The sequence below is a fragment of the Leucopleurus acutus genome (assembly GCF_964270905.1).
Source record: "Leucopleurus acutus genome assembly, chromosome: X".
Lineage (NCBI taxonomy): Eukaryota > Metazoa > Chordata > Mammalia > Artiodactyla > Delphinidae > Leucopleurus > Leucopleurus acutus.
The window spans coordinates 57,485,817-58,639,249 of NC_139148.1; the positions used below are offsets into that span (position 1 = coordinate 57,485,817).

The window sequence follows — 1,153,433 nt, forward strand, 5'->3', positions numbered from 1 at the left end:
CCAGATGGAGGAGGTGGGCTTTGAGAGCAAGATATATTATTTTTTCCACTTTTCCTCTTTCTGTGAGTGTGCATGCTTCTATGTGAGATATTGTCTTTATAGCTTTGCTTTCACGATTTGTCCTAGGGTTCTGTCCATCCGTTGTTTTTTCTTTTTTTTTTTTTTTTTACTTAAAAATTTTTATTTTCTTAATAATTATTTTTTATTTTTATTTTAATAAAGTTATTTTATTTTATCCTCTTTCTTTCTTCTTTCAACTATTTCTCCCTTTTATTCTGAGCCATGTGGATGAAAGGCTCATGGTGCTCCAGCCAGCAGTGAGTGCTGTACCTCTGAGGGGGGAGAACCAACTTCAGAACACTGGTCCACAAGAGACTTCCCAGCTCCATGTGATATCAAATGGCGAAAATCTACCAGAGATCTGCATCTCAACACCAAGACCCACCTTCACTCAACGACCAGCAAGCTACAGTGCTGGACACCCTATGCCAAACAACTAGCAAGACAGGAACACAACACCACCCATTACCAGAGAGGCTGCCTAAAATCATAATAAGTCCACAGACACCACAAAACACACCACCAGACGTGGAACTGCCCACCAGAAAGACAAGATGCAGCCTCATCCACCAGAACACAGGCACAAGTCCCCTCCACCAGGAAGCCTACACAACCCACTGAACCAACTCTAGCCACTGGGGAAAGACACAAAAGACAATGGGAACTATGAACCTGCAGCATGCAAAAAGGAGACCGCAAACAAAGTAAGATAAGCAAAATGAGAAGATACGAAAAAACACAGCAGATGAAGGACCAAGGTAAAAACACACCAGACCTAACAAATGAAGAGGAAATAGGCAGTCTACCTGAAAAAGAATTCAGAAAAATGATAGTAAAGATGAACCAAAATCTTGGAAATAGAATAGAGAAAATGCAAGAAACATTTAACAAGTACATAGAAGAACTAAAGAGGTAACGAACAATGATGAACAACACACTAAATGAATTAAAAATACTCTAGAAGGGATCAATAGCAGAATAACTGAGGCAGAAAAATGGATAAGTGACCTGGAAGACAAAATACTGGAAATAACTCCTGCAGAGCAGAAGAAAGAAAAAAGAATGAAAAGAAATGACAGTCTCAGAGACTTCTGGGACAGCATTAAATGCACCAACATTTGAATTATAGGGGTCTCAGAAGAAGAAGAGAGAAAGAAAGGGACTGAGAAAATATTTGAAGAGATTATAGTGCAAAACTTCCCTAATATGGGAAGGAAATAGTTAATCAAGTCCAGGAAGCACAGAGAGTCCCATACAGGATAATTCCAAGGAGAAACACACCAAGACACATATTAATGAAATTATCAAAAGTTAAATACAAAGAACAAATATTAAAAGGAGCAAGCGAAAAACAACAAAAAACACACAAGGGAATCCCCATAAAGTTAACAGCTGACCTATCATCAGAAACTCTGAAAGCCAGAAGGGAATGACCGGACATATTTAAAGTGATCAAGGAGAAAAAACTACAAGCAAGATTACGCTACCCATCAAGGATATCATTCAGATTTGATGAAGAAATTAAAACCTTTACAGACAAGCAAAAGCTGAGAGAGTTCAGCATCACCAAACCAGCTTTACAACAAATGCTAAAGGAAATCCTCTAGGCAAGAAACACAAGAGAAGTAAAAGACCCACAATAACAAGCCCAAAACAATAAAGAAAATGGGAATAGAAACATACATATCGATAATTAACTTAAATGTAAATGCTCCCACCAAAAGACAGAGACTGGCTAAATGGATACAAAAACAAGAGCCATATATATGCTGTCTACAAGAGACCCACTTCAGACCTAGAGACACATACAGACTGACAGTGAGAGGATGGAAAAACATATTCCATGCAAATGGAAACCAAAATTAAGCTGGAGTAGCAATTCTCATATCAGACAAAATAGACTTTAAAATAAAGACTATTAGAAGAGACAAAGAAGGGCACTACATAATGATCAAGGGATTGATCCAAGAAGAAGATATAACAATTGTAAATATTTATGCACCCAACATAGGAGCACCTCAATACATAAGGCAAATACTAACAGCCAAAGAAGGGGAAATTGACAGTAACACAATCATAGTAGGGGACATTAACACACCACTTTCACCAATGGACAGATCATCCAAAATGAAAATAAATAAGGAAATACAAGCTTTAAAGGATACATTAAAAAATTGGACTTAATTGCGATTTATAGGACATTCCATCCAAAAACAGCAGAATACACATTTCTCTCAAGTGCTCATGGAACATTCTCCAGAAGAGATAATATCTTGGGTCACAAATCAAGCCTTGGCAAATTTAGGAAAATTGAAATTGTATCAAGTATCTTTTCCGACCACAACACTATGAGACTAGATATCAATTACAGGAAAAGATCTGTAAAAAATACAACCACATGGAGGCTAAACAATACACTACTTAATAATGAAGTGATCACTAAAGAAATCAAAGAGGAAATCAAAAAGTACCTACAAACAAAAGAAAATGGAGACACGACCATCCAAAACCTATGGGATGCAGGAAAACAGTTCTAACAGGGAAGTTTATAGCAATAAAATCCTACTTTAAGAAACAGGGAACATCTCAAATAAACAACCTAATCTTGCACCTAAAGCAATTAGAGAAAGAAGACAAAAAAAAAAACCCAAAGTTAGCAGCAGGAAAGAAATCATAAAGATCAGATAAGAAATAAATAAAAAAGAAATGAAGGAAATGATAGCAGAGATCAATAAAACTAAAAGCTGGTTCTTTGAGAAGATAAACAAAATGGATAAACCATTAGCCAGACTCATCAAGAAAAAAAAGAAGACTCAAATCAATAGAATTAGAAATGAAAAAGGAGAAGTAACAAATGACACTGCAGAAATACAAAAGATCATGAGAGATTACTACAAGCAACTCTATGCCAATAAAATGGACAACCTGGAAGAAATGGACAAACTCTTAGAAATGCACTACCTGCTAAGACTAAACCAGGAAGAAATAGAAAATATGAATAGAAAAATCACAAGCAATGAAATTGAAATTGTGATTAAAACTCTTCCAAAAAGCAAAAGCCCAGGACCAGATGGGTTCACAAGTGATTTCTATCAAACATTTGGAGAAGAGCTAACACCTATCCTTCTAAAACTCTTCCAAAATATAGCAGAGGGAGGAACACTCCCAAACTCATTCTATGAGGCCACGATCACCCTGATACCAAAACCAGAAAAAGATGTCACAAAGAAAGAAAACTACAGGCCAAATCACTGATGAATATAGATGCAAAAATCCTCAACAAAATAGTAGCAAACAGAATCCAAGAGCACATTAAAAGGATGATACACCATGGTCAAGTAGGGTTTATTCCAGCAATGCAAGGATTCTTCAATATACGCAAATCAATCAACATGATATACCATATTAACAAATTGAAGGAGAAAAATCATATGATCATCTCAAAAGATGCAGAGAAGCTTTCGACAAAATTGAACACCCATTTATGATAAAAACCCTGCAGAAAGTAGGCATAGAGGGGACTTTCCTCAACATAATAAAGGCCATATATGACAACCCCACAGCCAACATCTTCCTCAATGTTGGAAAAATGAAAACATTTCCACTAACATCAGGAACAAGAGAAGGTTGCCCACTCTCACCACTATTATTCAACATAGTTTTGGAAGTTTTAGTCACAGCAATCCGAGAAGAAAAAGAAATAAAATGAATCCATATCAGAAAAGAAGAAGTAAAGCTGACCCCATTTGCAGATGACATGATACTGTACATAGAGAATCCAAAAGATGCTACCAGAAAAGTACTAGAGCTAATCAATTAATTTGGCACAGTAGCAGGACACAAAATTTATGCACAGAAATCTCTGGCATTCCTATACACTAATGAGGAAAAATCTGAAAGTTAAATAAAGAAAACACTCCAATTTACCATTGCAACAAAAAGAATAAAATATCTAGGAATAAGGATACAAAAGATCTGTATGCAGAAAATTATAAGACACTGATGAAAGAAATTAAAGATGATACAAATAGATGGAGAGATATACCATGTTCTTGGATTGGAAGAATCCACATTATGAAAATGACTCTACTACCCAAAGCAATCTACAGATTCAATGCAATCCATATCAAACTACCACTGGCATTTTCCACAGAGCTAGAGCAAAACATCTTAAAATTTGTATGGAGACAAAAAAGACCCCGAATAGCCAAACCAATCTTGAGTATGAAAAACGGAGCTGAAGGAAGCAGGCTCCCTGAATTCAGACTATACTACAAATCTACAGTAATCAAGACAGTATGGTACTGGCACAAAAACAGAAATAATGATCAATGGAACAGGATAGAAGGTCCAGAGATAAACCCACGCACATATGGTCACCTTATCTTTGATAAAGGAGGCAAGAATATACAGTGGAGAAAAGACAGCCTCTTCAGAAGTGGTGCCGGGAAAACTGGACAGGTACATGTAAAAGTATGAGATTAGAACACTCCCTAACACCATACACAAAAGTAAGCTCAAAATGGATTAAAGACTTAATGTAAGGCCAGAAACTATCAAACTCTTAGAGGAAAACATAGGCAGAACACTCTATGACATAAATCACAGCAAGATCCTTTTTGATCTACCTGCTAGAGAAATGGAAATAAAAACAAAAATAAACAAATAGGCCCTAATGAAACTTCAAAGCTTTTGCACAGCAAAGGAAACCATAAGCAAGACCAAAAGACAACCCTCAGAATGGGAGAAAATATTTGCCAATGAAGCAACTGACAAAGGATTAATCTCCAAAATTTACAACCAACTCACGAAGCTCAATATGAAAAAAACAAATAACTCAATCCAAAAAACGGCAGAAGACCTAAATAGACACTTCTCCAAAGAAGATATACACATTGCCAACAAACATATGAAAGAATGCTCAACATCATGAATCATTAGAGAAATGCAAATCAAAACTACAATGAGAGATCATCTCACACCTGTCAGAATCGTCATCATCAAAAAATCTGCAAACAATCAATGCTAGAGAGGGAGTGCACAAAAGGGAACACTTGCACTGTTGGAGAATGTAAATTGATACAGCCACTATGGAGAACAGTATGTAGGTTCCTTAAAAACTACAAATAGAACTACCATACGACCCAACAGTCCCACTACTGGGCATATACCCTGAGTAAACTATAAATCAAAAAGTGTCATGTACCAATATATTCATTGTAGGTCTATTTACAATAGCCAGGATATGGAAGCAACCTAAGGATCCATCAACAGATTAATGGATAAAAGAGATGTGGCACATATATACAATGGAATATTACTCAGCCATAAAAAGAAACAAAATTGAGTTATTTGTAGCGAGGTGGATGGACTTAGAGTCTGTCATACAGAATGAAGTATGTCAGAAAGAGAAAAATAAATACCGTATGCTACAACAGATATATGGAATCTAAGGGAAAAAATGGTTATGAAGAAGCTAGGGGTAAGACCGGAAGAAAGACACAGACCTAAAAAAAAAACAAAAAAACTACAGTGAGGTAATTTGGAGTGGCCATCATCAAGAAATCTATAAACAATACATTCTGGGGAGGGTGTGGAGAAAAAGAACCCTCCTACACTGTTGGTGAAAATGTAAACTGGTACAGCCACTATGGAGAACAGTATGGAATTTCCTTAAAAAACTAAAAATAGGACTACTGTATGACCCAGCAATCCCACTCCTGGGCATATACACAGAGAAAACCATAATTTGAAAAGATACATGCACTCCAATGCTCATTGCAGCAGTATTTACAATAAACAGGACATGGAAGCAACCAAATGTCCATCGACCAAGGAATGGATAAAGAAGATGTGGTACATGTATACACTGGAATATTACTCAGCCATAAAAAGAACGAAATAATGCCATTTGTAGCAACATGGATGGATTGTCATTCTGAGTGAAGTAAGTCAGACACAGAAAGACAAGTATCATATTATATCACTTATATGTGGAATTTTAAATAAAAGGGTACAAATGCACTTATTTACAAAACAGAAGTAGAGTTACAGATGTAGAAAGCAAACTTATGGTTACCAGGGTGTAAGGGAGAGGAGGGATAAATTGGGAGATTGGGCCTGACATATACACACTACTGTATATAAAATAGATAACTAATAAGAACCTGCTGTATAGCACACGGAACTCTACTCAATACTCTGTAATGGCCTATATGGGAAAATAAGCTTAAAAGAAAAGAGTGGATATATGTATATGTATAACTGATTCCGTTTGTTGTACAGCTGAAACTAATACAACATTGTAAATCAATTATACTCCAATAAAAATTTTAAAAAGTGAAGAAAAAGAAAAAATATTTTTAATAAAATATATTAATGAGTATTGGTTTATTATTATTATTTTTAAATGAAGTAATCAAAAATTTAAACATTCCCCATTTTTAATTTGCAATATGGTAAACATCAATAGATATCAACCACAATATCAAAGCCTCTTTGAAGTCTTCAGTAATTTTTAAGAGTATAAAGTGGTCCTGAGACCAAAATATTTGAGAACAATTCCTCTATACTACCCATGTCATCCCCTTGGTTCTTAAGCTTCAATGGCCTTCAAGCATTCAAAGTCCCTCATAGATAGGCCTAAAGCTTCCTTTTAAGTCTCGTTTTATGTCACTCCCCTCCATGCACTCCCCTCCACACATCAGCTGCATCTGCATCAGGTAGCTTGCTAGTCCTTCAACCTGCCATGCTCATTCTCACCTCCATGCCTAGCACATGTAGCCCAATTCAAAGATCACATTTTCTGTGGATCCTCCTTTCCTGCTTGGCAGATTTATTGATCTCTTCTTACTTTCTCCAATGTACTTTATGAGGTTGATTTCGGAACTGCCATTTTCCTCATTTTTGCAAATAAAGAAACTGAAATCCAGAAAAAGAAGGGGACTTGACTAAGTTCCACAGCAAGTGAGTGGCGGAGTTACAGCCTAAATTCCCAGCATTCTTTTCACACTTCTCTTCATGGAAGCTGCTACAGAGATCAGAAAGTATTGAAGGCTCTGGAAGGAAGGGGAATTAGTTAAGCTGAGCTTAAAAAAAGTTCTGGGTTGGAACATTCTTAAAGGAAGTAACCCTTGACTTTGGCCTGGTCTAAGAGCAGTCAATCAGTCTTTACCCATGTTGACAGCAGATGAAAAGCAACTCATGGGAAATATCCTTGTCCTTTTTAGCTTCTTCAGTTCTATCCAAACCATCACATCAGTCATTGTCCTTAAATGGAATGTCTGAGGGGCTTGCAGGCACTCTGGAGGCCACCTGAAGAATACTGCTCCCATCTGAAGAAGAGTATTTGAGTTGATGTTGTTCTGTCACCACTTCCTGCTACACCAACTGCCCTTATTTGGCTCCCTAGGCTTGGATAAAAACACTAGGTGAGGCCTAATGCAACATTCAGGATTTGGTGGAAAATGTAATTGCCTGTTTCAGAGAACTTTGCTTTTCCTATAATTTGTCAAATGGCAGGTATTGGGAATATTCTCTTTGGAAAAAATTAGTTTTAAAAGCTTTTGGTAACTGTCAAGAGATAGTTTCTGTGAGGCCTCCAAATGAAGCTAACCCTAAGGGATACTGCTTGTTCTACAGCATCTGGCTGGTTAGGAAAGGCTACCCCCAGTGACAGGGGTCTAGAGAAGGTTAATGAAAATTAACTTGGTGTCTGATGTCTTGAAAACACTGTCCTATGGTAAAGTTTTTAGGGTGGAGTTGATCCATTCAGTTTAACCCACATTATTGGGGTACATTTGAGCCAAGGTGCTGTGCTAAGAGCTTGGAATACAGAGTTGAATAAAACTAAGCCCCTGCCCCGGAAAAGTTCATATTCTCTTCAGGAAGTCAGGCAAAAATACACATAGTTACAACATAGTATTATCAGTATGACTGGAGGAGTGACTATAATGAAATGGAGAAGGCTTTCTTAGGGAGGTGATATGTGAACATGGCCTTAAGATGAACAGGTATTCATTTGATCACAAAAGATCATTACAGTTTTAGGGAACCAAATGTGAAAGGCATGGAGGTAGGAAGGCTGAACTTAGTTGTTACTTTTTGGCTATCATCTGCCACCTCCAGACCCATTCTCTGCCCTTTCTCTTCCCTCCACTTGTGTCCCAAGAGGCTGACCTCGTGAATTGCATCAACTTGTCTGCTGGCTTCTGGCTGGGTTTGGCATTGACAGATCCAGAGTGGGAGAAGAAGAAGGTCTTGTTATTTCTTCCTCACTCTTTCTCTGCTTTAGGTCTCATTTCTGACACTGACTGGAATTTTCCCCGATTACAGTTCCTACTAGGGACTTCTCCACAGCTCCAGCTCTCACTAGGTGCTGGTAACAATTTTCCATTGATTTACCCCTCCAGTTCAAGGGTGTAATGGCTTCCTGTTATTCTGAGACCCTGTATGCTTCACCATCTCTTGTTGATACCACTAACCTTGCCCACATTTTTGAAAGTTGTCAGTTTCATTTCCTGAGGACCCTTGCAAATACAGCTGAGAACATCCACAGGTCTAGTTTTCACAGAATGTAAAGTTGTGGGTGAGGTGAGGGAGGACGGGAAGAAGATGAGACAGAGTCTACATGGCAGATCTTGTATGATCCTTTTTAATGAAAGACCTTGTGTGAGTAGGTCATGAAGAACCTTTACAAACCAATTTTGTTCTCAGTTGGGAACTCCTGAAGTTTGTTGATCTGTTACACAGATGATGCCAGAATTAATAGTTACCATTTATTGAATATTTTCTGTGTCAGACACTTAATCTTCATTATCTCATTGAATCCTCACAACCCCTAAATGTGAACACTTATTGATCTCAATTTTACAAGTGAAAAAACTAAGTCTCAGAGAAGAGAAGTAACTTGCCTACTAGATTGCTAATGAGTAGAAGAGGAAGGATTTGAACCTATGCCTGCCTGAGTCTAGAGTTCGGGTTCTTCACTAGACCCAGTTGGATGATGAATTGGTCTATATAACTTTTAGGGTGTCTTTCAGCCCTAGGACTTCATACTCTATGGGGTAAGCAGGCATCTCCAACTAAGCTCATTGGCCCATGCATTGACTAAAGGTTCTGGTGGCACCTTGTGGGGTACATGCAGCGGTGTGAATGAGACTTCTTTGTTGGGCACAATGCTTTCATTGCCTGCAAATGTCCCTCATGCTGGCCATGTCTTCCCCATGTCTTGGCAGAAACAGAACCATATAGCTAATTAATTCTGACAGAATTCCATTTTTAGAAATGCTAGTTATATCAGCTCCTCTGGTGGAAATCTGGCACTCCAGCAGGAGTGAATGCTACCTGTAGTGCCAACCAGTGCTTGCTTAATTTAGTGCTGGCACAGTCTAAGTTGATGTGGCTATTGCGTTTGGATATCAAATCATAGTTTGGTATCAAGCTTTAGGAAAATGAAAAGAGGAAACAAATTTGAATACCTACTCCAGGCTGGGCACTTTCCATTGATTCCTCACTACAACTCTGAGAGGCATGTGTCATGACCCACATGTTACAGGTGAGGAAACTAAGGCTTAAAGAGGGGAAGTAACTTGCCAGGGTGTAAGGTAGCTGACAAGTGTCAGAATAGGCATCAGAATCCAGACTCTACTTGACGTCTAAAGCTAATATTCTTTGCTACTGTATCATGTGACCAGCACAATATACTGGTTAAAACCTCAGAATTGAGGGACTTCCCTGGTGGTCCAATGGTTAAGAATCCACCTTCCAATGCAGAGGATGTGGGTTCGATCCCTTGTCGGGGAACTAATATCCCACATGCTGCAGGGCAACTAAGCTCGCGCACCTCAACTACAGAGCCCACGTACTCTGGAGCCTGCATGCCACAACTAGAGAGAAGCCCGCCCGCCACAACAAAAGATCCCTTAGAGCCACAACTAAGACCTGATGCAGCCAAAATAAATAAATAAATAGGAAGAAAAAAAACCCCTCAGAATTGAGAACTTGGTTTTGAATCCTAGCTCCACCACTTCTTAGCTGTATGATCATGGGTAAGTCACTTAATCTTTCTGTGTCTCAGCTTCTTCATCTTTAAATTAGGAATAATAGTATCTACCTCATAGTGTTGTTGTGAGGATTAAATGCATTCATATTTGTAAAGCACTGAGAAGAGTGTCTGATACAGAGTCAATGTCATATATTTTTTAAATAAATATAGAACCATTTCTATCCCCTTAAAATCTCTTATTTCTTCCATTCTTAGGCCTGGAGAAGAAAAGAAAGGAACTAGATCAGGAGGCAGACTCTCCTAGAAGGAAATCAGATTTTCTCCTAAAGCTGGAGAAAGGCTAAGGCTATTGATTGAACTGGAGAGACCCAACCTGCAAAACTTGAGAGAAAGTATACGGTGTCCATGTCTTGTGGTGAATTTCTGTGCCCACCCTCCCTTGTTCCCTCACTGCAGCTGGATTTTGCTTGGCCAGCTCTCTCTGACCTCCCTTTTACCTTTAGATCTGGAAATGGCTGCTGAGATGATAGCAAGAATGGACAGATAGTCATCTGGAGGACTGGAACCTTGACTATAGGTTATGTAAGCTGGGCTTGAGGATCATAACACTATCTGGCTCAAAAAAAAAACCTACATATGTTTCAGATTCCTTCACACTACTGTCAAGTTAGCAAGGGCAAGGAGGTGGTTCCATGGCCATACCTTCCTGACCCAGAATTGATAAAGATATATATCAGGTATAGATGTGTATATGTCGATGGATGCCTTAGGGTTTCCTGGAAGTGTGGGGTGGGAGGGGAGGAAAATATGATCTCCACTTACCACTGAAGACCCTTGTGTGAGTGGGGTAAAGTTGATGATAACCATGGAGACCCTAGCTGCCCTGTATAGGTATGCCCTTCATCATCATGGTCTGGGTATTGGTTATTACCCTTTGCTCAGCCAGGGATCATGGGCCCTTTAACATGATTTCTGCAACTTCTTTATTCTCTAAGGCTGCCACCAGCCTAATGCTTCTCGCTGATTGAACACACACCCAAATGCCCAATAGTTACATTGTGAAGGGAGAAATGTACTATTTCTTGTGTTAGACACACCCAGGGACAAATCCTAATACCACCAATTAATATCTGTGTGATCTAAGGTAAGTTATTTAACCTTAGAGCTTCAGTTTTCTCATATCTAAAATTAGGACAACACTATCTCTCCCATGGCTGTTGTGAGGAATATATGAGAAATTCAGTGTAAAAATGCCTTGCAGAGGGCTTTTCCCTCCTCCATTGCCCAATTCTTTCTCTCAGCTACCAGTCAGCATCCTAAAACTTTCAGGGCTTTGAAAATGTAAGTTAATACTATAAATTCAAAGCCCTTCCTTCCCACTAACTAAGCTCCATAATTCCTTCTCACTTAGAATTGCTTAGGCCATGATCTTTAGAATGACCTTCTAGTCTTTACATGGATCTGAGGCACACCCATTAATGCTTCAGTTAGTCCCAAGGTTATTTCACCTCCTTTGCACTTCTGGGCACCTCCCCAGGACCATCAAATGCAGTTGAGATGGCCACATCTAGAGATGCCTCTCACATTTTAATCAGAGATTTATGTATTTATTACAATTTTCTGGCAGATGGTCATAAGGTATCTTGACCAAGGGGTGCTTTCTCTAATTCACACAAAGGCTCCATATAAGCTAGAAGTAGTCCTTCAACGTTCCTATCCCAACTTGCTTCAGACACTGACCACACCCTTATTTACTCTCCCCTTGCTCCACCTCCAGCATCACAGCAAAAACAATGAGAAGTTTCTTTCCCAAAAGCTGGTTCAGGGCTTCCCTCATGGTGCCATGGTTAAGAATCCGCCTGCCAATGCAGGGGACACAGTTTCGAGCCCTGGTCCAGGAAGATCCCATATGCCATGGGGCAACTAAGCCCGTGTGCCACAACTACTTAGCCTGCTCTCTAGAGCCCACGAGCCACAACTACTGAAGCCCGCGTGCCTAGAGCCAGTGCTCTGCAACAAAAGAAGCCACAGCAATAAGAAGCCCATGCATCGCAACGAGGAGTAGCCCCCACTCGCGGCAACTAGAGAAAAACCCACGCGCAGCAACAAAGACCCAACGCAGCCAAAAATAAATAAATTTATCAAAAAAAATGAGAAAACTGGTTCAGCACTGGGTATTGGGGTCTTCTGTGTTAGAGAATGTTTCAGTAATGAAAATATGCTATGCTTGTACATTCTTGGGAGTCCATTCCTATCTATGCTTTCACCATTTACTCTCTATGTAACTTTGCGCAAGTAACAATCTTTCTGAATTTCAAGTCTTGATCTGTAAAATGGGACTAAAATGAGGTGGTTAAGAGGCTCAGATGAGACGATGTATATAAAACGTATGCAATGTGCCTGCCAGGTGGTAGTACTTTTTTTTTTTTTTTTACCAAGTTACCACCCCAACTCTTATGCCAGATCTGCTGGGAAAGCTCAAGGATTCAGGTCTCTCCCACTTTATGCTTGACACACAATAGATGCTCAACAATATTTATTTCCTTCCCTTGGTCCCAGGGGAACCCCAATTCCATTGTGGGGCTTGTTTCAACTTCCAAGGCCCTGAATTCTAGAAACACAAATTATGCAAAGGCTCTGGATATGATTCTTATAAATTGTTCACTTTTGGTCAGGGCTGAGTCCCTTTCCCCCTTTGTCACAGTGGGACCAGTATGGCTACTTAGCTGCCTATGTTTCTTTCCCAGAGCTCTTCAAATTCATTTAAAGGATATTTAGACCCATTTCCAAAGGTATTTTGTGATGTCTTATTCACTTCAGGGAAAGTAATGTGATTTCTTAATGGATATAAATATACCCTGGACAGCCAAGAGCCAAGGTTAATTTCTAGTTAAGTGTGAAATCAGCCAGCATCAGAATAGTGCTTCTCTCCTATATCCCCTTCAGGACCTATGTACTCCCTCACGAAATACCTTTGAGGAAACACAATAAGCACTATTGTAATGACAGTAGGAGTGAAAAATGTAGGAGGAAGGGAGAGTAAGGGAGTGTGGGAAAGAGAGCTGCTTCCCAGAATAGTATAAAAGGTTCCCATGAGGGTGAATGTACCTAAGCGACATCACCAGGAGCTTAACTGTCATAGGAGGAAGGAGCCCCTATTCCTCAAGTCATAGGAATGTTGGAAAGTGCACAGGGCAGAGTAGCTGGGTCTGGGTTATTGGCATGAAACTCCTGCATGAGAGACTAAGTATGGGGGGGACTGAGCCATGCATGAGGACAGCTTCCATAGGGTGTTGGGGTTCAGGGTGGCTAGTTACAGGGCCAAGGAACATGACAGTTTCCAGATAATCAGTTCACTGTATTGAGGAATCCAAGAATCAGGTGGTAGATAGATAACATCTGGGAAGATTTTGAATGTCAGAGCATGATCCACTAGCCCTGAATGGATAGAGAAGATTCCATTCCTGGATATTAACTGAGGCAGCCACTACTACTACTACTACTACTACTACTACCACCACCACCACTGGTTAATATCAATCGAGCACTTACTTATTAAGGGCCAACCATGGTTATTTGGGTGAAGTAACTTGCCTATGGTGATTGAGGCATGAATATGGATAATGGTGTTTGAGTTCTTTTCTGAGGGGTTAGAGGCCAGGGCTAGCAAAGGAGATATGGAGAACAGAGGAACTCAGCCTCTACTGAGTCCCTCTAGATCTCAACCTCAGAAGGGAGACAGAATTCTGAGTCCTGCAGGATGGTAGCAGGGGTGGAGAAGAGGCAAGTGACAGTTAGGACTGAGCTTGTCCACACCCCACCTACCTCACATCCTGATGGCTCTGGAAATTACAGTAGGATGGCACCTGCCAGCATCATGGTACCTAGATGAGAATAGCTGAGGAAGCAGAAATAAGAGGAATAAATCCAGGGCTGACAACACTAGTGGAAACTTAGTTCCCACAGGCTTGCCGAAGGCTGGGAAATGTAAGGCATAATAAAGGCTATTGCCTAGCCCTGTTCTCCCAAACCAGGAAAACCCTCTTTTGCAGCCTTAATTTTAGGCACTATTTTTGTATATGCTCAGGGCCTGGGTCTTCAAGAAATGGACTTCATAGAGGTTCATAGGAAATGATACAACTTGAATGCAAACCAAAATAGGGAGGCCCGCCTGCTCTGCAGAGGGCATTCCTGGGGCCGACCAATGTTGACCCCACCTACCTGGACTGACAATCTCCTTCTCTTCCAGCCACTGAGTAAATGTTGGGCACCTTCACTTTGCACTCCATTGGCCCCATAAAACCCAGCAAGTCTCTAAATTTGATTCCTTCAGGATGCTCAGCTGTCCTGACTTGGGTTATCAGAATGCCAGGACTCTGAGGGCAAGCTTAGAGGATCAAAGGTGCAAGGGACTTTTACTTGGCCTCCATCTCCCCTCTAGGAGAATTTTCCCCATCTGATAGAAGCCACAGGGGATTAGTTTAGGAATTTGTCTGGGTATGAATCCTGAATTCACCATTTCCTGGATGTGGGAATGTGAGCAAATGATGTAACTATTCTGTGCCTGAATTTTCTCATCTGTAAAATGAGGCTAATACCAGTACTTACCTCATAGAAATATTATGTTGACAAATTCAGTAGACCCATGCAAAGCACTTAGGCAAACATCTGGCATGTACTAGATGCTGTAAGTGTCAGCTCTTCTGGTCAGGTGATATGGGGAATACATGTCTTATCTTGGGCCTTTGTGAAAACTACTTCTGCCCCCTCCTCATCTTAGGTAGAATGTTACTAGTTAAAGGACTGGTCACCAGCATTAATGTGCCATCTAGGAATACCATCAGCTTCCAAATAGTCCCCCTTGCACTCCAGCTACCACTCTTTTGGTGTGCTGCCTGATTGTGTCTGTGTGTGTTTGAGAAATGGGTGAAGTTGAACAACACGAATTTTTAACTTCCCATGTAGGTGGCATGTAAATGGTAATTTTTTTCTTCCCCAGGATTAAGTGGGGGACAACCATGTGTCTTTATGCTGAAAAGGGGTGCTTCTGTAGGGAGCTGCTCCATGCCTGTTGTATGCAGCATTATGGTCCCCCAAGAAGATCCCATATCCTAATCTCCAGGACTGTGATTACATGGCAAAAGAGATGTTGAAGATGTGATTAAGGTTACTACTGACTTTAAAATAGGGAGACTATCCTGGATTATCTGTGCAGGCCCAATGAAATCACCCCAATGAAAGGTCGAGACTTGAAGAACAGAGGCAGAAGAGAAAGTTAGATACAGAAAAGGAAGCAGAAGTATTTAGCCTGAAGACAGAGGGGGCCATATGTTGAAAAAATGGGGACCTCAGTCCTACAACAAGGAACTGATTTCTGCCAACAACCAGTGAGCTTGGAAGATGATCCTGAGCCCCAGATAACAACTACGTCCCTGACTGATATCTTGATTTTAGTTAAGTGAGACCCTGAGAATCCAGCCACACTATGCCAAACTTCTGACCTATAGAAACTGTAAGAGAATAAATGGAGGTTGTTTTAAGCCACTCAATTTGTAGTCATTTGTTACAGCAGCAATATAAAACTAATACAGTGTTTGTGGGCCTCACTTTGTACATGTCAAATGAGGGCAAAATACCTTGTCTTACCTACCTTATGGGTCTGTTATGAGAACAAAATGATGGACGTAAGTGTGCTCTGCAGAGTTTTAAGTTATAAAACTGTTAGGATATTCTCCAATAGGGAAAAAAATCGATCTGTTTTGAAACTATTGGATTGAAGCAATTAAGAGCTTAGAGCGCCTGACATTTCCCAGGAGAAATGCTGAGGGTTGGAGGGCTGATTCTTCTCTCCTGGAGAAGTAGTGCAGCATAGTTGAAATCAGAAAACCTAGGTACAAGTCTATTTCTTTTCTGTGTGACCTTGGGCAAGTTAGGCCATCTCTCTGAGCTTCAATAAAATGTGGGTAATCATCCCTGCTCTGCCTAGGTGATATGGCTGTATGATGCTCAACTGAAGAAATGAGTGTGAACATGTGATGGAAACAAAGTACTCAGATGGAAGGCCTATTCATCCTCCCTAGTGTGTGCCTTACTGCTGGAAGCAGATATCTTGATTCTGGTAAACTAGTCACCCAAAGAAAGTAGAGTTGAAAGACCCTTGGGGTGGTACTCTGAGCACCTGTTTTCTGCCATTGGCTTTCGTGTGTGACTTTAGGCCAAGTCCCTTCTCCTCTCTGAGTCTGTTTCTTCATTTTAAAAGTTTAGATTATAGCCAGTTGTCTTCAGCTAATGGGCATCAGAATCACCTGGAGAGATGGCAGATGGAGGATGAGCAAAATTTTCTCTTTTTTACAAGTCTCTCCTACCCCCAATAAACTATCTCCCACAAAGCCCAAATCAGAGGAGTTTTATTAAAGTATGTAGGAGTTTCACGTAAAGTATGCCTTATTCAGGATATAGGAGTTGATTTCCAAGTATGTGGTTTGAAGCAGCTGGCTCTCAAAGGAGTCTGGATGCCTTGTTATACTTTAATTAAAATACCGGCCAATTTCAAACCTGTTAACTAGTCATGCTCCTCCCAGTTCCTTGCAATTCCCATTAATGTTGCTTTGTTATGACTGATATTTCCTCCCAGAATACTCCTTCTTGTGTGAACTAAAGATACTAATCTCTGGCCAGACAAAACCCGGTAGAATTGTCCATGTTTTCATTACAATGTTGACTGTAGTAAAAGCCATAGCTGAAAATAACTGAATGTCAAAGCTGAAAAGGCCCTTTGGTTTAAAGACAGACAACTTGGGAGGGACTTGATCAGCATTACAGAGAGGCAATGACAGAGGTGAGTGTGGACTCCAAATGCTCCTGAAGGGAGCTCTTTCCAATGCTCCATGTTGCCTTTCTATTGCCTTTGATGCTCAGAGGTTTGAAAGTCAAGTAACTTTCAGTCTTATTTCCTAGGCTGGTTTCACTATTCTTTGAAGTAGAAAAACTTAATTTATATGTCATCAAAGTATAATGCCATGTACAAAGCAATGTAAGAAGCAGGCAGCTATGGACACAATCTTTGTAAACACTTCCAACATACCAGATTGGCCTTATCTGCCATTTTTGGTCTTTGCCTCACAAAGAGGTCTCCTTCCTCAACCTGCTTTGTTGGCTTAAATGCCTTACAATCAGTGCTTCTCAGACTTTAATGTGCATATCTATCTCCTGGAGACCTTATTAAAATACAAATTCTGATTCCAGATGTCTGGGATGGGGCCCAGGAATCTGCATTTCTCATAAGCTCCCAGGTAATGCTGATGCTGAGGCTGTTTATAGACCATATTTGGAGTAGCAAGACTTGCAGATGTTGTTAATCTCATTTCTAAACATCTTCTCCATTTATTGTCAACATTCCTTTACCACTGGAGGTAGTGTGGTGTATTAGAAACAGGAACGGCCCTGTAGCTTCTAGTCCTGGGTTTCTATCAATCCCTAACTGTGTGACATTGGGCAAATCATTTCTCATCTTCCTGAGCCTCAAGTTTCCTTATCTGTAGAATGGGGCTCTCACCTGTCACACAATGATGTTGTGAGGCCTGAAGGAATAACTGGGCTTGGTACAAAATAGACTGTAGATGGAGATGCCTAGGTACAAAAAGATTCTGGGCCTACATTTCCTTAGAATTGCAAAAGACAACATGAGCAGTGGATCATGCAAAATATGCTCAAAGATTGTTTCCATGACAAAACTGTAGATGGAGGCCATTAATACTAGACAGTCTGCATACTTTATTAAAAGTCACATGAATGGACCCCAGGATCTAATTCTTTTTTCTTCTGATGTTACATATGTATTTCACAAATGTGTCTTTCTAGCATCTATTAATGTCCTTGGTATCAAGTGATTATTTTCCCTATGAAAATGAAGGTTTTTCTTCATCAAAAACATCTCTTCAAGGTATCTTGCTTTTCTCTGAAATTTTTCAATGCTTCTGAAGCTTTTTCTGGGCTTGTAATGTGTCAAGGCCATTTGTCTGTAGCCACATTAAAAATAGTATAATTGATCTACATTCTCTCAAAAGCAATTTTTTCTAGTCACAGAAATACTTCTATTACTTTATTTGTTCTAGCTATTACAGAATTAAGGGACTTCTTGAAAAGGGAAGGATTCTTTCCCACAATTGCAACTTATTTTAGAAATACTCTACATGACACCACTTTATTATTCAATTTGGACGCTGAGTTTTGCCCCTCAGTGGCTGGGCAACACACTCCATCTTTTTTTAAACAAAAACTTCAATAATATTTATTATTCTAAATCATCTCTTAACTTTTGCTATCCCCACAAAAAACCCTTAATAGGGGTTTGATCCCAAGGCATCAAGTCCTGCATAAGCACCAAGACCAATTCTATTCCTCAAACCATGTATGGATGTCACCAGTCTCTTGGGGTGAAACTGCACGTGCTAGAACCTTGGTGAATTAACAGACATATACAAGGACCTTTTTTTCTTTGAAAAACAGCTAAGCCAAGGACTTGAAAACTACCAACTAAAAAATAAATCCTTCATGTCACAAGGTAAAAGTAAATGATCCGTTTTAAGACGGATTATCAAATGGGCATTCTGAAGGTGAGGAGAAAACATAACTCAGAAATCTCTTTCAGCCCAGTTTTTATTCCCCTGTAAACTGGACCTTCATCCCCTCCTTACCCTCAAATACTTGCCTTTTAACATTTTGTTAAGTATGCCAGCTCCAGTAATATGGCTTTTATATGGCAAAGGGAAAACAACATGGGGTGCAGAGTCATAGAGAGCTGGATTAGAATAACAATTCTGTTATTTACTTTCTGTGTGAACTTGAGCCAGTTAATTTTAGCCTGCTGGGTCATAAATCCTTTATCTGTAGAATGAGGAGGATAGCATCCACTTGCATGATTATTGTAGAGACTAAATTATATAATGTATATGAAGCATCTAGCACTTAGTAGGTGCTTAATAAATGTTAACACTGTCAGCTCAACATTTACAGTTCATCCATTGACAGTTTCTCCTACCTGTTGGCCGAGGTATGCAGATAGTTTCCTACAATTGACACGCTTCAATTATCACCCCCTTCCCATAGCCTCTTCTGAATGCCTATCCATCCATCAAGCCTAAGCCAAGCCATTCTCATTCCACAGAAGCTTTTGCTCTTTAAATCAGAGAACAAAGGGTAGGTGCTGAGGTTCATTCTTTGGGTATAGCCCAGGGCAGGGGTAGAGCCAGCCAGGCACTGCTCCTTGGCTTCCAGTCGGACTGGTGATCCCAACTCTTTAGGCCAGGCTTTTGATCTGTGTCCCAGGAAACATAGCAATCTCACAGCCACATTTCTGGGACACATATTCTACTGGAATTGTGGTGGCTTTCTCTGGTTCTCAATAATCTCTCAATATTTGTAGTGGTGACTGTGGAATTTCCCCCCAAGGAAACCAGAGTGAAATCATGTCTCTAATATCTTCAAAGGTACTGAGGCCCCATTGGCCACTGCTTCTGTGGCTAAAATCTGCACACCTGCTTTGTTTAGTTAGTCATCTAATGGGACAGAGCAGAGAGGCCACAGCTCAGACTGGGGCTCAATGAGTACTTCCTGAGTGAGGCCATTAGGCCTCACAGAGATTCCCTTTTAGGGAGAGCAGCAGGTAGAATGGTGCCCACTTGGCTTACTTTATCCTGGTTTCTTAGCAACTTGGCCTTTGAGACTGGGTAGAGCTGAGAGTTCAATATGGCCACCTGGGTACATCGTCATTAAGAATGTTATCAAATTGCTATTCAATTACTTCCACAAAGGCTCTCAGTGTGTTTAGCTTACATGTTACTAACTCATCAATAAGCCATATTTAGAATTCAATCTTGAAAGTAGCTATTGCCTTTCAGTAACACTGTTCCCAAGGCATCTCAGAGTTGGTTTGGGCATGGGTGCATTCTCTTTCTCATCTCCCTCTCTCTTACCCTCTCTCTCGCCTCCCCTCTCCCCATGTCTATGCTTCTTTCTCAGTACTATAGTCAGTGCACTAGTGGGGCCTGGCTAGAAGAGTCCAATAGGAAAGTCCTTTCTCTCACACTGGACCACATTATAATTACACAGACCCTAAAGACAGGCTATCTTAAAGCCCACCCTAAAGCCAAGGCACCTGTGTGGAAACAAGCGATGACACTTTCTCCAGCAGCTTCTCTTCAACAAACAGGAATCAGAAATGTCTACTCGTCAGATTTCTGACTCACTACACTGTGTTTTAATTCCTTTCCAATGATTGAAATAGCAAATGAGGAAGACCAGGAGCTCATGTCTGGAAGTTCCATATGGTGGCAAATATGTGTGGCTCAAGAAAGAGGGTAAAAGCCAGATCCTCAAAATGATGGCCATTAAAGCGACCAATCATAAGCCCCCTTGCTAGATAAGCATGGTGTAATGGAAAGAACCTTGTGTAGGTGCCCAGGGATGTGGTATCTTGTTTACACATGGCTGCTAACTTGCTCTGCCTCAGTTTCCCCAATGGTAAACTAAGGAGTTAGACTAAATAATTCTGAAAGGCCTTTCTAATCAAATATTTTATAGGTCATAAAAAGAGTCTTTTATCTCAAATGCTGTGGTTCTTAACCTTTATTGTGTCACAGGCCCAATCTGAAATTCACTAGAATGTTATGGACCATTTCCTCAGAAAAGGCATATTGAAAAGGCATACCATTTCAGAGGCTTTATGAAGTTCCTGAATCCATAGATAATGGGTTAAGAACTGTTTCTTTCAAGTGATAAAACAGCTTATCTGCAGAAGGCAGACATGAAGCAACAGTGACAACTGCCTGGCCTCAATCATCTTAACAATTCTCCCCAGCATTTGACCCAAAAATGGAACTCCTGCAGAACAAACACAGTCTGCCTTTTTTAAAAGAACTGTCTTCAGCTTTTGTTTCTTTCTTGATTGCTTGGAAAGGAAGCTGTCAGGAGAAAACAGGAGGAAGAATAATTCAAACAGACCTAGGCTTTGACATGTAAAACATGCTTTGCAGATTTGTCTTAAGCAGCTGTATGCAAAAGCAGGAAGGCCACCTTCCTGAGTCCACTTGGAGGGATTGTGGGGGCATCACTCATTCTGTCTGGTCCCATAAGAGCAGACACATTCTTGGCAATATATTACAGTGCCAAAGCTCCAAACTGGCACCAGGGTCCATATCCTCAGTAAGAGATATTAAGATTCTCTAAAGTTCAGCAAACATTCCTACTCCCCTACTTCCAAGGTAAGCAATGGCCCCAACTCAAGTAACTTCTAGTTCAGGGTAAGACTTCTGAGATCAATCTTTAGCCCCAAATCTTTCAGAGCTAGATGGCCTTTTGAGGAGGCAGGAAGTTCAGAGAGGAGTTGAAAACTGAGCTCCTCTCTTCGACTTGGGACGGTGGATAGCTGGGTTTCTGCAGTCTGCCTTGAGGGAGTTCAGCCATTCACAGTCTTATAGGAGCTCAAGATAGACCTTCTGAGGGAATGAAGACAGAATACAAAGGAGAAATAAACTTGTATCTAGGATGTGTGTCCCTTATTTTATAGCATCCCAGAGCCTGAAGGTGCAGGGCCAGGAAAGATCTGCTCTTCAGCACACAAGGGTTTGAAGAAGACTCTTCTAGAACCTGGAAAGTGTCCCCTGAGGCCAAGGTTTTTGAAACCTGAAAGGGAAAGAAGAGAGTAAGGAATTAGCTAGGACTGGTTAAACACTTAACAGCCACTGAGCAGTAGGCCCTCTCTTGGTAGGTAGCTAATCTTCTGAGCAATAGCGGCTGGGTAGAAAAAGGCCCTTATAACTCAGATCCCATGAAACTGTCCTAATACGGTGCTAAAATCAGGGCTGGAAACTGTGTGCCTTAAGCCTGAACTCTAATCCCCAAAAAGTCCACAGGAGATACAGATGCCTGATACCTCTGAGATTACTCACCTTGCTGAATGGCCACTGCCTTTATGGCCCTACAATAACTCCAAACTTCCTTCTACTGAGACTTCACCTTCATGAGAGCTGATAAGAAAACTCTTATCTACCCATAGACCTCTGAGGACTGGCAGTGATATGAAGAAAAGGAAGGCTGAGGAGTACATGGAAAGCTCTGCTCCAGATACCTGGATCTGATTTATGTGTGTATTGGTTCATGTCATGCCAGCAATCTGATTGTCAATCAGAACTCCTAGTAGAGAAAGAAATTTCCATGATCTCCATGGTTCTGGTGATCTTAGTAAGTTACTTATCCCCTTTGAACCTCAGTTCCTTTATTTGTTGAGTGAAAATACATATTAACTTCCCTATTTCTGGCATTTGATATGGACTAAATGATATAATGGACGTGAAAATGCTTTGCATTAGACAAATATAAAGAACTAAGGATGAAGGTTCAAGGGGTAAGACTGAAATTGTGATTTGATCTGAAGGAATGAAGTTCCCCTACAAATACTAAGGTAGACTCTTGGGACCTGCTATAATATCAAATGAGAGGTTACTGATATTCTTATAGACCCAAAGGATGTCGTAGTTAAAAGGTTCCAAACATTTCATCTTACATGTTGGGAAATTGAGGCCCAGAGAAGGAAATGTAATTGCCCAAAATGTCACAATTTAGGATTCCTAATGACCTTGATTCAAAGGCAATTTGTAAAACTATACTGTAGTTTGGCTGAGCAAGAAAGAAATGAAACTTAAAAACACAGAGAACCTCAGAATTAAAAGGCAGTAAGTTTAAGGGTCATGTAATTACAGGGTAGTGAACTGAGGCATGGAGGTGAATTCCCACCCTCTGGACCCACATGGCACTCCAGTCCTCAAAAACTCAGATCTCATAAAGAAGGTATATGTGTAACAAGGTTTTGTAATCAGGGATGGATACTACATACCTGAGGCCTCAACTCTCATCTCCAGGAAGTCTGCCTTGAGAACTGTGGGTAAAGGAAGAAAGACATTTCACTAAGACTCTAGAAATCAGAACTGGAAAGGAAAGCAAGTGGATGGGTGACCCTTCCAGGATGGTGGCAATTAGGCCATTTGAAAAATGAGGAAGTGATTCCATCCAGATGTTTCAAAACATCTCACTCCATGCTTATAGGTTGGCATACCTCTCTGCCAGATTTAGAGAGCCCAGTATCCCAGACACAAAGACATCTTTCAGGTGCCAGCACAATCCTTCGAGTGCCATACTATGGGAGGCAAGGGAAGACCAGAGGAATTGGCCAAAGACCAAAGACTACATTCTGTGATTATCTCCAGTGGGAAAAAGGCAAAGATGGAAGGCAAGTGCCTTGTGAAACATGAATCTTTCTTTGCCTTGAAGACCAAACCAGCCTCTTGATGTGCTTAGATTGGTCCTAAAGTAGACTTGTCTGGGGATGGTTGGAGGCAAGAGACAATCCTGGAGAATCAAGGTCCATATAATTTGGCCAGAAAATCCCAGACAACAGCTTGTCCCAGGGCTATATCCTGAACATTGTTTTTCTCTTCTCTCTTAAGTCTATTAATACCTACTCCCTGAGTGATCTTATTCCCATCCATGATTTCAATTCCCATCAAATACTGAGACCACCCCCAAAAGGTTACTATTCACATTGTAGTATATGTGAATGCCCCTATAAATTTGTACAGTGGCTGTACTTAACAGTTCTACCTCTAAACCTACGTAGATCCAGCCCCAATTACTAGTCTAAGTTGCAGTTACCCACTGGACATCTCTATCTGGATGTCCCACAGAGTCTTCATACAAACTGTGTCCAAAATTGAGCAGAGAAACTTTCCCACAAAACCTATTCCTCCATGATTAATTATTGTTACCATCTACCTAACTGCCCAAGTTAGACTTTCTTCTCTCTTAATCTTTCTCCAATGCTCCATGTTTGAAAAGTCAGTAAGGTCTTACTGAGTCTACCTCAAATCTGTCCTTTCATTCCATTCCTATTGACAATGCCATACATCAGGACCTCATCAACTCTTGCCAGGATGATTAGCCTCCTAACTGGTCTCCCTGCCTCCAGGTTTTACTGTCCCAACTATCTTCCTCATTAACAGCAGAATGTGTGTGTGTGTGTTTTTTTAAAATAACTCAGGCAGCTTAGAATATGCATTGTCATGCTGAAAAGTTTTCCATGACACCCCATGGACTACAGAATAAAGACCAAACTCCTTAGTATGTCATATAAGGCGTTTACAATCTGGCCCCAATCCATCTTCTTGGCCTCAACTCTAGCTAAGCTTCCTTCTTCTCACCCCCACATTCTAGCCAAAGTGGAACACTAATCACTTTGTGAACCTGCCTTGCATAAGCTATTCTGCCTTACTGAAATGTCTTCCCCTCCCTTCTCTTCTTGATGAGCCACTTCTCATTTTATTTCAAGTTTTTAATTTTTTTTAATTGTTGTATTGTAGAAGGGAGATGAATGAGAAGTGAGGTCATTCAAATGTCAGGTTACATAGAGTCAGGTGTACAAACTGGAAGCAAAAAGGGGCAGAGAAAAGGTTAAACAGATCATTTTCATTAGAGATGAGATGGGATTGACTGGCTAGTCTAAGAATCTTGACCAGTAGCCATCATGTAGGTGCACTGATGCAAGTGGTGGTTACAAAACTGGGGCCTAGACAGAAGGGGTGCTTTCCTTATATGGATGCTGAGTGGGAGGAACCTGTGGGTACCTAGGAAGGTGGCTTATTACATATTGGAGGACTGGTGTACCCACCTTGGCCTTACCCACAATCCTGCCAAGATGGAATCTGGGAATAAGGAACAGGATTAAATTTAGGTTCCAGAGGCCTGGACATAGGATTGGTTAGGTTGTCCTCCAGCCTGAAGTGCCTGCTTTGACCACAGTGCCCTATGTTGCAGTTGGTCCAAGACCTCCCTGAGCACTAAATGACAAAGCCCAGGTAGTGGTTACCAGTCTTTCCACACTTTCAACACCAGGTTGGCTACAGTTTCCCTATTAAAAGTCAGGCTGACTTAAAGATTCTGTTGGACTTTGTTCATGCCTAGTACGTATCCCTCTCAATGCCTTGGTTCCCTGTCCAAAGCTACAGATCAATCCCTCACATTTTCAGTGTATTCTATCCATCTTTAAAGCCCCATCTCAGATATCACTTCCTCTAAAAAGCTTTCCTTTAGATATGCCTAGTTCATTCTGTTAATTCTAGTTTGCTTCATTCTATTTCCCTGGTATTTATTTCTCATATGGTTTATCCTAGGGAAGTTGGAAGGACCACCAGGAAGTAGGAAGTAGTCCTGCTCATAGGCAGATACTTTATTAAGAATATAAAGTATTCTCTCTCTTTCTGTTTTTCTTTTTATCCCTCAAGCCTATCTGATTAAGCCTGCTTTAAAAATGTCCTAGGTGAAAACTTTATCTTCATTCTATCAGTAAGAGAAATCTGGGGCTTTGACCTCACTTTCATTTGTTATGGTAGAATAAATGGTAAATTATTGTCTAAGGAGAATTTGGCCTAGTCTATAGTTCCTTGTGGCTGACTGCCAAGCAGAACTAGGGTGACCTGCTGTTCAGAATCATGTCCTGGTGAGTCGGGTCCCACAGTTTTAACTAGATGATGTCAAACCTATCCCAGCTCCAGCGCTGGTAAAGGCACATTGTTCTGCTTTTAACTGAATACCTGGAAGAGTTACACTCCTGTCACCCATCAGGAAGCACAATTTTGAACTCTCTGATAAGCAACATTGAATAAACTCACAGAAGAGTGCCTGAAGGCCAAGCAATCATTTCTCCAGGTGTTTTAGTCTAAAGGGTGCCAAATGATAGGCTTTGGAGAGACAACAGATACAGAGATAGACAAAGAAAGAGAGACATGGAGAGAGACAGAAAAAGAGTCAAAGAGATAGGGAAACAGAGACATAAGTAGAAAAACACAAGGAGAGACATAAAGAGACTGAGAATTACAGAGACAGAGAAACAGTGTGCGAGAGACAAATGGACAAGAGTGACAAAGGCAGAGAGACATACAGTTATAGAGACAAAGACAGAGACACAGGGAGACAGAGAGACAGTGTTGGGGGAGAGAAAGGAACAAACACAGACAGAGAGAAAGAGACAGAGCTACAGAGAAACAAAAATACAATGTTAAGAGAGCAAATGACATGCTCATGACACATTTATTAAAAAGTTATTTGGTTTCATTTCTGTCACCTGCATCTCTTACCTTCCTGTTTTCCGGGAAGCTATTTCAAAGAACCTGGTCCTGGAAGCCACCCTGCAAAGAGAAGCCAACCAAGTCCCATGAGTTGCTCTGGAATATGTGTGGGAACCAATGGCCAATGGAAAGGAAAAGAAAATATGAACCAGATAGGCCACCAATGCCAGGCTCTGCCTTAGCTTGCAAAGGATCTGGGTCTGAGGAAAAACCCAAGTATCAGAATGTGAAATGGCTCAGAGACCATAGGCACCCCCAAGGCTATGGCTGATACTCTTTGCTTCCCCTTGGCTCAGAATGATCTAAGTATGTTGCCCATTCAGATTACTCTTGGGAGAAATAAGTGAAACAAGTTCTTGGTTTCAGAGTATAATTTTTGACATTTTGCAAATACACTTAGCTAATTAGTCCAAACAGTAGAGGCTCTGTTTTTCTTATTTCCTCAATTTTGCAATTATGGAAAACAAAAGACACAAGAAAAAGGAACACTAGGAGGCAGGATACTGAGAGGGGTCCCAGGCACTGGCTGAGGAGAGGCCTGCCAGGCTAGTTTTGTGGCCAAGAAAAGCTGGTCCCTGAGAGTTGCTGTGGCCCCACCTTAGCTGCTCTATCCCTGATTCCTTGGCTTACAGGCCAGACTCAGGAAGGCTGGTTGGATAATAGCTCTGCTACTACCCTGTAAGAGGCTTTCTGGAGAATCTGAGTCATTCTGGAAGATTTTTAAAAATCATACCTTCTCTTAAAAAAAAAAAAGCTTCAAAGCACACGTAAAATGACCAAATCTGTTCATTAAATTACTTTTAAAACCAGTAGTAATAATAAGAAAAAAAATTTACAGAGGCAAAGAAGCATAAAAGCAGCCGGTAATCTTATCACCCTAGAGAGATCAGGGAGACTAAGAAAAATGGGTCTCCTATCGGGTACCAAGATTTAAACACCTCACCTTTAGGAAAAATCTCCCAGCTTTAAGTGTTGAGTAGAACACTCCAAACAGAGCTGGTCTGTGACAGTCCCCTACACTATGAAGTGAACGATACCCTGGAGTTGTGCATTGTACACCCTTCACAACCATAATGGTGATCCTGAAAGCATTCTTAGTGGTCTAAGGTGGACTTTAGGTCAAGGTTGAAAAACAACTCTACTTACACAGACGATGGGATTTCCCCTGCATTGCCAGTCACTATATCTGGCTTTGGTTCGGGTTTCTGGGTAGTAGTTGCCCGGCAGGGAGGATCTGGAGGCCTCACTGGGGGTCGGATGATGGTTGGCTTTTCTCCTGGAGGCCGAACTGTGCTGAAACTGTCAGAGTCTCCTGGAAAAGAGAACAACAAGAACTTGGACAGTGAGCCAAATGGAACACCACTCCTCAGCAGGTACCCAATATTGCAGCTATCATGGCCACCTCCCTTGGTCCCCATTTCTTTTTGGTAACTAACAACTCTGGATTAAAAAATATATTCTTCCAGAAGCTGTCCCTTCAGAAAGTCTATGTTTGGACCTCAGCTCTGGAGCTTCACATTTGTGTGACCTAGGGTATGTCACATCAATTTGCTCAGTCTCAGTTTCCTCAACCATATAATCAAGACTAAAAATATATTATCTTACAGAGACATTGAGAGGATTTACTTGGGTAGTAATATGTTTAGTACTGTCACTGGCACATAGCAGGTGCTTAGTCAATGTTTGATGATAAATTTGTTACATTCATCATCACCAAAAATGAGTCTATTTTCACTTAAGCCTTGACTATTGTGGCAGTCTCCTAACTCACCTTTCTGCCTCTATGTCTCTAGTTTCCAGGTCACTCAGTACAAAATAAATACACATAATTTTTTAATAAAATGATTCTGGCAGGAATATAGTGAAACATATGCATGCACACACTGCTGGGGGTACTGTACACTGGGCTTATTCTAACTAGATAGCCATCAATAATTCTGGAACAGAGTATCATCCACCAGAGGGCAGACAGCAGAAGCAAGAAGAACTACAGTCCTGCAGACTGTGGAACAAAAAACACATTCACAGAAAGATGGACAAGATGAAAAGGCAGAGGGCTATATACCAGATGAAGGACCAAGATTAAACCCCAGAAAAACAACTAAACTAAGTGGAGATAGGCAACCTTCCAGAAAAAGAATTCAGAATAATGATAGTGAAGATGATCCAGGACCACAGAAAAAGAATGGAGGCAAAGATCAAGAAGATGCAAGAAATGTTTAACAAAGACCTAGAAAAATTAAAGAACAAACAAACAGAGATGAACAATACAATAACCAAAATGAAAACTACACAAGAAGGAATCAATAGCAGAATAACTGAGGCAGGAGAACGGATAAGTGACCTGGAAGACAGAATGGAGGAATTCACTGCTACAGAACAGACTAAAGAAAAAAGAATGAAAAGAAATGAAGACAGCCTAAGAGACCTCAGGGACAACATTAAATGCAACAACATTCGCATTATAGGGATTCCAGAAGCAGAAGAGAGAGAGAAAGGACCAGAGAATATATTTGAAGAGATTATAGTCGAAAACTTCCCTAACATGGGAAAGGAAATAGCCACTCAAGTCCAGGAAGAGCAGCGAGTCCCATACAGGATAAACCCAATGAGAAACACGCCGAAACTCATAGTAATCAAATTGGCAAAAATTAAAGACAAAGAAAAATTATTGAAAGCAGCAAGGGAAAAACGACAAATAACACAAGAAACTCCCATAAGGTTAACAGCTGATTTCTCAGCAGAAACTCTACAAGCCAGAAGGGAATGGCATGACATATTTAAAGTGATGAAAGGGAAGAACCTACAATCAAGATTACTCTACACGGCAAGGATCTCATTCAGATTCGACGGAGAAATCAAAAGCTTTACAGACAAGCAAAAGCTAAGAGAATTTAGCACCAGCAAACCAGCTCTGCAACAAATGCTAAAGGAACTTCTCTAAGTGGGAAACACAAGAGAAGAAAAGAACCTACAAAAACAAACCCAAAACAATTAAGAAAATGGTCATAGGAACATACATATTGATAATTACCTTAAACGTGGATGGATTAAAAGCTCCAACCAATAGACACGTGCTTGCTGAATGGATACAAAAACAAGACCCATATATATGATGTCTACAAGAGACCCACTTCAGACCTAGGGACACATACAGACTGAAAGTGAGGGGATGGAAAAAGATATTCCATGCAAATGGCAATCAAAAGAAAGCTGGAGTAGCTGTACTCATATCAGATAAAATAGACTTGAAAATAAAGAATGTTACAAGAGAAAAGGAAGGACACTATATAATGATCAAGGGATCAATCCAAGAAGAAGATATAACAATTATAAATATATATGCACCCAACATAGGAGCACCTCAATACATAAGGCAAATGCTAACAGCTATAAAAGAGGAAATTGACAGTAACACAATAATAGTGGTGGACTTTAACACCTCACTTACAACAATGGACAGATCATCCAAAATGAAAATAAATAAGGAAACAGAAGCTTTAAATGACACAACAGACCAGATCGATTTAATTGATATTTATAGGATATTCCATCCAAAAACAGCAGATTACACTTTCTTCTCAAGTGTGCACAGAACATTCTCCAGGATAGATCACACCTTGGGTCACAAATGAAGCCTCAGTAAAATTACGAAAATTGAAATCACATCAATCATCTTTTCTGAACCACAATGCTATGAGATTAGAAATGAATTACAGGGAAAAAAACGTAAAAAACACAAACACATGGAGGCTAAACAATATGTTACTAAACAACCAAGAGATCACTGAAGAAATCAAAGAGGAAATCAAAAAATACCTAGAGACAAATGATAATGAAAACACGATGATCCAAAACCTATGGGATGCAGCAAAAGCAGTTCTAAGAGGGAAGTTTATAGCTATACAAGCCTACCTCAAGACACAAGAAAAATCTCAAGTAAACAATCTAACATTACACCTAAAGCAACTAGAGGAAGAAGAACAAACAAAGCCCAAAGATAGCAAAAGGAAAGAAATCATAAAGATCAGAGCAGAAATAAATGAAATAGGAACAAAGTAAACAACAGCAAAGATCAATAAAACTAAAAGCTGGTTCATTGAGAAAATAAACAAAATTGATAAACCATTAGCCAGACTTATCAAGAAAAAGAGGGAGAGGACTCAAATCAATAAAATTAGAAATGAAAAAGGAGAAGTTACAACAGACACCTCAGAAATACAAAGCATCCTAAGAGACTACTACAAGCAAATCTCTGCCAATAAAATGGACAACCTGAAAGAAATGGACAAATTCTTAGAAAGGTATAACCTTCCAGACTGAACCAGGAAGAAACAGAAAATATGAACAGACTAATCACAAGTAATGAAATTGAAACTGTGATTAAAAATCTTCCAATATGGACTTCCGTGGTGGTGCAGTGGTTGAGAGTCCACCTGCCGATGCAGGGGACGTGGGTTCATGCCCCGGTCCGGGAGGATCCCACATGCTGTGGAGCAGCTGGGCCGGTGGGCCATGGCCGCTGGGCCTGCGCATCCGGAGCCTCTGCTCTGCAGAGGGAGGGGCCACAGCAATGCATACCTGCACAGCCTGCATACCGCAAAAAAAAAAATCTTCCAACAAACAAAAGTCCAGGACCAGATGGCTTCAGAGGTGAATTCTATCAAACATTTAGAGAAGAGATAACACCCATTCTTCTCAAACTCTTCCAAAAAATTGCAGAGGAAGGAACACTCCCAAACTCATTCTATGAGGCCACCATCACCCTGAAACCAAAATCGGACAAAAATACTACAAAAAAAAGAAAATTACAGACCAATATCACTGATGAATATAGATGCAATAATCCTCAACAAAATACTAGCAAACAGAATCCAACAACACATTAAAAGGTTCATAAACAATGATCAAGTGGGATTTATCCCAGGGATGCAAGGATTCTTCAATATACGCAAATCAATCAATGTGAAAAACCATATTAACAAACTGAAGAATAAAAACCATATGATCATCCCAATAGATGCAGAAAAAGCTTTTGACAAAATTCAAACCCATTTATGATAAAAACTCTCCAGAAAGTAGGCATAGAGGGAACCTACCTCAACATAATAAAGGCCATATATGACAAACCCACAGCCAACATCATTCTCAATGGTGAAAAATTGAAAGCATTTCCTCTAAGATCAGGAATGAGACAAGGATGTCTACTCTCACTACTATTATTCAACATAGTTTTGGAAGTCCTAGCCATGGCAATAAGAGAAGTAAAAGAAATAAAAGGAATACAAATTGGAAAAGAAGAAGTATAACTGTCACTGTTTGCAGATGACATGATAGTATACATAGAGAATCTTAAAGATGCCACCAGAAGACTACTAGGGCTAATTAATGAATTTGGTAAAGTTGCAGGGTACAAAATTAATGCACAGAAATCTCTTGCATTCCTATACACTAATGATGAAAAATCTGAAAGAGAAATTATGGAAACACTCCCATTTACCATTGCAACAAAAAGAATAAAATACCTCGGAATAAACCTACCTAGGGAGATAAAAGACCTGTATGCAGAAAACTATAAAACACTGATGAAAGAAATTAAAGATGATACCAAGAGATGGAGTGATATACCATGTTCTTGGATTAGAAGAAACAATATTGTGAAAATGACTATACTGCCCAAAGCAACCTAGAGATTCACTGCAATCCCTATCAAATTACCAATGGCATTTATTATGGAACTAGAACAAATCATCTTAAAATTTGTATGGAGACACAAAAGACCCCGAATAGCCAAAGCATTCTTGAGGGAAAAAAACGCAGCTGGAGGAATCAGACTCCCTGACTTCAGGCTATACTACAAAACTACAGTAATCAAGACAATATGGTACTGGCACAAAAACAGAAACATAGATCAATGGAACAAGATAGAAAGCCCAGAGATAAACCCATGCACCTATGGTCAACTAATCTATGACAAAGGAGGCAAAGATATACAATGGAGAAAAGACAGTCTCTTCAGTAAATGTTGTTGGGAAAACTGGACAGCTACACGTAAAAGAATGAAATTAGAACACTCCCTAACACCATACAGAAAAATAAACTCAAAATGGATTAGACACCTAAATGTAAGATGGGACACTATAAAACTCTTAGAGGAAAACATAGGAAGAACAGTCTTTGACAAATAACAGCAAGATCTTTTTTGATCCACCTCCTAGAGTAGTGGAAATAAAACCAAAAATAAACAAATGGGACCTAATGAAACTTCAAAGCTTTTATACAGCAAAGGAAACCATAAACAAGATGAAAAGACAACCCTCAGAATGGGAGAATATATTGCAAACGAATCAACGGACAAAGGATTAATCTCCAAAATATATATACAGCTCATGCAGCTCAATATTAAAGAAACAAACAACCCAATCCAAAAATGGGGAGAAGACCTTAAATAGACATTTCTCTAAAGAAGACATACAGATGGCCAAGAAGCACATGAGGAGCTGCTCAACATTACTAATTATTAGAGAAATGCAAATCAAAACTACGCTGAGGTATCACCTCACACCATTTAGAATGGGCATCATCAGAAAATCTACAAACAACAAATGTTGGAGAGGGTGTGGAGAAAAGGGAACCCTCCTGCACTGCTGGCGGGAATGTAAATTGATGCAGCCACTATGGAGAACAGTATGGAGGTTCCTTAAAAAACTACAAATAGATTTACCATATGATCCAGCAGTCCCACTACTGGGCATATGCCCAGAGAAAACCATAATTCAAAAAGACACATGCACCCAATGTTCATTGCAGCACTATTTACAATAGCCAGGTCATGGAAGCAACCTAAATGCCCATCGACAGACGAATGGATAAAGAAGATGTGGTACATATATACAATGGAATATTACTCAGCCATAAAAAGGAACGAATTTGAATCATTTGTTGAGACGTGGACGGATCTAGAGAGTGTCATACAGAGTGAAGTAAGTCAGAAAGAGATAAACAAATATCGTATATTAACACATGTATGTGGAACCTAGAAAAGTTGTACAGATGAGCCGGTTTGCAGGGCAGAAGTTGACACACAGATGTAGAGAACAGACGTATGGACACCAAGTGGGGAAAACTGTGGTGGGGTGGGGATGGTGGTGTGCTGAATTGGGCGATTGGGATTGACATGTATATACTGATGTGTATAAAATTGATGACTAAGAAGAACCTGAAGTATAAAAAAATAACAAAAACAAAACAAAACAAAAGGAATTCTGGAACAATGTGAATGAAATGCAAAATAATATATATGAGACAGTTCATACTCATTAATCCAGTTGATCCACTTTGGGGAACAGGCCCAAAGAAATTAACTCTAAAGAAAAAAATAAGGAAAACAAGTAGCACATAAACATGCTTCTTAACAGCAAAAATTCAGACCCAACCACAAAGGCTGATAAACAAACAATTCAATTCTTACAAGTATTTAACCAATACATATTATGCATGAAATGACAAGGATTTAGGCTAGGTCAAAAAATGTATTCATATAAAATAATATTAAGTGAAAAAAAGTCCACAAAAAATGTTCATGGCCTGATGAACACCATCTGGAAATAGACACGTTTGCAACTATGCAAGGGTGTTAGTAGATCTTGATATTCATTCAATTTTTGTCAGTAAACCTTGATATTCATTGTTTTCTTCTACAAAACTTTTTAAGGTAAATGTAAAAAATATTAACTTTAATCCATATAATACTGTTGTAAGATTTACCTTAAGTATTTCCACACTGTATTTCTTCTCCTTAAAGATTTTCTCAGTGACTATAAAATGTACAGGATAAGTTCAAACTCCTTAACATAAATTCAAGGCCCTCTATGAGCTGGTCCCAAATTATTAAACCAGGTACTAGTGCTAGATTTTAAATACCAGCTCTACTTTTGTTAAACTGGTCTCCTCACTGGCCCTATCAAAGCAGCAAGCCCTTGACTCTTCTAGATGAGACAGTATGGTACAGTGTGGAAAGTAAGTCTGGAGTTGGGCAGACCCTGCTTTCAGGCCTTGTTCTGCGACTTCCAAACTGTGGAACCCTGTGCAGTTATTTCAACTCTTTGACTATCAAGGTATTCATCTGGGAAATGGATATAATAACCCGTCCTCACAAGCTGGTTGTAAGGACTAAATTAGATGGCTGTTAGAGAATACCTAGCATGTAGCAGGGATAAGTAAGTGTTAGACTCTGTCCTGCTTCTTTCCCGATATATGTCCCTGTTCTCATGTCTTATCTGTACTGTAACTACCCCTAAACAGTCAGCTCAAATCTCAATCCTCTGAACACTTGAGCTGACATTGGTAATTTCCATCCATGTAAGCACTCATGAAGTACTTATATATTGCTCCATGGGGTTTTTTAATTCCTCCAGCTAGTCATTCTGGTGAGGCAGACAGATATGAAGAAAGATAATGATAATACAGTGTGATTGGTGTTCTAATGGAGGTATGAACCAAGTACTATTCATTTATACACTAGGCTGTATCTTACATTTCTGGACATGCCATTCCCCTTAGCACCAGGTCGGGTACACAGAATTGCAGCTAAAGAGTGACCAAAATAATAATAATAATCCAATTTTTCTAACACATTATAATATTCAAAGCACTCTCCCAATTAATTATTTGATGTTCACAATAAGCTTGGGAGGAAAGAATAGCAGATGGGTCTTATCTTTCCCATTTTATAGAGAAGGAAACTAAGGTTCGGAAAGGTGAACTCACTCACCCGCAATCATATAGTTAGGTAAGTGGTAGAGTGAGGACTAAAACTCATATCTCCTGTTTTTGCATCCACTTTTCTTCCCAGTGTCTGCTGTTTTGTTGTTATTAGTAGTAATATAAAAAGTTATAAATGACAATAATAATGGTAATGGTAATAAAATAACTGGTAAAAAACTTTAGCTACCTTTTTTATTGAACACCTGCTCTGTTCCAGGTACTATGATAATATACTCAGTACTTTATGCATATATTCTCATTTAACATTGGCCCTAACCCTGAAAGACAAGAAGCATTATGCCTGTTCTACAGTTGAGGAAACAGAAACACAGAGATGAGAAATATAACCCCATAGTTAATTGACAATAGACTCAGGTCCATCTGCTTTCCAAAGCCCAAGTGGTCAGAAGTACCAGTGATTTTCAACCTTGGCTATACATTGGGAACATTGAAATTATACAGTACTGGGGACCCATCCCCAGAGAGCCTAGCTTAATTGATTGGGGTAGCACCTTGGTATGGGTATTTTTAAAAGCTCCCCAGGTGATGCTATGTATAGCCAGAGTTGAGAACCACTAGGCCACATGATGCTGCTTGCTCACTGCAGATCAGATTATAACAGCTGACAATGCTGTTCCATTTCTACTGGTCACTGGAGGAGGTATTGGATAGGAAGCATATGCTACAGTCAGAGCCAGAAAACATTTCTACCTGAAGCTGTATCCACCCTAAGGCTACTGTTTCCTTTGGTGAGAGAACCAGATGACTCCCCCTGAAATATGAAACCCATTCATTTCCCAGTTGCAGCCACATCCAAATAGACATCAACCCAAGGCCTCAGAAAACAAATGTCATCAGCCTTGCATCCTCCTAGGCTCTTTATTGGGTGCTGCAAATTGATGATTCATTTTAAGTCAAACTTTGAAGTAGTAGCAATGGGCTTTCTTGTTTGAAAGACCCCAATGTTGTTCTCTCTTGCCTCTAATTTGCGACAGTATAGCCACAGTGTCAAACTGAGGAGGCAGGGATGGAAGAGTAATAATAACTGGGAGTCAAAAGACCTAGATTCCAGTCTTAATACTAAAACTAACTTGCTGTGTGAGCTTGAGCAGATCACTTCCCTACCTGTACAATGTGAACTTGGAATATTTTCCAGATCAGTAGGTCCATGATATGTCTATAGGCCTATATCTCTCCCCGCTGACTTTTATATGCTACAGTGGAATACTCTAGAAGTCAGTTCTGATCATGTACCTAACCAGCTTGAAAAAAATCTCCAGATAGAAAGATAGATAGATACTAGATTTAGATTTCACAGCTCCCTGTTGCCTGCAGAATAAACGCAAACATTTTTTAACCTGGAATTCACTACCTTCTTCCACCTGGCCTCAACTGATGTTTCTGGTCTAACTTTCCACCCTTCTTCTTTACATATCCCATAGTCCACAGAAACAGTATTATTTCTTGTTCCACGTACACATCCTACAATTAATCATTTCTTTCCTAGATGCCCTTTACCCCTTCTAATATGCCCAAATTTGCATCATCTATTAAGATTCAGCTTAAGTGCCACATCTCTTAGAAGCCTAATATGTTCCAAGTTCCTTTCTCTTACTCTTACAGCACCAACCACCTTGTACTTTGAATCAGGGCTCTTTGTTTTGGTGGCTCTATCTCCCCTATTAAAATGGAGCAACCTGAGAGCTAGATCTAAGTGGGATTCCTCTCTGTATTCACCAGGGGCCCAAGTAAATTGCTTTGCATGTAACTGGTATTCAATAAATACTCATTGAGAAAAGAAAAACACAGTTCAGTCCATTAGAAGGACAACGGAAAAAGCTTTCCCTTTTGAAGTCCCCATTTGTGCCATCTGTGACAAACACAAACATGATATACCCAAATTTCAGGGCTATTCTAAAATCTAAATTGAAAGGTGTTCAATAGACTGAGTGTTCCTTGAGGGCTTTTGTGCCTGGCCTTATGCTCTCACAACATATGCAGACAAATGATTTGACATTGACTTTGCCATCTAGGGGCTTAAAACTGAGTTGGAAAATGAAGTCATACTCATGGGAAATAAGCATGAATACAGTAACTCAGCATCCACAATTAAAGGGTCAAACTTGGGTGCCAAAAGAAGTGAGGTAAGGGAGAGTTCCCTGGGGCAGAATTGTCAAAAGGCTTCATGGAGGTAATAGGACTTTAGCTGGACTTTGAGGGATGGCTAAGAATCCTTCCTTGCCCCTTCCCCTTATCAACAGTCCTCCTATTTCTGAGTGTTTGGAATTGTCAGAGATAGGTTGAGGGTGGAAAGAGTAGTTCTGAGCTCTTTTATGACACCTACATTTGAAGCTTGAGGCTTCTCATAGGCTCTAGAATATAGAAGAGTAAATATCTACCATCTTCCATGCCTGCCATTTCCTGAGAGGTTGTTACCCAACCACTACCATTATCATTTTTTGAACTTCTTTTATATTACCAGATGTTTTGTATACCTAATCTTACTTAATCCCCACAAAAACCTTACCTGCAATATAGGCATTGTCCCCACTTACAGTTGAGAAAACTGGCTCAGAGAAGTGAAGTTCACCTAATTAAGATTGTGTAGTTAGTAATTAGCCTCCTGTAAAAGCAAAAGAACTGCTACCTTTTACTTAGTACTCATTATGTGCCAAGTACATTGGTATCTCATTTCATCATTACAGCAATCCTATAGTCACAAATATCTTCATTTTACAAATTAGAAAACTAAGGCTCAGAGAGGTTGTGACTTGCCCAAGGTCCCACAACTGGGATGAAGCAGAGCCAGGATTCAAACTCACATCTCAGTGACTCTGGAGCCTAAGTCATATCTGAGACTCCACTAAGCCTTTTGAGCTTATTGGTATTTTTACCAAATTGTACTTCCTTTTAATTTATTTTTAACTTCGGTCCACAACTTGACTCTTTGGACCTCCCTCTCCAGCCCAACCTATTCCCTCCCTCCCCATTCTCTATCAAATGACCATAACTAAAGAATTTTAGCATTTATAGATTTCTTAGGACTTGATGAACATCAATATTCAACCTTAAGCCAATTTCTTCCACCTTTTTTTACATCCATCTACACCTTACCCGAGAGCACAGAGTAAAGGGAGGCTGTTTTGACTTGTAGATTCCCTCAAACTTCTAGAATCATCTATCTCTTTCTACGACATTCCCCCATGATCACCTTAAAGCCTCTGACCCCTGTGAATCAACTTGGAGTTAGGCTCCAGGAAAGCCAGAGAATGAAAACTAAACACAGTACATTATTAAAAGCATAATGAGTCCAAACAAGAAAATGTGGATAATGGCCATAAAGCTCATTACTGCAAGAGCAAGTCTGTGCCTAATACTTTTAGAGCAAATGCAAATGCTACTCATAGCATTAGTCACCCCAGTGGAGCATTGATGGCCCTGTGGCTGAGCAGGGCCTTACAAGCACCCTTTCCCCAAGCCCAAAAGCATGCTACCAGAATGCAGTCTTCTCTCTCCAGTCAAGACAGAGGCTCCTAAGCCCATATGTCATAGGGTCTCAGTGTGGATGTATTCTCCATTTTTATCTCAGAACCTCTGGCACAGTGAAGGGCTCTTTACCCCATGCTCCTACTGGAATGTATTCTAACTCCCACTAGAACATGGATGACACTGGACTGGGACTGGTTGCTTACATGCCAGCCTCGCCATGAACCTTTGGAGGGCAGGGAACATGGCCATTCATCTTTGTCTTTCTAATTGCACAGCACTGTGCCTGAATAAATGAACAAATACATGTAAGTAGATGTCCTTCCTCTCCGTTCCCCAAAGGAAAGTCCTAAGTCCCTTTGTAGAAGCTACAAAAATGCCCTTTCCAAAGCCAGGCCTGGTAAGAGGCAGCAACATCAAAGGAAGGCAGGAAATTTGGCTTGTATAATTTTGTTCCTCCAAAAGTGAATGCTTCTTAGAAAACAGAAAGGGGAAGGTAGCTGAAGCCACTTAAGAAATAAGAATGTGATACCCAGGGAGCCAAGGTTCAATCCCCATCTCCACATCTTACAATGTGGGTGACTCTGGGCAAGCTGTTTCACTTCTCTGAGCCTCAGTTTCTCCATCTGTGAAATTGGGAAAATAAAACCTATCTCAAAGGCCTATCAGAATGATTAGATGCAATAGATGAAGAGACGTGTCCAGTTCCATGTGTGGAACAGAAAAGGACCCTTGACAAAATTACATCAGCAAACAATATTGGTTACATTATCAAGTTGAGTGTCATGGAACAAAGCAATTTAACATGCACCTTGTTTTTGCTATCTTTAATTACTAAGAAAATATGTGGAGCACATCCAGTCTATTCAAATGTTGGATCAATGCAAGGAGTGAAGATGGTGGATAGGACAGTGGCACAGTTGTATCACTAAAGCAAAGAGACCTATGCATTGACCCTCAGGATGGCAGGCAAAGCTCTGAAGAAGGAGCTGAATTGAAGTGACAACAACAAGATGCAGAGTGGGTCAGCTAAGGTGACAGCTCTCTCCCTCTGACATTGCCATTTCAGGCTGTGGGCTAGAACCTGTGGCTAACAACTATTAGTTATAGCTTGGGGTCAGAGTTGTTTGCAGTTTTTGCTTAGTTGATATTTGTTCTGTTGCCCAATATCTGTCACTGGAGTGACAGCCAAAATGGGGAGGAAGGGAGGGAATAAGATGTGAGGAGGTGGGAGTAGGGAAAGTTCCAAGAGGCAACTACACCAGAGGTTTGGCTAATTCTTCACCAAGGGCAGGAGTACTACCTCAGTTCTACTTCCTGTAGCCAAGGCTAGAGGCATGGGTCTTTGAGAAAACCTGCATCACACTGGCCTGTTGTTAACTGATTTAAGGCAGAAAACAAAGCCAGGGAGTGCTGTGGCCCAGATTTAGATAGTCTGGCTGATACTGGACAGTCAAATGAGTACTCGCATTAGCTGAAACCCTTAGATCAGAGCAGCTGCCGCCAGCAGCCTGAGGCAGGACTAAGGAGGAAGGGGAAGAGTGGAATGTCGTTGGGATTTAACTTTGCAGCAGAAGATGGTGAAAGCTGAACTGATAGGGAGGGCTAAGTTACTGTGTGGGCTGAGCTGATAAGATCTGACTGACCCCAAGGCTTGGCGACAGGCAAGACAAACTTTACTGTGATGAATATAAGTTGAGTTATCCAGTTATCCACCAGATTGATGTGAAGGTCAACATATGACTTATAAATTGAAGCAGTTGTGTACATAGAAGTCTGGCTTAACTTGTTACTTCCGAGAAGAGGCAAATCTTATGAAGAGGAGGAAAAGGGGAAGGAATTAATAACATATTCTGCATATTGATTATATAGCAGATACTTTATTTGTTATTCCTTTTAACCTTAGCAATAATTCTGAGGGATGAACTGTTTCTCCCATTTACAGATAAGGAAACCAAGGTACAAAGAGGTTAAATAACTTAACTGTAATCATACAGATGCATCAGTGTCAAGCTAGAGAATTCATAGTCAGTTACTTAGTAGAAATCTTATCAGAGCCCCATAGAATAGCTTTTACTGATTTGTGCTCTGAGACAATGCCATCAACCCATATTGAGGTTGTTACATGCAACAACCCACATCATGAAAGCAGCTCCAGACAATATGTAAACGAAGGAGCATGTTTCTGTTTACGGACATGGAAAATTGAATTTCATATAATTTTCGTGTCATGTCATATTTTTCTTTTGACTTTTTTTCAACAAATTAAGGCTTAGGTTTGCTAAGTCCTTATAAAAGCTTAAAGACAGTAGGGACCCTGTATGTCTTATTCACTCTTATGTCTTCAACACCTAGAAAGGGGCCAGTTACACAGCAATTATTCTTACTATTTTTTAAGTTCTTATATTTTTCTATATTGTGAAATGCCTTAAATATTTTTTGGAACAGGACATGATATAAAACATAAGGCACATTTTTAAAAGGCTATCTAGCTAGAAAATAAAAGAGTCAGGATGTGGATCTAAGCCTTTGTGATATCAAAGTCTCTTTTTTCATAGAATTATATTCCCCCTAGTCCCCTCTAGATTAGTCACAACCTCCCAACATGAGTCTCCCCATCTAGTAGCCAATTAAATTTGCAGAAGTCAGCCACATTTTGAATTTGTAATTTGTAACTTAAAAAGCCCATAGTTTTGCTGCAGTTGTGCCCTCTTGTCCCTATTTCTACTATACTGGAAAGTAAGAATGAGAAAACAATAGTTCACAGGTTCAAAGCTTCTTATAGGAAGGTAAAGTGATAGTTCTGCCTTACTGGAAAGAACACAGACTTTGATGCCTGCCAGACTTGCTAAGACTTAGACCCCAGATCTGCCAGTTACTCACTATGAACCTTTGGCAATTAACAGTTTTGGGAGCCTCAGTTTTCTAGTAGAAAAAAAATGTATTCTTCACAATAAGTTTGTGAGGATAAGAAATATTATGCTAGTACCTAGTACAGTGCCAGGAACATAGCAGATACTTAATAAATGGTAAATATAATGCACCTAATGTAGAAGCACCAAAATATATAAGGCAATTATTAACAGACTTAAAGGAAGAAATTGATAGCAACACAATAATAGTAGGGGACTTTAACACTCAACTTACATCAATGGATAGATCATCCATACAGAAAGTCAACAAGGAAATAGCAGTCTTAAATGAAACATTAGACCAGATGGATTTGATAGATTTGTATAGAGCATTCCACCCAAAAGTAGCAAAATACATATTCTCCTCAAGTGCACATGGAACATTCTCAAGGATAGACCATATGTTGGGACACAAAACAAGTCTCAATAAATTTAAGAAGATTGAAATAATATCAGGCAACTTTTCCAATCACAATGGAATGAAACTAGTAATCAACTACAAGAATCTACAAGAATTACAAATACGTGGAGAATGAACAACATACTACTGAAAAACTATTGGGACAACAAAGAAATCAAAGGAGAAATTGAAAATTACCTGAAGACAAATGAAAATGAAAATACGACATACTTAAATTTATGGAATGCAACAAAAGTGGTACTAAGAGGGAAGTTTATAGCAACACAGGCCTACCTCAAGAAACAAGAAACAAATCTGAAAGAAACAATCTAAACTTACACCTAAATGAACTAGAAAAAAAAGGAAAAAAATGAAGCTCAAAGTCAGTACAAGAAAGGAAATAATAAAGATCAGAGTGGAAATAAATGAAATAGAGACCAAAAAGACAATACAAAAGATCAATGAAGCTAAGAGCTGTTTCTTTGAAAAGATAAACAAAATTAACAAACCTTTAGCTAGACACTAAGAAAAAAGAGAAAAGTCTCTGATAAGTAAAATCAGAAATGAAAGAACAGACATAATAACAGATACCACAGAAATACAAATAATTATAAAAAAAAAGTTATGAATAGCTATATGCCAACAAATCAGCCAACCTAGAAGAAATGGACAAATTCTTGAATCCCAACCTTCCAAGACTAAGTCATGAAGAAAGAAAATCTGAATAGACCGATCACTAACAAAGAAGTTAAAACAGTAAACAAAAACCTCTACCAAACAAAAGTCCAGGACGATACGGCTTTGCAGGTGAATTCTACCAAACATTCAAAGAAGATTTAATACCTATCCTTCTCAAACTTTTCTAAAAACTTAAAGAGGAGGAAAAACTTCCTAACTGATTTCACAAGGCCAACATTACCCTGATACCAAAACCAGACAAGGACAACACACACACACACACACACACACACACACACACAGAGTTACAGGCCAATATCTCTGATGAACATGGATGAAAAAACCCTCAACAAAATATTAGCACATCCAATACAATACATTAAAAGGATCATACATTGTGATCAAGTGAGATTTACTCCAGGGATGCAAGGATGGTTCAATATGTACAAATCAATCAATGTATACACCACACATTAACAAAATGAAAACTAAAAAATGTATCATCTCAATAGATGTAGAAAAAGCATTTGACAAGATTCAATATCCACATATGATAAAAATTCTCAATAAAATGGGTATAGAAGGAAGTACCTCAACATAATAAAGGCCATATATTACAAATTCACAGGCAACATCATACTCAATGGTGAAAAACTGAAAGCTATCCCTCTAAGATCAGGAACAAGACAAGGGTGCCCACTCTCACCACTCTTATTAAACATAGAATTGGAAGTCCTAGCCAGAGCAATTAGACAATAAGAAGAAATAAAATGCATCTATATTGAAAGGAAGAAGTAAAACTGTCACTATTTGCAGATGATATTATTTTATACATAGAAAACATAATAAAGAAAAAAGAATGAAAAGAAATGAAGACAACTTAAGAGACCTCTGGTACAACCGTAAACACAACAACATTTGCATTACAGGGGTGCCAGAAGGAGAAGAAGCAGTGAAAGGAACCAAGAAAATATTTGAAGAGATTATAGTTGAAAACTTCCCTAACATGGGAAAAGAAATAGTTACCCAAGTCCAGGAAGTGCAGAGAGTCCCATACAGGATAAACCCAAGGAGAAACACCCCAAGACACACAGTAATCAAATTGACAAAAAATAAAGACAAAGAAAAATTATTAAAAGCAACAAGGGAAAAATGACAAATAACATGCAAGGGAACTTGCATAAGGTTAACAGCTGATTTCTTAACAGAAATTCTACAAGCCAGAAGTAAGTGGCATGATATACTTAAAGTGATGAAAGGGGAGAACCTACAATCAAGAATATTCTACCTGGCAAGGATCCCATTCAGATTTGACAGAGAAATCAAAAGCTTTAAAGAAAAGCAAAAGCTAAGAGAATTTAGCACACCAAACCAGCTCTACAACAAATGCTAAAGGAACTTCTCTAAGTGGGAAACACAAAAGAAGAAAAGAACCTACAAAAACAAACACAAAACAATTAAGAAAATGGTAATAGGAACATACATATCAATAATTACCTTAAATATGAATGGATTAAATGCTCCAACCAAAAGACACAGGCTCACTGAATGGATACAAAAACAAGACCCATATATATGCTGTCTACAAGAGACCCACATCAGACCTAGGGACACATACAGACTGAAAGTGAGGGGATGGAAAAAGATATTCCATGAAAATGGAAATCAAAAGAAAGCTGGAGTACCAATACTCATATCAGAAAAAAATAGACTAAAATAAAGAATGTTACAAGAGACATGGAAGGACACTACATAATGATCAGGGGATCAGTCCAAGAAAAAGAGATAACAATTATAAATATATACACACCCAATATAGCAGGACGTCAATACATAAGGCAAATGCTAACAGCTATAAAAGAGGAAATCAACAGTAACACAATACTAGTGGGGGAATTTAACACCTCACTTACACCAATGGACAGATCAACCAGACAGAAAATTAATAAGGAAACACAAGCTTTAAATGGCAAAATAGACCAGATAGATATAACTGATATTTATAGGACATTCCATCTGAAAACAGCAGATTACACTTTCTTCTCAAGTGCACATGGAACATTCTCCAGGATAGATCACATCTTTGGTCACAAATCAAGCCTTGGTAAATTTAAGAAAATTGAAATCTTATCAAGCATCTTTTCCGACCACAAGGCTATGAGATTAGAAATAAATTACAGGGGGAAAAGACGTAAAAAAACCCCACACACATGGAAGCTAAACAATACATTACTAAATATCCAAGAGACCACTGGAGAAATCAAAGAGGAAATCAAAAAATACCTAGAGACAAATGACAATAAAAACATGATGATCCAAAACATACGGATGCAGCAAAAGCAGTTCTAAGAGGGAAGTTTATAGCAATACAATCCTACCTCAAGAAACAAGAAAACTCTCAAATAAACAATCTAACCTTACACCTAAAGTAACTAGAGCAAGAAGAACAAAAAAGAACCAAAGATAGTAGAAGGAAAGAAATGATAAATATCAGAGCAGAAATATATGAAATAGAAACAAAGAAAACAATAACAAAGATCAATAAAACTAAAAGCTGGTTCTTTGAGAAGATAAACAAAATTGATTAACCTTTAGCCAGACTCATCAAGAAAAAGAGGGAGAGGACTCAAATCAATAAACTTAGAAATGAAACAGGAGAAGTTAGAACGGACACCATAGAAATATAAAGCATCATAAGAGAGACTACTACAAGCAACTGTATGCCAATAAAATGGACAACCTGGAAGAAATGGACCAATTCTTAGAAAGTATAACCTTCCAAGTCTGAACCAAGAATAAATAGAAACTATGAACAGATAAAACACAAGTAATGAAATTGAAACTGTGATTTAAAATCTTCCAACACACAAAAGTTAAGGACCAGATGGCTTCACAGGTGAATTCTATCAAACATTTAGAGAAGAGCTAATACACATCCTTTTCAAATTCTTCCAAAAATTTGCAGAGGAAGGAACACACCCAAACTCATTCTACGAGGCCACCATCACCCTGATACCAAAACCAAAGATGCTACAAAAAAAGAAAATTACAGACCTATATTACTGATGAAGATAGATGCCAAAATGCTTCACAAAATACTAGCAAACAGAATCCAGTAACACATTAAAAGGATCATACACCATGATCAAGTGGGATTTATCCCAGGGATGCAAGGATTCTTCAATATATGCAAATAAATCAATGTGAAACACCACATTACTAAATTGAAGAATAAAAACCATATGATCACTTCAATAGATACTGAAAGAACTTTTGACAATATTCAACACCTATTTATGATAAAATACTCACCAGAGAGTGGGCATAGAGGGAACCTACCTCAGCATAATAAAGCCATGTACAACAAACCCACAGCAAACACCATTCTCAATGGTGAAAAACTGAAAGCATTTCTGCTAAGGTCAGGAACAATACAAGGATGTTTACTCTTGCCACTATTATTCAACATAGCTTTGGAAGTCATAGCCATGGCAATCAGAGAAGAAAAAGAAATAAAAGGAATACAAATTGGAAAAGAAGAAGTAAAACTGTCACTGTTTGCAGATGACATGGTAATATACATAGATAATCTAAAGATGCCACCAGAAAACTACTAGAGCTCATCAGTAAATTTGGTAAAGTTGCAGGATACAAAATTAAGGGAAAGAAATCTCTTGCATTCCTATACACTAATAATGAAACATCAGAGAGAGAAATTAAGGAAACACTCCCATTCACCATTGCAACAAAAATAATAAAATACTTAGGAATAAACTTGCCTAAGGAGGTAAAAGACCTGTACTCAGAAAACTATAAGACATTGATGAAAGGAATCAAAGATGACGCAAACAGATGGAGAGATATACCATGTTCTTGGATTGGAAGAATCAATATTATGAAAGTGACTATACTACACAAAGCAATCTACAGATTCAATGCAATCCCTATCAAACTACCAATGGCATTTTTTACAGAACTAGAACAAAAATTTTTTAAATTTGTATGGAGACACAAAAAACCCCAAATAACCAAAGCAATATTTAGGGGAAAAAAATGGAGCTGGAGGAATGAGACTGACCTCAGACTATACTACAAAGCTACGGTAATCAAGACAATATGGTATTGGCACGAAAGCAGAAATATAGATAAAAGGAACAGGATAGAAAGCCCAGAGATAAACCCATGCACTTATAGTCAACTAATCTATGACAAAAGAGGCAAGGATATACAATGGAGAAAAGGTAGTCTCTTCAGTAAAGTGGTACTGGGAAAACTGGACAGCTAAATGTAAAAGAATGAATTAGAAAACTCCCTAACACCATACAGAAAAATAAAATGGATTAAATACCTTAATGTAAAACTGGACACTGTAAGACTCTTAGAGGAAAACATAGGAAGAACTATGTAAAGAACTCTTTGACATACATCACAGCAATTTCTTTTTTGACCCACCTCCTAGAGTAATGGACATAAAAGCAAAAATAAAGAAATGGGACCTAATGAAACTTAAAAGCTTTTGCACAGCAAAGGAAGCCATAAACAAGACGAAAAGACAATCCTCAGAATGGAAGAAAATATTTGCAAATGAATCAACAAACAAAGGATTAATCTCCAAAACATGTAAACAGCTCCTGCAGCTCAGTATTAAAAAAAAACCAACCCAATCAAAAAACAGGCAGAAGACCTAAATAGACATTTCTCCAAAGAAGACATACAGATGACCAAGAGGCACATGAAAAGCTGCTCAACATCACTAATTATTAGAGAAATGCAAATCAAAACTACAATGAGGCATCACGTCTCACTGGTTAGAATGGGCATCATCAAAAAATCTACAAACAACAAATGCTGGAGAGGGTGTGGAGAAAAGGGAACCCTCTTGCACTGTTGGTGGGAAAGTAAATTGGTACAGCCACTATGGAGAACAGTATGGAGGTTTGTTTAAAAACTAAAAGTAGAGGGCTTCCCTGGTGGCGCAGTGGTTGGGAGTCCGCCTGCCGGTGCAGGGGACGCGGGTTCGTGCCCCGGTCCGGGAGGATCCCACGTGCCACGGAGCGGCTGGGCCCGTGAGCCATGGCCGCTGGGCCTGTGAGTCCGGAGCCTGTGCTCCGCAACGGGAGAGGCCACAACAGTGAGAGGCCCGCATATCACAAAAAAAAAAAACAAAAAAAAAAAAAACTAAAAGTAGAACTACCATAAGACCCAGCAATCCCACTACTGGGCATATACCCAGAGAAAACCATAATTCAGAAATACACATGCACCCCAATGTTCATTGCATCACTGTTTACAATAGCCAGGTCATGGAAGCAACCTAAATGCCTACTGACTGACGAATAGATAAAGAAGATTTGGTCCATATATACAATGGAATATTACTCAGCCATAAATAGGGATGAAATTGGGTCATTTGTAGAGACGTGGATGGACCTAGAGAGTGTCATACAGAGTGAAGTAAGTCAGAAAGAGAAAAACAAATATCGTACATTAACGCATATATGTGGAATCTAGAAAAATGGTACAGATGATCCAGTTTGCAAGGCAGAAGTTGAGACACAGATGTAGAGAACAAACGTATGGACACCAAGGGGGGAAAGCGAGTGGCGGGGTGGTGGTGGGATAAAAAAAAAAAAAGAAAGAAACCTAAGTAAGAGATTATAAAATCCATTCAATGGAGAATATTTTTAATTGGTAAGATCCTATGCATAATTCTATGTTATTTTAATGAAATTATTAAAGTGAACAATTTCTAGGGAAATATAAAAAAAAATAGTTGAGGTAATTTCTCTTCCCCGTGGGATTCCCAAGCACTTACCTTCCTTGTGGTGAGCCAGGGGCCGAGGAGCTGGTCTCTTTACATGGAAAGAGGAGGTCTTAGTGGGCCCATGACCTGGCACAGGTCCATTGGTGGCCTTTGGTATGGCCTTGGTCCCTCCATCCTGCAGCCTAGATACCAACTTCCCCACATCCACCTCGAGGCAGGACTCCAACTTGCCATCTGAAACAGGCCTGCTTGGGGATTTCCTCCCATGATCTGCTTCCCCACTTCTCTGCATAGGCATTTTGGGGTGTTGTGGCATCTTGGTTGGTTCTATACTGCTGATGATAGTACCATTCGGTGTTCTGTGTTGGATTTCATCTAGGAAAAGATGGTGCAAAGAGGAAACATTAATGATAACCTTTGTATATATAATATTGCAAAGTTATACACATATTCAAAGGAGCTATTGTCATGGAACAAATCAATGATATCCCACAAAATCAGTCTCTACCCATTCCAGTTCATGTGGAGTCACAAGTCTCATAAAACAGGGAATTCAGTTTAAGCTCTGAGTATTATTTTCATGACCACAATTCAGCAAAACCACAATATGCCAAGATACTTTATTTAAAGGGATATGTTAAAAAGGGACTTAAGAGACCCCAATCACTTGTGCATTATATTACTTTTAAATAAGGTACCATTTAATCCCTATTTCTATTTCTCTCAAAAGTAATTTATAAAGATCTCTTAAATTTCAAGGTAATACACTTAACAGAATTTAACTTCTTTCTCCATCCTCATAAAGACATCCTCAACTCACCACTTTATGGCTTTCCCTTAGCTTTTGTGGTTTACAATTTCCTGTGACAATAGTATATGCTTTTCAGTTGCCCTGTTTCTTAATTAAAGCTTTGAGTCGCTAATGAGAGCCAAGGATATTCTCCCTAGAAAAATTAACCTACACAAATACATGTAAAATTTTGAAAACTAATTTTAAGAGATTCATGGAACCCCCTGAAGCTGTTAATGAACCCCCGATTGAGAACTCCTGCTCTAAGGAAATTATCACCTTCCTTGGTAATAGAAAACCTAGATCAGAGTGTAGTGGTTAAGAACAGAGGTTCTGGTCAGCTAAATGAGACCTGAGAGATATGTCAACCAGTTGTAATATATGCGTCTTATTTGGATCCTGGTTTTTTTCAAAAAAAATGTAAAAATAGGAGAATCTGAATACTGACTAGACAGTGATCTTAAGGAATTACTATGTTGTTCAGTGTTCTTTTCTTTTATGTATGACGATGGTATTGAGATTTTGGTTAAAATAGTGTTCTTATCTTTTACAGGTACATACTGAAACATTTATGGATGAAATGACATGATGTCTGAGTTGGGGCAATTGATAGGGGTACAGATGAAACAAGATTGGGCATGTGGCAAGGATTCTTCAAAAAATGCAAATCAATCAATGTGATACACCATATTAACAAATGGAAAGAGAAAAACCATATGATCATCTCAATAGATGCAGAAAAAGCATGAAGAAGATTGTTCTGGAATTAGATGTTTGCACAAGCTTGTGAATATACTAAAAACCACTGACCTACACTTGAAAAGGGTGAATTTTATTTCATATGAATTATATCTCAGTTTAAAAAAAAGTTAGAAAATTGTCTAGAGTGGGTGATCCCATTGGTGATCTTCTGGCACAAAGAACTCCTCACACAGAGGGGCAAATTAAGACCCAGAATAAGGAAGTGACTAGCCCAAGTTATTCAGTAAGCTAGTGGCCAAGGTTAAATTATATCTCAGGTCTACTATCACCCAGTTCATTCATTTATTACACACATTTATTGAGGATTTATGATATTCTAGATACTATGCTGGCACTAGGGATACAGAGTGAAAAATTTCTGCTGGCATAGAGATTATATTTTCTGGTGTGTATTTGGGGAGATTGTAAATAGACAAATAAATGAGTTTATCCAATTAAAATGGGAGTATGGAACAACAGAGTAGGCATTCAGTGTTCCCTTCTACTTTCTCCTAAATGCCAGATCACCTCCTAAGGAGGTGATCCCTTAAACTGGGTGATCTCTTTCCCTTCATTATTCCCTATACGCCCAGCCATTTATTCTACAAGTATTTAATGAACACATGGGATATATAGGAATTGTTCTAGAGGCTGGTGATAAAAGTGGATCTGACATTCTAATGGGAAAGACAGATAATAAACATGTGAACAAAGTAGCAAGTGATAGGAATAAAATAAAGCAGTGTAAAAGGATAGAGAGTAATGGAGAAGGAGAAAGATCTATTTAAATAGAGTATTCAGAGAAGGTCTCTATGAAGAGACGTCATTTAGCTGAGATTTGAATGAAGAAGTAAAGTTTGCAAAGTTCTGGAGGAAGAATGTTTAGAACCAAGAGAACAGCAAATATAAAGGCCCTTGGGTAAGTTTGGCATGTATAAGGAATGGCAAAACCAATGAGATTAGAGCAGAGAGAACAAAGGGTACAGAGAGACAGTGAAGTTCAGAAATGAGATCAGAAAGGTAAGTGAGGATCATATAATGCAGAATAAAATGTAAATTTTCTTCTAAAAATGAAGAGAAGTCACTGGAAATTTGGACCAGAGGGAATGATATGATCTGATTTACATGTTTAAAAGAATACACATCTTACTGGCTGCTGTGGAGAACAAATTATAGTCAGGCAAGAAGAAAAGCAAGGATAAGAGTTTGGAAGCTCCTGTAGCCACCCAAGTAAGAGATGATGGTGGCTCTACCAGGAAGGTAGCAGTAGGAATTAGTAGGTTCAACATACAATGTGCACGGAGAGCTAAGAGGAATTGCTGATGGATTAGGTGTAAGGTAAAAGGAAAAGAGAGTAATCAAGGATCATCCCAAAGTTCTTGACCTTAGCCATTGGGTGACTGGTACTGCCAATTACTTAAATGAGGGAGACCAGAGTAAGAGTAGATTGAGGAGGAATAGGAAATCAAGAGTATTTGTACATTTTGAATTGGAAATGTCCATGAGTCATCTAAAGAGAGATGTTGAACAGGGAGTTTGAGATGGGAAGAGGGGAGATAGTACTCCTTGATATATAAATTTGAAAATCATCCTCATATTTTAAAGATATTTAAAACCATGAGACTGAATGAGATCACGCAGAAAACAAATATAAACAGAGAAGTGGACTGAGAAAAATAGAACAGAACAAAACAAAATAAAACTCTGGGACCTTCCAACATGTAGAAATTGAGAAGAAAAGGAAAACCAAGAGGAGACTGAAATGGAATGTCTAGTGAGGTAGAAGGAGAGTTTGGTGTCCTGAAAGCCAAGTGAATAAGTGTTTCAAGAAGGAAGAGTAACTAAAATGAAATGCTTCTCACAGGCTGAGTATGATAATAGTGGAGTGGCACATGGAGATTGTTGGTAATCTTGACAAAAAAGGTCTCAACAGACTAGTGAGGAGAGAGGCCCATTTAAAATGGGTGCAGAATCCATACTAAGCAATTATTCAACTAAATGGCATTTATTTGTTTATCTATCTGTATCTATCTATCTATCTATCTATCTATCTATCTATCTATCTATCTATCATCTATCTATCTCCATTTAGCCTATAAACTCCTTGAGGCCAGGGACTGTCTTAATTCCACCTAGCATAGTACTTAATCCATGTGAGCTGATTTTCTCCCCAGCTTTATTGGGATATAATTGACAAATAAACATTGTATATATGTAAGGTATACAATGTGATGTTTTGATATATGAATACATTGTAAAATGAGTACCACAATCAATCTAATTAACATATCCATCACCTCATATAGTTTCAAATTTTGTGTGTGGTAAGAATATTTAAGATCTACTCTTTTCACAAACTTCAAGTATACAATATAGTATTATTAACTACAGTCACAATGCTGTATCATATCTCCAGAACATATTCATCCTGAATAACTGAACCTTGTACCCTTTGATCAAACACCTCCCCATTTCACTCTCCCCTAAGTCCCTGGCAGCCACCATCCTACTTTATGCTTCTATGAGTTTGACTTTTTTAGATTCCACATATAAGTGAAATCATGCAGCATTTATCTCTCTGCCCTTATCTCATCTCACTTAGCATTAGGTCCTTCAGGTTCATCCATGTTGTCACAAATTACAAGTTTTCCTTCTTTTGTACCTAAGGCTGAATAATATTCCATTTTGTATGTGTGTGTGTGCACCTGTGTGTGTTTCTGGGTGTGTGTCTATGTATCTCTCACATTTTCTTTATCCATTCATCTGTTGATGAACATTTTGCTACTTCCATATGCAGCTATTGTAAATAATGCTGCAATGAACATGAGAGTGCAGATATCTTTTCGAGATACTAATTTCATTCCCTTTGGATATATTCCCAGAAGTGGAATTACTGGATCATATGGTAGTTTATATTTTTTCATTGACACAGTTGGTAACTTTTGTTCTGTGGGCAACCAAAAAGAAGTAACAAGAGGGCTTCCCTGGTGGCGCAGTGGTTGAGAGTCTGCCTGCCAATGCAGGGGACACGGGTTCGAGCCCTGGTCTGGGAAGATCCCACATGCCGGGGAGCAACTAGGCCCGTGAGCCACAACTACTGAGCCTGCGCGTCTGGAGCCTGTGCTCCACAAGAAGAGAGGCCGCGACAGTGAGAGGCCCGCGCACCGCGATGAAGAGTGGCCCCCGCTTGCCACACTGGAGAAAGCCCTCACGCAGAAATGAGGACCCAACACAGCCAAAGATAAATAAATAAATAAATTTAAAAAAAAAAAAAAGAAGTAACAAGATCACAAAATATGAAGAACTGTTAATAAGTGGTATGAGTGAAACAAACTAGGGACAGAGGCAAACAACCAAGGAGAGCCACTTTGGTGGTTGAAGAGGGCCTTTTGGAGGAGGTGGCACTTATCTTGAGACCTGAAGCATAAGAATGACCCAGCCATGCGAAAGTGCCGAGGGAGAGTGTCCAGCAAAGGGGATAGCAGGTGCAAAGGCCTGGATTATGAGGGCATGCTTGAGGTCCTGAAAGAACCTGATATACCTGGAGGATGGGGATGATACATGTATCAGTAGTTCATTCCTATGTGTTGTTGAGTAGTACTCCATTGTATGCATATACCACAGTTTGTTTGTTCATTCATCAGTTGATGAACATTTAGGTTGCTCACAGTTTTTGGCTGATATGAAAAAAGCTGCTATAAATATTCAAATGTAAGTCTTTGTGAAGCTGTGTTTTCATTTCTCTTGGGTACATACTTAAGAGTGGAGTTGCTGGGTTATGTGGTAGCAATTATTTGATTGCTTTTTGTTTTTGTTCCTGTGTATGGGTCATGCTTTCTTGTTTCTTTAGATATATCATAATTTTTTATTGAAAACTGGACAGTTTAAGTAATATAGCAACTCTGAAATTCAGATTATCTCTTCTCCCCAAGGTTTGTTGTTGTTTATTTTAGTTATTATTGTTAGTTTACTGACTTTTTTCACCCATTTATGTTAAATCTGTATTCTTTGTTGAGTGTGGCCACTAAAGACACGGCTTAGTTAGTTTTGTGGTCAGCTAATGATTAGACAGAGATTGCCTTAAAACACTAAGAACCAATATGACTCCCAGTGTTTGCAAAGGGGCTCTGTATCAATGTTTGAGTATGCCTTGAACACTCAGCCAGGCAGTCGACAACTCTATATGGTAGTTTATTTTTAATTTTTTGAGAAACCTACACACAGCTTTCCATAATGGCTGTACTAATTTACATTACCACCAACAATGTACAAGGGTTCCCTTTTCTCCACATTCTTGTCAACACTTGTTATCTTTTGTCATTTTTTTGTAATAACTATAATAGGTGTGAGATGATATCTTGTAGTTTTGATTTGCATTTCCCTGATGATCAGTGATGTTGAGTAACTTTCCATATACCTGTTGGACATTTATTTGTCTTGTTCTGAGAAATGTCTATTTAGGTCCTTTGACCTTTAAAAATTGGGTTATTTCTTTTCTTATTATTGAGTAGTATGGGTTCCTTATGTATTTTGGAATATTAACCCCTTATCAGACATATGATTTGCAAATATCTTCTCCTATTCTGTAGGTTGTCTCCTCACTTTCTTGATTGTTTCCCTTGCTGTGCAGGAGCTCTTTAGCATGATGCAATCACATTTGTCCATTCTGCTTTTGTTGCCTATACTTTGGGGGTCATATCCAAAAAAATCACTGCCCAGATCAGACAATGCCAAGTAGCTTTCCCTCCACATTTTCTTCTTGTAGTTTTACAGCTATGGGTATTACATTTATGTCTTTAATCCATTTTGAGTTGATCTTTGTACATTGTGTGAGATAAGGATCCAATTTCTCTGCATGTGGATATCCATTTTTCCCAACACCATGTACTGAAAAGACTATACTTTCCCATTGTGTATTCTTGACACCTTTATCAAAGGTCAATTGATCATAAATGTGTGTACTTTTTCAGGGCTCATTATTCTGTTTCATTTGTATATATGTCTATTTTTATGCCAGTACTATACTCTTTTGGTTACTATTGCTTTGTAGTATATTTTGAAATCATAAAGTCTTCAACTTTGCTTTTCTTTCTCAAGATTGCTTTGGGGTCTTTTATCATGAAGTTTACATAAAACATAGTTATAGCAGTCTGTTTAAAGCTAACAAAGTAACATTGACTACATATAATAACTCTACATTTTAACGACTGCTACCCCTACATTTTATGTTATTGATGTCATAATTTATAACTTTTTAGATTGTGTATCCATTAACAAATTATTGTAGCTATAGTTATTTTTAATACTTTTGTAATTTCACTTTCATACTAGAATTAAAAGTGGTTTACACATCACTATTACAGTATTAGAATATTCTGAATTAGGCTATATTATGTTTACCAATTTGTTTTATACTTTCATATGTTTTCATGTTGTTACTGTCCATTTATTTCAACTTGAATACCCTCTTTTAGCATGTCTTATTTATTTATTTAATTGAAGTACAGTTGATTTACAACGTCCTGTTATTTTCAGGAGTACAGCACAGTGATTCAGTTATATATACAGTACAGTGATTCAGTTTATATATATATATATATATACACTCTTTTTCAGATTCTTTTCCCTTATAGGTTATTAAAAATATTGAGTATATTTCCCTGTGTTATACAGTAGGTCCTTATTGGCTATCTATTTTATATATAGTAGTGTATATGTGCTAATTCCAACCTCCTAATTTATCCCTCACCCACTTTCCCCTTTGGTAACCATAAGTTTGTTTTCTATGTCTGTGTGTCTATTTCAGTTTTGTATATAGATTCATTTGTATCTTTTTTTGTTAGATGCCACATATAAGCAATTTCATATGATATTTGTCTTTCACTGTCTGGCTTACTTCACTTAGTATGATATGTTTTAACATTTCTTTTAAACCAAGTCTGGTGGTAGTCAACTCCTTCGTTTTATCTCTCCTTCATTTCTGAAGGACTGCTTTGCCCAGTATAGTATTCCTGGTTGGCAGTTTTTTTCCTTTCAGTATTTTGAATATATCAACCCATTCTCTCCTGGCCTGCAAGGTTTCTGCTGGGAAATCTGCTTACAGTATTATGGGGGTTTCCTTTTATTTGATGATTTGCTTTTTTCTTGCTGCATTCAAAATTCTCTTTGTCTTGGAATTTTGAGAATTTTATAACAATGTGTCTTGGTTAAATCCTCTTTAGGTTTAACTTATTTGGGTTTCTTTGGGCTTCATGGATCCAGATGTTCATTTCCTTCTCCAGATTTAGGAATTTTTCTGTCATTATTTCTTTAAATAATCTTTGTGCCCCTTTCTCTTTCTGTGCTCCTTCTGAGACTTCCATATGTGTATATTGGTTTGTATATGGTGTCCCATAGGTCTCTTAGGTTTTCTTCACTTTTACAATCTTTTTTTCTTTTTGTTCCTCTGACTGGATAATTTTAAGTGACTTTTCTGACTGCACTGATTCTTTCTTCTGCTTGTTCGAGTTTGATGTTGAAGCTCTCTACTGAGTTTTTCAATGCAGTCATTGTGTTCTTCAGCTCCAGAATTTCTTTTTGGTTCTCTTTTTTTATGATTTCTATAACTTTCTTGAACTTCTCATGTATTATTTTCCTGATTTTGTTTAGTTGTCTGAGTTCTCTTGTAGCTCACTGAGCTTCTTTAAGATGATTATTTGGAATTCCTTTTCAGACAGTTCATAGATCTCCATTTCATTAGGATGAGTTCATTGTGCTTTATTTTGTTCCTTTGGTGGTGTTAAGTTTCCCTGATTATTCCTGATCCTTGTGACCTTGAGTGGGTGTTTACCTATTTGAAGAAACAGGCACATCTTCCTGGCTTTGGCAAGGAAAGCCTTTGGTCAGGCAGCACAACCAGAGATTCTGGTTAGGCCACCTGGCAGGCTCCAGAAGTGGGCTTGCTGCTGGAGTCCTTGGGTAGGCTGGTCTGGTGCCAGGGTCAGTGGATGGGCAAGTTTTCATCCTGGATCTACAGGGGAGAGCTTGAAGCCTGGGTCCAGGGGGCTAGCCTGGCATTGAGGCAGACCTGGAGGCTGGGTCCGCAGGAGGCTGGACTGTATGCTGAACTATGGTTACGTCCTGGAGACTAGAGCCACAGGGGCCAGCTTGGCATGTAATGGGTCTGGATTCTGGGTCTTCAGGGGCAGGCCTGGTGCCTGGGGCTGCAGAGAATGGCCTAGTGCTGGGGCAGGTCTGGAGCTTGGGTTGGTGGAGGCTGGCCTAGAGTCTGGAAAAATGGGGGATGGGTTGGTGCTCGGGTTTACTGGGGTGGGCCTGTTGCTGGGGTCCAAGGTAAAGTTGGGTGCTCATCTCACTCTCCTTCCTCCATGTGGAGGGGATTTCTCCCTGAACTACACTGTGTAAGCTTGGGGGAAGGGTGACATGGGTAATATGAAAATGTCCTTTCTAGCATCTGCAATGTACCTTTTCTTATTTCTGTACTCAACCCAGGTTCTCTGAACTCTCATCTGGATTCCATAGATTTCATGAAGGGGTTTTCATGCATGGATGGTTGTTTGAATTCACATTACTGTGAAGGGACAAGCACTAGAAACTCCTATTCAGCCATCAGTTCTCTATGTTAACTGAATTTGTATTTAAAAACTCAGAACATTCAGAAAACACATTGCTCACTCATTTCAATGTACTGAGGTACAGATCTAAGAGCACCTTGTATCCTTCACTGGTCTGCTAAGGGAAAATGGTAGCTGATTTTACAGGTTCATCTCTGTCCTATCCACTGCCAAAAGAATAATTCACTCTCTGGGCACAAATTTTACAAACCTTGGCTTGCCTGGCCCAGGACCCAGAAAACGTCTAACTTTTCAGAAAAGATGGTTATGCCTCCATGTCTTCCTTTCAATATTCTCTTTGTCTCCAATCAATATTAAGAAGCTAAGGGTAAACTTTAGTACTGACCTTCACTTTCATCCAGGGAAGAAGTATAGAAAACTGTCCTTTCCCTCAGCAAGCGCTTCGAAATTGTGATTGGTTTGTGCCTTCTTGCTGTCACTCGAGGTGGAGGCACTGGGGGTGCAGTACTTTCCTCAGGTGGACCTGAATAAATCTGTAGAGGGGAAATATTTCCAGAAAACAATTAGAAAGATCAACTTTTTGTATCCTTAATGCTAACTACCAGTTGATGCCCATCAGCATTACACCTAAAGTCTGCCATAGCAATTCTAATATGATTAAAGGAATTGTGGGGATTTTCTTAATCACTCTAGCTACCAGCAAGTGTTTAGAGATCTCCTATCATGTTTGAGGTGCAGGATCTGGTACTTCTCAGTGTGGAGGAAAGAATGCAGACAAAAACTGCAACATCAGGAGAGCACCCTTCTATTTATTAGATGGGATGCTGCCCAATACATGGATCATTTAATAAAACCAATTAGATCATTACTTTAAAAACCTGCAACATCAGTCCTGGATTTTCCACTTACTGCCTGGGAAACTGTAAAAAAGTCACTACTTCTGCCAACAAAACCCAGAAAAAGGTCATCTCACATCTCTGAGCCTTAGCTTCCTCATCTGTAAATTGGTGGGAACACCACCTATCACAGGGTGTGGTGAGTGAGAATCAAGTGAAAAGGGTAGTCAAGGTACATTGTATGGGTAAGGGTGGTGTGTGAAGAATGATTAAAAACACCCACATGCATTCAATATTTCTGAAAAGATACAACCCCAAAAAAAACACACCTGGTTACATTGTTTGCCCCAAGACAGGACTAATGAGTGGCTAAGGGAAGTATGGAGGAAACTTATTTTTCACCCCTATATCACTTTGATCTTTAAAAATTTCATACCATGTATGCATTACTTATTCAAAAAAGATAGGACAAACACAAAGTGCCTTGGAAGATGTAAAAAGTGCTGGGTAAGTGAGGGAGGAGCTGTGATTAGAATTTGTATATAATGTCTCATATGCACTTAAGATCTTCCTGTCCCTGGGGAGAATGACTTTTGGGAAGAGTGAAAATATTTTGGGAAGACACACATATGTGGTGATGGAGGAAGGGGACCAGTGTCCATTGCAATAATGAAATCAACCCCAATGATTAATGCAAAGAGAAATGTCACAGCCCAACATTCTATCAGGCAAGAGTCAACATAGATTGTAGTCACAAAACTTACATGAATGGGAACACAAGGCAAGCCTGTGTAAAAGCTGCACAATGATAGAGAACAAGGTAAGAAGAATCATAAGGCCGTATATGTCTCAATGTCTCACGGTATACGGAAAAGAGAATATGACATAGTAGCAAGCAGATGAGCTTTGAGGTCATATACATTTAGGTCATATTTCTGGTTCCACCACCATTAGTAATAATATTCTAAATAGCTACCATTTTGTGAGCATCTGCTTAGGCACTATAGTAGCTATTACAAATATTCCTTGCTATTCATCAAACACACCAGGGACTTTGCACTGAGTGTTTTTTCTACCTGGAGTGCTCTTCCTCCAGATATCCATATAGCTTGCTCTCTTGATTCCAGTAGGATTAACGATCAAATATACCCTTCTCAGTGAGTCCTTCCAGGCAAATGTATCAGAACTTTGACATGCTTCCTCTACCAAGTGCTTCCCATCCCCCATCCCTATTTAACATTTTTTCTTATCACTTTCTAACATAGTATATTGTATTCAATACTTATTTAGTTTTTTGTTGTCTGTCTCTCCACTCGATTGTATACAATACTGAAGTATATCATTGTGTTCATGCTGTAACTCCAGCAACTAGAAGAGTGACTAGAATTGCTGGGCCAAAAAACAAACACATTTAAAATTCTGTTATAAAAGGCCAAATTATCCTCTGAAAAGACCATAACAGCTACTTTCGCCTCAAGCCAAAATACGGCAAAAGAAATTAGATTTACAACTTCAGCATGAAACAATTAAAAAACTAGAAAAAATGTAACAATGATTCTGAAGGCATTTGAAATCTGGCAATTAAGGACAGTGATCCATGAGAGACAGGAAAAATAAATGAGGTGAGGTGAGCCCCATGACTGTACCATGTTACAGCCTGGAAAGATTCTTCGGGCCATAATACAGGAAGAAAAACCCAGAGAAGCCCAGCAGTCTCCATTAGCTGAAGACACTGAGTTGCAAGTAGGAGGAGGGCAAGGAAGAGAGAGTTTTGAGGGCAGGGTACCAGAAAGGAGATAGCTGCACAGAGAGCTCTGAAGATTTGCAGGGGTACTATTTAAGAATTTAGCTGCGTAAAATCAATCAATGTGATAAACCATATTTGCAAACTGAAGGAGAAAAACCATATGATCATCTCAAAAGATGCAGAAAAAGCTTTCAACAAAAATTCAACACCCATTTATGATAAAAACCCTCCAAAAAGTAGGCATAGAGGGAACTTACCTCAACATAATAACGGCCATATATGACAAACCCACAGCCAACATCGTCCTCAGTGGTGAAAAACAAATCATTTCCGCTAAGGTCAAGAACAAGGCAACATTGCCCACTCTCACCACTATTATTCAAAATAGTTTTGGAAGTTTTAGCCACAGCAATCAGACAAGAAAAAGAAATAAAAGGAATCCAAATCGGAAAAGAAGACGTGAAGCCGCCACTATTTGCAGATGACATGATAACTATACATAGAGAATCCTAAAGATGCTACCAGAAACTACTGGAGCTAATCAATGAATTTGGTAAAGTAGCAGGATACAAAATTAATGCACAGAAATCTCTTGCATTCCTATACACTAAAGATGAAAAATCTGAAAGAGAAATTAAGGAAATACTCCCATTTACCATTGCAACAAAAACAATAAAATACCTAGGAATAAACCTACCTAAGGAGACAGAAGACCTGTATGAAGAAAACTATAAGACATTGATGAAATAAATTAAAGATGATACAAACAGATGGAGAGATATACCATGTTCTTAGACTGGAAGAATCAACATTGTGAAAATGACTATATTACCAAAAGCAATCTAGAGATTCAATGCAATCCCTATCAAAATACCAATGGCATTTTTTACAGAACTAGAACAAAAAAATTCACAATTTGTATGGAAACACAATAGCCAAAGCAATCTTGAGAAAGGAAAACGAAACTGGAGGAATCAAGCTCCCAGACTTCAGACTACACTACAAAGCTACAGTAATCAAGACAATATAGTACTGGCACAAAAACAGAAATATAGATCAGTGGAAAAGGATAGAAAGTCCAGAGGTAAACCCACGTACCTATGGTCACCTTATTTTTGATAAAGGGGGCAAGAATATACAATGGAGAAAAGACAGCCTCTTCAGTAAGTGGTACTGGGAAAACTGGACAGCTACATGTAGAAGAATGAAATTAGAACACTTCCTAACACCATACACAAAAATAAACTCAAAATGGGTTAAAGACCTAAATGTAAGGTCAGACAGTATCAAACTCTTAGAGGAAAACATAGGCAGAACACTCTATGATATAAATCACAGCAAGATCCTTTTTGACCCACCTCCTAGGGAAATGGAAATAAAAACAAAAATAAGCAAATGGGACCTAATGAAACTTAAAAGCTTTTGCACAGCAAAGGAAACCATAAACAAGACCAAAAGACAAACCTCATAATGGGAGAAAATATTTGCAAATGAAGCAACTGACAAAGGATCAATCTCCAAAATTTACAAACAGCTCATGCAGCTCAATATCAAAAACACAAACAACCCAATCCAAAAATGGGCGGAAGACCTAAATAGACATTTCTCCAAAGATATACAGATTGCCAACAAACACATGAAATGATGCTCAACATCACTAATCATTAGAGAAATGCAAATCAAAACTACAATGAGGCATCACCTCTCACCAGTCAGAATGGCCATCATCAAAAAATCTATAAACAATAAATGCTGGAGAGGGTGTGGAGAAAAGGGAACCCTCCTGCACTGTTGGTGGGAATGTTAATTGATACAGCCACTATGGAGAACAGTATGGAGGTTCCTTAAAAAACTGCAAATTGAACTACCATATGACCCAGCAATCCCACTACTGGGCATATACCGAGAAAACCATAATTCAAAAAGAGTCATGTACCACAATGTTCATTGCAGCTCTATTTACAATAGCCAGGACATGGAAGCAACCTAAGTGTCCATCAACAGATGAATGGATAAAGAAGATGTGGCACATATATACAATAGAATATTACTCAGCCATAAAAAGAAATGAAATTGAGTTATTTGTAGTGAGGTGGATGGACCTAGAGTCTGTTATACAGAGTGAAGTAAGTCAGAAAGAGAAAAACAAATACCATATGCTAACACGTATATATGGAATCCAAAAAAAAAAAAGGTTCTGAAGAACCTAGGGGCAGGACAGGAATAAAGATTCAGATGTAGAGAATGGATTTGAGGACACGGGGAGGGGGAAGGGTAACCTGGGACGAAATGAGATAGTGGCATGGACCTATATACACTACCAAATGTAAAATAGATAGCTAGTGGGAAGCAGCTGCATAGGACAGGGTGATCAGCTCGGTGCTTTGTGACCACCTAGAGGGGTGGGATAGGGAGGGTGGGAGGGAGACACAAGAGGGAGGAGATACGGTGATATATGTATATGTATAGCTGATTCACTTTGTTATACAGCAGAAACTAACACACCATTGTAAATCAATTATACTCCAATAAAGATGTTAAAAAAACCGAATTTAGCTGCCTACTAATCAATACCTACGTGTGATGCAAGAACCACATGAAAGAATTAGAGGAAGCAATTACCTAAGATCACACAGTGGCTGGAAGAATTCCTGTCTTCACCAGCCACAGTGGATTATTAAATAATTCATAGGGTACTGAGTACAGTACACAGACAAATTTTGCCCCATTAATGAAGAAAAATTAACCCTAGACTAAATCGTATTCATTTTCTGCCTAAAAAAGCCTAAGGGAAATACTTGAAAGCATCAAGCTGTTCTTGGGTAATTTACCTGCACCCCAGAAACAAGCTCAAGAACATTATTTATAGCAATAAAAAATGGCCATCATACAAGAAGGTAAAATTAACAATGTCTTGCATCCAATAAAGAATTATCAGAAATTCATAGCCCTGTCTAATTTTAATGTATTTTATTTCTGTTTCTTGCTCAATTGCTCTGGCTAGGATTCCAGTACTGTGTTGAATAGGAGTGGTCACAATGAGTATCCTTATCTTGTTCCTGATCTTAGAGGGACAGTTGTCCACCTTTGTCCATCGAGTATGATGTTAGCTGTGGGCTTTTCCTATATGTTCTTGGTAATGTTCAAGTTTGTTCTTTCCATACCCAATTTGCTGAGAGTGTTTATCATGAAAGGATGCTGAATTTTGGCAAATGAATTTTCTGCATATATTGAGATTTTTATTTTCCATTCTATTAATGTAGTGTATCACATTTTTTGATTTGCATATGTTGAACCATCCTTGCATCCCAGAAGTAAATTCCACTTGATTATGGTCTATGACTCTTTTAAAGTGCTGTTCAATTAAGTATGCTAGTATTTTGTGGAGAATTTATGCTTCTATATTCATCAGGTATATTGGCCTATGGCTTACAGTTTTCTTTCTTTCCTCCTCCTCCTCCTTTTTTTTTGTAGAGTCCTTATCTGGCTTTGGCATGAGGGTAATGTTGGCCTCATAAAATGAGTTTGGGAGTGTTTTTTCCTTTCAAATTTTTAAATTGAGAATAATTGGCATTAATTCTTCTTTTAATGTTTGGTAGAATTCACCAATGAAACAATCTGGACCTGAGCTTTTCTTTTTTGGCAGACTTCTGAATACTGATTCAATCTCCTCACTCACTATTAGTCTGTTCAGATTTTCTATTTCTTCATAATTCAGTCTTGGTACCTTGTATATTTCTAGGAATTTATCCATTTTTCTAGGTTTTCCAATTTGTTGACATATGATTATTCATAGTAGTCTCTTATTATCCTTTGTATTTCTGTTGTGTATCTCTTTTCATTTTTGATTTTATATATTTGCATCTTCTCTCTTTATTTATTAGTCCAGCTAAAGGTTTTCAGTTTTACTTATCTTTTAAAAAACTCAACTTAGGGCTTCCCTGGTGGCGCAGTGGTTGAGAGTCCGCCTGCCGATGCAGGGGACACGGGTTCGTGCCCCGGTCCGGGAAGATCCCACATGCCGCGGAGCGGCTGGGCTCGTGAGCCATGGCCGCTGAGCCTGCGCGTCCGGAGCCTGTGCTCCGCAACAGGAGAGGCCACAACAGTGAGAGGCCCACGTACCACCAAAAAAAAAAAAAAAAACTCAACTTAGTTTCATTCCTCTTTCTATGGTTTACCTGGTCTCTATTTCACTTATTTCTGCTCTGATCTTTTTTATGTCCTTCCCTCTGCAAACGTTGGGCTGAGTTTGTTCTTTTTCCAGTTTCTTGAGGTGTTAAATTAGAACGTTTATTTGTGATCTTTCTTTTGTCTAATGTAAATGTTATTACTGTAAAATTCCCCTCTTAGAACTGCCTTTTCTGCATCCATAAGTTTTGATTGGTTGTTTTTCTATTGTCATGCCTTTCAAGATAGTTTTTGACCTCCCTTTTGATTTCTTGCTTGACCCATTGGTTGTTCAGAAGTGTGTTGTTTCCCACATATTTGTAAATTTTCCAGTTTACTTCCTGTAATTAATTTCTAGTTTCATACCATTGTGATCAGAAAAATACTTGGTACGATTTCAAGCTTCTTACATTTGCTTACATTTATTTTATGACCTAACTTATTATCTATCCTAGAGAATGTTCCATGTGCACTTGAGAAGAATGAGTTTATATTAGAGTTACATAATTAACACACCAACATATTGCAGTATTAAAGTATTCTGAATTTCACTATATACTTACCTCTACCAGTAGGTTTTATATTTTTATATATTTTTGCATTACTAGTGTCCTTTCATTTCAGCTTGAACAACTCCTTTCAGTATTCTTGAAAGGCAGGTCTAGTGTTGATAAACTCCCTCAGCTTTTGTTTGTTTGGTAAAGTCTTTATCTCTCCTTCATTTCTGAAAGATGACTTTGCTGTGTAAAATATTCATGGTTGGAAGGTTTTTTTTTTCTTTCAGCATTTTGCATATATCATCCAACTCTTTCCTGACCTGCAAGGTGTCTGCTGAGGAATCTGCTGATAGCCTTATAATGGTTCCTTCATATGTGAGGGTTTTTTTCCTTCTGTCTGCTTTTAAAATTCTCTGTCTTTGATTTTAGACTGTTTCATCATAATGTGTCTTGGAGAAGACTGTTTTGGGTTGACATTTTGAGATAGTTAGCTTCATAAGTGTATCCCTAGATTTAAGAAGTTCTCAGCCATTATTTCTTTAAATAAGCTTTCTCCCATTCTTCTCCTTCTCGGACTTCTGGGACTCCAATAATGCATAGATTCTTTCTTTTAATGGACCCCATAATTCACATAGACTCTCTCCACTCTTTTTCATTCTCTTTTCTTTTTGCTCCTCTGAATGGATGGTCTCAAATGACTCTTCTAATTCACTGATTCTTTCTTCTATTTGGTAGAGTGTGATATTGAAGCTCTCTATTGAATTCTTCAGTCTAGTCATTGATTTTTGAACTCTAGGATTTCTTTTTTTTTTTAATGGTTTCTGTTCATTTGTTGAACTTCTAATTTTGTTCATGCATTGCTTTCCTAATTTCGTCTACTTGTTTATCTTGTTTTCTTATAGTCCATTGAATTTCTTTTTTTAATGAAAGTATAATTGATTTACAATATTATATTATTTTCGGGTATACAACATAGTGATTCAATATTTTTACATATTATACTCCATTTAAAGTTATTATAAAATATTGGCTATATTCCATGTGCTATACAATATATTCTTGTAGCTTATTTATTTTATATATAGTATACACACATGCCTCTTAATCACCTACCACTATATTGCTCCTCCCCGTTTCCCTCACCCCACTGATAACCATTAGTTTGTTCTCTATATCTGTGAGTGTTTCTGTTTTGTTATATTTTATTCAATTGTTTTATTTTTTAGATTCCACATATAAGTGATAACATATACCATTTGTCTTTGTCTGACTTATTTCACTTAGCATAATACCCTCTAAATCTATCCATGTTGTTGCAAATGGAAAAATTTCAGTCTTTTTATGGCTAATAGTCCATTGTGTGTATATATATATATATATATATATATATATATACAGCCACTTTATTCATTCATTTATTGATGGACACTTAGGTTGCTTCCATATCTTGGTTATTGTAAATAATGCTGTGAAGAACATTGGGGTGCATGTATCTTTTCAAATTAATGTCTTCATTTTCTTCAGATATATACCCAGGAGTGGAATTGCTGGATCATATTGTAGTCCTATTTTTAGTTTTATAAGAAACATCCATACTGCCTTCTATATTGGCTGCACCAGTTTACATTCCCACCAACAATGTACTAGGGTTCCCTTTTCTCCACATTCTCATACTGAGATTCTGGATGGGCCATATGGTGGTGTCCAGAAGGAGACTTACTGCTTGAGTTCTTGGGCAGGCAGGTCTGGCACCTTGGTCAGCAGGCAGGCAGGCCTGGTGTTTGGATCCAAGCGTATGGACGTGCGGCTTGGATTCACTGAGGTAGGCCTGACACTTGAGTCTGCAGTGATGGGCCTGTGATCTGGGTTCATGTGGATGAATCTGGATCTGGGTCCATGGGGGCTGACTAGGCTCAGGGGATCACTGGGGTGGCCCTACCATCTGGGTCCATGGGGACTATTCTGGTGCCAGATGGGTCAAGGAGGCTGATTTCATAGGGACTGGACTAAAACCTAGGGTGATGGGGGCTGGTCTGCCCTTTGGGCAAACCTGGAGCCTAGCGCCATAGAAGATGGACTGTAATCTGGGGTCTCAAGGGTCAGCCTGGAGATTAAGTCTATGGAGGTCAGCCTGTTGCTAGTTCAGGCCAGGAGTCTGGTTCTCTGGGAGCCAGACTATAAGCTGAGGCCACAGGTGCTTGCCTGGCACTGAGGTGGGCCAGAAGCCTGGGTTGACAGGAGCCTGCCTGGACCCTGAGCCATAGGGGCAATCCTGGCATTGAGTTAGGCTGGGAGCCTTGGTCTATGTGAGCTGGTCTAGAGGCTAGGTCTATGGGGGCTGACCCATTCTGGAATGGATCAGGAAACTGCATTCATAGGAACTCACCAGTAGCCTGGTGACATGAGAGCTGGCTGACAATGGGGTGGGCCAGGAGCCTGGGTTTGTGGGAGCCCACTTGTTGCCTCATGCCTTGGGAGCTGCCTGGGGTTATAGGTGCTCGGTGATGTTGGGTGTTTTGGGAGTTTGGGTTTGCAGGAAGCTGCTGGGAGCCTGGTGCTACAGGAGCTGTCTGAGACTGTGGGAACTGTCTGGGGCCACAGAAGCTGGTGGATAACTGGGTGGGCTAGGGGCCTGGGTTTGCAGGAGCCCACTGGGAGCCTGGGGCCATGGGAGACACCTAAGTCTGCAGTAGTAGGTCTGATGCTGGGGCCAGCCAGTACTGGGGTTAACAGTGAAATCAGATGCTCATTTCACTCTCCTCTCCCATGAGGAGTGTGTCTCTCCACAATGGGCTGCTGGAGCTTGGGAGAGGGGTGAAAGACAGGTGACTCTATCTTTCTTCCTCATTGTTTTTCTTATTTCTGTGATTCACCAGGTATTGTAATCCCTCACCTGGATTCCTTAGCTATTGTGAAGATATTTTTGTGTGCAGATAGTTGTTCAAATTGTTATTTTGCAAAAGAGAGCCGTGCTAGAAATTCCTACACTGCCATCTTGTTGGTGTTATTCCACAATCCCCCAGCCTCCACTTCTTTGTATCCCATTTGCTGTTCAACCTGGTCTCTGTCCACACCGCTCTTCTGTAACCGTTTTCGTAACAATCACCACTAACCTCCTAATTCCCAAATCTTATGGGCACGTTTCAATCCTTACTTTTACTTTGCTGCAGCACTTGATACAAGCTGACATTCCTGATCTAAGAATGCTTTATTGTTTACCTTTCTTTTTTTTTTTTTAGGGAGAACTGAGTGATTTTATTTTTAAATACTTGTCATTTGGAAAAAATACAGGAATAATAAAATTTTCGAGCTAATGTTCATGCTGTGTCTAAATCATATCTGAAAAAAATGATGTGTTAAATTGTGTTAGTTAGTTCTCCCTTCTCCCAGGTGAGAAGGGAGAACTAACTGGGTGATTTTATTTTTATTTATTTATTTTTAAAACATCTTTATTGGAGTATAATTGCTTTACAAGGGTGTGTTAATTTCTGCTGTATAACAAAGTGAATCAGCTACACATATACATACATCCCCACATCTCCTCCCTCTAGTGTCTCCCTCCCACCCTCCCTATCCCACCCCTCTAGGTGGACACAAAGCAACAAGTTGATCTCCCTGTACTATGCGGCTGCTTCCCACTAGCTATCTATTTTACATTTGGTAGTGTATATATGTCCATGCCACTCTCTCACTTCGTCCCAGCTTACCCTTCCCCTTCCCTGTGTCCTCAAGTCCATTCTTTATGTCTGTGTCTTTATTCCTGTCCTGCCCCTAGGTTCTTCAGAACCTTTTGTTTTCTTTTTTTTAGATTCCATATATATGTGTTAGCATATGGTATTTGTTTTTCTCTTTCTGACTTACTTCACTCTGTATGACAGTCTGTAGTTTCATCCACCTTGCTACAAATAACTCAATTCATTTCTTTTTATGGCTGAGTAATATTCCATTGTATATATGTACCACATCTTCTTTATCCTTGTTTACCTTTCTGAATAACTATATTTCTACATCTCTGAACACTGCCCAGTCTCTTTTACTGGCTCTTCCTAAATGCTGATCTTCCCCAGTATTGTATTCTCAGTCCTCTAATGATCTCACTAATCTAGACTCATTCTCTCTCTCAACAATTTCATGTACTCTCATGGCTTACACTATCAGTTTTCTCTAATAGTTTCTATACCAATATATATAATTGCCTACTCAATACTGCCATCTGGATATCCCAGAGGTATCTCAACCTCAACATTTCTAAAATTAAACATATTTAACTCTTTTCTTGTAACGGTTTATTTCTTAAAATAATGCTAATGTCCAAGCCAGAAATCTGGGCATTATTACCCTAGCATCCTCCCTCTCTCTCACATCCCATATCCATTAAGTCAATAAGATCCATCAATTATACTTCCTTAATATCTCTCTAATTTGTCCTCTCTGTTCCCTGACACTGCCTCAGTTCAAAGTCTCATTATGTCTCTCTAATATTACTACAGTGGTCTTCTAACTGTTCTCTGTGCCTCATGTCACTCTTTTTTTAACCTACCAAAGTATCAATAACTAAACTCAAAATATAATTGTCTTATTCCTCTGCTTATAATATTTTAGTGACTCCACAATATTGTTGAGACAAAGTCCAAACTCTGTAGTTAGTACACAAGGTGCTCTATAATCTGGCCACTGCCTACAATCTCCAGTCTCATCTTCCATTTATTCCTACCTTCACCCTATACTACGGTATCCATTTGCCCTTCTTCCTTTTAATAATAGAACTCACTGAGTTTTAGCTGAATACCCATACCTACATTTCCCAGCTTCCCTTATAGCTAAGTAAGGCCATGCACTTTAGTTTTAAACAATAAAATATAAGTGGAAGTGATGTATGCAAACTTCTGGATCATCTTTTTATAAAGAAATTGTCTGCATTCCATTGTCTCTCTTCCCCTTCTCTTTGATGAAGACCAATGGAACAGGTATGTAGGGCCCAAACATTAAGGCCAGGTGGTAAGGACAGCAGAGCTACTCCACCGATTTTCGACTGTTCACCTCTGGACTTTTATATGAAAGCAAAATGAACTTCTCTCTTATTTAAGCCACTGAATTTGCTGTGCTCTTTGTTACAGGAAGTTAGCCTGTACCTTAATTAATTCATTCCCTTTTAACTTTGGGGTCTCAACTCATTCATTAACACTGTGTGAAGCTTTAGCTGACTCCCATGACAGAGATATGTTCCACTTCCATTTGCTCCCATAGCATCTGATGTACATCTTCATCACAGTAGTTATTACACTGTACCCTGAGTGTTAGTTGCTCCAAATTCCCTGCCAGTAACATGAGCTTCCTGCCACTAGAGATTTTTATCTCATTCATATCTACAAGCTAGGCCCTTACTAGGACACCAGGCAAGAGGAAGCAGCTCAATGATATTTTTTAGAATGAATGGATGGATCTTGGCTGCCAGGCCCCTCAAGGCCTATTAAACAATAGAGATTTTTCTCACTTGCTTCTTCTCCAACTGGAATTGGGGAAATAGAGTATAAAATAGAGATTAAAGAGGTAGCTTTGAGTCAGAATCAGCTGTGTAGAGGCTTTGCCACTTACTACCTATGCAACCTTGGGCAAAGTACTTAAACTATATGAGCCTCAAACTTGAGGCTCAGTTTGCATTTTGCAAACCTCAGTTGCAAAATAGTGATAATAATACCATCTACCTCATAGGGTTGTTGTGATGATTGAATGAGATGACGTATGTAAAGAGCCTAGTCTGGAACATATTAAACATTCTATAAATGGTAACTATTGCAACCCTAAAAAGGACTTAAACTCACATTTCCTTGGAGAGAAGCAGGGAGAGAGGGAGGGAGAGGTGAGATGGAAGGGGAAGGAATTGGGGGACAGAGGGAGGTTGAGATTAAAGCAATAAGGGATGAAGTGGTTATGTGCTATGCAAATCAAAAGTTGTGGACGTGCTCTTCAAGGTCTCTGCCAGATTAAATTATTTTATTTCTCTCCTCTAGTTACACCAATTATTTGCTTCTCATCGACAAACTCCTTCCTTGCAGCCTGCTCATCTTCAAGGAGCTACCCAGGCCCCAAGAAGGATAAGGGGTCACTAACTTTGGGGGTTTGTAATGAGAGCTACCAAATGGACCTGAACAGGGTACCATCTCTACAGGCTCTGTTTCCTCCAGGTAGACTGAGACATTGGTTGAGAACATTTTGAGGCCAGTTCTGCCGATGTGCCCATAGGCAGTGTTCAGAGAAGATGCTCAGTAGGCTTAAAACCACAGTTTCTCTAAATGAGAAAAGACTAGAAAAACAGAGGGGATACTTCCTGTTGTGTGTCCTTCTAAAATTAAAACATGGCCTGGATAACCCTACAGTCAAAATGGGTTGCAACATCCTCCCCAAAGCTGACCTAAAGATGTAAACCTTGGAGCCAAGATTTAATGTGAAAATACTGGCAATTACTATAGTAGGAAGAATACACTTACCTCCCTCTCTGTTCTGTGGGCCCTCCAAATGCCCCACATCAGATCTCTTTTTAACCTATGTATTACTGCTATTCCCTTCGGGAAAAGAAATGGAGTAAATATGTCCTCCTTGCTCATTCAACCTTAGCCACTTTGGCCTCTTTGCTGTTCAACATGCCAAGCACACTTCTGCCTCATGATCTTTGCACTCATTGTTTACTATTCTTGGAATTGCTCTTCCCCAAGATATCCACCATGGCTAATACCCTTACTTTATTCAGTTTTCTGCCTAAGTATCATATTAACACCACCTTCTATAAGATATCCATCCCTTACCTTGTTTTTTCTGCAGAGCACTTATCACCACCTGACAAATATATTGACTTGTCTATCATTTGTCCCTCCCCGATAGAATATAAGATCCATGAAATAAGGCCTTTGTTTTATTTACAAGTGTATCCCCAGTGCCTAGAACTTTGCCTGGTATGTGATAAGAATTTAGTATTTATGAAACTTAATTTGTATCATCAATTCTTTGAAAAGAGGACTACAAACTAAGATATAACTAGTGGCTTGGGAATGAAAACCTGGCAAAATATCTATGGCTTCTCTTAAGAGAGGAAGAATAGATGATGGGCCCAAGATCTCTGGACTTAATTTTGACAACCTAATTTTAATGAGGGGGAAACTTTTAGAGATGAAAAAGTGTTAAGAGAGGCCCAAGAAAATAAACTCTGTCTGTTTTACTTAATTTTCTTTTGACTTCTTGAGTATCCATGAAAAGCATGTTCTGAGAAATGAACAACTATATACCCTCTGAATATAGAAGAAATAAATCCTAAAGGAATAGGACAGTCATAATGTGTGGGGTAGATGGAGCCAAATACCAGGTGGCACAGGATACAAAACTAGCTCCTCTGTATCTCATGCAATCATTGTAAAGGGGAAGTGATAGCAGTAGCAGGAGAAGGCATAAGTGGCAGGGCTATGGTATGAACTCAGATTTGTCTGATTTCAAGATTAACACTCTTTCCACTATATAACATAGAAGGAAACATTTTAAATTTAAAAAGTAATTCCTTGGGTGGAAACAGTATCAAGTCAAACTTATTTTCCCACTTTCCAAAACTCCAGAAAGAGGGCAGACTGATTTGGCTTTCTGTAGACTGGTTAAGAACACGTAGAATTTTGTGGTCTTTGATAGTGACTTCAGGAAAAATCACAGAGGGTAGCCAGTGCAGAGTCTGAGGGCAAACCAATGATATTTTTTTCTGGGAACATGGTTAGCCCTGAGTGGATATTAGCTGAGTTGAATTCTAAAGGCCTGGGCTAAGAGAACTCAATATCCAAGGGATACTATTTCACTCGTTGGGCCTTGGCTATTGTCTGGGGTGGTCAGGAGTCCAACTCCTGGAAATCCTTCTTCTGAAGGTTCCTGAGGACTAAAGCTGGATGACAACATTTGTTGTGCTTTGAGGCACAGACAGAAGAAGTATCACCTTCACTGGGAAGGCGGTTCATGAAACTCTTTCCTGAGTTTGATCATATATTAACCCCCTCCCAGTTTCTTCTGTCAAGTTTTTAGGTGTGAAAAATAGAAGAAATTTAACACAACACAATCATTTTTCAATTGCCAAAAGCCATGAGATCCACAGTCATCCAAACTCTTGGAAATTTTGGCAGAACTGAGTAACCATCCAGATTCTCCCCAGATGCCTCTTCAAGGCTGCAAATATCAGATTGTACAAAAAGCATCTCGCCTTTCTATAAATCAAAGATTTAAGACTTGGCCCCGATGAATCTCAGCTTTCCACTGAGTCTCCATTTACACTCTGGCTGAGTCTGTGTTGCACTTTCTGAGGCCTGGTTATATCAGAAAAACTATTCTCTGAACTTCATTAGAAACAAAGGTGGTGATGGGGTCAAAAATAATCTCTTAGCATTTGGCAGAGACCACTTTAAACATCAAATGTGTCACCAAGTTATCTTAGAGTATGCACAGAACTTTGAAAATGTCATGTCTGTTGTTACTAAAAGCCAACATTTTTTTAAAGAGGGCTGTCACCAGGCCTGTCTTTGGCCTCTGCAACACGTAGACTTTAAGGTTCTTCTACAGGACACATTCTAGAATCCTATCTAGTCCTACACATACAGTATATAAGGGAAAACTAATGTCCAAAGAGAGGAAGCGATTTGCCCAAGGCTCCAAAGCTAGTAGGTGGTAGAACTTAGACTAGAACCCAAGAATTCTAACCCCCAATCTGGTGCCCTATCCCCTTAAAACACAGTACCTCTTATATGAAACTCTTTTATACTCCCACTGATTATATCTAATATGTCTATAATCCATGCTCTGTCAGTCCATTCCTCTGGCCAGTTGCCTTGGGAAGAGGATACTGAGGAAAGAATGAAGTCAGATCCTGCTAAGGACACCTCCATCCGCTTGGCATGGATTTATGCTTTCTACTAAGAGTGGAAGGACAGGTTTCAAGTGGAGTTTTACTTTTATACCTATTTAGGACACTTTAAGGCTGGAGAAGTGAAGAGTTCTGCATCATCTAACAACCATGAATTAACAATGATCTAAGGACCTCTAGAAAACACCACATTGACTACAAAGACTTAATATATACCAGGGATTATGGAAGAATGTCACCACTAAGATAAAGTTAATCTCCTGTCAATATAATAAAGGGGTGGGAAGGCATTAGAATTTGGTGGGCAATACTATGTACAAAGTACTTGATATATTTATCTCGTTGAACGCTCCCAACAACTGAGGTAAGCCTAATTATTAGCCCCATTTTTGAAATGAAGGAAACAAGGCTCAGGGAGGTAGACTGGCTTGTTGAAGACTACTCGGCTAGCAAAGGACGGAGGTGGGATTCACCCTGAGGGTCATCTGCTTCCAAAGCTATTTTTCCATTCTTTCTATAATATTCTCACCTGTAGGGATACTTGGAAAACCTACAGAGGAGGCCTAGGCATTTTCAGGGATATTTTTAAAAGTCTTAATCCAAAAAAGTAGCAGTGACTCAGCCATCAGTCCCAAAATCTCAGAGCAAAGAAAAAGTTCACCCAATCTCAATGCTCCTCCACTGATTCCTGGTTCCCAAAATCCCTATAGGCAGTATCACCAGACTGAGGAACTCAGTCTACTTCAAAGTACACATACCTGACCCACTAGCACAGTGGCCCCAGTCTTAACTGTATTATCCAGACTCTGATGTTCAAAGCTGAGACTCAGAACACCCAAAGGAGAATAGCAAAGGCAAAAGTATACGGTATGAGAAAATCATTGGCCATTGAGGGGAATGGGCTATATGATTTTGGAAAGCTTTTAAAATTCTCAAAAAACTCTGATTCTATATTCATTCTCTCATTCTCATTCTCTCTCTCTCAAGCAAATCAGAAGCCTCAAAAATACAATAAAATCAGGTATTTGACTTCGATATCCATAACAAATCTAATCTCTCTAGACCTCAGTTACCTCTAAGTAAAATGAGGAAATACCTCGTAAAAGTTATGAGGACTCAAAGAGATGTTGAAGATGTTGAATGTCAAACATTTAGCACAGTCTGTGGCACATAGCAAGCTCTAGATAAATTGTTCATTTATCTAACTATTGTTAGATAAACTATTGTTCATTGTATTGTAATTTTTGTTTCAGTGCCAGCTGGAAAGAGGAAAAGGACGGGAGAGGGTATTCCCGCCTTTTGCTGAGTCTTGAGAATAATTCTTAGGTTGACAAGCATCAAAAGGGTGACTCATGGGGAATGTTTCAGCTCTCTGAACATTGAGGGGTAAACCCCAGCTCACAGCTGTATCCTACACTTATCACACTATCTCATCAGGCTTGGACATGCTTATTCACTTCAAACAGGTCCTGACCTCACTTCAAAATGAAGAGAACTAGTCTTTCGGGAAATGTGTGAAGATCTTGATTTAGCTACAATTGAAAACTTAAAGCTTAAATCTATGTTTTCAAAGATTCACGATGACTAATGAACATATCTGAAGTTTCTCAATCTGATAATTATCTGCACAAAGACATTTGTCTTCAGGTTACACTTTGCTTTTAATATTCACTACTTAAAGATATTTTTTTCTGAAGATTCATTTGAAATGCTTGTCAAATCCCCAGTTAACTGCATATTATACTCTGAAAGTATCCTCACATGTACAGGCTAATACAAATATTATTTTTAATAACTTTTAGCTTAACTCTATCATTTCAGAATTTAAAGGCAATGACGTATAAACCTGGCTTAATTAGATTCTCTCTCTCCGTGTGTGTGTGCGCATGTGTGTGTGTACTTATATGTATATATGTAGATAGATACATATATTTTTTTAAATATATAAAATATAAATCTGTTAAGTATAAATCTATATTTATATTTACTTATATTTTAAAATATCTATCATCTACCTATTCTACCTATCTATCTATCTATCTACCCACCTACCTATCATTCCAGAAAGCAGAGGTAGAGGGAAACATTTATCTATTCCTTTGCTGCCCTCTGGTGGCAGTCCAAAATTCACAGAAGCCACATTTCAGAGAAAACAGGAGGCATAGACCAGGACTAGAAGTTTCTGTTTCCTCTGGGTTGCTAAACTAGGTGTCTGAAAAATACATAAATCAGAGTTGGTCCTTAAAAGGGACTCTTGTTTGCCTCCCCAAATCCATTACATTGCTACAATGTAATGGACAAGATCCAGTACATTGTTTTTCCTGGACAAGATCCCATTTGGATATTTGGGAACATAGGCAGCATTTGAGTTCCCACAAACTCTGCATTGAGAACAACCTAGCTTTCTCTGGCCAACTTACAGGCATAACTTTCCTTAAGCATCTACATCTTCAACAAAGACTGCACCATTCAGTTCCCTCAACCATGGTTTCCAACCATACATCTTTAAAGATAAGAATAAAATCCCTTTTCACATACACTGATAATAGATTTTCCAATTATTATGAAAATAATTATTCACCCAGCAAACTGTACTTAAGGCAGTAAAGCAAGATCCTGTAGGATTCAAAAGCAGCTTACCACCCAGTAGAAGGGAAAGACTGTCAATAATGAAGGAACTCAGGAGAGGTTAGAAGAGCTAAGTCAACATCAGTGATGTAAAGACAAGTACAACTTGCTGTTGTCTTTAACATCTCACATAAAACAGGTCCCCATTCCCTGAGGTGCAGACTTAACCCAACAGACCTAGATTTAAGTGTCAGCTTGGTCACTTACCACATTCTGTGCCTGTTTCCTAATCCAAAAAAAAAATGGAACAATAATATCCATCATTCACAGAGTTAGAATAATGACTGAATGAGATAAAAGTACATTGCCCCATACTGGCACATAGCCTGATTCCATGTTCCCTGAATACAGATCTAAATTTAAGAGGCAGACCTGCTTTTTTCTAGCCCCAATACAATGATCTCAGCAGTAATAAAGGAGGGAAATGGCCAATGCCAGATTGTATAACTAAGAAGATGAGTTTGCAAAGCACAAGTGAGATAAGAAGAACTGTGGGGATAGGTTGGTGGTGGCGGACGAAAGTTCCAAAGAGAAGATGAGTGGGAATGGAGTTAGAGAAATGCAAATTTGTTACCACTACTGAAGTATGCACAAAAGGACTTTATGTAAAATGAAGAGCCTTGACCAGAAGGTCTTCAGGGTCCCTTTATAGTCCTAATATTCAAATGGATCTATCCCACATTTTGTCCCCTTAACTTTAAAATAAAGCACTGTCCTTAAAACAAAATTGCTAAGAACTGCCTTCAGACCTGTTCTCTTTCCTCCCCTGTAATTCACCACAGTTCTCCAAAACAAAATGTTCAGAAAACAGAAGTCAACTTTCCTCTGTCAGTCCAAATGGCCTCTGTGTCTCAAGGCAGCAGCTTAGGTTCAGGCACCCTGGATAGATACTGCTCGGTGAGACGGGAAGAGAGAGAACTTAAGAATCATTGACACTGTCTAGGGATCAGTGTATAGGTAGATCTTCTTGTTCCATAATTTACCTACGTACCAACTTAGAAAATAAATAATTTAGAAATGATGATTCAAATTGTTTTAGAATACTCTTTTTGAAAGACTTAGGAATGGAATCCTTTAAGTATCAATACTTCTGATGCACTTAAATTTTATTTACAGACCCTGGATGTTCTTAAAAAGAGAGGCCAAAGGAAGAGAATGACAGAAACTCAAAATCAATCTGTTTAAGCCCTTTTCTACTAAAGAGCAAGTGTAAATGGAAAAAAACTCACATTACTGAAATTATAATATATGTCAACTGAAAAATCATATCCCATTAACTGAACAACTTGGCAGGAACATATAATCCCTGATATTTGTAAAGCAGCATCAGTTCTCATATATATTATCTCTTTTAATCCCCACAACCATCCTATGAGGTTACACCTACATAAGGTCCAGAATTTCTGGAACAATCTCATCCACATTTCATTTTGCTCTTTTTCAAAACACACAATTTGATAAATGTATAATAAATTGGTACTTCTTTTTATATCTCCATCTAAGATGTTTCATATGAATAAATTAATAAATCAGAAAAGATCCTTGGTTACCATGTCTTTGGAAAACATGATCAGAGTACATCTCTAGTATCATACAGAGGTCAGGACTTCAATCACTTAACACATATTTATAGGTTACAAGGGTATAACAACTTCACTCAAAAGCTGACCACAGGTTAGCAGAAGTAACCTCCTATTGGATCAGAGGAATAACATATAACTAGCACTTTAATTGCTCTTCAAATTACCCAACAGAATACACTATTGATATCCTGGCCAAAGTCACACTTTTATGAACTCAGTAGGGATTGAGGTCATTCATTGAGAAATGGATTTTTTGATAAAATTGAAGTTGGCAGTTCCCCTAAAAGCTGTAAAGAATAACAACAAAGACATTTTTTGGGTTTTCGGGGGCATGAGCCAAACTTCTCCTTACAAGGCTCTTTCTCTGCTCCAAACTCAGATGTTTAAGTATTGTTTGGCTGAGGCTGTGGTCACAGTGGGTGCCCCCACCCCATCCAGGACATGCTTCCAGGACCCTCCTTGGGGCAAGGTGGCATACTGCACTCCTGGCAGCTCCCTCCATGGCACCCCCACCTCCCTCCCCAAGTGATTAAGGGCCAAGCAGCCCAGCCCTGCTGCCGGGCTTGGAGTCTGGGTCCCTGAAGAGCTGGAACCCCTGGCTCAGCGTCATTTCCCTCCACCATTACTGAGATGCATCAGAGCCTGAGGGGAGAGCAGTGCAATTCCCGACCCTGCCCACAACCACACCTCTGCCATACTTGGGAGGGAAATCACAAGCTGAAACCCCATTGGCCCCTGGGGCTGCCTGCCAGTTTTAAGAGGAAGCAGTCAAGGTGGCGGAATAGGAAGACCTGGCATTCACTTCTCCCCACAAGTACATAAAGAATACATCTGCAGGCTTCCCTGGTGGTGCAGTGCTTGAGAGTCCACCTGCCAATGCAGGGGACATGGGTTCGTGCCCCGGTCCGGGAAGATCCCACATGCCATGGAGCGGCTGGGCCCGTGAGCCATGGCTGCTGGGCCTGCACGTCCAGAGGCTGTGCTCTGCAATGGGAGAGGCCACAACACTGAGAGGCCCACGTACCACAAAAAAAAAAAAGAAAGAAAGAAAAGAATACATCTGCAAGTGGAACAATTTGCACAGAGCGCCTACTGAACACTAGTAGAGGACCCTGAACACCTAAAATGACAAGAAATGATCCCCACATAACCAGTTTTGTTTTTATTGTTTGTCTTGGTGTTTGTCTATCTGTTTTCTTTTCCTTTTATTTGTTTTTGTTTTGTTGTCATTTTTGTGTGTTTATTTTTTGCTTTCTTTGCGTTTTTGTTGTTTTAGTTTTGTTTTTTTGGTTTTTGTTGTTAGTTTTTTTTTTATTATTGTATGTTTTGGTTTTGAGGCTTTTTTGTTTGGTTGTTTTCTTCATTTTTATTTTCTTTGGGTAGTTTTGTTTATGTTATTGTTTTTATTGTTTGTCTTGGTTTCTCTTTCTCTGTTTGTTTTCTTTTCCTTTTTTTTTTTCATTGGCTGCACAGCACACCTTGCAGAGTCTTGGCTCCTCGGCCGGGGGTCAAACCTGAGCCCCTGTAGTGGAAGTGCTGAGTCCTGGCGGCTGGACGACCAGAAAATTCCCAGCCCCAGGGAATATTAACCGATGAGAGTTCTCCCAGAGGTCCTCATCTCACCACCAGGACCCAGGTCCATCCAGCTGCCTGCAAGCTCCAGTGCTGGACGCTTCATGCCAAATAACCAGCAAGACAGGAAAACAGCCCCACCCATCAGCCGACAGGCTGCCTAAAGCCCTACTAAGCTCACAGACACCCTAAAACACACCCCTTGATAAAGCTCTGCACACCAGAGGGATAAGACGCAGCTCCACCCACCACAGCGCAGACACTAGTCCCTCTCACCAGAAAGCCTACACAAGCCCCTGGACCAATGTCACCCACCAGGAGGCAGACACCAGAAGCAAGAAGAACTATGAATTTTAAGTCCGCAGAAAGGAGACCACAAACACAGTAAGTTAGACAAAATGAGATGACAGAGAAATATGTTGCAGATGAAGGAGCAAGGTAAAAACCTAACAGACGAACTAAACGAAGAGGACATAGGCAATCTACCTGAAAAAGAATTCAGAGCAATGATAGTAAAGATGATTCAAGATCTTGGAGATAGAATGGAGGTACAGATCGAGAAGATACAAGAAATGTTTAACGAGGATGTAGAAGAACTAAATAAGAAACAAACAGTGATAAACAACACAATAATTCCAAAGAAAAATGCACTACAAGGAATCAATAGCAGAATAACTGAGACAGAAGGACAAATAAGTGAGCTGGAAGACAGAATGGTGGAAATCACTGTCATGGAACAGAATAAAGAAAAAAGACTGAAAAGAAATGAGGACAGTCTCAGAGAACTCTGGGACAACATTAAACAACAATATTTGAATTATAGGAGGCACAGAAGAAGAGAAAGAGAAAGGGTCTGAGAAAATGTTTGAAGAAATTATAGTGGAAAACTTCCCTAATATGGGAAAGGAAATATTCACCCAAGTCCAAGAAGCACAGAGAGTCCCATACAGGATAAACACAAGGAGAAACATGACAAGACACATATTAATCAACCTATCAAAAATTAAATACAAAGAAAAATATTAAAAGCAGCAGGGGAAAAGCAACAAATAAAATACAAGGGGACTCCAATAAGATTATCAGCTGATTGTGCAGCAGAAACCCTGCAGGCCAGAAGGGAGTGGCAGGATATATTTAAAGTGATGAAAGAGAAAAACCTAAAACCAAGAATACTCTACCCAGCAAGGATCTCATTCAGATTTGACGGAGAAATCAAAAGCTTTACAGACAAGCAAAAGCTAAGAGAATTCAGCACCACCAAACCAGTTTTACAGCAAATGCTAAAGGAATTTCTCTAGGCAGGAAACACAAGAGAAGAAAAAGAACTACAACAACAGACCCAAAAGAAACAACAAAATGGCAATAGTAACAAACATATTGATAATTACCTTAAATGCAAATGGATTAAATATTCCAACCAAAAGACCCAGACTGGATGAACGGATACAAAAACAAGACCTGTATATATACTGTCTACAAGAGACCCACTTCAGACCTAGGGACACATACAGACTGAAAGTGAGGGGATGGAAAAATATGTTCCATGCAAATGGAAATCAAAAGAAAGCTGGAGTAGCAATACCCATATCAGACAAAATAGACTTTAAATAAAGACTATTACAAGAGACAAGGAAGGACACTACATAACAATCAAGGAATCAATCAAAGAAGATATAACAATTGTAAATATTTATGCACCCAACATAGGAGCACCTCAGCATATAAGGCAAATGCTAACAGCCATAAAAGGGTAAATCAAAAGTAACACAACAATAGTGGAGGACTTCGATATCCACATACACCAATTTATAATCATCCAGACAGAAAATTAATAAGGAAACACAAGTCTTAAATGACACATTAGGACAGATAGACTTAATTGATATTTATAGGACATTCCATCTGAAAGCAGCAGAATCTACTTTCTTCTTAAGGGCACATGGAACTTTCTCCAGGATACATCACATCTTGGGTCACAAATGAAGCTTCAGTAAATTGAAGAAAATTGAAATCATATAGACCATCTTTCCTGACAACAACGCTATGAGATTATAAATCAATTAGAGGGAAAAAAGCTGTAAAAACACAAACACATGGAGGCTAAACAATATGGTAGTAAACAATCAATGGATCACTGAAGAAGTAAAAGAGGAAATCAAAAAATACCTAGAGACAATTTACAACGCAAACACGATGATCCAAAACCTACGGGATGCAGCAAAGGCAGTTCTAAGAGGGAAGTTTACAGCAATACAACTGTAAATACAGTTGTACAATAGTGGTGTACTATAGTGGCGTACAATCCCACCACTATTATTGAACATAATTTTTAGAAGTTTTAGCCACAGCAATCACAGAAGAAAAAGAAATAAAAGGAATCCAAAGCAGAAAAGAAGTAAAGCTGTCACTGTGTGCAGATGACATGATACTATACATAGAGAATCCTAAAGATGCTACAAGAAAACTACTAGAGCTAATCAATGAATCTGGCTAAGTAGCAGGATACAAAATTAATCCACAGAAATATCATGCATTCCTATACACTAATGATGAAAAATCTCAAAGAGAAATTAAGGAAACACTCCAACTTACCATTGCAACAAAAAGAATAAAATACCAAGGAACAAACCTACCTAAGGAGACAAAAGATCTGTATGTAGAAAACTATGAGACACTGATTAAAGAAATAAAAGATGATACCAACAGATGGAGAGATATGCCATGTTCTTGGATTGGAAGAAACAATATTGTGAAAATGACTATACTGCCCAAAGCAATATAGAGATTCAATGCAACCCCTACCAAACTGGGAATGGCATTTTTCACAGAACTAAAACAAGAAATTTTATAATTTTTAGGGAAACACAAAAGAACCCAAATAGACAAAGCAATCTTGAAAAAGAAAAATGGAGCTGGAGGAATCAGGCTCCCTGACTTTATACTACAAAGCTACAGTAATCAAGATAGTATGGTACTGGAACAAAAAGAGAAATATTGATCAATGGAACAGGATAGAAAGCCCAGAGGTTTAAACCCATGCACGGATGGTCACCTTGTCTTTTATAAAGGAGGCAAGAATATACAATGGAGAAAAGACAGAGTCTTCAATAAGTGGTGCTGGGAAAACTGGACAGCTACATATGAAGAATGAAATTAGAACACTCCCTAACACCATACACAAAAATAAGATCAAATGGGTTAAAGACCTAAATGTAAGGCCAGACACTATAAAACTCTTAGAGGAAAACATAGGAAGAACACTCTTTGACATAAATCACAGCAACATCCTTTTTGACCCACCTCCTAGAGAAATGGAAATGAAAACAAAAATAAACAAATGGGACCTAATGAAACTTAAAAGCTTTTGCACAGCAAAGAAAACCATAAACAAGATGAAAAGGCAACCCTCGGGCTTCCCTGGTGGCGCAGTGGTAGAGAGTCCACCGCCGATGCAGGGGACAAGGGTTTGTGCCCCAGTCTGGGAGGATCCCAACATGCTGTGGAGCAACTGGGCCCGTGAGTCATGGCCACTAAGCCTGCACGTCCAGAGCCTGTGCTCCAGAGCGGGAGAGGCCACAACAGTGAGAGGCCCATGTACCACACACACAAAAAAGACAACCCTCAGAATGGGAGAAAGTATTTGTAACTGAAGGAACTGACAGAGGATTAATCTCAAAAATATACAAGCAGCTCATACAGCTCAATATCAAAAAAACAAACAACCCAATCCAAAAATGGGCAGAAGACCTAAATAGACATTTCTCCAAAGAAGATATACACATTGCCAACAAACACATGTAAGGATGCTCAACATCACTAATCATTAGAGAAATGCAAATCAAAACTACAATGAGGTATCACCTCACACCAGTCAGAATAGCCATCATCAAAAAATCTATAAACAATAAATGCTGGAGAGGGTGTGGAGAAAAGGGAACCCTCTTGCACTGTTTGTGGGAATGTAAATTGATACAGCCACTATGGATAACAGTATGGAGGCTCCTTAAAAAACTAAAACTAGAACTTCCATATGACCCAGCAATCCCACTACTGGGCATATACCCTGAGAAAACCATAATTCATAAAGAGTCATGTACCACAATGTTCATTACAGCACTATTTACAGTAGCCCGGAGATGGAAGCAACCTAAGTGTCCATCAACAGATGAATGGATAAAGAAGATGTGGCACATATATACAATGGAATATTATTCAGCCATAAAAAGAAATGAAATTGAGTTATTTGTAGTGAGGTGGATGGACCTAGAGTTTGTCATACAGAGTGAAGTAATTCAGAAAGAGAAAAACAAATAACGTATGTTAACACATACATATGGAATCTAAAAAAAATATATGGTTCTGATAAACCCTGGAGCAGGACAGGAATAAAGATGCAGATGTAGAGAATGGACTTGTGGACACAAGGAGGGGGAACGGCAAGCTGGGATGAAGTAAGAGAGTAACGTTGACATACATAAACTACCAAATGTAAAATAAATAGCTAGTGGGAAGCAGCTGCATCACACAGGGAGATCAGCTCAGTGCTTTGTGACCACCTAGAGGGGTGGGATATGGAGGGTGGGAGGGAGATGTAAGAGGGAAGGTATATGGGGATATATGTATACATATAGCTGATTCACTTTGTTATACAGCAGAAACTAACACAACATTGTAAACAATTATACTCCAATAAAGATGTTTAAACAAATAAATTTTAAAAATAAAATAAAATAGCTTATTGCCAAACAATAATAAAAGTAAAATTTACTATACTACCCAAAGCAATCTACAGATTTAATGCAATCCCTATCAAATTACCAATGGAATTTTTCACAGAACTAGAACAAAAAATTTTACAATTTGTATGGAAACACAAAAGATCCCAAATATCCAAAGCAATCCTGAGAAAGAAAAACAGAGCTGCACCAATCAGGCTCCCTGACTTTAGACTATACAACAAAGCTACAGTCATCAAAGCAGTATGGTCCTGGCACAAAAACAGAAATATAGATCAGTGGAAGAGGACAGAAAGTCCAGAGATAAACCCACGCATCTTTTGTCCCCTAATCTATGACAAAGGAGGCAAGAATATTCAATGGAAAAAAGACAGCCTCTTCAATAAATGGTGCTGGAAAACTGGACAGCTACATGTAAAAGAATGAAATTAGAACACACCCTAACACCGTACACAAAAGTAAACTCAAAATGGATTAAAAACCTAAATGTAAGCCTGGATAGTATAAAACCATTAGAGGAAAACAGAGAGAGAACACTCTCTGACAGAAATTGCAGCAGAATCTTTTCTGATCCACTTCCTGTAGCAATAAAAATGAAAACAAAAATAAACAATGGGACCTAATTAAACTTAAATGCTTCTGAACAGCAAAGGAAACCATAAACAAAATAAAAATACATCCCAGAGAATGGGGGAAAATATTTACACACTGGGTTTTGAGCAGTGTTTGGGGGGAGGCGTGAAGCCCATCAGGGATGGTACCACTCTAGATTTATGGTGTGCATTGTTCTTTAATAACAGCCCTTTAGCATGGCCTTGGTCACCTCCCTCTCCATTCCCTTCATAGACTGTTCTAAACCTTCTCTTACTCTCCTCAAGCTTCCAGCTTTACACATATTTTCCTTTATTCTCATCAGATAAGATAAACTTACATTGTATTTGAGAAAATGGAGTGCAGCAATCATTATCCTCCTCAATTTTCACAGACATTGCTTCCTCATGCCCACAGATTGCAATCTTATATGCATCTATTCTTATTTTCCTCTTTCCCTAAAAGGTCATAAAATAATCTGAAGGCCATCTGCTCAAAGCTCCTCAGGGACCTTCCTCCATCAGTTATTTTCTGTCTCACTTGGATCTTCAATCTCTTCCTCCATATGAGCTCCACTGTCCCTGGTTTATGAACATGCACATGTTTCCCAGCCCTAAAACGATTCTCTCTTGAATCAATGCCTCTAAAGCCATTGCCTCCAATTTTTCTTTCCTTTACAACCAAACTACTTGATGTTCATTTCCTCACTTCGCACTAAATATTTTAAATGATATATTATAAAATATTCCATATAGATAAGAAGATTAAAATATTCTGTGTAACTACCACTCACTTTAAGATCAACAATGTTCACCAATTGTACTCCCTTTCCTCTCACAGATGTATCCACTATCCTAAAGTGGAGTTTTCAGCGATTGAAGGTTAAATGGGTACATCAGAGGGATAGGCATACATTCAAATGTCAAACCAATAAAAAAAGTGTGCCACCCCATCTCTCAACTGAAATGGACAGCTGTTAAGGACTGAAATGTATCCCCTCAAAATTCATATTTTAAAGACTTTACCCTTAATGTGACTGTATTTGGAGATAGGGGCTCCAAATTACCTTTAAAAGGTAATCAGGGTTCAATGAGGTCACAAAGATGGAGCCCTAGTCCCATATGACTGGTGTCCTTATAAGATAAGGGAGAGAGAGTAGGGAGGCACACACACAGGGGAAGTCTTCATGAGGACATAGTGAGAAATCAATCAAGGAGAGAGGCCTGAAGAGAAACCAACCCTTCCAGTATTTTGACTTTGGACTTCCAGCATCTAGAACTGTGAAAAACTAGATTTCTGTTGTTTAAGCTATCTAATATATGGCATTTTGTTACTGCAGCCCTAGCAAACTAATACAACAACCAATAAATGTATGAAAAGATACCCAATCTCATTCATAATTTAAAAAATTATTTGAAAAAAGTGAAATATAATTATTCACTTACGAGCTGAATGACATTAAAATATTTGGGAATATGGAACTTATTGACTATGTGAGGAAACATGCCAAATATTGATGGTGTCAGTATACATCGATAAAACTTTTTTAATGTTTTAGTTTTAAATGATTTAGACTTACAGAAAAATTGTAAAAATAATACGACTTTCTGTATAACCTTCATCCAAATTCCCTTAATGTTAACATCTTATATAACCAGAGTGCAATTATCAAAACCAAGAAATTAACATTAGCACAATAATATTAACTAATCCATAGGTTTTATTTGAATTTTATCAGTTTTCACATTAATGTCCTTCTTTTCTTGTCTAGTATACAATCCAGGATCCCATGTCATGTCATTAAATTGTCATGTTACCTTTGTCTTTTCCAGTGTGCAATAGTTCCTCAATCACTATCTTTCATGATTTTAAGACTTCTGAAGAGTACTGGTGTGGTACACAGACTAATGATACTCAAGATGTCCATGTGCTAATCCCAAGAACCTGTTATTATCTTACTTTACATGGAAAAAGAGACTTTGCAGATATGATTAAGGTAAGGATTTTGAGATTGGAAGATTATCCTGGATTATCTGGGTATGCTCAACATAATAAAAAGGTTCCTTATAAGAGGGAGGCAGGAGGTTCAGAGAGAAAAGACAATGTGATGACAGAGGCAAAGGCAAGTAAGTGAGTGAGACAGTGAGAGTAATAGTGCGAATAAGAATAAGGGGGGCAGAGACGAGGGGAAGATGGTGGAAGAGTAAGACGCAGAGACAACCTTCCTTCCCACAGATACACCAGAAATACATCTACACGTGGAACAACGCCTACAGAACACCTACTGAACGCTGGCAGAAGACCTCATACCTCCCAAAAGGAAAGAAACTCCCCACGTACCTGGGTAGGGCAAAAGAAAAAAGAATAAATGGAGACAAAAGGATAGGGATGGGCCCTGCACCAGTGGGAGGGAGCTGTGGAGGAAAGGTTTCCACACACTAGGAAGCCCCTTTGTGGGCGGAGACTGTGGGTGGCAGAGGGGGGAAGCTTCAGAGCCACGGAGGAGAGCAGAGCAACAGGGGTGCGGAGGGCAAAGCTGAGAGATTCCCGCACAGAGGATCTGTGGCGACCAGCACTCAGCAGCCTGAGAGGCTTGTGTGCTCACCCACTGGGGCGGGCGGGGCTGGGAGCTGAGGCTCGGGCTTCAGTTGGAGCGCAGGGAGAGGACTGGGGCTGGCGGCGTGAACAGAGCCTGCAGGGGGTTAGTGCGCCACGGCTAGCCGGGAAGGAGTCCGGGAAAATTCTGGACCTGCCAAAGAGGCAAGGGACTTTTTCTTCCCTCTTTGTTTCCTGGTGCATGAGGAGAGGGGATTAAGAGCGCTGCTTAAAGGAGCTCCAGAGACTAGCGTGAGCCGCGGCTAAAAGCGCAGACCCCAGAGACGGGCATGAGACACTAAGGCAGCTGCTGCCACCACCAAGAAGCCTGTGTGCAAGCACAGGTCACTATCCACAGCCCCCTTCCGGGGACCCTGTGCAGTCCGCAACTGCCAGGGTCCCGGGATCCAGGGACAACTTCCCCAGGAGAACGCACGGTGCGCCTCAGGCTGGTGCAACGTCATGCCGGCCTGTGCCGCCGCAGGCTCACCCTGCACTCTGTGCCCCTCCCTCCCCCCTGGCCTGAGGGAGCCAGAGTCTCTGAAGCAGCTGTTCCTTTAACCCCATCCTGTCTGAGTGAAGAACAGACGCTCTATGGCGACCTACACACAGAGGCTGGGCCAAATCCAAAGCTGAGCCCCTGGGAGCTGTGAGAACAGAGAAAGGGAAATTTCTCCCAGCAGCCTCAGAAGCAGCGGATTAAAACTCCACAATGAACTTGATGTACCCTGCATCTGTGGAATACATAAATAGACAACGAATTATCCCAAATTGAGGAGGTGGACTTTGAGAGCAAGATTTATGATTTTTTCCCCTTTTCCTCTTTTTGAGAGTGTGTATGTGTATGCTTCTGTGTGAGATTTTGTCTGTATAGCTTTGCTTCTACCATTTGTCCTAGGGTTCTATCCATCAGTTTCTTTTAAATTTTTTTTTAATATTTATTTTAATAACTTTATTTTATTTTACTTTATCTTCTTCCTTCCTTTCTTCCTTCCTTCCTTTCTTACTTTCCTTCCTTCCTTCCTTCCTTCCTTCCTTCCTTCCTTCCTCCCTCCCTCCATCCCTCCCTCCCTCTCTGCCTTCCTTCCTTCCTTCTTTCCTTCCCTCCTTTAGACAACGAATCATCCCAAATTAAGGAGGTGCACTTTGAGACCAAGATTTATGATTTTTTCCCCTTTTCTTTGAGACCAATATTTATGATTTTCCCCCCTTTTCTACTTTTTGTGTGTGTATGTGTATGCTTCTGTGTGAGATTTTGTCTGTATAGCTTTGCTTCCACCATTTGACCTAGGGTTCTATCCACCCCTTTTTTTAAAATTTATTTTCTTAATAATTATTTTTTTATTTTAATAACTTTATTATAATTTGTCTTACTTTATATTATTTTACTTTATCTTCTTTCTTTCATTATTTCCTTCCTTCCCTCCTTCCTCCCTCCCTCCCACCCACCCTCCTTTCTTTCTTTCTTTCCTTCTTTCTTTTTTTCTTTCTTCTTCTACTAATTCTTTCTTACTACATTTTCTCCCTTTTATTCTGAGCCATGTGGATGAAAGGTTCTTGGTGCTACAGCCAGGAGTCAGTGCTGTGCCTCTGAGGTGGGACAGCCAACTTCAGGAATATGGTGCAAAAGAGACCTGCCAGCTCCACATAATATCAAATGGTGAAAATCGCCCAGAGATCTCAATCTCAACACCAGCACCCAGCTTCATTCAACGACCAGCAAGCTACAGTGCTGGACACACAATGCCAAACAACTAGCAAGACAGGAACACAACCCCACCCATTAGAAGAGAGGCTGCCGAAAATCATAATAAGTCCACAGACACCCCAAAACACACCACTAGATGTGGACCTGCCCAGGAGAAACACAAGATCCAGCCTCATCCACCAGAACACAGGCACGAGTCCCCTCCACCAGGAAGCCTACACAACCCACTGAACCAACCTTAGCCACTGGGGACAGACACCAAAAACAATGGGAATGACGAACCTGCAGCCTGCAAAAAGGAGACCCCAAACACAGTAAGATAAGCAAAATGAGAAGACAGAAAAACACACAGCAGATGAAGGAGCAAGATAAAAGTGCACCAGACCTAACAAATGAAGAGAAAATAGGCAGTCTACCTGAAAAAGAACTCAGAAAAATGATAGTAAAGATAACCCAAAATCTTGGATATAGAATAGACAAAATGCAAGAAACATTTAACAAGAAACTAGAAGAACTACAGATGAAACAAACAACGATGAACAACACAATAAGTGAAATTAAAAATACTCTAGATGGGATCAGTAGCAGAATAACTGAGGCAGAAGAACGGATAACTGACCTGGAAGATAAAATAGAGGAAATAATTACTGCAGAGCAGAATAAAGAAACAAGAATGAAAAGAACTGAGGACAGTCTCAGAGACCTCTGGGACAACATTAAACACACCAACATTTGAATTATAGGGGTTCCAGAAGCAGAAGAGAAAAAGAAAGGGACTGAGAAAATATTTGAAGAGATTATAGTGGAAAACTGCCCTAATATCGGGATGGAAATAGTTAATCAGGTCCAGGAAGCACAGAGAGTCCCATACAGGATAAATCCAAGGAGAAATACGCCAAGACACATATTAATCAAACTGTCAAAAATTAAATATAAAGAAAACATATTAAAAGCAGCAAGAGAAAAACAACAAATAACACACAAGGGAATCCCAAAAAGGTTAACAGCTGATCTTTCAGCAGAAACACTGCAAGCCAGAAGGGACAGTCAGGACATATTTAAAGTGATGAAGGAGAAAAACCTGCAACCAAGACTAGTCTACACAGCAAGGATCTCATTCAGATTTGATGGAGAAATTAAAACGTTTACAGACAAGCAAAAGCTGAGAGTTCAGCACCACCAAACCAGCTTTACAACAAACACTAAAGGAACTTCTCTTGGCAAGAAACACAAGAGAAGGAAAAGACCTACAATAACGAACCCAAAACAATTAAGAAAATGGGAATAGGAACATACATATCGATAATTACCTTAAATGTAAATGGACTAAATGCTCCCACCAAAAGACACAGATTGGCTGAATGGATACAAAAACAAGACCCATATATATGCTGTCGACAAGAGACCCATTTCAAACCTAGAGACACATACAGACTGAAAGTAAGGGGATGGAAAAAGATACTCCATGCAAAAGGAAACCAAAAGAAAGCTGGAGTAGCAATTCTCATATCAGACAAAATAGACTTTAAAATAAAGACTATTAGAAGATAAAAAGAAGGACACTACACAATGATCAAGGGATCGATCCAAGAAGAAATTATAACAATTGTAAATATCTATGCACCCAACATAGTAGCACCTCAATACATAAGGCAAATACTAACAGCAATAAAAAGGGAAATCGACAGTAACATATTAATAGTACGGGACTTTAACACCACACTTTCCCCAATGGAAAGATCATCCAAAATGAAAATAAACAGGGAAACACAAGCTTTAAATGATACATTAAACAAGATGGACGTAATTGATATTTATAGGCATTCCATTCTTAAACAACAGAATACACATTTTTCTCAAGAGCTCATGGAACATTCTCCAGGATAGATCATATCTTGGGTCACAAATCAAGTCTTGGTAAATTTAAGAAAATTGAAATTGTATCAAGTATCTTTTCCGAACACAATGCTATGAAACTAGATATCAATTAGAGGAAAATATCTGTAAAAAATACAAACACATGGAGGCTAAACAATACACTACTTAATAACCAAGTGATCACTGAAGAACTCAAAGAGGAAATTAAATAATACCTAGAAAAAATAACAATGGAGACATGACGACTCAAAACCTGTGGGATGCAGCAAAAGCAGTTCTAAGAGGGAAGTTTATAGCAATACAATCCGACCTTAAGAAACAGGAAACATCTTGAATAAACAACCTAACCTTTCATCTAAATCAATTAGAGAAAGAAGAACAAAAAACTCTAAAGTTAGCAGAAGGAAAGAAATCATAAAGATCAGATCAGAAATAAATAAAAAAGAAATGAAGGAAACGATAGCAAAGATTAATAAAACTAAAAGCTGGTTCTTTGAGAAGATAAACAAAATTGATAAACCATTAGCCAAACTCATCAAGGAAAAAGGGAGAAGACTCAAATCAATAGGATTAGAAATGAAAAAGGAGAAGTGACAACTGACACTGCAGAAATACAAAAGATCATGAGAGATTACTACAAGCAACTTTATGCCAATAAAATGGACAACCTGGAAGAAATGGACAAATTCTGAGAAATGTACAACTGCCAATACTGAGTCGGGAAGAAACAGAAAATATGAACAGACCAATCACAGGCACTGAAATTGAAACTGTGATTAAAAATCTTCCAACAAACCAAAGCCCAGGAACAGATGGCTTCACAGGCGAATTCTACCAAACATTTAGAGAAGAGCTAACACCAATCCTTCTCAAACTCTTCCAAAATAGAGCAGAGGGAGGAAAACTCCCAAACTCATTCTACGAGGGCACCATTACCCTGATACCAAAACCAGGCAAGGATGTCACAAAGAAAGAAAACTTCAGGCCAATATCACTGATGAACATAGATGCAAAAATCCTCAAGAAAATACTAGCAAACAAAGTCCAACAGCACATTAAAAGGATCATACACCATGATCAAGTGGGGTTTATTCCAGGAATGCAAGGATTCTTCAATATATGCAAATCAATCAACATGATACACCATATTACCAAATTGAAGGAGAAAATCCATATGATCATCTGAATAGATGCAGAGAAAGCTTTTGACAAAATTCAACACCCATTTATGATAAAAATCTCTGCAGAAAGTAGGCATAGAGGAAACTTTTCTCAACATAATAAAGGCCATATATGAAAAATCCACAGCCAACATCATCCTCAATGGTGAAAAACTGAAAGCATTTCCACTAAGATCAGGAACAAGACAAGGTTGCCCACTCTCACCACTCTGATTCAACATAGTTTTGGAAGTTTTAGCTACAGCAATCAGAGAAGAAAAGGAAATAAAAGGAATCCAAATTGGAAAAGAAGTAAAGCTGTCACTGTTTGCAGATGACATGATACTATACATAAAGAATACTAAAGATGCTACCAGAAAGCTAATAGAGCTAATTAATGAATTTGGTAAAGTAGCAGGATACAAAATTAATGCACAGAAATCTCTGGCATTCCTATACAGTAAGGATGAAAACTTTGAAAATGAAACCAAGAAAACACTCCCATTTACCACTGCAACAAAAAGAATAAAATATCTAGGAATAAACCTACCTAAGGAGACAGAAGTCCTCTATGCAGAAAATTATAAGACACTGATGAAAGAAATTAAAAATGATACAAATAGATGGAGAGATATACCATGTTCTTGGATTGGAAGAATCAACATTGTGAAAATGACTCTACTACCCAAAGCAATCTACAGATTCAATGCAATCCCTATCAAACTACCACTGGCATTTTTCATAGAACTAGAACAAAAAATTTCACAATTTGTATGGAAATGCAAAAGACCCCGAATAGCCAAAGCAATCTTGAGAACGAAAAATGGAGCTGGAGGAATCATGCTCCCTGACCTCAAACTATACTACAAAGCTACAGTAATCAAGACAGTATGGTAGTGGCACAAAAACAGAAATGTAGATCAATGGAACAGGATAGAAAGCCCAGAGATAAACCCACGCACATATGGTCACCTTATCTTTGATAAAGGAGGCAGGAATATACAGTGGACAAAGGACAGCCTCTTCAATAACTGGTGCTGGGAAAACTGGACAGGTACATGTAAAAGTATGAGATTCAATCACTCCCTAACACCATACACAAAAATAAGCTCAAAATGGATTAAAGACCTAAATGTGGGTGTGGGGTCGAGCCAGTTGTGAGACCCAGAGCTGCAGACGGGCAGGTGGTCCAGTGAGCTGGTGACAGAGCGGCGGGCATTGGGTTCGTGAGCTGAGCGCTGGCCCCGTATCAAGTTGGGCCAAGCCACGCTGCAGCCGCTGCCGCCACCACCCCCCACCCACAGCCAGCGACCCGCCATTGGCGCACTCCCACTCTGCGCTGTCTCTGATGGCGCCCATCTCTGGGGCCATGGTAAAGCACGAGCAGATCCTGGTCCTCGACCCGCCCACAGACCTCAAATTTAAAGTAATACTGCAGCCTTTTGACTATTACCCCAATGAGAAGAGTAAACACAAGTTTATGGTACAGACCATCTTTGCTCCACCAAACATTCCAGATATGGAAGCCGTGTGGAAAGAGGCAAAACCCGATGAATTGATGGATTCTAAATTGAGATGTGTATTTGAAATGTCCAATGAAAATGATAAATTGAATGACATGGAACCCAGCAAAGTCGTTCCCCTGAACGCTGCAAAGCAGGACGGGCCCGTGTCAAAGCCACACAGTGTTTCCCTCAATGATACTGAGACGAGGAAGGTCACGGAAGAGTGCAAGAGGCTCCAGGGAGAGATGATGAAGCTATTGGAAGAAAACCGACACCTGAGAGATGAAGGCTTAAGGCTCATAATGGTGGCACATTCGGATAAACCTGGATACACCTCAGCTGCATTCTTCAGAGATAATGTCACCAGTCCTCTTCCTTCACTTCTTGTTGTAATTGCAGCCATTTTCATTGGATTCTTTCTAGGGAAATTCATCTTGTAGAGTGAAGCATGCAGAGTGCTATTTGTTCTTTTTTCCCTTGACCAGAAAAAGATTTGTTAACCTACCATCTCACTGGTAGTGTGGCCCACAGTGACCATTCTTTGTGTGTACAGCATCATATAGGCCTCGCCTGCAACAGTTTCATGGTTAGAAACACAGTAAGAGCTGACTGTTGGGCTCCCGGACAGCATGAACATCACCAGACCATCCCTAACAGGTGTCATTGCACATTCAGGCCTTTATGAAATTCATAAATAAAGAATTGTTCTTTCTTTGTGGTTTTAATAAGAGTTCAAGAATCGTTCAGAGTCTTGTAAATGTTATTTTAATAATCCCCTTAAATTTTATCTGTTGCTGTTACCTCTTGAAATACGATTTATTTAGATTGCTAATCCCATTCACTCAGGAAATGTCAAGAGGTATTCTGTGGGGAAATGGTGTCTCTTACAGTGTAATTTTTCCCCTTTACCTTTGCTAATATCATGGCAGAATTTTTCTTATCCCTTGTGAGGCAGTTAACTGAGTTTTTCATCCTTCCAACCCTGTCCCATGGTATTTAACACAAAAATAATAAAACTGTTAACAGATTCTTGCTCAGAAAAAAAAAAACCTAAATGTAAGGCCAGAAACTATCAAACTCTTAGAGGAAAACATAGGCAGAACACTCTATGACATAATTCACAGCAAGATCCTTTTTGACCCATCTCCTAGAGTAATGGAAATAAAAACAAAAATAAACAAATGGGACCTAATGAAACTTAAAAGCTTTTGTACAGCAAAGGAAACCATAAACAAGACCAAAAGACAACCCTAAGAATGGCAGAAAATATTTGCATATGAAGCAACTGACAAAGGATTAATCTCCAAAATTTATAAGCAGCTCATGCAGCTCAGTAACAAAAAAAATAAACAACCCAATCCAAAAATGGGCAGAAGACCTAAATAGACATTTCTCCAAAGAAGATATGCACATTGCCAAAAAACACATGAAAGAATGCTCAATATCATTAACCATTAGAGAAATGCAAATCAAAACTACAATGAGATATCATCTCACATCAGTTAGAATGGCCATCATCAAAAATCTAGAAACAATAAATGCTGGAGAGGGTTTGGGGAAAAGGGAACACTCTTGCACTGCTGGTGGGAATGTGAATTGGTACAGCCACTATGGAGAACAGTATGGAGGTTCCTTAAAAAACTACAAATAGAACTACCATATGGCCCAGCAATCCCACAACTGGGCATATACCCTGAGAAAACCAAAATTCAAAAAGAGTCATGTACCAAAATGTTCATTGCAGCTCTATTTACAATAGCCTGGAGATGAGCACAACCTAAGCGCCCATCAGTGGATGAATGGATAAAGAAGATGTGGCACATATATACAATGGAATATTGCTCAGCCATAAAAAGAAACGAAATTGAGCTATTTGTAATGAGGTGGATAGACCTAGAGTCTGTCATTCAGAGTGAAGTAAGTCAGAAAGAGAAAGACAAATACCGTATGCTAACACATATATATGGAATTTAAGAAAAAAAATGTCATGAAGAACCTAGGGGTAAGACAGGAATAAAGACACAGACCTATTAGAGAATGTACTTGAGGATATGGGGAGGGGAAGGGTAAGCTGTGACAAAGCGAGAGAGAGGCATGGACATATATACACTACCAAACTTAAGGTAGATAGCTAGTGGGAAGCAGCCTCATCACACAGAGATATCAGCTCGGTGCTTTGTGACCGCCTGGAGGGGTGGGATAGGGAGGGTGGGAGGGAGGGAGATGCAAGAGGGAAGAGATATGGGAACATATGTATATGTATAACTGATTCACTTTGTTATAAAGCAGAAACTAACACACCATCATAAAGCAATTATACTCCAATAAAGATGTAAAAAAAAAGATAAAAAAGGGAATAAGGGAGTACACAGGGGAAGATGGCGGAAGAGTAAGATGCGGAGATCACCTTCCTCCCCACAGATGCACCAGAAATACATCTACACGTGGAACAACTCCTACAGAACACCTACTGAATGCTGGCAGAAGACCTCAGACCTCCCAAAAGGCAAGAAATTCCCCACGTACCTGGGTAGGGCAAAAGAAAAAACAGAGACAAAAGAATAGGGACGGCACCTGCACCAGTGGGAGGGAGCTGTGAAGGAGGAAAGGTTTCCACACACTAGGAAGCCCCTTCTCAGGCAGAGGCTGCGGGAGGTGGAGGGGGGAGCTTCAGAGCCGCAGAGGAGAGCACAGCAACAGGGGTGCGGAGGGCAAAGTGGGGAGATTCCCGCACAGAGGATAGGTGCCGACCGGCACTCCCCAGCCCGAGAGGCTTGTCTGCTCACCTGCTGGGGTGGGCAGGGCTGTGAGCTGAGGCTCGGGCTTAGGTCGGAGCGCAGGGAGAGGACTGGGGTTGGCGGCTTGAACACAGCCTGAAGGGGTTAGTGCACCATGGCTACCCGGGAGGGAGTCCGGGGAAAAGACTGCACCTGCCGAAGAGGCAAGAGGCTTTTTCTTCCCTCTTTGTTTCCTGGTGCGCGAGGAGAGGGGTTTAAGAGGGCTGCTAAAAGGAACTCCAGAGACGGGCGTGAGCCTCGGATAAAAGTGTGATCCCCAGAGACAGGCGTGAGCTGCAGCTAAAAGCGTGGACCCCAGGGACAGGCGCGAGCCGCGGCTAAAAGCATGGATCCCAGAGAAGGGCGCAAGCTGCGGCTAAAAGCACGGACCCCAGAGACGGGTGGGAGACGCTAAGGCTGCTGCTGCCGCCACCAAGGGGCCTCTGTGCGAGCACAGGTCACTATCCACACCCCTCTTCCGGGGAGCCAGTGCAGCCCGCCACTGCCATGGTCCCGGGATCCAGGGACAACTTCCCTGGGAGAACGCACGGCGGGCCCCAGGGTGGTGCAACGTCATGCCGGCCTCTGCCGCCGCAGGCCCGCCCCGCACGCCATGCCCCTCCCTCCCCCTGGCCTGCGTGCGCCAGAGTCCCCGAATCAACGGCTCCTTTAACCCTGTCCTATCTGAGCAAAAAACAGACGTCCTCCAGCAACGTACAGGCAGAGGCAGGGTCAAATCCAAAGCTGAGCCCCTGAGAGCTGTGAGAACAAAGAAGAGAAAGGGAAATCTCTCCCAGCAGCCTCAGAAACAGCAGATTAAAGCTCCACAATCAACTTGATGTACCCTGCATCTGTGGAATACATGAATAGACAACGAATCATCTCAAATTGAGGAGGTGGACTTCAAGAGCAAGATCTAGGATTTTTTCCCCTTTTCCTCTTTTTGTGAATGTGTATGTGTATGCTTCTGTGAGAGATCTTGTCTGTATAGCTTTGCTTCCACCATTTCTCCTAGGGTTCTATCCATCCATTTAAAAAAATTTTTTTTTTCTTAATAATTAATTTTAATAAATCTATTATACTTTCCTTCCTTCCTTCCTTCCTTCCTTCCTTCCTTCCTTCCTTCCTTCCTTCCTTCCTTCCTTCCTTCCTTCCTTCCTTCCTTCCTTCCTTCCTTCCTTCCTTCCTTCCTTCCTTCCTTCCTTCCTTCCTTCCTTCCTTCCTTCCCTCCTTCCCTCCTTTAGACAATGATCATCCCAAATTGAGGAGGTGGACTTTGAGAGCAAGATTTATGATTTTTTCCCCTTTACCACTTTTTGTGAGGGTATATGTGTATGCTTCTGTGTAAGATTTTGTCTGTATAGCTTTGCTCCCACCATTTGTCCTAAGATTCTATCCGCCCTCTTTTTTTTCTAAATAATTATTTTTAATTCAATAATTTTATTATACTTTACTTTATTTTATTTTACTGTATCTTCTTTCTTTCTGTCATTTTTCCTTCCTTCCCTCCTTCCTTCCTTCCTCCCTCCCTGCCTCCCTCCCTCCTTTCTTTCCTTCTTTCCTTCTTTTCTTTCTTCCTTCCTTCCTTCCCTCCTTTCTTTCTTTCTTCCTACGTCTACTAATTCTCTCTACTTTTTCTCCCTTTTATTCTGAGCCGTGTGGATGAAAGGCTCTTGGTGCTCCAGCCAAGAGTCAGGGCTCTGCCTCTGAGGTGGGACAGCCAACTTCAGGACACTGGTCAACAAGTGACCTCCCAGCTCCACATAATATCAAATGGCGAAAATCTCCCAGAGACCTCCATCTTAACACCAGCACCCAGCTTCACTCAACGACTACCAAGCTACAGTGCTTGATAACCTATGCCAAACAACTAGCAAAACAGCAACACAACCCCACCCATTAGCATAGAGGCTGCCTAAAATCATAATAAGTCCACAGACACCCCAAAACACACCACCAGATGGGGACCTGCCCACTAGAGACACTAGATCCAGCCTCATCCACCACAACACAGGAACTAGTCCCCTCCACCAGGAAGCCTACACAACCCACTGAACCAACCTTAGCCACTGGAGACAGACTTCAAAAACAACGTGAACTACGAACCTGCAGCCTGCAAAAAGGAGACCCCAAACACAGTAAGATAAGCAAAATGAGAAGACAGAAAAACACACAGCAGATGAAGGAGCAAGATAAAAGTGCACCAGACCTAACAAATGAAGAGAAAATAGGCAGTCTACCTGAAAAAGAACTCAGAAAAATGATAGTAAAGATGACCCAAAATCTTGGAAATAGAATGGACAAAATGCAAGAAACATTTAACAAGGACCTCAAAGAAACAAAGATGAAACAAACAATGATGAACAACACAATAAGTGAAATTAAAAATACTCTAGATGGGATCAATAGCAGAATAACTGAGGGAGAAGAATGGATAAGTGACCTGTAAGATAAAATAGTGGAAATAACTACTGCAGAGCAGAATAAAGAAAAAAGAATGAAAAGAACTGAGGACAGTCTCAGAGACCTCTGGGACAACATTAAACACACCAACATTCGAATTATAGGGGTTCCAGAAGAAAAAGAGAAAAAGAAAGGGACTGAGAAAGTATTTGAAGAGATTATAGTGGAAAACTGCCCTAATATGGCAAAGGAAATAGTTAATCAAGTCCAGAAAGCACAGAGAGTCCCATACAGGATAAATCCAAGGAGAAATACGCCAAGACACATATTAATCAAACTGTCCAAAATTAAATACAAAGAAAGCATATTAAAAGCAGCAAGGGAAAAACAACAAATAACACAGAAGGGTATCCCCATAAGGTTAACAGCTGATTTCTCAGCAGAAACTCTGCAAGCCAGAAGGGAGTGGCAGGACATACTGAAAGTGATGAAGGAGAAAAAACCTGCAACCAAGAATACTCTACCCAGCAAGGATCTCATTCAGATTTGATGGAGAAATTAAAACCTTTAAAGACAAGCAAAAGCTGAGAGAGTTCAGCACCACCATACCACCTTTACAACAAATGCTAAAGGAAATTCTCTAGACAAAAAACACAAGAGAAGGAAAAGACCTATAATAATGAACCCAAAACAATTTAGAAAATGGGAATAGGAACATACATATCGATAATTACCTTAAATGTAAATGGACTAAATGCTCCCACCAAAAGACACAGATTGGCTGAATGGATACAAAAACAAGACCCTTATATATGCTGTCTACAAGAGACCCACTTCAGACCTAGAGACACATACAGACTGAAAGTAAGGGGATGGAAAAAGATTTTCCATGCAAATGGAAACCAGAAGAAAGCTGGAGTAGCAATTTTCATATCAGACAAAATAGACTTTAAAATAAAGACTATTAGAAGAGAGAAAGAGGGACACTACATAATGGTCAAGGGATCGGTCCAAGAAGAAGATATAACAATTGTAAATATTTATGCACCCAACATAGGAGCACCTCAATACATAAGGCAAAAACTAACAGCCATAAAACGGGAAATTGACAGTAACACATTCATAGTAGGGGACTTTAACACCCCACTTTCACCAATGGACCGATCATCCAAAATGAAAATAAAGAAGGAAACACAAGCTTTAAATGATACATTGAACAAGATGGACTTAATTGATATTTGTAGGACACTCCATCCAAAAACAACAGAATACACATTTTTCTCAAGTGCTCATGGAACATTCTCCAGGATAGATCATATCCTGGGTCACTGATCAAGCCTTGGTAAATTTAAGAAAATTGAAATTGTATCAAGTATCTTTTCCGAACACAACGCCATGAGACTAGATATCAATTACAGGAAAAGATCTGTAAAAAATACAAACTCATGGAGACTAAACAATACACTACTTAATAATGAAGTGATCACTGAAGAAGTCAAAGAGGAAATTAAAAAATATCTAGAAACAAATGACAATGGAGACCTGACGACCCAAAACCTATGGGATGCAGCAAAAGCAGTTCTAAGAGGGAAGATGATAGCAATACAAGCCCACCTTAAGAAGCAGGAAACATCTCGAATAAACAACCTAACCTTGCACCTCAAGCAATTAGAGAAAGAAGAACAAAAAAACCCCAAATGTAGCAGAAGGAAAGAAATCATAAAAATCAAATCAGAAATAAATGAAAAATAAATGAAGGAAACAATAGCAAAGATAAATAAAACCAAAAGCTGGTTCTTTGAGAAGATAAACAAAAAAGATAAAACATTAGCCAGACTCATCAAGTAAAAAGGGAGAAGACTCAAATCAATAGAATTAGAGATGAAAAAGGAGAAGTAACAACTGACACTGCAGAAATAAAAAAGATCACGAGAGATTACTACAAGCAACTCTATGTCAATAAAATGGACAATCTGGAAGAAAACAACAAATTCTTAGAAATGCACAACCTGCCAAGACTGAATCAGGAAGAAATAGAAAATATGAACAGACCAATCACAAGCAATGAAATTGAAACTGTGATTAAAAATCTTCCAACAAACAAAAGCCCAAGACCAGATGGCTTCACAGGCAAATTTTATCAAACATTTAGAGAAGAGCTAACACCTATCCTTCTCAAACTCTTCCAAAATATAGCAGAGGGAGGAACACTCCCAAATTCCTTCTACGAGGCCACCATCACCTTGATACCAAAAACAGACAAGGATGTCACAAAGAAAGAAAACTATAGGCCAATATCACTGATGAACACAGATGCAAAAATCCTCAACAAAATACTAGCAAACAGAATCCAACAGCGCATTAAAAGGATTATACACCATGATCAAGTGGGGTTTATTCCAGGAATGCAAGGATTCTTCAATATATGCAAATCTATCAATGTGATAAACCATATTAACAAATTGAAGGAGAAAAACCATATGATCTTCTCAATAGATGCAGAGAAAGCTTTTGACAAAATTCAACACCTATTTATGATAAAAACCCTGCGGAAAGTAGGCATAGAGGGAACTTTCCTCAACATAATAAAGGCCATATACGACAAGCCCACAGCCAACATCATCCTCAATGGAGAAAAACTGAAAGCATTTCCACTAAGATCAGGAACAAGACAAGGTTGCCCACTCTCACCACTCTGATTCAACATAGTTTTGGAAGTTTTAGCTACAGCAATCAGAGAAGAAAAGGAAATAAAAGGAATCCAAATTGGAAAAGAAGAAGTAAAGCTGTCACTGTTTGCAGATGACATGATACTATACATAAAGAATACTAAAGATGCTACCAGAAAGCTAATAGAGCTAATTAATGAATTTGGTAAAGTAGCAGGATACAAAATTAATGCACAGAAATCTCTGGCATTCCTATACAGTAAGGATGAAAACTTTGAAAATGAAACCAAGAAAACACTCCCATTTACCACTGCAACAAAAAGAATAAAATATCTAGGAATAAACCTACCTAAGGAGACAGAAGTCCTCTATGCAGAAAATTATAAGACACTGATGAAAGAAATTAAAAATGATACCAACAGATGGAGAGATATGCCATGTTCTTGGATTGGAAGAATCAACATTGTGAAAATGACTCTACTACCCAAAGCAATCTATAGATTCAATGCAATCCCTATCAAACTACCACTGGCATTTTTCACAGAACTAGAACAAAAAAATTCGCAATTTGTATGGAAACACAAAAGACCCTGAATAGCCAAAGCAATCTTGAGAACGAAAAAAGGAGCTGGAGGAATCAGGCTCCCTGATTTCAGACTATACTACAAAGCTACAGTAATCAAGACAGTATGGTACTGGCACAAAAACAAAAAGATAGATAAATGGAACAGGATAGAAAGCCCAGAGATAAACCCATGCACATATGGACACCTTATCTTTGATGAAGGTGGCAGGAAAGTACAGTGGAGAAAGGACAGCCTCTTCAATAATTGGTGCTGGGAAAACTGGACACATACATGTAAAAGTATGAGATTAGATCACTCCCTAACACCATACACAAAAATAAGCTCAAAATGGATTAAAGACCTAAATGTAAGGCCAGAAACTCTTAGAGGAAAACATAGGCAGAACACTCTATGACATAAATCACAGCAAGATCCTTTCTGAACCATCTCCTAGAGTAATGGAAATAAAAACAAAAAGAAACAAATGGGGCCAAATGAAACTTCAAAGCTTTTGCACAGCAAAGGAAACCATAAAGAAGACCAAAAGACAACCCTCAGAATGGGAGAAAATATTTGCAAATGAAGCAACTGACAAAGGATTAATCTCCAAAATTTACAAGCAGCTCCTGGAGCTAAATAACAAAAAAACGAACAACCCAATCCAAAAATGGGCAAAAGACCTAAATAGACATTTCTCCAAAGAAGATATACAGACTGCCAACAAACACATGAAAGAATGCTCAACATCATTAATCATTAGAGAAATGCAAATCAAAACTACAATGAGATATCATCTCACACCAGTCAGAATGGCCATCATCAAAAAATCTAGAAACAATAAATGCTGGAGAGGGTGTGGAGAAAAGGGAACACTCTTGCACTGCTGGTGGGAATGTCAATTGGTTCAGCCACTATGGAGAGCAATATGGAGGTTCCTTAGAAAACTACAAATAGAACTACCATATGACCCAGCAATCCCACTATTGTGCATATACCCTGAGAAAACCAAAATTCAAAAAGAGTCATGTACCAAAATGTTCATTGCAGCTCTATTTACAATAGCCCGGAGATGGAAACAACCTAAGTGCCCATCATCGGATGAATGGATAAAGAAGATGTGGCACATACATACAATGGAATATTACTCAGCCATAAAAATAAACGAAATTGAGCTATTTGTAATGAGGTGGATAGACCTAGAGTCTGTCATACAGAGTGAAGTAAGTCAGAAAGAAAAAGACAAATACCGTATGCTAACACATATATATGGAATTTAAGGGAAAAAAATGTTATGAAGAACCTAGGCGTAAGACAGGAATAAAGACGCAGACCTACTGGAGAACAGACTTGAGGATATGGGGAGGGTGAAGGGTGAGCTGTGACAGGGCGAGAGAGAGTCATGGACATATACACACTAACAAACGTAAGGTAGATAGCTAGTGGGAAGCAGCCGCATGGCACAGGGATATCAGCTCCGTGCTTTGTGACCGCCTGGAGGGGTGGGATAGGGAGGGTGGGAGGGAGGGAGACGCAAGAGGGAAGACATATGGGAACATATGTATATGTATAACTGATTCACTTTGTTATAAAGCAGAAACTAAAACACCATTGTAAAGCAATTATACCCCAATAAATATGTTAAAAGAAAAAAAATCTAGAAACAATAAATGCTGGAGAGGGGGTGGAGAGAAGGGAACACTCTTGCACTGCTGGTGGGAATGTGAATTGGTTCAGCCACTATGGAGAACAGTATGGAGGCTCCTTAAAAAACTACAGATAGAACTACCATAGGACCCAGCAATCCCAATACTGGGCATATACCCTGAGAAAACCATAATTCAAAAAGAGTCATGTACCAAAATGTTCATTGCAGCTCTATTTACAATAGCCCGGAGATGGAAACAACCTAAGTGCCCATCATCGGATGAATGGATAAAGAAGATGTGGCACATATATACAATGGAATATTACTCAGCCATAAAAAGAAACGAAATTGAGCTATTTGTAATGAGGTGGATAGACCTAGAGTGTGTCATACAGAGTGAAGTAAGTCAGAAAGAGAAAGACAAATACCGTATGCTAACACATATATATGGAGTTTAAGAAAAAAAAATGTCATGAAGAACCTAGGGGCAAGACAGGAATAAAGACACAGACCTACTGGAGAACGGACTTGAGGATATGGGGAGGGGGAAGGGTGAGCTGTGACAGGGCGAGAGAGAGAGGCATGGGTATATATACACTAACAAACGTATTGTAGATAGCTAGTGGGAAGCAGCCGCATGGCACAGGGATATCAGCTCCGTGCTTTGTGACCGCCTGGAGGGGTGGGATAGGGAGGGTGGGAGGGAGGGAGACGCAAGAGGGAAGACATATGGGAACATATGTATATGTACAACTGATTCACTTTGTTATAAAGCAGAAACTAACACACCATTGTAAAGCAATTATACCCCAATAAAGATCTTAAAAAAAAGAATAAGGGGGGCAGATTATATGCTTTGAATATGGAGGAATGGTCCACAATCCAAGGAATGCAGGAGGCTTTTAGAAGATGGAAAGGACTAGGAAAGAGAGATGCAGCACCACCAACAAATTTTATACTTCTGACCTCCAGAACTATTAAGATAATTCATTTGTTTTAAGCCACAGAGTTTGTACTAGTTTGTTACAACAACAATAGGAAATTAATATAAATTGTGATGCCTGGAAGTAGTGTGCTGCTGTAAGAAATACTTAAAAATTATGCAAGTCAAAACTTAAAAACAATTGTGGAAGTTGCTTTGTAATAGGCAGTGAGAAGATGCTGGAAAAATTTAGAGGAATGTGATAGATACAGCCTTGACTGCTTTGAACATACTGTTAGTAAAAATGTGCATAATAACAATTCCGCTAGTGAGGGCTCAGAAGGAAGTGAGGAGCACAGCAGAGAAAACGTATAGTGCCTTAGGGAACACTTAAATCATTATAACAGACTGTTGGTAGAAATATGGATACTAAAGGTGCTGCTGATGAAGACTCAAAAGGAAATAATGAACATGTTATTAGAAACTGGAGGAAAGGGGATCCTTGTTATATAGTGGCAGAAAGTGTATCTGAATTGTGTTATACAGTTAGGTGGGAAGCAGAACTTGTAAGCAATTAACTTGGTTATTTTGCTGAGATTTCCAAGCAAAGTAGTAAAGGTATTGAGTTGTTTCTTCTTGGTGCTTATAATAAAATGTGAGAGGAAAGAGATAAATTGATGAAAGAACTGTTGAGCAAAAAGGAACTAGGACTTCTCGAACTATATAATTTAGGAAATTCTCAACCTATGCAGATTGCAAAAATTGCTAAAATTAGGAGATTCACTGTCAGGAAGGCATGCTCTGAAGAGAAATCCAAGGGTGTGGCTGGACAGCCTTTTGCTAGTGGTTCAGAACGATCAGGAGATCACAGTATTCAGTTATACAGGGGGATCTTTAAAGAGATTAGGTATGTGACTCATGGATCCCCTTATCTGTCTCAGTAGAAGCCAGAATTAGAGAGGGGATGTTTAAGGCAATTATTTAGGAATGACTTGTGGAGGATCTTCTTGCCTAATGGAATTAATCTTAGTGATATACCTGGGAGACCCACAGAATTTTGAGGATGTTATACCAATATAAACACTGCCAGCTTGGCCTAAAAGGAACAGAGAGAAGAGGAAATAAAAGAAGGCTGTCAGACCCCCACAATTCTACAAGCAGGAAACAGGCTGATGAAACTACTCAACTTCAAACACATGCTACTTTTCACAAAAAAGGGAGGATGATTCAGATGGTGGAGCTGCAAGCCCAAAGGATTGTTTTCTAGATTCACAGGTGAATAGGTAGTAAGGAATTTTACCCTACAATGAATTATAGCAAGAGTCTCATCCATACCTAACTTAGCTGATTTAGATGATGAGATTTGGGACTTTTGAGCAGATGATAATTAGATGAGATTTTGGACGTGGATTGATGCTATAATCGGTTGAGACTTTTGGAGAACTTGAAATAGGATGGATGTATTTTGCATGTGGGATAGATGTAAATCTTTTGGGGCCAGAGAGTTAACTGTGGTAGACAGAATAATGACCCTGAAGATGTCCATGTCCTAATCTCCCAAACCTGTAAACATGTTAAACTACAAGGCAAAAGTACATACAACTTTGTCAGTTATTTTGTAGGATTCAGTCAGCTTGGGTTTTTCTGATGTCTTCTCATGATTATATTTAGGTTAAACATTTTTAGGAAGAAGTGATGCTGTACCCCTCTCAGTGCATCATACTAGTGATACAAGATGTTGCTATATCTTATTACTGGTGATGCCAGACTTTTCCACCGTAAAGATATTATTTTCCCCTTATCATTAATAAATATCTTGTGGTAAGATATTTGAGGCTATGCAGACATCCTGATTTTCGCCATATTTTTTCACCCACTAATTTTAGTATTTGTTAATTCCTGCCTGCAAAGTACTGTAGTAATTTTCTATTTTGCTCACTTCTTTTACATTTGTTAATTAAAATTCTACTGTAAGAAAGAGCTATTCCTTCTCCATTGTGTGTGTGCATTTGTTGGTTTATATCAGTCTGGAATCATAGATATTTATTTTATTCTATGGGTTATAATCCAATAATATCATTATTTAATTTGTTGCTCAAATGTTCCCATTTTGACCACTGGGATCAGTTTCATGTTTGCTCCCACGTTCTTTCATCACATTCCTATAATATTTTTTAGCCCTTCCTTACTTTTTGGCACCATAAGATATTCCAGTTTCATCTTGTATTTTCCCTGTCCCAGCCCTGGAATCAGCTATTTCTCCAAGAAGCCCTGGTTATTTTATAGGAGAATGGTATTTAGAAACCAAGGCCTGGGTGCTAAGTGTGCTCATTGTTACTAGAGTGGCACTGCTTCTAGGTATTCTATGGATACACAAACACATCTATATTTACTTCTGTATCTATCTGTATATTTTTAAAATATGAGTTCTAAAAATTTTACTGTTTCCATTCCAATCTAATACCACAGTGATCATTTTAGCCTTACTCCTTTGCTTATTTGTAATGTTCTTCTTCAATAGCAAGAAATCTAGTTTTAATTATTCAAAATATATTTACTTATTTATTTAATCCTACAATATAAGTATATTAATTTCAGAGTTGCTAACCCATACCCCTGTAAGCAATACATTTACCAAAGAGAGTAGTGTTTGTATAAAGTTCTTTTTCAACTTTAGTCCTAAAATATACAGTAGAAATACTGTTTTCCAAAATTACTTTTGTTAATTCTTTTCTTCCTATCCTCTTCTATATGGCTATGTTCCTCATTTGTAATACAATTAGGTTCATTTTTTACTCTTTGTATTTCACTTTGGGTTCTTCCATCAGGTTGATTTTACTTATATATTTATTTAGTTTTGAGAACATGAAACAATACTATGATTCTATAAGTCAGACCTATGACAAAAAAAAAGTATATTCAAAGAGTTGCTCCTCTCTCATCCCTGCTACACCATTGTCATTATCCCATCCTTACCAGTCCACACCTGCCAAACACCTATAGGTAACCAATTCATTAGGTTCTGGATTACCTGTCCTGTATATCTTTTTCACAATAAGCAGATCCATTTCTATTTCCTTATATCCCCTTCTTCCTTAGATAAGGGTAGCATAGTATAGATACACTTCTGCTCTCTGCCGTTTTAACTTGAGAGTATACAATAGAAAGCATTCCATATGAGATCTTCATTTAAAAAAATTTATAATATACTTTATTTGACCCAATATATCCAAAACATTATCATTCCCACATGTAATAAATATGAAAATTTTGAGTTGGTTTACACTTTCCAAATTTTTATTTTGAAATAAAATAGATTCACAGGAAATTGCAGAGATAGCACAGAGAGGTTGCACATACCTCTCACCCAGTTTCTCCCGAAAGGGGATATCTTACGTAACTATAGTTCAATATCTAAACTAGGAAAATAACATTAGTACAATGTATATGAACAGTGCTATGCCATTTTATCACACGTGTAGGTTCACGTAACCACCACTACAGTCAAGATACTATTCCACCATTCAAATTATCTCTCATGCTACCCCTTTATAGTCATACCCACCACCCTCCACCCCTATCATCACCTAAACACTTGCAACCATTAATCTGTTCAAAAAAAACAGATTAGTGTTTAAAATTACTATTTAAAAATCTCTGTAATTTTTTTCATTTTGAGAATGTTATATGAATGGAATAAACAGTATGTAACTTTTTGAGATAGGCTTTTTCACTCAGTATAATACCCATGAGACCAATCCAAGTTGTGTGCATCAATAATTCATTCTTTTTTACTACTGAATAGTATTACACAATATGAGTTACTATAATTTGTTAACCATTCACCCACTGAAGGACATCTGGGCTGTATCCAGTTTTTGGCTATTACAAATAAAAATGCTATGTACATACCTGTAGAGGTTTTGTGTGAACATGTTCTCATATCTCAGGGATAAATGCCCAGGAGTGTAAATGATAGGTTGTATAATAAGTACATAGTTACATTTTTTTTTCTTAAGAAACTGCCAAACTTTTCAAGAGTAACTGTATCATTTTATGTTCTTACCAGAAATGTAGGAGAGCTCCAATTTCTGTGTACCCTGGTCAGCATTTGGTGTTATCACTTTTTTTTAATTGTTTTAATGGATATGCAGTGATATCTCATTGAGGCCTTAATTTGCATTTCCCTAATGGCCAGTGATCTTGGACATCTTTTCATGTGTTTATTTGTCATACATACATCCTTTTCATGTCTTTTGTTCATTTTATAATTGAATCGTCTGATTTTTTTACGGTTCAGTTTTGAGAGTTCTTTGTATATTCTAGATATGAGTCCTGTATCAGATACATAGTTTGCAAATATTTTCTCCATGTTGGTAGCTTGTTTCTTCATCTTTTTAATAGGGTCATTTACAGAGCAAATGTTTTTAATTTTGATGAAGTTCAATTTATTAATTTACTTCTTTAATGGTTTGTGCTTTGGGTGTAATGTCTAAAAACTGCTCAGTAAGGTTCTTCAGTAGGTCCACATATTTTCTCTTATGTTATCTTCTAAAAGTTTTATAGTTTACATTTATATGTATGATGATTTTATGTTAATTTTTGTATAAGATGTGAGGTTTAGGTCAATGTTCAATTTTGTTGCCTATAGACATGCAATTTCTCCACCATCATTTGTTGAAAAGATTATCCTTCATCCCTTGAAATGCTTTTGTGCTTTTATCAAAAGCAATTTGGCCATACTTTGCAAGGCTATTTATAGACTATTCTCTTCCATTGATCTATGTGTCTATCCATCTGCCAGTATCACACTGTTTGACTACTGAAGCAATATAGTAAGCGTTAACAATATCTCCCCACTTATTCTTCATTTTAAAAATTGTGTTAGCTCTTCTAGTTCTTTTGTGTATGTGTATGTATGTGTGTGTATTATACACACACACACACACACAAATATATATATATATATACACATATATATGTGTATATATGTATATATACACCTACGTCAGTATAATCTTGTCCCTATCTACAAAAAATCTTGCTGGGGTTTTGATATTAATTATCTGAAGCTTATATATATATAGATTTGGAAAGAAATTACAATCTTTACTATGTTGAGTTTTCTACTCCATGAGTACAATATGTCTCTTAGTGTATATTTTCTTTGAGTTTTTAAAGCAGCATTCTGTAATTTTCAGCATATAAATCCTCTAAATGTTTTATTAGACATATACCTAAGCATTTCAGTTGTTTTGAGAGATTGTAGATGGTATTGTACTTTTAATTTCATTTTCCATACCTTCATTGCTAATATAAAATTGCAACTGATTTTTGAATGTTGGCCTTGTATTCTGTAATCTTGATAAACTCCCTTATTATTTCTGGAAAATTTTTTTTTTATATCCACCTTAGGATTTTCTATGCAGACGAACATGTCATCGGCAAATAGGGAAAGTTAGATTTCCGCCTATCGGAACTATATGTGTTTTATTTCCTTTTTTTTAAACTTTCTAAAGTTACTTTATTTTTTGATTAAAGTATATAGTTGATTTATTTATGTTGTGTTAGTTTCAGGCATATATCAAAGTGATTCAGTTTCATATATATATATATGAAGTAATATATATGAAATATATATATATATATATATATATATATATATATATATATATATAAACTCTTTTCAGATTCTTTTCCCTTATAGGTTACTACAAAATATTGAGTATAGTTCTCTGTGCTATACAGTAGGTCCTTGTTATTTATCTTTTTATATATAGTAGTGTGTATATGTTAGTCCCAAACTCCTAATTTATCCCTCCCCCACCCTTTCCCCTAAATTCCATTACTATGTTGAATAGCAGTGGCAAGAGCAAGCATTCTTGTGTTATTCTCAATCTTAAAGGAAAAGCATTCAGCATTTAGCCATTAAGTATGATGTTAGCTACAGGGTATTTTTTTAAAGATGTTCTTTACCAAGCTGAGGTGATTATTCCCTATTCCTAGTTTGTTGAGTTTTGTTTATTTTTCTAAATGTGTGTTGATCTTTTCAAATACTTATTCTGCATAAATTGATAAGTTTATGTAATTTTGTTTCTTCAGCCTGTTAATATGGAAAAAAATTTTTTAACATCTTTATTGGAGTATAACTGCTTTACAATGGTGTGTTAGTTTCTGCTTTATAACAAAGTGAATCAGCTATACATATACATATATCCCCATATCTCTTGCCTCTTGCGTCTCCCTCCCTCTCACCCTCCCTATCCCACCCCTCTAGGTGGTCACAGAGCACCGCTGATCTCCCTGTGCTATGCAGTTGCTTCCCACTAGCTATCTATTTTACATTTGGTAGTGTATACATGTCCATGCCACTCTCTCACTGATTTTAAAATCAACTGAACCACCTTGCATTCCAGGAATAAATCCCATCTGATCATGGTATATAGTGTTTTTTTTTTAATTTTTCTGAATTCTATCCTCAAACTTTTTGTTAGTGATATTTGCACTTATATTTATGAGGGATATTGGTCTATAATTTTCTTTTTTTGTATTATCTTCTTTGCCTGGTTTTTGTGTCAGGCAATTACTGCCTTCATACAATGTGTTGGGAAGTGTTTTCTCCTATTCTGTTTTCTAGGAGAGATTTTATAAATTGATGTTAATTTTTCTTTAAACACTTGGTATAATTCTCCAGTAAAACTATCTGGGCCTAAACATTTCTTTTTCAGAGAGTATTCAAATATGAATTCAATACCCTTAATAGTTTCAGGGCTATTCAAATGATCAATTTCATATTGGGTGAGTTTTAGTAGTTTGTACTTTTTAAGGAACTCATTCATTTCAACTAAGTTATCAAATTTATGCACATAGAATTGTTCATATTATTCCCTTATTATCCTTTCCAGATCCACATGATTAGTATGATATCCTCCATTTTGTTCCTGATATTGGTAATTTGTGTCTACTCTCTTCCTTTGCTTCGTTAGCCTTCTAAAAGATTGTTAATTTTATTGAGTTTTGGATACTGGTTCTCTGTAACCAACTCTTTCATTGATTTTCTCTTTTGTCTTTATGGCTTCAATTCCAGGGATTTTTATGTTATCTTCATTATTTATATTTATTATTTCCTTCTTTCTACTTGCTTTGGATTTATATTGCTCTTATTTTTCTAAGTTCCTGAAGTGACATTTTGGTATATCGACTTCAGACCTTTCCTCTTTTCTAAGGCAAGCATTCAATCCTACGAGTTTCCCTCTCAAACAAACTGATTTAGCTGTTTTCCATAAATTTTGATATATTTATACTGTCACTCAGTTCAATGTAATTTCTTATTTCTCATGAGACTACTTATCTACTCACAGATTATTGAGAAGTGTGTTTAATATTTAAGTCTTTGGAGATTTTTCACATTGCCCTTCTTTTTTTCCAGCTTTATAAGTTATGATTGACATATAACATTGTGTAAGTTTAAGGTGTACAGTGTGCTGATTTGATACATTTGTATACTGCAAATGATTACCCCCATAGCATTAGCTAGCACCTCTATCCCATCACATAGTTACCATTTCTTTTTTGTGGTTAGAACATATAAGATCCACTGTCTTAACAACTTTCCAGTATATAATAAAGTATTATTAGCTATAATCACCATACTGTACACTAGATCCCCAGAACGTATTAATCTTATAACAGGAAGTTTGTACCCCTTAACAGTATTTCCCCATTTCCCTTACCTCCCAGTTCCTGGTAATCACCACTCTACTCTCTATTTCTCTGAGTTTGGCTTTTTTAGATTCCACAAATAAGTGATATCATATGGTATTTGTTTTTCTCTGTCTTATTTATTTCACTTAGCATAATGCCCTGAAGGTCCACCCAGTTATTGCATAGCAGCAGAATATCCTTCTTTCTCATGGCTGAATATATATTTAATCTCACAACTTCTTCATTCACTCAGATTATGTAAAATCTCACAACTTCTTTATTCATTCATCTGTGATGGACACTTAGGTTGTTTTTATATCTTGGCTATTGTGAATTATGTTGCAATGAACATGTGGGTGTGGCTATCCCTTCAAAATCAGTTTTTATTTACTTTGGATATATACCCAGGAGTGAGATTGATAGATCATATGGTAGTTTTATTTTTAATTTTTTGATGAATCGCCATACTATTTTCCATAGTGGCTGAACCAATTTACACTCCCACTAACAGTGTACAAGGGTTCCCTTTTCTCCACACCTTTGCTAACACTTGTTATCTCTTGTCTTTTTGATAATAACCATTCTAACTGTTGTGAGGTGATATCTTATAGTAGTTTTGATCTGCATTTCACTGATGATTAGTGATGTTGAATATCTTTTCATGTACCTCTTGGCCAATTGTATATCTTCTTTGGAAAACTGTCTATTCAGTTCCTCTGCCCATTTTTCAATAGGGTTGTTTGTTTTTTTACTAATGAGTTGTATGAGTTCTTTATATATTTTGGTTAGGGACTCCCCTGGTGGTGCAGTAGTTAAGAATCCGTCTGCCAATGCAGGGCACAGTGGTTCAATCCCTGGTCCGAGAAGATCCCATATGCTGTGGAGCAACTAAGCCCGTGAGCCACAACTACTGAGCCTGCGCTCTAGAGCCCGCGAGCCACAACTACTGAAGTCTGCATGCCTAGAGCCCGTGCTCCACAACAAGAGAAGCCACCGCAATGAGAAGCCCGCACACTGCAATGAAGTGTAGTCCCCCTTGCCACAACTAGAGAAAGCCCGTGCACAGCAACAAAGAGCCAATGCAGCCAAAAATAAATGAATAAATAAATTTATCAAACAAAACAAAACAAAGAAGAAAAAACCCACTGAACTGTACACTTATATATTTTGGTTATTAACCCCTTACCCAATATATGGTTTGCAAACAATCGCTCCTATTCCATATGTTGCCTTTTCATTTCATTGTCTATTTCTTTTGCTGTGCAGAAGCTTTTTAGTTTGATGTAGTTCCACTTAGTTTTTCTTTTGTTGCTTATGCTTTTGGTGTCATATACAGGAAATCACTACAAAGATCAATGTCAAAGAGTATTTTCCTTATGTTTTCTTCTAGGAGTTTTACAGTTTCAGATCTCATGTTTAAGTCTTTATTCCATTTTGAGTTAAGTGTAAGATAGGGTTCCAATTTCACTCTTCTGCATGTGGTAATCCAGTTTTTCAACACCATTTATGGAAGAAACTATCCTATCCCCAATGAGTATTCTTGTCAAGTACTAGTTGGCTATATGTGCATATGGGTATTTCTGGGCTCTTGATTCAGTTCCATTTGTCTATGTGTCTATTTTTAAGCCAGTAACATAGTTTTGATTACTATAGCTTTAAAATAGTATAGTTTGAAATTAAATAGTATGATGCCATCAGCTTTGCTCTTCTTTCTCAGGATTGAAAATGGATCCAGTAATTCCACTCCTGGGTATATATCCAAACAAAACAAAAAACACTAATTTGAAAAGATATACACATCCCAACGTTCATAGCAGAATTATTTACAATAGCCAAGATATGGAAACAAAATAAGGGTCCATCAACAGAGGAAAGGATAAAGAAGATGTGATATATATACACATACACACACACACACACACACACACACAACAGAATACTACTCAGCCATAAAAAGAATGAAATTTTGCCATTTGCAGCAACACAAATGGACTTGGAAGGTAGTATGCTGAGTGAAATAAGTCAGACAAAGAAAGACAAATACTGTATGCTATCACTTATATGTGGAATCCAAAAAATACAACAAACTAGCAAATATAACAGAAAAGAGGCAGACTCACAGATATAGAGAACAAACTAGTGGTAACCAGTGGGAGAGGGAAGGGGGAGGGGGAGGTGATTAAGATGTACAAACTATTATGTATAAGTTACAAAGACATATTGTACAGGACGGAATATAGCCAAGATTTTATCATAACTATAAATGGAGTATAGCTTTCTATAATTATGAACCACTATATTGTACATCTGTAGCTAATATAATATTGTACATCAACCATACTTCAATACAAATTAAATATAAAAAATAATAATAATTAAAAAAAGAAAGTGAAACAGGCTTATTGCTGATATGGAGAAAGTTTTAATGGTTTAAGTAAAAGATCAAACCAGCCACAAAATTCCCTTTAGCCAAAGCCTAATCCAAAGCAAAGTCCAAACTCTTCAATTCTGAGAAGGCTAAGAGAGGTGAGGAAGCTCTAGAAGAAAAGTTTGAAGCTATCAGAGGTTGGTTTGTGAGGTTTAAGAAAAGGAACTGTTTCCATAACATAAAAGGGCAAGGTGAAACATCAAGTTTCAAGGGCTGATGTAGAAGCTGCAGTGAGTTATCCAGAAGATATAGCTGAGAGAATGAAGGTGGTTACACTAAACAACAGATTTTCAATATACACAAAACAGTCATGTTGGAAGATGATGCCATCTAGGACTTTCACAGCTAGAGAGGAGAAGTCAATGCCTGGCTTTGAAGCTTCAAAGGACAGGCCGAGTCTCTTGTTAGGGGTGAATGCAGCTGGTGACTTTAAGTTGAAGCCAATGTTCATTTACCATTCTGAAAATCCTAGGGCTCTTAAGAATTATGCTAAATCTACTCTCTGTTTACAACATAGTTTACTGAATATTTTAAGCCTACTGTTGAGACCTACTGCTCAGAATAAAAGATCCCTTTCAAAATATGACTGCTCATTAACAATGCACCTGGTTACCCAAGAGCTCTGATGGAGATGTATAATGACATTAATGTTTTCATGCCTGCTAACACAACCTTCATTCTGAAGCCCATGGATTAAAGAGTAACTTCAACTTTCAAGTCTCATGATTTAAGAAATAGATTTCATGAGGCTATAGTTGACATAGATAGGGATTCCTCTGACGGATCCAGGCAAAGTAAATGAAAACCTTCTGGAAATAATTCACCACTCTAGATGCCATTAAGAACATTTGTGATTCATGAGAAGAGGTCAAAATATCAACGTTAACAGGAGTTTGAAAGAAGTCCATTCCAACCCTCATGGATGACTTTGAGGGGTTCAACACTTCATTGGAGGAGGAACTGCAGATTTGATAGAAATAGCAAGAGAACTAAAATTAGAACTGCAGCCTGAAGATATGACTGAATAGCTGCATTCTCATGATAAAACTTTAATGGATGGGAGTTGCTTGTGATGGATGAACAAAGAAAGTAGTTTCTGAAGATGGAATCTACTCCTGGTGAAGATGCTGTGAATATTCTTGAAATGACCACAAAGGATTTAGAATATTACAAATAAGCTTACTTGATGAAGCAGTGGCTGGTTTTGAGAGGATTGACTCCAATTTTGAAAGAAGTTCTAAGGTGGGTAAAGTGCTATCAAGCAGCACTTCATGCTACAGAGAAATCGTTTGTGAAAGGAAGAGTCAATTGATGTGGCAAACTCCACTGTTGTCGTAATGTTAAGGAATTGCCATAGCCACCCCAGTCTTCAGCAACCAACACCCTGATCAGTCATCAGCCACCAACATCGAGGCAAGATCTTCCACTAGCCAAAAGATTACAACTTGCTGAAGGCTCAGATGATGGTTAGTATTTGTTAGCAATAAATAATTTTTAAATTAAGGTATGTACATTTTTTAGACATAATTTTATCGCACACTTAATGGACTACAGTATAGTGTAAACATAACTTACATGCACTGGGAAACAAAAAGTTTGTGTGACTCACTCTATTGCAATATTCACTTTATTGCAGTGGTCTGTAACTGAACCCACAATACCTCCAGGGAATGCCTATATATATCTGTTAGTTCCATTTGGCCTAAAGTATGGTTCAAGCTCAACATTTCCTTGTTTATATTCTGCCTGGATGATATATCCATTGTTGAAAGTGAGGTAAAGTCCTCTACTATTGTATTTTTCTCTGTTTCTCTCTTTAGATTTGTCAGTGTTTGCTTAATATATTTAGGTGCTCCACTCTTGGGTGCAAATTTGTTCATAATTGTTATATATTCTTGATGAATTGACTCCCTTATGATTATATAATGACCATCTTTGCCTTTTTTTTTAACATTTCTGGTTGAAAGTCTATTTTGTCTAATATAAGTATAAGATATTCATGCTCTCTTTTGGTTCCTATTTGCGTGGAATATCTTTTATCCTCCTTTCACTTTGAGCTTGTGTGTGTCTGTAAAGCTGAAGTGAATCTCCTTTAGTCAGCATAGTGGGGTCTTATTTTTTTTTAATCCATCCAGCCACTCTATGCCTTTTGATTGAAGAATTCTATTATCATTTAGAGTAATTACTGAGAGGTAAGGACTTAACTAATGCCATCTTATTGTTTTTTGGCTGTTTTCTAGTTCTAATTTTCTTTCTTCCTTTCTTTGTGGCCCTCCTTTGTACACTGATGATTTTCCACAGTGGTATGTTTTGATTCCCTTCTCTCTTTTTTTTTCATCTTTATTGGAGTACAATTGCTTTACAATGGTGTCTTAGTTTCTGCTTTATAACAAAGTGAATCAGTTATACATATACATATGTTCCCATATCTCTTCCCTCTTGCGTCTCCCTCCCTCCCACCCTCTCTATCCCACCACTCCAGGTGGTCACAAGGCACCGAGCTGATCTCCCTGTGCATTGTGGCTACTTCCCACTAGCTATCTATTTTACGTTTAGTAGTGTATATATGTCCATGCCACTCTCACCTTGTCACAGCTTACCCTTCCCCCTCACCATATCCTCAGGTCCATTCTCTAGTACGTCTGTGTCTTTTTTTTTTTAAACATCTTTATTGGGGTATAATTGCTTTACAATGGTGTGTTAGTTTCTGCTTTATAACAAAGTGAATCAGTTATACATATACATATGTTCCCATATCTCTTCCCTCTTGCATCTCCCTCCCTCCCACCCTCCCTATCCCACCCCTCCAGGTGGTCACAAAGCACCGAGCCGATATCCCTGTGTCATGTGGCTGCTTCACACTAGCTATCTACCTTACGTTTAGTAGTGTATATATGTCCATGCTTCTCTCTCGCCCTGTCACAGCTCACACTTCCCCCTCCCCATATCCTCAAGTCCGTTCTCCAGTAGGTCTGTGTCTTTATTCCTGTCTTACCCCTAGGTTCTTCATGACATTTTTTTCCCTGTAAATTCCATATATATGTGTTAGCATATGGTATTAGTCTTTCTCTTTCTGACTTACTTCACTCTGTATGACTGACTCTAGGTCCATCCATCAAACTACAAATAACTCAATTTTGTTTCTTTTTATCTCTGAGTAATATTCCATTGTATATATGTGCCACATTTTCTTTATCCATTCATCCGATGATGGACACTTAGGTTGCTTCCATCTCCTGGCTATTGTAAATAGAGCTGCAATGAACATTTTGGTACATGACTCTTTTTGAATTACGGTTTTCTCAGGGTATATGCTCAGTAGTGGGATTGTTGGGTCATATGGTAGTTCTATTTGTAGTTTTTTAAGGAAGCTCCATACAGTTCTCCATAGTGGCTGTACCAACACATTCCCACCAGCAGTGCAAGAGTGCTCCCTTTTCTCCACACCCTCTCCAGCATTTATTGTTTCTAGATTTTTGATGATGGCCATTCTGACTGGTGTGAGATGATATCTCGTTGTTTTGATTTGCATTTCTCTAATGATTAATGATGGTGAGAATTCTTTCATGTGTTTCTTGGCAATCTGCATATCTTCTTTGGAGAAATGTCTATATAGGTCTCTGCCCATTTTTAGATTGGGTTTTTTGTTTTTTTGTTATTGAGCTGCATGTGCTGCTTATAAATTTTGGAGATTAATCCTTTGTCAGTTGCTTCATTTGCAAATATTTTCTCCCATTCTGAGGGTTGTCTTTTGGTCTTCTTTATGGTTTCCTTTGCTGTGAAAAAGCTCTGAAGTTTCATTAGGGTGCATTTGTTTATTTTTGTTTATATTTCTGTTTCTCTAGGAGGCGGGTCAAAAAAGGATCTTGCTGTGATTTATATCATAGAGTGTTCTGCCTATGTTTTCCTCTAACAGTTTGATAGTTTCTGGCCTTACATTTAGGTCTTTAATCCATTTTGAGCTTATTTTTGTGTATGGTGTTAGGGACTGTTCTAATCTCATACTTTTACATGTACCTGTCCAGCTTTCCCAGCACCATTTATTGAAGAGGCTGTCCTTTCTCCACTGTACATTCCTGCCTCCTTTATCAAAGATAAGGTGACCATATGTGTGTGGGTTTATCTCTGGGCTTTCTATCCTGTTCCATTGATCTACATTTCTGTTTTGGTGTCAGTACCATACTGGCTTGATTACTGTAGCTTTGTAGTATAGTCTGAAGTCACAGAGTATGATTCCTCCAGCTCCGTTTTTCGTTCTCAAGATTGCTTTGGCTATTCAGGGGCATTTGTGTTTCCATACAAATTGTGAAATTATTTGTTCTACTTCTGTGAAAAATGCCAGTGGTAGTTTGATAGGGATTGCATTGAATCTACAGATTGCTTTGGGTAGTAGATTCACTTTCACAATGTTGATTCTTCCAATCCAAGAACATGGTATATCTCTCCATCTATTTGTATCATTTTAATTTCTTTCATCAGTGTCTTATAATATTCTGCACACAGGTCTTTTGTCTTCTTAGGTAGGTTTATTCCTAAATATTTTATTCTTTGTGTTGCAATGGTAAATGGGAGTGTTTTCTTGCTTTCACTTTCAGATTTCTCATCATTAGTGTATAGGAATGCCAGAGATTTCTGTGCATTAATTTTGTATCCTGCTACTTTACCAGATTCATTGATTAGCTCTAGTAGTTTTCTGGTAGCATCTTTAGGATTCTCTATGTATAGTACCACATCATCTACAAACAGTGACAGCTTTACTTCTTCTTTTCCATTTGGATTCCTTTTATTTCCTTTTCTTCTCTCATTGCTGTGGCTAAAATTTCCAAAACTACGGTGAATAAGAGTGGTGAGAGTGTGCAACCTTGTCTTTTTCCTGATCTTAGTGGAAATGCTTTCAGTTTTTCACCATGGAGGATGATGTTGGCTGTGGGTCTGTCATATATGGCCTTTATTATGTTGAGGAAAGTTCCCTCTATGCCTACTTTTGGGAGGATTTTTACCGTAAATGGGTGTTGAATTTTGACAAAAGCTTTTTCTGCATCTGTTGAGATGATCATATGGTTTTTCTCCTTCAATTTGTTAATATGCTTTATCATGTTGATTGATTTGTGTATACTGAAGAATCCTTGCATTCCTGGAATAAACCCCACTTGATCATGGTGTATGATCACTTTAATGTGCTGTTGGATTCTGTTTGCTTGTATTTTTCTGAGGATTTTTAAATCTATGTTCATCAGTGATATTGGCCTGTAGTTTTCTTACTTTCTGAAATACTTGTCTGGCATCAGGGTGATGGTGGCCTCATAGAATGAATTTGGGAGTGTTCCTCCTTCTGCTATATTTTGGAAGAATTTGAGAATTATAGGTGTTAGCTCTTCTCTAAATGCTTGATAGAATTCGCCTGTGAAGCCATCTAGTCCTGGGCTTTTGTTTGTTGGAAGACTTTAAATCACAGCTTCAATTTCAATGCTTGTGATTGGTCTGTTCATATTTTCTATTTCTTCCTGATTCAGTCTTGGCAGGTTGTGCATTTCTAAGAATTTGTCCATTTCTTCTGGGTTGTCCATTTTACTGACATAGAGTTGCTTGTAGTAATCTCTCGCGATCTTTTTATTTCTGCAGTGTCAGTTGTTACTTCTCCTTTTTCATTTCTAATTCTATTGATTTGAGTCTTCTCCCTTTTTTTCTTGATGAGTCTGGCTAATGGTTTATCAATTTTGTTTATCTTCTCAAAGAACCAGCTTTTAGTTTTATTGAGTTTGCTATTGATTCCTTCATTTCTTTTTCATTTATTTCTGATCTGATCTTTATGATTACTTTCCTTCTGCTAACTTGGGGCTGTTTCTGTTCTTCTTTCTCTAATTGCTTTAGGTGCAAGGTTAGGTTGTTTATTCGAGATGTTTCTTGTTTCTTAAGGTAGGATTGTATTGCTATAAACTTCCCTCTTAGAACTGCTTTTGCTGCATCCCATAGGTTTTGAGTCGTTGTGTCTCTATTGTCACTTGTTTCTAGGTGTCTTTTGACTTCCTCTTTGATTTCTTCAGTGATCACTTCATTATTAAGTACTGTATTGTTTAGCCTCCACGTATTTTTATTTTTTACAGATCTTTTCCTGTAATTGATATCTAGTCTCATAGTGTGGTGGTCGGAAAAGATACTTGATAAAATTTCAATTTTCTTAAATTTACCAAGGCTTGATTTGTGACCCAATATATGATCTATCCTGTAGAATGTTCCACGAGCACTTGAGAAAAATGTGTATCCTGTTGTTTTGGGATGGAATGTCCTATAAATATAAATTAAATCCATCTTGTTTAATGTATCATTTAAAGCTTGTGTTTCCTTATGTATTTTCATTTTGGATGATCTGTCCTTCGTGAAAGTGGGGTGTTAAAATCCCCTACTATGAATGCATTACTGCCAATTTCCCCTTTTAGGGCCATTAGTATTTGTCTTATATATTGAGGTGCTCCTATTTTGCATGCATAAATATTTACAATTGTTATATCTTCTTCTTGGATCGATCCCTTGGTCATTATGTAGTGTCCTTTTTTGTCTCTTGTAATAGTCTGTATTTTACAGTCTATTTTTTCAGATATGAGAATTGCTACTCCAGCTTTCTTTTGGTTTCCATTTGAATGGAATATCTTTTTCCATCCCCTCACTCTCAGTCTGTATGTGTCCCTATGTCTGAAGTGGGTCTCTTGTAGATGGCATATATATGGGTCTTGTTTTTGTATCCATTCAGCCAGTCTCTGTCTTTTGGTGGAAACATTTAATCCCTTACATTTAAGGTATTATCGATATGTATGTTCCTATTCCCATTTTCTTAATTGTTTTGGGTTCGTTTTTGTAGGTCTTTCCTTCCCTTGTGTTTCTTGCCTAGAGAAGTTCCTTTAGCATTTGTTGTTAAGCTGGTTTGGTGGTGCTAAACTCTCTCAGCTCTTGCTTGTCTGTAAAGGTTTTAATTTCTCCATCTAATCTGAATGGGATTCTTGCTGGGTAATCTTGATTGTAGATTTTCCTCCTTCATCACCTTAAATATGTCCTGCCAGTCCCTTCTGGCTTGCAGAGTTTCTGCTGAAAGATCAGCTGTTAACCTTATGGGCATTCCCTTGTGTATTATTTTTCTCTTGCTGCTTTTAATATGTTTTATTTGTATTTAATTTTTGTCAGTTTGATTAACATTTGTCTTGGTGTGTTTCTCCTTGGATTTATGCTTTACGGGACTCTCTGTGCTTCCTGGATTTGATTAACTATTTCCTTTCACATTTTAGGGAAGTTTTCAACTATAATCTCTTCAAATATTTTCTCAGTCCCTTTCTTTCACTCTTCTTCTTCTGGGACCCGTATAATTCGAATGTCTTTTCGTTTAATTTTGTCCCAGAGGTCTCTGAGACTGTCCTCAGTTATTTTCATTCTTTTTGCTTTATTCTGCTCTGCAGTAGTTATTTCCACTATTTTATCTTACAGGTCACTTATCCATTCTTCTGCCTCAGTTATTCTGCTATTGATCCCTTCTAGAGTACTTTTCATTTCATTTATTGTGTTGTTCTTCGTTACTTGTTTCATCTTTAGTTCTTCTAGTTCCTTGTTTAATGTTTCTTGCATTTTCTCTATTCTATTTTCAAGATTTTGGATCATCTTTGCTATTATTATTCTGAATTATTTTTCAGGTACACTGCCTATTTCCTCTTCATTTGGTAGGTCTGGTGGGTTTTTATCTTGCTCCTTCATCTGTTGTGTGTTTTTGTGTCTTCTCATTTTGCTTATCTTACTGTGCTTGGGGTCTCCTTTTTGCAGGCTGCAGCTTCATAGTTCCTGTTGTTTTTGGTGTCTGTCACCAGTGGCTGAAGTTGGTTCAGTGGGTTGTGTAGGCTTCGTGGTGGAGGGGACTCGTGCCTGTGTTCTGGTGGATAAGGCTGGATCTCGTTTTTCTGGTGCACAGGTCCATGTCTGGTGGTGTGTTTTGTGGTGTCTGTGGCCTTATTATGATGCTAGGCAGCCTCTCTGCTAATGGGTGGTATTGTGTTCCTGTCTTGCTAGTTGTTTGGCATAGGGTGTCCAGCACTGTAGCTTGCTGGTCGTTGAGTGAACCTGGGTGTTGGTGTTGAGATGGAGATCTCTGGGAGATTTTCACCATTTGATATTACATGGAGCTGGGAGCTCTTTTGTGGACCAGTGTCCTGAAGTTGGCTCGCCCCCCTCAGAGGCACAGCACTGACTCCTGGCTGAAGCACCAAGAGCCTTTCATTCACATTGCTCAGAATAAAAGGGAGAAAAAGTAGGAAGAAAGAGAGAGGATGAAATAAAATAAAATGAAGTTATTAAAATAAAAAATTATTATTAAGAAAATAATTTTTTTAAAGTAAAAAAAAATCGTATAGACAGAATCCCAGGACAAATGGTGAAAGCAAAGCTGTACAGACAAAATATGACACAGAAGCATGCACATACACACTCACAGAAAGAGGAAAAGGGGATAAAATAATATATCTTGCACTCAAAGTCCACCTCCTCAATTTGGGATGATTTGCTGCCTATTCATGTATTCCGCCTATGCAGAGTACATCAAGTTGATTGTGGAGCTTTAATCTGCTGCTCCTGTGGCTGCATGGAAAAATTTCCCTTTCTCTTCTTTCTTCAGACAGCTCCCGGGACTCAGCTTTAGATTTGGCCTTGCCTCTCCATATAGTTCGCCTGAGGGCGTCTGTTCTTCACTCAGACAGGACAGGGTTAAAGGAGCAGCTGCTTCTGGGGCTCTGGCTCACTCAGGCCGTGGGGAGGGAGTGGCACAGAGTACAGGGTGAGCCTGCAGCAGCAGAGGCCGGCAGGACGTTGCAGCAGCCTGAGGCATGCCATGTGTTCTCCTGGGGAAGTTGTCCCTGGATCACGGGACCCTCTCAGTGGTGGGCTGCACAGGCTCCCGGGAGGGGAGGTGTGGATAGTGACCTGTGCTCGCTCACAGGCTTCTTGGTGGTGGCAGCAGCAGCCTTAGCGCCTCATGCCTGTCTCTGTGGTCTGCGCTGTTAACAACAGCTCACGCCTGCCTCTGGAGCTCCTTTTAAGCAGCACTCTTAATCCCCTCTCCTTGCGCAGCAGGAGACAAAGAGGGAAGAAAAAGTCTTGTCTCTTTGGCAGGTCCAGACTTTTCCCCGGACTCCCTCCTGGCTAGCTGTGGTGCACTAACCCCTTCAGGCTGTGTTCACGCAACCAGTCCTCTCCCTGCGATCCGACTGAAACCCAAGCCTCAGCTCCCAGCCCCTGCCCGCTGCAGCGGGTGAGCAGACAAGCCTCTCGGGCTGTGAGTGCCAGTCGGCACCGATCCTCTGTGCAGGAATCTCTCCGCTTTGTCCTCCTCACCGTGTTGCTGCGCTCTCCTCCGTGGCTCTGAAGCTCCCCGCCCCCCCACCACCCAGAGTCTCCGCCCATGAAGGTGCTTCCTAGTGTGTGGAAACAGTTTATTTTAACTAACAATTTAAGTTTGATCTCATGGAAATACTTTTTACTCTACTCCCCCTTTTATGTTTTTGATGTCACCATTTACAGCTCTTTATATTGTTATCCATTAACAAATGGTTGAAGCTATAGCTATTTTTAGTACTTTTGTCCTTTACCCTTTGTACTAGAATTAAGTAGTTCACACATCACCATATTACAGTGTTAGGGTATTACAAATCTGACTATATGCTCACCTTTACCAGTCCATTGTATATTTTCATATAAATGTCTTTATGTTATCAATTAGCATCCTTTGTTTTCAGCCTGAATAAATCTTTTCAGCATTTAAGGCATGCTTAGTGATGAAGAATTCCCTCAGCTTTGGTTTATTAGGAAAAATCTTTACTTTGCCTTCAATTCTGAAGGACAACTTTCTTGAGTGAAGTATTTTTGGTTGGCAGTTTCTTTCTTTTAGCACTGTGAATATATCATCCCATTATCTTTTGGCCTCTGCTGAGAAATCCACTGACAGCCTTATGGGCATTTCCTTGTATGAGAGAATTTCTTTTCTTTTGCTGCTTTTAAAATCCTTTATCTTAGGTTTTAGACAGTTTTTTTTATTATGTGTCTTGGAGAATACTGTCGTGGATTGAAATTTCAAGGTGATCTATTACCTTCATGAACATGGACGTCCAAATCTCTCCCCAGGTGTAAGAAGTTCTCAGCCATTATTTCTTTAAATAAACTTTAAATCCATTTCTCCCTCTTTGCTCCTTCTGGGACTCCAATCATTAGTACATTATTTTTCTTGATATTGCTTCATAAGTCCTGTAGGCTTTCTTCATTACTTTTCATACTTTAAAAAAATTTTGCTCCTCTCATTGGATAAGTTCAATTGGTCTGTCTTCTAGCTCATTAATTCTCTCTTCTGCATGTTCAAGTCTGCTGTTGAAGCTCTCGATTGAATTCTTCAATTCAGTCATTATATTCTTCAGTCCCCAAATTTGTTTCTTTTTTATGTTTCTATCTCTTCATTGAACTTCGCATTTTGTTCTCATATTGTTTCCCTGATTTGTTAAATTATTTGACTGTTTTCTCTTGTAGCTCTCTGGGAACTATAGAACATTTTGAATTCTTTGTCAGGCAATTCCTGATCTCCACTTCTTTGGGGCCAACTCTTGGAGGTTTACCATATTCCTTTGGTGGAGACATGTTTCTCAGATTCTTCAGGATTCTGTGTAGCCTTTCATACATGTCTGCTCATTTGAAGAAGCAGTCACAACTTCCAGACTTTATGGATTGACTTCGGTAAGGGAAGCCTTTCTCCTGTGAGTGGGGGCATGCTGAGTTGTGCTACAACCCTCAGTCTGGTAGTACAGGGTGCTAAGTTTTGAAGCATGTGTCAGGCACCATGGGGGCATGATTTTTCTTTGGCTCAGCCTACTGGGGTCCACAGTATCATCAACTGCATGGTCCTTGGTGGGTACTGTGGGGGTTCAACATAGTTGCAAGGGCTGTTGGGGTCCTAAGTGGCACCTCCAGGTCCAAAAGCTAGGGACCAGTGCAGGCAGCTGTGGTGGCTGGAGCTGGTGGTGTACAGACACTCCGCTATAGGGGCCAACTGCAGGTGCCTGTTTATAAGTAAGGGCTAGTTGCAGACAGACATATAGTGATGGGAACTAGGGCAGGTAGCAAAGGTCAGGGCCAACTATGAGCACACTGGCAGCTGCAGAGGCCCTGGATGTCAGAATGACCTTCTATGGCTGCACACTCTCTCCCCAGGTATGCAGACTTCAAAGGAGGCTGGTGACAGAGTTGTTAGAGGTGTGCAGGTGCAGAGATGGAATGGTGAGTGCTGTTGTGTTCACCAGTGACAGAATGCGTGGCCTGATCTGGGCCCATATGCAGCTGTGGGGTCCCTGGCTGTTAGTGTACACTCCTGCAGCTGCATAATCTCCTCCTGGGCATTCACACCGCAGTGGTGGCTGGTGGTGGGAGTTGGGCTGGGAGCACGCAGGCACACAGCTGGAGGGGCTAGTTATGGGTGGGCAGTGGTGCTGGCCAGTGACAGAAGGCAGAGCCTGAGCCAGGTGCACAAGTGGTTGTCATCCATGGCTGCACGCTCTCCCCCCAGGATGTGTGTGCTGTGGTAGAGGTCAAAGATGGTTGTAAGGCCAGTGGTGTGCAGGTGCACAGCTGGGTAGGCTAGCCCACTACTAGCGGAGTAGTGGTGGTGAGCCTAGTGTCTGTAGGTTGGTGTCCTAAACCAGCCTTACTCACACAGCTGCAGAGGCCCACACTGCCTGCAGGCATGGGTCGTGGGCTCCAGTGGGGGTGGGGAGGGTCTTGGGCAGCTTGTCTTTTACACTTGTGCAGCTGCAGAGATTTTGGATGGCTGCCAGGGTGGTTCCTAGGCACCATCAGGGGTGAGTGGGTGGAGAGAGTGGAGATGGACTCAGTTGGCTGCCATTAGGGAACATGAATACCTGTGGGGAAAAAGCTGGTCAAGACCTACAGTGGGTTCATAGCAGCTGTGCTGGCCACTGGCTTCATCAGTGGTGAAATCTGCTGAGTTTGTCTGCAGAGCAGGTCTCTGTGGACTTTAATCAGTCCCACTGCATGTCTGCTAATAATAGCCACTGCTTTTCATCTTTGTTCTTAGCCAGCTGTACACATCTCAGCTTTGCTGGTCTGGGTGGTGCGAAACTGAAGTGGGACATTTACATACTGCCCTGAGAGGCTGGAGAAGTTGGTCATTCACTCCCTTCTTCCCTTCCAGGCAAGAGGAACTTTTCCTAGCTGGGAAGTTCCTTCTTGGCACTAAACAATGTTGACTTGAAGGATGGGGATGATGTAAACAAAATGCAATTTCTTCCTTCTCTCCTGTTTTTGTTGTTGTTGTTGTTGCTCCAGTGTGTTTCTAAAACTTCTGAAGGAGACTATAGAAGCCTCCTAGAGGTGTTTTTGTTCATGGATAGCTATCCAATCATTGTTCTTGTGGGGGGACAGAGAAGCTGGACTCTCTAACACCACCATTTTTTCTGCCAAGCTTCATGTTGCCTTTCTGTTATTGATTTCTTGTTTGATTCCATTGCAGTCAGGGAAAACACATGCATGATTTCAATTTGTAAACATTTTTGAAGTTCATTTTATAGACTAGAATATTGACTATCTTGGTATGTGCCCCATGGCCCCTTAAAAATCATGTATATTTTACTGCTGTTGGGTGTAGTATTATATCAATGTTGATCAGATCCTGTTGGTTGATGGTGCTTTTGATTTCTTATATTTCTTTTCTTTTTCTTTTTTTTTTTGCGGTATGTGGGCCTCTCACTGTTGTGGCCTCTCCTGTTGCAGAGCACAGGCTCTGGACGTGCAGGCTCAGCGGCCATGGCCCACAGGCCTAGCTGCTCTGTGGCATGTGGGATCTTCCAGAACTGGGGCACGAACCCGTGTCCCCTGCATCAGCAGGCGGACTTTCAACCACTGCGCCACCAGGGAAGCCCTTGATTTCTTGTATTTCTGATTTTCTGTCTAGTTGCATTTTCAGTTCTTGAGAGAGAAGGTTGCTAAAGTCTCCAAGTACAATTATGAATTTTGTATTTCTCCTATCAGTTCCACAAGTTTTTGCATCATCTAATTTAAAGTATATACATTGTTTGGTTTAGTGCATAGACATTTAGGATAGCTATGATTTCTTAAACATTTCTTAGAATTCCAATTTGATTTATCTGTTCTGAGTGCATCACTTTTTAAAGGTTTTTAGTGGTTGTTTTACGTATTACACTGTAAATACATAACTTATCATAGGCTACTAGTGTCAACATTTCATGTCATTGGTGAAATGTATTTAAATCTCTCTTCATTTGAAGTTTTTTATGCTCCATTAATACCACTGTCTTAAGCATTTTCTTCACATACACTGAGAACCACATCAGATCATACCGTAATTTTTGCTTCATCTCAATAAAGTTGGAAAAGTTTATTTTTTGCTCTAAGCATCAAACGTAATGGAGACAAGGGAAAAGCAGCAAATAATATACAGGGGAATCCACATAATGTTAACAGCTGATCTTTCAGCAGAAACTCTGCAAGCCAGAATGGAGTGGCAGGACATATTGAAAGTGATGAAGGAGAAAAACCTACAACCAAGATTACTCTACCCAGCAAGGATCTCATTCAAATTTGATGGAGAAATTAAAAGCTTTACAGACAGGCAAAAGTAAGAGAACTCAGCACCACCAAACCAGCTTTACAACAAATGAGAAGGGAACTTCTCTAGGCAGAAAAAATAAGAGAAGCAAATAACCTACAATAACAAACCCAAAACAATTAAGAAAATGGTAATAGGAATATACATATGAATAACTACCTTAAATGTAAATGGACTAAATGTTCCAACCAAAAGACACAGACTGGCTGAATGGATACAAAAACAAGACCCATATATATACTGTCTAAGAGAGACCCACTTCAGACCCAGGGATATATACAGACTGAAAGCGAGGGGATGGAAAAATATATTCATGCAAATGGAAATCAAAAGAAAGTTGGAGTAGCAATTCTCACATCAGACAAAATAGACTTTAGACTAAAGACTAATACAAGAGACAAAGAAAGACACTACATAATGATCAAGGGATCAATCCAAGAAGAAGATATAACAATTGTAATCATTTATGCACCCAACATAGGAACACCTCCAGACATAAGGCAAATGCTAACAGCCATAAAAGGGGAAGTCAACAGTAACACAATAATATTAGGGAACTTTAACACCCCACTTTTACCAGTGGACAGATCATTCAAAATGAAAATGAATAAGGAAACACAAGATTTAATTGATACATTAAACAAGATGGACTTAATTGATATTTATAGGACATTCCATCCAAAACCAATAGAATACATATTCTTCTCAAGTGCTTGTGGAACATTCTCCATGATAGATCATATCTTGGGTCACAAATCAAGACCCAGTAAATTAAAGAAAATTGAAATCATATCAAGTATCTTTTCCCACCACAATAATATGAGACTAGATATCAATTCCAGGAAAAAAATCTGTAAAAAATACAAACACATGGAGGCTAAACAATACACTACTAGATAACCAAGAGATCAGGGAAGAAATCAAAGAGGAAATCAAAAACTACCTAGAAACAAATGACAATGAAAACACGATGACCCAAAACCTATGGGATGCAGCAAAAGCAGTCCTAACAGGGAAGTTTATAGCAATACAAGCCTACCTCAAGAAACAAGAAATATCTCAAATAAAAAACCTAACCTTACACTTAAAGCAATTAGAGGAAGAAGAACAAAAAAAAATCCAAAGTTAGCAGAAGGAAAGATATCAAAAACATCAGATGAGAAATAAATGAAAAAGAACTGAAGGAAATGATAGCAAAGGTCAATAAAACTAAAAGCTGGTTCTTTGAGGAGATAAGCAAAATTGATAAACCATTAGCCAGCCTCATCAAGAAAAGAAGGGAGAAGACTCAAATCAATAGAATTAGAAATGAAAAAGGAGAAGTAACAACTGACATTGCAGAAATACAAAGGATCATGATGGATTACTACAAGCACCTGTGTGCCAATAAAATGGACAACCTGGAAGAAATGGACAAATTCTTAGAAAAGCACAACCTTCTGAGACTGCAGCAGGAAGAAATATAAAATATAAACAGATGAATCACAAGCATTGAAATTGAGACTGTGATTAAAAATCTTCCAGCAAACAAAAACCCAGGACCGATGGCTTCACTGGTGAATTCTCCCAAACATTTAGAGAAGGGCTAACACCTATACTTCTCAAACTCTTCCAAAATATAGCAGAGGGAGTAACACTCCCAAACTCATTCTACGAGGCCACCATCACGCTGATACCAAAGCCAGATAAATGTGTCACAAAGAAAGAAAACTACAGGCCAATATCACTGATGAACATACATGCAAAAATCCTCAACCAAATACCAGCCAACAGAATCCAAAAGCACATTAAAAGGATCATACCCCATAATCAAGTGGGGTTCATCCCAGGAATGCAAGGATTCTTCAATATATGCAAATTAATCAATGTGATACACCATATTAAACAACTGAAGGAGAAAAACCATATGATAATCTCAATAGATGCAGAAAAAGCTTTTGACAAAATACAACACCCATTTATGACAAAAACCCTCCAGAAAGTAGCCATAGAGGGAACTTACCTCAACATAATAAAGGCCATATATGACAAACCCACAGCCAACATCATTGTCAATGGTGAAAAACTGAAAACATTTCCATTATGATCAGGAAGAAGACAAGTTTGCCCACTCTCACCACTAGTAGTTTTGGAAGTTTAAGCCACAGCAATCAGAGAAGAAAAAGAAATAAAAGGAATCCAAATTGGAAAAGAAGAAGTAAAGCTGTCACTGTTTGTAGATGACATGGTACTATACATAGAATATCCTAAAGATGCTACCAGAAAACTACTGGAGCTGACCAATGAATTTGGTAAAGTAGCAGGACACACAATTAAGGCACAGATATCTCTTGAATTCCTATACACTCATGATGAAAAATCTGAAAGAGAAGTTAAGGAAACACTCCCATTTACCACTGCAACAAAAAGAATAAGATACCTAGGCATAAACCTACCTAAAGAGACCAAAGACCTGTATGCAGAAAACTATAATACACTGATGAAAGAAATTAAAGATGATACAAACAGTTTGAGAGATATACCATGTTCTTGGATTGGAAGAATCAACATTGTGAAAATGACTATACTACCCACAGCAATCTACAGATTCAATGCAATCTCTATCAATCTACCAATGGCGTTTTTCACAGAAGTAGAACAAATAATTGTACAACTTGTATGGAAACACAAAAGTCCCCGAATAGCCAAAGGAATCTTGAGAAAGAAAAACAGAGCTGGGGGAATCAGGCTCCCTGAGTTCAGACTAAATGTTACAAAGCTACAGTAATCAAGACAGTATGGTACTGGCACGAAAAGAAATATGGATGAATGGAGCAGGATAGAAAGCCCAGATATAAACCCACGCACATGTGGTCACCTAATCTTTTTAAAGGAGGCAAGAAAATACAGTGGAGAAAAGACAGTCTCTTCAATAAATGGTGCTGGGAAAACTGGACAGCTACATGGAAAAGAGTGAAATTAGAACAGTCCCAAACATCATACACAAAAATAAACTCAAAATGGATTAAAGACCTAAATGTAAAGTCAGACACCATCAAACTCTTAGAGGAAAGCATAGGCAGAACACTCTATGACATAAATCACAGCAAGATCCTTTTTGAACCACCTCCTAGAGAAATGGAAATAAAAATAAAAATAAACAAATGGGACCTAATGAAACTTAAAAGCTGTTGCACAGCAAAGGAAACCATAAACAAGACCAAAAGACAACCCTTAGAATGGGAGAAAATATTTGCAAACGAAGCAACTAACAAAGGATTAATATCCAAGATATATAAGCAGCTCAATATCAAAGAAACAACTCAATCCAAAAATGGGCAGAAGACCTAAATAGACATTTCTCCAAAGAATTTATACAGATTGCCAACAAACACATGAAAGAATGCTCAACATCATTAATTATTAGAGAAATGCAAATCAAAACTACAATGAGATAGTATCTCACACCAGTCAGAATGGCCATCATCAAAAAATCTACAAACAGTAAATGCTGGAGCGGGTCTGGAGAAAAGGGAAACCTCTTGCACTGTTGTTGGGAATGTAAATTGATACAGCCACTATGGAGAACAGTATGGAGGTTCCTTAAAAAACTAAAAATAGAAATTCCATACGACCCAGCAATCTCACTACTGGGCATATACCCTGAGAAAAGCATAATTCAGAAAGAGTCATGTACTACAATATTCACTGCAGCTCTATTTACAATAGTCAGGGCATGGAAGCAACCTAAGGGCCCATCGACAGATGAATGGATAAAGAAGATGTGGCACATATATATATACAATGGAATATTACTCAGCCATAAAAAGAAACAAAATTGAGTTATTCGTAGTGAGGTGGATGGACCTAGAGACTGTCATACACAGTGAAGTCAGAAAGAGAAAAATAAATACCATATGCTAACACATATATATGGAATCCTAAAAAAATGTATATGGTTCTGATGAACCTAGGGGCAGGACAGGAATAAAGATGCAGAGGTAGAAAATGGACTTGAGGACATGGGGAGGGGGAAGGGTAAGCTGGGATGAAGTGAGAGAGTGGCATGGACATATATACACTACCAAGTGTAAAACAGCTAGTAGTGGGAAGCAGCCACATAGCACAGGGATATCAGCTCAGTGCTTTGTGTCCACCTAGAGTGGTGGGATATGGAGTGTGGGAGGGAGATGCAAGAGGGAGGAGATATGGGGATATATGCATACATATAGCTGATCCACTTTGTTATAGAGCAGCAACTCACACAACATTATAAAGCAATTATACTCCAATAAAGATGTTAAAAAAAAAAGAAATGTAATTGAGGAATCTAAATGGGAGAATAAAAGTCTATGATGTTTATTCATAATTTTGGTCTTTCTGTTGTTCTTTCTTCTGTCCTGCTATTCCAAGATCCCTTCTTTAATTGTGCCCTTTTTGTTTAAAGAACTTCCTTTAGCCATTATTTTAGGATAGGTCTACTGTAACAAATTCTCTTAGTAGTCTGTTGCTTGGATTGCATAATTTGTGTTATTCTATAAGTTCACTGTTTCTTTCTCCTGTTCTCTCTATTGTATTGTTGAGTACATCCACTGAATTTTAAAATTTCACTTACAGCATTTTTCAGTTCTATATTTTTCACTTGTTTCTTCTTTATATCTTCTATTTCTTTGCCGAGTCTGTGTATTTCTCTGCAGAAATTTTCTATAACTTTGCTGAAATTTTTCCATCTGTTTCAAATGTATTCCTAATCGTGCATTGTAGCATTTTTATTATGGCATCTTTAAAATTCTTGTCAGATAATTAACATCTGTGTCATCTGGATGTTGATGTCTTTTGATGGTCTTTTCTCATTCATGTTGAGATATTCCTTGTTCTTGGTATGACAAATAATTTTCAACTAAAGCCTGTACATTTTGGGTATTATGAGAATCTTGTTCTTACTTATACCTTCTGTTAGAGCAGACCTCTTTTGACAGTGCCACTGCAGGGGAGGAGTGCACTACCTTATTACTGCGAGGATGGAGTGGAAGTCCAGATTTTCCCCTTGGCCTCCACTGACATCCCAAAGGGAAGGAAAGACTCCTTGTTAGGAGTAGGTAGGGAAGGAAACACTACCTTGTTAGTGCTAGGCAAATGTAGGAGTTTAGGCTCCTCACTAGGCCCTGCTGATACCACTCTGGCTGGAGAAGAAGCAAGTCTCATTATGGTTCCCCACATGGTCTCCTCTCAACTGATACCACAGTGTAGTAGACTTGCTACCACAGAGTAATGGTAAAGTCCTGTATTTCTGCCAGGCCTCCTCTGACACTACTCCAGTGCTAAATGGTCATGGGAGTCCAGGTGCTTTATGTGGTCTCCACTGACACCATAGGGAGTGGGGGAAGGTATCTCATTACCTCAGGTGAGGATGAAAGTCTGGTTCCCCACTTGGCCTCCTTGACACAACCACATGGGGCAGGAAGAGGTTGGTTGAGGTGCCTTGTTACAGACTGGCAAAGACAGAAGTCTAGTCTTTCCACTCAGCATTTTCTGAGGGTGGGGGTGAGGCCTCAAGTTTTTGGTGGCATTTTGTGGTGAAGGGGTTATTATCTAAATTTTTTTGTCATTAGGCTGTTCCTTTCCAGTTCCTTTGGACAGAGAGAGCAGGCTTTTGCTGGGACCTCTTTTGACCGCACCCGTTGGTGTTCTTAGGTTGTCAGCTTCTACACTACCCAATATGGAAGACATGAGGCAAAATCAAAACCCTGATGACTTGTGGCCATGTCATTCCTCAGGTCCCAAGGTCCGTACATGGTCTGGTGTGCCTTGTTCCCTTCATGTTACAGAGTCTTCATTTTTTGTTTGTTTTTTAAGTTTTCTTTTTTATATTTTTATCTTATATCAGAGCATACTTGATTAATAATGTTGCATTAGTTTCAGGTGTATAGCAAAGTGATTCAGTTATACATATACACATAATCTATTCTTTTCCAAATTCTTCTCCCATTTAGGTTATTACAGAATATTGAGCAGCATTCCCTGTGCTATACAGTAGGCCCTTGTTGGTTATCTATTTTAAATATAGCAGTGTGTACATGTCAATCTTAAACTCCCAATCTGCAGGCTTCCCTGGTGGCGCAGTGGTTGAGAGTCCGCCTGCTGATGCAGGGGACATGGGTTCGTGCCCCGGTCTGGGAAGATCCCACATGCCGCGGAGCAGCTGTGCCCATGAGCCATGGCCGCTGAGCCTCCGTGTCCAGAGCCTGTGCTCCGCAACGGGAGAGGCCCCAACAGTGAGAGGCCCACGTACCACAAAAAAAAAAAACCCAAAACTCTCAATCTATCCCTCCCCCCCCTCCCCCCGGTAACCATAAGTTTGTTCTCTAAGTCTGTGAGGCTTTTTCTGTTTTGTGTTGCTTTTACATATAATGTCTAGGGTTTTTAGGCTTTCTCAGTAGAGAAATAAAATATGCATATTAAAATCTATCAAATATATTAATGCATGTGTATGTATATATATGTATTGTTTTTCTTTGCCGGAATGCCAAAGAAGAAATTATTGAAATGACGTTTGGAACTAGGAGTTGAGAATAAGTAAAGGGTGGAATTATTTTTCATTCTATACTTTCTTCATGGTTGGAAATTTTTACCATGTATATGTATTGCTTATATTTAAAAATTAAAAAAAAACACTTAAAGCAGTAAATACTTTTCAGTTCCTGTCCTAGATGACTTGTCTTGGGAAACGGAAACCACTGTCCACTCTTTCTTCCAAAAACTATCTCCTCTCCAGGAGTCTATGGCTCCCCTATCTCCTCATTCTCATGCTACTGAACATTCTTTTTGATCTGTTTTGTGGTCTTTTCTAATGGCCCTTAAAACATTGGCACTCCCTAGATTTCAATCTTTGGTCTAACATTTATTGTCTTGCTACAAGCATCCCTAGGCAAGACTTGCATGGTTTTAACCACTGCCTCTATGCTATGGAAGGCCAACTTTATTTCCCTAATCCTGTTTTATTCTCTGACCTCAGATGTCTCATAGGCATATCTATCTTAACTTGTCCCAAACTGAACTCCTGCTCTTTTTTTCAAATCTTCTTCTCCCTCAGCCTATCCATCACAGTAAATGGAAACTTCATCCTTCTAGTTGCTCTGATATAAAACCTTGAAGTTATCCATGGCTCCTCTCTCTCTCCCACATTCCACATGATTTGTTAGCAAGTCCTGTCAGCTCTGCCTTCAAAATTATTTAGAATCTGACCACTTTCTCACCATATCCACTGTTACCACCGCCATCCAAGGTACAAACCATTTCTTGATTGCATTATTGAAACAGGCTCTTAATTAGACTCTTTGTGTCTACCCTTGTCCCCCTACAGCTATTATCCACACAGCATCCAGAATAGTCTTATTAAATATAAGTCAAATCATGTCATTTCTCTAGTCAAAAACCTCATTCTACGCAGATAGTAAAGTCAAAATCCTTCCAATGGGTCTAAGGCCCTATAGGATCTATTTAGCTTTCCCTCTCCATTTCCTCCCTGAACCATCTTCTTCTGTTTCCTCTTTTGATTAATCCTTCTGGCCTCCTTTTTGTACCATGAACATGATATACACATTTCTGCCTCAGGGATTTTCCACTTACCATTTCTTCAGCCTAGAATGATTTCCCCCCAGATATCTGAATGAACAATTCCTTTATTTCCTATGGGTCTCTGCTCAAAAGTCCTTCTCAATGAGGTCTTCCTGGCCACTGTATTTAAAATGTGAAAACCACTTCTCAACCCTCCCTATTCCCCTTTTCTGCTTTACTGTTCATCTTAATGCTCATTACCATTTAATATATTATATATTTTAGTTATATTGATACTGTTTTTCTAAATTACATGAGGGCTGTATCCCCATGCCTAAAACAGTACCTGGCAAATGTGGATACTCAAAACATATTTTCTGAATGAATGAACTAATCAGTTAATCAATAAATGATATCTGGGCTATAGACCAAGAGTCAGAAAATTACAGCCCACAGGTCTGCTGCCAGTTTTGTCAATAAAGTTTTATTAGAACATTCATTTGTTTATGTTATCTATGACTGCTTTCCCAATACAAAGGTGGAGTTGAGTAGTTGTGACACACATCTATGACCTGCAAAGCCTAGAATATTTATTATATGGTTCTTCAATAAAAAGTTCGCCGATCCCTGCTTTGGATTCATAGTCAACTACTTCCTAGATATTGCTCTCTCGATATATTCCAGAAATCTCAAATCCAATCTGCCCCAAACTGAGCTTTTGCTCCATCTTTCTAAAATTTTCCCATTCTGTATTTCTTATATGTATGAAGTAGAGCCCCATCCACACAGTCACCCAAATTTAACTCTATTCATCATACTACTCTAATTTGAAGCAAGGCTTTCCCAAGCCTGCAAGAACAATTTCAAACATTCCAAACTCCTTAATTAGACAAAGCCTAGTCCTTTTAGAACATGGCCACCGTCTGCCTCCAGTCACATCTCTTGCCACTCCTATTTCCATTTCATGTTCCAACAATATAAAATGGTTTGGGGTTTTAGGTCCTTGGGCCTTTGTTCATGCTGAACCATCTCCTTGAAATTTCTTTTCCCTATTTCCCTTTCTTTCCCACTTTAAGTATTGACATAGGTTGTACTTCTCTGCAAGTACCCATCCTTGATAATCCCAAAGTGTCCTGTATATACCCAATAATATCATTGTACCAAAATGATTGGTAAGGCAGCACTGTATAGTGATTAAGTACTTCAACTCTGAGCCACGTACATGGATTTAAATTCTAGCTCTCTCACTAGCTAAATGGCCTTGGGCATGTAACTCTCACATAGCATGTGTTTATTATCATCTTCACATTTCAGCTGAAACACAATGACTATCAGAGAAGTTACAGTGCTCAATGTAACACAGATAATACGGCAGAGAATGTCAATTGTTCTCCAATATCCATTCTCTCCTTCTTTTAGTAAAAGAACTAAAGTCTTAGCTAGGCACATGGCTGCCCCAAACAAAAACTAAATTTCCCTGCTTTTCTTATAGCTAGATCTGACCATGAGATTAAATTCTGATAAATGGTATGTAAATAAAAGTGATATGTGTGACTTCCAGGTCATTGCCTTAAAGGAAAGGGTTATATCCTCAGCTTTCTTTCTTTCATACTTCCCAATTGATATAATGTAGAAGATATTTGGTCATGCAGATGAAGCAGCACCTTAAGGATGATGGAACAACAACAAAGAAGTAAGCTGGGTTCTAGCCTTTGTCAAGTCACTGTATCAGGCCTGGACCACCTTGCTGAACTGTTCCAAACCAAGAAATAAATGTCTCTTGTGTTGGAGCCACTGTGGTATCTTAGCAGCCTAACCTGTATCTTACCTAATACAGCTAGTAAGTGGAAGAGCTTGGATTTGAACTGTGCATACCACCTGGACTATATCACCAGTCCCCTCCCCCTGAAGAAAAGTTTGTATTGAATTATGTTCTGCTAGGATGGCATTGGCTGCTAGAAAGCCTAGAGTCAAATGTAGGACCATCCGTAGCAAGTGTATAGGACTTGTCATTAAATATTTCTTGTCTAGCCTCATTCCTGGGTTCATTTTCTATCTGTATCATGATTTTTCATTTGATCTAATTACAATGTACACTACCTCATATTTTACATACCATATAAATATAACACCTTAAATTCTTTAGAATGTTATGGGGTTTTAATAAGTATTGCTTTCCTTATGGTTTAATTGTACATATACCACTTTTATACCTATCATTTTCCTTTGTTTACATGGTTGTCTCCATATTATATTATTAACTCCTTAAAGGCATGTACAATGATATTTTTCTTCTATACCATCTTGCATGGGGTCTGATAATAAAATAGTTGCATGCTCAAGCAATGTTTGCTGAAAGAATGAATTTCACAGGGTCAGAAATGCTATTAAATGTCATTGTGTCATATGGATTTTCCTTCCATTATAACTTGAGCCAGAGAGAAGACACAACTCTAAAAATTGGCTAGAGGAAAGTGTCACATGGTTGGAGGAGTGATGGTAAAGATAGGAAATACATACCTTGACAAAGTGCTCAATTAGGATTTCCACCACAATGTTCTGGAATTTGATGTTCATCATGGCAGCCACAGTGTCCTCCTGAGCTCTCATGAGAGTGGGCCCAAAGATCACCCCCATGTTAGAGGGGGTCATAAGATTCTCTTTGCTGTGCTCACACACACTGCCAGAAGAGAAAGAAAATGATTAACAAGATTTTCTCCAAGACCCCATTGTAACCAAGACTGTGTTAGATGCTTTAGGGGGTAAGAGAAACTAAAAAGTAGAAGAAGAGGAGAGGCCCAAAATATATATGGGAAGAAAAGATTACAAAGGAAGCAACTAGCAAAGAATACAAGATAGCATATAATTAGGGGCCAAACTGAGCCATGGCTAACTTAGTTTGTAGCACTGTAGAAGTCATGAGAAGAGGGGCGGATGGCTATAGTATTTGGAAAGACAGGAGGGAAGCAAGAAGGTATTCCAGGGCAAGAGGTACAGCATGTATAAAGCATATATAAAGAACAAAGCACATAGAGAAAGTGCCTACCAGTCTCACCAGTCAGGAATCTAGTCTCTTCCCCAGCCCTAGCTAGAGAGGCAAAAAACTCAAAGAGCCAAAAGAGATCCTTAAGATTAGCACTTTATCATTGTCCTCACATTACAGATGAGAAAACAGAGGTCCAAAGAAGGAAAGAGATTTGGCTGAAGCCACAGTCAGTTAGCCTGATTAGAGAAGGGCCTCTAATCCCAAATTTTCTGGTCCCTAGTCACTTTCTTTACTTAAATTACCTTAAGTGGCTTCCTATCACTTATAGGACACTGCCAATTCTCTTCAAAGTAGCAATTAAAGTCTTCAGTAACTTGACACATATTTCCAATCCCAATGCACAGCTTGGGCTCTGAAGCTGACCTGGGTTTGAATCCCAACTCTGCCACCCATTAGCCGTGCAACAGTGAATGTTGCTGACCTAACTTCTCTGGGCTTCAGTTTTCCCACTTGCAAAAATAGTATCCACCTCAGACGGTTGTGAAATAAATAGAGCTAAATTGCTTTAGCATGGTATCCTGGAAATATTCCATTAGAAGTATCTGCTGTTATAATGACCTCTCCAGGAGCCTCCATCTAGGCACTGCTGATGTCTGACACTCTTATATACTACACTGCTTAGATGAAGTTTTCTGGCTATATCATGCTGTTTCAGATCTCCGTATCTTTGCTCATGCCATTCCCTCTGTTTAGAATGTCTCCATCCTCCTAGATCCAAAGAATGTCTATCCTTTGAGATTCACTTTAGGTGACATCTCCTTCAGGGCTCTCACAGCCCACTGTCCTCATCTTGATTGACACCATTGGCAAGTCGAATATATTGCAATTTTCTGTTTCTTATCTGCCTTTCCTACTAGGTGGTAAACAACTTCCAAGTGTGTGTGCCTCACACAGAGTAGATACTAATTAATTATTTTTAATAGAACTGAGAGCCTCTAGCACTCTTTCATATAGTACTGGAGGCAGCTAAGTAAAAGGTGTACAGCGCTTTGGTCAGTTTGGCTGTGGGAGTGGGGAGATAAGGGAATGGAACAGCCCGCCACAAACACTAATTTTCAAAACCTGCCCAGGTCAAGTCCCTTGAGAGACTGACCCCATTAATAGGCAGGCTCCTGTCACTAACAAGGTAATTGACAGGGACAGAATCCTTAGACAAATTCTAATGAAGTCTGTTAAGCCCATGACAAAGGCTGGGTGCCATTCAGATGATAATGAACAGCAACTATTCACAGGCCTTTGGTATTGCTAGACTGGTGATGGATCCCTTTTAACAGTTTAAATACTTCTGCAATTAACCCTTATTCTTTAGTGACAGAATATTTCAGATGTTAAAATGGAAAAGCAACTCCATGCTGCCACCGAGATCCAGAATGGCTAAACCACTAGTAACAAGGCAAGGACACTTGTGAGACAACAGCCTCCAGCATGTGTAAATGCTTATCTCCTTTTTTGAGCTTTGAAAGAAAGTGACTTTGGTTGAATATGCCAGAGCTCACTTAATCCGCATAACTCCAAAAGGCAGAGTATATTATCTCTGAAGCCTAGTTTCACAGAGGGTAAAGAACTTAGTTAAAGTCAAACAGTTTGTGAATACATGGCAATACAGGGATTCAAACCCATATCTGTTGGGCTCCAAGTCTTACAGTCATCCCATTGCATCCCACTGCCTGCTTGTCTAGTTCCTGTCAAGAAATCAGCCCCTATGGGGGCCCCTTTAGGCAAAAGCCACCTTCTGTTTCTCTGATGGAGGTTCAAGGTATTCCATTTAGGACACTCTTTTCATTCTTAGTCTTCTTATGAGATTTGAAAGGTAATCTATTCTTTGGGGAGGTTTCTTTCCATTTGACATCTCTCCTTTTTTATTATACATTTTGAAAATCGTTAAGAGGCATAATTGTGGGTTAATAAGATGAATGAAACCAAAAATAAGGGCATCATGAGTAGTTAATTAGGTGGGAGTTTGTAATATGATTTGGAAGCAAAGAAATCTTAAATTCTTTAGTCCACTTAGACTAAAGAAAATAGATACAACTTCTTTTTTTAACATCTTTATTGGAATATAATTGCTTTACAATGGTGTGTTAGTTTCTGCTTTATAACAAAGTGAATCAGCTACACATATACATATATCCCCATATCCCCTCCCTCTTGCATCTCCCTCCCACCTTCCCTATCCCACCCCTCTAGATGGTCACAAAGCACTGAGCTGATCTCCCTGTGCTATGCATCTGCTTCCCACTAGCTACCTATTTTATATTTGGTAGTATATATAAGTCCATGCCACTCTCTCACTTCATCCCAGTTTACCCTTCCCCCTCCCCATGTCCTCAATGGATACAACTTCTTGAACATCAAAATTTAAACCAGAGTAGAGAGAGGTTATAAAAAGCCTCCAGTTTAGGAAAAAATAATTTTGATTAGATGGTTTAGATCAGAGGTCATAAATTAAAATGCCTATAAAAACAGAACTACCTTATGATCCAGCAATCCCAATTCTAGGTATATATTCAAAGGAAATGAAATCAGTATCTCAAAGAGAATATCTGTACTCCCATATTCATTGCAGCATTAGTCACAATAGCCTAAGTGTCCTTAGATGGACAAACAGATAAACATATACACACAATGGAATATCAATAAGCTTTAAAAAAGAAGGAAATCCTGCCTTTTGCAACAACATGGATGAACTTGGAGGACATTATGTTAAGTGAAATAAGCCAGACACAGAGTAGAATGGTAGTTGCCAGGGGCTGGGGGAGGGGAAAATGGGGGAGATGTTGGTCAAGAGGTACACATTTTCAGTTATATAAGATGAGTAAGTTTTAGAGATCTAATATATAGCAATATGAATATAGTTAACAATACTGTATTTTGTGCTTGAAATTTGCTAAGAGGGTAGATCTTAAGTGTTCTTCATAGAAAGAAAGAAAGAAGGAAGGAAGGAAGGAAAGAAAGAAAGAAAGAATGAATGAATGAAAGAAAGAAAGAAAGAAAGAAGGGAAGGAGGGAGGGAGGGGAGAAGGAAGGAAGGAAGGAAGGGAGAAAACGGTAACTATATGAGGTGATAGATATAGTAATTAACTATATTGTGGCAATTATTTCACAACATATACATATACTAAACATCATTATGGTATATAAGTAATATACCATAAATATATACAATTTTTATTTGTCAATTATACCTCAACAAATATGAACAAATAAAAATAAAAACTGAATAAGTTCATTAAACTGGTTCCATCACTAACACGTTGTATGATTTGGGGCCTATCTTTTTCCATCCCTGGATATCTGTTCCCTCACCTATAAAATGAGGTGGTTATTGGGTAATCTAAAGAGTCTTTCAGCTCTGCCATTCAGTGACTCTAAGAAAGTCCTTCCCTTGAAAATAATGGAAAAAAGAAACAGTCACACATTACACGTCTACTGTTGGAAGAACATAGAACCATTTATTAAGTATGTCTGCCCTCCCCACTGTAAAGACCACGCCCCCAATACCCAAAATAACCAAAAAAACCCACCCCAAATCCCCAAAAAACAAATTAAAAAAAAAGAACTTGAATCAGAGCAAGCCTCTTGATTCAAAATATGGGAAACTTTAAAGGACAAATGACCTGTTTTCTTTAACAAATAAATTATAAGAAACAAGAAAGAGATGAAGAAGAAACTTACAGATTGGGAACATGGTAAAAACACAGAGGCCCTATCCTATCAAACTTTGGCCTCTGTGTTCTTTATTAGCCCTCCAAGTGATTCTGATACACACAAAAGATTGAGAACTACTGCTATAGATAAGGGATCACCAAACTATGGCCCTTGGGCCAAATCCAACCTGTTTTTGTAGATAAAGTTTTATTGGAGTATTGTTATGCTTATTCATTCACATATTATCAATGGCTGTTTTTGTATTATAAAGGTAGAACTAAGTAGCTGCAACAGAGTCCATATAGCTCACAAAGCCTTCAATATGTATTATCTAATCCTTTCTGGAAAACATTTGCTGACCTCTGCTAGAGATTAAAAGAGACTTAAAAAACATCTGAAAAGATTCCTATGTGTGGACGTTATTTGGATCCTTATTAAAAAATATATATATATATATATATATGACATATTTGAGACTACTGGAAAATTGAACACAGAATATTTAATGATATTAAGTAATTATTAACAGTTTGTTTTCAGATGTGATAATTATATTGTGTTTATATGTACAAAGAATTTTCATTTTTCAATATACATACTGAAATATTTATGGATAAAATAATGTCTTAGATTTGCTTCACAATAATATAGGAGGAGGGGAAATGAATAGGGATATAGATGAAACAAGGTTTGCTACGTGTTGAAAATTGTTGAAGCTGGGTGATAGGCACATGAGAGTTCCTTACAGGCATATGAGAGTTCCTTATACTATTCCTTCAGACTCAGGATGCCACAAGGATTTAAAAAGTCCCCCACCCTCCTCCACAAGATTTTGGTTAAAGATTTAAGAGGATTATACCTGGATCAAGGTTGAGTAGAGGCCTTTCCAGCCAGAACGGAAAAAAGCATCTGATGTGACAAAAACCCTTCTTAAGGACATTATTCCTAGGTACGGCCTTCCCTCTACTATTCAGAGCAACAATGGATCTGCTTTCATCACAGAAATAATGCAAACAGAAAATAAAGGTTTAGGTATAAAATGGAAACTTCACTCAGCATGGACACCGCAATCTACAGAAAGGGTAAGAAGATGAACCACACTCTGAAGAAAATGCTCGCCAAACGATGCCAGGAAACTCATCTAAAATGGAAAAAGGTCTTGCTGATTGCTCTCCTTTGTACACTGGTGGCCCCTAGAAGCGGGCTAGGTATACAGGATACCACTCTTACCTCCTAAGAGTAAAGAAAGAGAAACATTTCTAACACAGGAGGCAAAAATTAAACAGTATGTACAACAGATTGGTCAATTGTTAACCACTGCATGAGTTTGTATTCCACAGGTCTCCCCCTCACCTGGAAGCTCCCTTGCATTCCTTTAAAGCAGGAGACCCAGTGCTGCTGAAAGTGTGCAAAAGAGCAAGGGCGCTTCCCTGATGGCACAGTGGTTAAGAATCTGCCTGCCAATGCAGGGGACATGGGTTTGAGCCCTTCTCCAGGAAAATCCCATATACCGCGGAGCAACTAAGCCCGTGCACCACAACTACCGAGCCTGCACTCTAAAGCCCAAGAGCCACAACAATTGACTCCACGTGCTGCATTTATGGAAGCCCACGTGCTCTAGAGCCTGTGCTCCACAATAAGAGAAGCCTGCGCACCACAACAAAGAGTAGTCCCTGCTCACCGCAACTAGAGAAAGCCTGCATGCAGCAACAAAGACCCAACACAGCCAAAAATAATAAATAAATTTTAAAAAAAGAGCAAGGATCTGAGCAGCAGCTTGAAGAAAAATGGAAGGGATCCTATGACATTCTTCTTACTACTCAGAAACTTTAAGTATTTGTTCCGACAAGCAGAATGAAAGTTCTGTTTTCTTATTCTTTCTCATACCTTTTATGTACAAAGTTATACATCCATATGCTGATCCTTTTGATAATTCTAACTGCCAGATATGTGGTCAGCTTCCTATTTCTGGGTCTTCAGGATTGCCTTAATGGGTTTTCCCCATACAGGAAATGGTTTGGAAACAACTGGCTACAACAAGTCTCTCTGAAGTACCAGTTCCACACTAGGCTTCAGACTTATTCCCTTGAATTCCTAAGGAAATGAGATCTTTTCTGTCTACTAAAGCTCCAGTTGTCATTCCTCTTACCTCTAACTGGGCCTGTTGCACCAAAATGGCAGACCAAGGGATTGAGATCTTAATCACATAAGACTCGGATCCAGGACTTGGAGCTCAAATATTGTAAATTTTCTATCTACTCCCCAAAATTTAGACACCCCATCTCAGCAGGAAGTAGAATGGTCATCACCCAGTTCCCTGAAAGATTTGGGGAAAGATAAAACCAAAGTGGGGATTAAAACCGAGTTCCCCTAAAACCAAGATCCTCTGCTGAGTTTATGATTAACATCTCTATCCAAAATGATTGTTCCCTTTCTAATCTAATATCTGTTCTCCTCAAGATTGAGGAGGATCAAGTAAAAAGCGGGGAGTGAGACCAAGCAGGGCCCTGTGGGGCTCCCAGGCCTCCCCGTTTCTTGTAGGCAAGACTCCAGCCTGCATGACTTTCCCTGTGTTCCAAAGAGAGGGTTTGAACAGCTGCTAATCAAGGGAGAAGCAGCCAGGAAACCACCTGAGGAAAGACTAAAGGAACCAGAGAAGCTCATCAAGATGATTACCTGAGACCAGATTAGAGGAGTGCAGGCCCTACACATAACCTAATCTTGTCAGAGACCCCACCCTTGAACCACTGTTATAAAACCCTTCATCAAATCCTCTGGGGTTGTGACACATAGTTTTTCAGGCACGCACCAGCTGTGTCCCCCTTTGCCTAGCAAAATAATAAAGCTATCCTTTTCTATTCACCCAAAACTCGGTCTCCAAGGTTTGATTCGGCACTGGTATACAGAGAAGCTGAGCTTTTGGTAACATCCCAATCCCTGAAGATGATGCCCTTAAGGGCAGACAGCTTTGGTTTCAACCATTGGTGTTATATTATTCATAATTTACTTTAAATACTGCAACATAGCCAGTACAATGTCCTAAATTTCATCAATGTCATCAATTGCAATCACACCATTATTTTAGTATGTACCACTGAGAAAGAAGAAACTTTCACTGTCAAATCATTATGTAATATTTTTGAAGACATTTTAAATAGAAAATAAACTCAACAATGAACATAATTTAACTAAAATGACTACAACATGAGCAGCTATGATCATGTTCATGCATGTAGACGTTATGATAATTAGATAAAAACTGCTATCTGACAACAGTGATTTTAAGAAACAATTGATTCTAAGATGCATCCAGAATTCAGGTTACAATTTGAAAAAGAAAAGTGCCCTTTAGAATGGATGAAATTTGATATATGTGTTTGTTAGTTTTCATGCACACCCTAGGACAGGTCAGTTATGGTTGTAGTATTCTAATTTTAAATGCATATTTACATACTCTAGGGCTGACTAATAAGTATTTAAAAGACTCTAATCAGAAGCCAGAGGGGCTACTATAAGCTTCAGCTAACCTCATCTCCAATCAACACCAATGGCTCTGTTAATTAGCATGGTTGGTGGCAAACTGACTTCTCATTGCTTAGATGTGTCAAGATAAATGGATTGTGGATTGGCTAGAAATATTGTATAGACATTCTCAAGCTTTCATTGACAGGTTAGAATAGAGCAATGATCAATCTTAACATCAGTAAGGTGGGTCAACTAATATTATGAATCTTCAGATGTGATGCAGCGTAAGGTACACAAAATCACCTATGATGTGTTCTATCCCCAAAATAGTTAACTTGAATCCATCTAGCCTTAAAATACAACCTCTACTTTATAAGAAATAAAGAAGATAGGGGAACAAGCTGAAAGATACAATGACGAAAGTAGACAAAACTAGTGAGAGAATGGTGTGGACATATATACACTACCAAACGTAAAATAGATAGCTAGTGGGAAGCAGCCGCATAGCACAGGGAGATCAGCTCGGTGGTTTGTGACCACCTACAGGGGTGGGATAGGGAGGATGGGAGGGAGGGAGATGCAAGAGGGAAGAGATATGGGAACATATGTATATGTATAACTGATTCACTTTGTTATAAAGCAGAAGCTAACACACCATTGTAAAGCAATTATACTCCAATAAAGATGTTAAAAAAAAACCAAAAAAGACTCTACAGAAAAACAAATATTTGGGTCAACTAAGGAAATGTTAATATGCTCTGGAGAGGTAGAACTTGTTGAACTGAAAAAAGGTGGAAATTGTTGAACTGAAAAAAGTTTGGTGTTACTGAACAGCATAACCTCAATTTGGTAAAAAATGTAAATGTGTTTGTGTGGGGTGTGTGTGTATACATAAACACACACCCACACCCACAGGAAGATCCAGAAAAAAAAGCACGAATATATTAATAGTAGTGACTTTTGGATGCTGAAAATAGAAAGCTTTTATTTTTGTTTATTGACTTGTTTTGTTCTTCTATATTTTCCAATCTCTACAATGCAATGGTATTGCTTCAGAAATAACAAGTGCTATTATTACAAAAGTAAGAAGATTCTAATAAGCCTAAGAGCTCACACCCTATAGAATGGTAGCCAAAGCCTAGGATTGCAAAGGGGTCTTGGTCTTGTATTTGGGCATTAGATCATGGGATTTTATTGCCTGAACTACAATTGCGTTGCTGTATTATTATCTCATCTGTTTCAATTTAAACTTTAATGCATGATGCAGTCAGAGCAACTGAAAGGAAAGAGAGCTGAGACTTCACTGAGTTTACAGAACAGGTTGTACAACTGTTTTGAATCTGCTTCGAGATAAATACCTGCGTGAGTGGCAGAATTAGGCCTGAGGCTTGCTTGCATTGTATATGCCACTGGTCATGAGATTGTGGGGGAGGTAACCTGTACCGTTCTCCTACTTCAGATTAATGGAAGCAATAGGTAAAAAGCAAAAAGAATGGAATAATTGGGAATCTCAATTGGCTGATGTCAATTTGTGTTTGCCAGTAATTAGCCTAGAAAATGGGCCAGCAGTGGGAACACACTAAGAAGGCATAAGTTATGATTATCATATAGCTTATGAAAGCAGTGGTTGGCAGGCAGAAAAATTATGTGAATTTTGAAAGCACACAGATTTTCTTCTCCTGTGTAAATTTCCCTGTTGGAACTCAGCCTATTTTATTTGCATTTTCCCTATAACTCTTGGTTATAAAGATACAAAAAAGTTGAAAGAATGGTACTATGAAAATTAATACTGTCTATACCTAAATTCAGGAATTAACATTTTCCTACATTTGCTTGTTCTCTCTGTATATTTTTTTTCTGAGCCCTTTAGAAGTAAATTGTTTCAACCCTAAATATTGTAGTATTCATCTCCAAATAATAAGCATGCTGTCCTACAAAACCACAATAACATTTTTATACCGAGGAAAATTTATAATAATTCCATATCACCTGATATCCGGTCCATATTCAAATTTTCTCAAATATCATGAAAAAATTATTTTATAGGTGGGTGTTTCAAATCTAGATCCAAAGTTCATACACTGCATTTGTTTCTGTTTCTTTAGCCTCTTAATACAAAACAGTACCACTACCTTTTTTCCCCAGGGCATTGACTTTTATAAAAATTCCAAGCCAGTTGTCTAAAAGAATGTCAAACATTCTGCATTTTTCTATACCCTGTATTTCCTGTAAACTTAAAAGGCTAAATTTGATTGGGGTTAAACATTCTTGGCAAAAATATTTGTTTATGTTGTATACTTCTTACTGTATCCCATCAGAAGGTAGATAAGGTCAGTTTGTATCATTATTAGTGATGCTAAATTTGATCAATTAATTAAGGTGGTATTTGCCAGATAACTTCATTGTAAAGATATAGTTTCCATTTGTAATTAGTAAGTAATCTGTGGGTAATACTTTGAAACTATATGAATATCTTGTTCCTGAAAATTCTTTTACTCAGTGGTTTTGATCCATGCCTGAAACAGGGTGCTGAGGTTGCAAACTCGAAGTTTTTCTTTTTGCTTTCTTTCTTAAGTGTAGTTGATTTACAATATTAGTTTTAGGTGTACAACATAGTGATTCAATATCTTCATAGATTATACTCCATCCAAAGTTATAAAATATTGGCTATATTCCTTGTGCTGTACAATATATTCTTGTAGCTTATTTATTTTATAAATAGTACTTTGTACCTTAGTCCTCTACCACTATCTTACCCCTCTCCACTTCCCTCTCCCCACTGGTAACCACTAGTTTGTTCTCTACACCTGTGAGCCTGTTTCTGTTTTATTATGTACATTCGTTTGTTTTACTTTTTAGATTCCACATATAAGTGACAACATACAGTACTTGTCTTTCTCTGCCTGACTTATTTCCTTAGCATAATACCCTCCAAGTCTATGCATGTTGTTGCAAATGGCAAAATTTCATTCCTTTTATGGCTGAGTAATATTCCATTGTATGTATATATACCAGCTGCTTTATCAATTCATCTGTTGATGGACACTTAGGCTTCCACATCTTGGCTTTTGTAAATAATGCTGCTATGAACACTGGGGTGCACGTATATTTTTGAATTAGTGTTTTGTTTTCTTTGTATATATACCCAGGAGTGGATTATATGGTAATTCTAGTTTTTGTTTTTTGAGGAACCTCCAAATATTTTCCATAGTGGCTGCACCAATTTACATTCTCACCAGCAGCATACTAGGATTCCTTTTTGATGACAGTCATTCTTTTTGTTTGTTTGTTTGTTTAGCAAGAAGAAAAGAGTTTTATTTATCACTATGGATGATAAATGAAACAATGAGTAAATAAAATTATACTTTTAATATTGATTTACAGTATTTCAAATATCTCTGGGTGTTTATATTTAATCTACGTATCCATTCAGACTTCTTAAAATTATTTTCATGAGCTAATGATCCACACAGAATTTAAAAATTCACAGTATCCTTCAATTTTGTTTATTTTATTAAAATCCAGTCCTCGATCTAATTGCATTTCTTTTCTTCTTTAAAATATAAATAGTGGCACTTAAAATAACACTAACAATTGCAACAGATCCAACCACTGACAATACCAAGGTAGAAATGTTAACTCTGGGATTTGGATGACTTTCACCACGACTGGTGATCTGCTTGAGAAATAAACAAAGCTACTTGTGTAAAGTTGGATACTTTTGATGTCAAATTGCTTTAATCCACATTTTGAATGGCAATGAATATGTGGGTTGCATTTTCTTCTGAGATATTTCCTGGTTTGAATGCAAAGGTTTCCTTGGAGTTGGCCTCATTTGGTAGCAGATCAGTAGTGTTTACTTGCAGAGCATGGTCAAAATTATCCCTTAGCTCCAAAATTAGCTCCAGAATGTTTCCACTTATTCTTATGATATACTGTTGAACTTAGGGGAAAAAGTTACAAATTAAGTAGGAACTGGAGCATCCATTTAAAATTCCTTTTTATTAATTTTTCTCAAAAATATTTAGTTATGTCAAGCTTATACTCATATCCAAAGCCTTATTTATTTTTCTATAAAAGCTGAATTCTGATTTTTAAACTCTGCCAAATGCTACCTTCTCTGTATGAAAAGTGGTAGCAGGTTATAATGTGTCACATTTGATTGATTCAAAACATGAGATTATAAAATTAATACTTTTCTGAGCTATCAATTAAAAATTATTTTCCTCTTACTCATCCTTACACCCTTGCTTTTACAATGAGTACCTTTCACTTAATCAACGCTGCATGACACTTTGTCCTTACCGTTTACAACATCAAAATCATCTGGTGCTGTCCATGTTTTTTTAATAATTTTAATTGTAGTATAGTTGCTTTACAGTGTTGTGTTAGTTTCTGCTGTGCATCAAACTGAATCAGCTATACGTATACATAGATCCCCTCTTTTTTGGATTTCCTTCCCATTTGGTCACCACAGAGCAGTGAGTGGAGTTCCCTGTTCTATATAGTAGGTTCTCATTAGTTAATCTACTTTATACATAGTAGTGTATATATGTCAGTCCCAATCTCCCAATTCATCCCACCCCCCCCATGACAGGTGTGAGGTAATATCTCAATGTGGTTTTGTTTGCTTTCTCTGATTATTAGCAATGTTGAGCATCTTCTCATGTGTCTGGTGATCTGTATGCCTTTGTTGGAAAAATATCTATTCACGTCTTCCCATTTTTTAATCGAGTTGTTTTTTCAATATTGAGTTACATGAGCTGATCATATATTTTAGATATTAACCCCTCATTGGTCATATCTTTTACAAATATTTTCTCCAATTTGGTAGAATGTCTTTTTATTTTGTCAATGGTTTCCTTCGCTGTGTGAAAGGTTATATGTTTAATCAGGTCCCATTTTTTTTGTTGTTCTTTTTTTTTTTGCTTTTGTTTACTTTGCCTTAGGAAACAGATCAAAAAAACCATTGCTACAATTTATGTCAAAGAGTGTCTTGCCTATGTTTCACTCTAAGAATTTTACAGTATCTGCTCTTACATTTAGGTCTTTGATCCATTTTGAGTTTATTTTTGTGTATGGTGTTAGAGAATGTCCTAATTTCATTCTCTTACATGTTGCTGTCCAGTTTTCCCAGCACCATTTATTGAAGAGACTGTCTTTTCTCCATTGTATATTCTTGCCTCCTTTGTCATAGATTAACTGACCATAGGTGTGTGGGTTTATTTCTGGGCTGTCTATTCTGTTCCATTGATCCATGTGTCTGTTTTTGTGCCAAGAACACACTGTTTTGATTACTGTAGCTTTTTGAAAACTAGTTTTTCTAATTCTATCATTCCTCCCACACTTATTAGCTGGTATTCTTCAGTAATAAAGGGCTTTCCTTACTCTAACTACCTCCCATGGATTTTTATTTATTCAAAATGTTATTATCAAATACAGCACTCATTGTTTTTGATGTTTTGGTTGCTCCAGATGTAATCAGTGTCAGCCTTTTCAAGCAGATTCCTGAATCTTTGTGACATGACCCTATTAGTGCATGAGCTCTTCTTTGCTTACAAAGGTATACTTGATCCAAGACTCACCTTGTATTTTCCTTGCCCCAGACCTGGAATCAGCCAGTTCTCTAAGAAGACTTGGCACTTTTGAGAAGGGAATGTTATTTAGAGACAAAAGATCTGGGCACTACATGTGTTTATTGCTTTCTTGGGTAGAATCATCTCAAGACTCATTAAGTGAATAGAAGATTTTGTTGTTTTGTTTTTAAATCATGAGTTCATATTGGCATTCTCAATTCAACTTTACCATTAGAGAATTTTTTTTTCTTTACATCTTGAATTTTGTATCCACATCTCTTTTTCTTACACCATAAACCTTGGCTTCTGATAATATTAATATATTTACTATTTTTTACTTTATCCTTATGAGATACATATACATAAAATAATTTCAAGTTATAATTATAATATTACTAGTACTAATAAACCTACTGGCTGATGCTTACAACTTTTTTTGCAGTTTTTCCTGTTTTTAGAATATATTTCATTAGCATGAATCAGAGGCTGTGTTGACAAGTTAGATGAAATAACTGTTTTCTCTGTATGACTATGCTATGAATTTGATAAACATTTAGATTCATTTGATTTTTTGCATTCCATTTTAGGGTTTGTAATGTTTTCCTTTTCATTTAATTTTACTTTTTGGATACCTAAAATATTAATATGGCTCAAAAGTCAAAACCATAGAAGGAGGACTCAGAGGAATCTAGCTCTCATCCTTGTCCCTTCCACCCTAGTCACCACCTATCCCCTGTAGAAAAGAAAAAAAAAAGAGAAGCCTCAATTAAATATAGTCAGGAGACCAGAAGGAGGAGCTCTTATACCCTGCCATGATAGCAGAGCCCAACAGGAAGAAAACAGATTTTTCTTTCCTGCCAAGGACCCAAGCCAATGAAAAGCTATGGACTCTTTGTTTACTATAGCCCTCCCAACTTCCTTTTCCCCTCTATAAAAGCGTTGTCCTTCCCTTGTCAGGTGAGGACTTGCCCATTGTTTGGCATGGTTGCAGATTCCAAATTACAAATCTCTGCTCATCCCAAATAAACCCACCTTTGCTGAAGAAATATCTGGTAGTCTATTTCAGGTCAACACCTCCATAGTAACCATTTTCATTAGTTTGTTTTTATAACAGCTTTATTGAGATATATTTCATGTACCATAAAATTTACCCTTGTAAAAGGTACAATTCAGTGGTTTTTAATATATTCACAGAGTTGTCCAACAATCATCACTATCTAATTCCAGAACACTTTCACCACTCCAAAAAGAAACCCTGTAACCATTAGCTGTTACTTCCAATGTCTCAGTCCTAGGCAACTATTAACCTACATTCTGCCTCTATAGATTTGTCTTTTCTGGTCATTTCATAAAAATGGAGTAATGTAATATGTAGCCTTTTGTGTCTGGCTTCTTTCACATAGCATAATATTTTCAAGGTTCATCCATATACTTGATTCCTTTTATGGCTGAATAATTTTACATTGTATGTTTATACCATATTTTATTTTTTCCATTCAGCATTTGATGGTCATATGGGCTGTTTCCACCTTTGGACAACTATGGATAATGCTGCTATGAATATTTGTGTACAAGTTTTTGTACAGAAATTTGTAATGCATCTGGAAATCACTTCAAAAACAAAATTCATATTTTCCTCATTCTTTTTAATGACTATATAATACCACATTGCTTGAATATACCATGATTTACAAAACTAGTCACTTATTGTTGGATATTTATGTTGCTTCCAATATTTTGTTACTAAAAATTACACTGCACTGACACAAACTTGTGCATATGTTGTTTTGTATTTGTGGAGGTATATCTTCAGAGTAGATGCCTAAAAGTGGAGTTGCTGGGTTAAAGGATAATTGAAAATGCAGATTTGTTAGATATTGCCAAATTCCCGTCCTGTACGTCTGTGTTTGTATTGCATTAACACCAGCAATGTGTTGGACTCCCTGTGCCCCAAAGTCTCATAAACAGAATGTGGTCAAGCTTTAGGGTTTGCCAATAAATGGTATCTCAATGTAGGTTTAATTTGCATTTTTCTTATTACAAGTTAACTTGCACAGTTTTTCACATATTTAAGGTTATTTGTCATTCTAGTTCTGTGTTTTGTGTGTCTGTGTCTATTGTTCCTTTTGTTCTAAGGATTTTGAGGAGCAAGATTCTTCAAGTAAGGTAGATGGCCAGCCTTTTGGTGGAGGGAGGTAGGTGTCTCTCACTAACTGCTAGTAGGAGAATCTTCAATTGAATCCTTGGCTCATGTCACATATTAAGACTCTTAGAAAGTAAGAGCTGGAAGAACACTTTGAGATTAGCTATTCCAGTCCCCTCATATTATAGATGACCAAACTGAGGCCCAGAGAGTAGGATGGACTTTCTTTAGGTTCATAGCAAATTAGCAATAAAGCTGAAATTTGAACCCAAAGTCCCTTTTCCCCGGGCAACTTCAAATTAACAACATGTGCTGATTTTTGTACTTTACGGAGATTATCATAAACAATTTTTTGGAAAGAAAATGCTTTTTAATGTTTGCTATTAGCCCAAATTACAAACATTGGCAATAAATATAAAAGCTATTGTCTTGTTAATTCTGCCTATTTGTCTGCAATATTGGCTATAGACGTATTAAAAAAAAACTCCAAAACAAAAACTTAGAATGTCAGAGTTGGTCAGATCTTGGAGAGATATTATCATATCACAGGGGAACCTGAGGTCCAGAGGTACAGAGTGATCAGGATTTATTACAGCAGGAGGCAAAGAGGGCCATTTAACCTTCACTAAGGGCCTCAATTTTAGGTGTTTTGAGATATTCTCCAAATGAGGTTAAAATATCTCATCAATGCATTTATGAGTGTGCTGATAGCTTTATTTTGTTAAACACAAACACTTAAAAGGCATCACAATTTTTCTAAGCTTGTTGTCTCACTTATTTACTTTTTAATACACCAGGAGTGGTCTTAAGAGAGACCTGCCCGTGGTCATCAAGAAAGCTAGTAGCAGAACTGACACTAGAACCCAGGTTTGCTGACTCCTGGACAGAGTATTTTCTGCTGTACCATACTGTTTCCTTAGAGCAGCTAGCCTTTTATGAGTCAAGTAAATTCATCTTTATTCACAACATTGAACCTTCATGCCAGGAAGCACCACAGTGGGGCACACATGCCCTTACACCCACCCATCTTAGAGCCCATCACCAGACCTACTCTCTGGAATGCTGCTATCTGTTCCTACATGCCACACCCAAGCAAAGAAGGTGACCATAATCATAACTCCCATGTCTTGAGAACTTCCTATGTGCCACGTACTTCACCTGTGTTCATTCAAATCCACACAACAGTCTTATGTGGTAGGGAATACTACTCTCATTTTATAGATGATCAAACAGGTTAAGAGAGGTTTTCCTAAGATTACACAGCTGGGATTTGAACCCACGTTTATCTGACAGCAAAGCCTGTGCTCAGCCACCATTCTACCTGGTGTTACCATTCAACTGAGACAACCCCTCAACTAAGATGCATGATGACCCTGAGAGGATATATATAAGGGTAAAGGGAAAACTGACTTTCTCACAGAGCACTCAGACTGCCCAGGATGAAGCAGTTGGGGGCTGAGACTTAATGAGCTGACAGACAGTTAATCTGCAGTGCTACCATGTGGGCCAGCCCTCTAATAGGAACTCTTCCTGAAAACCTAGAAGTTACTTACTTGACCAAGTGTCTTATAAGAAGTTCCAGCATCTCTCTGTTCTTTTCCGGTAGCTTATATACCAAGGAATGAATAGCTCCCAGCCGATAATCCAGGTTGTCAGACTCTGACAGAGAACAGAGAGATAGTTTTGCCTTCTGGGCAACTGGATCAAGCAAACTCTCATACATATACACACAGGCACACACACACATGTGCACATGTGCACACAGACACAATCAGAGACACATAGAGTCAAATAGATGGAAAGAGAGAGATATATAGACACAGGGACACAATGACAAAGAGAGACCAAGAAACAGACACTGAAAGAAAGAGAGGGAGGGAGAGAGACTGACTAAAAGATAAAAACATAGATTGAAAACAAAGAAATAGGCCTAGAAAGATGAAGAATTAGAAGAGAGAAGAGAAAAGAAATATGAGTAGAGAAGACAAGACTGTCTCAGAGCAAGTCAGAATTCTGGATACAGCAGGTTGCTCCTAAAGTTCCACATGTAAACTTCCAGCTGGAATCCCTTGCCCACCCACTTTCCTTGTGGAACTAGGAGGTATGCTTCTGCCTCTGGGTTCCTATGAAAATCACTGAGAGACCTCAGAGTAAAGATCAAAGCTCTCTTGCCTCAACAAATATTCATTATGAAGACAAATCCCCTGAATCATTTTCCTGAATACCATACAAGGCATAATGCAGAAGAGTCACATCAAGGTAGGGAGGGATACTCATACAGTGGCCTCAGTCAAAACTTTTAATGCTTCTTCAACTGCCAACTTTTTAAGTGATTCCATATGCCTTATTTCCTGTGTACCCTTCCACCCTCACCATTGGTCTTATCATCTAAAAAAATGTGATGCTAGCACTAAAAGATTAGGAATAATAATTCACAACACAATTGAAAAGCATTTGAAAAGGCAAAGTGCTGAAAACATGCTGAAATAGTAACTGTAATGGAAACATCTTGCTGTCCCCTGGCAATGTGAGCCATCTTGTTCTGATGTAAGAGGCAAAATCAATCAATAAAATCCTCAGACCTGTCATATCCCTCGTTAGCCAGTTTTCTCCAATTCACTCAACTAACATTGATTTATGAAAAATAATACAACACTTGAGTTAGCAAGTAAGAATACTCTCATTTGACAGTGGACAAAATCTGTGTATATGTTTGTTTTTTCCCTCACTTTCCCTCAAGCAGTCTTCTAGGCTTGTTGCTGTAAATATTACTTAGAAGCGAGGACAACACAATTAACTAAGTAACATAAATACTTACTGGCAGCAGAGACCAGCTCTTTGTGAAGTCTATAGGTCATGACAGGTTCAGAAAGATTCCTGAAATTAATGAAGACTGTAAGTTCCTTTGGGGAGGGAGTAGCAAGGCCTTAGATGCGCAGTTCTGTGAGCAGCAAGGCTGAAGTTTCTGAGCTCCACAGATTAATGACTACATACATTTCTCTCTTCATCTGAAACTTTGTCAGAGGAATCCTAGTTGCTAGTAATTTGACAGAAGACCTATAAAAGTATGAGCTGAGACCTTGTGCAGGGTCTCCAATTAGTTCCCCAAAGTGAAAAGAGGCACAAATCAGTCCTGCAAAATTCCAAAGTGGACCCACTATGAATGCTACTATGAAGTCCTTACAGTTGGATAGTTCCTCAGTTTCCAAAGTGCTTTTTTTTTTTTTTTGCAGTACACGGGCCTCTCACTGTTGTGGCTTCTCCCGTTGTGGAGCACAGGCTCCAGATGCGCAGGCTTAGCGGCCATGGCTCGCGGGACTAGCCGCTCCTCGGCATGTGGGATCTTCCCAGACCGGGGCACGAACCCGCGTCCCCTGCATCGGCAGGCGGACTCTCAACCACTGCGCCACCAGGGAAGCCCCCAAAGTGCTTTTATATCTGTCCTCCCATTTGATCCTTCCAAAGATCCTGTGAGGTGAAGCAGTAATTCAAATACCCATTTAATGGAGAAGGAAATTGAGCCTCAAATAGGTTTCTTTATTTAGTCAAAAAATATTGGCTGAGGGACTTCCCTGGCGGTCCAGTGGTTAACACTCCATACTTCCACTGCAGGGGGAATGGGTTCAACCCCTGGTTGGGGAACTAAGATCCCGCTTGCTGTGTGGTGCAGCCAAAAAAAAAAAAATGTTGGCTGAGCACCTACTTGTGACTGGCATTGTGCCAGGTATTGGGGATCCAGATGAATTAGACATAGTCTAAGCCTCCAAGGAGCTAATAGTCTAGTTGAGGAGAGTTCCATATACAAAATGTAGGTGATGCATGGCTCAGAGGAAGGAAGTAATACACTAATAATAATAATAACAAACTATCCACTGTTCTAAGTGGTTTATATATATTTACTCACTTAATTCTCATGACAACCCTGTAAGGTAGATATTGTTATTATCTCCACTTTATAGATAAGGAAACTGAGCTTCAGAAAAGTTAAATAGTTCATCCTAGACCACACAATTAGTAAGTGGCAGAATTTAGCAGTCTGTCTCAAGTCCATGTTCTTAATCACTACTTTATACTGCTTGCCACTGCTATTATTGTAGTAATCTAGGTGAGAAATAATAAAGGCCTAAACGAAAATAGTGCCATTAGGGATAGAAAGAAAATGTGAGAAGAGTCATTTGAAAGACATTAAAGACAGAGCTTCAATAATTGCATATGCTGGTGATGGAGAGAGTAATCTGGTTTGGGTGACTGAATAGATTAGAAATTGATTGAGAGGGAAGTGGAGATGCTATGTCAGAAGGGTTTCTGGGATAGCCAAAGGCAGATGTTTATTAGGAAGATGGATGGAGTGCCTTTCTAGATCTGAGAAGTAGATGTGGAAATCATGAGCCTAGGAGGGTGATTAGAACCATGAGAACAGATACCACTGCTCAAGGAAAGATGACAAACTGGCAGCCAACAGCTACATGAGACCTTTCAACAATTCTTCCCTGTCCAGAGTAGTGTGTAAAAAAGAAATGGAATTGAATGAGTCATCAGAATACGAAAAAATTGTATATTACACATAAAAGTCAATATTGTCTGCCTCTATTGAAAAACTGAAAGATCTGTCTATATTGGGTCCATATGGTTATTTGTGGAAGTAAAGAATATTGCTGTTTATATATAAACAAAGGGATTGCTATGCAAGTAAAGGTTTTATATGCAACATGTTTAACATAAAAGCAGTCTACTTCAGTCATTTTCATGTCCTGGCTCTTGTGGATATTTGAATTTTCCATCCCCTCAGTGTAGTAAAAAGAGAGGAAAGCCCTAGGAAATACCAAGTAGAAAGTCCATAAAAGGGACTTCTAAAAATTGTCAGAGGTGAGAGAAAATCCAAAAGCAATGGATTAGCAGAATCAAAAAGAAGAAAGTTTCAAGGAGGGCTTGTTAACAGCTTCAAATGCTACAAAGAGGTCAAATAAGGTAAAGGCTGACAATTGTCCATTGTGTTTAGAATTGAGGGAATCACTGGTGACCTTGGCAAGAGCAGCTTCAGTAGAGCAGAGGGGGCGGGAGTCAGACTGCAGTGGGTTAAGGAGTAAACTGGGACATTAAGAAGCAGAGACAGGGAGTGTATATTACTTCATACACTGAAGCTAGATTGGGAAGGGGTGAAATATCTCACTAGGCAATCTCATCTAAGCTCCTGACTCCAATTATCATCTACACTGTTGATGATTCTCAATTTTTTAGCTCGAGCCCAGAATTCTTGAGTTTCATTCCTATATATTTCCTATATATCAAATTGCCTACTTAAAATTCTTCTCCTGATTTCTTCAAAGACACCCAAATTTGACATATCCAAAACCTAACTTGTCATATCCCTCAAATTTAGTCATTTTCTTATGTTTCCCAAATCAGTAAATGTATGACCATCATTTGGTTGTATGGGCGGGAAATGTGGAAGCCATTCTTTTATCTCCCTCTCCTCCATCTTCATATCCAAGTTTACTCCCTAAATCTCTTGAATATGCTTATTTCTATCTATCCCCACCGCTACTCCCTAGTCCACACAGAAGCATCATCTCTTTCCGGGACCACAGCAATAGCTTGCTAATTGGTTTCCACCTCTACTTATTTTGCCTCTCTCTAATCTCATCTCTCTATGTTTTTCTCAAAATGCAAATCTCATCATATAACCTCCTGCTTAAAAATCTTTCAATATATTCTCATTCCTTTTAATACAAATTCATACCCCAATTCTTAAAATGTCCTAAAAGCCCTTGTATGATCTGGCCCCTACATATCTCTCCCTCCCTGTCTACACTCAATACTCCACGTAAACTGGTACATGTAGTTTCTTAAAAGGGTCTTCCTCTTGCTTCAAAGTCTTTGCATATGAAGTTATTTCTGTCTGGAAATGCCTCCCTCCATCCCCAGTTGACTCCAAGTTATAATTCAAACATCATTCCAAACTAAAAACCAGAATAAGTTAGGCCTTCCTATTATATGACTGCATAGCACCTTGCACTTTTCCTTCAGAGAACTTATCATAGCACATTATATTTGTATAATTATTTGTCTTTTGTCCACTTCACTGGACTATAACCTTTTTAAGGTCATATCTACTCACAACTGTATGGCTACTGCCAGACACCATGCTAGGCATAGAGTAGGTCAGGAAATGTTTACTGAATGGTTTAGTGAACGGTAGAATAAATGAATGCAAAGAAATGTGTAATGTTGGAGCATATTTACATGCTGAGAGGAAAAAGCCTGTTGAATGAGAGAGGGTAAAGATACAGAAGAGAGAAGGGATGTTTTTTACAGTAATTTTCTAGAAGTGTTGGAGACAAGGGGTGAGTTAGGTGCCTAGAACACAGATGGAGGAAGTCCACTATGAAAATACTGACACATTTAAGAAATCTAAAGGGTGTTGACTGGCTAGTACATATTAAATGTTCATGGATAAGACACTTAAGAACAAATATCTCTTATTGGGGGTACAGGCCACTCAAACTTTCAGGCTCGATCTTCTCATCTTTCAAAAGAGCTACACTGCTTGTTATGGGATAAGCTGGGAAAGACGTAATGTGGGAGGGACTTACTCTATATAAATCTCTGAAAAAAACTAACTCCTTTTAAGGAGGCTAGAGACACAGAGTTATTTACTTGCATTATTCTCATCATCACGAGTCTCCTGAAAGTATGCATAGCAGATTGCTCTGTCTTTCTTAAATTACCCAAGCAACTCCAAGAAGGCCACAGCCCCTGGGCAGTGGGGAATAGGGGAATAAGGTGCTCCAATACCAGTGGCCTTATAAGTCAGAGATACTTAGGTTCAAATAATATGAGCCACGATCATGAATATCACTTAATGGGGGAGGGATATGATTTAATTTCTTCATCTGTAAAATGAGTATGGTAACACCTACCTTATAAGATTATTGTGAGAAAAAAAACAATGACATTGTCAACGTAAGCAACTAGAACACAGCCTAGCACAGAATAAACCCTCCAACACCAGTGCTTTTCTTCTTCGGCATATGCAGGAGAAATACCCCTGGAAAGAGCATTCATGTTTACTTAAAGTTCTAAGATGATGCTACAGCAGAAGGTCATTTAATAGCAATATCTGGGACCCAATCTATTTTGGATTAATGACATTTCCCATAGCTAAAGTACCTATCTTAATGTCTAAAGAGTACAGTAATTGAAAAGAAGACATTTTACCACATAAAGTATGGTGCATACATGGGACATAGAAAATGGTAAGAAATGAATGACTTTAAAAAGTGCATATGTCACAAATATTTTTACGTAATATAAATCTATGCCAATAAACTGAATGATATATTCATCATCATTGTGCATCCCCAAATTTTGCTTGTAAGTTAATTTTTTTCCCGACTGCCATCACTTCATTCAGTTCTAACATTTTTATGGTTGTAGTTTTTTGGTTTTTATTGCCATTTTAACAAAAGACATACAAATACACAAATTATGTTTGTGTAAATGCAATTTAATGTTTCAAAATGGTTATTATCCACCAAAACATGTTAACAACCTTGAAATGTCACAACTCTTGATTTTACTAGTGAGTCCATTTGTGACATCACCCTATCTGTGCACAATGGCAAAACTTCAATTATTTTAAGGGCGTGATTTTTAAATAATCTTTTTTAAAGCCAATTTTCTTCAAAAAAGCCATATTTCAATAACTATTCTATTATTTTAATGCTTCCCTCGCTTAAATTCCCAAATTTTAAAAAGTCTCCTAATGCACATTCTTCTTTGACAGAAATTTTTTTCACTATTTTTTTCTTTAGCAATCCTATCCAACCTCCCAAAATTGGGACCACATTAACTCCAATCTCCATCCAGAAATATTTCATCAACTCTGAAAAGGAATGTTCCAAATCATATCAGATATACCTGAGGTAGAATTTCAAGGAGCTGGTGATTGTCTTAATGTCCCAGTCACTATTATGAAAATCAACATCTCCTGGACATTTAGGATCTATTTGAGAAGAAAAAAATGAGAAATAAGTTAACATTCCACAAGATCTTACATTTTATCTTACATTTAAAGTGCATTAATTAAAAGATGGTTACTCTAACCAGTTTTCAAAAGATGAAACTTTACAACAAACATGTTTTTGAGGTCTCAAAAATTCCCTTATATTCCAGCTAGGGATGTAAGGAGCTTGGAAGCCACCTCTTTCATTCACACAATAAGAAAAAAAAATGGAACAAACTGAAAGTCAACTCCTCTTAGTTCCATCAGAGAACTGAGGTCATAGGGCAAACTGAATAAACAGACAGGCACATACAGAGAATCAAAACTTATAGAGCAGAAGCCCAAGGTTAGAAAACTCCTTGGGAAACAGTACAGGGCTAGGAAAACCCAATCTGTAATTGGCAAATTGCTAGTGGCTCAGTGTGGACAAGATTGAGAGTTAAAAATTTTAAGCAGGCCCAGTCCTAGGGGACTCCCAAGTTTTTGTGAGTTTTACCTCCAGGAGCCCTATCAGGTTCTCACAGTGAAGATCTGAGAAAAATTCCCTCATGTTACTGTAATTCTGAGAAGGGGATAAGAAAATTAGCCATTTAAAAATATGCACAGAGCATTTCATTCTTCTTAATAAGGCCTACCCTCAAGAGAAACTACTTTAACAGAGCTTAACTGACCTGGGAAGGGGGAAATTTCCCAATTCCAGATATGAAATCCCTTCCTGTCTCTTCCAAGGGAGAAAACTGAAACAGAACTGAGAAATGCTTGTGAAAGTCACAGGCCAGAAGTACAGGTTCACTAAAATACTGACACATAACTGTAGAATTGTAGAACACTACCCCTGCCCTCACACCTTACCACCATATCAACAGGCTTCCTGGATAATAACAAGGGAATATGACTAAAAGAATTATTCTTCTCAGACAATATTTAAGAAGTCTCTAGGGAAAACAAAAGACAAGAGAGGAAATAAAAACAAGGACACCAGAGGTAAGTTTAGCCCCTGAGACCTACAGTTACAGCAACCAAAAAACACAAGCTAAACTCTAGTCAGATAAATAAAACCTCATGCTAAAGACCCATTTACCTCAGTTCCTTTTACCCATAATGTCTGGCTTGCAACAAAAATCACAAGAAAACACTAAAAGACAAAAAAAGTTTCAAGAAACACAGAAAGCATCATAATAAGACTCAGATATGGCAGATACTTTATAATTATCAAACTAGGAATTTAAAACAACTATGATTAATATACGAAGGACCATAATGGGTAAAGTGGACAACATTAAAAAAAGGAGTTGGATTAATGTAAGCAGAGAGATAGAAGCCTTAAGAAAGAATCAAAAGGAAATTTTAGAAATCAGAAACACCATAACAGAATGAAGAATTCCTTTGATGGGTACAGGTGAGAAAATAATCAGTGAACTTGAAGATATGTCAGTATAAACTTCCAAAAATAAAATGCAATGAGGAAAAAAAAGAAAGAAAGAAAAAGACAGAAGAGAATATCCAAAAACTGTGGGACAATAACAAAAGGTGTAACATACATGCAATGGGAATACTAGAAGGAGAAGAAAGAGAAAAAGGAACAGCAGAAATATCTTAAGCAATGATGACTGAGAATTTCTGAAAACTAATAATAAACACAAAACCACAAATCCAGGAATCTTGGAAAACACCAATCAGGATACATATCAAAAGAATCTACACCTAGGTATACCACAATCAAACTGAATAAAACCAAAGACAAAGAAAAAATCTTGATAGAGCCAGAAGAAAAAAACACCTTACTGAAGGAAGAGCACAATAAGAATTATTCCAACTTTTCTCAAGAAACCATGTAAACAAGAAGAGAGTGGAATGAAATATTTAAAGTGTTAAAAGGAAAAAAAAGACCAGCCTGAAAGAAAGAAATTACCTTTCAAAGATGAATGAGAAATAAATACTTTCTCAGATAAACAAAAGACAATAGAGGAAATAAAAACAAGGACAATTGTTTGATCTACAAATCTACAATTTGAGAAAATTTGTCACCAGTAGATCTCCCTTGCAAGGGATGTTAAAAGAAGTTCTTCACAGAGAAACCTATAGGTCAATAATTCATATTTACATAAAGAAATGAAGAGTATTAGAGGAGGAATAAATGAAGGTAAACAAAACACTATTACTCTTATTATTAACTGGTCTAAGAGATAAAAGTTTAAAATAATAGCAACAATGTATTCAGTGATTATAGCTTATGGAAAGTGAAATGAATGACAAAAATGTTATAAGGGATTAAAGAGAGGAATTAGAAACATTCTGTTATAAAGTACTGGCACTAACAGTGTAGTGGTATGGTATTATTTGAAAGAGGACTTGGATAAATTGTAAATGTATGTTGCAAATGCAAGGGCAACCACTAAAAATGAGTTTTAAAAAAGTATAATTTATACGTTAACAGAATAGAAAAAATAGAATCATAAAAAATACTCAGTTAAACCCAGAGAAAGCAGAAAAAGAGTGGAAAATGAAAAGAGAAATGAAGAACAAGGACCATGACCAGAAAAATGTAGCAAGTATGGTAGGTATTAATCCAACTATATCAAAAATCACTTTAAATGTCAACGGTATAAATACACCAATGAAAATACACAGACTGTCAGAGTGTATTATAAAATAAGACTTAATTATATATTATCTACAAGAAACCGACTTCAAATATAAAGAGACATATAGATTAAAAAAGGGACGGAGAACGATATACCACGCTAACATTAATCAAAAACAAAGCTGAGGTAGCTCTATTCATTTCAAACAAAGCAGACTTCAGATCAAGGAAATTATCAGGGATAAAGAGGGCCATTAAATAGAAGGATTAATTCTCCAACGATACATACCTAGCCTTAAAAGATATGCATCCAACAAAAACGCACTGAAACATGTGCTTTTCAACACCCCTTTATTGGTAATTGACAGATACAATGGTTAAAAAATCAGTAAGTAATTGAACTGAACAGCATCATCAATCAGCTGGATTTAATTGACATTTATAGACTACTTCATCCAACAAAAGCGAATACACATTCTTCTAAAGTTCATATAGAACATTCATTAAGATAGACCACATTCTGGGCCATAAAACAGACCTTAATAAATTCAAAAGAATAAAACCTTACACCAATATGAAATTAAACTAGAAAGAAATAACAGTAATATAATATTCAATGAAATCCCTATCAAAATACAAATGGCATTTTCCACAAAAGTAGAACAAATAATTCTAAAATTTGTATGGAAACACAAGACCCCAAAGAGCCAAAACAAACTTGAGAAAGAAGTACAGAAGTAGACATATCATATGTCCTGAATTCAAACTATACTACAAAGCTACAGTAATAAAAATAGTATGGTACTGGCACAAAAACAGTCCCATAGATCAATGAAACAGCATAGAGCATCCAGAAATAAACCCATGCTTATATGGTAAATTAACCTATGACAAAGGAGGCAAGAATATACCATGGAGAGAAGACCCTCTTTCCAATAAATGGTTTGGGAAAACTGGACAGCTAGTTACATGCAGAAGAATCAAACTGGACTACTTTCTCATGCCACATACAAAAATAAACTCAAAATGAATTAAACGCTTAAATACAAGACCTGAAACCATAAAACATCTAGAAGAAAACATAAGTGGTAGGCTCTTTGATATCAGTCTTAGTAATATTTTTTGGAATATGTCTCCTCAGGCAAGGAAAATAAAAGCAAAAAAAAAGTGAGACTACATCAACTTACAAAGCTTTTACACAGAAAAGGAAACTATCAACAAAATGAAAAGCCACCTTACTGAATGCAAGAAGATATTTGCAAATGATATATCCAACAAGAATATATATATATATATATATATGTATACACACATATACAACACACACACACACAACAAGGATATATACAAGGATAATATATATATATATATAATATTCAAAATATAAAAAAGAAATCATATAATTCCACTTCAAAGAAACCAACAACACAATTTTAAAAATGACAGAGGACATGAATAGAGATTTTTCCAAAGAAGATATACAGATAGCCACAGGCGCATGAAAAGATGTTCAAAATCATTAGGGAAATGCAAATCAAAACTACAATGAGCTAACACCTCACATCTGTCAGAATGGCTATTATCAAAAAGACAAGAAATAGTAAGTGTTGGTGAAGATGTGGAGAAAAGAACACTCATTCACTGTTGGTAGGAATGTACACTGGTGCAGCCCCTATGGAAAGCAATATGAAGATTCCTTAAAAAATTGAAAATAAAACTACCATAAAATCCAGAAACTCCACTCTGGGTATTTATGCGAAGAAAATGAAAACACTAATTTGAAAAGATATATGCACCCATATGTTAGGTTCAACCTAAGTGTCCATCGACAAATGAATGGATAAGGAGTATATGTTATATATACATAGTGGAATATTACTCAGCCATAAAAAAGAATGAAATCTTGCTACTTGTCACAGCATGGGTGGACCTAGGGGGTATTATGCTAAGTGAAATAAGTCAGACAGAGTAAGACAAATACTGTATGATTTCACTTACATGTGGAATCTAAAAAAAACAAAACAAACATGAAAACATAACCAAACAGAGTCACAGATAAAGAGAATAAACAGGTGGTTGTCAGTGGAGTAGTGGTTGAGGGGAGGAGAGAAATAGGTTAGGGAAATTAAACTTCTAGTTACATTATGAAATGTACAGTGTGGGGAATATAGTCAATAATTATGTAATATCTTTGTAAGGTGACAGATGACAACTATACTTATCATGGTGATCATTTTTAAATGTACAGAAATATTGAATCACTATCTTGTGTACCAGGAACTAACACACTGCTGTAGGTCAATTATACTTCAAAAACCAACAAACAAATTCAGAGAAAAAGAGATCAGCTTTGTGGTTATCAGAGACAGGGCATGGGGGAAGGGGGAATTAGATGAAGGTAGTCAAAAGGTACAAGCTTCTAGTTATAAGATCAGTAAGTACTAGATATGTAATTTACAACATGACAAAGATAATTAACACTGCTCTATGTTGTATATGAAAGTTGTTAAAACAGTAAATCTTATTTTCTATTTCTTTTATGCTATATTTATATGAGACTATGGATTTTTAGTAAGCTTATTGTGGTAATCATTTCATGATGTATGTAAGTCAAATCATTATTTTGTACACCTTAAACATATATATGTCAATTATATCTCAATAAAAATGGAAGGAAAAATAGCGGTTAGTTGGAGTTGAGATATTCTGTAAGTATAAAATAGACACCACATTTTGAAGAATTAGTACAAAAAGGAATGTAAAATATCTCATTAATAATTTGTTATATTTCATATTAAATTGGTAATATTCTTAATATATAGGGTTAAATAAAGTTTATGATTTAAAAAAAAGTCTAAGTTCAATGTCTTATCTAAATATCATCTAAATCAGATACTGGTGAGATAATTCATCCTGAAGCAAACTGCTCTCCAGCTGGCAACCTGCGAAATCAAGCATGTTAGGTGCTTCCAAAATACAAACATGGGACAGGCATAGAACAAACACTCCCATTCCAAAAGGAAGAAATAAGAAAATAGAAAGGGGTACTGGTACTGAGCAAGTCCCAAAACTTAAGGCCAGTTTGCATGGGGATCCTGCCTTCTAGACACACTGGGGTAGTGGTCCTGTCCCCAAGGCTTTGGGTGGCCCTGCTCCCATGGCTTGGTCGGCACAGCACATTCTGCAGCTCTCCTGGGTCAGAGTTCAGTGCGGGTGACTCCCAGGCTGAAACTGCATACATGTGGTTCTACTAGTCCGGGGTAATGGAGGCAGCCCCATTCCCACAGCTCCATTTGGCATTGCACCAGTGGGGACTCTCTGTGGTGGCCATGGCTTACAACAGCCTTTGCCTCCACCCATCAAAATACATGTGGAAGTAGTCACACCTCCATAGCTCTTGCACTCTGCATGCTGGCAGAGAAGGTGCTGCAGTGATGCCCACAAGGTTTAGTGCCTATGCCCTCCAGAGGGGCAACCACTTTAAGCTTGTGCCTGTGCTTCCCCTTATATAATCCTTTTCTCTCAGAAGAGTGTCTGGCATATAGTAGGTAAGCTTCATCCTTTTGCACTAAGTAAAGGCAAAAGATTCCCAGCTATAGAATCAACACTTCAATTGCTTGAATGAGAATAATATCCTCCTATATAAATTGGTAATTGGTATATTCTGAAGATTACTGCAGCCTTATTTGTGTAAAATCTTGGCCCTGCCCAAGGCCTGTCCATTCTCAGTGAAAGTAAAGTGGCCATAAATTTAGCCATGTGTCGCATTTAGGCTTCTTAATCTTCAAAAGAACCTATCTACCCAAATTTCAGCTCATTTGATTGTAAAACATATGGGTCTGCATGTAACTGACATGACTATGATTTCTGAATTCCAATTACTTCTCAGAGAATGCCAATTTCAGCTTTATATTGCCTAATTCTTATGCACATCTTTGTGACAAGATAGTATTTATAGAGAATTATTGGAGAAACATGCAGTCAAGATATTCCTCTAAGTTAGTGACTGAGATTTTCTTTTCCACCCAAACGAACTACCCTCTGAATCTGAGGTTTACCACAGCAGTGATCGTTGGAGTAATGTTTCGCTTTTCTACTCATTTGGACCTGAAAGTTTGAGCAAGAACTCAAACCAATATCTTACAAACCCAAATTTGACTCCTCCTTGTCTATAATGTAATAGAAACAACAAACTGAAAAGTTATTAGGGCCAGGAAAAGTCAATGTAGCTCAAAATAAGGGAAACACTCTGAAGAATCAGAATACAGGCATCCATCTGAAAAAAAAAATACTGCAAGAAATAGAAAGTTTTAAAACTTTGGTGATAAGTTGTCAATATGATGAAAGGTGGCTTCAATAAAACTCAAATAGTAATGAAGATAAAAATTACCCTTAGATTAGGAATAGAAGGAAATATTTACAATAGTATGCTGGGAGAGGAGGGGAGCCTTGATTTGCAGCATTTGCCAAATTCTGTGGAGTGGGGCCAATTCCAAGCTACCACGATGTCAATAAACTTGAAGTTTGGAAAAGATGTGCAAAGTCAGGTCTCATGAGCCAGTATGAGCACATCCAGTACACCACTGAATCTGTCTCAAATGATCAGTTGATATCATAGTTAAAGCTTAAGATCAGAAGCCAGAAAGGAATCCTTCTTTCACCACTACTACTTATCATTGGATCAGAGTGTTTTGAACAATGATTCTCAAACCTAACTTCTAGAAATCTCTGAGAAACTTTGAAAATAACAATGTCCAGGCTCCTCTCCATGTAAAGTAAATCAGAACCTCTGGAGGTGAGTCTTGGTTGTTTTTTAAATTCTCCAGATGATTTTAATGAATGGCAAAGGCAGTGAACAGCTAGGACATTTAATGTAATTAAACAAGGAATAGGAAACTTAGAGCTGTTGGAAAGGAGATAGAGTAAGAATTATTTATCAATGACGTAACTGTCCACCTGAAAAACCCAAAATAAACAATTAAAAAATTGTTAAAACTCACAGGAAATCTTGTTAAAATCCTTGGTCAGAAAATAAAGATACAAAAATCATAAGCATCTTATACACTAGCAATAACCAGTTCAAAAATTTATTGATAATAGGAAAAATGGTACTCTGTGCATGTGTGTGTGTGTATATGTTATTTTTATAATCAAACCTAGGAATAAATATATGCAAACATTTAGGACTTATCTAGAAAAAAGTATAAAATATAAAAAGAAAACTGCATAAATGAAAACATATACTGTGATTCTGTACAGAAAGACTAAATATTGAAAAGTTATCAACTTGACTCCAATTAAGTTTTAGATTTAATAGGATTCAAATAAAAATGTCAAAAAGCTTATGTTTTCTGGAACATGATAAAAAGTTTACATGGGACAATGAGTTGGCAAAAATGTTTTAAACATTTTTTTAAAGAAGAATAATTGGGGAGAATTTGTGCTACTTGATAGGAAAATGATTAAAGATGCTACAACAATAACAAGGTCATACTAGTACAAGAATAACAAATGGAAAAAGTGAAGAGCTCATGAAAAGATCATCATGTAAATATAAGAACTTAATATACAATAAAAGCAGCATTATAAATTAGTGAAAAAAGAAGACATTCAATAAATGGAGCATAAAAAATTAATAATTTGGAAAAAATTCAGTTAGATCCCTATTTCACAACCAAACATATTCAATTTCAAATTAACAGAAGAATTAACATGTAAAAAAAACCATTCAATTCACAGAAAACCAAATGAATTTTTATAGGCTCTTGGTTTGGGAATGACATTCTGAGCATATTAGAAAATGAAGTTTTGTATGCACCCTGGAGCACATCATGAATATACAGCAAGGTTAACAAGTTCTAGAAACTGGAACAGAGATGACCATTTGACAGCTATACTGGGGTCATCATTTGATGTAGAATATGCACTGAAACTATGCATCCCCAAAATGAGCCTATAGTCAGGTGACAAATGGCACCAGAGACATTAGGGAAGCTTTGTGAAATACAGATTCCTGGATCCCAAGACAAGAGACTGTTTCATTGGGTCCAGGGTTAGGCCTGGGAAGTTTTGTTTTGTTTTGTTTTGTTTTTGAATAACAACTTCTCAAATGTGATTCTAGGGTGAGGCTGTTTTCCTGTTGTGTTTTGTTATGTGATAGATAATAAGATTGGGAGTAAAAATAATCATAGAATATCTTGGTCAAAGTTCTAACCACCACTCCAAATGAGGGCACAATGTTTATTTCCCTCACATTTAGAGGCAGAAAAACAAAAAAAAAAACACAACAACAAAAATACCCCCACAATAGCAAGGTCATAGTGGCTCCTCTAAAACACACGAGTCATGTCAGAGTGTACCAACTAATGAAGAAAACATGAGTAATATGATATTACTGTGAAAATTCTGGTTGCATTAATAGTAAGATAAGCTTTGATTACTTGCAGTTGATAAAACTGATCGACTGAGAGGAAGAAAGAGAAGTCACTAACAGAAAGTGGAGGAAAAATGAGACTATCAGTCTCTGACACAAGTCATGAAGGCAGTAATGATTAATGTGAGGATTGATCAGGTTCACCAAGTTACAGCCTTGCCAGCTCAGTCTCTTGCTTATCTCCCTTCTTCACTTATAAAACCCAGGGATGGCAGACTAAAGGAGAGCTGAAATAAAGGTCACTTGTCCTTTTGTTGTTGCTGTATATGTATGTGTCCCAAGTAGAGTGATAAAAGACAATACACTCATAGGAAAACAAATATTATAAACTACGGCTGCAGGAGATCTTCAAATATTTAATAACCAATAATGGCACATGGTTCCATCAATAAGCAGAGATACTGGTTGTAAACACCAGAAATAGCCACACTGATGCCTCCCAGCTATTTCAGACCTGGTTCCTGCTATATATGTAGAAGACAGGGGTGCTACCTGAAAAAAAGATGGAAGCAACCTTAGTTAGCTGATTAAAATAAATCCATATGTGATCTACTGGTTCTCCCTGGATTCAAATTATATCAAAATTATTAATAATATTTATAACCTTAAGAAAATAATTCTACTTCAGCAAATCTATGCAAAGTAAACATTAGAACGACTTCATCCACAAATTATGTAATCACAAAAAAGGAGACAAATAAAATGCTCAATAAGAAGGAAATGATCTGATAAATTTTGGTTCTTTTGTCTATCATAATATTATGCAGCCATTAAAATATTTGGAAAGCATTTTTAATCATATAGGAAATGCTTATGTTGAGGTAATTGTGGCCATGAAAAATCTAAATCTCCCTACACATCCTCCATAAATCAACACAGAACCACTAGAAACACATAAAAGTACACAAAGCCATGCCCTCCACATGAAAACACAGAGAACACCCAAATTCCAAATTAATTGTAAGTAGGAAAATAAACACCAAATCCCAGTGAGGTATCACTCATAGTCCCCCTCCACAAACCTTTGTAGAAAACAAGGGCAATGCTGGGCAAAGTTCATTCATGAGAAATAAAGAGGACTAGAGGTCTAAGATTAATCTAAAGCTAGCACCAGAAAGACAAAGTCTACAGAAAGTGTAAAAATACTGAAAGACAGTCAGGGTAGATCAGAGCACTTAGGGAAAGGTGTTCTAAGCAGTCTTCAAAAAGCAGTCTTGAGAGAGACCTTCAAGGTGGATGGAGGAGTAAGACGTAAAGATCACCTTCCTCCCCACAAATACATCAGAAATACATCTACATGTGGAACAACTCCTACAGAACACCTACTGAACGCTGGCAGAAGACCTCAGACTTCCCAAAAGGCAAGAAACTCCCCACATACCTGGGTAGGGCAAAAAAAAAAAAAAGAAAAAACAGAGACAAAAGAATAGGGACAGGACCTGCACCTATTGGAGGGAGCTGTGAAGGAGGAAAAGTTTCCACACACTAGGAAGCCCCTTCACTGGCGGTGACAGAGGGGTGGTGGTGGGGAAGCTTTGGAGCCACGGAGGAGAGCACAAAAAGGCACGCAGAGGGCAAAGCAGACAGATTCCTGTGCAGAGGATCAGTGCCGACCAGCATTCACCAGCTTGAGAGGCTTGTCTCCTCACCCGACAGGGCGGGTGGAGGCTGGGAGCTGAGGCTTGGGCTTCAGAGGTCAGATCCCAGGGAGAGGACTGGGGTTGCCTATGTGAACACAGCCTGAAGTGGGCTAGTGTGCCACAGCTAGCCGGGAGGGAGTCCAGGAAAGTGTCTGGAACTGCCTAAGAGGCAAGAGACCATTGTGTCAGGGTGCGCAAGGAGAGGGGATTCAGAGCACCGCCTAAATGAGCATCCAGAGTCAGGCGCAATCCGCGGCTACCAGCGCAGACACCAGAGACGGGCGTGACATGTTAAGGCTGCTGCTGTAGCCACCAAGAAGCCTGTGTGCAAGCACAAGTCACTAGCCACACCTGCCCTCCCGGGAGCCTGTGCAGCCTGCCACTGCCAGGGTTCCATGATCCAGGGACAACTTCCCTGGGAGAACACACAGCATGCTTCAGGCTGTTGCAACATCACACCGACCTCTGCCACTGCAGGCTCACCCCGTATTTTGTACCCCTCCCTTCCCCTGGTCTGAGTGAGCCAGAGACCCCTAATCAGCTGCTACTTTAACCCTGTCCTGCATGGGCAGGGAACAGATGCCCTCAGGCGACCTACAGGCAGAGGCAGTGTCAAATCCAAAGCTGAACCCCAGGAGCTCTGTGAACAAAGAAGAGAAAGGGAATTTTTTCCCAGAAGCCTCAGGAGCAGCAGATTAAACCTCCACAATCAACTTCATTCACCTTGCAACTCTGGAAGAACTGAATAGACAATGAATCATCCCAAAATGGAGGCAGTGGACGTTGGGAGTGACTGTAGACTTCAGGTTTGCTTTCTCCATCTAATTTGTGTCTGGTCTTATGTTTATCTCAGTTTAGAATTTAGAGTTTATTATTATTGGAAGATTTGTTTATTGATATGGTTAATCTCTTCCTTTTTGTATAGATATAGATATATACATTTTTATCCTTTTTCTCTTTTTGTGAGTGGGTATGTGTACGCTTTTTTGTGTAATTTTGTCTGTATAGCTTTGCTTTTACCATTTGTCCTAGGTCTGTCTGTCTGTCCGTTTTTTTTGTTGTTTGTTTGGGGTTTTTTTGTATAGTTTTTAGTGCTTGTTATCATTAGTGGATTTGTTTTTTCATTTGGTTGCTCTCTTCTTTCTTTCTTTTCTTTCTTTACTACTATTTAATATTTTTAACTTTTAATAATTAAAAAAATATTTTAATAACTTTATTTTATTTCTTTCTTTCTCTCTTCTTCCCTTTTCTTCTGAGCCGTGTGGCTGACAGGGTGTTGGTGCTGTGGCCAGCTGTCAGACCTGTACCTCTTAGGTGAGAGACCCGAGCTCAGGCCACTAGCCCACCAGAGACCACCCAGCTCCAAGTAATATCAACTGGAAAAAGATCTCCCAGAGATCTCCATCTCAATGCGACGACCCAGATCCACTCAATGACCAGCAAGCTACAGTGCTGGACACACTATGCCAAACAACAAGCAAGACAGGAACAAAACCCCACCCATTAGCACAGAGGCTACCTAATATCATAATAAGGTCACAGACACCCCAAAACACACCACGAGATGCAGTCCTGCCATCAGAAAGACAAGACTGAGCCTCATCCACCAGAACACAGGCACCAGTCCCCTCCACAAGGAAACCTACACAACCCACTGAACCAACTTTAGCCACTAGGGGCAGAGACCAAAAACAATGGGAACTACAAACATGCAGCCTGCGAAAAGGAGATACCAAACACAGTAAGTGAAGCAAAAGGAGAAGAAAGAGAAGCAAACAGTAGATGAAGGAGCAAGGTAAAAACCCACCAGACCAAACAAATTAAGAGGAAACAGGCAGTCTACCTGAAAAATAATTCAGAGTAATGACAGTAAAGATGATCTAAAATCTTGGAAATTCAACAGAGAAAATACAAGAAATGTTTAACAAGCACCTAGAATAACTAAAAAGAAAACAAACAATGAAGAACAACACAATAAATGATATTAAAAATTCTCTAGAAGGAAACAATAGCAGAATAACTGAGGCAGAAGAACAGAAAAGTGACCTCAAAGATAAAATAGTGGAAATAACTACCACAGAGCAGAATAAAGAAAAAAGAATGAAAAGAATTGAGGACAGTCTCAGAGATCTCTGGGAACAATGAATGCACCAATATTCGAACTATAGGTTCCCAGAAGAAAAAGAGAAAAACAAAGGGACTGAGAAAATATTTGAAGAGATTATAGTTGAAAACTTCCCTAATATGGGAAAGGAAATAGTCAATCAAATCCAGGAAGCACACAGAGTCCCATACAGGATACATCCAAGGAGCAACACACCAAGACACATAGTAATCAAACTATCAAAAACTAGATACAAAGAAAAAATAGTAAAAGCAGCAAGGGAAAAACAACAAATACCTTACAAGGGAATCTCCATAAGGTTAACCACTGATTTTTCAGCAGAAACTCTGCAAGTCAGAAGGGAGTGGCAGAACATTTTTTAAGTGATGAAAGGAAAAAACATACAACCAAGATTACTCTACCCAGCAAGGATCTCACTCATATTTGAGGGAGAAATTAATACATTACAGACAAACAAAAGCTAAGAGAATTAAGCAATAGCAAACCAGCTTTATAAAAAATGCTAAAGGAACTTCTCTAGGGAGGAAACACAAGAGAAGGAAAAACCCTACAATAGAAAACTCAAAACAATTAAGAAAATGGTAATAGGAATATACATATCCATAACTACCTTAAATGTAAATGAATTAAATGCTCCAACCAAAAGACATAGACTGGCTAAATGGACAGCAAAACAAGACCAGTATATATGCTGTCTACAAGAGACCCATTTCAGACCTAGGGAAATATACAGACTGGAAGTGAGGGGATGGAAAAAGATATTCCGTGCAAATGGAAATCAAAAGAAAGCTGGAGTAGCAATTCTCACATCAGACAAAATAGACTTTAAAATAAAGCCTATTATGAGAGACAAAGAAGGACACTACGTAATGATCAAGGGACCATTCCAAGAAGAAGATATAACAATTGTAAATATTGATGAACCCAACATAGGAAAACCTCAATACATAAGGCAAATTCTAACAGCAAACGGGAAACCAGCAGTAACACAATCATAGTAGGGGACTTTAACACCCCACTTCCACCAATGGACAGATGATCGAAAATGAAAAGAAATCAGGAAACAGAAGCTTTAAATGATATATTAAACAAGACGTACTTGATTAATATTTATAGGACATTTCATCCACAAACAACAGACTATACTTTCTTCTCAAGTGCTCATGGAACATTCTCCAGGATAGATCATATCTTGGGTCACAAATCAAGCCTTGGTAATTTTCAAAAAGTTGAAATTGTATCAAGTAACTTTTCTCACCAGAACGCTATGAGACTTGATATCAATTACAGGAAAAACTCTGTAAAAACTACAAACACATGGAAGCTAAACAATACACTACTAAATACCCAAGAGATCACTGAAGAATTCAAAGAGGAAATAAAAAAATACATTGAAACAAATGACATTGAAAACATGATGACCCAAAACCTATGGGATGCAACAAAAGCAGTTCTAAGAGGGAAGTTTAGAGAAATACAATACTACCTCAAGAAACAAGAAACATCTCATATAAACAAACTTTACACCTAAAGCAACTAAAGAAAGAAGAATAGAAAAACCCCAAAGTGAGCAGAAGGAAAGAAATCATAAAGATCAGATCAGAAATAAATGAAAAAGAAATGAAGGAAATAATAGCAAAGACCAACAAAACTAAAAGCTGGTTCTTTGAGAAGATACACAAAATTGATAAACCATTACACAGACTCATTGGGAAAAAAAGGGAGAAGACTCAAATCAATAGAATTAGAAATGAAAAAGGAGCAGTAACAATGGACACTGCAGAAATACAAAGGATAATAAGAAATCACTACAAGCAACTCTATGCCAATAAAAGGGACAAGCTGGAAGAAATTCTTAGAAAAGCACAAACTTCTGAGACTAAACCAGGAAGAAATTGAAAATATATACAGACCAATCACAAGCACTTAAATTGAGACTGTGATTAAAAATTTTTGAAAAAACAAAAACCCAGGATCAGATGCCTTCAAAGGAGAATTGTATCAAACATTTAGAGAAGAGCTAACACCTATCCTTCTCAAACTCTTCCAAAATATAGCAGAGGGAAGAATACTCCCAAACTCATTCTAAGAGGCCACCATCACCCTGATACCAAAACCAGGCAAAGATGTCACAAAGAAAGAAAACTACAGGTCAATATCACTGATGAACATAGATGAAAAAATCCACAACAAAATACTAGCAAACAGAATCCAACAGCACATTAAAAAGTTCATACACAATGATCAAGTGGGGTTTACCCCAGGAATGCAAGGATTCTTCAATATATGCATATCAATCAATGTGATAAACCATATTAACAAATTGAGGGAGAAAAACCATATGATTATCATAATAGATGCATAAAAAGTATTCTACAAAATTCAACACCCATTTATGATAAAAACCCTGCAGAAAGTAGGCATAGAGGGAACTTACCTGAACATAATAAAGGCCATGTATGACAAATGCACAGCTAACATCATTCTCAATGGTGAAAAATTAAAGCATTTCCACTAAGATCAGGAACAAGTCAAGTTTGACCACTCTCACCACTATTATTCACCACAGTTTAGGAAGTTTTAGCCACAGCAATCAGAGAAGAAAAAGAAATAAAAGGAATCGAAATTGGTAAAGAAGAAGTAAAGCTGTTACTGTTTGCAGAGGACATGATACTATACACAGAGAATCCTAAAGATGCTACCAGAAAACTATTAGAGCTCATCAATGAATTTGGTAAAGTAGCAGGACACAAAATTAACGCACAGAAATCTCTTGCTTTCTTATACACTAATGATGAAAAATATGAAAGAGAAATTAAGGAAACACACTCATTTAATATCACAACAAAAAGAATAAAATACCAGGAATAAACCTACCTAAGGAGACAAAAGACCTGTATGCAGAAAACTATTAGACACTGATGAAAGAAATTAAAGATGATACAAACAGATGGAGAGATATACCGTGTTCTTGGATTGGAAGAATCAACATTGTGAAAATGTCTATACTACTCAAAGCCATCTACAGATTCAATGCAATCCCTACCAAACTATCAATGGCATTATTCACAGAACAAGAACAAAAAAATTCACAATTTGTATGGAATGACAGAAGAACCCGAATAGCCAAAGCAATCTGGAGAAAGAAAAATGGAGGTAACAGAGTCAGGTTACCGGACTTCAGACTATACTACAAAGCTACAGTAATCAAGACAGTATGGTACTGGCACAAAAACAGAAAGATAGATCAATGGAACAGGATAGAAAGCCCAGAGATAAACCTACACAAATATTGTCACCTTATTTTTCATAAAACAGGCAATAATATACAATGGAGAAAAGAGAGCCTCTTCAATGAATGATGCTGGGAAAAGTGGATAGGTACATGGAAAAGAATGAAAGGAGAACACTCCCTAACACCATACACAAAAATACACTCAAAATGGATTAAAGACCTAAATGTAAGACCAGACACTATGAAACTCTTAGCGGAAAATATGGGCAGAACACTCTATGACATAAATCACAGCAAGATTCTTTTTGACCCACCTCCTAGAGAAATGGAAATAAAGATGAAAATAAACAATGGGGACCTAATGAGACTTAAAAGCTTTTGCACAGCAAAGTAAACCATAAACGAGACAAAAAGACAGCTCTCAGAATGGGGGAAAATATTTCCAAATGAAGCAACTGACAAGGAATTAACCTGCAAAATTTACAAGCAGCTCATGCAGGTCAATATAAAAAAAAACAAACAGCCGAATCCAAAAATGGGCAGAAGACCTAAATAGACGTTTCTCCAAAGAAGACATACAGATTGCCAACAAACACATGAAAGGATGCTCAACATCACTGATCATTAGAGAAATGCAAATCAAAACTACAATGAGGTATCAACTCACACGGGTCAGAATGGCCATCATCAAAAAATCTACAAACAATAAATGCTAGAGAGGGTGTGGGGAAAGGGAACCCTGTTGCACTGTTGGTGGGAATGTAAGTGTATATATGAATGTATGTATCACCACTATGGAGAACAGTATGGAGTTTTCTTAAAAAACTAAAAATAGTACTACCATACGACCCAGCAATCCCACTACTGGGCATATACACTGAGAAAACCATAATTCAAAAAGAGCCATGTACTACAATGTTCACTGAAGCTCTATTTACAATAGCCAGGACATGGAAGCAACCTAAGTGTCCATTGACAGATGAATGGATAAAGACGATGTGGCACATATATACATTGGAATATTACTCAGCCATAAAAAGAAATGAAATTGAGTTATTTGTAGTGAGTTGGATGGACCTAGACTCTGTCATTCAGAGTGAAGTAAGTCAGAAGAAAACCCCAAATACCATGTCCTAACACATATATATGGAATCTAAAAAAAAAAAAAAGGTAATGAAGAACCTAGGGACAAGACAGGAATAAAGATGCAGATGTAGAGAATGGACTTGAGGACACGGGGTGGGAGGAAGTGTAAGCTGGGACGAAGTGAGAGAGTGGCATCAACTAATATATACTACCAAATCTAAAATAGATAGCTGGTGGGAAGCAGCCCCATAGCAAAGGGAGATCAGCTCAGTGTTTTGTGACCACCTAGAGGGCTGGGATACGGAGCGGTGGAGGGAGACACAAGAGGGAGGGGATATGGGGATATATGTATATGTATAGCTGATTCACTTTGTTATAAAGCAGAAACTAACCCACCATTGTGAAGCAATTATACTCCAATAAGGATGCTTAAAAAATAAAAATAAAAACATGTCAAAAGACATGAACAGACAATTTTCATACATAGTATGTATACATCTGTGTATATGTGTGTGTACCATTAAGCATATGAAAAGAAGACCAATCTCTCTCATAGTAAGGAAATGCAATTTAAAACTGCAAGACTGGGCTTCCCTGGTGGCGTAGTGTTTGAAAATCTGCCTGCCAATGCAGGGGACACGGGTTCGAGCCCTGGTCTGGGTAGATCCCACATGCCACGGAGCAACTGGGCCCGTGAGCCACAACTACTGAGCCTGCGCATCTGGAGCCTGTGCTCCGCAACAAGAGAGGCCGCGACAGTGAGAGGTCTGCACACCGTGATGAAGAGTGGCCCCCGCTCTCTGCAACTAGAGAAAGCCCTCGCACAGAAACGAAGACCCAACACAGCCAAAAGTAAATAAATAAATAAATAAATTTTAAAAAGCCCTGCAAGGCCTAAATGTAAGACCAGATACTATAAAACTTAGAGGAAAACATAGGCATAGCATTCTTTGACACAAATCGCAGCAATATGTTTTTCAATGTGTCTCCCAGAGTAATTGAAATAAAAACAAAAATAAACAAATGGGACCTAATTAAATTCAAAAACTTTTGCACAGCAAATGAAAGCACAAACAAAACGAAAAGAAAACCAACAGAATGGGAGAAAATACTTGGAAATGATGTGACCGAAAAGGGATTCATATCCAAAATTTACAAAGAGCTCATGTGGCTCAATATCAAAAAACAAAGAACCCAATCAAAAAATGGGCAGAAGACTTAATAGCCATTTCTCCAAAGAAGCCATACAGATGGCCAAGAGGCCCAAGAAAAGATGCTCAAAAATCACTAATTATCATAGAAATGCAAATCAAAAATACAAGATATTACCTCACACCAGTCAGAATGGCCATCAGCAAATAATCTACAAACAATAAATGCTGGAGAGGGTGTGGAGAAAAGGGAACTCTCTTGCATTATTGGTGGGAATGTAAATTGATACAGCCACTATGGAGAACAAACAGTATGGAGGTTCTTTAAAAAACTAAAAATAGAGCTACCATATGACCCAGCAATCCCACTACTGGGCATATACCCTGAGGAAACCATAATTCAAAAAGATACATGTACCCCAATGTTCCTTGCAGCAGTATTTACAATAGTCAGGACATGGAAGCAACTTAAATGGCCATTGACAGATGAATGGAAAAAGATGTGGTACAATTTTACAATGGAATATTATTCAGCCATAGAAAAGAATGAAATAATGCCATTTGCAGCAACATGGATGGACCTGGAGATTATCATACTAAGTGAAGTAAGTCAGACAGAGAAAGACAAATATCATATATTGCTTATATGCAGAGTCTTAAAAAATGATACAAATGAACTTATTTACAAAAAAGAAACAGACTCAGACTTAGAAGACGAACTTATGGTTACTAGGGAAAAAAAGGGGGCAGGGATAGATTGGGAATTTGGGATTGACAGGTACACACTGCTATATTTAAAATAGATAACCAACAAGGACCTACTGTATATCATAGGGAATGCTGCTCAACATACTATAATAACCTAAATAGGAAAATAATTTGAAAAAGAATAACTACATGTATATATATAACTAAATCACTTTGCTGTACACCTGAAACTAACACAGCATTGTTAATCAACTGTGCTCCAATATAAAATAAAAATTTTTAAAAAAACATATAGATTTAGAGGAGACCAAGATGGTGACATAGGAGTCTACTAAACGTCCCTCCTCCCACAGACACACACAGCAATTCCCTCTGAGAGAAATCCAGAAACTAGCTGAGTGACTCCTATATATTGGGCAAATGAGAAAATATCCACATGGAGTTTGGCAGGAAAGATGGAGATATACTCTCACTGTAAACCAGTCACTCCACCCAGCATAATACCGTATAGTCAGGAGGGAACCCTGAACTCTGGTATGAACCTTCTCCTGAAGAGTGAAGGCTTCGGATCACACATCTAGCATCCCAACTTTTATTCCTTCCCTTCCTTGTTACAAAAAGGATTTAAGATAGTGTACCATTTAACTGTGGATATAAAGGGAGATAAGCAAAAGGATTAAATTATCTAGTTTAATGCATGATTGAAGGCAATCTGCTGATGTTCTTTTAATATCAATGTGAGCAGTGATTTTAATCTAATGTAGGTTTGAGTCTGTTAACTCCATAAATAAGATTACAATTACTAATCTAAAAATAATTAAATGCAAACCTATACAACGAGTATGAACAAACTATTGCAATTCAGACAACATGGCTAAATCTCAGAAACATAATACTGAGAAAAAGAAGCCAGACATAAAAGAATACATACTGTAATTCCATTTATTTAAAAATTTTAAAAGAGTCTAAACTAGTCTAGAGTTCAGGTTAGTGATTACCTTTGGAGAGAATGAATGGGAATAATGATTGGGGGAGGCCCCAAAGAGTGGTTTTCCAAGAACTGTTCTATTTCTTCACCTGGGTGGTGGTTATAGAGGTGTGATCAATTTTAAAAATTCATTGCATGTTACACATAAGATTTGTACACTTTTCTGTACGTTTGTTATACTGAAATAAAAAGTGTAATTTAAAAAGTTAAAAAAATTTAAAAAATGTTTACTACAAAAAAGTAATGTGACAATCAAAGGCAACAGATGAACCAAGATTCCCTTTCAGTTAGCTGAATTAATAATAAGATCTGTACATTAGATAATAGTATCATATCAATGTTAATCTCATTGTTTTAAGAATTATACTGTGGTTATGCAAGATCATTTCCTTGTTTTTAGAAAACTCTCAAATTCTTCAGAAAAAAAGTGCATATATAGTATGTCCCAAAAGTCTTAGTATACTTTTTAGCTTCAGTATCATCAGAAGTTTAAATGTTACAAATGTACAAAAAGCATTTGAAAGCTTATATAAATTCCTTTAATATTTATTCATGTGAATTTTAATTTTTGTTTCAGTTCCTCTGATTCAAGATAGCAAATGCTGAGGCATGGGAAATCCCAGGCAAATAAACCTAGCCTGTTCTGAATATCTTGGCACCCTTTGGAATCATAACCATGAATACTCACATATATGAGTATGTACGGATATATGTATATATGGGAATTTGGGCATATAGGTATGTGTATGTGACTGCCAAAGTGGTTGAAACTGGCTGAGGTAGCGACTGGAATCTCCCAGGATTCTCTGACCAATAATCTAATCATCATTTTAAACAAGTTTCTAAAAGAATGACTATATATCATGGCATCAAAATTGTCTGGAGAACATTAAAAAATAAAGATTCTCAGACTCTGCCTCAGAGAGACTGAATCAGAATCTCTAGGGATGGGACCAGTGAATCTGTATTTTTACAGGACTCTCTAATTTATTTTAACACACAGTCAGCAAACACTGATTTTCAACACCTTCCACTTGCTTGTCATTCCTTAGGTGGCAATAAGTTTACTGAGAGATGAGAGGGGAAAAATGGTGGACATCCAGTCTACCAAAAGATAGGAATTAAAACCAGAACTCCATTCTAGAGTATGTGGATCTCTACATTAATTCCAAGAAGACAGATATGGTGGAAACATCGCAAAACCAGATTACATAAAATGTCAAGGAAGGGAGAACTTCCTTAAGGAAGGCAAAAGAAATGGTAACTCCAAGAGAAGATGAAGCAACTAAGAGGCTTCATTTCCCCATGCATAGAGTTGTCCATCAATCCATACACACCGCCTCTAGATGATAATATCTGAGGGAATGTGGGTAACATTCAAAAAAGCATTCATAGTTAAAAGGGGTCAATAAAGGTTTGTATTATTATCTTAGTGAAATTTGACAGTTACTATATGCCAGACTGATCAAAATATTTTACTTGCATTATCGCATTTAATCTTCACCACAGTCCTATTTCCTATTTATTACCTTCCTCATTTTGAAAATGGGCAAAGGCCCAGAGAGGTTAAGAAAAATGCCCAAAGAGGCACCACTAATAAGTAATGGGGTCAGGATTTAAAGACAAGCAGTATGTCACCAGAATGTGAACACTCTACTCCATATTCTGCCTCACTCAAAAAAAATATATATATCTGAGAGGGGAGCCTGAAAAAAAAAGGAGTGAACTGGAATAAGCTGTGCTGTCTAAAGAAGAGAAAACATTGTCTGTAATAATCTTTCTTTTCCTTTTTCTGATTAATGCCTTTTGATAGATAGTCCCTTCCATTGAGATGAGGTTAGTCGGTGGCATTTTACATTCTATCTTTTATTTTAATATTTATTGGAGTATAGTTGATATACAATGTTGTGTTACCTTCTGCCATACAGCAAAGGGAGTCCGTTATACATATACATATATCCACTATTTTTTAGATTCTTTTCCCATATACGTCATTACAGAGTATTGAGTAGAGTGCCCTGTGCTATACAATAGGTCCTTATTAGTTATCTATTTTATATATAGTAGTGTGTATATGTCGATCCCAATCTCCAATTTTCCCTCCCCTTATTCACCCCTGGTAACCACAAGATTATTTTCTACATCTATAAATCTATTACTGTGTTATAAATAAGTTCATTTATGATGTTTTAGATTCCACATGAGTGATATCATATGATATTTGTCCTTCTCTGTATGACTTACTTAGTATGAAAATCTCTAGGTCCATCCATGTTGCTGCAAATGGCATTATTTCATTCTTTTTTATGGCTGAATACTAATCCATTGTATATATGTATCTACTGTTTTTTATACATTCATCTGTCAATGGACATTTAGGTTGTTTCCCTGTCCTGGCTAGTGTAAATAGTGCTGCAATGAATATAGGGGTGCATTTATCTTTTGAACTATGGTTTTCTCTGTGTATATAACCAGGAGTGGGATTCCTGGGTCATATGTTAGCTCTATTTTCAGTTGTCTCCATACTGTTCCCCACAGTGGCTGTACCAATTTCACTCCCACCAACAATGTAGGAGGGTTCCCTTTTCACCACACCCTCTCCAGCATTTATTGTTTGCAGATTTTTTTGATGATGGCCATTCTGACATGTGTCAGGTGATACCTCATTGTAGTTTTGATTTACATTTATCTGATAATTAATGATGTTAAGCATTTTCTTGTACTTTGAATATGTGCAGTTTATTGTATGTTTATTGTACCCAATTAATATATTAAATAATTTTGAAACCAAAAATGCATTATAAAATTTAAGAATGATCAATAAAACAAAAGGAATAAAATGTATACCTTCCAAACTGGTGGAGGGAAAGGAGTTAATTCTTTTATTTTTAAAAAAATTTTATTGGAGTATGATTGCTTTACAATGTGTTAGCCTCCACTGCACAATAAAATTAATCAGCCACACACATACAGATATCCCTTGCTTTTTGGACTTCCCTCCCATTTAGGTTATCACAGTGCATTAGGTAGAGCTCCCTGGTTTTACAGTACGTTCCTATCAGTTGTCAGTTTTATACATAGTATCAATAATGTATATGTGTCAATCCCAGTCCCCCAATTCCTCCCTCCACACCCTCTTCCCCCTTGGTATCCAAACATTTGTTCTCTACATCTATCTCTCTATTTCTCCTTTGCAAATAAGATCATCTATACCATTTTTCTGGATTCCACATATATGCATTATTATATGATATTTGCTTTTCCCTTTCTGACATACTTCACTCAGTATGACACTCTCTAGGTCCATGCACATCTCTACAAAAGACCTAATTTCGTTCCTCTTTATGGCTGACTAATATTGCATTGTATATATGTACCATATCTTCTTTATTCATTTCTCTTTTGATGGACATTTAAGTTACTTCCATGTCCTGGCTATTGTATATAGTGCTTCTTTGAACACTGGGGTACATGTGTTTTTTGAATTATGGTTTTCTCGGGGTATATGCCCAGTAGTGGGATTGTTGGGTCATACGGTAACTTTATTTTTAGTTTTTTAAGAAACCTCCATATTGTTTTCCATAGTGGCTGTATCAATTTACATTGCCACGAACAGTGTATGAGGGTCCCCTTTTCTCCACACCCACTCCAGCATTTATTGTTTGCAGATTTTTTGATGATGGCCATTCCAACCGGTAGGTGGTGATACCTCATTGTAGTTTTGATTTGCACTTCTCTAATAATCAGTGATGTTGAGCATCTTTTCATGTGTTTGTTGGCCATCTATATATCTTCTTTGGAAAAATGTTTATTTAGGTCTTCCAGCCATTTCTTGATTGGGTTGTTGGTTCTTTTGTTATTGAGTTGCATGAGCTGTTTGTATATTTTGGAGATAAATCCCTTGCCAGATGCTTCATTTGCAAATATTTCCTCCAATTCTGAGGGTTCACTTTTTGCTTTCTCTATGGTTTTCTTTGCAGTGCAAAAGCTTTTGAGTTCAATTAGGTCCCATTTTTTTCTTTTTGTTTTTGTTTCCATTACTCTATGAGGTGGGTCAAAAAAGATCTTGCAGTGATTTATGTCAGAAAGTGTTCTGCCTGTATTTTCCTCTATCAGTTTTATAGTATCCAGCCTCACATTTAGGTTTTTAATCCACTTCGAGTTTACTTTCCTGTATGTGCTAGGGAGTGGTCTAATTTCATTTTTAACATTTAGCTGTCCAATTTCCCCAGCACCAGTTACTGAAGAGACACTTTTACCTACTGTATATTCTTGCCTTCTTTGTCATAGGTTAGTTGAGCATAGGTGCGTGGGTTTATCCCTGGACTTTCTCTCCTATTCTATTGATCTATATTTGTATTTTGGGGCCAGGACCATACTGTTTTGATTACTATAGCTTTGTAGTATACTCTGAAGCCAGGAAGGCTGATTCCTCCAGCTCAATCTTTCATTCACAAGATTGCTTCAGTTATTCGGGGTCTTTTGTGTTTCCATAGAAATTGTAAATGTTTTTGCTCTAATCCTGTGAAAATCACCATTGGCGATTTGATAAGGGATTGCATTGAATCTGTAGACAGCTTTGGGTAGTATGTTTATTTTAATAATATTGATTCTTCCAATCCAAGCACATGGTATATCTCTCCATCTGTTTGTGTCACCTTTGATTTCTTTAATCAGTATCTTACAGTCAAGTACAGGTATTTTCCGTCCTTAGGCAGATTTATCCTGGGTATTTTATTCTATTTTTTATAAACATACTTATTGGAGTATAATTGCTTCACAATGCTGTGTTAGCTTCTGCTTCATAACAAAGTGAATCAGCTATACATATACATATATCCCAATATCCCCTCCCTCATGAGTTTCCCTCCCACCCTCCCTATCCCACCCCTCTAGGTGGTCACAAAGCACCGAGCTGATCACCCTGTCCTATGCAGCTGCTTCCCACTAGCTATCTATTTCACATTTGGTAGTGTATATATATCAATGCCATGCTCAAGCTTCATCCCAGCTTACTCTTCCCCTCCCTGTGTCCTCAAGTCCATTCTCAATGCCTGTGTCTTAATTCCTGTCCTGTCCCTGGGTTCTTCAAAACAATATATACATATTTTAGATTCCATATATATGTGTTAGCATACAGTATTTGTTTTACTCTAAGTTACTTCACTCTGTATGACAGACTCTAGGCCCATCCACCTCACTACAAATAACTCAATTTCATTTCGTTTTATGGCTGAGTAATATTCAATTGTATACATGTGCCACATCTTCTTTATCCACTAACCTGGTAATGGATACTTAGCTTGCTTCCATGTCCTGGCTCTTGTAAATACTGCTGCAATGTATACTGTGGTATGTGACTCTTTTTGAATTATGGTTTTCTCAAGGTATATGCCCAGTAGTGGGATTGCTAGGACGTATGGTAGTTTTATTTTTAGTTTTTTAAGGAACCTCCATACTGGTCTCCATAGTGGCTGTATCAAATTATATTCCCACCAACAGTGCAAGAGGGTTCCCTTTTCTCTTCACCCTCTCCAGAATTTACTGTTTGTAGATTGTTTGATGATGGCCATTCTGACCGGTGTGAGGTGATACCTCATTGTGGTTTTGATTTGCATTTCTCTAATGATTAGAGGTGTTGAGCCTCCTTTCATGTGTTTGTTGTTAATATGTATATTTTCTTTGGAGAAATATCTATTTAGGTCTTCTGCCCAATTTTGGATTCAATTGTTTTTTGATATTGACCTGCATGAGCTGCTTGTATATTTTGGAGATTAATCCTTTGTCAGTTGTTTTGTTTGCAAAAAGTTTCTCCCATTCTGAGGGTTGCCTTTTCATCTTGTGTATGGTTTCCTTTGCTGTGCAAAAGCCTTTAAGTTTCATTAGATCCAAGTTGTTTATTTTTGGTTTTATTTCCATTTCTCTAGGAGGCGAGTCAAAAAGGATCTTGCTGTGATTTATGTCATAGAGTGTTCTGCCTACGCTTTCCTCTAAGAGTTTTATAGTGGCTGGCCTTACATTTATATCTTTAATCCATTCTGAGTTTATCTTTGTATACAGTCTTAGGAAGTATTCTGATTTCATTCTTTTATATATAGTTGTCTAGTTTTCCAAGCACCACTTAATGAAGAGGCTTTCTTTTCTCCATTGTACATTCTTGCCTCCTTTACCAACGATAAAGTGACCATATGTGCGTGGGCTTATATCTGGGCTTTATATCCTTTTATATTGATCCGTATTCTTGTTTTTGTGCCAGTACCATACTGTGTTGATTACTGTAGCTTTGTAGTATAGTCTGAAGTCAAGGAGCCCGATTCCTCCAGCTCCATTTTTCTGTTTCAAGATTTCTTTGGCAATTCGGGGTCTGCTGTCATTACATACAACTTGTGCAATTTTTTGTTGTAGATCTGTGAAAAACGCCATTGGTAGTTTGATAGGGATTGCACTGAATCTGTCGATTGCTTTGGGTAATATAGTCATTTTCTCAGTGTTGAGTCTTCCAATCCAAGAACATTGTATATCTCTCCATCTGTTTGTAACATTTTTAATTTCTTTCATCAGTGTCTTATAGTTTTCTGCATACACCTCATTTGTCTCCTTAGGAAGGTTTATTACTAGGTATTTTATTATTTTTGTTGCAGTGGTAAATGGGAGTGTTTCCTTAATTTCCCTTTCAGATTTTTCATCATTAGTGTATAGGAATGCAAGAGATTTCTGTGCATTTATTTTGTGTCCTGCTACTTTACCAGATACATTGCTGAGCTCTAGTAGTTTTCTGGTAGCATCTTTACCATTCTCTATGTATAGTATCACGTCACGTGCTAACAGTGACAATTTTACTCCTTCTTTTCTGAACTGGATTCCTTTTATTTATTTTTCTTTTCTGATTGCTGTGGCTAAAACTTCCAAAATCAAGTTAAATTTGTGGTGAGAGTGGGCAACCTTGTCTTTCTCCCGATCTTAGTGGAAATGGTTTCATTTTTCACCACTGAGAATGATGTTGCCTGTGGGTTTCTCATATATGGCCTTTATTATGCTTAGGTAAGTTCCCTCTATGCCTGCTTTCTGGAGGGTTTTTTTAATCATAAATGGATGTTGAATTTTGTCAAAAGCTTTTTCTGCATCTATTGAGATGACCATATGGTTTTTCTCCTTCAATTGGCTAATATGGTGCATCATATTGTTTAATTTTCATATATTGAAGAATCCTTGCATTTCTGGGATAAACCCCACTTGATCATGGTGTATGATCCTTTTAATGTGTTGCTGGATAATGTTTGCTAGTATTTTGTGAGGATTTTTGCATCTATGTTCATCCGTGATATTGGCCTGTAGTTTTCGTGTGACATCCTTGTCTGGGTTTGGTATCAGGGTCATGGTGGCCACCTAAAATGAGTTTGGGAGTGTTCCACCGTCTGCTACATTTTGGAAGAGTTGGAGAAGTATAGGTGTTAGCTCTTCTCTTTATGTTTGATACAATTCAACTGTGAAGCCCTCTGGTCCGTGGCTTTTGTTTGTTCAAAGATTTTTAATCACAGTTTCAATTTCAGGGCTTGTGATTGGTCTGTTTATATTTTCTGTTTCTTCCTGGTTCAGGCTCGGAAGGTTATTCTTTTCTAAGAATTTGTCCATTTCTTCCAGGTTGTCCATTTTATTGGCATATACTCGCTTGTAGTAATCTTTCATGATCCTTTGTAATTCTCCAGTGTCAGTTGTTACTTCTTTTTCATTTCTAATTCTAATGATTTGAGTCTTCTTCCTTTGTTTCTTGATGAGACTGGCTTTTGGTTTATTAATTTTGTTTATCTTCTCAAAGAACCAGCTTTTAGTTTTATTGATCTTTGCTATCATTTCCTTCATTTATTTTTCATTTTTTTCTCATATGAATTTTATAATTTCTTTCCTTCTGCTAACATTGGGTTTTCTTTGTTCTTCTTTCTCTAATTGCTTTTCGTGTAAATTTAGGTTGTTTATTTGTGGTTTTTCTTATTTCTTGATGTAGGATTTTATTGCTATATGGTTCCATTTTAGAACTGCTTTTGCTGAATCTCATAGGTTTTGCGTCGTCATGTTTTCATTGTCATTTGTTTCTAGGTATTTTTTTTTCTAGGTATTTTTTGATTTCCTCTTTGATTTCTTCAGAGGTCTCTTGGTTATTTAGTAGTGTATTGTTTAGACTCCATGTGTTTGTATTTTTTACAGTTATTTCCCTTCAATTGATATCTAGGCTCATAGCATAGTGGTTGGAAAAGATACTTGAAATGATTTCAATTTTCTTAAATTTACCAAGGCTTGATTTGTGGACTAAGAAATGATCTATCCTGGAGAACATTCCATGAGCACTTGAGAAGAAAATGTAGTCTGTTTTTTTGGATGGAATATCCTATAAATATTAATTAATTCCATCTTTTTTAATGTAATATTTAAAGCTTGTGTTTCCATATTTATTTTCAGTTTGGATGATCTTTCCAGTGGTGAAAGTCAGGTTTAAAGTGCCCAACTATTATTGTATTACTGTCGATTTTCCTTTTTATGGCTGTTAGCATTTGCATTATGTATTGAGGTGCTCCTATGTTGGGTGCATCAATATTTACAATTGTTATATCTTCTTCTTGGACTGATCCCTTGATTGTTATGTAGTGCCCTTCTTTGTCTGTTGTAATAGTCTTTATTTTAAAGTCTATTTTTTTGATATTAGAATTGCTACTCCAGCTTTCTTTTGATTTCCATTTTCATAGAATATCTTTTTCCATCCCCTTACTTTCAGTCGGTATGTGTCCCTAGGTCTGAAGCAGGTCTCTTATAGACAGCATATATACGGGCCTTGTTTTTGTATCCATTTAGCCAGTCTATGTCTTTTGGTTGGAGCATTTCATCCATTTACATTTAAGGTAGTTATGGATATGTATGTTCCTATTACCATTTTCTTTACTGTTTTGCGTTTGGTATTGCAGATCTTTTCCTTCTCTTGTGTTTCCTGCCTAGAGAAGTTCCTTTAGCTTGTGTTGTAAAGTTGGTTTGGTGGTGCTGAATTGTCTTAACTTTTGCTTCTCTGTAAAGATTTTAATTTCTCTGTCTAATCTGAATGAGATCCTTACTGCGTAGAGTAATCTTGTTTGTAGGCTGTTCCCTATCAAAAGTGTAAATATGTCCTGCCTCTCCGTTCTGGCTTGCAGAGTTTCTGCTGAAACATCAGCGGTTAACCTTATGGGGATTCCCTTGTATGTTATTTGTTGTATTTCCCTTGCTGCTTTTACTATTTTTTCTTTGTATTTAATTTTTGATAGTTTGATTAATACGTCTCTTGGCATGTTTCTCCTTGGATTTATCCCATATGGGACTCTCTGAACTTCCTGGAGTTGACTATTTCCTTTCCCATATTAGGGAAGTTTTCAGCTATAATCTCCTCAAATATTTTCTCACTCCCTTTCTTTTCCATTTTTTCTTCTAGGACCCATATAATTCGAATGTTGGTGTATTTAATGTTGTCCCAGAAGTCTCTGACACTGTCCTCAGTTATTTTCATTCTTTTTTCTTTATTCTGCTCTGTGGTAGTTATTTCCACTATTTTATCTTCCAGGTCACTTATCTGCTCTTCTGTCTCAGTTATTCTCCTATTGATTCCTTCTAGTGAATTTTTAACTTCATTTATGTGTTGTTCATCATTGTTTGTTTGTTCTTTAGTTCTTCTAGTTCCTTGTTAAAGTTTTCTTGTATTTTCTCCATTCTGTTCCCACGATTTTGGATCATCTTTACTATTATTACTCTGAATTCTTTTTCAGGTAGACTGCCTATTTCTTCTTCATTTGTTTGGTCTGGTGGATTTTTAGGTTGCTCCTTCTTCTGCTGTGTATTTCTCTGTCTTCTCATTTTGCTTAACTTACTCTGTTTGGGGTCTCCTTTTCACAGGTGTTAGTTCATCTTTCCCTTTGTTTTTGGTGTCTGCCCCCAGTGGGTAAAGTTGTTTCAGTTGCTTGTGTAGGCTTCCTCGTGGAAGAGACTGGTGCCTGTGTTCTGGTGGATGAGGCTGGATCTTGACTTTCTGGTGGGCAGGACCACATCTGGTGATGTGTCTTGGGGTGTCTGTGAACTTATTATGGTTTTAGGCAGCTTTTTGCTTATGGGCAGGGTGGTGTTCCTGTCTTGATAATTGTTTGGCATGGAGTTCCAGCACTGGAGCTTGCTGGTCGTTGAGTGGAGCTGGGTTTTAGCATTGAGATGCAGATCTCTGGGAGAGCTCTTACCAATTGATATTACATGGGGCCAGGGGATCTCTGGTGGTCCAGCGTCCTGATCTCGGATCTCCCACCTCAGAGGCTCAGGCCTGACACCTGGCTGGAACACCAAGACCCTGTCAGCCATACAGCAGCAGCTCTATCCCTCACTTTGCCTCCTAGATCATGGCCTGTTGGCTGCTTCTGAGCCCATCTCCTGCTTCCACCCATGGTTAATCAAGAGGAGCAAGGGCAAGTATACAATCTTGAGATGGTCTGGTGCTGAATGGTGGCCAGCCTCATTCTCATCCCTCAGCCTTGCAGCAATACAGCAGTTGCAGTTGGGTCTTCTTTCTAACAAATCCTAAAGGCCTGCCATCTTGCTTCCTTTCTATTTTATTCTTTTTGATACAATCATAAATGGGACTGTTCCCTTAATTTTCTAATCTTTCATTGCTAGTGTATGCGAATGCAAGAGATTTCTGTTTATTAATTTTGTATCCTGCAACTTCACCAAATTAATTGATAAGCTCTAGTAGTTTCCTTTAGGTAGCCATCTTTAGGATTTTCTATGTATAATGTCATGTCATCTGCAAACAGTGACAGTTTCACTTCTTTTCCAATTTGGATTTCTCTTCTCTAATTGCTGTGGCTAGGACTTCCAAAACTATGTTGAATAAAAGTGGTGAAAGTGGACATCCTTCTTTTTTTCCTGATCTTAGAGGAAATGCTTTCAGTTTTTCATCATTGAGAATGATGTTTGCTGTGAGTTTGTCATATAGGTATGGCCCTTATTATGTTGAGGTAGGCTGCCTCTATGTCCACTTTCTGGAGAATTTTTATCATAAATGGATGTTGAATTTTGTCAAAAGCTTTTTCTTCATCTACTGAGATAATCAAATAGATGTTTGATTATCTCAATATGTTCGTCATTGATATTAGCCTGTAATTTTCTTTTTTTGTGATATATTTGTTTGGTTTTGTTATCAGGGTGATGGTGGCCTCGTTGAGTGAGCTTGGGAGTGATCCTTCCTCTGCATTTTTTTTGGAAGAGTTTCAGAAGGGTAGTTGTTACCTCTTCTCTAAATGTTTGATAGAATTCGCCTGTGAAACCATCTGGCCCTGGACTTTTGTATGTCAGAAGATTTTTAATCACAGTTTCACTTTCAGTACATGTGATTGGTCTGTTCATATCTTGTTTATTCATGGTTCAGTCATGGAAGGTTGTACCTTTCTAAGAATTTGTCCATTTCTTCTCGGTTGTCCATTTCTCTGGCATACGGTTGCTTGTAGTATTCTTTTATGATCCTTTAAATTTCTGTGGTGTCAGTTGTAACTTCTCCTTTTCCATTTCTATTTTTATTGATTTGAGTCCTCTCACTTTTTTTCTTGATGAGTTTGGCTAAAACTTTATCAATGTTGTTTATCTTCTCAGAGAACCAGCTTTCAGCTTCATTGATTTTTGCTATTGTTTTTCCATCTATATTTCATTTATTTTTGCTCTGATGTTTGTGATTTCTTTCCTTCAACTAACTTTGGGTTTTGTTTCTTCTTGTTCCTCTAGTTGCTTTAGGTGCAAGGTTAGGTTGTTTAATTGAGATTTTTATTGTTTCCTGAGTTAAGAGTGTATTATTATAAACTTCCATTTTAGCACTGCTTTTGTTGTGTCCCATACGTTTTGGACTATTGTGTTTTCATTGTCATCTTCCTCTAGGTATTTTTTCATTGCCGCTTTGATTTCTGCAGTGATCCACTGATCGTTTAGTAACATATTTAGCCTCCATGCACTTGTGTTTTTTACAGTTTTTTTTCTTGTAATTGATTTTTCATGTCATAGTGTTGTGATCAGAAAAGATGCTTGATATGATTTCAATTTTCTTAAGTTTACCAAGGCTTGATTTTTGGACCAAAATGTGATCTATGATGGAGAATGTTCTGTGTGCACTTGAGAAGTGTTTTCTATTGCTTTCAAATGGAATGTCCTATACATATCAATTAACTCTCTCTTTTCTAATGTGTCATTTTAAGGCTTGTGTTTCCTTATTGATTTTCTTTCTGGATGATCTGTCCCTTGGTGTAACTGGGGTGTTAATGTCCACCACAATATTATTGTGTTACTGTCAATTTCCTGTTTTATTACTCTTAGCATTTGCCTTATATACTGAGGTGCTCCATGTTGGGTTCATATATATTTATAATTGTTACATCTTCTTCTTGGGTTGATCCCTTGATCATTATGTGGTGTCCTTTCTTGTCTCTTGTAACAGTCTTTATTTTGACATCTATTTTGTCTGACGTGAGTATTGCTACTCAAGCTTTCATTTGGTTTCCATTTGCATGGAATAAATTTTTCCATCCCCACACTTTCAGTCTGTATCTGTCCCTAGATATGAAGTGTGTCTCTTGTAGACAGCATATATATGTATCTTGTTTTTGTATCCATTCAGCCAGTCCATGTCTTTTGGTTGGAGCATTTAATCCATTTACATTTAAGGTAATTATCAATATATATGTTCCTACTGACATTTCCTTAATTGTTTTGCGTTTGTCTTTGCAGGTCTTTTTTCTTCCTTTCCTCTTTTGTTCTCTTCTTTTGTGATTTCATAACTATCTTTGGTTTTCTGTCTGGGCTGCTTTTTCTTTTTTGTATGTGTATCCATTGAGTTCTTTGGTTTGCTTTTCCCATGAGGTTTTGATATAGCAGTTTGTATATGTACAAGGTTGTTTTCAGTTGCTGCTCTCTTTCCCACCTAGAGAAGTTCTGTTAGCATTTGTTGTAAAACTGGTTTGCTGGTGCTGAATTCTCTTAGATTTTGCTTGTCTGTAAAGCTTTTGATATCTCCATCAAATCTGTATGAGAGTCTTGCTGGGTAGAGTATTCTGGGTTGTAGGCTTTTCCCTTTCATCACTTTAAATATATCATGTCACTACATTTTTCCCTGCAGATTTTCTGCTAAAAAAATCAGCTGATAACTTTATGGGGATTCTCTTGTATATTATTTGTTGCTTTTCCCTTGTTGCTTTTAATATTTTTTCTTTGTCTTTAATTTTTGTTGGTTTGACTAATATGTGTCTTGGCGTGTTCCTCCTTGGGTTTATTCTGTATAGGATTCTCTGTGCTTCCTGGACTTCAGTGTTTCCTTTCTCATGTTAGGGAATTTTTTGGCTATAATATCTTCAAATATTTTCTGAGCCTCTTTTTTTCCCTCATCTTCTTCTGGGACCCGTATAATGTGAATGTTGGTGTGTGTAATGTTGTATCAGAGGTCTCTTAGCCTGTCCTCATTTCTTTTCATTCTTGTTTTCTTTACTCTGTTCTGTGGCAGTGATTTCCACAACTCTGTCTTCTAGCTCGCTTATTCGTTCCTCTACCTCAGTTATTCTGCTATTGATTCCCTTTAGTGTATTTTTCATTTCTGTTACTGTATTGTTTATTTCTGTTTGCTTGTTCTTTAAATCTTCTAGCTGCTGGTTAAAAATTTCTTGTATCTTCTCCATTCATGCCTCTATTCTTTTTCTGAGATTTTGGGTCATCTTTACTATCATTACTCTGAATTCTTTTCAGGTAGATTGCCTATCTCCTCTTCATTTAGTTGTTCTTGTGAGTTTTTATCTTGTTCCTTCGTTTCCAACATATTTCTCTGTCATCTCATTTTGTGTCACTTTCTTTGTTTGTGGTCTCCTTTCCACAGGCTGCAGTATTGTAGTTCCTCTTACTTCTGGTGTCTGGCCCCTGTTGGGTGAGGTTGGTCATGTGGCTTTTGCAGGCTTCCTGATGGGAGGGACTGGTGCCTTCCCTCTGGTGGGTGGAGCTGGGTCTTGTCCCTCTCATGGGCAGGGCTGTGTCAAGATGTGTTTTGCAGAAATTGTGAGCTCAGTATGACTTTAGGCAGCCTTCCTGCTGTTGGGTGGAGATGTGTTTCTATCATGCTGGTTGTTTGGCCTGAGGCGTTCCAACTCTGAAGCCTGTAGGCTATTGGGTGGGGCTTGGTCTTGGTGTCAAAATAGGGGCCTCTGGGAGAGCTTATGCTAATCAGTATTCTCTGGGGCTTCTGCCACCAGTGTCCTTGCCTCCACAGTGAGCTACAGTCTACCCCCACTTCCCCAGGGACCCTCCTAGGCCCCCAGTTAGGTTTACTCCTGGATCCTACAGAGGTAATTCTTTGTGCTGGGTCCTAATGCATGTGAGGTTTTATGTGCCCCTTCCAAGACTGGAGTCTCTGTTTATCCCAGCCCTTTGGAGCTCCTACACTCAGGCCCTGCTGACCTTCAAAGCATATGCTCTGGGGTTCTTTCTCCCCATGCCTGACCCTCAGACTGTCTTAGAGGGATATCTTTATGTGGGAACATCCCTATGTAGTCCTTGTGTGTTTTATATTTTTGGTACAAGGGTGGTTTTTAGTATGGATGTCTGACCCTCTTTCTTCAGTGTATGCTGGGTGTTATACCCTTGATTGGAGGTGCGACTGATGATGTGGTGACCTAAGCCTGCCCTGGATATTGAGCAGGACCTCCCCTTTGTTATGTGATTGTTACAGCCCTGTCAGGGCAGGGTCTGTTCCCTAGTTGCTGGTGTAGAGGCTCCCAGATCTGTTTCAGAGCTGTGTTTCTGCTCTGTGGTGTGAGGTAGGTGGGACTGGAGCACTCCCACTGAGAGAAGCCACTGAGTTTTCCTCCTCTGGAGCTGTTCACCTGTGACTGTGCTCTCTTGTGTCACTTTTCACCCATTATGCTGGCTCACAAATTACACTGTTGTTGGAACTGCTCTCAGCTCCACCTTAGCTGTGGGTATGCTGGTAATTGGCCCTGGTGTCTCTACCAAAGTCAGGTCCCAGGACTGCAGTAATTGTGTACCTGAACTCCCTGTGTGAGATATGGAGGCAGCTCGATTCTGACCTAGTTCAATCCCCACCTGTGCGTGCCCACAAAGCCCACAGCTGTTAAAGCTAGACCCATGTCAGCTGTGGGAGCACTCAGCCATTCAGATATTCTGCAGGTGCTGATTTTACAAAGCCAGCATTTGGGGTGTGAATCCATGGTTCACTGGGGAGTCATGAGTCATGACTGGGGAGTCATGAGGAGAGATTTCAGCTCTTCTTCCTTATTTGCATGACCCTCTGCTGTGGTTTCATCCCCACCTTTCCATGTGTTCCTCCCACTCATGTCTGCTCCAGAGCACAGGCGCCCACCCAGGCTGGCAGGGGTAAGGGTGGTGATGGGTGTGGTGTGTGGGCACCTCCAGGGCCAGCGTGGCTAGAGGAGGCTTTGGCAAGGAGTGCTGCATGGGCACCTCAGCCAGCCTGGGTGGAGGAGGCTTTGGAGGGGCAGGTGAGCCTGCCGAGGCGGGTGCCCCTCCTACTGCCCATGGAGTCAAGGGCTGGCACATAGGGAAGGGGGCTGCAATGGTGGCCCTGAGCCTTTTGTGCCACTCCACAATGTCACCCTGCTTCTATTGTGGCCTGGGCTTCTTCCACAATCTTTCCCAGTTGTGGAGCTTCTTAGTCTCATCCCTTCAGGCTGTCTCTTTGCAGCCAACAGCTGTCCCCTCCCTGGATCCATGATCCAAACTCCACATTCCAGCACCCAGACTCCCTCTGCAACAGGAGACACATGACTCAGCCTGGGGTGCACAGGGGTGTGGCACAGACCATCCACGTAGGTCTTACTCTGTCCTGCCTGACACTGGGCAGTTGCTGCACTCTCCTCCAATGCCCTGAACGTCCCTCTCTATCCCAGCCAATCTTCCAGTTGGTGAGGGGGTTTCCTTGAGTGCAGGAACCTCTCCTCTCCCTTCAGCTCCCCCCACCAGGGGTATGGGTCCTGTCCCGTTTCCTCTTTTCTTTTTTTCTTTCTTTCATCCTACTTGGTTCAAGGGAATTTTTCTTGTCCTTTTAGGTGTCCGAGGTCCTCTGCTAGTGTTCAGCAGGTGCTCTGTGGGAACTGTTCCATTTGTAGATGTATTCTTGATGTATTCGTGTGGAGAGGCAAACACCATGTCCTCCTATTCTGCCATCTTGACCTTATATTCTGTCTTGCCTTAGCATATCTTTTCAGGCTCCTCATTTGATTCTACTTATATAGTTAGACCTAGTTAGATCTTTCACTAATTTCTCAGAAGAATTCCTGTCACTTGGCACTCTTCATTCTGATATCTGCATGCAGGACAGATATGAATCTAAGTAACATCCTTAGGAACTTAGATTGAGAAGCATTCAGTTCCGTCTGTTAGTATTAACTGCAGATGACTTACATCACAAGATAGAAGAAGTCTATAAGATAAGAGGAATCTCAAGAAAGATGTCGGTCTCTCTCCATCACCATATATTTTGCTACCCTTATTATGCCAGATGGGGTTGAATTGGGAGAGAATTGAAAAAGTTATTGTAATAAACACAGAGGTATAAGCTCTATAAACCTTTCTGTAAGACATGCAGGAAGTCAGTAATTTTTTCTAAGAAACTAAAAAGCAGACTAGTCTTGTCTACATTGCCCAGGACCCTAGGGAGGTTATCAGAGTTAGTACTGGAGTTAGCAACAGAATGTTAACATTTCAAAATTTATATTACATTCTGGATCACTAGAATGAATCAGAGGATAAAGAAACTCAAAATATTTAAGAGACATGTCTATAACCTAAAACAGAAAGAAAAGGTAAGTGAGTCTCTAAGAAAAGAAAATTAAAAAAAAAAAGAAAAAGTATACCTGTTCTGGGAAAGGAAAGATTATAAACAAGCCAGAGAAGATCAGGAGGGAGTTACAATATTCATTATAATCCAAATCATAATGCTAATAACCAATTATTTTTAATAGCTAACAGGTATTGAGAGTTTAACTATAAGATAGAAAATTTGCTGAGTATTTTACATATGTTACCTTATTAAATCCTTGAAACTCTATGAAACAAGTAATCTTAAGTGTCCCATTTTACTCATAAAGAAACCAGGGCTCTGAGAAATTATGTTACTTGTTATGAACACACAACTAGTAAGTAGAGGAAATATGATTTGAAAATATCTGCACCCTCAATCATTATGGTATACTGCTGATTTAAGGGATACCTATTAGAAAAGTAAAAGAAAAAACATATCTCCATGTAACCAAGGAGCCAACAGCTCACAGGTGAAGTTTACTGACTCCTTAGGAAGAAGTTAATTTTTAAACATGAGCAATTGAGTAATTTAGATAAAAGGACTTAATATTCTTTGAAACCTATCAAAAATATAAGTTTAAGTAAGTGGGTTAAGAATATATGAGTACCACCCCCAATATAATAATTGATTCAGGCAAGCCAGGATCATGAGTGGATAGTAAGGCTATTGGGAATAAGGTTGTTGGGAAGCAGACTATTCATATGATGCCAGAGTATCACCTGATAAATTAATTACCAACTAGAAAAGAGAAATGCACTTTTACAGTGGAGATATCTGGCAATCACTACCTCATGCAGGAGATCAAACTGCATCACTAATACAGGTAAAAGAAGGTTTCTCTTAATATGATACAATGAGAAGTATACAGTCTCACCCATTAAGCATTCCTGCCAAAAATGTTCATGCTGATATATTCAGTCTTTTAGACCTGACTTCCAATTTGCAGGAAACATGGGTGATATAAGAACAAGTTATATAAAATGATGAAGTAATCAGAAAAATCTAGAACATGGGACATTCTCCAAGAAAACTGGCTAGGACTCTGCCAAAAGTCAATGTCATAGAAAAAAAGGTAAAGGGACTGTTCTAGATTAAAAGAGATACAGATGTAACAAAATTTTTTGTGCAACTGGGTAAATCTGATTATGAACTTGATATCGGATTATCTTCTGGAAATAATTTTTTCAGTTAATGATATTATGGTTATGTAAGCAAATTATTCTTAGGAGTTCCATGCTGAAGTATTTGAGAGTGAAGTGTGTGTGTGTGTATGCATATATGTTCTCTCTCCCTCTAATATAAAATAAGATATAGATGTATAAATATATAAATAATATAGATAGATAGCATGACAGAAATAGAGACAGCACTTGCAAATGTGGCAAAATATCAACCAATATAATAAAAATTGGGAAAAATATAAGGGTTCCCACTAACGGAATTGAATATTATGTAAATTTTTCAAACCTTTAGTGGAAAAAATAATGGAACACAGAAGACAATGAAACCATCAGAAGGTGAGAAAAAGAATACAAGAAAGTAATTTATTGAAAAAATAAAATGGTAGAACTTTTCAGTAATCACAATACATGTGAATGGAATGAATTCACCTACTGAAGAATACTATGCTTATTATTCAAAATTAAGCCCAATATTTTAAGCATCTATATATCGGGTAGAAATTACTTAATCAATTAAGGTTATTAAATTGACAATTCCTTTAAAACACATAAAAGAATCATGTATCAATTTTCAGGAAAAAATGTAGGTTGTTTTTGAAATCTATACTTTTTCAAGATTGAAAAAAATGTAAATATATTTTTAAGTAAAAAAGTGACTATTAAACTGAAAAAAATTAAGAAAACAATTCCATTTATAATAGCATCAAAAATAATATAATCCTTAGGAATGAATTTAATATAAAAAAGTACCAAACTTATTTCTGAAAACTGCAAAGCGTTGTCAGAAGAGAATATCCAAACGAATGGAAAGACAGGCCATGTTCATCAATTGGAAAACTTAATATTGTTAATATGACATCACTTCACAAATTGATCTACAGATTCAATGTGATCCCTTTCGAACTCACAGCAGGCTTCATAGCAGCACTGTTCACAATAGCTAAAATGTGGAAACAAACCAGATGTCCCTCAACTGATGAGTAGATAAGCAAAATGTGGGTATATGATGGAATATTATTCAGCCATACAAAAGTGGAGGTGCTTAGAAGTGGTAAGATTTTGAAGTAAGAGCTGCAGAATTTGTTCATGGATTAGACGTGAGAAGAAGAAAAAGAGAAGTCAAAGACAACTCTAAAGATTTTAGCTTGAGCGAGTCAAGAAATTGAAATGGAGAAAACTGTGGAAAGAATAGATTTGGAGGGGTAAATCTGTAGTTAACTTTAGACATGATAAGCTTGGAAGTGTTTAATAGAAACTCAGGGAAGATGCCAAATAGGAAATTGGATACATGAGTATGAACTTCAGGGGAGAGATCTGGGCTGGAGAAATAAATCTGGGAGTCATTCCTTCATTCAACAAATGCTTATTGCATGTCATCTGTATGCCAGGTATTGTGCTAAAACCTGTGCTGTCCAATATGGTCACCACTAGCCACATGTGGCATGTTAAATGTTCAGTTCCTTATTCTCACCAGCCATATTTCAAATGCTCTATAGCATCATGTGCCTAGTGGATTCCATATTGGACAGAACAGATAAAAAACATTTCCATCTGCATAGAAAGTTCTTTTGGACCATGCTGTACTAGATCCTATTGTCCAAGATGTAATAGAAAGAAATAAAGGCAAGCCTAACAAGTCACAATTTTAGAAGTAAAAGCGGCAGTATATTATATAAGGTAGTGTTAAAAGCATGTACACTAGACTCAGAAAGGCTGGGTTCAAATTCTGGTTCTAACTTCTGGAACCTGCTTAAACTTTGTGGCTTAGTTACTTCATCTACAAAATGGGATAATAAAATCTGATTCGTTGACATGATGTGAGGCTTAAATGAGTTTACATATACAAAATGCTTAGCACAGATCATTGCATATAGTAAGTGTTAAAGCAGTGTTATTTCTTTGTGTTGTTAAATCACAGTGGCAAATTGGTTGATTATATTTTGAATATGTCACTAGATGCCAACAACTGAACCTGAATCAGGGAAAAGAGTATGAATAAATAAAAAGACATAAATGTTTTACAAAAAGTTTCTGAGAACCATGTGTTTGGAAGATTTCAAGCCAATGTCTTGAAGAAGGCTCAGAATTTTTCAGTATATTGTCTATGTGTGTACCAGTGCCACTGCTATGATGGATGAGTAAATATGTATAAAAACTTTATGCTGTATAAAACTTCTTGAATAATAATATATCTACTATGAATATGAGGTGTGTTATTGGGAGGAGGGTGATATAATATGAGGCAGGATGGGCCAAGACATTACAGTGATTTCTATATTTGCCAGGGCTAACTCTGTCAATTTCCATTGTATTGACAAAGCACAACAGCAAATCTTTGGTAGATTGAATGGTTATAGGTAATATACAATACTAACTAAGCCTATATCACTAAAAAATGAATTAAATCATGGGAAAGGAAGACAAGAGGGGCTGATTTATAAAGAGCATCTTAGAATTTGAATTTGCATTTGTTTACCTGGATAAGCTTGGGTAAAGAGTTGATTGGTTCATGACCCACGAGCAGACCTCAGTCAACAGTATGGTGACCTTAGAGAATACAGATTAACAAATACAACCCCTACTTCAAGATCAAGCATATTTTGGTCCAATCTGACACTGATTGATGGTTAATGTTAATTAGACAGAATAGGATAATTAAATTACCAGAGGTTTCTTGGGTTCTTCCTAAAGGCTCTGTGTAATCGGACCTTTCTAGGCACATTCCATCTAAACCACCCCATAAGCTAAATCTTCTATTAGCTCAACTAAGACCACAGCTGACTTTCTTTTAATTGGGGTATAGTTGCTTTACAATGCTGTGTCAGTTTCCGCTGTACAATGAAGCAAATCACCTATATGTATACATATACCCCCTCTGTCTTGGACCTCCCTCCCAACCAGCCCCCATCCCACCCACCTAGGTCATCACAGAGCACCGAGCTGAGCTCCCTGTGCTATACAGCAGATTCCCACTAGCTATCTATTTTACACATGGTAGTGTATATATGTCAATCCCAATCTCCTAATTCATCCTCCCCTTCCCCCACTGTGTCCACACGTCCGTTTTCTACATCTGCGTTTCTATTCCTGCCCTGAAAATTGGTTCATCTGTACTATTTATGAAAGGATTATTGTAACTATGTATTATTTGGGTAGTTGGGCATGTATGTGTTTGTACATAAGGAATTAGTTGTGAATTAGAAAACTTCAAAAATCAGGATCCTGTATTCCTTAATTCTTTGGTGTCACATCTATGGAAATTATATTGCCTTTTTATTAAATTAGAAAGGATATGACTAACATTTTATTAGTGAATAATTCCTTCTCCCCTCTCACCCGCCCTCTTGAGAGCAATCTAGAAAGATATACTTTTCCATTCATGGCTTCCATGCCAGATCTGAGGAAAAACAAAAAAGGAAATTGTTCCCAGAGAAACAATTAAGCTTGGCAACAATTTAGAAGTCCAGATTTTTATAGGCCACTCCACAGGGTCTTCATTCTGAAGGCATCTATCTTGTATTGTTTAAAATATGAGCACCCTTGGCCAGATTCCAAGGACAGATACAGAAACAAATCATGAGATTGCTGAACATGCCTACATGGCCCCCAGGAATACAGCTACTTGATTGACTTCTGGTTTGTGGGTATCTGACTAAGATCCTCAACTCCCCATGGATGTGTACTATGGAGTGGTAAGTGGCATACACCAAAAGACATTTGATCTTAAAATCACTAGACTTTTAGAGAGTTTGTATGAGGACTACTGTTTAGCTCTGACTTTAAAGGTATATGTGATATGTATCTGTGGGTGCATACACATGCACATTTCAGGGAAGAGGAGGATAGAAACAAAAAGGTAGTTGATATACATGCTTGCTAACAGGAAATCCAGATGGAGACTAAATCCTGTTTACAAAATCTTGCTACCAAAAAACATAAAATAGCTGAAAGATGTGATGCTACACCTAGGGCTGCCACATATGGCCACACAGACTGTGCAATGTACTCCACCAGGATGACCATCATTCACAATGCCCAAGACATAAATGGTGATTCCTGGAGTGTGGCAATATGGAAGTCCTGGCTATACCATATCAGATGATACCGAAATAAAAATATAATAACGTAATAGTTAATATGCATTAAACACCTATCCTGTGGCAAGGCACTATTCTAAATGCAGTACACATATTTAACTTCATTATTCCTCACAATAACACTATGAATTAGGTACTATTACTATCCCCAATCTACAAATGAGGAAACGTGCAATGAGAGGTGGAATTACTTGCCCAAGATTATACAGTCACTAAGCTGTGGCACTGGGATACAAACCCAGGCAGTTTGGTCACAGAACCCATGTATTTAACCAATATGTTATAAAAAATAAATAAATAAAAATAAAACAGAAACAGGGAATTTTCCTGGTTTATCTATAATATTAAAACTGAATACAGACACCTATAAAGCATATGTCATAAATTGAACCTACCACACTGATCAAAGCTCTAAATCAAAATACCAGTTTATAGAACACAGGTTGTATTTGGTTATAGACACACTGTATTTGGTGATGAAGTTTGAAGAATATGGAATATTCTACAGGATAAACGACCCAGTTATTTCCACAATAAATGGAAAGAAAGAAAAAAGAGCTGGGGTGGGGGAGCTATGGGTTAAAAGAGACGAGTTTTAACCAAATGCAATGATGCAATATGTGGATCTGATTTGGATCCTGATTCAAACAATCAAACTGTAAAAAAGAAAATGGGACCAACAGGGAAATTTTTGAATGTGATGATATTAAGAAATTATTGTTGCTTTTTAAGTGTGAAATTGGTATTGTGGCTATGTTAAAATTCCTTATCTTTTAGTGATACAGACATATTTATGGATCAAATAATAGGACATCTAAAATCTGTTTCAAAATAATCCAGTGGGTGGAAGAGAAAGTGGGTGAGGATATAGCTGAAACAAGGCTGGCCACTTGGTGATACTTGTTGAAGCAAGGTGCTGGATACAGGGAGGTTCAATATACTGTACTTTTTACTTCCATATATGTTTGAAATTTTCCATACTGTTTAAAAAGAACTGAGAGGTAGAGAAATCAGTAACTGTACTTGCTTCCTGGGATGGAAATTAGGTGGCTGGAGGCTGGAGTGAAACTTCCTTTACACAGTTCACCTTTTGTAGTTTTTAAAAGAAAAACATATTCAGTGTTTTTAGATTCTGCATATAAGTGATATACAGTATTTGTCCTTCTCTGTCTGACTTATCTCACTTAGCATAATGCTTTCAAGTTCCATCCATGTTGTCACAAATGACAGGATTTCCTTCTTTCTCATGACTGAATTATACATATCTCACATCTTCTTTATCCATTCACCTGTTGACGACACTTAGGTTGTTTCCATGTCTCAGCTATACTGAATAATGCTGCAGTGAACATGGGTGTGCAGATATCCCTTCAGGATACTGATTTCAATTTCTTTGATATATACACAGGAGTGGGAGAGCTGGATCATATAGTCGTTCAATTTTTAATTTTTTGAGGAACTGCCATACTGTTTTTCCATAATACCTATACAAATTTACATTCCCATCAACAGTGTATAAGAGTTCCACTTTCTCCATATCCTCACTAGAATTTACCTCTTGCCTTTTGATAAAAGCCATCCTAACAGGAATCTAAAAAAACGGAACCTATAAAAACAGAGTAGAATGACAGTTACCAGGGGCTGGTGGGTGGAGGAACCGGGGAGATGTTTAAGGGTACAAATTTACAACTAGTAGATAAATACGTTTTGTAGCTCTAATGCACAACATAGTGATTATAATCAACAATATAGTATTATAAACTTCAGTGTTGCTAAGAGACTAAATCTTAACTGTTCTCAACAACAACAAAAAGAAATGATAAATATGTGACACGATAAAGCTGTTAGCTAATGTTACTGTAGTAATCATATTGTGATACATAAATGTATCAAAACAATGAATGTACACCTTAAACTTAACACAATGTTATATGTTAATTATATCTCAATTAAAAAGGTGAAAAAGAAAAGACAAAACCTCATTGAGGGTAAGGCCATAGCAAGATAGTGCATATTGGCTACTTGCTGTCTCAAGAGGAGGCGGTTATATTAATAAATTCAAGCATAGAAGTCTAAGAAAACAGGTAGGGCACTGAGGTATATCTATACAGACACCAACCTCTTGAGGACAACTTAACTACAAAGGAGGAAGTAACAGGTTCCCTGTAGGACAGAGCAAGTGCCAGCTGACACATTCTCAGTGCAATCTTCCTTGGGACTATTTAAATTAATTATTATGCATAAACAGAAAAATTAAACCCTGAGCAAATTCCATTTGAACTCGTTATATTCCTTTGGAAGTTTAACAAAGACAGATGAAACAGATTGTATCTGCACACTAGGAAGAAAACCTTAGAGATGTAACTGATGATGCCACAGAAGAGATAAATCAGCTTGAAGTGGTCAACCCAAACTGCTGACGTACCTTTACAGGTTCGTTGGACACAAGTCCAAAATGATCACCCAGAATAGTTCCTTCCTTATGAAAGATGGAAAGGTTGAGGAATCTAGACACCACAGGAACAACTGAATGATCTGGCCTATGATCAGACCAATTTATAATGCTAATGGTTAACACTATCTTAAAAGACTCTATAATCAAAAAAGCAAAAACTATGTCTGATTTTTCTCATCTTTCTCTCCCTAGCACTTACCACCATGCTTGGCATGTAGTAGATATGCAATAAACATTAAACTGGCGGACTCAAGAGAGACCTATATAACAGGGAACACTCAGAGGCCAGCATGAAGGCTATTTGTCATTCTGATTTAACAGGCCAGCATGAAGCAATGTGGTGAGGTCAGGGAAGAAAACAGAAACCACATGCAAACAAAATTTGTGTGTGTAGGTTACCAGTGTGACTTTGTATACTTTTAAATCACTGCTACTTCAAATCTAAGATGCCTCTAATTGAATTTCCACCATCATTTTTATACTATTAAGAAAAAAAAACTCTGCCAGTTATACTGTGACATACATCAAATTATGAGATGAATCCAAATTTAAAATGTGAAAAAAGTGTGATTCTTAGACTCAATGAAATATGATGTTTATGTTTGTTTGGACTGATTCTTTCCCACTGGGGATATAGTATCTCATAAAGAGGGTCAGAGGCTGAGACTTCTGGACAAGAAAGTCCATAGAAGAAACCAGAAGAACATTCTGGCCAGGAAAGGAAAAGCCAAAAGAGGGAGAGAAGATGAAGTTGGTGACAATTTAATAGCAGAAAACATGGTGCTGCTCAGAAAAAAAGGAATTAGAAAGGCAAGCTCGGAAGAGTTAAAAATGGCAGAGAGTTGCCTGTGAGTATGGACAGTCCTGGAGACGACGCCCACAACTTGGCCCGTGGCAAACAGGACCTCAAGTCCTGACATTGTCCGCTGCCCCTAGTTCTCTATCATGGTTTTTCAAATGTTGATTAAACATCTATTCAGCTGACTGAAGTCTAAGTGTGCCTAGTCCATGTCTTAGATGGTGCTAACACAGGATTTAGGACAAAACCAGCAATCTTCCAGGTCACAAATACCCTGGGAAATTCTTGTAAAGGCATGCTGACTTTTGCACAGGTGTTTAGGTGTTACACAAATGAAAATGAGAAAGGATTATTCAAAACTTCATTCAAAAACTTGGATGAAGAGTTAGGCCCTGTTCTTGGTACACATTCTCCTGTAAGGATCTTTCTGTCTTGCCAGATTTCAATTGCTTAGTTTCCCCATATTATTTGATGGACATGGTTTGAGGCCTGCTATCCTCTATATTAAGACCCCTATAGAACAAGCCTTCTTTGTAAGTTCCTTTATCTTGGATTCAAACTTGAAAAACCTCTTTTGCTCAGGAAATCTGGGCTATCAATGAAGATTCTGGAAGCCCCAAGAGTACCTACAGAAAACAAGATATGTTAATATTTTTGGGAATTGTACCCTATCTCTGGTACATAACCAGAGTGCAGAGAGAAACTGCTCAGTGCTTGGCCTCAGTGGAAACTTTCTAAATAACATATTGTATATGTAATGATGTACTAAATATAAAACCAACAAGTTGCATTCTGGGACAGGAGGTAGGAAAAAGAATCTTCACATTAGTTAAAGAGAGAAGCTCATTAGAGGAAGTTTGAAGTTATGCTTAGGAGTAAAGGTATAGAGCTGAAGCTATCCAGGCGGGGAGGGGGGGAAGGAAAAGACACTATGTGACAACAAAATGAAATTGGATTTCTTCATCTTTGGGAAACTGGTGCTTGGTGATGACAAGGGCCCATCTGCAGCTGAGAAAGGTCAGGAAATGTACCATTGCTGGGATCATACTGACAGCACCAAAATGGGAGAATCAGTGTAGTCTAAATTAAAGCATACCTACATCTTCAGCCACTGGAAGCTGACAGATAATCACCACTTCTGAAATTTTATTTATTTTTAAAATGAAAGTTCCTGGAGTGCACCTCAACTCTGTATTTTCAAAGTCTTTATTGAATTTGTTACAATACTGCTTCTGTTTAATGTTTTGGTTATTTGGCCATGAGGGATGTGGGATCTTACACCCCCTGCATTGGAAGGTGAAGTCTTAACCACTGGACCACCAGGGAAGTCCCTGAAATTTTAAAACACGGGAAAAAGGGCCTGGATAGATTCATAAACCGACAAACCAATCAATGTTATTTAATATTCATTTACCTTACAAACATTTTTGTGTGTTATGAATTTCTATCTTCTCCCTTTCACTTATCGTCCCAAGAATGCTGGGGTAGGCAGTATGCCAAAATAGCCTTATTCTATTATACTAGTCACCTAGGGAAACCCATATAGAATTGTATTCATATGGTGTCCAGAAAGAAGTTAACATAGCAGGCCTGAGACTTCTATCCTTAGAAAGACCTGCTCGCAAGGTGTGACCTTGGCTGGTGTCTGGGAACATGGAATTTTGGAAGTGTTCCCATCACTTCCAGAACAGATAAAAGTGGCTCATTGTGCCCAGACTGCCGGTACAACCACTGTGCTTTAAGCTGAACACCTGCTTTCCTCTGGGAATCTAGAATTCTGGTACATGCTGGGCAGAAGTTGCCTTCATGATCAGCCACCAATAAAAACCTTAGGCACTCAGTCTCTAATGAGCTACTGTGGTAGACAACACTTTATATGTATTGTCACAATTCAATACTGGAGGAATTAAGTGCACACTGTGTGACTACACTGGGAGAGAACTCTTGGAACCTTGTGCCAAGTTTCCTCCAGACTTTAACCTATGTGCCTTTTCCCTTTGCTAATTTTGCTTTATATCCTTTGGCTATAATAAATCATAGCTATGAGTATGACTATATGCTGAATTCTTATAGCAAATGACCAAACCGGGGTTAGTTTTTGAGACCCCCAATGCATATAGGTGGTACATTTTCAGGACTTGTTCAGGGAGAGATATAATTTCCTTTTTAGACTTTAGGTAACTCAACTGACACTGACTAGGTGCACTGTACCATAATGGGTGGCAATTATAGAAAGTAATGTACTAAAATGATACTGAAATGACAATATCACAGATATAAGCATTAAGTATAAAGAAAGTTCGCGTAGTCACACAAGCAAGTTTCAGTTAAGTAAAGAAACCACAAGTTGGCATTTACATGTTAAGGTTTATAAAACATATTCAATACATGAAATTGGGTGAAGTAAAACATAGCATACTATATATAATCTGATATATGTATGTTGTATATGAAAAAAAGTAAAAAGGAAACATTGGAATCTTAGAAATAAAACTATACTAAAATAAGAAGTAAAAAGCTAGGGAACTGGGGTGAAACTGAAGTTAATCAATCACAAATTCAGGACTTTGAAAGGTTCCCTCTTCCACTGTGGTATCTAAAGCTGCCTTTGGAATAACCCCACATCCCACCAGAACCCATGTGGAACTATATCCTCTGAAAGGAATAACATCATTAATTTTTTTCATTCAACACATGTTTATTGAATAGCTATTCTGTGCCAAATACTGTTTCAAAGTGCTAAGAAGATAGCAGGAAATAAAGCAAAATCTCTGCCTTCATAGAGCTCAAAATATGGATCATTTCATGACTCTTTACTTAACGAGTTCAAGGTCAACAAAAAAGCATGCCAGCCTTGATCTTGGAACAAGAAAAAGAAAGGTTATAGAACATCATATTGTTAAAAAGGCACAGTGCTTTCCAAGTTTTCTAGGATAGTGCTGGGATGTCTAGAGGCAAGTCTGAAGAAAGGCTTCCATGATGAGGAGAGTTGGTCAATTGGATTATGAAATAATTAGTTCTAACTGGAACAAGCTGAGTCTAAGAGTCCACAAAATGACACAGGAAATGGAAAGCTAATAAGAATTATCCTAGAGAACAAGATGATAAAAAAGGAATTATGGTATATATATATATATATATATATATATATATATATATATATATATGGTCAAGAAGTTATGCAACGATTTTGTAAAGAAAGAGAAAGGTTATATTGATGTTGAGGAAAAGCAGCTTACATGCTGGTTAATATCCAGATCACCTATCATGAACTGCTATTGCATTAAAAGCCTCCAGATATATATGGAATAGATTCCAAGTTGTTAACATAAAGACTCATCATTTTCTACCATGTTGATATTCTTTAGAATGCTCGGATGCATAAATAGCAGAGGTGGTAAAGTGATGGAATCTCAGTCAAATTCAGCCTGAAAACATGTTTTGATTGGCTTTGCCAGTGTTGTTTTATAATTGTAAAATATTTCAAACATGAAGACACAAAGAAAAAATAAAGCAAACACCCATGTACTAATCATATTTTAATATTATACTATATTTCCATCAGATAGCTTTTATAAAGAAATTAATTAAATTGACTCACTCTATTTACTAAATAACAGCTATCATGAATACAATGGTCATCATCCCCATGCACATGCACATGCGTGCACACACAAGTGCATGCATACATGCAGTCACACACACATCCATAAACATAATATTTTGAAGGTCTTTAAACTTTATCCAAATGGCAATAAAATATATGAATCCTACAACTTACTTCGTTTACTCAAATTACAGTTCTGATATTTATACATGTTGATATATCCTGCTTTAGTTTAAGGGTCAGCAAATTATTATCCTTGGGCCAAAACCAGCCTGCTGCTTGTTTTTGTAAATAACGTTTTATTGGAACACAGCCACTTTCATTAGCTGACATATTGTTTACAGCTGCTTTCTAACTACAGCAGCACAGTGGAGTAGTTGAGACAGAGATGATATGGCTGTAAATAACTAAACTATTACTCTCCGGCCCTTTATAGAGTTTGCCAACTCTTATAACAGTTCATTCACTGTAATCACTGCATAGTATTTCATTGTGTGAATTTATAACATGCTGATAGACATTTTTATTTCTTCCATTTTTTCACTATTTTAAAAAATCTTGTGTGAATTTATAACATGCTGATAGACATTTTTATTTCTTCCATTTTTTCACTATTTTAAAAAATCTTGTGTGATTTTTTTCTTTTCCAGACTGTGTTGTCATGTCTCCTCAGTGCTGCCAGTGGACATTAAATGAACACTGAACTTAATCCTTTGAAAAATATTTAACCAAAAAGTAATATGCTAACCCAAAGGCCTGATCTGAGAAGGTCTTCCCAACATCTGAGACCTCAAATGGTGACAAGCAGGGTATTAAATAGAAAATGAAAATGAAATGGAACAAGCTGAGACTGTAAAATAGTTTTGAGTCCATGATGAAACTGATGAAAAAAGGCAAGTTTAATATGACCTATATAAGGTAGACAATTCAAAGTAGTTGTAAAGAATATTATTACGAGGAACTCATCACTGTAACTGTTAAGATTCATAAGTCAATGACAATAAAACTCTGAAAGGGCTATAAAATATCCTGAGGAATGTGTCCAAATACCCAGGGCTGACATTGACTACACACAGTAAGCATTATGTCTAGGGCTCATGATACTTTTGGAGGCTTATGAAATATTTTAATTTCTTTTAAAATGAAAATAAAACATTAATATAATCCAGTCTGTATAATATTTGTCTTGATACTAAAACAGTCATAAAATATAACTTTTAATATTGGTATGGAAGAAGTGGCTTATTAAAGCAAAAGTACATATGGCCATTGGAAACCATAATTTGGCCCTGCAGATACTTTGTGAAAATTCCCAAATTTAGGAATATTATTATGAAGACTAACAAAACCACATTTGAGATTGATGATTAAGACACTGCCAGACTCACGCCACTAAATAATTCCTTGCTCCTACAGCTTCAGCCTTGGAACCCATACAATTGAAATAATTGATTCAGCCAAATGAAAAATCACCACATATGCTTACCTTTCCAAATCCCTTGCAAATAGTCAAAATAATTATTATTATATCCTTGAGTGGTAGGCTCTAATGAATGTAGAAGAAACCAACTTATGAGAAGCTATACCAAAATTGTAGCCAACATGCATGAAATTAACCTCCAGGCATATCGTTCATGGCAGGTATGAAGCCAGTGACCTGAAGGCTCAGAATTTTCGACCAGTATAATTTTTCTTATAATCTCTCTATGTGAATGTACCTTGCTCCCTTCAGTTGTGATGGACATGGAACTTATCCTTGGGATGCAAGGATGGTTCAATATACACAAATCAATAAATGTGATACACCATGTTAACAAAATAAAAGATGAAAATCATACGATCATTTCAATACATGCAGAGAAAAAGCACTGGACAAAATTCAACACACTTTCATGATTAAAAACTCTCAACAGGGCTTCCCAGGTGGCACAGTGGTTGAGAGTCCGTCTGCTGATGCAGGGGACACGGGTTCATGCCCCGGTCCGGGAAGATTCCACATGCCACTGAGCGGCTGGGCCCATGAGCCATGGCCGCTGAGCCTGCGTGTCCGGAGCCTGTGCTCCGCAACGGGAGAGGCCACAACAGTGAGAGGCCCGCGTACCGCAAAAAAAACAAAACAAAACAAACAAACAAACAAACAAAAAACAAACTCTCAACAAACTAGGTATAGAAATTAACTCAACATAATAAAGGCCATATAGGAAAATCCCACAGCTAACATCATACTCAATGCTGAAAATCTGAAAGTTTTTTCTCTAAGATCTGGAAAAAGACAAGGATGCCAACTCTTACCACTTCTATTCAAAATAGTACTCTAAGTCCTAGATGAGCAATTAGGCAAGAAAAAGAAATTCATAGCATCCAAAACAGATAGGAAGTAGAAAAACTGTCTCTGCAGATGACATCTTCTTATGTGCGGAAAACCTAAAGACTCCACCAAAAAACTGTTAGAACTGACAAACGAATTCAGCGAAGTTGCAGGATACAAAATCAACATACAAATAAACATACCAGCTGAATTTCTCTACACTAACAAGGAACTATCTGAAAAGGAAATTAATAAAATGATCTCCTTTAATCCAAATTGAAAAGCAAGAAGTAAAACTGTCACTGTTTACAGTGACATGACACTATACATAGAAAATCCTAAAGATGCTGCCAGAAAACTACTAGAGCTCATCAATGAATTCAGTAAGGTTGCAGGATGCAAAATTAATATACAGAAATCTGTTGCATTCCTATACACTGTCAATGAAAGATCAGAAAGAGAAATTAAAGAAACAATCTCATTTACCATCACATCAAAATGAATAAAATACCTAGGAATAAACCTATCTAAGGAGGCAAAAAACCCAAACAGATGGAAAGATATACCATGTTCTTAGATTGGAAGAATCAGTATTGTTAAAATGAGTATACTGCCCAAGGAAATCTATAGATTCAATGAAATCCCTATCAGAATACAAATGGTATTTTTCACAGAACTAGAACAAATAATTTAAAATTTGTATGGAAACACAAAAGAACCTGAATAGCCAAAAAAATACAAAAAACTTGAGAAAGAAGAACAGAGCTGGAGGAATCATGCTCCCAGACTTCAGACTATACTACAATGCTACACTAATCAAGACAGTACGGAACTGACACAAAAACAGAAATATAGATCAATGGAACAGGATAGAAAGTCCAGAGATAAACCCATGGAATTCTGGTCAATTAATCTAAGATGAAGGAGGCAAGAATACACAATGCAGAAAACACAGTCTCTTCAATAAGTGGTGCTAGGAAAATTGGACAGCTACATGTAAAAGGATGAAATTAGAACATTCTCTAACACTACATACAAAAATAAACTCAAAATGGATTAAGGACCTAAATATAAGACTGGATACTATAAAACTCCAAGAGGAAAACAGGCAGAACACTCTACGACATAAATCACAGCACTATTTTTTTTGGACCTATCTCCTAAAGTAAAGGAAATTAAAGCAAAAATAAACAAATGGGACCAAAATAAACTTAAAAGCTTTTGCACAACAAAAGAATCCATTGAAAAAATGAAACGATAACCTACTGAATGGGAGAAAATATTTGCAAATGATATGACTGATAAGGGATTAATATCCAACATATATAAACAGCTCATAGAACTCAACATCAAAAAAACCCCACACAACCCAATTAAAAAATGGACAGAAAAAACTAAGTAGACATTTGTCCAAAGAGGAAATGCAGATGGCTGACAGGCACATGAAAAGATGCTCAACATCACTAATCATCAGGAAAATGCAAATCCAAACCACAATGAGGTATCACCTCCCACCTGTCAGAAAGGCTGTCACCAAAAAGAACACAAATAATAAATGTTGGTGAGAATGTGGTGAACAGGGAATCCTGGTACACTGTTGGTGGAAATGTAAATTGGTCTGCAGCCACTGTGCAAAACAATATGGAGGTTTCTCAAAAAGCTAAAAATAGAACTACCATATTACCCAGCAATTCTACTCCTCAGTATATAAACAAAAAACAACACCCACTAATTTGAAAACTTACATGTACCCTAATGTTCATAGCAGCATTGTTTACAATTGCCAGGATATGGAAGCAACCTTAGTGTCCATCAACAGATGAATAGATAAAGAAGATGTGAGATACACACACAGACACACACACACACAATAAAATGCTACACATCCATAAAAAATGAAATTTTGCCATTTGCAGCAACATGGATGGAATTGGAGGGCATTATGCTAAGTGAAATAAGTCAGACAAAGAAAGACAAATACTGTATGATATCACTTATATGTGGAATCTAAAAAATACAACAAACTAGTGAATATAACAAAAAAGAAGCTGACTCACAGATATAGAGAACAAACTAGTGGTTACCAGTGAGGAGAGGGAAGTGGGAGGGGCAATACAGTGGTAGAGGAGTAAGAGGTACAAACTATTAGGTATAAAATAAATAAGCTACAAGAGGATATTGTATAACATGGGGAATATAGCCAATATTTTATAATAACTATAAATGGAGCATAACCTTTAAAAATTGTGAGTCACTATATTGTGCATCTCTAACTTATATAATATTGTACAGATACTATACTTCAAAAAATAAAGAAAACAATCTCCTTTACTATACCACCAAAAAGAATAAAGTATTTAAAGTACTTAGGAGTAAATTTAACAAAAGAGGTAAAAGACTTGAACACGGAAAATTACAAAACAGTAATGAAAAAAATTAAAGCCACAAATATGTGGAAAGACATTTTTTTCATGGATTTGAAGACTTAATATTTTTAAAATGTCCATAATACCCAAAGTGATCTACAGATTCAATGTTATCCTCATCAAAGCCCCAGTGGCAGTTTTTAAAGAAACAGAAAAAACAATCTTAAAATTCAAATGTAACCATAAAAGGCTCCAAATAGCCAAGGCAATCTTGAGAAAGAACAAAGCTGGAGGCACTACACTTCCTGATTTCAAAATATATTATAAATCTACAGTAATTAAAACAGTATGGTGCTTACATAAAGATAGACATACAGACTAATGGAACAGAATAGAGAGCTCAGAAATAAGCCCACATATATATAGTCAACTGATGTTCAACGAATGAGCCAAGAATACACAACAGGCAAAGAATTGTCTCCACATAGCACAGGGAGATCAGCTTGGTGCTTTGTGACCACCTAGAGGGGTGGGATAGGGAGGGTGGGAGGGAGATGCAAGAGGAAGGAGATATGGGGATATATGTATATGTAAGGCTGATTCACTTTGTTGTAAAGCAGAAACTAACACACCATTGTAAAGCAATTATACTCCAATGAAGATGTTAAAAAATAAAATAAAATACACAGATAATTTCAAATTTGAAAAAAAAATGCAATAGAGACTTAAACCAAAGACATGAAATTTTAAAACTTCTAGAAGAACACATAAGGGAAAAGCTTCTTGACATTAGTATTGGCAATGATTGTATGAATATAACACCAGAAGCACAAGTAACGAAAAAAGAAATAGATAAGTGGGACTACATCAAACTAAAATGCTTTTGCACAGCAAAGGTAAAAAGAATCAACAAAATGAAAAGGGAACCTATGAAATGGGAGAAAATATTTGCAAACCCTATATCTGATAAGGGGTTAATATCCAAAATAATAAGGAAGTCCTCTGAGTCCATAGCAAAAAACATATAACCTAATTAAAAAATGGGCAACAGGCTTGACTGGACATTTTTCCAAAGAATATATACAAATGGCCAACAAGTATATAAAAGGTGCTCAACATGATTCATTCTCAGGAAAATGCAAATCAAAACCATGAGTTATCACTTCACATGTGTTGAGATGACTATTACAAAAAAAAAGATTACAAATGTTGGTAAGGATGTGGAGAAATTGTAACACTTATATAGTATTGGTGAGAATATAAAATCATTAAGCCACTATGGAAGACAATATGGAGGTTCCACAAAAAAATTAAAAATAGAACTTCCATAGGATCCAGCAATCCAACTTATAGATATATATCCCAAAGATTTGAATCAGGAGCTCAAAGAGATTTTGTGTGTGTGTGTGTGGCTGCACTGATCTCAGTTCCCCAACCAGGGATTGAACCTGGGCCATGGCAGTGAAAGACCGGAATCCTAACCACGAGACCACCAGGGAACTCTCAAAGAGATATTTTTATTTCCATTTTCGTTGCTGTATTATTCACAGTATCCAAGATATGGAAACAGCCTAAATGTACATTAACAGATGAATGAATTAAGAAAATGTGGTATATACTCACAATGGGATATTATTTGGCCTTTAAAAAAAGAAGGAAATTCCACCATAAGTGACAACATGGATGAACCTAGAGCACATTTTGCAAAATGAAATAAGCTATACACAGAAAAACAAACACTGCATGATCCTTCTTATATAAGGTATCTAAAATAATCAAACTTATAGAAGCAGAAAGTAGAATGGTGGTTGCCTGGGGCTAGGAAGAAGTGGAAATGGGGAGTTATTGTTCAATGGCTATAGAGTTTCAACTTTACATGATGAATATGTGTTCAAAATCTGCTTGTACAGCACAGTACTTAAAATTAACAATACTGCACTGTACGCCTAAAAATTTAAGTCGATGGATCACATGTGAAGTGTTTATACCACAATAAAAAGTTAATTAAAAAATGATTTGATCTCAGGATAGTATTGTAAATTATGACAAAATGTTTCACTATTCCCAGTTTTACTTTTTACTTAATTTTATTATTTCATTGTGCTAGCTAGTAGTCAAGCTCACTGTTCCTTCCAGGGCACAATCCTCCATTACCTAATGTGCTTTGTCATCTCTAACTTCATACAGATAATTGGAGATAATAGGGTTTATATCCTTACTAGCTAATATCTAATGTTATAACTAAAATGTGTTATGAAGTGAGTGTTTATTCACACACCACAGGTTTATTCATTAAACCTAGTGTCAAGCTATAATAATGTTTAAAAGAACAGGATTTTCGAGGAGTTACCAAGATGGCAAAGTAGGAAGATGTTGAGTTCACTTTGTCCCACGGGCACATCAAAATTACAGCTATTTACAGAGCAACTATTGATGGTGAGAAAGATAGGAATAGCAGAAAATATTTTTCTACAACTAAAGATATGAAGAAGGAACCACAACAAGATGGGTAGGCAGGATAGAGATGTGGCAGAGTCAAGACCCATACCCCTGGGTGGGGAACCCACTAACGGGAGAATAATTACAGTTGAAGATGTTCTTCCCCAAAAGCAAGGAATCTGAAGCCCACACTTGGCTCCACGGCTTGGATATCCTGTACTGGAAAGATAAACCCCCAGAACATTTGGCTTTGAAGGTCAACGGGGCTTACTTTCAGGGGAACCAGAGGGCTCTGGGAAATAGAGACTCCACTCTTAAAGGGTGCACACAAAATCCCACGTGCTCCAGAACATAGGGCAGAAGCAGTAATTTGATAGGAACCTGGGTCAGACTCACCTGAGAATACTGAAGAGCCTCCTAGAGAGGCAAGAGGCAACTGGACCTCACCCTAGGGACATGGACAATGCCAGCAGCCGTTTGGAGACCTCATACCAGGAGAAGACTGGTGCTGACAAGCTTCATTTTGGTATCCTCACTCTAGCTTATTAGTGCTGCAACCCAGCCCCACCCAACAGACTGTTGGCACTAGTACTGGGATGCCTCAGGCCAAGCAGCTACCCTTAAGATGCCCTGAGCCCACAGCTTCCCTGGTACAAGCCTGTCCACCAGAGGGCCCAGAACTTGGCTCTGAAAACCAGTGCACTAACACTAGCCCCAGGACATCCTGGGGTACTGCAGCCAGACATTGTTACCCAACCCTGCCCACCAGTGGGCTGACACCAACTCCATGAACCCCAGGGCCCTGCAGCCAGAGACCCCAGGACACGTATCTTCCCACCAGCGAGCAGGCACTAGCGCCAGAACCAATGGGAAATTAATCTATGACAAAGGAGGTGAGAATATACAGTGGAGAAAAATCAGCCTTTTTTCATAACTGGTGTTGGAAAGACTGGACAGTTACATGCAATAGAATCAAACTGGACCACTCTCTAACATCATGCAGAAAAATAAATTCAAAATGAATTAAAGGCTTAAATTTAAGATCTGAAACCACAAAACTTCTAGCAGAAAACTGAGTCAGTATATTCTTTCACATCAGTCTTAGTAATATATGTGTTTTAATATGTCTCCTCAAGCAAAAGAAACAAAGAAAAGCAAACATAAACAAATGGGAATACGTCAAACTAAAAATCTTTTACACAGTGAAGGAAACTATCAACAAAATGAAAGGGCCATCTATTGAATGGGAGAAAATATTTGCAAACAATGTATCTGATAAGGTGTTAATATCCAAAATATACAAAGGACTCATACAACTCAACATCAAAAGAACAAACAACCTGATTAAAAATGGACAGAGGATCTGAATAGACATTTCCCCAAGAAGACACACACAGATGGCTAAGAGGCATATGAAAAGATGCTCAACATTCTTAATTATTAGAGAAATGCAAGTCAAAACCACAATGAGATATCACCTCACACCTGTCAGAATGGCTATCATCAAAAAGTCTACAAATAACAAATGTTGGCAAGGATGCCAAGAAAAGAGAACCCTTGTACACTGTTGGTGCAAATCTAAATTGGTTCAGCCACTGTGTAAAACAATGAGGATTCCTCAAAACAACTAAAAGTAGACCTATCATATGATCCAGCAATTCCACTCCTGGTTACTATCCTAAGAAACCAGAAATACTAAGTAAAAGAGGTATATGCAATCTTATGTTCATTGCAGCTTAAGTATTGATACAATAGCCAAGATATGGAAGCAACATAAGTTCCCATCAATAATTGAATGAATAAAGAAGATGGGATGTATATATATGTATACACACACAATGGAATATTACTCAGCCATAAAAGATGAAATCTTCACATATGCAACAACATGAATGGACCTAGAGGGTATTATGATAAGTGAAGTAAGTCAGACAGAGAAAAACAATACTACATGATTTCACTTATATGTGGAATCCAGAAAACAAATAAACAAACATAAAAAAATTTTTAGAAAGAGTCATAGATACAGATAACAGTAGATGGCCTGAGGGGAGGGATGGGGGTGGAAGAGAAATAGGTGAGGGAGTTTAAGAGGTGCAAGCTTCAAGTTACAAAATAAATACTTCATGGGTATGAAAAATACAGTGTGAGGAATATAGTCAGTATTTATGTATTATCTTTGTATGGTGACGTATGTTAACTGACTTACCATGGTGATCATTTTAAAATGTACAGAAATATCAAATAATTATGTTGTACCAGTAACTAACATAGTGTTATAGGTTATTATACTCCAAAAACATATAAACAAACAAAGAAACTCATGGTAAAAGAGATTACACTTTCGGTTACCAGAGGTGGGAGGTTGGGGGAGAGGGAATTGGATGAAGGCAGTCAAAAGGTACAAACTTCCAGTTATGGAATAAATAAGTACTAGGGATGTAATATACAACATGATAAATGTAATTAACATGCTGTATTTTATAGATGAAAGATGTCAAGAAAATAAACCCTAAAAGTTCTCATCAGAAGGAAAATATTTTTTCTATTTCTTAAATTTTGTATCTGTATGAGATGATGGATGTTCAGCAAACTTATTGTGATAATCACTTCATGATGTACTTAAGTCAAATCATTACACTACACACCTTAAAATTTTACAGTGCTGTATGTCAATTATATCTCAATAAAACTGGAAAAAGAAAACAGCACAGGATTTTCTTTAAGGCAAACCAGGTGCCTGATGTCTGCACTGCCACTTACTACCTATTAATCTTTGTCAAGTTATGTAATCATTCTGAAGCTTGGCGTCCTTGTCTAGAAAATTGATATGATTAATGAATTTCTGATGATTAAATGAGATGCTATATGTTAAGTGATTATAAAAGCCCTTCACTCATAGAATTACTTCATAAATGATTATTATTATTTTAATAACAATAAATAAAAATAGCATCCAAATAAATATAACAACTAAAGGACAGTATACCATTGTTAGGAGCAATAAACAGTTATATTAGTATACTCTACTGGTTAAAATTATGTCAACTCTTTTTCATCTCTTTTAGGGCAATTTTCTCATATTTAACATTTGATAGAGAATGCACATAGTATGCCCATAATTATGAAGCTTAGCTTTTCAGAGTGTACATTTTGTAATCAGTCTATTACAATTCTTATTTTGAAATCACAGCTCTTAGTCACTGCTTTACTAATGCAATAAAAAGTCCCATACCTTTTCAGATTCCTGGGAATTGTCAGAATTCATAGCAATTTAGATATGTTCAAGTCAGTATTACTATAACTTGCACATAGTATATGAAAGACCAGATATTAAAGATTCTTACAATTCTAATATTGCTATCCCTATAGTTTTAGGGCTTTCCAGGAACAACCAAAGATGAGTAGAAATTTAGCAGCAACAATAGTGTACACAAACACACACACACACACACACACACACACACACACACACTATAGAATTTTTGTCCATAGAACAAGATGAATTACATACTGACCAAATTAATCAGTGTGGAAATCAGGGCAAAGAAGTGGGAAGGACCAAAAGCATAGCTAGACAGTGCAAAGTACATTTTTTATTAAAACAGAAAGATCAAGTCGAAACAAAACAACCAGGACTTTCAAGTGTGGAAGCAAAATTCTAACCTTCCCAGGAATAACAAATATAATAAATAATATAAGAAAAATTAGAAGAAATTTAAAACTCTTCTCAAGTTGTATATTAGAAAATTCAAAGACAAAGATCACTACCTAAGTCAGTGGTTCTCAAACTTTAGTATGCATAATATTCATCCAGATTCTTAGGCTCCACATTCAGAGACTCTGAAGCTTGGGACTCCGGAAGTTTAACAAACATTCTAGATGATTCAGACACAGGTTATCTACCACCACATGTAGACATACACTGGCCTATGTAGGCTATCTTTCAAATATCTCACTAGATAAGCCAACCAACCATTTGAGATGCATATCATGAAATAGGAAGAGTAGGATAATGTAGAGAAAGAGGTTTTACAATTACTTTGAAACCTATGGCAGAGGGAATACTATGGAAAATACCAATTCTCTTTTTGAAAAAAAATGCAAAAAAAAATTCAACTGAGAAGATAAAGCCATCTGAGTACCCCACTGCAACTGTCATAATCTGCCTAAAGTAGCAATGGCCTGTCATACAAAGAAAATGTGTCAACATTACCCAGATCTGAAAATTTTAGCTCAAAATATAACCATGGTATAAAGGAGGGCAAGGTATTAGCATATACCTAGGATAAAGATACGCATCCTCCGTACTTCATCACAAATTTCTTGAAGAAAGTAAAATAAGGAATACAATCTTGCCTAAGACAGTGTCTCTCAAATAATATTTTGTGGCCAACTGCATTAGAATCGAATTGGTTCCTTGTTTAAAATGCAGACTCCCATCTTAGGTCCTACTAAATCAGAATATCTGAGGGAAGAAGCCAAGAAAAAAACATAACAGAAGTACTTGCATGCACACACATATATAAATATTTAACTGTACAATTCAGTGGCTTTTAGTCAATTCACAAAGTTCTACAACCATCACCACAATTAATTATGCAATATTTTTACTATTCGTAGAAGAAACCCCATACACTTTAGTACTCACTACCCAATTCCCTCTTTCCCCTTCCCCCCACCACCATAGGCAAATGCTAATCTACTTTCTTTCTCTAAGGATTGGGTTATTACAGAAATTCTATATAAAATCAATCATATAACATATGGTATTTTATTACTATCTTCTTTAAATTAGTATTTTTTAACATCTTTATTGGAGTATAATTGCTTTACAATGGTGTGTTAGTTTCTGCTTTACAACAAAGTGAATCAGTTATACATATACAAATATCCTCATAACTCCTCCTTCCTGCGTCTGCCTCCCACCCACCCTATCCCACCCACTTAGATGGTCACAAAGCACCAAGCTGATCTCCCTGTTCTATGTGGTTGATTCCCACCAGCCATCCATTCTACACTTGGTAGTGTATATATGCCCATGCCACACTCTCACCTCATCCCAGCCCACCCCTCCACCTCCCCATGTCCTCAAGTCCACTCTCCACATCTATGTCTTTATTCCTGTCCTGCCCCTAGGTTCTCAGAACTTTTTTTTTAGATGCCATATATATATGTTAGCAATGGTATTTCTTTTTCTCTTTCTTAATTCACACTGTATGACAGACTCTAGGTCCATCCACCTCACTACAAAAAACTCAATTTCGTTTCTTTTTATGGCTGAGTAATATTCCATTGTATATATGTCCCACATCTTCTTTATCCATTCATCTCTCCATGGAAACAGGTTGCTTCCATGTCCTGGCTACTGTTAGAGCTGCAATGAACATTGTGGTACATGACTCTTTTTAAATTATGGTTTTCTCAGGGTATAAGCCCAGTAGTGGGATCACTGGGTCGTATGGTAGTTCTATTTTTAGATTTTAAGGAAGCTCCATACTGTTCTCCATAGTGGCTGTATCAATTTACATTCCCACAAACAGTGCAAGACGGTTCCCTTTCCTCCACACTGTCTACAGCATTTATTGTTTGTAGATTTTTTGAGGATGGCCATTCTGACAGATGTGAGGTGATACTTCATTATAGTGTTGATTTGCATCTTTCTAATGATTAGGGATGTTGAGCATTCCTTCATGTGTTTGTTGGAAAACTGTGTATCTTCTTTGCAGAAATGTCTATTTAGGTCTTCTGCCCATTTATGAATTGGGTTGTTTGTTTTCTTGATATTGAGTTACATGAGTTGCTTGTAAATTTTGGAGATTAATCCCTTGGCAGTTGCTTCATTTGCAAATATTTTCTCCCATTCTGAGGGTTGTCTTTTCGTCTTGTTTATGGTTTGCTTTGCTGTGCAAAAGATTTTAAGTTTCATTAGGTCTCATTTCTTTATTTTTGTTTTTATTTCCATTTCTCTAGGAGGTGGGTCAAAAGGATCTTGTTGTGATTTATCTCACAGATATTCTGCCTATGTTTTCCACCAAGAGTTTTAATGTCTGGCCCTACATGTAGGTCTTTAACCCATTTTGAGTTTAGCTTTGTGTATGGTGCTAGGGAGTGTTCTAATTTCATTCTTTTACATGTAGCTGTTCACTTTTCCCACAACCACTTATTGAAGAGGCTGTCTTATCTCCATTGTATATTCTTGCCTCCTTTATCAAAGATAAGGTGACCATATGTGTGTGGGTTTATCTCTGGGCTTTCTACCCTGTTCCATTGATCTATATTTCTGTTTTTGTGTCAGTACGATACTGTCTTGATTACTGTAGCTTTGTAGTATAGTCTGAAGTCTGGGAGCTTTATTCCTCCAGTTCCGTATTTCTTTCTCAATATTGCTTTGGCTATTGGGGGTCTTTTGTGTTTCCATACAAATTGTGAAATTTTTGGTTCTACTCCTGTGAAAAATGCCATTTAGTAAAAATGCCATTTAGCAGTCTGATAGGGATTGCACTGAATCTGTAGATTGCTTTGGGTAGTATAGTTATTTTCACAATGTTGATTCTTCCAATTCAAGAACATGGTATATCTTTCCATCTGTTTGTATCACCTTTAATTTCTTTCATCAGTGTCTTATAGTTTTCTGCATACAGGTCTTTGGTCTCCTTAGGTAGGTTTACTACTAGGTATTTTACTCTTTTTGTTGCGGTGGTAAATGGGAGAGTTTCCTTAATTTATCTTTCAGATTTTTCATCATTAGTGTATAGGAATGCAAGAGATTACTATGCATTAATTTTGTGTCCTGCTACTTTACCTAATTCATTCATGAGCTCTAGTAGTTTTCTGGTACCATCTTTAGGATTCTCTATGTATAGAATCATGTCATCTGCAAAGAGTGACAGCTTTGTTTCTTCTTCTGATTTGGATTACTTTTATTTCTTTTTCTTCTCTGATTGCTGTGGTTAAAACTTTCAAAACTATGTTGAATAATAGTGGTGAGAGTGGACAACCTTCTCTCGTTCCTGATCTTAGTGGGAATGGTTTCAATTTTTCACCATCGAGAATGTTGTTGGCTGTGGGTTTGTTATATATGGCCTTTATTATGCTGAGGTAAGTTCCCTTTATGTCTACTTTCTGGAGGGTTTTTATCATAAATGGGTGCTGAATTTTGTCAAAAGATTTTTCTGCATCTATTGAAATGATCATAAGGTTTTTATCCTTCAATTTGTTAATATGGTGTTTCACGTTGATTGATTTGTGTATACTGAAGAATCCTTGCATTCCTGGAATAAACCCCTCTTGATCACGCTGTATGATCCTTTTAATGTGCTGTTGCATTGTGTTTGCTAGTATTTTGTTGAGGATGTTTGCATCTATGTTCATCAGTGATACTAACCTGTAGTTTTCTTTCTTTGTGACATCTTTGTCTGGTTTTGGTATCAGGGTGATGGTGGCATCATAGAAGGAGTTTGGGAGTGTTCCTCCCTCTGCTATATTTTGGAAGCTTTTGAGAAGGATAGCTGTAACCTCTTCTCTAAATGTTTGATACAATTCGCCAGTGAAGACATCTGGTCCTGGGCTTTTCTTTGTTGGAAGATACTTAATCACAGTCTAAATTTCAGTGCTTGTGATTGGTTTGTTTATATTTTCTATTTCTTCCTGGTTCAGATTTGGAAGGTTGTGCTTTTCTAAGAACTTGTCCTTTTCTTCCAGGTTGTGCATTTTACTGGCATATACCTGCTTGTGCTAATCTCTCATAATCCTTTTTATTTCTGCAGTGTCAGTTTTTACTCCTTTTTCATTTCTAGTTCTATTGATTTGAGTCTTCTTACTTTTTTCCTGATGAGTCTGGCTAATGCTTTATCAATTTTGCTTATCTTCTCAAAGAACCAGCTTATAGTTTTACTGATCTTTGCTATTGTTTCCTTCATTTCTTTTTCATTTATTACTGATCTGATCATTTTAATTACTTTTCTTCTGCTAACTTTGGGGTTTTTTTGTTCTTCTTTCTTTAATTGCTTTAGGTGTAATGTGAGCTTGTTTACTTGAGATGTTTCTTGTTTCTTGAGTTAGGATTGTATTCCTATAAACTTCCCTCTGAGAACTGCTTTTGCTGCCTCCTATACCTTTTGGGTCATCGTGCTTTCATTGTCATTCCTTTCTAGGCATTTTCTGATTTCCTCTTTGATTTCTTCATTGATCTCTTGGTTATTAAGTAGTGTATTGTTTAGCCTCCATGTGATTGTAATTTTTACAGAATTTTTTCTTGTAACTGATATCTATTCTCATAGAGCTGTGGTCTATCCAAGCCTACCTCAAGAAACAAGAAGAATCTCAAATAAACAATCTAACCTTACACCTAAAGGAACTAGAGAAAGAAGAACAAACAAAACCCAAAGTTAGCAGAAGGAAAGAAATCATAAAGATCAGAGCAGAAATAAATGAAATAGAAACAAAGAAAACAAGAGCAAAGATCAATAAAACTAAAAGCTGGTTCTTTGAGAAGATAAACAAAACCGATTAACCATTAGCCAGACTCATCAAAAAAAAGAGGGAAAGGACTCAAATTAATAAAATTAGATATGAAAAAGGAGAAGTTACAACAGACACCACAGAAATACAAAGCATCCTGAGACTACTATAAGCACCTCTATGCCAATAAAATGGACAACCTGGAAGAAATGGACAAATTCTTAGAAAGGTGTAACCTTCCAAGACTGAACCAGGAAGAAACAGAAAATATGAACAGACCAATCACAAGTAATAAAATTGAAACTGTGATTAAAAATCTTCCAACAGGAGAGGGGGAAGATGGCAGAAGAGTAAGACATGGAGATCAGCTTCCTCCCCACAGATACATCAGAAATACATCTACACGTGGAACAATTCCTATAGAACATCCACTAAATGCTGACAGAAGACCTCAGACCTCCCAAAAGGCAAGAAACTCCCCACATACCTGGGTAGGGCAAAAGAAAAAATAATAAACAGAGACAAAAGAATAGGGATGGGACCTGCACCAGAGGAAGGGAGCTGTGAAGGAGGAAAAGTTTCCACACACTAGGAAGCCCCTTCGTGGGCGGAGACTGCAGGACTCGGAGGGCGGAAGCTTCGGAGCAGCAGAGGAGAGCACAGCAACAGGGGTGCAGAGGGCAAAGCGGAGAGATTCGCACACAGAGGATAGGAGCCTACCAGCACTTACCAGCCCGAGAGGCTGTCTGATCACCCGCCGGGGTGGGCGGGGGCTGGGAGGTGAGGCTCCGGCTTCGGTTGGATCACAGGGAGAGGGCTGGTAGCGTGAACACAGCCGGAAGGGGTTACTGCACCACGGCTAGCCGGGAGGGAGTCCGGGAAAAATTCTGGACCTGCCAAAGAGGCAAGAGACTTTTTCTTCCCTCTTTGTTTCCTGGTGCATGAGGAGAGGGGATTAAGAGCGCTGCTTAAAGGAGCTCCAGAGATGGGCGCGAGCTGCAGATATTCAGCCCGGACCACAGAGACGGGCATGAGAGACTAAGGCTGCTGCTGCCACCACCAAGAAGACTGTGTGTGAGCACAGGTCACAATGCACACCTCCCCTGCCGGGAGCCTGTGCAGCCCACCACTGCCAGGGTCCCGTGATCCAGGGAAAAGTTCCCCGGGAGAATGCACGGCACACCTCAGGCTGGTGCAGTGTCACGCGGGCCTCTGCCACCGCAGGCTCGCCCCGCATCTGTACCCCTCTCTCCCCCGGGCCTGAGTGAGCCAGGGTCCCTGAATCAGCTGCTTCTTTAACCTTGTTCTGTCTGAGCGAAGAACAGATGCCCTCCAGCGGCCTACACACAGAGGCAGGGCCAAATCCAAAGCTGAACCCTGGGAGCTGTGTGAGCAAAGAAGAGAAAGGGAAATTTCTCCCAGCAGCCTCAGGAGGAGCAGATTAAATTTCCACAGTCAACTTGATGTACCCTGCATCTGTGGAATACCTGAAGAGACAACGAATCATCCCAAATAGAGGAGGTGGACTTTGAGAGAAAGATATATTATTTTTTCCCCTTTTCCTGTTTTTGTGAGTGTGTATGTGTATGTTTCTGTGTGAGCTTTTGCTCTGTATAGCTTTGCTTTCTCCAATAGTCCTAGGGTTCTGTCCCTCTGTTTTTTCTTTTTTTAATTGCTTTTCTTAATAATTATTTTTCATTTTTTATATTTCTATATTCATCATCGGATGAATGGATAAAGAAGATATGGCACATATATACAATGGGATATTACTCAGCCATAAAAAGAAATGAAATTGAGCTATTTGTAATGAGGTGGATGGACCTAGAGTCTGTCATACAGAGTGAAGTAAGTCAGAAAGAGAAAGACAAATACCGTATGCTAACACATATATATGGAATTTAAGAAAAAAAATGTCATGAACCTAGGGGTAAGATAGGAATAAAGACACAGTCCTACTAGAGAATGCACTTGAGGATATGCGGAGAGGGAATGGTAAGCTGTGACAAAGTGAGAGAGTGGCATGGACATATATACACTATGCAACGTAAAATAGATAGCTAGTCGGAAGCAGCCGCATAGCACAGGGAGATCAGCTCGGTGCTTTGTGACCACTTAGAGGGGTGGGATAGGGAGGGTGTGAGGGAGGGAGACACAAGAGGGAAGAGATATGGGAACATATGTTTATGTATAATCATATATATATGATTCACTTTGTTATAAAGCAGAAACTAACACACCATTGTAAAGGAATTATACTCCAATAAAGATTTAAAAACAAACAAAAAAACTTGACAACTAGTAACAGAAAGTAGTGACATAATCTTCAAATAAAGGTCTCATGAAGAAAAAAAAAAGAGAATTATAGATATAAATTGTACCTTACCAGTAATTACATTAAATGTAAATAAATTAAATACCAATGACAAAAACTGGCAGGATGAAGTACAAAAATATATCATCTAATGATATGCTGTCTACAGGAGACACACTTTAGATGCAAATGTTCAAACAGGTTAAAAGGAAAAGGATGGGAATAATACGATATAAATAGCAAACATATAGAGCCATAATGTTTATAATAATATCAGACAAAAGAGATTTAAAACAAAAATTGTCATTAGAGACAAAAAGGGACATTTTACAATGATAATTAGATCAATTTAACAGGAAGAGAGAACAATTGTAAACATAGGTGCATCTAAGCTCAGAGCCTCAAAATACAAGAAACATTTTAAAAATTCATGACTGATGTACAGGGTGAAATAGACAGCATAATAATAATAATTAGACACTTTAATACCCCACTTCAATAATTGATAGATTAACTAGACAGAAAATCAATGAGTATATCAATGAGTATATAGAAGACTTGAACAAAACTATCAAGCAACTTGACCTACCAGACATTTGTATAAAAACCCAATCACAGTAGATTACCTATTCTTTTTAAGAGCACACAGACTATTTTCCAAGATGGACCATATACTAGACCATAAAACCAGTATTAATAAATTTAATAAAATTTAAATCGTAAAGGTATATTATATGACTACAATGGAGTTACATTATCAAAATAAAGATAGAAATTTAGGAAATCCACAAGTATTTGGAAATTATATACTATATCCCTAAGTAATTTGTAGATCAAAAAATAATTAAAAGAAAATAGAAATTACTTATATCTGAATGAAAATAAAAATACAACATATCAACATTTATTGAACATTGTTAAACTGATGCTTAGAGGGATATTTATAATCTTGAATGCTTATGTTAGAAAATAATAAAAATCTCAGATTATTAATCTAAGCATTTATCCTAGAAATCTAGAAAAAAATACAAAATCAAACAATCAAGCCAAGGCAATAAAACAATAAAAATTAGAGCATAAATTAAAGAACTAGAAAAAGCAGAACAATCATAGAGAAAATTCATGAAACTGAAAGTTTATTCTTGAAAATATCAACAAATCCTTAGCTAGATTATGTAAGAAACAGAGAAGACACATATCACAAAAATAAGAAATTAAAGAGGAAACAATACCACTGACCCCTAAGAAGTTAAAGAGATTATAAAATTTAATTAGTAATTCAAAATTTTGCTATAAAGAAAAGCCCAGGTCCAGATGGTTTCACTGGTGAATTTTATCAAACATATAAAGAAGAATTAATGCCAATACTACAAAAGTTCTTCCAGAAAATGGAACACTTCCCAACTCTTTCTATAAGGACAGTATCATAGCAAAGCCAGAAAAAAGATATCAGAAGAAAGAACAAAATTATATACCAATATATCTTATAAATATGGATGCAAATATCTTCATCAAAATATTAGGAAAAGAAATCTAAAACATTTTAAAAGATTACACATTGTGACCAAGTGGGATTTATTCAAGGAATGCAAGATTTATCATTTGAAAATGGATTAATGTAACAAACCACATTCATAGGATAAAAGACAAAAAATATATGACCATCTGTACTTGACACAAACCAACATCCATTTATAATAAAAGCTATTAACAAACGTAGATTAGAAGGAAACTTCCTCAACCTAATAAAGGACATAATGGTGAAAGAGTAAATGCTTTCCTCCTCAGACTGGGAACAAGATGAGGATATCTACTCTTGTCTCTTCTATTTACCATAGGATAGAAGGGTCTAGCCAGTACTATGCAGCAAGAAATACAAATAAAAATCATCTACATTGGAAAGGAAGAAGTAAACCATTTTTTTTTCACCAATTGCATGGTCCCTGGTTACACAGAAGAAAATTCCAAGAAAACTATTAGAGCTAACACATGAGTTCAGTACAAAGTCACAGGAAACAAGATCAATATCCAGAAACCAGCTGTATTTCTATATATGAATAATGAACAATATGAAAATAAAATGAATAATGCAACTGCATTTACAACAGTATCAAAAAGAATGAAATATTTGGAAACAAATTTAACAAAAGGAGTGCAAGACTAACACACTGAAAATTACAAAACTTTGTTAAAAACATTAAGAAGATCTAAATAAATGGAGAAACATTCCATTTTCATGGACTGGAAGACTGTTATGCACTGAAGGTTTGTGTTCCTCTGAAAATTTACATGTTTAACTCCTAAACCTCAATGTGATAGTATTAGGAGGTGGGGCCTTTGGGATGCATTTAAGTCATGAGGGTGGAGCTCTCATGAATGGGATTAGTGCCCTTATTAAAGAAACCCCAGAGAACGCTTTCATTTCACCATGTGAAGATACAGTTAGAAGACAGCTATCTATGAACCAGGAACTGGGTCCTCACCAGACATCCCATCTACCAGCACCTTGATCATGGACATCCTAGCCTCCAGAACTGTTAGAAATAAATGTTTGCTGTTTTAGTCACCCAGTATATGATATTTTCATTATAGGAGCCCAAACTAACTATGACAGGAATTGGTAAAGAAGAATGGGGTGCTGCTGTAACAAATATCAAAAAAATATGGAACTGGCTATGGAACTGGGTAATGGGCAGAGGCTGGAAGAGTTTCTCAAAAAGTTAAATAGAAATTTACTAATTTACTGTATGATGTAGCAATTCCTCTCCTAGTTACCTACCGAAGAGAACGGAAAATGTATGTCCACACAAATAATTGGACACAAATATTCATAGCAGCATTATTTATAATATTCAAAAACTAGAAACAACTCAAATGTTCATCAACTTAAGAATGGAAAGATGTAGTGTATTCATACAAAGGAATACTGTTCAGCAATAAAAACGAATGAACTACTGATGCATAGGTATATTACAGATGAATTTCAAAAACATTATCTTAAGTGAAAGAAAACAGACACGACAGAAAACATATCATATGATTTCATTTTTATGAAATGCCCAGAAAAGGCCAATTTATAGAGACAGAAAGAAGTTTATTGGTTGCCTAGGGCTGAGGTTAGGAACAGGAATCAACTATAAATGCATCTGTGGGATCTTACTGGAGGGATAAAAATGTTCTATAACTGATTTATGGTATGGCTGCACCACTGGCTAAAGTTAGTAAAAACCATTGAATTGTATACTTGAAATCAGTGATTTTATGATATGAAAAAAAATCCTGAATGAGTTTAAAAAACTGAACATATACACACCCTGTGAACCAGCAATTTCATTCCCAGATATATCTGTAACAATATGCATGTGTATATTCACCTAAAGGCATGTACAAGAATAATCAGAGTAGTGCTAACCACAAACTGGAAACAACCCTAATGTCTATCAACACAGAATGGATAAATATAATATGTTAATACCTTGTAATGCTATACAACATTGAGAAAGAGCAAACTACAACCACAAACAATGATAGAGATGAATCACTCAAACTTAATGTTGAATGAAAGAAGCCAGGCACAAAAGAGTATATAATGTATTATTCTATTTATATAAAAACAATAATAAAGAATATTAGTCTATACTGTTGGAAGTCATAATAATGGTTAACCTCTGTTATGGGGTTGTGACTACAAAAGGTCAGAAGGGGACTTCTGTATGCAGGTAATGTTCTATTGTCTTGATCTCAGTACTAGTGACACAGGTTTGTTCACTTTGTGAAAATTTATTGAGATTTCTGCACTTTAGTGCATGAATGGATATTTTTAAAAGTGTCCATTAAAATGTACATTTAAGATCTGTGTATATCTCTGTCCATTAATTGTACCTCAATTTAAAAATGGGTGAATAAGAGCCCAAAGCCTATTCTTGAATCACTGAAACCACATTCTTACTATCAGAAGTGGCGGACTCTTTTTTTCCTATTAAAGACACACTTTCTAACTATGCAGTTATATTCTTTTGTTATAGCCCTGTAATTTAAATTAAATTGTTATTGGACTTTGCCTTATGTGTTATGAAGATTACCTTTGGACTTATTCTAAAAATAGAACTTTAATATTTAGGATGAGAAAAAATTAAGCTCTGTCTTGCTAGGAATGATTCATCTAAAACCCCAGAAACTATAAACTATTCAGAATCACGTGAAAAAATTAGAAATTCTGCCCTGAATAATGTAGATATAAGCATCACTATGTGTGAGATTGGTTCAACAATTAAAATGGAGAGTTTTAAAACAAACTTTATACTGTAAGCCTACTAATTATGTCACCTAAGTACATAAAAAAACCCAAACTGTCTTCTGAGTCACACACAAACTATTATTTTGCAAGGCAGTTATTTCAGTACATAATTGGTTATATGTTTAATGTATTTGGTTGGAAAAAAATTATAGCATGATTAAGAAAGAAATGTAACTATTTAAGCCAAAGCAGGGTTTTTCCTATTTAAATATCTAAATAAATATCTTTAAAAACTGAAACATTTTCTGTTCAAAATCCAGGATAGTAACTTAACCCAAATTCTGGCATAGAAAAAGGAGTTAAGTACAGTGACAATGTTGAACTTTACCTGAACCCTGTGATCCAAGGAAACAGGGATGTTTAAGAAATCACCCTCATCAATTTTGTGTCCAGAAGAACAACTAATTTCAAAGGACCACCCTGCCCTTGCATATAAGACACACCCCTGTCCTTCTGCAGAATTCACACAAAACTCATGCTGACTCCATTGCTTACCTACTTCTACAAAAACCCAAATTTCTTTCCTATTCTATGACATGTATTTGAGATATTCCTCATTAATAAAGGTTCTGGCTATTGCAAAAGCCTGAATAAAACCATCCCCTTAATTGTTTGGTGCATCTTGTCTTGGACAAAGCCACAGTAATCAAAACAGTGTGGTACTAAGAGAGTCGATTTTAGAACTTCTCATCACAAGAAAAAAAAATAACTCTGGGGAAAAAAACAGTGTGGTACCTGAAAAAAGACAGACATAGACTAATGGAAAAAACCAGAGAACCCAGAAATAAATCCTCCTATATGTAGTGAAATGGTTTTTGACAAGCGTATCAAGACCATTCATGGGGAAAGGACAGTCTTTTCAACAAATGATGCTAGGAAAACTGGATATCCACATAATATGAGATTCTTTATGGAAAGTTCCAGCAAAGCAAACTTTAAAAGGCCTATATAGTCAATTATCATTCTTGCTGCACTTATGTAAATAATCAAGCAAAATCTAATGAGACTACACTTATTTTCTAAACAAGAATCAAAAAGGGGGATGACTCTACAGAGGCATTTTATGTTTCAATGGAAAATTATTGCACACCCATATGAGTCATTAGATTCTAGTCCTGTTCATTATCTTTGAGCTATTTTTTCACCTCTTGGTAAACGACATTTTCCTTTCTATTTCATCAGGCTATAACTTGGACTGGATTCTGCCATCATGCATATTTTGTCAGTACATACCAAATTCTCAATTCTTCTAGCTTCCTTCAATATCTGGCTAACAACTCTGTAAATTAACATTTCCAATTTTTCCCACCCTCCTGACTTGGCATCACTTAGGACTAAAACTGCTCTCTTCCCAAAGTCCTGCAAGCTGAAGGTGGGCGGCTTGATAAAACCCTCAAAGAAATCACCACAACAGGTCATGTATAGGCAATCTTCACATATTGAGTTGCTGCTGTGTATCCCATACAGAATGCTTTGAGCTCAACACCTAGGAATCTTCTAAACTAGCTGGCCTACTGCTAAATCACAACAGATGGTTCAGCTGCTCCTTAATGAATGAAAGGTGACCAAATGGGAAATGGACTTGTATTGTTCAAAGGAGAAAAGAATGCCTATTCCACACAGGGAACTATACTCAAAGTCCTGTGATAAACCATAATGGAAAAGAATACGAAAAAGAATGTGTGTGTATATATATATATATATATATATATATATATATATATATATATATATATATATATATATATATATAACTGAATCACTTTGCTATGTAGCAGAAATTAACACAACATTGTAAATCAACACTTCAATAAAATAAATTTTTAAAATAAAATAAAAGAATGTCTATTATTTCCTTGATCAACAGAAGGGACTGACAAAGACTCTTTCTTTAAATCTTTTTTTCTTTTGGCTGTGCTGTGTGGCATGTGAGATCTTAGTACCCCAACTAGGGAACGAACCCGTGACTTCTGCAGTGGAAGCATGGAGTCTTAACCACTGGACCACCAGGGAAGTCCGTGGACTCTCTCTTTGAGAAAACTTTAGTAAGGATCTTCTGAGACCTCTTCTCAAATAAGCTTCAGCTTTGGGCTTCAGTGTCTGTCCTTGCAGAATTCAGTTTTAACAAGAATCCCGTTAAGTATGCTTAGAGAGAATCTTCACACCCTTAATACCTGAAAATGTTCACCAATGTTCACTGCAGCACAATTTACAATAGCCAGGACACGGAAGCAACCTAAATGTCCATTGATAGATGACTGGATAAAGAAGATGTGACATATATATACAATGGGATATTACTCAGCCATAAAAAAATGAAACTGAGTTATTTGTAGCGAGGTGGATGGACATAAAGTCTGTCATACAGAGTGAAATAAGTCAGGAAGAGAAAAGCAAATACCATATGTTGACACATATATATGGAATGTAAAAAAAAAAGTAATAACGAACTAGTAGCAGGGCAGGTGTAACGAGACAGACATAGAAAATGGACTTGAGGACATGGGGTGGGAGGGCAAAGCTGGGGTGAAGCATCAACATACATACACTACCGAACGTAAAACAGTTGGCTGCTGGGAAGCAGCAGCATAGCACAGGGAGATTGGCTCGCTGTTTTGCGATGACGTAGTGGAGTGGAATAGGGAGGATGGGAGGGAGGGTCAATATGGAGGGGATATGGGTACATGTGTATGCATATGGCTGATTCATTGTGTTCTGCAACAGAAACTAATACAATATTGTGAAGTAATTATACGCCAATAATGATCTACTAAAAAAATCTAGATAAGAACAAGAAAATAATAAATAAAGAAATAATAACAAAAAAACCCCAAAAGTTAGCAGAAGGAAAGAAATCATACAGATCAGATCAGAAATAACTGAAAAAGAAATGAAGAACACAATAGAAAAGATCAATAAAACTAAAAGCTGGTTCATTGAGAAGATAAACAAAATTGATAAACCATTAGCCAGACACATCAAGGAAAAATAAAGAGTAGACTCAAATCAACAGAATTATAAATGAAAAAGGAGAAGTAACAAATGACACTGCCGAAATACAAAGGAGCATGAGAGATCACTACAAGTAACTATATGCCAATAAAATGGACAACCTGGAAGAAATGGACAAATTCTTAGAAAAGCACAACTTTCCGAAACTGAACCAGGAAGAAACAGAAAATAGAAACAGACCAATAATAAGCACTGAAATTGAGACTGTGATTAAAAATCTTCCAACAAACAAAAGCCCAGGACCAGATGGCTTCACAGGTGAATTCTATCAAACATTTAGAGAAGAGCTAACACCTATCCTTCTCAAACTCTTCCAAAATATAGTAGACGGAAGAACACTCCCAAACTCACTCTACAAGGCTACCATCACCCTGATACCAAAACCAGAAAAAGAGGTCACAAAGAAAGCAAACTACAGGCCAATATCACTGATGAACATAGATGCAAAAATCCTCAACAAAATACTAGCAAACAGAATCCAACAGAACATTAAAATGATCATACACCATGAGCAAGTGAGGTTCATCCCAGGAATGCAAGGATTCTTCAATATACACAAATCAAACAATGTGATACACCATATTAACAAATTGAAGAATAAAAACCATATGATCATCTCAATAGATGCAGAAAATCCTTTCGACAAAATTCAACATGGATTTATGATAAAAACCCTGCAGAAAGTAGGCAGAGAGGGAACTTTCCTCAACATAATAAAGGCCATATATGACACACCAACAGCCAGCATTGTTCTCAATGGTGAAAAACTGAAAGCATTTCCTCTAAGATCAGGAACAAGACAAGGTTGCCCACTCTCACCACTATTATTCAACGTAGTTTTGGAAGTTTTAGCCATGGCAATCAGAGACGAAAAAGAAATAAAAGGAATCCAAATTGTAAAAGAAGAAGTAAAATTGTCACTGTCTGCAGACGACATGATACTATACATAGAGAATCCTAAAGATCCTACCAGAAAACTACTAGAGCTCATAAATGAATTTGGTAAAGTAGCAGGATACAAAATTAATGCAGAGAAATCTCTTGCATTACTTTACACTAATGACGAAAAATCTGAAAGAGAAATTAAGGAAACACTCCCATTTACCACTGCAACAAAAAGAATAAAATACCTAGGAATAAACCTACCTAAGGAGACAAAAGACCTGTATGAGAAAAACTATAAGACACTCATGAAAGAAATTAAAGATGATACAAACAGATGGAGAGATATACCATGTTCTTGGTTTGGAAGATCAACATTGTGAAAATGACTATGCTACCCAAAGCAATCTACAGATTCAGTGCAATCCATATCAAACTACCAATAGCATTTTTCACAGAACTATAAAAAGAAAAATCCACAATTTGTATGGAAACAAAAAAGACCCCGAAGAGCCAAAGCAATCTTGAAAAACAAAAATGGAGCTGGGGGAATCAGGCTCTCTGACTTCAGAGTATACTACAGAGCTACAGTAATCAAGACACTATGGTACTGGCAGAAAAAAAGAAATATAGATCAATGGAACGGGATAGAAAGCCCAGAGATAAACCCACGCACATATGGTCACCTTATCTTTGACAATAGAGGCAAGATTACACAATGGAGAAAAGACAGCCTCTTCAATAAGTAGAGCTGGAGAAAGTGGACAGCTACATGTAAAAGAATGAAATTAGAACACTTGCTAACATCATACACAGCAATGAACTCAAAATTGATTCAAGACCTAAATGTAAGGCCAGACACTATCAAACTCATCGAGGAATACATAGGCAGAACACTCTATGACACAAAGCACAGCAAGGTCCTTTTTGACCTATATCCTAGAGAAATGGAAATAAAAACAAAAATTAATAAATGGGACCTAATGAAACTTAAATACTTTTGTACAGTAAGTGGAACCCATAAAGAAGACGAAAAGACAATGCTCAGAATGGGAGAAAATATTTGCAAACAAAGCAACTGACAAAGGATTACTCTCCAAAATATACAAGCAGCTCAATATCAAAAAAGCAAACAACCCTATCCAAAAATGGGCAGAAGACCTAAATAGACATTTGTCCAAAGAAGATATACAAATTGCCAACAAACACATGAAAGGATGCTCAACATCGCTAATCATTTGAGAAATGAAAATTGAAACTACAATGAGGTATCACCTCACACCAGTCAGAATGGCCATCATCAAAAAATCTACAAACAGTAAATGCTGGAAATGGTGTGTAGAAAAGGGAACCCTCTTGCACTGCTGGTGAGAATGTAAATTGATAGAGCCACTATGGAGAACAGTATGGAGGTTCCTTAAGAAACTAAAAATAGAATTACCATATGACCAAACAATCCCACTACTTGGCATATATTTTGAGAAAACCATAATTCCAAAAGAGACATGTACCACAATGTTCATTGCAGCACTATTTACAATAGCCAGGACATGGAAGCAACCTAAGTGTCCATCAAGAGATGAATGGATAAAGAAGATGTGGCACACATATGCAATGGAATATTACTAAGCCATAAAAAGAAACAAAATTGAAGTATTTGTAGTAAGGTGGGTGGACTTGGAGTCTGTCATACAGAGTGAAGTAAGTCAAAAAGAGAAGAACAAATACCATATGCTAACACGTATATATGGAATCAGAAAAAAAAACAGTTCTGATGAACCTAGGCGCAGGACAGGAATAAAGACACAGATGTAGAGAATGCACTTGAGGAGATGGGGAGAGGGAAGGGTAAGCTGGGAAGAAGTGAGAGAGTAGCATGGACATATATACACTACCATATGTAAAACAGATAGGTAGTGGGAAGCAGCTACATAGCACAGGGAGATCAGTTTGGTGCTTTGTGACCACCTAGAGGGGTAGGATAGGGAGTTTGGGAGGGGGAAACAAGAGGGAGGGGATATGTTGATACATATATACATATAGCTGATTCACTTTGTTATACAGCAGAAAATAACACAACATTGTAAAGCATTTATACTCCAATAAAGATGCTTAAAAAAAAGAAAAAAGAAAAAAACATGAATGGGATGGGGAGAAGAATCAAAACTGAACTAACTACCGAGGTAAGAAGACCCTTCAGGAAAGCTGGATGTGATTATCTGGACAGCAAAGGAACAGCAGTGAGGGAGTGATGAGGGCAACAGGAAGAACAAATAAAAGATGTCCTCAAATAGAGAAAAGGAGCTACAGTTCCCCTTTGCCCATTATCATCTACATGGTTTAAATGAAGAATTGCCTCTGATTGGGATTTAGGCATCTTTGAGAATTCTGGCCTCCATACGAAAAAAATAAATAATGACTTGCTAATTACTATCTGTTATGCCCAAATATTAATTACATGTCAGTTCAAATAACTTAATGGTACTAATGCTCTTTGTAGAGATTCATAGAAGCTATATTTTGTGAAACTATATAAGGTAGGAATTTTGTGCAATAGTGTGAAGTAAGCCATATATGGAATAGTACCTGTTTCTGAGAAAAAGGAATTATTATGGGAGAGACATGCATGAAGAAATAATTTCAATAGAATGTGATAGGCGATAGGTACAAAAAATGTGTTCAACATTGGAAATTAGTATAAAAGAGTGAAACATTTATTGTTTTACTTTAATTCTGAGGTATAAAAAAATCCTTATTGCTAAATTTGTCCATTATTGATGGGTTTTATGCTTTCATTCATGACTTATTTGTTCTGTTCTCAATATTGTACAGCATTTTGTACAATTAAAAAACAACAGATCCAAAATGGAGTCTTTTATGCTAAGCCTCATGTCACCAAACTAAGACATAATTACAATTTCTGCTCTCCCAGAAATGCAATCTTAATCTGGTCAGTCAGGAATCACATGATCAACACTAGTTAAGGAATCTACCTGATAGATCCCTGTTACCCCCTAAAGGAAATTAACCTTGTAATAACCAACCCACTATTTTACCAGTAATATTTCCTTATTCCTGCTCCCCATTCCCTATAAAAGGCTTCATTTTGTACAGCTCCTTGGAGCTCCTTTCTATCTGCTAGATGGGTGCTGCCTGATTCAAATCAATTTTTGCTCAAATAAACTTTTAGAAACTTTAATATGCCTCAGTTTATCTTTTAACAGTAGATATATCCACCATGGAATGCAAAATTGTGAGTGCAAGTATAGACTGATCAACTCATGAAATCAATTTAGAACATGTATTCACATGATAGTGGGACTCGCTGAGGATTCTTATTCTACAAATGTGTTGGTTTCTAATTTTTGCTTTGTTTTTAATTGAAAAAGTATGTGGAACTTTGCTCAAAGTAACTGGCAATCAATTTCTTGTACCATTATTAGGGACACATGGGGAATATACAAATATGGAATTACAGCTGGATTTTGCTGTGGTCTACATTATGTTATTAGTTTGGGGATATTATTAGTTAATTCACTACAGCACTCATTCATTCCACAAATATTTCCTGTGTCAGCCACTGTGCTGCATACTAGATTCCTAGAGATTCAGGCATCTGGTGAAGAAACATAGATAGAAAAATGCTAGGGCATGTACTGTCTACCTGAGCATTCAGTAAATGCAATTTTCCCAGATGATGGCTAGGTTTGATCTAGGGAAGACTAATCTTTCATTTCTGATTATTTTGCTACTTGTATCTGGAAGCGTTTCCAATATGAGCTAATGGGAGAGATTTTATGGAAGCGAATCAATAGTCATAGTACATTAGAATAGAAAGCAAGGGAGAAAAGTGAACCCTCTTGCACTGTTGGTGGGAATGTAAATTGATACAGCCACTATGGAGAACAGTATGGAGCTTCCTTAAAAAACTAAAAATAGAATTACCATATGACCCAGCAATCCCACTACTGGGCATATACCCAGAGAAAAACACAATTCAAAAAGACACATGCACCCCAATGTTCATTGCAGCACTATTTACAATAGCCAGGTCATGGAAGCAACCTAAATGCCCATCGACAGACGAATGGATAAAGAAGATGTGGTCCATATATACAGTGGAATATTACTCAGCCATAAAAAGGAATGAAATTGGGTCATTTGCAGAGATGTGGATGGATCTAGAGAGTGTCATACAGAGTGAAGTAAGTCAGAAAGAGAAAAACAAATATCGTATATTAACACATATATGTGGAACCTAGAAAAATGGTACAGATGAACCAGTTTGCAGGGCAGAAATAGAGAGACAGATGTAGAGAACAAATATATGGACACCAAAGGAGGAAAGCAGCAAGGGTGTGGTGGTGGTGGGATGAATTGGGAGATTGGGATTGACATATATACACTAATATGTATAAAATAGATAACTAACAAGAATGTGCTGTATAAAAAAATAAAATAAAATTTAAAAATTAAAAAAAAATAAAAGCATTGCTTAAAAAAGAAAAGAATAGAAAGCAAGGGATATGGGAAGAATGGGATAAAAGAACAAATAAAGAGAGATAAACAGTAGCCATAAACACCAGTGTCTATCACATACTAGGCACTCAATAAACACTGGGTGAATCAATGAATGAGATGGAGAGAATTGTAAGACTGGTCTAAAGAAAAGGAGGGTTTCCCTGGTGGTGCAGTGGTTGAGAGTCTGCCTGCCGATGCAGGGGAAATGGGTTCGTGCCCTGGTCCGGGAAAATCCCACATGCCGCGGAGCGGCTGGTCCCGTGAGGCATGGCCACTGAGCCTGCGTGTCCGGAGCCTGTGCTCCGCAACGGGAGAGGCCACAACAGTGAGAGGCCCGCTTATCGCAAAAAAAAAAAAAAAAAAAAAAAAAAAAAAGAAAGAAAGAAAAGGAGAAAAGTGTTGATAAGTCAAGACAGAAGGAGGCAGAAGACAATAAGACCTGTAAGAAAATGAAAAAAAATGGAGTTTAGACAGAGGAAATGAGGTATATACTCCACATCAGGAAAAGGAATAGCTTTACATTATCCCTAAGTTAATATATTTTCCTTACATGCATCGTAGAAATATATGAAAGATCTTGGTTCAAGAAACAGGCTATTTTATTCCAAGGGGAATACTGTGATTTCTCTTTTATACTGTTTTATGTCCTTGTGCTGCCAGCAGACATCAACAGGACCCTGTATCTGGGATATTCCAGAGGTTACTCTGAGAGGAAAATGTATGACTATGTCCATGAACTAAAGCTGCTGCAAGACTCTAAGCTCTGCGAGGAAAGGAATTTTTGTCTGCCTTGTTCTCTGCTGTGTACTGACCACCTAATACAGTGCTTAGCACATAGGAGACAAGGAAAATGTGCATCCTCTAGAAGCTGGAAAAGGCAAGGAAACAGATTATCTTCCAGAGCCTCCAGACGGAATCCAACCCTGCCAATATCTTGTTTTAGCTCCATAAGACTGATTTTAGACCTCTGACCTCTTAAACTATAAGAGAACAAATTTGTGTTGTTTTAAGCCACTATGTTTGTGGCAATTTGTTACAGCAGCAATAGGACACTAATGTGAACCATTCCCTGGTTCCTTACTCATGGTGAGATAACTGAAAGACTGTCCATATATCAGAAACCCAGCAGCATGGAGCAAGTTGGATGAGGGTGTTGCCAGATTCATATGTCAGCTTTAATTTATTTTCTGTACATTAAAATACCCCTGAAACAAAAATTCTTATCCCACCTTTCATATATTGAAAGAAATGCTAAGAAAGGGTAATATGTTCGTTGGGATCTAAAGATGAATTTGACCTCAGATATTCAGATCTTGAGAAAACAATAGAAAAAATATTCAGTCTACAAACTTTATTTCTAAAAGTTTTTGAAGTCAGCTTCAAAACTAAAGAAAAATAAGAAATAATTTTTAAAGGACAACATTACATATAGATGGTAAATTCTTTTGGCCTCCAGCAGTACTGGTTCAAAGGAAGCATAATCTGAGAATAATCAAAGTATCTAGGTTAGTAAGTATAGTCATGATTAATGTATAGAACCTACATGAATTTTTAAAATATATGTACACACACAGATCTGGACTTAGGAATAAAAGCATTTTGATATGTATTGAAAGTTAAAGATCCCCACTATTCTAGAGTATAATAAAAATTATTAACATATAGAATTGCTTTAAAGATTAATGCATAGAGTTCAAGTTCGGGGACTACTGAAGTGGAGTGTAACATGCTTTTGTTTTATTTGCTAATGAACTTCTTTCTCCTTCAGCCAAAGAGCTCATATAATTTGAAGTTGCTTCTGTTTAATATATACTTATTATCTTTTTGTCTAAATATATGTGAGTTTAATACTAAAGTTAAGTTTTCAGGTGCTGAATACTTTGCATTAAGTATGGCAATAAAAAATGTCTACTATCATCCATGTGTGCACGTTTCTACTCTATTTAACTCTCTACATATGATTATATTAGGTGATATTCCACTGGTTTCTGAAAATAAAATGTATTTTCTTCTAATAGCATGAATGTGAAAGGAGAAATTTAAATAACTAAATAACATCTTAGTGATTAGTTACTTCACTCACCATGCCAACTTCTCCTCTGTTTGGCTCAGTAGGCCTCTGTCATGGTAATAGTATTGTAGGAACAATGCTTTTCTGTGTATGGTTTCCTAGCTAGGTTCAACTTCATCAAGGACTTCTGTTAATATATCCAGTCTCTTTGCTCTCCATGCCCCATCTCACCCCTCTGCTCCAGTCATTGTAAAACACTTAGTCTCTGAAGCACAACATGATCTCAGAGTTCCATTGAAGGAACAGTTACTGAGTTACCACAATGTGCTAGGTACATTGGCATTATCATGAGCATAATTATGATTATCAAGATTACAATGATAACAGTAGGCATTATCATTAATGAAATGCCTATGACTTGGTAAAGGGTGAAGAAGCAGAACTCTTAGATGTGGTACCAAACTGCCTCTGAGGTAATCAAATTAGTTTCTCTGTGACCAAGGTAGTTTTTGATGGATCCAGCACAAGTGAAGACTATTCCTCACAGTTGGTAGGATCTATTAACATAGGGCATCATGCAACAATCGAGGGTAGGGGAGAACTGTGACTAACCAACCAACAGACTGATTGAAAAATAATTATTAATTGTGGATATATCCCCTTTGACTTAGTGTTATATTATATTTGCCAAAAAGACAGATTTTCAGGTAGGGGAAGTATGGAAGGCTCTAGTAAACAACAGAAGAAAGTCCACAGTCAAGTGTTATGGGAGATGCCATAGAGAAAGTAGTCTGCAGTCCGCAGATTGTTTGGGTTAAAAAAGTGGCTGGAAGTGTCTTTTTGACTAGCAAAGAGCATGAGACCTAAGGAAAGAAGTAAGGAAAAGATATCATGCTGGCAAAAGGAAATGAATGCTCTTTCTCCTGGATAAATCATGGTGAGCCTACATGAAGCCAAGGCAGCCAATTCGTAGTGGTATGGGAAAAGATCAGGATAGGTCAAAAGAAGCAGGGCAATTTTGAGTATCTCAGTGAGAATCTCCAGAAGACGTAACACGAAAGAAGCTTAGAAGGGAGGTCTCTTTACATATTTATAGATTATACGCTAGTTGACAGACAGTCTTCTCCATAGAATGTAAGTCCCACAAAGGTAGGAAATATAAGTGGTGTGTTCAGTGTTTAATCTATAGCCCTGAGCGTAATGTCTGGCCCTTTGTAGATACTCAAATATTTGTTAATGAATAAATAAATGAATGAGGATCATCACCAGATTTAGAATTTATTAGATCTGGGACAGGGATCAGTGTTTACCAGTTTTATGCATACATAAGTAAATTAACACTGTTTTATAAAATACTTATAAATATTTTTATTCAGAATATAAATATTCTGAATGTAATAGACTATTGTCTATTTTTCAGATATTCTTATGAGTACTGATATTTGGAGACTGATGTTGAACACATGCACTACACCAGCCCAGCCACTTTCCATGATACTTTAACTGAATTGTATTGTCATGTGTGATTTGAATGAACCATTTCAGTCCTATTCAGTCCTGTAACAGAATCAGTAGAATGCCCAGCATGGTGGTTCTTTTAGCTTATTATACATCAGGTAGAAGAATGTAGTGATACTGGAAACAGAATTCTAAATAGTTCAATAATTTTTTAGAGACTAAATATCCTGGGCCATGCTGTTAACTGTTTTATATATGAAAAGTGTCCTTTAGCTTATAAAATGCAATGTAAATTGGCCAGGAATAACACAGCTTAAACTTTTAAAAGTCAACAGTGTAAAATGATAAAGAGAAACAGATATTGAGGTACCAATGATGTAATCCACAATGCAAAATCTCCATAACTGTTCTTACTGGATGCTGCAGCACCCTCAAGTGTTAATAGATTAGGATGTCAGGCCTGCAGGTTTGCGGAAGGTAAGGTATGCACCACAGAAAAGACCAAAAATATATGCTTTATCCAAACTGCAGCTTTCCACACTCAATTTGTTCTCTGACACTTTATGAGAACTGAGCTTACCAGATAGTTCACCATCATTCACAAAAGGAAGAAGAACAAGTTTTCAGGAAGAGATAAACAATGAGTTTAGTTTTGGACATGTAAAACATAGGTACCTGTGGAACATCTATGTACAGAGATCTTGTGCAAAAATTCCAATACTGACTTCCTCAGCCTTTGGAGCTTACTGCCTCAGCCATGATCAGTTTTGTCCACTTATCAGAGTGTGCTACACAGATATGATCATTCCAATGTGTGCCATGACCTAAGTATGTTTCAGAAGCACAGGTCCAGTGGGAAACTGAATCCATGATTTTAGAACTCGTGAGATGATGTCTTGGACTAGTGATTTTTGAGTGCCGAAAGAAAAGAGGTGCTAGTAAAAACCACAAAGAGGAACTTCCACTCCTGGCCATGTTGGAGTAACTGGGACCAGACTTCCCTCCTGTTATAACAATTAGAACACAGGACAAAATATATGAAATAGCTGTTTGTAGTCATTGAACAACATACAGTATAAGACTATGACTCTGAAAGAGGGGAAAAAACAAGAATAAGCCCTACTATCGCCATAGCTTGCTGCCTGAAAACACTTTCTGGATGGTAGCATGGGGAGTGAGAGCTCAAGCTGAGCATGCAAGTCTTGCTCAGTTGAAGAGACAGAGATCAAAGTTCAGAGTTCAGAGAGGTTGAGGAAACTAGAATTTGCAGGGCAGAGTACCAGAGAAGAGGGAGCTATGTAAAAAAAGAACTGAAAACCCCCTAGCTATGGGTCCCCTTGAGTCTGTTATTGAATATAAATCCTAGTGCCTAGGATGGAAATCCATTAGTCTAGGCAAAGAAATAGCAAGAAGCTTTAAGCTGAAGAATACCCAGAACTCACACAAAGCTGGGAAATGTTTAAGTTCCAATAACTAAGAATGAAGAGACAAAAGAAGTCAGACCTTAGATGTAAGGCTAAACTAGCTAGGAAAGGATACTTTATATCTATCCTAACAAGCTTAAAAATAATCCTCAAATGGATAAAGCTGCTCCACAAATAACTGCCTGCAATACAAAATTCAACACTCTTAAAAAGAAGTCAACAAAATTGAAACACTCAAGTCACGATGTCCAGTGTCCAACAAAAATTACTAGACATATGTATAAAAGAAAAATGTGATCCATAGTCAGGATAAAAATCAATCATTAAGAAAACATGTAGAGGAAGAAATGAAGCGGGGCAAAGACAGCATGCTGGGAAATACTCAGACAAGATTTAAAAGGTAAGAAAAAGAAAAAGGACCTGACAAGAGTCACTTGAAAGGAATAATACAAGATGTTAGAAGAATCAAGAGACCATTGAGTCACAGAAGTCATGTAGGGAGAAAGTTTAGAAAAAGAGAGAGCGGTCAACAAGGATATCAAGCAAAATAGAGACTGAAAAGAGTCCACTGGATTTCACAAGAAGGTGCCTTCTAAGCCTGGCCAGAGTAGTTCCAATAGAGAGGTTAGGGTAGAATCCAGATTGCAAAGGGTTTGAGGAGTGAATAAGATGTTTCAAGGCAAGATGGTCTCTGACGCAGGATAGGCAAATAAATGTACATTTTTGTATGTTTGAAAATATTTTAAAAAATATATTCTACAACCTTCTTTAGCAATGTCTCCTTTCTCTTATAGCCACATTTCTTCCTAATACACAGACAACTCCCAAAAAGAATTATGAAATAAAAATTGTTACCAAAAAAGGCATTCAGCAACTTCTGAACCTGAATATTGCTGCCCACGGTACGGTACAATCCCTCTGTCTTGATCCCTAGGGAAAGAAAACCAAGTCAGTTTTATTTATATAACTAGAGCTTTCATCTCCCTCAGGGTAGAGAAAGTAGGTACTTACACAATGGAGTCAGTTCAAACAGGAAAGGGTCTCCCTACTCTCTCCAATCTCTCCAGCCCTCCCCTGCAATAGGGGAACAGTCCTGAAACATCTCTGCAAATTATTCTTTTCATACTTTCATTTGGATTGTACCAAGCCCTTATTAACCTGAACAGAAAAGAACACACTCTATAGTAAATAGAAGAAAATGCTCAGGTGAGTAGCAGCGGATGGCTGAGAATGGTGTTACCATCTCGTCACGGAACTAGGGTTTAGTTGATAAAGGAGGAAATATGAACCTTCAAATTGCCCCTGAGCAGTGGTATGAAGTAAGAGAGGCCTAGAGTGTGGCAGATATGAAGCAAACAGCCATTTTTTGCATGGAGAAAGATTGAAGCAACTTAAAAAGAGGCCTGGCTCATAAACTACACTTGCCTACATTCAAAATATTCTCAGAGAGAAACAAGAGAGTATCGTCAACCTGGAAGAATGCTGATGCCACATTTGCCTGAATTTAACTTTGCCCCCCCCAAAATTTTAAATCAATATGTGTTGTGGCAGAAATTGAACTCTTGTTTATTTAGGATGGAACTATCATAACACTATTTGAAGAGTGCCAGATAGTATTTGAGAATATTTTATAAGTCATTTGAAGCTCTTTATCTTTAAAGGCAGGAAACCACAAATTATCCAAACATGGTTAAATACCACTGATTTGAAATTTGAGGAAATTTTAAACATTGTGTCTAGTGCTCAAGGTTTATAAACAGTCTCCTTTCCTAAAACGGGTCCTGACTAATAGATGATATCATTGTTCCTTTAGAAAAATTGCCCAGGAAAAATTCAGAATGACCAGATTTTGCCATTTGCAGCAACGTGGATGGACCTGGAGGGTATTATGCTAAGTGAAATAAATCAGACAAAGACAAATACTGTATAATATCACTTACAGGTAGAATCTAAAAGATAAAATAAAACTGGTGAACATAACAAAAAAGAAACAGACTCACAGATATAGAGAACAAACTAGTGGTTACCAGTGGGGTTGGGGGGAGGGGAGGGGCGAAATAGGGATGGGAATTAAGAGGTACAAACTATTATGTATAAAATAAATAAGCTATAAGAATATGTTGTACAACACAGGGAATACAGCCAATATTTTATAATAGCTATAAATGGAGTATAACCTTTAAAAATTGTGAATCACTATGTTGTATACCTGTAACATATAATATTGTACATCAACTGTACGTCAATAAAACTTAAATAAATAAATAATAAAACTATGTTTAAAAAAAAAGAATGACCAGATTCAAACACTGCTAAGGCTATGGTTCATATCTTACCTTTGGTTTCAATGACATTGATGCACTTCCTAACAAACTTGAACCCCACTTCGTTCAGCTCCACTGTTTCAAGCAAAAAAAGCAGAGTTAGATTCTGCTGTAATAAGCCTCACCTACCAAGCATTCAATGATCTTGCTAAGAGACTGCAGTGAGAGAACTAGGGGTTTGGTTGCTCTTCTTCAATCAGCCTTAGGTGGAAAGATTCCTCATTCAGGGGAGAGGGTGGTTAGAGATGTTACTCTTATAACACAAAATTCTTTTACTTGACCCTCTGCATTATGTCTGCTTTAGGCATGAGCTACATCAAATGTGAAATGTGAGGCTGGAAATGCACACAATTTCTATCATGTGTCTAGAAAAAGAAGGATATAACGTGTTTCTTTATATTACTACTACTATCCCACCCATAAGCTAAGATAAAGTGACTTCCTTAATTCAATCAATAAACACCTTTTAAAAAAATAGGCCTGAATTTCATTCCATACAGAGGTATCCACAAATACACTTGCATCAATATTACATATCATTGATGATAACATTTACTGTGATTAGGACAGCTAACAGTTCATAATATCAGTAGATCAGAAATTTGACTCACTTTCTTCCTGTTTCGTTATAGGGCTGTGATAGATCTACAAAAAAAGAGAGAGAAAGAGCAATGGTTATTGTGAATCACTATAGGTAAGTACAGCAAATACTAAATAGCTTTCCCCAAATAAGCCATCAAAACCATTAGTGACTTTAAGGCTTTAACAAGAAAGAAAGTGGGCTAAACAGAATCATCTTTGCCTAGGGCCCTAGGAACAGTTGGATTAACAATCCCTGAAGATTACACTGGATTTCATACAGTTCACTGCAGTTTTAGCCTACTCATCTTAGACATTTACTTATGTAAAGCTTAGAGAATTTTTCTGATGGAGCAAGAGAGCATGAGAGAAAGAAAGTGATTTTCTCATGGATACCTGGGTAATTGGCATTGATGGTAAAATTTAAATATTCCTAATACCAACCTCCCCACCCAGAGACATTAATGGGTGTTTCCCTGTAGAAAGGCAAGTGCCCATCTGAAAGAGATCCATGCATTCACCAAGATTTCTCTGAGTCATCTTGAAGTATGCATTGTGATAGCTATGTGAGAGACCAAAGAAGAGATCCTTGACTCTTGAAGTCTAATCTTGGCTCTACCTCTACCTCATTATGAAACTTAGGCGTGTCCTTTTCATTCTCTAGACTTCAAAATTCGTATCCCTAAAACGATCAGGGTTGGAGTAGATGTTCCTTCAAGTCCTGATCTTCTTTGACACTTTAAGCAAAGGCAAGCATACTATGTATAAGATCAGTGAATTGGGGGGGTTAATAAAGCAGTGACAACATTAGTAATGTGAGGCTGCAGGAAATAAGTCCTCTATATGCCATCTGTATAGTTTGCTTTAACAAGCTCTCCTTTTAAAAGAAAAGTTTCTCCCTATGTGTGTATGCCAATGGATATTTCAGTGAGAGAGGTTTCTGTGCTTGGCCAGCCCCTTTTCACCACTGCTATAAAAAAGATATTTGTGAAACGTCTCTCATAATCAAGTTGGTAAGGATCCACATGCAGTGGGCCCATGTTCTAACATCATTCTCCACGAAAAGCCATCTGTATCCTTTGATTTTTAAAACCCTAAAGGGAGAGCAATTTCAGGAGAGGGAATTAAAAGTAAAATGCCTTACAATATTGTAAATTAACTATACTTCAATTTTAAAAAGTAAGAAGAAAGAAATATGAACAAAAACAAAGAATAAAATGCCTTGTGGAGCTTCCTACTATCCTCCTAAAGAAATATCACAGGCATGTAATAGTTAAGCTCCAGGTTTCTGGGAGGGGAGGAAGGGGAGAAAGGCCCTGGCCTATTTTCTGGATGACAGTCCTCACAACACCACTTCTCTCCTGCTACCATCTTGGTTGCTATTAATGCAATCTGGCATCTGGGCACTCCTCTTTAGTCTCCAAGGCACTGAAAACACACAGAAAGAAAGCCCTGTAATATATTTCCCCTCTTAGCAAGTTTTTGCCTTGCATAAAGCAAGAAGATTGGACTGTATCCAAACACTGTTGAATTTCAGTAGGTTTGTACCCAAACTTCAGACCAGTCAGAAGCACCTCAAACTAATACAGTATATTATGGTTGACAAACTAGCTTTCAATTGATTTTTCAAATCAACTCTGTGAGGTAGGTAGAACAGATATTATTAAAGCCATTTTACTTAAGAGAAGAGAACAGTCTCAGAGAGTAAATAACTATCTCAAGGTCACAGAATCATTGAATGGCAGAACCAGATCCAAATCTAAACTTTTGGGATTCCAACACTAGGAAGCTGATGTTATTTCATACGCCACGAGAAGAAACCTACGCAGAAGATACTGAAGAGAGAAAATGCTTTTCAGTGACCTCTGACTGTTCATATTGATCTTTCTATGATAATCACTAGCCTTTAAAAGTATTACTTGTCATCATATGTAACAGTGTTCTAAATGGAGTGGTGCATCCTGAGATATAGGATGGCAATACCATCTCCTGCCCTTAAAGAGAACAAGCTGACTTGGGGATGTAAGGGAGGGGCAGCAAAACCATTTTGAATAAAATCTTAATAAATGGCTTGTTCACAACCATGGAAATTATTTTCCATCCTTATATATGAACACATATTAATATTATAAACTGCAAAAAGGCTTAATTTTCTTTCTTAAGAAGATTTTGTGGGCATGGCTGCATAATCTAAGACCAGAGCAGGGAGCTGAGAGACCTGGATTCTAGGCCCATTGTGATGCCTTTCTGAGAGTGATCCTAGAGAAGTCTTTCACCCTCTCTGGAACTCAAGTTGCCTAACTTGTTAAACAAGAAATGTCAACTCAACAATTCCTTCTACCTCTAAAATTTTGAGTATCAAAGATCTATCACCATTTAATTATCCTGGACCCACTGCTACCACTAGAGCGACTCATATACTGGATTATGTTGCTGAGGTTTCCCTAGGATAACTTACAGGTTCTTTCCCATCCATGGCCTCCATCCATAGTCTTCTATTAGCTTCTGAAAGGGCTTGCAGAGTGATGGTTCCTGGCCTAAGGAAAAAAATGACAAGTTGAGAGCAGAAAAGTCACCTGAGAGAATGGAGTCTTGTGATCTAGGGTCCTCCTCAGCCCTGGGAGATATCAGACTGAGCAGGCACAGGCATATAGATTTCCAACTTCTCATAATCTTTTTTACTCAGAAAAACAATGGAACTTAGAGAACAGTAACTTTGGAGACACTGGTGGAGGTGGTATCTTGGTGGCCTCATGCCAGAGTTGGACAAGGAAATAGGAAGGCAGATACTGACACCTCACCATAATACACACTTAAACTGGCCTCACTGTGCTTGAGCCAAACTGAGGCTCGCCCTACCTCTCTCTCTTGGAAGCCAGCCATTTGGTCTGGGCTCTAGGGTTTCTGAGCATGTTCATTATGGGCACGTTCATCTATCAGGAAAATGGCTTGCTACTTTTACCACCCAGGATGTCCAAGGAGCATTTCAGTTGGAAATAAGTCAACAACATGCACAATGGCTCAGCCACATGGAGGAGGCCTTTTGGCTGATTTAAGCAATCTTATGAATAACAATGACAACTAATAGTTATTGAATGCTCACCAGATGCCAGGTTCTTTTCTAAGTACTTTATAGGTATTAATTCATTTAATCTACACAGGAAGGCTATAAAGCAGGAACTATAGTAATCCCTATTTTATAGAAGGGGAAACTGAGGCACAGAGAGGTTACCTAAGTTCACACAGTGGGTAAATATAGAGCCAGGATTTGAATTTAGGAATTTTGGTCCAGCAGCCATGTTCTTTCTTAACTAATACACTATAAGGCCTCTTCTGCATGGCAGATGACTTCAAATCCAATTTTATTTTATTTACTTGCAGTAACTATAACTACATACACAGAGATACTCCAATTTGGTATACTATGTTCTTTTTAGACCTTCAAAGCCAAACTGGAATTTGGGGATTGACCACATTATTGCAGGTATAAGGTCTCTTCCATTCTCTGTGTAGTTGTGCCATTATGAGATGCTTGTTACTCTCACTCCTTCTATGTTAAGATGAGACCTCTCTCAGAGTCATGAAATGATAAGAGCAATTACAAGAGAGTTCAGTGGAAAAGTCACTGTGCCTCAGTTTCTTTATCCATAAAAATGTTGGAGCAGACAAGCTGTGAGGTCCTTTACAGTTCCGATATCGAGACTCCTGTTCTACCTGTCCTTCTGTCTCTTATTCCATTAAAGTACTCCTTAAAAAAGGAAAGAAAAAAAAAAGAAAAAGCAATTCATTAACTAGAATGAATCGTTCTTTTTTCTGCTCTTTAGCTGTTTGGGCACAATTACACTTTACAGGATTTGCTACTGAACTAGGGATATTAGCTAACATCGTCATCAGTTAATGAAAAGGAATTCTGAATTCTAGGTGTCCTCAGGAGCTTATAAGCATTGTGACCACCTATCGACCCCATGCCAATTTTTTCCTCACAGACTCAAATTATAATATTCAAATAAGACTAAACCCTTAAATAAAAAAAAAGCCCCCAAATGATCTTTAAGCCAGAATCAATTGAAAACCAGGACTTGGCTTTGGGCACTGGATTCTTTCAAGTTTACCATTTTCTAAGAAACATCCAACCATTTGGATATAACTTATGGGGCTAGAAAGTCCAGAAATCTTTGTAAAAACAGCTACACAGCTGAATCCTGAAGCCAGAAGGAAGGAGAGCAAGCAAATGGGCAACAAACATAAAAGCACATGCTGTAGACTAGATAAGATGTTAAGCCCATTCTAGACTCAGTTTCCCTACATGGGAAACCAATAAGCTGGTATGTGTCCTCTCTTGACCATACGGAGAAACTGAAAGAATAAATAAGTGACTATTCAATAAGCATTTGGAGATTCTTGGGTGCTACCGAAAGTCAAATTCAAAGAAAAATATTGCTAAGAACAAGATGACAAAGTAGAGAGTACAGGCTTTTCCATTATGACTTTAGACAAATCCTTTGCCCACCCTGAGGTCTGAGTCACGCATCTAAAACAAAAAGGCATATACAGCATATTTGCAGTAGAGTCCAGTGGTTAAGAGTATGACTTGGAAACCAGTATTCCTGGATTTGGATCCTAGCTCTAATATTAAATAACTGTATAACCTAAGTGCTTAACTACTTTCTGTCTCCTTGTCTTTGTGAAATTGAGATAGTAACACTCCCTACTTCATGTGACTGATGAAGACTAAAGGAAAATATACACTTAAAAGGCTGAGAATGGTGCCTGGCACATAGAGGTACTCAGAGAATGTTAGCAGTTGTCGTTGTCATCATCATCGTCACTGTTGTCATTATTACTATTATTATTGCCCTTCAAGTTCTGATGGCCTATGAGCCTATGGCTTCAAATATTGGTAGGAACACTAATAAAAAAGTTATCCTCTATTCTGGAAATAGAAAAAGGGACTCAAACAGTCCTTTGTTCTATCCCACAGAGAACATGAGTAAAGGTGCCTGATGTCTACTGGGAGGCCTGCCTCTGCCCCTTATATCTGACTGACAAGCAAGGAAAGCAAATGCGGAGGTCACATGACTCAGAAAACTCCACATACATAGAGGTACCTCAGCATCTGTTAATATATTTGACCCTCTATTTCAGAACATATTTATTCTCCTTATAATAGACAATGGAATAAAATTAAAAAGAACGTGGGGTGTGGAGGCCTACAGACCAGGGATTGAGCACAGCCTTGCTACTATGTGACTTTGATTAGGGAAGGCAGTTAAATATATACAAGTCTTAATCTCTTCACTGTTAAATGAGGGAATGTTTTTTAAAGTGCCCAATATTTTGTAATTATGTTCATCAGGGATATTGGCCTGTAGTTTTCTTTCTCTGTGACATCTTTGTCTGGTTTTGGTATCAGGGTGATGGTGGCCTCATAGAATGAGTTTGGGAGTGTTCCTACCTCTGCTATATTTTGGAAGAGTTTGAGAAGGATAGGTGTTAGCTCTTCTCTAAATGTTTAATAGAATTCGCCTGTGAAGCCATCTGGTCCTGGGCTTTTGTTTGTTGGAAGATTTTCAATCACAGTTTCAATTTCAGTGCTTCTGATTGGTCTGTTCATATTTTCTCTTTCGTCCTGGCACAGTCACAGCAGGTTGTGCATTTCTAAGAATTTGTCCATTTCTTCCAGGTTGCCCATTTTATTGGCATAGAGTTGCATGTAGTAATCTCTCATGATCCTTTCTATTTCTGCAGTGTCAGTTGTTACTTCTCCTTTTTCATTTCTAATTCTATTGATTTCAGTCTTCTCCTTTTTCTTCTTGATGAGTCTGGCTAATGCTTTATCAATTTTGTTTATCTTCTCAAAAAAACAGCTTTTAGTTTTATTGATCTTTGCTACCGTTTCCTTCATTTCTTTTTCATTTATTTCTGATCTGATCTTTATGATTTCTTTCCTTCTGCTAACTTTGGGGATTTTTTTTGTTCTTCTTCTCTAATTGCTTTAGGAGCAAGGTTAGGTTGTTTATTTGAGATGTTTCCGGTTTCTTAAGGTAGGATGTATTGCTATAAACTTCCCTCTTTGAACTGCTTTTGCTGCGTCCCATAGGTTTGGGGTCGTCGTGTCTCCGTTGTCATTTGTTTCTAGGTATTTTGCGATTTCCTCTTTGATTTCTTCAGTGATCACTTGGTTATTAAGTAGTGTATTGTTTAGCCTCCATGTGTTTGTATTTTTTACAGATCTTTTCCTGTAATTGATATCTAGTCTGATAGCATTGTGGTCAGAAAAGATACTTGATAGGACTTCAATTTTCTTAAATTTACCAAGGCTTGATTTGTGACCCAAGATATGATCTCTCCTGGAGAATATTCCATGAGTACTTGAGAAAAATGTGTATTCTGTTGTTTTCGGATGGAATGTCCTATAAATATCAATTAAGCCCATCTTGTTTAATGTATCATTTAAAGCTTGTGTTTCCTTATTTATTTTAATTTTGGATGATCTGTCCATTAGTGAAAGTGGGGTGTTAAAGTCCCCTACCATGATTGTGTTACTGTCAATTTCCCCTTTTATGTCAGTTAGTATTTGCCTTATGTATTGAGGTGCTCCTATGTTGGGTTCATAAATATTTACAATTGTTATATCTTCTTCTTGGACTGATCCATTAAAAGGATCAGAAACCATGATCAAGTAGGGTTTATTCCAGGAAAACAAGGATTCTTCAATATACGCAAATCAATCAACGTGATACACCATATTAACAAACTAAAGGAGAAAAACCATATGATCATCTCAATAGATGCAGAAAAAGCTTTTGACAAAATTCAACACCCATTTATGATAAAAAAAAAACACTGCAGAAAGTAGGCATAGAAGGAACTTTCATCAACAAAATAAAGGCCATATATGACAAACCCACAGGCAACATCGTCCTCAATGGTAAAAAACTGAAAGCATTTCCACTAAGATCAGGAACAAGACAAGGTTGCCCACTCTCACCACTATTATTCAACATAGTTTTGGAAGTTTTAGCCACAGCAATCAGAGAAGAAAAAGAAATAAAAGGAATCCAAATGGGAAAAGAAGAAGTAAACTTTTCACTGTTTACAGATGACATAATACAATACGTAGAGAATCCTAAAGATGCTACCAGAAAACTACTAGAGCTAATCAATGAATCTGGCAAAGTAGCAGGGTACAACATTAATGCACAGAAATCTCTGGCAATCCTATACACTAATGAAGACAAATCTGAAAATGAAATTAAGAAAACACTCCCATTTACCATTGTAACAAAAAGAATAATATATCTAGGAATAAACCTGCCTAAGGAGAAAAAAGACCTGTATGCAGAAAATTATAAGATGCTGATGAAAGAAAGTAAAGATGATACAAATAGATGGAGAGATATACCATGTTCTTGGATTGGAAGAATCAACATTGTGAAAATGACTCTACTACCCAAAGCAATCTTCTACAGATTCAATGAAATCCCAATCAAACTACCACTGGCATTTTTCACAGAACTGGAACAAAGAATTTCACAATTTGTATGAAAACACAAATAACCCCGAGTAGCCATAGCAATCTTGAGAAAGAAAAATTGAGATGGAGGAATCAGGCTCCCTGACTTCAGACTATACTACAAAGCTACAGTAATCAAGACAGTATGGTACTTGCACAAAAACAGAAATATAGATCAATGGAACAGGATAGAAAGCCCAGAGATAAACCCCACACATATGGTCACCTCATGTTTAAAGGAAGCAAGAATATACAGTGGAGAAAAGACAGCCTCTTCAATAAGTGGTGCAGGAAAACTGGACAGGTACATGTAAAAGTATGAAATTAGAAGACTCCTTAACACCATACACAAAAATAAACTCAAATGGATTAAAGACCTAAATGTAAGGCCATGCACTGTCAAACTCTTAGAGGAAAACATAGGCAGAACACTCTATGACATAAATCACAGCAAGATCTTTTTGACCCACCTCCTAGAGAAATGGAAATAAAAACAAACATAAACAAATGGGACCTAATGAAACTTAAAAGCTGTTGCACAGCAAAGGAAATCATAAACCAGACCAAAAGACAGTCCTCAGAATGGGAGAAAATATTTGCAAATGAAGCAACTGACAAAGGATTAATTTCCAACATTTACAAGCAGCACATGCAGCTCAATAACAAAAATAGAAACAACCCAATCCAAAAATGGGCAGAAGACCTAAATAGACATTTCCCCAAAGAAGATATACAGATTGGCAACAAACACATGAAAGAATGCTCAACATCATTAATCATTAGAGAAATGCAAATCAAAAGTACAATTAGATATCATCTCACACCAGTCAGGATGGCCATCATTAAAAAATCTAGAAACAATAAATGCTGGAGAGGGTGTGGAGAAAAGGGACCACTCTTGCACTGCTGGTGGGAATGTGAATTGGTACAGCCACTATGGAGAACAGTATGGAAGTTCCTTAAAAAACTAAAAATAGAACTAGCATACGACCCAGCAATCCCATTACTGGGCATATACCCTGAGCAAACCATAATTCAAAACTTTATGTACCAAAATGTTCATTGTAGGTCTATTTACTATAGCCAGGACATGGAAGCAACCTAAGTGTCCATCACTGGATGAATGTATAAAGACGATGTGGCACATACATACAATGGAATATTACTCAGCCATAAAAAGAAACAAAATTGAGATATTTGTAGTGAGGTGGATGGACCTAGAGTCTGTCATACAGAGTGAAGTAAGTCAGAAAGAGAAAAACAAATACTTTATGCTAACTCATATATATGGAATCTAAGAAAAAAATGGTCATGAAGAACCTAGGGGTAAGATGGGAATAAAGACACAGACCTACTATAGAATGGACTTGAGGATATGGGGAGGGGGAAGGGTAAGTTGTGACAAAGTGAGAGAGTGGCATGGACATATATACACTACCAAACATAAAATAGATAGCTACTGGGAAGCAGCCGCATAGCACAGGGAGATCAAGTCGGTGGTTTGTGACCACCTAGAGGGGTGGGGTAGGGAGGGTGGGAGGGAGGTGGACGCGAGAGGGAAAAGATATGGGAACATATGTATATGTGTATCTGAATCACTGTGTTATAAAGCAGAAACTAGCACACCATTGTAAAGCAATTATACTCCAATAAAGATGTTAAGAAAAAAAATAAAATAACATTTAAAATAAATAAATAAATAAAAATAAAATGCCCTAGATGTGGCAAGTAAAATCATAGATACATTGAAACTTTAATTCCTGGGTTCTATTCTCAGAATTCCTCAGCATTTTTGGTTAGGGAAAAACACATTTAAAAATGAATACCAAATTCAGTATCTAACATGAGCTATACACAGGAATAGATGCAAGATATATAAAGATGAGTTGGTCTTAGTCCGTAACCTTAGTGCCAAACTGTTTGCAAATGCTTTGAGTCTATGGCAATATTACTTGCAAGTGGCTGGCAAATTTAAGCTGAAAAGTGAAACAGAATGGAACTAGACACAGAAAATTTTTATTTCGTTTATGTACATTGATGCTGCAGAGCCAAAGACACTAAATGTTCATGAAAAGAAGACAGTCAACAGTCACTTTCCCCTTCCTACTGGGCCTGAAGCTGTGGGGGAAATGAGTGACAGCCTTTTGGTTATCAGTAACAATGTTTACAATTACAGCCATCTTTGATTGACACCATCCATTCTTTTTTTTTTTTTTTTTGGCTGTGTTGGGTCTTTGTTGCTGCGCGTGGGCTTTCTCTAGTTGCGGTGAGCGGGGGCTATGCTTTGTTGCAGTGCGTGGGCTTCTCATTGTGGTGGCTTCTATTGTTGTGGAACAGGGGCTCTAGGAACACGGGCTTCAGTAGCTGTGGTACGCAGGTTGAGGAGTTGTAGCACACGGGCTTAGTTGTTCCGTGGCATGTGGGCTTTTCCTGGACCGGGGCTTGAACCTGTGTTCCCTGCATTGGCAGGTAGATTCTTAACCACTGTGCCACCAGGGAAGTCCAGGACCATCCATGCTTAACAAAGAATGCATATAGATTCACAAACAGAATTTTTTTTAACATCTTTATTGGAGTATAGTTGCTTTACAATGTTGTGTTAGTTTCTGCTGTGTAACAAAGTGAATCTGATATACGTATGCATATATTCCCATATCCCCTCCCTCTTGCGTCTCCCTCCCACCCTCCCTATCCCACCCCTCTAGGTGGTCACAAAGCACTGAGCTGATCTCCCTGTGCTATATGGCTGCTTCCCACTAACTATCTATTTTACATTTGGTAGTGTATATATGTCCATGCCACTCTCTCAACTTCTCCCCAGCTTACCCTTCCACAAACAGAAATTTAAAATGGGGAAATGGACTAATAGTTACTTATTCCCAGACAAAAAAAAATGCCTTATTTTCTTAATCTGATCTGTATGACTCCAGTCACTAATAGTTTTGTTCATATGATATTGTAATTCAACCTTCCAGTTCCTTTCTAGCAATCTGATCATTTTGTTAAATTCTACTGTATTACTTAGTGCCTAATACATGGAAATAATGGACTGAAATAAAATCAACACATTTACTCACTGAATTTTGGATCAACCTCCCAACTATATAACATGCCTTTTTCCAAAATAACTCCAAATATTCTCATTTTAAAATTTAACAGTTAAATTTCCCTCTGATAAAATTGCCCAGGTTGAAAAAACAAAAAAGAGGGCACTGGAGAGAAACAAATGCAACGAAGTCCAAAGTTTGCAAGCTTTTGCTGAAACCAGAAAGTTGATAATCAAACTATTTCCACTTTACATAAATATCTGCAAAGTAGGAAAATCTGTATCATATTTGTACCAAATGGGGAAAAAAGACTCCCCAGTACCACTACCACCCTCCATCCAATCTACCTCCCCTTAAATATGTGTTCCAATTCATTTGTTCTTGTATATTAAGAAATAAAAAAGAATGAGTTTTTTTACCCTGTCCTTTTGTAGCATCACCAAATGTTGACCTTTTGCATATATAATAGCAAATTAAATCCTAGGAGTAACTTCTGCCTAAAGCAAGTGAGGCAAAGCTGACTGAACCTTGAATAGAGAGAACTAGCTCTGGGCCAGCTCTAACAGGGATCCCTGAAAGGGCAGCCAGAAGAGCCAAGACAATGATGTCATGAATAATTTTGCTCATTTTTATCAACGAGAGATGACAGAGGAAAATAAAATACCTACCCAGGCTCAGCATCTGGCACATGGGGACATTGTCAATTCATATCAGCACAGCTTACCTTTCATTAGTTTCTATATCAAAACAGAATCTCTTGTCGATAGACTCCGTCTTCCTTCTCACGCAGTACTTCAGGGTTAAGTCCAAGGGTCCCTGATATAAGAAAAGGATTAATAGCCAGCTTGAAAAAAAATACATAGAAGCTTCTTCTGCCTACTGCAGCGTTCTCAGTGTCACTTGGAAGGCATCTCTCAGGGCAGCGGGAACAATGTTTAGCCTCACTGAGAAGCTTGTCCCCTCAAATGGTAGTTGCAGCAAGGTGGCAGATGGTTTCTCTCTGCTCCAAAAATCAATGGCTGAGTTCAGGAGAAAATGCTCAGGATAAGCCCTTGCTCTTTTCCAAGCATGATATATTAAATAGGAAGCTCATTATACAACATGTAAAGGGGAATTCAGGAGAAATGCACTGCCCAAAGTGTACAAAATAAATGTACAAAATAAAATTTCGTGAGGCTTCTAGGTAGGGAGTTTGCAATGAGTAAGTGGCTTTCTGCATCTTCCTTGCATTAAAGTGGCAGATAGAAGAGGGGAAGAAAAATATTTTTGGTTCCCCACTTCCAGAGTCTTTAAGATGATGGGAATTACAAAAGCAATATCTCCAAAGATAGGGCAGGAGTAGGGAAAATAGGCATATTTGTGTAATAGTCAAGGTGTCATTTGGTATTTCATATGTGCAGGATAGTGTGACCCATCTGTCTTGTGGTCATGTAACAAGGCCATAGAAATCCACTGTGTCCACAGATTAAAATTCCCCAAATCCCAACATAGTTCAGTTCCCTTCTATTATCTCAACAGAGACAGTGGGGTATAGGAAAGAGAAGTAATGTTTATGGATCACCTACTATGTGCCACATATTATGCTAGGTATTTTTAAACCACTTTTCTTCAATAACAACATTCAGAGGGAAGTGAACCGCAGAGAGGTAAAATGGCTTACCCGAAGTCACCCAAGTCGATATAGCAGAAATAGCAATAAACTAAGAAGTTTAAAACCTTGGGTCTTGTCTCAGTTATGCAATTTACTAGCTATGTGGCCCAGAGTAAATATTCTTCCTCTCTGAATATAAACTGCACAACCTATTAAATAGGAGTAATACTACCCACCTTGCTGTCTCGAATTCAGAAATACTGCCTAAGCACTATACCATCCAAACTGGTCCATACAGCTGATCATCCAGTACTTCCCTCTCATTGTCACACTCAAGCCCTTTGCAGGTCTATCCTTTTACTTGTTCCTGCACTATAGAAACAAAACTCTATATTTACCTTTCAATCTGCCTTCCCAACCCCAACACTTAGGATATCAAGCACTGTTAGCCTTGCAAGATGAGAGTAATTAACAGTATCGTGTACTCACCCTCCTTCTTTAAACTCTCAACTCCTTCAGATTTGGTGAGGTGATGTCAAAGCTTGGGGGACAACACCCTGCCCCCCACTCCAGGTTCACCTCCAGACACCGTCATCTAGTTTATGTCCCATCAGTGCAAAAGTACTCTTATTTCACACATGTATCATGCTCTTTCATGACTCCAACTTTGCATATACTGTTTCCTCCACCCAAATTGACTTTATCTATATTCTTTGACTGGCTAAACTCTTAACTTGTTCTGCAACTTGTAGTTCAGCTTTCATTTCCTCAAAAATCCTTCCCCAATACCATATACTGTCTGCTATGTGTTTTCTGCATTGTATTAAAGCTTTTTTTTTCATGTCTGATTTCCCCACTTGACTGAGATCTCCTCAAGGATGTGGGCAGTGTCTTATTTATCTTTATATCTCTAGTACCTAGTAAAGAGTTAGTGCTCAATAAATATAAACTACATTATCATCCTTGCCATTTTTTCTGAGAAAAATGATACTGAGCAACATTAAGTAATTTACTCAAGATCACAATTTACTAGGCCACAGAACTAGGACTTAAGACTAGTTCTTGAGACAAGAGTGTCCAAGAGGTGGAGTAGGATGACCCTTAGCTCACTTCCTCCCATGTGCACACCAATATTACAACTATTTACAGAGCGATGATCAATGATGAGAATCACCTGAAGACTAGCAGAAAAGATCTTCTACAGCTAAAGGTATAAGGAAGGAACCACAACTAGACAAGTAGGAGGGGCACAGACATGGTATAGTCAAGGCGCACACCCCTGGGTACATGATCCACAAACAGGAAGATAATTACAATCGCAGAGTTTATCCCTAAGGGGCAAGGGATAAACTGACCCCCATATGGGATTCCTAGTCAGGGGGTCCTGACCTGGGAAGACAAGGCCTCAGAACATCTGGCTTTGAAAGCCAGGGCTTCCTTTCAGGAGGGCCAGAGGGCTATAGGAAATAGACACTCTATTCTTATAGGGTGCACACAAAATCTCACCTGCTCTGAGAACCAGGACAAAAGCAGTAATTTGAAAGGGGCCTGGGTCAAATCAACCTGCTGGTATTACAGACCCACCCAGAGAGACAGGAGACAACTGGAACTCACCCTAGGGACATAGACACTGGTGGCAGCCATTTTGAGGAGCACCATTTTGGAGTTCCCCTTGTAGCTTATTAATGTCAGACCTGGCCCCACCCACCAGCTAGTTGGAAAAAGTCCTAGGACATGCTAGTCCAGCCACAGAGGGAAACAGCCCCATCCACCATCAGGCTAGCAGCAGCAATAGGTCCCCCTGGACTACCCAGCCATTCCAGGACCCAGTGTCATCTAACAGAGAGCACAGGGCTCAGCCCTGCTCACCAGTAAGTGGGCAAAAGCTCCAGGCACTGGCCTTACTCTGGAGCAGGCAGGCAACAGCCCCAGGATACAATGGGATCCAACACTGCCCAGCTGTGTGCTGAAACCAGCTTTGAGACATACTGTGCCCCACAGCCAGCTTACCCAGGATCCAGCCCCACCAAACAGCAGGCTGACACCAGTCCTTAGACCCCTGCTTGACCCAGCAGCAGCTTGACACCTGCTCTGGGACCCTTCCTTTGGGCTTCACAAGAAGCCAACCAGTGACCTGGCCAAGCCCACCAGTGGGTAAGGACCAGGACACAGCCTAAACTACCATGGGGAAATAACCAGTTCCAGGACTCCCTGGGCCCCACAGCCAACTGCAATGGAATGCAGACCAGCCCACCAGCAGGTGGTAGCTTCAGCAGTAGGCAGGGCCTGGCAACCAACCACGGGGGGTTGCCCACCAGTTTGCCCATAATAGTAGGCCCCACCAAAAGAGGGGCCTCTTTTTATATATAAGACATTCTATTCAAAAGCTAGCTGCAGAATATACATTCTTTTCAAGTGCACATAACACTCTCCAGGATAGATCACAAGCTAGGATGCAAAACAAGTGTCGGTAAATTTAAGGAGATAGAAATCATATCAAGTATCTTTTCTAACCACAACACTATGACTAGAAATCAACTACAAGAAGAAAACTGCAAAAAAACCTACAAACATGTAGAGGATAAACACTGTGTTACCAAACAACCGAAGGATCACTGAAGAAATCAAAGAGGAAATCAAAAATACTTGGAGACAAATGAAAATGAAAACAAAACAATCCAAAATTTGTGGACTGCAACAAAAGCAATTCTAAAAGTGAATGTTACACCAATACAAGCCTATCTCAGGAAACAAGAAAAATCTCAAATAAACAACGTGACCTTACACATAAAGTAACTAGAAGAACAAACAAAAGCCAGTGTCACTACAAGAAAAGAAATCATAAGATCAGAGCAGAAATAAATGAAATAGAGACTAAAAAACAAAAAATAGATAAGATAGATTAAATTAAGAGATGGTTGAAAACATAAACAAAATTGATAAATCTTTACCCAGAGTCATCGAGAAAAAAGAGAGAGGGCCCAAATCAATAAAATCAGAAATAAAAAAGAAGTTACAACCAACAACACAGAAATACCAAGGATCATAAGCGATTACTATGATCAATCAAACACCAATAAAATGGACAACCTAAGAGAAATTCCTAGAGATAAATGTACAACCTTCCAAAACTGAATCAAGAAGAAATAGAAAATACAAACAGACCAATTACCAGTAATGAAACTGAATGAGTAATTAAAAGAAATACTCCCAACACACAAAAGTACAGAACCAGATGGCTTCACAGGTGAATTCTACCAAACATTTAAAGAAGACTAACACCTATTCCTCTCAAACTATTTCAAAAAATTATAGTGGCAATACACTTCTGAATTTATTCTGTGAGGCCTGCATCACCTTGATATCAAAATCAGACAAAGACACCACAAAAACAGAAAATTACAGGCCAATATCACTGATGAACATACATGAAAAAAATCCTCAACAAAACTTTAGGAAAGCCAATTCAACAGTACATTAAAAGGATCATATACCATAATCAACTGGGATTTACCCCAGGGATGCAAGGATGGTTCAATATCCACAAATCAATGTGATACACCACTTAATAAACTGAAGACTAAAAAATCATATGATCATCTCAAGAGATGCAGAAAGAGCTCTTGACAAAATGCAACATCCATTATGATAAAAAAAATTCTTAACAAAATTGATATACAGGGAACATGCCTCCACGTAATAAAGGTCAAATATGATGAGCCCACAGCTAACATCATAGTCAATGGTGCAAAGCTGAAAGCATTTCCTCTACGACCAGAAACAAAACAAGGATACCCACTCTTACCAGTTTTAATGAACATAGTATTGGCATTGCAGGCCACAGCAATCAGACAAAGAAAAAAGAAAACAAATCCTAATTGGAAAGGAAGAAGTAAAAGTGTCAATGTTTGCAGATGACATGATACCACATATACAAAATCCTAAAGATGCTACCAAAAAAACTATTAGAACTCATTGAAGAATTCAGTAAAGTTGCAGGATACAAAATTAATATACAGAAATCTGTGGCATTTGTACACACTGACAACAAACTATCGGAAAGAGAAATTAATAAAATAATCCCATTTATAATCTCATAAAAAAATAAAATACCTAGGAATAATCTAAGGAGGTAAAATGCCTGTACTCAGAAAACTATAAGATGCTAATGAAAGAAACTGAAGATGATACAAACAAATGTAAAGATACTCCATGCTTGTGGATTAGAAGAATTAATATTGTTAAAATGACTGTACTACCCAAGGTAATCTACAGATTCTATGTAATCATTATAAAACTAGCAATGGCATTTTTCACAGAACTAGAACACGTAATTCTAATATCTGTATGTAAATGCATAAACCCTGAGTAGCCAAAACAATCTTGAGAAGGATGAACAAAGCTGAAGTTAACATGCTCCCTGATTTCAAACTATACTACAAAGATACAGTAATCAAAACATTATTGTTCTGGCACAAAAACAGACACATAAATCAATGCAACAGAACAGAGAGACCAATAATGAACCCACACTTATGTAGTCCATTAAGCTATGACAAAGGATGCAAGACTATACAATGGGGAAAAGACAGTCTCTTCAATAAATGATGTTGGGAAACTAGACAGCTACATGCAAAAGAATCAAACTGGACTACTTTCTCACATCATATACAAAAATAAACTCAAAATGAATTAAAGACTTAAGTGTAGGATTTGAAAGCATAAAACTCCTAGAAGAAAACATAGGCAGTTCTCTCTGTGACATCAGGCTTAGCAATATTTTATTGGATCTGTCTTCTCAGGCAAGGGCAACAACAGCAAAAATAAACAAATGGGATTTCTTCAACCTAAAAAGCTTTTGCACAGCGAAGGAAACTGTAAACAAAATGAAAAGGCCACCTACTGAATGGGAGACAATATTTGTAAATGATATATCTGATACAGGGTTAATATCCAAAATATACAGAGAACTCATAAAACTCAAAATTAAAAAAAAAAACTATTTAAAGAATAGACAGAGGGCCTGAATTTTTTGAAAGAAGACAAACAAATGGCCAACAGGAACATTAAAAGATGCTTAGCATCGCTGATCATTGGGGAAATGCAAATCAAAACCACAATGAGATGTCACCTCACATCTGACTGAATGGCTATCATCAAAAAGACCACAAATAACAAATATTGGTGAGGATGTAGAGGAAAGGAAACCCTAGTACACTCTTGGTGGGAATTTAAATTGGTGCAGCGACTGTGGGAAACAGTATGGAGATTCCTCAAAAATTTAAACATAAAGCTTCCATATGATCCAGCAATTCCACTCCTGGGTATTTGTCAGAAGAAAACAAACACACTAATTAGAAAAGATATATGCACCCCTATGTTGAGCATTACTTACAATAGCCAAGATACGGAAGCAATCTAAGTGCACACGAGTAGATAAATGGATTAAAAAACATGTGGTATATAAAAACCATGGAATATTACTCAGCCATACAAGGGAATGAAATCTTGCCATTTGCGTCAACATGGATGGACCTCGAGAGTATTATGATAAGTGAAACAAGTCAGACAAAGACAAATACCATATGATTTCACTTATATGTTAAATCCAAAAAACAAAACAAATGAACCAACGTAATGAAACAGAAATAGAATCATAGGTACAGAGAACAAACAGGTGGCTGCCAGAGGGAAAGGGGGGGCAGGATGTGAAAAATAGGTGAGAAAGGTTAAGAGGTATAAATTTCCAGTTACAAAATAAATGAATCACAGGTATGAAATGTACAGTGTGGAGAATATAATCAATAATTATGTACTATCTTTATATGGTGACAGATCATAACTAGACTTATCATGGTGATCCTTTTATAATACATAGAAATCCCGAATCACTATGTTGTTCATCAGGAACTAACATTGTGTTACAGGTCAATTATACTTGATAAACAAACAAATAAACAAAGTAACTCATAGAAAACAGAGATTGGATTTGTGCTTACCAGAGGTGGAATCTGGGGGAATAGGGAATTGGACGAAGGCATCTAAAGGTACTAATTTCCCATCGTAAGATAAGTAAATACTAGGGATGTTATGTATAACATGATTAATATAATTAACACTTCTGTATGTTATATATGAAAATTGTAAAGAGAGTAAATCCTAAGAGTACTCATTACAAGAAAAAAAAATTTTCTTTAATTTTGTACCTGTATAAGACAATGGGTGTTCACTAAACTTATTGTGATAATACTTTCATATTGTATGTAAGTCAGATCATTATGCTGTACACCTTAAACTTATACAGTGCTGTATGTCAGTTATATCTCAGTATAACTGGAAGGGAAAAATATTTGATATGAAGAATGAATGAAGGAATAAGTAAATGAATAAATAGGTAAAACTAGTTATTGTGATTCAAAATGTAGCTCTCTTGCCTCTTACAACTACCTGAAAGGGAAGGGATGAGAATCTTATAAAACAGTATTTGGGATTGTGCTCTGTAAAGTAAGCAGTACAACCCAAATGGAAGTTGATAGGCTGAACTACTAGAGTACACTTGTAAGTACCACAGTCAGAAAGAGAGCTAATTCTTCCAACTCCAAATTGGGCTAATGATACTTCACAGTGCTGCTGAGAAAGTAAATGGCCCATGGCAGCAAATGTCTAGCTCAGAGCCTGGTGAACAGCAAACATTGAATAAATAGTGGCTTTTATGGTGTTATCATTATTATAGTCTCACTTATTTGTATTATTTACCTTTCTAAAACACAAACTAGTAAAAGGAACTGAGAGAAATGATAAGAAGAAACCATTTCCAATTCAGTTTATGGAAATTAAAGTAACTACTTCCACCTCCCCTTTGCTGTAAATGGTCAAGCATGTTCCTCTTTCCATTCCATAAAGAGTCCCATATTTAAATTGTTTAGGCTGACACTTACTGCAGTTTTGCAAGTAGCCACTCAATTAAAAGGGCAGGGGGAAAGAATAACTAAAAGAAGGGCTTGCTCTCATCTGCTAAGAACCTATGAACGTGGTATCTGCTGCCTCTGGCCTCAGCTTTGCAGTAGGACCTGCCTAAGAAAGGAACTTTGAAGTCCAAAGTTTGGAAAGTAATGTGTGTAGAAAAAGAAAAGAAAGAGACTACAGGACAGTGTTACTTAAAAGCACTTGCCAGTCAGATACATAAGCTAAGTTCTGACAGAAATGGGACAAATTCTGTGCTACAGCACAATTTATTGGAACCACGTTGAAAGGTTCTTTGGCAATTGGCAGACTGGAAACTAAGGAGAGTTTTGGATTCATGGATGAATAACTGGCCCGCATAGAAACATGGATGAGGGTTGTGGAGACCCAATATGGTATGCTCTGTTAGAGGTGCATCCCATGTCTAATCCACATTCAAAGCAGAGTGGCAAAACTTGTGGTTAATGACAAAAAAGAAAAGCAGTTTTTCAACAGTCTGCCACCAAATCTCAATCATCACTAATTTCCTATGAATAAGCCACATAAGAGAGATCTTCCATGGAAAGCACCAGCAACGGAGAAAAAGTCTCCAAATTTCTGCCTATCGAAATTGGGTCTTCATGCACCACAACTTTCAATGCTAACAAGTAAACCTTTTTTTCACTTTATAAACAATTTGTAAATAAGGGAAATTCTTAAAAATATGCCCTAAGACCCTGTCTGAGAAACAGTTAAAGGGACACACTTAACTACTTTTAGAATATGAAGAGTCAGTCTATCAGGTTTTATCTTAAGAAACCTTCAGGTGTGTGTACATGTGTGCGTGTGAGTGTATGTGTGTGTGTGTGTGTGTGTGTGTGTGCATGTGTTCCCAAAGCCCCTACCAAGATAGGCAAAAGTGAGATAACAGAATAATTTTTTTAGCTGGGTGGTCATACATAAAAAATAATATATAATGTATAACATAATATAACATATATATATAAGATCAGGTTCCTCCAGGTTAGTGAACTATCTTCTCAGTGTGTTAAACTCATCTTGCCATTTTGGAGAGTAGGGGAAAGTTTGGAGGGCAGAAGAAGATGCATTAACTGTTTAAAGATATTTGAGCATTACATACAATGTGGGGTATAGATTATTCCAACTTTAGGCAACAGAATACTCCTTGAAAAAAGGAATTTTGGAAAATGTTTTGTATTTTAAAGTCTTAACTATTTAAAGGAATCCTATAGTAGAGCCTTCTTAAAAGCAAGTAATACTCTCCTCCAAATTAACCATATTTTTTTGCAAATTTTCTTTGTACAATGTGATAGACTCTTGTAATAATGATCTAAAAGAGTACAGGCACTTTCAGAAGGCCTAGAATCATTAACACAGATTTTTCACTCAACTGAGTAGTATCTGGCCCAATGCAAACTTAGGCCACAAAGAACATATGAAGTCATGGCTTCACACAACAGTGGTGGACTTGATTCTTTGACACAAAGTCAACATATACTCTTTTCTGAGATGCAGTCACAGATGTATTTCAAAAAAATGTGGCCCATAAAAGAACTGACCTGCTGCTTAGCACCTGGCTTCTGCTCCATAGGTGTCATGGTGAGCGTTTTGGTCTCTTTCTCATATTGGCAGTAGTATTTCACCCAGGATATTCCCAAAGCCCCTACAAAGATAGGCAACAGTGAGCTGATAGAATAAGTATTTTGTCTTCATGGTCAGTCCACCCCTAAGACAGAAGCTGTGTACAGATTATTCTTCATGGTCATGATCCAGATCTAGTGCTACTTTTCCCCTGAGCTCTAGCCGTGCAGTACCACCTGCCCACTACACAGATGGATAACCTAATCATCATCAACTGCTTTCCACATCTGCTCTGGCTTGCTCCAAACCACTCTCCTTGCCATGTTCCCTGTGAATGCTCCCATTATATATCCTATTGTATGATCTGGAAACATCTGTAATCTTCTGCTCCTCCTTCCCTGTAACCTGCCCTTCAATCCCCTACATGTCTCTCCTTTCACCCCTTTCAGAACTGAATTCATTCAGGACCCTATTTCTGACTTTTTAAAAAAATGTTTTATGAGCTATTTCAAACAAAACAAAAATTCACTATTTCTCCAATTAATTCTTTCAGTGGCCTTCTCTTTGGTTTCCCCTATCTGTGATCACTCCTTTCTAGCCCATTCTCTACTCTTTTGTTAGAGAAATATTTTTTTAATTATAGGTTTATTTATATCATTCTTTTTATTATAAACCACCCATGGCTTTCCCACTCTGTCCAAACTCCTTAGGTTGGCTCACAAAGCCTTTTATAATGTGATCGTATTTACCTTTCCAACTTTGTCTTTTGCCACCCTCACCTCTATGCTCTTGTCTCATGGAATTATATTCAGTTACCAAAAAAATAGGTAGCAATATAATATATAGACCAAGTTCAAGACATATTTAAGAGTGAATAAGGCACTATCACTAATTATATCAGGACAACAAGTATAAACCAGGACTGTCCTTGTAAAACCAAGACCCTACAAACAAACTATAACCTCACACACCTCTGTGACTTTATTCATGCAGTGGTATACACCTGGAATTTTCTTTGCCATTTTCTTTACCTGTCAAACTCCCAGTCATAATTCAAGTTTCAGTTCATATATCACTTCCTCAGTGAAGCCCTTAGATATATGCCCCAAATGCAGTGTTCAACACATTTCATTATAGTTCTTGATATACTTGTGTCTTAATCAGACTGTGAACTTCTTGAGGGCAAAAACCAAGCTTGATCCATTTTTTGTACCCCCAATGCATTGCATATTGTCTGGCAAAAAGGATTCTTAGTAAGCGTACATTCAACTGAGTAGGAATGTCATATCCATTTAACAAATTAGAAAACTGGGGCATAGAAGGATCACATAGTTAGTTGATATTAGAGCCAAGATTACATACTCATTACTCTGTGCCTCTCTTATAATATAACAGTGGTTCTCAAGTAGGGGCAATTTTGCCTCCCAGGGGACATTTGGCAATGTCTAGAGACATTTTTGGTTATCACACCTGGGAAGTGCTATTAGAATAAAGTGGGGAGAGGCTATAGATGCTTCTAAACACCTTATAATGCATAGGATAACTGCTCGAAACAAAGAATTAGCCAGCCTGAAATGTCAATACCACTGAGACTGAGAGATCCTGCAATGGAGAGTTGAAGAGATGAACCTGACAAATAGAAGAACACATCTTTGAAAACGATCAAAGTGAGTTGCTCTAAGGGATGAAAAGCATGATAATATCACTGCTGAAATACCATGTTTTGTGGATTTCAGTGGGTTTTGCCACTGGTAACCTCTGGGTAGTCTCATTTGCCTACTCACCAGGTAGAATAATTCTGGTCAGGGAATGAAATCACAGGCTTTGGGGACATTGGGTCATAGTTCAAAAGGAAAATCAAATAGCACATACAGGTTTACATAATGTTATTTAGGAGGTAGAAAAGCTTGAACCCTCTGCGATATTCAGTGACCAGATAAGTTAACCCATTTTCCTTGGTTAGCAATGAACAACTGTGTTGCTCACTGAAATCGCAATGGTTGTGTAGTGCTTTAAGGGCAAGTTTATGATCCTAAGGCAGTGGAAGGTATAGGGTATAGCTGTAGGAGCATAGGTTTTGGCATTTCCCAAACCTGAATTTACACTTAGCCCTGATATATGATAGTTGGGTGACTTTCAACTAGTGATCTCTCTAAGCCTCAGTGGCTTCATGTGTAAAATGGGTATGATAAGGTGGTTTCAAAGATTACATGAGGTAGTATATTTAAAGCACTTAACACCATGCCTGGAATATAGTAGGTATAATAAGTATTATTTTATGTCTCCTTTCTCCTACCTCCCTTTTAGCCCCAAAGAGTCATTGAAAGGATTAAGCAATTAACAATCCCCATTTTGAATCTCAGAGAAAACCTTAGGTCTTATCATCCCACAGCCTTTGTAAGACAAATCCTTAACCTCCTCCTCCAATTTCTCCTTCCTTTTTGTTTTCTCTGTTCCCACACTACTCTCCAAATAGGTATAGCTGGCAGGGGTCTATGAACTATATGGGTGCCTGGAGTTTGGAGAAGCCAAGTGGCAGCTGGTGTCAGCCTACTGAAACCCAGTAGCTATCCCTGTATTCCCACATACATTTCTCTTGTGTATAGAGATAGCCTTCGATGGTTGGCTGTCCTGGAAGTTTGCATGTCTGTGGAGCTTCTTTCATCCTTTTCTTAAGTTCTTCCATCTCTTCTCGGGTACTGGAGAAATGATTTCTTGTCTGTAAGACATTATCATCATAGTCATTATCATCATCACCATCATGATGAATAAGCATTCACTGGTCAGAGACCCAGTGCAGAGTTTTCTTGGCTTTCACCATGTGCTACAACATAGCAAAAAAACAAATGTTGAATGGCATAGTAATTAGAAAACAGTTTAGTGGAGTTTAACAGTACTAAAGTCTAAATGGGAGAGGGAAACATAAATACCAATGTACCCATAAAACCACATCTGGGAGACATTTTCTAATGGAAATGACAAAAGTCTCCAATAAATAAAGGCTCTAAGAATTCTGAGCATCAGACTGACCCCTGCCTTACGAAAAGGGAGGCTATAAAGAAGGTTCCCAAAGATAATATTATCACGGCAACTTCTACATTCTGCCTCAAGTAAAGCTACTGCCTACTTGACTCTGAATCAAATCCAGGCCATTAGAATAAAGGATATGACAGGGTGCTCTCTTTGAACATAGGTTAATGGAAAACCTATGTTTTCATGCCCATGAATAGCAAAAGCTAATGTTAAGAAGTAATATATTTAAAAGTACACAACTAAATATTCCTGGTTATAGGAATATTTTGTAAATCAGCAGAAGAGAGGGGTGCTCACATTCTGGTGAAAGACAGTACCCAGAAAGAAAAACAACAATTAAAAACAATACCTGTAAATCAGCATTCTCCTAAACAACCAAGTAAAGTTTATTTCCACTGCAACTTACCGTTTCCATCTAAAAATACAACTATAAATTTTATGCAATGTAACAAGTCCAAAGTCACTACCTCAGTGATGCCTTCTTTTACTGTACCAGATAGTCAATTATTCCACTCTCTATGCTTTAACTTTTTTGGTCTTAACTGTATTTTAGCACTTTTCGTAAGTAATCATAATATATCTCTGTTTATATCTCTCGGCTCCAAGAGACTATATATTCCTTGAAGGCAAAAACTAACATGCCTCATTATGGTATGTCCAGTGCATTTTACAATGTCTGGCACAGAGTATATGTTCATTACATACCTAAGTATTTGTTAAATATGGGTTAAATAAGTAAATGAGAAAAATAATATATGTGACAAGGAAGGGAAGGGTGTGCCTATGCCCATCTATAAGAAACAGCATGGGATGGGCTTCCCTGGTGGCGCAGTGGTTGAGAGTCTGCCTGCTGATGCAGGGGACACGGGTTCGTGCCCCGGTCTGGGAAGATCCCACGTGCCGCGGAGCAGCTAGGCTCGTGAGCCATGGCCACTGAGCCTGCGCGTCCGGAGCCTGTGCTCCGCAATGGGAGAGGCCACAACAGTGAGAGGCCCGCGTACCGCAAAAAAAAAAAAAAAAAAAAAAAAAAAAGAAACAGCATGGGAAAGAAGGTGGAAGGTGGAGACAACCTTTAAAAATAATTTATTCAACTCTAGTAATGTAATGAGAAAAGTAGTGAGAAAAGGAAAAGAGGGGAAAATGGGCATTTGTGGTAATAAAACCTACAAAGAGAGTTCCTGACTAACTAGCAGGGAAGGAGCATAAGACCTGTGCTTTAAAAAGCGCATAGGTGGTTTCTGATCTGGGAGAGATATAACAAACTAGCAACATTTAATAAATATTGGATAGATAGACACGTCAGTGGGTAGAAGGGTGGGTTTGAACAACGGTCAGCCTCAAACACAGGGAAGAGCTGAAACTGGAAGAGTAAGAACAATCTAGTACACTAAAACATTTGTGATCCATACCAGTCTGTCCTGACAAATTATCTGGGATGTAATAACCTAGAACTCCAAGGTCAAGATATTAGAGCTGAAATCCAATTGGAATGCAGAGACAGGTGAAGAAACCCACATGTAAACTCACATTCTGTAAACTGAGCTGGAGTTGCTGTTTATATGGGAGGAAATCCTGTGTGAGCTCCACGGTCAAGCTGTTGGAAATGAAGAGGCTATGAAGAAAGGCCAAGACCTAGGGAAAAATGTATAAAAATAACTTTATCACCAGCACCTTCTCATTAATCAAATAAAGGAAATAGATGCACAAAAAGAAACTCCACACAGTGGAGTATAGTGTTAAAAGCAGTAACACAAACACAAACAGGTCTACACATAGCTATTCTTTTATTAGGTTAAACATTAACACTGGACTCAGATCTACAAAATAAGAACTATTACCAAATTTATTCATCAATACCCTTTTCAGATAGCATATAAAACCATTCATAATGTGGACAATATGGACATAATGTGGGAATAGACTGTGTCTTTATATCCTCAGGAATGGCACAGAATAGGTACTCAATAAATTAAAATGGCTAAATGGCATAATGAAGACTGTCATAATGCTAAAAGATCCAAGGATATTTTTTTTGGAAAACCAATTTTCAAGTTAGAAATGTTTCAGGGAAGGGTTGGGACATTGCAGAAGAAGACGTAGAAATGATCAATAAAATATATTTTTAATGTTTAAAATGTTCAACCCCAATAAAAATCAAATATACACAAATAAAAACAAAAGAAAATACAATTTTCATCTATCAAATACAAACATTTTAAAAGCAATGCTCAATGCTGGTAATAGTAGAGTGTAATAGGAAGTAGTAAAAACTGCTCTGTTCTTTTTAGAAAGTAAACAGGTGAGTACATATAAATATGCACACACATATATACATACAAACACATAAATATGTGTGTATATATGTACATAAACACAAACTATATATATGTATATATACATAAACATATAAAAACTATGTACACATTTATGTACTATACACATATGTATATATACATATATAGTTATATATATGTACATATATATGTACACACATATATAAATGCATATGAGTGTGTGTACCACACACACAGTTATATAGACATTCTTCCTGTTTCTCTCCAAGGTTTCCCATCTCAGGAAATGACACCACCACCCACTCAGTCAATCAAGCCAGAAAGTAAAGAATTCTGATTTCTTTCACTCACATCTCAATCTAATCAATCAGTAATTCCTGTCAGTTTTGCTTCTAAAATATATCTCTAATCCAATCATTCTTTTCTGTTTCTACTACCACCATCTGAACCCAAAGCAACATTTTTGCTTGCCTAGACCACTGCAGTAGCCTCCTAACTGGTTTCCTCAATCTCACTGTTGCCCACTTCCAAGTCCTTCTCCACACAACAAAATCAGCATGTCATATCCTATTTAATACCCGTCAGTGATTTTTCTACTATACTTAGACTAAAACCTAACCCCTTCACCATGCTTACAGATCCTATGCCTTCCTGTCAGATATTGTTTCCTGCCACTCTCACCAGTATCTAAAGGCACTAATCTTTTCATTCCTTGAGCACATCATTCTTTTCTAACTTACGGACTTTGCACATGTGTTTTTCTGTGCCTGGAATGTTCTTTCCCCATTATTCACATTGCCTCATCTTCTCTTTCTTTAGATCTCATCTTAAATGACACTTTCAGAGGTGCCCCTTGACCACTTGATCTAAAGTAGCTGTCTGTTCTTGTTCTTTGTTTTAGTCCTTATCACAACTTATAGTTATTTTATTTATGTGTATCCTTCTTTCCCTTCTGTCTACCCCATGAAAGTATAGTCTTCATAAAGACAGAAACTGAGTCTGTCTTTTTCACTATAGGATACCCAGTGTTTAGCACTGTGCCTGGCACATAACAGAAGCTCAATAAATGCTTATTGGATAAATTAATAAATACTTGTTTGCACATATACATATGCAGATATATACAACTGTGAGCACAGATACACATGTACACAGATATATACATATTCATGTGTAACATGTGTAAACACACATGCACATGTGTACACACCTCTACAAGTACACATGCACAATAGAGAGAAAAGGAATATAACAGATACACAGGGAATTTAGGAGGAAAAATGCCACAATATTAACAGTGATCATCTCTGTATGGGAGATTTGTTGTATTTGTTTTGTTCTACATATAAGTTTTATAGCTTTTCTGCAATTGTTTTTTACATTGTTTTCTACATTATTTTATAATAAAAAAGAAAGTTGTTAAAATTCAACATAGTTGTCAAACCACAGCCCGTCATCTTTTATAATAAATTAAGGCTATTTAATTAGAAAAATTTTCAAAAGATGGAAGTAAAAATAGTAGAATGGGAAGTCACTGAATGCAAGGAACATGAGTTCCTAGAACAGTGTCTGGGATATGATGAGTACATTCAGAAACCTTATGAAAGTATGAGAGGAAGGAAGGGAGGAGAACAAGGTAAAATGAAAGGTGACAGAGAAATCAAGGAAGGGAAGGAAGGAGAGGAGGAAAAGAAAGATAAAGAAAAAATCATAGGGCTTCCCTGGTGGCGCAGTGGTTGAGAGTCCGACTGCCGATGCAGGGGACGCGGGTTTGTGCCCCGGTCCGGGAAGATCCCACATGCCGCGGAATGGCTGGGCCCGTGAGCCATGGCCACTGAGCCTGCGCGTCCGGAGCCTGTGCTCCGTAACGGGAGAGGCCACAACAGTGAGAGGCCCGTGTACCACAAAAAAAAAAAAAATCATAGCTATAGAGAGAAATGGGGGAAGAAGGAGTGTGGGGGAGGGAAAGGAAGAGTGAGAGAGAGAATATTAGTGAGAGAGCAAGAGTAACATAAGCCAGTGTGTCTACTTCTGTGACATTCATTACTAAGCACTGACTATCCTTCATATTCTTGGAGACTCCAAGTTTATAATCAAAGTTCTCCACATTTACCTGAGATTTGGTAAATATTTTTAGACCATTCATCAACAGATAGAACTTACTGGCTCCACAATATTGAACTTCTTAGACTCCTGAACTTCCTGGATTTGATAAACATAATCAAGGGATGACTCAAAGAAATTGTGTCTCTCCTTGTCCACCTGGAGGTCTGCCTGTAGAAGAAGGGTAACAAATGTCACATAACAGCATAGTCATTCATGCAAGTCAGTGCTTACGGATTCAATAGAATGTTAGGGCTGGAGGAGAATTATGCCACCAAGCAGTGATCTTATCCCTTTATTTTACAGATAGGGAACATAAAGCCAAGATAGAAAAAGTGACTGATGCAAGATTTCCAGTTTCTGGCCTAACAAGTAAGAAGCTTGGAAGTTATTGTGACCATCCTCATACAAGGAAAAGCTAAGCTGAGAATCAACAACTCTTCTTAGAACCAACAGAGCATTGAAGTCAGAGGAAAAACCACTGCCTCAAAAATTGGATAGACAGTTGAATATGGAGAATCCAAGCTTGCCAGAGCAGAAGCCCAGAAGCAGAAGCCTGTTGCTGTAACCAGTATCAAACCTTATTTAAGAATATCTCTCTGAAGAAATCCAAAGACAATAGGGAAGACAAAAAACAAAGATACCAGAGGAAATTTTGGCCTCTGACAAGAACAGCTATAGCAAACTAAGCACAGCCTAAATCCTAGTCAGATAAGCATAAAACCTCATAATAATGGCCTTTTTACCTCAGTTCCTTTTACCCAGGGCATCATGTTCAGCTTTCAACAAAATATTACAAGGCATGCAAAAAGGAAAAACAAACCAACAAACACAGTCTGAAGAATAAGCATCAAAATCAGACTCAAAGAAGGCAGAGATGGTGGATGGTGAAATCATAGAACCAGGGATTACAGCTAAAGGCTGTTATGGAAAAGAGGACAATACACAAGAACAGATGGATAATATAAGCAGACATGAAAATTTGAAGAAATAATCAAAGGGAAATGATAGCAATCAAAAACACTAGCAAAAATAAAGAATGCCTTTAATGGGCTCACCAACAGACTGGGCAAGGCTAAGGAAAGAATCAGTGAACTGAATATATGCCAATAGAAATTTCAAAAACGGAAATGCAGACAAAATGGAATAAAGAAGATAGAGTAGATTATTCAAGAAATGTTGGACAATTATAAAAGGTGTAAGATATGCATACTAGGAATGCCAGAAGGAAATGAAGGAGAGAAACAAGAAATATTTAAAGTAATGATGACTGAAAACCTTCTAAAGTTAAACACAGTTACAAACAACAGATTGAGGAAGCTCAGAGAATAATAGCAGGATAAATACCAAAAAATCTACATGCAGGCATGTCATATTGAAAGTACAGAAAGTAAAAGGCACAGAGTAAATCTTGAAAGAAGCAAGAGAAAAAAAACACCTTACTCAAAGAGGAGTAAGGATAAGACTTCTCTTTTTTTAAAAAAAATGCAAAAAGAGGAGAGTAGAGTAAAATGTTTAAGGCATTGAAATTTTTAAAAATCACAAACTTAGAATTCTGTATCCAGTGACATTATCTTCCAAAAGTGAAGGAAAATTAAACAATTTCAAAAAAAACACAAAAACTGTAGGATTTGGTTGCCAGTAGACTCTGAGTCCAAGAAGTGTTACAGTTCTTAAGAAAGAAAATGATATAGGTCAGAAATGTGTACCAACATAAAGAAGAGCACTAGAGAAGCAATGAATGAAGGTAAAATAAAATCTTATATTTTTCTTATTCTTAACTGATCTTACAAATAAGAGTTTGTCCAAAATAATAATTGTAACAATGTATTTTGTGATTAGAGATTATGAAAAAGTGAAATGAATGACAGCAATATTATCAGGGACTCAAGGGAGAAATTGGAAATACTCTGTTATAAAGTTCCTGTACTACCAATGAAGTAGAATAATGTTATTTGAAAGTAGACATGGCTTAACTGTAAATGCATATTGAAAACACTAGGATAACCTCGAAGAAAGTTTTTTTTTTTAAAAAGTACAATTGATATGCTAAGAAAGGACAAAAAATGGAATCATATTACAATTTCCAATTTAAAAAAAGAGAATGCAGAACAAGAATGGAAGACAAAAAAAGGAACAAAGAACAGAGGCAATGAATAGAAAACAGTAACAAACATGGTAGATATCTATCCAACTATATCAATAATCACTTTAAATACACCAATTAAAAAGCTGAGACTGTGAGGACACATAAAAAATAAGAGTTAATTATATGTTATGTATAGGACATCACTTTAAATATAAAAGACAAAGATAGATTAAAAGTAAAGTTATGAAGAGACTTGAATCAAGATGGCACAGTAGGAGTATGTTCATCCCACCATAAACACATCAAAAATATATCTATAATTCTCACTGAAAACTAACTGGAGACTAGCATAAAAACTCCTGTACAACTAAGGCTATAAGAAAGACACACACACAACTTGGTAGATAGGGAAAAGAAGCAATCAGGTCAGGACTCATGCCCCTGGGAGGGGACTCGGAGGAAAAGGGAGATTACACTGGTGGGGATTCTCTTTGGGGAGTGAGTGGTTCAAGCCACATATTGGGCTCCACAGCCCTGGGGCTCAACAAAGGGAAAACGAGCCCCCTTAGCTGGTCAGAGGACCAGTGGGACTATCAGAAAGGCTACAGAAAGACTGGATTCTGCTCCTGAGGAGCACATGAATGCTTGCTTGCTCCTAAAGCAAGGCAGAAAGGGCCGACTGAAACTGTGTGTCTCACTGACTAGTTTCCTGTGACTACCTAGGTACACACACCAGCCTGAACCAAGAGAAGACTCCAGCATCATTTGCCTGAAGTCACAGCTCCACACTGGACCGAAGGCTGCCACTACAATATAATCCAGCAATTCTATTGCAGGGTATATACCTAACGAAAACAAAAACACTAATTCAAAAAGATACATCTGGGGGACCTTGAAGATGGCGGAAGAGTAAGACGCGGAGATCACCTTCCTCCCACAGATACAGCAGAAATACATCTACACGTGGAACAACTCCTACAGAACACCTACTGAAGGCTGGCAGAAGAACTCAGACCTCCCAAAAGGCAAGAAACTCCCCACGTACCTGGGTAGGACAAAAGAACAAAGAATAAACACAGACAAAAGAATAGGGATGGGACCTGCACCAGTGGGAGGGAGCCGTGAAGGAGGAAAGGTTTCCACACACTAGGAAGCCCCTTCATGGGCGGAGACTGTGGGTAGTGGAGGGGGTAAGCTTTGGAGCCACGGAAGAGGGCGCAGCAACAGGGGTGCGGAGGGCAAAGCAGAGAGATTACCGCACAGAGGATCGGTGCTGACCAGCACTCACCAGGCTGAGAGGCTTGTCTGCTCACCCGCCGGGACGGGCGGGGGATGGGAGCTGAGGCTCCGGCTTCAGTCGGATCCCAGGGGGAGGAATGGGGTTGACTGCATGAACACAGCCTGAAGGGGGCTACCGCACCACGGCTAGCCGGGTATCAAGTATCTTTTATGACCAAAATGCTATGAGACTAGATATCAATTACAGGAAAAAATCTGTAAAAAACACAAAGACATGGAGGCTAAACAATACACTACTAAATAACCAAGAGATCACTGAAGAAATCAAAGAGGAAATAAAAAAATACCTAGAAACAAATGACAATGGAGACGCAACGACCCAAAACCTGTGGGATGCAGCAAAAGCAGTTCTAAGGGGGAAGTTTATAGCAATACAAGCCCACCTTAAGAAGCAGGAAACATCTCGAATAAACAACCTAACCTTGCACCTCAAGCAATTAGAGAAAGAAGAACAAAAAAACCCAAAGCTAGCAGAAGGAAAGAAATCATAAAAATCAGATCAGAAATAAATGAAAAAGAAATGAAGGAAACAATAGCAAAGATCAATAAAACTAAAAGCTGGTTCTTTGAGAAGATAAACAAAATAGATAAACCACTAGCCAGACTCATCAAGAAAAAAAGGGAGAAGACTCAAATCAATAGAATTAGAAATGAAAAAGGAGAGGTAACAACTGACACTGCAGAAATAAAAGAGATCATGAGAGATTACTACAAGCAACTCTATGCCAATAAAATGGACAATCTGGAAGAAATGGACAAATTCTTAGAAATGCACAACCTGCCAAGACTGAATCAGGAAGAAATAGAAAATATGAACAGACCAATCACAAGCACTGAAATTGAAACTGTGATTAAAAATCTTCCAACAAAGAAAAGCCCAGGACCAGATGGCTTCACAGGCGAATTCTATCAAACATTTAGAGAAGAGCTAACACCTATCCTTCTCAAACTCTTCGAAAATATAGCAGAGGGAGGAACCCTCCCAAACTCCTTCTACGAGACCACCATCACCTTGATACGAAAACCAGACAAGAAGGTCACAAAGAAAGAAAACTACAGGCCAATATCCCTGATGAACATAGATGCAAAAATCCTCAACAAAATACTAGCAAACAGAATCCAACAGCACATTAAAAGGATCATGCACCATGATCAAGTGGGGTTTATTCCAGGAATGCAAGGATTCTTCAGTATACGCAAATCTATCAATGTGATAAACCATATTAACAAATTGAAGGAGAAAAAGCACATGATCATCTCAATAGATGCAGAGAAAGCTTTTGACAAAATTCAACACCAATTTATGATAAAAACCCTGCAGAAAGTAGGCATAGAGGGAACTTTCCTCAACATAATAAAGGCCATATATGACAAGCCCACAGCAAAAATCATCCTCAATGCTGAAAAACTGAAAGCATTTCCACTAAGATCAGGAAAAAGACAAGGTTGCCCACTCTCACCACTCTTATTCAACATAGTTTTGGAAGTTTTAGCCACAGCAATCAGAAGAAAAGGAAATAAAATGAATCCAAATCGGAAAAGAAGAAGTAAATCTGTCACTGTTTGCAGATGACATGATCCTATACATAGAGAATCCTAAAGATGCTACCAGAAAACTACTAGAGCTAATCAATGAATTTGGTAAAGTGGCAGGATACAAAATTAATGCACAGAAATCTCTGGCATTCCTATATACTAATGATGAAAAATCTGAAAGTGAAATGAAGAAAACACTCCCATTTACCATTGCAACAAAAAGAATAAAATATCTAGGAATAAACCTACCTAAGGAGACAAAAGACCTGTATGCAGAAAATTATAAGACACTGATGAAAGAAATTAAAGATGATACAAACAGATGGAGAGATATACCATGTTCTTGGATTGGAAGAATCAACATTGTGAAAATGACTCTACTACCCAAAGCCATCTACAGATTCAATGCAATCCCTATCAAACTACCACTGGCATTTTTCACAGAACTAGAACAAAAAATTTTGCAATTTGTATGGAAACACAAAAGACCCCAAATAGCCAAAGCAATCTTGAGAACAAAAGAAGGAACTGGAGGAATCAGGTTCCCTGACTTCAGACTATACTACAAAGCTTTAGTTATCAAGACGGTATGATACTGGCACAAAAACAGAAAGATAGATCAATGGAACAGGATAGAAAGCCCAGAGATAAACCCATGCACATATGGACACCTTATCTTTGATAAAGGTGGCAGGAATGTACAGTGGAGAAAGGACAGCCTCTTCAATAAGTGGTGCTGGGAAAACTGGACAGGTACATGTAAAAGTATGAGATTAGATCACTCCCTAACACCATACACAAAAATACGCTCAAAATGGATTAAAGACCTAAATGTAAGGCCAGAAACTATCAAACTCTTAGAGGAAAACATAGGCAGAACACTCTATGACATAAATCACAGCAAGATCCTTTCTGACCCACCTCCTAGAGTAATGGAAATAAAAACAAAAATAAACAAATGGGACCTAATGAAACTTCAAAGCTTTTGCACAGCAAAGGAAACCATAAACAAGACCAAAAGACAACCCTCAGAATGGGAGAAAATATTTGCAAATGAAGCAACCGACAAAGGATTAATCTCCAAAATTTACAAGCAGCTCATGCAGCTCAATAACAAAAAGACAAACAACCCAATCCAAAAATGGGCAGAAGACCTAAATAGACATTTCTCCAAAGAAGATATACAGACTGCCAACAAACACATGAAAGAATGCTCAACATCATTAATCATTAGAGAAATGCAAATCAAAACTACAATGAGATATCATCTCACACCAGTCAGAATGGCCATCATCAAAAAATCTAGAAACGATAAATGCTGGAGAGGGTGTGGAGAAAAGGGAACACTCTTGCACTGCTGGTGGGAAAGTGAATTGGTTCAGCCACTATGGAGAACAGTATGGAGGTTCCTTAAAAAACTACAAATAGAACTACCATATGACCCAGCAATCCCACTACTGGGCATATACCCTGAGAAAACCAAAATTCAAAAAGAGTCATGTACCAAAATGTTCATTGCAGCTCTATTTACAATAGCCCGGAGATGGAAACAACCTAAGTGCCCATCATTGGATGAATGGATAAAGAAGATGTGGCACATATATACAATGGAATATTACTCAGCCATAAAAAGAAACAAAATTGAACTATTTGAAATGAGGTGGATAGACCTAGAGTCTGTCATACAGAGTGAAGTAAGTCAGAAAGAAAAAGACAAATACCGTATGCTAACACATATATATGGAATTTAAGAAAAAAAATGTCATGAAGAACCTAGGGGTAAGGCAGGAATAAAGACGCAGACCTCCTAGAGAATGGACTTGAGGTTATGGGGAGGGCGAAGGGTGAGCTGTGACATGGCGAGAGAGTCATGGGCATATACACACTAAAAATCATAGTAAGGTAGATAGCTAGTGGGAAGCAGCCGCATGGCACAGGGATATTGGCTCGGTGCTTTGTGACAGCCTGGAGGGGTGGGATAGGGAGGGTGGGCGGGAGGGAGACGCAAGAGGGAAGACATATGGGAACATATGTTTATGTATGACTGATTCACTTTGTTATAAAGCAGAAACTATGAAAAAAATAAAAAGCAGAAACTAACACACCATTGTAAAGCAATTATACCCCAATAAAGATGTTTAAAAAAAAAAGAAGAAAAAGAAAGATACATCTACCACAACATTGATAACAACATTATTTACAACTATCAAGATATGGAAGCAAACTGAGTGTCCATCAACAGAAGAAGAAAGAATAAATAAGATGTGATACACACACACACACACACACACACGCACACACACACAATGGAATATTACTCAGCCATAAAAAAGAATGAAATTCTGCCATTTGCCACAACATGGATGGACCTAGACAGTTTTATGCTTAGTGAAATAAGTCAGAGAAAGACAAATACTCTATGTTATCACTTATATGTGGAATCTAAAAAATAAAATAAACAGATGTATATAACAATACAGAAACAAACTCACTAATATAGAGAACAAACTAGTGGTTACCAGTGGGGAGCAGGAAAGGGGGAGGGGCAATATAGGGGTATGGAATTAAGAGACACAAACTGCTATGTATAAAATAAATAAGCAACAAGGATATACTGTACATCACAGGGAAATATAGCCATTATTTTGTAATGACTTTAAATGGAGTAGAACTTTAAACATTCTGAATCATTATGTTGTACACCAGAAACTAATATAATATTGTAAATCAACCATACTTCAATTAAAAAATAATTTAAAAAATTTAAACATTTTTCAGAGTAAAGGTATGAAGAAATATTCCATGCCAACAAAAATCAAAAGAAAGCTGGAGTAGCTATATTAATTTCCAAAAAAGGAGACTTCAGAGAATTGAAAGCTATCAGGAAAAAAAAGGGGCATAACATAATAATAAATAGGTCAATTCTGAAATAATATATATCAACCCTTATTATGTATAACAGAACATCAAAACACGTGAGGCAAGATCTGATAGAAATGCAAGGAGAAATAGATGAGTCTACTATTAAGAGTTGGAGACTTCACCATTCCTTTACCAATAGTTGACAGATCGAAGAAGCAGAAAATCAGTACAGGTATACCTCATTTTATTGTGCTTCATTTTACTGTGCTTTGCAAATATTGTGTTTTTTACAAATTGAAGGTTTATGGCAACACTGCATTGACTGATGATAGTTAGCAATTTTTAGCAATAAAATATTTTTAAATTAAGGTATGTACATTTTAAAAAATATAATGCTATTGCTCACTCAACAGTCTACAGGATAATGTAAAGATAACTTTTACATGCATTGGGAAACAAAAAAATCATGTGACTCATTATATTGCAATATTCACTTTATTGCAGTGGTCTGTAGCCAAACCCACAATATTTCTGAGGTATGCTTATGAAGACATAATTGAACTGAACACCCCATCAGCAAGTAGATGTAATCAACATCTATAGAACACTTCATCCAACAACAGCTTATTTTCAAGCTAACACAAAAGAATCGCCAAGATCAATCACATTCTGGGACATACATCTGAACAAATTTAAAAGAACAGGAATCATACAAAGTATGCTCTCAGATCACAGTTAAATTACACAGAAATCAAAAACCAGAAATAGCTGGAATGCACCAAAATACTTGGAGATTAATCAGCACATTTCTAAATGACACATGGGTCAAGGAGGAGTCCTTAAGAAAAATTAAAAAATATTTTCAAATGAAAATGAAAAGACAATTTAATATTTGTGGGATTCAGTGAAAGCAGCACATAGGAACTGAATCAATAATTAATAGCCTTCCAAAAAACAAAGCACTAGGCCCAGCTGGGTTCACTGGTGAATTCTACCTGACATTTTAAGGAAGAAATGATACTAAATTCTACACTCTCTTCCAGAAAATAGAAGCAGAGGGAATATTTCCTAACTCATTCTCTAAGGCCAACATGACCCTGTTATCAAAACCAGACAGAGATATTACAATACAGAAGAAGTACAACCAATCTCTCTCATGAACATCGAGGCAAATATTCTCAACAAAATATTAGCAAATCAAATGCAACAAGGTGTAAAATAATTATAGACCAGGACCACGTGGGATTTATTCCAGGAATGCAAGGCTGGTTCAACATTCAAAAATCAGTTGATATAATTAATCACATCAAGAGGTTAAAGAAGAAAAATAATATGATCTAAGAGATGTAGAAAAAGCATCTGACAAAATCCAACACACATTCATTCATGATAAAAACTCTCAGCAAACTAGGAATATATGGGAATTTCCTCAACTTGGTAAAGAACATCTGCAATAATCCTGCAGCTAACATCATACCTAATGGTGAGACACTAGATGCTTTGCCTCTAAGATTAGGAATAACTATGAAAATCATATTGGAATTCCAAGCTATTGCAATAAGACAAGAAAATGAAATAAAAGGTATATACATTGGGAAGGAAGAACTAACACTGTCCTTTTTTGCACATGACACAATTATGTATGTAGACAACCCTAAAGAATATAGAAAAATCTCTTGGAACTATTAATGAACTATAGCACAATTTCAGGATACAAGGTTAATATACAATAGTCAATTGTTTTCTTATATGCTAACACTGAACATTCAGAATTTGAAATTTAAAACACAGTATCATTTACATTAGAAGAAAAAAATGAAGTATTTAGGTATAAATCAAAAAATATGTACAAGATACATTGATGAATACTACAAAACTCTAATGAAATAAGTCAAAGATCTAAATAAATGGAGAGATATTCCACGTATAAATATAGGAAGACAATATTATCAACATGTCTGTTCTTCACAACTTGATCTATAGATTCAATGTAGTCCAATTCAAAATCCCTGCAGGCTATTTTCTAGATATCAACAAAGTGATTCTAAAATTTATATGGAGAGGCAAAAATATCCAGAATAGCCAACACAATACTGAGGGAGAAAAACAAATCAAAATATTGACACTATCTGACTTCAAATTACTGGTAAGTTATAGTAATCAGAACAGTATGGTATTGGTGAAAGAAAAAAACAAATAGATCAATGGAATGGAATTGAGAGCCTAAAATAAATCCACATAAACATATTCAACTGATCTTTGACAAAGGATCTAGGAAAATTCAATAGAGAAATGATAGTCTTTTCAAAAAATGGTGCTGGAACAACTGTATATCCCCATGCCAAAAAAAAAAAGAATCTAGAGATAGACCTTACACCTTGCATAATAATTAACTCAAAATGGATTATAGAAGTAAATGTAAAACACAAAACTATAAAACTCCTAGAAAATAACATAAGAGATATTTTAGGTGACCTTGGATTTGGTGATGACGATTTAGATATAACACCAAAAGCATGATCCATGAAAGAGAGTATTGATAAGTTTAATTTCATTAAAATTAAAAACTTCTGCTCTGTGAAAAATTCTGTTGAGTGAAAAGATAAGCCACAGACTGGAAAAAAATCTTTGTAAAACATATCTGATAAAGGACAGGTATCTAAAATATACAAATAGCTTTTAAGATACAATAATATGAAAACAAACACAATTGAAAACGGGCAAAAGATTTGAACAGACACCTCACCAAAGAAGATCTACAGATGGCATATAAAAAGATATTCTGCAACACACGGCATTAAGAAAATGCAAATTATAAAAGTAATGAGGTATCACTACACACCTACTAGAATGGCTAAAATCCAAAACATAGACAACATCAAAGGCTGGCTATAGTGTGGAGCGAGAAGAACTCTCATTCACTGATGGCAGAAATAAAAAAATAGTACAGCCACCTTGGAAGATAATTTGGCAGTTTCTTAAAAAGCAAAATATACTTTTACCATGCAGTTCAGTAATTGTGGTCTTTGATATTTAACTGAATTATTTGAAAAGTTATATACACAAAACCTGCACACAAATGTTTATAGCAGCTTTAATAGTAGTTGACAAAATTTGGAGGATTCCAAGATGTCCTTTGATAGGTGAATAGGTAAACAAATTGTAATACATCCACACAATGAAATATTAGTCAGTGCTAAAAAGAAATGAGCTATCAAGCTGTGAAAAGACACAGAAGAACCTTAAATGCACATTTCTAAGTGAAAGGAGCCAACCTGAAAAGGCTACATGCTATATAATTCCAACTATATGACATTCTGGAATAAGCAATAATATGGAAACCATAAAGAGATCACTGGCTACCAGGGGTCAGCCGGGGTATGGAACGAGGAAGTGATGAACAGGTGGTGCCTAGGGATCTTTAGGGCAGTGAAACTATGTTGTATGATAGTGTAATGATGGATTCATGTCATTATACACTTATCAAAATCTATAGAATGTGCAATGCATTGGCTCATCAACTGTATCAAATGTATCTCGCAAATGTTAATAATAGGGGTAACTGTATGCAGGGGATTAAGAATATATGAGAACTCTCTGTACTTATCATTCAATTTTTCTTTAAATCTAAAACTGCTCTAAAAATAGTCTCAATATTAAAAAAGAAGTGAGTGATCCAAGGTCCCCAGCTTTGTTTTGATTAGACAAACACAAAGGCTGCATTCTTGCTCATTAGGAAAGCCACCAGGGACATCTAGATACAGCACCAAACTGCTAGGACACGCTAGAAGCTTTCATTGCAAAAGGCTCTAAAAGAATAAAGTTTGGACTGTGTCTGGGCTTCTAAAACCCACAGGTTCAGTAATTCTCTAGGAGGACTCAAAGGACTCCACATATAGTCATACACATGGTTAAGATTTATTTCTGTGAAAGGATACAAAGCAAAATCAGCAAAGAGAAAAGATGCATGGGATGAAGTCCAGCGAAAGCTAGGTTCAAGCTTCCAAGAGTTCTCTCTTAGTGCAGTCACACAGGAAATACTTAATTCCTCCAGCAACAAGTTATGACAACACATGAAATGCTGTGTACCAGAGAAGCTCATTAGATACTAAGTGCCCTAGGTATTAAATTGATTGCTGTACACAGGCTCCCTCTGCTGAGCATGTACCAAACTTCTCGACTCCCAGAAGAAAATAAGGTGTTTAGTATAAACCACATTGTTTGTACAGGCAGTCTAGGCACAAGGAGTCACTCTTACCACTTAGGGAAACTTTTATATCAGTGTAGGGTACTGTTTACCAGCCAAGTTCCCAGAGACCAGCCAAGATGGGAACATATGTATATGTATAACTGATTCACTTTGTTATAAAGCAGAAACTAACACACCATTGTAAAGCAATTATACTCCAATAAAGATGTTAAAAAAAAAGAGCTAATCTTGTAAGCAGACTTTTCTAAGCATAGAAGTCTTGGGCCAGTTATGTTAACTCTTTTCTGCATAGGAACCCTGGCACAGAATAGAAGGAAAAGGAAGAAAGCAAAATTGTGCAAGAGGAAAATGGCAGATGACCCCAGACTAGTACTTCATTCCAGTTTATGGAAGAGAAGCAGTCCTTCAACCTTTCAACACTAACTCCATCTACCACTGAGTCTCTTGACTCATCACCTTCAAGTACCTCACATTCTGTGATGGATACTCACTAAATCAGGTGTCATGAGATGAGTTTCAGCTTTGCCACAGTCTGTGTGACCATGGACAAGATGATTTCTAAGCTCGTGTCTATGACTTCATTCAGTTGGGTATCTCTTTTTATACTTGAACATTCAATATCTCTATCTCTTACTGGATCTTTTATCCAAAACATAGATCCATTCTACCAGCAAATAAGTCTTAATCAGTTAATTCCTGTTTTTCCCTTCCCCAGTGCCACTTTTTCTGACTCAGAACTTCTCCCCTAGATCATTGCAATAGTTTCCTAAACTGGTTTTCTTGCTTCCCGTCTCTCCCGGATTTAATTCATCCTACAACTTCAACCAGTTTAAGATTCCTAAAATAGAATTGTACTCATATTGCTTGCACAACCAAAGGCCTTCAATAATTCTTCCAGGGTCAACAGAATTAAAGCAAACTCCTGAGCCTACTACACCACAGTATCTCTACAACTTTCCTGATCCTTTCCTGTCTTTCACTATCCTCCAATAGTAATGCAAATTCTGGTCAAACCTTTAGCCAAACATTGTTTTCCATCCTTGGGGCCACTGCCCTCCACTTGAAAGGTCCATTTCTATATTTCTATCTGTCAAACACTTTACATATAATCATATTACCACCTCAAATTTAGAAGGGCAACATTCTTCCACAAAGGCAATTCTCCACGTCCAAATGTAAGTTTTTTATTCTCCAAATACCTTCATATCCCTACAAGGACACCACATACACATTACATTATGTAAAAAAAATTCTACTTGTATAAGAGTCATGTGTGTTCTCATTTTAGCATCCTAACTGTAAGCTACAGAAGAGCAGGAAGTACATCTTACTGTCTTTGTAGTCCTGTTGCAACCAGCATAGTGCCTGGCATGTGGTAGGCACTCACTGAGTAGTGGCTTCTTTGAACTGAAGTCAGTGGAAGTGCCATATAAGCTGTAGTCCCAGTGTAGGACCAAAAAGAAAAAAAAAAAAAACCCTACCGTTGGAACACCTCATGGGAAAAATGTAGATCTACTCCTGATCTATCAAATACAGCGCTAGTTTAACTCTATCCTAATATGTAATCTAGAATCAGAAACTTAGAACTGAAAAGGACTCTAGAGATCTTTGAGTACCACTCTTCCTTTGATAGATAGAGAAACTGAGGACAAAAAAGAAATATCCAAACTGTGAGTTTGTGGAGAAGGTGGCTTGAGAACTCAGGGCTCCTGAGTCATTGTCCATGGTTTTATCTGCAAGCACAACTATTATACATGGTTCTCTGCTGAGGCAGGGTATGAGGAAAGCCTTGCAATAGGAAGCTGCCATGTATCAAGGCACAGCTGGCAATAGAAGGCAGGGCAGGCTGTTTGAGCATACCTCTTGTAACTGAGATTCTTTCTTTTTGGAAGACAAATGTAAGTGCCGATCCAGCAAGGAATAAAACCTCTCTCCATCCTTCTCAAATTTCTTTTTCCGCTCCTAGAGGTGGGAGAGAAGGCACAGATTAACATGTCTACAATTTTAGTTCAGTCTGCTCAGAAATGAGAATGCATAACACAGTGTCAGGTTTCATGTGGTCAATCTCTCTAGTTCCCAGTAAGGAAAAAAAAAAGGCAAGAGAGAATTAATTTCTGCATTGGTCTCAGTAATTTCGGCTTCCTCAAACATAACCTTGAAAAATTCCAACTACACAAAGGGTAGTTCCTATTGGTATAGCTAAAGGCTCTGGGAGCTGCTGCTCAGAGAATGGCACTTAAAACGCACTTGTGTGCAGGTTACTTTCTCTTCTCAATATTTTTCACATGCATTAACTACATTAATTTTTTAAAGGACAAAGAAGGAACATGATAGTGAACAGTGAATATACCTTTTAAATGTTAATCTACAATGCATTTAGACAGCCAAATACTAAGTAAAATATCTCCAAGGCAATTGGAACCTAAGACTGCCTCTGTGAATGATGAGTTCTTTGATATTGTTCAAGCATTTGAGTATTGCATATTAAAAGATGATGTTAAAGATGAGGAAAAAATCCCAGAAGGTTTAACTGAAAATAAAGAGTTGAAAAGCCTTATGAAGGATGGAGTACTCAGTCGTTACTCTCTTCAAGTATGAAATTTAATTAAGCTCTCTGCCTCTCAGCACAATAAGAAATCACACAGTCTCCAAAAGAGCACTAAGAATACTAGTTTGTCACAGATTAAGGCTGACATTCGGCAATCCTCTCAGCACCACGTTGAGAAATTCATGTAAAAGGCTTGTGTTGTCACATACGAAATCTAAACTCACTGAGCCCCTACAGTGTGCCAGGTATTCGAAGAAGCAGCACGGGGAACACATAGACAGAAAGAAAAAAATACCTCACCCATGGTTTATTTCTACAGGCAATCTGCTGCTGGGCAAGAAGCCAGCACAGAACTGAGGGACCTCTGATCTGTAAGGAATGTGCTTTTCACCAGAGGGAAAAAAGTAAAAAAGGAAGCTAACATTAACTGAGGCATACATCAGGCCAGGCAGGACATTAGGTACTTACTATTGTTTTTTGAATTTTTGAATCTTATATATTTAATTTTTCTACAGCAGGTTCTTATTAGTTATCCATTTTATACATATTACTGGATATATGTCAATCCCAATCTCCCAATTCACCACACCAACACCCTCCCGTCACTTTCTCCGCTTGGTGTCCATAAGTTTGTTGTCTACATCTGTGCCTCTATTTATGCCCCCTGCAAACCAGCTCATCTGTACAATTTTTCTAGGTTCCACAAATATGGGTTAATACACGATATTTGTTTTTCTCTCTCTTACTTAACACTGTATGACAGTCTCTAGATCCATCCACGTCTCTACAAATGACACAATATTGTTCCTTTTTATGGCTGAGTAATATTCCATTGTATATATGTACCACATCTTCTATATCCATCTTCTATAGTCTGTCAATGGGCATTTAGGTTGCTCTCATGACCTGGCTATTGCAAATGGTGCTGCAATGAACATTGGGTGCATGTGTCTCTTTGAATTATGGTTTTCTCTGGGTATATGACCAGTAGTGGGATTGCTGGGTCATAAGGTAATTCTATTTTTAGTTTTTTTAAGGAAACTCCATACTGTTCTCCATAGTGGCTGTATCAATTTACATTCCCACCAACAATGCAAGAGGGTACCCTTTTCTCCACACCCTCTCCAGCATTTGTTGTTTGTAGATATTCTGATGATTCCCATTCTAACTGGTGTGAGGTGATATCTCATTGTAGTTTTGATTTGCATTTCTCTAATAATTAGTGATGTTGAGCAGCTTTTCATGTGCTACTTGGCAATCTGTATGTCTTCTTTGGAGAAATGTCTATTTAGGTCTGCTGCCCATTTTTGGATTTGTTTTTTGTTTTTTTAATATTGAGCTCCATGAGTTGTTTATATATTTGGGAGATTAATCCTTTGTCCATTAATTTGGTGGCAAATATTTTCTCCCAATCTGAGGGTTGTCTTTTCATCTTGTTTATGGTTTCCTTTGCTCTGAAAAAGCTCTGAAGTTTCATTAGGTCCCATTTCTTTATTTATATTTTTATTTCCATTACTCTACGAGGTGGATCAAAAAAGATCTTGCTGTTATTTATGTCAAAGAGTGTTCTTCCTATGTTTTCCTCTAAGAGTTTTATAGTGTCCGATCTTACATTTAGGTCTCTAAGCCATTTTGAGTTTATTTTTGTGTATGGTGTTAGGGAGTGTTCTAATTTTTTTTTTTTTTTTTTTTTTTTTTTTGTGGTACACAGGCCTCTCACTGTTGTGGCCTCTCCCGTTGTGGAGCTCAGGCTCCATACGCGCAGGCTCAGCGGCCATGGCTCACGGGCCCAGCTGCTCCGTGGCATGCGGGATCTTCCCGGACCGGGGCAGGAACCCACATCCCCTGCATCGGCAGGCAGACTCTCAACCACTACGCCACCAGGGAAGCCCCTACCTTAATTCTTTTCCATGTAGCTGTCCATTTTCCCAGCACTGCTTAGTGAAGACACTGTCTTTTCTCCATTGTATATCCTTGCCTCCTTTGTCATAGATTAGTCGACCATAGGTGCGTGGGTTTATGGGTTTATCTCTGGGCTTTCTATCCTGTTCCATTGATCTATATTTCTGTGTTTGTGCCAGCACCATATTGTCTTGATTACTGTAGCTCTGTAGTATAGTCTGAAGTCACAGAGTATGATTCCTCCAGCTCCGTTTTTTCCCCTCAAGACTGATATGGCTATTTGGGGTCGTTTGTGTGTCTCCATACAAATTTTAATATTTTTGATCTAGTTCTCTAAAAAATGCCATTGGTAATTTGATAGGGATTGAATTGAATCTGTAGATAGCTTTGGGTAGTATAGTCATTTTCACAATATTGCTTCTTCCAATCCAAGAACATGGAATATCTCTCCATCTGATTGTATCATCTTTAATTTCTTTCATCAGTGTCTTATAGTTTTCTGCATACAGGTCTTTTGTCTCCCTAGGTAGGTTTACTCCTAGGTATTTTACTCTTTTTGTTGCAATGGTAAATGGGGGTGTTTCCTTAATTTCCCTTTCAGGTTTTTCATCATTAGTGTATAGGAATGCAAGAAATTCCTGTGCATTAATTTTGTATCCTGCAACATTACAAAATTCATTGATTAGCTCTAGTAGTTTTCTGGTGGCATCTTTAGGAATCTCTATGTATACTATCATGTCATCTGCAAACAGTATCAGTTTTACTTCTTCTTTTACAATTTGAATACCTTTATTTCTTTTTCTCCTCTAATTGCCATGGCTAGGACTTCCAAAACTATGTGAATGATAGTGGTGAGAGTGGACATCCTTGTATTCTTCCTCATCTTAGAGGAAACACTTTCAGTTTCTCACCACTGAGAATGATGTTTGCTGTGGGTTTTCTGTATATGGCCTTTATTATGTTGAGGTAGGTTCCCTCTATGCAAACTTTCCGGAGACTTTTTATCATAAATAGGTGTTGAATTTTGTCAAAAGCTTTTTCTGCATCTATTGAGATGATCATATGGTTTTTATTCTTCAGTTTGTTAATATGGTGTATCACACTGATTGATTTGCATATATTGAAGAATCCCTGAATCCCTGGGATAAATCCGACTTGATAATGGTGTATGATCCTTTAAATATGTTGTTGGATTCTGATTGCTAAGGATTTTTGGATCCATATTCATCAGTGATATTGGTCTGTAATTTTATTTTTTTGTAGTATCCTTGTCTGGTTTTGGTATCAGGGTGATGGTGGCCTCATAGAATGAGTTTGGGAGTGTCCCTTCCTGTGCAATTTTTTCAAAGAATTTGAGAAGGATGGGTGTTATCTCTTCCCTAATGTTTCACAGAAATCACCTGTGAAGCTGTCTGGTCCTGGACTTCTGTTTGTTGGAAGATTTGTTTTTCCTGCGGTACGCGGGCCTCTCACTGTTGTGGTCTCTCCTGTTGCAGAGCACAGGCTCTGGACGTGCAGGCTCAGTGGCCATGGCTCATGGGCCCAGCCGCTCCGCGGCATGTGGGATCTTCCCAGACCGGGGCACAAACCCGTGTCCCCTGCATCGGCAGGCAGACTCTCAACGACTGCACCACCAGGGAAGACTTGTTGGAATATTTTTAATTACAGTTTCAATTTCATTACTTGTGATTGGTCTGTTCAAATTTTCTATTTTTTCCTGGTTCTGTCATGGAAGGTTATACCTTTCTAAGAATTGGCCCACCATTTCTTCCAGGTTGTCCATTTTATTGGCATAGAGTTGCTTTTAGTAGTCTCTTAGGATGGTTTGTATTTCTGTGGTGTCTGTTGTAATTTCTGTTTTTTCATTTCTAATTTTATTGATTTGAGTCCTCTCCCTCTTTTTCTTGATGAGTCTGGCTAATGCTTTACCAATTTTGTTTATCTTCTCAAAGTACCAGCTACTAGTTCTATTGATCTTTGCTATTGTTCTCTTTGTCTCTATTTCATTTATTTCTCCTCTGATCTTCATGGTTTCTTTCCTTCTACTATCTTTGGGTTTTGTTTTTTCTTCTTTGTCTAGTTACTTTAGGTGTAAGGTTATACTGTTTACTTGAGATGCTTCTTGTTTCATGAGGTAGGCTTGTACTGCTATAAACTTCCCTCTTAGAACTGCTTTTGCTGCATCCCATATGTTTTGGATCATCGTGTTTTTGTTGTAATTTGTTTCTAGGTATTTTTTGGTTTCCTCTTTGATTTCTCAGTCATCTCTTGGTAATTTATTAACGTGTTGTTTAGCCTCCATATATTTGTGTTTTTTACATTATTTTCATTGTAACTGATTTCTAATCTCATAGCGTTGTGATCAGAAAAGATGCTTGATATGATTTCAATTTTCTTAAATTTACCGAGGCTTGATTTGTGACCCAAGATATGATCTATCCTGGAGAATGTTCCGTGTGCACTTGAGAAGAATGTGTAATCTGCTGTTTCTGGATGGAATGTCCTATAAATATCAATTAAATCTATGTGATCTATTGTGTCATTTAAAGCTTATGATTCCTTATTAATTTTCTGTTTGGATGATCTGTCCATTGGTGTAAGTGAGGTGTTAAAGTCCCCCACTATTACTGTGTTACTGTCGATTTCCTCTTTTATAGATGTTAGCAGTTGCCTTATGTATTGAGGTGCTCCTATGTTGGGTGCATATGTTTATAATTGTTATATCTACTTCATGGATTCATCTGTTGATCGTTATGTAGTGTCCTTCCTTGCCTCTCATAACATTCTTTATTTTAAAGACTACTTTATCTGATATGAGTATTTCTACTTCAGCTTTCTTTTGGTTTCCATTTGCATGGAATATCTTTTTCCATCCTCCCACTTTCAGTCTGTATGTGTTCCTAGGTCTGAAGTGGATCTCTTGTAGACAACATATATATGGGTCTTGCTGTGTATCCATTCAGCAAGCCTGTGTCTTTTGATTGGAGCATTTAATACATTCACGTTAAAGGCAATTATTGACATGTATGCTCCTATTACCATTTTCTTAATTGTTATGTGTTTGTTTTTGTAGGTCATTTATTTCTCTTGTGTTTCCCACTTAGAAGTTCCTTTAGCATTTGCTGTAGAGCTGGTTTGGTGGTGCTGAATTCTCTTAGCTTTTACTTGTCTGTAAAGCTGTTGATTTCTCCATCGAATCTGAATGAGATCCTTGCGGGGTAGATTAATCTTGGTTGTAGTTTCTTCCCTTTCATCACTTTAAATAGATCATGCCACTCCCTTCTGGCTTGTAGAGTTTCTGCTGATAAATGAGCTGTTAACATTATGCGAGTTCCACTGTATATTATTTGTCATTTTTCCCTTGTTACTTTCAGTAATTTTTCTTTGCCTTTAATTTTTGTCACTTTGATTACTATGTGTCTCAGTGTGTTTCCTCTTCGGTTTATCCTGCCTGGGACTCTCTGTGCTTCCTGGACTTCATTGACTATTTCCGATCCCATGTTAGGGAAGTTATTGACTATAATCTCTTCAAATATATTCTCGGGTCCTTTCTCTCTCTATTCTCCTTCTGGTACCCCTATTATGTGAATGTTGTTGCATTTAATCTTGTCCCAGAGGTATCTTAGGCTTTCTTCATTTCTTTTCATTCTTCTTTCTTTATTCTTTTCTGCAGCAGTGAATTCCACCATTCTGTCTTCCAGATCAGTTATCCGTTCCTCTGCCTCAGTTATTCTGCTACTGATTCCTTCTAGTGTATTTTTCATTTCAGTTATTGTATTGTTCATCTCTGTTTCTTTGTTCTTTTATTCTTCTAGGTCTTTGTTAAACATCTCTTGCATCTTCCCGATCTTTGCCTCCATTCTTTATCCGAGGTCCTGGATCATCTTCACTATCATTATTCTAAATTCTTCTTCTGGAAAGTTTCCTGTCTCCACTTCAGTTAGTTGTTTTTCTGGGGTTTTATCTTGTTCCTTCTTCTGGTACATAGCCCTCCGCCTTTTCCTCCTATCTTTCTTTAATGTGTTTTTTGTTCCACTGCAGATTGTATTTCTTCTTGCTTCTGCTGTCTGCTCTGTGGTGTATGAGGCTTCTGCTGTCTGCTCTGTGGTGTATGAGGCTTCTGCTGTCTGCTCTGTGGTGTATGAGGCTATCTAAGAGGCTTGTGCAAGTTTCCTGATTGGATAGACTGGTGGTGGGTAGAGTTGGGTGTTGCTCTGGTGGGCAGAGCTCAGTAACACTTTAATCCACTTGTCTGCTGATGGGTGGTGCTGGGTTTCCTCCCAGTTGATTGTTTGGACTCAGGCGACCCAACAAGGTAATATACCCAGCTCTTTGGTGGGGCTAGTGGCGGAGTCTGGGTGGGCTCACACCAAGGAGTACTTCCCGAAACTCTGTTGCCAATGTCCTTGTCCTCATGGTGAGACACAGCAACTCCTCACCTCTGCAGGAAACCCTCCAACACCAACAGGTAGGTCTGGTTCAGTCTCCAATGGGGTCACTGCTCCTTACCCTGGGTCCCAATGCACACACTACTTTGTGTGTGCCCTCCAAGAGTGGAGTCTCTGTTTCCCCCATTCCTGTTGAAGTCCTGCAATCAAATCCTGCTAGCCTTCGAAGTTTGATCCTCTAGGAATTCCCCCTCCTGTTGCCAGACCCCCAGGTTGGGAAGCCTGATGTGGGGCTCAGAACCTTCACTCCAGTGGGTGCACTTCTGTGGTATAAGTGTTCTGCATTTTGTGAGTCACCCAGCCAGGCATTATGGGATTTGATATTATTGTGGTTGCACCCCTCCTACTGTCTTATTGTGGCTTCTCCTTTTCTTTGGATGTGGAGTATATTTTTTGGTGAGTTCCAGTGTCTTCCTATAAATGACTGTTCAGCAGTTAGCTGTGATTCTGGTGCTTTCTCAACAGGGAGTGAGCACACACCCTTCTACTCCGCCATCTTGAACCAATCTCCCATGTTCATTACTTAAAATCTATATCTCATTTAGTATTCACAACCCTGAAAAGTACATACTGTAAAGGAAATTAAGGTTCTAAAATGGTGAACTAACTTGCTGTAGGTCATATAGCATACAAGTCTGATTTATTCTACATAGTCAAATAGGGCCCAGCTGATCATGCAAGGAATTACACTCAGGAGGCTTATGAATAATCAGGGAGCCTTGTCTATAGTCTTAGCCCTAACTAAGATACCAAAACAATTGAGATACAAAATTTCACACAAAAGATAGTAGGGGAAATGGTTCCTTCAGGTACTGAATTTATTTAAAGTAGCAACTGTTTGAAGAAAGCATGGGAGACAGAAAATGTCAGGGACTTCTCTAGGAATAAAGCTCTGTGGGTCACTTTCTCTTCCACTTCCATTTTTAAAATAAAAACTATGAGATAGAATTCATGTATCATAAAATTCACCATTTTAAAGTGGATAATTCAGTTTTTAGTATATTAATTAAGTTGCACAACCATCACTGATATCTAATTCCAAAATATTTCCATCACCTCAAAAAAAAAAACATACCTATTAGTAATCATTCCCTGTTCCTCCGTCCTTCCCCTCAATAACCACAATTTACTTTGCGTCTCTGTGAATTTGCCTACACTAGACATTTACTATAACTGGAATCATATAATATGTGGCCTTTGGTGACTCTCTTTTTACACTTAAAATAATGTTTTCAACGTTTATCCCTGTTGATTGACCCTTTGCATTTACAGTTGACTGTTGAACAACATGGGGGTTAGGGATCCCAAATCTCCGTATAATTGAAAATCTGCATATAACTTATAGTCCACTGTCCGTACACATGGATCCACCATATCCACAGATCTGCATCTGCAGATTCAACCAACCACAGACTGCATACTACTATAATATTAACTATTGAAAAAATCCACATATAAGTGGACCCATGGAGTTCAAACCAATGTTGTTCAACGGTCAACTGTATATTCTATGGAGAAATGTTTATTGAATTATTTTGCCCATTTTTAAATTTGGTTTTATCTCTGTATTTCTCCAAAGAAGAAATGCAGATGGACAAAAGCACATGAAAAGATTTTTTGGGTTGCCTTGGCACTTTCTTAGTAGTGCCCTTTGAAGCATAAATATTTCTAATTTGTGAAGTCTATCTAGCTGGAAAATTTTTTTCTTTGCTTACTTGTGTTTTGGTGTCATATCTCAGAAACATGGCTGATCTAAGGTCATGAAGGTTTACACCTATATTTTCTTCTATGAGTTTTATAATTTTCAGGGTTTTTTTTAACATCTTCATTGGACTATAATTGCTTTACAATGGTGGGTTAGTTTCTGGTTTGTAACACAGTGAATCAGTAATACATATACATATGTTCCCATATCTGTTCCCTCTTGCATCTCCCTCCCTCCCACCCTCCCTATCCAACCCCTCTATGTGGTCACAAAGCACAGAGCTGATCACCCTGTGCTATTCAGTGGCTTCCAACTAGCTATTTTACATTTGGTAGTGTATATATGGCCATGTCACTGTCTCACTTTGTCACAGCTTACCCTTCCCCCTCTCCATATCCACAAGTCCATTCTCTAGTACATCTGTGTCTTCATTCCTGTCTTACCCCTAGGTTCTTCATGACCTTTTTTCTTCTTAGATTCCATATATATGTGTTAGCAAATGGTATTTGTTTTTCTCTTTCTGACTTACTTCACTCTGTATGACAGATTCTAAGTCTATCCACCTCACTACAAATAACTCAATTTTGTTTCTTTTTATGGCTGAGTAATATTCCACTGTATATGTGTGCCACATCTTCTATATCCATTCATCTTTTGATGGACACGTAGGTTGCTTCCATATCCTGGCTATTGTAAATACAGCTGCAAAGAACATTTTGATACATGATTCTTTTTTTGTGTGTGTGTAGTACATGGGCCTCTCACTGTTGTGGCCTCTCCCATTGCGGAGCACAGGCTCTGGGTGCACAGGCTCAGCGGCCATGGTTCATGGGCCAAGCCACACCATGGCACGTGGGATCCTCCTGGACCGGGGCACAAACCTGCGTCCCCTGCATCGCCAGGCGGACTCTCAACTACTGCGCCACCAGGGAAGCCCCATGACTCTTTTTGAATTATGGTTTCCTAAGGGTACTTGCCCAGTAGTGGGATTTCTGGATCGTATGGTAGTTCTATTTTTAGTTTTTTAAGGAACCTCCATACTGTTCTCCATCGGGGCTGTATCAGGTTACATTCCCACCAACAGTGCAAGAGTGTTCCCTTTTCTCCACAACCTCTCCAGCATTTATTGTTTCTAGATTTTTTAATGACGGCCATTCTGACAGGTGTGAGATGATATCTCTTTGTAGTTTTGATCTGCATTTCTCTAATGATTAATGATGTTGAGTGAATCTTACATGTGTTTGTTAGCAATCTGTATATCTTCTTTGGAGAAATATCTGTTTAGGTCTTCTGCCCAATTTTGGACTGGGTTGTTTCTTATTTTGACATTGAGCTGCATGAGCTGCTTGTAATTTTGGAGATTAATCCTTTCTCAGTTGCTTCATTTGCAAATATTTTCTTCCATTCTGAGGGTTGACATTTGGTCTTGTTCATGGTTTCCTTTGCTGCCCAAAAGCTTTTAAGTTTCATTAGGCCCCATTTGTTTATTTTTATTTCCATTTCTCTAGGAAATAAAATAATGGGTCAGAAAGGGTCTTGCTGTGATTTATGTCATAGAGTGTTCTGCCTATGTTTTCCTCTAAGAGTTTGATAGTGTTTGGCCTTACATTTAGTTCTTTAATCCATTTTGAGTTTATTTTTGTATATTCTGTTAGGCAGTTTTTTAATTTCATACTTTCACATATACCAGTCCAGTTTTCCCAGCACCACTTATTGAAGAGGCTGTCCTTTCTCCACTGTATATCCTTGCCTCCTTTCTCAAACATAAGGTGACCATATGTGCGTGGGTTTAAATCTGGGCTTCCTGTCCTGTTCCGTTGATCTATATTTCTGTTTTTCTGACCGTACCATATCGTCTTGATGACTGTAGATTTGTAGTATAGTCTGAAGTCAGGGAGCCTGATTCCTCCAGCTCCATTCTTCATTCTCAAGATTGCTGTGGCTACTCGGGGTCTTTTGTGTTTCCATACAAATTGTGAGATTTTTAGTTCTAGTTCTGTGAACAATGCCAGTGGTAGTTTGATAGGGATTGCATTGAATCTGTAGATTGCTTTGGGTAGTAGAGTCATTTTCACAATGTTGATTCTTCCAATCCAATAACATGGTATATCTCTCCATCTATTTGTATCATCTTTAACTTCCTTCATCAGTGTCTTATGATTCTCTGCATACAGGTCTTTTTTCTCCTTAGGCAGGTTTATTCCTAGATATTTTATTCTTTTTGTTGCAATAGTAAATGGGAGTGTTTTCTTAATTTCACTCTCAGATTTTTCATCATTAGTGTGTAGGAATGCCAAAGATTTCTGTGCATTAATTTTGTATCCTGCTACTTTACCAAATTCATTGATTAGCTCTGGTAGTTTTCTGTTTGCATCTTTAGGATTCTCTATGTACAGTATCAGGTCATCTGCAAACAGTGACAGTTTTACTTCTTCATTTCCAATTTGGATTCTTCTTATTTCCTTTTGTTCTATGATTGCTGTGGCTATAACTTCCAAAACTATGTTGAATAAGAGTGGTGAGAGTGGGCAACCTTGTCTTGTTCCTGATCTTAGTGAGAACGATTTCAGTTTTTCACCATTGAGGATGATGTTGGCTCTGGGTTTGTCATATATGGCCTTTATTATGTTGAGGAACGTTCCCTCTATGCCTACTTTCTGCAGGGTTTTTATCATAAATGGGTGTTGAATTTTGTCAAAAGCTTTCTCTGCATCGATTGAGATGATAACATGGTTTTTCTCCGTCAATTTGTTAATATGCTGTATCACATTGATTGATTTGCATATATTGAGGAATCCTTGCATTCCTGGAATAAACCCCACATGATCATGGTGTATTATCCTTTTAATATGCTGTTGGATTCTGTTTGTTACTATTTTGTTGAGGATATTTGCATCTATGTTTATCAGTGATATTGGCCTGTAGTTTTCTTTCTTTGTGACATCTTTGTCTGGTTTTGGTATCAGGGTGATGGTGGCTTCATGGAATGAGTTTGGGAGTATTCCTCCGTTTGCTGTATTTTGGAAGAGTTTGAGAAGGATAGGTGTTAGCTCTTCTCTAAATGTTTGATAGAATTCACCTGTGAAGACATCTGGTCCTGCGTTTTTGCCTGTTGGAAGATTTTTAATCACAATTTCAATTTCAGTGCTTGAGATTGGGGTGTTCATATTTTCTATGTCTTCCTGGTGCAGTCCTGGCAGGTTGTGCATTTCTAAGAATTTGTCCATTTCTTGCAGGTTGCCCTATTGGCATAGAGCTGCTTGTAGTAATCTCTCAAGATCCTTTTAATTTCTGCACTGTCAGTTGTTACTTCTCCTTTTTCATTTCTAATTCTATTGATTTGAGTCATCTCCCTTTCTTTCCTGAAGAGTCTGGCTAATGCTTTATCAATTTTGTTTATCTTCTCAAAGAACCAGCTTTTAGTTTTATTGATCTTTGCTATCGTTTCCTACATTTCTTTTTCATTTATTTCTGATTTCATCTTTATGATTTATTTCCTTCTGCTAACTTTGGGTTTTTTTTGTTCTTCTTTCACTAATTGCTTTAGCTGCAAGGTTAGGTTGTTTATTTGAGATGTTTCCTGTTTCTTAAGGTAGGATTATATTGCTATAAACTTCCCTCTTAGAACTGCTTATTCTGCATCCCATAGGTTTTGGTCGTCGTTTCTCCATTGTCATTTCTTCCTAGGTATTTTTTGATTTCCTCTTGGATTTTTTCAGTGATCACTTGGATATTAAGTAGTGTGCTGTTTAGCCTCTATGTGTTTGTACTTCTTACAGATCTTTTCCTGTAGTTGATATCCAGTGTCATAATGCTGTTATCGGAAAAGATACTTGATACAATTTCAATTTTCTTAAATTTACCAAGGCTTGATTTGTGACCCAAGATATGATCTATCCTGGAGAATGTTCCATGAGCACTTGAGAACAGTGTGTATTCTGTTGTTTTAGGATGGAATGTCCTATAAATATCAATTAAGTCCATCTTGTTTTATGTATCTTTTAAAGCTTGTGTTTCCTTATTTGTTTTCATTTTGGATGATCAGTCCATTGGGGAAAGTGGGGAGATAACGTTCCCTAATATGATTGTGTTACTCTCCATTTCCCATTTTATGGCTGTTAGTATTTTCCTTACGTATTGAGGTGCTCCTATGTTGGGTGCATAAATATTTACAATTGTTACATCTTCTTCTTGAATTGATCCCTTGATCATTATGCACTGTCCTTCTTTGACTCTTGTAATCGTCTTTATTTTAAAGTCTATTTTGTCTGATATGAGAATTGCTACTGCAGCTTTCTTTTGATTTCCACTTGCATGGAATATCTTTTTCCATCCCTTCTCTTTCAGTATTTATGTGTCCCTAGATCTGAAATGGGTCTCTTGTAGGCAGCATATATTCGTGTCTTGATTATGTATCCATTCAATGAGTCTGTGACTTTTGGTGGGAGCATTTAATCCATTTACATTTAAGGTAATTATCGATATGTATGTTCCTGTTCCCATTTTCTTAATTGTTTGGGGTTTGTTATTGTAGTTCTTTTACTTCTCTTGTATTTCCTGCCTAGAGAAGTTCCTTTAGCATTTGTTGTAAATCTGGTTTGGTGGCGCTGAACTATCTCAGCTTTTGCTTGTCTGTAAAGGTTTTAATTTCTCCATCAAACCTGAATGAGATCCTTGCTGGGTAGACTAATCTACGTTGCAGTTTTTTCACCTTCATCACCTTAAGTATGTCCTGCCACTCCCTTCTGGTTTGGAGAGTTTCTGCTGAAAGTTCAGCTGTTAACCTTATGGCGATTCCCTTGTGTGTTATTTGTTGTTTTTCCCTTGCTGCTTTTAACATGTTTTCTTTGTATTTAATTTTTGATAGTTTGATTAATATGTGTCATGTCATGTTTCTCCTTGGATTTATCCTGTATGGGACTCTCTGTTCTTCCTGGATTGATTAATTATTTCCTATCCCATATTTGGGAAATTTGCAACTATAATCTTTTCAAATATTTTCTCAGTCCCTTTGTTTTTCTCTTCTTCTGGGACCCCTATAATTCGAATGTTGGTGTGTTTAATGTTGTCCCAGAAGTCTCTGAGACTGTCCTCAGTTCTTCTCATTCTTTTTTCTTTATTCTGCTCTGCAGTAGTTATGTCCACTATTTTATCTTCCAGGTCACGTATCTGTTCTTCTGCCTCAGTTATTCTGCTATTGATTCCCTCTAGATAATTTTTAGTGCCATTTCTTGTGTTGTTCATCATTGTTTGCTCTTTAGTTCTTCTAGGTCTTTGTTAAACGTTTCTTGAATTTTCTGTATTCTATTTCCAAGATTTTGGATCATCTTTACTATCATTATTCTGAATTCTTTTCCAGGTAGACTACCTATTTCCTCTTCATTTATTAGGTTTGGTGGGTTTTTACTTTGCTCCTTCATCTGCTGTGTGTTTTTCTGTCTTCTCATTGTGCTGAACTTACAGTGTTTGCAGTCTCTTTTTCGCAGGCTGCAGGTTCATAGTTCCTGTTTTTGGTGTCTGTCCCCATTGTCTAAGCTTTGTTCATTGGGTTGTGTAGGTTTCCTGGTGGAGGGGACTAGTACCTGTGTTCTGGTGGATGAGGCTGGAACTTGTCTTTCTGGTGGGCAGATCCATGTATGGTGGCGTGTTTTGGGGTGTCTGTGGCCATATTATGATTTTAGGCAGTCTCTCTGCTAATGGACTGGGTTGTGTTCCTGTCTTGCTAGTTGTTTGGTATAGGGTGTCCAGCACTGTAGCTTGCTGGTCATTGAGTGAAGCTGGGTCTTGGCGTTGAGATGGAGATCTGTGGGAGATTTTCGTCGTTTGATATTATGTGGAGCTGGGAGTTCCCTTGTGGACCAGTGTCCTGAAGTTGGCTCTCCCACCTCAGAGGCACAGCACTGACTCTGGGCTAGAGCACCAAGAGCCTTTCATTCACACAGCTCAGAATAAAAGGGAGAAAAAATAGAAAGAAAGAAAGAAAGTAAGAAAGAAAGAAAGAAAGAGAGAGAGAGAGAGAGAGAAAGGAAGGAAGAAAGAAAGAAAGAAAGAAGAAAGAAGAAAGAAAGAGGAAAAAATAAACTGAAGTAAAATAAAGTTATTAAAATAAAAAATATTATTAAGAAAACAATTTTAAAATTAAAAAAAAAAACGGATGGACAGATCCCTAGGACAAATGATGAAAGCAAAGCCATACAGACAAAATCACACACAGAAGCATACACATACACACTCACAAAAAGATAAAAGGGGAAAAAATAATATATCTTTGTTCCCAAATTCCACCTCCTCTATTTGGGATGATTCATTGTCTATTCAGGTATTCCACAGATGCTGAGTGCATCAAGTTGATTGTGGAGATTTAATCTGCTGCTCCTGAGGCTCCTGGGAGAAATTTCGCTTTCTCTTCTTTGTTTGCACAGCTCCCAGTGTTCAGCTTTGGATTTGGACCCACCTCTGTGTGTAGGTCGCCTGAGGGCATCTGTCCTTCGCTCAGACAGGACAGGGTTAAAGGAACAGCTGATTCTGGGGCTCTGGCTCACTCCAACTGGGGGGAGGGAGGGGAAAGCCTGGAGTAGCAGAAGCCAGCATGACATTGCCCCAGCCTGAGGTGCCCAGTGCGTTCTCCTGGGAAAGTTGTCCCTGGATCACAGGACCCTGGCAGTGGCGGGCTGCACAGGCTCCCAGGAGGGGCAGGGTGGATTTTGACCTGTGTTTGCTCACAGGCTTCTTGGTGGCTGCAGCAGCAGCCTTAGCGTCTCATGCCCATCTCTAGGGTCCGTGTTGATAGCCGCGACTCACGCCCGCTTCCGGAACTCTTTTAAGCAGCGCTCTTAATACCCTCTCCTCGCACACCAGGAAACAAAGAGACAAGAAAAAGTGTCTTGCCTCTTTGGCAACTCCATACTTTTTCCCGGATTCCCTCCCGGCTAGCCATGGCGCACTAGCCCCCTTCAGGCTGTGTTCATGCAGCCAAACCCAGTCCTCTCCCTGGGATCTGACTGAAGCCCAAGCCTCACCTCCCAGCCCCCACCCACCCCGGCAGGGGAGCAGACAAGCCTCTTGGGCTGGTGAGTGCTGGCTGGCACTGATCCTCTGTGTGGGTATTCTCCGCTTTGCCCTCCGCACCCCTATTGCTGGCTCTTCTCCGTGTCTCCGAAGCTCCCCCCTCCGCCACCTGCAGTCTCTGGCCGCGAGGAGCCTTCCTAGTGTGTGGAAACCTTTCCTCCTTCACGGCTCCCTCCCACTGGTGCAGGTCCTGTCCCTATTCTTTGTCTCTGTTTCTTCTTCATTCTTTTGCCTTACCCGGGTACGTGAGGAGTTTCTTGCCTTTTGGGAGGTCTGAGGTCTTCTGCCAGCATTCAGTAGGTGTTCTATAGGAGCAGTTCCACATGTAGATGTATTTCTGATATATCTGTGGGGAGCAAGGTGATCTCCGCATCTTAGTCTTCCACCATCTTGAAGCTCTAATCCAATTTTCAGTTTTAATTTTTTTAACACAGTATGATCTAGGGCCCCATCTTCATTCTTTTGCATGTGAATATCCAGTAGACTTAGCATCATTTGTTCAAAAGATCATTCTTTCCCATTCAATTGTTTTGGTAACCTCTTAAAATATCAATTAGCCATAAACATATATGTTTATTTCTGGACTCTCAGTTCTATTCTATTGATCTATAAGTGTATCTTTATGTCAGCACCACACTGTGTTGATTACTATAGGTTTGTGGTAAGTTTTAAAATTAAAAATTGTGAATTTTTTCAAAATTTCTTTTTCCATTTGGTTCTTTCTATTTGGATTTTAAGGTCACCATATCAATTTTTACAAAATGGTCAGCTGATATTTTACTAGATATTTGCATTGAATCTATATATATTTTGTATTACCATCTTAACAATATTGTCTTCTGATTCATGAACATGGAACTTCTTTCTATTTATTGAGGTCCTCCTTAATTTCTTCCAATGATGTTTTGTACTTTTTAGTGTACAAGTCTTGGACTTATTTTGTTAAATTTATGCCTCAGTACTTTACTCTTTTTGATACTACTGTAAATGGGATTGTTTTCTTAATTTAGTTTTCAAGTTATTCATTAATAGTGTATAGAATTTCAATGTACTTTTGTATACTGATCTTGTATCCTGCAACCTTGTTGTACCCCTTTATTAGTTCTAACTGTGTGTGTGTGTGTGCACATGTGTGTGTATGTCTGTGTATTCCTTAGGATTTCCTATATACAAGATAAAGTAATCTGCAAATAGATATAGTATTCCCTCTTCAGACAGAGAACGACAAATACTGTATGATACTCCTTATACATGGAATGTAAAAAATAAAACAAAGTAGTGAATATAACAAAAAGGAAATAGACTCACAGATACAGAGAACAAACTAGTTATTAGCAGTGGGGAGAGGGGAGTGGGAGGGGTAATATAGAGGTATTAGGTTAAGAAGTACAAACTATTATGGATAAGCTACTCAGATATATTGTACAACACTGGAAATATAGCCAATTTTTATAATAACTATAAATGACACATAACCTTTAAAAATTGTGAATAACTATATTGTATACCTGTAACATATAATATTGTAATTCAAATATACTTCAATTAAGTAAAGAAGAACTTTCATTTCAGGGTCAATTTGATTGCAAGTGCCAAATGTAACAGAGGTTCTAATCAAGAATCACTTCCATACTCAGGTCAAAATGCTGCATTAAGACAGTTCTGGACTGATGAATAAGGGAAAGAACTACTATGTTGAAAAGACACATTTTCCAAGCAGTATGTGATGCTCTTCAATATATGTTATTTAATTGAAATATTCATATCAACCCTGAATGCTAGGTTTAATTTCTTAAATTCTAATATTGAATAGAAATTTATACAGAATCACAGACAGAAGAGAGGAAACAGAGCCTAGGAATTTGATTGCATCATTACACGCATAATGCTCACATAACCACATAAGTAGCATTCAAGGATAAGACATTTTTTAAAACTCTTTTCTTATTCAAATAATCATCTAGTTCCATGTAGTAAGTTAAGACAAGCAGCAATCCCCAGTCCTCCTTCTCCTATTTCTTCTTTCCCAGAAGCAACCACTTTCATCTCTTTAAGCCAATTATTCTAGAATTTCCATCCAAATCTCTAGTATCTCAAAATAAATGTTTATATTGCTGTTACTAACTTTTAAGTTTTATGCATTATCTATTAGCATATGTATCAGTAAAGAAGATGAGAATTTAGCTCCATTTCCTCTCACCATCTCATTACTACCACCACCGCCTTTGCTCCCCTACCCAAACACACTTCCCCATATTTCCAATATACTCTTATTATAATTTTGGTTTGATTCATATTAAGTATCTATATTCATTATTATGACTATCTAAATACAACTTATAACGGATATATATAATGGAATACGAGTAATCTTACTTTCCTGTACAATTTTTATATTATGTAAAGGTGCCTATTATCTTTTCTGTTTTGCTTTATTTGGTTGGTAATTTTGAATGCACGTAGAATTAAATCTCTAACGCTACTCCAGTTCTCTAAATCTCCTCTCAAAACATCCATTCATATCATTTCAATACGACCTGGAACCTTCTGGTAGCTCTAATCTGAAATTTTTTGCCTTTTATGCATAGTTCCTGGTTGTCATTTTGGAACATTCTTCCACATTCATCCTGGGGTATTCCATTTGAAACTCTAATATGTTGGTATACTTTTCCCCCAGTATTACCTGTTTTCATTTTTCTTTCATTGCTCACTTTTTATGATGAACCCATTCACCTGTAGCTTTCTAGAAAAGGGTACATATGTCAGTTTTTGAGACCTTCAATATGCAAAATTTTCTTTATCCTCCTATTTGATTGGTATTTTGGCTAAATACAGAATGATAGATTGGCAGGATTGAGTTTTGGTTCCAGATATTTTGATGGTGTCAGATTTCCTGAAGATGTCCTTAAGTAAAGTCTAGCTCCATCCATTTTGGTGGGTACTTGGAGGACCCTTTCAATCCTCAGATTCAGCTCTTTCAGTTCTGAGAAAAACCTTTCAGTTGTTTAATGTATAACTTCCTCCCCACTATTTTATCTTTACACACTTCCTTTTATTTTGATCTCCTAAGACAGGACTATTACTTTTCTATTTTCTTCTTAATCCTCCATAACTTCCACTTTTTGTCCTACTTTAAATTTTTTTCTTAACGTTGCCTTCCAAACTTTCTACTCAGTTATTCAACTTCGCTATCATATTTTTTTTTAATTTTGAAACTTTCTTACTCATTCTCTGTTACACACATGAAGTTCTTGATTAAGATGCAGTCATCTACTTGAAAATATTAAAATATTGAATTTATATATTTGATTTATTCTACATTGAAATATAGTTGACTAACAATGTTATGTTACTTTCTTTTTTTTCTTTTCTAAACATCTTTATTGGAGTATAATTGCTCTATAATGGTGTGTTAATTTCTGCATTATAAGAGGGTGAATCAGCTATACATATAATATATGCACATAAATCTTCCTTCTTCCATCTCCCTCCCTCCCACACTGCCTATCCCACCCAACTAGGTGGTCACAAAGAACCGAGCTCATCTCCCTCTGCTATGGGGCTGCTTCCCACTAGCTGTCGGTTTTATATTTGGTAGTCTATATATGTCCATGCCACTCTCTCACTTTGCCCCAGCTTACCCCTCCCCCTCCTCGTGTCCTCAAGTCCATTCTCTAGTAGGTCTTCATCTTAATTCCTGTCCTGCTCTGGTTCTTCATGACCATTTTCTCTTTTGATTTTTTTAGACTTCATATATATGTGTTAGCATACAGTATTTGTTTATCTCTTTCTAACTTACTTCACTCTGTATGACAGACTCGAGGTCCATCCATCTCACTACAAATAACTCAGTTTCATTTTTTTATGTCTGAGTAATATTCCATTGTATATATGTGCCACTTCTTTATCCACTCATCTGTTGATGGACACTTAGGTTGTTTTCATGTCCTGGATATTGTAAAAAGAGCTACAATGAACATTGTGGTACATGACTCTTCTTGAATTATGGTTTTCTTAGGGTATATGCCCAGTAGTGGGATTGCTGGTTCATATGGTAGTTCTACTTTTAATTTTTAAGGAACCTCCATACTGTTCTCCATACTGGCTGTATCAATTTACATTCTGACCAACAGTGCAAGAGGGTTCCCTTTTCTCCACACCCTCTCCAGCATTTATTGTTTCTAGATTCTTTGATGATGACCATTCTCACAGTTGTGAGGTGATACCTCATTGTAGTTTTGATTTACATTTCTGTAATGATTAGTGATGTTGAGCGTTCTTTCATGTGTTTGTTGGCAGTCTGTGTATCTTCTTTGGAGAAATGTCTATTTAGATCTGCCCATTTTTGGATTGGGTTGGTTGTTTTTTTGATATTGAGCTGCATGAGCTGTTTGTATATTTTTTATAATAATCCTTTTCTGTTGATTCATTTGCAAATATTTTCTCCCATTTTAAGGGTTGTCTTTTTGTCTTCTTTATGGTTTCCTTTGCTGAGCAAAAGCTTTTAACTTTCACTAGGTCCCATTTCTTTATTTTTGTTTTTACTTCCATGTCTCTAGAAGGTGGTTCAAAAAGGATCTTGCTGTGATTTATGTCATAGAGGGTTCTGCCTATGCTTTCCTCTAAGAGTTTGACAGAGTCTGGCCTTATATTTAGGGCTTTAATCCATTTTGAGGTTATTTTTCTGTATGGTGTTACAGAGTGTTCTAGTTTCATTATTTTACATGTAGCTGTTCAGTTTTCCCAGCACCATTTATTGAAGAGGGTGTCTTTTCTTCACTCTATATTCTTGCCTCCTTTATCAAAGATAAGGTGACCATAGGTGCATGGGTTTATCTACGGGCTTTCTATCCTGTTCCATTGATCTATATTTCTGTTCTTGTGCCAGTACCATACTGTCTTGATTACTGTAGCTTTGTAGTATAGTCTGAAGTCAGGGAGCCTGATTCTTCAAGCTCTGTTTTTCGTTCTCAAGATTGCTTTGGCTATTTGGGGTCTTTTGTTTTTCCATACAATTTGTGAAAATTTTTGCTCTCGTTCTGTGAAAAATGACAGTGGTTGTTTGATAGTGATTGCAATGAAACTGGAGATTGCTTTGGGTAGTAATTTTCACAAATTTGATCTTGCAATACAAGAAAGTGGTATATCTCTCCATCTATTCGTATCATCTTACTTTCATCAGTGTCTTATAATTTTCTGCATACAGGTCTTTGGTCTCCTTATGTAGGTTTATTCCTAGATATTCTTTTTGTTGAAATGGTAAATGGGAGTGTTTTCTTAATTTCACTTTCAGATTTTTCATCATTGGTGTATAGGATTGCAAGAGATTTCTGTGCATTAATTTTATTTCCTGCTACTTAACCAAATTCATTGATTAGTTCTATTGGTTTTCTGGTAGCACTTTTAGGATTCTGTATGTATAGTATCATGTCATCTGCAAACAGTGACAGCTTTACTTCTTCTTTTCCAATTTGGATTCCTTTTATTTCTTTTTCTTCTCTGATTCTTTTGGCTAAAACTTCCAAAACTACGTTGAATAATAATGGTGAGAGTGGGCAGTCTTGTCTTCTTCCTGATCATAATGGAAATGGTTTCAGTTTTTCAACACTGACAATGATGTTGGCTGTGGCTTTGTCGTATATGGCCTTTATTATTTTGAGGAACGTTCCCTCTATGCCTACTTTCTGCAGGGTTTTTATCATAAATGGGTGTTGAGATGTGTCGAAAGCTTTCTCTGCATCTATTGGGATGATCATATAGATTTTCCCTTTGAATTTGCTAATATGGTGTATCACGTTGATTGATTTGCATATATTGAAGAAACCTTGCATTCCTGGGTTAAACCCCACTTGATTATATTTTATGATCGTTTAATGTGCTGTTGGACTCTGTTAGTATTTTGTTGAGGATTTTTGCATCTGTATTCATCAGTGATATTGGCCTGTAGTATTCTTTCTTTGTGACATCTTTGCCTCCTTTTGGTATTAGGGTGATGGTGGCCTTGTAGAATGAGTTTGGGAGTGTTCCTCCCACTGCTGTATTTTGGAAGAAATTCAGAAGGATGGGTGTTTGCTATTCTCTAAATGTTCGATGGAATTCGCCTGAGAAGCCATCTGGTCCTGGGCTTTGTCTTTTGGAAGATTTTTAATCACAGTTTCAATTTCAGTCATTGTGACTGGTCTGTTTATATTTTCTATTTCATCCTGGTTCAGTCAGGAGGTTGTGCTTTTCTAAGAATTTGTCCATTTCTTCCAATTTGCCCATTTTTTTTTGCATACAGTTGCTTCTACTAATCCCTCATTATCCTTTGTATTTCTGCAGTGTCAGCTGTTAATTCTTTTTCATTTCTAGTTTTATTGACTTCAGTCTTCTCCCTTTTTTCCTTGATGAGTTTGGCTAATGGTTTATCAATTTCGTTTATCTTCTCAAAGAACTAGCTTTTAGTTTTATTGATATTTGCTATTATTTCCTTCATTTCTTTTTCATTTATTTCTAATCTGATTTTTATGCTTTCTTTCCTTCTACTAACTTTGGGGGGATTTTTTTCTTATTTCTATAATTGCTTTAGGTGTAAGGTTAGGTTCTTTATTTGAGATGTTTCTTGTTGCTTAAGGTAGGATTTTATTGCTATAAACTTCCCTCTTAAAACTGCTTTTGCTGCATCCCTTAGGTTTTGGGTCATCATATTTTCATTGTCATTTGTTTCTAGGTACTTTTTGATTTCCTCTTTGATTTCTTCAGTGATCTCTTAGCTATTAAGCAGTCTATTGTTTAGCCTCCATGTGTTTGTATTTTATAGAATTTTTCCTGTAATTGATTTCTAGTCTCATAGCGCTCTGGTTGGAAAAGGTCCTTGATACGATTTCAATTTTCTGAAAATTTCCAAGGCTTCATTTGTGACCTCAGATATGATCTGTCCTAGAGAATGTTCCATGAGCACTTGAGAAGAAAGTGTATTCTGTTGTTTTGGGATCAAATGGAATATCCTACAAATATCAATTAGGTCCATCTTGTTTAATGTATCATTTAAAGCTTCTGTTTACTTATTCATTTTCATTTCAGATGATCTGTGCATTGGAGAAAGTGGGGTGTTAAAGTCTCCTGCTATTATTGTGTTCCTGTTGATTTCGGATTTTATGTCTGTTAGTATTTTCCTTATGTATTGAGGTGTTCCTATGTTGGGTGCAAAAAATATTACAATTTTTTTATCTTCTTCGTGGATTGATCCCTTGATCATTATGTATTGTCCCTCTTTGTCTCTTGTAATAGTTTTTTGTTTTTTTTTTTTTTTTTTTTTTTTTTGCTGTACACGAGTCTCTCACTGTTTTGGCCTCTCCTGCTGCGGAGCACAGGCTCCGGACGCGCAGGCTCAGCGGCCATGGCTCATGGGCCCAGCTGCTCCATGGCACGTGGGATCTTCCCGGACTGGGGCATGAACCCATGTCCCCTGCATCAGCAGGCGGACTCTCAACCACTGCACCACCAGGGAAGCCCCATAGTCTTTGTTTTAACATCTGTTTTGTCTGATATAAGAATTGCTACTCCAGCTTTCTTTTTCTTTCCATTTGCATGGAATATCTTTTTCCATCCCCTCACTTTCAGTCCGTATGTGTCCCTGGCTCTGAAGTGGGTCTCTTGTAGACAGCATATATATGGGTCTTGTTTTTTTATCCATTCAGCCAGTCTATGTCTTTTAGTTGGAGCATTTCATCCATTTACATTTAACGTAATTATCAATATGTATGTTCCTGTTCACATTTTCTCAATTGTTTAGGGTTTGTTATTGTAGGTCTTTTCCTTCTGTTGTTTTGCCTGCCTAGAGAAGGTTCTTTAGCATTTGTTGTAAAGCTGGTTTGGTGGTGCTGAACTCTCTCAGCTTTTGCTTGTCTGCAAAGCTTTTAATTTCCCCGTCAAATCTGAATGAGATCCTTGCCTGGTAGAGTAATCTCGGTTGTAGGTTTTTCCCTTTTATCACTTTAAATATGTCCTGCCATTCACTTCTGGCTTGCAAAGTTTCTGCTGAAACATCAGCTGTTAACATTATGGGATTTCCCTTGTATGTTATTTGTTTTTATTACCTTGCTGCTTTTAATTTTTTTCTTTGTATTTAATTTTTGATAGTTTGGGTAATATGTGTCTTTGCATGTTTCCCCTTGAATTTATCCTGTATGGGACTCTCTGCACTTCCTGGACTTGATTGAATATATCCTTTCCCATATTGGGGAAGTTTTCAACTATAATCTCTTCAAATATTTCTCAGACCCTTTCTTTTTCACTTCTTCTTCTGGGACCCCTATAATTCAAATGCTGGTGTGTTTAATGTTGTCCCAGACGTGTTTGAGACCATTCTCATTTCTTTTCATTCTTTTTTCTTTATTCTGCTCTGCAATAGTTATTTTCACTACTTAATCTTCCAGGTCACTTATCTGTTCTTCTGCCTCAGTTATTCTGCTATTGATTCCCTCTAGAGAATGTTTCATGCCATTTCTTGTGTTGTTCATCATTGTTTGTTTGCTCTTAATTCTTCTAGGTCCTTGTTAAATGTTTCTTGTATTTTCTTCATTCTATTTCCAAGATTTTGGATCTCCTTTATTACCATTACTCTGAATTCTTTTTCAGGTAGACTGCCTATTTCCTCTTCATCTGTTTGGTCTGGTGGGTATTTTACCTTGCTCCTTCATCTGCTGTGTGTTTCATTTTCTTCTCATTTTGCTTAACTCACTGTGTTTGGGGTCTCCTTTTCACAGGCTGCAGGATTGTAGTTTCTGTTGTTTTCAGTGTCTGCCCCCAGTGGCTAATGTTGCTTCAGTGTGTTGCCTAGGCTTCCTGTTGGAGGGGACTAATGCCTGTGTTCTGGTGGATGAGGCTAGATCTTGTCTTTCTGGTGGGCAGGTCTGTGTCTGGTGGTGTTTTTGCGTGTCTCTGACTTTACTATGATTTCAGGCAAACTCTCTGCTAATGGGTGGGGTTGTGTTCCTCTCTTGCTAATTGTTTGGCATAGCGTTTCCTGCACTGTAGCTTGCTGGTCATTGAGTAGAGCTGTGTCTTGCTGTTGAGATGGAGAGCTCTGGGAGATTTTTGCTGTTTGATATTATGTGGAGCTGGGAGGTCCCTTGTGGGCCAAAGTCCTGAGCTCGTCTCTCCCACCTCAGAGGCACAGGTCTGATGCCTGGCCAGAGCACCAAGACCCTGTCATCCACATGGCTCAGAATAAAAGGGAGAGAAGAAAGAAAAGAAAGAAAGAAAGGAAGGAAGGAACAAATGAAGGAAGAAAGGAAGGGAGGAAGGAAAAGAAAATAAACTTATTAAAACAAAAAATAATTATTAAAAACAAAAAAAATTAAGTAATAAAAAAAGAAAGAAAGAAGAGAGCAACAAAACCAAAAACCAAATCCACGAATGTTAAGAAGCCCTAAAAACTATACTAAAAAAAAACAAAACAAAAAAACCATACAGGCAGAACCCTAGGACAAATGGTGAAAGCAAAGTTATACAGACAAAATCACAGACAGAAGCATACACACTCACTCACAAAAAGAGAAAAAGGGGAAAAAAATATATATATCATTGCTCCCAAAGTCCAGTGCCTCAATTTGGGATAATTCTTTGTCTATTCAGGTATTCCACAGATGCAGGTACATCAAGTTGATTGTGGAGATTTAATCCACTGCTCCTGAGGCTGCTGGGAAAGATCTCCCTTTCTCTTCTTTGTTCACACAGCTCCTGGGGTTCAGCTTTGGATTTGACCCCGCCTCTGCAAGTAGGTCATCTGAGGGCATCTGTCCTTCGCTCAGACAGGAGGAGGTTATGGTAGCAGCTGATTAGGGGGCTCTTCCTCACTCAGGCAGTGGGAGGGATGTGCACAGAATGCGGAGCGAGCCTGCAGAGGCAAAGGCTGATGTGATGTTGCACGAGTCTGAGGCACACCGTGTGTTCTCCATGGGAAGTTGTCCCTAGATCACGGGACCCTGGTAGTGGCAGGCTTCACAGGCTCCCAGTTGAGGAGGGGTGGACAGTGACCTGTGCTTGCACACAGGCTTCTTGGTGGCTGCAGCAGCAGCCTTAGCATCTCATGCCCCTATCTCTGGTGTCTGCACTGATAGCCACAGCTTGCTCCCGTCTCTGGAGCTCATTTAGGTGTCAATCTTAATCCCCTCTCCTCATACACTGTGAAACAAACAGGCAAGAAAAAGTCCCTTGCCTCTTTGGCAGCTCCAGACCTTCTCCAAGACACACTCCCAGCTAGCTGTGGTGCACTAGCCCCCTTCAGGCTGTGTTCACGCAGTCAACCCCAGTCTCTCCCTGGGATCCGAGCTCCGAAGCCAGAGCGTCACCTCCCAGCCCCACACGCCTCACAGGTGAGCAGACAAGCTTCTCGGTCTGATGAGTCCTAGCCAGCACTGATCCTCTGTGCAGGAAACTCTCCACTTTGCCCACTGCACCCCTGTTGCTGTGCTGTCCTCCGTGGCTCTGAACCTTCCTCTCTCCACCACCCACAGTCTCTGCCAGTGAAGGGGCTTCCTAGTGTGTGGTAACATTTCCTCCTTCACAGCTCCCTCCCACTGGTGCAGGTCCCATCCCTGTTCTTTTGTCTCTGTTTTCTCTTTTTTCTTTTGCCCTACCCAGGTACGTGGGGAGTTTCTTGACTTTTGGGAGGTCTGAGTTCTTCTGCCAGAGTTCAGTAGGTGTTTTGTAGCGTTTGTTCCACATATAGATGTATTTCTGATGTATCTGTGGGGATGAAGGTGATCTCCATGTCTTACTCTTCCACCATCTTGAAGCTCCCCATTGAGTTAGCTTCAAGTGCACAGCAAAGTGATTCAGTTACACATATACATGTATCTATTCTCTTCCAAATTATTTTCCTATTTAGGTTGTTGCAGATTATTGAGCAGAGTTCCCTGCGCTATACAGTAGGTTCTTGTTAATTACCTATTTTAAATATAGTACTGTGTATATGTCAATCCCAAACTCCTAATTTATCCTACTCTACCTTTCACCTTTGGTAACCCAAGTTCATCTTCTAACTGTCAGTCTGTTTCTGTTGTGTATGTAAGTTCATTTTTATTTTTATTTTTTAGATTCTGCATATAAGCAGTATCATATGATATTTGTCTTTCTCTGTCTGACATATAAAGTTATATATTTTGAGCAAAGATATAGATTTTAAGTATTTCTCTCCTGCTATTGCCTTCTACTTGCCTTGGATCTGTTTTAGCCTCTTTCTTTCATGTTCAGGAATTTGCTTGACTGCGAGGGACTTCCCATGATGACTGAAGAGTGGGGAGCTAGATAGCTAAATGAAAGTTCAAGTTGCATATATGGGGATTGTTACCTCTGTGCTTCATTTCACTGATCCATTTTTAAGGAAAATTGGAATATTTACACTTTTTTTTCCTTAGTCCTACCTACCCCTACTCCAATCTCCAGAGGTTTCTGTTGCTGCCAATTCTTCAGTATTGAGGATTCTCCACTATGGGCATACCTTGTTTTACTGTGCTTTGCTTTATTGTGCTTCACAGATATTATGTTTTTTACTAATTGAAGTTTTGTTGCAACCCTGTGTTAAGCAAATCTATCGGCACCAACCAATATTTGAAGAGATTATAGTTGAAAACTTCCCTAACATTGGAAAGACAATAGCCACACAACTCCAGGAAGTGCAGAGTGCCCCTCATAGGATAAACCCAAGGAGAAACACACAAAGACACATATTAATCAAACTATCAAAAATTAAATACAAAAAAATTAAAAGCAGCAAGGGAAAAGCAACAAATAACATACAAGGGAATCCCCATAAGGTTATCAGCTGATTTTTCAGCAGAAACTCTGCAGCCCACAAGGCAGTGGCAGGATATATTTAACGTGATGAAAGGGCAAAAACTACAACTAAGATTTCTCTACCCAGCAAGGGTGTCATTCAGATTTGAAGGAGAAATCAAAAGCTTTACAGACAAGCAAAAGCTAAGAGAATTCAGCACCACCAAAAAAGCTTTACAACAAATGCTAAAGGAACTTCTCTTGGTGAGAAACACAAGAGAAGAAAAAGACCCACAAAAACAAACCCAAAACAATTAAGAAAATGGCAATACGAACACACATATCGATAATTACCTTGAATGTAATTGGATCAAATGCTCCAAGCAAAAGACACAAAATGGCTAAATGGATACAAAAACAAGACCCATATATATGCTGTCTACAAGAGATCCACATCAGACCTAGGGACACATACACACTGAAAGTGAGGGGAAGAAAAAAGATGTTCCAAGCAAATGGAAATCAAAAGAAAGCTGGAGGAGCAATACTCATATCAGATAAAATAGACTTTAAAATAAAGAATGTTACAAAAGACAAGGAAGGACAATGCATAATGATCCAGGGATCAATCAAAGAAGAAGATATAATAATTATAAATATTTATGCACGCAATACAGGAGCACCTCAATACATAAGGCAAGTGCTAACAGTCATAAAGTGGAAATTGGCATGAAAACACGATGACCCAAAACCTATGGAATGCAGCAAAATTCATTCTAAGAGGGAAGTTTTTAGCAATACTATCCTACCTCAAGAAACAAGAAAGAACTTAAACAAACAACCTAACCTTACACCTAAAGCAAATAGAGAAACAAGGGCAAAGAAAACCCCCAAAACCAAAGTTAGTAGAAGGAAGGAAATCATAAAAATCAGAGTAGAAATAAATGAAATAGAAATGAAGAAAACAACAGCAAAGACCAATGAAACTAAAAGCTGTTTTTGAGAAGCCAAAAACAATGATAAAACTTAAGCCAGACACATCAAGAAAAAAAGGGAGAGGACTCAAATCAATAAAATTAAAAATGAAAAAGGAGAAGTTACAACTGACAACACAAAAATTCAAAGGATGATAAAAGACAACCACACGTAACTATATGATAATAAAATGGACAACCTGGAAGAAATGGACAAATTCTTAAAAATGTACAACCTTCCAAGACTGAACCATGAAGAAATAGAAAATATAAACAGACCAATCATGAGAAATGAAATTGAAAGTGTAATTAAAAATCTTCCAACAGAAAGGTGTGGGCAGCTTCGAGACTGGTGGACTCACCAGCCTGAGGGAGCATGCTGCTGGCCGGACTTGGCCTCACTCCCGGAGATGGGCGGCATTCGCGGCAGCACAGCTTGGCTGGAGGTGCAGGGCCCGCTCGAGTGGCAGCAGTGGCAGTGATCAGACCAGCGCGATAGGAGTGGCAGCGGGGAGTGGCCTCCAGGGCATGGCACAGTGGGGAAGATGACCGTGCATTGCAGCATGCTCCTCGTGCTGCTCTTGCTCTCTGGCATGTTCCAGGCCCACAATGGGGATCATACAGCCCGGAAGACAGACCTGCAAGGCTGAATGCTCTGAAGAAGATTACAGAGCATTAATCCCCCAAAATATTCTGGAAGGAGAGAAGGTCCTCAAAGACAGGTAACACTTGCCACGGTGGAAGTCATGGCTAGATGCATGGATCAAACGGTGAGTAAGTCTGATGGCACACCTATCACACAGTGTCATGCCTGCCTTGTGAGGTGGTGGGTATTCAACCAGCGTTGTCAAATGAAGCCATGAATGAGCCAGAAAACACAGACACCCCAGTGTTTCCGTGTCCCCTCCATCAACTCACAGACAAGCAGGAGCTGCTCTGAATGTTCAAATAAATGGCACACATGATAAACCAAAACAAAAAAATAAATCTTCCAACAAAAAAAAAGTACAGAACCAGATGGCTTCACAGGCAAATTTTATCAACCATTAAGAGAAGAGTTAACACCTATCCTTCTCAAACTGTTCCAAACACTTGCAGAGGGAGGAACATTCCCAAACATGTTCTATGAGGACACCATCACCCTGATACCAAAACCAAAGATGTCACACACAAAAAAAATTACACACCAGTATCACTCATGATCATAGACACAAAAATCCTCAACAAAATACTAGCAAACATAATCCCACAACACATTAAAAGGATCATACACCATGATCAAGTGGGACGTACCAGACAGATGCAAGTATTCTTCAATAAATGCAAATCAACCAATGTGATACACCATGTTAACAAATTGAAGAATAAAAAACATATAATAATATCACTAGATACAGAAAAAGCTTTTGACAAAATTCAACATCCATTTATGATAAAGACTCTCCAGAAAGTGGGCATAGAGGGAACCTACATTAATATAATAAAGGCCATATATGACAAACCCACAGCAAACATCATTCTCAGTGGTGAAAAACTGAAACCATTTCCATTAAGATCATGAACAAGACAAGGATGTCCAATCTTACCGATAGTAACTCAACATAGTTCTGGAAGTCCTGGACATGGCAATCAGAGAAGAAAAAGAAATAAAGGAATCCAAATTGGAAAGGAAGTAAAACTGTCACTGTTTGTAGATGACATGATACTATACATAGAAAATCCAAAAGATGCCACCAGAAACTACTCGAGCTAATCAATGAGTTTGGTAAAGTTGAAGGATACAAATTTAATGCACAGAAATCTCTTGCATTCCTATATACTAACAACAAAAATCAGAAAGAGAAATTAAGGAGACAATCCCATTTACCATAGCAACTAAAGGAATAAAATACCTAGGAATAAACATACCTAAGTAGGAAAAGACCAGTACTCAGAAAACTATAAAATACTGATGAAAGTGATTAAAGATAACACAGAAAGATGGAGAGATATACCATGTTCTTCGTTGGAAGAATCAGTATTGTGAAAATGACTATACTACCCAAAGTAATCTACAGATTCAATGCAATACCTATCAAATTACCAATTGCATTTTTCATAGAATTAGAAAAAAAATACGATTTTCATGGAAACACAAAAGACCATAAATAGCCAAAGCAATCATGAGAAAGAATAACACAGCTGGAGGAATCAGGCTCCCTGACTTCAGACTATACGATAAAGTTACAGTAATCAAGACAGTATGGTACTGGCACAAAAACAGAAATATAGATCAATGGTAGAGGATAGAAAGCCCAGAGGTAAACTCACACACCTATGGTCACCTAATCTATGACAAAGGAGGCAAGGATATACAATGGAGAAAGGACAGTCACTTCAATAAGTGGTGCTAGGGAAACTAGACAGCTACATGTAAAAGAATGAAATTAGAACAACTCCCTAACACCATACACAAAATTAAACTCAAAATGGATTAAAGACCATAATGTAAGACCAGACACTATAAAACTCTTAGAGGAAAACATAGGAAAAATACTCTTTGATGTAGATCACATCAAGTTCTATTTTGACAGACCTCCTAGAGTAATGAAAATAAAAACAAAAATAAATAACTGGGACCTACTGAAACTTAAAAGCTTTTGCACAGCAAAGGAAACCACAAACAAGACCAAAAGACAAACCACAGAATGGGAGCAAATATTTCTAAATGAAGCGTCTGACAAGGGATTAATCTGCAAAATATGCAAGCAGCTTATGCAGCAAAATATCAAAAAAGCAAATAACACAATCCAAAAATGGGCAGCAGACCTAAATAGACATTTCTCCAAAGAAGACACACAGATGGCCGAGAGGCACATGAAAAGATGATCAACATCACTAATTATTAGAGAAATGCAAATCAAAACTATAATGAAGTATCACCTCACACTACTCAGAATGGCAATCATCAAAAAATCTACAAACAATAAATGCTGAAGAGGGTGTGCAGAAAAGGGAACCCTCTTACACTGTTGGTGGGAATGTAAATTGAAACAGCCCGTATGGAGAACAGTATGGAGGTTCCTCAAAAACTAAAAATGTAGCTACCTTATGACGAAGTACTCCTACTACTGGGCATATACCCTGAATAAACCATAATTCAAAAAGACACATGCACCCCAATGTTCATTGCAGTACTATTTACAATAGCCAGGACATGGAAGAAACCTAAATATCCATCAACAGAAGAATGGATAAAGAAGATGTGGTCCATATATACAATGGAATATTACTCAGCCATAAAAGGAACCAAATTGTGGGAGATGTGGATGGACCTAGAGACTACCATACAGAGTGAGGTAAGTCAGAAATAGAAAAATAAATATCATATATTAATGCATATATCTGGAATCTAGATAAATAATAAAAATGATCTTATTTGCAAAGCAGAATTAGAGATACTGATGTAGAGAACAAAGGTATCAATACCATGGTGGATAGGGGAGGTGTGATGAATTGGGAAATTGGGATTGACATATATACACTACTATGTATAAAATAGATAACCATTGTGAACCTACTGTATAGCACAGGGAACTGTACTCGGTGTGGACCAAATGGGAAGGAAATCCGAAAAAAGGGGATCTATGTATACGTATTGCTGACTCACTTTGCTGTACAGCAGAAACTGATACAACCGTGTAAAGCAACTATACTCCAATAAAAGTAAAATAAAATAAAAATAAAATAAAATAAAATAAATATAAAATAAAATGTATTAGTCTACTGAGTATCTTTTTTTCTTATGCCATTTTTGGTCTTTTGTTTTTTCGAGGAATTTAATTCTTCAAATGTATTAGCATATAGCTGTTTATAATTCTTTTGTCTTTAAAAAAATCTCTGTTGTGTCTGTAACTTTACACTTATTTTATTCTATATTCTGTATTTTGCTTCTTTGCATCTTCTCTTTCCTGCATCAGTCCTACCAGTGGTTTATTTGGTTAACCTTTTCAGTCTTTCATGTTTTGGTTTTGTTAATATTCTCTACCATTTTTATCGTTGTTACAGTTATTCTTTAATTTATTTAATTTCCACCCTTAATTCTTATATGTTAAGAGCCTGTCTTGTTACATTGTGTATGCTCTGCTCTTTCCAATTTCTTGAATTAAATCCTCATCACGTTTGTTTTCTGTCTTTGATGACCAATATATTTCAAGGAATAAATAGTTTTCCATAAATGCTGATGTATAGTGACTTCATTATTCCATCCTCAAATGTATTTTTTAACTAAAGAATTTTAAACATGATGCTATAGTTCCCAAACATGGAATGTTTTAATATTTATTATTAATTTTCAGTTTTATTGTCATGGTTGGAGAACACAGTTTACATAATATTGATCCTTTGGAATTTTAGAGGATTCCTTTATAGCCTAATTCGTAATCTATTTTTGTAAATGTTCCCTGTATACTCGTAAAGAATATATATCTTCTCTTTATCCTCTATGTATATCCAATATCTCAACATTACTGTATTATTAAGACTTTGGTATTGTTGCTTATTTTTCTCTATTACAATTGATTTCTGAGAGGCACATGTAAAATTTTCCAATGCAGTTGCTGTCTTATCTATTTCACTAATTTAATTTATCATGAGGATGTCTGTTATTGCATTATTAATAAGAAAAATAAAACAAAACCTGAAAACAGCTTGTTTCTAAATTATAATTTATTTATAAAATAGAATAACATGAGCAATTAAAAATTATGTTATTTATATTTATTAACATACACCCATGTCCATGAGATTGGTAAGTAGAATAAAAACTTACAAAGCAGCATGGCATATGATCTTATTTATGTAAAATTATACATAATTATGCACATATGCCAGCATTTGTGTGTATGGGCATTCATATATACTTTATGTTAACATTTAGTTATCAGGTAGATAGTAGAAACAAGCAAAGGCAACTGAGGAGTGGCCACTGAAAGAAAGGGGGTCGGGGCAGCAGGCCTAAATGGAGGTTCACCAAAATGTCAACCTGTTTAGCTCTTGATAATAGGATTTCAGGTAAAAGGTTTTTTCCTGATTTATATTTTCTAGTATACTATATGTCTTTTTAAAAAAATAGTGAGTACATATAATTTCATTAAAAAACAGAAATTTCTTTAAAAGGAAATAGAGAAATAATTTTAAAAATATTTTGTGCCTATACCTCTCAACATTGCAGTTTGATTATACGATATAAAAATTCTAGGGGGCTACCCTGGTGGCGCAGTGGTTGAGGGTCCGCCTGCAGATGTAGGGGATGCGGGTTTGTGCCTCGGTCCGGGAGGATCCCACATGCTGCAGGGCAGCTGGGCCCGTGAGCCATGGCCGCTGAACCTGCGCGCCCGGAGCCTGTGTGTCCAGAGTCCGTGCTCCGCAACGGGAGAGGCCACAGCAGTGAGAGGCCTGCGTACCTCAAAAAAAAAAAAATTCTAGCAATAGTTACTTTTTTCAGTATAGCAAGGGATAGTTGCTTCATACTAAAAGTTTTGAAGAAAAGCGGGTGGGATTGAGCAGGTAGACTTCTAAATCACTAAGTTGTTGTAGGCATTATAGATTCACTTCCCATCTACAGTGATAGAAAGACATGATTATCACCATCTCTACTGCTACCACTCAAGCCAAGACTGCCATCATCTTTCACCTATATTACTGCAGTAGCTTCCTAAATAGGATAGCTGATAGCACTTTAGCCCTCCTACTACATTGTCCACACAGCAGCTAGTTAGCTTGATGGCCATCTTGAAGATGGCAGACCACATTGCCACTGTTGGACCCTGGTCCCTGGTTTGGAGAGGAGCAGAGCAGACCTCATTCACAAATAATTATGTATGTCTATTCTAAACTGTCTGGGGACTACCTGAAGGACTAATGAAAGCATACATTTCTGTGTCACTTAATGTGGAATTCAGGGTAAAAAAACTTCCTGAATTTGATGAAAGACATGAATCTATGCATCCAGGAATCTCAACAAACTCCAATAGGATAAATTCAAAGATATATACCCTGAGACACACTTTAAAAGTTTTTTCAAAAGCCAAAAACAGAGACATTCTTGAAAGCAGCAGGAAGGAAGCAATTTGTCATGTAAAAAAAATCATCAATAAGATTAACAGCCAATTTCTCATCAGAAACCATGGTGGTCAGAAAACAGAGGAATGACATATTAAAGTGCTGACAACAAAACAAAACAAAAAGCTGTCAACCAAGAATTCGATATATGGCAAAAATCCCCTTTGAAAACTATGGAAAATTCAAACATTCCCAATCAAACAAAAGCTGAGAAAGTTCATTATCAGTAGAATTACCTTACAATAAATAATAAAGGGAACCATTCAAGTTGAAATGGAATGGCACTAGTCAATAATTCTAAGCCATATGAAAATATAAAGTTACCCAGTAAAAGTAACTATGAATGCATATAAAAGCCAGGATTATTGTGTTTTTGTTTTGTAACTCCAATTATTCATTTACTATATCACTTAAAAGACAAATGCATAAAGTAATTATAAATCTATGTTACTGGACACAAAATGTAAAAAATGTAATTTTTTAAAAATACAAATAGAAGGGGTAAAGTATTTGTATGCTACTGAAGTTAAGTGGGTAAAGATTCAAGCTCAACTGTTATAAATTTACTATGTTAAAGGTAATCCCCATGGTAACAACAATAAGATATCTAAAATACAAGTATACCTCATTTTATGGCACTTGGCTTTATCACTCTTCACAGATATTGCATTTTTTTTTTTACAAATTGAAGGCTTGTGGCAACCCTGCATTGAAGAAGTCTATCAGTGCCATTTTTCCAGCAGCATTTGCTCACTTAAGTGTCTCTGTGTCACACTTTGGTAATTCTCACTGTATTTCAAACTTTTTCACTATATTATATTTGTTATAGTGATCTGTGGTCAGTGATCATTGATGCTATTATTGCAAAAAAAATTATGGCTTGCTGAAAGCTCAAGATGATTAGCATTTTTTAGTAATAAAGTATTTTTAATTTAAAGTGTGTACATTAATTTTTTAGACATAATGCTATTGTACACATAATAGACTACAGTATAGTGTAAACATAACTTTAATATGAACTGGAACACCAAAAATTTGTGTGACTCATTTTATTGTGATATTCACTTTATTGTGGTGGTCTGGAATTGAACCTGCAATATCTCTGAGATATGCCTGTATAAACACAAAAGGGAATGACAAGAGAATCAAAATGGTTCACGGCAAAATTCAAATACAGATAAAATAATACAGTAATGAGGAACTAAGGAACAAAAGACATAAGATGCAAAGAAAACAATAGCAAAATGACAGAAGTAAGTCCTTACATGTCATTAATTACTTTAAATGTAAATTGACTACAATATCCAATCAAAAGGTACGGATTGGCTGAATTACCTTGAAAAACATGATCCCCTATATGCTGTCTACCAGAGACTCTACTTCAGCTCCAAAGACACAAATAGGTTGGAAGTGAACAAATGGAAAAACATACTCCATGCAAATAGAAACCAAAAAAGAGCTGAGGTCACTTTATTGGGTAAAATGCCAGATAAAATAAACTTTAAGTCAAAAAGTGTTATGAGACAAATAAGGACATTATATATTAATAAAATGGACATTCATAAAGAATATATATAAATTACTAAGAAATATGCACCAAAGAAAAGAGCCCTCAAGTGTATAAAGCAAATATTGACAGAAATGAAGGAAGAAATACACAATTCTACAATAGTAGCTGAAGATTTGAATACCCACTTTCAATAATGGATAAATCATCTAGACAGAAGATCAATAAGGAAGCAGAAGACGTGAACAACATTATAAACCATCTACATCTAACAGACATATGAAACACCCTAGATAGCAACAGCAGAAAACACATTCTTCTCAAGTATACACAGAACATTTTCCAGGATAGACAATATGTCAGGACACAAAATAAGTCTAAATAAACAACCACAATGGAATGAAGCTCAAAATCAGTAACAGAAGGGAAAACTGTAAAATTCACAAATATGTGGAAATTAACACTCAAACAATCAATGGGACAAAAACGGAATCACAAGGGGAATTAGAAAATACTTAGAGATAAATAAAAATGAAAATGAAACATACAGAAACTTATGGGATGCAACAAAGGCCAGGTTCAGAGTGAAATTTAAGTTGTAAATGCATATATTAAAAAAGAAGAAAGATGTAAAATCAATAGCTGTCAAAGATATGGCCAAGAATGTGAAGTAAGAGACCCTGAGCTCACCTGTTCGTATGGGCACAGCAAAATTACAACCATTCACAGAGCAACTATTGATGAGAAGGACTGGAAGACTAGCAGTTAAATTTTCTACAACTAAAGATATAAAGAAGTGACCACAATGAAACTGGTAGGAGGGGTGGAGGGAAGAGATGCAGTATAGTCAATACCCGTACTCCTGGTGACCCACAGACAGGAAGATAATTAAAATTGCATTAAAGTTGTATGGTTATCCCCAAGGAGTGAGGAGTCCAAGCCCCAGACTGGGTTCCCAAGCCTGGGGGTCCTGTACTGGAAGAACAAGTCCTCAAAATGTTTGGCTTTGAAGGCCAGTGGGGTTTACTTTTGGGAGAGCCAGAGGGCTACGGGAAATAAAGACTCCACTCTTAAAGGGCAAACAATATCTCACATGCTCTGAAACCCAGGCAGAAGCAACAGTTTGAAAGGAGCCTGGGTCAGCCCCACATTCTAATCTGAGAATGCCTCCCAGAAAGGTAGGAGGCAATTGGACTTTATCCTGAGGACACATACACTGGTGGCAACCATTTTAGGGAGCTTGTTCTACCACAAGGAAAATGGTATTGGCAAGCACCATTTTGGAATCCTCCATCTAGCTTATTAGCACCAGGAAACAAACCTGCCCATCAGCCTTTAGGCACCAGTACTGAGATGGCTCAGGCCAAGCAACTAGCAGTGTGGGTAAACAGCCCTGACCCACCAGCAGGCTGGCTGCCACAGAATCCCTGAGCTCACAGACACTCTAGAACCCAGCCCTGCCCATCAGAGGGCCCAGGACACAGCCCCACATACCAGTGTGCTGGCACTAGCACCTGGGCCAGTCTCACCCACCAGTGGGCAGGCACCATTGACAGAACCCCCTGAGACCTGCCCCCACCAAACAGCGAGCAGAAATACCAACTCCAGGATACCCATGCCATACAGACAAAGTCCCCAACACTGAGCACTGCCCACCAGTGAGTGGGTAACCAGTCCCGAAATCTCCTGGGCCCCAGCCCCATACAACAGCAGGCAGACACCAGCCCCAGGACCACCCCAGACACATAGCCTGTGATGTCAGGACCCAGATAACCCACCAATAGGCATCATCAGCCCTAGGTCGCCTTGGGACACAGGCCTACACAGCATCAGGGCAACACCAGCTCTGAGACTCTTTGGGCCCCTCAGCCAGCTGCCTTGGGAACTGGCCCCATCTACCAGGAGGACAACACTATATATATCAGGAAGAAGACAAGAATGCTCACACTCGCCACTTTTATTCAACACAGGATTGGAAGTCCTAGACACCACAATCAGACCAGAAAAAGAAATAAAAGGAATCCAAAGTGGAAGGAAAGAAATTAGTAAAACTGTCATTGTTTGCAAATGACATGATACTATACACAGAAATCATAAAAATTTCACCAAAAAACTATTAGAACTCATCAATGAATTTGGTGAAGTTGTAGGATACAAAATTAATATACAGAAACCCATTGCATTTCTATACACTAACAACTAACTATCAGAAAGATAAATTAAGAAAGCAATCCCATTTAAAATTGCATCAAAAAGAAAAAAGTACATAGGAATAAATCTAAGGAGTTAAAACATGGAAAGATATACTGTGTTCATAGAGTGGAAGAATTAATATTGTTAAAAAGAACATACTACCTAAGCTACTCTACAGAGTCAATGCAATCACTATTAAAATATCAATGGCATTTTTCACAGAATTAGAACAAATTATTTGCAAATTTATATGGAAACACAAATTACCCCAAAAAGCCAAGCCAGTCTTAAGAAAGAAGAACAAAACTGAAGGTTTAATGCTCCCTGATTTCAAACTATCCTGTACCAAGCTACAGTAATAAAAATATGGTAATGGAAAAAAAAAAACACCAGTTATGTAAGATCAATGGAATTGAACAGACAGTCAAGAAATGACACCACAATTATATGGGCAATTAATCTACAACAAAGGAGGCAAGAATATACAACGTGGATAAGACAGCCTCTTCAATAAATGGTGCAGGGAAAACTGGACAGTTAAGTTCAACAGAATCAAACTGGAGTGCTCTCTCACAATGCGCACAAAAATAAATTCAAAATGGATTAAAAACTTAAATGTCAGACCTGCAACCATACAACTTCTAGAAGACATAGATAGTAAGTTCTTTGACATTGGTCTTAGTAATACTTTTTGGATATGTTTCCTCAGGTAAGGGAGACAAAAACAAAAATAGCCAAATGGAACTACATCAAACTAAAAAGGATTTGCACAGCAAAGGAAACTATCAACGAAATGAAAAGCTACCTGCTTTCAAGGGAAAAGATATTTGCAAACAATATATCCAATAAATGGTTAATATCCTAAATATACATAAAGCTCATAAAACTGAACATCAAAAAAACAAACAATACAATTAAAAAATGGGCTGGGGGTCTGAAAAGACATTTTTCCAAAGGAGACATACAGTGACTTCCCTGGCAGTCGAGTGGTTAAGATTTCGCCTTCCGATGCAGTGGGTGGGGGTTTGATCCCTGGTCAGGGGAGCTATGATCCCACATGCATTGCGGACAAAAAAACAAAATGTAACACAGAAGTAATATTGTAAAAAATTCAATAAAGACTTAAAAAAAAAGAAGAAGACATACAGATGGCCTACAGGCACATAAAACGATGCTCAACATCACTAAACATCAGGAAAATACAAATCAAAACTGTAATGAAATATTGCCTCACACCTGTCAGAATGGCTATTATCAAAAAGACAACAAACAACAAGTGTTTGTAAGGCTGTGGAGAAAAGTGAACCCTTGTACACTTTTGGTGGGAATGTACATTGGTGCAGCAAATACGGACAACAGTATGGACATTCCTAAAAAATTTAAGAATAGTGCTTCCATACGATCCAGCAATTCCACTCCTGGGTATTTGTCAGAAGAAAACGAAAACACTAGTTAAAAAATATATATATGCACCCCTATGTTCATAGCAGCATTATTTACAATACCCAATATATGAAAGCAACTTAAGTGCCTAGAAATAGATTAATGGATAAAGATGTTGTATATATATATATACACACACGATAGACGATTCCTCAGCCATAAAAAAAAATTTTGCCATTCGTGAAAATATGGATGGACCTAGAGGGTATGATGTTAAGTGAAATAAGACAAAGACAAACACTCTATGATTTTGCTTATATGTGGAATCTAACTAACAAAACAAATGAAAAAACATAACTAAACAGAAACAGAGTCATTACAAACAGGTGGTTGCCAGAGGGCACGGGAGTGGAGTGTGGAAAGTAATAGGCGATGAGATTAAGAAATACAAACCTCCTTGCAAAATAAATGAGTCACAGGTATAAAAAAAACAATGTGAGAAATACAGGCAATAACTAGGTAATGTCTTCTTTTTTATTTATTTATTTTTCTAATTATTTTAACATCTTTATTGGAGTATAATTGCTTTACAATGGTGTGTTAGTTTCTGCTTTATAACAAAGTGAATCAGTTATACATATACATATGTTTCCATATCTCTTCCCTCTTGCGTCTCACTCCCTCCCACCCTCCCTATCCCACACCTCTAGGTGGTCACAAAGCACCAAGCTGATCTCCCTGTGCTATGTGGCTGCTTCCCACTAGCTATCTATTTTATGTTTGGTAGTGTATATATGTCCATGCCACTCTCCCACATTGGCACAGCTTACCCTTCCCCCTCCCATACCCTCAAGTCCATTCTCTAGTAGGTCTGTGTCTTTACTCCCGGCTTGCCCCTAGGTTCTTCATGACACTTTTTTTCTTAGATGCCATATATATGTGTTAGCATACGGTATTTTTTTTTCTCTTTCTGACTTACTTCACTCTGTATGAGAGACTCTAGGTCCATCCACCTCACTACAAATAGCTCAATTTCATTTCTTTTTATGGCTGAGTAATATTCCATTGTATATATGTGCCACATCTTCTTTATCTATTCATCTCTTGATGGACACTCAGGCTGCTTCCATGTCCTGGCTATTGTAAATAGAGCAGCAATGAAGATTTTGCTACATGACTCTTTTTGAATTATGGTTTTCTCAGGGTATATGCCCAGTAGTGGGATTGCTGGGTCGTATGGTACTTCCATTTTTAGTTTTTTAAGGAACCTCAATACTGTTCTCCATAGTGGCTGTATCAATTTATGTTCTCACCAACAGTGCAAGAGTGTTCCCTTTTGTCCACACCCTCTCCAGCATTTATTGTTTGTAGATTTTTTGATGATGGCCATTCTGAACGGTATGAGAATATATCTCATTGTAGTTTTGATTTGCATTTCTCTAATGATTAATCATGTTGAGCATTCTTTCATGTGTTTGTTGGCAATCTGTATATCTTCTTTGGAGAAATGTCTATTTAGGTCTTCTGCCCATTTTTGGATTGGGTTGTTTGTCTTTTTGATATTGAGTTGCATGAGCTGCTTGTATATTTTGGAGATTAATCCTTTTTCAGTTGTTTCACTTGCAAATATTTTCTGCCATTCTGAGGGTTGTCCTTTGCTCTTGTTTATGGTTTCCTTTGCTATGCAAACGCTTTTATGTTTCATTAGGCCCCATTTGTTTATTTTTGTTTTTATTTCCATTTCTCTAGGAGGTGGGTCAAAAAGGATCTTGCTGTGATTTGTATCATAGAGTGTTCTGCCTATGTTTTTCTCTAAGAGTTTGATAGTTTCTGGCCTTACATTTAGGTCTTTAATCCATTTTGAGTTTATTTTTGTGTATGGTGTTAAGGAGTGTTCTAATTTCATACTTTTACATGTACCTGTCCAGTTTTCCCAGCACCACTTATTGAAGAGGCTGTCTTTTCTCCACTCCATATTCTTGCCCCCTTTATCAAAGATAAGGTGGCTATATGGGCATGGGTGTACCTCTGGGATTTCTATCCTGTTCCATTGATCTATATTTCTGTTCTTGTGCCAGTAGCATACTGTCTTGATTACTGTAGCTTTGTAGTGTATTCTGAAGTTAGGGAGCCTGATTCCTCCAGCTCTGTTTTTCTCTCTCAAGATTGCTTTGGTTATTTGGGGTCTTTTGTGTTTCCATACAAATTGTGAAATTTTTGTTCTAGTTTTGTGAAAAATGCCAGTGGTAGATTGATAGGGATTGCATTGAATCTGTACATTGCTTTGGGTAGTAGAGTCATTTTCACAATGTTCATTCTTCCAATCAAAAAACATGGTATATCTCTCCATATATTTGTATCATCTTTAATTTCTTTCATAAGTGTCTTATAATTTTCTGCATACAGGTCTTTTGTCACCTTAGGTAGGTTTATTCCTAGATATTTTATTCTTTTTATTGCAATGGTACATGGGAGTGTGTTCTTAATTTCACTTTCAGATTTTTCATCATTAGTGTATAGGAATGCTAGGGATTTCTGTGAATTAATTTTGTATCCTGCTACTTTACCAAAATCATTGATTAGCTCTAGTAGTTTTCTGGTAGCATCTTTAGGATTCTCTATGTATAGTACCATGTCATCTGCAAACAGTTACAGCTTTACTTCTTCCTTTCCGATTTGGATTCCTTCTATTTCTTTTTCTTCTCTGATTGCTTTGGCTAAAACTTCCAACACTATGTTGAATAATAGTGGTGAGAGTGGGCAACCTTGCCTTGTTCCTGATCTTAGTGGAAATCGTTTCACTTTTTCAGCATTAAGGACGATGTTGGCTGTGGATTTGTCATATATGGCCTTTAATATGTTGAGGAATGTTCCCTCCATGCCTATTTTCTGCAGAGTTTTTAATAATAATTGGATGTTGAATTTTGTCAAAAGCTTTCTCTGTATGTAATGTATTTGTATGGTAATATATCATAACTAGACCTATGGTGGTGATTATTTTGTACGCTATAAAAATGTGGAATCACTATGTTGCTCACTAGTAACTAACATAGTGTTGTAGGTCAATTATACATCACAAACAAAGTCATAGGAAAAGATATCTCATTTGTGGTTACCAGAGACATGGGGTGAGGGGAGGGGGAACTGAATGAACGTAGTCAAATGATAGATAGCTGCAGTTATAAGATAAATTAATACTAGAAACATAATGTACAACACATTAAATATAATTAACACTACTGTATATTTTACCTGAAATTTGTTAAGAGAGAAAATCCTATGAGTTTTCATCAAAAGAAAAAATTTTTTCTATTTTTTTAATTTTGGATCTGCATGAGATTATAGGTGTTCACTGAACTTATTGTGATAATCATCTCCTGACGTATATAAGTCAAATCATTATGTTCTATACCTCAACTTATAGTCTATGTGTCAATTATACTTCAATAAAACTATAAAACTATAGGAAAAAAACCCATAACCACATCAGTGTAAAAACATGTTGTATATTTAAAATACCTTAAAGTCCTAATATATATATTTAACACATCTTCCCACTCAAAAAAAAAACTTTCATATACACCTCAAGGAATTAGAAGAAGAAGAGCAAATTAAGCCCAAAGCTAGCAGAATGCAGGAATAACACTTAGAGCAAAGAGAATGAAATAATAGGAAGAACAATAGAGAGAACCAAAAACAAAATGTTGGTGCCTTGGAAAAAAAATTGACAAAGCTTTAAGCAAACTGACAAAGAAATAGAGAAGAGACAAATTAAATTTAGAAATGAAACTGGGGACATTACTACCAACCTTACAGAAATAAAAAGGATTATAAGAGAATATGATGAAAAGTTGTATGCCAACAAATTAGACAACCTAGATGAAATGAACAAATAGCAGGAAATACTCAAAGTATCTAAACTGCCTCAGGAAGCAATAGAAAATTGTAACACACCTCTACGAATTAGAAAGATTGAATCAGTAATCAGAAACCTCCCAACAAAAAAAGTGTCCAGGCCTTCACTGGTGAATTCTACTTCATTCTCTGAGGCCAACATTACACTGATACCCAAGTCAGAAAAAGACATCACAAGAAAATAAAATTATAGACCAATATCAGTTATGAATATAGATGTAAAAACCCTCAACAATATACTAAAAAACTGAAGCTAAGAGAATAGTAAAATGATTATACACCATGACCAACTGGGTTTTTCCCCAGGACCACAAGGGTGGTTCAACATAAGAAAATCAATGTAATAAACCACATTAATAGAATGAAAGGGAAAAACAAAACACATGATCATTTTGATTGATGCAGAAAAGTCATCTGTCAAAATTCAAAATCCTTTCATGATAAAAACACTCTGGGCTTCCCTGGTGGAGCAGTGGTTGAGAGTCCACCTGCCGATGCAGGGGACATGGGTTCGTGCCCTGGTCCAGGAAGATCCCACATTCCGCGGAGTGGCTAGGCCCGTGAGCCATAGCTGCTGAGCCTGCATGTCCAGAGTCTGTGCTCTGCAACGGGAGAGGCCACAACAGTGAGAGGCCCGCATACCGCCAAAAAAAAAAAAAAAAAAAAAAAAAACAGAAAAACAAAAAACTCTGAAAACTAGGAATAGAAGGGAATTTCCTTAACATAATAAAGGGCATTTATACTGCATTATATATATGGCAAAAGGCGGAAAGCTTTCCCTCTAAGGTCAGGAACAAGACAAGGATGCCTGGTTTCTCCACTGTTATTCAACATTGTACTGGAAGTTCTAGCCAGGGCAATTAGGCAAGAAAAAGAAATAAAATGCATCCATATTGGAAAGGAAGAAATAAAACCATTTCTATTCATAGATAACATGATCCTATATATACAAAATCCTAAGGAATCCACTGGAAAGCTACAATAGCTAGTAACTGTATTCAGCAAAGTTGCAGGGTACATAATCAACACAAAATAATCTTTGTTCCTAGCTAGAGGATGTTAACATAAATTGCCAGGTTTAAGACATTGGTTCTGGTTCAGCAAATCTCCCCTCTACATGCCGAGGAGGCTCTTCTGGCCAAATAAGGCTGGGACTACCTGGGCTGGCAAGACCAGCTGTGGAGCTGGCAGCTGTTGACCTTCTCCTCCTCCCACTTGGAAGTGGATGTTAAGTTATATAACCTCCTCCACCCACTTGGAAGAAAGACAAAAAGACCCACCAGTTACGTAGGATCAACGGAATGGAACAGAGAGCACAGAAATGACACCACAATTATATGTGCAATTAATCTACAACAAAGGAAGTAAGAATATACAATGAGGATAAGACAGCCTCTTCAATAAATGGTACTGGGAAAACTGGACAGCTAAGTTCAACAGAATTGAACTGGAGTACTCTGTCCACAGGACATGGGACTCTGGCATTTAGCAATACACTCAGACCCTTCTCCACAAGGGCAACAGCAAAGATTTAATAATTTCTTTCTGGGGGTTCAGAGAAGAAATAATAAACATAACAAATTAGAAAACTCAAAACTATACTGTAAGATTAACCTTCAACAGTACATACTAAATTCATATTCAGTACCATCTTTAAATTAAGGGAAAATTAGGAAAAAGGAGATGGCACAGTTCAGCAACTTCCCAGACAACCAAGACACGTGAGGTCACTGGCTTTCAATCTCTGCCCTAAGGGAAATTCTATAAGGTAGGTACTATTACTTATCCCATATAGTTAAGGAAACTAAGGCCCAGAGAAGTTAAGTGACTTCCATAAGCTCAAGAGCTAGTAAACTGAAGAGCTGCAATGCAAACTCAGGTAGTTTAGCTCCACAGTCCACAGTTAAACCACTATACTATATAAAATAATATTATGTGTTGCTTAGGGAAATTCACATATGTGAGAAAAGGGAGGGAAAGTCATAATAGGATAGAAAGGTCTATATGTAAAGATAATTAGGAGGATAAACCCACAGAGCTTATCTCAACCACTGCCTCCTTGTATATATTAGGTGGGCCAAAAACTTCATTTGGATTTTTCCAAAAGATGGCTCTAGCAGTGCTTAGTTGTCTTTAACTTCATTCAAAACAATTTTGTCAAACTGTACTGTGACAGCTGTCATATTAGCATGCATTTTAAAATAAAACTTATCAAAATTGGTGAATTTTTGTGTAGCCATTTTAATACTGAAAATGGAAGAAAAAGGCAACATTTTCAGCATATTATGCTTTATTATTTCAAGAAAGGTAAAAACACAACTGAAACGTAAAGAAAGATTTGTGCAGTGTAACAAGAAGGTTCTGTGACTGATCGAACATGTCAAAAGTGGTTTGCGAAGGTTCATGCGGGAGACTTCTTGCTGGACGATGCTCCACAGGCGGGTAGACCAGTTGAAGTTGATAGCGATCAAATCAAGACATTAATTGAGAACAATACCACACAGGAGATAGCTGACATACTCAAAATATCCAAATCAAGCATTGAAAATCATTTGCACCAGCTTGGTTATGTGAGTCGCTTTGGTGTTTGGGTTCCACATAAGTTAAGTGAAAAAAAAACCTTCTTGACCGTATTTCCTCATGCAATTCTCTACCTAAACATAATGAAAATGTTCCGCTTTTAAAACAAATTGTGATGGGCAATGAAAAGTGGGTACTGTACAATAATGTGGAACAGAAGAGATCGTGGGGCAAGCAAAATGAACCACCACCAACCACACCAAAGGCTGGTCTTCATCCAAAGAAGGTGATGTTGTGTATATGGTGGGATTGGAAGGGAGTCCTCTATTATATGAGCTTTACCCAGAAAACCAAATGCTTCATTCCAATAAGTACTGCTCCCAGTTAGACCAACTGAAAGCAGCACTCGACGAAAAGCATCCGGAATTAGTCAACAGAAAATGCATAATCTTCCATCAGGATAACGCAAGACCCCATGTTTCTCTGATGACCAGGCAAAAACTGTTACAGCTTGGCTGGGAAGTTCTGATTCATCTGCTGTATTCAACAAACATTGCACCTTTGGATTTTCATTTATTTCAGTCTTTACAAAATTCTCTTAATGGAAAAAATTTCAATGACCTGGAAGACTTTAAAAGGCACCTGGAAGAGTTCTTTGCTCAAAAAGATAAAAAGTTTTGGGAAGATGAAATTATGTAGCTGCCCGAAAAATGGCAGAAGGGAGTAGAACAAAAGGGTGAATACATTGTTCAATAAAGTTCTTGGTGAAAATGAAAAATATGTGTTTCATTTTTACTTTAAAAACTTAAGGAACCTTTTGGCCAGCCCAATACATACACACCAGACTTTCACTGGAAAACTTGCTACAGGAAATATTAATATTTTAAATGTTTTTGAATTTAAAAAATTATAACATATACTCTGAAAAAATACTCTGCACAAATCTCAATAAAAATGTTCACCAACTGAACACAGCCGTGTAATCAGCAGTCAGATCAAGAAAACATTACCAACACTGGTAAAGTCCCCCTTGTGCCTATTTTTGCCACTAATACCCCACTCTGAGGGAACACTTATCCTGGCTTCTAACACCATCACTTAGTTTTGTCTGTTTTTGAACTGTACAGAAATGGGCTCATGCAGCAAGTAATCTTTTGTGATTGACTTTTCTCCCTCGCAACCTTGTATTTGTTGGATGCATCCATTGTGGTGTACAACAACTCTAGTTCATTCATTCTCATGGCTAAAGTAATATGAATTTTATCACCCATTCAATTATTGAAAGACTTTATTGATCATTTTTTTAATCCATCCATAGCAGTCCCACAAAGCTGGGTTCAGAGTGCAGTATAGTGGAAAGAATATAGTTTCTGGAGCAACACAAATCTGGTTGAAGCTTGCTTCTGTTAATAACTGTGTATCCTTGGAAAAGCTATTTGACTATTATGTCTTTACTTTCTCATCTATAGGATGTGGATAATAATGCTTAACCGAGATAACATATAGCAAGTAGGTGGTAATTATTATGATACGGCTTGTAAAATATTCAATTATGGCTCAAAAATCATTTATGGATTACTCTCAGAAAGCTTAGCTCTTAGGCACCTTGACTACTAGATTCTTCCTGCTAATGTATTCTTGTGGCCATTGAGACCCAAACTGAACTAGGGGCCATCTAAAATTCAATTTATTTGCAGCTGTTGATGGTGATTTGCTGCTGCTTTCTTCCCCTCTCTCCCAGGACACTGACCTTTGGAATGCAGGGCACACTAATATCCTTGTCTTCATCTACCCAGAATATCAGCTTTGTGCCTTCTTCCATCTTCTGCATTTGTTCAACCCCATCTACCTCCAGAATAGGCCCTTTTCCTAAAGTTCTTTCTTTGATCTCTGTTCGTGGAGAACAAACAGCAATAAGACTGAAAACCCGATGTGTTGCTGTCGATGCTTTCTTGCCTACTGTCTGTTGGGTGAGAATACACTATATCATAGCTTCGACACCAGCTCCAACTCCCCCCAAAATGGGTTAAATGCAGACTCAGATATCTTAGACAGTTTGGCCCTGGTCCCACCAGAGTGTACACAAAGGCTCCATTCAGTGGTGGTTCTTCTCTGGCAAAGGCATCCTTGAAAGAGAACTGAAAATATCATACTGTGGGCAACTCTAACATGACCCCAAAAGATATGAATCAAAGGGTAAAAATACTCTCCCTGTCATGTGACTATGGAGGATGACTGAATCTTTATTTTGTCCTCTCCAGTCAACAGCCCAGCATTCTACAGTGTGGGATGAAAGACCCATTATGAAAAGAGCTGGACTGAGCCTTGTTTGTCCTCTGTGGACCTTGGGGCAGAGGGGCAGGGATAAGCTGCATGGTGGTGAGAAGGGGAATAGTGGTGGGAAGGAGTCTGCCAATCAAGTAATAGCTAAAATATAGACATGGGGGAGGACTCACAAACTTTGCATGTGCTGGAACTTTTGGATAGAAGGAGTTAATGAAACAGGAGTCTAGAGAAGGTGGACAAAGAACTCTGAGCCTAGTAGACAAGAAATTAGGAGAAAAAGGTAAAGAAGGGGATCATCCTTGATCTGTCTCAGCCACGAGAAATTAATTAACCCAATACAAGAAATTTCAAACTTCATGGACTCAGAGGCAAGAAACTTGAGTTCAAATCTTGGATTTATTACTTGCTTTTGCCACTATAAAATGAGCCTAATAATAACCACCAACAAGATTTAATTAAAGTTCAGACTAAAATAATAATGTTATCAACCCCAAGTGAAAAGCGAAGGTGTGGCTGACAGAAGTTGAGGGTTAAAGTGTGTTAAAGGAAGACAGAAGTGCTAATTTCTTCATCTTACAAAGCCACAAGTCAAAAGTTGATGGAACATCCTTGGCAACACTTGTTATTTGTAGTCTTTTTGATGACAGCCATTCTGACAGGTGTGAGGTGATATCTCACTGTTGTTTGATTTGCATTTCCCTGATGGATAGTGGTTTTTTAAATTGATGTAGTCCCATTTGTTTATTTTTTGCTTTTGTTTCCCTTGCCTAAGGAGACATATGCAAAAAAGTATTACCAAGACTGATGCCAAAGAGCTTACAGCCTATGGTTTCTTCTAGAACTTTTATAGCTGTAGGTGTGACATTTAAGTCTTTAATCCATTTTGAATTTATTTATTTTTCTGCATGGTGTGAGAGAGTACTCCAGTTTGATTCTTTTGCATGTAGCTGCCCAGTTTTCCCAACACCATTTATTGAAGATGCTGTCTATTCCCCATTTTATATTCTTGCCTCCTTTGTCATAGATTAATTGACCATATAAGTGTGAGTTCATTTCTGAGCTCTCTATTCTGTTCCATTGATCTGTGTCTGTTTTAGTACCTGTACCATACTGTTTTGATTTGCATAGCTTTGTAGTACAGTGTGAAAACATGAAGTCTGATGTCTCCAGCTTTATTCTTCTTTCTAAGTATTACTTTGGCTATAGAGGTCTTATGTGGTTCCAAACAAATTTTAGAATTATTTGTTCTATTTCTGTGAAAAATACCATTGGTATTTTAATAGGGGTTGCACTGAATCTGTAGATTGGTTTGGATAGTATGGACATTTTAACAATATTAATTCTTCCCATCCAAGAACATAGTATATCTTTCCCTCTGTTGGCATCATCTTCAATTTCTTTCATCAGCTTCTTATAGTTTTCACAGGACAGGTCTTTTACCTCCTCAGTTAGATTTATTCCTAGGTATTTTATTCTTTCTGATGTGATTATAAATAAGATTATTTCCTTTATTTCTCTTTCTGATAGTTCATTGTTAATGTATAGAAATGCAACAGATTTTTGTACATTATTTTTTGTATCCTGCAACTTTGCCAAATTCATTGACGATTTCTAGGCAATAAATAACAAGTGTTGGTGAGGACATGGAGAAAAGGGAACCCTCATGCACTGTTGGTAGGAATGTAAATTGGTCCAGCAACTATGGAAAACACAATGGACATAACTCAAAAATTTAAAAATAGAGCTTTCAATATGATCCAGCAATTCCTTTCCCAGGTATCCATCTGAAGAATGTGAAAAACACTAATTAGAAAAGATATATGCACCACTATTTTCCTTGCAGTATTATTTACAATAGCCTAGATATGAAAGCAACCTACGTGTCCATCAACAGATAAATAGATAAACAAGATGTAGTATATACACACAATGAAATATTACTTAGTTAAATAAAGGAATGAATTCTTGCTATTTATGACAACATGTATGGACCTAGAAGGTACTATGATAAGTGAAATAAGTCAGACAAAGAAAGACAAATTCTGTATGATTTTACTTATATGTGGAATCTAAAAATCAAAACAAATGAACAAACATAAGAAAACAGAAATTAAGAGTTATAGATCTGGAGAACATACAGATGGTTGCTAGAGGGAAGGGAAGTGGGAGGAGGAAAGAAATAGGTGAGGTAGATTAACAGATACAAACTTCCAGTTACAAAATGAATGAGTCATGGGCATGAAATGTACAGTATGGGGAATATAGTCAGTAACTATATAATATCATTGTATGGTGACAGATGAAAGCTAGACTTAACGTGGTGATTTTTGTGAAACATACGGAAAAATCAAATCAATATCCAGCACAAACTAAGACAATGGTGTAGGTCAATTATACTTCAAAAACAAACTAACCAATAAACAAACAAACTCATAGAAAAAAAGATCAGGTTTGTGGCTATCAGAGTCTGTGGGTGGGGGGCGGGGAGGATGAAGGCAGTCAAAATGTGCAAGCTTCCAGTTATAAGATAAATAAGTACTAGGGATATAATGTACTACATGATATATATAATTAACACTACTGTATGTTATACATGAAAATTGTTAAGAGAGTAAATCCTAAGAGTTCTCATCACAAGGAAAACAAGGTTTTCTATTTTTTTTAATTTTGTATCTATATAAAATGATTGATATTCACTAAACTTACTGTGAAACACATTTCATGATTTAAGTCAAATCATGCTGTACACCTTATACAGTGCTGTATGTCAATTGTATCTCAATAAAATTGGAAGAAAAAAGGTACCAAAAAGTAATAAATCTTGGGCTTCCCTGATGGCACACTGGTTAGGAATCCACCTGCCAATGCAGGGGACACAGGTTCTAGCCCTGGTCTGGGAAGACCCCACATGCCGAGGCGCAACGAAGCCCATGCTCCACAACTACTGAGTTTGTTCTCTACAGCCTGCGAGCCACAACTACTGAGCCCACATGCCACAACTACTGAAGCCTGCATGCCTAGAACCTGTGCTCTGCAACAACAGAAGCCATTGCAATGAGAAGCCCATGCACGGCAATGAGGACTAGTCCCCACTCACCAGAACTAGAGAAGGCCCACGCACATCAACGAAGACCCAACAGAGCCAAAAATAAGTTTAAAAAATAAATATTTTTTTTAAAAATAATAAATATTGATACACACACAAAAGAGAAGTTAATGAGTAGGAAATAGGGGTTTAAGTACATTTTTTAAAGTAACAGGGGACCTTCAAGATGGTGGAGGAGTAAGACGTGGAGATCACCTTCCTCCCCATAAATACATCAAAAATACATCTACATGTGGAACAACTTCTACAGAACACCTACTGAACACTAGCAGAAGACCTCAGACTTCCCAAAAGAAAAGAAAATCCCGACATACCTGGGTAGGGCAAAAGAAAAAAGAAAAAAAAGAGAGACAAAAGAATAGGGATGGGACCTGCACTTCTGGGAGGAAGCTGTGAAGGAGAAAAAGTTTCCACACACTAGGAAGCCCCTTCACTGGTGGGGACAGGAGGGGGTAAGCTTTGGAGCCACCGAGGAGAGCACAGCAACAGGGGTGCAAAGGGCAAAGTGGAGAGATTCTCACATAAAGGATAAGTGCCAACCAGCACTCACCAGCCTGAGACGCTTGTCTGCTCACCCGCCGGGGTGGGTGGGGCCTGGGAGCCGAGGCTCGGGCTTCAGAGGTCAGATCGCAGGGAGAGGACAGGGGTTGGCTGCATGAACACAGCCTGAAGGGGGCCAGTATGCCATAACTAACTGGGACAGAGTCTGGGAAAAAATCTGGACCTGCCTAAGAGGCAAGAGACTGTTGTTTCAGGGTGCGCGAGGAGAGGGGATTCCTTCCATGTCTGCCCACAGAAGGCAGAACACCACCAAAACAAGCTCCAGAGAAAGGCGCGAGCCAGGCTAACAGCTCGGATGGCAGAGATGGGCATGAAACACTAATGTTGCTGCTGCAGCCACCAAGAATCCTGTGTGCAAGCACAGGCCACTATCCAAACACCTGAGACCCCTGGGTACCTGTGCAGCCTGCCACTACCAGGGTCCCATGATCCAGGGAAACCTTCCCTGGGAGAATACATGGTGCGTCTCAGGCTGTTGCAATGTCATGCCGGCCTCTGCAACTGAAGGCTCACCCTGCATTCCAATTATAAGTACCGAACCCCTCCCTCCCCATAGCATGAGTAAGCTAGAGCCCCCTAATCAGCCACTGCTTTAACCCCAACCTGTGTGGGTAGGAACAGGAGCCTGAGGGCAACGTACATGCAGAGGTGGGGCCAAAACAAAAGCTGAACCCCAGGAGCTATACAAACTAAGAAGACAACGGGAAATTTCTCCATGCAGCTTCAGGAGCAGCAGATTAAATCCCTACAATCAACTTGAGGTACCTACATCTGGGGAATACCTGAATAGAGAATGAATCAACCCAAAATTGAGGCAGTGGATTTTGGGAGCAACTGTAGACTTGGGGTTTGCTATCTGAGACTAACTTGTAGACTTGGGGTTTGCTATCTGCGACTGACTTGTTTCTGATTTTAATGTTTATCGTAGTATAGTTTTCAGTGCTTGTTATTAATGGTGGATTTGTTTATTGGTTTGGTTGCTCTCTTATTTTCATTACTTGTTAAATATTTTATTTTAATAATTTTAATTTTTTTTTCTATTTTAATAATTTCATTTTATTTTATTATTATCCTTTTTCTTTTTTTGTCTCCCTTTAATTCAGAGCCATCTGGCTGACAGGGTCTTGGGGCTGTGGCCTGGTATCAGGCCTGAGCCTCTGAGGTGGGAGAGCCGAGTAAAGGGTATTGGACCACCAGAGACCTCCCAGCCCCATGTAATATTAATCGGCAAGAGTTCTCCCAGAGATCTCCATCTTGACAGTAAGAGCCAGCTCCACCCAACGGCCAGAAAGCTCCAGTACTGGACGCCCCATGCCAAACAACTAGCAAGAAAGGAACACAACCCCATTCATTAGCAGAGAGGCTGTCTAAAATCATACTAAGTTCACAGACACACCAAAACACAACACCAGACATGGCAATACCCACCAGGAAGACAAGATCTAGACCCACCGACCAGAATACAGGCACCATGCACCTCCACCAGGAAGCCGACACAAGCCACTGGACCAACTTCACCCATTAGGGGCAGACACCAGAAACAATGGGAATTATGAACGTGCAGCCTGCATAAAGGAGACCCCAAACACAGTAGGTTAAGCAAAATGAGATGACAGAAAAATATTCAGCAGATGAACAAGCTACGTAAAAACCCACCAGAACAAACAAATGTAAAGGAAATAGTCTACTTGAAAAACAATTCAGAGGAACGATAGTAAAGATGATCCAAAATCATGGAAATAGAATGGAGAAAATACAAGAAACGTTTAACAAGGAACAAGAAAAACTAAAGAGCAAAGAAACAATGATGAACAACACAATATATGGAATTTTAAATGCTCTAGAAGAAATCAATAGAATAACTGAGGCAGGAGAATGGATAAGTGACCTGGAAGATTAAATAGTGGAAATAACGACCACAGAGCAGAATAAAAAAATAAGAATGAAAGGAATTGAGGACAGTCTCAGTGACCTCTGGGACAACATTAAATGCACCAAAATTTGAATTATAGGGGTCCAAGAAAAAGAAGAGAAAAAGAGAGGGTCTGAGAAAATATTTCAAGACATTATAGTTGAAAACTTCCGTAATATGGGAAAGGAAATAGTCAATAAATTCCAGGAAGCACAGAGAGCCCCATACAGGATAAATCGAAAGAAAAACATGCCAAGACACATATTAATCAAACTGTCAAAATTTAAATACAATGAACAAATATTAAAAGCAGCAAGGAAAAAGTTACAAATAACATAAAAGGTAATCCCCATAAGATTAACAGCTGATCTTTCAACAAAAACTATGAAAGCCAGAAGGGAGAGGCAGGACATATTTAAACTGGTGATAGGGAAAAGCATACAACCAAGATTACTCTATGCAGCAAGGATCTCATTCACATTTGATGGAGAAATTAAAATCTTTACAGACAAGAAAAAGTTAAGAGAATTCAGCATCACCAAAGCAGCTTTACAACAAAGGCTAAAGGAAATTCTCTAGGCAGGAAAAATAAGAGAAGGAAAAGACCTACAAAAACAAACCCAAAACAATTAAGAAAATGGTAATAGGAACATACATACTGATAATTACCTTGAATGTAAGTGGATTAAATGATCCAATCAAAAGACATACACTGGCTGAATGGATACAAAAACAAGACCCATATATATGCTGTCTACAAGAAACACACTTCAGACCTAGGGACAGACACTCTCTGAAAGTGAGGGTATGGAAAAGATATTCCATGCTAATGGAAATCAAAATAAAGCTGGAGTACCAATTCTCATATGAAACAAAAAAGACTTTAAAATAAAGACTATGACTAAAGACAAGGAAGGACACCATGATAATCAAGGGATCAATCCAAGAAGAAGATATAACAATTGTAAATATTTATGCACCCAACATACGAGCACCTCCATACATAAGGCAAATGCTAACAGCCAAAAAAGGGGAAATCGACAGTAACACAATACTAGTAGTGGACTTTAATGCCTCACTTACACCAATGGACAGATCATCCAAAATGAAAATAAACAAGGAAACACAAGCTTTAAATGATACATTAAACAAGATGGACTGAATTGATATTTATATGACATTCCATCCAAAAACAACAGAATACACTTTCTTCTCAAGTGCTCATGGAATATTCTCCAGGATAGATCATAGCTTGGGTCACAAATCAAGCCTTGGCAAATTTAAGAAAATTGAAATCATATCAAGTATCTTTTCTGACCATAAAACTATGAGATTAGATATCAATTACAGGAAAAAACTGTAAAAAATACAAACACATGGAGGCTAGACAATACGCTACTAAATAACAAAGAGATGACTGAAAAATCAAAGAGGAAAGCAAAAAATACATAGAAATAAATGACAATGAAAACACAATGACCTTAAGCCTATGGGATACACCAAAAGCAGTTCTAAGAGGGACGTTTACAGCAATGCAACCTATCAGAAGAAACAAGAAAAATATCAAATAAAAAACCTAACCTTACACCTAAAGCAATTAGAAAAAGAAGAACAAAAAAAAACCCCAAAGTCAGCAGACATAAAGAAATCATAAAGATCAGCTCAGAAATAAATGAAACAGAAAGGAAGGAAACAGTAGGAAAGATCAATAAAACTAAAAGCTGGTTCTTTGAGAAGATAAACAAAATAGATAAACCATTAGCCAGACTCATCAAGAAAAAAAGAGAGAAGACTCAAATCGATACAATTAAAATGAAAAAGGGGAATTAACAATTGACACTGCAAAAATACAAAAACTCATCAGAGATTACTACAGGCAACAATATGCCAATAAAGTGGACAAGCTGGAAGAAATTGACAAATTCTTAGAAAAGCACAACCATCTGAGACTGAACCAGGAATACATAGAAAACATAAACAGATCAAGCACAAGCACTGAAATAGAAAGTGTGATTAAAAATCTTCCAACAAACAATAGCCCAGGACCCGATGGCTTCACAGGTGAATTCTATCAAACATTCAGAGAAGAGCTAATACCTAACCTCAAACTCTTCCAAAATACAAAAGAGGGAAGAACACTCTCAAATTCATTCTACAAGGCCACCATCACCCTAATACTAAAACCAAAGATGTCACACACAAAAAACTACAGACCAATATCACTGATGAACATAAATGCAAAAATCCTTAACAACATACTAGCAAACAGAAGCCAACAGCTCATTAAAAGGATCATACACCAAGATCAAAGGGGTCTATCCTAGCAATACAAGGATTCTTCAATATACGCAGATCAATCAATGTGATACACCATATTAACAACCTGAAGGATAAAAACCATATGATCATCTCAACAGATGTAGAAAAAGCTTTTGACAAAATTCAACGCCCATTTATGATAAAAACTCTCCAGGAAGTAAGCATAGGGGGAATTTTCCTCAACATAATAAATGCCATATATGACATACCTGCAGCCAACATCATTCTCAATGGTGAAAAACTGAAACCATTTCCTCTAAAATCAGGAACAAGACAAGGATGCCCACTCTCACCACTACTATTCAACGTAGTTTCGGAAGTTTTAGCCACAGCAATCAGAGTAGGAAAAGAAATGAAAGGAATCCAAATCGGAAAAGAAGAAGTAAAGCTGTCACTGTTTGCAGATGACATGATAAAATACATACATAATCCTAAGGATGCTACCAGAAAACTACTAGAGCTAATCAATGCATTTGGTAAAGTAGCAGGATACAAAATTAATGCACAGAAATCTTTTGCATTCCTATACACTAATGATGAAAAATCTGAAAGGGAAATTAAGGAAACACTCCCACTTACCACTGCAACAAAAAGAATAAAATACCTAGGAATAAACCTACCTAAGGAGACAAAAGACCTGTATGCAGAAAACTATAAGACACTGATGAAAGAAATGAAAGATAATACAAAGTGATGGAGAGATATACCATGTAATTGGATTGGAAGAATCAACGTTTTCATAATGACTATACAACCCAAAGCAATCTACAGATTCAATGAAATCCTTATCAAACTACCAAGGGCATTTTTCACAGAAGTAGAACAAAAAAATGCACAATTTGTATGGAAACACAAATCCCCGAAGAGCCAAAGCAATCTTGAGGGAAAAAAATTGAGCTAGAGGAATCAGGCTTCCAGACTTGAGTCTATACTACAAAGCTACAGTCATCAAGGCAGTATGGTACTGGCACAAAAACAGATATATAGATCAATGGAACAGGATAGAAGGCCCAGAGATAAACCCACACACATATATTCACCTTATCTTTGATAAAGGAGGCAAGAATATACAGTGGAGCAAAGACAGCCTCTTCAATTAGTGGTGCTGGCAAAACTGGACAGTTACATGGAAAAGAACGAAATTAGAACACTTCCTAACACCATATACAAAAACAAACTCAAAATGGATTAAAGACCTAAATGTAAGGCCACACACTACCAAACTCTTAGAGGAAAACATAAGAAGAACACTCTTTGACATAAATCACAGCAATATCCTTTTTGAATCACTTCCTAGAGAAATGGAAATAAAAACAAAAATAAACAAATAGGACCTAATGAAACTTAAAAGCTTTTGCACAGCAAAGGAAACCATAAACAAGACCAAAAGACAACCCTCAGAATGGGAGAAAATATTTTCAAATGAAGCAACTGACAGAGTATTAATCTCCAAAATATACAAGCAGCTCATGCAGCTCAATATCAAAAAAACAAACAATCCAATCCAAAAATGGGCAGAGGATCTAAACTGACATTTCTCCAAAGAAGATAAACAGATTGCCAACAAACAAATAAAAGGATGCTCAACATCACTAATCATTAGAGAAATTCAAATCAAAACTACAATGAGGGGGCTTCCCTGGTGGCGCAGTGATTGAGAGTCTGCCTGCTGATGCAGGGGATATGGGTTCGTGCCCCGGTCCGGGAAGATCCCACATGCCACGGAGCAGCTAGGCCCGTGAGCTATGGCCACTGAGCCTGCGCGTCCAGAGCCTGTGCTCTGCAACGGGATAGGCCACAACAGTGAGAGGCCTGCGTACCACCAAAAAAAAAAAAAATACAATGAGGTATCACCTCACACCGGTCAGAATGGCCATCATCAAAAAATCTACAAACAATAAATGCTGGAGAGGGTGTGGAGAAAGGGAAGCCTCTTGCACTGTTGGTGGGAATGTAAACGGATACAGACACTATGGAGAACAGTATGGAAACTCCTTAAAAAACTAAAAATCAAACGACCATATGACCCAGCAATCCCACTACTGGGCATATACCCTGAGAAAACCATAATTCAAAAAGAGTCATGTACCAGAATGTTCATTGCAGCACTATTTACAATAGCCAGGACATGGAAGCAACCTAAGTGAATATCAACAGATGAATGGATAAAGAAGATGTGGCACATATATACAATTGGATATTAGCCATAAAAAGAAATAAAATTGAGGTATTTTTCATGAGGTGCATGGACCTAGAGTCTGTCATACAGAGACAAGTGAGAAAGGGAAAAACAAATACCATATGCTATCACATATATATGGAATCTAAAAAAAAAAAAAATTCTGATGAACCTAGTGGCAGGACAGGAAGAAAGACGTTGCTGTAGAGAATGGACTTGAGAACACAGGGAGGGGGAATGATAAGCTGGGAGGAAGTGAGAGAGTAGCACTGACATATATACACTACCTAATGTAAAATAGATAGCTAGTGGAAACAGCTGCATCACATGGGGAGATCAGTCGGTGCTTTTTGACGACATAGAGGGGATGGATAGGGAGGGTGGGATGGAGATGCAAGACAGAGGTGATATGGGGTATATGTATACATATGGCTGATTCACTTTGTTATACAACAGATACTAACACAACATTGTAAAGCAATTATACTCCAATAAATATGTTAGAAAAATAATAAAGTAACAGAGTTAAGCAACAGAAGAAGTAAAAGGATTTTATAATTACTCCAAAAATTAGAAAGGGAGGGAAAGAGAGGTGTGAACAATGCTGTCTTGTATTCATAGCATGAAGAAGTAATTTCTAAATTAGATAAATGAAGAAATAGCAATACAAGTATATTTTTAAATAGGAAAATAACCACTAAAGAATACAAATAAAACTGGTTAAAAATAGATGCCTCTGAGAAATGCAAAACAAAACTACAATTTGGTACCACCTCACCCTGGTTAGAATGGCCATAATTAAAAAGGCTACAAATAACAACTGCTGGAGAGGCTGTAGAGAAAAGGGAACCCTCCTACACTGTTGGTGGGAATGTAAATTCGTGTAGCCACTATGGTGAACGGTATGGAGGGTGCTCAAAAAACTAAAAATATAGTTGCCATTTTAGCCAGCAATCCCACTCCTGGGCATATATCTGGACAAAACTATAATTTGAAAAGATACATGCACTCCTAAGTTCATAGCAGCACTATTTATAATAGCCAAGACATGGAAATAACCTAATTGTCCACCAACAGATGAAGAGATAAAGAAGATGCAGTACACACACACACATATACACACACACACACACAGACACTGGAGTATTATTTGGCCATAAAAAATAATGAAATAATGCCATTTGCAACAACATGGATGTACATGGAGATTATTATACTAATTGAAGTGAGACAGAGAAAGACAAATACCATATGATATCACTTTATATGTGGAATCTTAAAATAAGATACAAATGAACTTATATACAAAACAGAAATAGACTCAAAGACATAGAGAACAGACTTATAGTTGCCAAGGGGGGAGGGGTAGTTGGGGAGAACTGGATTGGGAGTTTGGGACTAGCAGATGCAAACTATTATATATAGAATGGATAAACAACAAGACCCTATTGTATAGCACTGGGAACTATAAAACACTGTTATAAACCATAATTGAAAAGAAAAAAAAGATGCCTGTGAGAAGGAGTTAAAGAGTGGAGACTTCTGAGTTTCTTTACAGATCCTATCATACTATGAACTAAGAATGCCACCTGCCATATCAGCAAACAAAGGCTGTTGCAGCTGTCAAGCCATCAGCCACTACAGCTGACCCCAAAGTTGAGCCCTGAAGGAACTCAGGATGGAAACAGGCAGGATGCCTGCCATTAAGCCATCAGCCATCAGCCACTGCATCCACCAGCAACTGTGTACCTTGAGGGGTTTCAGGATGGAGAAAAACAGGATACTGGCCCTAGATAGTTAAGATGCATGTCAAAGGAATGATTTCAATGAGCCCAGGCTCTTGCATCTTCCCATACACAAAAAATTCATGGGCTAAATTCATTAACTTGAGATGTCTAGTTTTCTTTAATTAACAGTAATCTGTTGATGTTCCAACTACCTGATTTTTGTTGCAAAAACCCCTATATATCTTGGCTCATCCCTCACCTCTTCACAGCAGTCTCTCGGAACTATCTGAGAGGTTGCCTCCCGGGCTTGAGTCCTTAGAAATTCCATCAAAAAAACATAATTCTCAACTTTTAGGTGGTGCATTTTTTCAGTCAACAATACTATTTCACTTTAAATTATATATGTGTGTGCACGCTGTATATAATTTCCATCTTCAGAACGCAAAAACCAAACATTACGTTTTCAAAAGCTAAGCACTGTAAAATAGTAGTCTGATAAAACTGTATATTACACATTAAAATTAGAAGAAAACAAATGCCCACCTAATTGCATAAATACCCAAACTACCACACAGAAGTTGAAAGACAAATCATATTTAACTGGAAAAGTGAGATCTATCAAGTTTTAGCATAAAGAAGTGGTTTACTAACTTTTTAACTAATATTGTCCTGTTTAAAAAGAAATATTACCCCCAAAAATCCCCTATATAAAACAGATCCAAAGAAAACTGCTGTGCCTGAAGTAGAGAATTAGGAGCCCCAATCAAAAGTTTCCCCCTGGGAAAAAACCTCCGATAGAGATGATACCTGTGACATCACCTGGCCATGATTCCATGCTAGGAAAGTGAACCATCTGACAGCCACTTATAAGCTATTGTATAACAGAAGCTAGTGCCCAAGGTATCACAGATTGGCTAATCTTATGGGAACTGTTGTCTTTATGAAATGACTGAGTTACAAAATAGCCTTCTGAGATTCATATTATTGAAAGATCCTGTCTACTGAGGCCTAATCACCCAAGTTGAACTAACAACAGATGTGACTGGCCTGTAAATGAACTCTGCAAACAGGGCAACTTGCATAAGCCACCAAAACCATCCCTGAACAGCAGCTCAAAATCTGTCCACACAGGAGCAACAGGAGATTATCGAGTATCAAAAGTCACTCCCCACCATGCCTGCCCCATCACTTTTCCACAAATTACACATAAGACATTTATTATTTCAAGAGTTTGTAGCATCAGTGTAATTTGAAGAGGATAATCCCATCTGAACAACAGGATAAGTTTACTCAGAATGTGTCCCTTCTTACCTCCCAGAACTCTTATTCTACATCTTTTTTTTGTTTGTTTCTATGACAAAAAGACAACTACCACATCCTGCGGAGCCAGACAGAGATCTAAACACCTAGTGACATGAAATCTCTCCATATACCAGTAGTCATCTGGGAAACAGTCATTGCCCCTACCCCTCTCTTTCTGCCTCATTCATAAATTTCTTTACTGAATTTTTAAAATCAGAGTAAATCCATCATCAATGGGATAATTTCATGAGGAATATTCTATTCTCCCTGTTTTGCGGGCAGTAAAAACGATGATGAGGAGGAGGAAGAGGACGACAGTGATGACCACAGGAAACACTTATTTAACACTTATTATTGCCAGGTGCTGTTCTAAGAACTTTATATATTTTAAATAATTTAATTAATTTAATATCTATGTATATATAATTTTCTTCAAATGCTGCCTCCGGTTCATTTTAGACCCAGAGAGCCTATGCAATGGCAGGAGCTCTCTACCAAAGGTAGCTACTTTGACTAGTTCAGTGCTATCAAATAGAAATACAATGCAAACCACATCTATAAATTTTAAAATTTCTAGTAGTCACATTAAAAAAGGAAACACAGGTGAAATTAACTTGTGGAGCTTAAGAATAGAACAGCCATCTTAGGCTGGGGAGGTCCTTTCAAGATAAGAAAATAGCACCCTCCCTGCAAGTGAAATTACCAGCAGTCAAAAGCAGTTGGCATTCCAGGAAAATTGAGATACAACACACGCAGCCCAAACAACCATATGGGTGGATCACTAACCTAAGGGTGACCAGAATGGAACATAAAAGAAGCCCAGTTTCTCTCCCCTGGGGCAGACCCCCTCTTGGTCTCATATGGTGCTCCCTTGCAGTGTACTCAAAAAATGTCACTTTCTACACTCGCTTCTAACTCAGAAAATACTTTTACCAACTGCATTGCCAGCCCCAACACTGCACTCTGTGGCAAACTTAATAATATATTTTATTTAACCCAATATTTTGAAAATAGTCTCATTTCAACATGTAATCAATATAAAATACTGAGGTATTTTACATTTTTCATACTATGTTCAAAACCGAGTACATTCCAAACACAATACTATGAGATTAGAAATCAATTACAGGAAAAAAATAACTATAAAAAAACATATGGAGTCTAAAAAATATGATACTAAACAACCAATGGATCACTGAGGAACTGAAAGAGGAACTCAAAAAATACCTAGAGGCAAATGACAATGAAAACATGATGATCCAAAACCTATAAGACACAGCAAAAGCAGTTCTTAGAGGGAAGTTTACAGCAATAAAATCTTACCTCAGGAAAAAAGAAAAATCTCAAATAAACATCCTGCCCTTACAGTTAAAGCAACTGGAGAAAGAAGAACAAACAAAACCAAAAGTTATTAGAAGGAAATAAATCAAAGCTCAGAGCAGAAATAAATAAAATAGAGACAAAGACAACAATAGCAAGGATCAATGAAACTAAAATCTAGTTTGCTGAGAAGATAAAAAAAATTGGTAAACTTTTAGCCAGACTCATCAAGAAAAAAAGGGAGAGGACTAAAATCAATAAAAATAGAAATGAAAAAGGAGAAGTTACAACTGACACCACAAAAATTCAAAGGATGTTAAAAGACAACTACAAGCAAATATATGCCAGTGAAATGGACAACTTAGAAAAAATGAACAAATTCTTAGAGAGGCACAACCTTCCAAGACTGAATCAAGAAGAAATAGAAAATATGAACAGATCAGTCACAAGTACTGAAATTGAAACTGTGATTTAAAAACTTCCAACAAACAAAAGTCCAGGACCAAATGGACTCTAGGCGAAGTCTATCAAACATTTAGAGAAGAGTTAACACCTATACTTCTGAAACTATTCCAAAAAAATAGCAGAGCAAGGAAGACTCCCAAGCTCATGCTACAAGGACACCATCACCCTGATACCAAAACCAGACAGAGATATCACATAAAAAGAATATTATGGGCCAGTATCACTGATGAACATAGATCCAAAAATCCTCACCAAAATACTAGCAAATCGAATCAACAACATTTTGAAAGGATCATATACCATGACCAAGCGGGACTTATCCCAGGGATGCAAGAATTCTTCAGTATATGCAAATCAATCAATGTGATATACTATATTAACAAATTAAAGAATAAAAACCATATGACCATGTTAATAGATACAGAAAAAGATGTTGACACACATCAACACTGATTTATGATAAAAACTCTCCAGAAAGTGGGCATAGAGGGAACCAACCTCAACATAATAAAGGCTATATATGACAAACCCACAGCAAACATTATTCTCAGTGGTGAAAACAAAGTATTTCCTCTAAAATCAGGATCAAGACAAGGGTCCCCACTTTCACCACTATTATTCAACATAGTTTTGGAAGCCCTAGCCATGGCAATCAGAGAAGAAAAGGAAATAAAAGGAATCCAAATTGACAAAGAAGAAGTAAAACTGTCACTGTTTGCAGATGGCATTATACTATATATAGAAAATCCTAAAGATTCCAACAGACAACTACTAAAGCTCATCAATGAATTTAGTAAAGCTGCAGGATACAAAATTAATACACAGAAATCTCTTGCAATCCTATACACTAACAAGGAAATATCAGAAAAATAAATTAAGGAAACAATCCCATTTACCATTGTAACAAAAATAATAAAATACCTAGGAATAAACCTAGTTTCTGCTCCATGGCCCGGGGGTTGGGGACCCCTGCTCTATGACATAAATCATCAAGATCTTTTGACCCACCTCATAGAATAATGAAATTAAAAACAAAAATAAACAAATGGGACCTAATTAAAATCAAAAGATTTTGCACAGAATAGGAAAACATGAACGAAACAAAAAGACAACCCACAGAATGGGAGAAAATATTTGCCAATGAAGCGTCTGAGAAGGGATTAATCTCCAAAATATACAAACAGCTCATGCAGCTCAATATCAAAAAAACAATAACACACATCAGAAAATGGGCCAGAGAACTAATTAGACATTTCTCCAAAGAAGACATACAGATGGCATATGAAAAATGCTCAACATCACTAATTATTAGAGAAATGCAAATAAAATCTACAGTGAGGTATCACCACACAATGGCCAGAATGGTCATCAAAAAAATCTACTAACAATAAATGCTGGAGAGGGTGTGGAGAAAAGGGAACCCTCTTGCACTGTTGGCGGGGTTGTAAATTGGTACAGCCACTATGGTGAACATTAATGGAGGTTCCTTAAAAAACTAAAAATAGAATTACCATACGACCCAGCAATCCCACTCTGAGGCAAATCCACGGAGAAAACCATAATTCGAAAAGATGCATGCACTGTGATGTTCACTGCAGCACTATATACAATAGCCAGGACATGGAAGCAACCTAAATGTCCATTGACAGAGAAATGGATAAAGAAGATGTGGTACATTTATACTATGGAATATAACTCAGCTGTAAAAAAAAAACAAACACAAAATAATGCCATTTGCAGCAACATAGATGGACCCAGAGACTGTCATATTGAGTGAAGTAAGTCAGACAGAGAAGGACAAATACATGATATTTCTTATATGTGGAATTAAAAAAATGGTACAAATTAACTTTTTTACAAAACAGAAATAGAGTTACAGATGTAGAAAACAATCATAGGGTTATCACCGGTGAAAGAGGGAGAGGGACAAATTAGGAGATTGAGATTGACATATGCACACTAGTGTACATAAAATAGATAACTAATAAGGATGTACTGTATAGCACAGGAAACTCTACTCAATACTCTCTAATGAGCTATATGGGAAAAGAATCTAAAAAAGAGTGGAGATATATATATGTATAACTGATTCATTTCACTATATAGCAGAAAGTAACACAGCATTGTAAATTATACTCCAATAAAATTTTATTTTTAAAAATTGACTGCATATTTTACATTTATGGCACACCAAATTCTGACTAGCTAATTTGTACATCTCAATAGATGCACATTTAGTTAAGTACCTTTAGAATCTCAAACAGAATATTAGATTATGAGTTATTTGTCCATTGTTCTTATTGTACATATGAGAAAACGGAGGCCCAGGGAGAAGTGCTATCTCTCATACACTGAAAGGAGACATAAACTTATAACCAGGAGAACTGAATTCATATACAAGCTCTGTCACTTCCTTGTCGAGTGACCTTAGACGCCACAGGTCACTGAACCTTAGTTTCCTCATCTCTAAACAAGGGATAATAACCTGTACTTTACAGGGTTGTCCGGGGCTTCAGATGAGAACATATATTTGTAAGGGTCTAACAAAGCACATACCAGTAAAATCACAGATCCAGCTAGCAGCAGTGTATCAGTCTGGGGCATCAGTCTAGGCCTAGTCAAGAGGTAGAAACCAGTATAAAGAATTACTGAACTATAAAATTATTAAACTAAAATAAACTAACCATAAGATATAAGGAAACTATATATGGTACCCTAAGGCTGAAGGAAGGTACTCAAAGAAGGACAAATGTGGAAGGGGTTCAGATCTCATTGGAAAAGGTATAATCGAAGTCACTGAACAGCAGAGAAGTTTGCTGTTTTGGCCTGGTAGTCCACAGTCACTAAGTAAGCAGGAGGCAAGTCCAGAGGGCGGGTGGGAAGCAGAGAATCAGCAACCAGTGAAGCAGATAGAGAGGATGGGAACACTCTAGGTTTCAGGAAAGTTTCACAGGGCCAGTAGGAACCTTCCAGAGCACAAGCAGACGGTAATGGGGGGTGGCAGAGGAAGCGGAGAGCAGCACCTCTGTTATAAACCTTCAGTCAGCAGGTAGGCTATGTGGGGGTCCTACAGAAGGAAGCTCGAGGATAGCATGAGTGGAAAAGCCTTCAGGGACAGACATATATTGAAAGACCTATAGAAAGGTTATCACCAGGCCAGGTGGAGGTTTCAAGGTCATTGAGGGACCCTGTATTGTGGGTGTATGGCTGGATCAGAGCCCCACTGGATATCTCACTCCCTCTCTACCAACCCACCTATGCAGCAGCTAGAAACTACAGGACAATCACTCCTCCTGCAATATCCCTCCAGCACCCTCTACTGAGAATGCTTAATATCTTTCTTATAGTAAAAGAGAGATGCTTAAAGGATTTCTGTCCATTTTAACAGAACAGGTATTGAAGATGGTTGGAGCTAAGAGGCCATAAATTGATAACATACAGGGGTAGACTGGAAGCTACAGTTTCTAGTACTTAGCTCAGTGCTTTTTCTACTACCTTAAATTTCACAACTGGGAGAATTCTAGACAGTTTCTTGAAAACTACTCTCACACTGAGCTGTTTACCTTCCTTATAGGTGTGCAGGATGGTCCCACTGTTAGAGAAGTAGGAAAAAAGACCAATAGGAAGAGGGATTGGCTCAAGATGGTGGAGTAGAAGGACAGGCGCTCACTCCCTCTTGGAAGAGCACCGGAATCACAACTAACTGCTGAACAATCATTGACAGGAAGACACTGGAACTCACCAAAAAAGATTCCCCACGTGCAAAAACAAAGGAGAAGCTGCAATGAGATGTTAGGAGGGGCAAAGTCACAAGAAAATCGAATCCCATAACCACTGGGTGGGTGACTCACAAACCGGAAAACAATTAAACCACAGAAGTCCACCCACTGGAGTGAAGGTTCTGAGCCCCACATCAGCCTTGCAAACCTGGGGGTCAGGCAACGGGAGGAGGAATTACCAGAGAATCAGACTTTGAAGGTTAGTGGGATTTGATTGCAGGACTTCAACAGGACTGGGGGAAACAGAGACTCAACTCTTGGAGGGCACACACAAAGTAGTGTGTGCATCAGGACCCAGAGGGAAGAAGCAGAAGACTGAACCAGAACAACCTGCTAGTGTTGTCGGTTCTCCTGCAGAGGCGGGGGATGGCTGCGGTTCACCACAGGGACAGGAAACTGGTAACAGGGGTTCTGGGGGTGCTCCTTGATGTGAGCCCTCACCGAGTCAGCCAATGGCCCTACCAAGGAGCCTGTAGCCTCCAGTGCTGGGCTGTCTCAGGCCAAACAACCAACAGGGAGGGAACCCAGCCTCACCCATCAGCAGACAAGTAGATTAAAGTTTTACTGAGCTCTGCCCACCAGAGTAACACCCAGCTCTACCCACCACCAGTCCCTCCCATCAGGAAGCTGCACAAGCCTCTTAGATAGCCTCATCTACCAGAGGGAAGACAGCAGAGGCAAGAAGAACTACAATCCTGCAGCCTGTGGAACGAAAACAACATTCACAGAAAGATAGCCAAAATGAAAAGTCAAAAGGCTATGTACCAGATGAGGGAACATGATACAATCCCAGAAAAACAACTAAATGAAGTGGAGATAGGTAACCTTCCAGAAAAAGAATGCAGAATAATGATAGTGAACATGATCCAGGACCTTGAAAATAGAATGGAGGCAAAGATCGAGACGATGCAAGAAATGTTTAAAAAAGACCTAGAAGAAGTAAAGAACAAACAAACAGAGACGAACAATACAATAACTGAAAAGAAAAATAGACTAGAAAGAATCCATAGCAGAATAACAGAAGCAGAAGAATGGATAAGTGACCTGGAAGACAGAATGGTGGAATTCATGCCATGGAACAGAATAAAGAAAAAAGAATAAAAATAAATAAAGACAGCATAAGAGACCACTGGGACAACATTAAATGCACCAACATTTACATTATAGGGGTCCCAGAAGGAGAAGATAGGGAGAAAGGACGTGAGAAAATATTTGAAGACATTATAATATAAAACTTCCCTAACATGGGAAAGGAAATAGCCACCCAAGTGCAGGAAATGTAGAGAGTCCCAGGCAGGAAAAACCAAAAGAGAAACACACCGAGAAACATAGTAATCAAATTGACAAAACTTGACAAAGAAAAATTACTGAAAGCAACAAGGGAAAAATGACAAATAATATACAAGGGAACTCCCATAAGGTTAACGGTTCATTTTTCAGCAGAAACTCTAAAAGCCAGAAGGGAATGGCATGACATATTTAAAGTGATGAAAGGGAAGAACCTACAGCTAAGATTGTTCTACCTGGCAAGGATCTCATTCAGATTCGAGAGAGAAATCAAAAGCTTTACAGACAAACAAAAGCTAAGAGAATTCAGCACCACCAAACCAGCTCTACAACAAATGCTACAGGAACTTCTCTAAGAGGGAAACACAAGAGAAGAAAAGGACCTACAAAAACAAACCCAGAACAATTAACAAAAACGCGATAGGAACATACACATCGATAATTGCCTTAAATGTAAGTGGATTAAATGTGCCAACCAAAAGACACAGACTGGCTGAATGGATACAAAAACAAGACCTGTATATATGCTGTCTACAGGAGACCCACTTCAGACCTAGGGACCCATACAGACTGAAAGTGAGGGGATGGAAAAAGATTCTGTGCAAATGGATATCACAAGAAAGCTGGAATAGCAATAATCATACCAGACAAAAGAGACTTTAAAATAAAGAATGTTACAAAAGATAAGGAAGGACACTACATAATGATCAAGGGATCAATACAAGAAGAAGATATAACAATTATAAATATATATGCACCCAACGTAGGAGCACCTCAATACATAAGGCAAATGCTAACAGCTATGAAAGAGGAAATTGACAGTAACACAAGAATACTAGGGGACTTTTAACACCTCACTTACACCAATGGACAGATCATCCAGAAAGAAAATTAATAAGGAAACACAAGCTTTAAATTACAAAATAGACCAGATTATTTAATTGATACTTATAGGACATTCCATCTGAAAACAGCAGATTACACTTTCTTCTCAGATGCACACAGAACATTATCCAGGATTGATCACATCTTGGGTCACTAATCAAGCCTCAGTAAATTTAAGAAAATTGAAATTGTATCAAGCATCTTTTCCGACCACAACTCTATGAGGTTAGAAATCAATCACAGGGGAAAAAAACATAAAAAACACAAACACATAGAGGCTAAACAATAGGTTACTAAATAACCAAGAGATCACTGAAGAAATCAAAATATACCTAGAGACAAAGGACAATGAAAACACGACGATCCAAAACCTACAGGATGCAGCAAAAGCAGTTCTAAGAGGGAAGTTGATAGCAAAAAAATCCTACCTCAAGAAAGAAAAAAAAATCTCAAACAATCTAACCTTACACCTAAATGAACTAGAGAAAGAAGAACAAACAAAACCCAATGTTAGTAGAAAGAAAGAAATCATAAAGATCACAGCAGAAACAAATGAAATAGAAACAAAGAAAACAATAGCAAAGACCAATAAAACTAAAAGCTGTTTTTTTTCAGAAGGTAGACAAAATTGATAAACCTTTAGCCAGACTCATCAAGAAAAACAAGGAGAGGACTCAAATCAATAAAATTAGAAATGAATAAGTAGGAGTTACAACAAACACCACAGAAATACAAAGCATCATAAGAGACTACTACAAGCAAGTCTACTCCAATAAAATGGACAACCTGGAAGAACCAGAAAAATTCTTAGAAAGATATAACCTTCCAAGACTGAACCAGGAAGAAATAGAAAATATAAACAGACCAATCACAAGTAGTGAAACTGAAACTGTGATTAAAACTCTTCCAACAAACAAAAGTCTGGGACCAGATGGCTTCACAGGTGAATTAAATCAAACATTTAGAGAAGAGCTAACACCCATCCTTCTCAAACTCTTCCAAAAAATTGCAGAGGAAGGAACACTCCCAAACTGATTCTACGAGGCCACCATCCCCCTAATACCAAAACCAGACAGAGATACAGCAAAAAAGAAAAAATTACAGACCAGTATCACTGATGAATATAGATGCAAAAACCTCAACAAAACACTAGCAAACAGGGTCATACACAAATTTCAATTGAGATTTATCCCAGGGATGCAAGAATTCTTCAGTATACACTAATCAATCAATGTGATACACCATAATAACAAATTGAAGCATAAAAAACATATGATAATCTCAATATATGCAGAAAAAGCTTTTGAAAACATTCAACACCCATTTATGATAAAAGCTCTCCAGAAAGTGGGCATAAAGGAAACCTTCCTCAACATAACAAAGGCCATATACGACAAACCCACAGCAAATATCATTCTCAACGGTGAAAAACTGAAGGCGTTTCCTCTAAGATCAGGAACAAGACAAGGATATCCACTCTTGCGACCATTATTCAACATAGTTTTGGAAGTCTTAGCCACAGCAGTCAGAGAAAAAAGATAAATAAAAGGAATCCAAATTGGAAAAGAAGAAGTAAAACTGTCACTGGAGATGACATGACACTATACATACAGAATCCTAAAGATGCCACCAGAAAACTACTAGAGCTAATCAGTGCATTTGGTAAAGTTGCAGGATACAAAATTAATACACAGAAATCTCTTGCATTCCTATACACTAACAACAAAAGGTCAGAAAGAGACATTAAGGAAACAATCCCATTCACCATTGCAACAAAAAGAATAAAATACCTAGGAATAAACATACCTAAAGAGGTAAAAGACCTGCACTCAGAAAACTATACGATACTGATGAAAGAAATCAAAGATGACACAAACAGATGGAGAGAAATACCATGTTCTTGGATTGGAAGAATCAATATTGAGAAACGACTATACTACCCAAAGCAATCTCCAGATTCAATGCAATCCCTATCAAATTACCAATGGCATTTTTTTACAGAACTAGAACAAAAAATCTTAAAATTTATATGGAGACACAAAAGACCACGAATAGCCAAAGCAATCTTTAGGGAAAAAAACGGAGCTGGAGGAATCAGGCTCCCTGACTTCAGACTATACTACAAAGCTACAGTAATCAAGACAATATGGTACTGGCACAAACATAGAAATATAGATCAATGGAACAAGATAGAAAGCCCAGAGATAAACCCACAAACCTATGGTCAAATAATCTATGACAAAGGTGGCAAGTATATACAATGGAGAAAAGACAGTCTCTTCAATAAATGGTGCTGGGAAAATGGACAGCTACATGGAAAAGAATTAAGTTAGAACACTCCCTAACACCATACACAAAAATAAACTCAAAATGGATTAAAGACCTAAATATAAGACCGGACACTTTAAAACTCGTAGAGGAAAACATAGGAAGAACACTCTTGGACATAAATCACAGCAAGATCTTTTTTGACCCACCTCCTGGAGTAATGGAAATAAAAACAAATATAAACAAATAGGACCTAATGAAACTTAAAACCTTTTGCACAGCAATGGAAACTATAAACAAGGCAAAAAGATAACCTTCAGAATGGGAGATAATATTTGCAAACAAATCAACAAAGGATTAATCTCCAAAATATATAAACAGTTCACACAGCTCAATAGTAAAGAAACATACAACCCAATCCAAAAATGGATATAAGATCTAAATAGACATTTGTCCAAAGAAAACATACAGATGGCCAAGAGGCACATGAAAAGCTGCTCAACGTCACTAATTATTAGAGAAATACAAATCAAAAGTACAATGAGGTATCACCTCACACCAGTTAGAATGGGCATCACCAGAAAATCTATAGACAACAAATGCTGGAGAAGGTGTGAAGAAAAGGGAACCCTCTTGCATTGTTGGTGGGAAAGTAAATTGATATAGCCCCTATGGAGAACAGTATGGAGGTTCCTTGAAAAACTAAAAATAGCATTACCATATGACCCAGCAATTCCACTACTGGGCATATACCCCAAGAAAATCATAATTCAAAAAGACACATGCACCCCAATGTTCATTGCAGCACTATTTACAATAGCCAGGTCATGGAAGCAACCTAAATGCCCATTGACAGATGAATGGATAAAGAAGTTTTGGTAAATATATACAATGGAATATTACTCAGCCACAAATAGGAACGAAATTGGGTCATTTGTAGAGACGTGGATGGAGCTAGAGTCATACAGAGTGAAGTAATTCAGAAGGAGAAAAACAAATATCGTACATTAACTCATATATATGGAATCTAGAGAAATGGTACAGATGAACCACATTGCAAGGCAGAAATAGAGACACAGATGTAGAGAACAAATGTATGGAAACAAAGGGGGGAATGTAGGGGGATGAATTGGGAGATTGGGATTGACATACATATACTAACATGTATGAAATAGCTAATAAGAACCTGCTGTATAAAAAAAATTTTTTTAAACGGTGCATTTTGAAAACAAAAATAGAAACATGCATGTGATCCATCAATATCACTTCAGGAATGTATCTTAAGGAGATGATTAGACAAGTTTCAAAATCTGTATGTAAAAGGATGTTCATTACAATTTTTTTATGATAGTAAAAAAAATCAGAAAAAACCTAAATGACCAACAATTGAGAAATGCATAAATGGGTTATGGCACAGCTAGTTAATGGAATATTATATTGTATGTAGCCACTTTAAAAAAAAGACTAATAGAAATTTCACCTTTCTGAGGCTCAGTTTCTTCATTGGGATAGTGAATAATGTACATACTACCTCACAGGTTTACTGTAAGAATTAAGGAAGACTGAATATGTAAAATCCCCAGCCTAGGCATGGGACATAGGAATTACATAACAGAAATTTTTTTCCTTTCCCTTAGATGACATGAAGTCAACCACTGCAGCATATTCTTACTTTCATTTTTCCTATTCTCACCAGGAATGAAAGAAAACCAGATGTAAGGGTTTTCCCATCATCTGTCCTTCTTCATCCACTTAATCAGTGTTATGTTAACAACTGTCATGGCACTTAACAAGTAGCTAATTATTTTCATACCACACTTGTGGTTTTAAAGGCTCTTTTTTCCTTCAATTATACATTTTCCCAATTAAGTATTCAATGATGGACTGAGTGGAATCCAGAATTGCTGACCTATCCAGAGAACTCACTTTGCTTGAATGCCAGTTACTCACGTAATGCCATGTCAACCTGACTGATGATACCAGGCAATGGAAAGCACATCCACTAGTCTGCTCTTTCTTCTCATAACTTGCTACTTTCATAGCCTCATCCAAAATGCTTGTCAAAGTATTCCATATGATAACCACTGTGCAGTGTGTTCTTAGTCCTAAAAGGGCCAGATGCTTGGTCAAGAACCTACATTTAGTTCTGGTAGGCTGTCTTGGTCACATGTTACATACATATTGGAGCTTACAAGATAGGCCTACACCTAGTTGTAAAGAATAAACTTGACAATTATTCATACCCCTTCATGAGACACTGGGGAATCAGAGAGATCCATGGGAACTGACATTATCTGGTACAATGCTGCCCTGTCCAATACAGTAGCCACTAGCCACATGTGACTCATTGAGCATTTGAAATGCGACTAGCATGACTGAGAAACTGAGTTGTTAATTTTATTTTCTTTATATAGCTTGTATAGCTATATATATATATATACTAAATAGATTCCCAGGTTTAAATCTTGTCAACTGTTAATTACTAACTATATAGCTATAACTTTAATCATGTTCTTTATCTTGTTCAAACCTCAGTTGCATGATTTGTAAAATGCGGATAATACCAGAACCTCACAGGGTTGTTTTGATTAGAGAATGAACGTAAAACACCTAGCCCGGGGCTCATCACATGGTAAGTCACCTTTAAATAATAGCTATTTATCAAGCTCCCCATTTTCCATATGGAGAAACTGAAGCTCAAGAAATGTCTTGTCCACAGTTATAGAGCTAGTTGGAAGCAGAGTCAGGAGCCAAATCCAGATTGTCTCACATTTTTTGATAATGAGTTTTCCTATAGAGACGAATCCTCCTCACCCCTGAAGAGTGAAGGGTGGTAGCCCAAACAACTACTCAACTGCTATAAAAAAATATCTTATACATGTAGAGAAAATGTACCTTTGTGAAGCCTATTTGTTCCTTCCGGAAATTTTCCAGGGGTTTGATCAGCAAATCACTAGCATTGTGTACCTAGAGAAAAAGAAAGAACACGCAAAATAACTTGTAGATTAGCAAGGTTCAGATTCAACATTCATTGTTACTAGGGTATTTCCTTGTAATACACCATCCTGCAAAACGTTAACTAGTTTGCTGGTTTGTTGAGTTTTGTTACTGTGTTTCCCATATTGGTCTTTTAAAATCAAATGCTTTGACGATTACCTTAAGTGAATACCATGGGAGATAGCACAGGGGAGCATTTTTCTCAAGGACAAGAGCCCTTCCTGTGGGGGAGAAGATCAGAGTGTGGGTTTTCCAGTCATAGAGACCAGGGTTCAAATTCCAGCTGTGCCACTTAAGGTAATTTGCCACTCCAAACCTTTGTCAAATAGGATCATCACAGCACCTATCTTGTAGACAAAGTACCTAGCACAGAGTAAACACTCATTGTGGAAACTGGGAAGGAGTCAGAGAAACCATCCGATTTCTTGAATTCTAAGATTCATATTTTAACATTTCTGAAATCACCATGCATCATAGTTTGTCAGTGTTTTCCCTTCTTAGCAGCACATAAAATAATGACTCATCTAACAATCAATGACATCTTGGATTTAATGAGGGAATTACTCCCTAACCCTGGAGCAGTTGAGTAACTGACCTAGCTTTATGCAAACTGGTTTCTGAAGAAATGTTAAAGTGAACATTTCGCTTAAATTAACAAAGGTTTCAAAAACTCTTCTGGGTCCTTGCTACTCAAAATATGGCCCCCTAACCAGCAGCAGCAGCATCACCTGGGATCTTGTTAGAAATGCAGAATCTCAGCCTCCACCCCAGACCTATCAAATAAGAATCCTTATTTTAACAAGGGCCCTAGGTAATTTGTGTGTACACTCAAGTTTTAAAAGCACTGTTCTAGCTTTTTAATTTGTTTTAAGTTGGAGCTATTGGTATAATTAGACATTTGGATTCATTTCCTTAACTACTCACCAAAACTTTATTCTTGCATTAAAAATATAATGGCAAATTGGGATTAAGTTGATGCTTTCAAATCTTTCAATATTTATGATGTGTCTGGGAATTAATATAACTGTACATGGAAATCAAAATCTGTGAAAATCAGAGATAACATTAATACCAAAGTTGGAGAGGTGTGGATCAAGTTTTAATTTGAAAAAGTAAACTTTTCCTCCTTAAAAAAAACCAAATGCTGTGAGAGGAAATGAAAGAAGGAACATTAGGGGCATTTCTCTGTAACTTTACTGGTAGTCTGATCTGAGTTTTTAATCGATAAATATCCAGGGTCATGCCCAGAAACAGACACAGGAAGCCTGAAGTATATGTGGGAAAGAGAAGAGAAAGGGAAGGGAAAATACATGAAAAGGCCAATTGCACCAAGTGCAAATCATTTCATGGGAGGCAAATGAGATAGCAGGAATAGCATCAGGAAAAATCCCAGTATAAATTGTTTCCAGCCCTGCCCTGGTGTGTCATAAAACCAGAACATTTCCCTCAGAACTAGGAGTGTATTACAGCATCACAGAGAATACTGGACCAGGCCTTCTAACAACCTAACTGTAAGTTCAGAACCTGACAGGAACAGCCTGTCCAGGTACTAAAAATATTGGCATTAATATGGTGTTGGAAATATAAAAACATCATATCCAGATTGAATCCCTTGCACAGTGGGCAGGTAGAGACATACAAAGCTTTGTCTTCATGTAAACCTCTTGGGAGATTTCATCTATCCAACGCAACAAGTGGGGTTTGTTTCTTCAGAGGTACGAATTAGCTGCAATTTAATTTTGATCCATTACAAGACAAGAAAATGAGGGACTGGCTTCGTTATCAGAAGAGACAAAGTGTCAGTAAGACAAGATATGTCTTTATGACAAAAATAGAATAGAGAATAGAAAGCCAGTTTTGACCAGTTCTGTATTCTCCAGAGTAAGAAGCAATTTTTAAACTACCAACAAAAAGCAACACGAATTGAGGCATTAATACATATTGTATCCAAGTCCTACAGGCACTTTGGACCTCTTATTTTCTATCCAGGTATGATTCAACGTTCAACTAAATGGGCAAACTCTCACCCAATCAAAGCTCCATGATATCAAAAATAGACACCAGTAACTATCCTTGATTGAAAACAATAATTCTCTTACTAAAAGTACCAGCCTGTCTCCTTTGCCCAATACACTCTACATTTCCATGGATTGTGAATTATGTGCTATCAACTTTGTGTACCCACCTGGAAATAAACTAAGTTATTGGTGTCATAGATTACATACAGGGAATAATTTTTCTTCTTTACTATTGTGGAAGTTTTAAAACATGGACACAAATTCTATGATACTCCTCACATTGAGAAGGAAGGTCTCCATCCCCTCTACCTTGAATATGAGTGGGTTTGTTACTGCTTTGAACAAACACAGTACAGCAGAAGGGATACTACATGACATCCCAGGCTAGGTCATAAAAGGCCAGTAACTTCCACCTGGTTCCCTTGGAACACTCCTCATGAGCCCTGAGCCACAATATAAAAAGTTGGACTACCCTGGGACTACCAAGCTAGAGAGACCAAATGTAGACATTCTTGTCAAAAGACCCGCTGAGCCCAGCCTTGCAGTCATCTCACTAAGGTGCCAGATATGTGAGTGAAGCTATTTTGGACCATCCATATCACCCCACCTCCAAGGTGAATACCACCACATAGAGCAGAAGAATCTCTGAGCTGACCCCTGCATGAATTCCTGACCCACAAAATCATGAGATAAAATTAAATAGTTTAAGTCACCACGTTTTGGAATAGGGTGTTATGTAGCAATAGATAATTAGAAAAACTATTTCCAGTTTCACGAAGATAACACAAAAGTAGCCAACTGGGAAACCTTGAGGAAGTTTGTCTTTGAATAAGAAGTGAACATGTCACTTCTAAAGAGAGTAATATGTGTCAAGCCTCTGTATGGATATTCAGCTGAGCCCTTGCATATGCAGGCACCCCAAGGATGGTACAGGTGCCAGTTTTTCATGTTCCACGGGGGATTTTCTTGCATAAGTAAGTGTGCCAGTAACTTCTCACAGAGTTCATAAGGCTACTATTTTTACATTTGGCTCTGTCCCAGTCTAGAAAAGTAGCACATGGTTCACTTAAATTGGAGTCGAGAGTTTTCCTTAATTGCATTGGAAATACTGCTCCCTGTCTCCTACAACACAAATAGATTCTCTGAACCTTTTCCTCTCTTTAACATTCATTGGTTATTATACTAATTTCTGCCAGAACATAGAGCTAGAAATGTAGGAAAATGTCGCACTGAGGATTGGCTCTTTTTTCTTTCCCATTCAGCTTTACCTTTAAACTCCTTAGAAATCTAACAATTACTCAGAAAAGCCCTTTTAAGTAAACTTGGCCTTTATTCCCTTTCTTATCACTGCATTCATTTTGTGAGCTCTCTAGGACAAAAGCTCCTGCCTACTATATCACAGTAGAAGCCCCAGCATAAGTGACATTCTAAACACATTAGTGAGTTTATCTAAAATCTGGTTCTGATTGAATAAAACCAAACTAGATAGGCCACTTACTAAAATAGAGATGGCATTCAATCTATTAGTGAAATATTGCTCAGGAATCTTTGATGGTTAACCAATTACCAAAAGAAGGCATTGAGGGTACACTGTTTTAGGTCATTCTTGGCAGTCCTCAAAGAAAGACCTTGCCATTGCCAACAGAGTCCCCTTCAGAGTTAGAAAGGCATCTAGGCAAGCCTCTTATCATTAATCATAGAGAAAGTCTGTTACCCAGACTTTTAAAGGCCACTTTCAGAGGTACTACAACCTCCCCCACTGTACTTTTTAAGAAATAAAAGCGGGGATGCTCCTCTTCATTTATTCCCTCCATAGTTTCTTCAACAATTTAAAATTCATTATGAGAATGACTAGACATCTGCAGTTGTCACATGCTAGGGCTATGAACTTCCTTCATGTTCTACTAAAGCTTCTTTGGGCCTCTTTTTATAGAAATTATAGAAAGCTGTTTAACATTTACCATATTGAGGTACAAGAGTCCTTCTACCACAGTTCCAGGAAATGAGAGAGGTGCAGTCAAGAACGATCCCTGGCATGTTGTAAAAGGCCTTAATTGAGCCTAACCTACACAGAATTCCTGTAATTAAATAGGAAATAGGGAGCCAATACTCAAGACATGACTGAAGAACTGAGGGAACAAAAGGGCAGAACATAATTAAAGACAGAAGAAAATGAGTCAGTCCTGTGGAAAACAGCCAGCAATTATGGTGAGAAAAACATCTCAAAAGGTGAATCCTTCTTCAATATTTTAGAGCTTTGTAATCGGGTAAGTAAAAGAGATCAAGAAACAACTAGGGCTGAAGAGTTGTACAGCTGACATTTCTAGTGGTATCTGAATGAAATAGGGGTGAATGTCTTTGAGATCAACATTGGTAGCAGTCCACAAACTCTTATAACAGAAGAAAATATTTAGTAGAGTGTGGATTAGCTAGTGGGGCATCTAACAGGCTCTGGGAAAACTACCCATATTGGCCTCTCTTAACTATCATTATAAGCAAATCTCTTAAATGAAGAAAATTCCCAAGTCAAATTTCCACAAGCCAAATCTTGGGGGCAACAAAAGATAACTAGAAACATTTATATAATCAGTGCTTTTTGCTATTATAAAACACTACCATATTCATTTTATCATTTGGAGTACTTACAACGAACTTAGAAGATGGGAATTTTTTCTCATCTACATATAAAGAGAGACTAGAAGAAATAAAGTGATTAGTGTGAAGTCACAAATAAGTTAGTGGCACAGCCACTATTAGCACCTAAAGATCTAATTTCCCAGATTTACGGGCCCTGCCTTCAATCCTAACTCTCTAGGAGCTGAGATGAAATGGTAGCAGTATTCTGAGAAGCCAGTATCACCCTGTTGAAAAGGAAGAGTGATTACAGATTAAAGAACTCTTGCTGTTGGAATAAATGGGTTTAACAAAACTGAGTTGCCAATACAAAGTCATCCAATGAGAGGAAGGGAAGATAGACCACTTTGTTGTCCTTAACATTGTTTCCACTTGACCCACATGCTCCTAATAAAAATAAATATTGACCAACATAGGTACTTCCACATTTAAGTCTCAGCTAGCTCTGGTGTGTGGCCAAGGACCTTCATTTTTAACAATTTCCCAGGTGACACTGGTGGTACAAGTCTAGGGACCACACAAAAAGATTATTTATTCAACTGTTAAAATAGAGTTCACAAAAAATATAAATACTTAGGAATAAATCTAACAAAATACATATAAGATCATTATGAGGAAACTATAAAACTCTGAAGAAAGAAATCAAAGAAGGTCTAAATAAATGGGAGAGATAACCCATGTTCACAAATAGTAAGACAATATTTTTAAGATGTCAGTTTGTCCCATCTATAGATTCAATGCAATTCCAATCAAAATTCCAGCAATTTGTTTTGCGGATATTGATAAACAGGTTCTGAAGTTCATATCCTACTTCAAGACTTACTACAAAGTTACAGTAATCAAGATAGTGTGGTATTGGTCCATAACATTTTTCACAGAACAAGAACAAATAATCCTAAAATTTATATGGACCCACAAAAGACCTAGAATTGCCAAAGCAATCCTGAGGAAAAAGAACAAAGCTGGAGGAATAAACCATCCAGATTTCAGACAACATTACAAACCTACAGTAATCAAAGCAGCATGGTATTGGCACAAAAGCAGATATATATATCAATGGAAAAGAACAGAGAGCCCAGAAATAAATCCACAGACATATGGTCAATTAATCTATGACAAAGTACGCAAGAATATACAATGGAGAAAATACAGTCTCTTCAACAAGTGGTGTTGGGAAAGCTGGACAGCTATGTAAATCAATTAAATTAGAACACTCCCTCACACCATATACAAAAATAAACACAAAGTGTTTTAAAGACCTAAATATGACATGGCACCATAAAATTTCCAGATGAGAACATAGGCAAAACATTCTCGGACATGAATCATAGTGATATTTTCTTAGATCAATCTCCCAAAGCAAAAGAAATAAAAGCAAAAATAAACAAATGGGATCTAATGAAACTTAAAAGTTTTTGCACAGCAAAGGAAACCACTGGCAAAATGAAAAGACAACCTACGGAATAGGAGAGAATATTTGCAAACAATGTGATCGACAAGGAGTTAACATCCAAACTATACAAACAGCTCATACAACTTAATACCAAAAGAAAATTAAAAACTGAACAAAAGACCTAAATAGACATTTCTCCAGAGACATACAGATGGCCAACAGTCACAAGAAGAGATGCTCAACATCACAAATTATTAGAGAAATGCAAATCAAAACCACAATGAGGTATCACCTCACACTGGTCAGAATGGCCATCATTAAAAAATCTACAAATAATAAATGCCGGAGAAGATGAGGAGAAAAGGGAACCCTCACACACTGTTGGTGGGAATGTAAATTGGTGCAGTGACCATGGAAAACAGTATGAAGGCTCCTTAAAAAACTAAAAATAGAGCTACCATATGATCCAGCAATCACACTCCTGTGCATATATCCAGAAAAAAATTAAAACTTTAAGTTGAAGAGATACATGCACCCCAAGTTTCACAGTGGCACTATTTACAATAGCCAAGACATGGAAACAACCCAAGTGCCCACCAACAGATGATTGGCTTAGGAAGATGTGATACATACATACACACACACACACACACACACACACACATATATATATATATACACACCCACATATCAATATACACACACATATATATTTATATATAAACATACACATAATGGAATATTACTCAGCCATAAAAAAGAATGGAATATTGCCATTTGCAGCAACAGGGATGAACCTAGAGATTATCATACTAAGTGAAGTAAGTCAGACAGAGAAAGACAAATATCATATGATATCACTTACATGTGGAAGCTAAAAAATAAGACAAATGAATCTATATACAAAACAGAAACAGACTCACAGACATAGAAAATAAACTTACAGTAACCAAAGGGGAATGGGAGGGGAGGAGGGATAAATTAGGAATATAGGATTAACAGATACAAGCTACTATATATATAATAGATAAGCAACAAGGATTTACTGTATAGCACAGGGAGCTATATTCAACTTCTTGTAATACCTGATAATGGAAAATAATTTGAATATATATACATATATATATGAATCACTTTACTGTTATACCTGAAACTAACACAATATTTAAATCAACTATACTTCAATTTTTTTTAAATTTTGTAAAAAAAAATCTTGTGATATTGCTGAAAAAATAGACAAACAGATCAATGGAACAGAATAGAGAGCCCAGATATAGAGCCACACAAATATAGTCCATTGGTCTTTGCCAAAGAAGCAAAGGTAATTCAATGGAAAAAGGACAGTCTTTTCAGAAATGGTGATGAAACAACCAGACTTCCCCATGGAAAAAAAAAAAAAAGGAATCTAGAGACAATTCTTACACTTTCTCAAGAATTAGCTCAAAAGGGGTCATAGACCTAAAGGTATAACATAGAATTATAAAACTCCTAGAAGATAACATATGAGAAAATCTAAATGACCTTTGGTTTGGCACTGATTTTTTAGATACAACCCCAAAAGCATGATCTGTGAAAGAACTGATAAGCTGGACTTCATTAAAATTTAAAAATTCTGCTCCACAAAAGACATTGTTAAGAAAATGAAAAGATAAGCCACAGACTGGAAATTTTTTTGCAATGCACATTTCTGATAAAGGACTGGCATCCAAAGTATACAAAGATATCTTAAAACTGAACAATAAGAAAACAAACAAACCAATTAAAAAATAGGCAAAAGACCTGAACAGACACCTCACCAAAGATGATCTACAGGTGGCAAATAAGCATATGGAAAGATGTTCCAAATCAAATGTCATCAGGAAAACACAAATTACAACAGCAAAGATATACCATTACATGCACATATTAAAATGGGTAAAATCCAAAACACAGCCAACATCAAATGCTGGTGAGCATGTGGAGCAACAATAACTCTCATTCAAAGCTGGTGAGAATGCAAAATGGTAGTCACTTTGGAAGACAGTTTGGCAGTTTCTTACAAATCTAGACATATCACATAATCTAGAAATTGGATTCCTTGGAAATTAATCAAAAGAGTTGAAAATTTACATCCACACAAAAATCTGCACACAAATGTGTATGGTAGGTTTTTCATAATTGCCAAAACTTGGGAGTAACCAAGATATCCTTCAATGGGTGTAGGGATGAACAAACCGTGGTACATCCATATGATGGAATATAGGTTATAATATATGCATATATATTATTCAATGACAAAAAGAAATGAGCTTTCAAGCCATGAAAAGACATAGAGGAACTTTAAATGCATATTACTAAGTCAAAGGAGCCAATCTGAAAAGGCTATATACTGTATGACTCCAACTGTATGATATTCTAGAAGAGGCAAAACACAGTAAAAAGATAAGTGTTTGCCAGGGATTTGGATATCAGAGAAGGAAGGGGGAATCACAGGGGATTTTTAGGGCAATGAAAATATTCTTTATGATGAAACTTTGATGGTGAATATATGTCATTAAGCATTTGTCAAAACCCATAAAATATTCAATAAAGAGTGAACCCTAATGTAACTATGGACTTAATAATATTGCATTGATGTTGGTTCATTAACTGAAACAAATGTACCACACATGCAAGATGATAATAGAGGAAACTGTATGGGGAGGAGAGGGGAAAGAAAGGGAGTACAGTTTACCCTTGAACGGTGCAAGGGTCAAGGGAACTGACCCCCCACACACACTGTGCAGTCAAAAGTCTGCATATAACTTTACAGTCAGTCTTCCAGTATCTGAGGTTCCACAACAATAGATTCAATTGAACTCGGATCATGTAGTACTGTAGTATTCATTGAAAAGCACCCACATATAAGTGGACACACACAGATCAAATCTGTGACGTTCAAAGGGCAACTGTATATGAAATCTCTCTGCACTTTCCACTCAACTTTTCTGTAAAATGAAAACTGCTCTAAATATTAAAGTCTATTAATATTAATAAATTAGACTTTAAATGTAAGGAAAAAAAGTTTTCACATAGATTTAAATAAAACAATCATATGTCATAAATAAAGCCCACATTATTACTTCTAAAAGCACATAAGCACATAAATAGATAATTTGTTTAAGAACACTAAAGACCACAATTTTTGTCAACATGTTCGACAGTCGAATTTAATGTCCTCTGAAATCTTATCTCACTGAAATGAATAGACTAATTTCCCTCTACCTAATGTAAACTCTCAGGATGGGAACTTGAGATAGAATAACCAGATCAATTCCCTGTCTTTACAGTACCCAGGTAATGATGAGACAGAAACTGAAACAACATAGTGTCACTCCAACCAATGAGGACAAGAAAACTTCCCAAGATCAGAGATGATCTTGGTTCTAGGCCCAGTGTTATTGACCTACCATCATCATCCTCTCGTTTTCTACTTCGTTGAGCAATTCGGCAAATTCCTTGAAGGATTCAGCTGAAATGACAGAATAAAAGATAAATCAAATTAATCATGGTACTTGATAGGCAAGTGGGCAGAAATCTATGGGAAAAGAGGTAGAGACCAGTGCCCCAAGATGATATGACCACTAGAGGAAGGTGTCAAATCTAAGGACAACAGAAGAAGGAGTTCAGTACCTGGTGCATAGTTATTTCCTTTTTCTTCTTTTGTTTTTGTTTTTATTTTGCTAATGTTCCTACCCCAATTTTTTTTGCTCCAGTTGTACTGAGATATAATCAACATATAACATGGTATAAGTTTAAGGGGATTTTGGCAAACGGTAAAAAAAAAAAAATGAGCGTAAGATTAAAAAAATGTTAAACATAGAGTTACCACATGATTCAGCAATTCCATGCCTAGGTATATTGCTAAAAGAACTGAAAACATATACAAACAAACAATTATATACAAATGTTGTTGACTGCATTATTCGTAATAGCCAGTAAATAGAAAGAATGGAAGTGTTCTTCAATTGCTGAATGGTTAAACAGTTCTGATACAGCTATTCAATGGAACAATGTGTGGCAATGAAAAGAAACAAAGGATGGATACTCAATACAACATAGAATAACTTCAAAAACATTATGCTCAGTGAAAGAAGCCAGTCACAAAAAGCCACATATTGTATGATTTTGTTTAAATGAAATGTCTAGACTAGGCAAATCCAGAGAGACAAGAAGTAAATCACTGGTTCACTGAATGTAGGGGGAAGGTGGGAATAGGGACTGATGCTAATGGATTTGTGGTTTCTTTTGAGGGTGTGAAAATGATCTGGAATTGTATTGCAGCGATGCTTGCACAACTCTGTGAATATACTAAAAGCCACTGAGTTGAGGCTGGAGGGGAAGATGGAGGAAGAGTAAGACACGGAGATCGCCTTCCTCCCCACAGATACACCAGAAATACATCTACAAGTGGAACAACTCCTACAGAACACCTACTGAATGCTGGTAGAAGACCTCAGACCTCCAAAAAGGCAAGAAAGTCCCCACGTACCTGGGTAGGGCAAAAGAAAAAAGAATAAACAGAGACAAAAGGATAGGGACGGGAGCTGCACCAGTGGGAGGGAGCTGTGAAGGAGGAAAGGTTTCCACACTAACTAGGAAGCCCCTTCACGGGCGGAGACGGCGGGTGGCGGAGGGGGAAAGCTTCGGAGCCGCGGTGGAGACCACAGCAACAGGGGTGCGGAGGAAAAAGCGGAGAGATTCCCGCACAGAGGATCGGTGCCGACCGGCACTCACCAGCCCGAGAGGCAGGTCTACTCAACCGCCGGGGCAGGCAGGACTGAGAGTTGAGGCTTGGGCTTCAGTCAAGCGCAGGGAGAGGACTGTGGTTGGCGGCGTGAACACAGCCTGCAGGGGGTTAGTGCACCACGGATAGCCGGGAGGGAGTCCAGGGAAAAGTCTGGACCGGCCAAAGAGGCAAGAGACTTCTTCTGCCCTCTTTGTTTCCTGGTGCGCAAGGAGAGGGATTAAGAGCACTGCTTAAAGGAGCTCCAGAGACGGGCGTGAGCCACGGCTAAAAGCACGGACCCCAGAGATGGGCATGAGACGCTAAGCCTGCTGCTGCCGCCAACAAGAAGCCTGTGTGCAAGCACAGGTCACAATACACACACCCCTTCGTGGGAGCCTGTGCAGCCCGCCACTGCCAGGGTCCCGTGATCCAGGGACAACATCCCCGGGAGAACGCATGGTGCCCCTCAGGCTGCTGAAACGTCACGCTAGCCTCTGCCGCCGCAGGCTCACCCCGCACGCCATACCCCTCCCTCCCCGTGGCCTGACTGAGTCAGAGTCCCCGAAGCAGCGGCTCCTTTAACCCCATCCTCTCTGATAGAAGAACAGACGCCCTCCGACAATCTACACGCAGAGGCGGGGCCAAATCCGAAGCTGAGCCCCGGGAGCTGTGAGAACAAAAAAGAGAAAGGGAAATCTCTGCCAGCAGCCTCAGAAGCAGTGGATTAAAGCTCCACAATCAACTTGATGTAGCCTGCATCTGTGGAATATATGAATAGACAACGAATCATCCCAAATTGAGGAGGTGGAAATTGAGATCAAGATTTATTACTTTTTCCCCTTTTCCTATTTTTGTGAGTGTCTATGTGTATGCTTCTGTGTGAGATTTTTTCAGTATAGTTTTGCTTTGACCATTTGTCCTAGGGTTCTATCAGTCCGTTTTTTGTTTGTTTGTTTGTTTCTTAGTTTCTTGAGTTATTTTGTTTATTTGTTTTTTCTTTCTTTTAAAAATATTATTTTTCTTAATAATTACTTTTTATTTTAATAACTTTATTTTATTTTATCTTACTTTATCTTCTTTCTTTCTTTCCTTTCTTCCTTCCTTCCTTCTTCCCTCCCTCCCCCACTCCCTTCCTCCCTTCTTTCTTTCTTTCTTTCTTTCTTTCTCTCTCTCTCTCTCTCTCTCTCTCTCTCTCTCTTTCTCTCTTTCTTTCTTTCTTTCTTTCTAATTTTTCTCGCTTTCATTCTGAGCCATATGGATGAAAGGCTCTTGGTGCTGCAGCCAGGAGTCAGTGCTGTGCCTCTGAGGTGGGAGAGCCAACTTCAGGACACTGGTCCACAAGAGACCTCCCAGCTCCACATAATATCAAATGGCAAAAATCTCCCAGAGATCTCCATCTCAACACCAGCACCCAGCTTCACTCAACGACCAGCAAGCTACAGTGCTGGACACCCTATGCCAAACAACTAGCAACACAGGAACACAAACCACCCATTAACAGAGAGGCAGCCTATAAACATAATAAGTCCACAGACACCCCAAAACACAACATGTGTACCTGCCCACCAGAAAGACAAGATCCACCCACATCCACCAGAACACAGGCACTACTCCCCTCCACCAAGAAGCCTACACAACCCACTGAACCAACTTTATCCACTGAGGACAGACACCAGAAACAATGGGAATAATGAACCTGCAGCCTGTAAAAAGGAGACCCCAAACACAGTAAGATAAGCAAAATGAGAAGACAGAGAAACATACAGGAGATGAAGGAGCAAGATAAAAACACACCAGACGTAACAAATGAAGAGGAAATAGGCAGTCTACCTGAAAAAGAATTCAGAATAATGATAGCAAAGATGATGCAAAATCTTGGAAATAGAATAGACAAAATGCAAGAAACATTTAACAAGGACCTAGAAGAACTAAAGATGAAACAAGCAACGATGAACAACACAATAAATGAAATTAAAAATACTCTAGATGGGATCAATAGCAGAATAACTGAGGCAGAAGAACGGATAAGTGACCTGGAAGATAAAATAGTGGAAATAACTACTGTAGAGCAGAATAAAGATAAAAGAATGAAAAGAACTGAGGACAGTCTCAGAGACTTCTGGGACAACATTAGAGGCACCAACATTCGAATTATAGGCTTTCCAGAAGAAGGAGAGGAAAAGAAAGTGACTGAGAAAATATCTGAGAGATTATAGTTGAAAACTTCCCTAATATAAGAAATGAAATAGTTAATCAAGTCCAAGAAGCACAGAGAGTCCCATACAGGATAAATCACAGCAGAAATATGCCAAGACACATACTAAATAAACTGTCAAAAATTAAATACAAAGAAAACATATTAAAAGCAACAAGGGAAAAACAACAAATAACACACAAGGGAATCCCCATAAGGGTAACAGCTGATCTTTAAGCAGATACTCTGCAAGCCAGAAGGGACTAGCAGGACATATTTAAAGTGATGAAGGAGAAAAACCTGCAACCAAGAGTATTCTACCCAGCAAGGATCTCATTCAGATTTGATAGAGACATTAATATCTTCACAGACAAGCAAAAGCTGAGAGAGTTCGGCACCACCAAACCAGCTTTACAACAAATGCTAAAGGAACTTTCCTAGGCAAAAAACACAAGAGAAGGAAAAGATCTAAAATAACGAACCCAAAGCAATTAAGAAAACGGGAATACAGACATACATATCGATAATTACCTTAAATGTAAACGAACTAAATGCTCCCACCAAAAGACACAGAATGCCTGAATGGATACAAAAACAAGTCCATGTATATGCTGTCTACAACAGATCCACTTCAGACCTAGAGACACATACAGACTGAAAGTAAGGGGATAGAAAAAGATATTCCACTCAAATGGAAACCAAAAGAGAGCTGGAGTAGCAATTCTCATATCAGACAAGATAGACTTTAAAATAAAGACTATTAAAATAGACAAAGAAGGACACTACATAATGATCAAGGGATCGATCCAAGAAGAAAATATAACAATTGTAAATATTTATGCACCCAACATAGGAGCACCTCAGTACATAAGGCAAATACTATAAGCCATAAAAGAGAAAATGGACAGTAACACACACATAGTAGGGGACTTTTACACCCCACTTTCACCAATGGACAGATCATCCGAAATGAAAATAAATAAGGAAACACAAGCTTTAAAGGATACATTAAACACGGTGGACTTAATTGATATTTATAGGACATTCCATCCAAAAACAACAGAATACACATTTTTCTCAAGTGCTCATGGAACATGCTCCAGGATAGATCATATCTTGGGTCACAAATCAAGGCTTGGTAAATTTAAGAAAATTGAAATTTTATCAAGTATCTTTTCTGACCACAATGCTATGAGACTAGGTATCAATTACAGGAAAAGATCTGTAAAAAATACAAACACATGGAGGCTAAACAATACACTACTTAATAACGAAGATATCACTGAAGAACTCAAAGAGGAAATCACAAAATACCTAGAAACAAATGACAATGGAGATGCAACGACCCAAAACCTATGGGATGCAGCAAAAGCAGTTCTAAGAGGGAAGTTTATAACAGTACAATTCGAACTAAATAAACAGGAAACATCTCGAATAAACTACCTAAACTTGCACCTAACGCAATTAGAGAAAGAAGAACAAAAAAACCCAAAAAGTAGCAGAAGGAAAGAAATCATATCAGAAATAAATGAAAAAGAAATGAAGGAAATGATAGCAAAGATCAATAAAATTAAAATCTGGTTCTTTGAGAAGATAAATAAAACTGATAAACCATTAGCCAGACTCATCAAGAAAAAAAGGGAGAAGACACAACTCAACAGAATTAGAAATGAAAAAGAAGAAGTAACAACTGACACTGCAGAAATACAAAAGATCATGAGAGATTACTACAAGCAACTCTATGCCAATAAAATGGGCAACCTGGAAGAAATTGACAAATTCTTAGAAATACACAACCTGCCAAGACTGAATCAGGAAGAAAGAGAACATATGAACAGACCAATCACAAGCACTGAAACTGAAACTGTGATTAAAAGTCTTCCAACAAACAAAAGCCCAGGACCAGATGGCTTCACAGGCGAATTATATCAAACATTTAGAGAAGAGCTAACACCTATCCTTCTCAAACTCTTCCAAAATATAGCAGAGGAACACTCGCAAACTCATTCTACGAGGCCACCATCACCCTGATAACAAAACCAGACAAGGATGTCAAAAAGAAAGAAAACTACAGGCCAATATCACTGATGAACGTAGATGAAAAAATCCTCAACAAAATACTAGCAAACAGAATCCAACAGCACATTAAAAGGATCATACACCATGATCAAGCGGGGTTTATTCCAGGAATGCAAAGAGTCTTCAATATACATAAATCAATCAACGTGATACACCATATTAACAAATTGAAGGAGAAAAACCATATGATCATCTCAGTAGATGCAGCAAAAGCTTTCGACAAAATTCAACACCCATTTATGATAAAAACCCTGCAGAAAGCAGGCATAGAGGGAACTTTCCTCAACATAATAAAGGCCATATATAACAAACCCACAGCCAACATTGTCCTCAGTGGTGAAAAACTGAAAGCATTTCCACTAAGATCAGGAACAAGACAATGTTGCCCACTCTCACCACTCTTATTCAACATAGTTTTGGAAGTTTTAGCCACAGTAATCAGAGAATAAAAGGAAAATAAAAGAATCCAAATCGGAAAAGAAGAAGTAAATCTGTCACTGTTTGCAGATGACATGATACTATACATAGAGAATCCTAAAGGTGCTACCAGAAAACTACTAGAGTTAATCAATGAATTTGGTAAAGTAGCAGGATACAGAATTAATGCACAGAAATTTCTGGCATTCCTATACACTAATGATGAAAAATCTGAAAGTGAAAGCAAGAAAACACTCCCCTTTACCAATGTAACAAAAAGAATAAAATATCTAGGAATAAACCTACCTAAGGAGACAAAAGACCTGTATGCAGAAAATTATAAGACACTGATGAAAGAAATTAAAGATGACACAAATAGATGGCGAGATATACCTTATTCTTGGATTGGAAGAATCAACATTGTGTAAATGACTCTACTATCCAAAGCAATCTTCTACAGATTCAATGCAATCCCAATCAAACTACCACTGGCATTTTTCACAGAACTAGAACAAAGAATTTCACGATTTGTATGGAAACACAAAAGACCCTGAATAGCCAAAGAAATCTTGAAAACGAAAAATGGAGTTGGAGGAATCAGGCTCCCTGACTTCAGACTATATTACAAAGCTACAGTAATCAAGACAGTATGGTACTGGCACAGAAACAGAAAGGTAGCTCAATGGAACGGGATAGAAAGCCCAGAGATAAACCCACGCACATATGGTCACCTTATCTTTGATAAAGGAGGCAGGAATGTACAGTGGAGAAAGGACAGCCTCTTCAATAATTGGTGCTGGGAAAACTGGACAGGTACATGTAAAAGTATGCAATTAGATCACTCCCTTACACCATATGCAAAAATAAGCTCAAAATTGATTAAAGACCTCAATGTAAGCCCAGAGACTATCAAACTCTTAGAGGAAAACATAGGCAGAACACTCTGACATAAATCACAGCAAGATCCTTTTTGACCCACCTCCTAGAGAAATGGAAATAAAAACAAAAATAAACAAATGGGACCTAATGAAACTTCAAAGCCTTTGCACAGCAAAGGAAACCATAAACAAGACCAAAAGGAAACCCTCAGAATGGGAGAAAATATTTGAAAATGAAGCAACTGTGAAAGGACTAATCCCCAAAATTTATTAGCAGCTCATGCAACTCAATAAGAAAAAAACAATCAACCCAATCCAAAAATGGGAAGAAGACCTAAATGGACATTTCTCCAAAGAAGATATGCAGACTGACAACAAACACATGAAAGAATGCTCAACATCATTAATTATTAGAGAAATGCAAATCAAAACTACAATGAGATATCATCTCACACCAGTCAGAATGGCCATCATCAAAAAATCTAGAAACAATAAATGCTGGAGAGGGTGTGGAGAAAAGGGTACACTCTTGTACTGCTGGTGGGAATGTGAACTGGTACAGCCACTATGGAGAACAGTATGGAGACTCCTTGAAAAACTACAAATTGAACTACCATATGACCCAGCAATCCCACTACTGGGCATATACCCTCAGAAAACCGTAATTCATGAAGAGTCATGTATCAAAATGTTCATTGCAGCTCTGTTTACAATAGCCCAGAGATGGAAACAACCTAAGTGCCCATCATTGGATGAATGGATAAAGAAGATGTGGCACATATATACAATGGAATATTACTCAGCCCTAAAAAGAAACAAAATTGAGCTATTTGTAATGAGGTGGATAGACCTAGAGTCTGTCATACAGAGTGAAATAAGTCAGAAAGAAAAAGACAAATACCGTATGCTAACACATATATATGGAATTTAAGAAAAAAAATGTCATGAAGAACCTAGGGGTAAGGCAGGAATAAAGACGCAGACCTCCTAGAGAACGGACTTGACGTTATGGGGAGGGGGAAGGGTGAGCTGTGACAGGGCGAGAGAGAGTCATGGGCATATACACACTAACAAACGTAGTAAGGTAGATAGCTAGAGGGAAGCAGCCGCATGGCACAGGGATATTGGCTCGGTGCTTTGTGACAGCCTGGAGGGGTGGGATAGGGAGGGTGGGAGGGAGGGAGACGCAAGAGGGAAGAGATATGGGAACATATGTATATGTATAACTGATTCACTTTGTTATAAAGCAGAAACTAACACACCATTGTAAAGCAATTATACTCCAATAAAGATGTAAAAACGAAACAAAAATCAAAGAGAAGACGCCAAGATCAGAGGGTGAATGGAGGAGACTAAGGGTTTATTCGTGTATGTATATATGGAGTAGTCATAGGCTCATGGGTTCTCAGAGGCTAATGGACCTCCAAGTTGAACTCCCACTGAACAGGGAATAATGGGAAGTTTTCTGTGTATAAAAAAAAAAAAAAGCCACTGAGTTGCACACTTTTAAATCGTGCATTTTATGTGTGAATAATATCTCAATTTATAAAATAATGTAATCATTTAGCCAAAGCTCACTGAGATCCATCCTTAGTATTGTTGAATTTTGAGGGTTTTTTCCTCATGAATAATGAAGGCTGATTCATTTTTAAAGCCTAGATTCCAGTAGTAGCAGCTCTTGCCATCTCTGTTTGATCATCTATTCAGATGCTATTTAGTAACCTATTCTTTGTTTACCTCTACCTGGAGGTGTGGGCAGTGTGAGTGGCAAGACCTTAGCTCTGCCAGCAAGATGGATCTGAATTTGAAAACTAGTTCTGCCATTTATTTTCTGTGTGACCTTGAATATGTTGCTTAGCCTCTTCTGAGCCTTAGTTTTCTCCTATTCAAATTAGGGATAATTACATGTTCCTAACAAATTTATTGTGAGGATTAAACCCTGAGTCAAAGGGCTTGACACAATTACATTTCAAGAAGTCAAACTTTTCATTTAAATGTTCCAATATTATATGAATTTGTGACATTTCCTTTAGAGGCAAACTGATCTTCCCCGGAAAAGTGCCAGAATAACAAAAATATATCTCTGACTCCTTTTGTAGCATAAATTATTTGGAGACAGGAGATCAGTGAATATTTTCATCTTTTCCTATTTACTCTTTCTGATTAGGGTATTTTTCTTCTTTATGCTGAGTTTGAGCTTTTAATTTGCCGTGTTTGCAACAGTGACTTTCCTAAGTGTGTGCAGCAACTTAATCCTCAGAATTAAGAAATGCTATTGTCGGATGACCTGCATTGATCGTGAACTTAGCTTCCTTGGTAATAGGAATGCTGGATTTGTTGTCAAGGTCTCTTAGGAAGAAAAAATTATTTTTGATTTAAAATATTAATATGAATGCATTTGTTTTTCTAGGCTTTCAGTATCTTCTCTTTCATATACCATTTGAGAATATATTTCCTATTTTTGGTAAAATGTTAGGGACTTCTAAATAGTAGTTATTAGAGTTTGAAAGAGTACAAAAGAATATTTAGCTTATCTATATATGTATAAATTGAAGTCCAAGGAGGAAGAAGTGACTCGTTCAGTCACCTTTCCAATAAGTGGCAGAACTGACACTAGAAAAGCAGAAATTTGCAATGGGGGAGAAGGGATAATGTTTATTATCTACTATGCGTTGGCACTCTACATTTACCTTCTTAAAGATTTAGTCCTTACAACAACACTCTCAGGTTTATCATCAGGCCTACCTGAGAAGTTAGGCAACTGAAGCTCAAAGGGGTCAAGTCAGTCATCAAATATCGCACAGCAGGAAGATGATAGAATGAGGCTAAAAATCTGGGTCTTTCTCTCTCTAAAAGTCATACTCCTTATATTTCTCTGTCTTGTCCCCTAAACTAGAATCCTCCTCATCTCTTAGCCCATCTATTGTTCTCTCTCACATACCACATGCCTTTCGTATCTACAGTCCCACAAAAGCTCTTCAGGAACCCAAGGAGAAACAAAACCAGAATGCAGGGAGATGATTCTAGGATTAATATGAAGGAAGTGGATACTGAAAGTGAGAAATGGCCTGCCTCAGGAGAGAGTGTGCCCCTGTCATTTAGCGTGACTAACAGTCCTGGGCAAACAGGTACTGGAGGTTTTCCTGGAATGTGCGTTGTTCAGTTTTATAACTGTGATAGTCCTGGGCACACCTAGATAAGTTGGTTACCACTATTGTCACTAGAGGTGTGTGAGCAGGATGGCTGCTAATGGTAGCTGTTGCATGAAGAGCTGTTTACGACCATCTGAGTCCCCTCTGTTACTATGAACCAATATATTTATTTTTTTGTTTGTTTTTGGACCTGTTGTCCAAATCCTGATAAAACTGGGTCAAGGAACTGGTAGTGAAACATAATAAGAAGACAAAAGTCAATACTTTTTTTAAAATATTTAAAATTAAAAAATTAAAAATTTAAAAAAGTAATAACAAGAGACTAGCTGGGGTTTACTGCCCTCTGTACTACAAAAACATAGTTTTATTGTTATTTTCTTTGTTCAACCATTTTTTTGTTCAATATAAGAACACACTCTCAGGTAATTAAGATTTATTTCCTAACTCAACCTCTGGGTGTGCACTTCAACAATTGTATTGTGTCACAACAACTAGGATTTTTGACACTTAGCAGGTGAATCTGGGTTTAATTGTTATGAGGAGGGATGAAGCCTTGTTATTTAAGTTCCCTAGATTATTCTAACGTGTAGCCAGGGTTGAGTATGTCTGCCTTACATTCAAGAAGGAACAAAACTAACATTTTTTAAAAGGCTTTTCTGTGTGCTTGGAGTTGTGCATGTATTATCTTATTTAATCATGAAACAACCCTGTGAAATAGGAAGTATTATTTCTAGGTAAGGAAAGTGGGATTCAGAGAATTTGAGTAACTTGCCAAAGGTCACAGAGCTAGTAAGTCATATGTGCTTTTTATTCAAACACAGTGCTTCTAACACAAGGAAAATGACACTTAACACTTTATAAAATCTACTGGAAACTAATTATTTCATTCTATATCCATAACCACTCTGAAGTAACAATTAGTAATATCCTCATTTTATGGATGAGGAAATTGAGGCATTAAATGGATAAACTGAGAGTAATTTGTCTAGGTCGGTGAGTAGTGTGGAGTAGGGAACCAAACTCAGTTCTCAGGATTCTTGCACCATTTTTCTTTACAAAGCACATCCATTACTTCTCCCCCAATCTTTGCTTGTCTATGAAATGAGGGAAATCCTAGCTACTCCTAAGGGTGGCTGTAAGGATTAAATGAAATATCAGATATGAAAGAACTCTCAGAAAACTACAGGCCAATATCCCTGATGTATATAGATGCAAAAATTCTCAAAAAAAATACTAGTAAGCAGAATTCAGCAGTACATTAAATGTACAATACACCATGATCAAGTGGGATTCATCTCTGGGATGCCAAGGTAGTTTTACATATGAATATCAATAAAACTGATACATCACATTAATAGAATGAAAGACAAAAATTATGTTCATCTCAATAGGTATAGAAAAAGCATTTGACAAAATACAACATCTGTTTGTCATTAAAAACTCTCAACAAATTAGGTACAGAAGGAACATACCTGAATATAATAAAGGCCATGTATGGCATGCTCACAGCTAACATCATACTCCATGGTGAAAGTCTGAAACTTTTCTTCTAGGATGAGGAAGAAGACAAGGGTGCCCACTCTCACCACTCCTATTAAACACAGTACTGAAAGTCCTAGCCAGAGCAATCAGGCAAGGAAAAAAAATAAATGGCATCAGAATTGGAAAGGAGGAAGGTAAATTGTCTTTATTTGCAGATGACATTAATTTTATATATAGAAAATCCTAAAGATTCCACCAAAAAACTGTTAGATATAATCAACAAATCCAGTAAAGTCACTGGATAGAAACCAACACACAAAATTCAGAAGAATTTCTATACACTGACAATGAGTTATCTGAAAACGAAATAAAGAAAATGATCACATTTACAATAATATCAAACAATAAAATACGTAGGAATAAATTTAACCGAGAAAGTGAAAAATCGCGACACTGAAAACTAAAAGAAACTGCAAAAGAAAAAGAAGACACAAATAAATGTAAGGACATCCTGTGTTCATGGATTGGAAAAATTAATATTGTTAAAATGACAATACTACCTAGAGACATCTATAGACTCAATGTAATCTCTATCAAGATCACACTGGCATTTTTTTACGGCAGTAGAAAAATCAGTTCTAAAATTTGTGTGGCACCACAAAAGACCACAAATAGCCAAAGTAATCCTGAGAAAGAGGAACAAAGCTGAAGAAATCACACTTCCTGATTTCAAACTGTATTTTAAATCTATAGTAATAAAAACAACACGGCATTAAAAACAGACACGTATGGGACAAATTTGAGAGCCCATAAATAAACCCATGCCAATACTGGACAAGAGAGCCAAGAATACTCAATGGAGAAAAGACAGTTCCTCCAATAAATGGTGATGGGAAAATTGGATATTCACATGTAAAAGAATGAAACTAGACCTTATCTTACACCACTCACAAAAATTAATCTGTAATGGATTAAAGATCTAAATGTGAGACTGAAGCGTCAAGTCTCCTAGAAGAAAATATAGGGGAATATCTTCTCAACATTGGTCTTGGCAATGAGTTTTTGGATGTGACACCTAAAACACAAACAACAAAATTTTAAAATTCACAAGTGAGACTACATCAAACTAAAAAGCTTCTGCACAACAAAAGAAATGACTAACGAAATGAAAAGGCAACCTGTGGAATGGGAGGTAACATCTGCAAATCCTATAACTAATAAGGGAGTAATATCCAGGTTATATAAAGAATTCATCGACTCAATAGCAAAAACAAACAAATAATTCAATTAACAATGGATGAAGGAACTGAATAGACATTTTCCCAAAGAAGATACTGAAACAGCCAACAGGTATCTGAAAAGATACTTGGAATCACTAATCATTAGGAAAAAGCAAATCAAAACCATGATGAGTTATCAACTCATGCTTCTTAAATGACTAGCATTAAAATGATAAAAGATATAAAGGTTGGAGACAAGATGGCAGAGTAGAAGGACTTGAGCTTATTTCCTCTCATGAAGACACCAAAATCACAACTAACTGCTGAACAACAAGAGAAAAAGACTGGAACTTACCAAAAAAGATGTTCTACATATAAAGACAAAGAAAAAACCACGAGATGGTAGAAGGGGCACACTCACTATACAATCAAATCCCATACCAACTGGGTGGGCAACCGACAAACTGGAAAATAATTATATAGCAGAGGTTCTCCCACAGGAGTGAGAGTTTGGAGCCCCACATCAGTCTCCCCAGTATGGGGGTCAGGCATCAGGAAGAGAGCCACCAAAGCATTTATTTGAAGGCCAGTAGAGGTGAATCACAGGAACACCACAGGACTGGGCAAAACAGAAACTCCACCCTTGGAGGGCACACACAAGGTCTTGCATGCACAGGGACCCAGGAAAAATGCAGTGACTTCATAGGAGCCTGGGCCAGACCTACCAGCTGGTCTTGGTGGGTTTCCTGGGGAGCTTGGGGGTGGCTGTGGATCACTGTGGGGGGAAAAGGACACTGGTGGTGGAAGTACCAGGGAGTAATCATTGCAGTGAGCTCTCCTGGGGAAGCCAGAATTTTGTCAGCAAGACCTGATCCTACCAAACACTCTGTAGGCTCCAGTGCTGAGACGCATCAGGCCAAAGAACCAGCAGGGTAAGAACACAACCCCACCCATCAGCTGACAGCCTGCTTTAGGTCTTCCCGAGCCCACAGCAGCATCTAAACACATCCCATGACATGGCCCTGCTCACCAAAGTAACAAGACCCAGCTCTACCAATCAGTGGACAGGCACAAGTTTCCCCCCCCCAACCATTATAGGGGTCCCAGAAGGAGAAGAGAGAGAGAAAAGGCCTGAGAAAATAATTGAGGAGATAATAGCTGAAAATGTCAGTAACATGGGAAAGGAAATAGTCACCCAAGTTCAGGTAGCACAGAGAGTCCCAGGCAGGATAAACCCAAGGAGGAACATGCCGAGACACATAGGAATCAAACTGAAAAAACTTAATGAAAATGTGAAAATATTAAAAGAAACAAGGGAAAGGCAACAAATAACATACAAGGGATTTCCCCATAAGGTTATCAGCTTATTTTTAGCCGAAAATTTGCAGGCCAGGCGGGATGGAAGGCTCTCATTCAGATTTGACAGAGAAATCAAAAACTTTACAGAGAAGCAAAAGCTAACAGAATTCAGCACCATTAAACCATCTTTAAAACAAATGCTAAAGGAACTTCTCGAGGCAGAAAAGAAAAGGCCAAGCTAGAAAGAAGAAAATTGTTAATGGGAAAGCTTACAGGTAAAGGCAAACATACAGTAAAGGTAGAAAATCATCCACACACAAATAAGGTATCAAAACCAGTCACCGTGAGGAGAGTACAAATGCAGGATACTGGAAATGAATTTGAAATTAAGACACAAGCAACATAAAAAAATCCAGTATATATAGAGAGACTGCAATACCAAAACCTAATGGTAACCACAAAACAAAATTCTATAATAGATATACACACAAAAAAGAAAAAGCAATCCAAACACAACAATAAAGATAGTCATCAAATCACAACAGAAGAGAAAAAGAGGAAGGAAAGAATAAAAACCTACAAAAACAAATCCAAAACAATTAACAAAATGGCAATAAGAACATACATAACAGTAATTAACTTAAATGTAAATGGATTAAATGCTCTAACCATAAGACATAGACTGACTGAATGGATACAAAAACAATACCCATATATATGCTGTCTATAAGACACCCATTTCAGATCTAGGGGCACATACTGAAAGTGAGAGGATGGATAAAGGTATTCCAGGCAAAAATAAATCAAAAGAAAGCTGGAGGAGCAATACTCATCTCTGACAAAATAGGCTTTAAAATATAGACTGTTAAAAGAGACAAAGAAGGACACTACATGATTATCAAGGGATCAATCCAAGAAGAAGAAGATATAAAGATTATAAATATATATGCAGTCAACATAGGAGTACCTCAGTATATAAGGCAAATACTAACAGCTATAAAAGGAGAAATAGACAGTAAAATAATAATTGTGTGGGAATTTAACACCCCACTTACACTAATGGACAGATCATCCAGACAAAAAATCAGTAAGGAAAGACAGGCCTTAAATAACACATTAAACCACATTAGACCATAATTGATATTTATACAGCATTCCATCTGAAAGCAGCAGAATGAACATTCTTTACAAGTGCACATGAAACATTCTACAGGATACATCACATGATGGGCCATAAAGCAAGCCTCGGTAAATTTAAGAAAATTGACATCATATCAAGCATCTTTTCAGATCACAATGCTATGAGATCAGAAATCAACTACAACAAAAAACTGTAAAAAACACAAACATATGGAGGCTAAAATATATGCTACTTAACAACCAATGGATCACTGAAGAAATCAAAGAGGAAATCAAAATATACCTAGAGACAAATGACAATGAAAATACAACAATCCAAAACCTATGGGACCAGCAAAAGCAGTTCTAAGAGGGAAGTTTACCACAATAATATCTTACCTATGGAAACAAAAAAATCGCAAAAACACAAGGTAAATTTACACCTAAAGCAACCAAAGAAGAAAAAAAAATAGTCAAAGTTAGTAGAAGGAAAGAAATCATAAACACCAGAGAAGAAATAAATTAACTAGAGATGAAAAAAATAATAGAAAAGATCAATGAAACTAAAAGCTGATTCTTTGAAAAAACAAACAAAATTGATAAACCTTTAGCCAGACTCATCAAGAAAAACAGGGAGAGGACTCAAATCAATAAAAGTAGAATTGAAAAATAAGTTACAACTGAAACCACATAAATGCAAAGTAACATAAGAGACAACTACAAGCAAATATATGCCATTAAAATGGACAACCAAAAAGAAGTGGACAAATTTTTAGAAAGGTACAACATTCCAAGACTGAACCAAGAAGAAGTAGAAAATGTGAACAGAGCAATCACAAATACTGAAATGTAAATTGTGATTTAAAAACTCCTAACAAACAAAAGTCCAGGATCACATGGCTTCATAGGTGAATTCTATTAAAGATTTAGAGAACAGTTAACACCTATACTTCTGAAACTATACCAAAAAATTGCAGAGGAATGAACACTCCCAAACTCATTCTATGAGGTCACCATCACCTTGATACCAAAACCACACAAATATACCAGATAAACGAAAATGAAAAGCCAATATCACTGATAAATATAGACGCAAAAATCTCCAACATACTACCAGCAAACCAAATCCAACAATACACTGAAATGATCATACAACATGATAAAGTGGAATTTATCCCAGGGATGAACAAATTTTTCAAAATCCAAAATTCAATCAGTGTCATATATCACATTAACCAATTGAAGAATAACAACCGTACAATATTCTCCATAGATGCAAAAAATCTTTTGACAAAATTCAACACACATTTATAATAAAAACTCTCCAGAAAGTGGGCATAGAGTGAACTTACCTCAACATAATAAAGGCCATATATGACAAACCTACAGCTAACATCATACTCAATGGTGAAAACCTGCAAGCATTTCCTCCAAGATCAAAAACAAGACAAGGATGTCCACTCTCACCACTTTTACTCAACATAATTTTGGAAGTCCTAGGAACAACAATCAGAGAAGAAAAAGAAATAAATGTGATCCAAATTGGAAAAGAAGCATTAAACTGTCACTGTTTCCAGACAACACGATATTATACACGGGAAATCCTAAAGATGCCTCCGGAAATCTACTAGAGCTCATAATGAATTCAGTAAAGTGGCAGGACACAAAATTAATACACAGAAATCTGTTGAATATCTATACACTAACAACAAAATATCAGAAAGAGAAATTAAGGAAACAATCCCATTTACCATTGCATCAAAAAGAATGAAATACATATGAAAAAAACTACCTAAGGAGGCAAAAGACCTGCACTCCACAAACTATAAGACACTGATTAAAGAAACTGAACATGACACAAACAGATGAAAAGACATACCATGTTCTTGGATTGGAAGAATCTACTTGGTCAAAATGACTATACTACCCAAGGTAATCTACAGGTTCAATGCAATCCCTACCAAATTACCAATGGCATTTTTTGAAGATCTAGAACAACAACAACAAAAAATCTTAAAGGTTGTATGGAAACACAGAAGACTCCGAATAGCCAAAGCAATCTTGAGAAACAAAATCCAAGCTGGAGGAATCAGGCTCCCTGACTTCATACTACACTATACAGCTAAAAGAATCAAAAGAGGATGGTACTGGCACAAAGAAAGACTTCCAGACCAATGGAACAAGATAGAAAGCCCAGAAATAAAACCACACACCTAGAGGCAATTACTCTATGACATAGGAGGCAAGAACACAGAATAGAGAAATGACAGTCTCATCAATAAGAGGTGCTGGGAAAACTTGAAAGCCACATGTAAAAGAATGAAATCAGAACACTAACACCATACAAAAAAATAAACAAATGGGACCTAATGAAACTCAAAAGCTATTGCACAGAAAATGAAACCATAAAGAAAATGAAAAGACAACCCACAGAATGGGAGAAAAGATTTCCAAATTATGTAACTGACAAGGGATTGATGTCCAAAATATACAAAAAGCTCATGCAGCTCAATATCAAAAAAACAAGCAACCCAATCAAACAATGGGCAGAAGATTTAAATAAACATTTCTACAAAGAAGACATACAGATGGCAAAAGGGCACATGAAAAGACGCTGAACATCTCTAATTATTAGAGAAATGCAAATCAAAACTGTAATGAGGTATCACCTAACACTGGTCAAAAAGTCTACAAACAATAAATGCTGGGGAAGGTGTGGAGAAAAGGAAACCCTCCTACACTGTTTGTGGGAATGTACAGGCACTATGGAGGACAGTACGGTTGTTCCCTAAAGAAACTAAATATAGAACTACTATACAATCCAGCAATCCCACTCCTGGGCATGTATCTGGAGAAAAACATACTTCAGTAAGGTATATGCACTCCAGTATTCATTGCAGCACTATTTACAATAGCCAAGACATGGAAGCAACCTAAATGTCCATAAACAGAAGAATGGATAAAGAAGATGTGGTACATATATACAATGGAATATTACTCAGCCACAAAAAATGAAATAATGCCATTTCCAGCAAAATGGATGGACCTAGGGATTATCATACTAAGTGAAGTAAGTCAGATACAGAAAGACAAATATCATATGATATCACTTAAATATGGAATCTAAAAAAATGATACAAATAAACTTATTTACAAAACAGAAACAGAGTCACAGACTTAGAATACAAACTTATGCTTACCAAAGGGGAAAGGTGGGGGGAGGGATAAATTACGAGGTTGGTATTAACATATACACACTACTCTATATGAAATAGGTAATCAACAAGGACCTACTGTATAGCACAGGGAACTCTACCCAATACTATGCAATAACCTATATGGGAAAAGAATTTGAAAAAGAATAGATATATGTAAAACTGACTCACTTTGCTGTACACCTGCAACTAACACAACAGTGTAAATCAATTATAATCCAATATAAAATAAAATTTCTTTAAATAAATAAAATTTTTTAAAAGATTCTCTCTTTGTTGCTGTCTGTTGACATTTTGGGTGTGGTGGCTTTAAGCATGTATCTCTTAGAGTTTGTCTTCCTTTGAGTTTGTTGAACTTGTTGGACGAGAATATTAATGGTTTAGAACCATATTTTGCAGGTCAAGCTTTTGGTCATTGCTTCTTCAAATAATCATTGGTGCCCTTGCACGCTCTCTGCTTCTTCTGGTAATCCCATTATACATGTACTGTTATGTTTAATGATATTCCATGACCTCTGAAATTCTGTTCATTTTCTTAATTATTTTTTCTTTCTTTACCTCAGAATGAATATTCTCAATTCATCTGTGTTTAAGTGCACCAGTTCTCTTTTCTGCCTGTACCCTGTAGTGAATTTTTCATTTCAGTTACTGTACTTTTCAACCACACAATTTTCCAGTGGTAGTTCTTATTTACTAATTAAATAAATTACAATTTAATTTTATATTAATATATTTATATATTTGAAAAAGCTAATTGAAAATCTTTTTCAAGATTGGTTCAACATCGCAGGGTAGAAGGATGTGCTCTCACTCCCTCTTGCGACAGCACTGGAATCACAACTAACTGCTGAACAATCGTTGACAGGAAGACACTGGAACTCACCAAAAAAGATAGCCCACAATCAAAGACAAAGGAGAAGCCACAAAGAGATGGTATGAGGGGCGGTCACAATAAAATCAAATCCCATAACTGCTAGGTGGGTGATTCACAAACTGGAGAACACTTATAACACAGAAGTCCACCCACTGGAGTGAAGGTTCTGAGCCCCAAGTCAGGCTTCCCAACCTGGGGGTCCAGCAATGGGAAGAGGAATTCATAGAGAATGAGACTTTGAAGCCTAGCAGGATTTGATGGCAGGATTATGACAGGACTGGGGGAAAGGAAGACTCCACTCTTGGAGGGCACACACAAAATAGTGTGCACGTCAGGACCCAGGAGAAAGAGCACTGACACCATAGGAGACTGAACCAGACCTACCTACTAATGTTGGAGGGTCTCCTACACAGGTGGGGGCTGGCTGTGGCCCATCATGAGGACAAGGACACTGGCAGCAAAAGTTCCGGGAAGTACTCACTAGTGTGAGCCCACCCAAAGTCCACCATTAGACCCACCAAAGAGCCCAGGTAGGCTCCAGTGTTGGGTGGCCAAAGGCCAAACAACCAACAGGGAGGGAACAGAGCCCCACCCAACAGCAGACAAGCGGATTAAAGTTTTACTGAGCTCTGCCCACCAAAGCAACAGCCAGCTGTACCCACCACCAGTCCCTCCCATCAGGAAACATGCATAAGCATCTTAGATAGCCTCAACCACCAGAGGGCAGACAGCAGAAGCAAGAAGAACTACAATCCTGCAGCCTATGGAACAAAAAACACATTCACAGAAACACAGACAAGATGAAAGGCAGAGGGCTATGTACCAGATGAAGGAACAAGATAAAACCCCAGAAAAACAACTAAATGAAGTGGAGAGAGGCAACGTTCCAGAAGAAGAATTCACAATAATGATAGTGAAGATGATCCAGGACCTCAGAAAAAGATCGAGAAGATGCAAGAAATGTTTAACAAACACCTAGAAGAATAAAAGAACAAACAAACAGAGATGAAAAATACAATAACTGAAATGAAAAATACACTAGATGGAATCAACAGGAGAAAAACTGAGGCAGAAGAATGTATAAGTGACCTGGAAGAGAGAATGATGGATTTCAATGCTGCAGAACAGAAAAAAGAAAAAAGAATGAAAAGAAATGAAGACAGCCTAAGAGACCTCTGGGACAACATAAATGGACCAACATTCGCATTATAGGGGTCCCAGAAGGAGAAGAGAGAGAGAAAGTACCACAGAAAATATTTCAAGAGACTATAGTAAAAAACTTCCCTAATATGGGAATGGAAATATCCACCCAAGTCCGAGAAGCCAGAGAGTCCCATACAGGATAAACCCAAAGAGAAACATGCTGAGACACATAGTAATCAAATTGGAAAAAAATAAAGACAAAGAAAAATTATTGAAAACAGCAAGAGAAAAATGACAACATACAAGGGAACTCCCATAAGGTTAAGAGCTGATTTCTCAGCAGAAACACTACAAGCCAGAAGGGAGTGGCATGACATATTTAAAGTGATGAAAGTGAAGAACCTACAACCAAGATAACTCTTACCCGGCAAGGGTCTCATTGAGGTTCGATGGAGAAATCAAAAGCTTTACAGACAAGCAAAAGTTAAGAGAATTCAGCACCACCAAAACAGCTCTACAGCAAATGCTACAGGAACGTCAATAAGTGAGAAACACAAGAGAAGAAAAGGACCTACAAAAAAAACCCAAAAACAATTAAGAAAATGGTAATAGGAACATACATATCAATAATTGCCTTGAACGTGAATGGATTAAATGCTCCAACAAAAAGACAGGCTCGCTGAATGGATACAAACACAAGACCCATATATATGCTGTGTACAAGACACCCACTTCAGACCTAGGGACACATACAGACTGAAAGTGAGGGGACAGGAAAAGGTATTCTGTGCAAATAGATGTCAAAAGAAACCTGGAGTAGCAATACCCATACCAGATAAAAGAGACTTTAAAATAAAGAATGTTACAAGAAACAAGGAAGAACACTACTTAACGATCAAGGGATCAATCCAAGAAGAATATATAACAATTATAAATATATATGGACCCACTATAGGAGCACCTCAATATATAAGGCAAGTGCTAATAGCTATGAGAGAGGTAATCGAGAGTAACACAAGAATACTAGGGGACTTTAACACCTCATGTACACCAATGGAAAGACCATCCAGAAAGAAAATTAATAAGGAAAAACAAGCTTTAAATTACAAAATAGACGAGATGATTTACTTGATATTTATAGGACATTCCATCTGAAAACAGCAGATTACACTTTCTTCTCAAGTGCGCATGGAACATTCTCCAGGATAGATCACATCTTGGGTCACAAATCAAGCCTCAGAAAATTTAAGAAAACTGAAATCATATCAAGCATCTTTACTGGTCACAATGCTATGAGATTAGAAATCAATTACAGGGGGGAAAGCATAAAAAACACAGACACAAGGAGGTTAAACAATGTTACTAAATAACCAAGAGATGACTGAGGAAATCAAAGGGAAAGTAAAAAAATACCTAGAGACAAATGACAATGAAACAAGATGATCCAAAACCTATGGAATGCAGCAAAATCAATTCTAAGAGGGAAGTTATAACAATACAAGCCTACCACAAGAAACAAAAAAAAATCTCAAATAAACAATCTAACCATACACCTAAAGGAACTAGAGAAAGAAGAAAAAACAAAACCCAAAGTTAGCAGAAGGAAAGAAATCTTAAACATCAGAGCAGAAATAAATGAAATAGAAACAAAGAAAACAATAGCAAAGATCAATAAAACTAAAAGCTGTTTCTTTGAGAAGATAAACAAAATTGATAAACGACTGGCCAAACTCATCAAGAAAATGAGGGAGAGGATCAAATTAATAAAATTAGAAATTCAAAAGGAGATGTTACAACAGAAACCACAGAAATACAGAGTATCCTAAGAGAATACTACAAGCAACTGCCAAAAAAATGGACAACCTGGAAGAAATGGACAAATTCTTAGAAAGGTGTAACCTTCCAAGACTGAACCAGGAAGAAAGAGAAAATATGAACAGACCAATCGAAAGTAATGAAATTGAAACTGTGATTAAAAATCTTCCAACAAACAGAAGTCAAGAACCAGATGGCTTCACAGGTGAATTCTATCAAACATTTAGAGAGGAGATAACACCCATCCCTCTCAACCTCTTCCAAAAAATTTCAGAGGAAGGAACACTCCCAAACTCATTCTATGAGGCCACCATCACCCTGATACTAAAAACAGACAAAGATACTACAAAAAAATAAAATTACAGACAAATATCACTGATGAATATAGATGCAAAAATTCTCAACAAAATACTAGCAGACAGAATCCAACGACACGTTAAAAGGATCATCTGACAAGATCCAGTGGGATTTATCCCAGCAATGCATGGATTCTTCAATATACGCAAATCAATCAGTGTGATACACCATATTAACAAATTGAAGAATAAAAACCATATGATCATCTCATTAGATGCAGAGAAATCTTTTGACAAAATTCAACACCCATTTATGATAAAAACCCTGCAGAAAGTAGGCACAGAGGGAACTTTCCTCAACATAATAAAGGCCATATATGACAAACCCACAGCAGACATCATTCTCAGTGCTGAAAAACTGAAAGCGTGCCCTCTATGATCAGGAACAACACAAGGATGTCCACTCTCACCAGTATTATTCACCATAGTTTTGGAAGTCCTAGCCATGGCAATCAGACGAAAAAGAAGTAAAAGGAATACAAATTGGAAAAGAAGAAATAAAACTGTCACTGTTTGCAGATGACATGATACTATACATAGAGAATCCTCAAGATGCCACCAGAAAACTACTACAGCTGATCAATCAATATGGTAAAGTTGAAGGATACAACATTAATGCACAGAAATCTCTTGCCTTCCTACACACTAATGATGAGAAATCTGAAAGACAAATTAAGGAAACACTCCCATATACCACTGCAACAAAAAGAATAAAATACCTAGTAATAAACCTACCCAGGGAGACAAAAGACCTGTATGCAGAAAATGATAAGACACTGATGAAAGAAATTAAAGATGATACAATCAGTTGGAGAGATATACCATGTTCTTGGTTTGGAAGAATCAATATTTTGAAAATGATATACTACCCAAAGCAATCTACAGATTCAATGCAATCCCTATCAAACTACCAATGGCATTTTTTACCAAACTAGAACAAAATACCTTAAAATTTGTATGGAGACACAAAAGACCCTGAATAGCCAAAGCAGTCTTGAGGGGGAAAAAATGGAGTTGAAGGAAGCAGACACCCTGACTTCAGACTATACTTCAAAGCTACAGTAATCAAGGCAATATGGCACTGGCACAAAAAAGAGAAATATAGATCAATGGAACAGGATAGAAAGCCCCGAGATAAACCCATGCACCTATAGTAAACTAATCTATGACAAAGGAGGCAGGGATATACGATGGAGAAAAGACAGTCTCTTCAATACGTGGTGCTGGGAAAACTGGACAGCTAAATGTAAAAGAAAGAAATTAGAACACTCCCTAAAACCATACACAAAAATAAACTCAAAATTGATTAAAGACCTAAATGTAAGACTGGACAGTATAAAACTCTTCGAGGAAAACATAGGAAGAACACTCTTTGACATAAATCACAAGATCTTTTTTGATCCACCTCCTAGAGTAATGGAAATAAAAAAAATAAATAAACAAATGGGACCTAATGAAACTTAAAATCTTTTGCAAAGCAGTGGAAACTACAAACAAGATGAAAAGACAACCGTCAGAATGGGAGAAAATATTTGCAAGTGAATCAACAGACAGAGGATTAATCTCCAAAATATATAAACAGCTCATGCAGCTCAATATTAAAAAAACAAACAACCCAATTCAAAAAAGGGCAGAAGATCTAAATAGACATTTCTCCAAAGAAGACATACAGATGGCCAAGAAGCACATGAAAAGCTGCTCTACATCACTAATTATTAGAGAAATGCAAATCAGAACTACAATGAGGTATCACCTCACACCAGTTAGAGTGGGCATCATCAGAAAATCTACAAAAACAAATGCTGGAGAGGGTGTGGATAAAAGAGAACCCTCTTGCACTGTTGGTGGGAATGTAAATTGATACAGCCACTATGGAGAACAATATGGAGGTTCCTTAAAAAACTAAAAATAGAATTACCATATGACCAAGCAATCCCACTACTGGGCATATACCCAGAGAAAATGATAATTCAAAAAGAGACATGCACCCCAATATTCATTGCAGCACTATTTACAATTGCCAGATCATGGAAGCAACTTAAATGTCCATCAAGACATGAATGGATAAATAAGTTGTGGTACATATATACAATAGAATATTACTCATTCATAAAAAGGAACGAAATTTGGTCATTTGTAGAGACGTGGATGAATCTAGAGACTGTGATACAGAGTGAAGTAAGTCAGAAAGAGAAAAACAAATATCGTATATTAACGCATATATGTGGAACCTAGAAAAATGGTATAGATGAACCAGTTTGCAGGGCAGAAATAGAGACACAGATGTAGAGAACAAATGTATGGACACCAAGGGGGGAAAGTGGTGTGGGGGGGTGATGAAGTGGGAGATTGGGATTGCCATATATACACTAATATGTATAAAATGGATAACTAATAAGAAGAACCTTCTGTATAAAAAAATAAATAAAATTCAAAAATTGTAAAAAAAAGAAAATCTTTTTCTATGAAGTCCAATGATTTTGTTCCCTCATGGACAGTCTCTATTTAATTTTTTTTCTGTGTTGATAGGTCATGATTTATTTCTTTGCATGTCTCATATTTTTGTTGTTGAAAAGTTAGCATTTTAAATAATACAATGTGACAACTTTAAAAATCAGAACCCCCCTCCTTTCTTGTTGTTGCTGCTCATTTACTGACTTTGTGCACTAATTCTATAAAATCTGTATTCTTTGTCATGTAAAGCGACTGAAATCTCTAGTCAGATGGCTTAGTGGTCAGCTAATGATTGGACAGAGATTTATTTAAATGGTTTAAACCAATAAAGATCCCAGCCTTTGTTGAAGGGCTCTGTGTGTGTGTTGCTGTACACCTTCAATAGTTACCCAGTTGGTTTATAACTCTGCATGAGTTTTAACTTCCAGCTAGTACAGAGCTTCAAGGTCAGCCAGAGGTCAAATATTAGAGTCTTCTCAAGTCTCTTTGGACATGAGCAAAGCCCTACACATGTGCATGACTTTCTATATTTCCAGAAATATGTTGCAACTTTCCAAGCTCTCCAGGGACATCTCATTCTCCAGTTTTTCCTGACAGGTTAATTTTTCAGCTTCATGTTTGCTACTATTCTTTTTGCTGCCTGAGGCAGCTGTGGTGCTAAACAATTATCACTAATTGTTTTTGAAAATGCCCTGAAAAAATTCTATTTGCAGTTAGTCATCTCTGAGGTAATTCAAATAAGAGAAGACCTAAAATCATACTTTTCAGCTTTAGAGGAACTTCAGACCCATTCTGCGCTCACCAATGGCTGCTAGAGTGATGGGTTTTACAGCTTCCATGACTATGCAGCTGTCAGTTTCAGTGGTGCTGTGGAGCTGGAGAGAGGGGGTGGGAATAAAGGAAATTAAAACATCACAGAGTTCACTATTCTTTCAATTATCTAGCATTTTTCCTGAATAAACACACCTTATATTGTTGCAAATTTCTGCTAATTTCTAGAGGTCTTAAAAAGTTGTTTTGGGCAATTTTTGCCAGTGTTTTGAGTGCTTTTATGTAGAAGCAGCTTTTCTGAGGTCATGTCTTAACCAATTCCACTGAGGTCAGAGCTTTTTGATCCTTACTTTCAATTAACAAGAACTTCAATAATTGTTAAATCAATTAAGTTACTGAGTCAAGGAAAATATCACTGTTCAATATCTGGTTTCTAAAAGGCCTTAATATAAGGCCAAATACTGATGATCAGAAGACTTTAAAAGCTCATTGAGGTATATTACAACAGGCAAGAAGGATTTGCAAAGTCAAGGTAGTTTCTGCCTTCTGGTCCCCTACTATCTAAAAGGCTCAGACTTTTACAGATCCTCTACCTTTTTCTACCTACCTCATTTTATTTGTAAGGAGACTGGGGTCCAGAGATGGGAACTGACTTGCCCGAGGTCACACAGCTAGCTGTACGGTCATAAAGGAACCTTAAATGAATGCTTGCTCTAACCGCCTTAAGATAACAATGTGTCTCCAGTCACAACCAGAGTACCTCTGTAATATACTTTTCTCTATCTAATTGCACCACAAATAGTGTTTTCCTTACCCGAAAGGTCTCATATTCATTCTTCTTTGCTCATGTATATAGTGAGTTGAGAAATGCTTCAAGGGCTGAATCAAGAAGTTTGGACCACAGTTACTTATAGCTTAGAGTCATGGAGTCCTGTAAGACCCCTTACTGGTATATTTTTAACCAAACTCATGGAATATTACATCCCCTTCTGAGAGACAGCCCTGCAAATGGCTCTCTAGTGTCAATGGAATAAAAACAAAAGCTTTAATAAGATCATACTATCCATTAGAGTGCTGTGGGAGAGAATAAAGAGCAGGGAGAGGGAGTTGAATGTTTGCCCTCTCTTCAGATGAGAGGAAGGGTAACTAAGAAACCTGGCTAGAGAAGGAAGAAAACAGGCCTACAAAACCACCACTGTCATCACCACGACCATCAACAAGAACATTGCCTGCACTACCAGCACTAAAAAGCATGGCTTACAAAACTGAATGCAATGCTCTTCAATAATGTCTAGCAGTCCTATAGCATTAAAAAGATAGCCCAGCAAGAATTAACTATCTTCAGAAAATTTCAAGGGAGAAAAGAGCAAAAACTTAAGAAAGGGGAGAGGAAGGGAAAGGCACTACACTAGATGCTTCTCAAGTCTTCTATTGTTTATCATTATCACTTTATTAAAGAGAAAACTGAGGTTCAGCAAGGTCAAATAATACAGTGTCTTCCAAAGGAGCTGTAAATTTCCAATGAAGGCTAACAATATTGACCAAAACACTTACTATTGTTTATCTCCTTTTACCCAGTAAATTCACTTCTGGGAATCCGTGTCTGAACAATAATCCTGGATACAGGGGAAAAACTTTATGCCCAAAGATAAGCATTCAACAGTATTAATGATAATGAATAATTGAAAACAAATAAAATGTCCAGTGATTGGGGAAAGCTTAAGTACACCAATTTAATGGATTTTATAACACCCATCAAAAAGAAGCAGTACACAAACTTATGAACAAAGCAGAATGCCTATGGTGAAAAATTATATGAAAAAGTAGAATAAAAAAAGTACACAAAAGTATACATAACTACAAATATGTATAGAAAATTATGTTCAGGCCCCCAAAAAAGCACTGGAAGGAAACATATCAAAATAGTTCAGGTTATTTTTTCTGTGTGTATGGTATCTCCTATTGTTTTATTTCTTTTTTTTAATACAACTTTATTGGAGTATAATTGCTTTACAATGTTGTCATAATTTCTGCTCCACAACAAAGTGAATCAACTATATGTATACATATATCCCCACGTCCCCTTTATCTTGCAACTCCCTCCCACCCTGCATATCCAACCCCTCTAGGTGGTCACGAAGCAATGAACTGATCTCCCTGTGCTATGCGGCTGCTTCCCACTAGCTATCTATTTTACATTTGATAGTATATATTAGCCCATGCCACTCTATCACTTCATCCCAGCTTACCCTTCCCCCTCACCGTGTCCTCAAGTCCATTTTCTCCGTCTCCATCTTTATTCCTGTCCTGCCCCTAGGTTCTTCAGAACCATTTTATTTTTTTTAGATTCCATATATATGTGTTAGCATACGGTATTTGTTTTTCTCTTTGTGAATTACTTCACTCTGCATGATAGTCTCTAGGTCCATCCACCTCACTACAAATAACTCAATTTCAATTCTTTTTATGAATGAGTAATATTCCATTGTATATATGTGCCACATGTTCTTTACCCATTCATCAGTTGATGGTCACTTAGGTTGTTTCCATCTCCGGGCTATTGTAAATAGAGCTGCAATGAACATTGTGGTACATGACTCTTTTTGAATTATGGTTTTCTCAGGATATATGTCCAGTAGTGGGAATGCTGGGTCATATGGTAGTTCGATTTTTAGTTTTTTCAGGAACCTCCATACTGTTCTCCATAGGGGCTGTATCAATTTACATTTCCACCAACAGTGTAAGAGGGTTCCCTATTCTCCACACCCTATCCAGCATTTATTGTTTGTAGATTTTTTGATGATGGCCATTCTGACCAGGGTGAGGTGATACCTCATTTTAGTATTGTTTTGCATTTCTCTAATGATTAGTGATGTTGAGCATCCTTTCACGTGTTTGTTGGCAATCTGTATATCTTCTTTGGAGAAATGTCTATTGAGGTCTTCCACCCATTTTTGGATTGGATTGTTTGGTTTTTTGATATTGAAGTGCATGAGCTGCTTGTATATTTTGGATATTAATCCATTGTCAGTTGCTTCATTTGCAAATATTTTCTCCCATTCTGAGGATTGTCTTTTGGTCTTGTTTATGGTTTCCTTTGCTGTGCAAAAACTTTTAAGTTTCACTTCCCATTTGTTTATTTTTGTTTCTATTTCCATTAATCTAGGAGGTGGGTGAAAAAGAATCTTGGTGTCATGGATGTCACAGCATGTTCAGCCTCTGTTTTCCTCTGAGAGTTTTATAGGATCTGGCCTTACATTTAAGTCTTTAATCCGTTTTGAGTTTATTTTTGTGTATGGTGTTAGGAAGTGTTCTAATTTCATACTTTTCCATGTAGCTGTCCAGTTTTCCCAGCACCACTAATTGAACAGGCCACCTTTTCTCAACTGTGTATTCTTGACATCTTTGTCAAAGATAAGGTGACCATATAGTCACGGATTTTTCTGTGGGCTTTCTCTCCTGTTCAATTGATCAATATTTCTTTTTTTTGTGCCAGTACCATACTGTCTTGTTGAGTGTAGCTTTGTAGTATAGTCTGAAGTCACAGAGCCTGACTCCTCCAGCTCCGTTTTTTCTCCTCAAGTTTGCTTTGGCTATTCGGGGTCTTTTGTGTTTCCATACAAATTGCAACATTTTGTGTTCTAGTTCTGTGAAAACTTCCATTAGTAATTTGATAGGGATTGCATTGAATCTGTAGATTGTTTTGGGTAGTATAGACATTTTCACAATGTTGATTCTTCCAATCCAAGAACATGGTATATCTCTCCAACTGTTTGTATTGCCTTTGATTTCTTTCATCAGTGTCTTATAGTTTTCTGCATACAGGTCTTTGGTCTCCTTAGGTAGTTTTATTCCTAGGTATTTTATTCTTTTTGTTGCAATGGTAAGTGGTAATATTTCCTTTATTTCTCTTTCAGATTTTTCATCATTAGTGTATAGGAATGCAAGAGATTTCTGTGCATTAATTTTATATCCTGCTACTCTACCAAATTCATTGATTAGCTCTAATAGTTTTCTGATGGCATCTTTAGGATTTTCTATGTATAGTATCATGTCATCCACAAACAGTGACAGTTTTACTTCCTCTTTGCTAATTTGGATTCCTTTTATTTCTTTTTGTTCTCTGATTCCTGTGGCTAAAAGTTCCAAAACAATTTTGAATAATATTGGTGAGTGTGGGCACCCACTGTTGTTCCTGATCTTTAGAGGAAATAGTTTTAGTTTTTCACCGTTGAGCATGATGTTGGCTGTGGGTTTGTCATATATGGCCTTTATTATGTTAAGTTCCCTACTTTCTGGAGGGTTTTTATCATAAATGGGTGTTGAATTATGTCGAAAGCTTTTTCTGCATCTATTGAGATTCTTATAGGGTTTTTATCCTTCAGTTTCTTAATATGGTGTATCACATTGATTGATTTGTGTATATTGAAGAATCCTTGCATTCTTTGGGATAAATCCCACTGGAGCATGGTGTAAGATCCTTTTAATGTGCTGTTGGGTTCTGTTTGCTATTATTTTGTTGAGGATTTTTGCATCTGTATTCATCAGTGATATTGGCCTCTAATTTTCTTTTCTTGGGACATCTTAGTCTAGTTTTCATATCAGGCTGATGGTGGCCTCGTTGAATGAGTTTGGAAGTGTGCCTTCCTCAGCTACATTTTGGAAGAGCTTGAGAAGGACAGGTGTTAACTCTTCTCTAAATGCTTGATAGAATTCGCCTGTGAAGTCATCTGGCCCTGGGCTTTTGTTTCCTGAAAGATTTTTAATCACAGTTTCAATTTTTCTGCTTTTGATTTGTCTGTTCACATTTTCTATTTCTTCCTGGTTCAGTACAGCAAAGTTGTACTTTTCTAAGAATCTTTCCATTTCTTCCATGTTTTCCATTTCATTGGCACATAGTTGCTTGTAGTAGTCTCTCATGATTCTTTGTATTTCTGAGGCATCAGTTACTTCTCCTTGTTCATTTCTAATTCTGTTGAATTGAGCATTCTCCCTTTTTTCCTGATGAGTCTGGATAATGGTTTACCAATTTTGTTTATCTTCTCAAAGATCCAGCTTTTAGTTTTATTGATCTTTGCTCTTGTTTCCTTCATTTGTTTTTCATTTATTTCTTATCCAATCTTTATGATTACTTTCCTTCTGCTAGCATTGTGTGTGTTTTTTTTGTGTGTGCTTCTTTCTCTAATTGCTTTAGGTGTAAGTTTAGGTTGTTTATTTGAGATTTTTCTTGTTTCTTGAGGTAGGATTCTACTGCTATAAACCTCTCTGAGAACAGCTTTTGCTGCATCCCAGGGGTTTTGCATCATTGTGTTTCCATTGTCTTTTGTTTCTGCGTATTTTTTGATTTCCTCTCTGACTTCTTCAGTGATCTCTTGGTTATTTAGTAGCATTTTGTTTAGCCTCCATGGGTTTGTATTTTTTACAGTTTTTTTTTCCTGTAATTGATATCTAGTCTCATAGCATTGTGGTCGGAAAAGGTGCTTGATGCAATTTCAATTATCTTAAATTTACCGAGGCTTGATTTGGGACCCAAGATGTGATCTATCCTGGAGAAGTTCCGTGAGCACTTGAGAAGAAAATGTATTCTGTTGTTTTTGGATGGAATGTCCTATAAATATCAATCAAGTTTATCTGGTCTAATGTGTCATTTAAGGTTTGTGTTTCCTTATTTATTTTTTCTTTGGAAGATCTGTCCATTGGGGTAAGTGGTGTGTTAAAGTCTCCTACTATTATTGTGTTACTGTCGTTACTGTGTTCCTCTTTTATGGCTGTTAGCATTTGCCTTATGTATTGAGGTGCTCCTGTGTTGCTTCCATAAATATTTACAACTGTTATATCTTCTTGGATTGATCCCTTGAGCATTATGTAGTGTCCTTCCTTGTCTCTTGTAGTAGTCTTTATCTTAAAGTCTATTTTGTCTGATAGGAGTATTGCTACTCCAGCTTTCTTTTGATTTCTACTTGCATGGGATATCTTTCTCCATGCTCTCACCTTCAGTCTGTATGTGTACCTAGGCCTGAAGTGGGTCTCTTGTAGACAGCATATATACACGTCTTGTTTTTACATGTATTCAGCCAGTCTGTCTCTTTTTGTTGGAGCATTTAATCCATTCACATTTAAGGTAATTATCAATATGTATGTTCCTATTGCCATTTTCTTAATTGTTGTGGGTTTGTTTCTATGGCTCTTTTTCTTCTCTTCTTTTTCCCGCCTAGAGAAGTTCCTTTAGCATTTCTTGTAAAGCTGTTTTGGTGGTGCTGAATTCTCTTAGCTTTCGCTTGTCTGTAAAACATTTGATTTCTCTGTCTAATCTGAATGAGATCCTTGCTGGGTATAGTAATCTTGATTGTACGTTTTTCCCTTTCATCACGTTAAATATGTCCTACCACTCCCTTCTGGCCTGCAGACTTTCTGCTGAAAAATCAGCTAATAACCTTATGGGGATTCTCTTGTATGTTATTTCTTGCTTTTCCCTTGTTGCTTTTAATATTTTTTCTTTGTATTTTATTTTTGATTGTTTGATTAATATGTGTCTCAGTGTATTTCTCCTTGGGTTTGTCCTGTATGGGACTCTGCATTTCCTGGACTTGACTGACTATTTCCTTTCCTATGTTAGGGATGTTTTCTAGTATAATCTCTTCAAATATTTTCTCAGATCCTTTCTTTTTCTTTCCTTCTTCTGAGACCCCTATAATTTGATTGTTCTTGCGTTTAATGTTGTCTTCAATTGAAACTGTCCTCAATTCTTTCTATTCTTTTTTCTTTATTCTGCTCCATGGCAGTTATTTCCACCATTCTATCTTCCAGCTCACTTATCCATTCTTCTGCCTCCATTATTTTGCTACTGATTCCTTCTAGAGAATTTTTAATTTCATTTCTTGTGTTGTTCATCATTGTTTGTTTGCTCTTTAGTTCTTCTAGGAACTTGTTAAACGTTTCTTGCATTTTCTCCCTTCTATTTCCAAGATTTTGGATCATGTTTACTGTCATTACTCTGAATTCTTTTTCAGGTAGACTGCCAATCTCCTCTTCATTTGTTTGGTCTGGTGAGTTTTTACCTTGCTCCTTCATCTGCTGCATATTTCTCTGTCTTCTCATCTTGTTTAGTTTACTGTGTTTGATGTCTCCTTTCCCCAGGCTGCAGGGTCATAATTCCTCTTACTTCTGTTGACCGTCCCCAGTGGGTGAAGTTGGTCCAGAAGCTTCTGTAGGCTTCCTGGTGGGAGGGACTGGTGCCTTTGTTTTGGTGGGTGGGGCTGGATCCTTTCCCTCTGATGGGTAGGGCCACGTCCGTTTGTGTATTTTGGGATGTCTGTGAGCTTAGTATGACTGTAGGTAGCCTGTGTGCTAATGGTGGCGTTGTGTTCCTGTCTTGCTAGTTGTTTGGCATGAGGCGTCCAGCACTGGAGCTTGCCAGCCCTTTTGTGGAGCCAGGTCTTAGTGCTGAGACAGATATCTCTAGGAGAGTTCTCAATGATTAATATCCATGGGGCCGGGAGTCCTCTGGTGGCCCAACATCTTGGACTCAGCTCTTCCACCTTGGAGCCTCAAGCCTTTTCCCCGGCCGGGGCACCAAGACCCTGCAAGCTGCACGGCGTAGAATGAAAGGAAGAATAAAAATAAATAAACAGAGAGACAAAACCCCAAGACAAACATACACACACTAGGGCTTCCCTGGTGGCGCAGTGGTTGAGAGTCCGCCTGCCGATGTAGGGGACACGGGTTCGTACCCCAGTCCAAGAGGATTCCCACATGCTGCGGAGTGGCTGGGCCCATGAGCCATGGCCACTGAGCCTGCATGTCCAGAGCCTGTGCTCCGCAATGGGAGAGGCCACAATGGTGAGAGGCCCGTGTATCGCAAACAAAACAAAACAAAACAAAAACAAAAACATACACACACTCACAGAAAGAAAAGAAAAAGAGAAAACAAAGAAGAGAGCAACCAAACCAATAAAGAAACCCAAAAACGAATACAAACACTAAAAACTAAACTAACAATTACATAAAACCAGAAACAAATCAAATCCAGAAAGCAAAATTGAACTGAAGGATTTGCTTGGCCCAGTGAGCTGACTTGACTTGTTATACTCAGATGGACCCTGGCCAACTTGATCTGGCTGCTCTTCAGGTGAAACATCCAGATGGCCCAAATAACCAGCTTCTTCTGCAGTTGTTCAGTTGTTCTGCATGGAGAGGCTTAGTTGGCCAGAGGGCTGGTTAAATCCTGGGATTCTTCACAGGAAAGAGGAGTGAGGACAGTCAGTTCCAAGGCCTCTCTTCTTTGTGTTTCGCCTAGTTTCACTTGCCTATAGGGTGCTGTGTGCAGAAGCCTTGCTGCTAGCACTTTAGACCAGAGTTCCTAGCACGGTGAAATGGCTGTGCTGACACCTCAGCTCTGTGGGCAGATGTGTGGAGAAGTGCTGCACCCAGCTCCTCTCAGGCATAAGCAAGGCAAGGGAGCTCCTGGGCAAGGGGTCCCACCAGGTCACATAGACTCCTGGACTCTGATGTCCTTTTATTCCTTTGCTCTTAGTCTAGTTTCACTTGCTCACAGGGAGCCATGTAAAGAGGCCTCACAGCTGTTCCTTCAGACCACAATTGTGGTTCTTTGAGTGGAAAGCATAAGTTTATATGTATGTGTGTGTGTGTGTGTATATATATATATATATATATATATATATATATATATATATATATATACATATAAACTTTAGATGCAAGAAGAACTGATTTAAAATCCCACTTATGCTAATTACTAGCTATATTAACCTGTGCAAGTTTCTTTTTCTTTTTTTTTTAATTAAAGTATAGTTGATGTACAATACATAAGTTACAGGTGTAGGATACAGTGATTCACAGTTTTTAATGGTTATACACCATTTATTCTTATTATAAAATATTGGCTATATGCCCTGTTGCACAATATACCTTTGTAGCTTATTTTATACCTAATAACGTGTACCTGTTAATCTCCTACACTTATATTGCCCCCCCTTCCATTTCCCCACTGGTAACCACTAATTTGTTCTCAATATCTGTGAGTCTGCTTCTTTTTTGCTATATTCACTAATTTGTTGTATTTTTTAGATTCCACATATAAGTAATATCACATAGTATTTGTTTTTCTCTCTCTGACTCATTTTATTTAGTGTAATATCCTTAGGTCCATCCATGTTGCTGCATATGGCAAAATTTCATTCTTTTTATGTCTGAGTAGTATTCCATTTTGTGTGCATGTGTGTGTTTCTGTGTGTGTACACACATACCCCACAACTTCTTTACCCATTTATCTGTTGATGTACACTTAGGTTGCTTCCACAACTTGGCAATTGTAAATTATGCTGCTATGAACTTTGCGGTGCAGTATTTTTTCAAATTAGTGTTTTCTTTTTATTCAGATATATACCCATGAATGGAATTGCTGAGTCATATGGTAGTTCTACTTTTCATTTTTTTAAAGAAACCTCCATAATGTTTTCCAAAGTGGTGCATCAATTTACATTCCCACCAACAGTGTAGAAGGGTTCTCTTTTCTCCACATCCTTGCCAACATTTGTTATGTGTGTTCTTTTGGATGACAGTCATTCTGAGAGGTGTGAGGTGATATCTTATTGTGATTTTGATTTCAATTACCCTGATGGTAAGTGATGCTGAGATTGTTTCCTGTGCCTCTTGGCCATCTGCATTTCCTCTTTGGAAAAATGTCTATTCAGTTCTTCTGCCCATTTTTAATTTTTTTTTAATGTTGAGTTGTATGAGCTGTTTATATATGTTAGATATTAATCCCTAATCAGGCATATCATTTGTAAATATATTATCCCATTCAGTAGGTTGACTTTCCATGTTGTCAATGGTTTCCTTTGCTATGCAAAAGCTTTTAAGTTTAATTAAGGACCATTTGTTTTTTTTTGCTTTTATTTCCTTTGCTGGAGTTGATAGATGCGAAAAATATTGCTATGATTTATGTCAAAGAGTGGTCTGCCTATGTTTTCCTCTAGGAGTTTTATGGTTTCGGTCTTACGTTTAGGTCTTTAACCCATTTTCAGTTTATTTTTGTATATGGTGTTATGAGACTGCTCTAATTTCATTCTTCTACATGTAGCTGTCCAGTTTTCCCAGCACAACTTATTAAAGAGATTGTCTTTTCTCCATTTTATATTCTTGTCTCCTTTGTCATATATTCATTGACCATAAGCACGTGGTTTTATTTCAGGGCTTTCTATACTGTTCCATTGATCTATTTGTCTGTTTTTGTGCCAGTACCATACTGTGCCAATGACTGTAGTTTTGTAGTATAGTCTTAAAGTTGGGAGGCATGATTCCTCCAGATCTGTTGTTCTTTCTCAAGATTGCTTTGGCTATTTGTGTTTCCATACAAATTTTAAAATTATTTGTTATAGTTCTGTGAAAAATGTCCCTGGTATTTTGATAGCAATGGCATTGAATCTGTATATTGACTCAGGTAGTATAGGCATTTTGACAGTATTAATTCTTCCAGTCCATATACTTCCAACTGTTTGTGCCATCTTCAAATTCTTTCATCAGTGTGTTATAGTCTTCCGAGTACAGGTCTTTTACCTCCTTAGACAGGTTTATTCCTAGGTATTTTATTCTTTCTGATGCAACGGTAAATGGGATTGTTTCCTTCATTTCTCTTTCTGATAATTTATTGTTAGTGTATTGAAATGTAACAGATTTCTGTATATTAATTTTATATCCTGCAACTTTGCTTAATTCATTGATGAGCTCTACTAGTTTTCTGGTGGCATCTTTAGGACTTTCTATGTATAGTATCATGTCATCTGCAAACAGTCCCTTAACCTTTCTTAGCCTCAGTCAACCTCTTAAGAATTGCTCTGAATATTAGATAATGCATGCAAACAATTTTGCGCATAGTAGGTACTCAGCAAATGAAACTTTTAATATTCTGTGTTCTCTTTTTCCACATTTTTATTATAATGCAGAAATGCCAATAAACTCAATATTTTTTTAAAAAAATGAAAACTAAGATCACATAGCTAACAAATGGATAGGTCAAAATCTGTACCCAGATCCAGCCACCTAAAAGACCATGTGCCTAACTCCTATCAACTCTCCATAGAGAACCAGTGAGCCAAGGTGTTAGAAGGGTCATTACCAGGGATATAAGATAGTGGCAAAGACAAGATAGAGAGCAAAGCTCACAGAGTGCAGTTACAAGAGTCTATGTGACCTTTATGATGGGGCAGGAGTGAATGGCAGGCAGGCCTGAAGCCTGAGCCTCTTGAAGGACGTTCCTGGGAAACTGACATTCACTTCACCTAATCTCACAGTCCACAATCAGGAATGTGTTGGGATTGTTTTAGACCACATACTCAATGCTAGCTGGCACCTAAGCAGCAGTCTACAGATAAGTTAGATGGGAAGCATGGCAGGAGGGTATGAAAAGTTCAGGAGAATTGGAGAGGGTGACACTCATGTCTTGCAGTCTCCTCATTCTGCATGGGTGTCATCTTTTCAATCAACAACTCCATGGGAAGAACTCAGAGGGCCCTGAGAGCTGACACTTCCCTTTGAAAGCACGCTGGGTTATGCCCTGCTTTGTGAATCCTAGATCACTGACAATGCTGAACTTACTTTGAACCCTGGGCTCCAGGACAGCAGAGACTATTAAGAAACACCCTTTCATGTTCTGAAAAACAAGTAAACCACAAAGGACCATCTCCATCCTCCCTCATGACTCCCATAAGACTCACAGATGACTTCCTTGTTTATCTGCCTCTATAATACCCCCAAGTTTCCTTCCTTTTCTTTAAAGTGTTCCTCATTAATGAAGGTTTTCCCTATGGTAACAGTCTGGATACAATGAACTCCTTAAACTAACTAGTGCACAATTTTGGTACTTTGGATTTTATCATTTGAGTTGTACAGGAAGCACTGTCAAATCAAAAGAAATTCTTAGCCTTCCCTAGGTTAAATCTGATAGGTAAAATGTTTTAATACACATATATAGATATTATACGCTGTACAGGAAGCTCCTAGAAAATTGTCAATGCCCTCATTGTCCATGATATGTTTCTATTTATCAGAATCCTGGTGCTACCTTGTCTGATATTACAAAACAGTATAGTGTCATTAGTTGCAATTTATTTTAAATGGTAACAATTATAACATTAATTCTTTAACTTGAAATCAGCATCTTCAAATCAGTGGTTTTAATTGGGCACTCATTTCTCTTACCTTTGGAATCTTATTAATATAGAGATGTTTAGGAGTACTCCAGATCATTTTTTCTCATTACATGATATTCTTAATGTATTCTTGGTATATTCTAACTATATGGTTGGCATATTATGCCACTATAATTACCGTATATCTGAAGATTTTTTGTAAATATTGTATTCATCCATTTTTATAAATTAGATGTAATATCCACTCTTCTTTGGACATAGACATCATTATGTTTACAAATATTTTGTCCAATACCTTTTTTGGATTAGTATTTATCTTGTTCTGCATACCACAGAAATAGCCACATGTCCTTGTCAGTTGCATTATTATTCTTATAATGAACTCTCATCATATCTTTCACTTTTGAAAATTACCAGTAGTAAGTTAGTCACAGCTATGTAAATCTCTTCCTCATCTATAGATACTTTATGTTTTATTCTAATGCAACCCTAAAAGCACTTGTAATTGTCTACAGGGCAGAGTACTTCATTGTTAACAAAGAAGGACTTTCTCAGAACCCCAGAGAATAGCACTGTACCAATCCTTTTGTGTACAGGTTTCTGATGGCACCCTTTAACGACCTTTGAGATCATACCAGTGAATTGATTCAGGATTCTGAGAACTCTGAGAATCAAATGAATTCATAACTTTGCTAATGCAAGGTCTAGTAAAACAAGAACTACTTAGGACTGAATGAACTAATGAAGGATGATTGAGGGTTTTGTTTGGAATATTACTGATGTTATAATGTTCTATTTTTTGAATATATAAGGAACCCATTTCTCTTATGTTGTAAGTTGTCTATAACTCATAACAATTTAGAATATTATGTTTTTATAAGTTGAAATGAAATGACATTCATTTGTAAATGACATTTGTAAGTGGCATTATCTCTGCCTAATCCCATCTAGGATTCAGAAACTCATATTATTCTTATTTCCATAACAATAAAATTATTTACATAGGTTTAATTAGAGTCTGTCCTCTTTATTATCAGGAAAGGGTTGGAACACTGGTTTTTGCAACCAAGGCCTTACCTGGAATGACATATATGAAAATGATGCTCATTGAATCAGATATGACCAGATACTTTTAAGGAGAAAGGTTGACTTTATGGAGCCAACAATGCTCACAAAGCCCTCGTGGAAAAACCAGGCTGACACCTGGATTACAGAGTTCTTGGCCTTATAGGTGAGTAAGGAAAGTCTCTTCCTGGCAGACACAAAAACTTTAGGATATGCTGGGTATCTAGAGAAGAATCCACCCAAATTTTTAGGTACTGCAGGTGAAATCTGGTGGATAATTCTTGGCTTGGCTTCTTAGCCTCAAAGGGCTTTTAAAAATCCAATCTTAGATTCTTTTTGAAAACTTCCAGCAAAGCAAACTTAAATAGACCCATATGGCAAATAATTATCCTTGTTGTGAGTACAAATAATTAGGCGAAATCTCATGAGACCAGCCTTATTTTTTTAATCAAGAATATTTTTTCTTTGAGATTAACTTTCATCAAAAGGGAGAATTTTTGTGTTTCAATGGAAAATGATGCATTGTCTATAGCACACCCTTTTGGATTATCAGAGTTTTGCCCTGTTGTCTTTGAGCTAGTTGAACTTTTGCATCTCTTGTTAATTGAGGGTAACTTACAAACATGCACACCCTGTCTTATCTGGTTGAGATTTAAACGACTTCCTCCTCTTGTCAAAAGAACAGTTTTGGTATCTATCTGTAAATTGAACTGGATCCAGCCAACTTTCCCAATTTGTAAATATTTAGCAAATTTTCAATCCCTTCTATTTTTTCCAATATCTAGTTATAATCCTCCAAACTAGCAATTCCAATTTTCCCCTTCCCATATGATCTGGAGTCATGGAGAACTAAGACCTGATGATCCATATCCCTATAAGTATTCCAGGTCACCTTGTAACTGACCCTTTCCCCATGATATGAAGAAGACCTGCGAACTGAAACCCGATGACTTGATATAAACCTCTAAGTGCTCACCACCACAGCAGACCATGCACTGGGCTAGAATTTTCCCTGGACAAACCACTGTCTGGACTAAGGAAGTCACGTGAAATGCTCAATTCATATATGCCCTTATATGAAAGATTGCCAGGAATGTGGACAATATCACAAAGAGGACTGACATCCCACCTTGAGAGGTTCAAGAAACTCCAATGAGCGGCACTACATAATCAAAAAAATTTCCACCACTGACCACTTAGAAATCACTGGACCCTCAGTGTTCAACTCCTGGCTCTTTTCTTTAACACAAACTTTTGTGTTAAACAACAAAGTCCTACTGTATAGCACAGGGAACCATATTCAATTTCTTGTAACAAACCATAATGGAAGAATATGAAAAAGAATATATATGTGTGTGTGTGTGTGTGTGTGTGTGTGTGTGTGTATAAAACTGAATCCCTTTGCTGTATACCAGAAACTAACACAACATTGTAAATCAACTATACTTCAATAAAAAATAAATAAAATTTTTTTTAAAAATTTAACTTTTATATTAATATTTTTCTTTCTCATTTAGGGTATACCTCTTCTTTTAGGATGTCTGATTTTCAGGACCCTAAAACAACTGACCTTTGCAACCTCAAAAGGTGGTCAGAAAAACACCAACAAAAGTCCTCAAGCAACTATTTCTTAAGCCCTGCTGCATCCCAATCAGGTTTATGATTGCCTGTGAACTATCAGCAATGAATAATATTCATGTTGAATAAAAGTGTGGGGGCTGGGGTAATAGATAATGTAGAATTTTACCTGAGTCCTCTGCTCCTATAAAGCAGTAATGGGTGGCTCATGGAACTTTCTACCTGCAAGTTTGACCTTAAATCAATCTGCTTGGTCCACAAAGGAGTTTCTTCAAATATGTTGATGACTAGACTAGAATTTGATTTGCAGTCTGAGATTTAAAATCACTGCATTTTCTTTCTCCAGGCATAAACAAGCAAACTGATTCATTTCACCTAACACGGGTCCTGAGACTCTGGATCAACAAGCTTTCCAGGTAATTCTGATACAAAGCTATATTAGGAATAACTGAACTAGATCCCTGTAAACACTGACATCTCATTTTACATTTTCCTCTTGTAGTTAACTCGGGAAATATAGTTTCAAACTAACAGCTTTCTCCAAAAATTAGGTTCTACCACCTTCCTAGTAGGATCACCAGGAATTGAGACAAATGATTTATATACACCCTCTGATACATGTATACATGTATTTATCTGATTTACTCCTCACAATTCTGGGAAGTAGGTTATACTGCCTACTTTACAAATGAGGAAAACAGAGACCCAACAAGCTCAAGTAATTTTGCCAAGATCTCATAGCCAATAAATAAAACTCACATCTGAAGGAGATATGACACTACCTAAACACTTGTCATTTCCTTTTGTTACTGGGCCATAGAGGTAGAGAAAAGGCCAGGCAATGCTAATTGAAAGCACAGATGTCGCACTCTAAAGCAGTGACAAATGTCATGGTCAGGGCAGTGAGATACTTCCTCCCACTTGTCTCTGTTGTACACAGACTGTGAGGTCCAAGAGCTGACCATCAAGGGAAGGAACCCTTCAGAGAAGCTTCAGGCTTTCCCTTACATCCCCTAGGAATCACTACCATCTCTGTTACACAACTGGAATCTACAATGGGGTTAATGCTACTGATTACCTCTTGCAGCAACCATGAAAAATCTATTATGGGGAGAACTGCAAGGTCCTCTTCACATGTAATGTGAAATCTAAAAGCTCAGCCCAAAATTCCATCCTAACTGTACCTTTACCAGTTTTTCCAGTGAAACAGAAGGGCCAGTAGTACTGGCAATTGGAGGGCATGGCACACTCTGTTCTTTCCACTTCCAAAGCAACTGTTCTTTCCCAACAATAGCCTCCCAGTAGGATCTCCAAGATTGCTTCTCAGAGCCTCTAAGGAGCTTCAGCCTCAGCCGGTGGAGCATCAGTTGTTCGCCTCACTAACACCACACGTCCCAGCTTTCAAAATGACAAAATCAACAAAGCCAATGACTATGACAGGCCATTGAAATTCTCAAAATCTCTTTTCAGTCCCCATCAATAAACATTAGTTTATGAGTGAGCATCACTAAAAGCAATGGTCAGATGATAACTAGGAGTTTCTGGAATTGGCAGGCAAATGATAACTGAGTCAAAGGGTTACTGTAAAGCATACATTAAGAAGCAAATGTGTCACAGCCAGCAGACATCAACAAGAACCTGGCAGCACCAGGGGGTCATTTTCATTTTTGTTTATAAGCCATTATGCTCAAGCTCACACACTCTTTTATGCTGCTGGTACTAGTTGACAATTATGGTGGGTTTCAGAGGGGTGAGAGAGTTGAAGCACAAAGTTCAACATAAAAGAAGATATGGGACACATCTCAGATCTGTTGGTTGGCTTTAGGGAAAATGGGCACCTGTTCAAAGTCTGACTTTTTTTTTCTTTGTTTTTGCGGTACGCGGGCCTTTCACTGTTGTGGCCTCTCCCGTTGTGGAGCACAGGCTCCGGACACACAGCCTCAGCAGCCATGGCTCACGGGCCTAGCTGTTCCGCGGCATGTGGGATCTTCCCGGACCGGGGCACGAACCCGCATCCCCTGCATCGGCAGACGGACTCTCAACCACTGCACCACCAGGGAAGCCTAGTCTGGCATTTTTTTAGTAGAAAAAAGGCATATTTACAAAATTTCACATACCATGCATCTGCAGTCTTCAAGGTTACCAATTGATAGGCAAGTAGTAGTTATTTTTAAGAAAGAAATATGTTTAGTTTGGGATGCTATAATAAAATACCATAGATTGGGTCAAGTATAAACAATAGAAATTTCTCACAGTTCTGGAGGCTGGAAGTCCAATATCAGAGTGCCAGCATGGTTGGGTTCTGGAGCGTGCCCTCTTTCAGCTTATAGACTGCTGATTTCTTGCTGTATCCTAACATGATGGAAAGAGGGCTAGAGAGCTCTCTGGGGTCCCTTTCATGAGGGCACTAAAACCATTCATGAGGGTTCTACCCTCATGATCTATTTGCTTCCCAAAGGCTCCACCTCCTGGCACCATCACTTTGGGGACTGGCTTTTAACATGAATTTGGGGGAGATACAAACATTCAGTCTGTTGCATTCCATCCCCTGCTCCATAAAATTCATGTCCTTCTCACATGTAAAATATATTAATTCCATCCCAACAGCCCTACAAGTCAACTCATTCCAGTATCAACTTTTAGGTCTAGAGTCCAAAATTTCATCTAAATATCTAAATCAAATATGGGTGAGACTCAAGGTACAAATTATACTGAGGCAAAATTCCTCTCTAGCTGTGAACTTGTGAAAACAAACAACTTATGTGCTTCCAAAATACAATGATGGGACATGCATAAGATAGACATTCCCACTTCAAAAAGAAAGAAGGAAGGAGCGATAGGTCCCAAGCAAGCCCAAAATCTAGCAAGGCAAGTTCCATATGATCTTAAGTCTTGAGAACAATGCTCTTTGGCTTGATGCTCTGCTTTCTAGACCCACTGTGGCAGCAGTCTAGCCTTCTGGACCCACTGGAGTAGCAACATCACCCCCACAGTTTGGTGGAGGGCTGCCCACACTGTGGCTCTCTGCAGTGGCCCCACACATTTTGGTTCTCTGTCTGGAAGAGGCATGGGGAGAGAGGTTTGTGTGTATCCTCAGGATTCTGCAGAGTGGCCGTACCCCTACACCTGGGGTGGGAGTGGCAGCCCTGATGATCTCTGAATCACCTTCAGGGTCCTTCTTCCCTTGTTTTGAAGAAGAATACTGCAGGTTCACATTGCTCTATGGTCTGGTCCTATAGGATCTAATAAGTTTTCCTTCATTTTGTCTTGTTTTCTCTGTTTCCTTTAGTCCTAGCTGGCAGTGTTTCTGCTGGTATAATCCCATCTTTATTCCTAGCTTTTGTTGAGATAGTTGATTAAATCCATGGTTCACACCCACATTAATCTCCTTATCAAATGGTACGTCTACCATACCTTTAGTGCTTTCTTCCAAATACACTTTCTCATTTTTTGTAATATGGATGAATCTTTAAGTTCTGGTTCCTTTTTGCTTAAAAATTTCACCTTCTCTTCATTTATCTCCTCTGACATTTTAGTATAAGCAGTCAGGGTAAATCAAGCCACTCCTTTAACACTTGCTTAGAAACCACATTAGCCAAATATCCAATTTCATTGCTTGCAAGTTTCACCTTCCAAAAAAACACTAGAACACAAACAGTGCAGCCTAATTATTTGCCTCTCTATAACAAGGATCACCTTTCTCCATTGTCCCATAACATGTTCCTCCTCTCTGTCTGAGACCTCCTCAAAATGGACTCTACCATCTATATTTCTACCAATATTCTGTCCATGATTACTTAGGTATTCTCCAAAAAGACTGAAGCTTTCCCTACCATTCTTTCTTCTTTCAGAGCTCTTGCCAGAATCACCTTTAAAAGTCCATTCACAGCAATCTAGACTTTCTCTGTCATGCACCTCAAAATTCTTTCAGCTTCTGCCCATTACCCAGTTCCAAAGCCACTTCCACATTTTTAGGTGTTTGTTATAGCAGCACCCCGGACTTCTCAGTACCAATTCGTGTTTAACTGAGTTCAGGACACTAGCAAAATACCATAGACTGTGTGGCTTATAAACAACAGAAATTTATTTTGCACAGTTCTGGAGGCTAGAAGTCTGAGATCAAGGTCAGGTTCTCCTGAGAGCTCTCTTCCAGGTTGCAGACTTCCAACTTCTCACTGTATCCTCACATGATGGAAAGAGGGTGAGAGAGCTTTCTGGAGTCTCTTTTATAAGGGTACTAATCCCATCCATGAGGGCTCCACCTTCATGACCTAATTACCTCCCAAAGGCCCCACCTCCTAATACCGTCACATTGGAGGTTAGAATTTCAACATATGAATTTGTGGAAGACACAAAAACATTCAGTCCATTGCAAGGTACAAAGTAACAAAACCTTATATTAATAATAATGATTAAAATAATAATAATGATTAAATAGCTAACATTTATTTAGGCACTGTGCACACATGGCATTGATCACCTCATCCCCATATTACAGATGAGAAATGTAACACTTAGAGAGGTGAAGTCACTTTCCAAGATTACACAGCTAATAAGCTGCAAAGCTAGAGTTCAAACTTGGACTATCTGACTCTCACAATATTAACTTTTAAATAAGCCATGCCCTTAGACCAAGACAGATTTGCAGAAGTAGAATGAAGTGGAGTGAATAAAGAAATAATCCAAATGCAAATGTCTGCCTCACTAGTTACACTGCCACATTTATCCAAAACGTTAGTCATCAACCTCATAAAAATACTCATTGCAGTATGATTTATAAACATGAAAAATTGGAAAAAAGTTAAATTTCTAACAACAGTTGAAGAGTATATAAAGTATAGCTCCTATAATAATGAAACTCAAATGCATCCATTACTCATTCATTCAACAAACATGTATTGAGCATCTACTATATGCTAGGTACTCCTCTACATGCTAGGGAAATAGTAATGAACAAAACAATGTCCTTGTCCCATGCAATGAAGCTTATGAAAATTTTTAAATGACATGAGAAAATACTTGATGAAATGTCAGGTTGAAATTAGATAAAATTATGTATTTAGTATGAACTAAATTACACATACACAAAACAGATACATGTACAAAAGAGAGTTAAAAGACAATATGCCAATACATCCAATACATTGCTTCTGTGCTGAAATATCTTATTATTACAGGTAACTTTATATTTTTATATATTATTCATATTTACTGCAAAGAGCATTTAATATAATAATAATACATTTTATATTTTAGTTCTTGGGCTCATAAATATAATTGTTTTGGTGACATTAGATCGTTCACACTATTTCTGTGCTCTCATCTAGCAAATGCTTTACACTAACTCTTTAATGTGGTACTGCAAGGACAATGGTGCTTCAAGGACAAAGGACAACCCTGCCTGAAAAAGTTTCAGCGTTACACCCCCTACCCGACTCTTAGTCTCCCTCCCCACCATGTCAGGATGGTTACAAAATTCCTGAGCCCACCTGGGCGACGCCCACCTGGGCAACTGGACCTGTCCCAAATAAGGAAAGGCATATGCCCTGCCTCACTCGCACCCTATAGAAGGAAGGTATATGTGCCTCGACCAATAAGTAAATGAAATTTTCACCTCGGACCATTCCTTTGTTTTCTGGCTATAAAAACTAATCAATAGCACATGTTCCGGCTCGACTCTCCCAGACTACTAGGAAGTCGGGCTGCCGTTCTGGCAGCGACCTTTCCCTCTATAAATTCTACCTTCTTTACATTCTGCCCTGTGTCTGGAAATTCTTTTCCAATGCACGTTCGGACCACGACAATTAACTCAGTGGTTACCAAACTTTTTTTTTCAATGGCCAGAGGGCAAATATTTGAGGCTTTGAAAGTCATGCAGTCTCTGCCACTACTACTCAATGCTGCCGTTGTACTACAAAATCACCCACAGACAATATTTAACTGTGTTCCAGTTAAGTCTGTGTTCCAACAAAACTTTATTTACAAAAAAATGTGGCAGAGAAGATTGGCCCAAGGGCCATAATTAACTTCATAACAAACACAAAGTTCTTACTTCCACTGTTCAATCTCCTAATTGTAACATCCTTGAGAGATAAATATTAACCACATTTTACAGAGGACAAGACTAAGGCTCAGAGAGAGGAAATATCTTGTCCAACATCATGCAGCTCACAAAGCGAGTTATTAAGTTCAGCTCCCAAAGAGAGATGCCAAATCTCCTGTTGCCTTAAAAGCTGTACATATATAAATGCTAATTTTAAACTTTCTCGGGGAATTTGTTCCTTAGAAGAACCTTACTCTAAATTATTTTGCGAAAAAAAACAAAAAAAAATCACTCTTTATCCTTCACAAAAACATCTATTTTCGTGTGTTAGATTCTTTAAAGAAAAATTCCCCTGCAGACAGAGTCAAAGACCTCAGTGGAGGTTTAAGGGATATCTTTTGATTGCTTTTGTGTAAGTAGGAAATGGGACTACAAGGGAATGTTTCTTTATGTTTCTTAAGCAGCCTCCCAGGAGCTTGGCACAACAGGGGACAACAGGGATTAAAGATGCCCAAGTTTTCTATACCCACAGACCAAGGAAGCTGCTTTTTCTCAGACCTGCTATGAGAGGCACATGGCCATATGTAGCTGAAGACTTACCAATGTTAATCTCGTCATCAGTCAGAGTGTCTCCAATGAAATCAAACTGAAAGGACTGCAACGTTTGGGAAAATTTCTGAACAGCAGAGGAGTAATCTGTAAAGGAAGGGAAACAGGAGAAATGGTCAATACTGCTGCCTTTTGTCTGATTTCCTCATCTCTGTTAGAGCAGACAGGAGAAATACAAAGGGAAGTGCTCCTAGCAGGTAGCAAGTTGCATTGCAAGACGTTAAACCAAAGACCAGACCTTCAGTAGAAAATTTGAGCAACTAAAACCACACATTAAAGATGAAGTAGGGCAGCTTAGTGAAGTCCTTTGTTTAAGTCATGGTACATGTTTTATATTCAATCCCTGTCCTATATGACCTGTTCTACCCAAAGCCTGTAAGACCTAAAGCTACTTAGTTGTACTCCTAAGAGAGTCTCCTTAAGCTTTATTGAGTGCCTATTATGGACAATGGACTAGACGTTTTCTTACCTCTACCAAAGAAATATCCACAATAATTGTACAAAGAAAAAAATAGCTCCAGGTTCCAGAGCTATCTGGAAGAGCTGTAACTAGAAGCCCGGTGGTCTGTCTGCATCTCTAGGGCATTTCCCATGACAACATAGGTAGTAACAGCTGGACATTTTACACATTAACCAGATGGCAGCCTGGGTTAAGATACTATCTGGCAGAGGGACAAATTTAACTTGCTCACAGAGTATGCACTAAGGGACCTAAAATAAGGAGATAATTGATGAAAAATTGAGGGTGGTATGGCCAGACAGATGTTTTTATTTTTGGTCAATGATTTTGAATTTTATTACACAGAAGTTTAATGATGATATAAAATTAAACCATAATTAGCTACGCTTTTGACAAATTATCCTTATTGAAATTTTTAAAATATGACATTCACCGGTATATCCAGCCAAACCTCCAATCTTGCTATGCCAAGAGTGGTTCTCAGGCCAGCAGTATCATCATCACCTGGGAGCTTGATAGAAATACACATTCCCAGGTCACACCCCAGACCTACAAAATCAGAAACTGCATTTTTATACAATCCCTAGGGGATTCATATGCTCTTTAGAGTTTGAGGAGCACTGCTGTCACCAACTAAAGTAACACATTAAGACCATATTCTACGAAAGATCAAGCTTCTTGGTAATTTTTGGCCCCCTTTTCCTATTTCTTCTTTCACTCCTTAGCTTCATCATCCTCCACCTTCATATCTATCAGATATACAAGCTACTGAAAGTTTCTGCTCTCACTCTAACAGAAAGGGAGACAATGCAAACAACAGTCCTTTCAATGAAAAGTTATCATGGTTAGGCTATCATGGTTAAAAACAATAAAACATGCTTAGGCATTTGTCTGGAGCAGATAAACATGCCAAGAACTTTATTACCTTCTTGCCTATGTCCCATTTTCAGGAGCACTTATTTTTAGTATTTAGATCCTTGACCCTCTGAACACATAATTGGCAATAATAACAACAATAATAATAATACTTTACAGAGATTGCAGACTGCAGACCAGGTTACCATTTGTTTTCAAATTTCCACATTTTAGAATCACATTTTCCACTTCAAATCAGGCCATATAAATGTGAGAGGAGCATGCACACCCTGCCTTCCACATTTCATCAGCAAAGAGAACACAAAACTGCCTCCATATCTGGAAAACTTTTCTCTGGCCTCTTTGGCCAGCAGCAAAAAAAATTCAAGGCCAGAGTTTCCCATGTGCTCTGTTTTACTCAGGGAAATTATATATGATATTCATTGTACTGTCCTTTCACAAATACCAGGATTTCGTAAATTGAGCTGAGCAAGGTACAGTTATAAATCACTCCTCATTTAGAATTATATGAACATTTTAGAAACCACAAATATTATGATTTTCAACATTTATAGTATTTTGTAAGTAAAGGCATGGAGTGAGAAAGGAGTTATATTCATTCCCTTTCTCATTATTTGCACCAACACTCTTCTCCAGACTTCTTGGACTTCAAAACACTACCTTACATCTGCACAGAGCCTGAAAATGTTTATGAAGGACTTTGCACAAACACTTTTCATTTACTCTTCCCAAGTACCTAAAGGTAGGTATTACTATCCTCACCTTATAAACAAATCCAAAAAATGAGACCATGAAGCAAATCACATGCACAAAAATACAAACACAAATTAACAGCTCTTCATGGAAAGAAGGTCTCATTTATTTGGCCTCTGTACTGAGGGAAATGCCAGGAAAGACATATAGTTTAGATTAATGTGTTGGGTGACTTCCTGACTACAAAGAATCAACACATAACCTAGAAATGCTTATCATGGATGGGACATTTATTTCTTTATCGTCCTAAAATTCGCTGCACCACTCCAAACCATGTAAATTCATCCTTATATCCTCCCTGATACTGCCCCACCCCCACCCACAAGGCCACTATCTCATAATTTTTCAAGCTATCTTTGTCAGTTCTCCCTCAATCACCTTCTTATTTATTCGTGTGTCTTCTATGATGTTTTTCCCTCATCTTTTCCTAGCTCATTTTAGAATGTAGTTGGATAGTGCCTTTTAGGCAATTGAAGCTTCCAGGGAATGAGGCAGAATATAAACAGGATCGATTAGTTAACTAATTCATATTATATAGATCCCAATTTGGTTTCTATCATTATAGTTTTCTACAGAATCATACGGAATATCCTCTTTTATTTCCAACTTATTTAAGTCTGCAGGATGTCTTGGTAATTCATGAATCAGTACTTCATTCTTTTTGTTACTAAGTAGTATCCTATTGTGTAAATATACCATAATTCATTCATTCATCTATTCAGGGACTTTTGTGATGTTTCTAGCCTTTCACTATTATGAATAAAAACTGCTATAAACACTCATGTAAAATTCTTTCTGAGACATATGTTTTCACTTCTCCCAAGGAGTGCACCCTAGGAGCTCAATGAATGTGTTTTACAGTTAGTTGTTAAATGTATATTAAACTATATAAGAAAAGGTTAAACTGTCTTCCAAAGCCATTGTACCATTTTGTATTCTTATCAACAATGTATGAGAATTTCAGTTGATCCACATACTTTCCAGCATCTGGTTATTTACTTCTCAATTTTAATTTTAGCCATTCTAATGGGTGTGTAGTGGTATTTCACTATAGTTTTAATTTGCATTTTCCTGATGACTAATGGTGCTGAGTATCTTATCATGTACTTATCGGACATTTGTAATAATTTTTCTTACAAAGGGTCTGTTCAAATTTTTGCTTGTTTTATGATTGCGTTGTTTATTTTCTTATTATTGAGCTATAAAATTTCTTTATATATTCTGGATCCAAGTATTTTGTCTCATATATATATATATATATATATATATATATCTCACAAGTACTATATAAATTAACTAAAGCTTAACAATCTAAGGGTTGTATATTCAAGACAAAAGAGTGAATCTTCATAAAAACAGTGAATTTTGTGATATATTAAGTTATCCTAATCAAATCACCTTCTTTCCAGCTCTGCAATCTCTGCAATAACGCTAAAAACCAACAGTCTCACAACTACAGTATCTATGAAAACCAACAGTTTAGCAGCCACTGGAGAGGGCAGAACTGAGCTGGAGGTTCACAAGGCCCCACTCTCAGAGAATGATTACTATTTGTCCAGTCTGACAGGTACAGAAAGCTCCATTCTTAGAGTTTGTCTTTGCTTCTCTTAATGCAAAGTTCATTCTGTGTAAACTATGCTGCCATTGGAGCATTTACAAAAACAATCATCTGAAATTGTTTAAGATTGTGGTGACCTGAAGTGATGTACAAACTGGACTTATAAAGTGGCTGAACAAAACACCTGCTAAGAAAAAAAAAGAATGACAAATTAGAGAAAGACATACTCATAGGGGTCTTTGCAAAGCTGAAAACTATTCCAAGAAATCTAGAAAGACACATACATGCAAAGAAATGTATGCACACTCTGGGTTGTGTGTTTGCCCACAGAAGACTTGAAAAGGCCTTAATCTCTCTCTTCTGCCTGAATTTGAGGCCCTGTACAAGCAAGGAGAGAATGGTAAGGCAGCATTGTAAATTTACTGCCCAAATGTTGAAGGCATGCCTTAAAACACACACAAAGCCTTTCAGCAAAAGCTGGGAGACTTACTGGTTAAAATTGTTTAATAAAATCACTGTCCAATCATTAGCAGAACACTAAGCTAAGCTATCAAAGACTTCAGTGGCTTCACACAACAAAAAGTACAGACTTTAAGACAGATATAGTCCAGGAGGTCAAAAAACAAAGAACAATAAGGGTCACTTATAACAAACCCTGGGAGGGAGACAGAATCTAATCTTCAGAGTTGTCACATTATATTTTTCTAAATGTACCCTTTTGAACAAGAAATTAGGAGTCACACAGAGAATACTGCCCCATACTCAAGAAAAAAAACAGGTTATCGATAGAAACTATTCAGGAGGAAGGCCAGACACTGGACTTTCAAAAAAAAAAGATTTTGAATTAGCTATTTTAAATATGTTCAAAGAATTAAACTAAACCATGCCTAATAACTAAAGGAGAGAATAAGAATGATGTGTCACCAAATAAAAAATAAAAATAGAGTGTTGGAGATATTTTTAAAAGAGCCAATTAAACCTTCTGTAGTTAAAAAATACAAGGAGGCCTTCCCTGGTGGCGCAGTGGTTGAGAGTCCGCCTGCCGATGCGGAGGACGCAGGTTTGTGCCCTGGTCCGGGAGGATCCCACATGCCGTGGAGTGGCTGGGCCCGTGAGCCATGGCCGCTGACCCTGCGCGTCCAGAGCCTGTGCTCTGCAACGGGAGAGGCCACAGCAGTGAGAGGCCCGCGTACCAAAAAAAAAAAAAAAATAGTACAAGGAATCAATAGTAAAGATCAATAAAACTAAAAGCTGGTTCTTTGAGAAGATGAATAAAATTGATAAACCATTAGCTGCATTCATCAGGGTAAAACGGGAGAAGACTCAAATCAACAGAATTTGAAATGAAAAAGAAGTAACAAATGACACCACAGAAATACAAAGGATCATGAGAGATTACTACAAGCAACTATGCGCCAATAAAATGGACAACCTGGAAGAAATGGACAAATTCTTAGAAAAGCAAAACCTTCCAAGACTGAATCAGGAAGAAATCGAAAATACAAACAGACCACTCAAAAGCACTGAAATTGAAACTGTGATTAAAAATCTTCCAACAAACAAAAGTGGAGGACCAGGTGGCTTCACAGACAAATTCTATTAAAAATTTAAAGAAGAGTTAAAATCCATCCTTCTCAAACTCTTCCAAAATACAGGAAAGGGAGGACCACTCCCAAACTCATGCTTGGAAGCCACCATCACACCAATACCAAAACCAGACAAAGACGTCATGAAAAAAGAAAATTACAGGCCAATATCACTGATAAACATAGATGCAAAAATCCTCAACAAAATACTAACAAACAGAATCCAACAGCACATTAAAAGAATCATATACCATGAGCAAGACGGGATTCCCCCTGGAATGCAAGGATTCTTCAATATACACAAATCAATCAATGTGAAATACCATATTAACAAACTGAAGGATAAAAGCCATATGACAATCTCAATAGATGCAGAAAAAGCTTTCAACAAACGTCAATACCCATTTGTGATAAAAACTCTCCAGAAACTGGACATAGAGGGAACCAAACACAACATAATAAAGGCCATATATGACAAACCCACAGCCAACGTCATTCTCAATGGTGAAAAACTGAAACCATTTCCTCTAAGATCAGGAACAAGACAAGAGTGCACACTCTCACCAATATTATTCAACATAGTTTTGGAAGTCTTAGCCACAGCAATCAGAGAAGTAAAAGAAATAAAAGAATCCAATCTGGAAAAGAAGAAGTAAAACTGTCACTTTTTGCAGATGACATGATCCGATACATAGAGAATCCTAAAGATGCTACCAGAAAACTACTAGAGCTAATCAATGAATTTGGTAAAGTATCAGGACACAAAATTAATGCACAGAAATCTCTGGCATTCTTATACACTAATGATGAAAAATCTGAAAGTGAAATCAAGAAAACACTCCCATTTACCATTGCAACAAAAAGAATAAAATATCTAGGAATAAACCTACCTAAGGAGACAAAAGACCTGTATGCAGAAAATTATAAGACACTGATGAAAGAAATTAAAGATGATACAAATAGATGTAGAGATATACCATGTTCTTGGATTGGAAGAATCAACATTGTGAAAATGACTTTACTACCCAAAGCAATCTATAGATTCAATGCAATCCCTATCAAACTACCACTGGCATTTTTCACAGAACTAGAACAAAAAATTTTGCAATTTGTATGGAAACACAAAAGACCCCGAGTAGCCAAAGCAATCTTGAGAACGAAAGAAGGAACTGGAGGAATCAGGCTCCCTGACTTCAGACTATACTACAAAGCTACAGTTATCAAGACGGTATGGTACTGGCACAAAAACAGAAAGATAGATCAATGGAACAGGATAGAAAGCCCAGAGATAAACCCATGCACATATGGACACCTTATCTTTGATAAAGGTGGCAGGAATGTACAGTGGAGAAAGGACAGCCTCTTCAATAAGTGGTGCTGGGAAAACTGGACAGGTACATGTAAAAGTATGAGATTAGATCACTCCCTAACACCATACACAAAAATAAGCTCAAAATGGATTAAAGACCTAAATGTAAGGCCAGAAACTATCAAACTCTTAGAGGAAAACATAGGCAGAACACTCTATGACATAAATCACAGCAAGATCCTTTCTGACCCACCTCCTAGAGTCATGGAAATAAAACCAAAAATAAACAAATGGGACCTAATGAAACTTCAAAGCTTTTGCACAGCAAAGGAAACCATAAACAAGACCAAAAGACAACACTCAGAATGGGAGAAAATATTTGCAAATGAAGCAACCGACAAAGGATTAATCTCCAAAATTTACAAGCAGCTCATGCAGCTCAATAACAAAAAAACAAACAACCCAATCCAAAAATGGGCAGAAGACCTAAATAGACATCTCTCCAAAGAAGATATACAGACTGCCAACAAACACATGAAAGAATGCTCAACATCATTAATCATTAGAGAAATGCAAATCAAAACTACAATGAGATATCATCTCACACCAGTCAGAATGGCCATCATCAAAAAATCTAGAAACAATAAATGCTGGAGAGGGTGTGGAGAAAAGGGCACCCTCTTGCACTGCTGGTGGGAATGTGAATTGGTTCAGCCACTATGGAGAACAGTATGGAGGTTCCTTAAAAAACTACAAATAGAACTACCATATGACCCAGCAATCCCACTACTGGGCATATACCCTGAGAAAACCAAAATTCAAAAAGAGTCATGTACCAAAATGTTCATTGCAGCTCTATTTACAATAGCCTGGAGATGGAAACAACCTAAGTGCCCATCATTGGATGAATGGATAAAGAAGATGTGGCACATATATACAATGGAATATTACTCAGCCATAAAAGGAAACAAAATTGAGCTATTTGTAATGAGGTGGATAGACCTAGAGTCTGTCATACAGAGTGAAATAAGTCAGAAAGAAAAAGACAAATACCGTATGCTAACACATATATATGGAATTTAAGAAAAAAAATGTCATGAAGAACCTAGGGGTAAGGCAGGAATAAAGACGCAGACCTCCTAGAGAACGGACTTGACGTTATGGGGAGGGGGAAGGGTGAGCTGTGACAGGGCGAGAGAGAGTCATGGGCATATACACACTAACAAACGTAGTAAGGTAGATAGCTAGAGGGAAGCAGCCGCATGGCACAGGGATATTGGCTCGGTGCTTTGTGACAGCCTGGAGGGGTGGGATAGGGAGGGTGGGAGGGAGGGAGACGCAAGAGGGAAGAGATATGGGAACATATGTTTATGTATGACTGATTCACTTTGTTATAAAGCAGAAACTAACACACCATTGTAAAGCAATTATACCCCAATAAAGATGTTAAAAAAAAAAAGAAAATATAGTTTAAAGGGATTGATTGTAGCAACTAAAAGAAAAAGCTACCCTGAAATACATCTAAGAAAAGATGTGCATAAATTTTATGTTAATTTTTTAACAATACTGAAAGACACAAATAGCCCCTAATTAAGGAAATAATTATCCATTTCCATACATGGGAAAACATGATATCATAAGGGGTCAGTCTATAAGTTCGATGCAATTCTAATCAGCAGAATTTTTATGGAACTTGATAAACTCAGTCATTCAATAGAGCAGTCCCAATCCAAGAATAGTTAGGAGAGTATTTAAGAGCAAGTTGGTCAGACTCTCCCTATCAAGAGGCTAGACTCATTACAAGCTACAATAATTAAGATAATATAAGTGCAAGGAGAGGAAAATAACTAGATGGAATAGAAATAGAAATTCCAGAAAATGATCCACACATATATGGAAAAACAGTATATTACAGAGGAGACACTACAAATCAGTGCAAAAAGGATATATTATTACATAAAAGATACTGGGACAATTGTCTATACATATAAAAATTTAGATACCTATTCACACCATGCACAAAAATAAAACTAGATGGATCCTGACCTAAACGTGAAAAGCAAAACTTTAAAACTTATATAAAAAACAAGAAAGTATCTTCTAACTTCAGTGTAGGAAAAAATTTCTTAAGTAATATACAAAAAGAACAAATAATAAAGAAAATACCATATATTTAACAGTTGAAGACTTCTGTATGACAAAAGACACCATAAACAAAATGAAACAGAAGTTCAACAAAGTGGTCATCTTTGGCAATAAAGGAGGCTAGGAATAAGGAGAAATGAATCGTAACATATTTTATGAATAAAGGATTAACTTCTGGAGTAATACAAATAACACTTATAAATCAATAATAAAGGCCAACAATCCAAAAGAAAAATGGGAAAATGATACAAAAATAGGCAATTCACAAAAGAGGAAATATGAAAAGCCAATAAACATATTGTAAAATTCTCAAGAAAATAAAAATTAAACAATAATGAGATTCCATTTCATACTCATCAGATTGGCAAAAATTTTAAGGTATGACAATATCAAGTGTTAATGATTATGTGGATAAACAGAGAATTTCATATTTGTTGGTGGAAGTACAAAGGAGCATAACCATTTAGGAGTACAACTTGGAAATTATCTGGCAATTTTAAAAATGCTCATTACCTGAGAAACTCTTGAACATTTCCCAGGAAGACATATATGAGAATGTTCATTGGCACTTGATTGGCAATGATGAAAAATAAGAAACAGCCTACATTCCCATTAATAAGAAAATGAATAAATATGTGGTATATTGTAGGATTGAAGGTTCCTGGTTGCCACAAGGGAAAGACCTTTTCCTCTCTCCCTTTTCTTAGTTATTTCCTTAAGAAAATTTGTAATTGTAAAGCTGCCTTCTACCCCTTTGATATGTATGCAAATCTTTGTAAAAGCTAGATAAGCCTCTTGCCAATGTTACAACCCAGGAATATCTTTCTTAAGAGCCCAGGAGCCATCTTTTTGAAATATTAACATCCAGGAAAATAGGTCCTATTTTCCTGTTACCCTGGAAGTTTAACCTAGGCCCCTAGCTAAGCCTTAATTGCCTGCTTGTCATAGAGATAAGAAAAGTATCATTTTTTCCTTTGGACAAAGGCAATTAACTAATTAATGGCCACCTCAATTGCCAGGTGCATTTTGGATGAACTATGTATAGCAAATAGTGCTGTCAAGTCATTTTACTTGAGGACAATTTATGGTTTATCTTGGAACACCTACATAATGGATTATATCTGGTTAGCTATATAATAGGGTAAGATTTCTTTCTGTCTTGGAAATCTCAGTGGACTGCCTTTCACTTACATCCCAGTTTGTTTTAATGCTTATTTAATCATAAAATGGTTTTCTTTCTTTTCTACATTTACGAAAAAGATTTCCTGGGTTAGCAGGACATTTTATTTTTTTAAATTTTCCCTAACAATATTCATAACAGAAGTACTAATCAGTACTAAAAGTGAAGGAATTACATATCTATATACACACACACACACCAATGTGGAAATGTCTAAATATCTAAAAGGAATAATGCTGAGTAAGTTCAATGGTACATGTTGATGATTCCTCTTGTGAAAAAAATCTATATATACATAAAATAATTCTAGGAGATATATGTGTATGCATGTGTATCCTAGAAATATATATATATATATATATATCTCCATCCTAGAATATGACCAAGAAGGACAAACACCAAATTCAGGATTGTGGTTGCCTCTACTGAAAACTGAATACTGGAGAGAGGAGTAAAAGCAGATTTCACTAGCTCTGTAATGTTTTATTGAGAGAAAGAAAGTGATAAATGGAATATTTCCTGCCATATCAGTAAGCAAAGAATGTCACAATCATCAACGATTGCAGCCCTCCAACGTGAGCCAGTGAGCCCTGAGGAAACTCACGGCTAAAAAGAATACCTGCCATCTAGCAGCCATAAGACAGCAGCCACTCTCTACAGTGAGCCCTGAGGAAACTCAGGATGTGAAAACTTGCCCCAGATAGCTGAGATGCATAACAAAGGAATGATTTTAGTGAGCCCAGACTCTTGCACCTTCCCATAAATAGAAAAAGCACTAAATTCCTTAACTTGACATATCTGGTTTTCTTTAATTAACAATAATCTTTTGATGTTTAGTCTACCTGCCTTTTGTTGCACAACTTCTATATAACCTGGCTCCCCCCTCTAGCCTCCTCAGAGCAGTTTCTCAGAGCTATCTGAAATGCTGTCTCCCAGGCTTCAGTCCTCATTTTGCCCCGAATAAAACTTAACTTGCAACCCTTACGTTGTGCATTTTTTGTCAACAATTATGGCAACCATGAAGGGACCCAGAGTGGACTTCTCTCCTTCACCTGAACTCTATGAGGAATCAAAGCCTTGGTACCAGCAGAGGCCCCTTGCACCCGTCGGGCTCCTCGGAGAGTCCAGACGAATTTGGGTACGTCTCTTCTGGTTCTCAGATCTCCAATGCTGGTTGATCAACCTGAGTTTTATTTGGTGGTATATAGCAGGTACCTACCCCTGCCCAGTTGAAAGTTACTGGGCTGGGGTGGAGGGAGCAGCTGAAAGATACCAGGGAATACCCACCCAGGTGAAAGATACTGGGGAGGGAGGTGCTGGTTGAAAGATACCAGGGTTTGCTTAGTTTTAAGAGACTGAGTGGTCTTGGCTGAGTGGTTAGGTAAGTGGCTGATCTGACACTTTTCCTCAGTTCAGCTGCCTTAATAGAATTTGTCAAGATAAAAATGAAGATATAACATGAAAGCAATGCTCCAAAGAAAAGGGACAAGACTCCTCCCAGCCGGTTACAGCTTTCTCAGGCGACTAAGAAATTTACGGGAGTGGTGGAGGCAGAGGCCTCATATCATGCAGTGGTCCCATAGGGAAACCCTCTCATTAATTAAAACACTTGCTTAGGGCTTCCCTGATGGCGCAGTGGTTGAGAGTCCGCCTGCCGATGCAGGGGACACGGGTTCGTGCCCCGGTCCGGCTGGGCCCGTGAGCCATGGCCGCTGAGCCTGCGCGTCGGGAGCCTGTGCTCCGCAACGGGAGAGGCCACAACAGTGAGAGGCCCGCGTACCGCACAAAAATTTTAAAAAATAAAAAAAAAACACTTGCTCATCCAGGGGCTGCAGATAAGAATTGGCCATTCAGAAATCTGAGCACCCAGTGGTCTTAGACCACTGAAGGGAGACACTGAGACACATAAAAGCACTGAAACAACTCTAGGGTGATACCTAGATGACTCAAGCTCACAAGCAGCACACTGGCCCACCACACAGCTTCATTAGTAAATTTTATCCCTGACAAATTCAACTTAAAATGGGAAATAGAATCTCTCAAACACAGAAACAAAGGGCGTCAGAAAACCAACCTCCGACTAACACCCCAGACAGATTCATGTATAACACTGTACAGAGCTCATACTTGCAAGTACCTAGTTAACTGGGGAAATTATACTAAAGGAGATCTGAACCTAAAATGGCCAAATTGGGGTTCTTCTGATATTCCAAAATTGCTATTTTTGCGCACACAGTTAAAAAAAGCCTGCCACAAGATCAAACAGACTGAATGGAATGCTTATTTTGATTGGTACCTAGAAGCTTCTAATAGAGGAAATGATAGAGTAACTTTTTGCAACAATATCAGAACTAAAAAAGGCTGCTAGCACCCTGTCTCTGACTCTGTCTCTCCCTCTGCTCCTCCCATGTATCCTCTTCTATCAGAATTGCCTGGCCCAGATGCTATCTCTTTTTCTCTTCCAACTCTTCCACCTCCTGCTGCTCCCTCTTCCCAAACAAAGGAAGATAAAAAAGTCAGAAGTGATTATAGCTCCCTTTAATGAGAAACCTATTACAGGGAGAGGTGAGCCATCCTCGGTGCTTATGTACACATCATGGACCTGAGCAGAACCTAGAGCCTTGGCTAAAGAATTTCCGGATCTGAGTCAGGATCCACTGGAATTTGCTAAGGAATGTGAGTTAACCATCCAGACCTATAAGCCTGGGTTTTCAATTTTATATCAATTGGTATTTACTTAATTGGAAATTAAAGGAAATCTCGCCCTACTGTCTTTCAGATGTAAATGTTCTACCTGATCTTTCTAGTACGTTCCCTGTGTGTGTGTGCCTGTGTGTGTGTGTGTGTGTGTGTGTGTGTGTGTATGTGCTTTGAAAACTTGACCTCTGCCATACTGTTTGAGAGTAAACTCTCCAGATTTTACTTAGATTACATTCTCCCCCACTCTCTTATGGGGAAGCCTCTTGCATCTTAATAGTTTGAATCAGTATATATATACTTTATTAATGGCCAAATGATGGATCCTTTTAAAATTGGAGAAACTAACAAATTTGTGAATCTAGAGCACTCTCATTATAAACAGCTGTTTTATTGGTACCTATAAAAACAAAAAAAATCAAATTAAAGGTGGAAAAAAGAAATATATCTAATGATTAACCTAAGAAATTCTTTAGTTTAAAACAAGTAAGAAAAACTGGTTTGGGAAGCTTCATTTGTGGTCTGTGCTTTCCCTCAATGGGTCTTACAGATGCTAATAAAAGCATTACAATAATTGATGTTAACAGGAAAAATCCTGTAAGGAAAATCTAGATACTATTTCCAACAAGATAGAAATTTTAAAGGAATTATCTCGAATAAAGAAATATTTAGATGGTTATTTAAAATGGGATAAATAAAATGGACGTTTATGTAATTAAAACACAAGGTTTTGATATTACTACATTACCTAAGGTTAAATGGGCCAGAAGGAACCCCATACTAGTCCCCAACATTAAAAGCCAAACAAGTCTGTTCTATTTATCCCAGTTTTAAAATATATTTAAGGGGCTAGAAAAAAATTTTTTCTTTACACCAAGATACCTGACCAACGATTATTTGGGACAACAATTAGGCCAAAGGGTCTGAGTTCATTGGCTCAAGCCCACTCTGGGGATCCCAGAGCCTGTAACAGGGAAGAGCAAATTCTGACTCCATGTTGGTTCTGTTTCTTTTACTTTAACCTTTGCTTTTTGTTCCTTTTGTTAGTATTATAATCACTGTCTATAGCTGTAAGCATACATAATGGCCTGCAACAGGGAACCTTGCCCCTCTGCCTGACTGTTAAACTAAAAGGCCTTTGTTCAACTCTCAGAGAGACATTCTGACCCTGCCCACCTGTGAATGGCTGCAGAAAAGAAGAAATTAACATATCCCCTCACCAGTGTAGACCAAGCAAGGAGATATCTTGCAAGATAAATGGCCTTTTTACTTTACTCCCTCACCTCCATTCCCTCTCTGTTCTATAAAAGTATCTGACATCCAGACCCTGATAAGATGTTTTTTTGGGTACACTAGTCCGCCATCTTCTCAGTCTGCCTGCTTTCCAAATAAAGTCACTATTCCTTGCCTCAACACCTCGTCTCCTGATTTATTGGCCTGTTGTGCCAGGCCAACAAGCAAAGCGAGCTAGGACTCGGTAACAAGACTTTTATATAAAAATAGATAAAATGGACAGGGAACAAAAAGAAGAAAAACTCCTAGAACTCCTCCTGTAAGCTTGTTGATTGGACCCTAATGAAAAGTAAAGTTAAAGGTATAAAGTTGACAGAAATGAGATGAAAGTATATAAAATTGGTATATATAAATGAGCTTTATATAAGATGGATACATCTTTTTTGGTTAATTATATTGGGGGATAGGCATGTTTCACTGGGAAATACTTCCCCTGCATGGACTTATAAGACAAGGCATATAAATCTTCCCCTCAGGAAATATTAATTGAACGTACTAAAAGACACCAATAGGGTTACTTGAGCCATACAAATAAGGAAAACTGGGAACTAACATTAAAGAGCTAATAAAAATAAAAATAGTGATTTTGCTCTGGGTTTAACTTGTAAACTCAGAAAGAAGGTCTTTGCTGAATGCCTTATACAAACCTTTGAAGGCATGATAAACTAAACTCTAAAGTTCTACAACATAGAACTCATAAAATAAGTTAGAAATCTTGTCACTGATAAAATCTTTTAGTATCTTATGGGTGACAGACCTGTTCTTTGGGAAACTAAAAGCAACCATCTTTCTCTTGCAAATCTCTACAAACCAGGCCACAAGGACCTGAGACTGAGCCTAATTAGGTCAATCTGGCAAGACCTGAAACCAAGGGGAAAACAATGGCAAAGTGGCACTTTTAAAATTCAAACCACTGGGAATGCTCCCTCAGCCAATCTTTACAAACAGTAAAGCCTTAGTCATCTAAGCAAGCAACTTTAATGTGTTCCAACTGTTCTTTGTAAACTAGTAAGTTTATATTGTAATACCTGATTCATAACTAAGTTTTTTTTTAATGAAGCCATGAGATCTCTAGTTTTGCCTGTTTATGTCTGTGTACACATTATACATATGATATATCTCTACCTCTGGAAAGTATTATGAAAATTGAATTTATAAGAGCTCTATTTAATATTTTTTAAAAAGCACTTACAAATAAAGAAACCGGCCAAAATGACTTTCAGGTTCACGTGAACTGGGAAATATTCAATATTAAGTTGACATCCGGTATTAAAGTTTGTTTGTTGATCTAATTAATATAGACATGCCGTTAGAGTCATCAATATTAAGTATAATACTTTATTGTACCTAGGTTTAATAGAAGTCAAATAAGACCTTATGTCTGTTGCAAGAAAAATAACTTGATATGATGAGTCTCTGAATGTAAATGAGATGAGAGCTTTTGGGTAAACTCTTTAAAAATAGATTTTAGAAATGTCTACTTAAAATTATCTCTTCAGATATCTGATAACTTCTAGAGTTGTGCTAATTTAAGTGCTGAAAGTTTATTGAATAGCTAGATAATTTCTCAAAAAAATGAGATACTGAGACATCAATTACTAAGTAGAGAAACTAAAGGTATTTAGGACTATTAATGACAATGTTTGGTGCCACCCTGAGATAGCCTCTATAAGAAAACAAATGTTTTTAGAAATTATCACTGGTATTTACGTTCATCAATGTACAGAATACTAATGTAAAAGACAGTTCACAATTGCTTACTTCTTAACTTTCACTAGAAATTAAGGTTTTTAAGAGTTGAGGATTCTAATTTAAACACATAATTAAAGTTAATACGAATAATATGGAAACACTTCAGTGTACAGTAGGAAAAGAGAATGTGTGTTTTTAGTAAAGAAGATATGAGGAATGGAATTACATTTTATTGAGGGAAAAGAAAGACAGTATGTCTTGATTTATTTGGATAGAAAAATAAGGGACAGGCTGATATGAAAACAGAAAGTGATGAAAGATTGTGGAAAGAAACCACGAGGGGAAAAAAAAGTTTTATGCATGGTCAGGATTAATTAAATTTAGATTGAAGTTAACTAAGTAAATAGATTTTGTTGTTAAGTAAGCTGGTACAAGACTGGGATTTGAACAAAGTTTCTTAGAGTGCTCCTTTTTGGTAATAGATTTTGTGAGTTTCTGTGCCCTTAAGTAATGTTTTTTAGACTTTGGTTAAATGAATAAGTATTGTTTCAGAGTGACCTGTTGTGTTTTAAAACCGTTTTGATATTTTTAACAAACTTACCAAATATTAAACTCCAACTAAAGCTCTTTTAGCCTCCAGCTGATTCTGGGCTGCTCTGAAGGAACGTCTCTGAGACATCTTAAAGAGGAATGTTAAACTGAGTTTATTTGGTATGTTTAATTACTTCAGAAAATTTGTCAAGTGATTGGAGATGAAATTTAGGTTGTAGCGTATGGATAAATGTCATTAATATAGATATTCCAAAATTGATATGGAATTCCTAACATCTGATATGCCCTGATATAATGTTATCAGTCAAAATTCTATTTATTCTAAAATGTTATATGTCACAGAAATATCCAAGTTTCCTACTAATTGCACTGTATTCTAATTTTTAAACCTTGCTATTTTAAGTTTTGTCCGGATGCTTTTACAAAATGAAGATTTTCAAGAAGACTCATAAAAAGAACTTTTTGTAACAAACATAAGTTTCTGATGGCCTTTAAATAATACCACTGAACTGTATAACACATGACAGAAAACCTGAATACTTCATCCATATCAACAGGAATCAATTACATGGAACTGAATGAACTGATGAATATAATTTATAACTTTATGACTTTGGGAAATATACTAGCTTTACTCTTTGTTTTTCAGAAAAACTTTTTCTGTTACGTTATGACCTACAAGTTGATAAAGTATACCTTTGTAAAACAAAGATAAAACATTTATCTTTTTCTCTCTACCTAACCCTGCCAGAATTTGGCTTCTCCACCTGGCTCTCCTATGAACTTGATGGTTTATTGCAACTGAATTACAACTAATCAGTTTTTTTCTTCCTTTTTCTTTTTTTGGGCTGTGTTGGGTCTTCATTGCTGCATACAGGCTTTCTCCGGGTGTGGCGAGTGGGGGGCTACTCTTCATTGAGCTGTTCGCACTTCTCATTCTGGTGGCTTCTCTTGTTGTGGAGCATGGGCTCTAGGCACACAGGCTTCAGTAGTTGCAGCATGTGGGCTCAGTAGTTGTGGCAGGCGAGCCCTAGATGCATAGGCTTCAGTAGTTGTGGCGTGTGGGCTCAGTAGTTGTGTCTCATGGGCTCTAGAGCACAGGCTCAGTAATTGTGGCACACGGGCTTAGTAGCTCTGCAGCATGTGGGATCTTACCAGACCAGGGATTGAACCCCTGTCCCCTGCATTGGCAGGCGGATTCTTAACCACTGTGCCACCAGGGAAGTCCCCTAATAATTGTTTTAATTTGCTCTTTGTTTCCAAATTGTTGATGATTTGTGTCTCCCTCCTGCACTATGTCTTTGTCAATATTACTAACTGCATTACTTATATCCTGTCTATTTTATAAGATGGTTGTCTCTTACAGTACTCAATGTGTAACCAGGCCTCCAACAAATTTGATGATGGCTAAACATCTTGAGAAAATAGATCACATTTGTGACTCATAAAATAATTTTAATAGTGTGATTCTAGATATGGGAAGAAGCAACAAAGGAAAATATTTCCTGCGTCATAGTAGATTAGTAAGACAGAGGACCCAGAGAATCTTTAACTGTCAACAGGGCCTAATCCAGAAATTAACACCTGGTGTGGGATATCAACAAGAACTTTTGCCTGATCTAGGATGAGCCTCCCAGTACTGTGGGACAAAATTTGGTCATGAAATGTCTCCCAAACATTGGTTGAATTTCCAACCAAGAGAAGGGACTGATATATAGAATATTTAAACAAAGGATGTCACAGTCATCAACGACTGCATCCCGCCAATGTGAGCTGGTGAGTCCTGAGGAAACACAGGGCCAAAAATAATACCTGTCATTTGGCAGGGATCAGACTGCAGCCACTCCCTACAGTGAGCCTTGAGGAAACTCAGGATGTGAAAACACAGGATACTGGACCCAGATAGCTGAGGTGCATATCAAAGGAATGATTTCAGTGAGCCCAGACACTTGCATCTCCCCATAAATAGAAAAAGCACTAAATTCCTTAACTTGAGATATCTGGTTTTCTTTAATTAACAATAATCTTTTGATGTTTAGTCTACCTGCCCTTTGTTACAAAACTTCTATATAACCAGGCTCCCTGCCACTCACCTCCTTGGAGCAGTTTCTCAGAGCTATCTAAAATGCTGTCTCCTGGGCTGCAGTCCTCATTTTGTCCCAAATAAAACTTGTAACTCTCACGTTGTGCTTTTTTTTTTTAAGTGAACAAGAGCAATGAAGCAAATATGACAGAATGTTCATCTTCAGGGGTAGGTCCAACAATGATTTTTATATGACCCTCTGTACTTTAAAATTTGCATTCATAAGAGACGTTCAAGATGGTGGAAGAGTAAGATGTGGTGATCAACTTCCTCTTCACAAATACATCAGAAATATATCTAAATGTGGACCAACTCCTACAGAACACCTACTGAATGCTGACAGAAGACCTCAGGCTTCCGAAAAGGCAAGACACTCCCCACGTACCCAGGTAGGGCAAAAGAGAAAAGAAACAACAGAGACAAAAGAATAGGGATGGGACCTGCACCACGGGGAGGGAGCTGTGAAGGAGGAAAAGTTTCCACACACTAGGAAGCCCCTTCACTGGAGGACACAGGGGTGGCAGGGGGGGAAGCTTCAGAGCCACAAAGGAGAGCACAGCAACAGGGGTGCAGCGGGCAAAAGTGGAGAGATTCCCGCACAGAGGATTGGTGCCGACCAGCACTCACCAGCCCCAGAGGCTTGTCTGCTGACCTGCCAGGGCTGAGGGCGGCTGGGAGCTCAGGCTCGGGCTTCGGAGGTCAGATCCCAGGGAGAGGACTGGGGTTGGCTGTGTGAACACAGCCTGAAGGGGGCTAGTGCGCCACAGATAGCTGGGAGGGAGTCCGGGAAAAAGACTGGACCTGCCTAAGAGGCAAGAGACCATTGTTTCAGGGTGCAGGAGGAGAGGGGATTCAGAGCACAGCCTAAACAAGCTCCAGAGATGGGTGTGAGCTGTGGGTACCAGTGCAGACACCAGAGACGGGCATGAAACGCTAAGGCTGCTGCTGCAGCCACCAAGAAGCCTGTGTGCAAGCACAGGTCACTATCCACAGCTCCCCTCCCGGAAGTCTGTGCAGCCCAACACTGCCAGGGTCCCATGATCCAGGGACAACTTCCCGGGTAGAACACATGGCATGCCTCAGGCTGTTGCAACATCACGCCAACCTCTGCTGCCACAGGCTCAACCCACATTCTGTACCCCACCCTCCCCCCACCTGAGTGAGCCAGAGCCCCTTAATCATTTGCTACTTTAACCCAGCCCTGTTTGGGTGGTGAATATATGCCCTCAGGCGACCTACACACAGAGGCGGGTCCAAATCCAAAGCTGAACCTCTGGAGCTGTATGAACAAAGAAGAGAAAGGGAAATTTTCCCCAGCAACCTCAGGAACAGCAGATTAAATCTCCACAACCAGCTTGATGTACCCTGCATCTGTGGAATACCTGAATAGACAACAAATCATCCCAAAAGAGAGGCAGTGGACTTTGGGAGCAATGATAAATATATATTTTTTTCCTTCTTCTCTTTTTGTGAGTGTAAATGGGTATGCTTCTTTGTGTGATTTTGTTTGTATAGCTTTGCTTTTACCATTTGTCCTAGGGTTCTGTCTGTCCGCTTTTCTTTTTTTTTAAGTATAGTTTTAGTACTTGTTATCATTGGGGTATTTTTTTTTTGGTTTCGTTGCTCTCTTCTTTCTTTTTTTCTCTCTTTTTTTATTACTTTCTAACTTTTTATTTCTAACAAATATTTTCTACTTTTTACTTTAATAACTTTATTTTATTTTGTTTTCTTTCTTTTTTTCTCCCTTTTCTTCTCAGCCACATGGCTGACAGGGTTTGGTGTCCCAGCCACAGGTCAGGCCTGTACCATTGAGGTGGGAGAGCCAAGTTCAGGACATCGGTCCACCAAAGACCTCCTGGCTCCATGTACTATCAAATGGCAAAAGCTCTCCCACAGATCTCCATCTCAATGCTAAGAAGCACCTCCACTGAACGACCGGCAAGCTGCAGTGCTGGACACCCTATGCCAACCAAGTAGCAAGAAAGGAACAAAATGCCACCCACTAGCAGAGAGGCTGCCTAAAATCATAACAAGGTCACAGACAGCCCAAAACACACCACCGGACATGGTCCTCTGCACCAGAAAGACAAGATCCAGCCTCATCCACCAGAATACAGACACTAGTCCCCTCCACCAGGAAGCCTACACAAGCCACTGACATAACCTCACCCACTGGGGGCAGACACCAAAAACAACAGAAACTACGAACCTGCAGCCTACAAAGAGGAGACCCCAAACACAGTAAACTAGGGCAAAATGAGAAGACAGACAAACACACAGCAGATGAAGAAGCAAGGTAAAAACCCACAAGACGAAACAAATGAAGAGGAAATACGCAGTCTACCTAAAAAAGAATTCACAGCAATGATAGTAAAGATGCTCCAAAATCTTGGAAATAGAATGGAGAAAAGACAATAAATGATTAACAAGGACATAGAAGAACACAAGAGAAAACAAACAATGATGAATAACACAATAAATGAAATTAAAAATTCTCTAGAAGGAATCAATAGCAGAATAACTGAAGCAGAAGAAGGGACAAGTGACATGGAAGATAAAATAATGGAAATAACTACTGCAGAGCAGAATAAAGAAAACAGAATGAAAAGAATCGAGGACAGTCTCAGAGACATCTGTGACAATATTAAACACACCAACACTGGAATTACAGGGGTCCCAGAAGAAAAAGAGAAAAAGAAAGGGACTGAGAAAATATTTGAAGAGATTATACTTGAAAACTTCCCTATTATGGGAAAGGAAACACTAAATCAAGCCCAGGAAGTGCAGAGTCCCATACAGGATAAATCCAAGGAGAAAAATACCAAGACATATTAATCAAACTATCAAAAAATAAATACAAAGAAAAATATTAAAAGCAGCAAGGGAAAAACAACAAATAACATACAAGGGAATCTCCATAAGGTTAACAACTGTTCTTTCAGCAGAAAATCTGCAAGCAAGAAGGGAGTGGCAGGACATATTTAAAGTGATGAAAGGGGAAAACCTACAACTAAGATTACTCTACCCAGCAAGGATCTCATTCAGATTCGACAGAGAAGTTAAAACCTTTACAGACAACCAAAAGCTAAGAGAATTCAGCACCACCAAAACAGCTTTACAACAAATACTAAAGGAACTTCTCTAGGCAGAAAACACAAGGGAAGGAAAAGATCTACAATAACAAACCCAAAACAATTAAGAATATGGGAATAGGAACATACATATCGATAATTACTATAAATATAAATGGATTCAATGCTCCAACCAAAAGTCATAGACTGGCTGAATGTAACAAAAAAAAATGACTCGTATATATGCTGTCTACAAGAGACCCACTTCAGTCCTACGGACACATATAGACTGAAAGTGAGGGGATGAAAAAAGATGTTCCATGCAAATGGAAATCAAAAGAAAGCTGGAGTAGCAATTCTCATATCAGACAAAATAGACTTTAAAATAAAGACTATTACAAGAGACAAAGAAGGACACTACATAATGATCAAGGGATCAATCCAGGAAGAAGATATAACAATTGTAAATATTTATGCACCCAACATAGGAGCACCTGAATGCATAAGGCAAATGCTAACAGCCATAAAAGGGGAAATCAACAGTAACACAATCATCGTAGGGGACTTTAACACCCCACTTTCACAAATGGACAGGTCATTCAAAATGAAAATAAATAAGGAAACAAAAGCTTTAAATGATGCATTAAACAGGATGGACTTAATTGATATTTATAGGATATTCCATCCAAAAACAACAGAATACACTTTCTTCTCAAGTACTCATGGAACATTCTCCAGGATAGATCATATCTTGGATCACAAATCAAGCCTTGGGAAATTTAAGAATATTGAAATCATATCAAGTATCTTTTCCTACAACAATGCTATGAGACTAGATGTCAGTTACAGGAAAAAAAAACTGTAAATGATGCAAACACATGGAGGCTAAACAATACATTCCTTAATAACCAACAGATCACTGAAGAAATCAAAGAGTAATGCAAAAAATACCTAGAAAGAAATGACAATGAAAACACAATGACCCAAAACCTATGGGATGCAGCAAAAGCAGTTCTAAGAGGGAAGTTTATAGCAATACAATCCTACCTCAAGAAACAAGAAACACCTCAAATAAACCACGTAACCTTACATCTAAAGCAATTAGAGAAAGAACAAAAACAACCCAACTTTAGCAGAAGGAAAGAAATCATAAAGATCAGATCAGAAATAAATGAAAAATAAATGAAGGAAACAGTAGCCATTATCAATAAAACTAAAAGCTGGTTGTTTGAGAAGATAAACAAAATAGATAAACCATTAGCTAGACTAATCAAGAAAAAAAGGGAGAAGACTCAAAGCAATATAATTAGAAATGAAAAAGCATAGGTAACAACTGACACTGCAGAAATACAAAGGATCATGAGAGATTACTACAAGCACCTCTATGCCAATAAAATGGACAATCTGGAAGAAATGGACAAATTCTTATAAATGCATAACCCTACGAGACTGAACCAGGAAGAAATAGAAAATATGAACAGACCAATCACAAGCACTGAAAATAAAACTGTGATTAAAAATCTTCCAACACGGCTTTCCTGGTGGCGCAGTGGTTGAGAGTCCGCCTGCCAATGCGCGGGATACTGGTTCGTGCCCCGGTCCGGGAAGATCCCACAGGCCGCGGAGTGGCTGGGCCCATGAGCCATGGCTGCTCAGCCTGTGCATCTGGAGCCTGTGCCCTGCAACAGGAGAGGCCACAACAGTGAGAGGCCCAAGAACCGCAAAAAAAATAAAAATAAAAATCTTCCAACAAACAAAAGCCCAGGACCAGATGGCTTCACAGGGAAACTTTATCAAACATTTAGAGAAGAGCTAACACCTATCCTTCTCAAACTCTTCCAAAATATAGCAGAGGGAGAAACATTCCCAAACTCATTCCATGAGGCGACCATCATGCTGATACCAAAACCAGACAAAAATGTCACAAAGAAAGAAAACTACAGGCCAATATCACTGATGAATATAGATGCAAAAATCCTCAGCAAATACTAGCAAATAGAATCCAACAGCACATTAAAAGGATCATACACCTTGATGAAGGGGGGTTGACCCCAGGAATGCAAGGTTTCTTCAATATACACAAATCGATCAATGTGATAAACCATATTAACAAATTGAAGGAGATAAACCATATGATCATCTCAATCGATGTAGAGAAAGCTTTCAACAAAATTCAACATCGATTTATGATTAAAAAAACCCTCCAGAAAGTAGGCATAGAGTGAACTTTCCTCAACATAATAAAGGTCATATATGACAAACCCACAGCCAACATCGCCTTCAATGGTGAAAAACTGAAACCATTCCCACTAAGATCAGGAACAAGACAAGGTTGCCCACTCTCACCACTCTTACTCAACATAGTTTTGGACGTTTTAGCCACAGCAATCAGAGAAGCAAAAGAAACAAAAGGAATCCAAATCTGAAAAGAAGAAGCAAAGCTGTTGCTCCTTGCAGATGACATGATACTATACATAAAGAATCCTAAACATGCTACCAGAAAACTACTAGAGCTAATCAATGAATATGGTAAATTAGCAGCATACAAAATTAATGCACAGAAATCTCTTGCATTCCTATACACTAATGATGAAAAATCTGAAAGTGAAATCTAGAAAACACTCCCATTTACCACTGCAACAAAAAGAATAAAATATCTAGGAATAAACCTGACTAAGGAGACAAAAAACCTGTATGCAGAAAGTCATAAGACACTGATGAAAGAAATTAAAGATGATACAAATAGCTGGAGAGATATACCATGTTCTTGGATTGGAAGAATCAACATTGGGAAAATGACTATACTTACTACCCAAAGAAATCTACAGATTCAATGCCTTCTCTATCAAACTACCACTGGCATTTTTCACAGAACTAGAACAAAAAATTTCACAATTTGTATGGAAACACAAAAGATCCCAAATAGCCAAAGAAATGTTGAGAAAGAAAAACGGAGCTGGAGGAATCAGCCTCCCTGCCTTAAGACTATACTACAAAGGTACAGTAATCAAGACAGTATGGTACTGGTACACAAACAGAAATATAAGTCAATGGAACAGGATAGAAAGCCCAGAGATAAACCCATGCACATATGGTCACCTTATCTTTGATAAAGGAGGCAAGAATATACAGTGGAGAAAAGACAGGCTCTTCAATAAGTGGTGCTGGGAAAACTGGACAGCTACATGGAAAAGAATGAAATTAGAACATTCCCTAACACCATACACAAAAAGAAACTCAAAATGGATTAAAGACCTAAATGTAAGGCCAGACACAATCAAACTCTTAGAGGAAAACATAGGCAGAACCCTCTATGACATAAATCACAGCAAGATCCTTTTTGACCCACCTCCTAGAAAAATGGAAATAAAAACAAAAATAAACAAATGGGACCTATTGAAACTTAAAAAGTTTTTGCACAAAAAAAATACCATAAATGAGACGAAAAGACAACCCTCAGAATGGGAGAAAATATTTGCAAATAAAGCAACTGACAAAGGGTGAAGCTCCAAAATTTACAAGCAGCTCATACAGCTCAATATCAAAAAACAAACAACCCCATCCAAAAATGGGCAGAAGACCTAAATAGACATTTCTCCAAAGAAGATATACAGATTGCCAACAAACACATGAAAGAATTGCTCAACATCACTAAACATTAGCGAAATGCAAATCAAAACTACAATGAGGTATTACCTCACACCAGTCAGAATGGCCATCATCAAAAAATCTACAAACAATAAATGCTGGAGAGGGTGTGGAGAAAAGGGAATCATCTTGCACTGTTGGTGGGAATGTAAATTGATACAGTCACTATGGAGAACAGTATGGAGTTTCCTTAAAAACCTAAAAATAGAACCACCATATGACTCAGCAATCTCACTACTGGGCATATACCCTGAGAAAACCATAATTCAAAAATAGCCATGTACCAAAATGTTCATTGAAGCTCTATTTACAATAGACAGGACATGGAAGCAACCTAAGTGCCCATCATCAGATGAATGTGCAAAGAAGATGTGGCACATATATACAATAGAATATTACTCAGCCATAAAACGAAACGAAATTGAGTCATTTGCAGTGAGGTGAGTGGACCTAGATTCTTTCATACAGTGTGAAGTAAGTCAGAAAGAGAAAAACAAATATCGTATGCTAACACATATATATGGAATCTAAAAAAGAAAAAATCGTTCTGAAGAACCTAGAGGCAGGATAGGAATAAAGACGCAGACGTAGAGAATGGACTTGAGGACACGGGGAGTGGGAGGGGTAAGCTGGGATGAAGTGACATAGTGGCATGGACTGATATATACTACCAAATGTAAAATAGATAGCTAGTGGGAAGCAGCTGCTTAGCACAGGGAGATCAGCTCAGTTCTTTGTAACCACCTAGAGGGGTGTGATAGTGAATGTGGGAGGGAGACGCAAGAGGGAGGAGATATGGGGATATATGTATATGAATAGCTGATTTACTTTGTTATACAGCAGAAACTAACACACCATTGTAAACAATTATACTCCAATAAAGATGTTAAAAAAAATAAATAAAAGGGATGTGAAAGTAAAAAAGAAATTGCATTAATAGAAGTAGTGATAATAATAATAAAAATAAGTAATTTGGTTTTCCTTGTGGCTCCTGTGCTCTTTCCAAAGCAGAGCTTTTCCCCCCAAGTTTCCTACATAATGTTTGTGGCAGCAATTGGCCGTTCAGCACTCACTAACAGCCAAGGTTAGAGACACAGGGAAAACCAAAGAAAATGTGAAAACCTGGCACCCAAATAATTGCCTGTTGTTGTCCGTGCTTTTTCACTCACGGGGACCTTCTGGGAGTTGCACTGAATTCCAAGTTCAGAGTGATGCCCTCGGGGGGAATTCTACTTTTGTGATCCTTTCTTACAGTTATCACCAACACTAGTAAGAACCTGGCTACAGGCCAGGGAAAGGTCATATTGCCTGTGTATTTAATCTGCCCCCCCAGAATGCAGAGCTTCCTAGGTCCTGCTTAGACTTATTAACATTTGAAAAGCTTTCCTTTTTTCAGATTTATTGAGTACTGGTCCCTTTTCTGATTCCCAAGGGAAAACTCCAATTCTCCTCAGCAGAGCCTCTGCAAAAGACTCAGCCTTTGAGAAAATAAAGCAGTAGACCTCTGGGCCAAAAAGGACAGAGAGGGAATCTTTATAACCACTCTATCATTTTTCCTACTCTAATTGGTCACTTGTAGAAATTTTTTTAAAAAGCAGAGAGATTAAACCCTTCAAATCATAAGTACATAGGCTGCTGCTATGCCTATATACAGATCTATAGGAGGTAAAGTGAACAGATTCTGCTGCCTGGATGCAGAAACAATAGAAAATGTCCCTTGGGGCCAAATTTGTTTCTTTAACACAGGAAGACAATATTCTTCAGCGACTGACCACTCCATCATCAGCTAGTCCATTCAAACTTACAGAGAAAAGAACCAAAATGCTAAAACTTCAAGTTCACATCCTAGCCCCTGATAAATCACAATTATATTACATATACATAATGGTAGCCAAGAAATGCATAAAGTACTACATATACTGTAGTAATATATAGCCAATAAGACTGGTAACTCAAAGCATATATCCATGTGTACACACAGAGAAATGGAATATTTTCTGCCATATCAGTAAACAGAGGATGTCACAGTCATCCTGTGCAGGCTACACAGGCAGACTGCAGCCCTGCAACGTGAGCCAGTGATCCCTGAGGAGACTAAGGAAGGAAAGAATACCTGCCATCTAGCATCCATCAGAGTGCAGCCACTCCATACAGTAGGCCCTGAGGAAACTCAGGATGTGAAAACAGGGGATACTGGCCCCAGATAGCTGAGGTGCATATCAAAGGAATGATTTGAGTGAGCCCAGACTGCTACATCTTCCTATACATAATAAAGCAGTAAATTCCTTAACTTGAGATATCTGGTTTTCCTTTAAAAATAATATTTTGATGTTTAGACAACCTTCCCTTTGTTGCAAAACTTCTGTATAACCTGGCTCCCCCCCTTACCTCCTTGGAGCAGTTCTCTCAGGGTTACTTGAGATGCTATCTCACGGGCTTGAAGTCCTAAAAATTCCTGCCGAATAAAACATAACTCCCAACTTTTAGGTTGTAAATAATTTTTTTTTTTTTTTTTTTTTTTTTGCGGTACGCGGGCCTCTCACTGTTGTGGCCTCTCCCGTTGCGGAGCACAGACTCCGGACGCGCAGGCTCAGCGGCCATGGCTCATGGGCCCAGCCGCTCCGCGGCATGTGGGATCTTCCCGGACCGGGGCATGAACCCGTGTCCCCTGCATCGGCAGGCGGACTCTCAACCACTGCGCAACCAGGGAAGCCCTGTAAATAATTGTTTAAGTCGACAACACATGTGTACACACACTCACAACCCTATATATGAAAGGACTGTGATAAAATATATAAAATGAGCACCTTCACATTGACAGTAAATTCCCAGTGAGTAACTCTATATAAGAAAACAAGTATAAATTAATTTGAGACTAACCACCTGCTCTGACTTTTAAGAGCCTCCAATCATACTCCTAAGGACCAATATCAACAGGGAAATTTTCTCTAATTCAACTGTCATTTTCTACTCCAGTCCAATAAGTCTTAATCTGACATTGATGCTGATAGTTAATCCATTCCAGAAAGATACTTGCTTCTCTAATTCTTAAAGTTCACTAGGAAAGCAGTTCTTATAGCTTTTACTAATCACTAAATTTCACACCTAACAGCACATCTTAAACTAACAGATGAAATTATAAAGGATATTTTAAATATTTTTTGGTAAAACTGCTTATTTTAAAATGAAAAGACTGAAGTACAGGAAGGAAGCATGATTTCCCCTAAATCACAAAAATAATTAGTGTAGTATCAGAGCTAAATTTTAACAGGCTAAGACAAATGATTTTGTGCTTTTCTTGGTGAGGAGGTGGGAGAACACAACAAAACGCTCTTAGTATTTTAATAAACACCATCCCTCATCTACCTCTCCTATTGGATTATAATGTAATTGAATTTTTATGTAGTTAGATTTTGATATAGATGGATTTCAGTGTAGTTGGATTTTGATATAATTGGATTTTAATTTTGGATTTCAATGTTTGGATTCCAATGCAGTTGATAAATAAATTGGATTGCTAAATAATTCTATCACTACTTATAAAGCAGTTAAGGACTAAATGAGATAACATGTACAGGGTTCCTGGCTCAGAATAAATGCTCAATAAATTGTACTTTCTCTTGTTCATAATGATGTCTTACATATGCATACAGGCTTAATAGTTTACAAAGGGGCATTGATACCAAGCAGGACTCTGCGGGGCTCCTGGGTACAAAAGTCTTCCTGTGTTCCCCATTTTTTGATTACAGGAAATAGGCTGCATTCAGCCTCCAGGACCTTCCCTGAGTTCCAAAGAGCAAGTACCAACAGTTGTTAATTAGGGAAGGGAGGGGAGACAAGGGAGGAACAGCCAAGAGAAACAATAGTGCAGCCTTGGGGCAAGGTCCTTGTTCCCCATCAAGGGACACACGAGCTGTTTTGCAGATACTGAAACTCCCACCAGGTGGAAGAAGTTAACGGTTATATGCTGCCCACAAGCATATAGACCACAGGCCGGTTGGAACCAGACGGTTGATGATGCTGGCTCCCTCTTACCTCACCACCGACTAGCCTGAAGAATGTCCACAAGCTGATTACACCCTCTTTGAACCTTACTATAAAACTTCTCACTACCTCCTCCAGGTTGGGACACACAGTTTTGAGGGCACTAGCCTGTTGTGACCCCGTTTGCCTGGCAAAGCAATAAAGCTATTATTTTCTACTTCACACTAAACTCTGCTTCCAAGATTTAATTTGGTGTCAAGGTACAGAGGTTGGATTCAGCTTCAGCACTGACATAAATTCTCTGATTAGTATCATGACAACTGTGTGAATTAGATAGAAGAAATATTCTTATTCTCCTTAAAAAAAAAGGTAAAGGAGGCTCAGAGGAGATAAGTAAGCTGCCAGGCATCACCCAGAGCTGCCCAGTGACAGCTACAAGACTCACAGGAAGTCCTCAGACCTCAAAGCCCACAGTGTTCTTTCCCTATGCCAGTGGTTCTCAAACTTCAAAGTGCATCAGAATCAACTGGAAAGATGGAGCTTGTTAAAACACAGTCTACTGTGCCCCACCCCAACAGTTTCTGATACAGTATACGTGGGGTGGTACCTGAGAATTCACATTTCTAACATACTGCCAAGTGATGCTAATGGTGCTGGTCTAGGGACCACACTTTGAAAACTACAGTTCTATTCCATACTGACAAGTTAAGAAGATGTGATCTAACATGGGTAAAGAATCTCATGGGAAACATCTCTCTTGCCCACAGTATCACAGAATGTCAGAGCTACAAGGAAAACTAGAAATCATCTAGCCCAGTGGTTATGGCCCCTGGTTTATTATTAGAATAACATGATACAATTTTCGAAAAATCACCTTTGCCTGGCTCTACCCTCAGAGATTGTGATTTCAATTGCATAGGAGGACACTTAAGTTCTACTGAGAGAATCCTTTGCTGGCAGACACACCTTACAAGAAATACTAAAGGGTTTCTTCAGGCTAAAAGCAACTGACCATAGGAGAGGGGTGGCCAAGATGGTGAAGTAGGAAGACCCTAAGGTCGCCTCCTCCCATGGGCACACCAAAATTACAATTATTTACAGAGCAACTAACCATGAGAACAACCCGAAGACTAGCAAAAAATATCTTCTGCAACTAAAGATATAAAGAAAGCACCACAAGGAGATGGGTAGGAGGGGCAGAGACAGGGTATGATCAAGAACCACATCCCTGGGTAGGCTACCAACAATTGTGAGATAACTAAATTACAGATGTTCTTCCCAAGGAGCAAGGGGTCCAAACCCCATGTCAGGTTCCCCAACACAGGTGTCCTGCAGGGGAGATTAAAACGTCCAGAATGGTTTGCTTTGAAGGCCAGCAGGACATACTTTTGGGAGATTCTGAGGACTGTAGTAAATAGAGATTCCCCTCTTAAAGGATGCACACAAAATCACACGCTCTGGGACCCAGGGTAAAAGCAGTAATGTGAAAGAAGCCTGGGTCAAATCCAACTGCTGATCTTGGAGAGCCTCCTGGATAAGCAGGTGGAAACTGGAGCTAACCTCGGGAACAGAGACACTGATGACAGCCATTTTGGGGAGCTGGTGCTGGCAATCACCATTTTGAAATCCTTTCTCTAGCTTATTAGCAAAAGAAAAAGGCTCTGCTTACTAGTGTGTCAACATGAGTAGTGGGCCACCTGAGGCCAAGAAGCTCTCCAGACAGGGACACAGCACAACTCTCCAGCAGTCCACCAACCTGAAGATCTTTTTAGCCCACAGTCATACCAGGAGCCAGCCCTGTTGACCAGAGGGTCCAGGACCCAGCCCCACACAGCAGTGCATAAGCAACAGCCCTGGAACCACCTAGGATCTGCAGTCAGGTACTGGGACATGGACCCACCCACAAGTAGACTGATACCAACTCCAGGAAACCAAGGGTCCTGCAACCAGAGACCCCGGGACCCGACTCCACCCATGAGTGGGTTGGCACTAGCCCCAGGACTAGCTTCACATACCACTGGATGGGCATCAGCACCAGGATCCACTGAGCTGTGGTCTCACCTACCACCAGTCAGGCATCAGCCCAGGGACTCACCAAGCCCAGGCCCCACTCACCGGCAGGCAAACACCAGCTCTGGGACACCTTGGGACCCTCAGTCAGTGGTCCCAGAAACCAGCACTTCCCACCAGCAGGCCAAGACCATCTGTGAAACACCTTGCAAACCTCAGTCATCTGCCCCTGGATCCAGCACCACTCACGAGTTTTGGGATACACTGAATTCCACAACCAGTGGTATCAAAAGTCAGCCTGCCCACCAGCAGGCTGGCACTAGTTCCAGAGCCCCCAAACCCACAACCACCCATCCCAGAACCCAACTCCACCCAAAAATGGGCCAGCACTAGCCCTGGGACCACCAAAGACCTCACAGCCAGCCACCTTGTGACCTGTCCCACCAACCAGTGGCCAGCAGCCTCTGCACAAGGCAGGGCCTGGCATCAACTATACCAGAAGCGAGCCACATCTACTAGACAACCCACAGTAGTCAGCCCACCACAACAGAAGGACCCACACAGCCTACATAGGAGACACTGCTATAGCATAAGCTCAGGTGACAAGTGGGAAATGCACTGCTGGGATGCATAGGACATCTCCTACAAAAGGCCACTTCTCCAAGGTTGGGAAATATAACCAAACTATCAGATACATAAAAATAAAAACAGCAAGTTTGGTAAAATGAGGTGACGGAGGAATATGTTAAAAAGAAGGAACAAGATAAAACCCCAGAAGAAGAACTAAGTGAAGTGGAGATAGGCAAACTACCTGATAAAGAGTTTAAGGTAATGAACATAAAGATATCCAAAGAATTCAGAAGATGGGAGGAACAGAGGGAAAGTTAGAAGTTTTAACAAAGAGCTATAAAATAGAAAGAGAAACCAAACAGAGATGAAGAATATAATAATGGAAATTTTAAAAATATACACTAGAAAGAATAAACAGTAGACTAAATGATACAGAGGAACTGACCAGTGACCTGGAAGACAAAGTAGTGGAAATCACTGAAGCTGAAGAGGAAAAAGAAAAGAGAATGCAAAGAAATGAGGACAACTTAAGAGACTTCTGTGACAACATCAAGTTTACTAATGTCTGCATTGTATGGGTCCCAGAAAGAGAAGGGGGGCAAAGAACATATTTGAAGACACAGTAGCTGAAAAATTCCTAAACCTGGGAAAGGAAACAGACATCAAGTTCCAGGAATCACAGAGTCCAAAACAGGATCAACCCAAAGGTGACTTAATCAAAACACATTCTAAATAAAATTACAAAAATTAAAGAGAAAATATTAAAATTAGCAAAGGAAAAGCAACACATTACATACAAGGGAACTCCCATAAGGGTATCAGCTGACTTTTAAGCAGAATCTTGCAGTCCAGAAGGAAGAAACACAATACATTTAAAGGGATGCAAGGGGAAAATCTACAACCAAGAACACTCTACCCAGCAAGGCTTTCATTCAGATTTGACGGAGACATAAAAAAATCTTACAGACAACCAAAAGCTAAAATACTTCAGCACCACCAAACCATCTTTACAACAAATGTTAAAGGGACTTCTACAAGCAATACCAAAAAGCTACAACTTGAAATATGAAAATTATGAAAGGAAAAATCTCATTGGTAAAGGCAAATACACAGTAAAGGTTGTAAATCAAGGATGTATAAAGCTTAGTAGGAGGGTTCAAAGACAAAAGTATTAAAATAATCTACATCCACAATAAGTGGATAAGGGATACACAAAAAAAGAAGATGTAAAGTATGACGTCAAAAACAGTAAATGGGGTGGTGGAACAAAAATACAGGGTTATTAATATGCACTTGAATTTAAAAGATCAGCACACTGCTCATTTTCTGTCTGGATTACCTGTCCATTGATGTAAGTGGGATTATATCAAACTGTATGCATATCTGTATCTATAACTACATCTATATATGTGGGGTGTTAAAATCTCCTATTGTTGCGTTACTATCAATTTCTCCCTTAATGTCTGTCATTTTCTGTATGGATTATTTATTCATTGATGTAAGTGGGGCATATAAATCTGTACGCATATCTATATCTACATCTATATGTGTGGGGTGTTTAAATCTCCTATTATTATTGTGTTACTATCAATTTCTCCCTTAATGTCTGTTAATATCTATCAATTGCTATCAATTTCTCCCTTAATGTCTGTTAATATTTGTTTAATGTATTGAGGTGCTCCTATGATGGGTGCATATATATTTATTATTTATTTATTTTGCGGTATGCGGGCCTCTCACTGTTGTGGGCTCTCCCATTGCGGAGCACAGGCTCCGGACGCACAGGCTTAGTGGCCATGGCTCACGGGCCCAGCCGCTCCACGGCATGTGGGATCTTCCTGGACAGGGGCACAAACCCGTATCCCCTGAATCGGCAGGTGGACTATCAACCACTGCGCCACCAGGGAAGCCCGCATATATATTTATAATTGTTGACTCTTTTGCGTGGATTGATCCCTTGATTATTATGTAATGTCCTCCTTTGGCTGCTGTTACATTCTTTCTTTAAAAGTCTATTTTTTTTTCTGATAGCAGTACTACTAATCCGGCTTTGTTTTTCTTTTCTAGTTGCATGGAATTTCTTTTTCCATCTCCTCACTTTTAGTCTGTGTGTTGCTGGATCTGAAGCAAGTCTCTTTTAGGCAGCATATATACAGGTCTCGTTTTTGTATCCATATAGATGGGCCTTGTTATTTATATCCATTCAGGTACTCTATATCTTTTGATTTCAGTATTTAGTCCATTTACATTTAAAGTTATTATTGATAAGTATGTTCTTATTGCTATTTTGTTGATTGTTTTTGAACTTTTTGGTTCCTTTCTTCTTTCACTCTCTTCCCTTATGATTTGATCTATAACTACGTTAACAAATTGAAGAATGAAAATCATATGGTCATCTCAAAGGATAAAGAAAGAGCTTTTGACAAAGTTCAACATAGATTTATGATAAAAACTCTCAACAAAGTGGGTATAGAAGGAACATAACTCAACGTGAGAAAGGCCATATATGATATGCCCACAGATATCATAGAGAATGATGAAAAGCTGAAAGCATTTCCTCTAAGATCAAGAACAAGACAGAGATGCCCATTCTCACAAATTTGGTGGTTAACATCCAAAATATACAAAGAACTCAAACAACTCAACATCAAGAAAAACACCCAATTTAAAAAGGGGAAGAAGAGTAGATATTTTTCCAAAGAAAACATATAGATAGCCAACAAGCACATGAAAAGATGCTCAACATAACTAATCATCAAGGAAATTCAATTCAAAACCAAACTGAGATATCACCTCACACCTGTCAGAATGCCTATTTTCAAAAAGACAACAAATGCTGGCAATGATGTGGAGAAAATGGAACCCTTGTGAACTGTCAGTGGAAATGTAAATTGGTGTAGTCATTATGGAATATAGTATGGGCATTCCTCAAAACATTAAAAATGAAACTACCATATGATCCACTTCCACTCCTGGGAATTTATCTGGAGAAAACAAAACACTAATTCAAAATTATATATGTACCCCTATGTTCATTGCAGCATTATTTACTATAGCCCAGATATAGAAGCAACCTAAGTGCCCATCAATAAATAAATGGATAAAGAAGATGTGGTACATATATCCAATGGAATATTGCTCGGCCACAAAAATAATGAAATCTTGCAATTTGCAATAACATGATGCACCTAGAAGGTATTATGCTAAATGAAATAAGTCAGAGAAAGACAAATACTGCATGATTTCACTTATATGTGGAATTTACAAAACAAAATAAATGAAATAACAAAACAGAAACAGTCATAGACTCAGAGAAAAAAATGGTGGTTGCCACTCCTACACCATTGGTAGGAATGTAAATTGGTACAGTTACTATGGAGAACATTATGGAGGTTCCTAAAAAGCTAAAAATAGAGCTACCATATGATCCAGCAAACCCACTCCTGGGCATATACATGAAGAAAACCATAATTTGAAAAGATACATGCATCCCTGTGTTCATTGCAGCACTATTTACAATAGCCAGGACCCGGAAGCAACCTAGATGTCCATCAGCAGAGAAATAGATAAAGAAGATGTGATATATATATATGAATACACACACATATATATATATATATATATGCACACACACACAATGGACTATTACTCAGCCATAAAAAAGAATGAAATAATGCCATTTGCAGCAACATGGATGGACCTAGAGATTGTCACAATGAGTGAAGTAAGTCAGATAGAGAAGGACAAATATCACATAATATCACTTACATGTGGAATCTAAAAAAAAGTGGTACAAATGAACTTATATACAAAACAGAAATAGAGTTAAAGGTGTAGAAAACAATTTTATGATTACCGGGGGAAGGAAGTGAGGGTTAAATGGGAGATTGGGATTGACGTACACACACTACTATATATAAAATAGATAACTAATAAGGACCTACTGTATAGCAAAGGGAACTGTACTCAATACTCTGTAATGACCTATATAGGAAAAGAATCCAAAAAAAAGAGTATATATGTATATGTATAACTGATTCACTTTGCTGTACAGCAGAAAGTAACACAACATTATAAATCAACTATACTCTAATTAAACAACTAATTAAAATAAATAAATAAATGTGAAGTTAATCTCTGATGTTCATGGGAAGTGATTCATGGCCACTTTCTACAATATGCCAAGAAGATGCTTTATATCTAATACATAAAGTGACACTTTCTGTATTAGTCTATAATCAATACTATTTGCTGCATGCTCTGTCACTAAAATAAAACCATGATTGTTCTACAAATAAAGTTTTAATTACAAACACACACACAAAAATAAGCATTAGGGATGTAATGTACAACATGATAAATATATTTAACACTGCTGTATGTTACATATGAAAGTTGTTAAAAGAGCAAATCCTAAGAGTTTTCATCACAAAGAAAATAATTCTCTTTCTATTTCTTTAGTTTTGCATCTATATGATATGATGAATATTCACTAAACATACTGTGATAATCACTTCATGATGTATGGAACTGAAATCATTATGCTGTACACCTTAAACGTAGAGTGCTGTATGTCCATTACATCTCATAAAACTGGAAGAAAAAAATATATGTATGTTTATCTTTCAATGAATATTTAAAGTTAAAAAAAGGCAATGGGCCATCAAAGGTAATTCAAATTCACTTGAAAAACTGAGATCTCTTGCAGTAGTAATTCTGTAATTTTAAATGATTATGCATTTATAATTCATTTTCCTTTCTTCTCCTAACTGATATAAAAAGACAAATGTATAAAACTATATGTATATAATTGCATTTTGTGACCCGTAACACAAGGAAATATCACTTTTACAATAAAATCACAAAGAAAGAGGGTGAAAGCAAAGCCTTAATAGAGTAAGTGGCACAAAATGGTAACTTAAATCCAAAAAAACAAATGAAGAGAATCAGAAATTGCACCCAAGATGATTAATATAACAAACTCCATAAATTTATGCCTATTCTCCTTTCTTCTCACAACTTCTTAAAAAGACATTAATTAAATCTTAGAAGCAATTATAACAATGTATTGTTAGTTTTCTAAATATACAAATACAATATGTATAACTATAATATCAATACTAGCATTTAATACAGAAAAAGCAGTGAGGAATATATGAACAAAAAAGACATGAGAAATATAAAAAAAGTAAAATGGCAGATGTAAATCCAACTATATTAATAATAACATTAAATCTGAATTGATTAAATAACTGAATCAAAAGATAGTGAATGATATATAATAAAGAATATATGCGGGAGAGAGCGGGAAGATGGTGAAGAGTAAGATGCAGAGATCACCTTCCTCCCCACAGACACACGAGAAATATATCTACACGTGGAACAACTCCTACAGAACACCTACTGAATGCTGGCAGAAGACCTCAGACCTCCCAAAAGGGAATAAACTCCCCACGTACCTGGGTAGGGCAAAAGAAATAACAATACACAGAGGACAGGACCTGCACCAGTGGGAGGGAGCTGCGAAGGAGGAAAGGTTTCCACAACCTAGGAAGCCCCCTCGCGGGTGGAGACTGCGGGTGGCGGAGGGGGAAAGCTTCGGAGCCACCGAGGAGAGCACAGCAACAGGGGTGAGGAGGGCAAAGCAGAGAGATTCCCAAACAAAGGACCAGTGACGACCAGCACTCACCAGCCCGAGAAGCTTGTCTGCTCACCTGCTGGGGAGGGCGGGGCTGGGAGCTGAGGCTCGGGCTTTGGACACAGCGCAGTGAGAGGACTGGGGTTGGCGGTGTGAACACAGCATGCAAGAGGTTAGTGCACCAAGGTTAGCCGAGAGGGAGTCCGGGGAAAAGTCTGGACCTGCTGAAGAGGCAAGAGACTTTTTCTTCCCTCTTTGTTTCCTGATGTGCGAGGAGAGGGGATTGAGAGCGCTGCTTAAAGGAGCTCCAGAGACGGGCGCAAGTCGCAACTAACAGCACGGACCCCAGAGACGGGCATGAGACTCTAAGGCCGCTGCTGCCACCAACAAGAAGCCTTTGTGCAAGCACAGGTCACTATCCACACATCCCCTCCCAGAAGCCTATGCAGCCCGCCACTGCCAGGGTTCCATGATCCAGGGACAACTGCCCTGGGAGAACGTAAGGCGCGCCTGAGGCTGGTGCAAAGTCCCACTAGGCTCTGCTGCCTCAGGCTCACCGCGCATCCGCAGCCAGCCCTCCCCCCGGCCTGGGTGAGCCAGAGTACCCAAAGCAGCTGCTCCTGTAACCCCGTCCAGTCTGAGTGAAGAACAGACGCCCTCCGGTGACCTACACGCAGAGGCGGGGCCAAATCCAAAGCTGAGAACCGGAAGCTGTGCGAACAACGAAGAGAAAGGGAAATCTCTCCCAGCAGCCTCAGAAGCAGCACATTAAATCTCCACAATCAAACTGATGTACCCTGCATCTGTGGAAAACATGAATAGACAACGAATCATCCCAAATTGACGAGGTGGATATTGTGAGCAAGACTTATTATTTTTGCCCCTTTTCCTCTTTTTGTGAGTGTGTATGTGTATTTTTCTGTGACACATTTTGTCTGTATAGCTTTGCTTTCACCATCTGTCTCCTAGGGTTCTATCCATCCATTCTGTTTGTTTGTTTTAACTTTTTTTAAAAAAATTTCCTGATAATTTTTTATTTTAATAGCTTCATTTTATTTAATCTTACTTTATTTTATTTTATCCTTTCTTTCTTTCTACATTTTATTCGTTTTATTCTGATCCATGTGGATGAAAAGCTCTTGGTGATGCAGCCAAGAGACAGTGCTGTGCCTCAGAGGTGGGAGAGCCAATTCAGGACACTGGTCCACAAGACACCTCCCAGCTCCACATAATATCAAATGGCGAAAAACTCCCAGACATCTCCATCTCAACACCAGCACCCAGCTTCACTCAACGACCAGCAAGCTACAGTGCTGGACACCCTTTGCCAAAAAACTAGCAAGACAGGAACACAACACAACCCATTAGCAGACAGTCTGTCTAAAATCATAATAAGGCCACAGACACCCCAAAACACACCATCAGACATGGACCTGCCCATGAGAAAGAGAAGATACAGCCTCATCCACCAAAACACAGGCACTAGTCCCCTCCACCAGGAAGCCTACACAACCCACTGAAACAACTTTAGTGACTGGGGACAGACACCAAACACAATGGGAACAACGAACCTGCAGCCTGCAAAAAGGAGACCCCAAACACAGCAAGATAAGCAAAATAAAAAAACAGAAAAACATACAGCAGATGAAGGAGCAAGATAAAAACCAACCAGACCTAACAAATGAAGAGGAAATAGGCAGTCTACTGGAAAATGAATTCAGAATAATGATAGTAAACATGATCCAAAATCTTGGAAATCGAATACAGAAAATGCAAGAAACATTTAACTATGACCTAGAAGAACTAAATATGAAACAAGCAACAATGAACAACACAATAAATGAAATTTAAAATACTCTAGAAGGGATCAAAAGCAGAATAACTGAGCCAAAAGAACGGATAAGTGACCTGGAAGATAAAATAGTGGAAGTAACTACTGCAGAGCAGAATAAAGAAAAAAGAATGAGAACTGAGGACAGTCTCAGAGACCTCTGGGACAACATTAAATGCACCAACATTCGAATTATAGGGGTTCCAGAAGAAGAAGAGAAAAAGAAAGGGACTGAGAAAATATTTCAAGAGATTATACTTGAAAACTTCCCTAATATGAGAAAGGAAATAGTTAATCAAGTCCAGGAAGCACAGAGAGTCCCATAAACGAAATATCCAAGGAGAAACACGCCGAGACACATATTAATCAAACTGTCAAACATTAAATACAAAGAAAACATATAAAAGGAGCAAGGGAAAAACAACAAATAACACACAAGGGAATTCCCATAAGGTTAACAGCTGACCTCTCAGCAGAACTCTGCAAGCCAGAAGGGACTAGCAGGACATATTTAAAGTGATAAAGGAGAAAAACCTGCAACCAAGATTACTCTACCCAGCAAGGATTAAATTCAAATTTGATGGAGAAATTAAAAACTTTACAGACAAGAAAAGCTAAGAGAGTTCAGCACCACCAAACCAGCTTTACAACAAATGCTAAAGGAACTTCTCTAGGCAAGAAACACAAGAGAAGGAAAAGACCTACAATAACAAACCAAAAACAATTAAGAAAATGGGAATAGGAACATACATAACGATAATTACCTTAAATGTAAATGGACTAAATGCTCCCACCAAAACACACAGATTGGCTGAATGGATACAAAAACAAGACCCTTATATATGCTGTCTACAAGAAACCCACTTCAGACCTAGAGACACATACAGACTGAAAGTAAGGGGATGGAAAAAGATATTCCATGCAAATGTAAACCAAAAGAAAGCTGGAGTAGCAATTTTCACATCAGACAAAATAGACATTAAAATAAAGACTATTAGAAGAGACAAGGAAAGACACTACATAATGATCAAGGGATCGATCCAAGAAGATATAACAGTTGTAAATATTTATGCACCCAACATAGGAGCACCTCAATATATATGGCAAATACTAACAGCCATAAAAGGGGAAATCGACAGTAACACATTCATAGGAGGGGACTTTCACATCCCACTTTCAATAATGGAAAGACCATCAAAAATAAAAATAAATAAGGAAACACAAGCTTTAAATGATACATTAAATAAGATGGACTGAATTGATATTTATATGACATTCTGTCCTAAAAAAACAGAATACAAATTTTTCTCAAGTGCTCATGGAACGTTCTCCAGGATAGATCATATGTTGGGTCACAAATCAAGCCTTGGTAAATCTAAGAAAGTTGAAATTGTATCAAGTATCTCTTCTGACCACAATGCCATGAGACTAGGTATCAATTACAGGAAAAGATCTGTAAAAAATACAAACATGAAGGCTAAACAATACACTACATAATAACAAAGTGATCACTGAAGAAATCAAAGAGGAAATAAAAAAATACCTAGAAACAAATGACAATGGAGACACGATGACCCAAAACCTATGGGATGCAGCAAAAGCAGTTCTAAGAGGGAAATTCATAGTAATACAATCCTACCTTAAGAAACAGGAAACATCTCGAATAAACAACCTAACCTTGTACCTCAGGCAATTAGAGAAAGAAGAACAAAAAAACACCAAAGTTAGCAGATGGAAAGAAATCATAAAGATCAGATCAGAAATAAATGAAGAAGAAATGAAGGAAATGATAGTAAAAATCAATAAAACTAAAAGCTGGTTCTTTGAGAAGATAAACAAAACTGATAAACAATTAGCCAGACTAATCAAGAAAAAAGAAGACTCAAATCAATTGAATTAGAAATGAAAAAGGAGAAGTAACAACTGACACTGCAGAAATACAAAAGATCATGAGAGATTACTACAAGAAACTATATGCCAAAAAAATGGGCAACCTGGAGGAAATGGACAAATTCCTAGAAATGCCCAAACTGCCAAGACTGAATCAGGAAGAAATTGAAAATATGAACAGACCAATAACAAGCACTGAAACTGAAACTGTGATTAAAATTCTTGCAACAAACAAAAGCCCAGGACCAGGTGACTTCACAGGCGAATTCTATCAAACATTCAGAGAAGAGCTAACACATATCCTTCTCAAACTCTTCCAAAATATAGCAGAGGGAGGAACACTCCCAAAATCATTCTACGAGGCCACCATCACCTTGATACCAAAAGCAGACAAGGATGTCACAAAGAAAGAAAACTACAGGTCAGTATCACTGATGAACGTTGATGCAAAAATCCTCAACAAAACACTAGCAACCAGAATCCAACAGCACATTAAAAGGATCATACACCATGATCAATTGTGGTTTATTCCAGGAATGCAAAGATTCTTCAATATACGCATATCAAACAACGTGATACACCATATTAACAAACTGAAGGAGAAAAACCATATGATCATCTCAATAGATGCAGAGAAAGCTTTCAAGAAAATTCAACATCGATTTATGATTTAAAAAAACCCTCCAGAAAGTAGGCATAGAGTGAACTTTCCTCAACGTAATAAAGGTCATATATGACAAACCCACAGCCAACATCACCTTCAATGGTGAAAAACTGAAACCATTCCCACTAAGATCAGGAACAAGACAAGGTTGCCCACTCTCACCACTATTATTCAACATAGTGTTGGACGTTTTAGCCACAGCAATCAGAGAAGAAAAGGAATAAAAAGAAATCCAAATCGGAAAAGAAGAAGTAAAGCTGTCACTGTTTGCACATGACATGATACTATATATAGAGAATCCTAAAGATGCTACCAGAAAACTACTAGAGCTAATCAATGAATTCGGTAAATTAGCAGGATGCAAAATTAATGTACAGAAATCTCTGGCATTACTATACACTAATGAGGAAAAATCTAAGTGAAAACACTCCCATTTACCATTGCAACAAAAAGAATAAAATATCTAGGAATAAACCTACCTAAGGAGACAAAAGACCTGTATGCAGATAATTATAAGACACTGATGAAAGAAATTAAAGATGATACAAATAGATGGAGACATATACTATGTTCTTGGAGTGGAAGAATCAACATTGTGAAAATGACTCTACTCCAAAACAATCTACAGATTCAATGCAATCCCTATCAAACTACCACCTGCATTTTTCACAGAACTAGAACAAAAAATTTCACAATTTGTATGGAAACACAAAAGACCCAAAATAGCCAAAGCAATCTTGAGAATGAAAAACAGAGCTGGAGGAATCAGGCTCCCTGACATCAGACTACACTACAAAACTACAGTAATCAAGACAGTATGGTACTGGCACAAAAACAGAAAGATAGATCAATGGAACAGGATAGAAATCCCAGAGATACACCCTTACACATATGGTCATTTTATCTTTGATAAAGGAGACAGGAATGTACAGTGGAGAAAGGACAGCCTCTTCAATAAGTGGTGCTGGGAAAACTGGACAGGTACATGTAAAAGTATGAGATTAGATCACTCCCTAACACCATACAGAAAAATAGGCTCAGTATGGATTAAAGACCTAAATGTAAGGCCAGAAACTATCATACTCTTGGAGGAAAACATAGGCAGGAGACTCTATGACATAAATCACAGCAAGATCCTTTCTGACCCACCTCCTAGAGAAATGGAAGTAAAAACAAAAATAAACAAATGGGACCTAATGAAACTTCAAAGCTTTTGCACAGCGAAGGAAACCATAAACAAGACCAAAAGACAGCCCTCAGAATGGGAGAAAATATTTCCAAATGAAGCAACTGACAAAGGATTAATCTCCAAAATTTACAAGCAGCTCATGCAGTTCAATAACAAAAAAACAAAAACCCAATCCAAAAATGGGCAGAAGACCTAAATAGACATTTCTCCAAAGAAGATATACAGACTGCCAACTAACACATGAAAGAATGCTCAACATCATTAATCATTAGAGCAATGCAAATCAAAACTACAATGAGATATCATCTCACACCAGTCAGAATGGCCATCATCAAAAAATCTAGAAACAATAAATGCTGGAGAGGGTGTGGAGAAAAGGGAACACTCTTGCACTGCTGGTGGGAATGTGAATTGGTTCAGCCACTATGGAGAACAGTATGGAGGTTCCTTAAAAAAACTACAAATAGAACTACCATATGACCCAGCAATCCCACTACTAGGCATATACCCTGAGAAAATCAAAAGTCAAAAAGAGTCATGTACCAAAATGTTCATTGCAGCTCTATTCACAATAGCCCGGAGATGGAATCAACCTAAGTCCCTATCATCGGATGAATGGATAAAGAAGATGTGGCACATATATACAATGGAATATTACTCAGCCATAAAAGGAAACAAAATTGAGCTATTTGTAATGAGGTGGATAGACCTAGAGTCTGTCATACAGAGTGAAGTAAGTCAGAAAGAAAAAGACAAATACCATATGCTAACACATATATATGGAATTTAAGAAGAAAAAAAATGTCATGAAGTACCTAGGGGTAAGACAGGAATAAAGACACAGACCTACTGGAGAACAGACTTGAGGATATGGGGAGGGGGAAGGGTGAGCTGTGACAGGGCGAGAGAGTCATGGACATGTACACACTAATAAACGTAAGGTAGATAGCTAGAGGGAAGCAGCCGCATGGCACAGGGATATCGGCTCGGTGCTTTGTGACCGCCTGGAGGGGTGAGATAGGGAGGGTGGGAGGGAGGGAGACGCAAGAGGGAAGACATATGGGAACATATGTATATGTATAACTGATTCACTTTGTTATAAAGCAGAAACTAACACACCATTGTAAAGCAATTATACCCCCAATAAAGATGTTAAAAAAAAACTGTATTTCTATACAGTAGCAATGAGCAATCCAAAAATGAAATTAAGAAAACAGTTTAATTTACAATAGTAAAGGAATCTGGACCCAACTTCAGTGTGTGTGTGTGTGTGTGTGTGTGTGTGTGTGTGTGTGTGTGTGTGTGTGTGTTGGAGGGGTTTCCCACATCAACAAGAATTTAATTATGACACTATCTACACGGAGATAGCATCATATTCCACAGGCTAAGGGCTCAGTCCTGAAGACTACTCTCCACTTCAGATGCTAATCACAAAGCCCAGGTTGTTACTTGTACTTCTGGATCAACTGCCTATAAATCAAATGTTCCCATTACCCCCTTCCTGAGTTTGATTAATTTGTGAGAGGAGCTCACAGAAATCAGGAAACCCATTTACTCACTAGACTACTGGTTTATTACAGAGGATATTAAAGGACATGAATCAACAGCCAGATGAAGAGATACATAGGGCGGGGTCCTGAACAAAGGAGCCACTATCATGGTGGAAGTTGGGACCCAACAAGTACCCCATGTGGAAGTGTTCTGGTTCATTAACCTGGAAGCTCTCAAAATCTCTCATTTTGTGTTTTTACGGAGGCTTCATTACATAGGCACAATTGATTAAATCATTGGCCATTTATGATTGATTCAACCTCCAGCCCTTCTTCCCTCTCCAGAAATCAAACTGAAAGTTCTAACGGTCTAATCATGGAAGGTTCCCCCTGGCAACCAGACCAGACCTCATCCTCAGGTGCTTTCCAAAAGTCACCTCATTAACATAAACCCAGTTATGTTTATGTTCCACAACTGGGTGGAAAGGCTTTTGTTATGAATAACAATACATGCATTTCAGGAACTATGAATAAGAGACAAACTATAACAAAAGATGCTCCCAGTGTTCTTATTACTCAGGAAATTTGAAGGATTTGGGGACCTGTGAAACAGGAACCACACATGAAGACCAAATACATATGTGATAAATATATTTTGGTTATCTGAATGACCAACTAATTATATATGCCTTATAAATCACAATATCACAAATAACCTCAAAAACAATACTTAGAACTAAATTTAACGTGCAATTTATACACTGGAAACTACAAAACATTGTTGAAAGAAATTAAAGAGGAACTAAAGTAGAAAGACAGTCCATGTTTATGTTCAGAAAACAATATTGTTAAGATGGAAATATTTACATTGTTCTACAGATTCATTGCAATCTCTACCAAAATTTCCTTTCCTACAGAAATTGACAAGCTGATCCAAAAATTCATATGGAAATTCAAGAAACCAAGAGTATTCAAAACAATCTTGAAAATGGAAAACAGAGTTTGGGGATTCACATACTAGGTTTAAAACCTTAATACAAAGCTACAGCAATCAAGACTGTGTGGTCTTGCCATAAAGACAGACATAAACATGAATAAAATAGAATTGAGAGTCCAGAAGTAAACCCTCACATTTGTGGTCAACTGATTTTCAACAAAGGTCTCAAGACAACACAATGCAGAAAAAATAGTCTCTTCAACAAATACTACTGGCACAAATGGATATCACCTGCAAAAATATGAAGTTGGACCCCCCACTTCACAGCATACACAAAAGTTAAGTCAAAATGGATCACAGACCCCAATGCAAGATGTAAAACTACAAATCTCTTAAAAGAAAACATATGCATAAATCTTCATGTCCTTGGATTAGGCAATGAATTCTTAGATATGACACTCAAAGCACAAGCAAAAAAAGAAAAAGTAGATAAGCTGAAATCATTAAAAATCTTTGTGCTTCAAAGCTCACCATCAAAAAAGGTAAAAACACAACCTACATGATGGAAAAGAATATTTATTTGCAAATCCTGTATCTGATAGGGAACTTTTATCTAACTCTGTAATAAAAAGGAAAATAATTTACAAATGAACAAAGGATCTGAATAAACGTTTCTCCAAAGAATATGTTAAAATGACCAATAAAAAAATGAAAACATACTTCACATCAAAAACCAATGGGGAAATGTAAATCAGAACCATAATGAGATACCACTTCACACCCACTAGTATGGTTATAGTAAAAAGACAGATAATAACATGCATTGGTGGGGATGCATTGGTGGAGAAACTGGAACCTTCATATGCTGTTGGTAGGAGTATAACATGATGCAGCCACTTTGGAAAACAGCCTAGCGGTTCCTTAAAATGTTAAACATAGTGTTACCATATGACTCAAAAATTCTACTGTTAGGTATATATAAATATGTATCTATGACAAATGAAAATGTATGTCACTCAAAAACTTGTACATGAATGTTCATAGGAGCATTGTCCATAACAGGTAAAACGTGGAAACACCCCAAATGTCCATCAACTAATGAATAAATAAAATGTGGTATATCCATGCTATGGAATATTACTCACCGATATAAAGAAATGAAGTACTGATACATGCTAAAGCATGGATGCACCTTGAAAACATTAGGCTAAAGGAAAGAACTCAGTGGCAAAAGGTCACTTATTTTATAATTCTACTTATATGAAATATACAGAATAGGCCAATATCTAGAGATAGAAATTAAGCTTAGTGGTTACCTATGGTTAGGGCCATGGGATGAATGCTAAATGGTATGGGGTTTCTTTTTGGGGTGATGAAAATGTTGTAAAGTTGGTTATACACTCAGGAATATACTAAAAACCAATGAATCACACACACTTAATGGGTGAGTTTTATAGTATGTGACATATATCAATAAAGCTATTAAACGGTGAATAGAATAGAATGACAAACCCCCATGTGCCCTCACTTCCCCAAATTCAATAATTACCTCATTTATTAGGCCTTGGATTTTAATAGATAAAATAGTGTGAACAAAGGCCTAAAGGTGGAAAAGTGCAAAAGACTTTCAGATTTAAAAATGGAGGATAGGGCAAAGTACACCAAAGAGTTCTTTAACTAAATTACAACTTTTTGAGATTTGGTTCTTCTATAAAACAAACTTGAAATAACTTGAATGGGTTCCCACTAACCAAAGGCAGGGCAATGTGAACATTATAAAGTATAATAATTTCAATGAATTGAAACTCATCAAATACGAAAATCCGTGAGTTTTATAATGAGTTCTATAATGCCCATCCTCCTAATTGGTCACCTATGCAGGATGTTAGAGAATCAAGTCATTATCTGAAAATTGGTAAATAAAGGGGAAAAAAATCAAGCACTTTTTCTGCCTTTTCAATACAAATATATTTCAAGATAACCAAATAGTGATGAGAACAAGTTATTCTTTATAGAAAAATTCCAACTAAGAAAATTGAGGGACTGACAATTAAAATATCACCATTTTTCAAACCATTATTAAACAACAGATCTAGGCAATAGCTGCTAAAACCATTAGGTGAGGGACAAGCTGATAATAAATTTTACAATGGAAGTATCAAGCTGAAAAACCTCTGTACACACAACCTTAAAATTACACACACACCAAAGGGCAACCAAGTATTATGTACCTCCTGATGTAAGGCAATAGAAAACACAATACACACAAAAAATGAACCTAAATCTGATCAAACATCTAGATCTAACTGCAAGCCTACAGGAATTCCTAGAGGAATATGTTAAATAACAGCATGGTGATGGAATCAGCAAAGTCCATGGAATCATAATATGAGAAAGGCTAGAGGTCAAACAAGCAATTTCTTCAACAAGTAAACTGTAAGTGAAGAAAAAGGGAAATTTTAAAAACATAATTAAGAGACATACCCACTCAGTGCAATGGATGGGCCTTGTTTGAGTCTTGATAGGCTAACTATAAAAAAACAATTTAGAAGACAATCAGGAAATGTGGATATTTAATCTTTATTTGATGATATTAAAGAGATATTTTAATTATTTTAGGTGTGATATGTGATTGTGGTTATATTTTTTAAAATTCTCATTTTGTGAGGTAAATACTAAAATATAATATGTTGTCTTGAAACTTGCTTCAAAATAATCCAGTTGGGAAAGGAAAATTGAGTGTACAACAAACAAAAGTGGCCACGAGTTGATACTTATAGAACATGGATGATGGGCACATTGGGTTCACTATATGTGAACTCTACTTGAATATGTCTGAATTTTTCCACAATAAATTTTTTTGAAATAAATGAATGTAAATATATAAAAATTTTTTAAAGTTGGAGTAAAAAAACTAAGGTAATTACAAAGACTACATAATGTTTGATTACATTTATATGAAATATCCAGAATATGCAAATCCATAGAGATAGAAAATAAATTAGTGGTGGTCTAGGGTTGTGGGGGTTGAAGAGAAAGAGAGAGACTGCTAATGAGTATGAAGTTTCTGTTCGGGGAGACAAAAATGTTCTAAAATTGATTGTGGTGATAGTTGCACAAATCTAGATACACTATAAACCACTGAATTGTGCGCTTTAAACAGGTGAATTGTATGCTATGTGAATTTATCTCAATAAAGCTGCAATATTAAAACAAATTCATGGCTCCTTAGGGGGATAATAATGAAGAAAAGGTTATGAAACATTGACTCAGACAATGGATATGGAAGTGTTTTGTATATAGAGAAGCACTATTTGCCACATCATTTAGCTCTTGTAACTCAAGGACCAACAGAATAGTTATCACCTCTTCAGACCAATAAACATACTTAATATTTCTCATCCTAAAAAAAAGAACCCTTAACCCTTAACCTATCATAGCTGTTGATCTTTCTCACCTTTTCACCTTGAAGAGAGGTCTATATCCTCACTCAACATGTGGTCCCCAGACCTATTAAATCAGTCTTCATTTTAACAGTTCTCAGGTGTTTAGTATACGCCTTCAAGCTTAAAAAGCACTGATATAGCCAGCTCATCATTGAGAAAGTCGAGGCAAGAGCATAGGAATGTGACGACTCTCCAAAGCTGTGGCCAGATTAACCTTAATTACAGAAAGGTAAAATTTGTAGCCTAATATATGTGACACTGCACCTGTTTAAAAATCATTCTAAGAATGGAAAGACAAAACTTCTATGAAAATCCAGCCCCTTTTCCTGACCAAACAATGGCTATTTCCTCAGCTGCACACTTTAAAAAAGCTGCAAGCAAAGTGTATGAACAATTTACGTAAGAAATAATAAGTAGAGACGAGGGGAAGATGGAGGAAGGGTAAGACAGAGATCACCTTCCTCCCCACAGATACACCAGAAATATATCAACACATGGAACAACCCGACAGAACACCTACTGAACGCTGGCAGAAGACCTCAGACCTCCCAAAACGCAAGAAAGTTCCCACGTACCTGGGTAGGGCAAAAGAGAAAAGAATAAACACAGACAAAAGGATAGGGCTGGGACCTGGCACCAGTGGGAGGGAGCTGTGAAGGAGGAAAGGTTTCCACACACTAGGAAGCCCCTTCGAGGGTGGAGACTGCGGGTGGCAGAGGGGGGAAGCTTTGGAGCCGCGGAGGAGAGCACAGCAACAGGGGTGCGGAGGGCAAAGCAGAGAGATTCCCACACAGGGGATCGGTGCAGAACAGCACTCACCAGCCCGAGAGGCTTGTCTGCTCACCCGCCGGGGTGGGCGAGGCTGGGAGCTGAGGCTCAGGCTTTGGTCAAAGAGCAGGGGGAGGACTGGGGTTGGCGGTGTGAACACAGCCTGCAGGGGGTTAGTGCACCACGGCTAGCCGGGAAGGAGTCTGGGGAAAAGTCTGGACCTGCCCAAGAGGCAAGAGACTTTTTCTTCCTCTTTGTTGCCTGGTGCATCAGGAGAGGGGATGAACAGCGCTGCTTGAAGGAGTTCCAGAGACGGGCGTGAGCCATGGCTAAAAACATGGACCACAGAGACGGGCATGAGGCGCTAAGGTTGCTACTGTCGCCACCAAAAAGCCTGTGTGCGAGCACAGGTCACAATCCACACCCCCCTTCTGGGGAGCCTGTGCAGCCCGCCACTGCCAGGGTCCCGTGATCCAGGGACAAATTCCCCGGGAGAATGCACGGCCGGCCTCAGGCTAGCGCAACGTCACGTGAGCCTCTGCCGCCGTAGGCTCGCCCCACAGTCTGTACCCCTCCCTCCCCCAGGTCTGAGTGAGCCATATTCCCCGAAGCAGCTGCTCCTTTAACCCCATCCTGTCTGAGCGAAGACAGACGCCCTCCGGCGACCTACACGCAGAGGTGGGGCAAAATCCAAAGCTGAGCCCCTGTGAGCTGTGAGAACAAAGAAGAGAAAGGGAAATCTCTCCCAGCAGCCTCAGAAGCAGCGGATTAAAGCTCCACAATCAACTTGATGTACCTGCATCTGTGGAATACATGAATAGACAACGAACCATCCCAAATTAAGGAGGTGGACTTTGAGAGCAAGATTTATATTTCTTCCCCTTTTCCTCTTTTTGTGAGTGCATATGTGTATGCTTCTGTGTTAGATTTTGTCTGTATAACTTTGCTTCCACCATTTGTCCTAAGTTTCTATCCGTCCTTTTTTTTCTCTTAATAATTATTTTTTTTTGTTTTAATCACTTTTTATATTTTAACTTATTTTATTTTATTTCACTTTATCTTTATTTTTTCCTTCCTTCCATCCTTCCCTCCTTCCTTCCTCCCTCCCTCCCTCCCTCATTTCTTTTGTTCTTTCTTCCTTTCTTCCTTTCTTCCTTTCTTTCTTTCTTTGTTTCTATTTCTACTAATTCATTCTTCCTACTTTTTCTCCCTTTTCTTCTGAGCCGTAGGATGAAAGGCCCTTGGTGCTGCAGCCAGGAGTCAGTGCTGTGCCTCTGAGGTGGGAGAGCCAACTTCAGTACACTGGGCCACAAGAGACCTCCCAGCTCCACATAATATCAAACAGCTAAAATGTCCCAGAGATCTCTGTCTCAACACCAGAACCCAGCTTCACTCAATGAACAGCAAGCTACACTGCTGGACATCCTATGACAAACAACGAGCAAGACAGGAACACAAACCCACCCATTAGCAGAGAGGCGGCCTAAAATCATAATAAGTCCACAAACACCCCAAAACACACCACCACACGTGGACCTGCCCACCAGTAAGACAAGATCCAGCCTCATCCACCACAACACAGGCACTAGTCCCCTCCACCAGGAAGCCTACACAGCCCACTGAAACAACCTTAGCCACTGGGGACAGACACCAAAAACAACCGGAACTACGAACCTACAGCCTGCAAAAAGGAGACAACAAACACAGTAAGATAAGCAAAATGAAAAGACAGAAAAACACACAGCAGATAAAGGAGCAAGATAAAAACCCACCAGACGTAAGAAATGAAGAGGAAATAGGGAGTCTACCTGAAAAAGAATTCAGAATAATGATAGGAAAGATGATCCAAAATCTTGGAAATACAATAGACAAAATGCAAGAAATATTTAACAAGGACCTAGAAGAACTACAGATGAAACAAACAACGATGAACAACACAATAAATGAAATTAAAAATACTCTAGATGGGATCAATCACAGAATAACTGAGGCAGAAGAACGGATAAGTGACCTGGAAGATAAAATAGTGGAAATAACTACTGCAGAGAAGAATAAAGAAAAAAGAATGAAAAGAACTGAGGACAGTCTCAGAGACCTCTGGGACAACACTAAATGCACCAACATTCGAATTATAGGGCTCCCAGAAGAAGAAGAGAAAACGAAAGGGACTGAGAAAATATTTGAAGAGATTACAGTTGAAAACTTCCCTAATATGGGAAAAGAAATAGTTAATCAAATCCAGGAAGCAGAGAGAGTCTCATACAGGATAAATCCAAGGAGAAATATGCAAAGACACATACTAATCAAACTGTCAAAAATTAAATACGAAGAAAACATATTAAAAACAGCAAGGGAAAAATAACACACAAGGGAATCTCCATAAGGCTAACAGCTGATCTTTCAGCAGAAACTCTGCAAGTCAGAAGGGAGTGGCAGGACATATTTAAAGTGATGAAGGAGAAAAACCTGCAACCGAGATTACTCTACACAGCAAGGATCACATTCAGATTTGATGTAGAAAATACAACCTTTACAAACAAGCAAAAGCTGAGAGAGTTCAGCACCATGAAAGCAGCTCTACAACAAATGCTAAAGGAACTTCTCTAGGCAAGAAACACAAGAGAAGGAAAAGACCTACAATAACGAAAGCAAAACAATTAAGAAAATGTGAATAGGAACATACATATCGATAATTACCTTAAATGTAAATGGACTAAATGCTCCCACCAAAACACACAGATTGGCTGAATGGATACAAAAACAAGACCCATATATTTGCTGTCTACAAGAATGCCACTTCAGACGTAGAGACACATATAGACTGAAAGTAAGGGGAAGGAAAAAGATATTTCATGCAAATGGAAACCAACAGAAAGCTGGAGTAGCAATTCTCATATCAGACAAATTAGACTTTACAATAAAAACTATTACAACAGACAAAGAAGGACACTACATAATGATCAAGGGATCGATCCAAATGAAAGATATAACAATTGTAAATATTTATGCACCTAATATAGGTGCATATTATAGGTGCAAATACTAACAGCCATAATAGGGGAAATAGACAGTAACACATTCATAGTAGGGGACTTTAATACCTCACTTTCACCAATGGACAGATCATCCAAAATGAAAATAAATAAGGAAACACAAGCTTTAAATGATACATTAAACAAGATGGACTTAATTGATATTTATCGGACATTCCATCTGAAAACAACAGCATACACATTTTTCTCTAGTGCTCATAGAACATTCTCTAGGATATATCATACCTTGGGTCACAAATCAAGCCTTGGTAAATTTAAGAAAATTGAAATTGTATCAAGTATCTTTTCCGACCACAACACTATGAGACTACATATCAATTACAAGAAAAGATCTGTAAAAAATACAAACACATGGAGGAGAAACAATACACTACTTAATTATGAAGTGATCACTGCAGAAATCCAAGAGGAAATAAAAAAATACCTAGAAACAAATGACAATGGAGACACAACGACCAAAAATCTATAGGATGCAGCAAAAGCAGTTCTAAGAGGGAAGTTTATAGCAATACAATCCTACCTTAAGAAACAGGAACTATCTCGAATAAACAACCTATCCTTGCACCTAAAGCAATTAGAGAAAGAAGAACAAAAAAAATCCAAGGTTAGCAGAAGGAAAGAAATCATTAAAATCAGTAAAGAAAAAAATGAAAAAGAATTGAAGGAAACAATAGCAAAGAACAATAAAACTAAAAGCTGGTTCTTTGAGAAGATAAAATTGATAAACCATTAGCCAGACTCATCAAGAAAAAAAGAGAGAAGACTCAAATCAATAGAATTAGAAATGAAAAAGGAGAAGTAACAACTGACACTGCAAAAATACAAAAGATCCTGAGAGATTACTACAAGCAAATCTATGCCACTAAAATGGACAACAAGGAAGAAATGGACAAATTCTTAAAAATGCACAACCTGCCAAGACTGAATCAGGAAGAAATAGAAACTATGAACAGATCAATCACAAGCACTGAAATTGAAACTGTGATTAAAAATCTTCCAACAAACAAAGGCCCAGGACCAGATGGCTTCACAGGCGAATTCTATCAAACATTTAGAGAAGAGCTAATACCTATCCTTCTAAAACTCTTCCAAAATATAGCAGAGGGAAGAACACTCACAAACTCATTCTATGAGGCCACCATCCCCGATACCAAAACCAGACACGGATGTCACATAGAAAGAAAACTACAGGCCGATATCACTGATGAACATAGATGCAAAAATCCTCAACAAAATACTAACAAACAGAATCCAACAGCACATTAAACAGATCATACACCATGATCAGGTGAGTTTTATTCCAGGAATGCAAAGATTCTTCAATATACGCAAATCAATCAACATGATACACCACATTAACAAATTGAAGGAGAAAAACCATATGATCATCTCAATAGATGCAGAGAAAGCTTTCGACAAAATTCAACACCCATTTATGATAAAAAAAAAACCTGCAGAAAGTAGGCATAAAGGGAACTTTCCTCAACATAATAAATGCCATATATGACAATCTCACAGCCAACATCGTCCTCAATGGTAAAGAACTGAAAGCACTTCCACAAAGATTTGGAAGAACACAGGGTTGCCCACTCTCACCACTCTTCTTCAACATAGTTTTGGAAGTTTTAGCCACAGTAATCACAGAAGAAAAGGAAATAAAAGGCATCAAAATCAAAGAAGAAGAAGTAAAGCTGTCACTGTTTGCAGATGACATGATACTATACATAGAGAATCCTAAAGATGCTACCAGAAAACTACTAGAGCTAATCAATGAATTTGGTAAAGTAGCAGGATACAAAATTAATGCACAGAAATCTCTGGCATTCCTATACACTAGTGATGAAAAATCTGAAAGTGTAATCAAGAAAACACTCCTATTTACCATTGTAAAAAAAAAGAATAAAATATCTAGAAATAAACCTACCTAAGGAGACAAAAGACCTGTATGCAGAAAATTATAAGACACTGATGAAAGAAATTAAAGATGATACAAATAGATGGAGAGATATACCATGTTCTTGGATTGGAAGAATCAACATTGTGAAAATGACTCTAGTACCCAAAGCAATAAATAGATTCAATGCAATCCCTATCAAACTACCAGTGGCATTTTTCACAGAACTAGAACAAAAAATTTCACAATTTGTATGGAAACACAAAAGACCCAAAATAGCCAAAGCAAACTTGTGAACGAAAAATAGAGGTGGAGGAATCAGGCTCCCTGACTTCAGACTATACTACACAGGTATACTAATCGAGACAGTATGGTACTGGCACAAAAACAGAAGGATAGCTCAATGGAACGGGATAGAAAGCCCAGAGACAAACCCATGCACATATGGTCACCTTATCTTTGATAAAGGAGGCAGGAATATACAGTAGAGAAAGGACAGCCTCCTCAATAAGTGCTGCTGGGAAAACTGGACCGGTACATGTAAAAGTATGAATTAGATCACTCCTTAACAGTAGAACACTCCCTAACACCAAACACAAAAATAAGCTCAAAATGGATTAAAGACCTAAATGTAAGGCCAGAAACTATCAAACTCTTAGAGGAAAACATAGGCAGGACACTCTATGACATAAATCACAGCAAGATCCTTTTTGACCCACCTGCTAGAGAAATGGAAATAAAAACAAAAGTAAACAAATGGGACCTAATGAAACTTCAAAGCTTCTGCACAGCAAAGGAAACCATAAACAAGACCAAAAGACAACCCTCAGAATGGCAGAAAATATTTGCAAATGAAGCAACTGACAAAGGATTAATCTCCAAAATTTATAAGCAGCTCATGCAGCTCAATAACAAAAAAACAAACAACCCAATCCAAAAATGGGCAGAACACCTAAACAGACATTTCTCCAAAGAAGATATACAGATTGCCAACAAACACATGAAAGAATGCTCAACATCACTAACCATTAGAGAAATGCAAATCAAAACTACAATGAGATATCATCTCACACCAGTCAGAATGGTAATCATCAAAAAATCTAGAAACAGTAAATCCTGGAGAGGGTGTGGAGAAAAGGGAACCCTCTTGCACTCTTGGTGGGATTGTAAATTGATACAGCCACTATGGAGAACAGTATGGAAATTCCTTAAAAAACTACAAATAGAACTACCATAAGACCCAGCAATCCCACTACTGGGCATATACCCTGAGAAAAGCAAAATTCAATAAGTGTCATGTACCAAATATTCATTGCAGCTCTATTTACAATAGCCCTGAGATGGAAACAACCTAAGTGTCCATCATCAGATGAATGGATAAAGTAGATGTGGCGCATATATACAATGGAATATTACTCAGCCATAAAAAGAAACGAAATTGAGCTATTTGTAATGAGGTGGATAGACCTAGATTGTGTCATGAAGAGTGAAGTAACTCAGAAAGAGAAAGACAAATACCGTACGCTAACATATATATATGGAATTTAAGAAAAAAAATGTCATGAATAACCTAGGTATAAGACAGTTATAAAGACACAGACCTACTAGATAATGGACTTGAGCATATGGGGAGGGGGAAGGGTAAGCTGTGACAAAGCGAGAGAGAGGCATGGACATATATACAGTACCAAACGTAAGGTAGTAAATTACTGTGAAGCAGCCACATAGCACAGGGAGATCAGCTCAGTGCTTTGTGACCACCTTGAGGGGTGATATAGGGAGGGTGGGAGGGAGGGAGACGGAAGAAGGAAGAGATATGGGAACATATGTATATATGTAACTGATTCATTTTGTTGTAAAGCAGAAACTAACACACCATTGTAAAGCAATTATACTCCAGTAAAGATGTAAAAAAAAAAAAAAAAGAGCAAGAAGGCAAGTCCTATAAATAAGGAGAAGGTATTTTTAACAACGGAAAGGACCATATCCGAGACACATAAGAAACTCCTAAAAATCAAGAAGTTAATAGAAAACTAAACAAAAGATTCCACCAAAGCCAAAAATAAGATATCCAAAAGTCCAAAAGTCCAATAAACATAAGAAAGTTTACTAGTCATCTAATGAACTTCATTAATCATCAGGGAAATGCAAATTAAACCACAATGCAATACCATTACACACCTACCTGTAGAGCTATACATGAAAAGACTGTCAGTTCCAAATATTGCCAAGGATGTGGAACAATTAAAACTTTTATACACTGGTGGTGTGTGGGTAAATTTGGAAAAAATCTTTGGTGTTTTCTACTAAGGTTGAACATACGCTTCCTCTGCTGGTAATCTATCGCTGCATAATAGCAATATTGTTTCAGTGACTTAAAATAATAAATATATATTCTCTCAAAAAAATGAAATAATAAGCACATAAAATATAGATTACTTAAGAACACACTGAAATAGCAGTTTGTCTTTTATTGATTTATTTATTTTGTTTTTTTTAGCTTTTAAATTTCATTAGGTCCCATTTGTTTATTTTTGTTTTTATTTCCATTACTCTAGGAGGTGGCTCAAAAAAGATCTTGCTGTGATTTATGTCATAGAGTGTTCTTCCTATGTTTTCCTCTAAGAGTTTTATAGTGTCCAGTCTTACAGTTATGTCTCTAATTTATTTTGAGTTTATTTTTGTGTATGGTGTTAGGGAGTGTTCTCATTCATTCTTTTACATGTAGCTGTCCAGTTTTTCCAGCACCACTTATTGAAGAGACTGTCTTTTCTCCATTGTATATCCTTGATCCCTTTGTCATAGATTAGTTGCCCATATGTGCTTGGGTTTATCTCTGGGCTTTCTATCCTGTTCCATTGATCTATATTTCTGTTTTTGTACCAGTACCATATTGTCTTGATTACTGTAGCTTTGCAGTATAGTCTGAAGTCAGGGTGTCTGATTCCTCCAGCTCCATTTTTTTCCCTCAAGACTGCATTGGCTATTTGGGGTCTTTTGTGTCTCCATACAAATTTTAAGATTTTTTGTTCTAATTCTGTAAAAAATTGTCATTGGTAATTTGATAAGGGTTGCATTGAATCTGTAGATTGCTTTCGGTACTATAGTCATTTTCACAATACTGATTGTTCCAATCCAAGACCATGGTATATCTCGCCATCTGTTGGTATCATCTTTAATTTATTTCCTCAGTGTCGTATAGTTTTCTGCATACAGGTCTTTTGTCTCCCTAGGTAGGTTTATTCCTAGGTATTTTATTCTTTTTGTTGCAGTGGTAAATGAGAGTGCTTCCTTAATTTCTCTTTCATATTTTTCACCATTAGTGTACAGGAATGCAAGAGATTTCTGTGCATTAATTTTGTATCCTGCTACTTTACCAAATTCATTGATTAGCTCTAGTAGTTTCCTGGTGGCATCTTTAGGATTCTCTATGTATAGTATCATGTCATCTGCAAACAGTGACAGTTTTACTTCTTCTTTTCCAATTTGTATTCCTTTTATTTTTTTCTTCTCTGATTTTCTTGGCTAGGACTTCCAAAACTATGTGGAATAATAGTGGCGAGAGTGGACATCCTTGTCTTATTCCTGATCTTAGAGGAAATGCTTTCCAATTTTCACCATTGAGACTGATGTTTGCTGTGGGTTTGTCATATATGGCCTTTATTATGTTGAGGTATGTTCCCTCTATGCCCACTTTCTGGAGAGTCTTTATCATAAATGGGTGTCGCATTTTGTCAAAAGCTTTTCCTGCTTCTATTGAGATGATCATATGATTTTTCTCCTTCAATTATTTAGTACGGTTTATCACATTGATTGATTTGCATATATTGAAGAATCCTTGCATCCCTGGGATAAATCCCACTTGAGCATGGTGTATGATTCTTTTAATGTATTGTTGGATTCTGGTCGCTAGTATTTTGTTGAGGATTTTTGCATCTATATTCATCAGTGATATTGATCTGTAATTTTCTTTTTTTGTTGTATCTTTGTCTGGTTTTGGTATCAGGGTGATGGTGGCCTCATAGAATGAGTTTGGGAGTATTCCTTCCTATGCAATTTTCTGGAAGATTTTGAGAAGAATGGGTGTTAGCTCTTCTCTAAATGTTTGATAGAATTCACCTGTGAAGCAATCTGGTGTTGGACTTTTGTTTGTTGGAAGATTTTTAATCACAGCTTCAATTTCATTACTTGATATTGGTCCGTTCATATTTTGTTTCTTCCTGATTCAGTCTTGGAAGGTTATACCTTTCTAAGAATTTGTCCATTTCTTCCAGGTTGTCCATTTTATTGGCATAGAGGTGCTTATAGTAGTCTCAGGATGCTTTGTATTTCTGTGGTGTCTGTTGTAACTTCTCCTTTTTCATTTCTAATTTTATTAATTTGAGTCCTTTCCCTCTTTTTTTTGATGAGTCTGGCTAATGGTTTATCAGTTTTGTTTATCTTCACAAAGAACCAGCTTTTAGTTTTATTGATCTTTGCTCTTGTTTTCTTTGTTTCTATTTCATTTATTTCTCCTCTGATCTTTATGATTTCTTTCCTTCTGCTAACTTTGGGTTTTGTTTGTTCTTCTTTCTCTAGTTCCTTTAGGTGTAAGGTTAGATTGTTTACTTGAGATTCGTCTTGCTTCTTGAGGTAGGCTTGTATAGCTATAAACTTCCCTCTTAGAACTGCTTTTGTTGCATCCCATAGGTTTTGGATCGTCGTATTTTCATTGTCATTTGTCCCTAGGTATTTTTTGATTTCCTCTTTGATTTCTTCAGTGATCACTTGGTTATTTAGTAACGTATTGTTTAGCCTCCATGTGTTTGTGTTTTTTACGTTTTTTCCCCTGTAATTCATTTCTAATCTCATAGTGTTGTGGTTAGAAAAGATGCTTGATATGATTTCAATTTTCTTAAATTTACTGAGGCTTGATTTGCGACCCAAGACGTGATATATCCTGGAGAACGTTCCCTGCACACTTGAGAAGAAAGTGTAATCTGCTGTTTCTGGATGGAATGTCCTATAAATATCAATTAAATCTATCTGGTCTGTTGTGTCATTTAAAGCTTGTGTTTCCTTATTAATTTTCTGTTTCGATGATCTGTCCATTGGTGTACGTGAGGTGTTATAAAGTCCCCCACTATTATTGTGTTACTGTTCATTTCCTCTTTTAGAGCTGTTAGCACTTGCCTTATATATTGAGGTACTCATATATTGGGTGCATATATATTTATAATACATATCTTCCTCTTGGATTGATCCCTTGATCATTATATAGTGTCCTCTTCATCTCTTGTAACATTCTTTATTTTAAAGTCTATTTTATCTGATACGAATATTGCTACTCCAGCTTTCTTTTGATTTCCATTTGCATGGTATTTCTTTTTCCATCCCCTCACTTTCAGTCTGAATGTGTCCCTAGGTGTGAAGTGGGTCACTTGTAGCATATATATTGGTCTTGTTTTTGTATCCATTCAGCAATCCTGTGTCTTTTGGTTGGACATTTAATCCATTCATGTTTAAGTTAATTATCAATAGGTATCTTCCTAATTGCTTTGGGTTTGTTTTTGTAGGTCCTTTTCTTCTCTTGCGTTTCCCACTTAGAGAAGTTCCTTTAGCATTTGTTGTAGAGCTGATTTGTTGGTGCTGAATTCTCTTAGCTTTTGCTTGTCTGTAAAGTTTTTGATTTCTCCATTGAATCTGAGTGACATCCTTGTTGGGTAGGGTAATCTTCGTTGTAGTTTCTTCCCTGTCACCACTTTAAGTATATCATGGCACTCCCTTCTGTCTTGTAGAGTTTCTGCTCAGAAATCATCTGTAACCTTATGGGAATTCCCTTGTATGTTATTTGTCCTTTTTCCCTTGCTGTTTTCAGTAACTTTTCTTTGTCTTTAATTTTTGCCAGTTTGATTACTATGTGTCTCGGCGTGTTTCTCCTTGGGTTTATCATGTATGGGATGCTCTGGGCTTCCTGGACTTGGGTGCCTATTTCCTTTCCCACGTTAGGGAAATTTTTTGACTATAGTCTCTTCAAATATTTTCTCAGGTCCTTTCTCTCTCTCTTCTCCTTCTGGGACCCCTATACTGCAAATGTTGTTGCATTTAATGTTGTCCCAGAGATCTCTTAGGCTGTCTTCATGTCTTTGCATTCTTTTTTCTTTATTCTGTTCCACAGCAGTGAATTCCACCATTCTGTCTTCCAGTTCACTTATCCGTTCTTCTGCCTCAGTTATTCTGCTGTTGATTCCTTCTAGTGTATTTTCCATTTCAGTTATTGTATTGTTCATCTCTTTTTGTTTATTCTTTAATTCTTATAGATCTTTGTTAAATATTTCTTGCATCTTCTCAATCTTTGCCTCCATTCTTTTTCTGAAGTCCTGGATCATCTTCACTATCATTATTTGGAATTCTTTTTCTGGACAGTTTACTATCTCCACTTCATTTTGTTGTTTTTCTGGGGGTTTATCTTATTCCTTCATCTGGTACATAGCCCTCTGCCTTTTCATCTTGTCTGTCTTTCTGTGAATGTGATTTTTGCTCCATAGGCTTCAGGATTGTAGTTCTTCTTACTTCTGCTGTCCACCCTCTGATGGATGAGGCTACCTAAGAGGCTTGTACAAGTTTCCTGATGGGAGTGACAGATCCAGTTTGCCTTTAATAAAGAAATCCAATGCTTACAAGACTGCAGGAAAATACATATACACTCAAAACAACGCTGGTGTCATGAATTATCATAACCTATGACGTTCATTCCTGTAATATATATATCAATATTTAGAAAGTAGGGCTCAGAAAAGGGAAACATTTGACATGGGCCCCAGAGCTAGTAAGTGGTACAGCCGGGACTGTAACCCTGGTATATTACACTACAACACTCCTGCATCCAACCACTAGGCAAATCTCCTCTCAAGACAGTGAAGTTCTGCTTAGCAAATACCTCCAAAATGTCTATATACTTTGGCCAAATAAAACTCAGTGGCACTTTTCATCTTAAGTAAATATTTTGAAAGGAGATTATAAATCTATATATTAAAAATTGATCACAGCATTACTCATAATAGCAAAATGAAAAATGAAAAGCAGGTCTTGGGGAAGATGGCAGAAGAGTAAGATGTGGAAATCACCTTCCTCCACACAGATACACCAGAACTACATCTACACGTGGAACAACTCCTACAGAACACCCACTGAATGCTGGCAGAAGGCTTCAGACCTCCCAAAAGGCAAGAAACTCCCCACGTACTTGGGTAGGGCAAAAGAAAAAAGTATAAACAGACACAAAATAGGGATGGGACGTGCACAAGTGGAAGGGAGCTGTGAAGGAGGAAAGGTTTCCATACAGTAGGAGCCCCTTCGCGGGTGGAGACTGCGAGTGGCAGAAGGGGAAGCTTCGGTGCTGCGGAGGAAGCACAGCCACAGGGGTGCGGAGGGCAAAGTGGAGAAATTCCCGCACAGAGGATCAGTGCCGACTGACACTCACCAGCTCGAGAGGCTTCTCTGCTCACCCGCCGGGGCAGGTGGGGCTGGGAGCTGAGGCTCCGAATTCGGAGGTCAGACCCCAGGGACAGGACTGGAGGCGTGAACACAGCCTGAAGGGGTTAGTGCATCACGGCTAGCCAGGAGGGAGTCCAGGGAAAAGTCTGGACCTGCCGAAGAGGCAAAATACTTTTTCTTACCTCTTTATTTCCTGGTGCGCGAGGAGAGGGATTAAGAGCAATGCCTAATGGAGCTCCAGAGACAGGCGCGAGACACGGCTAACAGAACAGACCCCAGAGACGGGCTGGAGACGCTAACGCTGCTGCTGCCGCCACCAAGAACCCTGTGTGCAAGCACAGGTCAATATCCACACCGTTCCTCCTAGGAGCCAGTACAGCCCGCCACTGCCACTGTACCGGGATCCGGGAACAACTTCCCCGGGAGAACGCACAGTGTGCCTCAGGCTGGTGCAACGTCATGCTGGCCTCTGCTGCTGCAGGCTTGCCCCGCATCTGTTCCCCTCCCTCCCCCGGCCTGAGTGAGCCACAGCCCCTGAAGCAGCTGCTCTTTTAACCTTCTCCTGTCTGAGCCAAGAACAGACGCACTCCGGCGACCTACACGCAGACGCAGGGCCAAATCAAAAGCTAAGCCCTGGAATCTGTGAGAACAAAGAAGAGAAAGGGAAATCTCTCCCAGCAGCCTCAGGAGCAGCGGATTAAATCTCCAAATCAACTTAATGTACCCTGCATCTGTGGAATACCTGAATAGACAACGAATCATCCAAAAATGAAGGGGTAGATTTTGAGAGCAAGATTTATTATTTTTTCCCATTCTCCTCTTTTTCTGAGTCTGTATGTGTATGCTTCTGTGTGAGACTTGGTCTGTACAGCTTTACTTTCACCATTTGCTTTCATCATTTGTCCAAGGGTTCTGTCCATCCGCTTTTTTTATTTAACTTAAAGAAAAAGTGTTTTTCTTAACAATTTTTTTTATTTTAATAACTTTAGTTTATTTTATTTCATTTTATTTTACCGTCTTTCTTTCTTTCTACTTTTTCTTCATCTTATTCTGAGCCATGTGGATTAAAGGCTCTTGGTGCTGCAGCCAGGAGTCAGCGCTGTGCCTCTGGGGTGGGAGAGCCAACTTCAGGACACTGGTCCACAAGAGACCTCCCAGATCCACGTAATATCAAATGGCGAAAATCTCACAGAGATCTCCATCTCAACACCAACACTCAGCTTCACTCAACAACCAGCAACCTACAGGCCAACCTATGCCAAACAACTAGAAAGACAGGAACACAACCCCACCCATTTGCAGAGAGGCTGCCTAAAATCATATGAAGGCCACAGACACCCCAAAACACACCACCAGACGTGGACCTGCCCACCAGAAACACAAGATCCAGTCTCACCCACCAGAACACAGGCACTAGTCCCCTCCACCAGGAAGCCTACACAAGTCACTGAACCAACTTTAGCCACTGGGAACAGACACCAAAAACAACGGAAACTAAGAACCTGCAGCCTGCAAAAAGGAGACCCCAAACGCAGTAAGATAAACAAAATGAGAAGACAGAAAAACACACAGCAGATGAAGGAGCAAGATAAAAACCCACCAGGCCTAAAAAATGAAGAGGAAATAGGCAGTCTACCTGAAAAAGAATTCAGAATAATGATAGTAAAGATGATCCAAAATCTTGGATATAGAAGAGAGAAAATGCAAGAAACATTTAACAAGGACCTAGAAGAACTAAAGATAAAACAAGCAATGATGAACAACACAATAAATGAAATTAAAAATACTCTAGATGGGATCAATAGCAGAATAACTGAGGAAGAAGACCAGATAAGTGGACTGGAAGACAAAATAGTGGAAATAACTACTGCAGAGCAGAATAAAGAAAAAAGAATGAAAAGAGCTGAGGACCGTCTCAGAGACCTCTGGGACAACATTAAATGCACCAACATTCGAATTATAGGGCTCCCAGAAGAAGAAGAGAAAAAGAAACGGACTCAGGAAATATTTGCAGAGATTATAGTTGAAAACTTCCCTAATATGGGAAAAGAAATAGTTAATCAAATCCAAGAAACACAGAGAGTCCCTTACAGGATAAATCCAAGGAGAAACATGCCAAGACACATATTAATCAAACTGTCAAAAATTAAATACAAACAAAACACATTAAAAGCAGCAAGGGAAAAACAACAAATAACAAACAAGGGAATCCCCATAACATTAACAGCTGATCTTCCAGCAGAAACTTGACAAGCCAAAAGTGACTGGCAGGACATATTTAAAGTGATGAAGGAGAAAACCCTACAACCAAGATTACTCTACCCAGCAAGAATCTCACTCAGATTTGATGTAGAAATTAAAACCTTTACAGACAAGCAAAAGCTGAAAGAGTACAGCACTACCAAACCAGCTTTACAACAAATGCTAAGGGAACTTCTCTAGGCAAGATACACAAGAGAAGGAATAGGCCTACAATAACAAAACCAAAACAACTAAGAAAATGGGAATAGGAACATACATATCAATAATTACCTTAAATGTAAATGGATTAAATGCTTCCACCAAAACACACAGACTGGCTGAATGGATACAAAAACAAGACCCATATATATGCTATCTACAAGAGACCCACTTCAGACCTAGAGACACATACAGATTGAAAGTGAGGGGATGGAAAAAGATATTCCATGCAAAAGGAAACCAAATGAAAGCTGAAATAGCGATTCTCATGTCAGACAAAATAGATTTTAAAATATAGACTATTACAACAGAAAAAGATGGACACTACATAATGATCAAAGGATCGATCCAAGAAGAAGATATAACAGTTGTAAATATTTATGCACCCAACATAGGAGCACCTCAATACCTAAGGAAAATACTAACAGCCATAAAAGGGCAAATCGACAGTAACACATTCATAGTAGGGGACTTTAAAACCCCACTTTCACCCATGGACAGATCATCCAAAATGAAAATAAATAAGGAACACAAGCTTTAAATGATACATTAAACAAAATGGACTTAATTGATACTTATAGGACATTCCACCCAAAAACAGAATACACATTTTTCTCAAGTGCTCATGGAACATGCTCCAGGATAGATCATATCATGGGTCACAAATCAAGGCTTGGTAAATTTAAGAATATTGAAATTGTATCAAGTAACTTTTCTGACCACAACGCTATGAGACTAGACATCAACTGCAGGAAAAGATCTGTAAAAAATACAAACACATGGAGGCTAATCAATACACTACTTTATAATGAAGTGATCACTGAAGACATGAAAGAGGAAATAAAAAAATACCTACAAACAAATGACAATGGAGACATGATGAACCAAAACCTATGGGATGCAGGAAAAGCAGTTCTATGAGGGAAGTTTATACCAATACAATCCTACCTTAAGAAACAGGAAACATCTCAAATAAACAACCTAAACTGGCACCGAATCAATTAGAGAAAGAAGAACAAAAAAAAACCAAAGGTAGCAGAAGAAAAGAAATCATAAAAATCATATAAGAAATAAATGAAAAAGAAATGAAGGAAACAATAGCAAAGATCAATAAAACTAAGAGCTGGTTCTTTGAGAAGTTAAACAAAATTGATAAACCATTAGCCAGGCTCATCAAGAAAATAAGGGAGAAGACTCAAATCAATAGAATTAGAAATGAAAAAGGAGAAGTAAAAACTGGCACTGCAGAAATACAAAAGACCATGAGAGATTACTACAAGCAACTCTATTCCACTAAAATGGACAACCTGGAAGAAATGGACAAATTCTTAGAAACGCACAACCTGCCAAGACTGAATCAGGAAGAAACAGAAAATATGAACAGACCAATCACAAGCACTAAAATTGAAACCGTGACTAAAAATCTTCCAATAAACAAAAGTCCAGGAGCAGATGGCTTCACAGGTGAGTTCTATCAAGCATTTAGAGAAGAGTTAACACCTATACTTCTCAAACTCTTCCAAAATATAGCAGAAGGCGTAACACTCCGAAATTCATTCTACGAGGCCACCATCACCCTGATACCAAAACCAGACAAGGATGTCACAAAGAAAGAAAACTATAGGCCAATATCAATGATGAAAATAGATGCAAAAATCCTCAACAAAATACTAGCAAACAGAATCCAACAGCACATCAAATGCATCATACAGCATGATCAAGTGGAGTTTATTGCAGGAATGCAAGGATTCTTCAATATACGCAAATCATTCAACCTGATACATCATATAAACAAACTGAAGGAGAAAAACCATATGGTCATCTCAATAGATGCAGAGAAAGGTTTCAACAATATTCAATACCCATTTATGATAAAAACCCTCAGGAAAGTAGGCATAGAGGGAACTTTCCTCAACATAATAAAAGCCATATATGACAAACCCACAGCCAACATCGTCCTCAATGGTGAAAAACTGAAAGCATTTCCACTAAGATCAGGAACAAGACAATGTTGCCCACACTCACCACTCTTCTCCAACATAGTTTTGGAAGTTTTAGCCACAGCAATCAGAGAAGAAAAGGAAATAAAAGGAATCCAAATAGGAAAACAAGAAGTAACATGATACTATACATAGAGAATCCTAAAGATGCTACCACAAAACTACTAGAGCTAATGAATAAATTTGGTAAAGTAGCAGGGTATAAAATTAATGCACAGAAATCTTTGGCATTCCTATACACTAATGATGAAAAATCTGAAAGTGAAATCAATAAAACACTCCCATTTACCATTGCAACAAAAAGAATAAAATATCTAGGAATAAACCTACCTAAGGAGACAAAACACCTGTATGCAGAAAATTATAAGACACTGATGAAAGAAATTAAAGATGATACAAATAGATGGAGAGATATACCATCTTCTTGGATTGGAAGAATCAACATTGTGAAAATGACTTTACTACCCAAAGCAATCTACAGATTCAATGCAATACTTATCAAACTACCACTGGCATTTTTCACAGAATTAGAACAAAAAATTTCACTATTTGTATGGAAACACAAAAGACCCCGAATAGCCAAAGCAATCTTGAGAACGAAAAACGGAGCTGGAGGAATCAGGCTCCCTGACTTCAGACTATATTACAAAGCTACAGTAATCAAGACAGTTTGGTACTGGCACAAGAACAGAAAGATAGATCAATGAAACAGGATAGAAAGCTCAGAGATAAACACACGCACATATGGCCACCTTATCTTTGATAAAGGTGGCAGGAATGTACAGTGGAGAAAGGACAGCCTCTTCTATAAGTGGTGCTGGGAAAACTGGACAGGTACATGTAAAAGTATGAGATTAGAATACTCCCTAACACCATAAACAAAAATAAGCTCAAAATGGATTAAAAACCTAAATGTAAGGCCAGAAACTATCATACTCTTAGAGGAAAACATAGGCAGAACACTCTATGACATAAATCACAGCAAGATCCTTTTTGACCCACCTCTTAGAGAAATGGAAATAAAAACAAAAATAAACAAATGGGACCTAATGAATCTTCAAAGCTTTTGCACAGCAAAGGAAACCATAAACAAGACCAAAAGACAAGCCTCAGAATGGCAGAAAATTTTTGCAAATGACAAAACTGACAAAGGATTAATCTCCAAAATTTATAAGCAGCTCATGCAGCTCAATAACAAAAAAACAAACAACCCAATCCAGAAATGGGCAGAAGACCTAAATAGACATTTCCCCAAAGAAGATATACACATTGCAAACAAACACATGAAAGAATGCTCAACATCATTAATCATTAGGGAAATGCAAATCAAAACTATAATGAAATATCATCTCACACCAGTCAGAATGGCCATCATCAAAAAAATCTAGAAACAATAAATGCTGGAGAGTGTGTGGAGAAAAGGGTACACTCTTGTACTGCTGGTGGGAATGTGAATTGGTACAGCCACTATGGAGAACAGTATGGAGGTTCCTTAAAAAACTACAAATAGAACTACCATATGACCCAGCAATCCCACTACTGGGCATATACGCTGAGAAAACCATAAGTCAAAAAGAGGCATGTACCAAAATATTCATTGTAGCTCTATTTACAATAGCCAGGAGATGGAATCAACCTAAGTGTCCATCATCGAATGAGTGGATAAAGAAGATGTAGCACATATATACAATGGAATATTACTCAGCCATAAAAAGAAATGAAATTGAGTTATTTGTAGTGAGGTGGATGGACCTAGAGTCTGTGACACAGAGTGAAGTAAGTCAGAAAGAGAAAGACAAATACCATATGCTAACACATATATATATGGAATCTAAGACAAAAAAAGTTGATGAAGAAACTAGGGGTAAGATTGGAATAAAGACACAGACCTACTATAGAATGGAGTTGAGGATATGGGGAGGGGGAAGGGTAAGCTGTGACAAAGTGAGAGAGTGGCAGGGACATATATACACTACCAAACGTAAAATAGATAGCTAGTGGGTAGCAGCCGCATAGCACAGGGAGATCAGCTCGGTGCTTTCTGACCACCTAGAGGAGTGGGATAGGGAGTGTGGGAGGGATGGAGACACAAGACGAAAGAGATATGGGAACATACATATATGTATAACTGATTCACTTTGTTATAAAGCAGAAACTAACACACCATTGTAAAGCAATTATACTCCAATAAATATGTAAAAAAATAAACATAAAGATAAAGGCTGGCAAGGAAGAGAAAGTGAGGTGGGCTCCTGTTTCAGCCAGGGTGGCCAGAGAAAGCCTTCTGGCAGGTCCTTTCATCCAAAGTAACTCCAAGTCTTGTCCAACACGCCATCCCTGACCCTATGGGCTGGATCTATGGCCCCACCCCATGGCTTTTGAGCACTTGGTACCGTGCAATGCAATCTATGTGGACACATCCTCCTCCCCTCCCAGACTGCTAATATATCAGAACAGCGTTCCTTTCTGGATCCTCTCAGTGACCCTAACATTCAACACATGACTTGATTAGGAAATGTTTATTAAATGAGCAAATAAATGGATGAATGGAGGAATTTATGAACTGGCATTTGCAGTAGGCACTAAAGATTAAGTAAGTGGCCCACAGGTGGCAAGGGGTAACATGGAAGTGTGAAACTGCACAGCGTATCTGTAAAATGGGTCCCATTGCTTGATGTGGTGGGCGGTGTCTGGATGTGGAATAAAAGGAGAGCTGGCAGGGGAGGAGCTTAGACTGTGCCCAAATTATAAAAGGTCTTGAATGCCAGGCTAAGAATTTAACCTTACAAACAGAGATAACCATGTAAAGTTTACCCTTCCCTGCATTGTCTACGTGTAGGTGGCACTCAATAAACGTGTATGGAATTGAAGGGTTCTGGACAGAATGGACTGAGGTAGCTCTTCTTTGCCAGCAGCTGGTCAGTGAACAAGGGTGGCTTAAGTGGAATAAAAATAGCAGCTGCCAGGAATCCTCCTGGCACTGAAATACAACTCTTTTCCCATCATGGTGTCTTAAATCCCTCCATTAGAGAGTCATTTATTACAGGCTTAATGTTTTGGGGGAGCTGGGATCCCCAAGGTTTCCAGAAAAGATGATACTCATATTTTATGTTTTTTATTCAATAAAGTGTTTATCGGACATCTAAAAAAAAAGAAAAGCAATCTAAATGTCCCAAAACACAGCTTAATTCAGAAATAATCTCAGCAGCGATGGGTTCTCAAAATGAGAATAAGTTGTTTTAAATAACTCAAGATTGGGAAACTCGAATAAAATCTGTATATTAGATAATAGTATCAATGATAATTTCCTGGTTTTGATAATTATACTGTGGTTACATAGGAAAATTTCATTGTTTTTAGGACACGCACACTGAAGTATTTAGAGGTAAAGAGGCATAATATGTCTGCAATTTCTCTCAAATGTTTCAGAAAAGAAAGAGAGAATGATTTTTAACAAGTGTGGGAAATGTCACCACTTGAAGAACCTAGGTAAAGAATAACAAGTTTATACAGGAATTCTTTGTATGATTTTTGCAATTATTCTATAAATCTGCAACTACTTAAAAATGTGAAATTCATGGGGCTTCCCTGGTGGCGCAGTAGTTAAGAATCCACCTGCCAATGCAGGGGACATGGGTTCGAGCCCTGGTCCAGGAAGATCCCACATGCCGTGGAGCAAGTAAGTCCGTGTGCCACAACTACTGAGCCTGCGTTCTAGAGCCCGTGAGCCACAACTACTGAGCCTGTGCCCCTAGAGACCATGCTCAGCAATGAGAAGCCACCTCAATGAGAAGCCCGTGCACCGCAACGAAGAGTAGCCCCTGCTTGCCACAACTAGAGAAAGCCTGTGCACAACAACAAAGACCCAACACAGCCAAAAATAAATAAATAAAATAAATATATTTTTAAAATGTGAAATTCATGAAAAATCTCAAAATTTTATTTCTACAATGACTACATAATTTTTTTAAAAAACTGGAATGAAACACACCATATATTTGTTTGTACCTTTTGACCATCTTCATCAATTTCCCCACTCCTCACCCCCACCTCTGGCAACCACAAATCTATTCTCTATTCCGATGAGTTCAGGTTTTTAGATTCCATACGTAAGCAAGATCATAGAGCATTTGTCTTTCTCTGTCTGACTTATTTCATTAAGCACGATGGCCTCAAGATCCATCCATGTTGTTGCAAGTGGCAGTAATTCCTTCTTTTTTAAATTTTATTGAGATATAGTTGATGTACAGTATTATACAATTTACAGGTGTATAACATAGTGATTCACAATTTTAAAGGTTCTACTCCATTTATAGTTATTATAAAATATTGCTATTGGATTACTGTTATTTATATAAATAAGTCCTGATATTGTCAAAGAGGTCATAAACTGTCCTCAATTCTTTTCATTCTTTTTTCTTTTTTCTGTTCAGCATCAGTGATTTCCATTACTCTGTCTTCTAGCTCACTGATCCATTCCTCTGTACCATTTAGTCTACTGGTGATCACTTCAAGTGTATTTTTCATTTCAGTTATTGTATTCTTCATCTGTGTTTCATCGTTCTTTAATATTTTCTAACTCTGTTAAAAACTTCTAACTTCTTGCTCTGTGCATACGTTCTTCTCCCAAGTTCTTTGATCATCTTTATGATCACTATCCTGAACTCCTTCTCAGTTAGATTGCCCAGCTCCACTTCACTTAGTTCTTCTTCTGGGGTTTTATCTTGTTCCTTCCTTTTAACATATTCCTCTGTCACCTCATTTTGCCGAACGTGCTTTTTTTATTTTTATGTATCTGGTAGTTTGATTACATTATCCACATTGGAGAAGTGGCCTTTTGTACGAGACATCCTATACGTCCCAGCAGCACATTCTCCACTCGTCATCTGAGCTATATGCTGTAGGGGTTCCCCCTATGAGGGCTGCATGTATCCTTCTCTTGTGGCAGGCTATGTGGGCAGTCTGGTAGGCTTGTTTGGACCCTGGTCCAGTTGTTTGCCCCCCCAGTCCAGTTGTTAGCCAGTCCCTGCCTTGTGCGGAGGCTGCCAGCCACTGGTTGATGGGACCAGGTCACGAAGCAGGTGATTGCCAAACCCCAGGGGGCCCCAGGGCTTATGCTGGCTCACAGGTGAGCAGAGTCAAGATCCCAAAGACTCCAAGGCTGTTGCCTGCCCACTGGTGGGTGAAGCCACGTCTTGGGTTTAGTACTGGTCTACTGGCAGCAGAGCTGGGTCCTGCAGTCTGGTTGCAGAATCCAGGGGTCCAAGAGCTGGATCGTTGCTGTGGGGGGCTGACTGTCAACACAGTGGGGTACAGTGTCCAGTGTGTCCTGAAGTTTGCACTGGCCTGCTAATGGGCAGGGCCAGGACCCAGCTGGCCCCAGGGCAGGGTCTGCCCTGCTGACAGGCAGGCTGCAGGATTGTGGTTTTCTTCAGCCTTGTGTCTGCTCTCTTGTGGGTGACGCTGGTCCAGAGGCTTGAGCAGGCTCCCTGGAGGGCAGGGTCAGGGCCCAGGGGATTCTGGGACTCGCACCTGCTCACTGGTGGATGGAGCTGGGTCCTGAACCCTCTGATGGGCAGGACTGAGTCCATAGGTGGCTGTGGGCTCAGAGGGTCTTAAGACAGCCTGTCTGCTGATGGGTGGAGCTGTGTCCCTGGCCATTTACTTTCTTGGCCTGAGGCATCCCAGCACTCGTGCCTACATGCTGTTGCATGGGGCCAGGTCTTGGCACTAATGAGTTAGAGGGAGGATTCCACAATTGTGCTTGTAGCACCGGTGTCCACATGGTAGAAGGAGCTCCCAGTAATGGCTGCCACCAGGGTCTGTTTCCAAGGTAAGCTTTCCTCCTGCCTCTCCAGGAGATTCTCCAAGATCAGCAGGTAGGTCTGGACCAGTCTTCTCTAAAATTAATGCTTCTGCCCTGGGTCACGGAGTGTATGAAATTTTGTGTGCACCCTTTAAGAGTGAAATCTCTATTTCCCTCAACCTTCTGGGACTCCCAAAAGTAAGTACTGCTGGCCTTCAAATCCATATGCTCTGGGGGCTCATATTTTCAGTGCTGGACCCCTGGGCTACAGAGGCTAACATGGTGCTCAGACATTTCACTCCTTTGGAAGAACCTCTGCAATGTAATTATTCTACAGTTTGTGGGTCACCTGCCCAGGTGTATGGCACTTGACTATTTCATGAGTCTGCCCCTCCTACCTGTCTCACTGTGTTTCCTTCTTCATGTCTTTAGTTGTAGAAGATCTTTTTTGGTAGCTTTTGGTCTTTTTCATCAATGATTGTCCTGAAGATAGTTGTGATTTTGGTGTGCCCATGAGAGGAGGTGAGCTCAGTGTCTTTCTACTCTACCATTTTGGCCAATCTCTATCAGAATTTTCTTCTTTTTTATAGCTGAATAATATTCTAGTGTGTGTGTGTGTGTGTGTGTGTGTGTGTGTGTATACACACCCCAACTTCTTTATCCATTCTTCCACCAATGAATACTTAGGTTGCTTCCATGTCTTTGCTATTGTAAATAATGCTGCTATGAACAGGAGGGTGCAGCTATCTCTTTGAGATAGTGATTTAGTTTTCTTTGGATAAATACTCAGACATGGGAGTTCCAGATCCTATGGTAGTTCTACTTTTCTTTTCTATTTTCTTTCTTTTTTTTTTTTTTTTTTGCGGTACGTGGGCCTCTCACTGTTGTGGCTTCTCCCGTTGCGGAGCACAGGCTTTGGATGCGCAGGTTCAGTGGCCATGGTTCACAGGCCCAGCCACTCCGCAGCACGTGGGATCTTCCTGGACCAGGGCATGAACCCGTGTCCCCTGCATCGGCAGGCGGACTCTCAACCACTGTGCCACCAGGGAAGCCCTACTTTTCATTTTTTAGGAGCATCCATAATGTTTTGCATAGTGGCTGCACCAACGTATATTCCCACCAACAGCACCAAGGGTTCCCTTTTTTCCACACCCTCAGTAGCATTTATCTCTTGTCTTTTTTACGAAGGTTATTCTATGAGGCATGAGGTGATATTTCATTGTGATTTTGCATTGCATTTCTCTGATGATTAATGATGTTGTGCATCTTTTCATGTACCTATTGGCCATTTGTATGTCTTCTTTGGAAAAATGTCTATTTCAGGTCCTCTGCCTATTTTTCAATCTAATTGTTTTTTTTTTTGGTATACCATAGTATTAAGAGTGTTTAAATTAGAGTGGTGGCATTCTGAGGTGATTCCTTTTCCTCTTCTTAATTCCAAGAATTTTTATGTAGCTACATTACCTTATTTGGGGAAAAAAAGCATTCAAAAACAAATAATAAAACACATATGAGTAAAATTAGATAAGAACATAAAAATTTTTAAAAGCTAATTTTATGGGTAAAAATAGTTTTCACTGTTATTACTAGTATTTTAATAGTAAATAAATAAATGCCCCTTTTAAAGAAACCACAGAGACTATTATCAGCAAAGGTGCAAACTGCATGACCTTGAAACACACATACTGTTATATCTGGAGCCATCCCAGCTAAAATGAAAAAGGAGTGGAGTACCCTGAGCACTGAATGAAAGGCATAGTTCTCAGAACTGATGAGCTGAAGAGAGAGGTGACCAAGAAGACAAACCACTATTAATAGGAGAACAATAGAGTCCTAAGAGAAATGAACAAGCAAAGAAACAACTGTGAAATTCAAGAGAAATCAAAGGGATCTGTAGAAATGACAAGCACAATATGTCCAATAGTCTGTAACATGAAACAATCAAGTTAGGCAATAAGGAGAGAATGGGGGTCTTTCCTGGAATGTAGCAGGTGGCTGGGAGAAGTGGCTGCTTCAGCAGAATGCTAAAAATGCCCTTAGAACCTAGAATATCAGCACAGGAAGACCCATGAGAGTAACTAATGTAATCTCTGATTGTACACAATTGGAAACCAAGGCCCAGAAAAGAGGAAGGGCCTTAAGAAAAGTGCACAGTGAGTTCTGGCTTAATGAGTTCTAAAACCTAATACCAGGCCAGATCTCTTTCCACAAACACCAGCTGCTTTCCCCAAAGTGCCGTATGATAAGAATGTTACTATTTTTACAAGGGGAATCTAAAGCCCTCAAAACATTATACTGCAAATTGTGTTCATTATAAAAATCTGGCAATGTAATCTCAATTTCTCTCCAGAGAATTATTCTGGGAAAACAATCTAAGTTCTTTACCTTGCAATAATTTCTCATATGTATATACAAGATAGGACCAGAGTATAAGAACCAAATGCAGAACTGTGGACCACTTCACATTTTTCAATATAATAGTTGCTATAATATGTCAGAGGAAGGACACATATCCAAAGCCCACCTCTTTTACCTACCCCCTGGCTCCTACCTAGACATATTCTCTAGTGTCTTTTAGTACAAATGGCAAGAGGCCTGACCTCCTAGTACTGTCTCTGCCATTCATAGCTAAGTAACTTTGCACCTCATTTCCTTTATCAGTAAACGAGGGGGCTGCAGATTCTGTGAACACTAAATTAACACTGCCATAATCAAACCTTCAACACCTCCATATTCAAATGTGTATTTCCTTATGAGAAAATTAGGAACCTTCCTCAGAGCAACCAGCTGGCCCTCATGGCCTAAATTCAAAATCTAGGAGTCCAAAGTTATGAACTCTATTACTAGCACTGCTAAAAAGTTCTCTGGATGTGCCTGAGGAAGTTCCAAAGGAAGGAGCCATTCTACACTGGGTCAGTTGATCAGTCAAGCTAAGATTTGGAAACACTAATTTTGCAAGGAATTTTGGTGAGGGAAAAGGCACGTGAATTTTGGAGACAAAAGAGATCTTAAACAACCAAACAACACTTTAACAGAGTAACCTGTCAAGAAATACATGTTGGCCGGGGAATCAGTAGACCTGGAATCTAGTCCTGAGGCTGCCAATTACTAGCTGTGTGACCTTAATAGGAACAAGAGGCTAGGATTAGGGGGGGCACTAACATTCACTGAGCATCTACTACGTGGCAGGCACATGAGTTACCTAAAATGTCAGGGGACAACTATTTTCCCCAAAATTTTTTCCAGCTAAAACATCCAAATTTAATCTCTATCAGAACAAGGTAGAGAAGCAGATGGATTCAATCATGCAAAACTTATTCTGAGTGTTGGTTTTATAACCGGTTTTAAAGAAAAATAAGGCTAATGAAGGTGGAGGGCACAGCTGGCAGAAAGAAGAGCATCTAATTAAGTTTTGAGGAGGGAACTAGCAAATGTGAAAGTGGAAGACAGAGAGGAAAGAAAGAAAGTACCTATATGAACATGACCAGAGCAAGAAACCTATTAGGGGAATAATGAAACTGAAAAGAAATAATAGAAGGAGCAGTTTATTAAACATTTACCAAAATAATCACCACAAACTGTCTACAAAATATATGATATGCATAGAGAAAAAGACTGGTAAAAAATGTAAAAAAAGTGGTTTTTACTGAGACTGTCCATGATTGTCGCTTTCTTATTTATACTCCTGTGTATTTTTCAAATTTTCTTAGTGAGCATATATTAATATTATTATTATAGTGGGAAAAAGAATATACCTCATGCAAAATGTTTATTTACTCAGCATCTATTTTGTGTCAGGAAATGTGACAGGTAATAGGGCTACAAAGATAAACAAGAGGGCAACTGTTTTGGCACAGGAGAGACTTCACAAAAGAGTGATTTATATTTGGCTGTGACTTCAAGGATAAAGAGATATTCACCCAGGTGAGAAGGGAGGACAAAATTACAGGCAGAGGAAATAGCAAATAAAGAGACAATGAATCTGGGAGGACAAAATTACAGGCAGAGGAAATAGCAAATAAAGAGACAATGAATCTGGGAGGACAAAATTACAGGCAGAGGAAATAGCAAATAAAGAGACAATGAATCTGGGGAAAAAATCAGAAATATTCTGAGAACTTAACACAGTTGGCAAGTAGGGGGTATGGGGAAGAGTAGCAGGAAATAAAACTGGAGAAGTATTATAAATAGAAGAAAAATTGTGAACAGCCTTGAATACCACACAAAGAAATTTAAATTTCAACCTACAAAAGCTTTTATGAACCAAAGAATAACCAAATCATATTTTAATGGTAGAAGAGCCATTAACATGCCAAGTGTTACCTAGGTGTAAGTTTGCCTCTGCCATATTTTCATATCCCTTAGCCCACATATTATATTTTACTGACTTCTTTATTTATCAGAGATTCTTTCCGTGTTCCCTCAACCAGATTTCAACCACATGAATATGTCACAGGAGGAGGAAGATAGAGGCTAGGAAGTCAGTAGCATTATTTTCTCTTTTCTCACCACTGACTGTACATTCAGGGGTGCTCTCAAAATAGAATTACAAAATTCCAATTGATCTGTATATTGTCCCAGAAAATATGAAAAAGCACCAATTTAAAATATTCCATCCTGAGCTTCCCTGGTGGTGCAGTGGTTGAGAGTCCACCTGCTGATGCAGGGGACACGGGTTTGTGCCCCGGTCCGGGAGGATCCCACATGCCACGGAGTGGCTGCGCCCGTGGGCCATGTCCGCTGAGCCTGTGCATCCAGAGCCTGTGCTCCACAACGGGAGAAGCCACAACAGTGAGAGGCCCGCGTACCGAAAAAAAAAAAAAAAAAAAAACAACTCTCAGCATGTTGAGAATGTCAAGTTGATAAAGAAAATCTACAAAAACCTAGAGTTAACATAATACTTAATGGTGAGAAACTAGAACATTTCCCACTAAGATCAAGAACAAGGCAAGCATGTCCCTTCTCAACACTACTTTTCAACTGGAAGTCCTAGTTGAATAAGGCAAAAAAAGAAAATAGAAGGTATACAGGTTGGCAAGGAAGAAATAAAACTATCTTTGTATGCAGATGACATTATTATCTATGTAGAAAAACCCAAAGAATGAAGAAAAATCTCCTCGAACTAATAAGCAATGATAGCAAGATTGAAGAATACAAAGTTAATAAAAGTCAACCATCTTTATATATGCCAGCAGTTTACAATTTGAATATGAAATTTAAAACATTACATTAGCATCCAAAAACTGAAATATTTAGGCATAAATATACAAAATATGTACAAGATTTACCAGTAAAATTATAAAATTCTAATGAAAGAAATCAAAGACCTAAATAAATGAAGAGACACTATGTGCATAGGAAGACTCAATATTATCATTTTCCACTTCTTCCAACTTGATCTATAGATTTAATGCAAAGTGATTCTAAAGTTCATATGAAAAGGCAAAAGGCCAAGAATAGTCAATGCAATATTGAAGGGGAACAAAGCCAGAGGACTGACAGTACCCAACTTACTGACTACAAACTACAGTATCAAGACAGTGTGACAGTGGCAAAAGAACAGACAAATAGATCAATGGCATAGAACCCAGAACCCAGAAATAAACCCACATAAACATAGTCAACTGATCTTTGACAGAGGATCAAGGTAAAATTCAGTAAAGAAGTGACAGTCTTTTCAAAAAATGGTGCTGTAACAACTAGATGCAAAAAACAACTAGAAGCAAAAAAAAAAAAAAAGGAATCTAGAAACAGACCTTACACCTTTCACAAAAATTAACTCAAAATGGATTACAGACATAAATGTAAAACACAAAACTATAAAAAACCTAGAAGATAACATAGAAGAAAATCTAAGTAGCCAGGATTTGGCAAAGACTTTTTAGATGTAACAGCAAAAACATAATTTATGAAAGAAACAATTGATAACTGGACTTCATTAAAATCAAAAATATCTGCTCTGTGAGGGACACTATTAGGAATAATAAAAAGCAACAAACTGGGAGAAAATCTTTACAAAACACTTATCTGATAATGGACAGCCACCCAAAATATACAGAGGACCCTTAAAACTCAATAATAAGAAAACAAACAACTCAATTTTAAAATAGGCAAAAACAAACATTAAATGCTGGAGAGGGTGTGGAGAAAAGGGAACCCTCCTACATGGTTGGTGGGAATGTAAATTGGTACAACTACTACAGAGAACAGTATGGGAGTTCCTTAAAAAACCTAAATAAAGACCTACCATATGACCCAGCAATCCCACTCATGGGCACATATCTGGTGAAAAACAGTAAACTGAAAGGATGAGTGCACCCCCAATGTTCATTGCAGCACTATTTACAACAGCCACGACGTGGAGGCAATCTAAATGTCCATCAACAGAGAAATGGATAAAGAAGATGTGGTACATACATATACAATGGAACATTACTCAGCCATAAAAAAAGAACAAAATAAAGCCATTTCCAGCAACATGGATGGACCTAGAGATTGTCATACTGAGTGAAGTAAGTCAGACACAGAAAGACAAATATCATATGATATCCCTTACAGGTAGAATCTTAAAAAAAAATGGTACAAATAAACGTATTTACAAAACAGAAATAAGAGTCACAGATGCAGAAAACAAACACGGTTATCAAGGGGGAAAGGGGGAGGGGAGGGATAAATTGGGAGATAGGGATTGACATATACACACTGCTATGTATAAAATAAATAACTAATAAGGACCTACTATATAGCACAGGGAACCCTACACAATACTCTATAATGGCCTATATGGGAAAAGAATCTAAAATAGAGTGGATATATGTATGTGTATAACTGATTCACTTTGCAGTACACCTGAAACTAACACAATATTGTAAATTATCTATACTCCAATAAAACTTCTAAAAAATAGTTAAAATTTTTAAAATAGATAAATATAACTGTACAAAAGATCTGAACAGACACTACACAAAAATGGTCTACAGGGACTTCCCTGGTGATGCAGTGATTAAGAATCCGCCTGCCAATACATGACACGGGTTCGAGCCCAGGGCCAGAGAGATCCCACATGCCGTGAAGCAACTAAGGATGTGCACCACAACTACTAAGCCTGTGCTCTAGACTCCACAAGCAACAATGACTGAGCCCACGTGCCACACTACTGAAGCTGCGTGCCTAGAGTCTGTGCTCTGAAACAAGAGAAACCAACGCAATAAGAAGCCTACACACTGCAATAAAGAGTAGCCCCCACTCGCTGCAACTAGAGAAAGCCCAAGTGCAACAACGAAGCCCCAACGCACCCATAAATAAATTTATTAAAATAAAGGTGTACAAATGGCAAAAAGCTTATGAAAAGATGCTTGACAATATGTATCATTGGGGAATTGCAAATCAAAGCAATAATGTGACACCACTACACACACATTAAAAAGTTTAAACTCCAAAAACACTGACAAGCCCACATGCTGGTGAAGAAATGGGACACAAGAAACTACTTTTTCTTCCCTATTTTTTTCCCTTATTTTCTAACATCTTTATTGGAGGATAACTGCTTTACAGTGTTGTGTTAGTTTCTGCCGTATAACAAAGTGAATCAGCTATATGTGTACATATATCCCCATATCCCCTCCCTCTTGGGTATCCCTCCCAGCCTCCCTATCCCACCCCTCTAGGTGGTCACAAAGCACTGAACTGATCTCCCTGTGTGATGCAGCTGCTTCCCACTAGCTATCTATTTTACATCTGGTAGTGTATATATGTCAATGCTACTCTCTCACTACGTCCCAGCTTGCCCTTCCCACTCCCCATGTCCTCAAGTCCATTCTTTATGTCTGCATCTTTATTGCTGCCCTGCCCTTAGATTCTTCAGAACCATTTTTTTTTAGATTCCATATATATGTGTTACCATACGATATTTGTTTTTCTCGTTCTGACTTACTTCACTCTATGACAGACTCTAGGTCCATTCACCTCACTACAAATAGTCCAATTTTGTTTCTTTTTATGGCTGAGTAATATTCCATTGTATATATGTGCCACATCTTTTTTATCTATTCATCTATCAATGGACACTTACATTGCTTCAATGTCCTGCATATTGTAAATAGTGCTGCACTGAACACTGTGGTACATGTCTCTTTTTGAATTATGGTTTTCTCAGGGTATATGCCCAGTAGTGGGATCGCTGGGTCGTATGGTACTTCTATTTTTAGTTTTATAAGGAACCTCCATACTGTTCTCCATAGTGGCTGTATCAATTTACACCCCCACCAACAGTGCAAAAGGGTTCCCTTTTCTCCACACCCTCTCTAGCATTTATTGTTTGTAGATTTTAATGATGGCCAATTTGACCAGCGTGAGATGATATCTCATTGTACTTTTGATTTGCATGTCTCTAATGATTAGTGATGTTGAGCATCCTTTCATGTGTTTGTTGGTAATCTGTATATCTTCTTTGGAGAAACATCTATTTAGGTTTTCTTCCCATTTTTGGATTGGGTTGTTTGTTTTTTTCATATTGAGCTGCATGAGCTGCTTATATATTTTGGAGATGAATCCTTTGTCAGTTGCTTCATTTACAAATGTTTACTTCCATTCTGAGGATTGTGTTTTCGTCTTGTTTATGATCTCCTTACTGTGCAAAAGCTTTTAAGTTTCATTAACTTGCATTTGTTATTATTTCCATTTCTCTAAGCGAAAAGGATCTTCCTGTGATTTATGTCATAGAGTGTTCTGCCTATGTTTTCCTCTAAGAGTTTTATAGTATCTGGACTTACTTTCAGGTCTTTAATACATTTTGAGTTTCTTTTTGTATACACTGTTAGCAAGTTCTAATTTCATTCTTTTGCATGTAGCTGTCCAGTTTTCCCAGAAGCATTTATTGAAGAGGCTGTCTTTTCTCCATTGCATATTCTTGCCTCCTTTATCAAAGATAAGGTGACCATATGTGCGTGAGTTTATCTCTGGGCTTTTTATCCTGTTCCATTGATCTATATTTCTGTTTTTGTGCCAGTACCATACTGTCTTGATTACTGTAGCTTCCAAGTGTAGTCTGAAGTCAGGTAGCCTGATTCCTCCAGCTCCGTTTTTCTTTCTCAAGATTGCTTTGGCTATTCGGGGTCTTTTGTGTTTCCATACAAACTGTGAAAATTTTTGTTCTAGTTCTGTGAAAAATGCCATTGGTAGTTTGATAGGGATTGCACTGAATCTGTAGATTGCTTTGGGTAGTAGAGTCAATCTCACAATGTTGATTCTTCCAATCCAAGAACATGATATATCTCTCCATCTGTTTGTACCATCTTTAATTTCTTTCATTAGTGTCTTTTAATTTTCTGCATACAGGTTTTTGTCTCCTTAGGTAGGTTTATTCCTAGGTATTTTATTCTTTTTGTTGCAATGGTAAATGGGAGTGTTTACTTAATTTCTCTTTCAGATTTTCAATCATTAGTGTATAGGAATACAAGAGATTTCTGTGCATTAATTTTGTATCTGGCTACTTTACTATATTCATTGATTAGCTCTAGTAGTTTTCTGGTAGCAGCTTTAGGATTCTCTATGTATAGTATCATGTCATCTGCAAACAGGGACAGCTTTACTTCTTTTCAGATTTGGATTCCTTTTATTTGTTTCATCTGTGATTGCTGTGGCTAAAACTTCCAAAACTCTGTTGAATAATAGTGGTGAAAATGATCTCTTGGTTATCTAGTAGCGTATTGTTTAGCCTCCATGTGTTTATATTTATTACAGTTTTTTCTTCCTGTAATTGATATTTAGTCTTACAGCCTTGTGGTCAGAAAAGATGCTTGTTATCATTTCAATTTTCTTACATTTACCAAGGCTTGATTTCTGACCCAAGATATGATGTATCCTGGAAAATGGTCCATGAGCACTTGAGAAGAAAGTGTACTCTGTTGTTTTTGGATGGAATGTCCTATAAATATCAATTAAGTTCATCTTGTTTAATATGTCATTTAAAGCTTGTGTTTCCTTACTTATTTTCATTTTGGATGATCTGTCAATTGGTGTAAGTGCAGTGTTAAAGTCCCCTACTATTATTGTGTTACTGTCGATTTCTTCTTTTATGGCTCTTAGCATTTGCCTTATGTATTGAGGCGTTCCTATGTTGGGTGCATCAATATTTACAATTGTTACATCTTCTTCTGGGATTGATCTGTTGATCATTATGTAGTGTACTTCTTTGTCTCTTGTAATAGTTTTTATTTTAAAGTCTATTTTGTCTGATATAAGAATTGTTACTCCAGCTTTATTTTGAATTCCATTTGCATGGAATATATTTTTCAACCCCCTCACTTTCTTTGTGTCCCTAGGTCTGAAGTGGGTCACTTATAGACAACATATACATATATATGTATGTATACAAAAACATATATGTTTTTGTATCCATTCAGCCAGTCTATGTCTTTTGATTGGAGCATTAATCCATTTACATTTAAGCTAATTATCGATATGTATGTTCCTATTACCATTTTCTTAATTGTTTTGGGTTTGTTTTTGTAGGACTTTTCCTTCTCTTGTGTTTCCTCCTTAGAGAAGTTCCTTTAGCATTTCTTGTAAAGCTGGTTTCATGCTGCTGAATTCTCACGTTTTGCTTGTCTGTAAAGGTTTTAAATTCTCTGTGGAATCTGAATGAGATCCTTGCTGGGTAAAGTAATCTTGGTTTTAAGTTTTTCCCTTTCCACACTTTAAACATGTCCTGCCACTTCCTTCTGCCTTGCTGAGTTTCTGCTGGAAGATAAGCTGTTAACCTTATGGGCATTCCCTTGTATTTTATTTGTTGCTTTTCCCTTGCTGCTTTTAATATTTTTTTGTATTTAATTTTTGATAGTTTGATTAATATGTGTCTTGGTGTATTTCTCCCTGGATTTATCCTGTATGGGACTCTCTGCACTTGCTGGACTTGATTATTTCCTTTCCCATGTTAGGAAGTTTTCAACTATAATCTCTTCAAATATTTTCTCAGACCCTTTCTTTTTCTCCTCTTATTCTGGGACCCCTATAATTCGAATGTTCGTGTGTTTAATGTTGTCCCAGAGGTCTCTGAGACTGTATTCAATTCTTTGCATTCTTTTTTCTTTATTCTGCTCTGCTGTAGTTATTTCCACTATTTTATCTTCCAGGTCACCTATCCGTTCTTTTGCCTCAGTTATTCTGCTATCGATTCCTTCTAGAGAATTTTTAATTTCATTTATTGTGTTGTTCATCATTGCTTGTTTGCTCTTTAGTTCTTCTCGTTCCTTGTTAAACGTTTCTTGAATTTTCTCCATTCTACTTCCAAGATTTGGGATCATCTTTACTATCATTATTGTGAATTCTTTTTCAGGTAGACTGCCTATTTCCTCTTCATTTGTTTGGTCTGGTGGGTTTTTACCTTGTTCCTTTTTCTGCTGCATATTTCTGTTTTCTCACTTGGTTTAACTTACTGTGTTTGGGGTCTCCTTTTATCAACCTGCAGGTTCACAGTTCCCATTGTTTTTGGTGTCTGCCCCCAGTGGGTGGGGTTAGTTCAGTGGCTTGCATAGGCTTCCTGGTAGAGGGGACTGTTGCCTGTGTTCTGGTTGGTAGGGATGGAACTTGTCTTTCCAGTGTGCTGGGCTGCATCTGGTAATGTGTTTTGGGGTGTCTGTGGCCTTATTATGATTTTAGGCAGCCTCCCTGCTAATTGGTGGGGTTATGTTCCTATCTTGCTAGTTGATTTGCATGGGCCATCCATCACTGGATTTTGCTGGCCGTTGGGTGGAGCTGGGTCTTAGCACTGAGATGGAGATCTCTGGGAGAGCTCTCGCCGATTGATATTACATGTGGCCAAAAGGTCTCTGGTGTTCCAGTGTCCTGAACTTGGCTCTCCCACCTCAGAGGCTCAGGCCTGACACCAGGCCAGAGCCCCAAGACCCTGTCTGCTACACGGCTCAGAAGAAAATGGAGAAAAAAAGAAAGAAGAAAAAAATTTTAATAATAATAAAAAAGAAGAGAACAACCAAACCAATAAACAAATCCACCAATGATAACAAGCGCTAAAAACTATACTAAGATTAACATAAAAATCAGAAACAAATCAGTCGCACACAGCAGATCCCATGTCTACAGTTGCTCCCAAGTCCTCCACCTCAATTTTGGGATGATTCATTGTCCATTCAAGTATTCCATAAATGGAGGATAAATCAAGTTGATTGTGGGGATTTAATCCACTGCTCCTGAGGCTGCATGGAGAAATTTCCTTTTATCTTCTTTGTTCACACAGTTCCTGGGGTTCAGCTTTGGTTTTGGCCCCACCTGTGCATGTAGGTCGCCCTCAGGCATCTGTTCCCGCCCAGACAGGATGGGGTTAAAGGAGCAGCTGATTAGGGGGCTCTGGCTCACTCATGCCAGGGGTAGGGAGGGGAATGGTAGTTATAATTGGCATGCAGGGCAAACCTGCAGTGGCAGAGGTCAGCATGATGTTGCAAGAGCCTGAGTCGCACCGTGTGTTCTCCCGGGGAATTTGTCCCTGGATCACAGGACCCTGGCAGTGGCATGTTGCACAGGCTCCCAAGGGGGTATGGATACTGACCTGTGCTTGCATACAGGATTCTTGGTGGCTGCAGCAGCAGCATTAGTATTTCATGCCCGTCTCTGGGGCCCAAGCTGATAGCCATGGCTTGCACCCATCTCTGCAGCTCGTTTAGGCAGTGCTCTGCCTTTTGTGGGCAGACAGGGAAGGAATCCCCTCTCCTCGTGCACCCTGAAACAATGGTCTTGCTCTTCCGCAGGTCCAGACGTTTTCCCGGACTCCCTCCCAGCTAGCTGTGGTACACTAGCTCCCTTCAGGCTGCGTTCATGCAGCCAACCCCAGTCCTCTCCCTGGGAACTGACCTCCGAAGCCCGAGCCTCAGCTCCCAGCCCCCACCAGCCCCAGCAGGCGAGCAGACAAGGCTCTCAGGCTGGTGAGTGCTGGTCAGAGGCAATCCTCCGTGTGGGAATCTCTCTCCCCTTTGCACTCTGAACCCCTGTTGCTGCACTCTCCTCCATGGCTCTGAAGCTTCCCCCCGCCCACACTCCGTCTCCACCAGTGCAGGGGCTTCCTAGTGTGTGGAAACTTTTCCTCCTTCACAGCTCCCTCCCAGAGGTGCAGGTCCCATCCCTATTTTTTGTCTCTGTTTTTTCTTTTTTCATTTGCCCTACCCAGGTACGTGGGTATTTTCTTTCCTTTTGGGAAGTCTGAGGTCTTCTGCCAGCGTTCGGTAGGTGTTCTGTAGGAGTTGTTCCACATGTAGACGTATTTTTGATGTATTTGTCGGTAGAAGGTGATCTCCACGTCTTACACCTCTGCCATCTTGAAGGTGCCCCCCAACAAGGAACTCTTAATTATTGCTAATTGGAATGCAAAATAGTATGGCCACTTTGGAATACAGTGGCAGTTTCTTATAAATCCAAATATACTTTTATCATATGATCTGGCAATCACCCTCTCTCCTGGTTATTTACCAAAATGAGTTAAAAATGTATGCCCACACACACAAAAAAAACTGCATGCAGATGTTTGTAGCAGCTTTAGTTCTAATTGCCAAAACTTGGAAGTAACCAATATGTCTTTCAGTAGGTGAATGGATAAACTATAGTATATCCAGACAATGGAATATTATTCAGCAAAAAAAATTGAGTCTTCTACCCATGGAAAGACATGGAGGAACTCTAAATGCATAATTGCTAAGTGAAAGCAGCCAATCTGAAAAGGCTACTACTGTATGATTCCAACTACAATGACATTCTGGAAAAGGCAAAACTGCAGAGACAGGAAAAATATCAGTGGTTTCCAGGGACTTAAAGGAGGGAAGGAAGGATGCATAAGTGGAGCACAGGAGATGTTTAGAGTAACAAAACTATTCTGTATGCTACTACAATGGTGAATATATGTCATTATATGTCTAGAGCATGTTAAAACCCAGAGCAAGTACAACATAAAGAGTGAACCCTTAAGTACACGTGATATATTAATAATAGGGCAAAGGTGGTGGAGGATAGGTAGGGGCATATGATAACTCTCTGTACTTTCCACTCAATTTTTCTGTAAAACTAAAATGGCTTTAAAAAATAAAATCTATTAATTAAAAAGAGAGATTGAAGGAACCAGGAGAATGTAAATATAGACTGGGTTGTGGATGATATTAGAAATTACTTGCAATTTGTATTGAGTATGATGGTTTGCAGTGGTTCTATATACTTAAAAAGTGTAAGAGATGAACACTGAAATCATTATGGGTATAATGACATACTTGGGATTTACATTAAAATTCTCCAGAAAAAAACTCTGTGCGTATGCAAGAATGTATCAGCATGTGTGTTCGAAGGATTAAGGGGAGATATGTGAAATAAGATTGGAAAAAATGTTGAGTGATGGATACATTAGGTTCATTATACCAGACTATGGTTTTTCTGTATGTTTGAAATTTTCCATAAGAAAAATTTCTTTGAATATGTGTTAATTAGGGAGGTCCCTGGTGGCCTAATGGTTAGGATTCCAGGCTTTCACTGCTGTGGCCCAGGATCAATACCTGGTCAGGGAACTGAGATCACACAAGCAGCAGGGTGCAGCTTAATTAATTAATTGATTAATTAAAATACATGTGGATTAAAATGCCAGAAGAGCACAAAGTTTCCTTCCAGCCCTAAGGTTCTTGATTCTGGAGATTGGAATATGCCCACACTTACTCAATGCATGTGCTGTGTGGGAAGCTGGATTTTCACAATAATTAATAAACAGACATTCTCCCTCAATCTCTAATATCCACTCACAAGAAGCACCTGCTATGGATTCTTCTCTGGGAACTCTTGACATGTGAGCAGTGACTTTGGTCATGGGGTGGTTTTCATAATCTCCCATTACTTCAGCCCAATAGTAAATGTCTTTCATGGGATGCTTCCAGGCTGTAGTATCTCTGTGATTTTAAACTTCCATTGGGATAATTATTCCTATATGTTTGTGTTTTAGACAGAGCAAAAACATTTTTCTCTGAACATCTACTGCAATCTATTTCATCTTTGTGTTTTACAGCTAAATAGTGGAACACAGATTTTAACATAATGGCAAAGAACACTTATTCTCAAAAACAATCTTTGCAATTTATAGAATCTTAACATCAAGTCTAAATAATAATGATAGACTGCTCAAATATATATATGACTGTCTTCAGAAAAGGTGAGTTTCCTCTTTCTATGAAATTCAGATTCTTTAATAGAATAACTGGTCAACTAAGAACAGCTGAGAGAACCACTGAGAGCTAAGAGAAAATCCCAGGCAGCCTTTAAAGGATGAGAGTTCAGTTTTCTATATGCGCCTATTTAAATGTAAATTCACTAAAATAAAATAAAATTAAAAATTCAGTTCCTTAGTCACACTAGCCACATTTCAAGTGCTCAATAGATATATGTGGCTAGTGGCTACTATACTGGAAATCAAACGTAGAGAATATTTCCATTATCAAAAAAAATTCTACTGGACTGCACCAATCTAGTGCACAGTGGTTAAGTTCACAAGCTTTAGAGTCAGAACAAAATTCCACTACGTGCTCCTCAACCACCCAACTCTGTGATCTTGGGTGATTTACCTAAATTATCTAATCCTTGCACTTCCTCATCTATGAAATGTGAGTGACAACAGTATCTACTTCACAGGGTGAGTATGAGGATTAGTGAGTGTATGTATATGGGTAAAATGGTAAACTTTAGCTATTATTATTGTTGCATGTGCTAAGCAACTATAATACAAAGAAAACAGTCTTGAGAGAGAACTGAACTGGGGGAATCACACTCCCTGACTTCAGACTATACTACAAAGCTATAGTAATCAAAACAGTATGGTACTGGCACAAAAGAAGGCACATAAACCAATGGAACAGAATAGAGAGCCCGGAAATAAACCCATGAACTTATGGTCAATTAACCTATGACAAAGGAGGCAGGAATATACAATGTAGAAAAGACAGTCTCTTCAATAATTGGTGTTGGGAAAATTGACCAGCTACATGTAAAAAAAAAATGAAATTAGAACATTCTCTAACACTGTATGCAAAAATACAGTCAAAATGAATTAAAGACCTAAATGTAAGACCAGATACTATAAAACTCCTAGAGGAAAACACAGGCAAGACACTCTTTGACATAAATCGTGCAATATTTTTTTTGATCTGTCTCATAAAGGAAATAAAATCAAAAATAAACAAATGGGACCTAATTAAACTTAAAAGCTTTTGGACAGCAAAAGAATCAACTGACAAAACGAAAAGACAACCTACTGAATGAGAGAAAATATTTACAAATATGACCGATAAGTGATTAATATCCAACATATATAAACAGCTCGTATAATTCAACATCAGAAAAACAAACAACCCAATTAAAAAATAGGCAGAAGAACTGAATAGACATTTTTCCAAAGACAAAATGCTGATGGCTAACAGGCACATGAAAAGATGCTCAACATCACTTATCATCAGGGTAATGCAAATCAAAACCACAATTATATACTACCTCACATGTCAGAATGGCTATCATCAAAAATAACACACACAACAAATGTTGGCGAGGATGTGGGGTAAAGGTAAGCCTCGTGCACTGTTGGTGAGATGGTAAATTGGTGCAGCCACTGTGGAAAACAGTAAGGAGGTTTCTCAAAGAAACTAAAAATAGGGGGAGAAGAGTCAAAATGGCAGTGTGGGAAGACATGGACTAGGCATCTCCCCACAACTAGGGTGCCTGCCGGCCGCTGGTGAGGAACTCTGACCCCAAATGAGACGGTTGGAACCCCAGAGTGAACCAGTAGGACATAGGGGGACCGAGGGGGAGGATAAGTGGAAGCCAGACAAGATCGGCGCCCCTGAGGCTGGGGAGATCAGGAGAGGCAGGTGGGAGGGATGCTCCGGGAAGAGCAGGAGAGGAGTGGAGGGCGATTGCCTGGCCCACTCAGGCCAGGGAGCTGAGCTCCCAAGCCATTCCCCCCGCAAAGCCCCATCCAGGCCACATGGGTCCTGGGGGCATAGGAGAGAGGTCAGCAAAGTCAGGAAAGGTAGGCAGGGTGGCCCTCCTAGATCTCAGAACAGAGGACCAGTAGAGGAGAGGAGGGCATTTGCCCCACCCACTTGAGCCCAGGAAGCCTGCTAGGCTCCCAGGTGAGTTCCCCTGCCCTCTGAGACCAAGGGTGGGGGGCACGCCTGGGCCCCTTCTGTTCCTTGAGCCTAACTCCACCCCCCACAAACCCAGGGCCTTTGCCAGCACAGTTGGTCCTGAGCATTGGCCCTGCCCACCACCCAAACATCACCCTTGCGTAGGCCCTGCTCGCCACAGCCAAGGCCTCACACCCCCTGCCTTTTTTTTTCTTATCTCTCCTCCACTTTTTTACTATTGTGGTACTGATGCATCTTCTGGTTGTTGATTCATCTTTATTTTTATTTTTACATTCATTCTAACATATATGTTAGTTTCCTAGTCTAATTTTATTTTTTACTTTGTTATTGTTCCCCCTTTTTTTTTCTTGCTGCCCCACACGGCTTGTGGGATGTTGATTCGTGAGCCTGGGGTCAGGGGGAAGCTCCTGCAGTGGGAGCTCCAAGTCTGACCCACTGGACTAACAGAGAACCTCAGACCCCAGGGAATATTATCAGAGTGAGGTCTCACAGAGTTCCTCAACTCAGCACCAAGACCCAGCTCTGCCCAATAGCCTACAAACTCCAGTGTTGGAAGCCTCAGGACAAACAACCAGTAAAACAGGAACACAATCCCACTCATAAAAATTAAAAACTAATGAAACGGCAAAAAAATATGTCACAGATGAAGAAACAAGGTAAAAACCTGCAAGACCAAATAAATGAAGAGGAAACAGACAATCTACATGAAAAGGAATTGAGAGTAATGACAGTAAAGATAATCCAGAATCTCAGAAATACACTGGAAGCACAGATAGACAAGAAATGTCTAACAAAGATCTAGAAGAACTAAAGAACAAACAAACAGTGATGAACAAGACAGTAACTGAAATGAAAAATACAGTACAAGGAATCAATAACAGAATAACGGAGGCAGAAGAACGAATAAGTGAGCTGGAAGACAAAAGGGTGGAAATAACTGCCGAGGAGCAGAATAAACAATAAAAGAATGAATAGAATTGAAGACATCTCAGAAACCTCTAGGACAACACTAAACACACCAACATTCGAATTATAGGGGTCCCAGAAGAAGAAGAGAAAAAGAAAGGGTCTGAGAAACTATTTGAAGAGATTATAGTGGAAATTTTCTCCAACATGGGAAAGGAAATGATCACCCAAGTCCAGGAAGTATAGAGAGTCCCATACAGGATAAACCCTAGGAAAAACACACCAAGACACATTTAATCAAAATAACGAAAATTAAATTCAAAGAAAAAAATATTAAAAGCAGCAAGGGAAAAACAAAAAGTCATATACAAAGGAATCCCCATAAAGTTACCAGCTGACTTCTCAGTGGAAACTCTGCAGGCCAGAAGGGAGTGACAGGATATACTTAAAGTGATGAAAGAAAGAAACCTACAACCAAGATTACTCTACCCAGCAAGGGTCTCATTCAGATTCAATGGAGAAGTCAGAAGCCTTTCAGACAAACAAAAGCTAAGAGAATTCAGCACCACCAAACCAGCTTTACAACAATTGCTAAAGAAAACTCTCTAAGCAGGAAACACAAGAGAAGAAAAAGACCCACAAAAACAAACCAAAAACAATTAAGAAAATGGTAATAGGAACATATATATCGATAATAATCTTGAATGTAAATGGATTAAATGTCCCAACGAAAAGACACAGCAAAGCTTAAGGGATACAAAAACAAGACCCATATATATGCTGTCGACAAGAGACCCACTTCACACCTAGGGACACATACAGACTGAAAGTGAGGGGATGGAAAAAGATATTCCATGCAAATGGAAATGAAAAGAAAGCTGCAGTAGCAATACTCATATCAGATAAAATACACTTTAAAATAAAGACTGGGGGCTTCCCTCATGGCGCAGTGGTTAAGAATCTGCCTGCCAATTCAGGGGACATGAGTTCAAGCCCTGGTCTGGGAAGATCCCACATGCCACGGAGCAACTAAGCCTGTGTGCCACAACTAGTGAGCCTGTGCTCTAGAGCCCACGATCCACAACTACTGAAGCCCGTGAGCCTACAACCTGTGCTCTGCACCAAGAGAAGCCACCACAATGAGAAGCTCACACACTGCAATGAAGAGTAGCCCCCACTCGCTGCAACTAGAGAAAGCCCGCGCTCAGAAACAAAGACCTGATGCAGCCAAAAATAAATAAATTTAAGTAAATAAAATAAAGACTGTAACAAGAGATAAGGAGGGACACTATATAATGATCAAAAGATCAATCCAAGAAGAGAATATAACAATTATAAATGTTTATGCACCCAACATAGGACCACCTCAATATATAAGGCAAATGCTAACAACCATGAAAGGAGAAATCAACAGTAACACAAAAATAGTAGGGGACTTTAACACCCTACTTACTCCAATGGACAGATCATCCAGACAGAAAATAAATAAGGAAACAGAAGCTTTAAATGATGCAAAAGACCAGACAGGTTTAACTGATATTTATAGAACATTCCACCGAAAACTGGCAAAATACACTTTCTTCTCAAGTGCACATGAACATTCTCCAGGATAAATCACATCTGCTTCACAATTCAAGCCTTGGAAAATTTAAGAAAACTGAAATCATATCAAGCATCTTTTCTGACCACAATGCTATGAGTTTGGAAATCAAATACAGGAAAATAACTGTAAAAAACACACATAAATGGAAGATAAACACTGCACTACTAAATAACCAAGAGATCACTGCAGAAATCAAAGAAGAATTAAATACATACATAGAAACAAATGACAATGAAAACACGACAACGAAAATCCTATGGGACACAGCAAAAGCAGTTCTAAGAGGGAACTTTATAGCAATTCAATCTCACCTCGGGAAACAAGAAAAATATCAAATAAACAATCTAACCCTACACTTAAAACAACTAGAGAAAGAAAAACAAAGAAAACCCAAAGTTAGTAGAAGGAGAGAAATCATAAAGATCAGAGCAGAAATAAATGAAATAGAAATGAAGAAAACAATAGCAAAGATCAATAAAACTAAACACTGGTTCTTTGCGAAGATAAACAAAATTGATAAACCCTTAGCCAGACTCATCAAGAAAAAAAGGGAAATGATGTAAATCAATAAAATTAGAAGTGAAAAAGGAGAAATCATAACTGACACTGCAGAAATATAAAAGATTACAAGAGACTACTACAAACAACTATAGGCCAATAAAATGGACAACCACAAAAAATGGACCAATTCTTGGAAAGGTACAATTTTCCAAGACTGAACCAGGAAGAATTAGAAAATATGAACACACCAATCACAAGTAATGAAATTAAAACCGTGATTAAAAATCTTCCAACAAAAGTCCAGGAGCAGATGGCTTCACAGGCAAATTCTATCAAACATTTAGAGAAGAGCTAACACCGATACTTCTCAAAGTCTTCCAAGAAATTGCAAAGTGAGAAAAACTCCCAAATTCATTCTATGAAGCCACCGTTACCCTGATAACAAAACCAGAAAAAGATATCCCAAAAAAAGAAAATTATAGACCAATATCACTGATGAACATAGATGCAAAAATCCTGAACAAAATACTAGCAAAGAGAACCAACAGCACATTAAAAGGATCAGGCACCATGATCAAGTGGGATTTCTGCCAGGGATGCAAAGATTCTTCAATATACGCAAATCAATCAGTGTGATACACATTAACGAATTAAGGAATAAAAACCATATGATGATCTCAACAGATGCAGAAAAAGCTTTTGATAAAATTGAACACTGATTTATGATAAAACTCTCCAGAAAATGGGCATAGAGGGAACCTAACTCAACATAATAAAGGCTATATATGACAAATCCACATTAGGCATCATACTCAATGGTGAAAAACTAAAGCATTTCCACTAAGATCAGGAACAAGACAAGGATGTCCACTCTCACCACTCTTATTCAATATAGTTTTGGAAGTCCTAGCCATGGCAATCAGAGAAGAAACAGAAAGAAAAGGAATACAAATTGGAAAAGAAGAAGTAAAACTGTCACTATCTGCCAATGACATGATACTATACATAGAAAATCATAAACATGCCACCAGAAAACTACTAGAACTAATCAGTGAATTTGGTAAGGTTGCAGGATACAAAGTTAATGCACAGAAATCTCTGGCATTGCTATACACCAACAATGAAAAATCAGAAAGAGAAATAAGGAAACACTCCCATTTACCACTGCAACAAAAAGAATAAAATACCTAGGAATAAACCTGCCTAAGGCAGCAAAAGACTTGTACTCTGAAAACTATACAACACTGATGAAAGAAATCAAATATGACACAAACAGATGGAGAAATATACCATGAATCAGAACAAAAAATCTTACAATTCGTATGGAAACAAAAAAGACCCCAAATAGCCAAAGCAATCTTGAACGGAGTTGAAGGAATCAGGCTCCCCAACTTCAAACGATACTACAAAGCTACAGTAATCAAAACAGTATGGTACTGGCACAAAAACAGAAATATAGATCAATGGTACAGGATAGAAGGCCCAGAGATAAACCCATGCACATACGGGCATGTAATTTATGACAAAGGAGGCAAGAACATACAATGGAGAAAAGACAGAGTCTTCAATAAGTGGTGCTGGGAAAACTGGACAGCTACATGGAAAAGAATGAAAGTAGAATGCTACTTAACACCATACACAAAAATAAACTCCAAATGGATTAAAGACTTAAATATAAGACCAGACACTATAAAACTTTTAGATGAAAACATAGTAAAAACACTCTTTGACATAAACCACAGCAAGTTCTTTTTTGACCCACCTCCTAGAGTAACAGAAATAAAAACAAAAATAAACAAATGTGACTTAATTAAACTTAAAAGCTTTTGCACAGCAAAGGAAACCATAAACAAGACAAAAAGACAACCCTCAGAATGGGAGAAAATATTTCCAAATGAAACAACAGACAAAGGATTAACCTCCAAAATATACAAACAGCTCATTGAGCTCAATATCAAAAAAACAATCTAGTTAGAAAATGGCCAGAAGACATAAATAGACATTTCACCAAGGAAGACATACAGATGGCCAAGAGGCACATGAAAAGATGCTCAACATTACTAATTATTAGAGAAATGCAAACAAAACTACAATGAGGTATCACCTCACGCCAGTCATAATGTCAAAAAAGCTAGAAACAATAAATACTGGAAAGGGTGTGGTGAAAAGGGAACCCTCCTACACTGTAGGTGGGAATGTAAATTGATATAATCACTATGGAAAACAGTATGGAGGTTCCTTATAAAACTAAAAATAGAACTACCATATGACCCAGCAATCCCACTACTGGACATATACCCTGAGAAAACCATAATTCAAAAAGAGACATGCACCACAATGTTCACTGCAGCACTGTTTACAATAGCCAGGACATTGAAGCAACCTAACTACCCATTGAAAGATGAATGGATAAAGAAGATGTGGCACATATATACAATGAACTATTACTCAGCCATAAAAAGAAATGAAATTGAGTTATTTGTAGTGAGGTGGATGGACCTAGAGTCTGTCATATAGAGTGAAGTAAGGCAGAAAGAGAAAAACAAATACTGTATGCTAACACATATATATGGAATCTAAAAAAATTTAAAAAAGGTACTGATGAACCTAGTTGCAGGACAGGAATAAAGAGGTAGACATAGAGAATGGACTTGATGACATGTGGTGGGGCGGCAAAGCCTGGGCGAAGTGAGAGTAGCATCGACGTATATACACTACTAAATGTAAAATAGTTGGCTGGTGGGAAGCAGCAGCATAGCACAGGAAGATCAGCGCAGTGCTTTGTGATGACCTAGAGGGGTCGGATAGGGACGATGGGAGGGAGGCTCAAGATGGAAGGGATATGGGGACATGTGTATGCATATGGCTGATTCGCTTTGTGGTGCAACAGAAACTAACACAGTATTGTGAAGCAATTATACTCCAATAAAGATGTATTAAATAAATAAATAAATACTAGAAATAGAACTACCACATGACCCAGCAATGCTACTCATGGGTATATATCCAAAAAAGATAAAAACATTAATTTGAAAAGATACATGCACCCCAATGTTCATAGCAGCATTTTTTATAATTCCCAGGATATGGAAGCAACCTGTGTCCATCAACAGATGAATGGATAAAGAAAATGTGATATATATATATATATATATATCCACACATACATAAACATACACACACACACACACACACACACACACACACACACACACAATGGAATGCTACTCAGCCATAAAAAAGCATGAAATTTTGCCATTTGCAGCAACCTGGAGGGCATTATGCTAAGTGAAATAAGTCAGACAGAGAAAGACAAATGCTGTATGATATCACTTATATTGAATTTAAAAATACAACAAACTAGTGACTATAACAAAAAAGAAGCAGCCTCACAGATATAGAGAACAAATTAGTGGTTACCAGTGGGAGGGGGGCAACACAAACAAACTCCATTATAGGGGTGGGAGAGTGGGAAGCACAAACTATTAGGTGTAAGGTAGGTTCAAGGATGTACTGTACAACACAGGGATTATAGCCAATATGTTTTAATAATTGTAAATGGAAAGTATCCTTTAAAAATTTTATAAATTGGACTTCCCTGGTGGCGCAGTGGTTGAGAGTCCACCTGCTGATGCAGGGGACACGGGTTCGTGCCCCAGTCCAGGAAGATCCCACATGCCACGGAGAGGCTGGGCCTGTGGGCCATGGCCCTGAGCCTGCACGTCTGGAGCCTGTGCTCCACAACAGGAGAGGCCACAACAGTGAGAGGCCCGCGTACCGCCAAAAAAAAAAAAAAGTATAAATTTGTTTAAATTTTAAACATTACATTTTATAAAAAGAAAAAAATAAGAACTAAACATGGTTACTGCCCTCATATGAACATACCTTCTAATAGTGGAATGCACTTAAACAAATGAATTATAATATGCTATTCCAGGTATAGGAAGAATGGTATTCCTCTGAAAGGGTTATCTAAGGAGGCTTTACAAAGGAGGTGACATTTGAGTAGAAGCTTGAAGAATATGTAGGAGCTTTTCAGGTACAGCTACAGATAAATTCACCAGAGGCAATAAGGCTGATCTAATTCTACAAAATCATAATCATAAACAAGATTTGAGCTGAGACGGGAGAAAGTCAGTGAATCAACTTCTCTCCAAGAAATAGTGAAACAAGAAAGAGCCAAATCTGACTACATGTTGGATTTGTTTCTTTTACTTTAACCTGTGCTTCCCATTGCTTTTGTTCACTAAAAGGATACTGTCTATACATAATGGCCTGCCTTGGGGAACCCTGTCCCTCTGCCTGAATGTTAAACCAATGTCCTTCATTCAGGGAAGCATCCTGACCCTGTCCACCTGTGGATGGCTGCAAGAAAGAAGAAATTAAATCATCCTCAACCCAAGGCTGGCCATTCCAGCAGACATTTGCAAATCTTACGGCCTTTTTACTTTACTTCTTCACCTCCTCCCCATCTCTGTTCTATAAAAGAAACTGGCATCCAAACCCTGATAAGATGATTTTTTGGAGACTTTGGTCTGTCATCTTTTCGGTCTGCCGACTTTCCAAATAAAGTCGTATTCCTTGCCTCAACACCTCGCCTCCGATTTATTGGCCTGTTGTGCAGCAAGCAGAGAGAGCTTCACTCGGTAACAAAAGAAAAGAGAACTAACATTTAGTGGCTATCTACAGTCTATCAATCACTATACTTAGAAATTATATCATTTCACCCTCTAAACAACTCTATGGAATAGCACTTATTCCCATGTTTGAGATTTCTAAAACAGTTCAGCTCAAAGAGGTTAAATGGATGCTCAAGATCTCATAGATAGAAAATGACAGCTGATTTTGAGTCCCACAACCTATGCTTTTAGAAAACACCCAACTCATCCTTCTAGCTTTTAGCAAATTTTTACTTTAAAAGATAGCCACAAAATTCTATGTCCTCCTTTTCTTTCCATTTTTGAGCACACTGCTGACAAACACCTAACATAATTATAACACTGAAAGATTAGCAGGACATTACTCATAAGGCAAACTGCTAGTTTCAAGAGACAGCCAGGCCCCTGAAGGCATAATAACTGGAGTAGCAATCATGGAGACAGGATTCCAAATTTAGATAAGACATAATTTCCAACATATGCATTAGAAAGTCTCTTACACTCTCTGGGTCTCAGTTGCCCTGCCTACAAAATATGAAGACTGAACCAGATGATGATTGGCGATCACAATGATGCTGCTGCTGCTGATGATACCATATTTCATCAGTTCTAAGACATAGCTTTATATTTTAAAATCTCTAAAATCAAGGTACACCTTACTATCAATGTTATGTCATATGTTAATTGACATTTTTCCTTTCTTAGTGGTACATAAAATTACAGGAAATTGTGGGAGGAGTCAAGATGGAGGAATAGGAGGACACGGAGTTCGCCTCTCGTCACAGGTACATCAAGAATACATCTACAAATGTAACAGTACTCACAGAGCACCAACTGAACACTAGCAGAGGACCCTGGACACCTAACAGGACAAGAAAAATCCCCACACGACCGGGAAAGATGTGAAAGAGATAAAGAAAAGAGGAAACGGGATGGGACAAGCCAAGACCCCTGGAGTGTAGCTGAAGCAGACAGGAGGTTCCCACAAACAGAAAAGCCCCTAACAGCAGGGAGATCAGCTGGGACAGAGAAGGACCTTCAGAGGATCAGAGGGCAATGCAGCAACTGGTTTGTGAAAGGCAGGACAGAGTAAGACCTATGCTCATGGTCCATTCCACAGCCCTGTGCACCCCAGGCTGAGTTGTCTATCTCCTGGTGCAGAGGGGAGCTGGGTGCTGGAAACTGGGGTTTGGAGAGTAGACCCAGGGAGGGGAAACCTGTTGGCTGTGAAGAGATAGCCTGAAGGGATGGGACTAAAGAGCTCCACAATGGATAAAGTCTGCAGAAGAAGCCCAGACCACTGTAGAAACAGAGCACCATTGTTCAGTGGCATGCAAGGGGCTGGGCCACCACTGCAATCCCCTTTCCCACCCGCCAGCCCCTGCCTCCACAGGCACTAGCAGCAGTGTCTGCCTAAGCAGGTCATCCACCCCTCAAGGCAAAGCCTCCTCTACCTGGAGGCCCGAGCACCACCCACACCAAAGCCGCCTCTGGCTGCGCGGGTCCCAGCAGGTCTGACTGCTACCCCTGCAAAAGCCTCCTCAGGCTACGCTGGTCCTGGCAGCCCAAGCTTTGCCACCGCAAAAGCCTCCACATGCCATGCAGATCCCAGCAGCCATGCCCGTTGACACCTCTGCCCCTGCCAGCCTGTGTGGACATTTGTGCTCTGGGGCAGCATCAGGAGCAGATGCTGGTGGGAAGAACACACACAGAGGTGGGGCTGAAACCACAGCTGAGCCCCAGGGGCTGAGCAAATAAGGAAGAAGAGCTGATAACATCATTAATCATTAGAGAAATGCAAATCAAAACTACAATGAGATATCATCTCACACCAGTCAGAATGGCCATCATCAAAAAATCTAGAAACAGGGCTTCCCTGGTGGCGCAGTGGTTGAGGGTCCGCCTGCCAATGTAGGGGACACGGGTCCGTGCCCCGGTCCAGGAAGATCCCACATGCCGCAGAGCGGCTGGGCCCGTGAGCTATGGCCACTGAGCCTGCACGTCCGGAGCCTGTGCTCTGCAACGGGAGAGGCCACAACAGTGAGAGGCCCGTGTACCGCAAAAAAAAAAAAAATCTAGAAACAATAAATGCTGGAGAGGGTGTGGAGAAAAGGAACACTCTTGCACTGCTGGTAGGAATGTGAATTGGTACAGCCACTATGGAGAACAGTATGGAGGTTCCTTAAAAAACTACAAACAGAACTACCATATGACCCAGCAGTCCCACTACTGGGTGTATACCCTGAGAAAACCATAATTCAAAAAGAGTCATGTACCAAAATGTTCATTGCAGCTCTATTTACAATAGCCAGGAGATGGAAACAACCTAAGTGTCCATCATCGGATGAATGGATAAAGAAGATGTGGCACATATATACAATGGAATAAAAAGAAACGAAATTGAGCTATTTGTAATGAGGTGGATGGACCTACAGTCTGTCATACAGAGTGAAGTAAGTCAGAAAGAGAAAGACAAATACCGTATGCTAACACATATATATGGAATTTAAGAAAAAAATGTCATGAAGAACCTAGGTGTAAGACAGGAATAAAGACACAGACCTACTGGAGAATGGAGTTGAGGATATGGAGAGGGGGAAGGGTAAGCTGTGACAAAGCGAGAGAGAGGCATGGACCTATATACACTATCAAACATAAGGTAGATAGCTAGTGGGAAGCAGCCGCATAGCACAGGGAGATCAGCTCGGTGCTTTGTGACCACCTGGATGGGTGGGATAGGGAGGGTGGGAGGGCGGGAGACGCAAGAGGGAAGACATATGGGAACATATGTATATGTATAACTGATTCACTTTGTTATAAAGCAGAAACTAACACACCATCGTAAAGCAATTATACTCCAATAAAGATGTAAAAAAAAAAAAAAGGAAGAAAAGCTGAAATTTCTCCTCACGGCTATGCAAACTGTGGAGTTACACCTCTAATGACGGCTTCCTAAATTCAGTGCCTGCAGAACATCTGAGTGGAAAACAAGTGCTCTTGCAGCTGAGATGGGTCTGCTTTAGAAGGTGTGGATTTGTGGGCACATATAAGAGTCAGGGCAGGCCAGAGTCTGAGGCGCCTCCGTAGCTCCCACAGGGCGACAAGGTGCATGACTACTGCAACTGACCTCAGTGGAACTGCACTCGTGGCCTGGTAAAAACAACACCTGAGAGCCACCAGGGCCATTTGCCACCATATCCACAGTTATGGTGGGAGCAAGAGCAGTGCCAACAACAGTGTACTTTGTGAGCCTGCACAATGGGTGAAATGGGACACAACAGAGCAAACTCACATGTGAACAGCCCCAGAGGAGGAATACTCAGAGTCTTCTCTCCTAGTGGGAGTGCTCCAATCCAAACTACCTGGCACTGCAGATCAGAAATATCACTAAGAAATAAATTTCAGGGCCACTACTTCAACAACTAGGGAGCACACCATGCCCCTGAGAGGGAACTGACAACCACAGAGCAAAGAGGAGATCCCGCCCAATATCTACCTCACCCACCAGGGGGCAGACACCAGAAGGAAGAGGAGCTACAATCCTGCAGCCTGCAGAAAGCAGACCACAAACAAAATAAGTGAGACAAAATGGGATGACAGAGAAATCCGCTGCAGATGGAGGAGCAAGATAAAAAACTATAAGAATGAATAAATGAAGAGGAGATAGGCAAATCTATGTGAAAAAGAATTCAGAATACTGATAGTAAAGATGATCCAAGATCTCGGAAAAAGAATGGAGGCACGGATTGAGAAGATGCAAGAGATGTTTAACAAAGACCTAGAAGAACTAAAGAACAAACAAACAAAGATGAAGAATACAATAACTGAAATGAAAAATACTTTAGAAGGAATCAGTAACAGAATAACCGAGGCAGACAAATGGATAAGAGAGCTGGAAGACAGAATGGTGGAAATCACTGCCATGGAAAAGAATAAAGAAAAACAATGAAAACAAATAAGGACAGTCTCAGAGACCTCTGGGACAACGTTAAAGGCACCAACATTCAAATTATACGGGTCCCAGAAAAAGAAGAGAAAGGGCAATAAAAAATATTTCAAGAGAATAATAGCTAAAAACTTCCCTAACATGGGAAAGGAAACAGTTACCCAAGTCCAGGAAGTACAGAGAGTCCCATACAGTGTAAACCCAAGGAGGAACATGCCGAAACACATATTAATCAAACTAACAAAAATTAAACACACAGAAAAAAATTTAAAAGCAACATGGGAAGAGCAAAATATAACATACAAGGGAATCCCCATAAGGTTATCAGCTAATTTGTCAGCAGAAACTCTTTAGGCCAGAAGGGAGTGGCAGAATATATTTAAAGTAATCAAAGGGAAAAAAACTACAACCAAGAATACTCTATCCAGCAGGGCTTTCATTCAGATTTGATGGAGTAATCAAAAGTTTTACAGACAATAAAGCTAAGAGAATTTGGCACCACCAAACCATCTTTAAAACAAAGGCTAAAGGAACTTCTCTAGGGGGAAAACACAAGAAAAGAGAACAAAAGAGGAAGGGAAGAAAAAAGACCTACAAAAACAAACGCAAAACAATTAAGAAAATGCCAATACGAACATACATATTGATGATTACATTAAATGTAAATGGATTAAACGCTCCAAATATTAATCCATGGAAAAAGATATTCCATGCAAATGGAAATCAAAAGAAAGCTGGAGTAGCAATACTCATATCAGATAAAATAGACTATAGACTGTTACAAGAAACAAGGAAGGTTACTACATAGTGATCAAGGGATCAATCCAAGAAGATGCTATAACAGTTGTAAATATATATGCACCCAATACAGGAACATCTCAATACATAAGGCAAATGCTAACAGCCATAAAAGCAGAAATCAACACTACTACAAAAATAGTGGTGGACTTTAACACACTCCATGTACACCAATGGATGGATCATCCAGACAGAAAATCAATAAGGAAACACAAGCCTTAAAGGACACATTAGACCAAATAAACTTAAATGATATTTATAGGGCATTCCATCTGAAAGGAGCAGAAAAAAATTTCTTCTCAAGTGCACAGAGAACATTCTCCAGGATACAAGACTCTTTGGTCACAAATTAGGCATCGATAAACTTAAGAAAATTGAAATCATATCAAGCATCTTTTCTGACCAACATGGTTTGAGATTAGAAATCAATTACAGGAAAAAAAACTGTAAAAAACAAAAACACATGCAGGGTAAACAATATGTTATTAAATGACCAATGGGTCACTGAAGAAAGCAAAGAGCAAATCAAAAAATACCTAGAAACAAAACTACGATGACAAAAACCTATGGGATGCAGCAAAAGCAGTTCTAAGAGGTAATTTTTTTTTTTTTTTTTTTTTTTGCGGTACGCGGGCCTCTCACTGTTGTGGCCTCTCCCGTTGCGGAGCACAGGCTCCGGACGCGCAGCCTCAGCGGCCATGGCTCACGGGCCCAGCCGCTCCGCGGCATGTGGGATCCTCCCAGACCGGGGCACGAACCCGCATCCCCTGCATCGGCAGGCGGACTCTCAACCACTGCGCCACCAGGGAAGCCCTAAGAGGTAATTTTATAGCAATACAATGCTACCTCAAGAAACAAGAAAAATCTTAAATAAAAAAACTAACCTTACACCTAAAGCAACTAAAGAAAGAACAACAAATAAAACCCAATGTTAGTAGAAGGAAATAAATCATAAAGATCAGAGCAGAAATCAGTGAAATAGAAACGAAGAAAACAATAGCAAAGATCAATAAAACTAAAATCTGGTTCTTTAAGAAGATAAGCAAAATTGGTAAGCCTTTAGCCAGACGCATCAAGAAAAAAAAAAAGGGAAAGGATGCAAATCAATAAAATTCGAAATGAAAAAGAAGTAACAACTGACAGAGCAGAAAAACAAAGGATCATGAGAGACTACTACAAGCAACTATATGCCAATAAAATGGACAACCTGGAAGAAATGGACAAATTCTTACAAAGGTAAAATCTTCCAAGACTGAACCAGGAAGAAATAGAAAATATAAACAGACCAGTCAAGTAATAAAATAGAAACAGTGATTAAAACTCTTCCAACAAACAAAAGCCCAGGAAAAGATGGCTTCACATGTGAATTCTATCAAACATTTACAGAAGAGCTAACAACTCCCCTTCTCAAACTCTTCCAAAAAATTGCAAAGGGAGGAGCACTCCCAAGCTCATTCTATGAGGCCAACATCACCCTAAATACAACAACCAAAGATATCACAAAAAAACAAAATTACAGACCAATATCACAGATGAATATAGATGCAAAAATCCTAGACAAAATACTAGGAAACAGAATCCAACAACACATTAAAAGGATCATACACCATGATCAAGTGGGATTTATTCCAGGGATGCAAGGATTCTTCAATATACACAAATCAATCAACGTGATACATCAAATAGAAGAATAAAAACCATATGATCACCTCAATAGGTGCAAAAAAAGCTTTGGACAAAATTCAACACTTATGTAGGATAAAAACTCTACAGAAAGTGGGCATAGAAGGGAACCTACCTCAAATTTATAAAGGCCATATATGATAAACCCACAGCAAACATCATTCTCAATGGTGAAAAACTGAAAGCATTTCCTCTAAGATTAGGAATAAGACAAGGATGTCCACTCTCACCACTTTTATTCAACATAGAATAAGAAGTCCTAGCCACGGCAATGAGAGAAGAAAAAGAAATAAAAGGAATGCAAATTAGAAAAGAAAAAATATAACTGTCACTGTTTGCAGGTGACATTATACTATACATATAAAATCCTAAAGATGCTACAGAAAAATACTAGAGCTAATCAATCAGTTTATAAAGTTGCAGGATACAAAATTAATGCACAGAAATCTCTTGCATTCCTATACACTAACAATGAAAGATCAGAAAGTGAAATTAAGGAAACAATCCCATTCACCATTGCAATGAAAAGAATAAAATACCTAGGAATAAACCTACCTAAGGAGACAAAAGACCTGTACTCAGAAAACTATAGGATACTGATGAAAGAAATCAAAGATGACACCAACAGTTGGAGAGACATAGCACATTCTTGTATTGGGAGAATCAATATTGCAAAAATGGCTATACTACCAAAGCAATCTACAGATTCAATGCAATCCCTATCAAATGAGAACAAAATTTTACAATTTTTATGGAAACGCAAAAGACCCCAAAGAGCCAAAGCAATCTTGAGAAAGAAAAATGAAGCTGTGAAAAACAGGCTCCCTGATTTCACACTACACTACAAAGCTACAGTAATCAAGACAGCATGGTACCAGCACAAAAACAGAAATGTAGATCAATGGAACAGGATACAAAGCCCAGAGATAAACCCACACACCTATGCTTACTTAATCTTTGAAAAGGAGGCAAGAATATACAATGGAGAAAAGACAGTCCTTCAATAAGTGGTGCTGGAAAAACTGAACAGCTACATGTAAGAAAAAGGAAACTATAACACCATACACAAAAAATAAACTCAAAATGCAAAGACCTAAATGTAAGGCCAGACATTATAAAACTCTTAGAGGAAAATATAGGCAGAACACTCTGACATAAATCACGCAGCAAGATCTTTTTTGACCCACCTCCTAGAGTAATAAAAACAAAAATAAACAAATGGGACCTAATGAAACTTAAAAGCCTTTGCACAGCAAAGGAAACCATAAACAAGACGAAAAGACAACCCTCAGAGTGGCAAAAAATATTTGCAAACGAAGCAACTGACAAGGGGTTAATCTCCAAAATATACAAACAGCTCATGCAGCTCAATACTAGAAAAACAAACAATGGGCAGAAGACCTAAATAAACATTTCTCCAAAAAGACATTCAGATGGCCAACAAACACAAGGAAAGATGCTCAACATCACTAATTATAAGAGAAATGCAAATCAAAACTACAATGAGGTATCACCTCACACCGGTCACAATGACCACCATCAAAAATATACAAACAATAAATGCTGGAGAGGATGTGTAGTAAAGGGAAACCTCTTACACTGTGGGTGGGAATGTAAACTGATACAGCCACTATGGAGAACAGTATCGAAGTTCCTTAAAAAACTAAAATAGACCTACCATATGACCCAGCAATGCCACTTGTGGGCATATACCCAGAGAAAACCATAATTCAAAAAGATACATGCACCCCAATGTTCATTGCAGCACTATTTACAATAGATAGGACATGGCAGCAACCTAATTGTCCATCAAAAGAAGAATGGATAAAGAAGATGTGGTACATATATACAATTGAATATTACTTGGCCATAAAAAGGAACAAAATTGGGTCACTTGTAGAGTCATGGATGGACCTAGAGTCTGTTATACAGAGTGAAGTAAGAAAGAGAAAAACAAATATCGTATATTAACGCACATCTGTGAAATCTAGAAAAATGCTATAGATGAACTTATTTGTAAAGCAGAAATAGAGACACAGACATAGAGAACAAACATATGGCTACCAAGGGGGGAAGGCTACCAGGGGTGGGATGGATTGGTAGACTGGGATTGTTATATATACCCTATCGATACTATGTGTAAAATAGGTAACTAATGAGAACAGATTCTATAGCACAGGGAACTCTACTCAATCCTCTATGGTGACCTTAATGGGAAGGAAATCCAAGGAAGAGGGGATATCTGTATATGTGAGGCTGATTCACTTTGCTGTACAGCAGAAACTAACAAATCATTGTAAAGCAACTATACTCCAGTAAAACTAAAAGATCAACACCCATTTATGTAAAAACTCTCCAGAAAGTGGGCTTAGAGGAAAGCTACCTCAACATAATAAAGGCCATATATGGCTAAACGTACAGCTAACATCATACTCACTGGTGTCAATGGTGAAAAGCTGAAAGCATTTCCTCTAAGATAATAAACAAGACAAGGATGTACACTCTTACCACTTTTATTCAACATAGTTTTAGAAGTCCTAGCCATGGCTATCAGAAAAGAAAATGAAATAAAAGGAATCCAAATTGGAAGAGAAGAAGTAAAACTGTCATTGATTGCAGGTGACATGATACTATACATAGAAAATCCTAAAGATGCCACCAGAAAACTACTAGAGCTCATCAGTGAATTTGCTAGAGTTGCAGGATACAAAATTAATACACAGAACTCTCCTGCATTCCTATATGCTAACAATGAAAGATCAGAAAGAGAGATTAAGGGAAGAGAGCTTCCATATATGTGGAATCTAGAAAAATGGTACAGATGAACCGGTTTGCAAGGGAGAAATAGAGATACAGATGTAGAGGACAAACATGTGGACACCAAAGGGGGAAATTGGGGGGCGGGGGGGGGGTTTGGATGAATTGGGAGATTGGGATTGACATATATACACTAATATGTATAAAATAGATAACTAATAAAAACCTGCTATATAGGGCTTCCCTGGTGGTGCAGTGGTTGAGAGTCCGCCTGCCGATGCAGGGTACATGGGTTCATGCCCCGGTCTGGGAAGATTCCACATGCCGCGGAGCAGCTGGGCCCGTGAGCCATGGCCGCTGAGCCTGCACTTCCGGAGCCTGTGCTCCGCAACGGGAGAGGTCACAGCAGTGAGAGGCCCGCATATCGCAAAAAAACAAACAAACAAAAAAAAAAAACTGCTATATAAAAATAAGAAAATTAGGATATTTAAAAGCGACTGTGTATATGAGGAATTTAAGAAACCACATGCGTGCCCAGGGTAAGATGCATACTCAGAAAAAAACTGAGACGACCATAAGCTTTCACCTTGGACCAATCCCTAGTCTCAGTGGAAGCCTCCCTAACCATTGAAGGATGGTCCAGGCACAGAAACAATCTGGAAAAACTTGGAGAGGTGTTTGTTTATTTGTTTTTACCTCCTGCAGACAAGAATATCTGTATCAAAATTCTAGCTGAATATAAGCTAAGAAACAGAGACTTCGGTGACCCCTCGGGCGAAGGACAAAGGATATAGTCTTTGCCAAAGTAGTAATAAAAATGGAAAGAGAAAATTTTGTGGAAGGGAGAGAAACTTATTTCCAGAGATACTGCCTTATAATATTCAAACATTCAGTTTACAACAACAACAAAAACATCTTAGGGAACACAAAGAAACATAAAAGTATTGCCCATTTAAAGGAACAAAATTAACCAACAGAAACTGTCTCTAAGGATATCCACATATCAGATTTACCGGACAGAGACTTCAAAACAACAACTGTCTTAAATATGCTAAAGGAAAACATACAGAACTAAGGAAAATCAGGAGTATGATGTATGAACAAAATGAGAATACATTAAAGATATAGAAATTAAAGCATGAACAGAGTCTAAGAGATGTGTGGGACATGATCAAGCAGAGGAGAATATGCATTATGGGACTGCCAGAAGGTAAAGAGAGAAAAGCACAGAAAGAATATTTAAATAAATAATAGCCAAAAACACGGCAAATTTGATCAAAGACATAAATCTGTACATCCAAGAAGCTCAACAAACTCCAAGAAGGATAAACTCAAAGAGATTCACAGTGAGATACATTGTAATCAAACTTCTAAAAGCCAAAAATATAGAGAGAATCTTGATAGCAGCAAAAGAGAATTGACTGGTCATGTAGAAAGGATCCTCATTATGATTAACATCCAATTTCCCATCAGAAACCAGGGAGGTCAGAAGACAGTGGTATGACACAAAATATTAAAACAAAAAGAAAACTGTCAACCAAGAATTCTACATTCATCAAAGCTACCTTTCAAAACTGATGGAGAAAATAAAACATTCCCAGATAAACAAAAGCTGAGGGAGTTCATCACCACTATACCTCCTCTGTAAGAAATGCCAAAGGGAGTCCTGTAGGACAGCAGTCCCCAACCTTTTTGGTACCAGGGACTGGTTTCCTGGAAGACAATTTTTCCACCGACGGGGGGGGCGGGGGGGGAGGCAGGGGGATGGTTCAGGCAGTAATGCGAGCGATGGGGAGTGATGGGGAGCAGCTTGCTTGCCTGATGCTCACCTTTTGCTGCACAGCCCAGTTCCTAAGAGGCCGCAGACCAGTACCGGTCCATGGCCCAAGGGTTAGGGACCCCTGCTTTAGGATGAAATAAAAGGACACTAGACAATAACTCAAAATCATTTGAAGATATAAAGATCTCCTGTAAAGGTAACTATATGAAAATAAAAAAGCTACAATTATGGTATTTTTGATTTGTAACTCCACCTTTTTATGACCTATGTAATTTAAAAGACAAATGCATAAAAATAATTATAAATTTATGTTATTGGATACACAGTGTACACAGATGTAATATGTAACAACAGCAATACACAGAGGAGGAACAGAACTTTAAAGCAGAAATTTGTATGCTACTAGAGTTAAGGTGGTATAAATTCAAGCTTGTTTGTTATAAATTAAGGACGTTCAATGTAATTCCCATGGTATCCACAAATAAAATATGTAACAAATATACATAAAAGGAAATGAGACAGTAATAAAAATGGTTCACTACAAAAAATCTAAACACAAAAGAAGACAACTAAACACAAAAGAAGGCAGTAATGGAGACAATGAGGGACAAAAACGTGTAAGACGTACAGAAAATAAATATCAAAATGGCAGAAGTTAAGTCCTTACCTATCAATAATTACTCAAGTGTAAACGGATTAAGCGGGAAGAATAAACTGGAAGATTGGGATTGACATATACACACTACTATATATAAAATAGATAACTAATAAGGACCTACTGTATAGCCCAGGGAACTCTACTCAATACTCTGTAGTGGCCTATATGGGAAAAGAATCTAAAAAAGAGTGGATATATGTATACGTATAACTGATTCACTTTGCTGTACGTCTGAAACTAACATAACGTAAATCAACTATACTCCAATACAATTTTTTTTTAATTTTTAAAAATTAAAAAAAAATTTTTGAAGTATAAATGGATTAAACACCCCAATAAAAAGGCAGAGCTTCATAGAAAGGATTGAAAAACAGGATCCAGCTATATCCTATCCACAACAGACTTCCTTTAAATCCAAAGACAGAAATAGATCCGCTGAAATAAAGAATGGAAAAAAGTTATTCATGTAAATGGTAATCAAAAGAGTATGATATTGGCATGAAAACAGACACATAGATCAATGGAGCAGAATAGAGAACCCAGAAATACACCCATACATCTATGGCCAATTAATTTATGACAAAGGAGCCCAGAATATACAATGGGGAAAGGACAGTCTCTTCAATAAATGGTGCTGGGAAAACTGTGCCACCACATGTGATGGAAGGAAACTGAACCACTACCTTACACCATTCACAAAAATTAACTCAAAATGAATTAAAGATTTGAATGTAAGATCTGAAACCATAAAATTCCTAGAAGTAATTTCCTTGACATTGATCTTGGAAATGATTTTTGGGATCTGACACTAAAAGTAAAGACAACAAAAGGAAAAATAAACAAGTGGGACTATATCAAACTAAAAAACTTCTGCACAGCAAACAAAATCATCAACAAAATGAAAAGGCACCCTACTGATTGGGACAAAATATTTGCAAATCATATATCTGATAAAGGGTTAATATCCAAAATACATAAAGAATTCATATAACTCAACAGCAAAAAAACAAAACAAACAATCTGATTTAAAAATGGTCAGAAGATCTGAATAAACATTTTTCTAAAGACATACAGATGGTTAACAGGAAAATGGAAAGATGCTCAACAACACTAATGATCAGAAAAATGCAAATCAAAACCACAATGAGATATCACCTCACACTTACAATGGCTGTTATCAAAAAGACAAGAAATAACAAGTGTTGGTGAGGATGTGAAAAAAAGGGAACCCTTATGAGCTGTTGCTGGGAATGTACATTGGTGCTGCCACTAGGGAAAACAGTATGGAGGTTCCTTAAAAAATTAAGAATAGAACTACCATATGATCCAGCAAATTCCACTTCTGGGTATTCACCTGAAGAAAATGAAAAGACTAATTCAAAAGATATCTGCACCACATGTTCATTGCAAAATTGTTTGTTAGCCAATATGTGGAAAAAATCTAAGTGTCCTTTGATGGATGAATGCATAAAGAAGATGTGGTATATATCTACAATGGATCTATCTATTCATCCATAAAAATGAATAATATGGTAACAAAATTATGAGCAAAAAAGAAAAATATATATACTGTACTCCATCAAAATTTAAAACTTTCATGCATCAAAGTATAATAGGGAAGAACTCCATATTGGATCTGTTTCTTTTACTTTAACCTTTGTATTCTATGGCTTTTGCTTCCAGTTAAGAATGTTACCTATAGCCTGAAATATACAGGATAGTCCATTCTCAAGGCTCTGACCTTTAGAGGTGTAACACTTTTCCATTCATCTAGAGATAAAAAGTTGCAGAACAGAGAATAACATTTGTCTTGTCCGAGGTTTGCAGGAACATCGTGAGCTGACCTACATGGATAGCTGCAAGAACAAAGGATTCTGACACCAAGGAGTTTGCAACAACCAACCACACCCCCTCCCCTTTTAGTATATAAAAGAAGCCTAAATTCTGACTTGGGTAAGATGATTCTCTAGGACATTAGTCCACCATCTTCTCAGTCAGCTGGCTTTATAAATAAAGTTGTTATTCCTTGCCACAACACCTCATCTCCCGATTTATTGGCCTGTTGTGCAGTGAGCAGAATGTGTTTGGACTTGGTAACAAAAGAACATCATCAAGAAAGTGCCAAAAAAAGCCAATGAATCATTTCTTTTATATCAATAATGGAAATTAATAAACAAAATGTGATTTTCTTGTGAAGAAAAGTACAAAGGAAACCTACAGAATGGGAGAAAATATTTGGAAATCATGATTCTGGTAAGGGTCAATACCCAGAATACGTAAAGAACTCCTACAACCCAACAACAAATACGTAGGTAACTCAATTTTAAAATGGGCAAAGGATTTGAATAGACATTTCTCCAAAAAAGATATACAAATGGCCAATAAACATATGAAAAGCTGCTCATCCTTAATCATTAGGGAAATGAGAATTAAAACTATAATAATATACCCCCTTCATAACTACTACAGTAATTATCAAATAAATGAATAATAAATGTTGGTGAGGATATTGAGAAGTCAGAAACCTTGTACGTTGCTGGTGGGAATGTAAAACGTTGCAGCTGCTAAGGAACCATAAACATAGAATTACCATATGACCCAGTAAATATACTGCTAGGTATATACCCAAAAGGACTGAAAACATATTCAAACAAAAATTTGTACAGGAATGTTTATAGCAGCACTATTTACAAAAGCCAATATATAGAACAACCTAAATGCCTATCAATGGATGAATGGATAAACAATATGTGGTGCATGGGTATGTGTGTATAAAATATCCATTATTTGGCAATAAGAAGTGTGCTACAAAATGGATGAACCCTGAAGACATTATGCTAAGTGAAATAAGCCATATATTAAAAAAACAAATAGTATATGATTCCTCTTATATAAAATATATAGAAGAGGCAAATTCATACAGATAGTTAGTGGATCAGAAGTTACTATGAGCTGAGGGGACAGGGCAATGGGAAGTTGTTTAACGGTTACAGAGTTTCTGTCTGAGGTGATGAAAAAAATTGGGAAAAGATAGTGGTGATAGTTATGCAACATGTCAAATGTAATTAATGTCACTGAATTGTATACTTATGTTCAAAATTGTAAATTTTATGTTATATATATATATATATATAACCAAATTTTTTTAAATGTTTTAAATAAGCAATCTGCCTGAGAGCTTATGCTCTTGACAACTATGGATGATATCCCAGGCCCCTCCAGTTGGAACACACTGACAGCACTGTATCTGTAAAATATAAATAATAATCCCTGTCCTCCCTCTCTCATACTTGTTGTAAGGATCAAATTAAATAAAGAACAGTGCAGGGCTTTCTAAACTGCAAAGGGCTAAAGTCAAGTGCTATTATTATCTTGGAGATTCATACATAAACCATTACATTAAGCTGGTCTTCAGCACTGTGCAATAAAATATATGTGTTTTGTCATATCCTGCAGCTCAGAGGTAATTTCAATAGCACTGTCAGTTTCCAATGACACCACTCCAAGCGGTAAAACTTTACACTTGACCAGACTGATAAGGATCTCTGGTCAGACTGGTTGTGACTACAACTTTTCCATTTAAGAGCATACTTTCTTTCAAGGTATCTTGCACATGCTTGTCACAAAAGATTAATTCACCTAAGGATCTCATAACACTGATCAAAGAGGAAGTAAAATACACACACACACACATACACACACAAACAAACATTGAAGCTGCCAGCTCTTTCTCAGGGAGACTAAGGAGACTTCCTGGGGAGCCAACATGGCATGGAGTGCCAGAGACCATAGTAAGGATCAACAAAGTGGCAGTGGTATGCAGCTTTTGAAATGGCTCCCAGACCAAGACCTACCACAGGCACAATCAACTTCCTGAGAGGGTTCTTCAGCCTTTTCAGCTCTCCTGAGCAGTATGTTTTAGAAATGCTACTCAAAGGGAACCTGGCACATGACCAGGCTATTGGCACCAAAACAACTGTGCTCACAGCAAAATGCAGTCTTGGACTAGATTTGTTTCGAGAACAGAGGGCAAAATGCTTCCTACATAGCTAGTGAAAACCATCCTAAAGTAAAAAACCAAGGCCAACACATTTAAACTAAGCTATGAGGCAAGCACTCCACAAGAGGGTACCTCAATATCCTGCTTTGTTCATACTCAGGGTCCAAAACTCCTTTGCCCTTACCTATTTAATCAGGAAGAACTTCTTGAATTCCTCCTGACTTCCACAACATCTGAATTCACTTTTCATTTCCTGTTTTTTGCTACACACTCTTGCCTTATACAGTATTGAACTGGCCTTGGGCTCAGCTCCCCTCCCAACTGGAAATTGCTATCACTTCCTGACTATAAGTGATTTCAGTCATCACCTCAATAGAACCCATCTGCCAGAACTCTACCTCAGCACTGACCCATGCACCCTAACATCCTTTGAAGGGATTAAAAGGAATAATGTATTATATGTTCTCAAATTTTATAAACCATAAAGTAAAATCTCAAAATTTGAAACTCTATAAAATAAATAATAATAATGGCTACTACTATCTACTGTGTACTAGGCAGTTAAACATATAGTCTGAAATCCTCACTTCAACCTTAGGAGGTAGGACCTATTATTATCCCCATTTCTGAGAAAAGAAAATTGAGGCCATGAGAGGTTAAGTCATTTCCCAAGATGTCACAGTTAAGAAGTGGCAGAGGTTTTCAAAAAATGGTGTGGAGCAATTGGACACCCATAGGTCAAAAAAACCCAAATAAATAAAAATAAAAGCTCAACTTAAACCTTGCACCTTATATAAAAATAAACTCAAAATAGATCATAGATCTAAATGTAAAACCTAAAATTATAAAACTTCTACAAGAAAACATAAGATAACATCTTAGTGACATAGGGTTATGTGACATCTTCTTACACATGACTCCATAAGCATGATCCATAAAGAAAAAGTAAATAAATTGGACTACATAAAATTAAAACTTTTGCTCTGTGAAAGACCCTAATAAGAGGATTTTTAAAAAGATAAGCTACAGACTGGAAGAAAATATTTGCAAATTACCTATCCAACAAAGGACTCATATCCAGAATACATAAAGGATTCACTAAGCCAAAAAGTAAGAAAATAAGCAACCCAATAGATAATGGGCAAAATACTTGATCAGATACTTGACCAAAGAAAATATACAGATGTCAAATAAACACATGAAAAGTTGTTCAACCTCATTAGCCATTAAGGAAAAGCAAATTAAGGCCCAGATGAGATACCACTACACACTTATTAGCATGGTTACAATAAAATATAGTTAACAGTACCCAGTTCTGGCAAGGATATAGAGAAACTGGAATTATCATACATTGCTAGTGGGAATATAAATTAGAACAGCCACACTGGAAAATGGCTAGGCATTTTCTTAGAAAATTATACACGTATATATATGAGCCCACAGTCCCTTCCTGGGCATTTATCCTCTAGAAAATAAAACTTCTGTTCATAAGAAAACTTGTATTATAACGATTAAAGCAGCTGTATTTGTAATCACCAAAAATTAGAAACAATCCAAACATCCCTCAATTGGAGAATGAATAAACGAACTGGTACATCCTTACAAGGTAACACTAATCAGCAATAAAAAGGAATGAACTATTGCTACACTTGGATTGATCGAAAGGGCATTTTAAAAAAAGTGGGAAAAAAAGCCAATCTCAAAAAGTCACATACTACATGATTCATCTATATAATATTCTCTAATTTAGAGATAAAGAATAGATCAGTGGTTGTCTGGGGTGAAAGGTTTTGAAATTGAGACCTGTCTAAGGAAAACCTAGAAATATGCTTGTAGCTATATGCACAAAGATAACAGGAATTCTTTTCTGAGTGAACTATTGAGACTTTTACAAGAAACTCTTAGTAGAGATGCTAATATGATGTGTGACTACAATCTTAAAATGTCAAGGACTTTCTCCAGGAAAATCTTTTAAAACATGAAGGAAAGGCCCCTGAAGGCATCACACAGCAAGTTTTATCCAACTCTGCGTTAGTACCTAGCACATGGCAGGCACTCAAGAATTGTTTGTTTTCAGTAATATTGAAATTAAAGAGATCATCAGTCTTATCCCAAACTGCCTTATCCATGATATGCCTGATTATTTGATTCAGGTAAAAAGAGCTAATGTTTACAGAGTGCTTATTATGTTCCAGGATCTGTCTTAAGCATTTTATATATATGATTCATGTAATTCTCAGAACAACTCTGTGAGGTAGGGACTATTATGATCTTCATTTTATAGATGAGAAAATTGAGACAGAGAGAGATTAAAGAACTTGCTTCCAGGTCCCACCTCTAGCAGGTGAAGGAGATACAGTGTAGTCTGGCTCTAGAATTATGTTCTGATCACTGTTATATAGCCTTAATACTATATTCTACAGCATCTCTCTGATATGCTTTTCAGTTATTAAGCCTTTGATTTATGTATAAATTCATTAAATACATATAGAGAAAGAGATCAAGATGGCAGAGTAGGAAGACGCTGAGCTCACCCCCTCCCATGGGAACCAAAATTACAACTACTTACAGAACAACTATCTGTGAGAATGACCTGAACATAAGTAGAAACTATTTTCCACAACTAAAGTTATAAAGAAGGAAACACAATATGAATAGGAGGGGTGGAGACGTGGTCTACTCTGGATCCACAATCTCGGTGCAGCAACCCAAGAGAGAGAGGGATATCGCAAACTGTGGAGGTCCTCTCTGAGGAGGGAGGGATCTGAGCCCCATATTGGGCTCCCTAGCCCAGAGGTTCTGCATAGGGAAGATGAGTTCCCAGAACGTCTCACTTTGAAAACCAGTGGTGCTTATGTCTGGGAAAGCTGAAAAGCTGTAGGAAAACTGAGACTCCACTCTTAAAGGGCCACCCAAAATCTCACATGCTCCAACTCCCAACACAGAGGCAGCAGTAAGAAAGGCACCTGGGTCAGAGCCACTTGCTGATTTGGGGGAGCCTCCCAAAGAGGCAAGAGGCAGCTGCTACTACCCTTGGGGACTAAGATGCTGGCAGCAGCCATTTTTTGATCTCATTCTACCATACTGGCACTGCTGGGAACTATTTAGGAATCCTCTCTCTAATCTATTAGAACTGGGGGCCTGCCTCACCCACCAGCATGCCTGCAATAATCACGCACTGCTGGGACTCACAACCAGGAGCACCAAGGGCCTACCCTGCCCACCAGTGCACAAAAAGTAGTTGCAAACAGTCAGGCCACACAATCATCTGTACTCGGGCTTGCTCTACCTACCGAGCACACCCACAACACGCACGCACCACCAGGCTGCATAGCTAGATGCGCCAGAAGTGTAGCCCACCAAACGGCATGACTGTGTCACTCATGCACCACCAGGTCATGCAACAAGCTGCGCTAGGGGCCTTCCTCACCCACCAGCACACCCATGAGAGTTGTGTGCCACCACGCATCACATTCAGTCATGCCGGGGGCCTGCAACACCCACCAGCATGCCTGCAGCAACTGTGCAAAGGAGGGCCTCACAACCCTCAGCCAGAGGCCAGCCCCACCTATCAGGACACCTGCAGCAGTCGGCCTCACCACAACAGAAGGGCACACACAGCCAACATAGGGGACATGGCTCTGGTGGCCAGAAGGAAGTATGCTGCTGGGCCCCACATGACGTCTCCTATATAAGGCCACATCTACAAGATCAAGAGATATAACAGACCTACCAGGTACATAAAAATAAACACAGAGAATTAGGAAAATGAGGAGACAGAGGAATATGTTTCAAATGAAAGAACTAGACAAAATCTCAGAAAAAGACCTAAACAAATTGAAGAAAATAAATCTACCTGATAAAAAGTTTAACATAATGATCATAAAGATGTTCACCAAATTTAGGAGAAGGCATGAACACAGTGAAAACTTCAAAAATGAGTTATAATACATAAAAAAGAATCAGAGTTGAAGAATACAATAACTGAAAAAGAAAAATAAACTAGGGGAACCAAAGGTAGATTAGATAATACAGAAAGCAAATAAGCTATCTAGAAGAGAGAGTAGTGCAAATCACCCAAGCTAAACCCTAAGTGGCATCTGAGCAGGGAGGAGGAGGGCAATACTGGCTATTGCACAGGTGGCACATCAGAGGCAGAACAGGTTTCTGACGATGGCCAGAGTGCCACAGCATGTGCCCTAACCCATGGTGAATATCCACACCAGCCCCTCTTGCTCCACTGCTGCTCCCCTCTGGGGCAAGGGTGCCAGTGCTGGGAAGGGGAAGGGCATACACTTGAAGGGAACTGAGCCATTTCAGACCAGACCATTTAGGGCTTCTGCTCCAGCAACTTAGGACCTTACTCTGCCCCTATAGGGTAGCAATGGCCCCTGAGAAGAGGGGAAGCCCTGGCTCACACCTGGCACTGGCACTGGCACTATCCCCTCCATCTCCATCAACCATATATAAAGCTAGTAGGGGGCTTCCCTGGTGGCGCAGTGGTTGAGAGTCCGCCTGCCGATGCAGGGGACACGGGTTCGTGCCCCGGTCTGGGAGGATCCCACATGCCGCGGAGCGGCTGGGCCCATGAGCCATGGCCACTGAGCCTGCGCGTCCGGAGCCTGTGCTCCGCAACGGGAGAGGCCACAGCAGTGAGAGGCCCGCGTACCGCAAAAAAAAAAAAAAGCTAGTAGGAAGGTTAAAAGACAAATGTAGTAAAATCATCTATATCTACAATAAGAGTTAAGGGATAAAAAAAATAAGATATAAAATATGATGTCAGTAATTGTTGAGGGGAGGAGAGTAAAAATGTAGGGTTGTTAAAATGCATTTGAACTTAAGAGATCAGCAACTTAAAATAATCATGTATGTACATATATGATTATATATACATATATACATGTATACACACTGCTATATATAAACCTCAAAAGACAACCTACCTAAATGGGAGAAAATATTTACAAATAATGTAACCAGAAAGGGGTTAATATCTAAAATATATAAACAGCTCATACAACTTAATATCAACAAAACAAACAACTCAATCAAAAAATGGACAAAAGACCTGAATAGACATTTTTCCAAAGAAGACATATAGATGGCTAACAGGCACATGAAAAGGTGCTCAACGGGGCTTCCCTGGTGGTGCAAGTGGTTGAGGGTCCGCCTGGCGATGCAGGGGACACGAGTTCGTGCCCCGTTCTGGGAAGATCCCACATGCCGCAGAGCGGCTAGGCCCGTGAGCCATGGCCGCTGAGCCTGCGCATCCGGAGCCTGTGCTCCGCAACGGGAGAGGCCACAACAGTGAGAGGCCCGCATACCACAAAAAAAAAAAAAAAAAAAAGGTGCTCAACATCACTAATTGATGCTCAACATCGCTAATTATTAGAGAAATGCAAATCAGAACAACAATGAGATACCACCTCACCCCTGTCAGAATGGCTATTATCAAAAAGTCTACAAACAACAAATATTTGCAAGGATGTAGAGAAAAGGTAACCCTTGTACACTGTTGGTAGGAATGTAAATTGGTGCAGCCACTACAGAAAACAGTATGGAGGTTCTTCAAAAAACTAAAAATAGAACTACCATATGACCCAGAAATTCCACTTCTAGGTACATATCAAGAAAAATATGGAAAAGATACATGCACCCCAATGTTCATAGTAGCATTATTTGTTGGGTTGGCCAAAAAGTTCGCTCGGGTTTTTTATAACATCTTATGGGAAACCCAAACGAACTTTTTCACAAACCCAATACAATTGCCAAGATATGGAAGCAACCTAACTGTCCATCAACAGATGCATGGATAAAGAAGATATGGTATATGTATACAGTGGAATATTACTCGGCCATGAAAAAAGAATGAAATATTGCCATTTGCAACAACATGGATCAACCTAGAGGGTATTATGCTAAGTGAATAAAATAAGTCAGGCAGAGATACACAAATACCATATGATTTCACTTACATTTGCAATCCAAAAAACAAGACAAAACAAAAACAGAAACAGACCCACTGATACAGAGAAAAAATTGGTGGTCATCAGAGGGGAAGGGGGCAAGAGGGTGTGTGAAGGGGATTAACAAGTACAAACTTCCAGTTATAAAATAAATAAGTCGCAGGAACATAATGTACAGGATAGGGAATACACTCAATAATATTATAATAACTTGTATGGTGTATGGCTAGTTGACTTTTTGTAGTTATCAATTTGTAATGTATATAAATATCAAATCTCTATGTTGAACATCTGAAACTAATATAATATTGTATTCAATTAAAATAAAAAAGACTGACAATAACAAGTGTAAATTTGAAGATGTGGAGCAACTGTAATTCCCATATATTTTTGGTGGAAATATAAAATAATACAACCACTTTGGAAACATTTTTTAAAACATAGACCTCTTGAAGGATTTCCTAGGTCAGGTTTAAGTATCTGTATAGTTATGATCCAGTCAGTAAGCATTTCCTTAATGTTACTCCCAGTACTAAGCACCAGCGACCCAGAGAGAGACAAAGCATAATCCTGGCTTCAAAGAGCTCATTCTGGTGATGGACTCTCACATGGAACAACTACAATTCAGCGCAGTAACAACAGTGAGAAAGACATCAGTGAAGTCTTTCTAGAGGAGGAGAGACATGAGTTGAGGATGTGGAATTAGAGTCTGTCAGGAAAATATGGCAGGGAAGGGCACTTCAGGCAGAAGGAAATATATGTGCAAATGAATGAATGAGAGAGACAGAGAGAGACAAATACTGAGAGACAGAGACTGAAAGAGATATTAGGGTTCAGTGATACACAGTTTAGTGTGTGGTGGGAGGGCTGGTTGCTATACAGGGCAAGGCTGCAGGAGAAATGTGGCCATTTCTACATGTAGTACCTCCTCCACAAGCAAGTTTCCCTTCTTTCATGCTGGCAGTCTTGAACAAAGCAGAAAGAAAACTTTCTGAGGTAAACGCAGTTGTGGTTACCACTGCACTCCCAGTGTCTAGCCCAGTACCTCTTAGAGAATGCCTGGCACAAACTGTACTTTGTTATTTTAAATTCTAATTTATGATTTAGTTGACACAAAAAATTAAATTGCTATCAGAATCCTGGAATGACTGAAAAGAGCAGAAATGCAGTTTTCACAGGCACTTTCCATAATAGTAACTCTTCACATTTGTAAAGTATTATACAACTAACGAAGCTTTCATTCATATTACCTCAAGTAATCCTAATAACACTCTTGTTAGGTAGGTATTTCTGTCCCTAAAATACCGAAGAGGAAAAAAGCTTAGAAAAGTGAAGTGACCTAAGGTTACCAGCAGAGTCTAAACCATATTGAACGTAAGGCCAGAAACTATAAAACTCTTAGAGGAAAACATAGGCAGAACACTCTATGACATAAATCACAGCAAGATCCTTTTTGACCCACCTCCTAGAGAAATGGAAATAAAAACAAAAATAAACAAATGGGACCTAATGAAACTTCAAAGCTTCTGCACAGCAAAGGAAACCATAAACAAGACCAAAAGACAACCCTCAGAATGGGAGAAAATATTTGCAAATGAAGCAACTGACAAAGCATTAATCTCCAAGATTTATAAGCAGCTCATGCAGCTCAATAACAAAAAAACAAACAACCCAATCCAAAAATGGGCAGAACACCTAAACAGACATTTCTCCAAAGAAGATACACAGATTGCCAACAAACACATGAAAGAATGCTCAACATCACTAATCATTAGAGAAATGCAAATCAAAACTACAATGAGATATCATCTCACACCAGTTAGAATGGCCATCATCAAAAAATCTAGAAACAATAAATGCTGGAGGGGGTGTGGAGAAAAGGGAACCCTCTTGCACCGTAGGTGGGAATGTAAATTGATACAGCCACTATGGAGAACAGTATGGAGGTTCCTTAAAAAACTACAAATAGAACTACCATACGACCCAGCAATCCCACTACTGGGCATATACCCTGAGAAAACCATAATTCAAAAAGAGTCATGTACCAATATGTTCATTGCAGCTCTATTTACAATAGCCAGGACATGGAAGCAACCTAAGTGTCCATCAACAGATGAATGGATAAAGAAGATGTGGCACATATATACAATGGAATATTACTCAGCCATAAAAAGAAACGAAATTGAGTTATTTGTAGTGAGGTGGATGGACCTAGAGTCTGTCATACAGAGTGAAGTAAGTCAGAAAGAGAAAAACAAATACCGTATGCTAACGGTAAAGACACAGACCTACTAGAGAATGGACTTGAGTAATGGGGAGGGGGAAGGGTAACCTGGGACAAAGTGAGAGAGTGGCATGGACATATATACACTACCAAACATAAAATAGATAGCTAGTGGGAAGCAGCCGCATAGCACAGGGAGATCAGCTCGGTGCTTTGTGACCACCTAGAGGGGTGAGATAGGGAGGGTGGGAGGGAGGGGGACACAAGAGGGAAGAGATATGGGAATATATGTATATTTATAACTGATTCACTTTGTTATAAACCATATGGATCCAAATCCAGTGCTTTTTCCACTATACCACAGCTGCTAGACTCAGAGAAGTCAGGCCTAGCTCCCACTTGCCTTTGACATTCCTACCTGCCTCCAGGCCTCTCACATCTCACTTCTAAAGCACTCTTCTCCTAGGCAATCCCAAGGATAAACGCCATGCCAAAATATGAGGTGTGAATTTTGTCAATGATTGCTTGCTACCTATAGGAAAAAGTTCAAACTCTTTAAATCTGCAGCCACCATCCACTACACCTGACACCCCCTATCCCCCTTTCTTTGATTGATCACACCATCTGGTCATAAAACTGACTTGTTTTTCATCTACTTCCCCAAATAGAGTTCAATTTCTTTGAGGACAGGGATTTTTGTCTTTTGCTCACTGCTCTACCCTCAGTGTCTATATGAGTGCTTGGTAAATAATAAGTGCTCAGAAAACATCTGTTAAATAAATGAATGAACTCTTTGCCTGACATACAAGGCCCTTCACAGTCTGACTTCTACAATGGTCTACCCCTCCTCCTCCATCTCCAACCTATCTCAAGGTCCTCCCAACATGCTTCATGGCATTCCCAACCCTATGCCTTTGATCTTATTCCCATCCAGATTCAGCTAGAACATACTTCTTTCTGGAAGTCTTCTTTAATCATTCCAGTCCACATTAATATTTCCTTCCACTGAGCTTAACAATATCGACCATCTGTGGTGCATATATGGCATCTCTCAAGTGTGGCCCTACGTTATAAAAACAGTCAAGCTTCTAGAGGACACAATCTCTTAGTCCTCTCTGCATGCCACATTGCTTCTGTCACAGTGCCTAATCAATAAATAATGAATCACTCACCTGTTTATAATAGAACATCTCAAATCATAGTTCATATTGATGAAAAGGAGGGAGAACTGTGCTTGGTCCTATCACATGACCAAAACGTGACAGTGTGATGAGCTGTTAAAAGCGGTGGAGTCAGGACTTCCCTGGTAGCACAGTGGTTAAAAATCCGCCTGCCAACGCAAGGCACACGGGTTCGAGCCCTGGTCCAGGATGATCCCACATACCGTGGAGCAACTAAGCTCATGCACCACAACTACTGAAGCTTGTGCGCCTAGAGCCCCACCGCAATGAGAAGCCTGTGCACCACAACGAGAAGTAGCCCCCGCTCGCCACAACTAGAGAAAGCCTGCACACAGCAATGAAGACACAACACAGCCAAAAATTAATTAATTAATATTTTTAAAAAGCTATGGAGTCAGATAGCCTGGGTTTGAATCCTTATAAACTGTTTTAAATGTCTCTTGGCCTCAGTTTCTTCATCTGTAAAATGGGGGTAATATCAGTCCTTACCTTGCAGGGTTGTGTCAAGTATTAAATGAAATAACACATGCACATACTCAGCCCAGTGCACAGAATAAGCTCTCACCAAATATTAGCTATTACTATTGACACTGACCTAGGCTAAAAAGTAGGCCTTTGTAATGGGTACACAGTTTCTTTTTGGACAGATGAAAATATTTTAAGATCGGTGATGGTTGCACAACTCTATGAATATACTAAAAGCCACTGAATGGTACATGATAAGTAGGTGAATTATATGATATGTGAATTATATCTAAATAAAGCTATTTTAAAATTAACTGCCAAAAAAGAATAGGCCTTGGAGCTATTGATGAGTTGGAACAGAAGGTAGAACATAAAAAGGTCTCTCCTCAAAATCAAGTTATTAACACTATTTGCTCAAAGCCTATAGAATCCATGAGGTTTACTTTCCTTTCTCGTGGCAGGCAAGATCTTTGTAGTGTTTGGCCCACCTAGGAAGAGGGAGAGTCATCATACTAAGTATGGAACTTACACTGAAAATGCTCCTGAATGGGATCAGAGATGAAGGGGGAGAAACACAGATCACCTCTCATCTCAGACCAAATACAGACTGCCTAAGTCCACTCAGGAAAAGTTTCAGCATGATCAGAAAGGAACTAAACAGGAACTGTTAGAGAAAAATCCTCCAAAGGGAAGCTCAACATGGAAAACAAGGAAAAAAGAAACAGAAAAACAGCAGGCTGTCCAGAAGAGGATAAGTCCCCAGGGATCCTCAGAAAGCTCCAACTTGTACTTTCAATTCTTTCTCTCCTCCATGAGAGATCTAAACACATTTAATAATCTCAGGCAGAAACCTCATGATACAGAAGACTGTTCTGTTTACTTCTGTGCTTCAGTTTTTTTGTTTGTTTCTTTGTTTTGTTTTTTGGCTGTGTTGGGTTTTCGTTGCTGCACGTGGGCTTTCTCTAGTTGTGGTGAGTGGGGGCTACTTTTCGTTGTGGTGCATGGGCTCTCTCATTGTGGTGGCTTCTTTCTTGTTGCAGAGCATGGGCTCTAGAAGTGCAGGCTTCAGTAGTTGCAGCACGTGGGCTCAGTAGTTGCAGAGTGCAGGCTCTAGGGTATGCAGGCTTCAGTAGTTGTGGTGCTGGGCTTAGTTGCTCCACAGCATGTGGGATCTTCCCAGGCCAGGTATCAAACCTGTGTCCCTTGCATTGGCAGGCAGATTCTTAACCACTGCGCCACCAGGGAAGTCCTTTTGCCTCAGTTTTACTGGTGAAAAAGCCAGGACCCAAAAGCCACAGTCTTTGCCAGGCACCTGATCAGTCCACACTCTGACCTGGACTAAATAACTAGTAAATAAGGAGAAATCTGTACATCATCTACAACTTATGGAGGAGGAATAACTGAAGAAAAAATGCTAGTGATTCCTAGTGAATACTGGGAAGGACCTACGGAGAGGAAAGGAGAAAATGGATTGTAAGCATTTCATTGCATATTAACTTAAAATAGATCACTGTCTAGATGCTTCAGGAATTTTCTTCATATCACCAGCCCTTCCCATTTATATTATTTCAAGAGTAGAGACTTATGAGAGGTACCATTTTTCCAAACTGTCACACAACAGACATGCACAAAATTTCTTTGATGAATAAAATTAGAGTATATTATTCTTTAATTAAATTCCAGATTCTACTGTCCTTTGACAATATGTATGCCTAGGAATACCTTACCACCAGTCAAAACTCCCTAAAACCACTAAAGGCATCAGCATGAAAGTATTCAAATGAGCCCTTCAAAATATATTGCAAGAAAGGACACTAGGCGAGGATTCAGGGGAGCTGGGTTTCAGTCCAGTTTTGTCAATAGCTGTATACCTTAAGCAGGTCTCTCTGGTCTTCAGTCTCCTCCTCTGAAATATGAGGGGTTTAAAGTAGAGCAGTAGTTCTCAATCTCAAGGTAGCATTACTCCAAGGGGGCATCTGGAAAGGTGTGGAGGTGATTTGGTTTGGCATCATGACTCAGAGAACACTACTGGCATTTTTTGCAGGGGAGGGAGGGACAGCTAGGATACTTGACATCTAGCAATGTACAGAACATAGACAAACACAATGAAGAACTATGCTGTCCAAAATGTTAAGAGTATATTACTCGCCCCTCCCGGAAATAACTGGATAAAATAATTAATATCTCATCAACCCCTAAAATCCTTTTTCCCATTGGCCAATGTAACAAAGAATACCGCTACATTGTGATTGTCCTATTAAGTCTGAAGAATGGGGAAACATCAGTCATCTTTTGCTTGATAAAGAAGAAGAAAAGAAAAAGAAAATTTTACTCTGCATTTCATCATGCTCTAAAATGTGTAACTAACAAAACCTTTTCTAGAACCCAGTGCAATAAGAAGATCTGAGTCTGGCAATGAAATGAACCTTACAACTGGAGACATATTACACACACACACATACACAAGGAACTTTATTAACTGTAACCAGATGTTCCTTAACAACCATTTGTTTAAAAAAACACAAACAGTGAATTCCATTAGACTGTTGTTCACATATGAAATCCAAGTGAGTCTGAGTTAGGGGCAAGTAAGAGAAGTTTGTTAAAGTATTCATAAAACAGCAAAATGTTCACCCTGCTGGATCCATGTGTTTCAGTGCAATTTCAAAAAAAAAAAAAAGTGTGAGTGGTTGTTTATCAGCTGCATCCCAAGAGTCAAGAGGGTGGAGTTGAAGAGGCTTTGCTTATTAATATAATTTACTATTTTTAATGCCTGCTCTGAAATTCTTCCCACAAATCTGCATAGTGTACTCTGCCTTATGGATTAGAAACAATGAACTCTTTGTGTCTCATTCTTAACAATCTGAAAGTAAATCAGTTGGAATAAAAATTCTAATCCCAGGATCTTAACTACAAACTGTTGTAAAGTGGCAATTAACTCACTGATACAATACCAGCAGCCAGAGAGAGAACATCAAAGCCTCTCACACCCCAATAGAAGGGCCAACTGCTAAATAGAATCTTTTGAGAAGATGCTTTGAGAAAAAAATAGGTCTTCTGATTTTTCTGGACACAAATTGTAATAACTCCATCCAAACCTATTACTTATCTAAGCCAAATTTAACCCCTTCCTGAAACTAGCCAAGAGGTTATAGTGAAAAAATCCATCCTTTCCTTTTAAGGATGTATTTCAAAAAGCAGTTATTTTCTGTGGTAGAAAAAGCAGACCTCTGTGGCCAGCCCCACCTTGGCAGCAGTCTCCTAGAATATAGCCTCGAGTCCCAGAAATTTAAAACTCCTGTGTCTGTGCTAGTAGTTCTTGCCAGTGGCCTCACTGGGCTGGTATCCAAACTCTAGGGTCTAATGTTTCAAATAAGGCCAAACCCAATACTGGATAATCATCATTACTGTTTAGCAGTGTCTAACTTCTAAGAATATTTTGCTACCAGTAAATTCTCATCTATACTGGGGGAACTATATAATACCCATATTTGACTCTGACAATTCAGCTATTTTCCTTGCCACACACCAGTTAACCTATCCTAACTAATTCTATCCACATGTTATTAACCTTCACAGACCTATTGATACATAGCCCTTGTTAAAGGCTAGTTGTGTGGGTCAGGTTATTTTGTAAACCGAATAAGGAAGGGGAGGGGCAAACAACATCTTGTCTCCATTTAATATTCGCAAAGGGTACGATATAAGAAAAACCTAGGTAAACTCTAGCAACTTTCATGCCTCAGCAAACTGATTTTTAACTGTCAATATGCTTACTTCGCTCACCTCTGCTCTCACAAATCAGAGAACAATAAGCAAAGGGGAATGAAGTTTTCCTCATGCTACACAGCTGATAAAATTTTAGACTGACAAAAGGTAACATTGTTTTATTCATTTCAAATAGGCATCTCAAATTTTAAAACAGAACTCTCAATATCTCTTCTCTCCCTCCCTCTCTCTCAAACACACACACACACACACACACACACACACACACACACACACACGCACGATCCAGGTGCTCAAGCCAAATAAACTTATGACTCATCCCTGACTCCTCTCCCCCTCTCCCTCCCCTTCCCCCCACATCCCCCGATCTAATACATTGGCAAGTAATAAGCAATGATGGCTCCACTTTCTAAGTACATCCTGAATCCCGAGGCACTTCTCACCACCTCCACCAGCATTTTAGTCCAGGCCATCATCACCTCCTGTCCAGATTATTTCAATAGCCTTGGAACTGATTTCTCTGCTTCCATTCTTACTCCTATAATCCACTAAACTCTCAGAAGCCAGAATTATCTTTTAAAAATATAAAATATACCATATTCTCTATCCCATTATCCTGTTGTATTTTCTTCATAGAACTAATAACTATCAAAAAATATCTTAATTTTTTACTAGTGTATTTTATGTCTCTCCCCTTTAAAATTCAAGCTCCATAGAGAAAGGACTTGGTCTGTCTCTTTCACCACTGTATCTACAACACCTAGAACAGTGCCTGGCATACAGGAGATGTTCAATAAATATTTTCAGTATGAATGAATAAATGATTATTCTATAAACTGTCAGTGAACACTTATCTGACAAAACTGTGCTAGGTGCTATGTGTGATAGAGACAAAGAAGACATGGTCCATGACCTGGAGGAGCTCATAGGAGGGACATAGACATTAAATAATTACAATACAATGCTGTGAATGCAATAAAAAAAAAAGGATAGATCACAGGAAGGCACTAGAAGAATATAGAGTAGTCTCCTAACTGTGTTTGGGTGAGATGCAGAAAGCTACACAGGTGAGAATAAACTTGAGCTGTAACCTGAAGAGTAAGTGCATACTCCAGAATGAGAAAATGTGTGATGTGGCATGGCAGGAAAAGAGAACAGCACAGGCAAAGAATGGAGTCTTAAGCAAGGATATGGGGCACAAGAATTCTAGCTATGTTCAGGAAACAGTAAATAGTTTGGTGGGTGGAATAGAAAATATATAGAAAGAGATGAGAAAATGATAGGAAAAGAAGATTGAAGATGTGGGCTGCAGTCAGATTATAAAGGGTCTTACATGCCTTATTAAAAAGTTTGGTATTAATTCTTATAGACAATGGGGAGTCAACTACAAGCAAAGAGTAAAAGGGATTCATCCATTCAAGAAATATCTATTGAGGGTCTGATCAGATTTGTTTTTTAGGAAGATAACCCAGGCAACAAGAGCAAGAGTGCACTAAAGTGGGGAAGAAACTGGAGGTAGGGAGAACAATTGAAAACTACTACCAATTCAGTTGCGAGATTTTTTTTTAAACACCATAGAGTTCTAGCTCCACCCCAGAACTACTGAATCTAAACCTCTCAGAATATAAGTAAAAAAAACTATCTTTTAGGGGTTTTTTTTGGATTTTTTTACTTTGAAAGCAATACATGTTCATGGGGGAAAAAAATACTCAACCAGTACAGAAGGGTATGAGTTACAAGCATGTCACTCTTCCCATCCCCTGCATCAAGAATTACAGCCACTCCCCAATTACCTCCCACCACCCGGCCCTCATCTATGTCCCTTTGCTCCAGAATGCCCAAGGTTGAGAATCACTGCACTGCTAAGCTCCATCACCTAGGCAGTTTTTCCAAAATTTCACAGAAAATAAGAATTGCCTGCCGTGCTTTTTAAAATGCTTTAAAAGAGAGCTTTGCAGGCTCCTCCCCTCCAGAATCTGATTCAGTGAATCTTATCTTGGCCTGGGAAACAATTACCCCATGAGTCTTATCAGGTAATCTGGGACACCTGTCACAATCCTAATAAACACCAGCATCCCAAACTTTAATATGCATAGAAGTCACCTGGGAATTTTGTTTAAATTGCTGATTCTGACTCAGTAGGTGTGGGGTGGGACCCAACATTCTACATTTCTAATAAGCTCCCATGTTATGTCAATGCAACTGGCACAGGGACCACACTCTGCTGAGCACTGGTTATCAACCCTGGCTGCCTATTAGAATCACATGGGGAGCTTTTAAAATGCTCATTGACCAATCCGTTTTAAGCTCTTCAAAAAATAGAAAAGGAGATAACACTTCCTAACTGATTTTAGGAGGCCAACATTAACCTGATACCAAACTCACATAAAAACACTACAAGAAAACTACAGGCCAATATCCTTTATGAATATTGATGCAAAACTCCTAAACAAAACACAAGCAAACCAAATTCAACAGCATATTAAAAGGATTATACACCATGACCAAATAAGTTTTATTCCTGGAATGTAAGGATATTTAAACACACACAAAAATCGATCAGCGCAATGCACCACATTAACAGAATGAAGAAATAAACATATGATCATCTCAACTGATGCAAAAAGTGTGACAAAATTCAACACCCTTTCATGATAAAAATACTCAAACAAATAGAGGGAGAAAAAACCTTCCTCATCACGATAAAGGGCATATAAGAAAAGCCCACAGCTAACGTCACACTCAGTCATGAAAACACTGAAAACTTCTCTAAGATGAGGAACAAGACCAGGATGTCTCCTTTCACCACTTCCATTCAAAGTAATGCTGGGATTTAAGGGGAAGACGGCGAAAGAGTAAGACGCAGAGATCCCCTTCCTCCCCACAGATACACCAGAAATACACCTACACATGGAACAACTACAGAACACCTAATGAACGCTGGCAGAAGACCTCAGACCTCGCAAAAGGCAAGAAAGTCCCCATGTACCTGGGTAGGGCAAAAGAAAAAATAATAAACAGAGACAAAAGGATAGGGACGGGACCTGCACCAGTGGGAGGGAGCTGTGAAGGAGGAAAGGTTTCCACACACTAGGAAGCCCCTTCGCGGGCGGACACTGCGGGTATCAGAGGGGGAAAGCTTCGGAGCCGCAGTGGAGAGCACAGCAACAGGGGTGTGGAGGGCAAAGCGGAGAGATTCCTGCACAATGGATCAGTGCCAACCGGCACTCACCAGCCCGAGAGGCTTGTCTGCTCACACGCTGGGGCGGGCAGGACTGGGAGCAGAGGAGGCTCGGGCTTCAGTCGGAGCACAGGGAGAGGACTGGTGTTAGCCGTGTGAACACAGCCTGCAGGGGGTTAGTTCACCACAGCTAGCCGGGAGGGAGTCTGGGGTAAAGTCTGGACCTGCCGAAGAGGCAAGAGACTTTTTCTTCCCTCTTTGTTTCCTGGTGCGCGAGGAGAGGGGATTAAGAGTGCTGCTTAAAGGAGCTCCAGAGACGGGCGCAAGCCGTGGCTAAAAGCACGGACACCAGAGACAGGCATGAGATGCTAAGGCTGCTGCTGCCGCCAACAACAAGCCTGTGTGAGAGGACAGGTCACTATCCACACCCCCCTTCCGGGGAGCCTGTGCAACCCGCCACTGCCAGGGTCCCGGGATCCAGGGACAACTTCCCTGGGAGAACGCACGGCGCGCCTCAGGCTGCTGCAACGTCATGCTGGCCTCCGCCGACGCAGGCTCGCCCCACACTCTGTGCCCCTCCCTCTCTCCGGCCTCAGTGAGCCAGAGCCCCTGAAGCAGCTGCTCCTTTAACCCCGTCCTGTCTGAGCGAAAAACAGATGCCCTACGGCGACCTACACGGAGGGGAGGGACCAAATCCAAAGCTGAGCCCAGGGAGCTGTGAGAACAAAGAAGAGAAAGGGAAATCTCTCCCAGCCGACTCAGAAGCAGCAGATTAAAGCTCCACAATCAACTTGATGTACCCTGCATCTGTGGAATACATGAATAGACAACGAATCATCCCAAAATGAGGAGGTGGACTTTGAGAGCAAGATTTATTATTTTTCCCACTTTTGCTCTTTTTGTGAGTGTGTATGTGTATGCTTCTGTGTGAGATTTTGTCTGTATAGCTTTGCATCCACCATTGGTCCTAGGGTTCTATCCGTTTTTTAATTCTTCTTTTTAAAAGTAAATTTTTTTCTTAATAACTACTTTTTATTTTATTAACTTTATTTTATCTTTTCTTTCTTTCTTTCTTTCCTTCCGTCCTTCCTTGCTTCCTTCCTCCATCCCTCCCTCCCTTCTTTCTTCCTTCCTTCCTTCCTTCCTCCCTCCCTCGCTCCTTCCCTCTGTCTTTCTCTGTCTCTTTCTTTCTTTCTTTCTTTCTCTTCCTTCCTTCCTTCCTTCCTTTCTTTCTTTCTACTTTTTCTCCCTTTTATTCTGAGCGTGTGGTGCTGCAGCCAGGAGTCAGTGCTGTGCCTCTGAGGTGGGACAGCAAACTTCAGGACACTGGTCGACAAGAGACCTCCCAGCCCCACATAATATCAAACGGAAAAAATCACCCAGAAATCTCCATCTCAATACCAGCACCCAGCTTCACTCAAAGACCAGCAAGCTACAGTGCTGGACACCCTATGCCAAACAACTAGCAAAACAGGAACACAACCCCACCCATTAGCAGAGAGGCGGCCTAAAATCATAATAAGGCCACAGATACCCCAAAACACACCACCAGACGTGGAACTGACCAACAGTAAGACAAGATCCAGCCTCATCCACCAGAACACAGGCAGAAGTCCCCTCCACGAGGAAGCCTACACAACCCACTGAACCAACTTTACCCACTGCGGACAGACACCAAAAACAACAGGAACTACGAACCTGCAGGCTACAAAAAGGAGACCCCAAACACAGTAAGATAAGCATAATGAGAAGAGAGAAGAACACACAGCAGATGAAGGAGCAAGGTAAAAACCCACCAGACCTAACAAATGAAGAGGAAATAGGCAGTCTACCTGAAAAAGAATTCAGAATAATGATAGTAAAGATGATCCAAAATCTTGGAAATAGAATACACAAAATGCAAGAAACATTTAACAAGGACCTAAAAGAATTAAAGATGAAACAAGCAACGATGAACAACACAATAAATGAAATTTAAAATACTCTAGATGGGATCAATAGCAGAATAACTGAGGGAGAAGAACAGATAAGTGACCTGGAAGATAAAATAGTGGAAATAACTACTGCAGAGAAGAATAAAGAAAAAAGAATGAAAAGAACTGAGAACAGTCTCAGAGATCTCTGGGACAAAATTAAACACAGCAACATTCGAATTATAGGGGTTCCAGAAGAAGAAGAGAAAAAGGGACTGAGAAAATATTTCAAGAGATTATACTTGAAAACTTCCCTAATATGGGAAAGGAAATAGTTAATCAAGTCCAGGTAGCATAGAGAATCCCTTGCAGGATAAATCCAAGTAGAAATACAGCAAGACACATATTAATCAAACTGTCAAAAATTAAATACAACAAAAACATTAAAAGCAGCAAGGGAAAAACAACAAATAACACACAAGGGAATCTCCATAAGGTTAACAGCTGATCTTTCAACAGAAATTCGGCAAGACAGAAGGGAGTGGCAAGACATATTGAAAGCGATCAAGGAGACAAACCTGAAACCAAGATTACTCTACCCAGCAAGGATCTCATTCAGCTTTGATGGAGAAATTAAAACATTTACAGACAAGCAAAAGCTGAGACAGTTCAGCACCAGCAAACCAGCTTAACAACAAATGCTAAAGGAACTTCTCTAGGCAAGAAACATAAGAGAAGGAAAGACCTACAATAACGAACTCAAACAATTAAGAAAATGGGAATAGGAACATACATATGGATAATTACCGTAAATGTAAAAGGACTAAATGCTCCCACCAAAAGACACAGATTAGCTGAATGGATACAAAAACAAACCCCATATATATGCTGTCTACAAGAGACCCACTTTAGACCTAGAGACATATACAGACTGAAAGTAAGGGGATGGAAAAACATATTCCATGCAAATGGAAACCAAAAGAAAGCTGGAGTAGTAATCCTCGTATCAGACAAAATACACTTTGAAATAAAGACTATTCGAAGAGACAAAGAAAGATACTACATAATGATCAAGGTATCGATCCAAGAAGAAGACATAACAATTATAAATATATATGCACCCAACATAGGTGCTCTCAGCACTCTTATTCAACATAGTTTTGTAAGTATTAGCCACAGCAATCAGAGAAGAAAAGGAAATAAAAGGAATCCAAATAGGAAAAGAAGAAGTAAAGCTGTCACTGCTTGCACATGACATGATACTATATATAGAGAATCCTAAAGATGCTACCACAAAACTACTAGAGATAATCAATGAATTTGGTAAAGTAGCAGGATACAAAACTAATGCACAGAAATCTCTGGCATTCCTATACACTAGTGATGAAAAATCTGAAAGTGAAATCAAGAAAACACTCCCATTTACCACTGCAACAAAAAGAATAAAATATCTAGGAATAAACCTACCTAAGGAGACAAAACACCTGTATGCAGAAAATTATAAGACACTAATGAAAGAAATTAAAGATGATACAAATACATGGAGAGATATACCATGTTCTTGGATTGGAAGAATCAGCATTGGGAAAATAACTCTACTACTCAAATCAATCTGCAGATTCAATGCAATCCCGATCAAACTAACACTGGCATTTTTTACAGAACTAGAACAAAAAATTTCACAGTTTGTATGGAAACAAAAAAGACCCTGAATAGCCAAAGCAATCTTGAGAACGAAAAACAGAGCTGGAGGAATGAGGCTCACTGACTTCAGACTATATTACAAAGCTACAGTAATCAAGAGAGTATGGTACTGGCACAAAAACAGAAAGATAGATCAATGGAACAGGATAGCAAGCACAGAGATACACCCACGCACATATGGTCACCTTATACTTAATAAAGGCGGCAGGAATGTACAGTGGAGAAAGGACAGCCTCTTCAATAAGTGGTGCTGGGAAAACTGGACAGGTACATGTAAAAGTATGAGATTAGAACACTACCTTACACCATACACAAAAATAAGCTCAAAATGGATTAAAGACCTAAATGTAAGGCCAGAAACTATCAAACGCTTAGAGGAAAACATAGGCAGAACACTCTATGACATAAATCACAGCAAGATCCTTTTTGACCCACCTCCTAGAGAAATGGAAATAAAAACAAAAATAAACAAATGGGACCTAATGAAACTTCAAAGCTTTTGCACAGCAAAGGAAACCATAAACAAGACCAAAAGACAACCCTCAGAATGGGAGAAAATATCTGCAAATGAAGCAACTGACAAAGGATTAATTTGCAAAATTTACAAGCAGCTCATGCAGCTCAATAACAAAAAAACAAACAACCCAATCCAAAAATAGGCAGAAGACCTAAATAGACATTTCTCCAAAGAAGATATACAGACTGCCAACAAACACATGAAAGAATGCTCAACATCATTAATCATTAGAGAAATGCAAATCAAAATTTCAATGAGGTGTAATCTCACACCAGTCAGAATGGCCATCATCAAAAAATCTAGAAACAGTAAATGGTGGAGAGAGTGTGGAAAAAAGGGAACACTCTTGCACTGCTGGTGGGAATGTGAATTGGTACAGCCACTATGTAGAACAGTATGGAGGTTCCTCAGAAAACTACAAATAAAACTACCATATGACCCAGCAATCCCACTACTGGGCATATACCCTGAGACAACCATAATTCAAAAAGAGTCATGTACCAAAATGTTCATTGCAGCTCTATTTACAACAGCCCGGAGATGGAAGCAACCTAAGTGTCCATCATCAGATGAATGTTTAAAGAAGATGTGGCACATATATACAATGGAATATTACTCAGCCATAAAAAGAAACGAAATTGAGCTATTTGTAAGGAGGTGGATAGACCTACAGTCTGTCATACAGAGTAAAGTAAGTCAGAAAGAGAAAGACAAATACCGTATACTAACACATATATATGGAATTTGAGGGAAAAAATGTCATGCAGAACCTAGGGGTAAGACAGGAATAAAGACTCAGACCTACTAGAGAATGGACTTGAGGATATGGGGAGGGGGAAGGGTAAGCTGTGACAAAGTGAGAGAGAGGCATGGACATATATACACTACCAAAAATAAGGTAGATAGCTAGTGGGAAGCAGCCGCATAGCACAGGGAGATCAGCTTGGTGCTTTGTGACCACCTTGAGGGGTGGGATATGGACAGTGGGAGGGAGGGAGATGCAATAGGGAAGAGGTTTGGGAACATATGTGTGTGTGTATATATATATATATATATATATATATATATATGATTCACTTTGTTATAAAGCAGAAACTAACACTCCACTGTAAAGCAATTATACTCCAATAAAGATGTAAAAAACAAAAAAACAAAGTAATGCTGGAAGCTCTAGCCAGAGCATTTAGGGAATAAAAAGAAATTAAAAGCATTGAAATTGGAAAAGAAGAAGTAAAATTATCTTTGTTCACAGATGGCATGATCTTATATCGAGAGAATCCTAAGATTCCACACACGAAAATGTTAGACCTAATAAACAGATTCATCAAAGTTGCAGGATACAAAATCTACATGCAAAAATCAGTTGCATTTCTAAATACTAGTGATGAACAACATGAAAAGGAAATTAAGCAAACAATTCCACTTACAATAACATCAAAAAAATCAAATACTTAGGAATAAACCTAACCAAGGAGGTAAAAGACTTCTATACTGTAAACTATAAAACCTTGCTGAAAGAGATTAAAGAAGAGCAATAAGTCTTATGGATTGAAAGATGTAGTATTGCTAAGATAGCAATGCTAGCCAAAGCAATCTACAGACTCAATGAAAGCCCTATCAAAATCCCAATAGTATTGTTTTTGCATAAACAGAAAAAAACCCATAACAGATCTGAATGGCCTCAATTTGGAACCCAAAATGGCCAAATAATTCTTGAAAGAGAAGAATAAATGTGGAGGGCTCATAATTACTGTTTTCAAAACATACTACAAAGGTAGAGTAATCAAAACCATCTGGTACATGCATAAGGACAAACATATGGACAGGCCAATGGAACAGAATAAAGATCCCAGAAATAAACCTTTGCATATATGGTCAACTGATTTTCAATATAAATGCCAAGAGCATTAACTGGGGAAAGAACAGTCTTTTCAACATATGGTGCTGGGTAAACTGGATATCCACATACAAAAGAATGAAGATAGACCCTTACCTTACACTATATACAAAAATTATATCAAAATGGATCAAAGACCTAAAGGTAAGAACTTAAATCATAAAATTCTTAGAAGAAAACACAGGGGGAAATCTTTATGACACTAGATTTAGCAACAATTTCCTGCATATGACACAGAAAGTACAGGCAACACAAGAAAAAATAGATAAAACAGAGTTCATCAAAATTTAAAACTTTTGTATATTAAAAGACACTATGAAGACATTGAAAAGGCAACCCATAGAATGAAAGAAACTTTTTGCAAATCATTTATCTGATAAGTGATTAATATCCAGAATATATTAAAAGCTCCTACAATTTAACAACAAGAACAACAACAACAAAATCACAAGTGGAATTTATCCCAGGGATGCAAGGATTCTTCAACTACGCAAATCAATCAATGTGATAAACCATATTAACAAACTGAAGAATAAAAACCATATGATCATCTCAATAGATGGAGAAAAAGTTTTTGACAAAATTCAACACCATTTATGATAAAAAAACTCTCCAGAAAGTGGGCATATAGGGAACCTACCTCAACATAATAAAGGCCATATATGACAAACCCACAGCAAACATCATTCTCAATGGTGAAAATCTGAAAGCATTTCTTCTAAGATCAGGAACAAGACAAGGATATCCATTCTCACCACTATTATTCAACATGGTTTTGGAAGTCCTAGCCATGGCAGTCAGAGAAGAAAAAGAAATTTTTAAAAAATCCAAATTGGAAAAGAAGAAGTAAAAATTGTCACTGTTTGCAAATGACATGATACTATACATACAAAATCGTAAAGATGCTACCAGAAAACTACTAGAGCTCATCAATGAATTTGGTAAAGCAGGATACAAAATTAGTACACAGAAATTTCTTGCATACTATACACTAAAAACGAAAGATGAGAAATTAAGGCAACAATCCCATTTACCATCTCATCTAAAAGAATAAAATACCTAGGAATAAACCTACCTAAGGAGGCAAAAGAACTGTAATCAGAAAACTATATGTCACTGATGAAAGAAATCAAAGGTGACCAAACAGATGGAGAAATATACCATGTTCCTGGATTAGAAGAATCAATACTTGGAAAATGACTATACTACCCAAAGCAATCTACAGATTCAGTGAAATCCCTATCAAATTACCAATGACGTTTTCCACAGAATTAGAACAAAAAATGTTTACAATATTATGGAAACATGAAAGACGCAGAAGAGCAAAAGCAATCATGAGAAAGAAAAATGGAGCTGGAAGAATCAGGCTCCTGACTTAAGACTACACTACAAAGCTACAGTAATCAAGACAGTATGGTACTGTCACAAAAACAGAACTATAGGTCAATGGAACAGGATAGAAAGCCCAGAGATAAACCCACATATCTATGGCCACTTAATCTATGACAAAGGAGGCAAGAATATACAATGGAGAAAAGACAGCCTCTTCAATAAGTGGTGCTGTGAAAACTGGATATCTACATGTAAAAGAATGAAACTACAACACTCCCTAACACCATACACAAAAATAAACTCAAAATGCATTAAAGACCTAAATGTAAGGCCAGACACTGTAAAACTCTTAGAGGAAAACAGAGGCAGAACACTCTTCGACATAAATCGCAGCAAGATCTTTTATAACCCACCTCCTAGAGTAATGAAAATAAAAACAAAAACAAACAAATGGGACCTATTGAAACTTAAAAGCTTCTGAACAGCAAAGGAAATCATAAACAAGACGAAAAGACAGCCCTCAGAATGGGGAAAATATTTGCAAATGAAGCAATTGACAAAGGATTAATCTCCAAAATATACAATTGTGCAGCTTATGCAGCTCAATATCAAAAAAACAAACAACCCAATCAAAAAATGGGCAGCAGCCCTAAATAGACATTTCTCCAAAGACATACAGAAGGCCAACAAACACATGAAAAAATGCTCAACAACACTAATTATTAGAGAAATGCAAATCAAAACTACAGTGAGGTATCACCTCACACCGGTCAGAATGGCCATCATCAAAAAGTCAACAAACAATAAATGCTGGAGAGGGTGTGGAGAAAAGGGATCCCTCTTACACTGTTGGTGGGAATGTAAATTGATACAGCCACTATGGAAAACAGTATGTGGGTTCCTTAAAAAACTAAAAATAGAACTACCATATGACCTAGCAATCCCACTCTTAGCCATATACCTGGAGAAAACCATAATTTTATTTTATTTTATTTTTTTGAAAACCATAATTTTAAAAGACACATGCACCCCAGTGTTCATTGCAGCACTATTTACAATAACCAGGACATGGAAGCAACCTTAATCTCTATCAACAGAGGAATGGATAAAGATGTGGTACATGTATGCAATGGAATATTATTCAGTCATGAAAAAGAACAAAATTATGCCATTTGCCACAACATGGATGGACCTAGAGATTGTCATACTGAGTGTAGTAAGTCAGACACAGAACAACAAATATCATGTGTTATCACTGATTTGTGGAATCTAAAAAAAGGGTAGAAATGAACTTCTTTTATAAAACAGAAGTAGCCTCACAGATGTAGAAAACAAACTTATGTTTACGAGGAGATAAGAAGGGAAGGGACAAATCGGGAGACTGGGATTGACATATACACAGTGCTATATATAAAATAGATAACTAATAAGAACCTACTGTATAGTACAGGGAACTCTACTGAATACTATGTAATGGTGTATATGGGAAAATAATCTTAAAAAGAGTGGATATATGTATAGCTGATTCACTTTGCTGTACACCTGAAACTAACACAACATTGTAAACCAACTATATTCCAATAATTTTTTTTAAAAACATAACAGTCCAAGTTATAAATGGGCCCAGGACTTGAACAGATATTTCTTCAAAATGATATAGGAAATAGCTAATAACTACATGAAAAGACTCTGAATATCACTAGCCATTTATGGAAATACAAATCAAAACCAGATATACCACCTCATACCCATTAAGATGGCTACTATCAAAAAAAGAAAAGAAAAGAATAATCATTGCCAGGGATGTGGAGAAATTGGAACCCTGTGTATTACTGGTGGGAAAATTAAATGGTGCAGTCACTGTAGAAAACAGTATGACAGTTCCTCAGAAAACTAAACATTGAATTACCATATGATCCAGCAATTCCACTCTGGGCTCATACTCAAAAGAACTGAAAGCAGGAATTCAAGCAGATAACTGTACACCAATATTCAAAGAAGCATTATTCACAATAACCAAAAGGCAGAAAAAATTTAAATGTCCATCAACAGACGAACAGATATACAAAATGTGGTGATACATAAGTGAAATATTACTCAGCCTCAAAAAGGAATGAAATTCTGATGCATGCTACAATGTGAACGAACCTTGAAAATATCATGCTAAGTGAAACAAGCCTAACATGAATGGACAAATACTATATGATTCCAGTTTATATTAGCTACCTAAAATAGGCAAATTCATAGAGACAAAAAGAATAATGTTGATTGCAAGGGGCTGAGGGGACAGGGAAACAAGAAGTTATTAATTGATGGGTACAGAGTTTCTGTTTGAGATAATGAAAAGTTCTGGAAATGTGGGTTGGTGATGGTTGCATGACATTGTGAATATACTAAATGCCACTGAATTGTACACTTAAATATGGTTAAAATTATACATTTTATGTTATGTATATTCTACCAAAATTACAAAAAATTCTCAGTGCCAGGCCCCCATCCTAGACCAATTCCATCAGAATCTCTGGGAGTGGCTCAGTCATCAGTACCTTGAAAGTACCTCAGGTATTTCCAATGTTCAGCCAAGTTTAAGAACCGTAGATCTGGACTTTCTCCCCTCTTGTAATACACAGAATTATCATTTGCAAATCACTGATGATGGACATCCAGCTGTGCTTTTCCCAACCCAAGTGAGATCATTAGCTCTACTCATTTTCCAGGTTGTCTCTGAATACTCATTTCTAGAGTAACTTAAATTAGTAAGCTACTAGGATACTATCACTATAATTGTATAGTATAAAAACTGTGTTTAGGGGCTTCCCTGGTGGGGCAGTGGTTGAGAGTCTGCCTGCCGATGCAGGGGACACGGGTTCGTGCCCTGGTCCAGGAGGATCCCACATGCCGTGGAGCGGCTGGGCCCGTGGGCCATGGCTGCTGGGCCTGCATGTCCAGAGCCTGTGCTCCACAGCAGTGAGAGGCCCGCATACCACAAAAAAAAAAAAAAAAGTGTTTAATGCTAAAGTATTTACAGATGAAATGACAGTCTGCAAATCTGATTCAAAGTAATCCAGGCCTGGGTGAAGATTATAGATAAAACAGATAGGCCATATGTTAGTAATCGTTGAAGCTGATTGATGGGTGCATAGGTGTTCTTTATGTTATCCTCTCTACTTTTGTGTATATTAAAAATTTTCTGTGTTAAAACTGGAAACAAATTTAATTACATTTGCAATGGAAAAATCTAAAATATTTAGTAATAAGATCTTGGACCTATAAACTATAGTAGATACATACAATGGAATATTAACCAACATTTTTACATGATGGTAAAAATTTTGTAATGATATGGGGAGATACTTATGATGTATAATTTAGTAAAAAAGCAAGTTATCAAAATGAGCATATACAGTATGATCCAATTTTTTGTACAGGCCTACTGTAGGATGGAGCAATCAATGGCGCTAGATCTGGAGTCTGACAGAACTAGGTTTCTGCCACTTACTGTGTGACCCAGGACAAGGGAGAGAATAATAGCGTCTTTACAGAACCCATGAGGGTTCTGTAAAGATTAAGCTGAAATAAAATAATTAAAGCACTTAAGAGATTAATAGTAATAGTAGTAGTAGTAGTATCATCTGTATTTGGCTAGAGCTACTAAAGAAAAGCAAAACATTGGAAAAAATATCTAATATCTTAATATCTAAAATAATGGTAAGATATGACAAATTCATTGACTTATTAAATGAACAGCTATTAAGGGCCCACTGTGGAAAAGACAGTGGAACTATAATGCTGATCAAGACATAAACAGAAGGCAGCTGTGTGCACCACTACATAAAAGTCAGTTACATCTCTATACACTAACAATGAACTACTGAAAAAGAAATAAAGAAAACAATCCCATTTAAAATAGCATCAAAAGGAATGAAATAATTAGGAATAAATTTAACCAAGAAAATGAAAGACCTCTACACTGAAAATTATAGACACTGATGAAAAAACTGACAAACACAAATAAATGGAAATATATCTCCTGTTCATGGATTGGAAGAATTAGTATTATTAAAATGTCCATACTACCCAAAGTCATAAACAGAGTCATAGAAAAAAACAATCCTAAAAATTGTTTTTTAGGATATGAAACAACAGAAGACCCCCATAACCAAAGCAACCTGAGATAAAAGAAAAAAGCTGGAGGCATCACAATACCTGATTTCAAACTTTATTGCAAAGCTATAGTAATCAGAACAGAATGGTACTGGCAAAAAAAACAGACACATAGACCAATGGAACAGAACTGAGAGCCCAGAAATAAACCCATGCATATATGTGGTCAACTAATATTTGACAAAGGAGCCAAGAATACTCAATGGGGAAAGGATAGTCTCTTCAATAAATGGTGCTGGGAAAATAATATATACATGCAAAGGAATGAAATTAGGCCCCTATCTTATACCACTCACAAAAATTAACTCAAAATGGCTTAAAGACTTGAATGTAAACTTGAAACTGTAAAACTACTAGAAATAAATAGAGGGGAAAATCTCCTTGACATTGGTCTTAAAAGCATTTTTTTGATATGACAATAAAACTGAAAGCAAAAAAAGCAAATTAGACAAATGTGACTGAATCAAACTAAAAAAGTTTTGCAAAGCAAAAGCAAGGGAAACAATCAAAAGAGTGAAGAGACAACCTATAGCATGGGAGAAAATATCTGCAAACTATACATCAGGTAAGTTAATATCCAAAATGTATAATGAATTCAAACAACTCAATAGGCAAAAAAAGGTACCTGATTAAAAAATTAGCAAAGGACCTGAGCAGATATTTTTCCAAAGAAGACATACAAATACCCAACATTTCATGAAAAACCTGCTTAATATCTCTAATCATGGAATGTAATCAAAACCACAATAAAATATCACCTCATGCTTATTAGAATGGCTATTATAAAAAAAGACAAAATACAACAAGTGTTGGAGAGGATGTAGAGAAAAGGGAACCCCTGTGTACTGTTTGTGGGAATGTAAATTGGTGCAGCAACTTAGGAAAACATTATTTAATTCCTCAAAATATTAAAAATAGAACTACCATACAATCCAGCAATTCGACTCCTGGGTATTTTTCCAAAGGAAATGAAATAACTATCTCAAAGAGATATCTGCACCCCCATGTTCATTTCATTCACAATAGCCAAGACATGGAAACAACCTAATGTTGCCTGTATAAATATAATGTAATACTAATTAGCCATTTAAAAAGAACAAAATCCTGCATTTTACAGCAATATTGATGGACCTTGAAGGCATTATGCTAAGTGAAATAAGTCAGAAAGAGTAAGACAAATACTATATACTCTCATTTATATGCTGAATCTAAAAAGGCAAACTCAGAAATAGAGAGTAAGGGAGAGAGATCAAGATGGCTGAGCAGGAGGAGGCTGAGCTCACCTCCCCTCACAAACACATCCAAAATACAACTACATGTGAAATTGACCTGGGTACTGGCAGAACAGCTCTCCTACAATCAAGACTGTAAAGGAAGATCCATACAGGAAAAAAGGGAAGAAAAGTGATCTGGTCAGGACATGCACCCATGGTGGAAGACCCAGAAGAGGAAGGGGATATCACAGGCTCTGTGATCCTCCCTGGGAAGTGAGGGGTTTGAGCCACATATTAGGCACCCCAGCCCCAGGATCCAACATTGGGAAGGTGAGTCCCCTTAGCTGGTTTGAAAACCAGTGAGGCTTACGAAAAGGCTAGAAGAAACTAAGACTCCACTCTTGAAGAACGTGCACACAGAGGCAGCAGATTGAAAACTGCCTGGGGCTCTGGCAGCTTGCTAGGACTGTCCCACTACACACACCCAGCCCACACCAGGATCCTGTCCCAGCCCTCTTTCTCCGATGTTGCTATCGACTAAGGCAGAGGCTGCCTTTGCCAATGAGTGTGCACACACTTAAAGGGAATGCAGCCAGCTTAGACCCCAGCCTTGCCTCTAACCAGGGCAGAGGCAGCCACTGCCAGTGCATGTGTCCCTACCAAGATTACAGAGAAACAAACCTAGCTCCAGGGTAGAGACTGCCATCTTCAGCAGAAGGGAAACCAGCTCATTAGTGTGGCACCAACTCCTCTGGCCCCAACCCAGTCTCTAACCAAGGCACATACACCAGAGAAAAAGTGAAACCAGCACAAAAGTGCAGCCCCAAGCCCTCAAGCCCCAACCAGGACCTCAACCAAGGCAGAGACTACCATCACACCCAGGAGAAACCCAACTCCCTCAGGGCTCCTGTTCCAGCCTCTCAGGCCCTGCCACTTTCCCCAATATGGCAATAATGGCCACTGAGAATAGGAGAAGCTCTGACTCACACCTGGCTCTGCCTCTGGCTCTGGCTGCTCCAACTCCAGCCCTACCTGCTGCCAGCACACCCCAGGAAAAAATGCAGTCTGTGCCCACTTAAGATCCAGCTCTCCCACCAAAGCCACTGGGCACATGTAGACTACATAGGGATGCTCCCACAAAAGAACACCTTTCAAGACTAGGATAGGTAACTGTTTCACCTAACATCATGGAGACAGAGAAAGTTAAACAAAATGAAAAGACAGAGGAATAATTTCAGACAAAAGAACAAGAAAATACCTGAAAAAAACCCTAATGAAACAGATACATAAAAGAGTTCAAAACAATAGTAATAAGAATGCTAACTGAACTGAGGAAAAGAATAGATGAACACAGTGAGAATTTTAACAAAGAATTAGAAAATATAAAAACAACCAGTCAGAGCTGAAGAATACCATAACTGAATTAAAAAATTCACAAGAAGGAATTAACAGCAGATTAGGTAATAGTGAAGAATGCATAAGTGAACTAGAAGATAGAATATTTGAAATGACCCAATCAAAACAGCAAAAGAAAACTAAATTTTTGAAGAATAGTTTAAGGGACCTCTGGGACCACATCAAGCACACAAACATTCATATTATAGAAGTCCCAAAAGAAGATAAGAGAAAGGGATAGAAAATGTATTTAATGAAATTAAGGCTGGATACTTCCCAAACATGAAGAAGGAAACAGATATCCAGGTATAGGAAGCACAGACAGTCCAAAACAAGATGAACCCGAAGAGACCCACTCCAAGACATATCATAATTTAAATGGCAAAAGATAAAGAGAGAATTTTAAAGGCAGCAAGAGAAAAACAGAAAGTCACATATAAGGGAACCCCCATAAGGCTATCAGCTGAATTTTCAGCAGAAACTTTGAAGACCAGAAGGGAGTGCATGATATATTTAAAGTGCTGAATGGGAAAAAAATGTACAACCTAGGATAATCTACCCAGCAAGATTATGATTTAGAATTGAAAAAGAGATAAAGAGCTGCTCAGACAAGCAAAAACTAAAAGAGTTCATCAACACTAAACCACCTCACAAGAAGTGTTAAAGGGTCTTCTTTAAGTGAAAAAGAAAAGGTTACAAGAAATAAATTATAAGAAAGGAAAAAACCCACAGGTAAAGGCAAATATATAGTAAAAACTGTGGATCGATCATTAAATAACCTAGTACAAAGTTAAAAGACAAAAACTGTAAAATCAACTATAACTACAATAAACAGTTAAGGGATAGACATGAGGATGTAAAATATGGCATTAAAAACACAAAATGTTTCATTAGGTCCCATTTGTTTATTTTTGTTTTTATTTCCATTACTCTAGGAGGTGGGTCAGAAAGGATCTTGCTGTGATTTATGTCATAGAGTGTTCTGCCTATGTTTTCCTCTAAGAGTTTGATAGTTTCTGGCCTTACATTTAGGTCTTTAATCCATTTTGAGCTTATTTTTGTGTATGGTGTTAGGGAGTGATCTAATCTCATACTTTTACATGTACCTGTCCAGTTTTCCCAGCACCACTTATTGAAGAGGCTGTCCTTTCTCCATTGTACATTACTGCCACCTTTATCAAAGATAAGGTGTCCATATGTGCATGGGTTTATCGCTGGGCTTTCTATCCTGTTCCATTGATCTATCTTTCTGTTTTTGCAATCCCACTACTGGGCATATACCCTGAGAAAACCAAAATTCAAAAAGAGTCATGTACCAAAATGTTCATTGCAGCTCTATTTACAATAGCCCGGAGATGGAAACAACCTAAGTGCCCGTCATCAGATGAATGGATAAAGAAGATGTGGCACATATATACAATGGAATATTACTCAGCCATAAAAAGAAACGAAATTGAGCTATTTGTAATGAGGTGGATAGACCTAGAGTCTGTCATACAGAGTGAAGTAAGTCAGAAAGAAAAAGACAAATACCGTATGCTAACACATATATATGGAATTTAAGAAAAAAAATGTCATGAAGAACCTAGGGGTAAAGCAGGAATAAAGACGCAGACCTCCTAGAGAACGGACTTGAGGTTATGGGGAGGGGGAAGGGTGAGCTGTGACAGGGCGAGAGAGAGTCATGGGCATATACACACTAACAAACGTAGTAAGGTAGATAGCTAGTGGGAAGCAGCCGCATGGCACAGGGATATTGGCTTGGTGCTTTGTGACAGCCTGGAGGGGTGGGATAGGGAGGGTGGGAGGGAGGGAGACGCAACAGGGAAGACATATGGGAACATATGTTTATGTATGACTGATTCACTTTGTTATAAAGCAGAAACTAACACACCATTGTAAAGCAATTATACCCCAATAAAGATGTTAAAAAAAAAAAAACACAAAATGTGGGGCAGGACTAAAACATGTAGATCTTTTGGAAAGTGTTTGAACTTAAAGGATTTTCAGTTTAAAACCCCATGGTAACCACAAATCAAAAATGTACAACAGATACACAAAAACTAGAGAGGAAGGAACACAAACATAACACAAAAGAAAATCATCAAGCCACAAGGGACCGACACTAAAAGAAGAAGAACAAAAAAAGAACTACAAAAACAACAAGAAAACAGGTAACAAAATAGCAATAAGTACATGCCTATCTCAAATAAACAACCTAACCTACCATCCAAAGGAATTAACAAAGAAGAACAAAGCTCAAAGTCAGCAGAAGAAAGGAAATAACACAAGAGTGGAAATAAATAAAAGAGACCAAAAGAAAAACAAAGAAAAACAAAAAAAGATCTGTGAAACCAAGAGCTGTGTTTTTTTTGAGGGGAGGGGGGAAGTTAAAAAAAAAAAAAAGAGCTGTGTTTTTGAAAAAAAAAAAACTGATAAGCTTTTAACTAGGCTCATTGAGAAAAAAAGAGAGAGGAACCAAATAAACAAACTGATAAATGGAAGAGGAGAAATTACAACAGATATCACAGAGGTACAAACAATCATAAGAGAATACTATGAAGTTATATGCCAACAAATAGGACAACTTACAAGATATGGATAAATTCCTAGAAACATACAATCTTCCAAAACTGAATCAAAAAGAAAGACATAATCTGAACAGGCCAATTACTAGGATTGAAATTGAATCAGTAATCAAAAAACTCCCAAAAAACAAAAGTCCAGGACCAGAAGTCTTTATAGGGGAATTCTACCAAGCATATAAAGAAAACATAATACCTCTCCTTCTTAAACTATTGCAAAAAAAGTGAAGAGGAAACATTCCTAAATTCATTTTATGAGGCCACGATTACTGTGACACCAAAAACAAACAAAGACATTACCAAAAAAGAAAATTAGAGGCCAATATCTCTGATGCATATAGCAGTAAAAACTTCACAAAATATTAGCAAACCAAATTCAACAATATACAAAAAGGATCATACACCATGATCATGTGGGATTTATTCCAGGGACACAAGGATAGTTCAATATTCACAAATCAATCAATGTGATACACCACATTAACAAAAGGAAGGATAAAAATCACATGATAATCTCAATAAATGCAGAAAAAGCACAAGACAAAATTCAACATCCATTCATGATAAAAACTCTCAACGAAAGTGGTAAAAGAGGGAACATATCTCAACATACTGAAGACCATTTATGATAAACCCACAGCTAACATCATACTCAATGGTGACAAGGTGAAAGCTTTTCCTCTAAAATCACGAACAAGATAAGGATGCCCACTTTCACCACATCTATTCAATATAGTATTGGAAGTCCTAGACACAGCAATCAGACAAGAAAAAGAAATAAAAGGCATCTACATTGGAAGGGAAGAAGTAAAACTGTCACTACTTGCAGAGGACATGATTTTATATATATATATATATATATATATATATATATATATATATATACACACATATATATAAAAAACCCTAAAATATGCACCATATTAGAACTAATAAACCAATTCAGTAGAGTTGTGGGATACAAGATTAATATACATAAATCTGTTGTTTTTCTATACACTAATAATGAACAATAAGAAAGAGAAAGCAAGAAACCAGTCCCATTTAAAATCACATCAGAAGAATAAAATACCTACAAAAGATCAATGGAACAGAAGAGGCAGCCCATAAATATACTCACATATATATGATCAATTAATCTATGACAAAGGAAGCAGAAATATACAATAGGGAAAAGACATTTTCTTCAATAAGTGGTGTTCAGAAAACTGGACAGCTACATGTAAAAGAATCAAATTAAAATATTTTCTCACTGTATACAAAATAAATTGAAAATGGATTAAAGACCTGAATGTAAGACCAGAAACCATAAAACTCATAGAAGAAAACATAGGCAGCACACTCTTTGACATTAAGTCTTAGCAATATTTTTTTTGGATCTGTCTCCTCAGTCAATTCAAACATAAGTAAATAGAACCTAATGAACTTAAAAGCTTTTGCATAGTGAAGGAACCATCAACAAATGAAAAGACAACCTACTGAATGGGAGAAAATATTTACAAACAATATGTCTAATAAGTGGTCAATATCCAAAATATATAAAGAACTCGTACAACTCAATATCAAAAAAAAAACAACACAATTAAAAAATGGGCAGAGGACCTGAATAGACATTTCTCCAAAGAATAAATACAGATGGCTAACAGGCACATGAAAAGATGCTCAACATCACTGATCATCAGGAAAATGCAAATCAATACCACAATGAGATATCACCTCACATCTGTCAGAATGGCTATTATCAAAAAGACAACAAACAATAAATGTTGGCAAGGATGTGGAGAAAAGGGAACCCTAGTACACTGTTGGTGGGAATGTAAATTGGTACAGCCACTGTGGAAAACAGTATGGAGGTTCCTCAAAAATCTAAAAGTACCATATGATCCAGAAATTCTACTCCTGGGTATATATCCAAAGAAAATGAAAACACAAATTTAAAAAGATATATGCACCCCAATGTTCATAGCAGCATTATTTACAATAGCCAAGATATGGAAGCAAACTAAGTGTCCATCAACAGTCGAATGAATAAGGAAGATGTGATACACACACACAGAGACACACACAGTGGAATAGTACTCAGCCGTAAAAAAGAAAATTTTGCCATCTGCAACAATATTGATGGACCTGAATGGTATTTTGCTTAGCAAAGTAAGTCAGACAGAGAAAGACAAATACTTTGTTTTCACTTATATGTGGAACATAAAAAAAAAAAAACAAATGAATGAATACAACAAAACAGAAACGGACTCACAAATATAGAGAACAAACTAATGGTTACCAGTGGGTCTAGGTGTGAGGGGAGGGACAAAATAGGGGAAAGGGATTAAGAGGTACAAACTACTGGGTATAAAAAAAGTGTCAGAATATGAATTCACCTGTTACTGACTTAATACAGCTGGATGTGTCACTTAAAAAAAGGATGAGAGAGTAGATTGGTGGTCACTAGGGGTTAGGAGTTGGGGGAAGTGAGGACATGTTGGTCAAAGACTACAAACTTCCAGATATAAGATGAATAAATACTGGGGATCTAATGGACAGGCTGGTGACTGTAATTAACAGCACTGTATTATATACTTGAAAGCTGTGAGCAGAGTAGATCTTAAATGTTATCACCACACACCAAAAAAAAAATATGTGAGAAGATGGAGGTGTTACCTAACCTTATTGTGGTAATCATTTCACAATATATACATGTATCAAATCATCAGGTTGTATACCTTAAACATACATATATGTCAATAATATCTCAATAAAGCTGGGGGAAAAGACATAAATGGTCCTTGCCCTTGTATAACTTATAGTCTAGAAAAGAAGGCTAATAAAGAAATAAGTAATAACATTAAAGTAAGGAGTCATTATAGTGTGTACAAAAAACGTTAAAGCACGTGAGGAAATGCTTATCATTTAAAGAGGTCAGAAGTCCAAGAATTCAGTCCTTCCATTTTTCAACTACTAAAGTCTGTGCACATTCCTTGGCTCTTGGATGCATAACTGGACCACTGGTTCCCTTTACACATCACCTTCTCTCCCTCTCTTACCCTCCTGCCCCCACCTTTATAAGGATCCTTGTGATTACATTAAGCCCACCCAGATAATCCAGGAGTATCTTCCTACCTCACAATTTCTACTTACAAGCACAAAAGTCCTTTTTGCCATGTGTAGCAGCATATTCACAGATCCTGGAGATTAGGACTTGGACATCTTTGGGAAGCCATTTATTCTGTTTACCACAGACATAATTATGAATACAAAAAGATGATAGAAACAAATATACCAAAAATATTAACAGTTGTTCAGTCTGTATGGTTGGATTATGATTAATATTTTATGCTTTTCTCTTTTTTGCAATTTCCACAATAAGCATGTCACTTTTTTAAAAATAGAGAATACAAATACATAAACACAAAAAGTACAAGGGGTATGCAGTAAAGTGTCTTTGTCTCACTCTTGTCCCTCAGCCCCCAGGTTCCTCTTTCTAAAAGGCATTTATCATTAGCAATTTCTTCTTCTTCTAGAGATAGAGTATGCAAGAACATGTCTATGGTAGGTTGAATAATGTTCCCTCAAAGATGTTCATGTCCTAATCCCCAGAACCTATTAATATCTTACCTTACATGCCAAAAGGGACTTCGCAGATGTGATTAATTCAATGATCTGGGGATGGGGCATTTATCACTGATTGTCACTGATTGATGAGCCCAGATATAATCAGAAGGATCTTTTTAAGAGGGAGGCAGGAGGGTTAATGGGAGAGAAGGCAGCGATGTGACAACAGAAGTAGAGAATGGAGTGATGGTCTTTAAAGATGGAGGTAGGGCCCACAAGCCAAGGAATACAGGCATCCATTAGAAGCTGAAAAAGGCAAGGAAGCAGACTCTCCCCTTAGAGTCTCCAAAAAGTTCCAGCCCTGCTCATGCCTTGACTTTAGCCCAGTGAAACTAATTTTGGACTTATGACCTCCAGAACTATGAGAGAATAAATCTGTGTTGTTTTAGGCCACTAAATTTGTGGTAATTTGTTACAGTGGCAATGGAGATGATCTTTGCATATATATATTTTTGCACATGTATGTATATATTGGGTATAGCTATAGAATAAAATCAAATAAGTAGAATTCCTGGGTTAAGGTATGTGCATTTTAAATTTTGACTTAAACTGCCAAACTCCCTCCCCAGAGGTTGTGCCAATTTCTACTGCAGCAATGTATGAATGACATTTCAATTTTGACTTTACTCATAATGCTCTTTTTCCATACAGAAGTTTGAGTTTCATGCTCTCAGAGATATCTTTTCTTTTTATTGCTTCCTAATTTTATAACATATTTTTAAAATCCTTCCCCACTCTAAAATTAATTTTAACCATTCCCATGTTTTGTAGTTTTATGGCCCTATATTTCACATTTAATTATTTCATTTATCTGTAACTTACCTGCGTGTTAAGTATGAGGTATGGAAATAACTCTTCTTCCCAAATGTCTACCAAGGTGTCCCAACAACCTTTGTTAAATAATTCATTTTTCCCCACTAATCTGAAATGCCATCTTTATCAGATGTACCAGTACCACACTGTTTTAACTATTGCAGCTTAATGACATTTTATTCTTAATCTCTGATAAAACTAATTTCCCCTAACTACTCTCCTGTTCCTAATTTCTCTAGGTTTTCATGCTTGCTTGTTTTTACATATGAATTTTACAACCATATTAACAGAAATATGTATCTTTATTTGAACTGAGTTTAATTTATCCTATTTACTTAAGTGAATTGATATTTTTATATTATCTTTCCATTTAAGAATATAATGTGTCTTTCTATTAGTCTAAGTCTTCTTTGGTGTTCCTCACTAATATTTTTTTTCCTTCATGTAGAACTTGTATATTGCTTGTTAAGTTTATTCTTAGGTATTTTCTCCTGTCCGTTGATAATTAAATGGGGTCTTTCCTTCCATTATATGTTCTGATTGTTAGTATTTTATATGAAGGCAATTTCAGGATGATTTCAGGATACCTGAGGAGTCTAGGGTCCTTCTTTGAAGGCATTTCAAGGATTCAAACCAAAAGATTACTGAGGGTGGAGGTTGGCTGGTAGGACCCTCTGCCATTCCTCCCTGAGACAGAATAAGGCAGGACTTCCCTGTACAGCCAATAAGCATCAAGGCTGGGGAGGCTAGGTAAATCCACATGCCTTCTCCTCATATCTAGGGCTTGAGACTTTGTGTGAGGGACTGCTAGGGAGTTCCTGACTCTGAACACTAATGAACAACCTTGTCTTGCAGGTTGAGCACCCAGTCAATAGTAACTGGCTAGAAGGTTACCCATCACTCCCCACCTTCTCAGGGGAACTTGCCCCCACAAGCATGTAACTGTCCCTAGACTGAAGGGCTCATGGAAAGTGCAAATAACTCGAACCTGTGGTTAATCTTCTCTGTGTGGCTAGTGAAAACTATCTTCCCATTGTGAGTAGCTCTCACCTTGGGCACAATACCAAGACTGCTTAGCAAAAGCTGTGTTGGAACAGCCTCCAGCACAGTTCACCCAGATTTCTTTAATCTTCTCTCTACCTGTAATGCAAGTTCTATTTAGACAAAATCATAGCAAGGTTAACAATGTTCATTTTGGGGTTTTTTTCTTCTAACTTCTAATTGGCTGTAAACTAGGGACCACAGGTTTTTGCTAAAGGATTCCCAACAAGTTTACAAAATAGGCTTCCCCCAGTGCCCCAGGACTCTTATCAGTGAAGCCAATTACATTTCACTGCAAATCTGCAGATTTTCAGGCAACCTGATGAATTTCCACACTGTGGCCTCAACACAGCCGGAGAGCCTGTTTCTTTTGGCTTTTTATTTTTCTGTTAGGTTAACTAGTTAACCCTTTCGTAATTCCCAAGGCTTTTTTTTTTAATCACCACCATCTTTCTTTTAGCACTGGTATATCTAACATTGCTCTTCCTTGCTACTTTTTTTTTCTTCTTCTCAGATCAGGCTCCTTCTATCCTGTAACATTAACAAAAATATAATTCAATGATTTTGCTTGGGATTGCAGGGGGAGGGGGGCATCTGAAGAAAGACTGAGAAGCCAGCTGTTTCCAGACTATAGCATGTGCACGAAAATTACCAGATTGGGGTACAAGGTACTGCAAAGAAACTGGAGCTGACTATGACCTTATGTTGCCTCCTGCCTTTTCTCTCCATCTCCATTTACTAGCTTTTATTTGCTATTATTTTTAGGAGATACTTTTATAGCTGCTCATGACTGCATGTGTATATATTTTCCTCAACTTATGCTCTATCCAATGGGAGAAAGGTCCACCTAAAGATCACCCTCTTCAACAGGGCCCCAGGGCTTGAACAATCTTTAGATGTTTTGGATTTTCATCTGCTGCTCCATTAATTGATGTCAGCTGCAGCTATAATAACCTTATGGAATGGTTTGCAAATATGAAATATTTGGAAATATTTTTCACTTGAAATTTTCAAACCCACAAAAATGTTCTCCAACTCTTTCTATGTGTTCCATTCCTGTGGCAACGATGCATTTAATGGTAGAGAAGAAACCACATAGAAACATAGGGCTGCCAGGCTTGTAAAGACGTAACTTGCTCTGGTACCCCTGCCTTGAATGAGGGTAACATTTATGCAATATCAGAGAGCTACAGTGCTAACCAAGAGACAGTGTGCTGCCTCAGACTGTGATTTGGGAAGACTCCTCAATATATATAAAATCAAATGTCCAATCTTCCCCACAAAACTGGTCCTCTCCAGGAATCCCTCATCTCATAGAATGGCCCCACCACCCATCTAGAAACCAGGTAGTCATCCATGATATCTCCCTCTCCCTCACCTTCCATATCCAATCCATCACCAAATCCCATTGATTTAAACTCATAAATATATCTCTAATATACTTTTCTCCATTTCCACCCTAATCTAAGACATCATCATCTCTCATATGTACTACTGCAACTACCACCTAATAATCAGTCTCCCCTCATCCATTCTTGCCCATCCTGAAGTTACTCTCCACAGTGCAACCAGAGTAAGCTCAAAATATAAATCACGGGCTTCCCTGGTGGCTCAGTGGTTGAGAGTCCGCCTGCCGATGCAGGGGACACGTGTCCGTGCCCCGGTCTGGGAAGATCCCACATGCCGCGGAGCGGCTGGGCCCGTGAGCCATGGCCGCTGAGCCTGTGTGTCCAGAGTTTGTGCTCCGCAACGGGAGAGGCCACAACAGTGAGAGGCCCGTGTACCGCAAAAAAAAAAAAAAAAAAAAAAAATATATATATATATATATATATATATATATATATATATATATATATATATATAAATCACATCACTTAAATATTCCTGCTTTAAACCCTCTGATGGGATCATACTATATCTCCCTACCTGGCTTACCCTTCCAACTATACTGCTTTTCTTTTAGTATCTTGAAGAGGGAAAAACCCAAGCTCTTTGCAGCCTCAGAGTCTCTGCATACACTGTTCCCTCTGCTTGGAATGTTCTTCCTAATACCCTGTTCAGATCTTTGTGTGGTTGGTGCCTTCTTATCATTCATTTCTCAACTTAAGTATCACCTCTTCTGAATGGACTTGAGGATGCAGGGAGGGGGAAGGGTAAGCTGGGACAAAGTGAGAGAGTGGCATGGACATATATACACTGCCAAATGTTAAACAGATAGCTAGTGGGAAGCAGCCACATAGCACAGGGAGATCAGCTCGGTGCTTTGTGACCACATAGAGGGGTGGGATAGGGAGGGCTGGAGGGAGGGAGACGCAAGAGGGAAGAGATATGGGAATATATGTATATTTATAACTGATTCACTTTGTTATAAAGCAGAAACTAACACAACATTGTAAAGCAATTATACTCCAATAAAGATGTTAAAAAAGAAAGAAAATGAAATGTTAAAATAGACAAAATTTTAAAATAAATAAATATATTTTTTAAAAAATACATCAGCTCTTCTAAGATGCCTTCCCTAACCACACTATGAAAAGAAAGCCTTCCTCTGTTATTTTCTCAGGCTTTGTTTATTCCCCTCACAATTTTACCACAACTTACCATTATTTTATTTGTTTGCTTACTTGTTGTTTACCTGCCTCTGGAATATACATTCCCTGAAGGCAGAGACCATGTTAGTCTTGTTCACCACACTATCCAGCACCTAGTATATAAAAGGTGCTCGATAAGTACTTCTTAAGGACTTAGTTCCGACTGAGCTAAACACTTCTTATCTGTCTCCCCTGCCTTTCCCAAGCATCCTGAATTAGGTTTTCGTGATATTCCTTTCATGAAGTTATTACCATATGTGGTAGATATTAGTGCTATTTACCAAATATTGCTGATTCCTCCATCAAGGCATCTGCTAGGGTTGCACTTCCCCACCTCCTATGAAGGCAGATATGGCCATGTGACTTACTTTGGCCAATGAAATACGAGCAGAAGTGATATGTGTCATTTCTAGTAGAAGCTTTAAGAGCCACAAAGCAAACCCTCATGTTCTTTTTCCCCTGCCCCAGTAATCATGAAAGCATGTATCAAAATGGAGCTCCATCAGCCTCAGTCCCTGATAAGCAGAGTGCCCAGCCAAACCTCCAAGGACATGCACCATGATAAAAAATAAATAAACCTTTGGGGAAATTGATCACGATGGCAGAGTAGGAGGACATGGAACTCACCTCCTTCCACAAACACATCAAAAAATACATCTGCATTTGGAACAATTCTCACTGAAAACTAACTGGAAATTGGCAGAAGGACTCCTGTACAACCAAGGCTGCAAGAAAAATCCACACATAATCGGGTAGGAAGAGAAGAAAAGCAATCAAGTTGGCACCTGTGCTCAGTCTGGAGGGGACTCAGAGGAAAAGGGAGATTACACGGGCAGAGACACGCCCTGGGGTGTGACTGGTTCGAGCCACAAATTGGGTGCCCCAGTCCTGTGGTCCTACACAGGGGAGATGAGCTCCCTTGGCTGGTTGGAGGGCCACCGGGACTACCAGAAGGGCCGTGGAAGCCTGGACTCCACTTGTGAGGAGCATAAACATGCTAGCTTTCCCCCTGAAGCAGGGCAGACAGGGCAGATTGAAGACTGCTCTAGTGGCTGCCAGGGTACCTGTGACTGCCTCGGAGCACACCCCAGCAAACACCCCAGTCCTGCTTACTTAACAACACAGCACAGCACTGGATCTAGGACTGCAATGACCAAGGAAAAATCTCAGCTGTGGAACACAGAGGCGACTCAGTACTGGGGCAGCATCTGGGTGAGGAGGCAGCCGCCATTGTTGGCACATACTCAAGCAGAGCTAACAACAGCCCAGAACACTGATGGTGGCTGGTCACCACAGTTCATGACCCCTTATAGGCCGAGAGTCCACGTGGGGCCCACCTGCCTTGTGGTTCGGCTCCAAACAGGGCAGGGGTGGCAGAGGCTGGGAGGAGTGATTGGCTGTGAGGGACAAAGGGGACTTGGACACAAGGCTGGACCTGAACAGAGTGAGGGAAACAACTGCTGGCGCCTGTACAGGCAGCACATCAGAGACAGCTTGGAACTCTGTCTACAGCCAACATGAGTGGAGAGCCCACATGGGCCATCTTTGCTTCAGCACTACTCACTCTGGGGCAAGGGTCACAGTGCTGGGAGAGGGGAAAGCACACACTTAAAGGAAACTAAGCCAGCTCAGCCCTGGCCCTCAGGACTGCTGCTCCAGCAACTTGGGATCAGATTACACCCTGATAGGGTGGTGATGGCCACTAAGAAGAGGGGAAGTCCCACCTCACACCTAGATCCAGCTACAGCCCCTCCATCTTCAGCCCCATCCCCTACAAAGGTGATAGCTGCGAGCCCACCCTGAAGAAAGACATGACTTATGTCCACATCAAATCCAGCTCTCCCACCAAAGGCACTGGGCACATGCAGTCTGCACAGGGATGCTCCCACCTAAGGACAAACCATCAAGACTACAATAGGTAACTGTTTCACCTAAATTCATTGGTCACAAGAATACCTATGTTAAAAAGAAACGTGAGAACAAAATAGAAACTTTAAGATAATTGTATTGAGTTACTCAATTCAACTAAGTCACTGAATGTTTTCTGTGAGCCAGGTACTGTGCTAAGTGGCATGAGATATATAAAAATTAGTCAGAACCACCCCCCCCAGGAAGGTAGGGAAGATATTCACAAATATGGCTAACAAGATATATGACTGTATAAACAACATATAAGTGACCATCAAGGGGGGAGTAGTAGTTCTAACTGGGAAGGTGGTATTGAGGACTGGTCTACAAAGACTCGAGATAGACTATTGAAACAATAAAGAAAATTCTACTCAGTTGCACCAATAATTTCTGAAAGCTGGATATATGCAAGGTCTAGGCCTCATATTGTTCCGTAATACAAAGATTATTAAGAAACAACTCTTGTCTTCCAAGGACAGTAACCAATGTAGCAATGAAGATGAGTATATAAATACCTAACATCAAGGCTCACACAAGCATCATGTGACATAGATAGTCAACTCAAATGAGGAAAAAATCACATTCAGTTGGGAGTACCTGGGAGGAATACAAAAAGGTGAGATTTGAGATGGGCCTTGCAAGATGGAAGGATTACAACAGAGATGGATGGAGGTAACAGCATTCCAGGAAAAATAAATGGCCTGAGCAAAAAGGACTGAAGTGGAACACAGCTGAGCACAGGTTTGTAGAACACAGAGGAGTCCAATTTAGCTTGAAAGCAAAGGATAGAAATGGAAGTAGCAGATGAGGCTGAAAAAGACAGTTGAGTGCATAATCTGGAAAACCCTGAAGGTCAGGCTGAACATTCCTTTTTTTAAAAAAAAAAAAGAAGTTCACAGAATGAGAAGCCACTTAACCTATCTGCACAGGAAATGGCATGATGTGTGCTTTGGTTTGGAATTATTCATCTGGAACTGCTATAGGATGAACTAAACGAAAAAGAGATAAACAGTTGGGGACCAGTTTTTGCTCAGGCAAAAAGAAAAAGTGGTTTGAAATGTGGTGTGAGGGGGAAGGCAAGAGAAAGGTGGAGATAAACGCAAAAGACACTGCTGAAAATAAACCTCCCAGGCTTTGCCATTTATTGGATGTGAGGTTCATGGGAGAAAGAAAGAGCAGCTGTCTAAAGTTTCAAATCTGGCCAACTAGCAGGATTGGGGATGCCATGAACCAAAATAAGGAAGTCAGCAGGATGTGGGGAAAATGCATAGCTGGGTTTTGACTCAAAGTAAATGATGAGTTAAATGTCAGCATAAATCAGAACGTTAAACCCCAGGTATAAATAAATCCTGTTGCATACCTTACATCGACAGGCATCATGATCTGTTCTCTTCAAACAGCCCAATAAGAACTAGAGACCAAAGAAATAAGCCCTGATAAGATATTCAGATGATTTCTTATAAGATCAAGTTTGCAAATAATTCCACACATTTTCATAATGAAAAGGGCCAAGATAGGTTCCACATAGCGCCAGTGGCGGGGTGTGGGGGGGTTAGTATTATGGTTCTTTCTTCCAGTTTTATTGAGATATAATTGATATTCAGCACTGGATAATTTTAAGGGGTACAGCATAATAATTTGATATATACATCACAAAATGATAACCATAATAAGTTTAATGAATATCAATCATCTCATACAGATAGAAAATTAAAGAAATGGAAAAAAGTATTTTTCCTTGCGATAACTATTAGGATTTACTCTCTTAACTTTCATATATAACAAACAGCCATGTTAACTATATTTCTCATTCAGTATATTACATCCCTAGTACTTACTAATCTTTTAACTGGATGTTTGTACCTTTTGACTACCTTCATCTAATTCCCCCTCCCCCTCATCCCACCTCTGGTAGCCAAAAATCTGATCTCTTTTCTATGAGTTTGTTTGTTTGTTTTTGAAGTATAATTGACCTACAACACTATGTTAGTTCCTGTTACACAACATAGTGATTTGATATTTCTATACATTTCAAAATAATCACTATGATAAGTCTAGTTACCATCTGTCACCATACAAAGATATTCCAATTATGATTGACTAAATTCCCTGTGTTGTACATTTCACGCCTGTGACTCATTTATTTTGTAACAGAAAGTTTGTACCTCTTAACCTTCCTGCCTACTTACCTCCTCTACCATCCTGCTTCCCTCTAGCTACCATCAGTTTGTTTTCTGCTTCTGTTTTGTTATGCTTGTTCAGCTCTTTTTTTTTTAAATTTCACATGTAAGTGAAATTATATGGTATTTGCCTTTCTCTGTCTGACTTATTTCATTAAGCATAATTCCCTCTAGGTCCATCCATGTTGTCACAAATAGCAAGATTTCATTGTTTTTTATGGCTAAGTAACACTCCATTGTATGCATTTATCACATCTTCTTTCTCTTAATCTTTTTTTTCTTTGCTTTTGGCCACACCATGCATCTTGCGGGATCTTAGTTCCCCAACCAGGGATTGAACCCAGGCCCTGAGCAGTGAAAGCATGGACTCCTAGCCACTGGACCACCAGGGAATTCCCTATCACATCTTTTTTTTTTATAAATTTATTTAATATTTGGCTGTGTTGTGTCTTCGTTGCTGCGTGCAGGCTTTCTCTAGTTGCTGCAGGCGGGGGCCGCCCTTCGCTGCGGTGCGCGGGCTTCTCACTGCGGCGGCCTCTCCTGCTGCGGAGCACGGGCTCTAGGCTCGCGGGCTTAGTTGCTCCGCGGCATGGGGGATCCCCCCGGACCAGGGCTCGAACCCGTGTCCCCTGCGCCAGCAGGCAGACTCCTAACCACTGCGCCACCAGGGGAGCCCCCTATCACATCTTTTTTATCCATCTGTCTATCACTGAGCACTTATGTTGCTTCCATATCTTGGCTACTGTAAATAATGCTGCAAGGAAAACAGGAGTGCATGTATCTTTTCCAATTAGTGTTTTTTGTTTTCTTTGGGAAAAATACTCAGAAGTGTAATTGCTGGATAGTATGGTAGTTCATTTTCAACTTTCTGATGAATCTCCATTGTCTTTTCTATAATTGCTGTAACAATTTACATTCCCACCAAAAGATCATGAGGGTTCTCTTTTCATCACATCCTTGCCAACATTTGATTTTTGTCTTCTTTTTGATGATAGCCATTCTAACAGGTGTGAGGTGATATCTCATTGTGCTTTTGATTTCCATTTCCCTGATAATTAGTGATGTTAAGCATATTTTCATGTATTTGTTAACGATATGTATGTCTTCTATGGGATAATGTCTATTCAATTCTTCTGCCCATTTTTAATTAGGTTGTTTGCTTTCTAATGTTGAGTTGCATGAGATTTTTGTATATTTTGGAAGTTAACCCATTATCAAATATATCATTTGAAAATATCTTCTCCCATTCAGCAGAGAGCCTTTCATTTTCTTCATATTTTCTTTTGCTGTAAAAAAGCCTTTGAGTTTGAGGTAGTCCCATGTGTTTATTTTTGCTTTTGTTGCCCTTACCTGAGGACACAGATCATAAGAAGTATTGGTAAAACTGATTTTTAAAAATTGACTGCCTATGCTTCCTTCTAGGAGTTTTATGATTTCATTTATTACATTTAAGTTTTTAATCCATTTTGAGTTTATTTTTGTATATGGTGTAAGATAGTGTTCAAGATCCATTCCTTTTCATGTAGCTGTCCAGTTTTCCCAAAACCGCTTATTGAAGAGGCTGTATTTTCCCAACTGTAAATTATTGCTTACATTGTTATAGATTAATTGCCCACATAAGTGTGGGTTCATTTCTGGGTTCTCTATTCTGTTCCATTGATCTATGTCTCTGTGTTTGTGCCAGTACAATACTGTTCTGATTACGTAGGTTTGTAATGTAGTTTGAAATCTGGGAGCATGATATCTTCAGCTTTGTTCTTTTTTCTCAAGATTATTTTGGTTATTTGCAGTTTTTGTGTTTCCATACAAATTTTAGAATTATTTTTTCCAGTTCTGTTAAAGTTGTCATTGGTATTTTGATAGGGATTGCACTGAATCTGTAATTGTGTTGGGTAGTATAGTCATTTTAACATTAATTCTTACAAGCCATGAGCACATCATTTCTTTCCATCTGTGTCTCCTTCAATTTCTTTCATCAGTGTCTTACAGTAATCCACGTATGGGTCTTTTACCTCCTTAGACTTATTCCTAGGTATTTTATTCTTTTCAATGCAATTGTAAATGATAATTTTTTCTTAATTTCTTTTTCTGATACTTCATTGTTAGTGCATAGAAACTAACAGATTTCTGTACATTAATTTTGTATCCTGCAACTTTACCAAATTCATTGATGACTTCTAGAAGTTTTTTGATGGCGCCTTTAGGATTTGCTATATATAGTATAGTGTCATCTGCAGATAGTGACAGTTTTATTTCTTCCTTTTTCCAATTTGGATTCCTTTTCTCTCTTCTTGTCTGACTGCTGTGTCTGATTGCTAAGACCTCCAATACTATGTTGAATAAAAGTGGCTAGAGAGGGTATCCTTGTCTTGTTCTTGATCTTAGAGGAAATGCTTTCATCTTTTCAGAGTTGAGTATGTTAGCTGTGGGCTTGCAATATATGGCCTTTATTATGTTGAGATATGTTCCTTGTATACTGACTTTGTGAGAGTTTTTGTCCTAAGTGGATGTCAAATTGTCTCAAAAAATTTTTCTGCATCTATTGAGATGATCATATAATTTTTCTTCTTCAACTTGTTGATGTGGTGTATCACTTTGACTGATTTGCAGCTACTGAACCATCCTTGCATCCCTGGGATAAATCCCACTTCATTATGGTGTATGATCTCTTTAATGTATTGTTGAATTTGGTTTGCTAGTATTTTGTTAAAGATTTTTGCCTCTATGTTCATTAGTGATATTGGTCTCTAAATTTCTTTTTTGTGATATCTTTCTCTGCTTTTGGTATTAGGGTAATGCTGGCCTCACAGAATGAGTTCAAAAGCATTACTTCCTCTGCAGTTTTTTGAAATAATTTGAGAAAGATGGGTGCTAACTCTTCTCTGAATTCACCTGTGAAGTCATCAAGTCCTCGACATTTGTTCTGGGGAGTTGTTTTATTACTGATTCAATTTCACACTGGTAATTGGTGTGTTCATATTTTCTATTACTTCCTGGTTCAGTCTTAGGAGATCATACATTTCTAGGAATTTGTCCATTTCTTCTACATTGTCCATTTGATTGGCATATAATTATTCATAGTAACCCCCATGATTGTTTGTATTTCTGTTGTGTCACTTGTAACTTCACCTATTTCATTTCTGATTTTATGATTTGTGCCCACTCTCTTTTTTTCCTTGATGAGTCTGGCTAAATATTTTTAATTTTATCTTTCAAAGAGCAAGCTTTTAGCTTCATTCATCTTTACTACTGTTTGCTTTAGTCTCTATTTCATTTGTTTCTCCTGTGATCTTATTATTGATTTCCTTCTACTAACTTTGGGTTTTGTTTGTTCTTCTTATAGTTCCTTTAGATGTAAGTTTAGGCTGTTTATTTGAAATTTTTGTTTTCTGAGTTAGGCTTCCATCAACATAAACTTCCCTCTCAGAGCTGTTTTTGCTGCATCCATTAGATGTTGGATCATTGTGTTTTCATTTTCATTTGTCTCCAGGTATTTTATTTTATTTCTTCTTTGATTTCTTCAGTGACCCATTGGATGTTTAATAGCATATTGTTTAGCCTCCACATGTTTGTGTTTTTGGAATTTTTTTCTTTAATTTGATTTCTGGTCTCATGGTCAGAAAAGATGCTTAATATGATTTCAATCTCTTAAATGTATTGAGCCTTGTTCTGTGGCCTAGCATGTGATCTATTCTTGAGAAAGTTCAATGTGCACTGGAAAAGAATGTGCATTCTGCTGCTTTGGGATGGAATGTTTTATACATATATATAAAAAGTCCAACTCATTTAGTGTGTCAGTTAAGGCCAGTATTTCCTTATTGATTTTCTGTCTCAATTATTTGTCCATTTATGTAAGTGGGGTGTTGAAGTCCCCTACAATTATTGTGTTACTGTCAGTTTCTCCCTTATGTCTGCTAATATTTGCTTTATGCATTTAGCTTCTCCTACATTGGGTGTATATATATTTATAACTGTTATATCTTCTCAGATTGATCCTTTTATTGTTATGTAATGACCCTCTTTGTCTCTTGCTACAGTCTTTGTTTTAAAGTCTGTTTTGTTTTATATAAGTATTGCTGCCCCAACATTCTTTTGGTTTCCACTTGCACGGAATGTCTTTTTTCCATCTTTTAACTTCAGTCTGTGTGTGTCTTTGGCTCTGAAGTGAGTCTCTTGTAGGCAGCACATAGATGGGTCTTGCTTTTGTATCCATTCAGCCACTCTATGTCTTTTGATTATAGCATTTAGTCTATTTACATTTAAAATAATTATTGATAGGTATGTACTTATTGTCATTTTGTTACATGTTTTGGGGTTGTTTTGTACTTCTTTTTTTTTCCTCTCTTCTTCTTTTGTACTCTTCCCTTGTGATTTCATGACTATCTTTAGTGTTATGTTTAAAATCCTTACTCTTTGTGTGTGTGTATCTATTATACATTTTTGGTTTGTGGTCACCGTGAGGTTTACATATACCAATATGTATGTATATGTGATTATTTTAAGTTGCTGATCTCTTAAGTTCAAATGCATTCTTACTGCCCCAACCATGTTTAATGTTTTTGACATCATATTTCACATCTTTTTGTTTTATGAATCCCTTAACTACTTATTGTGGATATAGATGACTTTACCACTTTTGTCTTTTAACCTTCCTTCCAGCTTTACAAGTGGTTGATGTCCTACCTTTACTGTATATTTGTCTTTACCAAGAAGATTTTTCCTTTCATAATTTTCATATTTCTCGTTGTGGCCTGTTCATTTCTGCTTAGAGAAATTTCTTTAACATTTCTTATAAAGCTGGTTTTGTGGTACTGACCTTTTAAAATTTTTGCTTGCCTGTAAAACTCTTGATCACTCCTTCAAATGTGAATGTAAACCTTGCCAGGTACATATTCTTGGCTGTAGGTTTTTTTCCTCTCATCACTTTACATATATCATACCACTCCCTTCTGAATATGGCCAGTAGTTTTCAAACATTGGAAATTGATTGAACACTATAGACTTGCTCCCTGAGAAAAACATACATTAGCACATACTCACACATTACAATATAAAATGGGGGGATTTCCACAAAATTCTAAAGATTGAACATATTGATAGCCTGCCTAGAAAAATGACAGTTTCCTAGAAGATGGAACTTGAACAGGCCAGCATGAAGTGGGTGACGTGGAAAGATGATGAAGAAAACAAAGTCTAGGACAGAGAATTAAGATACAATCCAAGCTGCCAACTGTTCCTGTGTGCTGAATAGGAAAAGGAGCACAGCACCAAATGTTTCAAGTTTGCAGACTCCAGCAGGACACTTTATTCAGGAATCTATGACTCAGAGGTCTTATCTTAGAAGGTTTCACACCACTGCCTCAGAGCCCAGATACAGAACCAGTGTCAAGTGCCTTTAACCTTAGCACAATGTTACTGAGATGATCCTTACAAAAGGAGAAAAAGGCACCAAATAAAACGAAAACCAAATCTAAAAAAATCAAATCAGGGAGACACAACTCCTCATAGAAAGCATTCCCAGAGAGAAGGATAGTGTTTATTATTACAATTGAAATATAAAAATCATTTGCTTTTTTTTTCAAACTGTCACTCTTCCCTACAGATCAGCAATCATTTTGCATGAGTGCAGACATAAGATATTTTTGGAGGAATTGATGTTGAAATGATATCTGCTTTAAATCTGCAGAAATCTAAGGGGAGACTCAGTGCTCAGCATCTAAATCAAAGACCAAACGTGCATTTCAACTCTAAAAAAGGAAAACTCCCTACTGCTGAAAGAGCTATGCCAATTGGCTGCTTCCTTATATATGCCCTGTAAGCAATCCCAGGCTCAAGAGCACAAGGCAAAGGAGCAGTGATGAATCTCAACTGAGGCAGCATTCTGACCTCTACAAAGTCAGGAACTGTACCAGACACAATGCCTGATGGGTGGGGCATTTCTTGAGCAAAGGGTACAGCTGTGCCACGTAGGATCAAGGAAAATTCTGAAAGGCAAGTACCATAATCACATCTCAAGAGCACTGGAGGGATGGCACAAGCAGGGGACTAATAAGGAGGAAATGAGATACTGAATGCAGAGTCAGAAGACCTGGATTTAAGTCTCAGCTCCACCACTGGGTAACTGTGTATATTTAAGTCATTTCGATTCTTTATCTGTACAACAGTGTTAATGATAACAACCCTACCTATTTCGGAGAATTGGTATGAGATGCAAACATGATCATAAAAGTACTACATAATATTTACTTTGAAATAATAAAGTTGTACATAAATGAATACTATTTGCTTATTGACCATCTATCCCCCTATTGCACTCATTACAGTCTCTGAGATTCTTTTCTTTCTTCTCTATCTTGGCACAGCCACACTCCTATATTATAGCTGACATCAGAACTGTACATGCCTGGGATTTCCTAGATGTCAGCAGAAGAGCTGGGAGGGGCCCAAATCCCGACCTTGTTGAAAGCAGAGGCTACTGTAGAAAAACTGATCTCTATCTTCATCAGATCTAGATGGTAGGTGAGGTTTCACAGAGGATGCAAGCAACCTGAGGTGAGTGCATGAGTGCAAAGGAAAGACTGTCCACATTCCCATCTTTGTCCTTTAATTCATTTTATGTACGTCCTTCACCCAAGAAATTTTTCCTAAACTTTCAGGACATAATGGGCTAAGGGAAGCAATAAGATATTATATAATGAATAATAATCCAGGGATCAATAGCAGAATAACTGAGGTAGAAGGACGGAAAAGTGACCTGGAAGATAAAATAGTGGAAATAACTACTGCAGAGCAGAATAAAGAAAAAAGAATGAAAAGACCTCAGGACAGTCTCAGAGACCTCTGGGACAACATTAAACGCACCAACATTCGAATTACAGGGGTTCCAGAAGAAGAAGAGAAAAAGAAAGGGACTCAGAAAATATTTGAAGAGATTATAGTTGAAAACTTCCCTAACATGGGAAAGGAAATAGTTAATCAAGTCCAGGAAGCACAGAGAGTCCCATACAAGATAAATACAAGGAGAAATATGCCAAGACACATATTAATCAAACTGTCAAAAATTAAATACAAAGAAAGCATATTAAAAGCAGCAAGGGAAAAACAACAAATAACACATAAGGGAATCCCCATAAGGTTAACAGCTGATCTCTCAGCAGAAACCCTACAAGCCAGAAGGGAGTGGCAGGACATACTGAAAGTGATGAAGGAGAAAAACATGCAGCCAAGACTACTCTACCCAGCAAGGATCTCATTCAGATTTGATGGAGAAATTAAAACCTTTACAGACAAGCAAAAGCTGAGAGAGTTCAGCACCACCAAACCAGCTTTACAACAAATGCTAAAGGATCTTTTCTAGGCAAGAAACACAAGAGAAGGAAAAGACCTATAATAACGAACCCAAAACAATTTAGAAAATGGGAATAGGAACATACATATCGATAATTACCTTAAATGTAAATGGACTAAATGCTCCCACCAAAAGACACAGATTAGCTGAATGGATACAAAAACAAGACCCTTATATATGCTGTCTACAAGAGACCCACTTCAGACCTAGAGACACATACAGACTGAAAGTAAGGGGATGGAAAAAGATATTCCATGCAAATGGAAGCCAAAAGAAAGCTGGAGTAGCAATTCTCATATCAGACAAAATAGACTTTAAAATAAGGACTATTAAAAGAGACAAAGAAGGACACTACATAATGATCAAGGGATCGATCCAAGAAGAAGATATAACAATTGTAAATATTTATGCACCCAACATAGGAGCACCTCAAAACATAAGGCAAATACTAACAGCCATAAAAGGGGAAACCGACAGTAACACATTCATAGTAGGGGACTTTAACACCCCACTTTCACTAATGGACAGATCATCCAAAATGAAAATAAATAAGGAAACACAAGCTTTAAATGATACATTAAACAAGATGGACTTAATTGATATTTACAGGACATTCCATCCAAAAAGAACAGAATACACATTTTGCTCAAGTGCTCATGGAACATTCTCCAGGATAGATCATATCTTGGGTCACAAATCAAGCCTTGGTAAGTTTAAGAAAATTGAAATTGTTTGAAGTATCTTTTCCAACCACAATGCTATGAGACTAGATATCAATTACAGGAAAAGATCTGTAAAAATTACAAACATATGGAGGCTAAACAATACACTACTTAATAACAAAGTGATCACTGAAGATATCAAAGAGGAAATTAAATAATACCTAGAAACAAATGACAGTGGAGACACGATGACCCAAAATCTATCAGACACAGCAAAAGCAGTTCTAAGAGAGAAGTTTATAGCAATACAATCCTACCTTAGGAAATAGGAAACATCCCGAATAAACAACCAACCCTTGCACCTAAAGCAATTAGAGAAAGAAGAATAAAAAAACCCCAAAGTTAGCAGAAGGAAAGAAATCATAAAAATCAGATCAGAAATAAATGAAAAAGAAATGAAGGATACGATAGCAAATATCAATAAAACTAAAAGCTGGCTTTTTGAGAAGATAAACAAAATTGATAAACCATTAGCCAGACTTATCAAGAAAAAAAGGGAGAAGCCCCAAATCAATAGAATTAGAAATGAAAAAGGAGAAGTAACAAATGACACTGCAGAAATACAAAAGATCATGAGACATTACTACAAGTAACTCTATGCCACTAAAATGGACAACCTGGAAGAAATGGACAAATTCTTAGAAATGCATAACCTGCCAAGACTGAATCAGGAAGAAATACAAAACATGAACAGACCAATCACGAGCACTGAAATTGAAACTGTGATTAAAAATCTTCCAACAAACAAAACCCAGGACCAGATGGCTTCACAGGCGAATTCTATCAAACATTTAGAGAAGAGCTAACACCTATCCTTCTCAAACTCTTCCAAAATATAGCAGAGGGAGGAACACTCCCAAATTCATTCTACAAGGCCACCATCACCTTGATACCAAAACCAGACAAGGATGTCACAAAGAAAGAAAACTATAGGCCAATATCACTGATGAACCTAGATGCAAAAATCCTCAACAAAATACTAGCAAACAGAATCCAACAGCACATTAAAAGGATCATACAACATGATCAACTGGGGTTTATTCCAGGAATGCAAGGATTCTTCAATATATGCAAAACAATCAATGTGATAAACCATATTAACAAATTGTGGAGAAAAAACATATGATCATCTCAATAGATGCAGAGAAAGCTTTCAACAAAATTCAACACCCATTTATGATAAAAACCCTGCAGAAAGTAGGCATAGAGGGAACTTCCTCAACATAATAAAGGCCATGTATGACAAACCCACAGCCAACATCATCCTCAATGATGAAAAACTGAAAGCATTTCCACTAAGATAAGGAACAAGACAAGGTTGCCCACTCTCACCACTCTTATTCAACATAGTTTTGCAAGTTCTAGCCACAGCAATCAGAGAAGAAAAGGAAATAAAAGGAATCCAAATTGGAAAAGAAGAAGTAAAGCTGTCACTGTTTGCAGATGACATGATACTATATATAGAGAATCCTAAAGATGCTACCACAAAACTACTAGAGCTAATCAATGAATATGGTAAAATAGCAGGATACAAAATTAATGCACAGAACTCTCTGGCATTCCTATACACTAATGATGAAAAATCTGAAAGTGAAATCTAGAAAACACTGCCATTTACCATTGCAATGAAAAGAACAAAATATCTAGGAATAAACCTACCTAAGGAGACAAAAGACCTGTATGCAGAAAATTATAAGAGATTGATGAAAGAAATTAAAGTTGACAGAAATAGATGGAGAGATATACCATGTTCTTGGATTGGAAGAATCAGCATTGGGAAAATGACTCTACTACCCAAAGCAATCTATAGATTCAATTCAATCCCTATCAAATTACCACTGGTATTTTTCACAGAACTACAACAAAAAATTTCACAATTTGTATGGAAACACAAAAGACCCCGAATAACCAAAGCAATATTGAGAACGAAAAACGGAGCTGGAGGAATCAGGCTCCCTGCCTTCAGACTATACTACAAAGCTACAGTAATCAAGACAGTACGGTACTGGCACAAAAACAGAAAGACAGACCAATGGAACAGGAATAGAAAGCCCAGACATAAAGCCACGCACATAAGGTCACCTTATCTTTGATAAAGGAGGCAGGAATGTATGGTGGAGAAAGGACAGCCTCTTCAATAAGTGGTGCTGGGAAAACTGGACAGGTACATATAAAAGTATGAGATTAGAACACTACCTTACACCATACACAAAAATAAGCTCAAAATGGATTAAAGACCTAAATGTAAGGCCAGAAACTATCAAACTCTTAAAGGAAAACATAGGCAGAACACTCTATGACATAAATCACAGCAAGATCCTTTTTGACCCACCTCCTAGAGAAATGGAAATAAAAATAAACAAATGGGACCTAATGAAACTTCAAAGCTTTTGCACAGCAAGGAAACCATAAACAAGACCAAAAGACAACCCTCAGAATGGGAGAAAATATTTGCAAATGAAGCAACTGACAAAGGATTAATCTCCAAAATTTATAAGCAGCTCATGCAGCTCAATAACAAAAAAACAAACAACCCAATCCAAAAATGGGCAGAAGACCTAAATAGACATTTCTCCAATGAAGATATACAGACTGTCAACAAACACATGAAAGAATGCTCAACATCATTAATCATTAGAGAAATGCAAATCAAAACTACAATGAGATATCATCTCACACCAGTCAGAATGGCCATCATCAACAAATCTAGAAACAATAAATGCTGGAGAGGGTGTGTAGAAAAGGGAACACTCCTGCACTGCTGGTGGGAGTGTGAATTGGTACAGCCACTATGGAGAACAGTATGGAGACTCCTTGAAAAACTACAAATAGAACTACCATATGACCCAGCAACCCCACTACTGGGCATATACCCTGAGAAAACCATAATTCAAAAAGAGTCATGTACCAAAATGTTCATTGCAGCTCTATTTACAATAGCCAGGACATGGAAGCAACCTAAGTGTCCATCATCAGATGAATGGATAAAGAAGATTTGGCACATATATACAAAGCAATATTAGCCATAAAAAGAAACGAAATTGAGCTATTTGTAATGAGGTGGATGGACCTAGAGTCTGTCATACAGAGTGAAGTAAGCCAGAAAGAGAAAGACAAATACAGTATGCTAACACACATATATGGAATTTGAGGGGAAAAAAATGTCATGAAGAACCTAGGGGTAAGACAGGAATAGAGACACAGACCTACTAGAGAATGGACTTGAGGATATGGGGAGGGGGAAGGGTAATCTGGGACAAAGCGAGAGAGTGGCATGGACATATATATACTACCAAACATAAAATAGATAGCTAGTGGGAAGCAGCTGCATAGCACAGGGAGATCAGCTCGGTGCTTTGTGACCACCTAGAGGGGTGGGATAGGGAGGGTTGGAGGGAGCGAGATGCAAGAGGGGAGAGATATGGGAACATATGTATATGCTTAACCGATTCACTTTGTTATAAAGCAGAAACTAACACACCATTGCAAAGCAATTATAGTCCAATAAAGATGTAAAAAAAAAAAAAAACTCAAGACCTGAGGCCATAAAACTAGAAGGAAGCATGGGCAGCTTTGTTACATCATTCTTAGCAATATTCTTTTAGATCTGTCTCCTCAAGCAAGGGCAACAAAAATAAAAATAAACACATGGGACTACATCTAACTAAAAGGCTTTTGCACCGAGGGAAACAACAAAATGAAAAGGCCATCTAGTGAATGAGAGAAGATAGCTGAAAACAATATACCTGATAAGGGGTTAATATCCAAAATAAACAAAAAACTCATACAACTCAGCATCAAAACTATAAACAACACAATTAAAAAATGGGCAGAGGACCTGAAAAGACATTTTTCCAAAGAAGACATACAGATTGCCAACAGACGCATGTAAAGATGCTCAACATCACTAATCATCAGAGAAATGCAATGCAACACCACAATGAGATATCACTTCACACCTGTCAGAATGGCTACTGTCAAAAAGACAACAAGTTAAGTGTTGGCGAGGATGTGGAGAAAAAGGAACCCTCATACACTTTTGGTGGGAATGTAAATTGGTGAAGCCACTATGGAAAATAATATGAAGGGTCCTCGAAAAATTAAAAATGCACTACCATACTATACATAAATTCCACTTCTCAGTATTTTTCCAAAAAAATACAGAACACTGATTTCAAAAGCTATATGCACCCCTATGTTTACCGCAGCATTATGTACAATAGCCAAGATGTGGAAGCAACCTAAGTGCCTATCAACAGACAAATGGATAAAGAAGATGTGTAATATACATACAGTGGAGTATTACTCACTCATAAAAATGAATGAAATCTTGCCATCTGCAACAACATGGATGGACCTAGAGGGTAGTATACTAAGTGGAATAAGTTAGACAGAGAAAGACAAATGCCATATGATTTCACCTATATGTGGAATCTAAAAAAAAAAACTAATGAACAAACATAATAAAACAAAACAAAAGACTAATAGATACATGGAACAAACTGGTAGTTGACAGAGGAGAGTGGGGTGGGGATATAAATGAAATAGGTAAGGGAAATTAAGAAGCAGAAACTTCCACTTATAAAATAAATAAGTCACAGAGATGTAATTAATGTATGGCATAGGGAATATAGTCAATAACATTGTGATAACTTTCTATGGTCACAGATGGCAACTAGACTTACTGTGGTGATGATTTTGTAATGTGTAAAAATATCAAATCACCATGCTATATACCTGAAACAAATATAATATTGTAATTCAATTATACTTCAATTAAAAAAGAAAGGGAATTCTGATCCATGTTACAACATGGATAAGCCTTAAAGACATTGTGCTAAGTGAAATAAGCCAGTCACAAAAAGACAAATACTGTGTAAGTTCATAATATGAAGTGTCTGGAATAGTCAAATTCATAGAGACAGAAAGTAGAATGGTGGTTGCCAGGGGCTGAGGCAATGAGGAATGGGAGTTACTATTTAATAGGTATAGACCTTCAGTTTTGGAAGATGCAAAGAGTTCTGGAGATGGATGGTGGTGATGGTTGCACAACAATGTGAATTTATTTAATACCACTGAACCATATCCTTAAAATGGTTATAATGGTAAATTTTATGTTATATATATTTTACCACAATTAAAAATAATTTTCAAATTATTTTTCAGACTCTATTAAACATACCTCTTTCCTGACCTCATAAGGAGTATTGATAATCAGAAGGAAATTTTATAAACAGAGAAGAACTTGTCTAAAACAGTACATAGAAAGAAAGATAATAAGCCCATCTCAGCTGTGCACTTGGGACCTGAAAAGGGGAGAAAACAACTACGCAACTAAAGCTGGCTTTTCATGTGGAAGTGTTTATTTTTTGTCTAGTATTAACCTTCAAAGCATTTCTTCATTTATACAACTTCCAGAAGCATTCTAAAGGTAGTCCAGATGTCAGATCAGGAATCAAAATACCTGGGCTCTATTTCCTCCTTGGCCAAGGCTCCCTACAATCATAAAGAGCTGTTGCAGTGACTCAATGCCAGACAGGAAGCAAAAGGAGAGGAAAGACAAACAAGCCAAACAGCCTGTCATTAAATGTGAAATTATTCCTCTCCAACTTGTTTAAGCCCAGTGTGTAACAGACCTTGTTTACGTATTTCTTCTGGGGTTTCTAAATTACTTCTGCAACAACTGGGGCATAGTGAGAAGTTCAAACAGAGGCCAGCTTTCTAGAGACAGAGGATGTCTGTATATTCAGGGAGAAATTTCTACACACAGCTCCACTAATGTACATTAGCCTTGCGCCATGACTTTCTCTATCAGAATAATGAACTTTGTTAATCAATGTGAAGTCCCTGGGGAATGTAATCAGATTCAAAGATTCAGGCTGTAGAAGGAGATATATTCTCTATACCCACATCCACACATCACTGTTAGCTTGATTTTCTTCCAAGCCAACACCATCTGCCTATAAAATTTATGCCATGGCCACCCATCCTTCCCCACACCCCAACCCAAGCCCCTTTGTTCAGCTTCAGCTCTGATGAAACAGACAAAAAAAAAAAGAGTCCTCCCTATTTGTTGTAATTTCAACAACTATTGAAATCCTAGATAAAACATTTGAATTGCCATATGGCACTCTCACTGCATTTTTAACCCACTCTCCTAATTTAGGTAGAAGCATATCACCAGCTGGTAAGAGGGAAGGAAGTCTTTACATTACACTGCACAATATGCTTGGAGCAAGAGAAAGGTGGGAAAGGGAAGGATTTTTGTTAAGAAACCAAGGCAGGAGACCAGGTCCCATATGGACAAGGCCACAAGGTTAATCCCTGGATAAGCCACTTAACTGTTCTGTGTCTCAATTTATCTGCTATAAAATAAGATCTCATTATTCAATTTAAATAAAATACTTAGAGAATACTGAGGGCCAGGCACTGTGTTAGGCACTTTGACCAGACCTAACTAGTATTCCCTTTCTCAGTGCCAGTAGAATCAAAGCAAAGATACAACATCACATTCAAGGACATGACAAATAACAATGCTAATCTTTCTCAAATGGTTATTATAGAAAAAGAGACCAAGACCAGGCACACTGATATTTTCTTTGTGAGTGAAACTGCTTTCATAAGCCAGCCTAGAAGGCTTTCTGATCAGTCCCTACTTTACTCTCATTAGAGTATCTGCAGAGCTGTATGACAGAAAGCAATGTGATGCATTCTATGCTCTTCTCTTTGTAAAACGTATTCTTGAATTCTCAAGAAATCACCCACATTGAAACTCCAAACAAGTTGCTGACTACTACTGATAAAATTTATTTATGGCACAAGTATTGCCATAAATATGTTTTTTAACTGTATAGCACAGAGAACGATACTCAGTATTTTGCAGTAACCTATAAGGGAAAAGAATCTGAAAAGGAATATATATATATATGTATATATGTGTGTGTGTGTGTGTGTGTGTATACGTGTGTATGTATATATATATATAAAACCAAATTGCTGTGCTTTACCCCTGAAACTAACATGATATTGTAAATCAACTATACTTTAATAAAAAATATGTTTTTTAAGAAAACTCTTAGATAACAGAGACTTATTAAAGGCATGTTACTTTTAAATATGTTATTTTATTAATACACTCAATGGCCAATGTTGGTATTACTGTCTCCAATTATAGTTGAGGAAACTGAGACTTTAAGAGGCTGGTAGCTTGCCAAATGTCACCCAACTAGTCAATGGCAGATATGGAATTTGAAACCAGGTCTGTATTCCTCCAATGACAACACTTATTCCCACAGCAGCAACCACTGTGCTAAGCCTCACCATACTGCCTTGCTGATGAGCTCTCCTTCCTAGATAGAGAATATGCTGAAAGCTAAACTCAGTAACATAGATAGCTTCAACCAAGACTATCTTTAACCCCTTAGTCCCAAGTGTCATGCAGGTTAGATTGAAAACAAAAAAAAAAAAAAAGGAGACTTAATTAAAGCTCTGGGGTCCAAATGTTATATTTTCCCTAACTAGTTTCTAGTGCTCCCAAATGACAGAAGTTAATGATGAAAAACATCCCCAAGGCAACAATCTAACTCCATTCTTTCTCTAGTTCTTACCTATCTTGGCTGGTTTAGATGGCTGGAAAACAAAGCAGTTGACTCCATGAACTCCCAGACCCCCTCTAACACTATAGTTCTTATTCTCTTTGCCCTACTTATATAGGAGAACCTTTATAGTTTTTAAAACTATAAAACTAGGTTTTAGATGCCAAGTTAATCCATTTTAGTAAAAGTACCACCAATAACATGAAATTGCATCTAACAACTGCCACATTTTAAAAATTCCTTTTAAATCATACCAAAATAATCATAGTAAAATACCAGAATCATACCAATCAATCACAAGGAATAAGAACCAGGAAAGCTGAGAGGTACTCCTGTTCATAACATTTCGTTTCTTTAGACCTCAGTGAAATATCTGACCAGTTGGAGAAAGTCTGACTGGACAACATGGCCTGTTGTGACTTTTGTGGTTCCTGTCCTGTGGCCTTCACCACTTGGTATATTACATCATTATTAACTATAAAGGGAAATGCTGGTCTGGCCCCTTTAATGAACCAGAAGTTCCCAAATCTGGCAGAGAGAAAGAGATTCCTGTTATCTTATTTATCTCTTATGATAAATAATACGTCAAAAATCATGGGTTTCCCTTCCAGCAGAGCCATACATTACTTATGTATTACTTAGTTGTACCATATACCTTAGGGCTTAATATACTAATTCAAAATCAACAAATGCTTATAAACTATTCAGGGGCTTTGTAAAAAATCCCAATGACTGTCTATAATGGGAAAGAAACAGGGGTTCATGACCAAATATCAAAAGACAATCAAAAAGGGCAAACTGTTTCTGCACTGGAAAAGCAGTGTGTTTCTGACCGGCCACTGGGGAAAGCACAACCCCTGGATGATAACTTCTTGATACGAGAGCTGAGATTGTGTCAGGCCCTGGGGTAGGTACTAGGGATGCAACACTGGTAATGGAGACTTTGCCCATTCAAACAGGAAAACACCTAGTAGCACCATATGGATTCTAAAATCTTCATTATGTATGAGGAAGTAGGCTATTTCCAAAACCATTTCCTTGCATGCCTCTCTACACACACTCAGCTGAAGCTGGACAACAAGAAGGTCCAAGGAACACTCACGGAACTCAATGCCCTGCTGTACTCAACAACAGCCAATTAATGAACAGCCTAGTTTAGTCTTTAAGGGCTATACTCGCCCTCAACTCCTCCATTTTACAGCAAAAGCAGCTGTAGACAGTATATAAACAAGTAGGTGTGGCTAGGTGCCAATAAAATGTTATTTACAAAAACAGACATTACTTACAGAAACAGGTGGTGGGCAGGACTTGGCCCAAGAGCCCTAGTATGCTGACCCCTGCTTTAGTTCATATAAAGCAAGGAGACCGCTTTGAGAAATCAAGTTACTATTCCTTTTTCCCTCACCCTTCTTCTCAGGACTCCTGAGAAGGAACAAAGAGCAAAGGTGCAAGGCTAGAAAGTTTCCTTCAATCAGTTATTCTCAAAATTAGAGGCTACAAAACACTTCAAAGTAAACAAGACCTGTGAATATCCATTCTACTTACTTGTACTTGTCACCATTAGAAAATAAAACTCTTCACTCGTCTAGTGGAGAGACCAGAGATACCTTCTCTGGTGTGCCAGGGGGATGACACATGGTTTTTATTAAACATCATGCTATTAATTCCTGCCTGGTGCAGAAACTCAGACAGCATCCCATAAAAAACATCAAAGCCACAATTGGCCAGCAGCCTTCAGAACACCTAGAAGCTCCTGGAGGGCCAAACTTTGGGAAAGTCAGTCCTGAAAGGGGCTACTAACTCGTTGAGGGTGAGACCACTACAAAAAGAAAAGAATTCTCTCTAGAGAGACTTGCCAAGCAAGTGCCTCCTTACCCAGTGGTTGGTTTAAGGCTTCAATCAGCCAGATCCTGCTGGACTTGTTAGACCTGACAAAACAACAGCAATAGCTTTGGTAATAATGCCAGATATGGACTAGGGCAAAATTGCCTGCTATGAAGGAAATCTATATAATGGGCTCTGCCTAAGAAACATGACATCTCCATACTGGCAGGGGAGCAGAAGCTGATTAAAGGCACAGGGGTAAGAGAAAGGCAAAAGGATTGGTCCTAAATATCGCCATGGCACACCAATATTTATGAGCTCCTTTGAATGGGGGCTGCCTAACACATGGCATGAGGGGGTCCAAAAGAATTTAAATCACAATTTGGAGAATGGCAGGTGAGTCATCAGAGCAAGGACAGGTGACCAGGCAAAAAAACAAGGCACATTAAGGCAAAAGGTCTCTGAGAGGGAGGGAGAAGGAGATGGCAACTGGCAACAGGCAACACTGAGGGTTTTACAGAGAGTGAGCTGCATATGAGATGGTGTTAGGAGGAAAGGCTCAAGGAGCAGAAGAGGGCTGAGTGCAAAGCCAGGTCAGAGCTGAGACAGACATTGGGAAGAATCAGGTAACTACCACAGGAAGGGACCATACAGGAAAGCCCAGAGGCACAGATTTCCCATACTCACCCTGCAAGGCATAAGCACTGACCCCCTTCAACAGAGCATACATCAGAATACAGTAGAAAATTTGCTGCCCTTAGGAGCCAGAAGATCTGGGTTTTGACCCCTATTTGCCACACACTGCTGAGTAACTCTGAGCAACTTCTGATTTTCAATTTCCTCATCTGTAAAACTGTGAAACCATTACTTCCCTTTGTTACTTCACCTACATAAGAGGAACACTAATAGTACCCTGCCTGATTGGCTCATAGGGTTGTTGTTAAAGATCAAATTGAGATCATAGGTCAAACTGTTTGGTGAACTGAAAAATACTATGAAAGATGTTATACTTTCATTATTTTTATGAAGCAGTATTATGTATGGCATCAGTTCAAATACATAACTCCATCTAAGAATGAAACTGGTTTTAAACAAGATGTGTATTAGCCCCAAAATTCACCATTCACGGATAACTTGGGCTAAATAATGTCTGTACCACCTATGAAACTTTCAGAATCAAAAACCGAGCAGCCTATTAAAATATGTCCCTATTTTTCTTCCTTGTTAACTAATTTACAATTTTTAGGTTTATTTTCCATCCTAAAGATGTAATTAAAAAGGCCCAGGGTCACACTCTCCCTCATCACAATATGAAGCTTCCCTAATTCCTTTTAACCACCTCCGTTGGCTTCAGAGAATTCTGCTTTTAAGCTTCTACCTTGGTCTAGAGAGTCTTCCCCACAGGAGCTCACAGAATAGCCCAAGATTGATGACGCCAGAAACTCTACCACAAGCTCTGGTGTATCGGTCCTGTTGGCTACCCACTCCTCTACTGCTATTCTCCAGCTTTCACACCTTTCCTAATGGCCACCTCCTGTGGAGATGCGTACTAATGGCTGTTCCCATTTCTCTACAGAAGGCCCCATATCTCTTCTTTATTAAATCTACTTTCTGAACTACCTGTTGCTCTGAACAGCACTTATATTCTCTTTCATCATTAAAGGAAATAAAATCAAAGTGGAACAGTGGAAATATTCAGAAAATCTAAGTCTTAGCTCTACTACTGACTAGTAGCATGAAAGCTCTTAAACTCTGTAAGCCTTAGTTTCCTCATCTATAAAATAGAGATAACACTTTTCTTCCCAGATTAAGTTATATAATGTATGTGAAAGTGCCTTGTATATTATAAAGTGCTCTGTAAATATTAGCTTATGCCCATATCTATATCTATGCCCACATCCAGGTAATTGGTCAACCTGAGTGAGATCACGTTCACAAATCCCAGCCTTGCTGTTGCCCAGCACAAACATTACCAAACCTAAATCCCAACTCAATTTGTATTAGAGTTGTTTCTTCCTCATTCATAATTTCATTCTCTAAATTCCACATATCTAGGGGTAAGTGTTCTATTATAGAAGGTCTGTCTCTTGATCTTCTATTTCATCAAGTTCCTACTAGGCAAGGGCCAACCAGAAAAAGTACAGCAGTGACTTCAGATTTCCTGACCTTCCCCTACTCCATTCCTGCAGGTCTGTGAAATGCTTGGCTGCCTTCAGACCAACACTGGAGGTGCATTCTTGGCCAGAGGCAGTGAAGAGAAAACAATTCTTTTCTTTCACAAGCTGAAAGTGATTCTGAAAAAAATCACTGGCTCAGCAAAAAGAGATTGGTGAAGGGTAGAGACTGTTTTCGTAAGGCACAGTGACATTGCACAGAGCCCAAGAGTGGGACTGATTACTGGGTTCCCGTACTGACTCTGTGATTAACTGTCTCAGTGACCTTGGACAAGGAACACCCCCTCTTAGGTTTGCTTCCTCATCTGAAATATGGAAGAGTTAAACAAAATGTTCTCTTAAGTCCCTTAGAACTCTATGAGTCCATTCCCAGCAAGATACTGCCCATTAATCAAAAAGAAAAGGGAACAGTTAAACAGCATCTGCTTTTCACAAAGGAAACGCAAACAAAATGCCAAGAAACCCCAGCTTTCCCTCCCCTTTAATTCTGCTGGTGCAGCCATACACTCCCTGGCTGAGCTGTTACCCAATTAGCACACTCGTACCCCTTCCAAAAACCTTGAAACACTGGGCTTGGATTCTAGAAGACAAATCACTCCAGATAAACCAAATATGGAAAGATATCAATATTTCCCATGTTAAGAAAAAGAGAAATTCAGCATGGTGATAATGGTAACAGAGACATTCTCTTCAGAACTCTCTTTCCAGTTTTTTTTTTCCTGCTTTAAGCAAAAGTTGTAAGGGGCAGCTATAAAACACCTCGCTGGCTTGTTACCCACCCTCCTCCCCCCACCTAATGAATTCAGGATGGATGAATTCAGGATTAGTCTCCATCTGTCAACTGCCACATGCATAATACATACTTTTCCAATCACAGGGAAAGGCTTTTCCACGAGAGCCTGGCGCTGGAGAGTTGGAAGCTGAAATGTGGCCCTCCTGCTTCTGGGGAAGTCCTTAATGAAAACCTCTTGCAAATAACTGCCTTGAAGTTCCTAATATGGTACTATAGTGCTGGGCCTACTGCTTGCCACTAGTGAGAAATTCCATGGTGCCTAGGGATAAAAATAATATGGAGGGAGGACTTTGTCACCCTTTAGTGACGCCACATATTTCCCAATATACACTATCCGCTACATGAAAAGCAGCTGCATCTGCCGTAAGAAGTCAACAGGTGAGCAGAGAAGAGCGTAGGCCTCTGGAACTGCCCAACCAGCTGGTGTAGGTTCTTGGAGCAGGAAACAAAGAAGACAGGTGGCACACCACCAAGATGTAATATACTGTCATTCTTCTGTGACAAAAATAAAACATAACCAGGCCCTAATTAAAATGGGGCTAGATTGCTCAACACGGAAACCACCTGATCCCAGCCATGATAATGGAGGAAAGAGAATGAAAGGAAACTTTCCACTAGCACAGTTCTTCACTGCCAACTGGGTCACTTCAAACAAAAGAACCCCCAGCCCCAATAAAGAACATCCACACGGTTTTAATGCAAGGTACCTGCTTTAGAGTACAGTGCAGAAAGAGCCTTGGAATGGGAAACCAGAAAATCTGATTCTGGTCCCAATTCAGGCTCTAGCTCTAGATCTCTGGAAGAGTCAGTTCTCTCTCTTGGCTTCCTTTCCCTGGATATAAACTCAACAGAGTGGATGTGAAGCTTTCTAAACAAATTCCCAGTTCTGTTGTTCTATAAGGAAGGGCCAAAGGAAGGTATCAGTACATAAACCAAGCACCTCTGTTTCTCCAAGCACAATCATACCATAAAATTCACTTATTAAAGTGTACAATTAAGTGGTTTTTAGTATACTCACAGAGTTGTGCAACTAACATCACAATCTAATTTTAGAAAAATTTTACAACCCCAAAAAGAAATCCTTTGCCCATTACTAGTCACAACATGCCCTGATCCTCTCCCCCAGCCTTAGACAATCACTAACCTGACATACCTAGTTTGTTTAGTGTTTTTAGCATAATAAAGTAGTGGACTTTTTAAAATATCTGCATCTATTGATATAATAATGCTTTTTCCCTTATTCTAGTTATTTGGTATATTATACTATTACACTGACAGATTTTTAGATGTTAAACTAACTTTGCATTCCTGGAATAAATTCCACTTGGTTATGGTGTATAACTCTTTTTATATGTTGCTGGATTTGGTTTTGCTAGTATTTTGTTGAGGATTTTTGCATCTACATTCTTAAGGGAATTTGGTCAAGAGTTTACTTGTGATATCTTTGGTTTTGGTATCAGGATACTACTGGCCTCAGAAAATGTGTTAAGAAGTGTCCTCTTCTAACTTTTGGAAGTTTGAGAAGGATGAGTATTAATTTTTCTTTAAAGGTTGGAAGAATTCACCAGTGAAGCCATCTAGGCCTGGGCTTTTCTTTGTGGGTAGTATTTTGATTACTAATTCAATGCTTTTATTTATTATAGGTCTACACAGACTTTCCATTTATTGTGGAGTCAATTTTGGTAGTTTGTGTCTTCCTAGATATTTGTCAATTCCATCTAAATTATATAATTTATCAGCATACAGTTTTCATAGTATTCCCATTTATTCATTTTTTATTTTTGTAAGTTTGGTAGTAGTGTCTCCTCCTTCATTCATACTTTTAATATTTTGAGTCTTTTCTCTCTTGTCTTTGTCAGTCTAGCTAATGGTTTCTCAATGTTATTTTTAAAAACCAAATTTTGATTTTTTTTAAATTTTCTCTATTTTAAATAGAGAAAATAGATGTTCCTATTCTTTATTTCATTTAGTTCTACTCTAACTTTATCATTTTTTTCCTTCTATTTGCTTTGGGATTCATTTGTTCTTTTTCTAGTTTCTTAATGTGGATGGTCAGCTTATTGAATTATGATCTTCTTTTTTAACGTACGTGTTTAAAGCTATAAATTTTCCCCTAAGCACTGCTTTTGGTGCATCCCATCAGTTTTGGCATGTTGTGTTTTCATTTTTATTCATTCCAAAGTATTTTCTAATTTCCCTTGTGATTTCTTCTTTGACCCACTGGTTACTTAGGAGTGTGATATTTAATTTCCACATATTTATGAACTGCCTAAATATCCTTCTGTTATTGATTTGTAATTTCATCCCACTGTGGCTACAGAACATAATTTGTATAAATAAATATATTCAGGCAAGTTTTGTGGCCTATCAGAGGGTCTGTCTTGGAAAATGTTCCATGTGCACTTAAGAACTGTATTCTGCTGTTGTGTGGAGTGTTCCACAGATGTCTGTAGAAGATCTACTTGGTTTATAGTGTTGCTCAATTCCTCTATTTACTCACTGAGCTCTGTCTAGTAGTTCTACCCATTATTGAATGTACAATATTGAAGTCTCCAACTATTACTGTTACATTACCTATTTCTCCCTTCAATTCTGTCCACTTTTGCTTCATGTATTTTGGGGCACTGTTGTTAGGTGCATATGTTTATAACTTGATATCTTGCTGATATATTGACAGTTTTACCATTATACAATGTTTTTGTTTGAATGTCATAAAAATTTTGTCTTAAAATATATTCTGACGTTTATATAGCCATCCTAAGTCTCTTTGGTTACTATTTGCCTGGTATATTTTTCTATCCTTTCACTTTCAACCTATTTGTGTCTCTGAACACAAAATGTGGCTCTTAAAAGACAGCATACATTTCAATCAATTAATCCATTTTTGATCAATTTATCCACTTTGCCAATCTCTGCCTTTCTACTGAAGTGTGTATTCCATTTACATTTACTATTACTGATAAGATAGGATTTATGTCTGCCATTTACTTTGTTTTCTAGCTGTCATCTTTTCCCTCTATTTTTCCATTACTACCTTTTGTGTTAAATAGATATTGTCTAATGTACTATTTTGATTCTTGTGTTATTTCTTTCACTATATATTTTTTAGTTATTTTCTTAGTGGCTGACCTCAAGATTAAAATTACAATATGGCTCAGATTAATTTTAACTTAACTTAGAAAGCATACAGAAACATTGTTACCATATAATTACTTCCTCCACATCCTTTGTACAGTATTGCATGCATATTTCATTTTTATATATCATAAGATCAACAGTTTTATAACTATTATACAACACAGCTGTCATTTAAACCAAATAGAGAAGAAATGAGTTACTAAAAAACAGACAGTTATAGTGTCTTTCATATATACCTATGTAGTTACATTTACTGGTACAGATTTAAATTACCATACATCATTCTTTCATTTCATCCTGAAGGACTCTCATTAGTATTTCCTGTAAGGCAGTTCTGCTAGTGACCAATTCTCAGTGTTTTTTTGGTTTTGTTTTTTGTTTGTTTGTTTATTAATTAATTAATTTATTTTTGCTGTGTTGGGTTTTCATTTCTGTGCGAGGGCTTTCTCTAGTTGTGGCAAACGGGGGCCACTCTTCATCACGGTGCGCGGGCCTCTCACTATAGCGGCCTCTCTTGTTGCAGAGCACAGGCTCCAGACGCGCAGGCTCAGTAGTTGTGGCTCACGGGCCTGGTTGCTTCGCGGCATGTGGGATCCTCCCAGACCAGGGCTCGAACCCGTGTCCCCTGCATTAGCAGGCAGATTCTCAACCACTGCGCCACCAGGGAAGCCCCAATTCTCAGTTTTGTTTTGTTTTGTTTTAATTCTGAGAATGTCTTAATTCTCCCTTTTTTTAAAAATATTTATTTATTTACTTATTTGGCTGCGCCAGGTCTTAGTTGCAGCATGCGGGATCTTCGTTGTGGCATGCGGGATCTTTTGTAGTTGTGACATGTGGGATCTCTAGTTGCAGCATGTGGGATCTTTTCCGTTGTGGTATGCAGGAACTTTTAGTTGCGGCATGCGGGATCTTCAGTTGCAGCGTGTGGAATCTTTAGTTGCAGCATGCAGGCTCTTAGCTGTGGGCATGCAGGATCTAGTTCCCTGACCAGGGATCAAACCCAGGCGCCCTGCATTGGGAGCATGGAGTCTTAACCACTGAACCACCAGGGAAGCCCCTCCCTTGTTTTAAAAGAATAGTTTTGATGAATAAAGAATTCTTGATTGACATTATTTTTCTTTCAGCACTTTGAATATGTCAGTCCACTGCCTTCCAGTCTCCATGGTTTCTGATGGGAAATCAGCTCTTAATCCTATTGAGGGTTCTGTTCACCTGATGAATTGTTTTTCTCTTCCTTCTTTCAAGATTCTCTCTTTGTCTTTGGTTTTTATCAGTTTGACTATAATGTATCTAGGTATGGATCTTCTTCAGTTCATCCTACTTGGAGTTTTTTGAGCTTCTTGGATCTGGAGATTAGTGTTGCACATCAAATTGGGGGAGTTTTGACCATTATTTCTTCAACTATTCTATCTGCTTTTTTCTATCTTCTCCTTCTGGGACTCTCATTATGCATATGTTGATACACTTGATGGTGTCACACAATTTCTGGGATTCTGTTCATTTTTTTCTTTCTTTTGCTTAGATTGGATAATCGCAGACTGATTATCTTCAAGTTCTATGACTATTCTGCTAGCTCAAAACTGCTGTTGAACCTCTCTAATGGATTTTTCATTTTAGTTATTTTACTTTTCAACTCTAGAATTTCTATCTGGCTCTTCTTTATAATTTTTATCTCTTTATATGGTCTCTTTGGTGAAACACTGTTCTCAGGCTTTCCTTGTCTCTTTGGTGAAATATTGTTCTCAGGCTTTCCTTTAAATCTTTAGACATGGTTTCCTTTAGTTCTTTGAATATATTTATATTAGCTGATTTAATTTTTTGTCTAAATTCCAACATTTCGGCTCCATCAGGGACAGTTTCTACTGACAGCTTTTTTCTTGTGTATGAACCATACTTTTCTGTTTCTTTGCATATCTAATCATTTTTTGTAGAAAATGGGACATTTTAGGCAATGTAATGTGGTACTTCTGGAAATCAGATTCCCCCAGGTTCTGTTGTTATTGTTGTTTTTGTCATTGTTTTTGTTGCTGTTTGTTTGTTTATCATATTTCTTGGACAAATTCTGTAATGTCTGTATTCCTTGTAGTGTGTGGCCCCTAAAGTCTCTGCTTGGTTAGTTTAGTAGCCAGCTGGTAACTGTTCAGAGATCTCCTTAAATGTCTTGAACCATTAAGTCTTCCACTTTTTTCTGAGGGGTTCTGTGTGCATGCTGGGTCATTTCTTCAACACTCAGCCAAGCAGTTTATAACTCTGCCTCAAGTTCAGCCATAGGAGAGAAATTGGGGCCCTCTCAGGTATTTTCTAGGCACATGCACAGCCCTGGGCATGCACATGGCCTTCTAGATCTGCTGGAATATGTCAGAGCTTTTCAAAGCCCCCAGTAGACATCTCATTCCCCTTTTATGTTTTTGGCCAGGATTTTGCTTGCCCTGACTGGTGTCAGTTAGTCTAAGTCACCTGTGATGTTAAACACCTCGGGGTTAGAACTTTTCCCACTGAGCTAACTCTAAATCAGATGAAGTAATGAGAAGCTGTGTGAACAGGGCTTTTCTAGGTAGCTTTGAGACAGGTTAGATAGTGACAAGACTATAGGTCTGTGAGTCTTTGAGGAACTACAAACCCATTCTTCTCCCTCAGATGCTAAAGGCTACTGGTTTCCACAGCTACTATGGTTATGGGGTTGTAGGTTTTCAAGGCTTCCACAAAGCTCTGGAGAAGGGAATGGGAGGCAGGGTAAGTTAAAATGCCACAAAACTTGCTGTTACAAAGGTTCAACATGTTTCCATCAATAAACATTCTTCAGATTGTTGCAAGCCTTTTGGTTAATTTACAGAGTTCTGAGAAAGTTGATTTTGACAATTTTTGCCAGTGTCCTTTTTGCTTTTATGGAGGAGCTGATTTTATGAGGTCTTTAATTTACCATTCGCTCCAAGTACTATCCTAAAGAAATCTTGCCCCAGTGTGGCTGAGAATTTGCCCACAATGAACACATTCCTGTGGAAGCAGAAGTTGAAAAAAGCACCAGGAAAATTCTTTTTAAAAGGTAAGCAAAAAGTTGCCAGTTGTTGCCTCTAGTGTGAAGAACTGGGGAACTGGGACACAGGAGGAGGACCTTTTGAATTTTGTACCATGTTCATGCGTTACTTACTCAAAAAACATTTTTAATATACTTATAAAAGAAGAAGGAGGGGAGTTCCCTGGTGGCCTAGTGGTTAGATTCTGGGCTTTCACTGCTATGGCCTGGGTTCAGTCCCTGGTTGGGGAACTGAGATCCCACAAGCCGCACAGCACAGCCAAAGACCCCAGGAGATATACTACACCCTATTTCTGACAAACTCTCCATTCACTTAAAGAATCTTGCTCATTATCAGGGCCATTAACTACCACAGTAGTGAAACAGATAGCTTTGATTTAGGAACTCTTCCTTCTCAGTTTTTTTTTTCCTATGGACAGTTGCATCTCCACAGTCTACCTCATTTTTCCCCCCACAAAGACCCACTTTATAATATGTGATAGAATATATATCATATCCTGAACTTCTTCATAGCTCTTCTCACAACTGTAATTCAATTACTTAAGTGAGTAATCAGATGTTTAAAGTACGCTCCAAGAGGGAAGAGCCCATATAAGCCTTATTCGCCATTATATCTCCAGTTGTCCAGTTGTCTGACACATAGTGGGTGCTTCGTAAATCCTTGTTGAATTAAAATTAATTATTTTTACAACATGTAAGGCTTTAGCACTTGATACAAGCCCAATAACGTATCATGAGGGCCCTCCACCCCACTAGAAAAAAAATCAGCTCAAGATTTCCAGGATACTCTCCTGGAAAAGCATGTATCTTTCCAGATCATCGTGGGCTTTTAGGAAACTTCTATAGTTACTGATTAGAGAAGCAGGTGCCAGATTAAACAGAAGTTTTGGGTTATGCTTTTTAAAAATGATGCTATAAAAATGAAGCTGAAAAGTAATTTTCCTTCATAACTCTTAACTCTGAAAAACTTTTCTTAATAAGAAGATCAAGCCATAATCTTCCCTACCCTACCCCTATACCATTCACCATCCATAAAAAAAAAAGAAAAACCCTACCAGCTTCTTGTAAGTGGTCACACTGAAAGGCTGGCTTGGTTCACTTTTCCACCCTAGTCCCCACAGCACTCCAGTCCAGCTACTCTGGAATCTGGTCTTCTGAGGACCTTCTATGAATATGGTAATATTGCCTCCACCAAATTCCATTTGACACTGCTTCATATCTACTAACAGCAGTACCCTACGACATACTCATTACATTGATCTGAGCGACTCTACAGAATATCTAAAATACAGTCTTCCCTCATTATGTGTGGGGAATTGGTTCCAGGACCCCTGTGTATACCAAAATCCACAAATATTCAAGTCCCTTATATAAAATGGTATAGTATTTGCATATAACCTACCCACATCCTCCTATTACTTATAATACCTAATATAATGTAAATGCTATGTAAACAGTTGCTAGCATGTGGTAAATCAAGTTTTGCTTTGGGAACTTTCTGGAATTTTCGATCCCCCATTGGTTAAATCCAGAGATGCAGAACCTGCAGATACAGAGAGCCGATTGCAACTCCATGTCCTCCAAGTCACTGATTAACTATCACCAGGATAATGACAGGATATCTGCTGACTGAGAATGTATATTACATCACCAACTCCTCCCTGCACACCATAGCACTACACTCAGTCCAAAGGGATTAAAAGCTTTGGTCTCCTTTACTATAGAGCTATTCAGGACAGAACTGAAGGGCACCAGGTTGGCACCTCTCAAGAAGCATTCACCAAGCAGATAATCAAATAGGCTAGCATGATTCAAGTCATCTACTCACACTGGACATATCAGCTGGATTTTCCCTTTGCCCACTCTCCCAGAGTAACGATGAACTGGCTCCAAAGTTTACGATGGAATCAATTTAGGTTGCTTGACTATTTGTGCAAGACAGTGGCAGCCCAGAAAACAGAATGAGAAAGCCAGGAGGAACCCTAAAGCTCACTGACCAAACTTCTAATTTTAGAAACAGGAAAACTTAGGTTTGCAAAACTAAAGACTTACTCAGAGTCATACAGCTAGGAAGTGGCATAGTTGGAACTAGTACCCAGGTTCCCTGTGTGCAAAGCTAGAGATGGCTCCACTAAGTATATTCAATATCAAATTTGCCTCAAAGACCCATCCTTTCAGAAAAGCAATTACTTACCAAATAGATTCTCCAGTTGCCAAAGCAAGAGCTGAAAAGGTACCCTAAAAAGTAATCTTAACGTAAATATCTAAAACTCTTGTCTTTAAAAGTACAGAATGTAAGAAAGTGACATTTTTGCATTCTTTTAAGATATAAGTTTTCATTAGTCCAAGACAGCCTGTGTATTTGTGGTTGTGCATGTGTATGTGTGGGCTTAATGATAAAATTCCTTTTTTCTGACATCTGTTTTATACATATAAACATACATACATATAAAGCATGTTATCCTTGGTTTTTGAAAGGCTATTTTAAAATTTTGTTTAAATTTTTATATTTAATTAATACTGTCAACATACTAATATAATGTAAAAATTTATGTAGGTATAAATTAAGATCCTATAATGAGATTACTCATTCCTTTCCCAAATGGTTAAACTACAATATGCAGAAAAAAAATCATGGAATGTTAGATCTGAAAGTGGGCTTATAGATCCCCTACCCACCCTCACCTTTGGGCCCCTCACCAAGGGCCCCAGCAAATGACTTACCAAGGTCACAGACCCCATTAGTAGCAGAACCATCACCATACCCATCATGTCTAGGTTTTTTTTCCCACTACACCATCATTCTGCCTCTGTTCATTTGCAGCATCTAGTGTGTTTCCCCAGAGAAATCTCTGTCTGGAGACTATCACCTTCCATTTTCCTAGCCCATTAGAATCCAAGACTCCTAGACTGTTAGAAGTAGATCATCTAGCTCAGAAGTTGCAACCTGATTGAATCCAGGCTGTAAACATATTTCATTTAGCTATCACATTTTTAAAGAAAGCGAAGGCTTTTTTACAGGGATGAGGCTGCTGTATTTTACCCCAATCACGCCAGCCCTATTAACCCACTTCCAATAGCTTCATGCTTTTCTGTTTTCTCCTTGGCCACTGACAGCATTTGGGCCTGCAAACCCTGAATGCAGAACAGGCATAAGTAGCAGCACACCAAAGTAAAATTAGTTGATGGAAAATGTGAAATATGGCATTATGTTTTAGCAATAACTATATTCACTGCCTTACCAATAAAAAAATCTATTTAGGTTAACTACTCGTATCAGAGGTCTGCAAACTACAACCAATGAATCAAACCCAGCCCACGGCCATTTCTGTATGCCACCGCCCCAGGTGAGCTGAGAATGGTTTTTATATTTATAAACAGTTGAAAAATTCAAAGGAAGAACAATATTTTTGTGACGTGAAAATTATGTGAAATTCACTTTTCAATGTCAATAAATAAAGTTTTATTAGAACACAGCCACTCTCATTTCATGTACATATTACCTATGGCTGCTTTCTCACAACAATGGCAGTTAAATAATTGCCACAGAGACTGAATGGCTCTCAAAGCCTAAAATATTGCCCTTTACAGAAGAGGTCTGCTGACCCCTGAGCTATATCAAAGAAAATTTAAAGTTCCTAATAAACTGCGAAAAAGTCCCAAATATTTGTTTAGAATTGGAACATCTTACACATCACTCTCAGATGAATCTTCCTAAAACACAGCTCAGACCATGTCTCTCTCCTACCAAAAATGTTTTTAATACTCCCTGCCTATAAAGAAAAGTCTGAAGTACTTAACAGGTCCTGCACAGTCAAGACCTCAAACTTCCATTCCAACCTTATCTCCCAAACTTCTCTTCCTGTACCATATATTCCAGATGACTTGAATTATTTGCTATCCTTCTACATTCTCTATGTCATTCCTACTACATGAAATGCCCTGTCCTGAATACAGTGCAATGCAGTAAAATAAGCAGGGCTTTTAGAGTCAGGTCTGAGCTCTAATTCACTCTTGCCCTTATCAGTTGAGAAAGTTACTTAATGCCTCTGAACTTCAGTTTTTTCATATATAAAGTGGGAATAATAATCCTTGCCTCATAAGGCTCTTACAAGATTTTAATTCCTGGCATATAGGAACAATTAAACAAGTGATGTGTTATTAATTCTGTCCAATTACAATGCTACTTCCTCCTTTGCTTTTCCTTGTCCTTCCACAGGGAAATGACCTCTCCCTCTAATGTCGCATACCATGGTGTCCACCTGTCTCACTCTATGGCTCTGATCCATATCTACTCCCTTATATGATGGTGATCTCTACATATATCTTACCTCCCCTACTAGTCTGGGACCTCCTTGAGGGCAGGATCCCATCTGTGACTTACTCTGTCACATCTGTGACAGCCCTGAGAACAATGGCTTGAATTTAGTATGTGCACGAGTATTTACGGAATGAATGATATGTGTTCACTGAACTATATAACATTTATTAGGTGTATCATGTTGTGTTGGGATATAAGCAGAGGCTATATCACTTGTTCTAAATAATACCTAGCCTACGTGCGTAGAAAATATTCAAACAACACTAGGGACCAAAGCTGCCTATATAAAAACAAAGAACAAACAGAAAAGTGTGCAGTATATTCACCTTTAAGAGTGCCAGTGTTTTTATTTTTCACTGGCTTAAGTTATAATCACCATTTTGTACTCCAACAATTATGAATAGATCACATTTAAGGGGGGGAGGGAATGAATCACTTTCCCAAGGAAGACATATTGAACATTCATAACATCAATTACCTCTGAGCACAAATCTATCTAAGAAAATGTGAATATCCAAACAGGACCTATATTTATAAATTAATCATCATACACAGTTGTGACTAAAACCTTATCTAGAGCTCTGTACAAAACCAGACACAAGCACGAAATCAAGTTCCAACTAGCTTAACAACTTTAACAAAAACTGCAGCTGGTTTTTGTGGCATGATGCACTAGGTTTCACTGGTTCCTAGAAACACTAGCCAGTTGATTTGACGGTCAATTTAATAAGTTAAATAAAAAGGTGCCAATAATTCTTCTTTACTTTTAATGCCAGACTCCAAATGACAAAATGAATCCACACACATGTATACAAAATTAATTGCTGAGACACACCAATGTAGGGAATGACATTTTCCAACAAGATGACAGCAAAAAATATGTTTTCAATTACTTCTGCTTATGTATTTTCCTTTAGAAATCTACCGAAAAGTACACATTCACCAGCAGATATATTATTAACCTGAAGATGTATTATCAACAACTTACAATATTTAGCCGTTTCCATTTACAAAATACTTTCATAATCCATTAACTCCTTTGAGCCTCAAAGCAACTCTGTGAGGTGCGTATAATTACCCCCATTTTATATATGAAGTAAATGATTTGTGCCTTCTTATCCCAAAATGGTGAAGCCAAGATTGTAGCCCAGGTCTTCTAAATCCACTTCCAGTGTTCTCTCTTCCTTTTTCCTCCACACAAAGCAAGAGTATACCTTTGTTTTGCGTCTACCTCACTATCAAAAAGTCGCCCAGCTAGCCCAGTGTGAGGAAACAGAGTGGGAGTATAAACATTACTGTGGTCAAGACAGTGGGAAACATCCCACCTTTGCCTCTAGCTAATCACATTTTTAGAATCATGCAACTTAAAGGAAAGAAATGGAGTGTGGGTTAGCTGCTGGGTTTTATTTCCTAACTGTCCTATTTTGGGCTTTCTATATATACTCAGAAAGGCAAAACCACCATAAATATCAAGAAGCCCCCTGAACCAAAATAACTCTTGGATCTTTTGCCCATATGCAAAGGTTTAAGCCTGCATAATTGTTGACTCTTACCACATTTAATCTCAGAAAAGGAAAGAATAAAAACCGCAACTTGCCCCTCACTTAGAAAACTTTTGCCCTTCCTCAAACATTTTACTGAACTGTTTATTTTCTCTTAAGAATTTTAATCTCTCTGATACTCCTCAGCTGATCATTTTTTAGCACAAACACTTTCAGCTTACCCTAAACTTCACAAAGCCAGTCCCTTCCAGGGGCTTAGATGAGCTTCATTTGACTATGAATACTGCACCAAGCAGTTTACTGAAACAAGTAAATAAAAAGAAAATCCAAACATTCCCCCTTTCCTTTCAGGAACCCCTACCTTTCTAAGTACTTTTGTGGCACGACCTGCATATCTTTAACCTCTCAATGAACTCTATTAAGTGGCAACACACCCTAAAGCCTGGCCTAAAGTTTCTAAGGATCAGCATTTCAAATACCCCATCTTTAAGGTGCTGCCAAGAGTTAACTCTTTTTCAGACTGCAATAGGACAAATCATTATACGAATTCAGTCAAACAACCAGCAGGAACTTGGAAAACTTCTATTCTGACCAAAGTGGGCAGACAACATATGCAGGGAAAGCACAGTCTCCAAGGGGCAAATCAGGAGAGCTGCACAACAAATACCCCTGCGCTGCGGCTCCCAAGCCTTTCTCCCTGCTCTTGGTTGGCTGCATTTGCCTTAAGGTCCCCACGCTGGACCAGACACAGTATTTGTGGGATAAATCCACTCAGAAAAAAAGTTATAGGCATACAGAATATATTTGCCAGTGACTTTGACTTTATTTTTCATAAACATCTTTCAACCAAGAAGAGAAAAAATGAATTATATAAACCCATTCACTAACCTCCATTCTTCTGGGTATATTCTTTGGCACAATGGATTGGTTTGCCTGCACTCTTGTTGGGGATGTTTATTATTCTTTCTCCTACTCCAAGCCTTCTGCCAACTAGCAGAAATAAAAACTCCATACACAGTGGGGAAGCAGGGGAGGGTCCCACAGCTGTTAACCGTGACCACTGGGAAAGCCAAGCTAGGTGAGGTTCCTTCAGCCAGATAACTCCCAACCTGAGCTCTCTACTATGCTCCCAGGGGGCCGGGTTCCTCCTGCCAGGGACTAGGCAGGTCTTTGTTCCACCCTCGAGGAGAATTCAGTGGCATGTGAGGTCATTTAATAATTCTGAACTTACACAGACCTTGACCAAAACCATAACTCAGTAACTTAAAGAAAAAAATCACTGGGGCAAAGGTGCTTTCCTTAGAAAATAACTTGCCATCTGAAATTTTTTTATTACTGCCCCCATACTTACCTATAGCAACCAGAGGACAGGCAGGAACAAAACCCTGACTCAAGCTGCTGGCCTGAATTCCCAATTCTTTAGGAGGTCCTAGGGCAGTTCCTCAGTCAGCTTGGATGTCCCTTTGCCTCATACATGGGTAGAAACATGTCCGACAGAACAAGCAGACTGTCCCTTCGGAACAACAGTCTGACAAGAAAGGATAGTTGCAGAACAAGACGGTCCCTGGGACAGCTGCAGATCCTGTCTTATAAAGCCAAGGACACTAAAGGGAAAAGCCCCAATTCTAGTTGCAGCCACCACCTTCCACTTCTACTGACCCCACTCCAAAGTGTCCGGAAACCCATTCGCCTCAGACACCTGGGCTGAGAATCACCCTAAATCCCCACTTTCCCCGTGGTGTGGAAGAGCTCAAAGGCCAGAGCCACTGGCTCGAGGAAACTGCTCATCGAAGCCTTCCACTTACTTCTCATTGCGCTGATAAGCGCGTTGCCGTCTTTGATCACGTCTTTGATGAATTTATTGGTCCTCTCCAGTTCCTGCTCATAACACTTGAGCCTCTCGCGGAAATCAGGGCTGTCCAGGTAGCAGTCGCTGAACTCCAGCGGGGGGTGCCCCATGGTTCTGATGGCGGGGATTGGAAGGAGAGAGGAAAGACACAAAGACCAAGAGCATCAGTGGCACAGTACAGGGAGAAGATGAGGTGCGCAGAGTGCAGGACCCGCTCAGGAAGCTGTAGCCTCCCTCCCTTTGGAGGACAGGTACCTGTTCAGATGAGATTCCTGGGGACAGCTGGCTTGTCTGTACCGGAAACGGGCGGCCTGGCGATTGCTTCAGGTGACTGGGAGAGCTAACTAACGCAGTCGGATCCCGGCGGGGTGCTGCCTAGCAAGCAGCTGGCCCCCTAGTCATCGCCCCCCTGACAGGCGACAGAAACTGCAGCTCAGCTCTCCTCCGGAGACCGGCCGGATCCTTCCTGAGCAATTGTAAACGTGACACTTCAGCCCGCCCAGGGTGTGGGCGGGGGTGAGCGCCGGGGGTGGGAGGTGCCTCTCCTTGCTCCCAGCTGCGGAGCCAGCTGAAGATTTTCTTTGCCGAACTCCGCGGGCAACCCTAATTGCACTGTCCCCTCCCCCTTCTTAAAGCCAGCGCCTCCGCCCTGCCCCGGTGAAGCCCTCGTACCGAGCCTGGGGACTTGGGTTCCTTCAGCTGTATCTTACTTGCACCCTAGGGTCTCGTTACCAGAGTCCTCCGTCTCCCAAAATTCTTCCTGGGCCAAGGGAGCCGGCCTGCTGTCCTGTTAAGCTCCGGAAGGGTTAAGACGGGGCGGCAATGAAACGTAGCCTTCCTCCAAAGACGCCCAAGCGGGAAGAGGAGGGCAACAGCGCGACGCACAATAGCTGCAGTAGCCCGACGCTTCCCTACGGAAACTGGGGAGCAGTCAGCGCCCTAGACTCCAGCTGGAAAGCGTGGCGGCCTGGGAGATGTAGTCTTTCCGTTTCACGCCCGGTGACTCCTCCCTGCGATCTCCTCACCACCCCGCCAGGGCGGTGGCTCTCGCCGAAAGGCATTCCCAGCCCTCCCCAGCTAATAGCTGTCCCGGCCCAGCCTCAAGGGGCAGGTGCACCGCACTAGAGTCTACCTGGAAAGCTTCCAAAACTGGAGCGAGCAAGAACCCGGGAGGGATCAATTGTGGGAGGCTCTCTCTCACTTCTCATTGTTTGGCTGGATTGTTTGTGGGTTTTCCTTCCTTTCTTTCCAGACTCCCTCTGACCAACCCACTTCTTTTCCTCTTCCCTTTCCCATTTCTACGGGTCCTAGAGCTCTAATTCCCATGAGCCTTCTACCTGAAGGGTTGATTCCTGCCCTTGGATCTCCATGTTAAGCTCAGAACCTCCTGCCAGAGAAAGGGAGGCAATAACTAAGAGTTCATTTTTCCCTGAATAGGACCTCAATACGTGGTTTTTGTGATCCAACTCATCACATCGGCTGTTGATTAAAGCACATGATTTTCCATATGTAAGTGAAAAAGCTATGAAGAGGATGTTATAAATTGTCTTGCAGCTTCCCTGAGAGACTTCTTGTCCATTGTCTATTGTAGAACTGGGGCTACTTTTACAGGTGGCTGCCTTGAGACTAAGAGTAGCTAGGGGCTGGAAAATAGTGTGTACACGGGCAAAAAGATTCATTTTAATTTTGGAGAAGTGTTTAGATTACATTGCCCTGTGAAGAAAGCCAAGAAAAGCCAGAACTGAAGAGGATTGTAAACAGAGTAATAATGGCTACCCCACCTGTGTTAGTATCCTACTGCTGCTGTAACAAATTACCACAACCTTGATGACTTGAAATAGCACAAATGTATTATCTTACAGTGCTGGAAGTCAGAAATTAAAAATAGACCTCTGTAGGCCAAAATCAAGATGTCAGAAGGACTGTGTTCCTTTCTGGAAGCTCTAAGGGAAAAACGATTTCCCTGCCTTTTCCAGCTTCAGGAAGTTGTCTACATCCCCTGACTCATAGCCCCCTTCCTCCATCTTCAAAGCCAGCAATGGCCTATCAAGTCTCTCTCCCACTGCATCACTTTGACACTGACTCTCCTGCCTCCCTCTTTCTCTTATAAGGACCCACCGAATAACCCAGGATAATCTTCCTCATCTCAAGATCCTTAACTTATATCTTCAAAGTCCTTCTGTCATGTAAGATAACAGAGTCACAGGTTCTAGGGACATGGACAACTATGGGGGTAACATTCTTTACCTTCCACACAATCTATAATCCCATAACCCACCTCACTATTCCTCAAAACAATCTTATCAGGTCAGTATTATTATTATTATACCCATTTAAAGATGAGATAGCTGAGTTGAAGAGAGGTTAAGTGACTTGCCCGAGGCTACACAGCTAGTTTGAACTTGAGCCAACCCTGTTCTTAACCACTACACTATATCGCAGTAATGGTCAAGAGTCCAATGAGGAAAACACTCTCTGAGCATTAATAGGCAGCCACATGCCAGGAAAGGATTTTACTTCCTACTCTTTTTAAGAGAAAATGTCCATTTTCTTTATAAACACCAATGCAGGTACTAAGGGAAGATGCCCAATGAATGGGTACATGGTCTTTCATTCTAGGAAAGTTCCCTATAGCATTCATTAACTAATTCAACAAACATTTATTGAACACCTGCTATATGCCTTGACTTATACAGCCTATGCCTATATTTTCATCATCATGAACATTATCATTGACATTATCGATGTTAGGTATCATCTACCTCCCTATACTCAAAGTGTTTTATAGTCATCCATGTTATCCTTTATCTAGACAATGAAACTAAAGTGCAGAGAAATACAAGTGCCCTGGACCAAATACCAAGGAAGAAAGAGGGTTAAAATTAGAACTCAGTCCTTCAGATAATAGCAGCATTAATTGAGTGTTATTCTAGATGCTTTGCACACGTTATACCCAACACCTGACAACATGATAGGACTGGGGTCTTCAAATTTTTATTCACATAACTCCTAAAAGTTTTTTGAGAAGCTATGTACTCCCTCACATGTTAAGTTGACATCTAGATTTTTTTCATCTTGTTTAAACAGTTGCAAGAGGTATAATTTCTAGCATACTATACATATTGACAATTTAAAATAAAACTGTTATATTACATGTTTAAAGATATTCATTGGATTCTAGAAACCAAGGCAATTTGATGCCCACCATCAAACATTAAACACAAAAGTGTAAACTTTTCTTTAACCTTCAGAAAATATACATGGTTTCTTTCTTCATCTTGAAATCAAATATCCATTACATTCTCCCTACAGAATCATAATCTATAATATTTTTATACTTGAAAGTCCTCTATTGATCTCCATATTGAATTTCTCTGCAACAAAATATGTCCATAAATAGAAATTGAATTATTTTTATTTTCTGGTGACCATAAGTCTCCAAGTATAAAAAGTCCTCTGGATTGAGTTATAGTTGCAATTATTATGCATACATAATCGGTAAAAATAGCATGAAGGTATTATACATTGTGATTATTATTAAACATAAAGCATAAAATTTTATTTGAAATACGTCTGTTAGCGAGATGGATGAAGAAGAGGTAGGTTACAGGGCCTTTAGTTAAAGATTTCTAGACATGAATATTTGAAATTTTTGCTTTATTTAGACCCAGGGGTTTTTACAGGCTGGGTCAAAGTATCACAGTAAGATTCCTGACCTTTGAAAAGTATGCTTTTCTTTTTAGAGACTGGGAAAAAGAGGTGGGAAAGGCAAATCATTTTTAGCAAATAGTACTAAAGGAATTTGATGATTTGGAAACTGGTTCCCTTTCAGCTTTATTCATAATTACCAAAACTTGGAAGGAACCAAGATATCCTTCAGTAGATGAATGGATAAATAAACTGTGGTACATCCATGAAATGGAATATCATTCAGCAAAGAAATAAGCTATCATGATACCACTTATATGTGGAATCTAAAAAAAAATGGTACAAATGAACTTATTTACAAAACAGAAATAGAGTCACAGATGTAGAAAACAAACTTATGCTTACCACGGGGGAAATGGGGGGAAGGTTAAATTGGGATATTGGGATAGACATATACACACTACTCTATATAAAATAGATAACTAATAAGGACCTACTGTATAGCACAGGGAACTCTACTCAATACTCTGTAATGACTATATGGGAGAAGAATCTAAAAAAGAGTGGATATATGTATACGTATAACTGATTCACTTTGCTGTACAGCAGAAACTAACACAACATTGTAAATCAACTATACTCCCGTAAAAATTTTAAAAAAAAAGAAATGAGCTATCAAGACATGAAAAAACATGAAGGAAACTTAAACGCACATATTACTAAGTGAAAGAAGCCAATCTGAAAAGACTACATACTGTGTGATGCCAACTATGTGATAGTCTGAAAAAGACAGAACTACAGAGACAGTAAAAAGATCAGTGGTTGCCAATGTTCATTGCAGCTCTATGTACAATAGCCAGGACACGGAAGCAACCTAAGTGTCCATCAGCAGATGAATGGATAAAGAAGATGTGGCACATATATACAATGGAATATTACTCAGCCATAAATGGAAACAAAATTGAGTTATTTGTAGTGAGGTGGATGGACCTAGAGTCTGTCATACGAGTGAAGTAAGTCAGAAAGAGAAAAACATATACTGGATGCTAACACATATATATGGAATCTAAAAAAAAAAAAAAAGGTTATGAAGAACCTACAGACAGGACAGGAATAAAAATGCAGACGTAGAGGATGGACTTGAGGACATGGGGAGGGGGAAGGGTAAGCTTGGACGAAGTGAGAGAGTAGCACTGACATATATACACTACCAAATGTAAAATAGCTAGCTAGTGGAAAGCAGCCACATAGCACAGGGAGATCAGCTCGGTGCTTTGTGACCACCTAGAGGGGTGGGATAGGGAGGGTGGGAGACAGGGAGATGCAGGAGGGAGGGGATATGGGGATATATGTATATGTATAGCTGATTCACTTTGTTATAAAGCAGAAACTAACATACCACTGTAAAGCAATTATACTCCAATAAAGATGTTAAAAAAAAAAAGATCAGTTGTTGCCAGGGTTGTGGGGAGGGGAGAGAGAAATGAATAGGTGGAGTCCCAGAGGATTTTTACAGCAGTGAAAATGCTCTGTATGATATTATAATGGTGGATACATTTCATTATACATTTGTCCAACCCATAGAATGTACACCACCAATAGTGAACCCTAATGTAAACTATGGACTTTGAGTGATTATGATGTAGTTTCAGTGTGGGTCATCAAATGTGCCACTCTGGTGGGGGATCTTGATAATGAGATGAAGTTATGCATGTGTTGGAGGCAGGGGTATATGGGAAATATTTGTACCTCCCTCTCAATTTTTGTAACCCTAAAACTGCTCTAAAAATAAAGACTTTAAAATTTTGTGGGGGGACAGAAATTCTATTTCCCCTGCTTCTTGTATGTCAAGGTAACACCACCTCCACAGTCTTAATTCAGGACAAATATCTCTTCCCTAAAGAACCATTCTATTTAAGCTGTGACGCTGTGGAAAGAATACTGAGTTTGAAGAAATACAGGTAATACAGACCTGAAGTTGAGTCTGACTCCACCCTTTAGAAGCTCTGTGACCTAGAGCAAGTCATGTAAACTCTCCTTGGAATAGTGTCTTCTTCACAAACTTTTCTAAGTTTTAACCATAGATGATGTATTTGGAAGTGCCTGGCACATAATAACTCCTCAACAAATGTTGGTTGAATCTAATGCTTTTTCATTGTGCTTGTTCTGATGGACAGTACCAGAGGCACGGAGGAGTCAGATTACTCACAATGATATTCCTAGAAAAACATTACTATGTATATGATAGCAGAACTTGATCCCTGTTCATTATCATCATAGGAAACTAAAAAGCCATGTTCAGAGTAATTTACTTTTTTTAAAATAAATTTATTGCTTTTATTTATTTATTTTTGGCTGCGTTAGGCCTTTGTTGCTGCGCGTGGGCTTTCTCTAGTTGCGGCGAGCGGGGGCTACGCTTTGTTGTGCTGTGCAGGCTTCTCCTTGCGGTGGCTTCTCTTGTTGCAGAGCATGGACTCTAGACACGCGGGCTTCAGTAGGTGTGGCACGAGGGCTCAGTAGTTGTGGCTTGCAGGCTCTAGAACGCAGGCTGAGTAGTTGTGGTGCATGGGCTCTGCGGCATATGGGATCTTCCCAGACAAGGGGTGGAACCCATGTCCCCTACATTGGCAGGCAGATTCTTAACCACTGCACGACCAAGAAAGTCCCCCAGAGTAATTTACATTTCAACTCACACAGAAACTCTAGTCTAGTTTGTGGTATAGTTAATATGCTATCTCAAATTTCAGGCCACTCATGGGGTCTGCAGCTTTGCAACATGGCCAAGACTCTCAGGGTTTAAGAACTAGAACCTGAGATTCTGGAGTTAATCATTTTAGTGGGTTACTCTGAGGTGGAGTTGCAGGATAGCTGAAAGTCTCAACAATGTTCAGCTCAGGTCATGCAGGATAGGAGCTTATCAGCTTAATGTGTCTTCTGTCCATCCTTCATGCTGGAATCAGAACCAGAGGGAATCAGAAGTGAGGGAAAGTAAAGAAACCAGATGTTATAGATTTTTAGGAAAGGCAATGTACTTGCCCAAGAAAACCAAATAAATATCCAATATTAACTTAATATGCCGGTTTCTGTTTCATCTCTCCCATCTGAGACAACAGCTAGCTTCATTAAAACATTTCTTTGCAGTGCTCATTAATCATTTGCTCTTCTCCACACATGAAAAAGTAAAATGAGTTCTTTTTAAAAGGGTCTGGGAGCCTGCAAAGAAAGGTAATTTTCCAAATGACATTTTTTTAGGCTTTAGTAATTTATGATATGTGTTTAAAAAGAGTTTTATCCTAAAGACAGAAAGTAATATATTATAACCCCTGTGTTTCTTATAACAAATCTTGAAGGTTTTTGTCCTAAGATGTTACAATCCTTCTGTCACAAAAAAGTAGAGAAGATACAGAAGTTAATTGGCCTATGTCAGTAACAAGAAGAGAGACTGAGGGGAAATAGGGATGAGAAGTGGAGGGAGAGGGGGCAGCATAGATGGATGATTTCTCTTAAACCAGGCATGTTACATATATGATCTTGCTTACTTTGCATAACAACTCAGTGAGGAAGGTTCTACTGTCACCTTCATTTTACAGATGAGGCAACTGAAACTCAGAGAAGGTAAGCTGCTTGGCTAAGGTCACCCAGAAAATATATGATATCCCAGAGATTTAAATCCAGGTCTCAATCTGAAGCCATTTTTGCCATTGCATTATAATGCCTTCCAGTCTAATACATCAATATCTAATCTCTATTCCCTCCTGCTTATGTGACTGGATGTACTTAGTACCACAATACGGAAAAAAATAGTTCAGGGTCATTGATAATTGCAGCAAATTATTTTAAGTTATCCCAGGTTTAATGTTAACAAGGCCATTATGTTTAACATCTCTGAAGAGCTAGCTGTCACTTCTGGCTCTCATGCTATATATGTCCAACCCTCTAGAATTTCCAGACTTGCAATGCATAGAACATAAGACAATGTGCATATCAGCTCCCCCCAACCCCACCACATGGCCAGCCTTGCCCCTAGTTCTAGCCTCGCCTAAATCCTGTACTACTATTGGCCCCATTCCCAGCCCCACTCTTGACTCTGGCCCTTTCTCTGCTTTGACTAGACTTGGCCTAGTTTCTTTCCTTAGCCTAAGCCAAGATTTTAGGAGCTATAAGTGACAAATGGTTGAAGGAAGGGAAAATTCTTTTTCATAGTTTCTGTACATGCAACTCTCCACTTATCCTCTCCCTTCAGGTCTCCCCTTATGATGTTTTTTGGTGGAAAAAATTCATGAAATTTAGCTTTAATAATGTAATCTATTTTAATCTATGTGATTATCCACCAAAACGTTTTATTCATAGGATTCACTGTTTTCATCACACTTTCATATTAGCAAGTCCATATTAAAGCTGTCTGTTTGTAAGAACCTGGGGATTTTCTCCTTGTGGCCATTTTATGTGTCCATTTTGATTCCCAATTAGCCACATTATAAGGATGGTGAAAGCATGTCTGAATACATATATACTCCCAGAAACTTCTATACTTTTATACTGCCATCCCAGTACAGCCTGCTGTACATCCCATTTTCCAGCATCTTAGAAGGTAGTATGATCTTCTGAGAGGCCAGAAACTTACCAACCATTCCTGGAAGCTCCTACTAAATAGTGGAACATAAATCATAATGTTCTACTAGTGATCCTTGAATTTTGGCTTGCATAAGAATCACCTAAGGTGCTTGTTGAAAATGTAGATTCTCCTACATCCGTCTCTCACAGTGAGTCTGATGATTTGATATGGATTCAGGTATGGGCTGAGGCCAGGTAATATGGACTGAGGCCTAGACATAATAAGAAATAAGAAAATGGGGGTAAGGGGAACTTAGGTGAGTCCTTGGGAAATTTTAATTTTAAGCTAGTACCACACATGATTCTGATGAAGGGAGTCCACAACCCAGTCATCCAGTCTTATGCATTGATATAGGGTTTTATCTATTAAACACTGGTTGAGAAATGAGATCCCTCATACAACAGTGATTTTGATTAATAACATGAGTAGAAGTTTCCACTCCTCATTTTGGCAACAGTTAGGCTTTCTGGCTTCCATACTAGTTCATCTTACATCTGATTCTAAGCTAATACTTAAATTAACGTGATTAAATAACTGTGGCATTGGTGTAACATATTTTTTTTGTGTGTGTAACATTTTATATGTGGTCATTTTTACTCATAGCACATATTACGTTACATACTTTTTAACAGAATTGCTAGAATGATAACTTGAGAAAAATGAAACAATCAAAATATTTTCCAACGGGTTTCAGGTCTCGAGGGTGATAAGCCATGAAGAAGCCTTCAGACAATTGAGCCTAGCAAAGTTCTTTTAGTTTCTCTGTAAGTAAACAACATGAGATAAAACATGCAATTCTTCTGAATCTTTAAATCTCTTCATTTTTTTCATCAATAAAAGAAGCAGTAGACAAATGTTCAGAATAACATGTCACTGACTGCAAATGAATATGCATTCATACTTAAAGTAAAATATTAAGATATAAAATATTTTAATAAAGTACTCTAGAACAATGTAAATTTGTTCTTTTTCCAAAATTAGGAGTAATTTAACGTTAGTAATTTTATAAATGGACATAGCACACAATGGACACCAAGGTGGTTGTCTAAAGAAGGCAACAGCATGGTGACAATACTCAGCAAGGACCCAGTACATGCCAATCATTAATTTTCTCTCTTTGTTAAACCAACATTACCACAGGAAGGAAAGTGGTTTCAGAAACTTACTAAAAATGAATTGTGGGTGAATTCACATTTCAACCTTCAAAAGTCTTGATTAGGCCACTATGTTACTCTACTTCTTAGTCTTAAGAAGAACAACTTTGAATTTTAAGTTAATGTTAAATACTGAAAGGTAGAGAATACATTAACATTTATTATGTCCAAAACACCTACTTAACCATTCTAACTACAATCATCCCTTGAGGCAGGAATGTCATTCCTCATTCTTCAGATGAGGAAACTGAAGCTTAGAAAGATGAAGTAATTTGTCCAAAGTCACACAGCTTGGAAGTGGTTGAGCTGGGAATCAAATCTAGCTGCTGGGACCCCAGCATCTCACTCTTAATGTTAGCCTGCCTCTGTGCTGATATATCATTTTCACTACATTGGACAAACTTTAAAATCTTGCTAAACACTGGTGTTGACAAGGAGAGACAGGCGTTCTCGTAGACGGATTGTGGGAATGGAAACTGGTATGAACGTTTCGGAAGGCAATTTGGAAAGATCTACCAGAATTTTAAATGCATATTCCCCTTGACCCAACTGTTCTACTTTTAGGAATTTGTGCTATAGATTTCACCACAGAAACATGAAAATATATGGACAAGCATATTCACTATAGCATTATTTTGTTGTAGACAATCTGGAAATCCCTGAAATGACCATTATGGGACTGGATATACAAATAATGTACACCCATGCAGTGGGAGATTATGCACACATAAAGAGAATGAATTAGTATGGTCCAAGGTATGTAAGCGAATAAAACTGGTTGAAAACTAGTTTCACATTAGTATCTAGAGTATGATCATTTTGTGTATTTTATATTATAATTTGTAGTATATATAAATTGTATCAATAAAAATGGCAATGGGTACATTTGTATATGTATTTATTCACAAATAATCTTAATGGTCTTGATTTGGGGAAGTGGAAATGGGATCGGGAGGGTGGGACTTTTCATTTTACACCCTTCTGAACAGTTTGAATTGTTACTATGAGCATATCTTATTAAGAACGAAATTAAGACAAAAAACAAAAACTCAAGAAGCATCATTTAATTCAGTACCATTAGAACTTTTTAGACCATGAACATAGTAAGAAATACAGTACATCATAGATCAGAGCATACATATAAATTACTAAAACAAGTTTCACAAAATACTGCATACACTGTGCTCTACTATTTTCTATTCTATTCTATTTCATTTTTTAAAATATCTTTAGTCACTACCCACTAAAGTGATTTCATATCCCAAAGTAAACCTTGACTTATCCTGCGGACATGGGCACAGACCCCATTAAGCACCATAATCCAGATGGGGGCCTACTTATACAAACAGACCACCTCCAGCCAGCCCAGTGTTTATCTAACCCACAAACTCAGATAAGCCCAGCCAATCAACACCACTCAGAGATTTTGCTTTCCTAAAATAGGACAGATACAGTCTATGATTTTTTGACTTTAAAAGATTTATCCCGTTCTTCCTATTCCCAGCCTCATACCCCAGAACCTATCTAGACCATACTGAATTGCGTTCCCTGCTTGGCATTAAAACTTTTTTCATTCAATTTTTGCTCTTTATTTTTTAATTTAACAAACCAGTAATGATTTACGACCTGTAGTTTGACAAAAACTGATCTAATTCACTAGGGAACTAAAAAAAAAGTTGGGTCTCTTGCTCATTTGTTTTAATACAATTTTTCTGTTTTATTCCCAATGAACTACCGGTTCACATAATTAAATTTTTATTTGCCCTACTCAAACAATAATTTTCATATTCCTGATTTATTTATTTTGATTGTGCAAAGCAAAACCAAGCTTTCCTCTAGCCAGCAATAACATTAAAAATAAACTCACTGAACCCAAAGATGTGGGGAGAGTTTTGTTGATCAGGAAATTTAGGAAGAGGCATTAGACTATTTAAGTGGAACCAAATATAAAATTTTACACCATGTGTTTAAGAAAATTCTTACTACTTTTTGTGGTTGATGTGAGCTTATGTAAAACTGCCTTGTTAAACTATATTAGTAAAACAAAAATAAATCAATAAAACATTAAGAAAAATATAAAACATTGATATTTAATGTTTTATCCTGCTTTTATCAATAAGCAGTAAATTGGAACAATTTAACTTTAAACAAATATGAAACAGTGCATTCTTCAGATCTTTAAATAACCATTTTGAGATAACTGAAAGCTTCTGTCATTCTCATGTCTAACCAATACTTTGCTGCAACAACCCTAGGCTTTTTTTATGTAACAACTTTATTGATGTATAACTCACATACCATACATTTACAATGTACAATTCAATGTTTTTTAGTATATTCACAAAATTGAGCAACTATCACCACAATAAATTTTAGAATATTTTCATCACCTCAAAAAAATTACCCTGTACTCATTAGCAGTCATTCTCCATTTCCCTCTAAACCCACCACCTCCCAGCTTCTGTCAACCATAAATCTACTGTGCCTCTATAGATTTGCCTATACTGGACATTGCCTATAAGTAAAATCATATAATATGTGACCTTTTCTGTCTGGCCTCTTTCACATAGCATAATGTTTTCAAGGTTCATCTGTTTTATAGTATGAATCAGTACTTCATTCCTTTTTACTGCCCAATAAAATCCATTGTATAGACATATCACATTTTGTTTATCCATTCATCAGTTAATGGCCATTTGGATTGTTTCCTCTTTGGGGTTATTATGAGTAATGCTGCTATGAAAATTCATGCACTAAAATTAGAAATTAATTTTAAAAGATAGCAAATAACTTCATATATATTTGGAATAAAATTACATATTAATAAATAACCCCTTTGTTTAAAAAGGAAACAAATAAAATTAAGAAATGCTAGAATAGAATGATAATAAAACTGTACATGCCAAAATTTGGGGTCCACACCTGAAAATGTTATATAGGTATATAGGTCAAAATTTATGGTATTAAATTATTTGATCAGGAAACAAGAAATGTTAAAAACAAAAAAAAGTTGAACATTCAACTCACAAACTGGAAAAAAAGTTCAGAAAGAAAATATAAAGGAAGAATAATAAGAATAAAAAAATAAAATAGAGAAAAAACAACATATAAGTTTTACAAAATGAAAATTGGTTCTGAAAAAAGAAGATAGAAATTGGCAAAACTAATTTTTTAAAGAATTAGGCTCAAGTAAATAAAATGAAGATTAAATAAGATACAACAGAGATTAAAAACAATAAAAATGTACTGTGAAAAATTACATGCTAATAGATTTGAAAACACAAATGAAATAGATAAGCACATAGAAATCTATAAAATGCCAAAATAGGACAAAAAGAAAGATAACTAACACATACAAAACTGAAGTGGTAGTAAAAATTTTCCCTCTCATAAATCTCCAGGTCCATATTGTTTTACAAGCAAGTTCCACCAAACTTTGTAGATCTCTAAATTCCTATTATATACAAGTCGTTCCACTAAAAAGGAGCAAAATCTGCCCAGTTCATTTTATAAGGCACTAATATTATAGATTCCAAAACTATAACCAAAGTAAGAAAAAGTGTTAGCCCAATTCACTGAGTATAGATGCAAAATTTTTAAATAAATTATTAATTAACCAACTAGAGTATATATTTTAAAAATCATTCACTATGATCAACTATGAGTTTTCCCAGGAATAGAAGGATGATTCAATATCATGAAACCTGTATATATAATTTAACATATTAATAGTCTAAATGAGTTAACTCATATGACTCTAATAATACATTTAATAAAGTTCTAGACTAATTTATGTTTTAAATACTGCCAGCAAACAAGTAATAAAAGAGAAAAACACAAATCCAAATTTTGGTTTTTAAACAAACTAACCAAGAATATAAACTTTTTGAAAAAATAAAGATTAAAAAGGAGACATGCAAAGCGAGAGAGAGGCATGGACATATATACACTACCAAACATAAGGTAGATAGCTAGTGGGAAGCAGCCGCATAGCACAGGGAGATCAGCTAGGTGCTTTGTGAGCGCCTGGAGGAGTGGGATAGGGAGGGTGGGAGGGAGGGAGACACAAGAGGGAAGAGATATGGGAACATATGTATATGTATAACTGATTCACTTTGTTATAAAGCAGAAACTAACACACCATTGTAAAGCAATTATACTCCAATAAAGATGTAAAAATAATAAAAAAATAAAATAAATAAAAAGGAGACATGAAGAAATAATAGTATGAATGAGAAAGGGGATTAACTACAGATAAATTTGAAAACTCACATGAAATAGAACACTTTTTAGAAATTAATGGAACTCACTCTAGAAAAAAAACAGAAATTCCAACTAGATCTATAGAGTTATTTAAAATTTGAAGCAGGAATTTAAAATCGTCCCACAAAGAAAACACAAAACCAGATAGTTTTATAGGACAGTTCTTCCTAACATTTAAGGAAAAGATCATTCCAATTTTATGCCAAATCTTCCAGTTTCTCATTTTATGAGACTAGAATAGTTTTGATATCACAACCACAATGGAACAGTACAAGAAAGGAAAAGCAAAAGCCTATTTAACTTATTAATATAGATACGTCAAGTCTAAATGAAATTTTAGAAAACTAAATCTTACAGTGTCTAAAAGCACAATATGCCATTGGCAAGCAGGGCTTATTCCAGCAATGCAAAGATAAACTCATAATAAGAAATCTCTCAATGACATTTACTACATGTTAGAATAAATGAGAAAAGCCGTAAGGTTTTAAATACAAGAGTATTTGATAAAAATTCAGCACATTTTTTTTTACTTGAAAACTTCTAGCAAACCAGGAATAGAAGGGAACTTTCCTAATCTGAAAAAAGGGAATCAACAAAAATCATGCAACAAACAGTGTCTTAGAAGGAGAAATGTTGGGAGTATTGCCTCTAAAATTAGAAAAATGCCAATGAGGCCCACAATCACCACTTCCTATTCGTAGTTCTAACCAGCAAAAGAAGACAAGAACAATCAATGAATTGCTAAGGATTACCAAAGAATACATAAAACTGTTATTATTTGCAGATGATTTGTCTCTATAAAAGAAACTTTGAAGTATCTACTGACCAGTTATTAGAAATACAGGAGAGATTTATAAGGTATCTTTTTTTTAAATTAAAATATAGTTAATTTACAATGTTGTCTTACTTTCAAGTGTACAACAAAGTGATTCAGTTATACATATATATATACATATATATATTATTTTTCAGATTCTTTTCCATTATAGGCTGTTACAAGATATTGAGCGTAGTTCCCTGAGCTATACAGTGGGTCCTTACTGTTTACCTATTTTATATATAGTAGTGTGTATATGCTACTCCCAAACTCCTAATTTATCTCTCCCCCGTTTCTGCTATCCCCTTTGGTAACCATAAATTTGTTTTCTATACCTGTGAGTCTATTTCTGTTTTGTAAATAAGTTCATTTGTATCATTTTTTAGATTCCACATATAAGTGATATCATATGGTAGTTGTCTTTGTCTGGCTTACTTCACTTAGTATGATAATCTCTAGGTCCATCCATGTTGCTGCAAATGGCATTGTTTCATTCTTTTTTATGGCTGAGTAGTATTACACCGTGTATATACACCACATCTCCTTTATCCATTCATCTGTCAATGGACATTTAAGTGGCTTCCATGTCTTGGCTACTGTAAATAGTGCTGCTCTGAACATTGGGGTGCATGAATCTTTTTGAATTAGAGTTTTCATCTTTTCTGGATATATGCCCAGGAATGGGATTGTTGGATCATATGGTAACTCTATTTTCAGTTTTTCAATCATTAGTAGTGGAACAAATAAAAATCAAGTGACCCCTCATAGGATTCAATAAGAATATAGCATTATCTCTGTGATATTACTGCCAAAGATGCATAATAAACATCTAATCATGAAAAAAAATAGAAAACCCCAAATCAGGGAACATTCTATATATCATAACCATTCATTAACCTTCAAACTTATCAAGCTTATGAAAGTCAAGGAGAGACTGGGAAACTGTTCCAGACTGAAAAAAAAAATAAAGAAACAAATAATGCAGCACATGATTCTGCACTGAATCATTTAGCTCTAAGGAGCAATATTAGGAAACTGGAGAAATTTGAAATGGGTCTGGGGATTAGATGGTAGTAATGTATCAATGATGATTTCCACATTTTAATAGTTATACTATGGTTGTATAAGAGAATGTCCTTGTTTTTATGAAAACACACTAAAGCACTGAGAGCTGGTTGAGCATCTTGTTGGCAACATGACCTCAAACAGGTCAGAAAAAACAGCTATGTACAGTAATTTCAACTTTTATATAAGATTGAGATTGTTTCAAAATAAAAGGGAAAGGGAAAAAATAACTCAGTGAACAGGTTTAATAACGGATTAAGAAGTTAAGAAAAAAATCAGTAATGTGGAAGCAAATTAGAAGAAACTATACAGAAAGTGGCACATAGGGCTTCCCTGGTGGCGCAGTCGTTGAGAATCCGCCTGCCAATGCAGGGGACACAGGTTCGATCCCTGGTCCGGGAAGATGCCACATGCCATGAAGCAACTAAGCCCATGCACCACAACTATTAAGCATGTGCTCTAGAGCCCGTGAGCCACAAGTACTGAGCCCACGTGCTGCAACTACTGAAGCCCATGCACCTAGAGTCCGTGCTCCACAACGAGAGAAGCCACCACAATGAGAAGCCTGCACACTGCAATGAAGAGTAGCCCCCGCTTGCGGCAACTAGAGAAAGCCTGTGCACAGCAATAAAGACCCAACACAGCCAAAAAAAATTAAATAAATAGTCTGAAGTCAGGGAGCCTGATTCCTCCAGATCAGTTTTTCGTTCTCAAGATTGCTTTGGCTATTCAGGGTCTTTTGTGTTTCCATACAAATTGTGAAATTTTTTGTTCTATTTCTGTGAAAAATGCCAGCGGTAGCTTGATAGGGATTGCATTGAATCTTTAGATCGCTTTGGGTAGTAGAGTCATTTTCACAATGTTGATTCTTCCAATCCAAGAACATGGTATATCTCTCCATCTATTTGTATCATCTTTAATTTCTTTCATCAGTGTCTTATAATTTTCTGCATACAGGTCTTTTGTCTCCTTAGGTAGGTTTATTCCTAGATATTTTATTCTTTTTGTTCCAATGGTAAATGGCAGTGTTTTCTAGATTTCACATTCAGATTTTTCATCATTAGTGTTTAGGAATGCAAGAGATTTCTGTGCATTAATTTTGTATCCTGCTACTTTACCAAATTCATTGATTAGCTCTAGTAGTTTTCTGGTAGCATCTTTAGGATTCTCTATGTATAGAAACATGTCATCTGCAAACAGTGACAGCTTTACTTCTTCTTTTCCAATTTGGATTCCTTTTATTTCCTTTTCTTCTCTGATTGCTGTGGCTAAAACTTCCAAAAGAGTGGTGAGAGTGGGCAACTTTGTTTTGTTCCTGATCTTAGTGGAAATACTTTCAGTTTGTAACCGTTGAGGATGATGTTGGCTGTGGGTTTGTCATATATGGCCTTTATTATGTTGAGGAAAGTTCCCTCTATGCCTACTTTCTGCAGGATTTTTATCATAAATCGGTGTTGAATTTTGTCAAAACCTTTCTCTGCATCTATTGAGATGATCATATGGTTTTTCTCTTTCAATTTGTTAATACGGTTTATCACATTGATTGATTTGCGTATGTTGAAGAATCCTTGCATTCCTGGAATAAACCCCACTTGATCATAGTGTATGATCCTTTTAATGTGCTGTTGGATTCTGTTTGCTAGTATTTTGTTGAGGATTTTTGCATCTAGGTTCATCAGTGATATTGGCCTGTAGTTTTCTTTCTTTGTGACATCCTTGTCTGGTTTTGGTATCAAGGTGATGGTGGCCTTGTAGAATGAATTTGGGAGTGTTCCTCCCTCTGCTATATTTTGGAAGAGTTTGAGAGTGATAGGTGTCAGCTCTTCTCTAAATGTTTGATAGAATTCGCCTGGGAAGCCATCTGGTCCTGGGCTTTTGTTTGTTGGAAGATTTTTAATCACAGTTTCAAGTTCAGTGCTTGTGACTGGTCTATTCATATTTTCTATTTCTTCCTGATTCAGTCTTGGCAGGTTGTGCATTTCTAAGAATTTGTCCATTTCTTCCAGGTTGTCCATTTTATTGGCATAGAGCTGCTTGTAGTAATCTCTCATGATCTTTTGAATCAAGACAGTATGGTACTGTCACAAAAACAGAAAGACAGACCAATGGAACAGGATAGAAAGCCCAGACATAAACCCACACACATATGGTCACCTTATCTTTGATAAAGGAGGCAGGAATGTACAGTGGAGAAAGGACAGCCTCTTCAATAAGTGGTGCTGGGAAAACTGGAAAGGTACATGTAAAAGTATGAGATTAGATCACTCCCTAACACCATTCACAAAAATAAGCTCAAAATGGATTAAAGACCCAAATGTAAGGCCAGAAACTATCAAATTCTTAGAGGAAAACATAGGCAGAACACTCTATGACATAAATCACAGCAAGATCCTTTTTGACCCACCTGCTAGAGAAATGGAAATAAAAACAAAAATAAACAAATTGGACCTAATGAAACTTCAAAGCTTCTGCACAGCAAAGGAAACCATAAATAAGACCAAAAGACAACCCTCAGAATGGGAGAAAATATTTGCAAATGAAGCAACTGACAAAGGATTAATCTCCAAAATTTATAAGCAGCTCATGCAGCTTAATAACAAAAAAAAAAAACCCAATCCAAAAATGCGCAGAAGACATAAATAGACATTTCTCCAAAGAAGACATACAGATTGCCAAGAAACACATGAAAGAATGCTCAACATAATTAATCATTAGGGAAATGCAAATCAAAACTACAATCAGATATCATCTCACACCAGTCAGAATGGCCATCATCAACAAATCTAGAAACAATAAATGCTGGAGAGGGTGTGGAGAAAAGGGAACACTCCTGCACTGCTGGTGGGAATGTGAATTGGTTCAGCCACTATGGAGGTTCCTTAAAAAACTACAAATAGAACTACCATATGCCCCAGCAATCCCACTACTGGGCATATACCCTGAGAAAACCATAATTCAAAAAGAGTCATGTACCAAAATGTTCATTGCAGCTCTATTTACAATAGCCCGGAGGTGGAAACAACCTAAGTGCCCATTATCGGATGAATGGATAAAGAAGATGTGGCACATACATACAATGGAATATTACTCAGCCATAAAAAGAAACGAAATTGAGCTATTTTTAATGAGGTGGATAGACCTAGAGTCTGTCATACAGAGTGAAGTAAGTCAGAAAGAGAAATACAAATACCGTATGCTAACGGATATATATGGAATTTAAGAAAAAAAAATGTCATGAAGAACCTAGGGGTAAGACAGCAATAAAGACACAGACCTACTGGAGAACGGACTTGAGGATATGGGGAGGGGGAAGGGTGAGCTGTGACAAAGTGAGAGAGAGGCATGGACATATATACACTACCAAACGTATGGTAGATAGCTAGTGGGAAGCAGCCGCATAGCACAGGGCAATCAGCTCTGTGCTTTGTGACCGCCTGGAGGGGTGGGATAGGGAGGGTGGGAGGGAGGGAGTTGTTAGCAGGAAGAGATATGGGAACATATGTATATGTATAGCTGATTCACTTTGTTATAAAGCAGAAATTAACACACCATTGTAAAGCAATTATACCCCAATCAAGATGTTAAATAAATAAATAAGTAAATAAAAGTAAAAGAAAGTGGTACATAAAGATCAGGCAGAAGGGAAAGTAAGAGACATGGAGAGCTCAATGTTGTCAAATTAGCTTATGCTTAATTTGACGACAAATGGGGATGACACAGAGAGATTGGTACAATAAAGACATAATAGTTGAGATCTTCCAGATTTGATGAGTATGTCAATGAACAGATTCAAAAGGCCTCACCAATCCAAAATAGGGAAAGTAAATAAATACTTAACAAGAGCCATCATAGTGAGAATACAGAAGTGTCATCAAAAGATATTAGAAAATTGAAAAACAAGCCACAGACTCGAAAAAATATATACAAAACATATATCTTCCAAAGGAATGATGTCTGGAATATATTAGGAGTAATAACCTCAATAATAAAGGAAAAACAATTTAACTTAAAATGTACAAAGTATTTTAACAGATAACTTATAAATGTAGATATAGAAATGGGAGATAAGCACATTAAAAAGCACACAGCATCTCCACCTTAGCTGGACTCCACTTCTGAGGAGCAGTGCATGCTGGCTTGCTCCTGAGGCAGAGCGATCATTGCTCACACAGGCAGTGCATCAGGGACATTCCTTATCTCTGAGGGAAGCTGGACTGCCACAACCAGTGCCCTAATACATGCTGAGGGCCCACATGGACCCCATCAGCCCTGTGGCATGGCTCTAATTTGTGGGGGGAAGGGTGGTGGCAGAGGCTGGGGGGAGTCATTGGCTGTGAGAGACAAAGAAGACCCAGTCCAGAAGCCATGTCTTAGCGGGGGGGGGGGTGCAGCCTTTGCTGTCACTTGCACAGGTGACAAATTGGAAGCAGCCCACACCTCTGTCTGCAGCTGGCTGGCCACAGACCATGCCAAGAGCCCACTCAGGCCCCTCTTATTCCACCACTGCTTCCTTGTGGGGTAAGGGTGCTGGTGCTGGAAAAGGTTAGAGCATACACTTAAAGGGAACAGAGCCAGCTTAGACCCAACACTCAGGGCCTCTGCTCCAGCAACTTGGAATTCACCCCACCCCTGATATGATGGTTACAGCTACTGGGCAGAGGGGAAGTCCTGCCTCACACCTGATTCTGGCACAAACCCCTTCATCTCCAGCCCAACGTACTACCAAGGTGATAGCTTCCAGCACACCATGAGGAAAGATATGACTTGTGTTCACATCAAATCCAGCTCTCCCACCAAAGGCACTGGGCACAAGCAGTCTGCATAGGGATGCTCCCACCTAAGGACACCCCTTCAAGACCACAATAGGTAACCGTTTCACCTAAATTCATAGAGACAGAGAAAGTTAAACAAAATGAGAAGACAGAGGAACTGGTCTCAACTGAAAAAAGAAGAGAAAATCCCTGAAAAAATAAATAATGAAGCATAAATAAACAACCAGATAAAGAATTCAAAGCATTAGTAATACGAATGATATTTGAATTAGGGAAAAGAATAGATGAATACAGTAAGAATTTTAAAAGTAAATAGAAAATAAAAGAAGAATGAGTTAGAAATGAAGAATACAATAACTGAAATGAAAAACACACTAGAAGGAATTAGTAGCAAACTAAATGATACAGAAAAACACATAAGTGATCGGTAAGATAGAATAAGAGAAATTACCCAATCAGAGCGCAAGAAGAAAAACAAATTTTAGAAAATGAGAGCAGTTTAACAAACCTTTAGGATAACATGAAGCGTACAAGCACTCACATTATAAGGGTCCCAGAAGGAAAAGAGAGAGAGAAAAGAGGGTCAAAGTGTATTGGATGAAATTATGGTTATAAACTTCCCAAACCTGAAGAAGGAAACAGATATCCAAATACAGAAAGCACAGATGGTCCCTAACAAGATGAACTCAAACAGACCCACACAAAGATATATCATAATTAAATGGCAAAATTTACAGATAAAGAGAAATTCTAAAGGCAACAAGAGAAAAATGAAGAGTCATATACAAGGGAAACTCCATAAAACTATGTGTTGATTTTTCAGCCAAAACTTTTCAGGCCAGAAGGGAGTGCCATGATATATTCAAAGTGATGAAAAGGAAAAACGTGCAAACTAGTATACTCTACCCAGCAAGACTATCATTTAGAATTGAAGGAGAAATAAAGAACTTCTCAGACAAGCAAAAACTAAGAGTTCAGCAACACTAAACCTACCCTAAATGAATTGTTAAAGGATCTTCTCTAAGTGGAAAAGAAAAGGCTATAGGAAGAATAAGAAGAATCTATAGGAAAGGGAAAATCCCACTAGGAAAGGCAAATATATAGTATAGGCTGAAGATCAACCACTTAAGCTAGTACAAAGCTTGAAAAACAAAAAGTTGGCACTGTAACTATAACTAGAATAAACAGTGAAGGGATAAACATGAAGATGTAAAATATGACATCAAAAACACAAAATGTGGATGAAGGAAGTAAAAAATGTATATCTTTTAGAATGTGTTTCAACGTAAATGACTACCAATTTAAAACTAGTAGATATAGATATGGGTCAACATATATGAACCCCATGGTAACCACAAATAAAAAACCTGCAATAGATACACAAAATCTAGAAAGAAAGGAAAACAAGCATAGCACTAAAGATCATCAAGCCACAAGGGAAGAAATAAAAAGAAGAAATGAACAGAGAAGAACTCATAAACAACTGGAAAACAAGTAACAAAATAGCAATAAGTACATACCTATCAATAATTACTTTAAATGTCAATGGACTAAATGGTACAATCAAAAGACATAGGGTGGGGCTTCCCTGGTGGTGCAGTGGTTGAGAGTCCGCCTGCTGATGCAGGGGACACGAGTTCGTGCCCCGGTCTGGGAGGATCCCCCATGCCGCGGAGCGGCTGTGCCCGTGAGCCACGGCCGCTGAGCTTGCGCGTCCGGAGCCTGTGCTCCACAACGGGAGAGGCCACAGCAGTGAGAGGTCCGTGTACCGCAAAAAAAAAAAAAAGACATAGGGTGGCTGATTGGTTAAAACAACAAGGCCCGTCTATATGCTGCTATATAAGTGACTCACTCCAGAGTTAAAACACACAGACTGAAAATGAGAAGATGGAAAAATATATTTCAAAAATATATTTCATTTATATGCGAATGTAAACAACAGGAAAACAGGGGTAGCAATACTCATAACAGAAAAATTAGACTTTAAAACAAAGTCTATAACAAAAGACAAAGAGGGGCACTATATAATGACAAATGGATCAATACAAGAAGAGGATATTTCACTCATTAATATATATGCAACCCATATAGAAGCACCCAAATATATAAACCAAATATCAACAGACATAAAGGGAGAAATTGACAATATACAATAATATTAGGGGACTTTAGCACTCCACTTACATCAGTGGGCAGATCGTCCAGACAGAAAATCAATAAGGAACCAGTGGTCTTAAATGACACAATATACCAGTTGAACTTAAGAGATATCTAACATGTTTAAAGGACATTCCGTCCAAAGACAGCAGAATACACATTTTTTCAAGTGCACACGGAACGTTCTCCAGGATACATTACTTACTAAGCCACAAAACAAGACTCAACAAATTTAAGAGAATAGAAATTATATCAAGCATTTTTTCCAACAACACTTATATGAAACTAGAAATTCATTATAGGAAGGAAAAAGGGAAAAGCACAAACATGTGGGGACCAAAGAAGTTGCTGCTAAAAACCAATGGATCAATAAAAAAATCAAAGAGGAGATCAGAAATTACCTTGAGACAAATGAAGATGGAAACAAAAGGTTCCAAAATCTACGGGATAGAGCAAAAGCAGTTCAAAGAGGGAAGTTGATAGCAATACAGTCCTTCCTCAAAAAACAAGAAAAATCTCAAATAAACAATCTAAACTACCACCTAAAGGAATTAGAAAAAGAAGAACAAACAAAGCCCAAAGTCACCAGAAGGAAGAAAGTAATAAAAATCAGAGAGGAGGGGAGATGAGGAAGATGTCGGAAGAATAAGACACGGAGATCACCTTCCTCCCCACAGATACATCAGAAATACATCTACACGTGCAACTGCTCCTATAGAACACCCACTGAACGCTGGCAGAAGACTTCAGACCTCCCAAAAGGCAAGAAACTCCCCACTTACCTGGGTAGGGAAACAGAAAAAAGAAAAAACAGAGGCAAAAGAATAGGGATGGGACCTGCACCAGTGGGAGGGAGCTGTGAAGGAGGAAAAGTTTCCACACACTAGGAAGCCCCTTCGCAGGCGGAGACTGCGGGTGGCGGAGGGGGGAAGCTTCGGAGCCATGGAGGAGAGTGCAGCAACAGGGGTGCAGAGGGCAAAGAGGAGAGATTCCCGCACAGAGGATCGGTGCCGACCAGCACTCACCAGCCCGAGAAGCTTGTCTGTTCACCCGCCAGGGCGGGCGGGGGCTGGGAGCTGAGGCTCCAGCTTCGGTGGGATCGCAGGTAGAGGACTGGGGTTGGCAGCGTGAACACACATGAAGGGGTTAGTGCACCACACCTAGCCGGGAGGGAGTACGGGAAAAAGTCTGGACCTGCTGAAGAGGCAAGAGACTTCTTCTTCCCTCTTTGTTTCCTGGTGCGTGAGGAAAGGGGATTAAGAGCGCTGCTTAAAGGAGCTCCAGAGACGGGCGCGAGCCGCGCCTAAAAGCGCGGACCCCAGAGACGGGCATGAGATGCTAAGGCTGCTTCCACCGCCACCAAGAAGCCTGTGTGCGAGCACAGGTCACTCTCCACATCTCCCCTCCTGGGAGCCTGTGCAGCCCGCCACTGCCAGGGTCCCGGGATCCAGGGACAACTTCCCCGGGAGAACGCACAGCGCACCTCAGACTGGTGCAACGTCATGCCGGCGTCTGCCAACGCATGCTCGCCCTGCATCTGCACCCCTCCCTCCCCCAGGCCTGAGTGAGCCAGAGCCCCCGAAACAACTGCTCCTTTAACCCCGTTCTGTCTGAGCGAAGAACAGACACCCTCAGGCGACCTACATGCAGAGGCGAGACCAAATCCGAAGCTGAATCCCGGGAGCTATGCGAACAAAGAAGAGAAAGGGAAATTTCTCCCAGCAACCTCAGGAGCAGCGGATTAAATCTCCACAATCAACTTGATGTACCCTGCATCTGTGGAATACCTGAATAGACAACGAATCATCCCAAATTGAGGAGGTGAACTTTGAGAGCAAGATAGATTATTTTTTCCCTTTTTCCTCTTTTTGTGAGTGTGTATGTGTATGCGTCTGAGAGTTTGTCTGTAAAGCTTTGCTTTTAACATTTATCCTAGGATTCTGTCCGTCCGTTGTTTTGCTTTTTTTTTCAACTTTAAAAAAATGTTTTGCTTAATAATTATTTTTTATTTCAATGACTTTATTTTATTTTATCTTACTTTATTTTATTTTATTTTATACTCTTTCTTTCTTTCTTTCTAATTTTTCTCCCTTTTATTCTGAGCCATGTGGATGAAAGGCTCTTGGTGTTCCAGCCAGGAATCAGTGCTGTGCCTCTGAGGTGGGAGAGCCAACTTCAGGACACTGGCCAACAACAGACCTCCCAGCTCCACGTAATATCAAATGGTGAAAATCTCACAGACATCTCCATCTTAATACCAACACCCAGCTTCACTCAACGACCAGCAAGCTACTGTGCTGGACACCCTATGCCAAACAACGAACAAGACAGGAACACAACCCCACCCATTAGCAGAGAGGCTGCCTAAAATCATAATAAGGGCACAGACACCCCAAAACACACCACCAGACGTGGACCTGCCCAGCAGAAAGATGAGATCCAGCCTCATCCACCAGAACACAGGCACTAGTGCCCTCCACCAGGAAGCGTGCACAACCCACTGAACCAACTTTAGCCACTAGGGACAGACACCAAAAACAATGGGAACTATGAACCTGCAGCCTGCAAAAAGGAGACCCCATACACAGTAAGATAAGCAAAATGAGAAGACAGAAAAACACACAGCAGATGAAGGAGCAAGGTAAAAACCCACCAGACCAAGCAAATGAAGAGGAAATAGGCAGTCTACCTGAAAAAGAATTCAGAATAATGATAGGAAAGATGATCCAAAATCTTGAAAATAGAATAGACAAAATTCAAGAAACATTTAACAAGGACCTAGAAGAACTAAAGATGAAACAAGCAATAATGAACAACACAATAAATGAAATTTAAAATACTCTAGATGGGATCAATAGCAGAATAACTGAGGCAGAAGAATGGATAAGTGACCTGGAAGATAAAATAGTGGAAATAACTACTGCAGAGCAGAATAAAGAAAAAAGAATGAAAAGAACTGAGAACAGTCTCAGAGACCTCTGGGACAACATTAAACGCAACAACATTCGAATTATAGGCATCCCAGAAGAAGAAGAGAAAAAGAAGGGGTCTGAGAAAATATTTGAAGAGATTATAGTTGAAAACATCCCTAATACGGGAAAGGAAATAGTTAATCAACTACAGGAAGCACAGAGAGTCCCATACAGCATAAATCCAAGGAGAAACACTCCACGACAGATATTAATTAAACTATCAAAAATGAAATACAAAGAAAACATATTAAAAGCAGCAAGGGAAAAACAACAAATAACACACAAGGGAATCCCCATAAGGTTAACAGCTGATCTTTCAGCAGAAACTCTGCAAGCCAGAAGGGAGTGGCAGGACATATTTAAAGTGATGAAGGAGAAAAACCTACAACCAAGATTACTCTACACAGCAAGGAACTCATTCAGATTTGACAGAGAAATTAAAAGCTTTGCAGACAAGCAAAAGTTAGGAGAGTTCAGCACCACCAAACCAGCTTTACAACAAATGCTAAAGGAACTTCTCTAGGCAGGAAACACAAGACAAGGAAAAGACCTACAATAATAAACCCAAAACAATTATGAATATGGTAATAGGAACATACATATCGGTAATTACCTTAACTGTAAATGGATTAAATGCTCCCACCAAAAGACACAGACTGGCTGAATGGACACAAAAACAAGATCCATATATATGCCATCTACAAGAGACCCACTGCAGACCTAGGGACACATACAGACTGAAAGTGAGGGGATGGAAAAAGTTATTCCATGCAAATGGAAATCAAAAGAAAGCTGGAGTAGCAATTCTCATTTCAGACAAAATAGACTTTAAAATAAAGACTATTACAAGAGACAAAGAAGAACACTACAGAATGATCAAGGGATCAATCCAAGAAGAAGACATAACAATGGTAAATATTTATGCACCCAACATAGGAGCATCCCAATATACAAGGCAAATATTAACAGCCACAAAAGGGGAAATCGATAGTAACACAATCATAGTAGGGGACTGTAACACCCCACTTTCACCAATGGACAGATCATCCAAAATGAAAATAAATAAGAAAACACAAGTTTTAAAGGATACATTAATCAAGATGAACTTAATTGATATTTATAGGACATTCCATCTGAAAACAACAGAATACACATTTTTCTCAAGTGCTCATGTAATATTCTCCAGGATAGATTGCATGTTGGGTCACAAACCAAGCCTTGGCAAATTTAAGAAAACTGAATATGTTTCAAGTATCTTTTCTGACCACAAAACTATGAGACTACATATTAATTACAGGAAAATATCTGTAAAAATACAAACACATGGAGGTTAAAAAATACACTACTTAGTAACGAAGTAATCCCTGAAGAAATCAAAGAAGAAATCAAAAATTACGTAGAATAAAATGACACTGTAAACACGACGACCCAAAACCTATGGGATGCAGCAAAAGTAGTTCTAAGGGGGAAGTTTATAGCAATATATTCCTACCTTATGAAACAAGAAACATCTCAAATAAAAAACCAAACCTTACACCTGAAGCAATTATAGAAAGACGGACAAAAAATTTAGCAGAAGGAAAGAAATCATAATGATCAGATCAGAAATAATTGAAAAAGAAATGAAGGAAATAATAGCAAAGATCAATAAAACTAAAAGCTGTTTTTTTGAGAAGATAAACAAAATTGATAAACCATTAGCAAGACACGTCAAGAAAAAAGGGAGAAGACACAAATCAATAGAACTAGAAATGAAAAAGGAGAAGTAACAACTGACACTGCAGAAATACAAAGGATCATGAGACATTACTGCAAGCAACTCTATGCCAATAAAATGGACAACTGGGAAGAAATGCACAAATTCTTAGAAATGCACAACCTTCTGAGACTGAACCAGGAAGAAATAGAAAATATGAGCAGACAAACCACAAGCACTGAAATTGAAATTGTGATTAAAAATCTTTAAACAAATGAAAGCACAGGACCAGATGGCTTCACAAGCAAATTCTATCAAACATTTAGAGAAGAGATAACACCTATCCTTCTGAAACTCTTCCAAAGCATAGCAGAGGGATGAACACTCCCAAACTCATTCTACGAGGCCACCATCACCTTGATACCAAAACCAGACAAAGATGTCACAAAGAAAGAAAACTACAGATCAATACCACTGATGAACATAGTTGCAAAAATCCTCAACAAACTACTAGAAAACAGAATCCAACAGCACATTAAAAGGATCATACACCATGATCAAGAGGGGTTTACCCCAGGAATGCAAGGACTCCTCAGTATACGCAAATCAATCCATGTCATACATCATATTAACAAATTGAAGGATAAATACCATATGATCATCTCAATAGATGCAGAAAAAGCTTTCAACAAATTAAACACCCATTTATGATAAAAACCCTGCAGAAAGTAGGCATAGAGGGAACGTTCCTCAACATAATAAAGGCCATATATGACAAACCCACAGCCAGCATCATCCTCAATGGTGAAAAACTGAAATCGTTCTCACTAAGATCAGGAACAAGACAAGGTTGCCCACTCTCACCACTCTTATTCAACATAGTTTTGGAAGTTTTAGCCATGGCAATCAGAGAAAAAAAGGAAATAAAAGGAATCCAAGTGGGAAAAGAAGAAGTAAAGCTGTCACTGTTTGCAGATGACATGATACTATACATAGAGAACCCTAAAGATGCTACCAGAAAACTACTAGAGCTAATCAATGAATTTGGTAAAGTAGCAGGATACAAAATTAATGCACAGAAATCTCTGGCATTCTATACACTAATGATGAAAAATCTGAAAGTGAAATCAAGAAAACACTGCCATTTACCATTGGAACAAAAAGAATAAAATATCTAGGAATAAACCTACCTAAGGAGACAAAAGACCTGTATGCAGAAAATTATAAGACAATGATGAAAGAAATTAAAGATGATACAAATAGATGGAGAGATATACCATGTTCTTGGATTGGAAGAATCAAAATTGTGAAAATGACTCTATTACCCAAAGCAATCTACAGATCCAATGCAATCCCTATCAACCTACCACTGGCATTTTTCACAGAATTAGAACCAAAAATTTCACAATTTGTATGGAAACACAAAAGACCCCGAATAGCCAAAGCAATCTTGAGAACGAAAAATAGAGCTGGAGGAATCAGGCTCCCTGACTTCAGACTATACTACAGAGCTACAGTAATCAAGAAAGTATGGTACTTGCACAGAAAGAGAAAGATAGATCAATGGAACAGGATAGAAAGCCCAGAGATAATCCCACGCACATATGGTGACCTTATCTTTGATAAAGGATTCAGTAATATACAGTGGAGAAAGGACAGGATCTTCAATAAATGGTGCTGGGAAAACTGGACAGGTACATGTAAAAGTACGAGATTAGATCACTCCCTAACACCATACACAAAAATAAGCTCAAAATGGATTAAAGACCTAAATATAAGGCCAGAAACTATCAAACTCTTAGAGGAAAACATAGGCAGAACACTCTATGACATAAATCACAGCAAGATCCTTTTTGACCTACCTCCGAGAGAAATGGAAAGAAAAACAAAAATAAACAAATGGGACCTAATGAAACTTCAAAGGTTTTGCACAGCAAAGAAAACCATAAACAAGACCAAAAGACAACCCTCAGAATGGGAGAAAATATTTGAAAATGAAGCAAGTGACAAAGGATTTATCTCCAAAATTTACAAGCAACTCATGCAGCTCAATAACAGAAAAACAAACAACCCAATCCAAAAATGGGCAGAAGACCTAAATAGACATTTCGCCAAAGAAGATATACAGACTGCCAACAGACACATGAAAGAATGCTGAACATCATTAATCATTAGAGAAATGCAAATCAAAACTACATTGAGATATCATGTCACACCAGTCAGAATGGTCATCATCAAAAAATCTAGAAACAATAAATGTTGGAGAGGGTGTGGAGAAAAGGAACACTCTTGCACAGCTAGTGGGAATATGAATTGGTACAGACACTATGGAGAACAGTATGGAGATTCCTTAAAAATCTACAAATAGAACTACCATATGACCCAGCAATCCCACTACTGGGCATACACCCTTAGAAAACCAGAATTCAAAATGAGTCATGTACCAAAATGTTCATTGCAGCTGTATTTACAATAGCCAGGACATGGAACCAACCTAAGTGTTCATCATTGGATGAATGGATAAAGAAGATGTGGCACATCTATACAGTGGACTATTACTCAGCCATAAAAAACAACATTGAGTTTTCTGTAGTGAGGTGGATCGAGATAGAGTCTGTCATACAGAGTGAAGTAAGTGAGAAAGAGAAAAACAGATACCAAATGCTAACACATATATATGGAATCTAAGGAAAAAAAAAGTTATGAAGTACCTAGGGGTAAGGTGGGATTAAAGACCTACTAGAGCATGGACTTGAGGATATCGGGAGGGGGAAGGGTAAGCTGTGACAAAGTGAGAGAGCGGCATGGACATATATACACTATGAAACGTAAAATAGATAGCTAGTGGGTAGCAGCTGCATAACCCAGGGAGATCAGATCAGCTAGGTGGTTTGTGACCATGTAGAGGGGTGGGATAGGAAGGGTGGGAGGGAGGGAGATGCAAGAGGGAAGAGATGTGGGAACATATGTATATGTATCACTGATTCACTTAGTTACAAAGCAGAAACTAACACACCATTGTAAAGCCATTATACTCCAATAAAGACGTAAAAAAAAAAAAAACTCAAAAAAAAATCAGAGAGGAAATAAATAGGGACCAAAAAAAAAGAAACCCAATATATAAGATTAATGAAACCAAGAGCAGATTTTTGAAACAATAAACAAATTTGGTAAAACTTTAGCCAGGCTTATCAAGAAGAAGAGAAATAGTATCCAAATAAACAAAATAAGAAATGAAAGAAGAGATAAATAACAACTGATACCACAGATAAAATAAATCATAAGAGAATACTGTGAACAGTTATATGCCAGCAAATTGGACAACTTATATGAAATGGAGAAATTTCTAGAAGCATACAACCTGCCAAGATAGAATTATGAAAAACAGACAATCTGATCACTATGAGTGAAATTGAATTTTAATTTAAAAAACTCTAAATAAACAAAATTCCAGGACCAGAAGTCCTCACAGGGAAATTCTACCAAACATATATAAAAAAAATAGTACCCAGCAATCTCAAACTATTCCAAAAAACTGAAGATGATGGGACACTCTCCAATTCATTCTATGAGTCTGTAATTACCCTGATATTAAAGCTAGACAAAGCCACTACAAAAATAAAAAATACAGACCAGTATCTTTGATAATATGAATGCAAAAATCTTCAACAAAATATTAGCAAACGAAATCCAGTCATATGTAAAAGGAATCATACATCTTGATCAAATGGGATTTATTCCAGGGTCTCTAGGATCACTCAATATTTGCAAATCAATCAATGCGATACAGCACATTAACAATAAGAAGGATAAAAATCACATGATCATCTCAACAGATGCATAAAAAGCATCTGAGAAATTCCACATACATTCATCAAAAACTCTCAACAAAAATGGTATAGGGGGAACATATCTCAACCTATATAAAGGTCATTCATGACACACACACACCTTACATCATACTTAATGGTGAAAATCTGAAAAGTTTCCCTTTAGAATCAGAAACAAGACACAGATGCCCACTCTCACCCCTTCTATTTAACATAGTATTTGAAGTCCTATCCACAGGTGTCAGAGAAGAAAAAGAAACAAAAAGCATCCAAATTGGAAGGGAATAAGTAAAACTAACACTATTCACAGATGGCATGATACCATATATAGAAAACCCTAAAGTCTCCACCAAAACTGTTAGAACTAATAAATAAATTCAGTAAAGTTTCAGGATATAAGATTTATATACAGAAATCTGTTGCTTTATTATACATTAGCAATGAGATATCAGAAAGAGAAAGCAAGAAAACACATCATGAAGAATTAAATACCTAGGAATAAACTTAACCAAGGAGGTGAAAGATCTATACTCTGAAAACTATAAAACATTGATGAAATTGAAAGATATCCCATGTTCTTGGAGTGGAAGAACTAATATTGTTAAAATGTCTATACTACCAGAAACAATCTATAGATTTAATGCACTCTGTATCAAAATACCTATGAAATTTCTCACAGAACAAAAACAAATAATTCTAAACATTTTATGAAATCTCAAAAGGCTCCAAATAGCCAAAGCAATCTTGAGCAAAAAGAGCAAAGCTGGAAGTATCACCCTCCTTGACTTCAGACTATAACATAAAGCTACAGTAATCAAAACAGTATTGTACTGGCACAAAAACAGACACATAGATCAGGGGAATAGAATAGAGAGCCCAGAAATAAGCCAACACTTACAAATAGTCTATGACAAAGGAGACATGAATATACAATGGGGAAAAGACTGTCTCTTCTGTAAGTGGTGCTGGGAAAACCGGACAGCTACATGTAAAAGAATGAGATTAGAACATTTCCTCACACCATATACAAAAATCACCCCAAAACGAATTAAAGACCTAAATGTAAGACCTGAAACCATAAAACTCCTAGAAGAGAACATAGGCAGAACATTCTTTGACATAAATTGTAGCAATGTATTTTTTGGATCTGTCTCCTAAAGCAAAAGAAATAAAAGCAAAAATAAACAAATGAGATCTAATTAAACTTAGAAGCTTTTGCACAACAAAGGAAACCAATGACAAAATCAGAAGACAACATATTGAATAGGAGAAAATATTTGCAAATGATATGACTGATAAGGTGTTAATATCAAAAATATATAAAAAGCTCTTATAAATAAATATCAGGAAAAAAACCCAACCTGATTAAAAAATGGGCAGAATACCTGAATAGACATTTTCCAAAGAAGACAGATGGCTAAGAGGCACATGAAAAGATGCTCAACATTGCTAATTAATAGAGAAATGCAAATCAAAACACAATGAGATATTGTAAATAATGCTGCTATATATATGTATTATATATATGTGTGTATGTTTATACATATTTTATATATATAATGGAATATTATTCAGCCATAAAAAGAATAAAATTCTGCCATTTGCAACAATGTGAATGGACCTAGAGAGTATTACGCTTAATGAAATCAATCAGACAAGAAGACAAATAGTGTATTTTATCACTTATATGTGGTATCTAAAAAATAAAACGAACAAGTGCATAATAAAACAGAAACAGACTCGTGGATATAGAAAAACAACTAGTGGTTACAAGTGGGGAGAGGGAAGGAGAGAGGGGCAAGATAGGGGTATGGGATTAAGTGGTAGAAAGTGGTGTATAAAATAGATAAGGAACAAGGATATATTGTTTAACACAGGGAAATATAGCCATTATTTTGTAATAGCTTTAAATGGAGTATAATCTATAAAAATATTTAATCACTATGCAGTACACTTGAAATTAATATACTTAAATCAGTTATACTTTAATACAAAAATAAACAAATGCAAATCAAAACCACAATGAGATATCACCTCATGCCTGTCAGAATGGCTATCATCAATAAGACCAAAATAGCAAATGTTTGCAAGGTTGTGGAGAAAAAGGAACTCTTGTTCACTCTTGGTGGAATGTAAATTGGTGCAGTCACCATGGAAAACATTATGGAGGTTCCTCAAATGATTAAAAATAGAAATACTGAATGATCCAGCAATTCCACTTCTGGGTGTTTACCCAATGAAAATGAAAACACTAATTCAAAAAGATATATGTGCCCGTTTGTTCACTGCAGCATTATTTCCAATAGTCAAGATATGGAAACAACCAAAGTGTCCATTGATACAAGAATGGATAAAGATATGTATATACATATATTACTCATGGGATATTACTCAGCCATAAAAATGAATGAAATCTTGCCACTTGAAATAACATGGATGGACCTAAGGGTATGTGCTAAGTGAAATAAGTCAGACAGAGAAAGAAAAATACCATATGATTTCACTTATATGTGGAATCTGAAGAGTAAATCAAATGAACAAACAGAAGTAAAAAGAAACAGATTAATAGATACAGGGAACAAACTGGTGGGTGCCAGAGAGGAGGGGAGTTGGGGGATTGGTGAAGTAGGTGAAGGGGATTAAAAGGCACAATCTTCCAGTTATAAAATAAATGTCATGGGAATATACTATACAGAATATGGAATATTGCCAACAATATCATAATAACTTTAAATGGTGACAGATGGTAATTAGGCTTATCCTGGTGATCATTTCATATTGCAAATAAATGTCCAATCACTATGTCACACAAATGAAACTAATATAACATTGTATGTCAATTACACTTCAATTTTTAAAAATCTATGAATGGGATGTAATGTACAAAACCACGATTATATCTAATGCTGTTGTATGATATATATGAAAGTTGTTTAAACTGTAAATTTTGAGTTCTCATCACAAGGGAACTTTTTTTCTTTTTCTCTTTTTGGCATCTATATGATAATATGGATGTTAAATAAACTTACTGAGGTAATTATTTCACTGCATATGTAAGTCAAATTATTATGCTGTATACCTTAAACTTATACAGTGATGTATCTCAATTTTGTGTCAATAAAACTGGAAAAGAAAACTGAAGAAAAAAGCTTATTATAAATATGAACCATAATATATCCAAATAAAAAGAAAGTAAAATTTAAAATGTACACAGCATTATTAATTATCAAAAATGTGAATCAAAACTTCAGTGAGATACTGCTACATACCCACAAGAGTGGAAAAAGTCTAATAAAAATTTAAAAACTATTAGAATAATAATTCACATGAATGAATTTAGTAAGGTCATAGAATATAAGATTAATAGAAAAAATTAATTGTATTCTATATAATAACAAATTGAAAATGAAAGTTTTTATAAAAATGCAAATATATTAAATATTTAATGGCTAGGAACAAATCTAATAAAAGACATCTAATATATGTACAGTAGAAACTTTAACATATTGATAAGATAAATTAAAGAGGATCTAAATACAATATTCATGGATTAGAAGACTCAATATTGTTAAGACGGTAAGTCTTCCCAAATTGATCTATAAATTTTGTGAGATCTCAATCAAAAATTTCACAGGCTTTTTATTTTTTAGAAATTAATACAACAATTCTAAAATTTTTATGGAAATGCAAAACACTTAGAATAATCAAACACATTTTTAAAAAGGACAAAGTTGGTGGACTTACCTGTAATGGTTTCAAGATTAGATATAAACATACAGTAATAAAAACAGTTGGTATTGATTAAAAAATAGACACATAGATAAATAGAACAAAATAGCACAGAAATAGATCCATACATCTTTTGTCAATGGTCTTTTACTAAGGTGCATGGTGATTCAATGGGAAAAGGCAGACCTTAACAAATGGTTTTAGATAAATGAGATTTAAATGTAGAAAAATAAATATCTACATCATGCAGAAAATTTAACTTAAAATAGATCATAGTACTAAAAGTAAGAGCTAAAACTATAAAATTGTTAAAGGTAAATATAAAAGCAAATCTTCCTGAATTTGGGTTAGCTATGACACAAAATGCACAAACAACAAAAGATAAAATATAAATCAGATGTTATCAAAATATAAACGTTTTGTACATCAAATAGTACTAACAAGAAAGTGAAAGGACAACCCACAGAATAGATGAAAATATTTGCAAATCATATGTCTGATAGGGAACATGTATCAATAATATATAGGGATTTCACTGGTGGTCCAGTGGTTAAGAATCCACACTGCCAATGCAGGGGGCATGGGTTTGATCCCTGGTCAGGGAACTAAGATCCTGCATGCCACACAGTGCAGCATATATATATATATATATATATATATATATATATATATATATATATATATAACTCAACAATAAAACTTACAAATAAGTTATTACTAAATGGGCCAAGGATTTGTTTTTTTGGTTTTTTTTTATTTTTAAATTTTAACATCTTTATTGGAGTATAATTGCTTTACACTGGTGGGTTAGTTTCTGCTTTATAACAAAGTGGATCAGTTATACATATACAAATGTACCCATATCTCTTCCTGCTAACAACTCCCTCCCTCCCACCGTCCTTATCCCACCCCTCCAGGTGGTCACAAAGCACCTAGCTGATCTCCCTGTGCTATGCGGCTGCTTCCCACTAGCTATGTATTTTACGTTTGGTAGTGTATATATGTCCATGCCACTCTCTCACTTTGTCACAGCTTACGCTTCCCCTCCCCATATCCTCAAGTCCATTCTCTAGTATGTCTGCAACTTTCTTTCCATCTTGCCCTCAGGTTCTTCTGACCACTTTTTAATTTTTTTTTAGATTACATATATATGTGTTAGCATACAGTATTTGTTCTTCTCCTTCTGACTTACTTCAGGCAGTATGACAGTCTCTAGGTCCATCCATCTCACTAAAAATAACTCAGTTTCATTCCTTTTTATGGCTCAGTAATATTCCATTGTATATATGTGACACATCTTCTTCATTCATTCATCTGTTGATGGACACTTAGGTTGCTTCCATGTCCTGACTATTGTAAATAGAGCTGCAATTAACATTTTGGTACATGACTTTTTGAATTATGGTTTTCTCAGGGTATAGGCTCACTAGCGGGATTGCTGGGTCATATGGTAGTTCTATTTGTAGTTTTTTAAGGAACCTCCATACTGTTCTCCATAGTGGCTGTATCAATCTACATTCCCACCAACAGTGCAAGAGGGTTCCCTTTTCTCCACACCCTCTCCAGCATTTAATATTTGTAGATTTTTTGATGATGCCCATTCTGACCAGTGTCAGAAGATATCTCATTGTAGTTTTGATTTGCATTTCTCTAATGATTATTGATGTTGAGCATTCTTTCATGTGTTTGTTTGCAATGTGTATATCTTCTTGGAGAAATGTCTAATTAGGTCTTCTTCCCATTTTTGGATTGGGTTGTTTGTTTTTTTGATATTGAGCTGCATGTGTTGCTTGTATGTTTTGGAGATTAATCCTTCGTCAGTTGCTTCATTTGCAAATATTTTGCCCCATTCTGAGGGGGTTGCTTTTGGTCTTGTTTATAGTTTCATTTGTTGTGCAAAAGCTTTGAAGTTTCATTAGGTCCCATTTGTTTATTTTTACTTCCATTTCTCTAGGAGGTGGATCAAAAAGGATCTTGCTGTGATTTATGTCATAAAGTATTCTGCCTATGTTTTCCTCTAAGAGTTTGATGGGGTCTGGCCTTACATTTAGGTCTTTAATTCATTTTGAGTCTACCTTTGTGTACAGGGTTAGGGAGTGTTCTAATTTCATTCTTTACAAGTAGCTGTCCAGTTTTCCAAGCATCACTTACTGAAGAGACTGTCTTTTCTCCACTGTATATTCATGCCTCCTTTAACAAAGATAAGGTGACCATATGTGCGTGGGTTTACCTCATAGATTTCTATACTGTTTCATTGATCTATATTTATGTTTTTCTGCCAGTTCCATATTGTCTTGATTACAGTAGCTTTGTAGTATAGTCTGAAGTCAGGGAGCCTGAAACCTCCAGCTCTGTTTTTCTTTCTCATGATTGCTTTAGCTATTCGCGGTCTTTTGTGTTTCCATACAAATTGTGAAATGTTTTGTTCTAGTTCTGTTAAAAACACCAGTGGTAATTTGATAGGGATTGCATTGAATCTGTAGATGGCTTTGGGTAGTAGAGTCATTTTCACAAGTTGTTTCTTCCAATCCAAGAACATGGTATATCTTCCATCTATTTGTATCATCTTTAATTTCTTTCATCAGTGTCATAATTTTCTGCATACAGGTCTTTTGTCTCCTTAGGTAGGTTTATTCCTAGATATTTTATTCTTTTTGTTGCAGTGGTAAATGAGAGTGTTTTCTAGATTTCACTTTCAGATTTTTCATCATTAGTGTATAGGAATGCCAGAAATTTCTGTGCATTAATTTTGTATCCTGCTACTTTACCAAATTCATTGATTAGCTCTAGTAGTTTTCTGGTAGCATCTTTAGGATTCTCTATGTATAGTATCATGTCATCTGCAACAGTGACACCTTTGCTTCTTCTTTTCCGATTTGGATTCCTTTTATTTCCTTTTCTTCTCTGATTGCTGTGCCTAAAACTTCCAAAACTCTGTTAAATAAAAGTGGTGAGAATGGGCAACCTTGTCTTGTTCCTGGTCTTAGTGGGAATAGTTTCAATTTTTCACCTTTGAGGATGACGTTGGCTGTGGGTTTGTCATATATGGCCTTTATTATGTTGAGGAAAGTTCCCTCTATGCCTACTTTCTGCAGGGCTTTTATCATAAATCGGTGTTGAATTTTGTTGAAAGCTTTCTCTGCATCTATTGCGATGATAATATGGTTTTTCTCCTTCAATTTGTTAATATGGTGGATCACGTTGATTGATTTGTATATATTAAAGAATCCTTGCATTCCTGGGATAAACCCCACTTGATCATAGTGTATGATCCTTTTAATGTGCTATTGGATTCTGTTTGCTCGTTGTTTGTTGAAGATTTTTACATCTGTGTTCATCAGTGATATTGTCCTGTAGTTTTCTTTCTTTGTGACATCTTTGCCTGGTTTTGGTATCAGGGTGATGTTGGCCTCGTAGAATGAGTTTGGTAGTGTTCCTCCCTCTGCTATATTTTGGAAAAGTTTGAGAGGGATAGGTGTTAGCTCTTCTCTAAATGTTTGACAGAATTTGCCTCTGAAGCCATCTGGTGCTGGGCCTTTGTTTGTTGGAAGATTTGTAATCACAGTTTCAATTTCAGTGCTTGTTATTGGTCTGTTCATATTTTCTATTTCTTCCGGGTTCAGTCTCAGAAGGTTGGGCATTTCTAAGAATTTGTCCATTTCCTCCAAGTGGTCCATTTTATTGGCATAGTGTTGCTTGTAGTAATCTCTCATGATCCTTTGTATTTCTGCAGTGGCAGTTGTTATTTCTCCTTTTTCATTTCTAATTCTATTGATCTGAATGTTCTCGCTTTTTTTCTTTATAAGTCTGGCTTATGGTTTGTCAACTTTGTTTCTCTTCTCTGAGAACCAGCTTTAAGTTTTGTTGACCTTTTCTATCAGGTCCTTCAGTTCTCTTTCATTTATTTCAGATCTGATCTTTTTTTGTATGTGTGTTCTCTAAAGAATTTATTCAGACAGTATTCTTATATCCTGTATAATATTTATCAATGGTAAGTAACAGCTACTTATAAGCTCCTAAACTCACTTCTATGTGTCACAATACATTTAATTATTGTAAAAGGCCAGGAAAATAGCAGAACTATTTTTGTCACTTTTAGATGGCAGTGCTAATTTGACTTAGAAATTACTATATAATATTATAGCCTAAACAGCCACTGACATTAATTTCAGATTACACTTCAAATTAAGATAGAATAATTAAATAGTTATAAAATAATAATTAGAAAACAGCTTAGTATGTCATTTAAGACATTTTATCCAGTTTTACATATGCCATATAAAAGTACTCAGATGAGTATTATTTTTACATCTTTATTGGAGTATAATTGCTTTACAATGGTGTGTTAGTTAGTGCTTTATAACAAAGTGAATCAGTTATACATATACGTATGTTCCCATATCTCCTCCCTCTTGTGTCTCCCTCCATCCCACCCTCCCTATCCCACCTATCCAGGTGGTCACAAAGCACCGAGCTGATCTCCCTATGCTATGTGGCTGCTTCCCACTAGCTATCTGTTTTACGTTTGGTAGTGTATATATGTCCATGCCACTCTCTCACTTTGTCACAACTTACTCTTCCCCCTCCCCATATCCTCAAGTCCATTCTTTAGTAGGTCTGTGTCTTTATTCTTATCTTACCCCTAGGTTCTTCATGACATTTTTTTTCTTATATTCCATATATATGTGTTAGCACACGGTATTTGTCTTTCTCTTTCTGAGTTACTTCACTCTGTATGACAGACTCTAGGTCCATCGTCCTCACTACAAATAACTCAATTTTGTTTCTTTTTATGGCTGAGTAATATTCCACTGTATAGATGTGCCACATCTTCTTTATCCATTCATCAGATGATAGACACGTAGGTTGTTTCCATCTCCAGGCTATTGTAAATAGAGCTGCAATGAACATTTTGGTACATGACTCTTTTTGAATTATGGTTTTCTCAGGGTACATGCCCAATATGGGATTGCTGGGTCATATGGTAGTTCTATTTGTAGTTTTTTAAGGAACCTCCATACTGTTCTCCATAGTGGCTGTACCAATTCACATTCCCACCAGCAGTGCAGGAGTGTTCCCTTTTCTCCACACCCTCTCCAGTATTTATTGTTTCTAGGTTTTTTCATGATGGCCATTCGGACTGGTGTGAGATGATATCTCATTGTAGTTTTGATTTGCATTTCTCTAATGATTAATGATGTTGAGCATTCTTTCATGTGTTTGTTGGCAATCTGTGTATCTTCTATGGAGAAATGTCTATTTAGGTCTTCTGCCCATTTTTGGATCGGATTGTTTGTTTTTTTGAGCTGCATGAACTTCTGATCTGATCTTTATGATTTCTTTCCTTCTGCTAACTTTGGGGTTTTTTTATTCTTCTTTCTCTAATTGCTTTAGTTGTAAAGTTTGGTTGTTTATTTGAGATATTTCTTGTTTCTTAGGGTAGGATTGTATTGCTATAAATTTCCCTCTTAGAACTGGTCTTGCTGCAACCCATATGTTTTGAGTTGTTGTGTTTTCATTGTCATTTGTTTCTAGGTATTTTTTATTTGCTCTTTGATTTCTTCAGTGATTTCTTGGTTATTAAGTAGTGTGTTGTTTAGCCTCCATGTGTTTGTATTTCTTACAGATTTTTTCCTGTAATTGCTATCTAGGCTCATAGCGTTGTGGTCGGAAAAGATACTTGATACAATTTCAATTTTCCTAAATTTACCAAGGCTTGTTTTGTGACACAAGTTATGAGCGATCATGGAGAATGTTCCATGAATACCTGAGAATAATGTGTATTCTGCTTTTTTTGAATGGAATGTCCTATAAACATCAATTAAGTCCATCTTGTTTAATGCATCATTTAAAGCTTCCACTTCCTTATTTATTTTCATTTTGAATGATCTGTCCATTGGTGAAAGTGGCGTGTTAAAGTCCCCTAGTATGATTGTGTTACTATCGATTTCCCCTTTTCTTGCAGTTAGTATTTGCTTTATGTATTTAGGTGCTCCTATGTTGGGTGCATAAATATTTACAATTGTCACATCTTCTTCTTGGATTGATCCCTTGGTCATTCTGTAGTGTGCTCCTTTTGTCTTGTAATAGTCTTTTTTTTAAGTCTATTTTTTCTGATATGAGAATTGCTACTCTACCTTTCTTTGATTTCCAATTGCATAGTATATCTTTTTCCATCCCCTCACTTTCAGTCTGTATGTGTCCCTAGGTCTGAAGTGGGTCTCTTGTAGACAGCATATATATGAGTCTTCTTTTTGTATCCAATAAGCCAGTCTATGTGTTTTGGTTGGAGCATTTAATCCAATTACATTTAACATAATTATCGATATGTATGTTTGTATTACGATTTTCCTAATTGTTTTGGGTTTATTATTATAGGTCTTTTCCTTGTCTTGTGTTTCCTGCCTAGAGAAGTTCCTTTAGCATTTGTTGTAAAGCTGGTTTGGTGGTGCTGAACTCTCTTAACTTTTGCTTGTATGTAAAGCTTTTAATTTCTCCATCAAATCTGAATGAGATCCTTGCTGGGTATAGTAATCTTGGCTGTAGGTTTTTCTCCTTTATCACTTTAAATATGTACTGCCACTCCCTTCTGGCTTTCAGAGTTTCTGCTGAAAGATCAGCTGTTAACCTTATGGGGATTCCCTTATGTTTTATTTGTTGTTTTTCCCTTGCTGCTTTTAATTGTTCTTTGTATTTAATTTTTGATAGTTTGATTAATATCTGTCTTGGTGTGTTTCTCCTTGGATTTATCCTGTATGGGACTCTCCGTGCTTCCTGGACTTGATTAACTATTTCCTTTCCCATATTAGGGAACTTTTCAAGTATAATCTCTTCAAATAATTTTTCAGTCCCTTTCTTTTTCTCTTCTTCTTCTGAGACCACTATAATTTGAATGATGGTGCATTTAATGCTATCCCAGAGGTCTCTGAGACTGTCCTCTATTCTTCTCATTCTTTTCTGTTTATTCTGCTCTTCAGTAGTTATTTCCATTCTTTTATCTTCCAGGTCACTTATCCGTTCTTTTGCCTCAGTTATTCTGCTATTGATCCCTTTTAGAGAATTTTTAATTTCATTTATTGTGTTGTTCATCACTGTTTGTTTGTTCTTTAGTTCTTCTAGGTCCTCATTAAATGTTTCTTGAATTTTCTCCATTCTATTTCCAAGATTTTGGATGATATTTATTATCATTACTCTGAATTCTTTTTCAGGTAGACTGCCTATTTCCTCTTCATTTTTTAGTTTTGGCGGGGTTTTGCATTGCTCTTTCATCTGCTGTGTGTTTCTCTGTCTTCTCATTTTGCTTAACTTACTGTGTTTGGGGTCTCCTTTTTGCAGGCTTCAGGTTTTTAGTTGCTGTTGTTTTTGGTGTCTGTCCCCAGTGGTTGAGGTTGATTCAGTGGGTTGTGTTGGCTTCCTGGTGGAGGGAACTGGTGTCTGTGTTCTGGTGGATGAGCCTGGATCTTGTGTTTCTGGTGGGCAGATCCACATCTGGTGGTGTGTTTTGGGGTGTCTGTGCCCTTATTATGATTTTAGGCAGCCTCTGTCCTAATGAATGGGGTTGTGGTCCTGTCTTGCTGGTTGCTTGACATAGGGTTTCCTGCACTGTAGCTTGCTGGTCGTTGAGTGGAGCTGGGTCTTGGCATTGAGATGGAGATCTCTGGGAGATTTTCTCCATTTGATATTACGTGGAGCTGGGACGTCTCTTGTGGACCAGTGTCCTGAACTTGGCTCTCCCACCTCAGTGATCCAGCCCTGATGCCTGGCTGGAGCACCAAGACCCTGTCCTCCACACGGCTCAGAATAAAAGGAGAATAAAAAGAAAGAAGATAAAATATAATAAAATAACGTAAAATAAAATAAATTATTAAAATAAAAATAATTAAGAAAGAATGTTTTTCTAAGTAATGAAAAAAAAATACAAAACAAAAACAGACAGACAGAACCTGAGGACAAATGGTAAAAGCAAAGCTATATAGACAAAATTACACACAGAAGCATACACATACACACTCACGAATAGAGAAAATGGGAAATAAATATATATGTCGTTGCCCCCAAAGTCTACCTCCTCAATTTGGGGCGATTGTTTGTATATTCAGGTATTCCACAGATGCAGCGTACATCAAGTTGATTGTGGAGATTTAATCCACTGCTCCTCAGGCTGCTGGGAGAAATTTCCCTTTCTCTTCTTTGTTTGCACAGTTCCCGGGGTTCAGCTTTGGATTTGGGCCCTCCTCTGTGTGTAGGTCGCCTGAGGGCATCTGTTCTTCACTCAGATAGGACGGGGTTAAGGGAGCAGCTGATTCAGGGGCTCTGGCTCACTCAGGCTGGGGGGAGGGAGGGGTACGGATGCCTGGCGAGCCTGCAGCGGTAGAGGTCGGCATGACATTGCACCAGCCTGAGGCGCACCGTGTGTTCTCCAGGAGAAGTTTCCCTGGATCACGGGACCCTGGCAGTGGCGGGCTGCACAGGCTCCCAGGAAGGGATGTGTGGATAGTGAGCTGTGCTTGCTCACTGGCTTCTTGGTTGCTGCAGCAGCAGCCTTAACATCTCATGCCCATCTCTGGGGTCCGCGCTGTTAGCCGCGGCTCCCACCCGTCTCTGGAGCTCCTTTTAGCAGCGCTCTTAATCCCCTCTCCTCACGCACCAGGGAACAAAGAGGCAAGAAAATGTCTCTTGTCTCTCCGGCAGCTCCAGAGTTTTTCCCGGACTCCCTCCCTGCTACCTGTGGCACAAGAGCCCTCTTCAGTTTGTGTTCATGTAGCCAACCCCAGTCCTCTCCCTGGGATCCGACCAAGGCCCAAGCCTCAGCTTGCAGTCCCCACCCATCCCGGTTGGTGAGCATACAAGCCTCTCTGGCTGGTGAGTGCTGGTTGACAGCAATCCTCTGTGCGGGAATCTTTCTGCTTTGCCCTCCGCACCCCTGTTGCTGCGCTCTCCTCCGTGGCTATGAAGCTTCCCTCCTCCACCACCTGCAGTCTCCACCCAGGAAGGGGCTTCCTAGTGTGTGGAATCCTTTCCTCCTTCACAACTCCCTCCCACTGGTTCAGGTTCCTTCCCTATTCTTTTGTCTCTGTCTTTTTTCTTTTTCTTTTTTGCCCTACTCAGGTACGTGGGTAGTTTCTTGCCCTTTGGGGGTCTGAGGTCTTCTGCCAGCATTCAGTAGGTGTTTCGTAGGAGTTGTTCCACATGTAGATGTATTTCTGATCTATTTGTGGGGAGGAAGGTGATCTTCATGTCTTAATCTTCCGCCATCTTGAAGCTCCTCCTGGATGAAGGATTTGAATAGACATTTCTCCAAAGGAGATATGTAAATGGCCAAGGAGAGAAATGAAAAGATTTTCGACATCAATAATTGTTAAGGAAATACAAATCAAATCCACAATTAGGTTTCAGATCATACCCACTAGGATGGCTATTATATATAATATAAAAACTATACGTATATACCCACAGACACAGGAAAAATTGAAGTGTCTGCAAGGATGTGGAAAATTTCAAACCTTCATAAACCTTTGGTGGTAATTTTTGCCAAAATGTTGCAGCCATTTTGACAAATAGCCTGGTGGTTCCTCAAAAGTTAATACATAGAGTTTTCATATGATCCAGCAATTCCACTCTTATGTATATATCCAAGAGAAATGAAAACTCATGTCTATATTCCAACTTGTATGCAAATGTTCATAACAGCATTATCCATAATAGCTAAAAAAAGAAAACTACCCCAATGTCCATGAACTAAGGGGTACAGGATTTATGTTTGGGGTGATCAAAGTGTTATAAAATTGATTGTGGTGATAAATGCATAACTCTGTGAATATACTAAAAGTCAATAAATTATATATTTTTAATGGGTGAATTATAGGATATGTGATTTATATCTCAATAGACTGTTTCAAACCCTCTTGAAGCTTAAATAAAGATATTTTCAGATCTAAAACAGCTGAAATAATTAATCATCGATAGACCCACATTACAAGAAATATTAAAGAAATTCCTTAAAATGGTAGACAAATGTTACCAGTTGAAAACTTCGATCTACACCAAGGAGTGAAGAGCACCAGAAAAAGTAACTACATGTGTGAATATGAAAACTTCTTTTCTATTATTTAAATATCTTTAAAAGATAGCTGTTTAAAGAAAATATAACAACAATATATGACAGAGTTTATTACATATGTACATGTAAGATATATGAAAACAAGGTGACAAATGGGAGTGAAAAATGGGAGAATGCTGTTATAAGGTTCTCATACTGTAAATAAAGCAGTATAAATCACTTGGAGGTAGACTGTGATATATTACAGGTATTTAATACAAACCCAATAGCAACCACTAAACTAACACAGCAAAGGGTTATAGCTAGTAAGTCAAAAAAGGATAAAACATGGAATAATAAAAAATTCAATCAGAAAGAAGTTGGAGAAAAGAGGAAAAGGGAAACAAAAATCAGATGGAACCAATATAAAACAAATTGCAAGATGATGTATATGTAACTTCAACCATATCAATAATCCCTTTAAACATGAATGGATAATAAAGTATAAATAAAAATATCCAACTATATGCTGTCTATAAGAAAGTTACTTTAAATATAAAAATCTATTATGTTAAAAGTAAAAAGATAGAAAATGAAATACCATGCAAACACTAAGCAAAAGAAGGCTGGAGTGCCTATATTAACTTCAGAAAAAGTAGACTCCAGAACAAGGAATATTATCAGAAATAAAGAGAGATATTACATAATGAAAAAAGGGTCAGTTCTCCAAGAAGACATAACATTCTACATGTGTATGCACCTTCAAAATATATTAGGCAAAAATGGATCTGAAAGAAGCAATAGATAAACTCATGGATATAGTTGGAGATTTCAACACTCCTTTCTTAGTAATTGATAGAACAAGTAAACATGATATCTGTAAAAAATATAGATGGCATATGCAACATGATCGATCAACTTGACCTAACTGATATTTATAGAACACTCTACTCAATAACAGCAGAAGAGACATTCTTTCCACTTGAAATATTCACCAACATATACCATGTTCTAAGTCATAAAGCAAATCTTAAAAAAATTAAAATAATACAAATATACAAAATGAGTTATTAAACCACAATGGTATTAAATTAAAAACTGATAACAAAATTAAATCTTGAAAAGTGTCCAAATATTTGGAAATTAAGTAACATACTTCTAAATAACTAGTGCATCAAAGACAGTCTCAAGGGAAATTTTTAAATATTTTGAAGTAAATGAAAATAAATAAAACATACCACATTTTTTAAGATGCAGCTATAAAAGTGCTTTGAGAGAACATTATAGCATTAAATTCTTAAGTTAGAAAAGAAGAAAGATCTTAAATTGGTAAATTAAGTCTCCAAATTAAGAAATTAGAGAAAAAAAGAGCAGAAGAGAACTGAACCTAAAATAAAGAGAATGAAGAAAATAATATAGATTAAAGAAGAAATGAATGAAATTGAAAACAGAGAAAAAGGAAAATAAATGGTTCTTTGAAAAAGATTAATACAATTGAGAAACCTCGAACAAGTCTGACCAAGAAAAAAAAGGAAGACAAATTACCAACACCAGAAATTAAAGAGATCTGTACTGATTTCACAGATATTAAGAGAATAGTAAAGAATTACTACAAACAACTCTATGCCCATAATTAAACAACTTAGATGAAATGGACCAATTCCTTAGAAGACACAAACTGTCAAAAATCACTCAAGAAGAAATAGTAAAAAATTGAATTTGCAGTATTAAAAAAAACCTTCCAAAAAAGAAAAATCCAGGTCCAAATTGCATTACTGGTGAATTCTACCAAATGTTTGAGAAGAAATAATACCAATTCTGTGCACTTCCTTTCATAAAATAGGAGGCTGCACACTTCGTACCTCACTCTATGAGGTCAGCATTCCTCTAATACCAAAAGAAAACAAAGGTATTAAAAGAAAACTACAGAGCAAAATCCTTTCTGAACATACATATGAAAATCCTCAGCAAAATATTAACTAATCAAATCCAGCAATATATAAAAAGGATAGTACAATACCACCAAGTTGAGTTCATCCTAGGATAGCAAGATAGGTTCAGCATTTGAAAATCAATCAATGTGTTTCACCATTTTAACAGAAAAAATAAGAAAAGCCACATGATCATGTCAATTGATGCAGAAAAATATTCAACAAAATTCAACATTTGATCCTGATAAAAACTCTCAGCAAATTAGAAATAGACAGGAATTTCCATAATGTAATAAAGAGCATCAGTGAAAAATCTACAACTAACATCATACTTACCTAGGTTAAGAACAAAGCAAGGGTGTGCTCTCTCACACACCTATTCAACATCATAGTGGAAGTCCTATCACGTGCAAAAAGACAAGAAAAAGAAATGAGGCATCTAGATTGGAAAGGAAGAAATAAAACTGTCTTCATTCACAGATACTATGTTTGTGCACCCAGAAATCCCAATGAATCCACAAAAAAGCTCCTAAAACTAATAAATGAGTTTAGCAAGATTGCAGGATAAAAGGTCAATAAACATACTGACAACAAGCAGGTGGAATTTGAAATTTTAAAAATACTATGTACAATAGCACTGGAAATAAAATAAAATGCTTAAGTATAAATCTAAAAAAGTATATAAATTTTGCTGAAAACTGCAAAACATTGATGAAAGAAATCAAAGATGTAAATAACTAGAGAGATATACTCTATATTCATGTGTTGGAAGCCGCAGTATCATTAAAGTGTCAGTCTTTCCCAAATTGATCTATAGATTAATTGCAATTCCAGTCAAAATCCCAGCAAGATTTTTTATAGATGTAGACAAGCTACTCTCATAACAAAAACAAAATGAAGCAAAGCAATTCTTTAATATCATTAAATATCTTTAATATCATTAAACAATTCTTTAATATCATTCAAATTATCCAGATTGCCTCAAAATTTTTTCAACTGTTTGCCTTTTTTGATCAGGATCCAAATAAAATTCATACACTGCAATTGATTTTTTGCCCTTGAAATTTACTGTGAAAACTTCCCCCTTGCAATTTATTTGCAAAGTCAGTAGTGGAGAGGAAATGTTGACGTTTTGAGGGTATGCCACAAATATGGTTGTTTGTAGTTTGGTTTCTCTCAGTTTGGATTTTGCTGATTGCATGGTGTCATTGAACATGTTCCTCTGTCTTCTGTATTTCTTGTAAACTGGTAGCTAGATGTAGAGCAGGGACTGACAAACTACATCCTGCAAGCAAAATGCAGCCTGCCCCTGTATTGACCCTGAGTTAAGAATGTTTTCTATTGGTACATGCTATGTTCTGAATATTTGTGTCCCCCCCCAAATTCACTTGTTGAAATCCTAATCCCAAAGGTGATGGTATTAGTTGGTGGAGCCTTTAGGAGGTGATTAGTTCATGAGGGTAGAGCCCTCATGTATGGATCAATGCTCTTAAAAAAGAGATTCCACCGAGCTCTCCGGTCCCTTCCAATATATAAATACACAGTGAGAAGGCACCAGCTTTGAACCAGAGAGAAGCTATTACCAGAGAATGCAACCATGTTGATGCCTAGATTTTGGACTTCTAGACTTCAGAACTGTGAGAAATAAATTTCTCACTACATTTGTAGTGATGTAGAAAAACACTACATTTTTCTTTTTTTAATATCTTTATTAGAGTATAATTGCTTTACAATGCTGTGTTAGTTTCTGCTTTATAACAAAGTGAATCAGTTATACATATGTTCCCATATCTCTTCCCTCTTGCATCTCCCTCCCTCCCACCCTCCTTAACCCACCCCTCTAGGTGGTCACAAACCACCTAGCTGATCTCCCTGTGCTATGTGGCTGCTTCCCACTAGCTATCTATTTTACGTTTGGTAGTGTATATATGTCCATGCCACTCTCTCACTTTGTCACAGCTTACGCTTCCCCTCCCCATATCCTCAAGTCCATTCTCTAGTAGGTCTGTGTCTTTATTCCCGTCTTACCCCTAGGTCCTTCATGACTTTTTTTTTTCTTAGATTCCATATATATGTGTTAGCATACGATATTTGTTTTTCTCTTTCTGACTTACTTCACTCTGTATGACAGACTCTAGGTCCATCCACCTCACTACAAAAATGAGATATCATCTCACACTGGTCATAAAGGCCATCATCAAAAAATCTAGAAACAATAAATGCTGGAGAGGGTGTGGAGAAAAGGGAACACTCTTGCACTGCTTGTGGGAATGTAAATTGATACAGCCACTATGGAGAACAGTATGGAGGTTCCTTAAAAATCTACAAATAGAACTACCATATGACCCAGCAATCCCACTACTGGGCATATACCCTGAGAAAACCATAATTCAAAAAGAGTCATGTACCAATATGTTCATTGCAGCTCTATTTACAATAGCCAGGACATGGAAGCAACCTAAGTGTCCATCAACAGATGAATGGATAAAGAAGATGTGGCACATATATACAATGGAATATTACTCAGCCATAAAAAGAAACGAAATTGAGTTACATTTTTACAGGGCTGTAAAAAAAGGAAAACAAACAAAAACACAACAAAACAAAAAAGAATATGCAACAGAGAAAATATGTGGCCCACAAAGTCTAAAATATTTCTATCTGTTCTCTAGCAGAAAACATTTCTTAACCTCTAATTTCTCTGACCATTTAAATATGTTTTTACATAGCTGTTCAGATGAGGTTTTCCAAATGCTCCTGGATCAGTTTTGATCATTTATATTTTCCTAAGAATTTGTCCATCTCCTTGATGTTTTCAAACCTGTTTGCATAGAATTGTACATAGTACCATCATGTAAATTTTTTTCTCCATTATTACTCTTAGCCTAAATTTTAATCCCAGCTTTACCAGTAACAAAATTTCTGGACAATTTGGAGCAAGTCACTTATCTCATTTGAGGCTCATTTTCTTATAAAATGGGGATAATAATAAAACCTACTTCACAAAACTTTTGTGAGGATCCAATGCAATAATGTACGTGAAATGGGTTTGTAAAATAGTAGAACTCATGCAGATGCTAGTTATTTTTAACCTGCTAAGTTATTTTAATACCAAGTCATTTTATTTAGGTGGACTTTTCCTTTATTTTCTTATGGTACGCGGACCTCTCACTGTTGTGGCCTCTCCTGTTGCAGAGCACAGGCTCCGACGCGCAGGCTCAGCAGCCATGGCTCACGGGCCCAGCCGCTCTGCAGCATGTGGGATCTTCCCAGACCGGGGCACGAACCCACATCCCCTGCATCGGCAGGCAGACTCTCAATCACTGTGCCACCAGGGAAGCCCAGACCTTTCCTTTGAATCTGACGTTTCTTGAGATAGCGGATGGGATCTAGTACACAGGTGATGGGGTTCTCCTTAGATAGTAAAGACAGTTGTGAGGAGCATAGGCAGAGAATGTGGTTACAGATGCTCACAAGAGGGTAGATATGGCAGTGAAAGCCGCAAGCCCTCTTTTGATTTCTTTTATGTACTCAGTCACGTAGAAGGCAAAGATGTCATCTGAAATTCAGGATGAAAGAACAAATGTTGAAGTTTTTTTCTTTTTTTCTTTAATATATTTAAGTGGCTCAGTATATACTAATTTCTTTTTTAAATTTTATTTATTTTTTTATACAGCAGGTTCTCATTAGTTATGCAAATTATACACATTAGTGTATATATGTCAATTCCAATCTCCCAGTTCATCGCACCACACCAACCTCCAATGCCACTTTCCCACCTTTGTGTCCATAAGTTTGTTCTCTACATCTGTGTCTCTATTTCTGCCCTGCAAACCGGTTCACATGTACCATTTTTCTGTTTCCACATATATGCGTTAATATACGATATTTCTTTTTCTCTTTCTGACTTACTTCACTCTGTATTACAGTCTCTAGATCCATCCACACCTCTACAAATGAACCAATTTCGTTCTTTTTATGGCTGAGTAATATTCCATTGTATATATGTACCAAAACTTCTTTATCCATTGGTCTGTAGGTGGGCATTTAGGTTGCTTCCATGAGGTGGATACTGTAAAGAGTGCAGCAATGAATACTGGGGTGCATGTGTCTTTTTGAATTATGGTTTTCTCTGGGTATATGCCCAGTAGTGGGATTGCTGGATCATATGGTAATTCTATTTTTCATTTTTTAAGGAGCCTCCATACTGTTCTCCATAGTGGCTGTATCAATTTACATTCCCAACAACAGTGCAAGAGGGTTCCCTTTTCTCCACAACCTCTCCAGCATTTGTTGTTTGTAGATTTTCTGATGATGCCCATTCTAATGGGTGTGAAGTGATACCTCACTGGAGCTTTGATTTGCATTTCCCTAGTAATTAGTGATGTTGAGCAGCTTTTTTTTTTTTTTGCAGTACACGGGCCTCTCACTGTTGTGGCCTCTCCCATTGCGGAGCACAGGCTCTGGATGCACAGGCTCAGCGGCCATGGCTCACGGGCCCAGCCGCTCTGCGACATGTGGGATCTTCCTGGACTGGGACACGAACCCACGTTCCCTGCATCAGCAGGCAGACTCCCAACCACTGCACTACCAGGGAAGCCCTGAGCAGCTTTTAATGTGCTTCTTGGCCATCTATATGTCTTCTTTGGTGAAATGCCTATTTAGGTCTTCTGCCCATTTTTTGATTGGGTTGCTTGTTTTTTTTAATATTGAGCTGCATGAGCTGTTTATATATATTGGAGATTAATCCTTTGTCCACTGATTCATTTGCAAATATTTTCTCCCATTCTGAGGGTTGTCTTTTCGTCTTGTATAACGTTTCCTTTGATTTGCAAAAGGTTTTAAGTTACATTAGGTCCCATTTGTTTATTTTTGTTTTTATTTCCATTACTCTAGGAGGTGATTCAAAAAAGATCTTGCTGTGATTTATGTCAAAGAATGTTCTTGCTATGTTATCCTCTAAGAGTTTTAAACTGTCCGGTCTTACATTTAGGTCTCAAATCCATTTTGAATTTATTTTTGTGTAAGGTGTTAGGGAGTGTTCTAATTTCATTATCTTCCATGTAGCTGTCCAGTTGTCCCAGCACCTCTTATTGAAGACACTGTCTTTTCTCCATTGTGTATCCTTGCCCCCTTTGTCATAGATTAGTTGACCATAGGTGTGTGGGTTTACCTCTGGGCTTTCTATCCTGTTCCATTGATCTATGTTTCTGTTTTTGTGCCAGTACCATACTGTCTTGATTACTGTAGCTTTGTAGTATAGTCTGAAGTCAGGGACTCTGATTCCTCAGATCCTTTTTCTTCCCTCAAGACTGCTTTGGCTATTCAGGGTCTTTTGTGTCTCTATACAAATCTTAAGATTTTTGTTCTACTTCTGTTAAAATGCCACTGGTAATTTGATACGGACTGCATTGAATCTGTAGATTGCTTTGGGTAGTAGAGTCATTTTCACAATGTTCATTCTTCCAATTCAAGAACATGGTATATCTCTCCATCTATTTTTATCATCTTTAATTTCTTTCATCAGTGTCATAATTTTCTGCATACAGGTCTTTTGTCTCCTTAGGTAGGTTTATTCCAAGATATTTTATTCTTTTTGTTGCAATGGTTAATGGGAGTGTTTTCTTAATTTCACTTTCATCATTAATGTATAGGAATACAAGAGATTTCTGTGCATTAATTTTGTATCTGGCTACTTTACCAAATTCATTGATTAGCTGTAGAAGTTTTCTGGTAGCATCTTTAGGATTCTCTATGTATAGTATCATGTCTTCTGCGAACAGTGACAGCTTTACTTCTTCTTTTCTGTTTTGGATTCCTTTTATTTCTTTTTCTTCTCTGATTGCCGTGGCTAAGCCTTCAAAACTATGTTGAATAATAGTGGTGAGTGTGGGCAACCTTGTCTTGTTGCTGTTCTTAGTGGAAATGGTTTCAGTTTTTCACTATTGAGGACGATGTTGGCTGTGGGATTGTCATATATGGCCTTTATTATGTTGAGGTAAGTTAACTCTATGCCTACCTTCTGGACGGTTTTTACCATAAATGCGTGCTGAATTTTGTAAAATGCTTTCTCTGCATCTATTGAAAAGATCATATGGTTTTTCTACTTCAGTTTGTTAATATGGTGTATCACATTGATTGTTTTGCATACATTGAAGAAAGCTTGCATTCCTGGGATATTACTCCACTTGATCATGGTGTATGATCCTTCTAATGTGCTGTTGGATTCAGTTTGTTAGTATTTTGTTGCGGATTTTTGCATCTATGTTCATCATAGATATTGGCCTGTAGTTTTCTTTCTTTGTGACATGTTTGCCTGGTTTTGGTATCAGGGTGATGGTGGCCTCATAGAATGAGTATGGGAGCATTCCTCCCTGTGCTATATTTTGGAAGAGTTTGAAAAGGATAGGTGTTAACTCTTCTCTAAGTGTTTGATAGAATTCTCCTGTAAAGCCATGTGGTCCTGGGCTTCTGTTTATTGGAAGGTTTTTAATCACAGTTTAAATTTCATTACTTGTGATTGGTCTGTTTATATTTTCTATTTCTTCCTGGTTCAGTCTTGGAAGGTTATACTTTTTAAGAATTTGTCCATTTCTTCCAGGTTGTTCATTTTATTGGCATATAGCTGCTTGTAGTAATCTCTCATGATCCTTTGTATTTCTGCAGTGTCAGTTATTACTTCTCCTTTTGCATTTCTAATTGTACTGATTTGAGTCTTCCCCTTTTATGCTTGATGAATCTGGCTAATGGTTTATCAATTTTGTTTATCTTCTCAAAGAATCAGCTTGTAGTTTTTTTGCTTTGCTGTCATTTTCTTCATTTCTTTTTCATTTATTTCTGATATGAACTTTATGATTTCTTTCCTTCTGCTAACTTTGCGGGGGGTTGTTCTTCTTTCTCTAATTCTTTTATGTGTAAGATAAGGTTGTTTTTTTGAAATGTTTCTTGTTTCTTAAGGTAGGATTGTATTGCTATAAAGTTCACTCTTTGAACTGCTTTTGCTGCATCCCATAGGTTTTGGGGTGTCGTGTTTTCATTGTCATTTGTTTCTAGGTATTTTTAAATTTCCTCTTTGATTTCTTCAGTGATGTCTTGGTTATTAAGTAGTGTATTGTTTAGCTTCCATATGTTTGCATTTTTTTTCAGATTTTTCATGTAATTGATACCTAGTCTCAGAGTGTTGTGGTCAGAAAAGATACTTGATACAATTTCAATTTTCTTAAATTTACCAAGGCTTGATTTGTGACCCAAGGGATGGTCTCTCCTGGAGAATGTTCCATGAGCACTTGAGAATAAAGTGTATTCTGTTGTTTTTGTTTGGAATGTCCTATAAATATCAATTAAGTCTATATTGTTTCATATATCATTTAAAGCTTGTGTTTCCTTATTGATTTTCCTTTTGGATGATCTGTACATGGGTGAAAGAGGGCTGTTAAAGTCCCCTACTATGATTGTGTTAATGTTGATTTCCCCCTTTATGGTTGTTAGTATTTGCCTTATGTATTGAGGTCTTCCTTTGTTGGGTGCATACATATTTGCAATTGTTATATCCACTTTTTGGATTGATCCCTTGATCATTATGTAGTGTACTTCTTTTTCTCTTGTAATAGTGTTTGTTTTGAAGTCTATTTTGTCTGATTTGAGAATTGCTACTCCAGCTTTCTTTTGATTTCCATTTGCATGGACTATCTTTTTCCAGCCCCTCAATTTCAGTCTGTATGTATCCCTAGGTCTGAAGTGGGTCTCTTGTAGACAGAAAATATATGGGTCTTGTTTTTGAATCTGTTCAGCCAGTCTATGTCTTTTGGTTGAAGCATTTAATCCATTTAAATTTAAGGTAATTATCAATATGTATGTTCCTATTCCCATTTTCTTAATTGTTTTGGGTTTGTTATTGTAGGTCTTTTCCTTCTCTTGTGTTTCCTGCCTAGAGAAGGTCCTTTAGCATTTGTTGTAAAGCTGGTTTGGTGGTGCTGAACTCTCTTAACTTTTGCTTGTATGTAAAGGTTTTACTTTCTCCGTCAAATATGAATGAGATCCTTGATGGGTAGAGTAATCTTGGTTGCAGGTTTTTCTCCCTCATCACTTTAAATATGTTCTGCCACTCCCTTATGGCTTGCAGAGTTTCTGCTGAAGGATCAGCTGTTAACCTTATGAGGATTCCCTTGCATGTTATTTGTTATTTTTCTCTTGCTGCTTTTAATATTTTTTCTTTGTATTTAATTTTTGACAGCTTGATTAATATGTGTCCTGGTGTGTTTCTCCTTGGATTTATGGTGTATGGGACTCTCTGTTCTTCCTGGAGTTGATTAACTATTTCCTTTCCCATATTAGGGCAGTTTTCAACTATAATCTCTTCAAATATTTTCTCAGACCCTTTTTTCTTCTTTTCTTCTTCTGGGACCCCTATAATTCGAATTTTGTTGTGTTTAATGTTGTCCTAGATGTCTCTGAGACTGTCCTCAATTCTTTTCATTCTTTTTTCTTTATTCTTCTCTGCAGTAGTTATTTCCACTATTTTATTTTCCAGGTCACTTTTCCATTCTTTTGCCTCAGTATTCTGCTATTGATCCCATCTAGAGTATTTTTAATTTCAATTATTGTGTTGTTCATCATTGTTTGTTTGCTCTTTAGTTCTTCTAGGTCCTTCTTAAATATTTGTTGCATTTTCTCCATTCTATTTCTAAGATTTTGGATCATCTTTACTATCTTTATTCTGAATTCTTTGTCAGGTAGACTGCCTATTTCCTCTTCATTTTTTTTGGTCTTGTGGGTTTTTTCCTTGCTCCTTCAACTGCTGTGTTCATTTTTGTCTTCTCATTTTGCTTAAATTACTGTGTTTGGAGGTCTCCTTTTCACAGGCTGCAAGTTCGTAGTTCCTGTTGTTTTTGGTGTGTGCCCCAAGTGGCTTAGTTTGGTTCAGTGGGTTCTGTAGGCTTCTTGGTGGATGGGACTAGTGCCTGTGTTCTGGTGGATGAGGCTGGATCTTTTCTTTCTGTTGCACATTTCCATGTCTCGTAGTGTGTTTTGGGGTGTCTGTTGCCTTATTATGATTTTAGGCAGTCTCTGTGCTAATGGATGGTGTCACGTTCCTCTCTTGCTCATTGTTTGGTATAGGGTGTGCAGCAGTGTACTTTGTGGGTCGTTGAGTGGTCTTGGGTCTTGGGGTTGAGATGGAGATATCTGGGAGATTTTCACTGTTTGATATTACGGGGAGCTGGGAGATCAGGACCAATGTCCTGAACTTGGCTTTCCCACCACAGAGGCACAGTCCTGACTCCTGGGTGGAGCATGAAGAGCCTGTTATCCACATGGCTCTGAATAAAAGGGAGAAAAAAGAAAGAATGAAAGAATAAGATAAAATTAAATAAAATTAAATAAGATTATTAAAGTAAAAAATAAGAAATAATTATTTTAAAATATTAAAACATAATAAAAAAAGAAGGAAAGAGAGAAGAGAGCAACCAAATCAAAAAACAAATCCACCAATGATAACAAGCACTAAAAACTGTACTACAAAAAAAAAAAAGGAAAGACAGAAGCCTAGGACAAATGGTAAAAGCAAAGCTATATAGACAAAATCACACACAGAAGCATACACATACACACTCACAAAAAGAGAAAAAGGGAAAAAATATATATATCATTGCTCCCAAAGTCCACCTCCCCAATTTGTAATGATTTGTTGTCTATTCAGGTATTCCAGAGATGCAGGGTACGTCAGGTTGATTGTGGAGATTTAATCTGCTGCTCCTGAGGCTCCTAGGAGAGATATTCCTTTCTCTACTTTGTTTGCACAGCTCCGGTAGTTCAGCTTTGGATTTTGCCCCACTTCTTCGTGTAGGTCACCTGAGGGTGCCTGTTCTTTGCTCAGACAGGACGGGGTTAAAGGAGCAGCTCATTCAAGGGCTCTAGGTCACTCAAGCCAGGGGGATGGAGGGGTACAGAGTGTTGGGAGAGCCTGCAGAGGCAGAGGCCAGCATGACATTTCACTAACCTGAGGAGCGCTATGTTTTCTCCTGGGGAAGTTGTCCCTGGATCATGGGACCCTGGCAGTGGTGGGCTGCACAGGCTCTGGGGAGGGGAGGTGTGGAGAGTGACCTGTGCTTGCTCACCAGCTTCTTGGTGGCTTCAGCAGCCGCCTTAGTGTCTCATGTCCGTCTCTGGGGTCCTCGCTGAAATCTGTGACTCATGTCCATCTCTGAAGCTCCTTTAAACAGCGCTGTTAATCCCCTCTCCTTGAACACCATGAAATGAAGAGGCAAGAAAAAGTCTCTTGCCTCTTCGGCAGCTCCAGACTTTTTCTGGACTCCCTCCCAGTTACCTGTGGCGCACTAGGCCCCTTCAGGCTGTGTTCACTCAGACCACCCCAGTCCTTTCCCTGGGATCTGACCTCTGAAGCCTGAGCCTCAGCTCCCAGCTGCCACCCGTCCTGGTGGGTGAGCAGACAAGCCTCTAAGGCTGGTGAGTGTTGGTCGGCTCTGATCCTCTGTGCGGGAATCTCTCCGCTTTGCCCTCTGCACCCCTGTTGCTGTGCTCTGCTCCATGGCTACGAAGCTTCCCCCCTCTGCCACCCGCAGTCTCTGCCTGCAAAGGGCATCCTAGTGTGTGAAAACTTTTCCTCCTTCACAGCTGCACAGGGGTGCAGGTCCCATCCCTATTCTTTTGTCTCTGTTTTTTCTTTTTTCTTCTGCCCTACCCAGGTACATGGGGAGTTTCTTGTCTTTTGGAGGTCTGAAGTCTTCTGCCAGCGTTCAGTAGGTGTTCTGTAGGGGTTGTTCCACATGTAGATGTATTTCTGATGTATTTGTGGGGAGGAAGGTGATCTCCACATCTTACTCTTCTGACATCTTGAAGCTCCCCCCTCTGTTGGAAAATTTTTAATCACAGTTTCAATTTCATTACTTGTGATTGGCCTGTTCATATTTTCTATTTCTTCCTGGTTCAGTCTTGGAAGGTTATAACTTTCTAGGAATTTGTGCATATCTTCCCGGTTGTCCATTTTATTGGCATAGAGTTGCCTGTAGTAGTCTCTTAGGATGCTTTGTATTTCTGCAGTGTCTGTTGTAACTTCTCCTTTTTCATTTCTAATTTTATTGATTTGAGTCCTCTCCCTCATTTTCTTGATGAGTCTGGCTAACGGTTTATCAACTTTGTTTATCTTCTCTAAGAACCAGCTTTTAGTTTAATTGATCTTTGCTATAGTTTCCTTCATTTCTTTTTCATTTATTTCTGATCTGATCTTTATGATTTCTTTCCTTCTACTAACTTTGGGGTTCTTTTGTTCTTCTTTCTCTAATTGCTTTAGGTGTAAGGTTAGGTTGTTTATTTGAGATGTTTCTTGTTTCTTAAGGTAGGATTGTATTGCTATAAACTTCCCTCTTAGAACTGCTTTTGCTGCATCCCATAGGTTTTGGGTCGTCGTGTTTTCATTGTCATTTGTTTCTAGGTATTTTTTGATTTCCTCTTTGATTTCTTCAGTGATCTCTTGGTTATTTAGTAACGTATTGTTGAGCCTCCATGTGTTTGTGATTTTTACATTTTTTTCCCCTTGAAATTGATTTCTAATCTCATACCATTGTGGTCAGATAAGATGCTTGATATGATTTCAATATTCTTACATTTACTGTGGCTTGATTTGTGACCCAAGATATGATCTATCCTGGAGAATTTTCCGTGTGCACTTGAGAAGAAAATGTAATCTTCTGTTTTGGAATGGAATGTCCTATAAATATCAATTAAATCTATCTGGTCTACTGTGTCATTTAAAGCTTGTGTTTCCTTATTAACTTTCTGTTTGGATGATCTGTCCATTGGTGTAAGTGAGGTGTTAAAGTCCCCCACTTATATTGTGTTAATGTTGGTTTCCTCTTTTATAGCTGTTAGCAGTTGCCTTATATATTGAGGTGCTCCTATGTTAGGTGCTTATATATTTCTAATTGTTATATCTTCTTCTTGGATTGATCCCTTGATATTTATGTAGTTCCGTCCTTGTCTCTTGTAACATTCTTTATTTTAAAGTCTATTTTATCTGTTATGAGAATTGCTACTCCAGCTTTCTTTTGATTTCTGTTTGCATGGAATATCTTTTTCCAACCCCTCACTTTCAGTCTGTATGTGTCCCTAGGTCCGAAGTTGGTATCTTGTAGACAGCATATGTATGGTCTTGTTTTTGTTTCCATTCAGCGAGCTTGCATCTTTCATTGGAGCATTTAATCCATTCACGTTAAGGTAGTTATCGATATGTATTTTCCTATTACCATTTTCTTAATTGTTATGTGTTTGTTTTTGTAGGTCCTTTTCTCCTCTTGTGTTTTCCACTTAGAGAAGTTCCTTTAGCATTTGTTGTAGAGCTCGTTTTGTGGTGCTGAATTCTCTTAGCTTTTGCTTGTCTGTAAAGCTTTTGATTTCTCCTTCAAATCTGAATGATATCCTTGCCAGGTACAGTAATCTTGGCTGTAGGTTCTTCCCTTGCATCACTTTAAATATATCATGCTACTCCCTTCTGACCTGTAGAGTTTCTGCTGATAAATCTGATAACCTTATAGGAGTTCCCTTGTATGTTATTTGTTGTTTTTCCCTTGTTGCTTTTAATAATTTTTCTTTGTCTTCAATTTTTGTCAGTTTGATTTCTATGTGTCTCAGTGTGTTTCTCCTTGGGTTTATCCTGCCTGGGACTCTCTGTGCTTCCTGGACTTTGGTGGTTATTTCCTTTCCCATGTTAGGGAATTTTTCAACTATAATCTCTTCAAATATTTTCTCGGGTGCTTTCTCTCTCTCTTCTCCTTCTAGGACCTCATAATGCAAATATTGTTGCATTTGATGTTGTCCCAGAGGTCTCTTAAGCTGTCTTCATTTCTTTTAATTATTTTTTCTTTATTCTATTCCATAGCAGTGAATTCCATCATTCTGTCTTCCAGGTCACTTATCCGTTCTTCTGTCTCCATTATTCTGCTATTGATTCTGTCTAGTGTGTTTTTCATTTCAGTAATTTTATTGTTCATCTCTGTTTGTTTTTTCTTTAATTCTTCTAGGTCTTTGTTAAACATTTCTTGCATCTTCCTGATCTTTGCCTACATTCTTTTTCTGAGGTCCTGGATCATCTTCACTATCATTATTCTGAATTCTTTTTTTGGAAGGTTTCCTATCTCCACTTCATTTAGTTGTTTTTCTGGGGTTTTATCTTGTTCCTTCATCTAGTACATAGCCCTCTGCCTTTTCATCTTGTCTATCTTTCTGTGAATGTGGTTTTTGTTCCACAGGCTGTAGGATTGTAGTTCTTCTTGCTTCTGGAATTGTTGAAGTTTTAAGAAGAAAGAAGGTATGATCTAGGAGAGTGGGTTGGTGAATGGACATAAGAAATATGTGTGATCACCAGGCAGCATTAAGGGTCCCTGAAGCTTTGTAGCCATTTAAAGTGAGACCAGGCCACATAGTTATGCTTTGTTTCAGTCACATTTAGCTGACTGTGCAGGCATTGGGTTTAACCAGGATTGGACTTTTGCCAAGTAAGTGTCATAAAGCAGAAGTGAGGAAAAGTAGTTGAGAGTGTTGTGAAGGAGTGACTGTAGCGATTATCAATGGAACTTAAACTGAATAAGGAGGGAAGAGAGGACATCAGTTGGATGAAGGACAGTAAAATATTGATATATCAATGATTTGTAGTTCCCAACAGGATCAAAGGATAGAAGAAATGAGCTGGTCTTGTTTCTCCCTGAGCTTTAATTTCTTGCTCATTTCATATACATTGGGGAAGTGACCTTTTATAATAATTCACACACAAACAGAGGTAGGAAATAATTTGGCGGGCTGGTGTGAAGAATTAACTATATTTTAAATTTACATACAATAGGTCAGATATTAGTGAATCATGTATTCATCTTAAGGGACAACAAAGTCTAGGAAAAACAGTGGCCACTGTCCCCCTTTGTTATATCCACTCACACCATTCTCTTTTCCCAACCTCGTTATAGAGGAAACCTACTTTAGAATGATTCCTATATGGTGTTTTTCATATTGTAGTTTACTTAAAGTAAGAGAAGAGGTGCTGCTTCATACTCCTCAGTGTATCCTTTTCTTTTCTTCCTCCTTCTTTCCTTATTCACAATCTTCCTTTCTGAGAAAGAGATGTTGGGGAAAGGTGGGAAGAAATGCATAGTCCTACACGCATATTTCTTTTTGTTCTGTTGTAATTTAATGGCAATCTAATTGCATAGGTTTTGTTTTCTTTTCAAAAGTGCATTTTTCAGATGAACTTATTCAGAGCAAACATTGACTAGACATCCTACTTTTTTTAGTTCTTTTTGTCAACTGAGCCAAAAAATTCTTCCACAGTAGCCCTACATTCTCCATTGTCCTAGTTACAAAAGAGGAGGTATTGCTGCTAAGAAGCAAGATAGTGAAGCACCAGAAAAAGAGGCAGAAGTAATAACAGAAGGAGGTAAGGGAAGGAACATCTCCCCTTGGGTAGCTAGATACTAACATTCACCACTCGATTTGTCTGAGTTCCATTTCACTCCTCAGCTTCCCTTAACCTCTTGACCTTACTTTGCTGACAGAATAGCTTTATGTCCCCTTCCAACTGTGTGAGCCTAAAGCTTCCCATCTCAATATCCTTTTCATGGGCCTTTCTCTCCAACCCTTCACTGGCAGTGTGGGTTTGTTTTCTCTTACTTGAAAACAAAAGTGTTCTAACAGATAAAGGACAGAACTTTGTATTTTATATATCTATATATTCTGATTCTTTACAAAAAAACGGTATTTCTATTATAAATATTAGTAGCTAACATTTAACTTGTTTAGTCCTCACAACTCTATAAGGTAACTAGTGTTATTGTATCGATTTTACAGATGATGAAACAGAGGCACAGAAAAGTTTTGTAACTTGATAAAAGTCAAGTGAAAAGTAAATGTTGGAGTTGAATTTCATAACCAGGTATTCTGGTTCCAGAGTTTGTGTGCCTATTTACTTCACAAAGTTGCCTCTCTTTTTATAAATGTCAATATTAAAACTAAAGAAAAATGAAAGAAAATTTTCTTCCTTGGCACTGCTACTGCCACCACTATTTTCCAGATATCTATCATCTTGTGTGTGGACTGGGCATCAAACACCTTTCATGCCCCACCTCACATCCTCTCAACCCTAACATTCTTCAAGCAGGTTGAACCTGGCATCACTTGTCTACACTGTGATATATCTCACTTTCTGTCATAGGCCTGTAAGAATCTGTTCTGCCATTTTTTTTTTTTTGCGGTGTGTGGGCCTCTCACTGTTGTGGCCTCTCCCGTTGTGGAGCACAGGCTCCGGACGTGCAGGCTCAGCGGCCACGGCTCACGGGCCTAGCCGCTCCGTGGCATGTGGGATCTTCCCGGACCAGGGCACGAACCCATGTCCCCTGCATCGGCAGGCGGACTCTCAACCACTGCGCCACAAGGGAAGCCCCTTTTCTGCCATTTTTAAGCATGCATAAGTTTGGAAGTGCAAGGGGTTGAACACTCCATGTAGTGACCCTTGACCAATGGGATATGGGAGTGGTAGAGAAACATTCCACTCTCATGTCCCTCCAGAGGGCGATTCTGCATGTACATTCTATGTGGCTCCTCGGTGGGATCTACCTCCAGTTTTGCAGCTGAAAACATACCCTTCTAATAACTTTCCTTCCATTTCTGCTTCATTCTTCCCAGTATCCTACTCCTGCTGCCTGGGATCACTTCCCAACATCAACATGTATATGAAAGTCCTTGTCTCAGGCTCTGCTTTCTCAGGATAAGACAGACTACTAATCCAATAAGATGTATTTAACTTTATTTTTCACACTTTGCTACTTTCTCACACAATTCCTCATTTAAGCCTCCAAAATTTGATTTGAATTAAGTAAATGCTGATATTGTATCCCAATTTTAAATAAGATATTCTTGTTCATATATTACAATAATACATGTGAATGATTGCTTTAAAAATATTACAAAGAATATGAGAAGACTATCCTTAGTTCATGGGCTTTTGTCCTCATCTTTCTCTTCTCATGGTTGCAAGATGTTTGTTGCACCTCCACATATAATGTCTGCATTCAAGGCAAGAAGATTGGTGAGAAGGGGCAAGCCATGCAAGATAAATTTGTCTCTTTTATCTAATCAAGCAAACACTTTCCAAGAAGCCTCCCTGGATGATTTCTTTTTTGTTCTCATTAGCCATATGGCCATCCCTGTAAGGAAAGAAGCTGGAAAATTAGAAAATAAGATTGCCGTGATTGACTTGAATCAGTTATAATTCAATACTTGGCCTGGGCACATTGCCACACTGAACAAAAGTGGGGCCCTGATAAGAAGTAATAAGGTGTAAATGTATATTGTTTAGGCAATTAAATTCTTATGTCTACATAATACTTACATTTAACATAAATGGTGTTTTTTATAATCTGCTTTTTTTCATTTACTATAACATGGACATCTTTATATGTCAGTACAGAAATATCTATGTTATCCTTTCAAAACTGCAAGCTGAAATGTTTAGGCATGAAGTATACTAATGTCTGAAACTTACTTTGAAACATATAAAGAACAAAACAAATGATGCATGAATGGACATATGGATAGAGATGTGATAAAGCAGAAACAGCAAAATGTGAATTGTAGAATCCAGGTGGTGTGTATATGGTTGCTCACTGCACTATTTTTTCACACTTTAGTCTACTATGCTTTGAACATTTTTATATATTTGAACATATTCATAGTAAAATGCTGGCGAAAGTATTAGTCAAATTGAATAATATGTACAAATGTGTAAGTATGAAAAAATAAATTGAAAATAATATATTTTGCTATAAAATTACAATTAGGACACATACTAAGTGTCTGAATGTAATTTTATGGATTAAAGAAGCAAATATCAACTGCTCTACTAAAAATATCATGGTTTGAAACAGAATAATTAATGTAGGTATACACATTTATAAATGTTGCTGGATATACTTCTAACTGAAAAAAGATATCATGGCAGTTACTATTCTGTAAGTTTGTTCATGTCTTCACATATTTTATCTTAAGAGTAAGTTTGGAGTTTTTAAGGATCACCTATCCAAAAATATAAAGCCCTCTAGTTCGTCTTATACCAATCTTCTACCCTGTTTGTTAAACAGAGAACAGGTGTGTGTAGCCTGAAAGGGCCTCTAGGTAACTTGAATACTGACTGAATCTACAATTGCATTATAACTTGACCTCTCCCTAGCCCATTGTCAGAAGCTCTGAGAAAGCCCAGGGATAAAGTACATGGTGGAGGAGTTAGAGAGATAACTTATTTTGGAGACTGGTGTACTGATAAAAATTATAAAAACCTCAGGGAAGTGGGAGAGGATTAGAGAATGGAATAAGGGAAGGGCTGGGCCAGGACAACAACAGGGAAAGAGGCAGAGGTAAATAGAGAGGTTAAGGAGGGGTTTATCACTAATTCTTTACAACAGGAGAAGAGAGAAACTATGTTTACATCAGGAAGGGTGGAATGTTTATACAGAGAAATGCTATACTTTGGGAGAGGCAAGTGCCAAGAAAGGGAAATATTGAAAGTGGGAAACATGCCTGAATTTTATACAGCTGGAAGTTTGCTTGTATATTAGACAGAGAGGGTTAAGATGGGGTTAATGGGTGAGGATATCCAGGGGGACCAATGGCGTCAAAGAGAATAAGCAAGGCTGGCCTTAGCCCCAAAGGGAGGAAAGTCTTAATTGCATTGCCTAGCACTTCCAAAAGAATGTCAAATAGTGGTGATAATAAGCATTCTTCTCCTGTTCTTGGGTTTAATGGGAATGCCAGGTATAGCGTGAGGTTGGCTTCTGGTTTGATACAGATTTATTTATCATGTTAAGTAAGTACACTTCTATTCACTCTTTATTAATATACTTATTTTGTAAACAAAAAATATTGCCCACCATTCGAGTTCTACAGGGATCAAGTCATTAGCTGTTGCAGTGGCTGACCTAGAACACACACTGAAAGGAATTCAGGATGAAGCATTCCTTGTTTTGAATGGGCCCCTAGACAGTTAAATGCATATCTAAGGAAGAATTTCAATGACCCCAGATTCATGCATCTTCCCATAGTTAGAGAAGCACTAAAATCATTAACTGATATATCTGATGCTCGTGACTAGCAGTAACTTTTTACCAAGATGTATGCTTGACTACATGTATTTCTCAGCGCCCCGCCCCCAATCATATATATACTGGCTCCTCCCCTACCTCTTTGGAGCAGTTCCTTACAGCTATCTGGAAGACTGTCTCCCAGGCTATAGTCCTCAGTAAGTCCCAAAATAAAACTGAAACTTGCAGTTCTCACATTGTTCAGAGTTTTTTGTTGTTGACAGTTTTGGCAACCATGAAGGGACCCAGAGCAGATTTCTCTCCTTCACCTGAACTCTGTGAGGAATTGGAGCGTTGGTCCTGTGTCCATCCTCCTCCTTAGCAAGTCCAGATGAATTTGAATAAGTGTCTCTTGGTCTCAGATCTTCCGATTATTGGTTGACAATCCTGAGTTTTATTTGGCTGTGGATAAAAAGGTACCTGACTCCTCAGTTGAGAGACACTGAGGAGGATTTTCCCAGTTGAGAGACACTGGGAAAAAGGGCCTGGTTGAGAAACACTGGGAAGATTTGCTCAGTTGAAAGACACTGAGTGGTTTGGACTGGGTGATTAGGTAGGAGACTGGCCTGATGTCTTTTCTCAATTTGGCTACCTTAACAGAATTTGTCAGAATAACAGTGAAGATACCATATGAGAGTTCTCTGCTCCAAAGAAAAGGGACACAACTTCTCCTGGACAGTTATGGCTTTCTCAGACAACTGAGAAATTTATGGAAGTGGTGAAGGCAAGTCCTCATACTATGCAGTGGTCCAATAGGGACTTCCACTCATTAATTAAAAACTTGCTCGCCCAGGGACACACAATATAAGTGTTGGCCACGCAGTACTCTGAGCACCCATGTGATTTTAGATTGACAGAGGGAGAAGCTAAGACACATAAAAGAGCTGAAATGACTCTAGGGTGACACCTAGAGGACTTAAATTCACAAACAACACATGGGTCCACCACATAATTTCATTAGCAATTTCATTCCAACAAACCAACTTTAAAATGGGGAAGAGTTTCCCAAACAGAGAAATGAGGGGAGTCAGAAAACTTCTGACTTAGCACCCCAGTTGAGTTTATGTATATTTGGAACTTATACTTGCAAGTCCTTTTAAATTGTGAATTAAAGGAACTCTTGCCCTGAAATGGCCAAGATGGGCCTCTTTTGACATTCCAAAACTGGTTCCTGTGCATGCAGTTAGAGAAACCTCTCAGAAGGTAAGAATTCTTACCATGTTAGTCAGTTTCCTTGATCTCTGCCTGCAGGATCTGCTGGAAATTAGAGTGGTAAGAGTTTTTCTCTTTTCTAAAATTAGATTAGTGGGAATAAATTTCTGTAGGGCTAGCTCTTTGGACTCAGTGACTTTTGGTTTGAAGTTTGGAAGAGTATTCTAGATTTGTTAATCCTTTTCCTCCCAGAGATGGTCACTGATTTTTGTTGTTGTTGTTTCTGTCTTTTGTGTCTTTGGTCATAAGGAGGAAAACCAGTCCTCCTTGGTCTGGTTAGGTTTTCCTTTCCGGAGAACTTGACTTGTTGATCAACGGGAATATTCTTTCTGGTTTCCACCATACAGAAGGTGCATATACTGGCGTACATTTGGCAGTCAGTCAGATAAACTGAATGTTCTTTGTCTGAGAGTGTCAGCTCTCAGGGGAGTTTGTCATAAGTGATCTCAGTCCATAAGGGGCTTTGGTCATCTCAACCTTTGTTGTTTCCATGTGTACAATGAAGGTCTCTACTTCTTTAGAATGTCCTTGGGAGTGAAATTTCTGCATCTTGTGAGGGCTGCATGCTTTGCAGTCTCTTGAAGGATGCCTCTTACATACTTGGTTTAACCATAAAAAGGTTTATTGGTTTGAGTCACTATTAAGATCCTGTTCATCAATAGACAAATGATGAGCCCTCTGAATTGGAAAGACTTCAAAATTGTTAAAATTTTAGAAAGGGTTCATCTTAAACACTTATACCTATTTTAATTGGTATGCACTTCTAATTTCCAAAATAGCTTAATTGACGGATTTGTTGTAGAAGGCTAATGAAAGATTAAAGATACAAAACGTACCTAAAACAAAAGACTATAAGATTGACTTAGTTCCTACTGCTCCCCTCTATCCTGCTTTATTTGAGTACTCATTCTTGTAATCCTCTGTATGAATTGCTTTTCCACTCTGAAGAGACTATTAAACAGTTACCTTTAGAAATGGGACCGCTTGAGGCTGTAGGCAATCCTCTTCAGGTCAAAGGCTGAACTGAGGGCCATAGTTAAAGAATTTCTTAAACCCAGAGAGGATTCTCAAAAGTTTTTGTAAATGGATTACCAAGATGGGAGGCCATTGGTCTGACTAAACAAGTGACCATAGCTGATATTCAGAACCTGATAGAAATTTTTTTGGCTTTCTCCCCCAAGCTAAATATACCCAGAGGGAAGAAAAACATTCCAACATAGGTGGATCAGTATGTCCATCCTTTGATATCATTTATGTGGCTACCCAATTCCTTGAGGAATTAAAAACAGCAGTCTACTCTTTCCAGGACCAGAGATGTAGCTCCAGAAAGAATTCAAAGCCCATCAATCTTTTTTTCCACTCCCCGAAACCTCCCCCTATTTATCTTAAGAGGCTTGTAAGTATTGAAAAAAGATTCTGGCCTTATGGGAACAAAAGTCCTCCTAGGAGGCACTTGCATTTCTCTCCTTGAGCCTTTGAGAGGTAAATGTTCTACCTAGTCTTCTCGAGGAACTCTTATCTAGGCCATCTTTTTAAAATGCAAACTTAAGAAAGGTAACCCTTATCAAAAGAAAATGAAAAGGGGGATAGGTCATTTGGAACTTGACGTGTCAAGGACAAATATAAATAATCTTCAGTGTCTTCTCCATAAATATTAGTAAGAAAAGGTTTAGCCATCTAAATAAGTGACCTTGATTTCTTCCATCTGCCAGAAACCCAATTTGAACAGACTTTTCTGTAACTGATGGGTTTTGTGTTATTGTACCTGATTTAAGGCTGAAAATTTGAAATGGGAACTAAGGGGTCTCTGTTTGTGTGTTTGTGTGTGTCTACATATATGTGTGTGTGTTGTAGACGTGTGATATAGCCAAAATTAATTTGTAAAAGAGTCCTATTTAGTTGGTTTAAAGAAAATTAAGCATTTAGATAAATCCTCAGAAATATGGAAGAAACTAAAATGAATTTCAGGATCACATGGACTGGGAAATATTCAGTACTAAGTTAATATCTGGTATTAAAGTTAGTTTATTATTAATGTCTTTACAGTCATCAACATTAAACATAATACTTTTATTGTACCTAGATTTACTAGAAGTTAAATAAGATCTTATATCTGTTGCAAAATTTGTCAGCCAGAAAGATGACTTGATATAATAAAATTTTTATAAGTAAATTAAATGTAAATGGGTTAAGAGTTTTTAGGTGAACTCTTTAAGAATAATCATGTTTTATGGTGTGTCTACTTAGAAATCGTTTCTCCAAATCTTTTTGGCAACTTCAAACTTTAGGGTTTTGCTAAATTAAATTAAATGATGGAAACTTATTGAATATCTAGATCATTCCCAAATAAAATAAGGTACTGAAACATTAATTACTAAACATAGGTTTCCTTTTACAGAGAAACTAAAGATATTTAGGACTATTAATAAATATGTTTGGTTCCACATGGAGACATTTTCTATAAGAAAGCACATATTAAAAAAAAATTATAAATAGTATTTAGAAGTTTGCCAATCTACAGAATGCTAATGTAAAAGACAGTTCATAATTGCTTACTTCTTAGTTTTTGCTACAAATGAAGGCGTTTAAGAATTATAATTAAAATATGTAATTAAAACCACTAAAAATTAATAAGGAAAACGTCTTTGTATGCAAGGAAAAAGAAGGTATAAGGAATGGAAATGAATCACTTAGTTCAGGGAAGAGAAAGTAATTTTGTCCTAAAGATAGCTTTAAAAGAGAGAGAGAATGATGGCTTCCGCAACACATATACTAAAATTGGAATGACACAGAGAATATTAGCATGACCCCTGCACAAGAATGCCACACAAATTTGTGAAGTGTTCTATATTTTTATTAGCAGATGCAAACTACTATATATAGAATGGATAAACAACAAGGTCCTACTGTCTAGCACAGGGAACTATATGCAATATCCTCTGATAAACCATAATGGCAAAGAATATGAAAAAGACTATACATAAAACTGAATCACTTTGCTGTTTAGCAGAAATTAACACAACATTGTAAATCAACTATACTTGAATACAATAAATTTTTTAAAATAAAAAAAATTAAAGTAAAATGAAATCCTATAAAAAAAGAGAGAGAGAGAAAAGGAAAACATAGGACAAAAATCTAAAGGTTAAAAAAAAAGTAAGTTAGGGCTTCCCTGGTGGCGCAGTGGTTGAGAGTCCGCCTGCCAATGCAGGGGACACGGGTTCGTGCCCCGGTCCGGGAAGATCCCACATGCCACGGAGCGGCTGGGCCCGTGAGCCATGGCCACTGAGCCTGCACGTCTGGAGCCTGTGCTCCGCAACGGGAGAGGCCACAACAGTGAGAGGCCCGCGTACCTCCAAAAAAAAAAAGTAAGTTATAGAAGTTTTGTCGAAGAGAAGCCTTGAGAATAGAGTTCTGTATGTGATCAAGACTGGCTAAGATTAGAATAAATTGTAAGATGGTGCAAAACCTGAATTTGGTTTTCTCTCTGTTAAGAGCACAAAGTTTTAATGGGATATTGATATGCTCTTGATAACAGATAGTAAAGATTTTTTTACCTTTTAAAAAAATATTTATTTATTTATTTTTGGCTGTGTTGGGTCTTCGTTTCTGTGCGAGGGCTTTCTCTAGTTGCGGCAAGCAGGGGCCACTCTTCATCGCGTTGCGCGGGCCTCTCACTATCGCGGCCTCTCTTGTTGTGGAGCACAGGCTCCAGATGCGCAGGCTCAGTAGTTGTGGCTCACGAGCCTAGTTCCTCCGTGGCATGTGGGATCTTCCCAGACCAGGGCTCAAACCCGTGTCCCCTGCATTGGCAGGCAGATTCTCAACCACTGCGCCACCAGGGAAGCCCAATTTTTTACCTTTTAAGTAAACTGTTGCAACTTTCTGTATTTTGCTTTTGAAATCTTTTGTCACTTTGCTTGGGTGGATAACTAAGTACTGTTACATAGTGACCTATGATCCTATTTGACCAAGTGTTTTAAACCCTTTTTAATATATTTGACAAACTTCCCCAAAATCAAATTCTAAATGAAGTTCTTTTGACCTGTAGATAACATTGAGGTTTTCCAGAATGCCTCCGGAGCACCTCAAGATTTGTTTTCTCTCCTTATCAAAGAAAGACATTAAACTAATTAGGCTAATTTTATATGTTAAATTACATGGGAAGCATTGTTAAATGAGTGGTGATAAACCTTCTTAGGTTGTATAGTATAGATAATTGTCATTAATATAAATGTTCTAGAAATTATGTGAAATTTCTAAAATTTAAATATGTCCTCGTGTAGTATCATCAGTCATAATTCTAATTATTGTTTTAATATTGTATGCCACTAAAACAATAAATTTCTTTGACAATTGCTTTGTAAACAGGTCTTTAACCTTGCTTTTTAAGTCTTTTGTCTTTTATAGACAGTTATTTTTGTACTCTGATGCTTCTGTAAAAATGCTTCATCTTCCAGAAGATTCATAGAAAGAACCTTTTGACAAATACACGTTTCTGATAACTTTCAGCTCATAACAGTGAACAGGTTAAGAAATTAAAGAATTCTCCAGCATTTATTATTTGTAGATTTTTTGATGATGACTATTCTGACTGGTGTGAGGTGATACCTCATTGTAGTTTTGATTTCCATTTCTCTAATTATTAGTGATGTTGAGCATCTTTTCATGTGCCTCTTGGCCATCTGTATGTCTTCTTTGGAGAAATGTCTATTTAGGCCTTCTGCCCAGTTTTTGATTGGGTTGTTTGTTTTTTTGATATTGAGCTGCATGAGCTGTTTGTATATTTTGTAGATTAATCCCTTATCCATTGATTCATTTGCAACTATTTTCTCCCATTCTGAGGGTTGTCTTTTCTTCTTGTTTATGGTTACCTTTGCTGTGTAAAAGCTTTGAAGTTTCATTAGGTCCCATTTGTTTATTTTTGTTTTTATTTCCACTTCTCTAGGAGGTGGGTCAAAAAAGATCTTGCTGTGATTTATGTCAAAGAGTGTTCTGCCTATGTTTTCCTCTAAGAGTTTGATAGTTTCTGGCCTTACATTTAGGTCTTTAATCCATTTTGAGTTTATTTTTGTGTATGGTGTTAGGGAGTGTTCTAATTCCATTCTTTTACATGTAGCTGTCCAGTTTTCCTAGTGTGGAGAAAAGGGAACCCCCTTGCACTGTTTGTGGGAATGTAAATTGATACAGCCACTATGGAGAACAGTCTGGAGTTTCCTTAAAAAACTAAAAATAGAATTACCATATGACCCAGCAATCCCACTCCTGGGCGTATACTCAGGGAAAACCATAATTCAAAAAGGCACATGCACCCCAATGTTCACTGCAGCACTATTTACAATAGCCAGGACATGGAAGGAACCTAAATGTCCATCGACAGATGAATGGATAAAGAAGATGTGGTACATATATACAATGGAATATTACTCAGCCATAAAACGGGATGAAATTGGGTCATTTGTAGAGACGTGGATGGATCTAGAGACTGTCATACAGAGTGAAGTAAGTCAGAAACAGATAAACAAATACCGTATATTAATGCATATATGTGGAATCTAGAAAAATGGTACAGATGAACCTGTTTGCAGGGCAGAGATAGAGACACAGACATAGAGAACATACGTATGGACGCCAAGGGGGGAAGGGGGGCGTGGGATGAATTGGGAGATTGGGATTGACATATATACACTAATATGTATAAAATAGATAACAAATGAGAATCTGCTGTATAGGACAGGGAACTCTACTTTGCTTCACTGTACAGTAGAAACCTACACAACAGTGTAAAACAATTATACCCCAATTTAAAAAAATAAAGAATTCTAATGGAAACCCTGATGACTTCATAAAACTGTTAACAGAAGATCATGATCAACAAGAATTAGTTACATAGGGCTGAATGTTAGTTTGTATAACTTTCTGTCTGAAATATTACTAGTTTTTAATCTTGGTTGTCCAAATATAAGGAAACCCTTCACTTTAAGTTAATTATGACTTATAGCAATTTGGTAAATTATAACTTTGTAAGCAGAATTGTAGCATTCATCTTTCTCACTACTTGATTCCTCCAGACTTTGGGAACTCAGTGAGTATTCTTATCTTTATGGCAATGTAGCTATTTGCATAAGTTCGATAAGAGTCTGTTCTTATAATAGGACATATTGGAAACATTGGTTATGTTACCATGTTTTTGACTGGAATGTCATATTTGAGAAATTGCACAGAATCAGATATGATCAGATAGCTTTAAAGAACTAAGGTGAACTTTATGGAGCCATAAAACCCCTTGGAAAAACAATCTGGTACCTTGCTTACAAGGAGCCCAGCAGCCTTACCAGGTAAATAAGAAAGGTCACTTCCTGGCCGCCCCAGAACCTTGAAATATTTTGAGGACCTTGAGAAGGGAGGAATTCACCCAATCTATATATAGGTAGTACAGGCGAATCTGATGACAAGCACTTGGCGTGGCTTTACTGGCCTTGAAAGGCCTTTTAAAGTTCAGTCTGAGATTCCTTATGAAACGTTCCAGCACAGCCAATTTAAAGTAGCTTGTGTGATCAATTACTCTTATGCAAATAATCAGGCAAAGTTTATTGAAACCAGACTTATTTTGCAAGCAAATTAGTCAACTTGGCTATATTTTGTAGAAATGAGTGTAATTTTAGATAGAAAAAGATTGTTTCTGTAGATGTTGGGTTCTAGTGTTGTTGTCTTTGAGGTTTTGTATTTACTGCTTAAGACTCACTTCCTGGATGGCTTCTTGTTACTATGTTGCATTATCACAAAAGTTTAATTGAATTATTAAAAGGACATACTAAGATTGTTTCTGAAGCTTATCACATCAACTTATCTTTGGGTGAAGATCAGGTGGCCTATGGCCTGCAACCAGGAGATGATGTACACTGGAAAAGACATCATTGAAAGGACTCTCTCCAACCTAGATTACAGGACCCTTGTCAGATACTCTTAATTAGCTCTTGCACAGCATAACTGAAGGGAATTGATTCTTGGATTCATATTTCCCACTTGAAAGGGCCCCTGCACTGGGCTGGTCCATAGAGAGGACTGCTCACCTCAAACTCACCGTAAAACAATGCTCAAACAGAGGAGAAACGACTCCCCCCCCCAGGAGGAGAAGAAGACATCAGAACGAGACAGCTATCCCAAGATGCTGGACCTGACCCATATGATTATTTATTGTGTTTTTTCATTTCTTTGGCTTCTGCACATAACTCAAATGTTTTTCTATCATTGGCACAAGTCCCATGTAGACTTTAAAAATTAATCCAATTGTTGGATTTATGGTCATTTACCTATGCCAAGTACTTCTTGGTGGATTTCTCCAAGGCTCTAATTGGATGGTCCTTAGGAAAATTATTCTAGAAGAAAGAAGTTATAGTTTTGTTCGAGCCACTTTTGTTATTGCTAGATGGGACCCCTTCACTTGGCTAATCAATTATACTTGCTCTGACCACGGTCATAAATATGAATGACTTAAATCTGCATCATAATCACCCTTGTTTACTGTGCTTTTCCTGGTAACCTCCCATAACTGACGCTCCCCACCCTCAAAATCCTCTTTTGTCTTTAGCTGAGGATAGTATTTAAGGTGAGGGCTTTGGCTATTTTGGTGACTTACTCAGTTTTTCTGGGTCTCTTCCATGTATACGTTATTAAATCTTGTTTGATTTTCTCCTGTTAATCTTTCTCATGTCAATTTAATTCTTAGACAAGCCAGAAGAATGTAGATGGGTAGAGGAAAATTTCTTCTTCCCTGACAATAGCCTTGGAAACCATCCAGTACCTTGGGGGTGGGAGGGGAGGATAGCTCTTTGGCAACTTTTTTTTTTAAAAGTAACACATGTATATAGTAAAAATTTCAAACTGCATGAAAGGTCATACAATGAATAGCCCTCCCTTGAAAGTCAATAAATAGTCCCTCTCATCTGTTATTGCTAGTCCCTCAGTTTCTCCCCCAGAGGCAACCACTGTTACCAGCTTCTTGTGTAGTCATTGGGACGTAGTCTGTGAATATTCAAGTATATGGATATATAGTCCCTTCTACTTTTTTACATAGATGTTAGCATATAATATAAACTGTTCTGCACCTTGCTTTTTATATATTGTTTTCTTCCAAAATTTTGTCCTCACGAAATATCTTGCTTCCTTTTTGAGTTAATTTTGACCATTTCTCCAGGAAACTGCCTGTTTCCTCAATATTTTCCAGTTGTTTTCAGAGTTGTACGTTATATTGTCTTGTAATTTAGAACAACTAACAAAGTTCTTCATACCTATTGGTCTAAATGTTAATCCCTCTTCTAACACTTACAAACTTTCTAAGCAATTTTGGGCAAGTCCCGTGAGTCGTGCTGTGTGGTAAATGTTCATAGTCTAACAGAGGGTGATGATTGTAGTGTATTAAAGAATGATGAGTGAGTTTGGCAATTTTCTGAGATATACTTGCAACTAAAAACATAAAATAATTACTATTTTAGGAGCTTAGCCCTATGCCACCGCTTCCTCTATAACCTTCCTTCCTGAGTTTCTCTTCATAACATATTAACTCACACTCAACCTGTACCCTATTAGTTAAATAAGGAAAACTGGCATTTTTAGACTGAAATAATGCTTAGGTAAGCCAAATACTGACTGCCTCAACAATTGTTTTATGGCCTGTCCTCCTCTGAAGCCAGCATCAAGGCCATCTTGAAATGAGTGGTAAAGAGGCCAAGAGATGAGGCTGGGTGGTATAAGTTGTGGTTTTCAGTTGGGGAGAGATAACTAATTTTGGAGGTTGACAAGGAAATAGAAGAGGTTATTAATGGCCTCAGGGAAGCCGGAACGGATTTGGTAATCTGATAATGAGTGCTGAGGTCAGGACAGGGGTAGGGGTGGCATTGAGGGTGGGAATGGTAGTGGGAGGGGTGGAGCAGGTGTGGGAAGCTGAGGCTGGGCCTGGGGAATTGTATTCAATACATAATAATCTCTTGTAACATTAAAAAAAGTTTCATATCTACTGACCTAAATGTTCAAATTATTCCCATCAGTATTTGCACAAGTACTGAAACTGTGCTTGGTCTGAGAAGGAGAATTATAAGAATATTTAAACAAAACAGAACAAACACACACACACATCTCATTAGTTTGGGAATTTCTTCACACTACAGCCACATTCTTTCTTCTTAAGTTTACTACTTGTGTGCTTTCCTAGATTGCCCATCTAAAAAAATAAGGCTAGTTCACATCGTCCCCTACCCTGTTTGTTAAAAGTGGAAAACTGGTAATTACTTGCCCCAGTGGGCACTCAGTACCCTGCATATTGCTTGCATCAACCATGGATGTATTATTGCCTGAGCTCATTTTAGCCTGAGGTGAGGTGAACTGGAGTCTGAAACACAGAGAAAGTCCCGCGATAGGACAGGAAAACGAGATAGGGACATGCAGTTTTCTTTAAAAAGTTATTCTTACAATAATCGCCCTCTTTCAGCCTTGAACATCTTCAGTACTTGCCCTAAATCGCTTAGCAACTTTGTAAACTGTGGTAAATTGTGGTGGGATTAAAATGTTGGCCAATGCATACAGAGAAGTTTCCCCCCACCCCGACCCCAAGGGGGTGAGGGAGAAAAGCAATTTCGGAGGTCGGTGTGGAGACAGTATGAAAGCTTGTAACAGTCCAGTAAGTGGAAAGCTGCTAAGTAGCGGAATCAGAAGCGCAGGTAATCATCCAGGCGAGGGCGACAGTGGAGGGAGCAGTTGGTAAGGTGCGCTTCATCCCTTTATTCAGCAACTGGGAAAGGAAGTCTGTCGGCCGCTGGGGGAGGGGCAGGCTTTTTCCCTAAGGTGCAGTGCTGGTGTGGGAGGCGGCACCCCGAGCCTCCTCCAGAGAGCCGGAAGCAGACGCTGGCGGGGGCGGGGCGGGGCGCGAAGAGGTGGGAGGGGGAGAGAAGGAAGTGGCGGCCCCGCGGCCGACGGGAGTGCGCTGAGGATCGGGGTGGAGTGTTAAAAAGGGAGCGTGTCCAGCGAGACCCGTGGCCCAGAAGAAGGGAAGCGAGGCGACGCGAACCCCTGCCCCCCACCCAGAGGACAAGGGAGGAGGGCCGAGGGCCGGGGCCGCTAGCAGCTGCTAGGCGCTCTTCGGTGACGCGGCCGCCACGCGCAGACGCGCTGACGGGCCGCGGCCTCCACGTCTCAGGTTCCGCAAAGGCCTGTGGGAGCGACCCGAGAGAAGGAGGGCCAAGATGGCGGAAGCGGCGGAGTCTCCCGGAGACCCAGGGACAGCAACGCCCAGGCCCCTGGTGAGCTTGGGTTCTGCGACAGAAGGGACCGAGGGTGAGGCAGATGCCCCTTAAGGAAGTCGGGCGACGGGCTCGTGGCGTGAAAGAGCCGGAATCCCTTCCTCACGGCAGGTCCTTCCTGTACCCGATGCCAGAACAGGTCCCAACACTGCGCCTGTTCTTTGGGCTAACCGCTTCCCTCCACCCGCGTTGTTTCCACGCCTTCTTGTGAAACTTTCATTCACTTTCCTTTTTATCCTCGTCCCCTGCATTTTGTTAAATGCTGAGCTTTAGGCGATTTAAGTATCTTTGCATCTGCTGTCCCCTCATTTTATGGAGACTTGTCACTAGCCCTTGTTGGAGTAGCAGCATTCTGGGATTAATGAGAGATTACTTCCCATGGGACGTTATAACTTGACTGTTGATTTGCTCAGTGACCCCCAGTCGTCTTGGTTTTATCCCTGCCCTCCCTGTCGCAGCTCCTTGCAGTCCTCTTCATGATGCTCTCTTGCTCCTGTCTCTGCAGAGGATAGGATTTCTACTGCAAATACTACAATTCCAAAGCCTGAACAGGTATTTAAGAACACAGGCTTTGGAGTTAAAGTTAACTTGGAGGTAAAGTTATCACCCACTCTGCCGCTTGTGTGAATTTGGGCAAGTCATTTCATGGAGAGTTTTTTCATCTGTAAAATGGAGTTAAAAATACCTGCCTCAAAGAGTTTTTACAAAGTTGTAGTGACAAATTATGTGAAGTGTCTAATACAATCAGTGCCATAACTGAGTGTAGTCAGCTCAACATTCTGCCCCCCAATCCCTCCTCCCAAACGTTTAGTTATATACCAAATAGTGTTTAATTATATAGTAGTTGCTCAATAAATGGTACATCCCTTTTCTCTGTTTTAAATTGGCAACTTAACATAGTAGAGGACTGACCTGGGAGTCAGGTGAAACTGATTCTAGTTTTGGTTCTGCTTACTAGCTCTGTTTGTTCATCACTTCATTCATTTGACAGATATTTATTGAGTATCCGCTATGTTCCAGGCACTCTTAGGCACTGAAGATACAACAGTGAAAGAGAGTGAGTAGGTCCAAGTTCTCATGGAAGACTTCTGACCTTGAGGAAGTCACTCTGAACCCCAGTTTCCTCATTTGGAAAATGAGGGTAGTAAGTCACCACAGAATTACAGTACTAAATGAACTAATATATGCATAGTGCCTGGTATGACGTAGTTATAGGTGCTTAGGTGTTTTTAGTTCCTTTCATCTAAACTGACCCACTTCTCTTTTATGAAGCTTTCCCCCAGTTAATTTTAGTGGTTCTGGTTACTCATTACTCAGTATCCAGTCCACTTCTATTCAACAATGTTTATTGAACTCCCACAGTGTGTAATACACTATGCTAGTTGCTTTAGGAAATACAAATGGCCTGTCCTTATGCTTACAGTCTAATTTGTAGGGATAAGACAAATGTATAATGCTAAAATAAGACACTATATAAGAAAGTTACACATAAAATATTAACAAAATTTAAAAGAAGATGCTATCATGTCTAGTTGGGGTGATGAAGCAAGCTACATGGTAGAAGTTACATTTGAGGGGGCCTCAGAGGATGGGTAGGATTTGAATTGCAGGTGAGCATAAGAGCTATCAATGATTGACCACCTGCTATGTGCCAGGATTGTACTAAACATCCTCTGCATATTTTCTAAACTTCACAGCAACTAGTTCAGGTGGTTTTTGAACTATGTTTTACTTGCAGGTGAGGAGATGAGACTCAGAGAGATTTGATGATTTCCCCAGGGTGGCTAGGCTGAAAATTGAACTTAGGTCTGCTTCTGAAACCAAGACTATTTCCAGTAATGCTACAGAGCCTCTCATTGGTGAAGGTACAGAGGTTAGGAGGTGCTAATGCATTTGCAGAACAACAGAGAGATTACTTTGGCTGAAGCACAGGGAAGTATTAGGAGGTAAACCTTAAAAGATAAGGCTACTAAATTAGGGAGGCAATATGGAACAGTGGTTATGGATGTGTGCTCTGGGGTCAAGTCGTCTAGGTTTGGTTCTATGCTCTGTCACTTAACTAACTGCAGGATATTGGGGAAATTACCAAACCCCTCCATGCCTCAGTTTCCCTGTCTGTAAAATGGAGATAAAGTAATACTTACAGGGTTGTTCGGTGGATTAAATGAGTTAAAACACATAAAACACTTGGTAGAGTGCCTGGCACATAATAATCATGTAGTGTTATTTCTTCTTATTGACTACTATGCCAGGAGGTTTAATAGGCAACAAGGAGCCACTGGAAATTTTTGAGGAGGGAAGCGTTTTAAATCATGAATTTGACAACATAACAGAGGAGTTACCATGGGGAGTATCTGGAATCTAGGATACCGGTGCAAGTGTTTGCGGTAGTTCCAGGAAGAATTGATGACTGTTTGGACTACAGCAGTAGCAGATGTGAAGATTTGAGTAAGGCGGAATGCTCGAGGGTTTGCAGTGCTAGGGAGAATGTGTCTTACATAGTGCTTTTCAAACTTTAATGTGCATAGCAGTCATCTGGGGTATTTTGTTAAATTGCAGATTCTGATTTAGTAGGTCTGGGATGAGGCCTAAGATTCTGCATTTCTAATAAGCTGTCAGGTGGTGCTGCTGCTGCTCCTCCCAGTATCACATTTTGAAAAACAAGACTATAGACAAATGGGAGGAAGTGATACCCTGAACAGAAATACAGAAGAGGAGAATGAGGGCCCTAAAAGTTGATTAATTCACTTTTGGAAATGTTTAGTTTGAGATATTGGCAGGCCATCCAATAGATATCCAACAGGTAGTTGGACACTGAAATCTGGACTTAAGGGCTCACAAGAGGTCAGGACTAGAAAGGTTGATTTAGGAGTCATCTGCATAGAGTTGAAAATACAGAATCTTGGGTAATGCCTGTCTATTGCCTGTCTGTTTAAGGAGCAGGAAAAAGAGCCATAATAATCGCTGTAGCCTGGGGTCTGGAAGGAAGCTGGTCCCAGGTGAAGGTGCTGGCTAGAGACCATGCCACTAAGCCCCCACCTCCACCTCTTGGACTGAACTGTTTCCTGCTTGATCCACCCCACCCCTCCCTCCACCTTGTTGACTCCTTTCTCTCTTTAGGATTTTGGTCAATAGTATGAGCCATCTGCTCCCAGCCACTTTCTTAAGGCTGCAGTCCCTGCTTTTACTGTGTGTTTTTGGCCCTGCCTCTATCTCCTCCCCTCATTGGCCCAAGCCAGGCAGCAAAGTGTGCACATGTGTTTATGTGCACACGTGTATGTATGTGCACAAGGCTGCCTGCACAGAGGAAGGGGAGGGACATGGGGTCCAAGTCACCTTTCATCTCCACTGAGGGGCTAGTCAGAGCAGGGTCCACTAGCTGAGGTCCTGGTGGTATTGTCTCATATATGGGGCTAGAGAGCCACAGATCCTGCCTCAGTTCGCTGAGCAATGTCACTGATTCTCTGGGGAAGAGATACTGAGGAAGGGTTGGAATGGGGGATGAGTGGGAATCACATGGCACTTTAGTGACTGCAGTGACTTCTGAAACCAAGTAGCTGGAGTTAGGCCAAACTTCCCCAGTTAAGGGCACAGTCTTCCATAAGAATGTCCTCACTTCAGATACCAGCTGAAGGACCAGGACCACCCTCACTTCTGACCTACTGGCTACAAATTCAGGAGTTCCCGTGATCCCCTCAGGCTCTGTAATTCCCTAGAATGATTCACAGAACTCAGGACAATGCTGTACTTAAAATTACACTTTTATTATAGCAAAAGGATACAACAGAAACCAGCAGAAGGGGGAGATGCTTAGGTTGAGGTCTAAGATGGTCCCTAACACAAAATGTCCTTGTCTTCTCTCTGTGGAGTCAGGACAGGACCCTGTTACTCTCCTGATACATTGATGTGTGACAATATGCAGAATATTGCCAACCAGGAAAGCTCACCCACATATCTAGAGTTTTTATTGAGTTTTCATTATGTAGGTGTGGTTGAATGGATCATTGCCTCCTCCGCTTCCAAGAGGCCAGGTTTGTATCACAGGACTCAAACCCCCCAATCCTCTAATCTTGTGTTTGGTCTTTTAGCAGTGGTTAGCCACCATGCTGTCATCTCATTAACATAAACTAGCTGTCTACCAGGGCTCACCTGTTAGCTAAACTATTAGGGCCCACTATGAATAACAAAAATATTACTATCATTTAGGAAATCCCAGGAGTTTAGAGGCTACCTCCCAGGAACAAAGGACAAAGGCTAGCCAAATACTTTATTCTACAGCAGTGACAGAACCTGAATCGACTCCCTGGGAATCTTGAACCTGAGCTCTTGACATGTATCTATCCCCTTCTGTGAGCCTGCTACTAAGTGGTTTACTTGTATTAATATATTTCTTCCTCAGGACAACCCTGTGATGATAGTACCATCATCTCAATTTTACAGATGAGGAAACTGAGGCACAGAGAGGAAAAGGAACCTGCTCATTGTCACACAGGTAGTAAATGATGGAGCTAGGATTGGAACTCAGGCTGCCTGCCCCCAGGAGCTTGCACTCTTAACCAAGGCTCTCCAGATACCACATGTTGAGCATTGACTATGTGCTAGGTGACATGCAGGTGTTATCTAATTCTTGTAGCAGTGTTGTTTCCAAGGGAGGGCAAAGGCCCGTTTGGCTTCAAAGGCCATTCCTTCTGCACTGCCCTGTCTACCCTAGCAGTAGCAGGCAGCAAGAAAGCTCAAAACAAGCAATCCTGGAGCTTGAAAGGGCAGTATCGTAGTAGTAAAGGGAGAATAATGACTTCAAAACAGGTTGGTTTACACATTAAGTGCTGAAGAATATTCAAAGCGTGAAACTGAGGAAGGATTCTTATATTTCTTTTTTTTTAACATCTTCATTGGAGTATAATTGCTTAACAATGGTGTGTTAGTTTCTGATTTATAACAAAGTGAATCAGTTATACATATACATATGTTCCCATATCTGTTTCCTCTTGCATCTCCCTCCCTCCCACCCTCCCTATCGCATCCATCCAGGTGGTCACAAACCACCGAGCTGATCTCCCTGTGCTATGCGGCTGCTTCCCACTGGCTATCTACCTTACGTTTGGTGGTGTATATATGTCCGTGCCTCTCTCTCGCTTTGTCACAGCTTACCCTTCCCCCTCCCCATATCCTCAAGTCCATTCTCTAGTAGGTCTGTGTCTTTATTCCTGTCTTACCCCTAGGTTCTTCATGACATTTATTTTTTTCTTAAATTCCATATATATGTGTTAGCATATGGTAGTTGTCTTTCTCTTTCGGAGTTACTTCACTCTGTATGACAGACTCTAGGTCTATCCACCTCATTACAAATAGCTCAATTTCATTTCTTTTTATGGCTGAGTAATATTCCATTGTATGTATGTGCCACATCTTCTTTATCCATTCATCCGATGACGGACACTTAGATTGTTTCCATCTCTGGGCTATTGTAAATAGAGCTGCAGTGAATATTTTGGTACATGACTCTTTTTGAATTATGGTTTTCTCAGGGTATATGCCCAGTAGTGGGATTGCTGGGTCATATGGTAGTTCTATTTGTAGTTTTTTAAGGAACCTCCACACTGTTCTCCACAGTGGCTGTATCAATTTACATTCCCACCAACAGTGCAAGAGGGTTCCCTTTTCTCCACACCCTCTCCAGCATTTATTGTTTCTAGATTTGTTGATGATGGCCATTCTGACTGGTGTGAGATGGTATCTCATTGTAATTTTGAGTTGCATTTCTCTTATGATTAATGATGTCGAGCATTCTTTCATGTGTCTGTTGGCAGTCTGTATATCTTCTTTGGAGAAATGTCTATTTAGGTCTTCTGCCCATTTTTAGATTGGGTTGTTTGTTTTTTTGTTATTGAGCTGCATGAACTGCTTGTAAATTTTGGAGATTAATCCTTTGTCAGTTGCTTCATTTGCAAATATTTTCTCACATTCTGAGGGTTGTCTTTTGGTCTTGTTTATGGTTTCCTTTGCTGTGCAAAAGCTTTGAAGTTTCATTAGGTCCCATTTGTTTATTTTATTTCCATTTCTCTAGGAGATGGGTCAAAAAGGATCTTGCTGTGATTTATGTCATAGAGTGTTCTGCCTGTTTTCCTCTAAGAGTTTGATAGTTTCTGGTCTTACATTTAGGGCTTTAATCCATTTTGAGCTTATTTTTGTGTACGGTGTTAGGGAGTGATCTAATCTCGTACTTTTACATGTACCTGTCCAGTTTTCCCAGCACCACTTATTGAAGAGGCTGTCCTTTCTCCACTGTACATTCCTGCCTCCTTTATCAAAGATAAGGTGACCATATGTGTGTGGGTTTATGTCTGGGCTTTCTATCCTGTTCCATTGATCTATCTTTCTGTTTTTGTGCAAGTACCATACTGTCTTGATTACTGTAGCTTTGTAGTATAGTCTGAACTCAGGGAGCCTGATTACTCCAGCTCCGTTTTTTGTTCTCAAGATTGCTTTGGCTATTCGGAGTCTTTTGTGTTTCCATACAAATTGTGAAATTTTTTGTTCTAGTTCTGTAAAAAATGCCAGTGGTAGTTTGATAGGGATTGCATTGAATCTGTAGTTTGTTTTGGGTAGTAGCATCATTTTCACAATGTTGATTCTTCCAATCCAAGAACATGGTATATCTCTCCATCTATTTGTATCATCTTTAATTTCTTTCATCAGTGTCTTATAATTTTCTGCATACAGGTCTTTAGTCTCCTTAGGTAGATTTATTCCTAGATATTTTATTCTTTTTGTTGCCATGGTAAATGGAAGTGTTTTCTTGATTTCACTTTCAGATTTTTCATCATTAGTGTTTAGGAATGACAGAGATTTTTGTGCATTAATTTTGCATCCTGCTACTTTACCAAATTCATTGATTAGCTCTAGTAGTTTTCTGGTAGCATCTTTAGGATTCTCTATGTCATCTGCAAACAGTGACAGCTTTACTTCTACTTTTCCCATTTGTATTCCTTTTATTTCCTTTTCTTCTCTGATTGCTGTGGCTGAAACTTCCAAAACTATGTTCAATAAGAGTGGTGAGCGTGGGCAACTTTGTCTTGTTCCTGATCTTAGTGGAAATGCTTTCAGTTTTTCACCATTGAGGATGATGTTGGCTGTGGGTTTGTCATATATGGCCTTTATTATGTTGAGGAAAGTTCCCTCTATGCCTGCTTTCTGCAAGGTTTTTATCATAAATGGGTGTTGAATTTTGTCGAAAGCTTTCTCTGCATTCTATTGAGATGATCACATGGTTTTTCTCCTTCAACTTGTTAATATGGTGTATCACGTTGATTGATTTGCATATATTGAAGAATCCTTGCATTCCTGGATTAAACCCCACTTGACATGATGTATGATCCGTTTAATGTGCTGTTGGATTCTGTTTGCTAGTATTTTGTTGAGGATTTTTGCATCTATGTTCATCAGTGATATTGGCCTATAGTTTTCTTTCTTTGTGACATCCTTGTCTGGTTTTGGTATCAGGCTGATGGTGGCCTTGTACAATGAGTTTGGGAGTGTTCCTCCCTCTGCTATATTTTGGAAGAGTTTGAGAAGGATAGGTGTTAGCTCTTCTCTAAATGTTTGATAGAAGTCGCCTGTGAAGCCATCTGTTCCTGGGCTTTTGTTTCTTGGAAGATTTTTAATCAAAGTTTCAATTTCAGTGCTTGTGTTTGGTCTGTTCATATTTTCTATTTCTTCCTGATTCAGTCTTGGCAGGTTGTGCATTTCTAAGAATTTGTCTATTTCTTCCCGGTTGTCCATTTTATTGGCATAGATTTGCTTGTAGTAATCTCTCATGATCTTTTGTATTTCTGCAGTGTCAGTTGTTACTTCTCCTTTTTCATTTCTAATTCTATTGATTTGAGTCTTCTCCCTTTTTTTCTTGTTGAGTCTGGCTAATGGTTTATCAATTTTGTTTATCTTCTCAAAGAACCAGCTTTTAGTTTTATTGATCTTTGCTATCGTTTCTTTCATTTCTTTTTCATGTATTTCTGATCTGAGTTTTATGATTTCTTTCTTTTTGCTAACGTTGGGGTTTTTTTGTTCTCTCTAATTGCTTTAGGTGCAAGGTTAGGTGGTTTATTGGAGATGTCTCCTGTTAGGATTGCATTGCTTTAAACTTCCCTCTTAGAACTGCTTTTGCTGCATCTCATAGATTTTGGGTAATCGTGTCTCCATTGTCATTTGTTTCTAGGTAATTTTTTATTTCCTCTTTGATTTTTTCAGTGATCACTTCGTTATTAAGTAGTGTGTTGTTTATCCTCCATGTGTTTGTATTTTTTACAGGTTGTTTCCTGTAATTGATATCTAGTCTCATAGCGTTGTGGTCTGAAAAGATACTTGATACAATTTCAATTTTCTTAAATTAAACTAGGCTTGATTTGTGACCTAAGATATGATCTATCCTGGAGAATGTTCCATGAGCACTTGAGAAAAATGTGTATTCTCTTGTTTTTGGATGGAATGTCCTATAAATATCAATTAAGTTCATCTTGTTTAATGTATAATTTAAAGCTTGTGTTTCCTTATTTATTTTCATTTTGTATTATCTGTCCATTGGTGAAAGTGGGGTGTTAAAGTCCCCTACTATGAATGTGTTACTGTTGATTTCCCCTTTTATGGCTGTTAGTATTTGCCTTATGTATTGAGGTGCTCCTATGTTGGGTGCATAAATATTTACAATTGTTATATCTTCTTCTTGGATCTATCCCTTCATCATTATGTAGTGTCCTTCTTTGTCTGTTGTAATAGTCTTTATTTTACAGTCTATTTTGTCTGATATGAGAATTGCTACTCCAGCTTTCTTTTGGTTTCCATTTGCATGAAATATCTTTTTCCATCCCCTCACTTTCAGTCTGTATGTGTCTCTAGGTCTGAAGTGGGTCTCTTGTAGACAGCAAATATATGGGTCTTTTTTTTGTATCCATCAGCCAATCTGTGTGTTTTGGTGGGAGCATTTAGTCCATTTACATTTAAGGTAATTATCAATATGTATGTTCCTATTCCCATTTTCTTAATTGTTTTGGATTCGTTATTGTAGGTCTTTTCCTTCTCTTGTGTTTCTTGCCTAGAGAAGTTCCTTTAGCAGTTGTTGTAAAGCTGGTTTGGTGGTGCTGAACTCTCAGCTTTTGCTTGCCTGTAAAGGTTTTAATTTCTCCATCAAATCTGAATGAGATCCTTGCTGGGTAGAGTAATCTTGGTTGCAGGTTTTTCTCCTTCATCACTTTAAATATGTCCTGCCAGTCCCTTCTGGCTTGCAGAGTTTCTGCTGAGAGATCAGCTGTTAACCTTATGGGGATTCCCTTGTGTGTTATTGTTGTTTTTCCCTTGCTGCTTTTAATATGTTTTCTTTGTATTTAATTTTGGACAGTTTGATTAATATGTGTCTTGGCATGTTTCTCCTTGTATTTATCCTGTATGTGACTCTCTGTGCTTCCTGGACTTGAATAACTATTTCCTTTCCCATATTAGGGAAGTTTTCAGCTATAATCTCTTCAAATATTTTCTCAGTCCGTTTCTTTTTCTCTTCTTCTTCTGGAACCCCTAGAATTCGAATGTTGGTGCGTTTAATGTTATCCCAGAGGTCTCTGAGACTGTCCTCAGTTCTTTTCATTCTTTTTTCTTTATTCTGCTCTGCAGTAGTTATTTCCACTATTTTATCTTCCAGGTCACTTATCCGTTCTTCTGCCTCAGTTATTCTGCTATTAATCCCATCTAGAGTGGAGTATTTTTAATTTCATTTATTGTGTTGTTCATCGTTGTTTGTTTCATCTTTAGTTCTTCTAGGTCCTTGTTAAATGTTTCTTGCATTTTGTCTATTCTGTTTCCAAGGTTTTGGATCATCTTTACTATCATTATTCTGAATTGTTTTTCAGGTAGACTGCCTATTTCCTCTTCATTTGTTTTTATCTTGCTCCTTCATCTGCTGTGCGTTTTTCTGTCTTCTCATTTTTCCTGTCTTACTGTGTTTGAGGTCTCCTTTTTGCAGGCTGCACGTTCGTAGTTTCTGTTGTTTTTGGTGTCTGTCCCCAGTGGCTAAGGTTGGTTCAGTGGGTTGTGTAGGCTTCCTGGTGGAGGGGACTAGTGCCTGTTTTCTGGTGGATGAGGCTGGATCTTGTGTTTCTGGTGGGCAGGTCCACCTCTGGTGGTGTGTTTTGGGGTGTCTGTGGACTTATTATTAGTTTAGACAGCCTCTCTGCTAATGGGTGGGGTTGTGTTCCTGTGTTGCTAGTTGTTTGGCATAGGGTATCCAGCACTGTAGCTTGCTGGTCGTTGAGTGAAGCTGAGTGCTGGTGTGGAGATCGAGATCTCTGGGAGATTTTTGCCGTTTGATACTATGTGGAGCTGGGAGGTCTCTTGTTGACCAGTGTCTTGAAGTTGGCTCTCCCACCTCAGAGGCACAGCACTGACTCCTGGCTGCAGCACCAAGAGCCTTTCATCCACACGGCTCAGACTAAAAGGGAGAAAAAGTAGAAAGAAAGAATTAGTAGAAGAAAGAAAGAAAGAAAGAAAGAAGGAAAGAAAGAAAGAAAGGAGAGAGGGAGGGAGGGAGGGAGGAAGGAAGGAAGGAGGGAAGGAGGAAGGAAGGAAAATAAGAAAGAAAGAAGATAAAGTAAAATAATATAAAGTAAGATAAAATTTAATAAAGTTATTAAAATAAAAAAATAATTATTAAGAGAAAAAAAAGAAAAAAATGGATGGATAGATCCTTAGGACCAATGGTGGAAGCCAAGATATACAGACAAAATCTCACACAGAAGCATACACATACACACTCACAAAAAGAGGAAAAGGGGAAAAAATCATAAATCTTGCTCTCAAAGTCCACCTCCTCAATTTGGGATGATTCGTTGTCTTAAGGAGGGAAGGAAAGAAAGAAAGGAAAAAGATAAAATAAAGTTAATAAAATAAAAAATAATTATTAAGAAAAAGAATTTAAAAAAAGCAAACAAAAAATGGTCGGATAGAACCCTAGGACAAATGGTGGAAGCAAAGCTATACAGACAAAATCTCACAAAGAAGAATACACATACACATTCACAAAAATAGGAAAAGGGGAATAAAATCATAAATCTTCCCCTCAAAGTCCACCTCCTTAATTTGGGATGATTCGTTGTCTATTCATGTATTCCACAGATGCAGGGTACATCAAGTTGTTTGTGGAGCTTTAATCCGCTGCTTCTGAGGCTGCTGGGAGAGATTTCCCTTTCTATTCTGTGGTCTCACAGCTCCCAGGGGCTCAGCTTTGGGTTTGGCCCCTCCTCTGCGTGTAGGTCGCTGGAGGGCGTCTGTTCTTCGTTCAGACAGGACAGGGTTAAAGTAGCAGCTGATTCGGGGGCTCTGGCTCACTCAGGTTCGGGGGGGAGGGAGGGACACGGAGTGTGGGGCGAGCCTGCGGCGGCAGAGGCCAGCATGATGTCGCACCAGCCTGAGACGCGCTGTGCGTTCTTCCGGGGGAGTTGTCCCTGGATCCTGGGACCCTGGCAGTGGCGGGCTCCACAGGCTCCCCGGAAGGGGGGTGTGTAGTGATCTGTGCTCGCACACAGGCTTCTTGTTGGCAGCGGCAGCAGCCTTAGAGTCTCATGCCCGTCTCTGGAGTCCGCGCTTTTAGCCCCGGCTCGAGCCCGTCTCTGGAGCTCCTTTAAGCAGCGCTCTTAATCCCCTCTCCTTGCACACCAGGAAACAAAGAGGGAAGAAAAAGTCTCTTGCCTCTTCGGCAGGTCCAGACTTTTACCCGGACTCCCTCCTGGCTAGCTGTGCTGCACCAACCCCCTGCAGGCTGTGTTCATGCTGCCAAACCCAGTCCTCTTCCAGCGCTCCGACTGAAGCCCGAGCCTCAGCTCCAGGCCCTGCCCGCTCAGGCGGGTGAGCAGACAAGCCTCTCGGGCTGGTGAGTGCCGGTTGGCACCGATCCATTGTGCGGGAATCTCTCCGCTTTGCCCTCCGCACCCCTGTTGCTGTGCTCTCCTCCTCGGCTCTGAAGCTTCCCCCTCCGCCACCCGCAGTCTCTGCCTGCGAAGGGGTTTCCTAGTGTGTGGAAACCTTTCCTCCTTCACAGCTCCCTCCCACTGGTGCAGGTCCTGTCCCTATCCTTTTGTCTCGTTTATTCTTTTTTCTTTTGCCCTACCCAGGTACGTGGGGGGGTTTCTTGCCTTTTGGGAGGTCTGAGGTCTTCTGCCAGTGTTCAGAAGGTGTTCTGTAGGAGTTGTTCCACGTGTAGATGTATTTCTGGTGTATCTGTGGGGAGAAAGGTGATCTCTGCGTCTTACTCTTCCGCCATCTTCCGGAAGCCCTGTATTTCTTTTGTTTTTCTTTTTTTTGCTTGCAGGTTTTCTTTCATTTATTTATTTTTTATTTTTTTGGCCATGCCCGCGGGATGTGGGATCTTAGTTCCCCCACCAGGGATCGAACCTGCACCCCCTGCATTGGAAGCACGGAGTCTTAACCACTGGACTGCCAGGGAAGTCCCCAGATTCTTTTATTTCTTGATTATGAGGTCACTATTAGCACTATCAGTAAAGTTGTGGGAAGACTAGTGTAGACTACAAAGGATTAAGAGAGTGGGAGAGTGAAGAGCAGTTTGATCAGAGAAGATGAGAGGAAGGAGAGTAGTTTGAGGGAATGGCCGAAACAAGGAAGTGATATATTTTACCATTTTACTATGGAAGCTTTCAAATATGTGAATAAAGAGTAGTATAACGAAACCCATATACCTATCAACATTCTGCTATTCTTTTTTATTTCCCCACCATATTTTTTTCTGGAGTATTATTTTAACCTTTTTATTTTGAACTGATTTTAGACATACAGAAAAGTTGCAAAAATGGTACAGAGAGTTCCTGTATACCCCTCACCCAGCTTCCTCTAGTGTTAACATTGTATATAACCATAGTACAGTGATCAGAACCAGGAAGTTAACGTTGGTACAACACTATTAAACTACAGATCTTATTTGAATTTTATCGGGATTTACACGAATGTCCTTTTTTGTTCCAGGATCTTATCCAGGATCTCACATTGCATTTAGCTGTTATTTTTCCTTAGTTTCCTTCAGTTTGTAATCGTTCTTCAGTCTTTCCTTGTCTTTCATAATCTTTTGTGAGTGTTTTAAAGCAAATCTGAGACATATCACTTTACCCATAATACTTCAGTATGTTTCCCTAATAGGTAAGGACTTTTGTTTTGTTATCACACATAACATAATAATAATCACTCCTTAATATCATCTAATCTCTATTCACCTCCCAATTTTCTAAAAAAAAATGTGTTTTTACAATTTGTCCAAATCAGGATCCAAACAAGGTCAACAAATTGCATTTGGTTAGTAAGTCTCTCTTTTCTCTAAAGGAACATTTCTTTTCCTTTGTTTGTTTGTTTTTTTTTAAATTTATTTTATTTTTGGCTTTGTTGGGTTTTTGTTGCTGCATGCAGGCTTTAGTTGCGGCGAGCAGGGGCTACTCTTTGTTGCAGTACACAGGCTTCTCATTGCGGTGGCTTCTTTTGTTGTGGAGCATGGGCTCTAGGCGCGTGGGCTTCAGTAGTTGTGGCATGCAGGCTCAGTAGGTGTGGCTTGTGCAGGCTCAGTAGTTGTGGTGCACGGGCTTAGTTGCTCTGCGGCATGTGGGATCTTCCCAGACCAGGGCTCAAACCTGTGTCCCTTGTGTTGGCAGGTGGATTCTTAACCACTGAGCCACCAGGAAAGTCCCAATAAGTCTCTTTTAATATATGTGTTCTCTTTTTAATGTAATTTATTTGTTTAAATTCAGTCATTTCTCTTGTAGAATTCTCCACTTTCTGTATTTGGCTGATTGTATCCTTGTGGTATTTTTAGTATGTGCCTCTGTCCACATATTTCCTGTAAACTTTAAGATCCAGAGGCTTGATTATATTTAGATTCATTTTGGCCTGGGGAGGGGAGGCAAAAAGGAAAAAGAACTTAGATGGTCCCTAAAATTAGGAATTTTTTGTTTATTTTTTAACTTTTTATTAAGAAAAATTTCAAACACACAAAAGTAGAATGGTAATGTGGACCCTCAGGTACCCAACCTTCAATAATAATTACCAGTTTATGGCCAATCTTCTTTCTTCTATAGCCCTACCCGCTTTTCTCTATACTATTTTGAAGCAAATCCCCAGCATCATTACATTAGTAAATATTTAATATGTATCTCTAAAAGATAAGGATTCTGTTTTTAAAGAACATAACCACAATATCATTAGTACATCTAAAAAATCAATAATTCCCTAATATCAAATATCTTGTCGGTGTTCAAATTTCCAGTTATCTCCTAAATGTTACATTTTTATAATTTAAAGTCTGGCCCACTACCTATTTTTGTAAATAAGGTTTCATTGGAACACAGCCAAACATAATTTTTTTTGCTGTATGCAGGCCTCCCACTGCCGTGGCCCCTCCCGCCGCGGAGCACAGGCTCCGGACGCGCAGGCCCAGCGGCCATGGCTCACGGGCCCAGCCACTCCGCGGCACGTGGGATCCTCCCAGACCAGGGCACGAACCTGTGCCCCCCGCATCGGCAGGCGGACCCCCAACCACTGCGCCACCAGGGAAGCCCCCCAAACATAATTTTTTATGTATTGTCTTTGATTGCTTTCATGCTACAGTGGCAGAGTTGAGCAACTGCAACAGAAACCATTTGGCTCTCAAAACCTAAAATATTTACTATTTGGGTCCTTCACAGAAGAAGTTTGGTGACCTCTGCTTTAGGCAGTCATCTTTTAGAATAATTAAAAATAAAATATTTTTTATATTTACCTTCATTTAAACCACTTCTGGTTATCTTCATTTCCTTGTGTAAATCCAAATCTCCTTCTGATATCATATTCCTTTCTGAAGATCATACTTTAACATTTCTTATAGTGCATGTTTCAGCTTTTGCTCATCTGAAAAATGTCATTGTTTTGCCTTCATTTTTAATAGCTATTTTTGCTGGGTTTAGAATTCTGGGTTGACAGTTTTATTTGTTCAGCACTCTAAAGGTGTGTCCATTTTCTTCTGCCTTGTGTAGTTTTGGGTGAGATGTCTGTTACCTGTTTCCTCTGATTGCAATGTCTTTTTTCTCTGGCAGACTTTAAGGTTTTCCTCTTTATCTTTGGTTTTCAGTAGTGTGAATGTGTCTAGGTTTGTGGATTTTTGCTTTTGTCTTTAGGTATTTATCTTTTTTAATATAATTTTTATTTATTTTTTAAAATTTTATTTATTTATTTATTTGGCTGTGTTGGGTCTTCGTTTCTGTGCGAGGGCTTTCTCTAGTTGTGGTGAGCGGGGGCCACTCTTCATCGCAGTGCACGGGCCTCTCACTGTCGCGGCCTCTCTTGTTGCGGGGCACAGGCTCCAGATGCGCAGGCTCAGTAGTTGTGGCTCATGGGCCTAGTTGCTCCGCGGCATGTGGGATCTTCCCAGACCAGGGCTCGAACCTGTGTCCCCTGCATTGGCAGGCAGATTCTCAACCACTGCGCCACCAGGGAAGCCCGAGGTATTTATCTTGATTGGGGTTTTCTGGGCTTGGATCTGTCATTTGATGTCTTCGTTATTTTTGGAAAACAATTCAGTTGTTATCTTTTCAAATATTTTTTTCAGATCCATTATCTTTCTCCTCTTGTGGGATTTCAGTAATATACAAATTAGACTGTTTAATATCGACCCACAGTTCTTGCATGCTCTGTTCTGTTTTGGGGTGTTCTTTTTTGTTATTTTCTAGTTTTATTGAGATATTATTGGCATATAACATTGTACAAGTTTAAGGTGTACAATGATTTTTTTTTTTTTTTTTTTTTTTTTTGTGGTACGCGGGCCTCTCACTGTTGTGGCCTCTCCCGCTGTGGAGCACAGGCTCTGGATGCGCAGGCTCAGTGGCCATGGCTCACGGGCCTAGCCACTCCGCGGCATGTGGGATCTTCCTGGACCGGCGCACGAACCCGTGTCCCCTGCATCGGCAGGCGGACTCTCAACCACTGTGCCACCAGGGAAGCCCCAATACAATGATTTGATGTGTGTAATTTTTAAATTTTCTAACTCTTCTTGTTTTGTTTTTGTTTAGATAATTTTCACTGACCTATTACCGATTTCTTTATTTGGCTCTGTTGAGTCTGCTGGTAAGGCTGTCAAAGGCATTCTTCATCTGTTACTATATTCACTTACTTCTAGCATTACCATTTGACTCTTAGAGTTTCCATCTCTTGGCAGAAATTCATCATCATTCATGCATGTATCTTTTCTACTAGAGCCTTTTTAACATTTTAATTGTATTCATGGTAAATTTTTCTTCTGAAATTCTAACATCTGGGTCACCTCAGAGTCTGGTTTAATTGCTTTGTCTTGTAACAGAAGGTTGTTTCCCTGTGTGTGTGTGTGTGTGTGTGTGTGTGTGTGTGTGTGTGTATGGGGAAGGGGTAATTTTTTTATTGATCACTGGCCATCGTGTATAACAGTAGAGACTGCCTGGAAATGGCACATCTTTTCTGCTAAGTTGTTACTGTGGGGGTTAAGTCAATATAGTAAGGAGTTGAACTGTATTTGGGTTTTGTACTTGATATGGGAACCTTCAATGCATCATCAGCTTCAAATTCCTCCCCTATTACCTTGTGCTTAGGGTGGGCACTAGGTTTTCCCAGTGTTTTTCTTAATGTTCCTCCTCCATGCTTAGTTTTCTGTATTCCCTTTGCCCCTGCATAAGATAGTTGGTTTCTCTCCAAGCTCTAGCCCCTCCCTTAGCACTAGACTGCTATTGCTTGTTGTTGCATACTTGCTAGCCTTGTGGTGGGTACCTGGGAGGTGGAGATTCTTTGTTGTTTTGGTCCAGCCTCTGCCTTAGGTAGGTCATGTGTCCCTGAGTCTTCCTGGGTGAGACTTTCTCAGTGATCCTATCTCTCCCCCAGCTGAAGGGAGACTCTAATAGTCTGGCCTCAGGATGATTTCCCACCCCTCCTCCAGGAGTAGTGAGGTTTGTCTTTTCCCTTTCCCCAGCCACAGTGGGTTTTCACCTGTGCTCTGGAGACAACAGAGTTTGCTGATCTTCCCCCAGCAGCTTTAAGTCTCTTTTTCTGTAGGGGAGAAGGGTCTGAGCCGGTCTCTGTGCTGTTCTCAGAAGAGGCAGCTACTCCCCTTACACCTGGACCAATGGAAGTCTGTGGAGAAGAGCCTGCAAGTGGGTGTGAATGCCTCCTGTGTCTAATGTTTCCAGGGACACTGTACTCTCACACCAGTCAACACTTGGTCTTTAGCAATTCATTTTAAATTTTAGCTGAATTCTTAATCATCTGTGTGATGCCCCGTGTTGTTGTCTTCTCGTGCTTTGCTACAGATGAGCCAGTGCTCATGTCCCATCTCTTCTTGGAAGTAAGTGCCTGTCTTTCCTTAGATTTCATTCATGCTGCTTGGTTGCCCTACAACCTCAGCTCTCTGATGGGTTCAAGGAAAGTTATGATTTTGTAGTTAGTCTAGCTTTTTCTCATTGTTCTAGTGGATGGGATGCTCATTCCAGCTTTCTACATCCTAATTGGAAGTCAAATTACAGTGTTGTAAAGTCACTTGAAATAGTTGCTCTCTGTGTGGTTGTGTATTTAATTCAGTAGGTTCATTTGTTTCATTTTTCTTTCAGTTTTTGGGACTGCTTTTAAATTTTAATTTTGTCTCATAATTCTGTGAAGTTATTTATATGATTTCAAGTTATATATACAGAACAATGTGTGTTCCAAGAAGACTAACTTCTCTACTTGTTTCCTCCACCTTATTCCCTCCTTTCCTAATTAGGAAGCCTCTTTTAAAAAAAAAATCTATGACATTTCTTACATTACATGTGACAGGTCACATTACATGACTTATTTCTTATATTTAAAAGATATTCAGATATGTATATATATATATATTTGTACCCCCTCTTTTCTCAGATAAATGGTAGCATGTATACAGACTTTCCTCCACATTATTTTTTAATTTAACACTCCATAATAGTTCTTTAGAGATATACCCATTCCTTCTTACAGCTGCATAGCACTCCATTATGTGGACATACCATGCTTTATTCAACTGGTTCTCTGTTGATGGGCATTTGGGCTATTCTCAGGTTTTTCGCTTTTACAGGTAGTGTTGTAATGAAGAGCCTTGTGTGTGTGTTTGTGTGTGTGTGTGTGTGTATATATATATATATATATATATATATATATATGACTTTTTGTATTTTTACCACTTTAGACTCCTAAAAGTGGTGAGCAATCCATATGTAAATTTACTGGATATTGCCAGATTAATCTTCAATAGGGCCTAGTACCATTTTACCTCCCCAGCAGCAGTGTGTGAGTGCTTTTACCCCTCAGGTTCACTTGCAGAATGTGTGGTCAAACTTGGATTTTTGCCGGTCTAACAGGTGAAGAATTTTCAAGTAGCTTTAATTTGCATTTCCTTATTAAGAGTGTGATTGAGGAGAAGGCGGAAGATGGCGGAAGAGTAAGACGCGGAGATCACCTTCCTCCCCACAGATACACCAGAAATACATATACACGTGGAACAACTCCTACAGAACACCTACTGAAGGCTGGCAAAAGACCTCAGACCTCCCAAAGGCAAGAAACTCCCCACGTACAGGGGTAGGGCAAAAGAAAAAACAGAGACAAAAGAATAGGGACGGCACCTGCACCAATGGGAGGGAGCTGTGAAGGAGGAAAAGTTACCACACACTAGGAAGCCCCTTCGCGGGCGGAGACTGCGGGAGGCGGAGGGGGGAGCTTCGAAGCTGCGGAGGACTGCACAGCAACGGGTGCGGAGGGCAAAGCGGGGAGATTCCCGCACAGAGGATCGGTGCCGACCGGCACTCACCAGCCCGAGAGGCTTGTCTGCTCACCCGCCGGGGCGGGCGGGGCTGCGAGCTGAGGCCGGAGCGCAGGGAGAGGACTGGGGTTGGCGGCTTGAACATAGCCTGAAGGGGTTAGTGCACCACAGCTAGCCGGGAGGGAGTCCGGGGAAAAAGCCTGCACCTGCCGAAGAGGCAGGAGACTTTTCCTTCCCTCTTTGTTTCCTGGGGCGTGAGGAGAGGGGTTTAAGAACGCTGCTTAAAGGAACTCCAAGACGGGCGCGAGCCGCGGCTAAAAGCGCAAACCCCAGAGACGGGCGCGAGCCGCGGCTGAAAGCGCGGACCCCAGAGACGGGTGCGAGCCGCGGCTGAAAGCGCGGAATCCAGAGACGGGCGCGAGCCGCGGCTGAAAGCGCGGAATCCAGAGACGGGCGCGAGCCGCGGCTGAAAGCGCAGAATCCAGAGACGGGCGCAAGCCACGGCTAAAAGCGCAGACCCCAGAGGCGGGCGGGAGACGTTAAGGCTGCTGCTGCCGCCACCGAGGGGCCTGTGTGCGAGCACAGGTCACTCTCCACACCCCTCTTCCGCGGAGCCTGTGCAGCCCGCCACTGCCAGGTTCCCGGGATCCAGGGACAACTTCCCCGGGACAGCGCACAGCACGCCTCAGGCTGGTGCAAAGTCACGCCGGCCATTGCCACCGTAGGCCCGCCCCGCACTCTGTGCCCCTCCGTCCCCGCCGGCCTGAGTGCGCCAGAGCCCCCAATCAGCGGCTCTTTTAACCCCATCCTGTCTGAGCAAAAAACAGACGCCCTCCAGCGATCTACACGCAGTGGCAGGGCCAAATCCAAAGCTTAGCCCTGGGAGCTGTGAGAACAAAGAAGAGAAAGGGAAATCTCTCCCAGCAGCCTCAGAAGCAGCGGATTAAAGCTCCACAATCAACTTGATGTACCCTGCATCTGTGGAATACCTGAATAGACAACCAATCATCCCAAATTAAGGAAGTGGACTTTAGGAGCAAGATCTATGATTTTTTCCCCTTTCCTCTTTTTGTGAATGTGTATGTGTATGCTTCTGTGTGAGATCTTGTCTGTATAGTCTTGCTTCCACCATTTGTCCTAGGGTTCTATCCGTCCATGTTTTTTTTTAATTTTTTTTCTTAATAATTAATTTTAATAACAATATTATACTTTACCTTCGTTCTTTCTTTCTTTCTTTCCGTCCTTCCTTCCCTCCTTTAGACAACGAATCATCCCAAATTGAGGAGGTGGTCTCTGACAGCAAGATTTAGGATTTTTCCCTATTTACCTCTTTTAGTGAGGGTGTATGTGTATGCTTCTGTGTAAGATTTTGTCTGTATAGCTTTGCTGCCAACATTTGTCCTAAGGTTCTTTCCGTCCCTTTTTTTTTTTCTAAATAAGAATTTTTTAATTCAATAACTTTATTATACTTTATTTTATTTTTACTGTATCTTCTTTCTTTCTGTCTTTTTTCCTTCTTTCCCTCCTTCCTTCCTTTCTCCCTCCCTCCCTCCCTCCTTTCTTTCCTTCTTGCCTTCTTTCCTTCTTTGCTTCTTTCTTTCTTTCTTCCTTCCTTCCTACCCTCCTTTCCTTCTTTCTTTCCTCATACTTCTACTAATTCCCTCTACTTTTTCTCCCTTTTATCCTGAGCCGTGTGGATGAAAAGCTTTTGGTGCTCCAGCCAGGAGGCAGGGCTCTGCCTCTGAGGTAGGAGAGCCAACTTCAGGACACTGATCAACAAGAGACCTCCCAGCTCCACATAATATCAAACGGCGAAAATCTCCCAGAGACCTCCATCTTAACACCAGCACCCAGCTTCACTCAACGACCAGCAAGCCACAGTGCTGGAAAACCTATGCCAAACAACTAGCAAAACAGGAACACAACCTCACCCATTAGCAGAGAGGCTGCCTAAAATCATAATAAGGCCACAGACACCCCCAAACACACCACCAGACGTGAACCTGCCCACTAGAGAGACAAGATCCAGCCTCATCCACCACAACACAGGCACTAGTCCCCTCCACCAGGAAGCCTACACAACCCACTGAACCAACCTTAGCCACTGGAGACAGACATCAAAAACAGGAGGAACTACGAACCTGCAGCCTGCAAAAAGGAGACCCCAAACACAGTAAGATAAGCAAAATGAGAAGACAGAAAAACACACAGCAGATAAAGGAGCAAGATAAAAATGCACCAGACCTAACAAATGAAGAGGAAATAGGCAGTCTACCTGAAAGAGAATTCAGAATAATGATAGTAAGGTTGATCTGAAATCTTGGAGATAGAATGGACAATAGATTGGACAAAATGCAAGAATCAGTTAACAAGGACCTAGAAGAACTAAAGATGAAACAAGCAACGATGAACAACACAATAAATGAAATTAAAAGTACTCTAGATGGGATCAATAGCAGAATAACTGAGGCAGAAGAACGGATAAGTGACCTGGAAGATAAAATAGTGGAAATAACTACTGCAGAGCAGAATAAAGAAAAAAGAATGAAAAGAACTGAGGACAGTCTCAGAGACCTCTGGGACAACATTAAATGCACCAACATTCGAATTATAGGGGTTCCAGAAGAAGAAGAGAAAAAGAAAGGGACTGAGAAAATATTTGAAGAGATTATAGTTGAAAACTTCCCTAACATGGGAAAGGAAATAGTTAATCAAGTCCAGGAAGCACAGAGAGTCCCATACAAGATAAATACAAGGAGAAATACGCCAAGACACATATTAATCAAACTGTCAAAAATTAAATACAAAGAAAGCATATTAAAAGCAGCAAGGGAAAAACAACAAATAACACATAAGGGAATCCCCATAAGGTTAACAGCTGATCTCTCAGCAGAAACCCTACAAGCCAGAAGGGAGTGGCAGGACATACTGAAAGTGATGAAGGAGAAAAACATGCAGCCAAGACTACTCTACCCAGCAAGGATCTCATTCAGATTTGATGGAGAAATTAAAACCTTTACAGACAAGCAAAAGCTGAGAGAGTTCAGCACCACCAAATCAGCTTTACAACAAATGCTAAAGGATCTTTTCTAGGCAAGAAACACAAGAGAAGGAAAAGACCTATAATAACGAACCCAAAACAATTTAGAAAATGGGAATAGGAACATACATATCGATAATTACCTTAAATGTAAATGGACTAAATGCTCCCACCAAAAGACACAGATTAGCTGAATGGATACAAAAACAAGACCCTTATATATGCTGTCTACAAGAGACCCACTTCAGACCTAGAGACACATACAGACTGAAAGTAAGGGGATGGAAAAAGATATTCCATGCAAATGGAAGCCAAAAGAAAGCTGGAGTAGCAATTCTCATATCAGACAAAATAGACTTTAAAATAAGGACTATTAAAAGAGACAAAGAAGGACACTACATAATGATCAAGGGATCGATCCAAGAAGAAGATATAACAATTGTAAATATTTATGCACCCAACATAGGAGCACCTCAATACATAAGGCAAATACTAACAGCCATAAAAGGGGAAATCGACAGTAACACATTCATAGTAGGGGACTTAAACACCCCACTTTCACCCATGGACAGATCATCCAAAATGAAAATAAATAAGGAAACACAAGCTTTAAATGATACATTAAACAAGATGGACTTAATTGATATTTATAGGACACTCCATCCAAAAACAACAGAATACACATTTTTCTCAAGTGCTCATGGAACATTCTCCAGGATAGATCATATCTTGGGTCACAAATCAAGCCTTGGTAAATTTAAGAAAATTGAAATTGTGTCAAGTATCTTTTCTGACCACAACGCCATGAGACTAGATATCAATTACAGGAAGAGATCTGTAAAAAATACAAACACATGGAGGCTAAACAATACACTACTTAATAATGAAGATATCACTGAAGAAATCAAAGAGGAAATCAAAAACTACCTAGAAACAAATGACAATGGAGACACAACGACCCAAAACCTGTGGGATGCAGCAAAAGCAGTTCTAAGGGGGAAGTTTATAGCAATACAAGCCCACCTTAAGAAGCAGGAAACATCTCGAATAAACAACCTAACCTTGCACCTCAAGCAATTAGAGAAAGAAGAACAAAAAAACCCCAAAGCTAGCAGAAGGAAAGAAATCATAAAAATCAGATCAGAAATAAATGAAAAAGAAATGAAGGAAACAATAGCAAAGATCAATAAAACTAAAAGCTGGTTCTTTGAGAAGATAAACAAAATAGATAAACCACTAGCCAGACTCATCAAGAAAAAAAGGGAGAAGACTCAAATCAATAGAATTAGAAATGAAAAAGGAGAGGTAACAACTGACACTGCAGAGATAAAAGAGATCATGAGAGATTACTACAAGCAACTCTATGCCAATAAAATGGACAATCTGGAAGAAATGGACAAATTCTTAGAAATGCACAACCTGCCAAGACTGAATCAGGAAGAAATAGAAAATATGAACAGACCAATCACAAGCACTGAAATTGAAACTGTGATTAAAAACCTTCCAACAAAGAAAAGCCCAGGACCAGATGGCTTTACAGGCGAATTCTATCACACATTTAGAGAAGAGCTAACACCTATCCTTCTCAAACTCTTCCAAAATATAGCAGAGGGAGGAACACTCCCAAACTCCTTCTACGAGGCCACCATCACCTTGATACCAAAACCAGACAAGGATGTCACAAAGAAAGAAAACTACAGGCCAATATCACTGATGAACCTAGATGCAAAAATCCTCAACAAAATACTAGCAAACAGAATCCAACAGCACATTAAAAGGATCATACACCATGATCAAGTGGTGTTTATTCCAGGAATGCAAGGATTCTTCAATATACGCAAATCTATCAATGTGATAAACCATATTAACAAATTGAAGGAGAAAAACCATATGATCATCTCAATAGATGCAGAGGAAGCTTTTGACAAAATTCAACACCCATTTATGATAAAAACCCTGCAGAAAGTAGGCATAGAGGGAACTTTCCTCAACATAATAAAGGCCATATATGACAAGCCCACAGCAAACATAATCCTCAATGGTGAAAAACTGAAAGCATTTCCACTAAGATCAGGAACAAGACAAGGTTGCCCACACTCACCACTCTTATTCAACATAGTTTTGGAAGTTTTAGCCACAGCAATCAGAGAAGAAAAGGAAATAAAAGGAATCCAAATCGGAAAAGAAGAAGTAAAGCTGTCACTGTTTGCAGATGACATGATCCTATACATAGAGAACCCTAAAGATGCTACCAGAAAACTACTAGAGCTAATCAATGAATTTGGTAAAGTGGCAGGATACAAAATTAATGCACAGAAATCTCTGGCATTCCTATATACTAATGATGAAAAATCTGAAAGTGAAATGAAGAAAACACTCCCATTTACCATTGCAACAAAAAGAATAAAGTATCTAGGAATAAACCTACCTAAGGAGACAAAAGACCTGTATGCAGAAAATTATAAGACACTGATGAAAGAAATTAAAGATGATACAAATAGATGGAGAGATATACCATGTTCTTGGATTGGAAGAATCAACATTGTGAAAATGACTCTACTACCCAAAGCAATCTATAGATTCAATGCAATCCCTATCAAACTACCACTGGCATTTTTCACAGAACTAGAACAAAAAATTTCACAATTTGTATGGAAACACAAAAGACCCCGAATAGCCAAAGCAATCTTGAGAACGAAAGAAGGAACTGGAGGAATCAGGCTCCCTGACTTCAGACTATACTACAAAGCTACAGTTATCAAGACGGTATGGTACTGGCACAAAAACAGAAAGATAGATCAATGGAACAGGATAGAAAGCCCAGAGATAAACCCATGCACATATGGACACCTTATCTTTGATAAAGGTGGCAGTAATGTATAATGGAGAAAGGACAGCCCCTTCAATAAGTGGTGCTGGGAAAACTGGACAGGTACATGTAAAAGTATGAGATTAGATCACTCCCTAACACCATACACAAAAATAAGCTCAAAATGGATTAAAGACCTAAATGTAAGGCCAGACACTATCAAACTCTTAGAGGAAAACATAGGCAGAACACTCTATGACATAAATCACAGCAAGATCCTTTCTGACCCACCTCCTAGAGTAATGGAAATAAAAACAAAAATAAACAAATGGGACCTAATGAAACTTCAAAGCTTTTGCACAGCAAAGGAAACCATAAACAGGACCAAAAGACAACCCTCAGAATGGGAGAAAATATTTGCAAATGAAGCAACCGACAAAGGATTAACCTCCAAAATTTATAAGCAGCTCATGCAGCTCAATAACAAGAAAACAAACAACCCAATCCAAAAATGGGCAGAAGACCTAAATAGACATTTCTCCAAAGAAGATATACAGACTGCCAACAAACACATGAAAGAATGCTCAACATCATTAATCATTAGAGAAATGCAAATCAAAACTACAATGAGATATCATCTCACACCAGTCAGAATGGCCATCATCAAAAAATCTAGAAACAATAAATGCTGGAGAGGGTGTGGAGAAAAGGGAACACTCTTGCACTGCTGGTGGGAATGTGAATTGGTTCAGCCACTATGGAGAACAGTATGGAGGTTCCTTAAAAAACTACAAATAGAACTACCATATGACCCAGCAATCCCACTACTGGGCATATACCCTGAGAAAACCAAAATTCATAAAGAGTCATGTACCAAAATGTTCATTGCAGCTCTATTTACAATAGCCCGGAGATGGAAACAACCTAAGTGCCCGTCATCGGATGAATGGATAAAGAAGATGTGGCACATATATACAATGGAATATTACTCAGCCATAAAAAGAAACGAAATTGAGCTATTTGTAATGAGGTGGATAGACCTAGAGTCTGTCATACAGAGTGAAGTAAGTCAGAAAGAAAAAGACAAATACCGTATGCTAACACATATATATGGAATTTAAGAAAAAAAATGTCATGAAGAACCTAGGGGTAAAGCAGGAATAAAGACGCAGACCTCCTAGAGAACGGACTTGAGGTTATGGGGAGGGGGAAGGGTGAGCTGTGACAGGGCGAGAGAGAGTCATGGGCATATACGCACTAACAAACGTAGTAAGGTAGATAGCTAGTGGGAAGCAGCCGCATGGCACAGGGATATTGGCTCGGTGCTTTGTGACAGCCTGGAGGGGTGGGATAGGGAGGGTGGGAGGGAGGTAGACGCAACAGGGAAGACATATGGGAACATATGTTTATGTATGACTGATTCACTTTGTTATAAAGCAGAAACTAACACACCATTGTAAAGCAATTATACCCCAATAAAGATGTTTAAAAAAAAAAAAAGAGTGTGATTGAGAAGCTGCTTTTCATAAGTTCTTTGAACAACCTTATTCTTCCTAAAATTTTAGTATACTGTCTTGTATTTCATTTACCTGTAACTATTGCCCACTAAACATTGGGCCAAAAACCATATGAGAAGGGATTGCTTCTGTTTTCTTAGGAACTTGAAGATTCTAGAGTTTCAGTCACAGTAATCAAATTTGACATATGAACATAAGAGTTTAAAAGTTTGCAATCTTGCAGTTCACTTTGGAAATGTTATTTGATCTGTGGTTGCCAGTAATCTGGTAAAAAAAGTATAAATAATGATGTGTTTTGCTATTTCCATGTTCTTCCCAGTTTCCCTTTAGATTTCACATAATGCTCCGTTTTAGCCAGCAGAGGCCACTGGAGCCCACTAAGGAGCAGAAGTGCAACAGAATTGTGGCTGTGCTAAGATGTGATCACTGAAATGTCACTAAAAGTTCTGCAATCTTACTAGCTTCTATCCTGTTAAGATTTCATGCTTGACAGCTCATGCAGCTCAATATCAAAAAAAACAAATAACCCAATCCAAAAATGGGCAGAAGACCTAAATAGACATTTTTTCAAAGAAGACATATAGATTGCCAACAAACACATGAAAAGATGCTCAACATCACTAATCATTAGAGAAATGCAAATGAAAACCACAATGAGGTATCATCTCATACTGGTCAGAATTGCCATCATCAACAAATCTAGAAACAATAAATGCTGGAGAGGGTGTGCAGAAAAGGGAACCCTCCTGCACTGTTGGTGGGAATGAAAATTGATACAGCCACTGTGGAAAACAGTATAGAGGTTCCTTAAAAAACTACAAATAGAACTATCATATGACCCAGCAATCCCACTACTGGGCATATACCCTGAGAAAACCATAATTCAAAAAGAGACATGCACTCCAATGTTCATTGCAGCACTATTTACAATAGCCAGGACATGGAAGGAACCTAAATGTCCATCGACAGATGAATGGATAAAGAAGATGTGGCACATATATACAATGGAATGTTACTCAGCCATAAAAAGGAGTGAAATTGAGTTATTTGTAATGAGGTGGATGGACCTAGAGCCTGTCATACAGAGTGAAGTAAGAAAGAGAAAAGCAAATACCGTATGCTAACACATATATGGAATCTAAAAAAACGGTACTGATGAACCTAGTGGCAGGCAGGGTGGGAATAAAGACGCAGACAGAGAACGGACTTGAGGATACGAGTGTGGGGGATGGGGAAGCTGGGACAAAGTGAAAGAGTAGCATCGATGTATATACACTACCAAATGTAAAATAGATAGCTAGTGGGAAGCTGCTGTATAGCACAAGGAGATCAGCTTGATGCTTTGTGATGACCTAGACGGGTGGGATAGGAGGGTGGGAGAGAGGCTTAAGAGGGAGGGGATATGAGGATATATGTATACATATAGCTGATTCACTTCGTTGTACAGCAGAAACTAACACAACATTGTAAAGCAATTATACTCTGATAAAGATATAAAAAAAAGATTTCATGCTTGAAAGAAACCAGATATTTGAGGGCAAGAAAGTCTATGCCATTTACTTTATAATTTTTTCCATTGTTTGCCATCTCCTTCTTTAAGTTAAAAGAAATAAGCGTTTGAGAATTTTAGCTAACTGCATTTTTCGATGTCTGGTGAGCTAACACCTTATTTTAAAAACTGTATAAAACCCTACAAAAAGACATGGTCCTGCTCTCTGGGAAATGATGTCGTCTTTGGGGGAATCCTACAGTTTATTACAGGCTTTAAATTTTTGTCCCTAATTCTTCTCAGTTTGCAGGCCTTTCAGATATATCTATCTCACAAGACATCCCTGTGGAAGGAGAAATCACCATTCCCATGAGATCTCGCATTCGGGAATTTGACAGCTCCACACTGAATGAATCTGTTCAGAATACCATTGTAAGTTAGACAAGTTGAGAGAACTTCTGTTCAGTGTCATGGGGCTAAATAGCTAATAGCACTTTGTAATATTTTTGATTGGTTCACTGGTTTTCAGTGTATTTTATTTATTGAAATTTAAGGTTCTCCCCTAGAGAATAATTTGGTACAGCCTTTTTGGAAAGCAGTTTGGCTGTAATGGATATTAAAGAACTTAAAATGTCCAATCTTTTTGAGGTGATAATTCCCACTTCTCTAGGTATAGTATAAGGAAAAAAAATTTTTAATACAAAAGTATTTTTAAAAATACAGAAAAATGTTTATACAAAGATGTTTGTTACAGCAATATTTATAATGGGGGAAAGTTGCAAAGAAGAGTAATCGGTTAAGTAAATTATGTTACATCTATGTGGTAGAATGGTAAACAACCATTAAAAGTCATGTTTACAAAGAACTATTAATGACATGAAGAAATTTCTAAATTAGGACAGAACTACCTCAACTATAATTTGAGAGGTTATGTTTATATGACTGCACCCTTCTTTAAATGTCTTGATTTTTTAAAATCTGGCTTCTAGGATTCATTTGCCAGAATGTATGGGAATGTTGAAAATTAATTGACTTTACACATTGTGAAGAATGTGTTAGCTTGGGAGCAGGCTGATTGCCCCTTGTGACCTCATCATGTATGAACTGAAAGTTAGGTGCTGTGTTTTGCAGAGCAGATTTTACTAGTGCTATTATTTTCGTTTCTTTAAGTAACATATTAGAAGGGCTGTGTTTCTCTTCTGTGGAGTTTAAAAACTCAAAACAGAACTGATGAATGTGGTAAAGAGTTAGATGTTGGCTTAAGGAGTTAATAGGAAAAGTTAATAGAAAAAGGAGTTAATAGAAAAACCCCACCTCTCTGGTTTGTTTGTATAGTGAAGGAATTAAACCGGAGTTATAGCTCTAAAATTCAATGAAGGGCTCCCAGGAGATTGAAATAAAAGAAATTTTAGCAAATTAAGTGAGGGGGCTGCTTGGCAACCTTGGTCATCACAGTACAAGTTGTTTATATCTTTCAGATGCGTGATCTAAAAGCTGTTGGGAAAAAATTCATGCATGTTTTGTACCCAAGGAAAAGCAATACTCTTTTGAGAGATTGTAAGTATATAAGGATTTTGAGGCTTTGCTGTTTCTCATCATACCTTATCATAAGTATTTTATAAGGCAAAGGCTCTGTGGTAATAAAACTGATGTCATTTTGCAGGATGAAAAAATACATAAATGAAGTTTTTGAAAAAAGTTAAAAATTTAGGATGGAATTTCAGAGATTGGAAGATTTTGCTGAATATATTGTCCTCATCAATAAATATAGACTGTATATTTTCACCTGCTATAATAGACACTGCAAAGAATATTTCTGGAAGTGGCAAAGACATAGGGACTTTGTTCAACCAAAGAGCTAATGATTTCCAAGGGAAAGGCAAAATGTGTAAATGTTAAATTAGAATAATAGCTAATACCCATTAAAGGTTTAACAAATTAATAGTACTTTATTGACATTTCTATTTTCAGAATGATCATTTAGTCTGTTGACTGCTTTCTTTAGGAGTTCCAAAACGGTGTTTGCAGAAAATTTTGCTGTTATTTAGAATTTATTCTTAAAATTGTTAGACCTTTTCTTTTCAAGCATTCTTGGTTTTTCTTAGTACCCTTTGTCAGAAAAAAATTGAATCTATTGTTTGAGAGTAGTAACAATGATGTTGTACATGAGTGTACCTTCTATTTTGGCAGCATTTCAGCTGTAATATAAGGATGGCAAATATGTGGCAAATGTGCCATCACTGTGTGGCAATTGGATGCAGCGTCAGAATCTTTTTCAACATAGTACATTGTGGGTTGAAGCTGACACATGATTTGCTACAGCTCGTATGTAGTGGAAAGAGCATGGGCAAATCAGTGTTTGAATAGTGTGTGATCTTGGATAAGACAGTTAACTTTTCTGAGGTTGAAGTTTCTTCCTCAGAAAAGCTGTCTTATCCAATTAGATACCAATTCAGATCCATTAGGATGGTTATTGTCAAAGAAACAGAAAATAACAAGTGTTGGTGAGGATGTGGAGAAATTGGAACCCTTGTGCATTGCTGGTGGGAATGTAAAATGGTACAGCCACTGTGTAAAACAACATGGTGGTTCCTCAAAAAATTACCACATAATTTTATAGTATATAAAATTTATAGTATAGAACTACCATATGATTCATTCAGCACGTCTCCTTCTGGGTATATACCCAAAAGAATTGAAAGTACGGACTCAAACAGTTATTTGCACACCTGTGTTCATAGCAGCAGGTGAAAACAACTCTTACGTCTATCAGTGGATGGATGGGTAAACAAAGTGTGTTATATACACCGTGGTGTATGCCATATATGAATGGGTTATTATCCTTAAAAAGGAGTGAAATTCCTGATACATGCTACAACTTGGATGAACCTTGAAGACATTATGCTAAGTAAAATAAGCCATACACAAAAGGACATATATGATTCCACTTATGTTAGGTACCTAGAGTAGTCAGATTTATAGAGAAAAAAAGTTAAATGATGGTTGTCAGGGACTGAGGGGGTATTGAGGAGTTATTGTTTAATGGGTTGGAGTTTCAGTTTGGGAGATGAAAAAGTTCTGGAGACGGATGGTGTGTTGCTTGCACAACAGTGAATATACTCCGTGCCTGTACAGTTAAAAGTGACTAAAATGGTAAATTTTGTGTTTTATATATTTCACAAGAATAAGAATAGTTTTAAAATACTGTTATGAATCTTTTACAAATTAAAAAGTCTTCACTGCATTAAAAAAACAGCGTATTAATGTCAGTTGTACTTGAATTCAGCTTTTCAGTTGATAAATTTTAACAATTTATTGCTTATTTAATTAACAATAGTTTATTAGAGTGTTAGGATTATGGTGTCAAAATTACTTATTTAAAAAAAAGACGTGTGTACATATGCACACTTCTTTCACATAAAGTTATGTACAAGTGAGGTTAAAGTTAGAAGTGGTATATGTACCTTTTTTCATATTACTTGAGGAAGATAATTGTGCTTTAAGCTGTATGTTACTGAACTGTTGGTTTATTAATCACCCAACAGCTATTGATTGAGAACCACAGTGATTAGACCTAATGTTGACAGAGCCTTTATAGTTTTCAAAAAGTTTTCATGTTGTTTGTTAACATTTAACCCTATGAAATTACCAGTGTTGGGCTGTTTTTCACCTATAAGAACAGCAATTCTGTGCTAGTTCAATGTAGTAATTATGAAAGGGAAACAGTATTGCAGAGTGGAAAGGACTTTGTAGTAGGAATCAGAAGATTCTGGTTTTGGTTCTAGGTTCTGGTCCCACCCCCACACTTAACTGTTTACGGAAACTTGGGCATGTCACTTCTTCCCAGCTTTGTTTTTCATATTTGTGAGGTGAACCTGATTATACTTGCCTTGTCTAATGTAGTCTCAGATAGGTAAAGTGACTTGGCTTTAGTCTTCTTTTTGGTGGTGCAGGGTAGGGCACTTATGTCTTTTGACTCCTTGCTCGTTGGTCTTTAACTGTAGCATGCTGGAATGTGGCTTAGTAGGTGGGGAGAGGGGTGATTTGTGGGATGTGAAGTGAACAAAACTTAAAGGATATTTGAAGAAGGGCATTCAGAATTAGGGAGCAGGGAGGGTCAGCAGAGGGATAGCAGAGGTCGGAAGGCTTGGGCAGACAGGGAGAGCCTTGATGTCTGAATTCCAAGAGTGGGAGATGTACATATTGGAATAAAGACAGAAAACACTACATGGTTGTGTCTTAACAGTCTTCTGTCTTTTCTTGTAGGGGATTTATGGGGCCCTTTGATCCTTTGTGTGACGCTTGCATTGTAAGTACTTATATTTCCTTTCTTTGTCATTTGAGATAGATTAGATTTTTTTCATGGAGTTTCAAAATTGAAGGGGATTTTGACTGAATATTTCATTTAGGACTTCTATGACATATTGTACTCCTTATGTATTTAAATCTAAAAAGTCAAGTAGTTTTCTAGATCAATTCAAAGAGTGATGGAATTTAAAGATGTGAAAATTATGCCCACCTTCATTTACCAATGACTTCTTATCCTGTTTTAGCCATTTCTGTTCAACATTTATTCACACTCATGTACCTCATTAAGCTAAGTGAATTAAGTATCTGTAGGTTTAAGCACTGTTTATTTGCAAACATAATTCTTTAAAAATTTACTAAAAGTATAAGTGAGAATAAATTAGAGTAGAAGTGGTAGAGTTCAAAGCAAGATCATGTTTCAAAGGGTTATGTTTTCCATATGCATTGTATGTAAAGGGAAAGGACAGAAGAAGGAAAGCAAAGTTCCGCTGGAGAGGGGAATATAACCACTGGTAGAGTGGAAAAAATACTGCACTAGGATTCAGTTCTGAGTTCTCATCCTAACTTTGCTATCAGCAGAGTGACTTTCGGCCACTAATAACCAAAATTTGTATAATGATTTTTCTTAGCTTACAGAAAACTTTTAAATACCTTCTCTTATCCTCATGACAAGAAGTGAATATTTTTCCTCTTTTGACAAACAAGCTCAGGTTCAAAGAGATTGAGGACTGAACCAAGGTCAAATATTCAGTGGTAGACCTGGAATTCAACCTCAGGTTTCCTTGACTGCCCATTCTCTACCTCTGCAATTATTACACATCTCTTCCCATGTAACCTCTCTGGGTCTCCTTTTCCATATCTATAAAAGGAGATGGTTGAGGGTCCTTTCCAGGCCGAACCTTTTATGATTTTAAATTCAAGTTTCTTACTGGCTTCTTTACCCATTTTTAAATGTAAGTCAAGCACATGGTAATCTAGGTAAAAACGTGGAGTGCTCTATCTTATGCCTTTAATAACCATATCAAGGGAAACAATCCAGTGCCTTGATGAAAGGGTTTATATTAGAAGCTCTGAGCATATACTTTCTTAGTTTTGAAAGATTAACCTTAGAGATTATGGAGTTTAATACCACTTATTTGCAGAGAAGAAAATTGGAGTCCCAGAACATCAAGTGATCTGCTCCAGTTTCCATATCTAGTGACAGAATTAGGATCAATATCTGAGTCTCCTGCCTTCCAGGCCAGTTAATGTTCTTTCTATCATACCATGCTGAAGCAATAGGAGTTCCAGACAACAAGTGATGAGGGCCAGCATTCTTTGCACTGGATTGTCAGGACTTGGAATAGAGTATGCAGAACCATAGAATACAAAAGCCTGTACTGGCACATAGCATAGCAGGACAAGACTTACTGTGTGACTTCTCTATACTTTGTAATAAGAGGTTGTGAGTTTGATGTTACTTATTCTGTTACTGGAAAAAAATGACACAGAGTACAAGTGTTTTGAGTCCAAAATTCAAAGCAGTTTACATCTGTAAAATTTTTAGAGAGGATATAAGTGACTGTTCAATTACTCAGTTTCAAAGTAAAGCCTTTTCGTGATAATCTGTATGTTTTGATTTTAAAAAATCAACAACTAAATAGGTTTATAGACTGCTTCCATTTTTAAATGCCAGAACTAGAACCTTAACCCAAGGATTACAAATTCAAATGTGTACGTGCATGCATTGCGAATTGGTTACCAGAAGCCCTTGTGAAGGAATCTGCTGCTGTGTCAGCTGCACCCGATTGTTGCCATGTAGGAATGCAGGTCCAGTGTTGGAAACTCTTATGATTTTTCAAGAAAATCCAGAAATACCTCCCAATTTTAAAATAACATCAACTTGAATTTAAGACCATTTTAAGTATTGTATAGACCAACAACCTCATGTCTGTGAGCCATATTTAGCCCTTCAGTTTATACCCTCTGCTTAACTAAAAAAGGTCTTCGGTAATCCATTTAAGCATTCCCATGAGGTCAAATGGAGCACCTCTTGTAGTCCTGAGGCATTTGGAATTTGAAATAAGGGATATACTTCAGGCATTTTCCTTTTGTACAGCCTACATATTATAGATCTTCAGGTGAGGTTTAGGGCAGCTCCCTGATTCAAAGTTTGAGAACCCATGCTGTAACTTTGTTGCTCTAAATAAAAGACTAGGCAATTCTCATGCCATTTCCTTGTCACAGAATGCTTCAGAGAGGCTCTGTAGATAGCGAAAAAGATGGAGGGCCCCAGTTTGCAGAAGTGTTTGTCATTGTCTGGTTTGGTGCAGTTACCATCACCCTCAACTCAAAACTTCTTGGAGGAAACATGTGAGTATTATTAAAATACATCCCTTTTCCCTTGCCAGGTTGCATATCTTAGATTTTTAAGGAAGTCTGGCTAGTTATATATTTTTCAAAAAGAAAAATCAAAATAAATGAGAGCCAAAAAGAAGGTTCTCTTAAAACCACTGAACAGAGATAACCTAGTTGAATTAAATTACCTTAAATTATCTGGGGTCCTTTGATAAGCTTCAGTGCTCTCGCTCCAGCCCCTGAAATCATAGGCAGAATTTTTTGTGTTAGAAGATTATGTTTGTCTTTGGGAACAGATGGTCCATAGTTTTCAACAAATTCTGAAATAGGTCTGTAAACCACAAAAGATTAAGAAACACCATTCTTAGAGGTTCAGTGGGAGAAGGAGGTCTCTAGGAATTAGAGCAGATCATCTAGATACTAGATGGCTGACTCTTAAGGAGTTTAAGCAGAGAGGAGGAGAGTATGGGGAGAGCAAAACTAAAGCACATGTTTAATACAGAGGCATATCCTTATAAAATCAACATTAGGGTATAGGTATTATGTATCTGAAGGAAGGTAATGATCCATGATACATAGAAATCTGTGTAATAAACTGTATCATGATACAGATCAGCTATATTTATGATCTTTATGGATGTATGTTGTTTTTTAGATCTTTTTTTCAGAGCCTCTGTGTGCTGGGTTACTGTATACTTCCCCTGACGGTGGCAATGCTGGTTTGCCGGCTGGTACTTTTGACCGAGCCAGGACCAATAAACTTCATGGTCCGGCTTTTTGTGGTGATGGTGATGTTTGCCTGGTCTATAGTAGGTAAGAACGTACTTATCTCTACAGTAACAGAGCAGACCGAAACATGAGTTAGAGATGAAGATCAGATGAGGAGGAGTGTAACTTATACGTTACATATGAGTGATATGATTCTTGCCAGTGTCATCCATAGAACCGTCTTCTCTCAGTAGGGATAATGTTCATCTTATCTGAGTTGGCTATCTGGACTTCCGAGATGTGGAGAGTCACGTCTTTTTTCTTTTCAATCCTTAAATAGTGGATAGGGTTGAAAAAGGAGATTACACTAGACCTAGCTTAGTCCTGGCATATAGGAGGCATAGGTGACTTGAGAAATGGCTTGAGCCTTTTCCTGACAAATTAATCATAATAATGGCCAGCATTTACCAATTGCTTACTGTAGGCCAGGCACTGTCATAAGTACTTCATACATATTATCTCATTTAACCCTCACAACAACCCTAATAAATAAAAAAAGTTATTATTGGTCCCATTTTTATAGATGAGGAACAGACCCAGAGAGGTTAAGCAACTTGCCCTAGGACACATAACTAGTGAATAGGGGAATCAAGTTTCAAACCCAACCAGATCACATACCTGTTTAGAAATGTACTATATTACCTCCCAGTATAGGTTGGTAAGTATCATAGTACTTGTCTGCTTCAGTAGAAAATTCTGCTAAAGATTAGTGAGAGCCTGTAGCAGTGGCAATGAATGCTATTTGCTCATTGTTTGTACTTTCCTAAAATTCTCTTAAAATTCCACCTTAAACTGGAAGTGTTCACTAGCTTCTTTTTAATGGGATAGACAGACTGCCTAATATTTTTATGTGCAATAACATCTCTTTGGAACATGGTTAAAAGCCAAGAAGTAATCCAAAAGTAAGGTCTGAGAATGCCAGAATTGATATTCCAAGGATTGTATTAAGCTTGGGTGCTTTAACTACCCATGGAAGAGCCCCTCATTCCCTCACTTAGAGTCTGATAATTTACCGTACATGTAGTTCTGAATAGCTTAGTTATCAAGTGTCCAGGCCCACAGTGGTTCAGCAAGTAGAATCTTAGATGAGAGAGAAGTTCCTGTAATTCAGCAAATATGTATTAAGCACAGACTGTGTGTCAGGCATTGTGCTAGGCATGGTCTCTATCCTCCGAGTTCACAATCTAGGCATAAAAGTTTTCCAGGTGGGCAATGGAAGTCTATGCAGTGTATAGTGGGGACACAGAAGAGGTAAGTGGGCAGTTCTACTTGGGGTGGCAGGATACCAGATGGTTGTTCAGGAAAGGTTTCCTTGAAAGGTGATTATCGATGAGTAAAAAGATGAGTATATGTTTCCTGGATGGACAAGAGGATTGGCATCTAAAAGAGCTGATAACTTATTAAGAACAAGTACTCAAAAAACACAGCAGTGTGAGGCCATTTGCCATAGGAGTTTTGTAAGCCTATTTAGCACAGTTCAGTAACTTCTCAGAAAAGGGTAAGAAACCCCTTTTAGAAAGGTTTCCATCTTAAATGGTTGAAACCTTTCAAAGCTTTCATACTTGAAACAGGTAGCCCTCAGCTGTCCAGAAAACTATGCTGCCAAATGCCTTTTTCTCTGAGGATCACAAATGTAACTGAACTTATAGTATATAATTCTGTGTCCCAGACTATGTCAGGCCCCTTCAAGTTTAGTAAATGTTAGTAGTTGTGACAGTCTTATTGTATTAAATATTCCTTTTTGTTGTCTTGTTTTGCTTTGTTTAGCCTCTACAGCTTTCCTTGCTGATAGCCAGCCTCCAAACCGCAAAGCCCTTGCTGTTTATCCTGTTTTCTTGTTTTACTTTGTCATCAGTTGGATGATTCTCACCTTCACTCCTCAGTAAATCAGGAAATGGAAATTAAAAACCAGGGAATTCAAAGCTCATTTCAAAGATGCAATTCACCGTGGAGTTTTGCCTTTGGCCCTCTTTTGTCTAATTTTGGAGGTATTTGGTAACTGGGTATACGAGGAGATTAAAAGGGAACCATAAAGCACCGTCACCGTTTATGTAAGGAACTGATGTTTGAAAGGCCGTCCTTTCCTTCTTAATGTTATTTCTTTAAAATATGTGTGCATAGTACACACAGTATAATGCCTTCTTAAGGCATGATGGGGTCACTGTGGTCCATTTGGGTGACAACCAATGACTTGGGAAGCACATGGATACATCCTGCAAGTTGAATAGAGTTGGTAACTATATTTTCAGTTTTGAGAATACCAGTTCAGGTGCAGCTCTTAAACATATTGCCTTATGACTATTAGAATATGCCTCTCTTTTCATAAATAATAAGGGATAGTCTATTTTACTTCTCTTAAGCTTAAAAAGACAATGACAGAGGTTGGGAAAGGGGTACATAGATGTGGGAGGAGAAAACATCTAAGCAAAATTCAGATTTTGACTAGAGAAAATTCTGCACTTGCTTAAAAAAAAGCAAAGGACATCTAAAACATAGGCTTTTTTAGTCTCTCTGTATAGTCACCTTTCTGCCATGCTTAATAGCTCAGTGACACTCTTAATTTTTTTAACATCTTTATTGGAGTATAATTGCTTTACAATGGTGTGTTAGTTTCTGCTTTATGACAAAGTGAATCAGTTATACATATACATATGTTCCCATATCTCTTCCCTCTTACGTCTGTCTCCCTCCCTCCCACCCTCCCTATCCCACCCCTCTAGGTGGTCACAAACCACCGAGCTGATCTCCATGTGCTATGCTGCTGCTTCCCACTAGCTATCTATTTTACGTTTGGTAGTGTATATATGTCCATGCCACTCTCACTTTGTCACAGCTTACCCTTCCCCCTCCCCATATCCTCAGGTCCATTCTCTAGTAGGTCTGTCTTTATTCCCGTCTTACCCCTAGGTTCTTCATGACCTTTTTTTTTTTTTCTTGGATTCCATATATATGTGTTAGCATACAGTATTTGTTTTTCTCTTTCTGACTTACTTCACTCTGTATGACAGACTCTAAGTCCATCCACCTCACTACAAATAACTCAATTTCGTTTCTTTCTATGCCTGGACACTCTTAATTTTTAATCTTACTCCCCAGTTCTGCATATGCAAGCTAAGGTGTTAGCAGTCAACTTGTAATTTTCCTTTGACTGAAGCTCTCAGTGGACCAATGATTGAACTTACCCAAGTAGAAGACCTCAGAAATTTAGATTGGTAGGTCCCTAATGCATACTATCATGTGGGCAGCTTCTCTTAAGGGTAGAATGAGGCAGTTTGGATACAGCATAGCTGTAAGGAATTTCTTGCTATTCTGTGTAGTCTGGCCTCTAACTAAAAAGTAAAGCTAAATCAAAGGCTGCATTTAACCATGTAAACATGGAGGGATTTAGTGTTCTAATGGCTGATTTCACAGAACAACTAGATGCTTAAGAGCATGAGGTAGGATGAGTTGGGTTTACAGCTTCCGCCTTTTCATAGTGGGCTTAGCAGTTTTTTCATTAGGTGTGTTTTTCGGGTTGGGGATAGCAGTTTGTTTTCTTGGTTTTAGACTTTATTTGTAAAGCCAATTAGCTCTCCTTTAGAGAAGTACTTTTTTGCACATGTGCACCTACTTGTATTCTCAGCTATTTATGCACACAAGTGTGAAGGCTTTTCAGGGAGCAGAGTGTCTGGGACAGGCTGATTCTGAGCTAATCAGGGTTCTTTTAAGGTAATATGAGCTGCTGCCTTCTATAAATTGCACAGTGAAAAACTCTTAATAGACAAAGATTAGGAGTCAGGCAGAAAACATTCATTGTAAATATAGTTACTTATAAAAATAGGAATTTCTTATTCCACATCTTTTCTTTATCATGGAGTTTAAATATTTATTCACTGGTATTTAAAGATGACCTATGCATAGATATATAATTTTTAAAATATACTTTCTCCATCCCCAGATTAACCAAATGAACAATACTAGGACAAATGAGTACTTGGAATGATATTCAATTACAGAGCATTACAAAATTGGTCCCCTCTGTCTCAGCATTGTCTAGATATTTTGGTTATGTATTTGTATTTGTTTCAATTTCCCTTTTAAATTTCAAAATAAACCCTGTTAGGACAAAGCCAATGTTTCAGTCTTGATAAATAAAATATTTTGAAACTGGTTCTGATTTTAAAATTGGTCCTAAATTATCATCCATTTCCATTGTCTGAAAGTTTCTAACTTCCCACTAAAAACATCTCTTCCAAAGTTGTTTTGTAATCTATCCCAATGATTATAATGTAAAATTAAAGAAATAATCATGCTTCTCAAAAGGGAATTAAATCTTCACTGAATTTTACTCAGGCTAAATATTTGGTCAGAAATTCCTAAAGCCACAACTTTGGTGGGGTTTGTGTGTGTATGAGGGGGGTATTATACATATTGGGTGTTAAGGCAACTTGTTCTGTGTTTTAATCTGTTGCTTTTGGGTGACTTAGGGAATGGTTTTATTTGATTTAAATGAAGGCGGGTAAGATGGAGATTTAATTATCTTTCTGAAAAGGAGTGGTCAATTTGAGGGTATAAATAAATATTTTCTTAATATATTCAAAAAAGTGCATTGCTTTCTGTCACAGAAGACCTGAGTATCTGGAAGCTGTAACCCTCAACACAGCTTTCCCTGATTTGCTGCAGAGGCACGTGGCTAATTATAGAAAGGAAGACTAGAAGGGAAGGGGACTCCAGCAAAGGAAACACTGTTCCGGGAATTGGAAGGTTTCACGCTTTAGATGAAATTCAAGCATGTGATGTGCATTACTGCCATCGTGGCTTATCACTTGCTGCTCCTGCTTCTGAGATTGAGACTCCGTTGTCATATTCTTTAGCAATAGGAAAGGTGAAGACTGGATTTAATTGCTGTTCAGATTATAAATACTCAATTGATGTGAACATCTTTTTTGCAGTGTAGTCTTAAAAGTCAATCATTAATCGTCAAGTCTTTTGCCTCTTAAGTGGTTTATTACATGAGTTGAGTTGTATCTTTTCATTGTGGGGATTTTCTTTTGGGCAAGGTGAGGGGGTCACAGGGCATGGGGCTAGTAAGCATTTTACTGTTTACTGTATTTGTCTTTTTATAAAGTGTCCCCCAAAATGTGATTAGAAGGCTGACAAGCCTATATTTGAAGGTTTAATTGTGTACGTTATATAATCTAAGTACTTACTGTATTTGAACTTCCTGTTTATTCCTGGAGATGAAAATGAAAATCTCCCATCATTTCCAATTCTTGGATAACATCAAGTCATTGAAATTTATCTAAGGCCTATCATGATATGATCAGACATCCATTGCATGCAGTTGTTTTATTCCAGAGTAAAATACTGAAATTGTGCTTCTTAATTAAACTGTTCATTTCTGAGACAATTTGGATAGAAATAAATGTGTGAATGTTAATGCATATATGTAAATTAGAAATACTTTTTTAGATTCATGGGCTTTTATTAAAAATAAAGAATTTCTAGGGATTTACTTAGGTCATAAGATGGCTAAATAATAATGTGACAATAATATTACTACAAATAATAGCTAACATTTATTGGGCACTTACTGTGTGCCAGACACTACTCTATTTTTTTAAGAATTTTTTGTAACAGCTTTATTGGGATATACTTTACCATAAAATTCACCCTTTTAAAGTAATATACAATTCAGTGATTTTTCAGTATATTCACATAATTGTGCAACTATCACCACTGTCTCATTTTAGAACATTCCCATCACTTCACAAAGAAACCCCAAAGCCATTAGCAGTCATCCTCTTTTTCCCTTTTCCCCAGCCCCTGGCAACCATCAGTCTGCTTTCTGTCTCTGTGGATTTGGCCAGGCACTATTCTTAAGTGCTTTTTATGCATCTCCTCCAATCTTCAACATAAAGTGGTACAATCCTCATTTCACTGGTAGAAAATTGAGGCACAGAAAGGTTAAGTAAATTGTCCAAGGTTACACAGTGAATTGATATTTAAAATAGGAAAACACATTAGCTGAGATCATAGTAGGACACAGTTTTGAATTGCATTGTTATACGTATGAAATGAATACACCTCCTCCCCAGGGTATGTTCCCTGTTACTAGCCATTACAACGTACAGCTCACTGGAGGTCAATAACTCGTTTTTTTCTGAGTACTAGAATACTATATTAGCATCTGAGAAAGACACAGCGGTTATACATTGGGAAGAGTTAGGTTTGCTGCCCTCACTCCTCCTTGAGCCCCTTTTCTTTCCCCTCCTCCCACCACCAGACACATACACCCCTCCCCTTTTTCTCAAAGTCTTAAGAATCAAGCAGCTTCTGCCTCTTTCGTTTTAATTCTCCCAGTGGGATGGTTAACACATCAAAATTTAACGTGTCTATTCAGGTGTTTATAGTCAAGGGATGCCTCTGGTCACATGTAGTAACAGCTATATTCCTAAGACTTCAGAGAGCAGTAGTGTGAAAATAGAATGCCTTTCTATTTGGGTTAAACTAGGTGGGGTAAAGAAATAACACAGTAAATAAAGGCTTTGCCTTAATGAAGTCAGTGTTCCAGCCTGGTAGGAAGTGGCTACACGCTGCTCTTGTTCACTCTGTTCTCTTTTAGAGCCTTTGTATTCTGCACCATCTCTGCTGGTAATTTCTTGGTCCTCTTCGATGCTCTGTTTTAATCCTGATTTTTCCTATAAATAAAGAACCTGTGAAAAGAATAAATCTGTAAAATGATTTGTGAATATTAAATGTACAAATAAAAAACACTGGAAAAGGAGAATTTGCACGTGCCTGTTCTTGTGCTGAAAGGCATGGGGATATTTCCTGCATACTGTTTTCAGATATATTGTCATCAGAAAATATTGAATGCTGTGTAGGATTGCACAAGTAGCAAGTTAGGAAGTCACATTTACTGAGCAAATATTTACCAGATGCTATAATAGCCGTTTTATGAACAGTACTGCTCCCAGTGAATTTAAGGTTCTTGCCTTGTCGCAAAAGAATTCGGAGACAAGCAGGGAGTTAAGAAAGTAAAGTGAGGATTTATTTAAGCAAGAATACGCTCTCAGAGGGAGAGCAGACAAATGGGTGAGGAGCTGCTGCCCTGGGTTTCTCTGGCAAGCCGGTTATGAGGGGCATACAAATAAAGGGGCAGAGTATTCACTGGGGAAGGAGGGGTTTGGGGGTCGTATTCCCTGATTTTCATCCCAGCTCTATCTTCCTGAGGGGAGGAGGGATTTCTGTTCTTATTTGGCTTAGATCAGAAGTATCATGGTGTCAGTGCATGATGGGTACTTCTCATCTGTAAGGCTAATTTTATTGTAATGAGAGCATAATGAGCAACAGGTCACATTCGGACATAGGAGATTCCTGTCTTTCCCCACCTTTCTTTGTCTGCTTCCAGGACACTTATCACCCAAAACGTGTGGTTTACTGTCAGTCTGGAGGTTCCTGCTTTCTTAACATCTTTCTTGGGGTATAATTGCTCCACATTGGTGTGTTAGTTTCTGCTGTACAACAGAGTGAATCAGCTATACATATACATATATCCGCATATCTCCTCCCTCTTGCGTCTCCCTCCCACCCTCCCTATCCCACCCCTCTAGGTGTTCAAAAAGCACTGAGCTGATCTCCCTCTGCTATGCGGCTGCTTCCCACTAGCTAGCTATTTTACACTTGGTAGTATTTATAAGTCCATGCCACTCTCTCACTTCGTCCCAGCTTACCCTTCCCCCTCCCTGTGTCCTCAAGTCCATTCTCTACGTCTGCGTCTTTATTCCTGTCCTGCCCCTAGATTCTTCGGAACTATTTTTTTTTTGATTCCATATATATGTGTTAGCATACGGTATTTGTTTTTCTCTTTCTGACATACTTCACTCTGTATGACAGACTCTAGGTCCATCCATCTCACTACAGACAACTCAATTTTGTTTCTTTTTATGGCTGAGTAATCCATTGTATATATGTGCCACATCTTCTTTATCCATTCATCTGTTGATGAACACTTAGGTTGCTTCCATGTCCTGGCTATTGTAAATAGTGCTGCAATGAACATTGTGGTACATGACTCTTTTTGAATTATGGTTTTCTCAGGGTATATGCCCAGTAGTGGGATTGCTGGGTCATATGGTATTTCTATTTTTAGTTTTTTAAGGAACCTCCATACTGTTCTCCATAGTGGCTGTATCAATTTACATTCCCACCAACAGTGCAAGAGGGTACCCTTTTCTCCACACCCTCTCCAGCATTTGTTTGTAGATTTTTTGATGGTAGCCATTCTGAGTGGTGTGAGGTGATACCTCATTGTAGTTTTGATTTGCATTTCTCTAATGATTAGTGATGTTGAGCATTCTTTCATGTGTTTGTTGGCAATCTGTATGTCTTCTTTGGAGAAATGTCTATGTAGGTCTTTGCCCATTTTGGGATTGGGTTGTTTGTTTTTTTAATATTGAGCTGCATGAGCTGCTTGTAAATTTTGGAGTTTAATCCTTTGTCAGTTGCTTCATTTGCAAATATTTTCTTCCATTCTGAGGGTTATCTTTTGGTCTTGTTTATGGTTTCCTTTGCTGTGCAAAAGCTTTTAAGTTTCATTAAGTCCCATTTGTTTAATTTTATTTTTATTTCCACTTCTCTAGGAGGTGGGTCAAAAAGGATCTTGCTGTGATTTATGTCATAGAGTGTTCTGCCTATGTTTTCCTCTAAGAGTTTGATAGTGTCTGGCCTTACATTTAGGTCTTTAATCCATTTTGAGTTTATTTTTGTGTATGATGTTAGGGAGTATTCTAATTTCATTCTTTTCCATGTAGCTGTCCAGTTTTCCCAGCCCCAATTATTGAAGAGGCTGTCTTTTCGCCATTGTATATTCTTGTGGTGTCTGCCCATGGACCCTCACTGTTTACAAGATGTGTGATTTCCTGCCATCAGGCCCCTGCCTCCATTTCTCTGCTCATATCTAGCTACTGCCTGCTGTAACATTCCCCTCTCAAGGAGTCTGGGACCCTTAAAATCTTTTAAGAGGCAGAGGGACCAACGGTCCATCTTATGTAACTGCTTCAAGCTGAGCATGGGTGTTGTCCCTACCTGTGGGTCCAGATCTCCTTACTGTCTGTCAGAGATAGGGGTCTTGGGATTGTTGACAGAGGTGGAGAGTGGGGAGTAGAAGGAAGCAACAACTTTGTCCAGCAGGTGTTGATGGTCCCCTTTGTCAGGTGGGATGGGTTGAAGTCCCTGGCGTAGCATCATTTGAAGCTGGAGTTGTTGCATTCTTGGGTCTGTGATGTTTCTTTGTCCTTTTTGAATAAAAGCTTCAGGTCCTGTACAGGCTTGATCATCCATCTGGATTTGTTGCAGGAATGGGGACCCCTTCCAGGGCCTGAGAGTGGGCTCGTCTAACACTCGGAAGTGAATTGTCCAAGGAGACACTGTGCTGACAAAGCAGGAGACTGTATTGGGAAGGGGCACTTGGGTGGAGACCAGGAAGGTAAGGGAACCCAGGAGGACTGCTCTTCCACGTGGCTCACAGTCTCAGGTTTTATGATGGTGGGGTTAGTTTTCAGGTTGTCTCTGGCCAGTCATTATGACTCAGGGTCCTTCCTGGTGGCGCACGCATCAGTCAGCAAAGCTGAATTCCAGCGAGGAGGATTCTGGGAGGTTGGTAGGACATATGGACTGGTGTCTCCTTTTGACGTTTCCCGAATTTTTCCTGTTGGTGGTGGCTTGTTAGTTCCATGTTCCTTACCAGGACCTCCTGTCATAAAATAACTCATGCAAATGGTTATTGTAGTGCTGGCCAGGGTGGGCGGTTTCAGTCAGTATTTCCTCTAACAACTCCCACCTGAGACTTCATACTCAAGATACTTCTTGGGAATCGGGGTGGAGGTCTGTTTCTTCTGTAACTACTTCCTGCTGAGAGTGGGCATAGTCCTGCCTAGTAGAGTAGAAGTCTCTCTCCACCTGATCTAAATCGAGGTATTCTGTGCCCGAAACCAGCATTCACCCTTGTAGTAACAATTTACCTTGAAACTGTTGGACCCTGTTGGAGATGAACCTTGTAAGCAGTTGAAACAGACAGGGGCCAAACAAGAGGCCTAACAGGATGGTCATCACCAGGCCCAGAAAAGGAAGGCAGAATTTGGGATGTGGACTGCAGGGTGTGTGACTTTCTTCTGATTGGTTTGTGGCATGGTAACTGGGTGGTGCTCCAGGAATCTTGTGCTCAGCCTGAAGTTACCATCCTCCACCTGAGTGGGGGCCCCAGTTCTGCAGAAGGACTCAAAGATATTGTTATGCATATTCCTTGAGGAGGAACCAGGACCCTGCCCCAAGGCTGCACCACCATTTGACTGCTCCTCCCGTTTCTGCATCCCTTCCCTTCCCTGATTAGAAACTGTTTGAATCTGCCCTTTGGAACTCAGGGAAGGTCTAGGAGGCTGAATGAAGTCTATATCCTACAAACAGGAAACAGGGGACACAGAAAGGGTTTGTACTCTGGAGCCCCACAAAGTCCTGCTCAGTTTTAATTCAGGGAACTGGGCAACGACGGCTCTGGCATCTTCCTGTTAAAATGGGGCATAGTGCTGCCTCAGTTTGGAGAATAGACACTGAATTGGAAATATTTCTGAGTTCCAAGTCCTGGATCTTAGTCTCATATGATTAAAATCTCAATCCCTTGGTCTGCCATTTTGGTGTAACAGACCAAATTAAAAGTAGTTGGAGGAGTGACAACTGGAATTTTAATAGACAAAATAAATCTCATTTCTTTTCAGGAGAATAAGCCTGAAACCCAGTCTGGACCTGGCGCTTTGGGGAGCCTTGTAGCCAGGTGACCAGTTGTCTAGTTTTATCTAAGTAGGTTTTAACTTTTAATGTGGTATTTACACATAGATAACAAGTGCTATTGGTCATCATACATGTTTATTCTTTTTGTTAATGTATGATCTAAAACAATTTCATTGTCTAAAAATGTAATAGTTACAAGAGGACACCTTTAAAAAGTAAGGTTGCAGTTGCCAGCTGCCAGCAGACATTGTTTTGAGATTGGCTGGTGTCATCCAAGTCTGACACAGCTCAGAAAACTCAAGTTCTTAGCAATACAAGGACTTGACTTGTCTGAAATCACACCCATAGTGTCACCTGGTTATTTCCTTGGGTGTCTGAACCACAGCTACTCCATTTTGACTTTCAGTTGCATTTCTCTCCTTAATGGCCAAAGCAGATGTCCCTGTTAATGATTTTAGTGCTTTTTTAGATATGAGAAGATGCAAGAACTTGGGGTCATAAAAGCTTCTCCTGAAAGTATCTAACTATCTGAAGACCTGTTCTGCCAGTTTTTCCCAGAGCACAGAGTGCCTCATTCCTGATCTCCTCCCTGAGCTCCTTTAAGGGGGTGTTGAAGGTCAGTGGCTGCCGTGCCCATTGACCTAATCCTCGCAGAGGCAGATGGCAAGTGTCAATTTTCAGTTGGCAGGGCCCCTTCAGGGTCATAAATTTGATCATGGTTTGGGGGGCATTTCATGACCATTTCATCCCATGGTGCCAGGAATGCTCATTCCCAGATCTGGCGAAGATTTCACTGCTGGGTCACTCAATGCACTATTCCTGGACTAAGCCTTATTCACAGTAGCCAAAAGTCTCTGGACCACCTGTCTTACTATTCTCTTATGGTCCAGGAAAATATTTGCTGTTGTTGCTTCTTCCCGTATCTAGAGTTACATCATTACCATCATTGATCTTACATGAAACTATATATCATCATTTTATCAGAGGCTCAGTCACACATTTGGTAATGTAAGAAACAAAAATTTTGTAAAACAGGCAATATAAAAAACAATATAGCTAGCAGATTAATAAGGTCATAAGTAAGAATATATGTCAAGAACTTCCATTAGGTGCAACCCAGTATATCCCAGGTCATCTGACTTACTCTGTTCTGTACCGATCCTTATCTTTAAGGGAAATTATATATTGGCATTGTCCATAAGGCACCCAGCCCAGTTCCCTAGTGTTACTAGGCTGGTTATCCCTAGTATGGATTTAATTGTCCCCAGTATAGAGGAGCCTTTAATTAAAGGCTTAAATTTAAATTACTTAAATTACCATAGCCTGGTGTTAACTACATAAATCCATCCCATAATTGTGGGAGGTATTATTCCTTGGCTGAAATTTTGATTGTTGCTCTGATTGAGCCTGAGTAATAGAGGAAAATTCATATTTATGGCCAGAGTCGGAGCAGGTATTATTAATTGGCTAGGTGAGGGGATCCCACCTAGTAATATCACTAGTGGCCTAAACAGGACTATAATTTCTTTCTTCTAGAATAAATTTTCTAAGAGCCAACCAATTAGAGCCTTCAAGTGGAGAAATACACCAAGGTAACACAGAAGTACTAGACACAGGTAATTGGCCACAAACCCAACAATTGGATTGATTTTTTAAAACAAGCATAGGATCATGCCCATGATGGGAAAATATTTGATTCATATGCAAGGGTCCAAGAAGTCAAGAAAATATTATAAATGATCATATGAGTCAGGTCCAAGATCTTGGGCAAGCTGTCTACTTCTGCTGTTGTCTTCTTCTCATTCCAGGTATGAGTGTAGTTTCTCCTTTGTTTGAGCATTGTTTTAAGGTGATTTTGAGGTCAGCCACCCTCTCCATAGGCCAGTCCAGTGCAGGGGCCCTTTGTGAGTGGAAATTAATCCAAGAGTCAATTCCCGGGGGACCTTGAAGATGGCGGAAGAGTAAGACGTGGAGATCACCTTCCTCCCCACAGATACACCAGAAATACATCTACACGTGGAACAACTCCTACAGAACACCTACTGAACGCTGGCAGAAAACCTCAGACCTCCCAAAAGGCAAGAAACTCCCCACGTACCTGGGTAGGGCAGAAGAAAAAACAGAGACAAAAGGATAGGGATGGCACCTGCACCGGTGGGAGGGAGCTGTGAAGGAGGAAAAGTTTCCACACACTAGGAAGCCCCTTCGCGGGCGGAGACTGCGGGAGGTGGAGGGGGGAGCTTCGGAGCCGCGGAGGAGTGCACAGCAACGGGTGCGGAGGGCAAAGCGGGGAGATTCCCGCACAGAGGATCGGTGCCGACCGGCACTCACCAGCCCGAGAGGCTTGTCTGCTCACCCGCCGGGGCGGGCGGGGCTGCAAGCTGAGGCTTGGGTTTTGGTTTTGGACGGAGTGCAGGGAGAGGACTGGGGTTGGCGGCTTGAACATAGCCTGAAGGGGTTAGTGCACCACGGCTAGCCGGGAGGGAGTCCGGGGAAAAGTCTGCACCTGCCGAAGAGGCAAGAGGCTTTTTCTTCCCTCTTTGTTTGCTGGTGCACGAGGAGAGGGGTTTAAGAGCACTGCTTAAAGGAACTCCAGAGACGGGCGTGAGCTGCGGCTAAAAGCGCGGACCCCAGAGGCGGGCGGGAGACGTTAAGGCTGCTGCTGCCGCCACCAAGGGGCCTGTGTGGGAGCACAGGTCACTCTCCACACCCCTCTTCCGCGGAGCCTGTGCAGCCCGCCACTGCCAGGTTCCCGGGATCCAGGGACAACTTCCCTGGGAGAACGCATGGCGGGCCTCAGGCTGGTGCAACGTCATACCGGCCTCTGCCGCCGCAGGCTCGCCCCGCACTCCGTGCCCCTCCCTCCCCCCAGGCCTGAGTGCGCCAGAGCCCCCAAATCAACGGATCCTTTAACCCCGTCCTGTCTGAGCAAAAAACAGACGCCCTCAGGCGACCTACACGTAGAGGCAGGGCCAAATCCAAAGCTGAGCCCCTGTGAGCTGTGAGAACAAAGAAGAGAAAGGGAAATCTCTCCCAGCAGCCTCAGAAGCAGCGGATTAAAGCTCCACAATCAGCTTGATGTACCTGCATCTGTGGAATACATGAATAGACAACACATCATCCCAAATTGAGAAGGTGGGCTTTGAGAGCAAGATCTATGATTTTTTTCCCTTTTCCTCTTTTTGTGAATGTGTATGTGTATGCTTCTGTGTGAGACCTTGTCTGTATAGTCTTGCTTCCACCATTTGTCCTAGTGTTCTATCCGTCCATGTTTTTTAAAAAAATTTTTTTCTTAATAATTAATTTTAATTTTAATAACTTTATTATACTTTACCTTCATTCTTTCTTTCTTTCCGTCCTTCCTTCCCTCCTTTAGACAACGAATCATCCCAAATTGAGGAGGTGGTCTCTGACAGCAAGATTTAGGATTTTTCCCCCTTTACCTCTTTTTGTGAGGGTGTATGTGTATGCTTCTGTGTAAGATTTTGTCTGTATAGCTTTGCTTCCAACATTTGTTCTAAGGTTCTATCCATCCATTTTTTTTTTCTAAATAAGTATTTTTTTAATTCAATAAGTTTATTATACTTTATTTTATTTTTACTGTATCTTCTTTCTTTCTGTCTTTTTCCTTCTTTCCCTCCTTCCTTCCTTCCTTCCTCCCTCCCTCCCTCCCTCCCTCCTTTCTTTCCTTCTTGCCTTCTTACATTCTTTGCTTCTTTCTTTCTTTCTTCCTTCCTTCCTTCCTTCCCTCCTGTCCTTCTTTCTTTCCTCATACTTCTACTAATTCTCTTTACTTTTTCTCCCTTTTATTCTGAGCCGTGTGGATGAAAGGCTCTTGGTGCTCCAGGCAGGAGTCAGGGCTCTGCCTCTGAGGTAGGAGAGCCAACTTCAGGACACTGGTCAACAAGAGACCTTCCAGCTCCACATAATATCAAATGGCGAAAATCTCCCAGAGACCTCCATCTTAACACCAGCACCCAGCATCACTCAACGACCAGCAAGCTACAGTGCAGGACAACCTATGCCAAACAACTAGCAAAACAGGAACACAACCCCATCCATTAGCACAGAGGCTGCCTAAAATCATAATAAGTCCACAGACATCCCAAAACACACCACCAGACGTGAACCTGCCCACTAGAGAGACAAGATCCAGCCTCATCCACCAGAACACAGGCACTAGTCCCCTCCACCAGGAAGCCTACACAACCCACTGAACCAACCTTAGCTACTGGAGACAGACATCAAAAACAGCGGGAACTACGAACCTGCAGCCTGCAAAAAGGAGACCCCAAACGCAGTAAGATAAGCAAAATGAGAAGACAGAAAAACACACAGCAGATAAAGGAGCAAGATAAAAATGCACCAGACCTAACAAATGAAGAGGAAATAGGCAGTCTACCGTAAAAGGAATTCAGAATAATGATAGTAAGGATGATCCAAAATCTTGGACAAAGAATGGACAAAATGCAAGAAACAGTTAACAAGGACCTAGAAGAAATAAAGATGAAACAAGCAACGATGAACAACACAATAAATGAAATTAAAAGTACTCTAGATGGGATCAATAGCAGAATAACTGAGGCAGAAGAACGGATAAGTGACCTGGAAGATAAAATAGTGGAAATAACTACTGCAGAGCAGAATAAAAAAGAATGAAAAGAACTGAGGACAGTCTCAGAGACCTCTGCGACAACATTAAACACACCAACATTCGAATTATAGGGGTTCCAGAAGAAGAGAAAAAGGGACTGAGAAAATATTTCAAGAGATTATACTTGAAAACTTCCCTAATATGGGAAAGGAAATAGTTAATCAAGTCCAGGTAGCACAGAGAATCCCTTGCAAGATAAATCCAAGTAGAAATACAGCAAGACACATATTAATCAAACTGTCAAAAATTAAATACAACAAAAACATTAAAAGCAGCAAGGGAAAAACAACAAATAACACACAAGGGAATCCCCATAAGGTTAACAGCTGATCTCTCAGCAGAAACCCTACAAGCCAGAAGGGAGTGGCAGGACATAATGAAAGTGATGAAGGAGAAAAACCTGCAACCAAGACTACTCTACCCAGCAAGGATCTCATTCAGACTTGATGGAGAAATTAAAACCTTTACAGACAAGCAAAAGCTGAGAGAGTTCAGCACCACCAAACCAGCTTTACAACAAATGCTAAAGGAACTTCTCTAGACAAGAAACACAAAAGAAGGAAAAGACCTATAATAACGAACCCAAACCAATTTAGAAAATGGGAATAGGAACATACATATCGATAATTACCTTAAATGTAAATGGACTAAATGCTCCCACCAAAAGACACAGATTAGCTGAATGGATACAAAAACAAGACCCTTATATATGCTGTCTACAAGAGACCCACTTCAGACCTAGGGACACATACAGACTGAAAGTAAGGGGATGGAAAAAGATATTCCATGCAAATGGAAACCAAAAGAAAGCTGAAGTAGCAATTCTCATATCAGACAAAATAGACTTTAAAATAAGGACTATTAAAAGAGACAAAGAAGGACACTACATAATGATCAAGAGATCGATCCAAGAAGAAGATATAACAATTGTAAATATTTATGTACCCAACATAGGACCACCTCAATACATAAGGCAAATACTAAGAGCGATAAAAGGGGAAATCGACAGTAACACATTCATAGTAGGGGACTTTAACACCCCACTTTCACCCATGGACAGAGCATCCAAAATGAAAATAAATAAGGAAACACAAGCTTTAAATGATACATTAAACAAGATGGACTTAATTGATATTTATAGGACACTCCATCCAAAAACAACAGAATACACATTTTTCTCAAGTGCTCATGGAACATTCTCCAGGATAGATCATATCTTGGGTCACAAATCAAGCCTTGGTAAATTTAAGAAAATTGAAATTGTATCAAGTATCTTTTCTGACCACAATGCCATGAGACTAGATATCAATTACAGGAAGAGATCTGTAAAAAATACAAACACATGGAGGCTAAACAATACACTACTTAATAATGAAGTGATCACTGAAGAAATCAAAGAGGAAATAAAAAAATAGCTAGAAACAAATGTCAATTGAGACACAGCAACCCAAAACCTATGGGATGCAGCAAAAGCAGTTCTAAGGGAGAAGTTTATAGCAATACAAGCCCACCTTAAGAAGCAGGAAACATCTCGAATAAACAACCTAACCTTGCAATTAGAGAAAGAAGAACAAAAAAACCCCAAAGCTAGCAGAAGGAAAGAAATCATAAAAATCAGATCAGAAATAAATGAAAAAGAAATGAAGGAAACAATAGCAAAGATCAATAAAACTAAAAGCTGGTTCTTTGAGAAGATAAACAAAATAGATAAAGCACTAGCCAGACTCATCAAGAAAAAAAGGGAGAAGACTCAAATCAATAGAATTAGGAATGAAAAAGGAGAAGTAACAACTGACACTGCAGAAATAAAAAAAGATCATGAGAGATTACTACAAGCAACTCTATGCCAATAAAATGGACAATCTGGAAGAAATGGACTTATTCTTAGAAATGCACAACCTGCCAAGACTGAATCAGGAAGAAATTGAAAATATGAACAGACCAATCACAAGCACTGAAATTGAAACTGTGATTAAAAATCTTTCAACAAACAAAAGCCCAGGACCAAATGGCTTCACAGGCGAATTCTATCAAACATTTAGAGAAGAGCTAACACCTACCCTTCTAAACTCTTCCAAAATATAGCAGAGGGAGGAACACTCCAAAATTCATTCTACGAGGCCACCATCACCATGATACCAAAACCAGACAAGGATGTCACAAAGAAAGAAAACTACAGGCCAATATCACTGATGAACCTAGATGCAAATATCCTCAACAAAATACTAGCAAACAGAATCCAACAGCACATTAAAAGGATCATACACCATGATCAAGTGGGATTTATTCCGGGATGCAAGGATTCTTCAATATACACAAATCAATCAATGTGATCAAGCATATTAACAAATTGAAGGAGAAAAAGCATATGATCATCTCAATAGATGCAGAGAAAGCTTGCGACAAATTTCAACACCCATTTATGATAAAAAAAAAAAACCCTGCAGAAAATAGGCATAGAGGGAACTTTCCTCAACATAATAGAGGCCATATTTGACAAACCCACAGCCAACATCATCCTCAATGGTGAAAAACTGAAAGCATTTCCACTAAGATCAGGAACAAGACAAGGTTGCCCACTCTCACCACTCTTATTCAATATAGTTTTTGAAGTTTTAGCCATGGCAATCAGAGAAGAAAAGGAAATAAAAGGAATCCAAATTGGAAAAGAAGAAGTAAAGCTCTCACTGCTTGCAGATGATATGATACTATACATAGAGAATCCTAAAGATGCTACCAGAAAACTACTAGAGCTAATCAATGAATTTGGTAAAGATGCAGCATACAAAATTAATGCACAGAAATCTCTGACATTCCTAAACACTAATGATGAAAAAGCTGAAAGTGAAATCAAGAAAACACTCCCATTTGCCATTACAACCAAAAGAATAAAATATCTAGGAACAAAGCTACCTAAGGAGACAAAAGACCTGTATGCAGAAAATTATAAGACACTGATGAAAGAAATTAAAGATGATACAAATAGATGGAGAGATATACCATGTTCTTGGATTGGAAGAATCAACATTGTGAAAATGACTCTAGTACCCAAAGCAATCTACAGATTCAATGCAATCCCTATGAAAATACCACTGGCTTTTTTCACAGAACTAGAACAAAAAATTTCACAGTTTGTATGGAAACACAAAAGACTCCGAATAGCCAAAGCAATCTTGAGAATGGAAAATGGAGCTTGAGGAATCAGGCTCCCTGACTTCAGACTATACTACAAAGCTACAGTAATCAAGACAGTATTGTACTGGCACAAAAACGGAAAGATAGATAAATGGAACAGGATAGAAAGCCCAGAGATAAACCCACGCACGTATGGTCACCTTATCTTTGATAAAGGAGGCAGGAATGTACAGTGGAGAAAGGACAGCCTCTTTAGTAAGTGGTGCTGGGAAAACTGGACAGGTACATGTAAAAGTATGAGATTAGATCACTCCCTGACACCATACACAAAAATAAGCTCAAAATGGATTAAAGACCTAAATGTAAGGCCATAAATTAACAAACTCTTAGAGGAAAACATAGGCAGAACACTCTATGACATAAATCACAACAAGATCCTTTTTGACCCACCTGCTAGAGTAATGGAAATAAAAACAAAAATAAACAAATGGGACCTAATGAAACTTCAAAGCTTTTGCACAGCAAAGGAAACCATAAACAAGACCAAAAGACAACCCTCAGAATGGGAGAAAATATTTGGAAAACAAGCAACTGACAAAGGATTAATTTCCAAAATTTACAAGCAGCTCATGCAGCTCAATAACAAAGAAACAAACAACCCAATCCAAAAATGGGCAGAAGGCCTAAATAGACATTTCTCCAAAGAAGATATACAGACTGCCAACAAACACATGAAAGAATGCTCAACATCATTAATCATTAGAGAAATTAAAATCAAAACTACAATGAGATATCATCTCACACCAGTCAGAATGGCCATCATCAAAAAATCTAGAAACAATAAATGCTTGAGAGGGTTTGGAGAAAAGGGAACACTCCTGCACTGCTGGTGGGAATGTGAATTGGTACAGCCACTATGGAGAGCAGTATGGAGGTTCCTTAAAAAACTACAAATAGAACTGCCATATGACCCAGCAATCCCACTACTGGGCATATACCCTGAGAAAACCATAATTCAAAAAGAGTCATGTAGCAAAATGTTCATTGCAGCTCTATTTACAGTAACTCAGAGATGGAAACAACCTAAGTGCCCATCATTGGATGAATGGATAAAGAAGATGTGGTACATATATACAATGGAATATTACTCAGCCATAAAAAGAAACGAAATTGAGCTATTTGTAATGAGGTGGATAGATCTAGAGTCTGTCATACAGAGTGAAGTAAGTCAGAAAGAGAAAGAAAAATACCATATGCTAACACATATATATGGAATTTAAGAAAAAAATGTCATGAAGAACCTAGGGGTAAAACAGGAATAAAGACGCAGACATACTGGAGAACGGACTTGAGGATATGGGGAGGGTGAAGGGTGAGCTGTGACGAAGCGAGAGAGAGGCATGGACATATATACACTACAAAATGTAAGGTAGATAGCTACTGGGAAGCAGCCGCATAGCACAGGGATATCAGCTCGGTGCTTTGAGACCGCCTGGAGGGGTGGGATAGGGAGGGTTGGAGGGAGGAAGATGCAAGAGGGAAGAGATATGGGAACATATGTATATGTATATGTATAAGTGATTCATTTTGTTATAAAGCAGAAGCTAACACACCATTGTAAAGCAATTATACCCCAATAAAGATGTTTAAAAAAAAAGAAAACTCTCCCATTTACCACTGCAACAAAAAGAATAAAATATCTAGGAATATACCTACCTATGGAGATAGAAAACCTGTATGCAGAAAATTATAAGACACTGATGAAAAAATTTAAAGATCATACAAATAGATGGAGAGATATACCATGTTTTTGGATTGGATGAATCAACATTGTGAAAATGACTCTACTACCCAAAGCAATCTACAGATTCAATGCAATCCCTATCAAACTACCACTGGCATTTTTCACAGAACTAGAAATAAAAATTTCACAATTTGCACGAAAACACAAAAGACGCCAAATAGCCAAAGCAAACTTGAGAACGAAAAATGGAGCTGGAGGAATCAGGCTTCCTGTCTTCAGTCTATACTACAAAGCTACAGTAATCAAGACAGTATGGTACTGGCACAAAAACGGAAAGATAGATAAATGGAAAAGGATAGAAAGCCCAGAGATAAACCCATGCACATATGGTTACCTTATCTTTGATAAAGGAGGCAGGAATGTACAGTAGAGAAAGAACAGCCTCTTCAATAAGTGGTGCTGGGAAAACTGGACAGGTACATGTAAAAGTATGAGATTAGATCACTCCCTGACACCATACACAAAAATAAGCTCAAAATGGATTAAAGACCTAAATGTAAGGCCATAAATTATCAAACTCGTAGAGGAAAACATAGGCAGAACACTCTATGACATAAATCACAGCAAGATCCTTTTTGACCCACCTCCTAGAGAAATGGAAATAAAAACAAAAATAAACAAATGGGACCTAATGAAACTTCCAAACTTTTGCACAGCAAAGGAAACCATAAACAAGACCAAAAGACAACCCTCAGAATGATAGAAAATATTAGCAAATGAAGCAACTGACAAAGGATTCATCTCCAAAATTTACAAGCAGCTCATGCAGCTCAATAACAAAAATACAAACAACCCAATCCAAAAATGGGCAGAAGGCCTAAATAGATATTTCTCCAAAGAAGATATACATATTACCGAAAAAACCCATGAAAGAATGCTCAACATCATTAATCATTAGAGAAATCAAAACTTCAAGGAGATATCATCTCACACTGCTCAGAATGGCCATCATCAAAAAATCTAGAAAAAAAAATGCTGGAGAGGGTGTGGAGAAAAGGGAACATTCTTGCACTGCTGGTGGGAATGTGAAATGGTACAGTCACTATGGAGAACAGTATGGAGTATTCCTTAAATAACTACAAATAGAACTACCATATGACCCAGCAATCTCACTACTGGGCATATAACCTGAGAAAACCATAATTCAAAAAAGTCATGTACCAAAATATTCATTACAGCTCTATTTACAATAGCCTGGAGTTGGAAACAACCTAAGTGTCCATCATCAGATGAATGGATAAAGAAGATGTGGCACATATATATAATGGAATATTACTCAGCCATAACAGGAAACGAAATTGTGATATTTGTAATGAAGTGGATAGACCTAGCGTCTGTCATACAGAGTGAAGTAAGTCAGAAAGAGAAAGACAAATACTGTATGCTAACAAATATATATGGAATTTAAGAAAAAATATGTCATGATTAACCTAAGGGTAAGACTTGAATAAAGACTCAGACCTACGAGGGAATGGACTTGAGGATATGGTGGGGGGAAGGGTAAGCTGTGACAAAGTGAGAGTGAGGCATGGACATATCATATATAAACTACCAAACGTAAGGTAGATAGCTAGTAGGAATCAGCCGCATAGCACAGGGAGATCAGCTTGGTGCTTTGTGACCGCCTGGAGGGGTGGGATAGGGAGGGTGGGAGGAAGGGAGACGTAAGAGGGAAGAGATATGGGAACATAAGTTTATGTATAACTGATTCACTTTGTTATAAAGCAGAAACTAACACACCATTGTAAAGCAATTATACGCCAATAAAAATGTAAAAAAAAAAAGTGTGTTCTTCCTATGTTTTCCTCTAAGTGTTTTATCGTGTCTCTAATAAATTTTTAGTTTATTTTTGTGTATTGTGTTAGGGAGTGTTGTAATTTCATTCTTTTCCATGTAGCTGTCCAGTTTTCCCAGCACCACTTATTGAAGCGAGTGTTTTCTCCCTTGTATATCCTTGCCTCCTTTGTCATAGATTATTTGACCATAGGTGCGTGGGTTTATCTATGGGCTTTCTATCTTGTTCCATTGATTTATATTTCTGTTTTTGTGCCATTACCATACTGTCTTGATTACTGTAGGTTTGTAGTATTGTCTGAAGTCAGGGAGTCTGATTCCTCCTGCTCCATTTTTTTTCCCTCAAGACTGCTTTGGCTATTTCGGCGTCTTTTTTGTCTCCATACAAATTTTAAGATTTTTTTTCTACTAATGTAAAAAAATGCCATTGATAATTTGATAAAGATTGCATTGAATCTGTAGATTGCTTTGGGTAGTATAGTCATTTTCACAATGTTGATTCTTCCAATCCAAGAACATGGTATATCTCTCTATCCATTTGTATTATCTTTAATTTCTTTCATCAGTGTCCTTTAATTTTCTGCACACAGGTCTTTTGTCTCCTTAGGTAGGTTTATTCCTAGATATTTTTATTCTTTGTGTTGCAGTGGTAAGTGGGAGTGTTTCATTAATTTCTCTTTCAGATTTTTCATCATTAGTGTATAGGAATGCTAGAGATTTCTGTACATTAACTTGGTATCCTGCAACTTTACCAAATTCACTGATTAGCTCTACTAGCTTTCTCGTGGCATCTTTAGGATTATCTACATATAGTATCATGTCCTCTACAAACAGTGACAGTTTTACTTCTTCTTTTGCAATTTGGGTTCCTTTTGTTTCTTTTTTCTTTTTTTTTTTGACATATTTATTGGAATATAATTGCTTTACCATGGTGTGTTAGTTTCCGCTTTCTAACAAAGTGATTCGGTTATACATATGTTCCCATATCTCTTCCCTCTTGCGTCTCCCTCCCTCCCACCATCCCTATCCCACCCCTCCAGGCAGTCACAAAGCACGGAGCTGATCTCCTTGTGCTATGCGGCTGTTTCTCACTAGCTATCTACTTTACGTTTGGTAGTGTATATATGTTCATGCCTCTTGCTCACTTGGTCACAGCTTACCCTTCCCCCCCCCATATCCTCAAGTCCATTCTCCAGTAGGTCTGTGTCTTTATTCCCATCTTGCATCTAGGTTATTCATGACCATTTTTTTTTTAGATTCCATATATATGTGTTAGCATACAGTATTTGTTATTTTCTTTCTGACTTACTTCACTCTGTATAACAGCCTCTAGTTTGATCCACCTCACTACAAATAACTCAATTTCGTTTCATTTTATGGCTGAGTAATATTCCATTGTATATATGAGAGTCATCTTCTTTACCCATTCATCTGTTGATGGACACTTATGTTGCTTCCATGTCCTGGCTATTGTAAATAGAGCTGCAGTGAATATTTTGGTACATGACTCTTCTTGAATTATGCTTTTCTCAGGGTATATGACCAGTAGTGGGATTCCTAGGTCATATGGTAGTTCTATTTGTAGTTTTTTAGGGAACCTCCATACTGTTCTCCATAGTGGCTGTATCAGTTTACATTCCCACCAACAGTGCAAGTGGGTTCCCTTTTCTCCACACTCTCTCCAGCATTTATTGTTTCTAGAATTTTGGATGATGTCCATTCTGATCGGTGTGAGATGATATCTCATTGTAGTTTTTATTTACATTTCTCTAATGATTAATGATATTGAGCATTCTTTCATGGGTATTTTGACAGTCTGTATATATTCTTTGGAGAAATGTTTGTGTAGGTCTTCTGCCCATTGTTGGATTGGGTTGTTTGTTTTCTTTCATATTCAGCTGCATGAGCTGCTTGTAAATTTTGGAGATATTACTACATTGTCAGTTGCTTCATTTGCAAATATTTTCTCCCATTCTGAGGGTTGTCTTTTGGTCTTGTTTATGGTTTCTCTTGCTGTACAAAAGCTTTTAAGTTTCATTAGGTCCCATTGTTTATTTTTGTTTGTATTTCCATTCCTCTAGGAGGTGGTTCAAAAAGGATCTTGCTGTGATTTATGTCATAGAGTGTTCTGCCTATGTTTCCCTCTAACAAATTGATAGTGTCTGGCCTTGCATTTAGGTCTTTAATTCCTTTTGAGTTTATTTTTGTGTATGGTGTTAGGGAGTGTGCTAATTTCATACTTTTACATGTACCTGTCCAGTTTTCCCAGCACCACTTATTGAAGAGGCTGTGTTTTCTCCACTGTATATTGTTGCCTCCTTTATCAGAGGTAAGGTGAGCATATGTGTGTGGGTTTATCTCTGAGCTTGCTATCCTGTTCCATTGATCTATATATTTGTTTTTGTGCCAGTAGCATACTGTCTTGATTACTGTAGCTTTGTAGGATAGTCTGAAGTCAGGGAGCCTCATTCCTCCAGCTCCGTTTTTCTTTCTCAATATGGCTTTGGCTATTCGGCGTCTTTTGTGTTTCCTTACAAATTGTGAAATCTTTTGTTCTAATTCTCCTAAAAATGCCAGTGGTAGTTTGATAGGGATTGCATTGAATCTGTAGATTGTTTTGGGTAGCAGAGTCATTTTCACAATGTTGGTTCTTCCAATCCAAGAATAGGGTGTATCTCTCCATCTGTTTGTGTCATCTTTAATTTCTTTCATCAGTGTCTTATAATTTTCTGCATACAGGTCTTTTGTCTCCTTAGCTTTATTCCTAGATATTTTATTCTTTTTGTTGCAATGGTAAATGGGAGTGTTTTCTTAATTTCTGTTTCAGATTTTTCATCATTAGTGTATAGGAATTTGAGAGATTTCTCTGCATTACTGTTGTATCCTGCTACTTTACCAAATTCATTGATTAAGTCTAGTAGTTTTCTGGTAGCATCTTTAGGATTATCTCTTTATTGAAACCTGTCATCTGCAGTGACAGCTGTACTTCTCCTTTTCTGATTTGGATTCCTTTTATTTCTTTTTCTTCTCTGATTGCTGTTGCTAAAACTTCGAAAACTATGTTGAATAATAATGGTGAGAGTGGGCAACCTTGTCTTGTTCCTGATCTTAGTGGGAATGGTTTCAGTTTTTCACCATTGAGGACAATGTTGGCTGTGGGATTGTCATATATGGCCTTTATTACGTTGACGAAAGTTGCCTCTATGCCTACATTCTGGATGCTTTTTATAATAAATGGGTGTTAAATTTTGTCGCAAGCTTTCTCTGCATCTATTGAGATGATCATATGGTTTTTCTCCTTTAAGTTTTAATATGGTGTATCAAATTGATTGCTTTGCGTATATTGAAGAATACTTGCATTCCTGGGATAAACCTCACTTTATCATGTTTTATGATCTTTTTAATGTGCTGTTGGATTCTGTTTGCTAGTAGTTTGTTGAGCATATTTGCATCTATGTTCATCAGTGATATTGGCCTGTAGTTTTTTTTCTTTGTGACATCTTTGTCTGGTTTTGGTATCAGGTTGATGGTGGCCACATAGAATGAATTTGACAGTGTTCCTCCCTCTGCTATATTTTGGAAGAGTTTGAGAAGGATAGGTGTTAGCTTTTCTCTAAATGTTTGATAGAATTCGCCTGTGAAGCCATTTGGTCCTGGGCTTTTGTTTGTTGAAAGATTTTTAATCACAGTTTCAATTTCAGTGCTTGTGATTGGTCTGTTCATATTTTCTATTTCTTCCTGGTTCAGTCTCAGAAGGTTGTTCTTTCCAAGATTTGTCCATTTCTTCCCAGTTGTCCATTTTATTGGCTTAGATTTGCTTGTGGTAATCTCTCATGATCCCTTGTATTTCTGCAGTGTCAGTTGTTACTTCTCCCTTTTCATTTCTAATTCTATTGATTTGAGTCTTCTCCTTTTTTTTCTTGATGAGTATGGCTAAAGGTTTATCAATTTTGTTTATGTTCTCAAAGAACCAGCTTTTAGTTTTGTTGATCTTTGCTATCGTTTCTTTCACTTCTTTTTCATTTCTTCCTGATCTGTTCTTTATGATTTCTTTCCTTCTGTTAACTTTGGGTTTCTTTTGTTCTTCTTTCTCTAATTGCTTTAGGTGCAATGTTAGGTTGTTTATTTGAGATGTTTCTTGTTTTTTAATGTAGGCTTGTATTGCTTTAAACTTCCCTCTTAGAATTGCTTTTGCTGCATCCCATAGGTTTTGGGTCGTCGTGTCTCCATTGTCATTTGTTTCTATGTATTTTTTGATTTCTTCTTTGATTTCTTCAGTCATCTCTTGGTTATTAAGTAATGTATTGTTTAGCTGTGATGGGTTTGTATGTTTTAAGTTTTTTTCCCTGTAATTGATATCTACTCTCAATGCTTCGTGGTTGGAAAACCTACTTGATACAATTTCAAATTTCTTAAATATACCAAGGCATGATTTGTGACCCAAGATATGATCTATCCTGGAGAATGTTCCATGAGCACTTGAGAAAAATGTGTATTCTGTTGTTTTTGGATGGAATGTCCGATAAATATCAGTTAAGTCCATTTGTTTAATGTATCATTTAAAGCCTGTGTTTCCTTATTTATTTTCATTTTGGATGATCTGTCCATTGGTGAAAGTGGGGTGTTATAGTCCCCAACTATCATTGTGTTACTGTCAATTTCCCCTTTTATGGCTGTTAGTATTTGCCTTTTCTATTGAGGTGCTCCTATGTTGGGTGCATAAATATTTACAATTGTTATATGTTCTTCTTTGATCGATCCCTTGATCATTATGTAGTGTCCTTCTTTGTCTCTTGCAATAGTCTTTATTTTAAAGTCTGTTTTGTCTGATCTGAGAATTGCTACTCCAGCATTCTTTTGATTTCCATTAGCATGGAATATCTTTTTCAATCCCCTCACTTTCAGTGTGTATGTGTCCCTAGGTCTGAAGTGGGTCTCTTCTAGACAGCATATATACGCGTCTTCTTTTTGTATCCATTCATCCAGTCTATTTCTTTTGGTTGGAGCATTTAATCCGTTTACTTTTAATGTAATTATTGATATGTATGTCTCTATTACCATTTTCTTAATTGTTTTGTATTTGTTATTGTAGGTCTTTTCTTTCTCTTGTGTTTCCTGCCTAGAGAAATTTCTTTAGTATTTGTTGTTAAGTTGCTTTGGTGTTACTGAATTCTCTTAGCTTTTGTTTGTCTTTAATGTTTTAATTTCTCCATCAAATGTGAATGATATCCTTGCACTGTAGCGTAATCTTGGTTGTAGATTTTTCTCCTTCATCACTTTCAATATGTCCTTTCACTCTCTTCTGGCTTGCAGAGTTTCTGCTGAAAGATCATAAGTTAACCTCATGGGGATTCCCTTCTGTGTATTTTGTTGTTTTTCCCTCGCTGCTTTTAATATTTTTTCTTTGTATTTAATTTTTGATAGCTTGATTAATATGTGTCTTGGCATCTTTCTCCTTGGATTTATCCTGTATGGGACTCTCTGTGCTTCTTGCACTTGATTAATTCTTTCCTTTCCCATATTAGGGAAGTTTTCAACTATAATCTCTTCGAATATTTTTTCAGTCCCTTTCCTTTTCTTCTGGGACCCCTATAATTCGAATGTTTCTGTATTTAATGTTGTGCCAGTGGTCTGTGAGACTGTCCTCAATTCTTTTTATTCTTTTTTTCTTTATTCTGCTCTGCAGTAGTTATTTCCACTATTTTATCTTCCATGTCACTTATCCGTTCTTCTGCCTCAGTTATTCTGCTATTGACCCCTTCTAGAGAATTTTTAATTTCATTTATTGTGTTGTTCATCACTGTTTCTTTGCTCTTTAGCTCTTCTAGGTCCTTGTTAATCATTTCTTGTATTTTCTCTATTCTATTTCCAAGATTTTGGATCATCTTTACTATCATTACTCTGAATTCTTTTTCAGGTAGACTATTTCCTTTTCATCTGTTAGGTCTGGTGGGCTTTTTCCTTGCTCCTTCACCTGCTGTGTGTTTCTCTGTCTTCTCATTTTGCTTAACTCTACCATGTTTGGGGTCTCCTTTCTGCAGGCTTCAGGTTCTTCATTGCCATTGTTTTTGGTGTCTGTCCCTGGTGGCTAAGGGTGGTTCAGTGTGTTTTGTAGGCTTCCTGGTGGAGGGATCTTGTGCCTGTGTTCTGGTGAATGAGGCTGGATCTTGTCTTTCTGTTGGGAGATCCACCTCTGGTGGTGTGTTTTGGGATGTCTGTGGACTTATTATGATTTAGGCAGCCTCTCTGCTAATGGATAGGGTTGTGTTCCTGTCTTTCTAGTTGTTTGGCATAGGGTGTCCAGCACTGTAGCTTGCTGGTCATTGAGTGAAGCTGGGTGTTGTTGTTGAGATGGAGATCTCTGGGAGATTTTTGCCGTTTGATATTATGTGGAGCTGGGAGTTCCCTTGTGGACCAGTGTCCTGAAGTTGGCTCTCCCACCTCAGAGGCACAGCCTTGAAGCCTGCCTGGAGCACCAAGAGCCCTTCTTCCTCATGGCTCAGAATAAAATGGAGAAAAAATAGAAAGAAAGAAAGAAGGAAGAAAAAAGAAAATAAATAAAAGAAAATAAATTTATTAAAATAAAAAAATAATTAAGAAAAAAATTTAAATTAAAACAACAACAAAACAACGGACAGACAGAACCCTAGGACAAATGGTAAAAGCAAAACTATACAGATAAAATCACACACAGAAGCATATACATACACACTCACAGAAAGAGAAAAAGGGGAAAAAATATATATATATACTTCTGCTCCCAAAATCCACCTCCTGAATTTGGGATGATTTGTTGTCTATTCAGGCATTCCACAGATGCAGGGTACATCAAGTTGATTGTGGAGATTTAATCCACTGCTCCTGAGGCTGCTGGGAGAAATTTCCCTTTCTCTTCTTTGTTCACACAACTCCTGGGTTTTAGCTTTGGATTTGGACCCGCCTCTGCATGTAGGTTGCTGGAGAACGTCTGTTCTTCACTCAGACAGGACAGGGTTAAAGGAGCAGCTGATTCAGGGGCTCTGGCTCTCTCGGGCCTGGGGGAGGGAGGAGTACGGAGTGTGGGGTGAGCCTGTGGCCGCAGAGGCCACCATAACGTTGCACCAGCCTGCTGTGCACCGTGTATTTTCCCAGGGAATTTGTCCCTGGATCACGGGACCCTGGCAGTGGCGGGCTGCACAGGCTCCCAGGAAAGGAGGTGTGGATAGTGACCTGTGCTTGCCCACAGGCTTCTTGGTGGTGGCAGTAGCAGCCTTAGTGTCTCATGCCTGTCTCTGTGGTCCACTCTGATAGCCGTGGCTCGCACCTGTCTCTGGAACTCCTTAAAGCGGCACTGTTAATCTCCTCTCCTTGGGCACCAGGAAACAAAGAGGAAAGAAAAAGTCTCTTGCCTCTTCGGCACCTGCAGACTTTTGCCCAGGCACCCTCCCGGCTCCCGGCTATTTGTGGCGCAGTTGCCCCCTTCAGGCTGTGTTCACGCAGCCAACGCCAGTCCTGTCCCTGGGATCCGACCTCCGAAGCTGGGGCCGCAGGTCTCAGCACCGCCCGCCCCGGCAGGTGAGCAGACAAGCCTCTTGGGCTAGTGATTGCTGGTCGGCTCTGATCATCTGTGCGGGAGTCTCTCCGCTTTGCCCTCTGCACCCCTGTTGCTGTGCTTTCCTCCGTGGCCCTGAAGCCCCCCCTCCGCCACTGACAGTCTCCACCCGCGAAGTGCTTCCTAGTGTGTGGAAACCTTCACTCCTTCCCAGCTCCCTCCCAGAGGGGAAGGCCCCATCCCTATTCTTTTGTCTCTGTTATTTCCTTTTTCTTTTGTCCTACGTGGGGAGTACGTGTGGAGTTTCTTGCCTTTTGGGAGGTCTGAGGTCTTCTGCCAGTGTTCAGTAGGTGTTCTGTAGGAGCTGTTCCACATGTAGATGTTTTTCTGATGTATTTGTGGAGAGGTAGGTGATCTCCGTATCTTACTCTTCTGCCATCTTGAAGCTCTTCCCCCCTTTTCTTTCTTTTTCTTCTCTGATTGCCATGGCTAGGACTTCCAAATCTATGTTGAATAAGAGTGGTGAGAGTGGACATCCTTGTCTTCTTCTTGGTCTTAGAGGAATGTTTCAGTTTTTCATCACTGAGAATGATGTTTGATGTGGGTTTGTCATATATGGCCTTTATTATGTTGAGGTAGGTTCCCTCTATCCCACTTTCTGGAGAATTTTTAAATTATAAATGGGTGTTGAATTTTGTCAAAAGCTTTTTCTGCATGTATTGAGATGATCATATGGGTTTTATTGTTCAGTTTGTTAATGTGGTGTATCACATTGATTGATTTGTGTATATTGAAGAATACCTGCATCCCTGGGATAAATCCCACTTGATCATGGTGTATGATCCTTTTAATGTGTTGTTGGATTCTGTTTGCTAGTATTTTGTTGTGGATTTTTGCAACTATATTCATCAGTGATGTTGGTCTGTAATTTTCTTTTTTTGTAGTATCTTTGTCTGGTTTTGGTATCAGGGTGATTGTGAGGTCATAGAATGAGTTTGGGAGTTTTCCTTCCCCTGCAATTTTTTTGAAGAGTTTGAGAAGGATGGGTGTTAGCTCTTCTCTAAATGTTTGATAGAATTGACCGGTGAAGCCATCTGGTCCTGGATTTTTGTTTGTTGGAAGTTTTTTTTTTCTTTTTTTTGCAGTACGTGGGCCTCTCACTGTTGTGGCCTCTCCCGTTGCAGAGCACAGGCTCCGGACGCGCAGGCTCGGTGGCCATGGGTCATGGGCCCAGCTGCTCCGCAGCATGTGGGATCTTCCCGGACCGGGGCATGAACCCGTGTCCCCTGCATCGGCAGGTGGACTCTCAACCACTGCACCACCAGGGAAGCCCTGTTGCAAGATTTTAAATCACATTTCAATTTCAGTACTTGTGATTGGTCTGTTCATATTTTCTATTTCTTCCTGGTTCAGACTTGGGAGGTTATACTTTTCTAAGAACTTGTCCGTTTCCTCCAGGTTGTCCATTTTATTGGCATAGAGTTGCTTGTAGTAGTCTATTAGGATGCTTTGTATCTCTGTGGTGTCTGTTGTAACTTCTCTTTTTTCATTTCTAATTTTATTTATTTGGGTCCTCTCCCTCTTTTTCTTGACGAGTCTGGCTAATGGTTTATCAATTTTGTTTATCTTCTCAAAGAACCAGCTTTTAATTTTATTGATCTTTGCTATTGTTTTCTTTGTTTCTATTTCATTTATTTCTGCTCTGATCTTTATGATTTCTTTCCTTCTACTAACTTTGGATTTTGTTTGTTCTTCTTCCTCTAGCTCCTTTAGGTGTTAGGTTAGATTGTTTATTTGAGATTTTTCTTGGTTCTTGAGGTAGGCTTTTATTGCTATATACTTCCCTCTTAGAACTGCTTTTGCTCCATCTCACTGGTTTTGGATCATCGTGTTTTCATTGTCATTTGTCTCTAGGTATTTTTTGATTTCCTCTTTGGTTTCTTCAGTGATCTCTTGGTTATTTAGTAACGTATTGTTTAGCATCCATGTGTTTGTGTGTTGTTTTTTCTTTTCCCTGTAATTGATTTCTAATCTCATAGCGTTGTGGTCAGAAAAGATTCTTGATATGATTTCAATTTTCTTAAATTTACTGAGGCTTGATTTGTGACCCAAGATGTTATCTATCCTGGAGAATGTTCCATGCACACTTGAGAAGAAAGTGTAATCTGCTGTTTTTGGATGGAATGTCCTATAAATATCAATTAAATCTATCTGGTCTATTGTATCATTTAAAGCTTGTGTTTCCTTATTAATTTTCTGTTTGGATGATCTGTCCGTTGGTGTAAATGAGTTGTTAAAGTGTCCCACTATTATTGTATTACTGTTGATTTCTTCTTTTATAGCTGTTAGCAGTTGCCTTATGTATTGAGGTGCTCCTATGGGTTCAAACTTTTTAAAATAGTGATTCCTAAAAATGAAGACAGATAAAATGGATGTGAAGCAATAACTTTTAAAAAGAAGAGAATTTCTCAGAAATGAAGAAATACATGAATAATATTTAAATTGAAAGGTATTGCCAATTCAGAATAAATTGAATGAAAAAAAGATCAACATTTATCTCAGAAAGCAAACTACAGGTCTAGATGACTTTGAATTTTTTTAAACATTTCAGAAAGAAATAACACCAATATTACACAAACTCTTTCAGAGAATAGGGGAGGGAGGAACAACTCTTTAATTGTTTTATGAGATTGCATAACCCTAATACCAAAATCAGGTAAAATTATTGCAAGAAAATTAGATGTGAATCTTACTCATGATCATAGATGCAAAAATACTTAAAGTATTAGCAAATCAGCAGGGCAGGTTTTCACCTTCACCTGGTTTTGCCATCAGTGTGCACAATTTCAGAGCCAGAGGAGGTGGCCTTGAGCAATGGCCCATGCTACCTTCCAAGTGTTACTTTTGCCATTTTCCATGTCCTTATGACAGCCACGGGCATTGGTGCTAGCGTTTGTACTGCCAGTTCAGACACTGGGAAACGTGGTGGGAACTGAGTGAGGCAGGTGATTGCAGCAGCTTGGAGGTGCTTGGGGTGCAGAGGAGCCATGTTGAATTCATGGGCACAACTATGGAAGAATTGGAAAGTATCAATGAAGAAATGGGGTCAGTCAAGACTGAAGTTGAAGAAAAGCAGAAGAGGCTCTCCAGGTTTACTTTAGCACTTGAAGAGCTATTGCAAAACCCTGTGGACTCCTTGAGTGACACAAATGTGAGACAAGGTTTTCCTGAAAATAGCCTGCTCCCAAAAGAATGATTAAGGTATTAAAGGTAACAAAACTTGTGTGTTGTTAAAAACCACATTTCTAAGATGGGAATCTTCGGTAGTGAGAAAAACTATGTCTGTATTTCAGAAGAAAGTATATCTTATGCACCTCTTAATGACAAAGAAATACAGAAGGAAAGTCATAATGAAAGTTATCCAAAGAGCACAAGATGTGTAAAAACAATTGATACTCAGAAAGAAGAAACTGAATGGTGATATTCACCAAGCTAACCATGTGAAAGGCAAAGTTTTGAGAATACAAGACGATAGTAAGGGCTTCACTACTTTTGAAGATAGCAGATTAGTTGAATTTGATTTTGAAATAGAATGTACTGAAAATGACACTCCCTCTGATTCTGATGACACTATGAAGGAATGTCTTCAAATTTTCAGTGAGTTCACACGAAGCAAAGCTCATAAGGGAGAGACTGCTAAGTAGGTTTCAGGAAATGAAATAGAATTAGATATGCTGTATTACCAGAAAATTTCTGGACGAAAAAGAGGAATGGCACACACTGCCAAGTTTGATGTTCCAATCAGTAAAGATATCACTGGCCCATTCAGGGGACCAGTCCCACCACTAATTAGTCACACTGGAATCCTTCAAGCCCAGCAACAATCAGTGCAGATAATGGCTGCCATTAAAGGTGAGCAGGCTTTTGTTGCTGCCACTTCAGGACAGAAGAAAAGTACATTTGCATGTCCAGCCTCACAGACCCAATGGAAAGCCTTAGGAGAAAATTCATGTACATCAAACAGCCTTCATGTGGATATAGTTCTTCAAAGGAAAATCCAACTGCAAGGCCAAATAGATCACACTTTCCTGTGAAAAGTATTGCTTCTTTTCCTGTAAAGATGTTGAAATATAACTTGGCTCATCCAAAGCAGGCTTTAGGAACATCAGAATCCTTGTCCAAAATACCTGATGAAGTAAGATAATGCTCTGTCCACCTCCCTTTTTGAGAAGTATTTGAGACTTTATAAAACAGAGGATGAGGCTTTTAACAAGGCTAAAATAGAAGAAAAGGCCACTTACGAACACTGTGGCAGTCAAAATATATATGTGAACATAGCAATAAATATTCTTAAGAAGCTGAGAGGCCAAGATGTGTCTGGAAGCAGTAACGACAAAAAACTGGATTAAAAAGAATGAAAAGAAAAATGTGCTCACAGGAATTATTCTCTACAGACATCTTAAAGACTATCTTCTAACTGAAGAACAGTTAATGGAAACAACTACCTCCAACCCAACCCTGACAAGCCAGGAAGTGTTCTTTTAAACTCAGGCATGACAAAAAATTCTTGTAAATGATCCTTCTAAGAATATTAGTATGAATGTGCTGTCGATGTGGGAAGATCTATGGCGTGACTTCCACAGGCAAACACAGCAGGGTAGAAAAATGTCATTATCACTTTGGCCAAGTGTTGAGTCATAAAGTTCTTGGTGGCTTAGAAAGGCAATACAGCTGTTTTGAAGGTGTCCTTGGATCCCCCATGTGCCAGGTTGCCAAGCTTCACGTTCGTGATCAAAAAGAAAACCTAGAGGACTTTGTGAAGACTTTTGTTAAGTTCCTACACCCCGACAGGTATCACAGTGTATTTGCTGTGAATTATGAGATGTGCTATACAGTCAAAGGTTTGGCACTTACTCGAGTGACAGTGGTTGATCCTCCAGGTGTTCTATGATACATTTGTGAAACCAGATGAAGTCATTGACTATAACACTAGGTTCTCTGGTGTGGTTGAAGATGACTTGAAGAACACAAAAACCTCAATCCATTATGTGCAAGCCATCTTGTTGAACCTGTTCAGTGCTGACACTGTACTAATTGGACATAGTTTTGAACATAGTCTCTATGCACTTAAGTTAATTCATACTTCAGTTGTGGACACGACAGTTATGTTTTCTCATTGGCTAGGTTTACGTCACAAAAGATTCCTTAAGAGTCTAGTGGCTGACTACCTGCGGAGAATCATTCAGGATGATGGTCACAATTCAAGTGAAAATGCAACCGCCTGCATGGAACTGGTCCTATGGAAGGTAAAAGATGAACTGAAAGGAAAGAAGTAACTACTTTGTCCAAGAATATCTTAAACCTCTGCATTGCTTCTGTGACCCCTTGGCATCCACTGCTGGCAGTAGAGTTTGGTCTATAATAACATGAGGTTTCTGGATGCTTTCAAAGAAAAGAGGAGAAGGAAAAGCACTGTTGAGGTTTATTTATTACATTTTAAAGATTAAATTTCCACAGTGATTTCTAAAGTTGTGACTGGTGAGTAGTGGGGGAGGAATTAGGTCGTTTGAGATTTGACTCATCTTCGTAGGCAGTGTGTGAATAATGGTGAAAGATGGTTTAAAGTTGAAGTAATGGATCCAGGACTTTCACAAAGTCGTTTCTCAGGTTACTTAAATTTCTTTTTCTGTCTAAATACCTAGAACCATTATACAGCTTGAAGTTAGAAACATCTTTACCTAACAAAATTGTAAGTTTTCTTTGGAGCACCTATATAGAAATAGAAGTAGAGATTTTCCTCACAAAACATATGGAAGTAAATATAAACTTTTCAGTGTACTGTTAACATAAAAGTTTTAGTCATTTGTAAAAAAAACAGTACTAGCAAATCAAATTCAGCAATATATTAGAAGGATTTGCATTGTGACAAAGTAGAGTTTATCACAGGAATACAACATTGGCTGAACATTAGAAAATCAACCAATCTTGTTCACCATATTAACAGAATAAAGGAGAAAAAGCACATGAGCATTTCAATAAATGTAGATAAAATGTTTTACAAAATTCACTATCCACCAATGATAAAAAATCTCTTGCAAATTACCAATAGAAGGAACTTCCTCAAGCTGGTAAAGGGCATTTATGAAAAATCTACAATGAACATGATAGTAGTGAAAACAAAAAGCTTAATAGGGAAAACAAAACTAGTCAATGCTTCCCTCTAGTACTGGGGACAAAGCAACAATGCCACTCTACCACTACCTTTAAAAATTTCACTAGAGATCCTAGATAGTGCAATAGTGCAGGAAAAATAAAGGGAACAAATATTATAAAGAAAGAAATTAAACTGTTTTAATCTGCAGATTACATAATTGTTTCCATGGAAAATCCTAAGGAATCTACAGAAGAACTACTAGACTTATTAAGCGAATTTAGCAAGTTTGGAGGATACAAGGTTAATGTAAGAACATCAAATGTGTTTTTATATACTACTTGTATAAAATTTGAAAATTAAATACAAAACCATTTTGTATACAATAGTGTCAAAAACATAAAATCCTTAGGAATAAATTTAACGAGAGACATACAAGATCTCCACACTGAAAACTACAAGGCATGGCTAAGAAAACTTAAAGAAGACCTGAATAAATGGAGATATATACCACATTTATGGATTGGAAGACTCAATATTATTAAGATGCTGGTTCTTCCCAGACTGATCTCCCTATTCATGTTGAAAGGAATTAGAAAGCTTGTCAAGAGAGAACACAAAAGTTGTGGCCAAATTTGATAAGATTAGTACGCATCAGCATATCAATGCAAGCCAGATGCTATTCATCAAGAAAAAGGGGAGATTAGTCAGACATCTAAACAGAAATTAGGATCTACTGTTGTCTAAGACAGTAGAAAAATAACCCCAAAGGCATTTCAGAGGCCACTGGTGCTGCCTCTCGCATCATAGTCCCATAGTGGAAGGGCCTGCGGGCAGAATGATTTCACTACTCTGCTCCTCCCATTTCTGTCCTAAAATTATCTACCCATTTGGAGGTAGATGGTATAACTTGGCTTCATAGGTGAGGTGCTATTTCTGCCAGTGCACAGAGTGCGTAAGCTATTGGATCATGGTTACCTCCACCTGGATTTTGAAGGATGGAGCCATCTGGAGCCACAGGTGCATGACCCAGTCAGAGGGCTACTGCAAACATACTCTGCTAAGGCAATTCCTAATGGAACTCTAGGGCTAGGCTATACCTGCAACTGCAGACTGGTAGGTGACCTGTGTGTGTGTGTGATTCTAGCATGGGAGAGTGGCAGGCATGTGACTCCAACACATTAGAGCTGTAGAGTGAACTGTGCCCAGCAAAGCTGTAGGCGAAGGGCTGCTAAAAACTGTGGCGGACCACTGCTCAAGTGTGTCCAGAAGGTACGTTTGCCTGAGTGCTCCTTACGGTTTTGGACTTGCTTTGAACCTGTTTCCCTTTTCTTCTTTCCTATGTCTCCCTTTTAGAATGGAAATGTCTATCATATGCCTGTCTCATCATTGTATTTTGGAAGCACATAACTTGTTTGATTTCATAGGTTCACAGCTGAATAGGAATTTCCCCCAGAATGAATTTTACCTTGAATCTCACCCATATCTCATTTAGATGCTTTAGATGAGACTTTGGATTTAGATTTTTGAATTGATGGCATGTGATAAGGACATGAATTTTGGGGAGGGGGAACAGGGGCAGAATGTTATGGACTGAATGTTTCCCCTCAAAATTCATATGTTGAAATTCTAATAGCCAGTGTGATGGTATTAGGAAGCTGGACCTTGGGAAGTGCTCAGGTCGTGAGTGTGGAGTCCTCAGGAATAGGATTAATGTTCTTACAAAGGAGGCCTGAGAGGGCTCCCTTGCCCTCTTCCACCATGTAAGGATACAACAAGAAGTCTGAAACCCAGAAGAGGCCCTCATCCCACCATGCTGGCACCATGATCTTGGACTTCTAGTCTCTAAAACTGTGAGAAATAAATTTCTGTTTCTTATAAGCCACCCAGCCTGCAGTATTTTGGTATAGCAGCCCAAATGCACTAAGACACATCTCAAAATGGGTTAAAGACTTAAACATAAGTCCTGAAACTGTAAAATTCTGAAACAAAGGGGAAAAGCTCTATAGCATTGGTCTTAGCAATTATTTATTGGATATGGCATCAAAAGCACAGGCAACAAAAGCAAAAATAAGACAGGTGGAGTGCAAGAAACTAAAAAGCTTCTGCACAGCAAAGAAAATAATTAACAGAGTGGCAATCCATGAAATGAGAAAAAATACTTGCAAATTATATATCTGACGGGAGGTTAGTATCTGAAATACATAAAGAACTCCTACAACTCAATAGTAGAGAAACAAATAACCCAATTGAAAAGTGGCCAAAGGTCTTAAATAGACATTTATCCAAAGAAAATATACAAATGGCCAACAGTTATATGAAAAAATATTCAATATCAATAATCCTCAGGGAAATGCAAATTAAAACCACAAGATATCACCTCACACTTGTTAGGATGACCATTATATTAAAAAAGAAACAGAAACAGAAAACAATGAGTGTTGGTGAGGACATGGAGAAATTGATTGGTGAGGATGTAGAATGGTACAGTTGCTATGAAAAACAGTCTGGAGGTTTCTCAAGAAAATAAAAATAGAACTAGCAGATGATCCAGCAATCCTACTTCTGGGTATTTGTCCAAAAGACATGAAAACAAGATCTTGTAGATATATTTGTTCTTCCATGTTCATTGAAGCATTATTCACAATAGCTAAAGAGTGGAAACAACCTAAGTCTCCATTGACAAATGAATAGATAGAGAAAATGTTGTATATACATATAATAGAATATTGTAAAAACTAAAATTTTTATGGAATAACAAAGGATTCCAAATAGACAAACAATCTTGAAAACGAAGGACAAAGTTGGGGGACTCTGACTTGCCAGTTTCAAAACTTACTACACAGTTGTAGTAAGCAAGACAGTGTGGTACGGGAATAAGGAAAGATATACAGACTGATAGAATAGAGTTGAAAGTCCATAAATAAATCTATATATTTATACTTGTATTAGTTTGCCATAATAAAGTGCCAGAGAAAGCATGGATTGAACAACCAAAGTTTATTTTCTCATGATTCTGGATGCTTGGAGTCTGAAATAAAGGTGTTGTCAGGATTGACTTCTTCTGAGGCTGCTCTCCTTGGCTTGTAGATGGCCACCTCCAACTTATGTCGTCACATGGTCTTCTCTCTGTGTATGTCCGTATCCAAATCTCTTCTTATAAGGACACCAGTCATATTGGATTAAGGCCCATACTAAGACCTCATTTTAACATAATTACTTCTTTAAAAACCCAAATGTAGTCACATTCTGAGGTACTGGGGCTTAGGACTTTAATATATAAATTTTGATTTTTTATGAGTGCCAAGATCAATCAGTGGGAAAGAATAGTATTTTCAACAAATGATGCTGACACAAATGGATATCCAGATTTAAAAGAATGAATTTAGATCCCTACTTCATGCCCTATACAAAATTTAACCTATGATGTATCAAAGACCTAAATGTAATATTTAAAGCTTATAAAACTCTTAGAAAAAAAAACATAGATACAAATCTGAGTCAATTTGAGTTAGGCAACTGTTTCTTAGATATGCCTCCAAAAGTAAAAGCAATCAAAGAAAAATAGATAAATTAGACTTCATCAATATTAAAAACTTGTGTGCCAAAGCAAACTATCAAGGAAGTGAAAAGACAACCCACAGAATGGGAGGAAATACTTGCAAATTATATATCAGTATCAAGTGACCAAAATATATAAAGAAAACTTACAACTCAACAATAAACAAGAAGACAAATAACCCAATATAAAAATGAGTAAAGGATTTGAATAGATATTTCTCCAAAGAAGATATGCAAGTGACCAGTAAGCACATTTAAAAAATGCTTGACATCATTAGCCATTAGGGAAATGTAAATAAAAACCACAATGAGATACCACTTCACATCTATTAGGATAGCTATTATCAAAAATAAAGACAATAACAAGCATTGGAAAAGATGCTGAGAAATTGGAGCCCTCATACATTGCTGGAAAGAATGTAAAATAGTGTAGTCACTGTGTAAAACAGTTTGACAATTCCTCAAAATTAAACACAGAATTACATCATGACCCAACAATTCCACGCCTAGATATATATGAAGAGAATTTAAAACATATGTTCAAACAAAAAACTTACTCAAATGTTCATAACAGCAATATTAATAACTGCCAAAAAGTGGAAATAATTGAAAAGTCCATGAACTGATGAATGAATAAACAAAATGTGGTAAATCCATATAATGGAATGTTATTCATCCGTAAAAATAAATGAAGTATTGTTACATGCTACAACATGGATGAACCTTGAAAACATTATGCCAAGTAAATGAAGCCAGATAAAAAGGCCACATATTATGTGATCCATTCATATGAAGTGTTCAGAATAGGCAAATCCATAGAGACAGAGCATAGGTTAATGGTTTCCAAGGGATGTAGGGAGGGGTAATTGGGACTAGTTGTTAATACGTATGGGGTAAAAGAAATGTTCCGTGTATATATGGTGGTGATGGTAGTTGCACATAATGAATATACTAAAAATCACTGAAGTACAAACTTTAAAATTGTGAATTTTATATTATGTCAATTATATCTCAGTTAGAAAAAATCCAATGAGATACTTTTACATACCATCCAGAATAGTTAATATTAAAAACACTGCAATACCAAATCTTTTGAAGGATGCAGAGCAACTGTAAATCTTATAAATGGGTAGTGAAAATGATACAACCACTTTAAACACAGTTTGGCAGTTCTTTTAGAGTTAAACATATGCATTCCCTATGACACAGCAATTCCACGTCTAAGTATATACTCAAGAAGAATTTAAATATATATCCACACAATGACATGAACATGAATACTCACATCAGCTTTATTCATATAGCTCCAATCTGGAAATAATCCAGATGTCTGTAACATGAGAACTGATAAACAAACTGTGATATACAATAACACTATTCAGCAACAAAATGGAATAAAATTATGCATGTAACATCATGGATAAATCTGTAAAATATGATGAATGGGGGGAAAAAAGCCTTATACAAAAGGCACACATTGTTGGATTTACACTTATGTATTTCATATTTGAGTAATTGTAAATGGTATTGTATTTTTCGGTTTTGGATTCCACATGTTCATTGCTAGTATATAGATGCATAACTGATTTTTATGTTTATCTTATGCCCTGTGACCATGCTGAACTCACTCATTAGTTCTAGGAATATTTTTTAGATACCTTGAGATTTTCTGTGTAGACAATCATGCCATCTGAAAATAGGGGCAGTTTAATTTCTCCTTTGTAATCCATATGCCTTTTATTTCTTTCTTGCCTTACTGCTAGGACTTCTAGAACTATGTTGAATAAGTGGTAAGAGTTTCCCTGGTCTTAGAAGGATAACATTTAAGCTCTCATCATTAAGTATAATGTTAGCTATAGGTTTTTTGTAGATGATCTGTATCAAATTGAGGAAGTTGCCCTCTATTCCTATTTTTCTGAGAGCTTTTTTAAAAAAAATCATGAATAGATGTTGAATTTTGTTAATTGATTTTTATGCATCAACTGTTGTGATCCTGTGATTTTTCTTCTTTAGCCTGTTAAAGAGGTGAATTAAATTATTTGATTTTCAAATATTGAACCAGTCTTGTATCCCTGTGGTCCTTAATTAAACCTCACATAGTCATGGTGCATAATCTCTTTTATATATTGTTGAATTCTATTTGCTAATATGTTATTAAGGATTTTTGTGTCTGTATTTATGAGAAATATTGGTCGATAGTTTTCTTTTTTTGTACTTTGTCTGGTTTTGTATTCAGGGTAATACTGCCCTCATAAAATGAGTTAAGAAGTGTTTTCTATTTACTGGAAGATGTTGTGTAGAATTGTTAATTCTTCTATTTACTGGAAGATGTTGTGTAGAATTGTTAATTCTTTAAATGCTTGGTATAATTCTCAAGTTAATCTAGGCTTGAATATTTTATTTTGGGGAATTTTAAAATTATGAATTCAGTTACTTTAATAGTTATAGAGTGATTCAAATTATCTGTTTCATATTAGGTGAGTTGGAGTAATTTCTTTTCCAAGAATGTGGTCAATTTCACCTAAGTTGTCAAATTGATGTGTGTAGAGTTGTTTGTAGTATTCTTTTATAATCCTTTTGATGCCCACAGGGTTTGTAGTAATACACTCTGTTTCATTCCTGATACTGGTAATTTGTTTTCTCTTTCTTTTTTCTTTGTCAGTCTTGCCAAAGGATTGGTAATTTTATTGGACATTTTAAAAAATCAGCTCTTGGTTTTATTAATTTTCTCTATTGTTTTTCTGTTTTCGCTTTCATTGATTTATACTCTTTATTATTTCCTTAGTTTGCTCTGCTTTGGAATTATTTTTCACTTCTAATTTCTTGAAGGAATAGTGTAGATTAGTGTAGATTTATGTGAGACTTTTCCTCTTTTCTAATATAAACATTAAGTGTTATGAATTTTCCAAGACTGACTTAGTTGGGTCCCACAAACTTTAGTGCTGTATTTTCATTTTTATTCGGTTCAAAGTATATTTATTTCCTTTGAGACATACTCTTTGACCTATTGACTATTTAGAAGGGTGTTTTTCAGTTTCTAAGTGAGTGGAGATTTTCCTGTCATCAGTCTGTTTATGACTTTTTTACTTTGAATGTTTTAAATGTTTTTCAGCTCTGTTGTTTGGTGCATACACATTTAGGATTGTTATATTTTCTTAGTGAATCAACCCTTTCATCATATGTAATGTTGCTCTCTATCTCTAGTAATTTTATTGTGCTCAAGTCTACTTTATCTTTTTTTTATTGAAGTAGAGTTGATTTACAATGCTGTATTCATTTCAGGTGTACAGAACAGTGATTCAGTTATACATATACATATTCTTTTACAAATTCTTTTCCCTTACTGGTTATTATAAAATATTGAGTATAGCTCCTTGTGCTATATAGTAGGTCCTTAATTTATCTTTAATTAATATAGTCACTCCTGCTTCCTTTCAGTTGTTTCCATAGTATATCTTTTCCCATCAATTCACATTCAACATACCTATGGATTGTACCTGAAGTGAGTTTCCTGTAGGCACCATAATGTTGAATCATATATAATTCACTCTGCCAATCTCTGTCTTTTAGTTGGGGTATTTACAACAGTTACATTCAATGCAATTAGTGATATGTTAGGGCTTAGTATTATTTTTTATATTATTCATTTATTTTTTATTTTTTTAAATTGGGGTATAGTTGTTTTACAATGTTGTTTTAGTTTCTACTGTACAGTGAAGTTGAGTTCCCTGTGTGCTATACAGCAGGACCTCATTAGTTATTTATTTTATACACATTAGTGTATATATGTCAATCCCAATCTCCCAATTCATCCCTCTCCCCCTTTCCCCCCTCAGTGTCCATACGTTTGTTCTCTACATCTATGTCTCTATTGCTGCCTAGCAAACTGGTTCATCTGTACCGTTTTTCTAGATTTCATATGTATGCATTAATATACGATATTTGTTTTTCCCTTTTTGACTTACTTCACTCTGTATGACACTCTCTAGGTCCACCCAAGCCTCTACAAATGACCCAATTTCGTTCCTTTTTATGGCTGAGTAATATTCCATTGTATATATGGACCACATCTTTTTTTTTCTTTTCAAAGATTAAAGTTTTTTTTTAACGTCTTTATTGGAGTATAATTGCTTTACAATGGTGTGTTAGTTTCTACTTTATAACAAAGTGAATCAGTTATACATATACATATGTTCCCATATCTCTTCCCTCTTGCATCTCCCTCCCTCCCACCCTCCCTATCCTACCCCTCTAGGTGGTCACAAACCACCGAGCTGATCTCCCTGTGCTATGCAGCTACTTCCCACTAGCTATCTATTTTACATTTGGTAGTGTATATATGTCCACGCCACTCTCTCACTTTGTCACAGCTTACACTTCCCCCTCCCCATATCCTCAAGTCCATTCTCTAGTAGGTATGGGTTGTTATTCCTGTCTTACCCCTAAGTTCTTCATTAACGTTTTTTTCCCCTTAGATTCCATATATATGTGTTAGCATACAGTATTTGTTTTTCCCTTTCTGACTTACTTCACTCTGTATGACAGACTCTAGGTCCATCCATCTCACTACAAATAACTCAATTTCCTTTCTTTCTTTTTATGGCTGAGTAATATTCCATTGTATATATGTGCCACATCTTCTTTATCCATTCATCTGTTGATGGACACTTAGGTTGCTTCCATGTCCTGATTATTGTAAATACAGCTGCAATGAACATATTGGTACATGACTCTTTTTGAATTATGGTTTTCTAAGGGTATATGCCCAGTAGTGGGATTGCTGGGTCCTATGGTAGTTCTATTTGTAGTTTTTTAAGGAACCTCCATACTGTTCTCCATAGTGGCTGTATCAATTTACATTCCCACCAACAGTGCAAGAGGATTCCCTTTTCTCCACACCTTCTCCAGCATTTGCTGTTCGTAGATTTTCTGATGATGCCCATTCTAACCAATGTGGGGTGATACCTCATTGTAGTTTTGACTTGCATTCCTCTAATAATTAGTGATGTTGAGTAGATTTTCATGTTCCTCTTGGCCAACTGTATGTCTTCTTTGGAGAAATGTCTATTTAGGCCTTTTGCCCATTTTTTGATTCTGTTGTTTCTCTTTTTAATATTCAGCTGCATGAGCTGTTTATATATTTTGCAGATTAATTCTTTGTCCATTGATTAATTTGCAAATATTTTCTCCCATTCTGAGGGTTGTCTTTTCATTTTGTTTATAGTTTCCTTTGTTGTGTAAAAGTTTCATTAGGTTCCATTTGTTTATTTTTGTTTTTATTTCCATTACTCTAGGAGGTGGGTCAAAAAAGATCTTGCTGTGATTTACATGAAAGAGTGTTCTTCCTATGTTTCCCTCAAAGAGTTTTATAGTATTTGGTCTTACATTTAGGTCTTTAATCCATTTTGAGTTTATTTTTGTGTATGGTGTTAGGGAGTGTTCTAATTTCATCCTTTTCCATGTAGCTGTCCAGTTTTCCTGGCACCACTTATTGAAGAGAGTGTCTTTTCTCCATTGTATATCCTTGCCTCCTTTGTCATAGATTAGTTGACCATAGGTGTATGGGTTTATGTCTGGGCTTTCTATCCTATTCCATAGATCTATATTTCTGTTCTTGTGCTAGTACCATACTGTCTTGATTACTGTAGCTTTGTAGTATAGTCTGAAGTCAGGTAATCTGATTCATCCAACTCCATTTTTTTCCCCTCAAGATTGCTTTGGCTATTTGGGGTCTTTTGTGTCTCCATACAAATTTTAAGATTTTTTGGTTCTAGTTCTGTGAAAAATGCCATTGGTAATTTGATAGGGATTGCATTGAATCTGTAGATTGCTTTGGGTAGTAGAGTTATTTTCACATGTTTATTCTTCCAATCCAAAAACATGGTATATCTCTCCATCTGTTTGTGTCATCTTTGATTTCTTTCATCAGTATCTTATAGTTTTCTGAGTACAGCTATTTTACCTCCTTAGGTAGGTTTATTCCTTGGATTTTTATTCTCTTTGTTGCAATGGTGAATGGGATTGTTTCCTTAATTTCTCTTTCTGATCTTCTGTTGTTAGTGTATAGGCATGCAAGAGATTTCTGTGCATTAATTTTGTATCCTGCAACATCACCAAATTCATGGATTAGCTCTAGTACTTTTCTGGTGACATCTGAAGGATTTTCTATGTGTAATATCATGTCGTCTGCAAACAGTGACAGTTTTACTTCCTGTTTTCCAATTTGTATTCCTTTTATTTCTTTTTTTGCTCTGACTGCATGACTAGGACTTCCAAAACTATGTTGAATAGTAGTGGTGAGAGTGGACATCCTTGTCCTGTTCCTGATCTTAGAGGAAATGCTTTCAGTTTTTCAACATTGAGAATGATGTTTGCTGTGCGTATGTCATACATGGCCTTTATTATGTTGAGGTTGGTTCCCTCTATGCCCACATTCTGGAGACTTTTTATCATAAATGGGTGTTTAATTTTGTCAAAAGTTTTTATGCATCTATTGAGATGATCATATGGATTTTATTCTTCAATTTTTTAATATAGTGTATCACATTGGTTGATTAGTGTATATTGAAGAATCCTTGCATCCCTGGGATAAATCCCATTTGATTATTGTGTATGATCCTTTTAATGTGTTGTTGGGTTCTGTTTGCTAGTATTTTGTTGAAGATTTTTGCATCTATATTCATCAGTGATATTGGTCTGTTTTTTTTCTTTTTTTGTAATATCTTTGTCTGATTTTGGTATCTGCGTGATGGTGGCCTCAGAGAAAGAGTTTGGAAGTGTTCTTCCTCTGCAGTTTTTTGGAACAGTTTGAGAAGGATGGGTGTTAGCTCTTCTCTAAATATTTGCTAGAATTCACCTGTGAAGCCATCTGGTCCTGCACTTTTGTTTTTTGGAAGATTTTAAATCACACTTTCAATTTCATTACTTATGATTCATCTGTTCGTATTTTCTATTTCTTCCTGATTCAGTCTTGGAAGGTCATACATTTCTAAGAATTTACCCATTTCTTCCATGTTGTCCATTTTATTGGCATATAGTTGATTGTAGTAGTGTCTTATGATGTTTTGTATTTCTGCAGTGTCAGTTTTAATCTCTCCTTTTTCATTTGTAATTTTATTGATTTGAGTCCTCCCCCTCTTTTTCTTGATGAGTCTGGCTAAAGGTTTATCAATTTTCTTAATCTTCTTAAAGAACCAGCTTTTAGTTTTATTGATCATTCTATTGATTTCTTTGTTTCTATTTCATTTATTTCTTCTCTGATCTTTATGATTTCTTTCCTTGTACTAAATTTGAGTTTTTTCTTCTTTCTCTAGTTCCTAGGGAAAGAAGTTTAGATTGTTTATTTTAGATTTTTCTTGTTTCTTTCAGTAGGATTGTATTGCTATTAACATACCTTATAGAACTGCTTTTGCTGCACCCCATAGGTTTTGGCTCGTCGTGTTTTCATTGGTATTTTTCTCTAGGTATTTTTTGATTTCCTCTTTGATTTCTTCAGTGATCTCTTGGTTATTTAGTAGCGTATCATTTAGCCTCCATGTGTTTGTATTTTTTAGGTTTTTTTTTCTGTAATTGATATCTAGTCTCATAGCATTGTGGTCAGAAAAGATGCTTGATATGATTTCAATTTTCTTAAATTTACCAAGACTTGATATGTGACCAAAGCTGTGACCTGTCCTGGAGAATGTTCCATGTGCACTTGAGAAGAAAATATAGTCTGATGTTTTTGGATGGAATGTCCTATAAATGACAGTTAAGTCTGTCTTGTCTATTGTGTCATTTAAAGCTTGTGTTTCCTTATTTATTTTCTGTCTGGATGATCTGTCCATTTGTGTAAGTGGGGTGTTAAAATCCCCCTCTACTATTGTGTTACTGTCAATTTCCCCTTTTATTGTCGTTAGCATTTGCCTTATGTATTGAGGTGCTCCTATGTTGGGTATATAAATATTTATCATTGTTATGTTTTCTTTTTGGATTGATGCTTTGACCATTATGTAGTGTCCTTCCTTGTCTCTTGTAACCATCTTTATTTTAAAGTCTATTTTCTGCAATATGAGTATTGCTACTCCAGCTTTCTTGTGATTTCCATTTGCATGGAATATCTATTTCTATCCCCTCATTTTCAGTCTCTATGGGTCCCTAGGTTTGAAGTGGGTTTCTTGCACACAACATATATATGGATCTTGTTTTTGTATCCATTCAGCCAGTCTGCATCTTTTGCTTGGAGCACTTAACTCATTTACATTCAAGGTGGTTTGTTGGTGCTGAATTGTCTTAGCTTTTGCTTTTCTGTAGAGCTTTTGATTTCTCAGTCGAATCTGATTGAGATCCTTGCTGGGTATACTGATTTTTGTTGTAGGTTTTTCCCTTTCATCATGTTAAATATATCCTGCCACTGCCTTCTGGCCTGCAGAATTCTGCTGAGAAATCAGCTGATGACCTTATGGGGATTCCCTTGTATGTTATTTGTTGCTTTTCCCTTGCTGCTTTTAATATTTTTCCATTGATTTTAATTTTTGTTAGTCTGATTAATGTGTGTCTTTGTGTGTTTCTCCTAAGGTTTATGCTGTATGGGACTCTCTGCACTTCCTGGACTTGGGTGGCTATCTTCTTTCCCAGGTTAGGGAAATTTTTGACTATAACTTCTTCAAATATTTTCTCAGACACTTTTTTTAATTCTTCTTCTGGGACATCTATAATTTGAATTTTCATACGTTTAATGTTACAGATGTCTCTGAGACTGTCCTCAATTCTTTTTATTCTTTTTTCTTCATTCTGTTCTGTGACAGTTATTTCCACCATTCTCTCTTCCAGCTCACTTATTCATTTTTCTGCCTCAGCTATTCTGCTATTGATTCCTTCTAGAGTATTTTTAATTTCAGTTATTATGTTGTTCTTCACTGTTTGCTCCTTAGTTCTTCTAGGTCCTTGTTAAACATTTCTTGTATTTTCTCCATTCTGTTTCCAAGATTTTGGATCATCTTTACTATCTTTACTCTGAATTCCTTTTCAGGTAGACTGCCTATTTTCTCTTCATTTATTTTGCTTTTTTTTAAATTTTTTAAAAATTTCATTTATTTTGCTTTTTAGGATTTTACCCCACTCCTTTGTATGTAATATATATATATATATATATATATATATATATATATATATATGTATATATGTTATATATATATATATAACATATATATATATAACATAACATATATATATAAGCATATATATATGCTTCTTTTCTTTTGTATGCAGGCCTCTCACTGTTGTGGCCTCTCCCATTGAGGAACACAGGCTCTGGACATGCAGGCTCATCAGGCATGGCTCATGGGCCTAGTCGCTCCATGGCATGTGGGATCTTCCTGGATCAGTGCACGAACCCGTGTCCCCTGCATCAGCAGGCAGACTCTCAGCCACTGCACCACCAGGGAAGCCCTGTAACATATATTTTTGTCGTCTCATTGTTTTTGATGGGTGGAGCTGTATTCCTGTCATACTGGTTGTTTGGTCTGAGGCGTCCAGTCCTGGAGTTTTCAGGCAGTTTTGTAGAGCCGGGTCTTGGTGCCGTGATGAGTACCTCTGGGAGGCCTCACTCCAATTAATATTCCCTGTGGTCTGAGGTTGTTTGTTACTTCAGTGCTTTGGACTCAGCTCTCCCACCACAGGAACTCAGGCCCAAAACCTGGCCTGGGAACCAAGATCCCGTAAGCCATGCGGCACAGCAAAAGAAAATAATAAAAAGGAGGTGTACAATAACTAAGAATAAAATAAAATTAGAACGATAAAACATATACTATGAAAAATAAAAATATAATTGAAACAACCAGTTGCTGGTGTTCCTCCCATTCCCTTAGATGTTTGTGGTCCCCCACCAGTGCCTGGTAGGTGCCCTAGTTGTGTGGAGATGAGAACACTGCATCCTCCCAGTCTGCCATCTTGACTCCATCCCCTGTATTTAATTTTAGATAGTTTGATTAATATGTGTCTTGGCGTGCTTCTCCTTGGGTTTATCCTGTATGGGACTCTCTGCACTTCCTGGACTTGAGTGACTATATCCTTTCCCATGTTAAGGAAGTTTTCGACTATAATCTCTTCAAATATTTTCTCTGACCCTTTCTTTGTCTCTTCTTCTGGGATTCCTATAATTCGAATGTCGGTGTGTTTAATGTTGTCCCAGAGTCTCTGAGACTGTCCTCAATTCTTTTCATTCTTTTTTCCTTATTCTGCTCCTTGGAAGTTAAGTTATTTTCGCTATTTATCTTCCAGATCACTTATCCGTTCTTCTGCCTCAGTTATTCTGCTATTGATTCCTTCTAGAGTATTTTAAAATTTCATTTATTGTGTTGTTCATCACTGTTTGTTTGCTCTTTAGTTCTTCTAGCTTCTTGTTAAATGTTTCTTGTATTTTCTCCATTCTGTTTCTGAGATTTTTGGACAATCTTTACTAACATTACTCTGAATTCTTTTTCAGGTAGACTGCATATTTCCTCTTCATTTTTTTGGTCTGGAGGGTTTTTACCCTGCTCCTTCATCTGCTGCATATTTCTCTGTCTTCTCATTTTGTTTAACTTAGTGTGTTTGGGGTCTCCTTTGAGGCAGAGTCATAGTTCCTCTTACTTCTGGTGTCTGCCCCCAGTGGGTGAGGTTGGTCCAATGGCTTGTGTAGGCTTCCTCATGGGGGGGACTGGTTCCTGTGTTCTGGTGGGTGGAGCTGGATCTTGTCCCTTTGATGGGCAGGGCTGTGTTCGGTGGTTTGTCTTGGGGTGTCTGTGAGCTTAGTATGGCTTTAGGCAGCCTGCCTGCTAATGGGTGGGGTTGTTTTCCTGTCTTGCTAGTTGTTTGGTGTGAGGTGTCAGAACTAGAACTTGTTGGTCATTGGGTGGAGGAGGGTCTTAGTGTTGAGACAGGGACCTCTGGCAGAGCTTTTGCCAATTAATATTCTGTGGGGCTGGGAGTTTTCTGGTGGTCCAATATTCTGGACTCAGTTCTCCCACCTTGGAGACTCAGGGCTGACCCCCAGCTGGAGCACCAAGACCCTGCAGGCCTCCCAGCATGGAAGAAAAGGAAGAAAAAAAGAGAAACAACAAGAAAAATGAACAGACACATCCCCAAGACGAATGGTAAAAGCAAAACTAAACAGACAAATCACACAAAGAAACACACACACTCACAGAAAGAAAAAAGAAGAGAAAACAAAAAAGAGGAGGGCAACAAAACCAATAAACAACCCCCCAAAATAAAACTAACACTAAAAACTACACTAACAAAAACATAAAACCAAAACCAAATCAAATGCAGAAGCAAACTAGAAAAAAGGCATACAGAAAGCATAAAACAAACACACAAAAATGATCAACAAAAACATAAAGACAAAAGAAAGATGAAAACAAAAGAAAAATACAAAACAACAAAAGTAAAAATAGAAAAATATAGAATATAGTTAAAAATAAGATAAAAACAAAGCAAAACAAAGAAAAAAACAAAAACAAGGAAAAAACAATATAACAAAAAAGTCCAGTAGAAATAAGAAGAAAATAAAATAAAAATATATTAAACATAAAAGCATAAAAAAGAAAAGAAAAAGTAAATAAAAAATTAAAAGCATAATAAAAAAGAACAGAACAAAAATTTAAAAAAGTAGTAATAATAATAATATTTTCCTGTTGCCTCTGCTGTCAGTGTCCTTGCCCCCACAGTGAGCCACAGCCAATCCTTGCCTACCCAGGAAGTCCTCCAATACTTCTAGGTAGGTCTCTGGACCTGCTGTGGGCTCTGTGGGGCCAGCTCAGACTCTGGGAAGTCTTGAGAGTTTCTGAGGTCTTCTGACAGAATTCAGTAGGTGTTTTTTAGGTGTTGTTCCACGTGTAGATGTATTTTTGATGTATTTGTGGGGAGAAAGGCAATCTCCACATCTTACTCCTCTGCCATATTGAAGGTCTCTCAGTACTATTTTTAAAATTTTACTATTTTATTTTATTTTTTATTTTGTTTGCTTCCCCTGTTTTTTGTTATAGTGTTTTATTTTTCTTGGCTTCTTAATTATTAAGTAATATTTTCTAGAATTCCATTTGATTTATCTTTAGCGTTTTTGAATATATACTTTTGTATAGACATTTTTAGTGCTGGCTCTATATATTACATTGTATATATTTAAGTTAGCACAGGCTTTTGGTGTTGACATTATACCAATTATAATGAAGTCCCTTTAAATCTCTTTACCCTCCCTCATTTATATTATACTTGTCTTAAATATTTCCTTACATATATTGAGAACCTCACCAAATCATTAAATCATGAAACATTCAGTCATTAAACACAATTCAACCATCAATCACACATTAGAAAACACAAGAGGAAAAGAAAATTCTATCATATATATCCATATTTTCACTTTTCCATTTCTTCTTTCTTCCTTCCTGATATTCCAAGATTTCTTCATTTATCATATCCTTTTTGTTTAGAAAACTGTCTCTAGCAATTCTTTAAGGGTAAGTTTCCTGGTGAATATTCTCTTAGTTTTCCATAATCTGAGAATATCTTAATTTCCCCTTCATTCCTGAAGGATAGTTTTGCTGCAGATAGAATTTATGTTTGCCAGTACTTTTCCTTCAACACTTGAAAAATGTTACCCCACTTAATTCTGGTTTCCAAGATTTCTAATGAGAAATCTGTTGCCATTCCAATCATTTTCCTTTTACAGGTAAGGTGTCATTTCTCTCCCCCTGCTATCAAGATTTTTCTTTGTCTTTAATTTTCAGAAGTTTAACTATGATGTGTCTTCATGTCTTAATCTGCTTGGGCTGCCATGACAAAATACTGTAGACTGGTTTAAGCAACAGAAATTAATTTTCTTATGCTTCTGGAAACTGGAAGTCTGAGGTCAGGGTGCCAACATGGTGAGGTTCTGGTGAGAGTTCTCTTCCTGGCATATAGATGGCCACCTTCTTGCTAAGTGCTCAAATGGCCTTTCCTCAGTGTGTGTGTGTGTGTGTGTGTGTGTGTGTGTGTGTGTGTGTGTTTATGGGAAATATGAGAAAGAGAGAGAGAGAGAGAGAGCGAGAGAGAGATAGTTCTCACTCTCTCTTTCTCTTCTTATAAAGCTACCAAACCCATCAGATTATGACTCTTCTCTTATGACCTCATTTGAACTTAATTACCTCCTAAGAAGCCTATCTCCAAATATAGTTACACTGGAGTTTAGGGCTTCAACATATGAATTTTGAGAAGACAAAATTCCATCCATAGCCAGGTTTTTTTTTTTTCATTACTAACTCAATCACTTTGTTATAGTTTTGTTCAGATTTTCTATTTATTCTTCAGTTGTTTTTGGTAGTTTGTGTCTTTGTAGGAATTTGTCTATTTCATCTAAGTTATGTAGTTTTTGGGCATACAGTTGTTCATAGTATTCCCTTATAATCCTTTTTATTTGTGTAAGACTGGTAGTAATGTCCCCTCTTTCATGTCTGATTCGAATAATTTTAGTTTCTCTCTCTCTCTCTCTCTCTCATCTGTCTAGTAAAATGTCTGTCAATACTTTTGGTGTTTGTAAAAGACAAACTTTAGGATTTACTGATATTTTTCTATTGTTTTTCTATTCTCTATAACATTTATTTCCTATCTAATCTTTATTATTTTCTTCCTCTGTTGGGTAGGGGTTAGTTTGCTCTTCTTTTTCCAGTTTCCTAAGGTGGAAATTTAGTTTATTGATTTGCATTCTTTATTTTTTTAATATAGATTTGTATAGCTAAAAATTTCCCTCTAAGCACTGCTTTAGCTTCATTTCGTGCTATAGACTGAATATTTCTGTCCTCTCAAAATGTATATGTTGAAATCCTAACTGTCAGTGTGATGGTATTTAGCATGTGGGACCTTTGGGAGGTGATTAGATCATGAGGGTGGAGCCCTTAATAATGCTATTAGTGTCCTTGTAAAAGAAACCCCAGAGAGGATATCTTATAAGTTTTGTCCTTTTTTTTCATGCATCTCAAAGATTTTTTCTCATTTCTCTTATGATTTTTTCTTTGGTACATTTGTTATTTGGAACCATGTTACTTAATTTGCACATATTTATGTGTTTCCCAAAGTTCTTTCTGTAAATTTCATTCTATTGTGGTTATAGAATATGCTATGTATGATTTCTATACTTTTAAATTTATTGAGACTTTTTATACCATAACATTATGATCTATCCTGGTGAATGTTCCATGTGCACTTGAGATAAACCTGTATTCTTCTGTTGCTCTATGGAGTGTTCTGTAAGATGTATAGCTGGCATATAGTATTATTCAAGTCTTCTATGGTCTTGTTGCTCTTCTTTCTAGTTGTTCTATATGGAATTGCAAGTGGATCATTGAAATCTCCAACAGGTATTGTTGAAATGTCTATTTCTTCAATTCTATCAGTTTTTGCTTCATGTATTTTTGGGACTTCATTTTTAGTGCATATATGTTTATAATAATTATATCTTCTTGATAGATTAACTCTTTTTTATCATTATAAAATATTTGTCTTTAGTAACAATTTTTGTCTCCTCTAGTTTGTTTGATATTAACATAGCCACTCCAGCTCTCTTTTGCTTGCTCTTTGTATGGTGTATCTTTTTCATCACTTTACTCTCAACTTATTTGTGTTTTTGGACAAAGAATATATCTCTTATAAACAGCACATAGTTGCATTATGTTTCTCTTTATCCATTCTGTAATCTCTGCCTTTGATTGAAGTGTTTTAATCATTTGCATTCAATGTAAGTATGGATAAGGTAGGACTTACATCTGTCACTTTGCAATTTTTTTCTTATGTGTCTTGTGTGTGTTTTTGTGGATCTAGTCTTCCATTGCTGTCTTCTTTTATATTAAATATATATTTTTCAGTGTACTATTTTAATTCCTTTGTAATCACTTTTACTATAGTTTTGGGCTATTTTCTTAACTTTTTTCCCCTGGGGATTATAGTTCCATCTTACCTTAAAACAATGTATTACAGGTTAATATCTACTTAACTTTAATAGTATACAAAAATGTTACTCCTGTAGAGACTAGAGCTCCAACTCTGTTCTGCCCCTTCCATTGGCTGCCAGGCTTCTGGTTTCACTGTGATAATAGGCTGTTGGTTTTCATGCTACTGTGGAACTAGGAAGGGGGTATGGCAATAGGGCAAGTTAAAATGTGACAGAGTGGGAGCTTCCCTGGTGGTGAAGTGGTTGAGAGTCCGCCTGCCAATGCAGGGGACACGGGTTCGTGCCCCGGTCCGGGAAGATCTCACATGCCATGGAGCGGCTAGGCCCGTGAGCCATGGCTGCTGAGCCCGCACGTCTGGAGCCTGTGCTCTGCAATGGGAGAGGCCACAACAGTGAGAGGCCCACATACTACAAAAAAAAAAAAAAAGGAAAAAAATAATGTGACAGAGGGGAGCTTCAAGATGGCAGAAGAGTAAGATGCGGAGATCACCTTCCTCCCCACAAAAACATCAGAAATACATCTACATGTGGAACAGCTCCTACAGAACACCTATTGAATGCTGGCAGAAGACCTCAGTCGTCCCAAAAGGCAAGAAACTCCCCACATACCTGGGTAGGGTAAAAGAAAAGAGAAGAAACAGAGACAAAGAATAGAGATGGGACCTGAACCAGTGGGAGGGAGCTGTGAAGGAGGAAAGGTTTCCACACACTAGAAACCCCTTCGCAGGCAGAGACTGCTGGTGGCGTAGGGGTGGGGAGATTCGGAGCCACAGAGGAGAGCACAGCAACAGGGGTGTGGAGGGAAAAGCAGAGGGATTCTCGCACAGAGGATCAGTGCCAACCAGCACTCACCAGCCTGAGAGGCTTCTCTGCTCACCCGCAGGGACGGGCGGGGGCTGGGAGCTGAGGCTCTGGCTTCCGTCGGATCCCAGGGAGAGGACTGTTGTTGGCTGTGTCAACACAGCCTGAAGGGGGCTACTGCACTGCAGCTGGCCGGGAGGGAGTCTGGGAAAAAGTCTGGAGGTGCCGAAGAGACAAGAGAATTTTTCTTGCCTCTTTGTTTCCTGGTGAATGAGGAGAGGGGATTAAGAGTGCCGTATAAAGGAGCTACAGAGAGGGGCGTGAGCCATAGCTGTCAGCGCGGACACCAGAGATGAGCATGAGACGCTAAGGCTGCTGCTGCAGCCACCAAGAAGCCTGTGTGCAAGCACAGATCACTATCCACACCACCCCTCCCAGGAGCCTGTGCAGCCCGCCACTGCCAGGGTCCCGTGATCCAGGAACAATTTCCCCGGGAGAATGCACAGTGCACCTCAGGATGGTGCAACGTCATGTAAGCCCCTGCCACCACAGGCTTATCCCGCAATCATACCCCTCCCTCCCCCAGGGCTGAGTGAGCCAGAGCCCATGAAGCAGCTGCTCCTTTAACCCCGTCCTGTCTGAGCGAAGAACAGATGCCCTCAGGCGACCTACAGGCAGAGGCGGGTCCAAATCCAAAGCTGAAACCCAGGAGCTGTGAGATAAAAGAAGAGAAAAGGAAATTTCTCCCAGCAGCCTCAAGAGGAGCAGATTAAATCTCCACAATCAACTTGATGTACCCTGCATCTGTAGAATACCTGAATAGACAATGAATCATCCCAAAATGAGGAGGTGGACTTTGGGAGCAACAATATATATATTTTTTCCCTTTTTCCCTTTTTGTGAGTGTGTATGTGTATACATCTGTGTGTGACATTGTCTGTATAGCTTTGCTTTTACCATTTGTCCTAGGGTTCTGTCTGTCCATTTTTAAAATTACTTAAACGAATTTTTTCTTAATAATAATATCTTTATTTTAATTATTTTATTTTATTTTATCTTCTTCTTTCTTTCCTCCTTTTCTCCCTTTTATTCTGAGCCGTGTGGAGGACAGGCTCTTGGTGCTCCAGCCAGGCATCAGGGCTGTGCAACTGAGGTGGGAGAACCAAGTTCAGGACACTGGTCCACAAGACACCTCCCAGCTCCACGTAATATCAAACGGTGAATATCTCCCAGAGATCTCAATCTCAATGCCAAGACCCAGCTCCACTCGATGACCAGCAAGCTACAGTACAGGAACACTATGCCAAACAACTAGCAAGACAGGAACACAACACCATCCATTAACAGAGAGGCTGCCTAAAATCAGAATAAGGCCACAGACACCTCAAAACACACCACCAGACATGGAACTGCCCACCAGAAAGACAAGATACAGCCTCATCCACCAGAATACAGGCCCTAGTCCCCTCCACCAGGAAGCCTACATGACCCACTGAAATAACCTTAGCCACTGGGGACAGACACCAAAAACAATGGAAACTATGAACCTGAAGCCTACAAAAAGGGGACCCCAAACACAGCAACTTAAGCAAAATGAGAAGACAGAGAAACACACAGCAGATGAAGGAGCAAGGCAAAAACCCTTCAGATCTAACAAATGAAGAGGAAATAGGCAGTCTACCTGAAAAAGAATTCAGAATAATAATAGTAAAGATGATCCAAAATCTTGGAAATAGAATGGAGAAAATACAAGAAACATTTAACCTAGAAGAAGTAAAGAGCAAACAAACAGAGATGGATAATGCAATAAATGAAATTAAAAATTCCCTAGAAGGGATCAATAGCAGAATGAGGCAGAAGAATGGATAAGTGACCTGGAAGATGAAATAGTGGAAATAACTACGGCAGAGCAGAATAAAGAAAAATGAATGACAAGAATTGAGGACAGTCTCACAGACCACTGGGACAACAATAACGCACCAACATTCAAATTATAGGGGTCCCAGAAGAAGAAGAGAAAAAGAAAGGGACTGAGAAAATATACAAAGAGATTATAGTTGAAAACTTCCATAATATGGGAAAGGAAATAGTTAATCAAGTCCAGGAAGCACAGAGAGTCCCATACAGGATAAATCCAAGGAGAAAGGCACCAAGACACATATTTATCAAACTATCAAAAATTAAATACAAAAAACAAATATTAAAAGCAGCAAGGGAGAAGAAACAAATAACATACAAGGGAATCCCCATAAGATTAGCAGCTGATCTATCAGCAGAAACTATGCAAGCCAGAATGGAGTAGCAGGACATATTTAAAGTGATGAAAGAGAAAAGCCTACAACCAAGATTACTCTACCCAGCAAGGATGTCATTCAGATTTGATGGAGAAATTAAAAGCTTTACAGACAAGCAAAAGTTAAGAGAATTCAGCACCACCAAACCAGCTTTACAATAAATGCTAAAAGAACTTCTCTAGGCAGGAAACACAAGAGAAGTAAAAGACCTGCAATAACAAATCTAAAACAATTAAGAAAATGGGATTAGGAACATACATATCGATAATTACCTTAAATGTAAATGGATTAAATGCTCCCACCAGAAGACATAGACTGGCTGAATGGATACAAAAACAAGACCCATATATATGCTGTCTACAAGAGGCCCACTTCAGACCTAGGGACACACACAGACTGAAAGTGAGGGGATGGAAAAAGATATTCCATACAAATGGAAATCAAAGAAAGCTGGAGTAGCAATTCTCATATCAGACAAAATAGACCTTAAAACAAAGAATAATACAAGAGACAAAAAAGGACACTACATAATGATCAAGGGATCAATCCAAGAAGAAGATATAACAATTGTAACTATTTATGCACCCAACATAGGAGCACCTCAAATCATAAGGCAAATATAAACAGCCATAAAAGGGGAAATCGACAGTAACACATTCATAGTAGAGGACTTTAACACCCCACTTTCACTAATGGACAGATCATCCAAAATGAAAATAAATAAGGAAACACAAGCTATAAATGATACATTAAGCAAGATGGACTTAATTGATATTTATGGGATATTCCATCCCAAAACAACAGAATACACAGTCTTCTCAAGTGCTCATGGAACATTCTCCAGGATAGATCATATCTTGGGTCACAAATCAAGCCTTGGTAAATTTAAGAAAATTGAAATTGTATCAAGTATCTTTTCTGACCACAACACTATGAGACTAGATATCAATTACAGGAAAAAATCTGTAAGATACACAAACACATGGAGGCCAAACAACAAACTACTTAATAACCAAGATATCACTGAAGAAATCAAAGAGGAAATCAAAAAATACCTAGAAGCAAATGACAATGAAAACACAACAACTAAAAACCTATGGGATGCAGCAAAAGCAGTTCTAAGAGGGAAGTTTATAGCAATACAATCCTACCTTAAGAAACAAGAAACTCCTCAAATAAACAACCTAACCTTACACCTAAAGCAAACAGAGAAACAAGAACAAAAAACCCCAAAGTTAGCAGAAGGAAAGAAATCATAAAGATCCGGTCAGAAATAAATGAAAAAGTAATGAAGGAAATGAGAGCAAAGATCAATAAAACTAAAATCTGGCTCTTTGAGAAGATAAACAAAATTGAAAAACCGTTAGCCAGACTTATCAAGAAAAAAAGGGAGAAGACTCAAATCAATAGAATTAAAAATGAAAAAGGAGAAGTAACAACTGACAGTGCAGAAATACAAAGGATCATGAGAGACTACTACAAACAACGCTATCCCAATTAAATGGACAACCTGGAAGAAATGGACAAATTCTTAGAAATTCACAACATTCTGAGACTGAACCAGGAAGAAATAGAAAATATGAACAGACCAATCACAAGCACTGAAATTGAAACTGTGATTAAAAATCTTCCAACAAACAAAAGCCCAGGACCAGATGGCTTCACAGATGAATTCTATCAAACATTTAGAGAAGAGCTAAGACCTATCCTTCTAAAACTTCCAAAATATAGCAGAGGGAGGAACACTCCCAAACTGATTCTACAAGGCCACCATCACTCTTACACCAACACCAGGCAAAGATGTCACAAAGAAAGAAAACTAAAGGCCATTATCACGGATGAACGTAGATGTAAAAATCCTCAACAAAACACTAGCAAACAGAACCCAACAGCACATTAAAATGATCATACACTATGATCAAATGCAGTTTATCCCAGGAATGCAAGGATTCTTCAATATATTCAAACCAATCAATGTGATACACCATATTAACAAACTGAAGGAGAAAAATCATTCAATCATCTCAATAGATGCAGAGGAAGCTTTCAACAATATTTGACACCCATTTATGATAAAATCCCTCCAGAAATTAGGCACAGAGGGAACTTTCCTCAACATAATAAAGGTCATATATGACAAACCCACAGCCAACATTGTCCTCAATGGTGAAAAACTGAAAGCATTTCCACTAAGATCAGGAACAAGACAAGGTTGCCCACACTCACCACTGTTATTCAACATAGTTTTGGAAGTTTTACCCACAGCAGTCAGAGAAGAAAAAGAAATAAAAGGAATCCAAATCAGAAAAGGAGAAATAAATCTGTCACTGTTTGCAGGTGACATGATACTATACATAGAGAATCCTAAAGATGCTACCAGAAATCTACAAGAGCTAATCAATGAATTTGGTAAAGTAGCAGGATACAAAATTAATGCACGGAAATTTCTGTCATTTTTATATAGTAATGATGAAAAATCTGAAAGTGAAATGAAGAAAACCCTCCCATTTACCATTGTAACAAAAAGAATAAAATATCTAGGAATAAACCTACCTGAGGAGACAAAAGACCTGTATGCAGGAAATTATGACAAAGATGAAAGAAATTAAAGATGATACAAATAGATGGAGAGATATACCATGTTCTTGGATTGGAAGAATCAACATTCTGAAAATGACTCTACTACCCAAAGCTATCTACATATTCAATGCAATCCCTATCAAACTACTACTGGCATTTTTCACAGAACTAGAACGAAAAATTTCACAATTTGTATGGAAACACAAAAGACCCCAAATGGCAAAAGCAATGTTGAGAAAGAAAGACTGAGCTGGAGGAAACAGGCTCCCTGACTTCAGACTATACTACAAAGCTACAGTAATCAAGACAGTATGGTACTGGCACAAAAACAGAAATGTAGATCAATGGAACAGGATAGAAAGCTCAAAGATAAACCCACGCACATATGGTCACCTTATCTTTGATAAAGGAGGCAAGAATATGCAGTGGAGAAAAGGCAGCCTCTTCAATAAGTGTTGCTGGAAAAACTGGATAGCTACATGTAAAAGAATGAAATTAGCACACTCCCTAACACCATACACAAAAATAAACTCAAAATGGGTTAAAGACCTAAATGTAAGGCCAGACACCATCAAACTCTTAGAGGAAAACATAGGCAGAACACTCTATGACATAAATCACAGCAAGATCCTTTTTGACCCACCTCCTAGAGAAATGGAAATAAAAACAGAAATAAACAAATAGGACCTAAGGAAACTTAAAAGCTTTTGCACAGCAAAGGAAACCATAAAGAAGATGAGAAGATAACCCTCAGAATGCGAGAAAATATTTGCCAATGAGGAAACTGACACAGGATTAATCTACAAAAAATACAAGCAACACATGCAGCTCAATTTCAAAAAAACAAACAACCCAATCCAAATATGAGCAGAAGACCTAAATAGACATTTCTCCAAAGAAGATATACAGATTGCCCAACAAACCCATGAAAGAATGCTCAACATTATTAATCATTAGAGAAATTAAAATCAAAACAACAAGGAGATATCATCTCACACCGCTCAGAATGGCCATCATCAAAAAACCTACAAACAGTAAATGCTGGAGAGGGTGTGGAGAAAAGGGTACCTTCTTGCACTGTTGGTGTGAGTGTAAATTGATACAGCCACTATGGAGAACAGTATGGAGGTTCCTTAAAAAACTAAAAATAGAACTACCATATGACCCAGCAATCCCACCACTGGTCATATACTCTGAGAAAACCATAATTCAAAAAGGGTCATGTACCACAATGTTCATTGCAGCTCTATTTACAATAGCCAGGACATAGAAGCAACCTAAGTGTCCATCAACGATGAATGGGTAAAGAAGAAGTGGCATATATATACAATGGAATGTTACTCAGCCATTAAAAAGATCGAAACTTAGTTATTTGTAGTGAGGTGGATGGACCTAGAGACTCTCATACAGAGTGAAGTAAGTCAGAAAGAGAAAAACAAATACCGTAAGATAATACATATATATGGAATCTAAAACAAAAAAGAAAAGAAAAGAAAAGAAAATTGTCAGAAGAACCTAAGGGCAAGACGAGAATAAAGATGCAGACCTACTGGAGAATGGACTTGAGGATACAGGGAGGGGGAAGGGTAAGCTGGGACAGAGTGAGAGAGTGGCATGGACATATACACACTACCAAATGTAAAATAGATAGCTAGTGGGAAGCAGCCGCATAGCACAGGGAGATCAGCTCGGTGCTTTGTGACCATCTAGAAGGGTGGGGTAGGGAGGGTGGGAGGGAGGGAGATGCAAGAGGGAAGAGATATGGGAACATATGTATATGTATAACTGATTCACTTTGTTATAAAGCAGAAACTAACACAGCATTGTAAAGCAATTATACTCCATTAAAGTTGTTTAAAAAAAATCCTCCTTTACCTTTTACTTCAGATTTCTTCCCAACTTTGCCATCTGTAGTTTAACTTTTACATGGACATACTGATAATATTTAGATAATTTCTCCTTTGTTCTATATAGTTGTCTGTTGTGCTATTTCCTTCCTGCCTTCCTGGGGGAAAGGAGAATGGTAGTAGGGAATTCCTGGAACAAGAAGCCTGCAGAGAGATCTAAAAGAGTTCACACAAGTCATTTGCCCTCAACCTAGCCAAGGGAAAGCCTCTCTCCATTTTTCCAGTGTGTGTTTGTTTCAGAATGGGTCCTGGGATTCATAGCCAGACTCCCCCTCCCTCCTCCATCCCTCCAAATATAAATGTAGCCCCCAGGAAGGCTGGTTCAGAGGACTAGGAGTGGTCCCCTAGGGGCAGCAGCGAGCCCAGTAAGGTGAGGTTTCAGGGTACTGCTCCTTTTGTATGTCAGCCTGGAGCAGGGCTAAGAGATTCAGTTAAACTTGACCCAGTTCCATCCCACTTCCCTGCCAGCAGAGACACATATACACCAAGAGATGTGACACATCTCATAGAAGTGTGACTCCTTTATACTATTCACCACATACTTTTCACACGTGCTATTGCCATGTCTCAACATGACAACCCCATGCACATTTTTACTCTTATTTGATACATGATGAAATGGAAGTTCAGAGAGTTGAATGTGAGTGGCAGAGTTCAGATATTATTTCCAAGGTCATACGAACCTGATTCCAGGCTCCAGAGCCAGAGGGAGATTGATACTGTACGGTTTTCTGGAGATGCCTATGAGCCCCTGCTGCTCTCTCCATATGAGAATTTTTATCCTATGGCATAGATTAGGGGGCTTGGGTCTATGAGAAGGCTCCAGGCTGGGGCTGTGGGTCTGTATCTCTCCTCCTTTCCGCTCTCTTCCCTTGATCAGCCTTGGTTCTGGCTCTTACATGCTGGGGAGGAAAGGAGGATAGAAAAGGTGGAATGGAAAACAATTCAAGGAAGAAAGCTGCAAACTGTCCAAAAGTCAGCATTTCTCCACGGGTAAGGAAAATGGAATTGTCTGATTGTTATACAAGGTGGCATTAAAAGTAACACAATTGACTACAATGTGAAATGCCCTTTTGGAAAATTCCAGATGAGGAATAAAAATGAGGCAGGATCAAATGGATTTAAAATTCCAAAAGGTTAGAAAGTGGAAGGCTTTGTGAAGTGTGTTTCTCTTTCTTTTTTTTCTCCTACCAGGACCTTTTCAGCAATATTCCTTTCCAATTAACGCTGAGCAATGAGTGAGACTCCTTTTAAAAGTGCTTCTTATGGCATAGATGGAGTCTCCTGTTTTGTTATGCGAAATTAATGTCTAGGAGATCAGAATGGAATTATAGAGCGAGCCGTGACTCGAATCCATAAGGAGACCTGGATTTAAGCCCTAGCTCTGTCATTAACCTGCGCTGTCAGCCAGGTCAGTTCTCTCTGGGTCACTGTTTTCTTATTTATAAAATGGGAGTGACAGGAAAAGATGTTAAATTAAATGATTTTTAAAATTTTTCTGGTCATAAAATATTTATTAAGGTATGCTTTAGGGAATACAGTGAATATAAAATTTAGGATCACAGAATGAAGCAATTTCAATTCTCTCAAAAGTCAGCCCAGTCTTCAATGCTCCGCAGATGTAAAACCACTGGTGAGACTCACTAAAAGAGTTTAAGTCCTTTCTGGTTCTACGGAGCATGCTCAGCCTCTTTCCTCTCAAGAGTATAGTCTGTTTGTTACAGAATAGGAGGTCTCTTCCAATTCTTCCATTTGGTATGTGATATGAGGAGACATTTCTGCCCCACCTGTCCCCTTCTCCAGCTCCCCCAATTAGGCACCATGTGAATGCCCTGTCCTTGAAACTGAGCAAGTACCTTAGAAGAATGAGATATATGTGTGCAGGCAAGGAAGGGAGGAAGAATTATGGCATGGTGGGGGAAAGAAAGATTTGAGGGGCAGACAAATGGATTCAAATTCTGGCTCCACCATTTTTCAGCTGTTGTGATTTTAAGCAAGTCGCATAACCTTTCTGAGCCTTACTTTACTTGTCAGAAAACATAGATATCTTCTGCCTTGTGGGATGTTGTAAAGATCAAGCAACAGAAGATATGTGAAAGGGGTTAGGACAGTGTTCACTACTCCACAAATATCACTCATGGTCAAGTCTAATATTCTGTGAGTTCACACTGGTATGGGGTCCATTCTGCTTGGTCAGAGCTTGGGCCACAGCAGTTGTGGAATATTTAGAGTATCACTATCTGATGGTTATTATTATTATTACCCAGGCTTTCTAGAAAGCCAATCCTCTTAGAAAAACCTAGAAGACTCTCCTTCCCTGGACCTGGAGAGTCATGCCTCAGCCAGTGCTCACTCCTTTCCAGGGCAGCTTGTTCAGATACGTGTAAATAGCGTTTGCTAGGCATGTGTGCTCCTTTGGGCCCTGCAGTTATCAGGCAGTTCCTAACAGTGCCAGGTTGGAGCATGGCAAACCATGGCGGTAGATGGGCTATGAAGAACACCTTGAACAGAGAAGTTGAAAAGACATCTTAAGATTGTGATGAAGACAAGTTATGGAATGGTTTTCCACAGAGGTCTTGGTGAATACGAGAAGTCCTACTTGCTTGCATTTGAGCAAATGCCATGTTCCTTCCATGGAGAGATGGACTGCCATGTTCCTCAAACTTAAGTGTGCATAAGAATCACTTGGGGACCTTGTTAAAATGCAGATTCTGATTCAAATGTCAAGGGTGGAGACTGAGACTCTGCATTTCTAACACACTCCTGGGCACTTTGAGGAACAAGTGGCTAGATGACCTCACTGGAATCATGTGCCTTGAGATGATTACTTCTTCTGGAACAAGGGTTTGACTGCTATGCCCCTCTACTTCAACTAAAAGTCAGAACCTGGTAGTGAGAATAAAAGGGATAGTGACCTACTCTGGTCAGGGAAGTGGTGGCAGAGTTGCAGAATGAATGGACAGAGGTCCTGTGAGGACCTCTCCTATCCATAGACCCCTCCCCTATCCTGATTTTTGAGGGTCCCAACCAGCATGGGCTGAAGCAAGGAATTCAGAGAAATGGGCTATTTACCATCCCCCATTCCCCCCTCCCTGGTTAGTTCACTTGTTTCTTCATTCATTCACTAATTCATCTAACCATGTATCTACTAAGTAAACATTTACTAAGTCCCTTGCTCTATGCCTAGTCTTGTGATGAGCATATTTATTTAGAAAGGAATCAGATATAATCTCATCCCTCAAGGATCTCAGTCTAATGGGAGAGAGACATAAATAAATTGCAATTCAGTGTGATACATTTTATAATAAAATATGAGCAAGGTTAAATAGATTCATGAAGGAGGGATGTTCACCACTTCTGAGTATAGGTGGCTGGTTAGAAAGGCTTCATAGTGAAGAGGGTGACACTTAAGATGGGATTTGATATATGAGTATTTGTTATACACATACAGGAGAAAGCATTCCAGGCAGAGGAACCAGCATGCACAAAGGCACGTACTAGTGTGTCCTGGCAACTATAAATTGTTGAGTATGGTGTGTATTAGTTAGGATGCTTTCCATTGTAAGTGAATATCCAACTAAAAGTATCATGAACACATGAACAATAGTTGGTTTATTATCTCACATGACAAAATGTCCAAAGGTGGTTCCCAGGTAAGTTCAGTGGTTCAATGTTGTCATCAAGGACCCAGAGTCTTTCTTATCCTTCTTCTCTATCATCCTTGCTTTGTCAACAATATCTCTCTTCTGGATTGCAAGATGGTTATTTTGTCACACGCAGGCATAGCTACATCCAGTGAAGAACAGGAGGACCACTTCATTCCACTTGTGTCCTTTTAGTAGGCAGGAAAACTTTTCCCTGAAGCTACCCATCAGACACCCCTTCCAGTCCCCTGCCCATGCCCTAAATGCAAGGGAGGGAGGGAAGGTGAGTATATGGAGTTTTCAGACTTTATAGTGGGAGGCTCTTCCACAGGGAGAGGTGACAGGAAAAGAGCCTGAAGAAACCAGGTTCTGAAAGTCTTATATGTCTGGCTAAGAATTTTACATTTTCTTCTACAGACTATTTGGGAGAAACTGGATCAGAGAACTAATAATCAGATCTGCATTTTTGAAAGATCACATTGCTATGTTTATATATATGTATGCAAGTACAGTTGAGTTTTGTAACTGAGCAGGACCTTATGGGGCCTTCCCAGGACAACAACCCCCCCTCCCCCAAATATCCTCTGCCTACCTCTTGTCTGTAGTAAAACTTTAGCCACCTAGGCCTTCCCCAAGTTCCAAAGAATAAATTTAATCAGAGAAGTGAAAAAATGCAGAAAGGAAAACAGTCAAGCAAGACAAAATAATAATATTTAGCCATTAAACAAAGTCAAGAACCTTTAGTTACTCCTCAAAGATGATAGATAATATTCTTAGCCATATCCTATGAACTATTTTATAGATACTGAAAGTCCCAACAAGTAGAAGAAGTTAACTGTATGCTGCCCACCAATATGTAGACCCCAGACCGAATGGAACCAGAAGGTTGATGATGTTGACTCCCAATTACCTCACCACCAACCAATCAGAAGAAGGTCCATGAGCTGACCATGCACCCTACAATCACCCTCTCTCACCCTGTCTTGAAAAACCTTTCCCTGAAGGCTATCAGAGAGTTCAGGTCTTTTGAGCACTAGCTGCCTGGACTCCTTGCTTGGTGCCCTGCAATAAATGCTGCACTTTCCTTCACCACAACCTGGTATCAGTAGATTGGCTTTACTGGGTGCAGGCGAGCAGATCCAAGATTGGTTCGATAACAGTTTGAACAACGTGGAAGCTGGGGTTAGGGGCACCGACCCTCATGCCGTTGAAACTCTAAGTATAATTTATAGTTGGTCTTCCATATTTGTGATTCTTCAGTATACACGGTTCCTCCATATACACTGTTCCAATGGTTCAACCAACTGTGGATCATGTAGTACTGTAATATTTACTATTGAAAAATATCTGTGAATAAGTGGACCTGTGCAGTTCAAACCCTGTTGTTCAAGGGTCAACTGCATATATAAAAGTTCTGGAATGACAGATGTCAACTGATACTAAGAATCATCTCTGAGGAGGAGAGTAGGATTGGAAGAGGTGAAGGGGGACATGCACACTTTTTACTCTTTAGCAGTGGTCCTCCACACGTGGAGATTTTGCACCCCAGGGGATATTTGCTAATGTCTCCAGATGTTTTTTTTTTAGTTGTCACAACTGGGAGAGTGCTATTGGCAATTAACAGACAGAGGCAGAGATGTTGCTAAACAACTTACAAGGCATGGGACAGCTTCCACAGCAAAAAAGAATCCAGTCCAAAATGTCAATGGTGCTGAGCCATATTCTGTAGTATATATCCTTTAAAAATGTTTAAAAACATTATTGCATAAACAAAAATTTATAAGCAACATTGGAAAGCAGATTGGAAAGGTAGAGACTGGAGGTGGAGAGACCAGTTAGGAAGCTGTTACAATATTTAGTTCAATGGTTTTCATTTTTCTTTCTTCTCCCTCCCTTCCTTCCTTTCTTCTTTCTCTCTCTCTCTTTTCTTGGGCAGTAGGAACCCTTTATTCCATGAAATTTTCCTGGATCCCAGTATATAAATCAAGGAATCAACTAATTGATCAGGACTGTTGATGCAGGAGTGGTGTCTAGAGCCCTATCTTCTGACACTTTCCCTCCCCCTCATGGTGGCCTGATATGCTTCCATATCAGAGGACTTTGAACCCTTCTGCCCACCCCAGGTAGAGGATGAGGCCTGATCCAGCCCAAGGGTGGTAGGAATTGAGAGGCTGAGAAGATTCTAGAATTAGTTGTGTGTGGTATGTTTGGTAGACCAATCATGATAATAACTCAGATAGCTAATTACAAAGTGTTACAATTTTGTCAGTAAGAGGAGGCATTTTGGGGACCATTTCTAATTCTAATTTGCTACAGATAACTCCCTTACCTTTAACACTAAGTAAAGGAAGACAACTGAAAAACTGAGAGAGCAGGTGGAACTGATGGAACAATGGAACATGGTGATTGGATATTAGAGGAAGCTTGGAGGATTCCCAGGTTTTTATGTGTGGGTGCTATTCATTAAGGTGAGGAATAAATGAAAGTACAAAATGAGGAGTTCAATGTTGGATGTGTTGCATTTGAGGTGCCTGTGACACATTCAGGAAGAAGTGTTGAGTAGACAACTGTATACATGGGTCTGAAGCTGAAGGAGAGATCTGGCCTGAAAACAAAGGTTGGGAGTCATCAGCACATCAATTGTGGTTGATGTCTTGAAAATGAGTGAGGTCATCTAGGGAGAGTAGAGTGAACCTAGGATAGAACTTTAGAGAAAAGCAGTGGTTGTGGAATAGGCAGAGCAAGATGTCTTCCTGAAGGAGATGGGGAAGGGCTGAACCAGAGACAGAAGAAGAGGTTAAGGAAAATGAAGAGTCTTCAACATAAGAAGTGTTTCAAGAGAGAGGAAGTAATCAATAGTCAAATGTAGCAAACATGTCAAATAAGAAAATGACCAAAAAGTGAGTTGCCTTGGTTTCTCTCTCAGGGCTCTTTGACAGTGCTGCCTATAAAAGGTTTGAGGATGAAAAACCAAGGATAGAGAATTTTGTTAGAAATTGACCAATTCAATTCAAAGTAACTTTAGGCCAAAAAAGTGTAATGTAGGGCTGAACAACCAAACTCGAGAGACAGGGATACAGCCGGGCCTCAGGAACCACTGGATCCGAGCTCTTGAACACTGCCAAGACCTGAATCTAGCTGTATCTCACTTATCAGCTTCTCTCTGCATGCCATCTTCAGTCTCTCCTACACAAGGCAAGACTGGCCCTCTTCACGTGATAACATGGCCTCTGTGCCTCACATAACCTGAGAGTGACTGAATCCCTTTCCCAAGCTCCAGTTACAAAAGTTAAAGGGTAGAATTAGATGGTCCAGGCTTAGGTCAGCTAATCATCCGTAGACCTGTCTCTGGATTGATAAGCTATGGTCAGAAAGTATGTTTTGAGAGGCAGTGGTAGTACTAGGTATCTAAGAACGCAAAACTCACACACAATTTTTAAATGAACAGATACAATTCTATTATTTTCTCACTGGCCTTCAGCTATTCTTAATCGTGAAGATTAAACAAGTTAATGAGTGTGAAATGTTCTTTGTAAATTGGAAAACATGACAGAAATGTGTTATTACCATCAAATGTAGACTCCGTTACATTTCCCTCTAGAATCCTCTAATTTGGAATTAGGCAGATTTCATTAAAAAAAAATGGAGGGTGAAGAATTTCTCAGAAGTGGGGAAGTTGCAAGCAGAGAGAACAATTGAGCAGGAGAGATTAGTGAGGAGTTCCTGAAGCCTTGGAGCTCCTGAGATTTCACCTGTATCCTTCCACTTCTCCCCAATCCTTTCCCAACAGAGACAAGTCTGCGCACAGACACGGACACAGCAAGCTGTGTGTTGTCTCTAAAGCCTGCTGGTCCTGTACTCTTTGGTCTTTATACTCCAAATGCCAAGGAGGGAATTGAAGGTCTTATATTCTTTATGCTACCAGATCAAAATCCTTCTCCTTCTGAGGGCCTCTCTGTCTGTGGGGAAGCAGTCAGTCCCGCTCTTCACTATGACCCAATCAACTGCAGCTTGGTAGCAGCTTGGGGTCCAAGGAACCCATCCTATCCTAACACTATGACAAGATGCGCTCACCTTTGATGCCAAAATGACCTGAGCTGCCAGACAATTAAGCCCTACTGGAATGCCTAATTTCAAATTAGAGGAGTCTAGGAGATGTAACAGAGCCTACACTTGATAGTAATAGCACATTTCCATCACGTTTTCCAATTTACAAAGAACATTTCACATGTATTAACTTTAATCCTCATGATTAAGAACAGCTGAAGACCAGTGAGAAAAGTACAGAATTGTATCTGTTTGTGTATTTAAAAACCATGTGTGAATTGTGCATTTGATTTAAATATTTAACTTAGTAGAGGTTGCTGTGAAAGCCAAGCTGCTTTCATAAAGAGTTCCATTTTAATTTTTTTAAAAAGTGTAAATGAGTTGAAAAGCACAGCACTCCCCTTGTCTCAGTTAACCTCAGCTACAGCCAGCTTAGTTGTTCAGACCAGGATAAATACCCCCTTCAATTTGCATGGCACTTTAGAGAGCCCCAGTACTTTGACAACCATCCTATCATTTAATCTTAAAAATAATCCTAGCAAGACAGATTGTCATCCAGATTTTCAGAAGCGGAAACCAAGGCATGGAGTGATGCAGAGGTTTGCTCAAGATTACTCAGCTTCTTGGGACTGCGCTAGGGCTACAAGGTACCTGCATCGCCTCTCAGCCTAGGGCTCCTTCCCTTCCAATAGAAATGTCTGTTCTGTTCCTGAGACTAGATTGCAAGCTCTTTGAGTGCAGGATTGTGTCTAATTCATCTTGGATAAACCCACGGTGGCTGATGCTCAAAAAATTGCTGACTGCCTGACGTTCTGAATGGGGTACAGATCCACCCCCATCTGTAAGCTGAGGAGCTCACTGCTAGTGAGTTCCAGGAACTTAGGAGAAAACTAGTCTCTCTACCCGTTGTTTGGCCTTGCCACCAGGGGTCAGCACTACTGTTCATGAGCCCAGAGCCCAGGGTGATGGGAGCAGGGAGAGGAAAGACAGGCAAACTTGAACTTCTGTTCCTAATGGCTAGCGAGGGGACTCCCATTGCCCATGGGAAGGGCAAGCCCACCGCATACCTGCCTTCAAGCTCTTCTACTCTACTCCCGGGAGTCACGCTGGCTATCTAGGGAGGGTCCTTCCCCTGCTGTCCTCCCTGCTCCCACCCTGACTCTCTGACCCTGCCAGATGGAAGCTCTGGAGTGCCACTTCCCCTGTGCATGGGCAGCACACCCCAGGTCCCTGCTATCTGCTCTGCCTCCTTCCTTGGGAAGCATCCTTCTTATAAAAGAGACCTTCGGAGGCATCTGGGAAGGAACCATCACAGGACTGGCAAGGGGAAGGGAAACACTCCTGAGACAGGAGCTGGGAGAAAGAAAGGAGTCTCTGTTAAGACAAAAAGTAAAAGGTAAAGAACAGACCCTCCTGGCACTAAGGATAAGTAGGAACCACTCCTCCCCTTTGGGCAGTTTTACAATTTCCAAAGTGCTTCCACAGTCATTAACCACTTTATATTTTGAGCCTCAACAACAGCCCTTAAAGGGGCCATTATCCCCACGTCTCCCCTGCTTTCCTGACCACCCTAGTGAAAACAACCGCCTCTCTGCCCTCCCAGCCCTATCATTTTTCATCTTCTTCCCCTGTTGTATTTTTATAGCCCCTCTCACTACCTGGCATTTTATTTAATTTTTATTACATGTTTACTTGTTTATTGTTGACAAATAAACATGGATGACAACCAAGCCATGCCTACTGGTGGAGACACACCTACTAACTGCTGCTGGGCTAGAGGGAGGAGCTGGGTTTGTTTTTTATTATTATTATTCTCCCCATGAGCCTCCTTGTGGGAGACCGCTGAGCATAAGAGTTACTTATGCAGGTTCAGGTGCCAACCTGCCAGGGTTAAAAAACTGGCTCCACCATTTGCCAACTATATGGCCTCAGGCAAATGTCACTGAACTGCCTCTGTTTCCTCATTTCTACCTACCACTCAGGAGTTCTGTGAGGGTTAATGAAGCAATCCATGAAAAGCATTTGGAGGGGTGTCTGGCACAAAGTAAGTGCTTAATGCATTGTTAGCTATGATTGTGGTTATTTTGTTAGAACTCGTCATTATACTTTTTTCTTATTGTTCTATTGTTATTTTATTTTGTCCTCCTCCTCATCATTATTATTACTCTTATTTTGGTTTCTTCTCCTTGCATGTACTTTTCTTCCTCCAGCCCTAAGGATGCATGGTAGATGGGGAAATGAAGGCCCAGAAGCCCAGCGGTGGCTTGTCCGAGGTCTCAGAGTTCACCAAATTACCAAGAAGACCACAGCTTCTTGCTTTTCCTGAGCCTGGAACTTATGGGAGACCTTTTGACCACTGTGGCAGACTCTGGGTCAAGCTGCACAAGCTGAGTGGTGCCAAGCTCAAGGAGACCGATACTTCTGGGCTAGACTTGGTGCTGTGGGGTCTACTATCTAATGTTGCCCAGGACCCGGCCACTACTGATCTCCTTCCTGCAAGGCTGAGACCTTTTGATCCCAGCTGTAGGCTGAGCCCCAACTCTGGCATTTATCCAGGCACTGGGCAGCCCCAGGCACACCTGCTGGAGTCAACATCAGAGCCTTGCTGTGGCCTGGCCCTGGCCCTGCATCCTGGTTCAAGTCACAGGGCTCTGACTAGTAACAGTGACCAAGTCACCACTTTGATCCCTGGTTCCATCCTTGGTGACCTGAGAGCTGAGCCCTGCTTTGCCTTTATTGGTCCCCTCACAGACTAGAGTCTGGCCCTTTTTCCCCTGCTGGAATCCTGCCACTGCAGACAGACACCCCACTCCAGCTGCCACATCTTCAGTCGTCCCCTAGAGTACTTCGCATTTCCTGCCCGTGGACTCCTTTTCAGTTGCCATGCTCTCCCCCAAGACACTGTATGAGACTGAAGACCTCCACTGCCTCCCTGAGAGTCCCCACTCCTGGTTGTCGCCTCAGCTCCCCAGAGAGCCCGTCCTGCTTGCTTTCCTGCAAGTGTAGCAAGGCTTACCCTGTAGTGCCTGCCCAGGTCCTGCCATCTCTCAGGGCATCCAGGTTTGCTGAAGCCATTATCCCATGACAAAGAATTTCATTCACCCACCAAGCCTGGCAAAGAAGTTCTAAAGCATTCACTGCCACTAACACAGGGTCTCCCTGAGTCATGTCTATGGGCCATCCTGGAGCCCTAGGAGGTCTCCGCTGTGTCATTGGCCCACAACTTGTTCCAAGCCTGTTTTCTTCTTTCTCCTGCCCTGTTTCTCAGTCCCCTTACCCTCATCTGTGACTCCTTCTCCCTTTCCCTCCCCTCCCTTGCTGGCCAATTTTCCACCCTGTGCTTAGCCCTGCCAGCTTCTCTCTGACCTTTGAGGGCCAAGACAGCAGCCCTTTTGTCAGAGCATTTGGAGCTACTACTTCATGTAGGAAATCGCTCATGTGCTGGGCCGATAATGACCAACAACCCTGCTGATAATCAGATGCTCGTGGGATTCAGTCCTTGGTCGCTACTACTTCCTGTGAGGCCCTGCCAAGCCAGTGGTGGCCTTGAGCGGCCGTCACACTTAGAAATGAAACCGAAGGCCTCTCCAGAGAGGTGGAGTGGGTTGGCCCAAGGTGAGCTCTGCTGGGCCTGGCTAGGAAATGTAGCAGAGCTTGGTCCTTGGGGAATTTCGTGTCCCCTGCCCTGCCTCTGACTCTCAGCCTATCAAGCTGGCTGGGGTAGGGGCCACAGGAGCTAGGAGGTGCCGAGCTGACCTACTTATGGGCAGAGCCACCGTGGCGGTGGGCAGGGACACTGTGTTCCTGAGCTGGGAAGTCTGTATTTCCCACCCGAGGCCCTGGTGACTGGGAGAGCAGACTTTCTAACAGCAGGAATTTCACTTCTCCAAGGGGCATGTAATGGCTTTTCTGGAGATCATATTCAGGCCTGCCTCAGTCTCTGGCTGCTTGTTAATGGTCCTGTGACACACAGAGCCCTAGTCTCCATCCCATTTCCCAACCATCTCTGGGCCCCTCCCTTGGGCAGGAGGAAATTCCTGCCAAGGCAAGGGGCATTTTGTAGCAAAGAGACGATTAGCTGCCTTTCATCTGCCAAAACTCCTCATTTAAAATGGTAGTATTCTGTCTCTGGGAGAGGAATGGATAAGGAATTCCCAGTCTTTTGTGTCTGGCCTCTGTGGTGAGGAAAAGGGGTACCCACAATTTACAGATGAGGAAACAGAAATGAGGTGGCTTTCCTAAGGGCACACTGCTAGAAGGTAGCAGAACCAGCATTCAAATCTAAGTCTGTCTGGTTCCAAAGCCTCAGCTTCTTCAATAATACCGAATAACATTTCTTGAGAACTTACTGTATGCCAGGCACTATACTAAGTGCTCTAACTCATTTAATTTAAACCTCCCAACCAGATAGGTACTATTATTATCCCCCATTTTACAGGTGGGGAAACTAAGGCAGCCCAAGGTCACCCAGTTAGAAGGTAACAGAACTTGGATTTGAATCCAGGCAGTCCACCTCCACAGTTCGTGGGCTTAACCAATGCATGCTAATATCCTCAAGGCTAAACTGGTGTGAGAGGCCCAGAACTGCAACCAAAGTCTCCTGGTCTCTCAGGTCAGTATGCTGTGTATTATTGCCTCCTGAATGACTGTCCAAAGGCACAGCTGGTGCACCGCCCCCCAAGGGCCTGAATCTAAAGAAGGGGGTCATTCTAGGAGGCCTGGGTTCCTGCCATGCAGCCTCCATGGCTCTCCATCCTCAAACATCTGGCTGTGGGGGAAGAGGAGATACGCTTCCAAGGAGGGAACACTGCTCCACTCTTGGTCCTTGTGTTACTCGCGTGCCCCAGGCAGGGTGCTTCCCCTCATAAACGTGTGTGCAGTTGGAGGTAGGTGGGAAGGACCCACTTGCCTTGCCTCTGACTGACTATCATTCTGACAGGGCCCAAAAGAACAAACATCTGAGACGGCCCAGAGGCTAGAGAGAAGGTGAGAGATTCGTTATCACAGCCTCCCCAGGGTACAAATGAGGAAACAGAGGGCCACAGAGTAAGTTGTAAGCAGAGGTGGAGGGATCCTTACAGACCCTCAAGACAAACCTTTGGACAAAACCACAGATGAGGAAAGTCCTCAAACATAGGCAGAGCCTTGCTCAAAGCAGGCTTAAGATCTTCTAGGGCCCCAGGATTTGGCCCTTTGCCTAACCAGCTAGAGTCTTAGAAAGGGAAGCGAGGCCAGAGGGAGTAAGTTATTCTGGGACTGTGACGACATGTGCCCCAAGAGACCCAAGCCCGGCCCTTTGCCATGGGGTCCCTGAGAGCCTTCTGGCCACAAGCCATGGCACCTTCCCTGCTGAGGCTTGGGGGCAGGGGGGATCACTGCTTCTTAATGGCTTCCTGCCCAGAAAGCTTCTAGAAGTGCCTGATGCTAACTCTGTTTCCACTGAAAGAGCTGACTTCAGTGCATCCAGAGGGTTTAAGATCGGATTCCAGGCTAAACTGAATGTGGAGAGTTCTGAGCATGGGAGTAGATAAGGAAGGGAAGACATCATCGCCTTAGAAGATGTTCAGAAAAGGACATATAGCCAGGCTATCTGATCTGGGAGAGAGCTGTGTTGCCCTGAGGCAGGGGGATAGAGGAAATGACCTTTGAGGGCTGGGATTCTCTTTGGGGCATTCCCTGACTTCCCATGGATGCCCAGGGGCAGCACACTAGTTCTGAGAGGAGCAGTAACTGTCCAGAAGGGACTTTCTTCCAGACTTGCCCTGTACCTAACTCCAAACAGGCACCATACAACAAACTTGACACTTAGCAACCTGTGAGCCTGCCTCTCATTGTACAGCTGGGAAAACTGAGGCCCAGTAAGGAGGGGTCTCCCCAAAGTGCCAGAGTGACTCATGATTCATGACGTTAGAGCAGGGTGGGAGAATGACCCTGGGACCCAGGGCCCAGAGCCTCCTATCAGAGAAGGTTTCCTAAGGCCACAGACTTTCCCCTTCTGTGACTGTCTCCACACCAGCCTGGGTCCTGCCCAGGTTGAGGGCTCTCCTCCCTGGGTCCTTTTCCTTGGCACTCTTTCCAATGCCCCTGTGCAGCCTGGGTTCTACCCAGAGGCCCCCAGGAAGGGCTGGTGTGTCATTCGCAGGAGGCAGCGTGCAGGGGGCGGGACCGGCGGGTGAGCCACAGTGGGCTGGACGCTCCAAGCTTCGGAACTGTAATGTTCGGGGAATTTCAACTGGCATTGCCGTCCAGTCCCAGCCAACTGGTTAACGGTGCCGAGTTTGAATCAGTGACCCGCCTCCTGGTCCCTCCTCCTCAGCCTCTCTTCCTCCCTCCCTCGGGCCCTCCAGGAGGCGCCTGGAGTGCAGGCGAGCTGAGCTCAGGCCGCTGCTCTCCGCCTCCTCCCTCTCCGAGCTGAGCTGGCTGATGGAGCGCAGGGCTAGGGCTGGCTCTTGCCGAGACCCTGGTCCCGGGTAGCCTGGTCCCCGGAGAGGGAGAGGTCTGTGCCCAGCAGAGCTCTGCTGGGCCCTGCCAGCTCCCCTCACCCCACCATGCCTCTGTTGGACGTGTTTTGGGCTTGCTTCAGGAAAGTGAAGGTAAGAGGCTACCCAGACCCAGCCCAGCCCACTGTTCTGGTTTGAAGGAGGCAGCTGGGGACCACCGTGTGCTGGCTGGAAGGCAGATGGGCTTCTGAGACTACCTTGGAGCTAGAAAGGTTTGGGTTCAAGTCTTGCCTTTGTCACCAGCTCTGTGATCTTCTGCTGCTTTCCCACGAAAATAAGTCGGCTAGCTGGCTCTTCTTCTAAAACCTACCTCTGTTGCTTCCCTGGCCTTGTCACAAAGGCAAGGATCTTAACCTCTCTGAGCCTCTGTTTCCTCAGCTTTAAAATAAAGACAATAGAGACACCACCCTTATAGGGTGGTGAGGTTGGTGTTATTGTTTACATATTAAATGTATTCAAATATAAGAGATAATATGTGTAAAGTTCCTAGCGTAATGCCTGGCATGTGGCATCCATACCATGTGAGTAATGGTAACTATTATTATGATTATTGTTACTAATTTCCTTCAACATATATTAAGTGCCTACTCTGTGCTAGGCACCACAGGAGTTACACAAAAAACAAAAGGGACATGGCTTCTGTCCTCAGAAAGGAGGTAAGAAAATGACAGATCTTTATCAGGCACCTACCATATGCCAGACACTCTGGTAGACAGTTAGTGGGCCAATAAATGTTTGCTGAGTGCCTGCTGTATCCTGGACACGGGGAATATACGAGCACAGCATCACCCATGAGGATGTGGAGGGCATGGTTTCTGCTCTAGAAAACAAGGGAGCTGATATTTATTTAGTATCTGGTATGTATCAGACATAGGCACTTTCAGTCCGTAAACTGTGGTGGTGATTTTCACCACAAGCCATTGTTTTTCTGCTTTTATAGATGGGGAATGGACACTGTGAATGATTAAGAAATATTTACAAGGTCATTCAGATATGATTGGCAGAGTTGGGATCTGAACTCCTAAGTAAGTCCATACTCTTCTTGACAGTATATGGCTTCCCACAGCTGAACTCGGTAGGGAGACTTTTAAACAACTAGCCTGACTATAGAAGACAGGATGAAAGTCAAGCTGGGATCCTTGGAGGGACTCGGAAAGGTTTCACAGGAGGTCACATTTGGGCTGAGCTTGAAGCTTGAAGGAAGAGAAAAGTTTGTCAGTCCAAAAAGGGGGGAAGGGCATTCCAGGCATGCCTGGCAGAGGGAACTTCATAAGCAAGAGTCTGGAGGCAGTCAAGTTCTGGGTTGGGGGAGGGGCTGGTTTCATCATGTGCCTTAAGTGCCGGGTTCGAGGGGAGAGGAGCTAGAGAGAGGGAACCAGGGGCTGCCTCCCATACAATTTGGAATTGATCTGTGTGTTCATTGTCCTCACCTAGTGAGGGTCCCAAATGAGCTTTTCACTCATCTGCGGTAAAACGGGAGAAGAATGGGGCTGATGCAGTGCAGTTTTCAGAAAGCTAAATTAATTCAACTCAAAGGACTATTCTTATTTAGAGATTATAATGACCTTCTTACAGGGGTGGGGTTCAAATGATCTTTCTCTTATGAAATAGGAGTGTGAGATTTTTAGAATACCTGTCCTCAGCAAAATAAAAAAGTTTGCAACACCCTGACTGTTCCCCTCCTCATTTATTTAAAAATTATCTTCCTCGTTCATGAAATTCCAAAGTCTGGGGACTGCTGTTTTAGGGGATGGGGGGATTGCAGTAAAGTAAGGATATAATTAAGCGGACAGTTTTAAGAATAGCACTCCAGCAGCCTTGGACGGAAATGGTGTGGAGGGGACCAAGTAGTGATGCGAAGGCCAGGAAGGTGGCTGTGATGGCAGTGGGGATGGGTGGGGAGGGGATGATGGGGGATGGGTCTAATGATAAGAACAGGACAAGTGGGAAGTGAAAGTACCCGTGAGGTTGGATGCCAGACTGGCACCACTGTCCACTCTCTGGAGAACCATTCTGGGTGCTTGGCATGGATTTAAATCCCTTTGCACTCATTACTCCAATCTGTCAGACTCCCAGCAAATGCTCCCAACCCATGTCAGCCTCTTAGAAATTGTTGGGGCCGGACAGCCCCAAGAGAAAGTCAGGTCCCTTTATCCCAGGTCCCAGACACTAGCACACATGCACACATTCACTCATGTGCATGTCCACAAAGATGGAGCCTACACATGCGTTTCTGCACACTCTCAGCTACACACACATATGCATAGACACGCCATTCAAGCGTATGCACACACACATATGCACATAGAGACAAACACACACACAATCACATATGCACACACAGATATTACATATCCACAAGCAAGTAGACTCACATACGTGCCCACATGCACATACAGAGGTAGGCACGCACGCACACAAATACATACCCTCCCACGCACGAGCTTGCAGGCACACACACAATTATGGAGGCATACAGAAGCATGCACATGGTGGAAAGGCACATGTGCACACACAGTGTTGTGGCAGATGTGAATCAACACATGGTTAGATCTCAGGGGTAAGAGGCAGCCTGCCAGACTAACGCACACCTTGAGTTTTGTGTCTCTTTTTCCAACGCTGCTGCTTTGAGGCCTCAGGGGCATGGGCTGCTCTGAGCCACCTCTCTGAGCCGGCTCCCCTGCTGAGCAATTGCATGGCTGTGCGGGAGGGGAGCTGTGGCAAATGCAAGAGCTGCCTGCAGAGAGGGGCATGGCTGTGGCCAAGCCTGCTATAGCGGAAAGGGCCATCTCAGACGTCTCATTCGACCTTCTCGTGGTCCTAATAGGGAAACCGAGCCCCCAGCATCCTGCACCACATGGAGCTCTCCATCAACTGAGGAGGTTTGAGGAGGGAGGAAGCAGAGAAACTTAGAATCCCAGCCCCCCACCCCATGCACACAAGCACACATACTAGCTGTGCGTTTGAGCAAGTCCTTTCTGAGCCTCAGCTTCCTTGCCTGCAAAATGGCACTATTCGGGGCCTGCCTCACAGAGATGATCTGAGGATTCGGGGAGGTTGTGTCTTTAAAGTGCCTGGCGTGGAGTAGGTGGTCAACACACATGACTTGTTGGAAACAGATTTCAGAACTGTACACCGGGGGTGTCAAAGCAAAGAACAAGGTTATTCCATGTTTGGCAATTCCAGGGTTCAGGTCTCAGGTCTTGTCTTCTCCTTTGCCACAACTCCCCTTCAGCCCTCTCCTCTGGCCCTGTCTGACTCTAGGACCAGAAACAACCTGTTTGGGAGCTGAAGGGTGACACCTCAGTGATACTGGGAAGGTGGCGAGAGGTCAGGCCAAGGCCCAGAACTGCTTTGAGCTGCACTGGGGTTAGGGGTAGCCAAGGGGCAAGGCGTTTGGATGTGAGATGAACCCAGTGTAAATAGTTCTGTCCGTGTCTGATGTATCTTCCCTGGACACCAATGAGTGTTGAGAAGGTATCCATGACTTCTCAGCATGGCACCATATATGCATGCGAGTCCCCCCAGCCTCACACTCACACGCGTACACACGGGACCATTTCTCTGATGTGTCCTTTTGCCCCATTCCAGCAACTAGCATGGTGTGATGCACATAACGAGGGCCTGGAACATGGATACTCTTTCATGTTACTCTCTTTGTATCAGGTGGGCATATCAAGTCCTGGAGGGTACTGGCCTGGCAGGTAGAGAATCCAGCTGGAGCTCCATCTCAGCCATGACCTCTAGGTGACTTTGAGAGGGACAATACTCCCTGCTGGCCCTCAGTTCTTTCCCCTTATAACAGAGGTAGATAGTCACACAATATCAGAGATGGCAAGGTCCATAGAGGTCATCTGTTCCTTCATCCCTTTTCCTCCCTCCAAACTACCGATGAGGAAACTGAGGCTCAAAGAGGGGAAGAGATGTGTCCAAGGTGACACACGGTGTCAGGACATAGTTGGATCCACACACGGCCTGCGTAGTAGACTGTAGTCTCCCTACTGCTCTGTGGCAAAATCCAAACCCAGCTCGTCTCTGGTAGAATATAACAGCAATACCAGCGGGACATGCCACACACATGCACATAAAGGCATGTGGTAATAACCCTATCTCACCTAACTGCTTCTATGGGAGACAAAGCAAATCACAGATAGAAAATTCCCTTGTAAACTAGGAAGCTTTGTCAAGGTTGGCCACTCAGTTATGGTCCAACAAAGCGATAGCATGCTTTTCCCCAGTCATGTGCTCACACAGCCTGGCATATGACTGCAGATGTGCACGAGGGCTCTCCTGAGTTCACCCAAGGACACACTCTCAAGCACCCCCGCCTGTGTGCGCAAAACCACCTAGTCCTCAAGGCAAAAGGATGGCAATGGGCACTGGCAAGGCAAGATGGGGAGCAGGAAGCAAGGCTTTGACTCTGACTCATGTGTTGGACACAAATTCTTACTTTGCCTTCAGCTTCTTTGGTACCAAAAGGAGTATGAGTGGGGGCTGCTGGTGGTAGAGGACAGGCCTGATGATATGGCTGGTGGAGGCAGAAGAAGTGGAAAAGCCTGCAGATTGGCAGTGCCAGGGTTTTTTTCCCCCTGCCCAAAGCCCTATAGAACGTTAGAACTGATATTAGCTACATTTATAGAGCACATAGCATGTGGTAGACACTGTTCCAAGCCCTTGACATATATTAACTCATTTCACCATCACAATCACTCTGCAAGGTGAGTACTATTATTCTCATCATCCTCATTTTACTGAAGCACAGAACTTTTAGGAAACTTATCCAAGGTCGCACAGCTATTATGTGATAAACTTGGGATTTTAAACGCAGGTGATCGAAGTCCAAAACCCATGTTCTATCCACTATGTTTATGTAATCTCTGCCTCAGTTTTTTCCACCTATAAAATGAGGGGGTTAGATTGATTTATCTCTGAAAGTCCTTCCAGCTCCGGTACTCTCATTATATTTAATATTGTTGACTGAAAAAAAAAGCAGGACTCTTGCATCTTCCCATACATAGAAAAGTGCTAAATGCATTAACTTGAGATGTCTGGTTTTCTTTAATTAACGGTAATCCTTTGATGTTCCAACTTCTTTGTTGCAAAAACCCCATATATCCAGGGTTCTCCCTTACCTCTTCAGAACAGTCCTTCAGAACTGTCTGAGAGGCTGTCTTCCAGGCTTGAAGTCCTCAGAAAGACTGCCAAATAAAACGTAATTCTCAACTTTTAGGTTGTGCGTTTCTTCTCTGAACCTTTAAGCCAAGTGAAAAAAAGAACTGCTCCCAAATGTCAGTGATTTCTACTCAAGGTCCCTGGGGAGTGGAGCTGAGCCCAGGTTCAGAGAAATGAAACTGCCCTGGAGGCTGGTCCTCCCAGCAGCTCCTAGGGCCGGAGAAGAGCTGGAGGCCTGGGAAGCTCTGGGAGCCAGGGCCTGGCCTGCATTTCCAAATCACTAGTAACAATAATAGGGAGCAGCAGCTCAGGCAGTCTGTGCTGCGATGTGGGGTCAGAGGTTTCACAGTGGGGTTGGGGAGTGGAGCTCCTTGACTGCATCCCTTTGGCCCACCCCTGAGCTGCCGCTGCCGCTAGGGACCTTGGAGTCCAGCTAGACCAGCAGCTCCAAGGCTGCAGCTGCCAAGGGACAGAGGAAAGGAAGTTCTGCATTTGGGGAATAGGGCTCGAGGCCCTGGAAATGAACATGGGTTGAGGACTTTCCCTGGCCTTTCCAGCTACTCTGGCTTGGGTCCCCCTGAGAGTTGAGAGAAGAATGTGGTATAATGATACAATGTAGTAGCTGCCGGAAATGGAATGCTGACCCACAAGCCCAGCTTCGGCCTCTTCTTTCCCTCTCTGAGTCTCGGTTTCCTCATCTACAACATGGGGATAATAGTCTCCACTTCAAAATTGGTTGCTCTAGGTGATTCTGGGTTCATAGCTTGGGCCCTCAGTTTCCTCATCCATAGAATAGGGAGAAATTCTACCTGCCTGAGGAGAGCCTAGATTTGGGGACGTCCTGTGGAGATAAAGACAGTAGGAAACACTGATGTTACTACACTGAGGCTTTGAAAGTGAATTGTTTAAGCCATTCCCCTCACTCCTCCTATCCCCACCCCTACTCCCACCCTGGGCCAAATTAGTTCAGAGTCTGGGAGAGAGTCCCCATTCCACCCTGGAACCACTGCGTCTCCTCCCTCCAAGTCCCTTCCTGCACTCACCCCATCTAAGGCCCCTCTCCTAGAAGGACTCCCAAGCTCTGGGCAGGAAGGAGGGTCCCTGTTGGCTGGTGGGAAAGTTAAGTCTTTGGGATGTGACATTCCTGAGATTATCCAGAGAACCCCTGGGGGTTGCAGCTGCACTCTCTCTCCTCTCTGGCCTGGCTTTTTGCCTGCTGTGGAGGAGGGGAGGGCAGTAGGTCACGAGGCTGGAGAAGGCTGGGGGGAAAGGGGCTCAAAGGCAAGGAGCCAGGCCTGGAGTTGCCCTTCAGGCCAGGTGAGGAGTGGGGAGTGGGGAAGGAGCAAAGGACACCCCACCAGGACTGGCAGGAAGGGATCAAGGCAAAAACAGCCCAAGGCAGCAGGCTATCTGTCACAGGGTGAGTTATAAAATGATATACAGATCAGCATTCCTAAGGCTACAGGTCGGATCCCCTCTTGGGGGTGGATGAGTGGGGTATTAGACCATGGTAGTTCTGGTGGGTGGGAAAGGAGAGTCAGGACTTCTGAGAGGCTCACATTCCAAGCTAGTCTGGGACAGCTCGCACCCTCAGAGAAGGGAAAAAAATCCCCTCTGGGGATTCCTCAAAGTGCTGTCCCAGATTGAGTTCTACAAAGGCCATCTCGAAGTCATTTCTTCCAGTGTCTTTTCCCAGCTGGGACTATCCCTCACCCTATTCCTCGTGATGAAATGATAAGAATGGTCAGGGACCCACTTATTACAGGCAACAAGTCTGAGGCCCAGCAAAGAACTGGTCAAAGGCATGTGGTCAGGCCCAGAATGCCTGCTGTCACTCAGTCCCACTTTAAACCATGTCTCCCCTGTCCTTCCCAGGGGAGAGATTGGCATCCCTTAGGGCTGTAGCATCTCACTCACAGCAGATATCACACCCTGAACATGAGCACATGTTCCCAGGCCATGGAATGGGGTTTAAAAGTGACACCATGACACTAATACTCCAATTGAGGCTCAATCCAGCCCCAGCACGCACACTGCAGTCCATGTACCCAGCTACCTTCAAGCTGTACTGTGAGCTCCTTTAAGGACCCAGCCTGTGTCTTATCCACCCCTGTGTCCAGTCCGACACAGCCTCTATTTTAGGCCCAGCCTAGAGGAAGTTGGCTGAGTGCATAGAATATACATGTACTCTCATGCACGTACAAGTAGCCAAAGCCACTGCACCTTCTCCCGACGGAGAGACCCCAAGAGACAGAGGAATCAGCTACCAAGGGGTCAGGGGAGTCTGCTTCTCACAGTGGCCATAGTCTGTGTTGGCAACACACAGGCTGGGTCTGAGGGCAGTGAGAGCCCACTCAGGAGGGAGGGAGGGGTCAGGCTGTGAATAGGGCTCTGTGTGGCCCAGCTGAGAGGACTGGGGGAGGCTGGAATGTCAAGAACGTGCTCTCATGACCAGACCCAGGCTGGGGCCTGTGACACAGGGCTGGCCAGGGGTTGAGGGGGAGCAGGGAAGCCAGGCAAGGAAAGGACGAAAAGTCCCCACCAGCCTGTGCTCAGATAGCAGGGTAAGGGCTGGGCATAGAGGATGCTGGGAGAGCAAGCTCCAAACCCGCCAATGATGCTGAGGACTCCTCAGGTCTGGACAAAGCCCGTCAGTAGCCTTTGCTACTCCAACCACCCCTCTCAGACCCCGCAACTTCTCACCCAGCAACCAACTTCCTGTTTCCATCCCCCTTTGGGCTGTGGCCCTCTCTTTTTCACTCTTTGAACAGGATTCCCTTTTTCTGTCAAAAACTCTGGATCTGTCTCTTTCTGTCTAGCCACTCTGTCTCCCACTAGATGGCAAGCGCCTCATGCGTAAGGTCCATATCTGCTTCTGTGCAAGTTTGTATCTGCAGGTCCACCACAGGGCCTACTGCATAGTTCTGAGTCGATGCTGCACACAGGCTTCAAATCCAAGAGATTCAGAGCGAGATTCATTACAAAAGGAAGATTCCCCTCCCACTTACCCCCAGCCAGGCCTTTTGCTCTGTTCCTGACCTCAGTTAATAGCACCTCCATCCACCTGGTTGCCCAGGCCAGAAACCTTGCTTGGACTCATCCTTGACTCCTCTCTTCAACTCCCATATCCTGTCATTTACTGTGGTTCCATTACATAGACAGTTCATATACTGGTCCCCTCCTTTCTATCCCAAAGGCCACTGACCCTATCTGCTCCAGCCTCCCCGTGTCAAGTTTTGCCTAACCTTCCCCACCCCCATTCCCAATCAACTCCTCACTCAACAGATAAGAGTAACATTCTGAAACATAAACCTGACTCTGTTACTCCCCTGATTAGGCCCCTTCAAGAGCTCCCCACTGGGCTCTGGATAAAGTTCAAGTTCTATCACATTGACCTACAAGGTTCTTCATGATCTGGCCCTGACCACTGCTCCACACATAGTTCTTACTCTCTGCCTGGCACTCTGCTCTCCAGCCAGACTATATACAGTTCCTTAAACTTCATGCTTCCACACCTCTTTGACTTTTTTTTTGCTCTTCTGGCCATGCTTTTTTTCCAGTACTTACATGGAATTGTGATGATTTGTACTTGTGGCCTACCCCCTTGTCCCCACCTGGCTGTGAATTCCTCAAGGGCGGGGAACATGTTTAATTTATCTGAATCCCTGGGTACCTATCAAAGGGCCTGGCCTTTAGAGGCTCATAGTAAATGAATGGATGAATGAATGAATGGCACACTGGATGGGAAGACTGTCACCACCAATCCCGGCCTTGTTCCAGAGTGCCTATTTCTGCAACTGCTGGACTCCTGGCTCCTCTGTCCAGAATCTCCACATGACAGGAATATGTTCTACAACCCAGAAACAAAAAGAACCTTTGCCCTGTAGCAAAATTCTCTGATGTAAAAGTTCATACCTCAGTTTCCCCTGTAAGCCTCTCAGCTACCAAAATAGCACCAAGATCAGGGCCCAAAGCCAAGTGGGTTTCATGGTCCTGGTCTAGGCCAGGTTATCCTGGACCCAGAGTAAAAAAGAATAGGATGCAATAAAACTGGGAGCCCCATAAGCCTAAACTGTAAACTTGGTTCTGCCATTTACTAGCTGTGTGGCCTTGGGAAAGTCATTTCTCTTCTCTGGGCCTCATGTTCTTTATGTGTCACATGAGTATAAGAAAACCTACCATGTTTGTGATAGTCAAACACGTTTACTTATTTGTAACCTGTAAATTCCTGTGTAAATTTAAAGCTTAATTAGCTCCTGAACGATCTTTAATTCTCTTAAACCTATGGTGCGTTAGGGGGTAGGGTGGGAGACGAGGGAATTTAATAAGACTAGAACAGGATTACAGAGTAACAGTGTGCCCTACCCATCAGTTCATCTCCCAATATTCCAGAACTGTCACATTTAGAACCTCACAAGGCCCTGCTTCCACCTTCCCTCCCACCCCCTCAGCCTTTTTTTTTTAACTCCCCTTTTGTCCACCACTGAGAATTATATTGACTTGCTTAATCATGGGTCCACTTTGGAACTTTGTAGGAGAATTTCATATCTTTCTTTCTCGATTGGTCTTTCCCCTCTCTTCACACCTATCTCATTCTAGAACTGTCCATGTCCCTCACATTAACATCCCTTGTGGACTTTTCCAATGAACAGTCGGGGGGACACCTCCTACCCCTACACTCTCTTGTGGCCAATTGTGGGTTGGAGATTCACCAGATTTTGTCTTGTGGTCTACAAGGGTGGATCTGACTTTTGGTCATTTCAGAGTGATCTAGAGCTGAGATTAATCTCCTGGGACTAGAAATCATTGTAGTCAACTGTCTGCACCTGGTGTGACGATCATTGTGCAGTGAGAAGACAGATAAAAAGTACTATGGCAACTCCTTTCCTTATAATATTTTGGTTGGCTTAGAGACTAGCTGCATGAAGCCAGGAGAATAGGCAAGAAAACCCTTCTACCTCTAAGAGGAGCCCTTCTTTCTTTCCTTAACTATTGAATTCACATCTATACCACTATCATTTTAGCCCAAGCCACCAACATTGCTTACCTGCACTACTGCAAAAGCCTCCTAAGAGACCTCCCTGCTTCCTCCGTAGCTCCAAAATCCATTCTCCACACAGCAGCCAGAGTGATCTCTCTACGATGGAAGTAAGATCTTGCCATTCTCCTGTTCTATGCCTTCCAATGGCTACCTACCATCGTTTGAATCAAAGCCAAAATCCTCACCCTGGCCTTCAAAATCCTGCAAAATTTGGTCCTTGACTCTCTCAACCTCTGTTTGGAATGTTCTGCACCCAGATTGTCACATCGCTGGCTCCTTCTTGTCACCCAGGCCTTGCTCAAAGTTCAGCTCCCCTGAGAGATGCTCTCTGGCCACCTTTTCTAAAGCAATCCCCACCTATTCTGTCTACCCTATCATTCTCTACTTCATCATGTTTTTTAAAGTTTCTCCTTCTTGGTTCTTAGAGATGTCTGTGATTTCCTTATTGATTTATTTGTTTACCTATTTATTGTTTGTCCCTGCTCCATGAGGACAGGGACCTTATCTGTCTAAATCTATGCTATATCCTTAGCATCCTATTATAGTGCCTTGTAGGGCATCGGTGCTCTATAAATATTTGTTGAATAAATTAATTTATAATATTGTTCATCATTTAAAAATGCTTTTGTGTATATCAATTTCTCACAAAATCTGTGACGTTGGGATTATTACTATCCTAGGCTTATGGATGCAGAAAGTGAGTTTCAAGAGGTTATGGGTGATGTCCAATGTTATATAACCAATAAATAGGAGAAGGTGGCCCTGAACTTCAGCTTTCCGGTTCCAATTACTGCTTTTCCCACCAACATACCTTGCTTCTAACCTGGTTGATGCTATACCAAGGATGGCATGTTCCAAGCAAATGCTGACGGATTCTTTGATAATTTTTATTGTCAGGCCTTGGAACAGTACTGTGACCTGCACAGACTGCCTCTGATCTCCTGACTTGGGGGTGCTCTTATTCCATGAGAATGACATGAAGCAGAGGAGTCAGCCAGTGGAGTGGGAGAAAGTAGTATGCAGTGGGCAGTCAGGAGTCTGGGCTGCTAAGCTCCACTTTGCTCCCTACTTGGACTCCATTTTCCTTTTCTGTGGGCCTCCATGTGTCTTCCTGTAAAATGGGTAGATTGAACTTGCTGACTTCATAGATTCCTTCCAGTTCTGATATTGTGTAGGGCTCTGCAATGCCTTAATTTCTTCTCTGTTTCCTTTACAGTGCTTCCCATTGCTGCAGGGGAGGAAGAATGCCGGTAAGTGCATGAGGTAGGGCTCAGAAGTGGCACGCAATGGCACTGAGCTTCTCAGTGGTCCTCACAGACTAGCTGATCGGCTCCCTGGGCCGTGGAGCCGATGTCCTAGATGCTGAAGCTGGAGATGTTCTCTGTCTCCCTCCAGTGGGCATTTCCTGGGCTCCTCAGCCTGGTCTTTTGGAAGTGAGTGGGTGTGCAGAACTTCTGTATTTCTCAGGTTTTCTCCAGTCAGGGAGCCAGGGGAGGATCTCCCTACAGAGCTATCAGCAAGTGGCAGCCACCCATATGCTTCCCTTTTTCTCAGATGCCTTCTTTCTACTGGGAAGTACATTAGGGTGGGAGATATGTTGGGAAAGGGAACAGGTAAGATGAGGGTGAAGGAAAGAGACTTGGCTTTTGGAGTTCAGTGTGTGATATTTCCAATGCTTACCTTGTGTGGAAGTCTACCAAGAGGGTTAGTTAGGACTGAAGGGATAAATATATATATATATATAAATAATAAATAAATATAATAAATATAAATAATAAAATAAATATAATAATAAAATAAATAATAAAAATAATAAATAAATAAATAAATAAATAAATTATATATATATATATATATATATATATATATATAGGCTTGAGAGAGAAAAATCCTTCCCTTTCCTCTCTAAAAAGTTTCTTTGGGGCTGACTGCTTATCTGCCTTCTGCCTCTGGTGTCCTACTTGGGTGTGGACAAGTGGGTGGCATTCTGGAGCAACTCCCTTCCATTGAAGAGGGCACAGTTGTCTAGAGGGGGATGACTTCTTTGGGGAGGAAGAGAAAGAAGGATGTTGGCCGGGAATGAATTTGCTGCCAGAGCCTGGACTCCTGTCATCAACCAGGCTCTGCTGAGGTCATCTAGGTCATCCTCCTGGCTTCAGCCTGATCTCAGCCATTTCCACTGGCTTCAGGTTTTCAGCAGGATGAGTTCAGGACTTGAATGAGCATGGCTGCTAGACAGCAATTAGGGCTGGGGGGTCATGGAAACAGAAAGACACCAATTAAGAAGCGGCATGCTAAGCGCCTGTGCGAGGCATCTTGGGAAGATGTTGGAAGAGACAACCCGAGCCCTCGCTCCTGATCACCTCCCCAAGTTGTTGGAGCTGGTTTGGACACAGTCTTACCAGGAGGCAGAGAGGGGATCTGGTTATCCCTCAAGGACTTTTCTACCTCGGACCCTGAGTTCTTGGGTGGTGGCTGCTCAAAAAGAAGAGCCAGCAGGGCGAGGTGTTTATTTACATTGCCATGACAGCAGATGAGAGGGGACCTATTTTGGAGCAGGAACACTGCTTTGATCAGCATACAGCATACATCTGTTTCTCTGTGCCGCACCCCCTCCCAAGCCTCCCCTGTCACCATTCCAGGGCTTCTTGCTGAGCACAGTTCCTGCTTTGCAATAGAGACTTCTGGGGGCACAAGATCTCTGGGCTGCCCATACTGGGGGAAGGACAAACTTCTCCATTTCAGAGACACCAGCTGCAAAGGCTAAAAAGAAACCCTCAGGCCCTGAAATAGTGACCCCCCCCCCCGAGACAAAAGCACTCTCAGCAACTGCCAAGTTGCCTCATTAGAATGTCTGTGCCAGGCTGAGTTGCCAGTGCTGAATCCCGGGAGGGTGGGCACCAGGTGGTTGGCTGGTCTGTGGTTTCTAGAGGAAAGAGGAGTGTCTTTTAGAGGACAGGGTCAGACAGAAGAGATTGCCACCTGCAGAACTGAGTTGGGACTGATTTTTGTGCTACTTCTTTAGGTTAAAGTTTGAAAATGTCTATTTAAGGGCAAGTGTGAACACATTGTCTCAGGCTGATCCAAAGACAATCTGCCACAAATTAAGAGTTTATGTGGATGTGGCAGTGGAAGCAGCGAGGCACTGAAAATCAAAGGACCTGGATCGTATACCAAATTTCATAACCAATTCACTGAGTGGACCCAGGCATGAAACTTCCTCTCTCTGGACCAGTGTCCACATCTGTAAAATGGAGCTTATTGCATGGGGGTCTTGCATGGATCGCAAGAGGTAGAGCATTAAAACATCAAAGCACGGGCTTCCCTGGTGGCGCAGTGGTTGAGAGTCCGCCTGCCGATGCAGGGGACGCAGGTTCATGCCCCGGTCCGGGGGGGGGGGGATCCCACGTGCCGTGGAGCGGCTGGGCCTGTGAGCCATGGCCGCTGAGTCTGCACGTCCGGAGCCTGTGCTCCGCAACGGGAGAGGCCACAACAGTGAGAGGCCCGCGTACCGCGCGGAAAAAAAAAAGGGGGGGGGGCAATGGAGAAGGAATTGCGGGGCAGGAAATGTGGAGCAGTGGTGGAATAAGCATTTGTTTGGGAATCAAGAGACCTGGGATCCAGTCTTGACTGTATGACTCATGGCTGAATGATCTTAAGAACCTTCCCCTTTCTAACTCTCAGTGTTCTATCTGTACATTGAGCCTGTTGTGTTCTCATATGCCATTCTTACAAGTTCCACCAGAGTAGAGCAGAAGTGGTGGAGGGGAGGACTGACCAGGGACATTTTAGAGAAGGAGAAGCCAATACACTGACTCAAAGCTGATAATTGAGTATGCTTTTCATATGTAATCTTCTTCCTATTAAGATTAGTCAATCAAAGGGTTCTCTGCCACACTACCGCTTTTGTCCTAGTGGTTTCATTGACAGAGCAAACCTTTGGCACCATCTGCACAGGAGAACATTAGGAACGTCCACTGGCTTCAACATATGTAATGCTGCCCAGGCCCAGGAGGATAGCCTGAATAAACTTTGGTCGTCCTGCTATCATGGCCCAAGAATCCACTAGCACAATGTTTCCCAAATTTCACTTATTGGTGAACCAGCTTCACAATTTTTGCCATTATTTCGTCCTGTGCCATTATGTACTTATTATGTTTCTTTAACTCAACCCGATTTTAAACAATAACCTCACTTTAAGCCGTAAATATCTATGAAATGAGGGGTTGAGGTACTAGTTACAGCTTTCCTAATGCATATTGAATTCAACATATATCTATCACAATTCAAAACATCAGTGTATCACTCCAAACCATCCCATGCATATATACCCAGCATTGGAAACCACAGATGTAGCGGTAACACAAACCGGCAGGTCAAGAAGGCCTTTAGACCTTTGGAGCTCACTCCAAGACTCACTAGGTGCTCCCGGGCTCCCTGCATCACTCCATACTCCTTATGCTGTGTTACTTAGGGATGAATTGCTCCTGAGATGGAAATAGGTTCTGGAACCTAAAAGGAGCCCCTTCCCTCCAAACAAAATCCACAATTCTGAACTGCCTCACAGGTATTGAAGTGAGAACACTTGAGTAGAGCACCAGAAGTTCTAGGTTCCAGTTTTGGCTCTGCCCCTGACCAGCTGTGTGACTTTGGGCCTGCCCCTTCCCCTCTCTGGGCCTTCCTGTTCCCAACTATAGTATGAAGAGTCTGGTCTAAATGACCTCTAAGGTATCTTGCTGCTCTGAAATTCAACGACTTCTTGACTTGCAGACCCTACACTTCTGTTTAACTCATTAGCTCCCCTTCCCAGCAGTCCACAGAGGTGAGAAGGCTGCTGACCTTCCCTCCCATTGCCCTTGCACCAAATCCTCCCTGAGGCCCCTTGCTCCCAGTGCACAAGGCTCCTTTTGTTGCCTGGAGCCATTCAGGGCTTCTCTTCAAGCTCTCTTGTTGAAGTGGCTGAGGCGACCTGTGGGGTAATAGTTGGCCTGTAACAAGAGCCCTGGCTCCCCAACCCAACTGGCTCCAGCCTGGCTGCAGGCTTGGACTCAGCACCAGACTTTGTCCATCAGTTGCCCAGACCCCTCCCTCCAGTTCTGAGAGGGCAGAGAGACTAGTTTAAAAGGGAAAAAATAGAAACTAATACATTTATTTAAATGCATTTATTTAAGTTGCTCTTAGACATCACTTCTAAGGCTCAAGAGGAGAATAGACCAAAACACTGAGTCTATGAAAATCATCAGAATAATAATAATTCAATTAACTTCCTCTCTTTTGAAAATGACCAAATCATTACTGTAACTAATTCTTGACAGATCTGGCCATTTAACATTTGCCATTTTATGAAGAACATTTGCAGGGCATAGCTTATCTAGCATTTGACAGATATTTTACCCAGCAACTTGGAATAGTATAAAAACCAACTTAGGGGGTATCTGGAATTGATTATCATTTGAGACAGGAAATCTTTCAACCATGGTCTGCAGTGAATTCAGCCAAGGTAAAAAACACTGGACTGTGAGTTGAAAATTCTAAGATCTAATCCCAAGTATGACATTAACTCCTTCTGTGACCTTGAGTTAGTTGCCTCCCCTGCCTGGACCTCAGTTTCCTTGTATGAAAAATGAGAAGGTTGAACTAGACGGTCCCAAGGTCCTTTGCACTCTACTCTGTGTCGTCCTCCACCCCCTGTCCCTGCCAGAGTCAGGCTGAAAGGAGGGAGAGGCAGGGATAAGGTCAGTGAAAAGGGCAGTTTCAAGATGTTCTTTGGGATAGGGGAAGGATTTCCAGACCCACGGAGGAGAGTAACAGCTTCCTTTGGGGTCAAAATGGGCTGGGAAGTCCAGGTCCCCGATGCTTGCTGTCAGGAGTACAAAACAGAAAGCCAAGCCCAGGCTTACCGATACGAGCCAAGCAAATGTCCTGAGGCACAGCTTAGTTGGCCATTTTCACAGCCTGGGCCAATCCAGAAGATCAGAGCAAGGGCTGCGTGGCATGGACAGCTACCCAGGGGCTGGGGAGGGAATGGGAGTTGCAGATGGAATGACAGGTCTGGAAAGCGTTATTGGATGCTTCCACCAGAAGGTCACATGAATCCTTCAAACTCAACACTAAAGAGCATAGTTCTTCATCATTCTCCTGGAAACCTTCTCCTTCTCTGGGATTCTCTTGCTTGGTTAATGTACCATCATCCACCCAGTCACTCAAGCAAGAATCACGGAAATCGCTTGGGCTCTTCCCTATCTCATTCGCTACCATGCAGTCACCAAATCATGCCCATGAAACTTCTCTGTAATGTTTCTCAAATCTGCCCCTTCTTTTCCACCCACACTGCCATAGCCCTGCATCTTGGCCCTTAGCATCTCTGACATGGATGGTTGCTACAGTTCCTAACTGGTCTCCCTGCCAGCATGCTTTCCCTTCTAGTCCACCTCCCGTACTGCTGCCAGAGTTCTCTCTTTAAAAGAAAAATTTGGTCATGCTCAAAAACCTTTGATTGTTCCCTACCTTTTGTCAAAGTCCAGATTTTTTGCGTTGGCAATCAAGGTTCTTCACAAATTAATAGCCTATCTTTCTTACTTCATCTCACACCACATCCCCACGTTTCTGAGCCCTATGGGACAACTCAGAATTTCCTACGCATACAATGAACTCTCATATTGGACTCTCCACTGTGGGTGTCTTTGCCAGTCCTTCTACTTGGCTTGTCAAGCCATCTTCTGGTCCGCTGGACAAGCCCATCTTGTCCATATTTCTATTATAACACATCATGCAGTTCTGCATTTGCTTCTTTTCTTTCCTGTATCTTCCATGGACCATGAGCTCTTCGTGTACAATAACTATATCTGACTGACCTCTGTATTCCCAGAACTAAGCACAGGGCCTCACATAAACAACGAATCTGCCAAGGACTGTCTTTTATTTTTGATGGCGTAGCAAAGGAACTTCTGGTAATTAGACTAGTGACTTCTTTCTCAGCAGACTTTCTTCCCTATCATTTCAGCTCTGAACTAGCTATTACAGATGAACACAGAGCCCCCACTGGCTCCAGATGACAAATTGTCTTGAGACAGGGCTTTGAGGGGCTTAACAGTTGCAGCCAATGGTACAGATCCATGTAAAACACATTTCCACCAAACCCTTGAAACTTGGAGGTTGCCTACATATCAGGGCAAGAAGGGCACCTAAGGACCATATTCGTATTAATCAATGGCTTACAAACTGAGACCCGAGGAACTGTAGAGTCCCCAGAGACTCACTGGGAGATGTGAGGAGAGGACAGATTTGGGGGGGTTGCTTTACTCAACCAATCTATTTCACCTCTTGGAAGTTCCATAAAGATTTCATTTGGAGACTGAAGTTGGACACATAAAAGTGGATATTGGAGACCACTGCTCTAGTCCAGTGCTCACCTGCTTAACAGGCTCCCTTTATACCATTCCTGCTATGTGCCCAGTCAGGCTCAGACCAAACTCTCCAGGTATCGTCAAGCATCCCTTTTCATCCTGTACTCAGTCGAAAGTTCTTCTCTATATGCAGCCAGAATCTGCCTCACAACTTCCACCCAGTGGTCTTGTTTTCACCCCTTGGAGTCTCATGAAGTTGTTCTATTCATTCTTCCCCTATGACTAATCTGATGGCATTTAGAATTTCCCAAAGTCTGAGATGGAAGGAACCTTGTAGCTCATACAGTCCAATACTCCCATTGCAGTTGGTGAACCTGAAGCTCAGAGAAGGCAGGTGATCTGAAAAAGAGCAGAGAGCACTTAGCAGTAAAACTGAGACCAGAACCCAAGTCCCCACTCATGTATACTATTCTCCCAGAATCTGTCTTTCCACAGAATGAACAGCTCCCGCTCCTAATTTCTCACAGTCCTGATGACTCTTCCCTAAACTTACTCCCAATTGACAGTACCCAAGTGCTGAAGACCAGCAGCTCAGCTGGTGAAAGCTCCGTGGTGTCCAGGCTTTCATCAGCCTGAGGTAAGGGCAAAGGCAAAGGAGAGCAAACTGGCATCGGAAGCAGAGCTGTTTCCTCATCACAGCCTGGATGCTGTTCTCCTCCTCTTTCCGTGGGACTAAATTCCATTCCTATAGCCCTCCTCCCATGGCAGGGCAGCCAAGGGGCAGCTTTCAGAGGCCCCTTCTGACCTGTTTGCTAGAGGGTCCCTGCTGTGTGACCCTCCACATCCCCAAACCAGAAACAGGAAGAGTTGATTTGGTTTACGTTTCAAGAAGAAAAATGAAAACATAGGAAGTAGGGCTCCTGAGAACAGAGGCTTCCAACTCTGTGTCCATGTGCCCCTAGAGCAGGATATTTCAGGGAATACATTCCACAGGGGAAGGGAATGGCCTCCTTATTAAAAACAAAATACAAAACCCTTCAAGGTTTGGAAAAAGAAAATGGCCAAAGGAGACCCTTAAGGAGGGGAGGGGCAGTTGTTTCAGAATCTCCAATGCTCCCCGCCACCAACCCCCACCCCCCGCATCCACCACGTGGCGCTTTGATCATACTTTGATCTCACTGCTGTTATCAGCACATCTGGCCCCCAGAGATGCCCTGTTCCCTTTAACCTATGGCCCAAGAGAAGGTCCAAGAACCTTTTCTTGTTTCCCTGAGGATCATCAAAGTAGGCTGGCACTTAGAACCTTCCTTTAAAACCAAGCCAAAAAACCCAGAATGAATAATTAATTCATTAACAGAACATGCAAATGGCAGAACAGCATTCAGACTTTGCAAAGTACATGCTTCTTGTCTTGAGAAAACGAGCAAAAGCAGGGAAGCACTTTGCCAGTCCCTAAATATCTCTCACAGGATAATTACTTCATTGCCCCACATGAGCTGCTGTAAATTTGCCTGACTTTCTCCCCTCTCAGCTCTCTGTTGCTGGGAGGTGGGTGCTATCTTGTTTCCCAACCACAGTTACCAAAATGGCCAAAGCAAAAGGTCTTTTGGAAAAAAAAAAACCTTCCAGAACACCTAGTGTCCTTTCCAGTTCTGGTCTCTGGGCTGAGGAACATGGCTAGTTCACAGCTAGTTGACAGGGTAGAAGTGCGGATCATCTGGGTGCCAAAGAAACATGGTCCTGCAAAAGAAACAGTTCTGGCCACCTCTGAAGCTTCTGCAGAGCTTCTATATGTGTCACACGTGTGAATGCATGTACACACACACATATAGCCTCTTCACCAAAATCTTAACCTTCACCACACAAAAATGTGCTACTGTCTCTTGCTTCTCAAAGGAGTCTCTGTGTCTCCTTGGGCCAGAGGTAAGCAGAACCTCTTCCCAGATGTTTCCAAGAGCATCTGTATGGAATAGCTCATTCTCCCTAAAAGATCTGGGGGAAAAACATCATTTTTAAATTAAAACAAGCATAAATATATGTAACGGAATAGCATGCAAAATTCACATGAATTTGTAAGATAAAAGTGGAGACTTCCAAGAAATTTCTCACTTATGGCTGGCTACATGGGCTCCCCAGCTCTTTGGGGCTGTGTGGGGAATGAGTTCATTCTGTTCAGTCGTTTGGGGGTACTCTGGTGCAAAAGTTTGAGAAGCACTCACTGAACTGGTAGGCTCCCTGAGGGCAGAAACTTTGTCTCATTCCTCTCCGCATCCTCATGCCTAATACAGAGAGAGTACTCAAGAACTGTTTGCTCCATCCTTCCATCAGCCTATCCATCCTCCCCAAGAAACCAGTGAAAAAGGTGGCTTTAGGCTGATGAAAAGGGCTCAGTTTCTGAAGAACTCAGACAGCTCTGGGTCTGAATTCTGACTCTGTCACTTATCAGCTATGTGATCACCTCTATGAGCCTCAGTTTTCTCAGTTTGAAAATAAAGATCCAAACACCCAATTCCTGGGTTGTTGTGGGAACTAACTGTGATAGTGGGAGTGAGACGGCTCTATAAGCTCCCAGGCAATACACAAATAATAGTTATTAAATAATTATAAACGTGACCATCATGACCAGTCCAAGCAGGAGAGTGGGGGAAGGGAGAGATGTTTTCTCCAGTCCAGAAGTGTGACTTGAGATTAAGAAGGCAGGAGCTGAGGCCTCAAGAATGAGTCCCTGGGCCTCTCTGATGGGGAGGGCCCAGGTTGAATGGCTCTGGGGTCCACTCCAGGGAGACAGTGTGTATAGGCAGCTTCGGGCAGAGTGATGGAGGTATCAGATGTGCCTCTGTATACTTCCAGTCTCCAAAGACCAGATGTGCTTGCTTTCTCATATCTGCCAATGAGCCCTGTGGAGGCCTGGCTCACAGCAAGGGTCACACGTCAGCTGGGCTAAAGTTACAATCAGGCACGATGGCTTGGTGGCTAGCAGCTCTGTGACCCTGGGCAAGTATCTTCTCTTTCTGGGCCCCAACTTCCCCATCGTTAAAATGAGGGGATTGGATAGAGTGACCTCTAAGGCCCTTCCATCTCCTACACACTATGGTTGTATGGCCCTTAATCGGAAAGTGGTTTGACCTTGTTTTTCCAAAAATGTGATCAATCTGATCATCTGATAGTTTGATACTGAATCCTGGAATTTAGTGAAAAGTAGTGTGGGGAGGCCTGGCTGGGACCCCTCCTGTTTGTAAGCCTCCTGGTCCCTATGGCTCCTTCTGCCTGGGTCTGGCTGGACTGGCCCATCTCCAGGGCAATTTGTGATCACGTTCCAGGTGAGGGGCGGGTGGGTGAAGCAGGTGTTTCCCAAGGCTGGGACTCAGGGCCAGGTACCTCACAATATAAAATGAAGAAAGGAAAGAAAACAGGAAATCCTGTCCACTTTATGCACCTAATTGTTCAGGAAAAATTCCTTCTAGGCAGGGCTGCTGTCGCAGAAGTCAGCAACAGCTGCTGGGCTGGAGAGCTGCTGTGGTCCCTGGGATTCTGAGACTCTTCACACCCATCTCAATCTGTTCAGACCTTTGCCATTCTTTGACAGTCAGTTCAAATACTGTCCCCTCCCCCGCTTCAAATCCTCTGCATACTGTTTATCTGTCTTAGAGCACCGATCATGTTCTGCCTGTGTTGGAGCTATTTCTTTCACATAAGGATTAGAAATAAACTACATTCTCTGAGGAGAGACTTTAACCTGAATATCTGGATATAAAATGAGAGCCAAAGTCCTATAACTCCTCACTCCCACTTTTAAGAATTAGCCAACTTTAGGAAGTTTTTCCGGTAGTTTCCAGAAAGCTTCTATTGTCAAAGCTATTGAAAATGCGAGAGAGCATGATGCTTTGGAGGGACCACTGGCTCTAGAAATTAAACACCTGGGTTTGTGTCTCAGCTCTCCACTTGCCGGTCAGATCAGCTAGGGTGAAATCTGTCTTCTCGTTGACTCTCAGTCCTCTGCTCTGTAAAATGGGATAAGAGTTCCTCTCCTGCTATCTCACAGGGTTGTTGTAAGGACCAAATGAGACAAAAGAAATGAAAGCATTTTGGAAACTCTAAGGGATGCTCTATTTATCTCCATGCTTGTCTTTGCAATTTGACTGTAAGCACCTTGAGAACAGAAACCTTGGTCCATCTGGGGCTGGGTCCCCATTGCCCCTAGTTCTGACAATTTGTCTGAAACAGGCAAGAGGTGACTGTCAGGTGGGGCGTGTTTTCAGAGTTCTCAGAACACACGCACACACACATTTGTGTGTGTGTGTGCATATACATAGATATAAATGAGAGAGAGAGAGAGAGAGAGAGAGAGAGAGAGAGAGAGAGAGAGAGAGAGAGAGAGAGAGAGAGGAAAGTGGCCAAGAAGAGTCAATTTTCTAAATGGACCAGATATAAAATGGTTGCAAATTAAAGCTAGAAAACTTCTCGGATATCATTTAGTCCAATCACTGCTCCCCATCAACCTTTAACAGAGGGACAAACTGAGACCCAGAAAAGGGAAGGGACTCACCCAGGGAGTTAGTGGCTCTGACAGCCAAGTAAAGGTAGGGAGAAGGAGCAAGGCTTTGGGCTGAAGGATTCAAGTTAGGGGATCCAGCCTGGGGAAGATTGGTGGGGCCCGAGAAGAGATGAATGTGGCCAGAGTGGGAGGATCAATTAGAAGAATCAGTCAGGACCAGCTGAGAAATTTCCCTGGTAAGTGGAAATATAAGAAATATGAGGGTTGTGGTTTAGCAAGTTATTATGAGCCTTGCTGAGCAAGGAGAGGGAAGGGAGAGGAAGAGAAAAACAGAGGGGGCCAGAAAAGAAGAAATATAAGAAGGAAGGCTGACCTGGGTGAATGGAGGACATTTAGAGTGATGGGTCAGTAAGGGCTGAACTGAGCAAGTCAGCAGAGCCTTGTCACCTGTGGGACATCCAGCCACCTTACAGGTTCCCACCAATCTGCTCCCTGGCTTCTTCTAGGCTCTGAGCATGCGAGCCAGTTCTTCTTTTCTTTCTTTCTTTTTTTTTAACATCTTTATTGGAGTATAATTGCTTTACAATGTTGTGTTAGTTTCTGCTTTATAACAAAGTGAATCAGTTATACATATACATATGTTCCCCTATCTCTTCCCTCTTGCGTCTCCCTCCCTCCCACCCTCCCTATCCTACCCCTCTAGGTGGTCACAAAGCACCAAGCTGATCTCCCTGTGCTATGCGGCTTCTTCCCACTAGCTATCTATTTTACGTTTGGTAGTGTATATATGTCCGTGCCACTCTCTCACTTTGTCACAGCTCACCCTTCCCCCTCCCCATATCCTCAAGTCCATTATTTTCTTAGCAAACTCAGTCTTTTCCCACTGCCCACTGTTTGGGGAAGTGGCCCCAGACCATAGGCTTTATCTCTGCAGATTTGGGGCAAGGGCACCCTGAAGCCTGGCCTGGCTGGCTGTCAGAACAGGAATGTACCCACTCTACAGCCACCGTCTGGTTTTAGGTGCACAGTCACAGTGAGAGGTGAACTCAGCGCAGCTTTCAGATGAAGCGTAAGAGAACATACCAATGGAAATAACCATAAGAATAACAAAAATAACTAAATATATATGGAGAGCCAATAGTTGGACCGATCAAGAAGGAGGGCACTAGAGCCAAAATGCCTGTATTTGATTCCCAGTTGTACTCCCCATTAGCTGTGTGATCTTGGACAAGTTGCTTAACTTCTCTGTGCCTCAGTGTCCTATGTGTAAAATGAAGGTATCAATTGTGTCTTCTTGAGAAGATTTGGAAGGAGCAAATGAGTTGACCCTGGTACAGCCTTTAAGCGATGCCCAGCATACAGTGCTCAATAAATGGTAGCTATTATTGTCATCGTCTTTACATGCTAGGCACTGCTATAAATGTTTGACTTGTTTTATGGCCTGCAATGATCACTCAGAAGGGAACTGAGGCCCAGGTGTAAGGACACGTCTAGTCCATTTGCTTTTTCTTAGACGCAGACTTTTTTTCCCCCAAACCGAATCCTGTGTGGAAGCTCAATGTATAAAACAGATAAAAAGCAACATGGCTCTGATTGAAGCAAGGTGGGGTAGGGATGGGAACCTGAGCCTCCAGACTCAGCCTTCCCTTGTTCTCCCCTCTCCCAACATCCCCATGGTAGGCCTTGAGGCTCCTCCCCAGCCACTGTGAGGCACAATTTGCAAGCCTGCTGACCTAGTCCATCTAACTTTTTATGCTCAGATGAAGATATCATTAGACTTGAAAGGGCAAGTGACATGCCCAAAGGTTACACAGCAAGTCAAAGGCAGAAGGGAGCATGGGTGGCACCACCAGGCATGGAGGACAGTAACTTGGTCAAAGAGAACAGCCTCCTTGGTTAAACTAGAACATAGAACATCCAGGCTTGGGCGGAGAAGAGCCAGGAAAGGAGGGGTGAGCAGGAGGGGAGGAGACCCTGACCCAGAGGCCCTGCCCCTGGCCCCTGAGTGTGAAGAGCCCCTCTGGACCTTCCTATCAGGCTGGGGCTACCCCAGACTTCAAGACAACAAGACAAGGCCCTGTCCTCATGGAGCCTCTCACTACACAGGGTTTGGGGTTCTGTTTTGACAAGGATGTGGTCCCTGTCCCTGAGCTCTCCAGTCTGGGGGATGCAGCTGTTGTGGGGCTAAATCCTGCCATTCAGGCCTTCTGATTGAATTCTTGGCGGGAGAGAACATTTTCACAAGGCTCCTTCTCCTTCAGGGTTCCAGGACAGCAGCCCGTCTTCCAATGCATTCTTATCAAGGAAGTACAGAGGGACAGCCTGGCTCACCATCCCTTTCACTGCTATGTGTGTGGACGCCCCCCTCTGTTCAAGACTCACCACTGTTTATCTAAGAACCCGCGCGTGGCCAGCTTTTGTTTTCAGACTTTGGCGTGGGTTACCTGAGGATACCACACAGAGGAGAAATGTTCCTCCTAGAGAACTGTGGGACTTCTCTGGAATCCTTTCTGACCTGATAGTTTGAGCCAGTTAGACCCGTAAGACCTCTGGAAGATGACTGAATCTGCAGGGCAGGGCAAGTCAGGGGCAAATACTGAAGGGCAAAACCTGGGTGCAGGGCCCTAAGTTGCTTGCCCCTCCCTGCACAGGCCTCAGGATCTCCATCTGTATAATGAGGGGGTGGAGCAGATGCTCTCTGAGGGCCCATCAACTCCAGGCTGGGCTTCTGTGGAGGCCCCAGCTACTTGGGCACTCTGTCACACAGTGGCCTGGAATCCTAAAGGAACACACCAAGTGACAGATACAGACAAAGCCTGTTCACTGCCATGGCTTGCCAGCCCTCGTGGCAAGTCACACAAGGGTGATGATGCAGGAGGCAGAACCACCCCACCACCGCTGCCAAACTGCAAACTCCTTCTCTGACACAAAAGCTGCTTTTGTTCATGGCCAGGCCAGCTGCTCAAATGGACCGAGCCCTGGATCCCTGAGCTGGGCTGCAGAGTCCATGTTCCTGTTGGGTGGTGTTGCACCTTGCCAGGTGATGGGGAGAGGAGGAAGGCTTTCTGCAAGTTCCATCAGGGTGAGGGGTGTGTGCTAAGGCCCAGGAGTGGGAGTAGGGGCAGCTGTGGGTGGGTGCTGTAACTACTTCCCAGATAAAGGCAAAAAGAATTAGTAGACACGAAACTGAGCAGCCTGCATGACACAAGGACAGGAAGGAAGTAGCCAGGCAGGCGAAAGGCTAAGGGGTGAGTTTGCCACTGACAAGTGCATCTTATCAGTGATTTCTCATTTGGGTCACATGACAGTTTCGGGAAGTAGGTGTTACCGTCTCCCTTTAATAGTGAGGAAACTGAGGCCCAGAAAGGTGATATGATGTGTCTTCTAGTAAGTGTTGAAGCTGGAGTTCAAACCCCAGGCTGCTTTGACAGTTGCAGTTCTTAAGGGCCCCTTCTCTGGAGCTGATAAAATCTGTAGAACATATACACTGTTGCTGCCCATCCAGTAACTCTTCTAAGACTTGGCTGCAAGGACCTAGGAATGATCCTTCCCATTTTACTAAGGCCCAGAAAAGGCTAATGATTGGGCCATAGTCAGACACAGCCAGGTGGAGATGGGAAAGACTGAGGCTCCATCCTTCACCTTTCTGCCTTCAGTTGGAAAGCTGCAGAACACTGCTCTGAGCAGCACTCCACCGCTATTCTCTCTACGTCTGGTCATTTTCCACTTAAAAAGTGCTCTCAGATCCATTATCTCGAGGTTTGTGGGGCAGAGAAAAAAATATTTCAATTTTCTAGGTGAAGAAACTGAGGTTCAATAACTTGCCAAAGGTTACACAGCTACTGAATGGTGGAACTAGGACTTGAGGCCAGAGTTGTGCCCAAACTGCCCTCTAGTTGTCCACAGAGTGCATTTGGCCAGCATGGGAAGGATAGAGCAAATTGGGTGAAGCATAATGTTTGAGACCCAAAGCAGCAAACCCCAACTCCCTGGGGTGACATTTAAACCCTTTGCTCTTTTCCATATGAACCTCTGAATTGCACAGAGTCATGGGGCCCTTGGGAGGGAAACACAGAAGCCAGTGAAGTCAGTTCTCTGGAGCAGACCCCAGAGCTGCCAGCTTTCGTGGCTTGCTAGATGTAGATGCCCCATCAGCCCAAATGGCTTTGTGGTCAGGGTGCCAGGTTTGAGTCAACCACACAAAGGGCACGAAAGGGTGGAAGGGCCTTCTCTCTCTTCCCCTCTCACCAAATGTGGTTGCATTTCATGCTTGGTCACCGAGCCATCTTGACATTCCTCTACCCCAGTGATGTTGGGGAAAGAAGAGCCCAAATCTTTCTGCCACCATTGAGTTTGGGCAAGGCTGCTTCTGGGTCATTCGTTCAGTCCTTGAACAAATATTCCCTAAGTGCCAACTCTGTGCCAAGCTCCTTCCTGATCAATGGATATGCCATAAATAATAAAACTCAGTCCCTGGTCTCAGAGGATCCAAACTCTTTTTTTTTTTTTCCAAACTCTTATTGGACAGGAAGACATACAGATAACTCAACTCAATATAGAATTATTGCTGATGAAACTGAGCTGAAGGAGCAATTGGAAAGGGAACGGCTTATGCTATTCATAGGAGTGGCTACAAGGATCTGTGGGACTTTGCCAGGTGCAGGAGATAGGGCAAATACCTTAATCTCTTTGTACCTCAGTTTCCTCATCTATAAAATGGGATAATAATAGTACCTACATGGTTTCTGTGATAAGTCCATGAGTTAAAATGTGCAAAAAGCTTAGAATAGTGCCAGGTATATTGAAAGCACCACGTAAGCGTTTGTGAAATGAGCCAAGGAAATAAGGATAAGCATTCTTTGTGTGTGTGTGAGAGAAGAGCACATGTAACACATTGGGAGGGTTAATGACGTTTAGTGTGTTCTGGGAAGGCCAGCTGCTTTGGCTGGGTGAGCCTGTGTGGAATTATGAATGTCAACCTTAGAAGTGTGAACTTGTCCCTGTAGATGACGGGCAGCCCTTTCTGAAGTTGGATCTTTGCTATGGAGGGTGGCAGAGGACTCCTGTGTGAAATGCTAGTGCTCTTTCACCAGCCCAACAGGTGCTGGGTCCAAGAGACTGCCACCAGCCAAGAAGCAGTCAGCTGCCACACATGAATGGAGAGCCAGCCCTTTGCACAGCCCAGCTCCTGGCTTAGCATCCATCTAAGGAAGGCTGAGTTGGGGGGAGAGACCCTACATCTTTGCCCTCAAGGAGCTGCTCATCTCATTGGAATAAGGTCTGCTTCTGCTAAGAATCAACTGAATTTTCCTGGTTTGAAGTTTTGGAGATGTGTGGGTGAGAAGCTCTGTTGTGGCTGGAGAGGCAGTATGTATAGCGATTACTAGCCAAAGCTGACAGGCTTGTCTGGATTTAAAGCCCAGTGGTCACTTCCCAACTGCGCTGCCTCGGGCAAATTACTTAATCTCTCTGTGCTGCAGTTTTCCCACCAAAAATGAAGGCAACGATAATAACTTGACCTCCTCACAGAGTTGTCACGATGATTAAAGCACAATCGTAAGTGGAAAGTGCTTAGAACTTTGACTCACATAACAAGTGCCTCATAAGTGTTGTTAGCTATTCTCAGGGACTGAGGGCCTACCGTGTGTCAGGTGTCTGGAACCCCTGGGGTCAAAGGCAGTGGCCTAGAGGCGTAGGGATGCACAGGACCAATGGGGCTCAACTTCCTGGAGTGTCAACTTTCCTTAAAGGCTTAAAGGAGAAAAACACCCATTTTTATGTGAAAACAATATGGATGCACACTGGAGTTAACTGGAAAATTCAAGTAGATGTTTAAGAGCAGGGATTTTAAAGACATTCCCCGCTTGGAGACAAAGCTTCAGGTTACATCTTCAGCCCCCGGGGTTTCTACACATTCTTCCCCCTCAGCCTTAAGGGTCCCTGGGTACAAAAGTTCCAGCCACACAAACACATGTGAGCTCACAGGACCTTTATGATGCATCATTCCCTGGGGTAAAGATGATCACTGCATCATATGGGTGAAAACTGAGGTTCAGGGTTCAGATTCTGCCATCGCCACTTGTTAGCTGTGTGAACTTAGCAAGTTACATTAGTTTTGTCGTCCTCAGTTTCTTCATCTGTAAAATGGGTGTGATGATGATGATGATTACCTGCTTTATCTGGTTGTAGTAAGAATTAAATAGATTAGTATGCAAAAAGCACTTAGAACAATGGCAGGCATATAGTTAGTGCTCAATACACATTAGCTTTTATTAAATCCATTCTCACATTTCCTCCCACAACAACATTGCCAGGTGGGTGTCATCCTGTCCATGTGATGAGGCATGAAGTTGAAGCTGTAAGAGATTAAGTCAGATGCCCCCTCCTCTTTATTAACAGAGGGCATTACTGCAGTGGGGACGAGGTGGGAATAAATGACCTCTGGGGTCCTTCCCAGTTTCCAGGTCCTATGATTCAAGTTAAACTTTGGAGCCTTTTCATATTACTGTTCTGGCTGGAACCCAAGAAGCGGAACTCAGGAAATAGGGGAGGGACTAGCCAGGGAGGAAGATGCCTTAGCAGGGTAGGAAATGGCTGCTGCCACCCTTCCTTCTAGGCTGCTGCTGCAAGGGGCTGTATCCTGCACTCCCGCTCCACCAGAGAGCAAAAGGGAAACTCCTGTGCTTGGAAGGAGCCGACCAGGGCCTCCGTTTCCTCAGAAGGGAAATTGCCCCTGTGGCAGGTGCTGTGTAGTGGCTGCTGGAAACTCAAAAGTCAAAGGCTTGGAAGCACTAAGCTGGGCACCGAGAGGGGCCTCCTGATGGCTGCTTATCCTGGCTGAGCTAATCCAGGATGGGGACTCCTGATAGGCCAGAGGGTGCTAGGAGAGAGGAATGGGCTCCCCACTGGTTTGTGATCATATGAGAGAAAAACAAAAAGAATTCCATGAGACAGAATGGCCTAGTGGAAGGAGTAGACAGGAGATCTGTCTCGATTCTGAAATGAATTCACTGTGGGACCTTGGGCAAGTTCTCTTCCCCATGTAAAGAATACATTCATTCAATAAATATTTTGTAAACACCTACTGTGTGCCAGCACTGCCTTGGGAAAGGGCAAATGACATGGAGATCATCAACATGTTAATCTCGCATTCTCTTCCAGCTCTGCCACTGAGTCTATAAAAAGTGGGTGCAAATTTCAGACAAATAAGAACAAATCAATTCACAAACCTCTCTTCCTTTTCCCAGCCTGTCCCTCACATATGGGTTTGCTAAGCCCTTGTCTTGTGGCACAAGGGAAGGAGACAGTAGAGGGAGGGGCTGTGAACTTCACCTGTGTATCCCCTTATCCTTATTCTCATGTGTCATGGGATTGTTATCCTCATGTTGCAGTTGAGGAAATTGAGGCTCAGAGAGGAAATGGGCCCGGGTTATGCTGCGGTTAGCGTAGAGCCACTGTTAGACTCTCCACCCCCTTACTAGCCGCCACCACAAGTGGAGTGGAAATGGCCAGGTCTGAGAACTGGCATCTTACTGCCTTCCCTCCATTGTCAGCAAAGCGGGATAGGACAGGGAGTGCAGAGCCGGCGGGTGGCAGCACGGGGACTCTGGGGCATAGATGGAGGTTAGGGGTAAGGGAATGGGTTATGCAATTTAGGGTCCTGGGTCCAGGCTGTTTTTGGTGGTGGATGCCCAGTGCTGATCTCTTTGAGAATAAAAGCAAAGCTTTCTTTATGGAGACTGTACTCTGTGCCAGGTACCATGATCAGCCCCTTTACATCCTCATAATTGTCCTGCAACAGAGAGATAATTGTCCCCTGCTTAGATGATGGCCAAGTCATTTGTATTCTTGGGCCTCAGTTTTGGGTTTGTAACACAAGAAAGTCTTTAAGGAATGCTTCCGCTCATAAGGTCCAGGATATTCTTGGCACTAGAAGGGTTTCAAGGGGTCCTTGTTGGAACCCAGGGTCCGTTGCTCTTGTCAGACAGACAGAAAACGGGGTTGGGGGGTAATGAGAACTATGGGGGTGGAGGAGGCCCAGGAGTGAGTCAGTCAGCCAAGATGGCAAGAGCCATTGTTTCCTTCTGCATCTGGATGTCGCACAAGGTCTGCCGTTATGTCACGTGGTTGGTGAGATGTCCAGTAGACAGGAGGTGGAGGGGCTGACTTGGTGACTAGAAAGACCCTCACTATCTCGAACTGGGGTGGGAGAAGTGGTATGGGTTGTGAGACACCTCTCAAATAGGGGACCCGGGTGGAGAAGGTCGGAGGGGCACTCCAAACCCAGAGAGGAGGCCCGATGGCGATGGGGAGGCCGAGTAGTGGAGCTAAATGACTTGAGGATGGTGTAGGACAGAGAAGGGGGAGTTTCTGCTCAAGGTGGGGGCGGGGAACTTTCTAGTCGCCCCTGGGGGCGGGGCTAGCTCGGCCCCTCCCTCCCTTCCTCGGCGCTGCCCGGCCGCAGGCTCAGTCCTGGGGCCTCCACCCGAGGCGCCGGAGCCGCCGCGGACTCATGGCCCAGGCGCAGGGCTGGGGACAGGCCTTGCGGCTCCCAAAGCTCCAGACGTGGACGCCGCGGGGTGTGAAGGACACCCGCTGGGACCCGCCGAGCTGGAAACCAGGTGATCAGAGCCGGGCGGACCCTGCGGGAGGTCGGGGCTCGGCTGCCCTGAGCCCAGAGTTCCCGTGCTGCCACCCGCCGGCTCTGCACTCCCGGCCCCCTCGCCGCCTCGTCTGTTGCTCCAGTCCCGTTTTCGTGGATTTCATCTGTCCGTTTGTCTAAACCCCGCCCCTGGCTGGCAGCCCCCTTTTTCAGACGTTCCACCCCCGCAGCCTGCTTGCTTCTAATTCTTAGCCAGCTCTCTCAGTCCCTGGGTGCACCATCCTTTGATCCCTATGGTCTGACTGGCTTCGTCCCTACCCACCTCTCTCCCTGTGGGGGCATCCTCCTCTCAGAAAGAACAAAAACAGGCTACTATGGTTATTAACACATAGTAGGCAGTTTTAATAAACAGTATGTTCCTGGCCCCTTATTCCTCCAGCACTTTCTTTGTCGCTGCCTCTGGCGTGGCGCTTGCACCCTCCTCTATGTTTTCCTGTTCCACTATATGTCTGACCCTCGGTCTGTATTTTTACCTCTTCGTTCGAATATCTGTCCGTCCTTCTATCCCACGTTTTGTCTCCATGTCTTACTACCTAGCCGGTAGCTCCCTACACTCCCCATCACCCCAAGGGTCCCTTCCTGCCCCACTTTGTCCCCTAGTTGTGTGACACAGCCCAGCCACCCTGGCAGCACATTTTAGTCAGCTGGTAAAGCCTAAAAGCTCCATCCCACGGCCTGTTAACACTCCAACAGGCCTCCAAAAGTCCCTGTCACTTTGTCTTTTTTAAAATGGAAAAAATAGGGTTTCCCTGGTGGCGCAGTGGTTGAGAGTCCGCCTGCCGATGCAGGGGACACGGGTTCGTGCCCCGGTCCGGGAAGATCCCACATGCCGCCGAGCGGCTGGGCCCGTGAGCCATGGCCCTTGAGCCTGCGCGTCCGGAGCCTGTGCTCCGCAACGGGAGAGGCCACAACAGTGAGAGGCCCGCGTACCGACCAAAAAAAAAAAAAAAATTAAATTAAAAAAAATAAAATAAAATGGAAAAAATATGTTTCTTTGAGCATGGGAAAAAACCTTCCAGGCTCTGCCTGTTCCTTTTCCCTGGTAATTTTCCCCTTGCTCCCACTCAAAAGGCATATAGGGAATAGCAAACCAGGTTTAGATTTGTCATGGAGCTTCAATGCATTGAAGGATGGGGGCTGTGGAGATCCTCAGATCATACCCTCTGATTGTATATATGTGGACACTGAAGCCCAGAGAGGGCAAGACTCTCAGTCCAGTCACACAGCGTCTCTGTGGTAGAAGCAGGGTAGAAGCCAGAGTTGCAGTGTCCTGTCCCCTGATCCAGGAGCCTTCATGAGAGTGGGACCCAGAAGCTGCTTTCCTGGTGTTTCTTGGGGATCAGTTGATCCAGAGACATCAGATATGCAACCTGGGAGCCTTGCTGTCCTCTCCTGTCTCCTTGTCCTCTGGGACCTAACCTGGCTGCCCATCTGCCTGGGTTGGGCATTCTCCATCCGGGGCTGCTATTGCCTCCTACACTGACATGTGAGTTCCAGGAAGGTAGGGACCCTTGTTGGGCCTATCTACCCTGTTCCCCACGCAAGCCCCTGTCAGTGCCTGGATGTCCATGTTGACTGACAGGTTGATGTGTATGCGTAGGGGAGCCCTGGTGCTGGCTCAGGGTCAGATCAGAACTTTTGTGTGTGTGTGTGTGTGTGTGTGTGTGTGTGTGTGTGTGTAGGGATGTTGAGGGGGGGAGAGCTGTGCTTGCCGAAGGGCCCACTGAGATGAGACAGGGACTCCAAGGCCAAGGAGAACCCACACCCTTTGCTGAGTGGCCCTGGAGCCACATCACACATCCCATGCCCTCTCTGATGTCATCCTGGGGCCTCTAAGGGCTATCCTTCAGGGGAAGGAGGCAGGTGGATGGGTGGCCAGGGGACAGGCACTGTCTATATGAATTGAGATTGCCAAGCCCCAGAGACCCACAATCACAGGGTTGGTCTGGGCCAGGCTGTGGGCAGGACCTGTAAAAGCTACTCTCCGCCCCCATCCTCCCCCTCACCCCAGCAGCCCTCCAACTTTGTGGGCTGCAGCATGAGGTCAGGCTGTGGTGGGCTGGTGGTGGAGCCTGTGGGTGGGGAGGAAGAGTCTCCTCTTTCCTCCTCTTTCATCTCCTCCTCACCCTCCCAGAGTTTGTCTTGGGAGCTGCTTCCTGGGAGGGACATGTGGAAGGGTCCCAGGCAAGGGGGCAGGATCCTGAGCTCTGTTCAGGGTTTCTGGGTGTCTGCTGCAGGGTGAGCTGAGGACAGCACTGGAGGCAGAGGACGGGTCTCCAGCCATCTGGACCAGCTTGGCCTCAGCCCCCTCGCTTTCTCTGCATTTCACCTCAGCCTTACCCCTTCCTTTATTGCACTTTCTTCTGCTCTTTCTCACCTGGCTGCCTGCTAACCCCCATCCTCAGAGGACCCTCACACCCCACCACCCCTTCCTTTACAGAAGCCCCATGCATGTAGGCTTTCTGGGAGCCCCACCCCTTGGGGACACACAGAGAAGCTCACAGGAGCAGAGAATTATCTGGAAAGAAGGGACCATAGACACCCGGACCCAGCCCTGTTTTTCCAGATGAGGAAACTGAGCCTAGACAGGAAGGAGCAAGTTGAGGGCTGAAACTAGATCAGGCAGAGGGAGCTGTTGGGGAGGTTAGAGGGACTTTCCTCTGACCTCAGATGCTTGTATGTGTGCATGGGGAGGGGGCGAGGCAAGGTGAGGGGTTCGAGCTGGAAGTGGGCTTGCCTTTGCTCATTTCCCTTCAGCACACTGTGACCTTCCTCTGAAGGACAGGAATGGCATGGGGTGTGGGGGCTGGGGGTGGACATCCTGCTCCGGGTGTCCGTGCCCAGTGTGACCCCACCTATTTCGTTTGGCCCAAGGCAGGCCGACTTCCCCAAGGGAATGGGGTGGGGGTGGGGAGAGTACTGTGGGGTGGTGCACCATCTGCTTGCAGCAGAAAACCTCTAGCTCCTTTGAGATAGGCCAGTAAAGCCAGGCAGGGGTCCTATCCTGGGTGTGAAAGGGGCCCATCACTGGGTCTGTTGTGTGGATGCTGCAGGACGCCATCAAGCTGACACTATATCTGGTGTTTGTTAGGAACAGGGAGACAGGCTCTTGGATGTCTGAGGAAGAGCCCCGGACAGGGACTGAGTAGGCCTGGGTTTTCTGCCTGCAGCTGTCTAGTCCAAATGTCTGGAGGCAGTCATGAGCTGCCCCAACACTCTCCTCTTGACGGCTGCAGAAGGCAGGTGGGAGGGAATGAGTGCCTCTGTGTCCTAGCTCAAGGAGGGAGAGCCCAGAAAGGGCAAAAGTGACCCTTGAAACTCCCCTGGCCTGTGCCTGGCTTGGCCAGTGCTCCAACTCCCCTCACAGCCAGCCCAGGGCTCCCAGCCCAACACAGAGCTCCCCGCTGCAGAATGCTCTGGGGTGTGGGGTGAGCACAGCCATGGCAGACCCCTGGGTTGTGAGCTGACAGGGGGTCTTTGTGCTCCTCCCAGGACATAGCTCTCTGTCCCCCACCCCCGCTTGGCAGTGCTCAGTGAGGTGTCTGTGTGCCCCTCACCTTTGCAAGCCCCTCCCACCACTACATTTTCCCCTCCCCACATCTGGCCCCACTCCAGCTGCCCCCTTAGTGCACACTCCCCTGACATGGCCACAGCTCCTCAGGAATTTTTTTTTTACCACCTGTCACAATCCCACGTTGTGGCAGCCTGATCAATAGCCCCTTTTCATGAGGCTGGGCGGGGGCCCTAAACCACCAGGGAGCGGTCCTTTACCCTCCCAGGCCTGATGGGTGGGCTTTCCATGAGGCCTGCAGGAATATGTGTGCAAGTGTGAGTGCATGTGTCAGGGCACCCATGGTCTTGTGCTGGGCAGGGCTGGTCTGAGGGCAATTAATTTTCCCCTCGCAGCTCCTACTCCTCTTTTTTTCTTCCCAGCTGAGTTCCCTGGAATTATTTGCTGCTGCACCTTCAGCTGCATGGAAAAGAGTAGTGGAAGAGTCTGTTGGGTTCCTACCTGATGTTACCCTGGGCCATTCTGGAGTGGGGCTATGGGTCTACCTGCAACAGCCTGAGGAACCCCCATCCTGGGCAGGGAGGGGTGTAGGGACTGTTTTAAGTCCTCAGATAGGTGCTTATCGGGACGCAAGTGTCTCAGAGTGAGGCTCAGGGTAAGGGCATATAGAGTTTCGCTCTGCCACTGCCTAGGAGGAAAGAGCTGATTGGCCCTGGCAAAAAGCTGAGCTCTGCAACACCTTCAGTGCCATCCTGTCACCTGTCACCCTTTACAGTACAGCCTCACATCCATTGTCTCAACTTTGCCCACTAGGGATTGTACTCTCCCCTCATTTTACAGATGAAGAAACTGATGGTTGGAGCGGCACAATGACTTTCCCTGGGTGACACAGCCAGAAAGCTGTAGAACTGGGACTAGCACCCAACTCTCCTACTTCCTGATCCAGGGCTCACTCTACCATTGCTCAGTGCCTCTGTCACCATATCTAACACTTAGAAGCACTGTCTAGGTGCCAGCCACTGTTCTAAGTGTCACTTAGTCCAGTGGATCTGCTTAGCAGCAGAATAAGGTCAGGACTATGATTATTGTCCACACATTACAGATGAGGAGACTGAGGCACAGAAAGTTGGAAAGTAATTTGCCCAAGGTCACACAGCTAGTAAGTAGCAGAGTTGCACTTTGTACCCAGGTTGTCTGGCTCCAGAATCCATTGTACTGCCTTATGTATGACACAGTTGGGCTGTGGTAGTGGTAGAATGAGGGAAGCGCTGTGCCTCAGGCATAGAAACACACGGATTCACACTGAGGCTTTTTCACCTGCCCTCAGCCTACCCCCATGAAGACTCTACATTTCTCTGCCTGATGGTTGAGCTGACATCCAGGGCAGCAGCAGCACTATAGGACACACAGGAAATAGGGGGGTTTATGGAAAAAGGGATGGCAAAGACCTGGAGGCTCCAGTTATCTCTAGAGTCATTCAAGTTGCAGCCCAGAAAGGAACCTGTGAAAAGGTACCATGTTCTCATCTTCCAGGCACCATTACCGAATATCTGTTCTATGCAAGACTCTGGCTTAGGTGGGGGGTGGGGGGCTTGGGGAACAAGGGCTGCTGGTGGTTGAAGGAGATGAACTATCTTTGTTTTCCTGACAAGGCTGAGCTCTCCTTGCTTTTCTGAAGCTCATGGGATACGGGAAAGATCAAAAAACACCTAGAGAAATAGCCTAGACATTGCTTGGGCCATTTCAGAATGTCACAGTGTGCATGGCAAATATTAGGATTGTAGCTTTCGCTGACTATTGTGTTCACTCATTACCAGATTTTTTTTTTTTTTGTCAGTACGCGGGCCTCTCACTGTTGTGGCCTCTCCCGTTGCGGAGCACAGGCTCCAGACGTGCAGGCTCAGCGGCCATGGCTCACGGGCCCAGCTGCTCCGCGGCCTGTGGGATCTTCCCGGACCGGGGCACGAACCCGTGTCCCCTGCATCGGCAGGCGGACTTTCAACCACTGCGCCACCAGGGAAGCCCCAGATGTTTTTATTGAGTGCCTAGTCTATGCCAGGCACTGTGAAGCTCTTGTTCTCATTATTTATAGCAATTGCTCCTTTTGTAGTTTTTGTACTCTTTGTAGTTTTTGTACTTCCTGCAGTTTTCCCTTTTGCAGTTTTCAGGTTTGATTGCCTTTTTTTTTTTTTTTAAAGAATTGGGTATCTCAGAACCCATCATATCTGATTCAGTTAAATGTATATACCAAAAGGTAAATTGGGTTTTTTGCTCATCATTCGTTTGATTGTATTTATTCGTGGTTGTCCCTTGAGTATCTTTTAACATACATTCACCCATTAGCAAACATTATTGAGAAGCTACTGTAGGCACTGTGCTTGGTGTCATGCGGTGGATGGAATCTGCTCTGACATGGTTTCCTGCCCTTAGGGAAGCTCTAGGATCATTGCAGGACCCACACTCTTATATTGTTCTAGCCTTTTCCAGAAGCAAGATAAGTTGGGCTCCAACTCAGAGCCTTAGGGATACTTACAAATATAGCAACCCAGTCTCAGGAAGGTCATCTTGAATGACCCATCATAAAGGTTTCTTCCCACCCATCATAAAAGTTTCGGACTCTGGGTAGGATTTTGTTTCCAGGAGTGAGTTCTGGCATACAGGCCTCATCCACATCCAAGACCCAAGGGGACATGGCTCATCTGGAGCAAAGTGCCAGCTGTGTGCAGTTATGCCATTGAGAGGAAAAGAGGCGTACACACTGGAGGTAGCCTTGCTTCACCATTTCTCCTGATTCTCATCAGAGCTGGCAGGGAAGGAAGGTGGAAGAATTCCAATTTGGCCTAGTGTACTGAAGGCCAGACAAGAGGGGTCACCTGGGGCTAGGTCTGGCTCTGCCATTGCCTCGGATGACCTTAAGAAAGTTGTAGTCCTAAGAAACATTAATTTTTGCTCTCCTCAGTGTTGGGTACCCTAGGCAACAAGTTGGATGCAGTCCCTGCTTTCTAGGAATCTCAGCTTCATTTCTCCCATCTGTTAGGTATGAAATCTCCCATCTGTTAGAACACCGGTGTGCAGGTATTGTTACTGACATGGATTTGCTGGGGAAACTTGAGTGAGTCATCTCTTCTTAGTTTCTGTATTTGTAAATGTGGAGGATGGTGATTGGATGGCATGGGGTCTTGGGTATTTCCATCCCTGGCTAACAGGAGTCCCCAAGTCAACAATGAAATCAAAGTGTGAACTTGTGCTGGACCCTTGTGAGGAAAGGCAAGAGAGAAATCAAATCTTAACACTCGGTTTCTTACTGAATTTAAACAGGCTTTCTGGTGGTACTTGCTGTCACAACTCTTGGGAGCCCTCTCCTACTATGATTAATGCAAACGCCCCAAGTTTTCCGTGCATTTCTCTGCAGAGGTAGAGTCTGGACACGGGACAGAGAGTGGGGGAGTTGCAGAATGCTGAGGCCTGAACAAGGTGGGAATGGCAACTTCCTTCTCAAATATCTAATGTTCTCTTGGTTGCCCCAACTAATCGGAGATCTCACCAAAGTTGTGTCTTCTGAACTCCCTGTAAATTATCCTGAGCAAGCCACTGAACCTTCCCGTGCACATGGCGTAAGTATTTAAATCCCCCCCCCCCCCCCCCCCCCCGCGCCACGGTGCCAGTCACTTACAGAGCTCAATAGATATTAGTCTGCGTGCCCGGCCACCCGGTTCCTTCACTCTTAGTTGCTGGCCCTGGGCTTGTGCCTTGTCCCAGCCCCCCCGCATTGGTGTGACCGGAGGAAGTGGCAGCAGCGCGGGGATTGGAAGAACTCGAAGGCAGAGCCCCGCCCACCACAATTTGGGCCGCTTTCTGGGGAGTTCGGTGGGCCGGACTGCGCCCTCATTGGTCGAAGGTCCCGTAGGTGGGCGGGGCGTCCCCGCCACCCGACTCGCCGCTGCTCCCTCCCCACCTGCGCAGAGAGTGGCCGCGGCTTGACAACAGCTAAGCAGCCGCGGCAGCTGCTCCTCTGGCTGGCACCGTTACCCCCGCCCAACCCCAGGCTCCGCGCGTGCCTCCCGCCCGCTGGCAGCTGCGTCGGGGTCTCGAACCCAAAGCGACGGACGCGGCCTCCAGGTAGGAGTTGGGGCGACGGCCAGGGGAGGTCGGGGCCGGCGGGGGGCCGGGGCTCTCTCGCCTCGCCTCTCCTCGCCTCACCTCTCCGGCGCGCTCCGGCCCCCGCTCTTAGCGGTTCGGCTGCGCGGTGTCCACGGGAGACGCGGAGGGAGCGAGCCGAGCCATTTGCGTCCCCAGGATTTGAGGCCGGTGTCGCCGAAATTGGGGGAACCCCGGAGCCCGCCAGCCGCGCTTCTCCCTAGGAAGCCTCGGGAGTGGGGTGGTGGAAGGCGGCTGTCCGCCCATTACCCCCGGGCCTGACTGGAGCCCGGAGCCGTAGCTCAGGGGCTTCGGAGACGGGCTGAACTGGGTGAGGTGGCGGGGCTTGGGCTTTGCGGTCGGGTCACGCCGCTTTTCCTTTCCTCTCCTCCTTCCTCTGCTTTGAGCGCATTTCCAGGAAGCCCCTGGTTGGGCGGCATGGGCTTTCCCCTCGGCCACTGCCTTCCTTCTGAGAAACGCCCGGACTTTCCTGGTATTGAGGTGGCACCGGGGATCAAGCGAAAACCTTTGGATAAGTCGCTTCTTCCAGGGCTCAGTTTCCCCATGAAGTCCAAAATGGGTTTAGATTAGAGAACCTCTGAGCAAAGGCCTTTTAGTGGAAGTTTTTGGGATTTCCCAATTAGATAGTCTGAGGTTCTCTCCATTTCTCTTCTCCCAAACTCTTTAAAGTACTGAGTTACGACTCAGGGAACCAGGGCTCAGCCACTAATTCATGTGACCTTAGGCGAGTCATGCTACTTCTGTGGGCCACAGTGTTTTCAACTGCACCTTGGGTGGTGGGCTGGAATTCGGTATCTAAAGGGCCAGTCTCTTCCACCCTGACATCTGGTGACTTGTCCAGGCTCCTAAACTGGCAGGTAAAGGGTTGTTTCTGAGATGCTTGGGGCGACAGGAGCTTTGCAGATGGAGAGCCTTGTGGTGATTATGCAGCTAAGCCAGCTGGAAAACTAGTCGTGTTGGGAAGGGCAAGCAGGACAGCAGCCAGACTGGTGGGGAGTTGTGGGGCCAATGCAGAGCCCTGGGCCCCAGAGGTTGGGCTGGAGGGCCCTGGCATGTCTCCATCTCACTCAGAGCACCCACGTCTGCCGACCCCGAAGGAGACGGTGATGAATCACACCCAGGGCTATTTTCAAACCCTGACTCCTACTGTGGACCTGTTCCCTCTCCCACTCTAGGGGTTGATGTCCCCACCCACCGTCTGTCTTACTGCTCTCTGAATTTTCCCTTCACTTTCATCCTCCTGGAGTAGAAGAGAGACAGTTCTTGTCGGGGGAATGAGGGGGCAGGCAGCCCAAGGGCGTAGAGAAGGTGGTGACTGCAGGTGGTTTCTGAGTGGTTGATGGAGTGAACCAAAAGAATGTGATGGGAATGATGGTTTTAGGGGTGGGGGATTCTTTCACCCTAAAGCTACAGCTACCATACTGCTGGACATTCTGGGCTGGTCCTCATTTCCAGGATTTGGCCTTTGTCCAACTATGTTCTGGATTTGGGATTTGGAATTTCTATTCCCTGGACCTCTGTAGTTAGAAAACACCACATGGATAGAGTCTGGTTTCCCCTATTTGCTTGCCTTTTCTCCCCTCCGTAAGCAGTTCTTGGAGAAGTATGCTAAACCTCTCTGTGCATCTGCAGCTCCTCTCCCTGATCTGGAGAGGAGAGGGAGATGATATCTGGAGGTGTTTAGGGCAAGAAGAGGCTGAAGTTGCACTAAAGGGCTGTGTACCCTGTGTGAGTCCTGGGGGGGGGGGCGGGTGGCATGAGTCTTGCGGGGAAGACAGAAGACAACACTTCCTGAGTTTGTACAGAGGAGTGAAGGAAGTGGCACAGAGAAGTCCAAACTTTGACACTCTCTGTCTTCTTGAGGTTTAAAAATTCCATTCTTTTTTTTTAACATCTTTATTGGGGTATAATTGCTTTACAATGGTGTGTTAGTTTCTGCTTTATAACAAAGTGAATCAGTTATACATATATATATGTTCCCATATCTCTTCCCTCTTGTGTCTCCCTCCCTCCCACCCTCCCTATCCCACCCCTCCAGGCGGTCACAAAGCACCGGGCCGATGTCCCTGTGCCATGCGGCTGCTTCCCACTAGCTATCTACCTTACGTTTGTTAGTGTGTATATGTCCATGACTCTCTCTCGCCCTGTCACAGCTCACCCTTCCCCCTCCCCATATCCTCAAGTCCGTTCTCCAGTAGGTCTGTGTCTTTATTCCTGTCTTACCCCTAGGTTCTTCATGACATTATTTTCTCTTCTTAAATTCCATATATATGTGTTAGCATACGGTATTTGTCTTTCTCTTTCTGACTTACTTCACTCTGTATGACAGACTCTAGGTCTATCCACCTCATTACAAATAGCTCAATTTCGTTTCTTTTTATGGCTGAGTAATATTCCATTGTATATATGTGCCACATCTTCTTTATCCATTCATCTGATGATGGGCACTTAGGTTGTTTTCATCTCCGGGCTATTGTAAATAGAGCTGCAATGAACATTTTGGTACATGACTCTTTTTGAATTATGGTTTTCTCAGGGTATATGCCCAGTAGTGGGATTGCTGTAGATTGGAGAGGGCACAGAGGACCCCTGGAGCCGGGTATAGGGATAACAGCAGCAACACAAAAGCAAGAAAGTCCGGAAGGCCTCCCTTAGAGGATCGAGTCTCTAATGGGGCTGCTGTGGCAGCAGTCAGTGCTTTTCTGCCCGGAGACTCCTGGAGCTCCCTGTTCCAGCCTTGGAAAGTTCAGGTTCAACAGATGACAGGTTTAAGAAAGGCAGGCTGTGCCTCCACCTTCTTGGGGAAGGTGGGGCATGGGGTCTCTCACTGGAAGAAGGAGTTGCCTCTGGCTTGAATAGGATAAGGAGAACTTTTTTCTTGGACTCCCAGTTTGGGTAAGATGAAGTGTCATGGCCCTGGGCCTTTGGAAGGCTGTTATCAGATAAAGTAAAGATAGGGGATCTGAAAGATGCAAGGGCTCTAGGATGGGATGTGTGAACTCCCCCACCCTGCAACCCTAAACAGAGGAGTTGAGCACAGGGCTGGAAACACAGTTATTGGTGTCAAGCGTTTATTACAGCTTTATTCATCTGTGACCCGGGGCCTTGGTTTATGTGTGTATATTAAGGGGGAGCGGATCCTAGTAAATTTGAATCAGTGGACAGGAGGCACCAGTCTGGGCCCTTGTCACCAGTCTGAAGTGCTGTGTTTGTGTGTTGAGTCTCCTCTTGCCCAGCCTGCCACCTTGGGAACTTGCATGCCCACTGTTGCTGTCCCTATTTACCCGAGACCTCTCAGGGACTGCAGAACTGGAGGTTAAGTTCCTCAGGAGTCCAGCATGGTGTGGGGCCAAGAACTGGGGACTGGGAGCAGGACTCATGGAGGTTTAAATCCAGGCTCTGCTGCTCCACTCAATCTCTCAGACTCTTAATTTTTCCCCGTTGTTTTTCCACTTTACTGGATTAAACAAGAGGATCCATGGCTAAGTGCTTGGTGAGCTACCAAGTGCTATATAAATTATTAGTCATTAAGTTCTTGGTATTAGGTCTTGTGGAGGACACAAAGTGTAACCCCCACCTTCAGGGAACCTACCATCTAGTAGATGGGGGTTAGTGGCATGAATGATACATGACACACTAAGTCTTTACCTCGGTGAGGGCTTTAAAAAATTATTATGGAGAATTTCGAACATACATAAAAGTAGAGATGATTAATGTAATAAGGTCCCATGTGCTCGTCACCCACCTTCAACAGCCATTAGCCCATGGCCAATCCTTCCCTGTATATGCCTTCATCTACTTCATTCTCTTTCTTGTTATTTTGACATGAATCCCAGACACCTTTTGATTTATCTATAAATAGTCATATATATATTATATATATATATTTTATATATATATATGTGATAGGGACTTAAATGATAGACACTGCACCACTATCACACTTTAAAACAGTCCCTTAATATCATCAAATATCCTAACAGTGTTCATATTTCCAATTGTTAAGGAGGATATTTTGCCCTGGGAGGCCTGACCAGGGAGCAGTGGCTTTTGACTGAGGGGAAGGTGACTGACAGAGGCAGTGACATTTGAGCTGAACCTTGAAAGAGAGGCCCAGGAAGGGTCTGAGCTGGAGGGATTATGGAGCCCTATCCCCTTGTTTTACAGTGCCTGCTGCCATCTCTGAAGCTCTGGCTCTGGGGCTCGGGCTCCCAAGGCTGACTTGTGGAGGCTTCTTGTGGAAAGTACATGTGTGCTTTGATTCTCTAGTAGTAAATGAGAGTTCTGACTCTCTTGCTGGCCTCCCCAGTTCCAGGGCCACCCAGGATCTTGAGGTCGGCAGGCCTGGGAGAATTCCTGGGAGGCTGCTTGCCTCCTGGCCCCTCCCCTGCCCCTGGCCCCTGAGGCCAGTTCCATTTCAGAGCAAAACAGGATGCATTCAGGATGAGCGTCTTTCCCAGCTTGTCATCTAATCACCATGACCCAGCTTGGAGCTTCCTCTCTCATTCATGATAAAAACCCTCACTGTCTCGCTTTTCCCTCCCACTCCAGTGAGGGTGTGCTGACTTCCTCCATATCCGGGCCAGCCTTCCTCCACCCCTGTGTGGAGCTGAGAGAGAGCTTCCCTCATCTAGGCCTTGCTGCCCCAGAGTCTCCTGCTCTTGGGCTGTCCTTGGGAAAGGAGTGGCTCCTTTCCAACAAGCCTGGGGTCCTGCCACTGCTTGGTTAATGATTGAGCCACATAATAACCACTTTGGAAAGTCACCTCTAGGGATGGCCATTAACTAACTCTTTGTCCACCCCAGGCCTTAAAGGGACCCCATTTCTGAGCCCTTACCTTCCCCCAAGGGGACATTAATGAACATTCAGTCATGGGAACTTCTGGGGCCAATTAAACTTCTGCTCCTCTGTTTTCACTTGCGCAAACAGAAGTAGTCATTCACATTGCTTGAAGGACACATATGCAACTTGGGTGGTATTACAGAGAGGGGCAGGGAGTTGAGTTAATAGGGATTCAGATGGACAGTGGGGTAGGAGTTTTTTTGGGTTTTTTTAGGCATCAGAGTCATAAGGGGGTTGGGGTGTTTCCAGGAGCAGCTGACTCCCTGATCTCAATCTGAAAGTCTAAAAGAGCAAGAAATGCCCACCCAAAGGGTTTGCCATTACTGGGTTTTGGGGTGGAGCTGTGTGTGTGTGTTTTCAGTCCACTGTAGGTCCCTTCACACCAGGTTGGGACATGAGGCCTGAGACCTCCATAGTGGAGGAGGAGACCTTCCTCAGAGAACCTGTATCTTGACAAGCAGTGGGAGTTGGGAAGGGTCAAGCTAGGACCCAGGTCCAATTTAGAGAGCTCTAGACCACAAGAAGCTTTCTGCAGTTTCAGTGAGACGGGAAGGAACCAACATTTAGTGAACCCTGTGGGCCTACGATAGGGTCAGGAAACCTGGCTTCTGGTTGTGTCTCTCTATAGCTACCTCTCCATGAGTGACTTCAGAGAAGACATTTGCTTTCTCTGGACCTAGATCTTTAAAATGCAAGGCCCATGGCATGGACTCAGTGGTCTCCCAGGCTTCCTTTTAGCCATGAAAGTATGCGTTTCCAGTCAAGAGCATTTTCTTATCCACAAGGCAAAGGTGAGCTGGCTTCAAATTCTGCCAGGGCCAATCACTAAATACTCTTAGCCGGCTGGTCAGTTAGGGCTGCCGGGGCCTTGAGCTGCCAGAGCTTGGGTTTTCCTTGAGCATGGGCTTTTGTGCAGTTTGCTCTCTCGCCCCTCCTCATGTTTCCATCTGTCTCAGGTGGCCACCCTCTGACCCATTCAGCCACAAGTTAATGAGTGACCTGCTCCCCCTGGGTAGTACCAGCCCAAGGTGCTCCTGAGATCCCAGGTCTCTGTGGGAATCAGCCGAGGGCCTAGCCAGCTCCAGTCACCTTTATGCTTCTCCCACAATACCCCAGAGGTGGGAAGCAGACAGAGCTTGGGGAGGAGGAACCTTTAGAGGGCAGTGGGTCTGACTCTCTTTCTGAAGCTCGGGTCTTCCCCCTCCAAGTACTTGTGCAGCTCCTGTCACCCATCTTCAATAACTGGGAGTGCAATGTTTCAAGGTGGTTGCTTACATCCATGTAATCTCCAAAAGTTTTTTCTGATGTTGAGCTGATCTCTGTCTCCCTATGGCTTTTACCCCTGAGTCCCAGCTCTGCCCCCTGGGACCACTTAGATCCTATCTGTTCTCTCTGATCTGTAGGTGTCTGAGGACAGAGCCCAAGTTCCCCTGTGTTTTCCCCAGGCCAAACAGCCTCAGCTCCTCCAAGTGACCCTCACGGGACCAGGGACCAGTCCCCTTCCCAGCCTCATTACTGTCCTTTGCACATGCTACCCTTTGTGGCTCTGGGGCACGAAATGGGGCTCTGGAAGTTCCTCACTCTCCTCTGTTTTTCTGTAGCCTGAACTTTTCCAGAAGACTTCTCCATTACCTTTTCCTGGTTGACTCCAGAATCTCAGGTAGATTCTGAACCCCAGGAGTCCTGGGTCCAAACACCTCATACGGTTCTCTTTGATTTGTTTGTCATTCCGGTCCAGCCAGCTCCCATGACTGTGGTGCCCTGGGAGGGTAGGGCCTTCTTCTCAGTGCTCTCACAGCAGAGGGCAAGCCTGAGGGGAGGAGGTGCTCACTGGGATGGGCCGACTGCATTGTACTGTGTGTGGGGTGCCCGTATAGCCCGCTTTCCTGTGACTTGCTTTTGCCTCTTGAGCTGGTCGGGGGGTGGAGGAAGGGGATATTTTAAGGAGCATCGAAGCTGGAAATGAGTCTGAGCCATGCCCACAGTTGGGCCTAGAAGGGTGAATCAGACGGGGAGAAGCACCAACTCAGCCACGCCTTTAGCAGTTGATGACGATGACATTGACACGTCCTCCCACTTCTTTAAAGTTTCCAAGGCACTTTCAGTTCCACGATCCCATTCTGTTCTCAGAGGAGCCCAGTCAGATAGACAGTGTGATCCCCCCAGTGCGATCCTGGCTGATCCCCACCTGAGGCCCAGAGAGAGGAAGGACACAGTCTCCAGGGAGGGAGGATTTGGAACCCAGGTCTCTGACGCTCAGCCCTCCCTGTTTCCCCCAAACCACACTCGGCAGCCAGGGCGGCTGGGGCTGACTTGGCAGCTTCCCCACCACAGAGGAACCTCTGCCCAAGCTGCAACTCTGTTCCCATGGTAGAGGGAGTGACCTCCAGGGGAGGTGCCCGAGGATTTCCTGTCCTTTATCTGGACTGGCCAAAGGCAGGCCTGTCTGAGGTGTGAGATAGGCACTTGCAGCCAGCTTTTCTGCTCCAGGCTGAAGTCAAGTCAGGAGGGACAGGGGCAGCGAGCTTGGGAAGCACCTTGCCCCAAACATCTGGTCTGAGCCGCCCTCACCTGAGTAGGGCCTTCTAAATGGGAACAACAAAGAGGGGCATGTGGGAAAGTGGCCAGAGTGGAGCCGAAGCAAAACACCCCCGAAGTGTACAGACGGAGCCTGGGGCAGGAGAGTGTCATGGTGAAGACTGGGGACTCTGGTATAATGCAGCATTGGGTGACTTTGGGCAAATTACGTAATCTCTGTGAGCCTCCGTTTTGTCAGCTATAAAATGGAGATATGTACTTACCTCATGGGTTGCTGAATATTAAATCCAATAATATAAACAGTACTCTCACTGTTATTGTTGTTTAGTAGTACTTTCTGCCACCTTGTCACTTTGCTGTTTCTCACTGACCTGGGGACATGCTGTGCACAAACCTGCCACCTCCTGGGCATAGGTCTGGACTTTTCTGTCACTTCAGATTCCACCTCCTCCCGAAAAGCTCTTCCTGGCCATGCCCGCCTACAGGGTTCCCTTCCTCTGGCCTCCTTAGTGGCATTTATGACACTGCAAGAGGCTGTAGTAATGATGATAACACCAAGAATAATAGTGAACTCTTCTCAATTTTTCACACATTTGAATTTAGTTAGCTCCCATGACAATTCAGCAAAGTAGGTACTGCTGTCGTCACCCCCATTTTATGTATGAAGAAACCGAGGCAAGGAGTGGTTAAAAGAAGAACTTCCTCAAGGTCACTCCAGCAGCTCGGGAATGATGGAGCTGGGATCAGGACACAGGCAGTCTGAGTCCACCACCCACACCCTTAGTGACTGTGTCATGCTTCCCCCTTCCCTTTCCCACATGCCTGGCTGGGAGGTAAGACCTGAAGCTTGGGTCTCCCTTCTACCCCTGACTGTTCCCCGCACCCACCAGCAATCAGTCACTGCTGTTGCAGTGACAGTCCCCAGGCCCTTGCCTGCTCCCAGACCCCCGAGGTGGACAGATGGAGAGCAAAGAAAACACTGAGGGCTGGGTATCCATGCTCTAAAGCAGAGCTTCACTGGGGTGGGGGAGTGTGTGCAGGAGGGATTTGGGGGTTGTTCCGATGTCAGCAGCAGGCCTGCCTCATTAGCACTTTCCAGCACTGAGGGCACAGAGCAGGCTGCTGGGTGGCATCAGGGGAGAAGAGACATTTTAATGAGCTATCTCCACAACCAGGTTGCATTATTTAGAAGGTTAGGGGCAGGCGGGAGGGTGTCTGGATTCACTTTTGTGAGCCCTCCAGCTGGTGTGGCCCATGCTAAAATTGGGTATGTGTGTGGTGGGCTTTGGTCTGGAAACTCTAGTCCTCCCCACAATGTTCCCACCTCAGGGCTCTTGGGTGCCGCAGGCGTCCTTCCCTCAGGCTGTACCAGTTGCCAGCTCCATTGCTTTCGAGCTCATTCTCTGTTACTTGCCTCCAAACAAGCTCCAGGGGGTGCTTCAAAGGACATTCCATCTTAGCCTCTGCCTCCTTGAGAAGGATGGGTGTGGTAGCAGCTCTGGCCAAGTACTCCAGGAAGAGTTCAACATTTGTTCAGTTTTCAGACCTTGGTGCCTACCATAGGGCCTGGTGTGGAGTATGTGCTCAGGTAGTAGTGGTTGAATAAGTACAAAACGAAGGGGGAGTGGATTTGGAGGGGAGAGCCTGGGGAGGCTGACATGGGAACAGATCAACAGGAGGGCGGTGGGTATTTAGGCAGGCTCCTGGCTCCATCTGTAGTCCAGTAGAAGCCACTTGGCCTTTCCATAGCCTTAGTTTCCCCATTTGTGCGGCAGGCCTGCTTTGGACAAGGCTGTTGTGGAGACCAAAGAGATATGGGATGATTAGGTGCTTTCTCCACTACTCTGAACTTACTTCAGGTTAAGGGTTCATACTGCAAAAGCCCTGGTATATGTTTTTTGTGTCTATAGCCTAGGCGATTTCTCCTATTTAATGAGGAGGATTCTAACTTAGTGGCTCTGACTCTGGAGCCAGACTGACTAGATGTACATCTTGGCCCACCACTTCTTCACTGCTGATCTTGGGCAAATTACCTGATAGCTGTGGGCCTCAGTTTTCTCATTGGTCAAATAGAGATATTGTCAGAGCATTTACCTCACAGGGTTGTTGTGAAGATTCAGTAACATAAATCATCTAAAAAGTACCTAAAGTAATGCCTGGGACATAATGATGACTTGTACCCTTTGGCTGTTATTATTGTTATTCATTTTATACTTGCAAATACCTCATGTTGTCGGTACTGTGATCGTAACGCTATTTGACAGATGAGGAGACTGAGGCATAGAGAAGTTGTCTTATACAGTATGATCTGTGTAAGGTCCTTAGCCCAGGGTCTGGCACATAGTAAGTGCTCAGTAAATATTAGTGTCTATTATGAATTATTCTTAATAATTACATTTAGTATCATAAATATTGTTGTCAATAATGATCACAGCCACAGCTGAGAAGTAGCAGAGCCAGGGCTAAAAGCCAAGTCTTCAGATCGTTAGCCTGTTACTCTTCCCACTCACTGTACCCCAGAACCTCTATGCTCTGAGGTCTTAACACAGCCATTAGACCACTGTTTTGGGTTCTCCTTCCCTTCACCCCATCATGGCCTGAGCATGCCTGTCATCACCCCTGCCCCGACCCTCTCCTTTGTGCTCCTCGTCCTGGCCCTCCCTTTGGCTGCTGTGGGGCTCCGCGGCGGGCTTGCGTCTGCTGGCTTCCAGAGGGAGAGCAGGCCCCACCTGAGGAGGCTACTTCCCTCAAGCCCATTTCCTTTCTGTCAGAGACAATTTTCTCTGGATCTCAGGGTGGGGCCAGGCTCCTCCAAGGCATTTCCTGCACGGGAGTTTATATTTGGCCTCAGCAAAAGGAAAGGGAAGTAGGACTAGGAAGTGGGGGTGGGATGTAGATGTGGTGGACCAGGGTCAAAACAGGCGAGCGCCAAGACTTTGCAGGCCAGGAGAAGGAAGCAGGAGATGGCACATAGCCCTGCTCTCAAGTGAGCTTGGATGCCCTCACGGGAGCTTGGCATGGGAGAACTAAGTGCTCCTTGAGGCCAGAATGCCTCCACCCTCAGGCAGAGTTCATTTTCCCTTCTCACATCTCTGGGTCTTGGTTCCTGGCCGTGTGGTTTCTGCCCTGGGGCAAGGTGGGTTGCCAGTCAGCCAGTCTGCTGGGTTGCAGGTGTGTGCTCAGTTCTGTGTCCTCACTACGGGGATACCAGAGGAGGGGGTGCAGTCAGAGGTCTTCACCCTGTTGAGTTGGGAAGCAGGACTTCTTATCTAGGTGTTGCAAGAATATTCAGTAGCCCATACCACACAGCAGTGGGGATACTGAGACCTAAAGAACCCCAGTGCGGTGTAGCTCCAGTTGAATGGGGGAGACAGGGTTATGTGCTGCCAAGAAGGTATGGGAAATGCTCTGGGGGCCACTTAATTTAACTAAACCATTGGGTGGTAGGGGGTTGGTGAGAGGTCAGGGAACGAAGGCTTCATGGGAGGTGGTGTTTGACCTCCATCTTGATGAGTAATAGGAATTTGCAGCTTCAAGCCAGGCTGGGTCTAGAGTGTGGAGGTGGAAAACAGTCTGACGTCTGCCCTGGGCAGTGGGCAGTGGGGAGCCCATTAGGTTGCAGAGTAGGAGAGTGGCCAGGTCAGAGCTGGGCTCTTGGGAGAAGAAGCTAGCAGGATGACCTGTTGAAAGGAGAGCCTGGAGGCTGGGAACTTACAGGGCTGAAGTAATCCAGGCATGAGAGTCTAGGGCATGGTTGGGCCTGGGAAACCGTGACCATTGGATGGAAAAATTGATAGGAGTTGGTGGCTAAATACACAAGCGGAGAGAGGACGGACCAGGCTGACTGGAGGTTTAAGCCTCGATGTTTGGTGCCTTTGGAGGCAGGAACTCAGGAGAGCTGGATTGGGAGGGAAAGATGGGTTTGTTCTTGGTCCCTACAGAGGGTCCTCTCTTGAGTCTCCCAGAAGAGAACGTGCAGGAGAGGCTCCCCTCTCTACCGAACCAGCCACTGCCAATTACACGTACTTCTGTTCCGGGTCTAGATTTTGGTGAGTGGCCATGAGAAGATGGGGAAACTGCAACTTAGACAGAGGTACTGGCTTGCCCAAGGTCACCCGACAAGTTCCTAGTGGAGCTAAGGCCAGAATGTAGTTGTCCTGACCTTCAATCCAATATTCTTTCCACCCATACCACAGTGGAGAGCGGTTCCATCTGCCCCAGACCGGTTAGGCTGGCATCTCTTGCCTCCAGGCTCCAGACTGGAAGTGATGGAGTAGCACGTGGATTATTAAAACACCTGTCTTTCCTTGTCACCATGACCTTGTCAGAGCACCTGGGACAGGATCCCCTGAGGGCAAGAAAGCTAATGGAGCCGCTGCGGCAGAGCACGTGACAGCTTTGACCTTCGCTTTCACAAGGAAGCCCTGGGCCAAGCAGGAATGTCAGCTGCCTGCTTTGGCTCTGCTACATCAAGTGCTTGCCTAGGAGACCACAGGCTGGGCCAACCTTGGACCCAAATTGTCAAGCAGCCCCAGCAAGCCAGAGGTCTGGGTTAGCCACAGGGCCCTCATGACCCTCCTCTATTTACAGCTGCATACTAGAGCTCAGGCCACAGTCTGTGTTTGTGTGTGGGAACACAGTGGAGGGTTCCTTGTGTCACTTCCGTATTTATTTATAAAAACTCCAAAAACGAGAACTGTCACCTCCCCTTGGCTGACCCTGCAAGGGGTCCACAGTGTGCAAAGACAAGGGACCTCCAGTGAACACTGTATCCATCCTTCACCTCACTCCTCAGGACATCCCCAAGGTGGGCTGGGGATGCCTGGAGGTACTTGAGGCCCCCAGGTAAGGTGGAAGGAAAGTGCCTCTCCTGGTCTCGCACTTCAGGTCTGGAGTCAGCCTTTCTTTTATTGTGGGAGGTGTCCTTTGCATGGTAGGATGTTTAGCAGCATCCCTGGCTTCTACTTGGCAGATGCTAGCAGCATCCTCCCCCAGTTGTGATGACCAAAAATGTCTCCTGACATTGCCAAAGGGCTCCTGGGGCCGGGGGGAGGGTAAAATTGTCTCTGGTTGAGAATCCCTGTGGCCCTGTGGCCGTGACATGGATATGGAGTGTTAAGGAGGGAGGGCTGCATGTGTGAACCTGCTACTGGCTAGCAAGAAGATTTGATGTCTTCATTTTGTTGCCACCCAGTCCCACAGTAGTGTATTCTCCTGGGCCATTTGCCTCGGTGGTGCCCCACTTGTGATGGGGAGGCTCCAAAAGTGCTGCTCACGTGGGCCCAGGGCCTTGGCATCCTGCCGTAGCTCCAGATGAGAGACCAAGGATTGCATCCGAACAGGTGCAGCAGGGGCCCCGAGTTCTGACCTAACAAGCCAGAGGCTGGTCAGCGTCCAGCACTGTCAAGCTCAGCCGCTTGACATCGGCAGCCCTTGCTGCGGCTCCCCTCCTGCGAGGGTTGGAATGTGGGATGAGAGCTATTTTGGTCTCAGTCTTCCTTCCTCCCTCTCCCTCCCTCCCCTGGAACAATCTAGTTAAAGTTGTGATTCCAGCTAAGAGCAGCAGGAGCAGGAGAGATGATGGGTGCACCTGACCTCCCAGAGGACAGTGCATGGTAGACCCCCCTGAATGTCCGTTTCAAGATCAGGAGGGGAAGGCTTGGCAGTCGTGGCATCCATGACAGCTCTTAGTACCGGCCCTTGTGAAGACCCCTCTCCTTCAGTCCCCCAGAGAGAGAGGTGGCATAGCCAGGTGGTCACCTGTTGCAGCACCTATGCCAGGGTCACTACCAAACTCGAGGAGCTCTTTGTGCAGATTCAAATGAGACACCACCTTGGGGCTGGGTGGGCACTCTTCTCGTGGCCAAGGCCCCTTAGTTTAACCTTATGGGAGGGTGAAAGGAGCTGGTCATGAGCACTTGGGGCCAACTGAGATATGAGCCCTCTGCTGGAAGGCCAACATCTCCTCCTCAAGCGGGGTCCCTCTCTAAGAGTGGGGGTGGGCAGAGGAACTGAGACTTGCATCAACCAAGAGAAATGATCTGAGAAGCTGTTTGCCAGAACCTGGCATTTCCCAGGTGCAGCAGCAGGACCTGGAGTGGTAGGCGGCCCCTCTGCCTACTTTGGCTACCAGCTTGGCCTCAGAGCCCACCTTCGGAACTTGGGTTGTCACATAGACAACTGCCTCCCAGGTCTTTCTTTACCCCTCTGAACACTGGCGCTACCTTCTGGGTTCACTGAAGGTGAGAGAGATCACGCTGGAGACACCCATCCTGCAGTGAGGGCCACAGCGGAGACACCTTTCCAAATAGGCAACTAAGTAAGGGAAAGGAAACCAACATGTTTGTTGAAAGCTGCCTCATGGAGTAAGTAAGCTTTGAATAAATTACCTTCACAAACACCCACAGATGTGCCCTCTCCTGTCCTACCACATGCGTTCAGATCACTGTTCATTGGGCCCGGAGAAAACGCAGGCCAGTGATGAGAACGGGCCTGAGTATCGCCTCCAGCTAGAATCCTCCTAAAGACCTATGCTGTGGCTTTTTAGCTGGTCGTGTCTGTTTAGGGCAGCGGTTCTTGACCCTGGCTGTGCTTTCGAATCACCTGGAGAGCTCTCAAAAGCATAAAAACTAACTCTGTCCCTAGAGAGTCTAATTTAATTGGTCATGATTTAATTGGGGCCCAGGCACTGGCATTTTAAAGCTCTCCAGATTATAATGTATAGCCTGCGTCGAGAGGTGACTGCTCCAGCAGTAACAAGGACACTTTGATCTGGGCCCTGGATCTTGCCTGGTCCCTAGGCCTGGGCTGGACTTTGAGTTGGGAGGGAGCAGGCTGAACCGGGCCCTGGGCAGCAGCTGTCTCACAGCCCACTGAGTGACCAAAAGGTGTAAAGGGCTTGAGTTCCCCAATAGTGGTGTGAAGAGAAATGGGGGGGATTGGTGAGGGAAGAGAGTGGCTGGCTGAGGCCAAGCGCTGGCAGGTTTGTTGCCGATTGCCTTTTCCTTCTAGCTCACTTACTTTCTCACTTTACACCTAGGACACAATCTGAACTGAACTTTAAAGACTGTGAATGCAAATTTCAAGTTGTCTTAACAAAACAGCCCTCTCTGATGATAACTTTCATAGAGCTGCTTTCAAAACCAGACAGAAGCCAACCAGATGCACACAGTAACCTCAGAGGTAGGCAGGAAAGTTGTTAGTCCCCATTTTATAGATTTGGAAACCAAAGCTTAGAGAGTAAAGCAACTTGCCTAAGATGACTTAGGCAGCAAGTGGGGGAGTCAGCGTGATTGGACAAAACTTTTTCTCCAACTCAGTTGTCATCTTTGGGCATTATTGTATTTCCTCAGTGGAAAACATTGCTGCCCTTTTCCTGGGTGCATAAACTCTTCCCTCATTCATATAGCATTTCTCAAAAACAGAAGCCCTGCATTTCTCCTCATTCTGTCCATCTTTGCATAGAAAAATGTGCCATGCTAAGAGGATCCCTGGACGTGGCCTGTGGAAGTGTAGGTGTAGATATTGTCATTGACCCCCGAGACAATCCGCTGCTGCTCGGCTATTCCTTCTTTGTCACTCCCTCTGGGAGACCTGTGGGTGTGGCCCTGAGGCCTGATTTGACTCTGGAGCTTTCTAGTATGTTGTCTCCCCCAACCCCTAAGGGGATCAGTTGGGCTCCTCCCCAGGGAGAGAGTCTGGGGTTAAATCTCAGTGGAATCCAGCTTGTGCCAGCTGAGTGCCGTCCCTGACCTGTCCTGGCATATCACCCTAGCCTTGGCCAGCACATGGCCTGCAGAACATAGTGGTTGAAACTGCTGGAATCTGCACATCTGGACACAGAGGCAGGACTGGGGCCACAGACATTCCTCCATCACTCGCCTCAGCCTGCCCAGTGTCACTCTTCCCGCCAGGCACAGGAGGCAATCCTCAGTCTGGGCTGCCTGGGCCCCAACCCCAGGTGGATTGACTCTCCTGGGCGTAGGTGGTCACTCCTGGCCCCGGCCTGGGCAGGCTGGGATGGGCGGGAGGGACAAAGCAAAGCACCTTAGCTCAGCCCTTAATCACCGAGACCTACGTCCTTGACTGCTCCATCTGGGAGGGAGCCTCAGGGCCTCTCAGCCTTCCACGAGGTGGTGTATTGTCAGGAGCCAATGTCCCTGACATCCTGTTGGGTAATAACCCATTACATTCTCCAGATTCCTGCCAGGGAGGGCTGCTGGGGATTCATTCGGAGCCCTGCTTCTAACTCCTTGGCTCCTTTGTCTTTTGGAGCTATTGTGGCCTCTTTGAAACTTCTGCCTCTTAATCTCACTTCCTTGAGCCATCTGGCTCCAATTCTGACAGAGATACAGATGCAGCCACTCTCCAGACCCAGAAGAGAACACTAGCTGAGTCTCTTTCTCCCATTTTCTCTTTTTCCTTGGGACCCTTCAGTCAGTGTGGGGAAGGAACTCTCTGTTGAATGCTTGGTACAATGTGTGGTATTTCATTTAATGTTCTCAGTAGCTATTAGAAGTGGATTCTATTATTCTCATTTTACAGAGGAGAATACTGAGTCATAGAGAGGTTAAACAACTTGCCCAAAGTCAGAGAGCTAGTGACCGGCTAGTCAGAGAGCTAGTGACTAACCAGGATTGGAACTCAGACTTGTAACTCCCCTAGACCAGAAGGGGCAGAAAAAAGTCTGGGGGCCTGGAGTTGGTTCCTTTGAGTCTAAGCCCTTTGTTTATCTGGCATCTGAAGGAAGGTGCCATAATGCAGTGGAAAGAGCGCTGGACGTGGAATTAAAAGATCAGGGTCGTAGTCTCAGTTGTGACACTTAACTCTGTGACTTGGTAAAGTCCCTCGGGCCCTTTCCAGTCCATACTGTAGCTTTTAAAAAAAATACTGATTTGGAGAGTGTCACCACAGATCAATTAAACGGGCCTCCGGAGACAGGGCCCCGGGGGATTGGTATTTATACAAAGCTTCCTCGCTGACTCTAACGTGCATCGAAGGGTGAAAAGCCCTGAGGTAGGTGACTTATGCCAGCGCTTCTCAAACTTTAATGTGCATGCAGATCATCTGAGGACCTAGTTAAATGTAGGTTCTGATTAAGTAGGTCTGGGATTCTGCCTTTCTACCAAGTTCCCAGGTGATGCCAGTGCTGCTGGTCCAGGGATCATGCTTTGAATAGCAGGGGCTAGAGGCCTCTACGTAGGAATGAAAAAACTTGGCGCCCACCTGAGTGAGCTGGTCCCCTTTCCGCCAACCCTGGCCAGGGCCGCTGCCGAGCATTAGGGGAGTGGGCAGCCTGCCCCTCTCCCACAGGACCTGTGACTCAGGCAGGAGGCACAGATGTGTAAGATCAGGACTTCATCACTGCACTCTTCCGCCACCTCCAGGCTCAGGAAGGGCAGTCAGATTCCTCTCTCCTCCCCCTCCTCCTCCTTGTTCTGCCTCTAGCCACGAGTGACCGAGGGCTGCAGTGGTCTTCAAGGGTGTGTTCTTGACATGCAGACCTGTTCCTGGGGACTGGCTCCTTTGCCTTGGGTGGCCATTCTAGACCTGTGGCCCTTTAGAGGTCACTGTCTCCTTCTGTGTCCGCCTTTCTGGAAACTCGGACCTGGTCCTTCCTTTGGCACCTCCCCTATGTCCTAATGACAGGAAAGCAGAGCTGGTTGCCTGGAGGGGCTCTGAGGACAGGGATGGGCCTTTTCACGGGGGCGTGGTAGGAGCAGGAGACAGGGAAGTGGCTGTGGCAGCCGGCTCAACTGTCCTAGCAGCAAAACCATGTCCCTCAAATGCTGCCTGGGCTGGTGTGAAGTCCCTTTGGGCTACTTTTACCACGTCCCGAGATCATCCATCACTGGCCTAGAGACCTGGATCATTTCCTGGGCTTGCATTGCCCCCTGCCAGAGGGGCTGAGGTATTGCTAGCTGGGCTCTGCGGGAACAAACACTTTCCAGTACCTCTCAGAGGTCCTGGTGATTCCTAGATTTCTATCGTAGGTTGGAAGGTTGTAGTAACATAAAACACACACATGTGCACACAGATGCAGGTGCAGGCGCGTGCACAGACCGAGGGGCCTGTGGGGGAGTGTGCACAGGTTCATGGTCCCATGCTGATCTATGTGGATCATGGACATGAGCAAACTTGGCTACAGTTACATGCAGAGACAGATGCTGGGACAGCAGCGACCAACACACATGCTTTCAGAAATGCACAAGTGTTCATCCCCGCCCCACCCGTTTGCCCCCAAAGCCCTCAGGGGCTCCAGAAGCTTCAGAGCCTTCTCTTCTCCCCATCGAATCCTCACTAGTGTGCGACCCTTGAGGAGCCTGTTATTTCTTCTGACCGACTTCCACCTTCCCGCACTGTTCCCTCCCTTGTCTACCCACCTAGCATCTCTGAAATACCTTTTTGTCCTTTAACTTATGATTCCTGGCTACCAGAATCTCATCTTGGATTTCCTTGTGGGAGAACACTGGGGAGAGAGCTCTTCCTGTCTTGGAGAACGCCCCCCACCCCCAGTCTCCTTGGAGTCTCCTGGTCACAGGCACTAAGGAAGTAGAAGAAATGTTGGGGGCAGGACTCCGTGGGCAGAGAAGCTCTGCTGAGCCAGCAGCTTCTCTGTGCCCCCAACCACAATGCCAGGTCCCATGTTCCCAGCCCCGCTGCTTCCTGGTACCACCTGCGTAGGGAACTGGCAGTCCCAGGGTTCTGCTGCAGGTACTCAGCCTACCATGGCCAGGAGGACCTCCTTTGTGGCTTCAGTCCAGCTGCAAGTCTCCACTGAGGCTGGCAGGGGTGCCCCACCCTGTGCCAGGCACTCTCAGAGCAGAGGTAGGAGGCTAACCCAGCCATTGCCCTTCAAGACTCCCATAGGCCAGCACTGTCAGCTTGGCAAGCAGCATTGAGTTGTGCCACAAAGAGGCCAAGCCACGGGAGAGTGCCGGAACAGTCCTGGGAGGCCCAGTGGGGAGGGAGGGCTGGGACTTGGTGAATGGGGGGGGGAGTGCACTGGGGAAGCTGCCATGTTAGAAGGGGTCGGAACCCCGAGCAGGAGTCAGACTGAGCTTGGACTCCGGCCCCTGCACTCTACTTTGTCAAGTGCGAGACTTGTAGACGAGCCCTTCCTTTCTGAGCCTGTTTGGAGATATGTAAAATGGGCATATTAAAATCTGCGCAGCTTATGGTGTGTGTTAAATGAGATTTGCTTATCAGAGTGCTGGGGAATGTTAGGTATGATGATAAGAAAGAAAATAATAGCTGTTGAACATTGCGTATCCCTAGCTGTACTAGGATGGTCTACTTGGGTCATGGAAGGGGGGGTAGCTCCCCGGGGGTGGTGGGAGGTGAAGACACAGCAGTGGTTTCTTCCCCTGGCAGTATTCCTTGACCCCAGATGTTCCTGGGAGTTGCTGCTGCTGGTGGTCCTGTTCTTGGACAGGGGTGGGAGAGTGGGAGGGGGATTGGGACAGGCAGGTAATGAAGCATAAGAGAGGTGTCCCAGCACATCCTGGGAGTAGGGCTTGGGGAGCAGAGGGGAAATCCTAGCTGTGACATGGAGTGAATGTGCCAGCCTGTTTGTGCTTTTGTTGTCATTTCTAGGTCACCAGAGCTGTAGGTACCTCCCTACTGGAGGTGCAAGGGCGCACACCAGGGCGGCTTGGCGCCAGCACCCCCTAATCTCCTTTCTCTGTCTCTCTCCCCCTCATCTGTTTTAGAAGCTGAGGCCAAAAACGCATGCAGGTGGCTCCGAGCGACAGGATTCCCTCAGTATGCTCAGCTTTTTGAAGGTAAGGCCACTCAGTGGCTCCCCCTCCCCCACCCCCAAACTTGCCTTATCCCTCCATTGTTCAGCTGGAAAATGGGGTCCCTCAGATCTTTTCTTCAACCACACAAAAAGCTGCATACCCTGGCCCTGCTCCCGTGGTCACAACCTCTCTCCTACACCATCCTGTCCTATCTCCTGCATGCTCATCAGCTCTCACAAGCTCTGCAGTCACCCGTGTGTTAAAGTATCTTGTCTCAAGCCGGGCCGCTGCTTTGTACCACCACATCTGCTTTGTACTGTTTCTGAGAACCCTATTTACATAGATGCAACATGGAGGGTGCACCCTGGCAGCCCTGCTTTCACCTTCCCTCCCCATGGCCTTATTTCTTTGCTTTCCTTCATTTTTCTGTTTTTCTCTAGAGTTGTTCATACTTGCTGTTTTCAGTTCCCCTCTTCTTCCCACACCCCCACTGTACCCTGGCTTCATCCCTACCTTGCCAACAAAACAGCCCTTGTCAAGCTCACCAGAGATCTCCACGTGGTCAAATTCAGCGGTCACTTCTCAGTCCTGACTTAGTCTCTCAATAGCATTCAGCACAGTTGGCCACTCACTTCAGCTCCTAGAATGTCCTCTTCTCCCGGCTGTCTCTCTGGCTGCCGCTCTCAGTCTCCTTAGCTGACTTGGCTTCCTCTAACTGCTCCTAGTTGTTAGGGTGTCCCAGGGCTCCATCCTGGCCCCTCTTCTCGCTCGACATCTCTCTCCCAGGAGATCCTTGTCCAAGTACCATATATATTCTGATGACTCCCCAGTGCCTCTCTGTCCAGACCTCAGTCCCAAGCTCCAGATTCATCTCTTCAACTCCGAATTCAGTATCTCTGCTTAGCTGTCTGACAGACGTCTCAGATGTCACCACCTGATGGCACCCCATATCCAGGCATCATCCTCCGTTCCTCTTTTCCTTCGTCCGCATATCTAACCCTCCAGCAAGTCCCTTCTCCCTCCAGTATATATATATATATATATATATATAGGGTTTTTTTGTGTTTTTTTTTTTTGCGGTACGTGGGCCTCTCACTGTTGTGGCCTCTCCCGTTGCGGAGCACAGGCTCCGGACGCGCAGGCTCAGCGGCCATGGCTCACGGGCCCAGCCGCTCCGCGGCATGTGGGATCTTCCCGAACCGGGGCACGAACCCGCGTCCCCCGCATCGGCAGGCGGACTCTCAACCACTGCGCCACCAGGGAAGCCCCAGAATATATCTTGAATCCATCCACTTCCTACCACCTTCACTGCCACATAGGTGTGACCCGCTCGCCTGGCCTAGTGCTGCAGCCTCCTTTCTGTGCTCCGTCCTCTACTCTGAATGCACAGCAGCTGGAGGGACCCTGGAAGTGCAGTCCTGACCACATTACTCGGTTACTCTGCTCTGTGTTACTCCTCCGCTGGCTTCATAGCACACCCAGAATGAAGTGAGTGTCAGCACTTTGTTCCCCCCAACGAGACTGCATCACCCAGCTTCCACATACTTCTCTCTGCTTTGCTCACTACTCTCTGGGCTGCTTTCTACCACTTGCTCACACCAGGCTCTAGCCCTCCTTGGAGGCTTAGTTTTGGTCCTGCCTGGGACTTTCTCCCAGGCTCTTTGCACGGCTGACCCCTTCTCGCTCTTCAGGGCTCAGCTCAGAAGTCACCACCTTAGCAAGGCCTCTCTTTACCCCGTCACCCTGGCTCATGTCTTTGCTAGCATTTATAACTGCATAGTTTGTTTCTCTCACATGTTGTTCACTGTCTGTTGCCCCTGTGACAATATAAACTCCATGTAGGCTTGGATCAGTTTAGTCTCATTCACTGTTGTGTCCCCAGTGCCTGGCACAAAGTCGATGCTCAATTAATAATAGTAAATGAGTCCATGGGCTTGTTTTACCAGTAAGGCAGAGAGGTGTGGGATTTGGGGATGCTATTTCCTCTTCCCCCACTCCTTCCTCTTTCCCAGACCCCAGGGAGTGGGTGCCCTTGCTCTGAGCGGTAGTGGAAGCGAGGTGTTGTTTGGCTGCACATGCACACTGTCCTTGCTCTCTCCCTGGTCTCCCCGGTTCACCTTGGGTCAGGGAAGAGGTTCCCTGTCTGAGCAGCCCAGGATGCAGAGGGGACTGGAGGAGCCCACATGGGCTCTGGGCAGCCACTCAGGGCCTTGAGCCTGCCGTCCCCCATGGACCTGCCAAAACTGACTGATGGGTCCTCTTGTCCAGCTTGACCCTCCTGTCCTTTCCTTGACCTTCCTCCAACGGCCAGCCATGAGCTCCCTGGGCCCCTCCTTCGCTGCAGCCTTTCTCCTGCCTGCCTGCCTCCCCGCTTCCTGGGCCCCCTTCTTCTCGCTCAAGGGTCGCTGGCACTGAGTTTCTAACCTGCCACCCTCGACTCATCTTGGCTTTTCTCTGGCATACAGAAGGTTCGTTTCCTGTGGATATTGGCTCTGTGAAGAAGGACCACGGTTTTCTGGACGAGGACTCTTTGGGGGCCTTGTGCAGGTAGGGATGCTAAGGGCCAGGCCTGGGAGGTCAGGGGCCTGGCTTGGGGCTTCCTCGTAGGAAAAAGCAATCCTTGTCCCCTCTGACAGAGGAGGAGCCTGCCTATTAACAAAGCTCATCTGGTGCAGTCACGCTGTTCACTCTGTCGACTGTGTCTGTGACGTCCTCACCCACCCAGGCACTAGAAAGCCAAGGTCTAGCCTTGATTCTTTTTTCCCTTCAGTTAGAGCCTCCGAACATTCCTCTGATTTGTCCCCTCTCTACTTGTTTGAGGCCAAACCACGACTTCTTGGATTCATCCTCCCGACTGGCCTTCCTGCCTTCCCGCTCTGCATTCCCCTCCTTGCTGTGATCCAACGTCCCTATAGCCACCAGAGTCAGCTTCCCAGTGGGTACTCGTATGCTTCAAATGTCTCGCTGTCTGCAGGGAGAAGTCCAGAGCTTTTTCAGCGTGACACCTGAGGCCTTTTGCAACCTGGCTTTGACTGACCTTATCAGCCTCAGTCCTCCCCTCACACACACACTGGTCTGTTTACTGACCGTTTCCCTCTCTACATTGTCACAGGCTCTTATCGAAGCCTGGTATATGAGTCCCTGTTTCTCTCTCCCTCTGAATCCTATTTCTGTTCTCCAGCAAGTCTTCCCTGACTGCATTCCCCTGCCTTCATGGAAGTTCCTTGTCCCACCCCCTGTGTGCCTGCTGTGCCTTCTGTCTACTCTGTTTTTGAACATGTCCCATCTCTGTAGTGGGTTTTCCCACATCTATATGTTCCCAGAGGGTAGAGCCCATAATCTCCACAGCATCATGTCTGGCACTGAAACCTTCATGAACATGGGGACTTGGGAGAAGTTTTGATGTCTTGGGCACGCAAAGCAGTGGGTGGCATCTTGGGAGTGTCCTGGCAGGCTATGCCCTGCAGGCTCTGGGGCTTGGGACCCTTGAGTGAACCCTGCTTTGTTTCCTTGCAGGAGGCTGATGACCTTGAACAGTTGTGCCTCGATGAAACTGGAGGTTCATTTTCAATGCAAGCAGGTGAGTTAGGACAAGAGTAGGCTCTGTGGTCTTGTGGGGAGCCCAGGTCAAACAAAAACCACTTATGAAACTAGCTCCAATGTCCTGTGAGTCTGGGCTGTCTGGAGCAGTGCCTTGCTCCAGCCTGGGAGTGGGGTGTAGGGGGCTGTATGAGGCTGTTGGGTTTTGGTGAGCCTGGTCTCAAAATTGGGGTGTGAGAACAAGTACCTTGGCCCGCAGCCTTACCCACCCCCCTCAGCCCACCCCTACCTCCTAGACTTACTAATAACCTGACCTAGTGATGGCCGTCCCTCAGGGAAATCCATCTGCCTACACTGCTCTGTGATGGCAAAAATTCCTTGACTAGGGGGCAGAGACAGAATAATGTGATGGAAAATCATGGCCTATATGGTCTTAGAAGTCAGGATCCCCAACCTCACCCCACAGGGTCTTACCCCACTGAGCCTCATTTTCTCCATCTCTGCAGTGAATTGGGGGTGGCATTAATAGTCTCCAAAGGCCTTTCTGACTCCGCCAATCTGGGATTGTAGAAACGGAGAGGGCTCTTGGTCTGCATGTAGCCCTGGAATGTGGGCCGGATGAACCCATCCTTCCCTGGGGTCAGGCTTTGTGGCTTTTCTCTGGAGCTTTTCCTACCAGAGTCCTGCCATTTCCAAGTTGCCAGAGCACTGGCCCGGGAAGCAGGAGACACCTGGCGGCTGGTCCCAGCTTTGCACTGACTTTTCAGTGACCTTGGACAAGCCTCTTCCCGTCTCTGGTCCTCAGTTTCCCCACTTTGCAAATTAGAAAACTAGAAAATCTAAAATATCCTTTCTAGCTCTGCCATTCTGGGATTCTAATCTAAGAGTATAGGCTAGAGACTCACTGGGAGGCTGCTGAGAACAGGAGGTCAAGATGCTTGGATTCTAGCCCTGGCCCTGTCACCGACTTAGTGCAGACATTGTATGACCTTGGGCAAGTGGCTTCTCATTTGTTTGGGTTTCCCTATCTATAAAATGGGGAAGAATTTGATTGATCAGATGACCACTACCCTCCATCTGGGCTTCTTCCATGACTCCTAGCTTCTTCTGGCAACCCCAGAGCCAGTTCCCCCCTCCTAGGACGTGTTCTCAGCCAGAGAGCAGGGCCCTTTGCCCCAAAGTCCCCCAAGAGTTTGGAGGCAGAGAGTGGAGCCCAAGCAAGGGCTCGTGGGCTGGACACCTCTGACCCCACCCTGTGGCGCCCTTCCCAGAATGAAGACTCAGAGGAGGAAGAGCATTGTACCATCAGCAAGCACTGGGCCTTCCAGAGAGAAAGTAAGCGCTGGTCTCATGTGGGCTCCTCTGACCTGCTGGCCCCGCCGAGCCCTGGCCTGCCAGTGACCTCCAGCTGTGAGAGCGTCCTCACTGAGCTTAGTGCCACCTCCCTGCCAGCCATCACTGTGAGCCTACCACCCGAGCCAGTGGGCCTGCCCTTGCTAGGCTGTGCTCCCAGCCCAAGTGGCCGGCCCTTCCTCAGCCCCACTCAGGACCAGGAGACTCCACAAGACAAAGCCAAGAAGCACCGTTCCCGGAGCTTCCTCAAGCACCTTGAGTCTCTGAGGCGGAAGGAAAAGGGTGGCAGCCGGCAAGCAGAGCCAGAGCGTAGTTCAGCCACCTCGGAGAAGGCCACCAAAGCTGCCTCTTTCCGAAGTCGCCGTGGCTTCCTCTACAGGGCCAAGAACCGGGCGGCCACCTCAGCCAGTGGCAGTGGCACTGAGACCCAGAGGGCCTGGGAGGCCTGGCCTGTGGCCACATTCCAGCGTCCTCAGCGGGCACACTGGGGTGACTGCCTGGTGCACGTGCCCAGGGACCACAAACCAGGCACATTCCCTCGCTCCCTGTCCATTGAGAGCCTGTGCCCTGAGGATGGACACCACCTGGCAGATCGGCAGCCAGGTAGCTGCTGGGGCTATGAAGGGCGCCGGGGCTCCTGTGGCTCCACGGGCAGCCACGCCAGCACCTATGACAACATGCCTGAGCTGTACCCAGCTGAGCCTGTCCTGGCTGGTGCCGAGGCTGAAGAGGAGGAGGAGGGTGGGGACAGCCATACTCACCTGGATGACATCCTCCAGCACGTGTGGGGGCTGCAGCAGCGGGTGGAGCTCTGGTCTCAGGCCATGTACCCAGACCTGGGGCCTGGAGATAAGGAAGAGGAAGAAGAGGAGGAAGCCGCTTCATCAGTAGAAATAGCCACCAGTGGAGTGGAAGGCCAGACCGATGAGGCTCGGGCCCAGGGAGAGGCTCCAGCCCTCAGGGAGTCCTCAGCCCTGGGCCAGGCGGATGTCCAGCCAGGAGTCCCGGCTCAGGCTCAGGCCCCACCTGAGGCTGAACTTCTGGCACTGGCAGAGGCCGGGGCCCCCGGCTTGGCTCAGGATCATGAGCAGGAGGCAAATTCAGGCGGGGAACCCACCTCTGCCTCCAGTCTGTCTGTGGAAGGACACTCCATTTCTGACACTGTGGCCTCCTCCAGTGAGCTGGACAGTAGCGGGAACTCCACAAACGAGACTGAGGCCACAGGGTCCCTGGCTGGACTCCAGGCATCAGCACCCTGTGAACGACGAGATTCAGGTGTTGGGGCCTCACTTACCAGACCCTACAGGTGGGAGTTCAGGGTAGGGTTGGGGCAGGGCTTCTGTTGTCCCTCTCTCTCTCTTTCCCCCATCTCCCTGTCCCTCTCCCTCCCTTCATCTCTTCCCCTACCCCGTTTCTCTCTTCCCTTCCTCTTTCCCTCCTCACTCCCCCAAGCCAATTTCTTCATCCCAAGGCGCCGGGGCAAGTTCTTAGGGGCTGAGTGATTGCCAGCTGGAATCCAGTCCCAGAAGAGAAATAGAAAGAGTAATGGGATCAGGAATCTGGAATGTGAGGTTCAGGACCTGCCTCTGCCATGGCCTTGCGCAAACTGTGGCTCCTTTTGGGTCTCAGTTGCCCCGTGTGTAAATCAAGGGCATCACAGGAGATGGTCTCTGATCCCCAGCTTCACTATTCTGGGTTTCTCAGAGCAGCCCCTCCACTGCAGTCTTGAAAGGAAAGGGGACTGATACTGTTTGCTGGCACTAGATGGGCCTGAGCTCTGTGCCTCCCTTTCTGACAGCATCTGGCCGCTGTGCAGCCCTGGAAACCAAGACTAAGCTTTCTCCACCCTGGGGCCCAGCGTCATTGCTGACAGTGGTCCCTTCTCCTTGTATAGTTTTTCTTCTGGGGAAAAATAAAAAGACCAGAAGAACACAATTTTACTAAGGTTTACTGAAACCTGCTCCTCTGGCCTTCTCTACCCCCTCACCCCTCACCAGGAAGCTCCGTTGGCACAGCTTCCAGAACTCCCACCGGCCCAGCCTCAACTCAGAGTCGCTGGAGATCAACCGGCAGTTTGCCAGCCAGATCCACCTCTTGCACAAGGGCTCACTGCTGCGGCTCACCGCCTTCATGGAGAAGTACACTGTCCCCCACAAACAGGGCTGGGTCTGGTGAGTCCTGGGCCATGGTGGGCACCAAGCTGCTCATCCAAGTCCTGGATCCCTCTCTGCCCCCACTCCAGGGCCCTGGGAGGGTCACCCTCAGAAGGTGGGTGCAGGCAGGTGGAGCCCCTAGGCCAATGGAGTGGTGGGATGCGCCAGGAGGCTGGAGAGGTCAGTGTGGCTCTGGGTGGCAAATGTATGTCTGTGGGGGATGCACATGGGATTCACATGAGTGTGTGCCATGAATGAGGAGGGCTGGGGTGGGGGTTGGAATCCCAGGCCCCCCAGCTATACCTCCTCCATCCCAATTTCCATGCTGCCACCGGGGAGATTGTCCTAATATGCATCTTTGGTGGTCACTCTCCTGACAGATACCCTCCTGTGGCTCCCCATTGCCAAAGAATACGGTCCAGTTTCCTTCCCATCATGATCCTTTCACGTTCCAACCCCGCCTCATCTGTCAGGCTCTTTAGTCCGCCATACCCAAGCAACACCACCATACAGGCCAGCAGACTAGTCACCCTTATCTGAATGCACCATGCTCTTGTTCCTGCCTCTTTGCCTTTGCCCATGCTGTTCTCTCTGCCTGGAATGTCTTTTTCCCATTTATCCTCTGGGACAAGGCCTACCCATCCCTTAAGAGCCAGCTGAATTTCCACCTTCTCTCTGAAGCCTTCCCTGACCCCCTAGGTACATACAATTCCCCTCCCTCGTGGGTCTTCCCCTAAGTTCTTGGCATACTCCTGGCCACATGTATCGTCACTGCCTGTCAGTGCGGTCATCTCCTTGACCAGACTCAGAGCTCCCTGTGTTCCTCTGGGACTCCCTAGGACTGGGCCTAGAGCAGGTGCTCAATGAATGTTGCCTCTGGGGAGATGGCATGTTTCTTACCCTGCTCACCCACACCTGAGTCCCCCAAGACTGCAGACAGAGTCTCCAAGCTGTATCTGGGCCTACCCCATCCTTGTTCCTGATCTTTTGTCCCTCCCCCAAACAGGTCAGTGCCCAAGTTCATGAAGAGGAACAAGACACCGGACTACCGGGGTCAGCATGTGTTTGGGGTGCCGCCCCTCATCCATGTGCAGCGCACGGGCCAGCCACTACCCCAGAGCATTCAGCAAGCCATGCGCTACCTGCGTAGCCAGTGCCTGGACCAGGTGAGGCCTTCTGGGGAGCACGAAGAGAGGTGGTGATGGGAAGGAAGTCCAAGGCTGAGGGATTAGGGAGAGGAGCTGCTCTGGCCTTCCCCCTGGGTTGGGCTGGCCCACCAGAAGCTTTTCCTACCCTCAGGAAGGCCCAACAAGGATGGACCCAAAGCTCCCTTCTGCCCGGCTCTGTGCCAACTTTTTTCTGGCCCAGGCACATTAGCCCCCACCTTCCAGGAGCCCGCCTTAGCCTAGGTCCTCGTTTTCCTACTCATCTCCACTAAAGCCATCTTTCTCCTTGGCCCCAAGGCTATAAAAACCCTTCTCTTCGGTTTTGCCATTTCTCTCCTACCCTGCCCAGCAGGAAGCTTGCCAGACTTGGATGTCTCTGGGGTGGCCTACACTCCTAACACACACGGTCTAGGGCTGGCCTCACAGTCTCCCTCCCACCCCTGCATGTCTCCCTCTCTCCCTCCCCTGCATGGGCCAGGTGGGCATCTTCCGCAAATCCGGGGTGAAGTCCAGGATCCAGAACCTGCGTCAAATGAATGAGACCTCCCCCGACAACGTCTGCTACGAGGGCCAGTCTGCCTATGATGTGGCTGACCTGCTGAAGCAGTATTTCCGGGACCTGCCCGAGCCAATCTTCACCAGCAAGCTCACTACCACTTTCCTACAGATCTACCAGCGTGAGTCGCCTGCACCTATCCTCAGTAACCTGCCAGGTTCTCGGCCTCCCTGAATCCTAGGGCTTGTGGAGGATAAACCTTGTGCAGGCAAGTGTAGCTGCGCCAATGAGCTCAGTGGAAGATTTACTATGCCGAGTTGGAAAGGTCCTTAGAGACCACATTCTATTCCCCAAACCCATTATATGGACTGAGGCCCTGAGGAATGGCAGGGACTTCCCCAAGCTCATGCTTCGCATTACAGCCGGGCTTGATCTAGCACCCAGAGACCTCCCAGAGTCCACCTTCCCCCTCACCAACTTCCCCTTGGGACCACTGTGCCTTCTGCATTCCTGGAAGCAGGAAGCTTGCTGCCAGAGGCTCTTGGGGAATAAGGAAGCCCTTCTGTCTGCCTTCCTCACAGTCCTCCCCAAGGATCAATGGTTGGCAGCCGCGCAAGCCGCCACCTTGCTGCTCCCCGATGAGAACCGAGAGGTGCTACAGACCCTGCTCTATTTCCTGAGCGACATTGCCTCTGCTGAGGAAAACCAGATGACAGCTGGTAACCTGGCTGTGTGCCTGGCACCTTCCATCTTCCACCTCAACGTCTCCAAGAAGGATAACCCCTCCCCCAGGTGAGACAGGGCAAGGCATGGCAGGGCCAAGCAGGAAGGGTTTGGGCCCCATTGGCTTTTTGGCCCTGGATGCTTGGCACTGCAGTTCCCAGGCATCACCACAAGGGGCCAGCCTGACTCCTCAGGGGCCCTGGGCTGGTTGGATGGTGTGAAGCAGGGTCTTCAAAAGGGCAGCAGGTTGTTTTGTGTTCAGGACTGGCAAACAGGCTTCTGGGGAGCTTGGCTTGTGCCCTCGTGCCATCCTCTCTTCCTGGCCCTTCCCTCCAGGATCAAGAGCAAACGTAGCCTGGTTGGCCGGCCAGGCCCTAAGGACTTGAGTGAGAACATGGCTGCCACCCAGGGCCTATCACACATGATCAGTGACTGCAAGAAACTTTTCCAGGTGAGTCACTCTAGGCCATGGTGCCTACTTCTCAGACCCGGCAGAACCAACATGCCTGACCTTTGCACCCTAAGTCAGGGATAGGGCGCATCTTGACACATAATGCTTCAATGTCCTACTTTCAGCTCTTCCCCTACAAAGTTTTTCATCTACCACACCGCAGTAGCCAGGTCTCTCCGCTCCCTTAAAATGAACCTGGCAGACCCCGTGGGCTCTGAGACTGGGCGTCCCTGACTCTGCTGCTTCCCATGGCCCCCAGCCTGGTGTGTGTGTGCCCTCCCAGGTGCCCCAGGACATGGTGCTACAACTGTGTGGCTCCTACAGTGCAGCTGAGCTCAGCCCTCCGGGCCCAGCCCTGGCTGAGCTGCGGCAGGCCCGAGCTTCTGGCATGAGCCTGTGCCTCTACATGGAAGAGAGCATCCAGGAGCTGCTGCGCGATGCTGCTGAGCGCTTCAAGGGCTGGATGAGTGTGCCAGGGCCCCAGAACACGGAGCTGGCTTGCAAGAAGGTGAGGACCACACTGCCCAGGGTGACCATGGGGCCGGGAGAGGGCAGAGTGCAGGCTGTGTGCAGGGATCCTCAGGGAAGGAGCTGCCCCCGCCTGTCTCGCTGTGCTTCCGCCTGCCACTTGGAGAATGTCAGCCAGCAGAGCGAGGACCTTAAGGAAGTGAGAAGCAAATGAGACCAGGGCTCGCTCTCTCAGGGAGCACCTGCCGGAATTATCTTCCCCAAAGCCCACTCCAGACATGTCACTACTTTTAGAGTCTCACCTGCCATCCCTACCTGCACTGCAGTCACGCTGAGCTCCTCATGTTTCCACCTTTGTGCTTCCGCCCCTGCTGTCCTCCTGCCTGGACCTGCCCCAAGCATTATATTTCCGCAGCCATTTTCAGCCCCAGCTTGATACGCCCCTGCTCCATTCAGAGCCTCCAGTCATACCCCAGGCTGGAGGTGACTTCTCTCTGTCCTTCTCTTGGCACTAGCCATGTTCTTTCTCGGATTCTGATTATAAGTAACACTGCAAGCCCAAGGTTTGCCATGGATAAACCGGTCATAGGAAAAGCTTCTTTACAGGGTCAGGGTGAGAAGCTTGCACAGGGCCTGGCACATGCAAAAGGCTCAGGAAGTGGCGGCTTTTGTTGCCATGCACGTGTTCCGCTTCCCACACTAGACGGGGAGTTCCTTGAGGATGACCACCATATTCAGTTCCAGAAATTCCAAGCACTGTGCCCATTGCTTGGTAGAGCCTAGTAGGCCTCAGAGAATGTGTGTCCTGTCATCTCTTTGTGCCCTTGAGCAGGCGGAGGAGCAGAAATTTGGAAAGGAGAAAGAGGACAGGGAGCGCAGGGCTGGCCTGTCTGGATCTGGCTGGGGTTAGCGGAGTAGTCCTGCCGCCTTCCCTTGTTGGGGGCTGGAGTGAGGGCAGGCCGGGGCCCAGGGGTGGATTGGGAGTTCTCCAGCCCTGACAGCTTCCCCCGTCCCCACTCCTGTGGCTCGCAGGCACCAGACGGGCACCCGCTGTGTGTGTGGAAGGCATCCACAGAAGTAGCTGCCCCTCCGGCCGTGGTGCTGCACCGTGTCCTGCGGGAGAGGGCCCTCTGGGATGAGGACCTTCTGCGGGCCCAGGTGTTGGAAGCCCTGATGCCGGGTGTGGAGCTGTACCACTACGTCACTGACAGCATGGCGCCCCATCCCTGCCGCGACTTTGTGGTGCTCCGGTGAGGGGCTTGAGCTGTCACCCTGCTGTACTTGGGGGGCTGAGGAGGTGGGGTGGGAACCGGCGCCGGGAAGCTGAATGTGTGTGTCCCTTCCCCACAGGATGTGGCGCTCTGACCTGCCCCGTGGGGGTTGCCTCCTCGTCTCTCAGTCCCTGGATCCTGAGCAACCCGTGCCGGAGTCGGGGGTGCGGGCCCTGATGCTCACTTCCCAGTACCTCATGGAACCTTGCGGCCTGGGCCGCTCCCGGCTCACTCACATCTGCTGCGCTGACCTCAGGTACCAGGCCACCTCAGCCCCGCGCCCCCCCCACCTCTACCCCATGCCCCTGATCCTGGGGAGCAAGTCCTGTCTTCCTTGTCCCTGGCAAGGGCTCCAGGGAAGTACCCACGGCTCATGGCTTCCTGCTTCTACTTCCCCAGGGGCCGTTCTCCTGACTGGTACAACAAAGTCTTCGGGCACCTGTGTGCCATGGAGGTGGCAAAGATCCGGGATTCCTTCCCGACCCTGCAGGCAGCTGGCCCTGAGACAAAGTTGTGAGCCTTGGCCTGGTCCCAGATTGGCACCACTCAGGCCCCCTGGCACCACCTCAGTGAGGGGGAATGAGAGCAGAGCCGCCCCCGGATGGATGCTGCTTCCAAGGGTAGAGGCAAGGCCATGCGGTTGCCCTTACTTCCTGAAGCTCCTCCATATGTACAGGGAAGGAAAAGAGAATTTCAGTGTCCTGTCTCCACTCCACCTCCACCCCCAAACCTGTGTTCTGCCCTCCCGAGAGAGAGGAGTCATTCTTGGAGCAGGAAGACGGCTACTGCCCTTCAAGTCCAAGGAGCCACCGGTCAGTCTGAAGCCTTCCCAGCTCCTCCGCCTGCGGGGTGAGGAGGCAGAGAGTAGTGTGTGCTCCTAGCACTCTGCCATTCTGAGAGGCCAAGCCATCCTGTTTGGTGCTAGGGTCCCTTTGAGTTTGGACAGGAGGTTCTGGTAGTGCCTTGGGGCCCAACATTGGTCCTAAACTGGTTTTTGCAGAGAATTTGGACCAGAGTGGATGGGCACAGGGGCAGAGCACAGAGCAGCCCCAGCCACCATGAGCTGTTTGATTTGTGTAAATATGATGCTGATTTTTATGAGGCTGATTTAAAGAGGAGGCACTGATGGGTCCCAGTAGGTGACATGACGATTTGGGATAGCTTGGGATGTGAGAGTGGGGGGAACCTTCCTTTCTCAGATCTCAAGAGACCAATGAACCAATCTTCCCTGACTCGGGCCCCATACTTTATCTGCCACTCCCTGGGGTCCTGTGTAGCCATTGGCCACGCACTGCCATGTCTAGAGGGTAAACAGCCTCGCTCCCACCACACGGGCTGAGCAAAAGCAGATGGTGGTGAGGAGACACTATCGATGTCCGCGTCGCTTTTCCTGCTTTTCCTGCCTGCGTTAGCAGGCTGATATGACAGCCCCTTCCTCCAGCAGAGACCTGGCCCCTGGTTCAAGCAGCCAGCCAGTCAGATGGAAGGGCATAATGTCATCTCAGCCTGCTGGGGCTTGATCCAAACCTGACCTATCCCACCCACCAGCCATCTTGGTTCACGTGCAAAGTCAAATGCCAAACGCCAGCTGGTGCTTTATTATCGTTTTTGGCTGAATAAACTGGAGTGGGATGGGTTCCAGCCAGTCAGTTGTAATGTTTAAACCTATCTATCTATTTTATTTGTATCTGTAAATACTGTACAGTCAGAATATAAAAAATGTATTTGTGTATATATATAGATACATATACACACACACACACATCTATACACACACACACACACACACACACACACACACACGTATTCTATCATTAGTGTACCATAATCTGTTGGGTGGGGGCAGGGGTCTGGAAAGCCTTGGCGGGAAGGGCACTTAAGATGAGACAGGGGAGGTGGAGAGCATGGTCCATGTGACCACCCCTAGTGGAACAATAAAGCATTCCTACAGATGCACTCTGTCTGTGTGGTTGTCTTTGCTGAGACGATGGGCCAGGGACAAGAGGCAAATTACGATGCAGTTTCGGTGTTAGGGTCAGAGGTTGTGCGTGTTACCAACGTAGGACTTGAGGGAGGCCGCAGGAGAAATGGGGAAGGGCCTCAGCCTTTCTCTTCGGGAGATGATTGGGGCTGGGAGAGGCAGGATTCTGAGAAGCCAGGGCTTGGGCAGAAGCCGCAAACCCTATTCCCTGACCTGACCAGGTCTCCTATCTGAGCAGACCCCAACATGACCTCATGCATCCTGACGATAGCCCTATGGAGGGATGCCTTTGCTATGCTGTCCTTTCTTCCCCTGCTGCACATGGCTCAAGCTGAAGGATGAAGAATGGAGACCCAGGCTCAAGAGGCTTGGGGACCCTGTTCTACCCATAAGCCAGCCTGATACAGGTCTCAGTGCCTCAAGGCAGCCCCTGGCCTGGCTCCAGTGGCCAGCAAAGAGAGGCCCCTCATATAGACTTCCTGCTTTCTTTGCCACATTGCTGTAGCCATAAAATCCCCAAGCTCTGAGGGGCAGCTAGAGAGAGAGTACAGGCTTTGCAATCAATCTGTTTGCATCGTTTGAGTGCTGTTGAGTAGCCCGGGGTAAACAAGTCCTGTTCTTTCTCTTTCTCTGAACCTCAGCTTCCTCTTGGGCCAAACAGTCCAGTGATCACCTCATCACAAGTCTGGCTCAGTAAGTGTTCAGCACTTACACTCGGTGTCTGTCAAGTCCCATTTGTCTGTCACTTTCTTCCAATCTCTTCTTCTGGGTTCAGCTGTACCTACACGCCTTTGGCCTTTCCTCACTGCTGCTGTCTGGGGGTCTTGGCTAAACCTGGAGGGGAGTGAGGTGGAGCAGAGAACCTGTCAGCCCCTTGACTTTGGGAAAACAATGAAGGCACCCCGTGTGTGATGTAGGATGGGAGATCACTCAAGCAGCTCTAGTGTTAGGGACACCGGCGTGAAGCTCGAGCCAGTACTTTTCAAGGCAGGCAGCCAGGGGAACTTCTGGCACAGGTACTGCCCCACCTGGTCATGGAAGAAGGCCGTGGTGATGGTACAGAGGACACGGTTGAGCATGCTGTTCATGGGTGGCATGAAAATGCCAGGAGACAGAAAAGAGTTATGGAGGAGGTTCTTGGAAGGGCCAGAGAATTTCCCGTGTTTCAGCTCTGGACTCTGAGGCCCTGGACCAGTTGCCCAGTGTGGCTCCTCTATGTTTGGCACTTTAGGAGAGGTAGTACCAAGCAGGGGAGCTGCTCTGGGCCTTTATGCAGTGTTACCCCCCTGCATAAAGCAGAAGCTTCCATTCCTCCATCCTGGCATCTCTGCCTGGCCCACCATGCAGTCTGTGAATGGACTGCCATGGCTTATAGACATCGGAGTGGGTATCACGATGATGAGGCCGCCCAGGCCACTCACTCCCACACATGGTAGGCACCACCCATGGCCATTTCTAACCCTCAGTCTTGTACCTTGATCCACCTTGAGTTGGCCTTTCCCTGGTGCCAGAGAATTCTCACCCTCAAATTCCCAACCCCATTGCCTGTACGTTCTACTCTTATGCTTCCCCCGACCCAGTGAAACCAGGCTGTGGGTGAATCCCACATGGGAACTGAACAATCTGTCCACAAGCATCAATCTGTTATTTTCCAGTCTCCAGAGCCCTGTTGCCAGAGTGGCTGAGGGTAGATGGTAGACAAACCCAGGCTCAGAACTAGCTATATCATCACCTGGCTCTGTGACCTTAAGTGGCACATGTAACATTTCTGATTTGGTTTTCCTCAAGGGTGTCATCAGGGTTAAATGAGCCAGCGATTGTGAATATGGCTACACAGTGCCTAGGACATGGCGGACATGAATAAATGGTAGTCTCCCCTGCCCTGCCACCTCCCTGCCAGACTCCGTGGAAGGCTTGGACTTAGGTGGGTGGGAGTGGGGTGCACATGCATATCATTTCCTGATTTGCATCAAGGCCCTACCTACCCTTTTGGCTCCCAGACCACCACAACTTCGGCTTTCACCATTTTGGACACAGCTACCCCTTCACCAGGCTCTAAATATCCTAGTGACCTCTTTACATCCTAACTACTGATTGGTTTTCAGTCTACCTCCTCCTTGAGAATTTGGCCCCATGGCCTTATTTTTAGTCTTGAAGCCTTCCTTCCTTATCCTGTCCTCTCTGCCTCACCTTGCTCATTAGGGACCTCGCTGACATCCATTGTTTCACTTTACACCTCTGTGCAGATGCTGTCCCCCGCCCCATCACTACCAAGATGCCCATCACTTCCTTTGGCTCTGGCCAGTATTTATCACTGCGTGAATGGACCTTTGCACCTGAAGGCCCCACCTGCATATCAAACTTAACAGGCCCAAGGCAAACTCACCGTCTTCCCACACACAGTCTTCTCCCTGCTGCCTGCTCTGTCTCAGTTCATGGTCCATGTTATCTTCCTGGCTGCACAGCTCAGATCCCCAAATCAGCCATGATCCCGCCTTCCTTCTCAACCAATGCATCCATCCATCCATCCATTCAAATTCTCACCCATTCTGCTATTCAACAAGTAGTTGTGGAATGTCTGTTTGATGCCAGACTCTGCTGAGGCACAGAGAATACATCAGTGAACAAGACTCATAAGATTCTCACCTGCCTTTAGTGCACATTCTAGTAGATGGGTGAGTGGAGGGAGGTGGATGATAAACACACAAGCTAACTTCAGCTATTATAAGGGTGATGAAGGCAATAAAGCAGGCTGAGGTAGTAGTGACTGAGCACTTGCTCCAATAGGGTGGTCACAGATGGCCTTTCTAAGCAGGTTACATGGAAGCCAAGACCTGGGGAAAATGAATGGGCTATGCAAAGATCTAAGGTAAAGAGTTCTGGGCAGAAGAAATACTGAGCAAGTATAACGACCTTAAGGTGGAGACAAAGTTGGCATTCCCAGGTCAGAGTGGCTAGGGTGCAGGGGGCAGGGGAGAGTGGGAGAAGATGGGGTCAGAGAGGTAGGGCCAGATCACGTGGGCCTAATGGGGAAGTAGCCACGTCTTGCTGAGTCTCCTTGCACGGTGTCCCCACTTCCAGCCCCTGACCCAATGTCTGCAGGAGCCCAGCTCACATTGCATTCCTTTCCACCTGGATATTCGGGAGAGGCCCTCATCTCTTGTCTCTCCTCTCCCACCCTTTTCCACCTATACCCAGTACCAGGTCAATCTTTCTAAAGTTGAGTGTCACCCTGTCTTTCTGACTCAAAAACTGTCAATGCCTCCACTTCCCCTCCCCCCACAATGCAGCCTTGACCTGTCCACCAAGTTTCTTCCCCCTTACCCTCTGTTCTCCAGCTGTGTTCCAGGCACGCTCCCTTAGTTCCCTTTGCCAGGAGTGGAAGTAGGACTGTCTTGGACTCAGAGGACCCAGGTTCAAGTCTCAGCTGTGTCAGTGGTTAGCTGTGGGGCTGTGGGCAAATTATTTAAACTTTCAGGGCCCCAGTTTCCCCATACATGAGTAAAATTAGGTTCAGAGAGATGTTACTTAGCAAGGTAGGTTGATTATTGCAAAGTGCTATCACCGTCCAACCTCACCAGTCTGGCAATAATACTCAATTCCAATATGTCTCCACCATGAAGTCATTCCCAAAACTTCCAGCAAGGTTTGTTCTATCCCTCCTCTGACTTGTCATTGCCCTTTGCATCTAAGACCTCCATCTTACTGACGCCTCCTCTTAGGGTTTTTTGGGCACCAGTCACATTGCCAGTATCCCCAGTAGTCTGGGAGCACCTGGGATCAGGATCCTGGTGGGGTTCACCACTGAGTCCTTCATAGTGCCCAGCTCGAGGAGGCAGGCAGGCCCAGGGAAGGCATCTGGAGACACAGAAGTGGGTTCAAGTCCTGGTTCTGCCACTTCTTGGCAGTGTGAACTTGACTTTCTGAGCCTCAGTTTTCTCATCTGTAAAATGGGTACAGGAATGCCTACCTCTCTAGGGTGTTGTGAGGAACCCACATACCCAGCACAGTGCCCAGTACAGTCCTAGGCAGAAAGGGAGCACGTCATCACTGTTTATTGTGTAGCCTCCTTTACTCCAAGCCCTTGCACTACAAGCGCCCCCACCAACTAGGTTTGCCCCCTTCCAGGCTCAGCCAGCCTCTCCCAACCAACCTGCCCCTGAGCTCATGAAGTACTTTTGAGTGGAATTTTGTCATATAAAACTAACATCAAATGTACAAGCTCATCTCCTCATCTAGGTTACGACATCCAGGACAGGGACCAGGTGAGAGGCATCTCTGTAGCCCCGGTGGCCAGCACTGGATCTGGTCTAGAAGAGCCAGTGTCAGGGAGCTCAGGGAGTGTGTGCTGAGTGCAGTTAAATATTTGTGTGTAGGAGCAGGGAGACATGAGAGAACATGAGATGGGGGCAGTGAGGATGGAAAGGGGCCCTGGAGCTTAAAGGAACCTGGGGAAGAGTGAGTGAGGATGGCATCAAACTTCTGCCACCCAGGAGTGAGCACGTGGATACTGAGCGCTGAGTCTATACCAGGCCCTGTGCCATGTATTTCCCACGCAGGATATCCTTTAACCTCAAAAGTCCCCTGGGCGGTGTTAGCACCCCCTTTCCCTGGATGGAGATCTGAGAGTCTGAGAGGCAAGGAAACTTGCCCTGGGGTCCACAGCAAGCAAGCAGTTGAGCTAGAACTTCCGCCCAGATTCCCAAGCTTGTCTTCTTCCCACTGCCATCCAGAGTGAAGGGAGAGGATGCTCCCACCTCTTGCTGGTAGCGTCAGCGTGTCTGCCGGAACAGTGGGGAGGGAACCGGGAGTGGAAGGTGTGAGAGCTGTTGAACAAGGGAGGAAAAGCATTTGAGGAAAGCTGAGACCAGGACGCAGGGCAGAGGGGCAGGACTGCGGGGATGCACACTGGTCATCGAGGCTGCCTTTCTCTCCCCCAGGCCACCCCCGCAGCCTGCTGGGGGTTGGTCTGCCCTGTCCCTAGGATTCCTGCCCTGCCCAGGAAGGACCCTAGGGTAGCCTTGGGCTGCCACGGCCTCTAGACAGGCAGATGGTGTCTCAAGCCAACGGGGAAGGTCTGTGATTGCGCGACCAGGGCCGCATATGAGCTTTCATGGCCCTGCCTACTTTTGCTTTCGTAGGCCCTTCCTTCCTAAACAATATTTTAATATATATTTTACAACTACATTGGTATAAACTCAAATATTCTCTGGGCTGAACTAATCATTATATATTCACTGTTATTATATTCAATTTTTTCTTCCGATGTTAAAATAAATTAAAATTAAAACATTTTCTTGGGCCCTAGATGCTGGACCTACACAACTAACAATAAGCTGGCCCTGGCAGAGGGCAGCACAGAAGCTATAAATGAGTAAAAACAACTCTGCTCAGAGGGAGGGAGGTCCTGAGGCCTGGGCAGCTGGGTGTCCATCTCTACAATTCACTTGGGGCGCATTGAACACGAGTGACTGTGGACACCGCTTCTCATTTCCCAGCTCCACCCCAGCTATGCTTCCTAGTCCAGAGAGGCAAGCACGTTCCTGTCAGGGCCTCTAACTGGCTCCTATGGCCTTGGACTGACTTCTTGCTGGCAAATGAGAGTGATTTATCGCCCCAGGCTCCTGACTGGGTGGCAGAGCCCCTGGCTCCCAGCTTCCTCTCCTCTGAGGGGCCGGGGAAGAGCTGGGCCCAACCTGAGGCTGGCCTCCTTCCAACCAGTCCCCCGGGGGGGTCAGCTGAACCAGTGGCTCCAGCTTGTCCCTGGAGTGGGACATGTTGTAGAGGTCACAGAAGAACACCAGCATGAACAAGCACTGCTTATGTAGGCAGAAGAAATGGCCATATCTTGGCCTGTGACAGCTTTATGAGAAGGGGAAGCAGAGATGAGGGGAGTGAAAGATGGGGGGTGGGGGGCAAGGTGCTGAGAAGGGAGGCAGGGCCCAGGGCGAGGAGGGGGAACTACAGAAATGAAACCCAGCCCCTCCCTCTTCGGTGTGGTTGACACAGCTCGCCTACCTGTTTTCTCATTACATGTTCACAAAACCCTGAAGGTAGGTACACTTTTATCCCCACTTTTGAGGTGCAGAAACTGAGGCTTAGAGAGGTGAAGGAGGGCACTTGCCCAACATTATACCCAACTAGGGATTCTCCGTTAGTGGTGGAGTTAGATTTGAACAAATTGGGTCTGTGTGATTCAGTGTTGGGTGGGTGAGAAGAGCTCAGTCAGTTAGGTGGTGGCAGAGAGGTGGGGGTGAGTGAGGCAGGAGAGCCTTTTATCTGCACTGTTTCCCATAAAGTACACTTGATTTGTTTCCAAAATACTCTGGGGTGGGTATCAGCATACTAGTAGCTGATGTTTACTATATGCCAAGCACCGCTTACATACTTTACATGTCTCTCCTCCTCTAGTGCTTAGTGTGCTTTGATTATGACAGGCACTGGGTTGAGTACTTTAAGTGTATTTGCTCGTTCACTCTTCACAACACTCCTGTGATGAATAGCCCCATTTTACAGATGAGGACAACTGAAACCCAGAGAAGTGAAGGGACCTCCCTGAGGTCACAGAGCTAGCCAATGAGAGACCCTGGATTTGAACCTTGGTTTGTCAGACTCTAAAGACCAAAGAGGAACTGGGGTTGGGCAGGGCAGTGGGCGTTGACGCAGTGGGATATACTCGGCAGAGCGAGAGGGCTGAAGACGGAGCCCAGTCAAAGAAGGAACCTCAAATGCCAGAGACTGTTCTTCACCCAGAGGGGTGGTTAGAAGTTTCCATGTCCAGAAGGAAAGAGAGGAAGTAGGTCTAGGGAGTGGCTGGAGAGATTGGGGTTGGATGTTGGGAAGCACTTCCTCATTCTGTGGATCACTAAAGCACCACTTACCTGGCAGCATCTTGCCTGGAAGCAGGGGCTAAAATGATTCCCCTGAGGCTTGGAGATTGATTCAGACTTTGGGGACGACATACAAGGACTTAAATTGTCTCAAACAGCAGGGCTGAGTTCCTCCTTCGGAGACCAGCTCCCAGTTACAGGTGGAAGGAGAAGAAATGGGCCTGAGCCCCAAGCACCAGATTCCTCTCACTGTCTTCCCCATCCCAGGCCAGGTCTGTCCCCCAACTGTGTATTTCACTGTTTACACCTGAATGGCAAACTTACATCCTACTCTGTCCAGGTCTGAGAGGCCCAGCCCCTTGGAAATATTTGCATGCTCTTGTCCCCCCACGAGATGGGGGCTGTGGTACAGTGTACAGCGCTGCAGCATCACTGAGTTAGGCACCTCATCAGCTGAGGCCTTGGGCCGCTGGGGACTGTGAGATGAGGAAGGATGATGGAGACCGCGGTCAAACACTTTCATGCTACACAGGCTGCTTTGGTCTGAATCTCACAGCAGTCCCATGTGCTGAGAGCTTAGAGCCCCATCATACAGGCCAGGGAAACAGACTCAGACAGGACTAGAACATGAAAGGAAACACAGGAGATGTGCCAAGTGGCAGTGTTTAGAGGAGGGCAAGGTTTCATCCTAATGGGATAGTGCAGAGGGGGCCTCATTCCAAGGTAGCATTTGGAAGAGGCTAGAAGAGTGGGTACAACTGCAAAGGTGGGGACAATATCAGGAGGATGGGAGGAGGTACCATGGAGGAGGGAAGAGTGTGAGCTAGGGTTGGAGTCAGGAAAGCACGGGAGGTGAACTTGAGGAACTGGGTTGAACCTGAGGAACTTGAGGAACTGGGTTCGCAGGAGAACACAGTGGGGGCAGGGAGAGAGGAGGGGATGGGTCTGGAGCAGAGGCTTGCCCCTACATGCCCAGAGGGAGATTTGCTTTGAACTCCTTAGGAGCCACTGAAGGTTTTTGAGTAGGAGAGGAGTCTGGCCAAAGCTGTGCCCAAGGAAGATAAACCTGGCAGGGAGGGGAGAGGGGAGGGTCTGGAGACAGAAAACCCAAGGAGAAAGCTGTTTCTAAGACTCCTGGAAAGAGAAGGTTAAAGTCATGGCCAGGGAGCCAAGAGACATCAGTTCTCGACAAAAGCACAGCCAGTGAGTCACTGTCCCTCCCCTTCTCTCGGCCTCAGTGTTTCAATCTGCACAGTAAGGGATTTGGGCTTCGGTTCTCCAAGGGCCCTTCGGCCAAAACATCCCAGAGCTCTGACTTGCCAAGGTCCCTCCAAGATTCCCTGGAAGAACAAACTCAAAACCTTGGCTACTCCTGCCCTGCGAGCACAGGACTGGAAAGGTGAAGGTGCCCAAGGGGTAGTAAAGCAGGGTGGGCAGTAAGGGCAGGGAGGCTGAGAATGGAGTTGCTCGGGCCACTGATGTTGTCACATTCCAGGTCCCTGACAGCAGAGGAGTTGGAGGGTGGAGCCCAGGGACACACCCAGAGGCACTGGTCTTGCCCACAGTGATGGCAGAAAGCCTCGAGAGGAGAAAGCCAGGAGCTGTCGGGCTCGGCAGTGGTGTGAGCACCTAGCAGGATAGGCAAAGTCTTAAAAAGACCCAGCTGGGGCACAAAAAGTAAGTGGTGCATTGGCCTAGGGCTTGGCATTACAAACACATACAATTTCGCTACTGATATACTGGCGAGCCCCAGTGTCCTCCGCCAGCCTCTGCCCCCTTCCCTCCCTACCAGCTCTTACCCCAGGCCACCTCTGAGTCCTCAGGACTTGTATGGATGGGAGTGCCCAGGCCTAGCCACCAAATGTTGGCCCTGGAGTTATGGGATTTAGTGCCAACCAGGCAAGGAACATGGCAGGGAAGGGGCTTCAAAGAGGTACTGGGAGCTTTGCAGCTGGACTAGCTCACCACCCACGTGGCGGCCTTCCCAGGAAAGGGAGGCAGAACCACAGTAGCTGCCTTCAGTCTAACCCAGTGCTTCTCAACGGAAGGCAATCTTGCCTCTCAGGGGACATTTGACAATATCTGGAAGTGTTTTTGGTTGTCACAACTAGGGGGCAGAGGGGAGGCGTGTGCTAGTGGCACACAGAATGGCACAGAGAGGCCACGGATGCTGCTGCTTAGGACACGGGACAGGCTCCACAACAAAGAATTTCACCACCCGAAACATCAGGGTGAAAACCCCTGGTCTAACCCAAAGCCTTCCAGCCGTGATTGGGGTTAACAGGCCAAGGCCAGTGTGACCAAGGTCTGTAAAGCCAGGAGATCAAGAGTGAGAAGGTGAAGGGAGAAGAAAAGAAGGGCTATAAGGAACCGACTGTGTACCATGCAGCCCTGCTCTCAGAGCTCTGAAAGAGCCACCCTCCCAGACAGTGAAGCTTGGACAGCTGGGTGAAGAGAGAAGGGGCAGTATGTAGGGAGAGACTTGTCGAGCAGGTGCCTAGAAGGGGCAAGCAAGTAGACAGGACTGAATGCCCTCCTGGGGCTCAACACTCTGCCAGGCACCCAGGGAGACACAATGCCTCAGAGTCACCTCTCACAGCCACATGGCCCTTTACATCAAACCAAGTCTCACTCTGTCCACTGGCTCCTGTGGGCTTCATCAGTGCTCCAGGGAGAGGCAGGATGAAGATGCTTCTCTCTGCTCTGGGGTAGTATAAAAAAACACTGTTCCATGAAGCAGGAGCCATAGGGGGGTCTTAGCTCTGTTGCTCTGAGCAAGACCCCCACACCCGGCTCTTCCTCCAAGCCCACAGGGTCTAGGAAGCTGAACCAGGGTACGTGTTCCACACCCTCCACCAGTCCCAGGGGCTAGACTTGGGGGCTTCTGGGATCCTGTTCCCTGGGAAGAAGCCCCTGGCCCTCTCCTGGGTGCAGGTAGGCCTGTGCATACACACGCATGTCCAAGGACATGTGCGTTGCACACACATACTCATGTGGGCACACACAAAGTCACACACACACAAAGTCACACACACACACACACACACTCCAGATTCTTTGTTCCCTGGCTGGAGCAATTGTGGGGAGAAGGGCGGATAGGATCGAGAACTTACAGAACGTACAAGGATCTCAGCCCCAAGACAGTGTCCAGGAGCAGCTGCGTGAGCTTACTGCCAACCAGCCTCCTGCGAGGACGTAAGCCTCAGCAAGGTGGTGCAGCAGGCCGGCGCTGCCCAGGCAGGAGGCCTAGCTCTCAGGTGGGGTGCAGTCGGAGGCATGGTCTCCTGCCAGCCTTCCCCCAGACTGCAGCCCTCATCCTAGACAGCCTCCAGGAAAGTGTCACAGATTTGCCCTGTCAACGTAGCCAAGAATTTTGTGGACATCTGAGGTGACATCTCCTTCTGAGTGGGGGCTTCCCAGGCCTTCAGCCTTGCATTGTCCTGGTTCGTCCACATACAAAGGGCGAAAACCACCAACTAATGTGTGAAGGGGTCTCACTGTGTCATTGTTCGCAGGGTGCTCAGGCTGAGTGGCCAAGGTTAAAAGGCAAATAAGTGCCACTGGGGGAAGAGACCAGCGTGTGATTCCAGGTTGCTGAAAACAGAGGACAGGCACACCAGGTTTTACTTACAGCAACAGAGGAGAAAGACATTGCACAAGATCCAGGCACTTGCAGAGTGTGGGTCCCCCAGGGCCGGAAGTTCTGTTCTGCAGCCAACTCGTGCAGTGTGACTACAGGCGCCCCACTTCGTGCTGTAGCAGAAGGACAACATCCTTCCCCTCTCCCTCTCCAGGGTCTGAAATACAGAAAGCTGGGGGCGTGCCTGAGGACTACTGACGTGGGAGCTTAAGCAGAACAAAGGAATCTACATCAAGCCCAGAACAGAGAGAGAGTCCCTCACGAGGCCGTAAGCCCAGCACAGTATTCCAGGTCCAAGGCCCAGCAGGGGTGGGAGGTGGACAGCTGCAGGAGACTGCCTTTCCCAACACTCGCTGAGCCTTTTCTTATCTCCCCTCCATCTTACTCCCTCATCCAGAAGGAAAGAAACCACTCACAGCCACTCCAGGGAAAGGTCCTGAAAGAACCAGGGAGGGAGAGCCAAAGAGGCCCCAAAGGCCAGAGAAGACTCAGGGACAAGGGCAGGGCTGAGCTTGAGGCTTACCTGGGCAGTGGGTGTGCTGAAGGGTCTGTGAGGGCTGGCTTGAGTGGAAAGGTTGTGTGTGGGCTGCAGCCTCATTGGATGCCAATAAGCCATTTCTAGTAAAGCTGCATAGAGCATCTTATATAATGTACTGTTCTTCTGTTTCAAGTCCATTAGCTTGGCACATAGAACCTGGGGCATTCTGAGTGCTTCCTGACAAAAGCTTTCATATACTTGCTTTTGCTCTCTCATTCCCTCTTTCTACTCTTCTTAAACTCTCTTTCTCCTTCTTTCTTTGTTGCTCTTTCTGTCCCATCTCTCCATCCAGCATTCACTGAGAACTGGCAGGCCCTGTGCTGGGCTCTGGGCCCAGAGTTGAATAAAGCCCAGACTCTGCCTACAAGGAGCTCAAAATCCCATGAAGGAGGCAAATATGGAAATTGTTTCAATACATGGCAGTAATTCACAAGCCAGAGATAAGCACAGCCTGGAGAGTGAGGATGCGGAGTGGGTGGGGAAAGCCAAGGTAGGCTTCCTGGAGGAGGCACAGTCTAAAAGTCTTCAAAGGTGAGAATGAATTAGGCAGGCAATGGGAGGGCCAAGGAAGGCATTCTAGTTTAGGGGACAGCATGAGTGAAGACAAGGGGGCTGGAGGTACATGCAAGCACCAGGTCGTATATGGCATGTAGAGCCAGTGTTTCTCAAACCGCGTTCTTTTGAACACTATGTCCTATGAGAAAGATGTGGTAGATGACATACACATTAGCATAGTACAGATGCTGATCTGTTCTACAATAAAGGCACCTGTTTTACTTTGTTGAAGGAAGCATTCTCCTAAGTTATTTGCCCTTGGAACCCCTTTTGTCACCAGATCCCAATGATCATCCCAGGACACATAATTTGGGAACTGCTGCCATAGACTCAAGGGAACCAGCAGAGGGTTTCAGGCTGGGAGTGACAAGATTGGGCCAGTGTTTTGGAAGGCTCACTCTGGATGCTTGTGTGGGTTGTGGACTGGAGAGGGCAAGAAGAGCTTCAGGGAGATCAGGGGAGATACTGCAATCATCTAGGCAGAAGAATTAAGGGTCCCACCCATAGCAAGGATACAACAGGGATGGTGAGTGGCATTGGAACCTGTCTCATCTTTGAATTGGCCCAGTCCATGCACCCTGAAGCCTGCCCACAGCCCAGGACTGAGCCCTCATTGTCAGCCCAGTCCTACCTTAGGTCTGCCTGCACTCTCCCTGACCAGCCCTATTCTACCTTTCCAGCCCCAGCTTCTCCAGACTGCCCAGGATGCCAGTGCTGACACTCGAGGAGGTTGGGTTCCTGGCTTCTCTCCATCTTAAAATTTTGAAAGACTGGGGTCCTGCAAGGCCCACAGTCCTCAATTCCATTTCTCCCTAATAGGATTTGCAGTCTGAGAACACCTGGCCCCAGGCTTCCTTCTCTTTTATGAAGCATTTTATGACCTCCCACTGGACGGATTTTGTTGGGAAGGCTAGCTGGACAGTGAGGAGGGTGCTTCTTCTCATGGATTAGCCTCACTTCCACACTCTGGTCAAGTGTGGAAGCACTCTGACAGGCTATTGCTGTAGGCAATGGCAATGGGCACCTTTCTCCACATGGACACACTCTGCATACACTGAGCAAGGTCCCCAGGCCTACAGGTACCTGGACTGGCCCAAATGCTCATAAAAGAGAGCATGTAGCCAGTGACACTCATATACTCACTCGGAGGCTCAGACACACACACACACACACACACACACACACACACACACACGTACATAACATCTTGACCTGGCTACTTAGATGAATGCATTTGGACACCAGGAATATTTTGTTCTGACTGCTTTAATGGGTGTATTTGACACAAAGATATTTTTATAAGGTCTAAAATCAAACCATTACATGTTCAGCTTGAAAAAAGAGTATTATTATCAAGTTCTATTTGAATAGGACATCCCAAGTTAGATCCTGTAATTGGTAATGGTGGTGCATAATTCTCTTCCAACTCCAGTTTAAAAGTAAAAAAATGAATGTAGTAAGTATAACCATAGCTAGCTGTTATCCATGAGTTATTATCAGCTTAAAATAGGGTATTACAAGTTTAAGATGTTTTATATAAGCCTCATGGTAACCACAAGGGAAAAACCTCTACAGGTTTTTACACAAAAAGAACATTTCACAAAAGAACATAATAAAGAAATCAAAGTGTACTAATACCAAAATACATCAAAACATGATAAAAAGATATCAGGACAAGAAATAAAAGACAAGAGATCTAAAAAAAAAAAAGACAAGAGTTCTTGAAAACAACCAGAAAACAATGAACAAAACGACAATAGTAAGTCCTTACCTATCAATAATTACTTTAAATGTAAATGGATTAAATTCTCCAATCAAAAGACATAGAATGGCTGAATGGATTAAAAAAAAACAAAAATAAGATCCAATGATATGCTGCCTACAAGAGACTTGCTTTAGCCTTAAAGATGCAAATAGACAGAGTGAAGGAATGGAAAAAGCCATTTCAAGAAAATGGTAATAAAGAAAATCAGGGTAGCTCTAATTATATCAGACAAAATAGACTTTAAATAGTAAAAAGAGACAAAGTCATTACAAAATGATAAAGGGGTCAAATCCATCAAGAAGATGTAACAATTGTAAATATTTACATGCCCAACATCAAAGCACCTAAATATATAAAGCAAAAACTAACAGAGCTAAAAGGAGAAATAAACAGCAATACAACAATAATTGGGGACTTTAACACCCCACTCTCAACAAAGGATAGATCATCCAGATAGGGAATCAATAAGGAAACAGCAGATTTGAATAGCACTATAGACCAAATGTATCTAACATACATATATAGAACATTTTATCCAACAACATCAGAATACATGCTCTTCTCAAGTGCACATAGAACGTTTTCTAGGATAAAACATATATTAGTCCACAAAACCACTCAGCAAATTCAAGAAGATTGAAATCATACCAAGTATCTTCTCTGACCACAATAGCATGAAACTAGAAGTTAATAAGAGGAAAACTGGAAAATTCATGAATACATGGAAGTTAAACACTCTCCTGAAAAACAAAGGGATGAAAGAAGAAATTAAAGGGGAAATGAAAAACTTTCTTGAGATGAATGAAAATGGTAACACAATAGACCTGAATTTATTGGATGCAGCAAAAGCAATTCTAAGAGGGAAGTGCATAGCATTAAACACCTACATTAAGGAGCAAAAAAGATTCGAAATAAACAACCAAACACTACACCTTAAGGAACTAGATAAAGGAAAACAAACTGAGCCCAAAGTTAGCAGAGGAAAGGAACTGATATATATGAGAGCAGAAATAAATAAAATAGAGAACAGAAAAACAACAGAAAAGATCAACCAAACTAAGAGTTGATTCTTTGAAAAGATAAAATTGACACGCTGTTAGCTAAACTAACCAAGGAAAAAGGGGATAGGACCCAAATCAACAAAATTATAACTAACATAGGGGACATTATAACTAATACTACAGAAATACAAAGGATCATAGGAGGCTGCTATGGACAATGATATGCCAACACACTGGCCATCCTAAAAGAAACAGAAAAATTCTTAGAAACATACAACTTACCAAGATTGAATTAGGAAGAAATAGAAAATTTCAATAGACTAATTACTAGTAAGGCAATTAAATCAGTAATCAAAAATCTCCCAATGAAGAAAAGCCCAGGACCAAATGTCTGCCTTGGTGAATTTTACCAAACAATTAAAGAAAAATTAACACCAATCTTTTTCAAATTCTTCCAAAAAACCAAAAAGGAGGAAGTACTCCCAAACTCCTTTTACAAGGCCAGCATTAACCTGATACCAAAACCAGAAAAGGACACTGCTAGAAAAGAAAACTATAGACCAAAATCCCTAATGAATATAGATAAAAAATTCTAAATAAAATACTAGCAAATCAAATTCAGCAACACATCAAAGGATCATGCATCATGATCACATGGGATTTATCCCTGGGATACAAGAATGGCTCAACATACACAAATCAGTCAATGTGATATATCACATTAATAGAATGAAAGAATCATATGATCATCTCAATAGATGCAGAAAAAGCATTTGACAAAATAAAACATCCATTCATGATAAAAAATCTTTAACAAATTAGGCATAAAGGGGGTATATCTCAGCATACTGAAGGCCATATATGAAAAGCCCACAGCTAACATTCTACTCAATGGTGAAAGGTGGAAAGCTTTTCCTCTAAGATCAGGAATAAGATAAGTGTGTCCACTCTCACCACTCCTGTTCAACATACTACGAGAAGTCCTAGCTAGAGTTATTAGGCAAAAAAGAAATAAAAGTTATCAGAATTAGAAAGGGAGAAGTAAAATTGCCTCTATTTGCAGATGACATAATTTTATATATAGAAAATCCTAAAGACTCATGCATAAAACTGTTAGACCTAATCAATGAATTCAATAATTTTGGCAGGATACAAAATTAACATACAAAAATCAGTAACATTTCTATACACTAACAACATATTTTCTGAAAAAGAAAGAAATTGACTCCATTTACAATAACATCAATAATATTAAAATACTTAGGAATAAATTTAACCAAGGAGGTGAAAGAGCTCTACTCTGAAAACTATAAGACATTAATGAAAGAAATTGAAGAAGACACAAATAAGTGGGAAGGTATCCTGAGTTCATGGATTGGAAGAATTAATATTGTTAAAATGTCAATACTACCAAAAGTCATCTATAGATTCAACGCATACCTGTCAGGATTCCAATAACACTGTTTACAGAAGTAGGAAAAACACTCCTAAAATTTATATGGAACCACAAAAGACCCCGAATAGCCAAAGAAATCCTGAGAGAGAAGAACAGAGCTGGAGGCATCACACTTCCTGATTTCAAGTTGTAATATAAAGCTATAATCATCAAAACAGTATGGTACTGGTATAAAAACAGAAAAAAAATTGAAAAGAATCAAGATGCCAGAAATAAACACAAGCATATATGGTAAACTAATATATGACAAGGGAGCCAAGAATACCCTACAGAGAAAAGATAGTCTCTTCAGGAAATAGTGCCAGGATAATTGGATATTCACATGTAAAAGAATGAAACAGGACCCCTAACTTACACCACTCACAAAAATTAACTCAAAATGATTAAAGACTTAAATGTAATACCTGAAAATGTGAAACTCCTAAAGGAAAATATGGGAATAAATCTTCCTTACATTGGTCTTGGTAACAATTTTTTGGATATGACACCTAATGCACAAGCAACAAAATAAAAATAAACAAGTTTGACTTGTTTACTTTGACTACATTAAACTAAAAAGCTTCTATACATCAAAAGAAACAATCAACAAAGTGAAAAGACAACTTACAGAATGGGAAAAAATACTTGCAAACCATATATCAGATAAGGGGTAAATATTCAAAATATATAAAGAACACATACAACTCAACAGCAAAAAAACAAATAACCCAATTAAAAAATGTGTAAAGGACCTGAATAGTCAGTTTCCAAAGTATATATATGAAAGGCCAACAGGTACATGAAAAGACACTCAACATCACTAGTCATTAAGGAAATGCAAATTAAAACCACAATATGGGGGAGAGCTTCAAGATGGCGGAAGAGTAAGACGTGGAGATCACCTTCCTCCCCACAAATACATCAGAAATACATCTACATGTGGAATAACTCCTACAGAACACCTACTGAACACTGGCAGAAGACCTCAGACTTCCCAAAAGGCAAGAAAATCCTCATGTACCTGGGTAAGGTAAAAGAACAAAGAAAAAACAGAGGCAAAAGAATAGGGACGGGACCTGCACCACTGGGAGGGAGCTGTGAAGGAGGAAAAGTTTCCACACACTAGGAAGTCCCTTCACTGGTGGAGACGGTGGGGGGAGTGGTGGGGGGGAAGCTTCAGAGCCATGGAGGAGAGTGCAGCAACAGGGGTGCAGAGGGCAAAGCGGAGAGATTCCCACACAGAGGATTGGTGCCGACCAGCACTCACCAGTCTGAGAGATTTCTCTGCTCACCTGCCGGGGCTGGTGAGGGCTGGGAGCTGAGGCTTGGGCTTCAGAGGTCACATCCCAGGGAGAGGACTGGGGTTGGCTGCATGAACACAGCCTGAAGGGGGCTAGTGCACCACAGCTAGCTGTGAGGGAGTCCAGGAAAGTCTGGACCTGCCTAAGAGGCAAGAGACCATTGTTTAGGTGTGCATGAGGAGAGGGGATCCAGAGCACCACCTAAACTAGCTCCAGAGACGGGCGCGAGCCACGGCTATCAACGCAGACACCAGAGACAGGCATGAAACACTAAGGCTGCTGCTGCAGCCACCAAGAAGCCTGTGTGCAAACACATGTCACTATCCACAGCTGGCCTTCTGGGAGCCTGCGCAGCCCGCCACTGCCAGGGTCCCATGATCCAGGGACAGTTTCCCCAGGAGAAAACACGATGTGCCTCAGGCTGGTGCAACATCACGCTGTCATGACGGCCTCTGCCACCGCAGGCTCGCCACGCACTACGTGCCCATCCCTCCACCACCTCACCTGGCCTGAGTGAGCCAGAGCCCCCAAATCAGCTGCTACTTTAACCCTGTCCTGTCTGAGTGAAGAACAGACGCCCTCAGAGGCCCTACATGCAGAGGCAGGGCCAAATCCAAAGCTGAACCCCAGGAGCTGTGCAAACAAAGAAGAAAAAGGGAAATCTCTCCCAGCAGCCTCAGGAGCAGCGAATTAAAGCTCCACAATCAATGTGATGTATACTGCATCTCTGGAATACCTGAATAGACAATGAATCATCCCAAAATTGAGGCAGTCGATTATGGGAACAACGATATATATATATATATTTCCCTTTTTCTCCTATTGTGAGTGTGTATGTGTATTTGTGTAATTTTCTCTGTATAGCTTTGCTTTTACCATTTGTCCTAGGGTTCTGTCTGTCAGTTTATTTATTTTTTTAGTATACTTTTTAGCACTTGTTATCACTGTTGGATTTGTTTTTTGGTTTGGTTGCTCTCTTCTTTCTTTCTTTTCTTTTTTTAAATTACATTTTAATTTTTAAATTTTTAATAATTATTTTTTATTTTAATAACTTTTCTTTTCTTTTCTTTCTTTCTTTCTTCCTTTCTCTCTTTCTTTCTTTCTCTTTCTTTCTCTTTTTCCTCCTGTTTACTCTGAGCTGTGTGGCTGACAGGGTGGTGGTGCTCCAGCCAGGTGTCAGGCCTATGCCTCTGACATGGGAGAGCTGAGTTCAGGACATTTGTCCACCAGAGAACTCCTGGGTTCACATAATATCAAATGGCAAAAGCTCTCCCAGAGATCTCCGTCTGAATGCTAAGACCTACCTACACTCAATGACCAGCAAGCTACAGTGCTGGACACCCTATGCCAAACAGCTAGAAACACAGGAACACAACCCCACCCATTAGCAGATAGGTTGCCTAAAATCATAATAAGGCCACAGACACCCCAAAACACACCACCAGACGTGGAGCTGCCCACCAGAAAGAAAAATTCCAGCCTCATCTACCAGAACAGAGGCACCAGTCCCCTCCACCAGGAAGCCTACACAACCCACTGAACAAACCTTAGCCACTGGGGGCAGACACCAGAAACAACGGGAACTATGAAACTGAGCATGCAAAAAGGAGACCCCAAACACAGTAAGTTAAGCAAAGTGAGAAGACAGAAAAACACACAGCAGATGAAGGAGCAAGGTAAAAACCCACCAGACCAAACAAAGGAAGAGGAAATAGGCAGTCTACCTGAAAAAGAATTCTGAGTAATGATAGTAAAGATGTTCCAAAATCTTGGAAATAGAAGGGAGAAAATACAAGAAACTTCTAAAAAAGACCTAGAAGAACTAAAGATCAAACAAACAATGATGAACAACACAATAAATGAAATTAAAAATTCTCTAGAAGGAATCAATAGCGGAATAACTGAGGCAGAAGAATGCAAAAGTGACCTAGAAGATAAAATAGTGGAAATTACTACTGCAGAGCAGAATAAAGAAGAAAGAAAGAAAAGAATTGAGGACAGTCTCAGAGACCTCTGGGACAACATTAAACACACCAACATACGAATTATAGGGGTCCCAGAAGAAGAAGAGAAAAAGAAAGGGACTGAGAAAATATTTAAATATATTATAGTTGAAAACGTCCCTAATACGGGAAAGGAAACAGTCAACCAAGTCCAGGAAGCACAGAGAGTCCCATTCCTACAGGAAAAATTCAGGGAGAAACACACTAAGACACATATTAATCAAACTATCAAAAATTAAATACAAAGAAAACATATTAAAAGCAGCAAGGGAAAAACAACAAATAACATAAAAGGGACTCCCCATAAGGCTAACAGCTGATCTTTCAGTAGCAACACTGCAAGCCAGAAAGGAGTGGCAGGACATATTTAAAGTGATGAAAGGGAAAAACCTACAACCAAGATTACTCTACCCAGCAAGGATACCATTCAAATTCGACAGAGAAGTTAAAACGTTTACAGACAAGCAAAAGCTAAGAGAATTCAGCACCACCAAACCAGCTTTACAACAAATGCTAAAGGAACTACTCTAGGCAGGAAACACAAGAGAAGGAAAAGACCTCCAATAACAAACTCAAAACAATTCAGAAAATGGTAATAAGAGCATACATATCGATAATTACCTAAAATGTAAATGGATTAAATGCTCCCACCAAAAGACATAGACTGGCTGAATGGATACAAAAACAAGACCCGTATATATGCTGTCCACAAGAGACCCACTTCAGATCTAGGAACACATACAAACTGAAAGTGAGGGAATGAAAAAAGATATTCCATGCAAATGGAAACCAAAAGAAAGCTGGAGTAGCAATTCTCATATCAGACAAAATAGACTTTAAAATAAAGACCATTACAAGAGACAAAGGAGGACACTACATAATGACCAAGGGATCAATCCAACAGAAGATATAACAATTGTAAATATTTATGCACCCAACATAGGAGCACCTCAATACATAAGGCAAATGATAACTGCCATAAAAGGGGAAATCGACACTAACACAATCGTAGTAGGGGACTTTAACACCCCACTTTCACCAATGGACAGATCATCCAAAATGAAAACAAATAAGGAAACACAAGCTTTAAATGATACATTTAACAAGATGGACTTAATTGATATTTATAGGACATTCCATCCAAAAACAACAGAATACACTTTCTTCTCAAGTGCTCATGGAACATTCTCCAGGATAGATCATATCTTGGGTCACAACTCAAGCCTTGGTAAATTTAAGAAAATTGCAGTCATATGAAGTATCTTTTCCAAACACAATGCTATGAGACTACATATCAATTACAGGAAAAAAAACCCTAAAAATACAAACACATGGAGGCTAAACAGTACACTACTTAATAACCAAGAGACCACAGAAGAAATCAAAAAGGAAATTAAAAAATACCTAGAAAGAAATGACAATGAAAACACAACAACACAAAACCTATTTGATGAAGCAACAGCAGTTCTAAGAGGGAAGTTTATAGCAATACAATCCTACCTCAAGAAACAAGAAATATCTAAAATAAACAACCTAACATTACACCTAAAGCAATTAGAGAATGAAGAACAAAAAAACGGCAAAGTTAGCAGAAGGAAAGAAATCATAAAGATCAGATCAGAAATAAATTAAAAATAAATGAAGGAAACAATAGCAAAGATCAATAAAACTAAAAGCTGATTCTTTGAGAAGATGAACAAAATTGATAAACCATTAGCCAGACTCATCAAGAAAAAAAGGGAGAAGACTCAAATCAATAGAATTAGAAATGAAAAAGGAGAAGTAACTGGGCTTCCCTGGTGGGGCAGTGGTTGGGGGTCTGCCTGCTGATGCAGGGGACGCAGGTTCGTGTCCCAGTCAGGGAGGATCCCACATGCTGCAGAGCAGCTGGGCCCATGAGCCATGGCCGCTGGGTCTGTGCGTCCGGAGCCAGTGCTCTGTAATGGGAGAGGCCACAGTAGTGAGAAGCCCGCGTACAGCAAAAAAAAAAAAAAAAAAAAGGAGAAGTAACAACTGACACTGCGGAAATAAAAAGGATCATGAGAGATTACTACAAGCAACTTTTTGCCAATAAAATGGACAAACTGGAAGAAATGGACAAATTCTTAGAAAAGCACAACCTTCCGAGACTGAACCAGGAAGAAACAGAAAATATGAACAGACCAATCACAAGTAATGAAATTGAAACTGTGATTTAAAATCTTCCGACAAATAAAAGCCCAGGACAAGATGGTTTCACAGGCAAATTCTATCAAACCTTTACAGAAGAGCTAACACCCATCCTTCACAAACTCTTCCAAAAAATTGCAGAGGAAGGAACACTCCCAAACACATACTATGAGGCCACCATCACCCTGATACCAAAACCAGAAGAAGATGTCACAAAGAAAGAAAACTAAAAGCCAATATCACTGATGAACATAGATGCAAAAATCCTCAACAAAATACTAGCAAACAGAGTCCAACAACACATTAAACGGATTACAAACCATGATCAAATGGGATTTATCCCAGGGATGCCAGGATCCTTCAATATATGCAAATCAATCAATGTGATACACCATATTAACAAATTGAAGATGAAAAACCATATGATCATCTCAATGGATGCAGAAAAAGCTTTTGACAAAATTCAACACCCATTTATGATAAAAACTCTCCAGAAAGTGGGCATAGAGGGAAACTACCTCGACATAATAAAGACCATATACAACAAACCCGCAGCAAACATCATTCTCAATGGTGGAAAACTGAAAGCATTTCCTTTAAGATGAGGAAAAACACAAGGATGTCCACTCTCACTACTATTATTCAACATAGTATTGGAAGTCCTAGTCACAGCAATCAGAGAAGAAAAAGAAATAAAAGGAATACAAATTGGAAAAGAAGAAGTAAAACTGTCACTGTTTGCAGATGACATACTATACATAGAGAATCCTAAAGATGCCACCAGAAAACTACTAGAGCTAATCAATGAATTTGGTAAAGTTGCAGGATACAAAATTAATGCACAGAAATCTCTTGCATTCCTATACACTAATGATGAAAAATCTGAAAGAGGAATTAAGGAAACACTCCCATTTACCATTGCAACAAAAAAGAATAAAATACCTAGGAATAAACTTACCTAGGGAGACAAAAGACCTGTATGCAGAAAACTATAAGACACTGATGAAAGAAATTAAAGATGATACCAACAGATGGAGAGATATGCCGTGTACTTGGATTGGAGGAATCAATATTGTGAAAATGACTATAATACCCAAAGCAATCTACAGATTCAATGCAATCCCTATCAAATTACCAATGGCATTTTTTACGGAACTAAAACAAAAAATCTTAAAATTTGTATGGAGACACACAAGACTCCGAATAGCCAAGGCAGTCTTGCGGGATAAAAACGGAGCTGGAGGAATCAGACTCCCTGACTTCAGACTATACTACAAAGCTACAGTAATAAGAAGATATACAGATTGCCAACAAACACATGAAAGAATGCTCAACATCACTAATCATTAGAGAAATGCAAATCAAAAGTACAATGAAATATCACCTCACAACGGTCAGAATGGCCATCATCAAAAAATCTACAAACAATAAATACTGGAGAGGGTGTGGAGAAAAGGGAACCCTCTTGCACTGTTGGTGGGAATGTAAACTGATACAGCCACTAGGGAGAACAGTATGGAGGTTCCATAGAGAACTAAAATAGAACTACACTATGACCCAGCAATCCCAACTACTGGGCATATACCCTGAGAAAGCCATAATTCAAAAAGAGTTATGCACCGAAACATAGTTCAGGGGTCTGAACCAAGATGGCGGAGTAGAAGGACGTGCTTTCACTCTCTCTTGTGAGAACACCAGAATCACAGAGAGCTGCTGGACAATCATTGATAGGAAGACACTGAAACTCACCAAAAAAGATACCCCACATCCAAAGACAAAGGAGAAGCCACAATGAGACGATAGGAAGGGTACAATCACAGTAAAATCAAATTCCATATCTGCTGGGTGGGTGACTCACAGACTGCAGGACACTTATACCACAGAAGTCCTCCCACTGGAGTGAAGGTTCTGAACCCCATGTCAGGCTTCCCAACCTGGGGTTCCGGCAACGGGAGGAGGAATTCCTAGAGAATCACACATTGAAGCCTAGTGGGATTTGATTGCAAGACTTCGATAGGACTGGGGTAAACAGAGACTTCACTCTTGGAGGGCACACACAAAGTAGTGTGCACATGGGGACCCAGGGGAAGTAGCAGTGGCCCCAGGGGAGACTGAACCAGACCTACCTGCTAGTATTGGAGGGTCTCCTGCAGAGGCGAGGGGTGGCTGTGGCTCACTGTGGGCACAAGGACACTGGCAGCAGAAGATCTGGAAAGTACTCCTTGGTGTGAGCCCTCCCAGGGTCTGCCATTAGCCACACCAAAGAGCCCAGGTAGGCTCCAGTGTTGGGTTGCCTCAGACCAAACAACCAACGGGGAGGCAACCCAGCCCCACCCATCAGCAGTCAAGTGAATTAAAGTTTTACTGAGCTCTGCCCACGAGAGCCACAGTCAGCTCTACCAACCACCAGTCCCTCCCATCAGGAAACGTGCAAAAGCCTCCTGGAAAGCCTCATCCACCAGAGGGCAGACAGCAGAAGCAAGAGGAACTACAATCCTGCAACCTGTGGAACAAAACCCACATTCACAGAAAGATAGACAAGATGAAAAGGCAGAGGGCTATGTACCAGATGAAGGCACAAGATAAAACCCTAGAAAAACAATGAAATGAAGTGGAGATAGGCAACCTTCCAGAAAAAGAATTCAGAATAATGATACTGAAGATGATCCAGGACGCTGGAAAAAGAATGGAGGCAAAGATCGAGAAGATGCAAGAACTGTTTAACAAAGACCTAGAAGAATTAAAGGACAAAGAAACAGAGATGAACAATAAAATAACTGAAATGAAAACTACACTAGAAGGAATCAATAGCAGAATAACTGAGGCAGAAGAACGGATAAGTGACCTGGAAGACAGAATGGTGGAATTCACTGCTGTGGAATAGAATAAAGAAAAAACAATGCAAAGAATTGAAGACAGCCTAAGAGACCTCTGGGACAACATTAAACACAACAACATTCACATTATAGAGGTCCCAGAAGGAGAAGAGATAGATAAAGGACCAGAGAAAATATTTGAAGAGATTATAGTGGAAAACTTCCCTAACATGGGAAAGGAAATAGCCACCCAAGTCCAGGAAGTGCAGAGAGTCTCATACAGGTTAAACCCAAGGAGAAACACGCTGAGACACATATTAATCAAATTGGCAAAAATTAAAGACAAAGAGAAATTACTGCAAGTAGCAAGGGAAAAAACGACAAATAACATACAAGGGAACTCGCATAAGGTTAACAGCTAATTTCTCAGCAGAAACTCTACAAGCCAGAAGGGAGTGGCATGACATATTTAAAGTGATGAAAGGGAGGAACCTACAACCAAGATTACTCTACCCAGCAAGGATCTCATTCAGATTCGATGGAGAGATCAAAAGCTTTACAGATAAGCAAAAGCTAAGAGAACCCAGCACCATCAAACCACCTCTACAACAAATGCTAAAGGAACTTCTCTAAGTGGGAAACACAAGAGAAGTAAATGACCTATAAAAAGAAACTCAAAAGAATCAAGAAAATGGTCATAGGAACATACATATCGATAATTACCTTAAATGTGAATGGATTAAATGCTCCAACCAAAAGACACAGGCTTGCTGAATGGATACAAAAACAAGACCCATATATATGCTGTCTACAAGAGACCCACTTCAGACCTAGGGACACATATAGACTGAAAGTGAGGGGATTGAAAAAGATATTCCATGCAAATAGAAATCAAAAGAAAGCTGGAGTAGCAATACTCATATCAGATAAAATAGACTTTAAATTAAAGAATGTTACAAGAGACAAGCAAGGACACTACATAATGATCAAGGGATCAGTCCAAGAAGAAGATATAACAATTATAAATATATATGCATCCAACAGAGGAGCACCCCAATACATAAGGCATCTGCTAACAGCTATAAAACAGGAAATCGACAGTAACACAATAATAGCAGGGGACTTTAACACCTCACTTACACCAATGGACAGATCATCCAAAATGAAAATAAATAAGGAAACAGAAGCTTTAAATGACACAATAGACCAGATAGATTTAATTGATATTTATAGGACATTCTATTCAAAAACAGCAGATTACACTTTCTTCTCAAGTGCACACGGAACGTTCTCCAGGATAGATCACAGCTTGGGTCACAAATGAAGCCTCATTAAATTTAAGAGTATTGAAATTATATCAAGCATCTTTTCTGACCACAACGCTATGAGATTAGAAATGAATTACAGGGGAAAAAACGTAAAAAACACAAACACATGGAGGCTAAACAATACGTTACTAAATAACCAAGAGATCACTGAAGAAATCAAAGAGGAAATCAAAAAATACCTAGAGACAAATGACAATGAAAACACGATGATCCAAAACCTATGGGATGCAACAAAAGCAGTTCTAAGAGGGAAGTTTATAGCTATACAAGCCTACCTCAAGAAACAAGAAAAATCTCAAATAAACAATCTAACCTTACACCTATAGTAACTAGAGAAAGAAGAACAAACAAAATCCAAAGTTAGCAGAACGAAAGATATAATAAAGATCAGAGCAGAAATAAATGAAATAGAAAAAAGAAAACAATAGCAAAGAAAAATAAAACTAAAAGCTGGTTCTTTGAGAAGGTAAACAAAATTGGTAAACCAGCAGCCAGACTCATTAAGAAAAAGAGGGAAAGGACTCAAATTAATACAATTAGAAATGAAGTCCTGTATGCAGAAAATTATAAGACACTGATGAAAGAAATTAAAGATGATACAAATAGATGGAGAGATATACCATGTTCTTGGATTGGAAGAATCAAAATTGTGAGAATGACTCTACTACCCAAAGCAATCTACAGATTCAATGCAATCCCTATCAAACTGCCACTGGCATTTTTCACAGAACTAGAACAAAAAATTTCACAAATTGTATGGAAACACAAAAGACCCCAAATAGCCAAAGCAATCTTGAGAAAAAAAATGGAGCTGGAGGAATCAGGCTCTCTGACTTCAGATTATACTACAAAGCTACAGTAATCAAGACAGTATGGTACTGGCATAAAAAACAGAAATATAGATCAATGGAACAGGATAGAAATCTCAGAGATAATCCCATGCACATGTGGTCACCTTATCTTTCATAAAGGAGGCAAGAATATACAGTGGAGAAAAGACAGCCTCTTCAGTAAGTGGTGCTGGGAAAACTGGACAGGTACATGTAAAAGTATGAAATTAGAACACTCCCTAACACCATACACAAAAATAAATTCAAAATGGATTAAAGACCTAAATGAAAGGCCAGAAACTATCAAACTCTTAGAGGAAAACATAGGCAGAACACTCTATGACATAAATCACAGCAAGATCCTTTTTGACCCACCTCCTAGAGGAATGGAAATAAAAATAAAAATAAACAAATGGGACCTAATGAAACTTAAAAGCTTTTGCACAGCAAAGGAAACCATCAACAAGACCAAAAGACAACCCTCAGAATGGGAGAAAATATTTGCCAGTGAAGCAACTGACTAGGGATTAATCTCCAAAATTTACAAGCAGCTCATGCAGCTCAATAATAAAAAAACAAACAACCCAATCCAAAAATGGGCAGAAGACCTAAATAGACATTTCTCCAAAGAAGACTTTGGAAACAGATTTTGTAAAGTCTCTGAGCTTTTTGACTGTTATTTTCCTCTGTCTTTTTTTTTTAACATGTTTATTGGAGTATAATTGCTTTACAATGGTGTGGTAGTTTCTGCTTTATAACAAAGTGAATCAGTTATACATATACATATATTTCCATATCTCTTCCCTCTTGCGTCTCCCTCCCTCCCACTCTCCCTATCCCACCCCTCTAGGTGGTCACAAAGCACCGAGCTGATCTCCCTGTGCTATGCGGCTGCTTCCCACTAGCTATCTATTTTACGTTTGGTAGTGTATATATGTCCATGCCACTCTCTCACTTTGTCAGATGGGAATAAAGACACAGACCTACTAGAGAATGGACTTGAGGATATGGTGAGGGGGAAGGGTAAGCTGTGACAAAGTGAGAGAATGTGGATGTTTAACAAGTACCCCAGGTGATTCTTATCAGGGATGTTTAGGAAACCCTGGATCAGTGATTCTCAGCCCTGGCTACACATCAGAATCACTGGATGCCCAGGTCACACCCCAAACCAATGACATCAGAGTCTCTGGATGTGGAACCCAGGCATCGGTATTCCTTTTAAGTTTTGCAGACGATTCCAATGTGCAAGCAGGACTGAGGACCACTATCCTAGATGATCTGTGAACCCCTTTTCAGCCTCAAATTGTATGGCCTAGAGACCACATGTGGCTGGGGGAGAGGACACTGAGGGGCGAGAGGAGCAGGCCTCTCTGGGGAGGCAGTGTGTTGAAGTGGAGAGAGCACTGAAGCATCTCTGGCTACTTGCTTAGATGGTGGAAGAGGAGGGCAGCAGGGAAGCCTGCCTGTGTACAGGCATAGTCTGAATATCCAGCTTGAAAGCCCAATTTCTGGAGCTGTCAGTGACTCAGATGGCATCCCAAAGTGAATTAAAGGCTAGTGTGGGAGTCTGATGGGGATTTGCTCTGGACGCCTTCCCCTGGAGCTCTCAGCCTCTCACAGAGCCCACAGTCTGACAGTAACTCCCTTTCCACATCTCCAGCAGACAGACTCAGGAAGAAGTAGGGGACATGCGGAAGCTCACATCTTCCTAAGTGCAGCAGGTACTACCCACCCCCCGCCTCGACAAATGCATCCAGGGCTCCCCTTCACCTTCACCTGCCTCACTTCTCAGGCAGGAATTCCAGGCCCTTCCCTATCTGGTCTTGTAATAGGGAAGAATAAATCTGACTCCATATTAGATCTGTTTATTTTACTTTAACTTTTGTATTCTATTCCTTTTGCCTCCAGTTACGAATGTTTTCTATAGCCCGAAATGTACAGGATAGCCCATTCTCAAGGCTCTGGCCTTTAAGGGTATAACACTTTTCCATCCATATAGAGATTAAAAGTTGCAGAGCAGAGAGTAACATTTGTCTTGGAGGTTTGCAGGAACATCGTGACCTGACCTAACCTACATGGACAGCTGCAAAAACAAAGGATTCCTATACCAAGAAGTTTGCAACAACCAACCACACCCCTCCCTCACCTTGCCTTAAAAATGCTTTGCTGAAATCCTTCGGAGAGTTCGGGGGTTTGGGGGCCTGGGTCACCCATCTCCTTGCATGGCACTGCAATAAACATTTCTCTGCTCCAAACTCCGACATTCTGGTTTCTTCGGCCTCACTGTGTGATAGTCTCAGCTGCTCTCAGCTCACTTGGTCTTTAGAACCTCTCCTACCTTCTCAGACAGGGGCCCACGTAGGGCAAGGAGCTTAGCCCAGGTTACATGGCACAACAGGAGTGGAAAGGAATTTCTGCCTCCCGGTCCAGTGGTCTTTTGATTATAACATGATATCTCATTCACTTTCACATCTAAGCCCTCTTCCTCAAACCCAGGCAGGGCCTCAAATCGTAGTAAGGCAGAGAAGCTCAAAGGCAAACTGGAAGAAGAGCGGCTAAGGCAGGATGGAATTGGCTGTGGGACCCTGCCTGCCACTTGGCTTTTTCCAGTGAGGTTTTCAATAAGACTGAACACAGTGTGTGCATCTGGGGCTGGCTCTGAGCAGGCTGCGTCTCTTTCCTCCACGCTGCTCCCTCCCCAGACACTGCAGCTCTCACAGAGATTTCCACCCAAGAGTGTATATACATTCTAGATCAAAATGCTCCCCACGCCCGTAGAGCGTTCAAGCTTATGAATACTTCAGGTTTCGGTACACACAGAAATGTGTGTCTATACAGAGACATTCATTCATCCGGTGAACAAATATGTTCCCCTGCTCAGAGAGACCCCAGGGCCTCCTGTCAGTATGATTACTGTTTCTCACCATACTTCCGATTTACCTGGTGATTCATTGTTTTAAAAATACTTCCTCATCCATTCACCATTTCCTCCTTATAAAACTCGTTAAGGTATAACAGTGAACAGCTTTCACTGTTATAAATGGAGAAACTGAGGTTCAAAGGCCAGAACGTACTTTTTTCAAGATCAGAGTCAGTGGCGAAACCGGTCCCAGAAGGCAGGCTCCCTGACTCCCGGTTCTGTGTGGACTTACTAGCAGCAGGCCATCTCCTCCAGGCACAAGCTCCCACACCCTCTCATGGGTGACTGTTTCAGTGTTTGAAGTTGATAAGAGGCCAGACAAGAAGTTCAGGCAAGGCTTTATTGGGACTTGTGCTATAGCACGAAGGAGCAAGAACAAGTAACAGGTGCCCTTGCTCGCTCCCTGGGGGATGTGGGGCGAGCTGGTTACTTAAATGGCGTGAAGGTGGGGCGAATCAGTGGGTCAGGGTGGAGGGGTGGCTTAGGTGGTCTGCCCACCCCCTTGGTGGTGCTTTGTGCAGGGATCACACTCAGTAGCCTGCTTTTGCTCCCAGCACCTCAGAAGCGGCAGTTGGGTTTTGGCCTTTTTGTATCTTGTTCATAATTTTCCCCACCTGTACTTGCATGCAGTTATCTTTAGTCCCTTATAGTTTCTTTATATTCTGTTGCTCAGGGAGAGATTTACCCAGATGCAAGCACTCCAGTAAAGGGTCCCAGGTCCCAGTCTGTCTTATTCCTAAAGTGACTTCAGTGTCGGGGCAGCAAAGAGAAACTGAATGTACTTGCTCCGTCCACATCTCCATCCACATCTCCCACCGTGTACTTCTCTCTCTGGCTGGCATTCCAGGGTTTTCTAAGACCTCTGGAGGATGCTCTTATTCAGAGAGAGAGCAATCCTTGTGCAGCCCAGCAGTGCCCACCCAGATGGCCTGCTCTGATGACTCCCTCTTGGAGGGAGCTGCCCCACCCCATTGCACAGCTCTGCCTGCGTTCCCTGACATCTCCCACTCTGCACAGTGACCAGAACTTCCGCCCAAATATATGACTGCATGGTGTCATTTATTGACCTCTATGCAACCCTGCCCAGAACTAGGCTAGTGGCCCAAACCTGACACTTCCTGTTCACTCCACTCAATCTGAACTCAACTGCTAGGCTCTCAGGGGCTGGCTCCCTATCCTCTCCCTCAAAATTCACTTCTTCCAGCAAGCCTTTTTTGATTAACTCCATTTGGCTCCTAACCCCCTCCCCCAGCTATATTCTTTCCCCTGCTATTTACCCCCTGGAAGCAGGGGGCAGGTGGCCCTTAGGGACTGCATCACCTATCTGCCTGGCCCTCTGGGCTCTTGTTGGGTTCAGTCAATGGGAGGCACCTGCAGGGGATGGGAGGGTGATGCCAAAATCTTCGCTCTCTGTGCACTGATGTCGAATAGAAGCAGAGACAGAGTTTGGAGGAAAGAGAGAGTAGCTTTCTTCTTTGCCAGGCAAAGAGGGAACACAGCAGGCTAGCACCTCAAGGACTGTGCCCCCCTTCCCTGGGGAATAGGGAAAGGTTTTTATAGCCAGGGTTCATGGTCTGAGGTAGGTAATAAGGCTCAGAGTAATGAAGGTCTTGCATTTTTTTCCTTTTCTTCTGTAAATTCGCGGCCAAAGTTGCTGTCAGTTGGCTCAGCAACCGGGTCTGGTGTCCCTGAAGTTTTTGGCCTGTGACCTTTCTGAAATGAAGAGTGCTACAAGGGAGTGTAGGGGGAGAAGAATGCCAGGTGCAGAGTGTAATTCATATGGAGTCAGAGAGTAATTTGCTTGGTGAAGGACAAGTCTAGCTACAAGTATTTGCTAGTAGTAACAGCTAAAGAATAACCAAGATTGCTTAACTCTTTAAGGCCTGTTTATGCGGTTTCCCCAGCCTGTTTATTGTTCCCTTATTTTCCTTGTTTATCAGAAAAGTCTCATTTCTATTTTTGCCACAACAAGGGGAGTAGAGAGAAGTCAACATATTTCTTCTCCTCTCCTTCCCCCCTGCAGCAGCACCTTCTTCTGGCAGAAGCACCCCTCTTGTTGGTGACCAACCTTCCATAATTCAAACTCTCTGGGACAGCAAACAGGCCAGCCTCTCACTCATCCTCCCGCCTCCCTCCCTCCCATCCTCCTTGCTCTCACACAGTCACACATGCCCTCATTCACATACTGTCACACACATACACACACATACACATGAGGTCTTGCTCCCCCCATGCACTAACCTTCATATGCAGCTGCCAACGCACCTCAGCCCTTCAGAGACACAAGGACTCACACAGAGACATACAGGAGCTCATACACACATGCTCACAATCACACACACACATACACTCAGAAGCCCTGTCTGAATTGCTCTTAAAGCTTTCTTCCTTTGTCCTCCCTCAGGTGCTCCCAGCTGCCTCTCCAGACTGGGAGAGGAACTTAAGAAGCCAGGCCTGTCTAGGGTCCCACAGTGCCAGCTGAGCCTCGGGACCCTGCCAGCTTCTTTCTCTCCCAGAGAGTCAGGAAACAGTTACCGCTGAGAGGGAGAAAGAAGGATCAGAGGACTTTCCTGCTGTCAGGTGCCAGGCACCCACCCTGTCTGCCCCAGGCCTCAGCAGGCAGGGCAAAATAAAAAAGCTGAAAAAGGCCCAGCTGGCGCTGCCATCCTGACCTCATTAGGAAAGTCGGAGATGGACGGTCACTTTTTTCATCCAAACAAATATTTTTGAGTGTCTCTTCTGCGCTAGGCACAGGGGATATAGTGATGAACAAAAGAAATGTGGCCCCTCTCCCTTATGAAATTTACAGTAGAGGATGAGACAGGCTGTAAATCTGTCAGATGGTTAATTACAGTTATTTGTGGTGAGCTCTATAATGGGAAATGATGGGGCATAATGAAAGCACGCATAGGGAGAACAAACCTACCTTGGAGGGCCAGGGAGGCTTACCGGAAAAATGTTACAAACTGAAATCTGAAGAATGAACAGGAATTAATTAGGTAAAAGTGGGGTGGGTGGGTGTGGAGGAGAAGGCTGTTTCAGGCAGCGGTAACAGCATGGGCAAACGCCCTGAGGCTGGAAACATTTGGAGTGTTTTAGAAGCCCGATGTGGTTAGAGCATAGTGAAAGCAGAAGAGACGGCTAGCAGAGGACATGTGACAGGTAGAGCTCATGAAAGCCGTGGCAGAGACTGGACTTGAATCTAAGGGCAACAGGAAGCCACTGGAAGGTTCTGTACATGGGAGTGCATGGTTTGATTTGCATTTTAGAAAGATCATTCTGGCTTCTGTGGAAAGGATGGTTTGGAAGAAGGCAAGAGCCAACTCAGAGAGACCAATAGGGAAGGTATATTGGGCAGAGTCCAGTTAAGAAAACAACCCACTCTGTGTCTTCCAAACAGAGGGAATTTAACATGGGGACTGGGTTACATAGAGGACAGAAAAGCTGAGAAGCCAAACAAGGGAGAGTGAGGCAGCCCACAGTTTAGCAGCAACAGGAGACAGCTATCACCCCTAGGCTGGGGGAACAATGGGAAAAGGGGGGTTACTTGAACCTGGAAGCTGGGCCAATCCAATGGAAGCTAGAAGCACAGAGAGTTGTCTGGTGAGAGATGGAGCATAGAGGAGAGACACAGCTACTGCCAGAACCACCACCCCAGGCAGAAACAGAGGCGGAGAAAGACCCAATTAGTCTTGTCCTCTAGTCTCCCACCAGTGCCTCCCATTGGCCAAACCCAACACAGAACAGGGTGGGGGGAGGAGTAGAGGCAATATCTGAGTGTAAACTGGCAAATGATAGACACACAGAGTCCAGTATCACTAACCAGGTAAGGAATGCTGGTGGCCTAAGCTAGGGGGACTAAGTCTTTGCTCACAATTCCCTGCACCAAAACATTGTGACATTTCCAGCAGCCAGTCTCCTACGGATGAGGCTACCTGAGTGTCTGAGAGTCAGGGAGGGAGTGGTAGGGTTAGGGCACAGAGAGCAGAGATGCCTCCACTCACAGTCTGTCTCATTCCCATGAGACCAAATCCCAGAGCAAAGGTTTCAGGTACTCAGGCTACTCCTGCTTCCTCCCCACCAAATCCCCAAAGTACTAATTGCTCCCATCTCTTCTGGACATCAGGAAAATGTCGTAATTTTCAGTCTACAATGACTCTGTTATTCTGGTCATCCTAGAACACAGCTCTGTTTCGTGACACTCCTTGGCTCAAGAACCATCAATGGTTCCCCATTATTTAATAGAGAAAGTCCAAATTTAGACTGTGGACATCCATGATGGTCTATAACCTGGCCCCAGTCTACCTCCCTCACTTGATCTTCCCTCTTCTATTAAGTAATAGTGCTAATTGCTATTTATTGAGATGTCTACTATCACCCAGATATTATTTTAAGAGCTCTACATGTATTAGCTCATCAAATTCTCATAACAGCCCTATACAAAGGTCCTATAACAGACCCATTTAGTAGATGAGGAAACTGAGATGAAGAGAAGTAAGGTAAACCACCTATGGTTACATGGCTGTAGGGACAAAAGTTGTAGCCTCCGTCCATGACTGATGCTTTACTCAGTGTTCAACACATCATGCCATGTATATTTGGACTGCCTTTTTGCTTCCTTTTCTTTGTTTTACTTAACTCTGTGGGGATTCTATGGGACTCAGGGCCTCACTGGGAGGCTTTCCTGATCACCCCCATTCATGCTACTGTGAACATAGCAGTTCAGCGAGCAGGAACTCTCTTGTGACTCTCATGTGGCATCATGAACCAAGCAAGCTTGGCCTTCCAAGACAGACAGAGCTGTCTGTGAAAGCTGTGACCTTGGGCAAGTCACTTCACCTTGCTGAGCTACCTCAGCTTCCTCATCCCTAATATGGAGCTAATGATAACATCTGCCTCAAAGGCAGCTGGAGAGATTGAGTGGGCAGTGGATAAAAGCAAAGCCTCTGCAGAAAATAGAAAAACAGGAGATTAAATAAATCAAAATCTTTGTTTTTTGAAAAAAATCAACAAAAGAGGTGAACCACTAACAAATTTAATTTTGAAAAGGGAAAAAGCACAAATGAAATGACAGGAAAGAAATAACTATTAATACACAGCAAATTTTAAAAAGTAATAAAAGACTACTTTGTATAACTATATGTACATAAATTAGAAAACCTAGATGAAATGCATCATTTCATAGGAAAATACAATTTACCAAAATGGGCCCAAGTGTCAATAGAAAGCATAAGCAGAGCAGTTATAATAGAATTAAAGGAAATTATTAGATCCCACAAAAGTCAGTAGACCCAGATGATATCATAGGGAAATCCTGCAAAAGAGACCAGATAGCCTTAGTGCTACGTAAATTGCTTCAGAGAAAATGAAGGAAAACTTCCACATTCTTTTTACAAAGTGAGTGTAACACTAACATCTAAATATGATATGATATATACTATAATATGATAAAGATAGTTTTAAAAGGAGGAAATTTCAGATGAATATCACTTATGAATATTGACGCAAAAAATTCTGAAATAAAACTTAAGTGAACAGACTTCAACAGCACATTAAGAAAACATCATGACCGGGGCTTCCCTGTGGTTGAGAGTCCGCCTGCCGATGCAGGGGACATGGGTTTGAGCCCTGGTCCGGGAGGATCCCACATGCCGCAGAGCGGCTGGACCCGTGAGCCATGGCCACTGAGTCTGCGTGTCCGGAGCCTGTGCTCCGCAATGGGAGAGGCCACAACAGTGAGAGGTCCGCATATCGCAAAAAGAAAAGAAAAGAAAAGAAAACATCATGACCAAGGAGGGTTTATGAAGAAATGCAAGGATGATTCAATAGTAGAAAATCTATTAATATAAACTACTATATTAATACATTAATAGTTCTGAAAAAGCCTTTGAAAAAATTCAACATTCATTCTTAATAAAAACTCTGAGGAGAAAAAAAAAAAGCCTCTGGCAGTGGAAGTAAAATCTCTTGACTAAGACCTGACAGTAACTTGCTGGTTTCCTCACGTCCATTGGCTGGCTCTCTTAGAGAGTGAGGCTGCAGTTTAGGGAAGCAAAGGCCCTTGAGTGGCTCTGTCCCTGGAGAAAGGAAAGGAAGTGGTCAATTACTGCGGCCCCTCCACAGGTAGCCCTGTACTCTGTGTTCCAGACACCTTCTCTTTTGGACCTTGACAGCTACTCTGTGGGGCAGTGTCAGTATCCCCGTGTCGCAGATGAGAATGCCAAGGCCTTTGAAAAGGAAGGGAAGGTAGAAAACAGGAAACAGCCTGAGGCTCAAGCTCCCACCCTGGGGATCAGGTCCCAGTGCGTTGTGGGAGAAGTTGTTCTATTATCGCAGAAGGGCCCAGGCCCTCCCACCTTTCAGAGTCTTGGTCTAGAAGAGACACCCTCTGCTCGCCACGCGTGGTGGTGCCCACTGTGTCTGGTGAACCTTGCCCTAAAGGCTGCACGTGCCTTCGAAGCACACCCTGGGATTCAGCCACTTACCAAACACTTCTGAGAGGACACCACCACAATGTTACCAAAGCTCCCTATGCAGACAAATATTCACAAACCATAAAGATGTTTCAAAACAATTTATAAAGGAGTGGTGCATCCTGCCCAGAAGAAATGGGGCTGGTCCAGAGTGGGAGCCACAAGTCTGGTGGCTGTGTATTCATCTCTCTGCAAGTATATACAAATTACTCCAACTTTCAAATTGTAATAATTTATGTGTATATTTCCTGTAGCAGATACTTCCAGAACTCCAGAATGGCCCCAGCCTATGGCAGTCATGACCATGAAAAGCTGAGACAGAAAGCAAAGAAGAAACAAAGCAGAGAAACAGCAAATCCTCACGTACCACCTGATTTATTTCAGATACTGGACCTGTGCCTGGTGCTTATTTGCATGTCTGGCCACCTCTGCTCACTAGCTTCTCTCCTAGAATCATGTGTTCTTCCGTGTATTTCTCATCCTCCAGAAAGCTTTGCACAGCCTGGGCACTGATATATATACACATACATACACTGATATATATACAGTCCATATATATGGACTGATAAGTCATCAAATTTCTATAATAACAGTCATCCTTCTCCCACATATATGTATTACATTTAACAGTTTAGAAAGTACTTTCAGATAAATTATTTTATTTGCCTCCCAACCCCAGTTGTATAGAGAAGTACTATGAGAGGGAGATGGTAAGTGGAACACACATTGGTCAGGGATGCAGGGGTCCCAGGTGCAAGTCCTGGTGTGGCTACTTACTCATTCTGTGGCTTTGAGAAACTTTTCTCCTTAACTATAAAATGAGGGGATTAGATCAGATTGGAGATAAAAGTGTTTTTATTGAAGTAGAGTTGCAGTACAATATTATATAATTTATAGGTGTACAATGTAGTGATTCACAATTTTAAAGTTATAAAATATATGAATAATTAATTAACATTAATAATATACCCTTTTTAGTTATAAAATATTGGCTATATTCTCCATGTTGTACAATATATCCTTATAGCTTGTTTTGTACCTAATAGTTTGTACCTCTTAATCCCCTACCCGTACATTGCCCCTCCCCACCCGCTGGTAACCACTAGTTCGTTCTTTATGTCTGTGAGCCTGCTTCTTTTTTGTTACATTCAAGAGTTTGTTGTATTTTTTAGATTCCACATGTACGTGATATCATACAGTATTTGCCTTTCTCTGTCTGACTTATTTCACTTAGCATAATACCCTCCAAGTCCATCCATGTTGTTGCAGATGGCAAGATTTCATTCTTTTTATGGCTGAGTAGTATTCCACTGCGTATCACATCTTCTTTATAGATTAGGGATAAAAATTTGCACAATAGGCACTGGCTACCTGAAACACTGTCTGGAGGCAGATTTTGAGGGCATCTGTACTAAGGGAGAAAGAGTTCCATGATTGGACCAGTGATATCTGCCATGGATGAGGGAGAGAGGAGGCATAGGACATGTGCCACCTATCCACGCTCTTTGGACTAGAGGGTATCTAAGAACCCATTTCAGTTCTGAGAATTGGAAGTTTTCAAGTACTATGCCCCCGAGGTAACTCAGGGAGATCAAGGCAGAGCTGGGACTAGTCTCGTTCCTCTACCAAATAAGCTTTCCACCTCCCCTCCCAAGATCCATCGGGGGCACGGGACTCATTATTTACTTCGGTCCTAGGTACCCAGTAGAGATTTGCTGAGTATTTACTTTGTAGTTTGTGAGAAGCCACTCCCCCAAATGTTGTTTTCAAGGTACATTCATGTTGTAGCCTGGATCAATACTTCAATATTACATATATTTAATGGATAAAATTTGTTAAGTACTGACAGTACAGGGAAGAAAATAAAAATCATATTTAACTCCACCATGCTGGGAAATCAGTGTACACATTTTAGTGTATTTCTTTTCAGGCTTTCATATATTATGATATTATATTATATATTATATATACTATGCCATTAAGGAGCTTCCAAAAAAATAACATCCAGTGTTCCATCCTGTGGGTGAGCTGTATTAATTTAAACAACCCCCTATTGTTGGCTGTTTAGGTTGTTTCCAATTTATTTTAAACTGCCAAGTTTTAAACAGTGCAGAGTCTCCTTAGTCTGAGATGGTTTCAAGGTAGCCCAGTACAGAGGCAGGGAGACTGTTGATATGCACTCTTAAAGTTCATCTTGTGCTAAATTCTCTCTCCAAGGGGGTCGCTTTTGTTCTCCTTGAGAAGTTTATTTCAGCAATAGCTAGGATTACTTTTGTCTGCTCTCTGAGCTGACACACTCTTCCTTCCAGTTCCAGGCTGCTTATAGCTTTAGCCTTCTTGGTGACAAATCCCAATTCCTGTCTTATCAACCACTGTGGTAGCTGCCAAGAAGTAATCTTTGTTGAAGCTCACAAGCATAGCTTTAGGGATACCTTCCAGGGCCCAGTGGGAAACCATATCCTTCCAGAAATGAGCGGGGGCAAGGGCAGCTGAAGCCAGACTATAGGGTCAAGAATGGTGGAAGAGGGCCCTTGAGACGGGAGTCTTTTGTTCATGGCTGGGGGACCCCTGTAAGCTTCAGGTGGAGGAAAGTTGCGGGAGGGAGGTCCTGCTGAGGAGAGGTGTGGAGCCAGAGACAGGAGGACCAGTTAGGAGAGGTCGACACTCCTCTGCAAATAGAAGGAAATAAAAGGTGGATAAAAGGACAGATAATACCAAGGATTTCTCAGATCCTTTCCAAAGTATGCCAACTGACTTTGCATTCCCCCTCCCAACGACTGTCCTCAGGAGCTAGGTGAGACAAGGATTATGATGCTCATTTGAAGCATAAGGAAAATGAATCTCAGAGAACTGAAGTAACTTACCCAAGGAGGAGAACTCATCCCTCCATTCATTTGACAGACAAGCTCAGGCACTGTGCTGGTCACAAAGATGAATACAGCTTGAATCCTATCCTTTACTGGGCAACAGCCATATGATAGGAATGGTGAACAAGAAAGATGTTGTCCCCACCCTCAAAAAGCTCTTGTGTCTATAAGCACCTTGCCCATCAGGTTGGCAGGTTGTACAGTCCGCTCTGTCTGGCCTCTGGCTGGACCTGTATACTAGGGTCCTAAGCAAGGTCCATCAAACTTTTGGAGGCCTGACAAAAGATTCTAGCCCTCCACACCTCCATATCCCCTGACTGAGGGACAGACCAGTACCCTGGACCAAGACCATCCCCAAGATGGGATCTGAGCTTTGACCGCATGGTCCAGTGGGGAGAGACACCTGGATGAAATAGCAGAGTGTCCAGGTTTTTCCCTCTTCAGGAGTAGTGAGTGCCCTGTGGCTGGGGATGTGCAAGCAGACACTGTGAGAACACTTGCTGGGGAAGCTGTAGAGGAGTCTGGGGCATCGGGTACCAATGGCAGTGGACATGGAGAGGAACTAGGTGGATCCCCATGTCCTTTTCTGCTTTGAGAGCTGTGATATGGATATTCTGCCCAGCTTTCTCCAGAGACAACCCCACAGATCTCCCCCATAGATGGAGAGTGGAGTGCAGTTCCCCAGCCAGGTCAACAAGCTTCCCCTGGGGCTACTGGGTGGTCCAGAGAGACATTTTAATATTCCTGTCATTCTCCCTACCTGTCCCATACACCTGAGTCCCTACCCTCAGTGTAGCCTTGGTTGCTAGGTGAAGGATCAGCCTTGGACACTGAAGCCTATTGTGGTTTGGCATCTGCCCACACTTACAGTTGAGCCTGGTGGAAGTGGGAGATGCTGGGGATCAGGTAGCCTGTTGTCTGCCTCCTAATTTGGCCTATTCTGAGCTTGGGGTGGCCCAGCCACGCTCTTTTCTCCCGCTGACTCATCTGGAGTCTTAGTGCCTGAAGTTCGCACAAGAAGACACATATCTAAGCAGAAGTTTCCCAGGGAATGGGTCAGTGAGGGAAGGAAAAAAGAAGGGAGAGAGGAAGGGAGGAAATTTTTATTGAACTTCACTTATGTGCCAGGTGCCATAGTAAGCACCAAAGGAAAGTCTTTGATGGAAAGAACAAAGACTTTAGAGTTTGACATTCATTTATTCATAATTTTATCCATTTATTTAAGAAACATTTGTTGAGCATACTATGTCAGGCATTGGGCTAGGTACTGGGGATATTAGAGTGAAAAACCACAATCTCTGACCTCATGAAATTACAGTCTACTGGGAAAGACAGACATAAAGCAAATCATTCCCCAAATTGATCTCGAATTACAAAGTGTGATAAATGCTCTGAAAAAAATTAAAGTGGCTTTGAGAGTGTATAGCAAGGGGAGCCCAATTCAGATTCGGGGAGTGGGGAGGGAAGTGTCAAGGAAATCCCCTATGAGGAAAAGACCCCATAATAAGAACTTAAGGATGCGTAAGAGTTAGCCAAATCAAAGTGCAGGGAAGAATGTTCCAGAAAGAGAAACTACACCAAGCTAGGGCCTCAGGATGGGGAAGAGATTAGAATGCTTAAAGAATTGGGAGACTGGTATGACTGGGGCAAGAGATTGATCCTGCAAATTGATCCCTGCAGGATTTGTTTCTTCCTAATCCTCTTTCAGGTACCCAAGGGTCAGGGACTGCAGGCTCCATTGGAAGGGGGGAGAGTGAAGCCCCGCAGAGGAAACCAGCCACTCAGTTCTTACAGCAACAGTAGCCTGTCAAGCTTCCCCAGGCCTAAGCCCAGCTCTGCCTTTCATCAAGCAACCCAGCGTGGTATACGAGCACTTAGTGGGAGAGTCTTTAACCTGGAAGGGGCCTGAGTCCGCCTGGTTATCTCCACCTTGTTCTTAAAAATCTGCTTCTAGTGTGGCCCTTCCCCACAGTACTTTCTGAACACCTGCTCTGCTCCAGGCCTTTGCTGGGTGCTGAGGATATAGAGATGAATTTAACGGTTTCTTCTTCAAGGAGTAGGGAGACAGGCATAAAGAAAGAATTGCCTTTGTCATCAGGAAGTCCTCAGCATCTAACTTTCTCTCCTGCTGCAGTCCAGGACGATGTCACCCTAGACTCCTTTACACCAGCCCCCCCTCAGCTTCCTGACATCACCTTGGTAGGATGTAGTAGGAGCTTCAGACTTCAAGCTGAACTTTGGCTAATGTCCTCTGCTCACCAGGACAAAGACCTTCCAATTCCCTCTGGCTTTTCTGTCTGCATTGCTCTATCGCTTAGCTCTGAGGACACAACAGAAAAGTATTTCTGTGAACCTGAGCTAGTGGCAGGGGAGGGGTGAGGTGTGGTTTACTGGAAGCTTATGTACTCCTACCCCTCCCAGGTCAGAGAATAGAAGGACACTGGACTGGGACTTCTTCCAGGAGTGGGGGTAGAGAGCACCCTGGGACCATAAGGGATTAGGTGGCAAGAGTCATGGGAGAGACACTGAGCAGTCAGGGAGAGACCCTAATCTCCCACCCCTCCCACTTTCCCCAAGCCATGTCCATTGCTGGCTGTCTCACAGGAGGGGTTATTGGCCATTCCTCCCGGGTGTGCAGAGGAGAGCAGTGGAGCAGTGATAAAGAGGGAGGCTTGGAAACTGGGCAGCCTGGGGTTGAATCTCTGTCAGCTGTAGGATTGTGATGGGCATCATCAAGGGTTCATCAATGTCAAGTTCTCTGTACTTCCAGGTACACAGGGATTATATGTTCCCACTTGTTTGAAGTTAGATGTGGCCATGTGACTTGTTCTGGCCAAAGAAGTGAGGGCAGAAGTGACAGGGGTCACATCAGAACCTCAGCATTTAATTGTAGGTCTTCAATTCTCCATCTTTCTCTTCCACAGTCTTGGTGATGGGGAAAGTGCACATGGAGATGTGGTGTCATAAGACGGTTGCTGTCTCCCCAGCCTGGGTCTTAGAACCCTCCTGCTGACCACGGTAGACATATAAGATGAGTGAGAGTAAACTTTCTTTTGAAGTCACTGAGATTTGGGTGATATTTATTACTGTAGCCTAATCTGGCCTGTGCTACCTAAAATAGAAATCATGGGCAAGTTACTTAACCTTTCTGTGTCTCAGTTTCCTTGTCTGTAAAACTGGGTTCATAAAAGTCTCAACCTCCTGTGGATATAAGGAATAAATAGAGCAATACATAAGGGACTTAGAACAGTTTGGAGCATAAAATATTAATATATTCAATGAATGTTAGATTTTTACTATTATCTCCCACCTGGAAAATCTCCTAAAACTTGATTGGATTAAGCATAGAGGTACAGAAACATAGACACTTAGGGTTGAGAAAAACTTTAAAGTTTTCTGATTCCACATTTATTTTGCGTTGGGGTCTTTTGTGCAGCACCCTTGACAAGTGCTTTCCAGCTCTTCTGGAGGTCCTTGCACTGACTGCAAACGCAGAGCTGCAACATGTTCATAGATACCTTCCCTCTCCCCGTCCCTAATGCATCTATAGTAGGGGTGCCACTCACACCTGGTATTCCTGCCTCTCTGTCTGGTGTGTGTCTGATGACACTGTTACCATACATAGCACCAGTTTCTGCTGTCACTGATATAGTCATGGAGGGAAGGAACTGGGTGACATTCCCCTCAAGCTGCTTGCAAATCATATCATGCCCCACCCTCACACAGTCCGCTGCCCTGTGCTCCCATCGGTCTCCCCTCAAAGACACTTCCCTGAACATGCATCCTGGGCTCAGAGCCCCTCTGAGCATCTCTCTCAGTTGCTCCATCTCCTTTACTCCTCTTTTGTCCTTTCTGAAAGGGGCTTCCTGCTGTCTTCCTCCATGAAGTCACTCTGTGTGTTCTTCCCAGGCTCGTGAAAATTGACTCTTTGCCTCCCCATGATCTGTGCTTCCCAGGGTGGTCACAGCTCCCTCAGGCTGAGCTGTAGCAGAGGCACCTATGGGCCCGTGTGGTCACATGCATGAGGTACCACCTGAGAGAGGTGGAGAGGCTGGATGCCAAATATCACTCCCGCCTGTCACTCACAGTGTCTCACTGCCACCATTTGGGATAAATTACTGCCTTGTGTTAAGTTGCAAAGAACACAGGCGGGCTAATTACTGGCTCCAGCCGTGTAGAGGAATTTGGGCAGCTGTCCTTAAAGCCCAGTCTGAGGTACTCTTCATTGGAATCATCTCGGGTGCATGTTCAAAATGCAAATTCCTGAGGTGGTCTTGTGGGACTGGTTTTCTGCTATCAGAAGAAGGATAGCTGGGAGAAGAAGCAAATTTTGAGCATAGGTCCTTCCTCTCCCACCCTGGGGCCACCAAGATCCCATCTACGAGCTCTGCTTGTGACAACACCTTCAAGGTATAAAGTCAGAGACCATGTCCTCTTGAGTCTTGACTTTTAAGTAAAAGGAATATGGGGGCTTCACAAGATTCAGGAAGGCAGTTGTACCGTTTGGACAACACCTCATTCCACTTTGAAGAAGAAGGACTAGCAAGATGGTATGGGCTGAAACTACAACAAGGGGCATCCATGATAGAGGTGGTTTGCTAGTCAGACAGTAGGAAGAATTTCTGTCAATAAAACTTCCTCTCATTTGTCCAGTGGTTTATAATTTATAGAGCTCTTTCATGTTCACACTCTTCTTTAAGCATCCCACAACATTGTAAGGTGGACACGAATTACTTCTATTTTACAGAGTTGGAAATTGGGTTCAGAGAATTTAGGTAACTTGCCCAAGATCACTCAGTTACTAAGTCTTGGAGAAGAAATCTGGCTCCAGGTCTGCCCCTGGGTGATAATTACGGGCAGTTCTGTGTCAGTTGGATGAATCCTGGAACAGATTCCAGGTCTCAGAGAGGTCACCAAGTGGGTTAGAGGCCCCAGGGGTTCCCTACTCCCATTGTGATTCCTTCCCTCTCCCTAGGGTAGATCTGGAAGAGATGGAACCTGTCCTTGTGGATAATTAACCTTCATTGCTCTCCTGGCTCTCAGCAGCCACTGTTTGAACAAGGGTGTCATCTCCAGGTGATCTCTGGACTGGCCGATAAGGCACCCATGTCTCTACTTGAATGAGATACTGTCGGCGAAGAAGATGCCTGTCTCCATTCTCCTCCAATGGGCTGGTCCCAATAGCTTACCTAATACTTGCTAGGTGACATTTACCCCAGTGAGAACACATGGGGGGGCAGAGGTTAGCCTAGTACAACCCTTATCTTGAAGCAGGAGAGCCAGAGTCAACTGAAGAGTGACTCTCTGCTGAAGGAGTTTGGAAGACGAGATTTCCTAGCTCCTCTTCATGTCTTCATGGTAAGTGGACGCCCTCTGTGTTTGCTCAGTATCTCAAGAACCCGTTTTATTCTAGGAAGAATCTGCTCTATGCACTCAAGGACCAGCCTGGGCTACAGAAGTACCAGGTTCTAGTCTGTCTCTGCTATGGACTCACTGTGTGACCTTGACAATTCAATTCCCCTCTCTGAGCTTCACATTCCAAGGGCCTTTCTATTTAGTAACCCAAAAGCCTCTGATCAGATGATGCTATGTCAAGAGTTAATGTGCATATCTGCAGTTAAAAATTCACTATGGGGAAGAAACTGACTGACAGGAAAGAGTAATGTATTCATTAGAAATATGCAGTTGTACTCAGACATACTTAGGGATATTTAGTTGGGGTGGAACAGAGAATAAGGTAACAGGAAGGAGGTGGGCAAACTAGTAGATGGCCTCACAAAGAAGAGGGAAGAGAGGTATGAACAAAGAGATCTGGTAGAAATGACAGGGCGAAGGGGTGAAAATGAGAGAAGGGAGAATCCAAAGATGGACAGGACAGAGCTACTGGAGGGAAATGTTGGCACTCATGAGTCTCCCTGCCTGCTGGATATCTCCCCTTGGATGTCCCATCAGCACCTCAAAGCCACCATACTTCTACCCCAACTCAGCATCTCTTCCTCTTGAGCCAGATCCTCTGGTCAATCAGTCCCCAAGTCCAGGGGTTTTTCTCTCCTCCTTACCATTCACGTTTGAGTCTGTCCCCACCTCCATATCCACACTGCCACTACCACACCATCATCCTCTTTCAGCACTCACCTGTCCATATTCTTTTTATTGAGGTATAGTTAATTTACAATGTTGTGTTAGTTTCAGGTGTACAGCAAAGTGATTCACATATATATATACATACATATATATATTCTTCTTCAGATTCTTTTCCATTATAGGTTGTTACAGGATACTGAGTATAGTTCCCTGTACTATACAGTAGGACTTTGTTGTTTATCTATTTTATATATAGTAGTGTGTATATGTTAATCCCAAACTCCTAATTTATCTCTCCCTGCCCCCTCAACCGGAATAACATAGTGCCTCCTGTTTCCCTGAGTTCACGCTTGAGTTCTCCAACCCAGACTCCGCACCCCTGAAAGACCCTTCAATGGCTCAACAGTGCTCCCCAGTTAAAGTCCAAACTCTTCTCCATGGTCTCCAAGGCCCTGTGTGGTCTGGTGCTTGCCTTCCTCTGCAACCTCATCTCTTCCACTCCCCGTGTAGATGGCAACACTCCTATCTTACAAAACAGCTCTTGTCCATCTCCAGACTTTGGCACATGCTGCCTCCCCTGCCTAAAACATCTTCTTTCTTCCTACTTCATCACTTGGCAAACTCCTTCTCATCCTTTGAGCCTCGTCTCATACAACCTCTCCTTCTGGGAGCCAGCCTGGGTTGGCGGTTTCTCTTCTGGGTCCCCACAACCCTTGGGTGTCTCTTTGTGACTGAGCTGATCACACTGACTAGTATTTATCTGGTTACATTCCAGACTCCCGCACTAGACTGGGAGCTCCTTGAGGACAGGAATTATGTCTTTTTTGTCCTTGTATGGCATTTTATATATGGGTGCTTAATAAATGTGTGTCGAATGAATGTTGAAATGGCTTGGTACCTTATACATAGTAAGCCAATGTTTATCGGCTTGAATTGCTATCCAGGAAAGAAGCAGTAGATGGGGATGCCAATGAAACGGCATAGGACTAGAAAAGAGTTTGAGGTAGTGGAGCAGAGTTTCGACTGGAAGCCAAAGTTCTTGCTAGGAAGGATTACATGAGTTGAGAGAAGGGGAAGCCGGTCCAGGCCACAGGTGTGGGTGGGTGTTGTGCCATGGAGACCTGAAGGAAAGACACCAGATTTAGCTCTTCAAGCAAACCAGATGGTTCTCTGTAACCACACTGCTCATTCCCCACTGTGGAGGCTGGCTGTGTGCTTTTGCACACCGGGGTATTTTGCAGCCTGGATGGCTGGCACAGGGAGATTCGTGAGACCTCATTCACTGCATAAATATTAGTTGAGCACCTATGTTATGCCAGGCACTATTCTGTACACTGAGGAACTCAGCAGTGAATATAAGAGGCAAATACATACAAAAATCCCTTCCCTCATGAGCCCTTCTACACTGTTGGTGGGTAAAGTGGTGCAACCACTACAGAAAACAATATGGAGGTTTCTTATAAAACTAAAAATAAAGTTACCATATGATCCAGGAGTCCCACTGTTGGGTTTATATCCAGAAAAGACAAAAACTCTAACTGGAAAAGATACATGTACCCCAATGTTCATTGCAGCACTATTTACAATAGCCAAGACATGAAAGTAACAAAAATGTCCATAGACAGATGAATGGACAAAGAAGTTGTGGTGTGTGTGTGTGTGTGTGTGTGTGTGTGTGTGTATATATATATATATATATATATATAGGAATATTACTCAGCCATTAAAAAGAATGAAATGATGCCATTTGTAGCAACATAGGTAGACCTAGAGATTATCATACTAAGTGAAGTAAGTGAGACAGACAAAGACAAATATCATATGATATCACTTATATGTGGAATCTAAAAATTGACACAAATGGACATATTTATGAAACAGAAACAGACTCACAGACATAGAAAACAAATTTATGGTTACAAAGGGGAAAGAGGAGGGTAGGGATAAATTAGGAGCTTGGGGTTAACAGATACAAACTACTGTACATAAAATAAACAACAAGAATTTAGTGTATAGCACAAGGAACTATATTTAATATCTTATAATAATCTATAATGGGAAGGGAATCTGAAAAAGTATATATATACCAGAATCGAACTCAACATTGTAAACCAACTATACTTCAATTAAAAAAAAAATCCCTTCCTTCATGGAGCTCACATTCTAGTGAAGGGAGACAGACCAAAAGCAAAATAAATAAAATTTATAGACTGCTAGATGGTTTTATATATATATGGAGAAAAATTAAGGAGGGAAGGGAGTTAAGAAGTTGCTAGAAGGGGCATATGTTTCAATTACAAGTAGGGGAGTCATGGGCCTGCAGGAGGTTAGAAGCCTTTCCTGTGGTGAGGGGACATTGTAGAGGGGACTGGCGGTGCGAGCAATAGCAAGCTCCCCAACAGGCCTCCAAGTGGAGGGAGGCTACAATGAGGAGCCAGCGACCAAACTGGCAACCCTGGAGTTTGGGCTGATCCTGGAATTGCACGGCACCTGCAGTCCCATCTCTTCCCATGTCCCACTCAGCCCCTGCCTTCACCACATACACACATAGAAATAGCACATCCACCGTCACAGTCCCAGAGCTACTTCTTGGTGGCTTGTGTGTCATGCTTCACCTTACTTCCTTTCAGCTGAGACTGGTGCTCTTCAGTGGTGTGACCAACAAGTCTGATTAACCAATGCAGATTGTATCTGCTATTTCAGGTCCCTGCACTTATCAGGATGGCAGGAATGCTTGTGAGTGAAACTGCTGCTAATGTATCCACAAGCGTGCTCCAGCACTGCGTGTGTGTGTCAGAGTTAGGATTGCATGGGCAGCCTCGCTGACTCGGGGCAGTTCACTCTCTGAGCCTTAGTTTCCCCATTTGGAATATGAAGCCCCTGCCCCACCTCCCTTACAGCATTTTTAAAGATAAAAATGACGTGGAAAGCTTACAGCAGTGTATCAAGGCCCTTGGTGGATGCCACCCTGGTGTAGTCTTTCCTGAGAGGTGGAAACAACTTAGCTCCACTAGCCATCTGTGTGTCTGGCCCTTGGATAAAACTCTGAGTGGTTTCACCTAATTGTTGATATCTGTCATACAGAGCTGCTGGTGACCCAACACAAGGAGGGAAAGGATACTTCCTCATCAGCTGGTAACAATGCTCAGGGTCACGGTAGTTTGGGGGCACAGGGACATGAGGGTGGTGGTGGTGCAGGCCTTTCCCCTACCATCCTCAGTGAGGAAATAGAAATCTGCCCTCTTAGGTAGACCCAGGAAACTTAAGAAGCATTCAGCATACCAGGCACGGCACTGAGCACATTGTATGTGTGTGTTTGTGTTTGTGTGTGTGTGTTTCTTTTTTTGGTGGTGGTGGGGAGAAATACAAAAATAAACAAATCTGGACTCTACCTCAAGGACTCACAATTTAGTAAGGAGAGATAGAAGTCTTAAAGGGGAAGTGTTCCAAGTAGGGTTTTATAATCTGCCTAGGTGTGGAGAAAGGGGTGGCTGCAGGCAATGTCACCTAGGAGACTTTTCTGTGGTCTAGGGAAGGGATGGTGGTGTCTTAGACTAGGGCAGAGTCAGTGAGAATGGAGAGTAGGGCAAAGGTGGGGCAAATATCATGGAAGTGACCGCAACCTCACTTGGCAAATGGTTGAGGGGAAAAGGGAAAGTTCAAAGGGGCTTCCAAATTTGCTGCTGCTAAGCCCATCTTCCTCTTCCTAGACTTGTGCAGTTGGATTGGGGCATTTGGTGCTAGAACATTTCAACTCATCATTTCAGCCTGTAGAGAACTCTCTGAAGCTTGAGTCACTATAATCCTAGGGCTCTGCTAGTCCTCTGGGTTTTATGTAATTTGCAAATTCTCAAGAGCCAGGATGCTTGTGCTTCATTCCATGGTCTGCCACTTACTAGCTGTGTGATTTGAGGCAAGCTACTTAACTTCTCTAAAGCCACAGTTTCCTTATCAGTACTGTGGGGATAATAATAGTATTTACCATATAGGGCTGATGTGAGGATTGAATGAGTTAATTCATGAAAAGGGCTTAATACCTGTCACATTGTAAACACTTGGTAAGTGCTATTATCATTATTTTTGAATGCTTTTTTCTTAGTACATATATTGTACCTGGCTGTACCAGATGCCCTGCAGGAAGTAGAGAAAAATTAGGCCAGGTTTCTGGGAGAGAAATGTATAGTTACTGGCCAGAACCCAAGAGGCTAAATTATATAATAGACAGAGGTTCAGAGTGCTGTTGGAGCAAGGGAGAGAAGAAGAAGTAATTGAATCCAGTGAGGTGGGGTAAGGGTGAGCATGGTTAGTTGGATCAAGTTGTCCATCTGACCAAAGGGCAGTCTGCTTGGTGGTGCCTTGAAAGTGGTCTGGCAGGAACTTCTATGCAAAAAGGATTCTGAACTGGGAACTAGAGAAAATCAAGAAGCTGACTGGGAGATTCAACTGGGAGTTGAATCTGAAAAAATGAAAAAAAAGGCTAAGAGTGAATAAAGTTCTGCTGCAGAGGTCTCCAGAATAGCTTCGGCTTCAGTTCCAACCTCCATGAGGCCAGATCATCCTAAGGTTCTGTCTCTTCAAGTCCCATGTTTCTTTCCCAATTTTTCACTAATTGAGTTGGTCTGAGTGGATCACAGCTTCTTTTTTTAATGTTCTAAGTGGAGCTTCCTTTAAAAAGAACAGCTTTATTGAGATATAATTCACATACCATACAATTCATCCATTTAAAGCATACAATTCAACTGTTTTTAGTATATGTGTAACCACTACCACAGTCAACTTTAGAATGCTTTGTCACCTCAAAAAGATATCCTATACCTGTTAGCAGGCATTCCCCTTCCCCCTGTCTCCAACTACTGGAAACCACTAATCAACTTTCTGTGTCTGTGGATTTGCTTATAATGGACATTTCATGTAATTGGGATTATACTATAAGTGGCTTTGTATGACTGGCTTCTTTCACTTAATGTGATGTTTTCAAGGTGCATCCATGTTGTAGCATGTATTAGTACTTCATTTATTTTTATTGTGGAATAAATTTTCACTGTACAGATATAACACATTTAATTTATCTATTCATCAGTTGATAGATACTTGGGTTGTTTTCACCTTTTGGCTGTTTTGAATAATGCTGCTGTAAACATTCATGAACAAGTTTTTGTGTGAATGTATGTTTTCATTTCTTTTGGGTATATACCTAGGATTGGAATTGCTGGGTCATATGATAACTCTATGTTTAACCATGTAAGGAACTGCCAAACTGTTTTCAAAGTGGCTGCACCATTTTACTTTCCCTCCAGCAGTGTATGAGGGTTCTGATTTCTCCACATGCTTGCCAGCACTTGTTATTATCTGGCTTTTTGATTATAGCAATCCCAGTAGAAGTGAAGTGGTATCCCATTGTGGTTTTGATATGCATTCCCCTGAGAACATTTTCATGTGCTTATCTGTCATTTGTATATCTTCTTTGGAGAAATGTCTATTCAGATACTTTGCCCATTTTTAAAATTGGGTTGTCTCTTTATTAATCAGTTCTAAGGGTCGCTTATGGATACTAGATACAAGTTCCCTGTAAATTGAAAACATTTCTCCCATCGTGGGGATTGTTTTTCCACTTTCTTGATAGTGTCCTTTAAAGCACAGATGTTTTTTATTTTGATGAAGTTCAATTTATATATTTTGATTGTGTTTCTTATGCTTTGGTGTCATATATGAGATTCTGTTTCTAAACCTAGGGTCATGCAGATTTATCTCCATGTTTTCTTTTAAGAGTTTTATAATTTTAGCCCTTATATTTAGGTCTTTGAGTTAATTTTTGTATATGGTGTGAGGTAAGTGTTCAATCTCATTCTTTTGCATATGTCTATCCAGTTGTCATGGTACCATTTGTTGAAAAGACTATTCTTTCCCATTGAATGACCTTGGAACCCTTGTTGAAAACCAGTTAACCATAGACATATAAGTTCATATCTGGACTCTTAATTCTATTCTATTGATCTATATGTCCATCCTTATGCCAGTACCACATGTTCTTAATTACTATAGCTTTGTAGTAAGTTTTGAAATCAGAAAGTGTGAGACCTCCAACTTTGTTCTTTTTTCAAGAATGTTTTGACTATTCTGGGTCCCTTGCATTTCCATATGAATGTTAGGATCAGCTTACCAATTTCTGCAAATAAGGCAGCGAAGATTTTGATAGGGATTGCATTGTATTTGTAGATCAATTTGGGGGGTATTGCCATCTTAAAAATATTAAGTCTTCTAATCCACAAACACAGGATGTTTTTATGTGTATTTAGATCTTTAATTTCTTCCAACAAAATTTTGTAGGTTTTAGAGCATGTATAAGTTTTACACTCCTTTTATTAAAGTTATTCTTAAATATTTTATTCTTTTTGATGCTATTATAAATGCAATTGTTTTCTTAATTTCATTTTCAGATTGTTCATTGCAAGTATATAGAAATACCGTTTATTTTTGTATATAGATCTTGTATCCTGCAACCTTACTGAATTTGTTTATTAGTTCTAACAGGTATTTAGTGGATTCCTTAGGATGTTCTATGTATAAGATCTTGTCATCTGTGAATAAAGATGGGTTTACTTCTTCTTTGCATTTTGGATGCCTTTTATTGCTTTTTTTATGCCCAATTAGCCAGGCTAGAATCTTTAGTACCATGTTGAATAGAAGTGGTAAGACCAGATATCTTTGTCTCATAACTGATCTTATGGATGTTAGATGTGGGGATATCTTACATGTCTTCTATATACTTAATAAAGTTCTTTTGTATTCCTAGTTTGTTGAGTGTTTTTATCATAAAAGGGTGTTATATTTTGTTGAATGTTTTTTTTCCTGTATCTACTGAGATGGCTGTGATTTTCATTTTCTATTCCATTGATATGGTGTATTAATTATTTTTCAGATATTAAACCATCCTTGCTTTTCTGTGATAAGTCACACTTGACCATGGTGTATAAATCATTTATGTTGCTGAATTTGGTTTGTCAGTGTTTTCTTTTATGGCTTAGCATATGGTCTGTTCTGGAGAATGTTCCTTATGTTCTTGGGAAGAATATATATTCTGTTGTTGGGTGGAATGTTCTATAGATGTCTCTTTTCTAGTGTTTTGTTGAGGATGTTTGCATCTTTATTATTATGAGATGCTAATCTTTAGGTTTCTTTTCCTGTGATCTCTTTGTCTGGTTTTGGTATCAGGGTAATACTGGCTTCAGAGAATGAGTTGGGAAATTGGAAAATATTGCTTCCTCTTCTATTTTTTTGGAAGAGTTTCTGAAGAATTGGTATTAGTTCTTTTTTAAATGTTTGGTACGATTCACCAATGAATCCATCTGTGCTAATACGTTCTTTGTAGCTGTTTTTTAAAATTACTGATTCAACTCATGTTATAGATCCATTCTTATTGTCTGTTTCTTGTTTAATTGGTTTTGGTGATCTGTGCCTTTCTAGGAATTTTTCGATTTCATCTGAATTGTCTTATTTATTGACACACAATTGTTCAGAGTATTCCTTTTTAATCATTTGTATTTCTGTAATATCTGTAGGAATGTCTTCTCTTTAGTTTCTGATTGAGTAATTTGAGTCATCTATGGTTTTCCCTTTGTGAATATAGCTATAAGTTTGTCAATTTTGTTAATCATTTTAAAGAACCAGCTTTTGGTTTCATTGATTTTCTCTATTTTCTACTCTCTATTTCATTAATTTGCACTTCATTATTTCTTTCCTTCTGCTTGTTTTACATTTGTTTATTCTTTTTTTCCAGTGTCTTAAGGTGGAAATTAGGTTACTGATTTGAAATATTTCCTCTTTTTTAACATAAGTATTTACAGCTATAAATTTCCCCCTGAACACTGCTTTAACCACATCTTAAGTTTTGGAATGTTTCATCTTCATTTTCATTGATCTCAAAGTATTTTCTAATTTTTCTTTTGAGTTTTTTCTTTGACCAAGTGGTTATTTAGGAGTTTGTTGTTTAGTTTCCACATATTTGTGAGTTCCTGAAATATCTTTCTATTTCTAAATTCAATCCACTGTGGTCAGAGAACATAATTTATATGATTTCTATCTTTTTAAATTTACTGAGGTTTTTCTTATGGCCTACTAAATAGTCTATCCTGGTAATTGCTCCAGGAGCACTTGGGAAGAATGTATATTCTTTTTTTTTTTTTTTTTGCAGTATGCGGCCCTCTCACTGTTGTGGCCTCTCCCGTTGCGGAGCACAGGCTCCGGACGCGCAGGCTCAGCGGCCATGGCTCACGGGCCCAGCTGCTCCGCGGCATGTGGGATCTTCCCGGGCCGGGGCACGAACCCGCGTCCCCTGCATCGGCAGGCGGACTCTCAACCACTGCGCCACCAGGGAAGCCCTGGTATATTGTGTTTTTAATTTTAACTTGTATCAGAGTATTTTCTGACTTCCCTTCTGAATTTTTTCTTTCATTCATTGGCTATTTAATGTATGGTTTTATTTCCACATATTTGGAATTTTCCAGTTCTCCTAATGTTATTGATTTCTAGTTTCATTTCTTTGTGTTCAGAGCATATCCTTTGTATGGTTTCAGTCTTTTTGAATTTATTAACACCTGATTTGTGGCCTAACATATGTTCTGTTGTGAAGAATGTCCTATCTGCAATTGGAAGAAAAATATGCATTCTGCTGTTGTTGGTTGGAGGATTTGTGTATGTCTGTTAGGTCTAGTTGGTTTATAGTGTTGCTTAAATTCTCTGTCTCCATAATGATCTTCTATCTGATTGTCCTATCATTATTAAAAGTAGGGTATTGAGGGACTTCCCTGGTGGCACAGTGGTTAAGGATCTGCCTGCCAATGCAGGGGACACAGATTTGATCTCTGGTCTGGGAAGATAGCACATGCCGCAGAGCCCACGTGACACAACTACTGAGCCTGTGCTCTAGAGCCTGTGAGCCACAACTACTGAGTCTGCGTGCCACAACTATTGAAGCCCACACGCCTAGAGCCCATGATCCGCAACAAGAGAAGCCACCGCAATGAGAAACCCGCGCACCATGACAAAGAGTAACCCCTGCTTGCTGCAACTAAAGAAAGCCTGTGCACAGCAACAAAGACCAAGTGCAGCCAAAAATAAATAAATAGATAAATTTATAAAAAAATAAAAGCAGGGTATTGAAATCTCCAACTATTATTATAGAATTGTTTATTCTTCCCTTTGATTCTGTCAATTTTTGCTTCATATATTTGGGGATCTGTTGTTGGGTGCATATATGTTCATAATTGTTATATCTTATTGAAAATCTGATTAGAGCAATAACGAATAAAGAGATTGAATCAGTAATCAAAAACTTCCCAAGCAAGAAAAGCTCAGGACCAAATGGTTCCACTAGTTATTTCTGCTAAACACCTAAAAATAAGTTAACACCAATTCTCAAAATCTTCCTAAAGAAGATGAGAGAACACTTCCTAAGTCATTCTATGAGGCCAACATTACCCTGATACTAAGGATAGACAAATATATCACATTAAAAGAGAGCCACAGATCAATATCACTTGTGGATATATATCCAAAAATTCTCAACAAGGCACCAGCAAACTGAATTCAGCAGTATATTAAAAGTATTATACACCAAGACCAAGAGTGATTTATGCCAGGAATGCAAGGGTCTTTCAACATATAAAAATCAATCAATATAATACACCAGCATGGGCACACGCACTCCTGGGCACACAGAGAACAGGGCATGTGTCACGGAGCAGTGGTTAGCTGAGTTGGAGGTAGGGCCCAGAAACCAGCCAGGTTGGCGGCAGAACCCAGCACTTCAGAGCCACCGTGCACAAACCTCGGGAGAGAAGACGGAAGCAGCTGCAACTCCAAAGGCAGCCCCAGGCTGGCTAAAACAGTTCTTGGTGTGGAAACCGAGGCCCTTGAGTGCCCAGGCCCAGCCCAGCCTTGCTCAGGGAGCAGCTTAGCCTGGAGACTGCATGTCACAGCCACCGCGGAATCCAGCCAAGCCACCACCTCTGCCGCCCCTGCCCTAGGGGGGCCAGTCTCCCCTGACCGACATCACCTTCTTGAAGGTGTTCCTCTGGTTGGTCATGCTGGGACTGTTTGTGGAACTGGAATTTGGTCTGGCCTATTTTGTCCTGTCCCTCTTCTACTGGATGCATGTGGGGAAATGAGGCCCTGAGGAGAAGACAGAGGGAGGAAAAGCAGGTACTCCGTGTTCAACCCAGGCTGTGAGGCCATCCAGGGCACCCTGATTGCCCAGCAGCTGGAACGCGAGCTGCACCTGAGGCCTCTGCAGGGGAGATAGGGCCAGCCTTGCTGTTGGCTGGCCCCCAGGGCCCTCACACCCCTGGGGTATCGATTTGTGGGTTTGGCTGAGGGTAGCTTGCAGGTCAGTTCTATGACCCTGCAGTTCCACACACTTTCCCTGATTTCCTGCTGCAGTTTTATATCAGAACTTCTTTTTGGTTTTGGTGAAACTCCCAGAAAGACACTCACTGTGGGTCTGATGCAATTTATAAAAATTACACACTCAAGAAAGGAGACCTATTTGTCTCTTTATTTAAGAGAGATGATTTTTAGAACAGTAGGAGGGCACTGGGGAGATAACTGTTTAAAATATCCAGCTGTTTGAAGTAATGGTTTGGTACATCAGGACTATATGTTAAAAGTAAATATTCTCTTTAAGTATTTTTTTAATTAATTAATTTTTAAAATTGACATATATTTGATTTACAATGTTGTGTTAGTTTCAGGTATATAGCAAAGTGATTCATTTATACATATATATATTCTTTTCTTATACAGGTTACTACAAAATATTAAGTATTTTGTAGTTCCTGTGCTATACAATAGGTCCTTGTTGTTTGTTTTATATATGGTGGTGTGTATCTGCTAATCCCAGGTTCCTAGTTTATCCCTCCCCCTCACCCTTCCGCTTTGGTAGCCATAAATTTGTTTTCTATGTCAAAAAAATTATAACATACCATGTTAATGGAATGAAGGAAAAATCCACATGATCATCTCAATTGATGCTGAGAAAGAATTTGACAAAATCCAGCACCATTTCATGATAAAGAAAACCTTAACATACATACTAGGAATATATATATATATATATATATATATATATATATAGAGAGAGAGAGAGAGAGAGAGAGAGAGAGAGAGAGAGGGAGAGAGAGAGAGAGAGAGAGAGAACATTCCATCTAAAAGCAGCAGATTACACATCTTTTCAAGTTCACATGGAACATTCTCCAAGATTTTAAATCACATGCTAAGCCATGAAACAAGTCTTAGTAAATTTAAGAAGATTAAAATCATATTAAGCATCTATTCTGACCAGAAGGCTATAAGACTAGAAATCAACTACAAGAAAAGAACTGTATAAAACATAAAAATGTGGAGGCTAAAATATATGCTTCTAAACAATCAATGGATCACTGAAGAAATCAGAGGAAATAAGAAAAATACCTGGAGACAAAGGAAAACAAAAATACAACAATTAAAAATCTATGGGACATAGCAAAAGCAGTTGTAAGAGGAAAGTTTTTAGTGATACAAGCCTACCTCAGGAAACAAGAGAAATCTCAAATCAACAGCCTAACCATACACCTAAAGAAAATAGAAAAAGAAGAACAAACAAAACCCAAAGTTAGTAGAAGGAAAGAAATAATAAATATCAGGGCAGAAGTAAATAAAATAGAGAATAAAAAATATAAAAGGTCAATGAAACTAATAGTTCTTTTAAAAGATTTTAAAAATTGATAAAATTTTATCCAGAAACATCAAGAAAAAAAAGAGAGGATCCAAATAAACAGAAACAGAAATGAAAAAGGAAAAGTTACAACTGATACCACAGAAATACAAAAGATCATAAGAGATGGCTATAAACAATTATGCACCAATAAAATGGACAACCTAGAAGAAATGGACAAATTTCTAGAAACATATAATCTCTCAAGGCTGAACCAGGAAGAAATATAAAATATGAACAGACTGATTACCAGGAATGAAATTGAATCATTAAAAACAAACAAAACAAACAAAAAAATCACCAACAAACAAAAGTCTATGACCAGATGGTTTTACAGGTGAATTCTACCAAACATTCAGAGAAGAGTTAACACCTGTCCTTCTCAAACTATTTCAAAAAATTGCAGAGGAAGGAACCCTTCCAAACTCATACTATGAGGCCAGCATCACCCTGATACCAAAACCTGACGAAGATATCACAAAAAAACAAAATTACAGACCAGTATCTCTGATGAACATAGATGCAAAAATCCTAAACAAAATATTACAAACCAAATACAAAATGATCACACACCATGATCAAGTGGTATTTATCCCAGGTTTGACATCCACAAATCAATCAATATGATATACCACATTAAAAAATTGAAGAGGGTTTCCCTCATGGCGCAGTGGTTGAGAGTCCGCCTGCCGATGCAGGGGACACGGGTTCATGCCCCGGTCCGGGAAGATCCTGCATGCCGCGGAGCGGCTGGGCCCGTGAGCTGTGGCCACTGGGCCTGCGCGTCCAGAGCCTGTGCTCCACGACGGGAGGGGCCACAACAGTGAGAGGCCCATGTACCGCCAAAAAAAAAAAAAATTGAAGAATAAAAAATCATGTGATCATCTCAATAGATGCAGAAAAAGCATTTGACAAAATTCAACATCCATTTATGATAAAGTCTCTCAACAAGGTGGGTATAGAGGGAACATACCTCAACATAATAAAGGCCATTTATGACAAGTCTATAGGCAACATCATACTCAATGGTGAAAAGCTCAAAGCATTTCCTCTAAGATCAGGAAGAAGACAAGGATGCCCACTCTCACCACATTTTTTTGGTTTGTTTTTTTAAATTATCTTAATTCCACTCTCATCACTTTTATTGAACATAGTATTAGAAGTCCTAGCCCCAGCATTCAGACAAGAAAAAGAAATAAAAGGGATCCAAATTGGAAAAGAAGAAGTTAAACAGTCACTATTTGCAGATGACATGATACTCTACATAGAAAATCCTAAAGATGTCACCAAAAAACTACTAGAGCTCATCAATGAATTCATAAAGCTGCAGAATACAAAACGAATATACAGAAACCTGTAGTGTTTCTATACACTAACAATTAATTATCAGAAATAGAAATTAGGAAAACAATACCATTTATAATCACATCAAAAAGAATAAATCTAACTAAGGAGATGAAAGACCTGTACTTGGAAAAATATTAGACACTGATGAAAGAAATTGAAGACAACATAGACAGATGGAGAGATATACTGTGCTCATGGATTGGGAGAATTAATATTGATAAAATGACCATTCTCCCCAAGGAAATCTACAGATTCAGTGCAATCCCTATCAAAATACCAATGGCATTTTTCACAGAACTAGAACAAATAATTCTAAAATTTGTACGGAAACACAAAAGACCTTGAATAGCCAAAACAATCTTAAGAAAAAAGAACAGAGCTGGCAACATCATGCACCCTCACTCCAGACTATGCTACAAAGCTACAGTAATCAAAACCAGTATGATATTGGCACAAAAATAGTCACATAGATCAATGGAAGAGAATAGAGAGTCCAGAAATGAACCCACCTTTATATGGTCAATTAATCTATGACAAAGGAAGCAAGAATATACAATGGGGGAAAGACAGTCTCTTCAATCAATGGTGTTGGGAAAACTGGATAGCTACATGCAAGGGAATCAAACTGGACTACTTTTTCACACCATATACAAAAATAAACTCATAATGGATTCGAAGGATAAATGTAACACCTGAAACCATAAAATTCCTAGAAGAAAACATAGGCAGTATTCTCTTTGACATTGGTCTTAGCAATATATTTTGGATATGTTTTCCCAAGCAAGGAAAATGAAAGCAAAAATAAAACTAATGGGACTACATCAAACTAAAAAGCTTTTGCATGATGAAGGAAACTATCCAAAAACTGTGAAGACCACCTACTGAATGGGAGAAGATATTTGCAAATGATATATCCAATAAGGAGTTAATATCCCAAATACACAAAGAACTCACATAACTTTGTATCAAAAAACAAACAACCCAATTAAAAAATGGACAGAGGATCTGAAGAGACATTTTTGCAAAGAAGACATACAGGTGACCAACTGATACATGAAAAGATGCTCAATATCACTAACCATCAGGGAAATGCAAATCAAAACCACGATGGGATATCTCCTTACACCTGTCAGAATGGCTATCATCAAAAAGACAACAAATAACAAATTGTTGAAGAGGATGTGGAGAGAAGAGAACCCTTGTACACTGTTGGTAGGAATGTAAATGGGTTCAACCAGTATGAAAAACAGTATAGCAGTTCCTCAAAAAACTAAAAATAGAACTACCATATGATCCAGCAATTCCACTATTGGGTATTTATCGAAACAAAACGGAATCACTAATTTGAAAAGATATACGCACCACTATGTTCACTGCAGTATTACTTACAAGAGTCAAGATGTGGAAGCAAACTAAATGCACACTGATAGATGAATGGATAAAGAAGATGTGGTGTACATACACAATGGAACATTACTCAGCCATAAAAAATGAAATCTTGCTACTTATGACAAAATGGATGGACCTAGAGGGTATTATGATAAGTCAGTCAAGGAAAGACAAATACTCTGCAATTTCACTTATATGTATAATCTAAAAAACTAAGCAAATGAACAAATACAACAAAACAGAAACAGAGTCATAGAAACAGAAAATAAACAAGTGGTTGCCAGAGGGAAGGGGTGAGGGAATGAAAAATAGGTGAGGGAGATTAAGAGGTACAAACTTCCAGTTACAAAATAAATGAGTCATGGGTATGAAATGTACAGTGTAGGGAATACAGTCAATAATTATGTAATATATTTGTATGGTGACAGTGGTAACTAGACTTATCGTGATGAGCATTTTGAAATGTATAGAAATATAGAATCACTGTATCATGCACCAGGAGCTAACATAGTGTTGTAGGTCAATTATACTTCAAACACAAACAAACTCATAGAAAAAGAGATCAGATTTGTGGTGACCAGAGGTGGTTAATGGGGCAGGTTGGGGGTGGGGGAGAATTGGATGAAGGTGGTCAAATGGTACAAACTTCCAGTTATAAGGTAAATTAAGTACTAGGGATGTAATGTATGACATGATTAATATAATTAACACTGCTGTATGTTATATATGAAACTTGTTAAGAGGGTAAATTCTAAAAGTTCTCTTCACAAGGAAAAAAACATTCCTATTTCTTTAATTTTGTGTCTGTATTAGATGATGGGTATTCACTAAACTTATTGTGGTAATCGTTTCATGATGTATGTAAGTCAAATCATTATACTCTACACCTTAAACTTATACAGTGCTATATGTCAGTTATATCTCAATAAAACTGGAAGAAAAATAAAGAAATAGCAGCTTATGTATATAAATTAGGAATAAATGAGGAAACTAATTACCAGGAGAAACCACTAAAAGAGGAGAAGGTCTGGCATGGGAAAGGATGGGGCAAGGGATGGTTGGTTGTTATATTGAACACTTCTGCTCTTTGATTTTTAACCATATACATGTGTAATATTTTGATTTCAAAAGTACTTTTTAAACTCTGTAATTCTAACTCTGTCCCCTCCTGGCCTCAAATCCTTCTAAGGCTCCCCCCTTCAAATGATACATGTTAAACTATAAATTATTTCCTTGTCACTAAAAGCCCTTCAACATCTGGCCCCGACCTACATTACCAGCATCATTACTGCTCTTTTCCTTAAAGTACCTGGGCCGCTAGTCACATCAATCTATTTGCAGCATCTTGGGTACCATTTTCTTTCATGCTTCCATGCTTTTGCACGTTTTGTTGCCTCTGCTTGACTTTCCCCTCTCCCTCCCCCTCTCCTTCTCCTCCTCTTCTTCCTCCTCATCTCCCTGATGAACCCACACTCATCTTCCCAGAGTCTGCAAATGTCACCTTCCCTAGGAGGCCTTCCCTACCACCCCCCAGGAAGATTTGTGCCCTTTCCCCTGTGCTGTCCAAGCATTTGGTACATTGCTCTACTACAGCACAGATCACATGGGATTTAACTTGTTGAGTCTGCTTTCCCCACTAGATTGTGGGCTGCTTGATGGCAGTGGCCAGCTTTTATTCATGTTTATATTCCCAGGGCTTATCCCATGGCTTATTGAATTGAATGTGTTTTTAAAGGACATTTGAAAAAATATTTCACTAAGAAACTAGGGAAAATCAAATAGTCTCAGAAAGCTAGTATAGGTGATTGTGTACAGCATCACCATAACTGTGAAGAAAGAAATGTTGATAGTGTGATAGTTCCTCCAAATATTAAACATAGAGTTACATATGACCCAGCAGGCCCACTCCTAGGTATATATCCACTCTTAGGTATATATCCAAATATATATCCACACAAAAACTGGTATATGAATGTTCATAGCAGCATCATTCATAACAGCCAAAAATGAAGATAACCTAAATGCCCATCAACTGAAGAATGGATAAAAAATGTGCTATATACATAAAATGAAATATTATTTGGCCATGAAAAGGAATGAAGTACTGATACGTACTACAACTTGGATGAACATTGAAATCATGCTAAGTGAAGCCAGACACAAAAGGCCACATATTGTATGACTTCATTTTTATGAAATTCTCAGAATAGGCAAATCTATAGAGACAGAAAGTATGTGAATGGTTACTTAGGGCAGGAGGTGAGGTGGAGGTGAATGGGAGTGACTGCTAATGGGTATAAAGTTTCTTTTTGGGGTGATTAAATGTTCTAAAATTAGTTAGTGATGACGGTCACACAACTTTGGGAATATGCTAAAATACATTATATTGTACACTTTAAAACAGTGAACTTTATGATTTGAATGATATCTCAATAGAGTTGTTTTAAAAAAAAAGGAACGTATAAAAAATCCTGGAAGGAAACACACCAAAAATTTAACAAGTGGTTGTTAACTTTGAGTTGTGGGGTTTTGTGAGGGAGATCGTTACTATTTTTCTTTTCTTCTGCTTTACAGCTCTTTCCATACACTCTATGATGAACATGTAATTAACGTCAGACACTTCATGCTTTAAAATATCAAGAAAGAAGAGAGAGAGAATTAACATATTCTGAGTACATGCTATGTACTCGTAAGGTAATCCCCACAGCATTCCTGTCAGGTTGCTATTCCTTATTTTCAATTTCACCAGGGTGACAGGGGAAAAAATGAGACTTAAAGATTCACTGTCTTTCCCCATTCTCCTCCCACTTCTAAAAATCTTCTTGGGTTTTCTGGCTTGATTTGGGGACTTTTGGTTTGTTGAACTGGTAGTAATGACTAAAGGAAAATTGAAAGAGGCCTTGAAAGTCAGGACTGATTTACAGTAAAAAGAGTAGAGAGTGACCAGAGAAAGCAAAGAAAGCTCTGGGGAAAGATCAGAAGAAGGCAGAGAAAGAGAAGACGTAGCAGGGGCTGATTGTGGGGGGAATTAGCCCCGTGTGTAAAAGGATGGATCGGATTCTGGATGCCTGACCCTTTTAATCATGCTGATTTCAGCTCAGACATGGCCACTTCAAAGGTCCCGTGATGATGTGATACCCACTTCTGAAGGAACCCCTGCCACTTCTATCTCGACCTCTTTCCATCCCATTACCCTGCATTATCCTCTCCATAGTATTGATTACGATCTGAACGTGTCCTGTCTTCTCTTGCTGGGATGCGAGTACCATTCCAGAAGCAGAGCCTCCTCTGGCTTGTTCACTGCTCTATTGCAGGACTGGGAACCAGGTCTGGTAACTTGTGGTGTTCGGAAAATGAGAATTGCGTTTTCTGTTGTCATTCATCGACTCCTCTCCCCTCACTTATCTCCACTTTTTCCAATGCTATTCATCCTTCAAAGCCTTGCTCAAGACCCAACAACTCCTGGAACTCATATCTCTTGGCTAGAAGTGAGCCCCTGTCCTTGACACATGAGCCCTCAACTACTCCCATACCGATCTCATAAGCTCTTTGATGTTAGGGTCCATTTCTTATACATCTTATACATCTTATACATCACAGCAACACATTTTACTGAGATTATTTGTGTGCATGCCAGAAAATCAACACATAAGAAAAATAGTCATTTTAGACTGATAACTTACGAAGAAAATAAAATAAATTAACGGCCTAGATGAAGACAAGGGTTGGGGGAACGGCACTAATTTCATCTGGATGGCTGGAGAAATTTCCCTGAGGAAGTGGCAATTGAGCTGAGATCTGACTGATCAAATCTGGATCTTTCTATATCTCCCACAATGCCCTACATATCGCATTTGCTGACTGACAGACCATGGAGTGTCAGGAGTAGAATGTTCCTAAAGGTTATCTAGTCTAGGTCCAATCTTACATAGGTTTCACCTCCTGACAGTAAGCTGCTGCCCCCAGGTAGGACAACCTGCCTCAAGGTCCCCAAAGTTTCCCATTTCAGTTGGTCCTCAAGACTCCCTTATGGATAGCTGCAGAACCAGCATTTTCTAGGCACCAGCTGTGTGCCAGACACTTTCATACCCAGTATCTTACTTAACTCTTACCTAGTAGTACTATTATTATTATTCCTATTTGAAAGATGAAGGAAGCTCAGAGAGTTTATGTAACTTGCCCAAGGCCACACTGCCAGCAAGTGTGTAGTGAGTGTGCCTGACACCAAGGCTGGTGCATCTTGCTACCATCCCTTGCTCTCCCTTCATTCTGAAGTTTAAACCATCCTGCTCAGGCTTTAGAAGTTCGTTGAGATTCCTAACCTTGGGACTGGCTTGATTTCATTGGACCTTTCTCAGTAGAGATATCAAGTTAGCCTTTCCCACGAACTGACCCTTTAGAGACACAAAGTTTTGCTGGCTTTATTTTTCATAATCACTGCATGAAGACTGAGATCGTGTCTGACCTCAAATGCCCCTGGCTGGACAATCTCATGCCTCACTCAGGCTCCTTTCTCCAAAGCTGGGACTGCCTCATAACACCTGCGTGTGTGTGTGTGTGTGTGTGTGTGTGTGTTTATGTGTGTGTGTGTGTGTGTGTGTGTGTGTGTGTGTGTGTGTGTGTGTGAGAAAGAGAGAGACAGAGAGAAACAGAGAATAACAGACTGATGCTGTTTACTTGCCTGGTCCCCAGGCTAAGAGGTCATTCTGATCTCCTGTATTGTGACTTCTTTCCCCCCTCAACCTTCAAATCTGCTGAGTCTGTTCTACTTCCCCTTTTATTCTCTTCAGGGGGTCGACACCCTGTATCTGCTCTTTTGTGCCCCAGAGAGGACCTTGTTAATCTCCTATGTCTCCTCCCTCCCTCAGCCTCCTTCTCAGTCTCAGAGTCAGGGCCAGCTGCCCTAGAGGTGAAAACAGGGAGCAGGAGCCCTGGCTTCTGGGAGTCTCTGAACCAGCCCATTTTGAGGGGCGCATGCCCTCGTGTGTTCGCCTTGTGTAAATTCAGCCTGAGATTACAGCCTAAGGCCCTGCTGGCAGAGCCTTCTTCTACTAACCTGGCCAAGGATCCTAGCCTTTCTCCACCTGCCTGTGCCGTTGCCTCCCTGGCGTTTGAATCAGCCTAGGTCTGGGGGACTGCATCTGGTCTCACTCCAAATGGAACACCTCCTGGTCATTTCCCCCTTTGTCTCTCTCTCTCTGACAACTGCAACTACACAACAATAATAGCCACTATTTGGCAAGCATGTAGTATGGGCCAGGGGATTTATATATATCAGCTAGTTCAAGCTGCACAGCACCCCCATAAGTAAGTGTTATTTTCTTGGCACATGGTAGGCACTTATGAATGAAGGAACGGTTTCTCTCCAATTCATCATAGAGCAAACAGAAGCTCAGGGAGGTTGCAAAAGTAATAAGGGTCAGAAACAGAATTGAAACCCAAGCCTATTTGATCTCAAAGCCTGGGCTCTGAACAGTCATATCAGGATGCTTCTAAAACCACTGCAGCACCTTGAATCCCAATCCCCGGGACTGTGTGAGGGAGAAGCTGATGGATGTGGTTAGGGATACCGGATTTGAAGTCATATAGCTAGTAAGCAGGCACCACCACTTCCTGGTTCTGTGAGTGTGGGCAAGTTGCTTAACTTCTCTGTACCACAGCTTCCTTATTGGCAAATGGCGATAATAATAGTAACAGCTCAGAGGGTTGGGCCACTTTAATGAGATAATATCCATAAAGGGCTTAGCATGGAGCTTGGCATATGGTAATCACTCAAAAAATGTTTGTGATGGTGATGATGGTTCAGCTATGTGCTAGGTGGCAGCATGTGAGCTCATCTTCCCTAATGAGCTCCTGTAGTACAGATATTCTGTATGGTGGGGTCCATGCACACCAATCAGCCTTAGCAATCAGCTAGCCTGGGAGGGAGGTTGTCAGCTACTGATGAAAGGTGGGTTGCGTGGCTAGGGCACATCTGCTTCTAGAGGAAGACCACTGTGCTTCTGCCCAGAAGTGGGCCCTGGGAGGCCCTTCTGGCAGGGCTGAGATTTCTTGCAGGAAGCAGTTCTATTCTGCACCAACATGAGGAAAGATGTGTAATCAGAGTCACAGAAGGCTGTGCCTTATTTCTTGGCTCTGGTCATTTCGGTCTGGACCTTTTTAAAAACAGGTGTTACCGATCCACTTTAGCCATAAAATCCCTTCATGAAGTGCCCCTGGGAAAGTCCAACCTGAAACCTGCAAGCTCTTCTCCTTGGAGAATGTGCCTGGGAAATGGAATAGGCTGCCTGCTTTCCAGAGCTGTCAACTCCAAGCCAAGACCTTGTGAGAACCCTAGTGGTGGGCGCAGGTAAGGGAGTGTGGGTTGAATTACCTCAGATCCCCTCAAAAGGTTATTTTCCTTTTCAGTCCGGACAGGCATTCTTCACACCAAGAACCAAGTGACTGAAAGAGAGTCTCAGGTGAGTGGCTTACCTGGGGAAGGGGAGAGGAAAGAGTGCCTCGATTTCCACCCAGGTCACCAGGCTGGAGAAAGGCAAAATGACTTAGGGAGGCCACGGACAAGAGTAAGGCTCAGGTCGATGGGCCCTCTACTCAATGGTGCGTATTGACCTGGGGCAGTTTGCTCTCAGATTCCAGCACCTGGCAGGCTCCCAGGGGAGGCCCAGCAGTGTTTGTAAACTGAACTGACCCATGTTGGTTCCTGGGAGGGTCTGGGTGTTTCATGAGTAGCAACCTCTGATGGACCCTCCTTCTGTGGTCCTGGATTCTTGACGTTTTCAGGTGTCCATTGTCTATAGGAGTCTCCTAGTTGGCCACAGCCTCCTTAGGTGACAGGACCTGAGAGACTGCCCATCTGGGGTGAGCTATCTGTCCTTCTGCCAAATGAGCAAACTAGAGAAGAAGTACCCTGAGATGAGAAAGAGGACAAGGAGGACGGATGCAAAGCTAGTCCCTCTGTGCTCCATGGAGCTACGGTCTTTGCTGTGGCCCACACCGTGCCATGTTGTCAGGACCTGTGTCATTGTCATCCCTGTGTCCCTTCCAGGGGTAAAGGCAGTGTCTAGCACGTAGGTCTGCCACTTACTAGACATGAGATGTTATTTGGGTCACTTGACTTCTGAGAATGCCAGTTTTCTCATCTGTGCATAAAATGACTTTGAATGAGAGAATGGATACAAAGTACCTGGAACGTAGTAGGTGCTCAGCAGATGGTACCTGTCACCACCATCACCACCATCATCAACTCCAACACCATTAGCATTTATTGTTCACCTCTTGTATGCCCATCCTGATGCTTGGCTTTGATGCAGAAGATAAAGGAGAAGCAGTCAGTGGTTTCTGCTCCAGGTTAGTATGTAGCGGGAGAGCTCAGATACACACAAATATTGAAAATCCAAGTGCCAGTAAGAGGTATACGGTCAGGATATGGAGATCAAAGGAGGGAACAGATCTGTGGGCTAGGGCCTTCTAGGAAGGCTGCCCAGAAGAGGTGGGTGCTACGGTAGACCTGGATAGATTGAATTTCTAGTACTGGGAGGAGGAGGGGGAAGAGGATAAAGGGTGTTCCTGGCTTAGCTCAGCGCAGGCCAGCACCCGAAGCTGGGAGTGTCCCTCATCTCCCTTTGGGCTGTTGGGGGTCAGGCTCAGTGCTGGGTCAGCTTTTGGAATGCAAATACTGGGCTGGCCACTGGGGGTCGACAGAGATTGAGAAATATGGAGGCTACTGGGGCGAGATTTCCTTGGAGATTCTACCCCTTTGATTGAACAGCCTGCCTAATGTCTCATTTCCCTACCTCTGAAATTCCCTCCTCCTTCCTCCACCGTCTGTAGAGCCCTAATCCCCCCGAGAGAGACACTCTTAGCTCTCCAGAGCTTCCTGACTTCCCCACCCCTGCCCAGAACACCAGTCTAAGGAGGAAAATTCCCTCCCTCTCCACATCCCCACCCCCAGCCCCACCTCTTACGGCTAAAGCCAGAGGCTGCCATAGTCTCTGGTTTGTGTCCAGGAGAGCGGCTGTGAAAGAAAAACAAGCCAGGCCAGGGAAATTTATGTTCTTCTGAGGGGGTTGGCTTCCTCATGAGGAAGATGATGGGTGGTTTGTCAATTGAGGTCTCACCCCAGTTCCAACTTGGGCAGCGCTGGGGAGGCAGGGGTATGGCAGGGGCACGGTGGGAGAGGTTGGTGGGGAGACTAAAGGCTTAGAAAGAAACTGGGCACTGGGAGGTACATTGAGCCCAGGCACTGGGACCTTGATGATAAAAGGTGGGAAGGAAGGTCTCTAAACCAAGCTGGACTAAGTTGTGCGTGTGGGGAGCAGAGGTTTCAATGTCAGAGATCCTGGCTCCGTTGGCTCAGGGGCAGCTGGAGGGTGGCGGGCCTGGGTACCATATATCTGCCATTGGTTATCTGGCCAGCTGGGTCCAGCCCCTTATCTATCCTCAGGATGCCCCCAGGGGTTTATGACCTTTGTAACAGTAGGCTTGGGTTTATCAGTCGAGAAAGCCCAGAACCTGACCCTTTAGCATTTATGGTAGGTTGGAAGGCAGGAAGTTATCTCATAGGCTAGTGAGGGGTCAGAGCTAGGAGGGCTGGAGAGAGGAAGAAGCACTGCCCCTTCCCTCAGCTCCTCGTGTTGTTCAAATATTTGCTCTGCTTCGGGTGTTCCTCCAGGGGAACTTTATTCCCTGTGTTTATGGGGCCTGACAAGCCCAGTGTGTTCTCTAAGGAGCCAAGAGCAGATTTGGGCAAAGATGTCATTTCTGCAGCCAGCGTCATCCTTCCCTGGGCTTACTGGCTCTCCGAGATGGGGAGCTAGGCCGGGGTCAGTGACAGGTGGTGACAACGGCTGCCCCCCACCCCTGAATTCCTGAGCCCCTGACAGTGATGAATGGCCCAGTCCCTCTTTGCACACTCCCCAGGTAACCAGAGTTGAGGGAGTGACAGGTGGGCCGGGCTGGAGTGCTGCAGGATTTACCCCATAGCTGTCCCCCACAGGGCTGGAGAGTGAGAACAGGAGGGACTGCTAGAGGAAGTTGAGCCCAGATCAGTGATACACAGGAGGGCACGGATATCCAAAGATGAGGTCTCTAAGGAGCCGAGGGTCCCGGCTGCAGTCCAGAGCCTATGCCACCTGCTATGCCACACTGAGCCATGCGCTGGCCCTCAGATGCTCTGCTCTAGGCTCTTTTGAGGAGCAGGGGCAGAGGCCATTTGCCTGTGTGGGGCCCATGGGCTTGGGACAGATTTCTAGGAGTCCAGGGAAGGGTAACGAGGTATAAGGAGGGGATAAAGAGAGAGGGAGGGACGGGGCAGGCCCATCTCAGGAAGAGAAGGGCTCCTCCTATCTCTGGTGTCATCCTGCCAACAGCATGACCCAGAGCCAGGCTGACACCTGGAAGATCAAGGTGATCTCAGTGCAAACACCCATAAACCAGGCATGAAGCTGGGGCAAGGACAAGGGAGGGGTGGGGGGGTTGAACGTTTGGTTGAACCCTTGGCCTTTGGGACCAGCCCCTCTTTCCCCAGCCACTGAGAATCTCCATGGCTGCAGTGAAACTAGACTAGCAGGGCTTACCCACCTGGGGCTTGATCTGGGGTGTGGTGCAGCCAGCAGGCGGGAGGAAGAGTAGGAGGGCTCAGGTCCCACCCTGGGCTTGTCCTGAGCCTGACCCAGAGATAGAGTGACTTAGGAAAAGCAAGGTATTCGTGGGGGAGGGAGGACAGCCTGGGCTCAACACAGACCCCAACTGGTCTCAGCTAGAGGGCAGTGAAGGCAGAGGGAGAGAAGGAGAGAAGCGGGTGGCGGGACAAATCTGGCTGGGCAAGAGAGGACTTTGCAGGCTGAGGTTGGCGGGGGCAGGGGATGCAGGCAGATTGAGCCTGGAGCCTCAGTTTCCTCTTCTCTAAAATAGGCCTATCAATATCAACCTCAGGGATGTTATGTGAATTAAGCAAAGATAGCATAGGACCAAGGGTGAGAGTACCCGGCTACAGTGCCTGGCATACAGAAGTTGTTCAAGAAACATGGCTCTCCCTTGCCCTGTAGGGAGTGGTCGTGTGTATCTGTGAGGAGGATGCAGGCAGCGGTTGTGGGTCTTCGAAGGGACAGACAGGAGGCTTAGGACAGGCCAGAGATGATTGTAGGTAGGAGAGAGGGCTGCTAGCCTCATGGAGTGGTCCCAGCTGGCATTGCCCCGGGCCTTGGGGCAGGCTTCCTGCCCTCGGTGTGCAAGGTCCACCCTTTGGCACACATTCCCTTCCAGAGCCCTGGGGTGTCCGAGTAGAGTCATGTGTAGAAGCTCAAGTCGTGCAGCTCAATGGCCCAGGTTTGAATCCTGACTCTTCTGCTCCCTGGCTGTGTGACCTCAGGTGAGGGAGTTCACTTCTCTTATCTGAGAGTACAAGGCAGGCAAGGAGAGGTCAAGGACAAGGGCCACAGTAATAGAGAGGGGGTGTGAATGTTCATGCACGTGAGCAGGACAGTGACTTGAGGAAACGTGGGGACTATGCGCCATGTCCCGTGAAGGCAGGAACCAAGCCTGTCAGCTGGTGCTGCGTGAACTGATAGGCGAGGAAGACGGCAAGTTCATGTATGAATATGTACACGTGTGAGAAAACGAGAGGAGCTAAAAAATGTGTGCATGGCACACAAAGCATGTGTGAACGGGTGAGAACATGTGTGACCCGGAATGAGGATGTCTCTGTGGGAGGCTCTGCGGAGGTATAATAGTTTCCATTTAGTAAGCACCGTGGTGGGCCAGCCATGAAGCTAAGCCCTTTCTGTGCATTATCTCACTCCCCACTCAGCACAGCTCCGTGAAGAAGAGATGATCTTCAGGTTACAGAAGAGTTAACTGAAGCACACAGGGGAAGCGACTTGCCCAAAAAGACACAACTGATAAGCAGTGAACTCTATGGCTCTGAAGTTCATACTCCCCCTGCCTCCCATTGGTGTGGGAAGCTGAGCTCTCCGGGGGCTGTTATGGTACCTGAGGCCTCCCGCAGCTGCTAGATGTTGTTCTGCATCCCTGGGTCCAGGAGGCCCCCACATACTGATTTCCATCTGCTTGGAGCTCCTTGAAGGCAGGGCTTGGTGGGCTCCTCTTTGGATCCCAGCTCAGAGGCAAGCACAGGATCAGTGCTCAGGAAACACTGGTGGACTTGAACCCTGAGGGATGTGTGTGTTCGGTGACACTGATCTGGGAGGCTTGGGGAGGGGTGTGACTGCCACTGGAATAGGGAGAGCTTGGATAGGAGAGGGTCAACATCCCCCACAGATCCTGACTTCTTCTCTGGCTTCCCTGAGGAGTAATTTTTCCCTACCTCAGGGGCATGAATCACTACATCAGAAGCCCTGCTAGGGTGGGGCAGGAGGTGGGAGCCTGGAGTCATTGGCCCTGGCTGCAGCAGGGAGTAGGCCCAGCCCTGCTACTGAGGCTCCGGTAGGCAGGTTGAGGCAGAAAGGCTATGTCGTGACCAGGGGTGACCAGCTTGTGGGGCAGGTCTAGACACAGAGTCCTCTCTTCTTTCCTCTGTGCCCTCCCCACCCAGGATGAGGCGTTGGCACACTCAGGAGCTGCTGCTGTCTTCCCAGGCTTCCCAAGTCTGGCAGCATAGCTTCATCGGCCCCATTTCCCACCTGGTCTTGGGCTCACTTCCCGAGGGGCACTGGACATGTTGGCAGTGGAATCTGAGGCTGATTCTGGGATTGGTGGTGGTGACTCTAGCTGGGAGCTTGGGGGCATGGCCAGGGACACAGATGAACTTTCCTAGGCCTAGAAACCTCTCAGAGGACTGTGAGTGAAGAGTGGAGCCCTGGCCGTCCTGAAGGTTGCTGCTTTCCAGGCATGAACGAGCTTTTAACCAGGAATGAAGTAAGTAAGCAAGTAAGCAAGAAGGTGCTGGAAATGTGGCGAGTCAGTAGGGTATAGGGAACTGGGCACAGGCTTAGGAGACAGAGAAGTCTGGGGCCAAATCCTGCTTCTACCACCGATCAGCTCCATGACCTCAGATGAGTCATTTCCCCCTGAGCCTTAGTTTTCCCTCTTACATAAAATAGGGATTGTGGAACTCATCTCAAAGGATTGTGAAGGGAAATGCCTCTACCATGGTTCCTGGCACATAGTAGGCACTCAGTAAGTGGCAGGCTGTTTTCCATTCTCAGGTTTTGCTGTCCTGCCATGCACTTCGGGCAATCCTAGTCTCCAAGCTGGACTACTGGTGTGTCCCTGCACCTTGTTCTTGTCTCTCCTTGCTCACACCCCAATAAGGGGTCCAGCTGGGAGCTGAGAGACCCTAAACAGCTCCTCTTCTTCTCTTTGTACACAGATCCTTCTCATCCTCCGGGCTCTATCCCTGAAAGTGGGAGGAACACACTTCTCCCTCTTTATTTCCCCCCAAATAGAGGTCCACTCTATGAACCAAAGAGATCATCAGAGGATCCAGTGAGGAACTCAGTAGATCAGCCTCCTACTTAAGTGAGAGAAGGACAGGAAACTGTGTAAATGGCGAGCACTTTGGGAATGTCGCTCACCTAATTATCTCCGTAAAGAAGCAGCGAGGAGACTTTATGTCCTCGGCAGTCGCCGAGACAACCCCAAACCCAGATCTTACTCCTAGTGCTCCCTCCTCCTCCCCATACCGGGCCGCGGTTCTAGCCAAGGTCACCACCCCTGTCCCGGGTCTTGTGCTCGAGCGCGTGTGCCAGGCTCGTGTGTGCCACGCTCCCGTTGGAGTGGGCGCTCTCAGTCTGTCCCAGGCAACCGCGGTGCTATAGAAGACCAGTAGGGGGAGACATTAGCACGTGGGTACATCTGCCGAGGTCCAACTGGGGAGAGCGGGTCGGACCGGGAGGGTCTGAGCTATGGGCTGGAGCCAAAGTTATAAGCACGGAAGCAAGGAGGGGCGGGGAGAAGGGGCTGGGAGACAAAGACCCAGATGGCGAGGCCGGGAGGTGCTGGAGTCCGGCGTCTTGGGACCAGGGCGCCAACTTTTACTTTTTCGAAAGGCTCCTCTGCCCTACGCCCTTTCCTCTTTGCCCTCGAGGTGTCTTTCTTTATCGAGGTGCCCTCTCATCCCCACTGGCCTATCCCAGGGCCTTGCCCGCGCCTTCAGACAGGACAAGACTCGAAATCTGGGCCCCTGGTGTCCCACAAGTCTCTTCCCCAAAGTTGAGATTCCCAAGGCCTGCTCCCCAGGGGCGAAGAACTCATCTTCCCAACTTTCCCGTACTTGACCCCTCTGAGACGCCACCGCCCACCGCTATCCGTTTGTTCAGGACTCCGGGTCCGGGTCCATGTGCAAGCGGACACTGCACGGCGAGGGCGGAAGGAGGAAAGCCCACCAGAGCCCTCTGTGAGATGGGACCAGGAGTAAACAAGCTATCCTTGTCACGGAGGTGGGCACCGAGCAAGGACTTCAGGGCTCGCGTGTGTAACAAAAAGAATGGTAGTACTTTCCCGGGAAAAGTACTGAGCCTGTTTGGCCCAGGTCAGTGGGCCGGAGTGTCGACCAGGCGCTCGGGGAGGAGAGCAGGCCGATAGCTCTAGAGGAGCGCCAACTTCCCACGGGCTGAGCGCTCTGGGAACAGGACTAGGCAGGATCCATCCATAACCGCAGGAGCCGCACACTCAGATTGGTGCCATCGAGAGCGCGGCGTCCTTAAGAGCTCCCTAAAACCCCGCCTCCTTCCTGTTCTGGGGGCGTGGTGCAGGGCAAGGACCCCGTGACGGAGCTTGCTATTGGCTAAGATGCGTAGGGTTGGCCTTGCGTACGCCTGAGCAGGGGAGTAGACAGCTCAGCGGCGGCGGAGGGAGTGTATGCGCGCTGGTCAGCAGTGGGAGGTGTGTGAGCCTCGCACTGACCGTAGAGCCTCGGGCGCAATCGCCAGGGAGCTAGGACTCGGCGACTGGGCTGCCGGGCCACCCGGCCTAGGCTTCAGAGGCGCAAACTGATGGGACTAGCTCGCTCGGCAGTGTCTCCGCGCTCTTCTAAGTACACTGAGCGGGCCCCGCGCTGAAGTCGAAGCTGTCGGGGGGCGCGCAGCCCGGAGTCCCAGTGTGGCCTGGAGGAACGGAGCCCGTGCTAGGGTGGCCCGGTCGGGAGCCCCCAGACCGAGCTCGTGTGGTGGGGAGACTCCCACTTCTTCCCAGGGGTGCCGATCCCGGGGCGGTCGAGGCGTCCGGGCGGCCACCGAGTCCCCAGCGGTGAGACCCCGTCGGGGAGAGGTCGCACAGTCCCAAACAGTCTCGGGGAGCCGAGCGGAATCGGACGGGATCACCCGGGGGCGCAGAGCCCCCGTCGTGCTTCGTGCGGCGGAGAGGCCAGTGGAGCGAGCCCTCGGAGGCCACAGCTCATGCTCGGGTTGGGGGCGGCTGCCCAGTGAGTCCTCCTGGCCGGCGGGGCGGAGAAGAGCGACACCGAAGCCGGCGGGAGGGGAGCACTTCAAGGCCGGCGGCTGCGGAGGATGGGCGCCTGAGCTTCTCGGAGCGCAGCGCGGCACGGGAAGGCGAGGCCAGCTTTGCTGAGGAGGCGCCAGGGCATCCCGAAGTGCAGCCTGCCCCAGGGAAGATGGCCCGGCCTGGCCAGCGTTGGCTCGGCAAGTGGCTTGTGGCGATGGTCGTGTTGGCGCTGTGCCGGCTCGCCACCCCGCTGGCCAAGAATCTAGAGCCCGTGTCCTGGAGCTCCCTCAACCCCAAGTGAGTAACTTATCTGCTCTGGTCCCTGGGGGTGAGGCCGCGCGCCCCCGAGCGCCTGTGGGAAGGTGTTCGGAGGAGGAGCGGCGCCCCATTTTGTCTATGGCTTTTTCGAGTGTGTTTCCCTGCGGCCGGGCGGGGAAGGGTGCGGTGGGGTTGGGTGGGGGCACTTGGCTGGGTTGTGACCCCTCAGCTTCCCGGCCCTCTCCTCCGCACGTCCCGGATCAAGTCGAGGTGGTCGCGCCGGGCGGAGCTGGGAGTCTGAGCGCCTTTGAGCGCACCGGAGAGCTGGGTCGGGGAGAGAAAGCAGCCCCCTCTGGGGCCCCTGGGAACGTGGCGGTTTTCGCCAAGAGCCGCTGGGGGCGGGGGGTGGGCGAGCTTGACCTGGGCGGGGGAAGAGGCCGGAACACAGGTTCCCCGTTTGTTTAGCTGTGAAGGGACCGTGGCGTGGGACTTCGCGCTTGGGGCGGGTGGCAGTGCCTGTATCTCCATTCGGGCTTCTCTCATTTTCATTTCTCTTTCTTCCCAGTTTGCTTCCCTAGCTTTTCGCTTTGCCGTCTCTCCTAGCCTCCCCCACCCCCGACTTTCTCCCTGCTGGGTCCGTGGAAGGGCGGGCGCCGCTCCCAGGCTCACAAAGGCGGCGGGTGGAGAGGGGCGGAGTGGGAGAGAGGTTTTGTTGGGGGGGGGGGTGTCGATCCAGCGCTCGTCGGGGGTCCAATGGAGCCGGCGGCAGAGCTTCCAGGGCTGGCCGGGGTGGAGAGTGGCGGCCGAGGTGGCTAGGGAAGTGGGTGGCAAGCAAAGGATTCCTGCCCAGGCGGGTCCCACTGGCCCCCCCACCTTCTGTCCTCAGATTGGGGAGTTGTGCTTAGCTTTCCCAAAGGGGTTGGGGAGGCAGCTATGTAGAGGAGATCCTTTCTTTTCTCCCTCCTCCTTACCCTTCACAATCCTCTCCCACCTCCCAACAACACACACACCTTTCAGGGCGGTGGCTCAGTGGTTTCTGGGCTGTTAGTGGGGAGTCGCTGGATTGTGTAGTGACCTCTGGACCTTTTTCTCTTTTGGCATCCAGGACTCAGGTTGGAACCCAGGGTCAAAATTTCTCTTCCTTCTTGTTTTCTGGAGGTCCCAGCAGTGTGCGGACACCCCACTTAGTGGGAAGCTGGGGGCCCTTGGCCTGCCCTCTGTGCTCTATGATTCCTGTACCTGGAATCTCTTCCTGTCCACTCTTATGGGCTCCCCGCTAACTTCCCGAGCTCCTGCCTGTCTTGACCTCTTAGGTTCCAGGGGTCATGCACCTCTCAGCCCTGGAGTGGGAGAGGGCGGCTTCTTTAGTTCTCTTCTCCTTAGGTTAAGGTACGGTCCTATTTATTGGTCAGTGGGATGTCTAAACCAGGGTCAGAGTACAAGGAAAGGGATTGACAACGATTTTTCCTTAACCCAGAAGCCAAACTGGGCCCAGTGCTCTCCTAACAGCAGGGACTCAAAATGGTCTGGGGGCCTCGGGCTGTTCAGACCAAGGAGAAAGGCTGTGAAGTGCCCAGTTCCCTCCTGTAAAGGTGGAGGCTGGAAATGCTCTCTCTTGAGCCAGGAGAGCTGAAATCAGCCTGGGGTAGCCCATCCTAGGGGCTCATGGGAGTGACCTAATTGCTCTCTCGGGTCTCTAACCAGAGATAGCAGGCAGCTCCACAGCTGGAAAGGAGCCCTCCTGCAGAGTGAGGTCGGGGGTGGCTGGGAGAAACAAGATCTCCCTGAGCTTCACCCTTTTTGTGTCTTGAGGCCTGAGTGCTCTGGAACGGTTTGCAGGTTTTTGAGATCTGCCCCATTCCCCGATCCACTTCAGGCTGAGGGTAGGCATCCTGGGGGTGGTGGGAGTGGTGGCTGAGGCCTCAGTAAGACTTGCACGAATTCCATCCTGTAATTGAGCAGATCCTGGGAATGGTGGGGGACTGATACTGGTGCCCCTGCGCGCAGCACCCCCTCCAGAGTTCCATCTATGCTCAGGGGTCTGGAATGCAGCCTGTCTGTGTGTGTTGGCACGGGTTTGGGGGGGCAGGAGGACAGGAGGAAGGCACTGCCCTCAGCTTCACTCTGAGCTCGGGGAGCCTGTCTCTGCCACTGCGCCCAAGCCTGGGACTGCCACAGCCTTTCAAATCAACGGTCTTTTCCTGTCCGTCTCTCCCTCTTTTCCTCCTGCCTGACTTCTCCCTCTCAGGCCCTTGTCGGTTCGCCCTCTCACATCCTGTGTGAGCCGCGTTCACCTCCCCTCTCCAGCTCTGCTTGCCCGCTCTCCCTCTTTCTCACACTCCCTCTCACTCTTAGTCACTCTCTGCCTCTTTTTCTCGAGTCCTTTTGTTTCTCGCACATGCCCGTGCTCTCCCTCACAGGCTCATTTTCTCTCTTCCCTCCCCTCTTCCTCCCAGCTTTTGGTCTCTCGCCTCAGTCCTGTCAGGAGCTGGCAAACCACCCCCCCCCCCCCGAAATCTCCCAGCGCCTATAAACCCTGCTTAATTGCTTCCTCCTTGGTAAAAAATCAAAATAAAGAAGTGGTGGGGCTGGGGGTATGTTTCCAGGTTCCAGGATACGGGCAGCCCCAGCCCTGACCGGGAGAGGGGAGCCGGAAGGGCTGACTCCAGACTCCCAGCCTCTTTCCCAAATTGGTGCTGTGGCCTTCCAGGGTGGTAGTCCCTGGGTGGCAAGAGCTTGGCCCCTTGTCAGAGTTGCCCGATAAGTGTAGGGTGGGAAGGTGGGTCTGGGCCCGTTAGAGGTTGGGAGGAACCAGAGTACATGGGCATGCTTGTGTGGAGTGGGGGGGCTGTGATGGAAGGTCCCAGGGCAGACCCCTCCTCCAGCCTCCTCCCCTGAGAACTTGGGGCAGCCGGCAGGCCTCATACTTGAGTCCTCAGCCAAGTCCAGCTGCTGCAGTTCAGTCTCTCAGTCCCATTCTGACCCCTTCCTGCCCCCCACTCAGGTTCCTCCACCTCCAGAGAGTGGGAATGTGCCTGAGATCATATTACACCTTCCCTGCAAGGGGCGGGGGTGGGGGCTTCAGCTTGGCATCCAGGACCCTTGACTCCATCCAGCATGGGTGGGGGCAGCTGCAGACCCCAACCCAGGCTTGCCTGCTACAAGCCAAAGTGTAGGTCCCAGCCCCCTCACAGCTGTTCCAGCTCACAGTCCTGGGGAGGCCAGCTCAGGGGGCCCCTTTCCGGGGTGGCTAGGGACCTGACCTCTTCTACTCTGTGGCTGATTGGCCACAGGTGGGGGCCTGAAAGTGATGGGAAGCCAGCAGCCCCTCTAAAGTTCCCTGTTCCCCTCCCTCCCCCACCCCCAGGCAGCCAGACCTGGGGCAAGAAGGGCCTGGTGAGGCTGGACTGGAGGCTGAATCCAGGGTTCCCTTTCTCCCCTCAGGCTCTCCACTGCCTCACCAACTATGAGGGATGGGGATGAGTGGGCCCTGGATACCACTGTGCATCACTGTTTCCTGGTGTTGGGAGTATTGAGTGGGTGGGCCAGCCAGGAGGCCGCTGGTTGCCATGGGAACAGTAGGTTTGCAGGGAGGGTCCACCCTGCGATTATTAGGGGAGCTGAGGTAAGGGAATGCTCACCAGCCATGTTCTGGGTTCCTTGCCCTGGGCTCTGTAGCAGCCCCTCCTGGGTGGGTTCTCACTGTAGTTGTTTTGGGTGGCGGTGCTAGCAGCCAGGAGTGTAGTCAGCTCGTTCAGCTTCTTCTAAATGGTACTGTGCTTGGTGTGCTAACTAACAGTTGGGCAGTACCTTGCTACCTCCAAAGCATTCTCAGATATGAACTCATTGGATGTTCCCAACAGCCCTGGGAAGTTGGAATTGCCCATTTTCCAGACGAGGAGGCATTTGCCCAGAAAAGGAAAATGACTTGTTTAAAGTCAGTCAGCTCGTAGTGGGGAGAGCTGTGCCTTGTGCCATTCTTTCCACACCATCCCACTGCCTTGGAATCTGGGAGAGACTGGGTTTCGGAGGAGGCGCTGGCTTTTGCCCCCGGCTTTCGCTCTCACCTCACAGGTGTGTGTGCATCTGTCCTTGTGACTCAGGCCCTGCCCACGTGGGATGAGCAGTGCTCCAGCTTCCTCATTTGATTTTACTAGGCCTACGTCTGAGGGCCGCTTGCTCGGGGTGACCTGATCTAGAGGCAGCCAGCTCGATGCCTGGCACTCTCCCTCCCGGGCTCTGAATAGCAGCCTTGGTTCCTCTCTGGGCCAGGAATCTCACTGCCTCTCAGGGACCCCACAGAAAGCAGACAACAAGGAAGGGGCTGTTAAGCCCTCAGTGGGCCCTAGCATTGGCCAGGTGGGGCAGAGGGGAGGCACAGTTCAGTGTAGGTGTGGGGGGGACTTCCTCTGGGGCTCTCCTGGCTTCCCTGCCTCCGACAGTGCTGTGTGTGTGCCAGGACCCAGCTGCTGTTTCTGCCCACCCACGCCTGGGCGGGCACTGCTGGGACATGCCAGGCCTGCTCCTGCTGCCTCGGGGGCTGGGTGGAGCTGGGGGAGTGAAAGAGGAGCCTTTAATTTGGGGTCTCCCCACCCTTGCTGGGATGAGAGCACACTTGAGCTCCAGCTTGGGTTCTGTCCTCCGCTGGTCCTGCCACCCTGGGGTGCAGGCGCAGTGGTGCCGGAGTCACTGAATCAAAGCTGTGACTAGAGTCTTCTACCAAACCTGGGCTGGCATGGCCTAGGACCAGGCTCTCCCTTTGGCCACTCTCTGACCACAAGTCCCTAGAGCCTGAGGGAAGGATGAGAGGGAAGGAAGTGTGGTGGAACGTGGGCAGCTTTCTAGGCATGACCCCCATAGCTCCAAACTCTCTCTGCTATAGATTGTCTGTGTATGGGTGGATAGGGGCTTAACTGGACAAAGAAGCGGGGGGGGGGCAGTTGGCCTCTGACCAGCACTGGCCACTACCCCAGACCCTCAGGCTTCTTCTCTCCCAGGATTCTTTTCAGCGGTCATGGTGATACTTCTAAGCTCAGTAGGCAGGCTGGGGGAGAGACTTGGGCTAGGGTAGAGGGGAAGAGGCAGGCCACAGACAGGAGACTGAATGGCAGGCTGCCTCCCCTAAGTCCTTTTACTCCCTGGGGTGGCTCCCTGGGGTCCCAGGAGCTATCAGAGGCTAAGGAGGGAAGGCCTCAGGGGTTACCATGGCGACCTGCTGCAGGCTTCCTGCTGGGCCATGTCAATCCCCTTATTTTCCAGAAAAGGGCTTTGTCTGGGGGTGGCCCCAGGCAGGAAAGCTTGGTTTGATAATGGGGGGAGTAGTAGTTTTTGAAAACTGGGGGGTAAAGAGTTTAACTAGGTACTCTCTTCCTCCTCCTGTCAGCCCCTACTCCTAACCTGCTGGGTACGAGGGGAGACCAGCAGGGTCCCCGCTGTACAGGCTGACTAGCGTCATACCTGACCTTGGGCTTTACTCTCACGGGCTGCATACCCACACCTCGTGGCCCCTCACCACTTTCTGGGGCTTCTCACAGGCCCAGAGGCACTTTTCTCAGTGGTGGGGAAGAAGCTGAGAAGGTACCATCATGGGGACCAGGGTCAGGGAAGGTGGGTCTCATCAGGCTCCTCTCCCTTCTGCACTTTAGGGGAAGGTGAGTTTCCCTCTGCCAGCTGCTATGCAAATGAACTCATGAATATTTATGAATTCTGTTCTCTGAGGTTGATGAGAGTCTGAGGGGTGTTGGGGGCAATAGTCCTCTCTCCTCCCCCTCCCCCACCCACTATGTAGACATCTGTTTCCTCGGTTGTCTCTGGGTTCCAGGGCTCCAGAACCTGAATGGTGATGGGAGACTGCTCAGGGTAGACAAGACTCCCTGGTGAGTAAGGCGGGCCAAGTGGTTAGAAAAGTGAGCTGGCCTGTACCCCTTTGCGTGCCCTCTACCTGCTGTCATCTCCAGTTACGGTCTTATGGAGGTGCAGCTCTATAAGGATTCAGCCAATGTTTAAGGTACTCTTAGACCCCTAGGAGTTAACATCCTGGGTGAGTTTAGGCTCCTTGGGTTGGCTTTGAGCACCCCTCTTCAACAGGAACATTCACCTGGTTACTCATTCCCTCACATGAGGAGCCTGGACTCAGTAGGTCTCGAAGTTTCCTTCTATCTCTAAGATGTTAGAAGTTGTCTAATCCTACTGCCTGGATGGAACCAGTATGAAGATTGGAAAGTGAAAAATGCCTTAGGAATTATAGAGGCTTTGGTGAAACTTCTTGGCTTTCTGTAGCGCATGGAGTTGGGGGTGTTTTCTCTCAAATGTTTGTGTGGGCCTCCATCCCATGCCTGCTTCCTTTCTGGCTTTCTGGAGTGTGGTAAAGCTAGGTACTAAGGCGGGTGAGACCTCCTTGTTGTTGCTTTTACCCTCCTGCACAGAAGGATGGCAGGTCCCAGCTTAGTGGAGCTTCCCTGGACGTGGAGAGAGGGCTGCTGTTCTTCATCCACTCCATCTACTTGGTCTAGTTCCCTTAGTCACCTCCTTGGGTATCATTTCCCTCCATCCGGTGAGGATACTGAGCTCCCAGGAGGCCCTTGTGCCTTGTAGCCCCCACTGTGGAATGGGCGCTCAGGGAGTAGAACCGTGTTCTTCCACCGTTAGCTTCATTCCCTTGAAGCACTGCCTTCGGCCCTTCATTGTCCCTTCTGCTAGAGAGTCTGTCCCCCACTGGATGAAACCCACACTGCTTCTTGTGACCCTGGCCTTTCAGTCTGGCCCCAGCTGAGCTTTACCCCCTCTTCTGCTCCTCTCTACCCACCACTGGGCCAGTCACTGGCCTGGGTTTTTTGTCCCAACCACTGCTGTTGCTCTTGCTGGGTGTTGACTTCTTATTCCTACCCCAGGATCTGCTTTCATCCCACTCTTTCTGTGGGACCATTTCTGACTGTCCTGTCAGATGAGCTGTCTCCTTCCTCTCTCTGCGTCCAGCCCTTGCCTTTTGAGCCACCATCCTCTTACACAGCCTCCAGATAGCCTGGTGCTATCCATTGCTGCAGCATGGGCCGTTTACTTTTCTGAACCACACCAGACAGTAAAGTCCTTGAGGATGGAGCTGTATCATCTTTTCCTCTTTCCCACCCAAGAAACAAGACTGGGCTCATAGGTCCTTGGTGTTAGTGTCTGGCCTCCTGCCTCTTGGCAGACCACGCTATTTCTAAGCAGGAATCACGGTTGAGTGCCAACTATGTGCTCTATACATGCCATCATGCCTCCCCTCCACCATCCTTGGAGGAGGGGCTCTTCCCACCCCCAGTTTATAAGTGAGGACACTGAAAGATAGGGAGATCAGGCAGCTCATCCAAGGTCACAGAGCTGGTAAGGGCCACCATCCATCTGATTCCAAAGTCTGTCTTCTTTCTCCTACATTGTACCGACTTGCTCCCAGGCTCAGAAATGGCCGAGAGCGCTTACTGTGCTTAGGCAAGGACAGGATGATGTGAATCGGTGGCCCCAGGCAGCTGCCCTCCCCCTGCTATTTCCCAGTGCCTGGCCTTCTGGATTAGAAGATGAACCTGGCTCGGGAGGCATTTGTCCATCTCCTCTCAGGATGGGGAGCAGAGGCTGTGTGTGTGTGTGTGTGTGTGTGTGTGTGTGTGTGTGTGTGTGTGTGTGTGTGTGTGTGTGTGTGTGTGTGGTGGGAGTGGATTAGAAGGCAGATGAGCGAGGTTCCTGGGGCTCTGTCTTATATGATCTGTTGTTCCTGCTCAGGCCTCTTCTCCTCTTTCTCTGTTATCCTTTGCAGTGAGACTGGCCAGATTTGGGGATTCAGGCTTTTGCATTATGGGGGTGGGATGAGTCCTGGTAGGATGCCAGGCAGTGGGAGTGGGGAGTGGAGAGAGCTGTGTGGAGCTGTACCTGGCTGGAGACTGTGCCCATTATCCCTTGGCTCTAGGCAAGGCCTGTTCCTATCTCCCCATCATGCCCAAGATTAGCAAGGATGGGGGAGAAGGCATGGGGCCAAGATAGGTTGTGCATCCCCAGCCGTTGGCTGGGAGCTGTGGGGGTGGTTTCTAGGGCTCATTGTGTGTGTGCTTCTTTGTGTGTGTCTGTGCGCATGAGCGCATGTACACGCGTGTGTGCTGGAGGGCCGGTAGCAGAGGCTATGAAGGAATGTGAGTATGTTGGGAGTGCGAGGAGGACAGGGCTGCCACATCCAGGCAACCCAAGCCTGACATCTAGGTGCCCAGCCCATCTGCCACGTCAGCCCCCCTGCGGAAATGCCACATTAGGACAAAGGGCTCCCCCAGCCAGGCAGTGCCCCACCCTGCCGAGCAGTCAAAGCCTGGCAGCCTTGCCCATGGGCCACCCCTTCCACACCCTGCTGGCAGCATGGTTCTCTTTCCCCACCCCCAGCATAAGGATGGAAAAAGGACAGAATGCCTGTCCTCGCCATCTCCACCCAGTGTGCCCAGCCTGGCCCTCATTGTCTGCTCCCCTGGTTCTGGGGATGGCCTGAGACCCCCAACCCTGAGGCTAACCATCTCTTCCCTCTTGGGCAGGTTCCTGAGTGGGAAGGGCCTGGTGATCTACCCAAAGATTGGAGACAAGCTGGACATCATCTGCCCCCGAGCAGAAGCTGGGCGACCCTATGAGTACTACAAGCTGTACCTGGTGCGGCCTGAGCAGGCAGCTGCCTGCAGCACCGTGCTCGACCCCAACGTGCTGGTCACCTGCAATAGGCCAGAGCAGGAAATCCGTTTCACCATCAAGTTCCAGGAGTTCAGCCCCAACTACATGGGCCTGGAGTTCAAGAAGCACCACGATTACTATATTACCTGTGAGTCCCTGCCCACCACATGGTTCTTTCCTGTCCTGTAGCAGTGGGAACTTCTGAGTAGCGCATTGAGACCGCACACAGTTCAGGCCCAGCCTGATCCAGTCCCCTTTGAAGAGTGGCGTGCTCTCCTCGTAGCGTGGCCTTGGAATTCTGGCCCCAGCGTTTACCAAGGGACCTCTGCTGCCAGCTCGCCCTGGCTCTAGTAGTTGGGTGGGAGAAGACTCTGATTCGTGGTGCTCTCTCTCTTATTTTCTTTGCCCACCTAAGATCTAACCTTGGGAATGGCAAAATTGGCAGAGCTTCAGCCTTCCTCTTCATGGGAAATGGAGGCCCCAAGAGGTGAAGGGGCTTCTTGCCCTAGATCACACAGAGAGTTAGGGAGCGGGTTGGGTTTCCAACCCCGTTCTCCTGACACCTAATCTAGGATTCCTTCTAGTCTGTGGAGAAGTCTTCCTCACCATGCCAGTTCTAATTGCTTGGCCTCTGAGCAACGTCACCCAATGAGGAGACACATGTAGCTTCCACTGAGAAAGAAGGGCCTGTGGCCTTGGTCATGATAGGGGAGCAGCATCCTCATGGGAGGGGCTAGTTCCTGGACTCTGTTCCTAGTGGGAGGAGAGAAGTAGAAAGGTTCACGGGTGGGTGGGAGCTGCTTGCAACTCCCTGGTTCCCAGTTCTATTCTTAAGGGCTTAGACATCACTAGGGCTTCTGGGTAATGCTGGCAGACCTCTTCCTCCTCCTGACTGCTCTGGCCTCTTGCTGCAGCTACATCCAATGGGAGCCTGGAGGGACTGGAGAACCGGGAGGGAGGTGTGTGCCGCACACGCACCATGAAGATTGTCATGAAGGTTGGGCAAGGTGAGCACCCAGGCCGAGGGCTCCTCAGCTAGGCTTTTGCGACAGATGCTCCTCACTGGGTGGCGGGGGGTGGCGTGGGGAGTAGTGGCAGAGGGGGCAGTAGGGATAGGGGATCTGAGGTCCAGTATCCAGGCCATTCTTGGCCGGTGGGTGCTATGTAACTGAGGCACCTACGCTGCCGGAGTTCCCCCTTCACTTGTTCTCTCCCCACCCCCAGACCCCAATGCTGTGACGCCCGAGCAGCTGACTACCAGCCGGCCCAGCAAGGAGGCAGACAACACTATCAAGATGGCTACACAGGCCCCCGGTGGTCGGGGCTCCCTGGGTGACTCTGACGGCAAGCACGGTGAGTGTATGGGAGTCTCCCAGAGGGCAGAAGCCATTGCTCGGCTGCCCTTTCAGGCCCTAGCTCTGAAGGAAGGCAGGGCGTGGCCCGAGATCTGCCATGTGTCTCTGGGACCCCTGGCTGACCTTCTTCCCCTCCCTTGCCTCCCTCCCCCGTCCACAGAGACTGTGAACCAGGATGAGAAAAGCGGCTCCGGTGGGAGTGGAGGCAGCAGCGGGGACCCCGACAGCTTCTTCAACTCCAAGGTGGCATTGTTTGCGGCTGTGGGCGCCGGCTGCGTCATCTTCCTGCTCATCATCATCTTCCTGACCATCCTGCTGCTGAAGCTGCGCAAGCGGCACCGCAAGCACACGCAGCAGCGGGCGCCCGCCCTCTCGCTCAGCACCCTGGCCAGTCCTAAGGGGGGCAGTGGCACGGCGGGCACCGAGCCCAGCGACATCATCATCCCCTTACGGACTACAGAGAACAACTACTGCCCCCACTATGAGAAGGTGAGTGGGGACTACGGGCACCCTGTCTACATCGTCCAGGAGATGCCGCCCCAGAGCCCCGCGAACATCTACTACAAGGTCTGAGGGCCCTGGCAGCCTCGGCCCCGAGGGACAGTCAGCCGGGACTGCACCTCTCCATCCTCACCCACGTCCCTCCCCTTGCCAGCTGTGCCCATCTTTGTATTTAGTTTTGTAGTTTCTTGGCTTTTATAATCCCCCTTTTGCCCCGCCCCCTGGGCTTCAGAGGGGGGTGCTTGTGCCCCCAGCCCCATGCTCTTGTGCCTTCCCCCTCTGGCCAGGCCTTTGGGCTCTGCGGGGGCACCCCTTCTTGGAGGGCAGGGTCGGAAGCTGATGGACAGCAGGCAGGGAGACGCCCCCCCTGGCCCTGTGCCCCCTCGCCCCCTTTCTCCCTTCCCAGGACTTCTTGTCCGCTATCATCACTGTTTTTTAATGTTTTTGTGTTCATTTTTTTAGCTGTCAACTCATTTTCATCTGTTCTCTTTTTTTTTTTTAAGAAAAATGGAAAAATGGAAAAGACAGCCCCTCCCCAGGTTTTCTGAGCCCAGCCTTCCGCAGTATCAGGGGCCTGGGGCAGGATGTGGCCAGCCGGGAAGCATAGGATGGCATTTCTTTTATAAACTTGTTGGCATATTTTATGTGGGGAGGGGACAGGCCAGGGCTGTTCTTGCCCACGAGGGAAGACAAGAGTGCCATTGGGCAAGGTGTCTCACCCTCCCCCACTGACTCTCCTTCTACAGTGCTGATCTTGGCAATGGGGTAGTGGCTGCCACCCTTCCACCAAAAAAAAAAAAAAAAAAACTTCCTGTGGGATACTTGGACATATCCTGCCTCCCTCACTCTCACGGTTATTAATGTCTTAATTGGCTGTTGCCTGGGGAACAGGAGAGCTGCTGCAGGCAGATGACCTCATGGGGGGTGGAGGGAGGTGAGGTACCCAGGTGGCTATTTGCCCTGCAGAGCTGGGAGTTCCCCCTTCTCCGCTCTGCCCTGTTCTCCCCTCACCTTTGGCACCCTTCGGCCTGGTGGGGAAACAGAGGCCCAGGGCGGAGAACTAAGCGGGTATAAGGCCAGGTAGCCTGCTTCTTTTCTGGGCTCTAGCTCAGGTGGGTGCCCCCCTAACCCAGCTCCCGCTAGCCCCCCAGTCTTGGGCTGGGGCTTGGAAAGAGGAAGAGGCTTGCCTAGGGCTGGGCCAGCACGCCGTGCACTTTGACCCCGGCTCCTTGCCAGCACGGCTGCTAACAGACTGCCACTAGCAAGCGCCTTGCAGGCACTCCCAGAGTGGCCATGGAAGGAGCTGGGCCTCCCACCATCCACTTCCACACTGCCTCCTGGCCAGGTGCCCACCCCACTGCCAGGTGGGAGAGGGAGCGGAACAGCCAGTCCCTTCCAGGTGGCAGTCGAAAGGTTTTTTTTGTTTTTGTTTCTGTTGCCATTTGTGTAAATACTAGTCTTTTTTGGAAAAAAAATAATGTAAAGATGTTTTGTATAAACTCTGAATTATTTTCTTGTTGCTTTTTTCTTAGAAAAAATGAGAACTAAAAAAAAAAATTAACCACATGGAGAAATGGGTGTAAAATGGTGTCGTGATGTTGGGGAATGACGTGTGAGTGTATGAGTGAGTATATGAGTGAGAGAGGGAGAGAGAGAGGGAGAGAGAGAGAGAGAGAGAGAGAGAGAGAGAGAGAGAGCGAGAGAGAGAGAGAGAAAGAGAGAGAGAGAGAGAGAGAGAGAGAGAGAGCGCGTGTGTGTGATTTTCATGTGCCCAAAACACTGGTGATCTGGTCTGGTATGGGAAGATGGTGGCTGTCCTAGTGGAGCAAGATGTTGAAAATGCTCTGTGCCCTTCTTCGTCACAAGTTCTTCTACCCTCTTGTTCTGCTGGACCCTGTGACCATAGCCCCCTGTCTATCCTATCACCACTGTGGCATAGGCCATGGGCATCTGCCCCGTCTGGCACTAGACTCAGCTAGAGAGAGTAGATGGGGGAGGAGGTGTTTCCATGGGGACCTGGGTGTGTCCGCAAGTACTGCCACCACCTCACTGGGGCTAGATCTGGGACCTGCTGGCAGGCCCAGCCCTGCCCTGCCTCAAGACACCTGGAGGTGGCTAGAAATAACTTCCCAAGAGCTGGGCCTCAGCTGTGGCCCGCTGGGTAATGAGGCTGCTTCAGGCTGTCCAGTTCGCTTCTTAGCCAGAAGAGCCTTCCTTCTCCTGCACACCAGAGCTCTCACCATGGCACACTCGGGGACTTCCGGCTGACAAAGCCCTCGAGCTAGAGCAGCCCCGAGCACCCAAGCATCTGAGCATCTCCCTCCTGCAGGCTGATGGTCTGAGAGTGGAGTGAGGGCCCTGAAGAGGGTTTGGCCTCATTGCCACAGCAGAGACACAGGCTGGCAAGGCCCGGAGCAGCCCGCAGGTCTTCTGGGCGGGGGACTCCCTCCTTATGGAGATGGCTGAGACAGATGTCAGGAGAGGAGGACAAGTGGGATCCCAGCAGCTAAAAATGGGTAAGAAGGCACTAGAGGAAAGGAGGAGGAGGAAGGAAGGGGAGGGTTGGTTAGCGATCCAGAGCAGGAAGCCCCAGCGCACCAGCCAAGGAGCAGGCAGGGCTGTGAGGGAAGTGGGAAGCGCACGGAGGAGGCAAGGGAGGAAAGTCACGGGACCTGCAGGGTGAAAGGGAGGGAGGCTGGCTGGAGCAGGCAGGGCTGGGCCTGGCTGGGGTGCTCCCGAAGCCAGCTGGGGCAGAGGCTGTTTATTTGGTTTCTCATTAACCAAAGGAAGTGCCTGGATCAGATGGGGCCTCTGCTGCTTGACTGCCTGCCCAGAGCAGGGGCCCCTGCCTGGGCCAGGGGTCTCTACTCAGGGCTGGTTCAGGCCAGATTGATGTCTCTAACTGAGGGGGAGCCTGATCTGGGTTGGGTAGAGCCCTTCCCACACATCACCAATGAGTGTCCTTGGGTGGTCCCCCGCCCAGCCCAGGACACGGCTGCCCCCACCCTCTCAGTGGAGGATCGAGTTTCTGGGGGCCCCTTGGGAGTAGCTGTGAGGAGTGTGAAGTAAAATCTCTGGGAGACGGCAAAGCAGAGTATAAGGCAGCCTCTCCAACAGCCCAGAAGGTTTGTGACTGCTGTTGTCACGTGCCCTGGCCTGGGCACCGTGGCCGCTGCTCGTCTGAGCTCCGTGTCTGCTGTGCCGGCCACACAGCACTGCTCAGTAGCCCCTTGTGGCAGTGTCCTTCACCCGGCCAGTGCCTGCCACTTAAAAATAAAAACACTTACACATGTTATCTCATTGACTTTCATAAGCTTCCCTGTGAGGGTGGACGGTGGGGAATTCTTTGCCCCATATTTGAGGTGAGGAAACAGACCCTCTGCAAGGGGCAGTGACTTGCCCAAGAACACACATCAAGTGAACGCAAGCACGAGGCTTTAAGTCCAGGTGTTTTTACTCTACCATGAGCAAACAGAAGTTGCTAGAAGGTGATTCTCCTCCGGCCCACCGCCCTGCTCCTTGCCCCGTCTTGGGTGGGACTGAGCAAGCGTGCTTCCTTGGGGCTCTTGAAGAACGGGAACCATCCCCCCGCCGTTCCCTTAGCCTCTGTGTGGGTCAGGAACGGAACAAGCTAAGCTAGCTGGAGGCAGGGGTTGTGAGCCTCCTGTGGTAGGGCCCCAGACTGGCCCCACCCTCAGCTCTCCTTCCTGTCCCAGCTGGGCCCAAACTCCTGGTGAGTCAGGGATAGAGGATGCTTCCCAGGTGAGGGTGGAGCTGCCTCGCTTCCTCCACAGGCTGAGCCCAGATCACCAACGAAGCCAAGTTGAGCAGGTGCTAACCAGGCCTCAGTTTCCCTGAAGGGATAGGCCTTGTGGAGCTGGAAGGCCAGGGCTCTTGGGACTTATTGCGCTGATCCATTTTAAGCTCCCAGGAGGCCTCCCGGAGGCACCAGGGATGTGGATGGCCTGGCACCCTCTAGGCAGGGGCATGAGGGTGAGCTGAAGAACCCAAGAAGAGACCTGGCTCTACTGGGACCATCCTAAGTTGGTCCCTGCTGAGCCAGCGGCCCTTTGGCCACCTGGCATCAATCACTCTCGGAAATCCGGCCCGCCTGCCTGGCCTCCTGTCCTGCCCGGGCACGTCACAGTCCCACTGACACCCCAGCTGAGTCAGCCCCAGCCTGCCAGGGGACCCTCCTCGCCCATCTGCTGCCGGCCTCCTGTACAGCTGGCCATTGGATCTGGGGGGCTGGGGCCTCAGCTGGTGCTTGTTAGGTTGACTCCCCCTTTGGGAGGCTGCTGAGGGGGAGACCAACCCCCACCCAGGACGGGGGTCATGGAGCCCAAACTGAAAGCAATTTAAGGGCATGGGGAGGACAGTAATTACAGGTTTTGTTTCCAGTGGTTAATTATCCAGCTGGCAAAGAGAAAGGAAAGAGGGAAAGCTGGGGGTGCGGGGAATAAGGAATTCGTGAAGGGATAGGGAAGGGCAGGAGGAGTTTGCCACGGGGGCCTTTTGATACCGGGGAAAGAGCCCTGTGCTGAGAGGCTGGAGCCCAGGGCCTGTCCCAGGTCTGCCGTGACTTTTTGACCAGCTGCAAGCAGGTCCCTGCCTCTTTGGGCCTCGACTTCCCTGTCTGGGTAATGAGGAGTGGGGTTAGATTTCTTCAATTATCCAGAGAATATTTACTGAGCACCTACTATACGCCAGTCAGCAATCTGGGCACTAGGGTACAGTGATGAACAGGATAGTCAAGGTCCCTGCTCCCAGGGACCTCACATTCTAGACTGGCCTTTAAGTGCCTGATTAGCTCTTAAAGTTCTTGTGTGGTGATGTGAGAGGCAGAATGGAGGATACACAGATTAAAAGCTTGGGTACTAAACTTAGCCTTCCATTTGTTCATTCATCCATAGTTTTTAAACAAGTGTTGAATGCCTGGCACCAATAAGTGGTAGCTGTTGCTTCTCTCACGAGGTGTGGAGTGGGCAGTTGGACTCTGGGGCTGGGCTTCCCAGGGATCCTTCTTGCTTTGAGAGTGGCCCCCAAGCCCTGGCTGTTCCCATCATCACTGACCAAAGCCGGCCTCTTACAGAGTTCCTAAACATCCTCATCAGAAGTTATCTTGAGGCCTCAATCCCAGTCTGCCTCCCCCAGCCCCAGTCCCACCTGGACTGGGGGCTGGGCAAAATATACCCATGATAAACACCTCCCAAAGCCGAAGTAGAAGAGGTGTGTGTCCTCAGCCCTTACCTACCCCTGTGGCCCCACGGGCTGGTCTCTCTCAGCCTCCGCAGGAGCAGTGGGTAAAGACCTGGCTTCTGACCAGGGCCCTAGGGAGGAGCTCCAGGTGGCTCCTTTGCTTCCAGGGTCCCAGGAGCAGCCGAGACCGTGGAAGCCACCCTGCACCAGGGCCTTTCCACCAGCTGGATTCTGCGGGGAAGAGCCCTTGTTCTCAGGGGGGACTGGCTGGTGGCCTCCCTTGCTGCCCTCATGCCTGTTCAGTAGAATCTGAGAGGTCAGAGGCCAGGAAATGGCAGAGCTAGGACTTTCCTGAGAGCTCCTTTCCAGATCAAACCCCTTATGGGGAAACTGAGACCCAGATACCGGAAGGGACTTAAAGGCACACAGGGAGTGCTGACAGAGCCACCTCTCTTTCCTCACAGGCCACAGCTGTGAGCCCTTTTTGCACACAGCTGCTTTGTTCTCCCAGAATCCCCAAGAGTTTGTGTGAGTGAACCTAACAAACATATATATATACACACACACACACACACACACACACACACACACACACACATAGTATTTATATTGACAAACTATGTAAGTTTATACAAAGCAATTACCAAAAGGTCACATTATAAACCTGAGGAAAATATGGTCTTGGGAGGTTTAGGCCTGGTAAGAGCAGACCCGGAAAAGCAAATGCACTAATAGTTTGTCCCCCTCCCTGGGGGCCCCTCTCCTGTGGCACCTCACGCAGCTCTGAAGTCACTCCTCGACACGACAGCTTGGAGGTCCCTGTAGGGGCCAGACCCAGGATTGGGCATCTCAAGCTTGGGTCCCTAAAGGTCTTGGGATTCACCCTTCCCTGGGAACCCAAGGTGGTGGTCCAGCCTCCCTTGCACACCTCCAGGGCCTCCCTCCCTCCCTCCCCCACCCAGGCAGCGGGCCTTTCTGGACAGCCTGACAGTTAGCTGTCCTTGCCCTGTCTTCAGCCCCCCTGCACACACTAATAGCCATGGCAGTAACATGCTTTCACATGCAAATTGCTATGGAATTCTCAGCCCCTGCCGGTGCCCCAGCCCCCAACGCCTCCCCCTGGGCAGATTCAGAGAAGAGAATGGAATCTTTCAAGCTGTTAGGGCGTTTAGAGACCTTCTAGTCCAGCCCCCTAGTTGGATGGATGGGAAAACTGAGGCCCAGAGAAGGGAAGAAGGAACTGCCCAGAGTCACACAGAGAGTTTACCGGGACTGGCCCTCACCCAGGTCTTGTGACTTTCAGCCCATTGCCTCTTCACATTACCTCACAGCCTCCCAATCCCCCTTCTCCCACCCCACCCCCACACCCATCCAGGGCTGTTGATTGTGGGCTCTGGGATCCCTCCCTCTAGCACAGACACTCATCCAAGACACCCCTCAGTGGAGCCTGGGAGCGTGGAATCCAGAAAAGAAAAGGCCAGAGGTGTCCATGACTTAGGGGCACTGCCCAGGGAAGGGAGCCTTTCTCCTTTCAAAGAGGCAACAGGCAGGATTTGCTCGCTTCTCTCTCTGTGCACAGCCCCCTCCAGTCCCCCAATCCTGGCCAAACTGCTCTCATCCCCCACAGCAGTCCTGCCAAGCCATGCCAAGCCTTCTCCTGGGCTCTAGCCCCACAGATCTTCCCAGCTTTGTGTAACATCACCCTGCTGGAGTTGCCACCAGCAAAGCCTGGGCCCTGGGAGGCCCTGGGAGGCCCCAGGAACCCAGATCCCATCTGGGGTATGGAAAAACCTTCCTTCTCTTCAGTTCAGCTGAAACAAGATCGGAATTTTCTGAATTGAACTTTACAAGGAAATGAAAATAAACACCAAAGGGGGAAAAGAGACCAGTTTACAGAGCACAGGTGTCTGCTCCCAGCTCAGCTGAGGTCTTGCCACAGATGGGCCTGAGCTAGAAACTTCTGGGTTATACTTCAGTTCTGCCTCTGCAGCATCTCTTGACTCTGCCCACTTCTGACCACCCCCAGTGCCAACACTCCGGTCCTCCTGCCGGGACTATGGCAATCGCCTCCCGACTTCTCTCCCCGCCTCCATCTGTCCGTCTCTCTTGCAAAACAGCAGCCAAAGTGATTTTTCCCAAACTCCATCCTGATCTTGTCATCTCAGTTTCCATTTCACATTGTCAGTCATCCCTCAACTCCTCATCATGGCAGTCAGGGCCCTGGTTGATCTGGCCCCTGCCCACCTCTTAAGTTTCTCACCTCAACCCCTCCAACACCGCATTCAACTTACACCCCAATCACACAAGCCTATTCACGGGTCCCTGACCAGCACAGGCACCCTTAAGCCTCTGAGTCTTTCGAATTGCAGTTCCATCAGCCAGAAATGCCCATCCCCTTGCCCCTGGCCCGCAAACTCCTGTGCATCCTTCATGGACACTTCTGACCCTCAAATCAAGGCAAAGTTGCTACTCTTCTCAGCTCTCGCAGTGCTTCTGCTTATACTGTGTGCCTGTGTCTGTTTCCCCCAATAGGTTGGGAGTTTCTGGAGAGCAGGAACTGTGCCTCATCCACCTCTGTGTCTTACCTAGAGTGGGGCCCAGAACAGACCTGAGCACAGAGTAATATCAATGAACCTTTGAAACATTTGTCCACTTGAATGGGCTTAGCTGGGCTGGAACCTCATCCCAGGGCTCTGTCTCTGCCCTCTACCTGCTCACATTACTGTCCAGCCAATCGGCAGAGTCAACGCCTTATTATATTACCCTACAATGAAAGCAAACATTTATTGAGTACTTACTACGGGCCAGGCACCGTGCTCAAAACTTAGTCACATGCATTGTTCCATGGACACCGCAAGTCTCATGAGCCTCATAAGGGAGGTCCTTATCTGAGGTAGAACCACTATTAGCCCTGTTTTACAGATGAGGAAATGGAGACTTGGAGAGGGAAAGTACCTTGCCCATGGGCACACAGCTAGGAAGTTGTAGAGCAAGGATTTGAAATCAAGAAGCCTGAATCCAGAGTCCAAACGCTTAGGTGCTTGAGGGGCGTGAGGTGGTGGTACCAGCATGGGGAGAGAGTGAGGTGGGGTCCTGTGGCCTGCACCCTTGATGTCAGACACATGGCTTCAGGGCCTGTCTAATACGGTAGTGCAGAGCCCAGACTCTGGGATCAGGCTGCCAGGGTTTACATCCCAGCTTTACCACTTTCTAGCTGTGAATTCTTGAGCAAGTCGTTTAAACCCCTCTGTGTTCCTGGTTTCTCCTTCCATAAGATGGGGCTGAGAGTAGCAGCCATCTCATGAGACTGAAGTGAGAATGAAGTGAATGCACACACAGAAAGCCCTGAGAACAGGGCCCTGGTGACTGCTCAGTACATGGCATCGGCTAGCTTCTGAGTCCGGAGGCAGCCTTTCTTCCTGTCACCCAGCCATAGGCAGCCAAGACCATTCCAGGCTGGTCTCTGAGTGGCCACTTTAATCGGAGGCTCAGTGACCAGAGATTCTCTGGGCCTCAGCCTCGGCCTCAGCCTCAGCCTGGGTCGCTATGGCCCCAGTGAAAGTCCAGCGGTGAGCGGGGGCAGCCTCCTTGATTCCTGGAGCTGAACTGCCTGGGCTCTTTCCATGCTTTCTGTCTGGGGTCCCTGTGGTCAGGTGATCTTCAGAGCCAGGGCAGTTGTGCTGCCCCTCCTCTCCATTCTTTCCCTCATTCCCTGCATCTCAAGCTCAAGGCCCCAGGGCTTGGCTGGCCTGGCCTTGACTCCTGTAAGCCAAAGGGGAGGAACACCCAGTCAACTGTGCCCCCACAGGAGCTTGGAGTCAGAGTCAGAAGCCCTGCATTTGAGGCCTGACTCTGCCACTCATACTTGAGGCCTGGGTTTCTTCTTCATTTATTGGGAACGGAATGATGTAAGCAAAACTGCTTTGTAAAAAGCAGCAAGTACACCTTGATGCAAAGAGCTACCACTTCCCATCAGAATGTGTGTTCCTTTGGGGCAGTGAACCTGGCACTCAGTAAAGAGCTGATAAACACATGAATAAGTGAGTGTCTCTCCCACCCAGAATCCATGCTCAACCCCAGCCAGGCTCCAGCAGCCAGAGGCCCAGATCCGAAGCAGAGACACTGGAGTTTCCAGGTACTGTTGGAAAGAAAGATGCTACACTAACTGGCTTCTTTCTACACTCATTAGCCTGGTGATGTTTAAGCTGGTACAGCCTTTCTGGAAGGCCACTTAGGTAACAATATATATGTATATATATAAATTATATATCACATATATATGATATATATATATGATTTATTATATATAATATACAATATATAGCATATATATAAAATTATATTTATGTGTGTGTGTATATATATATATATATATATATATATCTCAAGAGTCTAAAATGGTACCCTTTTACTGGGTTCTTCACCTCTCAGTAACTCAGTTTCCTCATCTGTAAAATGGGGCTGCTGATACTACCAATGGCGTTGGGTCATTGAGAAGATGCCACGAGATAAGACATGGAAACGCTTAGCACAGGGCCCAGGGTATCATGACTGTTCAGTCAACACTATTGTAGTATTGTAATTACAATTACTATCTCCATGTGCGATAGTTACATGACTGCCTCTGTCATTACCATGATGTCTTGAAGGGTAAGGACTATGTTCTCTTTTTTTTTCTTTCTGAACCTCCAGGGCCCGGTACAGAGCTTGGCACATAGTAGCTGCTGAGTGAGTTTGGTGAAAAGAAATTTAGTCCAAAGTCCTCAACATGGGGAAGAGGCAGCCGAGGCCCAGGAGAGGGCAAGGCAAAATTTGGACCTAGAACTCAGGTCTTCTGTCTTCAAATTGTGGTCCCTTGGGGACTTGGGGGTACAGTTGAGGATTGGGGCAACTACCCGGATTCCTTGAGCTGAACTGCCTGGGCTGTTTCTGTACTTTGGGTCTGGGGTCCCTGTGGTCAGAGGATCTCCAGGGCTCGGGCAGTTGTGCTGCCCCTCCTCCCCATTCTTGCCCTCATTTCCTCCATCTCAAACTCTAGCCTGGCCCAGCCAAACAGGAAGATTCATTAACCGTCTAAATATACAGAGCCCAGGGGCCATGTGCAGCCTGCAACAGAGCTGGGGTCCCAGCAGGGCCAGAGGCTGAGGCAGCGGTGCTGGCTGCTGCGGGCTGACTGGGAGGGGTCCTGGCGAGGGAGAAGCCCCAGGAACAGCTAATGTGATGATTGATGGGGAGGTGAGTGAAGCCACGCCAGCGCCAGGCCCCAGATCCCTCAGTCTCTAGTCCCCTTCATAGCCACCTATCCCTGCACCCCCCTCTCCCCACCCGCCAGGTCCAATCCTGGTCCCCACAACCAGTTTTGGTACCATCCCCCTTCCTGCACTCCCCAACTCTTCACTCTGGGTCCCTGAGCCCTCAGAAGTATGGAGCCTAAGAGGTGGGCGACCAGGAGTGGGGGTGGGTTTCCCCAAGCTCCTGCCTGCTTATTATTGTAAGGGCTATTTCTCTAATCAAAACTCCCCAATTACCCAAGGGCCCCTCTGATTAATATTCCACGATAACAGGAACAGGTCACATCTGGCTGCAGGAGCTGGAATTCGACACTCCAGGAGCCCCATGATTGGTCTGCAGGAAGAATAATAAACTTCCTTTCTCCTGCCCCCCTTTCCCTTCCTTCCCACTCAGAGGCTCCCCTTTTCTTCCATCTCCCCTTCCCCAGACCCTGTCTGCCCCTCTCCATCCCCATCCAAGCTCCCTGCTTTGCCCTCTGCCCACCTCCCCAGTCTTGGTCAGCCTCCTGGCCATTACCAGCCCCTGCTTTGCTAGGCTGGCTCTTTGGCCCAGGAACATTTTACGCTGAGATGCGGCAGGCTGAGCAGGGAGGGCGATTTCTGAGGCATTGTGGGCTCTCTGAATGTATCACCTCATCAAATCCTCATTACCATCATCCTATGAGGAGGTGGTATTATCCCTGTTTTTTGATGGGCGTGGTATGTCTGAGAAGCCACAGGACTTGCCCAGCGTCACAGGCTTTAAGTGACAGCTCTGGGGTTTCAAACTCGGCTTTCTGCTTCCAAGGGTCCTCTTCTCTCCACTCCTCACCTTGATCTGCCAAGGACAGTGTCAGTCCCTGGATGCTTGGATGGGGATGTGACCCACTGATAGGGCACAGTGTGATGGATTTTTAGGCAGAAATGAGCTGAGACCTTTTAGTTGAATCTCACAGTCCAGAGAGGAGAAAAGGCTTACCCACATTCATATGGGAAAGTGGCGGTGAATATGGGACTTGGCCGCAGGTCTTCTGACCCTCAGATGAAAACCCCTTCCATTTGCCATCTTGCGGACAGCTCCGAGTAAGAGCGGTTTCCCACCACAGCTACATGCAAGGGACTGCTGGATGCCACCCCCCTCTGACCTGACCCGCAGACACCCACACATGGCACAGCTGCTTGCGTTTGTTCAGTCTTTACCAGGGATCCTGGGCAGAAAGAGCTCTCTGCCAGGAGCTGGGGTGGGGACGGCAGGGATAGGGGTTGGGGTGAATGCTGGGGGCCAGAAAGGATTTGCCTTCAGCCAGCCCTACCCTAGGGAAAGGTGTGTGGACCTCTGGCAGCTGCTTCCTCATTTGCCACTGTGATTCTCAGTAGCCAGGAGGAGGGGAAGGCCCTTGGGTGTCAGGGACACAATCCTCCCCCGTCCTCTGTCCCTCCTCCCAGTGGCGGGACTCAGGCTTGATCAGTGCCTGACAGCAGTCTGGCTTTGCTGAGGAGGGGCAGGCCGGTGAAGTGTGTCCCTCTCCCCTCACTCTCCCACCTGGCCCTTTCCTCCCCCTCTCCCCTCTCTCCTAGATCCTCTGGCATGCACCTTGGCTTGACGCTGTTCAGAAACACCCTGGAGCCAACTTTCCAATTCATCACTGGGTAAACCGAGGGCCCTGGATAAGGAGACTAAGGCTTTGATTCAGTCAGTGGCCCCTGGCTCCGACAGCTCTTCCCATCCCCTCCATCTCCTGGCTGGACAGTCCTGGCCAGAGGGCTACCATGTGGGGCTACTCCGTCTTCGCATCCAGCCCCATGGTGGGGTCTGAGACCCACTGTATTTTATAGGGAGTCATGAGGCTTCTGGGACACAACTACCTCAAGACTAATGGATGCCTAGACAGGACTTGTGAGATCTTGAGCCCTCCCTGTACAGCAGGGGCCCATGTCATCCCTCCGTCTCTGCTATCTCCCTGTCGCTGTTCTTAGTGCCCTAGTCCCCCAGCCTCTCACTCAGTCCCCTGCCTCTGCCTCCTCCCTAGTCCCACATTGCCTTCATCTTCTACACTGAAGCCAGCCTGACCTTCAGTTCCAGATCCAGTTACAGAGCTTCTCTATGCCTCAGCTTCCTCCTCTGTAAGATGGGGATAAAAATCAGACCTGTCTCGTGGGGTTGTGAGGAAGAGCTGAGAGCATGCACATAGAGCACATAGGACCATGCCTGGAGCAGAGGAAGCCGTCTGTCATCATCCAATCTGCTAATAATGAAAAAAGCTAACACCAAGTGAGGGGTTGCTGTGTGCCAGGCACTGTTCTAAGCATTTCATGTGTGAGAGTTTATTTAATCTCCAGTGCAGTTTTCCACGGTAAGTATTGCTACTATCATTTCCATTTCACAGATGGATATGCTGAGGCACACCGACGTTATGCAACTTGCCAAAGCTCCCATTTGCCAGTACCCTGTTGAGCAAGCATTTGAACCCATATAGTCTGACTCCAGAGTTTGACCTCACCCACTTGGCCATTTTGCCTCCCTAGAAACAGTCTGTGACTCCCCAGTACCTACAGGATAAAGTCTAAATTCCTTAAGCCGCCACTCGAGGCTCTCCCACCCCTCCTCCTCCTCACACTACAAATCACCTTGAGAATGGAACACCATGAGAATTCACCTGCTTCCAAGCCCTGGCTTAGGCAGTTTCCCCCACTTGGAATGACCTCTCCCCACAGCAACCAAAAAAAAAAAAAAAAAAACCAAAACAAAAAAAAATCCCTGCATGTCCATACACACAAATCCCACCTCTCCAGGTGTTTAACTCATCTCCAAAGCCAATGGGTTCAAAGTAAGCACCTGGAGGGGCGGGGTTTGTGTGTGTATGTGCAGGGTGGAGTTGGGGGGGAGAAGGTTTAGAGGGACATTTCAGGTCTGACCACCCTCATGAGGCTAAATGGGGCCTTAGAGGTGCCCTGAGCCACTGGTTCTTAACCATTTCACCATCTAGGACTGTCCTTTTGAATTATTCCTCCCCACTCCTCTCTTCCCCCTGTGCTCAATCTGAAGGCTTGGAAAGACCTTGTCTACCGAACACTCTGCATTTAAAAAATATACAACAGAACCAGCAGGGAAGGCTGGTCTCCTGGGAAATCAGATACCACATTTGAGAGGTGTATGGATTTTACATTCTCTCCTGACCCCGCTTTTTCTGAACCTGAGTTTGAATGACTCGATGCGACTTCTGGGCAAACCAGATGCCAGGGCTCGGCACCCTGCAAATGAGAACAGAAAGATCAGTCTTTTTCTCTCTGCTGTTGGTATGGTTTTATTGTCATGGCCTAGGACTGACTGCAACAGACAATTGATCCTACTGTTCAATTATTTTCAGAAAGCAGGCCTAAAGATCAACTACCCGAAAACCCAGATCATCAGCATTGGCAGACAGCCCCTGGCATCCAATTGGTTTCTCTCCAACAATGTAATACAACAGGTCAAATCATTCAGTTACCTGGGGGTGCAATTTGCAACTAATTCATCTTGGAGGGTTCACCAGGAAGCTATATTGCCTAAATTAGATGTTCTCAGGGTGTTTTATTGAGAGTTTTTAAATGGCCACAGAGACAATTGGTAACGCCTGCTTTGAAAACGTTCCAGACAGAGACGGCTGCAGGCCTGGCTCCATGGCGGAGAACTTTGCACATTGGAGGAGATTCAGAACTCTTTTCAGGGGAACGCTGCCCTCACCCATAGGAACCTTCTGGGCCTTTCTGTGAGAATCGCTCTTAGGCCCTCTTGATCCGTCTAAGCCCTCCCATCTGCTGGGCTCTCTGAACAAGCATGGGGCTCTGCCCAGCATCAGCGACTCACCACTGTGGCACTCTGGGATCCCTCCAGATAACTCAGCCTTGAAGCCCCTGATGCCCCATCCTTATCAAGCGCTCATTCCAGAGAACTAATATTTATGGTCGGCTGTCTACAGAGCAGACTGTCCACCTATCTCCTGGAGTCTTTTATTATCCTTAGCTTAAGGCAGCTCATCAGAGGGCTGGGTATTGGGAGAGCAACACTGGGGTCTTTCCGGAGGGAGGAGAGGATAGTGATCATGAATTTGGTTCTGGTAACGGACAGACCTGGGTTTGCGTCTAGCCCTACCACTTCCTGCCTGTGCGTCCTTGGGCAAGTGATTTCACCTGACGCTCAGTTTCCTCATCTGTAAAGTGGGGATAATAACAATGCTCACCTCCTGAGTTGATTTAGGGGGGATTCTATGCCTGGCACATAGTAAATTGTGGCTATTATTGTTTATTTTTATTCTTGGAGAGTTGCCCTGGGTCCTCATAACAGGTAGCTGGAGGGAGCATTGTGAGAAAGTCAGCCTGGTCCTCGTTGGCTTCAGGGATGTTGTTGAGGACACAGGGTGGTCGCTTCTCCCAGGGTCCTCTTTGTGAAGGGCCAAGGGAAGGATGCGATTTCTTTTCTGACCAGGAAAAGCCATGCTTCCCTGGAACACTTGGTTCATTTTTATGTTACAGATGCTGTGAAGCTTATAGTTGATGATGTTTCCCTCTTTTATGTGGCTACCAGGGGAGCTGAGAGCCAAATGCAGACTCTAGTAACTATAGAACTTTAGAGAAGGCATTTTGTGTGTGTGTTAATCTTACTTCTGGCTTTACTATTTTCCTGCCTCATTTTTCTTTATCTTGATTTCTCTCAAGTACACATTTTATCATTTTCTATTTTATGGCATTTGTTCAGCTGTCCCAAATTCTTTGATGAATAACTTGTGATATAAATTACTGTTGTAAGAGGCATCATCATTTAGTGAATGTTTTCCGTTACCAGTGCTTACCAAGAATTAGCTTACTTAATCTCACAATCACCCTATAAGAAAGGGACCATTATTATCATCTCTCTTTTACAGATGAGAGAACTGAGGTTCAGAAAGGCTAAGTTACTCACCCTAGGTCATACAGCTTGGTAGACCTGGGAAGGAACCTCTACCATCCGAGTCCGGATCTATACCCTCACTCCACTGTGCGCCTCTCTCTGATAGATAGGCAGGTATCTAGGGGATATATATATATATATATATATATATATATATATATATATATATATATGACAGATTAGATAAATAGATATAGGCAGGTAAGGTAGACATAGGTGGCAGACGGAGAGTGAGATGAAAGATATGATTGGTTTTTCCGTAAGATAACCAAGGTTGCCTCATGGAGGTGATATAATTCTAGCCCAAGGCAAAAAGAACTTGATGTCTTAGCCTGAGCAATCCTACCATAAGGAAATGTTCATTTTCCCTTAGGGCTTTTGAAAATTGAGATACTCATGGCTGTTCATTAATGCCTTTGCAGACCCCTCTTCATTCATGCGCGCATCCTTCGTGCAGCTACTCTGTGGCTGGGCACTGGGGACACAGAGATAACTAAGGCACAATGGGTCCCCAACCATCAAGGGGCTCCTGACTCACTGAGCGAGACATACATGAAGACTAGAAATCACGGGTACAGATCCTGGAGCCCAGGCCTCTCCAGGGTGTTTGGGAAGTACAGAGGCAGCCAGGGGTGGGAAGCAGGAGGTCAGTGAGAGTCAGGAAATGATTTAAGTCATCATCTCATTGAGAAATGCTTCCAAGATGAGGAGTTGAGCTAGGGGTAGAGGATGATTAAGAGTTTGCTAGGCTGTAGAGGTGCCAGAGGGCAGACAGAATCACATGGGCAAAGGCACAAAGGCAGGTGAGACCAGGGCACTCTGGAGAAGCTACAAATAATCTATTCGGGTTGGAAGGCAGAGGTGTGTCAGGTGGCCTAAGAGATGAAGCTGGAGGGGTCAGAAGGCCAAATCATGAAGGGTCAAGGTGTTTGGAGTTCACCTCAGGACTGATGAGGAGTCCTGGAAAGGTTGGAAGCAGGGGAGGGACCTGATCAGCTCTGGTGTTTTGGAAAGTCATCCACATCTTCAGAGCAGTGTGGGGGGCCAAGGCCAGGAGACCAGCTAAGACTCAGTTTCCCCTGCCCCATTCTGAGCCACTACTCAGAATGTGCTGCTCTCTCAGCCAATATATATATATATATATATATATATTTTTTTTTTTTTTTTTTTTGCGGTACGCGGGCCTCTCACTGTTGTGGCGTCTCCCGTTGCGGAGCACAGGCTCCGGACGCGCAGGCTCAGCGGCCATGGCTCACGGGCCCAGCCGCTCCGCGGCGTGTGGGATCTTCCCGGACCGGGGCACGAACCCGTGTCCTCTGCATCGGCAGGCAGACTCTCAACCACTGCGCCACCAGGGAAGCCCTCAGCCAATATTTATTGAGCACCTATTAAGTTCCGAACACTGTTGTAAGCACTGGAGATATCTCAATAAACAACATAGACAAAGCTCCCTGCCCTTGGAGACACACAATAAACACTAGACATAATAAATAAAGAATTTATATATTATGTTAGAAGGTGATTTGAGCTACAGAAGAAGAGAAAATAGAGCACAATTAGGAGGGTCAGGATTGTCAGGGTGGGGCTGGCTTGAGACCTTATTGAGAATGTTGACATTTCACTAAAAACGTGAAGGCAGAAAGCAGAGGTTATATGGGGATTCTTCCCGTGTCTGATTCCCACAGCCTCTCATAGCCCAGGCCAGTGGACTTGGGCTTTAGTAGTCCTGGGTTCAAATCCTGGTACCTTGGGCAGGAAACCACCTCTCGGAGCCTCCATTTTCTCCTGTGCTCCTTGCCTCCTGCGGCCATGGTGAGATGATGGGCACAACAGTGTTTGTAGTCTGACAGGCAGGGCCCAAAGTTAAAGGGGTTATCACGAATCTTCTCTCTGGCATCCCTTCCCAGGCCTCTGGCAGCCCTAAGGCTCTTTGCGCCTGAGAAGCCAGTGGAAGAGATGGCTGTGGGAGAGTTGCTGACAGTCTCCTGCTCCGGGGAGGGCGAGCAGCTTCTCTCAGCTCCAGAAAGGCTGAAACTGGGCCATGGGCTGGGCCTGTGGCATTGCGGCTGTTGCCTCTGCCATGCACCACTGGGCATGAACCCACCATGTGGCAGAGCTGGAAGAAAGCCCTGACAAATGATCCAGCTTAGCCCCTATGGGACAGATGGGGATGCTGAGGCCAGAGAGGGCAAAGGGATTGACTCACGGGCAAACAGGGAGTGACTTAGAAACACCTGGGGTCTAGGTCTCCTGGCTTCCAAGTGGGTTGTGGTGGAGCCAGGAGGCTGCTTTGACCCAAGTGGGTTTGTTCATGGTTATGGACTGCCCTGGATTTTTTGTTTTGCTACTGAGGCTTCCTTTGGGGGCTTGGAGCCCACTGCTAAAAATAGCTAACATTTAACATTCTTCCAAGAGATTTCCATTTGTTATCTCATTGAGTCTCTCAACAACCCTATGAGGCATTCTTATTACCCCTCTCTTTACTGATGAGACTGAAGCACAGCCAGGTTAAATGATTTGTCCAAGGTCACACATTAGGAAGCGGGGGAGCTGGCTGATTTGGGCAGTTTTGTTCAGTCTTTGTTATGTAGCCATTAGGTTATACAGGTGTGAGATGAGTGTGTGTTCATTGTGGTTATACGTGTGAATATGTTTGAATGTGTGTTGGGAGGGGTTCCTGGCTAACTCTTGACTGCTCATTCGTGCTCTGCACAGGGGCTGCCTGGGGAACAGGGCAAGCTAGCTAAGTGATTTCTCCCTGGCAGGCCCCTGTGAGAGCTGAAGGGGGGTGCCTGTGGTTCACGGGAAATGTGACCTAGAGCAACACACACAGCAAGGACATGCACAGATAGCATTTGCACGTGACACCCTCTGCACATGGATCTCCAACTGTGGTCTCAGGACCAGCAGCCTCAGCATCACCTGGGAACTTGTCAGAAATGCAAATTCCTGGGCCCCACCCCAGCTCTACTGAATCACTCAGGGTGGGGCCCAGCAATCTGTGTTTTAACAAGCCCTCCAGGTGATTCTGTTGCACATTCAAGTGTGAGCGTTAGGACAGACGGGAGGGGCCCAAAGCATGCTGGGATGCCTGCTTCCGTGTACATGTATGCATGGGCTCAGGGCACAGCAATTTACAGTCTGCAGAGGACTTTCTCACCCATAACCTCCTCTGATCCTCTCAACGATGGAGATCCCGCCCACCTCCCAGATGAGTAAACTGACATCCAGGGAGGTTAGTTCATACAGCAGCCAGTCCCTGACAGATGCCAAGCCTGGCGGTCTTATCCCCATGCCCAACGCCTACCTTAGATCCTCCCACCCCTACCCCCTGTGCTGGTCTAGGGCTCCCCCTGCCCACAGCAGCCTCTCAGAGGAAAGAGGGAATAGAGAGAGATGGCCGTTCTTGGCTTCCTGCCCATCTCGCCCCACCCCCCCCTCTCGCTCCAGTCTGCAGCACCTGTAGAACAAGTTCGTTCTTTCCCAGGTGAGTTCACCTGGCAAGGAAGGAGAGAGGTGTCCACGGAAGGAGAAGACGCTCCAGGGACCCAACGGCTGTTTTCTAGGAGATACCTAGAGGTGGATCTGGGTCAGCAGAAGTCCCTGCCTTCCCCCAACTCCTGCACTGTGTCGGGAGACATATATAAAAGTGACAGTGCCTCACAAGTCTCCAAAGCAGACTTTTCCATCCATAGTGATAACAGACATTTATTGAACATTTACTATATGCCAGGCACTTTACATGTAAGATGTCAAGATGTCATTGAGGAAGGTGTGGCCCCATTCTGTAGATGGGGAAAATCAGGCCCAGGAAGTTTAAGTAAATTGCTTCTAGGTGGCAGAGCCAGGCAGATTGATTCCTGAGCACACTTTCTTAACACGTCTCTATCTTGTGTGGTCCCTGTAATAGCCCTGGAAATGAGCCTGGATGGGGCTCATTTCTCCCCATTTCACAGAAAAGGAAGCTGTGGCTCAGAGAGGGGGAGTGGTTGGCTCACAGGGTATGAAGCCCGGAAGTGTACTGTCTGCTTCCTCATTGCAGGCCTGAGACCAGGAGACCTTCGAGGATTTGCTAGCATGTCAGAGACAAACTTGTCAAACAACTTTGCGGTGACAATGGCAAATTAGTTGAAATTATAAATTGGTTGAAAAGAAATCTTTCCAGTCACTGGTTTTCCATGTAATAGTAATTTCCAGGCACTGTGGGGAAGTTTTTTGTAGTCTTTGAGCATGTTTGCCTGTTTTCTGGAATCTTCCATTTTTATCTTTGGGGAGAATAATTTGGGAATTCATTTTCAACTCGTCTTCCTGCTCTGTTGGTTCAGAAGTATTTCCCTGAACTTTGAAATCTTACCTCTGATTCTAAGTAAATTGCCCCCAAAAGCCAACAAGTTGAAACTGAAGTTTCCATCTGCTGCTTCCGGCTTCCCTAAGTTTGTGCAACTGAGGATGGATATATAACCTTTAAATGCAATATAATCTGCTTTCCAAGTGATCTGCCTTTAAGTTTTTCAAATAAGTGTTTTTGCCAGTAATGCCAACTTTCTCTGCAGCCCATATTCTCACCAATTTCAACGTCCACCCCTTTTCAGTGTAAGCGGCTTTCGCTTACTATCTTCTCGACTGTTCTGTGGTAATCGTTTGCTCCCATTGGGAATGCTGCTCGCTGTCAGAATTGAAGTGCTATGTGGTTTCTGGGACAGGGACAGGCTTAGGCTGAGCTTTGTTTGTGTAATGGTGCTTGAAAATATTGGCAAGGAAAATGCCAGTGGACCTAATGTCCACACACACGGCACACCAGGTGGGGTGTGAGGTGAAGGAGGCATCTGAAGCCCTTGGAAGGAATCAGGGCATATGGTTCATTGCAGCCCACATACTGCCACCTCAGTGTTGGTCTATGTTGTCCTAGCCACTTGGTGCTTCCAACACGGGCCCTCCCTCAAAAACTGGTTTGGGCCCCTCTCCTGGGTGGCAGCAGTATAGATTCCAGGCTCAGAGTAGTTGCTCCAGTGGCCCTGCACACACTGATCTTTGCAACAAAATGAGATAACGTCCCCAGTGCAGCTGGCCAGAAAGAATAGGAGTTTAAATGAGCCAGAGATAACACCCCACGACTAAAAACCAAACTCCTCCCCTCAGCATGGACAATACACTGAAAGTGCTTTACGTTGTCAAAGAATCTGTTAAAATATCTCCCAGTAAGTCAAATTGATCAATATGTGGAAAACCAGTGACTGGGAGTATGAATTTCTCTCTAGTTTATCATTTAGAACCAGCCTTTTTGTCATTTCACTTGGAGCCAGACCAGATGGGTTGGAACAAAGGTCCTCATCTCCTTCTCCCTGGAGTTGCCCAGAGCGCCGCTGGGTCCATGGTTGAATTGAATTCAGCTGGGCCTTATGTCGCCTTTGTCTACACACATTCACCACAATATCCATACTGAATCAGAATTCAGAGAATTCTGAATTCTCACAGTTGTGTGTGGACCAACTGAGGTCAAATCAACCCTATAGCTGTTACGGATTCAAAATAGATTTCTTCTTTCAGAGGTTTGCCAAAATTTTCCAAATTTCCTACAATGACCATGCATTACTTTTGAAATCCCACAATAAAAAGTATGAAAGTACATACTCTAAATGCAGAACCAAACTTACATATCTGACACTGTGATAGGCACTTTGTGGTTGGGATTGTGGGTCCCTGTCCTGGGCTGTCTGGTCCTACTGGGGGCTTACTCTCCCAGCTAGTAACTGGGCTTCTCCCATCCCTCCCCTTTCCACACTGGCTATATCTGCCAAGAGAGCCAGGGAAGGAGGTAGGGGTCTTCGGTCTCCATCACCGGAAGAGTAAAGTGATTAGTCTAAGGGGACACATAGTAAATTAAGGCTAGGTTGGCATAAGACAGCAAAATCGAAGATGGTGGGAGAGATTATTCAGCACAGGTTTTCTGACTGCCAGCTATGTGCCAGCTGTGGGGAGTGCTCAAGAAGGCAGAATTCTACCCTTTGAGAGGCAGTATGATGTGCGGCTCAACCGTTTAGCGGCCATGAAACTTTGAATGTCAGCCCTTAAGCTCCTAGAGACTCAGCCTCATCATCTGTGAGATGTGTAATGTGTACCATTACCATTAATAATCATACCATTACCATAAGTAATCATACCATTACCATAAGTACGTATCTAGGGCTTACTGAGTGTTAGATAGGTATGTGCACTTGACATATGTGATCTCATTGCGTCTCCGTAGCAACCCTGCAAGGCAGGTACTCCTTCCCCCATTTGACATGTGGGAAAACTGAGGCCCAGAGAGATTAATTGATTGGCCAAGCATCACACAGCAAGCAAACAATGTCAAAATTTGAAGCCAGGCAGGCTGACTCTGGAGTCTTTGCTCTTTGTCACTCTGTTTTACTGTCTCCCATAACTGAGCTGGTGTCATGAGCCAATGGGGCATCTGTACATCAAATGTGCCCCTAGGCCCCGGGGCAGAACAAAGGGGTGGTTATAGCACCCCACTTCATTGCCCTGTCATACAGTAGGTGTTCAACATGAGCTGGTCCACTTCCCTTGAAGATCTCCCGGCCCAAGGTGGGGAGGAGAGGGAAAAGGACAGAGTTGTGTCCCACCCGGGAAAGTATTTCCACCCCAGAAACTAATCTCTTCTGCTTCCTGCTTCCCTGACCCTCAGGCAAGCCTAGAGCCCCCTTTCTCCCTCCTCCCACCCCGACTCCAGGTCAGACCTCTTCTGCCCCCTCCCCATGGTCTGTCTGGGCCAGTCTGTCTCCCCGACCCCAGCAAAGCATTAAAAATTGAAAGCTCCTTTGAAGAGAAAACAGTTTAATAAAAGCTCCATCCATTTTTCATGAGAAGATCAGGAGAAGGATGGTGGAGAGAGGAGAGTCAGGATGGGAGAGACATGGTATGGCGGGCAGGGAGGGCAGTGAGGGGCTTAGGGAATCCCTGGTTGGGGCTCAGTAGAGCAGGGGTCAGGAAGTGCAGCCTACCCTTTACCTGAAGCTCTGCTGGCTGCAATGGCCTCTTTTCCACTTCCTCTTAGCAGGATCCACACTGGGCCTGTTGATACTGGGAAGTATGGCTTCCTCCTTGAGGGAACCTCCTGCTTTCTCTTTGGGGAAGGCCTCTGGGCTGCATTCTCTCAGGAAGGGGAGCGCAAGATGACCTCTGGCCTGCAGGGGTCTTCCTCCACAACTGAGCAGCCTCCCAGGCTGGGCATGAGAAGGCCAGTCTCTTGAGCCCTGGGCACATGTTTGGACCCCAGAGGACCGTGCGGGGCAGGGCCAGGCCAGAACACCGGGCTGGGCACTGGGCAGGGAGCTGAGTTTCGGGAATAAGTCCAACACAGAGGTTGGGGCATGGGGGGCTGGGGGGAGTTAGGTCCAAACACTGGCTCATTTTCTTTGGACCCTAGAACCTTTTCCAACCACAAGAGACACAATTATACCCGCAGGTATACACAATTATACCTGCCCGGCCTCTACGTTTTCTTATCTCTTCCACCTCAACACAGATGGGTCCACCCAGGAAAGAAACCTCACAGACTGGCCCTGGCAGGAGAGGTGTATACCTAGGTCTACTTGAATGTGTGTCTATCTTTGGTACAAGCCTGTATGTGTGCATGGTTATCTATACATGCCGGTATGTGTGTGTAGTGACATAGGCGTGAGTGTGAATAACCAGGGGAGTGTGTGTGCCTGTGAGCGTGTGTGCGCAAGGTTGTGGGCTGATGCCCATGTGTGAGGACTTGTTCCTACCGCTCTCTGCTTCTGAGCAGAAATGTGCTCTCCTGGAGCACATGCTGGAGGGCAGGTGAAACAGGTAAGGTGAGTGAGAAGGTGATGGGAAGAGTGGGAAAGAGAGTGGGCCCTAGAGAATTGAGCAGGCCTGGGGGTCTGATAGACAGGAAGACCGGATGTGTCAGCCCCAGCCACAAAGCTGTTCCCTGTGTGCCCCGGGAACTGAGAAGGGGGTTGCTTTATTAGCGCCCAGATCAGGAGGGCAGTGGGCTGTGTGTGTTTGTATAGGGGCAAGGGCTCTGCTTCATCAGCAGGATTAAGGAGGGCTTCAGAAGGAGTTCCTTGAATGATGGTGGGAAAGGAGGCTGAGGGATGCACTGATGGTGACTCTTCAGGCTTTTCAATCAAAACCCCAGGCCAGTTTTTGAAAGAGCTTCTTCCCCACGCCTCTCCAGCTCTGGAGGAGTCGGATCCCTGGGTTCCGGCCTCCAGATAGCGGGGTGGGGAGTGAGGTCTTGGCTCCGGGGGAGGCTTCAGGACCGGTGTGGAGTATCCTGGCTGGGCCTTCCTCTGGGTTTGTTCCAGACATGTATCCACCCAGCCATTCTTCCATCCATCTATCCCACATACATTCACTGAGCCGTGACTCTCACGCCAAGCATTTTATCAGGACACCAAACAGGCAGATATGTCCCTGGCCTCCAAGACTACCGAACCTAGTGCGTTCTTGGGTGTTCTTCTCCATGGTTTCACAGATCCTGCCTCCTCCATGGCCCTGTTGGGCTGGTGGCCGGCCCTGGTGCTGCCAGTTCACTCTGGTAGCTCAACAGGCCAGGTAGCTGGGAGACACAGAGCCTGACTTCCATTCACCACGTGACCTTCGCAAATCGCTCTCCCTGCCAGGTCCTCCGTTTTCCCATGTGTCCTGGGACTTTTTGTCCTAAGGTGAGCTCAGAGGGCCTTTCCTGCTTCAGTGACTCTTGTCCCCACTTCCGGGGGACTTTTCCCCTTGGTTAATGGCTGTGGGTAACCTTAGGCAATTGATGGCATCTCTTTAGGCTCGGTTCCCTCAACTGTAAAACAACCATAATAAAACTACCTTGCTCGTAAGATCTTTGGGGGCATTAACTGTGGGTGCTCATGTATGCAAAAGTCCTGGCACAGAGCCTGCGGGCCTAGAATAGCATGAGACCGTTGGGCTGGGGCTGGTAGCGTCATCCCCGAAAGTGTCCCTAGTCTCAGGACCAGTCTTAGCTCCCCCTGCACGTTCAGGCAGGGGTGTGAGTTAAGGTGGTAGGCGCGGGGATTGGTGAAGGTACTGGTCTGGGACTTGGAAATCTGACAAAGGAGCCAGGGAGAAAGGCCACACCAGGTATGGGTTCCACTTGTCTTGGTCACCTGAGCCAACTCTGCCCATAGGCCCCGGGCCAGAACAAAGGGGTGGTTTTAGCACCCCACTTCATTGCCCAGCACCCCGCCCCCTGTCATCCCTTAAATGTAAATGCCAGAGCTGGAGAACTGCTGGCTGGCATTGCCCTTGGTGGTTAAAGCCTGGCAGGGCAAGGAAACGAAGGGATACACAGGAGGCTGTTGGCCACGAGCTTGAGCCCCCTTTCCCCACTTCCCCCTTCCCAACTGCCCTCTTCCCCTCCTTCTCCTGAGTCTAACCAGCCCATTCCCCAGGGGACCACACGCCAGTAATTTTCTCTCTGTTGCTGGCTCCCTGCCCTCAGCCTGCAAATATGTTCCAGTTTTCCCCTGAAAAAATCCTGTCCTCCATGCTCCTCAGGCTCCCGCCCTCCTGCTTGCCTCCTCTTGCACAGCTGAGTATCCACGTTCACTGCCTTCTGGTCTGGCTTGCCTTACATTCCCTTCTCACTGCAAAAGCCGAGGATGTCTGGATGGCTAAAGGTCATCTCCTCCCCACTTGGGGCTGGACAACACCCCCTTGCCGGTTTGGACACGGCTGTCAGGCCCCTCCTTACTGGGCTTCTTCAGAACTGCCCTCTGTGTCCTCCTTTCTCTCTGCTAGACCTTCTCAGGCTTCTCCCTCTTTTTACCCACCACCTCACATCTTCTGAGTGATTACTCTATTCTAAGAGCTTTGTCATGTTGGAGGGCTCAGCAAGAAGGAGGTCAGTGGGGTTGGAGGTGAACAGACAAGGGAGGCAGTAGTAAGGGTTGAGTGGGAGACGCAGGCAGGGCCAGAACAGACAGGGCCCTGTAGGCTAGGGGTGGGGGACTTGGGGTTTTCTTCTAAGTCAGATTGAGAGGCCAGCGGTAAGCAAGAGAGTAACTTGATCTGATCTGCATTTTTAAAAGACACTCTGGTCTCTGCGTTGAGAATAGACTGTGGGGGTGAGGGGAGATCTCTTGGGGTGAGTGAGCATGGTGGTTTGAGACGGGTTGGTGGAGGGGGAGGTGCCGAGGAGTGGATGGATTAGGATATATTTCGGGAGTAGAGTGGCTGGACTTGCTGATGGATTGGATGTAGGAGGTGAGAAAAAAAGATTCAAGGGTAACTCCCAGGTTTGGGGCTAAAGCATCTGGACAAAGAGTGATACCATTTACTGAGCTGGGGTGCACTGTGGGAAGGAAGGTTTGGGGGAACTCAGGATCTCTGTTCTGGCCGTGTCAACTTTAAGATCCTATTAGACATCTAAGCAGAGGTGACTGGTAGGCGCTTGTCTGGAGCTCAGTACCAGTCAGGGCACGAGATATAAACGGAAGAGAGCTGAGGTTTTACCTTGGGCCTTTGAACCTGCTCTTCCGACACTGCCCAGCACTCAGTCCTCATTCATCTCAAACATCGCCTCAGTCTAAAGTCACCTCCTGCTTCCGTTCCAGGTGTGCTCTATCCCATAGCCCTGTTTTATTTCCTTTCCGACACTCATCACTACCAGAAGTTATCTTGTTCACTTGCTTCTTCACACGCTTCTCTACTGTGCGAGACTGTAAGTAAGTTCCATGAAAGCAGGGCTTGTCTGTTTTTTGTTTACTGCTATATCTCTGGGGCCTAGAGCAGTGCCTGGCATATAGTAGATGCTCACTAAATCTTTGTGGACTGAATGAATAAGCACTTTACAGTGTATCAGCTCCCTTCATCCTGACGACAACCCCATGAGAGTGGTAGCTGTAACCCCCGGTTTTCAGAGGAGGAAACTGAGGCTTTGGGAAAGTCCAAGTCCTCACCCTTGGAGGTGGTGTAACTGGAACTCAATCCCACATTTGTATGGCTCCAAAGCCCATGCTGTTAACCCTCCCTTGTGTGAGAAAGTGCCTTTGAGACAAGGCTTGGGTTGGAGGCCACATCTGCCACATCTTTGCTCTGAGATCCTGGGTAAGTTCTTAGGCAGTTCTGACTCTCAATCTCCTCTTCTCTGAGTTGGGCATGTGAATCATCCCTTACTTACAGGATTGTTCCAAGGATGCCATGTGGGAATGCGCATGAAAGAGCTTTGTCCACCCTATCAGTGTGGACCTAAATAAGGGACTAATAACCTCTTTGGGCTTCAGTCTCCTTATCTGAATAATGTGTGGGAGCTGGGGAGAGGGGAGAGGGGATTAGATGATCTCTGATCATCTTTCTAGCATTGACATTCCAAGAATCCTGGGTCTCCAAAGTTTGTAGAAATGAATGGAGTTTAAACATTCCAACTGTGAGCACTGCGAACACAGGGTCCTCTACTTGGCCCATTGAAGCTTCAGCCCTGTGCACGTGGGAGGCCTCTTTGAAGTCTGAGGGAGGTAAATTGAGGACAAATCAAAGGAAGTCCTTCCTCACCCCAACTTAATGAGCTTATGGCTTTCATTACACACGGGAGTGGTCCAGGCAGGAAACAGGAATGGCTTTGGATGGAATGATAAATGCCAGAGGCTCTGAGCAGAAGCTGGCAGTGCTGACCTCTAAGGTCAATGGGAGGGAAGTGGCCCCTTAGGGCCCAATCAGCGACTAGCCCTAGGCTTCCAGAGTGGCAGTCCTGGGTGGTGGGAATTCGGGGTGGGGAGGTCACCGAGACCATCTACCTGTATTCCCTCCTTTCAACTCCCTTCAATTAGCCCCTGGAGGGAGATTGGTGTGTAGAGAAGGGGCGGGAATTGCAGGAGAGGCAGTAGGATGCAAAGTTTCCAGCTCCCCACCTCCACCCACCTTCCCAGGAAGTCTCGGGCTGGCTGTGCCAACACTCACCAGCTGCTGTGGGGAATGTCTGGCATATGATCTCCCTATCCTTCTGCCTCACACCCCCCCACACACACCTGGTGACATCGGCTGGAAGGAAGGACTCCATCCCTTCCATACACTGCAGGGCAGGACAAGATTGGTAGTTTGGTGGGGTTTGGCCCTGGTGCTCTCCTCTCCACCCTCTCCAAGCCCCTCTATTTCTACTATCCCTGTCCTCCTTCTTCCAAAATCCAGTCCTGCAGGGTCTTGCTCTCAGCTGGCTGTCAACTAAGGTGTTAGCTGTCAACTAAGGTGTTAGCTGCCAACTAAGGTGTTAACTGATATCTAAGGTGTTAGCTGATAACTAAGGTGTTAGATGACAACTAAGGTGTTAGTTGATAAGGCTTAACACCCCCCAAGGGGTATGTGCATTTTAATAGGAGATTGTTGAAAAGAACTGGCCTTCAAGACTCAGACGATATATACTATATTGGTGGAATTTCGGGCAATGGTGTTGATTAAGGGTGGAGGTGTGGGTAGTCCCTTCTAAATCATACCACTTCGGTAATCACTTATTCATAAGGTCACATGTGCACATGTGTGAGAGCACACACACACACACACACACACACATACACACACACACACATGCACACATGCACACATCTCTCTCATTCTCACAAAAAGTTTCTGAATTGTGTGGATATAGGTATATATTTTTATGACAGGTAATAATAATAACAACAAACACTTATATAACGCTCCATGACAGGTACTGTTCTGAGCACCTTACGTATTTATACATACTTATTTCCTCTGCACAACAGCTTTCTGAGGTAGGCATTACTATTATTCCGATTCTACAGTTGAGTAGGCTCAGCGAGGTAATGTAACCTGCCGCCAGGCCACACACTAGTAAGAGTATAGGTAGCTGGTGTGGCCCCGCATCCCAGCTCTTACTACCACACTGAATGGTTCTCACCTGGTATGCAGCGGGGTCCATCCACTGTAGGGTGGGCAGATCCTAGGGTGTGAGGTTGTGTGCTTGTTTACAGGTGTGCACCCCAAGTCTTTAACCCCTGAAAGATAGGGCTGGGGAGAGGCTTCTTTGAATGGAGAAAATGTGCACATTCTGTGTTGGGGGTGTGCGTGTGGGTAGAGGCTGTGGGAGGTGCATGTTGGTGGACTTACTGCCGAGTATGAGAGCTCCCTGCACTGGGGGAGGCACGGGCCGGCTACTACGAGGGAGAGTGCAGACTGTGCAGGGCTGCGTGTGCATATGTATTCTGAGCTCTACAGTCCCATGAGACAGTCCCACGGTCCTCTTTGCCCCACACCCAGCCCCTACTTTGTGACTCACCTTGCTGCCCTTTGGAATTGCCTCCATCAGGAGGCTGGGCTCTATTAGAGTCTACTGCTGAACCACAAGAATCAGCCTCTGGCTGGCCAGGGAAGATGAACCCAGTGCCCAAATGAGGGCAGACAGAAGAAGTGGATTGGAAGTTGAATAAAGGGCATGTGTGTAGGTAGGGTGGCACAGGGAGAGTCTTGGTAGGGCTTTTGCCAAGTAGCAGCAAAGGTGGGAAGTGTGTGTGTGTGTGTGTGTGTGTGTGTGTGTGTGTGTGTGTGTGTGTGTTCCTCCTCTTTTGGGGACAAGAACCTTGGAAATGAGGTTTGCAAAGAAGCTGCAGGCCCATAGGTCCTTTCCTATGGGCACTTTGCAGGTGGGAGAGACGTGATTGCAGAGGCTGCAGTAGCCCCGCCTAGGTGTGGCTGTGGGGAAGCTGGGAAGGGCTTAGGGTGGGGACAGCTAAAGGGACAGCTAATGTTGATAAGCCATAGGAGGGAGAGGAGCCTGCGGCCCCATGTTCTGACTCTAGCTGGTGGGACAACCAACAGTGGGTTTTGGAGACTGGAGGTCAGGAGAGAAGTCTGAGCTGGAGATGAAGGTTCTAAAAAGTACTTTACATGTAACATTTTACTGCTTTTTCTCATTGCAAAAGTAATACATGCTTATTAAAGAAAATATGGCAAATGTAGACAAGCAAAAAGAAGACAGCAGTAATTTCCAATATCCTTGTCAGAGATAACAAGTGTTAACATTTTGGTGTATTTCCTGTTTCTGGTCCTTTTTTTTCCCCCTGCATGTATTTAATGGTTTGGTTTTATAAACTGGTCTTTAAAGTGTACTGTAAACATTTTCTGATACTAAATTTAATCTATAAGTGCTTTTTGTTACAAAGCATTCAACACTATAGGTAAACTAGAATTTGTATACTCAATCCCCTATTGTTGGATATTCAAGTTATTTTAAAAATATCCCTATTATACTGATTATTGTAATGAATATCTATGTGGCCAGTGAGACAGAGATTTGGAGGCTGTCAGCCCTATGCCTGTCCACCCCTTGGGTGTTTGGAACCCTGCCAGGGACAGGCTGTGGGGTCTTGGGCAAGTCCCTTTCTCTCTCTGGGGCCTGAATCTACCCATCTGTACAGTGGAGGAAATCAGACTTGGTGAAGTTCTTGGGTTTTCCCTGGCAATGTAAACACTGTTCTCTCTGAGTGTTTTCTTTGCTTTCATTCTCTTTAGTGTCTTTCTCTGGCCTCCATCTCCTTCCCTCCCTAGACTCCCTATTTCCCTTTTTCATTTCCTCACTTCTGCCAGCCCCTCCTCTGGTCTGCTTCTCCTTGGTTCTCTTACTGGGTCAGTCAGACTGCCAGTGAGCTGTGGCCTTGACTGCAAGGTGCAGTGCTCCAGCAGAGATCTGCCATGGACACCAGGGCTTGGGGCAGTCCTTGCTGCCCCAGAGGCTACAGTGATACTGGGCTTTTGTGGCACTGGCTGTCAGGTAACTGGGTGGGCAGGCAAGGCGCTCCTGAAGTAAAAACTGAGGCTCTGGGAAGAGGCAGGGAAGGTTGAGGATTTCTTGACCTCATCCTGAAGGGGTGATCTTTCCTGAGAGAGAGTGGCACTATTCTGGGAAGAGCCATTGGATCAGAGTTTCTGGATCCAAGTTTATGGCCAGGATTTCTGGACAGTTTCCAGGGGTCTGGGGACCAATTCTTTGAAATGAATTGCAAACGGGTGTGGATGTGTCTTTCTCCAGTCCAGTTCTTCTATCAAGATGCTCAATAGTCATGTGACTTCAGGAAAAGATTAAGGAGCCTTGTCCTAGAGGTCTTTTTGTCCCTCCCCTTGTCTCCAGGCAGGATCCATTCTCCAGTCCCCAACCACACATACACACACACAAATCCAGGCACTGTGGATTGACTCCAAATGAAGTCACATCCCTGGGACGGTGACCTCAGTGTTGCCTAGGGAGGTGCTGCCTACACATTGCTCTTGGGAATCACTGTCTTTCTAGCCACCATTCAGTGCCCCTTCCAAAATTTTCTGTGATGAGCAGAACCTGCTCAGCCAGGAGGCCAGGAGGAGGGCATCTACATGAGAGGTAGCAAGGGCTGGAGCATCTGTTGCCTGGGGCCTCTGAAAATGCCTGAGGATGCGAGTGTGTGGAGCAATGCAGAGCTGGATTGGAGAGGATTAGATAATTGACCTCATAATTGACCTAATTAGTGAGTGGCTGTGTGGAGAGCCCTTGGGGACGCTGGGCCTGCAGGTGGCACAAAGGCCAGGCAGAAACACATAGAGGCTATGAGAGCCAAAGCCTGGGTGTTTGCCAGTAAGCGGGGAGGGAGAGCATTGCAGGGAGAGGGCTGGATTTGGGGGCACCAAGCAGAGAAGGGCAGGGATAATGGGGGTCGCTGAAAGGACAACCCTGAGAGCAGAGGCACAGAGGCTGGGGCGGGGGATGAGGGGAAGGACCAAGATCTAGGCACACCGAGGGGTGAGGCACTGGGGCTATGGGGACAAGTAAGGGGAGGGGGTAAGGCCTGGGGACACAGAGGGAGGGTCAGAGGAGGGACAAGGAAGACCTAGAGGGCAGACAGACAGAGGCTAGGGGGCCTGGAGAGGAAAAGGGAGTCATTGGGGAAACAAGAGCAGCAGCTGAGAGAAACTTGGGAGGGGAAAGGCAGGACCTGGGGGCTCTCTGGAGTTCTGTCGGCCAGCAATGGAAGCAAAGAACCTGACTTCAGTGGCCATACCTGGGCAACGTGTGTGTGCTCACGCCCACACACATGTGCATTTGTGTGTATCATCACTCTAATCCCATTTGGGGCTTCAAGGAATCTAATGGCATCTCGGTGGGAGGAGAAGGGGTTGGGTAGTATTGGGAATGAAGACTGGAACTCCTGGAGCTCAAAGCAAGCTTTGGGAAGAACTTGACCCTTGGGGCTTCTCCCACAGGAGGCATTCTTTCAAGAAGTGTTCATTGTGTGCTTACTAGATGGCAGAAAATGTTTTAGGAGCTGGGAGACATCAGTGATTAGCTCTGACAAAGATCTCATGGAGCTTACATTCTAGTGAGGGGAGACAGACAAATACTAAACATAATAAATGAGTAAATCATGCAGTGTGTTTGAATGTGGTAAGTGCTGTGGAGAGGAAAAGGACCAGATTACAGAGAATAGGGAGCGCCAGGATGGGGTAGGTGGTGATCTGCAATTTTAGATAGAGTGGTCCTGGTGGGCCTCATTGAGAGGGTGACAGGAGGCATATGAGCAAAAAACGAAGGAGAGGCAGTGAGCCTTGTTTATATCTCAGGGAAGAGTCCTCCGGGCAGAAGGAGCAGCAGGTGCAAAGGCCCTGAGGCAGGAGAAGGCCTGGTTGCTGGAGGACAAGCAGGGAGGCCTGTGTGGCTGGAGGGCAGTGAGCAAGAGGGTTAGGAGAAGAGGTCAGAGAAGTGATGGCGGGCGGGGAGGGCACATCTTGTAGTGTTGTGGTAAGGGCCTTGGAAAGAATGGTGGCTTCTACTCTGAGTGAGGTGGGAGCCACTGCAGGGCTTGCAACAGAGGAATGACAGGATCTTAGTTTTAATGGACCCTCCACCCACCCCAAACTGTTATACAGATACTAGGCTTTGGCAGGGTCAAGCTGGAGAGCAGTGAGGAGACTAGCAATCTTGGTGAGACATGAAGGGAGCTTAGCCAGGGTGGCAGCGGAGAGGCGGGTTTAAGACCCCATCACTGCCAGCCTCCCAGGCTTACCTGGCCCCGGCTATTGTTAGTCAGGGCAGAGTGAAGGGCCCGGTCTAAGAAGGGAGTATGAATCCAGGTCTGGAAGTTCCTACCCATCAGGAATCTGGCATATTTGATGAAGATTTAGATCTAGTGATGCTCTGTTGGAAGCTACGAGTCCTTGGCGTTTGGTAGGCAAGTAATTTATAGAAGTGGCATCCGCAGTCCTGTCCCCGGGGTGCTGGGAGTGTGGTTGAGGAAACCAAACACACACACTCACACATCAGCAAAGGAAGAGCCTTCAGATACACATTCAGATACGAAAGTCCATCGCCAAAGTGGTCATCATTGTACATGCCCACAAGCTGAGATGCACACTCATGTCTACAGCAATGTGCACACATGGACACCGATGCATGGCTCACACCATCTTATACCTACACATGCAGAGCCTTCACCATGGGCCACAGCCCACTCCCAGACTCATCTTCCACCAGACTTTGCCTCTCCATCCCCATCCCAACTGAGCCACCTTCCTCAAAAAGGCTGTGTGTTGCACACCAGTCATTGTGCTTTTGCACACATTTCCCCTGCCTAGAGTGACCCTCTTCTTTTCTCTGACCTCCTTCAACAACAGTTGCTGGGCCCCCTGCTGCAGCATGGAGCACATGAGACTGTCAGCACCCATGCATTTCTCTCTCTCCTCTCCTGCACTGGGGGCCCCTGGGGCCTTGTCTGTCTTCTTTACCACTAGACCCCAAGATCAGTGCCTAGCACATACTAAGTGCTCAACCAATTGTTGAATGAATGCAGAACTTTAAGGAGTAGAGGGTCTGAGGTGGGTTGCAGGGGAAGACGGACCAAAGGTAAGGTGGCCAGAGAAGTTCGGGTCCCCTTCTCTGAGGGGCAGCAGTGATGGCAACCGAGGGAGGTGTCTAGTGCCCCTGATGCAGCTCCACAAGCCCCAGGGGCTGGCCTCCCTCCCCCTCCAGGCTGTAATGAACTTCTTGGGGCTGGGGGTGCAGGGGTGTGGTGGAGATGCGGGCACAGGGTCAAGGAGCAGATTAATCTGGGGATTAATTGAAGGACTTGGCGGCCTGGCAGCACGTGCTTGGGGCAGAGTCTCTAATGGCTTAATCAGATTACAGGCCTTGGCACATGGTCAGTCCCAGCAGTGCCCAGCTCCCCCTCGAGAACATCCCCATTCCAGGGCTCTCCAGGATGGAGCCCACACCCTCTGGTCAGGACCCACTCTGAAACCTGGCATCTTGAGCCTCCACTGTGGAGACCCCTGCCTGTCCAGCTTAGCCAGGTCCAGGCCCACAAAGTGAGCTGATTGGAAGGGCATGGATTTGCAGTTGAGACAGCACTTCTTAGCTGTGTAACCTCAGGTAAGTTATCTATAACCTCTCTGAGCCCAAGTGTTCAGGCTCCTGTCTATGCCCTGCCTTTTCCCCTCCATCCTAGCCCAAGTCTCTTCCCCAGCCTGCCTATTGAGCTTAGAAGTATTGCCGTGATGCTGAAAAGAATCCTGGGAGAGGACCTAAAGTGTCTGGGGCAGTAGCCAATACTGGTCAGAGGCCAACTGCCCACCTGATGGTTTCGTGAAAGGGGATAGTAACTCCTCCCTTGAGGCACTGATGTGAGGATTAGACAAAATGTAAGTGAAAGCGCTTTGCAAGTGTTCCTTATTGATGGGAGGGTCCATCATCCGTTTCCTCCCAGTGGTCCAGTCCAACTAAGGGAAGAAGTAAAGAATACAGAAGGGGCAAGAACTAATAACAGTCATAATCAACAGCAATTCCAACAACCAACCCGTGTGTGGCACTTTAAAACTGAGGCAGTGCTTTCTTGTCCATGATCTTATTTAATGCCTAGGATAGCCCTCGGAGGGCTATCTGGGGCCTTGGGGGATTTACAGCCTTCATGTGAAAGACAAGAAAGACAGCAAGTCCAAGAGAAGAGATGATTTGCCTCAGCCAGTGGCCAGAGCTGGATCCACAAAGGGAATCCTGTCCACACACATGCTGGTAGAACGGCCAGGTACCGATAAGCTGGGGGCCTCCAACCTGAGGCCCTGGACCCGACAGTCTGGGGGTGGGAGCCCTTGGCCTTGCTACCTCTCCTTCTGTGCCCAACAGAGTGGGCCTGAGGCCCGGGGCTTCAGTTAAGGTGAGAAGCCTCTCTGACTTGGGGGAGCCCCATGGTTCTGAGGCCTGGGGAACCACAGATCCCAGGGTTGGGGCTGGTCAGGGTGGGAGTGGCTGGAGAGGTTGCCTGTGTAGGCCTCCCTGCAAGAAAGCCTCTGGTGGTCCTGGGAGTCGCGAGGCCCACTAGGGCACAGATGGAGGTGCCGTTTGGGAGCAGGCTGGCTTCCGGCCTCCCCTCCTCTTTCCCCCAGTAGTTTATTAGGAGTAATTTGTTAAGCTGTTCCAACTTGTCAGCAGCCACTTCAATGCCTCTGCCTCCTGCTTGCTTTTTTTTGCGGGGGGGGGGGGGGTCCAAAAGTGTCAGGAGTTGAGGGACAAGCTAGACAGGTGGAGGTCATCTGAGAAAAGGAGATGCCCAGGCCTCTCTCCACCTTGAAGCCTTACCTCCATAGGGTGTCACATCTGAAGGGAAGAGAGACGGCCTAATTTGTCCCCTGCCCTCACACCCCTGCCCCTTTCAGTTTGCTCCAGTCTCAGGGAAAAGAGAGAGGTATCCAGGCAGGAATTAGCGGTTGGGGTGGGTTTGGACAGTCAGGGTGACCTCTGGTGGATAGGGGTAGAGTCTGAGCCTGGAAAGGAGGTGGAGGTGGCTGTAGGGGGGTGGGGCCAGTTGTTCTGTGGCACTCGGCGTCAGGTGGGATGTCAAGAACCTGCATGAAGAGGACACTAGATAGGGTCACATAGTGCCAGGCACTAGGTTTCACTCACTGGAATTAACTCATGTTATCCTCGTAACCTTGTCATTTTATAGGTGGGGAAACGGGCTCAGAAAGGTAAAGTGACTTGCCCAAAGTCACACAGCTCAAAAGTGAAAGGGCTAAATTTGAACATAGAGGGACTTCCCTGGTGGTCCAGTGGTTAAGGCTCTGCACTCCCAATGCAGGGGGCCCAGGTTCGATCCCTGGTCAGGGAGCTAGATCCTGCATGCCACAACTGAAAAAAAAAAAAAAAAAAAAGAGATCCTGCATGCCGCAACTAAACATCCTGCATGCTGCAACTGAAGATCCCGCATGCGGCAACGAAGATCCCATGTGCCGCGACTAAGACCCGGTGCAACCAAATACATAAATATTAAAAAAGAAAATTGAACATAGAAATGGCCAACCGCACGGCCTTTAGAGTACCTAGGACTACTTTGAATGAAAAAGAAATGAGAAGCCCAGTCGGGTGGGCCTGGGAGTAGCTCACCAGCTCGCCAGGGCTCTGGCTGATCTGAGCTTTGGTTTCCCACCCCTGTGAGAAGCAGGAGCTGGACTGAGGGATCCTGGTGGATCCTGCCAGCTCTGATGGTCAAGGATTTCCCAGATCTGTCTTTTACTCCTTGTCACGGCCAGTCTGCCAGCCAGTCGGGGCCAGGGGCGGAAGGCAAGCCTGGAAGAGCTTGAGCCATCCTGGGGTGAGGGAGGCGTGGGGGGGGGGCATTTCTCCTTAGAGAGCAGGCCCATAGCACCCAACCAGGTGCGTCTTTGAGCAAGACTTGGCAAGAGGAGACGGGCCTAAGGTGAGCTTTTGCTCGTAATCACTGCTTGCCTCCCTCCTGCGCTCCCTGCCACCCTCCAGGGAGCTGGGCACCATGGGGGGCTGGGAATGGGAAGGGCCTGCATGCCACATCCCCTCACCCTGGCCCTGCTCCATGGACTCTGGGGGAAGCTCATTAGCTTGGGGGGCACCCTGGCCCTCCCCTCACAGCTTGTCACACAATTAGCCACCCTCTCTGTACAAGTTGATGTGTAATTATTGGGTCTTGGCGGGCTTGGGGCCATGTAATTAGCCTGCCCCAGCCTCCAACCGGCTCTCAAGGTCATTATAGGCCCACTGGGGGTGGGCAGCCCAGAAAAGCATCTGCATGACAATGCACACATTATGCCCTGCACCCAGGGCAGAGGGGCAGCTGGCGGCACTGTGCAGCCCCGCTCCTGGGCACATGCCCCTACCCCAACTGCCTGCTCAGAAGCACCTCCAACCTAGCTAGTCAGTCATAGATTACAAACCCTTTCCCATCCAATCTCTTCTGGGAGCCTCACTGCAGCCCTGGCAGTAGGGATTCTGCTTAACCCCATTGCACAGATGAGACAACTGAGGCTTAGAGAGGGTCCAGGACTCCCCTAAGGTCGCTCAGCTCACAAGTGGTGGAGCCAAGATCGGCACTCGGCTCTGTCTCACTCACTCACTTTCTCCCCGGGGGAGGCCTGGGGGAAGCCTGACTTGCTCCTGAGGGTAAGTGGTTGATGTTGAGCCAGAGGCTGCCCCAAAGAGACTTGCTCGCTCCCAGGGACCCCTGGGTGGTCTTTTTCCCCCAGCCCTGAAGCCCCCTGTCGGCCTGCTCCTGAGCCACTGGACCCTCCTTCAGGAGCTCTCAGAATTTTCCCCCAAGCCAGCAAGAAGGCAACTTTCTTAAGCATTGGCCTTCCAAGGGAAGAGCTTCCAAGACCCTCTTGATACCTCTGACTGTCTGGAAATATCTCTTCTATCTGTAGCCAGCTGCATCCTTGGAGGGTTAACAGTGGGCACCCCCAGTTTCACAAGGATATTCCTTCACTGAGACGCTGTTTCCTGTGCCCCTTCCAACGTCCTTCTCCCTGCCTCGAAAGATCTTTCACCATCTCCCAGGCTAACCTGCTGTCTAGGAGCCTGGACTGTGCTGCCCTCCATTAGAATCCTCTGTCCAGTTGGTGGTGGTGAGGAGGGAGGTGGCTAGGGCTCCTGGATGCTTAGGCCACTCTCTCTGCTTTACAGGGGTCTTAGGGAACATTTACCATGGACCTTGGCAGGTCAATACCTTGTTACTCTGGCCATTTATAGCTGTTCCATCTTGAGCAGGTTCCCTAACCTCTCTGAGCTGCGCAGGAGTTGTACAAACTGAATGGCATAACTGGCAAGTGCCCGGCTCTGCTAGCTCAGGGCACAAAGTGAGAAAGTGAGTTCCCATTCCAGTTCCCAGCAGCTCTTGGCCCCTGAAGCCAATCCCAGCTTCCATTTCTCCCAGGGCCCCAAACAAAGTCCCCACAGAGCCCCAGTGTTCTGCACTTTGCCCCCTCCCCAGCTGCCTGCCCCTGGTGACCCCCAGACACCTTCTAACTCCGCCTGCACCCTTTCCCCATTTTGAAGGCTGCATTATCCTGGCTGCAGGGAAATTAGTTGTTCCCTTGAAACCCCCTGCCCCGCCCTCCCTGCCCCCCTTCCCAGGGCTGGTGACAAGTATGTGGGACTTAATTGGCTGGCATGAAAGGCAGCACTGACATTAATTGGCTACATTTGGCAGGCAGGCCCCCAGCCTCCCCCCTTCTCTCTCCAAACCCCTACTGCTTCCCAGGAACCTTATCAATCCCACCACGGGGACCAAGAGCTTCGAGGCCCCTGCCAATTAGGCACTTTTTGCTCCTTTTCTTCCCCTGATGGGGTTTCGTTAGAATTTATGACACTCTATAGTGCTGGGGGTGAGGGGGGTGGGAAGCAGGAGATGGGAAGGCTGAGGGAGGCCCATTCCTATGGAGAACAGGCTGGGAGAGGGGAGGGGTGCAGATGTGAAAAGGACACTTTGGGATTAGGCCCTGAAGCTGGAGGGGAGGGGGTCTGTGAGGCAGGATGGAGGGCCCGGAGGAAGGGGGAGGAGGGCTTTGGCCAGGCCAAGAAGACTGATTTAATAGGCACTGCGTGCACAGTTGGAGGTAGGTTTGAGAAAGTTTGAGGCAGTCCGGTAACATGGCTATAAGAGCCGGAAGGCCCAAGACCTGGCTTTTCTTCCCAGAAATCCCTGTACACCCTTAGGTTAGTCCCTGGCCATTTTGGGGATGTGAAGGGATGGGGCAGGATCCATGGTTCCCATCCCAAGCCAGCATCCGTGAAGAGAAGAGCTGGAGAGGCATCTGAAAGTCAGCTGCAGCACTTCAGGAGGCCTGTCCCGGGTCTGGGCTGTCATTCCAACGGCAGCTCGGTGTGCTCTTGGCCAATCTCATGCTGGCCAGAAGCTTCGATTGGCAGCCCAGGATGTCTGTATGATAAAACTAGGAAGACAAATAAATTGTTATGCCTCCAATTCTGAGTGTTTGGGAGAATGAATCTTTCAAAGCCTGAAGAAGCTGGTGAAAGAGATTCCCAGTGATGCTAATTGGGAGACCCACTGGCCTGGACGGGTTGGCACAGGTGAGAGAGGAGGTGGGGACCAGGTTATCACTCCCTGAAACCGCCTTTGCAGCCAACTTTTGTGTCCTGGTGGGGATGGAATGGGAACTGTTCAGCTGATTCACGGCTCCCAAGTACATCTGAATGCAGGTGTGCTCTTTTGAAAAAGGAAGGCCTTGGGCATTTTGGATCTATGCTAGCATTTTGGTGTTGACTAGTGGGTCAGACACTATTCTTATAGGCCCACAGCAGTCTGGAGAGGGAACACCGAGCTCCAACTCTTATTGCTGTTCTGTTTTAACAATTTTCAACTAGAAGAGATGGAAATAGGACCTGTGTCCCCAAGGTTTTCAGTTCCATTACTGGGGTTTTTGGGTCCCTCAGGACAATTCTGGGTTTTGTCTGATGGTCTCACTGGACCCCATGTGACTTGGCAGGACTGGGCAGTGGGTGGTGGCCCTGAGAAATCTTGGCAGGCTCCTTTCAGACACATCATGAACACAACTCACCTCTCACGTCTGCCCCTTTGTCTCCTTGAACAGATGTTTCCCATTGCCCAAACTCATCTCTGTTTCTACTGAGATGGTGCTATTACTATGATAAGGACTACTATTAGATAATTATAGTAACCATGATTTTTGAGAGCACGCTAGGTCCCAGGCATATTCTAAGCATCTTGTTTATATTAACTCATTTAGTTCTCATAACAGCCCTATAAGGTAGAAACTATTATTATTCCCATTTTACAGATTAAGAAACCAAGGCTGAGAATAGAAAGTTCATTCGTCCTGGGTCATACAGCTAAGAAGAGGTAGAACTGGGCTTCACGTGCTGGTCAATGTGACTTGGAATCCTTGGCCTCTTTGCCTTTGGGAGGGCTGGGGGTACTTCTCATGGTACAGGGGGGCAAGCTGCTGGTGTGGGAGCCTGCTGATTGGAATGTCCGTGGGGAACCTGTGCCCTTCCTTTGTTCCTTGATTCAGTGACATTGATGCCTCTCTAGGCCCTTGGACCCTCTTTATTCTGGTGTGACATCTGGTACCCCATCTACAAATCCTGAATCCCCTTTGATGATGACTTGTATTCCATCTAAGAAAGTTGAATCTCCTCTGCAGTTCCTGGGGAGAAGTGAGGGACAGCCAGCAGAACACACACTTGGCCACAAACTTACGCCCCAAAGCTCAGGGACAGAGACTTCAGTGGCCACCAGGGTTGGGTTTTAAGAACCTTTGAGGCTTTAAGCTCTGAACAGACTGCACACCCCCTGCCCCCCACTGTCCATAAATAATTAAACTTACAAACAATACTAGCCCATAAAGTACATGTAAAGAAGTCCAACAAAGTTTTGATTTTTCCCGAGATACTACTTTGATGCTTGAAAAACAAATATCAAATTATTTCAAAATTTTGTGCTTTCTCTCTCGTGTGTGCACACGGATGAGCACACACCACTGTTAGTGCCTTAAACGCAGGCTGCCCGCCATTCCTGGAATCAAGCCCTGTTGCCCTCAGTGTTGTTCTCACCTTGCCAGCAAAGCTCTCCATTGTCACCTCCTCTCTGATACTGCCTTTCGGCTGAACTTCTGACTGTGAGCCCTGCACTCCCCTCCCCGGGTCTGTTTGCCTCTGCTAACCTGCTAGCCTCTCGGTTGGGAAGGGCCGGTGATGAACTAAGTGTCAAGCACTCCTCTGAGCCTAGCTACCCAAAGTGTGGTCAGTGGAGCAGCAGCAGTAGCACCTGGGAGCTTCTTAGAAACACAGAATCCCAGGCTCCACCCCAGATCCACTCAATCAGAATTCACGGCTGCACAACTTCCCCAGGTGCTCTGTCTGCACATCACAGTTGCTGTTCTAAGGCAGTGATGCTCAAAGTGTGCTCCCCGGACCAGCAACATCAGCAGTTCCGGAACTTGTTAGAAATACAAATTCTTAGGCCCCACCCTGGTTCTACTAAATCAAAAACTCTAGGGGTAAGGCCAGCAATGTGTGTTTCCATAAGTCCTCCAGGGGATTCCGATAGGCTCTAGAGTTTGAGAAGCACTGTTGCTCTAAGACACACGAAGCAGGAAGCACTTGCAGAAAAGTCTCAGGCCCTTGAATTGCCCCAACCCCTGCAAAGATAGGTACCAGGCGGGCCGCAGCGTCTAAAAGGGATCCTGCATTGTACTGGTGATTACGCATCTGGGATAGTCTCTGGGAAATGGTGCTAGGTGTTTGGGAGATTTCAGGAGGCTGTCGTTTACTGAGCACTTACTAAGGGCTGGGGATGGCCAGACACAACTATAGGCATTTCTTCATCTAATCTATAGTCTGTCCTGTGGGCTAAGAGTTAGTCCACCACCTCCTTTAAAGATGAGGAATCTGAGGCTCAGAGAGGTCAAGTGAGATATGGAGGGTTTGCACCCACATCTGTCAGAATCCAAGTCTAATGCTTTTTCCATAGAACCTCTGCTGCCCAGACTCTAGTGTTCTAGAAATATTAAGAGTGTTGGGCTTCCCTGGTGGCGCAGTGGTTGAGAGTCTGCCTGCCGATGCAGGGGACATGGGTTCGTGCCCCGGTCCGGGAGGATCCCACATGCCGCGGAGCGGCTGGGCCCGTGAGCCATGGCCGCTGAGCCTGTGCGTCCGGAGCCTGTGCTCTGCAATGGGAGAGGCCACAGCAGTGAGAGGCCCGCGTACCGAAAAAAAAAGAGTGCTTACTCTGTGCCAGATACCATTCTAACTGCTTTACCAATATTAAATCATTTAATCTCACAACACCCCATTTTACAGATAAGGAACAGAGAGGTTAACTTACCTGTCCAAGGTCTCACAGCTAGTAAGTGGTAGAGCCGGGATTCCAACCCGGGTGGAGTGGTACCAGAGGCCTTGCCTCAAAACCAGAGTTAATTTGCTGTGCCTTTATAAGCCAAGTACAGGTCATGCAATGGGAACAAAGGAGGGAGTTTGTTGGCCTTGACAGGTTTATTGAGGTGGTTTATGTTTGATTTCCCCAATTTCCAGCTCAGCTGTTTTACTCACATCCCCTCCCTGCCGGGCAGGATCAGTCTGGGGCTGCAGGCCCCTCCCTGCTCAGTCTAGGGCTCTCCCACTGCATTCTCTAGGTCCCCGAGGGTCCCCTGTAGAAATGCCCCCCAGCTCAGGCTGGTCCGCTGGGCTTCCTGCCCAGCATCTAGTTGGCCAGCCTGAGGTCCCAACTAGCCAGAAAGGCAAGAAATAGGAATCATATAGGTCCTGGTGTCTCTAGGGAACAGAGTTAGATGGCAGCCAGTTGGATGCCTCCTCTTGATCCTCCCATGCTTCCCTCTCCCCGCATTCTGGTTTCCCATCCCTTTCTCCACTGGACTCCTACATGCCCAGGAGCAGCAGGTGCCTAGGTTGGTACAGGTCCTTAACGGCCAGCTTCCTGTACTGACAAGTGGGAAGATGGGCCGCTGGACAGCCAGACAAACTAATGGGTCCGCTGGCCTTCATCAGAGTGCCTCGGGGCCACAGCCCTCCTCCCAGTGTCAATGAGATGCTTCCAACTGATATCTCTGCAATGACTAAAGGTTTACAAAAACTTATCAGAGCATTCTCTCAGTTAATTGTCATAACCATCTTGTGAGGAAAGCAATGTTACCCTGGTTTTTCAGGTGAGGAAACTGATGAAGTGCAGAGAACAAAGCAGTAGAATAGAACTTACACAGGCCTGCTTACTGTCCTGGGCCAATACAGTGTTCTGTCTACATCACCAAACACCTGACCTCAATTCTGTTCAGGAGATATTAGGGCCAACTTCTTGACAAGTGAAGTGGAGTTGGCTGGTTGAGCTGAGAAACCTCCAGGAAAAAACAGGAGGCTTGCCACACTTTGTGCTGATCAGCCTCAGGGACCCAGGCAGCCTTACTCTCTGTTGCCTCTTGCACATGGTTCTGCTGGGAGGAGTAGAGGGTGGACCAGCTGCTGTGGTCATGCTCCCAGAGGCCAGTCTCATCTCCCTGGCTGCCGCATTCCCTGACCCCGGGTCCTGCCACCTGTGATGACATTCCAAGGACAAAGGGTTCTCTCAGGAATCGCCCAGTCACTTGTCCTTCTCTCCAGGTCTGATCTTACCCCATCAACACCCTGAGTGCTCTCCATGGAAACCGTTCTATTGGCCACAAAGCCACCTGCCTCCATCTTTCCTCCAAAATCATCCCCCCTTTACCCTCAGATCAGAACTGAAACCTGTGTCTGCCTTCAGCAACTCTCTCCAGTGAACGCCCTGCTTTTAGCTTTGCCCAGCTTGGCTTCTAGAAGCAGTAGGGAGACTGCTGTAGTCCAGGTTTTCAATTGCTGTTTATGGCCCAGGGCTACCATGCCTACTTCCAACACCCGCTCTTCCATAGAAAGCCATGCTATTGACCAGAAACCCCTCTCCCCTTTCTCAGCCCCACTGCCCACCAGAAAATATTGGTTGGTCTTCAGTTCCCACAGCACCAGGCCCCTGGCCTTTCTCTCCACCCTGGCTACTGCTGCCTTCTCCACTGCCTTCAGCATCTTCATGGACATCCCCTCAGCCCGACCCCCAGCCATCCTACAATGCTCATGACCTCATCTACACATCCTCTCTATAGAAGCTTCCCACTGACTTGGCTACATCTTCAGCCTTGTCATTACTTGGGAAGACTTCAGGCCCAAGATTTCCAATCCTCCACTCCTCTACCCCCACCCCTCAGATGACTGGCTCCTTCATTCCTCCTAAACCCGGTCTTGGTTCCAGTGCTTGGCACTGGGCTAAGTAACCATTTGTTGGATTAATGAAAAAAAATGAACTGGTCCCCCCACTCCTGAGCATTTCAGTCTCTCATTGCAATTCCCTACCCCGTTCTACTGGCCCTCAGTCCTCTTCAGGCCTCCCTCACCTCCCTGTGTTGTCTACTCTAGACCCTGATGCCAGCCATGACCTTCATGGCTTAAAGCCATTCAAGCTTTGCACACCCTCTGCTGGTTCTGCTGCTGCCCCCAGCCCTGGTTGGTTAGCTCCTAGAACTTACAAGTTTGCCAGCCTCAACAGGAGGCCCTTACTGATACTGATGTTCCACAATCTTTAACTCATCCCATGGGGACTGCCATTCCCATCTTCCACTTTTCTTACATTCCAGCCTCACGGCTACACCCCTCCTAATATTTGGCTTCCAATTTTGCTAAGACAAAGGCTGTCCATCTCAGAAATTTTCTGTATGTCCTCCCTCCCAGTCTCTCTCTCTCCTCCTTCTCCCTCCCTCCTTCCCTCTCTCCCTCCCTCCCTCTCTTTCTCCCTCTCCCTTTTGTCTCCTAGGAAGACATGTCTATCCTCTGCTCTATACCTAACCTCTAACTCCATCAATTATTCTCTTTATCTATATCTCCATCTCTCCCCCTCGTTTGAGTGCTATTTCCTCCTCAGCCTACAAGGATTTTCAGCTCTCCCCCATCCTTCAAAGAAACCCTCCCTTGACCCTGCCTCCCTCTTAAGCTATCATCTTCTCTCTTGCCTTCCCTTCTCAGCCAAACTTCTTGGAAGCATTGTCTCCCCTCATTACCTCTGCATCCTCACCTCCCACTCTCTCCTCAGTCTACTGCATTATGGTCCTCTGTCCCTCTTGCCTGAAATTGCTCTTTAAAGATCACCAATGGCTTCCTTGTCACCAAATCGAGTGGCCTTTTTCCATCCTCACATCTGACCCTACCACGCGCCCCTTCCTGCCTGCCATTCTCTCTTCCCTTGGCTTTGGAGACACCAAACGGCTTCAGGTCTCTTGCATCTTGCAGCTCCTTTACTCTCTACTCTTGCCATACATGGGCCAGTTTTGCTCTACTTTTGTCTTTGTCTTCTTCTCTCTCTATGCTCTCTCCAGAGCAGTCATGTCCATCCTCCTGCTTCCAGCCATTCTCATCACATCCCATTATTTATCATCACTAGCCCTGATCATTCATTCAGTTCCAGACTCAATTCAAGCCCCAAGGTACCTACTGGGCATGTTCATTTTATGTCAGACAGGGACTTCAAACTCAATGCCTCAAGCTGAAGGTATCATCTTTTCCTCCAAACCGGTCTTTTTTCTTATTGTCCAGTTTCATAAATGGTACAACCATCCACTCAGTTAATAAAGCCAGAAACCTGGGAGTCATCGCTGCCTCCTTCCTTCCTCTCACGCCCCACATCCAATCCATCACCAAGTTTTATCATGTCTACTTCCTCAATATCTCTCTAGTTTGTCCCCTTCTCTCCAGGCCTATTTTCTGTTTTGCTTCATTTATCCATTCATTCAGCAGTCATTGAATTCTCTGTGACAGTCACTGTGTCAGATTCTGGGGAAACCATGGTGAACAAGACAGTCGAGGTGTCTGTCCTCATGACACATTCATTCTAGTGAGGGAAACAGGTAGTGAAGAAACAAATGAATAAATACATAAGGAGCTAGGAAGGCAGTAAATGCACGGCTGTGATAGAGAACAACAGGGCCACCTATTTTAGGTATGCTGTTCAGAGGAAGCCTTTTTAAGGAGGCCTTATTTAAGCTAAGACCTGGAGGCTGACAAAGAGCCAGCAATGTGAAGAGCTAAGGAGTCAACTTTCCAGGCAGAGGAACCAACAACTGCAAAGATCCAGAGGCCAGAAAGAGCTCAAGTGTGTTGTGGAGAAGAAAGAATGCCACCGCGGCTGAAGTGAAGAGAAAGAGGGGGTCAATGGGACAAGATGTGGTCAGAGGGGGAGGCAGGGACCACACCTTGCAGGGCCCTGTAAACCAGAGAAAGAAGCTTACCTTTGATTCCAAGTACAATCCAAAACCACCGCAAGGTTTTAAGTTAGGGAGAGGTGGAGTCTCCTAACACATTTTGAAAACCAATGACTAGACTGCCACAGGCTAAGAGAGAAGCAAGAGAGCAGCGAGGAGGCCTATGCAGCTGTCCAGGAGAGAGACATGGTTATGGTGGGGCAGGTGGAGAGACGTGGATGGATGAGATATACTTGAGGTAGAACACAATCTGTCGATAGATTGAACGCGGGGAGTGAGGGGAAGGAAAGAACCAAGGAAGACTCCTGGGGTTTGGGCCTGAGCAACTCGTAAATGGTACCATTTACTAAGATGGGAAGACTGGGGGAGGAACAGGCTTCCTGCTGAATTCAGATTTTTCCTTTGGACATGTTTAATTTGGAGTTTTCTTTAAGCATTCAAGTGAGGGTATCAAGTAGGTGGTTGGTTAAATGAGGCTGGAGATCGGGGGGGTTGGGATGGACATGAACATTTGGGAGTGACAAGCATATACATGGCATTTGAAGCCACAGGAATGGATGAGCTCACCTCGAGAGAGAGTGCAAAGAGGAGAGGAGAGTTTGGATAGAGGAGAGGAGAGTTTGAATAGAGGAGGAGTGAATGGAGGGGCCAGTGAGGTAGGAGAAAAAACAGGAGAGCGTGTTCTCCCAGGATTGAGAGAAGAGACTTTTTACAGAAGGAAGAAGTCAATCAGCGCTGGGACACCTGCTGAGAGGTCAGGTCAGATGGAGCCTGGATGGAACCAACCCATGTGGAGCACCTGCTGTGTGCCAAGTGCTGGGCACAGGGGGTTAGGTATTACCTCACTGACTCCTCACATCAACTCTATGAGATAGGTGCTATGATTATCACCTCCAATTTAGAGGTTAGGATATTGAGTCTCAGAGAGGTTAAGTATTTTTCTCAAGGTCCTCCAGTTGGGTAGTGTTAGAGCCAGGGTTCAAACGCAAGCAGGCTGTCTCCAGAAGCCCTGTCTTAACCACCACACTGGCCTGCCTGTCATAATATCGGATCCTAGAAGTGTCTGCTGGATTTGGCCATCCGGCAGTTGTTGGTGATCTTGACAGGAGTGATTTTAGTGAAGGGGCAAGGGTAGAAGCCAAAATGCAGTGGTTGACAGATGAATGGGCGCTAAGGAAGCAGAGATGGAGTGTAGATGGCTTTTTCGAGAAATTCCCCTGTGAAGGAAAGCATAGATGTGGGGCCATAACTAGAGGGAGATGTGGATCAAAGGAAAGTCTAGTCTTTAAAAAGTGTCCCTTTTTCCCCTTCCCTCCCCTTCTGTCCTCTTCCTTCCCTTCCCCTCCCCTCTCCCGCTCATTTTTGTTAAGAAGGAAGTTACAGAACTTGCGTCTTTGTTAAAGGGAATGAGACAGAGAGTGGAAGGGGCTACCCAAAAAAGCCTTGGGAAGGTGAGAAGGGTGGGCAGTTTGAAAGGTTGGTCTGAGATAGGAGGAAGGCCTCCTTCTCCATTGTGATGGGGGAAGAAGGAGCAATGGGACTATAGAATTTGTGGGGAGAAAAGGAAGTTCCTGTCTGATGGCGCTCATTTTCTCAATACATAATGAGGCGAGGTTATCAACAGTGAGGGGTGGGGACTGGGGAAGAAACAGAAGGACTGAATCATATCCTCATCAATTGTTCCCTGAGCTAGAGCAGTGGTCCCCTCCCTACTTCTACATTTTCCTCCATCCTCCACGCAGAAGCTAAGTTATTCTTTGGAAAGATTAGAAAGATTAACCCTGCTCCAAAACCTTCAGTGTCTTCACCCATGTCTTTTCCTTTGCCTGGAATGCCTTCTCCATGGCCCACCTTTGGCTGTTGAAGCCTTCTCTGGAACTCTCCAACTGGATACAACTTCTCTGTCTAGATGGAACTGATCGCTTCCCATCCTTTGTGATGAACAGATCTACAAGCCTGGCTCTGAGCCCTTTGAGAGCAGGGACTCTGCCATATTCACCTCTGTGCTCCTTCCATGCCAACACAGTTCCCGCTTCATAGTAGATGCCCTACTGTGTGTTTACCTACATAGTAGATAAACGTACATTGACCTGAGCACACACATGAGAGTCGAGACACCAGCTTTCTGGTCTCTTTCCCTTCCTGCACCTTGGTTTCCATTTTTGTAACATGAGTGAATGGTTTCTAATGCCTCAGTCCTGATACTTTATTCCTCCACCATTGATGAATTTGCCCATCTCTTCTGGGACGCCATTGACATTGCCAACCTGTAACCCAAGTTTACAGGCCTCTGGATGAAGAGGGAATGACTTTTCCACCTACGTGTCAGCCTCTGCCGGAATCAGCCCTTTCGGCTAATAATAATAATAGCCAACATCGTTTGAGTATTTCCTGTGTACCGTGCTAAGATCTTTGTGTGTATTTTCTTGTGTAATACTCACAACAATCATGGAGGTCCGATTTTACAGATGAGGAAACTGAGGTTTGATGAGGTTGGGTAATCTGCCACACGAGGAAGCGGCAGGGTTGGGATTCTGACTCAGGCTCTCTACTTTCTGAGCTCCTGTTCTTAACCGCTCTGCTTCTGCTGGGTGCTTGCCTCTAACAGTGGTCTCCACTTTGGCTGCATATTGGACTCACCTGGCGGGCTTTAAACTTATTGATGGCTGGATCCTACCCCCAGAGATCCCGACTCAGTTGGTCTGGGGTATAGTCTGGTCCTTGGGGATTTTTCGAAGCTCCCTAGGTAATTCAATTGCGCAGCCAGGATTGAGACCACTGACCTAGAGACCCAGCCCTCAGGTCTGAAGCTAATCCTGACCTGGGCCACCTCAGTCCCACTGGGTTTTTGGGATAGGAGTGGGGAATGGAGGTTGGGATAGAGTCAGGACACAGGGGCAGGAGTAGGGGAGGGGTGGTGCGATGGGAAAGGATATGGAATTCCTCTTATTATATAGGCTGTAGTGCCTGGGGCTAGGCAGACACTACAGCAGAATCCTGGGCCAAACTTGTGTCCGGCGTGGCTTCCTTTCCGCCCCACCCCGCAGGCATACATGGGTCCAAACCCTATGATTTGTTGTCCAGGGGAGCACATCTCTTCCTCCCAGGGTTGATGCTCTTCCCAAAGCGCCCTCCCCACCCAGAGCCTTGGATGCTATTTCCAGTGTGCTCAGACCCTGGCTAGAATGCTGTTGTCAGTGCAGAGTATCTAGAATCCTCTGACTCTGCTACCAACAGACGCACACACCCCCTGGCTTCTTGTCGCTGGACCTGCCTCAATACTGAGTCTGACCAAGTTAAGGGTCTATACCCCACTGGACCAAGCTTCCTGCTCAGGAATCAGGTTCCTGGCTTCAGCTTCCCCAGGGTCTGGCCTCCTTCTTCCCCACCAGTCCTGATGGCCAAGGTCACAGCAAGCCTTATACACAAGCCCACCCAACTTATGACATGACAGGGTCAAGCGACCTCTTTCCAGAGGACCAGCGTGCTCTTCTGAAGACAGTGCCAGGCGGGAGCAGTCCTCCGCCCCTAGAAGCTGGCCTCTGCACGCATGCATGCCAGGGTGGGGTACCCCTGAGGTGGAAAGGGCCTGGATGGGGGAGGAAGGCTGGGAGTTGCTGGGTGGGCCAGGTGGGTGTGGAGGAATTCTCTGTCCAGCTGCACATCTTTATTCATAATGCTTGATTGTTCCTGGCTAGGGAGCCGATCATGCTGTGTGTGTTGGGGTTGGGGGAGCCCTGGGCAGGCCGGCAGGCGGTGGGCTCACTCCACTCCCTTCTTCTGTAACTGCAGTGGGAGTGGGGGTGGCCACGAGCCCGGGGCTCTCAGGCTGCTCACAGCTGGTCCCGATTTGTGGACAATGGGAACTCAGCTCACAGTGCATATCCCATCCGAGCCCCCAGCTCAGTCTGGGACTGCTGGAAGGCTTGCACAGGAATGCGGGCGGAAAGGCTCGGAGGGCGCGCTGCAGAAGAGCCTTCGAGAAAAAGCTTTGCCAGGGAGGGGAGAGGAGCAGTGTGGGGGCAGGGGCGGACAGTGGGAATGGGACATGCCAGCTGACCTCTGCCAACTGACTGCACTGAGCGGGGCAAGGCCTTAGCAGTGACCTCCAGTTCTGCAGCCTTGGAGATCTTGCTGCCTCACCGCTGGGGAAGGGGTGCCAGCTGACACCCCTATAGAAGCAGGGACTCAGCCAAGGGCACACGGAGTCCCCGGCACATCTGGGACGGGCAGCCAGGCTACCAGACCCCAGGCCACAAAATTCCTGCTCCTAGAGCCGGCTACTCCTGGTGCTGAAGCCCCAGTCCCTGAGCTCACTGCCTGGGCCAGCCTGAGCCCCTGTGAACCCGGCTCCCCCAGGCCTGCTGCGGAGCACAGGGAGGAGCCCCGGGGGTGACATGGACCCCTGCAGTCCCGGCCCAGCTCCCCCGGGGCGGGGACTCCCTCCACGCCCTCTGCCCCACCAGGCACGGGAGCATCTGGGCTGCTCTGGGGGGATTTGGATCTGGGCTATGCCATATGGGGTGGGGGAGATATGGGGAAATGGAGGCAAGAGGAGTGATAATAATAGCCCAACATGTTCTCATAGTAAGGAAAAAAATTGTAACTGTGGTGATGGATGTTAACTAAACTTATTGTGGTAGCCATTTTACAATATATATGTCTGTAAATAAATCATTGTGTTGTACACCTAAAATGAATGCAATGTTATATGTCAATTATATCTCAATTTAAAAATAGTCCAATATACTGAGCATCTAGCACGTGCCAGGCACGGTTTCTAAATGCTGTGTACACATGATCTCGTGTCATCCTCGCAGGCATACCACGAGGCAGCTGTGGTCATTAACACCATTTTACAGAGGAGGACACTAAGGCTCAGAAAGGAGAGTTAAGTTGCTCAAGGTCTCATGACCAGTGATTTGCAGAGCAGAGATCTGAATCCAGGACCATCTGACTCCCAGATGAAGATTCTTGCCACTAAGCTGTTCTTATGAATGCTTCGGGCTCTGAGAGCTTTTGAAATGGCGTCTAATTCATGCCTCCGAACTTAGGAGGAGTGTCAATGCCAGCCCCAAAGGCAAAGATTGAAGTTAAATCTTTTTTAAACTTTTTATTTTATACTGGAATATAGTTGATTAACCATGTTGTGTTAGTTTCAGGTGTACGGCAAAGTGATTCAGTTATACATATACATGTATGTATTCTTTTTGAAATTCTTTTCCCATTTAGGTTGTTACCTAATATTGAGCAGAGTTCCGTGTGTTATACAGGAGGTCCTTGTTGGTTACCATTTTAAATACAGCAGTGTGTACATGTCAATCCCAAACTCCCTAACTATCCCTTCACCCCACACTTCCCCCCAGTAACCGTAAATTCGTTCTCTAAGACTGTGAGTCTGTTTCTGTTTTGTAAATAAGTGAATTTGTATCATTTCTTTTTAGATTCCACATATAAGATATAGTCAGACAGAGAAAGAGGAATATTGTATGAAGTTAAATCTTCAAAAGACTTGCTGGGAGCTGGCAAACGTCCCGTGAAGTACTCTTCTGCCTGGAGATGGCAGCCCCTGCCCCCGGGGTGGGCAGGGGAGCGCAGGTCACATGTCTTGCAGATGGGAAGGCTGAGGTCAGCCAGTGAGGAGGAATGGGGTAGACATTCTGAACATCCCCCCCAAGGCTGGGCTGGAGTAGTGTGAAAGGCGAGCTTGGCACAGAGCTGGGCTCCTGTTTTGGGAGAGGTAAGTTACTAAGAGACCAAGGATTCTGAGAGAAAGTGAGTGAGCTAGAGTTAGTTCATTAGGAATATTTGGGACCTTTGTAAAGACACGGGGGGCCGACGTGCCCTGGGCAGCTTTGTCTGTTGCCCAAGCAATAGTCCATTAAGGCTGCCTGTGCTGGTGATGGGGCACAGGCCAGCAGGCCCCCAGGTCCCGTGCAGTGCTCTGGGAATAGTTCAGCCGGGTCTGAGTCTGGGAGGGCATTGGCCAGAGGCAGAGGCTGGTGGTAGAGGAGCCCATCTGTGCCCAGGTTCTGCACAGAGTGCTTCCGATTCATCCCACCAGCCTTGCAAAGTGGGCCTAAGGATTCACCTCATGTGACGCATGTGATCCCAAGAGGGGATTAGCCCAAGGCCACAGAGCTCCTGAATTGCCTAGCCAGGACTGGAAGCTGGGCTGAACTTGGTCCTTAGCCCTGCAACCCTGGGCACTAGAAGGGAGGCTCGGGTTTCTGTGCCTACCTCTGACCTGGCCAGGTTGGGCCAAGGAAGTGCTGAGCACGGAGAAGATGGTTGCAGGCTGCCAGGAGGGAGAGCTGTGTGTGTTTGTGTGTCTTTTTGTGGGCATGTGTGTGCCTGTGCATTTCTGTGTGTGTGTCTCTCCCGGCGGCTGTTCTGCTTCCTCAGCAGCCTTTCCCTCCCCCCTCCACTTCGTTTCTCTTTCTTCTTCTCCTATTCCTCATTGTTGCCTTCTTTTTTTTAAATGAGACTTAATTAGCGTCGAGTTCCTCCTCCGGCTCCCTCTCCGCCCCCTCCCCGCCCCTGCCCTCCCCTCCCTCCTCTCCCTCCTTCCCGAGGTACAGGCCAAGCGATCTGACAAATGCACTTGAGAACAAAGCGCCAGGCTAATTCGGGGCCTGCTCAGGAAGCAGGAGCTGAGCTGAGATAATGGGTCTGAAATAGCCCAGCATGATTATGCTTCCTCAGCCTGTGGCCAGGCGGGTGCAGGCTCGGGCAGGCAGGCGGGTGGCGGGTGGACTGGCGGGCGCCGGACACCGCTCGCCTAAGTCCCGCCCGTGGGACCATCCATGCCCAGTCCTGCTCTCTTCCTTAAAAGCCCTCCAGATGCCCCTGGAGGGTGAGAGCCATGTTTCTGCAGCAAAGTCAATTCTCCACTGGGCTTCCCAGGAGCCGCTATCCCTCCTGGGGACCTTCAAACCCCAGCAGGGACAATCCTGGGTCAGCAGGGGCCAGACACGGGACCACAGTCACCCGACAGGTTGATGGCAAAGCCACATCAAGAATCCAAGAGGCCAGGTCCCCCTGGCCTCAGTTCACCTGGCTTAGTAGTGCTGTCCCCATCCCAGCTTGGCGGGAAGGGAGTGGGAGGGGTCATATAGAGCAGGGATTGAGCCCCCGGTCAGGGCGCTCTAGGAACTTGAGTAGTGGGAGAGATGGAGCCCTCCCAGATGGCCAGAGAAGAAGGGGCGGCTGGGTGTGTTCTGACATCCCAAGCAAGACAGGACATTGGCATGGTGCCCACCAGAAGGGTTGGTCAGATGTCACTTGGATATCCTCTGCCCTGGCTTCCTGGAGCTTGTCCAGAGCTTGAGGCCAGACTGAGGGAGGAACAGTCAGGAGGATGGGACAGTGATGAGCAGGAATCACCCTCCATGGCCCCCGCCCCATCCCATCCCCCTGCCCCTGCTGCATGCTTTCATTCTGATCCACACACGGCCTGGAGGCCTGCAATGAGAACAGTCAAGGATCTTTACTCCCTGGCCCAGTTGTTGAGTTCACTGTCCTTCCCAGACCCAGCGACCAGTGACCTGTGTGTGACGTGTATCCATTTTGCTTCATTCATCCTCCCAATATGCATTTCTTAAGCTCCTCCCAGCACCAGGATCAGTGCCAGGCCCTGGGGACTCAAAGGCAAATTGGACAGCGGCCCTGCTCTCAGGGGCCCTTAGTCTGGTGGGGGTGACAGACAAAAAACTGAGAGAATACAGTACAATGAGATCCATGTGGTGACAGTTGGAGTCCAAGAAGTTGCGAGAGCTGAGAGGATCTCAGGGCAGGGGCTCAGAGGAGGCTTCACAGAGGCAGTGACATTTGAACTAGGCTTGAAAGATGAATAGGGCTCTGCCAGGGTAAAGATGGAGAGGGCTAGACATTTGCTCCCTTCAAGGCACAGAGGAACTGGAATGCGAAAGTGCTAAACCAATGCGTTTTAATGTCCTAATGCTTGTTTACAACCCTGGGATCCTGGGGCTAGAAGGAGGCAGATGAATGGGAACTGCTGGGCTGGGCAAATGGGCCCCGCTCACACGCAGACCTGCTGGGCCACCGCCCACTGCCCCTACCCTGATAGTGATCTGACCTGACACAGGACTGCAGGTTCGCTCTCTCCTCAGATCTGCAGCACTGACCTCTCCATTCCTCCATCAGTCCTCAGCCCTAACTGCACTGCTGGAACCTGGACCTCAGCCCTCGACTCCTGTTCTCCAAACGGAACTCCAGGCCTTAGCCCTTTGGTTTTCATTGTGCACTTTATTTATGAGCCTGCTGTGCCAGCATGCCCTCAGTCCTGCGTCCCCTCTCTAACCACCAGAGTCCCAGAGATGCCCTTGCCATCTGCACATTTGCTTCAGACGTGGCTGCCTTTGGAGTGAGCAGATCACCTCCCTTTGGTGCTTTTCCATCTCCTGAACTGCTCCAGGACTTAATATAACCTTCCTGGCTTTTCCTGAAGCAAGCTCTCTAAAAGAGCCCAGTCCAGGCTCTCCGAGCATGCGTTAGAAGGCTCAGGCTATCTCCCAGAGCCACTATGTATGGTTGCACAGGTTGCAAACTGCACAAGGGTGTCTGGCCAAGGGTGTGAGTGGGGGCTGACAGCCAGCCTGCCTTCTCTTTACCAATCATGTGAGCACTGGTGCAGGCTGCATCTGCCTAAAGGGATGCCCTTTTCTAATTAGCACAGAGGTGCTGAATGGGTGGGAGGGGTCCCAGCTCTCCTCCCACCACGTCCACCACGTCCTGTCCCAGTCTTTGCGTTGAAGGAAGGGGACGAGAGATGATGAACTCAGCAAGGCCCTTCCAGCTGAGAAACCTAGGTTTGTGAGTTGCAACAAATATCTGGTGAGCGGGGCCAGCTCTGGGACAGAGGCTGTTCTGGGCTGTGCAAAGGGACTGTGAGTGAGGATTAGTGAAAGGAAATGAAAATTGGGGATGGCCCTGAGGGGAATTGACTGCAGACGATGTCAGAGAGGAGGCTGTCTCCTGGAGAGCAAGGGACCCGAACGCAAGGCTGCAGAGATGGGGGTGGGGGCAGGAAGGTGTGGGAAGGAGGGGGCTATCTCCACTGTCCTCAGCAGTTAGGCAGGCAGCCACCTTCAAGGCCCAGGCCCTGGTAGGCCCACCTGGCTTCCTGACCCCTAGCCGCCTCCTAGCTCTCCTGGAGCCTTGGGAGCTGAGGGGATGTATTCCTGTGGTGGCCTCCAAGGACACTGGGTAGAGGGCAGGGAGGAGGGGATCATGGGGAGAGGGTCCTACCTCCTGGAAGCACATTTCCCAGCTTGCGAAAGGACTCACTCTTCCAAACATGTTCACTATAGGTTCTCTCAGCCATGTTACAAGGTGGGTATTATCATTCCTATATTTTTCCCATTTCACCTCACTGCCAGCCACGGACACAAGCTGAGGGCCAGGTGTTACCCGTTAATGATTTCCAAAGCTCAAAGCATTCTGTTTTGGAAGGATTGCTCCATTTTGCAGATGAGGAAAACTGAGGTCATATTTCGCTAATAAGTGGCAGAGTTGTCAATGATGTCCTTGGAGTGGGGCAGGGAGGGAGGAATGTTTTGAAAGAAAGTGAAAATGCATGTGTGCGTGCCTGTGGGTGCGTGTGCACGTGCATGTCAGACGAGGGGCCAGGATGCATCACAGAGCACCCATGCCATCTGGGCAGAGGAACAGAGACAGGAGAGCCCAACTGGAAGTGGCTTTGGGATGGGTGGGGAGGGGAGTGGGTAGTATGGGGCTCTGGTAGTGTGGCTAGAAGGTTGTGCCATGGAGAATGGCAGGTTCCATTTATCAAGCTTTTCCCCTGAGTTTGAGAAGAGCTCTTTCTTCTTTTTCAGGGAGGCTGGGCTTTCTCTCCAAGGCTCTGATACCGCCTGCCCCGCTGCCCCCTCTCTGGGGGCTCCACCTGCTCCCACGTGCCCAGCTGGCGCCCCCAGCCCTGGTCCCTAATTCCAGCGGGGCAGGCAGCGTGCCCGCATGCCCAATTGATTCTCCTAGCACACACAGATAATTCATCTCAGACTCCTTTCCAGGCCCCCACCCCCAGATGTGCAGTCTTCCCAGCAGCCAGAGTCCAGCTCACCCCGCCCATATCGCCGGCCAGCTGCAGCCCCTCATTTTCCGGGAAGAGAGAACTAATAAAGGACAGTCTCTGAGCCACAGCACCCCCCCAATTCTTTCTTGCCACAGCCACCCCATAAAACTGAGGGGAGAGATATAAAGGAAGCAAGTGTGAGTGGAGATAGAGTTTCCATCTGAGGAGGGGAGTGGGAAGGTGGGATGTGTGGCTAGGGCTGGGACAAGAGTGGGGCCCGAAAAAAATGGAAGTCCCTATTCACAGCCACTTTGGCCCCTATGCCAGCTCCTAAGGAAAGGCGAAGGGTGATGTGGGTCTGAAATAGAGGGTGATGAATATGCCAAAGATGGTGGGTCCGACATGGGCACCCAGGATGGGGAGTCCTGAGGGCATCCTTCCTACCTTCCCCTTCCCTTCCCAGATCCCTCCCAGAGTCCAGCAGGAGAGTCAGGAGCCCTGGCCTCCGAGCCTATCTCCACACCGACCCAGAGTGACCTTGGTCTGCTCCTTTACTCTTCTCTGCAGGCCTCAGTCTCCCCAACTGTGGAATGGGCTCGGGCAGCCAGACACCTTACAAGTCTGTGAGTTAGGACAGGGTGTGCTGTTGGCTGTGTTCTGTGGGAACATGTGGGAAGCCCTTGTTCCTCTCCTCTCAAGCCTGGCTGAGCCCTCAGGAGAAAGTGGGGTGTTACAGGGGTCTGTGCCAGGTGCTCTGGGATAAGCAGAGTCTGAACTCTGCAGAAGGGATGCCCTCTCCCGTTCTGCCCAGGAGAAGGAGGTGGGCAAATCTTTTAGGCCATGCAATCCTCCCCCTCCCCACTTACGGGGTATAACATTCATTCATTTATTCACTCAATATTCATTTATTCACGCAATAATTACTCAGTGATTTATTGAGTGCATCCTATGTGCCAGCCACTGTTGTAAGGCACTGGGGATGGAGCAGTGGACAAAATGCAAAAATCCCTGCCCTCATGGAGCTGACATTATAGTGAGGGTAGAGAGAGACAGTAAGCAGGTATAAATCACAAACCAGAGTTTGAGGATGGGGGCCGGAAGGAAGGCCAGGGTTCTCTGGGCCATGCCAGGACCTCTCCTCCCTGGCATTGCTCTCAGAGAGGAGCCCTGTGCCCTTCTCTCACAGCAGCTCCTCAGCCAGCTCTAGGCCACCTTGGGCTTGGTTCAGAATTTCAGACTAGAATGCAGTGACCAGTTCTTCGGGTCTGGCTCCTGGACTGGGAATGCTCTCCTGCCTTGACTACTGGGCTCTGCCTGCTTGAGGTGGACCGAGATTTGCCCTGTGAGTACAGCCTGAGCTGGCCCTGGTGTAGCCCCATCCATGGCCAACACCAACCTTCCCAGTTGTAGGGGCTTGGGCCCCCTGCTGCCAAGAGGGGCATGGTAGACAGAGCCCTGGAGTAGGGGGTGTACACTAGGCTCTGACCCTCTGTCTGTCATCTACTCCTTAGCCGACAGTGGGCATAAGGTTAATCACCACTTACCTTGGTTATTAGGAAGGTGGCTAATGAGGGAGTACTTCAGAAATAGTCAAGCTCTCTCCAGAGATTAGTTTATTGGTGTCTGCCTTTGCGTTTCCCTGGGTCCTTGCTCCAAGTGGGTCTTCAGTGTCAGAGCCTTTGCATTAGAGGGCGCCTGCCCACTCCTTTGCCCAGCACGCCCACGGTTCCGGGAGCAGAGTTGGGTGGGACATCCAGAGCTGTTGATTTTGCTTGGCAGTTTTTACCCTTGCTCTAGATCTGTCATGGGCTGTATGTCCTGGGCCACGTCCTTTGACTTCTTGGGACTCAGGGGTCTTGTCTATGAAGCAGACAGAAGAATCTCTTGCTCTGCCCCCCCGGAGGTTTCCAGTGATGATCAACTCAGAGGCAATCAGAGTACTCGGCCAGTTGTAAAGTGGGGAGTGGATGGCACTAACTCCCAGGCCCCCAGGGCCGACTGGGTGCCAGGCCCATTCCTCCCTCTCAACTGGCCCTAGGGTTTAATTGGGGTGGTTGTTCCCAGGACTTGACTCAGGAAGGGCCTGGCATGGGGGGAGGGGTTTCCCAAGCAGAGCCAGGCCTACTGCCGCCAGTCCCCACCCCGCCACTGCTCAGCTTGGCCCTGGGCGGGTCGGGAGTCTGGGGCTCTGAAAGCATCACCTGCACCTGTTCCACGTGCCCTCGCTCACTCTGGGGAGGGGGCAAGGTGATGGTCATCCTCGGCACTCATCGAGGGATGGAGAGAGAGAGAGAAACACAAAGAGGGTGTGTGATCCAGAGATCCAGACACACAGAGAGAAACCTCCACCAGCTGACAGAGACCGGGAAAGTGGGAGAAAGGGAAACAGTGTCAGATACAGAGAGGCAGAGGGTACCAAGGCAGAGGAACTGAGAATTGGGAGAGACTGGCAGCATGTGTGAGAGACAGAGACAGGGGGACTGAGCGACAGATGAGGGCAAGAGCAAGATTTGTGAGACGACTGAGACAGAGAGAGATGGAGAGAGCCCTCAAGGTGTCTGTGAGCTAGAGAGAGGGCGAGTGTGAGTGCCGCTGTAAACCAGAGGTGGAGAGCAACTCAATTTTCCTTCTGCTACTTCCCCACCAAGGCATGGGGTGCAGGACTGGGGGAAGAAGGCCTGCGCTGGGCAAGGCTGAGCCCCTTGGGGTACGGGAGATGGATGAGGTGGGGTCAGAACTTCAGAGTCCCTGACTTCCTCGGCCAGAAGCCCCTGGGGCTTGTCCCACTCCCCTGCTGCTTCAGAGGGGGGCTAAGAGTGTGCTAGAAGGGGGGCCCTAGGGCTGGTGTAGCCACCCAGGCTGAGGAAAGGGCCCTGACTTAGGAGCTCTGGATTCTGGGTCCAGCTCTACCACCACTTAGCTTCGAACCTGGGTTTGGGCATTTCTCCTCTTGGGGCCTCAGTAGGTCTTTCTGTAAAATGGGTGTGTCTGGGAGGGTTAGGGCCAGGGAGTTGACTTTAATAATCTCTTCCAGATCTAATGTTCTAGAATTCGTCTAAGGAAAGGCAGGAGAAAATGAGATCCCTCAACGTGCAGAAATGCACAGGCTGAGAATTTCCAGTCTCTGTATGGATATTTATTTTTTCTGTAGAGAAGGCTAAAAAGTTAGATTCTCAGTCTCTGGGGGAAAGCACAACTGGATGTCTGAGAGTCGGGGGGTGGAAGAAAGCTCTGCAGAAGGACTGCTTTGTCCTGAGCAGAGGAAGGATCCAGTGGGCAGAGGAGAACTGAGCTTACCTAGGGTCACTGCAGAGCCCCCACTAGTCTGCTTACAGGCATTTGGAGGGTTGCTGGGTAGGGGTTGGGTAGCCCAATAGCTGTGCCTCCCCTAGACAGCCTGGAGTCCTGGCCACTGTGAGACACAGTCTTGTACCCTGCTCGAGCAACTGAAAGCTCCATCAGAAGGTAAAGGAAGGGCTTCCCTGGTGGCGCAGTGGTTGAGAGTCCGCCTGCCGATGCAGGGGACACGGGTTCGTGCCCTGGTCCGGGAAGATCCCACATGCCGCGGAGCGGCTGGGCCCGTGAGCCATGGCCGCTGAGCCTGTGCACCCGGAGCCTGTGCTCCGCAACGGGAGAGGCCACAACAGTGAGAGGCCCGCGTCCCAAAAAAAAAAAAAAAAAAAGGTAAAGGAAGGTGGTGGGGGGCAGCGCTGCTTCCCAACAGTAAGCCAGCTTGGGGAGGGCTAACAGAGCCCTGTCATCCTGCTGTGCTGCTGGAGTGGGGACCCACAGAGATTACACAGCCACCGCCCCAAGCGCCAGAGACCTGGAGTGTGGCAACAAAGATGACAGAGCATCTGTCTGGCTGGCAAGTTGCGGCAGAAGCGAGGGTCTCCCCATGCAGGTCCTCTCCAGTGTGCTCTGTGCTTCCTCCCTCCACCTCATCTTGCAGGCCCGCCCGCCCCTCCCACTCCCAGTCCCGCAGGGTGCAGGTCTTGTTCTCAGTGGGGCTCTTGTGGCCTGGTGAGCAGGCCCTGTGGGGGGCAGGAAGGCTTTGCCCAACCCAGGAGCATTCCCCTCCCCAGCTCCAAGCACGGGGTTCGGACCTGCTCAAAGTGCTCTCATTTTCCATGTTGATAAACTGAGACCACAAAGAGGTCCCAGCCACATCCTCCCCTTTCTCTATTTGGCAGGAGAAAGCAGTTCTGGTTGAGACTGAGGGCCACATCGGCACTTGCTTGCATCCTGGTGACTTTGTCTGGGGATAAGGATGCCAGTTTCTCCACCTTTGTTCTTGATCTCCCTTGAGGGATCAAAAGAAAAGATAAGTTGACTCTACAGCAAAGACAAGGAAATGTGAGATCACAGCGCTCATCTCAGAGGGGAGGCAGTTGAGACTCAGAGAGCCTGGGTGCTTGTCCACAGTCCCCCAGCTGGGGGAGGCACGGCCACGACCCTCTGTGTGTCAGGCTTCAAAACATCTGCCAATTTTCCTGTTTCTTTTAGTCTTTCTCATTTTGAGGAAGGAGAGGAGGGTGATAAAAGCCATACGTATGCACTGTAGATAATTTGAGAACCACAGAGAGTATTACCAAGAAAACGTCACCTAGAATCCCAGTAACCAGGGAGAAATATTGTTAACTTGGGGTATCTTTCTTTCTAGTTGTTTTTTTTTTTCCTCTGCACATACACACAATCCCTGTTTTTACCCAAGAGATCATATTGGCTATTCTGGGTTTTTTTTTTCCTTAATTGTGGTAAAAAACACATAACATGAGATGTACCCTCTTAAATTTTTAGGCGTACATTATTGCTAACATAGGCATGTTGTACAGCAGATTTCTAGAACTTTTCCATCTTGCATAACTGAAACTTTATACCCGTTGAACAGTATCCTCATTTCCCTCTCACCCCAGTCCCTGGCAACCACCATTCTACTTTCCGTTTCTAAGGGTTTGACTACTTTAGCTATTTCATACAGGTGGAATCATGTAGTATTTGTCTTTCTGTGTCTGGCTTACTTCACTCAGCATAATGTCCTCCAGGTTCATCCATGTTGTTGCAAATGGCAGGATTTCCTTCTTTTTTTTTTTTTAATTTATTTATTTTTAATTTTTTTTTTTTTTTTTTTTTTTGGCCGTGTTGGGTCTTTGTTGCTGTGCGTGGGCTTTCTCTAGTTGTGGCGAGTGGTAGCTACTCTTCGTTGAGGTGCGCGGGCTTCTCATTGCGGTGGCTTCTCTTGTTGCAGAGCACGGGCTCTAGGGGCGTGGACTTCAGTAGTTGTGGCACGCGGGCTCTAGAGCGCAGGCTCAGCAGTTGTGGCGCATGGGCTTAGTTGCTCCGCGGCATGTGGGATCTTCCCGGACCAGGGCTTGAACCCATATCCCCTGCATTGGCAGGTGGATTCTTAACCACTGCGCCACCAGGGAAGCCCCTCCTTCTTTTTTTAAGGCAGAATAATATTCCATTGTGTGCACGGTGCCACATTTTCTTTATCCATTTATCTGTTGATGCATACTTAGGTTGTTTCCATGTCTTGACTATTGTGAATAATGCTGCTATGAACATGGGGGTGCAAATATTTCTTTAGGATCCTGATTTCAATTCTTTTGGATAAATACCTAAAAGTGGAATTACTGGATCATATGTTAGTTTTATTTTTAATATTTTGAGGAACTTCCATACTGCTTTCTACAGCAGCTACACCATTTTACATTCCCACCAACAGTGCACAAGGGTTCCAATTTCTTCACATCCTCATCAACACTTGTTATTTTCTGTCGCTCTTGTTGTTGTTATAATGGCCATCCTCACAGGTGTGAGTTGATATCTCATTGTGGTTTTGATTTGCATTTCCCTGATGATGAGGGATGTTGAGCACTTTTCATGTACCTGTTGGCCATTTGGATGTCTTCTTTTGGCCATTCTGTTTTGTTCCCCGAGTTTCCCATATATCATTAAACCGTAAGCATTTCTCTATATCATTAAGTAGTCTTTGCACTGCTCTTTACTTTACCCTGAAGGCAGGGATCTGAACTTGGAGAGCTTCGAGTTTCTGCCAGGCTTCTCTTTGTACCTGGTGCATCAGCAGGTCCACGGCCTCACAGGTGTAGGTGTGGGGATAGATCCAGGAGGGGCCCTGCAACAACAATGGCTAAGAGCGTAAGTAGGCAGCAGACAGCCTTAGGCTCAAAGCCAGATTTTGCCACTTCCAGCCTGCCTGGATTTGGGCCAGTCAGTTCCTCTCTGAGTCCTGGCTTCCCCATCCATAAAATGGGGATAATAGTAGAATCTATTTTATCACCCTTTTGTGTGGCCTCACTGAGCACATTGGGGTTCAGTGCACACGCCAGGACTTTAGCCACAGGAAGTCCCCCGTGAACATCAGCTATTATTATTGCAGGAATCAAGAGGCCAGAGCAAGTCCCTTCCCCTGTTTCTGGCCTTAGTTTCTTCTCCTGTACTATGGGGGACTGTACAAGATATCCTCTTTCAGCTCTGATTGTCTTGAGGTCTCTATGAATACAGGTGGAAGGAAGGTGGATATTAGCCATGGAGGAGCTGGGAACTCCTCCTGTGACTTCCTTGTCTTTGTGGTCCTCAACCCTTTCCTCCAGCAGACCCTCCCCCCTGGGGCTGAGGCCCAGATGGGTTCTCATGTGGCGCTGGCTTGGTGGGGCCTCTGGCCATAGTAGGGCTAGGCTGGGCTGCATTGCACAGAGAGCCCTCTATGGGCCTGGGTTGCATCTATCAACACCCTGGAGAATGTGAGCATTTGATTTTGGCACCTGCTGGGAGAGTCACAGGGAGCAGAGACTGGCCCGCCAGAGCCTGGCACTGGGCAGAACTAGTTTCACCTTATTCTGGCTCAGAACCAGCTACTCAGTTTAGCTTTATAAAGACAGAACCAGCATCTAATATGGGGTTCCTGCCAGTCCTCGAGACTGGCTCTCTTCTTGCCTGCAGGAGGAACTCAATCGTGGTAGGGCCTTCAGAAAATATCGAATCCAATTCTTCCTATCGTACAGATGGAGACACAGAGGCCAGGAGGGAAGAAAGGATTAGTTCACATTGCCCATCTCTTCCACATTACTGGGTGGGATGCAATGATCAATTGGTTCTATTCTAGTTTTTCTGGAGATTACGGGTGAGTAGAATCAGAGGCTGCATGGGATAGAGTTTAGATAAGTAGATGAACTTCCTGGCAAGGCCCTAAGCTCATCAAATCTTAGAGTGTCAGAGCAGAAAGGCACCAGGAGAGGTTATTCTAAGTCAAAGGTTTGAAAACATTTTTAGCCACATCAACTGTATAGTTGGAGGCCTAGATGGGGAGCCCAACCCCTGCCCCTCCTCCAGCAGCACCACCAGATACACCTGCAAAGAAGCCTGGAGCTGAGCTCACAAAGAGGGAGTGGCTGGCTTGAGGGCCAATGGGGAGGCCTTGATTTGCCCACATCGGTGTCCTTCCCAGGATGCATACTGTCCTTCAGTTAGATTCCTTTGGCCTGTCGTCTGCCAAAATGCAAGCTCTCTGGGGACCCCAGCTTACAGTTTCTGTAGCATCTCTGCTTGTCTCCTGCATATGTCACATCAGGGGCACAGCTTTGTGTCAGAATCTGTGTGGACCAAGGGGTACCAGACAGGGAGGGGCATGGGCAGAGCAAGCAGGCAGAGCCATGGCCCAGAGCCCACAGCTGTGGCCCTCTGTGTTCCAACACTGGAGGAGCTCTTCCCCAGTGGTGGCGACCAGGGTCCTTTCCTAGGCAGCCCCTGTGCACCCAGGAATTGCCCAGAGGGCTGTGCGCATAGTCCTTAGGCCACAGGATGCACTGGAAGGGGAGAGGTTGGTCCATCCAGCCCTCACCTCTGGAGCCAATAGCCCCTTCCGAAGTCCAGGCAGGTGGCAGTGGGAACTGCTAACATTAAAAGCCAAAGCTGGGGGTGGGGTGACAGGCCTGGTCAGGAAGATTTTCATTTCTCACCCAACTTCATTCAGCTTCCACTTTTGATAATTCCTTCTTGGAGGCCAAGAATGGCTGGCCCCTGTCTCTGGATGATATTAGAGGAGAAGAAGGAGATAAGGTTCGTGAACTGAGCACCAATTATGTGTCAGGCATTAGGGTAGGGGCTTCTCTTACATGATTTTATTTAATCCTCATACAACCCCATGAGGCAGGCATGATGGTCTCCATTTCACAGCTGGATTAACCAAAGCCCAGAGAGGTTGTGTTATTCCCTTAAAGCCATGCAAGAGACAAGAGGCTGAGCTGGGATGGAGCCTAGTTAGGTTGGCCTCACCCCATAGCTAGAGCTCTATCCATTGCCCCTATGAGCCTCTCGGAGAGACTTAGAAAGCTGCTTGCCGTTGGGGTGGTGCAGGGAAAAGAGAGAGCTGAGCTTGGGAGCCCTCATCTGGGGCCCCTGGAGCCCTGGCTGTCTTTGATCGCCTCTTCTCCCCTCTCCCTTGGAGCTTTCCGACCTGGCAAGCGGCAAGGAGGACAGGGGCTGGGAGGGGCTGAAAGGGGATGGGGGATAGGAGAAGCAGGGCTGAAGGATGCAAAGAGCTGCCCCCAGCCCCAGGAACTCCCTGCTTGGCTCCCTGCCAGTGAGGCGGCTCCAGAGAGACCTTCTGGGAATAGAGAGAAATTCATTAGCGGATGTGCAATCCCAAACCGATTAGCGATTTATACTCTGGGCTCAAACGGCAGGTGGCTTACGTTTATTATCTGACTTAGCCCAAAGGCCACCGAGTTCCACCCCTCCCTCCTTCTTTCCCTTCTCCCCGAGAGCCTCAGGAACGGATTCTCAGCCTGACATGTCCTAGACACTTCCTTTAGTCCCTGTAGCCTAGGCCAGTTCCCAGGAGGGAATGTGCTGGGGATGGGAGTGGTGGGGAATGACAGGTGGCAGGGTGCCAGGATGACCTCCTGAACAGCAGGAGGTTTTCTAATTTGAGCTTTGTCCATTCAGGAACCAAAGAGGACTTCATTTCCATTTGGGGGCAGGGCAAAAGGAAAGAGAGTGGGGTACTGAAGCAGGAAGGATGAAGGATAGATATCAAGGGGGAACTTCTAGAGTGCTTGAACTTCGATTCCCGGGCTGGGACACATCTACCTTTTGGCTGTGGAGAAGGGGTTGGGATGGAAATGGCACCGGCTGGGCCTATAGCCAAGGGGAACTTCCCCACAGAAGATGCCACTTAAAAGTGTTATTAAACCCTCTGGACTTCTAAAGCAGAGAGCAAGGTAACTATGAACACCCTTTAAAGAGCTATTGAGAATTCCCAAGGGAGCTCTGTGTCTTTCTCGGTCCCCTCTGCCTTAGGATGGAGACATGTGGTTCCCCCATCCGCCACTTCCACCACCCCTGACCCCCCTCTCACACTGTGTCTACAGTCATGGCTGCCGTTCCCTTCTTTATCCTCCAGCCTAGCCACATTTTGGGCTCTCAGCCAAGGGGCCACCATTGATTTCTGGGCTTCTCTGTAGTGAAGACAGACGATGGGGCCTGGGTCTGTCTGCCTCAGCTGGGTTCTTGGATGGCTTACGGGGAGAAAGAGCCTGTGGTGGCCTCGAGCTTCCACCTGTAATCAGCGGCCTCAGAGCTAGACTGGGAGCATTCCTAGGTGCCATTAGCTCATGACTAGTGATAGGAAATGAGGTGAATTGATTCCCCTGCCCCAATCTGGGGACCTCCCCCGACCTGTCAACGCTGAGCTCTAGGCTGAGGGATACAAGTGGAAAAGTCACTCAGCCAGCCTTTGCCCAGTTCTGAATGTTACTCCCCCCCCCCCCCCCCCCCCCCGCCTATTGCACTTCCTATTCAGGTCAGGAGACTCCAGAGTCCACCTGGATTGCTGTTTCCCAGGGGTTCCACCTTCAGGAAGTTCTTCCTGGTGTCTGACCTTAAGCCTTCCTGTTGTAACCAACTCATTTTTTTCCTGGTTCTGTGCAGAGAATCATGAAGGGAAGTTTTCTTATTTAAAAATCATGCTATGAGTGGAGCTTAGAAGACTGGGAAGCACTGGCTGGACCAGGAAGCCTGAAGGGGCTCAGAGTCTGCTGAAGTGGGAGCTGAGGTGGCTGGCTCCTCCCCGCTGGCTGCTCTTGAAGTCCCTGCCCTAGTCCTGCGAAAAGAAGCATCATGGGAAAGTGCTCAGGGCAGCTTCTTCCTAGCCCTGTGACCTTGAACGGAGTCAGTCCTAGAGCTCCGGTCATTTGCCTCCTGGTTCAGGGTCTTGTCACTCATGATCTCTCCCAGTACTACGAGTCCTGCCTGTTAGTCAGTTATTCAGCCAAGGTCTGTGTGCCCACCTCAGAGTGAAGCACGGCTGGGGGTGGGGGTGGCACTGACAGGAATGTGACCCGAGTGGCCAGGTCCTACCCTTCAGGAGGCTCCCAGCCTAGCAGCTCTTTCCAGCTTTCCCTCCTCCTAGGTAAACAACCTGGGTTGGGGGTGTTTCCAACCCAGCTGAATTGAGTAATTAAAATCTCTCCTCTTCCCTGACAGATGACCTCCAAGGTCCGTTCCAGCCCTATGATTCTATGATTCCAGCTGTGGGTATCCAATTAACCCTTGTCATGCTTGGCTGGGCTTCAGGGGCTGTGGAGTGGGAAGGGGCGGGGCCGCACACACCAGGACGCTCCACCCCCTTCCTCCCCTCCCCGCTTCCCCCTCTCCGTCTTCCCCAATCCCTGGCCTGGGTGGTGCTTACCAAGCCCGGGCCCTGGAGTCAGAGTGGCAGAGGAAGGACACACCTGCATCTGGGGAACTGCCTCTCTTCAGCCTGGTCCTGAGGGCTTTACATAGTACCTTGCCTGGTCCTTGGTTCAGGTTCAGGCAGGATGTGTTCTCAGAGGAAGGCCTTGAAGGGCTCAGCTGAGGTAGGGAGAGGTGGGGGCTTTGGAAGCAAATCACCAGCCAGTAAACAGGTCATCTGGAAGCCTAGCTTCTCGGGTCATGTCTCCCCCTACCACCCAATGCCAGGGCACAGCAGCCTCCTCCTCGTGTTACGTCTGGCCGCTCTCCAAGACCATGAGATTTGGGTGAGGTTTGGACTCCACTCAGGATGGTGGTGGAGTCACAGATGTGGCAATTGTCAGAGCTGGTGTGCGCCTTTGAGGTACCTGTACATAAACAGGTACCTTATGGGCCACTTAAGACCCTCAGAGTGTTTTCTTTGGCTCACGCAGTACCTACATTGAGAAGAAATTAGCTGCCATCATTTAAAATTCAGGAGAGCTTTACATAGAAATCCAAATTTATAACGTCTAAAAAATCTGAAGATCTAGTAACACCAGGTCCACATTCTCACAAGGCTACAGCTGGAGGTGAGTGGCAGCTGCCCTCTTAGCCAGAGCACATACGCTGCTTCTCCACGGTCCGCACCTGCCCGAGTTGGTCCTTCATGGGGACAAATGGGGAAACTGAGGTCCAGAGAGGAAGGAGGGCACTTGCCCAAGGTCACCCAGCCAGGGTTGGAGAGTGAGTCAAGATTAGAACCCAGGCCTTCTTCCTGCTGGCCAGCCCTGGCCCTTTCCCATGCACCCTCCTCCCCAGAGCTCTGCAGAGGCTGCAAGGCCTCTCTGCCATTGCCATTCCCTCTATTCCTGAGGCCTGGTAGCCTCAGCGGCCAGGCTTTGTCTGGTTGCCTTCCTGCACAGCCCCTACCGCCTCTCGGGCCCCAGCCCCGGCCCAGGCTCCCTTCGGGTGAGAGCAGAGGCGCTGCGGGGCCTCTGTGGCCCGGCCCCATCTCCCGCAGTTCCGAACAAGAATCTCATTAAGTGCAGGGGGCGGCTGCCGCCGGGCCTGGGGCGCCCTGACCACAGAGCTGGCTTCCTTCTGCAAACAGCCCTGGCTGGGGCTGGGCTGGCCGTATGTCTGTGCATGGAGGGGGCACTGTGGCCGCCCCCATCCAGCCCACCCCGCCGCCTCCAGTGCTGCGTTTTGCTCCCCTCCCTGCCCAGCCCTCTGACCACCGCAGTCCTGTTTCTGTCTTCCCACCACTCCTTCTGTTCCCATCCCCTTTATTTCCCTCTCCCTTCTCCTTTTTTTTTTTGCTCTACACCTGGCTCCGTTTCTGTTGCCGTCTTGGTTTTGTCATCATCTCTCTCTCTTGCACAGCCCCCGTTCTCCCTCACAGCCTGGTTTCCCATCTCAGCCCCTGAGTCCTGCCTGTTTCTCCATCCTGCTGCATCACCATCTTGCTGCCCCAGAGGGGCGCCCTCTTAGCTTATGTCTCTCGCCCTCCATCTCTGAGCTTCACTCTCTTGTCTCTTTCTCAGCCTCTCCCTCGGGCCTCCCTCCCTCATGCTCTTGGGCCTGCTCTGAGTCTGGGTTTCTGAGGCTGCCACAAGACACTTCTGGGGAGGTTTGCTATACTGGATAAACATGGCCCCAGCAGCAGGATGTGAGGAATTCTGCTGACAGCGCTTTCCTCGGGGGCTGAGGAGGGGCAGTGTGAGCTGGCGGCCAGGGGCCCCAAGGAGACGGCAGTGTCCTTTCCATGCTCATGCTCCTGCCTTCCCAGACCCTCAGCCAGTGCACAGTGTCTCCCTAGCAGGAAAAAAGGAACAGACCACAAGGGACTGCTCACCCAGCTTTGCCCACTCACCACCGACTCCCCCCACCACACACACACACACACACACACACACACACAATGCACACACTTCCCTGCAGTATCTACAGCCTGGAGCGAACTAAGTGGAATTCAGTTCTGTTTCTCCTGGTCTGGCCTGCGTAGGCCTCAAGGGCAGGGGCTTTGGGAACGGGAACAACCCCAGGGACCTTGGAAACAAGGCAGTAGATGCAAGAACCCATTAGAGATCATCGCAGCCGTGCCTCTGTATCCAGACAACACCCAGCCCTTTGCAATTGTTCTATATTTAAAATCCCTACCCTCAGGGGAAAAGTTTATCGACCTCCCCCTCTCAACTCCTCTGAGGCCTCATCCCACTGTCAAGAGGTTCCTAAATCAACCTGAAATCCTTCCTACTGAGACTCAGACAGCGTGGGTGTCCTGGGATGTGTGTGGTGTACGGTGCTTGTGTGTGGCGGTATGGGTGGGGCTGGTACAAGAGTCCAGAGGAGACGCAATGGGTTCCGGTGGCAGAGGGGCTGGAGGAGAGAAGGCTCGATAGCATGGGAGAGGCTGTGGATGCAACTGCTGAGGAAGGGGAAGCAGAAGAAGGTGCTGAATGATGTGAGTCCGGGAGGCTTCCTGAAGAAGCATCAGGGCAGATCTGGGAGAAGACGCTTTGAGGAATATCAAGTGCCGTGGAGTTATTTGGAGAAGCGAGAGGGTCTTCAGAGGTAAGCGGTGGGGTCTGCTTTCAGGAGCGAACATTCACCTAACACCTGCTCTGAGGGTGACCAGCTCATCCTGGCTTGCTCAGGACTGTGGAGACTTTAGCACTAAAAGTTCTACATCCTGAGAAACGCCTCAGTCCCAGGTAAACCAGTTGGTCACCCTCCCCACCCACCCCACCTACCAAGCAGTGTGCACAGGATGGCTCCCGTCAACCTCACAACAATCCTGGGCAGGGGGTAGAGTGTATTAGCCCCATTTTCCAGAGGAGAAAATGGACGCTAAGAAAATTTAAATAACTCGCTTTAATGTCACACAGCGAGGGGCAGGTTTGAAGCCCAGGTCTATTATTTCACTGCGTTGAATTGTTGTATCCTAGACTCAGAGACCTTCAGGGTCAAACTTAGTAACCCTCCCCCCGCCAACCTCCTCCCCTACACACATTCCAACCTCAACAGAGTTTCAAAGTCTAGATGTGAGGTGGTGTCATTGGGACCTAATGTCCAAGTCCCTCTGGGCAGGGGCTGCAAGTGGGGGTGGGCTAGGGCAAGGGGGGCTTCGTCCCCTTCAGCCCAAGTCCTACCAGGGCTTCACTCTGGACCGCCACCTGTTGAGTTTTTGGCTTCTCCCCCAGCTGGGGGCAGGACCAGCTGCTGGGGGGTGGGGGCGGGCTGCGGAAGCTGGGGGAAGTGCTGAGGGAGGGTGTCTCCAGGGCCTTGCTGGGTTCCTGGGCTCCAGGTGGTGGGTCTGGGGAGGGCTGGCCCAACATCTGAGAGCTGGCTGGGGGCCTGGCCCCAGGAGTCCTGCACTGCTGGTCAGCGCCTCCGGTGTGCTGGGGTGTGAGGAAGCAGCCACAGAGCAAACAAACAGAGCCTGTGAGGACAGGAAGCAATTACGGACCACCCGGCCTAGGCTGCCGAAGAGCTCAGAGTGGAGGGAGGGCAGACGGAGGCAGGGATAGGCCACCAGCTAGGTGTGGCCTGGGGCAAGTCCAGCAAAGTGAAATGAAGAGGTCCTAAGCTGGCAGGATTCTGGGCAAGCCATAGCAGGTGTCCCCCTGCCTTTGGGGGACATCTCTCACATTTAGAAAGAACTCCAGAGAAGGGACTACCTTGGTGGGCATGGGGTGTTGGAGTCTGGTCAGGAGACCTTGCCTCTGGATTAAGATGCAACACTCATGTACTTTGTTTGAGGCCTATCACTTCCGCTCACTGAGCCTCGGTTTTCCCATCTGTATAATGAAGTGGTTAGAATAATGAATATTCAACGGTTCCTCCAGGTTTGATAGTCCATTATGCCATAAAATGGCTGAGAGCTAAGAACTTCTTAGCTAACGTGGGTTTATCGAGTACCAGATCGAGTATACTGGGGCTAAATGGTGAGGTTGGAGACAGAAATTTAGACGTTGAAGACCTGGGTTCTGTCCTTGAGGAATAATATTATCTTAAAAAATAATATGTATTGAATGTTTACATGGGTTGCGAAGTGTATTGAAATGATCTCAGTGAATTTCCTCACAAATCCCGTAAAGTAGGCACTATTATTATTCCCATTTTACGGATGAGGAAACTGAGACCAAGGAAAGTTAAGTGATCTGCCTAAGACTATATATCTAGGAAGGGGAGACCCAGACTTTTACCTAAATCAGTCTTACTCCAAAGCCAGGGCTCTGAACCCTGATTCTAAATTGATTCTTCCATTGATGATAAACCGAAAACTGCCCACATTCTGTATGATGTGGTTTTCTGTTCATTAGCTTATTTCAGCTTCACAGTAACCCTGTGGTGCCTGGTGGTATTATCCCCACTTTACAGTTAAGGGGATTGAGGCTCAGAGATGTGAGGCTCCTGGCTGCCCTCATTCCAATGCCTGATAGGCACTGGGGTGCGGCCAAACCTCCTTCTCCCTCACCACGCTGGCTCCAGCAGAAGCCCAGCAACGCCCCCGCAGTACCTGGGGTGTGTCCCATCTTGTCACCCCCTGTGGAGCTGGTGGATGGACAGGAAGCATTGGGCTCTCTGCTCCGGCATAGGCGTCTGCACCCTCCTCTTTTCTCCCGTCCCCAAGGGTTTCTTGAGTACCTGTGACGCTCCAAGTGTTATGCTGGGGGGTTCTCTGCATTATTCCCTTAATCTCACAGCTACTCCATGAAGTAATTTGAACCCTCATTTTGCAGATGAGGAAACTGAGGCTGAGGAGGTGCCAGGGAGCCCCTGGGCATTCCAGCCTCCTTCTCTCCCTCCCAGGACTGGATTCAGGGACTGCAGGGGCCTTGGGAACCTGTGCTTACAGTTCCATTGCCCTCTGTGAACTGCCTAGCCAAGGCCAGATCTTCCTATCAGCCCCTAAAAATGAGGCCATGTTCAAGCTCTCTCACAGCACTTTCCTTCCCTCCCTCCACCTCCAGCTCCATTTTCTGACTTGCATGGAGTTGCGGCTGAGACCCACTCAGGCTGAGGCCTCTTTGGGGCCTGAGCCACAAGTGCTCTATCGCTGCTGGTGCCTCAGCTCATAGGTACTGTCCAGAGCTCTGTTATCTGTATTACCTCATTTACTCCTCCCTCCAATCCCAGGAGGTAGATACTGTCATTATCATCAGCATTTTCAAGATAAGGAAACTGAGGCACAGAGAGGTAAATGGATTGGCCGAGATCATCAGCTGGTAAGTGGCAGAGCCAGGATTCATACCCAAGCCAGCTAGTGCCACGGTCCTTAAGTGCCACCCTTGAGCATGGCCTTGATCCTGAGGCAAAAGGCAGTAACTGAGGGGCTTAGCCTAGGAGGGACATAATCTGCTTTGCCTGAGAACAATCTGTCTGGCAGCAGTGAGGAGGGGACTTGGAGGGGCAGATGTGAGACAGGGACACTAGTGAGAAGGCTAGGGCAGCTGGAATCCCAGGGAGGGGTGGTGGGAGCCTGACTTAGGGCAGTGACAGTGGCTGTGGACAGAAAGGGGCAGAGATGGGGGATGCCCCAAAGGACATGAAGACAGAGCTAGTGCTCTGCTCCTGCTCTTCCTGCCAAGCTGTGTGTCCTGGTGTAGAGTGGTGTCTGCCCTCAGTAGGGGGCACCCATTTCTAAATTGTCTACCCAGAAAGGCACCTTTTTCAAATTGTCACCAAGCACCATATGGGCTACCTGGGGGCCTTGATTAGATGCCTGCATGGAGGAGAGGCAATCATTCTCCAGGAGGCTTCTGAGGAGGGTCCCTCCATGACCTTTCCCTGCTATGCCCTGGAGTTCCCGTCAAGGTGGGGCAGATTATAACAGTAGGGGGAAATGCAACCTGTGTGTGTGTGTGTGTGTGTGTGTGTGTGTGTGCGTGTGTGCGCACAGGTGTATGAAGTCTAGAGATAGATGGCAAACTGTCAACAGTGGTTGTGCTGGGGAGAGATGGGGATGAGGAGAACTTTAGTGTTTGCCATATACACAGGCATGGTGTGAATTTTCCTACAATGACTATGTTTTGTTGAAAAAATAATAGAAGTATTTTTAAAAGGAAGAAAACCTTAATGCTCAGTGTTGATGTGAATATCAATGAGATAATAGGCAGCACTTTGCAAATTGAGAGGTTAGGATAACTGATTAGTGATATTTCCACCCCTCCTGTGAAAGAGGAAAAAGTGAAATGTCTCAGCGCTGATTATTCCCAGGTGCGGAGCCCTGGTCGGGCCGAACCCTGGGAAGTAGGTGGTCAAACTCAGCTGCCCTGGGCTCCTCAATGGTTGTCCTTATCCTATCAACCCCCTGGAGCCAGGCAGAATTTGCACAAAAGGGAGCTTTAGTTGTAGGCCTTTGCTGGGGCCCTGAGAATCAGTGACAAATTGAATGGGATAATAAGTTAATTATAGCTGTCCCATATGTGAGGCATCCCAGGTTAGAGGAAAGAGGCTTGGCCAGGGAGTCACACAGAGCACCTGGACTCCTGAGTCACAGACTCCCTGAGGAACCCTAGGCCAGTCCCTCCCCCTCTCCGGGCCTCAGTTTCCCCATTTATACAATAAGGAGACTGGCATGCCTGGTCTCTTAAGGCCGTGCCAGCTCTAACGTTCCAGGAGTCTCTAATTAAAACTGTCCCCTGCGTATTAATCTTCTTGTCAAGTTTTAATTAATGGCTGATGGAGCCAGAACAGGCACCAGCTGCCACCCCCCTCCTGGGAGGCAGGGGACACCCACAGGATGCTTGACCTGATAATCACTGCTAAGTGGCCTCTATCCCCATCTCTCCACCCCAGGCCTCCTCTCATAGCTCAATGCGTTTTCCAATATACTACACCACCTAGGGTTTGAGGGCTGGTGTGTGTGTGTGTGTGTGTGTGTGTGTGTGTGTGTGTGTGTGTGTGTATTTGATAGTAGTAAAGGGTATAGCCTTCATCTGGCTCTGCTACTAACTAGCTCTGTGATCTTGGTTTGTAACTTAATCTCTGTGATCTTCAGTTTCCTCTCCCATGAAATGGGGATAGCATTTGGCTGCAAGTAACAGAATACACACTCAAAATGGCTTACACAATAAGCACATTTATTATCCCACAGGGGAAGTCCTAAAGATGAGTGCTTTGATGGTTGATTTATTAAGAATCAAGAACTCCAGTTCTTCCCATCTTTCTGTTCTACCATTCTCACAGCCCTTGCCTTTTGTCTTTAGGTCTGCCTCCTCATGTTCATAAGGTGGTTGTGGCAGCTCTGAGTATCACACTCTAATTGAACAAAATCCAAAGACTGGAAGACATAACAACCTTCCCTTATGTCCTCTTTAGCAACTTTCTGTCCATGCCTCTCATTGGCCAGAATTGTGTCACGTGCCCAAGCTGAACCCAACCACACAGTAGAAAGGTTGGAATTACCGTGACTGGCTTAGAGGAGTATTCTCAACTTTGGCTATACATGAGAATTTCCTGGGGTGCTTTTAAAAATTACCGGTACCCACACTGCACTCCCAGATCAATTTAATCTCTGGAGGTGGGGCCTGATTACCAATATTTTTTAAAAGCCCTTCAAGCGAGTCAAATAGGCTTAGACTAACCAAGATTCAACCCCTGTAGCCCAGCTTCCCATGCTCTGGCTCTGATAGAAAAGAGGAAATGGTGGCAAATTGCTGTCAGCTACCCAATATCCATACACACCCTTTTTTTCATATTAGCACCAGGAGTGGGGTTTAAACATGGGTCCTCCAGAGATTTCCGCCCTGCCCTTAGAACGTCAGGCTCTCCTAAAGCAGTTGCTTCCAATCCTGGCTACACATCAGATTCTCCTGAGGTGTTTGTTAAAAATAAAGGGATTGACATATATACACTAATATGTATAAAATAGATAACTAATAAGAACCTGCTGTACAAAAAAATAAAATAAAATTCAAAAATTCAAAAAAAAAAAAGAACAATAGGGACTTCCCTGGTGGTCCAGTGGCTAAGACTCCACGCTCCCAAGGCAGGAGCTAGATAGCACATGCCACAGCAAAGATCCCACAAGCGGCAGGGAAGATCCTGCATGCCTAAACTAAGACCCGGCGCAGCCAGGTAAATAAATTAATATTCAAAAAACATAAAGAGCAATAAAACTAAAAAAAATAATAATAATTAAAAAAATAAAGGTTCCTGGGCATACCTAATGGCTATGGAATCAAAATCATTTAGAACAGAGCCCAAGAATACATATGTGCACACGTGCATGCACACACAGAACCATATATTTGTTAATTCCTCAGGTGATTCTTAGGCTCTTATCTATAGGGTGGTGTTTTGGAATGACTGCTCCATACATCTCCCTCATGGGCCTGAAATGGTGCCTGAAAGTCCACTATTAGGGTCACTTTTCTAAGTCGTCATCCATAGTACCTCCTCCCCCACAATTAACACGTGTTACATCATTGGTTGTTCATGAAAGGTAGCTGGAAAGTCACTGAGAGTCTCTTGGCTTCGGTTTCCTTTTTCTTAAAATGAAGGTAATCATGCTTACCTCATCTGTAAGTGCAAAGGACCCAGGAGGACACAGAAAGTAGTTTGTTAACCTGAACATGCTAAGGGATGGGGTGAGAATATCTTCAGAACAGGAGATGGGTGGTCAGTGTTCCATCCTGTCATTGGGTCACCTTGGCCAATCCCTTTCCACTCTCCAATCCCAAACCTCTGTTTTTTTAATTTTTGAAATGTGAAGGGTTGCATGCATGGATAGATTCTTTTTGGGGGGGGCCCACAACATTCTTAATGACAAGAAGAAGAACCTCTTCCACAGAAATAATTTCCTGGTTTGGCAAGTTGCCCTGCCATGTCCTGATGGGTAGGACAGAAGTCCTCTGTGTTTGGCAGGATGAAGGCAGAGGGAAAGGACTGAATTGTAGGGTTCTGTTCAGAGAAGAAAGGTCTGGGGGATATCCAGGGTGAGGTCAAGGGAAGCCTGAAATGAATGAGGAAAGTTTCCCATATCTTTGGAATTTCTACTGGGGTCTATGGGGCCCTTAGCATTGCCCACTGGACTTTCTAATGCCCCTGCTCCAGAAGACGCTCCCTGCCTCACTCAGCAACACCTAGGCATTGAAGGGTTGGCAAGGTCTGTGGGTCCCAGCCTGGCCCCCAGGCTCTAGTCTCCCTCCAGGCTCTGGATCTCCCGTTTCCCCATTTTCCTTCGCTCTACATCTGGCTCCGGGTCAAATGTGGATTTCCTTTCAGCCAGCCGGCCCGAGAGTGTCCACCTGTGGAACCAGAGCTGGAGCCAGAGGCAGTCAAACCAGGAGCTCATCCATCAGCTGAGCCCAGGCTGGAGCTGGGAAAGAAGACCACAGGGTATCAGGCCACCCAGGATGTGGGGTGGAGAGGGGAGCTTCCGGATCCTCCAAGGAAGTTTCTGAGGAGTGGGGGGGATCCAAGATGGGGAGTGAGGAATTCTGGGTCTAGTCCTCTGAGACCACTAATTCTTTGTGTGACCTTGAGCATAACCCTGCCTCTCTCTGGGCCTCAGTCTCCTCATCTGTAGCATAAAGGGGTTGGATTAGAATCCCAGAGACATGGGCTCCTGAGGTTGGAAGTACCCTTAGTGGCCATCTAGTCTGAACCCCCACCCAGAGCTTGAATCCCTCTGCAGCATCTTACACAGTGATCACCTAAATTCTGCTTGCATACTTCCAGTGATGGGAAGCTCGCTTCCTCTAATAACTTTTTGTCTTATCTCAGCATAGCCATCTGTTAGAAGTTTCATCTGAAATCGGTCTCCCTATGGCTTCCATCAATGGGTCCTAGCTTTGCCTCCTGGGGCCACACACCTCATCTTCCCTGTGACAGCCCCTTGGAGGTCTGAACTCAGAGTTCAAGTTCCCCTGAGTCTAACCAAATAGCCCCTTCAGCTCTGACTGTTCTCAAAGAGCCTGGTCTGTGACCCCTTAGTGTGGGGTCCATAACTGGACACAGTCCCCTTGGTGGGGTCTTGGCAAGGCTGCAGAGGGCCAGAATATCACCTTGCTCCTTCCACACGCAATGGTTCTTGCAGTTGAACCTAAGTTCCCATCGGATTTATCACCTAGAGGGTCTTTCCTATCCTGTGAGCTCTGTGAGGGTGGGGGGCTTTCCTGGTTCCTTTCTGTTACCCCAGGTCCCAGCCCAGGGCCTTGCCCAGAGTTGGCATCACAACTTGTGTGTTGAGGTAGCTGAGAGCAAGGGCGTGTGGGGATGTGTGTATGCACACATGGACCTGCAGCCCAAATTGGAAGAGTGGGCTGGGCCATGGAAGGGTCCGGATTATTCATAGACATTCAGGCAGCCTCCTCCCTGCACTGGCTACAGTGGTCCACAGTGAGGACCCAGCGTGTGGGCCTGGTGGTAATTGTGTTCATCAGTGCACAAGCCCAAGGGAATCTGGTATCTTCATCTATAGCCTCACAGGGTTCCTGGGAGCCCCGTGTGTCTCTCACAGCTCTGCATGCAAGCCCCCAATGTTGTGTACATCTGTGTGTGGCTGCCAGAGGTATCCCTTGGTGCCTAACAGAAACAGGAGGAGGTGGCTATATCCCAGGGGTGACGTGGGGATCTGTCTAAGGCAGTAGGAAATGACTGTGCCCCATCAGTTGGCACGGGTGTTCCCGGCTGGTTGAGGGGGAGGAGGACAGTGGCTGAGCCCTGTCACTTGACGGGGGTATTCCCAGCTGTCTGCATGAGGAGGGGAAGGCAGCTGCCCTGTCAGGCGGCTGGGATATCCTGGCCATGCCCACTTTGACGTGGCCCGTCTCTCTGTGTCCTCTTGCCACTCAGCTGTCATCAACACCAACACCACAAGGGAAGTTGGCTATGCCAGAGCTCAAGGTCATGGGAAGCACACTTCAATTATTCCGCCGTCATCTGTCTGGGTCCTAGTGGAGTGGGCAGCCACTGGCCGCAGGGAGTGGTAGGCTGCAGGGAGTATGTGCCAGGGAAGGACAGGTCAGATGAAGGGAAGGAGAGGGAAGGCTTTGAGGGGAACCCGTGGACCATCTTGAGCAAAGGGAGTCAGCAGAGACTGCTCCAGACAAGGCCTTCCTAGAACTAATTCATGCAGTTGTTGGGGTGACAAGGGCAAGCATGGGTTTGGGAGTCAGGAAGACTGGGTTTCAGTCCTGGTCCCGCTGCTTCCTGGCTTCCTAGCCGTTTACTCAGCTGTGAAAAAGCGCCAGGTCAGGTCCACGGTGGGCACCCAGGCAATGGAAGGCCCCTCCTGCTGTCTTCTCTCTCCAAGGCTACCCAAGTGATGCAGATGGTGGCTGGCAAGGGTGGGAATAGAAAACGCCTTGGGAAGCCTCCATCTGGCTTGTCCTGAGCCCAGTACAGAGTCTCTTTTTCTCCTGGCTCCTTCCTGTAGGCTGGGAAACCTAGTTGTCATCAAAGACAGGAAGGGGCAGTAGGGGCAGGGCCAGGGTCCCCGTGAGTGACTCTGTGGCCAGATCTGGCTGCTGCCTGGGGTTTCTTGACATTCTCCATCTATGAGATCTTTCTAGAAAACCAGCTAGGGGTTGAAGACACACCAACTCCACAGCCTAAAAGGCTTTTCTTCCATCCTCTCCCCAGAGGGATAGGAAAGTGTTAGTGCAGATGAGGTTTAGTGACGTGTCCAAAGGTCACACAGCTGTGGGCTTGACACAGGCTTCAACTTCACAAGGTGCTCACTCTCCCTTCAGTCTTCTTTATCATCACCCTACCTCCTCCCACTCTCCCCCCAGCATCCTGGGTCCCCGCTGGGAGAGACTAGCCGCTCAGGATTTCCACAGCAGTTTCTATGTGGTCCTGCCTCTGGGTTTTTTCCCACCCAGCTCCTTTGGCGTGGAATGTCTAGCCCACCCTCTCCAGCCCCACTCCTTCCACTTCCATCCCTTTTCACCTCCTGGGCCTGTGGAAAACCTCCTTATTCTTCAAAGTTGTGATGCCTCTTCCGGTTCCTGAAAGCTGAAGGGCTTCCTGTGCTCCCAGAAGACTTTGTCGCACTCTTGTCTTGTGTCCTTAGATGCTGTGCCCACAGAATGAGAGAGATCTTGGAGGTGAGTGAGGAGAACCCTTTCAGTGCTCTGAGGAGCAGTCTAGAAGAACCAGAGAGAGGAAGGGGCTCCAATACTCTCCAGCTTTTCTCCTCAAGCCTTTGGCCACTGTTTCATAATCTCTTTCCTACTGGAGGCTCTCAGGACTTCAGACCCTCCCTGCCCCTCCCCTCTCTCTTCCACTTTTCTCACCCTAGGGGAGCTCATCTATGATAAGGCCTTAAAGACAGCATTTCTAATTGCCTACAGGTCATCTCCACCAGGATGTCCCCTACCTACATACCTCAAATTCAACATGTCCCAACTAAATCCAGCAGCCGCCATCCTCTTGAGCCTGCACTCCTTCCAGTGTCTCTTCTCTCAGTGGATGGCATCACTACATCCCCACCAGAATCCTGGAGGCATCCTCCACACCTTTCTCCCCTGACGCCTATTACAACCAATCAACCACCAAGTCCTTCCCACCCTACTTCCAACACAGGCTGAATTAATCCACTTTGCTCCACGGTTTCCACCTTGGTCTCGGCCTCACCATCTGTTGCCTGTGGTTGTCTCCTCTGCTCTTCCTGCTTCCACTCTGCCCCCCCCCCACAACCAGCCTGTTTACCCATAAGGTAGTCAGAAGGAATGTTTGCCAAGACAAATCAGATCACATCACTGCCATGCTCAGAAATCCCAGGGGTCAACAATAAAATTCAAGAGCCTGTAGGATCTCACCTTGCTCTCCTCCTTCCCTGCCATGTTGAGTGTGCCAGGCCATCTTCTGCTCTTGAGCCTTGCCCAGACCCAAGCACTTGTCCTTTCACCCTTCACCTGGCTAACTCCTCCTCAACCTCTGGATCTCAGGTTATACATCAATCTATATGTGTCCTTTAGGATGTAACTCAGGTGTCACCTCTTCCCTGGGAGTCTTCCTGAATTTCTCTCCACCCCCCACCCCAGTCTAGGTCAAATGCCCCTCCTGTGGGCTCTGATCCCCCCTCTACCACTGTCCTCCATTGCCCTGTGGATCTCTGTATCCTATCATTCATCCTGGATTGTACATACTTGGGTACTTATTTGTTTCTTCCACTAGACCAGGGGTTGGTGAACTACAGTCCACAGGCCAAGTCTGACCTACTGCCTGGTTTTGTAAATAAAGTTTTATTGGAGCACAGCCATGGCTATTCCCTTACATAGTGTCTAAGGCTGCTTTCACACCACAGCGGCAGAGTTGACTGCAAAGCCCCAAATAAATACTATGTGGCCCTTACGGAAAAGGTTCCTGACCCCTGCTCGAGACCATGTGCCCCCACGAGGGCAAGGACAGCGTCTGTCTGGTTCACTGCTGGGCCCTCAGCACCCAGCACAATGGCCACTGGTTGGCAGGTGGTTGAGAAATGTTTGTCAAATCGAGTTCGAAGCATATATGGTCACAGAGGAAGTCTGAGGGCCCTCTAGGGTCCCTGGATCCCCAAGTAGGCTGTGACTTTTGGTTCCTAGTTCTCTGTCCCCAGGGGAAAAGAATGAGGTCAGATTCCAAGGGATCAGAGAGGCTGTGTCACCATTGACCTCCTGAGGGGCTCAGGGGAGGACAGCAGGACCCTGGGGCTGCTCTGAAGGAGGCTCCACCCTTGTAGAGGATGTTTGCTTCCACCTCAAAGCTGTCCCTGACGCTAAAGCAGTCGTTCTCGATCAAGGGCTACTTTGTTCCCCAGGGGATAATTTCCAATGCCTTGAGACATTCTTGCTTGTCACATATGAGGGACTGGGGAGGGAGGTTAACTGCTAGTGGCACCTAGTAAGTAGAGACCAGGGATTCTGCCAAGCACCCCACAAATGCACAGGACAGCCCCACACAACAAAAATGGTCCGGCCGAAAATGTCAGTAGTGTCAAGGTTGAGAAATTCTGCTCTGAAGCAAGGGTTCTCTGCCCTGCGTGCACCTTAGAAACACCCAAGTCTTGGGCTCCAGCCTAGATCAATTAGAACAGAACCTCTGGGCTGTGGCCCAGGCATCAGCATTTTAATAGTCTTCCCCAGGTGATTCTAATGTGAAGCCAGCCTTGGGAACCTTCTGACTAGAGCCTACTTTCTGGGGAAATCTTCCGAAGCACTAGCCCCGAAATCACCCAGGATAGTCTTTGCCTCAAACATTTTGCCCCACAGCCAGGTCCCGGGGCCTGCTGGTCATTTTGGCCAATTTGGCTGCAGCGCTCATGAGGTATTTCAGAGCGCTGAGGGGACAGCAGAGCCCCTCTTCTCCCCCTTCCCTCCCCTGCCCATCTCTGAAGGGGGAGGGGCGCTGGTGAAGGAGAGGGGAGGGGCTGGGGAGCACAGCTGGGATTCCAATCACCTCCGACCACAAAAATCCATATCAAGCCATCTTTCCCCCTTCTCCCCCTTCCAAGCTGTGTTGTAGAGAGAAGCACCCCCTTCCTGAAAGCAACCCAGAGGCCCCAAGCTGATGTGGAAGGAGGGGCTCAGCGGTGTGGAAGTTGGGGAGGAGGGGCAGGAGCCCATAGCTTCCTGAGCTGGCCCTAGTTTGGGGAATGTGTGTGAAGGTCTCCACACCTCTTGAATCCGATCAACCCTGGGCCTAAGCAGGCCCCCTGTCCGGCGAAAGGAAGGAGCTGGGTAGGTGAGGAAAGATGGGTTTCTCTGCCATGGGACAAACTTAACCTCTCCCTCTAAAATGGTGACTTCAATGGGCAGACCCAGCCTGGCTCCCCCATTCCCTCCCCAAGATGGCCTTAGGTGTCCATAGCAGACTGTGGGCCTTCCTCGCCAGGGAGAGCCCCCACCCACCTCCACTGCTCACCAGGGCCACGCAAGCCCTGATCCCAGCCTAGGCAATGCCAGCCAATGCTGCTTAGCCACAGAACGCTAGGAAGAGGGGAGGCTGGATAGAGCAGGCTTCCATGGAACACCCTGACCAGGAAGACTTCTCCAGCCCAGGAGCTGCTGGGATTCAAGATGGGAGAGGCCACAGTTCAGCCAGGGTTTGACAGTAAGCCTGCAAGAAAGTGAGTAAGTTAGGCCAGATCTGGCCTTCGGGGCCAATTCCTGAGGCCTAAATTGGGAAGCCATTTCCAGAGGGACAGAGCAGAGGCACCAACAGAATGAAGCTGAGAGACAGATTCGTGCTGCACAGAGTTAACCCTGGAAGGAGCTCTCTGAAAATGACAGGTGAGGCTCCCGAGAGCACTGGAGCGAGATGCTGACTGCCCTGATTTGGTGAGGGCAAAGGAAGGGGGATGGGAAATGGCAGGCTGGTGACATTGGAGTAAGACACTGAAGCACAAGGGAGAAATTGCAGAAGACAGAGAAGAGTAATCAAGTGAGGACAAGTGGAGGCAAATGCCCAGAGGTTTGCTGTTTTGGGGAGCTGGCACATTGGGCCTTGTGGATAGAACACATGGTGTGAGCAGGCCAAGGATGACAGAGCCGGGGCGGGGGGCGGGCCTGCTTGCAGTCAGAAGGTCTGTGTATTCACCCGGATGAGAAACCTGACTTTATCCTGAAATCCATGGGGAGCTATGGATGTACTTGAAGCAGGGTAAGTGATATGATCTGATTTGACAGATGTAATATTTTTTTCCCCTCACGGTTGGAGGCTGGATTGGGGCATGGGAGGGTCCAAGACCTGAAAACGAGGGGCCATATGGAGGCCAGTGCAATAGTCTGGGTGTAGGCCCATGAGGTTGATGACAGAAGGCATCAAAGGTGGCAGAGAGCCATTGTGGAGCTATACTACTTGAATGTCAGCGTGAGGAAGACTGTAAGCAAGTGAGTGAAACTCCCATCAGAGTTTCACTCACTTGCTTAAAGCATTCTAACAGCTCCTGACGGCTCTCAGAATAAAGTCTAAACTTCCAGTGACCTACGAGGCCCAGGTGCCCTGCTGCTTAGCCATTTCTCCAACTCCATCTCCTCCCAGGTATGCTATATGCAGCTTCTCCCGGTCCCCCACTAGCTGCACACACTCCCTTACCCTTGCCCTTGGCACATGCTCCTCTCCACCTGGAATACTCCAGTGTGCCCTCCCTGCCACCCCTCCCCCAGCCCGACAACCCCACATACTGGGCTCCGGCCTCCTCACTGATCAGGCCTCAGCCTTCTGGGAGGTCCTCCACAATCCCCACTCCTCTTACAGACTCCCTCAACCCCCTGGACAGCTCTTATCTCAGCCCTTAGTCACCTGGACAGGGATTTTTCTGTCAGCTGTAGACAGGCAGGGATCACAATCACTTGTTCACCACTGTCTCCCAGCTCCGTGCCCAGCACTGGCATGTGGTCAATGAACACCGGAGGAAGGAAGGAGAGAGGCACGTCGAGAATGATGCAGGGCTGACGGAAGGTGATATTACTCCTGGAGACAAAGGATGGATTTTATCTTCGGAGCTGGGGAGAGATGAGTTTAGATTAGGCCCAGTTGAGCTGGAGGTATGGGAGGTCACCCCAGAGGACATATCGAGTCAGCTGTCAAGTCTGTGGGCCTGGAGCTCAAGGAGCAGTTTGGACTGGCCTGGTCTGACATGAGGTGAGAGCTGAAGCTGTGGGAATGAATTTGAAACTTGATGTTTCTGACTCCTAGGTAAACAGCCAGCCAAGAACCAGTATGTTTTGAAACACTGCTGGCCAAGGACGGGACAGGAAGAGGTGGAGGGAGGTGGCGGGAGGTGGCACCCTCCCCTGGTGGGGTTGAGGGGATCCCTCCTCTGGAAGGGTCCTGGCTGTCACACAGCTCCTCTGGGAGAGAGGGCCCTGGCTGGAGGTCCTGGCTTGGGAAGGAGGGCTGGACAGAATAAAGTCTCCCTGGCCAATCTGTGCCTTGCCCCTGACAGGTGGCCCCAGTGCTCCCTGGGTCCTTTCCCTGGCTGGAGCCTGTGGACCTCAGTTTGCTGTGGGTGCCCCATCTCCACGGACTCACCGACATCCCTTCTACACTGCCTCCCCCTTGCCCTAGGCGGCCTCTGTAACTCAATGCTCCTGCTCCTTCCTTAGCTGGGCCTAGGAACCTTGCCAAACATTGTGCTTCCTGGCCTGAGGATGACTCAGGCTTCCCTCCCAGCACCACCCCCAGCCCCTGAGCCATGCCACAGGCAGAGCAGGGAGAGGAGCTAGGGGGCGGCCTGACTCGAGGAGCTGGGTAGGCAGGCCTAGGCCCCTGCTCCTAGTGCCAGCCAGGTAGCATCCACAGGGGCTGGGAGTACTGCAGACAAGGTGTCAGGGCTGGGGATCGATGGGAGGCCTGGCAGGCTGGCATCAACAGTCGGACATGACAATACCCTAGGAACCAGCCCATCAGTAAGTACCTATTCCATTTCAAGCTCAAACCCTGTTTGCAGCAGTTCAGACCTTCTCACTTATAGCCTTAGAGTTTTCCACTGGAAGTGGAGGGACCGCTCAAGTGTTCTACGGACCACAGATCTGATCTAAAATCCCGATGCCAACTCTTCCATGCTGAGTGGCCTTGGACAAGCAAGTCACTTTGCCTGAACGAACCTCAGTTTGCTCATCTATACAATGGGGAGAAGAAGAATACCCTCCTCCCAGGGCTGTTGGGAGGATTAAATGGAGGAACAAGTTGAAAGCACTCTGTAAACAGCCAAGGGCTGTAACAGGAGGGGTGTTATATTTATCTACATGGTTAAGACGGAGAAGAAGAAACAGGTGGCTCTCTGCTTTTCCGTTATCCGGGGGCACATTCCCCAGTCCTTTCCACTTGATACTATGGGATTCCTTGAGGCCTCGGCCCATGGAAGGTCAGGACTTAGAACGGTGGTTGCATATTTTGCTGGAGGACCTTCAGCAAGTGACTTGACTTTTCTGAGCCTTAGTGAGCTGTGTACAGAGTTGCAGAGAAAGGGAGAATTTCTCTGCTCACTCCCCTCCCAAACTCTCTCTCTCTCCCTGTGGCTGGTGTGATCAAAGAAGAGGTTCACACAGAGGTGAGGCCCAAAGGCCCAGCACCCTTTCCAGATGTGCAGAAGAAATGTGGACATGTGGAAGGCAGGGCCAGGGCTGGCCTGTGTGTGTGATCAAAGGCACAGCATTGGGTGGTGCAGGGGGTGGGGGGTGAGTTCTTTGCATTGCTGAGGGTTTAGTGCTTTCTCTTGGTTGCCTGGATGCCTTGATATTGCCCCCTCCCCAGTGTTCACCGGGGGCCTGTGCCTGTAGCCCCCACTCAGGCCTAGTGTGAGCGAAGGGCAGGCCGCTTACCTGGCTAGTGAGCGCTTGGCGGATCACTTGCTTGGCCAGCTGTCAGAGCCCTTCCTAGCTGACTGCCACCTTACCTAGCTGTTGTGTGTGTACCCATGGGCCACGAGCTTCCTGGACTCACTGTTGGAGGACTGCCTTGCCGGCAAGCTGCCCGCGGCCTGGCTATGTGAGGCATCCCGCTGTCCCACCGCCTGGCACTCGCCAGCTTCCAGCGTGTGTGAGAAATGGCCTGTGCTGTGGGTGGGTCTGAATCTCTCAGACTCCTGGCTCAGGGCAGCAACTCCTGTGTGGCAGTGTGGGCGCGTGCAAGCCTGTGTCCTGGGCCAGAGGAGGTAGAGCTCAGCTCTGCAACCCCTGCGGCCTCCTCCAAGAGCAGGAAGATGATAGTAGAAATAGTGGCTTTGTTCTGGAGGACAGGAGGAAAGATGTAGGCCCTCCTGAGCCCACTCCAGTACCCCAGGCACTCTGACTGCCGAGTCAGCCAGGAAACATGCCTTCTAAACAATGCCCAGGCCAGCCTGTCCCGAACCCTATTTCCCATCCTTGGTGGGAGTCCTGGGGAAGACGCCTCTGAACCATTGTTCCCGAGGACAGCTCACCAGGGTCAGGTCTAGGCCAGGATGGTGTCTTGAGCCCTCACATCCTGGGATGAGGCACATGATGTCTCCTCCAGCCTTTGTTCTTGGCTGGGCAGACAGCCACTCAGGATGCAATGTTTTGCTGGGGTGAGGGCTTGGGGTAGACAGTGCTCCTTTTTTTTCCCTTGGGAAGAGTTTATGGGGGTACGCCGAGGAAGAGAGCAGACACTTGGCCCAGGATCATAGTGGAGCTGGAATGGTACCACAAAATGGGAGAAAGCCCAAAGTGTGCATAGTTGCCCTTCAGAGTTCTGGCTCCACGGGGACAGGGACTTTGTTTTGTTCTGAGCTGTATCCGCAGTGCCTAGAACAATGCCTGGCACATAGCAAGCTCTCAAGCAATATCTATGACTGCATGAACCCCTCTGCTTTCCCATCTGGTGCTCCACCCACATGACTGAAGTCTGCTGAGGCGCAGAGTACTCCGGACTCACAGCTCAGTCTACCACACTCTCCAGCCAGATGACCTCAAGACTCAATTTCTTTATCTGTAAAATGGAGATAGCTATTCTCACCTCTGAGTTGCCAGGAGGATTTTTGAGATAGCTTTGGGAGCTTTCCTGGCCCATAGTATACGCTCCTTAAAGGTGAGTTCTCACCCCCTTTCTTCTCTCTGAGTTTTCACTCGTCCAGGCAAAACAACCCAGCAACCTCAGACATTCCTTATTATCTCATTTTTGAGCCTCCCAACAAGACCTGTCATGTGTGGTGGTGTCTATATCCCCATCTTACAGATATGGAAACTGAGGCCCAACGAGAGAGATTCTGGTCACATAAGTGCTAGAGGCAGGATTTGAACACCATTCTGTCTGGCTCCTTGCCTTTGTCTCTAATGTAATATTTGACTCTTACCGTTCACAATAGCATATGTCTGACATTCTTACCTATGTGACCTCGGGCCCCTCGCTACATCTCCATAAGCCTCGGTTTCTTCAGCTGTCCAATGGGAATAATTATCCTGACTGCCTGAGCCTTGATGACGATCCAGGGCAGTTGGCTGTATCAGCCGTGCTTCGCCCGCCCCCTGCTTCTCTCCCAGCAACTGACAGATGCCGAGCCTCTGACCGCCATCCTCTCCAGGCATTCCTGGCAAGGCGGCTGGAACTCCAGCCCTTTCGCTCTTTCCAGGAAACATATCTGAATGCAAGTGAGCGAGAGGGACGTTATTAGAGGGATAACATTGGGTCAACTCTAGTTTATTAAAATAGCCGTAAATCATTTTTAAGGCTATTATTAGCAACAAATGACTTTCGACACACTGTGCAACTGATTGTGACACACCAGTGGGTCATGGTCACAGCGCCTCAGGGAGAATGGCTGGTGTTTCTGGTAGGTCTTTTGCAACCATTTAAGTCCTATGGAAATGCAAGTAATAATTAGTATTGTTATATTACCATTGTTCCTATCCTGGAAGGGCATGTGGTACAGATTAAGACCATGCGTTCAGGAGCCAAACTGATGGAGTTCAAAGACAGGCTCTGCCACTTTCCAGCTGTATGACATTGGGCTAGTTGCTTACGTTCTCTGCACCTCATTTTCCCCATCTAACAAATGGGGATAATAAGAGTAGTGTCTACTTCCCAAGGTTGTTTGAGGATCAGATGAGATCATATAAATAAAGCGGTTAGTACAGTGTTTAGTTCAAAGGTCAGCAAGCTACAACCTGCAGGCTACATCTGTCTCTCTGCTTGCTTTTTGTAAATAAAGTTTTATTGGAACCAGCCAGGTTAATTTGTTTACCCACTGTCTCTGGCTGCTTTTGTGCTACAACAACAGAGTTGAGTAGTTGCAACAGAGATTGTATTCCCTGGCCCCTTACAGAAAATATGTGCCAACCTCTGTGCTAGTTCATAGAGGAATTGCTCACTAAATGTGAGCTGTTATTATTTCAATACGTTTCCTTCTTCTATTTTTTTTAACCAGGTGATCAAATGTTTATTTTAATTCTTACAAAATACTATAGAAATGAACCCGAACTAAACAAATATGTACATGTACATATGTACAAAATTTTAAACTTCTGAAAAAGAATCTATAAAAGTAGATGGTTAAAATAAAAATAAACTTAAAAAAGATTTAAAACCAGTACTATGAAATTGATTTTCTTCTAAAAGCCCATTCATTGTAATAAAAAAATGGAGGTACAAGTCTAGAGAGGGTGTCTAAGGCCACACAGCTAGGATGGTACAGGATTGGGTGTGGAACCCAGGCCCATTGACTCCCAGTCCAGGGAACTTTCTAGTACATGACGTTGACTGACTAGAGATCCCCTATGCTTGAAGTCCTTGGGCTCAAAGTTCTTCCTTCAAGACATGGAAGGAGCTGGCTTAGCTCCCAGACCAAAGGGATGCCAGCTACGAAGCCCACCTCTCTCCCTGTGTCAGAGGCTCTGCCAGGTCAGCTGGCACAGAGCAGCTTCTTTGCCCCATGCGAGCCCATCAAGATCCTTCTCTGACCTTCTATACTTGGGTCCATTGCCCTGGTAGGCTGGGCTGGGGTTGCAGCCTTGCTGGGTGATTAAATGTTTCTGTCCCATATGCTCAAGACTCTTATCTGCTTGCTGGCCTTGCCCTTTTGCTCTTGTAATGGGCTGGTTTAGGCCATTTACATTTCCCTTGGTCTGCTCTCCTGTCCAATAGCAACTATGTCATAATTATGTTGCTCTCCCTTATCCTTAATCCTCTCAAACTGCCTAGTTATCTTTAATTTCCTGTCTGTTTCCCTTACTGGGGAGCTAAGTAGAGCGAAGTCATGCCAAAAGTGGTGGGATAGCACGAGAAAGCTGATAGATGCTCGCCCAGGGTCCCTGGAGCCCAGAGAGGTAGCTTGGGCTCCAGAGCCTGTGAAGGCTGGCAGGACACAGTACTTCCCAGTTTGGGCTGCCTTTGTTAACAAGTATAACTCATTGGTGGGGCAGGAATGGAAGACCTCTGAGGTCCTTTCCTCCTAGCTTGCGCAGTCTGGGAGTCTTCAGATTTCATTTCAGTGGGTTCAGTAACCACTAACCTCTCCACCTCCCCTCGGTACCTATATCACGTTCTATTCCCGTCTCCTCTGTCTGCCTTGGGTCTCAGGGCCCCAGGAGTGGCAGGCCCAGGACTACTTCTAGCTAGAGAGAGCATGTGTGTGTGCGCATGTGTGCGTGCACACATGTATATGCGGGCTCATGCATGTTCCTTTGACACCATGGACTCCCTTTGACACGGGGTCTGGCATATGGTAGGCGCTCAGGACTGCTCATTTTCTTCCTCTCTCGGGTGAGTACAGTGCTTGATGTTGGGCAGAGCTACTTGGGTGGGCACACAGTAGGTATTCAATCAGTGTTTATCAAATGAGTAGGTTGAACAGGTGTGTTCTTCCTGGGGGTGGGTTCTGTGTGTGTGTATGAAATGTGTGCACTTTGGGTATGGAGTGTGTGCTCTATGAGCATGTGTACCACATGTTTGACATGTGAGCAAGAGGATATGGCGTGCTGTTGTGTATGTCTACACAGGAGCGGATGCAGGCAGGAGAGTGCGGTAGTTTGGAGTTCAAGGCACAAACTCCGAAGTCAGACAGACCTGGGTTGGAATCCCAGCTCTACGCTTTTTGTATGGTGGTACATGGGTCCCAGTTTCATCTGTAGAAAGAGGGGGTACAAATGCCCAACTCACAGGGACATAGCAGGAAATGTGTGAAAGTAGATGAAAGTCCTAGTACATGACCTAGCCCATGGTGAGTGTACAAGATGATGATGATGATAATTGGTATGTGGAGGGCTTGGCTGTCAGGGGCATCTTTGCTGTTTGGGGAGTGTGAGTATGTGCATGTACGTGCCAGTGTGGGGCCGAGTGTGTGAAGGAAGACCCGATAGGAGAGGCTGGAGGTGTTGGGCAGACCCTGGCGATGTCCCCCTGGAAGGAAGCAGGAACAAAGGCCACATGCACAGAGAGAAGCCTAGACTTGGGTGCATGGAGCTGATGACTTAAGAAGCCTCTTCCCCTCTCAGCATCAGGATTCATGGCATGAAAGTGGGCAAAGGACAGTTTATCCAGAGATTCAAGAAGCAGCCCTCAACAGGGCAGCCTGTTAGCTTAAGAAACAGTCTCTTCCAGGATGCTATGTGGTCCTCACCCAATGCATTTCAAAGCCCTGCCTGTCCAGCAGAGGATAAGAGAAAGCTGGGAAGATGGAGAAGAAACAGCAGGGAACTAAGGAGCAGATGCTGGGAGGCAGGCTGGAGGGGAGACTGGGAATGGTGCCAGGTGTGCAGGCAGTAGTGGGAGAAGGGGTTGAGAGAGGAGGGGGTATTAGAAGAAGGGAGAGAACAGGAGGCTCTGGAAGGGAGGGGAGGGAAGAGGAAAGCAATGGCACTGGGAAAGCCACCTCCTCCCTCTCCTTGGGTCTAGTGGAATCTCCTTTAGGCTGGGTGTTGCAGCCTCTCAGTGGTCCTAGGGCCGTTCCATGCTCCAGTGACTGAGAACATGGAAGGTGACCAAAACTCCAGGGTGATCCAGGGACATCTGGATATGTTGAAGAAATGCTCCTCAACCAGGGACTGAGTCTAAGAGCCAACCACTCTATATCTCCCTAGTGCCCTTCCATGGCATTTTTAGCCTACCGCTATGCCCTGTCCTTTGGCTTCTGTCTCTCAGGGCACCGTCTTGCCTGGCCTGGCCCTGGTCATTTCTGAGGCTCAGCTGGGGCTGACTTTCCATGTACTCTGGGAGGTGGTGGCTGGCTGCCCTTACCATCTGCTACTCTAGGCCTGAAATCCTGTCCTGCTTCCCTCACTCTCCAAGACAGAGCTGCACCCCTGAATGGGGACACTTCTCTGGCCACAGTTCAGATGGACATCTGGGGACTTCAAAATTCCCACACTTCTGTTCTCTGTCCTTATGCTCTTTACTTTCTGCCTGAGTACCTACCAATTGTCTACGGGTCCTTGAAGGCATGAACCACAACAATATATTTCATTAATGATAAAAATGGTGGTGGTGGTGATCATAATATTACTGCCAATGAATATAGTGACAGTGTCAATGGTGGCAAGGAAGGTGTTAACAATAATAGCGTTGACGGTGATGGCGGTGATGAAGGTAAAGGTGAGAAGGACAATAGAGGTGGTGATGATAGAGGTGATGATGGTGATGGCACATGTGGTAATGGCAATGGTGTTAATGGACTTGGTAATGGTGATTGAGGTAGTGATAATGATGAAGGTGGTGATGGTTGTTAGAGATAGAAATGGTGACGAGGAAGAGGATGAGGGTGATGATGGTTGAAGTGGTAATGTTAGTGATGATGATGGAAGTGGAGATAGTAATGTGGAGGTAGTGATAATGGTGGGGAAGGTGGTGATGATGGTAGATGTGGTGCTTGTGATATTAGAGATGGTGATGGCGGTGATTGATGGAGGAGTTAGTGATGTTGAGACTAATGGTGGAAGCAGTAGTGGTGAAGGTGATAGTGGAGATGATGGTGAGGATGGTGATGTTGATGGCTGTGATAGCAATAAACGTGGCAATGGGGGTGGAGATGGTGGTGGCAGCGGTGATGGTGATGGTAATGAAGACTGGAGCAACTGACAATGATGACGGTGATGACATTTATGATAGCCAAGAGTCTAATAGGTCTACTCACAAGGTCTAATGTTTTTTGCATTATTCTGGACTTTTCTTCCAATACCCTCCATCTTAGCTCTAGCTTATTTTCCATTGAAATTCTGGAGAATTTGAAAATTGGGCCAACCAGTAAAGATGCTGTACAGCCGTTGGTTTCAAGAAGAGTAGCTGGGTCTCCCAGTCTCGTTTGTTGTTGGGAGAGTCATAATGCAGGCAGTGACTTTCCCCATTTCCACTAAATTCAAAACAGCAAGGACTTGGCATCATGGGCTAAAGTTAGGTATTATGAAGAGCATCCTAACAGTGAGGAATGCCATGCTGAAAATTTACCCAAGGAAGCCTATGGGATGTCCTAGCTTTGAGATAGTGCAAAACAAGAGAAAGACCCCCATTGGTCTACACGAATCATGCCTAAAGGCGGGGCGGAAGGGGTCTCTGTAGGTCAGGCCAACTTCAAGAGTCTGATTCTTTGGCTTACTAGGCAGGGAATGGAGGTGGATTTGTCTATTGAACCCTGGAGTTCCATCTCTGAAGCGAATGATTAGGAGATGAGAAGAGGAGGTTTGGGAAAGGAAGAAGCAATGTAATCTGGTGGTTTACAGAAATGTTGGCATTCTCGTCCAGATTCCTTGTGGTTCTGAGTGGGAGGTGACCCAGGATGTGGGCCTCTGTGGCACTGCCTTCAGCCTGTGACTGCCAAGAGGCCGCCCTTCAGGACCATGGTTCCCATACCCCAGCCAGGCTGTGGTAAGAAGGAGGGAGAGGAAGGAAAGAGGGAGGGACAATGCTCACAGTTCCCAGGAGGAATCTGCTTTCTCCCACAGACTCTTGGAGCTCTTACGTCCCCCACAGTTTTCCTTTCCCCTCCCTCCTCTCAGTTCCCTGATTTCTGAAGGCAGTTCACTGAAGCCCATCAGGGATAAGCTTCCTGTAGCAACTGGATGGGTACCAAGGCAATGGTCAATGCCAGGGTAAGAGGGCACAGAATGTTGCCCAAATAGCATGGGCTTTAGAATCAGAACAAGGGCCAAGTCATAACTTCATTACTTAATCACTGTGTGACTTTAGACCTAGTGGTGCCACTCTCTGAGCCTCACTGTAAAATGAGGACCTACCTCCCAGAGTTTTATAAGGATTAAATGAGATACTGTATGTAAGGTACCTAATATTCTACTTGGCACCTAGTGGATGTTCAAGAAGCATTTGTTTTCCTTCCCTGTTCCCTCATCCCTTTTCGAAGAGGAGAGAGTAGGCATGGCCTAGTCCACTTCCAGGCTCCCTGAGCACAGACCCTTCTCATTTAGCTTTGCCATCTGAGCCTCCTCCTCACATTCCCCATGAGACTGGGAAAGTCTACAGAAGGTTAAAGGGGCAGGCACCCCTTCCAGCCTGGGTGCTAGGTTTGGAGTCAGAGGACTTGCTAGTGGTGTGACTTTGATCATTGCTTAGCTTCTCTGGGCCTCAGTTTCCTCATCTGAAAATAGAGGTAATAATTCCTGCTCTGCTGGCCTCGCAGGGTTTTAATGAGACTCAGATGAGATCATGCTCTGGGAAATGCAAAGTGTTGGATACATGGAGGGCTTATTAGCTTAGTCTGGGATGGCAAGAGGGGAGGATTAGTCCCTAGAGACTGGGTTAGTGCCCAACTCAGAGGTTTTTTCCCCTCAGGGATACCAGGGCCAAAGTATTCAGGGGCTCAGGGGTGGCTGGGGACATAAAATTGGAATCTAGTCATGAGGCCATCCGTGTTCAGCTTGGGTAAAGTGGGACAGGGGGCATTCATTTATGTCCCTTGGCATAAGTCACAGGTAAATATGTCAATTATGGGGTTTGAGTCAACTGCCTGGGGATGTCTTGAGCCAGATGACAATCTCAAAAAGCCAAAGGCCTCCCTCCATTCCGTCCTCCCACCCTCTGGCTCTACTGAGGTCAGAACTTGACCAGTATCTGAAATTGCCAATCCTCCCCCACCTGCCACAGGAAACCATGGGCCAGGCCTTTCGGAGTGGCCTAGAGTCAGAGTAGGGCATTTTGGCTGCGTTGGGAGCTCTGATGGGGCGCAGTCCTTTGCGGTACCCTCTGCCTGCATGACTGTGAACCCGGTGTTGGTGGCATGACAGCCCTCACCATGGTCTCCTTTCTCCCATGTGTACTTCCCCCTGGCTTCCCTCATCAACAGCTCACTCTTCTTTCTCTCCATAATGGCCGACTCCTTCACACTCTCAGCTCTCATCGGTGGGTCCTCTTCTTTCCGACCAATGTCTAATTCTCCACTCCCACTTCTGGGCAGCAAGGGTGCCCATGCCTGACACATGCCCCAGTCTGATGACACAGCCTCCAAGTACATTTCTACATTTCTCTATCCTTTGTTCCCTGTGTACCCCACCCTCAGCCTCTTGCTCTTCTCTGAAAGCCTCATTTCCAAGCCCCTGTACGAGCCTCTGGCTCTGGCTCCTCCTGCCTCGTTTCCCAGCCCCTGCCTGTCACTTCCCTGAGGGCGGGCTAGAGGGGCATGGAGGCTCTCCTTCCAACCCGTCTCCCCTCCACCAGTCTTCCTGTCTTTCCACCATAGCATCTCCTCTCACCTCCTGACTCAGCTTCTGTCTCAGGCCCCTGCTGCTGCAGAGGCATCCTTGTGCTCCTCCCACCACAAGCAGCCTGAACGCGGGACGCCCCCTCACCCCAAGTCAGCTTGGTTCCTGCCTGGCCCCCAACATCAAAGCTCAGTCCAGTTGGTCCCTCCCTGTGAGTGTCCCACGGCAGTCAGCTGCTGACTGCCGTTCATTGGTGCGGACCACTACCAGCCGCCCCTGGAGCCAGAGTTCACATGTGGACCTCCTAGCCTGTGTTTGATCAGCTGAGGCCAAATCCGCAGCCTTCTAGGAAGTGGGGCCCACCAGCTCTCCTGTGTTCTGGAGCCAGGGTCCTAAGGCAGGCCTGACATGGCCCAGTGGCCAAGACATAGGGAGGGAGGGAGGGCGAGGGTAGAAAAGCTCTTTTTCTCTTTTCAGTGTGTGTGTGTGTGAGATGAGCGGGGGTGGTGGTAATGTATGTATTGTGTCACTGTGTCAGAAAGTGCTGGGTGCCACAGGGGTGTTTGTTCGTTTGTCACTGTGCTGTACAAGCGCCAAGCACTTACTCCGTGTGTTGTGTGCCGGAGGTTGGAGGGCTGCCACGCTGTGGGTGTGGTGTGTGTGTCAGGTATCGTTACGTCCCGTGTGTGCTCATGCTGTGGCTGAGATGCGTGCTGGGCCAGTGGTCTGGGGTCCGGTGGGTGCTCTGATGGGTGTGTTATCTCACTAGGTGGCGGTGCTGTGGGGGGTTGCCTCACACTTGGCTTCTTGGAGACTTGGGTGTCACGGTGCTGGTGTGTAGTGGGGATATGCTGTGTGTTACTAGGTGTATGTGTCTGTTGGGAGGCTGTGACCTGTGTGGCGTGAGGTTCGTAAACCCCAAACCCAGTTCCCAGTGCCTGTAGCTCAGATCCGGGAGTATCCAATTTCAGGTGAATTGGGGCCAAATTCTTGTATAAGTTGTCCCACTTCCCACTCCACCCCTGCTCTGTAGGTCAGGTCATCCTGCAGTTCCTGCAGTTTAATCCAAACCATCAACTGAAGTTCCCCGAATACTCGGCTTCTGATGACCAGAGTGGGAGGAGGTAGAGGAGAAGCAGTGGGAAGAGAAGGAGTGGGAGGGGGAGGAGGGGAGAGGGGAGAAGCAGGAGGAAAGGAGGAAAAAAAAGAAGGAGGGGAAAGAGGAAGAGAAAGAGGAGAAAGAGGAATAGGAGGAGAGGAAGCGTGGAGCATGGAGGGCCAATCGGAGGGCTTGCCTGAGCCCTGCGACACTCTTTTAGGTCCTGGAGATACAGTAAATCCAAGTGAGGTCAGCACTCAGAAGGCCAACTTCATGGGGTTGTGGGAGAGTCAATCAGGCGGACCTGGTTTAATCTGGGGGAGCAGGAAAGATGTTCAAGAGGAAGAGATGTTTGGGCTGATGTCTGAAGCTGTGATGTGTGAAATCTGCTCTGGGTGTCTGATTCCAGCACTTGGGAACATTTCCACTTACTTTCTCGGTTACCCAGGCTCAAGCTAAGGGGGTTTTCTTTGGATGATTCCTCTTCCCCCACATCCAATCAAGTTGGCAGATGTTGCAATGGCTCGTGCATTTAACGGCTCACTCGACAAACAGTCATGGAGCCTGGACTCTGCTAGGCTCCATGCCCGGCCTCAGGAAGCCAGCCATGAGCAAACGGGACCAGGTTCCTGCCCACATGGGTCCCACCTTCTCGACGCGGCCCTCTCTGCCACTGCTCTGTGTCAGGCCCCAGGCAGGACTCTGGCAGCCTCTTCACTTCTCTCCTGCCTCTAGGTTCACCCATCTGGCCCACGTCCTCACTGCAGCCAAGGGAGCTTGAAAAAGCTGTGTTCATTCAAGGAAGTTCATTGTGGTCCTACTGCACGCCAGGTAGAGTTTTAGACACTTGGGATATATCAGTGAACACAACCAAATTCCCTCACAGAGCTAACAGTGGAGCAGGAAGAGATGAACAACAAGCACTAATATAATAAGTAAATTATATGGCATGTTATAAGCTGGTACACATTTTGGAAAAATCAAAGTAGAAAAGTACTAAGGATTGGGGATGCTAGAGTGAGGGGCAGGGTGCAGAATTACTTAAGGTGGTCATGGTAGGCCTCATCTAGAAGGTGAGATTTGAGCAAAGACTTCAAGGAGGTAAGATAATTAGCCATCCAGCTATCTGGGAGAAGATCGTTTTGGACAGAGGGAAGAGTCAGTGCAAAGGCTGTGAGGTGGGAGTGTGCCTGGCATGGTTCGGGAATAGCCAGGAGACCAGTGTGGCTGAAGTCCAGTGAACGAGGGGCTGGAGATGCCGAGGATAGGATTGCAGAAGGTTTGGAGGCCGGTGTAGGGAAGATAACTTTTACTCTGAGTGAGATGGGGAGCCTTGGGAGGATCTCAAGCTATGTTGTAAGGGGATCTTCATGGGCTCCTTAGTGAGGGAGTCTGGAGGGGGCAGGGGCATAGGCAGGGAACCAGTCAGGAGGCTACCGCAGTGATCCCGGCAAGCTCAAACCGATCAAGTGGCAGAGGAGCTAGGATGATGGGTTTTGTGTGCTCTAAAAATCTGCGCGGGTAGGCAGGGGCTGTGGAGGTGTCATCATAGCTGGCAAGCAGAGGGGTGGCCACAGAAAGGTCAGACAGGCAGACAGACGTGATCTGGCCACCGAACACATGCAGGGGCGGGGGGAGCCCTAAGATGTGCATGGAGTCCTTTCTGCTCAGGCCAAGCATCTAGCCCCACCCCAGCCCTCAAATCAGCCAGTAATGCTGGGCCAGGTGCAGGCTGAACATATAGACTCATCCTAGAACTTATGGAGCCCTTGCTAAGCCACTGTCTTACACAGTCCTCCCACAATGCTGTGCAGTAGATGTTTGCATCCCCGTTTTACAACAACAGTAGCAATAGCTGCAGCTTGCATGTTGCTTACTATAAAGCAGGCACTTATTCTCAGAGCTTTATGAGCATCATTTGACCCTCACGACCATCCTATGAGGTAGATATTGTTATCGTCCCCCTCATACATGTGATGAAATCGAGGCACAGGAGAGGTCAAATAACTTTGCGCAAGGTCACACAGTTGACAACAGACAGAGCTGGCATTTAAACCGAAGCATCCTGGCTCCAGAGTTTGTGCTCTTAACCCCTATGCTGATAGGAAAACAAAACTCAGAGACATGAGCGACTTCCCAAGCTTATACAGCAAGTTTGCGGTGAAGTTCATATTTGCGCCAACACACCTGACTCACAGCCCAGCGATTCCTCTGACATGTCGCACATTTCCCCAGCTTTCCACCCTAGCACTCCAAGCTCACACAGGCTCTGAAGGTCGGCCATTGTCTTTAGATTTTATCTTCATTTAAAAAAAATGTTCTTTTGCCTCATCCCCTCCCCCACTTGCATGTTTCCAAGTAGAAACTTGGCGCTTTCACACCAGCCCATGTCCTGAATGGCAGAGGACAGGAAAGGAGGCTGAGCTGCCGACAAGTGGGTGGCATTTGCTGGAGGCATTTTTCCATTCAGTAAGTGTCTTCATCCCTCAAAGACTAAAGGAGAGATCTGAGCAAGGAGTGCTGTGGGCTGGGCTGGAACAATCCCTCCCAAGCCTCCGCGAAAGGTACACACGTATTTGTGGTTGTTCACACATATGTGTGCCCGTGTTCTCACACATACGTCTGGACGAACGAGGTGTGGGGAGGACAGCGTTTGTAGGAGCTTCTGTGTGTATCTGTCTGGACTCGTTTGTATTTACCGATGTCTGTGTGTGTGTAAAACTGCGGCGGGGTGGGGAGTGAGTACATGTGAGCATGCGTGTGCCTGATGCACGATGGGAGTGGGCTGGGTGTGTGCATGTGTCTGTGAGTGGGGATGGGTGTGTGAGGTTCTGGAGCACGGGCTAACCTCTGGGCCCTTCTGCTGATCCAGCTGGCCTCAGCCTGCCCTGCCCAAGTTGGGCACACCTGTTGGCCCAGTTCTGCAGCCCACATCAGAGATCGCTTGCCTCTCTGCTGCAGCTTCAGTCTCCTTGTCACTCCCACCCGGTTTGCAGCCTCTCCCTCAAGACCATTGTAAGAGAGGTAAGCACGCGCTAGTCCAGGACCCCGAGACCTGGCATGATGGTGTTCCTGGGGGCCTGGGATCAGGCAGAGGCTGCTGCCATCAGAACAGGAAGGGATATTCATATCAAAGCACTCTGACAACTCCACTTTCCCCACAGCACGGATGGGGGCTGTGTCTGTCGAAATGTAGTCAGGAAAACAGAAACCATCCTAGGTCTTTCAACAGGAAGTTTCATCCAGGGGTTAATCGGGTAGCACAGACTCAGGAGTCAGACAGCCCAGCTTCAGGTCCTGGCTCTGCTGTTTACTTGCTGTTTGACTTGAGTAAGTTACTTAACCTCTCTGTGCCTCAGTGTCCTCATCTGGAAGCTAGGGATGATAATCGTGGTATGTAGCTCACAGGCTCATGGGGAGATTAAATGAGCCCATGTATGTAAAAGTGTTCACAGCAGTGCCTGGCACAGAGTAAGTGCTGCATAAGTGCCGGTTGTTATTGGTAGTAGGATGGTGGCTGAGGAGTTGAGATGGACTTTCTGGGTTCCTAGGATTTGCCCCACCTTAAGAGGGTACTTTCCTTTCTCTGGATCTCTGCCTGTCCCAGCATCGGGTCAGGAAATCCTTACACACTGCCAGTACGGTGGCAGAAAGAGGCAGTGGGCAGTATCTTGCCACTTGGATCTGAACTGGGGCTTCTCGCCCTCTTTTACCCAGAGTGCTCTTCATCAGCTTCCAGATGCACATGCACATCTGGATGCACATCAGAGACTCAGCCCCATTCCAGGCATGGCCCCAGCCCTTTAATCCCAGCCCCTTGGAACATCCACACACACCTGCACAGCTCGTGATTCACAAAGGACTCACCAGCCATTAGTTCATTTGGCAGGCATGACAATCCTGGGAGATGGATATTTTTAACCTTTTTCCTCCTTGACAGATGAAAGCTGAGTCTCAGAGAGGTTGAGCAACTTACCGAGGGGCACACAGCTAGTACATGGCAGATCCAGGACGTGAACTCACAGCTGTCTGACTTGAGGCCCTCATTCATAACCGCTCTAAGCCATGGCCTCTGAGGGTCTGTGGACGTGGTCTCTCCCACAGCAACCTAAGCTCCCTGAGACCTGTGTCTGTTTGTCAATCGGCGTCCAGCAGTGCCTGGCAGAGTCGAGTACCCAATGGGGTACAGCCCAGAGGCCAAACTCAGCCTAGATATAGGTTTTGCTTAGCTTGTACAATATTTCTAGGAAGTTTAAGATTAGTCATCAAGATTGCAAAATGGGATGATTTTATGTAAAGATCCCAATTTTCTGCTCCTCTCCAGAAATTCAGGAGATGGGGCACATTGCCTCCATTTCACCCCAGCCCTGAGCACTCCCTGCTGGAGCTCCAGCTGCCATTCTGCAAACTGCTTGCCCCGTGGCTTCCTGTCACTTGAATGGGCATCTGAGCCAATGCCTCCTGGGGAAGAGTGGGAGCCCTAGGGAAGGGCTGGGGGCCAAGGTGGCTGTCTACCCACATGAGCTCTCCAACATTAGCTATGTATTCATCTATCCTCCAGCTCATTCACCCAGGCCTCTCTCTATCTCCACCCCATCTAGCACAGGACTTAAGACAGGGACACAGACAGGAGTTTTGCTCATAAATCAAGGGCTTTGGGATGGTAGAGGACAGGGGCATTTCTTCTGGCCAGAGTGAAATCGGGGGAAGCTTCCAGGAAGAGGCTGCATTTGAGCCTGGAAGGATAGGCAGGCTTTTGGATGAACGGAGATGGGAGCGGAAGGGAGGGTACAGTTAGCAACACAAGTAACAAAGGCAAGGAGGTGGCCGTGTCCGTGTTGTGTGCTGGGACACTTGAATGGTTGAGTACAGCTGGGTCTTGGGAGGGGAGCAGTGGAAGAGGGGATGGGAACTAACATTTGCTGACCCTTCATCTCTGGAGATCCTAGTCCCTGCCTGGCACCCTGTGAAGGACATGCCTGCAGTAGCTCAGTTAGTTCTCACAGCAATCCTGTGAACCCGAGACTACAGAGGCAGTCATTATAAATGAGTGAATTGAGGTTCAGAGGTTGGGCCATTTGCCCCAAACCACACAACTAGTGGAAGAGCTGGAATTTTCCCCAGGTCCATGTTGAGAGACAGCGGGCTGGGGAGCCAGAGAAGGCTTTCAGCAGGGGAGTGGCCTGGTCTGTCATGCCCTCTGGGCCACAGGGAGGGCCCAGGGGATATGGGAGGGGAATTGCAGTCTCTTCCACCTCCTCCCCCCACAGCTTACACTCTCCAAGCCTGTTGATCCCACCTCCTAAATAGGTCTCCATCCCCACTGCCTTGCCTTTTATCCAGACCCCCATTCCTCTCAGCTGGACCATGGCAGGAATCTTCCACCTAAGTCTCCCTGCTCACTTTCTTTCTCTCTTCCCATCCACTCTCCGGCCGCAGCCAGAGTGAACTTCCAAAGGGTCAGAGCTGACTGTGTCACCCCCACCCCATGCTCACAGCCACTCATTTGCTGGGAACTCTCCAAACAACTCCCTGTCGCCTGAAGGGTCTGCTTTCCCATCAGCTTCTGCCTCTGTCCTTTCACTCTTCCACGCCTTTCAGTGCCCAGCTCACTCCTTACATCCTTTAGGACTCAGTTCAGGTACCACTTTCTCCTGGAAGCTTGTCCTGACTTCTCTCCTCCCATAGCTGGTTTAGGCGCCCCTGCCCTGGATTCTCAGAACTCTCTGGGCTCACCTCCACCATGGTCCTTTCCTGTGCACCCTGCAATAACAGTCCCTTCCTTCGCAGTCTCCTGCAAGACCGGCCTTCCTCCCTGGCAGGACCGAAGGCCGGTAGGGTGCAGTGGTTAAGAGCATGCACTCTGGACTCAGATTGCCTGGCTTTGAACACTGGAACTGCCATGTAGTAGATGTGGGCACTTGACTAAGTCCCTTTGCCACTCTATGCCTCACTTTCCTTCTATAGAATACGGATTATAATAGCATCAACCTGGCTTTTGTGAGAAAGAAAGGAGAGGGTCCACATAAAGCACTTAGAACAGTGCTCAGCTTACAGTAAGTGCTCAATAAACACAGCTATTATTACTCATTTCTGTAGCCCCAGGGCTTGGCACCAAGTAGGAGTTTGGTGGCTTAATGGGGGGTCTGGTGACCATGGGTCAGGGGAGACTGGCCTTCTCAGAGAGAGGCCTTGCTGGAAGATGAGCCCCTTGCTAAGTGGCTGGAAAGGGGTTGGGGGCAGTGTGGCCCCCCGGGGAGCAACTTCAGAGCTAATGGCTGCTGCATGTGGCAGCTCCTATCTGGTCCAGTCGCCAGCCTCCCCCATCAATGTGGTTCTAATAGTCAGCTGACACCTCATTAGCCTAAGTCCAGGCCCAATTCTGCTGCTGCGCAGTGAGCGAGCAAGTCGCTGGGGGTCCAGAGGCTCGTTAGGGCCAGGCCTTCACCAGGGCCAGAGGGCCCACAACCACTCAGGGCCCAGTCAATGTGTTTCCAATCAGCAATTAGTCTTTAATTAATGGGGCTGCAAAATGATTGTTTTCCCGTCTGAATGGTGGAGTGGGCAGGGAGCCGGCAGGAATGGCCATCTGGGGAATGTTAAGCTGGAGTTACAAGAGGAGACATAAAGAAAGGAACCAAACACCCCAATTTGGGCCCAAATCATGGCCCTGGGCAAGCTGAATGGCACCCAGCCCAGTGGCAAATGAAAGCCAGGCCTGGGCTCCTGGTGCCACCTGCTCTTGCCCAGGGTCCAGCGTCCCCAGTGGCTCTGGGGATGGCCAAGAAGATATTCTGTGGGACCTTAGTTTCCCCAGATGCACCACGAGGGGTTTCCTGGTGGTTCTCCAGGGGCCTTCACAGCTCTGGGGCACTGACAGAATTGCCCATGTCATACATCACTTAGTTTCTCCCTCTTTGACATCCTAGCCAGGCCTCATCTCTAAAATGGTCATCACCATTTCTACCTCCTAGGCTCATTGGGGTGAAAAATAATCCTGTAAACTGAGAAGTGCTGTGCTGGGCCCCTGGGGCTCGGGACAGGGAAGTCATCCATCAGCTCCTGGGGGTTCCTGTCCTGAGTGCCTCTGAGCCCGGTTCTCATATCCTCTACTCCCACCAGCCAGAGGAAGGAGAGCGAATGAGGACAGAAGCCACTGTACGTAGTAAGTGGCTGCTGAGTTTGTCTGCTGCACTATCCCACTGAAGCTTTGCTATAGCCCTCTGAGGCAGGGATTGTTTTTATTGCCCCAGTTTACAGAAGAGGAGCCTGGGCTATTGGGCAGTTTACTGAGTGAGCATTGAATCCAAAGAGGTCTCACTTTGGAGCCCAAGCGCTTAACCACCAAATAAGCAGCAGCTTCTCTTTATTTTGAGAGGCCCCATCTTGGACAACAGTTTGACACACTTCCCTGACATCTAGAACCACAGGCAAAGGACATCAGCCCTGGCTAAGCCGTCAGTGATAAACATATTCAGCCCTCCCACAGTGTGGATGAGGAAACTGAGACCCAGAGAGGGTAGGGATGTGTCCAGGACCATACTGTAGGCTCTTGACAGTTCTGGCCTTGAGACCCAGCTTACTGACTCCTAGGTCTGTTCAGCTGGAGCAAAATCCCATCCCTGGGGCTTCTCCCTCTCCCTCATCCCTGCTAGCCTGTTGATTCTGGCTCCTAGGTACGCCGCTTATACATCAGCACCTCCCCATTCTCTCTGTGCCTTCCCTGGGGTCAAGTCTTCTACTCCCCCTACCCAGACTGGCTGCCTCAGCCCCCTCGATGGGTTTCAGATGAATCTTCCAAATGTACACCTCGGATCCTATTGCACACTTGCTCAGAAAGCCTCAGTGCCTCCCTACCGTCTGCTGAATGAAGTACAAACTCCTCAGCCTGCCATACAGGGCTTTCTACATAAAGCTCGCATCCACTTTTCCAGCTTTGACTCCATTTTCCCACTAATAAATCTTATGCCTTAGTCAACCTGAACTCATCAAAGATTGGTTTCCTGCCCCATAGGATTATTGTGAGGATTAAATTAGTCATTCTATGTAAAGCCCTTGGAACAGTGCCTGGCACAGAGCAAGGGCCATATTAGCGTTGTTAAACAGATACAAAAACAATATGTGGACCTGCCTGATCTATGCCCATCTCCAGGCTTCTCTGCTCACTCGGTTCCCTAAACCCTAACCTTTACCCTAACCTTTCCACCACTCTCTCTGCATAGCCAAACCCTACCCAGCCTTCAACGCTTTCAGCTGTCCCATGTTACTTCCTCCAGGAAGGCTTTCCTGATGTCCTCTAGCCCTGGAATCCCACTGGCATTCTTTTCATCCTCTCCCATGGCTGCCTAGTCAGTCTTTATTATTTTTATTTTTTATTTTTATTTTTTGCTGTACGCGGGCCTCTCACTGTTGTGGCCTCTCCCGTTGCTGAGCACAGGCTCCGGACGCGCAGGCCCAGCGGCCATGGCTCATGGGCCCAGCCGCTCCGCGGCATGTGGGATCTTCCCGGACCGGGGCACGAACCCGTATCCCCTGCATCGGCAGGCGGACTCTCAACCACTGCGCCACCAGGCAAGCCCCTAGTCAGTCTTTTATTAGCGATTGGTGTGTGCATATGCTCTTGAGTAGCCCCGAAGCAACTTAAGGGTAGGTGATATGGTGTAGGGAACAGAGCGCAGGTGTGGGCATCAGACTGACTACCATTTAAATCTCAGCCCTGCCAAGTTCCAGCTGTGTGACCTTGAACCTTAGCCTCTCTAAGCCTCAGTTTCCTCAGCGGTAAAATAGTCCTTACCTGACAGGGTGCTTTTGAAGGGTTTGGCCCAAGAGGGAGTGAACTCTCTGGCACACAGTGGGAGTTCAAATCTCTTACCCTTTTGTGCTGAGGAACTAGAAAGGAGCCCTGGCAGTTATGGGCTGAGACTTGGCTGCTTCTGGCCTGGGAGTTATTTCATAGGTGACTTGACCTCTTCCCATATCCTGAGGCCCAGGTGACTGAGCCCTTCCCCAGTCCTCTTCCCTAGTCCAGCCTTCAGCACTTACAGCAGTGACCTGAGCTGGTCACAAAAGCCAGCTGCCCTTGTGTTTCTTAAAATGATATTTGCCATTGACCGAGGAGGGGTGGCCACCCTGAGTCAGTGCTTTCTGGCAATTTCCTTCCAATCACCTTCATGGGAATCAGAGGGCAAAAACCCTGGGAATTCTCCATGGGTTCCAGCCCACCTGCCAGCTCCCAATGGCCTTGCCCAGGCTGCTTCCTTGGTCAGACTGTGGGCCAGCCCTGCTTTCATTCCCTGCATCAAGGGAGCTGGAAAATGACCCCATGTCTGGCCTCACCTTCTGAGGATTCCCAGGTGGGCAGACTAGGAGCTGTGCAGAATGCCTAGGGAGGCAAGAGGCCTGGATGTTGTTCTCACACTGCCGATGACTGGCCATGAATACCGGGGCCAGTCCCTCCCTCTCTTTGACCTTCAGATTTTGAATTTCTACCATGACACAGTCCTGGCCTCCATGATCTCTTACCTGGATGACTTCACTAGCCCCTGACTCATCTCCCTGCTTCCACCCTTTCTCACCTCAGTCTACTCTCAATACAAAAGCCAGCAGGGTCCTGTTAAAACATATACCACATCCTGTCATGCCTCTGCTCAAAACCATCCCTTGGCTTCTCAACAGCCATAATAAATGCCAAAGGTCTTATAGTGACTTATAGACACAAAATCATGGATTTTCAATCTTGGCTGCACATCAGAGCCATCTAGGGAGTTTTTTTAAAAAAAATACCAATACCTGAATCTCATCCCCAGAGGTTCTGGCTTAATTGGTCTGGGATGCAGTCTGGGTGTGGGAAGTTTAAAAAGCTCCCCAGATGAGTTTTGGTGAGAACCACTGCCCATGTGATCGGTTTCCACCTCCCCCCTTACCTCTCTGACTTTAACTCTTACTCTCCCCCCATTCACCCTGCTCCAGAAACTGCCCTTGCTGTTCCTCAAACACTCAAGGAACACTCCCACCCAAGGGCCTTTGCACTTACTGCTCTGACTGCTTGAGTTGCTTTATCTCCAGCTACCTGTGGAGCTACCTATGTCCAGCTCCCTCACTTTATTCAGATTCCTGCTTAGATGTCACCTTCTCAGAGAAGCTTTCCCTATTCACCCAAGCTAAAATAGCACCATCCATCACCACTATTACTATCTGACCATTGCCCTGCCTCATTTTCCTTATAGCACTCATCACTATCAGGCATATTGTTTGTTTATTCATTTCTTTATTTGTCTGTCTCCCTTCACTAAGGTATCAGCTCCATGAGGGATAGTGTTTTGTTTTGTTTATTGCGGTATCTCCAGCATCTACAATAGTGCCTGGAACATAGTAGATGTTTTATAAATGTTTGTTAGATAAGTGAATGAATCAAAGCAGTAGAAAGGAAGCTTGAGAATTGGTCCCATATAGATTGGAATTTCCAGCTCAGTCTTTGCTAGCTCTGTAACCTTGGGCAAATCATTGAACCTCTCTGATCTTCAGTTTCCTCAGCTGTTAAATGGGCCTAGGAATGTCCACTTTATAGGGTTATCATATAGACTGATTGCTTAAGCCAGGTGACTGGTCATTTGGTATTTTACCTACCTCCTAGCTTTCCCCTAACAATTGTTTAGCTTTTTACTTTGAAATGATCATATAGTCGCATTACAAAGACAGTACAGAGACATTAGCAAGAATGGCAGAGTAAGGACTTCCAAAAAACCACTCCTCCATAGAAACAACCAAAACACTGGTCAAAACAGTCAGGATCAACTTTTTTACAACTCTGGAAATTAACCAAAGGTTTTCAGCAATCCAGGGAGTGTTAATTGAAGAAAAGAGACTGAATCTTGGTAAGAACAGTGAAGTTTTTGGTATTATAACTTGCTTCATTCCTACCCATGCTCCCCAGATCTACAGTAGCCTTGAAGATGAACAGCCTGAAATCACAGTGAAAACCAGCAACCTGGCAACCACTGGAGAAGGAAGAATAGGGTCGGAGCCTCATTCTCCGAGAATTGTCATTGTTTGACCTATCTGGTGGTTCACATGAAGACACCGCTTGCAAGGCTTGTCATTATTTAACCAGACTAAGAGTTCACCCAGTGCAAACAGCTTTTTCCTCAGAAGTATTTGTTGAAAAAAATCAGTGGAAATCATTTAATTGTTTAATATCATGGCTATCTGAGGTAGTAGATAAGAGCTGGAACAAATGATAGGCTAACCAAAAAACTTAAAAGGAAAAGCTAAATAATGATATGCCCATAAGGGTCTTGGAAGATCTCTCATATATTCTTGTAAATCTAGAAGGACACACAGGCTTTGCACCTGTTACTGAAATAATTGAGAAGGTCCTAAACATTCACTTCTGGCTGACTTTGAAGCTCTGCACAAGCAGGAAGTGAAGGATAAGGTCGAGTTGTAAACCGCCTGGCTGAATGTTGAAGATGTGCCCCCAACCTTGTGGCAGAGACTGGGAAATTTATTAGTTCCAGGCATTTAAGAAACTTTCTGTTTAATCATTATCTGACCACTAAACAAGCAGAAACTTCACTGGCCACACATGTCAAAGAATACATACTTTCTGGAATTAGTTCCAGAAAACTCACTAAACAAGTGAACAGCAACAGCAACAAACCCTGATGACAAGGGAGAGTCTGATTTTTCATAGTTGCCATATCATATTATTTAAAATGTTCAGTTTTGAGCAACAAAAAAAATGAAACATGCGAAGAAACAAGTATGGTCTATAAACAGGAAAAAAAGCAGTTCATAGAAACTGTCCCTGAGGAAGCCCAGACATTGCACTTACTAGACAAAGCCTTTTATAATATGTCCAAAGAACTAAGGGAAATGAAGTCTAAATAATTAAAGAAAAATATAATGACGATGTCTCACCACATAGAGAATATAAAAATAGATACATTATATACAAGGACCAAATATATGTTATAATAACTGAAATGAAATATTTACTAGGGGGTCAACATCAGATTTAAGCAGGTAGAAGAAGGAATCAGCAAAGCTGAAGATAGGTGAATTAAGATTATTCAGTCTGAAGAAGAGAAAGAAAAAAGAATAATGAAAAGTGAACAGAGCCTCAGAGTTCTGTGGGAAACCAGCAAGCATATCAACATATTCATGATAGGAGTCCCAGAAAGACAATTGAGAGAGAAAGGGGCAGATAGAATATTTGAAGAAATAATGGCTGAAAACTTCTCAAATTTGAGGAGAAACAATAATCTACACATCCAAGAAGCTTAATGAATTCAAGTAGGATAAACTCAAAGGCATCCACACCTAGACACTTTGTAATCAGTCAAAAACCAAAGCCAAAGACAGAATCTCAAAAGCATCAAGAGAGAAGTGACTCATCACATAAAAGGAATTCTCAATAAAATTAAGAGCTGATGTCTCATTAGAAATAATGGAGGCCAAAAGGAAGTCGGATAACATATACAAAGTGCTGAAAGGAAAATGTTGCCAACCAAGAATTCTATATCCAACAAAACAATCCCTCAAAAAATGAAGTAAAAATTTAAATATTTTCAGATACACAAAAACTGAGAAAATCTATCTTTACCAGACATGCCCTGTAAGAAATACTAAAGAGAATAATACAGATGTTGATGAAAGGGCACTAGACAGTAACTTGAATCCACATGAAGAAATAAGGAACACCAGTATTTTTTGTTTGCAATGTTTCTTCTCTCCCATCTGACTTAAAAGACAACTGCAAAAAAACAATAATTATAAATCTGTGTTGATGGGTATACAATATATAATAGTGTAACTTGTATGACAATAAAAGCATAAAGGAGGGAGGAGGGAATGGAATTATATAGAAGCAAAGATTTTGTATACTACTGAAATTAAGTTGTATTAATCTGAACTTGATTGTTATAACTAAGATGTTTATTATAATCCCCAGGGCAACCAATAAGAAAATAACTAAAAATATATATAGTAAAAAAAGACCAAAAAGAGGATTAAAATGATACACCAGAAAATACCTATTTAACACAAAAAAAGCCAGCAATGGAGGAATAAAGGAACAAAAAGACATAATATATATATATATATGAAAAAGTGGCACGATGGCAGATATGAATCCTACCATGTCAGTAATTACATTAAAACAAATGGATTATATACTCTGATTAAAAGGGAGAGATTGGCAAAATGGATTTAAAAAAAAAAAAAACAGGATCCAGCTATATATGCTATATACAAGAGACAAACTTTAGAATCAGACAAAAATGGATTGAAAGTAAAAGAATGGAGAAAGATATACCATGCAAACAATAACCAAAAGAGAGCTGGAATGGCTATACTAATATAAGACAAAACAGACAAAACTTGTTACTAGAGATGAAGACTATTTTATAATGATAACAGAGTGTCAACCCATCAAGAGAATATAACAATGATAAAAATATATGCACCTAAAAGGAGAACCCCAGAACACATGAATCAAAAACTGACAGAATTGGGCTTCCCTGGTGGCACAGTGGTTGAGAGTCCGCCTGCCGATGCAGGGGACACGGGTTCGTGCCCCGGTCCGGGAAGATCCCACATGCCGTGGAGCGGCTGGGCCCCTGAGCCATGGCCGCTGAGCTTGCGCGTCTGGAGCCTGTGCTCCGCAACAGGAGAGGCCACAACAGTGAGAGGCCAGCGTACCGCAAAAAAAAAAAAAAAAAAAAAAAAAAAAAAAAAATAGTTGGAAACTTCAATACCTTACTTTCCATAATGGATAGAACAAGACAGGAGATCAACATGGAGATAGAAGACAACACTATAAAGCAACTAGACCTAAAGATATCTATAGAACACTCTGCCCAACAACAGCAGAATACACATTCTGCTCATGTCTATGAAACATTCTCAACATAGGCTCTATGTTGAGTCATAGAAGAAGTCTCAAGAAATTTAGAAAAATTTAGATCATGCAAATTATATTCTCCAACCATGATAAAATGAAATTAGAAATAAATAGCAGAAAGAAGTTTGATGATATCTCAAATATATGAAAATTAAACAGCACACTCCTAAATAACCAAAAAGTCAAAAGAAAAATTACAAGGTAAACTAGAAAATATTTTGAGATAAATAAAAACAAAAACACAACATACCAAAACTTATGAGGTGCAGCTTAAGGAAAAATTTATAAATGAAGATGGTTTTATATAAAAATAGTGATTTCAAATCAATAACCTAAACTTCCAACTTAAGAAACCAGAAAAAGGGATAAAACTAAATCCAAAGTAAGTGGAAAGAAGGAAATAATAAACACTAGAGTAGAAATAAATAAAATAGAGAGTAGAAAAATGACAGAGAAAATAAAAGGAACCAAAAATTGGTTCTTTGAGAAGATCAACAAAATTGTCCAAACTTTAGCTAGACTGACCAAGAAAAAAAGTTGGAAATCTCAAATTACTAAAATTGGGAATGAAAGAGTGTACATTACTACCAACCTTACAGAAATAAAAATGATTATATGGTAATACTATGGGCAATTGTATTATACCAAATTAGAAAACCTAGATGACAAATTGGACAAATTCCTACAAAGGCACAAACTACTGAAACTGACTCAAGAAAATCCTAAGGAACACACACATACACACACACACACACACACACACACAAAAGCTATTAGAGCTAATAATCAAGTTCAGCACAGTTGTAGTATACAAGAGCAATATAAAAATTTTGTTTCTATGCACTTGGAGTAAAAATTAAAAATAGAATTAAGAAAATGGTACTGTTCACAATAACATCAAAAAGAATAAGATATTTAGGAATCAATTTAACAAAAGATGTGTAAGGTTGAACGCTACAAAATATTGAATGAAATTAAGTCCTAAATAAATGGAAAGACATCCCATGTTCATGGATGGGAAGACTTAATATTGTTAAGATGCCAATACTTATCAAATTGATCTACAGATTCAACACAGTCCCTAACAAAATCCCAACTGCCTTTTCTGCAGAGGTTGACAGACTGATACTAAAATTCAAATGAAAATATGAGGGCCAAGAATAGCTAAAACAATTGTGGTGGTTAACATTATGTGTCAACTTAAGCGGACCATAGAATGCCCAGATAGCTGGTTAACATTATTTCTGGGTGTGTCTGTGAAGGTGTTTCTGGAAGAGATTAGCATTTGAAATGATGGACTGAATAAAGCAGACAGCTCTCTCCAATGTGGGCAGGCATTATCCAATCTGTTGAGTTCCTGAATAGAACAAAAAGTCAAAGGATGGCCAAATTCACTTTCTGCTTGACTGCTGAGCTGGAACATCGATTTCCTCCTACCTTCAGTGTTCCTGGTTCTCAGTCTTTTGATTGGACTAGAAAGGACACCATTGGCTCTCCAGCTCTCAGACCTTTGGACTATACCACCAGCTATCCTGGGTCTCCAGCTTGCAGATGGCAGATTGTGGGACTTCCTAACCTCTATAGTCATATGAGCCAATATGTATATCTATATCTATATCTATATCTATATCCTGTTAATTCTGTTTCTCTGAAGAACGCTGACAATCTTGAAAAAGAACAAAGTTGGTTCTTTGAAACTTCCTAATTTCAAAACTTGCTACAAAGCTACATTAAATCAAGTCTCTGTGGTACTGGCATAAAGAGAGACATGCAGATGAACAGAAAAGAATAGAGTCTAGAAATAAACCCATAAATTTATGTTTAATTAATTTTCAATGAAGGCATCAAAACCATTCAACAGGGAAAAAGAATGGCCTTTTCAACAAATGGTTCTGGCACAAATGGATATCCACTTGCAAAAGAATAAATTTCGACCTCTACCTCATACCATATACAAAAAAATACCTCAAAATGGATCAAAGACCTACATTTAAGGGCTAAAATAATAAACTCTTAGAAGAAAACATAGGTGTAAAACTTCTTGAACTTCAATTAGACTGTGGTTTCTTAGATATGACACCAAAAGGGAAAGCAACAACAAGAAAGCATAAATTAGACTTTATCCAAATAAAGACTTCTGTGCCTCAAAGGACACTATCAAGAAAGTGAAAAGACAACCCACAGAATAGGAGAAAATATTTGTAAATCATATATCTGATAAGAGACTAACATCCAGAGTCTATAAAGAACATTTAAAAGTTAACTATAAAAAGAAAACACAATTTTAAGATGGGCAAAGAATTTGAATATCCATTTCTGCAAAGATGATATACAGATGACCAATAAGACATGAAAAGATGCTCTACATCATTAGTCATTAGTGAAATGCAAATCAAAACAATGAGATACCAATTCACACCCACTAGGATGACTAGAATCAAAAATTCAGATAACAAATATTGAAGAGGATATGGAAAAATTCAAGCCCTCATACTTTGCTAATGGGAATGTAAAATGGTGCAGCCTTTTCGGAAAACAGTCTAGCCATTCCTCAAAATGTTAAGTATAAGTTACCGTACAACCCAACAATTCTACTCCTAGCGTAGATATCCAAGGAAATTGGAAACATATGTTCACACAAAACCTTGTACATAAATGTTCATAGCAGCATTATTTATAATAGCCAAAATGTGGAAACAGCCTATATGTCCATCAACTGATGAATTGATAGAAAAAAATGTGATATATTCATACAAGGGAATGTTATTCAGTCATAAAAAAGAATGAAGTACTGATACATGCTGCAACATGGATGAACCTTGAAAATATCATGCTAAGTGAAATAAGCCAGTCAAGAAGACCACAAATGATATGATTCCATTTATATGAAATGTCCGGAATAGGCAAATCCATAGAGACAGAAAGTAGATTAGTGATTTCCAGGCCCTGGGAATTTGGGAGGAAATGGGGAGTGACTGCTAATGGGTACTGAGTTTCCTTATGGAGTGATGAAAATGTTCTGGAATTAGATAGTGATGATATTTGTGCAACATTCTGAATATACTAAAAATACTGAATTGCACACTTTAAAGGGTGAATATTATGGTATATTAATCATATCTCAATAAAAATTGTATAAGAAAAACAGAGTCCAGAGAGGTTCCATGTGCCCTCCATCCAGTGACTATATCTTACATAAATATAGTACAATATGAAATCCAGGAAACTGACATTGGTACGATGCATGCATATAGTTCTATGCTATTTTATCACATGTAGATTTGTGTAACCACCGCCGTAATCAAGACACAGAACTCTTCCGTCACCACAAAGATCTTCATGCTACCTTTTTAGAGTCACACCCTCCTTCATTTACCCCACTATCCCTAGCCCATGGCAGTCACTTATCTACTCCCCAACTCTGTAATTTTGTCCTTTTGAGAATGTTATATAAATGGAATCACATACCATAAGACCTTTGGTATTGGATTTATCAACATAATTCCCTAGAAATTCATCCATGCATCTATCAAGAATTTGTTTCTTTTGATGCCCGAGTAGTATTTAATGGTATAAATATACGTTTGTTAAACCACCTACCTATTTAGGGTCATTTTGGTTGTTTGAAGTTTTTGGCTATTACAAATAATGCTGCTGTGGATAATAATGCACAGGTTTTTGTGTGGATAAGTTTTCATCTCTCTGAGATGCAATCGATGAGTTGGATTGTAAGTATATGTTGAGCTTTTCAAGAAGCCACCATACTATTTTCCAGAGTGGCCATACCATTACACATTCCTACCAGCAATGTATGGGATTTAGTTTATTTTCATCCTCTTCAGCATTTAGTATTGTCACTAATTTTTATCTTAGCCATTCTAATAGATATGGAGTGATATCTCTCATCATGTCCTTAGTTTGTAATTCCTAATTCTTATTGAGGTTGAACATCTTTTCATGTGCTTATTTGCCATCCACATACCTTCTTCAGTGAAATGTCTCATGTTTTTGCCCAGTTTCTAAATGGATTGTTTGAGTTTCACTATTGAGTTTTGAGACTTCTTTGTATATTCTAAATAGAAATTCTTTGTTAGATATGTGGTTTGCAAATATTTTTCTCCACAATGTAATTTGTCTTGTAATCCTCTTTACAGGGACCTTTGTAGAGCAAAAGATTTTAATTTTGATGAATTCCAAATTATCCATTTTTTTAATGTAATCAACTGTGCTTTTGCCGTTGTGTCTAAGAACTCTTCACCAAGCCTTAAATATTGCAGATTATCTCCTGTGTTTTATTTTAAAAGTTTTCTAGTTTCTAGTAAGTCTGTGTACAAGCCTTTTAAGAGCAGGCTTTCCATTCTCCATGGCATTTTAGGCCTGCTGAGTGTTAGCCCCATTGGTTTTCAAAGCTGGACATTTTGGGGGCTTGTGTCTCCAGTGCAGGTCCCAACAGTTGGGGTGTCTGATGTGGGACATGAACCCTTAGCTCCTCAGGGTTGAACTGCTCTTGCATCTTTGTCAAAAATCACTGGGATGTATTCGTGGGTCTAGTTCTGGGGTCTCTTCTGTTCCATTGATCTATGTGTCTATTCCTCCACCAGCACCAGTCTTGATTACTGTTCATATATAAGTTTAAAATCATGTAGAGTGAGTCCTCCCACTATATTCTTCTTTTTCAAAATTATTTTAGCTATTCCAGTTCCTTGGCCTTCCCATATGGATTTTAAGGTAATCTTCTATAAATCTACAAAAATATCTTGCTGGTATTTTGATAGGAATTGCATTAAATCTGTATTTCAGTTTGGAAAGAACTGACATCTTTACCATGTTGAGTCTTCCAATCTATGGACACACTGTGACTGTCCATTTATCTAGATCTTCTTTGGTTTCTTTCATGCACATTTTGTAGTTTTCAACGTATAAGTCCTATACATGTTTTGTTCGATTTATTCCTAGGTGTTTCATTTTTTGAGTGATTGTAAGCAGTACTATATTTTTAGTTTCTGTGTCCATATGCTCATTAATTGTTCATAGAAATGCAATTGGATTTTTTGTATGTTGAGTTTTTATCCTGAGACCTTGACAAACTCACTTATTAGTTGTAGAAGTTTGTTTCTGTATTTTTTTTAGGTTCCATGGCATTTTCTATGTCAACCATAGGGTCACTTGCAAATAGGGACAGTTTTATTTCTTCCTTTCTGATTGACATGTTATTTTCTTTCTTTGTCTTATTGTGCAGGCTAGAACTTCCAGTGCTATGTTGAGTAAGAATGGAGAAAGTGGGCATCCTTGCCTTGTTTCTTATCACAGGAGGGAAGCATTCAGTATTTTACCATCAAGTATGATGTTAGCTATAGGGTTTTGGTAGATGTTCCTTATCAAGTTGAGGACATTCCCCTCTATTTTTAGTTGTCTGAGAGTTGTTATCATGAATGGGTATTGAGTTTTGCCAGATGCTTTTTCTGTATCAATTGATGTGACTATGTGATTTTTCTCCTTTTGCCTGTTTATGTGATAAATTTTATTGATTGATGTTCAAATTTTGAACCAGCCTTGCCTCCCTGGAATAAACCCCACTTGGTAATTATATGTTTAAAAACATTGCTGAATTCTATTTGCTAATATTTTGTTAAAGATTTTGTTTCTATAGTATGAAGGATATTGATTTGTAGTTTTCTTTTTGTGCTTTCTTTGTCTGGTTTTGGGATCAAGGTAATATTGGCCTTGTTGGGTATGAATCTTCTATTTTCAGGAAGAAATGGTATAGAATTTGGTGTTGATTTTTCTTAAAAGTTTGGTAGAACCCTCCAGTACAACCATTTTGGCCTGGAGACTTCTTTTGGGAGAAGTTTTTAATAACAAATTCAGTTTCTTTGACAGTTTTGGGGCTAATATTGTGTGTATTGTTGTAGTCTGTGCTTTGCTAGGAATTGGTCCATTTCATCTAAGTTGTCAAACTTATGAGTTTAAAGTTGTTCATAGTATTCTCTTTTCATCCTTTTGATTAGTTCAGGGTTTGTGGTAGTATCCCATATTACATTTCTGATATGGGGTGATGTGTGTCTTTTCTCTTTTAATCATCAGTCTTGCTAGAGGTTAGTCAATTTTATTGATCTTTTCAAAGAACCAAATTTTTATTCCATTATTTTTCTCTGTTGTTTTTTTCTATTTTCAATTTTATTGTTTTCTGCTTATTTTATTATTTCCTTCCGTCTGTTTGTTTTTGGGTTTAGTTTGCTCTTCTTTTTCTAATTTCTTATGGTGAGAGTTTAGATAATTGATTTGATTTTTTCTCTTTTCCAATGTAAGCAGTTAGTGCTATAAAGTTCACTCTTAGCACTGCTTCAGCTGCATTATACAGATTTTGATTTATGTTGTGTTTTCGTTTTTCTTCAGTTCAATGTACTATATACACACATAACCTATCATCATCAACTGGTGTGAACATTTCACCATTTTGAGTAAAGTGTAGAAAACCTACCTCCTTTTATGTTCCTCAAAATTCTCCCATTCATCGTATAACTTTCTTAAATATTTCCTCTACCTACACTGAGAGCTACATTAGACATTTTATAATTTTTGCTTTAACTCTCAGATATAATTTAGAAAATTTAAGAGGAAAAAGAAAGGCCATTGTATTTACCCATATTTTTACTCTTTCAGTCATCCTTTCTTCTTTCCTGATATTCCAATATATCTGTTTTTTATCACTTCTTTTACATTTTAAGAGCTTCCTTTAGCCATTCTTTTAGTGTGGACCTATTAGCAGCCAATTCTCTTAGTTTTCCTTCATCTGAGAATGTCTTCTTTTACTCTTCATTCCTGCATGATAATTTTGCTGGATATAGAACTCTGGGTTGACAGTTCTTTTCTTTCAGCTCTTGAAAATACTGTGCTACTTCCTTCTGGCTTCCATGGTTTCTGAAGAGAAACTCACTGCCATTTGAGTTGTTGTCTCCTATAACTAATGTGTCATTCCTCTCTTGTTACTTTTAACATTCTTTTTCTTTGTCTTTCGTTTTCAGAAGTTGGACTAGATGTGTCTTGGTATGGATTTTTCTGGGTTTACCCCATTTGGGATTTACTCAGCTTGTTGATGTCTTTTGTCGAATTTGGGGGACTTGGGGCCATTAATTATTTTTTGTAGGTTTTCAGGCCCATCTGCATTCTCCTCTCCTTCCATGACATGGATTCCAGTGACATGAATGTTAGATCTTTTTTTTTTTTTTCGATACGCGGGCCTCTCACTGTTGTGGCCTCTCCCGTTGCGGAGCACAGGCTCCAGACGTGCAGGCTCGGTGGCCATGGCTCACGGGCCTAGCCTCTCCATGGCATGTGGGATCTTCCCGGATCGGGGCACGAACCTGTGTCCCCTGCATCGGCAGGCGGACTCTCAATCACTGCGCCACCAGGGAAGCCCAAATGTTAGATCTTTTGCTCTAGTCCCACAGGTCCCCGAACCTCTCTTCACTATTTTCAATATATTTTTCTCTCCATTGTTCAGATTGGATAATTTCTATTGCTCTGTCTTCAAGTTCAATTATTTCCTCTCTCTCTTCCATTGTTTTTAAGCCCATACATTGAATTTTTCATTTAATTGTATTTTTCCACTCAACAATTTCCATTTGGTTCTTTTTTATATCTTCTGTTTCTTTGCTAAGACTGTATTTTTTCATTTGTTTTAGGTATGTTTGTAATTCCTTGTTGAATGATTTTTACGAAGACTGCTTTAAAATTATTGTCAGATAATTTTAATATCAGTTTCAAGTCATTTTTTGCATCCAAGTTTTGATTTTCTTTTCTCATTCAAGTTGAAATTTTCCTGGTTCTTGGTATGCCAGGTGATTTTTAAAAATTAAAACCTGGACATTTTGTATATTATCTTATGGGACTCTGGATTTAGTTAAATATTCTTTATTAGAAGGAGTCCTCTAACACTGCACTAGTAGTGGAAGAAGAATACCACCTCCTTACTGCCAGGTTGGGGTGAAAGTCCAGTTTCCCCACTCTGCCTCCTTTGACACCCCAAGGTGGAAAGGAGTGCCTCACTACTGCTAGATAGATAATAGGATTTTAGGCTCCCCACTAGACCTCCACTGACAGTAGGAGCAGGAAAGGCCTCGTTACTGCCAGGTAGGGATAAAAGTCCTAGCTGCCCACTCAGCCTTCTCTGATACCGTCCCAGTCAGGGGTGAGGGGGCAGGGCTAGGCCATCTTGTTACAGTCTGGTAAAAGCTGTAGTCTAGGCTCCCTACTCAGCCTTTGCTCTACCCCTTTGCTGGGGTAGAGCCACAGCATTTTCTTTTTTAAAAAATACTTATTTATTTATTTGGCTGTGTCGTGTCTTGGTTGTGGCATGCGGGATCTTCATTGCTTCATGTAGGATCTTCGCTGAGGCATGCAAGATCTTTTTAGCTGTGGCATGCAGGATCTTTAGTTGTTGCATGCGGGATCTTTTAGTTGTGGCATGCAGGATCTTTAGTTGTGGCTAGCGAAATCTTTAGTTGCGGCATGAGGACTCTTCGTTGCAGCATGTGGGATCTAGTTCCCTGACCAGGGATCGAACCTGGGCCCCCTGCATTGGGAGCACGGAGTCTTAGCCACTGGACCACCAGGGAAGTCCCTCCACAGTTTCTTCTATAGTGTTAGGTTGGAGTAGAGTGGTTATTGTCTAAAAGTTTACTGTTTTGCTATACTGTCCTTTTCTTGTCCTTTGGCTAAAAGAGAACAGGCATTCGTTGGGTCTATGTTGTAAAATTTTTTTCTGTTTTTTTTTTGTTGTTGTTGTTGTTTGCTGTTGTTGTGCCCATTGGTATTTCTGTTTGCTGGCTTCCCTGGCATCCAGGGAACTCACCACCGTGTTGTTCTTTGGTTCCTGAGTTCCTTAGCTGGCCTGCCTTCTTCTCGCCGCCTTTCAGAATCTTCTTATATTTGTTTTATGTATGACATCCAGAGTTTTTAGCTGTACTTAGCAGGAGGAATCAGGAGAAGGCTGTCTACTCCTCTCATCTGGAAGAAGTCTCCCTTTGTTACTACCTTTTTATCCCATTTAAGAAAGGCCATAGGGAGAACATGAATCTGCTCTAATTGGCTTTTACAAAAGGAAAGAGGAAAAGACAGGAAATAATTTACAATCTTCAACTCTTTAACTATGATTAGTGAGTGATAAATAGCTCATAACACCCAGAATGTCTTGACAATGAGACCGAGAAGGACTAGACTGTAATTCTGAGAAAGGAGGAGCCTGGGACAGTGATTTCATTTTAATACCTGCAGAGATCAATCCCCTCCCACCTTCTAAAGTTGCTTCCAGCCTTTCCCCTTACCCATGCCTACCCCATTTCTGGTTGGGGACAGTCTTAGGGATGTGCCCACAGAACCTTGGTATCTCGACCTCCTTTATCCTGTGAGTATGGGCACAGGGGACAGCAAAAAAGTCCAGGCCATCCTTCCTGGCCTTGCCCTGGGGCCACTGCCTATGGACTCACACCCCCAGAGGCTTTGTCTCTTGGGATCATCTTTCTTCTTCTACAGCTTGTCTCTTTATTCTCAGCTCCTTCCCTGCAGGATCTCCCCCCACCCCATACTACCCACTCCCTAATGGCTCAGGGAAGCACATTCCACACTCTTTCTTGGGGCTGAGGCCAATGAAGTTGTGGCAGCTGTTCAAGAATGCAGGTTGTGTCTGTGTGTGTGTGTGTGTGGAAGGGAGGGCCTGCCTGCCTGGTTGGCCTGGAGCTGGCGGTGGAGGATCCCCCAAAGGGCCACAGTTCTGAGGGCTGTTGGGTGAGCTGTGGGCTGAGGCCAAAGAGAGGGCAGCAGCCTGTGGCATCTCTACCACTAGAGCCTTTGATCTGGGGTGGGAGCACAGATATATATTCTCTGTGTACTTCAGTCCTAGAATTAATTACTGAGGCCACCACAGTCCCTCTTAGGAGGATGTTTGACAAATGTCTTTTGGGGCCGACCCTACCACAGGGCTTGGTTGACTAGGCTCATTGGGACCAGCTCCTTGCCTGCACTGTAGCCTCAGTTTTTCCACTTGCAAAATGGGGGCAATATTCTTGGAGCTTTTATGTTCTAGTTTCAGGGGCTTCTTTGGAGACCTTTTCAAGTGCTGGCACAGCCCCAATTTCCAAATGGTCTGATGGCCCTTTGACTGAGTAAATAACTATTATTGTGAATGTGCTGAAAAGCTAGCTATTGTTGGTATTTTAAATACGAATTTGAATCTGCCATAGAAAATATACTTAAAAAAAAAAACCCAAACACCCCACCACACATTTTTGCATGCCTTGAATTTTGGACTTGCCCATGGACCATTTAAAGGCCCCACAGACCACCACTATTCCCTGGAGCACCCCTGGAGAACTGCTGTCCCAAAGGAGGTCTGTGAATGGGCTTTAGAGAGTGAGGTGGGGCCTGGCAAAATGGCTTGGGGAGGGTGTTGTCCTGGGACAAGGAAGTGAGTCAGGGTGTTAAGAAGCAGAACTCTGGTGGGGGAAGGGCAATAGCCCTAGGCCTGCTCAGATAAGCCTACTGGGAAATGGGTTGGGTAGCCCTGAATGGAGGTCAAACTCTGGGTGGAAGAAGGCAGCCCCCCCTGCCAATTGCTTATGGGAAAAACAGATACCCAAAAATCTGAGCTGTGGAGGGAGCCCAGAAAAGATCTGAGGTCAGGAATTCCCCACGCTTGGAGGAAAGCCCAGGTCTCCCAGAGGGGAACCAATCATCCATCCATCCATTCATTCATTCACTAATAATTCTACTATGTGCCCAGCCCTGTGCTAGGTGCCAGGGATCCAACTGTGAGTAAAACAGGGCCCACCCTCAAGAGACTCCCTATCTAGTGGGGAAGACAGGTAAATAATGACAGTACAGTTTGGTCAGAGAGCTATGGGAGCTCAGTGGAGAAGAACTAACCCAGATGTGAGGTCAGGAAGGCTTTCTGGAGGAGATGATATCTAAACTGGGAACAGAAAGGTGAGATGGCATTATCCAGGAGAAGACAGGGCAGAAAGGAACAGTGGTCTCGGCAGAGGGATCAGCATGCGTAAATTCTGTGGGCCGCAGCAGATGTGGCTAACGCTGTGGGATTATTGGCTCAGCCTGGCAGGTTTTGTCATGCCCTATTCCCAGGTCTTTGGGTTACCTTATGTCAGTGATGTCAGGGACCCTACCAACGCTTGATTGAACCTGATCCCACAGTAAAATAAAGCAGCACTGGGCTCAGGGACCTCTGGGTGCAGGTGGGAGGGGGCAGAGTCTCAGAGAGAGCAGGACTAAAGCATCCAGGGAACCAACCAAGGTGACCCTTGGCTGGGGGAAGATGTGGGCTAGAGAAAGTGACTGTGCCTACCCTGGGCCAGTGCCTGCTTCTGGCAAGGTGCTTTACGGTGTTCAAAGCCTGCATCCACCCCCATTGTCTGTGAGGCCTCCAGTGGTTCTGGAGGGTGCAACTGAAGCAGGACTTACTACCACTGGGCATGGGGAGAGCACCTTGAGATGGATAATAACCTGCTTAAGATTCCTCAGAGGCAAGTGGTAGGGCAGGGCTTACCCCAAGGCTGTTTCTGCCTTTCACTGGAAGCCATGGTTTATGTACTCAGGGATCGCATGGCAGGAACTGGACATGTTGTAATCATGAGGCTACAAGGAAGAACAGTTTGGCTGCCTCTGGAAGCTGCAGGGAAGCTCATCCAACCCCCTGAGTACACCTGGGAGAAGTAGGCCCAGAGAGCAGAAAGACCTTGTCCAGGGTCATGCCGCAACCTCAGAGATGGGGCTGGGAGTACGTGACCTGGGTTCTCTGGTTGAGTGGCCGGCTGTGGGCTACAGATGGGAGGAAATAGCAGGCCCTGGCTAAGCAGCGGCCTGGAAGGCAGACAGACCTCAGTTCAATTCCCAGCTTGGCCACCCCATCACTGACTTTGGGCCTCAGTTTCCTATTCTGAAAAATGGGGATATAAACAGAGCTAACATCCCACGACTGGGAAGTCCAAAGAAACCAATGGATAGGAGCTAGGTCAGGGAAGAGAGTGGTGGGAGGGAGGCTGGGCAGGACCTGAGAGCTGATCCTGGCAGGTACAACAGCTCCTCACAGGGCACCCTCTCTGCCCTCTTATACCCACCACAGAGAGAGGCCGCCAGAGCTTCCCTCCAGGCCTGTTAGCAGCACTCTTGAGGCCAGAGTGCTTTTTTTGACTAGTCCCCAGCTCCAGGTTGTACTGCTCCCCACCCAAAGGTTAGGGGACCTGTCTGATGTCTCCGGGACAGCTGGCCCTGGTGCTACCCCAGGGCCTCCTGTAGGTACGGGCCACTGTCACCAGCTTTCAACTGCCCTGATCAGTCCATCATCTCTGGGCACCTGCACCAGGACCTCTGCTCTCAGAGAATCTTGCTTTTTCTGAAATCCTGCCCCTGGCTTTCTGGGGTGGGCCTCTCTCTCTGAATTTCAGTCTCTGCTCTACGAACAGGGCCACTCTTTCCTGCATCCTCTGTGGTCTCTGTCTCATCTCAGCAGCTGCTAGGGATCAACAGGTAGTGAACATTTAATTGGAACAGCTACCATCATTTAAGGACATCATTTGGACCAGGCATGGGGCTGAGTGCTGTACACTTGCCACCTGGTTTGATCCTCATGGGGCACTGTAGTGCGGTGGTGGAGGACACGGACTCTGGTGCCAGACATCCAAGGTCAGCCTCAGTTGCTTCCTAGCTGGATGACCTCAGGTCAAGTAACTTCACATCTCTGTCCCTCAATGTCTCCATCTGCACAACAGAATACTAGTAATAATTACCTTGGTGGGTTGTTGAGAAGTTTAATCCAAGTAAAGCAATTCAGTTAAGTACTCAGTGAGTGTAGCTATTATTCTTGCCATTTCATAGGTAGGGAAATACTGGTTCAAAAAAGGGCCAAGGGAGATGAAGTGGGGACCAGAACTCCCAGGAGTCTCTGCTGCACTGTGCTCAGGCTAGGGTGAGATTTGGCATCGTCGTCCCCCAATGCCCGCCCCTGCCCAGGAAATGGATATTAGTTTTGTGGCTTGTTGCTAGAGGTGAAGCCCAGATCTGAACCCCACCAGGTGGGCCTTGCTCTCACTAGCTCCTCTCCCTCATCCCCTTCTCCCTAGTCCCCACCTGGGCTCTCGTTCTCTCAGCAGAAGAACCATTCAGAATGGGTGCCAATGGCCTGACATGAAACATCGTCTCAGCCTCACGACCTCCGTTCGTCTTCTCAGCCTCTGCCTTGCCAGCCCACCTTGCTCTCCCCTTCTAAACCACTATGATTCAGTCGGCTTTTACCTTTCTCAAGAGATGTCCCTCAGCAACACTCACTTTTGGCCCTCTCCCCATCCCACTGGCTGGAACCATTTTGCCCCCAGCCTGCTTTGAGGATTGGCCCACTGGACACCTTCCCCTCTCTTCCTTCTCATATTCTCTAGGTCTGAAATATTTTCTCACATCCTCATAGCTAAGTTGCTTCCTCCCCACTTCTAAATCCTCCTGGGTGAAGCCTCTTTCAGGTAGCCCAGAGGCCTGAGGGGTAAGAAGATGGGATGATTTCAAAAGCATCATCATTGGTTCACAAGGAGCTGCCCCTACAGTCAAAAACTGACCCACCAAGGGCTCGGTTGGCATTTGACTCTTGCCCTCTGTTTCAGGGATGGTTTGTCTCAGAAAGTGAGCTCCCTGAACACTGGGGCTTGGTTGGCTCCTGGGAGACACCCACAGGGACAGCTCTGCTCTGTATGTGTAGAAGCAGTGGCAATCTGGTGCTAGCTCCCAGGAATGACAGGGTCCAGTCTCTGTGTCCTTGGGTGACTCAAGTGTGTGCAAGCTGGAGGTCAGGAGCATGGACTACTTGACACTTCAAATCTCCCGTCAGCCAGTCATCAGAATGTATGAAAACTTATGATATAATGGAAAGAACAATAGACAGGAAGTCGGTCTGACCTGATTGAGACCCACTCTCAGCTTATTTGGTCATGTTATTTGGCCGTTGGGAGCCTTGACATGAGATCATGTGTGCAAAGCACCGTGCCTGGAGCATAGTAGATGCTCAATACATTGGGCTATTATTACTCCTCCCGCCTCCATTTCCCCATATCTCCCCCACCCCATCTGGCCTAGCCCAGATCCAAATCCCCTCAGAGCAGCCCAGATGCTCCCGTGCCTGGTGGGGCAGAGGGCGTGGAGGGAGTCCCCAGCCCGGGGGAGCTGGGCCGGGACTGCAGGGGTCCATGTCACCCCCGGGGCTCCTCCCTGTGCTCCGCAGCAGGCCTGGGGGAGCCGGGTTCACGGGGGCTCAGGCTGGCCCAGGCAGTGAGCTCAGGGACTGGGGCTTCAGCACCAGGAGTAGCCGGCTCTAGGAGCAGGAATTTTGTGGCCTGGGGTCTGGTAGCCTGGCTGCCCGTCCCAGATGTGCCGGGGACTCCGTGTGCCCTTGGCTGAGTCCCTGATCCTATCTACTGTGTGGAAGTGGGGCTGGAGGTGGCTGTGCCAATGGTCTTTGAGGTACCTCTCAGCGTGGCCACTCCGTGGGTGCAAGAAGATGGAGGAGCAGTAGCAGGGGGAGCAAAAGCCTCCATATTTGACGCTCCAGCAAGGGGCAATGCAGCCAGGGCCTGGCTCCGGGCCCTCTAGGGAATGAGTTACCACAGCGACCTCACAGGTGGGGCAAGTGTGGAGCAGGAAGCTGCCCTGTTGGCTGGCAGATCAGATTGGGAGCCAGGGGCAACCAGTGACAAATCACTCTCTTGTGTCTCCATCCAGAACAGCTTCCCCTTGGCAGGAGTGAGAGTCAACAAACAAGGCCAGGGCAGCCCCAGCCCTGTGCGGGCTGCCAGGGCCAGGCAGTGCCCCTGGGGACCCTGGGCGAGCCGAGGTAGATTCTGGGCAACTGCTGAGGCCCCTTGCCCCCAACTTTGCCCTTCTCCCTTTAAAGACCTGGGCCTCGATGTAAGGGAAAGCCATGCTGGCGTCTACCTCTGGTCTCCGGGCCAGGCCTGGGGACGAGGCCTTGTCTCTAGCTGATGCAGACAGGGCCCAGCCCTTGTCCTCTCTCCCTTGGATGACCACTCCAGCCAGGACCCAGAACCTGACTTTTTCTGACATTTCTGAGCCTGGATGACTCCAACCTACTGTCTGACCCCCTTGCCTTCTCTGGGCCTCTGTTTCCTCATCAATAATCTGATGGAGGGCGGTCTTGGTGAACTCCAAGAATGCTTCCAATTGTGAAATTCCAGCAGTTGGAGATTATATTCCAGGTTCTGGTTTCCTTTGCCCAGATTCCAGGAGAACGCTGATCCTAAGTCACTCTCCCACCTCTGGGCTTTTGGGCCAATCGTTCTGCTGCCCGCACTGGCCTCCCTCCCCGTGAAGGAACTCTCTTCGACTGTACAAATTCGAACCATCTCTCACCTTTCGTAGAAACTCCTCCACTTCTGGGGGAGCCTGGGCCACTTAAGTGTGTGTGTCGTGTGTGCGCCCATGCATATCTCCACCTCTACCCATATTCTTATCTGTGCCAGGAGAGGGAAAGTCACTTCCTGACCCCCTCCTCCCACACGGTTTATCTGAAGCAGTTGTAAGCACATTCCTGTGACCGAAATCCACAGGCATCAGGCCGACTCTGCATGGAACTTACCTTTCTTAGTCTCAGTTTCCCCATCTGTAATAATCCTCACTTCGTAGAGTTTTATGAGGCTTCACTTATTCATTCAGCGAATACGTACAAAAGAATTTTTATGGGCGAGGCACAGTACTAAGTGCTGGAACTAAATGAGATGATAACGTGAAGTGCTAAGTTCCACGCCCGGCATGTGGCAAGAGCCCGGTCAGTGTGAATTTTCTCTCCCTCATCCGCACAGTAATAGCTAACAACTACGGATCACTTACGACCTGCCATGCACTGCCGGAAGCATTTGTATTCTTATATTTCTCACAGCCAGCCTTTGACGGAGGCATTATTATTACCACCTTCATACTACAGACGAGGAAACTGAAGTACAGAAAGGTGAAGTTATTGTTTCAAGGTCGTGCAGCTACTAAATGGCCATCCAGCCCAAGGTCCATGCTCTGGACCCCTTTAACATACTGCCTGTCTGACTAGAGCTTGCAGACTAGAGCTTCTTCCACAATCAGGGCTGAGCTCACAGCCCCACAGCCACGAGAGAGATGTACGTGCTCATACACACACATCCAGCACATACACACTTAGGCCACAAGTATCAGTGCTCGTGTTCAGTGGCCCAGGCCCAGTGCCAGCCCCACCAACATGAAAGGACACACCCTCCACATATTTGCAATGCTTCCTCTCCACCAGAGCCCAGATGCACATCCCCTACCCGGCGTGGTTCTGACCCAGCCCTGCTGGACACACAAGCACACAGACACAGTCTCACACACGCACTCCTTCCTCAGCGTTCATGGCCAGGACGAGGGGGAAGAGAGAAGGAATTTTATCTGCCGTTTGAGGCTGTGCAGTGGGTTCAACCGAGGTAGGCAAGGTCAGCAGGCAGGGAGGGGGGAGCTGAAGGGGATTGCCTTGGCCAGAGACAAAGGGCCAGGGGAGGGAGGCGGCAGCAGCAGGAGGAGGAGGAGAAGGTGGAGGGGAACACAGTATCTTGATAAACCATGCAAGGTTGAACGGGGGGATGCAGGGATTGGACTTGCAAGAACTTTCTCAAGCCATAAATTTTCACTGGCTGCTTGAAGCCCGGAGCCTGGAGGCCAGAGGCCGGAAACCTGAGCGAGTCCCAAGACAGCCAATCTCAGGAGCAGCAGGTTCAGGGCCCGGGCCTTGGGTAGGAGGACGGGCACGGGGCTTCCGAACCTCTGGGCTCCAGCCCTGTTTCCCCCCATGCACGGAGGTGAGAGTGGTGCCCTGCTCTGGAGGTTGTTTCTAGGTTACCCCGCAGGGCCAGTTCCCTGTATGTCTCCATGCGCGTCTGTGGATGCGGGCGCTTGTGCGTCTGTGTCCGTGCGGGTGCTTGCGTGGAGTAGTAGAGTGGTTAAAGAACATGAGCTTCAGAGTCAGATGGCACAAGTGTCCAAGTCTGAGACTCCACAGCCCAGCTGCATGACCTTGGGTGCTTGAGTCACTCTCGGAGCCTCTGTTTCCTCATGTATACATGGAGATCATTGTAGCTACCTTGCAGGGTTGGAAGGATGAACTGATATAACACAGGCAACAGGCTGAGTGCAGGGCCTGACACATAGTAAGTGCTCAATAACTTTAAAGATTATTATTATGTTGGACTCACCAACCCCAGAGCCCCCTGAATTCCACCCCAGGGGCCATGGATCCTCAACTCCCAGTGAACGTGGTCGCAACCCCCAGATCCCTTCGTGAATCCTATGTCTTCATCAGTGGGCACGGCTGGTTGTGCCCTTCTTGCACACTCAGCCTCCCAAGAGCCCACCGAGGGCACAGTTAGTAGCTCAGGAGCCAACCTAAGGTAACAGACACACAGGGTGCATGTATACACCTGCATGCACACGTGCCAGCACAAACCTGTGCACCTGCGTGGTGCAGGCATGTTTTCACGTGTTATTGCATGGGTGCAGATGCCCACACATGCTCTTAGGAACACATGCATTAGCTGAAACACACACATGGGTAGCTGTGATCTTGAACAAATTGCTATGCCTCACTTTTCTTACTTTTAGAACAGGGACACTTGACAGGGACCTTGAGTAGATTAAAGGAAATAATGCCACGGAAGTGTGGGGTAACCTGGAAAGTGCTATGCAAACATTACCATTTGTGCTGTCAATCCTGCCTCCAGAATCACTCCCAAACCCATCTTCCTGGTCCCCGTTCTGCTGCCACCGCTCTAGCCCAAGCCACACCCATGTTTCATCTGGATCATTGCAGTGGCCTTCTCACTGGACACCCTGTTTCCACTCCTTCCACCCTACAGACCACTGCCCACACTGCCAGGTGTGCTTTTATCGACACATCACTGATGAGACCTCTGCCCCTTCTTAAAGCCTTCGGTGGCATCCATTGCTTCTAGTTCCCCCCTGTTTCAGGAAGTGTTTGGCACAGAGATCAGGCTCTGTAGCCAGACTGGCTGGACTCCTGCTTTTGCACCTTCTGTGACCTTGCACCATGACCTTGGGTAAGCAGTTTTACTCCTCTGAACCTCAGTGTCCTCATCTAAGAAATGGGGTTAATAATACGGTAGTTGAGAACATTAAATGAGTTGTAAGACACTGAATTGGGGCTTGGCACAAAACTGTACTATTACGACACAGGGCTAATTCTAGAACCCTTCTCAGTCTGGCCCCTGCTGACTTTTCTAGCCTCAGCTTGAATAGTACCTCCTCTAGGAAGCCACCTCTCAGCCTTAGCCTAGGACAGGCCTCTCAGTCTCAATACCAGGGCACTCTGGTCATGCTCTAGTGAAATGCTCATCCAGGTGTAACTTTTTGTTCAATGTCTGTCTCCCCCACTGGACAGGAAGCTCCATGAGGGCAGAGCCATGGTTATTTCTGCCCATGGGTCCTGACGCAGAGCGGATGTCCCTTAAATCCCTGTGGAATGGATGAACTTTCTAACACGTGTTCTCAGAAGAGGGCAAGGGCTTCCAAGGAAGGAGAGAAGGATGGATAAAGTAAAGGCCAGTGATCTATGTCCAGGGATGGCCATGTGCAAAAGGAAGCCAAGAGGGCTTCCCTGGTGGTACAGTGGTTAAGAATCCACCTGCCAATGCAGGGGACACAGGTTCGATCCCTGGTCTGGGAAGATCCCACATGCCGCGGAGCAACTAAGCCCGTGTGCCACAACTACTGAGCCTGCCCTCTAGAGCCTGTGAAACGCAACTACTGAGCCCACGTGCCACAGCTACTGAAGCCTGCGCACCTAGAGCCAATGCTCCGCAGCAAGAGAAGCTGCCGCAATGAGAAACCCCGCACCACAACGAAGACCCAACGCAGCCAAAAATAAACAAATAAATAAATAAATTTAAAGTTCAAGACCTTCTACAAGGCGCCGATGATATTAAAAAGAAAAAAAAAGGAAACCAAGAGTTTGGTGGAGAGAGAGCAAGGGCCCTTGTTCTCCCACTCTTGGCTCAGAGCTGAGATTTTTTTTAAAATCATGACTCTCTGCCTTTCATCTCACCCCATCTCCTGCAGGGAGAAGCTGGGTGTCAGCTGAACAGACAAGTTCAAAGAGTCTGATGCCCTAAAAACTGCCCTGCCTGCCCCTGAGATTTTTGACTAAAGGTGAGTCCTCAGATTTTCCAAGCCTGAGCCTAGTTCAGGGACCAAAATACCAGAAAAGGAAGGCTTAAGAAGGAAGGTGGGAATGGAACTCACATCTCTTGAGCACGTCCTCTGTACCATGAAGAAAGTTGTGCGTATTTGTTTTTCTCATGCTGTCCTTTGGAGTCTGTGAGCCCCTGAAACTCCTGCTATCCCAGAATGCTGGCCCAGCATCTGGCACTGGTCCTGCTGCCCGGAGCAGGACTGGCTCCACTTCCCACGTGTTTACTCTGAGGGAAGGCCAGGTACAGACATGGAAGGCTAGGGGCTAAAGAAAACCCAGACGGGCCAAAGTCAAGACAAAGACAAGCAGGTACAGATCATGCAGAGAGGGAGGCAGAGTGCAGACAAGAAAGACAAATGGGAGAGGAAGAAAGAGTAAAAAGGGGGAGGGAGGGGGAGGGAATGAGAGTGAGTGAGAGAGAAGGACGTGGGAGGAAAAGAATCAAGTGTTTGCATACGGCCAGTGCCCTTGGTCCCCTCTGTCTCCTTCTCTGCTTGTGCCCACCCTGGTGATGAGATGGCGAGGCTGAAGCTTGCTCCAGCCAAACCGTGGGCCATCTGCATGCAGAGCAAAATGAGAAGGCCAGAAGTCTGAGGCCTGGGGCATCATTTCCTCTTTGGTCCCAGGCCTGGTGAGGCAGGGCTGTGGGCACTGGCTAGAGGCCACTTGGGGGCAGGCCCTCATCCTCTGGTGAGCAGCAAGAGGCAGACACTGCTGCCTGGGGGAGACCTTGCTGCCTTTACACTTTCTACGGAAGCGAGCTCTTTCCCAGGCCTGACACAGGGCTGCCCCATGCCTCAGGAGGGTGGGGGGGGGGTGATGCCCCCTAAGCTCCTACCTCCAGGAGCCTCTTCTTTGCCCGGCACTGATTTAGCTACTCCACACGTGGCTCCCTTTCATTCTCAAAACCACTCAAGAGAGCTTCAGTGGCTTCATTTTAGAGTGGAGGAAGTGACCCTCAGAGAGGAAAAGTGACTTTCCCGCAGTCACACGTCCAGGAAACTGCCAGTGGGACTTCAGTCCAGGTCTGTCTGGTTACAGGGCTGATGACTCTAATCCCCGACCTACTGGAGAGAAAGGGCTGAGGGGTCAGAGGTCCCATGCCTGGCAAGTCCCAAGTAATGTCTGACAGGGAGTGTGATAGCCAGGAGTGGCCTCAAGGGCAGTCGGGTTCTAACCTAGTTCCTCAGTTGAAAGATGAGGAAAATGGTGTCTGAGAGGGAAAAGAGCTTGACTAGTCTGGGGCCACAAAACCTCGTAAGTGACAGGACAGAGACTGGAACAGAGAAATAACTCAGATGGGTGCTTCACAGAGTGAGTTCAGGGGCACCAGAAAGGCCTTCAACATTTTAATTCCCCAAATCCTGGCATCCGAGGCTCATTTTGATGTGTCTGTGGAAGTAATGGGACCACACACTGGGATTTGGGATTGTCCCAGAAGATTCCTCCTGCATAACTGCTACGTTGACCCTTGAAAGCTGCCAGTCCTAGGGTCTGGGGATGAAGGGGAATCAGGGACCTTGGTCACTGACATCTCAGGCTCCAGGTGGCTCCCCAAGCTTCATCCAGGAGCAGTGTCTCACCGGGCAGCAGGAAGACCAGGAGTTTATGCCGTGCCTCTCACAGAGGAGACAAAGCTGCCTGAGCGTGCCAACCAGCACCACAGTCCAGTGCCTTGGTCCCCAACGACACAGGCAGATGAACCCAAGATGGCAGTCCTGGTTGGGGCAACCCCTGCCTTACGCCTTTGGACTTGTGAGTGCTGGGCCTCCTGGGAGCTTTCCTTTGAACTCCACTAATAAGGCCAAGCTGTCCTGAAGCCCCTGCAAATTTTTGTCAGATGTCCCCGGTTCTCCCACACCCAGGGAGAGATATGTCCCGCTGGGTGCTGGGAAAAGGGTGGGCAGGAGGGCCCACGTGGGACCCCGGGGCTTACCCCGCTAGGCATCTCCCATTTCTCAGGGCCTGCCGAGGGGGAAGTTGGCACTCACAGCCTCTCTGCCCCAGAGCAGAGCCCAACCAGGAGATTTTCCCGGTTAGGCCAGTCCAAGCTCACTCCAACTCTACACAGGCCTGAAGAGGTGACAACCCTATCGACCAGCTCCTCCTGGCCCCCCATTTACATCTTGATTACATTCCTTGGGAAACCGTCCAGGCCACATTCCGCCTGGCAGGCTGCTGGGAAGACCCACAGAGCACTATGGCAACGCTGGAGAGGCCAGGCCTGCTGGCCAGCCGAGCAACAGCCACTAGGCTGGGGAACCTCCCTTCAAGGGCTAGCCTGGATTCCTCAACCCCGCCAACTCCAGGCAGCCCCCACTTATCCACGTGCTCCTACCCCATCCCCCCTCGCCCCACTCCCATTTCCAGCCAAACGCACAAATGTCCAATGCCCAGCTCTCCTTGCCCAAAGTCTCAGGCAGGGCTGCTATATTTCTCCAAAGTCACTTCCCCAGGCACCACTATTCAGGCCCCAGGTGCAGGAAGGGGCAGTGGAGGGTGCGGAATCCAGTGCGACCTTGGTGCTGCCTCTCATGAGCTGTTCACCGAGAGTGCTGGGCCGCAGCTGTAGCTTTCAAGCTTTTTTCTTTCCCTTTTTCAAAACATACTTCTGAATTAAGACTCCAGTAAGTCAAAGAGTCAAAAACAAAAAAAATTGATTAGTTCCTCAGACTATTTATGTCTTCATAGTTTGGTAGAAAATGTTTCTTTTTGGGTGGAACCCTAGAAGCATCTCCATAGACCCTCCAGAGCTCCTTAGAATATCAGGTAAAGCTTCCTTCTCCGGCAACTCTCCCCAAAACCTCCCCAAGAGAAGCAATGCACCTTCTTTTCTCCTGTTCCTTTGGCTGCCCACAGTCTTTTAGGGCCAGAAGGGCCTCCCTCGCCAGCCCCTCACTCAGCTCCCTGTTTGAGCACAGAGGATGGACGAGTAGCCAACCCTCATACCCCAAGTCGTCCTCCTTTCCCCCCTCCCCTCCCTTCCTTTCTTCCTTCCTCCCTTCCTCCCTCCCTCCCTCCCTCCCTTCCTTCCTTCCTCCCTTCCTCCTTCCCTCCCTCCCTCCCTTCCTTCCTATATTCGAAGCAGAAACTTTTCAGCAAGCAAAACCTTACGTGAAAGCCCAATGTTGGGTTAGGTAATGGAGGCCTTGTTCTGGTCAGAGGCAACAGAATCCTATAGTCCCACCCACTGGGCTCCCACTTGTGCCCCAGAGGTCCTGGAGGCACCTTGGAGCCTCCAAGGAACAGAGTTTGAAAACCACTGGCATTGTCAGGTCCGGCAATCTCTGAATAGACGCCTCTGCTTCCTCTTCACATACCCCCCTTTCTTCCTCATCTTCCCTCCCTTCCTTCTCCCTCTCTCTGGCCTTCTCCTCTCTCCTTTCCTTCCTCCCTGGAAGAGCCCTGGGTCCAGCCTGGCGCTGCTTTTCCTGCCTGGGGGCGAGTGGGCACAGGCCTCATTCCAACACTGGGCAGTAATTTTGGGTCCCTGACTTGGCCAGACAGTGTTTGTCAGTCATGTGAGCAGAGGCCCTGGAGCCAGGCATTCCTGCCCAGCCCTTTCAACTGTAATCAAGGCGGGGGGCTGGTGGCGGCACCAACTCCAAAGGGGAGCTGGAGACGTTTTGTTGTTGTCCGGGACGGTGCGGGGGCGAGGGAAGGTCAGGAACAATGTCAGGTGCAGACACATCCTGGGATAGAAAACCCCTCCCCTCCCGCTGAAGGGTGTGGGACCAGACAGTTGACGCTGCTGTCGGTTGGGATCCTGCTTAAGAAGCCAGAGCCCTCTGAAGTGCCGTGCTGCCGTGGAACTCTCCAGAAAGGACACATGAGAGGGCCCTGTTCAGCCACAGACAGGGGAAGCGAGGGCACTTAGGGGCTGGGTGCCAAGGTCTGAGCCCGAAGCCTACTCCCAGCCGGGTTACAATCACCTGGGCCATTGCCTTGGAGGGGCTACTATGTTCCAGGCACTGGGGATGTGGTTGCAAAGAAACAGACACAAATCCCTACCCTCATGGAGCTGACATCTCAGTCAGGGAGACAGATGATAAACAGAAGTGTTATGTAGAATAGACAGAGAGTGAGAAGGGCAAAGGGGAAAAATAAATCAGGGAAGGGGCATAGTGAAGGGAGGGGTGGAGGAGGAGAGAGGTTTGAAATAGGGTAGGAAGGGATCTCACAGAGGCAGTAACACTTCAGCAAAGGACTGAAGGAGGTGTGGGAGTGACCGATGCACGTATCCGGTGGAAGAACATTCCAGGTGAAAGGAACTTCAAGTGCACGAGCCCTGGGGTGGTGATATACTGGCATGTTTGAGGAGCAGCAAGGAGGTGGGTCTGGCTGGATAGAGCAATGAGAAGAGTGGTGGGCTATTCTAAGAACTTTAGCTTTTTCTCTGAGTCATATGGGAGCCAGTGCAGGATTTGGAGGCAGGAGAGGGGCACGACCTGATGGAACCATGTTAAGACATCGTCTTGGCTGCTGAGCTGAGACTAGACTACGGGCAAGGGGAAAAGCCGGACGGTGGCCCAGGTGAGGGATGGTGTTGGCACAGACCAGGGTGGAGGGCTTCTGGATACGCTCGGAAAGTAGAGCTAACAGGACTCGATGTGGGAGTGAGAGCTCTCTGTGTGCCAGGTCCTGAATCCAGGGCCCACCCCTTCAGGAGCTCCCCATCGGGGGTGGGGTGGGGGTGTACGACTCGCACAGGATGGCCCTGTGTGCAGGCGATTCCAGGGGGCTACAGAAGCCCGGGGGGAGGCTCTAACCCTGAAATGCTAAAGGGACAGAGAAACTGATCTCTATATAGAGTTTGGGAAGTAGGTCAAAATATGGTCAGAGTCCTGAAGAATCTCAGAATAAAGACAAAAGAGGTAGAGTGCCTGGGCTGTGGGGAGCAGCCTGATTTCCACGTCAAAGTCATACACTCCTCTTCTCTCGGGGCTGGAGGAAAACTGGAGGCCTTCGGAGCCGGTCTCTGGTAGTACTCCCTCATGGAGCAGTCCCCCAGCCATTCCCTTATTTGCTGAGTCAGTCAAGGAACATGGATTAGCCACTCCCTGAGCTGTGCTGGGCTGGCAGGCTGAGCTGGCCGGCTGACCTCTCTTATCCCGTAGGACTTACAAGACTTCCTGGGTAGCAAGAGAAAAGAGAGAAGTTGCAGCAGTAGGTGAGTTAGTCCCTGAGAGTCAGGGCGGGTGGGCACTGGGACCTGGGCTGCCACCAAAGGCGTGGTTAGTTTTCTCATCAAACCCATTTCCCAAACCGGGCTCCTCCTTCCCTTTGCCCTGGCCACGTCCAGGGGCTTGAGCCCCCTACTCCTGGTTCTCTGGAAGGCGGGAGTGCAGGGTGCAGGGCTATGTCAAGCCAAGCCAGGGCTCATAAGCTCGAGAGAGGGCAGTTGGAGCAGGCACTAAGCTGCCCCAGCTGAGGGACAACAGCCCCCCCAAGCCCTGTGAGAGGAAAGGGCCAAAGTCCCCTGGCCAATGTCTGGCGCAGGACCCTAGCTCTATGCTTCTCAGACCAGAGGGATACGGATAGTTCATGAGTCATACATTATTTAACCTACTGATAGAAGGCAGAGAGCCCATGGAACACTGCCCGCTACCCTCTGTCTTCTCACTTCACATCCTTGTCAGTGAAGCGAGTCGCTGGTTCCAGATTCCAGAAGGTCCAGTAACAACAAAACAACAACAGTAGCTGTTGTTGAGCGAGTCTCTCTGCAGAGTAAAGATCTGGACACTTTACACACACGTTTTGTCTCATTTAAAACCCTACCTCGAGCCAATGAGATGCCAGCTATTAGTGTGATCTTGTTAGAGATGAGAAGACTTAGGCTCAGAAAACTCGAGTTCCCCGTCCAGCACACACGGCTCAGAAGAAGCAGAGCTGGCATTTGAAACAATCCAGGAGCACATGCTCATTTTGGTTAAGGGTGAGCCCAGAGTCACAAAACCAAAGTTCCCTGGCTGCTCCTGGTGGGGAGGAGTAGAAGAGGACGGGAGCCCTTCTTACTGGAGCTGTCCTCCCCTCTCCTCCCCCACCCACCTCACTCAGCTTCCCTCGTCCTTATTTTTCTCTTCCCCCTTTGCTGGTTATGCCGAGGTTGTAGAGGCTGGGGCAAGGGCCCCTCCATCTTCCAGATCTAGAGATGCAAGGCCCGGGGCTGGGGATTCAGGAGGGGAAATGTTTTGGCTAGAAGATCCAGGGCAGAGTGGGGGATTGGAGGAGTGGGGGGTGTCCCAGGGAAGGAGGATCATGCTTACAGATTTGGGCAAAGCCCCCCAAAGCTACAATGAGGGTCTGACCTGCCTCCAAACCACTGTGGTCTGGCTCCTTCTTGCTAGTAAGGAATGATGAATTTGAGAAATTACTGGAAGGATTGGGGGAAACAATGAATTTCCTCAGCCACACTTGGGGTGGGTTTGAGGAGTAAGGAGGCCTTCCCAAAGGCCCGGAGCCCCATTCCTCAAAATTCTTCTCAAATGCTTTACGGGGTGGGTACTATCACTGTATCTGCTTTTAAAATGAGGAAACTGAGGCATAGGGATGTTTAGGAGCTTACCCAAAGTTGTACCATAAGTGGCAGATCCTGATTTGAACCCAGATAATTTTGCTTTGCAGCCATCTGAGTGATTAGCTGAGGTGCTTCCTGAGTTTCTCCTCTGATGGACCGAGGGACAGAGCAGAGCTCCAGGAAGCCCAGCTCTGCCACTCACTGGTTATATGTGGAACCCTGGGCAAGCTATTTCATCCCTCTGAGCCCCAGTCTCCTCATCTATAAAACGGGGCAATAAGAAAACTCCAGCAAGGTTGTATATGAAAGTACCTCTTCCCTACAACCCAGGAACAACCCCTGCTCAGTCTCACATTGTAGGGCCTTGACTGGGTCTGACTGTCGGGGCTGCTTTGCGAATCGCCCAGAGGTCTTGGTCCTCCTGTGGCCAGCACCACAGGTTGGCTGGACTGGGAGAGGTGAGGCTAGCGGCTGTGGACCTGGGGTCTGGCCTTGATCTCCTACCCTGGTTCTGAGCTCTGATTGGTAACAGTGTCCCAGTCCCAACCTTGCTCACCCCTGCTCTGGTCCCTGGGTACCCTTTCTAGTGCCTTGGTGACCTGCCCAGTCCCCTAAAGCCCTGAGGAAGCTCTGCCTTGCCGTGGCTGCTCCTCTCAAGGACTAGAATTCAGCCTCCCGGCCCCTATTGGGGTCCTGCCACCCCCTCCTCACCTGCCCTTGGACGTTTTGCCATTGGTCATGTCCTCCTCCGACTTCCTGTGGGACTGCAGATCCCATGGCCCCCTGCAGGTCCCCTACTACTGACTGGGGCCACCGTCCTTCAGAGAGCCTGTCGGGCCCAGGAAGGACCTGGTTCCTCTGCTCTCCTCTCTGTCGGGTAGGTAAGGCACTGCACCATGAGAAAAAAGAAATAAGGAGTTTCCTACACCCAAGTACAATGGCTGAGTGCTTAGGCTGAGCCAGGAAAGCCTTCTGCCCACCACTGGCATGCCCTCCAACCTCCCCCTCCCAGCCTAGGGGGTGGAAGGAGTGTGGGGAGGAGCGCTGGGAGCTGCTCCTCGGCCCTGCAGACCCGATCTACTTTGTGCCTGGCTCCAGGAGGTAGAGGTCAAATCGCAGCCACGAAGGAGCAGAGGAGAGGAGAGAAGAGGGAGGAGGAGGAAATACGATGAGTCCGGTGGTGGAGAGCTGGGGCCAGGGGGGGCCGGGGAGGGAGGGGGAGCTGGGCCCAGGGCTATTTCTGTACAATAATACAGGGGAAGAGGGCCAAGCTGACAGGACAGTGATTAGTCTTCAGGGAGCAAAGGCGAAGACTCTGCCGGCAAGCCTGGGGCTGGAGGAGCTGGCCTGGGGCCCAGTCCGGTGGGCTGGAGCAATGATTTCAGAGGCCTGGAATCTGAGGCGAGCTGGGCCCATGGACTAGGGAGCAGGAAAGGTGGGAGCAGGGAGAGGGGAGCCAGCCATCCTTCAGGCCCCACCTCCAAGGCAGGAGGCTGGGAAGGGGGTGTGAGTTGGCCTGCCCCGTCGGCCCAGTCTGCCACCACGGGGTTATCTGGCTGCTGGTAGGGGCAGAGTTTCTGCAATCCAAGCTTCCTGGGCTCTGGCCTGTGGGGGAGATGTCGTGAGAAAGAGCCAGGAACACAAGGCTCGGAAACCTCAGGGGAAGAGTCAAGCTTGCTTTTTCTTTCCCACGGGATTTCCAGTCATGGGGGCCGGGAGAGGAGGTGTGAGAGGTCAGGGAGTGGGGAGGGATTGCAGCTCATTTCTGCAGCACTGACTCTGTGCTGTGCCTCTTGTACGTTTCCACACTGACGCCTCCTACATACCAGGTGAGGTGGGAATGCTCACACTTGGTTTACACTGAGAAGGCCGAGGCTCAGAGAGTGAAGTACTTTGCCTAATAGCATGCAGCTAGGACGCCCAGAGCCGTATTCGGACCCAGGTCCATCGTACACGAAAGCCCTGGCTTTGGAGACAGTATAGCAAAGTCAGGGGTTAAGAGTCTAAGTTCTCCGCGACAACCGGCTTTGAATCTCTCCCTGGTTCCCTGCCAGCCATGTGAGCTTGGGCAAGTTACTTCCCCTCGCTTAGCCGCAGTTTCCTCATCTGTAAAGTGGAGCTGCTAATAGTACATACCTCCTAAGGTTATTCTGCGGATTCAAGGAGTTGATATATGTGAAGCGCCTAGAACAGCACACAGTATACAATAACTCATGCGGAAGGAGTATTATGTGAGTATTATGTGCCCTCCGTGGGCACCAATTAGAGAACAGAGTGTGAGAGAGGTGAGGGAGTTGTGTGGGGGAAATACAGGGCAGAGGGTTGCCCTAATCCCTTTAGAACTGCAGTCCTCCCACATTTGGACAATAGTATCAGGAATCTTCCAATATGGGGAGCCCTTGTGACCCAGAAATTTCACTTCTGGGAATTCATCCTAAGGAAATAATGGGTCAAGAAAGCAAAGATGTATGTACCAGGATGTTCATTTTCAGGCTGTTCATTATAGTGAAAAACAGGGGCTTGCTTAAATGAATTATGGCATATTCATACACAGCAGCCATTAAAAACAATGATGTCACTCTTTAGGTATTGATATGGAAAGAGATTCCTGATACAGTTGTTAAGGGAATCAAAGCAGTTTGCCACACTGCAGGTATGTGGGGTCTGGGAGAGGAGGTCTTGGAGGGTCAGGGTTGGGGAGGGGAACTCATTCATATTTGAAATTTGTTTACTGTGAACATTTATTACTTTAATAATTAGAAGAAAACAGCAATGAAACTATTGCCATTTTGAAAAAATAACCTCAAAGGTTCAGAGACTTCCAGCTGGAAAGTGGTTGTGTGCCTGTGTCCTCTGGGCATTCAGATGAGGGGTTCCCCGGGCACGAGTGATCTCCCCACTCAGGAGCAGGCCTGTTGTTTCACCCCCTCCCAGTTCTCCCCACCAAGTGGAAGGGCACAGCAAAAGGGCCTGGTGGGATCAGACAACCCTGGCATCTGCTGCTGAAACAAAGTTTCAAAGTGACCAACCAAGGCCAGCGTGACCTTCCACCTCAATTCATTCATTCGTGTATTCATTCATTCAAATATCAAACGAGCACCTACTATGTGGCTAGACTAAGTGATGAGGACACAAGAGTGAATAAAATAGACAAAATCCTTGCTCTTGTGGAGCTGGTGCTTTAGTGAAGGCAGACAGACAATAAAGACAGATTATATAGAGAGTCTATTGGATGGCAATAAGTGCTCTGGAGAAAAATAAAACAGCAAATGATAAGCATGAACATGAAGTGGGGTTGCGATTGAAAACTAGAGTGGTCAGGGAAGGCTTCCCTGGAAAAGTGACATTTAAGTCAACACCTCAAGAAGATGAAGGAACGAGCCATGTGGATAGTTGGAGGAGGGGCATTGCAGGCAGAGGGAACAGCCCTGGGGCTGGGGGGTATTTGGTGTGTTGAAGTATAGAAAAAAGGCCAAGCAGGGGTAGCAAAGGGAATAGGAGTGGTACATGAGTACGAAGAGGGAACAAGCAGGAAAGCAGGCAAGGCTGTACCAGACAGGGAAAGGTTTTGGGTTTTCCTGTGAGTTAAATGGGAGCCAGTACAGGGTTTTGAACAGAGTAGTGCCCACTATTTTAACAGGAGCACTTTGGCTGCTGCCGTGCAAACAGGCTGCAGGAGGAAGGGTTAAGGAGAGAAGCAGGGAGACCAGTGAAGGTATTGTTGTGAGCACCACCTATGGCCGTCATCGATGCAAGAGGTGATGGTAGCTCAGACCATGGCAGTGGAGGTTGTGAGGAGTAACTGGCATCATAGTCCCTTTCTACTCTGACAATCTAGGTCCAGATTCCCCCACCAAATCCAGAATGAGCTGTGGCAACCTTTCCTCTTTAGTGAGAATAATACACACAGTGTGTCCCAGTATCAGAATACCCTTCTTAGTCCCTCTCAGCCCCCACCTGCTCCCAGGACCTGGCCCGCCCCTCCAGCCGAGGCTAAGGCTGTCAGCTCCAGGAAGGTAGGGTCTTTTGCCTGTTTGGTTCACTGCTGTACCTCCAGGGCCTACAACAGTGTCTGGTACTCACTTGGCACTGAATGAATGAATGAATGAATAAACAAAGAGTGCTGTGGCAGTCCAGAGGAGGGGGTAAGGAATTCTGTTGGATGGTGGGAGGAGGAGAGGGGTGGGGATGGGTGGGCACATCTGATCTGCCTACTCAGACAGATCCCTGCAAAGTAATCCGGGACTCCAGAACATACACGCAAGTGCAAGTGGGCCCTTCCCCTCTCAGCCTCGCTGACTGACCATGAGTGTGAATGTTGGCCATCCCATTGCTTGGTCACGGGAGAAAGAGAAATGGTCACCTTGCCTTCCTGCTCGAACAGGATCACTCCCATCTTAGAAGTAGGGAAGCAAGTTTAGGGGAATGTATAGAGTCAGGGTCCTGACTGAGGAACAGGAATTGGGGACAGACAGAGTCCAAAGCTTGGGCCCATCCCAGTTCTTCAAAACAAGTAGAAACCATTTTTTTACCCTCCCTCTCTGTCCTCCACTCTCTCCTTCCCTCCCCTCCTGGCACAATCCTCCCCCAAGAGCCTTATTCCCATTCAACAATATGCCTTCCCAACCTCCCTGTCCTCCCTCTTGCTGATTCTTCACCAGACTCTCCACCAGCCCTTTCATTCCTTTGAAACCCTCACTCCCTTCCGTGGAGATTCCCCGTAATCTTGAAACTATCTCTAACCTCCTTTCTTAGCAACCACCTGATTCTTTGCAGACACCATCACACTCATCTCTGCAATCTGCAGAGGGAAGGGCAGATCGGCTGTCTTCATCAGACCACGAGCACACCATTTTCCTTGTATGTTATTCATGGTTATGCTGTGAGCCATTAACGTGATCTGGGGCGAGTCTTACAAAGACTTATCAAGCATGTTACCAATAAGATAGGTAAGAAACTGTATCTCACTATTGTTTTCTTTTGCACTCTCCTGCTCATTCGTCATTCAGGACTTCCGGTTAAACATGGCAGATCAAATAAATACATTTAGTGCTGTTCCCTCCCCAAGTCCCACTAAAATGACAGTAAAGAGATTTCGAAGAGACATTAAGTTAAAAGACTAAGAGAATAGCAGAGGAGGCAGACAACTGCAGCAAAATATTGAAAGTTGGCAAGCAGATAGAAGAGGACCAGAGAAAGGGGAAACCCAACATGGCAGTGTGGGAAGCCCAGAAGCAGACTGATTTGTTCCATAAAACTCCAGAACTGCTTAGGAACGAGGTTCACCAGATACCTCTGGAAGTGGTGGTGTATTGGGGCTGAAAACAAGTGGATTGGTTGAAGGTCTGTGTAAGAAAAATGAGACTTCCAAATCCCTCCTTCCACATTGGCAGAACACCAGAGGTCTACTCTCCAGAGAGGCTGGATGTGGAGATGCCGGCCTCAGCTGAAGATAGGGATGCATCACTGAAACAGGAGAATAAGATGATCACCGACATGCTGAACAGTGAGGTCTCCAGCATACTCTTCCTCACTCCACTCCAAGAACACTGGCAGCCATGATACTATGTCATTTCTACTCCCCTGCAAGAGATTGGAGGCTTTCTTTCTGGGGAATCTGATATTTGGATGTTTCCTAAAAAGACCAGAGAATTCAGTCTACTGTGATCAGCCTTCTTAGTTCCTTACTCTTAAAAATGAGCTGACACTTAGGGATCACCAGACATTTGAGGAAACCTTTTAATGTAGAAGACAGAAAGCAAAACAAACAGAAAATGAATTCAGAGAAATTAGAAACAATGCAGGGAGCAGAAGAAAACTAAACACAAACAGCCACAACATCTCAGTGGCTTGGAACAGCAAATGACCTTTTGCTCATGTCATATGTTATATGCATGTTGACTAAAGTTCTGCTCTATGTGGTCTTCACTCCAGGGTCTGAATCGAAGGAGCAGCTGCTATCTGGGGTATCATCAGGCTCAGAGCAGAGAGGAAAGCAAGATGGTAGAATCACACAGTGACTCTCAAAACTTCTGCTCAAAAGTGGGGCATGTCAATTACACTCACCTTACATTGACCAAAACAAGTAACATGTCCAAATCTGATGTCAACAGTGCAGGAAATATAGACAGGCCTGACGGACACGTGTAGTGAATATTTTGTCAATACCAGAATATATCAGAATTCATGAAACAAAACCAGGAGGCAGTCAAAGAAAAAAGAGAGAGAGAGAGTTTATAAATTACCAATATGAGAACATAAATACAAAATTAAATAAATGGTTAGGAAGATCAAGTTGACAGCAAAAAGACAAAGGAATGAAAAATCGAGAAAATTAGAACACTCCAATATCTGAATAAAAGGAGTACCACCAAGAAAGAAAAGAGACAAGAAAGAATAAGAAACTAGTAATGAAATAGTTCAGTTGCATTTCTCAGGATGGAAGGATATAAATTTCTGAATTGAAAGGGCACAAGTATCCAGCACAGTCAATGCAAAAAGACAAATAACAAGGCACATCCTTTGTGAAATTTTAGTACACTTGACAAAGAGATCCTAAGAACTTCCAGAAAGAAAAAAAATAGGTGCATACAAAGTCTCAAGGATCAGAACAGCATCGAACATGAATTCTGATAGATTCTGGTATTGACAAAATATTTGTTACCCATGTCCATCAGGCCTGTCTATATTTCCTGCACTGTTGACATCAGATTTGGACATGTTACTTATTTTGGTCAATGTAAGGTGAGTGGAATTGACATGTCCCGCTTTTGAGCAGAAGTTTTGAGAGTCACTGTGTGATTCTACCATCCTGCTTTTCTGGAGGCTTCCAGAAGAGGTGCTTCCAAGGGAAAGATGTTTGAACAGACTGAGATGAGATTTACTCTTCTGGCAGACAGTTTGCCGATGGATTAGTTATAAGTACACAGAAAATCAATCAAACACACACCAAAATTGAGACAGTTATTAATTCTGGGGAAATACAAAATTTATTCAATAAAGGGCATGTAATCATAGGACACCTCAGGGTTTATAGTTATGTTAATGTCAGCACTGAAGATTGATATAGCTACATCAGGACAATGGGAAGAAGGGAAGTGCTTATGTGTAGTCAGGTTGACGAGAAGAGAGTGAAATCCTTGTCTTCTAGAATGAAAGGTCAATAGATGATATCTAAACCTGAAAAATCAAGATATATCAGAACATAATTTAGAAATAATGGAGAAGAAGATAAGAAAAATATTTTTCAGCTAAAAGGGATGAAAATATTTGCCTCCGAGGAGAGGGAATTGGGTATAGAAAGTACTAGGGAAGAGATCTGGTTTTTGTTATAAGCCTTTCAAACTATGTACAGTCACAAAATTTTTTTTTAATTTTATTTTCCTAATTCATTGTGAGGTTGAATACCTTTTAACATGTTTATTGGTCATATTTGTAATTCCTCTTTTATAAATTCCATGATCATATCTTTGCCTATTTTTCTTTTGGGCAGCTTGCCTTTTTAAACATTCATTTCTAGGAGTTCATTATAAATTATAGGTCCATACATTAATTCATTCAACAAATATTAATTGAACACCTATTGTATTCCACACACGTAGTAAGTGCTGGAGATACAGCAGGCAACAAGATAGGCCAAGTCTTCGCTCTCACGGAGCACACATCTAAGTGGGGCCAGAGAACAAGTGAACAAATACACAGACACGCGGCTTTCTGATAAGAGTAAGTGCTCTGAGGAAAAGACAAGAAGGTGACAAGATGGATTGTGAAATGTGGGCGTGGCTTCTTTGGATTGGTGGTCTGAGAAGGTGAAATTTGAGTCATTCAGGCCTCAGGAGGATTTGGGGACAGATGTACCATTTCGGACACCAGAAATAGCAACTGTAGATGTGCTAAAGTGGAAAAAAAAAAAAAAGGAGGACTGATAGAGGAACAGGAGGAAGACCACTGTGAATAAAAGTTGCCAATCATTCCTCCAAATCTGTCACTTGTTTTAACTTTGTTTATGTTGTCTATTCTCACATAGACATTTCAGAATTTTGATGCCATCAAATTTATGTCTTTTTCATTTACAGCTTCTGTTTCTTGTGGTTTCTTTAAAAGAAGATTTTCCCTTACATCAATATTATAACCATACTTTTCAATATTTTTAGAATAGCTTCATAGTTTGTGTTTTACATTTTTGCTTTTAATTTGTCTGCAATCTGATTTTTAAGTGGTGTGAAGAAAGGATCCAATTTTTTTCTTAAATGGATAGCCAATTGCCTCAATACCGTTGATTGAATAGACCATTCTTTCCCTATTGATTCGAAAGGCCACCTTCATTAAATACCAGATTACCCCGTACCCATGGACGTGTTTCTGGTCTCTATTCAGTTGCTTTGTTCTACATCTCTATCCCTGCACTAGGTCTGATTATTAGGCCAGTAATCCTGCCTGAGGCTAAATTGGCTATTCAGGGCCCTTGTCCATTCTGACTGGTCTGAGCTTATGCCACACCCATTGTTATCCATCTTGAACAAGAGCCCTAGCACACACTTTTCATTCCCCAAAATGTATAAAATATTTTGATATGTGGCAAAGCAAGTCGCCCTTTTCATGGTTCTTCCCTTTCAAAATTGTCTTAGCTATTCTTGCACATTTTCTCTCACACATGAATTTTCTAATCAATTTGTCAAGTTCTGTGAAGACTCCTGCTGGGAATTTGACTGTGATTGAATTAAATTTATGGATTAGCCTGGAAAGAATTGATATCTTTACAATATTGAGTCTTCCCATCCAGGAACATGTATGTTTCTCCATTTATTTAGATCTCTTTAAAAGTTCTTCAGTAAAATTTTATAGTCTTCTTTTTATACATCTGGCATACTTCTTGTTTGGATTTTCCTAGATATTTTACAGTTTTGTTGCTTTTGTGAAAGGAGCCCATTTATCTCTTTTATTTCTAGTTGGTTGTTGCCGGGTTCTATTGATTTCTTTTCAAATTAACTTCATTTTAAAACAGTTTTAGATTTATAGAAAATTCCAAAGATAGTAAAGAGAGTTCTCATATACCTCACACCTCATTTTCCTTATTTTTAACAACTTAACATGACTACAGTACATTTGTTACAATTAATGAACCAATATTAGTACATTATTATTAACTGAAGTCCAGAGTTCATTCATAATTCCTTAGTTTTTCCCTAATGTCCTTTTCCCGTTGCAGGAGTGCATCCAGGGCACCACGTTACGTTTACTTGTCATGTGTCCTTAGGCTCCTCTTGGCTGTGACAGTTTTCAGACTTTCCTTGTTTTTGACGACCTGGACAGTTTCAAGGAGTACTGGTCAGATAATTTATAGAATGTCCCTCAGTTGGGAATTACCTAATGTTTTTCTCTTGATTAGACTGCGGTTATGTGTCTTGGGGAGGAAACACACAGAGGTAAAGTGCCATTTTCATCCAACATATAAAGGGAACAATTAATAAGACCTCCCACTGTTGATGTTAACTGTGACCATCTAGCTGACTTATGTTTGTCAGTTTTCCGCATTGTAAAGTTACTGTCCCCGCTTTCCACACTGTACCCTTTGGGAGAAATGACTACAGGCAGCCCATACTTAGTGTGGGGAGCTATGATCCATTTCCTCGAGGGCAGAGTACTTATGCAAAATATTCGGAATTCTTGTGCCCAAGAGATTTCTCTCCTCTCCATTTATTAATTTATTCAGTCCTTATATCTATCAGTATGGACTCATAGATATTCATTTTATACTTTGAGTTGTAAAATCCAATACTACTTTCTTTGTTTTGTTGCTCATAATTTTACTTTGTCCATTGGTCACTCTTACAGTTGGCTCTTGTGCTCCTTTGACATCCCCCCAACAATGTATGGGTTTTGTTTTCTTGTTTTGGGTTTTTGGGTTTTTTTGGTACTATCTTACTTTCTGATACTATAAGATGCTCCAGGTTTATCTTGTATAATTCCTGCACCAGCCCTGAAGTCAGCCATTTCTTCAAGGATGTCTGGTTCCTTTTATTGGAGGATGGTATTACAAAACAAGATCTGGGCACTAGGTGTGCTCGTTGCTACCAAAGTATCATTGCCTCTAGGCTCACGCAGCTGACAGAACAAAGAAATACCTGTGTGTATACTAGCCCATGTGTATGCACATATCTATAAATATTTCTATATGTAACCATCCAGATCTATATATCAAGCTAAACATGAGTTCACACTGGTGTCCTCAACTCTAATCCATTGCCACATGGATGATTACCATACTACACACCTATTAGAATGGCTAAAATTTCCAAACTGACCATACCAATTGCTGACAAGGCTCTGAAACAATAAGATACTCCAGGTTTCTCCACTGTAAAGTTACTTTCCCCCCTTTCCATATTGTACCATTTGGGAGTACAGTATATATATATTGGGGTATATATATATATATATATATATATATATATATATATATATATACTCCCATACACCATACATGTATCGTGGTATTAGAATTGTTAACCCATATACCCTTGTGGGAAACAACTTTATCAACTGGAGTATAGTGCTTATGTACAGGGTTTTTTTGGTTGTTTTTTTGTTTGTTTACATTGTCTTACAGACTATGCTGATTTCCAAAGTTACTGTGGTCAATACCTTTTCCCCTCACTGTCCTTCAGTGAAATTGTTTCATATGTTTGCAGTATGGTTAGATTCTCTTGTAACATTCTGCATTCCATCCTGGGATCCCCAATCCCCTGAATGATTTTTTTAATTGGTGTACATTGAGATTCCCTCTTTGTGCTGTAAAGTTCTAAGGGTTTTGAAAAATGCAGTTATATATCCACCACTACATATCATACAGGTATTTTCACCACCCTAAAAGTCCCCTGGCTTCACCTACTCAACTCTTACCCTATCCCTTTGAACCCCTGCCAACCACTGACCTTTCTACTCTGACAGTCACTGTAGCTTTGCCTTTTTTCAGAATGTCATATAATTGTAATCATATAGTATGTAGCCTTTTCATACTGGCTCCTTTCACTTAACAATATGAATTTAAGATTTACCCATGTCTTTCTGTGGCTTGATAACTCATTTCTTTTTAGCAAAATAATATTCCGTTGTCGGGATGTATCCCAGTTTGTTTATCCATTCACCTGTTGAAGAACATCTTTGTTGCTTCCAGTTTGGGACACTTATGAATAAAGCTGCTCTAAACTTTTGTGTGCAAATTTTTGTGTGGGCATAAGTTTTCAAATCAGTTAATACCTAAGAGTGCAATTGCTGGATTATACGCTAAGACAATCTTCAGCTTTGTAAGAAACTGCTAAGCTATGCATTCCCAGCAGCAATGAGAGTTCTTATTGTTTCACATCCTCATCAGCAATTGGTATGGTCAGTTAGGGAATTTAAGCCATTCTAATAGGTGTGTCGTGTTGTTTTAAGCAATTCCCTAATGAAATATGATGTTGGACATATTTTCATATGCTTATTTGCCATCTATAGATCTTCTTAATGAGGCTGTCTGTTCAAATTGTTCACCCATTTTTAATTGGTTTGTTTTATTTTTGCATTTTGAGTTCTTTGTGTATTTTGGATACAAGCCCTTTATCAGATATGTGTTTTTCCACTTCATCCAAGTTATCAAATTTGTGGGCATAGAGTTTTTCATAGTATTTCTTTATTATACTTTTAAGAGTATATGAGATCAGCAGTGGTAATCCCTCTTTCATTTCTGATATTTGTAATTTTGTATTTTCTCATGTTAGCCTGACTAGATGTTTAGCAATTTTATTGATATTTTCAAAGGACCAATTTTTGGTTTTGTTGATTTTCTCTGTTGTTTTCCATTTTTCAATTTCATTGATTCTGTTCTAATATTTATTATTTCTGTTCTTCTCTCTTTAGGTTAAATAGCTCCTCTTTTTTCTAGTGTCCTAAGATGGAAGCTTAGATTCTAGATTTTAGATTTTTCTTCCTTTCTGTTATATGCATTGAAAGCTATACATTTTCCTCTTACCACCAATTTTGCTGTATCTCAAAAATTTTGATATGCTTTATTTTCATTTTTATTTAGTTCAAAAAAATTTTAAATTGCCCTACATTTCTTCCTTGACTGACATGTGTCATTAGGAAGTGTGTTGTTTAATCTCCAAATATTTGAGTCTTATCTATTGATTTTTTAATCTTAATGTTTTAATATGTTTGGTAAAGCTGAATTTTTACTTGTTCTAATAATTTTTCAGTTGTTTCTCTTAGATTTTCTAGGTAGACAATAATATCATCCAAACAGATAGTGATAATTTATATATTGTTTTCTAATATTTATACTTTTAAATTTATATTTCTTACTATATTACATTGGCCGGGATCTTCAGTACAATGTTGAAGAAGAATGATGGTGGTGGGCAACTTGTCTCGTTCTTGATTTTGGTAAGAAAACATCTAATAATTAACCACTATGTGTGGTGTGATGTTTGCTGTAAATTTTTGGTTTCATCTAATTTTCTGAGAGTTTTGTTTTGTTTTAATAAGAAATGACTATTCAATGTTATAACTTTTTTAAAAAAGCATCTATTAAAGTAATGGTGTAATTACTCCCCTTTAATATGACAATATAGTGAATTACTTGATACATATTTCTGATGTTGATCAGCACTGGGAGGTGGGTTTAAATCCCAGCTTTTCCTCCACTTACTAGCTGTGAATTTACGTAACCTCTACCCTCAGTTTTCTAACCAATAGATGCTGCCTCATGAGACTGTTGTGCAGAAAATATTAATAAATACATACATACACACATACATAAATTTATTACACAAAATATATATTATATAAACAAACTAGAACCCAGAACAGATCTTAGTACATAATAAGTACTAAATACTATTAAAAATTATTGCTTTCTTGGTGGTAAATTCTACAGGCTTATGATTCATGTTGTTAGATTTTGTTTACTAAATATGTATTTATGGCTTCTTCATTGGTGTGATTAGCTGTAATATTCTTTGCATATCTTGTTTTTGTCCACCTTCAGAATCAGGGTTATGCTAACTTCCTATAGTGAGTTGGATAGCTGTCCATCTTTTTCTATGCTCAGAAACAGTTTATATAATAAAGATATCTGTTGTCTATATTTGTATTAGTTATATATTGCTGTACAATAAATTATCCTAAAACTTAGTGGCTTAAAACAACAGATATATATTATCTCACAGTTTTTATAGATCAAGAAACCAGATACAGTTTAGCTAGATACCTCTGGCTCAGGGTTTCTCACAACCTACAGTCAAGGTGTTGACTGGGGTTGCAGTCATATCAAAGCTTGACTGGGGAAGGATCTACTTCCAAGCTCACTCATGTGGCTGTTGGCAGAATCCAATTCCTTGTGGGTTGTTGGATTAAGAACCTCAGTTCCTCACTGGATGTTGGCCAGAGGACTTTCTCAGTTCCTCGCCATGTGAACCTCTGCATAGGGCAGCTCACGACATAGCAACTTGCTTCATCAAGGCCAGCAACGAAAAAACAAAGAGTGCCAGCAACACAGAAGTGACCTAATCTTTTTCTAACCGAATCATGGAAGTGACAACCCCATCACTTTTGCCACAATCTATTTACTAAAAACAAGTCACAAGGTCCAGTCTATACTCAAGGAAAGGAACTTAAGCAAAGGTGTGAATAGGAGCAGGTAGGGATTATTGTGGGCCATTTTAGAAGCTATCACAACTTTTACAGGTAGATCTTTGACTATACTTTCAGTTCCTTCTATGGTTATTGTTTAACCAGTTTTATACTTCTTAGAAAATTTTGATGATTTATGATTTCTTAGCAAGTGATTTCATCCAGGTTTTCAAATTTATTGGTAAAATAAAACAATTTTCTCTGGAGCTGAAGTTCATTCCTATTATTATGTATGTCTTACTTCTCTTTTTCTTTATCAGAAAGAACATTCATCTATTTCATTGATCATTTCAAAGAACCAGTTTTTAATTTATTTTTCAACTATTTTTTGTATTTTCTTCCATTGATTTCTGCTTTTATCATTAATTACTTCTTTTTACTTTTGTTTAGCTTATTTGTGTTTTTTTCTTAGCTCTTAATAACTTAATTTACTTCTCTTCAGTATTTCTTGTTTTTTTTAAATAAATGCATTTAAGACCATGCATTTTCCTCTGAGTACTACTTGGCTACACCTCACTGGTATTGATATATATAGATCTTATTGTTTTTCATCTTGTATTGATTTGTAATTTTCAATCTGATTTTGTCTTTGACCAGATTAGAAGTGTGTCTTTCCCCTCTTATTTCCAGGGGCATAGATTTCAAACCATTATTTTGTTGCTAAATGTAATTTTACTGCCCCTGTGGTTAATATGATTTTTATTATTTGGAATTTGTTGAGATTTCCCTTTGGGCTTAATATATCATCCATTTTTGGAAATATTCAATGTGCATTTGAAAAGTGTGTGCATTTTGTTAGTTAGAACAAAGCATACATATGTTCAAGTTTGTTAATTGTATTATTTAAATTTTATTTTATTTATTATTTTTAACATCTTTATTGGAGTATAATTGCTTTACAATGGTATGTTAGTTTCTGCTTTATAACAAAGTGAATCAGTTATACATCTACATATGTTCCCATATGTCCTTATTTAGTTAGTAGTTTAGTTAGTAAGTCAGCACCTGATGTGACAATTTCTGAAGAAGTTGGGTTTTTCACACTACAATTGTGGTCTTGCTGGTCTCCATTTTAAACCTATGTTGTAAAGGCTTATACGTAAATCTTTGTGGTGGCATGTACCTATCATCAATATAATATCCTTTATCTTTTAAAATGCTTTTTGCTTTGAATTCTGTTTTGTCTGACATTAATATTGCTACATCTGTATTCTTTGTAATGGCTCGAGTATATTTTTCAATTCTTTTATTTTCAACCATTTTGTGTAATTTTGTTTTACATACATGTCTTGTAAATGGTTTAAAAAGTATACATTTTCTTTCTAAGGTTTACCTGTACATTATTAATACACATACTAAGACATACACATTTTCTGTCAACATTTAGCATTAATCAGTATCTCTAGTCTCCCTCTAAACAAGGCAAGAAATATAATTTGCATTTTCTTACGTCTGCTGCCTCTTTACCAGCCACTGCCCATGCTGCCACCCTAATCACTTCTTGTATTGATATCTTCTCTTACATATTGACTGATTTCATTGCTTCTTACACCCTACTTGTGTAGGTGTCTCTTAGTGGTACATATCCACTATTGATTATTTCAGAGATGATTTGTGACTGATAAAATTTCTGAGTGCTTATTCGAGAAAATGTCTTTATTTCACCCTCTTCATGGTCTCTTTGTATTGGTCAAGTACATTCCAGAATGGCAATATTTTAAAATACACAGTATATTTCATTTCTAGAGGTATGGGATATGAGGAGTCCTAGGTGTACTCAGTCCATCATTTTACTCTCCCATACCTGTTTCTTACCTCAGGTCTCTGTGGACCAGGGCTGGGAAAACTGCCCTTCTACCACCCCTTTCTATGCTCCCCTGTCACCACCGGGAAGATTTGTCAATTATCGGGACACAGATTGGGCCACCAATCAGTAGGTCAAGTCACTATGCAGCACAGTCAGGATAAAGGTGTCAATTGTTCTTTTTCTCTTTTGCCCATGTAGCTGGAGCCATGTGCTAGCTTAGAAACAGCTTTTGATCAGCCATGACTCTTTTTTGTCTCTTTCTTTCCCAAAGCCAATAAGAGTGAGCTAAGAGCCGAGATTCAGGTTTGGCCTTGCAGTAGGAAGAGATCTCTAGTCTAGAGTCCACAAGATCCAGCCAAGTGCATCAGGGCTTGTACTGAGGTTTGAGACCCAAAGCCCAACTAACCATGAAGTGCTACTTTGCTTTCCATTGTTATTGTTCTGTGTGAGTAGATCTCCACCTAGGAACCTTGTGGGGAGGGCCGGCTATGGTCTGGGGCAATATTTTGCTGTTCCCACGTCCCTTGGCCACAAGAGAACAATAATTGCACTATATTTCCAACAATGGCTTCATGGTAATATTATTGAAGTTCCATTTCATTAAAGATATAAAGAGTAAAATTGAATTCAGCACCACCAAACCAGCTTTACAACAAATGTTAAAGGAACTTCTCTAGGCAGGAAACACAAGAGAAGGAAAAGACCTACAATAACAAACCCAAAACAATTAAGAAAATGGAAATAGGAACATACATATCAATAACTACCTTAAATGTAAATGGACTGAATGCTCCAACCAAAAGACACAGACTGCCTGAAGGGATACAAAAACAAGACCCATATATATCCTGTCTAAAAGAGACCCACTTCAGACCTAGGGACACACACAGACTGAAAGTGAGGGGATGGAAGAAGATATTCCATGAAAATGGAAATCAAAAGAAAGCTGGAGGAGCAATTCTCATACTAGAAAAAATAGACTTTAAAATAAAGACTATTACAAGAGACAAAGAAGGACACTACATAATGATCAAGGGATCAATCCAAGAAGAAGATATAACAATTGTAAATATTTATGCATCCAACATAGGAGCACCTCAAAACATAAGGCAAATGCTAACAGCCATAAAAGGGGAAATCAACAGTAACACAATCATAGTAGGGGACTTTTAACACCCCCACTTTCACCAATGCAGAGATCATCCAAAATGAAAACAAATAAGGAAACCCAAGCTTTAAATGATACATTTAACAAGATGGACTTAATTGATATTTATAGGACATTTGATCCAAAACCAACAGAATACACTTTCTTCTCAAGTGCTCATGGAACATTCTCCAGGAGAGATCATATCTTGGGTCACAAATCAAGCCTTGGCAAATTTAAGAAAATTGAAATCGTATCAAGTCTCTTTTCCAACCACAACACTATGAGACTAGATATCAGTTACAGGAAAAACTCGGTAAAAAATACAAACACATAGAGGCTAATCAATAACCAAAGGATCACTGAAGAAATCAAAGAGGAAATCAAAAAATACCTAGAAACAAATGACAATGACAACACGACTACCCAACACCTATGGGATGCAGCTAAAGCAGACCTAAGAGGGAAGTTTATAGCAATACAATCCTACCTCAAGAAAAAAGAAACATCTTAAATAAACAACCTAACCTTATACCTAAAGCAATTAGAGAAAGAAGAACAAAAAACCCCAAAGTAAGCAGAAGGAAAGAAATCATAAAGATCAGATCAGAAATAAATGAAAAAGAAATGAAGGAAGCAATAGCAAAGTTCAGTAAAACTAAAAGCTGCTTCCTTAGAAGACAAAAACAATTGATAAAACATTAGCCAGACTCATCAAGGAAAAAAAGGAGAAGACTCAAATCAATAGAATTAGAAATGAAAAAGAAGTAACAACTGACACTGCAGAAATACAAAGGATCATGAGAGATTACTACAAGCATTTATATGCCAATAAAATGGACAACCTGGAATAAAGGGACAAATTGTTAGAAAAACACAACCTTCCGAGACTGAACCAAGAAGAAAGAGAAAATATAAAGGGACCAATCACAAGCACTGAAATTGACACTGTGATTAAAAATCTTCCAACAAACAAAAGCCCAGGACCAGATGGCTTCACAGGCAAATTCTACGAAATATTTAGAGAAGAGCTAACACCTATCCTTCTCAAACTCTTCCAAAATATAGCAGAGGGAGGAACACTCCCAAATTCATTCTACGAGGCCACCATCACCTTGATACCAAAACCAGACAAAGATGTCACAAAGAAAGAAAACTACAGGCCAATATCACTGATGAACATAGATGCAAAAATCCCCAACAAAATACTAGCAAACAGAATCCAACAGCACATTAAAAGGATCATACACCATGATCAAGTGGGGTTTATCCCAGGAATGCAAGGATTCTTCAATATACGCAAATCAATCAATGTGATAAACCATATTAAGAAATTGAAGGAGAAAAACCATATGATCATCTCAATAGATGCAGAAAAAGTTTCGACAAAATTCAACACCCATTCATGACAAAAAACCCGCCAGAAAGTAGGCATAGAGGGAACTTACCTCAACATAATAAAGGCCATCCATATATGACAAATTCACAGACAACATCGTTCTCAATGATGAAAAACTGAAACCATTTCCTCTACGATCAGGAACAAGACAAGGTTTTCCACTCTCACCACTATTACTCAACATAGTTTTGGAAGTTTTAACCACAGCAATCAGAGAAGAACAAGAAATAAAAGGAATCCAAATCAGAAAAGTAGAAGTAAAGCAGTCACTGTTTGCAGATGACATGATACTATACATAGAGAATCCTAAAGATGCCACCAGAAAACTACTAGAGCTAATCAATGAATTTGGTAAAGTAGCAGGATACAAAATTAATGCACAGAAATCACTTGCATTCATATACACTAATGATTAAAAATCTGAGAGAAATTAAGGAAACACCCCCATTTACCATTGCAACAAAAAGAATAAAATACCTAGGAATAAACCTTCCTAAGGAGACAAAAGACCTGTATGCAGAAAACTATAAGACAATGATGAAAGAAATTAAAGATGATACAAACAGATGGAGAGATATACCATGTTCTTGGATTGGAAGAATCAACATTTTGAAAATGACTATACTACCCAAAGCAATCTACAAATTCAGTGCAATCCATATCAAACTACCAATGGCATTTTTCACAGAACTAGAACAAAAAACATCACAATTTGTACGGAAACACAAAAGACCGCGAATAGCAAAAGCAATCTTGAGCACGAAAAACGGAGCTGGAGGAATCAGGCTCCCGGACTTCAGACTATACTACAAAGCTACAGTAACCAAGACAGTATAGTACTGGCACAAAAACAGAAATATATATCAATGGAACACGATAGAAAGCCCAGAGATAAACTCCCACACGTATGGTCACCTTATTTTTGATAAAGGAAGCAAGAATACACAATGGAGAAAAGACAGTCTCTTCAGTAAGTGGTGCTGGGAAAACTGGACAGCTGCATGTAAAAGAATGAAATTAGGGCACTCCCTAACACCATACACAAAAATAAACTCAAAATGGTCTAAAGAACTAAATGTAAGGTCAGACACTATCAAACTCTTAGAGGAAAACATAGGCAGAACACTCTATGACATAAATCACAGCAAGATCCTTTTTGACCTACCTCCTACAGAAATGGAAATAAAAACAAACATAAACAAATGGGACCTAATGAAACTTAAAAGCTTTTTCACAGCAAAGGAAAACATAAGACAAAAAGACAACCCTCAGAATGGGAGAAAATATTTGCAAATGAAGCAACTGACAAAGGATTAATCTCCAAAATATACAAGCAGCTCATGCAGCTCAATATCCAAAAAACAAACAACCCAATCCAAAAATGGGCAGAAGACCTAAATAGACATTTCTCCAAAGAAGATATGCACATTGCCAACAAACACATGACAAGATGCTCAACATCATTAATCATTAGAGAAAAGCAAATCAAACCTACAATGAGGTATCACCTCACACCGGTCAGAATGGCCATTATCAAAAAATCTACAAACAATAAATGCTGGAGAGGTTGTGGAGAAAAGGGAACCCTCTTGCACTGTTGGTGGGAATGTAAATTGATACAGCCACTATGGAGAACAGTATGGAGGTTCCTTAAAAAACTAAAAATAGAAATACCATAGGACCCAGCAATCCCACTACTGGGTATATACCCTGAGAAAACCATAATTCAAAGAGTCATGTACCACAATGTTCATTACAGCTCTATTTACAATAGCCAGGACATAAAAGCAACCTAAGTGTCCATCGACAGATGAATGGATAAAGAAGATGTGGCTCATGTATACAATGGAATATTACTCAGCCAAAAAAGGAAACAGTTTTAAAAAAAGCAAAAACAAACCAAAAAAACGCACATAGACGAGACTATCAGAAGCACTTATTGTGCTTTCTCTTGGCCTAGTTGCTAAGCTGCTGCCTCTCGGTCTACATTAACATGGCAGTATCATTGGAAAGTTTTCATTTTGATCATCACTGGTAGTGTCACTGCCTTTTTTCTATGGCAGCTAAGTAGTGTTCTGGAGTGCCTGTTACTCAGTTATATTCAAAGTGGTAAAGTGACTTGGGGATTTTGTATGATCCAATTTACCAAGATGTTTTTAGTTTGGCAGATCCTTAATGGTACAACCACTGACAGTATTAAAAGAAGACATTAGTTATACAATTTTAAACTGTGTCTCAGTATTGGATCACAACACCTATATGGCTTTAATTAATAATACTCTTATAATTATGCTGCAAGTAACATAACTCTACTAGATTGTATTATATGCAAGATAATTTTAAGAAAATGTGTGTATTAAGGAATATTGGTCTATTGAAAGCCTTTAGATCAATGTAAATAAAACTAGCACAATTTTGTAAAAAATAAATAAATAAAATTTTAAAAAGGAACGAAATTGAGTTATTTGTGGTGAGGTGGATGGACCTAGATTCTGTCATACAGAGTGAAGTAAGTCAGGAAGAGAAAAACAAATATCATACGCCAACACATATAAACGGAATCTAAAAAAATAAAGAAAATTGTTCTGAAGAACCTAGGGGCAGGACAGGAATAAAGACGCAGACGTAGAGAATGGACTTGAGGACACAGGGAGGGGGAAGGGTAAGCTGGGATGAAGTGAGAGAGTGGCATGAACATAGGTACACTACCAAATGTAAAATAGATAGCTAGTGGGAAGCAGCCGCATGGCACAGGGAGATCAGCTTGGTGCTTTGTGTCCACCTAGAGGGGTGGGATAGGGAGTGTGGGAGGAGACACAAGAGGGAGGAGATATGGGAATTATGTATGTGTATAGCTGATTCGGTTTGTTATAAAGCAGAAGCTAACACACCATTGTAAAACAATTACACTCCAATAAAGATGTTTAAAAAAAACCAGTGAAACTGAGTACGCCTTCAGTGAAGAAGACACAGGTGTCAATTTCAGTGGGCCTCAGCCCCAGGGCTACCATGTCAGTTTGTAGAGGTTATGGACTACACAGCTCTAGGGCACTCCCTTCTCATCATAGACTATGTGAGTGGCGACCCCTGGAATTGTGCACCACGACCCTAGGAGGTGTCCCCACTCAGCCCTGCCCCAACTACCTGTAATGGCGTTTGCCAATCCCTTTGCCCTTACAAATCATCCAGTAAATGTCTGCCGTCCTAACATTCCAAGTCTTGTCTTGTCATAATGCCTTATCCCACGCTCCTTGGTTTAGACCAATCAGCTCTTTGACACCTGTTTTGGTTAAACTTGGGGTGTAGACAGCAGACATGCCCCAGACTCTGTAGACGGGAAATGGAGAAACCAGTGTTCAAAGCCAGGTCTATCTGATTGCAAAGCCTATACTCTGTCTACTACAGGAAAAGAGATGGAGGAATGCAGCTGACAAAATGGCTCAGGTGTTATACTAGCCCGTGAAGGGCATGATTATCCCAGACTTATTTATTCATTCAACACATTTTCCCTAAGTCTCTACCTGACAATCACCTAAGGTCTCTTCTAACTCCACCGTTTGGTGATATAGGGTATCTCCAATCTCTCTTAATTTAGTGAGGCCCCTTTGGGTCACAAATGGCAGGGACCCAACTCAAACTGGTCTAAACCAAAATGGGATCGTGTTAGTTCACATAAATGAAAAGTACAAGAGTAGTCTGGCCAGGCAATGCTAGATCCCAGACCCAAATAAAGTCTATCCATGTCTTGGAAGCCCATTTCTCCCTGTAGGCATCATTCGCAGGTAGACTCTTCTCACAGAGCTCCCGAAACTCTAGGATTATGTCTTCTGGCTGATCAATCCCCAGAGTCTCTTTCCTTATGCTTTTATCAAAAGTTCCAGGGAAGATTTGTATTGGCCAAGCTGGGCTCACATGACTCTGCATAAACCAGTCACTCTATCCAGTGTGATGGAATGCTCTGATTGGCTCACACGAGTGGGAGAGGTGGTTTCCTATGTAAATGTGGGGTGCTGTTATTAGAAGAGAAGGAATGGATGCTGAGCAGGTAGAAACAATGGTCTGCTGCATTTCTCATTTTACGGATAAGAAAATTGAGACCCTGAGAAGGGTAGGCACTAGCCCATGATTCAGTGGCCTTGGTATCAGGCAATATTAAGTGACTTTTGCAGGCCAGGAGTTATGAGCAGCTGCCTCCTGCTTCTGTCCTAGCATCAGAGATGCTAAGACATCTCTGGTGGCAATTTTGAAGTTTTCAAGGTCAAGGGAAGTTGTGGGTCTGGCAGGGTTGCCAATGTGTGCTGTGAAAAAAACGCTGTGGGATGGAAATCAGGATACGTGGATTCTAGTCCTAGCTCTGCCACTACTTTTGTGAGTAAACTTGAGCGAGCCCACTTCTCACCTTAGACCTCAGTTTCCCCATCTATAAGCTGAGAAGGTTGGATTGAATGGTCTGAAAAGCATACTATAAATTGATGCTTTTGTTCCACTCTTGGGGAGGGAGGGAGAGAAGGCAGAAGGCCGAGAGGGAGTCCCTCCTCTCCATCTGGAACTGTGTGGAATTTCTGCAGTGGAGACATTTAACCTGACTTTAATTTGAGTTGAAACGTCTGATATTTCTGATAGTAATAACATGCCCTGGATGGGCAGGGGGGAGCAAGGCCCCCTGAAAAGAACACCAAAAAAATCCTCTCTGTTCCTCCTCTTGAAGCACTGCCCCCAGCAGGCGCGGGTCCCAGCACCAGACCCAATGAAGTAGGTGTTCCTGAGAAGCTGGGGTTAGAGGAATCCATCCTGGGCTGGCAGGCAGCCATGCTGGCTGCATGGCAGGCTTTCGGCACCTCCTTCTGCCTTCAGCCTGCCTGTCCTGCCCTACTAAGCTTGTTGGCTGACTTCAGGCTGGGCCAGGAGCAGTGGAACGCTAGGGTGAGGGTCAGAGAGTGGGTGGTGCATAACGTACCACCTGAGGTGTCAGGCACGTGTCCTGGCAGAGCAGAGGAGAGAAGCAGAGTGAGCACATGTGTGTGTTGGGGTGGGGAGCAGAGGGGGGAGTGCTGGTAGGACAAGAGCCATGATGGCCTCTACTAGGTGTGATGGTCCCTCCTTGCATATCCACCCCCTGCCCCGAACTGGGTCTATCTTTACACACAAGCATCTCCTCCTCAATGAGAGGCCCTGTCAGTTGCCACCCCATCCTCTCCTGCTGTGATACAGATATTTCACTTCCCTCTATCACAAAATAAGTCCTAGCCCAGAGAGGTGTGGGAAGTGGGGTGACTCCTTCAGCAGAGGATGCAGCTAAAATTTCTCAGCTCTTCACTACATGGGCCAAGCGCACTGCATGTTAAACAATGAAAGTGGCAGTCCTGCCTTGTGTCTAACTTTGTCCCCTCATACAGTATTTATTCACCTCTGGAGATGATAGCAAACTGCTGGTCATGAACCACTACATAAATAGCGCCTGGAGTCAGTGACTAAGTGGTGCCCTTGCCGCCCCTCCTCTAGGTTTCCCATCTCACCCCCAGCCTGTTTTTCTGCCTTAATGATGCTTCTGTGATGGGGTGATGAGTGGGCACTGGAGAGCCCATGCTGACCGACTAGCCCAGAGCAGGCAGCCCTCCAATTACCCACAGCGCTCAGGCGAGGGGCAGGCGGCGGGTGGGGAAAGAAGGCTTTCTTCCCTCCTTTAAATATATATATTTAAGCAAGGAAACAGATTTCACTTTCAATCTTCTTTCCAAGAGATTGTTATAAACAAAAGCAGGTCTGGGGCTGGAGGAGGAGGGGGAAGAGAGGAAAACGATTTGAGAGATTAAGGAGGCGGCCACGACAGCGTCCCCTTTTAAACCTCAATAAGGTTGTTTTTCTTGGTCGTTTTTTCCTCCTTTCCTCTCCAGCCAGCATTACTTAAAAGGAACATTATGTTATCACAAATCAGATTTCCAAACATCATCTCCAGGTCACTGTGAACAGCTCAGCAATTTGGCTACAGATTCCTGGAGAAGGCGTCCCCTTTAACCTCAAACTCAGGAGGGAGCTGCCCCCATTGCAAATGCCGGGGGAAGCCCTCCCGGTTGGTTGGTTGAGAGAGGAGAGATGCAGGGCCTGGAGGACTGGAGGCGGAGCGGGGGGGTTGCTCCTGTGCCTTCAGGGAAGAAAGTACCGCTCACCACAGGAGCACCACTCACTCCCACGCAACCCCACCTCCACTCCATATGCCTTAAGGGGGTAGCTGGGTTGTGTGGGAGAATCTCACTGCCCCTTGGAGGACATCTTTGACTCTGCTGGGTGGGGGGCTGGACCCTGGTGGAGTAATGTGGGTTTCATTTTTCCTCTGCCACAAACTTGGGGCTTATCGATGCCACGGAGCTGCCAGGGGAGATTAAAGTCAAGACTGGCGCCCTAGTTCCAGTGCGTGGTGAGAGACCACAAGTATTCCAGCTGGGCTGGTGCGGGCCAGGGTGAGAGAAGGGTGAGGCTGAGGAGGGTGGAGCCGCTGAAGGGCTTCTGGAAGAGTGATGCTGCCCCCATGGTCTATTCCCTCTGGCCAGGTACAAGGCCAAACTTCGCCCTCAACCTTACACTCCCGTCTCAGTATCGGACGACAGTGGATGGGGAGAGGAAAGAAAAGGCAGGCTAGGAGGATCTGAGGTGTGTAGACCACAGTTGGAACCATAGCAGGAAGGATTTGGGCTCATCACAAAGGATTCCCAAATGGTGAACATTTGGAATCAGTGAAGCATTTTTTCTCACAAAGAATTGAGGTGAACCAGTGACCTGCAAAAAGCTGGGGATCTTGGCATCTTACCAAATGGAAATAGCTGAGTGACAATAATTGGGATTGTGGTCCCTGCCTGTTCTGTACATCTTCCACCACCATAGCACTGAGCTAGCCAAGCACAAAAGGTTAAACTCCAGGCCTTCAAGCCAAAACATTCTTTGAAGGATCCTATGCCCATTAACATTTGAGCACTTCCCAATAGTCCTGAGATGCAAGAAATAGGACCTCCATTTTGTAGATGGAAAAACAGAGGTCCAAAGGAGAAGTGGCTCATGAAGACTGCCCAGGGAGTGAGTAGTGGAGTTGGAACTGGGCCTGAGATCTCCTGACCTTCACCGCCAAGCTCTTTCCTTTGGCCCTCACCATTATAGACAGACCTTTGCCGGCCATCCTTTGTTCCAATGACTTCCTAAATGAATCAGGGGACAGAGCAGACCCAGGAGTGGGCTCTCAGCTTTGAATGGGATAGAGGTAGTGTGGCAGTCCAAAAGACAAACAACGGTCCTGACAACATGGAACCCAAAGAAAGAGCTCCACAGGCAAAGCCAAAACTCAGTCAGAGAGCTGACAGAGGGCCTGCCCAACACTACAGATAGGGCCATGCTCCAGGCTGGGAAGCCAGAGATGGCTGCAGACAGAGGGGTAGCCCAGGGGCCGGGGGTCTACTTGGGGAGAACCTCCTTCAGAAACACTTCTGTGCCTGGAGAGTCAGAGAGGCGAGTCCACCTAGCCCAGGTGGCAAGGACCGTGTGCCCTCAGACTTGCACTATGACCTTGGGTTGAGAGGACCCAAGGAGTCATAGCCAGCCAAGAACTCCTCCCTCCAGAGCATGGTCGTTTCATGCCCCAAATTGTGGCCTGGGGGCCACGTCCAGTGCAGGGAAAGGAAAACTAGTTCATACCTACCATGGACCAGACCCTTGCACATCATCATCCCGTCGACTCCTGCCAACAGTCTTGTGAGGTGGAGATTTTGCTCTCCATTTAGATATGGGAAAGTCAGACTTTACTTGTAAAGTAAGGGGCTTGTCCAGGACTCATCAATAATATACCACAGAAGTTGGTTTTGAACTCAGCTCTATCTCATCAAGACTCGTGCTCTTTCTGCTAAGGTATGACCTTAAGGGTGCAATCTGAGACCCCCTTAGGGGTCAAGGTGGAAGGAGACCAGCAGAGGCCCCCAGGGAACCCTGAGTTTGAGGGCTCTGGAACGTTGGTCCTCCAGGTTCCCCACTGTGAGGGCCCTCAGACTCTCTGACCGCAGCAAGCAGACCTGGGGCCCAGACCAAGCCAGATGCCAGCAGAGTCTGGGGGATCTAGCTGGGAACAGCCCCCTGCTACTCTACCCGCCCCCCCCCCACGCCCCCATCTCCATACTTCTCCTTCCTCCTCAGTTCCCTGGCTCTCCCTCCAGAGCGCTCAGACTCAGCACTCCAAGAAAACTCTGTCCCAGGGTAGGGGCACTGGGGGGGTATTCTGCTTTGCTCCTCAGACCACTGACTCCTGGGCATCTGGCCTGGCCACCTTTCTGCCACATTCCTTTGGGAGGAGGGTTGCAGGCAGCCCTCGGTAGTTGGACGCTCCACCCGCCACTTCCACCACCAGGCCGCTTTAGCCATCAGTGCAGAGTGTGCAGAGGCCTCTCCCTCGCTTGCTTTATTTATCTTGGCCCAGGGACGATGAAGCCCGGATCTGAGGGGAGGATGGAGAGGCCATTTCCAATATTTCCTCCCGGCCTCCCCATGCCCCTGAGATGCCCCTTAGTACCCGGGAGGAGAGGGCAGAGGTCGATGGTCTGAAAACAATGGCTTTCAGCCGGGGGAGGATGGGTGAAGGGGAAGAAGGGAGAGGGAGGGCTCAGGGCCCACAGGCCTTGTCGTGGGCTCGCAGGTAATGGACGCCACCCCCGGAGTGGGGTGGTGCAGACTGGTGGGGAGGGCCAAGTGCTTGGACCTCAGAGCCTCAGCTGAGCCCACCCCGGGCCCAGCCTCAGCCAGCGATGGGCAGACAAGGGAAGGGGTTGGCCTCCCTCCTAGGGCCAGGACTGCACAGCCAGGCAGAAATGCCAGCCCTGGGAAGCAGTGTGGAGCGTCCTCTGTTCAGTCCAGTAGGAAGAGGGGCTGCAGGAAGCCTCAGGCTTGCATTTCAGTCGTCCGTTTGCCTCAGTAGAGCAGCCCCACCGAGCTCCCCGCCACCCCCTCTGCTGCTCGTTTGCACTGCTGGAATCCCTGTCTCCAGTTATCATGTCCCTCGACACACCCAGCGCTGTCCTTCAGCCAAGCCACACACATAGAACTGCTTTCATCTCCCTTGTCAGCTGGGCCTGCCCTTTCCCAAGGGCTCAGGGACTTTGCTTCTCTGAATTTCCTTCAATTTGTCTCCATCACCCCCATGTTCAGGGACATTCAACTGCACAGTGGCCTCAAAGGAGAGGGGTGGTTTGGGGGCTGCAGCGGGCTGGCCTGTTCCCCAGGCTCCACTAACATCAGAAAGGGGAAGACATTTCCTGTGGCTCTCAGCCTCCCTCCTTCCTTCTGGGCTCTTCAGGGGCCTGAGGTGGTGGGGAGCAGGGGGAGATGTCACCTCAGTTCAGTCAACAAACGTCTCTGAGCGGCTCTGATATGAGAGACCAAAGGGGTCTGACTTGGTTCCTGCCCTTGTGGGTCTGGCAGACCAGTAAAGAGAGTCATATTACTAAATAATAGCAATAATAATGCCATGACCGCACTCGCTCTGTGGCAGGTACTTTCCTAAGCACTGCACACAGATTAATCATTTCCTCCTCATCAGGGTCCTGTATGGCAGTAACTATAACTATTTCCATTTTATAGGTGAAGAAACTGTGGCTCGAAGAGGTTACGTAAATTGTCTTAGGACTAAGGAATGTCCGAGCTGGGGTTCCATACCCAGGGAGGCTAACTCCAGGGCCTGTGCTCTTAACTGCTACACTAAACCTGGCCAGAAAGCTCAGCAAAGGTTTAGACGAGAGACAGGTATTTCCAACAGGGTGGCTCTGGGAAGGCTTCTTGGAGGAAGTGGCATTTTCAAAGAGCCTTGCAGGGAACTTGAACAGGCAGAGAGATGGGAGGGCATTCTAAGTGAAGGTACTAGTGGAAGCAAAGAACAGGGAATAGGATATTGTAAGTCAGGTTCAGAGAAGGCAAGGGGCTCAGTCTGGCAAGAACTGAGGGTAAATTAGGAAGCAAGACTGGGAAGCCAGTGGGTCCTCTAGGTGGTCAGCTTCAAGGAGGGACAGAACTGGATCAGAGCTTGGTTTGAAACCTCAATGAGGCTGCAAGGAGAGACCACTGTACTTGTCAGGCAAGAGATGAATGATCCTGTTCTACTCTGCAGTGGTGGCAGTGGGGATGGTATGGATGTGTTAGGAGATGGCAGAGATAATGGATTGACAGGCTTGGGCCCCAAATAGATGCCCGGTGTGGGGGAGAGTGAGGAGGCCACTGAGGGGGCAGGATGTCATGGAGGGGGAGCAGCTAGATGGGGTGGTTTGGGACACAAAGTCTTAGGTGCCTGTGGGGCATCGAGCAAAGGTTCCTACTGGGGAAGACAAGGGAAGCCTTTTGTGGCTCAAGTGTAGAGTTCATCACTGTAGAGGCTGGGGGATGGTGCTGGAAGGAAGCCTGGGGCCCTGAGTACCAGCTGAATCAGTCAGGACTTTACTCTGTAGGCAACAGGGAGCCCTTGAAGGGTTTTGAGCAGAGGAGTGACATAATCAAATTTGCATTTTAGGAAGGTCGCTCTGGCGATATTATCAATATTATCAACATCGAGGACAGGTAGGGAGGAGAGGCTGCTTAGGAAGGAGGCCCGAGGAGGAACAATGGGCATGGGAAAGAGGGGACAGATGTGAGAACTTTTGGTGATAGGAAGGGCGGGATCGGGAGAGGGGAAGCAAAGTACAAGGGTGAGCGAAAGAGCCACCACGTGAAGAAGCAAGCCCAGAGGGGGCCAGCCAGATGGAGACAGGTGCCCAGGCAGAGGCTGGGAGAAAAGAGCGGCTGGCGGTGAGGGGAGAGGTGAGAGCGAGGCCTGTTGCTTCCTCCGTGCTTGTTTGTTCTCCTGGGGGCCCTGGCCACAGGCCTTTGTTTGAGGACAGAAGAACTGCTTCCAAAGGCAGCGCCTCCTTGCTGCCACAGGTTATAAATCTCCAGGGCCAGACACTGACACACACACACACACCTGCCGCAGGCCTGGGCTCAGCAGCTGGGCCGCCAGGGTAGTGGCCAGCGCTTCCCAAAGATGGGAGGATTTCCAGGCTCTGTTTCCAAAGGAATTCCCGGCTTGTGAAACACCAGAAAGGAGGGGGAGAAGGAGCCCGTGCATCCCTGGCAGGGCCCAGCATTTCAGGAGGGCGTGCTGAGGTGAGGGGCCAGCGAAGGGAGACGGGCCAGATGGAGGGAGGGGTTCCCGTAAAGCAGCCAGGGGCTGGCTGGGGAGCAAGGCCAGGAAGGGGTGCACAGGAGGGTGGGAGCCGGGAATCCGGAACTGAAGAGGCCCGGGCACGGCAGCCAGCAGGCTGGGAGCTGCCTCCTCTGGGCCTCAGGCCTCTGCCATGATGTGGGCCTTTCCGAGAGTCAGAAAGGCACTGGTGTCAGTGACAGTCAGCGTAGGGTGATGGCCATGGCTAGCACGCCCTCCATGCAGACAGACCAAGATCATCTCAGAGCTGAAAAGACGATGGCAAATGCTTGTGTCCAGTCCCAACATACGATGGCTGGGGAAGCAGGGGGCGCAGAGAGGGGAAACAGTTGCCCAAGGCTACACGGTGAGGCAGTGACAGAGCTGGGACCACAACCCAGGGCTTTAACACCTGGGCCATGGCTTTCTGGCACAAAGGTCTGCTTCCTAAAGAAAGGAGATGACAATGAGATAAAGATATCTTGGGACTCCTCTGTCACCACATGAAGAGAAATCTTTCTTATTTGCTGGTGACCCAGAGGACTGAGGGCAGACTGCAGCAGCAGTAATTGCGAGAGCAATTAGACTTTGGTGATCTTTGGAGGAATTGGATGTGAGAAACTTGAGGCAAGTGTGGGCAGAGGCTGAGAGGTAATTCTGAGGGGGTAGAAAGTGTTGGCAGCCACTGAGAGAAACTGGGGCACCAAACTGAAAGATAACAGGATGCCTGACTATAGGTTGGATGGCTGTTGGGAACAGCTATTAGCTGGAGAAGAGGAGAGGGCAGGGGACAGGGACAGGGAGGGCAAGATGACTAGGAGCCCTGGGAAGAGAGACACTTGTTTCAGGCAGTAGCTGTAAAGGGACCATATCAGGCTGGGTCTCCAGAGAGCTTGGTCTGATCCGAACTCCGGAAAACTCCCAGAGATCCAAACAGAAATACTCTGGCTCCTCAGAGGCCGGTAAAGTGGGAGGGAGACACTAGGCAGCCCCACCCTGGGGACCGTCTTTAGAGCAGTGGCTTCTGAGATGTAAGTTTGGAATTGAGCTGGACAGGTGGTGGCATCACTACACCTTCTTGGGCTCTGACAGACTGTGGAGGCTGCAGGCAAGGGTTAGTTGCCCATGCCCCCTTTGGTGCGTAGACAGGAAACTGGCATGCACATTGCACGTAGGAGCTGTCTTGCTTACGCTTGAGGGAAGACCTGCACACTCTCTGGATATGAAGAAACCTCCAGGCCATAGTGTCAGAGGCTGCAATGCCTCCAGGGTCCTTCTAGCCCAGATCCCAGGGGCCTGGCCTGGGCCAAATTACACAGACCCCTCTGACCTGGCATCCTAGTCCCCGTTTCTGCCATCCATGCCACACTGTGGGGGACTTTCTACCTGCCACAACAAAAGCCCAGGCTAAAGAGTACCCCAGTCTCCTCTGCCACTCCCCTCCACAAAGTGGTCCCTGCCCAGGGGACTTTCTGGCCATTTGTCGACTCCTAGAGCAAGCTCTTTACTGTAACTCATGACCATTCAGCCACAGTAACCCAGACCCCAATGTGGCCTTTTCCTGTTTTGCCCTGGATTTGGCTCCAGGCCTCTGCAGTAAGCCCACTACCCAGACACTTCCTCTGCCTGGAGAGGGTTCTCTTAAGCATTCCCTACCCTCTCTGCTAAAGTCTCCCTTTCTGATGGTATACAAGACACACTGATGCAAGCTTGTTGATGGTGTAACAGAGACAGAAATAATAAGGCTGACAAGACATGGAAGCAACATAAATGTCCATCGACAGATGAATGGATAAAGAAGATTTAGTGTATGATATATATATGTATACACACACACACACGCACAAACAATGGAATATTACTCAGCCATAAAAAAGAATGAAATCATGCCATTTGCAGCAACATGGAGGGACCTAGAGATTATCATAATAAGTGAACTAAGTCAGACAGAGAAAGACAAATATTACATATCACTTGTATGTTGAATCTAAAAAAATTATACAAATAAACTTATTTACAAAACAGACTTACAGACATAGAAAACAAATTTATGGTTACGAAGGGGAAAGGTGGGAGGGATAAATTTGGAATTGGGATTAACAGATACACACTACTACATATAAAATATACACATTACTATATATAACCAACAAGGACCTACTCTATAGCACAGATATATATATATATATATATATATATATATATATATATACACACAGATATATATATATATATATATAACTGAATCACTTTTCTGTACACCTGAAGCTAACAGAACATTGTAAATCGACTATATTTCAATAAAAATTTGTTTAGAAAAAGAAATCATGAAGCTGAATATCTCCTGATCCCCAGCTCTCGAATGCTGGCAGCCGAAAGTTTTCTAAGGTGCCAAGAGCTGGCCAGCTCACTTGCCCTCGGCACATATGTGATCCCTGAGGGTGGTTGGGTCTGATCCGCAGGATGATGGCATGGGGCAGATGGCAAGGGAGGTAGGACAAGCCACAGAACGACATGCCATCTTCTGGTGACGTGTAGGAGTAAAGACAGGTCTCCCTTGCCTCTGAAGTTTTGTTTGCAGGCCGCCAAGCCTATCCCAAGGTTACACTCGTAGTTAGAGGTGACTGCAAGCCAGACAGTCATCCAGTTTAAAGAAGCATCTAGTGCTTTGGAAGAGATAAAAATATGGCCTTTGTCTTCCTCTTCTTTCTCTCCTTCTCTCCTTCTTACTCTTTCTGTCCTCTAGTCCTTTATGTGGCAATTTTCTGGCCTTCCTCCAAAAACGGGGGGAAAAGGCCACCAAGCTAGGCTGGAAAAGTAATTGGGACAGATCTGTCCCTCCTGTGACCTGGTTGCCCCATGGAGCTAAGGATTGAGGCAGAGGAGGTTGACGGAGATCCCTCTGCCTCCCCAGAGGAAAGGTTTACAAAGCTGACTCCATCTCAGTCACTTCAATGGAGGTGACTTCCTGGATCCTGGTTAAGGCCCCAAGGGCAGAGAACGCCATGCTGGTTTGTATGAGTGTACACAAGTCCAGAAGCAGAGGGGCGGAGTCAGTGGCACCCCAGGTCGCCTGTCAGGCCCACGCTGGACCAGGGCACTTTCAATGCCAGCTTCAGCCACTGGGGTGCTACGCTGGGACTCTGAGCTTGGGAAAGTCCTCCAGAAGCCGAATCCCGTCCAATCTTCTTCCCCCAGTCTTGACAGTGGGAGAAAACTTTCCTTCAGCCAAATATTTCTGTACTGCCGAAACCCTCCGAAGGTCATCATACCCATCTCCCAGTCTCCAGACTGGAAACCTTTTCTCTCAACCTGGTAGCCCACCCCTTCCTGCCATGCTTATGCATTCTGGTCTCAGGAAAGGACCTGCAAGTCCCTGTGCTCCAGCGGAACTGGTCTTGGGCAGGTTGCCTCAGCCACCTTCCCAAGAAAGCTTAGGAACCATGTGTGCTGACTTCTGAGAGCAGGACGGGGAACCCTCCGGGGATGGTGAGGAAGTAGCCACATGGTAGAGCCAGAGGGGCATCTGGGGGCCCAGGGCCTCTCTCCTGCTGAGGATTACCTCAGAGTAGGGCCTTTAAGGCTCCTGGGAACTGCCCCTGCCTTTCTGGCAGCTTGCCTGCATCTCAATTTCTAAGCAGAGCCCGAGGCCTGGCCTCAGGAGCAACATGAGTTCCAGCCCAAGGTCTTCTGAGAGCTGAAGAGTGGAGCAGCCCCAATCAGCCTTTGGCTGCCTCGCTTCCTGCAGGTGGAAAAATCATCCTATTTATCCCCAAATGGATTTGTCTACTCAAACAACAAACAGACACAGAAACACACATGGAGTCATAGACACATGTGCAAAAGACAAATCCAAGACATACGTAGAGCCTTTCCTTCGCTCTCTCTCCCTCTGACTGTCTCTCTCTGTCTCTGTGGCTTTCTTTCTCTCTGTGTATCTGTCTGTCTCTGTCTCTGTCTCTCCCCCCACCCCTTCCTAACTTTTTCTCTCACTCACCCTTTCCCAAGGCCCCCTCCCGCCTGCACTACAGCATTTATCAAAGCAGCCTGACTTCATGTTGTAAAGATATACAGCGTGGAACGAAATCCACCTTAAACTCTCTTCTAAATATATTAAAATAATAGGAATTCTCATCTGCCTGATTGAATTTGCTGCTTGATATTAGAAGCATGCCAGGCCCTTCTGGGCCCAGTCTGGGGCTGGGAGGGGCTGGGATTCCCTGCCTGACTCCTCTTTCCTGGCCAGCAGCTCAGTTCCCTCGCGTGGGTGGGGCTGGGGGAAGGGAGTGGGGGCTGCGTCCTGGCCAAGAGGCCTTGGGCGGCCACCTCAGCCAGCAGGCAGCACAGTCCACTGAACAAGGGCAAACAAACACTGGGCCTCCTCTGGCCCACACGGCGCCTCATCTCGCCTGGAAGCTGTGAGCCTCTTCCCTGCTCCAGTCAGCACCCAAGTTCACAAGCCATCCTGCAGTTACTTCCAGTCTCCATTAATGTTCACTTCCATGGCCCATGGGACGAGAAGCTTCTTGAGCTCAGGGGACATATCTTCTTGTTCGTGTATCACCAAGGTCCCAGATGGCCTGGTACAGAACAGAAGCTTGGGGAAACATTTGTTAAATGACCAAATTCGTTCATTCATTCATTCAACCAATATTTCTTGAACCCTTACTATGTGCCCAGCACTGATGCAAGCACTGAGAACACAGCAGAAAACCAAACAGACATCAAACCCTTGCCATCATGCAGCTTTTATTTTAAGAATACATGAACAATAATAATGAACTGGCTCACTCAGAGCCAGCTACAGAAGGCAACTTCTGCCCTGGACTAGACTCCCTGCTAGGCTTCCTACTTCCAAGCACAGCAAACAATAAGACTTGCTGAATCTTAGACTCTGCTTTTCAGACTATAGCATCTGCCTTATGCTGGCTTGCTTGGGGTCTGGGTATGAGGCTGCTGGCTCCTTGGGGCAACACTGTGCAGGCAGAGAAGTGGAAGGGCCTGGCATGAGACTCCCATCCTCCATTAGGATGGAGGTTGGGAAGTAAGCCTGGCTGTCAGTGAAGGGAGCTTCCGAGTGGGCAAGTTTGGGTGCCAATGAGTAGAAACTCAGTCAGCAGTGAGTCCCGAGGTTCCAAGAGGAAATAACCATTGGATATTAATCAGATGGGGAACATTGCTGCAGGCAGTCTGCTATAGGTGGATCTAGTGTCTGGGAAAAGTGCAATCATCATCTAGGGAAGGGCCCCAGGGTTGGTACAAGTGGGATTGTGCTGGTAAATGTTCAACAACTTGTTCACTGAGAGGGAGAAAAGCCCCGATTTGCAGTGTTTGCCAATTACCGTGGTGTAAATACTCCCACAGTGGCTGGATTCAAGCTATCAACATGACATCATTGAACATGGATTTGGGAAGACATGTGCACAAACAGTTCTCCTGAGCCAATGTGAGCCCTGCTCTGGTCTTGGAGTCAGGATTAGGAGTTTTGTTCTTGGAGAGAGACTGGCCAGAGGCTAAAAAGAGCAAAAGACTGGGGCTGGGAACCAAGGGCTACAGGGGTGGGGAAAGCCACGATGCCAGGGGCAACCTGGGAGCCTGATCAGTGGGCAGTGCTAGAAAGAGAGTAAAGCTGAATGCCAGCAGATAGAGGACGAGTGATGCTGCTTAAGTCATGTGGCCTCTACCAGGACTGGCTTGTAGATCTGTTGGCTGATTTGATGTCTGCAGAGGCAGGAGGAAATGTGTGGATTATGTGGGGATGGGTCGTGGGGAGATGCTGATGTCTGATCCTTAAGATAATGGCACACCTTTGTGCAGTGCTTCCTCTGTGTCAGGCCCTGTGCAAGCATTTAACATGTATCAATTCATCTGATCCTCAAAACCACCCAGTGAGGTAGGTTACTATCATTCTCACAATTTTACAGGTAAGGAGAATGAGATACAAACAGATTAGGTAACTGTCTTATGTCCTATGACAATCTGGCTCCAGTCTGCTCTCAACCACGATGCTGTATCGCCTTTAGCTTTATTTCCTTAATGGAATCTTCTGGAAGTAGATCTCTTGCCTAGGCCCATAGTACCCAACAGAGCTCTCTGGCCTGGCCTACTGCTTGTAAAATGCTTCCTCTCACCCACTTCCCTACAACCTGCCTGGCAAATGGAGCAGCTGCTCCTGGTTGATCTGGGCCTATGGCCACCCACCTCCAGCAGACTCAGCTCCCAGCTTTATTCTTTGTGACAATGGGACCTGTGGTGATGATGTGTGTGTGTTGAGGTGAGGGGTGGCTAAGCACGGGTGGTCTTTGGAAGAGGGAGGCAACTCTGTCTGGGAGGAGAAAAAGGGTGGGGGAGAAAGAGGGAGGCTGAAGAAAGGAAGAGAGAGAAATCGGAGGAGGAGGGGATAATGCCTCCAGGCTTGGCCTTGGCAGAAGCTGGTCTCTAAGCATCACTGTGACCCCTGCACACACTCAGGGCAGCGTGAGGTGTGACTCACTGAAGTGTAAACAGGAAAAGAGGATATGGGCTTCTGCGGGTGCCTTGTGGAATTAGTGGGTCACTCACATTGTGCGTGTATACGACTGTGCCACAGGCCTGCTCACACACCCACATTCAAAAGAGAGACTGTAGCTGAGTGTGATCAACTGAGCACATTTGTGAGATGCTGTGACTGCGCGTGAGAAACACTGACATCCTTGACTCCTGGAATTTCCCGGACCTCTGGAAAAACCCCAGCAGAGAAGCTTGCCAGGGGCTCCAGGGAAGCTCTGGGAGGGAGCCCAGAGGGTCAGATGGGCTCAAGCAGGGGCTTTCCTCTGGGCTGAGGTCACCTGCCCTCTTTCGGCCCCTATTAGATACAAATCCTCAGCCTCCAGTGGGTGCTTGGAGGACGGTGAGGCATTTCCTCTGAGCCTTACTCTACGAAGGGGAGAGACAGATGGCTGAGGAAAAGCTGGTGAGGATGCACCTGAGGTGGGAACCTGGCCCACCCTGGGCTGTCGCTGTCACCACTGGTGACCTCAGGAGCGCTCGCAAAGTCTTGTCTCTCTCCCAAGCGTGTGGTGTAGAGGAAAGAGCAAGGCCTCTGCAGTCTACTGAGATCTAGGCTTTAATCCTTGCTCTAGCTTGGGGAACTTGGATCAGCTCCCTCCCATCACTGAGCCTCAGTCTCCTCATCTATAAAATGGGAATACCGTCCACCCTACAGAATGGTTTTGAGGAAGAAAGGAGCTCACAGATGTGAACGCATCTGGCATGATCCTTGCCATGCTTGCTCTCTCTTTCCCCTTCTCTTTAGGCAGACACTGAGAGCAACCTCCTCTCAGGTCGAGAATCTGGGGATCCAGAAGCTCTCTGTCTCAGGGCGAGGACCAAGAAGGGCTCTTTCTCCCATACTTGAATCAACAGATGAATGATAGGCCCTGAACCCAATGGCTGAGCAACAGCCTTCCTCATTTGCACCCACCAGCTCAGGTCAACCCAACATCTCTTGTCCACACACCTAGGGAGCTCGCTAGGGTAAAGATAACCCCTCTTCTGACATTCTGGCAATATGGAGGTTTTAAAAGATATACCCAGAACTTCACACCACAGAAAGCTTAAGACATTTCATCCCATAAGTCTAGATGCTGGATACTTGAAGGCAGGACTCCATAGAAAAGGCCAAGATGGGGACCCAGGGGCTCTCCTAGTCCCCTCCCCGTTCCTCCTCCAAGCTCACTGACACTAGGGGCCTTTAGTCCTGCAGCTTAGAGGGGATTTGATGATTTTTTTAAAAATCAGGCTAGGGATGGGTCAGGTGGCTGGTCAAGAACACCAGGGGGCCCTCCACGTAGCTAAGGTGGAAGTGGCTGGAGCTTCCCTAAAGAGGGGTGGGGGTGGTCTGAGGGACAAGCCAGGAGGTGATTGGGGAACCTCAGTGGAAGTAGTCCCAGTGAGGCCCAGTCCTGCACCCAGCCTCTGCCATTCACCATCTGGACAACTGTGGGCCTCGATTTCCCCATCTAAAACATCAAGGGTCCGGGATGTTGTGCATATCAAATGAGCAGATGTGAGGGAAGCATTTTACAGACCATGAACACTACACACATGTGAGACAAAGCCAGGAAAGTGATATTGCTGAACCCCTGCTCCAGGCCCCTTTTGTGTTGGGTGTGCAGTTACTCGCATCAGCCCCCTCATTGGATTTCCTTTCCATCTTTGTGCTCCGCAGTTGCTAGCACTGGGCGTGGCAGAACACAGGTCCTCCGGCAGTGCTTAGTGATCAAATAAGCAATCTCACTGGCCTCCTCACAGCAACCCAATGAGACAGAGATTATTACCAGCCCCATTTTACAGAGCTGTGAAGTGAGGCCCCGGGGGGTGAATGCATTCGTCTAATGTCACACAAACAGTAGTAGCCGAAAAGATATGCCGTCTGTATGACACACGTCCTTTCTCTTTCCATTGCACCCCTCGGCCTTTTTCATAGCTCACCCTCTCTGATGCTTCCCTGACCAACTCTCTGGCTGCTAGGAAGGTCACTGAATGAAACAGCAGAGCCCAGTGGGCAGAAAGTGGCAAGAGGTGTGGGTAACAAAAGTTCAGGCTGCTCCTGGCTTGAGCTAGACATCACCCATGGTTTTCACTGGATCCCAGCTGCTCCGTTGCCCACAAGTGACCTTGGATTTCTGAGCCTGCTAGTACTGAACATGAACATGAAAGATGGGGGACTCCTGGTGTGGAGGGATGTTAGGAGAGGGAAAAGTGTGGGAAAGGGTAACTGCTGAGAATAGAGAGAGGCCCCTTGGCTTTCCTTGGTACCCACTGCATCTAAGGATTCTTGCTCTGAGGAACTTTTTCCTGGTGTCTCTCCTAAGTTCTTGCTGCTAGCTAAGCCCATTCTTTCTAGTTTTGTTGGCCTTCCAGATTTTATTTATTTTTTTTTATTATTTTTTTATTTTTTTTGCTGTACGCGGGCCTCTCCCTGTTGTGGCCTCTCCCGCTGCGGAGCACAGGATCCGGACGCGCAGGCTCAGCGGCCATGGCTCACGGGCCCAGCCACTCCACGGCATGTGGGATCTTCCCAGACCGGGGCACGAACCCGTGTCCCCTGCATTGGCAGGCGGACGCTCAACCACTGCGCCACCAGGGAAGCCCGGCCTTCCAGATTTTATACAGACAATTTCTCAGTGTTCTTCAGATAACATCCCTTCAGGAGCCCCAGCCAGCATTACTCCTATACTTAAGACAAGGATGAAGAGACCTTGCCACGCACTCTACCCAAGGAGATCAGTAAGATGGGCCCAGACCTATTGCCTAAAGGGGCCTGAGTTCAAAGAGCCTGGCTCAGCTCCTGGCTTTGCCAGTTACTTCCTGTAAAACTTCGGACATATTACTTATTCATTCTGTGCCAGTTTCCCCAGGTACAGTAAGAGCTATCAACCCCTCCCTTGGTGACTGACAGAGAGTTGGCGCTCCATAAACAGAATTGTAGTCTATTTGATAATGTCAGTCTGCATCTTGATGGTACTGTGCTCATTGGTTCACACCCTCCCCAGGCCAGCCCATTCGCCTTCAGGCTGCACGGGCTCAGATTTTTCCCTCTACTTCCAGCCCTGAGCTCCAGGCCACAGGCTGCATCTGCGCAGTCCCAGGAGGCCCACCCCATCTGGGGAGCAGCCCCTCCCTGCTCAGTACCTCCTTGGGGCCTTCCAGCTCCACGTTCTTTCCCAGTGGCCACCCTGCCTTCCACAGCTTGCCCAGCTATTCTCAGAGCGCTATGGCCTCCCCATCCTCTGTTTCTCCGAAAGCTTCTGTGATTCCTTTTCATCCAGAGTCCCAAGTCACCAGGACTCTAGTGTTCAGAAGCCAGGTCACTCCAACCAGCTTTGCATTGACATTGCATTTCCAAAGCCCAATTTACATTATAATTATTCTTTCTAGCCTGGCGTGTGGTGGGGGAAGGGGGGTACACTCCACACAGATTTAGGGGAGGACTTTTGGCCGGCTGCAACAAGAACTGGCAATCACATCTCCAGGGGCCTCATTCCCCTAGCACTGGGGTTTTTTTCTCAGTTTCTTAGAGTGACCTCACATGAGCACAGCTTTTCTTCTGTTCGTGCCCTTTCCCCCGGTAGGCAGTACTTCTGGGCCCAGTCCTGACCTACTGCTCCTCAGCCCCTTCAGTAGGTTCTCTAACCTGCGTGGCCAACCTCACCTCACAGCCCTTCCCACAATCCAAAGTCTCATTCCTGACTCCAGTCAAGCGGAATATAAAGAACATAACTTTTTGTCTTCAGTTCAGCAAAACTTAAAGAAAAATAGTTATCAGTGCCAGCAAGTTTGCAGTGAGATGGGCAATATCACACACTACCAGTGGAAGTGTCAATTGGTATAGCCTTTGTGGTGGGCAATTTGGAAATATCAAGGTCTGTATATGCTTTGACAGGTATACACTTTGAACCAATAATTCCCCTGACAGGAATCTGTACCAAAGAAATACTTGCAAATTTGGGTTAAAATGTATATAAAAGCTATTCATAAACAACAGGAGTAAGCTAAATGTCCAACATTAGAAAATGGAATAAACAGAATTATATACAATCTATAAGGATGTTTTGAAGAACATATAATAATGTGGAAAATGCTCATGTTATAATGCTAAGCTAAAACATGCAAAATACCAATTCATATATACAGTATAATCCTGATTATTTTTTATAAACTATAAATATTCAAATAAAAAGTCTAGAAGGAAATCAACCCATTGTTAGTAGCGTCTGACTCAGGTAGTGGGATTGTAGTAGATTATAATAATAAAAGCCAACATTTGAATAGCACTTATGATGGGCCAGGAGCTTTTCTCTCAGCACTTTTTACATAGCTTTAAGTATGGTTACTCCTTACAACTACCCTCCAAGATAAACACTGTATAATCCCCATTTTACAGATGAGGAGACTGAGGTTCGGAGAGAGTGAGTGACTTGCCCCGGGTCACACAGTTGGTCATTTTCTGCTTTGTATTTATCATTTTCTGGATTCTCCACTCTGAGTAGTTTTGGCTTTTGTAATCAGAACAAAAATGCACAGGGGTTTTAAGAAAAATTAAACTGCACTGCTGGGTCACAGAGGCTCCTAGGCTCAGCTGGAGATAGCTTTACTTCACAGTTTGTATAGACTGTGGTACTCCTGGAGGGCAGGGCTTTGGTCCTTGTGATCCTCTGTTTGTTAGCCTGTCTGGGTATAGCCCCCCACTCAGGGCCTGTCCCTACCCCTGTTTGATGAACCTCCTGGCTAATGGCCTACCTCCACACTTTCTGGCCTTTGCCGCTTACATGGAAGGTCCACATTGCTAGCTCCTTTCTGGACACATACCTCCACAGCCTATCCCTGGAATAGCAGAGGCTGACAGTGGTCGGGCTTCCCCTGTCAGCCTGATCTCAGGGACATAGCAAAAGGTGGGAGCAGAGGAGGACATTTATCCTAAAGCATCTGTCTCTGGGGGTTCCACAAAGATGCTAGTGTTTCAGTTCTAACAGAGAGGTGGCCGCGTATAGGGAGATAGGCAGAACCCTTTACATTGGGCCCTGGAACTTTTGACTCTGGAAAGGACACTGCCCCGTCTTTTCCCTGCCTAGATCAGCATCCTGCTGCTCCACTACTGATTACATAGGACACCCACACTTTGGGGGTCACACTAGCTGCTAGCATGGTTCAAATAGAAATAGAAGTTCTCTGGAGGGGAGGGGCGGCTGGCACTCCACCCGTCTTCCCATGCCCTCTCCAAGCCCTGGCCCCTGTCCCAAATACAATTGTGGGGCAGCATGGGGAGGCCGGCCTGTAGGATATGGAGAGAAGGAAGAGCGGATGAGGCGTCTTGAGATCTGCGAGCTGGAGCAGGAACATAAGACCCCAATTTAGGCATCTCTGCTTGGTAGCCTTCCAGAGGCCAAGGAGTTGGAGTTGTTTGGGAAAAACAATCAATAGGAGACCTGGGATCTAATCCTAGCTTCTCCTCTCACTGACTGTGGGACCAAAGCCAGGCCCTTCCCTTCCCTGGGCCCCGAAATCCTTCTCTGGGCCCCAGAATCCTTCTCCGGAAGATGGCGACAAGAGTACCCATCTCACTGGGCTGTCCTGAGAATCAAGAGACACCTACACTATGATGGAACAGTATCTTGTATCTTGGAAAACAGTGTGGAACCATGTGCCGGTTAGGAAGCCAAGAGGTTTTCTCTCTCTCCAAGTCTCCTTAGCTCTGTAACTTTGGGGGTTGCATACTTTTGAACAACCCAGTGAAAGCAAGGAGCCCATTTCCTATAAAAGCACACAAAACGTGGCACATCATTTCAGGAAGGCTTTAACCTCATGGGTCCCTTTCATAGGCCACTTGCAGGCTAAGAAGCCCTGGCCTGTGTCAGTGGTTAACCCCTTTCCTAGCTTGCCTCTGCTCACATACCTACAGGGATGGGGGACTCACTCCCCTCCAAGCAACTGGTCCAGGTTTGCGGAGCTCTGACTTTCCTTCTGCTCGGTTAAAAGCTGCCTCCCTGGAGCATTTCTTGGAGACTTCCCTGCCCAAGGAACCTGAGAAATGCCTGGGACCAGATGCGCTCAGGCTCTGCGCTATCTGGGCAGTAGGGATGGGGTTTCCTCCACTCTAAGCCAGACCAGCTACTTTGCTGCTGCTGCTCCCAGGAGACGATGCTGGATTTTCTTCCTCATAAAGTCGTCCTCCAAGTCACTCTGGAGCCAGCATGTGGCCAGGCCCTGGCAGCCAGCTGGTCTGCTCAAAGTCCAAAGAGGAAGCAGGCGGCTGGGGAAGCCTGACAAGCCCTCTTCCCCCAGGATGAAACACTCTCAAAAGCAGCGTTTAAAGCACCCTCCTACCCCAGCAACCCCCTTCTGCCATCTCCCTAGCATGGGACAATGTCCCCATGTGAGCTCAGAAACCAACTTGGAATGCTGATAGTAGCTACCTCATAGAGATGCACGGAGTGTTAAGTGAAGTGATAAACGTACAAAGCCTGGACTGTACCAAATAGCAGTTCCCTTCTTCTTTCTGTCCCTCTCCCCAGGGGCTCTCCACGCCAGTGGAAAGCAACGGGAATGGGCGTGGATTGAGTATTTACTGGCCCATGTTCTGGGCAGGTTAGATCTTGACAAGAACCCCATCAATAGGTTCGACTTGGTTTCCTAGTTCACACAGCTGGCACTGGGTAACGAGGGATCTGAACCCAGGTCTGGCTTCCTCAAGCCCACATCTTGCCTTGCATCACGCTGCTTCTCAGGGAGGGAAGATGATACCCTCCCATGTAAAGCAGCCTCTCCTTTAAGGTTCTTAAGGGTCACCATTCTGATTGTTTTGGGAGGAGAAGGAGCAAAGCGGTCATTGGATTCCAATAGCTCCCACATCCTCCCCAAACTGTGCTTGGAGTGACTCCCCTCCCACCGCTGCCCAGCCTGCCAACAGGTGTAAGACCATTGAGGTGGGGAGGAGCTGGGCCTGACTTCTAGGGCCTGCTGGGTAATGACCAGACCTATGCATTTAGAGTAAACAAGAGGGCCCCTTCTGGCTTCACCGGGAGGAACCAAATGGCCTGAGCATTCAGGTAGGCAAGACAGGCCTGTGAAAGGAAAAGTTCGTTCAGCTCAGATCAAGAGACTTACTTCTTGGGCTTCCCTGGTGGTGCAGTGGTTGAGAGTCCACCTGCCGACGCAGGGGACACGGGTTCGTGCCCCGGTCCGGGAAGATCCCACATGCCGCGGAGCGGCTGGGCCCGTGAGCCATGGCCGCTGAGCCTGCGCGTCCGGAGCCTGTGCTCCGCGACGGGAGAGGCCCGCGTAACGCAAAAAAAAAAAAGAGACTTACTTCTTGGGTGGCTAGGTGAGGCCTTTGGTGGCGTGGGCTGAGGGCAGGAACAGGGTGAAGTACCAGATTAGCCTGGGAATGAAGGTACTGTTGAGCTGGAGTAGGGCTCGCTTGAGGCCCCCGGGCATCTGGGCTGAGTGGGAGCTGGGGCTCCTGTGCCTGGCGGGGCTGCCCTCCAAGGCACCCTCAGTCAGCCTCAGCTTCCCTCGGTGCTTGTTCAGGGAAGGCATTCCTGTGCCTGGGATGGCAGAGCTGGCAGGCCGTTGCCATGGCAGCCCGGGGACTGAGAAGAGGAGCAGGAGAGAAGTGGCCTGGGGGTTGTTATTGAAGGAAGGCACTTCCTGGATTCTTTGGTGCCCAGTCTGAGAGGATGTTGCAGTCCAGGGCTCATGGCTGGCAATTGAAGATAGGGCCTTCCTCAGCCCACCCAGGGCTGGTCTCCAGTGTGTGTGTGTGTGTGTGTGTGTGTGTGTGTGTGCGCGCGCGCGCGTGCGTGCATGCGCACACGTGTGTGTATGTGTGTATGTGTGTATATCTGTTCATCTGTCTATGTGTGTGGGGACACAGAACCCCAGGGGACCATCTGTGTGTATGGATACGTGCGTATGTATACACTCATGTGGGTACGCAGAGGCCTGGAAGGGCGGGGGCCGTGTATGTGTGTATGTCTTTGGGTATGTTTCTTAAACAGTAAGGAAAGCAGGGAGAAAGACAAAAGCCCTAAGTGACTCTGGCTTTCAGAGGAGCCAGCCTGGTGTGGCGGGTGTAGGGAGCAGAGCAGGCCGGCCAGGGGCCTGATTGGAACCAGACTTGGCAAGGAGGGGCTGTAAATGTTTTTTTGCTGCCTGTCCTGAGAAATTTATGTCACACCCACTCCATCATCCTGGCGGGGGCAGCCTCTCCTAGCTGCCTGTGGTTCTGGGCCTTCCAGCGCCACCAGCAACCACCACGGGGGTCCTCTGAGCTTCTCCAGTCCCAGACGAGAGCGGACCCCATCCTGTAATGCCCTGAGTCTGGCAGGGATAAGCTATGGGTGGATGAGGAGAAGGAGGAGAGAACTTGACCTCCAAATGCCCTTCCTGTGCACAGAACCTGGATGAATGTGTGTGAAGGGCAGACATCAGGGTGGTGTCGAGAGGAGGGGAAGATGGGAGAGGGGTTGTGCCCTATTTACAACATCTTCCCTGCCTTCTCCTCCTCTTAATGAGGGATAGGGACCAAGGACGGACAGAAAAGAACAAGATGACCCCTAAAGTAGGCTTCAAAGACAATTTGGTTTACAGATAGAAACTGAAGACCAGGGAGGGGAAGGGACTTGCCCAAGGCCACACGTTGAGGGAACCAATGGCAGTCTTCAGCCACCCTGCTGTATGTGGTCTTTCTCCCCACCTCCCATCTGGAGACCCCTCCTAACCTAGCATTAGGCCCTGTCTTTTTCTGATCATGTTACTCCTTCCTTAAAATCCTCCCCTGGTTTCCCTTTGTTCTTACAATAAAGGCAAGACCGCTGGACATGGATTACAGGGTCTGCTCTCGTATAATCCCTGCCTACCTCTCCATCCACATCCTTTACCAAGCTCCCTCCTGCCACCGGGCCTTTGCACGTGCTGTGTCCTCTGCTTGGGATAATTTTCTTTCCCTTTTTCTGTTTTCCTCGTACTTCTACTTCAGCACACAGCTCAAGTGTCTCTTGTTTAGGGAAACCTCTCTGTATCACCCTGGCTAGACATGATCCCCAGTGTTTCACTCTCCAGGCACCGGGGACGTATCCTCCAAAGCACTTCTCACTAATTCAATTTTACTTCTGTTGTGTACTTTGTGATAATGGCCACTTCCTCACCACACTCCATGAGGACAGGGACCACAGCCGCTTTTGCTTACTGAGGCTCCCCTAGTGCTCAGGATAGGCCTGGCAAATAACCAACAGTGACAAGGACATCAGGAGCTAATATTTGAGGCTTACCATGTGCCAGGCACTCTTCCAACTGCTTTACTTGGAATAGCACATTTAATCTTCACAAACTCCTTGAGGTAGTTACTATCATTATCCCCATTATACAGATGAGGAAAGCGGGGCACAGAGAACTTAAAACACTAGACTAAGGTCACACAGTAAGTAGTGAAGCTAAAATTTAAACCCAGGTAGCCTGTGTCCTTAACCACTCTCACTGTAAGTACTTACTAATAAATATTTGTTGACTACATACTTTTGTTTGAGCCTTCCCCACTTCAATCCTGAGGGGAGATGCCAGCCCGTGAGCACCTTCCTGGATCTTGGGGTAGGCCCTTCCCAGGACTCCTGCCAGCTGCCCATAGTCACTCATGCCCTGCGTCCCGTCTCCCAGCCTCCCCTACCCACACCACTAGCGACTGTCTGCTCCCTTGGATGATGTGAGAAGGTTCTCGGGCTGGGCAATGCCCCTGAGTCTCAAGAGGCACTTTTTTACCCTAAAACACTCTCTCTGGTCATTCCCTCCCAGCCAGAGTCCACTGGCCTACTCTCATCTACTCAGGCCTCCGTTTTCCCTTCTGTAAAATAGAGTTAGTTACCATACTGCAGGGTAGTGCTGAGTATTCAGCGAGTTTGTCTGTGTGCGTTTGATAACGGCCAAGCACAAGATCCATTCTAGTTATCACTTGTACTGTTATTAATAATCAGTTACCATGTAAACTGAAACTCTCTTCACGGATTCGAGCTCCAGAGCCTAGTGGGGACTGGAGAAAGAAAGTAACACATGGGGCTAACAGTGGGTGTTCAGTGTGCCCTTTTCCTGATCATGGTCCGCCACCCTTCTCCTCCTGCCCGCCTTCCCAGCGCTGCCACATGCAGGACAGGCTTTGGGCTGGTTAAGAACCCCCAGCCCTGTGTGGGGGAGGGAGTGGAACTCTGTCTCCCCACTGTTTTCCCTCCCTGACAGCCCCCCGTCCGCCTTGCTGTTTCTCTGCCAGGCCAAGGGCAGGGAACACGAGGCCCCCTCCAGCCCCCCAGGGCCCACGAACCCTGCCCCCTTCCCACCATGGCGTCTTGAATAAGGCTGAATCTCTGGCTCTTGGTGGGGGGTGGCTGTGGGATGGGGGGGGCACAGAGAGAGGAGGGTTACAAAAGCTGCGCCTTGCTTTCCCAGTGGCCACCCGGGGGCCAATGAATGCACAGAGCCACAGCCGGGGCGGGGGTGTGGGAGTGGGGGACAGCCAGTGTGTTTTCATTTTGCTCTGTTTGTTTTCTGTTTAGATCAACTGCTCAGTTCTGGTTTGGGCCTCTGAGGGCTGATGGGGTTTGGCAGGTAAGGATTTCTGGGGCCACCCATCTCTGCCTTCCACAGGGCTGTGGGCTCAGCTCCTGCCAGCCCCTGCAGAAGTAGGAAGCCCAGCCCACTCTACTTGCTTGCCAGCCCCATTCTTTCCACTTTCTCTCTTTTCTCCTTTTCTCTCTCTTTCCCTCTTTCCTTCTTTTGTTCTTTCTCTTTCTGTATCTCTGTTTCCTCCCTCCCTCCCTCCTCCTCCCCCCTCCCTCCTCCTCCCCCCTCCCTCCTCCTCCCCCCTCCCTCCTCCTCCCCCTCCCTCCTCCTCCCCCCTCCCTCCTCCTCCCCCCTCCCTCCTCCTCCCTCCTCCTCCCCCCTCCCTCCTCCTCCCCCCCCCTCCCTCCTCCTCCCCCCACCTCCCTCCTCCTCCCTTTCTCTCATCTGGCTCTTGGAGTTTGTCCCTGTCCCTTTTCTGCCTCCCCGTGCCTCTTTTTTTTTTTTTTTTTTTTTTTTTTGCGGTACGGGGGCCTCTCACTGTTGTGGCCTCTCCCGTTGCGGAGCACAGGCTCCGGACGCGCAGGCTCAGAGGCCATGGCTCACGGGCCCAGCCGCTCCGCGGCATGTGGGATCTTCCCGGATGGGGCACGAACCCGCGTCCCCTGCATCGGCAGGCAGACTCTCAACCACTGCGCCACCAGGGAAACCCCCCGTGCCTCTTTAATTCAGTAGTTCTTTCTTTCTTGCCACCTTTCTCCTTTTTCTCTATTTCTATGTCTCCTTTTTTCTCTTTCTCAGAAGAGAAGGAAATCAAGGCCTGGGCATTAGGAGACCTAAGTTCTGGCTAGTTTCCCCCTATTCGTTCTCTCTGAGTAACCTTCAACAAGTCCTTTCCTATCCCTGGGCCTCAGTTTACCCATCTGCAGACTGAAGGCTCTAACTTATGTGCCCTCCAAGAGCTAAGCTAAAAGATCTCGTATTTACTCTGTGAACGGGATGGGAGGGAGGGGATGGGTCAGATTCTCTCTTCAGGGAGCAGGGCCTCAAAACACAGTCTGGAGAGGAGGGGGGCGGTCAGTGGAGAGCCTCCTTGAGCAGTGAGGGATTATGGGAACGGGCAGAGAAAGAGGAGACACCCGTCACTGGTACCAAAAGCCAATCCAGAGAATCCAAGGAACAGAGCTGGGGCCTGGGGTCTGGAAATGTAAAGGCGCTGCTCCAGTGATGGCAGACTATAGGACTACAGAACAGAGCACTTGGTCTTGCTTCTTGGACTGCCATCTGCCTTCCATGTGGCCCTGGATCAGGCCAAAGGCCACTTGGTCCCCATCTTCGAGCCCACCTCTCCTCTCATTAGGACAATTGCCCACTACCTTCTAGTGACTTAAGGGTAAAGGAGTCAGAGCTAGGGAGTGCCACACACCGCTGCATTGCCTTTTCTCCTGGTTCCGCAGGCACCTTAACCTTCGAGCTGACCAAACCAAGCTCTTCCTCCACAGCCACCCCACACCTCTCCCTCCTCCGGGGTTTCTTTCCACAGTGAATGGACGGCCATCCTCTTGGAAGCATTGATTTGAGGGCCTTGAGCTGGGCTCTCGCTTCCCCATCACCCCCCAGATCCCACCCATCTCCAGGTCACGTGGGCTCTGTCTCCATGTGGCGCTCCTGCCCTCCCCACTGCCACCGCCACTCAATGCTGCCACCACCATTTCCTGCTTGGACTCACGCCACAGCCTCCTCCTGCTCTCTCGGTCTTCTGTCTCTCCATCTCCAATTTGGCCTCCACGCAGCTGCCCAGGTGACCCCAATGTTTAGACTTCACGATAACTTCAAGTTTTTGGCTATTAGCAATAAGACCACTATAAACATTCACATACGTGTCCTTTGGTAACTGAATTGCTGGGTTGTAGGATAAGCCTATGTTCAGCTTTGGTAGATATGTCTCAGTTTTCCAGAGTATTTGTACCAATTTATACTCCCCCCCCCCAGGCGATGCAAGATAGTTTTTGTTGTTCTTCATCTTCACAAAGAGTTGGTCATTTCCATTTTCTTTCATTTTACCCATTCTGGTAGGTGTACAGTAGCATCTCATTATGATCTCATTTGGTATTTTCCTTTTGACTCATTAAATTGAACACCTTTTCGTATGTTTATTGGCCACCTTAATATTCTTTATTTTCTGAAGTGTCTGTCAAGGTCCTTGGCACAATTTTCTATTGGGTTGCCTAATCTATTCTAGATTGTGAGTCCTTTGTCAGATATACCTGTTGTAAACACTTTCTCCTCTTCTGCGGGTGTTCTTTTCACCCTCTGAAAACAGTCTTTGAATGGACAGAAATTCTTTATTCTTACATAGTCCAAATTATCAACTCTTTCCTTCATGGATAGCATTTTTTCCATCTTATTTAAGAAATCTTTGTCTACTCCAAGTGCACAAAGTTGTTCCCCTATATTTTCCTCTGAAAGCTTTATTGTTTTGAATTTCACATTTATAGCTACAATCCATCTGGAACTGATTTCTGTGTGTGACGTGAGGTAGGGGTCAAGATAAATTTTTTTTCCACATGGCTATCCAACTGACCCAGCACCATTTTTTTTTAAAGTTTCCAATGTACTACAGTGTCATTTTTGTCATAAATTAGGTGACTGTGTATGTGTGGGTCTGGTTTGGAATTTTCTATTCTTCCCATATGTCGGTTTCTATATCCTTATGCCAATACCACAATGTCTTAATTACTATAAATTTCTAGGTCTTGGTATCTGTTAGAATCCTCCAGCTATGTTCTTCTCCTTCAAGATTACCTGGGTTATTCTTGGCTTTTTGCATTCCCATCTGAATTTTAGGACTAATTTGTCAATTTCCATCACCAAAAAAAAAAAAAAAAAAAAACTTGCTGGGGTTTTTAAGTGAGATCACATTGACTCTGTAGATTAATTTGGGAAGAACTGACATCTTTATAATATAGACTTTTCTAATACATGAATATGGTTTATCCCTTAATTTACTTGTCTTCTTTCATTTCTTTCCATAATATTCCTTTTAGTTTTCTGTGTAGAGGCTTTCCACATCATTTATTTGATTTATTCCTAAATATTTGATGTTTATGCTATGGTAGGGTTTTTAAAACTTTCTTTTTCTATTTTTTGGCTGGCATAAAGAAATACAATGGATTTTGGCATATTGACTTTATACCCAGTGATACTTCTAAATTCACTTATCAATTCTAATCGTTTGTCTATAGATTCTTCTGGACTTTCTATATACACTACCATATCAAGTACAAATAATGGCAATTTTACTTCTTCCTTTCAAATCTTTGATTTCTTTTGCTTGCCTTACTGCACTAAGATCTCCAGTACAATATGGAATAGAAATGGTGAGAGTGAGCATTCTCGTCTCACACCTAGTCTCAGTGTATGAAAACGTTCAATATTTCACCATTAAGTATGTTGTTTGCTGAAGGTTTTGATAGATGCCCTTTATCAGGTTGAGGAATCTCCTTCTTCCTAGTGTGCTGAGAGTTTTATCATGAATGGGTGTTGAATTTTGTAAAGCACTTGTTAGGCATCCGTCATAATTTTAATCCTTTTTCCTCCTAGGTGAACTACAAGGATTCATTTTTGATTGGTAAACCACTCTTTTTTTTTAACATCTTTATTGGAGTATAATTGCTTTACAGTGGTGGGTTAGTTTCTGCTTTATTTGATTGGTGAACCACTCTTGAATTCCCGGATTAAAAAGCATTTGGTCATGATGAATTATTTTTTAATATATCGCTGAATTCCATTTGTTAATTTCTTAAAGTAAACTTTTTTATTTTGTGATCACTGTAGCTTTACATGCAATTGTAAGATATAATACAGGGATGTCCTATGTACACATTAACCAGTTTCTCCCAATGGAAATGTCTTGCAAAAATATAGTATTATCACCAGCAGGATAGTGACATTCATACAGTCCATCACCACAGGGATCCTTCGTGTTGCCCATTCACAGCTATACCCACTTCCCTCCTGCTCCAACTCCTTTTTAACCCCTGGCAACCACTCATCGCCATTTCCATAATTTTGTCTTTTTAAGAACATTATATAATGGAGTCATTAAGTATGTAACTATATGGGATTGGCTTTTCCACTCAACAAAATCCTCTGGAGATTTATCCAAGCTGTTGTATGTGTCAGTCGTATATTCCTTTTTGTTGCTGAGTAGTGTTCCATGGTGTGGAGGTACCAGAGTTTGTTTATCCACTCACCCATTGAAGGCCATCTGGGCCATTCCCAGTTTAGAGCTATTAGAAAGAAAGCTGCCATAAGCATTCATGTACAAATTTTTGTGTGAACCTTAGTTTTAAATTATCTCATATAAATGTCCAAGTGTGCAGTTGCTAGGTCATATGGTACTTGAATGTTTAGTTTTATAAGAAACTCCAAACGGTTTTGCAGAGTGGCTGTGCCACTTTACAGTCCCACCAGCAATGTATGAATGATCTGGTTTCTCTACCCTCACTAGCATTTGGTATTGTCACTTTGTAAAGAAATTTTAGCAATTGGATAGCTATGTAGTTATAGCTCATTGTGGTTTTAATTTGCATTAATGATGTTGACTAACCTTTCATGTGCTTATTTGCCATCTGTATATCCTCTTTGGTGAGATGTCTCTTCATGTCCTTTGTCCATTTTCTAATGGGATTATTTGTTTTGTTTTGTCTTGTTCTGTTTTGTTTTTGTAAATTTATTTATTTATTTTATTTTTGGCTGTGTTGGTTCTTCGTTGCTGAGCGCGGGCTTTCTCTAGTTGAGGTGGGAGGGGGTTACTCTTCCTTGTGGTGTTCGGGCTTCTCATTGTGGTGGCTTCTCTTGTTGCGAAGCATGGGCTCTAGGCATGCGGGCTTCAGTAGTTGTGGCACACGGGCTCAGTAGTTGTGGCTCGTGGGCTCTAGAGTGCAGGCTCAGTAGTTATGGTGCACAGGCTTAGTTGCTCCGTGGCATGTGGGAACTTTCTGGACCAGGGCTAGAACCCGTGTCCCCTGCATTGGCAGGCAGATTCTTAACCACCGCGTCACCAGGGAAGCCCTTGTTTTACTGTTGAGTCTTAAGAGTTCTTTATATATTCTACATACAAGTCCCATGTCAAATGCATGGTTTACAAATATTTTCTCCCAGTTTGTAGCTTGTCCTTTCATCAATTTCTTTACAGAACAAAAATATTTGATTTGATGAAATCCAATTTATCCATTTTTTTCTTTTATGGATCATGCTTCTGGTTCATATCTAAGAATTCTTCATCAATAATTAAGTTCTGAAGATTTTCTCCCGTGTTTTCTTCCAAACAATCTCTAGTGTTATGTTTTATATTTAACTCTGTGATTCGCTTGGTTAATTTTTGTGTAATGTGTGAAATTTAGGCTAAGGTTCATCTTTTTGCCTATGAATGCCCAATTGCTCCAACATCATTTGTTGAAAAGGTGATCTTTCCTCCACTGAGATGCTTTTATACCTTTGTCAAAAAATCAGTTGGGCATATTTGGTGCAGATCTGTTTCTGGGTTCTATTTTTCTGTCTATTCTGGGATCTATTTTTCTTCCACTGTTCTGTATATCTCTTCTTCTGCCGATACTACATAGTCTTGATTATAGTAGCTATATAATAAGTCTGAAAATCAGGTAGAGTTATCTAGTTCTTCTGCCTTTCCATATACATTTTAGAATAATCTTGTCTATATCTATTTAAGAAGCTTGCTGGAATTTTGATAGGAATAGCATTAAACTTATATATCAATTTGGAGAGAATTGACATCTTTACTGTGTCATTCTTCCGATCCATGAACACCTGGTTGTCTATTTATTTACATCTTCTTTGATTTCTTTTATCAGCATTTAAAAATTTTCAGCATACAAGTCCTACACATGTTTTGTTACATTTATACCTAATTATTTTTTTTAATATTTGGAGAGACTATAAATGGAATTGCATTTAAAATTTTGGTGTTCACATGTTCATTGTTAGTATAAAGAAATACAAGTGATTTTTTTGTATGTTTATCTTGTATCTTGTGACTTTGATGAACTTACTTATTAGTTCTAGGAGATTTTTTTGTAGATTCCTTGGGATTTTCTATGTAGACAATCAAATCATCTGCAAATGAGAACCATTTTATTTTGTCCCTTCCAATCTATATGCCTATGCCTTTTCTTTTTTCTTTTACTTTCTTTTCTCCTTCTACTTCTTTTCTTATTGCACTGACTAGAACTTCCACCACTATTTTGAATGAGTAGAATCCTTGCTTTGTTCTCAATCTAAGGTGAAAATCATTCAGTCTTTTGCCATTAAATATAATGTAGAATTTTGTAGATGGTCTTTATCGAGTTGAAGAAATTACTCTCTTCTCAATACTTGAGTGCTTTTTTTAATGAAAGGGTGTTAGATTTGGTATAATGGTTTTCTATATCAGTTGATAAGTTCACTGATCTTTCTTTCTTAGCCTGTTAACATGGTGGATTACACTGACTGATTTCCAAGCATCGAACCAGCCTTGCATTCCTGGGATAAACCCCACTTGGTCATGGGGTATATTTCTTTTTATATATTACTGAATTCTATTTGTTGATATTTTGTTAAGAATTTTTCTGTCTATTTTCGTGAGGGATATTGGTCTTGGTTTCCTTTTTGTGTACTCTCTTCATCCAGTTTTGGTATCAGGGTAATAATGCTGGATTCATAAAATGAATTGGGAAGTCTCTGCTCCTCTTTCTTTTTCTGGAAGAGATTAGAATTAGTGTTCATTATTCTTTAAACTTTTGGTAGAATTCTCCAGTGAAGCCATATGTCCCTAATGATTTCTTTGGGGGGATGTTTTTAATTACAAATTCAATTTCTTTGATAGTTATAGGACTATCCAAATTATCTGTTTCATATTGGATGAGTTGTGGTAGTTTGTGCTTCCTGAGGAATTAATCCATTTCATCTAAGTTGTCAAGTTTGTGTGTAGAGTTGTTCATAGTGTTCCATTATTGTCCTCTTGATGTCTGCAGGGTCTGTATTGATATCCTCTGTTTCATTCCTGATATTGGTAATGTGTATCTTCTCTCTTTTTCCTGTGTCAGTCTTGCCAGAGATTTGTCAATTTTATTGATCTTTTCAAAGAATCAGCTTTTTTGTTCCACTGATTTTTCACCCTTGAAATCCTGGTATATACCTCACTTGGTCATGATGCATTATTCTTTTAATATGTTTTTTTACTTCGTTTCCTAATATTTTGGCTTTGGGTTTTTTCATCCATGTTTACAAGAGAGATTATGCTGAAATATTCCTTTCTTACTATGTTTTTACCTAGTTTTGGTATCAAGATTTGTCTAGTTATTTGGCTAGCCTCATAAGAAGTGTTGGGAAGATTTCCTTCTCTTTGTATTCTCTGGGAGGATTTGTGTAATATTGATGTTATAAGACACATCGAGTTTTGTGCATTTATGTATGTTTGGGGGCAAATAGTTTCATCTCTGTGCATGGAGCTAGGTGGAGCAGGGTAACGTATTTTTGATCTTTTACCATCTGCCAGACACCATGCTAGGAATTTTACATTCATTATCTCATTGTTTCCTTATAAAAATCTCACTGGACAAGAATTTTTATACTTGCCTCTGAGCTCAGAAAACTGAGATTCATTGACCTGCCTAAGATCATACAGATGTGGCATTCAAAGCTAAGTCTAATTTGTTGACCTCTTACTACTGCAGTCTAGGCACTGTGCCCGAAGATGGTCATCTGCTGTAACACTGAATCTTTCCAACAGCTCAGTGAGAGAGTCATTCTGCTTTTCACTGTAGAGATGAGGAAGCAGAAGCTCAGAGAAGTTGAGGAACTTGACCGAGCTAAACATCTAGGATGTGACCAAGCTGAGCTCCAGGGTGATATTTTGCCATTCGCCAGCCAGACTGTGTTCTTTGTGCTGCTGTGCCCAGAATGTTCCTCTCACAGCAATAAGCACATTCTTATGTGTTAGCGACTCTGCCAGCATTGTTAGCAGCTCAGGGCAAGAAAGGCTCGCGCTGGCCGGACAGCTGCTGGCCCCAGGTTCCAGGTGCAACAATGAATCAAAGCTGCAGACAGAGCTGGGGAGATAGGCTGCTGCGCAACTGGAAGAAAAGGGCTTGGGAAACTGGGCCCTGAGGTTTTGAGACTGGAAAGTGGCTTGGCAGACCCTCACATGGGCCAGGAGACAGGATGACAGGTAAGGAGGTGGTTGGGGGCTAGAAGGTCTGGACCCTGGTGGGTCACAGTGCCACCCTTCTCTCATTACCTAGGCTAGGACAGGCTGGACTAAATTTCCTTTGTTTCTGCAAAGCCCAGGCCTGAGCCACTACTAACTCCTAGGGAAGGAGAGAGGGTGGAGGAAAGAAGAGAGGTGCCCTGAGGCCTTAGCCCCAGCCAGAGGCATGGGGATCAAGTCTAGGCTCAATAATATGGCAGAGTAGAGGAGGTCCTTACAGATCACTTGGTCCAATCACCCCAGTGTCTAGGGGAAAAGCAAGGCCCAGAGAGATGAGGGTTAAGTGATTTATTTATCCTAGGCCACACAATCCTAAACAACCACCTGGGAGAGAGCAAGGGCTCAGACTGAGGGGTGTGGGATGTGGGGCGAATAGGGTGTGTGTGTGTGTGTGTGTGTGTGTGTGTGTGTGTGTGTGTGTGTGTATACTGAGGTTCCTTCTATATAGCGTTGTATAGTGTGGTGGAGACAGCACGAATTGTGAGGCCTGATTCCTCCATGTGTTAACTTGTGACTCTAGGAGCAAGTTACTAGAATGTTCTGGGCATCAGTGTCTTCATCTGTACCTCATCGTGGTAACTACCTCTTAGGGTTGCATACAGATAAAATAAGTTTATTTTCATATATATATATATATATATATATATATATATATATATATATGAAACACTTAGAAGTGTGTCTGGCACATAGGAAGCACTACATAAGTGCTATTGTTATTACTGGAAGCCCTTGGATGGGGTGGGAAGAACAGGGGCTCAAGGGTCAGCCTGCCTGTGTCCCATTCCGGACTGCCACACCGACTGTGTGGCTTTCGGCAAATTTCTTCCTTCTCTGTGCCTCAGCAGCCTCATCTGCAATACATGTAACGTGGAACTGGTAAGAGTCTCTCGTTCGCAAGGTTGTTGAGGAATTCAGCGCTATGACTTGGACAGATCACAGGGCTCACAGAAGGCCTTGGAGAAAAGGTGGCTGTTATAACTGCTATCATCCTCCGGGGTTTCTGCCCCACATCCTTCAGGCTGGTCCCTCCCCACCAGAGCTGGGCAAGAGCTCTAACCCTTCAAGTTTCAAGCCCTGCAGCCTCTTTGCTCCTGCCCTTAGGGTGGCTCGCTGACTTGACAACTTCCTTTCTCCTCCCAGGATTGGCGGCTGGGAGAGCTTTGAGGGCGGTGCCAGCTGGAGGCCCCAGTGATGGTCATAGGAAGTGGAGAGATAGGGTCTGGCTGCAGAAGATCTCCCGCTAGCTTGGCAGGGACCACTTGCCTCAAAGCATCCCCTCCATCTGACCCTGTCCTGGGGCTCAGTGGAGCTGAAGCAGCCAGTTAGAAAGAGGATCAGAGATTCACAGGCCTTCTGAATAGAGACCACTCCCTGTCCCCACGCACTTTACTTTAGGGAAAGGGGACCGCAGACCTAGAAAGAAGGAATGTGGCCAAGGCCACATAGCAATGATTACCATTCTACAGAGTGAGAAGCTGTGTCTCAGAAACATCAAATGCAGAGTTAAGATCACAGCACAGATTTCCTAAATGCTGTCTTTTCTAGAACCAAATAGGTCAGAGCTGGAAGAAATACTAGTTAGGGGACATTTGAGCCTAATCCCATTTCGTAGGTGAGTAACACTGAGGCCCATAGAGGGAAAGGGACTTGCCCAAGGTTCAAAAGGAGTTAGTGGCAGAGGTGGGACCCAAACCCAGGGCTCCTGATCCCTTGGCCAGGGCTCTTCCCACGCCCCACAGCTGCAGAGGGAGCGGTGGTGGGCCCAAAAGTTTGGTGGTGGGGGGAGGCGGTGAGGGGGAAGACACCCAGCACAGTACTGGGATGCTTTTAGCTCTCACCCAGTCAGAACTACTGTCTTCCCACTCCCCCTGGCTCTCTGAGACCCCCATCTCACTTACCTCACTGGTCCCCTGTGGAAGGCATTCTCATGACAGAGCCCTAAAGAGGGTCAGAGACCTGAGTTCCAAGCTGTGTGTCCTCTCTATGGGCCTCTGCTTCTCTAACTCTAAAGCAGTGTGTGTGGAGTGTGGGGCAAGGACGGACTGGTTGAGTCACAGCACTTGAATTAACTGTAGAGCTGGGGAAAATCCCGATGCCTAGGCCCTTCCCCAAGCTCATGAAATCAGAATCCCGGAGGTGGGCCTCAGGCTCGAGTGGTGGGTTTAATCGGCCAGGAAATTCAAATGAGCAGCGGGATGGAGAAGATCTCCAAGGGCTCCTCCACCTGACTACTGCTGAGATTCCATGACCAACGCAGGGTGTCTTGGGTTGAGGGGCGGGGGTGGCCCTGACAGATCTGCTCGCACAGCCCGCACAATGAGCATGCCAGCCCAAACTACAGGCCATTTTCCCAGGGTTAGAAAATTGCTTTGGGGTTTCCGGCACTGTCTGCATTCCTCCTGGGACGCTGCTCCTGTGGTAGGAGTTTGCCTGTCCACACCCCTCTGCCTCCTCTCCCCCTGACACCCCCACCCCCTCCCTGGGCTGGCTGACTTCATGTGGCAGAGAAACAAAGCAGGCTCTGGAATCATAGCAGGCTTAGGGTGAAGGCCCTGCTTCACCACGAGTAGCTTTGCAGCCTCAAAAAAATCATTTCACCTCCCTAAACCTCAGCTTTCCCATTTCTAAAATACGGAGAGTAGCAATACTTAGCTCACATCCAGTGTGCTGAGCTCAGAGTCCTGCTCTAAGGAGTGCTCCGTGAATGGTGACTCCCCTCTCCTGATACCCCAGGGGAAGCCCAGCTCCTGGCTTCCTCACAGGAGCCCAGGGCAAACCATCCTGCTCTCATTTCCAAGACTCAACATCCAGAGAGTGAAAAATCTGCCTTCTGCGTTTGGCAGAATGCAATTTCTAGTTCACAAGGCATGTCCACTTCTGCTTGCTTGTAAGGCCATCCCAACAAGCCCACGAGAAAGGAATTATAATCCCTACCATACAGGGGATGAAGCTGGAACTCATAAGAGTCAGACATTTGCCCGTAGCCACTCAGTTTAGAATTGATAGTGCTGAGATTTAAAACCAGGGCCATCTGGCTCCAGAGCCCAGACTGTATCTTCAGTGTCTTAACCTAGCAAGATCAGGGAAGGTGCTGCTCCAGTGGGCAAGGCCTACACTGACATCAAGCCATTTCAACAGGGATGCAAATGCCCATTGAAGGTGACTGTGAGATCTAAACGCCAGAAAGCCGGTGGTCAGACACACACACACAGAGTAGGGTGGGAGTCAGTGACAGTTATCATTGCATAAGTATTGCCATCAAGGTTAAAGCAGACACTCCACAACAACCACCATGGAAGGAGGTTGGCAAATTGATATTTGCTGAGAAGGATGGTAATGGAAACGATGAATGGGCCTGCCACACCCTTAGCATACTGACAGCTTCTTACACACACACACAGACGTGCACACACGATAATAAAATTAGCAACAATCAGCCCGTTTGTGTCTAGCTTTACAACATATGCAGAAGAGTTTTCTCATGTCTATCATCTCATTTCCCCCAACAATGTATTCATTCAACAAATATTTATTGAGCACCTACTATGTTCCAAGCACTGTTCTAGGTGCTTGAGATACGTCAGTGAACAAAATTGATATATGAAGATCTCTGTCCTTAAGGAGCCCATAGTCTGGTGAGAAGGGGCAAAAGGTAAAGATAAATAAAATATATCATATGGTTGATGGTGATAAGTGCTGTGAGGAAAAAAATAAAGCAGGAGGCAAGAGGGTCAGGGTGTCCAAGGGCGAGGTTGCAAGTTTAGCTACCATAGCCAAAAAAGTCACACTGAGAAGGTAACATTTGAAAAAGCTCTGAAGGAGGTAAGGAAGTGAACCATACAGATATCTGCAGAAAGACCATTCTAGGCAGACCGAACAGTCCATGCAAAGAATGTGAGCTGGTTGTGTGTCAGAAAGTTTTGAAGAAATGTAAAGAGGCCAGTGTGGCTGAAGTTGAGTGAGCAAAGAGCAGCATATGAAAGCAGAAAATTAAGGAAGGACCAGATTTCAGAGAAATTTTGGCCACTGTGGTGACTTCGGCATTGCTAGTAGAGAGATGGGGAGACTGGGGACCTGATTTGGATTTCACAGGATCCCTCAGGCGTAGATCCTTCAGGTGTAGAGAATGGGCTGTGAGGACAAGGGCTGAAGGGTGGTCTAGAGCAGGGGTCCCCAACCCTCGGGCCAGTGCCAGTCCGCAGCCTGTTAGGAACTGGGCCACTCAGCAGGAGGTGAGCGGCGGACGAGCGAGCGAAGCTTCATCTGCCGCTCCCCATCGCTCCCCATCACTCACATTACTGCCTGAACCATCCTCCACCTCAGCCCCCCCCATGTGTGGAAAAATTGCCTTCCATGAAACCAGTCCCTGGTGCCAAAAAGGTTGGAGAGACAGACAAAAAGGGCAGAGACAGTGGAGGTGGTAGAAAGTGGTTGGATTTGGGATGTATTCTGAAGATAGAGACAAAAGGCTTTACTGACCGATGGGATGTAGGGGGTTGAGAAAAGAAAGGTGTCAAGGAGTACCTCACATGGTATGAAGTCCACACGTCTCCACCTCTGCTGTCACCACCCTGGTCAGAGGCAACACCCCCTCTCGCAGAGACCTTGGCAACGGCTACCTCACTGAGGCTCCTTCTCCCATCCCTCCCTGCTGCAATCTACTCTCCACCCAGCAGCCAGAGGGATCCTTTTAAAATGTAAATCAGGCCATGTCACTCTCCTCCTTAAAACCCTCCCTTGGCTTCCCATGACACTTAGAAAAAAAGTCCAAGGCCCACATGAGGTGGCTCCTATCTGCCTTTCCAATAATCAGTGATCTTTCCTGCCTCTATCCCTATCCTCTGCTCTGCTCCAGCCTGCTCTGCTGTTCCATAAGATCCCAAGCTCGTGCCAACCTTCGGACCTTTGCATCTGCTGTTTTCACTGCCTGGAATGTTCTTTCTCTATTCTGCATGGTTGGCTTCTTCTTCTCATTCTTCAAGTCTCGGCTGAGATGTCACCTCCTGAGAAAGATCACCATCACTTCATCTAAATTAGACTTGTCATTCTGGGTTTTCTCTCTCATAGCTCCTTCCTTTTGTTTTTATTCCCTTCAGAGCACGTTCCATGGACAATATGTGGATTTGCATGACTTTCGTCTCCTTCACTAGACTGTCAGCTCCCTGAGAGCAAGGGCAGGACCATGCAGACTTGGCCACCTCTGTATCTCAGTGCCCGGTTCCAAGACAGGCACACAGTGTTGATGAGTGTGTGTGTGGCAGGGCACTAAGTGATTTACGGGCATATGCTCATTTAATACCTACAACAAGCCTGTGAAATAGGCATTGCTATTATCCCCATTTTATAGATGAGGAAACTGAGGCACTAGGGATGTCATAAGGTTTGCAAATGGTAGAGCCAAGATTCAAACTCATGTCTGTCTGACCCCACCACCTGTATGTACCCTTTATAATCACATACACACACACACACACACACACACACACACACACACACACACACACAGTGGATGTTCTCTGGAAATACTTTTTAAAAGAATAAAGGATTGAAAATGTTAAAAAAAAAAAAGGTTTAAACTCAGGTCCATCAGACGTGAAATCTATATTCAACCTCCACTTCTTAGGCTGACATAGTGGAGTGCCCCATACCATTTTTGATGTGAGATTGTGCAAAGAACATGATCTTTGGAGCCAAGCAGATCTAGGTTCAAATCCCTGTCCCACTGGATACTATGTGACCTCAAGCAAGTCACTTCACATCCGTGGACCACTGTTTGCTCATCTCTAAAATGGGAATGATAGTCACCTCCTAATTCTCAGGGTTGCTCTCAAAAGTGTCACTTTGGACAAGCCTCTGAGTCTGTTTCTTCCTCCAGTATTCTTGAATTTAATGACATTCTATGGTTAATCTCAATCTATCCTGCTGGAGTTTCCTTCACCCATTTAACATGTCCCTCTGTCCATCTATCCGTCCATCCATCCATCCATTCATTCGGCAATACTGATGAAGGCCCCTGCTGTGCTCCAGGCCCTATGATAGGCCATGAGCTCCAGAGGAAAGTAAGATATTAACAAAGTTTGGATCCTAGGGTTCAAATAGCAGTTGAGGTCTCTATCATGTCATGTGCTACCAACAGGAGTGAGGGCCTAGTGCTTCCTATTGAGTGAAAGCAAGCAAGCTGGCCTGACGGCAGTGGCATGCACCCTTTGTAAGGGCTGAAATTATGCTGGTTCCCTCCTGATCCCAGTGCCTCACATAAGTTAAGTCCTGACTATTTTCTGACCTGCTTCTGAGCTGTAAAGACTCCATGATGAAGGGTTTTGAATATAATTTGAACTTTAGCCTGTAGGCCACATAGTTTCAAGCAGGGGTGTGACGAGATCATATTTGCTTTATAGAATGACTTTTCTGATCCCTGGTGTCTACTGGGTCATAAGGTGCAGAACTGAAAGCAGGGAGGCCAATGAGGAGACTATTGCACTCGTAACCATGAGAGATAATGGACCACTGGCCTCAGGTAGCAGCAGTGGAAGTAGAGACAAGTAGATGATTCATGAGGTATTTAAGAGGTAGACACACTTTGTGGTGGTAATCGAATGGATCTGGGGGTGAGGAAGAGAGAGACTTAAAGGTGGCTCCCAGGTTTCTGCTTTGGACAACTGGGGAGCTGGCTGGAAGACTCCAGATGCCTCACCGTGGAGGCCTGGGACAGGGGAGTGAGTGAGAACTCAGTGGCCTTGACCTTCCCAAAGCAGCTTGCTTGGCGTTTGCCTCTATTATTAGCAAATATTTTTCTTTCTTTGGGGCTACAACCCCTCAGCTCTGTCTTGCTCAGCCATAGAGGTAATGGCATGTTGACAGGTCCCATTTGCTAACACACCTTCATTTAAAGGGGCTCACTGACCCCTTAGTAACCTAGAAAATTCTCACTCTGCACTGTCTCTTCTTTCCTCTTTTTCTCTCCCTATTTTTCTCTCTTTTCTCTCTCTTCTTCTCTCTTCTCTCTCTTCCTCTACTTCTCACTCTGTCCTGTCTTTCTTACATGCAGAGATTCTCACATTCTCCTTTATACACACTCACATACACCACCTTGGGAGGACATCTGAATGCCTACGTGTACCTGTCTGTGCGGGTACACCCAGGAATGGGGGGTGAGAGGGAATGGAAGCTTTAAGTGTAAACTTTAAAAAAAACAACAACGTTGATTTCAGACCAGACTCTTAGTTAAGGGCCAAAGAGGAGGCCCATGGAAAACAAGTTGCCTGGAGCCA

At 41.5% G+C, this 1,153,433-nt stretch overlaps 5 protein-coding genes and 1 pseudogene across 8 annotated transcripts; 5 read left to right on the forward strand and 1 right to left on the reverse strand.

Moving 5' to 3' along the window:
- Positions 1–22,966: 22,966 nt before the first annotated feature.
- OPHN1 (oligophrenin 1) lies at positions 22,967–615,053 on the reverse strand (the record flags this gene model as incomplete). The annotated part of the gene is made up of 24 exons (XM_082864786.1): positions 614,879–615,053; positions 614,580–614,737; positions 422,236–422,331; positions 374,993–375,054; positions 365,418–365,489; positions 290,962–291,063; positions 277,166–277,276; positions 274,236–274,340; positions 272,265–272,394; positions 269,654–269,757; positions 260,265–260,356; positions 251,436–251,514; positions 249,010–249,043; positions 248,411–248,473; positions 246,930–247,004; positions 161,542–161,626; positions 156,440–156,498; positions 155,175–155,280; positions 138,264–138,423; positions 57,738–57,885; positions 48,299–48,622; positions 27,388–27,553; positions 26,251–26,301; positions 22,967–23,000 (listed from the first exon to the last, which is right to left on the reverse strand). The coding sequence occupies exons 2-24, from the start codon at positions 614,731–614,733 to the stop codon at positions 22,967–22,969; spliced, it is 2,412 nt and encodes an 803-aa protein (XP_082720912.1). The 5' UTR covers positions 614,734–614,737; positions 614,879–615,053.
- On the forward strand, positions 93,283–93,889 carry LOC309978213 (vesicle-associated membrane protein-associated protein A-like; the record flags this gene model as incomplete). The annotated part of the gene is made up of 1 exon (XM_082864582.1): positions 93,283–93,889. One exon carries the CDS (start codon positions 93,283–93,285, stop codon positions 93,877–93,879), a length of 597 nt encoding a protein of 198 aa, XP_082720708.1. The 3' UTR covers positions 93,880–93,889.
- A 75,556-nt stretch (positions 615,054–690,609) lies between the features above and the next one.
- On the forward strand, positions 690,610–732,773 carry YIPF6 (Yip1 domain family member 6). 3 transcript variants are annotated; one of them, XM_082864793.1, is made up of 7 exons: positions 690,610–690,952; positions 718,916–719,044; positions 720,091–720,169; positions 722,879–722,921; positions 725,147–725,272; positions 725,913–726,070; positions 730,630–732,773. In XM_082864793.1, the coding sequence occupies exons 1-7, from the start codon at positions 690,896–690,898 to the stop codon at positions 730,653–730,655; spliced, it is 618 nt and encodes a 205-aa protein (XP_082720919.1). In that variant the 5' UTR covers positions 690,610–690,895; the 3' UTR covers positions 730,656–732,773. The 3 variants fall into 3 exon arrangements, with proteins under 3 accessions (XP_082720919.1, XP_082720918.1, XP_082720920.1); XM_082864792.1 differs by lacking the exon at positions 730,630–732,773 and adding an exon at positions 727,793–728,882; XM_082864794.1 differs by lacking the exons at positions 690,610–690,952; positions 730,630–732,773 and adding exons at positions 695,354–695,444; positions 727,793–728,882.
- Positions 732,774–802,193: 69,420 nt separating this feature from the next.
- STARD8 (StAR related lipid transfer domain containing 8) lies at positions 802,194–871,789 on the forward strand (the record flags this gene model as incomplete). Its single annotated transcript, XM_082865463.1, has 15 exons — positions 802,194–802,238; positions 813,575–813,608; positions 859,622–859,693; positions 862,117–862,198; positions 863,168–863,231; positions 864,463–865,850; positions 866,542–866,715; positions 867,704–867,863; positions 868,342–868,540; positions 868,941–869,151; positions 869,419–869,533; positions 869,817–870,041; positions 871,034–871,251; positions 871,352–871,528; positions 871,672–871,789. 15 exons carry the CDS (start codon positions 802,194–802,196, stop codon positions 871,787–871,789), a joined length of 3,282 nt encoding a protein of 1,093 aa, XP_082721589.1.
- A 52,692-nt stretch (positions 871,790–924,481) lies between these two features.
- Positions 924,482–928,108, forward strand: LOC309978578 (SAYSvFN domain-containing protein 1-like; annotated as a pseudogene). Its single transcript has 2 exons — positions 924,482–924,497; positions 927,603–928,108. The product of its transcript is annotated as an SAYSvFN domain-containing protein 1-like (transcript).
- An 18,504-nt stretch (positions 928,109–946,612) lies between these two features.
- Positions 946,613–957,558, forward strand: EFNB1 (ephrin B1; the record flags this gene model as incomplete). The annotated part of the gene is made up of 5 exons (XM_082864027.1): positions 946,613–946,993; positions 955,501–955,778; positions 956,545–956,637; positions 956,855–956,983; positions 957,146–957,558. Exons 1-5 carry the CDS (start codon positions 946,866–946,868, stop codon positions 957,556–957,558), a joined length of 1,041 nt encoding a protein of 346 aa, XP_082720153.1. The 5' UTR covers positions 946,613–946,865.
- Between the last annotated feature and the right edge of the window lie 195,875 nt (positions 957,559–1,153,433).

What these genes read in the sequence shown, in the direction of transcription:
- YIPF6 (XM_082864792.1), top strand. Translation starts at nt 690,896, where the DNA reads ATGGCGGAAGCGGCGGAGTCTCCCGGAGACCCAGGGACAGCAACGCCC. An exon ending in AATCTGTTCAGAATACCATT is followed by an intron (nt 719,045 to 720,090) that starts GTAAGTTAGACA and finishes TATATCTTTCAG; the next exon opens with ATGCGTGATCTAAAAGCTGT. An exon ending in AAACTTCTTGGAGGAAACAT is followed by an intron (nt 725,273 to 725,912) that starts GTGAGTATTATT and finishes GTTGTTTTTTAG; the next exon opens with ATCTTTTTTTCAGAGCCTCT.